The sequence below is a fragment of the Schistocerca serialis genome, chromosome 4, assembly GCF_023864345.2.
Source record: "Schistocerca serialis cubense isolate TAMUIC-IGC-003099 chromosome 4, iqSchSeri2.2, whole genome shotgun sequence".
In the NCBI taxonomy this organism is placed as follows: Eukaryota; Metazoa; Arthropoda; class Insecta; order Orthoptera; family Acrididae; genus Schistocerca; species Schistocerca serialis.
This window is the reverse complement of record NC_064641.1, coordinates 470,350,470-471,387,331: the sequence shown is the minus strand read 5'-3', so window position 1 is coordinate 471,387,331 and position 1,036,862 is coordinate 470,350,470. Positions and strand designations below refer to the sequence as shown.

The 1,036,862-nt window shown below is 42.7% G+C and overlaps 6 protein-coding genes across 12 annotated transcripts; 3 read left to right on the top strand and 3 right to left on the bottom strand.

The window, feature by feature from the left end:
• Positions 1-34,426: 34,426 nt before the first annotated feature.
• LOC126475136 (RNA exonuclease 5) lies at positions 34,427-77,573 on the bottom strand. Of its 4 annotated transcripts, XM_050102735.1 has the most exons (13): positions 77,400-77,573; positions 61,640-61,771; positions 60,408-60,578; positions 50,036-50,167; positions 48,571-48,759; positions 47,248-47,396; positions 46,278-46,504; positions 45,970-46,180; positions 43,911-44,052; positions 41,637-41,831; positions 40,260-40,449; positions 38,296-38,472; positions 34,427-34,949 (listed from the first exon to the last, which is right to left on the bottom strand). In XM_050102735.1, exons 3-13 carry the CDS (start codon positions 60,435-60,437, stop codon positions 34,567-34,569), a joined length of 2,025 nt encoding a protein of 674 aa, XP_049958692.1. In that variant the 5' UTR covers positions 60,438-60,578; positions 61,640-61,771; positions 77,400-77,573; the 3' UTR covers positions 34,427-34,566. The 4 variants fall into 4 exon arrangements, with proteins under 4 accessions (XP_049958692.1, XP_049958693.1, XP_049958690.1 ...); XM_050102736.1 differs by lacking the exon at positions 61,640-61,771; XM_050102733.1 differs by lacking the exon at positions 60,408-60,578 and having other exon boundaries at positions 77,400-77,571.
• An 84,508-nt stretch (positions 77,574-162,081) lies between these two features.
• LOC126474544 (uncharacterized) lies at positions 162,082-175,225 on the top strand. The gene is made up of 3 exons (XM_050102017.1): positions 162,082-162,570; positions 163,254-164,309; positions 175,130-175,225. The coding sequence occupies exons 1-3, from the start codon at positions 162,082-162,084 to the stop codon at positions 175,223-175,225; spliced, it is 1,641 nt and encodes a 546-aa protein (XP_049957974.1).
• A 12,410-nt stretch (positions 175,226-187,635) lies between these two features.
• On the bottom strand, positions 187,636-660,093 carry LOC126475134 (BTB/POZ domain-containing protein 1-like). Of its 3 annotated transcripts, none has more exons than XM_050102730.1 (6): positions 660,003-660,093; positions 332,045-332,125; positions 201,086-201,187; positions 199,083-199,283; positions 195,882-196,084; positions 187,636-192,491 (listed from the first exon to the last, which is right to left on the bottom strand). In XM_050102730.1, the coding sequence occupies exons 3-6, from the start codon at positions 201,124-201,126 to the stop codon at positions 191,761-191,763; spliced, it is 1,176 nt and encodes a 391-aa protein (XP_049958687.1). In that variant the 5' UTR covers positions 201,127-201,187; positions 332,045-332,125; positions 660,003-660,093; the 3' UTR covers positions 187,636-191,760. The 3 variants fall into 3 exon arrangements, with proteins under 3 accessions (XP_049958687.1, XP_049958688.1, XP_049958686.1); XM_050102731.1 differs by lacking the exon at positions 660,003-660,093 and adding an exon at positions 363,579-363,672; XM_050102729.1 differs by lacking the exons at positions 332,045-332,125; positions 660,003-660,093 and adding an exon at positions 226,666-226,734.
• Positions 251,174-325,525, top strand: LOC126475135 (uncharacterized). The gene is made up of 2 exons (XM_050102732.1): positions 251,174-251,342; positions 324,177-325,525. The coding sequence occupies exons 1-2, from the start codon at positions 251,318-251,320 to the stop codon at positions 324,653-324,655; spliced, it is 504 nt and encodes a 167-aa protein (XP_049958689.1). The 5' UTR covers positions 251,174-251,317; the 3' UTR covers positions 324,656-325,525.
• On the top strand, positions 251,574-276,765 carry LOC126475133 (uncharacterized). Of its 2 annotated transcripts, XM_050102728.1 has the most exons (4): positions 251,574-251,704; positions 271,937-272,008; positions 272,123-272,344; positions 272,468-276,765. In XM_050102728.1, the coding sequence occupies exons 2-4, from the start codon at positions 271,954-271,956 to the stop codon at positions 273,424-273,426; spliced, it is 1,236 nt and encodes a 411-aa protein (XP_049958685.1). In that variant the 5' UTR covers positions 251,574-251,704; positions 271,937-271,953; the 3' UTR covers positions 273,427-276,765. The 2 variants fall into 2 exon arrangements, with proteins under 2 accessions (XP_049958685.1, XP_049958684.1); XM_050102727.1 differs by lacking the exons at positions 251,574-251,704; positions 271,937-272,008 and having other exon boundaries at positions 272,231-272,344.
• A 192,982-nt stretch (positions 660,094-853,075) lies between the features above and the next one.
• LOC126474543 (triokinase/FMN cyclase-like) lies at positions 853,076-1,030,017 on the bottom strand. The gene is made up of 3 exons (XM_050102016.1): positions 1,028,581-1,030,017; positions 958,797-958,937; positions 853,076-853,513 (listed from the first exon to the last, which is right to left on the bottom strand). Exons 1-3 carry the CDS (start codon positions 1,030,015-1,030,017, stop codon positions 853,076-853,078), a joined length of 2,016 nt encoding a protein of 671 aa, XP_049957973.1.
• Between the last annotated feature and the right edge of the window lie 6,845 nt (positions 1,030,018-1,036,862).

Below are 1,036,862 nucleotides of genomic sequence, written 5' to 3'. Positions count from 1 at the left end.
AGATTTCACAGCTATGTCGAAGTCTTCCACAACTGCAAGAAGATGATAAGTTGTGGAAAGCCATTAGACACGCTGTTGAAAGCAAAACGCTAAGTCACTCTCAAGAACAGTATCAATTAAAATCCGGAATATTGTGTCGGAGGAAGGATGAAGAAGATATTTGGAAAGTTTGTGTTCCAAATAAATATTTAGAATCACTAGTGTGGTACACTCACTTGAATTGGGGTCATTTTGGTGCCTCTAAATGTACAGCCAAAATAGAACAATACTGCTATCATCCAAATTTGGGACATCTAGCTACAAATATTCTTAAGAAGTGCAAAATATGTCAGAAGGCAAAACCCATAAACTATTGTTGGAAGATAGAATTACATCCGATCATCCCACAACAACCTTTAATGCTGGTGTCATGTGACGTCTGTGGGCCATGTCCCACGACATGTGGACGGTTCAAATATGTTTTGGCTTTCTATGATCTCTTTTCAAAATATGTGAAATTATATCCTTTGAAAAATCTCCACGTTCGACCCATGTTACGCAAATTTATCAACAACTATATAACTGAGCTCGGAAAACCTATAATGATCTTGACAGACAACGCTGCTTATTATACAAGCAAAGTATGGAGAGACACTATGAAAGAACAAGGAATCTAGCACATTTACATCTCAAGATTTTACCCTTGTGGAAATCCGGTTGAGAGAATCTTCCGAGAGTTGAACCAATTTTTACGGACGTACATACCCAAACAACATTATAAATGGATCGATTGGATTTATGAATTTGAGAAAGTGTATAATGACTTACCACACTTATCGACAGGTTATTCACCTAACCAAATAGTATTTGGTGAAAGTATTGTGCCAGAATGGATGAAGAAATTACCTGCGATAGAACAAAAGATTACCAAGAAAGAAGATATGGTGAAGAAGGTCTACGAAAACCTGAAGCATCAAGCACAATTGAGAAAAACCCGTTTTGATAAAAATGTGGAGAAAGTAGTCACATATGATGTAGGGGAAGAAATTTTATTGAGAAATCACCCAAAAGCATCAACCAGGAAAAGACTGAATAAGAAATGGCAATATTTATATACAGGTCCATATAAAATAATGAAAATACCCCCTCACATAGACCTCAAGAAGTATTATCAATAATGAGCGAAATATACATTCAAGAAACACTGAATGATACCAAGACTACACTCAGAATGGACTAAATAAAAGCACCAGTGGATAAATAAATACTTATACTAACTTACAAAGGAAATTAAAGCAAGTCCCGAAGATTTCCATGAGATACCTTCTTGTTATCAGCAACAATGACGACGCTGAAATACGATTTATCCTCTAACCGAACAGTGAGGATGGATGATTTAAAAGTGGAATTAAGAGGAAAAGAAGAGGACCAAATCCTCTCTGGTTAAACAAGTGGCCTGATAAGTGTTTTGACCTAGGATGCCAATCGTCAAACCCGGCTGTGATCCCTGCCTTGCACAGTCGGTTGAAGAACTGAGGGCTTCATCCAAGAAAAAAAAATGTGGTGTGAATATGAAGTGATTAGTGCGAAGTGTTTCTAAGACAACCTATAAACAAATGTGGAATTTAGTTAAGGGCATTTTGTCTAGGCCCATTAACTCAACTTAAATATTGTAGAATGTATGTACTGACTAGTTGAGTGAATCTGAGAGTGAGTGTATTCGCCAAAACAAATACCCTCTCCTGTCACAGTACACAAAAAAAATAAGCCTGTTCTTTCTGGAACCCTCTTCAAGACATCACAGTATGGGGGGCCGTGTAACATTATGAGTCAAGATAGCTGTAACGGAACTTGAATAGCGTAAAGTTATCGTTAAAAACGCACGCTGCGCAGTTTGTTACGATTTGGTTGGTCATAATAGTAGTAACATGCTTTTGAATACAATTAAAATATAACGGCGATACCTGTTTAGTGTTATTGGAAATAATATGTAGTAAATTAATGAGTAAGGTAGCCAATCCTATAAAAAGATGTAAAATTGGGCATAGTAAGGTGTTTTGCTTTATATCAACTAAGCCGATGATACAGCGTCTTTTTTTTCCATTTACTCTTAGAAATAAACAAGTAAAGAAGTGCTAATCGTGCGTTGTGAAAAAAATAGGGGCGAGTTTTCAATAGCTACGGTGTACAATCAGACTAACAAATGGACATTTAGTTACACGAAATCGCGGATAGCGAAGTGTGGTCATTAAACTGAGTACACCTACAGAGCGGTCAAGTCCGGGATAAGTCTATTCGCATCTCATGAGGGATGCGGTATTGAGACCGTTTTTTTTTAATTATATCGTGGAGAGCGGGCTTCCATTTATAAAAAGGATAAAAGCTGTATCATTATCATTGACTGTTAGTGTCAAGCAACCAAAACTGTTCATCAAAGGGTTTCAGTGAAAGAGTGGTGAATGCGAAATGAAACTGTGAACGAAGTTACGTTAAATAAAACAGAAGAGACAAGACAGTTTGGTCGTATCTGTTATTATTCCATAAACTGTAACATTTCTTCTCGTTGTATGAAGCCTTCATAGACGATCGTTATGACAATTTGTTTTGAAGGGATCTCGTTACGAGTTAAGTTTTGGGGACGTGGTCAAGAGGGGATAGTTTGTAGATCCTAACTACTGCAGCTATTCTGGAATCAGGTGCTACCGTGACCGTTGTGTGTTGTCAATGGCTTAAGGATGTCATATCTCATGTTCTAAGATCGACGTGCCTTTCCTGTTGGTATAACGGTGCCTCACGGTAACAACGACAACGCCGCCGACGAAGGAAGATACGGTAGACTGTGTCGCGGGATGAACTGGGTAGCCTGACAGAGGGCAAAGGGCTCTGCTGAAAAATCAAGCAGAGTTCTGGAAGTCAATACCAAAAGTGGTTGGTGCCAATGATGAAGGCACACCTGACACCACAGTCAGACTTAGAACCATCAGTGTACACAAAGGTGCTATCACTAAGTTACTGTGATAGATTGAATCTTGAACAGCATCCTTGGAAAGTGAATGAAGTCCAAGATGAACATTGACCATCATACTACATGGCAGATATCATGAAGTTGAGCTGCCGGAGCAGTAGCCAAAAGCAAACTCCAGGAAGTTACAGAGAAGGGCATGTCCCATACTGGCAGTTGAGGGAGTCATCGAAAAATGGGGTACAGGGTGGGTGGCCAGGCATGGAAGGTAAACGGCATGTGTATCCACTAATGAGGACATCACACCAGTGTGACAACAGTGGTTCGGCAGTTTCTGCATTAGTAAGCAGTCTAGAGTAAAAGGCACCAGTGGCCAAACATATTCCATGATGGTGGATTGTGTTGAGATCACATAAAATGCACAGACACGCAGATGAATAAACGAAACACCCATAGTCCAGTTTCAAATGGACAAGGGACTGATATAAATGGAAGAGGGTGGTCCTATTAACTCCCCAGGAAATACCACTTAGGACAAGTAGGTCACAAAGGGACAGGGTACAGTGTGTGGCCAGGAGGATCAAGAAAGTTTCCTGTCAAGAATGAGTCCCAGGAATTTTGTAGTTTCAGCAAAAGGAACAACAACAGGCCCAAGATGTAAAGACAGTGGAGTAAACCCAATGCACCGCCAAGAATTCATACAAATGGTTTTGTCAGAGGAAAAGTGAAAGCCGTTGTCGATACTCTATGAGTAAAGACAACATCGCTCAAGATGCCACTCCAGGAGACAAGTCCTGGAGAATTGCTATAGATCGCCAAGTCATTCATGCCAGGTGGGAGACAGTCCACAACAGGATTAATGGCTGTAACAAAGAGGATGATGCTCAGATCACAGGCCTTGAGGCACCTCTTTCTCGTGGTTGAAGTTGTCTAACACGGCCAAACCCATATGTACCTTTAAAACTGGATCTTTTTAAAAATTCCTGAAGGAAATGGGATAGGTGGCCTTGGAAGCCCCATGTGTATAGAGTACAGAGGGTACCAGTCCTCCATGAGTGTCATAGCCTTTCTCCAAATCAAAAAAACATGAATACAGTCTGAAATTTCTGCAGAAAACTGTTCATGATATTGGTTGACAAAGTGATCAGATGTCAGCTGCAGAACAGTGTGTACAAAATCCACACTGTACAGTGGGTAGCAGGTTGTGAGCCTCAAGTTACCATACCACCTGGCCATGAGTCATACATTCCGTTACCTGGCAAACACAGATGCTGAGAAAAATGTGGCAGTAGATAGAAGAAAGGTGTTTGTCCTTACCAGGCATAGTGTTAGTGTGTGAATTACAAAACATATGGATATGACAGCCTTACACCAGCTTCTGGGAGATGTGCCATTTACTCAAATGTGATTGTACATACAAAGGAGAAAGTACTTGGCTGCAAGAGAGAGGTGCTGCAACATCCGAATTTGAACATCATCCAGTTCTGCAGCGGAAGATTGGTATGAAATGAGAGCATGGTCAAGCTCCCTCATAGTAAAGGAGACATTGTAGCATTCATAATAGTGAGAGGAGAAGGATATCACCTGAGCCGGTTAGGCCAGAAATTGGGGAATAAACCTTGGTACCAGAAGCAGTAAATATAGTTTGCCATTGTAGGATGATGGTTAAAAATGCAGAGAGCAAGTCTCTGTGCCCGAATCTCATCATGGCATGCCTCAGTCCACCAGAGGATCAGGACATGGTGTGGTAAAGAAGTGCAAGGTATGGCACATTCTGCAGTGGTAAGGAAAATGTTCGCAAGTTATTCTACCTGGTCATCACTACTGAGGAAATGTTTGTCAAAGTTTGCCTGGGAGGAGTAAAGCCGCCTGTCAGTTTTTATAATGGACCCTTCAGACGAAGGGCAAGCTGGGCAGTGCAGAACGTGAGCTCAAAATGTGAACAGGTGTGTGTGGATTCTGAAACAATGTGGGTGCTCCAGTGTTAAGGTTGAGAAGGCCAGCCAAGAGGGAACCTCTTGGACAGGTTCTCGAAGAGGCCACAAAGAGGATAGTGGGCATTAAAGTTGCCGGCAGTGAAAAGGGATGAGGGAGCTGACTAATAAGCTAAACCTGCCCTGGTGACAGCACATAAGGAAGGGATGTAAATGTTACAAAGTGAAAAGGTGAAACAAGGAAGGAAAATGCAGATTGCAAAAAAGGAAAATGCAGACTGACTGCAAAAAAGGAAAATGCAGACTGACTGCAAAAGGAAAATGCAGACTGCAACAGCTTGGATGTTCAATGATATGGTTTGGCTAAGGACATCATTTCGAATGAGCAGCATGATTTCCCCATGAGATCGAATGCTGTCCTCGGAGGGAAGGTCAAACCGGACCGGAAGGAAAAGTGAAAGGTCAAAGTGGTCACAAGAAGGAAACAACCAGACACTACGATTCAAAGAGCAGCCATAATTCCTCCTTGTCAAATCTAATGCCACAAACTTTCAGTTGGAGAAGAGTCATAACAGGGAATAGGAAGAAGGGTCAAACAAAGGGCAGTCACTTCGATGGCTGCCGAATGTCAGCTTTTGAAGATTCACTGCTACAGGATGCAGAGGCTGGAAGATTCTGTTCCATGAAATCTACACAGGCATTGGCATTCTCCCTGGGTCAACCTGGGGACTCCAGGGCAGAAAAATGGTTGGCAGTGTGCACCAGCAAAATGGAGGTTGGTTACCTGAGGGTATCATGCAGCGACACCACTGAAGTGAATCTCAGAGTCAGAAAAGGAGAAAACCATTTGCCTTTGTTCTATTTTTTAGGGCTTTAACAGATAGCAGACAAAGACCCAGGCATTTGTTGGCTGGAGGGGCATTAAAATTCTTTGTGTGAGTGTACTTTTTGTCCTTTCCAGCCTGCTGGTTGTGTAGCATGTGATTTTGCCACAGGGGTGAAGATTTGATGGCTTGTAGCGCAGTTGTAGGAGGGGGAAATGGCGATGCTACCATGACAGTGGGCGATTTCACAACTGCATTACAGAATGGGAGGTTACAAATTTGTATGGCCACATCCATCATGGAGCGAGGTGTAACAAGAACAGTTCTACAAGTTCCAGATGGTAGAATGCAGAGCTTTCGAGTAGCCAACAACTTGCGAATGACAGGGTAAAGTTTTTTTTCCTTCACCCTGATCTCCTAAATGGCCCACTCGTCAAGATACACAGGATACTCATGGGATGAGACAGCATGGGCATCATTACAATTGATACAGTAGGGAGAAGAAAGCACGAAATCATCCTCATGAGCATCTCTACCATAACTAACACATTTCACTGTGTTTTGATGGGACACATGAGAGTGGTTATGATGTTGACACTGGCAGCAATGCATCAGGCTTGGAGTGTATTGTCAGATCATGACAACTTCATAGTCTGCCTTAATCTTCGATGGAAGCACTAGTCAATTAAATGTGAGAAAAAGAGAGCGTGTTGCATCAATGTTTTTCATTACCCAATGGGCCACATTGACACTGATCAGAAAGATGATGTTGGATTTCCCCCTAGGTCAGACCATCAAGCTGGTGAGTGTAAATAACACTACACAAAGAATTCAGCATATGATGGGCCTTGACATGAAAAGGACATCTTTGGAGGAGCAAAGCTGTAAGCAGTTTACGAACTTCCAGAATGCTGGAATAATGTAAGGCAGCAATTTCTGTTCATCAGTACAACAAAAAACAAGCCAAAGATGCAAATTAAACATGTTTAATTCACTCTACGACTAGTTTCAGGCCGGGACCCATGCTCAGATCATTATAACACAGTCAAAAACGGTATTTCCAAAATGTAAGAGCCACGCGTGGCTCATGTTCCCACCATCATGTATTTTACACCCTGTTTTTTTTAACGTACTTCCACCTCACTACGTTAATTTAAATTACTACTGCCACCGAGTTGCTGCTTTGCCTGACAGTGAACGGTGTTAGCAGCGTGTATCGATATATCCCCTCTTGTAGTATCTTTGCTCGACTGCTTTTACTTCCTGGTCATTGTATGTATAATATTTATATTATTTGAAAATTTAACTGTGTGTCATGTCTCTTCAAAATTGAACTTATTCTAAAGCAAGTTTGGAGGCATTCAGCTGTGAAGCAAATTCAATTCTTTCAAAAATTTATTTGTGAACTAAATGATAATAAATTACAATTGTGAAATGAATCCGACCGCAACTCTCTTGGCCTTTTCCACAATCCTAATTAACTGTTAGCCCTGTGTGATTTCTTGGGCGTTTCACAAAAATGTGCAAACAAACAGTTAGAGCACAGACAGATCTGTTAATATACAAGCTGGAAATAAAGTGTTAATTTTGACAGTCTCACCCTCAGCCACCCAACCTCCTGACAATGTAGATGCCCCATGCCATCCCTGGAGTTGACTATAAAGCAGTGTCAGAAGTACAGACATTGCCTCCAGTGGGCAGCAGAGAGTGTGTCATCCGAGCAGCGTGTCGTATGGACCAAGTCTGCAACTTCAACACTGTGGGGTGAGTGAAGAAACTGTATGTTGCTTTTTACGTGTGTGACATGCAAGGGATATAAGAGGGAGTGTCATCGCAACTTGAGGGTTAGTTTGTTAAGATCAGAAGAACCGGCCAATGTGTGTGAATTTCATGGCAGCAGAGCAGTATTTAGAGCCTGTGAGGTGTTTGCAGAGTAATCTGCTTTGGCATTTTGTGCTATGCACTGAATCTGTATCTGGAACTAGTTTTATGTGCCACTGTTTTGGCCATGTTGTGAAGCAGTGTGGAGAATCGAGGTGGCAATTGATAAGGCACAAGGTGTAAATATTTTCTTTTTGTCGGTTGGTAAGTATAGCGTGTTAGTATTAGGTATGAATGAAGGATAAAAGTATTGCAGTGGTGGTATTGGAGACGTAGGGCATCACTGGGCTGGAGGCAGTTCTGGCATTAGTTAACAAGGTAGCACAATGCAGCGTAGAATATACAGCATTACTTAAATGAGCTGTCAGCTACAGGTGAGGAGTTAGTGTCGCTCAGGCCACTAAACCTTGTTATAGATTCATCTGCCATCAACCTAAGCCCCTTTTCTGTAAGGTCCTCCTGAGAATGTGATATCATTTGTGGAGGGCCTGAAAACGTCAGCAAGTATCGACGGGTGGTCTTATAACCAGCTGTAGCAGGTAGTGAAGTTACATTTAACAGGATAGGCAAATACTTTTGTGAGATGCACAAAGGTGTTGGATAAGGCACAGATGTTTGAGCAGCTGAAATGGGCTTCTGTAGAGGTATCAGAAGCAGAATAGTGCAAGATTCTTTCAGGTGCAGTTCAGTGCTACTACAAAGAGAATCTGTGGAAGCTTTTCCTGATAGAACAAGAAAAGCAAATGTAGTAGCTGACTCAAAATGGTGAAGCAAATAAAATTTTGGTGCAGGAGGCCAAGCACAGGGTGCCCAATACTTTCGTAAGAGGTTTGCCACCATATATGTTGGGTAGGATGCACAGGGGTGTCTAAGGGCTTCCATTCAGCTGTGTGAGTAGGAAAGGAGTGTGAGAAGATTGATGTGTTGATGAGTGTGAGGGACAGGCAAATGTGAAGTGTCAAAATTGTGGGTGCACAGGGCACGTGCAGAAGCAGTGCTGCCAGCCTCTGTAGAATAGGGATGGTGTGAGTTATTAACAGCATTATGGTAATGGTAGTAGAAGTGAACAGAGAGGAAGCAAGCAGCCATTAAACACAAGAGGGAACCCAAAGACTGCCAAGAGGTGTTCCATTACAATTTGATACAACAAATATGTATGCAAATGCAGAATGTGCAATAGTGGACGTGGTGAAGGAGAGGAAGCATAAGTTTTTATTAGACACAGAGGTGCATATGTTAGCAGCCGTTGGGGTCATTGGAAATAGATTTTCAGGTGAAGGAGTCACATTTAAGCAGTGTGTGGAAGTAGAGCCTCATGTGAGGGTACAGCATGATCCTGGGGATAGGCTTTTTGCATCAACATCATGCCATAATTGACCTTTGGCAACATGTCGTGGAACTTGGTGAAATGACATTCCAGCTAGGGGAAGTCATCACCACTGTAGATCTGTTGCAAAGTGCTTCTGTCATAGTGGACAATCTGTTTAAAATGATTACAAATACATTATGGTTTCATTCACATGACTGTATGCCAAATGACACTGGGCATTTGCTTTGGATGAGAATGGAGCCTAACTTACCAGTCAATATGTTATGCATAGTAGAACCCGGCAAGGAAACGATGTATTAGATTCACTGAGTTGTTTGGTTAAAAAGAGTATTGTATGCAGATAGGAAAAGGACTGCATGAAGGTAGTACCCATCAATATTGACCGATTTCGTGCCAGAAAGGTAAAGTTGACAGAGGGGATGTTGACAGTGGAACAGGACATTCTGGAAGAAGGAGGAGGAGGAGGAGCAACAGCAGCAGAATTGCTGCACAGAAGGTGTAAGCCATAAACAGCCACAGGATACTGGTGAGACCAAATTACGCAAGAAGGTGGAGCATCTAAAGGGAATGGAGACAACACAGATGGAGGAGCTATAGTGGAATTTGAGGATTTGTTTTTCCTCGGGGTGTGTTACGTAATAGAAGTCACAGACAACATAGAATTCTGACAGGGAATGAAGACTGATGTGCCGCAAACCATATAGGATATCTCGGCATTTGCATCTGATTTTGGAGATTATCAACCAGCAACTAGGATAATGGAAGAGAGTAAGAGTCTTTGGGGAATTGTGAGTGCGCAAAAAATTCTATGGACAATTCCTAGAAATACAGATTTTGCTGTGATGTCCGCCATCTCAATGGTAAGACAGTAACAGGTGCATAACCCATACCAACATCACAGAGACCAGTGGTAACTTCAGGCAGTACAGGCATTTTTCTACCATGGATTTAAGAAGTGGATAGTCTAAGTTGGAAGTAGTTCCCGAGGATCAACAGAAGACAGCTTTTTCGTTACCCTGAGACCATGACCAGTATTGGAGAATGCTGTTCAGGATGAAGAATGCTGCTGTAACATTTCATCGTTGGTTGAAGTGGTTAAAGCCTCGCCAGTGTCTACTTCATTTGGGCAGTATAATTGTGTTCTCAAGGGACATGGAAGACTATAGACAACATTTGAGAGAAGTATTTAAGAGGTTGCACATCTGACGAGTACGAGGTGTCCTTCTTTATTAGAGGAATCAATTTACTTAAGACGTGTTTAGCAAAGATGAGGGTAAGGACAGACCCAAAACTGGTACAGTACAGGCAGAGTAGGATGCTCAAGTGCTGAAGATGAGTAAAGAACTACAGTCATTCTTGGGACTAACTATTATAAGAAGTTCAAAGGGGATTTGCTGATTTATAGTGCAACCACTTGTAATGGTACTTGAATTATGTAACCATTACGGCACCTCAACTCAACCTCTTGATACCAGCAATATTCTACTGTGTTTCTGTAAAGTAGTTGACATATTTCTGAGACAACATTCAGATTTGACTTCATTAATGTAGAGATACTTTGATGCATCGATATATTTATGTTGCAATGATATTATTCTTATGTGTATTCTTTCTTTTGTCACTATGATCTTTGACGTACTTCTAACTCTTGATTTTTGCGCGTGTAAGCAGTAGTGAGAGTCGTACCTTGAAGAAAGTAAAGTCTTGGACGTCATGTTGGAAAGACGCATATTGTAGTCAGCTTATAAAATGTGAACTTTAACAGTGACTGTGAGGAAGATGTTTTGAAGGATGTTTTCAAGTATGTTTTGTATTGTGAAGTGATGTTTTGTGTGCTACACGATATTGCAATAAAAGTAATTAAAAGGAAGTGTAACTTAAATTCGGAGTGCTGATTACTTTTTTTACATCACCATTGTCCTACAAAAGTGTAATCTTTAAGAATGGTTTGTGAAGCGCATCTACAAAACTTTTGAATATAGCAGAATAAAACCTAGGTCACTTAGCATCCGAGCTTGGAATCATCACCACCTAGATTTTCGACGATTGGGCCATGATTTTACGAGACCAGCGTGAGAAACACGAAAAGATGAGTGCCTAGTTTATTCATTATTGCATGAAATGACTTTATTAGCTGTGCTCTAATGACAACTGCCACATAATAACTTTGTTGTTGCCCGAAAATGCAGTATTTAGCAGCGTGAGCAACACCACAATCATTATTAAATTTTGACCTTTGTTGTGATAGGGTTGTTAAGACACTCACGCACCTATTGAAAAAGGGTGGAAAATCTGCTTGGAAGGAGGAATGTTGGGGTGTTTGAAGAATTGAAAAGTTCTGACACTGAGTCCAGTGTTTGCGTTCCTGGATTTCCAGATGGAGATTTTATTGTCCTAAAATACATCTAATCATTCTCTCTGGTGTGTTCAGAGTCAAGATATCAGTGGTGAGGAACACACTATTGCTCCTGCTTTGAGACAACTTAATAGGGCCAAGAGAAACTATTCCGACATGGAGAGAAAAATGCTTACCCTCATACTGGGTGATGTATTTTCCACGTTACCTTCATGGGAAGAAGTGGTGACCAATTATGCTGCTCTGAAAGGGTTATCAGGGTGAAAGACCCATCCAGCAGACTAACAAGATGGGTGTTAAGAGTCAGTGAGTTTGACTACGAAGTAGTTGATAAGCAAGGAAAGAAACATGGAAATGCAAATGCATTAGGCAGGAAGGTAATGGTAGTACAAGTACTGCGCCAGGGCCTTGAAGAATGGGAAGTGGTGCACAAGAGCAATAAACCAAAGGGTAGTGGTTAAATAATACTGCTGGAAAGGAAGAAAAGGGGATGTGGATCAGTATGTGAAGCAGTGCGTGCAGTATGCAGACTTGAGTCTTAAGCGACCACCATTGCAGAGACTGCCAGAAGCTTCAAAAATCATTTGAGATGATTGGAGTGAATGTGTTAAGACTGTTTAATCAGACTCCAGTGAGGAAACATATTATGCTGACGATGGTTGATCATTTCTCACCATACGTCGAGATGGTACCTATGCTGAACCAGCAAGTGGTTGCAGTCACATAGGCAATGGTCAGTATGGGGAAACTAAAGTTTGGAGTACTGGAAATTACTATTGCAGATCAGGGGATGAACTTAATGCCAGACTTGAAGAAGGAATTACGCCATTTGTTACACATGAAGAAATTAATAATTGGTCCACTTTATCCTCAGTCGAACGGAAGGATGCTCAGTAACTATGTGAACTCTAGCCACAATGATTGGAACATGGATCTTTCCTACGTGATGTGTCTGTACAATTCGTAGGTCCACATCAGAACATGGCTGTCAATATATGAGGTAGTGTATGGGAGAAAAATGCCACCACCATTTAATATGATTAACACTTAGCGTGCAGCCGACGTAATATTACGTCTTCAGAAGGAAATAGAATTTTGCGGCAGTTACAATGTTTCCCTGTGGCATCAAACGTACATTTATGACTCCTGCGAAGTTTGAGTTGTCTGCAGGCTTCGTAGTTTCAACCGCGAGCGCTAGATTGCAGCAGCGAACCCAGTGGAATACTTTGTGTTTATGAAAGACTTTGTTATTGTAGCGTACTTCATAGACATCGTCTGGTGTTGGCATCCTCTCAGTTTCATTCGTTTTTAGTATTTTCATGTTAATTTTCTTTTCAATGTGTGCGGTGAACAGGATAAGCATTTGGAGCAAATGATTTATGAAGTCCTTGACAAGTTTTCAGATGGTGAAATAGGGCTGTCTGATGACGATTCGGATTATACGTCATCTGAAAATAGTAGTAAGTCAAGATTTGTTTCAGATTTTCTTGCTGCAAATGTTTTTTTTTGTTTGTTAGCTTCCCAGAATTTTATATTATGCATTATGCGCCTGCAGGTACTTCAGAAAGTGAATCAGATCATGTTTCGCCTTCTACATCTACGAATACTCAAAGTAGAAAAAGAAGTAGAAGTGACTTTGATGGTGACTGGACAGATGTTGACGAAATTCCTGATGTAGCTGTATACACAGGACCTCACGGATTGGTACAGAATGTATCTATTCATGAATCAAGTGATCCTTTAGATATGTTCTCCTATTTCTTCGACATTAATCTCATAACAACAATGAAAGAACAGGCAAATTGTTACGCCAGGCAAAAACTTGCTAAGCTGCAGTCTGACAACAATCTTCTGCCTAATTCTAGGTTCAAACAGTGGAAAACTGTAACAATAGCAGATATGAAAAAAATCCTCCCTATTTTGCTGCATATGGCAATAAGTGAGTGGCCAAACATGAAGAGCCACTGGAATACTGATCCTGTTGTCAGCTTTTATTTTTGTCCCAGTGTTTTGTCAAGAGATAGATTTTTTTAGTTACGTTTCACCACAATGATAACACAATGGCAAAAGAGAAAGGTGAACCAGGTTTTGATGCACTTTATAAAGTTAGACCTCTCCTCAATTCATTGAGAGAGAGATTCCAAAATATTTATTATCCAGAGAAAACAGTAACAGTCAATGAAGGAATTTGTCCCTACGGAGTAAGAGTAGGCTTCAAAGTTTATATGGCCAATAAACCAAACAAATATGGTATGAAGCTGTACATTTTGGCTGAATCCAGAACAGGATATATCTGGAATTTTGAGGTATACCATGGAAGAGATGAGACAATAGACAACAGCGCTTCTAGTGTCATGAAGCGTTTGGCCAATAAATTTCTGGGTAAAGGGCACATTGTGTATGTTGATCGTTTCTACACGAGTGTTCAATTAGCTGAAGAATTAACTGATGATAATACTGGTCTTGTTGGGACAATGATGAAAAACAGGAAAGGACTTCCAAAACTGCTAAAAGATGCAAAGCTGAAAAAAGGAGAACAGATGTTCCGTCACAAAGGGAATGTGCTCCCCCTGCGCTGGAAAGGTAAAAGAGATTTCTGGATGATCAGCACAAGGCACACAGTTACAATGCAGAGTGCCAGAACAGGAAGAGCAATGGAAAAACTGAAACCTGCAGCAGTTGTTGACTACAATAAAAACAAAGCTGGGGTGGACCTATTTGACCAACGGCTATTGTATTGGGCTCTGGATCACAAGACTGTGAAGTGGTGGAGGAAACTAGCTGTACATTGCATAATAATGGCAGCATCAAAAGGCTGCATACTGCATAACATAATCAAAAAGAAAAAACTTGCCACCTCTCAGTTTATTCAAGAAGTATGTGCAGCATTGGTGTTGTCTGCTGGGGATTCAACAGAGAGCTTTCCACATGGATCATCAAAATTAGCACGACTCTCAGAAAAACACTTCCCTAATCATGTCAACATTTCAGAAGGGAAGAAAAAAGGACAAAGGAGGTGTGTGGTGTGTAGTGAAAAGGAGAAATATTCAACAGGAAAGGCTGGAAGAAAGGACACCTTATATGAGTGCACCGAATGTAATGTTGGGTTGTGTACGTACCCCTGCTTCAAAGTTTATCACCCTGTTGTCTACTATGAAAGCTAAATTGTGTACTGAACTTATGCTTATTGTTATTTTTCTTTATTTCAAGTGTTTCGTAAATATTTTTAGAGGAAAATATCAGTTCATTGTATATAACAGTACTGTAATTCTTGTTCAATTTTTTTTCTGGCAGTAAATATCACTGGCTTGAAATTTCATTGGTGCCTTCAAATTTTAAATTTTGACCCCAAAATCTGAGTACTTAACATAAAAATGCTTTGGAATTCCAATAACACTTAGCTGTATAGCAGTAAGATTTATCCAGTCCGCAGGTGACTGCAAGTACAAACTACATCAGCACTGTAAGTGTTAAGCCAAAAAGAAGCAAGGACAGGCAGTTGATCTGTGAGAATAGCGAGAGAGGTATGGGATTGAGTACAGAGCACGAACATCAAGGCATTGGAGAGACAGGAGGAAGATGTCATGAACAGGAAGTATATTGCAGTAAAGACTGGATGATTTCGTCCAGTCCTTACACATCGAAAGGCAGGGCAACGAAATGTGTGACGAGGTACTAAGATCCTCATCAGGTAATAGAAACCACACTCACCAGTCAACATTAGGCTACAGTTACGAACAAGGTCAACTATTGTGCACAGTGCACACCTACGGGGAGCAGTACACGGGAAAGCGTAAATAAACCTGTGCAAGAAGTATCATATGCATTGAGATTATGGAAATATCAGAGATATTTTTATTGTGTTTATTGATGATTATTTAGGATATTATGTGCTGGCTAACAGTATAGTATGTTAAGTGTCAATACATGAATTTTGAGTTACAATAGGAATTCTTTCATTTTACTTCTATTAAAAATGCTGACCCGTGAAAGCAGACTTCTTAGGGGGGAGGGAGGTTGATAGTAGTCACTATTCTCAGGTTGCTGTACGTCAAGAACGAGGATGGGAAGGATGCTAGTTGTGGTGGTGCTGTATCTCTTTGAATGCAATGGAGTGGCACTGCAGAATCAACATCTGCAGGGAGGAGTACTGTTTGCCAGACAAGAGGATGTGGCGAGTACTCATCACCAAAGGATGCAGAGCTTAGTTTTTAAGGCATAGGAATTCCACAATGAAATAAAGATGCTGAAGGCGATGTTCTCTGTTTTGCAATGGGTAACCAAGAATAGAGGTGAACTTGGGGAGGTTGCATAGACACCGGCAAAAGAATTTTGAAGAATATATTTGGAACAGTGGATGTTGGTGACAAAGGAACTGAACAGCATAATGGAGGCAGTAAAGCAGTTGGCCAAGGATAAAAAGCCAGAGGTGAAGTGGCATACCACACAGAAAGTGAGCTTCGAGAGCAGAGTGTTAAACAACATGGGTATACTCTGAAAGCTGACAAGCATGATGACTGACAACATAAAGGTATCAGAGGACACTATGAACCGGGAAATGGGAACCGGCAAGTGAGAGTAGAAGTCCAGAATGGGATTTTTCACTCGGCAGAGCGGAGTGTGGGCCGATATGAAAGTTCCTGGCAGATTAAAACTGTGTGCCGGACAAACTTGAACTCAGGACCTTTGCCTTTTGCGGGCAAATGCTCTACCATACGAGTAGAAGTACTGGATGCGAGGATCACTAGAACAAGGCTATTGCTATCACTAGTGGCTGGCATCTGGGATGCAAGAGTGGTGGTGATCAGCTTGCAAGAGACTACTCATCATGCCTCACATGGGCAGTTGTCTCATCTTATTGTCACCAGTATCTGCCAAGGTTGAGAAAAGAGCAGAGAGAGCTTCAGTCAGAGCTAGGATTAATAGTAGAGCCTAGTGGGCAGAATCTGCCTTTCTACTGTCACAACTTTGGTATCAGTGGAAGTGACGGCAGACCAAGGACAACTATACATGTTGGTCAGGATCCTGTTGTTAGGTAGACATGTACATTTTAAGTGCTACACCATATACTACTATTCCAGTGAAATTGGGAACCATAGAGAAATCTGTGTAGGTTAGGACAGGTGGGATGTTGCTGATGTCTGAAGAGGTAGACAGTCGTGCAGTGATGACAAAAGAAAAGTTGCGACATTGCCGGATGGAGAAAGTGACACTATGTCCAGCTTGTGTGATTCAGATACGTGCGAATGGATATGCAGTGCAGTTATTCGTGGGCAGAGCAGAGGGTCACAGCATTGTCTGAGGGATATCGTGGAACATAGGTCATATTTCAAGCAATCAAGTCAGCATCGGATTTATTCTGCGTTATGACAGTGTGGTAGTTGTAGGTAGTTACTATGAGCAAAGAAGGCTCACTGGGGTGTGACAGATGGCACAGAAAGATAGTGAGTTGTTGGTTAATGAGACAGCATGCAAAATAACAAGGATAACTTTCATCTACCAGCCATGATGACTGTAGTTACTCACTTGTACATAAAAAAGCCACAGCTGTACTGTCCCCTGGAGATACTCCCTAAGCAGAACCTAATCAAGCAATATATGAGAACCAGATTGAGTCTGTTCTCTGAACCAATTAATAGCTGCTCAAGAGGGGCGAACCTCTGTGGAGTAGTTAATGCAGCATGTTAAACAACATCAGGAAGGGCAACAAGAAGTCACTGTGACCTTGAGAGAAAAAAAAAAAAAGAAAAATGTGTCCAATATAATATAAGAGACTGTAAGTCCAATGAGTAAGCAGTGAATGTTTGCAAATCGTCAAATGCCAACTCTTAACTTAAAAAATTGTGCTGCCAGATGTTTTGCGAAGGGAACTTGTATGTGTGACACACTGCGGAACTGCCACGACCAGGTGAGGAGTAAAATTTGTTAGATTGTGGTGAAACTTTGCATAAGGCTCCAATGGCCAGTGAGCACAATGTGCTTACATTTGGCTTAAGACAAAAAGCATGTGAAATTATTGTGGGACATGCTAGCCTCACTCGGCGTAAGTTGCCAGTGCAGCGGTAATGCACTGTACAGGCAAAGCAATGCCAACATCATCAGGATTTCAGTGGTGCTGCCATGTAGATAACCAGAAGTGGCACGGGGGCATAACAAATGCACTGCTCTCTGGTACAAAAACAGTTCATTTTTTAGCAGATTCATTCACAGTCCAGCAGGACCATCAGAACGCAGAGGCCACACCAGACAGGAAGTAGATGGAGCCACCAGCCACCACAGTCATGGGTTTGAGTCCCTGCTGGGGTATTGCTTCCTGCACTTACGTACTCCACCAACTGGACTTGGTGCCACAGTGCTGCGGGTCACACCATGGGCACAGCAGCTGCCTTCCGACACGTAGGAGATGCACCTTTTGCCACTCACCTTGGCCACTTGTGTTTGGCCATTCATCATAGAGGGGCTACCTCTGCAAGATTCCAATATGCACTATTGACGGTGCGCAGGTCTGGCATCAAGTGCAACCACCAGCAAAGTAGGATGCCAACATGTGTTGCAGCCAGCTGGATGAGCACTACCCACTGGCTGACTGACTACAGGCCCATTCCTGTGGCACAGGGACGTGAATGCCTCCCCATCATGCCACAGAACCAATGCATCAGTTGGAAACAAAAATGTTAGTTTGGACAGCCTCTTTCTCCTGGTTTCATTGGCCTGCCATCCAGTCTCACCTCTCAACCATCCAGTCTCCTGACGATGCATCTATCCCACGCCACCCTCAGCTTTGGCTATAGAAGAGAGGACTAAAATGTACATCAGTACAGTGGAACTAACTGCACCAGGTGCTCGTATTTCTCCAAAGAAAAGAATAATGCTGTTAAGTGACACTTCAGCAAATTTTTTAGTTGTGTTTTCAATGAAATGGTGTTTAGAATTAACTGTAAAATACAAATCTTATGTTTTTATAAATAATATACTAGACAAGATCACAATAGAAGCTCTGGGAATATGTTAAAAATGGTATTTCAGAAGCAAGGAATAGAATAAATTTTTATGATATTGAAGCAGGACAACAGTCTACTGCCAGAACATACTGAACACTGATGAAAACCACATGTGTATTCTGTTCAGCTATTGTTATTTGTGTACGCGAATTTTACCAAGATCTGTGAATTATGTCCTCGAAAGTCTCTAGAGTGTAATGCCGCCTCAGAATTGTAGTTTCGAACCCCTGTTCACTACCATACCCCACTATATCTACCACTGCAGTTGCATCAAAGTCTGGTTCCCTTCTTTATGTCACTAATAATCATTATAACTAAGTGAAACAGATTATAAACAGAAATAACACCAATTTTTGTCTGCAAAATTCTACAAGGCATGCCATCACTCCTCAGTCCTTAAGCACAAGCTGTTAATCCCCTGGGCAATGTGGAGGACACGGTGGTGGAATCCTTATCTTCTGTTGTCTTCTGGCTCCCTTGTTCTCAGGGAGCATTATTGTTGGCAGTGAGGGGTGCAACCAATATGCCAGGCCATGGAAGTCAATGAGGCATGGAAGTCAATGAGGCATGGAAGTCAATGAGGCATGGGCCCATGGCGCACTTAACACTGATCAGCCAGAACATTATGACCACCTACCAAATAGCCAGTCTGTCCACCTCCGGTACGGATAACAGAGGTGATGTGTCACGGCATGAAAGCAATGAGTCCTTGGTAGATCGCTGGAGGGAGTTGGCACCACATCTGCACACACAAGTCACATAATTCCCACAAATTCTGGTGAAGGGACAATGAGCTCTAATGTCATATTCAATCACATTCCAGATGTGTTTGATTGGCTTCAGATCTGCATGTTGAGTGGCCAGTACACCAATTGGAACATGCCACTGTGTTTCTTGAACCATTCCATCACACTACTGGCCTTCTGACATGGTGCATTATCTTGTTGAAAATTGCCACTACTATCGAGAAACATGATTGACAAGAAGGGATGCGTGTGGTCTGCAACGATACTCCTTGGCCATCACGGTGCCTTGCAGGAGCTCCACTGGACCTGTGGATGCCTACGTGAATGTTCCCAGAGCATAAAGGAGGCACAGCCAACTTGTCTCCATGCCACAGTACAGGTGGCAATGCGCTGTTACCCTGAACGCAACAGATTTGTGCCCTCCCATCGGCATCTTGAGAGAGGTATCGGGATTCGTCAGACCATGCAGTGCTCTGCCACTGTGCTGAGATCCAATGCCAATGGTCACATGCCCATTTAAGTTGTAGCTGCTGATGTCATGGTGTTCACATTGGTACATGCATGGGTCAAAGGCTGCAGAAGCCCATTGTTAGGAGTGTTTTCAGACACACTTGTATTCTGCCCAGCATTAAAGTCTGATGTTAGTTATGCCACAGTTCGCTACCTGTTCTGTTTTACAAGTCTGCTCATCCTGCGACGTCAGACATCTGTGATGAGGGATAGCCACCCAACCTCATGATGTCTGGGCATGGTTTCACCTTAGTTTCACCACGTGTTGAAGACATTCACCATAGCACTCCTCAAAGACTTGACAAGTCGTGCAGTTTTTGAAACACTCATGCCAAGCCTCTGGACCATCACAATCTGCCCTCAGTCAAACTCAGATAGGTCGTGCTCCTTCCCCATTCTACACACGGACAAAATGCTCTCTTATACTACATGAGCTATGTGTTTTTCTGTCTGGAAGGTCTCTACATGAACCTCTTCAGGTTAACTTAACATTTAAGTCAATGTCTGCAACTATGGCACCTCTGTTCTGGGCACAAACTGTCAAAGTGTGTGTGTGTGTGTGTGTGTGTGTGTGTGTGTGAGAGAGAGAGAGAGAGAGAGAGAGAGAGAGAGAACTGAGTGCATCTATAGTGGCACAGTGTACAGAGCCCGCCCGAAAAATGTATACACACTTTAAGGAATGAAAAGTATTACTTAATGTTTATTTTACATTTAATAATTGATCACAATCTTCAGTTTAGCACATGGTTACCCAAAATGTTCACTGTTGGTGGATATACACAACAGAACGATGAATAGGCACCACAACTATGTCAGTCAATGTTACACAGGAGATTGCTGCACATGTCGCTGTAATCTCCTGGCGAAGTTCCTCCAGCTTGCGTGGCTTACGTCGATAGACACTATATTTCACAGTTCTCCCACAAGTGAACGTCCATAGGTGTCAGACTAGCGACCATGTAGGGAATTCAATGGGCCCTCTTAGTTCAAACCAATTCCCCGGAAAACTGGCGTCCAGGAAAGCTCATACAGGTAGGTGGTAGTGTGGTGGTGTCCCATCCTGTTGGTAGAAGATCTCTTCATCAGCTTCATAAAGTGCAAGTATACCTAGCAAAATTGATGTGTGTAACATTTCCAGGTACACTTCTCCAGTGACAGCAGCATCAAAGAAAAAGGGTCCTACTAAGCTCCTAGACGATAGTCCACACCACACATGAACCCCTGGTAGATTTACCGCTTTATCCACATAAACATGCAGACTTTCCAGTGCCCAGTACACACTGTTATACAGATTCACGAGTTTCATTAAGTTTAAATTGTGCCTCGTCACTCCAACTACCTTCGTCAGAAACTGTTCGTCATCAGTTACCATTTGCTGATACCATTCGCAAAACTGCATTCAGCAATCAGGAACATCAGCATTAATTGATGCCATAATCATGGAATGTAAACTTTCCACCTTGCAGCTTTCAGAATTCTTCTTACACTTGTACTTCTAACCCCCACTTCACGCGCACATTGCGTAGCAGACTTCTGTGGAGAATTAACAAACGTTTCCAAGATGAGAGCCGACGAAGCAGGACTTGTAGCTGTATGCTGTCTTCCTAATCTTCCTTTGTGAATATCACAGATCATTCCATGCAATTCAAACTTGTCAATGATGCGTTTAATTGTTAGGTACGTTGGTGGTTCTGTTTCAAACTCCCGCCTCCACTGATGTTCCACTTCAATGGCATTATCAAACTTGATAAACCACTTCACAATACATTTTCATTGCTCAAATGTCAAGTGTGCTCCAGCCATCTTGTTTTCTCAATACCGAGATGAAAGTACTAACACCTGTTGAGCCAAAGACCACACTCATAACTCAAATCAAACGACAATATCAATATTTCGATAGAGCCTGACAAAGTGTGCATACATTTTTCTGGTGGACTCTGTATTTATCTCCATTTCACTTTATATTTCACTAAGATTTCTGGTAATTATCGGAGCCCCACACACACATATTCAACACATTCATGTGCAATATGTCAGTATATACATCCTTTCATCATCTCATCTGATGAATGAAAATCATGAATGAGAGTATACAAGATAAATTTCAATATGTACATCTGTAGGAGGAAAAGTAGTCTGCTCCTGTGGTAGAACATCCAAACCTACAAAGCACACACCAGGTAGCAGAGAGGTTTCTGTTCGCCTTGGACAAAGTTCTTGTGTAGGTTAGCACCACACAATAGGGAGCTCTCTGGGTACTTCCAGAGAAACTGGGAGCATTGGTTCCAAAAGAGCTCGCTTGGCTGTGTTCTGGGAGATGTGAGACGGACGATACTACGTGTGAGTGTGCCTATTCATAGTTAATTCAATACCATATTTTTGTAATTTCAGCTCCAACCAAAATTAATGTCATGCTCTCATAGTTCACTGCTTGTTGAGTGGTATACGGAATTTTTCTTGCTAATTTCGGAACATTGAAAGCAGTTGCACTTAGCCACGCATGCAAGCTATTTTTCTGCTCTATCTATGTTCAAGCACGTGGATTTGTGATTTATCTTCTCAGTTGAGTCTGATTTAGTTTGTTGGTGATCTCATAAATGTAGTATAACTGAACATATTTCTGAAACTTTGCTAATTTCAGTTTCAGTAATGTAATCTAGGTTCCATACTTCATTGTTGTCTCAGCACATGTGTACGGACCTAAGACCCTCAAGCTTGCAGATCGTGTCTCATAATAATGTACCTTGCCCAATTTGCATAGCTTTCTACATTTAACCACTTATTTTATGCACAATTTTTGTTTGTGACAACCATGTATTCATGGACTGTGAGAATCATTACATATCACAGTTACTGATCTCAGGGTAAAACTTCTAAATTAGTTTCAGAATTTTGTCTATGGTGCAGTTATTAACAGTTTACTTTTATTGATGAATTCTTGTTCACTTGCTTCGGCAGTCAAGCCAAGGGGTCGATCATTTGCTGACAACTTTCATACTGCTGAAGTTTTTTTTTATTCTTAAATTTGTCCTGAATCTCTATGGCACGTGAATAAATGTGTGGATGTCACTACTGAATGATTCCTCGACCCTCCATAATGAATGACAGATCCTGCTGGAGCCTCCAGGACCCAGCCATAAATGTAAATTTTGTAACTCAGCCGAGAGTGTTATGAAGAACAGCAGCCATCAGACATTTATTAGTCTTTTAGTTTATTAGTTTGTTCACTAATGTCTTGAATAAATGTGGTATTTTACCAGAACACATGCTTACATATTCCCTTGCAAACTTCCATTTTTACATCCTATTGGTATCTGTTGTGCAACAGATGATTATGGCCAGGTTATTTATTCGATGATCATAAAAATATCTGAATGGTGCGAAAAGTGGCAGTTGACCCTAATTAACGAAAAGTGTGAGGTTGTCCACACGAGTGCTAAAAGGAACTCGTTAAACTTCGGTTACATGAGAAATCAGTCTAATCTAAAAGCCGTAAATTCAACTAAATACCTAGGTATTACAATTACGAACAAATTAAATTAGAAAGAACACACAGAAAATGTTGTGGGGAAGGCTAACCAAAGGCTGCGTTTTATTGACAGGACACTTAGAAAATGTAACAGACCTACTAAGGAGACTGCCTACACTACGCTTGTCCGTCCTATTTTAGAATACTGCTGTGCTGTGTGGAATCCTTACCAGATAGGACTGACGGGGCACATCAAAAAAGTTCAAAGAAAGGCAGCATGTTTTGTATTATCATGAAATATGGGAGAGAGTGTCACAGAAGTGATACAGGATTTGGGCTGGAAATCATTAAAAGAAAGGCGTTTTTTCATTGCGACGGAATCTCCTCATGAAATTCCAGTCACCAACATTTATTCATTGACATATAGTCAGCACGGATTCAGAAAATATCGTTCTTGTGAAACACAACTAGCTCTTTATATTCATGAAGTAATAAGTGCTATCAACAGGGGATGTCAAATTGATTCCATATTTTTAGATTTCCAGAAGGCTTTCAACACCGTTCCTCACAAGTGTCTTCTAATTTAACTGTGTGCCTACGGAGTATCGCCTCAGTTGTGCGACTGGATTCATGATTTCCTGTCAGAAAGGTTAGTTTGTAATAATAGACGGGAAGTCATAGAGTAAAACAGAAGTAATATCTGGCGTTCCCCAAGGAAGTGTTATAGGCCCTCTATTGTTCCTGATCTATATTAATGACATAGGAGACAATCTGAGTAGCCGTCTTAGATTGTTTGCAGATGATGCTGTCATTTTCCGTCTTGCAAGGCCATCAGATGATCAAAACGACTTGCAAAATGATTTAGATAAGATATCTGTATGGTGTGAAAAGTGGCAATTGATCCTGAATAAAGAAAAGTGCGAAGTTACACTCCTGGAAATTGAAATAAGAACACCGTGAATTCATTGTCCCAGGAAGGGGAAACTTTATTGACACATTCCTGGGATCAGATACATCACATGATCACACTGACAGAACCACAGGCACATAGACACAGGCAACAGAGCATGCACAATGTCGGCACTAGTACAGTGTATATCCACCTTTCGCAGCAATGCAGGCTGCTATTCTCCCATGGAGACGATCGTAGAGATGCTGGATGTAGTCCTGTGGAACGGCTTGCCATGCCATTTCCACCTGGCGCCTCAGTTGGACCAGCGTTCGTGCTGGACGTGCAGACCGCGTGAGACGACGCTTCATCCAGTCCCAAACATGCTCAATGGGGGACAGATCCGGAGATCTTGCTGGCCAGGGTAGTTGACTTACACCTTCTAGAGCACGTTGGGTGGCACGGGATACATGCGGACAAGCATTGTCCTGTTGGAACAGCAAGTTCCCTTGCCGGTCTAGGAATGGTAGAACGATGACAGTTTGGATGTACCGTGCACTATTCAGTGTCCCCTCGACGATCACCAGTGGTGTACGGGCAGTGTAGGAGATCGCTCCCCACACCATGATGCCGGGTGTTGGCCCTGTGTGCCTCGGTCGTATGCAGTCCTGATTGTGGCGCTCACCTGCACGGCGCCAAACACGCATACGACCATCATTGGCGCCAAGGCAGAAGCGACTCTCATCGCTGAAGACGACACGTCTCCATTCGTCCCTCCATTCACGCCTGTCGCGACACCACTGGAGGCGGGCTGCACGATGTTGGGGCGTGAGCGGAAGACGGCCTAACGGTGTGCGGGACCGTAGCCCAGCTTCATGGAGACGGTTGCGAATGGTCCTCGCCGATACCCCAGGAGCAACAGTGTCCCTAATTTGCTGGGAAGTGACGGTGCGGCCCCCTACAGCACTGCGTAGGATCCTACGGTCTTGGCGTGCATCCGTGCGTCGCTGTGGTCCGGTCCCAGGTCGACGGGCACGTGCACCTTCCGCCGACCACTGGAGACAACATCGATGTACTGTGGAGACCTCACGCCCCACGTGTTGAGCAATTCGGCGGTACGTCCACCCGGCCTCCCGCATGCCCACTATACGCCCTCGCTCAAAGTCCGTCAACTGCACATACGGTTCACGTCCACGCTGTCGCGGCATGCTACCAGTGTTAAAGACTGCGATGGAGCTCCGTATGCCATGGCAAACTGGCTGACACTGACGGCGGCGGTGCACAAATGCTGCGCAGCTAGCGCCATTCGACGGCCAACACCGCGGTTCCTGGTGTGTCCGCTGTGCCGTGCGTGTGATCATTGCTTGTACAGCCCTCTCGCAGTGTCCGGAGCAAGTATGGTTGGTCTGACACACCGGTGTCAATGTGTTCTTTTTTCCATTTCCAGGAGTGTATTCACATGAGTACTAAAAGAAATCAGCTAAATTTCAATTATGCGATAAGTCACACAAATCTGAGGGCTGTAAATTCAACTATTACTTACGGATTACAATTACAAATAACCTAAATTGGAACGATCAAATAGATAATACTGTGGGTAGAGCAAACCAAAGACTGCGATTGATTGGCAGAACACTTAGAAAGTGCAACAGGTATACCAAAGAGACTGCTTGCACTACGCTTGTCCCCCTATTCTGGAATACTGCTGTGCGGTGTGGGATCTGCATCAGGTGGGACTGATGGATGACATCGAAAAAGTACAAAGAAGGGCAGCTCACTTTGTATTATCGTGAAATAGGGGAGATAGTGTCACAGACATGATATGTGAATTGGAGTGGCAATCATTAAAACAAAGGCGTTTTTCGTTGCAACAGGAACTTTTCATGAAATTTCAATCACCAATTTTCTCCTCCGATTGCGAAAGCATTATGTTGGCACTCACTCACATAGGGAGAAATGATCATCACAATAAAATAAGAGAAATCAGGGCTCGCATGGAAAAATTTTAGTGCTCGTTTTTCCTGGGTGCGGTTCGAGAGCAGAACGGTAGAGAGACAGCATGAAGGTGGTTCATTGAACCCTCTGCCAAGCACTTTATTGTGAATAGCAGTGTAATCACGTAGATGTAGATGAACTTTCTCCTCCGAATGCGAAAATATTTTGTTGACGCCGACCTACATAGGGAGGAACGATCACCTCGATAAAATAAGGGAAATCAGAGCTCGTACGGAAAGATATAGGTGTTCATTCTTTCCGCGCACTATACAAGATTGGAATAATAGGGAATTGTGAAGGTGGTTTGATGAACCGTCTGCCAGGCACTTAAATGTGATTTGCAGAGTATCCATGTAGATGTAGAATGTGCTGATCTGGCAACTCAATTTATTTATATGAGGATCACTCCAAAAGAAGTGCACACTATTTTTTTTTTTTAATCCATCTTTTATTCTACATGTTTGAAAGTTTTACAGTGTGTAGATACATCCTTTAGGAACAATATTTTCATTTCTCCACATAATTTCCATCCCTCTCCACTGCCTTACACCATCTTGGAACCAGCGCTTGTATACCCGCATGGTAAAATTCTGGACCAACCTGTTGGAGCCACTGTTTGGCAGCGCCCACAAGGGACTCATCTTCAAACCTTGTTCCGTGAAGTGGAGTCGTTCAGTTTCCCAAAGAGATTATAGTCACATGGAGCCAGGTCAGGACTGTAAGGCGGGTGTTTCAGTGTTGTCCATCCGAGTTTTGTGACTGCTTCTTTGGTTTTTTGACTGACATGTGGCCATGCATTGTCGTGCAACAGCAAAACATCCTACTTTTGCCGATGTGGTCGAACATGACTCAGTCGAGCTTGAAGTTTTTTCAGTGTCATCACATATGCATCAGAATTTATGGTGGTTCCACTTGGCTTGATGTCCACAAGCAAGAGTCCTTTGGAATAGAAAAACACCATTGCCATAACTTTTCCAGCAGAAGGTGTCGTTTTGATTTTTTTTTTCTTGGGTGAATTTGCATGATGCCATTCAACCGACTGCCTCTTCATCTCTGGTGAAAAATGATTGAGCTATGTTTCATCACCTGTCACAATTCTTCCAAGAAATTTATCTCCACCATTCTCGTACTGTTCCAAAAGTTCACTGCAAACCGTTTTTCTGTTTCTTTGTGAGCCACTGTCAACATCCTGGGAACCCACCTGGCACAAACCTTTTTTGACGCCAACACTTTCAGTATTCTGCAAACACTTCCTTCCCCTATCCCAACGTAGTGTGACAATTCGTTCACTGTGATGCGTCTGTCAGCAGTCACCAATTCGTTAACTCTCTGCACACTATATGAAGTGTGTGCAGTTATGAGGCCTGCTGGTGCGAGGACAATCCTCAATATTGCCGTGCCCTCTTTCATCACGTAACCTGCTTGCCCACCGACTAGCTGTACCGCGATCGACAGCAGCATCTCCATATGCCTTTTTCAACCTCTTGTGGATGTTTCCCACTGTCTCGTTTTCACAGCACAGGAATTCTATGACAGCACGTTGCTTCTGACGAACGTCAAGTGTAGCAGCCATCTTGAAGACATGCTGTGACGGCGCCATTCACGGGAACAGGTTGAACTAAGTTTGAAAACAAGCGGGAAGGATGTATCTACAAACTAAAACTTTCACACATGCAGAATGAAAATTGTATTTTTACAAAAATAGTGTGCATTTCTTTTGGAGTGACCCTCGTACATAAAAGGTTTTTCTTCCGTGTATACCCTGATACTGTCTCCCTACTTTCCATATTAACACATACCTCATTTTTCACCTTCATCACAAGCACCGATCCCCAACCATATACATATTGATGCCCTTCATGACTAACAGTTATTCCTCACCAGGTGATGCTGCTATTGCCTGGATGGGTATATATGAATAGCAGATTAGTAGTCATAATGTTCTGGTTGATCAGTGTACACTTTGAAGTTGCATTTATGAGTTACATTCATGGAAAGGAGTGGGTGATTCTGTTGGCAATTATCTGCTGCAGATGGTTCTCATAGTTGTTTTTACTGCATTGCTTCTTGATCTTCTGTCACCACCCAAAAGGCAGCAGGTGGAGGCTGGCTGATAAGATGTTGCGCTATGAAAGAATTTCTTCAAATGGCATCAGCGATGTTGTCCAGGATCTGCCATGTTGTCTCACACTTAAGTATCTTCCTAATACCCAGTTACTGATTCACAGCATGCAAGAAATTACACCAGGAACCAGTTTGAACACAGACAACAGTGCACAGCTCACAACACTCTTCTATAATGAGGCTACATGTAGTAAGTCCACCTAAGAATGGTTCAAGAAAGCTGCAAATCTTGCATAAAGGAACACTCTGAAGTCCCGAAATTAAACATTAGGCCAGCCATAAGTGCTGACAGGCTCAGACAACAGGAGCACATGTGGTGTCACAATCAGAAGTGAAGCGAGTCTAACTGTTACAAAAACTTCACCTTCCTTCCACTTACTCTCAGAGTTAGGCCATTCCATCTGCATCATGGATACTGATGAAAGGTCAGCTCTGCTAGCTGCAAGAGACCTTGGGGAATACACCAACCGACTACATCCACCACCACCACCACCTTGGAGTCCATTACTACAAAACCGTAACTGTCTGGCTGAAGAGAACTTTGACTGTGATTGACTGACCCAATCTAGCATAAATGAAGAACCCATCTGCCCATCTGTGAGGTGTTCAGCTTGAGAGCACGGCACATGTGCTGACACTTATGGGCAGTGCAAGTATCACCTTACTGGCTGTAGGCTGGGACATCCTCTTCAGCTGTCCTGTGTGTCACTGTTGGGTCTTCTACCTTCATGCCATCTCAACAACAGGGGCATGTAGATTTCTGGGGCTGAGCCTGAGTACAGCTCTGAGAGGCACCCACAGCCATGCTGAGTGGTAGTGATGTGATCAGCCACTGGATCATCCTATGACAAAGCCGCAGCACTGACTCCTGACAATACCAGAGTCAGTGCCTGCAAATTCCTCGCTGTTTGCCAATGTGCTACCCTGTGCCATCAGCAACCAAAGCCCAACATGTTCGCTGCTTGGCAGCACCAGGAAAAAGGCAGAGTGAAGGTAAACCTCTTGCTAATAAATTATCATTGATTGAATGATGTGTCATTAGTGCCCGGCACTCCGCAGGACTCCCACCAGTATATCTGCACTCATCTAGCCTACACTAATGTAGGAGGCGGCATCTGGGGAGGAGGGGATTCCTACACAGTCTGATGTGTCAATTCATTTGCTGCCAATTGCTATTGGAAACATCAGTATACATCCTCGGATAGAATGTCTCCAAAACAGGCACAACTTGAGCTTTTTTTAGATGTTAATAGGTGGCATTAGGTCCATGACCCATGAAGAAGTTTGTCAGGTCTCTTTAAGGATACTTGTGCCTCACTCCTAGTCTCTTGTTTTATGTTTGGGAGATAAACCAAGAGTATGCCTTACTGTTTGGGTGCCATCATGTTGTTTTTGTCGACGAGGAGGATCTGATTATGAATTTGATCCTTGCTGTATTCCTTTTAAATACTGCACATTGTGATGCTGACAGTGTCACTTTACAGACAGAGGCAGGTGATCACAATGCCATCATTGCCATGATGGTTACTGAAAGTTTAATAAATTAATCAAGAAAGCTAGGAAAGCTTTTATACTGGAATGAGCAGATCATCATTTCCGGAACCCATGCTGAGTCTTACAGAGGAGATTTTTGGTCATGTTATAATATGCAAGCATAATTATCTTTCCTTCAAGTGGCAACATTTCTTTTGCAGTACTCTAAAATTTTCAAACGTTTTGCTTCCAACTCTTTCACTTCCATGTCTTTTCTCTAGAACACTCCATTCCTTTGCATGCTGTTCTTTGAGTTGATTACAATAATCTATATACAGTGTATTCCTGGACTGGAATATCCAAACTGTCAATGCCTCCAGTATCAGACACATCACCCTAAATCTGCCTACATGTAACAAATTTCTCCCTCGTGTTTTCAAAAAGGCATTCACCATTAACAGGAAAGCACCTTTCAATGTTAGCATTCCTATGGGAAACACTGCAAACTAATTTCACAATAATCATCAAATTTTGGTATTTATCAATAAGAGATGACCAACTTTTTCCCCAGAATAATTGTACTCTTTAAAAGAGCTGACAAAATGTTGTAGAGAAGTCAGGTTTTTTAATTCACATATTAAATTATCTGTTGCAGTTTCGCTAAGTGATTACTTTCTGTGAGAGTACAAAGCAGCTTATCAAGACATTATTTTGCCAAACTAATGTTTGACATAACCAAACGTGGATCAAGATAATAATGGCGAGCATCAGCATGTAGATTAAGGGTGATCTGTTATTAAGTTTGATGAAAAATGTCTGAAGAATGTTCTACATTCTTGTCAAAATGCAAGAATATCAATGGCTTTCACATCTGAACTGGTTTTCTTTAATTCTTTACAGGGTGTCAAACCTAGTTTTCTGCAATTATCGGATATTTCTTATTCCTTGGCTTCAGGCAACATGGCTGATTGCTTTTCTTTAATATCTCTGGCTTCATAAAAAATTTTAATTTGTACATACCATAGCTGCATGGAGAAATGGAATTAACAGAGCATCTGTCTGGAACTTTGTTTGGAAAGGCATAGACTGCCAACTTGAAACAAGCAAGTTTGGGATATGGCAATGGTTCATTAATAAACTTACTCATCAACATGAAACGTTCACTCTTCAGTTCATTCGTACCTTTCTTCTTACCCTTGACAAATTTATTCATGTTTGGTATCACATCAATTGCACTTTGAGCATTTGAGGAATTCGGCAGCCACTGAATACAACCAAATTTTTTTGGAAACATGGAGTCTGAATACCAAGGATATAATGCTCTCCTGGCTGGAACATTCTTGTATAAATTATGCAAGGTTTTCAAAAATAATGCAGTGTTCCAATGTGTTGCCTTGACTGCACCTTTGAAGGCATTACACATAATACTGTTCACTACATTACCAATATCTAGCAGAAATAGGTAATTCACATTTGGGCTATCCATCAAAATGTTTATAATCTTACCTTTGGTACATCTTGTCACATCAATGAACGAAGATGAAAGGTTGGTAGCTCTGGAGTGACCAAGAAAAAGATGTGAAATACAAATCGTTACTTCTTTTTTTCGTGTATTTTCATCCATTGGTGTGTGTCCCAAAACTTTATTAGTGATTCATCACAACCAATAACAATATAACTGGCTTTCATCAAGCAATCCAAACAACAGTTGATTGCAATTGCGAACATAAGAACACTCTTTAAGCTGCATCTGTCTATACACATTCTTGAGATTACAGTAACATGCGTTATTTCTGTGTCATTGTTTCAATGCATCAGAATTTCTGAAGTCATATCATCATCTTTTAACACAAATTCTGCAAGTCATTGTGGGTAATTTGCTGTTGAATGTAATATAGATACTTTTGATTTGAAAGCAATTTATATGGAAGTGTGTGGAAGTGGTAGGTGACTGGGTTGCAGGTGACTTTTGGCTGAAAAACACATCAAGTTAAGAGTGAGTTCTCTTACTTAAAGCTTGCTGAGCACACTTTTCCCCCTTCACATGGCAGAAAAGCACATGCTGTCCCATATTACTTAAAAATATTTGGGCAGAGCTGTAACTGCTATATTCTGTGTGCGCGCACGCACACACGCACACACGCACACACACACACACACACAGACAGACAGACAGACACGTGCGTACATCCTTGATGAAATACAGTGTTCCTATTCATCATTGTGTTAACAACTAATGGCCTTGACCCCTAGCTACATCCATTTCACAAACATAACAATAACAATCTTTTAATATCAACAATATAAACAAACTTTCCCAAAAGTGTAAACATTTAATTACAAGAATTACAAGAAGACCACATCCTTGGGGATACGATACTGCAGATTGCCAAAAAAGTTTGTAAAATAAGTTCAAATTGGCAAGAATGGATTGACATAGACATGTCGCAATATGTGAGTGCAGATCTAGTTGTTTTTGTATTTGGATGTAGTACCCTGCTACATTAATTTCAGTTTACATTAGATGTGCAACCCATTTTCATGGTAACTACAGGTCTGATATTGAAAACACACAGTGCAAAAGTTGTCTGTGAAAATGCCTCATAAGCACATAGTAAAAGTTACAATAAAACTAATGTTTTAGCTTACCCTTCTTATAACAATCCAAATGTGAAAACAATGTTTAATCACTGGAGCATACTAACTTTAAGAAACACCACTATTTAACAATAGACTTGTTATACTTCAAATAATATTGCAATGCAAGTCTCCATTACACATGGCACAATGGTCATGAATGCTAACGAAGGTGAACTACTCTGCTCTGACAAGAAAACACACAGATAGATCCTTTCTCTCACGTGTACAGGTGGTTTATGCAATTTTCTGTCAAAGGTAAATCGTTCAATGAGAAATCAGTAAGGGGAGGAAGATGTCATAAGAAGCTCCTGATAAAATGACAGGAAAGTGGGAGAGGACAACTCCCACCACTGTAATGACTTTTCTTTCCTCATTGCTAAGACATACCATGTTTACATGAATAATCTGCACATACTTTTCCCCGAATTTAAGGATAAAAAACTGGATTTCACAGATTAATTCTAGTAAGGTTGGTACTGCTCAACCTACAACAATAGATCATGCTATAGTGTTTCTGCAACATAAAGTACGCGACTTGTCAGTAGCATGTCATTAAGTATTAACCACATGTTAACTTTTAATTATGGCTACAAGTTCTCATTACCACTTACCTGCAGCTAAAGAAAAACTTAAAGAATTCGAAGAAGCTGAGAACATTGGAAACTGTGCAGCAGGAAGAAAGCCGAATGTGAGCAAGGGTTGTATTCGCGACTGGCAAATAAACAAAACGTGACTTCAAGAAACAAATGATAATCGCTGGGGATTTCATGGCCAAAAAGTGTAGCATCTGGACTTCAAAAACTGCTCTGTGACACAGTAGGTGAGAAGCGACAATACAGAAGTGTGGCGACAAGTTAAATGTGCCTTCCCAAACCATTGGCTTTAGCCAAAGAACTAGCCATCACTTTTTTCAAAGCTAGCTGGGACTGGCTACCAAGACTTTTCAGTTGACATGGATTATGCTTCTGGAGGGAAACTACCATTGCTTAATGGCTTACGGGCACTTACGGGGAAAAAGTAGTGAATTTTAATTGCTATAGAATTTGGAGCGTGAACCTTCCTATACATTATCGTAAACTGGTAATGGATCAAATGCCAGTCTACTTTGAGATGCCACTCAATAACACCGTGAAAAGAAAAGGGGACTCTAGAGTCATGATATGAACCGGCGGCAATGAGGAGGTACAGTGATGATGGAACTGAATATAGATGAAAGCTACCCCCTTATGTGATATTTAAATGGAAAATAAATCCAAAAATATCAGTTCAATCCATATTGGCAACAGCGAATCTAAAAGGGTGGATGGACCATGATGTTGGGGTTGAGTGGGTGACGCATGTTTGGCAATGTTGCCCTGATGTGTTGTTGTATTTATGTAACATGGTTGTCCTGGACAGCTTCCAGGAACTGAGGAAGTCTGAGACAAGTTGCACAGAGAGGAAACACCGACTTGGTCACTACCCCTAACATCCGTCATGCAACCACTAATGTGTGCGTAAATTAGCCAGTCAAAGCTGCACTTAAACAGTGATATACATAATGGATGGCCGAAGAGAACCACAAGTTCACACTGAGTGGAAAAATCAAGCGGCCAGATTTGTCCTACATTTGTGAGTGACACTCCATTCTGTTCCCACTGTCAGAAAAGTCCTTTAGAAAATGTGGTATCACAAATTCACTGGACGAAATAAAGGCTGACACTCTACGGGAAGATGGTAACAAAATGATTCCTCCACTAGTGATGAAGTGGTTATGAACAGAGTCATTACGTTAGAATAATTTTTTGTAAATAACACACAAATTCAATTTTTTTTCCTCACTTAAAATTACGGTGCCTGGATTATTTGATGGTGCAGATTATTCAGGTATAAACACCATTAGCCAATATGCAGTTATATGGCCATGGCTGTTAAACATTGGGATAATTTACATGGAATAATAGTCATATAGTTGACACTCTTTGAAATATTAAGTATTTTGAAATCTAAGATTCATAAAGCTCAATAAAATTAAATTATGATTCTAGATTAAACACACAGAATTCCTTTTTTAAGATAAAAATGCTTTACCCTGAGAATGTTAGATTTTCCAGAAGAGACTGCCATCTTTATTGTGTCTAAATAGACTTTCACATAGCCATACATGTTTTATAGCAACCCTTGCTATCTTGACAATATCCTCTGTTGTAGGAATGTCATGTTCATTTCAAAGCTGCTTATCCTTAGACCGACATCAGGATTCATATTAGACTGCACTGAATCAAAAACAATGAATGAAGGACAGAATTCTATGTAATAAAACCACACAACAGGTTAACAGAGAAACTTGTGTATTTGTGGACTTATACACCAAGAACAATAACAGGCTGGTCGGTCGATTGATCTTGCATAGGTTTCTCACTTAACAGACTTTTTTTCCTCCTTTACAGTTTCTACACAATGAGCAAGAAGGTTTAACATGTTTTAATTCTTGTGAAAGGGTTCTTTAGCGAGATAAAGCATGCACCATTTGGACCACTGCTTTTGCCACTGAACAACACAACTGATAATCCATTAACTGCAACATGTTCAAACAAACGTCTACACCATTTATTGAGACGTTTACACGAGCTATCAATCTCATCATCTGTATTCGCAATTTCTACATGTGCAAGAGTAAAGAAGTTCTCCAGCATAATTTCACAAGTTCGTCGAACAACATCCTTCGCCGAGTTCTGTACCTCACATTTGAGCTGTTGAGTACAAGTATCTTCAGTGCCTATATTTGATTTCAAAAGTGAGTCAGATATATAATTCGAGTACTTCTGAATTATTTCACCACAGCCGATAATTGATGCTGAAAAGAGAAGAGGAATACCTTTTATCTGACTATCAGTAAATAAGAATAGGTGATTATTATTATTAAAAATAGTAACGCTGCTACTACTACTACTACTACATACAAATTCTTTCAAAATACTTTATAATTGCATTTTATGAAGGAACATCTATTTTAAATTCAAATACACACCTCATTTCCTATAGCATGTCTTTCTCACAGCATCACAAATTTTTGTTTAATTCAAATAAGAACTAGTTTTGAAGTACTTGTAAAACATTATCAATACTGCCACAATAAACAAATGTGAATTATGGTTAACTGGTCATCCACAAAAAAGAATGCAGAAACCAGCTACCTTAAAAATATATGAAAAAGTACTTAACACTGTAACACAAGAGTCTCCAAGCGAATGCCATATTTGTCTTCCTGCAAGGTAAAATTCAAAATGATCAGCCCTCCAATCACAATTCCAGACACATTCTGTCAAATTATTGTGTTCAGATTTCCACACATGTTGATAGATCAACTGGTCAAATGGCAAAGCCCTGTATGGGAAAACTTCAGAATGATGTTGCACTTCCATTGTTGGGAAGAGGAACTCCACAGCAAAGTTGCTCTATGAATATAACCTCTCTATCCCCCCCCCCTTCCTCCCCTAGTGGGGAGGGATACATGTTATGCCGTGGTGTCTTCCACACAGGAAGCTTAAGTTGCTGCTTCATCAATGATCTCATTTTCATGAATTTCCACTACCGTATTTACTCGAGTCTAAGCCGCACTCGAATCTAAGCCGCACCTGAAAAATGAGACTCAAAATCAAGGAAAAAAAATTTCCCAAATCTAAGCCGCACGTGAAATTTGAGACTCAAAATTCAAGGGCAGCATCTCCAAATCGAAACAAAGTTGGTCCATTGTAATATGAGACACAATTTAGGTCGAATGAATGACTATACAGCTACAGTAGTTTGGTTCGAGTCGTAAGCATAGCAGTTAAGCACTACCAGGTAGCCATTGCTATGCGTCAGGCGCTCCGTCCGTATTTATACAGATACCCTTCCTTTTTCACATGCTTTGTCTGGTTTGAATTGATTGCTTATTTTTCTTTGATCTGATAAGTGCAGTTTTCTTTGTTATAGGTGTTTACGTCACTCTAAGCTGAAAATGCATTACTGTACTGTGTCATGCATTGTTTGTCGCAATTCTGATAGTGCGTGTTTACGGCCTGTCGCCGCTCGCAGCATGGCTTGCTTTAGCGCGCGCGACCGCCGCTTAAAAAAAAAAAATTTTTTTTTAGAGGAATCGTCTCATTAGCGAAACAATGGCAAGAGACTGCTATTCGTTGTTACTTACACTGCTGCTTTCTTTGATAATGATCAACAAGAACCAAATAATAGACTGCGTATGATAGAAGATGTTCTGAACGAGAGTTTAGCGAAAAATTTTCTCCGTTTGAAAATCTTCGCAGGCGCCTCTTTAGTACATTACATTATGCACAGAAATTAGAGTCATCTTAGATTTAAAATTCTAGTCAATTGCCGTGCTTCATTTCTGACTGTATCACTGTTAAGCATAAGAATAATACGAATATAAACATGACATGATATGTATATTCTTCCGCGTTTGCTGTTGTCTCACTCTATTTAGTTTTGTGGTTTATTAGGCAGACAGGATTTAAATGAGATACCAGCAAACACGAAACAATACATGGCAAAATGTTTATATTCATATTATTCTTATGGTGACGAGAATACTGCATGTGATTCACAATTTATAAAAGTTCCTATTAGCAACCATCTCCTCTCACAGGTAGGAAAAAATCCAGAACGTAGAGTTGGCCATATTGACAAACATCCCAAACAGTCTTGCCAGTCGGGTTTTCGTAGTACATTGAAATGCTGCTACATTCGAAGATGAACAATACGGAATTTGTATTTACTTCGTTGGATAATGAATGAAAATGCAGTGGTCGAAACTCGAGGCGGAGAAAAAAGCTTGTCTTCCACCTTTTTTTTTTCTTTTTAAATTTATTTACTGACACAGAGGTTTTGGCGCCAGTATTTATCTTTGTGCCTACATAGCACGCCTGTGTAGTGCTACATATATTCGACAGCAGAAGTAAGTTGTGGCGGCACCCACCAACTTTTTTCAGAATTTCCACTTACTTTGCACTCGATTCTAAGCCGCAGGCGGTTTTTTGGAACTTTTGAACATGTATCACATATGCTCTGATGACTTCAGTATAATAATGAAAATTTATTTTGGAAGCAATCTTGAGGGAATATTCAGGAAGTCTGACAAATTTTTTAGCCTATTTAAAAACATCAATCTACACTGCAGCACAACTGTTGTACACAGTAAAAGCAACAAAACGTGTAGGTTGGGATACAGTTCTGTTTACACTTCAACAGATTCAACATAATTCTGAACTTTTAATCTCATCTTGCTTTCAGCTGTTCAAGGTTTTATTTTATGATTGCAGTTTGGGCACTAAGCCATTCCCAAGCATAATATTTTGAAATGTACATTTACATTAGGCAGAAATCTATAATAATTCTGAATTTAACATTTTTTCTTTCACTCTATGAATCACCAAACCCAGAACTTGATTCATAAATGGGCAACAATGAGCTAGGACCAGCACAGAAGTTACGAAGCTCTCAGTTTTTGAAAGATAAAGAAAAATATCCACCAGAATTGTTCTGAAATGTACCCAGCAAGTATTTCACAGATGTTTTTTATTTATGATTGACGTTGAAATCTATTATTCAATTACAGAATGTTGACACAGACCACAACGAGCCACTAATAATTATTTGTGACAGATTGAAATGTCCCTCATCAATCTTTATTTTAAAACTCAAGAGAGTTGTGCAATATGTTGACTAACAACAGAAAATAATTAACCCATGAAAATGGATTCTGAAGACCTGATTAGTGGTTTGGTTGGTGTACTCCACAAGCTGGAGTTTGATGTGCAATAAAAGGTATAAAGTGCACCAGTATTCTTTTCCCATTCTTATTCAATTTTCCACTGGAATGTCAGGAAGAAATATTTTTGGCATGCCACCGCATAAGTTTAAATTTATAATTTTGCAGCCATTGTTGTTTAAGCTGTAAGCAGAACACTGTAATTCTTGAAATACATGCTACTAGAATTGAAGAGAGCAAGGCTCTCAATTAAGCACTATGTCTTTCCTGCAGCATCTCCCAGCAGAATTAGTTGAGCATACTTTGTGAAACTCGTGCACTGATTGTGAATGGATCACTATTCCTCATCTGATTTCAGATTTTGCTTTGAAAGTGAAAGTATCTTCTTCACAAAATGTGTAATTACAATGAAGCAACAACAATAATATTTTACCTGTTTTGTCTACACGAGTTACGTGGCTGAACAGACTGGCAGCATATTGATTGGATGCACGATGACTAATATTAACGCCTAATTCTTGTGCCTGTGAGTTTGTGGAAGCGCTATTTTTTTGTCGCTGGCTCTCAGCTCTTAAGCATCCAGCATGTATGACGTCACCAAATTCTATACCTAACAACAGATACCACATTAATAACTTTTATCAAAGGGAGATAGAATTTTTTAAAAAATATTAAGGTACATTGACCTCACTAATAATAACACTGCTGTTTCAAAGGTGATAGCAAGCTTTCTTAATTTGAGGCAAAATGCACTAAAAATTTCAGTCACAATGTACACCGATCAGCCGCAACATTATGACCACTGACCTACTATCAATATAAAACCACTCAGGTGATAGCATCGTCACCTGGTGAGCGATGACTGCTTGTCAGATGCATGCACAGAGCATGTAGTGTGTGTGTGTGTGTGTGTGTGTGTGTGTGTGTGTGTGTGTGTGTGTGTGGGTGGGTGGGCGCGCGCGCGTGTGGTGGCGTGCGCGTTGTCCTTAGTGTAAGTTAGTTTAAGTAATGTCCAAATCTAGGGGCCGATGACCTCGGCAGTTTAGTCCCTTAGGAATTCACACACATTTGAAGGCCCCCCCCCCCCGCCCCCCTTGTTTTATTGGCCCACTCTCGGCATAAGCATTTCGGAAACAGCACGACTTGTCAGGTATTTGAGGAGTGCTGTGGTGAGTGTCTTGAACATGTGGTGACACCAAGGTGAAACCACGCCCAGACGTTGTGGGATCAGTTGGCCACACCTCATTACATCGTAGGCCGGGAATATTGGTAAAACAGGAAGGTGGCGAACTGTGGCGGAACTAACATCCAACTTTAATTCTGAGCAGAATACAAATGTGTGTGAAAACACAGTGCATTGAACACACCTAATAATGGGCCTACACAGCCGACGACCCATACGCATGCCAACATTGGCATCTATGACTGAAATGGCCAGCTGGTCACTGGCACTGAACGTTGGTGCAGTGGCAGAGCACTGCAGGGTCTTACGAATCTCAATACCTTCTTCACCATGCTGATGGGAGGGTGCAAATCCGTAATCTTCAGGGGAACAGCTCCTTGGCATCTGTACTGTGGGACGAAGACAAGCTGGCAGCACCTCCATTCTGCTCTGGGGAACATTCAAGAGGGCATCCATGGGTCCAGTGGAGTTTATGCAATGCCTAATGATGACCAAAGTGTATCATACACTGGTTGCAGACCACAAACATCCCTTCACGATGATCATGTTTCCAGACAGCAGATGCATTTTCCAACAAGATAATGTGCCATGTCAGAAGGCCAGGAGAGTGAGGGACTGGTTCCATGAACACAGTGGCGAGTTACAATTGATGTGGTGGCCACCTCAACTCACCAAATCTGAACCCAATTAAACACATCTGGGATGTGATTGAACATGGCGCTGGCTCATGGCCCTCCTTCCCGGAATTTATGGGAATTAGGCGGTGTGTGTGTGTGTGTGTGTGTGTGTGTGTGTGTGTGATGCTAACTCCCTCCAGCGACCTACGAAGGCCTCATTGTTTTCATTCCATGATGCGCTGCCACTTTTATCCATGCCAAAGATGGACATACTGGCTATGGGTAGATGGTCATAATGTTCTGGCTGCTCAGTGTATCAATGTGGTTAACTAAATACATGTATACCAATTATTGTTATTTCTATGCATGAAATAAACAGTTGAATGATTGAGGAGTATACATTAGATGGGTCCATAATAATGTAGGCTTCTTAATATTCATACACTGAACAGAATATTATGATGCCTGTGTGTGAGTGGCTGAGTGTACAAAAGGGGGGGAATGAAAAAACAAAGAGTAATGTCTATAAACTGTTAAAAGTAGCAATTAAATTCATACAACACTGTATTTCAACACTGAATTGAAATATAAACAAACCTTGTGCCAATTTTAGTTGTGTAAGTTTCATACATGCTTGGCTGTCTTCTATAGAAGAATGTCCTTGATTGCTAATCTGTATTTCCTCTCCCAGAAACCTCTCAGATAGATGTTGGAGTTTGCTTTTTCGGTATCTAGTACCCGTGAGGTTAAAAATTACACTGGTATCAATTACATATGGATGAAGCATCTGAAATGATAGATGTTGAATTAATGTACAACCTTTTTCCCTTACAAGGAATATAAAATTAATTGACCTTTTCCAAATTTGCCTGATAAGTGCTTTCCAGGTTCTCAATAGCCCAATGAGAATGGGCACCTATTCCTTGGCATGCATAGAGTGTTTACTGTGCAGATACTAGAATCCAACCCATGAATGATGGTAGTTTGCACCAATCAAGACAAGGACAAGGATTGCATTGTTCTGTTTCCAAGTGACAGTGGTGGTATGTGCACAAACAACCTTAGTGCCTGATGAAAGTGTGTGTGTGTGTGTGTGTGTGTGTGTGTGTGTGTGTGTCCCGCAAATTATGTCTCTTTCTTGCCTGTGCAGAAATTGTCATTCACCACCACCATCAGCCATAACAATTGCAGCCAGAGGAGTAAAAATTCACTAAATAACTCGCTATGATTACATATAATGCACACATTGCATATAAAATCCACAGCAGAGCACTCAGATACTACTGAATGATCAATGACTGTTGTAGAAAGTGTCATATGGTACGCAGAACAAGCCTAAACTCTACCATCATTATTCACAACTCCAACTATAGCAGAGCAAACCATGCACTGTCAAAGGGCTATGACTGTGCAGGTACCCTCCTCCAATGGACTGGCTACCACATGGCAGATTGACCAGAACTGGGTGTCAGGATAATATAACCTTCAGGAACCCAAGTACCACACAGAGTCCTTCCCTGCGTAATCCACACTTTTGAGAATTTGAGGAAGAATGAGGTAAAACCTGGGGAGTCTCCAAAATAAAAAGGTAGGAAGTAATGTAAGGGGATCACGAGAATAAGTCAAGTTAAAAACCTATGTGAAAACCAGGACAATGAGCAAAAATCAAGTGATAGTGGGAAGGAGGCGGGGAAGTAAACATGATGAAGAAGAAGAAGAAGAAGAAGAAAAAGGACAGGAATTGCCATACAGCAAAGGAGTACTGCAATTGCTTAGTACCCATGCATGCCATGTGCACACTCATTAAAGTGTTGTGGGCCTGCAGTCGATTAAATTTTCCTTTCAACACAAATAACTCCCCAAATATTCTATACTATTTTTGTAAACAGACTGGTTTTTCTGATGACAATGTAATAAGAGATTATTTCAGCAGCAGTGACTGAATGAACTTATTATAAACTAACATTTACTTACCTTAAGAGCATGGAGGTCATTGTTAAGAGACTGTCCGACCAAAATGGCATCTGGAGGAAGCAGTTGCCTCAGTTTTTCCTGAACATCTGCTAGACGTACAGTCACGTTTGAAAGTGTCTTTTTTGATACACCAGAATATCTTGTTAAATAATTTGTTATGTGATTATAAGGCTTCACATAAGTATCATACAACACCTGTTCATAAAGGTTCAGTGTTATATATTATAGACAGCTTCAACAGTACTATTATGTACACAAAATGAGAAATGGTTGATTTACATTTGTTGAAAAACAAATTCAAATTACTGGAGATGTTCACTAATGAAGACAAATCTTTGTCACAAAATGTGAATCAAAAAATTAGATTGACATTTCCATAACAACTGCAGATAGCTGCATGTAAAACAGGGCAATTTGTGGTCACAGCTGTGAAAAACAACACTGTCACATAGTACATGCAAAAATAGTACTATTAACTGTCGTTAACATGATATGGATTCTAATGTGCTAGTACAGCTAGATATGAAGATGGAAAAGATGCAAAAGCACGTCTGGACAGACAGTATGTAAGAATTGCCCACAAAGGGAAAGGTCTGGGTTTTACCTCCAGTCTGGAGATAGTTTTAATCTGTATGACTTATCTCATAATAAATAAAAGATTAATTTTGAAAATTTATGATCAACACAGGGCACTGAAAAGCAGAGAGGCTGCCTATATAACTTATTCACATTTTTACCATACAGTAGTCTTAAAACATTTAATAATGAACATTTACGATATTTTTCTGAATAATGAACATATACCATATTTTTCTCAGAATGATTTTAAAAGTTGTTGATTGTGAACTCTAACATGTCTGGCTCCTCAAATTACTTCATCAGCACATCCTGGCACCTGTGATAGATGCCTGCTGGCCACTGTGCAGTTTATTTGCAACATCCATTTCTCCATTATCGAACTACTACACACAACACTGTACATTGCTAATGCCTGTTAGAGTGTCCTTATATACTTTCTTAATTCACGAGGTTCAAACAGCTTTAAAATCATGGGTCTTCTGAAGCAAAAACCTGACTTTTTCCAAACTGGTTTTGATGCCTAGTTCCAGAACAGCGCAAATGTGTACAAATGCATGGTGATTATGATGAATAATGAGTGTTGTGTAGAGGACAGTTCAGGCTATGATCTGTACGAGTTCTGCAGTGTTATGTTCATTATTAAATTTTTTATGACACAGGAGGCATTACTTTTTGATCCATTTACATTATAAGAAAATTTGATTAGCTGTATTTCAGCTATCAGCTATGCAAATGAAATCTGTGTTGACTGTTCCCGATTGTAAAACATTGATGATTTAACGAACAAAAGCCTATTACCAAAAATTTTGAATTCTAGGCATGTGATGGCCATGCTCTTTTGAACAACATAAAACATAGTGTCTGGAAACTATCTTATACTAGCTCTAACTTTTTATGCATTATTAGCAATATAAGTTGTTGACAGAAAAACTCAGCAAGCTGTATACTATTCATACAATCTGCACTGTAACAAATTATGTTAATACCAGCAATACTGCATTGTAAATATTAAAAAATAATAATAGACATTTGATCATATTCATAAATGTTTTAATCAAACGAACTTGAAAAGTGCTATATCAATATAAATAAAAAATTTGGCATAAAGAAACAGAAAAATAGATGCTGCATGCATCATGTGTGCATTTTCACTTTCAACACTGCTGACTGCTCACATCCCAAAAAAATCCTATTTTTTTAAATAATAATATGGTAAGAAATGAAGCAAAACACAAAGGTCTCAAAGAGTTAAAATGGATGCACTATATACACTTTTTGATGCCTTTGGAATGTTCCTGATAATGTCAGTTCCAGTTATGTGCTTGCTGACCTTTTTTTATCAACAATTTACACTGCGAACAGTGTATAAAAAAAGGTTTAGCTAGTATAAGGTAGGTTCTGAACATTTCATTTCATGACACATTTGAAAGAGTGAGTTTTGCATGCTGCGAATCCTAACTTCTGGACAATAAGCTTTTGTTTGTTAAGGCATCAACAACAACACATTGAAACATCACATAGTATAAAATGCACTTTTGTCTCTTGCTCCCAGACTAAATAATGAACTACAGGAACTCCTTAACAGAATGTTTTATAAATATTTTATAGTCTCATAAATATAAATACTGGACCGTATTACACTGAAAAGTGTAGAGATATATGTTTGAAAATCTTATCCATCGCAATAATACTCACCTTTAACTCTTCGTCCACAAGTGATATCCTTGTTAGTTCCATCCCTTCATTTGTTTGGCACATTTCACAGTCTAATGCATACATTGGTGATAAAGGGGTTACTTCCTGGTACACGTCTTTCGTATACACATAGTCTAAATATCTGCACAACACAGAAACATGACTGAGTAGACAAAAATTATAGTATGAAGCAAATTGGTTTAAGTCACATGTTTTGTTAAAACATTCTTATTAGATATGGACAAGTAAGAAGAAAATGTCTCGTGCATTCCATCTACATATACTTCCTCCTCCTGAAAAACACAAACTTGTGTGCGTGGATTGTGCTTGCTTGTTTGAATGAATGGTTTGTGTTTCTCTTTCTTTTTCTGAGGAAGGCTGCGGCCAAACGTTTATGTTTAAGTGTCTTCATTGTGCCTGTCTCCAACTTAGTATGTCCTCTTTACAGTAAGTAGCAATCTGTTTTTTCCTACATTGTTGATATTCCAAACTACTAACAGTTCATCATGTTTCATTTTAAATTAATCTTTTGATTTGGTCACTCATAGGTAAGTGGTCAGTACATCACATTTATGAGACAAGTAACATCTAAATATATGACATAAAATAAAAGAGTTGTGTGTGTGTGTGTGTGTGTGTGTGTGTGTGTGTGTGTGTGTGTGTGTGTGTGTGTGTGTGTGAGAGAGAGAGAGAGAGAGAGAAAGAAAGAGAAAGAGAAAAAGAGAGAGAGAGAGAGAGAGAGAGAGAGAGAGAGAGAGAGAGAGAGAGAGAGAGAGAGAGAGAGGGGGGGGGGGGGGGGGGGGAGGAAAGTGTCTCAGGTGTGAACAAGACCAGGACAGGCTTAGGGTGCAAAGCAACTGTTCACTAGGTTCAATAGAAGAGCACTTGTTACTAATGTGTGTGATTGTTAGCCACACAATTTAAAATGGATGTATGTAAATATCAAATCTTAGAATCCATTTAAAGTAATCTTAAGACTATGATCGATCGGTTTGACACTGGTTCTCTTACCATTTACTGGACCCGTAACAGGTTGAACAAAAGAGAAAGAGAAGATCCAAGAAAGGGTGGTGCATTTCACCACCAATTCATTTGATCAGCACGAGTGTGTTGTGGAAATGTTCATAGAACTCCAGTGGCATATGCTACAAGAAAGGCATTGTACATCAAGGAGAGTTTATTGTTTCAGAAGTTCCAAGAGTGTACATTCCTAGAAGAGTCAATTATCAAATTGCTCCTACATATATCTCTCAAAAATTCCAAGAAAGACTGGAGCACATAAAGAAGTATATTAACAGTCATTTTGCCCACACAGCTCTGGTACCTCTATCACACAAAAATATGACTTCTGGAGTATAGGTGAAGATATACAGTGGAGAGTTTGCATGGCACACACCTAAAGTGAGACATGAAGCAGACTGAATAGCTCTGCAATGCATTCAGAGGCAAGTGGTGATAATTTTGACTAGTTTTATAAGGTGGCATTGCAGATGCAATTTGTTCTATAGAAGGGCGTAGCTCCACATTATGGCAACAGACTGCAGTATGGCTGGGATGGGGGCGGGGATTTTTCTAACAAATGTATGGCCATTAGTGGCAAGAACATGAATTTCTCAATCAATGTTGATTACGAAATATGTTGTATGTCATGGACTAATCTATTGGTAAATGTCTTGCTGTTCATAGCTAGTGCAAGCTTTCCATTCCACATCATACTGGCTAGAATACAGGAAGAGACTAATGTCTCACTGAAATAAAGATCAATATTGATGAAATAACTCAGATGGCCAAGAATGAGGGGCGGAAACTGTTATTCTTCAGTGAAGGAACCATTATGACATTTGATGACAGTGGTTTAAAGATACTACGAAAATCCAAATAAATACAACTTGAGGATCTGATGCATTGTAGCATCAATCAGGTTAATATTTTTATACTTTCTCAAATATTTAATATCCAGCTATCTCTATAGAATACTTTTAAATTCTATCTATCTTTAGTCTTATGATGAAGTTGTTTGGCCCTTAAGCCAGTTTTCTTCCTGCCATTTGATTCTCACCTGTTGCCATTCTCCCCCTTTATACACAAAGGGTATCCATTTTCAAGAAGTTGTGAAACAGATAGCAGAAGATGTGTACGTGGAAATCTGTCAGCTGGATGGAGGTGTTCCTCAGATTCTTTACTTACTTCAGGAACAACAATAGGAAAGAAAGCTCTCATTACTTTATACACTTTACCACTACTAACAGCAGATTCCATGCTACCATATTCTGAAATATAAAAAGCAATTTTCCATTAGTCATAATAACTAAAGCTGCCATAAACAACTCTAATATCATTACAAAAGAATTAGAATTTTTTACATACTTGCAGCAAGGGAGCTTTTCTGGACACCTGTAAGTGGTACAGCTGCAATATCCTGTACAAGACAGCTTTTGTAGGCAGCAGGTGTAACAACTTCCACCTTTATTGGATACAAACTGGCCAAATCAGAGAGCTTGTCTTCATTTTTAATGAAATCATTCACTGAAAAGCCATCCACTACCAGCAATACTACATGACTCAAACGGTTGTATTTTTCCAGATGACACCACCTGTACTTGTGAGAATTAAGTTCTTTTCACTTAATCTTGCTACAGCAGCAAAAGTAGTAGTAGCAGTAGTGTTAGTACAAATGGAGGACAAAACACTATTTATAGAACTTCGATGAAAGATACCTAAGTATGGAGGGACATTTGAATTTAGGGAAGATGCCAAGAAACATATTACGAAATAATTTTTCTTTTATGAACATCTTCTCACATTACTCAGAAGCAGTTTCAATAAGTCATCCTACATCTACTATTGCTGTAGAACTTATCACATTGGAAAGTGGAGAAAATGGTATGTACAAAAATGTGGAATCTTCTTTCTAGTAAGACACAAACCCTCACTATCACAACAATTTAACCATCATTATCTTTATCATCCTTAAAATCTTTTAATATTACATGAAACAGTGACAGGAAATACATTTGGGAAGTTTCAACTAAGAGGTTTCAGAGTCAATGAAAGCAAAGAATTATGCAAAATATTATGAATAACCACATTGAAGTTACTTTCACATATTTTTGGAAAACATAATAAGCTTATACCATCTTATCAGAGCATTATAAATGTTACGAGTAGATTGCCTGTTTATATCCACTGATCCCCATATCAAGCAGGGTCTAAACAAGTTCATTATATTACACAGAAAATGTAAGAGTTGGAGATTATAGCAAAGACAATGAATTACGTAATAGAGAAATGTGTAAGTTGATTTTTATGCTTATAGCAATATCAAGTTAACTTTTACCTTGATGGCCAATATGGAGAGTGATGTCCAAGTGCTGAATACAAAAGTAAATGCTGTACATCACTTAGAAATATGGGAGTACGATCTTGCTCTGAGGTTTTAAGAGAAGATTTTTCACCAGCATCTTTCAATCTGAACCTTGGAGTGCGCTAAAAAAAAAAAAAATCAATGAACAATCTCCTTCATTGATAAAGAAAGTAAAAATATTAATTGTGTTTTGAATCTGATACCCCTTCACCATGCTACACAGAATTACAAGATTTCATTTGGAACTGGATGGTTAAAACTAAAATAGAAATTTGTTTACATCCAGGTTTAAGAGCAGACTACCAGTTTCCATCAACCAGAATTCAACTTATTCCATTGGAAAACTTAAGAGCACACAAAAAAGTAACATTTTGGCTGTAACCTTGGTACAATAAGTGCACTTTGACCACATATTTCTCACAAAATAGGTGGTTCACTAAAATGTTGACTTTGTCAATTCATTTTATTTTGAATAATTTTTGAAGATATTACATTTGTGAGCAACTGTGTATATTTTGTAACAGTGACACAAAAGTTGACAGTGGAACTGCTAACTCTAAGATCATTAATAATTTCTTATGACCTGTTAACAGTTGACACTATTTGTTTAATAAATGAGGATTGTTATACATCCTAAACTTAGGATAAGAATGACATTTGTTGGTAAAAATTACAGTAAGACCATAACACTGAAACTATGTCTTTCAAGAGTGAAATATGCAGTAATGGATTCTATTTTACAAAAATGAATATCAGCAAATGAACAGCAACTGTAAAGACTGGTCAACAAAAACAATTTCATACTTATAGGTTGTGATCTTGCAACATTTTGAATTTTGTGGATATTATAATTTTAGTGTGACAATTGAGATGAAATAATTTATGGGGCACCCTGTTCCACAGTTGGTGAATGTCATTAATAAACTAAAAAAAATTAATACAAAACTAGTATGGGAGAACATTAAATATGGCAATGCCTCAGGGTATGGTACTTCATCCATTTTTCTTAGTAATGAAAGTAACCGACCAAAGGAAAGAGTTTGCTAATGACAGAAGATTGAGCAAGAATCTGAAACCAAACAGTCTTTGCAGAAACACTTATGCTCAATCAGGCAGGGAGGGAGACTTCATACGTGCATATGAAAATAACATTGAATAACCTGTTATGTACATTTCATGGAGGAAGATTATATTTTTATTTGTTGTTAAAGTAAATGGAAGTCTCTCCAAAAGGTCAATATAATTATTACTGTAATGTAAAGGGATTAAATTTTCAATGCTTCACAATAAACTTACATTTAGTAGTCTTTTTCTCTCTTTAAGCTCCTCCTTGAGTTTTTTGAATTCTTCACCAGTCAGAAATTTCTCTCCTGTCCTTGATAGTCTGTGAGAACTATCAGACATGCTATCATTACTCCCTTCTTTCCTCTGATTGGAGGGTTTTGAATTACTGGCTTCTGCAGCTAAATTCTCAATGTCTTTTACCTGCAAAAAGTAAACTCTGTTTCATTGTATCCTAGTGCTCTGAAAACGATAATGACAATGAGATGAAAACAACTCAAATTGGAATATTTATTAGACTATAAACTTGCCAGCTATCAAGACAAAACATGTAATATACCCAAATTTAATAGCTTAACCTACATACTGCTAATGATCTACATGCTAACAGCACAAATATGTAACATGTTATGTCTAGAATCAATTCCTATGCGATTTAATCTTACAATTTCCTTTTACAGTTATTTACATAAATTATGAAGACTCGTGTAATCTGAAAACAGTAGCGAAATAACTGGTTGACCACTATGATTTTGTGGAAAATTGAAATTACAATCTTACACTAGGAACTAGTAATAACATGCAATCAGCTTATATGAATAAGTTATATCTACTAACCAAACAACTGCTACAAAAAGGATTAGTGTTTCCTCAATCCCCATGCAGATTTAAACCAGTGATAAATGTACTGTCAAGTTTTACTGGTTTCCAGTTTGCTGTTCAATTACATACCCCAGTTTCAAAAGGATTTAATAAATGAAGCAATTTTTACCATGAAGAAATTAAACTATGCCTAAAATATATAAGGCCTGGTTAATAGTGATTTAATTTTGTAGTATCCTCTGAAACCAGCTACAACTTTTTAGCCACAACCTTCCCAGCAGGGAGGCACTGCTCAATGTCAATAATGTGACAAGCCCCCATCTCCCCCCCCCCCCTTCCTCCTCTCTTGCACACACACACAAATGCACACATGCATTGGCACGCACACACACACACACACACACACACACACACACACACACACACACAACATAGATACCAAACACAAGAAGTCTCACAGTTAGCACATGTGACTACCAGGTCTTGCTTTAGTGCAGCTGCTTGTCTTCTGAAAACCCATGCTACAGTGGACTGAGTCATTATTGTGAATTTTGAAATTGCTAAACTGAGTCCACTTGGTTGAAAACTGTATTTGGGTTGATGCACTTTTAATTAATGAAAATTATCAACATAATGAGCACTACACCATCCAATCACTTTCCAAATAAATTTCAACAAGTCTCTGATGGCAAGCTGTAATATATGTATATATACACATATAGACAAACAAAGTCAAAGTCATGAATTAAAAGATCAAACTTTCTGTAATGTAGATATTACAGCCTTAAGCTACAGCAAAGCAGACCTAACACACGAAACTTTTTCAGCAACTAAAAAATTTTGAGACTAAAATAGTCACAAAAATAAACTCACTCACTGTTTTGGACTGTTCCTCTGTAACTTCCGCTTTTAACCTTTTGCTGCTTTTTATTTGGCCTGTTTCCCGCCATTCTGAAAAAGAATCCTCTATAGCATCAGCTTCCCTTTTCCGTTGTTTTAAAGCTCCTGCCTGAAAATAAGATATCTCCAGTTACAAAGAAAACTTATAACTGAGATACTTAACAAAATCAAGAAAATTAAAATATGAAAACTGGGAACCAATTTCTGGTGTGATGCATGGAGGGAGAATGAGCATGATGTTCGGTGGATTGGGAGTTATTTAAAAGAATTTTGATGAATTCTTAACTAAAGTTCCAGTAAACTGATTATTAGTTTCTATTTGAGAAATTAAACATAGGTAAAAGTCTTTGTAATTGTAAAATTTACTTTTATGTACGACTTCATTGAACATTGTCGAAAGAGGGGGAACAGGATTCTCGATACATGGTATATTATGAGTTAATGCAGTTTCCAAAACGAATTTTCACTCTGCAGTGGGGTTTGTGCTGATAAGAAACTCTAGCAAAATCAAAACTGTGCCACACCAGGACTTGAACCCAAGACATTTACCTTTAAAGGGAAAGTGCCCTATCACCTACCATCCAAACTGCTCAGAAGTTCTCCCACATACTTCGTGGGACTAACACTATTGCAAAAATGAAAGTTACAAATCAGCATACACACTGCCGCAGAGTGATAATTCATTCTCACAACCACCCCTCGAACTGTGGCTAAACCATATCCCCTCATTATCCTTTTTCCTTTACAAATACAATAATACGACATTGTTACTGGGAGGCATCAAGATTCAATTACATATACACTTAAATGAGTTTTCTTTTGCATGGAAGCTCAACTGTGTGGATGCTCAATAGAAGTAACAGGGCATGGTACTTTGCTTTTATTGGGAACACTAAATAAGATGTGTGAGCTCACACCCTTTGATGTCATGAGCACTGCTGTTTTTTTAATGGTTTTGGGGTGCAAAACTGCTACGGTCATTAGCGCCCGGTCTGTCACTTAGAAAAAAAAAAACTGGAAACCAGCAGCAATGGGAGTGAAACTCAAAGTGGGGAAACTAAAAACAGAAGGAAAGCTTAAAAAACCATTATAGAAAGAGGGTTTTTTGTCCCCAAAAAGAGCTTCAAATGACCGATGTCATCTCACTGGCACTAATAAACTCAAGAACGCGATCGGCTGAGCGCGTGTCATCAGCTAAAATGGAAGATATATCAGGCAACAGCTGTAGACGGGCGCGTAACAGCGTAAAATAGGGGCACTCAAGTAAAAGGTGTCTCACCATCCACAGTTGAGAGCAGTAGGGACAAAGTGGGGGAGGATCGCCACTTAAAAGATGTCAATGGCTAAAAAGACAGTGCCCTATCCGGAGTCTAGTTAAAATTATCTCCTCCCGACGACGAGTTCGGGAGGAAGAGGTCCAAGCACAGGAAAGAGCTTTCACGTCCCGCAATTTATTATTGGGAAGTGTCGACCAATGTGCGTGCCATAAAAAAGCAACACGACGACATAAAACACTCTGTAGATTGGCAAAGGGAATCATGCGAATAGCAGGCTGAAGAAGAGAGACTGCAGCTTTGGCCACTATATCGGCCGCCTCATTTCCATGGATACCAACATGTCCTGGGATCCAGAGGAACGCCACAGGGATGCCCCCCCAAGTGGAGCAAGCGGAGGTGGTCCTGAATCCAGTGGACCAGAGGTAGGACAGTGTAGAGAGCTTGAAGACTGAGGAGAGAGCTGAGCGAAACTGAGCATACAATATACTATATCCGCTTATGGCGACGGATGTATTGGACAGCCTGGAGAACATCGTAAAGCTCCGCAGTAAAAACCGAACACTGGTTGGGAAGCCGAAATCGATTAGGGGTATCGTCAACAATATAGGCACTCCCAACAACAAACAATGTTTTTGAGCCATCAGTGTAAATAAATGTGGCATCCTTCATTTGTGTGCATAGAGCAGCAAATGCCCGACGATAAACAACAGAAGGGGTACCATTCTTGGGAAACTGACAAAGGTCACGGAGCAGGCAGGTCCGGGGCCGGAGCCAAGGCGGTGCTGTGCCCCAAGTTGTCAAGAAAGTTTTAGGTAAGTGGAAGGAAAGAGAATGTAGCAATTGACGGAAGTGGACTCCCGGTGGTAGAAGAAAGGAAGGGCGGCCTGCATACCCTAAATCCAAGGAGGCGTTGAAAAAAATATCAAGGGCCGGATTAGCAGGCATGGAAGACAGATGGCTAGCATAACAACTCAGGACAGCTCGCTGATTGGACAGCAGAGGTTCAGCAGTCTCAGCATGAAGGCTTTGCACAGGACTGGTGTAAAAAGCTCCAGACACTAAACGTAATCCACGGTGGTGGACAGAGTCGAGACGCCGAAGAATAGACGGCTGAGCAGAGGAGTAAACTATGTTTCCATAGTCAAATTTTGAGCGCACTAAGGTGTGATAGAGGCAGAGAAGGACCACCCAGTCCGCTCCCCAGAAGGTACCATTCAGGACACGGAAGGTGTTGAGGGATTGCAGAAAGTGAGATAGGAAACGTGGGAGGACCAGCACAGTTTTCTGTCAAACAATAAGACCCAAGAATTAAGCGATGTCCGTGACTGGAAGGTTGACAGGGCCTAGATGTAAGGAAGGCAGAAGAAACTCTGTACGATGCCAAAAACTGACACAAACGGTCTTACTGGGAGAAAAGTGGAAGCTGGTTTCGATGCTCCAAGGGTGGAGGCGATCGAGACATCCTTGAAGACGTCGTTCAAGAAGGCTAGTCCATTGAGAGCTGCAGTAGATCGCAAAATCGTCCACAAAGAGGGAGCCCGAGACATCAGGAAGGAGACAATCCATAATTGGATTTATGGCAATGGCAAACAGTGCAACACTTAGCACGGAGTCCTGGGGTACCCTGATTTCTTGGGTGAAAGTACGGGAGAAAGCAGTGTCCACCCGCACTTTAAATGTGCGCTCTGCCATAAATTCACGAAGAAAAAGGGGCAGCCGATCTTGAAAGCCCCAAGAGAACAGTGTGCGGAGGATGCCTATCCTCCAACAGGTATCATATGCTCTCTCCAGATCAAAAAATATTGCTACTGTTTGGCGTTTCCTGAGAAAACAACTGCAGAACGATGCTTTCAGAAACCGCATTGGGCAGGTGTTGAAAGGCTTCGGGACTCCAGCCACCAAGCTAAACGGCAATTCACCATACGCTCCAAAACCTTACATACACTACTCGTGAGAGAAATGGGGCGATAGCTAGAGGGGAGATGTTTGTCCTTTCCAGGTTTCGGAACAGGAACAACGATAGCTTCCAGCCATCTTCTGGGAAAAGTACTGTAGGACCAAATTCGATTATAAAGGCGAAGGAGGTAACGCAGACTATGGTATGATAAATGCAGCAACATGTATATGTGGATACCATCCGGTCCTGGGGCGGAAGAGCGGGAAGAAGAGAGTGCCTGTTGGAGTTCCTGCATGGAGAAAACAGTATTATAGCTTTAGCGATTTTGAGAGGAGAAAGCAAGAGGTTGCACTTCCGCGGCACGTTTCTTCGGGGGAAAGCTGGTGGGTAATTTGAAGAGCTCGATATCTCAGTAAAGTGTTGACCAAATGAGTTATAAATTGCGACGGGATCCACTAATGTATCACGCGACAGTGAGCCCAGAGACTGGGGAGAAACTAGGCGCGCCAGATAATCGGTTAATCTGACTCCAAACTTCCGAGGAGGGAGTGAAGGTGTTAAATGAGCTAGTAAAGAAGTCCCAGCTTGCCTTCTTGCTATCGCAGATGACGCAACGGCACCGCGCACAGAACTGATTATAGCGGATACAGTTGGCCAAAGTAGGATGGTGCCGGAAAACGCGAACAGCACGTCACCGCTCACGTACTGTGTCGCGGCATGCCTCATTCCACCAAGGAAATGGGGGGCACTGGCGCAAATTGGAGGTGCGAGGTATTGAATGTTCCGCAGCTGTAAGAATAACTTCTGTAATAAGAGTGACCTCATCGTCAACGCAAGGAAAGTGACGGTCATTGAATGTCGCTAGAGACGAAAAAAGTGTCCTATCGGCTTGGGCAAACTTCCAGCATCTCGGGTGGATATATGGCAGTTGTGGCTGCAATCTAAGGACACATGGAAAGTGGACACTCGAGTGTGTATCAGCAAGAGCAAACCATTCGAAGCGCCGAGCTAGCGGAACAGTAACGACCGAAAGGTCCAAATGAGAGAAATTTGTCGTAGAGGCAGACAAAAATGTAGGGTCCACAGTGTTGAGGCAAACAAGATCCGCTTGGTGGAAGACGTCTATCAATAGTGAGCCGCGCGGACAAGGACGCGGAGATCCCCAAAGGGGGTGGTGGGCATTGAAGTCCCCAACCAGCAAATAGGGGGGCCGAAGCTGACCAAGAAGATGAAGCAGATCAGCTCTTGCCATTGCTGTGGACGATGGAATGTATACAGTACAAAGAGAGAAGGTGTATCCAGAAAAGGAAAGACGGACAGCGACAGTTTGGAAGGAACTGTTTAAGGGGATTGGGTGATGAGAGTATTATGGAGAAGAATCATGAGTTCACCATGTGCTGGAGTGCCTTCAACAGAGGGGAGATCAAATTGGACTGACTGAAAATGGGGGAAAACAAAGCGATCGTGGGGACACAGCTTTGCTTCCTGAAGACAGAAGATGACCGGTGAATAGGATCGTAAGAGGATCGACAATTCATCCCAATTGGCTCGAATGCCGGGGATATTCCAATGGATAATGGACATTAGGGTGGACAGAAAAGGGAAGAATGTGAGCAAGGTTGCCCTCAAATCAATGACTGCTCAGAGCTGGCGGCTGACAGCATGGTATGGCATTCAGCCGAAGACAAAAGATCCTGATCCATAGATTGTTCGGTAGCAGCTCCTGCCACCAGCGATCGGCCGGTTGATCAGCCGCCTGCAGTGCACCTCGGTGTCACAGAAGACGACCGAGGGCGGTTACCGCGAGGTGGTGCTGTAGATGAGACACGCCGTGGCGAAGAAGGAGAGGAACTGGGTTTCTTATTAGACTTCTTGGAAACAGGACGTTGAGATGAAGGAGGAACAATGGTTGTGAAGTCAGGGTACGCAAAAAATCTTCACGAGTAGGCTCTTTTTTGGAAGTCTGATTTTGGGGCTTGGGATTTAGCAGAACCTGATGAAGGGTGAGCCATAGAGTGAGCAGGTGAGTGGGGAGGTTGAACAGGTGATCTTTGCGCTGGCCAATCTGACGATCGTGGCACTAAAGGTGTGATCACAAGTCTGTATGGCTACCTCCTTTGTAGGCCGAGGAGAGGCAAGGACAGTGATGTATTTACCTGCATGAGGCACAGTGGACTTTCGACTGGCGAATAACTTTCAAGCAGCAAAGGTCGACACCATTTAATTCACTCTGATTTCCTGAATGAGCCGTTCGTCTTTAAAAATGGGGCAATCTCTAGAGGAAGCAGCGTGGTCATCCATACAGTTGATGCAACGAAGGGATGGAGGTGGACGGGCACCCTCATGGGCATCCTTGCCCCTCATGGGCATCCTTGCCGCACGTAACGCATTTGGCCGGATTGGAACATGACTGGCTGGTATGATTGAACTGCTGACACCGATAGCAACGCGTAGGGTTTGGGATGTAAGGGCGAACGGAAATTAACTCGTAGCCCGCTTTTATGTTCGACGGAAGTTGAACTCTGTCAAATGTCAAGAAGACAGTACGGGTTGGAACCAAATTCTTGTAAACCCTTTTCATGACTCGATTAACAGCCGTTATGCCCTGATCAGACAGGTAGTTTTGAATTTCCTCATTGGACAATCCGTCGAGGGAGTGTGTATAAACGACTCCATGTGATGAATTTAAAGTGTGGTGCGCTTCCACACGGACAGGGAAGCTGTGTAGCAGTGAAGTATGCAGCAATTTTTGTGCCTGGAGGGCACTGACTGTTTCTAACAACAAGGTGCCATTTTGTAATCGGGAGCAAGACTTTGCAGGACCTGCTATTGTGTCGACACCTTTCTGAATAATGAAAGGGTTGACTGTGGAAAAGTCTTGACCTTTGTCTGACCGAGAAACAACAAGGAACTGTAGCACTGATGGAAGAATTGTCCGTGGCTGAGACTCATTTAACTTTCGCTTGTGAGCAGACACAGTAGATGATAAAACCATTGCCGAAGTATCCCCCATGATTACCGGCATCTCTGATGGCGTGCTTCTTCCTTGTGGGGGGGCCTCTCTGAGGGCACTCCCGCCTTAGGTGATTGTTCACACCTCAGGTTACACCTCCTGAGGAACGGACGGAGGGACCAATCGGCACTTTCTGAAGGTATCAGCTCGGGTAATCACACCTCCCTGGGTCTGGCCGTTACCGGGGGTAAGTATGTGTCCTCCCTGTCTAACCGGGGCGGGGAATTAAGCGTTACCCCATCACCGGCTACTCATGGGATTGCCTGGGTCAGCCTTCAGACACGCACAGGGAGGAAAAAAGAGAAAGGGGGAACAAAGAAGTGGAAAGGAAAGAGGAGAAGAGAGGTCTCAAACACCGCAGCGGAGAAAATTGTAAAGAGAAGAGGTAAGGAAAAGAGAAGGACAAAGGAAGGACACAGAGAAAGCGAAGAAGGGAGATTGTTTTACAGTTTTGAGCATCCGTCTCCGGACGTAGGCGCTAAACATACTCCCAGAGGGGGAGAAAGGGAAGGGAAGAGGCAGAGGCGGAGGTGAAGGGGGGGGGGGGGGGGGAGATGGGGAAGGATGTGGAAAAGGAAGGTATGCAGCCCGGAAAGGAAGGAGGGCCACACTAGCTCGGGGTCCCGTGCTCGCTACGCATGTATCCACAAAAGAGTTGTGGACCCCCTGGGGGAGGGGGGGGGGGGGGGGGGCGGGGGGTCACTGCACTGGTGTGTGTGGTGGAAGTTACAATGTCAGAGAACTGGTTAAAGCTGTTTCACATTTTATGGCTGCACTAAAAGTCCAGGGCAACTATGCAGACAAACTAAAGACTGCCCTTGTGTGTAACAGGCGCACTCTTCCAAGTAAGATATACATATTGGTGCATTCCACAAGCACCTCACAGTGATGAATCCTTTCAGTGGACAAGAAATCTATGCATCAGAGGGAATTCCCAATCCTGTGGCACGTGAAAAGGACTGTTTCACCTTTCTAATAGAAAGGAACTACACAACACTTAGATGGTCTGTTTCACAACACATGGCAGCCCTTTGCATTGTGCCAATGTAGGTATTGAGTGGGTATCATTTGCTGACACATCCACCACTTTGTTGCTCCTAATTTCCGTGTGGACTGCTATGCATAAACTTCGTAAAGAGAAGGTATTTCTAGAAACAAGATAGCGGATGTCGAAAAGCACACAATTAGACCTGTATTCCTGTGGATTTATTTAAGGGTTCCTCAGTATTTTGTGTGAACACTGAGCAAACAGCTGAACACAGTCACGTGTTCACCTAAAGGCTAAGAACCAGCTATGGCAATCCTGAAATTGTCAACACATTTGGCAGAGAACGGCCTCTTGGATTGTAGGTCCTGCATGACAAAAGTGTGCTGTAATTAGCATATTTTTGTTGAATGTTTATACTGACATTTAATAAAATGTCACATGCTGAATTAGTAATCAATTTCAAAATGACAGTACACCTACGAACTTAATATTAGCAATGTTCCTCCAAATTATCAGCTCATTCAGTTCAGTTGTGTATCTGGCTGTACACTAGCAACACTGTCCCTCATCTGTACCATCTGTCAACCACAAAGTTAATTTATTCATGTTACAACACCCCATCAAGTTCAAAGCCATTAGAGATGTAGTATTAAAACAGATTGTCCAAGATGGGGGAGCTCAGTAATGTCTCAGAGAAACAATTCACATTTGCCTGCTGTAACTACAGAAAAACTACAGGAAACTCAAGCGAGAATGATGAGTCAATTTGAAAGCTGCTGCTGTTCCTGCATGGACTCTTGTAACTGCGCGGTGTTCTGCATTGCATGTTGGGTGATGGTGACCAGTTAGGTTTATTCCTCTTCACTCTTCTTCACAGCTGAACCTAATTAGAGGGAACAGATGAGAAACTGATACCAAGTTAGTTTAGCAAGATTCATACTTCTGCACCTAAATCACCTGACTTGACTATTCAGTGTATCTGTGACACACACACACAGCTTTTGATCGGCGTACTTGTTACTGAGCCTTGTATTCTCTTTTAACACTTCCCTGATGTACAGGCATAAGTGCAGAGTGATATTGGGACCTCGTCTGCAGGGTTTGGGCTACTGTACTCACTTAGTTGCAGAAAACACATCTTGCTATTAGATACGTTTCAGTGTCCCATACTTTCATGAAGAGGTATTTAGGTATGCCACTTGCTCAAATGAGGTGGGAAAAATTGCGGTAAACTGCTGCAATACACAATGAGGGAGATATCTTACTGGCTTCAGCCTTCACAGATAATTTTTAGTTGTAAAAATAATTTATACGTGTGAAATAATCAAGATACACTTTATTCAGTTTTACACTAGACTGCATCTTTCATAACAAAGATTAATCACTTCTCAGGTCAATAGAACACAGGTATTTACTGGGATAATCCTTTCGGTGATTTTTGTATACATGTGGGGCCTTGCATTAATGCATTTGCAGAAGGTAGTCCAATCTGCTTCAAATGCTTGCTGAAATGACGTTATGTTAAGGCATCTGAAACTTACCATAAGACCAAAATGCTGAGAACTTCTCTCACTAGAAATACTACTGCTTCACTAATACACATTCCTCCACACAGCTATGCATAAGATGAAATAATATTTGATCAGAAATTACAGGTGCTTAAAAAATCAGTACACAGCTCAGATAAAGTATGATCCATTTTTGCATTTGTTTTGACACTCCAAATAGTATTTGCTGTATCAGAAGTTAGCAGATGCCAAGTAATCCCTCCCCCACCTAGAGTTGGTGTGGGAGGGGGGGTGGGAGCATCTGCAAACTTATGGACAGATAGAACAAGTATAATGCATGCAATAGCCAACTGACAATTCATATGAGCATTTATGAAATTACTTTTGCAAAAAGAGTACAAAAATACTCTTATTAATGACTTATTCTCATATTATAAAGTTTGTTTAGAAAGTAACCTCACTTTTTTTACGTGTCAATGGAGCATCCACACAGGTGCTATTGACAGCATTGTTTTCATCAAACAATCCTACATAACATTGTTGATATCTCGTATAGTTTCTGAGCTATTGTTACTGGATTCAACATTGGAATAGTTTAATTTTGTGTAAATATGGAAAAATGTTGAGAGATACATCTTAAGTTTTCAGGTAAGATTACAGAAGTGATACCTTAAGTTGAACCTATTATTATGAATGGCCTTCCCCATTCCAACTGAAAGTGATCCTTGAACAGGAAGGTCTCTTACCTCAATTGTTTGTGTTCAAATTCAGAGAAATCATGGATATTGTGCACAGAAAGCACCAGCTGTCAGAAAAGATGCAGAAGAAGTTGGAATATTAACTGGTATAAATGTGTGGTTTCGAGTGACAGTTGAACATATGAGTACATCGAGTTGCTAGGAAGTTTGCTCCTCATTTGAAAACTTAAGGCGTTAAGCATACAGAAGCACTGAATGTTTACAAAGAACTACTTCAGAAAGCTGAGGATTATATTCATGCAAAAATAATGTTTCTAAAGACAGAACATCAAGAGAAAGTCAAGTCATGAGTGTGCCGGCAAACATCCCTACATCTTAAAAAAATGTGACTAATTTCAATGAGATAGCAATGGAACTGAAACTCTAAATTTTTGCTCCAAGGACATCAAAGAGCAAACTATTACACAATTACCACACAAGTGACTTGCAAGAGAAAGTTTACAGAACTATCAGAATTGTTACAACATAACTCTTTGCCCCCTCACCTTGTGAATATGCCTGACTTATCCATTTTGTCAGTTTCTGTGTTTTGTGTCTGTGACTTAACCAGTGGCCACCCAACTCACCCCCAATCTCATTTCATATGGTATCCTAGGCCAGAATTAAAATCTGTGCTCAAAGGGCACAATTTAGATACTACTGATGACAGCAAGAAGAATTTTTAATGGGCAAAGAAGGAGCTTTTCAGGACTGCATGGCACATGGAAATACTTCTGGAGCAGAATAGTGAATGTACAAGAGCACTTTGAAGGATACAGTGACTTACAAGGGAACCTACCCATCGCACCCCCTCAGATTTAGTTATAAGTTGGCACAGTGGACAGGCCTTGAAAAACTGAACACAGATCAATCGAGAAAATAGGAAGAAGTTGTGTGAACTATAGAAAAAATAAGCAAAATATACAAACTGAGTAGTCCATGCACAGGATATGCAACATCAAGGCTGATACGAGCTCAGGAGCGCAGTGGTCCTGTGGTTAGTGTGAGCAGCTGCGGAGCAAGAGGTCACTGGTTCAAGTCTTCCCTCGAGTGTGTCGGCACAGTAACTCAGCGTGTTCGGTCAGAGGGTTAGCTGCCCTCTGTAATAAAAAAATAAAAGAACTGAGTTAATGGAACAACGACGAACTGAAATGGGTGTCTTGCGACATCCGCCCCGAGCAGATATAACGAATGAAAACGAACAAAATGAGAAAAAACAGTGAAAAGTTTAATTTTTTATTTTCAGACAATTATTATCTGTCCGTCCGTCTGCTATATTTGCCGGATTCATATTGCCCACAGAATACATCTCTCATATTTAATGCACTCTCGTCCAAAGTAACGAACAGTCAACTGCCAGCCAGGGAGCCTCGTTAGCAGGAATACTCTCTCTTCCGTGCGTTGTAGTCAACTGACATCGTGCGTTTCGATGTTTGTTTAGGTGTAGCATCCCCATACTACGGCGCAGTTACCTCGCATCGGATGGACAGATAATAATTCTCTGAAAATAAAAAATTAACATTTTCACTCGAGGGAGACTTGAACCAAAGACCTTTCATTCCGCAGCTGCTCATGCTAACTATGGGACCCCAGCGCTCCTGAGCTCAGACTATCCTTGATGTTGCCTATCTTGCGCATAAACTACTCAGTTCGTATATTTTGCTTATTTTTTTCATAGTTCCACACAACTTCTTCCTGTTTTCTCAATTGATCTGTGTTCAGTTTTTCAAGGCCTATCCACTGTGCCAACTTATAACTACATCTGAGGGGGGTGTGATGGGGAGGTTCCCTTGTTAGAATCTAAGTTGGATAAAATTAGTATTTTACACTACTTTAGTCATCTTTCAAACACACTTTGTATGCCTACATTATTACAAAATTTTGAATGTAATGTTTTGAAGATTTTCTCAGAATGTTTCAGTCCATTATCTTCACATTAGAATTAAAATCAAAATGGAACAATGTTACTGCCACAATTTAAGATTACAAGTCAGTAGCAGGCTCTCTGAAGTTGACACTTCCACAGAAGAATATCTAGTTTAATAATTCCATGTCTTTCAATACAGCAAACAATCAATAGAAAACAGCCAAAAAATTTCAGTTTTTATTTTACTTTTGACTTAACACATCTAATATTTTAAGGATTGAATACAATTCTCACCTCTCTGTCTTTGTCATTCAATCTTGTTATTTCCAATAGTGCAGACATTTTTCTCAGTTTATTTTGCTTTCTTTTAATTTTTTTGTCAATATATTTCAGTTCACTGTTAGGAACTGCACCGTCTGTTTTCATCTGCAACAATGTTTTTCCTCCAGTGAATTATGATAGTTTATATTGTTTTAAATTATTTAGTGGTAACGGAATAGATATGAAATATCCAACATTCTCAATAGTAACAACATGTATGTATCCAAAAATTATACCAGTAAACAGGAAACCTACAAACATTCTGGTAGGCACAGTATGTTGCATTTTTTGTGGATGTTCTGTATCACCAATAATCTACCAAAGGTTTCAGTAACTGTAATTATGATATAATCATGCACTGCCCCTGTAAAACTACTCAACAAAGACTTATGTCAAAATTAACGAAAAATAAATGAATTCATTTGGGAAAATAAGAATAAAACTGCAAAAAATCAACTTGGAACGACTGTCTCAATTATTCTATTGTTGTTTACTATCTTTCTGTACTGAATACATTTCATTTTTTTTTTCAATATTAAATTTTTTTGAACCATTCCTCAACAAAACCATCACAGTTTTGTTAATATCCAACATTAATAATGAATTTTGGACACTCATTGGTTAAATTCCAAGAACTGCAAATAAAATCACAATGTAGAAAACATTAATATTACATTCTAGAACTTATTTGTAGCTTACTGAGATTCATGACAAACTAGCCAATACATTGCAGGATGGTCAACTGGGGTTTGACTTCAATCTTGGGGTTTGACTTCAATCTATGATGTCATAATATTGTGATATGTGATGTCACATACGGGCACTGTATTAAAATTGGCATTTATGAGAAGAGAGAACTTTGTAACAGGTGTTCTGCTTTGTGTGGGACATTTGTGGCAAGTATCACTGTCAAAAAGTTTTTGGAAGTGTTACTTGAGAAATGTCATAAGTGTCGGTTTTGTGATGTATTCGACAGTGAAAAAGAACAGCCACATGCTGATGGAGGAGAACTGTAACACGAGCAGCACAATAATTTTCCTTCAGGAACACTATGTATTGGCAGACTATATAAGCTGTAACAAATACAAAAACTCTTTCCTGTAGCAGTGATGATGCTAGCCTGTGCTGCCAGGAGAACAATTTGATTCAGCATTTAATTCAGGCTAAAAATCTAAGCAGGTAATTTTATTTGACTTACATTTATTGTCACTCATCTGTTTAGTTTTGAGCCCATGAGATGTGTGTCCATGATAATTCAGATACTGATTAGTTTCGAAGGGCAGTGCTAGAAGTTTTAAATTTTATGTATTTTCTGATGATCATGGTTTTATTTTGACACTAGTGTTTTTTTAACTTGTTTTAGTTTTGGTGGTGTTTGGTGCAAGAAAATGGATACTGGTTGGTGGAAGGTGGAAAGACATCAGTTCTTATGAGGATGAGGGTGGGGGTAAGTAACAGTTCCTGTTAGGAGGGGAGAATGGAGATCAGGTGGTTATTTTGTTTGATTGCATTAGTTATTTGTGTATGGTTTGTCCACTGAATGGGAATTTTTTTCATTAGTCTAAATTTTGCTGTACTTTTTGTAGCCAAGTATATGGTTCAGGTCTGTTTTTTCAGCTTTTGGATCATGTGAGATGCTTGAGTTAGATACAGAGTACTGACGTGGACCAGGAAAATGCCCAGTGGGCACGACATGTATAAATGTTCGTTTGCCTGTGGGTTTGTCCAAAGCTTATTTTAAATACCTGAAATTTGGGCAGTTATAAACAAAGTACTTTTTAAAATTTTGGCTTCTAGAATGTATAACTTAGTCTGAAGCTCATGGTCTTGCAGCAGCGTTCTCACTTCCCGAGCATGGGGTCACGGGTTCGATTCCTGGCGGGGTCAGGGATTTTTCACCTGCTTCGAGATGACTGGGTGGTGATGTGTCGTCATCATCATCATTCATCCCCATTATGGTTGGAGGAAGGCAATGGCAAACCACCTCCTCTAGGACCTTGCCTAGTACTGCGGTGCGGGTCTCCCGCATCATTCCCCTATGCTCCGTCAAGGAGTATGGGACTTCATCAGCATCACGTATAACTTACCAATTAAAATACGGAATGAGATGATACTCTGGATGTTAAAAGTTAGTAATGTTTTCACTTAAACCTATGTATATCATTCATTGCCTTTATTACTAAGAATAAACAACTGGAATGTGTTTCTTGATGATAAATTTATTCTTAATTGTAAAACTGTTGTCAGAAAAAAAAGCTTGATTGTCAGATGTAACAACATACGAACAGATTATAGTTTCCTGTTCTGCTCCTTTCTTTATCTGCTTTTGTAAGACTGCACTGCTGTGAAGACAAAATGAGAACACTAATATGGATTTAATAACAAAGATTCAATGCCCACCTTGCAGCTAATCATCTTGACAGTGCAGTATATGGTAGTAACCTGAAGCCTATTGAGATGCTTGATGCAATAAGCTTTGTTTGTGGCACACCAAAGAACACTGGACTCAATGTTATTCAGGTTAGAGAGAACTGGGCTGATTATAGGAACAAACAAGGAATTTGACCCAGACAAATTTGTGTGTGGAAAAAGCACATACTCGTTCTCAGGAAGATAAAAATCAGTATGCAAAACCTTTATTGTGATGGCAAGATTTAAGAGGAACTTGTGAATTGGCAGAAGTTGCCATAAAAATTCAGGGCACACCAGTTACACCTGCTGCTACTGCTTCTGTGTGCTCGTTCAGCAATTCTGGGTGGATCCAAAGAGAGGGAAAAAAATAGACTATATCAGAGAGGGCTGCAAAACTAAAACCAACCTAGCTCTCCTACAACTGGAAGTTGATGGCTGGAGCAGGAACATGACATCAGCTTGTTAATTCCACAGAATAAAAGCCATTCTGAACAGTCCAAGCAAAGACAAAATGGAAAGGAATCTAGTGATAAGTGAGGAATCAGATTCAGGAGAATCTGAAGCAGAGTCAGAACTTCTTGCAGTAATAGAGTACAAGTAAAAATACTACCTACAGGCTAGCTTCTTAATATAAACTACACTTTATTTCAAAAATAACTTTTAAATCTGAGTTCTGTTTTCTTTTAATTATGCACTACTCCAACAACTGACCGCATAGACGTAAAAAGTTATGTTTACAGTCCAATTTATTTTTCCTTATAACTTTTCCCTAATTCTCAAGCAGCTTTCTCAACTTGGTTACGCAACCACTAAAGAATCAGTATTGCAAAACACCTTTTCCAATACAAAATATTACCTTAAAGTTTTTTTTTATATGTGCCACTTCTCAATGTTTAAAATGCATAAATGCCTGGACATTACCCACACATTTGCCCCTACTTATAAATGCCCAGGCATTTTACACCACTTGTGCTTGTGGCCAGATCGTCCTACGATTGGAAAACAACAGACAATGGATGTTGTAGGAATTAGTGTGTTGTACTTGTATTGAGAAGACAACAATCTACAGGATTTTATGTGATGAGCTACACATACGTAAAGTTGCTGCACAGTGGGTGCTTCACGCACTAAGTGAAGTGGTAAAGTGGACACATTACGAAACTTGTTATGTGCACCTAGTGTGATACGAGGAGGAGGACGACAATATGCCAGTGAGAATTGTCGCCACAGATGAATTTTACACCAGGGCCTATGAGCCAGAACAAAAAGTGCCATCCGGTTTCACCTTGCAGGAAGAAATTTCATTGCACTCTGTCTCGTGTCAAGTTATGGTCGTCATAGCCTATGACATTAGAGAAGTGATTTTGTGCCATTTCATACCACATGGACAAACTGTTAATGCGATGTACTACTGTCGTACTTTTCTACGACGACACCTATTACGGGCTATTTAGGAGAAACATTCTAAACATCTACATGAAATTAATTCTTCAGGACAAAGCGAAAGCTCACACTGCAGCATGTGTGCGGAATCAGTTCGCACAATGGATATGGGAAGTACTAGAGCATTCACCATATTTTCCAGACCTAACGATTATGACCGTATACAAAAACTTAAACACCCATTGCATGGAACACATTTTCCAACATGTGAAGACATTACCACAGCAGTGACACGTGAGATCCAAAATTTCACTCGTGGTGAGGGCACGGAAATTTCGTGTCTTCCACAGTGATATCAGTGTGTGAGGGATTTGTTGGGAGACTATTTGAGGGCCTCTCTAAGATGTCACACGACCATGTTCCTGTATTGTACTACTGTGTATGGTTGCAATTACAGCAAAATATGTTTGAAGCAACAAAATTTGTTTTATCTTTTTCCTCATGCTATATCTTCGTGGCGGTACATGTAATGTTTACAAATGAACTAACCTTCCATTTGCACATTTCAGAATTTTTTAATTTGTTACCATTTTCGAGACAAAAAATAATTGTCATGACTTTTGCAATGACCCTTGAATGTCAATCGAAATTAATGATATCAGACTGATGTTCTTGCTCTTAAGGGTGTGTGGTTCTTTGTGGAATTTTTTTTGTGGTTGGTGTTTTCTTTTTAGTTCAGTTTGTAACCTGAAGATGATATCTATTAGTGTTATTTTTGGAGGATTGACAGCATGGGAGACCACTAATTTATTGTTTAATTTCATGACATTTATGGTTATTGTGGAAGAGAAGTGCAGGGCTATGTGCCTAATTTGTCTCTCATTAAAAACTCCAAGTTCCCAAGGGTGTGCAATTAGTTAGTTACTATTATTCTTAATGTATTGTTATAACAAAAGTGGTGAGTGTTTATTACAGTTGAATGAGTGACACAAATGTTACAATATTGTATTTAGAAGAGTTACTTTTTTCATTTTTCTAATGAAATCATGGGTCAAAGTGGACAGACAGTATCGATGATGATGATGGTGATGATGATGATTATTATTTGGGTTGAGGAGGCACTCGACATCATATTCATCAGTGCCATGACAAAAAGTCAGCATGCAGATCTCAAGGGTGGGGACAAAGGCCGTCCCCACATGAGGAGCAGTTTATAACGTATTAAAGTTTGCCGCTCTTCCTCACCAATTTAGGGATGAGGCCTGACAGTTCAAAAAATTTCACCACTCTTGTAACACTAGTATGAGTATCTGCAACGATAGTGGGCAGATCTCCAGCAAGGCTGAGGGCTGCCCTAATATCAGTATATAGGACACACACAGCCACAATATGCTGAACTGAAAGCAGCATGCCACTAACTTCACAGAGTGGTGCATCCTCACGTCGGAGGAGGAAGCCATGTGTGAAAGGGCTATGCCCGATGTGCAGTCTGGTAAGCAAAACCACCTTTTAGCGGCGAAGCTGACATTAAGTCCACCAAGCCTTTGTGGTTGATTTGAACAACCACAGTTTGTTGTCTGTCACCTGCAACCATTCAGTCTCCCCCTACCGCATCTGTCAGAAAATGAGATGATGGTGTGCAACGGGATGGGACACTGATGGACAGCACTATCCCAACAATCTTCCTTGGCAGCTTTGTCGGCCATATCATTCCCCTGTATCCCAATGTGGCCAGGTACTCAGCAAAAGATCACCTCCTTGCCATGGTGTTGGAGAAGCTGTAAGGGATCATGGATGAGCTGAATCAGTGGGTCTATCGGGTACATTTGCTGGAGTGCTTGCAGTGCACTAAGTGAGTCAGAACAGGCAAGAAAACTCATACAGTGATGTCTGTGAACCCTTTCCAGTGCCATCAGAATACCATATAACTTTGCATCATAATCCGTGAATTGTTCTGGAAGATGCACTTTACAAACGCTATCAGGAAAAACAGTAGTACAACAAGGGCATTCTCCTGCTGGGATCCATCTGTATAAATAACGATAAAAAACTATGGTAAGTACTTAAAATAGACAAAAACATAGTTGTAAAAACAAATTCTGGAGTACAAGTTTCCTTGTATTGTGTCAAGCTTAAAAGCATTTTGGGCCTCTGAAGATGCCAAGGTATGTTCCATCCCTGGGTGAGTATTTTCATGTCCGAGAGATCCAGATCCTTGAGACAGTCTGCAGCACGTATACCAAACGGCTTGGTTGCTTAGGGCTGATTACTGAACAGTCATTCAAAGGTGGGTTGAACCACTGAACTAGATGCCAATGACTGAGGTGACATCTACATCTACATTTATACTCCACAAGCCACCCACCGGTGTGTGGCAGAGGGCACTTTACACGCCACTGTCATTACCTCCCTTTCCTGTTCTAGTCGCGTATGGTTCGCAGGAAGAACGACTGTCGGAAAGCCACCGTGTGCGCTCGAATCTCCCCAATTTTACATTCGTGATCTCCTCGGGAGGTATAAGTATGGGGAAGCAATACATTTGATACCTCATCCAGAAACGCACCCTCTCGAAACCTGGACAGCAAGCTACACCGCGATGCAGAGCGTCTCTCTTGCAGAGTCTGCCATCTCTGTAACGCTATCACGCTTACCAAATAACCCTGTGACGAAACGCGTCGCTCTTCTTTGGATCTTCCCTATCTCCTCTGTCAACCCAACCTGGTATGGATACCACACTGATGAGCAATACTCAAGTATAGGTTGAACAAATGTTTTGTAAGCCACCTCCTTTGTTGATGGACTACATTTTTAATTTTATATGATCATTCCACTTCAAATCGTTCCGCACGCATACTCCCAGATATTTTACAGAAGTAACTGCTACCAGTGTTTGTTCCGCTTCCATATAATCATACAATAAAGGATCCTTATTTCTATGTATTCGCAATACATTACATTTGTCTATGTTAAGGGAGTTGCCACTCCCTGCACCAAGTGCCTATCCGCTGCAGATCTTCCTGCATTTTGCTGCAATTTTCTAATGCTGCAACTTCTCTGTACACTACAGCATCATCTGCGAAAAGCCGCATGGAACTTCCGACACTATCTACTAGGTCATTTATATATATTGTGAAAAGCAATGGTCCCATAACACTCCCCTGTGGCACGCCAGAGGTTACTTTAACGTCTGTAGACGTCTCTCCATTGAGAACAACATGCTGTGTTCTGTTTGCTAAAAACTCTTCAATCCAGCCACACAGCTGGTCTGATATTCCATAGGCTCTTACTTTGTTTATCAGGCAACTGTGCGGAACTGTATCAAACGCCTTCCGGAAGTCAAGGAAAATAGCATCTACCTGGGAGCCTGTATCTAATATTTTCTGGGTCTCATGAACAGATAAAGAGAGTTGGGTCTCACACAATCGCTGTTTCCAGAATCCATGTTCATTCCTACAGAGTAGATTCTGGGTTTCCAGAAATGACATGATACGTGAACAAAAAACATGTTCTAAAATTCTACAACAGATCTATGTCAGAGATATAGGCCTATAGTTTTGCACATCTGCTCGACGACCCTTCTTGAAAACTGGGACTACCCGTGCTCTTTTCCAATCATTTGGAACCTTCCGTTCCTCTAGAGACTTGCGGTACATGGCTGTTAGAAGGGGGGCAAGTTCTTTCGCGTACTCTGTGTAGAATCGAATTGGTACCCCATCAGGTCCAGTAGACTTTCCTCTGTTGAGTGATTTCAGTTGCTTTTCTATTCCTTGGACACTTATTTCGATGTCAGCCATTTTTCCATATGTGCAAGGATTTAGAGAAGGAACTGCAGTGTGGTCTTCCTCTGTGAAACAGCTTTGGAAAAAGGTGTTCAGTATTTCAGCTTTATGTGCGTCATCCTCTGTGACGCTGAGATTTTCAGTGCCTATCAAGAAAAAAGGATACACACCAAATCCAGAGTGGTTGTTCCCCAGCCTCTGCACACAGACTCTGAACTGGGCTGGTCAGAAAGGCTCCAGATGATATCTGAATGCCCTCATGGTGGAGAGCATCTAACATCCAGAGGTAGGAAGGACAGACCGATCCGTAGACCATGCCGCCACAATTTAAGTGAGATCGAACAAATCCCCTATAAAACTGCAGGAGGCAGAACTTGTCAGCTTCTCATGGTTTTCTGCCATGGCATTTCAAAATACTCAATGACTGGAAGCCCTTTGTTCCTAGGTCTTTCAGGTGTGCGAGCCATGTTAATTTTGAGTAAAATAATAAACCCAAAAAATGCACAGCATCTGGAAAAGGTAAAATATTGTCCCCCATTGTGAGCACTGGCTGGTTAAAACCCCGACAAGCACGGTTAAAACTGACAACTGTAGTCTTCTCTGGTGACAACCGAAAACCAGATGTCTGGGCCCAGGTTTCCAGCCTCTTAATGGTCAGCTGTAGCTGCCTCGTCGTCATTGTAAGATCAGAAGAGAGTAGAAGATTGCAAAGTCAACCACAAACAGAGCATTTAACAGGGCCCTGACTGCGCGGGAAATGCCACTGATAGCGATGGCAAACAATGTAACACTGAGGACACTGCCCTGGAGCACACCATTCTCCTGAACATAGCAATCAGACATGGCATTGCCAATATGATAACGAAAATGCTGGTCCTCAAGAAATGATTGATTCAGAAGCAGGAGACTTCCATCTAGTCCCCATTCATGAAGTTGGCGAAGGATGTTGTACCCCCAAATAGTGTCATATGCTTTACGAGGTCAAAAAACACACAAACTAAATGGTTTCGGTGTAAGAAGCACTCCTGTATCGCCGTCTCCAGTAGAATTAAGTTGTCAAAGGAGGAACAGTAGCACCCGTAATGGCATTGGGAGCAACGCAGGTGACCTCGGGACTCGAGCAGCCAGACGAGACGGCGGTTGACCATGTGTTCAAGAGTCTTACCCATACAACTGGTAAGGGCGGCACTCCAAAAACTGTTAGGGGCGCTACAGTCTTTGCCAGGTTTCCAGAATGGAATTAATATTGCCTCCTTTCAAGTCATGGGGTATTGTACTTCAAACCAGATCTGACAAACAAGAGACGAACTGTCCTTTCGCTTCAGGGCACAGATGATGAAGCATGGCATAATGGATCTCATCAGGTCCTGGAGCAGTATCTCTGGCTGCAGACAGAGCTGATTCCAGTTCTCACATGGAGAATGGAAGGTTGTAGACATCCTCATAATGCGAGAAGAAATTGAGCTACCTCTTCTCTGCAGTCCTGTGGAATACCTGGATGTGGGAGCTTGTCTGGATGATGTAGTAGTAACAATAAAGAAATATTCTGCTAAAATGTGACCCCATTATTTGACAAGGCCGTAAGGGAACACATACTACCCTTGCCTGAAATCAGTCTTACTGATTCCCAAACTTGCACGGTGTAAATGGACCAATTAATGGAAGTCGTGAATTCCCTTCAGGAAGCCCTCTTCCGTTCTTTGGTCACATGCCCTGCATGTGCTCTCACAGACCTGAAGGCAGGAAGATTGTCTGTAGTTGGAGAGTGAGCTCCACAAAGCTGTCTGTCTGGCCCATATTGCCAATCAACAGTCATCATTCCGCCAAGGTAAAGACTGGATGTAGTTACTAGACCTGGGGATGGACTCTGCGGCAGCCCTTTGGATCTTGCGGGTGATATGGGCTGCCGCCTCCTGTGCACAATCTTTTCATTCAAAAATAGCCTATCAACTGTACTGTAACCAGTTTGCCCTTTGTACCATTCACCTGTGTAGTCTCCTGTTAGTCACTGTCCTAATGGGCAGATGGACTCACACTGGGAAGATGTCAGTAGAATGTAAATCTGGAACCACTTCCCGCTGAACTAGATGTGCAATAGCTGGGGGGAGAAAATAATAAAAAAGGTCAATGGCCGAAAAAGACCCTGTAACTGTGGAAAAGTGAGTTATCTGACCTGTGTTCAAAAGGCAGATATTCTCAGAGCGGACGAGTTGCTCGATCATTAAACCCCTGGAGCAACAGACAGTATCAAATACTTGGTTTTCCCCTGTGAGAAATAACATACAAAGGCTTTGGGAACTTTCATAGCCGGTCGACATGGCCGAGCGGTTCTAGGTGCTTCAGTCCGGAACAATGCTGCTGCTAAGGTCCCAGGTCCAAATACTGCTTCGGGTATGGATGTGTGTTATGTCCTTAGGTTCATTAGGTTTAAGTAGTTCTAAGTCTAGGGGACTGATGACCTCAGTCCCATAGTGCTTGGAGGCATCTGATTTGAACTTTTATATTTTTAGTTTGCACCTCTATGAGTTACGCCACTACACTAACAAAAACACAGACTGTACAATTCTGATGCGTAGCATTCATGTCTACTCCCACCAAGTACCACACAGCTTACCATCGGTGAGGTGGCTTGTGTGGCTCAGCGATTCAGATAGCCGTACCAGAGTTGCAACCACAACAGAAGAGTATCGGTTGAGAGACCAGACAAACATGTGGCTCTGGAACAGAGGCCGCGGTCTTTTCAGTAGCTGCATCGACAACAGTCTGGATCATTGACAGATCTCTAACATTAACAACAACAGCTTTGTTGTGCTGGTACTCCAGACTGCTGAAACAAGGGGAAACTAAAGCCGTAATTTTCCCTAAGAGCATGCAGCTCTCCTGCACAGTTAAATGATGGAATCCTCTTGGGTAAAATATTCTTGTGGTAAAATAGTCCCTCATTTGGATCTCTGGGCGGGGTCCAGTCAGGGGGATGTTGGCATCAGGAGAAACGAAACTAGTTTTCTATGGATCGGCGTGTGGAATGTTACATATCTTAATCGAGTAGGTAGGTTAGAAAATTTAAAGATGGAAATTGCTAGGTTGAAGTTAGATATAGCAGGAATTAGTGAAGTTCTGTGGCAGCAGGAACAGGATTTCTGGTCAGCTGAATACAAGATTATAAATACAAAATCAAATAGGTGTAATGTAAGAGTAAATTTAATAATGTACAAGAAAATAGGAATGCAGGTAAGCTTCTATGAAGGCATACTGAATGTGTTATCAAAGACAGACAAAGCCCACTTCCACCACAGCATTACAAATTTATCTGCCAACTAGCTATGCAGATGAACAGATTAGAGAAATTTTTGATGGAATAGCAGACACTATTCAGATAGTTAAGGAAGATAAAAATTTAATTGTGAGTTGGGATTGAAATTTGATAGTAGCAAAGGATGAGAACGGATAGTAGTACTGAATATGGACTGGGGGGAAAGGAACGAAACAGGAAGCCATCTCCTAGAATTTTGCAAAGATTGATTATATAATGGTAAGGCAGACATCAAGCAGTAAAGGAAACAAAAGAAAAATCCGGAGTAGGTATTAAAATCCATGGAGAAGAAATAAGAACTTTGAAGTTTGCCGATGACATTGTAATTCTGTCAGAGACAGCAAAGGACTTGGAAGAGCAGTTGAACGGAATGGACAGTGTTTTGAAAGGAGGATATAAGATGAACATCAACAAAAGCATAACGAGGATAATGGAATGTAGTGTAATTAAGTTGGGTGATGCTGAGGGTATTAGATTAGGAAATGAGACACAAAGTAGTAAAGGAGTTTTGCTATTTGGGAAGCAAAATAACTGATGATGGTTGAAGTAGAGAAGATATAAAATGTAGACGGGCAATGGCAAGCAAAGCGTTTCTGAAGAAGAGAAATTTGTTAACATCAAGTATAGATTTAAGTGTCAGGAAGTCGTTTCTGAAAGTATTTGTATGGAGTGTAGCAATGTATGGAAGTGAAACACTGACGATAAATAGTTTGGACAAGAAGAGAATAGAAGCTTTTGAAATGTGGTGCTACAGAAGAATGCTGAAGATTAGATGGGTAGATCACATAACTAATGAGGAGGTATTGAATAGAATTGGGGAGAAGAGGAGTTTGTGGCACAACTTGACAAGAAGAAGTGACCGGTTGGTAGGACGTGTTCTGAGGCAACAAGGGATCACAAATTTAGCATTGGCGGGCAGTGTGGAGGGTAAAAATCGTAGAGGGAGACCAAGACATGAATACAGTAAGCAGATTCAGAAGGATGTAGGTTGCAGTAAGTACTGGCAGATGATGAAGCTTGCACAGGATAGGGTAGCATGGAGAGCTGCATCAAACCAGTCTCAGGACTGAAGACTACTACAACAACAACAACAACAACAACAACAACAACAAGACAGATTTCAGAACCAGGTTTTAAATCTTAAGATATTTCCATGGGCAGATGTGAACAGACCAGAATTTCTTGGTTAGGCCTATGCACTGCAGATTAAAATTAAAGAAATTGTAAAAACGTAGGAAGAAATGGGATCTAAATATGTGGAAAGAGCAAGAGGTTGTTTAGAATTTCAAAGGGTGCATTAGGCAATGACTGACTAGAAGAGGGGAAAGGAATACAGTAGATGATAACCGTGTAGTTTTCAATGATGACACAGTGAAGGCAGGAAAGGATCTAATTAGATAAAAAGGTAAGACCCAGTACAAATCCTCCGATAACACGAGAAATATTGAGCTGAACTGATGAAAGAAAATATAAAATGCAGCTAAAAAAGCAGGCAGAAGAGAATACAAATAGTTAGAATGGCTAGAGGAAAAAAATGTAAGTTTTACGAGGGTGAGTCAAATGAAAACCTTAAATACTTTTTTAAATATTATTTATTGTGCAGAAGTGGTACAAAGCTGTATCACTTTTCAACATAATCTCCCCCATGCTCAGTGCAAGTCCTCCAGCACATACAAAGTGCATAAATTCCTTTGAAAAAAATTCTTTTGGTAGTCCGCGCAACCACTCATGCACCGTGTGGCGTACCTCTTCATCGGAACAGAACTTCTCTCCTCCCACTGTCTCTTTGAGTGGTCCAAACATATGGAAATAACTTGGGGCAAGGTCTGGTGAGTATGGTGGATGAGGAAGACACTCAAAATGAAGGTCTGTGATTGTTGCAACTATTGTACGGGCAATGTGGGGCCTTGCATTGTCATGTTGCAAAAGGACACCTGCTGACAGCAATCCACATAAATCTGATTTGATTGCAGGCTGCAGATGATTTTTTTAGGAGATCTGTGTATGCTGCATTGGTGACAGTGGTCCCTCTAGGCATGTAATGCTCCAAAATGACTCCTTTTTCATCCCAAATGAGAGTCAGAATAACATTCCCTGCTGATGGTTCTGTTTGAAACTTCTTTGGTTTTGGTGATGAAGAATGGCGCCATTCCTTGCTCAATCTCTTTGTTTCCACTTGGTGGAAGTGAACCCAGGTTTAGTCCCCAGTAACAATTCTTGCAAGGAAGCCATCACCTTCTCGTTCAAAGTGCCGAAGAAGTTTTTCACAAGCATCAACAAGTCGTTCTTTCAGTTCAGGAGTCAGCTGCCATCGCACCCATCTTGCAGACACTTTGTGAAACTGGAGCATATGATGCACAGTGTGGTGTGCTGACCCATGACTAATCTGTAAACATGCTGCAATTTCATTCAGTGTCACTCGCGGTTTTCCTTCATTATGGCTTCAACTGCTGCAATGTCCTGTGGAGTCACAACACATTGTGCCTGACCTGGACAAGGAGCATCTTCCACCGAAGTCACACCATTTGCGAATTTCCTACTCCATTCGTAGACTTGCTGCTGTGACAAACATGCATCACCATACTGAACCTTCATTCGTTGATGAATTTCAATAGGTTTTACACCTTCACTATGCAAAAACCGAATAACAGAACACTGTTCTTCCCTGGTGCAAGTTGCAATTGGGGCGGCCATTTTTATAATGATACTGTGACGGTATGTGTGCATCTGGTCTATGCTGCCACCTACAGGTCATTCTGCACGCTGTTTGTAGCATGCTTACCAACTTACACGATAATGGCACGAAATTTTGATTTGTTATTACAAATTTAAGGTTTTCATTTGACTCACCCTCGTAAAAGCAGATTTCACTATGGGGAAAGATACCGTCTGCACGAGGTGATTTATACAGAGGTTCTATACAAGGGAGATGAATTTGAATGCAACATTACAGAACTGGAAGAGCATGTAAATGATGATGATGATTTGGGAGACACGATACTGTGAGGAAAATTTGATAGAGCAGTGAAAGATCTAAGCTGAAACATGGCACCGGGAGTACACAACATTCTGTCAGAACTACTGATACTTTGGGAGACCCAGCCATGATAAATTCTTCCATATGGTGTGCAATGTGTATCAGACAGGAGAAGCAAAGCTTCTGACGACGTTCAAAAATTCTGAGCAAAGCAGGAGTAAAATATGGGGAGCAAAAGGTTATTTATAACTTGCACAAAAACCAGGTAGCAATTATAAGAATCAAGGGGCACGAAAGGGAAGGGGTCTAGTGTAGCAGGGGATACAACCCGTCGGCTTTGGACAATGACGTCACAAGTCGCCAGAGAGCAGTTTACCATTTTCGCTTTTGCTGTTATGTTTCAGTTTCGTTTTTTTACTGATTGCTTAATAAAGTGGATCTGTTTATTCTATCTCGTGAGATTTTTCTTTTTTTAAAGCCAAAAAACACTTATCAGCTACTGAAGGGAGCTACAACACTAAGAAGAATCGCTTCTCATTTGGCTACTTGTGACGTCATTGTCCAAAGCCGACGGGTTGTATCCCCTGCTACACTAGTCCCAAGGGAAGCACCAGTGGAGGAGACAGGGTTGTAGCCTATTCCTGATGTTATTCAATCTGTACATTTAACAAGCAGTAAAGGAAGCCACAGAAAAATTTGAGCAGGAACTGAAAAAAAAAAAAAAAACCTCTGACATTCGCCGATGATCTTGCAATTCTGTGGGGAGTAGCAAAGGACTTGGAAGAGCAGTTGAACAGAATAGACAGTGCCTTGAGAGGGGGATATAACATGACTGCAACAAAAACAAAACAAGGTTATGGCATGTTGTTGAACTAAATCAGATGATACTGAGATAGTTAGATTATTAAATGAGACACTTAAAGTAGTAGATGTGTGTGGTTACCTGAGCATCAAAACAACTGATGAGGGCTGAAGTAGGGAGCATAAAGAAGGTAGAATGTCAACGGCAAAAACAAGAATTTCTGAAAATAAGAATATCGATCAAGGTGTTAGGAAGTCTTTTCTGAAAATATTTGTATGGAGTGTAGCCATGCATGGAAATGAAACATTGACGACAAAAAGTTGAGACAAAAATAGAATCGAAGCTTTTGAAATGTGGTGCTATGTAAGAATGCTGAAGATTAGATGGATAGATTATGTGACAACTGATGAGGTACTGAAGATAATTGGGGAGAAGAATAACTTGTGGTACAACCTGACTAAAAGAAGGGACTGGTTGGCACGACACTTTCTGAGCCATCCAGGCAGCACAAACTTTGTATTGGAGGGAAGAGTAAGGGTGTGTGGAGGGTGGGACAAGGGTTATCATAGGGGGGAGAGAGAGGGGGGAGGGAGGGAGAGGGGAGGAGGGAGGGGTGTGTGTGTGTGTGTGTTTTATCACTTTCGCCATTACGCCCACTCATTATACAGATACAAATACAAATTGTTCCTCTGTCACGTGCAACTATGCTCAGTAAACTACATAGCAGAGTACTCTTCACAGTGTGTGACATTTTTAGGTTTCCTACACCATGGGCAATTTGCATCACGCGACCTGAAATTTGTTGTGTGCCTTCCTGTTGACAAACCGTACACACTACAGAGACAAAAGACAGGGGTCCGAATATTGTTTATATTTACTAGTAAACGTTTTTCGCTGCCCGACACAACGATATATGGCGACCAGGATGATGATAATAATTAACGTTGAAAGACCTCATTAAGCACTGTATTGCATGATGACTGCTGTCGTTTAACATTTCGAACGGACTGCACATCATAAAAATGCCTGATTACCTTATAAACTAATAATGATATTTACATACTTACAACTCAGTTGTTTTGCGTCAAAACACGTAAGAAACCCTGCCAAAACCTTGTAAAAGACGGTATCCACAACCAGCATGTTATAATTTCCTATAAACTCAGCTGCACACAAGTCGTAAAGTAAACTGTCCTCAGTCCTGAATGAATGCAAAGTAGTTACACATAAGACACTCTTCTTACACCAGAGATATTATGAATCAAACAATGTGACTGCACACGGCCGTAGACTGCAACAAAGTATCGCCAGATCGTGGACTTGTCCACCGATCCCGTATATGTTCACAAACAGGATCGTAGATCATTCTATTATTCATTCATTGTAGCAGAAGACGAGGAACTCAAATCCACGAACACAGAAACTTAGACTGCATGTGAGATTGTTTGGAAAAGGCTCAGTATCAATGGCGGACAAAAACTTGTAGTCGGATTTTTTTTTTTTTTTATCAACCATCAAACTCATCCATATATCTATGCTCCCGATCACATAGCCACCATTGAAGGATCTATTCTTCATTAATTCAATTTCACCAAAATACTGTGGAAATTAGAGGTGAATAACTGCACTGCTAATATAAATCGACTCAAATATTAATTGAATCTCAGAGCATAATTTGATTATTGGAGAAATATTAAGGATTCCTTTGGAATGATAAACTTAATTTCATTTCTGTGTTAAGAATTCGCTGCAGATCGGAACAGTAGCTATTTGCGCTAAATGTAATTTTCCATTCAAAAGAAGTGACACATGAAAACCTGCAAAGATTAAATATTCGAAAATTGTGTGAGAGACTTTGAATTTTCAAGGAAAAAAACCCTGAGCATCCAGATAAGACTACAGAGCTTTCCTCTCCAGGCTTGACTCTGTGTTAAGTGCATAAAAAAGAGATGCAGTTAATTATGTGTAGAGATTTCAATATAAAGTTTCTGACAGATGAAATGTTAATGGAATAACATGAATCTTACAGCCTGGTATAGTAAGTACACTTTTTAACAAGAATTCAGAGAAACAGCAGTACAATTATAGACAATCATCATCATCATCATCATTGTCTTCTAGGATTAGAACTTTTGAACCACTCCACCTCATAACAGTTCATGCTGTTTCTTGAGGGGGCTTGGCCCCTTACTTAGCTTGCATTTATCAGAAATCTCTAGCCCAGCATAGTCCTAGGCGACTGGAAAAAGCACAGGTGACTCTTGTGAGGGGCAAGAGGTGGGAATGGTATCCATGTTTGTGGTTTATTTCCTATATTTCTTTGGTTCTAACATTCCTCATCTTCCCTTTTCTTTCTTCCTTCCCCTCCTGGGACGTCAGTCTGTCCTCCATCTGACCATAGTCAGTAGTTTTACCTTGTGAAATCATCTCTTGGCGCACTCTCAAAGCTGTTTTTACAGGTCTGCCCAAAAAGTAGTGACCTACAAATCACTTCCATCTAAAACTCATATTCGGTAGTTCAGTCTTATGAAGCGTTCTTTTATATGCACTCTAAAGCCTGTTTTCACAGGATAACCTGAATGTAACAACATGCAGGTGACTACGGCATAATGTTTAGATTAATGATGCCCAGATGTCATGTGGATCTGCACAATACGTTAAACGACTATATAATCGCGAAAAGTAAAAAACTATATAATGCTGATCAAATAAGTACCTCAAAGAAGGAGCAATAGTATTTTGTAAAATGTTATGATAAAACCGGAGTTACAGGCAATGAATAAAAATGTACGTATGCAATGCATTATAACAGACGATTTCTATGTATAGGTATTGTTCCATTAATAAGACTGAGTCAGTTTACGAAATTATTTATTGAAAGCTATGTGATTTTGTGGCTATGCAAGAAAAAAGGAAAGTAATATTTAAAATAATATTTCTCTATATCCAAGTGTATTGGTAATTGGTGAATAGTAATTACATTTACTCCGCCATAGTGGTGGCATGGGTGAAGGTCAGAAATTTTAAAATTTTGTTTTGAGAAGACTGCACTGATTGTCTTCTTTCGTTTAAATATTCTGTACTCTCAGCACTAATTGTGAATGAGTAAATTTTATATATTGTAAGTTTGACATAATATGAGTAACAAATAAATAAACTTTCGATTTTGAAGACCAATGATTTATTTAGTAACATAAGGAGGTTAAGTTTCTGCTTGTGACTTGTAATTTCTTATAATGTTACTTATAATCTGTCTTGATTTTATGTTTTATGTGGCACAGTATGTGAAAGTTGCTGGTTTTGGACGGCTTACTCCTGTAACTGAAATATCAGATCTGAAGATGGTTCTGAATGAACCAAAACCGGTCATATGAATAAAAAATTTTGCAATCAAGACGGATTATAAGTAACATTATACAATCACTGATTGCTGCTATCCCAACAGACATTATGTCTGTTTTTCCAAACCTTGTAATTTCCTTGTGTGGTATTCGTCAGATTTTCGTGCAGTGTTGGGGATGCTGTGCTCGATGATCTGATGTCAGCAAGATAGCAACAGAAAGACCGTAAGCCATATGTCTTGCTACAAAATACTTCAGTAGGTGATATGTACCATTAGTGAAACAAAGGGGCCCATTATTCTCTTTTGTAAGCAAACTGCTCAGTTACCCTCATCTGATTGAATGATCATTATGTAAACAAACTGCTTACTTGAGCGCATGTTTTGTTTATTTATGACATAATTAATGGACAATAACTGACATGACATTGGTAATTAATGGCCAATAGCTGTCAAGTTAATTACTGTAATTCATGGGAAAGATGGTGACTAGTAAGGGATTTGCGTTCATTTTTACCCAGATGTCCACATGCTTTTACTAAAAGTGACGGCATTTTAATTATAGTAATTTACAACCCAAAAAATAGGATGTCCCCTCCCCCACCATTACTGTGCTGCTATTGCCCCCCAACCCTCCTTAGTGTCCTCAGCACCGTAATACTGGCATTCTTAACCTGGACCTCACTCGAGCAACAGCAGCATCAGTAAATTCAGGTGATATTGCAAATATCCTGCTTAGTACAGCATCTAGCAGTACTGACCCGATTTTTACAAATGTTTAACAGAGTATTGCAGTTCGTTAGTATGTCGATCCTAACTGAATTTATTACCAAGTTGTAATCAAATGGTTCAAATGGCTCTGAGCACCATGGAACTTAACTGATGAGGTCATCAGTCCCCTAGAACTTAGAACTACTTAAACCTAACTAACCTCAGGACATCGCACACATCCATGGCCGAAGCAGGATTTGAACCTGCGACTGTAGCGGTCGCGCAGTTCCAGGCTATAGCGCCTAGAACTGCTCAGCCACTATGGCCAGCAAATTGTAATCCCAAGAATTTTATGCTCTCAACTTCTCCTATTTCCATGTCATCATATTTTATACACATATTAGAAGGAAATCTCTTGGAAGATCTGCACTGCTTATAGCGGACCGCCGGCTGCGGTGTCTGCGCGGCTCTGGCGGTGCAGTCTGGAACCGTGAGGCTACTATGGTCGCAGGTTCGAATACTGCCTTGGGCATGGGTGTGTGTGATGTCCTTAGGTTAGTTAGGTTTAAGTAGTTCTAAGTTCTAGGGGACTTATGACCTAAGATGTTGAGTCCCATAGTGCTCAGAGCCATTTGAACCATTTTTATAGTGGGCCTTTTCAAAGTTTAATGACAGTGAATTGCCTATGAAACACTTATTAATGTCAGCAAAAATTTGATTAGCTGCCCTTTCTAAATTTATATTTGATTTACTATTTATTGCAATGTTTGTATCATCTGCAAATAAGACAAACTTGGCATCTGGTAATGACACAGATGGCAGGTCATTAATATACACTAGAAAAAGTGGTGGACCTAATATGGAACCTTGGGGAACACCACATGTAATTTCTTCCCAGTCAGACGATGTCTGATTGCCTACTGCTGAAGTGTTACGTAATGACACCCTTTGTTTTCTATTAGTAAGATATGACTGAAACCACTTTGCAGCACTACCAGTGATGCCATAAGATTTTAATTTACTTAAAAGAATGCTGTGATTCACATAGTCAAAAGTTTTTGACAGGTCACAGAATATGTCAGTAGCCTCTCATTTGTTGTCTAATGAATTAAGGACATTTTCACTGTAAATGTAAATAGCCTTCTCAGTATCAGAACACTTAAGAAACCCAAACTGTGACTTTGACAGTATGTTATTTTCACTAAGGTGCTTAAGTAGACATTTGAACATAACCTTTACAAAGATTTTTGAAAAAAACTGGAATGAGTGAGAAGGTCGGTAATTTGACAGCATTTCTTTGTCCCCTTTCTTGTGGAGAGGTATAACTTCAGCATATTTAAGCCAGTCCAGGAATGTTCCTGTGATAAGTGACTGATTACACAAATAACTTAAGATATGACTAAGCTCACATGAACACTCCTTTGTTAACTTTGTTGCCATGTCTTCATAACCCTAGAATGCTTTGATTTCAAGGATTTTATGATGGATTCCATTTCTTTGGGTGAAGTAAGTGTCAGTTCCATTTTACTGAGATTGCTTGTGTACACTGGTCTCAGATATTCCATTGCATTATTTACTGAACCTGACAACCCCTGCTATCGGTAACAGAGGCAAAATACTTGTTTAAATGTTTTGCAACACAACATGCGTTTGTTCCCAGGGTTTCATTTATTTTTAGAGCTGTTTGTTCCTCCTTGATTCTGGTCCTACCTGTCTCTGTCTTAACTGTATCAGATATTGTTTTTATTTTATTGCTGGATGTATTTATCTTCTTCTCATAATGCAGGTGTTTAGATTTCTGCATAACCTTTTTCAGTATTTTGCAGTAATTTTTGTAATGAGCTATAATGCTAGTATCAAAGGTGTCCCTACATATTAGATAGAGTTCCCTTTTTGTCTCACATGATATCTTCATCCCTTGTGTGATCCACGGTTTCTTATTAGACTTCTGCTTAATTTGAGTTACCTTCAGGGAAAACAATTTTCTAATAAGTTGCTCACTTTATTAATGAATGTTTTATATTTTCCATTTGTGTCTTGGATGCTGTAAACATCCATACAATTAATTTCTTTGAACACTCTCCCAAATTTCTCAGTTTTTGACTGTTTTATTGGCCTTCTGTACTCAGTTCTTATAGATGTTTTACCCTGACAATTTTCAAAATTTAATGTTAGGTGTTGTATGTCATGGTCAGATTGCCCATTTACTACTTGTTTTGTAATGTGGCATAGTCGCCTAGAATTGTCTATAAAGATATTATCAATGGCAGTCTTAGAACATTTGTATACCCTAAATGGGAAATTTTCAGTTTAAATTAAATTGAATGACAATGTAACAGATTTCAATAACTGTTCACTGGCAGTGTTTTTCAGGACATCTATATTAAAATCTCCAGCACCCACTAGTTATTGGTTTTTTAATTTTAGATACGATAATATATCTTTGAGACCGTTTATGAAAATTCCAAAGAAGTGAAGAAATGGAGGAAAATCAAGCAAACCAGAAATAGAAAAACTGAACAGAGATAAATTTAAAAAAAGAACTACAGAAGCAACTACAACAAGCAAATATCAATACAAAACAAATCACTCAAGAAATCTACAATGCACTAGAAAAATGCATATACCATGCTCACGAGGACACAAGCAAATACTAGCAAAGGAAGAAAAGTTGAAGCAAATTAAGCCAGAGTACCATACAGCTAATCGACCACAGATCGGTAATGTTAAAAAACAGACAGGAATAAAGAACAATATGCAAAACTAGACAAAATAACGAAAACGGAAATAGAAAAGGTATCCATGAGCACCGGTTAGCAACAACGAGACAAATACTAGAAACAAACAAATCAAGTAGGAAAGCGAGGAAAAGCACCCAAGGCGGGACACTATGGATGCTAGGAATGAAGAATCAGGCGGTAGAATATCTAAACACAAGAGAGGATATAATCCAATCAGCAGCGAAATTCTACAAAGCAATATACAGAAGTTGTCTACCAAACAAAGCCACAGACCGCAACACTGCCGATCCAGAACCAAACACCACTGAAATGATACCTGACATAATACATGGCGATGTTAGAACAACCACCACTGAATGGAAAAATGGAAAGTCACCTGGAGAAGACAACATGTACAATGAGCTCTTACAAGAAGCCCAAGATTTCCTAACACCAATTATCACAGAAGTTTTCAACAAAATCAGATAAACCGATGACATTCCCGGCCAGTGGAAAACAAGCACTATTGTACTTATTGTCGCCTGGTGCAAGACTTTTTAGTTGACGCCACTTCGGCGACTTGCTTGTCGATGGGGATGAGATGATGATGAAGACAACACAACACCCAGTTCCTGAGCCGAGAAAAATCTCCAAACCAGGTGGGAATCGAACCCAGGCCCCTTTGTATGGCAATCTGCCGCACTAACCACTCAGCTGTCGAAGCAGACAGACTGATGTCTAACCTATATAAACTGTTCACGAAAATACTAAGAAGGCGCTAACAAAAACACTAGGCGAGAACTAACCCCCAGAACAAGCAGGATTCCGAAAAGGATTTAGCACAGTCGACCATATTTAAACCATTAAACAGATAATAGAAAAATCGGAAGCTCGCCACCTCAAAATATACCTTGCTTTTGTTGATTACAGCAAAGCATTCGATACCGTAGAACATTCAAATATACTTGAAGCACTAAGAAGTCAAGGAGTAGAAGCAAACCACATCCAGTTACTAAGAAACACTCAAAACAACAGCTTCACTAGAGTTAAAACTGAAAAGACAGGTCAACCTTCCTGCATGGAAAGAGGAGCTATACAAGGGGATTGCATCTCCCCAAAACTATTTACCTGCATACTGGAGGACATATTCAGGAATCTAAAATGGAATAAGAAAGAAGGTATATGCCTCAGCAGCAAGAGACTAACAAATTTGATGTTTGCTGACGACATAGTCTTCTTCACCAAAACTGCAAGAGAACGTCAGTCAATGCTCCAGGAGCTTGACACACAAAGCAAAATGGCAGGACTCACAATGAACAAATCTAAAACGCAAGTAATGACAAATGGATTAGAAATCCCAATATATCTTGAAGAAATGGAACTAATGTATGCATCACAATACGTATACCCAGGCCAAATAATTTCCTTTAACAAAAAAATGGGAAAAGAAATAAAACGAAGAGCTTCCTTGGCTTGGAAAGCTTTCTGGGCTATATTGCTAGACAGAACCCTGAATAGGAGGCTCAAAATGGAGGAACTCGAAAGCTGCTTTATCCAGTGTTACTACATGGATGTCAGACATGGGCTCTCAAAGCCAAAGAGAGGAACACTCTACAGGTATGCCAAAGGAAAATGCAGAGGAAGATCCTTGGCATCTCTCTGAAAGACAGAGAACAGACAGACAGAAGAACAGACATAGCACAACAAGCTACGAAGACCAAATGGAAATGGGGCGGCCACATGGCGAGGCTGCAAGACGACAGATTGACAGCATGAACTACCACATGGGACTCCTACATCGGCAAGAGACTTCCAGGAAGACCAAGACGCAAATGGCGAGACTCATTCAGAAAAGTAGCAGGAAGACAGTGGACCAGCATAGCCAGAAACAGAAAGGTGTGGAAATAACTAGAACTACAATTAAGTGATCAAATGTAATTCAATGTGTAGTGTGCATTAAGTGCGGTACCCTCTTACACGGACTAGCTCACCACGTGAGTATTTAAAAGCAGCTACCTCTAACTGTAGGAGGCCTTTGCCCTCTATGGGACAACACAGGCCATTTTCATTCATGGGTCATAATCTCGTTTATCGTACTCCTAAAATCACTACACTAGACATATGACAACATAATGGTATCAGAGTCTTCATTGAAAACATAGCATTTTGCGAGGAATACATCGCCTTTTTTCAAATGGAATATACCAGGATAACGCATTTCTAACAGTGTCACAGAGCTTTCAGCGCTCACTATCCATTGACTCATTTACATTGCGCAGCTGGTTCTCACAGCCATGCACATTTCAGATCTACTGTAACAGAAGGAGAAAATTTAGGGTTTAATGACAGCATGGTTTATTTTTCACCCTACATGCCATTTGAGAATGGACTGACCATGATATCATGTCCTAGCTGGAGCAGTGGACAGTTTGTATATGTACAGTGCTACTTAATTTTATTTGTTAGAAATAGACCTATCAGTACTTACATGACAGTCTGAGTTGTAATACTAGTTAGTTGAAATAGGGATGGGATTTATGGCTGGTCACCTGCTACACATAACTCGATCTGTCAGTTCTTAATGTGCGGATTACTTTCCTTAAATTCCTGCAAACGAATCTGAGCCCTTCTAACATTAACAAAAATTTCCATTGATGCTTGGTAGAACATGAATATTAGGAACTTTTTTCCTTTTTAATATATGGATTCTGCTTCAGCTCACTCCAAATGCTTGCTGCTAGTCATTTTACTGCAGTTAATGCTTCCAGCAACAGTGTAAGGGACTTATAGTCCCATTAGTGTACTTTACAACGTTCAAGAAACGCTGAATGTTGCGTTTCTTGAATGTTACTGAAATATCAGTGGACGACTCAGGATAAGTGTGCTCCCTGCCGCCGTTGGATAAGCAGCTGCAGCAGCAAGTCGTATACTCCTAGCTCACTCATTTGTTACATAGTTTAATTCTTAATTTCTTTGCGTGTTTTTGGTACTTGCATTGTTTAATTCGTAAATTTCGGGAGTATTATAGTATTTGAGAGTTGTAGCATCGCGTTTTAGTACCTGAATAGTGTAAATTCGCGTAGTCTCCTTCCGCCGCCGAGCAGTGTCAGCAGTGCGCAAGTAGCAGCATTACTGCATTTACTAGGCAATCTTGTATTTTAATAACCGTTTAAATTTTGTCGATTTGTTTGCGCTATCTGTCGATTAGTTCAGACGTTCTTTGCAAAACAGTTTTTAGCATGGATAGGGACTGCAACTGCTGTGTCGAATGCAGGCTGAGTTGGCATCCCTTCGCTCCCAGCTTCAGGCAGTGTTGGCTTCGGTCACACAGCTTGAGGCTGTTGCCAATGGGCATCACTGTGGGGGTCTGGATGGGGGTTTGTCGGGGACAGCCAGCTCGTCCCACGCATCCCCCGATCGGACTACCACTGTGGTTGCCCGGGATACTGCCCGCATTGAGGCTGATCCCTCACCTGTGGTAGAGTGGGAGGTCGTCTCAAGGTGTGGCAGGGGGCGAAAGACATTCTGGAGGGCTGAACGGAAGGCCTCTCCAGTTTGTCTGACGAACCGGTTTCAGGCTCTGTCTCAGGCTGATACTGATCTTCGGCCTGACATGGCTGCTTGTCCTGTTCCAGAGGTTGCCCCTCAGTCTGCAAGATCTGGGCGGTCGCAGAGGGTGGGCTTACTGGTAGTTGGGAGCTCCAACGTCAGGCGCGTAGTGGGGCCCCTTAGGGAAATGGCAGCAAGAGAGGGGAAGAAAACCAATGTGCACTCCGTGTGCATACCGGGGGGAGTCATTCCAGATGTGGAAAGGGTCCTTCCGGATGCCATGAAGGGTACAGGGTGCACCCATCTGCAGGTGGTCGCTCATGTCGGCACCAATGATGTGTGTCGCTATGGATCGGAGGAAATCCTCTCTGGCTTCCGGCGGCTATCTGATTTGGTGAAGACTGCCAGTCTCGCTAGCGGGATGAAAGCAGAGCTCACCATCTGCAGCATCGTCGACAGGACTGACTGCGGACCTTTGGTACAGAGCCGAGTGGAGGGTCTGAATCAGAGGCTGAGACGGTTCTGCGACCGTGTGGGCTGCAGATTCCTCGAATTGCGCCATAGGGTGTTGGGGTTTCGGGTTCCGCTGGATAGGTCAGGAGTCCACTACACGCAACAAGCGGCTACACTGGTAGCAGGGGTTGTGTGGCGTGGGCTGGGCGGTTTTTTAGGTTAGATGGCCTTGGGCAAGTACAGAAAGGGGTAACAGCCTCAACGGGTGCGGGGCAAAGTCAGGACATGCGAGGACCAAGCAGCAATCGGAATTGTAATTGTCAACTGTCGAAGCTGCGTTGGTAAAGTACCAGAACTTCAAGCGCTGATAGAAAGCACCGAAGCTGAAATCGTTATAGGTACAGAAAGCTGGCTTAAGCCAGAGATAAATTCTGCCGAAATTTTTACAAAGGTACAGACGGTGTTTAGAAAGGATAGATTGCATGCAACCGGTGGTGGAGTGTTCGTCGCTGTTAGTAGTAGTTTATCCTGTAGTGAAGTAGAAGTGGATAGTTCCTGTGAATTATTATGGGTGGAGGCTACACTCAACAACCGAGCTAGGTTAATAATTAGCTCCTTTTACCGACCTCCCGACTCAGCAGCATTAGTGGCAGAACAACTGAGAGAAAATTTGGAATACATTTCACATAAATTTTCTCAGCATGTTATAGTCTTAGGTGGAGATTTCAATTTACCAGATATGGACTGGGACACTCAGATGTTTAGGACGGGTGGTAGGGACAGAGCATCGAGTGACATTATACTGAGTGCACTATCCGAAAATTACCTCAAGCAATTAAACAGAGAACCGACTCGTGGAGATAACATCTTGGACCTACTGATAACAAACAGACCCGAACTTTTCGACTCTTTAAGTGCAGAACAGGGAATCAGTGATCATAAGGCCGTTGCAGCATCCCTGAATATGGAAGTTAATAGGAATACAAAAAAAGGGAGGAAGGTTTATCTGTTTAGCAAGAGTAATAGAAAGCAGATTTCAGACTACATAACAGATCAAAACGAAAATTTCTGTTCCGACACTGACAATGTTGAGTGTTTATGGAAAAAGTTCAAGGCAATCGTAAAATGCGTTTTAGACAGGTACGTGCCGAGTAAAACTGTGAGGGACGGGAAAAACCCACCGTGGTACAACAACAAAGTTAGGAAACTACTGCGAAAGCAAAGAGAGCTTCACTCCAAGTTTAAACGCAGCCAAAACCTCTCAGACAAACAGAAGCTAAACGATGTCAAAGTTAGCGTAAGGAGGGCTATGCGTGAAGCGTTCAGTGAATTCGAAAGTAAAATTCTATGTACCGACTTGACAGAAAATCCTAGGAAGTTCTGGTCTTACGTTAAATCAGTAAGTGGCTCGAAACAGCATATCCAGACACTCCAGGATGATGATGGCATTGAAACAGAGGATGACACGTGTAAAGCTGAAATACAAAACATCTTTTTCCAAAGCTGTTTCACAGAGGAAGACCGCACTGCAATTCCTTCTCTAAATCCTCGCACAAACGAAAAAATGGCTGACATCGAAATAAGTGTCCAAGGAATAGAAAAGCAACTGGAATCACTCAATAGAGGAAAGTCCACTGGACCTGACGGGATACCAATTCGATTCTACACAGAGTACGCGAAAGAACTTGCCCCCCATCTAACAGCCATGTACCGCAAGTCTCTAGAGGAACGGAGGGTTCCAAATGATTGGAAAAGAGCACAGGTAGTCCCAGTCATCAAGAAGGGTCGTCGAGCAGTTGCGCAAAACTATAGACATATATCTCTGATGTCGATCTGTTGTAGACTTTTAGAACATGTTTTTTGCTCGAGTATCATGTCGTTTCTGGAAACCCAGAATCTACTATGTAGGAATCAACATGGATTCCGGAAACAGCGATCGTGTGAGACCCAACTCGCTTTATTTGTTCATGAGACCCAGAAAATATTAGATACAGGCTCCCAGGTAGATGCTATTTTTCTTGACTTCCGGAAGGCGTTCGATACAGTTCCGCACTGTCGCCTGATAAACAAAGTAAGAGCCTATGGAATATCAGACCAGCTGTGTGGCTGGATTGAAGAGTTTTTAGCAAACAGAACACAGCATGTTGTTATCAATGGAGAGACGTCTACAGACGTTAAAGTAACCTCTGGCGTGCCACAGGGGAGTGTTATGGGACCATTGCTTTTCACAATATATATAAATGACCTAGTAGATAGTGTCGGAAGTTCCATGCGGCTTTTCGCGGATGATGCTTTAGCATACAGAGAAGTTGCAGCATTAGAAAATTGTAGCGAAATGCAGGAAGATCTGCAGCGGATAGGCACTTGGTGCAGGGAGTGGCAACTGACCCTTAACATAGACAAATGTAATGTATTGCGAATACATAGAAAGAAGGATCCTTTATTGTATGGTTATATGATAGCGGAACAAACACTGGTAGCAGTTACTTTTGTAAAATATCTGGGAGTATGCGTGCGGAACGATTTGAAGTGGAATGATCATATAAAATTAATTGTTGGTAAGGCGGGTACCAGGTTGAGATTCATTGGGAGAGTGCTTAGAAAATGTAGTCCATCAACAAAGGAGGTGGCTTACAAAACTCTCGTTCGACCTATACTTGAGTATTGCTCATCAGTGTGGGATCCGTACCAGATCGGTTTGACGGAGGAGATAGAGAAGATCCAAAGAAGAGCGGCGCGTTTCGTCACAGGGTTATTTGGTAACTGTGATAGCATTACGGAGATGTTTAATAAACTCAAGTGGCAGACTCTGCAAGAGAGGCGCTCTGCATCGCGGTGTAGCTTGCTCGCCAGGTATCGAGAGGGTGCGTTTCTGGATGAGGTATCGAATATATTGCTTCCCCCTACTTATACCTCCCGAGGAGATCACGAATGTAAAATTAGAGAGATTAGAGCGCGCACGGAGGCTTTCAGACTGTCGTTCTTCCCGGAACCATACGCAACTGGAACAGGAAAGGGAGGTAATGACAGTGGCACGTAAAATGGCCTCTGCCACACACCTTTGGGTGGCTTGCGGAGTATAAATGTAGATAAGGAACGACTAGACTGGTATGGGAAGTTTCAGGCCGTTTATCATAAGTCATTTGTTACCTGACAAAGTTCAACAACATTTTATTGCACAGATAAATCTTATAATTCAGCTTCCTTCCAAAATACATTCCCACTGAGTCCTCTTATTCAATCTTACTACCACAAATATAGAGAATTATTCAAATACACATTAAAAATGGAAACTTTTCAGTTCAGATTCACAGGTAAACAGAACACCACTAGGTTACTTATAACACTGGCCAAAGGTAACTCACAATTCTGAAAAGATATTTGATCAATCAGGGAAGGCCACCTGGAAAAACATCTCTCTTCTAAATTCCTTTACTCCATCTTACCAGTACAAAATAGAGCATTTCTAAAACATACATTAAAAAGGGAAACTACTCAGTTCAAATTTACAGACAAACAACACACAATAGCTTCAATATTATTAAATAAAAAGGATAAATTTTTTATCACACTGGCCTCAGTGAATCACATAATTTTGAAAATATACTTAATCAATCAGGGAATGGCTCTTTGACACATTCAAGATAGTGGCATGGTAAAATAATAAAACAGCACTTAACAACTGAGTGTTACATAAATATTAAGACTCTGATGCTAAAAAAAAACTTCAGATGGGGAAACCATGTATGGGGCAGGTATGGAAGGCCAGGACTGACTAAGATGGAAAAATTAAGGGGTACTACTGGGTAAATTAAAATCTGATTGCTACGAGATAGAAACTCAACTTATAAAGGACGCCACAGCAAACCAGGAGGCTGCAATGTCTCAGAGGCTATGGTGAGACAGGAAGAGGCGCGCCGCCCACACATAGTGGACAGGCTATGCCTAGTGGACTGGTAGTAACAAATAAGATCCCAGAATAGAGCCTCCAAACGCTACGAACAGCTCAGAAGATCGAGAGAAAACAAGCAAACATGTAAATCATTCATAATACTCATGAAACATATGAAAATTCTCAGACCAAGACCAACACTCAATGTGAGTGTGGCCCCAATTCTCAACCAAACCAGAATATCACAAAAGAATTATTAATGATTAACTGGTTAATCTTACAATAAAATATAACAATTTAATGTAATAATTACACACAACCTTCGGTTACATTAACTAAAGTGGCTTAGAAGGTAACAGGCAAACCTTGAGGGTTAGCACTCAAACAACTACAATCGTAATCATACCTGAAACAATAAATATTAATTTTCCTGTAAGGATATAGTCAGGGAAGCAACTTCCATTACAAATCAGACTCAACTTCGACCTCTGTGGTCACTAACACAAGTGACGGCCTAGAACATATGGCAATTAATTTCAGACGCAGCTGACAAAAAAACAGACATTGAATAAATTGTAATTAAAGGAAATTTTAAAACACACAAATGTGGCGCTCAAATAATGTGAAACAGAAGCACCAAAACGTAAATTCAGTTCTTGAAACAAGGTGATGGAGAAACACAGGCAATGCAGCATAGTGGGAGCAACTTCAACATAGGAGCACATGTGGCAATCAAGTAACGAGTAGTGTGATTCTTCGATTTCTGCAGGTGTATTTTATGACGAAATAAATCTCGGGTGAGCAGCCTGGTATGAGTGTGCATAGGACACAGTATTTCGGCAATCGACCACGTTGCCATCGTCAGGTGCGCTGATGTACTGACCGGCTGTGGGCCGGCGCCAGGTATACATAGGACAATCTCCCTCCTCCCTCAGGCGCTTCCTATGAGTCGGTGCGGTCCTCGCCCCGCGGGCGGTCCAAGTACAGCGTCCGTTCTCCCGCCAACTCGGCGCTGCGTCCTAGGTCTTCTCGTTCAGCAGGGTCTGCCGGCACCTCTCTCGTTATTCTTCCCTCCTCCCCGAGAGTCGGTACATTCTGGGAAATATCCTTTTTCTTCTTAATCTGGGTGATCGCGGGTTCCCACGTCTTGTTAAGAATGTAACCGCTGTCACGATTTAGTTGTGGCTCCCTCACTCTAATCTCTATGGTTTCTTTGATGACACAGTCCCAGTATCTGGAATGTGTCAGGACTTTGGTTTGGTCATAATCCATGCTGTGGTGTTCTGACAGGCAGTGCTCAGCGATTGCCGACTTACTGGGCTGTTGCAGTCTAATGTGCCGTTGATGTTCTCGGCATCGGTCCTCAATGGTACGAATGGTCTGATCTATGTATACACTCCTGCATTGACAAGGTATCTGATAAACCCCTGATTTACGTAGACCAAGGTTGTCCTTGACACTACCAAGAAGGCTCTTGGTTTTGCGTGGAGGACAGAAGATGGTTTTCACTTGGTGTTTACGTAAAATGCGTCCAATTTTTCCGGATAAGGCCCCACAAAACGGAATAATAGCCAAGGGCGCCTCCTCCTGAGGTTCATCCTCAGTTTCCGCTGGTGCTGCAGGTGTAGGATGTACAGCCTTCCGAATTTGCCCTTCCTTGTAACCGTTCCTCCGAAACACGGTTTTCAGATGGTCCAATTCTTGTTGGAGATGGTGTGAGCTCTGTGTTCAAGAGTTTTGAGCACGCCATTCTTTGTGCCGGGTGGCGGCAGTTATCTGCATGTGGGTACAGATCTTCCTATACACGCTGTGGCCGAAATGCCATCAGCTCGTCTTCCAACCAAAACATCTAGGAAAGGTAGCATCCCATCCGTTTCTATCTCCATGGTGAACTTAACATTCTCATGTCTGGAACTGAGATGTGTGAGAAAGTCTGCCAGTTTATCTCTTCCATGTATACCATGAACGTATCATCTACATATCTGAAGAAACATGGGTTTTAGATGTGCTGATTCGACTTACACCTGAAGCTGCTGAAGAAGTTCGTCGCGAAACCTGCTGGGCATTGCCTGTCAGAACTCCACAGCATGGATTATGACCAAACCAAAGTCCTGGCACAGACTTCCAAATACTGCGACTATGTCAACAAAGAAGCCTTAGAGATTAGAGTAAGGGAGCCACAACTAAATCGTGACAGCGGTTACATCCTTAGCAAGGCGTGGGAACCCGCGATCACCCAGATTAGGAAGAAAAAGTATATTTCCCAGAATGTACCGACTTTGAGGGAGGAGGGAAGAATAACGAGAGCGGTGCCGGCAGCCCCCCCCTGAACGAGAAGACCTAGGACGCAGCGCCGAGTTGGCGGGAGAACGGACGCTGTACTTGGACCGCGCGCGGGGCGGGGACCGCACCGACTCATAGGAAGCGCCTGAGGGAGGAGGGAGATTGTCCTATATATACCTGGCGCCGGCCCACAGCCAGTCAGTACATCAGCGCATCTGATGATGGCAACGTGGTCGATTGCCGAAATATTGTGTCCTATGCACACTCATACCAGGCTGTTCACCCGAGATTTATTTCGTCAAGTAATGAGTACCTCACCCCAAAGGCAGAACAGACATAATTAGAAAATGAACAGCACTCCAACATCCATATCAGAAAATATGTCTCCTTACTTCAGGGTAAATGGCTGCATTGACATTAGGCCCAAGTACTGCCAACCCACACGACTTTAGCGACGACTAGCCGCTTAGAAAATCGTGCTCCCATAAACTCCATACAAAGCCCGCTGTACATCACATGTGCCACTGTCTCTCTCTCCCTGACTGCCAGTGTGGTCAACAAAGCTACCCAAGGAACTACAACCACAGTCTCTACTGAGGGGCCACCAAGGAGCCACCTGGCGACTAGACAGAGGCAGAGTGCGCCAGTACGCAAGGACGTAAAAACATGGAATGAGTCAATACGGATCAGTTGTAATGTGCATCACCTGCCACGCTATTCGCATTTACCATGTTATAGTAACATGTATATGATGATCTCTGCTTTGAAATGATGTAAATACCGATTGTGTCAGTTACTAAGCTGTAATGGGGTAACGCCTTTGTTTTATGATGACTGTTCCGTTACATTGGCCTCAGACGATGGAAAGCTATTTTCAGTTATGTCATGTATGGATGTTGTCATTTTACGAAAGTATTTAACAATGTGTGAAGTCGTAATGGCACCAACATTAATCAAGAATGTTTTATTATCTGAGGGTGGATGGATTGTTAGCTGAAACTAGTAATCCATGCAAATAAAGAAGATTTCATGTGCGATATAGATTTCATGGGTTTTCATTCCCTAACATAAATAAAAAATTGTTTTTTGTATTCTTTGGGTTAGAAATTTACCAGAGATTTACTCTCGCTCCACTGCAGTGCATACCACTTCCTGCAAAGCCATGTACACTCATGACACTTTTGTGCTTTAGAAATATGCTCTGTGATGACTCTCAAGCTGTTAATTTTTAAGTTGGTTGGTTGGTTGGTTTTGGGGAAGGAGACCAAACAGCGAGGTCATCGGTCTCATCGGATTAGGGAAGGATGGGGAAGGAAGTCGGCCGAGCCCTTTGAAAGGAACCATCCTGGCATTTGCCTGGAGCGATTTAGGGAAATCACGGAAAACCTAAATCAGGATGGCCGGACGCGGGATTGAACCGTCGTCCTCCCGAATGCAAGTCCAGTGTCTAACCACTGCGCCACCTTGCTCGGTAATTTTTAAGTAGCAAATCCAAACACAGTGAGTACTGACACACTGATACTGCTGCTGTCAATGACATGATACTGAAGCAGGATGTTCTGTATTTAGTTGTCAGCTGCTCCTTGTTATATGTCAGTCTGCTGCACAGCTTCTCCCACTCTGTTTGAATGAGCTCCACCTTCATACCTCACCATGCAACCTCAGTTCCCAGTATAGCTGTGAGGTCATAGTCAGCTGCCATCCTAACATTGGAGGTTAAATGATACATGCTTGTGAACAGTAACATCGATTCAATGGCTAAATAATACATAGTTGCCATCTGAGAGTCGTGTGAATCCACGCCCATTCGTATTACATGTCTGATATGTGAAGCAAATGTATCATGTGGATGCTGGTATGATTGTATAGGTTGATAAACTCCATTCAAATGTGTGTTAGAAGAAAAGCTCTGGAAAAAACAACGTATTTCTCCAGAAAACTTAAGGGTGGATTAGGGTATGTATGGAAGTATAAAGACTATCGTATTTTACTCTGTCAGTGTATGAGCATGGGATGGAAGGGTAACTGACAATACTGGTATGTAGTTGATAATACCAGTGCGATGTACTCTGCACCCTGCACTGTCCAATGGCTTGAGGTGTATTTATTTTACCTGTAGGATATTCATAGGTGATGAAATCATATAAAAGCAGGTGGGAAGACCTGTGGTGGGGCTAGTAGTTGACTTTAACGTATGTAAATCTATTGCACATTAGTAGGACTAGAAATCTGATACACTGTCACTCGAAGAATTAACTGTAGTATAGTGCCTAGCAGGAAGCATCTCGAGAGAGCTGAAGTAGAATGCATATGTTGGTCTCAGACTCATTTGCAGGAACCTTAAGGGAGTATTCCAAACATTAAGAACTGACAGGCCAACATAAGTGTGGCAGGCATGCAGCCGCAAATCCTGTCCCTATTTCACCTAACTAACATTACAACTCAGACTGAATGTAAGTACTAGTGGCTTTGCTTCTAGAAAGGTATATTAAGTACTACTGCACATTTGTGCTCTGCCCACTGCTCTAGTCAAAATATGATATCATAGTCAGTCCACTCTCAAATAGCACATGGGGGAAAAATGAACAATGTTGTGATTAAAGCCTAAATCTTCTCATACTCTTACAGTAACTCTGAATTGCGCATGGTTGTGTGAATGAGCTGCACCAATATAAACTATTCAATGGATGCTGGGTGTTGGAAGCTTTGTGATACTGTAAGAAATTGTATTATGTCAGTATATCCCATTTGCAAAAGACTCTGCACTTCTCGCAAAACACTGTGTGTTCAACAAAGACGTTGATAGCGTTATGCTGTTGTATTTGAAGCTTAGCAATCGTATGAATATGGTAAAGGAAATAAGGGTACATACGAAGACATATTTATAGATAATCATTCTATATCGAAAAATTGGAAATTTTATGCCTCTGCATTTCTTTGTTCGGTCCTCATATACTAAAGCTATAGCCACTGCACTGGAGAACTATTCCCTGGTGTTATATTCATTAAAAACCTGTATCTGGTGTAGCGATCAAAGAAGAGATTAGGGTATGTGCAAAAGCATACAATCATTTTTACTCAATCACTGCATGTGTGGGTGGAATAAGAATGAAATATCGATAGTACTTGTGGGATATAGCCCTCACCATGCACTGCACAGTGGTTTGTCGAGTATGTATTTAGATGTGGGCTCTCAAGTATAGGATAGCTGTGGCACCAGTAGGCTATAGCGATTTTCAGAGGATTGACAGTTGGTGGGGGTTGGAGCCTAATGTAAATAAATGTAACTATGGAATCTGAAGTAGCCAAAGAGATCTGCTACAGTACTGTTACGCCACTGACTACAAATCACTAGAAACAGCACCAATCATAAAATATCTGGACATAAGCATCTGCATGGTTGTAACTTGCTTGCAGTCTGTTAGTGTGCTATTTTTTCTCATTGTGACAAAAGATTTTTTTAATTTTATGAGCAATCTTCGTACCAAAAAGCTTTATAAATATAACATATCTAATATAATATAAATAACTTCATTAATTCGTAAAAATGGAAGTGCTTTAAAAACATGGCAAATGCACTCAATGTACCCACTACATATATAAATTCACATCAGTTTTGAGCTCACCAGAATGAAATAAAATTTAGTTGAAAACAATGAGCATTCTGAGCGACCTAGAATTAAATTATTTAAAAAATAGAAAAGTTTTTCAATCTTAATAAAAATCCATATAGAATGAAATAAAATTTTACTTAAAAAAAAAGATTTTTTCGAGCACACTAGATTAATTTGAAAAATAATTGGAGACACAAAATTATACAAAATTTCAGCAGAACTTTTGGCGCCTTCTGAAAGGAAACTGGCCGTTTTTCTAATAGGATTGTCTTTATTTAATCTCACCCCATCGGGTTTCTTTGCTGAATTCTGCTGTTGGACTGCAACTTGGATACTAACTGTCTTCCACCCATCTTCTTTTTCTTCTTTTTTTTCTGCCAGGGTCCTGTGTAGATGGTAGAGCTGCTGATGGCGGATGTTCTCATGTTCTTTCAGGTGGGCTCGAGCAGTGGATGACGATAGCAAATAACAACAGTATTGATTAGCTGAACCTGTCCTATAGCTAATCAGGGCACGGAAATAACGTTCACAAATCGTGTATATTGTTGGTATTTGAATGATTCAAATTGAGCTATTTTCAACAGTGTATTTTGAGTGCAAAAAATCGTTTTCTTCACATTATTGAATTTTATTTGAATATAAAAATGTGTATAACATATAATGTTAATTAAAATTCTCAAACTAACATTAAAAAAGAATAATTTGTGTTTAAAGTGAAGCATGTTCCATTATTAATGTAAATGGAAGCTACCTCAAAGCCATCTGTTGCCAAGTAAAAATGCATGCTGGATGCCACTTCTCCTACACTCGTACTTAATTCAAACTTTATGAATAGGTCTCAGATTCTCTGAAATTTGTTTTCTGTTTTTAGAAATAATTGACTTTTAACCATTAAGACAATGACAGTAAACCACTTAAGTAGTAATTCAAGGCTTAAACCATTAATATGGGCTAAGAAATAGGCACAATATGCGTAAAAGTTTCATATTAAACTTCACTCTGCTGGTAACATCAAAATTTCAAACGCTTCCTTGTGTGCCACCACTATGCAAGCGCGACAGTTACTATGCGAGTGAGATCGTGATAAGGAGGCGACGCTAGATAGCGAGAGATGGGCGCTTGTGGCTACATATCTTGCATACACTTCCTGTGGCAACCATTCTAGTTAGCAGTCGAATACGCAGGTACTACAGTTGTTTTCTGCTGCTGGGCTCTCCTCAGATTAAGAGGTAAAAAAATCTTCACTGTTGCTAATTTCTTGGCCAAATATTAACCGGTTTGAAAAATTCGAAATGCTAACAAAATCTATATGAAAAGGGCTATTCACAAAAATACTAACACATAAACTCGGAAATCATTAGATACTCAATTCTTCAGTTTAAAAATTCTGAGTTAATTTCTGTGGTGTGCATCAAGTGTCAGATTTTTCTTCCCATATATGATTAAGTAGTCGATTGTGTTCTTTGGTATTATATCATTGAATGTTGCACATAATTTCATTATAGTCCTCTGAGTGGTAACAATCTCCTTTCTGCAAGTCATGTTAATCAAATATATATGATACTTTGTTACAGAATTGAGTGGCCTTATATCTACAATGTGAACTCGTTTAAAATCAAGAAATGCATCTTATGCCTTCAGACAACTATTTGGTGGATCCAAATTCCTAATTTTGTAAGGAAATATTTCATTTGTTTCATTTTAATATACATGTTCTCAAGTTTAATGTGGTCATATAACGAAGAATAAATCAACCGATTGTTTTTTTGGTTTGTTTGAAACACAAAAAATAAAATAAGGCATATCAAACTGTACTGAATTATAGTAATTCATGGTATCTAACTAGAAATTGTTCTTCCCACATAATCCTGCTACCTCAACTGTTTGTAGTTAATAGAAAGATATCAGAATTTTAGTATTTTTCAGTGTATTTTCTCATTGTTCAAGCTCATGATTTGCTAAACATTTAACAATAAGTACACGAATTTCCACAGATTATACTACAATTTTACATTCTTTTGGAAGTGTATCTTTTATTTCAACTCCAGCATTGTTATAGTCAGGCCATCTAAGAACAGCATCTCCAGCACTGGAACTTGAAGTAAAAACTGGAGTAAGATCCCCTTCCCACAAAATTTCTTTATGGTCCCTAAAGAAACCAACAAGCATAGTTAGGTGTAAAGCATTTCATTTCTCTTACTCTTTGCTTGCCATTATTAAGTATATGTCCTTCCATACATATTTTTTCATCAAGAGTTGAAGTCAAATACAACAAAACTGATGTTGAAATAAAAGGATGCTCTATTCGAGACACAACATTACTTCCTTCCTTTATGGTCATAAAATCAAATAGCTTTGCACATAAATATCAATTAATATTTTACTAAATTTTCCATCGTAAGTTGGAGACTCGAACTCGGGACCTTTGCCTTTTCCAGGCAAGTTCTCTACCAACTGAACTACCCAAGCACAACTCACGGCCCATCCTCACAGCTTTACTGCTGCCAATACCTCGTCTCCTACCTTCCAAACTTTACAGAAGCTCTCCTGCACACCTTGCAGAACTAGCACTCCTGAAAGAAAGGATATGGCGGAGACATGGCTTAGCCACAGCCTGGGGGATGTTTCCAGAATGAGATTTTCACTCTGCAGTGTAGTGTGCGCTGATATGAAACATCCTGGTAGATTAAAATTGTGTGCTGGACCGAGACTCGCAATATCCTTTCTTTCAGGAGCGCTAGTTCTGCAAGGTTCGCAGGAGAGTTTCTGTAAAGTTTTAATCTGCCAGGAAATTTCATATCAGCGCACACTCCACTGCAGAGTGAAAATCTCATTCTACCTCCAATAATACTGAAACTCAAGTACAACTGAACGTGATTAGAAAAAAATCATCCATCTCCTGTATTTACATTAATTTTTGTATCCTTGCCAGGAATATTTAGATTATTTTTTGATTTCTCATTCACTGGAAATGTGTAGAAGTTGATAGCTCTCCATTTTGTTCATTACTTATTAAAACAAAATTTATTAAACCATTTCTAAAGTAACTATCACAGTAGCACCATTGATGTCAATCAAATTACCACTTTCATCAGTTTCAGTTACTTATATTGTATAATATTAAAAAAAGGAATATGTACAGGTTAACGTGGTTTGTGAGTTTTTTGTCCACCAATCTGAGCATTATGCTAGAATGAAACAATAACATAGAATGATGAAAATGTTCAGTACACTTGACAGTTCCATCAGCTAGATTAAGATTTATATCGATTAATTTGAATGGAATAAATTTAGAAAAGTCAATACCAAAAGTTTTTTGTCAGCTTCAATAGTTTGTTTACTATATCCAAGCTCATTTCCAGTGCAATCTTATATATTCATATATAATATCATCACTCTCAGTAATAATTCTTTTTAAAGTTTGATATGCTTTAATGTGAATATTGGGCTTTTCTGAATGAATAAATTCAAACTATATTGGCTAACAGGAATTTCTATCATTTCTCCGTCACAATATAATTTATAATTTTGTCGTGTAATATTTGGAGTTAGAAATGTTGCAGATAAACCAACTAGTGCAACATTTCTACAACTTTCTCGTATAAGTACAGTCAATCTTTTTTGAGAACAGATGACTTATTACTCAATTGAAATAGGTGACTCATTTAATATAAATAAATTTTTAACTACATGAAATCAGATTGGGAACCAAAAATAACAATTACACAGAAGAAGGCAAAAAATAAACATGGTAAGCTTTTACCTAATACTATTAAATGTTCTATAATAGGTCCAAAGGCCTGTGGAAAAACAACATTAATGCTTGACAGTTATATTCTAACTCCAGTATGGTTGAACTAGAATAAGCTAAATCATTTGTACATTTAGTGAAAAAGTTTAGATCAACCGAAATATCAAGAATTTATAAAAAAAATGTGGAAGATAAAAATAATGAGAAGATTACTATGTTTATTGAAAACAACAATGAAATTACACCACTAGGTCAATACGAAGATAATTCATTTGTAGTATTTGGTTGTTTCATTCTTGAAAATCAAGATGTTATTAGACAATTTTTACTAGAGGAAGACATAAAGAAATATATCATTTATATTTAGCTGAGACATATTCAAAAATATGAAAACAATGAATAAGGGATAATCTAAATTTTTTAAATGTTTTACAGAAGATGATACAAAATTTAAATCATATCTACCATGAGTTTGTTGGTAGTGATTTAAAATTTGATGATTTTAAAGAAATGTTGAGTAAATGTAGCAATGATCAGTTTGGATTTTTTCAATAGATATGACTAGGCAACCTAATGAAGGGAAATTCAAATATCATGTAAAAGATGTCCTTATTAAATGAGTTCTTTAAAAGATGACATTGCATATCTTTGAGACCACAATGGTAGTGTTTCACTTGAACATACAAATGAGTTTAAAGAAGCTCTTGATTATTTAAAAAATATGAAAAATTACAAATAGTTGAATCTAAGTATGGTCAGCATTATACAATCTGTTCAGGGGCAAGTGCTATTGTCACTTAGAAGCACATGTAATTAGACGAATGATGAACACTAACTTCACTTAACGAAGGTTTATTCAGCATTAGCACATACAAGAGCGCGGATCGAACTGTCTCCAGCCATAACACATACAGTATATATACAGCTACAGAACATTCCAGTACAATTATTCTTGATATTTGTGGATACTTCTAGAATGTACTCAAACCGAATATACAAATTAAAATCGTACAGTCCACATGAGATTTGAACTCACGACCCTCCATGCAACAGTTTAACATCACAACCACTATGCCACAGTGCTACTCAGCTTATTCTGCCACATTGATCGCTCCTTAAGTGAACAGCGTCTCAGTGTTACGTCGTCCTAGTCTGGGAATGGGTCATTGGTGCTGCATACTCCTGATGACTGATTCTCACCCTGGTGGTGAGCTTTTTAGAACTTCTTTCGCCGATACGCTCTTCGTCACCTTTCCGCTTGCTGCCTGTCGCTGGAGTTTCAAATTTACCCTGGGTTGCAGGATCCTTATAGGACTTCATTCGAAGGACGTCGACTGTATCTCTGATCTTTTGTCGTCTTGTATCGGGCTCAAAATCTTCAACTTCATAAGTAACATCAGACAACTGTCTTACAATCTTATAAGGTCGAAAGTAACGCCTGAGGTGCTTCTCAGAGAGACCTCCAGACGAGGTCACCATGCTGGTAGACAACAGGGCGGTGGATTGCGTCATACCTTCGGCGATCGTTTTCTTGAGCCTGCAGCGTGTGGAGTCGAGCTAACTGCCGAGCTTCCTCAGGTCTGGTTAACACCTGGCCGATGTAGTCGTCGTCCACGTCATCAGGATGTAACGGAAACACAGTGTCCATCGTCGTAGTCGCCTCACGCCCATGCACCAGGAAAAATGGCGTAAATCCTGTGGTGTCTTGTTTGGCGGTGTTGTGGGCAGACATCACAAAAGGTAGCACCTCATCCCAGTTGCACTGTTCAACGTTGACTAACAATGATAGCATGTCGGCCAAGGTTATATTAAGGCGTTCAGTAAGCCCGTTAATTTGCGGATGGTAGGCAGTCGTCATGTGATGAATAATGTTGAACCGACGGTTTATCTCTGTCACAAGATTCGATTGAAAAACTTTCCCTCGATCTATAATGAACGACCTTGGGGTACAGTGTTTTAATATAATGTCTTCCACAATTAATTTTCACGGCTTTTGTAATGGCATAGCGTGTCAGATAATCAGTACAAACAGTAATCCATCTATTGCCACTAGCAGACCTTGGAAATCGTCTGAGGTCAATCCTAACACGCTGGAAAGGCGTTTCGGTTGGTGGAATTGGTATGAGTCGGCCAGGTGGTTTCTGAGGAACTGCCTTTCTCCTCTGGCACTCTCGACAGTGGGACACATAGTTACGGACACTCCTAAATAAACCTGGCCAGAAAAATCTATGCCTTAATAAATCCTAAATGTCCGGCCTCAGGTGTGTCATGAAATTTCTATAGAACATCTAAGCGCATTTGTTTAGGAATCACTGGTAGCCACCTCTTTCCAAACGGATCGAAGTTTTTCTTGCAAAGTAATCCATTAACTACCGTAAATTGTCCTTTTACATCCTCTGACCGATTTAAGGCAAGCATAATTTGAGATATCTTTGCGTCCTTCTTCTGCTCTGCAGAGACATCCTGGTGTGCAGCGAGACAGTTACTATCTTCATCAAAGTATTGATAGTCTTGCACAGGGTTTCTTGAGAGACAGATGGCATTTTGGTCTTTTCTTCCACTTTTGTACACTATGGTAATGTCATACTCTTGAAGATGTAGTGCATACTTAGTGAGCTGTCCTGTTGGATCCTTAAGACCTGTCAACCAACAAAGTGAATAAATGGTCTGTAACAACTGTGAATGGCATTCATAGAGATACTGTCGAAATTTTCACATGGCCCAGATCACAGCAAGACATTCTCTTTCTGTAGTTAAGTAGTTTCTATCGGCTTTTGTAAGTGTCGTACACCCATTCTCATAAATTAAGGATAATTGCAGAATGTGGTGCGACACAACGTGGCACTACACAAAACTGGCGCTAATAGCATTGGCGCATAGGTAACACATGACGCAGATCTGTCAATCCACGGTATTGGCGATAAGTTGAGAAAACCATCCCAACACACATGTGCTACAAAACGCCGCTGTTTCCTGCGCGTGTACCCTGACATCAATATGGGGTATGATCACCACACACACGTAAACAGGCCACACAACAGGTTGGCATACTCTGAATCAGGTGGTTGAGCAGCTGCTGGGGTACAGCCTCCCATTCTTGCACCAGTGCCTGTCGGAGCTCCTGAAGTGTCCTAGGGGTTTAAAGACATGGAGTGATACGTCAACTGAGAGGATCCCAGACGTGCTCGATCGGATTTACATCTGGAGAAAAGGTAGGCCACTCTTCTGTTTCAAGGTACTCCTCCACGATGACAGCTTGGTGGGTCCTTGCATTATCATCCATCAGGAGGAAGGTAGGGCCCACTGCACGCCTGAAAAGGTAGACATACTGGTGCAAAATGACACCCTGATACACCTGACCTGTTACAGTTGCTATGTCAAAGACATGCATGAGTGTAAGTGCACCAATCTTAATCCCACCCCACACCGTCAAACCATGACCTCCATACAGTTCCCTTTCAAGGACATTAAGATGTTGGTATCTGGTTCCTGGTTCACGCTGGATGAAAACCTGGCGAGAATTTCTGTTCAGACTATACCTGGACTCGTCCATGGACATAACTTGGGCCACTGTGCCAATGACCGTGTATTGTGTTCTTGACACCAAGCTTTACGGGCCCCCCTGTGAGCAGGGGTCAGTAGACTGCACGTTGCAGGTCTCCAGGCGTATAAACCATGTCTGTTCAGTCGTCTGTAGACTGTGTGTCTGGAGATAACGGTTCCAGTGGCTGTGGTAAGGCACCAGGCAAGGCTACCTGCAGTACTCTGTGGTCATCTGCAGGCACCGATGGTGAGATATCGGTCTTCTTGTGGTGTTGTACACTGTGAACGTCCCATACTGTAGCGCATGGACACGTTTCCTGTCTACTGGAATCGTTGCCATAATCTTGAGATCACACTTTGTGGCACACGGAGGGCCCGTGCTACGACTTCCTGTGTTTGACCAGCCGGACCAGCCTCAGATCGCCCTAGTATTCTGTCCTTCATAACGTCATCAATATGTGTTCTTTGAGCCATTGTCAACACCATTAGCACGTCTGAAAACGTCTGCACACTTACTCGCTGTACCGTTCTCTGACATGCACCAACACACCTCTGCATATGTGGACTGCTGCCAGCGCCACCGTGCGACGAGCGCAGGTCAAATGCACCGCATGATCATGCCCCGATGTGATTTAAAGCCGCAAACCGCCCACCAGAACGTTGTTGCACCATTTATAAGCATTATCCTTAATTTATGGGCACGAGTGTAGAAGCATAGGCTATAACATTCTCTTTTCCATCCAAAATTCGCAACAGAACAGCACTGATCCCATACCTGCTGGCATCTGTGTGTAGTTCTATAGGTGCTCTCTCATCATACAGACCAAGTACAGGGTCAGTCGTCAGAGCATTTCGCAGCGCATCGAAAGACTCTTGTTGAGCATCACCCCAGATAAATTTAGCATCAGCTTTTGACAACTCTTGTAGTGGCCTGGCTTTGATAGAAAAAGTTTTTGATAAAACGATGGTAATAACAACATAATCCGGGGAAGCTTCTCACATCTCTAACACTTTTAGGAATATAAAATTCCGTTATAGATCTCACCTTTTCTGAGACTGGCCGCACACCTTCGTTTGACACGAGGTGTCCAAGTATTCAGATTTCTTTTGCTCCAAAGAGACACTTCCTTGGATAACGTTTCAGTCTGCCTTGTTGGAGACACTTAAGAATGGCCCTCACTCTTTTTATATGTTCATCAAATGTCTCTGAGAACACTATAATGTCATCTAAATAACAAAACCACATCGTCCACTTCAGGTGCCTTAGAAGATTATCCATAATCCGTTCAAACATTCATGGTGCATTACACAAACCATACAGCATATCCTTAAATTCATACAGGCCCTCAGGGGTGATGAATGCAGTTTTCTCGCGATCGGCCTCATCTACTTTGATTTGCCAGTATCCCGAGTATATGTCCACAGTTGAGAAAAACTTAGCCCCCTTCGGACAATCTACTGTATTGTCAATTCATAGAAGAGGGAAAACGTCCTTTTTAGTTATCTTATTAAGCTTCCTTTAATTAACACAAAAGCGCCGACTGCCATCCTTCTTCCTGACGAGGACCACTGGTGACATCCATGGGCCCTACGAAGGCTGAATGATGTCATTCTTCCTCATTTTCTCTACCTCGTCGCGAATTATTCGACGTTCCGTTGCTGACAAACGGTATGCTCTCTGGCTTATTGGTTGATGGTCTCCACTGCTAATCCGCTGCTTCACCGTCGATTTGTCTAATTTGCTCTCCACCTGTGGACTCAAATATTCAGAGAACTCTTGAAGAATGGCAAGTAGCTTCTACTGTTGTTCCTTAGTGATAGTCGAACTAGAAGATCTTGTCTCGTAGTGGTAGAGCTAATTTCGCCCACAGACTCGGCATGGGAGGTTTCGATGACGATCAGCTGTTATTCAATTAACGACTCAGCGTTTGCTAAGCTCTGCGTCTTGGAAGGATCTGCGGTTCTCGGCGACAGTTAACTATCTACAATTCACCGAATCCGTTCTTAAACGAGACGACAGAGGTTGGGATGACCAAGTTATTCTTCAGTGTTATGCTTCTCTTAGATTCCACTACAAGATCCATGGGTTGATGCATGGTATGACACGTGACAGTTAACTTTCTAGCGCTGACTGCAGGAATGATCACTTCATCCAGCACACATAGTCCCCACACACTCGGATACGCATCTTCCCGTCCACAGTATCTTATCTCGTCTAGCATAACCTTCGAGCGACTACAATCTACACTCCTGGAAATGGAAAAAAGAACACATTGACACCGGTGTGTCAGACCCACCATACTTGCTCCGGACACTGCGAGAGGGCTGTACAAGCAATGATCACACGCACGGCACAGCGGACACACCAGGAACCGCGGTGTTGGCCGTCGAATGGCGCTAGCTGCGCAGCATTTGTGCACCGCCGCCGTCAGTGTCAGCCAGTTTGCCGTGGCATACGGAGCTCCATCGCAGTCTTTAACACTGGTAGCATGCCGCGACAGCGTGGACGTGAACCGTATGTGCAGTTGACGGACTTTGAGCGAGGGCGTATAGTGGGCATGCGGGAGGCCGGGTGGACGTACCGCCGAATTGCTCAACACGTGGGGCGTGAGGTCTCCACAGTACATCGATGTTGTCGTCAGTGGTCGGCGGAAGGTGCACGTGCCCGTCGACCTGGGACCGGACCGCAGCGACGCACGGATGCACGCCAAGACCGTAGGATCCTACGCAGTGCCGTAGGGGACCGCACCGCCACTTCCCAGCAAATTAGGGACACTGTTGCTCCTGGGGTATCGGCGAGGACCATTCGCAACCGTCTCCATGAAGCTGGGCTACGGTCCTGCACACCGTTAGGTCGTCTTCCGCTCACGCCCCAACATCGTGCAGCCCGCCTCCAGTGGTGTCGCGACAGGCGTGAATGGAGGGACGAATGGAGACGTGTCGTCTTCAGCGATGAGAGTCGCTTCTGCCTTGGTGCCAATGATGGTCGTATGCGTGTTTGGCGCCGTGCAGGTGAGCGCCACAATCAGGACTGCATACGACCGAGGCACACAGGGCCAACACCCATCATAATGGTGTGGGGAGCGATCTCCTACACTGGCCGTACACCACTGGTGATCGTCGAGAGGACACTGAATAGTGCACGGTACATCCAAACCGTCATCGAACCAATCGTTCTACCATTCCTAGACCGGAAAGGGAACTTGCTGTTCCAACAGGACAATGCACGTCCGCATGTATCCCGTGCCACCCAACGTGATCTAGAAGGTGTAAGTCAACTACCCTGGCCAGCAAGATCTCCGGATCTGTCCCCATTGAGCATGTTTGGGACTGGATGAAGCGTCGTCTCACGCGGTCTGCACGTCCAGCACGAACGCTGGTCCAACTGAGGCGCCAGGTGGAAATGGCATGGCAAGCCGTTCCACAGGACTACATCCAGCATCTCTACGATCGTCTCCATGGGAGAATAGCAGCCTGCATTGCTGCGAAAGGTGGATATACACCGTACTAGTGCCGACATTGTGTATTGCTCTGTTGCCTGTGTCTATGTGCCTGTGGTTCTGTCAGTGTGATCATGTGATGTATCTGACCCCAGGAATGTGTCAATAAAGTTTCCCCTTCCTGGGACAATGAATTCACGGTGTTCTTATTTCAATTTCCAGGAGTGTATAATTGTCTCAGAAGCTTTCAAAAAGTCCCATCCGAGATTGACGTCATGACTACACTCTTGTAAGATGATGAATTCTAAGGGCTGTGTATGTCCACTTATACCCACAAGAATGGTACAGCTTCCTGCAGGTTTTACATACTTCCCATTAGCCATCTTCAGAAGAGAGGTTTTGCTGTCAACGAATACGGTTTTCTGCGACTGGCGACGTTATTTGTCCGAAATGACTGAATATGATGCTTCAGTTTCCACAAGAGCTTGGGCTGGTCGGCCACCCATGAGGATATCGACGTAGTTTCCTGTCATTTTTATAGTGATCGACAGTGGAGGAATTTTCTTTTCGGCGGCCTCACCTCCAAGGAGGGTCGCGCCCTTTAGTTTTCCTGGTTGCGGCGGCTAGGTGATCGGCTGGAGCTTCTAAACGGCGGACACCTTGATGGGCGTGTTGGGGAGCGTCCTCTCCAGCGGCTAGCTTGCGGGGATGGTGACCTAAGTCGTCCTTTACCCACATCTTCTTGTTCATCTTCGTCGTCCCGGAGTTGGCGTCGGCTAAGATCGGTCTGCTGTCTTCTGGCGCAGACGTCATCAAATATCCGCCGCCTTTCTCGACAATAGCGCATCACATATCCCGGTCGTCCACAGTGGAAACATACTGGTAGGTTATTCTGGGTCCTCCAGACTTCAGTCTTCCTTGGCGCCCAAACAGATTCCTCATGCGGCATTGTGGGAACGTAACTCCACCTGGGTCTCGACTTTTTCGCCGTTTTAAAGGGAAATGAAGACGAGAGGTTGGGTTCAATGTCTATTCTACTTCCTTCCTTATGACATCTTGAAGCGCCTCGGTTTTTTGCTCGCTGTGCAATCCAAGTGCCTTCGAACGTCCTCTCTCGCAATCCGAAGAAGAACATTTGTGAAATCAGTTTCTTCCTCCATCATAGACATGGATACGACGTTTGGAAGATGTTCAAACTTCTTGCGTGTAATTCTTTTTTGATGCATTGTCTCGATATACTGGCACCATTTTATGAAGTCGTTTGCTGTCGAAACCTCCTTCAGGAGTAGGGCTTGTTACATGTCCTCAACAACACCCTTCATGAGATGTGCAACCAAATCTCCTTCCTACATTCTAGGATCCACTAATTTGCACGGCTCCAACATGTCTTGAATGTAGGATGCTGTAGTTTCTCCTGGACGCTGTGCCCTGCACCTTAATTTATCTTCAGCCTTGCACTCTGTCGTTGTGTGTCACCGAAATACTTGCTCAGTTCCGCCTGGAATACTTCCTAGCTTGTGAATTTCTCCTCGTTGTTCTCATACTATTGCTTGGCAGTGCCCTCCAAATACAAAAATACGTTAGCCAAAGATACTGTGTCAACCCATTTGTTAAAATTGGCTGTACGCTCATATACCTTCAGCCACTTGTTTGGATCTTGGCCATCGTCACCAGAGAACCTGGACAGATGTCTCATTTGGTAGCACACAGTTGCTGTCATCGTAACGTCCTCTTCTTCTTCCGTCTCCGATAGATTATGATCTATTGAATATGGCTCGAACTCGGGTTTCTAGCCGCGTAAACGGCGGCTCTGTCGTGGTCTGATGGGAACGACTATGTCGTCGATAATGCGCGCTGTCACAAGTTCCGATACCCAGCGTCTCCACCAGAATAATGTCATGTAGAAGAAGGTGTAAGTAGATGAATGACGAACACTTACTTCACTTAACGAAGGTTTATTCAGCACTTGCACATACAAGAGTGCAGAGTGAACTGCCTCTGGCCAGAACTTATACAGTATATATACAGCTACAGAATATTCCAGTACAATGATTCTTGATATTTGTGGATATTTCTAGAATGTACTCGAAACGAAGATAGAAACTAAAATTGCACAGTCGAAGTGAGTTTTGTACTCACGACCTTTCCATGCAACAGTTTAGCATTACAACCACTACACCACAGTGCTACTCAGCTTTTTCTGTGACAATATACAGGGTGTTACAAAAAGGTACGGCCAAACTTTCAGGAAAAATTCCTCACACACAAATAAAGAAAATATGTTATGTATACATGTGTCCGGAAACGCTTACTTTCCATGTTAGAGCTCATTTTAGTTTCGTCAGTATGTACTGTACTTCCTCAATTCATCGCCAGTTGGCCCAATTGAAGGAAGGTAATGTTAACTTCGGTGCTTGTGTTGACATGCGACTCATTGCTCTACAGTACTAGAATGAAGCACATCAGCACGTAGCATCAACAGGTTAATGTTCATCACGAACGTGGTTTTGCAGTCAGTGCAATGTTAAGAAATGCGGAGTTGGCAGTTGACGATACCCCTAATGTCAGCGTCAGAAAAGTTCCTGCTGTACAAGGTAACGTTGACCACGTCACTGTATGGAGAGTGCTACGGGATAACCAGTTGTTTCCGTACCATGTACAGCGTGTACAGGCACAATCAGTAGCTGATTGGCCTCCACGGGTACACTTCTGCGAATGGTTCATCCAACAATGAGTCAATCCTCATTTGAGTGCAAATGTTCTCTTTACGGATGATGCTTCATTCCAACGTTATCAAATTGTAAATTTTCACAATCAACATGTGTGGGCTGAAGAGAATCCGCACTCAATTGTGCAATCACGTCATCAACACAGATTTTCTGTGAACGTTTGGGCAGGTATTGTTGGTGATGTATTGATTGGGCCCCATGTTCTTCCACATACGCTCAATGGAGCACATTATCATGATTTCATACGGGATACTCAACCAGTGTTGCTAGAACATGTGCCTTTACAAGTACGACACAACATGTGGTTCATGCAAGATGGAGCTCCTGCACATTTCAATCCAAGTGTTCGTACGCTTCTCAACAACAGATTCGGTGACCGATGGATTCGTAGAGGGGGACCAATTCCATGGCCTGTACGCTCTCCTGACCTCAACCTTCTTGACTTTCATTTATGGGGGCATTTGAAAGCTCTTGTCTACGAAACCCCGGTACCAAATATAGAGACTCTTCGTGCTCGTATTGTGGACGGCTGTGATACAATACGCCATTTTCCAGGGCTGCATCAGTGCATCAGGGATTCCATGCGATGGGGGGTGGATGCATGGGTCCTCACTAACAGAGGACATTTTGAACATTTCCTGTAACAAAGTGTTTGAAGTCACGCTGGTACGTTCTGTTGCTGTGTGTTTCCATTCCATGATTAATATGATTTGAAGAGAAGTAATAAAATGAGCTCTAACATGGAAAGTAAGCGTTTCCAGACACGTGTCCACATAACATATTTTCTTTCTTTGTGTGTGAGGAATGTTTCCTGAAAGTTTGGCTGCACCTTTTTGTAACACCCTGTAGATACTTGTGTACCAGATACTTGTGGTTACTATTTTCTGATAAGTGTAAATATCAGAATGCATTTTGTTATTAATTTTTATAAACATATACATAAAAATAATTTTAGTAGTTTTTCATCCTAAGTAAATTTTTATGAATTGTGACCCAGAGGTTATAAAAAATACTAAACACAATAGAATGAAGAGTTGAAAGGAGGATTCAAGTTTTGGAAAAAACAAGCAAGTAGGAAAATGAAAAATATGAGAAAAAAGGTCTATCTGTTACTGATGCAACAAAAAAGTTAAAGAAGGAATTAAAGGACTAGGCGATAATGTCATGAAAGCTACTGAAGAAAATAGAGCAGCTGAAAAACAAATTGCTCCTCATGCTCAACATCATCAAGAAGAAATTGGAGATATATTACAAATTAAACAGTATGACACTCCTCAATATGACTAGCCTGTAAGTCAATCGGAAATACAAGATTTATTGACAAAATATGATGAAGAGGTTAAAGATAGAAAAAAGATAGCATGAGCTCAAGTTGGTGTTAAAAAATAAATGAGTGTGATGTTAGAAAAATAAATGTAAGTGAAAAAATGTTATGGTATGTCAACCACAATGAAGCCACAGTTTTTGGATTAAGACCTATGGGTACCCTTAAATATATTGGTTAATTACCAGTAAAATTGAATTTAGCAAATTAACAGTTAGTGATAGGACATCTAAAGATAGAATGGACTAATGGGTTAATAAACAAACTACTCTATGTGATATGTGCAAAAAATTTGATGGCATTGATTTATCATATTTTATACCATTCAGGAGCATTATATTCTGAAAAGAATCCAAATAAAATAAAATGATATGAAAGTATTAAATGATGAATTGATAAAAGAAATTGTTGATAACCACTCGCCAAAATTTAGACAATTACTACAAAATACAGATTCTTCAGAAGAAGATAAAAAATTAGATAGAAGCTTAATAAAGAATATATAACAAAAAGAACTGCATATATTTGAATGAATGTTGTTAGATATTTCATCGACAGAGTAGCAGTTGTTCATGGAGAAGAACTGACTGCAAATAAAAATTATCATAATGAAAAATAACACAAATGTTAACAAATAAATTTAATGGTTTTGTCATCAACAATAGAACAGGAATTCCATATTTGATTAGATTTTTGAATAACTGACATCATATGTTACGGAAAAATGAAAAGTATGGAAAAGAGCAAATAAACACTATAATTAATAAATTACTTATTCAAAGTGTACCTCCCTGGTTATAATTATGGAGGCCCAGGAGCAAAATTAGAAGAAATATTAGCTGGAGGCGAGCAAGGAATAAATCCACTAGTTGAATCTTGCAAAAAACATCTTGTTGCATATGGAGATAATACGGATTTAGAAAAAAGACATGAAGCAGATAGGAACTTCAATTAGCTGCAAAAGAAAGAATGCATGCTTCTGATGCTTCAGTTCGAGAAAAATTAGCGACAACTGCAGTTTGAGGAATAATATACGGAAAGAGAATATTAGGTACGCATTTAGATGTTGATGATAATGGTTAAGGACTATAAGAATAGTAATCCTTATAAAAATTTTTGTCTGTATAAATGAAACTTCAGCACTGAATATACATTGCCACCTAGTGGCAAGACTGAACCAAAATCAGTTAAAAGTAAACTCAGTAATGAAAAATCTCTGAATTTTTTAAGTGATACACAGAAAGGGAAGAGGGTAAGGAGACAGATGGAAATTTATTTATAATACTAGGTATTTAAGTTGTGAAAAAGATTGTTGAATAACTGACAGAAAAGAAAGAGGGTTCAGGACTAATAAAACATGAAAAATGATTTAGTCCATTACTTTTGGCAGCAATATCGTATTTAGATGTTGGTAATACAGTAGTCGGTACAGTAGCAATCACAGTAATACATAAAAAACAAAAAGATAAAGCATAAGGAGAATAAACGAGACACAGTTTAGCAAAGTAAAAGAAAGCAGCTGCTAGAATTTAAAAAAATTACAAAAAACAATCCATATGTATCCTAATCCATGAACTAATTTTGTTATAGAAAAACTAGCTAAACAATATGAAATCAAGTACTTTCTTGGTGTTTTTATGATTGATGAATTACCTAGACACAGTCCTATGACTGCTTCAGCTGTCACTAATCATTCCAGAGAACATGAGTCTGAATAGTTAATTTAGATCATCTGACCATAATGGCTCATATTGTATCTGTTATTATAAGATTGAAGATAAAAGACAGTGTCTGATTCATTGGGAGGAAATATTCTTATAGAAGATGGTTAAATATCTTGGCTCAAGCGAGTTTTACTATAATGGACCACAAGTAAAATATTTAATTTGTTATTTGTGGCCATTTGTTTATATTTGTTTCAGAACTCTTGTAAGATAATGCTAAATTATTGAGCTTTTAATCTAATAAGTGTATATTTTTGGAACTAAGGCATGGTCTAAAGTGTGATATCAATGAGGAAATAAATTTAGATAAAAACAAAAATGAGTTGTAATCAAAACCAAAATTTTCAGTCAAATATTAGAAATGAATTACATTCAAAAACAAAAAAATCTTAATAAAAAGTTATAAACGTTTATAGTTTGTGTATAGACTTAAAATCATCAGTAGATCGAAAAATATAGAGTGTAATTAAACAATTTCAAAATGAATTGAGTGACATTTTTAAAGCATCTGAAGAATATATATTGAGTTTAAAGGTAGAAAACTGGTAGATATAAAAGATCCAGACAATGGTTATGATGCAGTTACCAAAAAGCATTCAGAAAATGAATTACCTAACCTCATTACAAAACCTAAATAAGGAAGTATTGTAACACAAATGGTTCAAATGGCTCTGAGCACTATGGGACTTAACATCTATGGTCATCAGTCCCCTAGAACTTAGAACTACTTAAACCTAACTAACCTAAGGACAGCACACAACACCCAGCCATCACGAGGCAGAGAAAATCCCTGACCCCGCCGGGAATCGAACCCGGGAACCCGGGCGTGGGAATTGTAACACAGTTCAGCAACTATATCGACAAAGAAGAACTAAAAAATCTTGTTACACAATCTGAATACAAAAATATTGTAACATAATTCAATAACAGAAATACATTTTACGTTTGTGCTACAGAAGAATATTACAAAAGAATACATAACATCAGGACAACTCTTAATTATGATTTAAATGGATGTAGTGTACTGAAAAGAGGCGTATATGATACAGAAGTACTTGAATGAACATTTAACTTAGAAAATGTAGTACACAAATCTGGATTTCAGTATGTTTTCACACTGAAAAAAATTGTATTTTAGGAATAGAGGTAGACAGAGAGTTAACATTGAATGATTTTTTTTATTGCAGTAAGTGGTGATAAGCGATATGAAATAAATGATACTAATAGGTCAATAATAGGTCAATCATCTTTTCTTATTGTAAGATTGAAATAAGACGGGATTAAAATAATTTTATTTGATGACAACCATTACGCTTATTAATATTTTAATTTATGTAAATGGATTACCGTATCTGGTGCTTGAAGTGTTAAAAACTTACTGAAACATAACATCCAAATAGAGCAACAATAAAAAATCGAAGGCAAAGAACAAAAGTTATTTGTGCAATTTGTAAAATTAAAAAAAGTAAATTTGTTAAAAATATTGTTGGTGATGGGACACTGTCTGAATACTGATTCCGCAGTCACCGTCTGAATATTTGTTAAGAAATTGTCAAAAAATTACATAAACTGTTATAAAAAAATTTAAAAGGAAAAATGTAATCGCCTTAGGTACAGCTGATTTGTGGCAAGTTGATCTAGTGGAAATGGATTTTGGTAAATTGAAAGGAATTTCAAAAGTAAATAGAGGATATAGATATTTATTAATTGTAATTGTAGTTTTTCAAAATAAGCTCAGTCTATTCGAGTTGAAGATAAGCCTAGTAAAAGTGTAATTGATGGGTTTCAAAAAAGAAATTTGGTGATAGATATCCAGGAACTTTGTAAACTTATAATGGAAGGAAGTCTATAATGAAAATTTTAGAGAACTTATGAAAAAAATTTAATATTAACCGTTCTCCAACTTCAACTGAACTGAAATCATCTGTTGAACAAAGATTTAATAGAAGGCTCAAAGAAAAGATGTGGAAAAAATTACCTCTTCAAGTTAATTATAAATGGATTAGAAGCAGTCCAAAGTCTGCTTCAGCTAATGCTCAACTAGTTGAAAAACTGGTTGATGAATACAATAATACAAAACATTCAACAATAGAAATGAAATCAATATAAGTTAATGAAAAAATTGTTTCCCAACTGTCTTTGTGTCTAATGATAAGCCTAAATATAACGTTGGCGATAAATTTAGAATCAGCAAACTTCAGGGAATTTTTGGAAAAGGTTATTCAGGTCACTGGTCAACAGAAACTTTTGAAGTGCTGTTCATTCTACTTCAATCAAATATAAATTAAAGGAATTGGATGGAGGGAAAATAAAAGGAAATTCTTATGAGTATGAACTACAGAACACAAAATATCCATATGTATATCTGAAAAGTTTTAAGAAAGAAAGGAAATAAAGTGTATGTTAAGCAGCAAAGAATTCTTAAAGTTTCTTTCATTATTTGGTATAAATTTACTGAATTAGTTTTAAAATTAAGTCTTAACATTTCTTCACAATTTGGATGTCCTAGTGTCTATTCTATACAACAGCCTTTGCAATTTTTTTCGTTGTGTCTAGCGACATAATAATTATATTGGAAGGTTAAATCAAACAATTTTAAAGGAATAAAATTTGGTCCTGAATTCTGATCAGATGTTTAAAGAACAACATGATCTAATAAAGTATCTATTTCCCTGTATCTTTCTTGTACTATTCCTAAAGCATTATCAGCTATTTCACTCAAATTTTCTATATGCTCACCCTTAATTGTGTTTATATTTTCCATTTGAAATATTTGCCTTTATACATCTCTTTAATTTTATATTTTCTATGTTTATGAATTGCAGGTAAAACTTCTTCATGAACCCAGTGTTGGAAATTACCTGCTAAAGTCGATTTGAATCTCACAACTGAAGAATATAGATCAGGCTCATTGATAAATTTTGTTGGTTTTTGTTTTTTATTAGGTAGCACTCTATTAGTGTTACAGAAATATTCGTATTTTTTACAATATTTTTCTTTAACATGATCCTTAATTGCATTCCTGGAATTTTCATATCTTAAAACAACATTAACTTGATTTCCATAAGACAATATTCTTTACATCAATAATCATTACATTACTTATTATTATATGTAAGCTTTTTGTGGATGATGTTGATGATTGCCTCCATTTAGTTAAATTAATTTTTATTTGCATTTTTCATAATTCAGATAATGAATACTGGGTACATTCCCAAAATTACAAAATTTTAATGTTTGCTAATAAAAAATTTTCAGTATAAAACTGCATCCAATCTACACTGGGTAAATATTGCAAAGCTGAGAAGACAATTGATAATTTTACTTCACTGAAATATACAAAAGATTGTTAAAGGTCAACATGCAGACAATGTATGAATGAATATCATATAAATCTAAATCATAGTAAATGAATTCCTTGTGTGTGTGGAAAAATGTTTCTGCATGTTATTATAAAAATCACTTATAACGAATTCCAAGTGAAGAACATTTGAAGATATGGTTGTCAGTGAAAAATGATGAACAACAGACCGAGACCAATAACACACAAAAGAATGTGTTGATTATCACAAGATGAAATAAATGGAAAGGTTTTACTCAAACCCATTGTGTAAACACAAACATATAAGTAGATGTAATGAATGTACTCGAGAATATATCAAAAATAAGCAACCAGGCTGAGCCTTTTTTAAAATTCCTAGTTAAATTTTTATATGAAATAAGAGTCTAAAATGGAGCAGTTCACGATTGGCCAACTCAGTGATTATTGCAGTTACAACAGATTAAGAAAGGATGAACTAATTAAATTAAATGTATCAAATAATTTACCTATTCCTTTAAGAACTCTCAATAATATTTAGAATAGCTGAACTCGAAACTAATGCTAAAAATCTTGGTATTAGAGGCAGTAGTAAATGAAAGAAATCGGAATTAATTAACAAGATTTTCCATTCCTTCGACATTTATTAAAAAGACAAAGAAGTGTACCTAATATAAATTATTTAAAGATTTGAAGACAATGATTTCAAAAAATACCCACCACCAAGACAAGAAAAAATAGTGAGACTATATTAAATTTATCCAATCAGTAGTAAACTATCTGATGAAAGAAAAGCGAAAAAACTGTCGAAAAAGTTTTACTTGAGATTAAAGAAGTGAAATATAAATTTAATGAAAAAATTTAAATCTTAGTCTGTTGACCATAAAATTGTCTTTAACGATACTAATGTTAGCAAACTTGATACCGTTACTAATTAAAGTGACTATATGACAAAAAGACATAATTGTATGGCAGAAGTAATCAAAAAGAGAATCGGTTTTAGAAAATGAGGTAAGTTGAATATAATAGTTGCAAATTAAAAAATGTTTCTGCAGGGTACCAAACATTTCAATTCAGTTGACTATCACGGTCCTGACAAAGTTATAAAAATATATCTGTACAAAATTTGCAACTATTTTAATTTAATTAACAGTATACTAGCATTCTTAAGATCATCATGTTTTTGTGCTAAATGTAATAAAGCATATAACAACAAGTTCGAACATAAATGCAAGAGGGAAACAAAAATATGTATATTAAGATATGGTAAAGAACGCATTATTGTCGAAAATAAGATATATTGTGGAAAAAGTAATTGGTACTGTTATAATGAAGAATGCTTACACAATCAACAATGAGTTTGTGATACACATATAAATGTGAAGAATATAACAGGATTTGTTTGAGATCTAGGGAACATACATGTGGCTTTGAAAAATGTCGAAACTTAAATCTTGAATTAGAAATTAAAAATCATAAATGTTACATGCAAAACAAAATAGAAAACGATGGTGTTTGTAAAGAAATGTTAGTGAAGAAAGTTATCAAAAATGTAGAAAAAAATGATTGTTATATTAATGGAGAACTAAAAATCATGATTTTTTATTTTCAGAGTGCAACATAATAGTTACAGGAAAACAGTATAACTATTGTAATGAACGAGCCTCAAAGAAATATCTTCTACGTTTACTGAACAATATGTGTAGTTTGACTGTAAAACTCAACAAAAAACAGCAATATATATTCCAGATCGCGTAATAATTCACAGTTTTAAAGCTGATACTGTTCATTAATTTAAAACAAATGTTGAATTGTGTGGGTGGATGATATCTATCAAACATAATGATGACATATTTATGACACATTGTACTAAAGATTGTGATTCACAATTCATTCTGAAGTACTGTGTTGAAAATATAATAAAGCCATATAGTATCTATACAGAAGAGAAATTAATGTTATTGGAGATCAGTTAGGCTAAAAAATTATAGATAGCATCAGTTTTAGACAAGGAAAACTTATTAAATTTCCAGAAGCATTTGATTTTAAAGATTTAAAGAAATGTTACTTCCCACATTTATTCAATACACAGGAAAATGAAAATTATATAGGAGCAATCTCTGATATGAAATAGTATTGTGCTGATACTATGAAACCGAAAGATAGGGACATGTTTCTCAAATTGGATGGTCAAAACGTTAAAGAAAATCATGTGTTCGATATGAAGAAAGGACGTAATGAATAATGTAACTTTTACATAGATGTATTAAGAAGAGGTTGTTCAGAACTGCGAACATAATTCCTAGAAATAGCTAATATAGATCCATTCTGTTGTTTAACAACTGCTGGCAACATATGGCTATGGACAGATATAAATGTTTACCTAATGGAAAAAATAGCTGTATTGGGTAAAGAACAAAAGGAAAATTGTAGTAAAAAATCTATAGCTCAGTTAAATAGCTTAAACAATAATAATATTCAACATGCTCTTAATGGTGGTGAAGTAAATATAAGTAGATGGCTTTGAGAAAGAAATCAATACTGTTTATCAATACCATCGCTGCTTTTGGCAGAGTCATAAAAAATGTTTTAAAACTGAAACGATAACAAAAAAAGAGAGTCAATGAATGATTTATATCGAAAGACATTAACAAGATCTACAGAAATACGAAACTGTGGACATAATTTATTAAATTGCATCAACTGAGGAGTGTATGAAAAACAAAAGAAATTAAAACAGTTACCTAAAGTTGTCAAACCACTGAATCCAAGAGATGCTTTTTATGGAGGCCGTTCAAATACAATACAATTAAGATCTAAAGCAGGTAGTATTAACGCAAAGTAAGGTTTTTGATGTGTGAAATCTTTATCCAAACTGTACAATATAGTGATTGTTATCCTGTAGGTCATCCAACAAAAATATATAAGCCAAGATGTTATTGTAAAAAACGTTATGGGATTATAAAATCTAAATTAGTGGCTTCTAGAGGATTGTATCATCCTGTTTTACCTGTATGAATGATGATTGATAAAGATGTGGAACTGTTATTATTTTATGTACAAAATCTGCAGATGAAAGAATAAATAAATATCATCACAATGATGATGAAAGAAGTTTCACTGGAACTTGAACAACTGATGAAGTAAATAAAGCTGTAGAGAAAGGATATAAAATTTTATATATCTACAAAGTGTGGAATTTTACAAATAAAGGCAACATGCTGCTTAAAAATTATGTGCAATACTTTAGAAAATTAAAATTAAAAACCAGGAAACATGATTTTAAAAATAATAGCATCATATAAAATGTCTAAAAGAAAAAATAGTTATTGAATTAGATCCTTATAAGAAAAAAGGAAGTCAAAGGAAGAGAAGCTGGTTGTATGACATTTCTAAATTTATTATGGAGAAAATTTGGACAATGACAAGATATCAGTAAAACTGAGTATGTTACAGATTTACAACAATTTTATGAGAAATTATTGGATGATCGATTAGTCAGTACACATACAAATTTTATTAATGACAATATGGTTCAGATGTAATTCAGTTTCAAGGTTTATTATATGGAAAACAACACAGCTACAAATATTTTTATAGCAGACTTCACCATATCCAATACAAGACTCAGTTTATATAATAAGTTAGATAAGCTAGGAGAAGCTGTTATATATTTTGATACAGACAGTATAGTACATACTGATAATGGTGAAAATAGACCAGAAACAGATTGTAGGCTGCAGCCCACATCATATAAGATAGCACTTCCTTGCATAGAGGCAGAGCACTAGGTAAGTGAGAAGGGGATGACGTTTGCGCATGCATGGCGATAGAAAGTGGGCAAAACAAGTCTGTGTTGCCAAACTGTGCTGGTGCAGACAACAATCAGGTTCATTTCCCTTCAGTACATTGTATTATATATTCAAAGCTATAACGAAATAATACATTTTAAAACCGATTTCGATCATTCATCTACATGAGAGAAATCTTTCTTATGAGTCTTGAGGTTGTGTCCACTGACCCACATCAATTGTCTGTGTGCTGTCAGAAGGCGAGAACAGCGAATACAGCTTTGTGAAGACGTGAAGTACAATTTTTCTCAAAACGACGATTGCCTGACTAGAAGATCATCGAAAGTAGCTGCAATAATTGCCATTTATTGCTATTTGGATTATATTATATGTAAAAATGTAATACATAAGAAAATAAACTTCAAACTCAAACCTAAATCATTATATTTGTTGACAAATGTTTCCATAGAAATTTTTAAATGTGTGTAACACACAAATATGCGTGTGTTTCACTGCAGTTCACTGTAAATCAATCTATGAAAAAAAGAATTACTACTAGCAAACACTACTGTAAAAATTGTCAGTGTGTTATCATATTTTCCAGTGGCAACAGACGTTACGAGATTAAACGAACTCATTCAACATTACAGTGGGAGAACGCACTTATTATCCATTGAACACGCTAACAATTAACCATCTTCTGTGAATAATGCTGACTGATAATGTCGAAAACCATGGATATCTCGACAGGTAACCATTTCATTTTAAGGAATTATCCAATTTGTGCTGCATTCTCGCGATTAATACAACAGGCTGGGAAAAGCTTAACCTCCCGTTGGGAAATATGTTGAACATTATAGACTGAATATTTCACAGACTACATATTCCCAATCAACAAAACCTAGGAAGTTCTCATCTACACTATATGTAATTGGTATGCTGACAAAAACGTTTTCAAACAATGAGTCTGTAAAACCTAGAAAGATAATTACTTTTCTATGTTTCAAAATCTACATCGTAATACCATTTGCTATCGAGTCCATGTCTGAACCATTTGATTGTAAATTTAGGATAATACGTTCAAGGCTTTTATCCATTTTCACCTCAATGCAAAAGTCTTACTTCTGAAACTTTTCAGCGTGACACACACAGTGTGCCCAAGCTGAAGGGGCATGTTGTCTATTGCTTCATGCACAAGCCTTTCCGTGTCTGTTACCTTGAAAGTTTTGTCTTTTCCCCACACAGCTTGTAACCTGTATGAAAATTAATTCTGTTGAGTTGTACTGACAGCAATATGAGTGTGAAGGCAAAACTGTGTAATCATATTCACATGTAAGAAAGTCAAATTTGTATGTAATGTTATTTATAAATTAATGAGCTGCAGGAGTTCTGCACGAGTCTGGCCTATATTGTCTGGAATATTTTCATTTTTCAGACAGAGCACAATATTCCATTTCCTGGTGCTCGTACTTGGTCATTTTTCTGTAACACCTGAATGATAACTGGCATGGCAATTACAATGACCGACTTAGAAGCTAGGTGTGCCAAGACTGTTCAGTGAATCTCTTCTTGAAAGTGATAGCGATCATTTCCGAATGGTAGTCATTTTTATTTTTCTTACACCCAAACACAAGTTTACTATCAGGAACCAAATCACAAGAAGAGCCAGCATGAAGAATAAGTATCCAAGAACCTTTTTGTAAGGGACCTACAAACCTGACAGTACCATCAATCATTTTCCAGTAGGTATTCATGGCATGAGTCTGATTGATCCATGTTTCATCAAGGTAGAACTACCTCCTTCCCCTGTATCGTGAATCTATATATCGGACATGGTTTGTGCTTCTTCTATGTTGCTCCTTTTAATTAAAAACTCTCTTCTTAACATATTTGAAACCAATGTATTTTAAAATTTGCATTGATGAAGCACTACCTTTGAAACCAGTTTGCTCAGGCATAATTGTAACAAGTTTTTGTGATGTTGGGAATTCCCTTCTTATTTACACTGTGAACATGGGGCGCTTTAAAACATCGTTGTCATAATCACCCATTTTTTGTTACAGGTTTCTTGTGATTTCGATGATTTTCATGCAATACGAAAACAAATTTTCCTGAGGTTTCTACAGCTCTGACACACTTGTTTACTGTTCTTTATTCAGTTCTCTTGCCGACACGTGCTTAAGCAGTTAATTCTTGACCCTTGAAAATGTCAAAACTAGAAGTATTGCTTTCAGATTCACATTTGAAGAAGTTATAAATGCGGGACATAAACCTCCTCGATTGTTTGTGAATCACCTTCACCTATATCTACATGATTACTTTTCCATTCACAATTAAGTGCCTGGCAGAGCGTTCACAGAACCACCTTCAAGCTATCTCTCTACAGTTCCCCTCTCGAACAGCCTGTAGGAAACATGATAGCTTTAATCTTTCTGTGCAAATTCTAATTCCTCTTATTTTATTATGATGATCGTTCCTCCCTGTGTGCATGGGCGCCAACTAAGTATTTTCACAGTCTGAGGAGAAAGTTGGTGACCGAAATTTCTGAGAAAATCAGCCACAACAAAAAACGCCTTTGTTTTGATGATTGCCATCCCAATTCACATATCATATACGTGGAAGTCTCTCCCCTATTTCGCAAAAATACAAAATGAGCTGCCCTTCTTTGAAGTTTTTCGATCAATCCTATCTGTTTTGGATCCCACATCTGACAGCAATACTCCAGAAGAGGGCGAAAAAACATAATGTAAGTAGTGTCTTTAGAGACCTGTTGCAATTTCTAAGTATTCTACCAATAAATCACAGTCTTTTGCTTTCCTTCCACTCACTATCCATGTGATACTTGCATCTTAAGTTATTTGTAATTGTAATCGCTAAGTAGTTAGTTGAATTTATGGCCATTAGAATCGTGTATTTTATCCTGTAAACCGAATTTAGAATATTCCTTTTAGTACTTATGTGGATGACTTCCGACTTTTCATTAGTTAGTGTCAATTGCCACTTTTCTCACCATCTTCTTAAGTTATTTTCTAATTCGTTTAAATCTCTGATGACTTTATTAGATGGTATATCACAGTGTCATCTGCAAACAGTCTAAGAGGGCTGCTTAGATTGTTTCCTAAATCGTTTATTAGATCAGGAACAGAGGAGTGCCTGTAACATTCCTTGCAAACACCAGATATCACTTGCGTTTTACTCGATGATTTTCCGTCGATTACTACATACAGTCATGTAGTGACGTTTCTGACAGGCAATCATGAATCCAGTCACACAACTAGGACGATACTCCATAGGCACACAATTTAATTAAAGTTGCTTGCGAGGAACTTCATGTTTATTGTCATCGCATGACATTTTCATTTGGAAACCACACTAAAACGTTTAAAGATACACATTCGCAGTTGTACCACTACAAGAAAGTACCGGTAACATTGACAATTGTTATGACTAATTTGGTTGCTCTGAGAATGAAACTGCATTGTTGCAAAATACAGCAACAGCGCAGTATGTGGGAGAGAGATTCTCACTGTCTAGTTGGTAACTTGTGACTAGCTGCTCGGAAAGAGAAAGAATCTTATTGGCTGCTAGCAGTTATTGGTGTGGGATGCACAGAATGGCTGAAAATAGGGCTGCCTTCCAACACGATGCGAACTATAGGTGAATGAACCAATGAATTACGAATTAACTGGATTACAGATTGGTCTTCAACTGGACCTGGAAGTTTTTAATTTTGGGAAAAGTGATAAAAATAAGGAGATGAAAATAAAGGGATTCAATTTAAACTATAAAAATATTCAAAAACTGAAAGAAAAATCTATGACAAGATTATGTAATTGGGACGAAGTGAAAGAAAATATACAACTACAGCATAACCAATTAATTAGAGATGTAAATACTGAAGAATTATCATTTCAGTATGATAAAAGAATAGTACTAGAAATTATGATACAGTACCACATGGATTTTACATTTTACTAATAAATTTTAGTTTATTTAATGGAAGGCTTACTGAAGAGGCTCAACAACACTAATAATACTATTTTGTTTAAAAAGATTAGTGAGCTACAAGTAAATTTTTATACAACCTTATCAGTTGTGAATACTTATATACTAGTCATGGAGACAAAATTATATATGGAACTGAATAATGAATTTAAAATTGTTTTGCAGCCAGATATTTCAAATTAATTAGTAGTTGGGTTTCTGATTTTTGAAGGAGGGGATATTAAACTGAGATGAAAGGAAAGAAGAAACTTAAAAATGATAATATGAGTTCCACTACCTGAAATTTGTGCTCCAGTTTTTTCACAGTAATCTAATGTTGGAAGACCATCCAACACTCAATAAAATGTAAAAAATTAAATTCTTTTTAGTTAATGATCTTGTAGGGGATGGACATCCTCCACTGAAGTTAATATACCAAAATAGATTTCTTAACTTAATTGTATTGTGCTCAAAATGCCCATGATTTTCAACTAAAATTTTGTTTTATTCTAGTGGGCTCAAAATCACATGAGAATATAGTAAGTCTGTATGTTGAGCGCACTTGCCATGTTTTTAATGCACAAAGTTTTTTACAAATAATCATATACACTGAAGAGCCAAAGAAACTGGTACACCTGTAACATGTAGGGCCCTGTGAGCATGTGGAAGTACTGCAACACAACGTGGCATGGACTCGACTAGGTATGAAGTAGTGCTGGTGGGACTGACACCATGAATCCTGCAGGACTGTCCATAAATCCATAAGAGTACGAGAGGGTGGTGATCTCTTCTGAAAAGCATGTTGCAAGGCATGCTCAATAACATTCATGTCTGGAGAGTTTGGTGGCCAGTGGAAGTGTTTAAACTCAGAACAGTGTTACTGGAGCCACTCTGCAGCAATTATGGTCGTGTGGTATGTCGCATTGTTCTGCTGGAATTGTCCAAGTCCGTCGGAATGCACAATGGACATGAATGGATGCAGGTGATAAGACAGGATACTTACATACATGTCACCAGTCAAAGCGGTATCTGGATGTATGAGGGGTTCCATATCACTCCAACTGTACATGCCTCACATCATTGCAGAGCCTCCACCAGCTTGAACAGTCCCCTGCTGACATGCAGCGTCCATGGATTCATTAGGCTATCTCCATACCCGCACACATCCATCTGCTTGATACCATTTGAAACGAGACTCGTCCAACCAGGCAACACGTTTCCAGTCATCAGCAGTCCAATGTTGGTGTTGATGGGCCCAGGTGATGCTTAAAGTTTTGTGTCATGCAGTCATCAAGAGTACACGAGTGGGCCTTCGGCTCCGAAAGCCCATATCGATGATGTTTCTTTAAATGGTTCGCATGCTGACACTTGTTGATGGCCCAACAATGAAATCTGCAGCAATTTGCGGAAAGATTGCACTTTTGTCGTGTTGAACGATTATCTTCAGTTGTCGTTGGTCTCGTTCTTGCAGGATCTTTTTCCGGCCACAGCGATGTCGGAGATTTGATGTTTTCCCGGATTCCTGATATTCATGGCACACTCGTGAAATGGTCGTAGGGGAAAATCCCCACTTCACTGCTACCTCGGAGATGCTGTGTCCCGTCGCTCGTGCGACGATTATAACAGCACGTTCAAACTCACTTAAATCTTGGCTACCCACCATTGTAGGGTCAGTAACCGATCTAACAACTGCACCAGACACTTGGTGTCTTATACAGACGTTGCCGATCGCAACGCCGTTTTCTGCCTGTTTACACATTTCTGCATTTGAATATGCATGCCTATACCAGTTTCGTATGCCCTTCAGTGTATTATGGTACATTATATTACATAATGTTATATTTTTTGTATGAATATTTTTTATAACATAAGAAGGTCTCCAATTTCTTACGTTATGTTATGATATGTTAACTGGGGACCTAGAAACGACGGAGAGGCTCCGTCCCCGCCGCACCAACAGTCGTCCGCAACCCCACGACGACTACCACAGTCCACTTTACCCCTCCGCCGCTCCACTCCGAACCCAGGGTTATTGTTTAGTTCGGCCCCCGGTGGACCCTCCAGGGAACGTCTCACACCAGACGAGTGTAACCCCTATGTTTGCATGGTAGAGTAATGGTGGTGTACACGTAAGCAGAGAACTTGTTTGTGCGGCAATCGCCGACATAGTGTAGCTGAGGCGGAATAAGGGGAACCAGCCCGCATTTGCCAAGACAGATGGAAAACCCCCTAAAAACCATCTTCAGACTGGCCGGCTCACAGGTTCTCGACACAAATTCGCCGGGCGGATTCGTTCGGGGACCAAGCGCTCCTTCCTGCCCGGAAAGCCGTGCGGTAGACCACATGGCTAACTGGGCCGGCTTCCTTATCTTACAAAAATAGTTCATACCGTAATTCTTGTTATAGGGTATAATATAATAAAATATGACATAATATAATGGAATTACTTTAATTAATTAGCAAAAAAGATTATGCACTGAGAACATGCCAAGTGCATTCAACGTACCCACTTACTAGCATCAGGGCACTGTTACTTGGCCGGGGACACCTAGAGCCAGCCTTACTCATCACAATCTGGTAAATGCAAATATCATATATTGAAGATTGAAAGGCGTGTGAATGATGAGAACATGGGAAGTAAGTAATACTCTGACAAAAGGGAGTCTTGGAGGTGATGGCTATACCACTTCTTCTAAGTGTTGTGAGCAAATGTAACACTCCCTCCTACACACATCTTGCAAAATGACTGAAATTAGGAAATTTGGGCTAATATGAAGATTTTTACTGAGAGACATTCAGCAGCAGAAATTCTGTCTTTTGTTTTCTCAATAAATCAGTAGGGGTAGGTTAGGAAAGAAAGAAAATCGAAATTACCTCAATGTTATATGTCTACACATATCGATAATTGAAACTTAGTAGAGGGATTGTTAAAAGTGAGAATATGGGAAGAAAAGCTGTGTCATTCTAGAAGGAGCAACCTTTGTATATTAAGAGTGGTTAGAGGAACATTTCCTATTAAACTGCACTTTGAAGGGATCGAATACAAATATTTTTTTAATACACCTTTTTATGTTTTTCATGCTTGAAAAAGCAGACACCATGCCTTAATATACAGTAATTGATTCACTTCGATGGGCAATGAATCCACGAGTTCAGTGTGGATGCACATTTCGTACGACCTCCAGTGGCAATCTAAAATAAACGAGCATGGAGCATATAGGCAGGGACTGTGGATAGGTGGTGTTAGGTGGGAATGTGAATCAGCATGGGAGCATGCTGAGACGGTCTGCGCATTTGCGATAAACCCTCTGTCTGGATGGTGCAGTGGGTAATTTAGCTCTCTAGTAAGCAGGAGATCCAGGGTTTGAGTCCCAGTCAAAAATACATTTTCACTCATTGCTGCTGATTTCGCACAAAGTCCCGATGGAACTGATATCATCAATTCATTCCCTTTCCTTTTTTCTCCCCTCCACTTTCAGTTACATAATACCTTCAAGAGTTTTTAATTTCAAGATTGAAGTCGGATAACAAATGACAAAAGAAAAAAAAAGTGTGATATAGTTAAAGATCAACAGTTTTCAGATTTTCCCCTTTCTGATACTGGGAAGACTTGCTTCCTGCCAAATTTCATGATTCTAGGACAACAGCAAGTACCCTATAGGTGAGTGATTTGGCGAGTATCAAAACATGTGACATAAATGGCATACGTTTTGAAGGTATTGACTTAGAAGCTTAACTTTTTTACAGCAGCAGGGGATCACAGACCTGAGAATGTGACATAAATGTCAGCTTCAAACATCTACCCATTCCAGAGCAAAAGGGGTCTTAACAGATGGACAAAGAGAGAGACTGACAGATGATGAATGAACAAAGAAGAAAATGAGTTATAATTACAAATTAACAGTTTCGGATTTTTCTGTTTACTTTTACTGCGAAACCTTTCTTCTTACCAAATTGCCTGATTCTAGGTCAATAGAAAGTAAATTATAGATATTGATGAGTGAATTTGGGAGTATCAAAATATGCACCATAAATGGCCTTATCTTTTGACTACATTGACTACAAAGCTCACATTTATTACACCACTAACCCATGAAACTATAAAGAGGGTACATGTTATAGAAAATAGTGTGCCTGCAATGGTCTGCTGGGTATTTGTAAAAACTATGTCAGTACTGCTAGTTGCTATGCTATGTAGGAAATTAGAAATATCACTTGAATTTACTGATGCTGGTGTTGCTAAAGTAATATCCAGGTTAAGAATGCAGGATGCTGTGGACACTAAGGAGAAGTGGGGAGCAGTGGTGGGACCATGGGCAATAGCAGCAAAATAGAGTTGGGGGAGTGGACCCACAATAACATTATATGGTAATCACTGATATGTTGTTACCTTTTAGGTTATCCTGAAAAACCAACATTTAGAGTGCATATAAAACAACGCTTCATAAGACTGAACAACCGATTATGAATGTTATCTGGAAGTTACTTGCGGGTTACTACTATTCACTCTGTCCTGTGAAAACAGTTTTGAGAGTACAGATACCACACAGACACCACCATCTTCACCCTTATGAGCCCAAAGTTGGTTCTAACACCCTGCTATGAAATGCCTATTGAGTGAGAGTAGTAAGAGACTTAGCAACTTCCATCTTACAAGTGTTCTAAAAACTGAGAGAGATTGATAAGATATTAGAATGTATCACTTAATACTAAATTCGTGTAAGCAATTAGGTTATCAGCTCAAACTATGAGAAATAAGCTTCCCATAAAATAAATGATTCTTTCGAACCTAGCCATGTAGACCAATGTTTCAAAAGAAATGAAAAATCTATTTTCCTTCACTGAAGTTAACTAAACTGTAAGGTCCACCACGTAAAGGAATTGCAAAACCCTACCAGGTATGACAGATGCTTTAAAACCTTCCTGACGAAATTTACATCACTAATGCAGAAAACTTAACTAATAGTTATACTTACAATTTTCCTTGATATTATTTGACGCATAATACCTTTAATTTATGCATTACCCTTCCAATTAGTTTGAATACTGTTCGGGGATGGACATGGTTGTTCAAGGAACATGGCTTTCTTAGTGGAGAAATCTATGAGGGGTGTATGCTCTTTCATACTAGGAAGGCAACAAAATCTTTACTTACTCTGATAGCTTCTATTATCAGAGTTCTCAAATACTAAACATGGTGTACACTGCCACAAGGAATAGTTCTAATTCCGTTATGCACATATAAAAGGTGCACTCGCCTTTAATATGGGAACAGTCCCTCTCAAAAGTGCAATATCCCCAAAACTTTAATACATGAAGTGACACACACCATTATCAGTGCAGAACCATATTTAGGATAATATAAAAGTAAAAATGTTTTATTGGCCAAAGTAGTCTCCTATATTATGACTACTCTGAGTCTTAACACAAGTTAACATTTCATTACAATATATCTAATGCCATTTCTCAGCTTGGCTAAATAAGAGAAAAATTTGTCCTGTCACAGCATACTACTCTGTTGGTTAATTATTACTTCTTATTCCCCAAAACTTCAGATGTGCAACATTCTTATTCTGTAGAGTTACCAAAAGGTACTCTAGGTATCCATTATGCCTTCGAAAGTTTCAGGAAGTACTCCTTTCATCAAAATTTTGAAGTTGTGTACACTGTTCATTTGATAAGGTTTTCTTAAAGACTGTTGCAAGCCTGAAATTACGTCTTATGTATATATCACACTCTGCAATATCTCTTGTCACTAAGTGTATAACAAATATTTATACACAGCATTGTGAGTCAACGCCACTCTCCACAGCCATGAGACTATGGACCACCTGCCTCTCTCCACAGCCGTGAGGCAGTGGACCACATGGCACTCTCCACATCCATGAGGTAGTGGACCAACATAGTTTGCTGATTTCTTCTCAAAGCAAAATATGAACTTCATGTGATTATGTTTTCTTGTCTGGAGAATTCTTTTTTTGTGCCCAAAAAAAGTAAACTAAATTCATATCTGGTATAATTAAAGTTGATGTAAATAGTAAATAGCAGATTTTGTACCTTTAAAGTTATATAATGAAGTTACAACCCCACTCGTAGAGCTCACATAAGATAGCAGTAATGGCAATAAGCAACCAACTTTCAGTTTTCACTTCATAGTAATAAAAGTGCATAATAATATTCCAGTGGAGATCGTGGTCCAGAAGGTGTTTGCAATGATGGACAAATAGAAATCCTCAGTAATTGCCGAATATAATACATTCCTACTAGTAGCAAATGCTGGCAAAAGCTCTATACTACTAGTAGCTACAAAATTCTCAATAGTAACTGAAGGTAAATATTCTCACTAGTAACAGATGACACAGTTATCAGGAGGGATGCATGGTAACAACTTGTGAGTAGCATTTGAACCTACCAGACTTTTAGTATTAATTGATTGTGGCTCATTATCTAGTAAATCTACATTACATTCAGTCACTTCACTGTCAGAGGATTCTTCCACACCTTAAGACTCGTTTAATGCTTGAAAATTCATTCTAATTAACATGAAAGTCTCCATATTTTTGACTGTAATTTCTTATAAATTATCTGATGTTTCCAATGGTTACATATCGATCTTAACTATTGTAAAAAGTTCTGAATTCGTAATTATGACTTGTTCTCTATCATCTGATGTTTCCAGTAATTACATTTATAATATGTGTTCTTTATTTACTGAGTTATATGTACTGAATTAATAGTAAGAACATGGTCAATTGTTCCATCTACTGTTTTTTCCACTAAATTTAAACAATCGTCGCAATCGGGTATTGTATTTTTCCTAAATATATTTTAGTATATAGATCACTCATTCTTTTCTTTAATTGCGAAGTAAAATTTGTTATTTTAATGCTTGTTTGACCTATTCTGGATTCTACTGTATCTAATATAGTTTCAATTTGTGTAAATTTGTTGTTCATAACACCAAAGTTGCGTTCTGTTTGAAGGAATCTATCAAGGGAGGCAACGTTGTTTAATACTGTCTGCATAAACGCTGTCATGGTCATATTTTCCTCTATCAAAGCTATGTTGATACTTTGAGCAGTTATTCTGTAAAACAATGTGTAGCAATGAAATGTCCTAACTGACAGATATTAATTGTATTAATATGTTTACCTGATTTTGATCTGAAATTAAGATGTAGCTGAAAATTGCTGTAGTATTCTAATTATCTGTATGATTTAGCAATGCCTTTATGAACACGGATCACTTCACTTCACTCAGTAGAAATGACTGCATCCACTGGGTTTATTAGTAATGTGTGAAGGTGTGTCGTGGCATGATGTGTCGTCTGCTGCCATAACTGCTGACGGTGTGGCAGCACGCTGCTACTGCTGCTGTGGTGGCTGCTTACTGCTTGTGCCGTCCCATAGAGAGGCGTGGAACTGTGACCTCGCAGATGAAACCCGAATCTGCCTTATACTGCAGCTGATTTGATTACTGTCAACCTGCTCTGAACTGTGACACCGCGAACGACAGCCGAATCTGCATGGTATTGTAGCTCGATGTATGACTCACAATCTGTACTCAACCGCAACTCAGCGAACATCTGAATCTGCGCTAAACTGCCGCTCAACAAATAACTGCCAAGTTGCATTGAACTGTGGTAAACATAGGTTATGCTGTCTGCCTTTGTAGTGAATAACTAGCTTGTGTAAACTTTCATTAATTAGCTTAAACCACTAACATTGGCACTGAATGGTTCTCATGCAATTTGTATTATATATGCCAATTTATAAGCAGTTGTAGAATATTCTTGTTTCGTATTAGACTTGATGTTTATTTACTCAGCAACCCCTCTGTTCTTTGTGCTGCTAAGCAGCATTTATTCTCAATTTTTCTTGTAAATTGGTAATAAACTGTTTGGTTGTTCTCTCTTGATGCAATGTATTGTTTTTGATGCCGGGGAAAACTCTTCTGTAATTTTAGTTTCGTACAGTTAGTCAGCCTTGAACATCGTATGTGACCACTGTGGCTTCAAATTACGACCGTTAGACTTTCCCTCTTGTTAGTTTTGTGTTTCGTCTAGTCGCTTAAATTGATTCTCGTTGATAGGTGTTGGCTAATATCCCAAACACACTTCCTGATGTACGGTATCTTCAATTTTGTGGTGAATAATTTTCGGAATTCCGATGCCGCTAGAAAATTCTCGGTATGGACTTCTTTTCCTGACTGATGATCCGCATATAACTAGTTACATCAACTTTAATTATGCAAGAAAAAAGTTTAATTTACAATTAATTAATTTATTTTTTAGACACAAAAAGATTCTGCTACAGATAAGAAAACATTACTACATGAGGTTCATTACTTAGTATTGTGAGCACGTTGGACCTCACAGCTATATATAGCGACAGCTGGTCCTCTGACTTGTAGTCAGGTAGAGGAATAGAGACTCCCTCTGGTGTGTATCTGCGTATTGACACACTGGTAGTGACAACGGGCATCACAGAGTGTGATATAGTTTCAAATTTATGACAATTTTTAAGAAAGCCTTATCAAATGATTAATTTTGATAAAAGGAGTACTGTCTGAAACATTTGAAGGCATAATGGATACTTGGAGGGATAACGTTTAGGCCCTTTGGTAGGTCTAAGATACAAGAATGATACACATCTGACCTTTTAGAGATTAAGAGACAAACAAAGCAATGCTTAATCATAGTGGAGAAAATACGGTAATAGCTGGTACAGTAGTAAGCTTTTGACAGGATAATTTCTTTTTCTTATCCACCCAATTTGAAAGCCGGCGTTAGAAAGAAAGTAATATGTTAATTCGTGTTAAGACTCAAACATAGTCTTAGCATCGAAGACTGCAATGATCAGTCACCCATTTTTATTTTTACGTTACCGTAAAAGTGGTTCTGGCGTTTGTCAGTTTACGTTTTAAAGCTTTGTATTATGGTAGTACTGAGGGGCACAATTCCTGTTTCTAAGGTCAGTGCACCTTTTATACCTGTTGTTGTTGTGGTCTTCAGTCCTGAGACTGGTTTGATGCAGCTCTCCATGCTACTCTATCCTGTGCAAGTTTCTTCATCTCCCAGTACTTACTGCAACCTACATCCTTCTGAATCTGCTTAGTGTATTCATCTCTTGGTCTCCCTCTACGATTTTCACCCTCCACGCTGCCCTCCAGTGCTAAATTTGTGATCCCTTGATGCCTCAGAACATGTCCTACCAACCAGTCCCTTCTTCTTGTCAAGTTGTGCCACAAACTCCTCTTCTCCCCAATTCTATTCAATACCTCCTCATTAGTTATGTGATCTACCCATCTAATCTTCAGCATTCTTCTCTAGTACCACATTTCGAAAGCTTCTATTCTCTTCTTGTCCAAACTATTTATTGTCCATGTTTCACTTCCATACATTGCTACATTCAATACAAATACTTTCAGAAACGACATTATGACACTTAAATCTATACTCGATGTTAACAAATTTCTCTTCTTCAGAAACGCTTTCCTTGCCATTGCCAGTCTACATTTGATATCCTCTCTACTTCGACCATCATTAGTTATTTTGCTCCCCAAATAGCGAAACTCCTTTACTACTTTAAGCGTCTCATTTCCTCATCTAATTCCCTCAGAATCACCTGAATTAATTCGACTACATTCCATTATCCTCGTTTTGCTTTTGTTGATGATCATCTTATATCCTCCTTTCAAGACACTGTCCATTCCGTTCAACTGCTCTTCCAAGTCCTTTGCTGTCTCTGACAGAGTTACAATGTCATCGGCGAACCTTAAAGTTTTTATTTCTTCTCCGTGGATTTTAATACCTACTCCGAATTTTTCTTTTGTTTCCTTTACTGCTTGCTCAATATACAGATGGAATAACATTGGGGAGAGGCTACAACCCTGTCTCACTCCCTTCCCAACCACTACGTCCCTTTCATGTCCCTCGACTCTTATAATTGCCATCTGGTTTCTGTACAAATTGTAAATAGCTTTTCGCTCCTTGTATTTTACCCCTTCCACCTTTAGAATTTGAAAGAGTATTCCAGTCAACAATGTCAAAATTTTTCTCTAAGTCTACAAATGCTAGAAACGTAGGTTTGCCTTTCCTTAATCTTTCTTCTAAGGTAAGTCGTAGGGTCAGTATTGCCTCAAGTGTTCCAATATTTCTATGGAATCCAAACTGATCTTCCCCGAGGTCAGCTTCTACCAGTTTTTCCATTCGTCTGTAAAGAATTAGCGTTAGTATTTTGCAGCTGTGACTTATCAAACTGATAGCTCGGTAATTTTCACATCTGTCAACACATTCTTTCTTGGGATTGGAATTATTATATTCTTATTGAAGTCTGAGGGTATTTCGAATGCCTTATACATCTTGCTCACCAGATGGTAGAGTTTTGTCAGGACCGGCTCTCCCAAGGGCGTCACTAGTTCTAATGGAATGTTGTCTACTCCAGGGGCCTGTTTCGACTCAGATCTTTCAGTGCTCTGTCAAACTCTTCACACAGTATCGGTATCGTATCTCCCATTTCATCTTCATCTACATCCTCTTCCATTTCTATAATATTGTCCTCAAGTACATCGCCATTGTATAGACCCTCTATATACTCCTTCCACCTTTCTGCTTTCCCTTCTTTGCTTAGAACTGGGTTTCCATCTGAGCTCTTGATATTCATACAAGTGGTTCTCTTGTCTCCAAAAGTCTCTTTAATTTTCCTGTAGGCAGTATCTATCTTACCTCTAGTGAGATAAGCCTCTACATCCTCTAGCCATCCCTGCTTAGCCATTTTGCACTTCCTGTCGATCTCATTTTTGAGACGTTTGTATTCCTTTTCCCCTGCTTCATTTACTGCATTTTTATGTTTTCTCCTTTCATCAATTAAATTCAATATTTCTTCTGTTATCCAAGGATTTCAACTAGCCCTCGTCTTTTTACCTACTTGATACTCTGCTGTCTTCACTACTTCATCCCTCAGAGCTTCCTACTCTTCTTCTACTGTATTTCTTTCCCCCATTCCTGTCAATTGTTCCCTTATGGCCTCCCTGAAACTCTGTACAACATCTGGTTTAGTCAGTTTATCCAGGTCCCATTTCCTTAAATTCCCACCCTTTTGCTGTTTCTTCAGTTTTAATCTACAGTTCATAACCAATAGATTGTGGTGAGAGTACACATCTGCTCCTGGAAATGTCTTACAATTTAAAACCTGGTTCCTAAATCTCTGTCTTACCATTATTTAATCTGTCTGATACCTTCTAGTATCTCCAGGATTCTTCCATGTATACAACCTTCTTTTATGATTCTTGAACCAAGTGTTATCTATGATTAAGTTATGCTCTGTGCAAAATTCTACCAGACGGCTTCCTCTTTCATTTCTTACCCTCAATCCATATTCACCTACTATGTTTCCTACTTTCCCTTTTCCTACTCTCGAATTCCAGTCAGCTATGACTATTAAATTTTCGTCTCCCTGCACTACCTGAATAATTTCTTTTATCTCATCATACATTTCATCAATTTCTTCGTCATCTGCAGAGATAGTTGGCATATAAACGTGTACTATTGTAGTAGGCGTGGGCTTTGTGTCTATCTTGGCCACAATAATGCGTTCACTATGCTGTTTGTAGCAGCTTACCCGCACTCCTATTTTTTTATTCATTATTAAACCTACTCCTGCATTACCCCTACTTGATTTTGTATTTATAACGCTGTATTCACCTGACCAGAAGTCTTGTTCCTCCTGCCACCGAACTTCACTAATTCCCACTATATCTAACTTTAACCTATCCATTTCCAAATTTTCTAACCTACCTGCCCGATTAAGGGATCTGACATTCCACGCTCCTATCCGTAGAACGCCAGTTTTCTTTCTCCTGATAATGACGTCCACTTGAGTAGTCCCCACCCGGAGATCTGAATGGGGGACTATTTTACCTCTGGAATATTTTACCCAAGAGGACACCATCATCATTTAACCATACAGTACAGCTGCATGCCCTCAGGAAAAATTACAGCTGTAGTTTCCCCTTGCTTTTAGCCATTCACAGTACCAGTACAGCAAGGCCGTTTTGGTTAGTGTTACAAGGCCAGATCAGTCATTCATCCAGACTGTTGCCCCTGAAACTACTGAATAAGCTGCTGCCCCTCTTGAGGAACCACACGTTTGTCTGGCCTCTCAACAGATACCCCTCCGTTGTGGTTGCACCTACGGTACGGCCATCTGTATAGCTGAGGCATGCAAGCCTCCACATCAACGGCAAGGTCCTTGGTTCATGGGGGGGGGGGGGGGGCTTTTATACCTGCCTAAGGGAATTAGGAGCATCCCTTATGGCAGTACAAATGATTCAAATGGCTCTGAGCACTACAGGACTTAACTTCCGAGGTCATCAGTCCCCTAGAACTTAGAACTACTTAAACCTAACTAAGCTAAGGACATCACACATGTCCATGCCCGAGGTAGGATTCGAACCTGCGACCGTAGCGGTCGCGTGATTCCAGACTGTAGCGCCAAGAACCGCTCGGCCACTCTGGCAGGCTATGGCAGTACACACCTGTTTTGATACACAAGAACGCTGATAGTAAAAGCTATCAGAGCGAGAAATAATACTGTTGCCCTCCTAATATCAAAGAGTATAAACCCTTCATAGATCTCTCCGCTAAGAAAGCCACGTTCCTTGGACATGGACAACAATGTCCACTCCCAAATAGTAGTCAAACTCGAATACTCTAAACTAACTAGAAGGGAATGAGTGAAGGGTCGATCATATGGCTTAATACCATCAAGGAAAATTGTATGTACAACTGTAAGTCAAGTTTTCTACATTAGTGTGGTACATTTTGTAGGGGAAGTTTTATAAATGTACTATACCCGGTAGGATTTTGTAATTTTACATGGTGGCACTTATAGTTTAATTAAGTTCAGTGAGGGAAAATAGGTTTTTCATTTCTTTTGAAACACTGATCAGCATGGTTGGGTTTGAAAGAATCCTTTTTTTTATGGGAGGATTACTTCACATAGGCTGAACTGCTGAGCTAGTTGCATACCGAAGCTCAACTTACACGAATTTAGATGTAAGTGATACACGCTCATATCTAATCTGTCTCTATCAGTATGCAGTACGCTTGTAAGGTGGAAGTTCCAAAGTCTGTTGCTAATCCCATTCCATACCCTTTTCATACTAGGGTGTTAGAACCAATTTTCAGGGCATGTAGGGGTGAATATGGTAGTGTTCTGCAGGAGTGGCGAACATCTTCATCTTCTAGACAACCAGTGAAATACTCCATAGAGAGGGATCCTAGGGTCAGGTGTAGGAATGGTATCCATCAGGTTCGTCTGTTCTCCCTCTGACCATATTCAGTACGTCCGCCGTGTGAATCCTTCCCTTATCCGTTCTCTCGAAACTGTTTTTGCAGGAGTAATACAGACCTACAATTAACTTACATTCGGTAGTTCAATCTTGTGAGGTGTTCTTTGATATGCAATCTAAAAGCTGTTTTCGCAGGATAACCTGAGAGGTGATAACAGGCAAGTTACTAGCATGTTAATTTTTTCTATTCAATAACAATTATGGCCACATCTCATGTGTATCTCCACTATATGTTAATCGACTGTACAATAATGAAAAGTAACAAAACCTTATAACATACACAGACAGAGAAAAATCACAACACTAGAAAATAACTAATGTAGGGATATAGAATAATGAAATTTGGGGAATACATTTGTAAGGTAACGTATTTAAGCGACTGACATTGTAAGATCACAGGTTAATATAAGCACGAGATAAGACATTGTAAAAGTGAGATGCTGGTATATTAATAACTGATGTAACCGCCAGAATGTTGAATGCAAACATGCAAACGTGCATGCATTGTGTTGTATAGGTGCTGGATCTCAGTTTGTTGGATGACGTTAACTGGCTGTTGGTCTTGGTCGATCAGTACAGGGACGGTTAACGCTATTTGTAGGTAACGCTGGATATGTCGTCCAATAAAGTTCAATATGTGCTCGGCTGGAGACAAATCTGGTGGTAGAGCAGGCCAATACAACATGTCAACGCTCTGTAGAACAATCTGGATTACAACAGCGGCACGTGGGCGAGCGTTATCCCGTTGGAAAACGCCCCTGGAATTCTACTCATGAATGGCAGCACAACAGATCTAATCACCAGATTGATGCATAAATTTGCAGCCGGGCTGCATGGGATAACCACATGAGTGCTCCTGCTGTCTCACGAAATCGCAACCCCGACCATAACTCCAGGCGTAGGGTCGAGTGTGTCCAGCATGCAGACAGATTGGTTGCAGTCCCTCACCTGACCTGGTTATAATCAACACGTGGCCATGACTGTCATAGAGGCAGAACCAGCTTGCATCAGAAAACACAACAAACTTCCATCCCGCCCAACAATGAGCTCTCACTGGACACCACTGAAGTCGCAAATGGCGATGGTTTGGGTTCAGTGGAATGCACTCTATAGGGGCGTCTGGCTCAGAGCTGTCCTTGAAGTAACCATTGTGTAACAGTTCATTGTATCACTGTGATGCCAACTGCTGTTCAAAATTGCAGCTGCAGATGCAGTAAAATGCGCCAGTGCCAGGCGCCAAACACGATGGTCTTTCCTCACGAAGGTGCGACGTAGCCCTCCAGAACCTGGTCTTCTTGGGACAGTACATTCTCGTGACCACTGCTGTCAGCAATACGTACGGTGGCTACATTCCTGCCAACTGTTCTGCGAAAACGCAGAAGGAACGTTCAGCTTCCAGTAGCCCTATTACACGATCTCGTTCAAACTCAGTGAGGTATTGGTAATGGTATCTTTGTCGCCTTAAAGGTATTGTTGACAAACATCAGCTCACCATGCCCAGTCTCAAAGATAACTAACGCTAACGACCGTTACAGCGTATATTCAAAGCAAACCTGATTTTCAACCTCATAGTTGCACTGCTAGCGCCACTCTTATGTGACTGGCACGAAATTTCAAAAGACATAATATGTAGAAACACGTCCGCCAACTTTTCGTTTATGTCGCACAAACTCTCTTTTGGCGTTGCGATTTTTTTATCAGTAATTGTAGGTAAAAGAAGTAACTCAGAGGAGGAGCGATAGTATTCTGTAAACTGTTATGACAAAATCGGAGCAATGCTGGACGAACGAATATGATCTGGTGAACAGTAATTAGTAATGACATTTACTCATTCATGTGGGCGGCACATGTGAGGCTATATCAATATCGAAGTTATAACTTGAGAAGATTTCAATGAATGTTTTCTGTGATTTAATATTTCTGTACACTAGGCGTTAAAATATGAATGAGTAAATTTTGTATGTGTAAGTTAACGTAATATGAATCACCATTTAATAAGTTTCCGATTTTGATAATTAATTAATTTATTTAGGCAACACGTAAGAGATTAAGTTTCTACTTGTGTCTCGTAATTCCTATTTGAGGCATTCGTTGGGCTTTGTTCAGTGTTGTGGACGCAACGATGGATGCTCTGATATCAGCACAAGTGCGGCGCAGAGACCCCAGTGCCGTACGTCATTTAACGCAATACTCCATGCAGAGGCCTTGCTTGGGAAAATGTTAACAGTAATGTACAAAGAGGGAATTATTTTGGCTAGGAGAGAAAGTCAGTCATATGAAAGTCGAAAATATTTATGTATCTGAAATACGGGAATAAACCTGTGCGTTACATGAAATTTCTCGGGTACTCATTGTAAAAAACTTGACAAACATCAATACATTTACATTTAGAAGAATAAGGTGGTCGAGTGGTCTGTGGGACCAGAAGACACGTAATTTTATCCTACTGGACCCTCCAAACAGAACTAGAGGTATAGGAAAGATCAGATGAATGGAACTCCAAATTTAAAGAGTACCAGATGACTGTAAGCAAGAGCAAACCTATAGCCATCTGCCGAGTCCAGCGTGACGTTAGATGGAGAGTAAATTGAAAGTGTGGAAGCTTTCAATTGTTTGGGAAGTATAATATCAGAAATGGAACTGCTAAACTAGAACTACAAAGCAGAGTAATAAAGGGTTCAATTTTTTTCATCGCGTGTGGAACTTATTGTGGGACAAGGGAGTTCCAGTGAGAGCCAAACAGATCCTGTTTTAAATGTATCTCCCGTCGACTGTGTCCTATGGCTTAAAGTGCTGTATAGTTAACAAGGCATATTTCAGCAAGCTTCGAGCGTGGGAAATTAAGTTCTGCGATCAGCTCTGCAGAGGCCTAGATGAGATAAAATTAGGAATGAAGAGATCAGAAGACAGATGTAAGTGGATCTGTTGATGCTTCAAGACTGAATACTGCACGGCTCAGGTGGTTTGGACATGCAAAGAGGATTAAGGATAACCGCCTGCCAAATCAATACCTGAACAGAATTGCGCTGGGGGAAAGAGGATTACCCAGAAAAAGACGGCCGATCAGTTTAAGGAAGATCAAAAAAGTACACGAGAAAACTGGGAAACCGTATCAAGACAAGAAGTATATCAAGATAGAGCGAAATGGAGGCAAATTGTTCATAAACATGTCACCTGCCTCACTGAAAGGATACGAAGAAGAAGAAGAAAAGGATGATGATGATGATTATGGAGCGGTTGTAGAAATAATGATTGCAAAATTCTAAGTTCAGCTAAAACAATTGTAATGATTTACATGTTTATCAAAGTGATAAAGCAGTAGGCTGCCATGTCTGAAACAGAAACTCAGAACTCTAGCGCAAGTTTGAAATAATAGTTCACTAAGCATTGGATACATATGTATCTAGTAGAATAGTTCGTGATGGGAGGGACCCAGTATGTTACACAGTCTCTTAAAAGAAACTTCTAAAGAAACAGCGACTACTGCACAACAGTTGTGAAACAATGCATTGGAGAATAAACAGATAGGTGTTAAATGAAAGGCTGTCAAAAGGACAGTGCGTGAACACTTTAACGACTACTGTAGCAGAATCGTATCAAATGAGCTCTCATAAAACCCAAAGAAATAACAGATATATCTAAAGGGTCTCAATGGTACCGCAGTTAGTGTACAGACACTCCGGGATGATACGAGAAATGAAACTGAAGAATTGAAAACCGTATCAGTATTGGTAGCATAGGTGTTTTGAGGATAATGCGTTGAAAGATTTGAAGGATAATGCAAAGTCAGCATTAATATCAGGTATCGAGTACTACATTTAGTGTACATTATACAATAAAATAGGCGTTAGAAAAAAATGAACTCAATAAGCTTGAAACAAGACCGTCTACATCAGTTAGATAAGTCACTTGAATGTATTCAAGAGTTGCTTCACATATCTGTAAAAATGAAGTACTAACAAGATGTCAGATTGATTTCCAGAAAGGTTTTTCAACAGAAAATGCCATATATGCTTTCACCAATAAAATTTTGAATGATCTGAATAACTGAACACCACCCATTGTGATTTTTTGTGATCTCTCAAAGGCTTTTGATTGTGTAAATCATGAAATTCTGCTAGACAAGCTCAAGTATTGTAGTTTAATTCGTACCTAACTGGAAGAGTGCAGAAAGTTGAAATAAGCAGTTCTCATAATATGCAAAGATCAGCACATTCCTCAAACTGGGGAACTATCAAGAATGGGGTTCCACAAGGGTCGGTCTTGGGTCCTTTGTTGTTCTTAATATATATTAATGACTTGTCATTCTGTATTCTTGAAGAGGCAAAGTTAGTAATCACACCTGACAAACAAGAATTAACTGATGAAATTGTCAATAATATCTTTCAGAAAATTACTAAGTGGTTCCTTGTAAACAGACTCACACTGAATTTTGATAAGACACAGTACATACAGTGCCATACAGTAAATGGTATGATGCCATTAATAAATATAGACCTTAATCAGAAGCATATAGCTAATGTAGAATATTCCAAATTTTTAGGTGTGTCTATTGATGAGAGATTAAATTGGAAGAAACACATTGATGATCTGCTGAAACGTTTGAGTTCAGCTACTTATGCAATAAGGGTCATTCCAAATTTTGGTGATAAACATCTTAGTAAATTAGCTTACTACGCCTATTTTCACTCATTGCTTGCATATGGCATCATATTTTGGGGTAATTTGTCACTGAGGAATAAAGTATTTATTGCACAGAATAATAGCTGGAGTCCACCCAAGATCATCCTGCAGACATTTATTTAAGGATCTAGGAATATTCACAGTAGCTTCTCAGTATAAATACTCTCTTATGAAATTTGTTATTAACAACCAAACCCAATTCAAAAGTAATAGCAGTGTGCATAACTACAATACTGGGAGAAAGGTTGAAAAGGACGATCTTCACTATTCAAGATTAAATCTAACTTTGGCACAGAGAGGGGTGAATTATACTGCCACTAAAGTCTTGTTAACATCGAGTATAGATTTAAGTGTCAGGAAGCCATTTCTGAAAGTATTTGTATGGAGTGTAGCCATGTATGGAAGTGAAACATGTACAATAAATAGTTTGGACAAGAAGAGAATAGAAGCTTTCGAAATGTGGTGCTACAGAAAAATGTTGAAGATTAGGTGAGTAGATCACATAACTAATGAGGAGGTATTGAATAGGATTGGGGAGAAGAGAAGTTTGTGGTACAACTTGACTAGAAGAAGGGATCGGTTGGTAGGATATGTCCTGAGGCATCAAGGGATCACAAATTTAGTATTGGAGGGCAGTGTGGAGGGAAAAAATCATAGAGGGAGACCAAGAGATGAATACACTAAGCAGATTCAGAAGGATGTAGGTTGCAGTAGGTACTGGGAGATGAAGGAGCTTGCACAGGATAGATTAGCATGGAGAGCTGCATCAAACCAGTCTCAGGACTGAAGACCACAACAACAAACAACAAACATAAAGTCTTTGGTCACTTATCAAATAGTATCAAAAGTCTGACAGATAAGCAACAAGTATTTAAGAAGAAATTAAAAGAATTTCTGAATGACGACTCCTTCTACTCCATAGAGAAATTTTTAGATATAAATTAAAAAAAAAAGTTGTTATATTAACTTAATTATGTTGTTAAATTAACTTAATTATGTCATGTATTGGAAAATTTGACTCATTCCACATCATTACGAAATATCGTATTCATGATCCATGGAACTAGTATTAATCTAATCTAATCCAATCTAATCTAATCTTATTATTTCAAATAGGGTCTCTGAAATACGAATCATATCGTTTTGCATCTAAAGACAATGAACTTCAAATAGTGTACAAGGCCCATTATGTTAAATGATTAGTTTGCCGCTTTGCTGTATGTCACGCAGTAATCTTGCTCTTTTTCCAGGCTGGTTCCAGTTCTGAAGGAAGCAGGTGGTCATCTTCAGTCACAACCACGTGGTTGACCACGTCGCCGACCATAGGAGGTGGAAGGCAGATTTTCTAGTTCGTTCTCGAGTTGTCTTAAACTCGTCTAGAGAACATGATGAACTGGAGGAATGAACTTAGGCAACGACAGTAGGTCTTCCGACTTACCTCTTCTCAGTCGAACAGGTCCATCACGAAATAGAAGGCACCATGTGGGGGCATCAGTGTGGTCCTGCAAGGTTTGCCGTATAGAATACAATGTCTTCATTTAACGTGTCGTTGGCAAAGAAACCCTTTCGCTCTGCCTTTCTGTACAGTGTCCACCACATTTTGAGGTACAGGGGTTGGACAGAAATATGGAAACACCTCGAGAAATGCATGTTTGAACATAAATGCAGATGCTAACCAAGCCTAAGCGTTATGCCGTTGTATTTCACTACGAACGGCACCTGTGCACTGTCCTCAACATGTTGTAAGCGTCAGTCGTGTCAGTCGTAGTTGCGAATGCATTATGTCGGAGCTAAGTGAATTCGAAGGTGGCCACATTGTTCGAGTCTCGTTTCACGCTGTCTGCAACTTCTGGGTGAGTTTGCGTCCCAAGAATGAAACATGGCAGGGGTTTAGCGGTGATTTGGGCAGCCATATCGTGGTATTCCATGGGCCGCTGGTTACTCTACAAGATCGCATTACTGCCAAGGATTATGTGACCATTTTGGCTGATCAGGTCCAGCCCATGGTACGATGTTTGTTCCCTAGTGGTGATGCTCTGCTTTCCAAGACGACGAGGCACCTGTTCATACAGGTCGCATCGTGCAGGACTGGTTTTGTGAGCACGAGGATGAAATTTCGCATTCCCCTGGCCGTCATAGCCACCAGATCTCAATACTGTTGAGCCTCTGAACAGAAGGGTGCGGTGCGACCATCCAGCTTTATGGTCTTTATCTGAACCTGCCACTGTTTTGCAGGAACAATTGCATAAGATTTCCTCGAAATCAATACAAGTCGTGTATTTATCTATTTCGAGACGACTGTAGCTGTTTTAAATGCCAACTGTTTTCTTACACCGTATTAGGCATGCTAATGTGTTACGTTTCTGGTGTTTTCATATTTTGTCCACCCTCTGTATCTCTTCGTCAGTAATCGGTTTTGCTGGAATAAAATTTTCTGGCAACATCTCAGTGGCATGTCGTATTTTCCAACTAACTGCTACTAGCCCTGAGCAGCAAAATGTGTGTGAATTCCTAAGGGACCAAACTGTTGAGGTCATCTGTCCCTAGACTTACACACTACTTAAACTAACTTATGCTAAGAACAACACATCAACACATACACCCATGTCCGAGGGAGGACTCGAACCTCCGGCGGGAGGAGCCGCGCAATCCGTGACATGGCGCTTCAAACCACGCGGCCACTCCGCACGGCCCTGGGGAGGAAATACACTCGAAGAAGAAGAAGAACAAGAACAAGATAGACGCATGACCAAGGAGTTGAAATGAAATGAAATGATCCTATGGCATTGTTGCCATAGACGCATGAGCAAGGAGTTGAAATGAAATGAAATGATCGTATGGCATTGTTGGCTGGGAGGCCCCATGCGGGGAAGTTCGGCCGCCGTATCGCAAGTTCTTTTTAGTTGACGCCATTTCGGCGACTTGCTTGCGTCAATGATGATGAAGAACACGCAACACCCAGTCATCACGATGCAGAGAAAATCGCATACCCCGCCGGGAATCGAACAAGGGACCCCGTGCGCGGGAAACGAGAACGCAACCGCAAGACCACGAGCTGTGGACACCAATGAGTTATGCGGATTGGTCTCAAATTGATATTCATACAGGTATCGACAGAATATGCGAAATTGTGAACTTTGGCGGCAGATGGATGCATTTGTGACGCTGCAGCGCAGTTTCACATCGCAACAGGCGAGGGTAGTAAACAAGGGACCTGTCGATACTAGGGCATAAATACTTTGCGAAATTAATGTCGTGTACTCTGTTGGACAGTAACCAAGCCTCGAAGACAGACGCATGAACAATATACGCAGATGTCGGCATCTAAGAGAGAGAATCCTGTCTTTTAGAGACAAAACATCGTCTTTGTTAGCGTCCACAGACGAAAATGAAAACTGTAAATGTTACCGGAGGACATGGAACTTAGGACTGTACAATGATTCGGATCCAGTCGGATTGCAATGAAAGACGACTTGTATTAGACAATTATTTATTATTCACCAATCAAATTACATACTCGCCGTTCAGACTATCAGGTCCGCCGACCACGAGCTTATGATAGCCGACTACATTCACAGCTGTTCACAGGGTAGAACATCCCTTTAGGGCCGGCTTCCATATGAGGAACCGTATTCAGATTGTGCTTCGACAGTGCTCCTGCCGTGTCGCCTCGTTTGCATTCTCACATTACATACCGTTTGCGAGCTGTGTTCAGTCGCCAATGGAAGAAACAGACGATAATGTTGTGGCACTCGGGACTTATTTAGTTTTATTGAGGATAAAACAAGAGCGGGAAAAATGTCACTACTGGGTTCATCCTCTATTCAGAATTAGAGAAGAAGGGGGAAAATTCCATACGACACTTAACAGGCTCGCTGATGATCTGTGATATTTGTTGAGTATTAGAATGAGTTTTGGATGCTGCTGAACAAGTATTACAAGATCCTCCTCCATGTTTATGAAAACCACGAAAATGTCACAAGTTTTCTCGGGGCGGTTGCCGGGCCTTACTCATCGAGCTTACAAAATCTGTCAATACAACTTCCAATTGTCATCAGCGCAGCCACACGAGAGCGAAGACTCTTGGCTTCTGTTTATCTGGCCAGCACACCCTAATGTAGAATGTACAGGAGAGTGTTGTGGAACGTATAGGAGTATAGGAGACGAAGTTCTGCGATTCGCCAAGGATGGACCAACCTCATCATCCTCGTTTCCTTCTCTGTTTACAACAGCACATAGGAAACTTCGAACATTGGTACAAGTCTAATGGTTTTGAGGAAAAGAGGTTAAAAATTGCGTTTCGTCTTCCAGTGTCCATTTTATTATCTTCTTTGGAACCTGCCAGATGTGGTTTTGCTTTTAGCAAGAGCTCGAATAAAATACGACCTCAGTAGCGCCCATTTGCTCCTACATTCGTCACTTACAAGTAAGCAAAATTACAGCTGAATGTGAAAAATATTATCACTGTTACCTTCAGACATTATAACAAAAGGTAACACAATGAAAACCGAGACTTTTTGGATTTGTTAAGCTTGTCCCCGATCTCCCTCCATATATTGTCTTCGACAAGAGTATTGTCATAGTCGTTATGCCACAGATAGTGGAGTTCTGGATGCTGCTGAGCACGTATTACCAGCTGCTCTCCCTTATTTACGAAAACTTCGGTGACAGTAGTGTGAGGTCAGACAGGACACGTGCGTTCGACAGAGATTCGTAGGCCGTCGGGCAAAGCCGCAAAGAGTCAAACACCGACATACCGGCGCCTTGATTTAGTTTGACAAGACATAACTGTGTACACTCTGTGCATTTGTCATCAGTCGTGAAATCGCTCTCCCGATGGATAGCCTACAACACGACAGGCGAACGCCATGGACACAGCAGCGCCACAGCAGGCTATGTGGAAATGAGGTACTTGACGCCATTGCAAAGTCAATAGGACGGGTTCAGTCGCGATCCCATTCTTCGTGACACAGTCGGAGCACAGTCAAAACACAGTCTGAGCACGATATCCTTTGTGGACACCGGCCCTAATGCGCCCATGGCCCCCAGGTACAAATAACTCCAGAGACCGAACATGACGGCCGCCAAAGAAATATTAATTTCTCTACAAGTAATACGCAGAACACAAAGTCCTGCTAAAGCATGAAAGGGAACTCATGGGACTACGCATATCGTTGTATCTTTCAATCAGCTATTCTCTTAAGAGACAGAGTTTTAACTGGCGCTGAAAATCACAATTACATATCAAAATAACACACTGAAACATGAAAATAATGAAATACACTGCATCTTTTAATGCAAGGTGCAGAGAGAACAGAAAAAAGATAACGAAAGGATAAAAAACACTAATACACCCTTCACTTTTGTATTAATTCACTCCGTGTGCAGACCGGGTGGAGTCATTCTAGATGCGGAAAGGATCCTCCCGGATGCCATGAAAAGCACAGGGTGCTCCCAACTGCGGGTAGTTGCTCACGTCGGTACCAACGATGTGTGTCACTTTGGATCAGAAGAGAATCTCTCTGGTTTCGAGCGGCTAACAGAAGTGGTAAAGGCTACCAATCTTGCTTGCAAGATGAAAGCAGATCTGACCATTTTCAGCATAGTCGACAGGACCGATTGCGGACCTCTGGTACAGAGCCGAGTGGAGGGTCTGACTCAGAAAAAGCTCAGACGGTTCTGCGACCGTGTAGGCTGCAGATTCCTCGACTTGCGTCAAAGGGTGGCTGAACATAGGAAGAACGTAGATAGAGGAACTATTGGTATAACAGTTGTAAATTGTCGTAGCTGTGTTGGGAAGGCACCAGAGCTCCAAGCGCTAATAGTAAGCAATGATGCTCAAATCGTTATAGGCATTGATAGCTGGCTAAAGCCGGATATAAGCTTAGCCGAAATTTTTGCGAAGAACATAACGGTGTTCCGAAAAGATAGGCTAAACATGGTTGGCGGTGGCGTGTTTGTTGCTGTCAGATACCTAGATATTACAATTACGAACAACTTAAATTGGAAGGAACCCACAGAAAATGTTGTGTGGAAGGCTAACCGAAGGCTGCGTTTTATTGGCAGGACACTTAGAAAATGTAACAGACCTACTAAGGAGGCTGCCTACACTACCCTCGTCCGTCCTCTTTTAGAATACTGCTGCGCGGTGTGGGATCCTTACCAGACATGACTGACGGTCGATAAAGTTCAAAGAAAGGCAGCACGTTTTGAATTATCGCGAAATATGGGAGAGAGTGGCACAGAAATGACACAGGATTTGGGCTGGAAATCATTAAAAGAAAGTCGTCTTTCGTTGCAACGGAATCTTCTCACGAAATTCCAATCACCAACTTTCTCCTCTGAAGGCGAAAATATTTTGTTGACACCGACCTACATATGGAGGAACGATCATCACGATAAAATAAGGGAATAATAGAGAATTGTGAAGGTGGTTCGATGGACCCTCTGCCATGCACTTAAATGTGATTTGCAGAGTATCCATGTAGATGTAGATGTAGATAGCTTGCTGACTGGTATCTTGAAAACCCGTTGTGGTGTGCACATAGTGCTCACTCACACCATTCCGTTGTGCCCAGGGTGTACTACTTCAATTACGACCTTTTCCAGTATAAGGGATAAGGGTAGCAGGTTGGATTCCCTTACTGCGACCAATGCGCCAGGCTGCATATTCTGATTTGGGACCGTGCATTTGGCTCGCTGCTGCAGATGATGCAGGCAGTGAGAACCGCCTTGCTGCCGTAGTTCCCACCTTGCAAACGATTTCAGTTTTGCTGTAACTAAATCTGGCTGAGTGATATTTGTGATTGTGTTCCAACCAAGAACTGCCCTGTGGAGTGGACGTGGGGAATCACTGGGATCGCAAGATAGTGGCTTGAGAGGACGAGAGTTCAAGCAAGCCTCAGTTTGGTAAGACGTGGATGTCATCTTTTCGAATGTTGGATATACGATTCCCATTGTTTGTCGCAAGCGGTACTTCAACGACTTCACTCTTGCTTCCTATATTTTTCCAAAGTATGATTATGCAGGAGAAATGAAGTGACAATACACGCGTTTCTCGCCTCAGAATACTTTGATGATGTGACACATGACTTTGGCTCTTTCTTCTGGCACCTCCTGAAATGCAGAAATGTTACAGGTCATGAAGTCAGGCTGGTCCCTCACATCAGAAGCTGTTTTCTTGCATGTTGCAGCGGATACTCATGTTGTCAGATGAGCTGGGTTCTCCTTGTATGTACGTGGTTCCGTACCAAGACTGTTTAGTTTTTAATTGTAGTTGAGTAGGAATAAAATCGAAATTACGAGAGAGCACATTCCGGGAAGAGATGGGCAACATATTACTACCGCCCACATATATCTCGCGTAATGATCACAACGAAAAGATCCGAGAAATTAGAGCAAATACGGAGACTTACAAGCAGTCGTTCTTCCCACACACAATTCGTGAATGGAACAGGGAAGGGGGGATCAGATAGTGGTACAATAAGTACCCTCCGCCACACACCGTAAGGTGGCTCGCGGAGTATAGATGTAGATGTAGATAGATGTAGAAAATGAAAATTTGTTCATTAATTTAACGGTAGTCATGAATACATATCTTGTGAACTGACTCGTTCCGCATCATTTCGATAAAAGAATCGCTCAAATGATCTATGGAACATGGAACTAATTAACTAAATGTTGTGATTTCCTGTATTTTTGGCACACGCTCCCACACGAAGTCTTCATGCTGCCCCATGGACACAACTGCATACCCCTAAGCTTCGGTTGTCTCGCTCGTTTCCGTTCAATCTGCGAGAAGCGTTTGTGGCATTGTGAAAAGAACGGCCTAAGGCTAGATGTCCACTGGATGCGTAAATCTGCTACAGATCGTCGCACCTTCTTGTACGCCACGTTATCGCGCGACAGCACCGTGTCCGTAGCTCACGATGTTGTCCGGCCAAATCAGTGCAAAAAATGTTCAAATGTGTGTAAATCTTATGGGACTTAACTGCTAAGGTCATCAGTCCCTCAGCTTACACACTACTTAACCTAAATTATCCAAAGGACAAACACACACATCCATGCCCGAGGGAGGACTTCGAACCTGCGCCGAGACCAGCCGCACAGTCCAAAACTGCAGCGCCTAGACCGCTCGGCTAATCCCGCGGCCCTTTGGCTGGTTAGGTGTCATGTCTACGACCGATTTACTTTTTATATATGCGTTCGACACACCACGGTTTTCTATACGAAGAAACAGAAGATGGGTGCAGGAATACGCAATAAGCTACTGAATACACGGCAATAAAATACTGTGGTAGTATACGGCAGAAGACATTGCCAATGGTCTTACAAGACTGTTGATTCTCTCATTAACTAAGCTTAGTAAGTTGATGTCTTACATAAACGTGTCTTATAACTAAGCGTACAGCATTATTTTACTTGTCTTCACTTTTACCATTACAAAATTCTCTGCTATTTTACACGCTACATGCAAATGTGACTTGACATAAATTTGTCAAATGCCTTCAGAACTGGTCTAAGACACTACTTGGAACTGAAGCTGCATTCGCATTTTTTCAGGTTTGTAGTATCCTCCAGCGTGCTTTGGCATCATATATGGTAAGACACGTTCTTACTTTTTGCTTCGTTGTGCGTTGACGCTGGCGAGGTGGGCCGCTAATACCGTATGTTAATAGGTTACGCGTTTGCTGTCTGTCACTTGGTTCACATTCTCAACGATCCCAGCAGGTGGCAGCCGGAGTCAGTAGTACCGGATTTTGTACTGCATTGGAACAACAAAGGTAAATTACACAGTTTTTAGCAATTGTTATTACTTCGGATGTTTTTATATCTTGTTTTTAAAATGTCTTCGGACCAACATGTGGCAAAATCCAGAGAGATGAGGGTGGAAGAGATGGACAGAGAGAGATTTGGGTAGAGAAAATCGACCGACATATGGTACACACATTAAATAGGCCACGGATACATAAACCGTGGCGACAATGCACTCCAACAGTCGATACAGCGTAATGAAGTCGCTCACAGCTGGGAACACTGAAGACAGCTTTCAACTTTAGATTTCTATCGACAACAACATCAAAATAATATCTGCCAACATAGCATCAGCAACACTGAAGTGCTTCCATAGCAAAGTCAGCGCAGCACCAGGACACTGAGTCGTTTCGACAGAGACGTTCACAAATACGAGGTCTGTTCAAAATTTTCCGAAACATCCGTAATTTCGCATCAATCGTGTGTTGGAGCGAAATGCGGTTGGCATCCCTGCACACGGCTGTTTTTAAGGATACAGGGTACTTATAAATGATGGAAAAATCGGATTTTTTAATGACTTTATTAAATTCTATAGTCTTTCCTGATTACGTTGATATACACATTATAGGGTTTCAAATGAAAAATGTCCTATATATACCAAATTTTAAAGTTACAGTCACGTGTACCACTACACCCCCTTTATTACAGAAACCAGTATTATTTCGAAAAGAACTGTGCACTTTCTGTTTCCAGTCATTGTATCGTATATGTTGGTGACAATGCAGGTTTATAGTGTCTGTAAATGATTATCCTTGATAGTATTTACTTTTGTTTCGCTGAAGCAGTTTGTTCATGTGTTACTAAATGTTTGTTGCCCAAGTGCTACCTATATTTGTGGAAGAACATATATACTTCAGTGTGCAATAAATACGAACTATGCCACGCATCAAGAAATTAAATAAAAGGAAATTCCGTGCTAACCAATTCACAATGAAAGCAAGCCACACTGTTGAAAGTAACCTATATATCAGATCTTCAGGGAAGAAACTCTCACATGGCACGCCTCCTGGTGATTCAAATTTTTGTGTTAACAATGACGCTGCTTGTAATGGATTTTTTGTTGTTTCTGTGGGCATCTTATCTTCTTTGATAAAGGAAGTGGTGAAATGTAAACAATGTGATGGTGTAGGCTGTCTGGAAATAACTGAAAAACAACGTATGAGGAAGGGTTTAGCGTCAAAATTAGTTGTTCTGTGTAGATCTTGCAATAAATCTACCCCGAAAATGACTTCGAATATTGTGCATAATTCATATGATGTGAATTTGAAGTTAGTGTATGCAGTGCGTGCAATAGGAAAAGGAAAGAAGCTGCTCAAACGTTTTGTAGTTTGATGGACCTTCCTCCTCCTCCCAGTAGGTTCAGAAAGTACATAAAAATACTTTTAGGTGCCTTGACGGTTGTGTCTAAAGCATCTATGAAATGTGCAGTAGAAGAAACTGTAAACATTAGTGGAACGAGGGACACTGCTGTTGCATTTGATGGAACATGGCAACGTCTAGGACATCGTTCCTTGAATGGTGTTGTAAATGCTGCTTCTCTGGAGAATGGAAAAGTTGTTGATGTTGAGTGCTTATCTAAGTACTGCCACACCTGCCATGTTAACACTCAAGGATATATTGAACATCAGTGTTCTAAGAATTATGATGGTTGCAGTGGAGGTATGGAGTGTGATGGACCCCTAAAAATATTTCAGAGATCGGTGCCCGTTTATAACGTTAGATGCACGAAGTACCTAGGCGATGGGGACTCTAAAGCTTTCTATAAAATTAATGAGTTCAGTGTTTATGGTGATACCTTGGTAACAAAACTGGAGTGTTGTGGACATGTCGAAAAGATGGGTGCAAGACTGAGGAAGCTACGAAGAGAAATGAAAGTAAAGTTGCTATCTGATGGAAAAATCTCTGTCTGGCCCAGGCAGATTGACAGAAACTGAAACAGACCTTCTTCAAAGTCATTATGGACTGGCCATTAGACGAACTGCACTGAATGGTGTCACAACAATGAGAAAAGCTGTATGGGCCACCTACTTTCATAAGTTGTCCACAGATCAACACCCTGTTCACGGACTTTGCCTTAAAGGAGCAGATTTTTGGTGTGGTTACCAAAAAGCAAAAGAATGTGGTCAAATATGCCATCATAAGTATTCTCTTCCTGAGCCTGTTATGAATGAAATAAAACTAATTTTAAGAGACCTGAGTGACCCTGTTTTTCTTAGTAAATGTCTTCAGGGGGGGGAATCAGAATACATATGGAAGTTTCGACCATTGCATATTGGAAAGATTACCCAAGAATATTTTTGTAGGACTAAATACAATAAAAGTTGGTGTACTAGATGCAGTGATATGTTTCAATGATGGAGTTTCAAGTTACGAAAGAAACAAGAAGTGCTAAAAGGAATCCCAAGAGGACGCTTGAAGATGAAGAAATGCTGCAGGATGAAGACTATGCTTCAGGAATGTCCCGAGGCACCGTTTAATTGGACTCATATCTTCATTCGCAATTTCCCACAAGTTGTATTTTTCAGAGTTCAGACACAAATGTTTCCTAAAATTTATAAAGCATTGCTCTAATTTTTTCTGTAACTTGCAATAGTCCATTCTTATGTCGTAGACCTAAGCTTTATTGCAGAATCAACTAAATTATAGAAAAAATAACATTTTTATTAGGAAAAAATCATAAAAATTAAAATGGAAGATGTGATATTCTTTTATCCTTGAAATATACATAATAGGTGGAATTAAATACGTCTAGTACCTCGGCCATCATGTCATGCATATCTGGAAAAAATTTGGTCTCCTTCAACTGTATAACATTGGATTAAATTGTACCTCAATTTGAGGAAGCATTTTGGAAAAAAATGCATCAGTTTCTTTGTAATTTTTTAATAACGCTCAGCAGTTCAAAAATATTCAAAATACTTAGAAAGTGTGCTCCATTACCTGATATCAACAAAAAATACGTAAGACATACATTATAAACAGTGCCTGAAAGAAATGGAGCTGGAAAAGTACCCTGTATCCTGTATGTGTGACTGCCAGAAGCTTCATTGTTGTATGTCTGTTAGCTATTGTTCAGTGCTGTATTGAGTAGAACGTTGTGTCGCACAGTTTTCGAATTCCGGGATGACAGAGTTAGAAGAGCTTCTGCATTAAATTTATCGTGAAACTGAAGAAAACTTTTACAGAGACACGCTAAATGATGCAGGAAGCCTGCGACGATGAGTGCTTAACCCGTATCCAGTGTTACAAATGGTTCACACGGTTTTAAAATGGCCGAACGGAAGTTAAAAATGACCCTCGTCAGGACGCCCTTCGACGTCTACGTCTACGGGCGACGCGCATGTCAGGAGCTTCATCATAAATTCATGCCACGGGGGCAGACTGCTGATGGTACTATCGAATCGTGTTGCGACCACGAAGATTTTAATGATAGACGAGAAAAAAGAAAACTCGCAGACGGTGCTACGATCGATCCAGCAAGAGCTGTACCAAGACTGCTTCCAGAAGGGCGTTGAGAGCGCTTTATCAGTTGTGCAGGAGAGTATTTAGAAGGCGACCATGCACAATAAGTAAACTGTGGGCAAAGTTCCGCAATTATTTGAGTAGACCTCGTATTCGCTTCTCCTGGTGTAGTGAGGCAGGCAACGAGCGGTAGTGGTTGCGCACTGCATCTGTCCATATTCATCTTACACTGCTGCCACAATGGGATTGGGAATAGGAATACGAATAAGAGCGAGGCTGCCATCTTAACAGGAAACGGAAAGTGTGCAGCAGTGTACATCCCACGAATACTACTTATTCCAGCAAACATACCAGTCTGCAATGTTCTGTGCGGCCTGTATTTTCGGTTACCATAAATAAGGCTGATGGGCAATCTATTACATAATGTGCAGTGTATTTGTCATATCTGTGTTTCTCCAATGGATATCTATTCGTCGCTTACTTCTATATCCTATCACCTGGAGGTGTAACGAAAAACATTGGATACAATCAGGTCTTAAGTTAAATAAATATTATGAGTACAGTCAATTGTGTATATTGTTTGCTACTTTCCATAATGTGGATGAAGTAGCTAAAGATGTGCTCTTAAAATTGCATAATTCTGTCTGTGAATACTTCGTAATTTCTACGAGGCACTCTCAGTTACACGGGGATGACATTATCACGATATGGCGCTGAAAAGACATTTCTAATTTTTTCACTAACAATTACAGTTTGAAATAAACAAACACTCCATGTCTCCGTCACAGAAAAATGGCCATGAAGAGGTGGACATAGAAAGGGGGAGGAGGAAATGTATATATGTGTCAAATGCCTATGTGGGTGAAACCATGGAGAAAAGACTAGTAAGCTACAGATCTATATAAAATTGCAAGTATGTGTGTCTGGGTGTACATTCAGCATCTCCTCCTAAATCACAGCCTCGATTTCAACAAAATTTGTTAAACATACTACTTGCTATCTCAAAATCATCATTGTTGATGTTAGAACCTCCTAGTTCAGATAGGAGTGTAGATATGGGTGAAAAAGGTTTTCAACTACTGACATATAGGCTGCTTTGCATGATAAGTATGTTGTGCAGAGGGGAATGACGTTTCTTTCATTACTTTTCCCCTATTCTCTGAAAGTGTTTTATTTTTTTTATTTTTTTTTAATGGAGAGTCTTTCCCTTTCTGTCTTCCCTTATTCAGCTTCCTGTTGTTTGCAAGTTCTGCTCGTGTATCTGTTGTTGACAGTTGGTAGGTCTACATGTGCGTATGGGCCTTTACCTGACTGGAACGCTACTGTTCAGGCCGCCATCCATGTGGGCAGGACCTCACGCAAGCAACTGAAAAGCATCCTGTGTTAAACATAGCTTACAATTGCTAGAAATCCTTGTTGTATTGAAGATAATTTAGTTTCCACGCTATTTTATTCTCTTAAAGTTAGCTGCGAAATTTGGAAGTTAATTGTTGTTGTTGTGGTCTTCGGTCCAAAGACTGATTTGATGTTGTTTTCTAACCTGTGCTCGTATTTTCGTCTTTGCATAACTACTGTAACCTATATCCATTTGAAACTGCCCACTGTTTCCAAGCCTCGGTGTCTCCCTTCAATTTTTACCCTCCTCCCCCCCCCCCCCCATCCCCTCCACTTCCTTCCATTACCAAACTGACGATGTCATGATACCTCAAGATGTGTCCTGCCAACTGATTCCTTCTTGTAGCCAACTTGTACCATAAACTTTATTTTTTTCTTGATTCTATGCAGTTCTTCCTCATTAGTTACTTAATCATCCAACCCAACCTTCAGCATTCTTCTGTAGCTCCACATATCAAAAGATTCTATTCTCTTCTTGTCTGAATTGCTTGTCATCCAAGTTTCACTGCCGTAAAACCGTACATTACATATAAATACATCCAGAAAAAACCTTTTACCACTGAAATTTTCATTAGATGTTCATTCTTTCCAAGTGTAATTTCTAGTCTAATTGTATCAGCATTCGGCTACATTCCATTACCTTCGTTCTACTTTTGTTACTGTTCATCTTATAATCTCTTGCGAACAATGATCCATTCCATTCCACTGCTCCTGCAAGTCATTCACTGTCTCAGGTAGAATTACCACGCCATCAGAAAATTGTAAAGCTTTTATTACTTTTCCCTGAACTTTAATTCCTTTTCCAGATTTCCACTTGGTTTCCTTTACAGTTTGTTCAGCGCACAAGTTGAATAACATCAGGGAGAGGCTATAATCCTGTCTCGCTTCTTTCTCAGCTTTTTCTTTCCTTTCAAGTCCTTCTCCCCTGACAAATGCAATATTTTCCGTGCAAGCTATAGACAAGTTTCGTCGCCTGTGTTTTCCCCCTGCTATCTTTCAGAACTTCAGAGTACATTACAACTGTCTTCCAGCGGTGCTAGCCCCTCAATATATGAAGGAGAACTGTGAAGTTCGGTCGGAGATTAGGTACTAGTGGTAGTAAAGCTGTGAGGGCGGATAGTCAGTCGTGCTTGGATAGCTCATTAGACGAGCACTTTCCTGTGAATGGAAGAAGTACTAGGTCTGATTCCCGGTCTGTCAAACACTTTTAACCTGTCAGGTACTTTCAGATGAGCGCAAACTCCGCTACAGAGTAGAAATTCATTTTGGAACTTGGCAAAAGCTTTCTCTAAATCTACAAATCCTACACACGTAGGTTTGGCTTTCTGTAGCCTATTTTCCATAGCTTACGCACCACGCAGAATAGTTCTGTCATGGCGGGCTCTCTTAAGGATCTCAATACTTTTGGAGTAATTTCATGTACTTAAGGAACTTGTTTCGACTTAAATCTTTCATAATTCTGTCAAATTCTTCTCGCAGTACCGTATCTCCCGTCCTATACTAATTTACTTCTTCTTCTTCTTCTTCTTCTTCTTCTCTGTCTATAACACAGTCTTCTGATCTGTTTTCCTTGTGTTGACCCACTATGTATTCCTTCCACCATTCTGGCTTCCTTTAATTGGTTAACAAGAGCTTGCGGTCTGTGTGACTCTCTTTCATCCAAAAGTCTCTTTAAGTTTTCTCCACGGTGCATCGACCTTTCTCATAGTCATGCCTGCATCTACAGCTTTACATTTCTCGTCTAGCCATTCCTGCTTTCCCAGTTTATACTTCCTATTGTTCTCAGTTTTTAAACATCTGTATTTCCTTTTTGTGAGCTTTATTTGCTGCATTTTTGTACTTTATCCTTTCGTCGGATATATTCAGTATCTCGTGCGGTATCCTAGGACTTCTATTGGACTTGCAATTTTGCGTATTGAATCTTTTGCTCCCCTCACTATTTCATCTCTCAAGGCTACCCGTTTATCTTCTACTGTGTTCCTTCCCTCTGTTTCAGTCAGTCGTTACTTAATGCTTCCTTCGAAAATGTCGGTACCATAGGGTTGTTTCGGCTTGTCCAAGTACCATCTCCTTAATTTCCCGGCTTTCTGCAATTTCTTCAGCTTTAATCTACAGTTCATAACAAATAAATTATGGTCAGAGTTCACATCTGTCCCTGAAAATATGTTGTAGATTAAAATGCAGTTTCAAATTCTCTGCCTTATCAATACGGAACGTATTTGAAAACTTCCAGTGTCTCCAGATTCTTTCACGATTTGTAAATTCAGTGTTACCAGTACTTAAATTGTGCTATGTGGATACAGGTTGTAGCAGTTACGCAAAGACGATGATGCTCGCACACGTTAGACAGCAGCATCAAACCAGCTGTTTGCCATTTCATTTCTCTCCAAGCCCATGTTCTACTATTTTCCCTTCTCGTTCTTTTCGTACTAATTCCAGTCCCTGACAGCAATTAAATTTTCATCTGCCATAACAATTTGAATAACTTCTTTTATCTTACTATACATTCTTTCAATCTCTTCATCACATGTTGAGGTAATAGGCATACAAACTGCTACTGTTGTGAGTGTTGCTGTCATGACTAACTTGGCAACTACAATAAGGTCACTATGCTGCAGATTACTGTTTTTGAGCAGATTATCACGTAGCTGAACTTGGAAGTTTTCAGGAGTATCACTGTAGAACCTACAAAATTTGCATTAGACTTATGAGGACACATGACGGCAACTAACAGTTTTTAGAGGATAATGTGTCTCCGTCGCTGCTGTCTGAGGACGGGACATTTTCAACTTTTTTTCAGAAATTAACAATTTACTTTCCGGCTGTATCTGAACATCCAGTTTCACTAAAGACGTCTGGAGGAATGAGTGCTACATTCTCCGGATTCAAAGTTCATTAGATTTATAACTGCAGGGAGATGTGAAGGCAATTGCTTATGCAGTGAAGATCAGAAACTGTGCACACCTCAGAGAGCGAATTGTTGATGCTTGTGATGGCATTCCGGTACTCGCGTTGACTTATGTAATGAGGAATGGATGAAGCGCTTAACAACAATCTTACAACGTGCTAGAGAGCACGTCGAGGACATACTCAACCTTCATGATGTTGTTACCAGCATTTGCCTTGCTCTGTACAAAATGCAGCAGAACTCTAGAATGAATAAAACTACCGTAAGCTGAGGTTATTTTGGCCATTTGCGGGTAACTACTGTCCACTGGTCGGAAAAAGTTTTAAATATTTTTACCTGCTAAGTTTACATCATTACTGTGGGGTAAACAAGGTAGTGTATGTTCACAGTGTGCGAAGAACGATGTAGATGGTCGTGTGTTCCATTAAGTAATATTGTGTTGACAGCACTGGACACAATGCTGATCAAAAATATTTCAATAGCTATAACGCCTCAATAACTTGTATATTTACTGTATCACTTTCTGAATTAAGTTTTTTAATTTATTGTTTTATTTGTTCCACATGCTCCTGAATGTCTGCCCTAGAGATACTCATTGAGTTTAGTTTGTCCCAACATAATATTACCTCTCTTTCATGAAGACGTGACGGAGTGGGTTACAGTAGCACCGAGTGAGCGTAACACTAACTCACTTTTTTTATTGTACCATAGCAACAGATGATGCATTATGTTTAATATCTTTTTTGACTAACAGTATTTTGTCTTAACTAAAAATGTGTCTGGGATTATCTCTCTGGTAAAAACTTGCTCAAAGGGACACTGTGTAAATTATTATGACTGGTATGAACTCCAGGGTAATAAATATAAATATTCTTAAATACTAAATGATTTCGGTGAAAAGGTGGTAGGGGAACGCCCCCACTCTTGGTGATACGAGCGTAGCTAGAGGTAGCTGGAGACACAGGGACTGAACAATGGAATGGCCTGGGGAGTGTTGACGTGAGCGGACGTGCGTAACTGTGCTCACGCAAAAGTGATTGTGCAACAGCGAAGAGCCGAATATCGTCGCCGTTTGTGGAGTAGAACGCGACGAATGTTTGTCGAAGCCGTCTCTATGCCACTGGGGCTGATTGTAAGAGTTCCTGCGCCCAGATTTCATGGCGGACGTGCAGTAGCTTATACGAGTGCTACAGCTCGTAGTTCCAGCCGCCATTAAGGGCATGAGGCGTGAAGAGCTGCGTTAGCCACCTGCATCCCACCACCAGCACCGACACGTCTACCCAAGGCAAGACTGCTTGCAATTGTTAAGTCGAACTTCATATACATGTAAAAGGAGAATACCAGTTTTCTTTTATGCAAGTGCAGAGGACAGAATATAGTAATGAGTAAAATTACGACGCATGTTGTTCATTGTAAAGTGTAGTAACCTGAAACATAGTGTAGTGAAATCAGACTGAGGCCACCATCGCCTCTTTCATTTACAATTCTTTTGGTTGTAGAATACTTTAGCATATAAGAATGTTGAAAAGAGCAATGGTCACACCAGAATGAGTCGCCTATTTATAGTTTCTTAAATTTTTCTGAGTAACCTTTCAAGTAAAGTCACTTAACTAAGTCTATATCAAATGTCCAAAGAGTAATATCCAAAATCATTAAATAAGTTGAAGGGTAGAAGTTTGTTAACCTAAGTTGCATAAATTGTCTTGGTGGTAATTACCAAGCCAACTCACAGAAATTGAGAGAGTATTTGCTTTGTAGAATCACCTAGAATGATCAGAAATAGTAATATTCAGAATTAAGTTTAAAATTCAACTCAAGCCGTTTCACTTTGAAACGAGCCAAAAAATTGATTTATTCTTTTGCTCCTTCAGAGCTGGCGACCGTGGTTATAAGTATTTTCAGGAGGATTCGACGGTAAGTCTGCTGCTCTCGTCGTGCTGATAGGATTATCCACTGCTGCTAGCAGTGGTGATTGGATACATAAACTCACTACCAAGTTAAGTGGGTCAGGTAGGCAGTGTTACCGTGTGAACTGTAGGGCACTGTAGGCCGTGGATCGAACCCGTTCAATCATCACAGCTCTTTGAGAAATAGTCCGGTTAGGAGTGTACTAATCCAATAGGTAAATACTGGCGAGTAACGGTCAAAAATGTATACGCAAGTGAATTTAGCAAGGTCCATGTAGCACCTAGTTAATGTGGTGCAATGGCGAGGGTAGGAGTGGAGTAAAAGTGAGCTGAGCTTGTGGCAGCTGTGCTGTATTCAAAGATTAATAACGTGAATCCACTACTACCTCTTACCATTAGGACTGAGCTATTTACGGTTAAAATACGTAGCAGTAAGCGCAAAGGCGTGACAGCTACAAGTCCGTGTCGGCTTGATACATACGGAAGTAGGAAGCGGGTCATTCTGTCAGTGGAGGGGGTTAAAACAACCAAGTCAGTTGAGAACATACCCCATTTACTGATGGAAAGATTCGGCGGTTCGGTCGCATGTGGCGACCGTGACAGGACTTACCAAGTTTGTAGAATAATGGCTGCAATAAAAGTGTTTTATATAAACTTGTAGTTTCAAGAAAATTTTAAATTTAAAATTCTGTTGTAGGCAAATATACCACAATTGGTAAGTTCAAGACGACAACCCGAAAAGCAGCAAAAGAAAGTCCAATAGTAGGAGTTAAACAAGTAATACTTGGTTTAATAAACATTTCTATTAGGCACGAAATACAGCAGCATAAGATGGAGTCGAATAGTAACAAGCAAGACGAAAACATTACAAGGTCAGACCCAGAGTTAGGGACCATAGATACTGTTGTAGGGTTGGAAAATCCTATAGATGAATCCACACCCACAAGACAGGAGGAACGGGAAGTGAAACCAAAGGTAGTGAAAAGTGAACCCAATGTATCTGTGGATGCAAGTCACAAGGGAGAGGATATGGAATTAACAAGTTTTGTTAAATAGGATGATGGCGCAAATTCGAGAAGGGAATGCTAGTTTGAAAGCAGAAATGGCTATTCATATATCCCAATTGGAGGAAAACCTATCTGGTAAAATAAAAGCCAATTTAGATATTTTGAATACGCAAAGCCAACGTATCACAGAGGTAAACAAATCAGTAAATAGCATTAGGGCTGAAATAACAAATGTTCAGAGAAAAGTCACAGAAATAGAGAAAAGATTTGATACCGAAATTCAGAGAATAGAGAAATCAGTGGAACCTTTGGTTAGTGAAAAATTAGAACCGATAATTGAAAGTAAATTACAGGTGATAGTACCAGTTGTAAAGAAAGAGATTGTTAAAGAAACGGCAGCTGATATTGAAACACTGCGCAATACCATGTTGAGTTTTGATGCATGTGTGCAGGAGCAGGAAAATACACTGCGTAATGAGATAAAATTGATAAGTCAGCAAGTTCAGAATCAGACGTTTCTTAACTGTAGTGGTATCCCATTGGTAATGCAAAAATCGGAAATACTGAGTAGGGAGGAAAAATACGATCCTCAAAAGAAACAAGGTGGATGGCATCCAATGGATTTTATAAAAAATTGTGAACGTTTCTTACCAACAGACATGTCGGATAAAGAAAAAATTAATTTAGTAATAGACGCTTTAGCAGGTCATGCTAAACGTTGGGGATTGAATTTGGATATCGACAATTTGAAGTTTACAGACTTCAAAGAAAAGTTCCTTGAGGAATTCTGGAGCACACAACAGAGAGATAGGTTGTGGAGAGAATTCGTTGTCGCCAGAATACCAGAACATGGGCGTGGGCTCATTAAAGAATACTGTGAAGGATGGTTCAAGCGTTTGGAGTATCTTAAAGATCGTAGATCAGAATCGGAGATAGTGTGGGAGTTGTGGAAAAAGCTACCTGACGATTCAAAGCGTTATGTAGGAGGCACTCATCGAACATTCGATGAATTTTTAGAAAAAATCGAGAATGAAGATAGGTGGCGTGAAACTAGAGAGTTTCGAGGTTTCAGAAATCAGAATGGAATAGTAAAAGGTGGTAGGAATGAACCGCAAATTAACATGATGAGAGGAAGAGGTCGAGGAGGTAACTCTCAGCGAGGGAGAGGACACTATCAGGGAAACGGGATGCATTATCAAAATCAGGAAAACTAAATACCGCGCAGGTCAAGGGCCTAACGCGCGCGGGAAGAATGAAATGGCCCAAATATAGGGAAGATCGGAGTAGTCAGTACTATAGTAGGATAGTGCGTCGTTCGCCTGAAGAGCAGTTACATAAACGAAACTTTGCGAAGTATAATGCAGGGACACAAACAGAGGAGAGAGAGCAGAGAGGAATTATTAAGGGAAATGAAGTAGGAAAAGAATATCGGTCGGATGTGAAGGCTCACGTGAATGAAATAAGTACAATTCGAGGTCAGAGTGACGAATTGATGAAGGAAGAGTCAGAGAAGGCGTTGTTTGTCAGTAGGGATGGCAACTGTGCAGAGAGGCAGGGGCAAGGTAGGAGTGATGTGACTTATGGTAAAAGGTTCGTACGAATAGTCGACGAATCGCATCGAGAAGTAATTAAAGAGGAAAAGGTGGATAAGAAAAAGGGGCATAGTGCAGAGACGCATGCCGATTCAGAAATTACCTCGTATGCAGAATATGTACATCAGCTCAAAAGCCAGCCAGCACAATTAGAAAGATCTTCCACTCAAGTGATTAGTTTGGACCCGAATATGACAGTGTTAGAGAGCCATACCGATTATGATGTGTACCTAGTGACAGCAAGAGTACATGACTGTGATGAAGATTCTTTTAAAGAAATTAGAGAAAGTGTATCTAACCAAGAGAAAGAGTGTTGTGATCCCTGTAGTACTGAAGCAAATGAGTTGAGTGAGACTGTAATTCCATTAGTAGGGGAAAATAATGAAGGTAAGAGTGGCGAATGTACTATCCAACAAAGGGAAAGAAGAGAAATGGATTATAATTTGCAAGAATTATTTGAATCCGAAGAAGGTCATATTTCTAAGGAGGAGGAATTATCGTCAGAATCATCAGAAAGCATCCAGGGAGAAAAAGAAGTAGAGGAAGTTTCCGATTCTGCAACCGAGAGTTCAGGCATGACAGATTCGAATGAGAACGAGATGGCATTAAAGAGCCTAGACGAAGGACTATTGGAAAAAGTGGTGAAAGAATTTAGGATGAAAGGGAGAAAGAAACCTCCAGATGGAATGGTCAGTATAAAAACCAGAAAAATAATATGGCAAGACTTGGCGGTGGAAAAGGATTTATTATGGGAAGATAAAGAAAGTATGAAAGAGGACAATAGGATGCAAACAATCCTACCCATTAATATATGTGGATACGATTTATATGTATTGTTGGATACGGGTGCTCAAATAAGTGCTATTTCGCACGCATTTTTTGAGATGATCAAAGAGCAACGAGGAGTAGTCATGATGCCAGTAACAGGTGTTAAAGTGATAGGGGCGACAGGGAAATGTAGTAAACCTGTTAAACATCAAGTGATGATGGAATTTAAGATAAAAAACAAGCTATTTTCGAGTGCATTTTTAGTAGTTCCAGAGCTCAGTGCCGAGATCATTTTAGGCATTGACTGGTTAATAAAACAGAAAGTAATTATAGATTGTGACAAAGGGATAATAGTTTGTAAAGTTGATAGTGCGGTATTAGAAATACCATTTGAATCATCTAGAGTAATGGAAGAGAACCAGCTGAGATGGGTAGAATTTAGAGATGATCATGATTCAGGAATAGGTCAAAAATTCGATTGGTGTCTGGTGAGGCAGATAGTTGAAGATGGAAATAAGGAGACACTCCTTCGAAATGTAGTGGAAAAAACGGAAGGATTATCTAATGCCCAAAGGGAGGATCTATGGCAAATTCTGAAAGAAAATCAGGAGGTATTTTCGGACAGCCCGGGACGAGTGATAAATTATGAATACTGCATGGAGGTAGAGGAGTATGAACCTTTCTTTAAACCACCATATAATGTACCCGTGTCTAAGAAAGAAGCAGTTCAAAAAGAAATAGATAAAATGGTTTCATGTGGGGTCATTGAACGGAGTTCTAGCCCATATAATAACCCACTAGTGATAGTAGGTAAGAAGGATGGAAGTGTACGAATAGTGATAGATGCTCGTACTCTGAATAAAGTAGTGAAGAGGGAGTTGGATCGTCCAGAGAACATAGATAATTTATTGCAGAAGTTTAATGGTGTAAAGTACATGACCAGTTTAGACCTAACTGCAGGATACTGGCAAATCCCATTAAGTGAGGAGTCTAGGAAGTACACGGCATTTTTATTCAATGGCAAATGCTACCATTTCACAGTGGTACCATTTGGCCTAAATACTTCCGTTTCAGTGTTCATTCGGGCTTTAGACAAAATTTTAGGGAGTGAACTTAGTTCGCTAATCACGGTTTATGTAGATGATTTGTTAATTGCTACAAGGACATGGGAAGAGCACATGGAGTTATGCGACAGGGTGTTCAAAGCTTTAATTAATGGAGGAATGACCCTGAACCTGAAAAAATGCGAGTTTGTGAAGAAAGAAATAAAGTTTTTAGGTCACATAGTAACACCAGAGGGAATTGAAAAGGATCCCGATAAAGTCAAAGCAATAAGTAATTGTCCGGCTCCCAAGAATAAAAAACAACTAAAGTCGTTTATAGGACTTTGTTCCTTTTATCGTAAGTATGTGGATGATCAGGTGTTCAATAGCCCACACCTGAAGAACCTACTTAAGAAGAACAGTGTGTATATGTGGACTGAGGAATGTGAAACAGCATTCAACCAGCTAAAAGACAATTTGGCTAAAAACATAAAGTTATGGCACCCTGACCTGTGTGAACCATTCCACATGGCAACAGATAGTTCAGATTATGGATTGGGAGTATCCATATTTCAGGAGGTTATGATAGATGGGGAAAAAACTCATAGACAAATAGCATTTGCGAGTAGAACCATGTCTAAGTACGAAAGAAACTATACGGTTTCAGAGAAGGAGGCTTTAGCTATAGTATGGGGTTTTAGGAAATTTCAACTTTTCTTATGGGGACATAAGACTGTGGTCCATACAGACCACAAAGCTTTAATATTTTTGAAGGACTGCAGATTGTTACATAACAGGTTGACCAGATGGGCGCTGTTTTTACAACAATTTGATATAGAGATCAGGTATGTTAAAGGGAAAGAACATGCAGTACCGGATGCTTTGTCGAGATTACCGGAAGGATGTGAGACACTAGAAAGTGTAAAGAATAGGGAAGATGTTTTTGAGGTGAATTACTTCAAAAAAGCGGAAGGAAGAGAAAAAATTAGGGAAATATGTCGGAATATGCGAAGATATCAAAGTGATGATGATGCACTCAAGTCGGTAAAGGTCAAGTTTGACAATCCGGACGCAACTAACATAAGGGCTTCATATAAAATACATAAAGGTGTACTGTATCTTCAAAGATTAAATAATCCAGGGAAGTGGAGAGTATGTTGGCCGGAACAACACACAGAAGTGCTGATAGATTATGTTCACTTGGCATATGGCCATTGTGGTGCACGGAAGTGTACCGATAAGTTAGATGAATGCATTACCTTTAACAACATGGCACGAAGGGTAGCACAGAGGATAAGATCTTGTGATCTATGCCAAAAGGCAAAAGTAACAAATGCAACTAGTCAAGGGCCCATGCAATCAATAAAACCTGATGAAGTATTAGAAATAGTAGCAGTAGATATCTTTGGACCATTACCGAAAACCAGGGGGGGTTTTGTATACATATTTGTAGCAGTTGAACTTTTCTCAAAGTATATAAAGCTATATCCCTTGAGAAAAGCTACTGCCAGAGCTGTGTATGATAAAATGGTGTGTGATTATTTTGTGAAAGAAGGGAAGCCAAAGAGAATACTATCAGATAATGGTGTTCAGTTTTGCTCAAAAATGTGGAAGGATGGGATAACTGAGAAACAGGTAGAAGTGGTCCATATCTCAGCTTATCACCCATCAAGCAATCCGGCAGAAAGATATATGCGTGAGATAGGTCGGTTATTTAGGACGTACTGCCATAGTAACCACAAGAAGTGGGGCATGTATGTGAGTGAATTCGAAGAAATCATGAAGTCATTAACAAACGAGAGCACTGGATTTACTTCAGAAGAAATCCTGAAAAAGACGAGAAGTAAAAGTCTAGTAGAAGACCTACTAGAATTTCCAGATAGAGTTGAATTAGATTATGATAGTAAAAAGAACTTAGTAAAAGACAAGATGAGAAAACAAGCAGATGCGAGAATTCGTCGTCATGACGAAAAAGTAAGGAATCCTAAATTCAAAATAGGTGATCTCGTTCTTGTAAAAACACATGAAAAGTCAAGTGAAATTAATAACGAGATCAGCAAATTTAAATATATATATAATGGACCATTTAAAATAGTGTCCATACCCAATGTGAACGCTTATTATTTAGAGTACCCATTAACAGGCAAACGCCTGGGAGTAAGAAACATAGTGGATCTCAAAAGGTATGAACCACGAATTCTACCAGATTGAAATTAAATATATAAATAAATACTAAAGTAAACCAATATGTAAATAGTTTTGTTTCTTTTGTTCTATGTGAAAGGTAAATGTTCACTAAAATATGTTGCAGTATTCTAATGAAACTTCTAGTTTAAGTAGAGACTAAACAGACTGGGAAAGACTGAGCTTCTAAGAAAGCCTTAATAGATGTGTAAATAAGTGTTGTGGAAGAGGTAGAAAAGTGAGGAGGTAAAGTGAAAAGGACGGGCTATTAAGTAATAGGCGCATAACGTGTGTTTTACTTGCCTGAGATAAAAGAAGTGTATTTAAAATTTTTGTAAAAAAGATGTTTAAAGTGTACTGTGTTTAGATGTAAGAAAATTGTAAAGAATATATGTAAATCATTTATGTAATGTTTAGCAGGAAAGATAGAAAGAATTGGTGTTTAATTTTAAATAAGTAATATAAGTACCGAGGTGTATCAGTAAGAAAGGGAAAACCCTTGGTAAAAAGCTTAACGAAAATTTCAGATTCATTATAGGAGAGACTTCTTATTGAATTATCACTGTTAGATACTTCAATAAGAAGTGGGGCATGTGTAACGGAACTGAAATAATGGTGGGCTGACAGTAATTTGGCGCCCGCGCGTCGGAAACGGGCGCGCTGGTGTGAGACTGCCAGGGAGTGCACCCTGATGCCATCTATTGGCGAAACTGGGAATTAGCGCTGCCTCTCAGACAATGCACTAAGCTCTCGGAGTCAAATGTATTCTTTTTCTTGGTAATTATAAGTTATTACTGTATGATTTAATGTTATAAAGCGCTAGTAGTAAATTATTATGACTGGTATGAACTCCAGGGTAATAAATATAAATATTCTTAAATACTAAATGATTTCGGTGAAAAGGTGGTAGGGGAACGCCCCCACTCTTGGTGATACGAGCGTAGCTAGAGGTAGCTGGAGACACAGGGACTGAACAATGGAATGGCCTGGGGAGTGTTGACGTGAGCGGACGTGCGTAACTGTGCTTACGCAAAAGTGATTGTGCAACAGCGAAGAGGCGAATATCGTCGCCGTTTGTGGAGTAGAACGCGACGAATGTTTGTCAAAGCCGTCTCTATGCCACTGGGGCTGATTGTAAGAGTTCCTGCGCCCAGATTTCATGGCGGACGTGCAGTAGCTTATACGAGTGCTACAGCTCGTAGTTCCAGCCGCCATTAAGGGCATGAGGCGTGAAGAGCTGCGTTAGCCACCTGCATCCCACCACCAGCACCGACACGTCTACCCAAGGCAAGACTGCTTGCAATTGTTAAGTCGAACTTCATATACATGTAAAAGAAGAATACCAGTTTTCTTTTATGCAAGTGCAGAGGACAGAATATAGTAATGAGTAAAATTACGACGCATGTTGTTCATTGTAAAGTGTAGTAACCTGAAACATAGTGTAGTGAAATCAGACTGAGGCCACCATCGCCTCTTTCATTTACAATTCTTTTGGTTGTAGAATACTTTAGCATATAAGAATGTTGAAAAGAGCAATGGTCACACCAGAATGAGTCGCCTATTTATAGTTTCTTAAATTTTTCTGAGTAACCTTTCAAGTAAAGTCACTTAACTAAGTCTATATCAAATGTCCAAAGAGTAATATCCAAAATCATTAAATAAGTTGAAGGGTAGAAGTTTGTTAACCTAAGTTGCATAAATTGTCTTGGTGGTAATTACCAAGCCAACTCACAGAAATTGAGAGAGTATTTGCTTTGTAGAATCACCTAGAATGATCAGAAATAGTAATATTCAGAATTAAGTTTAAAATTCAACTCAAGCCGTTTCACTTTGAAACGAGCCAAAAAATTGATTTATTCTTTTGCTCCTTCAGAGCTGGCGACCGTGGTTATAAGTATTTTCAGGAGGATTCGACGGTAAGTCTGCTGCTCTCGTCGTGCTGATAGGATTATCCACTGCTGCTAGCAGTGGTGATTGGATACATAAGCTCACTACCAAGTTAAGTGGGTCAGGTAGGCAGTGTTACTGTGTGAACTGTAGGGCACTGTAGGCCGTGGATCGAACCCGTTCAATCATCACAGCTCTTTGAGAAATAGTCCGGTTAGGAGTGTACTAATCCAATAGGTAAATACTGGCGAGTAACGGTCAAAAATGTATACGCAAGTGAATTTAGCAAGGTCCATGTAGCACCTAGTTAATGTGGTGCAATGGCGAGGGTAGGAGTGGAGTAAAAGTGAGCTGAGCTTGTGGCAGCTGTGCTGTATTCAAAGATTAATAACGTGAATCCACTACTACCTCTTACCATTAGGACTGAGCTATTTACGGTTAAAATACGTAACAGTAAGCGCAAAGGCGTGACAGCTACAAGTCCGTATCGGCTTTATACATACGGAAGTAGGAAGCGGGTCATTCTGTCAGTGGAGGGGGTTAAAACAACCAAGTCAGTTGAGAACATACCCCATTTACTGATGGAAAGATTCGGCGGTTCGGTCGCAACTGGTTTACTATATGATCAAATTAAAGACACAAAAGTTTTTCTCGTGTAAGTATCTATTTGTTCGATATATTACATGACCCAATTTCCATATGAGAGTTACAAGTTGCATCTAATGTGGTGATTATTGAATGACCACCTTACTAGAAGCTAATTTCTTGTTAATCTATCTGGCTTTGGTTTACAAGGGTGGCTCCACAACTACGGACCACTCTGTAGGGCAGGAAATCCCACAAACAGAAACCAGCTTTGCTTTTACAAATAAAAAAAGGCATTTATTTTATGCACAACTTTTTGGCACAAAACCAGTGTACATCCAAATAATTTTTTCTAATTATATCTTCAATGATAGTATTAAAACATAAACTTTCAAAATATTAAAAAGATATCTTGTATGTTATAAATGCTTGTGCTTCTAACATATAAAGCAAAATTAAATTTTTCTGTGTTTATGTGCTTCTTTCGTCCGAGATTAATTTGCGTTTACAAATGTGGATGTGCTTTTTTAATAAGACGGTTTACCAATGTTTACTTGTTACTTCGAAAGTTTATTGTCTTGGCTGAATGATATTATAAAGGATTTTTTGTAGTTTAAGAAACTATCATAGTAAAAAGATCTAACTGACAATGTAGTTGTTGTGGTTTTCAGCTCTAAGGCTGGGTTCATCCACTCCTCCGCACTAGTGTATCCTGCGCAGGCCGCCTCATCTCTGCATAGCTGGTGGTACCTACATCCATCTGGAACTGCTTACTGCTGTCAAGCTTTGGGCTCTCCCGACAATTTTTATCCCCTGCACGTCCCTCCTTTGCCAAATTGACAATTGTTTGATGCCCCAGGATGTCCTATCAATTAATTCATCTGATGTTACGATTAACATGAAATGTAAAAAGGACATAGTAGTAAAATAGTCGTGCTTTTTGGTAGAGAATATTCGTAAAGTACGCTGTACTATATATCAGTGGCACAAACATTGACCACAAAGGGCAGATGACTTTAGTAAATGAAAGCTGAAGAGAAAATACAATAAATAATTTCTTTAAACGACAGCTGGAAATTGGGAAGTTTAACTTCAACTAAGAACTCGATTGTAATAATGGAATTTGAGATCACAAGTGATTCAAGATACGAATCTTTACCAGCTAGAATTTTTTTGTCCTAAAAACCTTGTATTTGATTCAAAATGTATATGACGGGAATGTTTTATGTCTCCGTTACAGAACTAATGTGCTTTGTTCCTTTATTTTAATCACTTCATTTTAACAGGCCTTCTAAGGAGACACACATTTTGCCTATTAGATAAAATGTTAGTAAAGAACGCAAGTAGCCGACTCTTTAGGAGCATTACTTTCGTTCGGTCACTTACGAGAGGAAAGTGAAATACTCTTTGCAAAAAGCTGTACAAATCTTCAGTCAGATGTTGATAAGATTTCAAAAGATTGCAAAGAATGGCAGCTTGTTTTAAATGTTCAAAAACGTAAAATCGTGCCCTTCGAAAATCAAAGAAACGTAGTTTCCTATTATCCAGTATCATTGAGTCACAATCTAAATCGGTCAACTCATATGAATACCTGAGTGCAACAATGTGAAATGGAATAACCACATAGGCTCAGTCCTAGCTACACATGGGTGGCAGAATTTGGCTCATGGGGAGGATACTTTGAAAATACAATCACTCTGCAAAGGAGGTTGCTTACAGATAACTAGTGCCATCGCAGTGTATTGCTCTTGTGTGTAGGACCCTCACCAAGTAGGATAATGGGGGATTTTCACCGTGTACAAAGACGAGCAGCATGTATGCTTAGAGGATTGTTTGACCAATGAGAGAGAGTTACGGAGATGCTGACAAAACTAACCTGGCAAACGCTTGAATACAGACATATACTATTCCGTCAAAGCAGTTTAAGTACCAGCTGTAAGTGAGGAATCTATGAACATACTTCAACCCTCCCGAAGGGCTCGCGTACGGAGGTGTTTAAGCAATCATTCTTCCTGGGCTCCTTACATGAATAGAATGGTATGATGCACTTCACAGTGGTATGCAGAGTACAGATGTAGATGACGATGCAGAGAGCATGAGGTTCAGTTGAGTGACAGGTGGGAACGCTCAGGTTGATAGCGGAGGGGGATAGCTGAAAATACGAGAACGGATGTTGAAGATGCTATGGCTAGAATGAGCTACCGATGTAGCCTCAAACCGCCAGTACTTGTTATTAACTAAAGCCGTTAACTATACAAGACAGAGAATGTTTTTATTGAATATACTGTAGCATAAGGGTGATCAAAAAGTTTCCGCCTGAGGGCATTGCTGCAGCGTATATGCAACATAGCGTGACTCTGAAGCACGTATACAAAGCATCCGCATGTAGACAAGAGATTAGTGTGGCATTCGTGTCTTTTCGAAGTGTGTGCGGTAAATGAACGTGAACTATGCCATTGTTATTACAATATTGTCCAAATAGGATCAACGTGCTCTTATTCTGTTCTTGGCTGCTGAAGGACAAACACCAGTAGACATCCATCGGAGAATCCCTCGACCTCGAAAAGGCCTATGCAGGCCTACCACCATGTATGGCATCCCGGTCTCGTATTTAAACTACAGACCTACGCCCTTCTTATCAATTACGTCCATCTGATTGCCTCCTTCCTCTCTCGCCGCCCCTCCTACGTTACCATCCATAACACCTATTCCTGCACCTTCTAGCCCTCCGCAGGTGTGCCCCAGGGCTCTGTCCTCTCCCCTCTCCTCTACCTCCTCTACACAGCAAATATGCCCCAACCCCCTCCCCACTCCAGTACACCTCCTGCAGTATGCCGATGCCACCACCTTCCTTGCCCTCACTCCTACCCTTTAACAGGCCCAACGTGTTCCCCAGAATCACCTTGATCTTTTTGCCGCATGGTGTAACCAATGGCTCCTGAAAATCAATCCTTCCAAGACCCAGGCAATCATCATAGGTCGTACAACTCGCTCCTTCTAGCTCCTTGATATTTCCATTATCATCTGCGTCCGTCCTGTCCGCCTCTCCCCCACTCTCACCTACCTTGGCCTCACCATTGACCATCACCTCACCTGGATCCCTCACCTCTGCTCCATCCAATCCAAAGCCCACAAGCACCTCCCATTCCTTAAACCCCTCTACCATCCTCCACACCTACAAAGCCTTAATCCGTCCTATCCTCTGTTATGCCAATCCCACCTGGATATCCGCCCTCCACACTCAAATTTTATAAGTCCCTCCAGATCCTCGAGCATGATGGATTCCGCATTACCTTCCATATACGCCTCCTGTCCACCACGCGGATCCTCTATTACCTGATTCCTTTCCCCCATCTGTATTCCTAGAAAGTATCTGTGTCCTCTACACCTCCCACTGACTTGATCCCCCTCATCTCCTGTTTGCTCCTCTACTCTCCAACCCCTGCTCTCTGCTGCTCCTTCACTGTTGTGTCCCCCCTACCATCCACCTCTACACCCTTCATCTCCTTTCCCAAGGTGGTTTCCATCAACTCCCCCTCCTGGATGATGTCCTCTCTTCCTCCATTTATCTATCCTATCAACTCTGATCCTCACCTCCCTCTCCCTCCCTCCCTCTGTCCTTTTCCCAGCCTCCCTCTCCCCCCTTCCATCCTGTTTTTCCCTGCCTACCCTTTCTCTGACTTCCTTCTCTCTCCTGAGTCCTTTCGCTTTCCCTTCCACTGCCTTCCCCACTCCTTCTCGCGTGTTCCCTCCCCCCTTTTTTCTATGTCCTCTCCCTCCATCGGTTCCCCCCTTTCTCCCTCTCATCGGTCTAGGTCTTCCCACTGCCCCCATCTGCCGCCGTGTCGCCTCTATAGCGCTGTTTAAAGTGCGTTTCAGTGTTGCGCGTCCCCTGTCAGTGTTGCGACCAACCACCATACAGTCGCTGGGTGCGCTTTTAACTGTTGCGAACAGAAACCAGAGATGTCGCCGTGTTTTTTAATTGTGTCTGTCTACTTAGTATGTGTTTTAATAAGCATCACCGGCCTTTTGTTTTTATATTTTCTTCGCAACTGTTTCGCCTTGTTTCAGTTTTTAACAGTCACCGTTTTGTCGCCTGCTTTTATTGTTATATATCCTAATTCTGTTTTTTAACTTTTCTGTAGGCTGCAGAGCGGCGTATTGTGCTACTTCCAGCCCCCACCCCCCTCTGGGGGGGGGGGAGGGGACATAGAAATACAGTAAAGGAAAAAATAAAACATCGGGGAATGAAGAATGTGTAAGGGGCTGTCAAGAATCACAATTTTGGAATGGTGCACCAGGTTCCGTGCTGGTCGAGGTTCTATGCATAATGCCGGTCAATCTGGGAAGCCAGCCTCATCCATTACAGAGAAGCGAGAACATTCGAACACCTGCCATGTGATTACCACATCTTCGGTCGCTTCAGAAAGGCCTTGAAGGATTGTCGATTCCTAATGCGTGAGGATGTGCAGCAGGCAGCTACGGCCTTCATCACACAACTGGATACGTTATTTTACCAAACGGGTGTCTTCAAACAGTTGCGTGCATGAGATAATTGTCTCAATGCTCGCGGTGAGTTTGTTGGTTGGCGTACCGATTCTAAAGTGTACGGCCTTCAAACGGAAACTTTTTGACGGGCCCTTATATTATTCAACCATAGTTATTTCATCATTAACTAGGAGAATTGACTATTGCAATATGAAATGTTCATTCCCGAACGTGCACAAAGACATAGGAGCTGTTACGCAAGTTTGGAGTGCGTAGTATGGACTAACACACGTGGAGAATCATGGTTCAGACAGGATCCTGCGGATACATCTGAGCTTTGTATGGTAGTAATTCATAATGCAATGAACAACGTTAAATGGGTAATCCAGTAATAAACTACAGTCGCAGGTCTTGTAACACTTTGTAATTTAGTTTTTTTGAGAAATTATCAGGTAGTTTGTTGATTTTTGCCACTAGCGTTTGAACTTTTGTGGACACTTGCACAGGATGTGGTGCCAGATAACTGCAATGATTAGTAATCAGATCTTCCGCAGGAAAGTTTCTCCACGTCCTTAAGGAAAGCCACCAGTTTGAATGATTTCACGCATAACCAAGCTGCAGAAAGCAGTGAAGCTGATGTCGACTGCTAACTGGAAGAAACTGTCTGTGGGAGTGACTGACGATGGACATCTTACAGTTAGTTCTTAATTGCTGTAATTCTCCCTGTGCCACTAGGTCACCCAGCATAGTGCGTATGGTCTGGTGAGCTCAGAAAAGCTGTTACTCTGGTACCTGATTTTAGGAGCACGAAACTTACAAACGACTGCATTTATTCTTCGAAAATTGCTTTATGTATGAGAGAGATACTTTTTTTTATTATGTATGCTATTCACTGGTAATACATAAATTAAAATAGTAATTATTATTCAAACTAATAACAATAATTCCGCGTTGCTCAGTGGCCTGTTGCGTGTCCCCGATCCACACCAGAGATCCCAGTGAGGATACGGCACCTCCAGTTTAACGTGGAATGCGGACCACGTGTCATTCCTGACGGATCTCGACACCATTGATTGTAGGCAGACTGAAGATTTCATGATCCTACCTGGATTCCATTCCGCGACCTTCCGGTTTCCAGGCACGTACCTTATCACAAGACATCAGCATACATGACATGACATTATTCAAGATCAATCATTATAACTGAAGTCACTCAAAGTAACAAAAGATGTGTAGGTAGCGATATCTCGTATTAATAATGGTGAGCTGTGCTGCGGCTTGCGTTGGTGCTGTTTGTAGGGTTCTGTCCTCTGTTGGAGGCCAGACCATATCGTTTAGTTGACATGGTTGCGGTTGTTTGTGTTCTTCTCGTGCTGACTGGCACCAGTTGGTTACTCAAGCATTGCATGTCCGCTGGTGGCAGCAGCGGCGGTTATCGATATGTAGTAACTGTGGCCCTATCTTTGGGGCGACGTTGTTGTTCTTCCTGGTCGTGTCAGTGTGCAGTTCGGTTGCAGGACTCAGGAGGAGTCAGGTCCTTGCAGTGCGAGAACACACCAGCACCGCTGGCGGCCCACATGGACTGCCAGATCGTAGGACTGTGGTCACGAGGGTGCACGACCTCGTCGTAAACCGGATCCTGCAAGCTTTAAGTTGAGTGCATTTGGATTCAAGTGGAGAAACCTCCACCATTTGTGAGATCTTGCGAGTCTCCAATGACCTGGGTTCGTGTTGCTGCTCGTAGTGTTGCCGAGGCGATGAGCAGCGAGTGGAGTGCTTGGGGCAGGCGGATCTGATTAGCTTTTCTGGACTTCTAATTACTATTTATTGCGTTCAGCTTGTTACTATTTGTTTAGTTCAACCAGCGGTATTTTTCCTGCGTTGTGGCCGCTAAAGCCCCAGTTACCTGCCCTGGGGGTTAGTGTATGTGACGGCAGTGTACGTTTCCTTGCCTTGCCGCTGCTGTCCACTGAGGCGTGTAGTTTTGGCATCTTTCTTGATTGTAGGTTGGTTGGCGATTCTTCTACTCTGCTGGTAGTAATTCCTTTCTCGTTCCTGGCGCTCTAAGCACAGTATTCTACGGACGGATTCCAGACTGCCAGTTCCGGCTTCGGCGTATTTTTACATCTTTGCATTTGGTTTATTGGACGTCAGTTAGCCTCAGCAAGATTGTCGTTAGTTATTCGTTAGACTGCCTCTAGTCTGAGTTACCATCTCGTGAAGTGAATGCAACTCTTGGCTGCATATCTTATCGCTCGCAGTAGTGTTTTTTTGCTGGACCTACTCAGAGGTCTATTGCTGGTGCACCGTCTGTGACTGGCCCTTGTGTTTTATTATTGTATTTGCTGTTTTATTGTATGTTTCTAATTCTTTTATATAATTGCCATTCTTGGCGTTACAGCAGGTTTAAATGATTGTGCTACCATGTTTGCCATCATTTTTTCTCACCCGTTTGGCGATCAGTTGCCTGTCTTTTTAAATTAACCTTTGCTATTGCATTGCTGTTTTACAGTATGTTTGTTAAATTTTTTTATAATTGTCGTTCTTGGAGTTATAGGCATTTAGCCGTGACTATGGTTACTTGCCTTAAAATTCTAATTAGGATCACATTGGCTTGTTTTTAAAACATGATTTGCTGTGTCTGTATTTTATGCTCATTTGGTAAATTGTAACTCACTGAAGCACTATTAATTACACAGTTGTTTATTCCATCGTTAATAATGTGTGATACCTTTATTTATTGCTGAGTCTGGAATTACACTTTTAAAATAAATGTGTGTAATTGCAAAAGGGAACCAATAGTAACTGATTACAGCCATGTCCACAACCGTAACCGATTACTGCCTTCATTGACTACCAGGTCTCAAGTGGTGTTAGGCATTTGTAAGAAAATCCTCAAATTTGAGCCTAGCGGGACCGGATTTCAGTTGATGGAAACGTCACTATTGAAAATTCAATGGGTTTTTGCACTACTCTGGAGAGTATTATTTGAAATTGAGTACACATTTCCTATAAAATGAAACTGAAATTTTATTTATCCTTCTTGGGATATGGTACACTATTGCTATTAAAAGAATCGACATCTGGCATGCTGTATACGAGTGATACTCCTGGTTGTGTATTGTTATACTTTAAACTTCCTCTGTTCAATGTTGTTGAGGAAGATTTCATCTTTTATAATTATAATGCTAATGGAACTGCTGTCAGCATTTCGTATTAAAGACAGAAGAAACTTTTGAAAACACTAATTTCTTATTTAGATAAGGCTGCATTTGACTTTGCATACTCTTTCTGTATGACATATACTGTAACCTCCCCACCGTAATTTTTTAAAAGAAAATATAGCAATACTTAATAGAAATGGGAGCCAAGTGTAACCTCCCCACAAAAATTTTAAAAGAAAAAAAACGATACTAATTAGAAATGCTGATGGGCATTACTCTATGCGTAACTTGCCCACAATCAAATGTACTGACAATGGCAACAAAAATGTGAAAATACGCAATCTGACTCAATTATAAATCCTTCAAAAAATTAAAGTCCATTCAGTGACAAGAAAATTCAATTAAACCGAAATATCGGTCTTTGGCCCTGTGAAAAACAATCAGAATTAAAGTCTTACCTCAGAATAAATGGATGTCACATATCTGCTCTTGTTGTTGCGCACCGCTTGGAGGAACTGCATTGCAAATAATAATATTCTCTTTTTTTGTGATTTTAGTGGAATTTTTCTTCAAAAGAAGTGGAATGAAATGGGAAGTGCAACGAAATCTTGAGTTCAATAAAAAATTAAATTTTTGAGAAAATACTTTTGAAATAAAAAATTATTATTGGGAGACTTGTTGGAGAATAATTACAATAAATAAAATTTTTCATTATCTAATGATTATATTAATTAACAGTATACCTTATTCCTCATCTTGACCATTGTTGCCGACCGCCTACATCACACAACCGCACTGGGCTGCTACTACTGACCGACCGCTCTGCATGACGACTACAGACTGAGTACTGCTCTCAACTAGACAGAGCTACAGACTCGCAACGACTGAACTGACAGACTCGCAACGACTGACTGACTGCTACTCTGCATAGCGACAACTAACTCGCAAAGACTACTACTGACTGAGAACCGCTCGCAACACTCGCGCGGTCAAGCGCATACTCTCTGGTCACAGATGCTACAATGCCTCGCCATCGCTGCTGCGTTACATACGTGTTTCATAACCCTCCACTCGGGGGGCAAAAATTTGGCAGCGATGGTGAGTCATTTGGACTTGCCAAGCGCGGCAAAATTTTTCTTTAATTAACAAAATCCTACAACTTACAGAATATTTAAATGTTGTGCACACGCACTAAGTACAAAATATATCAGACAAAGACAAAATGTGAATACTAAACATAGTAGCAAATCAGAAAAAAGTATATACAAACTTTTTGACAGATAAAGTGCACAGGCACTGAAAAAATTCTTTAGCATATTCAGAACAAATAAACAGACTGGCAAAAAATATTATGTTGACAAGTGTACATGCACTGAAAAATGTCTTTAGCATTTTCACAACAAATAAACATAATGGCAAAAAAAAAATTCATGTCCAAAGTGCACATGCACTGAAAAATGTCTTTAGTATTTTCACAACAAATAAACATAATGGCAAACATCATGTCGACCAGTGACATAAGTGTACTCACACTGGAGTTTAGCGAATCGAAAAATGTATAACCTATGAACATAAATGATGTTACCAAAAAAATTTTTTCTTTATGTGACAAGAATCAGGATAGGAAAGGGAAGGATTGCATCATGGTTGTAGCACTTTAGATTGCACACAGCTGCTCTGAAAGTCCATATCTTTCCACAGTAGTACAACACCAAGTGACACAACTTGAAGTTCTTTTCCCATCAGAATTTATCAGTGTAGCCAAGACACTGAACTGTCGTAGTAATGTTCCATGTTTTCATTTTGGCAGTACATTAGGTACACCAAACAGTGGGACCATAATAATGTCTTCATCGCTCATGGTGGTGGACAGCATGTCGTGTCAACACCACACTCTTACAAGGCACACCAACGTAGAATTAGTGCAAAACCAAATATAGTGCTCCATGATCACTGGGATAAACAGGACAAATGGACATTGCAGTAATTCAGGGTAGTCAGCTTATGAGGTGAAGGACATCAAGTCACATAATATTGACAATTACAGTCTTCATTGATAGTTCGTGGCATTCATAGCCCAGTTATTGAACATTTCTGTACCAAGTATGTAGTATTACAGAAAAATGTTCATTAATTGTTTTACATAGAATCAGTAGCCTTCTTTTCCTGGTTACAAAGCATTATGAAATAATCGCATTCTTTTCAGTTACAGAGTATAATCAAGAATCATTAACCTTCTCCTAATTACAGTTAATTAATCATTTGTCTTTAATTAATCATTTGTCTAATTACAGTTAATTAATCATTTGTATAATTACAGTTAATTAATCATTTGTCGTTAATTAATCATTTGTCTAATTACAGTTAATTAATCATTTGTCGTTAATTAATCATTTGTCTAATTACAGTTAATTAATTAATCATTTGTCATTTCAATATACTAAGAATTATTAGCCTTAATTAATTACAAAGCATTATTAAACAGTACCATAGTTAATTAATTATGTGTCATTCCAATCTATTAAGAATCATTAGTCTTTTCCTAATTACAAAGCATTATGAAACAGTCACTTTCATTTCCAACAACAAAGTATCAACATTGGAAACAAGAGCTAATCAATGGCATAATTAATAACAATTCGTGGAGTGACATTAATTATTGGCACTCAGTGGCCAGCAAGTATTGAATAAAATCATCATTCAGTATTATTCAGATTATTACGAAGTCATTATTAAAAATCAGTTAATTACAGTCAAATCATTAGTAATCACAGGCATTACAATAAACAGTGGCAGTTATTAGCTAGTGACAAAGCATTATTTTGAATACAGTCTCATTAAGAGGTCATTACTCGAGTGACATGCTATTCAGAGTTGATCAGTATTATTCAGAATTATCATAAACTAGTGACATTATGTGGGACTGGTAATACATTTTTTTGGTAGCAATGCATTGCGTTGGGATCGATAATTAATTGCTGAGGCATAATACTTTTTGCTTCTGACCTATTGCTGCAAATGAGGATAGGTAACGTCATTCGTCATGAGTCAGCTGTAGCAAGATTATGTAACAAGGCAGTACATGTGATCACATTTATAAATGATAAACACAAATGGGTAAAAAATATAAAAATGCAAGTACTAGAACAGGTATAATAAGTAACAGGTTTAGTAAGTGTCATGAAAAACTTCTCCTGGAAAAAATACAAAAACGGATTATTGACCTGAAAGAAGAAACGCACACTATGCTGAAAAGTAGTGAACTTCGAATTAACAAGTAGTGAAATGTGTATAAAATGTGTTCCATAGCTGTCCTTTCCAAAACTTTCCGTCATCCTACTATGCAATGTAACACCTGCTGTCAAAGCAAACCGCAACAAATACTTAAATAACTACGTAGCATAAAGAAAAAAACTTCATTATCCATATCATCATAACTTCACCATTATCATCACCTGTAAAGAAAAACTTCATTATTCATAATACCATTTCCTTCATCATTATTCATCAGTATTCACTATCATCTGCAAAAAATCACTTCATTACTCATTACATAACTATTCCTTATCTCTAGCATATTTCATCACTAAAACTAAGATGTGTAGTTCTCTCTGACAGCCTGCATCAATCACCTTGTATTCTGAAAGAAAAAATTAGTTAAGACTGCTATTCTGTGATGAGTATAGTATATTCTTGTTAATGCCTGCCAATCCTGATCCATTTACTCTTCCTCATAAAGTTATTGCATCTTCTTTCGTTTATTCCGTAGGTGAAATTCCCATTTCTGTTGAATTTATTTCTTACATGCATCATTTCTTTCTGAAATTGATGAACAGAGATTAGTTTCCTGCATTTAAATCATATACCCCCTAGATAATGATTGGTTTATGGTAACATAATTAACCCTACAGCATAACATGACAGAAAACGTAATATGTTAAAGACGTTGACAGTGTTCAGATGCAAAAATGTACACAGAATAATAAAATGCAGTAACAAAAAAAAAAAAATGTGAAACAGTCACGATGTTGAGATGTCATAAGGCAAAAAAAAAAAATGTCAAAGTCGACTGGTGTGTGTTATATCTTAACTATTTCATAGTGCATACAAACAAAACTGGAGTACAGTCATATACACAAAAAAATGGAAAATGTGCACGGTCTGATGTGTAACGACAAGAAAAGCGACCTGCTAACCTTACGTTGCCGGGCACTTGCCAAGAAAAAAATACGATAATCATCAATAAGTAGTCACATAAATATAATTGCAGAAATAGTCATAAATGTGTAAATTCATCTGGAAAAATATGCACGGTCTGATGTGCAACGACAAGAAGAGCGACCTGCTAACCTTACCTTGCCGGGCACTTGCCAAGAAAAAAAATACGATAATCATCAATAATTAGTCAGGTGAATTAATTGCATTAGTAAATGGCATCATAGTGTGTTGAATCATACAGTGGTTTCACTCAATAAACGGTTTAATGTTTGAGATATGGTGATTGCCTTTCGATTTTCTGGTTCTCAAAGTTTCGACGTGTACAACATTGGGGTGAGGGATACTGCGAATCCGATACGGACCTGCGTATAGAAGTTCAAATTTACTGCACTTACCTTTTAATTTGCTGGATAAATAGTGTGTACGTACTAATATCTTCTGTCCAACGTGAAAGTCGCGGCGTGTACAAACCTGTTTTTGCTGTCTTCTCCGGCGCTCTGCGGCACGTTTGATGTTGTTCAGCGCAATGTCAATTATTTCGTGGTGTCGTAGGCGACGATTTTTGGGGAATTCTATTAATTCTTTAATTTTGTTCGGTGGTTCAACGTTTTTCAGTATAACAGTCGGAGATAGCATAGTGGATTCATTTGGAATGGAATTAATTACATCTTGGAATGAGAGTATGTGTGTATCCCAATCAATATGTCTTTTGTGGCAGTATATTCTGCACAGCTTACCAATTTCCTTCATTAATCTTTCATAAGGGTTCGAAGAAGCGTAGTACTTGGATATATAAATCGGAGAAATGTTTCTAGCTCGTAACATGCGTGTCCATACACTACTACGAAATTGAGATCCATTATCAGAAATTACTTTCATTACATGCCCTACATGAAATAGAAAATGTTTTACAAATGCTTTCGAAACAGTTTTAGCAGTAGCTTTGCGTAACGGAGTGAAAGTAACAAATTTTGAAGTGAGCTCAACAGCGACAAAAATGTAGCAAAAACCTCTGTTAGTTCTCGGAATCGGACCAAAAATATCTACTGCGGCCATGTGTCTTAATTTCACAGGTATAATGGGATATAAAGGAGGAATATGTGAAGTGGTGTCTGATTTAGCTTTCTGGCAAATTTTACAAGACGCCAAAACTCGTCGTATACGTTTCTCCATGTTGGCAAAATAACAGTTCTGTGTCAGTATAAGAAAACATTTTCGTGCTCCGTAATGTGCGTAACTTAAATGAGTGTACCAAATTAGTTTGTTAACCAGTTCGTCAGGAATGCATAATAACCAAATGTTGCTGTCAGGATGAGAGCGGCGAAACAGAATGTCATTGCGTACAGTGTAGTGGTTCCTAATCGTAACATTTTTCCTATCTTGCCAAAGGTGTTTAATTTCTTTCCACACATTGTCCTTATTTTGTTCTTGTGCTATGTCCTGTAATGACGATGAAATAAAGTTTTCAAATGCAACTTGCTGAATGTACATGACACTGAAATTTGTTTTGCAGAAGTTGGTTGCTACGTCTTGCTGATTGTTGCCGAGAGAACGCGATAGTGCGTCTGCTATAACATTTTGCGTGCCGGGAATGTGAACTATTGTAAAATTAAATTCCTGTAAATATAGTTTCCATCTGCTTAACCTGTCGTGAGTGAATTTAGCCGAAAGTAAAAATTGTATTGCTCTGTGGTCTGTGTAAACTGTGGTATGTCTGCCATAAAGAAAATGCCTAAATCTCGTGAAAGCCCATACAACACATAATGTTTCAAGTTCTGTAACGGAGTAATTTCGTTCAGCAGGTGACAAAATGCGACTTGCAAATGCGATGTTTTTAATTACTGTAGAACCATCTTCTTCTATTTCCTGGAAAATGTGTACGCCTAAAGCGGTGTTGGAACTGTCGGTGGCAATGGAAAAATTTCTAGTAAGATCTGGGTGCGATAATAGTGGTGCATTCAACAAAGCATGTTTCAAATAACATTCTCGTGAACAAAATTCTGCGTGTCAAAAGTAATGTTTGCGTTTCTGTAATATGCAATCTGTGCTGTATCTGGTTAAAATCTATCGTACGTGTTATTATTTACGGGAGAATGTTGTGGCATATCCACTATATGAACTGTTCTTTTATTTCTTACTGACGTATTACGCTATCGATGACACCTATTGTCTGGATCATTCATGATAATGTGTTGTTGCTAATGTTCTTGCTGCTGAAAAGATCGACTGTTATTAAATGTACGCTGAAAATTGTGCTCATCATTCTTTTTACGTCTGTCCTAATAATCATTCCTATACGGTGTATTGCGATAGGAATTGAAATAGAGTGTTGTCTGTACGTAGTTATTTCTTTGCTGCCATGCGTTACTATTTGTCGGAGCTGAGACTATACATGCACGCGGCGAAACATTAAAGTTTGGTTGACCTTGTAGACTGCATTGTTGGTTACGTATGCTAAGCGGCCGACTTTCATGCTGTTGTGGTGAAAAACATCTATTGTTACCAAAAAATGCGTTTGCTGTTAATTTTACTTTTACACATACTGATGATTACGATTTTATCTGTAATTAAAATTACGGCGGTAGTTGTCATTACGGGAGTGCCTACTGAAAATTGTCACATTCGGTAAAAGTTTGTCACATCGGATATTCATTACATGTTTCTTAATACTACAAAGAGCAATAGTTAAAGAGCAGTTTTAATAGATATAAAGGATAGTAGAAGAAAGGGCAGCAGTGCAGAAAACTAAAGATGAAACAGCACTACTACAGCTCGGGGCCCTATGCTCGCTACGGCACATATTCATTAAAGCGTAATGAATCCCCTGAGGTCTATTACGCACTGAGAATAAATTTTAGTTTTTGCGTTACAGGCAATAGCGGTAAAATTCCAAAGGCAAATTGTTGTATCCGTGCTAATTCCAGTTTCTGCATAATAGGTAATGCTGTTAAAAATACAATAGCAAATTGTCGCCTCAGGTTCAAAGCTAGTTTCTGCATTACAGGTAATAGCGGTGAAAGTACAAAAATAAATTGTCGTATATCGCTCAAAGCGTGTACCGGTGTTCTGTCATTATTAAATTCTTTACTTTTTCTTACAAATGCAAATTGCTCGAAATCTACGTTCTCGTCACTTAGTTTGATAATACGTTCAGGTTTGTGTGAAAGTCTGTTTGTCTGTGTGATTTCGGATTTCAAGTTGCGTAGCTTTTCAGATTTTAAGTCGCGTGGTCTCTGTAAATTGTTCACATTATACACGCTGCGTGACTCTGATAAATGTTCGCAAAGTAGCGGATTCTGTGACGTATTGGTGACTGAAATAGTCTTCAACTCTGTTACTGTAACACTTTCGTCAATTTGGTTGATCTGTCGTGCAAATTTCTCGTCAACTTCCGTATTCGGAGTGTGTGAAACTTCCACTGACTCTAAATTAACCTCGTCGCGAATCTGTACTGCGTTTTTAGGGCATTGTTCAGTGACTGCATTAATTTCGTGTATCTGTGTTTCGTTCGTTGAACATTGTTCAGTGACTGCATTAATCTTGTCTTTATGTGATTCTGTTGTGCCTACACGTGTGCTACTTAATTCTTGTGCAACAGTGCCAACTTTTTCATTACTGTTATTAGCACAAGTCTTAGTATTCACACGTAATTGTCCTCTATCGTCATAATATTGCGGGGCAATGGCTTTAATCTTTGCATCAAGCTGTTCATTCCGTTCACTAAGTTGTCTGATTTTTTTATTAATGTTGTCTTGATCTTCATTCGATTGTTTATACTTTTCATTAATTAATTCACGTTGTTTGCGATCGTTTCTCTGTATTTCAGTCATTAGTTGTAATACTGCCAAAATTTGATCCAATGTAACTTTCTCTACTCTATTATCTGTGCTGTTTGATTGCGTAACTCCAATTGTCACGTTTTGTGCGACCATTTGGTCATTCTGTAATTTACAAAAAGATCTGTCACTCGAACGTACATTGTCAGTCACTATTTCGGAATTAAATGAATCCGTCGTATTTTCGGTACACTGTCCATTCTTATTAGAAACATTTGTCTGTACGTTATTTGAATTTTCCAAATCGGGTGTGTTAAGCTCGGCAGCGCTCATTACAATAGAGCGTTCCGCGTCATCAATTGTCGTCATATGAACAGAAGAGACAATTGAGTTCACTTGTTCATCATTAAGATAAAAGTCATCATTAGTTGTTGGAATGCACTGATTGTTAGTGGACGCAGGATTGTCATGATTACACTGCGTGTCATATGTCCTATCGGTAAAGTTGTTTGAGTCGGTAATTTCATTCAAAATACCTCGCGATACACTATTCACAGTCTTTCGCGGCATTTTTACAATAGTCAAAATTTTTCACAAAGCAAATAAGCACAAAGCAAAAGCAACACACAAATACAACAAAGCAGCAAATTGCCGTTGACCTGTAGAAAGAAAGTCACAATATTATTAAAAGCGTTGCGCCAAATCCTAATTATCTAAGCAAATAAGAGCAGATATCTGACTGTCGCTCAAAAGACTCTCAACGAAATACGATCCTGGACTGGGTGTCGCCAAGTGTAACCTCCCCACCGCAATTTTTAAAAGAGAAAATATGTAGCAATACTTAATAGAAATGGGAGCCAAGTGTAACCTCCCCACAAAAATTTTAAAAGAAAAAAAACGATACTAATTAGAAATGCTGATGGGCATTACTCTATGCGTAACTTGCCCACAATCAAATGTACTGACAATGGCAACAAAAATGTGAAAATACGCAATCTGACTCAATTATAAATCCTTCAAAAAATTAAAGTCCATTCAGTGACAAGAAAATTCAATTAAACCGAAATATCGGTCTTTGGCCCTGTGAAAAACAATCAGAATTAAAGTCTTACCTCAGAATAAATGGATGTCACATATCTGCTCTTGTTGTTGCGCACTGCTTGGAGGAACTGCATTGCAAATAATAATATTCTCTTTTTTTGTGATTTTAGTGGAATTTTTCTTCAAAAGAAGTGGAATGAAATGGGAAGTGCAACGAAATCTTGAGTTCAATAAAAAATTAAATTTTTGAGAAAATACTTTTGAAATAAAAAATTATTATTGGGAGACTTGTTGGAGAATAATTACAATAAATAAAATTTTTCATTATCTAATGATTATATTAATTAACAGTATACCTTATTCCTCATCTTGACCATTGTTGCCGACCGCCTACATCACACAACCGCACTGGGCTGCTACTACTGACCGACCGCTCTGCATGACGACTACAGACTGAGTACTGCTCTCAACTAGACAGAGCTACAGACTCGCAACGACTGAACTGACAGACTCGCAACGACTGACTGACTGCTACTCTGCATAGCGACAACTAACTCGCAAAGACTACTACTGACTGAGAACCGCTCGCAACACTCGCGCGGTCAAGCGCATACTCTCTGGTCACAGATGCTACAATGCCTCGCCATCGCTGCTGCGTTACATACGTGTTTCAATACTTAAAACAAAACAATTGTAAAGCTATTTCAGCTGGCAATCAGCAGAATTAAAAAAGTTCGAAGTAGTATGTACGAAAAAAACTGGATGTTATACTGTGTCAGAGTAATGAAAACTAATTTTTAGAAACAATGAATTTTTAATCAGATCATTGTTTAGTTTATTCACTGAATTAAAGATTGCAAATAAGTGAAAAAGTTTTATTTTACTGAATAATTTATACATTTTCCACCTATTGCAATTGTCTGGTTTAGTTTTTTCTTAGACGCTGTCTCCAGAATTGCCTCGTTACACACGTCATTGTATGCCACAGCACATAACTTGTAGTAGTGAGATATAACGAATTAATCAACGTAGAAGTTAGTTTATACGCAGAACGCGTTTTGCACTCTAAAATTTGAAATCTATTATACCATAAGCATTTTGCCTTTAATACAAAGAGGTATCATTAGTTGGTATTCTGAAATATTACAAAGTTTTTGGTTGAAGACGTATTGATAGCAAAATTAAGCATATCTTGTAAATAAAGTGAAATATCCTGTAAATAAAGAGAAGTGGTACAGTTAGGTCTACAGTCCCGATGATTTTAGAGTTTTCACTTCATGTGGCCACAGATTACCTGAAGATACCATTCAACTTCATGTAAAAAATCAGGCTATGAACTGTTTTAAATCTATAACTAACACAAATAAAACAAAAACGATATAATATTTCAGACCATCCACTGACGAGGCTATCGCATTTTAGGCACAAAAAGTATGGTATAATAAATTTCAGCATTAAAGTACACAAAGAGAATTATGTTTGCAAAATACTCTTTGTACAGCCATTGTGACATGTGGCCACTCGAACAGAATTGATTTAATCAACTATTCAATGAATCTTATTTTGTATGAAGTACTGATTCTGATAAATATTGCAGTAACCAAGAATTCTGCTTCAATCTAAACAAAAACCAACACTGATTCTAGTAAGATTTACAGTCCGTGCTGCAGAATTTTTAATCATTTTCTAGGTTAAAAAAAAATAAAAGTAGCAGGTTCAACATTTATTACATCAATAAGACATTCATAATATTTTGCTCTTTAGCATTATATATTCTACTATAAATATGGCATGGGAGTCTAATATTTTCTATTTTCCCTCATAGAGGGTGTGGACTAGCATTAATTACAGGAGAATCAAACACAAATTTACAAGAAAAGTAGCACATATTTTAAGTTTGTTTCTCCTGTTGTTTTCTCCATTTAAACAGTTTGGGTCTATACAGGTACCACATATAAATTACAAAATCATAAAACAATGGTTTGCCTATTTGGTGCAAGCATTTTAGGCAGTGTAATATTTGGGCAGGAGTTGCAACAATATTTTGTTTATATCTTAAAAACATTGAACGATGTTCTTTGAAAGAGAGGAACTACTCAACAAATCATCAAATTTGACCTGACTGAAATAGGTGAAGACACAAGTTGGCTGCGAATAATGTACAAAAATACAATTTTGTTCTCAAATTTGGACATTGCAAGTATTTGTCAGGTCATCATTCGACACAAAAATACAATTTACGCATAGTTTCTCTGATTACTGGTTCACTAAAATATAAATTACCAATATCATGTAGCGATCATCAATTATTCAACATTCATAATATAACAATCTATACTGTTGAACTCTTGCTGTAGGTATGTGGCCTGTTTCACATATTTTGCTCACAGTACAATATGACCAAAAACGTAAAATTCGCAAACATCATTGACATTCCTAAAACACAAAGCACCACCAATTCTTCAGCAAGAGTCACAAGAATTTATCAATAAACAGTTGACAGGTGCAAACAAGTTCTATAATAGAGTAACATTTCTTTATTGTAAGCATTAAATGGTAACATATAAAGCCTAATGCAGACGAAAGCATTATCTGAAGTACTTTAATCACAGCTCCAAATGGCATTTAAAATATACATTTATTGTTATGATGCAAAGTTGTACTCACTAAATAAAGGCGAGTAAGGAATTTTGTAACGCTGTGCATCAATTACATTGCAGCAACCATTACAAAAGACGGGGATATAATTACATCTGAGAGTAAATCAGCTCTCCAAAAGCTCTGAGGGAGTAGTGAAAATAGTCATTTTCGAATAACTAACATTCGTGCCACGGCATTATGGCAGTTAATTGAAATGCACACTGTAATAATCAAGACAATATAAAAAAAATAATTTCTTTTGTATAGATCTTTTGAAGGACATAACTTCAAAATATGATTGGATAATTATCTTTCTGTCATTTCAGTTTGTGAGTACATACAGTATGACAGAAGCCCAAGAAATGAATTTCTTCTGTTCAATAGCGATTGTTTGTTGCTATTATAGTTCTTAGCCGCACAGTTATTAAATTATTAGCTACAAACTTTTATTTTGTGTGAATGATCAGTGCCTATTGCTGTAGATACTACATATAACAATCATTTCATAAAACTGAAATATATACTTTTAAAAATGCCGAATCGATTTATGAAAGCAAGGAATCTTCATGAAGGTATAAGGCATGGGAACTAAATAATACGAAACTGTCGAGATTAACAGACGGAAGCCGCCTTCACCCGACGGGTGGACTAGAAAGTCAACCGGAAACAACGACACGGAGAATAAGATCTTGACGAGTGCATGAGATCATTTGTGTGGTGACATGACTGTGTGAGTTCGCCTGCTAGGGGCAGCTTTGTTAGGAAAGTGTACACTATGTGATCAAAAGTATTTGGACAATGTTGAAGAAAATATATCGCGAACTTCATGTAACCGGGGGGCTAAAGTAAGGGCGAGATAGCTGGATCTGCTTGTTTGCCCCATACGCCGATGTGTCAGAAGAGTGTTGCAAGATTGATCTTACGGTTTATTTACTGCCTACGAACGAAGACAAACTTGGAAGGACTGAGTGCATCAAAGTGACAGAGCTCCCATCTCATTACACTGTACTGTAGGGGAGTGGTATCACTGCAGTACTTCATCTACCCACTGCTCTACTGCGAGCTGATGGAACATTTACGGGATTCTTCGAGACACAGGTTACATGCCGGTGTACACAGATCAATGGAAGATTTATTTACGGGTGTCTCACTGGATTTACGGACTTTCTGCGTATTATTACGATTACTGTAGTAAGTGACTTCTTGAGGGGCAGTAGAGCGAACTGTTCCAATTAAGACGGTGGGGGAAGCTGAAGAGATGTATAACTCAGTCGTCAAAATAACAAACAGAAAAAAATGGGATTATCAGTCTGGTTAGAAATCACATTGTGTCTCATACCAATGCCACCCGAAACTATCGGAAATTAGATAGATCCACAACAGTAGCTACCACTACTGAAGTTCTTTGCAGAGACTGTATAACAGTGATATAATTCAGTTTAATTCTGTCCTCTTTTTGACAATCTAAGATCGACTCGAAACGATAGATAAACAGGGTGTTTCAACGTCTTTGCATCAGAGGTCTAGGGTGATACTTCACGTCGAGGGGAACAACTTCTGTCAGAGAGAAAATGTTCGCTGACGCTTAAGAGTGATGGTAGACGTCATTTTGTATTGGTTATGCCCCAGCGAGGGGGCAAAGAGTAATCAATCTGTGGCGCGCGAACGCCTTGTGTGTTGCCTATAATCCAGTCATTTGCTCCGTATTAATGGGAGTAGGCCAAACGAAATTAAAGTTCCTCATTAGCTTCTAAAATATCACTATTCATTTCGAGAAAGTGTTCTTAAGGTTTTCTTGTTGAAAATCACTCTTTCAGTAAACTGGGGTGTATAGTACACAGCGCATCTGGTTATCAGGTTCAGCTTTCGGTGAAATCTCGTCGTCCGAGGGATGACGAGTGCTGAAGGATGTCTAAAGTGACCGGGAAGTGACAGCGAATACGTTATCTGTGACAAAAGTTGTTCCCGATGACGAGATCTATCAACTGTAGAGGTTTGATTCGAAGAGGTTCGATTCTAATTGACTGGGCTAACTAGGACAACAATTTTTGGTATATATCGATACTTTTGATCACGTAGTGTCTCTTGAAAGACACACTGCACAGACGACACTACAGCTCTCAAGTTGTAATTTACAATGTTTGGAACTCTCGACGAGGAAAACTGCGTCACACGAAGTAGTTCAGTCTATACTGCACTCGTCTGTCGTTCTGCAGCCACTCCTCATTTACAAAGAGGAGCTCCGACTCCTTCTGGCTGCGAGTGTCGCTTGTCCCAGGAACTTCAGTGAAGAAGCACGAAGGAAGAGTGAGTCCGCCCAGCGAGGCACTCCAGAAGGGCGTCGTCTCAGTCGAGTATGCACGACAGGCAGCTGAGGAAGTAGAAGGAGAAGCCGTCGGCGTCCGCGTCCTTGCCCTTGTGCTTCTTGTCTTTCTTGGCAGTCTTCTTCCTCTGCAGGCAGCCGGTGGCGGTGGCGCCCGCGTGGCGCCCCACGGGGCTGGAGCTCTTGCGCCTGCTGCGGCTGCCGCCCACCCTCGGGGCGGACATCTTGTCCAGGTGGGCCTCCAGGTGCTTGGGCGGCGGCCCCGCGGGCGGCGCCCCCGGCCTGTTGATGCGGTCCAGGAAGAAGACGGCATCCTCCCCGGAGATGAGGCCGCTGCGCATCGGCCCGTCGACGAAGTCCTGCAGCGACATGAAGGGGTAGCGCACGGCGTACAGCAGCGCGTCGCCCGCCTCGTCGCGCAGGTCGTCGGCGCTCAGCGGCCGCTGCGAGCAGAGGCAGCGGCAGCGCGCCCAGCGCACCACCGCGGCGAACAGCAGCGCCTCCGACGAGGGCGCGAAGGAGTCGCGCGTCACCACCTCGAGCAGCTCGTCGCGCGACAGGTCCTCCAGCTGCTCCAGCGACAGCACGTCGTCGGCGCACTCGTCGCAGAACTGCAGGCAGCGCCGGCGCAGCGCCGCGTAGCCCGCCACGACCGCCTCGAGCCCGGCCGCCTCCTCAGCGTCCGCCGCCAGCGCCGTCTGCTCGTCGCCGTCTGACGGCGGCGCCGAGGGCGCCCACTCGTCACCCTCTGGGGCTGCAGAATCGTAACAGTCACGGTGAGCTCAATATCCTTTACTTTTAACGAACGCAAAGAATACTGCCACAGGAACACAGGCAACTGAGCATCACAGTAGAGGTTGAAAATCCCGCATCAGTTGTAAGAGTTTTTTATTTTTTCATTTTTGAGTGCTTAGACCACGACCGGTTTCGGGCTAATACATGTCCCTCACCAGGTGTGATAACTTTTGGCTGTGACCACGAGCGCCGCCATAGAGAGTAGGGGATGTGGTGTACCACCAAAGAGCGAACACTGATCCCACTTGTGGCACACCGCGTCCTATACTCTCCATCGCGGCGCTCGCGGTCACAGCCCAAAATTATCACACCTGATGATGAGCATGTATTAGCCCGAAACTGTTCATGGTGTAAAAAAAAAAAAAAAAAAAAAAAGCCTTACAACTGAAGCGGCAGTTTCAACCTCTGCTTTAACAAACACAGTTTCTGCAAACCACGTAACGGAAAAAAATGGCTCTGAGCACTATGGGACTTAACTGCTGAGGTTATCAGTCCCCTAGAACTTAAAACTGCTTAAACCTAACTAACCTAAGGACATCACACACATCAATGCCCGAAGCAGGATTCGAACCTGCGACCGTAGGGGTCGCGCGGTTCCAGACTGTAGCGCCTAGTACCGCTCGGCCACTCCGGCCGGCCACGTAACGCAGTCAGCGCTATAGACTTAAGCTGTACGTTGCTTAGAGCCAAAACATCAGCAGACTACTGTTTACGATTCCTTCTTGTTCTTAATTTCTGTCGAGTGCGTGCAACTGTTGTTTTAAGCTGAAAACCTTAGAGTGCTTTCGAGAAGAATACAGTCTCGGGAAGATATTTCAAGACAACTTTCTGCTTTTAAATGCACATTTCATTCAGTAATGCGACGTGTTTCGCCTCTTTAACGTAAGTTATTTATGTTACTCGTTTCGAATAATCAAGAAAAGTAGTGCAAGGGACCATAATTAAACTTCCAATTTCAAAACGCTGTAGAAAGAGAATGACGTCAAAACTAGGCAGCAAATTGTTGATACAGGGGGAACGTCATGGAAAAAAATGTTAATGAAAATTTGACCAATAGATGGCGCTGTAAGTGTCAGAATGTGCACACCAGCAAACACGCGGCTCAGGGCTGCTCCTCAGTTGCATCCGCGACGCCCAACATGAGTGTGTCCATCAAGGATCGCGCTGCTGGCACTGCTCTTTTACAAGAACGTTGACTGTGCACCAGTAGCCCTGCAGAAGTTCCGGGCACTCTAGGGTATGAAAAAAGACAATGGTCCGAAGTTTGCTAAAGCTAGTAATCTTTCTGTTCTTCATAGAGTGGAAAAGGGAATCTATATGAACATTCTAGAAAAGATGGAGATCCGCATACACCTTACAAAAATCGAAACAATGTTTTAAACGAACACAACGAAATTTGAATTAAGGAACCTACATTGACAAAACTATTTTCATGTACAGATAATTCAGAACAAAAGACAATCCTAAATTTTACATTCGATAACAGTAAAAATCGACTTTAATAATAAAATATCTCTGACACAAAAATAGGTCACGTCAATTGCACAGTTACACCATAAATGTAACAAAGTAACAACAAACAAACAACAGTACAGTCTTCGTAAATGCAGTAAATAGTGTTCACATACACCCATATCCACATACACACACACACACACACACACACACACACACACCCACACACACCCACACACCCACCCACCCACCCACACACACACACACACACACACACACACACACACACCCACACACACACACACACACACACACACACACACACACACACACACACATATATATATATATATATATATATATATATATATATATATATATATATATATATATATATAAGCTTCGTTGACAGTATCCATCACACACAGTATACGTATATTTAGCTCTGTTAATACGGTTTCGTGGAATGTAGCACTTTTAGACATGTTCCAGCGTTATCTGTAATTGTTTCATTTTCTGCACGTTATTAACAGTTACTTATCGGGGGAAGAGCAATATTTAGCTATTGTCGTATCGGTATATTGTGCGCAATAGTGTACGAGTAACTGAAATGTCAATTTTAATGCGGAATGGTTGCGTCCATAAAATTTTTAACTTGTCGTGTAGCGTGGGCTATTTTTCCAAACGGATGAAGCTGCAATGGTTTTTTTTTCTCTGGGTGGTTTATTACGAAGTTAAATTCAGCTAAAGGTGGTGAAGGTATCAATTGAGACTATGCTTCCATATTCATAGTTTAAGAAATGGATGACTGTGATCAAATGTTGTCGAATTTTTGGAAAATTTTCCACACGAAGACAATCCAAAACTTCTAGCAGGACTATGAAAAAGTTTGTTAATAAGCAATGTTCTATTCTTGGCCACAGTTGGAAATAGAACGAGACAGAAATTATCAAAGGCAGAGAAATAATTAATTTTGATTGAAAACTGCAAAATTTTATATGCAATCTGTAAAGTGCTGAATAGGTCGTTGAGGAAAAAGTCATTGCTGGTCCCGGCGAAGGTTCGAGTCCTCCCTCGGGCATGGGTGTGTGTGTTTGTTAGGATAATTTAGGTTAAGCAGTGTGTAAGCTTAGGGACTGATGACCTTAGCAGTTAAGTCTGATAAGATTAAAAAAAAAAAAAAGTAATTGACTGGATGCAACCTGAGTTTATTAGTCCAATACTAAGCGTTTCGGACATTGCTATCGTCAGATATCCAGGAACATCAGGCTACACATGTTGCATCCAGGTGCACTACGATGTTCTAGGATATCTGATGATGGCAATGTCGAAACGCGTAATACTGGACTAATAAAGTCATTACAATGAAATGAACACCTTAGCTGTATACAGGCGTCGAAATAAGTCAACAGGGAGAGTTGAAAATGTGTGCCCAGACCGGGACTCGAACCCAGGGTCTCCGGCTTACGTGGCAGACGCTCTATCCATCTGAACCACCGAGGACACAGAGGATAGTGCGACTGCAGGGACTTATCTCTGGCACGCCTCCAGTGAGATCCACGTTCGCAACTTATTGTCCCGCACTATATTCATAGTGCGGACATGTCCGAAAGAACAGATACCATCTTCATATATATAATAAAGTTTCCTTCTAGTGAATTACTTTTTCCTTAGCGACCTATAGCATTTTCCAGAATGTACATGCATTCGAACCTGGTCGTGTGTACCTTTCGCGACTCCATGTAGCAGCTATGTCGCAATATTTTACTTTCATCACATGGATAAAACAGAACAACGCACTCTAAATTCTAAGCAGTTCCGATCTTTTAAGTGTGATTCCCCGGCGGTCGAGGCATAGGTACCGGAGTAAGCCATAGCTTGCGTGACAGCTGACCTGCCTTCGTGACGCAGCCGAAGCTGTCGCAGTAGACGCGCACGTTGGAGAAGACTTCGAGCACGCAGGAGGTGTCGAGACTGGCGGCCAGGTGTTGGGTGCAGAGCAGCTGCAGCCCGTGGCACTGGTACTTGTGCGCCGCGTACAGCGTCGCCAGCGCCGTCTGCACCGTGGGCAGCTGCACCGGCTCCTGGTACAGGAACCTACGCACACAGCCAGCAGCATCCGCAGTCAGCGACAGACGTACATTTAGTTGAGCATACGCAGCAGCAACAGTCGATGGCTCTGGGACACGTGCGCTGCGCGCTGTGTCACCGGCAGATGCGCCGGCTTTGCTAGAGGTGCCTAAACAACGTGCCGGAATCATCCGCCGTTAGCTAAGACTCCAGAACACTATGGACATTCCGCAAGCGTTTCTTCAGCGTGAGAGGAGGAGGGGAGTCAATAATACACTGCTCAAAAGACTTAGGGGCACATGATTTTGGGCGTCTGCCATATTGTATTCAGCATTAATTGAGGACTGCGTATGTTACCAAATTATACCTTTACCTTTCACAAATTAATTACACAAGAAAACATCATTACATCCTCGATGGTTTATATAAAAAGAAATGAAATGTCCGACAGATGCCGAAAAAACGTGCAAACAATCATTAATCAAATGGTTCAAATGGCTCTGAGCACTATGGAACTTAACATCTGAGGTCATCAGTCCCCCAGAACTTAGAACTACTTAAACCTAACTAACCTAAGGACATCACACACATCCATGTCCGAGGCAGGATTCGAACCTGCGACCGTAGCAGTCGCGCGGTTCCGGACTGAAGCGCCTAGAACCGCTCGGCCACCGCGGCCGGCCAATCATTAATCCATTCACCCTGGGTGGTATTCATTGGAATTTGAGAGCTTCAGTAACATGCATGCTCTGCGTGAGCATTTATTAGCGCGTGACACCTACGTAGCATGCTCTGCATGTCTACATATGTCGCCCTGTGGTATCCGTTCCCATTCTTCAATGAGAGCCCTTGGGACTCCTTGGAGAGCCTGTGGTAGAACAGGACGAGCACGAACACGTCTGCACGTCTCACATACGCTCGATGGAGCTTAGGTCGGGTCATTCCATTACTTCAATTTCCAGGCTTTACAAGACATCGCTGCTGACTCCCGCTGCATGGGCCCTGGCATTACGAGCAATACACGACCACCACCTGATGCACCAACCACCACATCGCCCAACAGGATCTGTTCTATGTACTGCCTGGCAGTAAGCCGACCATGAATAACGACAGTCTGTATGGCTGACGCCACTGAAGTCTCCCTACAGTATCATACAATCTTGGAAATCTGTCGATTTCCGGGACAACTTTTATCAGGTACTGCTCAACACAGGTCCCCGCACACGAACATGGCCATCATCTTGCGTCAGAGGATATCTGGACTCAGCTGTGAATAACGCGTTTCGCCAGTGACAAAGCTGCCAGTTGACATGGGAACGGCGGAACTGAAGACCAGCTGCAAAGTGTTCTCGTGTCAGGTGGCATACTTGAACAAGACATCTGGGTCGTAAGGTCCTTTTTCGTAACCTGTTTGTTACAGTCTGACTCTAGTCGGACACAGCGACTCCAGTGGCCCTTCTGAGATAGTTTTGCAGTGCTCTGGCAGTGTCCGTACGACGCCGCAACGCAGAGATGGGGAGATGTCGGTTTTCACGTAGGGTCGTAATGCGTCAGCGATCTTTCCAACCCACCATGAGTTCTAACCTGTCTCCCTGTAGCGGATCCACAAGCTGTGGATGACACACGGAGAAGCGTTGGAGGAACAAGACCGAACGTCCATCCTTTTTGGATCAAGCACATCGCCCTTGTAACTTACACTGCATTGCATGTGTTTGGTTGAGTACCGCTTCCACATGTTGTTAACTGCCATCTGCGTAACTCACTAGAAAATACTAGCACACCGGTAGTCACTTCCTTCTGAGGGGACACCTCACGTTGTAGTGCGTAACACAGCCAAATAGACGACGAATGATTTTAGTTGTTACCTACATTGAAAGCGAAGATCTCAAGTCATGCTTTAAGACCACAGGTACTGGCTGTAACAAAACAGATTTAACATAACAGATGTTAATAAATGCGTTCCCCTAATTCTTTTGAACAGTGTATTACCGACAGTGGAGGCATAACACATGCAGATGACTCAAACCATTATGAACACCTGCTTAATGTCCACCTGCTTAGCTCACTAGTAACGTACTTGCCTACCATGCACCGGGCCTGGGTTCGATTCCCGGCTGGATTAGAGATTTTCTCCGCCCGTGGATTGGGTGTTGTGTTTTGCTCATCATCATCTCATCATCACCGATGCCCTAGTCGCCCAATGTAGCGTCACCTGGAATAAGACTTCCACCCGGCGGCCGAACTTTCCCGGATGGGACGTCACGGCGAACGATGCCACGCGATCGTTTGATTTCATTTACCTGCTTAATAGTGTGATGATCCCCCTTTGTAACCCAATACAGGAGCAAGTTCTACGTGATATACGTTAGACAAATGCTTGGTAATTTTATGAAGGTACGTGCGATTAAATGTCTACGCACAGATCACGTAGTTCCCGTAAATTACAGGCCGGTAGTGTGTGATAGCAGAAATGGCGCCCAATAGTGCTCCAGATGTGTTCCATCACGTTGAGATCACACGAATTTGTTGGCAAAAACATCAACGTGAGTTCACTATCTTTCTCTTAAAATCACTGTAGTATGATTGTGACACAGGCAGTTATCCTGCTGGGAGATGCCATCGCCGTCGGCGTAGAAATCAAGCGCGAGGTGATGCAGGTAGCACAAAAAAAAAACCATGAGATGTCGTGGGCTGGGGCCTCCCGTCGGGTAGACCGGTCGCCTGGTGTAAGTGTTTCGAGTTGACGCCACTTCGGCGACTTGCGCCCCCCTCAGGGGGGAAAATCTCCGACCCAACCGGGAATCGAACCCGGCTCCCTTTGCACAGCATTCGGCCGCACTGACCACTCAGCTATCGAGGCGGACGCCTAAAGTAATATTTACATAGTCCACAGCTGTCACTGTGCCTTCGATTTCTATCACAGGGTAATGGAAGCCCAGTTGAATGCTCCCATAGCACAATACTGTCCCCAATGACTTGCGTTCATTGTGCAGAGCACCGTTGCGAGAGAGAGTTTGCGGCTCACCTGAGGAGGTTGGCAAAGCCCCTCCACGGGACGTCCGGCACGGTGACGGAGTGTCCGCAGGCGAGCGGGCCCTCGAACATGCAGCGGAAGACGGGGTTGGCGGCGGCCAGCACGCTGCGGTGGCCCGGCACACGGCACCCGTCCGGCCCCACCAGGAACGTCACGTCGCTGTCCGCCTCGTTCGGCAGCGTCGACTCGCACCTGCCGCAAAGGCAACACCCACACCGTCACCACGCCGCTCTCCACAGGGCGCGCCGCTGCAGCTAGGACGAGCTTAGGCAAAGGTACTGCGCATGCTCCAGAAACTCGATCTGTTCCGTTAGGGCTAATCAGATGTACGGGCCTAATAGCACCATCCACTGGCCCCCCACTCGGAACGCTGTGGTTCGAGGCGAAAGTGAAGCTACTTATAGTGCAAGATTTGTGAAAAATAAGATTACTGGAGAAAATACACTCAAAGGAAAAAAAGAAAAAAAGTGACGCACCCCGAAGGAATTATCTGAACGAAATGAAAATCGGTGGATTTGGTGTACATAAACAGACAAACAAATTGCAACGATTAAAAAAAAAAAACTGGATGACTTATTCAAGAGAAAGAGCTTAACAAATTGAGAATCTTCCTGAAGGAAATCGTGCCAAATTCTGTCCAACTGGCGCGTTAGACCGTCAAAATCCCGAGCTGGTTGGAGGGCACAACCGATAATGTTCCAAACGTTCTCAATTGGGGAGAGATCCGCCGGCCTTGCTGGCCAAAATTGGCTTTGGCATCAGGATGACCAGCAGTACAAACTTTCACCGACTCAAGTGTAGACCCAAACAGGATTGCCATAAACGGCAACAAAACTGGGCGCAGAACTTCACCGACGCACCATTGTGTTGTAAGGGTGCCGCTGATAACGCCCATAGGAGAGCTACTATGAAGAGAAATGGCACCTCAGACCACCACTCGTTATTGTCGGGCCGTATGGCGGGCTGCAGTCGAGTTGGTGTCCTATCGCTGTCTGGGGCTCCATAGACTCATCTTCGGCCTGAAATCTCATTGAATGGATTAGAACCGTCTTCAGTGATGAGTTCCACTTCGAACTGACCCCCGATGACCAGCAAAGACGTGTCTGGAGGCGCCTCGGACAGTGCTGAGGTACCAGCCTGAATGTCGCTCGCCATACGGCCCAACAACCAGGAATAAAAGCCTCAGGTGCCATTTCTTTTCATGGCAGGACACCTTTGGTTGTCATCCACTAGACCCTTACAGCACAGCGGTACGTCGACTATATTCAACATTCCATTTTGTTGACTTTCATAACAAGCCATCCTGGGCTCACACTTCGGCTAGATAATGCCCCCCTTCACACGGCGAGAGTTTCTACTGCTTCCCTTTATGCTTGCCAAACACTACCTTGGGCAACAAGGTTGCCAGATCTCTCCTCAATTGAGAGCGTTTGGAGCATTATGTGCAGGACCCTCCAACCGTTTCTGGATTCCGATCATCTAACGTGCCAATTGGACAGAATTTGGCACGATATCCCTCAGGAGGACATGCAGCTACTCTGTCAATCGATACCAAGCCGAATAACAGCTCGTACAAAAGGAAAAAGTGGACCAATGCATTATTGAAGTGCTCAATTTGTTAAGTTGATTTTCTTGAATAAATCGTCCAATTTTTCTGAAATTCCGCGCGGCTGCTGTAAAGTTTGGAATGTAGGAGACGAGGTACTGGCAGAAGTAAAGCTGTGAGGACGGGGCGTGAGTCGTGCTTGGGTAGCTCAGATGGTAGAGTACTTGCCCGTGAAAGACAAAGGTCCAGAATTCGAGTCTCGGTTCGGCATACAGTTTTAATCTGCCAGGAAGTTTCACATCAGCACACACTCCGCAGCTGAGTGAAAATCTCATTCTGGATATTTAAGTCTGCTAATTGCTACTAGGCACACTTTGCAACAGTTATGCTTTCTAAGTGACATTCCAAAGGTACAATGCCTTCGATTACTGCGGATGCAAAAACTTACCTCTTAGCCAGAAGAGGTGTTGTTGAAATAGCGGAACACATCTTGCTTGTAAGAAATTTTGCTTCAGTCCTTGCCGGGTGATTCACGTAACGATGTAGCTTTCTGTAACGAAAAAGGAAAACAAATGGGTAAAACAATTACGTGGCCGGAAAAGTACAAATCATAAAATAAACGGAATTTGTATTTTAGCTAGCCACCAGCAGATTTCGTTGTCAACTTTTAAGAGCAAGTGAGTTCTCTGAAAATGATGTTTTCTTGTAATGCTGTTTATCTTCAAGAAAAATGTAATTATTACTCGTCTTTCGCAAATAAAATTTTTATTTGGTTACTATCCAGATACGATTCATTTGATTCTGTTGGGCATCTTCAATTGCCTATAAAGATACAAAAGAGGTTACTGTTTGTCTGAATATAAATTTTTGAGAAATGTAGTGGTTCATGGCAGCCCGTTTAGGTTACATTAACATTTACAATCCAGCTTTTGTAAGTAATGTAAACATTAAGTTAATCTAAAAGTGCTGTCATGAAACACTACGTATCCCAAAAATTTAATAATTATGGTCCAGCAAACAATATACTCTTTTATTCAAATTTTTATCCAATATGGATGTGGAACGCTGCTACTGTGATGAATAAAGGTTTCCAGAAATTACTGCAAAAAGTCGCCTTTTGTTTTATTCTTCAGTTTTTATTTTCCATTACCAGTTTCGAACTGCGTAATGGCAGCATTATGGGGATCGTATTAGATGTGGCAAAATGTAAAAACGAAACACGTAAGTACTGAATGTGGCGAGAATTCTTCACATTATGGACCACTTTAGTTGTTTCACTTAACAGTTGTTTGTATCTGTTGATCTGTTCTTGATGCACCAATATTTTGGAAAACACAACGTATGTTTTCCAGTGACGGTAATTTTACAACACTTCACAAACTTGGCCATAGGCAAAAACGTCCACGCGCTTTGCAAAACAGAATAAAAATTCACAAATTTAGCCTCGGGTAACAACTTCCAGGTGCTTTACAAAACGAAAATAAAAGTTTTTATTTATTTTTTGTAAAGGACGTGGAAGTGGCTTACATGTTTCGTTTTTACGTTTCGCTTCAGCTACACAACCTCCACAGTACTGCAATCATGCAATAAATATGTACCATCTGCTTATGAATCGCTAGGCGATTTGAAAGCGGTAATGAGAAATAGAAATTGAAGAATAAAGCAAAAGTTGACTGGTTACAGTAATTTATGGAAACTTTTATTCTCTTTTATTTCTTTGCAAGCCACTAAAGATGCCCAATACAGTTAGGTGAAACATGTCTGATTAAAAACAATAATGATAATTATAGTAATAATAATGATAAAAGTAACAATAGTAACAGTAATAACAGTAGTACTAGTAACAGTAATAATAATAATAATAATAATGATAATATCAACAATTCTTGTCTCCAAGGTAATCGACATTAAAAATATTTATGTTTATCTTGAGAAACGAAATATTGCTAAATGCAGCAAGTAAAACAGCAGTAATTTAAAGGGTGATTTTAACAGTGTAATTCTTTGCGAAATAGTCTTATTGGAAGTGCTGTCTTCTTTTCGTCTTCTGGACTCTGAAAAGGTTCCCTCAGAAACTTTCAAGGGGACTTAATCCTTAAAGTGCAACATAAATGAACGCCAGACTACATCTCTGCACGTTCACTACCCACAACGACGTTAAGTGTGGGAAAAGTTCAGAGCCAACGGGATTTAGAACTGTGATGTGGAGTTTTCAGCTGACATGCACTCACCACATCTGACTGGAGCTGTTTCTCCTCAGTTTAACGAGCTTAATGAGAACATTTGTTTTCCTACACCTGCTAGACGAGCTGTATACGCTACACAACATTGTTCGCTGCTTGTTTAGTTGTCTAGTGAGTCTGCTGAATAAGTGGCAAAGCTGTTTCGATCTTGTTGTGTGAGTCGATTCACTTGTAAGTCCTTAGTGTGAAAAAAAGGAATACCCATGTTTGTTGAATTTCTGTTCTCAGGCGCTAAAAAAAAAAAAAAAAAAAAAAAAAAAGGAATTCTATTATAGGCGAGGAACACGTATCATGAGAATAAGATCCGATACCTGCACGAAAACATAACGATCGCACTATAAACATATTGCCTTTGAAGGCACCCTTCTTTGAAACGCATAATATTTTTAACCAATATGCGTTTTGTTTCTGTGTGTTTTGAGGCGTCGTCATATAGTAATCGTATTCTGCGCAGATGTTGGTCTCTTGCTGTAAGCGAACTTCTGCTGACAACGTACTGATTACTGTGAACTTTGAGTTCTACGGTTACAAATGCTAAAGTAGTACGTGATGTAGTCAGTTAACGTACAGTACGGCGGAAAGAAGTTGACGGAAGAGGACATATAATATGTAATTAGCCAGTAACTAAGTAGAACAACAGCCGGAAAATTCGCACTGATAACACTTCAGAATATAACTAAGTTAGATACCCTGTACAGTAACTGACTACATCACATAATATTTTAGTTTGTGCAACCATAGAACTCAGTAATCACAATAATCAGGAAGTTTCCAACAGAGGTTTTGTGCGTGGTAAAAGACTAACATTTGTGCATAATACGATTACTGTATTTCTTTAAAGACGACATCTCAAAATACATAGAAGCCAGAAGCATATTGGTTAAAAACTTTTGACGCTTCAGACAAAAGATACCATCGAAGATAACATGTTTCTAGTGGGGTGTATATATTTTCAAGGACAGAAAAACACTGTAACAAAGCTACTAACACTACAACAGAACAGTACAAGAATAGAGGCTTTTCTTTCAGTGTTTCTAATAGTTCCTTCAGATCTTTTGTTTATGCACTAAACATTATTGTCAACGAAGCGATAAAAATCAACAGATCAAGACTCTCAAATAATTTAAAGTCATTCAGATACGCGAGTCACATTTTTACTTTCCATATGACACGTAATGAAATATCTTGTACAAAGACTATAGCTCCAAGGCTTTCGACAGGGTTCATGCTCTGTCTCTGATGTCCTTCCTTTTTTTAAACCAATTTGCCACCTTTCCTCCACAGCAGTGCTAGTAATATGGTATATTATTTTCACTTACAGCGTTGTCGGAGCTATTATTCAACGACAACGCCGAAGTGCGATTGCAATCTTTAACGTTTTGGCACAACAAAATATAAGTTCTTCCAGAACCTCGACAATTGACGTTATGGGGATAAAATATCCCATCCGTTGTTCTTCGGCGCAAGCAAGTTGTCCACATGAGATACGCGTTTAGCTGGAATTGAATGTAAAGTCCTACGGCATGAATGGCTGGGAGACCCTGAAGCACAGGTTCAGTCGCGTAATTGGAAAGGTTTTCCCTGTCTTCTGCGCCCACAGTCACTTTTCTTCCTCCAAGTACGATAGTTGTGTGAGTAAATGTGTCTTTTAAATGTGGACGACTGTAATGGTGCGCGAAGTCAGTCCACCGATCTGAGCTTCCAGTTACAAGGAAGCGGTCACCGGCGGGGCGGGCGTGACCTCGGTCAGTGACGATGTGCGAATTACGTCACAGCCGCCCCTGGCACCACTTAGCCGGCTCGTTTCCGCGTCTCCGTGAAACAGATATCGCCGTTGTGCCTGCGGAAAATATCCTGTGTAGGTCGAGCTTCGCGTCAACTCCGTATTGTGCCTTAGCACTGATTCAGAGGAGGCAGACTGAAGCACTGTCGAGAAGGGCTGTGATGACTGAGATGCTAATTTCCAAGGGGTACTGAAGCGCCGGCCAAGGTGGCCGAGTGGTTCTAGGCACTACAGTCTGGAACCGCGCCACCACTACGGTCGCAGGTTCGAATCCTGCCTCGGGCATGGATGTGTGTGATGTCCTTAGGTTAGTTAGGTTGAAGTAGTTCTAAGTCCTAGGGGACTGATGATCTCAGATGTTAAGTCCCATAGTGCTCAGAGCTATTTGAACAATTTGGTACTGAAGCTGTGCCAAACTGAACAGCTTAAGAAGGAACTTTTGAGTATATTTCTCTAAATAAACCACAAACTATCATGTTATTTACAAGTTTCATTTCTTCTGTACGAAGTACGGCAATATAATTTTATTTTTGTTCGCTACTACAACATCTACATAAAAACTCCGCTCGCCACATGACGGTGTGTCGCAGAGGGAACTTCTGGCACCACTATCCCATACCTCCTTCCCTGTTCCATTTGTGAATGGGGTGTGTGAAGAATGACTGTCGGTAAACCTCTGCATCAGCTCTAATTTCTGGTATTTTATCGTGGTGGTCAGTTCACGACACGTATGTGGAAGGTATTAACGTGTTGTCCGATTCTTCCCGGAATGCACTCTCTCGGAATACCAGTAGTGAGCTACTCCGCGATGTACAACTTGTAACGCTTTCGCGGCGACTAAACGACTCTGTGACGAAACTTATTGCTCTTAGTTGGATCTTCTTTATCTCTCCTATTAGCCTTACGCCGTAAAGGCCCCAGAGTGGTGGTGACATAAAACCTACTCGTCATTAATTTCACCTTTCTCCGATTTACTTTCAATTCATATCCTGTACTCATTACACTGTTCAGTCCATTGAGCACGCCCTGTAGACTGAGGTGACAAAAGTCAGGAGATTCCTGCTAATATCGAGTCGGACCTCCTTTTGCCCGACGTAGTGCAGCAATTGACGTAGTGTGGATTCAACAACTGACCTCTCGATTATGTTATCTCCCACAAATGTTCAATGGAATTAATGTCGGACGATCTGCATAGTTAAATCATTCGCTCGAATTCTCCAGAATGTTCTTCAAAGCAAACATGAACAGTCGTGATCCGGTACGTGGCACATTGTCATTCATAAAAATGAAATCCATGAATGGCTGAAAATGGTCACCAAGCAGCCGAACATAAACATTTTCAGTCCATGATCGGTTCAGAAGGACCAAAGAACTCAGCCATTCAATGTAAACACAGCTCACGCCAATATGCAGTCACTTCCACCTTGCACAGTGACTTGTTGACAACTTTGATCCACGGCTCCTTGGGACCTGCGCCACACTCGAAACCTAAACATTTTCAGTCCATGATCGGTTCAGAAGGACCAAAGAACTCAGCCATTCAATGTAAACACAGCTCACGCCAATATGCAGTCACTTCCACCTTGCACAGTGACTTGTTGACAACTTTGATCCACGGCTCCTTGGGACCTGCGCCACACTCGAAACCTACCATCAGCTCTTACCAGTTGAAATCGGGACTCATCTGACGAAGTCATGGTTATCCAGTCGTCTAGGGTCCAACCGATGTGGTCACGAGCCCAGGAGATGCGCTGCTGGTGACGTCGTGCTGTCAGCAAAGGAACTCCCGTCGGATGTCTGCTGCCATAGCCCCTTGACCCCAAATTTCGCCGCTCTGTCCTAACGGTTACGTTCGTCGTATGTCCCGCATTGATTTCTGCAGCTACTTCACGCAATGTTGCTTGTCTATTAGCATTGATAACTCTATGCAAACGCCGCTGCTCTCGGTCGTTAAGTTGTCTGTGGTGAGAGGTAATGCCTGAACTCTGGTTTTTTCTCGACACACTCTTGACACTGTAGATTTCACAACACTGAATTCCGTAACGATTTCCAAAACTGAATATTCCATGCGCCTAGCTCCAATTTCCATTCGAAGACTGTTAATTCCCGTCGTGCAGCTCTAATGACGTCGGAAACTTTTTCACACGAGTCGCCCGAGTATAAACGACAGCACTGCCCTTTAGTGACTTGCGTATGCAGTACAACCAACATCTGTAGGCCTATACGATCATATCGCTATTCCACGACTTCTGTTGTCTCTGTGTAATTCTTCTTGAGTTTCACTGAGGACTACTGCGTCATCAATGAATCTTGTCATTGACATCATTTCATACTTCGCATTAAAAATAAAAAATAAAACAGGTCCGACAGCTGATCACGTGGGAATTGCTAAAATCTATATCGCATCCCTTCTTAACTGTTACTAGTCTCTAGAATCAAATCTGGCTAATAGCTGTAGGCAGTCAGAAAATAGATTAATAACGCGTTTTCTTGTACTCAATAATCTTTAAAAGTTGTTTCTATTTTTATGACATCAGACAAATTATTGCACCAGTTCAACAACCGTTCGCATGGGAGAGTACAGGCTGCTTAATGGCACAAGAGTATGTCTCCGCGTGAATGAACAGAAACTTAGGATGAATTCTAACTTCCCCATTGAAATTAAAAATTCTCCTTGGCACCAGTTGTAAGTTGAGGCTTATGCGGTTACCAGTAGGGTCTCCCTGGTGGAGCTAGGTCGCACTCTTCCTTTTCCCGCAAATGCGAGAACATCCTGAAAACAGGGCGGAGAACCTGCATGTATTAACAATGAGCTGCTTCCACGATCAAGAGTGAAATGTGCCTGTAGCATATTTGGCTAGGAGTCCCTTCCTGAGGGGTTCGTTCGCCTGGTGCAAATCTTTTTATTTTACGCCACCTCGGCGACTTGTGCATCGATAATGACGAGGACAACACATACACACAGTCCCGAAGGACGAAAATCCCCGCCTCGGCCTGGAATCGAACCCAGGGCCCCGTGATCGACAGTCAGTAATGTTAACCAGAAGAGCACGTCCTGCTGACACCTGAATGATAAAAAGTTTTCGATGGTGCTGAGCCACAGTCATACAATATTTTTGAAGGAACACACCATCATTTGACTGTACATTACAATACTTTTCTTCGGGTTTCACGCCATTATCGACTACAATGTTCTCATATAATTAACATCATATTGCTGTGTACTGTGCAGGACGACAAATACACAATTCAGCACATTTGTTTAGCGCTGATATGTATGATACAAAATTAATGTCTTATAGTAATACAGGACAATGCTGTACAAGAACGTTATATCTAGCGAAATCAGCCCAAACAAGTAATCATAAGACTAGCAAATGCCTTTGAAATATGCTATTCTTATGTTTACCTGCTTTGGGCACATTTTGCTATGTATGACGTGCTTGTACAAGAATGTCTCGTGTTCCTAAAAGAGCCGCGTGAGATTAGCCGAGCGGTCTAGGGCGCTGCAGTCATGGGCTGTGCGGCTGGTCCCGGCGGAGGTTCGAGTCCTCCCTCGGGCATGGGTGTGTGTGTTTGTCCTTAGGATAATTTAGGTTAAGTAGTGTGTAAGCTTCGGGACTGATGACCATAGCAGTTAAGTCCCATTAGATTTCACACATATTTGAACATTTTTTTTGTTCCTATAAGAGATTAATTTTGTAACATTTATATCAAAGTTGTTGAAATGTGTATTTGTCATCCCGCACAATACAGAGCAAAATGATGTTAATAGTCTAAAACCACTGTTCTCGATAATGGCTTGAAAGCCGAAATCTAGATTATACAGGAGAAAAATATAATAGTATACAGTCAAGCGGCGGTGTAGACCTATTACGTATTAAAAAAAAAACCGAATGATAGATCGGCTGCTGAGCCTTATGGATTTCGCATTGCACCATTGGCCTCCAAGATCGTCTGCTCTCACGGTATGTATGAAAGACTCTACCCGTATGGCTGCCCTTCCAATAATTTTGCGTGATCTGCGTCGCCGGATGGCGACAGCAGTAAATGCAGAGGCTCAAGACATCCTCGCGAAAGTATGGGACGAGTTTGACTATCATCTGGATGTTTGTCATGCGTTCGACGGAGGACACATTGAACATTTGTAAAGTCAAGTGAAAACTTTGATCCTAAACGAAGTTATAAACAGTACCCCAAGGTTGTACATATGTGCGTAAAAGTGAAAGATATACCCTCGTAAAAGCATAAAAGCAGGTGGTTCTTTTGACCATAAAAACTTTACGGCCTAATGCGTAAGTTGAAATTTCCTCCGTGTTTCTATCTTCCTTCACGTGTGAGATATAGTTTTTTGAAGTCTGATATGTCGTTTTGAAACACCCTATCCTATACTAGCTGAAACCCTGGGAATTAGGACTGATCGGGGTGGCGCAGCGGTTAACATACGGGACTCGCATTTGGGAAGACGGCGGTTGAGGGTCTCCGCGATTTCCCTAAATCACTCCAGGAAAAGGCCGGGTTGGATACTTTGAAAGGACAATGCCGACTTCCTTGTCCATCCTTGAAATATTTCGAGCTTATCCTTCGTCTCTAATGCCGCATTGTCGACGGGGCGTTAAACTCTAATCTTCCTTTCTTCCTTCCCTTGGCAATTAGGTTTAAAGACACTGCATTATTGTCGGAAATTCAGTACGACAGAGACATGCAGGTGTTTGTGTCATGATCTATCCTGGTCCTTTATTTCTACGCACCTGGCTTATCTTACTGCATGAAAAGCAGTAGAGTATCCATCGTTGCACACATCAACCGATGCAAAACACACTGCTAATCTGCAGATTCTTGATCGGAAATTAGAGAATGAAAGAGGAAAAAAGTGGGGACGGGCTATTACGGAGGTTGTGAGGATCTCACCGTCAGTGCCCGACATTGTTTTCTGTCGCAGTGACGAGTGGCGTGTAAATCTGGTTACCGCCTGGAATAACAATGCGGAACTGTATCCGAAGGCCTTCCGGGATCAAGAAGCACGGCATTGACAGGGTAGGAATCAAAGCCGTGAGCCTAGTTACCTTGAGTTTTTTAAACTTTTAGGAATCCTTGTCGGGTACTTACAGATGCTAATTTACGTTTCACGAAACAGGAGGAGCAAATGCATAATGGTTTTTTTTCCTGTATGGTAGAGAGTGATATAGTGGCGTCGATCAAACTTTCACATTTTTAAATTTACGTTCAGTTATGCCTTCTATGGTGAACTGCATATTACGGATGTAATGAGACTATGACTTACATTAGCAGAGAAGTTTGGACAATCAGAGGACTTTGCGTGTTACACTGAGAGCCTTTCGAACTATCATGCATACGCGACGCATAAAATTCATACGGGAATACCAAAGTTAAACTTCAATAGGTAGCAATATGATGAGTATAGTGCATTATTTACTAACCACACTGTTAACGTTCGTATGTTTATTTCGTGCAACTTCGGCGCTTGTGAAAGTAATTTGTTTTAATTGCAAATATTTTAAAAATTTACTTTAGACACTGTTCACTTCCAAAATAAAGTACTAATGCATATTACCAGCAAAATAGAGAAATTATTAAATCATAAAACCAGAAGGAAAGCATAAAGCTTACGTCATTGATTGTCAACAGAGAGCAAAACTACTGTTTCAACGTTTCAAACCAAGTTAAGTTACACTGCTACCGCATACTTCATGTTATCATGAACTATAGTGACACGTTTTATTGGGTGGTCACTGCATTGAAGAAAATACCGCCTGGAAGTACAGTACATTGCGAACTAATGCTGCGTCGATCAAAGCCTACAGTTCGTCGAACTCTTGGAAGGCATTAATTGATCATATACATGCAGTCATTGACATACGTGTCGATGTAGAGCAAAGAAGTGATCTTAAGTAGCCGTCGAAATTCAATACTGCCAGTGGTTGGATATCATTTGTTTGGAATACAGTATAATGCCAAATAACAAGCCCAGTAAGAACGACATCTTTTCACACACTAAAACTTCCCCAGTGTTATGTTAGCATCAAAACTAACCGCTATTCACAAATACTTAGGTCGCCAGAAAACAACTCCACGCAGCTTACGTTTTCAGCCCGACATTTTGAAATGCAGTCTGAAACACGGTTATGACCTTCAAATCTTTTACTGTCTATTTAGCGGTCGTCAGATTCCGATTTATCGCGTGAAACGTTGAAAAACAGAGCCTACTGTCAATTTTCATTGTTTTCTGTGCTGATGCGCAGACCGGTAGGCGTGTTATTGCCTTCTGGGTAATCTGTATTTTGGATGAACGTGAGTCTCAGTTCCTGTTGGTATCTTATCTTCCTTTACCATTATCTATTTCCCATGAAATCAACAAAAAGAACATCCTTTTTGTCTCGAAAAATGAACAGTCATCATTTTGCGATTCGACTAAGGACACTGACTAAATTTTTTTCTGTTTTGCTGAAGCTGAATGGCGCCACTGCATTGAGTGCTGTTTCCATTCTGCGTTGATGTAGGATATAAACGTCTCGCCACCCGTAGCAATGTGGGAAAACAAATCATCTACATCTTGTGGATGGCGATCCAACATCGCACGCCTGCTTGACATTCTTTGCTCCGTGTTGGTCGGTAAGCACTTCCGTATCACACTGCACAAAATTTGTGATATCTGAGCTTTCCTTGACAATGTGTAAATAATGGAGCATTCATTTTCTTCACCAATCACTTCATCAAGCAGAGTACAAACCGTCAAGCGTCGATCAAATCCCAATTTCCGGTCCACTCGTTGCTCGATTTCATAGGCCTGGATATTGGACATGCCAATCCGCTCTTTATCATACACATAAACAAGGCACAACTCCGGACGCATTTGAGCAGCTATTGAACCTTTTGCAAAGAAAAATCGAATTCGAAAACGCACGTCACAATTGATGGGAGCCGCGATTTTCGAAGCCACTGTTGTTTGATTTTACACAGAGTCAAATGACTAGTGAGTCAACACGAAGACTTCTATAGGTTTTAAATAATCTTTAGAAGGCTTTGCATTTGCAAAACTTTGTTCTGAGGTGACGACATTTAATTGTAAGCAAACAGCGCTTACTTTTCGAATGTCTCTCGTACCAAGTATATCACAGACTAACATTCCACAGAAAATGCCGAATGGCCCCTACATATCCTCCTGCAATCGTCATCAATGAGCTATGGACTCTGGCGTAAACATCTTGTACTTCCCACATACATACATCCACCATACCGCTAATTCGATGTCACGGTACCAGAAACCCACTCTTGTAAAGCATAATTTTATGCCATTTGTGTCGCAGTGTTAGTTTGGAATTTGAACAAATTACTTTTACCTCAGTTAGCTTTTTTGCGACATTCATACCAGTTTTTAATGTTTACATTTCTTTTCGAAGATATAACGTTAATTGTTGATACTGTAATGTGGCCGAAAGGTTAGAACTTCTTTGTGGACGCATGGCTTCTTGAAAGATAATGTAATCTTGATTTCAGTCCGTCCGTAAGGCTCCGTTAATAAGCGGTAAGACAGTCCAATGATCTGAAGAAGGAAAAAAAGAACTCTCTTCCATTCAAGTAGCAGACGGACATCAGCATACAAGTAGTCACGCTGTGCCGCAAAGAGGCACTGTTTATTTATCGCTCGAATGTACAATACAACAATAGCCACTCTGAAATTTCTTTCCCATTGATGCGCGACAAATGGAAGTTTGTTAAATGTTGCCCGAAGTTTAATCATCGATTAGCTAAATCCCGACAGCGCTCGGATTCAGTTTACGGTTCCTGCGACTGCAAATGCGCCATTTTAACACCTCGTCAAGAGAATCAGAAGAAACACGCAATAGTTTTGTCGTAGTGGGAGTTGGCTTAAGAAGAAACTATTCGAGGTCATTTCCAATGAAATTTCACAACTCACGCGACTGACTGTATGTGATTAGGCAATATATGAACAAAAGAGAGCTAACAAGTGGATTTATTGCTGTATGGGACACGGCACGATTATATCAAATGGGGTTTACTTATTGAAAACGTTGTTGCAGGAACTCTGAAGGATTACCGACTTTTTCATAAGCAGGCTATCCATGTAGCTTAAAGGTGTTTAAGTGAAAGGTATCTTACCTTTTAAATAAGTAGCAAAATACATCATAATTGAGTAACGTTTCTCTTGTTGTCTGACTGCAGGCGTACTGTAAAAGTCAGCATCTTTGGACTATTGTGTAATGTTCAGATAGTATCACTGTCACCAGGAGCAGCTGAAATTTGAATAAAAGCTTTTTATTGACTGCCCATTTCGATTTCATGAGGTCCATAAAAAATCAAGCCAGCGTGCTTATCATAGGTAATATTAAGGCATCAGTTATAAATTGTGATCTTAGCGGTTCTTTTCAGTCATGCCTTCTGAATGAAAATCGCGTGGTTGGCACCCAAGCCCGCCACAGTTACACGATTCGCAAACATTTAGAAACCTTTAGCACTCTTTCGCATGAATCACATGACACACATCCTGTCTCAGGGGGGTAACGGGATGGCGATACGAAAGGAATCCGGCCACCCTTTAAAAATTAACCACGCTAGATCCGTTCATAACCATGCCGAACCTGCGCTGATACGAAACAAAGGCACAATAAAAAAAAGAAGACCGTACGAGTATATAGAATATTTCAAATATTTCAAAACATTTGCATCAAACGTCAAGGAGTGATAGATCACATCATCGGCAACTACTTTTGTTAGAGATAAAATGTTCGCTGACGCTTCCCGGCGACTGTAGAAGTCCTGTTGTATTGGTTATGCACTTGAGAGGTGGCAGGGTGTAGGCGCTCTGCATCGTGTGTATGCAATGGGTGTTACCTATAAACGGGTGAAAGGGGGTAGCTGAGTCAACCAAAGCTCCCGTGTCGCTTCGAAAATATCTTTCTCCGCTTAGAGAAATTTCTTCTTAAGGCTTTCTTGTCGAAAATCCCTCTACGAGTTTATTGGGGCAGTAGTATGCAGCAAATTTGTGTAGTGGACTCTTCTAGTTCGGCGAAATCTCGTCATCCCGGGAAGGACAAAGGCATGCCTAGGTTTACCGGGCAGTGTGACCAAACATTTTGTCTCTAATAAAAGTTGTTCCCTATGACATGATCTAACACTACTACATGTTTGATGGAAGGATTCTGAAACATCACGTGTATAATGGTCTGGGGAAATGGTTACTAGGAACCATTCAGATTAAATTTTACCTCAACGTCTCTGCATTACCTAAGCTGAGTACACTGGATTGATATTTTGTGATTGGGAGTTTGTGTAATCGAAACTGGTAGTCAATAAAGTCAATTTAGTAATGAAGGATAGGGTGGGGGTTAAAAATTGTTTAGGGAAATCAAGGCATGGATAGAGTAATCAGGTTCAAATGAATGTACCTTGCAGTAGCAATTCAGACATGAAGAAGGGTGCGCAGGAAGAGCTGCATCAGAACAATCTTTCGACTGAACATTAACAACAGCAACAATATTCAATAAAACCTTTTTTATTCTAGCAGTAGAACAGCCTGTTGATAATGAGGCTTCTTTGAATATTTGCACGCTGTAGGTTACCATCTACATAAAATGAACTGTCTAGGGCAGTGTTTAGACTTTGAAATATCTAATATCCGTTTTGATTCGTCACATATTTCTAGTTTGATCTCAAAATTTTCAGATCATATACAGTTCCAGTAACACAGTGGGGAAGCCTGAGAAGATAATTAAAAGAAGGCCAGAGGCGGCGGAACGTAATGTTTTCTTGGAATGCGCAAAATGAGCTGAAGTGCTAAAAATATTAACGAAAGAGAAGTCGTCATCACCCATGGAATTCTTAAAAGCCGAAAATCGCTAGGGAATACTGAAGGGAGAAGAAAGTTTACTTCTGGACATCTGACTATTGCTGTTCGTTGTCCGCAACTATGCACCCTCCCCCGCCCCCAACACACACACACACACACACACACACACACACACACACACACAGAGAGAGAGAGAGAGAGAGAGAGAGAGAGAGTGAGAGTGAGAGGAGGAGGAGGAGGAGGAAGAGGAGGAAGGGGGACAGCGGGGATAAGGTTCTGGAATTCTTGGTACAGTACACCGAAACGTATAGCTCTGTAAAGAAGTGAGTGAAACGTAGTCTCCACATGACCAGTGATACGAGGAAGTCGCACGCGCGATGGACTGTAGTTAGCTGACCATCCCTGTCGCGTGTTTCGCAATATGTTGTGGTCTCTGCTTCCGGGAAATGTACCAAACAAAAACATCCCGTATCTTGTGGGACTACCGTCATCCTCAGTTTATCTCTGGTCTCCATCTGTCAACAGATGTGCGTTGAGCGCAGTACTTCGCCAATGTCCCTACTACTATATAAAAAACCCAAACTGAGAGAGAGAAAAATCACTGTGCGTCTGCCTCTGTGGGTTCCCTAATCTCGCTCATCTCATTCTCATGGTGCGCAATTGAGATGTAGATGCTGGAAACATAATGGCCGCAGTCTTCATTGAAGATTAAATTTACTCAACAGGGCTTCGCAAGAACTACATGATTTCTATTTAGCTCCCCGAGCATTTCTGTTACTCTTTCGTGTGGGCCTTACTGCTCTGTTACGACCCTGGCAGCGCATCTCTGATTTCGTTCGATGCCTGTTGCCGCACCTACTTGATAAGGACCCCAAGTACTGAAAGAATGCTCTAAAATTGATCTCACTATTGTCTTGTATGCATTACCACTGCAGGTGCATTGCACTTTCTCATTTAAGAAAAATCCAAGTCTTTCATTCGCCTCCCCCCCCCCCCCCCCACTAACATTGATTTTAGGTGATCTCTTAATTTCGTATTGCTTCTTGGTATTATCCTTAATATACGATTTAGCGAACTGAAAAATACCGAAGAAAAAATGTTTCAGATGGCTCTAAGCACTATGGGACTTAACATCTGAGGTCATCAGTCCCCTAGTCTTAGAACTACATAATCCTAACTAACCTAAGAACATCACACACATCCATGCCCGAGGCAGGATTCGAACCTGCGACCGTAGCAGCAGGGCGGTTCCGGGCTAGAACCGCTCGGTCACAGCGGCCGGCTACCGAAGAAAGTCTTAGACTTGTCATAAGCACTGTAGAGACTTGGCGCCGTTATGAGGTGTTTAGACTGAATTTATGCGTATATTTCTGTCTGGAGAGTGTGAACTCACTACTGACCGATGACGACGAAGAACCCCTTCGGTTTCGTGAACGGCCACTTCCGTGGGCGTGCCAGTGAACCATGTTGGTAGTTTACATGAAAAAACTTTCTGCTGGTTTGATATTGCTCGTAAGTAAGCTTATGTGATGAATAACGGCGCTCCATTAAATTTATTCATTTAATTTCTGGCATTTCACTTTTGATCTTTGTGGCGAAAGGCCGAAAAACCGACAAGTTCTACGCTACTAAATATGTAATTTAGTGCTCCAGATAATGTGTTTTGTTGTCTTGTTTTGTGAAAAAAGCATGACTGGAAAGTTACTGAACTCGCTTTCATCTCTGTTTGACATCGATCACTGGCCGTAAGTACTGTATATTTCAAAATTTACTTTGAATGTGAATTGCACTTCTCGGTATTCTGATAGTTCTTGTAAATTTATTTTATGTAGCCGTTAGAGAACATAGACTACCACATTTACACCTGATGTACAATACATCGAGCCACTGATTGCAGATTGCGATGCGTACCTAAAATTATATTCTGCCATTTATTTGACTTGACTTCACTGTGTCAGTGGTTTATGAGAAGCTATGGCGTGCCATACTTTTGGCCCTCTAATCATTAAGCCAGTGTGTTTAACGGTCAGATTATTAATGTAAATGTTCAGTCTGATTCTTACTTGGTCCCAGCATATTCTCGATACATAACGCGATTTTTATGCTCGAAAAACTGTGTGTGTGTGTGTGTGTGTGTGTGTGTGTGTGTGTGTGTCTGTGCAGTGACAAGTGCCACAGTAGCTTTGCCTTTGAATTCTCCCTATGGTGTACATGTCCACTGTAGTGGGCAGACGTTAATGGTCGCTTCTTTGGCGTTTTCAATCAGTCCTGAGACTGCAAATGCACGCAGTCCACTCCAGAGAATACTCCCTACTGGTCCTGTGCCCTGCGAAAATTTGCAGGCTCAGGAGTGATTGAAAATTCCAAAGAAGCGACCATTATTATGTATCCACTGCAAGTGGACATATGCACTATAGGTTAAAGTATAGTTTCTCATCTTACTCCACCCCACTACTAGATGGACGAGCTAGTCCTCCGAATGAAGGAAGGGCATGTCGTATTCCACTACACCCGAAATTACAGACAGTAAGCCGCGTCTATAAAGTCCACAACGCGGCCTGGCGTACCTCCTTCCAGCCACGCAGACGGTATGAGGTCCTTCCCACTCGTCTTCGCATTGGACGCAGCTCACGGAAGCATGAGGGTTTTCCAACGTGTGATGCTTGTGGTGTGCAGATCACGGTGGAGCACATTTTAATAGACTGTATTTTGTATTCAGACAAGAGGGCAGCAGCTAATTTGTCGACGGATTTGCCCTCTATTGTAACTGACAATAACAGGAGCGTGGTATGCCTTTTAAGGTTTGGAAAATGTCCGACTTTTTCCTTAAAATTTTACGGCGACCTTTTTAATGTGTTGTTAGGGTGACTGGCTCATCCGTGTTTTTTGTTAAAGACCAGTGAGCCACATAATCCTGTAAATGTATTTTAGTTTTACTCTTGTGTTTTAATTGACAGTTTTTGCAGATCTGATCATTTTAATTCTGTCTTACGGGATATGAGCTAGTGTGACAGTGCGGGTGATAATGAGTGCGACTGGGAGAGAGTGAGTGAAGTTTTAGCTCAGATTGTTTCTTACTTCTTTTATCGCATTTTATAGGTTTTAGCTACATTCTTTGCTATTAATTTTCGTTCGGGCGCTGATAACCTTGTAGATGAGTGCCCCTAAACTACAAACACACAATGCGGTTAGTAACGCCCTGTAGGGTTCAGGGTAATGCGGTAATATTTTTAGGGAGAGAAGCACATCGTTGACAAATTAGCTGTACTGTTTAACATTACTTTTAGAACATTTGCAAGGATCAGAAAAAAAACCGTTTTATGAAACCTTCCATCGTCATGGCCGATGCTGTTGTTTTTCTAACGAGCAGTCTCTTTCCTAAGATGGTGTGTTCTCTATAGCTCAGACAATTCGCAATGCAGCAATGTCTCTGCATCATAGATTAGAAAGTACTACACCACTACCAACCACTGGTCAGTTTTATTATATGCTACTTTCGCTGTTACGTAAAATAGTTATTGAAGACTGTTTCCTTTTTCTTGTTTGTAACCTGAAATTCCAACAGTACGACTATGGAAACATTGTGCTAAAGAACTTTTCATCAGCATAATGCTCAGAATGAAGAGAACACTTTGTTGAAATGACTGATTGCTGGTAAAAGACACATATAGGTACTGTCGTAGTTGCAAATAACCATGTTGTCTTAAGCAGGTTTATCCACTTTCTATTTCGCTGTTATGTCTCATTACATTTAGTTTTATTTATATTCATCTGTATTACAAATTACACTAATTTCAGGTTTTTTGACTTTAAATTAAACTCCGATCCATCGACGTCATGATATTTCTGTGTAGTTTTCACCGGGCTTTTGAGATACAAATTGTGAGTGTATAATGAACGTATCAAATAAAAAACTGGAAACTGTGTGTGGGATACACCATTTCTGATATCCACGTTGGTGTATTAACCACAACACGCAACTCTTTTGAATATTAATTGGTTAGTGACTATGTTGCTCCTTTCCTAGACGTCGTATACTCACACTTATTGTGATGACGTATATTTCCATATTTTTACACCCTTAGCTATGAAAGTAAGAATATAAATTATGGAAACCAATACAGGACTCACTTCAACAATTGCGCTAGGTCTTGCTAAGTAATGTCTAACTTGATAGTCTAGGAATATATTTTTTCTCCTTTTTTGTGTATGCTGTTTATAAACACACACACACACACACACGAGAGAGAGAGAGAGAGAGAGAGAGAGAGAACTGCCTGATCGACCACTCGAAATGAAATCTCCGTCCTCCCCTCTTTGTACACAATTACATCTGCTACTTTCTTAAATCCCTGACTGATGAGCAGATTAAATGCGTCTGTCTTGATGTCGCGAAGTACATTACACTTGTATAACCACGATAACGAAAGCTGTTTTGGTTGCTTTGCTTTCAGTTTGAAGGTTTTTTTCACAGTTGTGGCTTCTTCTTTCCATTTCATGTGATACATTGAGCAATTTGTCACCTCTTCGATTTTAGAGGCGCTGTGCTGTTGCTGTTTGTAGCACATTTACGACTACACTGATCAGCCACACCTCAGCTTCGCCAATGTGCACGCTTAGGTCACGTAACTAAGACGTGGAGGCACGAAACGTATACAACAAGTGTTTGGAATACAGAATGAGAAGCTGTTGATTTCAACGGCTTTAGGAAGAGGGCATATTGGAATGGTCGGTTTTTGGAAGCGATAATTACATAAGCGGCGATACTTGTTTCTGCAATGGTAGTATTTTCTTAAAATGGACGAATAACAGATATATTTCCTGGCAATAAAACAACAAGCATGTGTTGGACACTTGCCAGCTCTGTAAGGCTGAATAGGCCGTAAATGTGAACGTGCCTGGTGACAGAGTGCTACAAGTGCTTCCAACCAAGTTACTGCAGATGAGACCCTGCAAAATGCGTGGTAGCACTTGTTCTTGTTAACGCAACTATGATTTCACGGCCATGGGAACTGTGTGTTCGGATTACGGAACAATTTAAAGACGTTGCTTGATCAGATGAATTATGCTTCATGTCACGTCATGTGTATAACAGCGCAGCATGCGTTCCCTTTTTGGTCAGCGTCTGGTGGCTACTTATGCACGGATCGCATATCTAATTTGCTATCAGGGTATTTACTTGGTGTTCCCGCAGATCCATGACTGTCACAGGAGACATCATTAACTGCTGAGTGCGTCGGTATCATGGCTGACCATTTGCATTCCTCACGACTAATGCTTTCTTTCCAGTTGTAGCGATCCGTATCAGGAGAACTGTCCATGTCCCATAGCAGTACCCGTAGTACAGCTGTCTGTGGAGCATGATCGTAAACTGCAGTTGACATTTTGTCATGCAAATTACCTATATGTATGGTGTCATCGAAAACCAGTCCAGATATTACGCATTACATCCCTGTAATCCACCGGATTTGGTGATGTGTACAGGAAAATTTCCAGTCATCTACCTTCCGGTTTTGTTGAGAACTTGTAGAAGTCTTGCTACGATGAACTGAAGTTGATTTTTGATACCAAAAGTAAGCCAGCATGCTATTAGGTGGGTGATAATAACATTCGAGATTATCGCTGTAGGACCTTGTTCATTGTTAGCAAGGTTATGTCCACATTATTTTAATAGCGCTTCCTGAAAGGAATGAGATAAAAATATCTATATAACGTTTCAACGTTCATTCCCTTTTATTTATACTGTGCGAAAGACTATCATAAAAGTTAGCTTTTTTCCAATATCTACGGAAAAAAAACATTCCGCGTCAGCTTATCCCATTTGAAATCACAGAAATCGGATTGTTACAGCTGTATTATTTGATCCGAACAACTAAAAACCTGTGACAGCGTCTTTAAATTGTTCTGAGCTTTTTCTTCACTCTTTTGTTGCATGAATCTTGGATGCTCGAATGGTGCTGACGAATCAACCGACCGAGACGTTTGTTGACGGAAAACTCTGTGTGCCCTTCCTCCACAGTTGAATACATCCAAACAGAAATATTGCATTGAATAGTTCGATGTCTGTACAGTCGTTCTGCTATGTTGATTATACTTCATATTCATTTGTGTTGTTACCAATCACTATTTAATATGTGAGACATAAATCCAGAACAGTATGACTGATGGTGCAGTTGTTTTCTGTGGTGGCTTGTGCTACATGCGAAACACTGCACATTCACAAAAGCACAAGATAGCAAATAAAACATGACAGGAAAGATCTGTCAGTAAAAACTGGTGTGCAAACGTAAGTTTAATTGGACGAACGATTGTCACAAGAAACTAGAACCACACATCAATTCTCATAGCGCAAACTAAATAGTTGTTCTGGCGAACTATCAAGAAACAGTGCGAACTATCAAGAAATGATGGACGAAACTGAAAACATTCTAAAGTTACATGCTCACTCGCCATTAATTCATGAGTACTGTATGATGTTTCACCATACGTAATTTAAACTCTTACTGCTGGAATATAATTTGGAAACAGAAACCAAGGTGAATTCTGTGCTGTATTCACACAATAGGCGTTGCAGCCTAGCGTAAATTTGATGTCGTTGTCGACCAGTTATATTGTCACGTTCTTATACCTTTTAATCAACGCATCAAACAAGTTCAGGACACGACATAATGATACTTTTCCAGGACTCATTTGGTACAGTAATACAGTGTTTTTCCTAGAAATAAACGGTACATTTCAGTACATATCTTTGTGGGATCTTAAAGGATCTGCTTTATATCTGTTGTATCAACTGTCCAACTAACAGTTTCCCGTTGCCTTCCGCATCATACGCCGTTAACCTTAATTAGTTAATCCGCCTTTAGTAATGGGCTCCATTCTAGCGCCATCTGTTTCTGATTTCGCCCTTTATTTTGATAGGATCCAGATTTCATAGGATCCAGACACAGTTCGGTTTCCAAATTTTCAGCAGCTTCGGAAGTAGTCTAGTTCTATTGCACATCGTTGTGTCTGAATTTTCTGACATCGGCACTGCCACCAACGTTTGGAATATTATGGACCCATTATGCAAAATTGTTTCATCAAAGATTATCTTTACAAGCTTCGTCAGTGACTTAATAATCGGTGGTCATCTTAATTGTTGTTAACATATAAACATCTACCTCGCTGGAAGAACTGAAGAGTCTAGGAAATGCCTGTACGTTCCTAGATTCGAGGAGGGAAAAATCCTCTCCGTGGCAAAGAAGTCTGTGGAGATATTGTTCAAACGAGTATCTTATGGGATAAGAGATCCCTTTCGACCAACCGTCAACTGTCTATTTTACGATGGTTGAGCGACATCAAGGAGGGGGCGCCCTTATGGCGCTAGAATGGAAACAATTCCTAAAAGCGAATTAACTTATTAAGGGCAACGGCATATGATGCGGAAGGCAACGGGAAACCACTGCACTGAAGCCACTACTGATCTCCCTTGTCCCGCTGGACGGATCTCACAAGCATGGCAGTTCTTGAGAAAAAAAGATTTTCGCAGTGATCCACTCACACTCGAAACTCCTAGTCGGTACTTTTTCAGAGATCAGTGTTATGTCTTAGAGAATAAAAAAAAAAGAGAAAATGGGAAGTATTGGAATTGAAAAGTAATATCAAATGAGGGTACGATGAACAGGGTGAGTAAACTGGAAAATGTACTAAGAGAAATAAGAGGTGCAACACTAACATTTTAGGACAAAGTGCGATGGGAAGAAGATTTTTGAGCGTGAATAATATAAAGTAATATTTAAACGAGAAGGAGAAAAGCAAATGAAATGGCTTAATTTACAAGAAAAATCTGGATAAGAAGATTATGTCAGTTAATGAAAGAGTAATATCAATCGACATTGTAAGCACCTAAATGGATATTTTGATCATTCAGGTTACACGACATAATCTGATACAGAGAAAGAGGAAATAGATGAAATATAGAAACAAATCGTGAAAATCTATGAAGGTAATAAAAAGGCTCAAGAAAAAAGGATGATAATTGGAGACTGGAACGACATAGTAGGGAAAAGTAAACAGAACAATATAGTGGCAGGATTCTAACTCGAAACATAAATGAAGAGGATGTCAGTGTAATAGCCTTCTGTGAACGCTTTCAATCTCTGGATGACAAAAGCTTTGTTTAAGAACAATCAACGAAGACTGTGCACATGGAAAGCCCCTAGTAATAATACAAATTCCAGACAGATTTTATTATTACTAACTAAAGATTCAAAAACAGTATCAAAATGGCGAAAACATTCTCTGGAACAGATACTGTTGCTGATCACAACTTGATGTTGGCAAGCCTACGAACAAGACTGAAGCATGTTAAACGAAAACAACTGGTAAGGTAATAAGATATGAGTAAGCTAGAACCAAAACAATCTAAGCGCTAACTCAAATCGCTGAAGAATAACTGGAAAATTCAGCAGAAATGATCAGCGTACCGGAGGAATGGAATATGATTAAAAATGTATTTCTGAAAGCCTTAGGGCAAGAGATTGCAGAAGTAAAGAAGGGAAAGAATAGGAAAGAATTGATCACATCAAATTCGTCAGATAAATTGGATAAACGTAGGAAATTTGAGAATGACTGTTGTGTAAAAGGAAAGCAGCAGTATAGAAAGCTGAATAATATACTGAGAAGATCAAATGACGAGACTAGAAAGGAGTGTATGAAAAGTCAGTGTGAGGAGACTGAAGAACTGGAAAAGGAAAGTAAATTAAAAGCAATGTGCGAAATAATTAAGAACATAAAAAATAAAGATCCAAGAAAAGTAAGCAAAAAGAGTACACTATACAGAAGTGGAAATATGATAGCATACATAGAAGAAAAAAATAGATCTGGAAGGAACATGTTGAGTAATTATTTGAAACACAAGGAATTTATAGGCGAGTACAATTGGAATGTGATGAAATGTATATGAACCAAATTAGATGTGATGTGGAGGACATTAAAGTTCTCAGAAGGAGGAAAACAGTGAGTTGTGATAAAATACCATTGAAGCTTAAAGGCATTCGGAAATAGCGCAGTATCCTGATCTACCGATCTCATCGATATGTGACGAAGGCATTTGGCCTGAAAATGCACTTATAACTATTCGAGTCCTTTATCAAGGATACAACATAAAACAACGCAAAGACTGCGGGACAGTTAATTTCATATTACGTCACATTACAAAGGCCATTTGTAGCCTTTTACTCAGACGATTAGAAAGAAAAATGTAAGACAACATGGGTGAGGTTGTATTCAGGTAAGGAAGCAATACGAGATGCTACTGCATGTTTGAGGATGATAGATATGTATACACTTTATGTTGACTGCGATAAAGCGTTTAACAGAGTTAACTGGATTATCTTCCTGAAAACCGTGAACAATGTAGGTTTAGGCTGGAAGGACAGAAGACGTATGAAGGAACTCTACTCGAGACAGAAAGTGGAAGTAAGGATTAGCAGTGAGAAAACTGAAAGGGCAGGTGTTGGAAGAGGTGTTGAGACAGGGTGTTATTTTTCAGGAACAGTTTTCGCTATTCATGCTGAGAAACTAGCAGATAACACATCATAAAAAGAAAGTGGCATAAAACTAGAAGAAAGGATAAATATAAATACGTACGCAGACGATCACCCAAAGGGAATAATTACAATTTTTGAAATGGCTTGTAAAGGTGGAAGCAGAGTATGAAATGCCAATAAACATAGGAACGAACATAGTGATGAGAATTATAAAACATGAAGGTCCCTTCAAAATATCATTGGAAGGAAAGACAATGGAAGAAGAAATTTTTTTGATATTTGGGATACTTGATGACAGAAAATGGACGAAAGAGGCGAAAAAGTTTGTTGACAGCAAAAATAATTCCGGTAGTATTAAGAAAGGGACTGGTCAAGTGTTTCGTCTGGAATCTAGTCTTATACGTAAGCTAATCGCGGACAGTCAGAAAGAAAGAAGAAAAATACTTGGATAATTATGAAGTTTGGATTGGCAAAAAATACTAAAAGTTAAATGGACTGCATAACGACGAATGGAGAAATACTTATGAGAATAGAAGAAGAGAGAAAACTAGTGGAAAGTCTAAGAATGAAAAAACATCTCGAATGGAATATGCATTGCAAAGAAACTGCCTTTAAGGATGAGGCATTGAAGGAAAGATTCTAGTGAAGACAAGGGGAGGAAAGAGAATACTGAGAATGTTGAATGACATTAAAAGTTGACAAAGTTCGCAGTGGATTAAGGACGAAGTGCAGAACGGTCGCAAGTAGAAAGCTTCCAATCGATAGCTTTCTTAAAACAACCCACCAGTGAAGAAGAAGAAGATAACCGTTTCCACCCTGAGAGAAAAGTTATTAAATACGTCCTGTAGAATCAGGTAAAATACTGAAAAAAATTGGCAAAGGATGGTTTGTTCAAGAAGTCACTAGCATTACTGTGCTACTTAAAATTTCAAACTCGTATAAATCCAATTGACACTTCATGCATGTGTTTAGACTTCTTACATACGTTAAATGATCAGACATCTAGTGAAGAATGTTATTTTATCTGTATTTAATATTTTACCTTACCTAATTGATTTTAATTAGCATTAATAGCATTTTGTTTAAAAGAAATATAGAGTTTTGCACTTGCTCAGCTAGAGAAGGAATGGAAGAAGAGATTGTCACGTCTGAAGCTGATTAGGAACACCACAGTAAATGTTAATCACGACAACCGAACTGGGGTTCGAACCAGAGTACTCCCAATCACTGCGGCATCACGCTTGGTACGTTTTTATATCTCCAGGAGCAGCTGCAGCAGATATTCTCCAACATGCAGCTACATCTACTTAAATCAATAATAAAAAAGAAAACACTAATTCTGTCAAACAAAGTTGTCGTTTGTCACTGAAACCATGTCAATAAACTGACAGGGCTATAGCCTATCCTAGATGTTATTTAGTATGTACACCTACGAAGCAGAAAAGAAAACCAAAGAAAAATTTGGAAAGCTCATGGGATGAAGGAAAAACTGTGAGGGTTGTTGATGACATAATAATTCTGTCACTGAAGTCTGTAGCATCTTGAAGAAATTATACGTCGAATATTAAAAAAGTAAAAAGTAAAACACGCGTAATGGAATATAGTCGAATTGAAACAGACGATGCTGAGGGAAAAGGATTTGAAAAACAGACACTAAATGCAGTAGATATGTTTTATTGATTGATGGTATAAAATGTAGACTGGCGGTAGCCAAAAAAGAGTTTCAGAAGAAGAGAAATTTACTAACATCGAATATAAATCTAAATGCGGGAAGTCTTTTCTGAAAGTACTTTATTGGGGTGAAACTTGGACGATAAACAGCTCAAACGAGAATATGTTTTGGTGCTACACAAGAATGCTGAAGATAGGCTGGGCAAATCGAATTGCTAAGGAGGAGATAAAGAATCGAATTAGTGAGAAAAGAAATTTATGGCGCTACTGACTAAAAGAAGGGACCGGTTTATAGCACATAGGCTGAGGCAACAAGTAATAGCCAATTTGGTAACTGAAATCAGTCTGTTGGGGTGGAGAGGGGGGGGTGGGGGTGGGAATTGTGGAAAGATACCAAGGCTTTACGCAGTGAATGTTGGTTGCAGTAATTATGCGAAGATGAAGAGGCGTACACAGAACAGACTAGCACGGACAGTTGCATCAAATTAGGTTTTGTACTGAAGACAACAACAATAACAACAATTCAATAACCTTCAACAGATATTAATATTTCCAAATTGTGCAAAAGAAAGTGAAATATGATTCTGCGCCTACAGTTGTGATACTTGTTTCGATGGACGTAAACAAACTTGGGTTTTACATAAGACACCCCTTGCATTCAACATATTATCGTATGCTAAGATTGAGCAGATTGTTAACATGAGCACAGTTAGCCAATATGATTACATGTTTTCAATGTTTGCTATGTTAATAAGCAAGTGCGATGTTGTGAGGAGCACAAACACATCGGCAGAACAAATCAGCAAGAAGTGTACACAAGCGTCGTAGTTGTGGCTCGATCGCTACGATCCGAATTTTGCTTCAGCGTCGTAGATTCCAAAGCGCTCTACCAATGAGGCCGGAATTTCGTGGTTCCGCACACCAGTAAATAAAGCTCGGCTGTGAGCAGTGCCGAAGCAGGCCCGTACTCACCTATTCAGCAGCTTCTCTAACGGCCTCATCGTCGGTAGTACATGAAATCCGAATCTTCCTTGCCATGCAGCGGGTTGGCACTGTTTTAATCGGAGCGCGTGGCACCGGTTCGATTATAAGGGAACGCCGTCCAGGTTCCCTCCAATGGGCGCGCTCCTCCTCCCCCTCCCGCACTCCTCCCTCCCCTTCCTCCTATACGCGCCGTCGATGATGACGACGACGACGACGACAACAAAACGCGTCGCGGCGCGATACGCGCCGGCCGGTGAGTAAGCCGCGGTTCAACGAAGCGGGCGCGTTTTCTGTCTTTTGCCAGCAGTTAACGGCGAGGTCGTCCAGTTTCGCAAGTTTCCGCACACCAGTTCGTTTACGCTGCGCGCCGGTGTAGTTGCAGATTCTCGCCTGTAGCGCCATTCACAACCATTCGCTGATTCCTGAATCAGTGCCCTGTCCAAACCTGTGGCCTGGTCGAAATGACTCAGTTGAAACTCCCAGTTAACCGCACACGGCTTGCTTTGGCACAGCCTCTGCAAGGCGCTTCATTCAGGCTGCACGCCAGAAGAACTGTAAATTCTCGACTGTAGTGAGATTCACGGCCTTAACTTGATTCTGAAATCACTGTCCAGTCCAAATCTGTGGCTACACGAATGATTTAACTGAAGTTCCCAGAGAATCACACACAGATAAATTATTTTAATTCGGAGCAGTTGCCGCTCGCCAGTTCGCTCACGCCACGCACTAGAGGTAATAGAGTCTCGTCTGCACAACCGTATTCAAATTCCAAAATCACTGGCCCGTCCAAACCTATGCTGCTCGAAATGATTTAACTGAAGCTCCCCAGTTAAACGCACGTAGGCCATTTTAATTTGATTTTCCACAACAATTCCTTGTTGTGTTCACAACATATGTAAATAAACATAAAACAATTTCTATAAATCAATCAAATATCATAAATGTAAGCATAATGTGTGTGTAGTATATAGCAACCGAGATGAAACTTAAACAAAGTGTAGAATACGTGGCACAGAATCACAGAATGAATAAAATATAATGATGCTCTTCAAAGCAAACAAACAAGTTGGAACCCATAACATGTTTAAAATGTACAAAATGGATTTCCCAGTTTGATACACGAATGTAGTCAATGAGACACGTGAATGTTCGAAGTACCAATACAGCCCACACAAAGAGTGTGATACTTATAACATTACCTGCCAGTGTGACACCCTTTACATGGGACAATCTATATTATCTACTGCTACTGCCAATTGCTGTGCTGAGCATCAACGTCATCTTAAATACAAGAATTTCAAAAAGTCAGCGGTGGATTTTATATTTGTTCATGGCGTGAGTGGGCTGTATGTGGCTACAATCGCCGCACTTTAGCCAAACGATTATAAAAATTTAAAATATATCACAGTTTTTACATGAATGTTTCCACAAAATAATATACAGATGGTAGTGTGTTGGTTAAATGATAAAAAGCTGATTTCTTTGTTGGTTGGTTGGTTGGTTGTTTTGGGGAAGGAGACCAGACAGCGTGGTCATCGGTCTCATCGGATTAGGGAAGGATGGGGAAGGAAGTCGGCCGTGCCCTTTCAGAGGAACCATCCCGGCATTTGCCTGGAGTGATTTAGGGAAATCACGGGAAACCTAAATCAGGATGGCCGGACGCGGGATTGAACCGTCGTCCTCCCGAATGCGAGTCTAGTGTCTAACCACTGCGCCACCTCGCTCGGTGATTTCTTTGTTGTCTAAGATATACAGGGTGAGTCTCCTAACATTACTGCTGGATATATTTCGTAAACTACATCAAATATTGACGAATCGATTCCACAGACCGAACGTGAGGAAAGGGGCTAGTGTAATTGGTTAATGCAAACCATAAAAAAATGCACGGAAGTATGTTTTTTAATACAAACCTACGTTTTTTTTAAATGGAACCCCGTTGGTTTTGTTAGCACATCTGAACATATAAACAAATACGTAATCAGTGCCGTTTGTTGCATTGTAAAATGTTAATTACATCTGGAGATATTGTAACCTAAAGTTGACGCTTGAGTACCATTCCTCCGCTGTTCGATCGTGTGTATCGGAGAGCACCGAATTACGTAGGGATCCAAAGGGAACGGTGATGAACCTTAGGTACAGAAGAGACTGGAACAGCACATTACGTCCACATGCTAATACCTTTTTATTGGTGTTTTTCATTGACGCACATGTACATTGCCATGAAGGGTGAGGTACACGTTCGACGGGCGTTTCATAGGACGTGGAGGATGCATAAATTGGCCAGCCCGTTCTCCTGATCTTACACCTCTGGACTTCTTTCTGTGGGGTACGTTAAGGGAGAATGTGTACCGTGATGTGCCTACAACCCCAGAGGATATGAAACAACGTATTGTGGCAGCCTGCGGCGACATTACACCAGATGTACTGCGGCGTGTACGACATTCATTACGCCAGAGATTGCAATTGTGTGCAGCAAATGATGGCCACCACATTGAACATCTATTGGCCTGACATGTCGGGACACACTCTATTCCACTCCGTAATTGAAAACGGAAACCACGTGTGTAAGTGTACCTCACCCCTCATGGTAATGTACATGTGCGTCAGTGAAAAAAACCAATAAAAAGTGTTAGCATGTGGACGTAATGTGCTGTTCCAGTCTCTTCTGTACCTAAGGTCCATCACCGTTCCCTTTGGATCCCTACGTAATTCGGTGCTCTCCGATACACACGATCGAACAGCGGAGGAGTGGTACTCAAGCGTCAACTTTAGGTTACAATATCTCCGGATGTAATTAACATCTTACAATGCAACAAACGGCACTGATTACGTATTTGTTTATATGTTCAGATGTGCTAGCAAAACTAACGGGGTTCCATTAAAAAAAAACGTAGGTTTGTGTTAAACGGAGAAGTTGGAGTCGATATGGAAGAGGTAGGGGATCAAGAGATGTGAAGAGTTGACATGAAAATGTAAGGCAGAAGGTATAGATACCATTCGAACGGAATTTATAAAATATTGGGAGAAATGGCAACCAAACAACTATTCAAGTTGGCATGAACAAACGGACTTTCAGGAAAATACATTATCCACACAGTTCCGAAGATAGTAAGGGTAGATAAGTACGAGACCTATCGCCCACTCAGTTTAATAGTTCATGCATCCGAGTTGCGGACAAGAATAATACACAGGAGAATGGAAAAGGAAGTCGAGGATACAAAACTTCCTGGCACATTACAACTGTCTACTGGGCCGAGACTCGAACTGGGGACCTGTGCCTTTCGCGGGCAACTGCTCTACCATCTGAGCTACCCAAGCGCGACTCACGACTCGTGCTCACAGCTCTAATTCCGCCAGTCCATAGTTCGAGTATCAGTCCGGCACACAGTTTTAATCTGTCAGGTACTTTCATGTCAGTGCACACTCCGCTGCAGAGTGGAAATTTCATTCTGGATACAAGATCAATTTGACAAAATATCTAGTCTATATTAAAAATGAAGAAATTCCTCTAGCTGTATTTTATTTTGGCAACTAGTTTCAACGTTGTCTTCAGACCATATAAAATATACCATACATACAACAACCAATGTGACATCAGTAATCTAAGAGTTATTATGTAAACAAATAAATTATAGAAATATTACATAATGGACGAATTCAATAAAATCAATTACATTTTGGACGTTTTCATTAAATGCAGTCATTCTGGGAATTAACAATACATGTGGTACAAATAAGTACAAATGAAATTATATATACGTGATCGTGTTTATTACAGATCAATGTCAAGCAGCAAATGAGATGGAAGTGTATATAAAAAACTTAGGTGACAAGCCGTTACGCTTGCGGATAATAAATAGTGCTAAAGAGAATATGCATTGCTAAGCAGACATATGTAGGGTAAGATCCATCATTACAGAATAATAAAGGGAGGGAAAGGTAGAAATAGAGTTATGTTTGCATAACGCTGCATTGGCATCATACTAAAGTGATAGTCAAGCGAGTTACTTAAACAACGTCAATCATAACGTCGCAAAACGAATAATAAGTAACCGGAAAACGAATATGGAACCTAGTTAATAAAAGGTAGTCTGTGGTGTAAAATACATACTAATCAATCTAAAACATACTCATGCGAATAAAAATGTAAGTTAACATGTCGCTGAAAAACCCTATTTCAACATCTTTGTCTCATCAACGGCAGTAACCTTGGTCACACGTAGTGTAATTCTTGTATACTTACATGGTCAATACAACAATCAAGTTCATAGCAATACTCCAAAAGAAGTAACTGGGTACTGTCTGTCGAAACAATTCGTCACACCTGTGAAATAGTTGCAGTTCCTCTAATAAACACTTATCAGTACGAAGACACAAAGTAAAGTACACAGCGTATAAAATTCGTATTGTAAATGTGATCTAGTCTAAGGTTGATTAGGTTATTTGTACTTATTTTTACCGCATTGTACTTACTTGTACCACATAAACTGTTAATTTCCAGAATGACTGAATTTAATGAAAATGGCCAAAATGTAATTAATTTTATTGAATTAGTCCATTATGTAATATGTCTATAATATATTTGTTTACATAATAACTCATAGATTACTGATGTCACATTGGTTGTTGTATGTATGGTATTTTTATAGAGCCTGAAGAGGAAGTTGTTACAACGTTGAAGCTAGTTGCCAAAAAAAAATACAGCTGGAGGAATTTCTTCATTTTTAATATATATTTATACCAGCAGACGTCCCACTGTCCTCCATTTCAACTATGGATGTACGAAGAAAAAATATCTAGTTCGTTGATGAATGGCAGCTAGCTCTAAATATAAGTTAATGCGGATGAATAGGAAAAACAAAGCCGTAATGTTTGGATACTGCATTACTAGTGTCCGGCTTGAAACAGTTATGTCGTTTAAATATCTGGGCGTAACGTTGCAAAGCGATATGAAATGGAACGAACATCTGAGGATTGTGGTAGGGAAAGCGAATGGTCGACTTCGGTTTATTAGCAAAATTTTGGGAAAGCGTGGTTCATCTGTAAAGGGGACCGCATGCAGGACGCGAGTGCAACCTATTTTTGAGTACTGCTCGAGTGTTTGGGATCTATACCAGGTTGAATAAGGAACCCATAGAAGCAATCCAGGGGCGGGCTGCTAGATTTGCTACCGGTAGTTTCGAACAACACGGAAGTGTTTCGAAGGTGCTTCAGGAACTTAAATGGGAATCCCTGGAGGTAAGGTGAAGTTCTTTTAGAGGAACACTACTGAGAAAATTTAGAGACCCGGCTTTTGAAGCTGACTGCAGAACGATTCTACAGCCGCCAACATATATTGCGCTTAAGAACACGAAGATAAGACATGAGAAATTAGGGCTCATATGGAGGCATATAAATAGTCTTTTTTCCATCGCTCTATTTGCGGGTGACTGGAAATGATTGGTAGTTGTACAGGGTACCATCCGCCACACGCTGTTTGGTGGCCTGCAGAGTATGTACGTAGGTGCATATCTGTTAGATGACGATCTGTGTGGCTTTAGGAAAGGTAAAGGCACCAGGCGTTCACAGAATTTCTCGAACCGAAGAAAGTGTTCGAAATGTAAAAATGGAGCAAGAAGTTCGAAATTTCGAGAAAAAATAGTAGTAAGGGAATAAACTATTGGGAAATGTGGGTAATATACAATATGTACAAGAGGAAATAACAAGACTGGAAGACCAAGAACAAAGTGCTCGGATTAAAAAGGGTGTAACGCAGGGATGCAGTCTTTCGTCCCTACTATCCACCCTGTACATCGAAGAAGCAATGCCAGAAATAAAAGAAAGGTTCATGAGTGGGAATAAAAGTCAGAGTAAAAGGATATCGATGATAAGGTTTGCTGATGACAGTACTATCGCCAATGAGAGTGAAGAAGAATTACAGGACTTGTTGAATGGAATGAACAGTCTAATGAGTAAAGAATATGGATTGAGACTAAACTAGAGAAAGGCGAAAGTAATGACAAGCAGCAGAAATGGAATAGCGAGAAACTCAACATCAAAATTGATGATGACCAAGTTAAGGAATTTTCTTACCTTGGAAGAATAATAATCCGCGACGGATTAAGCAAGGAGAGCATGAAAAGCAGACTACCATAAGCAAAGAGGGCAATCCTGGCCAAGAGAAGTATCGAACATAGGGCTTAGTTTGAGGAAGAAATTTCTGAGAATGTACGTTTTGAAGCACAGCATTGTATGTTGATGAAACATGAACTATGGGAAAATCTGAACAGAAGAGAATCGAAGTGTTTGAGATGTGGTGCTACGTAAGAATGTTGAAAATTACATAGACTGACAAAGTAAGGAATGACGCGAAGAAAGGAGCATACGGAAAACATTGACGCGAAGCAGGGACAGAACGTGTTAAGATATCAGGGAAATGGCCCCATGGTGCTAGAGGGAGCGGAATAGGGTAAAAACTGTAGAGGAAGACACAGATTGGAATACATTCCAACACATAATTGAGGACGTAGGGTGCACCGGAGAGGAATTCGTGGCGGGCCGTATCAGACAAGTCATAAAGCCGATAACTTATACATAAATAAATAAAAAGTATTTTTGTAGCGTGTGGTAAGAGAGGTGGGTACTGCTATATCTGGTAGGACAAGTAGATACTAGGGGCGGATTTCGTGGTCAGGTAAGCGAAAGTGATTAATGGTTGCATTGCGAGATGATGTGGTGAGTGTTTAGATTTAGTGTTGGAAGGAATGTGCTGATATAGGCGCCGCAGAGTAGTAGGATCGGAGAGCAGGAGGACGACTAGGCGGTGGGTACCGTCAAGTTTGCGGGTAACACAGGATATTAGTAGGTGTTGAGTAATTTGGCAGTTGATTCGCGTAGGGCAGGGAAAGCAGATCCAAAAAGGTGGGCGGGGCGTGTGGCAATCTAGGATCGTACAGCGTGATAAAAATTTGGGGGAGCGGAAATCCACGTAAAATTTGCGTAACAAGAGATCGGTCAGATCAGTGAGTTATAGATGTGAAGGAGTGTGGAACAGTGTAATCCCCGCGGTCGATCGGTTAGCAGTTTTGGTCTGTTGTAGTGTTCTTGTAGAACGGTTAATAGATGGCGTTTCCTTGTTAATTGGTGATTAAGTGTTAGTCAGAGGTATTGTAGTGTTTTAGTTAACTGGATAGGACGTTCGTAAATGATAAGGTAAAAGTTGCGGGACTGGAAATAAGGAGTGGTTCGTCATCTTATTATTGCTTGGGATTTGGAAAGGTTGTTTTGAGGGACCATAGTTGTATCACGAGGTGAATTGATAGAGACAGATTTAGAAACATAATTGGGATTTCTGAAATGTAGGGTAGAAGGTTAGGACAATGGTGTCATGAATATATTGAAGGAGAGGAACTGGTGAAGGCGGTTTGGGCATGTTGGCCAGGTGGAGGAGATAAAAAAGAAAAGAGAGAATAGAGTCTTGGGGTATGGCTGCAGTGAGATGAAAGATATGAGTATTTGTATTGCTCAAATGAGAAACAATGGACGATTAGATAGGAAAAACACAGTTACTGGGAAGTGGATATGTCTGGAGTTTCAAAAGGGGACCGGAATTCAATGAACACGTCCAGGAATACGAAAATTGCGGATTTTTGGTTGTTGAGCTGGGGGGATAGAAGATGAATGTGCTACGTGATTTGTGTCTCAGATGAGAAGTTGGGATGGAATCCAACCTTGTGAACTGGGAGGAAGTTATGTCAGTTCAGGTGTTGATGGATTCATTTGGAAAGAATGGATTCAAAGACCTTGTTAAACATTGAGGTGAGACTGACGTGGTGGTAAGAGGAAGTGCCATCAGAGGTTCTACGCAGCTTGAGGAAAAATACGATTGTGGAGGTTTTTCGCAGCTCAGGATAGTAACCTGTGGAGACGATTGTGCTATAAAGGATGCTAAAGGAGACTGGAAAGGAGAAGGGACATTCCTTTCGGTGACGAGACGCAACGTGGTCGTGACTATGGGAAGTGTTGCGTTTTTTGTAAAGTAATTTTGTATGTGGTGTGCTGTAATTGGTGTATGTAATTCTGTTTATAGAAGCTGTCCAAGAGTTGGAAGCTGCGAGCCAGGGGTGTGACAATGTGCGTTCCTGTATTGTATGGAAGAGGGAGTAATCAAAATGAGGGCCGTCAGGAGTTGAGAAGATGCGGAAAGATAGGATGCAAAGTGGTCACATTTGGCCAGTTTTTTGGGTAGGGAATGGTTGTTGTGGAGAAGCGGGTAGTGAGGAATGGAATTAATGCTGGTGAGTAGATGAAATGCTTTCCAACACGTGGAAGAATTAATGGGGAGTATAGTACCGAGTATGCTGCATGTTTGGCACCTGTTCCGGCGTTTTCTAATATTTAATAAGTTCCTGATGAGTCCCCGCATTCTCCAGTGGGATGCTAGTGTATCCCAGTCACGAGTCTCTAGGAAGGAGCGGTATAAGCGACGAGATTCTCGGAGGAGGAGTAGGGCTTGCTAGGAAAGGGTAGGGTGGTGGTAGTGTACGGTCTTGGTTGGACTGTGGGAGGATATAACGTCTGACAAACTCTGATACAGGAAGGACATGGTATGAGAAACATCATCAGGTTGCTGTAAGATTGGTTGGTGGGTGCTGCCAATATGGGTACTGGGGATTCCTGGCAGGCATTCCAGTTGGTGCGAGAATAGTCTTGGATAAATTTTGGACGGAACTGGGATGGGATGCATGATGATGAGGTAATGTATAGGGGACGGTAAGGAGAACAGATCAAACTGGATCGAGGACTGCTGCAGAAAGGGGTCCAGGGAGGTTGGGAGATGCTAAAACGACAACTTCAGTGGTGTTACTTTTAAACGGAGGCTGAGTACAGCCTGTTAAATAAACATGAGATTATATTTAAACGGCCGGCCGCTGTGGCCGAGTGGCTCTACTCGCTTCATTCCGGAACGGCGCTGCTGCTATGGTCGCAGGTTCGAATCACGCCTCGGGCATGGATGTGTGTGATGTCCTTAGGTTAGTTAGGTTTAAGTAATTCTAAGTCTAGGGGACTGATGACCTCAGATGTTAAGAGCCATTTCAACCATTATGTTTAAACAAACGAGAATTCTGGCTTATGCATGGAACTATTGGGACTCCATTAGTGGTAATTAGACTGTGTGATAAAAACTTCAGTAGAGATAGCGGTTGTGCACTTACCAGTGGATGGAAGTGTGAGTTTGATAAGGAAAGAGTGCAGTACAGAGAAAGACTTTATTGCCTGGCGTAAGTAATGACGTTTCACGCAACTCTGGACAGGGAGCGCAAAAGTGGTCTATGGACGTAGATGGCATGAACCATCTCCGTGGAGTAATCTAATCAATGTCCTAATGCTGTCCTCTGATCATATATGTAGGAACTTCGCCAGTTCCACGACAGACTTGGTTCCTGACGACGACAATGGAGGCAATCATCGAAAGCTTGGTATTTCGTCCGAATTTGATGCCACAAGCTAACCTTTATATCCAAGAACTCCATCGTGAATGATTCCGTAGCCACATGTGTGATACATGTTCATTCTGGTATTTATGACCTCCACAGGAAGCGAGTATTGCTTTTCTCCCACAGTTACACTCAGCGCTACAATGGAGGAGACGGACGACTGAGAAAGTATTTCCTTATCTTCGAGAGTCCCAAACGAAATGAGGAAATCAAACTGTCTTCCTCACGCTCCTGAAGGATGCTGAACATACTGATTTATCAGACGAGCCCCTTATGATTTGGCGATGCGCTGCAGGAGAAAACCATCCGTAACTGAACCAACGTTTTGGTGTATAAAAGAATTTCTTTCCTACAGATTTCCACTGTGTCAGTTTCAGAGGGAGAGACTTGAAGGTATATGCCCCCATGTAAAGCTATATCTTCGCACACACGTCAGATGCCAGCGTACAGTGCAGGATGGAAGGTACTTCTTTCCAATATTAGCGATCCCAGTTCAATTCCCTTCTTGTACTGATCGAGGGAAAAATGACTGCGATATTCAATTGTACCCGCACTAGTACCTCATATGCTGCTCTCATGACCCCTTGACGAGTTATACGCCGGTGACATCAAAATGGTTGCACAGTTTTCTTCAAGTACTGGTTCACTAAACTTACCCAGCAGGATTTCGCGACTATTACCTTGTCATTCTTCAAAGGATTTCATTTGACTTTAACGAGCATTACTTATTACAGTTTCACAAGGGCTATACCAACATGCTGCGCTCCTAGGAACGTATTACTGATATATTTCTAAGTCTGTTTCACGCCAAACTCCGGGCAGTAGATTTGGTAGCACTAACTTCTTTTATGCTATTTAATTTACAGATGCTCTGAACTTCTCTAAAGCCTTCCAATAAATCAAAGTCTTTCATTCGCCTTTTCTGCTACTGATTTCACGTGATTACCCAATTTTTTTTCTTAGTATTACCTATGAATACTTACGCAGTGAAACGTGCTCAAAATGCAAAATGTTCACCACTAATATTATAATCGGATATTATCTGGTTCTTCTTTTCGTTATATATATTACATTGCGTTGGCCAGATTTAAAGAAAGTTCTTATTTATTACACTAAGCGGAAATCATATCCGAGACTTTCATAGCGCTTCCGTACGACCGTCCAACGACTACGAGAAACACTTTAGCATACCTAATACTTGTACAATGTAGCAACGACGATGGCACTGAAAAAAGCTTCCGGTCTTCTCGGAATGGATAAATACATGGCCTATATGGTTTTCAAAAGAATATCAGACAGTTCTTCCTACAAAATAGCAACAAGTTCAGGTAACGGTGATAGAGGTGGTTAGAAGTCGAGCACTCTTGTCTTCAAAGCAGATCACAAAGGCTCAATAATATTGAGACCTGGCGACTTCCCTCGTTCACGAAAAGCATGTGCTGGACGATGCGAGCTGTGTAAACAGGAATACTGCCGTTTTGGAACACAGCATCGCCATTGTGGCACAAACACTGACTCACAGGATGGACTTGAGCAGACAAAATGATGACAAAATCCTTGGTAGCAATGCTACCTTGCAGAGTAACCATGGGACCCATGGAATACCATGATATGGCCACCCAAGTCATTACGGAATTCTCTTGGGATGTAAACTCGGCCAGACGTTGGAACCAGTGCGATACAAGACTGATCCGACCAAAATGAGATTCTTCCATTGTTCCCAGTCCAGGTTTTATGACTTCGGCACCAAGTTTTACTGTCACCGGTGTTTGAATAACAGATAAGTGGTTTTGGAATTCCATTTCGCCCTGTTATTCTCTGCTTATGGGGCTCACTTTGTATTCTTTTGGTGCTGATAAGGTTCGCGAGTGCGACATTCGATCCTGCAGTGACTTTTAAAACTGTCAATCGCTTACTTTTTACGACAGTCCTCTTGAATTACGGTCTGTTACGATCACTCAGCCCACACTTTCGCCCGCGATGTGAATTAGCGGAAGAAATCTTCGATATGGTGCCTCTTGAAAAAACATAGCACTTCAGCTACCTTGGTTATGGAAGGACCCACCGTACGAGCGCCAACAATCTGCCCACGCTCGAATTCACTCAGCTCCGCCATAACGCACTCACAATGCAGAACACTGTTCTACCGACACTTGCAACGTATTAAGCACATCACACAGATGCCGTTCTTCGTCTAATACAACAGCGCAATCTGCAGATTTAGTTAGTATCTATATTTATGTTCAAGCATGCATTTTTTGGTGTTTCCAAATCTTTGTCCAAATCCTGCACTTTTATGTAAACAACTGCTTCGTCAGCGAACAGTCTTATAATGCTGCTGGTCCTTTCTGATAAACCGCCCACTGATATGTATCAAGGGCAGACCGTAGTTGGGCTAGGGCCATAGTTGTACTACTCCGGAATTGGTGCGATCGTAGTCATTCGCTTTACCTCCCTTCCAGTTTTTCAACGCGCTCAGATGCTACGCAGCGTAGCTGAAGACTATCTCTGTTAGGGAGGAGGAGAAGCGAAGTATCTTCATAGAATGGTTGCCTTCCCTGGCTGATTCCTATTTTCAGACTGATGGTTTGAGTCGTTCCGCGGAGTGTACTCGGACGGCAGAGCCGATCATATGCCGCCCTTTGAACACAACTATCCACACTCACACCCCGATCCCGTACACGTAATCGGAGCAATAGTGCTCATTATAGCAGCCGCTCCTCTGCAGAGTGCTTGCTTCCGCTGAATCCAACTGGCAAGACTACAGCCATGTCCTTTTTTCCAGACTGTCTCCCACGTTTGATAACCAAACAGACTCTATCTGGAGTTGGAGAGCGGTGTTGGCTGACTGAAGCTCAAAGTCCGGCAGCGGGACGACCCGTGGACGACTCGTTGATAGGCTATCGACTGTGGCATAAAAAGATCTAGATAAAAGTCTATGTCCCTATCACAGTTTTAATCTCCCAGGGAAAAGTTCTTTTCAATGCACTGCCCGCTGCAGTGTGTTTGATCCTGAGAGCAATTTAATAGAAGTATACACAGCGAAATAATTTGGTCACTTTTTGGCTATTGTCCCGCAATCCACTATTGCACATCTGCAAGCTGACCAAGCAATGTGTGTGCCACGGAGAACAGCGGTGGAGTTCCGAGATATCACATATCCTTAGAGGGTCTTGCTCACGTATCCTTTTGCGCTATTCCGTCTGAGAGGAGGGCACCAGTGAATATAAAAGGACAGAGACGTAAATCGCTGTGGTTTTCTTGCAGTTATTGTGAAGAGCAATGGGAATCATCTCCATTTAGAGCTCGTTTAAGGTAGCACGGGGCTCGTAGCACTGTTATATGTGGGGCACTGCTCAGCGATATGCATTCATATTTTTTCGATGTACTTTTTTTTCTCCATGTAAACTGCACAGCTATATTAATTCATATTTTTTCGATCTACTATTTTCACTCCATATAAACTGTGTTTATAGCTATAAATGAAATTTTTTCACTAACTTAAGCACTACGTGCGTTTTGTGAGCACTAGCGATTTTGGCTAGCTTAAACATTAAAATATAGTAGAAAAGATTAAGGAAACACGTATGACAAAACTATTGTAAAAGCTGTTGTTGCGGAATTCAGTCCTATATTCGTGCCTGATCTTTCTCTACAGTTTTTATACTCTTCATTCCATTCATTACCAAACCGACGATTTCTTCATGTAATTTCTTCAGCATCGTATGATTTAATTCGACTACTTTCCATTACCCTTGTTTTACTTTTGTTTATGTTCACCTTATACTCTCTTTTCAAGACAGTATAAATTCCGTTCAACAGTCTTCCAAGTCTTTAGTCGTCTGTTACAGAATTATAATGCCGTCGACAAACTACTACATCTTCTCGCTGAACTTCAGTTCCCTTTCCAAATTTCTTCTAGGCTTAAAGAACTTAGAACAGGACCGAAAACAGAGATTTTAGTGAGCTTGATTAGTACTGCGATAGTTCAAATGAATTCTGGTTGTTCGATTGTTTCACTTAGCGTCCTATGTGGTTCGGTGCGAGGGCTTATCAACAGACGAGTTTTAGTCGAGCTATGTTAGCAACGCAAAACAAACAGCCTTTGTCGACAATAGAGTGACACAAATTAAAGTGAAGCCCGACAATAAGGGAGAAAAAACTTGTGCCAATTTGTAATACGTAAAAAGCGGTTTAACAAAGCACAATAAGAATATATTCTTCAAACTTTCGTAGGTACAGCAAATTTTGTACCGATGATCTTTCATGTACACTGCTGCACCATAATGGGCACATAATACTAAACAGTACTACTATTTGTATTTCAAAACTGTGTACCTTGAATTTTATCCCGAAAAACGGGACTTGTTCGCTTGCTGTGAATTCCTGAATGCTAAATCGTGCCTCACTAAGCATCATTTAAATTCTTATTGCTGGAATATTATTTGGAAACAGAAACTAATCTGATTTCCATTCTGTATTCATTGTACATGCGTCGCAGCCAAATGTAAATCTGATGTTTCGTCGACTAACAGTATAGTCACGTTCTTAAATCTTTTAATCAGCACATCAAACACGTTGAGGATACGTTACTACGATATCTTTGTGGTACTCATTTCGCACAGCAGTTCAGTAGTTTCTAGAAGTAAATGTTAAATTTTCAGCAGATTCACGATATGAAATCGGGAAAGAAGACAATAAAAGAAATTCAAACACGAGAAGAATTAATCTGCTTGGTATCTTAAGGGATCTGTTTTATATTTGTTATATTAATTGTGCAACTAACAAAAATCCGAAAAAAATATCAGTTTCTTATTTCTCCCATTAGGCATGACTCAGGGTCCAGACACGAATCGGATTTCAAATTTTCAGCAGTATATGAAGTAGCCTAGGAGTTCTATTACACTTCTTTGTGTCTAAATTTTCTGATTCGTCCCTGTCACCAATATTTTAAATGCTACGCAAAATCATTTCGTCTCTGCTGACATAATCTGTGGTATTTTTGGTTCTTGTCGATATACAGACGTCTGTCTCTGTAGAAGTACTGTGGAGCCTAGGACATGCAAGTATCGTCCTAGCCTCATAAGGGAAAATCCTGAGATCACCTTTCATTGGTAGATAGAGGACAACGGTTGCACAAATATTGTACAAACTGGCACTTCAAGGGGTAGGGAACTCCTTTCGTCCAAGTGGAAACTGTCTCTTCGACGATGGTTGAGCAGGAGAAAGGTGGAGCTCTCTCATGCCCTGCGATGGGAAACCATTCCTACAGGTCGATAAACCTGGTAACGTGAACCGCATAAGGTGGGGACAGTGAGAAACCAACGCGTTGAAGACCCTAGTGGTATCCCTTCTCCCACTGGATGAATCTCACAAGCATGCCATTTCCTGTAAAGTGGAGTTCCGGAGTGACACACCCACACTGGGAAGTCGAGGTGGACACCTTTTCAGGTGAGCAATCTTGTGTCTTAGAGAATGATAAGAAGAGAAAACGGTCTCAAGGGCGTGAACAGCGTCAGATGTTGAGGACTGTGAAGGACACGGAGATGCCGCGTATTCGTTTGAAACAGCTCCCGACAGAGTTTGAAAGGGGCCTCATTACTGGTCTCCATTTTGCCGTTTGGTTTAATTGTGCAATATCCAGATCTGTAGGACATATAAATTTGACAGTGGCTCGGCATTGGACTTCATGAGAAAGTGATGGCAGACATACTCGTCTTCAAGGTTTCAGCCGTCTTACCACCGTAAGGGATGATATCCGTATTGTACACCAAGCTCATCATAATCCCTTCACGTCAGCGAATTCGTCAGAAGTAATGGTCAGAGACTAGAAGCAGCCGTACTAGGGGATTATCGTCCCATGCGTAGGCCGGTGTTAATGCGAAAACACAAACGGCTGCTTTTGGAGTGATGTCGTGATTGGGAAGTATGGATTGCTCGTGAATGACATCGCCCTGAGTTCAGCGATGAATCGCAGTTTTCAACTACTCCGCGTGACCGACGTCAGCGAGTATGACGGCAACTTGGGAAGAGGTATCATTCTTCCAACGTTCTGTAGAGGCAGATTGGTATTACTCCTAATCTCATGGTGTGGGAGGTCAGGTTACGACTGGTGGTGACAGAGGGAACTCTGAACCACAACGATATGTCACAGACGGTATGCGTCCTCATGTGTCATCTTTCAAGCTACAGTATCGTGGACTCATTTTTCAACAGAACAGTGTTCGATCACATATGGCATACTACGTCTGTAGTAGCAGATAACGAGTCGTTGGTTACTAATAACAATTACCAGGAAGTACTCGGCCTATAGCTAATAGGGCTTGAACCACCGGATGCCACTGGAAACATTACGAGATTTTTTTAAAAACATACGCTATATTAAGTGACTGCTGAGTGCTGCCTAACAGAAAGTGTGAGATGACTGCATCGGTCAGAGGAACTGTGATAAGTGGTCACATGCGGTGAAGTCCGGTGTCCTATGTGATGGGAGTGTTGGGGCTTGAAACATGTCTCGTTAATGATCTTTACTGCCTTACAATGATCGTTGCGGCTGGGGAGTTGCAAAGAGGTCCTATTTATGACATCAGTTTGTAAGAAACAGCTTGTGGATTTTAATGTGCGCGTCCTTCATCTATGTCATGTACGGAGGCGGCTAGCGTATTCTTTGCTACATTACGATTAAAGCCATGCAGTACGTCAGTGTGTAGTGTGGTCTACAAGAAAATAAACACTAGACAACGCTAGGTTCTAGGTACAAGAGAAAAACAACTCTCGACAGGGAAAGATTAATAAATTTCCAAAAACAGAAGACAAAAAGTAGCTATTATGGGCGTGTGAATTACACGCAAACACATAGCTTTCATTAAACGCGATTCTCTCCCCAAGTGGCTGTCCTTTTTAATACGCAGAAAACTTTTGAGGCTGATAAGATTACGCTCTACGGCGGGTGTTCAGTAAATAATGCAACGCACTTTTTGACGGTCAATTTCGGTAGAAAAAAAAAAGCGGAATTTGGTGTGGGACATCGTGGTATATTCCTGCTTCAGCTCTGTAGTTTCATGGAATTCCAGGAGATGGCGGCGCTATACGTAGCCTTCAAAATGGCGTCTGTAAAGGAGGTGCGTTCCAAGCAGAGAGGCGTCAATGAGTTTCTTTTGACGGAAAACCGGAGCATAGCAGATATCTATAGCCGCTTACAAAATGTTTACGGAGACCTGGTAGTGAAAAGAAGCAGGTGAGTCGTTGGGCAAGCCGTCCTATCTCCCGCGTGGCGGTCGGCAGCACACAACAGTGATTCCTGCAACAGTAGAACGTGCGGAGGCTCTCATTCCAGATGATCGACGGATCACAGTCAAACACCTCGCTGCGCAACTGTACGTCTGTGTTGACACACTCGCCCACCAGTTGGGGTACTCAAAGATGTGTGCACGCTGGAGTCCTCGTTGCCTAACAGGAGACCATGAACAGCGACGAAGGACAATCTGTGCGGAATTGCTTGTGTGTTACGAGGCTGAGTGTGAAAATTTTTTGTCCAACATCGTCACAGACGATGGTACATGGGTTCATCATTTCGAATCGAGAACAAAACGGCAATCCACGGAGTGACGCCACACCACCTCTCCTTCGAAGAAAAAGTTCAAAAGCCGCACCCTCAGCCGCTAAAGTCATGGCGGCGGTCTTCTGGGACTCTCAAGGAGTTGTTCTGTTTGATGTCCTCCCTCAAGGTGCACCGATCAACACTGAAGTGTACTGCGCTACCCTCAGGAAACTGAAGCACCGACTACACCGTGTTCGTCGCTATAAAAGTGCAAACGAACTTCCCCTTCTCCATGACAACGCAAGGCCTCACACAATCCTGCGCACACGAGAGGAGCTTAGAAAGCTTCTTTGGACTGTTCTTCCTCGTCAACCCCACAACCTGTATCTCGTAGCTTCCGAATTCCGTGTGTTGGGCCAATGAAGAATGCACCCCGCAGGAATCAGTACGTGGATGGTGGGGAGGTTGTTGATTCAGCAAGACGTTGGCTCCGACGTCGACCAGTAGAGTGGTGCCATGCGGGCATACAGGCCCTCCCAGCAAGGTGGCGTAAGGCTGTCGCATTGAACAATGTATCCAGAAGAGTCGGGAATAATATGGTGTATTGGAATCGTGAATAGAACCAATTTCCTTTCAGAAAAAAATGTGTTTAATTAGTCATTAACGCACGCCCCTAGTATAGCACGCTGTACTATATTCTTTACGAAGCATTCTGGAACTCCCTTACGTTCCTGAGAAAACTGTGACGCCCACAGCATTCACAGCAGCATACAGAGAACACGAACCGTGTACCTCATTCCTGGTGGAATGACTGGAACTGATCGGCTGTCGGATCCCCTCCGTCTAATACGCGCTGCTCATGCATGGTGGTTTACACCTTTGGGCAGGTTTAGTGACATCTCTGAACAATCAAAGGGACTGTGTCTGTGATGCAAAACTTTTTTTAATGGGTGTATGTAGCAAAACTTTAATTTCTGTTGGAAAGTGATATTTTATGCGAATTATAGTGAATTTTGCATAAAATTTACATTAACTTATGTTGGAAATCGTGAGAGTGTAGAAGAACCGAATACACAATACACAAGAAGTATTGACTTTCAGTTATAATACGTTTGTTTGTGTGGCCATCTTCCGCAGCAGCTGTTAGCATCTGTTATTATAGGTTATCTGCCTTGAGCTGACAGCAGTGTAATTAAAAAGAATTACACCAGACGCGTTTCGCTTTTATTTACAAAGCATCTTCTCTGGTACTCTGTAAATTGGATACACACGTTTGAACATTTATTTTTCGCTTCTTCTAGGTACAAACATGTGCATCCAATTTACAGAATACCAGAGAAGATTCTTTGTAAATAAAAGCGAAACGCGTCTGGTGTAACCTTTTTATTACATTGCAGTCAGATCAAGACAGATAACCTATAATAACAGAAATTCCAGTTATCTTTAAAGTATGCATAAAAGTGCAGTTCTTGAAAACTATGCGAAATTTAGCAGCCTTCAACTTCCACAGTCTGCCTTTTATTGGGATAAATTGATACTTCCAAACACTCACGCAACGACGGATGCGAAAATAGAACATCACGGAGGTTCCGTTTGTGGTTCTAACAATGGCTTCTGACAAAATTAATCACGCACACACATTGCAGAAACTGCCATTATGCAAATGTCTTCACAGTAACAAGGACAAAAGAACCCTTCGTCAAACCAACAGGTATAATGTTTTTGACTTTCAAGGCCAGCACAGACGACGGCGAACGAAAAATATTGCCTTCACAGGGCAGTGTGCTGGTACCCATTTTCTTCATCGTAGATTCAAATAACAAATCTGTTCCAGATGCGTTTGCCGTTTTGTATAAATCGATTATCTGCAACTAGGACCCAAGAATGTGCTTTTGACTCCATTGAGAGGCCTGACAAAAGCCCTGGATTTAATATCCGTATAGCTATATGCGGAAGAGAAACGTGGACGATAGCATTTTAGACAAGAAAAGAATAGAGCATTTTGAAATGTGGTGCTACAGAAGAATGCTGAATATTAGACGGGTAGATCTCGTAACTGATGACGAGATGCTGGATAACTTCACTAACAAATTAGTGTTAGAGGGAAGTGTGAGGAGTAAAGATTGTAGAGGAAGACAAAAAACGTAAATACAGTAAGCAGGTTCAAAAAGGTGTATGTTGCAGTAATTAATCGGAGACGAAGGGTATTGCACAGCATAGTGTAGCTTGAAGACCTGCATCAGATCAGCATCAGACTGAAGACCACAACAACAACAGAGTAATGTAGAACTCACAGGACTGTGTTGGGGGGAATTACGTTGCTTTTGCTGTCTCACTACACACCGGCCTCCGTAGCCGAAGTCAATATGCACGCTTTTGCGGTGGTGTTTGACTCGGAGGTAAACCGGTTAAAATCCTGGTGGTGGAAGAAATTTTAGTAACCAATGTTTGACCGAGAAGGAGAGGAGAAGTAGGCGCATTACGTTCTTGATCACAGGACTGTGTGACGTTGCCAACTTTTGTTCCTTGCAACAAATGTCCGTAAAGATTAGAATTACTCTGAATTGATTACCCAGACGCTAGCTGTGTTTTGATCTGTGGTCAGCTGGCAACGTATTTAGAACTATGGACATTTCAACCGTCAGATATGAAAACAGAGAGACTGGACAAAAATGTGGAAACGCCGCGAGAAATGGGTGTTTGAATATAAATGCAGCCAAGCCTGCAGTGCACTGTTGTAACTGACCTCGAATGGCACCCGTGCAATGTCATAAACATGTCACTCGTGGTCAGAGCAGTGTTCTGTATAGTAGTGAGCGCATTATGTCCGAGATAAGTGAATTCGAACGTGGGCAAATGGTTGGTGTTCGTATGGTGACTGCTTCCGTAACCGAGGTAGCTGAAGTATTTGATGTTGCAAGAAGCACAATATCGAAGATATTTCGCGCATACAGAAAAAGCGGAAAAACGTCATCCGGTAAGTCGTGTGAGACCCAACTCGCTTTATTTGTTCCTGAGACCCAGAAAATATTAGATATAGGCTCCCAGGTAGATGCCATTTTCCTTGACTTCCGGAAGGCGTTAGATACAGCTCCGCACTGTCGCCTGATAAACAAAGTAAGAGCCTACGGAATATCAGACCAGCTGTGTGGCTGGATTGAAGAGTTTTTAGGAAACAGAACACAGCATGTTGTTCTCAATGGAGAGACGTCTACAGACGTTTAAGTAACCTCTGGCGAGCCACAGGGGACTGTTATTGGATCATTGCTTTTCACAATATATATAAATGACCTAGTAGATAGTGTCGGAAGTTCCATGCGGCTTTTAGCGGATGATGCTGTCGTATACAGAGAAGTTGCAGCATTAGAAAATTGCAGCGAAATGCAGGAAGATCTGCAACGGATAGGCACTTGGTGCAGGGACTGGCAACTGACCCTTAACATAGACAAATGTAATGGATTGCGAATGCGTAGAAAGAAGGATCCTTTGTTGTATGATTATATGATAGCGGAACAAACACTGGTAGCAGTTACTTCTGTAAAATATCTGGGAGTATGTGTTCGGAACAATTTGAAGTGGAATGATCATATAAAATTAATTGTTGGTAAGGCGGGTGCCAGGTTGAGATTTATTGGGAGAGTCCTTAGAAAAGGAGGTGGCTTATAAAACACTCGTTCGACCTATACTTGAGTATTGCTCATCAGTGTGGGATCCGCACCAGGTCGGGTTGACGGAGGAGATAGAGAAGATCCAAAGAAGAGCGGCGCGTTTCGTCACAGGGTTATTTGGTAAGCGTGATAGCGTTACAGAGATGTTTAGCAAACTCAAGTGACAGACTCTGCAAGAGAGGCGCTCTGCATCGCAGTGTAGCTTGCTCGCCAGGTTTCGAGAGGATGCGTTTCTGGATGAAGTATCGAGTACATTGCTTCCCCCTACTTATACCTCCCGAGGAGACCACGAATGTAAAATTAGAGAGATTCGAGCACGGAGGCTTTCCGGAGTCGTTCTTCCCGCGAACCATACGCGACTGGAACAGGAAAGGGAGGTGATGACAGTGGCACGTTAAGTGCTCTCTGCCAAACACCGTTGGTTGGCTTGTGGAGTATAAATGTATATGTAGATGTAGAAGTCACAACGCTGACGAAAGTATGTGTTAAGTGATTGTGACGGACGGTCATTGAACTGTGACGAAAAATAAAGAGAACGACAGCAGCAAAAGCAACTGTAAAACAGAATGTCATATTGGCGAATCCTGTCAGCACCAAAACAACACATAGGGAGCTCCATAAGCAGGGAACTGAAGTGCAAGTTGAAATTCGAAAATCACTCATCAGTAATGAAAATGCCCGTACCAGGAAAACCTGACCTGTAGAACGATGGAAGAATGTCATTTGGTCGGACGAGTCTGGCCGAGTTTACATCCCAAGAGCGGAAAATGGTGCGGTTTGATGATGATTTTGGGAAGCCGTGTCGTGGTATCCCACGGATCCAATGGTTACTCTGCAATGTCGCATTTCTGTGAATATTTTTGGGTAATTAGATTCATCCCATGTACAATGTTTGTACTTTGAGGTTCGCCGATGCCATTGTAATTCTGTCAGAGACAGCAAAGGACTTATAGAGCAGTTGAATGGAATGGACAGTATCTCGAAAGGAGGGTATAGGATGAACATCAACAAAAGCAAAATAAGTATAATGGAATGTAGTCGAATTAAGTCAGGTGATGCTGAGGGAATTAGATTAGGAAATGAGACACTTAAAGTAGTAAAGGAGTTTTGCTATTTGGGGAGCAAAATAACTGATGATGGTCGAAGTAGAGAGGATATAAAATGTAGACTGGCAATAGCAAGGAAAGCTTTTCTGAAGAAGAAAAATTTGTTAACATCGAGTATAGATTTAAATGTCAGGAAGTCGTTTCTGAAAGTATTTGTATGGCGTGTAGCCATGTATGGAAGTAAAACGTGGACGGTAAATACTTTGGACAAGAAGAGAATAGAAGATTTTGAAATGTGGTGCTACAGAAGAATGCTCAAGATTAGATGGGTAGATCACATAACTAATGAGGAGGTATTTAATAGAATTGGGGAGAAGAGGAGTTTGTGGCACAACTTGACAAGAAGAAGGGACCGGTTGGTAGGACACATTCTGAGGCATCAAGGGATCACCAATTTAGTACTGGAGGGCAGCGTGGAGGGTAAAAATCGTAGAGGGAGACCAAGAGATGAATACACTAAGCAGATTCAGAAGGATGTAGGCTGCAGCAGGTACTGGGAGATGAAGAAGCTTGCACAAGATAGAGTAGCATGGAGAGCTGCATCAAACCAGTCTCAGGACTGAAGACCACAACAACAACAAAAGTGTTTGTTTCCCAAGGGTGATGCCGGGTTCCGAGGCGACAGATCCCCTGTTCACCTAGCTCGCACCCTCCAGGACTGGGTTTGTGGGCAAGAGGATGAATTGTCGCATCTTCTTTGGCCACCCCAGCCATCATATTTCAATATTATTGAAGCTTTGTGGTCTATTTTGGAGAGAAGGGTGGGTGATCGCTATCCACCTTTCTCATGATTACCTGAACCTGCCACTATTTTGCAGGAAGAAATGTATAAGATTCCCTTGACTGCGTTACAGGACGTGCATTTATCCATTCCAATCAAGAACAACCGCTAAGATGAGAAACACAGAAGTAGATATCCTCGGTGTAGCAAAGCAGCTGAAGAAAGGCAAGGCAACCGGTCCAGATTGAATACCAATCAAATTCCTTTCAGAGTATGCTGATACAATAGCTCCATATTTAGCAATTATATACAACCGTTCGCTCACGGAAAGTTCCGTCCCTAAAGACTGGAAAATTGCTGAAGTCACACCAATACCCAAAAAGGGAAATAGGAGTAATCTGCTGAATTACAGGCCCACATCACTAACGTCGATTGGCAGTAGGGCTTTGGGACATATACTGTATCCGAACATTATGAATTACCTCGAAGAAAACTATGCAGTGACACATAGCACCGATTGAGAAAACATCTTTCTTGTGAAACACAACTAGCTCTTCATAAAGTAGTGACTACTATCGACAGGGGAAGACAAATTGATTCCATATTTTCAGATTTCCAGAAGGCTTTCGACACCGTTCCTTACAAGCGTCCTCTAACCAAACTGCGTGCCTATGGAATATCGCCTCAGTTGTGATTTCCCGTCAGAAAGGTCACAGTTCGTAGTAATAGACGGAAAGTCATGAAGTAAAACAGAAGTAATATTCGGCGCTCCCCAAGGAAGTGTTATAGTCCCTCTGTTGTTCTTGATCTAGATTAACGACATAAGAGAAATCTGAGTAGCCCTATTAGATTGTTTGCGGATGATGCTGTCACTTACAGTCTTGTAAAGTCATCTGATGACTAAAACGAATTGCAAAATGATTTAGGTAAGATATCTGTATGGTGCGAAAAGTGGCAGTTGACCCTGAATAAAGAAAAGTGTGAAGTAATTCACATGAGTACTAGAAGAAATTCGCTAAATTTCGATTACGCGATAAGTCACACAAATCTTTGACTGTAAATACAACTAAGTACTTAGAGATTACAATTACAAATAATCTAAATTGGAACGATCACATAGATAATGTTCTGGATAGAGCAAACCAAAGAGTGCGATTCATTGGCAGAACGCTTAGAAAGTGCAACAGGTCTGCTAAAGAGACTGATTACACCACGCTTGTCCGCCATATTCTGGAGTATTACTATGCGGTGTGGGATCCGCATCAGGTGGGACTGACGGATAACACCGAAAAAGTACAAAGAAGGGCGGCTCGTTCTGTAGTATCGCGAAATAGGGGAGATAGTGCCAGAGACATGATATGTGATTTGGAGTGGCAATCATTAAAACAAAGGCGTTTTTCGTTGCGACGGGATCTTCTCATGGAATTTCAATCACCAGTTTTCTCCTCCGATTGCGAAAACATTCTACTGGCGCCCACCTACATCATCACGATAAAATAAGAGAAACCAGGGCTAGCACAGAAAAATTAAAGTGCCCCTTTTTCCCGCGCGCCGTTGGAAAATGAAACGGTAGAGAGACAGCTGGAAGGTGGTTCACTGAACCCCCTGCCAGGCACTTCATTGTGTGTAGCAGAGAAATCACGTAGATGTAGATTTAGACTGGAAGCTGTTTTAAATGCCAACGGTGTATTTACACCGTTTTAGGCTCTGTAATCTGTTGTGTTTTTGTGTTTCCATGTTTTTGTCCATATCCTGTAATTGTCAGAAGCAACTATTTTGGTACGAAACAGCGCCCCTGGGAAAATGGTCGTGTTGTGGTTGCAGCTCTTGTTTATCAACAGAGCCCTGGACCGCCGCGAGACGGGCAGTCTGCATGCAGCTGCGGTCGCCGACCTTGGGCTCCGGACCTGACGCGTTGCCCCCACCTTTCCTGCAGAGGCACGCCGTGTTTCCCGCATTAGTCGCACTATCCTCCGCCACCCGTCTGGAGGAGCGGAATATTCCCGCGGGACGCGTCACTGGAGGAACGTGAAAGCTGGAGTGGTCGAGAAAGAAAAGGAAGGAACAAGAAATGGGAACGGTGGAAAGTAACCGAGAGCCGGCGCCGACACGTCATCCGGGACAAGCAGATGTGGTGGGAGTCCATCCAAGCAGGTATGGTGGGAGTCGAGAGGAGTGAAGTGTATTCGTCTTTGTTTCCAGCACGGGATTTTGCATGATGTGTCTCCTTCTAAGCATCACGTGAGCGGCTACGTATGTTCGATCAGTTCTCCCTCTTGTGTGGCTTTCTACGCCTCGAAATGTTTTACTGCGTGTGTGAATGAGCACTGCAGGAATTGCGTATTACGGCTGCTTCACTGGCTACCTCGTAATGGATATTGGTAACATGGTGTGCGTGTGGACCGTAGATATGACTTCGAGTTCACTGTGCGTATTTCGTTTGTTCTGCCGAATTTAATGTAAAAGTGTATTCGCAAGACACAAGTAGGATGGAAATAGTCATCTGTCACTTGCAGGTACGTTTCATTGTTCATAAACATTGTTTTAGTTTCCGACACAACTTTCCTTTCGGGAAAAAAAGTATTAAAGTTTTTCATGGAAAGATCCGCAAAGCATCAAAGTTGCCATGTGCTACATCTCATAACACAAACCAATGAAAAATTATTTTTTTATTACTTTTTGCTAGGTAATAGCTCAATCTCAAGGTCGAATAGTGTCCACATATAACTTCAGTTTTTTCTATCGACTACAGTTTTCCCATAATATGACTTCGTTATGAATTATAAAAATTTGTAAAGGGTGTGTGATTGTAATGAAATCTTTTTTTTTCAATACGAACAAATATTTTAGAGCTCTTTATTAAACAGGAATTGTGTGTCCATTGGCTTCTAAGTCCTTTTCCTCTTCTGCCTAAAGCAGGCATAGGCAATCATTGATGACCTGCCAGCCCGATTCACGCGGGCTGCGTGACGCGACAGCAGCGGCCCTACCGCATAAAGTCCAAACTATGTATAGCGTTCGTGTCGTTAACGTTTACGGGGTAAAGCAGCGATATGGATGGCACCGTTTCCCCGACAGGCCACGCCAACAAATTATGTCTCAAAACAAGTGTTTCTGAGCCCACCCCATTTTAAAACGATTATATTTATCTTCCCGTCAGGGCATTGTTTATTTACTTACGACGTTTCACAATAGTCGTCTTAAGAATTCCGTTACAAAATTTTGCAACACCGTTAGTGAAGAAACAATGTTCAAGTACACATAAATAAATATAAACATCTGAAGGCGAGGCATTTTGAAAGCCCATCGTGAAAAAAAGCCTATGAGTGTAACTACCTTTGCCGGCCGGAGTGGCCGTGCGGTTCTAGGCGCTACAGTCTGGAACCGAGCGACCGCTACGGTCGCAGGTTCGAATCCTGCCTCGGGCATGGGTGTGTGTAACATCCTTAGGTTAGTTAGGTTTAATTAGTTCTAAGTTCTAGGCGACTGATGACCTCAGAAGTTAAGTCGCATAGTACTCAGAGTAATTTGAACCATTTGTAACTAATTTTAGCTAAATCATTATAAATTACCTTAAGTTTCAACAACTGCACTTCTCTAAATGTCCACAACGGACAAGAATTATTTATTAATGTTATCACCAGAAAGAATAGAAACAAAATACGGCAGTGAGATAGATAGGCAATCCTCTGCGACAAGCAATAAGGAGTAACTTTGCGTTTGTTGGCGACATGCAGGTCATTTGAGTGTTTGAAATTTAGGGTGTTAATATCCATAAAAAATATTAAGAAGCGTGTTTTTAAATATTTGTCCAAAAATACTTCTGATGACTAACTGCACTGGCACAGGATGTTTCCGTACCGCTAAATAAATTAAGCTATCATTTCTTTGTTCGTTTTAAGAAGCTTAAATATCTTGAAATGGCATATGTCGGCTGTGTTCTACAGAAGACAAACTTAAAAATGCGAACAACAGCATGGGCAGTTGTCGGACTGATAGTACTCGCCCTCATATGCTCAGCACACACTGGTATTAATGAGAATATTTTGCTTGGCATTGATATTGTTCGCCAATACTTCTAGTATTGACAATAAGACAATATTCACTCTTAGACAGCCATTAGATTGATGTATTGATTATAACATTGCACGCGTGAGGGTCCCTTAACTTCCGTGTGACATGGCCGCTGGTTGCCCACCTAAAGCGTCCAATATAGCTAACGAAAACTTCTCGGGATTCTAGCTGGGGGCTGTGTTGAGATTGACGTTTGGACGACTCTCGCTCTCATCACGGGACCTGTGGTAGGAATCTAAGGCACCAGCCAGGTGTTGACCACCTAAACATTACTGCGGAACACCTGCATCTCTTAATGCCGTATTTCCTCTCCGTCGATGATGGAATTTTCTAGCAGGATAACTTTCAGTCTCACAAGGACAGAACCGTGCTACAGCAATTTGAGGAGCATGATAGTGAACTGCTGTTCATGTATTGTCCACCATATTCTTGCGATCTGGACCGGACGGAACACATCCATGCTACAAAGACGTTCTGTTATTAAAATCTTTTTCATATAGTAATTCACATTCGGCCGACAACTTCTCTTGATCTATTTCCTTCGAAAAGTAGATGCTCGATGGCTCTTCTATCTGAAGGTATCCAAAAAGCCCATGCACCTGCAAAATATGTTGTTGCTGTTCTAACCAGTGAACGACGGCAAATATGACATTAACTACTGATTAAGCACCATCTTCCGGAAAACCGCCGCTGTAGAACCAGAGGTGCTGAATTTTTTCTGCTTCGAGATGACGAAAATTTCACAAAGTTATATTATGTAATTTACTTACTCACGAAGATCTATTCAGTACTGGTAACAGCTACTAACTTTCACTGTAAGCCTCATTTCACTGTTCATTCAGTAAAATCAAATCAGATTTTGGCGCTGTTGCACTGAAACCCGTTGTTTACGTAAAGTGAAATTTTGCAGCTGATCGAAGGTGCTCATGTTGTTGTTGTTGTTGTGGTCTTCAGTCCTGAGACTGGTTTGATGCAGCTCTCCATGCTACTCTATCCTGTGCAAGCTTCTTCATCTCCCAGTACCTACTGCAACCTACATCCTTCTGAATCTGCTTAGTGTATTCATCTCTTGGTCTCCCTCTACGATTTTTACCCTCCACGCTGCCCTCCAATGCTAAATTTGTGATCCCTTGATGCCTCAAAACATGTCCTACCAACCGATCCCTTCTTCTAGTCAAGTTGTGCCACAAACTTCTCTTCTCCCCAATCCTATTCAATACCTCCTCATTAATCCCCTCAGCATCACCCGATTTAATTTGACTACATTCCATTATCCTCGTTTTGCTTTTGTTGATGTTCATCTTATATCCTACGTTCAAGACACTGTCCATTCCATTCAACTGCTCTTCCAAGTCCTTTGCTGTCTCTGACAGAATTACAATGTCATCGGCGAACCTCAAACTTTTTACTTCTTCTCCATGAATTTTAATACCTACTCCGAATTTTTCATTTGTTTCCTTTACTGCTTGCTCAATATACAGATTGAATAACATCGGGGAGAGGCTACAACCCTGTCTCACTCCTTTCCCAACCACTGCTTCCCTTTCATGCGCCTCGACTCTTATAACTGCCATCTGGTTTCTGTACAAGGTGCTCATGGCGACGTTAAATCTACTGATGCCCTTTTAGGTTAGTTTTTGTTTTCGTCTACCGAACATTCAGTTTGATTGCAGTAATGTTTTGTTTCTAGTAATAGTGTCAGAACGTTGATAAAGTAAAGCAGTCACAAATACACAGTTGACTTTTAGCAGTACAGCGCTGTATTATACACGGTACTATTCGATGTACTATGTCGATGCATTCTTCTGGCCTGTGAGCTGACTTGTCTGTCCAGTTGCAAAGGAATCTATGATTTGAAGCTGAACACAATAAATTGCAATACACTGGTAGGAATTAGGAATTCTGTAACTAAAATTTGAGACTCCTGTGACAGTGTAATAGATGAATATCGAAAGCGAATCAATAAATTGTTAACTTACAGCTTGTATACCGAACAGATGGCGAAACCTGCAGTTGCCGCTGTAGAAAGTTCCACGCTAGGTAGAAGGAGTTTGTGTGGGTTTGTACAACGAAACTGTGTCTAGATGACCGTATACCGTGCATAAATAACGCATCAAAGGATGGAACCTTGTTTGAAGGAGTCATATTTACAAAAGAATGTGAAGGTGCGTATGAAAGCGTGGACGGCTCATGATACGCAAACAGCAGCAGAGAAAATTTAAAGAATAGTTCGTTGATATAAATGACTGAAAACAGACGCGCTAATCATCATTCAGAGACGTAATATATCGTTAACTGTACATCGTGTCTGTGCAACAATCTGATCTTGTCGGGGTTTCTAGTAGTGTGGCGGGTACAGAGGAGTTTCATTCTGTGTCTTGTACAATTCCGTGCTACCATGCTTGCCGTTCAAGGCACCTCGTTATTTCCTTGTTACCGAACATTATTTTAAGGTCCTTACTCTGGTTAAGTGTATTATTATTATTGTTATTGTATGATACTGCCATGTGTCAATTCAATACACAAGAACAGTTATGAAAATTCTTACACTATTCCATGCACAAAATGGACATGAAATCAACTAAACATTTTAATCTGGTATCGCTAAATTCGATTTGACGTTTAGATTTGCAAAATGGCTTTAACTTTCTATATGAAGCCATTACCGGAAATAACACTTTTGCACTAAATGTCGCATTTGCTCTATTAGCAGTTGGTACCATTGCTTGAGCATAACGTAATTCTCACAGCATGGTTTCATCACACATGCACTCCATGTTTTCATCACGCAGTCAGTAGCATCGTTGTGAGATAGAGGTCTCCAGTTCTTAAGAACTGTTGCAATAAAATGACCGGGTTTTGATAAATGTCGAAATGTAGAGCGAATTGTGTTGTGATGTACTCACATACGGCGGTCTACTACATATGTTTGTATTGACAGGTACATATAACACATATAACAATGTTACATAAATGTGTTAATAATGAATGTAATGTGAGCTATATTTGCAGTGAAATGACTTCTGATTCAAGGAAGTACATTTCTTGTATTTTGTCGTAAGGTTGTGGACCAAAACAAGAAATGCGTAGCATGTATATGTTTTACTTCGTGTTTGTCTAAACTTATGCACTAATGAATGGGAAAGGTCGAATATAATATGGTCTAGCTATGATTTGAAGGGAACCCACCAAACATGCTACTGACTCACATTTCTGTATCGTCGTCCCCCCTACGAGTAAAATGAGGCTCCACGTAGGAAAAAGCAACAGTTGTCACTAAAATGCAGTTTTTACAATAACAGCTGGCATTCCACCCGCCAAATTGAGGACAAGAGCCGTGAGCTTGGTGAGCGCTTTCAAAAGTCTCTTTCATTGACAGAGTAGAGGTGTGGAGGGAGATTGAGTGCTGCCCTGTCAAGTATTTGGTGCTGGGTGGTGAAACGGGATGATGCTGCAACGCAGTACCAGAGGTGGGATACCAAGATGAACTCTTAAAATACTTCATACTTGCTTTATCTTTGCTTATGGAATGCAGAAAACAGATATTTTCTAAAGATGAGAGTCACTCAGTAAATTTAGGCTTCATTTTCGGGTTCTGAGCCCAAACATTATAATTGACTCGAATTCTGTTTTTTAAGAACTTTTAACTCTTATAAACTTATAGAGTAATGTTATTAATATTCGACAATTAGGTAAAAGCATTTCCTGTATGTTTCTGAAATCATTCTGAGACGCGCAGATTTCAGTCATTGTCTGTTCGTCTGCATCAAACAGCATTTCCTTGAAATATAAGAGATTTCCGGATTACTGTACAAGTCTGCTGTTGCAGGTTTCTTCTGCAGCGATTCCATCACAGTGAAATTCTGCCGTTTAGTAAATACTGCACAGTAGAAGCTGTTATAAAAGAAAGAAAGCCTGTACATTATTGTAGTTAGTTGCAGGATCAACCGTACCCAACTACTTTGCGAAGGACATTGTCAGCAATTTGCAGATGTCCCATTTGAACATGGCACCCATTTCACCAACATTTCATCGCCCACGAGTTTTCACGAAGGAAAACCAATTACTCTGAGCGAGACGTCGTACTGGTCAACGCACTGGACATTTGCATTACGGGAGAATAAGAGTTCATACGACCGTCAGACTACCCAGAATTAGGTTTATCGTGATGTTCCGAAATTGCTAAAGGTGAATATCGGGAACGTTTTATTGAAAGGGCCACGGGCGGTTTTCTTTCTCATGCTTCACCAATAACAAAACGTGTTTCGCTTTTATGTCGTCGTCCTGCGGACTTTAATTCCAACCTATCTTTCCCTCCTTTCGAGTCGTACGGCATCAAACACACTACTAACTCCACTCGATGAAATGGAGATTGCTTTCTTTCCCCATAAACTGTGTAGAAAGGTGAGAGCTATCTATTTAACATCTAGTGGTCGCTTGTCACTTCTCTGCGCAGAAACTGTGCGATCCTATTCCCGCTTCGATGAGAGTGGAGTATTTCCAGGTGGAATCTCTTCTGTTGTCGCAACAGAACAGTGTTGTTCAGAGAGTGGTGGAGGTGTGAGAGGGGGGGGGGGGGGGATCAATGGAGCAGAGAGAGCATTGGTCACTGGGCTGTCCGCCGCGCTTCGGTGAGGTCAGGCGCAGCCAATGCTCATAGTTCACCGAAAATCACGGCTGCTAGTGACTTCATGCGGTTGACTTTCCATGGTTATAAGGGTTAGTCTGCATTTCTTGTGCCTTCCCTGTGTTGTTTCTAGCATTTGGTATACGAGGTTAAAATTATTGATTTTCTTGCTGTCTCTGCTGCGTAGAGATCAACCCAAAGCCCATTAACTAAAGATGTATGGCAAAGAATGTCTCATGTTATTAAGGAGGGTGGAATTTGGGGTGCAAAAATCTGATATACAGACAACACACAAGGGAACACTGAAAAACTGACGACCGTGTAGGAATTCTGTAGCTCGAAGGCCTTAACGGATTCCATTTGCATCTAAACTTCACGAAATTCTGGAAAGTACGTTACAAAGTTATAAGCAAAAATTTAATTAAGAGGCTTGTAGTCATCATTCGATCCTGTTTTGCGTACATGAGCGGTGAGAATACGCGAAGATTGAGCAAAAGTTACGATTAGCAAATACGGACATCATCAAATCGCTAGCGTACTCCTGCTGCATAAGATAATCCCTGACGTGACGTCAATAAATCATTGAGATTCCATGATTCAACGTAAAGGCAAAGTCTACATTTGCATCTTCACTGCGCAAGCCATCTTTACGGTGTGTGTGGGAGAGTAGCTCTGGTAACACTATCATATCTCCTCCTTTGCTGTTCTGTTCGCGAATACTTGGAAGAGCGGCCATCGGTTAGCCTTCGTATGAGTTACCGTCATATTCGTTATGCGAGACAGGAAGTAATATTTTGTCTCAATCCTTGGAACATTCACTTTCGCAATTTTAAGCGTAAATCCCTTCGTGATTCACAACATCTCTGTTGTTGAATATGCTACTGGAGTTTGTTAAGCATCTCTGTGTTGCTCTAGCGCTCGCTAAACGAAACTATGACGTAACACGCCGGTCTTCTTAGAATATGTTGTATTAACCCTGATTGGTAAGCGTTCAATATGACGAGAAATGTCCAAGAGTCGTTTAAACAACGACTTTGTAATCTACCTCTCTCGTGGCCGAATAACGTCATCTTAAGATTCTGTCTCTAGCATCTGCCTCTTCAATATTTATTTTTCTCTCCTCTTATCAATAAAGGCCCTCAGAACGTGCACTGAGGTGACAAAAGTTATGGGATAGCGACATGCACATATACAAATGGCGATAGTATCGCCTATACAGGATATAAAGGGGCAGTCAGTTGGCGGAGCTATCATTCGTACTCAGGTGATCCACGTGAAAAGGATTCCGACGTGATTATGGCCGCACTATGGCAATTAACAAACTTTGAACGTAGAATGGTGGTTGGAGCTAGAGGCATGGGACATTCCATTTCGGGAATCGTTAGAGAATTCAACATTCTGAGATCCACGGTGCCAAGAGCGTGCCGAGAGTACCAAATTTCAGGCATTCTCTCTCACCACGGACAACGCAGTGGTAGACAACCTTCATCTAACGATCGAGAGCAGCGGCGTTTGCGCAGAGTTTTCAGTTCTCACAGACAAGCAACACTGCACGAAATAACCGCATAAATCAATGTGGAACGTACAGCGAAAGTATCCATTAGGGCAGTGAGTCGAAATTTGGCGTTAATGGGTTATGGAAGCAGACGACCAACGCCGTGCCTTTGCTAACAGCACGACATCGCCTGCAGCGCCTCTTCTGGGCTCGTGACCATATCGGTTGGACCCTGGACGACTGGAAAGCCGTGGCCTCGTCAGATAATGGTAGGGTTCGAGTGTGGTGCAAACCCACGGAGCCATGGACAAAAATTTTCAAAAAGGCTCTGTGCAAGCTCATGGTAGCTCTACAGTGGTGTGAGCCGTGTTTACTTGAAATGCACTGTCCCCTCTGGTCCAACTGGACCGATCATGGACTGGAAACGGTTATGTTCGGCTACTTGGAGACCATTTGTAGCCATTCATGGATTTAATGTTCCCAATCAACGATGTCATGTCACCAGGCCACAATCGTTCGTGATTTGTTTGAAGAACATCGTGGACCGATCGAGGGAATGATTTGACCACCCAGATTGCTCGAAATGAAACCCATCGAACATTTGTGAGGCATGATCGAGAGGTCAGTTCGTGCACAAAATCCTGCATCGACAACATTTTCGTAATTATGGACGGTCATAGAGGCAGCATGGCTCAGTATTTCTGCAGGGGATTTCGAACGATTTGTTGAGTCCAGCCACGTAAAGTTGCTGCAATACGCCGGGAAAAAGGAGGTTCGACACGATGTTATGCGGTCTTCCATGACTTTTGTCATCTCACTGTATATTCTTAGATATTTTAGGGCAGTTACTGTTTTCAGTATCTTTCGATAGGTCACTGGACAGGTACTAGGCTACAAATCTAGAGGTGCAGGGTTTAAATTCCTGTCGGCTAGCAGTGCCACTTACATCTTTTTTTCACTTCTGGCAGTGATATGTGAAAGGTCCCATGCTGCACAGCGGTTCAGAGTTCATATCAAACTGTTAGTGCCGGCCGGAGTGGCCGAACGGTTCTAGGCGCTACAGTCTGGAACCGCGCGACCGCTACGGTCGCAGGTTCGACTCCTGCTTCGGGCATGGATGTGCGTGATGTCCTTAGGTTGCTTAGGTTTTAGTAGTTCTAAGTTCTAGGGGACTGATGACCTCAGAAGTTAAGTCCCATAGTGCTCAGAGCCATTTGAATCATTTTAAAACTGTTAGTCCACCTAAAGCGGTTGGGTAAGTGAGTTTCCAAGTTGGAGGGAAACAAGGGCCTACCCCTTCTAACGGGACCTCGCTTAGTAAAGCACTACGATGTTCATGCCAGACTTTTTACTGTTTTGAATAGTTGATCACCAATCCTACTGGCTATCAGTAACGGTCTTTCCCCCTTATTTATGCACAATAGATTATATTTGTTTTACAGAGCGAAAAGCACAATATTGTCTATGTCCTTTTTCGGCTTACAAGGCCGGCACTAAACTTTAACCTGACAATCGCCGTCAAAGAGAGTACAATATTCGGGATGAACACTTATAGACTTCACACATCAGTAGCAAGATACGAACACAGAATAATGTTATCTTTGATAGTAATGTAGTTAAAAATGTTGGGGAGTAAATAAATATAAGGGGAGGAAAGAAGGTAAATAATGACACTAAACATCGAAAAAGCAGTGCTAATGTAACAATTTATAGTAATTTTATTTTACTGTAGTTATTAATTTAATTTAAATTGTAACATAGGCAGAAAATTTTCGACGTTTAGTGTCAATGTTTTTTGTTACCTTTATACTTATTTACTCAATTTTAGCATTTTTAATTACATTACCACGGCGCTGTCAAAAGTGACATTTACTCTGTGTTTGTATCTCACTTTCGATGTGTTCCTCGTTTTATGTTGTTCACCAATATTATACCCTCATTGACGCCAAGAGTTAAAGACAGATGATGGAGTGGTAAGCCGGAAACCGGTTAACGGTATAAATTGATTCTGTAGAACATACACATTGCTCTGCTTTTATTTATAACTACGAAGTTCTGCCAAGAAGTGAAGGAAGATTCAAATAAGATCAAATTTGATTTATTTTTTATTGTATCCTCATTAGTGAAGAAAATATACTCATACTTCGGTTAATATTTTTAAATGCGGATGTATTCTACTTTCAGTGTCAGAGGCTCAAGTCAAGTAAACCTTATAGGAATCAGGTTGTGAAATAAATGTACCTGCCACGTTTTGCAGTTGATAACTATGAGAAAAGATACTACAAGCAGAAAGTACGAGAGCTTGCTGAAAAGTACGCCGAATTTTTACGCTGTTCCGAATATCGGTTGCCAAAGCTTTTAAAGAACTTTTTGAGAACTTCATTTTGACAGTGGTGAAACGGTGCAAGCAGTGGCGAGGTTGTGCCTCCGTCAACAAAGTCAAAAACTTTCTTTCTTTGTCATCAGTCCCTTCCTATCTCTTCTTCTTATCAGTGTTTTCGGTATATTCCTTTCCTCGTAGATTCAGCGAGTAACCTCCTCATTCCTTACGTTATCACTCCACCTAATTTTCAACGTTCTTCTGTAGCACCACACCTCACAATTCTTTGATTCTCTTCTGTTTCCATTTTCCGACAGTCATTTTATCAATACTGTACAATACTATGCTCAAAACGTACATTCTCAGAAATCTCTCCCTCATACTGAGGACTTTGTTTGATACCAGTAGACTTAGCTGCTGGGCCAGGATTGCCCTTTTTGCCATTGCTAGTCTGCTTTTTATGTACCTGCTTCGTCCGTCGTGGACTATTTTTCTGCCTAAGTAGCAGAATTCCTTAACTTAATGTGCTTCTGATTCTCATTCCTTACTTTCACCTTTCTTCGATTTGCGCTCAATTCCTATACTGTGCTCATTGAACTGCCCATTCCTTTCAACAGATCCTGTAATTCTTCTTCGCTTTCACTGAGGATAGCAATGTCTTCCGCGGATCTTATCACAGGTATCCTTTTATCTTGAATTTTAATCCAACTATTGAGCCTTTCTTTCACTTCCATCGTTGTTTCTTCGATGTATAGATCGAACAGTAGGGGAGAAATACTACATTCCTGCTTTACATCCTTTTTAATCCGAGCACTTCGTTCTTGGTCTTTCACTCTAATTTTACCCTCTTGGCTTGGTACATGTTGTGTATTAGCCGTCTTACCCCTATTTCCGTCAGAATTTCGAACGTCTTTGATCATCTGACATTGTGGAACGCTTTTTCCAGGTCCCCAGATCTTATAAATGTGTCCTGATTTTTCTTTAATTTGGCTTCCATTCTCAACTGCAACGTCAATACAGCCTGTCTGGTGCTTTTAGCTTTTCTAAAGTTAAACTGTTTGTCATCTAATAGGTACTCAGTTTCCTTTTCCATTCTTCTGTATATTATTCTTGACAGCAACTTGGATGCATGTGCTGATGAAGTGACTGTGCAATAACTCTCGCACTTGTCAGCTCTTTCAATCTTCGGAATTTTGTGGATAATGTTTTCCCGAGAGCCTTATTGTAAACACCAACGTGAATAGTTGTTTTGTTGCCTCCTCAACAATGATTTTAAAAATTCCGATGGAATGTTGTCTATCCCTTTTGCCTTATTTGGTCTTAAATCTTCTACAGCTCTTTTAAATTTTGACTCTAGTATTGGATCCCATATCTCCTCCCTTCTTCTATCACGTCATCAGACATGTCCTCCCCCCTCCCCCCATAGAGACCTTCGATGTACTTTTTCTACCTGTCAGCTCTCTCCTCTGAATTTATTTAACGAAGCTTGTTTAACCTTTTCTACATCCTGAGTCGGTCTTTCCAACAATCATTTCTTTTTCGATTTATTCACTTTTTCCATGCAGCCATTTTGCCTTAGCTTCCTAGAACATCCCATTTATTTCATTCCTACGTGACTAGGATTTCTGTATTCCTGAATTTCCTTGAATATTCTATAGTAACGATAGCAACAAACTAGTCTCTCGCTGGGAGAAACGGGTTCGTCGCCAGGATTACTATGTTGAGAAATAAATACGTAGAAATTAAGAATAAAGATGTGAATGTTAGTAAATTTTATTTTATGTAAAAAGCTTTAGAAGTGTTCAATTAAAAAATCCGAAGGCATTACTTTTCATCACGCCCTCGTAGCCACTTCGGTAGCGGAATACTTATGACACGCAATTGTGGGTTGTTTAAGTTAGAGAGCTACGTGCCTAGTAACTGGATAGACGATTGAAAAGACCCACCATAGTTTAATAAAAAATTTCGTAAGATGCTGGGGAAGCAGAGGCTGTGCACTCTAGGTTCAAAAAGGGTCGCACAAATGACGACAAGCGAAGGTTAGTAGAGATTCGCGTGTCTGTGAAAAGATCTATGCGCGATGCATACAACTACCACACCGTAGCAAAAGATCTGTCAGAGAACACGAGAAAATTCTAGTCGTACGTAAAATCGCTAAGTGGGTCTAAGGCTTCCATTCAGACCCTTGTTTACCAGTATGGTGTGGCAGTTGAAGATAGCAAAACGAAAGCCGAAGGTTTAAATTTTACGTTCAAGAAATCGTTCACACAGGAGATTTGTACGAACACACCGTCATTTGATCACCGGACAGATTCCCGCATGGACGACCTAGTAATAAGCGTCCCTGGCGTAGAGGAACAACAGAGAGGTTTGAAAGTAAATAAATAACCAGGTCGGGATGGAATCCCAGTTCTGTATTACAAATAGTACTCTTCGGCATTGGCCCTTTGCTAGCTTGCTTTTATCGTGAATCTCATGGCCAGCACGAAGCCTCAAGAAACTGGAAAAATACATAAGAAGGGTAAAAGAACGGACCCGCAAAATTACAGACCAATATTCCTGACTTCTGTTTGCTGCAGAATCCTTGAACATGTTCTCAGATCGAATATAAGAAATTTTCTTGAGATTTAGAAGCTTATGTCCACGAATTGCCTTAGCTTTAGAAAGCTTCGCTCATGCAAAACTCAGCTTGCCCTTTTCTCTTAATTCTGTGAACTATGGATAATAATAATGTCGTGTGACTAGGGCCTCCCGTCGGGTATACCGCTCGCCTGGTGCAAGCCTTTCGATTTGACGCCACTTCGGCGACTTGCGCGTCGATGGGGATGAAATGACGATGATTAGGACAACACAACACCCAGTCCTTGAGCGGAGATAATCCCCGACCCAGCCGGGAATCGAACCCGGTCCCTTAGGATTGACAGTCTGTCGCGCTGACCACTCAGCTACCGGGGGCGGACTGAACTACGGGTGAAGGGCAGTAGCAGATTCCATATTTCTAGATTTCCGGGTAGCATTTGGCACTACGCCCCATTGCAGGCTGTTAGCGAAGGTACGAGTGTATGTAATAAGTTCAGAGATATGTGACTGACTCGAAGACTTATTAAATAATAGAACCCAGTAGGTTGTTCTCGACGGTGAGTGTTCATCAGAGACAAGGGTATCGTCAGGAGTGCCTCAGGGAAGTGTGATAGGGCCGCTGTTGTTCTCTGTATGCATAAATGGTGTATGCTGGGTGTACGGTAAGGTGTCGAAGTTGAGTGGCTGTAGAAAAATACAAGTTGGTGTGATGAATGGCAGCTAGTCCTAAATGTGGAAAAATCTAAGGTAATGCGGATAGGTAGAAAGATAAAGCTCACAGTATTACTAGTATCCTGCTTGACAGGGTCAAGTCCTTTAAATATGTGGGGGTAACATTGCAAAGAGATATGAGATGGAACGAGCATGTGAGAACTGTGGTAGGGAAGGCGAATGGTCGACTTCGGCTCACTGGGAGAATTTTAGGAGAGCGTGGTTCGCCTGTAAGGGAGACCGCATACAGGACGCTGGTGTGACCTATTCTTGAGTACTGTTCGAGTGTTTGGGATCCGTACCAGGTCGGATTGAAGGAAGATATCGAGGCAATTCAGAGGCGGGCTGCTAGATTTGTTAACGGTAAGTAATGCGTAAGTGCCACGGAGATGCTTCAGGAACACTACTGAGAAAATTTAGAGAACCGGCATTTGAAGTTGACTACCTAACGATTCTGATGCGGCCAACATACACTGTGCGTAAGGACCACGAAGATAAGACACGAAAAATCAGGGCTCATAAGGAGGCATATATACAGTCATTTGCGAGCGGAACAATAAAGGAAATGATTACTAGTGGTACAGTGTGCCCTCCGGGACGCACAGTGTGGTGGCTTACGGAGTAACTTGTAGATGTAGATCCGGCGACGTTGTTGGCCAAGGTAGGGTTTGGCAAGCCCGAAGACAAGCAGCAGAAACTCTCGCGTTGTGCTGGGGAGCATTATCTTGCTAAAATGTAAGCCCAGGATGGCTTGCCAAGAAGGGCAACAAAACAGGTCGTCGACGCACCGCTGTACTTTAAGGATGCCGCGGAAGACAAGCAAAGGGGTCCTGCTATGAACTGAAATGGCGGAATGGGTGATTTGAGTGAGTTGTTAACATAGGTTTAGTATAATTCTCTAGAATATAAAGCTCTTAAAATTGAGAAAACGTAAGCTTGAATTATAGCTACTGCTGATTCTAGGATTAATAGAAGTATTTGTCCAATAATTAGTAGTGAAATTAAATTTATTGCTATAGATGGTCCCGTATTTCCAAATAATGGCCGGCGACATTCAGGCTGGAAGACCACCGCTGTTGGGGCGTCTATAGACACGTCTTCTCTGGTCATTGAGACTCAATTCGAAGCGGGACTCACCACTGAAGACAATTTCTTCTCTTGTCAATGAGATTCCATGTCGAATGTGCCCGGCGCCACTGCAAAGAGGCTTGTTGGCATACAGAGGCAATGGTACTCGGTGCAAGCGGCGCCGTAAACTCAGCTCCCTTTCTGTGAGGTGCCTATTAATGGTCCTTGTGGTTACTTGAGCTTCAGTTGCACGTCGGATCAATGGTAATGATGAATCCGGGTCTCTGAGTGCCTCTCTGGCGACTGCTCGGTGCTCTCGCTCTGTCGTTTCTCTGGGTCGATCGTTTTCTTCTTGTTGCCGTGTTCGGCCATCGCACACCTGTTCCTGCCACACTGTCGAATAGAGGCATCGCTTCTATTTAAATGCCGAGCAATTCGCCAGTTACTGCGTCCGGCTTCTTTCAGCCCAACTTCACGTTCTCTGTAAAACTGTGACATCTGCATATATTGTTCACGTGCCTTTACGAAGCATAATTACTGTCCAACTAAGTACGCGAAATTCACAAACAGTTTATGCCCTGTATCGACATGTCCCCTGTTTACTATCCTTGCCAGTTGAGCTGTGAAATTGCGCTGCAGCGTCACATATTGGTCCAAATATACAAATTTGTGTGAATTTTTAAGGGACCAAACTGCTTAGGTCATCGGTCCCTAGACTTTCATACTACTTAAACTAACTTATGCTAAGAACAACACGCACACCCATGCCCGAGGGAGGACTCGAACCTCCGGCGGGAGGGAACGCGCAGTCAGTGACATGGCGCCTCTAACCGAGCGGCCATATTGGTCCATGGGCCATTGAAGTTTACAATTTTGCATTTTCCACCGATACCTTATGAATATTAGTTTGTCACCAATTTGCAACATTGGTCCGTAGTGCTTTTTTTTGTTGTCTTATAGTGCATATCAGAAATACAAAATGTCAATACCGTGACAGATAACGGCATGAACGTCCTTGCTATGAACCCAATACTAGTCACACATGCTAGGAACAGCAATAGCACACAAGAAAATTTTAAATTAACGGTGCCAGTCTGGTCGCTCTGAATCTCATGGACGAACAAAGCGAGCAGGATTTCATAAGACTTTTGTAGATGAGATTTACGGATGCTTCACAAGATTTTTGTGGGTGAGATTTACCACCGCTGTTCGGGGCGTCTCCAGACACGTCTTCGCTGGTCATCGAGGCTCAGTTCGAAGCGGGACTCATCACAGAAGACCCCTACCGTGCATGAGATTTACGTTCCCTAGAAATGCACAAGCATCAAAAATATTTAGTACACTACTGGCCATTAAAATTGCTACACCACGAAGATGTAGTGCTACAGACGCGAAATTTAACCGACAGGAAGAAGATGCTGTGATATGCAAATGATCAACTTTTCAGAGCATTCACACAAGGCTGGCGGTGGTGGCGACACCTACAACGTGCTGACATGAGGGAAGTTTCCAACCGATTTCTCATACACAAACAGCAGTTGACCGGCGTTGCCTGGTGAAACGTTCTTGTCATGCCTCGTGTAAGGAGGAGAAATGCGTACCACGTTTCCGACTTTGATAAAGGTCGGATTGTAGCCTATCACGATTGCGGTTTATCGTATCGCGACACTGCTGCTCGCGTTAGTCGAGATCCAATGACTGTTAGCAGAATATGGAATTGTGGGTTCAGGAGGGTAATACGGGACACCGTGCTGGATCCCAACGGCCTCGTATCACTAGCAGTCGAGATGACACGCATCTTATCCGCGTGGCGTGAGTCAACAGATGGGGACGTTTGCAAGACAACAACCATATGCACGAACAGTTCGACGACGTTTGCAGCAGCATGGACTATCAGCTCGGAGACATGGCTCCGGTTACCCTTGACGCTGCATCACAGACAGGAGCGCCTGCGATGGTGTACTCAGCGACGAACCTGGGTGCACGAATGGCAAAACGTCATTTTTTCGGATGAATCCAGGTTATGTTTACAGCATCATGATGGTCGCATCCGTGTTTGGCGACATCGCGGTGAACGGACATTGGAAGCGTGTATTCGTCATCGCCATACTGGCGTATCACCCGGAGTGATGGTATGGGGTGACATTGGTTACACGTCTCGGTCACATCTTGTTCGCATTGACGGCACTTTGAACAGTGGACGTTACATTTCAGATGTGTTACGACCCGTGGCTCTACCCTTCATTCGATCCCTGCGAAACCCTACATTTCAGCAAGATAATGCACGACCGCATGTTGCAGGTCCTGTGCGGGCCTTTATGGTTGCAGAAAATGTTCGATTGCTGCCCTGGCCAGCACATTCTCCAGATCTCTCACCAATTGAAAACGTCTGGTCAATGGTGGCCGAGCAACTGGCTCGTCACAATAAGCTAGTCACTACTCTTGACGAACTGTGGTATCGTGTTGAAGCTGCATGGGCAGCTGTACCTGTATACGCCATCCAAGCTCTGTTTGACTCAATGCCCAGGCGTATCAAGGCCGTTATTACGGCCAGAGGTGGTTGTTCTGGATACTGTTTTCTCAGGATCTATGCACCCAAATTGCGCGAAAATGTAATCACATGTCAGTTCTAGTATAATATATTTGTCCAATGAATACCCATTTATCATCTGCATTTCTTCTTGGTGTAGCAATTTTAATGGCCAGTAGTGTAATTCTACAAGTTTGACATCAGTAAAATAAGTCGACGGTAGCGTGCATCTGTCCGACAACCTGTGCCGTTTTATGGTCGCTTGGCGTATAAATACTCGTACTATGATAGCGCAGAATACAAAATTACACTAATAAATCACCTTAAACAGCCTAAACAAGACAATCAAGAACGGCGAAACCCATCACTCCTTCTCTTTTCGAAGGCGGTGGTTGTGTCTTTGCAGAAATGGTGTGCAAATTCAATTGGTCGGCGTTGGAAAAACCCGGAGCCTCAAATAGTTGCGAATGGGAAAATGTAAAGAACAGAGGGCAGTTTTTATAAGCGTTCCCTTTAGAATACAGTCGCACCAAGGCGTCAGTCTTAGTTTTCCTGAAACGGCGAGTGCAGGAGTGCGGTGAGCGAGTCGCGACAGTGGCAGCAGCGCAACGACCGGGGCGCTAAGTTGGCTCACGTGCGGGCCCGCGTTTCCTTGGAAGTTCAGCTGCCGCCGCCGCCACTGTCACGACCTTCCCGGCACGGCCAGGCCTTCGCCTTGCTGGGGTGCTCGATACGTGCTCGGGCTGTTAATGAGCCCGTTTTAGCACTCGTGGCAAAGCTTCGACGGCTACAGAAACTCCAGTATGATATAAAATGTTGGACGGAATACGCAAACAGAGCGTCACACGGGACAACAAAATTCTCGACATACGTTCGCCGCACGTTCATTCTTTCTGATAACCGAGACTTCGCAAAGTGATTGCTTGAGAACGATAAATTACATTACCTGACCAAAAAGAAAAAAAGAAAAAGAAAGGAAGAAGGAAATTATTTTTTTAAAATGCGAACATTTTAGGTTAGGCTTTACCGTGACTGTTATTGACATTAAATGAAACAACATGTTTACTGTTACCAGTTACTGTTTATTTATCTCCACGACGCGTTTCAAAGGTTTAAACCTCCATCATCAGGTGGATTTACATTTGTTAATATGATATTTGTGTGTGTGTTGTGTTACGATTTTTTGGAGTAACTTGTCGCATTGTCTCCTGTGGTCACGTATACGACGGTATACATGTGATGTGTTGCGACTGTGAAAGGACCCTGTGGCCACTGGAGACAGTGCCCCAACTTCCTACAAAAAATCGTAACGCAACACACACACAAATGTCATACTAACTAATGTAAATCCACCTGATGAAGGAGGTTTAAACCTTTGAAACGCGCCGTGGAGGTAAATAAACAGTAACTGGTAACAGTAAACTTGTTGTTTCATTTAAAGAAGGAAACTAAGTGAAACTTCACGGGTTGAGAAATTATATGACGCCATTTCTGTGATTACAGAGCAGAGTCAACTTTACACAGAAATTGTCAGTGTGAGACCACTTAGCAGTATGACGTTGTACCCTCTCCTGACCTGGATGCATGTACCGGTTCAGCTGGGGAGTAGGTCTCATAGCCGTTGTGTCCTACCCTGCGGCTAGCTGGCCCTGAACTGTTGCAACAGGTCTTTGATATACCAGATACTTGCACTGGATCAGAGTTGACGTCCGAGCTGGACTCACAGATGTTGTGTTGGTGACAGATCTGGGGATCTTCCTGCCCACGGGAGTACTTCATCATCACGCAGACAGGTCATAGAGACAAAAGTCATGTGTGGACGAACATTGTCCTATTGAAAAATGTCACCACGATACTGTCGCATGAGAGCTATCACATGAGAATGTAGGATGTCCGTGACGAACCACGGTGCCGCCAGAGTCCCATCAATCACTGACAGCCATGACCTGAAGTTACACCCAGTGAGTCACCACAACACCATGGTTCCAGGAGTAACATCACTGTGCCTCTCCAAAAGAGTGCAAGAGTGAGACCTCTCACTAGGTCGTCTCGGCACTCGCCTCCGGTGGTCACCCAGGATAGCGCAGAACCGAAATTCATCCCTGAACACAATGCAACGCCGTTCATCTGCAGTCCATACTCCCCAGAAACGATATCATGCGAAACGCAGACGTCCGTGTTGTGTTGATAATGACGGAGTATGCGTAGGACGGTAACTGCCTAATCCAGCTGCTGCTAGCACCAGACCAATGATGCGAGAAGGCACAGAATAGTATTGTAACAAGGCCGGTCCCATTCCAAAATACCATTATCCATGATGGCGGCCTTGACGTCAGAGACATTATGAACTGTTTTGATAACACCGCAACCATTCCAAAGCATCGTTATTCGACAACAACAAGGTCGCACGCAGTGTATCCGGCACGTGTTGCCTCTCTAGTCTTTATTACCGTAGCGGGGTGTGAGAGAGAGAGAGACTAAGCGCCATCTCTCTCTATGTCACAACCCCGCGCATACATACACGCGCTAGCCAGGACCTATATAAATCAATGCACGCCCTACCCCACTCTCACACTGCTCGTATACTTCATTCATCCAATACTTGTCACGTCTTCGTAATTAAACGTGTAAAAATGAAACGATTACGAACCGCCAGTGAGAGCAGCAGCAGCAGCAGCAAACGTGCTCATGTGGACGAAGTTCCATTCCCTGGTAAGTACATTTTCAGTATTCTGATATCTACACCCTTTAACTCTGTGTATGAGTGCTACATATCTTTTATAATGCTCTCTATAAAGATCGCTCCTCCACTTGTTCTGTGTGTGTTCCGGCTTACGTTTTTTACCCTTTTGAATCTCTCTCTCTATAAAAATTGCTTATCCACGCCCTTTTTTTTTTACCTCTAACTTGGATGTCTGAATCTTTTATTTTAAGTGTTACATTTGTTTTGTACTGCTCTCTATAAATATTGTTCATCCACGTGTTGTATGTTACGCGTTATACCCGTTTTCGATCTCTCTCTGTAAAGTTTACTAAATCTTTTAACGGATTCTATGTTTGTGTATGTATGTTTAGTCTTATATCCGTTTTGGCCATCTCTATGTAAAGAATGACTTTCCACATGTTGTATGTGTTATAATTAATTTACCGTATCCGCTATAAAGATAGAGCTTCCACGTGTTGTGTATCTGTTATATTCGTTGTGCAGTGCTCTTTGTAAATATTTCATTTCTTTCCTTTTCTTTTTTAAATTTGCTGGTCCGCTTATTTCTCTATCACTTAACTGAAAGCACACTTCCCTTTCCATATGCGATATTATATTCAGTCTTCTCCATCTTTCTAGATTTCTTCCAGCAAATCATGGCTGATCTAGACAATCAGATCGAGATGGAAAGGGCTCAAGCGCAGCTCGAATGTAAGTACATTTATAATACAATCATACTTCTTAAACTTAAATAATTTCATCTAATATATACCCGTTTCCTGATTGTATACATTTAGTCCTCATAAGCCTGTCTTTTCTTTGTAGATGCGCCTAATTCAGCATTCGGTTCTACCGCCCAAAACGTTCAAGGAGGCGGCGGTAGCGTTCAAACGGCGTCCGCCACACAGGACACTCAGTCTTTAGAGGAGGAGGAGGAGACCAACCTGCCTGACCCGTTTGAGGAGGAGATCAACCTACCTGAGTGGTTTGAGGATCTACTTGATTTTGGCAATGAGTTGCTCAAACCATGGAGTCAGAGCGGAGAAGGTGAATAATTTTGAACATTAACATTCCTTCACATAACCACCATTATCTACTCTTATTGTTATTATTTATCGCTCTTTTAAATATAAATCACTAAATTAATTTTTTTCCTTATTTATCTTACAGGTATATCACACGGCGTAGGCCGTGTTCCTAGAGCGGTGGTTGCGTGGGCGGGATTCGGGCGCACCGAACCGCAAAGACACGCCGCGCCTTGCGTAGCCCCTATAAGGGCTTCGCGGGAGGCGGATGAAGAACACGCGCCAGCTCCTCCCCCAGCGCTGTCGCAACCGTTTGGCTGCGAAAAACAACAACACCGAGCCCCGACGCCACCGGCAGGTAGAGGCAGCAGCGCAGCCCGTCCGCCGTCGCCACAGCCTGGCCCTTCAAACCGGCTGTCACCCCCTCCTCCTCTAGAAGCAGCAGCTCGCCGCCGCCGCCCACGCAAGGTATACGTTCCGAGACGTATACCTCTCCCCGCAAATGATGATGATTACGATCACCCATCACCAGCCCATTCATCTATCGGGTGGACTCCTAGTTGTAGCAACAGTAATAACAGTAATTTCCTTATGGCTAGCGGTAGTTCTCTCCCCCGTCCTATCGATAACGAATTCGATCAGAATAACGGCGTAATGACTCCCTTAGAATACTCAGCAGTTGCTAGAGCGTTTGAGGGGCGAATCTCTTTCACCAGAATTGAGAATCCAGGCGGGAGGTATCGCGATCCTGTAAGGTTTTTGGAGGCGTGCCTCCCCGTCTTGGAGACCGAGCTCCTCAAACTCTTAGAAGATCCGGAATTTAACGCCTTTAAATGCAGTGCTGTGTTATGCTGTGAACTGAGTCACCCCCCTAAACATCAAGGTGACGCGGAGACGGCTACTCTGCATTATATATGGGGTGACAATGGCGTTATTTCTCGGAGCACATCGATTGCTGAGTGGTATCGAGAATCCACCTTGAGCGCTATTATGGCCCGATTTTCCGAGATGGAAGTACGTGGATCCGCTAAAGCGCTCAGCAGTATACCACACCTCGACATCCATATACATGTCTATGATCTAATGAATGGAGGGTCCCTATAGATATTGAGAAAAAGCAAGCATGCATTAATGTTCAAAATAAGTATGATAATGCGTGTTTTGCATGGTCAGTCCTGGCTTGCGAGAGAAATTACAATTACAAACATCATCCCGAGCGTCCCAGCAGTTACAAAGTCAAAGATATTAAGAGACAGTATAACTTTGACGGAATAGAGTTCCCTTTAAGAATCCAGGACATACCTAAGTTTGAGGCTCAGAATACCGCAATATCGGTCCACGTTTATGGCCTGGAGAAGAAAAGCAAGTCAGATGAGCAGAACAAGCATACAGTAGTAGGCCCCCTCCATTTCTCAAAATTTGCAGGTGAGCGAGAGTTGCATGTCAACATGCTGCTCTTCTCCGAACGTGATAATTATCACTACGTCTGGATCAAAGACATGTCCCGACTCATTTCCTCCCAGTTAAGTAAAAATGATCATAAACAACATATTTGTATAAGGTGTTTGAATTATTTTTCATCTCAAGAGTTATTAGCAACACATCTATTAGATTGTGCATGCAAGGACCCGGTACGTGTTGTTATGCCCACTGAGGAAAATAACTTCATTAAATTCAAAAATGCTCACCACCAGCAGCGTTGTCCTTTTGTTGTGTACGCCGATTTTGAATGCTTGCTGGCTCCTATTACTCGTTGTGAAGGGAACCCCTTAGCCTCACACACAACCTTCACACAAAAACACGTACCTTATGCGGCTGCGTTCCAAGTTGTATGCGCATATGATTGTAAACTTAATAGCTATCAGTTTTATGTAGAGAACGACCCGGCGGTTTGGCTTCTCACAGAGCTTGAAAAACTTTCTTGGCAAGTTCACAAGCTCTACAGCATCAATATTCCCATGACCAAATCAAAGGAAAATGATGACTTGTATGAAAAGGCTGTTAATTGTCATATTTGCGGGCTGGTCTTAGATAGAAAAGCGGAGACTCCTCGTAGAGACCATTGTCATCTTACGGGTAAGTTCCACGGTGCAGCCCACAAAGCATGCAACTTGAAGTATCAATTACCTACACACATACCCGTCTTTTTTCATAATCTGAGCGGGTATGACGCTCATTTTCTCGTTGAGCACTTGGCTAAGTTCGGTATGAAGAAGGATCAGGTCAATGTCCTGCCTGAAAGTGTTGAAAAGTACATTTCTTTTTCAAAACGAATGACGCCGAAAATTACGCTCCGCTTCCTTGACTCTCTACGATTTATGCAAACTTCGCTTCAGAAACTGGTTGAGACTTTACCTCGGAATGATATGCATATCACTCGATCTGCATTTACCGATGAGGAAAAGTTTCAACTTGCGACGAGGAAAGGAGTTTTCCCGTACGAGTATCTTGATAGTATGGCAAAACTCAATGAAACCAGCCTTCCCGACATAACTTCTTTTACCAGTACTCTCACTGGCGATACCATAACTATCACAGATTATGAGCATGCCGTTAATGTCTGGCAGGAATTCAACATCCCCAATTTGGGAGAATATGCAAAGTTATACATGGACACGGACGTTCGTTTGCTTGCAGATGTTTTCGAAAAGTTCCGGAGTGTATGTATGACCACGTACTCTCTGGACCCTGCCTTTTATTACACGGCACCTGGGTTGTCCTGGGACGCTATGCTCAAAAAAACGGATTGCAACATTGAACTTTTGACTGATGCTTCAATGCTTCTATTTTTTGAGCGAGGGATCCGCGGCGGACTTTGTCAATGTGTTCACAGACACGCCAGGGCAAATAATCCGCGGATGGGTGTCGAGTACAACGCATCCCTTGATTCTAGTTACATTTTGTACTTAGATGTTAACAATTTATATGGGCATGCTATGAAGCAACCGCTGCCGGTTGCCGGGTTCCAATGGGTGCCTGAAGACGAATTGAAGGGATTAGGTGGACAGATAATGGGTCTTGCGGCCGATTCTGATGTAGGGTATGTGCTTGAGGCAGACATCGCGTACCCTAATAATTTGCATGGAGAGACAAGCGACTTACCGTTATGTCCAGAGCAACAAATTCCACGAGGAAGCACCATCCCTAAACTGATGGCCACTGTTGGGGATAAGCAGAGGTATATTATTCATTATCGTAACCTCCAGCAGTGTCTCAGATTAGGAATGGAGCTCATTAAAATCACCCGGGCAATCTCCTTCAAGCAATCCCCCTGGTTGAAGGAGTATATTGAACTAAATACCGAAAAGAGGGCGGTCGCGAGTAATGATTTTGAAAAAGACTTTTATAAATTAATGAATAATTCCATTTTCGGGAAAACTATGCAAAATGTAAGAAATGAACGCGATATTGTTATTAGAACCGCATGGGAAGGGCGTTACGGCGTGAGAAAATGTATAGCCAGGCCAAATTTTAAGCGTGCCACCATCTTCAATGAAAACTTTGTTGCTGTGGAGATGTCGAAGACTGCAGTAGAGTTTATGAAACCCATCTATTTGGGGATGTGTATACTCGATATCTCCAAATTCTACATGTACCGATTCCACTATGAGTTTGCGAAACCTCATTTCGTAGATCCAAAATTACTTTATATGGATACAGACAGCTTTATCTACTGGATCAAGAACTGTGATCCATATGAGGTAATTAGGTGCAATGGTAAAGAATTCGATACCTCTTCTTATGAGGTCAATAATCCTTATGGTATTGTTCCACAGAACAAGAAGGTTATCGGTCTCATGAAAGACGAGTCGAATGGTTTACCAATTGTAGAGTTTGTGGGACTGAGATCGAAAATGTATGCATATCGCACAGTAGACGGGAGCACTCTGAGACGGGCAAAGGGTGTTAGACGGATCGCGTCTCGTGCGCTTACGGTCGAGGACTACTTGCAGTGCCTGTACGGTCGTAGCGTTGAAGGCGCTCATCCACACATGGTTCAACAAACTAGCATTCGATCACGAGCTCACGAGGTGTACACTGTGCTGCAGTCTAAAGTCGGACTGTCTCCTCATGACGATAAAAGAGTCATTTGTGAGGATGGGGTGGGAACCCTCCCATACCCACACTATTTACTTGAAACGAAAGTAGGGGTGGGGTACTCTGGTTGAGTGATAGAGAGGGAATGAGCGTGTGAATGTTACAAATGTGGGCTATGCGTGGAAATAGTATGGCTCTTTTATCATAGTGTAAATAGTTGATGAGAGTGTTTTGTTGCGTGTATCAGTTTGCGTGCTTCCGTGCATGTCTGAGTGTGCGAATGAGCGCGAACTTGTGTTAAGTGTGTGTGTATGTAAATATAATCATTATTTTTTCAAAGAAGATCATAATAAATAAAATTAAAAAAAAAGAAACTTATTTAAAAAGTCTTTATATCTACATATTGCTGACCATTATTAATATATATATATATATGAAAAGGCTATAAATTTAGCCAATTAACTTCTGTATGAACAAAAAAAAATAATAAAATTTTCTCACGTAATATATGCATCACTTCTAGTCATTATAGAGCTTAGATTTTAGTTTGTAAGTTTCACCTACCGCTAGCCATCCAGTCAGAACTAGTTTTTAAGTGTATGAGTTCCACTAATTAAATTCTTTCTATATGTTCAGTTGCTTGTTCTAGCGGAAAATGTTTCTAGACGTCCACTTTAAAGAAAAATATATATGTTCACCTTGTTCTTGTAGTTGAAAATCTTTAAATCGACTTACTTGGAAAAAAATATATATTCAATTTGTTGTTGTTCTTTTCGAAAATGTTTAGAGCCATTGACTTGAAACAAATAGGTTTGGTATCAATTAAAAGTGCTTTGTTTTTCTGGTGGAACTTCATTAGCGATATTAGTTACTTTGTAAGATAGGGTAGTACCTCTGCATTAGCTTTAAAATTATATATATAATTTATCTGAAGAGAATGCTTATATATATTTCTTAATTATCTAAAATTGTTAAAAAAAATTATCTAAAAAGATGTGGAATTTCATATTTTTGGTTAAAAACCAATCTTATATCTGTAAACTCATATTTATATATAATGTGAAAAATGTTAAATTCTGAATTCAATAATAAACTCAGTTATTTCATTCTAAAAAATGTTGTTATTATTTGATACCCTAATAATGATTATTCTTTTTATTAAAAATATTATAAATTTGTTTATGTGTGTATGCAGAATACGTACATACAGCCACATCGCACTGCATAAAGTTATAAGGTTTCCTGCTTTTAATCACAAGTGCCGGACTTCTGCTAGTTGTCACGAACACACACAGCCCACTGCAGCGCTATCTCTTACAGTCCTACGTCAACAGATACTTTAGAGATCGTAATCTGACGCATCGCTTTCCACAGCGGCCGCGAGGCCGGCAACTGGTGCAACCCCCTACCAAGCGTCAGCGGCTGCGCGTGTCTGTCGATTTCGACGGAGGCCGCGAGATCGGCATCTGACGCATCCGCGCCTAACTATGACAGTAGGCTCATTCCACGTCAAAGGCCGGGGTATGTGTCTCTCTCGGACAGTTCCAGTGGAGTTCCCTTCATATACAATATAAAAAGAATAAACTTACAATACTAGGGACGTTGGATGTCATAGAAAGAAAAAACACTCAATCTTATAAACTATTATTTATTTCTAATAAAAGTGAAAAGTAATTTTACATTCTCATATGCAGATACAAAAGCACTTTTTTGGTAATTGTTCTTCAGTCGATGGATGGATGGACATCCGTACCATTCAAGGTTTTGAATAGATGCAAATTTAAATATTTGACGCATCCAGGAGGTTTTGTCCTTTCCCTTCACGTAAACGATGGTGTCCTTGTGATCGAATAATTTAAGTGCGATCACCACATCTTTATAGGGTATGCCGGGATCATCCCAGTGAATTCCATGATAAAAATTAGTTAACCACAATGCACTGGTCCGTGTTTTACAAGATTTCACTTGCGTGAACGGTCTTGGTGATCGAATATTTGCGGAGAAGGTTTCAATTATTCCTGCGTCTTGTGTGTAGGTCACAAAAGCAACTTGTTTAAATACGAACTGTCTTCGCTCTCCATCATGGAATCCTTGAACATCTGCAATGATCTTCACAGGCTGAGTTGCCATCGTCAAATGATCAATGCACAGGACAGCACATTTTCATTTATACAGCTCGTTGCACAACACCTGTGAGCGGAGATTAATTGATTATTCTGTCGTGTAGGACTAATGCATATGCAGTGGTGTGTTCTGGGAAATTTGTCGATGATTCAAATTCAATTCGAACGTCTATAGGTCCAGACTTAATTATCTCATTCTGTTTAGAGCAGTCTATTACAATGATCGGTGAAAGCTCTTTGAACTTACGAGGACTCAGTAGACACCCCCCTCCCTCTCCTTCAGCAATTTCATAGTAAGAAGGACGAAACCTTGCATACATGTCATACGCGAGGCTGTATACATTTTCATTCCATTGCAGATGTAGACTGTCATATGGGTAGAATTCTGAATTGAGGTAGACTTTGGCGTTAGTTAACTTGCAGTTATCGAACACGGTGGAATCGTTTGATGTATTTGCTCTTCTATCAGTCTGAAACGCAAGTATAATGAATCTGGGTGTCTCGATATGACTGGAGGTCTTAAGAGCCCATGTTTGTCTGCTCGCGGTCGGTAACACTGGATACTCAAAGATCTCCCATGAGCGGAAGGTCAGTGACAGAAATGTACCTGAATTCAACACTTTCAAAAGCTTCAATCGTTCCTCGTCGGATACACTGACGTGAGGCATTTTCCATATTAATTTGTTGATTGTGATCCTATTCTCTTCTTGAGCTCCTTGAATGTACGAGTTATTGTCTGTCGCACTCCGCACGAGAATAAGTTCCTGTTTAGCGTTCATAATAATCTGTCTCATATCCTCAAAATATCCCATAAGTATTTTTAGAGGTATGCATGCAGTAAATCGCTTGTACTCCTGGGGTGTTCTACCCTCCGCATCGTCTATGAACCATCCAGCATTTTCTAAACTGTGCAGATCTGCTGGTGATGCCGAGACGTATGTTTTAAGGGTCGATGTTAGACCAACATTGCGTGTACGATCAATCTCAGAACCATTCAGTTCATAGCGAATCTCTTGGAAGACGAATGCCAATGCGTTGCGTGTCAGCTTGGACCCAACTGTATCGGTGCCATCAGTTTTCTTGAATGACCCCTCGAGATATATGAAACTCTTCCACGGAAGAGTGAGTGTGTCCTGGTGCTGTATGACAATCCTGATTTCATCATTCTTTTTAAACGTGGTTGAAGCGTAAGATTTATGAGAGAAGTATTCTTGACGTATAATTCTGTCATCATACTCTACTGGATTGGTTATATTGAGTGATGACGTCATTGCAGGGTTTGAGACCAACTGATTTAAGAAATTCGTAGTTCACAGGTGTTATCAGTTTGCTGTTCAGTAGCGAAGTGGCGCGCTGTGTATTGCGTGCACTTGTTTTATACCGCAAGCCCATCTTGTTTTAGATGTAATCGTATAATGATTTCCTCACCGCGAAAGTCGACAAGTTTATTATTCTGATCCACAATACGCAGCTCCAAATAGACCAATGTCTGAGCAGTCACTGGAAGGTATATTGCATTGGCAGGTGTCTCAACAATCTTATACCACGCTGCAACTGAGGGGAAGAATCCGTAAATAGTGTGAATGAGAGTATCGTTGAGATAGGAATTCGTAGCAATGTTACACTCGACACGTATTGTGCTGACTGGGAGTATATCCACAGACTGATTGGACTTGTAAAATTTAGTTGGATCTTTCTTCAAAATCTGCCCTTTTGTGAATCCAAGCAGGGATCCTATTGAATGTTTCTGGCTAAAGTCAATCGTTGCATTTAGAGTCCTTATTTCAGATTTAAGTGTATTGATGTTTGCACGTAGTTCAATACCTTTTCCAGACTGTTTTAAGAGTTCGTTTAAATCGTCAATATCGTATGCACCAGATTCTATTTCAAGAATATCTTTTTCACCATTAATATCGAGATGCAGTTTATTGTTAGTGTTGGTGATATTCGGGATGCTGTTGTACGTCTCCAGTCCAATCAATGCAGCACTCCATTGACCTGCACTCAAATCAATTGGTGGGAAGTAATTTGCACGCAATACAGATGACCGTCCTTTCAACGTCAAAGTGTACGACATTGCATCTGAACGTCAACTGATGAATGAAGGTTTAAAGATCCTGCTTATATACGTTAGTTCTTGTTCTTATTCTTCTTCTTTGTGAACGTCAAGAGAAAGATGATGCAAAGATGCCCGCAGAGGTATGTATTAAAGTCCTGATACCGATGATAATTGTATAGTACATGTCTTCTGTGAGTGAAGTATTGCTGTAATTCTTCGGGTGGTTGCAGGTCACCAAAGGAGTCGAAATAGTAGACTACCCCAGCGTCTTTCATAACGTACGCCACCCAGTGGGTGCCAGGACCTCCGACAACATCTAAATTCACAATACCGCATTCACCAGTTTTCCACATAGTCTTAGGTAATGTATCCCTCATAAACACACCACTGAATCTTGGTATCTTGAATTTATGTCTAACAAACTTAAGAAGGTCTGTATTTGTGAGTGGTCGATCTGGTAGGACCGCTATTGGGCTTTTTTTTAATTTATGAATAGACCAAGACCCTTCTTGTACGGTTTCAAGTATAGGCCTTTTCCAATGACTGCTGCTTCCATCATGCGGTTATGTCTTCTCGCCTCTTCTGGGTTTGCGAGTTTTGCGCATTCTTGACTGTTCGAGCGATAGCTGCAGCTCCACCGGCGAGCGAACCTACCGCTGAGAGCGCGGAGAGGGCTGGGATGAGAAAAGGAATAAAACCGCCGGATGTCTTGGGTATTGGTAGAATGCGAGGTGCTTTAACGGATCTTCTCGTTGGTGATTCTTTGTCCTTCATTGCGTTTTTAGCTGCATACATCGCTGTCAGGATACATTTCTTCAAACAACCCTTCTTGTTCTTCATGTTTAGTGCGCGACGTGCAGCGTTCATAACGCGCTTGAAATTCATCACTCCTAATCCTAACTTGATTTTTCCGCCCATGGTTTTATCAACTGCGAATGCCGCGATGCGTTGACCTATACCAATATCTTTTCTTTTCCGTATCGCCTTAGCTTTATCAACTAAAATCCTATCTGCAATGTGGCGACTTGGTAGATCTTTATTTGCTTCGTATGCAATGTCGTGTTCCATGCACGCTTCGTCAAGCAGATTCACTCCCTTATCACCTCGCGCCAAGCGTTTCTGAAGCTTTGTCCCAGGTCCGCAGTAGTTATACCCCGGGATGTGTAATTCCAAAGGTAGTTTGTCCAGAACACCACCGCCTCCTCTAATGTGCCCTCGATCGCGCATGTCAGGCTACTGTGGTGGTTGTGGACGATGAATGTTCATTACATAGCAAATCCCTGGCATCAATCCAACTGTTTTGTGTAGCAGGAAAACCAAGCCATTTGACTAGGGCTTTATTTCCAAGTCGTCTTATGACTCTCTCCACGAGAAAAAGATCTGGTTGTGAGCTCTTCTGCATCTCCTCAGTGTAGAAGGAGCCTGCAATTTCTTCACCTTTACTGTCTTTCAATAAATAAGTTCTAGGATTCGTTCGCTGCACATTTGAAACTGTAAATATCTCAGTCGATCAGTTCGGTAGGTATGATTTCTCAAATGCGGTCTTGTGTTTTGAGATACGCACCAAATCACCTACATTAAATTTCTGTTTGCATGGATCCAGTATCTTAATGTGAAAGTATACCGTATCCATGAGTGTGTTATCACGAACATCAATTGGGCGCATTTTTATTGTGCTATGTTTGGTTCTATTATATTGAGCAATTATTTCTGGGAGGATAGCTGTCCATTTGTATGAGCCACGAAGGTTAAACCGCATCCACATTCTGCCTTTTATTGTTCTGTTCAAGCGCTCTACGATACTTGCCTTCAGGTGAGTGAATGTCGAGTAGTGATGTATTCCATACCGCTGCATCACTGTCTTGAAGTACCTATTGTAGAACTCACCACCATGATCGGTTTGGAGATTGTCCGGGCATCGATTGGTTCCTAACTGTAGCAAGCGTTCAAAAGCATCAGCGACATTTGGTCCGGTTTTTGTCTTGACTGGTACTGCCCATGCAAATTTGGAGTATGTATCAATAACAATTAAAATGTATTTGAAGCCATTATTCTCATGTTAATACTGTCGCATATCTACAAGATCAGCTTGCCACAAGTCATCCATCCCTTTAATCATGACATGCCTGCCCGGGTATGTTTTGCGTGCTGGTTTGTGTAGTTCTCGAACTACGGTCTCCATACTTATTCGATGATACCTCTCTCTCGAAGCTCAGAGGTTATGGAGATAACTTCATTCGAATGAGCTGTATTACCTGCAGCAGCTGATGCCATGAGCAGACGTAGTCGATCTATTAGTTCGTTGGGGTCGTCATAATATATATACTGAGGGACTCGATTGTTCACTGTCTTAAGACCAATGTCAGTACCATCTCCGCTGCTGGCACCGTTGTTGTTGTTTTGGTCTTCAAGTATTGGTTTTATAATGGTTTTATACTTCCTGTTGGTTAGGCTTTTGGTGATCTTGTGTACACCAGTCATGTGTAGTATTTGACGGTACGTGTCCTTATCACTAACTGAATAATTTATAGGTTTTTTAGTTGGTCTTAGGAAAATAAGCTTCATTAAGCCTGGTGTTCGGTCAAACTGTCTATCTGCTATTTGTATTTTGTCTCCTGTTACAGTTATGGGATGCGCGCCCAACATGTACGGTCTTCCCGGGCTAACGCCGAATGTTCTATCTATCTGGCCTGGTGCGTGACTAATAATGAATTCATCAATGGCATGACTGTCGTTTTGGGTCGTTTTTGTTTTTGGTGAGAGCTGTCGGAGAGACTCAGTAACGGGCTTAAAGGTCTCTCTTAGTGTTTGCTGACGATCAATATGCCCTAACCTAAGCAACCGTAATTTCTCTCGGACTGCTTTACGGGCTTGAATGACTTTCTGTTTGGTCGTCGACATCTCAACGTATACTAATCAGACGTCTCTGCGACATGAGGCTTTATATATGCATTCATTTTCTTCAGCTTCTTAGTATGATCACGATCGCCCATATCGACAACAATCAGGTCTACATCTATTTTTCCCTGAATATGATCGACCTTTTCAGTTAAGTCGGTTACTTTCTTACTGACTTGATTAACTAGCTCATTTAACTCATTCACCATTCTCAGAAGGGTTTGGTAATAGGTCTCTAGTTCCCTGCGCATACTTGCAACTTTAAGAGCCATAGCTTGAATTTTCGCATCCATGTACAAGCGAATGTTCTGTCTGTGTACACCAATCATCTCAGGTTGAGAGGTGGACATACGCGCGAATTTGTCCATGGTATGACGTAGACTGATTTGCTAACGTCTATTACCTTGTTATATATGCAAAAATTCTTGAAAGTTTCGTCTGTATCTACCATCATACAGTTTTCTTGTTTTATCAATAACGAGAAACCCATACTGTGAATGGTTCCAACAGTCTGCACATATCTTTAAGAAATCATTGAACGACATATCCGTCCCCACATGTGCTTGGTAAATGTGTCTTAAATTAAGATTGTCTTGCTTGAAGGCTATAATGAGATTTGCGTTATCCCTAACAAGTTGTTTGGGGATTCTGGAATATGTTTGACTTAGATAAAATACGTCAGCACCCATATGGCGACCGAAAGAGAAATATTTTCGAATTTGGTCTTGGTTTTCTACTGCAACATCGTCAAATATGAATACTGTGTTTGGTTTTGTTTCTTCAGGTGGGGGGATATCAGAGCTTTCACTGAATGTTGTGTATGTAACGCCATCTACACCTCGAAATATCTCATGCAATAGCTGATACTTGGGTTGAAAGAGTGTTTTTGAGAATAGACAGACATGTTCAAATCGGACACCTTGCACATGAGTTGGCAGAGTCATGAGGACATTAGTCTTGCCGCAGTTGGATGGGCCTACAATAATTGCTCTTATATTATCGGGAAGGAGAATTCCGTTTTTCTTGTTCTTCTTCTTCTTCTGCTCTTCACTTGAATCTTCACATGACCAGTCACCGACAACAAAGTCCTTGTGGTGAGGGTGCTTCACCCAGCCAGCCATGATAGTAAATGAGCCATGTACAAACAAGTACTTGACATATATAGAAAATATAACTGAGAGGATAATAATAATATTTGTGTGTAGCCAGTATAGTTCGATCAATTAACCGATTGAGCTATACTGCCTACACGAGGAACACATGTATGAAGAGTAAGATGGTCATAATTTGAGTAGAATTAAAAAATTATTGGATCAATTTGATTATAATAGGAGTGGTGGTCTGAAATAAAAGAGAAACAGGAGATAAGATTAAATATAAATTATTTATTTAAAAATCATACATTGGATGTACTATTTCTGGGGTGTTATCATAATCTGCACGTTTCTTCTTAGAACCTGTACAATATATACCAAATAATTCTCTTTGGTTGGCAATAAATTCTGCACGTATCTCACGCAATCCGATAGGTGACTCTGAGTACTCTGGTTTTTGACACACGCATTTCAATTGGAAGTCTATAGTTTTAATGGCCATATGCGAACGAAGATGCTGCTCAAAATCGTCAATATGTATATTATTAACACGTAGAGAGTTTTTAACATCACTATATGCTGCCTCTATGCTAGGAACCCAACGATTCAGTCTCTCGAGAGCAAACCGTATAGAGGAGTCTAGGTTGAATAATTTGATAACTGACGGATGCCTTAGATAGACGCTGTCGACACATGATTTAATGCATAAGGCGCAGTCATCATATACAGTAGTAATGGAAAGTGTGACATCGGCAAGACGAATTTCTGGTGGGGAATGAGTTGGATCATATTCGGTGGTCATTTGTTGATTGATGTAGCGCCCTGCATGACAGATCCCGGCCCAGTCGAACTCGGAAATCGGGACTTTAACACTTTTGGAAATATTTTCAATCTCCATTATAGCTTGGATCCCCCAGACATGATGGACGTCTATAGCAATGTTCACACGTTTGGAACCACTGGAGGTTAAATTATATGTCGTGGTGAATAGCGTAGCCGCACTAGACGTATTCTTTTTATTTATAGTATCTAAACTCGGTGGTTGCACTATCACGGGAGTGTTCGATTGTGATGAGTTATATGTAGGCATCCAGTACTGACCACCATTTAGTTGATCTTTAACACCACCAGTGGTTGAATTCGTTGTGTGGTGAGCAGATCGAGCGTCTTCATCACACAAGTTGCTGAGTGGGACGGAGAGCAGCAACTCCTTGTCCTGCTCCAACATGTGAGCTAGGTGGGCTACAGGATCCCACGTGGTCGCTACTGGATCAAATGAGTCGGCTGTCGCTGGTGTAGGTCCGGATGAGATGGTTAACGAAGCTAATGATGATGCAGGTTCGGACGCGTCTGCGGAGCTAAGCATGGTGGCGCTTGACTCTGTTGAAAAAAGAAGATGAATGATTAGATATTAGCGAATAAGTGAAAACATTGAATAATAAGGATAATGAACGAGATAGAATAATGTGAAATATGATACTTAGTTTTCCGTTTGATCCTGTTCTGAGTGACTGCACTGGAGGTCGACTGGTGCTTCATGATTGTTCTTCTTAGTCTCCCGCTGACTGAGTGACCAAGACTGAGGTCCCGGAACTTAACCTATATATGTCCTACAATGAGGTCATAGGATAGTTGAATCCTATTGGTAGAAGTCGAACATGTGACTCAATTAAGGGATCGTATTGGATGCAGCCATTTCCACCACCCCACAAAACCATCAGCTGACTTGATGACAGATTACTCTGGTGGCGGTAATAAAGACTAGAGATGCAACGCGTGCCGGATACACTGCGTGCGACCTTGTTGTTGTCGAATAACGATGCTTTGGAATGGTTGCGGTGTTATCAAAACAGTTCATAATGTCTCTGACGTCAAGGCCGCCATCATGGATAATGGTATTTTGGAATGGGACCGGCCTTGTTACAATGCTCAGAATATCCATTATTTATTCTCAGGTGGCAAGTGTAGATGTGAAAGGGTTAAGACGTGCTTGGTGCACAATACGGTGGTCTCCGTTTGTGGTGGACAGACATAGCTGATCGGAAGTTTGATGAAGAGTATGTCTGCCTTCGTGTTCCATGCAGTCCAGCACTGGGCCACTGTCACAAATTAAGATATTGGACGAATCGACCAATGGCCAAATGGACAGTCTCAATGAGCCCCCTTTCAAACTCTGTAAATTGCTGAAAACGCTGCCTCTCATCATCTCACACGACATCTGATGCCGTTCTCGACTCTACCAGGCCTTATAAGAACAGTAAACACGATTATCGCTATTGAACGTTGGTGGCCATTCTACCGATCACACAGAATTGCAAATCTAATCATTTACCTAAGCGCCGTGTATGTGTACGAAGTTACATTCACATACCATAAAGACTTCTGTGTGCTTAATATTTTTTCAGACAGTGTATATTCGTAATGTGTCTATTATATAGGGTGCCTCTGCTAAGAGTCATCAGGCTTAATTTCTCCGGTGTTTCGGCAGATATTCGCAATTAGTTTTTCCGAAGTGCTGAAATCGGCAGTCCGAACTAATACTACTCGTCTCAGTCTTTCATACAAGAATCATCGTCAACAGAAGGCGTCAGCTCGTTACACATTACAAATAAAATGATTTGTTAAATCGGCATTTTACGTGCCCATTCGACAGAGTGCTCCCAAATTAGTCTACTGCGAATTTGTTTTATCGATATGTATTAACAAGAGGAGTAAAACACAAAGGACACCAGTAATCCAACGGTGACAGCATTGCCCTGGCCCACGCTGACTGCTATCAACATGCAGAGGTGCCGCTCAGTTGCTGCTGGAGTAATAGGCGAGTCTTCATGTTTTTATGTCCCTGTTAAAACATACTGACAAAATGAACATTGCGCTAGACTAATTTGGGACCGCTCTGTTGAATGGGCACGTACAATTCCGATTTAACAAATCATTTTATTTGTAACAGCAAAAAAAACCGACGCTTTTCATTAATACCGAGCATTGCATGAGAGATTTAATGCGCAGTACTTTTTTGAGCTGACTCCAACTATGCATTGCAAGAACGAAATTGCAAATATCTGCTGAAATACCAGAGAAAATGAGACTGACGACCCAAAGGAGAGACACCCAGTATATGTAAAACAGAGTGTGTGTGCGTACGTCCAGGATCTCCTCCCGAAGCCTTGATTGATTTCAGCCAAATTTGGCTCAGAAACAGCGAGCCTCATGAATACTGTGGGATTTACAACCTTCTACTTCTAATAGGAGCAGAAGTATGGCCAAAAAATGTTTTTTTTTCTAGCCTCTGGTGATTAGGCTGCCCTTTACGACAAGCATGTTGTGCAAGAACAGTATCATCCTGCCAAATCAACCTGCTTTGAAGGGAAGCCTACATTTCAGGAGCAAGGAAAGGTTTTCCGGGCCCCAACATGTAGTCTTCAATGCATGACAGGCATGTTCTGCGAATAGTATCGGCCTGCATTATTGAACTGTACTGCAGGGGGTACACATGCCAATGAGCATGACTGGGGACAGGTTGAAATGGATAGAGGAGGGGATGGACGAAGTGAGGGGGAGATGAAATGGACAGAAAGAGGGGAGGAGGGGTGGAGGATGTAAAGGGGTGGTGGACAGATGGATAAGGGCGGGGGATGGGGGATATGGAAAAAGAGGTGGGGAAATGGAGACTGAAAGAGAAAAGGAGAGGAAGATAGGTTCAGAGAGGATGAGGAGACAGAATGGGGAGGAGGAGATGACTGATAGAGTCCTATTTTGGTTTTTTTCTTAGTTTATTAATGTTACTTCTCTCCTAGTTCTTATTTTTCTAGTCTCTATAGTCCTGTTTCATGATTTTATCCGTTTTCCATAGCTATCTGTCTGAACGTAATTAAGCTCCATTTCATTGTTCTTATCATATAGTGATAAGAATACTGTTCAGTCTAACATGGCAAGCAGAAATACTTTTTTATGCATCAAGTAATGACATGAGACATTGTGAACGGTTTCCGCTGGTCGCTTTCCGGAATACATTAATAATCTTTTTTATATTCAGTGGTGAATTGTATATTTTTGTGCAGTTCATTGAATATCTGATGAAGTGTTGATGGCGCCTATTCTGTTCCATTGAACGAAATAACAGTGTCATCTACGTAGCACCTATCATACACTATCTTTTCAACTAGCATTCTATAAAAAGCTAATTTTCTACATAATCAAGAAAAATGGTACTTAATACACACGCCCACGGCTAAGTCTTTATTTTGCTTGTAGATTTTTCCATTAAAATGAAGTAGTTGTAAGATCAATGGTGGAAGTTCAGTAAACTGAACCACATACGCCTGGCAGAGCTTCCCGTATTTCAAAAACGGCAGCTTACGGAGCTATAACGTTATTTACCAAGTTTTAAAACGTGCAAAACACGTCAACAAAAATATATTTTGCTCTACAAAGTACCGTGAGAGACACCGTAAGATAGGTGCTACTCATCGCAAGGAGCCTGATTCCGAGAGCACGTACCACGCCCTCCAATACACGTCGCATAATGACCGCGAATCTAAAGTGACAGAAATTCAGACCCTTGCAGAGAGACACCGACAGTTTTTCTTCCTGCAAGCGATAAGCGAATGGGATGTGATAGTGGTGCAACACGTATCTAACGTAACATTCCTTACGATTGATTGAGGAGAACAGATGTTGATGTTCATATAAATATCGTTTTATGAAAATCTTCGAAAAGGCCATATACAACGCAGTGGGTTCTTATTTTAGAAACCATAATTTATTAACAGTTTGAGCCTAAGCATTGTTCATAGGTTATAAAATAATTTAATCATTCTATCATGAGATAACAAAAGGTTTCGAGATTTAAAATACTGCATTTATTGTGTGACTTAACAAGACATTTTACCACTTTGGATCAGAGCATTACTGGACAGAGGGCGACACGTCCGGGGCTGACACAAGGATCTGTTATCTCCCCCTTGTTATTTAAGATTTATACCAGTCACCTCCCTTGTATCTTATCAGATAGAATTACCATACTCCAGTATGCTGACGATGTGTGGATTTATCCTACTGTAACTTTCCTGGAAACCGTTAAAAATAACTTGAGCGAAATAATACAACACTTGGAACACTGGTTAAAGGAGAACAGACTTGCTGTTACACCCAGTAAGTTGACTGGCTGTATACACTCTTGACACAGATTCAAAGCTACTGAAGCCACAAGACGACGCGATTTCCAGATTCCCTTTAAAGGATGTGTTAAATATCTAGGCTTTTATGTAAAGAATAAGCTTTGATAGTTCCGCCTTATAGACCATATCAAAGATAAATATGGAAACGCTCTGAATACAATGCGTGTCGCGACGAGAAACGCATAGAAGGTATGGGTCTTACCTTACACAGGTATTGAGAGCTGCTGCGCTCTCCCTGCATTATACCTGTTTGCTGTACGGCAGGGCCTCCAGGCAGCAGCCGCAGACACTTGATAGGTATCAATACAAAGCTCTGAGATTACGCATAGGAGATATTGGATCCACACAGTTGAAACAGTGGAAGCACCCTACTGAGCACCACCTTGAGGCAATACCTCAGTAGAAAATCTATTCTGAAACACCTAAAACGCTTTGACGATGTACTGAAAAAAAAAAAAAGTCTGCGACCTCACAGCGCGATGCTACACCGACCGTCACTGGATAAATAAATCAACACGACCTCTTGTGGAAGCATTTTCAACGCTGAGCAAGTACCAACACCTCATTCAAAGAACGCGACCGCAACTCTACTTGGAGCAAGAGTATGAACTTACCAAGTACCAAACATACACAGTATGTACTATTCCGAGAACCCAGTAGACAACAACAGTGATTTAAGCTTTATAGAGAGCTGTCGAGGCACCACGTGTGTCTATACCGACGAGCCGGCCCTTGTGGCCGAGCGGTTCTAGGCGCTTCAGTCTGGAACCGCGCGACCACTAAGGTCGCAGGTTCGAATCCTGCCTCGAGCATAGATGTATGTAATGTCCTTAGGTTAGTTAGGTTTAAGTAGTTCTCAGTTCTAGGGGACTGATGACCTCAGATGTTAAGCCCCATAGTGCTCAGAGCCATTTGAACCTATATCGACGAATGTAAATACAAGGGCCCCATCGGGTGTGCCTACGTTGATATTAAAAATAAGAAGAGTGAGCTATTTCGTCTATCGAAAGAGCTGTCAGTTTATAGGATTGAACTAGTAGCCATTGACAGAGCGCTAAGTTACGACATGACCATAGTGGCTGAATATATTGTCATATTCACGGACTCGCTATTAGCGCTGAAACTGTATTGGCAAGGACAAAGGGGGTACCTCACCTTACCAAATAGCTGCTGCTGCCGAACCGATTAGGGGGTCTCCTGTGTGGATCAAGGCCATGCTAGGATTGTGGAGAACGAAAATGCCGGTCGATTGGCCAAGGGCGCGACGATGGCTGGCATACAAGATCGACGCATTCCCACAGACGATCTCATTTCTGTGGTTAGACGCTTGACCAAAAGTGACCTGAAAGAGGCATGAGAGACTGAAGATCTACACAAGAGTACCTGTCACAGGCGAATTCATCCACATTTACCGAAGGCCCTGTGGTATGCTACACAGGGGACTGTGAACTTAAAGATCACGAAACAGTTTGCGAAGGTCGGTGGTAGATTGAAATTGAACTACGGCTGCCATCGACAATATCTTTTAGGATGCACCTCAGATAACCTCCATATTGGGGCTGTGGGGACCTCCAGAACATTAATCATAACTTGTTCGGCTGCTCTCGATACAGTAGAGAATCCAACTGGCTGAATACGGAGCTGGTCCATATGCATCAACCACTTCCTTTTCGTGTATTAATCTCCTTTATCACGAACAATTTAGATATTTATAAACTATAAGTGGCATTTGTTTTAAAAGGTGGATTTAAATTGTAACTTATGTTTGGGTTTGTGTCGAGATGTGTGTGTGTGTGTGTAAAAATGTTCATCCTCACTGTCTGAAATCTATTAACTGAGGGCCCGATGTATTAATTTCAATATTATTCTCAGACGTTGTATATTTCGTTATTAGTATTATCCAACATGTAATGACGTTTTTTTTTAACTTTCTAAGACGTTGCGTATTAGAAGTGGTTGTATGAGTGAAACCAAAGGGAAGAAAAACATGGTATAGCGCTAAGAAAGTAAAAAAAAAAAAAAAAAAAAAAATTAGAGCAATCGAAACGAGCGCAAATGCAGAGACAAATTCGCTCGCTCTCTGTTGATATGCGACATGTAAAATGAAGGGGGGATCTTATCGCAAGTTGGATCTGTATCCTAAAGCGTGCTGCCACAAAAGACAGGAACCCAGGTACGATTCAAAGTCTGAAAAACCATTGTGCACATATAAGCATCTGCAAGATAATTTCGCTGCAGTTGGATACGCCGTACGTGTGAGTACGGCACACAGAACAAAAGTGAGCAGCCTCTGCAACTGTTTGCCGATGATGCTGTAGTGTACTAGAAATGGTCGTCATTGGTTGACTGTAGGAGGATACAGGACGACTTAGTTAGGATTTCTATTTGGTGCGGTGAACGGCATCTTGCTCTAAATGTGGAAAAATGTAAGTTAATGCAAATGAGTGGGAAAAACAAGCCTCTAATGTTCAAATACATTATTAGTAGTGTGCAGATTGAGACCGTCATGTCGATTAAATATCTAGGCGCAACGATACCAAGCTACATCAAATGGAATGAATACGTAAGTTAGATTGTAGGAAAGGCGAATTCTAGAAAAGTACAGAACGCTTGTGGAACCAATTCTTGAGTGTGACCGACTGTTTGGGGTTCCCAATGGCTCTACTTAAAGGAAGACGTCGTAGCAATTCAGAGGAGTGCTGCTAATTTTGTTAGCGGTGGGTTCGATCAACACACGGGTATTATGGAAATGATCCGTGATCTCAAATGGGTATCTCTGGACAGAAGAAGACGTTCTTGGCGCGTAGCACTGTAGAGAAAATTTAGAGAACCTAAATTTCCGACAGACTGCAGAACGATCCTGTTCCTACCTCCCTCCATACATCTAGCGTAAGAACAGCGAAGACAATAGATAACAGGGTTCGTACGGAAGCATAGAGAAAGTCGTTTTTTCCTCGCTCCATCTGCGAGTGGACCAGGAAAGGAATAACTAGCAGTGGTATAAGGTGCCCTCAGCCATGCTCCGAATGAGGACTTGTGGAGCTTGTATATATATGTAGATAATTAAAGAACCTGATCACCACTAATGTGGGCTGCAACATGGGGAAGAATCTAAAACCATGCGGCATGATATGTATGAAGGAGTAATTATTATCAATGAACTGATGCACTGGATTAAGATTATTTATGAATAATGTTTATCCGAAACATAATCAGGCACTGTCGCAATTCACTCAGTTAATGTGTGGTGCGGTATCGTGAATACGCGGCTCATTGGACCAGATTTGGCCGGCAACTGTCTAAAGGAAGTAGTTCCAGTAGAATCTTTTGCCAGAAATCTAGGACATCATTAGGCAACAAGGACTGATATGAGTTTGCAACGTGAGTGTAACTCCGATCTTTCTTCAAGAAAAGTGTACTATTACCTTAGCGAAACGTATCCTGCTGCCGTAGCGGTTTAATTCCGACGCTACCAAGGTCACCGGATGTTTCTGCACTAGGCTGCTATTCCAGAATGAATTTTCACTCTGCAGCGGAGTGCGCTGATTTGAAATTTCCTCACAGATTAAAACTTTGCATTATCAGAACTTGAATCTGGCACCTTTGCCTTTCGTGGATACGTGCTCTGCCGATTTACTCAAGCACAACTTACGACCCGGCATCAAAGTTTTAGTTCTGCCAGTAGCTCGTCTCCTACTCTCCCAAATTTCAAATTAGCGCGCACTCCGATGCCGAGTTAAAATTAATTCTGGAAATAACTGCCTAAGCCACGGATGGGCAGCCGGTGGCCTTCGGGCCGGGTCCGGCCCAAGGAAGAAATTCGTGTGAGATGGAGCAAGCGCTCGCATTACACTCTGCTCGGGACGCATTTTCAGATATTTCAGCCAACGCTCGGCCCGGCTGGGGTTTGCATCTCACGACGCAGACCAGTGAAATTTTGCTTTTATCTAGTTTGGCTTCTGCATAATACAGCCGACGTAAGCTAAGTTCAAGTGATTTAGATTTTTACACTTTTTAAAATGAACGAACAAATGATTGGCTTAAGTTATTTAGTGTTATAGAAAAAATCCATGCCTAAGTGACCAGTCAGAAAAAGTATTTTTGCACAGATATTACATAAATGGTTGCTAATAGTGTTTGTATGTATTAACAAAAATGGTTCAAATGGCTCTGAGCACTGTGGGACTTAACATCTGTGGTCATCAGTCCCCTAGAACTTAGAACTACTTAAACCTAACTAACCTAAAGTCATCACACACATCCATGCCCGAGGCAGGATTCGAACCTGCGACCGTAGCAGTCGCGCGGTTCCGGACTGAGCGCCTAGAACCGCTAGACCACCGCGGCCGGCCTATGTATTAACACACTAAATTTCGAACACTCGAATGACCTGTCTATGGCCAACAAACACAAAGTTACTCCCAATTGCCTGTCAACTGGGTTGCCTATCTCACTGCCATGTTTTGTTTTTCTATTCCTTCTCGCATTAACATTACTAAAAACTTCTTGTCCGTTGTGGATGTAATAGAACACTGCGACTGTTGAAACTGAAGGTAATTTAATTTTTGTAGGCGTTTATTCTCCCATGGTGCCATTCATGATACGCGCCAACCTTTCTTCAGTCGTTTTTAAAACGGACGTTCTTGAGAAAATTACTGTAAAACGTCGTAATTAAAGAAACAATTATCACGCCGAGTAATTAAATGTAAACACCTGAAGATGGAGTGAACATAAAGTCAATGTACTCTCAAAAAATGAGTGTATAAAGGGCTAAATTGTTGGCGTGTCCGCCGGCCGAAGTGGCCGTGCGGTTAAAGGCGCTGCAGTCTGGAATCGCAAGACCGCTACGGTCGCAGGTTCGAATCCTGCCTCGGGCATGGATGTTTGTGATGTCCTTAGGTTAGTTAGGTTTAACTAGTTCTCAGTTCTAGGGGACTAATGACCTCAGCAGTTGAGTCCCATAGTGCTCAGAGCCATTTGAACCATTTTTTTGTTGGCGTGTCGGGTCGGTGCGCTACCCCATCAACATAAACGTCACGGACGCTATAGGTTTTCACTTTAGTTGCTATGAGCGCTGTTGACGCATCACGTGACGAGAGGGCCAACGAGCTTAAGTAAATAGGTGAGCCAGGCCCGGGGTCACCAAAGATCGCCCATGCTTGCTCTAGGCTGTTTCTCCGCAGTATACGTTCTTCCAGGAGTGCTAGACCCGCAAGCTATGCGGGAAAGCTTCTGTCAGGTTGGGGGGAGAGGGCAAGCAGTACTGGCGGAAGTGAAGCTGTAAAGGCGGGTGGCACTGCTGGAGGAACTGGTAGCTCGTGTTTTAAAAGTTTGCTTACACATTAAAGAAGAATATTCCGACACTTCTCTAGTCAAGTATAAGTGTTATTAACTCCGCAGTTTGATGAAGGCTATCTGTCGGTAAACTGAAGAGCGAGCGAGCGAGTCCCCACTCTGCCTACCCAGCTACGTCACAAGGCGCTACTACAGGCTGTTTCACAATGTAGTGCCGGCCCTGCCGCGGCGCGCGCTTTAAATCTGTGGCGACGCCGTGTACATATACGTCCCGGCTGCTGCTTTTATTTTTAGACAAATGCGTGAAGACCAAAGGGATACAAAGACGACAGCTTCTTCCGAAACACAACATTATAGAGTAAATAATATTAACATAAGAATGGAAGTCAGGATTCTACTGCGGCGCGGGGTAGCCTGGCGGTCTGTGGCGCCTTGCTCCAGTTCGCGCGGCTCCCCCCGTAGGAGGTTCGAGTCCTCCCTCGGGCATGGGCGTGTGTGTTGTCCGTAGTGTAAATTAGTTTAATTTAGATTAAGCAGTGTGTAAGCCTAGGGACCGATGACCTTAGCAGTTTCGTCCCGTATGAACTTGCCACAAATTCCCAATTTCCAGGGTCCTACAACAAACATAGAACCGAATGCCTGTTCATGTGAATGTATGTTCCTCTATTGTTATTAGTAAAAAGAACTCCATGTAACGCAATCAGTCTGTAGAATTTAAAACTTGTTCTCACTTTGTGATTCTACTAAAAGATAGAAGTTTTCTTTGAAGGGCTGCATTGAAACTTAACAATTCTTGCAACACGAAGAGTGTTTAAAAAGTAACTAAAAATTTATAATTTTGTGTGTTGCACTAGTCAGATTTTCAGTACTTTTTTTCCCACTGTCTTTGTAAACATGTCTGAAAAGTACGTGAAAAATGTTATGCATGTTGGCTATTTACTCTGTTGTCAGCTGTCAAAACTGTTACTTATGTTTTGGTAGCACCAACGATTATTTATTTTGTATAAAAATAGATTAGAGAATCTGTACTAAATTTTGTTACAAGAAATGAATAAAGTGTATGAAATTTTCCGAAATGTTAAATATTGCTTTTGGTGTGTCTGTTATGAGTAAACCAAGGACATACAACTGGTATAAACATTTCAAAGCAGGCCTTAAAGGACAGCGGTTTTACAAGCACAGAGGGGATTAAAAATGCACAGTTAAGAGACGTATAAACTATCCTGAGGAAACATTTCCTGAAGTGTTTCGGAAATTGGATAAAGCTCTGGTAAAAGTGTATAGTATGTAATGGGGTATATTTTGAAGATGATAACATTGCTGCAGATTAACAAATGAAGTTCTTAGCAAAAAATAAAAATTAATATGTGAACGCACCTCGTATGTCAAGCTTTTTACTTAGAAGTCCAATATCGGTTTACATATTTCGAAGGAAATTTCAGCAGTGTTCAGAATAGCTATTGTTCACATGTTTTAAGCAATATGTCTTAGAACCAGATGAATAGCAACCGAAATAGATATTTAGTGACAGAATACATTCAAATGCTGCTGTTTCATAAAAATCAAAGGTTTTACGTGATTGTGCAACCGTCTATAACGATGGGTTTCCTTCCAAAATTATCAGTTTTCTTTCGTGGTGATTCCAGTAAAGCATGCGGCTTATTTTTGCTTTTACTTCCTTATACGTCCTATTGTGGCGAGGCTGACGTTTGCATGGATTGCAGCCCTTTGATTGGGACTAGTAATATTGCGCCAACAGTTTTTTTTTTTTGGTCGTCTCTTTTATACACGCTGTAATAACGTCAGAGACGATCGAACGCTCGTTACTCCGCAAATACCTCCTCTTCTTCGTATTCTGCACATTTTCTTACAATGCAGGGCGAACATCCATCAATCCCGGATACCGAAGTATATCAGTGAGTATACAAGGTTAACTGATTGACACTGGCAACTAAGATCCCATGAACAGAAACGATGTATCACTGCACGCCGGTCTATACCACTAGACAGGTAACGGGAAACTGATTTTGGGTGATTTTGGGTGCCCCTGTAGGTCTGTGGCACCGTTCTTCCGGGAAATGTCACTTCCCCTGCCAAAAGCGCCTCTCGCTCTTGAGTTTACAGACAGACTATACCTATAGCTTATTTTCTGCAGTTTCTGGAGGTGCATGCGGGATAGTTTTAAACTGAACGTTTAGATCGAGAAAATTTGTGGCGGCTAGTGCTCGCTGGGAATAGACAATGATGGAATACGCAGTTGATGGTGACCTGGTGGATTCTGGTTGATTACACTACTGGCGAAAAATTACTGAAAACAGTAACTATAGTAAAGTACCGAGAAGTAATCACCTAGAATGACATAAACTAGAATCGCCATATAAAACAAATTGTAGGAAAAGCTATGAAACGTCCCCTTTGAACAATTTTACATGACTGTGCTTAACCTGACACACAATATTTTTAGCGCAACGCAATCTGACTTTCAAAACTCCCTACTAAAGAATGGCCCTGACAAACATTAAACTATACCTTTCACAAATCACTTACCTCACAAAAATCTTCGCTGCTCAAGCTACTGCAATACAGCGAGCGCCACTACTGCCAGCTAAATAAAAGATTCAAACTATGGAAGGCACTAACTACTGATAGGGATAGTTAGCAAATGAAAGATATTAATAGAGAACAAACAATGTATTTACCTTGATATCATCATATATAAATATAGCAGTTCATGACAAATTTCAAAACTCCGCCATCTCTCTCCCCACATCCACCACTGCTGGCGGCTCACCTCCAACTGCGCAACGCTACGCGCTGTTCACAGCCAGCTGCCTAACACTACAATGGCGAGTATTACAACAATGCAAAGCAGCCACAGACTGCACACAGCACAGCCAGTGATTTTCATATTGAGCGCTACGTAACGTTGCCAATAAGAAAACATAAACAGCCTACTTACATAGAGAAAACATAAACAGCCTACTTACATAGCCCCCATGCTCCCCACAAAAATTTTTACAAATGGTGTTGGGCACTGGCCAATACAGATTTGACAAAAATTTTTCACAATTACGGTAACAAAGATATAAAATGCACACACTTATTGATACAACGTTGGTCAAAAGCTCAAATTTTCTCACAGTCCCTAAAGACAGTCCTAATCGTACATAACAGGAGAATAGCAGTGTTTGTCTCAAAGTCTGAGCAGTAAAAGAAAATGCACACGGAAGTAGTGGATTTCCATGCAGTCTTGAAGAAGTAGTGTTGTCCTTCCAATGGAAAGACAGTGCTGACTCTCGACATGCTGACAGGTAATGGGCCACAACAGAGCAAACCCACAGCAGAGTCATTCGAAGTTTGGAAGAATATTGGTAGGTAGGTCATCACAGAGCAGACCCACTGGAGTCCTGGTAGAGATTGTGGTATTGGTGGGCCACCAGAGGTGCAGACCCACTGCAGTCCTTGTAGAAATAATGGCGTTGGTGGGTCATCATAGATGCAGACCCACTGTAGTCCTTGCAGAGATGACCAGCAGCCATCTGTTGCGATTGTGCAGGTGCACATTCACCATCGAAGAGTCTTGCGGAGAATATAGCAAGTCCATAAACCACCACTTGTGCACTCACAAAGTTTTTGGAATTGTCCTTAGAACGAGCAATGCTGTTATCCAGTCCCTTGCAGAATTATTAACAAACGTGCAAACACTAACAGTCCCTACTTCTCACATATTGTCCATGTACTATGACCAACAGAAACGTGTGCAGTGAAATGTAACTTACATGTTAATAATATCATGAACTGGTGACAATTACAATTTTATAACATAAGAATACAATTACAAAGGTACAAAATACATTATTAAAAACATAACAATACAGATAACATTTGTAGTAAAACAGGCTTTACAAAAGAATAGAAATAAACATATACATCAGTGTTACAAAAATAGTGACATAAGTACATACATAGATCAGAATAATTATTGAAACATCAACTTTACACATGAGCATTAAAACAAAACAATAAACAATGTCTAAACATCTTTACAAAGTAAATAACACATTATTAATGCCAATTGTATTTGAGGATAACAGTATTCCTCATCATAGTGAATGTAGCTTAATATTAAAAGAAAAAATTCTATAAAATTACACAGAGACAGGAAGAAAACAAATACACAAGGGTACACACACACATAGTGGGATAACACCAATAGGAAAGGACAGGGTTCGTTTTCAGTGTAACATTTGGTACTGCAGTCCAACCCAAAACTTCATATATCTTTCTTCTTATTTCATCCTTTGTTTCCACCAAAAAAATCCTATCCAAGCATGCTTTCTGTATTCTGTTCATATTTCTTTCAAAATAATTATTTCTGATTGTACAATACTCATTTGGGCCCAAATCCTTTTTATATAACTTCGCAATGCATTCTTTACCTATTCTCCATAGTCAGTTTCTCATATAGTCTACCCCCTCTTAAGCAAACTTAAATCTACTGAGCTCAGATGCTAAACTAAGGGACGAGGCAATGCAGCAGCACAAAACAATTAATACAAACAGCAATGAAAAGAATGCAAAATGGCAAAGCCAGCAGCAGTAAATCTAATTTACAGATAAATTGCAAAATTACAACTAATATGAGCCAATGTGCAGCAACATGAAAAATCAATGAGTAGTAAAATTGGCTTAGCAGAGTAATGTAATGTGAAATTTAGTAGCACTATGCCTGGCAAACAGCAACAGCAAATGCAATAACTTATATCTAAACATGACATAGCGCAAGCAGAAAAAATATTACAGTAAAAACAACAATGCAGATAAGGGAAATGTGTATTCACATCTTAATATCTATGTAATTAAAGTGGTGCACCACAACAACTGATTGTAAAAAGAAATATTACCATGTACTTGAAAAGAAAATTATGTGTTACTGTTACTAGATCCTTCTTATTGTTCTTTCCTTTCCAAGTGCTCCTTTTTTAAAGAATGTGGATCATAAAATAATTATTTAATAGATCTGTTGACAGAAAGTGTTCACATTAGCAAATGCATTTTATTTTATAAAAGCAATGCTGCAACACAGCTGGAAACCAGATATCAAGTGAAATAAGCAACTACGAAAAGCAAAGTATAAAAATATAATTCAATAGTCATGTGACATTTCATAAGTTAGTAGCTCTCAACTCTCATAGAAAGACACTTGTCATAATCAGGTGTGCAGATGTACGAATATTTCCCATCAATTCATAAGCATTGCAGTAATTAGCACAAAGTACGAGTAATCATATGTTTTCAGGTAATGAGCGTGTAATATTTGCGATGCTTTCTACAAAGGAATGTCAATAGCAAGGTTAATGGAAGTAATGAGGGTGTCGCATTTGCAATATTTTCTCTAAAGGAATGTCAATGGCGAGGATTAAGGCCTGCCTTTTTTTTTTCTACCTGTGCCGCTAAAAAGGGCTCGCAATAATGGCTTTTCCTCCAGGCAACTGGCACACCTGGCCGCTCACAACGCATTACGTCACGATCACTTACCTTTCTTACCGACATATTTACGACAGCAGTTTCCGCTACAGTGACAGTCTCATATAAAAATATTTCACAGGTCAAGAATTAGCGTTGCAAATCTGTAGAAACAAAACCCTATAAATATAACAGTGTCCAAAAAATGTTCAGTGGCATTGTGATACATTCACACATGATTCACACATGTCATAACTCTTAAAGTACGATTCTTGGTTTCCAACATCCTTTTTCACAAGTCAAGAGTCCCTACCCACTATTCATTACTCCTTACCTCATTATACATATACATATTCGTCGAAACTTCTTCAATATTTCATCGTGAGAAATACGTAGCATAATAAAAATTCCTCAACAACATAATACACATCATCGTCGTAATAATATCATAAAACTTCAGTCAAATCTCAAAATCGTCGTAACTTCTTCCAATAATTTCTAAGCCTAAAAAGAATTCTCTGCTCATTTAAATAATGTCATCTACCTCAAACGTACTTTAAAAATCATGATCTCATACCAAATACATCATTCAAAGCTCTCATAGTATCACAATGATTCCGAAAAAATATGAACAGTTTCACAAAGTACAGACAAAATACAGTTTCATAAGTGTGAAGTTATCCAGCTGTGTAATTACGTAGACATCTGTCACTGATATAGTAAAAACGTTTGTCTGTCTCAGTTAAATGATCAGATAGCTGTGTAATTATGTGTTGGAGAAATATGGTACCGATGTGTAAAGTTGTATAAGCAAATACCACATTAGCTAGGGTTCCTTGTGGTTGCCACACACATGGTACACAAAGTAAGCGTGTACCCCCCTGAGGATAAATGTAATTATGCCCTCAGGTGTTACAAATTACAGCAATGGAATGAAATGTATCACGGAAAACTTTCTTTGTAATTAAAAAATCTTTAAAAATAAATGTTTCAAGTACAAAATTAATCACTCAAATACGTGTACTGTAGCGCTAAATGTGCGTCTTGTTGCAACATAATCTGTGTGGAAGTGTCGTAGTTATCGTCCTCCGAAAGCTAAGTTCTGCAGAAGTCAATGTACTTACCACATGATAAACAAAAGTGAAATGCTTTGCGTATAGATGTCGTAGTTATTATGCTTATTGGCGTGATGAAGAAAGTACTGTACAGTAACGTAATGTTGTGCCACGAAAAAGGCTGTCTCATTGTTGCTATGTTTGTCTCTGGTGTTGTTCCATTGTGTCTAACTTTTGAAGATTTTGTTCCACTGTGTCTAACTTTTGAAGCTTTTGCTGTGTTTGTCTCTGATTTTGTTCCATTGTGTCTAACTGTTGCTGTGTTTGTCTCTGATGTTGTTCCATTGTGTCTAACTTTTCAAGCTTTTGTCCCATTTGTTGCATTAATTGTAATAACAATGCACTGGTGTCTGAAACATGTTCCTCAGTGCTTTTCGGCAGTGAATTTGCACCGGAAACATTCACATTTTGACAAGCAGAAAATGTGTCTTGACTTATTTGAGAAAACGGTGAGGATCCAAAACCTGAATCTACAGTATTTGCGAGATCGTGTCGTGTCATTTCGGCTTCCTGAGGCGAGCTATTGCCGACCGATCGATCGATAATGCTTCCCTCTTCACTAATTGTTTCACTGTCCACGCCATTGTTTGACGCCCGCTCCATTTCCCTGTGCACAGTTGCCAAATTACTAGTTTGAACATTAGTAAATTCATTACTCGGCGGCGCTGATAAGCTACGCTCGTCGTCACTATTATTTCTCAGTTTAGTTTGGAGCCTAGTGTTACGTTTTTCACACGCCATAATTGTCACAATATTTCACACGATAACACAGGAAAGCACAATTTGAAGTGCAAAAATAGGAGAACACATTAACATAGCACTGAAAATAATATGTAGTTAATTGCAAGCGTAGCTGCGAAATACTTGGTGCAAATCTACATGCATGCCACAACTGTTTTACTGTACAACAATGAAAGGCTACAACTACAAAGGAGATTCTCTCTACAATTACGCGCTAGCAATAAACAAAAGCTACACTAAATACACAAACTACAAGAAAAAATCAGAAGATTCCAGTGAGGTATCCTAGGCTAAGGGTCGACATATGAAACGTCCCCTTTGAACAATTTTACATGACTGTGCTTAACCTGACACACAATATTTTTAGCGCAACGCAATCTGACTTTCAAAACTCCCTACTAAAGAATGGCCCTGACAAACATTAAACTATACCTTTCACAAATCACTTACCTCACAAAAATCTTCGCTGCTCAAGCTACTGCAATACAGCGAGCGCCACTACTGCCAGCTAAATAAAAGATTCAAACTATGGAAGGCACTAACTACTGATAGGGATAGTTAGCAAATGAAAGATATTAATAGAGAACAAACAATGTATTTACCTTGATATCATCATATATAAATATAGCAGTTCATGACAAATTTCAAAACTCCGCCATCTCTCTCCCCACATCCACCACTGCTGGCGGCTCACCTCCAACTGCGCAACGCTACGCGCTGTTCACAGCCAGCTGCCTAACACTACAATGGCGAGTATTACAACAATGCAAAGCAGCCACAGACTGCACACAGCACAGCCAGTGATTTTCATATTGAGCGCTACGTAACGTTGCCAATAAGAAAACATAAACAGCCTACTTACATAGAGAAAACATAAACAGCCTACTTACAAAGCATGTGCCAGTTTGAGATCCATTGGGAGAACTTTAAAGAAATGTAATCGATCCACGGCAGAAGTGGGTTACAAAACACTCGTTCGCACGATTATTATTGTTCCTCAGTGTGAGACACTCAGCAAGAAGGATTAATATAAGAGATTCAGGAAATCCAAGGAAGAGCGTTTCGCCACAGGATTACTCTGCGGGAGATCTTTACGGAAGTGCTTAACTAACTTAAGGGGCCGACGCTACAAGAGGGACGTTGTGCACCAGGAGAGGTTTACCGTTGAAATTAAAGAGCGTACGTTCCAAGCAGTGTAGGCCGACACACGTCTCAAGAAATAATCGCGAATAAAAAAAAATCAGAGTAATTAGATGTCATATGGCGCCTTAGCGATACTCATAACTTCGCTCGCGCCATTGGTGAATGGATGAGGAATGTGGTGAAAAAATACCGGTACCTGCCATACACCCTAAGATGGCTTTCGGAGTATTGTCGCAGGTGTAGTAGGAACCATTTTGCTATTCATTTTTGCTGCTTTAGGGAAACTACAGGAGACCTAAAACTGGACTGGTTGACGAAAATCTACACCCTGCATCTCCCTAGGACCAGAGTCTAAGTCATTAGCTTCACTTTGGTGAAGTAGAGTAATATTTTGGCGGCACGTCGGAACGGGTGAACAGCACACACACGGCACATTCATATCGTCGTATTACGGTAATTAGGGACGGCATAATACGTACAATTGGTGGACAATAACAAATGCGGTCACCTTCATCTACATCTGCATCTGCATTCACACTTCACTGTCTGGCAGACGGCTTTTTGAACCATCTTCAGACTATTTCTGTACAGTTCCAGTCTTTAACACAGAGTGGATAAATTGAACAATTAAGTCTTAGTGTACGATCTCTGATTTCTCTTATTTTATAACGATGACGATTTCTCCCTATGTAGGTTGGTGACGATAAAGTACTTTCATATTTAGAGGAAGAAGTTGGTGATTGAAATTTTGTGAAAAGATCAACGAGAAACGCCTTCGTTTTGATGATTTCCACCCCAACTCGCTTACCACATCCGTGACACTCTCTTCCTTATTTCGTGATAATACAAAACGAGCTGCCCTTCTTTGGACTTTTTCGAAGTCCTCCGTCAGTTCCATCTGATAAGGGTACCATACCGCACAGCAGCGCTCAAGGAGAGAACGAACGAGCGTTGTGTAAACAGTCTCTTTGATAAACCTAGTTCATCTTCTAAGTGTCTGCCAGTAAAACGTAGTGTTTGGTCTGCCTTCACCATAACATTATCTATGTGATCGTTTCAGTTTAAGTTGTCAGTAATTGCAATTCATAGGTATTTAGTCGAACTGACAGCTTTCAAATTTATGTGATTAATCGTGTAATCAAAATTTAACGGATTTCTTTTCGTAGTCATGCAGATGACCCCTCACTTCTCCTCGTCCACAGACAATTGCCACTTTTCGCGCCGTGCAGATATCGTGTCTACGTCATTTTCAAAGTGTTTTTAATCTTTTGTAGACTTCACTAGATTGTAAATGGTAGCATCATCTGCACACAATCTAAGAGGGGTGCTCAGATTGTCTCCAAAGCCGTTTATGTAGATTAGGAGCAGCAGAGAGCCTGTAACACTTCTTTGGAGAACGCCAGAGGTCATTTCTGTTTTACTCGATGATTTTCCGTCGCTTACTGTGAACTGTTACTCATTACTGGGGGCGAATAACGAGCTAGTTGAGTTTCACAAGTACGATATTTTCCGAATCCGTGCTGTGTGTCAATGGACCGTTACATTTTTACGTTCATAATGTTCGAACACAGTATATGTTCCAAAATCCTGCTGTAACTAGATGTCGACGGTGTCCGCAGCCCAAAGTGACGAGGCAGTCGACGCACGCTCGTTGAGCACCACCGCAAGGTCAGGGAGGGGCTGCGCTGGATAAACACGCCTCGCAGCCCTTTGAAGTCCGGCCGCCGTTTGTTGCGAACTGCCCGCTGTAAACCGCCCGCTCTGACTCACACCTGCGACGTGGCGCTTTCGGCGGAGAAGCGTACCGAACCGCGCTTCCCCGTCTTATGCTCCATTTAGAATCTACCGAGGTCAATTACACTGTGAAGCACAGGTCCGATATTTATGAAACTCTGTGGAGACGTTCTTTACATACCGGGTATTAAGTGATATAACTTTCATTTCATACGGAACTGACGTCTATCAGCATCAGTATCAGCTACGATTCCAAAAGAGCACCAATATACTCTTGCATTCGTTGTGGCGTGGAAGCAAACCGCCTTTGAATGTCATCTTGAGGGATTTTTTGCCATGCCTGGAACACTTGCTGTGTCAGCTGACGAAGATTGCTGGCTGGACGTTGAAAGGAAGGAAATGTTATGCCACAGAGTAGAAGGGGGGAGAGAAATTAACATTTTTCTTAAGTTCACGCTAGCACGGCCGAAGGTGACACAAGGCAGAGGTGGTGACATAGCTATGTAACAGAAAGAAACAACCAACACTGTAAGTCGGTCGAGCACAGGAGCACACGTTGCTACATCGGCGCCAGTACACAAATTACAAATTCAGCCCTCGTCACACGCCATTATTATTATAAGCAGAACATCCACAGAGACAGAGACAGAGACAGAGAGAGAGAGAGAGACGGACAGACAGACACACAAACAGAAATCACAGGGTGATTCAGCTGCCCCTATCTATTTGTTTTATGCAACCTGCAGCACCTTCAATTACCACGACGTGAAAGATTATCATAGTCTCACTTGCTACACACAATCTATTAGTTCTACAGAAAAAGTGACCAGACCTTCTTGTACAACATTTAATTTAATTAAATTTTGTACCTGGGATGTGTTTTCGGTAGAGGCCGTAATTCTCTAATTATTCAGTAGAAACGTACAAAAGTAATCTTAAAACACGTTTTTCACGAAAGGCTCCAAATGTGTGGCCTCCAGCGAGAACGAATCCCAGCACAAGATTTAACTACATTAAATTTCCTAAAAAAAGGTACTGTTAATTTTTTCTGTAGGAATAATACACTACTGGCCATTAAAATTACTACACCACGAAAATGACGTGCTACAGACACGAAATTTAACCGATAAGAAGAAGATGCTGTGGTATGCAAATGATTAGCTTTTCAGAGGATGCACACAAGGTTGGCGCCGTATGCAAATGATTAGCTTTTCAGAGGATGCACACAAGGTTGGCGCCGGTGGCGACGCCTACAACGTGCTGACATGAGGAAAGTTTCCAACCGATTTCTCATACACAAACAGCAGTTGACCGGCGTTGCCTGGTGAAACGTTGCTATGATGCCTCGTGTAAGGAGGAGAAATGCGTAGCATCACGTTTCCGACTTTGATAAAGGTTGGATTGTGGCCTATCGCGATTGCGGTTTATCGTATCGCGACATTGCTGCTCGTGTTGGTCGAGATCCAATGACTGTTAGCAGAATATGGAATCTGTGGGTTCAGGAGGGTCATACGGAACGCCATGCTGGATCGCAGCGGCCACGTATCACGTATGACAGGCATCTTATCCGCATGGCTGTAACGGATCGAGCAGCCATGTCTCGATCCCTGAGTCAACAGATGGGGACGTTTGCAAGACAACAACCATCTGCACGAACAGTCCGACGACGTATGCAACAGCATCGACTGTCAGCTCGGAGAAGGCTGCAGTTACCCTTGAGAGGTAGAGAAGATCCGTCAAAAAGTGGAGCGTTTCTCTACAAGAGAAGTGTAGTGCATCAGTGAGAGCTTGTCTTTTCAGATTCCGGGAGCTTACTTTCCAGGAGGAATCGGGCAACATACTGCTTCACCCCATCCGTGCCTCACAAAATGAGTACACCGAGAAAATCAGGGATACTAGAGATCAAACTGAAGCTTGCTGCCCGCATCTCGTGGTCGTGCGGTAGCGTTCTCACTTCCCACGCCCGGGTTCCCGGGTTCGGTTCCCGGGGGGGTCAGGGATTTTCTCTGCCTCGTGATGGCTGGGTGTTGTGTGCTGTCCTTAGGTTAGTTAGGTTTAAGTAGTTCTAAGTTCTAGGGGACTGATGACCGTAGATGTTAAGTCCCATAGTGCTCAGAGCCATTTGAACCATTTTTTTCTGAAGCTTGCTGACAGCGATTCTTCCTTCAAAGAGCAGATTACAGGTAGGCGAAGTTGGTAATCATCGATCCGGTTATCTCACTGTAGTGTACACTGAGGTGACGAAAGTCATGGGGTACCTCCCAATACCGTGTCGGACCTGCTTTTGCCCGGAGTAGTGCAGCAAGTCGACGTGGCATGGACTCAACAAGTCGTTGGAAGTCGTCTGCAGAAATATTGAGCTACACTGCCTCTATTGCCATCCACACTTGCGAATGTGTTGCCAGTGCAGAATTTTGAGTTGGAACTGACCTCTCGATTACGTCCCATAAATTTTCGTTAGGGCTCATATCGGCCGGTATGCCTAGCCAATTCATTCGTTCGAACTCTCCAGTACGTTCTTTAAACTGCTATATGGCGCATTGTCATCCATAAAAATTCCATCATTGTTTGGGAACATGAAGTCCACGAAAGGCTAGAAATGGTCTTCAAGCAGCCAGGAATAACTATTTCCAGTCAGTGATCGGTTCAGTTGGACTAGAGGACCTAGTCCACTCCACGTAAACACTTCCCACATAGTTATGGAGCTACCATCAGCTTGCACAGTGCCTTGTTAACAATTTGGGTCCATGGCTCCGTGAAGTCTGCACCACACTCGAACCCTTCCAACAGCTCTTACCAACTGATATCGGGACTCATCTGATCAGGCAACGGCTTTCCAGTCGTCCAGGGCCCAGCCGTCTTGTGCTCACGAACCCAGGACGAGTGGTGTAGGCGATGTCATGCTTAGCAAAGACACTGGCACCGGTTGTCTGCTGCCATTGCGTATAACACTTCAAATTTGCTGAAATATTACGAGATTTCGATGCACTGTCCTAACGTACGTTCCATATTGATTTCTGCAGTGTTGCTTGTCTGTTACCATGACAACTCTACGCAAACGACGCTGCTCTCGGTCGTCAACTGAGGGCCGTCGGCCACTGTGTTGTCCGTGGTGAGAGGTAATGCCTAAAAAATCTGACATTCTCGGCACACTCTTGACACTATGGGTCTCGGAATATTGAATTTCTTAACAATTTCTGCGTTCGAAGTCTGTTAATTCGCTTCGTGCGGCCATATTCACGTCGCAAACGTTTCCACATGAATCACCTGAGTACAGTCCGCCCCCGGTAGCTGAATGAAGTCCCGGCTAGTTACACTTCCACGTCCACGGACTAGACTCTAACCAAAGCTATTTGCTTGGGCGAGTCGGTCGGCGTACAATTTTTGAAGAGAGATGTGCAATGCGTCTCCTCAGCCGGCACGGTAGCTCAGCGTGTCGGTCAGAGGGTTAGCAGCTCTCTGTAATAAAAAAAACTGAGTTAATCGATCAACAACGAACGTAAACGGATGTCTTGCGACGTCCACCCCGAGAAGATGCAACGAAGGAAAGCGAACAAAATGAGATTAAAAAAAAAAAAATGGTCAGCGCAACAGAATGTCAATCCTAAGGGCCCGGGTTCGATCTCCGGCTGGGTCGGAGATTTTCTCCGCTCAGGGACTAGGTGTTGTGTGGTCCTAATCATCATCATTTCATCCCCATTGACGCGCAGGTCGCCAACGTGGTGTTAAATCGAAAGACTTGCACCCGGCGAACGATCTACCCGACGGGAGGCCCTAGTCACACGACAGTTACATTTTACCTGAGTACAAATGACAGCTCTGCCAATGTACTACCCTTTTATGCCTTGTGTACGCGATACTGTCAAATGGTTCAAATGGCTCTGAGCACTATGGGACTTAAGATCTGAGGTCATCAGTCCCCTAGAACTTAGAACTACTTAAACCTAACTAACTTAAGGACATCACACACATCCATGCCCGAGGCAGGATTCGAACCTGCGACCGTAGCAGTCGCGCGGTTCCGGACTGAAGTGCCTAGAACCGCTCGGCCACTGCGGCCGGTCGCGATACTGTCACCATCTGTATATGTGCATATCGGTACCCCATGTCTTTCGTTACATCAGTGTAGAAAGGAAGCAGAACTGACCACACGATTCATCTCACTCTAGCAAACCATTTGCATTTATTATGGATCCCCGGACTAAATTTTCCGAAGGTAAATTAACCCCCACTCCGATCTTCAACGAGGGACAGTCTCGGAAATATTAAGATGATTATAAAGTTAAAGCAGAAGAATATAAAAAGCGGGAACGTGGAATGATAGGTGGTTCGGAATTCATGATAAACCAGATAACATGAAATAGGAGACGACACGGCTCGAAACTGATGCAGAAATTTCTGAAATTAAACTGGAAGGTTGAGATGATTTCTGGAGTTTCTTTTGGAGCGTTATACACTTACGAGATCAAAGCTGAAATACTGAAGTAACTGTAGTACGGTTCAAAGAATGAGAGCAAAGCGTCAAAATCTAATTGCAAAATAGTGACTGGTTGCTGTTATTTAAACTGAACACAGAGCTCATACATTTAGCTATCATCAAAGTAGACATGCTAATACCCCCACTCAGTGATAAACACGAGGAGCAAGTCTGGAATAAGTTGGAGACGGAATCATATTGTTGTGGACGATTGGGAAGCTGTGGTAGGAGACACTCTAGAAGCTGAAATGACATAAAAGTATGGGCTGGAAACTAGAAATCAAAGAAGGCAAAGTGTTTCTGACTCCTACATGGATGGAGAGCAGACGATTTACAGATACCTTATTCCTGAGACATCCAACACGAGGTTATGCATGAGTAAGACCAGTGGACACAGTGACCAGAGGGTAGCTGTTACGTGGTACAAACTACAACCGAAAATAAATTTTAAAGCCATAATAAAATATGGGACGCCGGCTATGAATGTACTAAACACAATGCGTTGCTGAGGAAACAAGAAATGCAGTGAAACAACTACAGAAATTTAGGTTAAATATCAAAACACAAATGAGAAACTTAAAATATGCATTAGTAACAACAGCATAGAACAGAGTTAGTCAGCGAAAAATGAGGTCCGGAAACGATTATACCTATGTTAAGAAAAATTAAATGTTTTATCAGAATTCTGTTTGAATCTGTTTCTGCTGGCTCTTAATTGAACAGTACGTTTTTACAAACAGAAACGATGGCCTCCGTCGTCTTGGTACAGAGCTGCTATTCGTAATGAGAAGACTGTGGGTTCGAGTCTCTCATAGGGCATGTACGTAAACTTAATGTGTACCATTGCTGTGTCGGTACTGAAGCATAAAAAGAAAGTAACGCAAATTACAACTAAGGTGAACCATTGTCTCCTTTTTCTCTGATGATAACCTGTCCCGAAACGAATGGAACTTCATCTTGCTTGGCGTCAGTTGATATATCGTGTTCCAGTGCGTATGTAAAAATAAGCTTACCATAGGATGCGGTCAGGGTTAATTCATTGAACACGTGACAATCACTCATTCTTGTTGCTTTATAATTACTTAACGAACAAGTCCGGACATTTATCTCTCTGAGTCACTCCAATCGTATATAGAAAACCTGTCATATCCGATGTTTCGGTTCTTCGCTTGTCTTGTTCTCTTAATATCCTCGGCTCATACAGTAAAACAACAAAATTTTTGAGTTTTTGTTGTATTCCAGTTGTTAGGTTTTTTTTCACAAGTTTCCCAAAATCTTGGTTAAGGCAATAAAAAAAAGTTCAAATGTGTGTGAAATCTTATGGAACTTAACTGCTAAGGTCCTCAGTCCCTAAGCTTACACACTACTTAACCTAAATTATCCTAAGGACAAACACACACACACCCATATCCGAGGGAGGACTCGAACCTCCGCCGGGATCAGCCTCACAGTCCATAACTGCAGCGCCCTAGGCCGCCCGGCTAATCCCGCGCGGCGTTAATGCAATCATTATGTCTGTTATATTTGTGTTTAAAGGTAGAGTGTAATATAACATTAATATGTTAGACTACTAAAAAAACCACATGTGATGATTGTATCGCCTAGTAAAAAAATATTAAATTTTAAATAAAAAAGTGGTAAGTTAGTCGCATGGCGGCCGTGAGTTGTACTATACTTCCCGCCTACCCGACAACCCAGAAACAAACTAACAAGATATTTATATTTGCTAAAAATCATTATACGATAGCATCTGCAACTCTTAGGGTAATCCCTACATCATTACCTACGGTCGAGAAAAATTTCCTCCTGGGATTTTAGAGACGGAGCTCTCAGTAGCATTTCTTGTAACTGACTCGATAAGCAACAACGTTCAGCTTTAGGCACAGCTCAGACGAATGAAATTTCTGCTGACTGAAGTGAACCGTCAATCGAAAAAAAAGGCGTAGCAGTCCACACACGACGGGAAGTGTCTGGCCGCGACGAGTCTACACACGCCAGGCTCGTAGCCCACAGCGGAACGGAAGCCGCACATACGCGCTATCGCCCGCGGCATCTTATCGCATTGTTCACAGGAACAGCGTGGCACATCCGTAGCGACCCGAGTTTTCCATACTTTTGAATGGAAACCTTGCGCCTAGTGTTTCATGTCACAAGCCACGCCGTGTGTGATCTAGATTATCGAGAAATGACACTCTGATTGCTACATGAAGAAGATTCACCAAAAGCCTTGTGCATCGCAAAATTAGACGCGACAATGTTTCAAACACGAAAGACTACTCGTCAATTTATTATGCATATTTGTTTCATTTTTAATTGCTGTTATTTCCCAACACTTCTAGTTAAAGTTTTTTGCATCAATGTAATTATGGAGACGGTGTTCTGACTTGAGGAAAAAAATTTTATTTATCATCCCACACGATTCAGTGAAGTTTCACCATCGTCAGAAAGAAGAAAATTGTATCTGGTAAGGGCAGAAACTTATTTCCATAATTATATATTTTAAAGCAAACGCGGTTAAAAAATGAGCTTCAACTACAACATTTGGATTAAAATGCTCCTAACAATAAATAGTTAGTGTTAACTTATTTCATCTTGAATAGTGGTCCCCACTAGTCGTCTTTCTCTACATCATTTTTCAGGGCACGATATAACTCCTCATATCTCACAAACATGAGACGTATAAGGGAAAGTCAAATGAAAACGAGACAGATAGAAATAAAATAATTAAAATATTTATTTCAAAAGTAAACCTCATAACTGTTAATCAATTTAGACAAATGTGAGTCAGTAGGGTAACCGTCTTCATGGAGAAGTGTCTGCAGTTGCGTGCTGAAACATTATTGTACCAGGGACACGTGGAAATTTTGCAAAAATTGAAGCGCACCGTCAAATCAAACGTCCGGGAATGATGACGGAAGGCAACATTCTGTTGCAAGATAATGTTCCCCTAAATGCTGCTAAGGTTGTTTCGAGTACGCTGCAGAAGTTTCGCTGGGAAGGCATTACACATCCTCCATACACTCCAGATCTCATCCACTGCGATTTCCATAATTTTGGAGCCTTAGACAAAGGCATTCGTGGTCGTCAGTTTGCTCCGGGCGAACAGGTGCACGCCTGGGTACAACCATGGCCCCCACCAGCAATCTTAAACATTTCTCCTTGAAGACATCGACCATCTTGTCTCACAGTTACGGCGATTACTTTTGAAACAATGAACAGTTTACTTACATTTTTACCTTTTGTCTCGTTTTCATTCGACAGCCCTTATAATCAGAATTCATTATTACAACAGATGAAGTGAGATGCAAAAGATTGCTAGTACCAAGCAACACACCCATACTAAATGTGCTAACGGCCTTTGCAACAAGCGATACGATAAGCTTACAGGATGAACCAGAATTTCGGAGGTTATTCAAGGGCATTTCCTAAGTATTTTGTTATGATAGGCACGTGATTTCCGGTTATTCATTACAGAGTAATTGCTTTTTCTTATGAGTTTTTTGCTCCGTTTTGTCTTTTTGTCAGTATAGCAATGAAAATATCTGCACGACAGAGCAAATGCAGAGCTATACGCAGCGTGTCTTCTACGGAAACAAACTTATTACATTTATTGATGGTACTTGCTGTTGGCAATAGTTGTTGGCTCTTAGCTATCGAATTTGCTTTTAGTACTGCTCGATTTGGTCTCGGATTTGTTTTTATGACAGTGTTGGCTGCAGAATAGCAGCGATCAGCATGGCTGGATTTGCTGATGAAGCTACGAGTATAATAAATAAACAAACACCGTCTGGATCACAACTTGTTATTACTATTGTTGTTGTTGTTGTTGTTGTGGTCTTCAGTCCTGAGACTGGTTTGATGCAGCTCTCCATGCTACTCTATCCTGTGCAAGCTTTTTCGTCTCCCAGTACCTACTGCAACCTACATCCTTCTGAATCTGCTTAGTGTATTCATCTCTTGGTCTCCCTCTACGATTTTTACCCTCCACGCTGCCCTCCAATACTAAATTGGTGATTCCTTGATGCCTCAGAACATGTCCTACCAACCGATCCCTTCTTCTGGTCAAGTTGTGCAACAAACTTCTCTTCTCCCCAATCCTATTCAATACTTCCTCATTAGTTATGTGATCTACCCATCTAATCTTCAGCATTCTTCTGTAGCACCACATTTCGAAAGCTTCTATTCTCTTCTTGTCCAAACTATTTATCGTCCATGTTTCACTTCCATACATGGCTACACTCCATGCGAATACTTTCAGAAATGACTTCCTGACACTTAAATCAATACTGGATGTTAACAGATTTCTCTTCTTTAGAAACGCTTTCCTTGCCATTGCCAGTCTACATTTTATATCCTCTCTACTTCGACCATCATCAGTTATTTTGCTCCCCAAATAGCAAAACTCCTTTACTACTTTAAGTGCCTCATTTCCTAATCTAATTCCCTCAGCATCACCCGACTTAATTAGACTACATTCCATTATCCTTGTTTTGCTTTTGTTGATGTTCATCTTATATCCTCCTTTCAAGACACTGTCCATTCCATTCAACTGCTCTTCCAAGTCCTTTGCTGTCTCTGACAGAATTACAATGTCATCGGCGAACCTCAAAGTTTTTATTTCTTCTCCATGAATTTTAATACCTACTCCTAATTTTTCTTTTGTTTCCTTTACTGCTTGCTCAATATACAGATTGAACAACATCGGGGAGAGGCTACAACCCTGTCTCACTCCCTTCCCAACCACTGCTTCCCTTTCATGTCCCTCGACTCTTATAACTGCCATCTGGTTTCTGTACAAATTGTAAATAGCCTTTCGCTCCCTGTATTTTACCCCTGCCACCTTCAGAATTTGAAAGAGAGTATTCCAATCAACATTGTCAAAAGCTTTCTCTAAGTCTACAAATGCTAGAAACGTAGGTTTGCCTTTCCTTAATCTTTCTTCTAAGATAAGTCGTAAGGTCAGTATGCCTCACGTGTTCCAGTGTTTCTACGGAATCCAAACTGATCTTCCCTGAGGTTGGCTTCTACAAGTTTTTCCATTCGTCTGTAAAGAATTCGTGTTAGTATTTTGCAGCTGTGACTTATGAAGCTGATAGTTCGGTAATTTTCACATCTGTCAACACCTGCTTTCTTTGGGATTGGAATTATTATATTCTTCTTGAAGTCTGAGGGTATTTAGCCTGTTTCATACATCTTGCTCACCAGATGGTAGAGTTTTGTCAGGACTGGCTCTCCCACGGCCGTCAGTAGTTCCAATGGAATATTGTCTACTCCGGGGGCCTTGTTTCGACTCAGGTCTTTCAGTGCTCTGTCAAACTCTTCACGCAGTATCATATCTCCCATTTCATCTTCATCTACATCCTCTTCCATTTCCATAATATTGTCCTCAAGTACATCGCCCTTGTATAGACCCTCTATATACTCCTTCCACCTTTCTGCTTTCCCTTCTTTGCTTAGAACTGGGTTTCCATCTGAGCTCTTGATATTCATACAAGTCGTTCTCTTATCTCCAAAGGTCTCTTTAATTTTCCTGTAGGCGGTATCTATCTTACCCCTAGTGAGATAGGCCTCTACATCCTTACATTTGTCCTCTAGCCATCCCTGCTTAGCCATTTTGCACTTCCTGTCGATCTCATTTTTGAGACGTTTGTATTCCTTTTTGCCTGTTTCACTTACTGCATTTTTATATTTTCTCCTTTCATCAAGTAAATTCAGTATTTCTTCTGTTACCCAAGGATTTCTACTAGCCCTCGTCTTTTTACCTACTTGATCCTCTGCTGCCTTCACTATTTCATCCCTCAAAGCTGCCCATTCTTCTTCTACTGTATTTCTTTCCCCCATTCCTGTCAATTGCTCCCTTATGCTCTCCCTGAATCTCTGTACAACCTCTGGTTCTTTTAGTTTATCCAGGTCCCATCTCCTTAAATTCCCACCTTTTTGCAGTTTCTTCAGTTTTAATCTACAGGTCATAACCAATAGATTGTGGTCAGAGTCCACATCTGCCCCTGGAAATGTCTTACAATTTAAAACCTGGTTCCTAAATCTCTGTCTTACCATTATATAATCTATCTGATACCTTTTAGTATCTCCAGGGTTCTTCCATGTATACAACCTTCTTTCATGATTCTTAAACCAAGTGTTAGTTATGAGTATGTTGTGCTCTGTGCAAAATTCTACAAGGCGGCTTCCTCTTTCATTTCTGTCCCCCAATCCATATTCACCTACTATGTTTCCTTCTCTCCCTTTTCCTACACTCGAATTCCAGTCACCCATGACTATTAAATTTTCGTCTCCCTTCACAATCTGAATAATTTCTTTTATTTCATCATACATTTCTTCAATTTCTTCATCATCTGCAGAGCTAGTTGGCATATAAACTTGTACTACTGTAGTAGGCATGGGCTTTGTGTCTATCTTGGCCACAATAATGCGTTCACTATGCTGTTTGTAGTAGCTTACCCGCATTCCTATTTTCCTATTCATTATTAAACCTACTCCTGCATTACCCCTATTTGATTTTGTGTTTATAACCCTGTAGTCACCTGACCAGAAGTTTTGTTCCTCCTGCCACCGAACTTCACTAATTCCCACTATATCTAACTTCAACCTATCCATTTCCCTTTTTAATTTTTCTAGCCTACCTGCCCGATTAAGGGATCTGACATTCCACGCTCCGATCCGTAGAACGCCAGTTTTCTTTCTCCTGATAACGACATCCTCTTGAGTAGTCCCCGCCCGGAGATCCGAATGGGGGACTATTTTACCTCCGGAATATTTTACCCTAGAGGACGCCAACATCATGTAATCATACAGTAAAGCTGCATGCCCTCGGGAAAAATTACGGCTGTAGTTTCCCCTTGCTTTCAGCCGTTCGCAGTACCAGCACAGCAAGGCCGTTTTGGTTATTGTTACAAGGCCAGATCAGTCAATCATCCAGACTGTTGCCCTTGCAACTACTGAAAAGGCTGCTGCCCCTCTTCAGGAACCACACGTTTGTCTGGCCTCTCAACAGATACCCCTCCGTTGTGGTTGCACCTACGGTACGGCTACCTGTATCGCTGAGGCACGCAAGCCTCCCCACCAACGGCAAGGTCCATGGTTCATGGGGGGTGTTATTACTAACTACCGGTTTTATCGGCGTTGCAGATTATCTTGAGTTCTAGATTGGATTAAAAAAAAGCAACAACAATAAAAGTATTTTCAGGAGGTGGTGTCCCATAGCTCTTATATATTTGAGAAATGTCACATTATAGCCTTGAAATGCTGATGAAATACTTTATATATACAACCACTTTCAGTCGTCTATCATCAGGTTCATAAACATATTCGCAGCATCATATTAGACGAAATATAAAATCGTTATCGTCAGGTGATAAAACCATGAATAATGCACTGTTATCATATAGTAAAATAAATTACGTAGTCAGTCTATAAAAATAGTTTTCTTTTCTGTAGGACTAACAGTTCCCGCGTTGCAGGGATTGGAAAAATCCCAGATTATTGAAAATTGTGTTTCAATGGTACAAAACGTTTGTTTTTAAATGGAGTGGGTTAACCACAAATATTAAATGTGTATACCACATATAAGTGAATTAGAAGACAGTATTAATGGATGAATTGTGTTCTGGGGTTGTTACGGACCGGAGCGAGAGGAGGGGGGGGGGGGGAGGGGAATAGACGCGTGAGGGTAGTCAGGTTGCCACATTGTAGTCATGAACCACTTTTCTCCTTTGTATGCCTGCGAACTGAAGAGTAAGCAAGCGATTTCCCACTCTCCGCAACACACTACGATACAAAAAGCCACTGCAATTATTTCTCGAAGTTAAAACGACCGTTCCGCAGCCCGCGTAATGAATCACTGACGACGTGGTGTGCAGACACTCCCAAAGGAGGGATTTATTTTCCATAAAGCGTGTTAAAACTACGCTGAATACAGGTGGGAGTTGTTAAGTGGATTTATAATAGTACAGCAAGAGAAGCACACAGATGGATTCTATGTAAATCTCTGCACGCTGTTCTACGCAGCTTGAGGGGAAATTGATTCTTAGTCATCCTGTACGGCAGCCGCAGCGATCTTCCAGGAAAGGCAACTTCTCCCACCACGAGGGCTGCTCTCTTTCCAGTTTACAGACAAACGATACTTCTCCAGCATTACCTGTTCTGTTCTCTTATGGAAATAGACCAAATAACTTCACTGATATTATGTTTGTATAGTGGACTTATTTTCAGGTTATTAAGTGAGAGCTAGTTTGCAGTTGTTAAGGGACCTTTACGTAAAATATGTGCCTATACCCAAAGGCTGAGAACTGTACAGGGTGTATCACCTAAAACTAGCATCGCAAATGTTGCAGAAATGGGAAGTGCTATTGATGTGCGGTGTGGACAGATTGGTTTGGTAGTTAGGGGCTCGTAATGTTAGCCAATCAACAGATTGTACTAATACTTAGGAAGTGTATTTTTCGTGCATATTTTAAATAGAATAATGTTTCTTTAAATTAACGAACTAAAAGTAGGCGAATTAGAATGTCAGTGGTGTTTGTTGCAGGATTATAAGGCGAATCGTTCACGAGATATCGTATTTTGAAAAGTTCCGCACCGACTGCTGCACACGTGCTAGCATGTCAGCAGAGGTGTTCGAGCAGGCTGCAGTAATACGTCGTTGCATATCATCGGATGTAGTAGGTATGTCCTCGTAGATTACGTCTTTCAGCTTTCACCCCAGAAAAAAAGTTGACGGGAATCTAATCCTGGGAACGGGCTACCCAAGGTACAGGTCCTCTGCATCCAGTCCAACGATTTGGAAACAATTCATGAAGACATGCTGTAGTACTTCGTGCTCTATACCCTATGGGCTGGATAGCCATCATGTTGGTACCGCAGGTTCCTTCTAGTCTGCAGAGGACCGTCTTCTAGCATCGTGGTAGATGGTCTGGTAGGAGGCACCGATACTTTTGCGAGTTCAGTATTCTATGAAACACAAGCCTATGAGATGCTGGTTCACTATACCACGCCACACGTTTGCACTCCATGGACGCTGACGTTCGACCTGACGAAGCCAAGGGGGCTTGTGAAAGGACCATATTTCGGCGGTTTGCCTGGCCATGGTTGGTAAATGTGGCTTCATCACTAAACAAGATATATGATACATCTGGAATATCCTGTCTTAACGCCCATGTACAGAAGTTAACACGATTCTCTTAATCGCTGCCGAGCAGCTCTTGATAAAGAGAGATGTGATAGGGATGGAAACTATGTCGATGGAGAATGCGTAGCACACTTGTCTGACCCATGTCTGATCCATGCAACCATTCCTCGTGCGATTGCGCGGGAGCTAATGTGCGGATCAGCTGCAACGGCAGCAAGAACGTTGATTTTTCCCCTCTTCTGTTGTGTAGGTGTTACACTACCACTTTCACGTAACTGTTTGAAGAGGTTGGTAACTAACTGCCGAGTTGGTTGACATCTATTGGGATATCTTGCCGCATATATCGTAAAAAAACGAAATGCATTCTTCTTACACTCTCCATATATCATGAGTATGTCGGCTTTTCCTGCTCTGGTAAAACCCAACGTCCACTCATAGTCCATTGCTTGGACCGTCACACTGACTAACAGGTCGCAATGGACTCAAGTAAAACACAAGCACACTGGACGGAAACGTACCAACACCGTACCTAGCATCTATGCAGGTTTAATGGCACAAACAAATGTCGGTTTGCACAAAATTAAACTTTCTAAGTATTATTACAATCTGGTTATTGGTTAACAATACGAGCCCATGACTATCAATCCGTTCTGTGAAACCCGCACATTAATGGCACTTTCCATTTCCGCAATATCTGCAGTGCAAGTTTTAGGTGATTTACCCTGTATAATTTGTGTGATATTGTCAGTGACACATGTCGTGTTGGCGGGGAAGGGATTGGACTGGTAAATGTGACATATTGCTGCGGTCTGTCGTTGACAGCATATTGTAACGGCTTGTAACCGTGTTGCAGCCACTTGGTGGTGTATTAATGAATGACCAGTAAGTTACTACATTTCCCTTGCCATTAATTGTGTTGCTGGTAGAAGGCATAGATCTCTTCCATTCTGGAACTGCTGGCACTTGTAGAGTGGGCTGCAATGAGCGGAGCCGCTTACCACACAACCACAGCATATCTTGCAAGGTGCTTGTGAATATGCCGGAAGGAATAGGACTGCTAATGTTTAAATCTACAACAGTAATCAGCTGTGGTGCATTGCTTGAATTGTGTTGAAATATCCGATGTTCCATAACACCTAGGTGACCTACTTCTGTTAAAGAGCGGCGAACGTAACTCTGTGAGCCCCTTTAGATGTCAGGAGAGTCGAGGCTGTGATGCATTTGATACCTACAAGCTTCGAAAAGTATTCTAGCCATTGATAGTGGAGCCAATGAAATCGATCTTGTCGAATACATATTGACAGCACGTTACACGGGGAGCAGGCTCCTCCGTGTGGCAGACACTTGACAGCTCCAGCTGTAGGGCTTTTTTTTGCATAATAGCTCACTTAATAACTGCAAATAAATACTCAGTAAACTAAGAATAACTCTGCTATTTAAACAAGATCTCAGTGAAGTTATTTTATCTATTCAGTGAGAGAACTGGACAGGAAATAATGGGGAGATATAATCTGTCTATAAATTAAAATCCGAGCAGCACGCGTTTTGGGGAAGTTGCCTTTCTCGGAAGAACTACAGCTGACATACAGGACGACTGAAATCTATTTTCTTTCTAACTGTGTAGAACAGTGTGCAGAGACTTACGTAATGTCTGCCCTTATGAGTTTCTTGCGTTAGTATTAATAGAAATTCATATCTGTTTACCATGTAGTGTTAAGGCACTCTGTGGAAAATAACACCCAGGGCATGTCTGCAATATGTCACCAGTGATTCACAAAAGAGTGGTGGATAATCTGATGTATTGGTATCCTGAATAAACCTAATCTGCTTTCAGAAAAAAGTGTTGCATTACCTACTGAACAGCCCTCTTATTAAACTTCTGGTGCTGCTAAATGTTTGTTTATAGTTGGAAACCGCGAACTTTACCGTTTCCGGTGCAGATCCATGATCGAATTAGAAGACGTCGATAACGCTCTTGCTTTATCACGCGTGCATGACTACATCACGTGTGCCAGCAGATGCTACTCTTATTTCCAGCACAGGTTACAACTTGTGCCCCAGATATGATAACAGCTCTATTCTAAGAGTCATCTCTCGAATAAAGATAAATAAAACAGGAAAATTCTTTTCAGTTCCTCAAGTAGATACACAACTCAACAGATAGGGATACTAGGAATGTACTCGGATGAGCAGTGGTCATACTCAAGGTCCATTGACCACGAGAGCTGTCTTCTATTGACAGAGTAGTTTTATCTCACTAATTGTGAATACTCCCATCCTCTGTTATATCAGATTACAATATGAAAGGATTTGTTCGTTAATGTAATCATTTTACTTAGTAATAGTTTAATCAAGAACTTAACGGAATTTTTCCGTATTTGGTCATTGTTATAATAATAATAATAATAATAATAATAATAATAGATAATATGAATACTCTCGAGGTTACAGTTAGTCTATTGACATTTACAGGAGGGAGACGAAAGGAAAAATAAAAATCATATGGGAGCGAGCTAGTGGTCATGAAAAAATAAGAATCTGAAAGAACGCAAGCGACGAGATGATGAAGGCTAAGCGGTGAAAGGAAGTAAAAGTTTTGAGATGATACGAGGGGCGTTTAGTAAGTAGTGCAGTGGTCGTGTGTTTGTGAGCTGTGCTTGTGTCAATCTGTGTGCTTTCTGCTTCAAAGAAGGCGTTTCGGCTGAAAGCTAAAATTTAGAGCAGTTTTTTTGTTGTGTCTGTCTGCGACTCAACCTCTCCTCCGCATGGTGAGTAGAAATCAATTCTTTTCATAATACTGTTGTTATTTTATCGTGGACTTTTTATTACTCTTTTGTGCGTTCTGTCATCTATCTTCCTCTTCACATGTCCTAATTAATATATTATACGCGAATTAATAGATTTAAATGTGTTTCTTCTTTACCATTTACTATACTTCATGGTTATATTTATTTAGGAGTTTCGATGGTCATCAGTATTCAAAAACATTAATTTGAGAGTTTAAGAATCGATGTTCCAATATCGATAGTGAAGTGTTAGAGACAAAATATTGCCTTTGGTGGCGACAAAAACCCAGGCTACTTTTTTCCATAATGAATAAATTTTTCAACATTTAAACGAATGTTTTTGTGGCCATGTCTGATAACGGCATAACGCAGTGCAACTCTTTTGCGTCTTGATAATGATATTTGGTTTGTGGGACGCCCAACTGCGCGGTCATCAGCGCCCATACAGTCCCAATTTTTACACAGTCCAATTTTTTCACAGTCTAATCTAGTCACTGTCAAGAATGATGAGAAATGATGAGGACAACACAAACACCCAGTCCCCGGGCAGAGAAAAATCTGTGAAACCAGAGTCAGCAATGCTAGCCACTAGACCACGAGCTGCGGACTTTTGTGACTTGGTTGTATTCATGTCGGGTCTCCAGCCGGAACATATCGTCATCTGGACACAATATTTCGGTGGTCCACGTAGCCGCCATGTTCAGGGGAATAGGCCGGCGCACTATCTCGCCGGAACTGAAATCAAACACTTTTTTTCCCTCTATTGTAATTCAGTGTTCCATCTGGGGTGGGCTGGCAGCAGCATATGCGCTGCTCTTCAGCTGAAAGACATTTATGACACAATAGAAGACATTTAAAATAACGTAAAGGAGAAAATATGGCGTACATAGATATAAAAAGGGGGAACCATTATGGAAGAGAACAGACAAAAAGGGGGCGACTGTAAAATGGAGATAAAAACCGTAAAAAGTAGCGCACACAGAAAACGCACTCTGGGACAGTTAAAAGAACGCTAGATGGAATATGCCCGGAGCATAAAAGTATCGATGGACAGCGTAGCACAGAACAATCACTGACAGTAATACTATGTACAAGTCCAGCACACAATTAAAATCACAGCTCTTGACGTCACGGGAGAACAGTACCAAACACAACACTGATGACGATGAGCAAACCGACAGGATCTGCCAGTGGCATGGAGACGAGGGAGGAGGGGAAGAGGGGTGGAGAGGGGGGAGACGGGTGGGGGCGCGCCCAAGAGGGCCGGCGAGGGCGGGACTTTTATTGATAAAAATATATGTCACATATTCCATAATTTTTTCGGGACTGTATCCGGGATATTATTACCTCTTGTACCGGCATTTCAGGTGTCAATCTTTCAGCCATTCTCAAGGCGCGTCATTTGCAAGATTTTTAAAGTACTTTACATTGTCGAACAAAAATGCGTGCGTCAAAGATAACAGTGTTGGCAACAAGAGTATCGGTCATAGATTAAATCTGATAAGTCTAGGAGTAAAACAAAGCAACCATAGAGTCAGCGAATCCACAGTGATTAGTATTTGGTTGATTACTGTAGGTGGCATCGGTTGGAATGTCAGGCATTGAAATGGATTACGGGAGAGTTAAGATACTGGCCCCCAGTATCATCCTACTAGGATTCAGTGGTAAAGGAAGCTGTGGAAATACAATTTGCAGACAACGTGCTCAAGCAAGGAGAGAATATCCATCTCGAAAAATCATGGAAACATCTCATTTCACGTCTGCGTTCTCAAACGAAATAATGTTATAGGTCTTCATTGCCCGTCAGTCCAACATGCTATCCATAATAATCAACCACATACTTCGTAAACAATGTCTATTCGCTGATTCTGCATATTTTTGACGCGTGCACGTTTACTCTACAGCGTAAGGTTTTTTTTAAAACCTCGCAAGCGATTCACTTTGAGAATGGCTGAAAGGTTTTCAGTCGACATATCGGTACAAGAGTTAATGATAATCCCGAATCCCGAATGCACTCTCGAAAAATGATGGAATATTCAGTCCTCTAGAAAACTTGAAGTAACAAATGTTTAATATATTTTATGTTAACCGGCTTTGATTCCACAATGAACTGTTGTACACAGTGACTGTAAGTGACTGTAGAGACACCGTAGCCTAAGATAAGGAAGGATAGTAACACAGGAGGTAGTCGTAATCCCACTGGATTTTTCTTACACTTGCATATCCAGATTTCAGCTATAAATAGCCATTTTGAGTATATTTGAGTGAGCTACATGTCATCTTATGACTTTACGCCATAGTATATATTCATAACGTAATAAGATTTGAGATCGACTGTTATCGTCCATAGACGTTTAGACGTCAGTGATGATACCTAAATCAGCATCGATGATTAGCCGACATCGCACATCTGTATATAGTCTCCAAACCACTGCCTCTCCCGCCGGCACATAGATTTTTCGTTCCAGTGCTCTTGGATTGCTTATGTCCACTTCTGCAAGTCAAAACGCTACCTCGATGAAACCATTCCTTACGAGTAATTAACAAAACATTTTCGCAGGGCGGTTGCGGGTGTCGGCGCTGGATCTGGAAGCTCGGAGGCAGCACGTGGAGCAGGGGGCGTGTCCGCCGGCTGGAGGAATGCGATGCAGCCGGAAGCTGGCGTGGTGTGGCCCGTTCTGGGCTCGGCGCGTTATTTCGGACGTCGCGGCGGCCTTATCCGGACACGCGGGCCACCTGCAGCGCCGCCGGATACCCGACACCAGCGCCGCCCTCTCCCGCGCTGCTCATCTGGCCAGACGACCGGGAGACGCTGCTCTGCGTCGGATATCGGGTGTGGTAGTACAAGTGTTCCAGACAAATGGTTTAGTTTCCTTCAAAACAGCGCACAATCCACTGCAGAGCGGAGATATTCTGGAACAAATCCCCCATTTTGGCCTTTCTCCCAACAGTCGTGATTCCACAAGGTGTGCAAGACAACTTCCATTTTCCTTGGAAGGTAGAAGAGAAGCACAAATTCTGTCCCGAGAGGGCCGGTAGTATCGGGAAGTGTTGCAGATAGGAAGAGAATCCAGCAACGCTTTGCCACTAACATTGCCAAATCTATCTACATCTATCTACATCTACACCCATACTCTGCAAGCCACCTGACGGTGTGTGGTGGAGGGTACCTTGAGTACCTCTATCGGTTCTCCCTTCTATTCCAGTCTCGTATTGTTCGTGGAAAGAAAGACTGTCGCGTATGCATCTGTGTGGGCTCTAATCTCTCTGATTTTATCCTCATGGTCTCTTCGCGATATATACGTAGGAGGGAGCAATATACTGGTTGACTCCTCGGTGAAGGTATGTTCTCGAAACTTCAACAAAAGCCCGTTCCGACCTACTGAGCGTCTCTCCTGCAGAGTCTTCCACTGGAGTATATCTATCATCTCCGTAACGCTTTCGCGATTACTAAATGATCCTGTAACGACGCGCGCTGCTCTCCGTTGGATCTTCTCTATCTCTTCTATCAACCCTATCTGGTACGGATCCCACACTGGTGAGCAATATTCAAGCAGTGGGCGAACAAGTGTGCTGTAACCTACTTCCTTTGTTTTCGGATTGCATTTCCTTAGGATTCTTCCAATGAATCTCAGTCTGGCATCTGCTTCACCGACGATCAACTTTATATGATCATTCCATTTTAAATCACTCCTAAATCCTTCTCCCAGATAATTTATGGAATTGACTGCTTCCAGTTGCAGACCTGCTATATTGTAGTTAAATGATAAAGGATCTTTCTTTCTGTGTATTTGCAGCACATTACACTTGTCTACACTGAGATTCAGTTGCCATTCCCTGCACCATGCGTCAATTTGTTGCAGATCCTCCTGCATTTCAGTACAATTTTCCATTGTTACAACCTCTCGATATACTACAGCATCATCCGCAAAAAGCCTCACTGAACTTCCGATGTTATCCAAAAGGTCATTTATTTATATTGTGAATAGCAACGGCACATCTGAAATTACTCTTACTTCGGAAGACTTCTCTCCATTGAGAATGACATGCTGCGTTCTGTTATCTAGGAACTATTGGTCTGATAGTCCATATGCTCTTACTTTGTTCATTAAACGACTGTCGGGAACTGTATCGAACGCCTTGCGGAAATCAAGAAACATGGCATCTACCTGGGAACCCGTGTCTATGGCCTCTGAGTCTCGTGGACGAATAGAGCGAGCTGGGTTTCACACGATCGTCTTTTTCGAAACCCACGCTGATTCCTACAGAGTAGATTTCTAGACTCCAGAAAAGTCGTTATACTCGAACATAATACGTGTTCCAAAATTCTAAAACTGATAGACGTTAGAGATATAGGTCTATAGTTCTGCACATCTGTTCGACGTCCCTTCTAGAAAACGGGGATGACCTGTGCCGTTTTCCAATCCTTTGGAACGCTACGCTCTTCTAGTCATTAACAGGCCAACCACGTGAACCTACGGGGCAGAGGCCAGGAAAAACAGAAAAAGAAGTTTAGACAGTATTGCAACCAAGATAGTAACACAGCAAAACAACTTATATGTCCCATTTTGAAAAATGCAGAATAAAGTGCTCGCATAGGTCAACACTTCAAAAGCTTGAAATTTTTACTAATTTTTATGAAATATCCACTGCTGTTATTGAATGAACAACGCGATTTAAGTAACAAAACGGTTTTCTGATTTGTATGATATCTATTTTCCCTGTTTTTTCCTCTTTTCACTTCGTTGCGGTTTCTTTTCCTGCCGGCTCGGACTTCTGTAATAGTAGCTTCGTCCATCAGTTCTTTCAGGCAAGCAATTTGGTGTGCATTTGCGAAAGATAGCTAATAGCTTGCTACTCGCGGACCGCGTCCAACTTCTAGAACATATCTAACTTACATACAGCAGCAGTTAAGCAATTAATTACTAGTATTCACTTTGAGAAGACTTAATAAATTTTACTTTGTGTTTATTTGTAATACTATATTTGCGAATTAGGAGTTACGAGCTTTATATTACTACGTGATTAACGGCGAACTTCAATCCCAACAATCGGAGTGCATATATGTTAACATTGTGGACGCTCTCCAAGTCTCTTCGGTTGCCGAGTTCCTAAGTAACGTGTTCAAGCTCGTGTACTTGTGTATAGACGTTTCAAAAATGGTTCAAATGGCTCTGAGCACTATGGGACTTAACTTCGGAGGTCATCAGTCCCCTAGGACTTAGAACTACTTAAACATAACTAAGGATATCACACACATCCATGCCCAATGCAGGATTCGAACCTGCGACCGTAGCGGTCGCGCGGTTCCAGACCGTAGCGCCAAGAGCCGCTCAGCCACTTCGGCCGGCTATAGACGTTTGATCTATAATTTAGTTTCCTAGTATTTTACTATTTCATCCACATTCCTCTTCCTGATGTTGACGTGGTAATAGTTCTAAGTCGATAATGATACCACTTGTGTGAACTGTGGCTGAAATGCAGGGCGAGCATTAATAAAACCGACAAACTGAAGGGACGGATTCCTGACTGGAAATGGAGGAAACAGGTCCTATGACCACGTGTCCAGAGATGAACGCTGTGCGTGCAGCGATAAAAAATCGTCCTATAACACAGTACAGAACTGCATCGCAGACTCGTCACAACAGATGTTCACATTGCCCTCCATGGGATACAATATCATACAGGAAACACATAAGCGTACTTTGGCTTACACCATGTTGGCGGGACATTTGCCTGGAGCTTGTAGTAGGGTTTGTCCCAATATCTTGTAGAGCCCGGGCCCCCAGATCTGGTGCACGCACAGTTCGACGCCACCCTACACGTTCGTCTGTCTGGAAGGACCCGTCCTCACACAAACGTCCAAAATGTTGTGTGATGTGACGTGGTTGGTGTCTGTGATGGTCCTTGTTTTGGTATAGCCATGCTGCCTTTCGTCCATTTCCATCTGCTTGGCCGTACACAACACCATCTCGGCTTGTTCCCCACATGAATGCCAGACCCTTCTGCTCCTTACCGTATGCTGCTTCAATCAGATAGCCTGCAACACTCAAGGAATACACGGTAAGCGGTTAGTGAAACTTTCATTCGTCAGCGCCATCTACCTTGACCACGCTTCATTTCCGGACCTTTTCTCCTCCATTTCCACTCAGGATTTCGCCCCTGCAGTTTGTCAGCTTTATTAACGTTCAGCTTTTTCCATCGTGCACAAACTCTAGGGCTTGATCGATGAGAGGATACGGAAGGAACAAAAAATGAAATGAAATGAGCGTATGGCGTCGTTGGCCGGGAGGCTCCATCCGGGGAAGTTTGGCCGCCAAGTGCAAGTCTTCAGTCGACGCCACATTCGCCGACTTGCGCGCTGGTGATGAGGATGAAATGGTGATGAGGACAACACAACACTCAGTCCCTGAGCGGAGAAAATCTCCAACCCGGCTGGGAATCGAATCCGGGCCCGCCTGCATGGGAGGCAAGCACGTTACCACCCAGCTAAGCAGGCGGACGATACGGAACAAAAAAGGTCTAATGAACTTTTGTCCGGAAATAAATGGTTTTCATGCTTCAGACCCTTTATTCAATCCTACATTGTTACAGAGACTGCGGTCTAATATGCTCTGTACCACGCAGCCAAATTTACAGTACGTGTTGAAAATGATTTCTATGTGCCTCAATGGAAGCGTGTACGCGCCGTAGCATGTTCTGTCTCACACGTTCACTTAGGCCACGCTGCATCCAAAGTTTCAAAGGCAGCATGAATACGTTGCTCCACTGCCTCCACATCTGGAATGGCTCTGCATACACGATATTTTTGAGATGGCCCCATAACCAGAAATTGCACGGGTTGAGTTCCGATGAATTAGCAGGCCATGCAACTGGACACCCTCGTCCGATTCATCGATCAGGGAAGACACGACTGAGATGCGTCCGGACGTTGTAAGTAGGCTGTTTAGGTTTTTATGTTGGTAGCGCCACGTATGGCTCTGTGTGAAAATCACTGGCTGTGCTGTGTGCAGTCTGTAGCTGGTTGGCATTGTTGGAATATTCGCTATTGTAGTGTTGGGTAGTTGGATGTTAACAGCGCGTAGCGTTGCGCAGTTGGAGGTGAGCCGCCAGCAGTGGTGCATGTGGGGAGAGAGATGGCGGATTTTTGAGAGCGGATGATCTGGACGTGTGTCCATCAGAGACAGTAAATTTGTAAGACTGGATGTCAGGAACTGATATATAATGACTTTTGAACACTATTAAGGTAAATACAGTTTGTTCTCTATCAAAATCTTTTATCTGCTAAGGATGCCTATCAGTAGTTAGTGCCTTCAGTAGTTAGAATCTTTTATTTAGCTGGCAGTATTGACGCTCGCTGTATTGCAGTAGTTTGAGTAACGAAGATTTTTGTGAGGTAAGTGATTTATGAAAGGTGTTATTGTTAGTCAGGGCCATTATTTTTTTTGGGATTATTGAAAGTCAGATTGCGTTGCGGTAAAAATATTGTGTGTCAGTTTAGTGTTGATCAGGACAAGGAACGAGCGAAATGTCTGTGTACGTTCATTTCTACTCAGCGGTTTGAAAATCAAATAACGTAAGGGGTATCCAAGCACAGTAATCCATAAATTTTTCTAAAGTAATGTTTCAACGTTAACGGCGAAGTGGGCTGGAGCACCATCATGTAGCAGCCACATATTCCTTCGAATCATCAATATCACTTATTCCAGCATAGGAGGCAAAGTCACACGCAAGAAACGCCGATAGTTCCGGCCTGTTAGGCGACGTGGGAGGAAGACTGGTCCTAAAATACGGTCGCCAAATATCCCAGCCCACACGTTCCGGCTGCACTGATTCTGATGATTCGCTGTCACCGTACCATGGGGGTTCTGTATACTATCCCACAGATGACTGTTATGGAAGTTGAAGATACCACTCCGCGTGAAGGTGGTCTCATCTGGAAATAGGATGGATGGCGCAGATCCCGGAATCGTGGTTGCCTGGTGAAGAAACCAGTGACAAAACTGTTCCCGATGTGGAAAATCTGTCGCTAGTAAGCCCTACACAAGCTGTAAGTGATAAGGGTAGTAACAATTGTCATGGAGAATGTTGCACACGGTCATCTGGCACACCCTGTACTGGCAGCCCAACAGCTGGTACTGACATGGAGGTCGCCTTCCACAGTGTTAATCACATTTTCCTCCATGTCTGGTGTCCGAACATTTGTGGTACGTCCATCACGATTTTCTGCTTTTGTCTCAGACAAACGGCGAAACACTGTTGTAAACATTGAATCCTGTGGTTGTTATTGGCGGGGATAGGTCTCCTGATAAAACATCGGTGCCCGCTGCCCGTTGCCATTTGCCTTTCCGTAAGTAAACACCATGCCGGCAAGCTCTCGATTCGAATACGGAATCATTGTATACAACGTTGTAGCACATCCACTACAAGGTGAGTCAGCAAGAGAAGTGAATCGACACAACATTACCAACTACTAGTCAGGAGAGGGCCCTAGGGCATGACGTATGAGGAACAGTACCACCCTCTAGAAGAAAATCATGCATACTGTAACTGTGGTTGCTTGGTACAGCGCACATTAGACCGCAGTCTCTGTAGCAAAGTATGATTGAGTAAATGGTCTCTAGCATGGAAACCATGCATTCCCGGATACGAGTTCATTAGACCTTTTTTGTTCCATATCCTCTCATCGATCAATCCCTAGAGTTTGTACATGGTGGAAAAAATCACCCTGTACGGGATGAGTTTGCTAATTGAGGAAAAAGTGGAGAAAACGTCCCCTGAGAGGATAAGTAACACATCCGTCATATGGAAATGTGGCTGGAAATACGTTCCGAGGGAGGTACAAAAATTTGGTGGTGGGGGTAAAAGATCTTTGACAGTCACCCCGGCATCAGCAAGACGGATGTGGCCCACCGGCAGGGGCTTTGCCAGACGACCGTGTGGAACATTCCTCACAACAACTGCCACTCTACGTATCACTTACAACGTGTGCAGGCCTCATTATCTTCAGATTTGTGCCCTCGGCGATAGTTTTGACACTGGTTTATTCAACAAGGCACCACGGTGCTGCAATTTCTGTCATCCACCGTACTCAAAAACTGGACTACCATTACGAGGGGCGGTGTCGTCAACCTTTACAACACACATATGTCTGCTACAGAGAATTCACGTGGTATAGTGGTAGTGGATCTTCAGCATCAATTCAGCCGGGGATTATTGGCGACCGCCTCGTGGGACTATTCACCTTGCACAAGCTTCACAGACGAGGCGTGTCTGCGGTTCCTGTCTCCGCTGCTGGATGACGTGCCTTTGTTGGTACGAAGGGTGACGTGGCTACCACATGATGATGCTCCGGCTCAGTACCCTCTTGAATGTCGAGCTACAACGCTTGTACAGACAACACTCCCACCAGCCCGGTGTATTGTCAAGTGTGCTTTCCATCAGTGAAACCTACCCTTTTGACCTTCAAGTGGTTTACTCTAATGGAACACATTCGTTGTCATATGTCCACATTACCCTTTTTCCCTCTTAGAGATTACGGATCGCTTCCTGTACTTTTCCCTCTTTAGCAAAATCAACCTACACAATAAAAAAAATATGACAAGGCGATCACTGTGTTTCCCTAAGGCAATATGTCAATTCTACCTGAGTACCAGTGGATCTGGGAAGACGTAATTCCTGTAAGACTATCAACGGAATTACCACATTTGTTAATCACAGTGTAAGTAGGCTGTTTAGGTTTTCTTACTGTATGAAAATCACTGGCTGTGCTGTGTACAGTCTGTGGCTAGTTTGCATTGTTGTCTGCCATTGTAGTTTTGGGCAGCGGCAGCTGGATGTGAACAGCGTTGCGCAGTTGGAGGTGAGCCGCCAGCAGTGGTGGATGTGGGGAGAGGTGGGGTTTTGAAATTTGTCATGGACTATTAAGGTAAATACATTGTTTGTTCTCTATTAAAATCTTTCATTTGCTAACTATGCCTATCAGTAGTTAGTGCCTTCAGTAGTTTGAATCTTTTATTTAGCTGGCAGTAGTGGCGCTAACTTTATTGCAGTAGCTCGAGTAACCAAGATTTTTGTGAGGTAAGTGATTTGTGAAACGTATAGGTTAATGTTAGTCAGGGCCATTCTTTTGTATGGATTTTTGAAAGTCAGATTGCGTTGCGCTAAAAATATTGTGTGTCAATTTAAGCACAGTCTTGTATAATTTTTCAAACAGGGGACGTTTCAACAGTAGTTATGTTCGATTTGAGCTGACTCAAGTCCGTTCCTACATTCCTGTCAAAGGAACACGTCTTTGAGATTGTCACAAATTGCGTCTAGCTTAGTATGCCGTCGGCTGTATAACCCGACATGACAAAGCGTACGTTTAGTGGCCTCGGGGTGCGACAGGAGAGTGAGACAGATGAAAGAACGACAGTGAAAACTCACCTCTGCGCCTAGCAGGACACCGCGGTCTGCGTCATGGCCCTCGCAGCTCGTCGTCGAGCCCGGCGGCCGTGCTTGGTGTACCTGCGAACAGAAAGGCAGGCGCTTACACAGCTGGAGCCACCGGCCGTGTACTGCCGGCTGATCTGCTGATCACTGGGTCGCTGTTTCAGGAACAGACTCCCAGTGACGTTAGTAAACGTAAGAGCAACACTGTCATATTGCATGCATCCCGCGGAGTGGAGTCACTGTGATGTGGAAAGAAGTCAGAGGTGAATATGTTATTTGAGATACAATAGAAAGAGTTTTAATATTACGTGTTAATATGAATTATACAGGGTGTTTCAAAAATAAATATCTATCGACACAAGAGTGAAGATAGAAACTTGGAATGAATTTTGATTTAAGAATTAGATAAGAAAGTTTCCACTTTCAAAACAACATTTCACGTTTACACATATATTTCACGTGCATGTACATGCAACCTAGCGATACGTTTTACAATTACTTTTACCTGTTATAAATTACAATGTGTCCAGTTAGTGCAATCACTGCTCTTGCTATGCAGCTTCGCAGTTCACTAAAGTGTGAGGGGCGATCGAAAAAAAAGTTTCCGTTCGAGGGCTATTCAGAACAGAATCTGCATGCTAATCAGGCAGACTCGACGTGGGTACCGAGACGATCATCCCACAGACGTACCAGGTTGAAGATGCCCGTTTGGTAAAACACCGTGTCGTTCTGTGTGAAGAAGTCCGTAACTGCCTGCTGCACATCCTCGCCTGACGGGAATCGTCAAGCCGTCAAGGCCTTTTTGAGAAACCGAAGGCGTGAAAATCACTTCGGGAGAGATCAAGACTACAGGGCAGTTGCCAAAGTGTCTCCCAATTGAGTTGGCGTAACTTGTGCGGTACAACATTAGCGGTATGAGGACCTGCATTATCACATGGCAGCAGCACCCTTTGGCGCACAATTCCACAACGGTGGTTCTCAATAGATATGCTGTCCCATAACCATTCTTCATTCTCCGATGGATGTCTACCAGGGTTTATCCTTCGGCAACCGAGAACACGAACGTCACACTAATCCGTTGCCTACATGTCGGTGCCTATGTTCCCGCATCGGAGCCGCGCTACATTGTACATATGCTGCAGCAACGTCCTCAAACGGAAACTTTTTGATCGCCCTTTATAGATGGAATCGAAGCCACGTAATGGACGGGCTCTTTCAGAAACAAAGAGAAACACAGTGACTTGCGGCGAGTTCGAGCCTAAAGGTGCAGTATGTGATCCGTGCGCCCCTTTCGGCTGAACCACTGTCGAGACTGCTCACTGTTATGCTATGCTCTTACATGCAGCTTTCAGTGCAGTGCTGCTCCGTCCTACTGAAATTTGTGCGTGTTCTCGTAAGTGTGGAAAAAGTCATATCTTCAGCATGTCCAGGTCCCTTATCTTCACGGGCTTGGCGTCTTAATTATTAGATTCGGCATTGTTGGTGGTAGAGGGTAGCCGGATGACCTTCCTGTTTCCATGCCCCCTCCCTCCCACCTTTCCTTCCTTGCCAGACTTTGGGTACCCCAACTATCTGCGTCTTGTGTTATCCAACGTCGAAGTGTGCGAGCGTTTTCTAAACATTTGCGTGGCGGGTCATGGGTACCAGCCCGATATTCACCCAGTCGGATGTGGGAAACAGGCTAAAAACTACATCAGGCTAGGCTGGCAAACCAGCCCTCGTCGTGAAACCGCCAGACGGATTTGGTTCGGGGAACGGCGCGTCTCCCCGAGTCTCTGTATTGGCGTGCTAACGAGTGCGGCTGATCAGGCAGGCAACATAGCCAGATATGTGATTCTTATTTTCCGCAAAAAAGGATAGTCTGTAAATCTTTCCCGGGAAACAGAGCGAAACGTAGGATTCTTTGGCGCGTCTGTCTCGCGCTCGACTTTATTGTGCATTCCCTTCATTCTTAAGCTGCGGCAGTCAACTTTTTCGCTTAAATGGAACGCAGCATCACTATTAAAACTAATCATGAAACGACATTGTTATCTTACATCTCCACACCTACAATGAATTCGCAAAAGTCTGCATGTCATTCATCGCCATCATGAAGGGCTCGAGAAAACTGAACTCTGTATGGTTTGAAACACAAACATCACCGCTAAACAAGCCAGACAAACGCATGAGCACTGTCTTACTCTAGGGTCGCACGATGGGAGACTTGTGTGAACTACATTTCAAAGTCCGCTGAACGCGTTCTACATCTTTGTGGAGCACACGGTGGCAACCTGTGGATTTATCCTTACATAAACAAAGTCTGTCTTTAGACAGCCGGTTTCATTCTCGAATGCTTTGAACTGTAGCGGTTCCACGTGTTGTACTCTCGACAAAAATCAGTCCTCTCTGTTGTAGCTGAATTGCAACTGTTAAAACGGAGAACACGAAACATCTTTTGCTGTTGTGCTGTTGCCACTTCGCACAGTGAATAATAAACGAGCAAATGACTGACCTACCTGCGCCTAGGAGACATTTAACGGCAGCCACATAAAATGGTAACTTACTTCGGTACGGAAGTTAAAATTTTCCTTAAGTTTCTATCTCTCTTGTTGTAGAAGTTTCGTGAAATAGGATAATTCTTTCTGAAACACCCTCTGCGACAGTCAACAGGAAAACTCTCCAACTATCTAAATTCGTTATGTTGCTCACAAGCCTTAAAATTTACTCTGGCAGAGTGCTGAACACGTGTGACTATTCATTTATGTGATTTCTTTTTGTACTAACACAAAGGCTTCGAAATCTCAGTTGCGCTTATTACGCAACTGGTAGTCCATTCACGCTCTGTATTTCACAAAAAGCGACGATGCTCTTCATTAAACAATTGACGTGAATATCTGCTAGGGACCCAAAGCAAATGTTGATTTGCTTCCTGAAGCTCATGAACATCTTGACAAGAAAACACACACACACACACACACACACACACACACACACACACACACACACAAGTGCGCGCTCGCTCGCTGGCAGCCTTAAGAAAAGGAAGATTATAAAGTCTAGCGTCCTGTCAACAAGGTCTCTACAACTGGAGATGGTTGGATAAGTATGGAAAAAAAAAAAATCAGCCCCGCTGTTGTTGAGCGTATCAGTGTCATACAAATATGAGCTATGTTGAAAGTTTCAAGTGTGTAGCTCATCGGGAAACGACAGTGGTAAATGCAGTACCCCCGTCACACAGAGCAAAGGAACATTCTCTGAGACAGTTCTCAATTTCGTATGAATAAAATATTCGAAGCATATTCTTTTATGAGATAGTTCCTTCTCACTGCTTCCCGCCCTTCTTGAGCGGGTTCTCGGTGTGTGTTGTCTGCCGTGTACGGCACAAAACGTACACCTAATGTTACTTTTCATTCAGCTTTGTCAAACACGCAAACTATCCAGTGTACAAATATGAAACTGGCGTCAGTGAGTTCAGGAAAAGTTGCATTACGTTTCGAATTCCTTCATGTGCAGCAACAAGTTATTAAAATTATTACGGACGGTTCATGAAAATGTATTTTCTTGCGATGTTACCGAATTTCTGACATGCGGGAAACTTTTTTATTATTACAGTCAGGTGAACACATTATGCGAACGAAATATTAAGATTGCATGACATTTTCGTCTACTCCAAACCAGAACTCCGTCAGAGTCTTCTAACAGAAGATAATTTTGGTTAAATACGACGCATGATGGTCTGCTCGCGTCTCAAGTACGTAAACGGACGCCCGTGAGGTTCATTACGAGAAACACATCGCTACGTTGGTGATAAACTAGTTATTAATTGTTCTGATCCGCCTTCTTATTTCTAACATAACAAAATATAACATTTATGCTGTGAGAAGGCATGATGATGAGCGGCAGGAAATACCAGTGACACAGTTGTTTGGTGTACACCTAAGTCTTGCCTACATCAGTCTGAAAACTAGGGTCTGCTAAACAGTAACAAAAATGTTTTAGTTTTCACTTCGTTTGAAAGGTAGCCACCTCTTCTTTCACGATTTTCTGGGAGGAAACTCTCCAGGAAAGTAATGTTTTTATTGTTAAACCCGTATAAACTTCTACAGTTTCTCCCTTCAGTATTCCTTCGGGCTACGTACTCGTATATCTTTTTTTCCCTCCAAAGCAACATAAATTTTACCATTGCTACCAAGAAGTCGGTAAAACTTAACCTCAGCAGAACTTTTTCAGATCGGAGTACGCTGAAAAGCTTGTTCCAGAAAACGTAGAATATTCTCTGCTTGTGAGAAGTTCCTCTAGTTTCATTCATACGAAATCGGAGAATGTTCTTTGTTTTGAGCAGCTTCACCATCCATTTACTCAGGCTGAGAACGTTCTCGGATGAAGTATACTCTCCTACTCACTTATTCATACAAACCTAAGAATGTTCTCCGAAAATTCGAGTATAAAGTATATTATCCGTGTTATTTATACGACCCAAAATTGCAATTTCATCCAGTTCTAAGCTATGTTGAAAGTTTCAAGTCTTTAGATCCTTGGGAAGTTAGTTTGAATTGCAAAATTTGTACCGAACAGACAGACAAAAGAGGAAGTTAATAAAAACGCGGTGAAATGTGACACATGTATGGAAAATGTGGTTGAAATTGTACCAGTCGTCCCTGAGTTATGCTTGTATATCACCTCTCTTCAAACTCATCACCAGCCATAAATGGTGCTAGCGGGTCTAGCTACTACAGTATTTTTTTTCAGTTTGCAAGTGATAGCTGTGCCCAGTTTGATGGATATCGATTGCTTCCTTCGTTACAGAAGTGTTCCTATAAATCGAATGAGTTGCCGCAGACCCTTTCTGCAGCAGGTAATTGTCGCACATTGTACCTGCAGGGGCTGTGATGCAATCTGATAAGCACAGCCATCGTGCATGAACTCCAACTGGACAGGCGTTACTCTGCGTTATGCCCCTTTGTCACACCGTTTTCTCCGACGCCCCCTCCTGTATTGAAGGTAGGTACTTCTTGCCAGTACACTATTGCATTCTCATTCATTCTTCGAGCTATGTCTAAAATTTCATGTTTCTGGCTAATCGAGAAGTTAGTTGATAATCAACTGCTAAATTGGTACCGAACAGACAGACAGACAAGGCAGCGACCTGATAAGAATGTGATAGAAGGCGCGCAGATGAAGGGGTCCTAGTGACAGCGTAAAGCTAAGTTAGTGTGGCTCTTACGTGGTGCGTAACGAAAGAAAATGTTTGTGGTGCTGAAAACGCTTGTTTGACCCTTACGAGATTTGAGTCCTTGTGCACAGTATTTACCTATCTGCCGCCCACTTTCAGTTGCAGTATTATTCCAGTTAGCAATGTGACAGACGTCGTGTCATTGTAACAGATCGAGGTACAAATTTTTGGTATTCAGAACTTTTAGTAAGAACAACTGACAGTATGAATGAACAATCAACCCGCTATTTAAGTGGCTTGACTTACCGAAATCAGAAGAAATTAGAATGCGATATACTGGAACACTACTCAAATAAATATACTTATAAGTAAATACTAGTATTAGAGAAAATAGGAAAGAAGACAAATAAATATACAATACTGTAACCGCAGATGCAAATTATCTATGTAACATTCCAATACACAACATGAACATATAATTTTTTACATATTTATATACATATGTTTGTGCTTGATTTCCACTGTAAATAGCTATCAAAGAACAAAAAGTATATTAAGAAAAAATAAAAATTCCACTACTGTTTTCCCACTATTTGTCGAGTACTCAGGATACATTTGAGACAAGCATCAGTGTGTAATGTGGTGTTTGCTTGTATTGTAAGGAGTGGATACAGGGACATAATGAAGAGAAAGCATAAAGCCCTGTTCCCAAATGAAGCGTATTCTTTACAAACAACGGCACTGGTGATGCCAGTCTCAACAAAGTCGAATGGTGACACACCGTGACCGTCAGTAATATCTCACGCTCTTCCTCTGAGAGACACTACGAAGAAGAATTGGATTCTATCGATAAAAGTAGTTAAAAATCATGCTTCTGTAAATTTTACTACGCAACTTCTTCTCATCTTATAACAATACAGTTCCCAATTGATTCTCTCTGGCTAGCAGATTACGATGTTATCTTGGTATAATGTTTCACTTTGGCAGGTGGGCCGTTCTAGTGATGTTTCTTCATTTTCAGTATATTTGTAACCACTGCAAGTATGAAAGGCATGTGCGACATATACACTGTAACATTACGGGAGTGATTAATGTGAAAATATATGCAGCTTAATTGAAAGGGACAAGCAGTTTCATCGATGAAGATAATAATGGCTGTGATTCCAGAATACATGATAATTCAGACAGTCCTCTTGGCAGTGCTTAGAGTCATATTTGGTTAACAATAACGGAGTAAGTATGGGCCCATCTTTTCGAAAGTACAAATTATTCCCTTTCTTTAACAACAATTGTGTACTTGCAAAAAGGCGAATGCATCCGTAATCCATTATTATTTCCGGCAAGCACGGGATCTGAGCTCAAAATTCCATTTGGTTAACGCCGATGGCATTGCGTCTGCCATGCAGTGTTGCATAAACCAACTAGCGTCAGGCGAACCTGGGCCACTGCGTTCAAGTCTGTTGCTTTCCAGTATGTCGGCACCTTCCACAGGTGGTGATCCTTTTTTTGTCTGACTGCAAGGTACACTTCTAAGAAAATTAACGAATACCAGAATTATTTCTGTCTGGTTATTAGGTGGTTTCGTAAAAAGAAGAGAACATAAAAAAGCAACCAGAAAAGGGGAAAAAGAGAAATGATAGTAGCACATTTGGAGGCATCAGAATCCACATATGACACCTACATCTCCAGGAAGCAAGAAATCCCTCCGTGGCAATGTACCATACAAGGCACGTAAACTGCTGGTCATGTACCTCAGCGAGTCATGTTCTGATATTTTCATTTTAAAATTACTCATTTATTTCCTCGAATACCAGCGAACTTTGAACAATACAGTGCGGTGTGCGAGGTATCAGTTACTACCCACATCTGATAATGAGACGTGAATAAAAGTTAACATTATTTTCGGTAAAAGTAATTATGTTCTACAGAATATAAAGTGATTCGAATTTTCGCATTCTTAAAAGTTGCGACTGTGGAAAATCCTTTTTTCTGATAGTAGTTTTCCAGTTGCTTTGGTTTATATTATTGATTTTGAGGCGTATATACAGCTGCAGAATATCAGTACGAGAATATTGTTAAAATAATATTGAACGCATATGTGTGTGAGTTTCAAATATTATCTACTCATTTTAATATTTTTCACGTGGGCTGGCATGTGTTCGCGAAAAAGATTTTAAAGCATGTTGGGCCAATGTGCCCCAATGTGCCCACCTCCAACACTCGTCTTCCCTCACCTTCAACATCCCGCGAATAGGAGGGCTCTGGCTGTTACTTCATTGTATAGTACTTGACAGTTAGGCGGCTACAATGGGGCGGAGCGAGTGACAAACAACTGGAGCATGCCAAAGTTTAAAAACTGCACTTTCAGAACGTCATAACTGCGTACTGTCATAATTACGGTCCAAACTGCGGTGCAGCCAAGATTTCTGCAGTTGATTCTTGAAAGGGTGATTTTTTCCTCCTTAAAATATGAGGTCAAGTTGGTGATGTTTCCTTGAGCGGGGGTTTTCTCAATTTCTGTCTTGGTTTCACTTTACGTAGCTTACCGTCCTACCAGTTGACTCTCCCACCGTGTCGGATTTGTTGTCGCCAGTAGGTCTAGTCAGCCTATAAACGTGGGTCTTCACCTAACTGGAATGTCCTCCGCAGGCGCTCAGGACACAAGCCCATCCCCGTGGGCGAGAAACTGAAAAGCCGTTGTAATTTTCTAGAATCCATTGCCTTGGAAATTTGTACCGGCAGTTTCTCCTAAGAGTCGTCAGGCGCATTTTATCTGACGTCTCGGCAGATATTTGCAGTCTGGGGTTTCGCAACATGTAGTTGGAGTCAACCCAAAACAAATACTGCTTATCACGGAGGTTCGAATCCTCCCTCGGGCATGGGTGTGTGCGTTTGTCCTTAGGATAATTTAGGTTAAGTAGTGTGTAAGCTTAGGGACTGATGACCTTAGCAGTTAAGTCCCATAAGATTTCACACACATTTGACCATTTTTTTTTTTTTTTTTTTTTTTGCTTATCACGTATTGCATGTTACGCCCAGTGTCCGATGCGAACAAACTAATTTATAAAGCGGAATTCTACGTGATCGCTCGATAGAGCGGTCCCAACTCAGTCTAGTGAGACATTCGTTTTATCGATATGTACACTACTGGCCATTAAAATCGCCACACCACGAAGATGACGTTCTACAGAAGCGAAATTTCACCGACAGGAAGAAGATGCTGTGCTATGCAAATGATTAGCTTTTCAGAGCATTCACAGAAGGTTGGCGCCAGTGGCGACACCTGAAACGTGCTGACACGAGGAAAGTTTCCATCCGATTTCTCATACACAAACAGCAGTTGACCGGCGTTGCCTGGCGAAACGTTGTTGTGATGCCTCGTGTAAGGAGGAGAAATGAGTACCATCACGTTTCCAACTTTGATAAAGGTAGGATTGTAGCCTATCGCGATTACGGTTTATCGTATCGCGACATTGCTGCTGGCGTTGGTCGACATACAAAGACTGTTAGCAGAATATGGAATCGGTGGGTTCAGGAGGGTAATACGGAACGCCATGCTGGATCCCAACGGCCTCGTATCACTAGCAGTCGAGATGACAGGCATCTTATCCGCATGGCTGTAACGGATCCTGCAGCCACCTCTCGATCCCTGAGTCAACAGATGGGGACGTCGCCAAGACAACAACCATCTGCACGAACAGTTCGACGACGTTTGCAGCAGTGTGGACTATTAGCTCGGTGATCATGGCTGCATTTACCCTTCACGCTGCATCACAGACGGGAGCGCCTGCTATGGTGTACTCAACGACGAACCTGGGTGCACGAATGGCAAAACGTCATTTTTTCGGATGAATCCAGGTTCTGTTTACAGCATCATGATGGTCGCATCCGTGTTTGGCGACATCGCGGTGAACGCACATTGGAAGCGTGTATTCGTCATCGCCATACTGGCGTACCACGCGGAGTGATGGTATGGGGTGCCACTGGTTACACGTCTCGGTCACCTCTTGTTAGCATTGACAGCACTTTGAACACTGGACGTTACATTTCAAATGTGTTACGACCCGTGGCTCCACCCCTCAATCTATCCCTGCGAAAGCCAACATTTCAGCAGGATAATGCACGACCGCATGTTGCAGGCCCTGTACGGGCCTTTCTGGATACAGAAAATGTTAGACTGCTGCCCTGTCCAGTACATTCTCCAGATCTCTCACCATTTGAAAACGTCTGGTCAATGGTGGCCGAGCAACTGGCTCGTCACAATACGCCAGTCACTACGCTTGATGAACTGCGGTATTGTGTTGAAGCTGCATGGGCAGCTGCGCCTGTACACGCCATCCAAGCTCTGTATGATTAAATGCTCAGGCATATCAAGGCCGTTATTACGGCCAGAGGTGGTTGTTCTGGGTACTGATTTCTCAGGATCTATGCACCCAAACTGTGTGAAAATGTAATCACATGTCAGTTCTAGTATAATATATTTGTCCAATGAATACCCGTTTATCATCTGCATTTCTTCTTGGTGTAGCAATTTTAATGGCCAGTAGTGTATTAACAGGGATAGCAAAACACAATGAATAACCGCCACTCTAGCAGCGACTTGCTTGCCGCCAGGCCCTCGCTGACTTCTGCCGCCATGCACCAGCGCTGCTCAGTCACTGCTGGAGCACTGGCTGTTCTTCGTGTTGTACTGTCCCTGTTAATACATATCGATGTGTTGGTGGTGGTTCGTGTTATAGGGGCGCTCAGCTTCGAGGTTATCGGCGGCTATGCGAAAATTAACGGCAATGAATGTTGTTAAGAAGTAGAAAAAGCAACCTGACATAAAACTGCGCTCAGTTTCTCGTAATGTCAACCATCATCACCCACACCACCATACTAGCACACGCCTTCTTAGATAGCACTGAAAATGGTCAGAAGTCCTCACCACTTTCAAGTAAAACACGTATGAGACAAGAGGACAACTAAAATACTCTCAGATTCACACGAATATGCGACTAACGAATATCGCACACTTTGACACGTATTCAGAAGATATCGTTTCTGTGAAACACAACTAGCTCCTTATTCAGAAGAAGTAGTGAAAGCTATCGACAGGAGATCTCAAGCTAATTCAACATGTCTAGTTTTCCAGAACCCATTTGACACCGTTCCTCACAAACTAATTCTAATCAGATTCCATGTTATAAGGGGGCAACATCTACTCGTCATCACCGATTACGTTCAAATTTGTGGCATATCCAGTTCATGGACAGAAACGCAAATGACGGAAGTGGGAGCTACAGATGGCGAAGCATTGTATAAAAGAATTTTCACGATGAAGAATCAGTGTTAAGGCGATTCCCTCTAAATACACTCCGCTAGTGCTACCTTGTGATATCTATTATACCCCATCCAAAGTAATACTAGGAAGAAAAAAGAACAAACGATGATTATTAAGGTGACCAGTTATTCTTAAAGTGGCCATTCGTTCTGGTTTTACCTGTTCAATAACGGTACTTTGGTTATTGTCCTAGTTAGTTATGAAATAAAACCAGTATGGTTGTGAAATAAAAAAAAACGTAGGAAGCATTTAAATATCAAATATTTATTTTGATTGGGAAATTAATTTTACTGTATAAATAAAAGAAGTACGTTTATGGCATTCTTTATCTTAAATTTAAAAGAGAGATAAAGACAAGTAGAAATAAAACTGAATTCTGTGCTATTTCAACTGTACTAGATTTAGAGTTTTAGAAATGGTCACCTTAACTACTAACGACAATACAATAAATATATAATACTGCGAACTTTCTACCTTTATATCATGACATACTCAGTAATTATTGACACTGGTGTTCATCAAAACTTTAAGGTGTTATATTATTGTCAAAGTTGACGTATCTGTCAAGATAACACTGTTCTTTACTTTAAATTATCATGACATTCTTATTTGGGTTTTCGGATTTCTTGGGGTGTTACATCTGCTAAAGACACTGTCCATACTAAGCTTGTGTGTCATCTTCTGGAGTACTGCTGCAAGGTATGGGATCCTTACCTCATAGGGTGGACGGAGGACATCGAGAAAATTCAAAGAAGAACAGCTGGTTTTGTATTATCGCGATATGGGACGGGGGGAGGGAGGAGGGGGGGGGGGGAGTTTTACAGATATGATAGCCGAGTGGCAGTCATTGAAACAAAGGCATTTTTCGTTGCGGCGAGACTTTTTCACGAAACTTCAATTACATCTTTCTCGACCGAATGCGAAAATATTCTACTGTCGCCAAACTGCAGAGGGAGAAATGGTCATCGTAATGAAATACATCAGAGCACATAATGAAAGGTCTAAGTGTATTTTTTTACCAGAGCGCTGCTCGAGATTGGAACGATAGGGGAAGAGTCTGTAGGTGGTTCTATGAAAGCTCTGCCAGGCACTTAAGTGTGAATTGTTGAGTAGTCATATAGATGTAGACCAAACTGTGATGCCCCTATCGAATGAGAACTTGAATTTTCGCTTAAAAAGTAATTTTGTTTGTAACGGGAAACAAGCCGACGCTTTGCGTTGACACTGTGCGTTGGATGAACAGCGTGTGGGCTGACTCTGTATACCATACCCATTACAAAAATTAAATTGCAAATAATTGCCAAAATACCGGAGGACATGCGTCTAGTGACTCTTAGGATAGACATCCGGTATATGTAAGAATATGAACGCGTTTACTAAGATGTTTTTGGGGCACGACGTATCTTCCCATCCGTCCCCCTCCCCCCTCTCCCCCTTGTTTTCGCGCCTGCTCGGAGGGTCAGACGCATTCTCTGGTACCTTCTACGCACGCTTACGGTAATGCGATAAAACGTTGAGAAACTTGTCAGCAGATGCATAACTCGTATACGGAAGAGAATTGCCCGTACCACTTCTGCCGTCACTTCTTGTGACGGCAAACCGCTCTCCTGGTTGCAGTGCACCGAAGACGTTGTGACGCAAAGACGGCGACCGGCCCCGAGCTGGACGAGACGTATCTGAATGCGTTTCTGGCCTTTGTTATACAGCAGTGACGTTTCGGCAGCGAGTGTCGGCGCTGAGTGAATGAGGAAGTGCCGGCGCAGCATACCTCGCCGACGGCTGAGGGCGCGGCTGCCGCTGCTGCGGCCTCAAGGCGAGCGACTCGCCGCGCCGGTGCAGCACACGGAGTGCAGCACGGCGTGCTGATCGCCGCTGAATGGAGCGCGTGCGCCCCCCGAGGTCACGCCGGGACTTGCTTGTCATTACACTGTCCACAGTTTCCGCCGTTACGCCTACCTCCGGACCTATGTTTTTTGCTTGTTATCTGCGATCCAGAGACACGCGGAAGGGAGGAAGTCCACACTTGGAAAGTCCTTGCTCGTGAGAATCTGAGGAAACTACTGTCTCTCTCTCTTTGTCACGTTATCATGTGCACAAGCCAAGAACATGCCCTATTCATTTAGGAAGAAGACGTAAAGCGAGCGTAGAACAATGTGTGTTCCTAATGACATCTGATTTCGCTCAGTTTTGGGGTCACAGACCAGAGCCACCATCTGTCGGCCTAGGCATGCGGGATCGTTCTGGCATGTTTCATCACACACGAAGTCTTACAGATGTTTCCGACGTAATAGCAATGAAAACTCCACCAAACCGGAGCAGGGGTCTGAACTATAACCAGGAAGATTTGGTCTAAAGAGGATCCGAACAGGCCACGCCGAAAGTAGGGCTTTCGTATATAATTGATAATGTGGCTGTGTAACAGCAGAGCAGACTGTGATGCACATTGTCAAATAGTGATCCGAGAGATGATACTATGGGGAATGGAGTGACGTCCTGGAAGCTACAAATGAAGCTTTTAATTTCATTTTGTAATATTGGTATAGATTTGTGGATGTGTAATGGTGTGTCAAAGGAAATTTTTTATGTATAATTTGTGATTCGTATTAATATTAGCTTAATTTGTGATTTACAACTTTTCTTTGTAAACCGTATGAAGTGTAAGTACTTTTTTCTGTTTGTTTTATAATTAGAACACGTAGATCTTACCTCGCTTAGAGGCAAATATTAATAAATAATCTTAGTACTTGAACATTTTTATGACTGTGAATCTCAGCCACAAGTTTGTCATTTGCACTGACATATTGTTGCCAGTGCCTGGCCCTTGTTGCCAGCATGTATTGGGCCAGATAGTTGGCTCTATAGTCAGACAGGATTGCATAGAAATAGTGTAATTTTTTTCGCCGTCATCATCTTTACCACCGAGATTATCATCATCAGCTTCATCATTATCATCACCATCTTCTCCTTCTTCCTCTTCTTCTAAGTCTACAGCCTGTCTCTGAAAGCATTCTTCTCTATTGTTTAAATTATGCAATGCCGCCTACAGGTGTCAGTTTTTCCTTAATTCATTGTACCATTGCACAATTTCGGCCTTAGACCGTTATCAAGTATATTTACAAAAAGAAAAAAAAGAATAAAAATCATTTATGGCAAATGCCATACAGGTCCTTCTATCTCTGTATATTAAAACAGAGACTACCCACATCGTGAAAATGAGTGTGGGAGTCATAGTTGTCATAAAATTGATATCAATATCACCGTTAGTACGGATATACGTCCAGTTTTACACTATTTTACGTACCATGGCAATCAACGTGCACGTTACGGCTGCACAATGTTTAACGTGAGCATAGGCAGCGCAGAGACCATACGTGCAAATCAAGATTGGACCATGAATGAAGTGATGGAAAGAAGAGCTGTTCATAGATAAAATCTGCTTCAGTTTGGAAAATGAGTTGTCGTTGCAGATTCAGCTGGACGGACAGTATCAGCAAGCACAATCGCAGGAACATCGTGGAAAGAAACAGGGTTGATACTCATGAAGCATCGTGATGGAAAGGCGCACGGTGCTTTGCATCTAAGTTGATATTATGATAGGTATAGAGATGAAGTACTGCAACAAGATAGACGACGGTACATAACTGCAATTGCCCACACTTCCTCTTCGGGGACGATTATACTTATCTGTTATCGAGCTGTCCTGTTATTTGAATTTCTTGAAGGTGAAGATATCCATCATAAGGCTTGATCAGTCTGATCAATGGGTCTGAATTCCATCAAACATATTTGGAAATCGGTAAAGTGAGGAACTGTAGCCCGTCAATGAGCAGGAAGCGGCTCTTCCAGACCTCTTCCCTGGTGGTCTATGGGGTCAAATGCCAGTAGGGCTAACGGACCGCGTCGCAGGACTATGCGTAACTACATTCTCATTTCATTGTAGCGTTGCGGTGGAAAAGATTTGCCGGAAGTGTTTGTTTCAAACACATGTTTTCACAACTTTACTAATTACATATTCTGCTCATAGTTGGGTGCAAAATGTCCTGTAACGAATTTTGTGATGTAAGTCTTGTGGTTTAGTTGCTTAATATGCTGTCGTATTGTGCTTCTGAGAACGGAATCCGTAACCTGTGGAATCTAGCGGATCGAGACCTGCTTTGTTTCGCTGAAGCACAATTGACCGCACCTATACCTTGTTCTGTGTGCCCTGTCGCCAATGTACACTCCCAACACACTACATGCTGCATGTGCAATAACATCAGCAGGAGCTGTACTAGGTGCCATTAGCAGTCAGGATGTGGACAGCCGGATCAATGTGGTCGATTAAATGACAATATTATTGATTGCTAAAATTGACCCCCCAAAGTGGTTTATTTCAGGAAAAGGGTATACATTGGCACCTCGGGAAGTGGAGAGATGAGCACTAAGACCAAAATGCGACTGATGGCATGGAGGAGTGGGAGAGGAGCGTGTTAGCGGTTCAGTCGCCAGCAAGCAAGAGTGTCGCGCCTTCGCGCAGCCCCCCGTGTGTACCCACGTCCGATGCGCCCTAGTGGCCAAGGAGGTTGAACAAAGTCCACAGAACACTTCCTTTGTTCAGAGACGCTTACTGTGAGAACATTAACAGGTCAGCACCACAAGCAAAAGACGAGTGACTGTGAGCGGTCTGTTCAGCATCCAAACTTGCCACGAGGAAAACGAAGTCTCAATGAAAATTTTTAAAACATCTACTGCCACTACCATTTCCAGGCAAGTGGTACCTGCATAGAGCTAATCAAAGCCCCAACGCAGTCACCATGTTCTCAACCCGAATAAACAAAGCTAACTTAGGAAAATAATGTTTCTTATTACAACTGTCACATCCCAACGACAGTATATTTTTGATCAATTTTTTTCGGAAGCACTATTTATATTTCACGTTACGTATTTATACGAAATGGCTGGACCACGAATTGTCCCTGCATAGGGAAAACCAACGCGAGTGGAGCAGAGTAACACATACACAACATTTCACCAATGTGTGCATCGTTATAAACAAATCAATCCACCAGTGTCGATGAAGAAGCCTTTCGCGCCCGCCGCTCACGAGTGCCCGGGACGAAGTACATTTTTCCAAAATGAGGTTTTCACTCTGAAGCGGAGTGTGCGCTGATATGAAACTTCCTGGCAGATTGTTTGGAAAGTAGGAGACGAGGTACTGGCAGAAGTACAGCTGTGAGGACGGGGCGTGAGTCGTGCTTGGGTAGCTCAGATGGTAGAGCACTTGCCCGCAAAAGGCAATGGTACCTAGTTCGAGTCTCCGTCCGGCACACATTTTATTTTAGAGCTGTATCGTCTCCAGAATAGCTCGCATAACGAATGTTTGTACCAGGGAATCAGCAGTAGTTAATTCCAACCACAATGCTTCACCTCTTACTCTCATTTTACAGTAACTGCAGTTTTGAGAAAAAGTTTAATTTTTCTAGATTCATTGGTGGGTGACCGGCGCTCTTCCTTATATCATGAATTTTTTAAACATTTTTATATATTAGATAGAACACACACAGTTTAAATGCAGGGCTGTGATTCGTTGGCTCAGTTTTTAGTGGCCTCGATTACTTCTTAGTCACGCAAGGATAGCTGGACGATTGACTCCCATCTCACAACGATCAATGGTTTCGTCTGGCGCTGCCCCCTTGGCGAAATCCATGAGCTGGCATTCCATGTATCCTTTCACAGAGGGCTACTGTGTCTCTTGAAATCCTCAGCTAGCCTCGCTACTCATCTGTCCACTCCTGCATTCACCATGACATTTTTGAGCGCAACCACAACATTTAAATTAACTTTTTGTCTCCTTGCATATGTGCTCCGTTCCATTACAAGTTTAACTTTTTTCTATAGCCCTTCCGGCACCGTATACGCGAAATATGGGCATATACCTTTATTATCCTTAGTTTTACGATATTAGTGTCTCTCGCTATGGAAACAAACGTTATCTGTGGCTTAAATAGTGAAAAAAAAAAAAAAACGTTGGTGGCAGAGGAGGCAAGCTGCAGTAACAGACTAGATGATATTATAAAATCATTTGAAAGAAAAATTAATCTGACTTTCCTATCTCTAACCCAATAGTAGTACTTACCCTACCTTCAGCTAAGCATACAACTGATATTTTTGTTATACAGTACGTTGACACACTTCTGGATAGATGTAAGGTGTATCAGAGGCCCGTTTAATATAACTTGAAAGATTATCTGATTTATAATGTAAAATTTTAGAACATACATAAGTGAGGTCTTCAGTGCTACACTTTGATCAACAGACGTACATGTGCATATAAACTGAAGTGTTAACTGGTTTCAAATTGGATGCGCCTTATAACTAGTTACCGCTTCATCATTATATCTTCGATAAGTTATTGATGTTTGAAGTACAGAAGCAAACATTATGAAATGATAGTGAAGTTTTGAAAAGTTGTAAAATGTGCCTCCGTCCGTGAACATTGAAATGTACTTGAAACATCTACACATCAAAATGGCTCAATAATATGTTATATATACAACTACGACAATATACTTGTAATTATTAATAAATGTAGTGTGCATTGTAAGCGCATTAATGAAATATTTCCTACTGAATATACAACAAAGTTCAGCCTTCTTCCGTTTTAAATGCTTATTTTTGCAGTGGAATATGTAGTGAATGGAGACACTTGGATGTCATACAAATTGAAAAGGAAATATAAAGAAGAACATAAGATAAATTATGACATTTTGTGGATTACTCACTACATAATAATATTTCAGGACAAAAACAGCATTAAGAAACGGACTCCTCCCTGTAGGGAAAACGGTCAGCATGTTCAAATAAGCACACAGTTCGTCAACAGACATGATCCTCAGCATACCTATTATTCGCTTTTTACTTTGAGGACTGACAATTGCTTCCGATTGCGTCTGATTCTAGAAAAAGGTACAGATTACTTCCGAATCGAAGAGTAATAAGAACGTCACATTATTTTGAAGTATCGGTCAAACACATATTTTGACCATAGTTATTCACCTTTTGATTAACATGTCAGCCGTTCTTTATGTAACTCATAATAATAGTAAATATAATAATGAGAAACTAAATTAACCTTAGTGTGTCGAAATGTGCAAACTGTCGTCAGCAATGTTCGTTGAAATTAGTTGTAGTTCAGTCAATAGTGATACTCTCATGTAATTTATTAGTAGCATCTTCGGAATGCCACTGAGAACAAATCCAAAGAATACCTTGAAATAACACAAAGCAATGTCAAGTGGCATCTGATTGTGAATCAGGTTGTAAACAAGCAAAACAGCTGACTGCTGTTTATTTTGAGAACAGTAGAGGAGGTTATCTTATCTGGAGAGCAATTGGCTCACAATATCTCCTTACAATCTCTTTCTTAACTTCTGTGATTACTTCCTGAGTAAGCGGTCTATAAATATGTTTCATATGCATATCAAATTTCATCTCTATCGATAACGTAGTCTAAGAATTGCCAGACAGCGGTGCTGTGGATCATGATCAAACGGCATAATATAACAACATAGATGGTGACGTAGGAGAATTCAAAGAGTAACATAAAATACTGCATGTAACTCACCTGTAAATAGGTGTTACATAACTACAATTACTTATGACACCGTAAGAAATTTTGTTGTTGTGGTGTTCAGTGCGAAGACTGGTTTGAAACAGCTCACCACGATAATCTATCCTGTGCAAGACTCTTCGTCTCTGCATAACGTCTGCAGCTAATATCCATTTGAAACTGCTTGTTGCAGTCAGCGATTGGCGCAGCCAACATCCATTTGATGCTGCTTATTGCAGTCAATGAGTGGTCTCCCTTTAATACTTTCACTATCCTCCTCCTTACTTTCCAAATTAACTCTTCCGCTATGCCACGGTTGTGAACAAGTCGTGCCATACATTTCTTTTCTCCCCAATTATTTACAGTACCTCCTCATTACTTATTGTATCTACACATATAATGCCGTCCGGTGTGGCCGTGCGGTTTAGGCGCTTGAGTCTGGAACCGCGTGACCGCTACGGTCGCAGGTTCGAATCCTGCCTCGGGCATGGATGTGTGTGATGTCCTTAGGTTAGTTAGGTTTAATTAGTTCTAAGTTCTAGGCGACTGATGACCTCAGAAGTTAAGTCGCATAGTGCTCAGAGCCAGCCATACACATATAATCTTCAGTATTTTTCTGTAGCACCACGTTTCGAAAGCTTATTTTCTCTTATTGTCCCTACTGTAAATTGTCCACGTTTCACTGCCGTACAAAACTACAATGCAGACAAATACCCACAGAAAAAGACTTCTTAACTTTTAGCGTACCTTAGATGTCAAACCAGTTCTTTCTTCAGAAATTATTTTCTTGACAGTTCCAGTCCGCATATTATATCCCCTCTAGCTCGCCCATATTCAGTCATTTTGCTGTCCAAATAGCAAAACTGATCTAGCACTTTTAGTGTCTCATTTGCTAATCCAATTCTTTCAAAATCGGTTTCTTTAACTCGAGCACACACCACTTCGCTCGTTTTCGGTGCATCTTTCCAACGCACTTTCCATCGTGTTCAACTGATACTCCATGTCCTTTGCAGTGTGTCACACAATTACAGCGTCATCAGCAAACGTTGAAAATTTTGTATGTGCTCTCCGAACTTTAATTCCTGTTCCAAATTTTTCTCTTTCTCTTTAGGGCCTTCGCTGTCAAAACAACTGCGACTGGTTGTGATCTTCTCAAGCCAATCGCTCTTCTTCGCTACCTTGCTGGAAGGCACTTGATTTAAGTTTCTTGTTTCCATCAGTGTCGATATTTGCAAGACAGCAAGGAAGAATAGAATTTAAAGGCATCAAATACAATGATCGAAAATAATCTCAAGACCAAGAAGGATTTCTGCGACGTAAACGAATGTTGGTAGGCGTGCTTCGACATCTGAAAAATGATCTGTTCAAATCAGGTTTGCTTCAAATACACGCTGTAACGGTTTTGAGCGTTAGTTATCTTTTCAGATTGGACGTGCTGATTTCGTGTTAGTCAAGAATATCTTTGAGGCGACAAAGACGCTATTACCAACACGTCACTGAGTTTGAACGAGGTCGTGTAAATAGGGCTACGAGAAGCTGGGTGTTCCTTCTGCGACACTGCAGAAAGACTTGGCAGGAATGTACCCACTGTACAAGCTTGCCGGTAAATGTGCGGTCGCAAGAAGAAAGGACTCCAGAGGACCATGTGACATTGCCGACAGAGAAGATCATACGGTGTTCGGCGTACGTCTCTGGCACATGGTACCGCATCTGTAGCAACAATTTGAGCAGCAATTGGCACCATAGTGACATAAAAAACTGTTGCAAAGCGGTTACTTCAAGGACAGCTCCGAGCCAGACGCCCTGTAGCGTGCATTCCACGGCCATTTGCGGCTTCAGTGGTGTCAAACGACAGCTCACTGGCGGGCAGGGCGGAGGCGTGTTGTGTTTTCTGATAAAATCTGGTTCTGCCCCGGTGCCAGTGACGGCCGTGTGTTGGTTAGAAGGCGGCCAGTTCGTGGTCTGCAACCAACCTGTTGTGTGCTGGACACACTGGACCTACACCTGGAGTTACAGTCTGGGGGGGGGGGGGGTGATCTTACGTATGACAGTAGGAGCACTCTGGTGATTATGACACGCACTGAGACAGCGAATTAGTACGTCAGCCTGTTGATTCGACCTCTTGTGCTGAACACTGTTCCAGGGGGTGTTTGCCAACAGGACAACGCCCGTCCTCATACCGCTGTTGCAACCCAAATACTCTATAGGTAGTCGACATGTTGGCTTGGTCTTCACGATCACCAGATTTGTCTCCAATCGCCGGCCGGCGTGGCCGAGCGGTTCTAGGTTCTACAGTCTGGAACCGCGCGACCGCTACGGTCGCAGATTCGAATTCTGCCTCGGGCATGGATGTGTGTGATGTCCTTAGGTTAGTTAGGTTTAAGTAGTTCTAAATTCTACGGGACTGATGACCTTAGAAGTCCCATAGTGCTCAGACCCATTTTTGTCTCCAATCGAGCACGTATGGCACATCGTCTGATAACTCCAGCGTCAGCCACAAACAGCATTAATCGCCCCAGCACTGACAAACTCAAATCCGGCACCTGTACAATACAAAGTAGGGACATTAGCATGTTTACATTCAACATTGTGGCGGTTACACCCGTTATTAATGTACCAGCATTTCACAATTGCAGTGGCTTATCTCACGCTTACATTAACCTGTGATCTTGCAAAGTTAATCACTTAAATTTCTTACTTAGACAAATACATTCCCGAAATTTCATTACTTTACATCAATCCTTTTTTTGTGCTGCTATTTTTATTTGCGTTAAACCGGTCTGCCGCAGGCCGTTGTAAGGTAATAGATCAAGTTCAGTGATCAGTTACTTTTATCATGGTACAGACAAGGAAAACGTGAAGGCATGATACTGATTTTAGTCAATGGCAGCAGGGAGCGCTATCGGCACGGCACTGCACGACGCAGCACATACCGGGAGCCGCGCACGAGGCACCTGTGCGGTGGGCAGCTTAGCAGCTGACAACGTACCGGCGTGTGCTGATAGTCCGGAGCCTGATGGGCAGCTGATCTGCACACTTGAGTATCATAGACACTTCTCCTGTTCTCGCTCGAGACGTACAATCCATACTGTTACTATTAAAGTCAAAGCACAAACAACTTTAGAGGGCAGTAAGTAAACATTTGTAAACTGCCACTGAATTCTCTACACTGTAAACGAAAAGCGCTAAGTTGTGGACGCTATACAGTATCAGTTTATTCCTTTAACAGGTTTCCGATTTGTAATCTTTCTTTCTTTCTTTATTTCTTTCGCTTTCGCCATAGTCCCGCAGCGATCTCAGGGTCGGCGTGGTTACAACGGATTTTGCAGTGTTAGTGTTATGGATGACCGGATGCCCTTCTACCGCCACCCCGTACCCCCAGGACGGAATCAGTGTACCCCAACTTTCTGCGTCTAGTGTAAATCGTGAAATAGTGCAGACGTGTTTCAAATGTCTGCGACGCGTGTAACTGAGGCGGACCGCCCCAGTATTCACCTATCGGGATGTGGAAAACCGCCTAAAAACCACATCCAGGCTGGCCGGCACATCGGCCCTCGTCGTTAATCCGTCGGGCGGATACGATCCGGGACCGACGCGCCTATCCGAGTCCAGGAAGCAGCGCTTCAGTGCGCTTGGCTACCCTGGCGGGTTGATTTGCAAACACATCATCAGCCTATAATTCACCATAATCATAATAGAGGATACTGTACTAGTGAAAAACATTGAAAAAGGTATTAAACGTAGCTAGTGAAACGCAAAGGCAAAGTAAATGCCATCTTCACTCTCCATATGTGATACTTTATAGAGCGACTCTCAAATAATCTTGTCTTACATTGACACTGAGCAACACAATGAAAGAGTAACTTTTTCGAAACCCAGTCACTTTCTCAAGCGCAATACACAAGTTCGACCGGTGCCTACAACCTTCCTCTGCCCTGCGACGTCGCCCTCCGACTCGGCGACGCTTCAGACAGCAAGGTATCGACACATGCGGAAAAATAACCAGAGCTCAGAAGTTCATGTGAAGTGTAAGGCGGGCTAATAGTGTAACTTGGTATCAAATTTCACCTCAATTCTGGCCAATGCCACCATGGACGTGTCACGCAACGTGGAGACCATCACACACTTGCCCACATCTCACTCCTTCTCTTGACGCCTCTACAATGAAGGTCAGAACCGCGACGTTCAGTGTAGAAACCACGCGCTTTTTCTAAGAATAGCCAAAGAAGACCTTCCAGACACACCGCCACTCAGAGTCAAGCAGGTGACACTGATGGTGTTACTGAAATGACCCCTTCCACTGCGGTGTTAATTTAAAAAAAGTTTCGTGGTCAAAAACAAACATTTTGCAGTGCGATGTGCAACAGAATGACGTTCTTGATTACCTTAGGCACTGCTGCTGACACCCCCCCCCCCCCCCCCGCTCCCCCAGGCGATTCAACCACTTTTTAAGCACATTGTGGGGCTGGAATACCATTGAAATAATCTGACTCCTTTGGAGTGGAGCGCAAGCGCAATTTTTGTTCTGGTATATGGGGTGAACAACTAGGCTCCGTTCAAAACCATTTGACGAAATTTGAACGTGAAAGAGTATTTAATGCCTATACAGCCCTCCCATTTCACGCCCTTCTGTGGCATAAGCATAGGGGAGTGCGACAGTGTCTACTACAGAGGAAGGATATAGGCACCTTCGAACCAAATTTCTAACTTATCCGTCGCAATGAAGAATATCAGGGGTTTTAAAAAAAAGTGACCCTTTAATTGTGTAGTGCAGTGTAGTATATTTCTAGCGAGATTGTTCATTTAATTGAAATTATTAAATACGCTATTCTGTTGTTTCACAACATGCGTTTCTTCTCTTTTATTGGGTGTAATAATTTCCTCATGCTGTCCTTCTCTTCCGCCTCGCCGGCCGGAGTGGCCGTGCGGTTCTGGGCGCTGCAGTCTGGAACCGATCGACCGCTACGGACGCAGGTTCGAATCCTGCCTCGGGCATAGATGTGTGTGATGCCCTTAGGTTTGTTAGGTTTAATTAGTTCTAAGTTCTAGGCGACTGATGACCTCAGAAGTTAAGTCGCATAGTGCTCAGAGCCATTTGAACCATCTTCCGCCTCATCCTCACGCACCCACCCACCCACACACACACACACACACACACACACACACACACACACCCACACACACACACACACACACACACACACACACACACACTACCTCTGGTTTACATTTCCTTACATTTCTTTACTCTGTAGCTTTAACATTTCCAGTTACGTTACTATTATACTGTCAAAGATAACTCTTATTTTATGTTTGCACCTCATAATCCCGTGTAATATTGTAAGACGTGTTTATTTCTATTGTCTATTGTCAAATCACAATTTATGAAAGACGTTTATATTTTATTAATAGGATTAAGTAGGAATAATTAATATTTGTCATGTTGGAAATAATTGTGGTAGCAGGGAATGTCTGCACCAAAGTATTGTTGACAAGAGAGACCACAAATTGATATAATTTTTAAAAGGGCGGGAGAGACCGCGTATGGATACATTTTAAGAAAAGAGTGGGAAAGACCGCGCATTGATACATTTTGTAATGGTAGCAGGGATTGTCTGCACCAGAAAGCATTGTTGGCAGGAGAGACCGCACTTTAGCGTTCGTAGGAAGTCAGTAGTAAGCGAGAAGTGACCCGAGTCGGTAGCAGGTCTGAAGCAAGAGGTTGAGAGGAGCGGTGTGCCTGCCAGCCACTAGCTATGATTTACAAGAGATTATAAACGGATGTACAGAGACATCAGCGAACTATTATAATAAGAGGAACTAATGTTATTGAATTAATTTTTTGAGAAACTCAAGACTACTGAAGGTATGTTTGCGCATTGCTAGTTGTAAGATTATTGTAAAAAGTAAGTCCCATTTGAACGTTTGTAAAATCATTTCTTTCAGAATATAATTAATTTTTGCCAGCAATGTTGCGTTACTGATTATAATCCATCCCAAAAACCATCAACATAAGACTTTGCAAAAATTTTATTGTTGTCAAGAAAAAGTGTAACTATGAATTACGCAACTTCAGTCAAATTAATTAAAGAATAAAGTCAGCTTTGCTATTAAAGAATAACGTCAGCTTTGGTAATAAATACAGCCACTTATTATGACAGCCCACCAGCAGTTAATAGAGTATAGTAAACCAGAGTAAGTATATTCATGTCGCAGTTCGATGTAGCTGTCAGAAGGCGATCCAGAAACAGTAGTTTGCCGGCCGCGGTGGTCTAGCGGTTCTGGCGCTGCAGTCCGGAACCGCGGGACTGCTACGGTCGCAGGTTCGAATCCTGCCTCGGGCATGGGTGCGTGTGCTGTCCTTAGGTTAGTTAGGTTTGAGTAGTTCTAAGTTCTAGAGGACTTATGACCTAAGATGTTGAGTCCCATAGTGCTCAGAGCCATTTGAGCCAGTAACAGTAAAAAAGGTAAGGAACAGTTTTGGGTTATTGCAGATAACGACTGAGGGCCACGACGACGACACATTCTATGTTTCGTCGAAATAATCAGAAAATCACTTTTAATAAGCAGCAATTAAATTTGTATGCGAAGATTGAGAAAAAGAATAAATTTCAAAGGGAAGATTTCATTTGTTATTATTGAGCAAGAGGTAGAAATCCTAAGGGAATGTTTCATAGTTTATTGTAAATGGGAAGGTTGCATAACAAAAGAGATATAGAGGAGACGGTTATTGCGTAAAAACAAGAGAGGTATAGAGGAGACGGGAAGGTTTCAATATCCCTTTCAATGCTGTTCACCAGTACTACATCCTCTTCGACGACAGTAATCAGTAATTGTTTCGTGACGGCCTTGCAAGCCAAGAACGTGTTATCAGAATAAATTAACATCATAGAACATCAATAATTGCTTTTAGTTTATAATTATGAAGTTATGCTACCGACCAGCGACGAACTAATCTTTTAACAGTTGTGTAATATTTTTCTTTTTTCTTTCACTGTCTATGAAAACGAAACAATGCACTTTCAATATGAATTTTTTGTGTATAGTGTTATGGAATGTCTGCATAGCTAGAGTTGCCGCTCTGAGAAACTGCCGTATCCGTGCACCGCCTCTGGGCTCTTAAGTAGCGGGGTACCACTTAAACGGGGACAGCAGTCGAGCTCAGCCATGAGACGAATAAGTGTAATATTTTCCTGCCGATGAGGACCTGAAAATTCCCATCGAGTCTCTTACCACTAAAATGAGTGTGGTGGCTCGTTTGGGATCAACACCATGGAACTCCACCGTAATGTATGTTAATTGTTCTTGAGATAACATTTTTACAGCTGCAAAAATTAAAATGACTTTTCAACCAAATTCTATTATATGAATGCGTGGTGCAGTATGCAGGACATCCCGGGTTCGAATCGCTGATTCCGCTTAATGTCCCGCTGAAGCTATTAGCAGTGAACCCCCTTCAATTTACACATAACCAAATTTTGTTGGTAATGATCTATTTTTGACACGTTATGAAAAGGTGATGACAAAACGTGTAAACTGATATTCTGCGTAAACACACAAAAGTTTTTTTTTCTCATATAGTTCACTTCAGTATATTCCTTACGTGGCAAAAGAAACAGAAAGAAACACATCACAGGAAAAGAGCGGTTGAAATTTCAACAACAGCTTAACGAAGTACCATCCGTTAGAAAGGATTTTCTGTCACTAAACAACTCTTCATTTATATATTCCTTTGGTACCTTTCGTCCTTTATCTTGCCTCTCCAAAGCTTGGTGTTTCCAAACAAAACTCCACGAATTCTCATTGGCTATGAATGACGTAGCACTGATGATGTATTTTCTTGGGTACGTGTCAGTTAATAACATTTTGCTGTCGTTGTATATGGTAATAGCATCATATAAGCCAAAGGGAAGAATGTATAATATACAGTGTCTATAGATCATGAAGATATCCGTAGGTTATATCCAAAGGTGCCTTGCACTTCGTGCGAATACAACAGATATTAAGAATGAGAGTATGCTTTTACTCATAACCATAGTCTACCAAACTCTGTCTTCGAGGAAATTTTTAAAGATATGACTGATTATGAGATATCGATGATATGAATCACGGTCGTACACAAAATCAGGATGAAAGTATTCGGGTCTTCAGATTCAGGAAGTATCGTGTATCAAATGGTTCTGAGCACTACGGGACTTAACAGCTGAGGTCATCAGTCCCCTAGAACATAGAACTACTTAAACCGAACTAACCTAAGGACATCACACACATCCATGCCCGAGACAGGATTCGAACCTGCGACAGTAGCGGTCGTGCGGTTTCAGACTGAAGCGCCTAGAACCGCTCGGTCATAGAGGCCGGCGCTATCTTGTATCCTCACATACAATATCACTACTCCAAAGATCATTGTTAGCATTATTACAAGAAACTGTCGTTATTCTGTTACTTTAGTGCCTCCTTGGATACATCTACGTTTTAAAAACTCAATTACTGAAAGATGACATGTTTGCACTGAATTAACCACATAATTCACGAAGCTACAACAAAGATATAACGTTATTCTTCAGATCTGTCGTCTGAAATGGAAACAACTACCTCCAGTGCCATGTTACCCAACTGTAGGAACACGTTCCACAGTACGTTATTTGTGAAATTACTGAAGAGGATAACTGACAGATTTTCTATAGGAAAATATGGCGAAAAATCTATTTCATCATATTTTTAGAAAATATAGAAATAATACATGATATATACGTCACTTTATAGAGAAATGTAAGAAAAATCCAACTACGAAATTTTCATAATTTCTGGTCATGCTTCCGTTAAATTCCTGTCTTTCATTCTTTTTTTCAATATATAGTCATCTAAAATCTGTAAAAGTGGTTTGTGTGTGATTTACGACTATTAGACAAATACAGTTCACTCCATTCTACCAGACAGAACGTCATTAAAATTAACTAACTAGGTATACAGCTACAGCGCCTCAAAATGTTATTTAATATTCTGGTTATTAATCTTCTTCGTAATTACAATAATTACTTTAGCAGTACCAACCAATCACCAGCAATTTTAGAGTCTGTCATAAGTAAACGAACTCTGACATAAAAAAAAGACTGCTCGCATTGCAAACGAACTGCTTGTCGTGGAGTATTAGTGTGCGGCTGGTTTTGGACCTTGAACGCTGTCGTTAGGTTGGGACAAGTTTCAGCTTGCTCGACCGATTAATTGGCTATGAACGAGCCGTTTGATAAAGGCCCGCTCTTGCGCTCTACCAAAAGGCAAAAACGAAGGAAGCTCTGCACAGCCTCACATAAAGTGGCAATCAGACGTATTCTGAGCAGTGGAAGAAACAGATACATATATTTGTAGACCCAAGTTCGTCCTACTTTGAAGGCGGCCACCGCTACATGTAGTAAGCATACAGATCGGCAGCATCAGTCCGTTTCTCTGGAGACAAACTACGCATGCATTAAAAGACAATACTCTAGTCTCCGCTTTGGCTGTTATACAACCACTATTATACTCCTCAGCCGATTTTGGCCATGCGTCATTTTCAAAAGCTACTCTATCATCGCAACTTTACCGTCATCCTTCGGTGGTGTATATAAATCTTCGGCCGACACTCAATTCTACTAGGTATTCGGAGATAGAATGAAAAACTTGTAAGGGTGTTGGAGAGTAGGTTGCGCTGGGAAATAATTGTAAACAAAAAAAAAAGATTCGTTGCGCCATTTCCAGTTGAATTAGCACCGAAGTTAACTAATCAAGCAGTTTCGCGCACAGATTCAAGCATTTGCACGCGTTAAAATTCGGTAGTGCACTAACATCTGTAAGTTCGTGGGGTATCACTTGTTCAGATGGTAAATACCAGTTAAAGCGATTCCTTTTCGTATGTGATAAATTTAAGCTAGTCGAGCAAAAGCTACATTTGTCCGGTTCGAGGAAGACAAACGAACACTATTGGCGACACTGTCTCTGGCAGACAGATAGAATTTGCGGGCGCAACGACCTGATTGGGTAACTTCAAACTTAATTAAATCGGAGATGGCCCAACGTATCGAAATATTTTTGGAACAATTATTTCTCTTCCCAAGTTATCCTGCAACACCCTTATAAGTTTTTCAGGTTGTTCTGACCATCCTGTATAACCGTTGTCGAAATAGATTCGAGCGAGAACATCGTTATTTTAAATCACTGACGAGTATGGAACGCCATTGTCACTCGAGATTACTAAGGTAACGGTTATATATTCAAATGATAGATGCGCATATGTAGACAACCACAAAGGACGATGGAGTAAAATTAAAACGGTAGGAGTAGCCCTTGAAAATGGCACATACCGAAATCAGCTTATCCTGTGGTATAGGTGACAGTGATTACATAGCAGCCAAGGCGGAAAAAGTATTGTATTTTATCGAATTTTGTGGCTGGGGCTCCCTATATGCAAACAACTCAGTCGCACATGTTATTTACGGATGGAGCGCGAGAACGCGGCTTTAGTAACTTACTAGTCAACTGTCGCGAACTGATTTTGATGAAATATGTGAGTGCATAATTTGGTTGTATCGTACGGGGAACAATTCTGTCACCTCTCAGAGATATCATGCTGATACCATGTAACACCGCCTCTGGCCGTGATAATGGCCTCAATTTCGTGAGGAAAAGAGTCCACAAGTTAATTTGGTTGGTTGGTTGGTTTGGGGAAGGAGACCAGACAGCGTGGTCATCGGTCTCATCGGATTAGGGAAGGATGGGGAAGGAAGTCGGCCGTGCCCTTTCAGAGGAACCATCCCGGCATTTGCCTGGAGTGATTTAGGGAAATCACGGAAAACCTAAATCAGGATGGCCGGACGCGGGATTGAACCGTCGTCCTTCCGAATGCGAGTCCAGTGTCTAGCCACTGCGCCACCTCGCTCGGTCACAAGTTAAGTCAGGTATATCATATCCACGTGAAACATGTCATTAAGTGTCAGATCCCGTCGAACTATCAAATTAAGCGAATGTTTATTGTCACGTATCACCTGCTGTTACATATAGTTACAGATCCAGGTCTGGCGGTTTCCGGGGCAGTCGAGTGCGACAGGGTGCCTGAGTGTTCGTCAAACCAGGAACGTAGGCGTTCTACCCTGTGGATATGGTAGTTGTCATCGTGGAAGACGGGAGAGTCCACAGCATACCCATCATGAAGATCAAATATGGGTTATATGTACGCTAATCTGAAAGGGTAGGTCCCAGTTCAGGTACGAAAAGCACCCCAGAAACATCACACAGTCACCTGCGGCCTGACATACGCCCTTTACACAGTGCGGGTTAAACGCTTCACTGAGCCGTCAGAGAAGCCAATACTGTGTATCATTTGGAAACAGGTAAAATCACGACCACACTACATGCCTTCAGTCAGCTCTTCTCCAGTTTTTCTGTTGTTTGGTGAAGTTGAAAACGTGCAGCTTTATATGCCAGTATGCGCAATGGACCTTTGCGAGGCACCCGACGACATATGTCCGTTGCATTCAGATCCTTTAGCAATGTCAGTGCGTAAACAGGTTCGCATGGACTTACATTCTTTGTCAGCAAATTTTTTCTGTGGAGACTGAAAGCGATTGTCATCGACGAGTCATGACACACGCCGCCGATTCCTGTCTGTTACGATCTTGACCACTGTTCCAACTCCGGATAGGATGACTGCGAGTGGTAAACCGTTACTTTTAGACACTTTGGACAGTCCGTGTTCATACAGCAAGAAATCGGACAACTTCACTCACTGTGTCGGCACGGGCAGGCCAAACGTGGCAGCTCCCTTCTGCCATCTTCGTCGGACCATGTCATAGCGCTGATTTCATACAGCCGATTGTCACGTACACAAAAATTCACTGCCAGTATTTAAATATGCAGTGGAGGGTCATATGACCCCCTTGTACCAGTTCTGCACCATTTACGGCACTCCGTGCTGACTAGCGTGCTCTTTTAAAGCTGTGACTAATGTTTTCTCCCAGGGACTTCACAGTCAAAATTACTTATAGACATTTCATAAAAATTATCTGCAACATTGTCCTAACTAAAAACAGCGACTGGTAAAATAATATTAGGACTATTTCGATAAAACTGTCTCGATCGCAAAAATATTGCATATTTCGTTTGGTGATCGGTTTCGGTCTTTTATAAGACCATCTCCAGACCATCTTCTACTCCTTGGAGGCAGCAGGAGTCCGTGGCGTGGAGCAGGCCGCTCTGAAAGCGTGTGGAACACTGGCTCCAGAGAGTCTCCACTCGCCATCGGCTCCTGCTGTCACCAAAGAGTAAAACATGGTCTACTACTGATGGTCTTATAAAAGATCGAAACCTGCCACCAAACGAAATACACAACATTCACGCGATCGAGACAGCTTTATTGAAATAATTTTCAAATACTTCATAAAGATTTTCGTAGTTTACCACAATGTCACATAAATGCAGTAATTGTTAATAAAAAGTAACTAATTAGGTATACAGTTACGGCATGACTAAATTTTACTTATCTGTGCATATCTTTTAGAGGAGACTTAAAGGATGACTCAGAGGTTTTGCTGTAAGTGATAAACAGTCTGTTAAGTAAAAGCGTGGTCACCATTACACACAGAAGGTAAGAGATATCGCCTAGTTCTTTCATAACCCAATAGAGGGAACCTTTATCCTTTATACGATGTCCATAAAGCACTCTTTTACTTTGAATTCGTGACTGAGGTATACAAGAGGAGACGTGAGTGCAGTGTACGTGTCTCGTTCTGAGATGGTGTTTCTCTCTGACCACCCCAAAGATTCGAAAATGAGTCATGCGCTACGTCTGAATATATGAAGAAATCAAGTCATTTGTACAAAAGTAACGCGCTATAAATTGGTTAGAAATGCGGATTACTTTGACAATGCACTTCAATCATGTCTCTTCTTGCACACCTCAGTCAAAAAGTCAAAGTAAACTTTACGGAAACTGCATGAAGGTTCCCTCTATTTGGCTGTGAAAGAACTAAGGCGGTACCTTTTACCATCTACGTTTAATGCCGACCACGCTCTTACGTAACAGACTGTAGAATACAATGCAGGCAAGTGAATCATGTACGGAACCGTACTCTAATGAGCATCCGATAGCTTGGTGAAATATTCTCCGTACACTTTCATCATAGTGGCCAGAGGAATTAACAGACCGCACCACTTCAGAAACATTACTGAAGAATAGCGTCCTTGAGCCGCAACAGCAGTGACGGAAATTTCTAGAGACAGTCAGCCTCTTACGAACTTGCTTCACCAGTGACCAAGACATGAGACGTGCCATTACCAATAGACGTGACATCTAGAAGCCGAACATTAAATTGTAAATCGAAAATTTGTTACAGAGAAATTATTTCTCATATCTGACACAAATTGAGATATGCCATCACACTTATCGTGGACATCCATTCATCCGAAAAAGATGCCTGACTTGTGTACTTACTTTACCGTAACTCCAACAAGGGGCTGAAACATCAAACCTGCACCGCGCCCTGCAGGCGTTCAAGTTTGCAGCGGGGCTGCAGCGACACCATATTCGGCACTGCGTGCTGTTTCCCTGTACCGCCTCTCAACTTCGTATCTCCTCTTGACGTCACCGCAAAAGGAAGGCTGCTATCTAGCTGGCCATTTCTCACCAAAGATTACCGCTCCTAGAGCTAGATCCCTGTTCGCTTTAACGTCTTTCGAACTCATCGTCATCATTAGTGTTCCGTCCAAAGACAGGTTTTCACATGTAATTATCCACGCTCTTTAGTCTTCGGCCATGCTCTTTAGGTCCGTGTAATTTCAGCTTCCCTTTATGTAGTCTACCATCTTGTATCCCCTCCTTCGTCTCAATCTTCTCCCACAAGCTAGTCCTCCAAAGTATCTGTTAGCAACCTGCAGCAGTCTATTCCTCTCATCAACCCTTTCTTCCGCTCCCCATTCTTTCCGTCATACTAAGGCTCTTCAATCCCATCCATATTGATATCTCAAATGCTTCTAGCCCTTTTTCATCCTCCTGTCCCAGTGCCCATATTTCTGCTCCATAGAGTGCCACATTCCAGACAAAACACTTACCCGGAATTTTCCTCATACCTTATCTATGACGACTGTTCGAAATGTAGGGTCCAATCGATCGAGAAATGGAAGCCACTGTGAAAATCATAAACGTTTTATTTGCAACAGTTAGCTACAATTTCCAGCTACTTCTAACGTAGCCGCCGCTTCGACTTCCACATACTCGTCATAGAAGGCAGCTGCCTGTGCTTTCCACCAATTCTCTACGCTAGCCTACAGCTCATTATCTGTGCCAAAATGTTGTCATCATAGCTAGCGGTTAATGTGAGCAGAGTTGAAACTCAGGAGGAGGCAGTTGCGGGCTGTATTGTGTGTGATCAAACACTTCCCATCGAAAACGCTGCAGGAGCATCTTCATTGCTCCTTTAGAGTGCAGCCGAAAATTGTTATGAAGAAGAAAAAGCATGGCCGTAATTTTATGTGGACTGCGAGACATCAGACGAAATATTTCACCAGGCCCTCATACTTGGCAGGAGACACTATTTCCTAGCGATCTTCACGTGTTCACTGTGCGCGTTCAGAACTGACAAGTGCGACATGTCGTGATCGACCGGGATGGTTCCTTAGAAAGGGCACCGCCGACTTCCTTCCCAATCCTTGCCTAGTCCGATGGGACCGATGACCTCGCTGTTTGGTCTCCTCCCCCAAATCAACCAAGCAACCAACGTGATCGACGAGCACACTACAGGTACTGCCCAACACATCTGTGCAAAGCTTCATCGGATTTTCACTGTGGTTTCCATTTCGCACCGGATTAGACCTTATTTTCCGAATAGTCCTTGTGGTTTACCACATAATAATTTCAATTTTGTATTAAATGCCTCCTCCTCTACAGCAATGCGAGTTTTCACCTCTTGATGACAGCTTATGTCTTCAGTGATCATGCTTCCAAGATTTCTTTCTTTCGAACAGTGGAAACAATAATTAGCAGAGCCATTCCATTGGGTGTATTCCTCAAAAGTACGTTTGTGTACCCATTTCATCATTTGAGAGACATTAAAAAATATCTTCTGACCGTGTGACGGCGTCTTGTAGCCAATCGATGCAGCGTTTCGATCACTAATCGGGGTGACCTTCATAGGGTGACGGTCATTGAAACTTGTGCACGTAGGAAGGAAGAGTTTTGGAAAATGTAATTTTGTCACGCTTTCCCGTTGACAGCGAAGTCATCAGCTATGGGGAACAGACTGCGTACTGCTTAAGGATGAGAAAGGCCAAACATGCACATCGAGCAAGGGGCGCAGTGGCTGGCGCATGGGGCTCGGTGTTAAGTCCGTCTCGCACAGAGTAAGGATTCGCTGCGAGCTTACTTGCTGGCTAAGGCGACGGCGCCCTCGCGAGCTCTGTCGTCTGCTGACCGGCTGCCCTGCGGCGAGCTGTGCACGTTTCACGTGACAGGTCCGGTGCTATTTTTCTTGTGAGGCCTAGCAGGGTTCCCTGAATGCTAACTGAGCTGGCCAATCAGGACTCCTGTTTGACGACTGACGTCATAGCCTACAGCGCGGGAACTCGCAGACAACGCCAGTTAACCATCGACACCAAACAGAGTGTCATGCTTCCGTTTGCCGACCTACCATCTTTCCCCAACACTTGTAAGGAACCGACTATTTAAAAAAAAAATTGATTCTCACATATTTTATAACTTCATTATCAGCTTCATCACAAACTGCCTATCATTTCGTTAATGGTCATATTTACTCTGATATTTTAGGATTAAGTAAACTATTGCAAGAATTTCGGACAGTTTGCGCAGAAAAATAGAGGTCACCATGAATTTGTGTTTGGTGCATGGTAGGCTATATTCTGCTGTGTATGAAATGTAGCTTGCCTATTGCATTTTTCTTTAAACTTTGAAGGATATTGCTATCTATTACCAATCTCGAGAAAATAGCTCGCATATAAAGCACTTCATCCCGAACTCGCGCGCCAGCGGAAAAGCCAGAATGAAATATTCACAAAATTCATCGTATGTCGTAAATGGTATCAGACATTGAAACAAGATTTCGTCAAATGATGGTACGCAAAGAGGAAAGTATTTCGCTATATCTTTAATATGCGAAACTCCCATATCTACGGCGATATTCAAGCAACTACAAATTTTTTCAATGAAAACCTGTAATATTTAAGCGCCATCGATAGCTGGCGAAACGAGAATTACTGTGGATTTAGTACAACATATGTGAGGAAATTTCACTTTACTTTTATACCGAGAGTGAGCATTTTTATAAATTATAGGTTTGCCTTTCCATCAGTTGCTGTTCCGTGATTCTGTCGCAATTTAAACTGCATTAGAATGTTTGAGATACGAATATGTACAAACCAATCCTAATAACAATAAATAACATCATTAACAACATAACAGGCAGTTCATCATGAAGCTATAAGATGTGCGAGTATCAAATTTTTTTATGGAATAGTTTCGTTTCAATCGTTTGAGAAAGACTGCACTTTGGCCTGCTCGCGCGCCCGGCTGTTCGCGGAGTTCCACGCAGAATCGAACACCGTGTGAGTAGTTCAGCATGCGAGATAGCGGTCACCCTCACCTGCTATGCAGCAGCCATGCGCGTCATCTAGGAAACTTGTGGAGAACTTTACTCCTTAGAGACTGGCTTTACGGGGAACTACAGTTCAAACGCTCATCCAGACACAAAGGTTTAGCTTTCCCGTGGTTTCCCTAAATTGCATAACGAAAATGCAGGGACAACTCCTTTGGAAACGACATGGTCGATTACATTCTCCATCCTTCCCAAACCGACCTTGCGTTCCGTCTCATTGATTTCACATTAAGACATAATTTTCCTTTCTTGTTTTGAAATTCGGCTTAAATGATTGAGGGAGCGCACGGAAAAGCTAAATCTGCATGGCGGTCGAGAATTCACGCTTCGCTTCTCGCCTATTTGAGTCCAGGATCTTAACTCCTGCACCAACTTCACAAAAGTGGAAAAAGACACGACTGATAAAGGCACAGAGTTTCAAAAATAATAAAATGGAGGATTTACATAGGAAGTCATTTCCCCTCCTTTAAACATTTTGTCAGAAACCTTTTAAGAAGTAGTAACTCTTGGTAGTAGCGTGAGATAATTTGGAACCTTTTTAAGAGTCAAGTAGAGACTGACCTGCAGTATAAACCACTTAACTTCAACCAGAGTTTTTGACATACTTTACTGAAGTATTTGATCACAACTCCATTTCCGGGGCAGTGCAACTGTGACTCTTCGCACATCCTCTGGGTTTTTCCTGAAGACAGCGTCTCCTAAAAAAATGCGTGAGAGTGCGTGAATGAATGACTGAATCATCGAGCAGTGTCGGCGACAAATACGTAGCCCAAATCGTATTGGAATTCTTTTATGACTCGTGCTGCTGCCTGAAGTGATGGACACATGTATTCGTCTTTTGATACTCTAGTCTTATGTAGATGAGGTGAGAACTGAAAGAGGGTAGACAAAGGAAACCAACCAGTCGCCATAATCTACGATGAGCATGACAATTCAGGTTCAAGAGAGAGCCGAATGTTGATCACTTACCAGCTATGGCCATCCAAGAGTAGAGCAACTGCCAACAGGGAAGATGACGCCGGTGAGCCCTACTGCATGTCATGCAGCGACTGGTATCAACGTGCTGGCATTCGCCGCGAACATGTCATGACAGACAGAGACATGGCCATTTTTTACTCGGCCATAGTTGCCTTCGCTTTTCCGTCCACGAAAAAAGCAAAATTAAAACACAGTTTAGTCACAAAACTAAGTTTCCGTAGACACTGCTGATAAATTCGATAATATGGGATAGCGTACATTAAGGACTTCATAAATAGCATCCATCAGCAATGTGTAAGCCTATTATCGTCAAATGAAAATATTACAGTTGTGAAATGGTTTTGTTCACTAATAAAATGTCCTTCCATTAAATGCTGTATTTTACACAATTACGGGGACAAGGGAAGAATTTGGTTATTTCAAATTCTAAAACGGCGATTAAATGTTACAGTTTGTAAAGAGATGTTATCAGTTAATAATTAGACAAATATGTCTGTGGTCGAGATTATACACACATCATAAACCTGCATCAACTCGGTTACCAGACTTCCTGATGATAGACATTCACGGTAGATATTCTACCACAGACACAGTCCTTTTGACTCTTCAGAGATGTCGCTAAACCCGCCCAAAGATGTAAACAACCATGCATGACCAGCACCTATTAGGCGGAGGAGGTCCGACAGCCGATCACTTCCAGTCATTCCACCAGGAAGGAGGTACACAGCTAGTGTTGCTGTAGTTCAACCATGCCTAGACGGTCAGTACCGCGGTTCGATCGCGTCCGCATTGTTACTTTGTGCCAGGAAGGGCTCTCAACAAGGGAAGTGTCCAGGCATCTCGGAGTAAACCAAAGCGATGTTGTTCGGATATGGAGGAGATAAAAAGACAGGGACTGTTGATGACATGACTCGCTCAGGCCGCCCATGGGTTGCTACTGGAGTGGATGACCGCTACCTACGGATTATGGCTCGGAGTAACTCTTGACAGCAACGCCACCAATAATGCTTTTCGTGCGGTCACAGGACTTAGTGTTACGACTCAAACTGTGCGCAATAGGCTGCATGATACACAACTTCACTCCCGACGTCCATCGTGAGGTCCATCTTTGCAACCACGACACCATGTAGCGCAGTACAGATGGGCCCAACAACATGCCGAAAGGACCGCTCAGGATTGGCATCACGTTCTCTTCACCGATGAGTGTCGCATATGCCTTCAACCAGACAATCGTCGGAGACGTGTTTGGAGGCAACCCGGTCAGGCTGAACGCCTTAGATACACTGTCCAGCAAGTGCTGCAAGGTGGAAATTCCCTGCTGTTTTGGGGTGGCGTTATGTGGAGCCGACTTACGCCGCTGGTGGTCATGGAAGGTGCCGTAACGGCTGTACGATACGTGAATGCCATCCTCCGACCGATAGTGCAACCATATCGGCAACATATTGGCGAGGCATTAGTCTTCATGGACGAAAATTCGCGCCCCCATCTTGCACATCTTGTGAATGACTTCCTTCAGGATAATGACATCGCTCGCCTAGAGTGGCCAGCAGGTTCTCCAAACATAAATCCTATCGAACATGCCTGGGATCGATTGAAAAGGGCTGTTACGGACGACGTGACCCACTAACCACTCTGAGGGATCGACACCCAATCGCCGTTGAGGAGTGAGACAATCTGGACCAACAGTACCTTGATGAACTTGTGGATAGTATGCCACGACGAATACAGGCACGCATCAGTGCAAGAGGACTGAAATGATGTTTCTGTTGATCTCTAATCCAATTTTCTGTACAGGTTCCGGAACTCTCGGAACCGAGGTGATGCAAAAGTCTTTTTGATGTGTGTATTTTGCGAAGACGTGCTATACGATCTGAGATCATTGGTTAGTAGGCCTCTCGTTTTCCTTTTAGTGTAGTTGTAAATAGCTGCAGCAATTACTTCCACGTTATTCGGAGAAAAAGTGTCGCTTGAGTATATGGAGTACATATTTAAATGCGAATGATGACAATGAAACAAAGAGAACATATGATGAAATACATGAAATAATAAATACATGTAGAAAGATAAGGTTCTCAGTTACAAGTGGTGAAGACCGTACAAGTCAGTAAAATTTCAAAATTATGTCAAAAACTCGACCGGACTGCACAAACATTTCGAAATTGTATTCTAAACCGCAAAGTATACCCAATTGCGGATGCAGATAAGGGCAAGATAGAACATTAGCAGAAAATAGATGTGGAAGCTGCGAAGAGTAATGTGCGCCAAAATACTGATAAATGACATGGCGTTCTCAATTCACTGGGACAGTATTCACAGGGCTAAGAAAAGCATTTTGATAGACGAGAAGGGGTAATAAGGAAATAAAGAAGTAATGAAAGGTGTAGCGATTGTCACCATTACAGAAAAACCAGAAGAGAGAATGGCGTATCAAAAAACTTCAGCTGATTAAAGACGAAAGGACGTACAGCACAGGTCGTCAGCAACATAATGTCATAAGTAGCTGACATTTTCCAAAAATCCAAATTGTGCTGACTGAGAGAGAACCATGAATAAATTTATAAATCAAAGGTGTCCTAGAAATAGTCTTTTGCCTATTAATAAAAAATTCCAGCGTCCTGTGTTCAGTCCTGAACACTACTTATAGTTTCAATTAAAAAAAAAAGCCGTTAGCAATGGCAGTCGTTGATTTCCAGCATAAGGAGTCTGCCTCATTCTGCCAATAGCTATGTCAAACTGAGTGGAAACGCGGAAAGAGGTTCAGACCTTCTTCCTGTCCTTAGGGATGGGAACTACCCCTAAAGAGGCGGAAGAATCAGATATTATGAACGATATGGGAGTGCAGAAGACAATGGAAAGCGCTGCATTAGTGACACACAGTGTGTCTCCGTAGGACATGTGGGATGTAATTGAAAAAAGTGCCGTAAATATCTCTGAACCCCCAAAAAATTCCGAAGGGAACTGCCATGACGAGATGAGCATGAGAAAAAGAGTGAAAAATCAATCCTATGAGCTAGAGTATGGAATGTAACAGGTCTGAAAAATGAAATGCAAAAGCGAGTCTAGATGCAGTGGGAGACAGTAAAGTGAAGTGGAAAGGAAATGTTGTCTGGTTATTATGCATATAAGGGATATCAACAGCAACAGGAACCCAATGACGCGAGAAAGATTCGTTCTGTACAAGAAGGCAAACAGTTAACTACAGCGAACTATGCACTGACAGGATTTTCTCACCAGAATCGGCAGCAAGCCAACGCCAAAAACAACAGCGAAGGTTTGCATAGCGACGTCGTAAGCAGAAGATGAAGATATGGAAGAACTGCATGGGGCAATGAACGAGTAAGTCAATAAGTAACTGCAGACGATAACTTAATAATCAAGAGGGATTGTTATGCTAGTACGGCAAAGAAGAGAAGAAACAGCTACAAGAGATTACGAGCACAGTAGTACGAATAGAGAGCTGGAAGACTTCCTACGTTTTTCAGCAAAATTCAGCCAGCAGTAGTAAATACACTGTTCAAGAATGAGGAAAAGGTGTAGCTGAAAGACCTGGAGACATGGGAAGAAAACAGTAACAGATTCCGAAATAAGATACTGGATTGTAAGACGTGCCTAGGAGCAGATCTGTAATCAGGTCACAGTTCGATAATGATGAAAATAAGGTTGAGTTTAAGCGAGTCTTAAAGAAGAATCACTGTGTAAAGAAGTGGAATACTGCAATATTTAGAAATGGTAATGTGCGTTTGATGCTCTCTGAGGCTGTAGACACGACTATAACCAATGTACAGTCAAGATGAATCTTCAAATAACAGTGCATGTATAAATGACTGACTGACAGAGAAAGTTCCACAACAAACAGAGCTAAAGTCGACTTGGAATTACTTTTATGATTGGTGCAGCTTGCCGAAGCAATGAAAAACTTTGTTCCAACTTCGATACTCTGCCTTTATTAGGTACATAAGATCTGAACCCGTGAATCCAACGCGGCACCACAATCGATATTTAGACATTAAAAATCAACAGGGAGAAGACTAATGATCACTTGTCAGCTGTGGTCATTGTCTGATCGAGCTGCAGCCAGGTGGAAAGATGGCGTCACTGAGACCAACTGCATATCCTGCAGCGAATGACATCAACGAGCAAACATTATTCAAGATCTTGTCATGATATGAAAAGGCCACACTATTATTTCCTAATCGCCATTGCCTCTCCTTGTACGTTCACGAAACCAGAAAAACAAAGTGTACATGGGCAGTATTGTTTATAATCGAAAAGTACGATAATGTAACTACAGGATCTCTTAAACACAATTCACTGATAATCTTTAATAGAGGGGAGTACAAAAGATAGAGATACGGGAGAATTCTGGCCCGATAGGAAGTATGAGAGACAGGAAAGACTCCTTCAGTTCTGCAATGAATTTCAGTTAGTAATAGAAACACATTGGTCAACAATCACAGTAAGAGAAGATATACTTGGAAAAAATCTAGAGTACAGGAAGAGAGCATTTGGCTTACGTCTTGGAGAGACCGAAATCAGACACTGGGTTGTAAGAAATACCCAGGAGCAGATACAGACACAGATCACAATTTAGTAATGGTTAAGAGAGATTGAGAGAATCATCAGGAAGAATCAGTGTGTAAAGAAGCGACATATTGAAGCATCAAGTATTGATTGATTGTGTTTGAGCCGTAGATAAATCGATAGTGAATAGCATAGTAGCTATTTCGTTTGACGACCAGTCGACGTGCCTTACAAAAAGAAATCATGGCAGTTGGACAGGGAAATAGAGATTCAAGGAAGTTAGCTGCGATGAAACCTTCGATGACAAAAGAAATATTTTAGCTGATCTACAAAAGAACGAAATTTTAAAATGATCAGGAAAAAAAGTGAAACATTGACTCTGGGAAAGCCGGAACAGAAGAGGATCGAAGAATTTGAGGTGTGATGCTACAGATGAATGTTAAATGTTTGGTGGACTGATAGGGTAAGGAATGAGGAGGTACTGTGCGGAATAGGAGAGGAAAGAGATATATGAAAACACTGATAATAAGAAGGGACAGGATGATAGGACATCTGTAAAGACATCAGGGAATACTAGAGGGAGCTGTAGAGGGCAAAAAGTGTAGAGTGAGAAAGAGATTCGTATATATCCAGCAAATTATTGAGGACGTAGGTTCCTAGTGCTATTCTGAGATGAACAGGTTGGCACAGAAGAGAAATTCGTGGCGGGCGGCATCAAACCAGTCAGAAGACTGATGACTCAAAAAAAAGAAAAAAAATAGGTTTCGTACTGGAACACTTAGAGGGACCATTATTACAGTACCTTAAATCCTGCATCCAGTTAACTAAATAAATTGTATAACGTGCAGGAAAGACTACACAGTCAGTGTTAGCCATGATGAGAACGCTTAGTCTGAGGCACTGAGGATCCTTTTTTAAAGTAGAAAGTTTCCTCTAATTGTGTAGAACACCAGTTTGCAGAGCTTTTTTAGGACGAAATAAAGTACGACACGCAGCATATCACACTCAGCTTGAATCAAAGTTTTCAGTGTGCCCTTTGAAGGTATTTCATAGTAACTACATCCATATGGTAATGAAATGATTTACTCATTCTTATTTCATCAAGGTAAAATCTTCGAAATACAATGCGAGGATAAGTGACTGCATGATAGGGCAGTGCTCACAACAAATTCTTTTTTATGATTAGCGCAGCTTCCTTAACCGACGGATAAAATGGCTCTAAGCACAACGGGACTTAACATCTGAGGTCATCAGTCCCATAGACTGAGAACTACTTAAACCTAAATAAACCTAAGGACATCACACACTTCCATGCCCGAGGCAGGATTCGAACCTGCGTCCGCAGCAGCCGTGTGGTTCCGGACTGAAGGGCCTAGAACCGCTCGGCCACCGTGGCCGGCACCGACGGATAGATTCGTTCGATGACATTACTCTCGTTTTGTCAGGTTGATAAGTTCTGATCAGAAAGAGTGAAGTCCGTGAAACCCACTCAGTGCTATGATCATGTTCCATATCTTACCATCGGATTGAAGACGACTGGTATTCACTTTTCAAGGAGGGCGACACCTGACACTCCCAAGACGACCCATGACACGTAAAGGCATGGTCACTACTGCCTCGGGCGCCATTGCCTATGCTTGGGCTATCACGGTACCACAAAAACTGAAACATCATATAGTGATAGAACAAATTGCTCATAGTTGTATGTAAATGACGTCTTCAGCATCAGTCATTGACATTGTGAGAGCATATTTCTGGGAGACATGAACTACTGTATTCTCCTACAAAAATGAAATTTGTGCAGTTGTAAATCCTTCAAGTAAATATTGCATTTATACATATTTGACTGGTAGTTTCTCGGGGATGGTTTCTAAAAAAAGGTCTCCAAATTCTGAAAGCTGAATTACATATTATAGTATAAAACGGGGTGCTACCAGTTAAGAATTAGATACAAATATCTGTCAAAGGAGATCGTGTCTCGTGAGTTCGTGCTAATTGATCTAAGATCACTATTTACTAGACCTCTGCAGTTTCTTTTGTGAAGTTATAGATAGAGAATACTATTTGGAGAAATATGACGCCAGAGTACGTACAATACAGTTCTGTACGAGAATCATGCATGTTAATTGCGACACAACAACGAGAAAATGTGTGGAAATATTTGAGTGAATGAATGTTCACTGATGAGCCAAAACATTATGACCACCTGCTTAATAGCTTGTTTGTCCGTCCTTAGGACGAAATACATTTCTTCTGCGTATCAGTGATACGACAGAGGTTCGTGGAGATATGTGGTATTAGATGTCTACGCACAGGTCATATAATTTGCGTAAATAACGGGTCACTGATCTGGGTAAGCGATTATGGCACTCAATAGCGGGCAAGATGGTTTCCATAGGATTTACACCAGGCGAAGTTGATCGCCGAGGCATCAAAGTGAGTTCTCCAAAATGCTCTTCATGCCACTGTAGTATGGTTCTGGCTCCGAGACACGGACAGTTATACTGCTGAAAGACGACATCGCCATCGGGGAGTGTCAAGCATGAGGAGATGAAGGTGGTTCCCGGTTCTCAGCGTGCATTCGATTACTACCACGGGTCCCATACAAGCGCAGGAGAATGTATCCCACAGCATAATACTGCTCCCACCAGCCTGTGTCCGTGGCGAAGAATCAAGCGTAAAGGAATGCAGGTGGTTCCCGCCTGTCGGCGTGTCCTCGTTTACTAACACAGGTCCCATGCAAGCACAAAAGAATGTCTCCCATAGCATAATACTGCAACCACCAGCCTGTGTTTGTGGCAGGCTGCACGTTACGTGCCGTTGTTTACTTCGACGACGGCGTTTGTGGAGAAGACCATCGACCGAGTTAGTAAAAATGTGATTCATCCGAAGAGCCGACACGGTAGAATCCCGATGGTCCCGTGCCTACTGCAATCGTAACTGACGATGTCGTTGGGTCAACATGTGAACACGTAGCAGTGGTCTGCTGCGGAGCTCCATGTTAATGTACGATGAACGATGTGCTCCAAACACTTGTGTGTGCACCAGCATTGTGCCCTTTCGGCACAGATCACCATCTATCCTTCTTCACAGAGCAGACAAGCCTGCGAATCCTACGTTCTGGCTGGCCGGAGTGGCCGTGCGGTTCTAGGCGCTACAATCTGGAGCCGAGCGACCGCTACGGTCGCAGGTTCGAATGCTGCCTCGGCCATGGATGTGTGTGGTGTCCTTAGGTTAGTTAGGTTTAATTAGTTCTAAGTTCTAGGCGACTGATGACCTCAGAAGTTAAGTCGCATAGTGCTCAGAGCCATTTGAACCATTTGAACCTACGTTCTGTGAAGAGTCGTGGACGCCCAACCATTTAGCGCTTAGTGGTAGTTTCACTGTCCTACCTCTTTCCGTAGAAGGTCACAACAGTAGCACGGGAACCTTAGACCAGCTTCGTCGATTTCGAGATACTCGTTCACAGGCTCCACGTAATAATCTGCCCTTTGTCAAAGTCAATTGTCACAATGGATTTCCCCATTTGCAGCCCCTATAGGGTGATCCTCCGTCCGTGTCTACTCCGCTTACAGACTTCTGTTACCTCGTCAAGTGCCCGCAACGGCACCAGGCGGCATCCAACGTCGCGTTGGATAGTGGTCATAATGTTTTGGCTTATTAGTGTATGTGGACGGATAAGGCTTTCAAAAACGACAAGAGAGGAAAGTATACGTGGTAAAACTTGATACATAACAAGATATCAGTTGGACATGTATAAAAAGAAAAGGTTTAGAAATCTATAGAGTAAGTGGAAGCACTTACTAGGAGAGTATGTAACATAATTAAGATCTCACACAACGTTATAAATTCTCTGAGACAGTGTGCACAGTGTTAATAAAAAGCATTGTGATAGAAAAGGAGGTGCATTTAAGTCAGATTAGATTAGATTAATACTAGTTCCATGGATCATGAATACGATATTTCGTAATGATGTGGAACGAATCAAATTTTCCAATACATGACATAATTAAGTTAATTTAACAACATACTTAAGTTAATATAACAACTTTTTTTTTATTTTTTGTGTTTTTTTTAATTTTTTTTTATAAGGAAATAATTACAGCTGGAGCTATTGCAACAGGTACAGATAAAGCGCAACCGAATAGGTTTGTAATGTTTCAGCGAATTATCGAATGAAGGACGTATAACCATCTAAGGAAAGAGGTCACAGACATGTAAAGCAAACAAACTGTAAGTTCCAAGAATCCAAATTACAGTCACTAAGAGAGAAATTGTAGACAGGTCTGTTGTTGCTTCGTGGAAAGTTATCTGTAATTTCCAGCAGTAAAGGTAAAGAGATTAAACATTGGAAGTGGAGTACTCTGGGAAGAGCAGAAAGATGTCCAGAATATATCATTAGATTGCACGAAAGGGGAGGGGGGAGGGGGGACGGAAGCGTGTAATAGCGTGAAATAAGAATATACAATTGAAGAGCGTTGATATTAGAGGTTACGTTTGTGGAATACAGCGTAAACAGTTTGTTAGTGCACTGTGTGGTCGAACCCACTAAAATGAATTTGGGCTGTAGGAACTAAAAGTTAGTTAATCCGCTGCTCAATATTTGTGAACAGAAGTCTTGTACTAATTGTTCTTGAAAAAAACATGATGACTCCACAACTGAAGGGAGCAAGATTGGATAAATGTGAGATCTACTGCTGTATCGTCTAGCCATTCCCGGTTGAAAATTGTCGAGTGCACAAACAGAGCGTCAGAAAAAGAGAAATCGCAGTGATATCGTGCGGTAAGTAGTTTATGCTGCGAAATGTAATGATGCCCAGGCGTTGATTCGTACCTCGTAGATGGAAACGGTAGGGAGAATAGGAAACGCCAAGACATCTTGAAGCCATTTATGGACTTAGAAGACACTTCCAAGAAAGTAAAATAAGATGTACGTAAATCAACATGGACATCAAACTGAAATGCAAGCACAAATGGACTACAAATTTTATAAAAAGGAGTGACGAAACGCTATTAAAGGCGGAAGATAAGTTAGAATTGAACAAGAATGGAGAAGTGACTTGACCATAGAGCCTTTTAAAGGGTAATGCCACAATTCAGCAAGGATAATTTTTGGAAAATAGAAGTAACGAAAATCAGGATCGCCAAATGGAGAGTTGACTGCCACCGCTCTTGAGGAAGACTCTATTGTCTCAACCAAATTGCCTCCTCGCTGGCTAATATCTACTTCCGATATGTGAATAGCGGGAGAATTGAACGACCAGATGCTGAAAGCAATTGCATTGCGGCGTTGCAGTGCGCTGTTAAAAATGAGTGGATGGTTAAAGAACCAACTGAAGAAGAATAACAAACAACAGCCTAAAAGAGAAGTTTATGAAATTCCAGCCAAGCTAAAACGGCAGGTGGGTGAGCCATGTACTAAGGGTTCCGGCTGCAGCTATCTCGTGTTCAAGAAATGTGGTAAGTGAAAGGAAGAGGGGAAAAAGATGGATATTTTACGGACTCAAATTAACCCTCCGAACTTTTACAGGAGTCTTTTGGACCCGACAACATTTCGTTTTATCAATGAACTGTCCTAAAAATCGTTAATTTCAAATTATGATCTGTGTAGTCCTTGTAAATAAAATTGACGTTCTTTAGGAAATATATTATATGATAAAAATCAAATTAATTACCTTCTTTATCAGTTTTGCAATGCTACAGATGTAATGCATGACAGGGCTCCTTTAGGCCATTTAGCTAACAAGCTGCATATCGAATACTTCATTTATCTTTGGCATGGATGGTGTGCTTTTGTGACAAGATTACTGACAGCAATTTGCAGTTCGACACAGCTACACTAATTGTTGTAAAGACAGGAGAACTGTGAAAGTGACAACTGAGAATTTCTTTTGAAATGTAACTGTATTTACGCCAAAACTGTTTCAGGTGAACATATGTTTAGTTTCATAAACATAATGGTTTTGCAAGATACTTTTATCTTTTACTTAAGGCATGGATTCCATATTATCTGTTAGAAGCAAAAGAACATCGCCAACAGTTAGCACAAGTGATGAAAATTTTGAATCAAAATCTTGTGAATTGTTTGAAAGTGAAGCCTTCTTTGATTTGAAAGACACCCACCATTTAGACATTTGTGGTCCCGCCGTAATGACTCTGAATCTTTCAGAATACCAATAGAAGAAAGCGGCGAGGGATCACGTAAAAGACACGACAGAAGGGCTGGTTTCCTTATCGATAATACGAAGCTCAGTTTAGTAAAAAACTGCCACCATCCAACAGAATTGCAATACACAATATCAGGAAAATTCCGTTTTGTCCATTCACAGGCACTACAACTGTCACTCCTAAGAACGCAAGGCAACACATAAAAGGCAGAAATAATAAACGTTTTTTCCCAAAGCTGCTTCTCAGAGGAAGATCGCACTGTAGTTCCTCCTTTAAACTGCCGCGCGAAGGACAAAATGACAGATATCGAAATAAGTGACCAAGAGAGAGAAAATTAAATAAAATCTCTCAAAAGAGGAAAAGCCACTGCATTTGACGAGATACCAGCTCCATTCTACACAGAGTATGCCAAAGAACTTGCTCCTCTTCTAGCAGCAGTGAGAGAGAGCGAGGCGTCCCTGATGATTGGAAACAAGTACAGGCCACAGTTACAAGAAGGGTCGTCGAACAGTCGCACAAAGCTATAGGCCTATATTTCTGACGTCGTCCTGTTGTAGAAGTTTTGAACATGTTTTGTGCTAACGTATTATGACATTTCTAGAGATCAACATAGGTTCCGAAAACAACGACCATGTGAAACCCAGCTCGCTCTGTTCGTCCACGAGACATAGGAAACAGTAGATAAAAGCACCCAGGTACATGCAGTGTTCCTTGATTTCCGGAAAACGTGCGGTACAGTTCCGCACTGACATCTAATTAACAAAATACGAGCGTTCGGAGTATTAGACCAACTGTGTGACTGGAGTGAAGAATTTCTAGAACAGTATGTCATTCTCAATGGAGACAAGTCTTCAGCTGTAAAAGTAACTTCGAATGTGTCCCAAGGAAGGAAGGTCCATCAGGTTTTACGCGGATAATTCTGTTGTACACAGAAAAGTCGCAACGCTAGGAAATCGTAGCGAAATTCAGGGTGATCTGCAGAAAATCGATGCTTCATGCGGGGATTGGCAGTTCACACTCAACATAAGAAAATGTAACGTATTGCGAATACAGAAAGACCCTTTACAATATGATTACATCTACATTTACATGGATACTCTGCAAATAACATTTAAGTGCCTGGCAGAGGGTAAGAACAATCACTGAAAGTAGTTACTTCCACAGAATATCCAGTAATATGCTAAGGAATGATTTTAAGTTGAACGACCACATACAATTAATCGCAGGTAGGGCAGATGTCGGACTGATTCATTCGAAGAATCCTTATGAAATGTAGTCAATCAACAAAGGAAGTGGCTCACTAAACACTATCTCGACCAATACCTGAATAATTCCTGTCAATTTTGTGTGATAGGATGATATAAGAAGTAGAGAAGAGCCATAGAAGAGCAGCACGTTTCATTAAAGGTTCATTTAACAAGCGCGAAAGCCTCGCGGAGATGATCAGGCAACTCCAGTGGCATATAATGCAAGAGAGGCGTTCTGCGCCACGGTGTGATCTATTGTTAACGTTCTGAGAGCTTACGCTCCTAGAAGAGTCAACCAATTTTTTGCTTCCTCCTACGTGTATCTCCGGGAAAGACTATGAACACAAATTCGAGTGCACACGGAGACTTACCAGCATTCGTACTCCCCGCGAAAATCGGAGGCTGGAATCGGAAAAGGGGGACGTAGCACTAGTACACAAAGTATCCTCCACCACACACCTTAACGTGGCCTGCGGAGTGTAGACGTTGATGTAGAAGTTAAGCGCAAGAGTCGCATGTTTCTCATGCATCCAGTGGTTAATGAATGGCCTGATTAAATTAGTCATGAAGAGTTTCTTTTAACGGCAAGGAAGACGTAAAAAGTTTGATGTATACAAAAATAAAAATGCTAGGCCGTCATTTTACAGAAATTCGAACTCACCTCTTGTGTGTAAATGGTTGAAAGGAGGCACCCGGCGTACAGCACACGCGCTTTTCCTCTTCGACTCTATCCCATTCTCTTTCGTTTTGATCACGCTGCTGAGGAGTACTGATTGTCTTCAGATGAGGTATACCTCTCATCAGAAACCAGCAAACACGTTAAAGATGAAACAAATGCCTGAAAGCGTTAGGCACCTCCTATCCGCGCGAGCAGGAAGGGTACGAAGAAACTCACCTCTACTCTTCTCTCTCTCTCTGTCTCTCTCGGTCTGTTATCCAATACGAATACAAAAAAATCGGCTTAACAAGGTTGGTTTCCATCCGAGCGGAAGTCTAGAAGGGAATTATGTTACACATTTCTGCATTTTGAATCAAGCCCCTGAAGTTTCCGGTTTGTTAAACTTGGATACGCGCTGTAAAGCAACGTACTGACTGATACGATGTATCAACCTCGATCATTTCAGACCTTAGTATTGAACTCTCTCGCAACTGAATGCAAACTCCTCGTGTCCTTACAGACGGATTACTCGACTCTCGGAAACTGGTTTGCTTTTATTATCATAGCATTCTCCTACGAAAAACGTTATAAGCGTCTTAGTCCACGAACACAGTTCGAACATGTCTCGCTATCTCAGTAAGCTACCAACTGAATGTAATCTTCATATCTGTTATTCTAAAATCCAGCACGATATCTGTATCGCGAAAACAATTAGTAAAATTTTCTGGGAGAATCTCAGGTGTATATGCGCACCAGGGGCATATTTTCATACTGTCTTAGCTTCGAAATACTTTGGTTTCGATACATTTATTTCATGGCTAATTACTATGATGAAGCCATGGTAAGTTTCTTTTTGTGCCTCCGAAAATATTTCTCTGATGCGCTGATGTTTAGGTACGACGAGCAGTACTCGCTTTACTTCATCAGCCTCTTCTCCAGTTCATGGATGAGGCATTCTTGTCCGTTCCGACTTCACAGTTGTTGTATCCAACGTGTCCTGAGTCCTCACGTTGCTTATTCCCTCAAAACTGTCGTTATCTTTTTTCCGCGTATGAACTGCTGCGATGATGATAGTTAAACACAGTAGAGATAGTACAGCAAAATAGTTCATCCACCATTCAATGAAAGCGAAAAAATGAACCTTTTAACTTTGATAAGATCAAAATTCAGAGTATAAACTTGTATATAAAGGATTAATCAACGTTAATATTACAGAATTATAACACACCATTTGTAGTAAGTACATGAAATGGCTAGATAGCAGTGAACCTACACAAAATAAAAACGTAAACCCGCTGATATGTAAAATTCAAGCCCAAAAATAACTTTTGCATGAAGTAACACAGCTGAGTGAAACCTGGACCACTCGTAGAAAGAACTGCTTCAGTACAGTACAGAAGGAAACTCTAAGAAACAGGACCGAGCGAGGTGGCGCAGTGGTTAGCACACTGGACTCGCATTCAGGAGGACGACGGTTCATTCCCGCGACCGGTCATCCTGATTTAGGTTTTCCGTGATTTCCCTACATCACTCCGGGATAGTTCCTTTCAAAGGGCACGGCCGACTTCCTTCCCCATCCTTCCCTAATCCGATGAGACCGATGACCTCGCTGTCTGGTCTCCTTCCCCAAAAACCACCTAACCCTCTAAGAAACAGACAATGAAACGAACAGAAATGACACTTTCATACGAGGGTGATTCAAATAAAACGTTAAAAGTCCCATATAATTTCAGAAAGTTGTGTAATGGTAGGTGGTAGAAGTGTTCTCTGAGGTTCAGAAAGTGACCGACAGGTTGCCGAGTGATGCTACAACGCAGCATCATCCACAAGAAGATGGTCACACCGCTATCAACATGCACTTCTTATTCAGGCATGCTGAAAACTCAACATTGCCCTGCAATCTGGAGTAAGTGACGAGGACTTCTGACTACGGGAGTGTTGCTGCAGCATGACGACGCCCGTCTGCGTACAGCCTGTAAGACATTTGAGACTATTCAGAATGTCTGGATATTCTCCTTATTCACCAGACATAGCTCTTATTGACTTTGATCAGTTCGGGGCACTCAAAGAAGCATGGGAGGCAGGCGTTCCAGAAGTGACGAAGAAGTGAAAACCGTGGTGCAGGACTGACTACAGACATGACGAAAAAATTCTTTCACCGTGGTATCTATGCATTTCTGAAGTGGTGGGATAAGTGCATTCACTGCCAGAGAGACTGTGTCAATAGATGCCATGTAAGTTTTTTCTTCTTTGTTACAGTTAACAATATTACAGCACTTAAAATTTTTAATTTAGACAGCCTCGTAGAAAGACAGTACACCGAAGTTACCGCGATATTATGGTCCTCTGGACATTACAAAAGGCCTGACATGGTTCTTGATAGGATGTGCGACCACCACGGACGGCAACAGACGCTGTACCACGGGCTCCCATGGTGGTCGCAATGTTGGTAAGGAGTTCTTTTGGTAGGCCCTTCCATTCATCCACCAGCGCCGTTGACAACTGCTGTACTGTCGTTGGTGCATGTGGACATTCTGCAAGATATCTCCCCAACGCGTTCCACACGTGCTTGATGCGATCTAAGTCGGAGGAAAGGGCAGCCCAGTCCATTTGTCGAATTTCCTCTCGTTCCATTAACTTCTCCACCTGCGCAGTTCGCTGCGGTCGCGCAGCCATCCATAAAAATGAAGTCAGGGCCGAATACACCTCTGAACAGATGCACGTGGGGAAAGAATACAGTCTCACAATAACGTTGTTTCGTGAGTGTAACTTGATCAAAGATGTGGAAGTCAGAACACCCGTGCCGGATTACGCCCCCCCCCCCCCCACCTTATATTATAATACTTGGACCATTGAAACGATCGTGTTCGACAATGCTGGACATAGCCTCATATGGCGACGCAACTATGAACACTGTCGAACACGATCCCGCCTTTTGGTGGTGACCAGCCTCATTATTGTCTTTGAAAAGAAACTGTCATTTCTGTTCGTGTCATTTAAGTTACCTTCCGTACAATACTGTAGAATACTTGGCAGTGACACGTCATTCGAAAGCTACTATCGTCCTCAAGTTTTGTACAACAGTCCATATTTCGTACAAAAATCTAACACTTGTGTCTTGAAGAATGTTAAGAATGATGCGAGCAGGAAAAAAATTCGATCACTGAAGACGCTTTAAAATAAAGCGAAATTCTTATGGTCTTAACAAGACCTTTACTACAGTCGTCAAAGGCAGTATTAACCTACATAACTCGTAGGAGAAGCATTGTCAGGACTTAACAGTTACATTTATCTGGACTCAGAAGTACTTTGCGTGCATACAGTAAGACTTAATGTAGTTGCCCTACACAAATGTTGGCATATTTGAGAAATACTTGGATAACTTTTCATTACTGAGGTTCGTTTCACATGAACGTGCGCCGTTCCGCACGTTGACGCTATAGGCGAGGTCTGCTGACTCGAAAATATTCCCCGTTGTGAGACTGTACAGCAAAGTTAAAGTTGTCAGTAAGATCGGTACATGCTGATTACGTTGCTGGAGGGAACAACACACGAACAAAGCTATCTGTAAGCTACACGTTTGCATTTAGTCGGCTTCTTTCCGACTTAAATTACAAAGAAGTTGAATTTGTTTACTGCTATTGTACGAATGTGAGATACACGTTTCTCATAAAATATGATTATTTCCGTACATTATAGTAATCTGCTAAGTTAAAACTTCCTTTCTCGAACAGAAAACTGATACGAATAAACACTGAAATACACTCCTGGAAATTGAAATAAGAACACCGTGAATTCATTGTCCCAGGAAGGGGAAACCTTATTGACACATTCCTGGGGTCAGATACATCACATGATCACACTGACAGAACCACAGGCACATAGACACAGGCAACAGAGCATGCACAATGTCGGCACTAGTACAGTGTATATCCACCTTTCGCAGCAATGCAGGCTGCTATTCTCCCATGGAGACGATCGTAGAGATGCTGGATGTAGTCCTGTGGAACGGCTTGCCATGCCATTTCCACCTGGCGCCTCAGTTGGACCAGCGTTCGTGCTGGACGTGCAGACCGCGTGAGACGACGCTTCATCCAGTCCCAAACATGCTCAATGGGGGACAGATCCGGAGATCTTGCTGGCCAGGGTAGTTGACTTACACCTTCTAGAGCACGTTGGGTGGCACGGGATACATGCGGACGTGCATTGTCCTGTTGGAACAGCAAGTTCCCTTGCCGGTCTAGGAATGGTAGAACGATGGGTTCGATGACGGTTTGGATGTACCGTGCACTATTCAGTGTCCCCTCGACGATCACCAGTGGTGTACGGCCAGTGTAGGAGATCGCTCCCCACACCATGATGCCGGGTGTTGGCCCTGTGTGCCTCGGTCGTATGCAGTCCTGATTGTGGCGCTCACCTGCACGGCGCCAAACACGCATACGACCATCATTGGCACCAAGGCAGAAGCGGCTCTCATCGCTGAAGACGACACGTCTCCATTCGTCCCTCCATTCAAGCCTGTCGCGACACCACTGGAGGCGGGCTGCACGATGTTGGGGCGTGAGCGGAAGACGGCCTAACGGTGTGCGGGACCGTAGCCCAGCTTCATGGAGACGGTTGCGAATGGTCCTCGCCGATACCCCAGGAGCAACAGTGTCCCTAATTTGCTGGGAAGTGGCGGTGCGGTCCCCTACGGCACTGCGTAGGATCCTACGGTCTTGGCGTGCATCCGTGCGTCGCTGCGGTCCGGTCCCAGGTCGACGGGCACGTGCACCTTCCGCCGACCACTGGCGACAACATCGATGTACTGTGGAGACCTCACGCCCCACGTGTTGAGCAATTCGGCGGTACGTCCACCCGGCCTCCCGCATGCCCACTATACGCCCTCGCTCAAAGTCCGTCAACTGCACATACGGTTCACGTCCATGCCGTCGCGGCATGCTACCAGTGTTAAAGACTGCGATGGAGCTCCGTATGCCACGGCAAACTGGCTGACACTGACGGCGGCGGTGCACAAATGCTGCGCAGCTAGCGCCATTCGACGGCCAACACCGCGGTTCCTGGTGTGTCCGCTGTGCCGTGCGTGTGATCATTGCTTGTACAGCCCTCTCGCAGTGTCCGGAGCAAGTATGGTGGGTCTGACACACCGATGTCAATGTGCTGTTTTTTCCATTTCCAGGAGTGTATCTTAGGCCAGATACGATTCAGGCGCAATGGTTTGCTATAGTTAGCAATGTAGTCTGTGTTCTCTAAGCTTGCAGTACGAGTACGATAACAATGTTTGGACAGGACTCAACGTTTTCAGCAAGGAGGAGATTAGGACAAAAGTGAAACAAACCATAAAAACGAGTAATTTAATGCTGATAAGCGTGTGTAACGTGTGTTTCATTGTCTTCAGACAACACTGCATATTTTGGGAAAGGCTTAACAGATCTTAATGCACACGAGTTAAGCTGCTGTAGCGAGGCGTATCGTTTTGGTTTAAAAAATAAAACAACACCAACGTATGAAAAATGATTTAGCACGCAGCAAGTTAATATAGATTAGGAGAAAAACATAAGATATTAAGCCCAGTGTATCTATTGTTTACAGAGTACGCGAGCTACCGCGCTGTTTTTGTAGAGCATTTTAACACCAGCTGCGCAAGAGCAATAATTTTATTATTTTGTAGAATCACCAGTACTATTTAACTGGTAAATTAACTTTGTTAATTATTTTAAAAGATACACGTTAACTTACATCACAGATACTTTCTAAAAACTGTTACGTTAGCTTAGAAGTCGCTCAACAGAAACACCGTTATACAGGACATTCATAGGAAATTTGCGTATGGTTTTAATAGGAAATGCCAAACGAGAAACAACGCTGTAAGTTTTTACGGAAAAACCAGTGTAGTTTTAAATAGCGGTGTTATTTGCATTTCTACCAGAAAGAGATTGTTTTCTTGAAATATTGATCTTTGCTGTTAATACGAGGCTATTTACACATAGCTCACTGTTTTATTTTCTCCCTTTTTTCTATTCTTTATTTTGCGTTAACCTAGTTATTTCCTTAGATAGCTGGGAATTTTTTCGTTCGGATGATCAAGGTTTAGAAATCAGTAGTGGCCTATGACCACACTGTACTAACGTAAAGGTACATAATAATCAAATAAACACATAGGTAATCTACTCCAGAAGTAACGCGGAATGAACATTTTCTATAGACTAGTAGAAAATTAGATACAGTGTCAACATACTTACACTAAGTGAGGGCCGAGTACAGACTGTGTTCAGTAAACTGAATGGGTCTGTTCTTTGGGACTTTCTTGGAAGAAAAGATATACGGTGTACCGTAGGTCTCTAGAAGAGCGTAGCGTTCCAAAGGATTGGAAAACGGCACCGGTCATCCCCGTTTTCAAGAAGGGACGTCGAACAGATGTGCAGAACTATGGACCTATATCTCTAACATCGATCAGTTGTAGAATTTTGAAACACGTATTATGTCCGAGTATAATGACTTTTCTGGAGACTAGAAATCTACTCTGTAGGAATCAGCATGGGTTTCGAAAAAGACTATTGTGTGAAACCCAGCTCGCGCTATTCGTCCACGAGACTCAGAGGGCCATAGACACGGGTTCCCAGGTAGATGCCGTGTTTCTTGATTTCCGTAAGGAGTTCGATACAGTTCCCCACAGTCGTTTACTGAACAAGGTAAGAGCATATGGACTATCAGACCAATTGTGTGATTGGATTGAAGAGTTCCTAGATAACAGAACGCAGCACGTCATTCTCAATGGAGAGAAGTCTTCCGAAGTAAGAGTGGCTTCAGGTGTGCCGCAGGGGAGTGTCATAGGACCGTTGCTATTCACGATATACATAAATGACCATGTGGATAACATCGGAAGTTCACTGAGGCTTTTCGCGGATGATGCTGTAGTACATCGAGAGGTTGTAACAATGGAAAATTGTACTGAAATGCAGGAGGAGCTGCAACGAATTGACGCATGGTGCAGGGAATGGCAATTGAATCTCAATATGGACAAGTGTAATGTGCTGCGAATACATAGAAAGATAGATCCTTTGTCATTTAGCTACAATATAGCAGGTCAGCAACTGGAAGCAGTTAATTTCATAAATTATCTGGGAGTACGCATTAGGAGTGATTTAAAATGGAATGATCATATAAAGTTGATCGTCAGTAAAGCAGATGCCAGTAAAGCAGATTCATTGGAAGAATCCTAAGGAAATGCAATCCGAAAACAGAGGAAGTGGGTTACAGTACACTTGTTCGCCCACTGCTTGAATATTGCTCACTAGTGTGGGATCCGTACCAGATAGGGTTGATAGAAGAGATAGAGAAGATCCAACGTAGAGCAGCGCGCTTCGTTACAGGATCATTTAGTAATCGCGAAAGCGTTACGGAGATCACAGATTAACTCCAGTGGAAGACTCTGCAGGAGAGATGCTCAGTAGCTCGGTTCGGGCATTTGTTGAAGTTTCGAGAACAAACCTTCACCGAGTCAAGCGGTATATTGCTCCCTCCTACGTATATCTTGCGGAGAGACCATGAGGATAAAATCAGAGAGATTAGAGCCCACACATAGGCATACCGACAATCTTTCTTTCCACGAGCAATACGAGACTGGAAGAGAAGGGAGAATCGATAGAGGTACTCAAAGTACCCTCTGCCACACACCGTCAGGTGACTCGCAGAGTATGGATGTAGATGCAGATGTAGATTACCGATACTGTCCTGAGGAACTTCGCCGTTGCCAAGAGTATGGATTACACTGCTGGTAAGACATTACTCAAAGAAAAAGTATTGTTCAGGTCTTGTAAATGCCAGTTTGTTAAGGCACATGCTAAGGAAGAGCGTAAAGTGTCAGAATGAAATGGTACAGCAGATTATGTCTCCCAGAGTCTGGGGCACATTGCATTTTCTCATTTTACCAAGAATTCGATTTGACAAATACAATGCTCAGCACACTAACAAAATACGTAAGTTAAGAAACTAAGTCGAAGCTATTTTTCGTGTATTGTGTTATTTAGTTCCGATGTCAGGATTAAACAGCGATCATGCTTGGGAGGTGTCGTCAGTTACCATCGTCAAACAGAAGTGGAGAACGCCATTGTCTCCGCAGCGCTTCACTCCACATTTCGTTAACATCATTCGTTCTGTCAAAAAAGAGGAATCGGAATACTGATATCTAGGAACAAATTCGAAGAATAACTTACAGCAAATTAAGCGGATAAAGGTTTAAGTATTCAGGCGTTTCCACCTTTCCAGTTGCGGCTTCGTTCTAGCTGTTACCCCTGGGACGGTCGGCCCTCAGCAGTGAGACAAAAGTCTGCTGCGACTGTACGCGCGACGCAAGAGAAAATATGTTGTGCCAACAAAAGCCATAAACGTCATTGTAGTGAGCAATGAAGTAGCCAACTACGAAAGTAGTTTGTGACTCATCGGAATTTACGGTTGAGCAGATGTAAGGCGCGAAGTAGGCCACCGCAGTGGGGTTTATTAAGAGAAGTGAGGCTGGGAAAGGCAACCTGTGCCGCAATGGCGAGACAGCTTTTTGTTCCGGACGCCTGTCTCTCCCGCGTCCAGCGAAAGGCTCCTCCATTGGGCAATTTGTCTATTAGCAGCCTCGGATTTCGATTTAAGATAACTCGCGTAAATGTTGGACGTTCCTGTCTTTTAACGGGCACCAGCTACGTGTATGAAACAGAGTTTTGTAATTTCCTATATTACTGCGAATATTGGCGAAGAAAACTTCTGTTTCGCAGTAATTACATGGATTTTGAAAGTCAGAAAATTACACAGAACGCACAAAAAGACGCTTTTCTTGTTGTAATGCCAATATGTAAATGCATTGTTACATCGTTGAAGCGCACTGATGTCTTTTAAGGCTCATTCATATGGTTAGAAATTTAGTCGCTTGATAGCTCTGTTATTGTGCAAACGAACAAGATGGCTGCAATACTGAGTGATATGCAAGCTGGTGCAAGAATTTACATATCCGCGAGGAAGCTTTTCCAAGGTGAAGTGGTTGTAAAAGAGTGGAAATGTAAAAGGGAATGACTTTAGATTAGTTCATCGTTTAGCAAATTTGTTATTTTTTTCTTAAAGAGTGAGTCAGATGAGAAAGTATTAGCCCAATAGGACTGGATCAGGGAAGAAAAGGAAATCGGATAAGACTATGTTGAAGAAACTATACTGTTATTCGCTTGAAGTGATTTAAGAAATTTAGTAAATCTGCATGACGATAGTTAGACTCGGACGTTGATTTCCCTAATACAGCTCCAGTGTCTTAACCACTGCGCCATCTTGCTAATTTTTTCAGTTCTTAAATGTCTGCTTTATTTTCACCCACAATGCGTATGGTGATTTATGGTACATTACGTAAATATATTATCATTTAGTACTCGAAGTCAATTGTTTCTGAAATTTCAGTAATAATTGCAAAATACAACAATAGATCTTCGAAGTGCGTTGCCTGTTTTGGAAATATTGGTATACTTACGTTAAAACATAATTTTATAGAGCATGCCATAACTAAGCCTCTATTACAGTATTCGTTTTTGAAATGTCTCTAACGTTAATAGACATTGAGATACTAAATGTGTAAATATATGACAGATGTGGTTAATTCATCCAAAGCATATACATCTTAATCATACAGGCAAGGCGGCTGCGAATGTTAATGCTAAATGTCTACTTCTGATAAACATACAAAGTTCAGTATTTTGTCGCAGTGCCCGCATCTCGTGGTCGTGCGGTAGCGTTCTCGCTTCCCACGCCCGGGTTCCCGGGTTCGATTCCCGGCGGGGTCAGGGATTTTCTCTGCCTCGTGATGGCTGGGTGTTGTGTGCTGTCCTTAGGTTAGTTAGGTTTAATTAGTTCTAAGTTCTAGGGGACTGATGACCATAGATGTTAAGTCCCATAGTGCTCAGAGCCATTGGAGCCATTTTGTCGCAGTGTTTGCCAGCACTCGAAGTGTTGCCATGCTTCGAAATAATTTGGAGGCTTCATCAATGAACGTAGAAAGCGATTCCTATAAGACATTCGTCCTCAATTGCTGCAGAAACATACTAGAATGACAGTTAGTGCCCTGTCACAGTTCTTTCAAGAGTGTGTTGTCTGAAGTTGATGTTCAAATAGGCTGAGTTACCTTCAGCCATGTTTTCAAATGGTTCAAATGGCTCTGAGCACTACGGGACTTAACATCTGAGGTCATAAGTCCCCTAGAACTTAGAACTAACCTAAGGACATCAACACATCCATGCCCGAGACAGGATTCGAACCTGCGACCGTAGCGGTCGTGCGGTCACACCAGCCGGCTCAGCTATGTTTTGATGTTTCCTCGAAGTGATAGTGTGTAGTTCATAGAACGGCTGCTTAGTACGAACTACAATGATCTCCTATTGAAGACAGTCTCAAAATGCACATGGGTGGTGTTACAGATACTGTTGGTCATGTCTCCACTAACTCCATCTTAAAGAAAATCCTGTGTCTTCAGGACCAGAACGACTTTGACACAATGTCTTTTGGAGACAACAAAGCTCTCTTATTACACCTTTACTGTAACTGTGTTTCCAATTTAGATCACTGGATGGCATTTCTTCGTGGACGTTTTTGGGCTGTGTGCAGTGATCATTAGCCCTATATTACACTAATTAGATAAAAAGTGTCAATTTCTGTATTATCTACATCCGTCCTGTGCATTCTGCAGGTATTCAGAAGCTGACACGCTACATATATAACCAAAGGAGACGACTGTTCATTGCTGTTCATTTCCGAAACAGCTTGTGAAAAAATAGAAAATTTCGATAGTGACAAACAATAAATGTTTCTAAAGAATCTGTAAAATCTTCACAAGGAGCGCGGCTCCACTTGTCGGAGGTTCGATTCCTCCCTCGGGTATGGGTGTATGTGTTGTCCTTAGCGTAAGTTTAATTAGTGTGTAGCCCTACGGACCGATGACCTCAGCTATTTGGTCGCGTAGAACCTTACCAGAAATTTCCAAAATTTTTCACAAACGAAAAGTTTCTTGTACAATTACAGAAACACTGTTCTGCTGTAAGCAAACACAATTTTCCGTTTTAAAACCCATACATGTTTCGGCGAAGTTTCATCATCGTTAGTGAGTTTATTTTCATTCAAGCCACAGAAAAAAAAAAAATTGGAAATTTGTGGTAAGGTCTTATGGGACCAAACTACTGAGGTCATCGGTCCCGAAGCCTACACACTACTTAATCTAACTTAAACTAACTTAAGCTAAGGACGACACACACACCCATGCCCGAGGGAGGATTCGAACCTCCGACGGGGGAAGCCGCGCGGACCGTGACAAGATGCCTCAGACCACAAGTAAAAGTTTTGCACGATAATATACTCAGTTTTGGAATTATGCTACTTCTATCCATAACATAATTAACTATTGTATACCTTAATATTACATGCTGATGTTCGTGTACCTTTTTGTCGTCTACAATGCGCCTGGTATTTCGCAACAGTGCAACAAATCGTATTTTGTCAATAGTACGTTATATATATTTGCCGAAATCTTAGGCTTACAGATTATTCTTTTTTGCGCTTCTTAATGTTACATTATAAAATCGCAATTATTTATACGACATTCTGCTGTAAATACTGATTTGTTAACTACTTTTTAACTACTGTTTGCTAGATTAAAGAAATAGTTTTCGAAAATGTTGTGAGGACTTGTTACTTGTGATGGGCTTCGTACATTGGTAATATTGTGTGTGTGTGTGTGTGGTGGAGGCGGAGTTTATGTAATTTATTCGTATTTACTTTTTGTTGTTTTCACACCGCCATGCTTATATTCTGCACTTGTTAATACGCACTGTTTCACTCTTTACAAAATATTCACCTGTTCCATCATCTTGTTTTATGTGTTGACACTGTTGAGAAATCCTGATTAGCTGCACATGGCAAACTGTAGCATGGCACGTACTGTACAACAAGCGACAGACCAACAGGCAGACACGATCATCAGTGAGTGACATGAAAGTATATATTTTGTTAGTAGTGTTATGAATATAAGTACCACATCTCCTAAAGCCGTGTGTATTTAAATGCAAAATTCTTACATATTATTCGACAGAAAATAAAATTAACATATTGACGATGGTGTTACTTACAAGAAACATCTACGGATGTTAAAGAAGAAAGTTGTCTTTGCTTGAGGCAGAACCCTGTTTCTCTAATTATTATTTGAAAGCAAGCGAGGAGAAGAAGGAGCTTCATAGACTATATGGATTTGTTTCTTGTTGCACACTTGGATAAGTCTCCGTCCGGTCTGCCGAGTGCTGTTGGCAAGTGGGGTGCACTCAGCCCTTGTAAGGCAAACTGAGGAGCTACTTGATTGAGAAGTAGTGGCGCCTGTCACGAAAACTGACAACGGCCGGGAGAGCAATGTGCTGACGAAACGCCCCTCCATATCCGCATCCAGTGACGCCTAAAGTCTAAGGATGACACGGCGGTCGGCCAGAATTGTTAAGGTCCAGAGACCTGTTCTGATGAAATTTAGTTTAGTAGGAGGCCTTCTTGCTGCACAAAAAAATAATTGAAATTGTTTCTCCTCCTCTACGCTACCCGAGTGTTAATCATCGGCGTAGCAAATATTAGAATTTATTTTTGAGACGTAACATTTAATTAAAGTGGTTTATATGCGGCTTCATTACTTGGACCCTTTCATCTTTGAAACCTTTCTCACTTTCCGCTTACTGGGCCGCAGAGAACGTCCTTAAAACCCAAATTGGAACAAGTGGCGGGAAGCGAAACCGGTCTCTTGCAAACATCCGCTCGCCGGCTTACCGCTTCCCCGTCTCACGTACAGTTACACTGTTCCCTCGCTACAAATACCCACGTGATTGTGTAAGCATCCTGTGAACGTGGAATCAACGTGACGCACTTCAGGCGCGTCGACACGAGATGTGCTTGTGTCCTCAGACAACGATACCTTTTCCTCGTACGCCAAGCTAGCCAATCTAGAGTTGGCTCCACTTCCCCGCTTCAATTCTCAGTAACGACTGCAATCAATAGGAAGTCGTCCAAAGACCTCTACACTTCGCAAAAAGCGAGAAATTATCTCGGTAATCGGTGGTCAATTGTACAAAACAGACAGGGGCCATTGATACAAGGATACTGTAATGTGTTCAAAGACTCTCTGGACGTGGTGACTTTTCTGTTTTGTAAGATTTCCATGTTTATAAATCTAAAATTTTATTGTGTTTCATACTCAAACACTTCCTTCCGTTAAGTAGAAATTAAGTTGTGATCAAACGAACGAAACAATGTAAAGTTACTGAAATTAATCACATACGTAAAAACCTTAGTATAAATCCAAGTACTCCATAAATATTCAATAGCACGGAAGCAAACTATCAAATAATCTATCACAATAATGTGCTTCCTAACATTACGTTTAAAGTGTTCATAGAGAGGGAGGAAAACTGCCCTTTTCTGTATTAGCGTTACAAATTAAACGTGTGTAATAGGTTGGCTTTTAAATTCTGTATAAAGCAAGCTGTCCCTTCCTGAATTGAACCGAAAGGGGATCGGTTTTCCTCATGTCGTCCCCGTCGACGCTTTAATAGACAGGAAAACATCACTCAGGGATCAGGTGTTAAAAAAATTACGTTGATATTTTGAAGCGAATAACTTAAAAATATACGATTCTGACCGTTCATCCAACACAGAATGACATTAGCTTGGAATGAAAACCACATATCTTAAAAATAAAATAAAAAATATTGCATTATTAGGTAACAAATCTCGTATCTCAACTGTTAGTAAGCCGATGAGAGGTAATGAGCTACGTGCTGCGTCTTAATGAGGATAAAAAGAACCTACGTATTGTTTTAGGCAACCATATTAAGTGAGAAAATCACGTACAAGTTTTCTGAGACACGAGATTTTCATTCTAAGCTGACGATGAACAAAATGAAAGACTGTATTTTGTGAACCAACCAGAGCTAAAGAGGGTACGATTCTAGGCCTAGGGAAATCAAAGAAACGTTTTGTCCATTAAGGACAGTCTTGGTCATAGAGTAGCGGTTATTACATCTCTTCTTGCAAATGTCAATGTAGCGGTAACTGTGTGATACAGGGTCTCGCAGTTTCAGAACTCTGTGCCAGATGTCAATACTACATCAAAAACAACTTGCATGCATTAGAATGGACTGAGTACAATCTGAAAAAGCAGTTCGACATTCAGTGTTATCGTAACTTACATTCCTACCCACTACCAATATTAGACTTTAACTAAATGTGACGCAACAAGCAAAATGAATAGGTTTATTTCAATTTTTTTTTCGTTGAGAGATAATAAAGTGAAATACACTCCTGGAAATTGAAATAAGAACACCGTGAATTCATTGTCCCAGGAAGGGGAAACTTTATTGACACATTCCTGGGGTCAGATACATCACATGATCACACTCACAGAACCACAGGCACATAGACACAGGCAACAGAGCATGCACAATGTCGGCACTAGTACAGTGTATATCCACCTTTCGCAGCAATGCAGGCTGCTATTCTCCCATGGAGACGATCGTAGAGATGCTGGATGTAGTCCTGTGGAACGGCTTGCCATGCCATTTCCACCTGGCGCCTCAGTTGGACCAGCGTTCGTGCTGGACGTGCAGACCGCGTGAGACGACGCTTCATCCAGTCCCAAACATGCTCAATGGGGGACAGATCCGGAGATCTTGCTGGCCAGGGTAGTTGACTTACACCTTCTAGAGCACGTTGGGTGGCACGGGATACATGCGGACGTGCATTGTCCTGTGGGAACAGCAAGTTCCCTTGCCGGTTTAGGAATGGTAGAACGATGGGTTCGATGACGGTTTGGATGTACCGTGCACTATTCAGTGTCCCCTCGACGATCACTAGTGGTGTACGGCCAGTGTAGGAGATCGCTCCCCACACCATGATGCCGGGTGTTGGCCCTGTGTGCCTCGGTCGTATGCAGTCCTGATTGTGGCGCTCACCTGCACGGCGCCAAACACGCATACGACCATCATTGGCACCAAGGCAGAAGCGACTCTCATCGCTGAAGACGACACGTCTCCATTCGTCCCTCCATTCACGCCTGTCGCGACACCACTGGAGGCGGGCTACACGATGTTGGGGCGTGAGTGGAAGACGGCCTAACGGTGTGCGGGACCGTAGCCCAGCTTCATGGAGACGGTTGCGAATGGTCCTCGCCGATACCCCAGGAGCAACAGTGTCCCTAATTTGCTGGGAAGTGGCGGTGCGGTCCCCTACGGCACTGCGTAGGATCCTACGGTCTTGGCGTGCATCCGTGCGTCGCTGCGGTCCGGTCCCAGGTCGACGGGCACGTGCACCTTCCGCCGACCACTGGCGACAACATCGATGTACTGTGGAGACCTCACGCCCCACGTGTTGAGCAATTCGGCGGTACGTCCACCCGGCCTCCCGCATGCCCACTATACGCCCTCGCTCAAAGTCCGTCAACTGCACATACGGTTCACGTCCACGCTGTCGCGGCATGCTACCAGTGTTAAAGACTGCGATGGAGCTCCGTATGCCACGGCAAACTGGCTGACACTGACGGCGGCGGTGCACAAATGCTGCGCAGCTAGCGCCATTCGACGGCCAACACCGCGGTTCCTGGTGTGTCCGCTGTGCCGTGCGTGTGATCATTGCTTGTACAGCCCTCTCGCAGTGTCCGGAGCAAGTATGGTGGGCCTGACACACCGGTGTCAATGTGTTCTTTTTTCCATTTCCAGGTGTGTATATACACCGCATATTTTTCGGCTGTGCAATCGTTGAATGCAAAATGCTATTCATTTTAAATAAGCGAACACGCTTATACACGTGTTATGTACTGTGAAAATGAGCTTTTGTAAGAGTTTCGACGGTTATTTAGACTGAGCGTATAATATTTCCATAAGAATGTAGCAGCGGGGAAATGGGAGCAGAGTGAAAGTATTTTAGACTAAGATGACGTCACTCCGACCGGCGTTGTTTAGGTGGCTGTTCTGAATTAGACTCGCGTCATGCGTCGAGGGCACCGCGATTGACCACGTCAGGCAGTCGAACCTGGCGTCGGATGCACTTCAGTGCAGAGACACTGGTTCGTGCAATAGCCGTATCAGTTAACAGCAGCTTGAAGATGAATGTTTTACTCTTTAGTCAGTACGCTAAGGGGGGAGACGTAATATAAAAGATATAGTATCTGCGGGAGTAGTCACACCAGATGAGGTTATGGTTGTAACAAGTGCAACTGGCTTTTCAACTTGTAAGATACTCCGCCGAATGATACACCACTGGCAATTAAAATTGCTACACCAACAAGAAATGCAGATGGTAAACGGATATTCATTGGACAAATATATTATACTAGAACTGACATATGATTACATTTTCACGCAATTTGGGTGCATAGATCCTGAGAAATAAGTACCCAGAACAACCACCTCTGGCCGTAATAACGGCCTTGATACGCCTGGGCATTGAGTCAAACAGAGCTTGGATGGCGTGTACAGGTACAGCTGCCCATGCAGCTTCAACACGATACCACAGTTCATCAAGAGTAGTGACTGGCGTATTGTGACGAGCCAGTTGCTCGGCCACCATTGACCAGACGTTTTCAATTGGTGAAAGATCTGGAGAATGTGCTGGCCAGGGCAGCAGTCGAACATTTTCTGTATCCAGAAAGGCACGTACAGGACCTGAAACATGCGGTCTTGCATTATCCTGCTGAAATGTTGGGTTTCTCAGGGATCGAATGAAGGGTAGAGCCACGGGTCGTAACACATCTGAAATGTAACGTCCACTGTTCAAAGTGCCGTCAATGCGAAGAAGAGGTGACCGAGACGTGTAACCAATGGCACCCCATACCATCACGCCGGGTGATACGCCAGTATGGCGATGACGAATTCGCGCTTCCAATGTGCGTTCACCGCGATGTCTCCAAACACGGATGCGACCATAATGATGCTGTAAACAGAACCTGGATTCATCCGAAAAAATGACGTTTTGCCACTCGTGCACCCAGGTTGATCGTTGACTACACCATCGCAGGCGCTCCTGTCTGTGATGCAGCGTCAAGGGTAACCGCAGCCATGGTCTCCGAGCTGATAGTCCATGGTGCTGCAAACGTCGTCGAACTGTTCGTGGAGATGGTTGTTGTCTTGCAAACGACGCCATCTGTTGACTCAGGGATCCAGACGTGGCGTTCCGTATTACCCTCCTGAACCCACAGATTCCATATTTTGCTAACAGTCATTGGATCTTGACCAACGCGAGCAGCATTGTCGCGATACAATAAACCGCAATCACAATAGACTAAAATCCGACCTTTATCAAAGTCGGAAACGTGATGGTACGCATATCTCCTCCTTACACGAGGCATCACAACAACGTTTCACCAGGCAACGCCGGTCAACTGCTGTTTGTGTATGAGAAATCGGTTGGAAACTTTCCTCATGTCAGCACGTTGTAGTTGTCGCCACCGGCGCCAACCTTGTGTGAATGCTCTGAAAAGCTAATCATTTGCATACCTTCTTCCTGTCGGTTAAATTTCGCGTCTGTAGCACGTCATCTTCGTGGTGTAGCAATTTTAATGGCCAGTAGTGTATATCAGCTCTCGGCGCCTAGTACATACAGTACGCCATGTGTCTCATATTTCTTTGTTAATTAATTTCCACACAAAGTGCAAGAGAAGGAGGAGGAGATTTGTGTTTAACGTCCCGTCGACAACGAGGTCATGGGAGCACAAGCTGGGATTAGGGAAGGATGGAGAAGGAAAGCGGCCGTGCCCTTTTGAAGGAATCATCCCAACAGTTGCCTAAAGCGAATTAGGGAAGTCACGGAAATCCTAAATCAGGATGTCAGGACGCGGGTTTAAACCGTCGTCCTCCTGAATGCGAGTCCAGTGTGTATGTACAGAAACACTGAATGATGACGTCCCACTCCATTCTTCTCCAACCTTAACACAATCAAATTTGTCTCAGTGTTCAGTTGGAACTTAAGTGGGAGGTTCTACGTGCCCTGCTTGTGAAATTGTTTTTCCCTTTACTGTTCAAATGTTTCATTCCCAATCGAACGTGTATCGTTCTTTCTATTTAAACTGGTAGGTATCACGAAAAATGATATACTGTAATTCTCTAGACTGACCATTTCGCGAGATGCACAGTATTTGTGAGGACATAATATCGCATCCCGGCAAGAAAGGTGACACAAGTCAAATATCCACCATTTTTAGTTTTTGTCACTGAAAAGTACGTGTGAAGTGCCCCAACACTCACCAAAAACGTCACAGCTCTATCTCGCAATTTGTCCACTTTAGGACTGTTGCATTAGTTTTGTTGACACGGCAAGAACAATGTCTCTTCAACGTTGCTGCTGGGAGGTGTGCATGGGTCATTCAAGAAGAGTGGCATAGTGTGAGTTGCGAAAATTTTCATGTATAAGGTAAGTTGAAAGCAGTGGCGACTGGTGCTCATTTTCGTTGGTGAGGCCCAGATACAAATTCAATCAACTTTATAACGAAATTTTTCAGAACTGTTGCTATAAAACCTTCATAGCTGCCATTTATGTCAGAATCAAGGAATTTTTCAACAGGTTATTTTAAAAAAATGGTTCAAATGGCTCTGAGCACTATGGGACTTAACTTCTGAGGTCATCAGTCCCCTAAAACTTAGACCTACTTCAACGTAACTAACCTAAGGACATCACACACATCCATGCCCGAGGCAGGATTCGAACCTGCGACCGTAGCGGTCGCGCGGTTCCAGATTGAAGCGCCTAGAACCGCTCGGTCACTCCGGCTGGCCAGGTTATTTTCCCTAATGTACTGTAGTATAATGACCAACTGACTTTTGCAAGTAACATGTGTTGTTTCATTGCCTGCACAGAAACAAAAGTAGCAGCATTAATGTCTTTAAGCATTTCTATAATGTAAACTTGATACATACAGTCTAAAAGTTCATTCTGTTTATGGTGTGACATATATTTACAGATGGAAATACAAGAGCTGTCTAAGTGATCATCTAAAACATTGTCAATATTTCCTTGAAGAGACAAGAAATCTAAGAAATTGCTACAATTGGCTGAACCCTTAGTGCTAACTCATGAGTCCCACAAAACATTAAGCACTGTACTACTCCGTTTAATATGTGTCTTCTCTTCGTAAGTAATTCATTATGTTTTCGAACTGACATTTTATACACTAAATCAATGTGAGTAGCAATGTTAACAGTGCCAAACATTTTATATTTATTTCTACATGTATTTTCTACATGCAGTCCGCTTTCCCACGTGTAGCCGGCCGAAGTGGCCGTGCGGTTAAAGGCGCTGCAGTCTGGAACCGCAAGACCGCTACGGTCGCAGGTTAGAATCCTGCCTCGGGCATGGATGTTTGTGATGTCCTTAGGTTAGTTAGGTTTAACTAGTTCTAAGTTCTAGGGGACTAATGACTTCAGCAGTTGAGTCCCATAGTGCTCAGAGCCATTTTCCCCACGTGTCTTAATCCCTTCACTTAAATGCATTAGATCCTTACAGCCGAATGTTGTCCACAACCCTTCACCACCAAAATAACTTTTATATCTCTTCACTCACTGTTAACCGTTGCTTTTTTCAGAACCATGTATTGCAGAAAGTTGGGTTCTTCCTGCCATCAGGCTGAGACATTAAGAAACTTATTAGTTGATGTGCATATGACCGCTTGATTTCTAGCTTCTCTTTCATATTTACTAAGGCACAAGTCTCAAAATATGGAACACGACAGAAGATGACCACCTTTGGTGTCTGCAACATTTCCCGTTGGCCTAGAGAAAGGCTCCTATAGTGATGTAGGTGACAATTCGGGTTACGGGCCCAAGCCAGCTGGTCGAGACACCGTGTACCGGTGCGAACTGCTGGGAGGGCGGTAGCATGACGGAGACAGCAGGGTTTCCTGGAGTGTGGGGAAAGAGGGGTGTACGTGAGTCGGTCCGTCAGCAGGACACGCCCGAGGTGGCCCCAAGCAATGCTACCGCCTAGGGCGGAGCGGAGGAAGGGAAACGGCCGAGGCCCACGTGAAAGACAGGCCACGTCGCGTAACACTGCCGGTCTTACGATGCTAGCAGCAGCCTCCGGGGGGGAGCGAGTTACTATTTCAACCGAGTTTAATAATTATTGACTCTGTGTTTAAATGCATGCAAGTTCTCGATAGCACACAACAAAATTAAGACCTTTAGTGGGTACCTTTTCAGTTAAATATTGATTCCCCGTGGGCTCTGCAAGTAGCCGAGCGTTCGCAAAGAATGGCGGATAATCCGACTCGGGGCCCACGAGAGACAGGCCGCGGCGCGTACGTCACGAATGTAGGCCTGAACTCGCTCACTCGCTTAGTATAGCAGACAAAACGCGTTTCTGATCCTGTTAACTCACAGCTGGGCGTGTACGCACTAACGATAATTGCATGTTGTACTGGAATCTGTTATTATGAAGTCTTACTGATTAACAGTACTACAACAGAATTTAATTTAAGATCAATACTCGATATAAATGGTATAACTGCTTGTTTATAACATTTAGTCTCTTCCGATTCGGCCCCTCCCGCCGGAGGTTCGAATCCAACCTTCGGGCATGTGTGTGTGTGTTGTTCTTAGTATAAGTTAGTTTAAGTAGTGAGTAAGTTTAGGGACCGATGACCTCAGCAGTTTGGTCCCTTAGGAGTTCGCACACAATTGAACACACACATTTTCTCTTCCGCTTAACAGTCCTGATTTCACACAAGAAGTCGTGCCTTATGCAGCTGATAATCATTTTGGCATGATTTTAATTTTATTGTGCCCCAGTACAGCCGTAACAAATTACCAAATGGTTCAAATGGCTCTGAGCACAATGGGACTCAACATCTGAGGTCATCAGTCCCCTAGAACGTAGAACTACTTAAACCTAACTAACCTAAGGACATCACACACATCCATGCCCGAGGCAGGATTCGAACCTGCGACCGTAGCAGTCACGCGGTTCCGGACTGAAGTGCCTAGAACCGCACGGCCACCGCGGCCGGCAACAAATTACAACTAGGCCTATTGACTTCTGATCATTGTAGGACTAATAACAGTAAGACTCCATAATAGCGGGTTCCAGTAGAAGATGCAATTCTTGTTTGTTCGTACACACCTAGTTACGAGTTAGCAGGTGCAGAAACTTATTTTGTCTGCTGAGTCGAGCCAGCAAGCAAGCGCAGGCCTTCCTTCGTGACGTACGAGCCGCAGCCTGTCTTTCTCGTAAGCTTCGAAGCCGACTGGTGTGACGTCACAACTTCGTTGCAGGTTCGTTGGCCTCGGGTTGTAGCGAGGCCGACGATTCGTTGGCCACGGACTGCAATTTACCGAGGCGGGGGTATGGTAAGGAGAGAGAGTATAGGCCACGAGGCGCTGTCCCTCGGCCCTCGGCTGAATGAAGTGGGGGAAAGAAAACAGGTCCTTCTCTGCGCAATGATGGGCCATGAGGAGAGGTGAGGGAGGAGTAGCGGAAGACTTGGCCCCGCTACTGGCAGCTCAGAGTGACATCGTGTGTTGCTGCAACGAATCAATGGAAACTGCGCCTCATTACCTCTGGCCTCTGTCACCCGTACTACGCCAGAATCATGTCCTACTCAAACTGTTTGATGTAATACTGAAAAAAAAATACGCAGAATAAAACTATATCACAAATTTCTGGTGGGGCAAGTCTCTCTGGCACTTAAGAACGAACCGTTCATAGTTGAATGTAATTTTTAACATAACTGATTATTACAATGTCGGTGCCGGCCGCTGTGACCAAGCGGTTCTAGCCGCTTCAGTCCAGAACCGCGCAGCTGCTACGGTCGCAGGTTCGAATCCTGCCTCGGGCATGGGTGTGTGTGATGTCCTTAGATTAGTTAGGTTTAGGTAGTTCTAAGTCTAGGGGATTGATGACCTCAGATGTTAAGTCCCATAGTGCTTAGAGTCATTTTTTTTTTTACAACGTCGGTGTTTATACAGTGTCTGTATCTTACGTTACAATGCCCTTCAGACACTGTTTTGAAGATTTCAGCTATTGTAAAAATTACGAAATGTCGTACGTTGCAACGTACAAAAAAGAAAAAAAGGGAATTTATGCTATAAAGGAAGTTCATACTGAATCCCTATTCTCGGGAAAAGTATTCCTGGATTACATAAGACAAGCCCACTTATGATTCGATGTTTTCGTAAATTGTGTTCCTTAAAATGTATCTAATTGACGCAATAAATTTAACTTGTTTTTCAATTTTATTTTAACTTAAGTACTAATTTTGCCTGATGGAGCTTCGAATGTCGTATATATTACCGTATGTAATTATATATATATATATTATTGAGGTGAGAAAGTGGCCAAATGATTACATGAGGGGTTATAACAAAACCAAAAAAGGTTTTTAGAAAATCAAGAAATGTGATACAATTGAAATAACTGATTAATAATTACCTGATACAACTCACATTTAACGAGTGCATAACTTAGTGTCAATAATGGAATTTACTGTCAAAATTACTTGTTTTGTAAATAAAACTGCCTTTTCTTGCTGCAACTTCATTTATTTTTCGCAGACGCGTTTCGCCTTTTTCTTGCTCTGAGTCATCTTCAGTGGGATCTATAACGATACAGTTTGTTATTTTTAGATTACCAAACAGTTCACTTTGCATTTTTTATTTAAATAAGTAACTACTTACAGTTTACTGTGATCTGCGTTTCCTCTCATCTGGTTTGGAGGTCGCACAACGTCTTTATTTTCGACACATAAACCGGCCGCGGTGGTCTCGTGGTTCTAGGTACGCAGTCCGGAACCGCGGGACTGCTACGGTCGCAGGTTCGAATCCTGCCTCGGGCATGGATGTGTGTGACGTCCTTAGGTTAGTTAGGTTTAAGTAGTTCTAAGTTCTAGGGGACTGCTGACCACAGAAGTTGAGTCCCATAGTGCTCAGAGCCATTTGAACCATTTTTTTCGACACATAACCACAATTTTGTGTTCTGAACTTCTTCACACCGATCACCATGCTCATAGCAGTACATCACAAAAAAAAGGAGAAACATGGCGAGCAGTGCGAAAAAGTTCGGAAAACAAATTTGTGGTAGTGCTACCTCCAGAACAGATGAGAGGAAACGCAGATCATAGCGAACTGCAAGTAATTACTTACTTACATTAAAAAAAAGCGACGTGAACTGTTTGATAATCTAAAAATAACAAAACTGTGTCATTATGGGTCCCATTGAGGACACCGTAGAGCAAGAAAAAGGCGAGATGCGTCTGGGAAAAATAAATTACGCTTCAGCAAGAAAAGGCAGTTTTATTTACAAGACAAGTATTTCTGTGCTTGCTGCGGAGGATAGCCACGCAAACAAACTTGTTCAGTCAAAACTGCTCACTTGAAATTTAAAGGACTCTTATACTACACACATCAAAAAAAGTTTTGCAACACCTCCGTTCCGAGACTTCTGGAATCTGTACAGAAAATTGGAATAGAGATCAACATAAACATCATTTCCGCCCATTTTATTGCTCATGAAAACCACACATTGCATGTTGTACCACCATACAGCGAGCCCTCCAGAGGTGGTGGTCCAGATTGCTGTAGAGACCGGTACCTTGCATTGATGCATGCCTGTATTTGTCGTGACATACTGCCCACAAGTTCATCAAGGTACTGTTGGTCCAGATTGTTCCACTCCTCAACGGCGATTCGGCTCAGATCCCTCAAAATGGTTGGTGAGTCACGGATTCCATAAGCAGCCGCTTCCAATCTATCCCATATTGGATAGGCTTTATGTCTGGAGGACATGCTGGCCACTCTAGTCGAGCGATGTCGTTATCTTGAAGGAAGTCATTCACAAGATGTGCACGATGGGGGCGTGAATTGTCGTCCAAGAAGACGAATGCCTCGCCAATATGCTGCCAATATGGTTGCACTATCGGTCGGAGGATGGAATTCACGTATCGTACAGCCGTTACGGCGCCTTCCGTGACCACCAGCGGCGTACGTCGGCCCCACATAATGCCACAGCAAAACAGCAGGGAACCTCACCTTGCTGCACTTCCTGGACAGTTTGTCTAAGGCGGGTTGCTTCCAAACATGTCTCCGACGATTGTCTGATTGTAGGCATATGCGACACTCATCGGTGAAGAGAAGGTGATGCCAATGCTGAGCGGTCCATTCGGCATGTTGTTGGACCCATCTGTACCTCGCTGCAAGGTGTCATGGTTGCAAAGATGGACATCGCCATGGACGTCGGCAGTGAAGCTGCGTATCATGCAGTCTTTTACGCACAGTTTGAGTCGTAACAGGACGTCCTGTGGCTGCACGAAAAGCATTATTCAACATGGCGGCGTTGCTGTCAGGGTTCCTCCGAGCCATAATCCGTAGGTAGCGGTCATCCACTGCAGTAGTAGACATTTGGCGGACTCAGCGAGGCATGTCATCGACAGTTCCTGTGTCTCTATATCTCCTCCATGTCCGAGCAACATCGCTTTGATTCACTCCGAACGCCTGGACACTTCCCTTGTTGAGAGGCCTTCCTGGTACAAAGTAACAATGCGGACGCCATCGAACCGCGGTATTGACTGTCTAGGCATGGTTGTACTACAGACAACACTAGCCGTGTACCTCCTTCCTGGTGGAATGACTGGAAGTGATCGGCTGTCGGACCCCCTCCGTGTAATAGGCTCTGCTCATGCATGGTTGTTTACATCTTTGGGCGGGTTTAGCGACATCTCTGAAGAGTCAAAGGGACTGTGTCTGTGATGCAGTATCCACTGTCAACGTCTGTCTTCAGGAGTTCTGGGAACCGGGTTGATGCAAAACTTTTCTTAGTGCGTGTATTTCCATATACTACGTTTTATAGAATTCTTGGAGTCGATTTTCTCAAGTACTGTATTTTTGAATCGGGTCACTGCTCTTACTGGGTTGCGATACATTGGGGCCTACTGTCTCGAAATTTCAACGGTGAATTCCGCGTACTGCACGACTCTTTTGTAGTCTGGTGAGCATATCCGTAACTCTCTTCCGTTTACTAAAGGAACCCGTGGCGAAAGCCACTCTTCGATGGATCTTTACTCTTCTCACTCCAAGTGGTTATTCGTAAGTACTTCATACATGTTACTGTCTGTGGCGATTTATGACCATTTGTGTAATCGTACAGCGATGAATCTCTTCGCCTATTTACATGCAATACTTTACATTTATTTACATTGTGTGCTGCAAGTCCATGCACTACGCACCGATCCTCTACAAGTCTTCTTCTTTTATCCTTTTATCCTCCTCCCTCCCCCACCCCCCCCCTCCCCCCCTCCCCCACCCCCTCCCGCCGTCTGACTTTGTTGTAGCGCTGACGTTGCGTTGCCGTTGCTTCATCCCCGTATCAGTCCAGCCGATATGCAAGTGATCAAGTACTACTATACTCGTCATCTCAGGGTGAATGTAAAAGCAAAGCCAACTGAAAGTCAAGAGACCACTGTTGGAGGTCCGCAAACGCTCATTTGGACGACGCCTCTCTTGTTTGAACATAGACCCAGACCCGTTTCCCCGTATCCGACAGCATGGGGGTCCATCACAACACAGCACTAGGCTACATTTTTCGCCAAAAACAATTGGGAGACAACGCAGTCCCATAGAAACATCACACTAATAGCATGTAACCGCCTTTAATCCTGATAGTGGCCTCAATTCGGCGATGAAGAGTCCTCATCTTTCTTCCGGTATGCCATGATCAGCTGAAATAACTCGTTGATGATTAGATCCAATACAATGCCAAATTGCAGGGATGTTGACTGCTCTGTTTCACCCGCTTTTACGTACAGTCACAGATATATTCTATGCCATTAACCGTAGGTTACTAAACTGTCGTAAGAGTTGCGATTGCAGTTAGTACCAACTCGCGGTTCCAGACAATCCGGAATTGTCAGTACAGGATGTAAAAAAAAGGACATTTTGTACTTATTTTACATGTGACGTACCACTGGAGACATTATAATTGTAAGCAGGTAGTGCATAAACCATAAATTATGACTTCCTTTGAATAAAATAAGGAGTAATATAATTTACGTTAGTTTAGTAACTATGTGACATCCACCTCCGGCCCCGCCCGCACTTTACTGTTCTACGGTTAACGTCGGGTGGTTTAACGGGCCATTCGAGGCGTTATAGTGTGCGTGATGTTTCGTCAAACGAGAAGGGTATGTGTACAGGCCTGTGAACTCATCTCTTCATGTAGGAAGACAGGAGTGTCTACAGCCAAGTCGTCACCAAGATGTAGAATAAAGGCCAACACTTGGCCATCGAGAATGTGGAATCGCACAACTTTGTTCACTTTCGAGGTAACCTGAAAGACTGGGCCAAAGTCATGGTACGAAAAACTCTCACACAGAACCTCGCATAACCACCTCCAGCCGGAAGTACACACTCCCAAACCTGCGGGTTCAGCACCTCGGTGGGCTGTCGGGTACTCGACGCATCTTTTGAAAAGAAGCAAAATCGTGGCTCGCCGGACAACGCTTCGCGCTTCCAGGTAGGTACAGTCCAGTTTCTGTTTTGATTGGCCAATTGCAGATATATGTGCCGCTGTGAACAATAACCTTTTGTGAGATGCCCGACTCCAGACGTCCAATGTTCGCTCGGAAATTGTTTGAGATGGACGTAAATTTACTGACAGCAGCAGCTCCTGTCGGGATTAAAACCAGTTGTCAGCGTCAAGGTGTGTCCCTCGTCTTCGATCCATGTCGATTAGGATCTTTCGACGACCACTGTTCTTACGCCGTGTTATGTGGTGTGACTGGTGCCCCACTCTTTGTAGACATGTTACAAAGTTAACGTTGTAACACCAACAAACCGGGCTACCTCAGTTACAGCGTTGTCATGGTTTTATCCAAATTCAACAGCTCATTTGTGCCATTGTGTCACGCCTCCATGGCGACTCGTCTCACCTCGCTATTTTCATACAACCGACTGGCACACACACACCACCTCACTCCCATGACTCAAGCCAGCGGTGGAGAGTCACATTATCGCCTGGTACCAACACAGAGCATATATATATATCTATGGAGTGACGGTAGCCTACCTTGCGTGTTCTCAACATAAAACCGTGCTTATCACGTGATTTTGGGACGACATTATCTTTCAACAATTTGCGGTAATAGCGAAACTTGAATTTTACACACGTTTCTGCAAGTCTGAGTTTTAGTAACAACTGTGGTGCAGTATTGTCGTTGCCACGGATTTAAAGGGAAGTACGTGAAAGGAGGACCATTTACTTTTTATAGGCATGTAGAACAAGTGTATAATTGTAAATGACGTATTGATATCCGACACTTTATATATTAAAAAATATCGAGACACAGTGTCATAAAGTATTGCAGAGACAATGTCTGCGATTTAATGGCGGTGCGTTTACGTCACAAGTACGAAATAAATATGCAGATGTAGTTGAGTACGCTTCCAGTCAGTGTTCACATACTGCTAGTATGTTCATATTCAGATAAAATATACTCATGACAATCTGATTAATTACCTCCAGTCTACGCAGTTTCTAAGCGCCTTGTGCGTGAGTCAGTTTCCTATGCAGTGTCAATTAGAGTGTTAATTAGAACAGAGATTCGACAATGTGTATAAGTGCAGTAATAACTCTCAAAATTCGCTAAGTTCTATTCGGGCTAAAACTCGCCTTTCCAGAGTCATGAGAATTGACCTGCAGGAGATGTTGCGGACAGAATTCTCGTTCTGCGTATCCGAATGATCACTCCACGGACATTTATACTCTATGGGTACCTGTTGTGGGTAAAATACAGTTCTCCACAGCGACCGGCGTGCTGCTTAATGAGGTGATTAGTATTTTGCCCGGTAAGGTTACATACGTAAACCTGTGTAGTAGTAAGGTGATTTTTCCGGGACACACAACGCGACAGTGTTGTGTGCGGTACGGAGCACCGTCAGCGGGCGAGAGCAGGCGCCTGGCGGCAGTCCAGCCGCTAAAAATACTGTCCGGCGCGGCGCGGCGCGGCGAGACGCGGCCATCGACTGTAAACACCGGAGCCGTCCGGCGTGCACCAGCTGCGCCTGCGCAAAGCTTGCCCAGCCCAGCCCACAGATAACGCTGGGGTCAGGGACTCCGGGCAGGCGAGACGCCGCCAAAGCACTGCACCGCGGACCCTACCGTAAGGTTCCGGTCACAACAGCAACCAACTTCGTTACGTATCTACCCAACAGCTCGTCCCAGTTTAAAGCAGGGTGCGTAGGGACATGGAAACAGTAGCGTTACGTCTTATAGAGGAATGCACCAAACACGATTAAAAGTTAAAGTCAGCATTTAACCCTTCTCAACGAAAAACTCTGGTGCAACGTCCTCGATCAAAGTTAAACGAGGGAGCTGACCACTCTTAAACTTGACTGTGGCTCACGCCCGGTTTTCTCGAGATGACCAGGGTTATACCGTGTAAGTCTACGGTATTGCCGGCCGGAGTGACCGAGCGGTTCTAGGCGTTTCAGTCTGGAACCGCGCTGCTACTACGGTCGCAGGTTCGAATCCTGCCTCGCGCATGGATGTGTGTGATGTCCTTAGGTTAGTTAGGTTTAAGTAGTTCTAGGTCTAGGGGACTGATGACCTCAGATGTTGTCCCATAGTGCTCAGAGCCATTTGAACCATCTACGGTATTAAGATAGCGGCGCGTTGCGATGTACTGGGACAGGCTCAGGCATCGTATACTGTACCCTAAATGTAAGATGGGCCCAGATGATTTATTAATTGATCAATCAAATTTACCAAGAGTAGAATTACATTGCACCTCCACATGTGACCCTAATGCCTGTTTTTCTCTAACAAGAGAACCATACGACAGTAGGATTCCAGAAATTTTTTATTATTATTGTATGTGAAGTTCAAAACTCTTCCAAATAAGCTCGATGCAACTCTAAAAAATTCTACAGGAAACTGACTTCTAAGTTTTCCAACAATATTTAATATATAAGGTAAATTTTTCTTAATAAGCAGTGTGGCTCTGCGGCAGCGTGCTTGCTCGCTGTATGGTGGGAATGTGTTCGATTCCGGGTAGATACAAAGTTTCATATTCTACAAGTATCTAAATGAAGCGTAAAAAATAAAAGTGTAGAAAAAATCTAAATTGTTGGTTTTTAATCATACGATCTTGAGTAACAATCTTCTGTGAAATATCGGTAATCAAGAATTTTCGTATGGAATGAAAAGTGGATTTTTGTATGCAGTATACTATAGTTAGTGTATTTTTATAAAAATGACAATTAGACGTGTTAATTAGCATATGTATGATGAATTTCATATTTAAAAGGGGTAGGTATTTGAGTAGAACGGAAAAAATAAAAAGGAATGACCGAAAAGAGACGCAACATCTTTTTCTTTTTATGATGCAGCTGTCAGTTCGTTTGTTTTCTAGAGCTGATGCATTCGCACCGACCAATTGGGACGTATATCCATATCGTACCTAGAAAAATTTGGTGTCCATCTTTTGTTTTCGATTTCACCAAACATAATCGAACGGACTAGTAGCGAGGTATAACCACACTTCAGCTTGTTGAAGGAAGTGAGAGCTCGTGAGAATGACGTCACTCACAAACGATTGCCTAGAAAACATATATGTAGGCTGGCGTGCGTAAATTCATGCCCCTATTAACAACTTTGAATCTCTATGGCGCCTTCCATTGCAACACAGGGAGTTAACCCTGTTGACCGACGACGGTTTGCTGACCAGCGACTAACGTTGGTGCACCGCAGAGTCATTTCAAATGCGGTTTACTTTTAACCGTGATCACGGGAACTTGGTTGTCTCGCTTTTTGACCGAGGATGATGCACTCGGCCATTAGTATCGAAAAATTTCATCTCGACACCGATACTGTTTTATTCGATACTTTTCAACACCGTATAGTAAGTATCGCATCGAACAGCGGATTGTACCGTAGTTTTCGTTAAGGTAAGCAGATAAAAAAGAATGAAATGTCATTTTTAAATATGAAATTACCTTTACGGCCATTTCGTTGATCATCGCGTCGTAAAATTTGAGCTCAGGTGCTGCAGGAGATCCTTCTTAACAGATAATAGAGCCAACACTTGTTTGCACATTAAAACTGTCTACTCTAGACTGGGAATCGAACCTGTGACCTTTGATTTTCGACGGCAAATCGTCTACCGACCGAATTATCCAAGCACGACTCACGACGTGATTAGGTAGCTCACTCGGTAGATCACTTTCCATCGAAAGGTAAAGGTACTAGGTTCGAGATCCGGTCTGGCCCACACGTTATGAATCCACCAGTATGTTTCAAATTAGCACACAATCTGTTGCAGAGTGAAAATTCATTTTGGATAGTAGAGATGTCTGTGAACTATATACACAGTTGTTTTTGCCTTTTTTATGGCTGAAAAGTTTCTCTCAGTTGAGGCTCTGGATGCAGGAATAGTGAAAATAAGTACAAAGTGTTTTACAATTTCACAGGTTGGACTCTGGTGACCACTTGGCAGGAAACTGCAACAGACAGCCTATATTTTTTGACGCATTTCTCCGGAAGTATACGTAATCACTTTCTGTGATCTTCAACAAAGAAAAGATCCATAGCAGTCCTCTAGTGATTGTAGTGCAAATAGTAGATGAGTTTAGCTGAACTGGGAGCAGAATAACTGATGATGGCCGAAGTAGAGAGGATACTAAATCTAGACTGGCTATGGCAAGGGAAGCATTTCTGAAGAAGAGAAATTTGTTAACATAGAGTACAGATTTAAATGTCAGTAAGTCTTTTCTGAAAGTATTTGTATGGAAGTGAAACATTGATGATAAATAGTGTAGACAAGAAGAGAGTAGAAGCTTTCGAAATTTGTTACTACAGAAAAATGCTGAATATTAGATGAGTAGATCACATAACTAATGAGGAGGTACCGAATAGAACTGAGGAGAAGAGAAATTTGTAGACAACTTGATTAGAAGAGATCGGTTGGTAGGACATGTTCTGAGGCATCAAAGGATCACAATTTAGTATTTGAGGAAAGCTAATAGGGTAAAATTTATAGAGGGAGACTAAGAGATGAATACACTAAGCAGATTCAGAAGGATGTAGGTTGCTGTAGTTACTCGGAGATGAAGAAACTTGCACAGGATAGAGTAGCATGGAGAGCTGCATAAAACCAGTCTCTGGACTGAAGACGACCACAACAACAATGCAAATTGCGGGTAACAGTGTTTATATTGATGCTATGTTCATTTAAAAGTTCCGAAAATAACAGAGGAGCCAAGTTACTTAATCCATCTTGTAACGATGCCATCACTGTGTCCAAAATTTTCTAGCAGATACATCTAAAGTTTGTTTCCAAACTGACTGCGACATCATGAACAGAATGATTAGATACTGGTTCATAGATATTTTGGTCACCAATGACTTTGCCATGACTCTTGCTCACAAATGACTCTTTCAGATCCTTCACGTTTAGTTTTCACAGTTTCTTGGAAGTTATTAATTTTTGTTATGCATTAGCTAAAGTCGTAAAGTCCAGCTTGCAGTATATCAAAGAAGGCGTCAGTTAGAGGCGAAAGTATGTGGAAAAGTATGAGGAACAGAACTGAAACTGGTATCTTGCATCGTGATTTCAGCCGTGCGGGGTAGCCGCGCGGTCTTGAGCGCCTTGCCACTGTTCGCGCGGCTCCCTCCGTCGGAGGTTCGAGTCCTCTCTCGGGCACGGGTGTGTAATTTAGTTTAAGTGAGATTAAGTAGTGTGTAAGCCTAGGGACCGATGACCTCAGCAGTTTGGTCCCATAGGAACTTACCAGAAAATTTTTCGTGATTTCAAATCCACGAGCAGCGGAGTAGGCATCCCTCTTCACGGGACACACCTGAAAATCAAAACCTGTCTACTGCAATATAAAGATTGTGCAAAACAGAATGCAGAATTCCTCAGGGTGATTGACACCTTAAGCAGTCGTTTCTTTAATTCCTTATCTAGAGCTCAGGTTACTTTTGTTGCAAAGCTACTCAGAGTGAGGGACGAAATTCTGCATTTTCTGATCCTCGACAGGGCTTGCACAGAACTGTATTCAGTCGACGAGCGAAACGGTGAACGGAAGGAAACGTGTTTGTCGCTCTTGATTGCATTCGATTCAATTAATAATAATAATAATAATAATAATAATAATAATTCCCGTGGAGGCCCGGGAAAAGAATAGGCCTCCGGTATGTTCTGCCAGTCGTAAAAGGCGACGAAAAGAACAAACCATTAATAGGGTTAACCCCCCTTTTAGTGTGATTAGTTGGTTCAGGACAGAACTAAAGAAGCCTCGGACAAGCGCCGTCATGGTCGGGGACGACGCTTGAACCCTATGCCCGCCCACAATGGTAACGACACTGCTAGCCAACTGGAAAATGATTCAAATCCAAATAGAGGTGTTTTGCAGGATATGCTTCCTGCAACCACCCTAGAAGGAAAACAGAGGATGAGATGGTCAGATGAAGTTAATCGACACCTGATGTTCTGTTATTACCAAGCAACAAACCTAGGAACCAACACAACTGGATACAGATCACAAGTATAAACAACATTTATTACCAGATACCCAGAATTAAAATTTTTAACAGAACAACGACTAGCTGATCGGATCCGTGTAATAATAAAAAATAACAGGATACCCCAGTCAGAATTAGAAAACATCAAACAACAAGTACAACAAATACTGGAACAAAATAATGTGCAATCAGAAGAAGAAGAAAATACAGTAATGGACTCAAACATCCCAGAGCAAGCAAACAAAGAACAACACGCATCAATTAAACAGTCAGAGGAAAACGAAATCTTAAGACAGCCACCAGAACAAGCACAAACAGAACACGAAGTGACACACGTGTTAGATATAGGAGAAAAATTTCAGCTGACATATATAGAATAAAAGACACAAATACAGACATTAGACCATTCTTGCATAGACCGCCAAATAACCCACAAGTCGAAACAACAATAAAAACTATCAACACAATCATACACAACAAAATAAATGAAATCACAACTATGGAAGAGTTACAACTACTGGTTTATATAGGAGCACTCACTACACTAAATATACACACTAGGCAGAGATCAGAACCAACCAACACACAGAAGAAACCCACAAAACCAGCATGGCAACACAGGCTACAGATCAGAATAGAAAAACTGAGAAAAGACATCGGACAGCTAACACAATTTATAAGAAATGAAATGTCAGAAAAAAACGAAAAAGGTTAGGTAAAATCTCAGAACAAGAAGTGATAGAGCAATTAGATGAAAAGAAGCAGAAATTACAAGCATTGGCCAAACGACTTAGAAGATACAAAAAAAGTGAAAATAGAAGGAAACAAAACCAAACATTCAACACAAACCAAAAGAAATTTTACCAGACAATAGATAACACACACATTAAAATAGACAATCCACCAAACATAACAGACATGGAACACTTCTGGAGCAACATATGGTCAAACCCGGTACAACATAACAGACATGCACGGTGGATACAACCAGAAACAGATACGTACAAGATGATACCACAAATGCCTGAAGTGATAATTTTGCAACATGAAGTCATCCAAGCAGTTAATTCTACTCACAATTGGAAAGCCCCTGGAAAAGATAAAATAGCAAATTTCTGGCTAAAGAAATTCATCTCAACACATTCACATCTAACTAAATTATTTAACATTTACATTGTAGACCCATACACATTCCCTGATACAGTTACACATGGAATAACTTATCTGAAACCTAAAGATCAAGCAGACACAGCAAACCCAGCTAAATATCGCCCCATAACATGCCTACCAACAATATACAAAATATTAACTTCAGTCATTACACAGAAATTAATGACACATACAACACAGAACAAAATTATAAATGAAGAACAAAAAGGCTGTTGAAAAGGAGCACGAGGATGTAAAGAGCAACTGATAATAGATGCAGAGGTGACATATCAAGCTAAAACTAAACAAAGGTCGCTACACTATGCATACATTGATTACCAAAAAGCTTTTGATAGTGTACCCCACTCATGGTTACTACAAATATTGGAAATATACAAAGTAGATCCTAAATTGATACAGTTCCTAAACATAGTAATGAAAAAATGGAAAACCACACTTAATATCCAAACAAATTCAAATAATATCACATCACAGCCAATACAGATTAAGCGTGGAGTATACCAAGGAGACTCATTAAGTCCTTTCTGGTTCTGCCTTGCTCTGAACCCACTATCCAACATGCTAAATAATACAAATTATGGATACAATGTTACTGGAACATACCCACACAAAATCACACATCTGCTATACATGGATGATCTAAAACTACTGGCAGCAACAAATCAACAACTCAACCAATTACTAAAGATAACAGAAGTATTCAGCAATGATATAAATATGGCTTTTGGAACAGACAAATGTAAGAAAAATAGCATAGTCAAGGGAAAACACACTAAACAAGAAGATTACATATTGGATAACCACAGCGACTGCATAGAAGCGATGGAAAAAACAGATGCCTATAAATATCTAGGATACAGATAAAAAATAGGAATAGATAATACCAATATTAAAGAAGAACTAAAAGAAAAATATAGACAAAGACTAACAAAAATACTGAAAACAGAATTGACAGCAAGAAACAAGACAAAAGCTATAAATACTTATGCTATACCAATATTGACCTACTCATTTGGAGTAGTGAAATGGAGTAACACAGACCTAGAAGCACTCAATAGACTTACACGATCACAATGCCACAAATATAGAATACATCACATACATTCAGCAACTGAAAGATTCACATTAAGCAGAAAGGAAGGAGGAAGGGGATTTATCGACATAAAAAACCTACATTATGGACAGGTAGACAATTTAAGAAAATTCTTTATGGAACGAGCAGAAACTAGCAAAATACACAAAGCAATCACTCATATAAATACATCGGCTACACCACTGCAATTTCATAACCACTTCTACAACCCCTTAGATCACATAACATCAACAGATACGAAGAAAGTAAATTGGAAAAAGAAAACACTACATGGCAAGCACCTGTATCATCCAACACAGCCACACATCGATCAAGACGCATCCAACACATGGCTAAGAAAAGGCAATATATACAGTGAGACGGAAGGATTCATGATTGCAATACAGGATCAAACAGTAAACACCAGATATTACAGCAAGCATATTATTAAAGATCCCCATACCACAACAGATAAATGCAGACTTTGCAAACAACAAATAGAAACAGTATATCACATCACAAGTGGATGTACAATACTAGCAAATACAGAATACCCCAGAAGACATGACAATGTAGCAAAAATAATACATCAACAGCATGCCTTACAACATAAACTTATAAAACAACATGTTCCCACATACAAGTATGCACCACAAAATGCACTGGAGAACGATGAATACAAATTATACTGGAACAGAACCATTATAACAGATAAAACAACACCACATAACAAACCTGACATCATAATCACCAATAAAAAGAAGAAATTAACACAACTAATCGAAATATCCATACCCAATACAACAAATATACAAAAGAAAACAGGAGAAAAAATTGAAAAATACATCCAACTGGCTGAGGAAGTCAAGGACGTGTGGCATCAGGATAAAGTTGACATTATACCAATTATACTATCAACTACAGGAGTCATACCACACAATATCCACCAGTACATCAATGCAATACAGCTACATCCATTGTTATATATACAACTACAGAAACTGTAATTATTGACACTTGTTCAATTACCCGAAAGTTCCTAAATGCAATGTAACATATACCGTACAGTTAAAAGGAAGTCACGCTTGATCAAGGTCCGCGTCACCTTCCATTTTTAACCAGACATAACGTCTGAGACAAGAAAGAAATAATAATAATAGTAATACTGTTGTCAGCTCAACGGGTTGGTGCAAGTATTTCAACTTGCGGCTAGGGCGTCCCTGAGGCAACGGCACTCGTTGTTCCCAGGTGGTTACTCAGACACGTACTAATTAGTCCCGATGTTGCTTAACTTTGGTGTTCATGATAAAGCTGGTGAATACAACGTGACAAGGGCGTTGGCATCTATTCAAATGATCGGACGTAAATAGAGCTCCTTGGTGACTCTAGGCATATTCATTAATATTAAAATCCTTCCATCGTCTTACCAACACCTGTGACATAGCAAATTACTAAGGAGACTTGCGACAAATTACACACATCGGCTCCTTCATCCAGAATAACTGACACGAAATTCGATTCTCTTTTCTTCTCTCTCATTTCATTGATGAGCGTGTTTGAAATAGAAGCTGTCAAGTCATTTTGTAAACACAGAAGAATGTTCTAAATAATGTTTCAGCATTTATTCACATTCACTGAGAAGATATACGAAGTTCAACAAGACTGCATTTATTCAGCTTTTGCATGTTAGTACAACCTGACAGGCACCCGTTGGAGTATCGCACTTGGATGCGTTAGTTCCTGTCAGAAACGCCACAGTTCTTAGTAACCGACGGAAAACGTTAGAGTAAAGCAGAATTAAAATCTGGGGTTCCCCAAGAAATTATTGTAGGTCCTGTGGTACTCTTGATCTACATAAACGACATAGGAGATAAACTGAGCAGTCCTCTTAGATTGTTTGCAGATGATGCTGTCATTTACCGCCTTATAAAGACATCAGATGGTCAAAACGATTTTGGAAAATGATTTAGACAAGAGATATTTATTGCACAAAAATCGACTCTAAATAATGAAAAATGTGAAGTCATCTACATGGAGTCATCCACATGAGTACTAAAAGGAATCTACTAAATTTCGGTTACACGACAAATCGCATAATTCTAAACTCAACTAAAAACTTAAGGATTACAATAACGAATAACTTAAACAGGAACGATCACATAGATAATGTTATGGGGAAAGCGAACCGAAGACTACGATTTATTGGCAGAACACTTAGAAAATGTAGCAGGTCTATTAAAAAGATTGACTTCTTATACTTCGCTTGTTCGCCCTCTGATGATGTATTGCTGTGCAGTGTAGAATCCGTATCAGATAGAATTCACGGAGTATATCGAAAAATTTCAAAGAAGGGCAGCTCGTTCTGCGGTACAGTGAAACAAGGTAGAGAGTGACACGCACTTGATACACGAATTGAGGGGGCAGTCATTGAAAAAAAAGGCGTTTTTTGCAGCTACAAAAGCTTCTCATAAAACTGCGTTGGCTTCGTCTGCTCTCGTCCCTGTTGCGGTTACTGGTAAATTTTGGCAGAAGTCTCTGGAGAAGAAAACGGTACTGCCGGTCATAGATTAGATTAGATTAGATTAGTACTTGTTCCATAGATCATGAATATGTCACTTTGTAATGATGTGGAACGTCTCAGGTTAATAAAAGGTATCTATACAAGATATTACATTACACAAAATATTACGTGACACTTAATATTTTTTTGTGGGGGTTGGGGAAATTACCCACTTACTATATCCAAAAATTCATCTAATGAGTAGAAGGAGTTGCCATTAAGAAATTCTTTTAATTTCCTTTAAATGCTATATGGTTATCTGTCAGACTTTTGATGCTATTAGGTAAGTGACCAAAGACTTTTGTGGCAGCATAATTTACCCCGTTCTGAGCCAAAGTTAGATTTAACCTTGAGTAGTGAAGATCATCCTTTCTCCTAGTGTTGTAGCCATGTACACTGCTATTACTTTTGAATTCGTTCGGATTGTTAATAACAAATTTCATAAGTGAATATATTTATTGTGAGGCTACAGTGAAGATCTCTAGTTCTTTAAATAAGTGTCTGCAGGATGATCTTGGATGAGCTCCAGCAATTATTCTGATTATGCGCTTTTGTGTAATTAACACTCTTTTGCTCAATGATGAGTTACCCCAGAGTATGATGCCATACGAAAGCAGACAATGAAAATAGGCGTGGTAAGCTAATTTACTGAGATGTACATCGCCAAAATTTGCAGTGACCCTAATAGCATAAGTGGCTGAACTCAAACCTACTGTTGTTTCGGAAATGTCAAATTGTTCTGTGAAACGATTCAGTGACTACTTTGTGGTATATCGGAACTTCATGCCAAACAATGCAGGTGCAATGCTGCACCAGTTAGCAGTATTTTTCTTTGAAACATTACAGATGCTGTACGTGTCGTAACCACAGACTCAGTCAGGCTGTAGTCGGGCATCCTTATGTCTATCACCGCTAGATGATAACGGCATTGTTTTCACGTCGTCGTAGCTCAGCCAATTAGCACGACATATTTGTAAGTCATACACATAAACCTTCGTCGTGAATCTCTCCACCTTTTACTGAACACCAAATCGAAATCACTACTGTAGTTTCTGAGATTTTTGACAGATTACGTGTACTATGTAAATCTGTAATGTCAAATAATATTTTTTTAATATTTTAGTATAAGTGTAACAAATTCCGTATTTTCCTCCTTACTTGTATTGTGAAAACTTCTTAACAAATTTCATGATTCTAGGTCAATGGGAAGCACGCTATAGATTTGGATGAGTGAGTTTACGAGTATCAAAATGTGTGACATAAATGGCCGTATCTTTTGATTGCACTGACTTAGAAACTTAAATATTTAACACCACCAAGAGACCATAGGTCTTAGGATGTGACATAAATTTCAACTTGATAGTTCTTCCGATCCTGAGAAAAAAGGGTCTTGACAGACGGGCTGACTGGCAGACGGAGAACAAATAACAAAAAAAATTGTTTCTTGTAATATAATTACAAATTAACAGTTTTCGGATTTTTTCTTTTACTTGCGCCGGCCGGTGTGGCCGAGCGGTTCTTCGCGCTACAGTCTGGAACCGCGCGACCGTTACGGTCGCAAGTACGAATCCTGCCTCGGGCATGGATGTGTGTGATGTCCTTAGGTTAGTTAGGTTTAAGTAGTTCTAAGTTCTAGGGGACTAATGACCTCCGAAGTTAAGTCCCATAGTGCTCAGAGCCATTTGAACCAGCCTTTACATGCATTGTCAAACTTCCTTCTAGCTAAATTTCGAGATTTTGAGTCAACGGGGAATACCATATAGGTTCTGATGAGTGAGTTTTCGAGTATCAAAACATGTAACGTAAACGACCGTATCTTTTGAGTGCATTGACTTAGAAGCTTCAATTTTTTACACGGCCAAGGAACCGTAGACCCTAGTATGCGATATAAATTTCAACTTGGTGCATCTTTCTGTTCCTGAGAAAAAGATTCTTAACAGTCGGCCAGACAAACAGACAGACAAAAGGACAACAAAGCGATCCTGTATGAGTTCCAATTTTACCAATTGAGCTTCGGAACTATAAAAGCGGGGAAATCACTCGAGGATAACTTTTTCGGCATCTTGCACGACATTATGAACATGACAGACTCCTTGTAGAAATGGCTTCCTGATGTCCACATTCAAATCTGCGACGATCTCACTAATAGACAACTGATCGCGTCGTATGGACCTACGGAGGCGACGTCACGAACGTTCGTGCACCACTTCTGGTCGCCCTGCGCCGCGGTTTACGCGCGTGGAAACATCGCCTCTGCGGTACTGGAGATCGATGCTAGACACAGTTAACCTCGAAAAGCCAAATCCTTGTATAACCTCCGATGTACTAAGGACCCATTCGTCTTGCATCGATTATCATCCCACGTTCAACGTCGGTAACTTGCGACGTGCTGTACCCGTCTGCTCAGATGTCACGTCTACACACGCACCATACGCTGCATGTGGCTTCAACGTTCGCCCGCCACATATACCATTTCTTCAAAATGGGACAACGCATCAGTTCATAGCGATAATGATTGATTGAGTAGTCAGCTAAATCGTCCTATGGTCTCTGAGAACGTTTGGAAAATATTTTAACATTTCTTGGGTGAATAAGTGTCTTGTTTAGCTTTACTGGTTGATCATAGCAGTTGTGTTCGGAAGCTACTGTAGTTATTGCTAAGCTTCGGGATTAGCCGAGCGGTCTGAGGCGCAGCATTCATGGACTGTGCGGCTGGTCCCGGCGGAGTTTCGAGTGCTCCCTCGGGCATGGGCGTGTGTATTTGTCCTTAGGATAATTTAGGTTAAGTAGTGTATAAGCCTAGGGACTGATGACCTTAGCAGTTAAGTCCCATAAGATTTCACACACATTTGAACATTTTATTGCTAAGCTTCCCATAGTACAGTCCAGAACTCTCACACCTGTCATCTCTTAGGAAAACAAAATTCACTTTGAGCAGATCCAAAGAAAGGATCAGTAGTCGTTTTGCTCTCTCTTTCTACCTTCCATCTCTCTCACCCCATGTCCTCAGTCTCTCTTTCCGAGTTACGATCCACTTGTTCTGTTTTCCCGTTGCGATTTCCTTCGAGTTGAATCTCAGAATCTTGCGACAGTAATAATCTCTGATAAAAGCGATAGTCTATGGACGCCCTGTCCACGAGTTGTTGAATCTTTGTCACCCTTCTCTTTTTCCCTCACTCCGTTATGTAAGATATGAAAGTAAATATTATCTGAGGTAAACGTCCATTTTGTCTTTGAGACCTAGTCAAAAACAGCCTGAAAAAGCTTGTAATGGCGTTGCAGGCTAGATTATGCTGAAAAATAATTGTTCGTAAATAAATTCGAGACGTTGCGCCGTTTTTGGGTTAATTAGAATTGAAGTTAGCCAGTCAGACCACTGTGCGCTCAAATTCAACCAGCCTGTCAGAGCCGGTGTTGCCAAACGGCTGCTTCGTTTGTTTCACTAGAACTTAATGAGAAAGTTATAACAAAAACTGGACATGGGAAGGTAAAAAGGATCGAACCCGAACCAAAGGCTGAGCACTCTCGTCCGCTATTACCTATCAGAATAATTGACACTAAATGTATGTGACGGACTGCTTGAATTTGGACGCGCAACGGCGAGATTAGCTAACTTCAGTACTAAGTGATCCGAAAACGGCGTAACGTGCCGAATTTGTTTCTTAACAAGTATTTTTCAGCACAACCTACCCTGCAACATCCATACAAACTTTTCAGACTTTGTTTGACCACTCTGCATATGAAATTGGTGCCTATTACACCGTACTGTAATTTGCATTGCACAGATAAATAACCTGTCTTAATCGATGAGCTAGATAAATTAATGATCATTCTTATTATTTCAGTAACCTGATTCAATATTAATGTACTGGGTCACTCACGGAAATCGCTTGTTATGTATTGGATGATACAGCCGAGCAGTTGGCCTCAGAGTGTGGGGGATGGCCTCGATTTGTCCGTTAGTGTGCGTAGTTTAAGCCTCTTCTACACCCAACTTGTGAGCTTGCAAGATTACCCACGATGCACCGGGTCCACCGGCATCTAGCATGTAGACTGGCCACTAGCACAAGATCCACGCGTACGATCGCATCTAGGGTGGATCCTATACTGGCACCTATAAAGGTGCTTCGTGCATGCGCAAAAGACCGAGTGGGGAGTCCGGCTGACAAAGAGCTTGAAGCTCTTTGTAAATCTCCTGCTCAGCGAAATGTAGTTTGTTCTTCTCACAACTAGTTAACAGGTGAAACACGTGGTATTTTCGGTGAGCAGTATCTGGAGCTTTATCTCAGTTAGAGGTCTACGCGTAAACAGACCTTCATAGAAAGTGGTTCCGCTTCATTGTGAGTTAAGGATATTTATTTGTTGTGTACATTTGTGTTTTCTAGAAATAGAGTGTAAAAGGAGATCGTTCAAACTGCTAATTGCACTGTACCAGGAGAAAGCGACACCGTGTTTCACGCAAACTACATTAAAACATTTAATGCAGCATCACAGTGGCCGTCTAAAGTACAAATAAAAGAAGCAATCGTTAAAAAAGGACTTAGTCTTGAGCCGTCGATTCACTTGCTGGAAGTTGACAACAAACACAGCAGACGACTAGAGAGACACGTACCGTGTAAACGCATTTTTGTAGCTGAATGCTCCATCACGTAGAGCGCTGTAGCAGACGACGACTTTCTTGTGCGACTCCTGTCGCACGTCCCGTGTAAAACGGGCTTTAGTTGTAACGATGTCGTGGGACTCGGAGCATCATACGTTAGTTCTCCAACGATTTTTCGTAAACTGTGAGAGCGTTATGCAGACACAACGTTGCTTTCGCATCCACTTTAATATTCCGGTCCTCCGACGTATTCCGGAAAATAACACCATTTTGAAAACTTCAATACAACTGGCTCTGTAATGAGGAAGAAACCATCTTTCTTTGTCTACACAACCCGAAAACATAGAGCGAGTTAGGCATTTCTCTTATGTGCTGCGAGTTTAGGGATTAACGAATAAACAGAGCGAAGGATTCTGATCAGGGATCTCCATTATCCCCCATACAAAATTCAGATATTTTATCTGCTAAGTGAAGCTGATTATACCGGGTGATCAAAAAGTCAGTATAAATTTGAAAACTTAATAAACCACAGAAAAATGAGATAGAGAGGTAAAAATTGACACACATGCTTAGAATGACATGGGGTTTTATTAGAACAAAAAAAAGTAAACGACGAAGTATTGCTAGACGCGTGAAAGATCTCTTGCGCGCGTCGTTTGGTGATGATCGTGTGCTCAGCCGCCACCTTCGTCATGCTTGGCCTCCCAGGTCCCCAGACCTCAGTCCGTGCGATTATTGGCTTTGGGGTTACCTGAAGTCACAAGTGTATTGTGATCGACCGACATCTCTAGGGATGCTGAAAGACAACATCCGACGCCAATACCTCACCATAACTACGGACATGCTTTACTGTGATGTTCACATTTTCCTCGACTACAGCTGTTGTTGAGGAATGATGGCGGACATATTGAGCATTTCCTGTAAGGAACATCATCTTTGCTTTGTCTTACTTTGTTATGCTAATTACTGCTATTCTAATCAGATGAAGCGCCATCTGTCGGACATTTATTGAACTTTTTTTTTTGGTTCTAATAAAACCCCATGTCATTCCAAGCATGTGTGTCAATTTGTACCTCTCTATCTACATTATTCCGTGATTTATTCAGTTTTCAAATTTATACTGACTTTTTGATCACCCGGTAAGTAGCGTCGCATCTTGTGCGTAATTGTGCTTTGAAACTATGGTCAATAGTGAAAATATTATTTTTCTAGTGAGCAATGATCCAGCTGTAATCAAGTGGGTTCGTTAACAAACAAAACTGTAAATACAGGTGTAATGCAAAATCTCAGATGTTACATGAATCCAAAAAGCAACAGTATGGTGTGCAGTTGGGGAGAGGAGTATTATTGCCCCATCATTTTTTGAGGCTTACTGTTAATTCAGAGTGATCCATTACGATGCTCCAAACCTTCTTCTTCCCAGATCTTCAAAGTAGGGGACGAGCAGTGGTTTCAAAAGATTGTGCAACTGCACACACAGCTTGAATTCAACGGCTGTCTTACGGGATCGGTTTCCAAACGTGCCGATCTTCACTGGCCTTTTCGCTCCCCTGACCTAAGCTTATGTGACTTCTTTTCGTGAGAAAATCTCAAAAAAATGGCTCGGAGCACTATGGGACTCAACTGCTGAGGTCATAAGTCCCCTAGAACTTAGAACTACTTAAACCTAACTAACCTAAGGACATCACAAACATCCATGCCCGAGGCAGGATTCGAACCTGCGACCGTAGCGGCCTCGCGGTTCCAGACTGCAGCGCCTTTAACCGCACGGCCACTTCGGCCGGCGGAAAATCTCAAGTCCCGATGACATGTTCATAAGCCAGCCTTGAAGAGTGCGTCCAGGATGAAATCGTTCGTATTCCACGTCAGATGTTAGTTACGCCATTCGAAGTTTTCGGGACCAGCTCCGATCACGCACAAAAGTAGACGGCCAACATCTGGGCGACGCTATCTTCGTAACATAAATGAAACAATTAATTACCCAACATATATTATGTGTAATCACAAACAGAAATATTTTTAATCAAAACTGGCTAAGTACATCTTATCTGAAAGCCATGCGACTCCGTGACGGATCCGGCGTGTGTTTCCTCTGCTTTATGGGGGACTTGCAGGTATTAGCGGGTGTAATAGTTGTGTGTCTATCTGACGATAAAACCAAGCGAGACGTTGGATGCTCACTCCTTGATTATTCATTTAATTACGTTTACGGACCCGCATCTCGTGACATTTTCCCAAAGATGATTTTAATCCTAACTTACAACGCAGCCATTTACATTTCACTTATATAAGACGTCAGGCAGTAGAGATAAATATTTGCGTTACGCTGTAATAAGCTTTTTTTATCTTCTATTTATATGTGGCTCAGTTACAGGTGTTAATAGTGTGTAGTCTCAAAATTGTGTTCGACTGCACACAGAAAAATCGATCCGACGTATTTCTTCCTCGACCAGTGATCAAATATTTGTATGAGATAATGATGGCAAACAGAGACGTCTGTTACATCAATATGATAGCAGGTAATTCTTCGAGTGCTGTACACTCGCTGTTAACGTAAGGGTTTCAAGATATTTCGGTAAATATATCACTGAAGTGGGCTAATAATGTTTTCTCAGTGACTGCAACACGCTTTAACTTGAGCTCATACTGAAATCTACAGAGTCACGTTATAACTAATGTGCGTTATTTTTGCACCGAAATGCACCAAGTCCATTAAGCAGAGGAAAGAAGTGTTTGCTGCTGTTGTTTCTATCACGACATGCAGTAAATATATAGCCGTAACGATGCAAAGCGACTTGAAATGGAACGAGCATGTAAGACTGATTGTAGGAATGGCGAATGGTCGACTTCGTTGTATTAGGAGAGGTTTAGGAAAGTGTAGCTCATGTGTAATGCATTCCATGGACAGAATCTTTCGATTCTTGAGTACTGCTCGACTGCCGGCCGGAGTGGCGGTTCTAGGCGCTACAGTCTGGACCGCTAATGTCGCAGGTTCGAATCCAGCCTCGGGCATGGATGTGTGTGATGTCCTTAGGTTAGTTAGGTTTAAGTAGTTCTAAGTTCTAGGGGACTGATGACCACAGCAGTTAAGTCCCATAGTGCTCAGAGCCATTTGAACCATACTGCTCGACTGTTTGGTATCCCCACCACGTCGGATTAAAGGAAGACATCGATGCAAGTCAGAGGCGTCATGCTAGATTCGCTACCGGTAGGTTCGAACAAGTACCGATGAAATGCTACGTGAAGCGCAGGAAGAAAGAAGACGTTCTTTTCGCGAAATATTACTGAGACAGTTTTAGAGACCCTTGCATTTGCGACAGACTTTAGAACGATCCTACTGGTACCAACATACATCTCGCGCAGGGACCGTCAAAACAAGATGAGAGAAATTAGGGCTCTTACTGAAGCATATAAATGGAAGTTTTCCATTCACTTCGTTTGCGACTGGAAAGCGAACGTGAATGACAAGCAACCAGTACAAGATACCCTCCGAAACCAGACGTAAACAGTAATGAAATCCTAAACTCAGATTGGAATGTATACCGCAGAGACAGGCTGGACGGTGAAGGGGGAGGCGTGTTTATCGCGATAAGAAGTGCAATAGTATCGAAGGAAATTGACGGAGATCCGAAATGCGAAATAATTTGGCTGAAGGTCACGATTAAAGCAGGCTCAGACATTGTAATTGGATGTCTCTATAGGCCCCCTGGCTCAGCAGCTGTTGTGGCTGAGCACCTGAAGGATAATTTGGAAAATATTTCGAGTAGATTTCCCCACCATGTTATAGTTCTGGGTGGAGATTTTAATTTGCCGGATATAGACTGGGAGACTCAAACGTTCATAACGGGTGGCAGGGACAAAGAATCCAGTGAAATTTTTTTAAGTGCTTTATCTGAAAACTTACCTGAGCAGTTACACAGAGAACCGACTCGTGGCGATAACATATTAGACCTTCTGGTGACAAACAGACCCGAACTATTTGAAACAGTTAACGCAGAACAGGGAATCAGCGATCATAAAGCGGTTTCTGCATCGATGATTTCAGCCGTAAATAGAAATATTAAAAAAGGTAGGAAGATTTTTTTGTTTAGCAAAAGTGACAAAAAGCAGATTAAGCCGGCCGTTGCGGCCGTGCGGTTCTAAGCGCGTCTGGAACCGCATGTCAGCTACGGCCGCAGGTTCGAATCCTGCCTCGGGCATGGATGTGTGTGATGTCCTTAGGATAGTTAGGTTTAAGTAGTTCTAAGTTCTAGGGGACTGATGACCACAGATGTTAAGTCCCAAGAGCCACTGTGGTACAACAACCGAGTTAGAAAACTGCTGCGGAAGCAAAGGGAACTTCACAGCAAACAAAAACATAGCCAAAGGCTTGCAGACAAACAAAAATTATGCGAAGCGAAATGTAGTGTGAGGAGGGCTATGCGAGAGGCGTTCAATGAATTCGAAAGTAAAGTTCTATGTACTGACTTGGCAGGAAATCCAAAGAAATTTTAGTGTTATGTCAAAGCGGTAGGTGGATCAAAACAAAATGTCCAGACACTCTGTGACCAAAATGGTACTGAAACAGAGGATGACAGACTAAAGGCTGAAATGCTAAATGTCTTTTTCCAAAGCTGTTTCACAGAGGAAGACTGCTCTGTAGTTCCTTCTCTAGATTGTCGCACAGATGACAAAATGGTAGATATCGAAATACACGACAGAGGGATAGAGAAACAATTAAAATCTCTCAAAAGAGGAAAGGCCGCTGGACCTGATGGGATACCAGTTCAATTTTACACAGAGTACGCGAAGGAACTTGCCCCCCTTCTTACAGCGGTGTACCGTAGGTCTCTAGAAGAGCGTAGCGTTCCAAAGGATTGGAAAAGGGCACAGGTCATCCCTGTTTTCAAGAAGGGACGTCGAACAGATGTGCAGAACTATAGACCAATATCTCTAACGTCGATCAATTGTAGAATTTTGGAGCACGTATTATGTTCGAGTGTAATGACTTCTGGAGACTAGAAATCTACTCTGTAGGAATCAGCATGGGTTTAGAAAAAGACGGTCGTGTGAAACCCAGCTCGCGCTATTCGTCCACGAGACTCAGAGGGCCATAGACACGGGTTCACAGGTAGACGCCGTGTTTCTTGAGTTCCGCAAGGCGTTCGACACAGTTCCCCACAGTCGTTTAATGAACAAAGTAAGAGCATATGGACTATCCGACCAATTGTGAGATTGGATTGAAGAGTTCCTAGATAACAGAACGCAGCATGTCATTCTCAATGGAGAGAAGTCTTCTGAAGTAAGAGTCATTTCAGGTATGCCGCAGGGGAGTGTCGTAGGACCGTTGCTATTCACAATATACATAAATGACCTTGTGGATGACATCGGAAGTTCACTGAGGCTTTTTGCGGATGATGCTGTGGTATATCGAGAGGTTGTAACATTGGAAAATTGTACTGAAATGCAGGAGGATCTGCAGCGAATTGACGCATGGTGCAGGGAATGGCAATTGAATCTCAATGTAGACAAGTGTAATGCGCTGCGAATACATAGAAAGATAGATCCCTTATCATTTAGCTACAAAATAGCAGGTCGGCAACTGGAAGCAGTTAATTCCATAAATTATCTGGGAGTACGCATTAGGAGTGATTTAAAATGGAATGATCATATAAAGTTGATCGTCGGTAAAGCCGATGCCAGACTGAGATTCATTGGAAGAATCCTAAGGAAATGCAATTAGAAAACAAAGGAAGTAGGTTACAGTACGCTTGTTCGCCCACTGCTTGAATACTGCTCAGCAGTGTGGGATCCGTACCAGATAGGGTTGATAGAAGAGATAGAGAAGATCCAACGGAGAGCAGCGCGCTTCGTTACAGGATCATTTAGTAATCGCGAAAGCGTTACGGAGATGGTAGATAAACTCCAGTGGAAGACTCTGCAGGAGAGACGCTCAGTAGCTCGGTACGGGCTTTTGTTAAAGTTTCGAGAACATACCTGCACCGAGGAGTCAAGCAGTATATTGCTCCCTCCTACGTATATCTCGCGAAGAGACCATGAGGATAAAATCAGAGACATTAGAGCCCACACAGAAGCATACCGACAAGCCTTCTTTCCACGAACAATACGAGACTGGAATAGAAGGGATAACCGATAGAGGTACTCATGGTACCCTCCGCCACACACCGTCAGGTGGCTTGCGGAGTATGGATGTAGATGTAGATGTAGAAATGCACTGTATGGTCTCACGAGGAATACGAGTGTATATGTAGATCGTTAATTTCAATAACAGTCTTCAGTGCCACAGGTGATAACAGTGATCTGTCTTACAGTTTTCTTGATAAAATAGCCTAGACCACTTTTTTTACTTTAACTGCCGGTTATGGTCGAAATAGGATATCTTCAGACATAAAATACAGGAGAGCGGATGATATCACCGGCGTCAACTGGTGCGGATCGTTTAGCTCGTTCTAATCACTAATTACAGCTAAAAAAATGAAAACAACGTGATCTAAACCTTTTTTTTCGTCAAAGTCTAAATATTTGATGGTTCCGCATAAAATATTCGAGAAACTTAGAAATACTTACTCGGACATACATTGAGAAGGCATCTTTGATACTTGATAAATGTTAATTAAAACGCCTGTAGGATTCAGATTGTAGAGAATATATCAGAAGACGACGCTCTTTAAATGGATGTAATAGACAACACAGTATTTGTGTTTGAAGATGTAAGGAAAGCGTAACATTGCGTCATTTTTTCATCACAGTTTATCACATAAATATTGAGTCTTACGTTTATTGTTGTGTATTACTTCGTCTACATTGGCAAGGAGAGGTGAGCTGCAGAATGGTGCGGCAGCTGTCGTTCTAGCGAAGCTAGACAGGAGCAGAAATGATTAGCGAAGTAACCAGAAGCTTTATTTAACTTGTAGCTTTCTCCAAGTGTCGCGAAGAAACCTCACAAAAGGACAAATGACAATAAAGGCCACCCATTACAAGAAGCAAACTAAAGAACGTCGTGCAGTGTCAGGCTCTCATTACTAATACAGGGCGAACTGCCAAAAGCTGACCAAGACTGGCGGCTGTCGGGAGCGTGCCTTTCCGTTGCCAACTGTGAGACGTCGGTGAATGGTATTGATCTATGATACCACATTTACTGCATTAGAAGATCCTATTGTACGTGCAGCCGTAATGTCACAAATCTCCATGAGGAAACATCTTTAAATCATGTGTACGGGACATTCTCCAGAATGTTTTGAAGAAGAGAAAAGTGTGTGACAGTTTGTCCCACACACCTTGACTCCCGAACAAAAACCACGACTCGTGGACGTCTGTGCGATCTGACTGAAATGCAAAACGCAGACAATTATTTGAAAAAAGAAATCACTTGGTGTTATCAATACGAACCTACCTCAAATCGACAAACTGCAGAAATTTCCATGAAGTGTCACGCTTTGACTACATAACCGACATTCAGACCAATGTGACGCACTAGTTGAACAATATCGCAAAGTGGAACTTTTCTGATACTTTCACATGACTGTATGAATCGTATATACGTTGTACCCAAGCGGGGAGAAACTATATAGAACATCAAGAACATCAGAATGATTAAAAACACCAACTGTTTTCTCTCTCTCTCTCTCTGTCCCTCTCTCTTTTTTTAATCTAGTCTCGAAACTTTTAGTACTGAGGAGGTACAGCGTAACAACTTTTGAAAGGGGATAACATGACAAGGACCTGTTCAGCGCCAGTAGATCTTTTCAGATTTCATCCATTTCATTTTTATCCGCACTCTGAAGAACATAGCATAATACAGAAAATAGTAATGAGATGCTTGACTGTAACTCCTACTGATATCATTGCTACATTTCCACTCTGTTTCACTCCGTTGTGCACGAGGTTTTCCAACTGCAGTTATTGCGACATAACCGAATATCTTGCCCCGTTGATCTGAATTCTAGTTGTAATCATTCTAAGACTGTGAAAATTAATTTAGCACTCATTATATTCCATCCGTAGCCAAACAAATGCACCAATGAGTTTTAGGATAAACCGTCATGAACATTTTCGCCATTTATTCTAGTTTGATCTGTAAATATTCTTCATCGGTTTCACTGTGAGATAACAGTTATATCTGCATGCTTTTAGCGAACAGATTAGGCTAGTATGAAGGACATACTTAGCCCATCAAAAGATAAAATTATGCGTCATATTACTGTTCTCCTCATTTCAGAGAATCGTGAGTGTTGTTGAATAGCGACTTTATTTCGTTAAAACATCTTAATTGGTCAAATATCTTGACAGATAACACTGATGTTCTACTTCCTGAAATTCATGTGCTGTGCATACCCTTTATTAGTGATAAAATGATTACATATATTTAAGTAAACTACTCTGTGTGTTATAATATGCAAAATTGTGATTATTGTCAACCGCGTATGTTATCTAACAGTACCGTGGAACAACTATAATTTTTATTGTGGAAGGATACAAATTTTCAACATTCCGTAGCTCTTGAAAAGGTGAGTGTATTCCTGCAGTGTGTTACTATTTAGTTTGAACTTTTCCACAGAAATAGTGTGGCTAGGTGCTGAGAATGGGGACGAAGCATACCAACACGGTATAGTTTTACCTGTATTGTTGTGTGGTGAAAAACGCAGTGCACCGAAAAACACTGAAATCACGTTTATTGCATCTTGTTACTATTTTTACATAATGTTTGGCTGTATACCTTACTAAGCGTCGTATTATTATTATTCTGATTTCAGACTTTGTTAAAAACTTGCTTTACTGTCTTGAACAGCTTGCGAAATGTTGGCGGAGTCCGTATTACGCGTGACAGGCTGTACAGAACGTCCCAGGTTGACACGCCAACACTCCGAAACGCTCGCCGGCCGGTGTGGCCGTGCGGTTAAAGGCGCTTCAGTCTGGAACCGCGTGACCGCTCCGGTCGCAGGTTCGAATCCTGCCTCGGGCATGTATGTGTGTGATGTCCTTAGGTTAGTTAGGTTTAAGTAGTTCTAAGTTCTAGGGGACTGATGACCACAGATGTTAAGTCCCATAGTGCTCAGAGCCATTTGAACCATTTGAACCGAAACGCTCATTCGAATCACAAAAGTTCATACTGTACAGCCGCATGGTCTACTTCGAGTGGTTCTCGAGGTAAATGGTCGTAAATGTCTATTATCTTTATAAGCTTCAATTGTTTAGTATTTCTGCGTGTTACTTATTCTGTATGATGGTACGATCCAAATTTACAACAGTTCATACTACATTTGCAGCAACTGAAAATATAACAATAGCTGCACGATCAGTTTTAAGTAGCTCACAAAAAGTTTCTGTGAAGAGGACATTCACCTCCCAGGCACTACTGTCTCAGTGGTACACCCACGTTCCTTTACGAGTGCAGCAGGATGTCACTTTGAGTGCCTATGTCCCCTCCCCCCCTCCCCGATAAACCTATGGTTTTCTCCCTACGCCCGTAAACTGGGAACTGATGTAGTTCGATTTGCAGGTATTGGTGTTCAAGTCACTGGTTAGAGAAACAAAAGTTGGGAAGTTATCGCGCACGATAACAGAATCTGAAAAGACTTCATCCCGATAGAAGTACATTGTACTCATTGTTGGCAACTGGACGGCAAAAGTTTTGAATTAATATGTTTACTAAAAAATGTAAGAAATCTGAGTAATAGCGTCTTGTTAACAGTTCCTACGAAATAACGTGATTCTATGAGCGTATCACCAACCACTCCGTATCACATATCAAGACGGAAGGAAGTAAGATTAGGGTCGACGACGGGGTCATTGGACACGCAGCACCAGCTAAGATTATGGAAGGATGCGGAAGGAAATAGGCAGTTTCATTGCAAAGTAGCCAGTGTGGCATTCGCCTCAAGGAATTTTGGGTAAATAGCTGAAATCTAAATATGGATGGTCGGACGGGGATTTGCCGGCCAGAGTGGCCGAGCGGTTAAAGGCGCTACAGTCTGGAACCGCACGACCGCTACGGTCGCAGGTTCGTATCCTGCCTCGGGCATGGATGTGTGTGATGTCCTAAGTTTAGTTAGGTTTAAGTAGTTCTAAGTTCTAGGGGACTTATGACCACAGCAGTTGAGTCCCATAGTGCTCAGAGCCATTTGAACCATTTGGACAGGGATTTGAATCGCCTTCGTTTAGAATACGGGTCCAATGTTTGATGACCGCCCCACCTCGCTCGCTACGCCGAAGTCTGAAAAGAAAAGAACTAGGAAATTTTCTCTCGCTTTATGGTGTGTTTTCTCCTGCAACCACAGACGGTTATTAAGTGTGTTTCAGTTACATCTTGTATAAATGAGGCCGCATTGATAAGTAATATTTACATAAGTTCATAAAGATTGGCATTTAACCAGCAGGTTAAATGAATACAAAATTTCTGCATGTACGTCACGCACATGTTCTTAGAACATAGAGATGTAGAGAAAATCATTATTAGATAGTCGCAGAAGCATTTTTCTGGAAACAGCAGTTTCATAGCGACACTATGTTACTTTTATGTTATGTCTCTTTATATTTCACATTTTTGCGGTCCGTTTCTGGGACGCAGCCCCATTGACAAAGCGGTCCTGCACAAAATTTAATCTGCTGTTTTCTGTTATGTAAACTGATGGCAGTGTAATGCTGTTTTAAAGTAATGTACCAAAATGTGTATATTTAAGCTGAGACACCATCCGTACGTATTTTTCAACACAAAAACGATTGAGACGGGGGCTGCGACGACGGAACTGATCATAAAGAAGGAAATCTAAATAAATAGACAAAGTGTGGCTGTGTAAACGCTGTTTACAGAAAAATGTTTATCATCTGTGGACTCACAAATCAAAATCCTATTCGAAAAAATGGAGATAATGAAGAAAGGCGTAAAACTGTTCTGAATGAAGTTAATGTTTTGCTGCAGCGCACATGAAACATATGCCCTGGAAAGCCTACAGCTTTCACGAAATCTATTAAGAAAAACAATATAATTTTAGCTACTGTTGTACAATTAGGGACTTACGATGCTTCTACCTCATGCCGTAATACCATTCAAAGTCAGAAGTGGTTTCTTGACGGAGTGGTTTCGTTCGTTCTTAGATATTTGCGTGTTCTGTTCATCATAATTACGGTCTGTCGCTATGATGTGGAACGAATAACCTACTCAGCGAAAACTGTGGCAAATGCTGACCATGCACATGATTCGTCAGGTTATATTTTTTTTCTATACGTACACTAATTTAACTCAATATCTCTGTTCCTATTTTTTAACTTGTGTACAGTGATTCATTTTAACCATGATAAGTCTACATTTCCTCTCTTAAAAACACACTCACGCACATACACACACACACACACACACACACACACACACACACACACACACATATACACACACACACACACACACACACGCACGCACACACACACACACGCGCGCGCGCACATACACAATACAAATATGCACTCACATATACACACACAAACGCGCCCGCGCTTGCCATACTACCACAGGTTTAGAAATTCTGCTGTGGGTTAAAGGGAGTTGTCAGGCAGATGTGATATTAGTTCGTGTTTGAAGCTACTTTTACTATCGGTCAAACTCCTTACGTCATTGGGTAGGACGTGAGTTCTGAAAACACCATACTGAGTTTGAGTCTGGACCATTTCTCTTTCCAGAATTACATTTATGAATGTTACTGTCCTTTCGAAACAGTGATCGATTGATTGTTTCATGGTGGGTGAGTTATTCGGAGTACAGGCGCTCATTCAGAGCAAAGAGGATACGTGGTCGATACAGAAATCATGAGCAAACAGCGAAATCGTCAATGGTACATTCGTTGTGTTAGATCGAGGAAACGATTCACAATATAGCAAATGTCTATATGAAATTGTTGCTTCAATGGCCTTCTCTGTCAGCTCTCCTCGCGAGACACCCTTACACTGAAATCCTTGCAAGCATTTCATCAGTAGTGGCAGCACACATAACATGAACATCTTTGTTTCGCAGACCGAAAGATGCAGTCACAAGCAATAGTACATTCAAGATGTTAGGGGAAAAAAGGGGGGGGGGTTCAGATTTTAGAACAAATGATTGTGGATACACCTTCTAATAGTCAGTATCCAATATACAGGGCATGCCATTTATCTCGACCACGCCAACTCTTTTTGTCCAGAAGCACCAGTAAGACGTCGAAATATTGGCCGACGTACGTGGAACGCAAGCCAGCTACATGAACGACGAGTCAATGAGACTGACGAAGAGCGTAGACAGTGTTTGGGGGCAAATCGAATAAGTTTTTGATGTTGCTGGGCAGCAGTCATACAATATTTTTCAAAGGAACACACCGCCATTTGACTGTTTTATTGTTTATTTAAGTAAAAGCCAGATTTAGACCTTTTATGTCATTTTCAAGTATTTGATTTTATGTCTTTAACATACGTTTCAGGACACTTAATATGTTGTCTAGCTCAAAGCTGGCCGTAAATTAAGAAAATATTGGTTCCCTTCAAAATGCCAGATGTAAAATCACCATCTTGAAACAGATTAGTAAATCGTATGGCTCTGAGCACTATGGGGCTTAACATCTGAGGTCATCAGTCCCCTAGACCTTAGAACTACTTAATCCTAACTAATCTAAGGACATCACACACATCCATGCCCGAGGCAGGATTCGAACCTGCGACCGTAGCAGTAGCGCGGTTCCGGACTGAAGCGCCTAGGACCGCGTGGCCACCGCGGCCGGTCCTATTAAATAGTAGTGGGAGCACATCATATACAGTACAAACTTGCGTCGGCTAATAAAAGATGAGCACAAGTCCTTAAAACGTAATGATAGTGAAAAACTCTTTAATTTCACTATCATTACGTTTTAAGGATATGTGCTCATCTTTATGACTGCATTACCTATTGTATGCTCCTCGCAAGATGGTTTAGTAATAAGGTAAACTTTTTTCCCCTTCAGTGCTCTAAAGTCATATTTCCAACCGAAATTGATCGATAAGGAAAGTGGCTGCATTGCTTCTTGAACACCCCTCGTAAGGTGGTGTAGTAGTAAGGTAAAATTTTCTACTCTTCACTGCTCTAGAGTTAAATGTCTCTGTGCGCCCCGTAATTAATCTAATCTTGCCCTCACGATCCATTTGGAGACGATACGTACGGGGTTGTAGTATATTTTGAAAAGAGAAAGACATTCGGAATGGTTTGTTCTAACACGTCCCCAGTGCCATCCTTATGACGTGCACATAATGATTTCCAGGATCTAGATTGCATCCCCCCCCCCTCCTCCCTCACCTCCTTTCCCGTTGAAGACGCGTCATGATCACAACCATAACTGCACATCAGGTTCATGGCTTTGTTTACTGCGTCTGCAAAGAGAATGCTGAGTGGCGGTGGGAACAAAAGACAATCCCATCGCCCGTCGCGTGGCCGTAGAAACAAACGGTAACGCGCCTGCGTAGACGGGGGCGCAGAGGACAGTGCGGGCCTTGTGGGGAGGACTACGGTGGGCAGTGGCCCGTGAGTTGCGAGCACTCGGGCCAGCCCGGCGATAAGACGGAGCGGCCGGGCTGGGATGGGCTGTCACATAAGTCTCGGCGGCGGAGGCTGGCTGCCGTCAGCGCCCCCACTCAGCGGAGAACGACCGCCCCCGCTGCTGCGGCCGTCAAGCGCAAGTACAAACAAACACCGGCGGCCCGTTGCTAGGGAACTGCTCCCAGCTGATAGCTGGTACTCCTACGCAACAAAATTAACTATGGGGTCTGGAAGCTCTTACATCTACATTTATATTCCTCAAACAGCAGACCGGATGTGGTTTAAATTCAAATGAGTTCTATGACGACGGTTGAGAGATATACAGGGTGGTCCATTGATCGTGAGCGGGCCAAATATCTCACGAAATAAGCGTCAAACGAAAAAACTACAAAGAACGAAACTTGTCTAGCTTGAATGGGGAACCAGATGGCACTATGGTTGGCCCGCTAGATGGCGCTGCCATAGGTCAAACGGATATCAACTGCGTTTCTTTAAATAGGAACCCCCATTTTTATTACATATTCGTGTAGTACGTAAATAAATATGAATGTTTTGGTTGGACCACTTTTTTCGCTTTGTGATAGATGGCGCTGTAATAATCACAAACATATGGCTCACAATTTTAGACGAGCAGTTGGTAACAGGTAGATTTTTTAAATCAAAATACAGAACGTAGGTACGTTTCAACATTTTATTTCGGTTGTTCCAAGGTGATAGATGTACCTTTGTCAACTTATAATTTCTGTGAACGCATGCTGTTACAGCGTGATTACCTGTAAATACCACATTAATGCAATAAATGCTCAAAATGAGGCCCGTCAACCTCAATGCATTTGGCAATACGTGTAACGACATTCCTCTCAACAGCGAGTAGTTCGCTTTCCGTAATGTTCGCACATGCATTGACAATGCGCTGACGCATGTTGTCAGGCGTTGTCAGTGGATCACGATAGCAAATATTCTCCAACTTTCCCCACAGAAAGAAATCCGGGGACGTCAGATCCGGTGAACGTGCTTCGACGACCAATCCACCTGTCCTGAAATATGCTATTCAATACCGCATCAACCGCACGCGAGCTATGTGCCGGACATCCATCATGTTGGAAGTACATCGCCATTCTGTCATGCAGTGAAACATCTTGTAGTAACATCGGTAGAACATTACGTAGGAAATCAGCATACATTGAACCATTTAGATTGCCATCGATAAAATGGGGGCCACTTGTCCTTCCTCCCATAATGCTGCACCATACATTAACCCGACAAGGTCGCTGATGTTCCACTTGTCGCAGCCATCGTCGATTTTCCGTTGCCCAGTAGTCCATATTATGCCGGTTTACGTGACCGCTGTTGGTGAATGACGCTTCGTCGCTAAATAGAACGCGCGCAAAAAATCTGTCATCGTTGCCTAATTTCTCTTGTGCCCAGTGGCAGAACTGTACACGACGTCCAAAAGTCGTCGCCATACAATTCCTGGTGCATAGAAATATGGTACGGGCGCAATCGATGTTGATGTAGCATTCTCAACACCGACGTTTCTGAGATTCCCGATTCTCGCGCAGTTTGTCTGCTACTGATGTGCGGATCAGCCGCAACAGCAGCTAAAACACCTAATTGGTCTTCATCATTTGTTGCAGGTCGTGGTTGATGTTTCACATGTGCCTGAACACTTCCTGTTTCCTTAAATAACATAACTATCCGGCGAACGGTCCGGACACTTGGATGATGGCGTCCAGGATACCGAGCAGCATACATACCACACGCCAGTTGGGCATTTTGATCACAATAGCCATACATAAACACGATATCGACCCTTTCCGCAACTGATAAACGGTCCATTTTAACACGGGTAATGTATCACGAAGCAAATACCGTCCGCACTGGCGGAATGTTACATGATACCACGTACTTATACGTTTGTGACTATTACAGCGCCATCTATCACAAAACGAAAAAAGTGGTCCAACTATAACATTCATATTTCTTTACGTACTACATAAATATGTAATAAAAATGAGGGTTCCTATTTTAAAAAAAACGCAGATGATACCCGTTTGACCTATGGTAGTGCCATCTAGCGGGCCAACTATAGCGCCATCTGGTTTCCCCCTTCAAGCTAGACGAGTTTCGTTCTTTGTAGTTTTTTACGTTTGATGCTTATTTCGTGAGATATTTGGCCCGGTCACTATCAATAGACCACCCTGTATACCAAATAAACTGCTAAGAGATGGTACGGATCCCCCATGGTACATAAGGCTGGTAGAACTACTAAAATTTTAAATCTTCCGAAAGCTAATATCTCGTGAGAGGGATACATCACAGTGACCATAGCAGGAACACATTAAAAATCATGAATAATTAAAATTTCAATATTAAATGGTACTATAACTCATATCTGCTCAAAGACGGCTCCTTTGCCTGTAATTTTTCGGTTTAGGTTAGTGTCAGGTGGAGAGTCGTCATTGAGGAACAGCATAGCATGGTGATGGCAGACCTTGATACTATAGAATACAATGCATCAAACGATTTGCTTAAAATAAAATCGAACTTCGTAATAAGAAATTTAGATTGCAGGATGGTACGCGCCCAATCGACACCTAACCAAACCTATCACTAACCAATGTAGTTAAATACCTGAAAGGTAACCAAATTCTTAATACATCAAGAGTAAAGGCATTTTGACCTACTTAATAAGGTTATAAGTGAACTTAAATATCATTACTATTATTACTAAAGTTGCAAGTAATAAGAAAATGATTCCTTCCATGAAGATATGAAATATATCCGCAGTTGCGAGTATGAACAAGCATCAGCTGTATAACGGAATGACGACAATGAAAATTTGTGCTCTGTTACTATATACGGGGTATCTGTGTTGAGCTGACTGCAATCTGGTTAAAAAGAATTACACCATACGCGTTTCGCTTTTATTTACAAAGCATCTTCTGTGGTTATTGGTGTTTCTTTACATAACCTGCTCCTTCCCCTCTTGCTTGCGCTGGACCGGGATTCGAGCGGGAAATCTGGGTTCGAGTCCAGGTCTGGCATAAATTTCCACTGTCGTCATTCCGTTATACAGCTGACGGTTGTCCATATTCGTAACTGCGATTACATTACATGTAATTCATAACGATTGCAGTCGTCGCAGAGTCTGTTACTTTGGCCACATATGCTTGTCCGAAGGAAATTTGCGTCGTACTTCTAAACAACACATGCACTGTAAAATCGCATTACGTGAAGATAAAAGGGTAATAAGAAAGAGACTTTACTCTTTACAATGTTTTTTAAAAAATGGCAAACAATGTTAAAGAAAGTACGTTAAATATTACCAGTGATTGAGAGAACGATTTGGTCTCTGACAGACCGTAGTGCATTAATTTATTGCAGTATGTACATGCCAGTTATCCACTAAGATTAGTTGATGAGTGTATAAACGCATTAACAACTTTTTTACATAAATCTAAAATAAATTCTGCAGAATTACACTACATAATCGTAGCTACACAAGTATTTAGTTTTAGAAGGCGTGTTATAGTCAGCCTGACGACACAGCTATGTGTTCCCCTCTTAGTCCTACACTATCTGAAATATTCATGGACATCTTAGAATAAGTCGTCTTACTGTAACAGCCACTGAGTTGTAAAACTAAATACTGGTTCAGATATGTGGGTGATACGGTGTGTTTATGGACCAGTACCGCTAGACAATTAGATACATGACCACAACGTTTAAACTCGCAGAAGAATCAAAATTCTGTTCACAAAGGAGCTAGAAGACTATTCCAAAATTTTCTTTGGCCTAAAGATAGATTTAAGCACAAGGTGATGCTTATTTAGCATTTGCAGAAAAAACTATAGGTACGGTGACACCCGCAATTTCCCTGCACCCATACAGCCACAGACATCCAGCTTCCCATTCGATGGCGCATACCTGTACTATTACCTGAATCTGCTTTTCAAACAGAGCGGCAGACCAACGAACACACCTATTTCAGAAATGCCTACACGTCTGACCTGATTTATCACGTGATGCGAAAAAAGGAAATGCGTAAAACTACACTTGTGTACGCTGGTGAGAAACCAGTCAAGAGTTACAAAAACTGATGCATCATCCCATATGTTGGCAAAACTTTTACATAACCTCGCAGAAAAGTTAAAGTCTCGCAACTATAGACCTGTGTAATACCAAGAGCAGATCGAAATTTTTATTAAGTAGTAAAGACAAACTGCACCCTTAGCACAAAGTGGTGTGTGTAAAAATCACATACAAGCACTGTGGAAAAATATATGTTGGTTAGTCAGGCAGAGCTATGGCAATTAGATTATCTGAACATGAGAGAAGCAGGAGAAAGATACTACCTTCCTCGAAGATCTTTTTATGGAATACCACTCATATGATCTAGAGGGTGAATTTTTACAATATGTTAAGAAAAGCAGGAAGATGACTCTAATGGAAACATCACAAATCACCAAACATATGACACAAATTGCTAGTTCAGTAATAAATGAACGAACTCAATTACCTTTTCTCCCTCTGTTAAATTTTTTAAGTATACAAATACTACATTAGTTTTCCTCTGTTGTTTAACGTATTTCCACATAAAAACTTTATTTTTCCTCATTTCATTAAATGTGAGTCTGCTTGAGATAACAATGTAATAATTTCCTATGTAAAAACTCTAAATATTATCAATCTTTTATCTTCTGTATAAACACTCGTAATATCTGCGTAAGTCTCACCACACTTTTTCCGTGTTTGCGAGATTCTGTTACCATCTGACTTTGGTTAAGAATCCGAAAGCCAGGTTGTGACCAAACAAATATACTTTTGCAAAACATTGGGAACTGTTTCCTATTTAATAGTACTATCATGATCTGCCAAGTTCCACGGAGCACTCGAACGATTTTTTCTATCGAAATTATGTGGAACGAGTAAGTAAACAGTATTTATGAACATGATTAGTTTCGGATTTATTTACAGATTATCAGTTTTTAAATAAAAATTCGTCTATGGAATAAAGGGAATTGTCCAGAAGAAATGATTTTAGCTTATCCTTAGATCAAGCTTCGCTACCTGTCAGATGTTTTATATTATTTGGCAAATGATCGAAATTTTTGTTGAGATGCATTTAAGTCTTTATCTGGGCCATTCAGAAAATTATTCCTTACGACGTTACTGAGTAGAAATATGCAAAGTATGTCAAGAGGTAAATTCATTTCTTTCCAAGACTAGCAATTATACGAAGAGCAAGAGTGACCGAATTTGATTGTCTGAGTAGTTCAATACTGTGTTTCCTTCAGTTCGTTTTTATCAATTCGTACAGCCGATAATTTAGAGTGTTATGCTATGTTTACTGACTCCTGTTTATGTGCTACCTCAACTATTGGTATAACTCTATCTGTTGTACAAAATTAATTGTAGTATATTTTCTCAAAATCAAGGGCATGTTCATTTTCAGAGAACTACAGAATAATTCTTTCGAAAACATTATTAATAATGTCTTTTCCTGCTTTCTCTCTAATGATATTTGTTATAACATTAGTATTGTGTACAAAAAGTACCATTTGTGCCTAGTGATTGTTAAGTGGACGGTCATTTTATATGCAGAATAGGAATGGATCCATAGTTCTACATTGTGGAATTATATAAAACTTCTAACAAAACAACGCTACTAATTTTACGTGAAACGTATTCACAGTTACGAATATGGACAACCAGAAGCTGCATAATGGGGTGACAAACCGGGAAATTTGTGCCGGACCAGGAATCGATTCCGAATTTCCCACTCACCGATAAGCGGGAAATCCGGGTTCCATTCCCAGCCCGGCGCAAATTTTGATTTCTCGCATTCCATTATACAACTGATGGTTGTCCATTTCACAACTGCTAATATATTTCATGATTTTCACAGCGGCTATAGTCGCTGCAGTGCTTATTCCTTCGGGCATGCTTGCATTGCATCGTGCGTCTGAACAATACAGGCACTGCGACATCGCTTCTAATTTTACAGTCAAGACCAATTATGTCGGGGTAAAGAAGTAACAGATTTCTTGGCCCCTCTGTAGACACTCAGAAATTTAAAAATTAGCCTTTACTTGATGCATAAGACTATTCTTGCAGCGCCATCCGCTGGATGTTACTTGACTTGATATTTTCTCGCTGGTTTAACAAGTGAATGATCATTCGTGAAGCTCCTTTGAATTTCTTACTTTTTTCCATTACATAGGAAACAGCATCTGAACCTGCTCGACGAACGTAATGCGTAACACGTTTGCTTGCGGATCGAGTATGTGAGCCAGACCCTGATCGAATCCGTGCGGTGGATTGAATACCGTTGGTGTGGTATATTGACCAGCCTGAGCGTGGCTTTTAGGCGTTCTTCTACGCTCGTTTAGGCAAATGTAAGGTCGGTCCCCAAACTCCGCCTCTGAAATTACGATACACAAAAAGTGAAAACATGTTAACCCACGGACTAAAGTTTTCGCTATTCTCTTACAGATGACTCACAAGACTCCCCTAAACGTTGGGTAAGTGGCAAGTGTGGCGATAGGTAGGCAATCGGTTACAGATTTAAAATAAAATATATTTGCAGTATCACGAAAACAACGGACCTGTAACCACGGGATCAACACAAGTAAAAGCGAAGAGAAAGTTGTGCCTGTATATGAAGTGTAAAGTAAATTAAGTTACCCGCATTACCACTATTATGGGGAGAAAACAAATGTGCTGTGATCACGGTGCGCGGAACTGTACTATCTTGGCTGTACGAGCTTATTTTGTCCATCGGTTCCACTTTCGTAGCACCGTGTCTTGTATGCGAAAAACACAGCGGCATGACTAACGCGTTACCCGGCGACACATCTTTCTTCCGCGTTCTAATTTGCCATGCTGGTATTGTACCATTCTGCGTCAGTACATTATAGCACTTGCCTCTACGTTTCAAGCTTCGTTTAACGGCTGAACTGGTGTAACACTGACCTTTCCAGTTAAGTAAAAAAGGCCTCCACCTCTCTGAGAGGTGAATCACTTATTGGTAGTAGACTTCTCGCACCGTTTACAAAGTTCAGTATAAATTCATATTGTCATTCTCCCATTCTTCGTAAGACCCATACTTAATAGATACTGTTTGGTATACGACGGGAAGGAATGATTCCAGTTATTGATTGGCAGTGACTTAGTCTTATTACGTTGGAGCTACACGATTATTTACCCGCATTACATTACGCTATATTTTCTTATGTTAGGGTCAGCTGTCGGACTTTGTTAACTATTATATCTTGATAATCTACATTTCGCAACACTTTTATAATGACGGAAAACTCCATCGTCGCTGAAAAATCACTGACAGCTACAGTCGGTATCTTCGACTTCTTTGATATCGAGCGTACGGTACGGTTCGCCTGACATTCGTATCTCTTCATTGAGAACGGCATACTTTGCGAAACTCTAACGATATTTTTTTCCGCATTCCACCGGTAATTGTTGTGTCTCACTGATAAAGCTGCCGGCCGAAGTGGCTGTGCGGTTAAAGGCGCTGCAGTCTGGAACCGCAAGACCGCTACGGTCGCAGGTTCGAATCCTGCCTCGGGCATGGATGTTTGTGATGTCCTTAGGTTAGTTAGGTTTAACTAGTTCTAAGTTCTAGGGGACTAATGACCTCAGCAGTTCAGTCCCAGAGTGCTCAGAGCCATTTGAACCATTTTTGATAAAGGAAGGAGTGGATAACACAGGATCTAACAACTTCTGTCTTTAACGCGCAATAATACTTCACCCTAGCTTACTCCACTACCTTTGTAACAGGAAGTTTCGCATTTCTGTTTATTCTGACACCGTGCTATCTAATTAAATATCGGAATAATCTGACAGTGCATATTAAAGTGAATAGAATAGAGGCAGATTATTACAGAAGAAGTCGTGGCGGGCCGCATCAAACCAGTCAAACGACTGATGATCACCCCTCCGATGTCTGCCGCAAAGCAAAAGCCTCTCAGTTAGGGAGGTTGCGACCATAATTCTGAAAATGTAATATTTGTATGTTCGTTTTGTTGTCCGTTTTTCATAATAGTTATCTAAACTGTTATTTGCATTTTACAACCAATCGTTTGTCTTTTTGAACCCTGAATGAATTTGACTTTCTTATTAAAAAAAAAATCGCCAGTGCAACACACAAGGCTTATAGCATTCCCACATTGGTCTAACCCAACTACGAATGAGACGCTACGTTGCTTCCATTTCTACCTTTATCGTTATTCCATTGGAAGGTTATTTTTATTCCTTAATCTTTAAATTCCTTGATGTAGAAGTCTCTCGTAAAATTCAGCATATGCGACTAATGCTTTATCAGGCAAAAAACATTTAATTTGAAGATTCAACCAGCACTATAAATAAACGTGCATCGAGAACGAGTATGTTTGTCATTTATCATGAAATGTATTGTTTGATCTGCGACCATAACTTTTGATTCCGCTTACATTTAGCCCATTACCGATTTATTTTTTTCCCCTTAAATACGTAACATTTGACAAACTGTCAAAATCAGATAACTTAAACACTTTTATGTCTAATCATTGCAGTTAATAAGTACTGCAATTCAGTTGGACTTCAGGTTGAAAATCTCGCTTTCAAGGGAAATAAGTCAAGAGTAAGTGAGAATATCATTGATAGAATCGAATTTCCAAACGATGATAATGATCGATAATGTGATACGTCAAGTACAAATAAAAATGATCGTATCATTCACAGTTTCCACAAATAAGACTACGACGATTCAGTTTCGATGGCACAGTGAAATGGATATCGAATCACAGCACAGATAAGTTGTATTGTCTGGTGAGGATGTTTCAATAACTGATAAAAATCTAGAACGATTTTCGATAATGAAATGCTAATGAAATCTTGGCGAGTTCTTCAAACCCGATACTTTCACTTTTCAGAATATTACAAATACAAGGAGAAATCCGAAAAAAACTCCGATTAACAGTTAAGTGAGACAAGAATATCAATAATCGTTTTAAAATCCTTCTCGTCGTAATGTGAAACACTTGACAGACCCTACCATAGCGGCTTTCCATTACGGCTGTACGCCCAGCAGAAATTTTAACAAAAGAGCTATCGGCCCTGGAAGCCTACGAGCTCGCATAAATTTGTCAACAATCACCGACATTTCCTACTCTGTTCAAACGTTAGAATTAACTATTCGGCATATCCACTACTACTGTTCAGCCATTTTCAGTCTAACACGAATGTTCGCTGGACACTGGTGGAAAGTTTCGTGTGGCACAGTTTGCCTCAGCTGTAAGCTGTCCCCAGAGTGTGGAGAGTCATTTCCGTTTAGCTTCTTGCATGAGTTTTCTGTTACGTTTCTGTTGAGTGTCTTGCTTAGACGTGTCAGGCAGCACTTGCTGAAGCCTGTCGTTTTTGTCTTGCGCACTGAACTGACCATCTGTCAAATGACAGCAGCATCGTTTTTCCTGCTGTCAATAATGGCGGCTGCTTCGCAAACCAGATATATTTATCGTTGGGTACCTGCAACTGTCGATTTCCGGTTTACGCCAAGACCATCTTTCCCTACAAAAACACCTTAAATCACGGGCTTCAAAATATGTCTTCTTGGCCGTATTACAATCACACATCATTTCGTCCTGCCAAGAACCTTGCTCCCTCTGACGTCGACATGCTCTTTTAACACAGACGACAGGTACTTAATTTTGACGATCTTTACAAGGTACACACATGCCGGAAACCTCCAGTTGAAGAGATAAAAAACTGCAGCGGAAATAGGAATAAATATTTGATATGACTTCTTAGATCAAATAAGATCGGCCGTTTACTCTATAGTGCCTCACTCTTGAACCTACCTTTAAACAGCTGGTATCACCCGTAGACAAGATATTGTAAGTCGATTCGTGCAGACAGTAAATAGAGAATGAACTCAGGAACGTTCGCTCACACCACAACGAGCGAGAAATTTTACGTAATCTCATCTGATAAACTCTTGTTTGCTTTCTTACCCAACAAATGACCGACACGACTCACTATTTGAGGATCGCAAAGGTTATCTTGTAGCCGTAACATTTTATCCTTACTTGTAGAGATAAAGCTGATGTTAAAATTTTTATCTCTCCTCAGCCATGCACAAAGTACTAAAAGGATGCGGTGAGTTGGACAGCACCAACTGAATCATCTCAAGCTGAAATTCATAAACAAAGAAGTTGTCCTACCCTGTCGAATTCTAGATCTACATAAAATTAAATATCATGAATATTTTCTAAATGTAAGAAAGTTCCCATACGAAACAGTTTCAAGTCCTTTGGCGTCTGTCATACCATTACAAACATCAAAGTCTTTGTTTATTGTCTTTGAACTTCCTTTTCCGTAGCTCTCCTGGATTCCTATACCGCTTAATCTGAGTACAGTTGAATAACACAGAGAGAGGCTGAAACTCTGTCTCACTCTCTTTTTAAGTACTGTCTCCCTTTAATTGCTTTTGACTCTGATGATCGAAGTATGGTTCCTATACAAGATGTAGATTGCCTTTCGCTACCTTCAGAATTTCAATGAGAGTATTTCGGTCAACAATGTGGAAAGCTCTCTCTAAGTCTACATACGCCATCGATGTAGATTCATCCTTCGTCACTCTGTATTTTAAGGTATGTCGTAAAGTTAGTACTGCCTCGCGGTCCCAAGATTTCTCCGGATCCAAAATTTACCTCTCCCTGGTCTGTTCGTATCGTCCTTTCCATTCTTCTGTGGATAATATCTTGCAATCATAACTTATTAAACTGCTGGTTCGCTAATAAACCTGTGAGCACCTGACTTCATTGGTACTGGAATTACCACAGTATTCTCGAAGTTCGATGAAGAGTTTGATGAAATTTCGCACGATGGAGAGAAGTCACCGTTTCTAAATTTTTTGGTTCTTTGCATATTACTGCTCGATTTATAAGTTGCAGCTCTTGAAGTTTCCTACATTTGTGGTTAGCCACCAATGCTTCTTAAGCAACTATTTATGTGTCTATAAATATTTCGATCGATAAAAAGGTTCGTGGACTGAAGTAAACTATCAAATAGTAAAGGGTGCAGCAATCAGTAGCAAATGATGTTTATTGCATATCTAGATTTCGGTCAGTGTGTCGCCATCTTCAGTGCTGAATACATGTAAAGCATCAGTTACAATGTGGTAACATGCATACCGTATTAAATGTACAGTTGCATAAACTTTGAATGTAGGTCAGTCATAAAATACGTACCAGTAAATATACGTTAAAAAGTTAAAACCATTTGTATATGCACATAGCCCCAACTGGACTATACACGTCATAAGATGAGTTCACATTGAGACCACTGCTTACATTTACAGCACAGATGGCTTCGGTGTATCTCATACCAATCTACAGCGCCCTCCTTACGTGGAGGAGGAGGAGGTTATTAGTGTTTAACGTCCCGCCGACAACGAGGTCATTAGAGACGGAGCGGAAGCTTTAACTGGGGAAGGATGGGAAAGGAAATTGACCATGCCATTTTAAAGGATACATCCCAGCATTTGTCTGAAGTTATTTAGGAAAATCACGGAAAATCTGAATCTGGACGCGGGTTGGAACAGTCGCCGTCCCGAATACGACTCCAGTGTGCTAGTCACTGCGCCACCTCGCACGGTCGCCCCCATTACATGTATGATGCCTTGGCAACAAATTTATTTTACAAAAGTATGGTAGCGGAGCAGACACGGTCGAGGGATCATCCTAGCTAAGATATGGGCTGCAAATGAGGAAATCCATTGAGATAAATGACTTTGACAAAGAGCTGATTATTATAACGCACAACCTGTGAATGAGTATCTCGAAAACGCCGAAACTGGTCGACTGTTCACGTGCTACTGTCATGAGCAACTACGGAAAGAGATAGAAGGATCGTGAAACTATCATTAGGCGCAAAATGGTTTGATGTCAACCAGTCTGCATAGAACGTGGCGTTTGGAGGCTTGTCTGCTCTGTAATGTAGAATAAATGGTAATCTGTGGTATCTCTGCCGAAACAGCACAAAGCTAGTGCCCGCACAAGTGTTTCGGAGCACATTGTTCATCGTAGATTGTTGAACATGGAGCTCTGCAGCAGACCATCCCTACGTGTTCACATGTTGAGCCATCGACATCGTCAGTTACGACTGCAGTGGGCAAGGGATCATCGGGATTCGACCATCGATCAATGGAAATGTGTCGGCTGTTCGGGTGAATTCCATTTTTGCTACAGTAGGTCAATGGTCGTCTCTACAAACGGCGTCATCGAGGTTGACGGCAGCTCGAAACGCGCAGCCTGCCACAAACACAGGCTGGGGGGTGTAGTATTATGCTATGGGAGACATTCTTTTGTACTTGCATGGCGCCTGTGTTAGTAAACGAGGACACGCTGACAGGCGGGAACCACCTGCATTCCTTTATGCTCGATTCTTCGCCGACGGCGTTGTCATCTTTCAAGAGTATAATAGTCCGTGTCTCGGAGCCAGAACAGTTCTACAGTGGTTTAGAAGTATTATAGTGAACTCATGATGATGCCTCGGCGACCTAATTCCCCTAACGTAAATACTGTGGACCCATCTGGGTCGCTACCGGGCGCCATCACCGCGTACGCAGATCATGACCCGTTATTTACGCGAATTACATGGCCTATGCGTATATCACATAGGCCCACCTTCACAAAGCTATCAACAGTCTGTCGGATCCCTGATACGCGGAACCGGTGATGTATTTCGTTCCAAAGACGGACAAACAAGCTATTAAGCAGGTGGTCACAATGTTTTCGTTCATCAGTGTGTGTTTCTGAATAATAGACATCTTTCTGGACCAAACCACCTGACTACCCTCTCCTGAGGCAAGCTTGCCTGCTACTGCTGCAATTGCTCATTTATATGCTGCATGCTGCCACTGGGACTGAGATGACGTAAGAGCTGGTTTCACACACGTCCCATCCGGGGATCTTCCTGGCCAAGGAAGTATGTCAGCACCACGCAGACAGTTCAAAGAGACACGTGCCATGTGTAACGAACCTTATCCAGCTAAAAAATTGAACCACGATGCTGTCGCATGACGCAGGATGTCCGCAGCGTACCGTTTTACCGTCAGATTTCCCTCAATTACTGCCAGCTGTGACCTGAAGATATACATGATGGCTCCAAATACCATGACGCGAAAAGTAACAGCGCTCTCTTAACGTCTCTAAAACACTGGAAAACTGGGACCTGTCCTCAGGTCGGCGCCGTCTCACCGACGAAGGACATCCAGGTTTATGCCTAGCGGCGATTCATCGCTGAAAACAATGCTGCTAGCCTCCGATGAATGGTGCAGGACGACACAAGATTGCAGCAAGTCCATTACTTGTTCTCGGATAGCAGGCGTGGATGTGAGAGGAGTTACGGAATGCTTGTTACGCAATGCGGCAACCCTCCCATGTGGTTTTCGGACACGATGAGTCGGAAACTTGGTGACGAATATGCCTGCCCTTACGTTCCTGCACAGTCCAACATATAGCGTCCGTCACATCCAAACGCCCCAATAATTTGGATACCACAGTGAGATCCCTTTCAAAATCTATCAGGTGCTGATAACACTGTCTCAGACGAGTACGCGACATCTCTGTGTCCTCCACAGTGATCGCTCAGTGCCGATGTTTTTTAGGCCCCGTATATGTCCTACTCCTTGTCGCAGTGGCAACACCGGTTCCCGTCAGATCACCGAAGTTAATGTCTGTCGGGGTGGGCTAGCACTTGAATGGGTGACCATCGGGTCTGCCGAACGCTGTTGGCAAGTGTGTGCAGTCAGCCCTTGTGAGGCAAACTGAGAAGCTACTTGATTGAGAAGTAGTGGCTCCGGTCTAGGAAACTGACATACGACCGGGAGAGTGGTGTCCTGACCACACGCCCCTCCATATCCGTATCCAGTGACGCCTATGATCTGACGATGACACCGCGGCCGGTCAGTACCATTGGGCCTTCATGAGCTGTTCGGTATGAGTTTAGTTTATATGCCCTACTAGGTCTGGTAACAACATTCAACAGGAGCAACACTAACGCACTCCGGTGGACACTCATCTGTCACAGAGAATTGCAACTTTAATGATTTACGTATCCACCAATGGCGTGTATGTGTACGAAGTTACTTTGTCATCCGACCATGTCTTCTGGTTTCTTCACTTTTTCGTCAGGAAATGTATTTATGATGATTATTTTAATTTCTATTACTGATTTCATGAACTGAGCTGTTCGTTTAAATAGAAGGTATATAGTTTCAGACAGATTTCATTAAGGAGCCTGTGCAAGTACGCTCTGTATGCAGTTGACAATTCATGCTGTACAATGTTTGACGAAGACTGTTGTGGAATCGATTAGTGTGACATTTCGTATGGTACCGCAACATGTCTGCAAAACATCATTTGAGTGCTTACTTTCGTGGACGAGCTGTTGGACACCTTGTAGCTATCAGTACGTTCGCCACAGCAATGGCTATGTCCAAAAGCGTCATCTCGCGATTAAAAAAGGCCGCTGAAGGTGCAAATGGTATGCGGAAGCATGCTGGTGGTCGTAGGTGGACCATCACATTGTAAGATGATCGATACGTTACCCCAGTGGCGAAAAGTAACAGACCTCTCGCTCCTAGGCAAATCCCTGGAGACTTTGAAACCGTAACCGAAAAACATGTGTCTGCCAGAACCATTTCGTGGCGATTAAATCAGGCTGGTTTGTATGCTCGGAAGCCTGTTAAGTACATCCAACTTCAAGTACTTCATCGTCGAGAAAGAGTTCGTTGGAGTAGGGAATATGTTGTTTGGGCTAAGCAACAGTGGTCCAGAGTGATGTTCCTCGACGAATACAGCTTGATTATGGCAAGTGATTCTGGACACCAGGTTGTGTGGAGATAGAGAGAGGAAGACGTTACACGGCACGGAAAGTTCATGAACGTCATCGGTACGGCCGAAGCGTTGCCATGTGGGGAAGCATTATGCACAATGGTCGAACACCACAGCATACCTTTGCGCGAGGTATGGTTACAGCACATCGATATTGCAGATAAATTATTGTGGATCACGTCTGTCTGTTTAGGTATGCCGCAGGTTTATGGACGACAATGCCCGCCCACAGAGGACGGTTGAGGTGTCGGACACATTGGAAAATGAAGATATTGAACTTGTGGAACGGCCTGCGTACTACCCGAACCTAAACCCTATCGATCAGGCCTGGGATGCTCTTAGCAGATGTTTTTCTCAACGAACACACCACCTTGAGAGTTGAGTGAGAAAATATCCCATAAGGACTCCTCAACAGTTTGGTAGATAGCATGAATAACAGGTGCAAAACATGAATTATTGCCCGTGGGGGGCATACTCCTTACTGAGAGTCCGATATCGACTTTTATGGTTGGGAGTCAGACCTGTGTCAAACATGAACATTGTTTATGTCTCTTATCCTGATTTCTGTCTGGTGAAACCTGTGCCATTTTTCGTTATAAAATTACCACTCCACCTCTTTTACGTATACACCGTGTTTCATGTCGTCTGTGAGTGCCTGTCATTATTCCTGAACAACAGTGTCTCCGTTCCTTAGCAGTTGTCAAGCAGTGTACAGAAACACACGCTGCTACCAACCGGAAGGCACGACATTGCATGACAAAGCACTGAAATACTCTACTTGCTTCGCAAGTGGCGGCGTGCCGCTGGTCGGCTTGCTCCTGCTGCAAGGAACGCGAGAGCAGCCGGCGAGAGTAACGAAGCGTATCCCCATCACTTAACGACGCAGCCGCTCCCTGGGCAGCGGAGCTCGCGAAACTTGTTGCGAGCAGACCGTTATTACAGATCGTGGCCGGTCTTGAAGGCGGTGTGGGCGGAACTTCCTGCAACGCCGCGTATGGTACACGGCGCGATCCCGCCGCTTGGAATGTTGTCGTGTGCGCTTGGTGTGCTCGCCACAGAACTTCACATTTTTACCCATCATTTGGCGAGACTTTGCACTTTCACCAGCCGTTTGAACATTCGAGATGTCCGATGTCAACACTGTATCTGCCTTCTTTTAATCTCTTCTCACCATGACTTTCTTCAAATTTCTGTGCCCATTCATTACTTATTCATTCAGGTTTTTCATATTGCCGTTGCAGGGGACCACTCCGAAGATCTTTTGTGGCAACATTTCCACAAATAACGACATCATGCGATCGTATCGCGGTAGCAGCTGTTTCTTTATGTCGTCTTGATACCATTTCTGACCTGATTTTATCCTGTGACGTAAGTTCACATCACTGCAGCTGTTCTCTACGCTCTTTATTCGTAATATTTACTTTTGTTTTACTACCAGTAGCTGAACTTTTCACACTGCTTTCTTATTCTTCTTTATAATGTCAGTGTAACATAAAGTGAAATTTAAGTCCACCACCTTCGCTAGGTAGGTTCTTCTCATCGTTTCCGCTTGTTTCCGCTTTAAGAACCTTCGCAGAGGCGGTATTTAAACTATAACTTTCCTTCCATTCCTTCCACAGTGATATTAGCATCCAGGTATTTCTACCTCCCGATATTTGTTTTACATTTCGTACTTTAGTGTACTCCTCTGACCATTTTACTGACGTTTATCTTAAAACTGTAGCATAGTTGAAAAAGATTTGTCATCTTCTTTTTACAGTAGCTGAACACTTAACTTTAAGCTCATTTCATACTGTAGAACGAGGCGGAAAAAAAAACAATTTTTTGGACAAGATGGTAGAGGGGAAGAAGAACATAAAACTGAGTCAATGCCGAAGGCGCAAAAAGAAAATAATTAAAATATTAGAAAATCGAGCATAAGAATTTGTCAACTAGAAAAGTTGCCTGAGACGAAATAAAAAATATCATTCATGCAGAATTTTGGAGATGTGCGAATACCGTATTGTACAGAATCTCTAACTCCTTGTTGGGATCAAATTTAAAAGAATACTGGGAAAAATGATATAAAAGAGTTAATAAAAACAAATAAGGGACAAGTATAATGGTAACCGTATATCAAAATTACGGGAAACCAAAAGCATTCGAGAATTTAAGATTGAAGATCTGTGTATACACACTCTATAACATATCTAACTTCACCTTCAGGTAAATCGGAGACATTAATGGAAATCACAATGTAAAGCTGATATTAAAGACACAAATGAAAAATGTAAAATATTTATGAACCGTAGTAAAAAATTGCTGTTTTGAAGAGCGCGCCGCAGCGCGTAGTGTGAAGCAGTCGCCCTCCGTTTCTGGCGGTGGCGCCGCTGTGGCAATCGCAGCTTTGGTGTCTCCCTCTGGTGGGAAAGGGGAAAGGTTGCCTGTTCACGTGCATTTAAGGGGCGCTATGAGCTCGCTAATGGGCGAGTCTGGTCGGTTGGTCAGCCGGGTCAGTGTGGGGCAGTCAGTGTCTGTCTGTCGTCCAGAGTGCTAGCTTGTGTTAGGCCGCGAGTCTGCTCGAATTTGATCAGGCAATGGTCATTGGCGGTTGGATCGATTGGTTGGTCGGTCACGCACAGAGACTCAAGATGACTTGTCCGTCTTGAGCGTCCGCGCATGTGAAGATGCCACGTGAGTCCAGTGGGCCGCGCCGTATAGCGAGGGGTAGTGGCTTCGCGGCCGACACGAGAGCAACAGGAGTCAACCCACGACATCGGTCTGGCCGGCGCGAGCTGCGACGCAGTGAGACGGGAGATCGGCGCGCCTTCCTGCGTCCGTTGAAGCGGCTGGCAGCGGACGGTTCGGGAGAGCGTTTTGGGCGTACTGCGTCAGGTCTTCGTCAGACATCGCAGTTTATTAAAAGTCAAGTGATTCGTGATATGTTGTTTCATTTACTTGTTAAATTCTACTTGTGTTCCTGGTCAGTCTCTCGTCCCCAGCTTGCTCATCTGTCTGCCGTCCGCATTTGTTAGGCAGTTAGTGTCCGTTTGTCTGTCTGTCGGTCTGACGTACGTTAATAGCTGCCTCTGTCATGTTTGTCGGATTCGGTGTTAACGAATTTTTTGCTTGAAGTGTAACGGCTGAATTCCTGAAATATATTTCTATCTTGCCTATCATCTTGAGAGGCGGTATATGTGTAATGTAGAGCATGTTTGTATATTTTATGTACGACTGCATTTCATGGGTTTTTATTTAAATGGTCATTTTAGTATATTAAGTTGCCACCCTTCCACCGTAAGGGTTTTTTTTAATCAAGTTGCACCTTCGGTGGCAAGTTAATGTTAGTGTTCTTTACCATTTCCATCCCAACTACGGGGTGCATAGTTCATGCGTTTGTGTGAGTTAAAATTTTTAGTGTGAGTTGTTAAAATTTTTAGTTTAAAGTAATCTGGTGTGTTGCAGATTTGCACCAGTGTAGTCTTTCAGAGGCTGTTGTGAGCGGTCGTGACTACGGCCGTTTCAAAAGGGAGCGGCAAGGTGCTCAGCCCAAAAGCTCATACTGTCAATATTTGTTCTTTCTGCCTCTGAATAAATTGTAACTTGACATTTAAAGGGTGGTTCCTGATTATAATTTTAAATCTGTTTAAAAAAAAAGGGGGGGCTTTTAGGAATAAAATTTCCATTTGTTGAAAGAAATTTAATTTGTTTTCATCAGTTACCCACTGGCAACTACTTCCACGCTCGCATAGTGTGGTTAAATGTGTTAATGTTCTTGATGAATCGCTAGTAAATAAAGTAAATTCTTAAAAAAAGGTTTTGAAAGTAAATTCACGGTTGAATTTAGTATACATAAAACTCAAGTGGCCCACTGTCAAATGAATTTTTTATAGTATACTAGGCGATCAACCCGGCGTTGCCCGGATATTTATTTATTCCAATCTTCTGTTAGTCCACATCTTCCTCCATCCTCTCTCTGTCCGTCTCTTTCTTCCCGCTCTCTCTGTCCCTACCCATTTGCCCCCTCTCCTCCCTCTCTCTGTCCATCCCCTCCTCCCCTTTCTCCATCCACGCCCTCCTCCCACCTCACTCCACTCATCCTCTCTCTGTATCCACCTCTCCTCCCTCCTCTCTCTATTCATCCCCACTATCCTGTCCACCACGTCCACACCTACTTCTCTCTGTCCACTTCCAGCACTCGGTCTCTCTGTGACCTCTTCCACCACCCACTCTTTAATTCCAGCTCCTCCTCCTCTCTCCGTCTCCTTCCCTTTCGTTTCTCTTGTCCATGTCCTCTCCCGCCTCTTTCCATCTTCTGCTCTTCCGTTTTTCTGTCCATTTCCTCCTCCCACTCTGTTTATCTCCTCCTCCCCCAGCTCTCTACGATCCAGATGGGAGGCAAGCGGTTGTTATCTCTTACCAGATTTCAAGTAACGTACCAAAAGGGCTTAGAATTGTCTACAATGTTCCAGGACATTTCATAATATTAGAGAGCATTCTGGAATGTTCCATTATGACCTGGTATGTTCCTGAACATTCTAGAATCTTCGCGAGAGCTACGGACTATTCCCGAACATTCCATAACATCCAGGATTATTGTCGAATATTCAGGAGCATTCTGAAATGTTGTGGAATGCTCTCGAACACTCTCGAATGTTCTGGAATGTTCTAGAATTTTCTAGAGGGCGAAACTTATATCTTCAAAAGCACTCCCTTCTTCATGGATTGGAGGATAGAGGGCTATCGCACCATATAACTCCCTGGATCGTACCGGGACTCGTTCCTTTGTTTCAGCGGCATAAAAAAAGAGAGGTGTACAGAATAAAGTGGGAAATTAAAGTAGAAAATCACACTAACATCTGTAAAACAATACAGGCATTTAAATACGTTACATATGCCATCTGATCAAAAGTATTCGGACACGTATTAATGAGCATTAGTACAGGGATGTTTCCGTTCTTCGCCTTTATGATGGTTTAAACTCTGCTGGTGAGTTTCAATGGTGTGTCTGAATGACTGTGGAGAAATGGCAGTCGATTTTTCCGTGACAGTCACAACAAAATGCGGTATGAAGTTGGACGCTGGAGTCTGGAGTGATATTGGCGTTCCAACTCATCCCAAAGCTGTCGGGTCGGGGCTCTGCGCAGGACAGCCCATTTCGTGAACGTTGTCACCTCACAGATGCTGCTTTATGACGGGGTAAGTTGCCATGGTGATGCAATCAATCACCGTTCACCCGAACTATTCCTTTTGTAAAACGTATTCATATCCTTCCGCATTAGGCCTTTTCTTAAATGCACTAAGATGACCTCGCCGTAACCACGAAAAACACCTGCATATCGTAAAACCATCTCCTCTGTACTGCACTGCTGGCACTAAACATGATGGCAAGTTACATTCTAAGGCATTCGCCTTAGAAGGGACTGCCACAGGATAGCGCGTCACTCATCGCTCCAAATCACTCGCGTGCAATCGTAAACTGTCCAGTGATGATGCTCTTTACTCCATCTCCAGCGTCGCTTAGCATTGGCTACGGAAAAATGTACCCTGCGAGAAGGTTCTCGATCATTCTACCCCTTTCTTTTTAACTCGCTATGCACAGTCATTGTACGGGCTGGACTACTGGTAGCACTTTGGGACTCACGAGTGGTTACTTCTGATGATTTTATGCGGTTTTTTACAACAATCCTCCGCAATGGTCCCTGCCTGTCAGTCCATGACGACTGCTTGTTCTTTCGCGTTTCAACTTTACAGTCACAACAAATGCAGCAATCGACTTGGGCAGCTTTTTTGAAGGATGGAAATGTCCCTGATGGATTTGTTACTCAGGTGACATACGATGAGTAGTCCACGTTCCAAGTCACTGAGCTTTCCTCACCGACCCATTCTTGTGTTACAGCTTCCATACTGATAACACAAAACTTTCCGCCTTCTTGGCTGGCGCGTCGGTCTATTGTGACATCTACTGATCTATTACGCATTGGATAGGATTTCCCGGGTACTTTCGATCGGACAATATAGTAACTCGTCGAAGTAGTGCTGACGCGACGCTTACAACATGAACGCATTTTCCTTTATACTGCAATTTCGTTTACAAGATGGTCAGAGTGTTCTCTAACGATATCACCCCTAGACTATGTAACCATTGTCAAATGTTTAGATATGGCAAGGTCTATATACAGGGTGGTCCATTGATCGTGACCGGACCAAATATCTAACGAAATAAACGTCAAACGAAAAAACTACAAGGAACGAAACTTGTCTAGCTTGCAGGGGGAAACCAGATGGCGCTATGGTTGCCCCGCTAGATGGCGCTGCCATGGGTCAAACGGATATCAACTGCGTTTTTTTAATGAGGAACTCAAATTTTTATTACGTATTCGTGTAGTACGTAAAGAAATACGAATGTTTTTGTTGGACCACTTTTTTCGCTTTGTGATAGATGGCGCTATAACAGTCACAAACATATGGCTCACAATTTTAGACGAACAGTTGGTAACAGTTAGGTTTCTTAAATTAAAATACAGAACTTAGGTACGTTTGAACATTTTATTTCGGTTGTTCCAGTGTATTACATGTACCTTTGTGAACTTATCATTTCTGAGAACGCATGCTGTTTCAGAGTGATTACCTGTAAATACCACATTAATGCAATAAATGCTCAAAATGATGTCCGTCAACCTCAATGCATTTGGCAATACATGTAACGACATTCCTCTCAACAGCGAGTAGTTCGCCTTCCGTAATGTTCGCACATGCATTGACAATGCGCTGACGCATATTGTCAGGCGTTGTTGGTGGATCGCGATAGCAAATATCCTCCAACTTCCCCCACAGAAAGAAATCCTGGGACGTCATATCCGGTGAACGTGCGCGCCGTGGTATGGTGCTTCGACGATCAATTCACCTGTCATGAAATATGCTATCCAATACCGCTTCAACCGCATGCGAGCTATGTGACGGACATCCATCATGTAGGAAGTACATCGAAATTCGTCATGCAGTGAAACATCTTGTAGTAACATCGATAGAACATTACGTAGGGAATTAGCATACATTGCACCATTTAGATTACCATCGATAAAATGGAGGCCAATTATCCTTCCTCCCATAATGCCGCACCATACATTAACCCGCCAAGTTCGTTGATGTTCCATTTGTCGCAGCCATCGTGGATTTTCCGTTGCCCAATAGTGCATATTATGGCGGTTTACGTTACCGCTGTTGGTGAATGACGCTTCGTCGCTAAATAGAACGCGTGCAAAAAATCTGTCATCGTCCCGTAATTTCTCTTGTGGCATGTGGCAGAACTGTACTCGACGTTCAAAGTCGTCGCCATGCAAATCCTGGTGCATAGAAATATGGTACGGGTTCAATCGATGTTGATGTAGCATTTTCAACACTGACGTTTTTGAGATTCCCAATTCTCGCGCAATTTGTCTGCTACTGATGTGCGGATTAGCCGCGACAGCAGCTAAAACACCTGCTTGGGCATCATCATTTGTTCAGGTCGTGGTTGACGTTTCACATGTTGCTTAAAACTTCATAATTCCTTAAATGACATAACTATCCTGCGAACGGTCCGGACACTTGGATGATGCCGTCCAGGATACCGAGCAGCATACATAGCACACACCCGTTGGGCATTTTGATCACAATAGCCATACATCAAACGATATCGACCTTTTTGGCAATTGGTAAACGGTCCATTTTAACACGGGTAATGTATCACGAAGCAAATACCGTCCGCACTGGCGTAATGTTACGTGATACCACGTACTTACACGGTTGTGACTATTACAGCGCCATCTATCACAAAGCGAAAAAAGTGGTCCAGCTAAAACATTCATATTTCTTTACGTAATACACGAATATGTAATAAAAATGGGGGTCCCTATTTAAAAAAAACGCAATTGATATCCGTTTGACCTATGGCAGCGCCATCTAGTGGGCCAACCATAGCCCCCCTCAAGCTAGACGAGTTTCGTTCTTTGTAGTTTTTTCGTTTGATGCTTATTTCGTGAGATATTTGACCCGGTCACTATCAATGGACCACCCTGTACGGATGATTACAAGAAGAACAATATGTCGCAACGAATCTTAGAAGTTGTGTAGATTGAATTAATAAATGATTAGTAGTGACATACTTTTTTGGTTAAACGAAAGTAAAATAATTCTTTAATGTTCGACTTTCACCAGTTGCACCTCATTCATTATCCCTCGCGAGAGCAATTGCGATATCAAAACATTACAATAACCAGAACACGAAGAATCTAAGGAAATGATACTCATCCACAAGGGAGTGGCGTAAAAGGCGTTTGTTCGACCGATTCTTGAGTACAGTTCATCAATCTGGTTTAAATATCAGGTAGGTATGATAGAGGAGACGCAGATCCAACGAAGAACGGAGCGTTTCGTCCAGGATTCGTTTAGTCGAGGCGAGAGCATAACAGAGATGCTCAGCAAACTCCAGAAGTAAACGTTACAAGGGAGGAGGTGTGCATCACGAAGAATTTTGTGATTGAAATTTCGAGTGTGCACTTTCCAGGAAGAGTCGGATGACGTATTACTTTTTCTCACGTAAGCCTCACAAAGGGACCACGACGAGGAAATTCGAGAAATTAGAGCTAAAAAAATGGTTCAAATGGCTCTGAGCACTATGGGACTTAACTTCTGAGGTCATCAGTCCCCTAGAACTTAGAACTACTTAAACCTAACTAACCTAAGGACATCACACACACCCATGCCCGAGGCAGGATTCGAACCTGCGCCCGTAGCGGTCGCGCGGTTCCAGACTTAGCGCCTAGAAGCTCTCGTCCACCCCGGCCGGCCAATTAGAGCTAATACAGAGGCTTACTGACAATCATTCTTCCCACCCGTCATTCGTGGGTGAATAGGTAAGGGGGATCGTTTAGTGGTACTGAAAGTACCCTCCACCACAAACGGTCAGTTCACTTTCGTAGTATGATGGGGACGTAGATAAATTTCTATGGAAGTGAATTTAGGACTAGCACGTCATTATTACAAATTGACAAACACAAGGCTTGCGCATGCGTTAGTTCAATAACGAAAATCGACTATACACAAAGAAGAAAAAAGGAAATATTCTGAAATGTTCAGAATCAAGTTTATTTTTTGACACAAAAATATTTAACAAACTGCCACTACGTAAGGAACGGAAAATTGAGAATGCATAAATCTTCAATAATGATTGAAAGGCATTGTATTACCCCGCCCATTGCACACTCAGCGGTATCAACTGAGACTTTTAGATATCCCTCATGCTCCCTGGACCACGTAGACTATTTTGTCCCGAATACTTCTAGTGTCAAGTTTCAGCTATACCGTGATTTGTACGATGGATTTGACGACACCAGTGACGTCACAAATAGCTGTTGTGCGGTCGCTGGACGGGCTTCCAGAAACCAGCCTGAGGAATATAGGATACCAGACAGGACAGGCTGGACACGACGTACGTGTTAGCGGTGTCCGGACGTACGTGAGGGCCGGCGGGCTTTGATGAAGGCGACACTTGCAAAGTGCAGTGGCACCGCGGTCGGCTGAGTCAGGTCGGCCGGTGACGCAACGCCCTGATAGCTGCGCCACCTCCCGCACCCGCCAAGCGTATCGAGTGTAAAGAAACGAGCAGTGGGTGTGACGCACGTTTACACCGTCTAGTGCTATTTGCTGAAGAGTGCAGTCTTATTAAAACAAACTGCTGCTTCAGGTTATGGAGATTTCTGTAAAACTTCAACATGTTAATAAGATGAATCTCAGCACCTGATCGGATGATGCGACGTGCTATTCTCTTCATAGATGTGCGGTTCTAGCGGAATTTAGGTTTACTTTGCAACTGAATTTATCTAGTTTTCTCCAGTATGATAACAATTTTTTTTCATTCTTTTTCTTCTTCTTGACGTATTGGCCATCTCACAATCAGCACCGCGCTATTTTAACAGTACTTTTCCTTTTCCTTGCAACTAAGCCTTAACTTACTTCCGCGTTTGCTTCAGGCCTTGCTTCACTCCACGTTCTGCCAATTTTTTAGTTTTGGCGTTCCTTGGAAAGCAAGCTGTTCTTGGAGTTTCTTCTTGAGCGGAATGCTTTTCTGGCTATCCTGCAGTGTTATCCTTACTTCTCGTAGGAATTTTCGTACCTCGGTAAACCAGGCCTCGTTGGTTTTCTTATTGCGAGAGTACTGGAAGATCCTATTGGAGAATGTCGTGGACATAGAAAACAATCTACATCTACATCTACATCTATACTCCGCGAGCCACCTTACGGTGTGTGGCGGAGGGTACTTATTGTACCACTATCTGATCCCCCCTTCCCTGTTCCATTCACGAATTGTGCGTGGGAAGAACGACTGCTTGTAAGTCTCCGTATTTGCTCTAATTTCTCGGATCTTTTCGTTGTGATCATTACGCGAGATATATGTGGGCGGTAGTAATATGTTGCCCATCTCTTCCCGGAATGTGCTCTCTCGTAATTTCGATAATAAACCTCTCCGTATTGCGTAACGCCTTTCTTGAAGTGTCCGCCACTGGAGCTTGTTCAGCATCTCCGTAACGCTCTCGCGCTGACTAAATGTCCCCATGACGAATCGCGCTGCTTTTCGCTGGATCATGTCTATCTCTTCTATTAATCCAACCTGGTAAGGGTCCCATACTGATGAGCAATACTCAAGAATCGGACGAACAAGCGTTTTGTAAGCTACTTCTTTCGTCGATGAGTCACATTTTCTTAGAATTCTTCCTATGAATCTCAACCTGGCGCCTGCTTTTCCCACTATTTGTTTTATGTGATCATTCCACTTCAGATCGCTCCGGATAGTAACTCCTAAGTATTTTACGGTCGTTACCGCTTCCAATGATTTACCACCTATGGCATAATCGTACTGGAATGAATTTCTGCCCCTATGTATGCGCATTATATTACATTTATCTACGTTTAGGGAAAGCTGCCAGCTGTCGCACCATGCATTAATCCTCTGCAGGTCCTCCTGGAGTACGTACGAGTCTTCTGATGTTGCTACTTTCTTGTAGACAACAGTGTCATCTGCAAATAGCCTCACGGAGCTACCGATGTTGTCAACTAAGTCATTTATGTATATTGTAAACAATAAAGGTCCTATCACGCTTCCCTGCGGTACTCCCGAAATTACCTCTACATCTGCAGATTTTGAACCGTTAAGAATGACATGTTGTGTTCTTTCTTCTAGGAAATCCTGAATCCAATCACAAACCTGGTCCGATATTCCGTAAGCTCGTATTTTTTTCACTAAACGTAAGTGCGGAACCGTATCAAATGCCTTCCTGAAGTCCAGGAATACGGCATCAATCTGCTCGCCAGTGTCTACGGCACTGTGAATTTCTTGGGCAAATAGGGCGAGCTGAGTTTCACATGATCTCTGTTTGCGGAATCCATGTTGGTTATGATGAAGGAGATTTGTATTATCTAAGAACGTCATAATACGAGAACACAAAACATGTTCCATTATTCTACAACAGATTGACGTAAGCGAAATAGGCCTATAATTATTCGCATCTGATTTATGACCCTTCTTGAAAATGGGAACGACCTGCGCTTTCTTCCAGTCTCTAGGTACTTTACGTTCTTCCAGCGATCTACGATAAATTGCTGATAGAAAGGGGGCAAGTTCTTTAGCATAATCACTGTAGAATCTTAAGGGTATCTCGTCTGGTCCGGATGCTTTTCCGCTACTAAGTGAAAGCAGTTGTTTTTCAATTCCGATATCGTTTATTTCAATATTTTCCATTTTGGCGTCCGTGCGACGGCTGAAGTCAGGGACCGTGTTACGATTTTCCGCAGTGAAACAGTTTCGGAACACTGAATTCAGTATTTCTGCCTTTCTTCGGTCGTCCTCTGTTTCGGTGCCATCGTGGTCAACGAGTGACTGAATAGGGGATTTAGATCCGCTTACCGATTTTACATATGACCAAAACTTTTTAGGGTTCTTGTTTAGATTGTTTGCCAATGTTTTATGTTCGAATTCGTTGAATGCTTCTCTCATTGCTCTCTTTACGCTCTTTTTCGCTTCGTTCAGCTTTTCCTTATCAGCTATGATTCGACTACTCTTAAACCTATGATGAAGCTTTCTTTGTTTCCGTAGTACCTTTCGTACATGATTGTTATACCACGGTGGATCTTTCCCCTCGCTTTGGACCTTAGTCGGTACGAACTTATCTAAGGCGTACTGGACGATGTTTCTGAATTTTTTCCATTTTTGTTCCACATCCTCTTCCTCAGAAATGAACGTTTGATGGTGGTCACTCAGATATTTTGCGATTTGTGCCCTATCACTCTTGTTAAGCAAATATATTTTCCTTCCTTTCTTGGCATTTCTTATTACACTTGTAGTCATTGATGCAACCACTGACTTATGAATGGTGCCTGCGATCTTTTCTACACGTACACAGGGTGGTCCATTGATCGTGGCCGGGCCAAATATCTCACGAAATAAGCGTCAAACGAAAAAACTACAAAGAACGAAACTTCTATAGCTTGAAGGGGGCAGCGCCATCTAGCGGGCCAACCATAGCGCCATCTGGTTTGCCCCTTCAAGCTAGACGAGTTTCGTTCTTTGTAGTTTTTTCGTTTGATGCTTATTTCGTGAGATATTTGGCCCGGTCACTATCAAATGGTTCAAATGGCTCTGAGCACTATGGGACTTAACATCTTAGGTCATCAGTCCCCTAGAACTTAGAACTATTTAAACCTAACTAACCTAAGGACATCACACACATCCATGCCCAAGGCAGGATTCGAACCTGCGACCGTAGCAGTCCCGCGGTTCCGGACTGCAGCGCCACAACCGGTCACTATCAATGGACCATCTTGTATACAGGTTAGTGTTGTTTCCTCTAGTCAGTTCGCCATTCTTTTTGATTGGACCTAGGATTATCTTAAAAATCTGTGTTCCTCTTGTTCCTAATTTCTCGAGCAGACTTCTACTATTCATAGCAAGGCATTATGCGGTATATAGCGCCTAGGGTAGTACTACTGTGTTGTGTGTGATATCCTTAGGTTAGTTAGGTTTAAGTAGTTCTAAGTTCTAGGGGACTGATGACCATAGATGTTAAGTCCCATAGTGCTCAGAGCCATTTGAACCATTTGAACTACTGTGTTGCTCTCTCGTATCTTGGTGTTAATTGCTACTGATTACTTCTTATAGACGTTTTCAGTTAGTTAATACGCTGTTTCCGTTTTAATGATCTGTGAAACGAAGTCTTCTTCCTAGGATTTGTTTGATTCTATCCACTTACCTAGATAGTTAAACATCCCCCTCCGTTTCATTTTTCCATCTTCTACCCTAGTGCATTTGATGGTAACCTGACGTTTTAATAAATTTAGTTTCCTAGAAGGAGATCTGAAGTGCCGCCTTTGCTGTTTGTGTCTTCTGTTCATTGATATGTTTTGCAGCTGTGTCTAGCAAATCACAAGAAAATGCAAGGTCATTTGTTAAGGACAGGCTGTCAACTGTCATTTTCATTTTTTTCAGGCCTGACTCCATTTTCAAGCCTTCGTAACTCGTGCATCACACTGTCGGAAACACAGTTGAAAATCAGAGATTCAGTTATCTTGCCTGACCCCAAACCCGATATCAATAATAGCTTGCGACTAACTTTGATAATCTCGCTAATCCACAAAATTCTTATATGTTATCCTGCAAATTTTGCTATCTGGCGTAAAATGAATTGTTGACAAAGTTAATTTAGATACTACACATTGCCATAAACTGATAAGTTCTAAAACCAAAGAAACCTAAGGCTTTCACATCTTGGGCTGGTATTATTTCTCTCAAACGACAGAGTAATTCTGTACAGTGAATGTAATGCAGGCTTTACCTAAGGGTTGTGTCAAAGTACGTAACAAGGAGACTTTCATTGGAACATGTCATTAAATAAATTATTTTGTGTACGTTTGTTACTATTCCTAGCATCTTAATGACGTCTTACGCACGTAAAGTACAAATACTGTATTAGGAAGAAAGTACAAATTTTCGTTAACCAAAAGTACTCCTTTGTGTGTGACTTACTGCTGCTCAAAGTTTGTAGGTAAGGTCCTAAAACAGCTTGTATGTAACATACTGACTCCTAGTCAACAAAGTGATAACATCTAAGAAAGTGATCAATACGCATAAAACGAGACGCAGGAAGTAATTGTCGAAATGAAGAATCTGTATTTGCAATTGTTTCTTTTGTAATTCCTCAAAATACCTAAAATAGTTAGGCTAAACATGTTTGATTGGTAGTCGAGGAAGAAATAAAGTCAAAGACCGTCTTGAAAGTTGCAAAACATCGTAGGTTATATTTACATATTGCAAACAATATAATCTGTCAAGAACGATTCGAATACCATTCACACTTCTTGGACAAGTATTGTTTATACCTAAAGACGTTTCTCGTTCTTACTCACGCTCATGGCAAAGTGTATTGTACTGCGACAGTACGCTTGCAGTGTCACGCGTCTGCCTGCAGCTGAACTCCCAGCTACTACGTAGCCTCCCAATGCCACATACTCGGACACTCATTATGTGAATCTTAAGTATGCACGGCTCATCGCAGGTAATGATATGCACATCTTTGTCTCACATTCCTAAGTGTTTTGCAACTCCTCGCAACGTCAGAAAACAATCGTGCCTGACTATGTTCTACATAAACCTCACATTTTCCTCTACGTCACGTCTCCTTCTGTCAGAGCGCCGCTCGTCTCCAAGATAATATTGATTCACTTTGGCGCTAGTCCTTCTCACTGAGAGTTATACAGTCTATTGCAGAGTATTTTAATATTTTTAGCGTTCGGCGGCCAACACTGTACCTGAAAATTTTACGGCATTCCTTGTCACCATACAGTTGATCTTGAATCACTGGCCACTCTTGACGAACTGAACTCGAGAGTACTGACTTTCACCCAAGAACTGCCATCATGGAGGGTGCGGACAGCCTGCACCATTATTTGAATTACAGTTGTTACAAAACAGGCAGCACAGGAAAGAAATTATTCCCTTGATCCTGAATACTACAGCTGTTTGTTTATCAATCCGAAAAAGCGTCATATTGATAATAAGGAAATTTGCATTATAATTGAATTAACTTGAACGTTTCAAAACCGATCAGCACCAAGAATGCACCAAAGAGTTCTTAATTTTCTGGCAGTATAATTACCTGGACAATTTTATTCGTTTTGGTACAGCTAATCGTTTGTGAAAGATCGGTTCTCAGCATAATATGATGCAGAAATTTGGAAGCAACGCCATACAGAGCTCGAGCATTGAAACATATCGAACTTAAAGCCTTGGGTAGAGCTCAGTTATTTTAGAGTGTAAATATGCGGACACCGTTATACAGGAAAACAATTTTAAGCGATATACCGAGGAAGCTGTAAGGAAATCACTGAATTTACTTGCAAGCGATTCAGGTGGCCATACATCATCAGCTACATTCTTATGCAGCCTCTTCTCTCATTCGTTTGGTTGTGGTCAATTTGTGAAGACTGGCGCGGAAGTCTACCGCCTGTTCTGACCTCTATCAGGTTAGAGTTAGTCGTGCATGGAGTAATCACGGTAGGAATCTAGTCGCGTCGCGAGAGGATGCACGATTGCATACGGCTACCGTGATTTCCAAAATTATGGCTCACGTAGTGTGTTTTGCGAGCCGGCTACACACCACACGCCGATGATCCTTTGGTAAAAGTTGCCGCACATGCTGCCCTTTGCACTCGAATCTCATTCACTCTCACGGTCAACCAATATTTCCCCTCTCTCTCTCAGAGCAGTTTCCCACGCTATTTACCACTTGGAACTCTCTGGGGGCTGGACGAAATCATTATCCATCTTTTGTATTCTTCTTTTACAAGCAATTAACACTGACAACCCAACGTTGTGGATTGATGTTTACGCCCTCTGTAAAAGGCTCTATCGTATTTCTTTTCTGTGTCTCGTTTAATATATACAAAAGCTAATTGATTTTCTGCTTCTGTGTTACTTGTTTGTGATCTTCAACACTTATTTCATGTTTCGTTCTCCGATGGTGTCACAGTCTAGGAGACAGGAAGATATTTAAGGTAAAATATGACGTGGTCCAATCACATCAATGTGGCCATAAACTACGTTCGACGTCAACGTGCAATAACCTCTCACAGACGGCTGGTGGCAATACTAGCACACTAGCAAAAGTATCATTGGCTTTTAGGTCAAGGGTGAAGGCATTCCCGAAACGGCTAAGTTTGTAAACTGTTCGCGTGACGTCGTGATTAAAGTATACCGTACGTTTCAAAATGGCGCTACGTGTACGGGACAACAGACATGCAACTGTTGGCAACTGTTGAACGCCCAGATGAACCAAGGAGATACCAACACTGTTCCCTTAATGACTGTTCAATGAACGCCGTTGCTTATGGGCCTCGGCAGCAGGCTCCTGGTTCATGCGCCCACGCTAACTGCTATTCATCGGTGACGAAGGCTGGAATTTGCACACCAATATCGCAGCTAGACGTCCGTTGAGAGGCGCCAGGTGGCCTCTTCAAATGAATCACGTTTTATGCTCCGTCGGACAGATGGCCGTAGGCGTGAGACGTCTGAAAGCAAACACTCTCCAACAACCGTTGGAAGGATCTACGCCCGAGGCTGACCGCGTTCTCGTGGCGTTCTCTGGGTGATCTCGTCATTCTGGAAGGCACAACGGATCAACACAAGTATGCGTCTATTCTTGGGGACTATGTTCACCACCACCTTCAGTTTTCTTTTCCTCGGCAAGATGGCATCAACCAGCAGGACAATGCGACGCGTCACACAGCTCGAAGTGTACGTGCGTGATTCGAGGAGCACCAGAACTAGTTTACCGTACTCCCCTGGCGACCAAATGCCCCAGATTTAAAACATGTCGAGATATATGGGACCACCTCCATCGGGCTGTTCGCGCCAAGGATCCTCAACTGAGAAACCCAGCACTGGTGTCGGCATTGCTCTACTTCCTTGTCTGTACTTTCCAGAACCTCACTGACTCTGTTCTCGCAAGTGTGGCACGGTCCGCGCTGCAAAAGATGATCGTTCAGGCTTTTGACAGGTGATCATATTAATAGGTCTGCATTACATTTTGTTATGTCTTTAGCGTGATCCTACTCAGACAAACGTACATACTCTTCCATAAACACTCGTCTCTTGAGTTGTCCACTCAGTGGTGAACCACTTACAAATTACCCTACGTTATGTAAAACAGATGCCATGTCGTTAATGTGATAAGCCTAATATATCGTTAGCGTTACTATAGACTGGACATAAAATTCTAAAACAGTATGTTTCAACGAGGCAAATCTTATTTCGGAATTTCAGTGCTACATTCAAGAATTCATGACAAATATAATGATGTTTTAAATGACGTCGGGCATAGTACATGCTGCGTTAAAAAGTACGTACTATACAATATTCTTTGCTGGGAAAAGCCGTGTGGATTCAGCCGCCGGAGACCATTTTATTACTATTTCGTTTATTTTTTCGCCCATTTGGTCTTTTCCTGCACGAATTGCGCATTCTGAGTCTGAGGTGTAGATGTTTGGTGTAGGTGGCAGTGGTGAGTATCTATGGAGTCTTGTGTTGTGTACGTGTTGTGGACACCAACGAGATAGGGAAAGCAGATGAAGAAATGCGGAGACGGCGATAAGGGCTGAGAGGCGTTTGAAGCCTCCCACACGACATTCCGGTCGTCGCAAATAGTGTCTCATGCCCTTTCTTTTCGAGCAGTACTGTCACTTTTGTGATTTAACCCAGGATCTTCTCACATTGACTTGTGGTCAGAAACGTTATGGTAAGGACTCTTCCTCTCTTGATGGCAAAATCCTGGTGATGAACAAATCTTCCACTAGGTGGATTCGAAGTGGCAACTTGCAGTTCGCGGCTACCGCACTATCAGCCATTAACAACTATGTATTCGAAAGCCTGTTACGTTGATAGTGTCTTCAGTGTCTTCAGTCCGAAGACAGGTCTGAAGCAGCTCTCCAAGCTAGGCTATCCTGTGCAAGCGTTTTCATCCTTGCATAACTCCATTTGAATCTGCATCTCTAATTTTAGCCGCCCCCCTCACCCTTCCCATAAACATACTTCCCTCCATTATAAAATTCACTATTTTTTGACGGTTCAGTTTATATGCTGTCAGCTGATCCCTTTCTTTAGTCAGTTTCTTTAGTCCTCAATTTGATTCCGCATCACCACGCTATTTTAAGGGCTTATTTCAATAGTGCTACAAGTCCATTTTCGTTCATTTTAAGATACAGAGTCCTAAAGTTAAATGAGAGCTGAAAAATCTGCAGCTGAGATACCAGAAGTATTCAAGCATATGGCTCCTTGCTAGAGATGAACCTTTCTTTCTGTTTGTTTGGATCATTAATGTCAAAAGCATTACGGGCAGAAAAGTGGAGGTAATGGACTTGTACCAATATTGAAATAAGCCCTTCATTTATACTATCAATCAATTTAATCTTCAGCATTCTGATGAAGCAATGCATTTCTATTTTCTTCTTGAACTGTTGAGCGTCCACGTCTCACTTCAGTACAAGACTAATACATAATTTTGATCGTCTAAGCTCTTTGCAAGACACTATCCATTCCGTTCAACTGGTCAAAGACGGCAAAGGACTTGTTCTTAGTTGTCTTTGACAGGATAACAACGCCATGGTCAAACGTCGAAGTTTTTATTTCTTCTTACTTAACTTTAATTCCATCTCGAAATTTCTCTTTGGATTGCCTTACTGCTTGCTTAATGTACAGAGCGAGGAACATCGGCAATAGGGTACAATCCTGTCTCTTTTCCCTTCTCGACCACTGCTTCCTTTTCGTGTCCTTCAACTCTTATAAATGCAGTCTGGTTTCTGTACAAGTCACGAATGCCTTTCACGTTCTGCATTTTATTCCTACTACATACAGAATTTGAAAGAGTGTTTTCCGGTGCACATTGTAAACTACTCTCTTTTAATTTAAAAATACTGTGAACGTACGTTTGCCATTTTTAAGTCTATATTCTAAGACAAGTAATAGGGTAAGAATAGCCTCGCGTGTTCCTATACTTTTTCACAACGTAAACTGAAATTGGTGAGGTCACTTCTGCCAGTTTTTTGGTTCTTCCGCAAATAACTGGTGATGGTATTTTAAATGACTTATAATACTGATGGTTTGATGAGATTCACACCTGTCAGCAGGGTTACTACATGTCGCTTCAAGTCTCAGGATACTTCCCCGATGTCACACATCTTGCATACGAGGTGGAATAATTTTATAGTAGAGTGTTACTACAGCTATTGGTATGTGTGTCAAGTTTAAACTTCGTGCACGACCATGATTCGAAACCGTGGAATGATGGAGCTCCTCCCCCATCCCATCCCCCCCCCCTCCATGTCCACCTCCGATACCTTTCAAAAACGTACTTATTACTTCAACCTGCTCTACGTTCTTACTCTTTCTTTTTAATTCCAGGACGTTACTGGTGTCTCAGTTGGCGCAGCATTGCCTGCGAAATGTTGATGTTGTGATTCGAGTCCCGGTTCGACGTGACAGTTTTGACATGTCAAAAATGATTAACGAAGAGATATTTCATCTACACCTACATGATTACTCTGCAATTTACGATTAGGTGACTGACAAACGGTTCATCGAACCACCATCAAGCTATTTCTCTGTCGTTACACATTCGAACAACTCTCGAGATATCCGTCCAGAAGGCTTTTGATACTGTTCCTTACGTTCCCCATGTATGTGGTAGCCAAAAAAATATTTTCACTTTTGGAGGAGAAAATCGGTGATAGAAATTTAATGAAAAGATCATGCCGCTACGAAAATCGCCTTTGTTTTGGTGATTGCCAGCCTTATTTGCGTATCATATCCGTGACACTCCCTCCCCATTTCGCGATAATACAAAACCAAGTGCGAACGTTTTTTCTGTATCCTGCGCTAGTTCCAACTGATGCGGCTCCCACACCGCACAGCAGTACTCCAGAAGAGGGCGGACAAGCGTGGTGTAAGCAGTCTCTACAGTAGACCTGTTGCACTTTCTAAGCGTTCTGCCAGTAAATCGCAGTCTTTGGCTTGCTTTATCCACGACGTTGTCTATGTGATCGTTTCAGTTTAAGTTATTCGTATGCGGTCCCTAAGAATTCAGTTGAATTGACAGCCTTTAGATGTGTGTGACTTACCGTGTAACCGAAATTTAGCCGATTTCTTTTAGTACTCATGTGGATGACTTCACACTTTTCATTATTTAGAGTCAGTTGCCACTTTTCGCACCATACAGATGTTTTGTCTAAATCTTTTTGCAATTGGTTTTGATCAACTGATGACTTTACAAGACGGTAAATGACAGTATCATCTGGAAACAGGCTAAGAGGACAGTTCAGATTGTCTCCTAAATCATTTATGTAGATCAGGAACAGCAGACGGCCTATAACATTTCTTTTGAGAGCGCCGGATATTACTTACGTTTTACTCGATGACTTGCAGTCAGTTGTAACGAACGTGACCTTCCTGACAGGAAATCATGAATCCAGTCGCACAACTGACAAGGGGACCCTCCATACTGTAAAGCGCGGATTTTGATGCGCTTGAAATATGTTGTAGAGGCACTTACCCCGAGTACCTGGATATCCGGTTTTTTAGCGACGGACCTTGGCTTTTGAGAAAATCGATTTTGAAGTTAATTGCAGGTTTTGTATATCCGTAACATTACATATATTTCGAGCAAGTCAGCGTAGCGCAATGGTAAAGGTTCACAGCCACCACGCTGGATGTACCATGTTCGAATCCTGGTTGCGTACTTTCTTTTTTTTTCAAAATCGACCGCATTTTTCAATTTTATTTCAAAGAATATCAACAAACAGTGTAAGGTGTGCGAAATTATGAAGATATATTCAGTTATTAATATTTTCTGTCATACAGTATTACAAAATCTTATTTTTCACCGTCCACATTGCTTGATGTGCCAGAACAATATTGTGGGTGATACTTATCATAGAAACAAACGAAGCACAAATTTTCGCAGCACCACGAGCATTTTACGAAAGCAACCGTCTGGCAGGCGCACAGTTTCTTCATGAGCGATACCGGGAAACACAATTCTTTTGCATTCAAAAAGATTTCTCTTTCATCCGCTAATTTCGATGCGAACCATGCGTATCTAACCATGCTTTCAAAATTAGGAGCGCTGAATTGATGTAGGATTAGCGAATGTAATTTTATCGAATCTTCCCTAGAAGCGATCTCTCTATTGTCTTTCATCAAGTCGGCAGCATTCTGAATAATTCTCGTGAAGATTTTCACCTGTCAGCAAAAATAAACATCGCAGGGCTGACGCTAAGGAGTGCACTTTGGTGGGACCACTTGTAGGGTGCAGGTGCTCGCTTTCCTTTCATCAGTGGATATCGTTTAAAGCTGGATCGGTTTGCCCTCCCCACGAATCGATAATGTACAAAAAATTTTCTGTCCCACATACGGAAGAATTACAGAACGCAAAAATTCTTCGTACACCAGTTTCGTGAACTTCCGACATTTCGTGCAGGCCACGACTACATTTCTGTATTTCTCAGTTAATTCGTCTACTCGTTTTTGAACGTTAGGATCAAATAAAAAAAAACAAATGGGAGTAGGAATTCGAACACGGTACTTCCAGCGCGGTAGCAGAGGACCTTTACCATTGCGCTACGCTGACTTGCTCGGAATACCTATGATGTTACGGGTATAGAAAGCACACAACGAACTTCAAAATCCATTTTCTCAAAAACCAAGGCCCGTCGCTAAAAAACCGGATAACCAGTTACTCAAGGTAAGTGCCTCTACAACATATTTAAAGCTCATCAAAATCTGTGATTTACAGTATGGAGGGTTCCCTTGTGAGATGATACTCCATAGGCAAGCAATTTGATTAGAAGTCGCTGGTGAGGAACAGTTTCAAAAGCCTTCTGGAAATCTAATAATATTGAAACAGTCTGACATCCCTTGCTAATAGCACACGTTACTTCGTGAGAATAAAGAGCTAGTTGTGTTTCACAAGAACGATATTTTCCTAATCCGTGTTGGTTTATTTGTCAACAAATGGTCTTTTTCGAGATCATTTGTAAGTTCTGAACACATTTCTTCTGGCTGTCACAGGCAAGTCCCGGAGGCCGTCCTGGCTGCTGGCAGACAGTGGACGGCAGCGTGCTCCGTAACGCAGTTGTGAAGCGGCCTGCCGTGCACAGCAGATATTGTCCAGGCGCTGGAGAACGGCCAGCCGGGCAGCCGGGCAGCCGCAGCCGCTGGCTTTCTACCTCGCGGGGGCCGCGCGGCGGCCGGATGCGGACGCTGCGGCTGCCACAGCCGCCGCCTTACTTCCGTCGCGTAAACCTGTCCGCTTCCACAGCTGCCGGGCTGTAACAGCCAGTCTTGCCTTCCTGTCCCCTCCAACGAGAGTGGTTCAGGAGCTTGTTGGGCGCTGATCGGATGGAGCACAGAGATTCTTCTTTGACTGAAGTACGCTAATGGCGGCTTCCAGTGATTACCACAGATCACACTCAACAACCCCATCATAACAGATTTCGATTGTCATTCGCATACATTGTGGCTGTAAAGGCGTTATGGCGTTGAGTGTTATGCCACAATCGATTTCTGAGAAACAGCACCAGCAAGATAATTCAATATGACAGTCCTTTTTACACTTACGGCGATTAAAATGGCGACGTCACAAAGCTGGAATGCAACGAACGTCAAATAATTAACGTTTCATAACAACTGCACAAGGTAGCTAGGAGAAATGCAATATCTAGGGCAATACAAAAAATACCAGCAAACTTTTAGGTGTTCTAGAGGGTGTTATGGGTGTGAGGATAGGAAGCCGTGTACGGGAATGTCATACAACGACGCCACAGAGGGTTCAAATTATAGGCACCTGCCCCTGCTACTAGGCCACCCCTTCGGCAGCAAATGTGACTTTGTACGCTGACGGACTGTAAGCGGAACACTTCGCAAAGCTGTTTATTATTCAGTAATCGCAATTGTTTGCCACCAGTGGAGAAGATGCAGCTAGCTGCTGCGTAGAAAGGCTTTGTCTCCTGAATGAATGCGATGCTCTGTAGCCTCGGTGGATGGCGTACTCGGACATGGGTTCCCATCTGCAGTTTATTTTTAACCTAGAACCCTCTAAAACCTCCATTGTTCTTCGATACACAGAAGTAAAATAAACTAAATTACCCAAATCCGAGGATCTCTGTGCACCCTAGATTTCTTAGGTATTTCCCCTCTCTGCTTCTGACATGGCGTGATTCTGAAGACATATTGCCTTCTTGTTGGCTCTGATTTACGCTCGTCGTTTGTAACTTTCCATAGGATGGGTAGAGGGGGAGAGTATTCTGTCCATATACCGCGCTTCTAGCCCGTTATTGGCTTCACATGAGTATGGGTTCTCTTTTAAGAACACCTCTCCGTGTCCTCTTCTAGCCCTGCGCTCACTGTTACTTCGGAAAACTTTCCGTCCCCATCATTTTGGTCTAGATGTGTATCGAGAATATTTGGCATGGATGCAAAGTACTGCAGCTGTTTTCACATCCAGTCCGGTGGTCGCCGGCTGTGTACTCGTCGCCGAGTTGACACCTGGCACCCTGCCGATTCCCGCTGCTCCATCGAATCTGACTCACTATTTCTTTACAAGACTTGGCCTTTTTCCTCTTTGGATACGACAACGCCCCAAATTACCAATAAATCTAATCACCTGTACTTCCTACTACTGTATATGCACAATAAGCAAAATTTCATTATTTGCATTTGTTACTGGTGTTGTCATATGAATGGTTCAAATGGCTCTGAGCACTATGGGACTCAACTGCTGAGGTCATTAGTCCCCTAGAACTTAGAACTAGTTAAACCTAACTAACCTAAGGACATCACAAACATCCATGCCCGAGGCAGGATTCGAACCTGCGACCGTAGCGGTCTTGCGGTTCCAGACTGCAGCGCCTTTAACCGCACGGCCACTTCGGCCGTCTGTCATATGAATAGGCAGTGCTGTATTTATGTCACTGACATATGTACTGCAATGATTCTTGTACCATTTCACATATTCTTAGTTTTCACTGCGTCAGCGACTAAGGAACTTTCCCACTGAGCACAGTTCAATGCATCTAAACTTGCCAGTTACAGTTGACCGTTAACCTGTTAACAGCCTTGTACAATAACGAACAACACTTCATGTGTTTAGCAAGAAATTAGAGCAAAGCCTTTATTTGAACCAAGGTTTCTTATATGGAGCCTCTTTTTATTGTTAAGAGGGCACTTCAGCATTCTTAGGAAAACGAAGGCAGTCTTTGCCTCTAACTGACCGGTTCGTCTTACTCCTTTTTACCGGGAGAGTGTAACCCAGAAAGTTGGTGCAGTGGTTAATAAAATCTATCCACTCTAATTAAAATTTCCGGGAATTGTTAGTTAAACGGAACGCGAATGGTTTTTTACACCATCCCCTCCAATGAACTATTTTTTCGTCTCTAACAACGTCTACGTCGTCGGGATTTTTACGAATAATTTTTAAACCTGTTATCATTGGTCTCTCAAACAAATGAACTCAAAATTCACACATCTTCAGAAAACCTGTTACCACCATGATCACCATCTCCGAATGAAGCGAATGCAGTGTTTTGTGGTGACCATCGGCTTCACAAACGACGTGACCATCGATTTTGAAATATGCTGAACCTTATACACAGTGCACACATAAAATCATGGATAACTCGAATCAACTGATCACTCCAGCAGTAAGAGTCCTGTGCAAAATGGGAGATATCTTAGAATATGTGATTTATTAAAATTCTTAATAAATAGCACTAGAAAATGAAATTTCTGTTAAAGAAAACTTATATGCAATTGGACAGCATGGATCAAGTGCAAGCAGTTAACAATGCCAGGTTTACAGGAACTCTAGTTTTGAAATGCTTTAAACAACCCAGTCAAGGTCAGTCTCATAGTCGTCAATGATCCGAACTGCTGACATGTGCTAGGTCATGTTGGCGGTGTTTTACCTTCCTCACACCTATAAATGAAGTGCGGAGTGTGTGTACCTTTATCTTGCGAATGACTGTGGTAAGTCTGTAGTTTTCTGCTTTATTTTGAAAGTGACCTAGTTCTATCGAATTGCTGGGATGGCATTCCGAGTTTGACATTGACATCACTATCAACAGTGTCACAGCCCCTCCATCGCTCAATACATAAGGCAAGTTTTGCGTCTGAACTCAGGATACTGGTACACGGTCTGGTGATCGGAACTGCGCATAACTTCTTCTACCCATCTAACAAGCCACATCCTCGTGATGACAATCTTTTCTAGCACCATTATTCAAATTGCTTTTGACAATCATTAGGATTCGATCCTGTTACTTTCTAATAGAGCGCCACTGCGTTAGCATATGTTAGTGAACTTCGATGTAACGTTCGAAATAGTTGAGATTTATAGATAAATTGTTAGTTCCAATGTAACCTGCTAAGAATAGCGATTAAAATTACTCGAATGCTGCGTGGCAGAGGACTCGCACAGTGAACGTGAGGGATCGAGGTTGTCGTACAGAAGTTGGATTGGGCTAACATCAGTAGAACATGGGTTGCCAGGTAAGTGTTTTGACCTCCCTTCCAATATCAATGCATGTTAGCCGCGCTCCCTCCCTCTCCTAGGAAAGACCAGCATCATGCAGGGATTCAGATCATCTAAGAGGACGAGCAGGGAAGTGAATCGTTCAGCGATGGTCGTCACACTGATTAACGCTGATAGAGGTGCCACTAAAAAGTTTGAAATCTGTATATTCATTCCTCCTTCTGTTGTTCCATGCTTGTTGCATGTCGATTGGCCTTCAGCATCAGTTGCAGGACACGCCCACCTTCGAAGCAGAAAAAAACAAGTCTTGGAGAAGTGTTCCTAGCATACTACCAACCATTTCGACCAAATCGTTACATCGTGCTTATCATAGGTGGCGACGACATCTCCCTGCTTATGGCCGTCATAAAAGGCACGGTTCAGTGAGATGTTGTGGTAGACATGACACGCTGGTTAGTTTGAACTGTATGCCATTCTTCAGTAGGACGTCAGATGGTTTTTAATCCCACTCGTAGTCGACATCGTACGCCAGGTAAACCAGTGGCCCACAGAACAAAACAGTTTCGCCTGGCATTGGGCTCCTTGGTACGCCTTAACCTATCACGACACGCTTTCACGACAGTGGAATGCGAATAACTCATTGACATCATTGTTTCAGAAACATTCTTTGTCTTTTCCTGAAAGCAATGAAATGCTATCAAATGCGTGACATAAATTAGTTCTTTTAGTCATGACAGCAATATCCGAATTGAGTGTAGGAAGTATGCGAGCTATCTTCTGTACATGGGTGACTTATCGATGTGTACAGAATTTACTGGAACGAATAGAAAGGTCATGTAAATTTTTTCTCGCTACTTTCCTGCAACTCACAAACGGCAAACCAGAAGATAAAACTAAATAAATAATACAAAAAATGACTTCATTATAATGCTCTCATGGAAATACTTCGTCTAAAAGCAGCACGATTGGTCGCAAAATGCAGGAAAAGTGAAACCTGTGAAAGAGGCGAATGTAGGTCTTAACTTTAAACTCTCTCTGGACCTGGCTGGTAGCGCTAATTGGCCAATATCGCCGAGCAAAAGAAGGCGGAGGAGCAGGTAGAGGTTTAAAGCACCCTACTGACCTCGCGATGGGAAAATGCCTGGCTGAAGAACCAGCGATGGACAGTGACATAAGAATGCGGTGGATGGATGGAAGGAGTACACTGAAGGCTTCTACGAAGGGGAGGAACTGTTTGCCAACATGATAGAAGAAGCAATGTCTATCGATTTGGAAGACATAGGAAATACAATATTAGAGACAGAATTTTACAGAGCTTTCGCATATTTTTGGTCAAAGAATAGATAGCATTCCTCCAGAATTTCTAAAACCATTGTGGAAGTGGAAACCAAACGATTATTCAAGTTATTGTATAGATCTTATGAAATTGGGGTACCACATGTCATGCATATTACTCGGTCCTTGATGACCGTAAGATGCAACTCTCTGCTGCTCGAGGGCTCCGAATGGTGGTGTGTGACGTAACTGTGTCAGTGCGTGAGAAAACCGTGCCATACGTATTTCCAAACACCAGAAAACGTGGCTCCAACTGAAATCCGTAGATGAATAGAAGATGTGCACGACGATGATTGTATCGACGTCAGTAATGGGCGAAGTTGGTATGAAAGCCAGGTTCATCATTCTGACCCCGAAAACACGCGAGCATCAGTAAAGTTCCACGACAAAGGGTCACAGTTGCCAAAAGTTCAAGACCATGCCGTCAACAGCCAAAGTCATGCTCACAGTATTCTGGGACTTCCAAGCTGTGATGCATTTGGAATTCACGGCAACAGACACCACCATGAACTCTGCAAGGTACTGCGAGGCCCCAAAAAGTGTAAGTACGAATTCGAAGATTTCGTCAGTACATTGAGCACCCTCTCCTCCAGCATGACAATACCAGACCAACCGAGCGCTGCGACATCTGCAACAATCCGACGCCTTAGGTTCACTGTCATTGATTCCATTCAGTCCCGACTTGGGCCCCATCCGATTTTCATCTGCTTTCAAAAAGAACACCTTCGAGGACTTCTCTTGGATAGTGATGAAGCGGAGCAAGCAGAAGTGAGCTCGTGGCTCCGTCAACAAAGTCAAACATTCTACAGTGACGGTATCAACAAACTGATCTCTCGTTGGGAGAAACGTGTTCGTCGCCAGGGTGACTTCGTCGACAAATAAATACACTCACGTTCAGAAAAAAAACAGGGCACCTTGAACGACTAGCATTTCAATCACCTCGGTTCAGCCGGGGGCCGAACCGCCCAATAACCCTGGGATCGGTGTGGGGCGACGGAGGGGTGAAGTGGACAGCGGTAGTCGCTGTGGGGCTGTGGACCACTGCGGCTGCGGCGGGGACGGAGCCTCTCCGTCGTTTCCAGGTCCCCGGTTAACATACAACATACAATGTTTTTATGAGAAACTTTGTATTAAAATTTTATGCTCTGTGCTTTTTTTTAGTAAGTACCATGGTATGAAACTTGCTCAGAAAGTTATATTGTAATAAAGTCAATCATGTTTGAGAATTGTGGCCTAGTCCTTTAATTAACTGAACCTTTCCTGTGCTGGTGTAAAGTTGCGCTACGCTGCACGTATGCAATGAGAGGCGCAGGCACTTTTTACTGGTAGGTGGTGTTGCGTCGTGATGTCGACGCAGACTTTGAACCTGCAGTCCTACATGGTTCAAATGCTAATTATTTCTGCAGAAGATACTAATGTAGACGTCCTGTGAACATGAACATCCTATCTCTAATCTTTCAAGGTGTTCCGTTTTTTTTTCTGAACATGAATGTATGTGCACAGGAAGAATTAAGATTTAGAATGTTAATAATGTTTGTTTTAGTTGAAAGCTTTAAGAGTTCTTACATAAAAAAAAAACGGAGGCATTTCTTTTCAGCACGCCCTCGTACGTTGTAGTCGTAATAACGTAACTCGACATATTTAACCTCGAGTAAACACCTTATTTTTAACGACTCGAAATGGGAAGAGCGCCAGTTAAACAGATTGGGCCACCAGTAGCTGATCCGCCTGAGCTGAGTGTCGGCACGGTATTGCTGAGACCGGCGGGCGCCCGCGGGCTGAAGCGCAGGTCGGGAAGTGCTGCAAGGTCACGGGCCCCACGGTCACGGGGTGAAGGCCGCCCGCATGGCGCTAACGGGTCCGCCGAGGCTGCCCAGCCTCACCTCGCCTGCCTACGTACACCTGCCCCACTGCGGGTAACTACACGCGCGCTGCCGTGTAGCGTGCTCCTCGTGCCCGACCTCTGCCTACGCCGTTCCAAGCTGCACTCCTCTTCTGAAGACGGTCGTGTCTGACTGAAAACAGTTTCCAGAAAAAATGGATATTAGTTGCGATTTCTTTCTCATCCGGATGGGGCCAACATCTGTCTTGGCCACTAGGACTCTAGGACGCGTTATCGTCTTCTGGAATGATTTTGGAGATTGCATTTCTTGCCACCAGCTTTTCACCTGGTTATGTATAGTCGATACCTTGGACTAGAAAATATCTATAGTCATAAACCTGCTTTGTATTATATAATAAATGCTAGCTGACAGATCTAGGACTGCCCGGCTATTCATTTCCCCAATTTTCTATTAGAAAAAAAATGAACTTTGCAGTGAAGTATCAAAAATATTTCGTTTCCATGTGTTCTTGAAAATTCCTTTGAAATTATGAAACGGTCTTAACAAAGAAATAACGCATGATGTACAAACGTATAAGTACATCATCCAGATTAAGATTCATGATCCCGGACACTTTCTGCACACTGGGCGCACCTGCTTCGCGTGCCTACAACCCGATTTTGCAAACGTCTTAATGGAAACACCATTTCATAGATCTATAGACGGCTATCGTTCCCGCCTACAGACGTTTGCCCTTCGCAGTAGAAAGCTGTCAAAAACACTGCCAGGTGTCAGGCAGTTCTTTGAGATGGTTCGACTGCAGGAGTGTCTTAATAGTAAAGAATAAACGTATTAAAACTCCATGCATAGTGTGGGACTTTTTCACGTATCTCATTGTTTATGGCGACTCATTACTTGAACAGTGTGTCGTACAATGAGATATTTTTGTAGATACATTAAGCGGCACATGTGGTATTGTCAACGAAATGTGTTGGGAACAAAATTAGTAGCGAAGAAGTAATAAATTTAAACGTCATGGATGGTGCGCTAGTTTTTCGAGCTTCCCACTGTTCATGACGTCATGCCTAGAACTACGATAGTGGGGTGGTTCTTATCCACCACAGCGATTGTTGCCTGACAATAAGCGATACGTGTAGCAAGTTTGGTTGAAGTCTGTGCAGTGGCTTATGAGGAGATGTGGAACACACACACACACACACACACACACACAAACATACACACACACACACATTTTTATAGTATGTACGGATTTCCGTGTCTTAAAAATTTTCGTTATGTGCGCCTCCTTCGTGCAGCCATACAGCTTACCGATAAGTCGACGATATTCCTCGACCCGTTTTGTTGTCTTCCTTGGCAAGGCACCCTGAATTTACATTTCAGCAAACGGCGAGAGTTTCTACTGCTTGTATTCGTGTTTGCCTTCGCTAACAAGGTCGCCGGAACTCCAACTGACTGAGCACATTAGGAGCACCATGGGCAGGGGCCTCCAACCATCTCAAATTCGAATTATCTAACACGCCAATTGGACAAAAACGGCACGATATCACTCAGTAGGACATCCAAAGACTATCTATTCAGTGCCAAGCCGAAAAATTCCTTACACAGGGCCTAGGGGTGGACCAATTCGTTAATGACTTATTCAGTTTGTGAAGCTCTTTCTTTTGAATAAATCATGCAATATTTCTGAAATTGTAATCGTTTGTTTGTCTTCATCAGCTTACCTTCCATTAGGAATGCTGGTACACTCAACGACTGTGATATGGCTTTCAATGATCGAGCACAGCAATCAGTCGTCCTTTTCTTTCAGGTTTTATTAGGCAAACCTAAATTTCGGCTAATACTTTGCCATTGTCAGTGCACTATTTCATAGTATCAGTGCATGTCCTAGCACGTCAATCCCTATTGTTTGGGCTTTTGTCACCGTTCGTTCAAGACTACTCATGTACATTACACCTACCGGTTCCTGTCCTATTCACATAATTCCTTTGTGGTGCTCGTTTTTTTTGTGTTAGAGTATGTTAAAATCACTTCGACAAGAGGCGGCGAACATACTCGCGATGCCTCTTCATAAAACTATAGGGCATGTAGCGTGATAGAAAATTTTCCTAAAATTTAATACCGTATGTATAGGAAGTAATTACAATGTGCAGCTTTCAGTAAGAGACTAGGATTAGTGGAAGGTCTTATGGACCAAATGTCAGTAAAAATAGTAATAAAAAAGAGTAGCTCGCTTATAAAACATCGGGGAAATAAACAGCTCGAGTTTATTTAAGAAACAGTTCTGGTAGTCACTCGCACTGATTTAGGAAAATCACGGAAGGATAAAACAGAATGGTAGCGGCCGCCAACATGCAGCCGCCAGCATGCACGAGTCTACGACGTTAATCACTAAGCCACGTCGCTCGCTAGTGTCAGATGAGTCAGTGAGACTTAATTTTTTTCACTCTCCTATCGATATCTCTTCATTTCATTTCGCCGAACCTTTCTACAACGCAGCGCTGGCACACATTCCGTACAGGGCGACCGGCTGATAGAGTGCGCCGCATTAGGAAGGTAGCCTCACGAGCCATTTAGCGAACACAGCCGTAAGTAAGAAGCCGGGAACACTCGAAAAACAAAAGTCGCCGCGAATGAAGATGAAGCTGGCGAGCGAGCTGCTGCTGTTTTGTCGTCAGAGGAGGCCGTTGTTGTGTGTGAGTGTGTGTGTATGTGTGTGTGTGTGGGGCGGGAGGAAGAGGGGGGGGGGGGGGGCGGAGAGTGGGCCGGTGGCATTCAGCCCGTATGGCCGCGCTTCGCCCTGCACCTGCATCCCAGAAGCGGCTGAAGGGCGCTGCCTTGGACACAGCGACCTGCTTCCCAACTCTCAGGAGAGGTCACTTCACGTACAAAACAGTCTTGCAGAAATCGTTTTCTGCTTGTAAAGCTGCACGAATGTTCGCTGTGTTAAACAATGGAACGAGTTGCACTGGGTGATCAAAATTAAAAAAAAAAAAGAAAAAAGGCCAAGTGCGAGTTGGGTTCTATACAAATTTATATAAATTATACTAGCCCGGACATAGAAAAAGAAGCGAAAAGGGGACTTCAGTGTATATACGTGGAGAGTGAACATTTAATAACACCATTTTTCTTTACTTACTAAAACATGACTAAAAGTTACATTTTATGTTTTTATGCGGTAATATTCGTTTATTATTCTTTTGATGGACGATGCACGCAATGTACGTTGAAATGACAAAGGATATGTTTTGTGATATAATTACAATTTAACAAGTTTCAGATTTTTTCACTTTACTTGTGTTATGAAACCTTGCTTCTTGCCGAGTTTTATAATTCTAGTTCAACGGGAAGCACACTATAGGTTTTGATGAGTGAGTTTTCGAATATCAACGTATGTGACATAAATGGCCGTATCTTTTGACTGCATTCACTTAGAAGCTTATAATTATGAGGCCACCAAGGTACCGCTGACCTTAGTATGTAACATAAATTTTAAATTCACATGCCCAACTCTCCCAGAGGAAAAGGGTCTTAATGAACGAACAGACAGACAGATGGATAAAAAGAAGAGAAAAAAATTTTTTCGCGTGCTATAATTGCAAAGTAGCAGTTTTCGGATTTTTTCCTTTATTTGAGCTGTGAAAACCTTACTACTTGCCAAATGTCAAGACTCTAAGTCAACAAAAAGCACCCTGTAGGCTTTCATCAGTGAGTTTTCGAATATAAAAATGTGTTTATACACCTCCAAGGGACCATAGACCCTAATATGTGACATAAATTCGAACTTGATACGTCTACCCGTTCATGAGAAAAAGGGTTCTTAACAGTTGGACAGACAGACAGACAGACAGGCAACAAAGCGGTCCTATAACGGTTCCGTTTTTACAAATTGAGGCACGGAACCATAATAAAAGAGCAGTTAACATCCAGTGGACGCCGCACATATCGCCTGGAAAGTGGAAATTATTTGTTATTTGTGGTTTTGTCTTTGCACGAACAATTTTGACATTTTAAGTCTTCGCATCGTTTCCGAAGTTTCTCAACGACACAGCTGTCATTTTGTGACGTCGGACCTAAATACTCCTCATATTGCACTGCCTGTATTTCATTTCTAGCTGACAGCACAACACTGTCCTGGTGTTTATTTTACCATTTTTCTATTAGGAAAGGAAACAAAAAATGAACTCTGTTTAAAGTGGAATATTTAAAAAATTTCAATTTCATGCATTCGTGAAAATCCCTTTGAAATCATGGGAAAGTCATACAAAGAAATATGCATAATGTACAAATGTATAATTACGGCTGATTCGTGTGTCTACAACGCGATTTTGTAAATGACTGTATGGCAAGACCCTTTCATAACTCTCTAGACGCCTATTGTTTTCGCCTACAGGCGTTTCCACTTCACAGCCGAAAGCTGTCAAAAGCCTTGGCAGGTGTCAGGGATTTCCTTAAACTGACTCGACTGCAACAGTCATCAACATTTTCTTAGGACCTTTGCGCTGCTGCAACGCAGGTTTGGCCTTGTTATTATGGATCTGGTGATGTTAGTGTCAGAGGATTGCCGGATGACCTTCCTGTCGCCACCTCGCACCCCTCGGGACAGAATTAGTGTACCAAAGCTGTCTGCATCTAGCGTAAGCCATGAAATATTGCGAGCGTTTTCAAATGAGGCGGGATGTGGGGACCAGCCCAGTATTCAGCTAGTGGGATGTGGAAAACCGCCTAAAAACCACATTCACACTAGCCGGCACACCGGTCTCCGCCGTTAATCCGCCAGGCGGATTCGATCCAGGGCCTGCGCGTCTCTCCGAGTCCAGGAACCAGCGCATTAGCGTTTTTGTTTGTTTTTAATTTTTGTTCTGTATTGTTCGTTTCGTTTGGTCCCGGCAGGCGTCATATGACATACGTTCAAGTTGATCGTTGATTCTTTTACTCAGTTTTTTTTTATTACAGAGGACAATCGGCCCTCTGACCGAACACGCTGAGCTACCGTCTCGACTAACCTGAACTAGACTGCAGTGCCTTAGTAGTAAAGAATAAATGTTGTAAAATTTCATGCATAGTGAGAGGTTTTGTCACGCATCTATGTGTTTACAAAACCATATCTCTTGTACTTCGTCGAACAAAGCTGCATTCGTTCAAATGGTTCAAATGGCTCTGAGCACTATGGGACTTAACATCTATGGTCATCAGTCCCCTAGAACTTAGAACTACTTAAACCTAACTAACCTAAGGACAGCACACAACACCCAGCCATCACGAGGCAGAGAAAATCCCTGACCCCGCCGGGAATCGAACCCGGGAACCCGGGCGTGGGAAGCGAGAACGCTACCGCACGACCACGAGATGCGGGCGCTGCATTCGTGTAAGCGGCGTTTCTGGATACTGTCTACGAAATATCTTTCGAAAAGAGCTAGTAGCAAAGAAGTAATAAATTTAAACGTCATGTATTATGCGGAATTTTTTTACGTATGTCAGTGTTTTTGACGTCTTATCTCCTGATCTATCTGTCATACAATGACGTAATTTTATGAGTACACTCAGTGGCATATGTGGATACTTTCTGCAGAAATGTGTTGCGAATAGAGTCAGAAGAAAGGAAGTAATAAATTTAAACGTCATGCACTATGATGCAGTTTTTCACACATCTCATTGCTTATGACGATATATCTCGTGAACTATTAGTTGGTTCTTACCCCGACAGAGCTTGTTACCTGACAGTAAGGTACATGTGTGCCAAGTTTGGTTGAAATCGGTCAAGTGGTTTAGGAGGAGATGTGGAAGGCACATACACAAACACATTTTTATGATATGTACGGATTTTATTTCATATTATCTAGAGTATTTGGGAATATAATGTCACATCTTCAGATGTAGTTGAAAAGTCAAGTACATCCATCGAAAAAAGGTATATATACTGTGGGAATCCTATGTATCTTGTCATCATTAACAACATAGAAACTCTACTCCCTCATCACCGCACCACCAACCGATTCGAAGTTGAGGCAAACTGAAATCGATAGTGTCAAATTAAATAATACGAGTCATGAAGAGTGAAGTACGTTAAACATTCTTTGGCATTAGTATGTTCTCTATTTCTCCACCACTTTTCGCTTCAAATCATGCATCCTCTTCACAGCTTTTACCAGAACGTTATCGTCACTCTTTACAGTATCCATATCTGGGCTGTGCAGATTGCTGTTGGCATGATACTGATGAACCATCAGTAACTGTTTAGTCTCAGTTGGCGTTCCAAGACGTCTCACAAGTGAGGAATACTTGTACCACCTGCAGGACTTGGCAACTCCTCTGCTTCGAGAAGTCCCTTTTGGATTCAAAAGATTATGAGGTTTACACAATGAAGCTGCAAACTTCCTTCACATTACCTCGGAGTGGTATCTCGACAATGTCTTCACCGGTCAATGGATCAGACGAGACAGTCAAGCTGCATGTTCCGCTTGGATGCGAGACCTCAACTCTTTCGACTTTTATTTGTAGGGACATGTAAAAGCTATCGATGATGAGGTTCGCATGCAGGCATGCAGGCATTGGAACAACGTATTCAATTCGTCTGTGACGCTATTCGAATCGAGGGTGGTGCATATAAACAAATGCGGCAGTCAACACTGTGACATTTATGTGCATTCTTCGAAGACCGTGCTAGCCACTTCAGACATACCCTCCAAGCGACATGATGATGTACCACCCACTGAGATGTGCTTAAAGGGTGCAGCATGATGCGAATAAAATGACCCTCGTGTAGAAAACATACTCCTCCTCTATACTCAATAAACCTCACTTGTTCCTTTTTCTTTCTCAAGCATTGTCTTCCGTAACCTGTCCTCACTATTTAGATCATCCTGAACACTGAAAATCTCCACAAAATGTTCTTTTCTTGCCCTATTTAAGGTTTCTCCCCGTTCCTTGTGCATGCCGATATTAGTACAACTTTAACTTCAGTCGCCAAAGGCACGATTCTTGGGGAGCTAGAGAATATTCGTTGATCGACCACCTGAAAAACTATTCTCCGAAATACCGAAGAAGGTTTTCGCGAGATATCTTGGGACATCTATCGAATATCTGCCAGCTGGTATTTTTCAGCAGTTCATTTACTCTCTCCTACGAAACCATCCAGCCAGTGCTCATTCGAACTGCTCTTTGATTATAAACTATATTGCATGTTTTCTCCAATATGATGGAGACCCCACACACATCATCAATATTCCAGGAGAAGGCATACAAGTATTACAAGTATGTTCAAGCAATTTCTTTCACTGTTTAAATTTTTGTGTGTCCCACCAATAAATCGGATCCCGCTATTTACTTCTACAGAAACTGAACCTACGGTTATGATAATTCCACTTCGTATCGCCACATGTTATTATTCTCACGCGTATTTACACTGCCTGACAAAAGAATCGAAGCACGTAGGAAGGGAGGAGGAAACGAAATGAAATTTCTCGTGTTGGTACATGATATTACATCAGTGATTAGAAAATCGAGTCACATTTACAAAGAACTTGGCAGTGTGAGCTCACTTACCAGTTCGACGCTGCATCCCCTTTGGCTTGTGTACTGATACCCTCTCCTGAGGCAAGGTGGCCCACAAGTGTTGTAAATCGGCCTTCATATCCTGGATTCTGATAATGAAATAGAGTTGGTATCCGAGATTGTCCGACATCTGCTTTATAGGGGACTGAAGGACTGATTTTGGGTCTTACTGGCTACAGTAGTACCTCAACATCATTCAGGCAGTTCATAGAGAAACGTGCTACACATGGACAAGCATTTCCCTGTTAAAAATGGCACCATGATATTGCCACATGAGGACGCAAAAAGTCTGTGATGTACCTTTGTGCTCTCAGTTCCTTCAATCACTACCAGCCTTGACCTAAAGTCATATCCAATGACTCCCTAGATTACGACGTTTGGCGTAAAACCACTGTTGCTCTCATTGGAAGATTGGGATCTATCCCCAGGTCGCAGCCATACTCGCCGGTGATGAGCATTCGGGTCAATGCAGAACCGCTTTTCATCGCTGAACACAGTGTGACGCCGTTCATCAACAGGCAACGCTTCCGGGTCACTGTTCCGCTTCAAACGTAGCCGTTTGTATTGTGGTGTTAGCAGCAGAGACGGTGATTCTCTAGTCCGGCTGCTGCTAGTTTCCGATACATGGTGTGGAATGGCGCACAATGTTGCGAGAGTCAATTACGTGTTATCGAAATATCGAATGGCAGGTATGGGTGTGAAAGGGTTACGATATGCTCGATCCACAATGCGGCCATCCTGCCTGGTAGTGGCCAGCCGCTGTCGACCGGAATCTTGACGACGAGAATGCCTACCCTCACTTTGCCATGTAGTCCAAATTCCCCAAAAGTCTGGATGCACAGTGATTCTACCAAAAGGCCAAATGGAGACCCACAATGAGGCCTCTTTCAAAAACCATGAGGTACTGTCTAACATGAGACACGGGATCTCCGTGTCCTTACAGGGTTAACATAACATTTACCGCTGTTCACGTCCCTTATCTACCCTACCAGGTCTGGTAACAACAAGGAACACGAATAACGGTAATGCACCCTGGTGGCCGTTCTACCTGTCACAGAGAATTGTAACTCATCTGCCGATGCTGTGCAGGAGTACGACGCTACATTGACATCCGACCGTGTCTTGTCAGGCTGTGGACGTACGACATTGCTCTGTAGAAGTATCTCATTAATACTGCAGTAAAAAACCATTGCATTTCTTATCCCGTGAAAGTGACCAACTTCCCATTTCCCTACATTTAGACCCAATAACCAAGTTTTCCATCAGGATGCTAAATTGTCTAGGTCTGACTATTCTATCCGCTAAATAGCATACATACCATTTTCATGCGGTCTATAGCGCACACTTCTCTACAATTCCGTCCCTTCAGTATTTGCATCACAAACAGAATGTAGTTGCAACCGCATTTCGTTAGTGTTCCATTGAGTGCGTAACAATAAACATTGGCGCTTTCGAAGTCTTGGATCGTTGATGGATGAACCTCGCAGAACGTGTAGTCATCCTTTGACCTACGCTCATGTGAATAAACGCACACTCGGTATGTTCACCCTCAGCATTAGTCGTAGGGCACAGTGCACCTACGAGTACATCATAAGTGACACCATTTGAAACAGACCGTATTTATGCATTATTAATCGAGTGTGAATAATACAATATAAGGCAGTCTGAAGCATGCGTTAAACAACTTACTTGTGTAGATGTTCTTTCAAATTTCGTTGTACGCGCGCTTTCTCTACTCTGCTCATGAGATCCGCTTCGTATTTTGTAGTGAAACCAGTTTCGTAGTGAAACCAGTGACAAGGCAGCAAGAAATATATTGTACTGAATTTCTTCGAGAAGTTTCTAGAAAAATATACGTCGTTAGCGATACGGCGGATTTCAGAAATAACCCCTGCGTTTACCAAAGCTTCTGTGTATTAGGTTCACGGAAAGAAAAACAGAATACAGGTAAAGAGTCTGTCCCCTGCAAGACGAGAAGACTACAGGGAAATTGAGCATTTTGTGAATCGTGCAATGCAATCGGAGGGCTAAGCGTGGGAAATGGTCACCTTCATGAGTCCTGGAATGGAAGGGCGTTGAGAGATTAGCAAAGACTGACTATAAGTATTGTCTTCTGTTTCTTTAGTATTTGGCTATACGCAGAAATCTAGACAATTCGGTTTTACATTACAGGTACCAAACGCTGATAGAAATCCTATTTTTGAACAGGTTTATCTGTTGATTGTTCCTCCTCGTAAATTTCACTTTCTACTTGATCCCTTGTGAAGCTTATTACGCAGTTTCACGGTGTATTATTTTACCCATCTTACAAACTGTAGCAAATTCACTGTCCAGTCCCTGTCAAAAGCCCGAATAACCACCCTTTTGCAGCGCGGTTCGCTGCGAGACTTGCAGGAAGAGAGTCAGTGAGGTTCTGGACGCTACCTACAGGGACCTGGAGCCATCTCGACTCCAGTGCCGTGGCCAGCTGCTCTAGGTGCGAACTGGCCGGTCGAGGTGCTGCCACAGATTCTTAATTGAGTTTTAAACCAGGAAGTGTAGTGGCCAGGGGAACTCGATAAACTCATCCTGGACGTCTCCGAACGCGCAGTACACAGCGAGCTGTGTGACATGCTGTATTGTCCTGCTGGTAGGTGCTATCGTGTCGAGGAAAAACCAACTACATGCAGGGGTGGACGTGCTTCCCAAGGCTAAACGCATACATCTATTGATCCATGTGACGTTCGGAATACAAGATTACACAGGGAATGCTACGAAAACATTCTACACACCACAACGATCTCTCCTCTGGCCTGGGACCTTTCGACGATTGTTGTACGGTGTTTGCTTTCAGACGTTTCACTCCACACGCGCCAACGGCCATCTGTCCCACGGAACGTGAAACGTGAGTCTTCTGAAAATGTCACTTGACGGCACTCAGTACACGTCCAGTTGTGGTGTTGGTGAGCAAATTCAGTCATCGATAAACAGCAGTCTGCATGGGTGCATGAAACGGACGCCTGCTGTAGAGGCTGACACGCAGCAATGTTCGCTGAACGGTCGTTGAGAAGACACTGTCGGTACCGCCTTGGTTCATCTGCGCCGTCAGATGCTCAACAGTTGCGCGTCTATTCGCCCCTACGCAGCTTCGCAGCCGTGTTCACCCCAGTCGTGTGTGGCCCGTGGCACACGACAGTTGTCTCGGCGCCAGTTTTGGACAGCGCCATTTTGCCATGCAAGGTATACTTTAATCATGGCGGCAAGCGAACACTTCACAAACTTGGCCATTTTGGAAGCCCTCCCGCCTTTGGACGTCAGGTAAATCTCTCCGTTTCCGTATTACAACAACGACTGTAGAAATTCTTCCAGTCCATCTGTGGCATGAATCAGCAAACCAGTGTTTAATAGCATTAGCTGAAAACAGTCTTGGTTGCAATTTTAGCTTTTTTATTTATCAACTACGCGTTTCACCTTATTTAGGCATCTTCAGGCTGATCTTAATTTGGTATTTCTTAGGACGATGTTTTAGACAGTGTAGTTAAAGGGCATCGTCGAGTACATCAGGCCAACATCGCCTTCGTTAACCTCAGTAAATACTTCTAGATGGACATGAGTGACTCCAAAACCTGCATAACGCGTACACGTTCACAGGAGCAAATAATATATGCTACTGTGAACGTGTACGCGTTATGCAGGTCTTGGAGTCACTCATGTCCACCTAGAAAGTATTTGCTGAGGTTAACGGAGGGGATGTTGGCCTGATGTACTCGACGATGCCCTTTAACTACACAGTCTACTCTAAAGGATCGTCCTAAGAAATACTAAATTAAGATCAGCCTGAAGATGCCTAAATAAGGTGAAACGCGTAGTTGATAAATAAAAAAGCTAAAATTGCAACCAAGACTGTTTTCAATTAATACTATAACGACTGCACTATTTTCCGTGTCCCCTCGACGCTCTATACATAAACCCAGCAGCTAGTGCTGCCACCTACCGTCTTTGAGGGGTTTTTTGCACATTAACGTGGAACATAGCCAATGGTCTTACGAATGTGACTGGAATGTGTGGAATTTGAAGTTGTACTGTTTGCCATTTCTCATCGTTTTCACGGATCACACATATATAGGGCATTTTACATTTTTTTTTTTCACAGCTGCTTGTAAAATGAGACGGTAAGGCGATGTGAGAGCTGCGAGGCTGCAGCACAAACGCAACGGAAAAATCGCACCTACGCGACTGTAATCTATTGGCTGTGAGTTACTTACCGCGGGAACGCAACTCTGATGAGGTCACAACGAACGTGGAGGAATACATGGCTTGATGTTTAGCTCCGTGTTAAACTTACGATAAACGGAGCATGGTAACAACAGAGGAACGAACATTTACCCTTCTAGCCGCCTATGTCTTAGCTTCAACAATCTGCCAATGAGCTGCAGTCTTCCGTTCACCCTGCACGTTCCTTTGTTTATCAGGTAATGTTTCGACGCCATCCGAGCAAGGTGGGATCCCACTTGTCTCCTCTCCCCCCCCCCCCCCCCCCCCATCGCAACTATCCTCCCAGTCTAAAACTTATAGTCGTGTAGTATCTGCAAATGACGCCAGCTGACTGCTGCTGATTCGCTAATTTGCACATGCCAGTTTTAAGAAGTGCTGCTATGATAACAATCTACCCGACTTCGGTATCAATTGCTGTATGTTTACCCAAGGTAATGCTGCTTTGGGACTCCATCCCAATTTATCGGAGAAAATATATTTTAACTGATGAACGGAGAACTGATCTGAACACAGAACTACATGGTGTTATAGTTCTGCAGTACAGTGAGATTCAATTAGTAATATCAAGGTGTTGATTTTTCTAGGATTTTCTGTAAATTGTGCATCGACAAACGCAGTAAATTATTAGGAATCTCACAAAATTAATTTTTCATTGCTCCGAACATTCGTCATGACCTTTCACGTTCCACTATCCTTTTATATATATAGTTTTTGATACGTAACCAAGTCACTGAGCGCCAAGGTGGTCTTACTAGCGCTACAGAGCGACTGATATTCTAGTAGAGTTTTGCGCTGGCTGAATGTTGAGAAGAGACTTTTGTTATGATACGGAGGGTCATTATTACAGTCAGAGTGGTAAGTGAATTGGAGAGAGACTAACGAATAATCAGTACGTTTCAGATACCGGTAAGGAATTCGTCGATCAGTAGTAGATCAATATAGGAAAATTGGCGATCTCATTACGCTTACAACAACGGAACGGTAAGGTATTTAAAATAATCTCTGGGAGCAGGCATTAGTGGCTAGAACTTATGCATGTCTATTTGGTTCTTTTTTTATTCTCAGTTGTGGGTAGGCGGTTAAAGAGAGTCAAATTTCACCTAGCTCAAGAAAGTGCCCGTGGCTTTTTTGTGACATATGTTAGTTCAAATATCACTGCGCTTCAGCAAAAGAATATGTAGAATCGAAAATGAATATTCACTTACCTTCTTGAGAAATAAGTGATTTCTGTAGAAAATAGTTTTCATTTTCACTCAGAAGGACCCATCAGCACTCACCTGAAACAAGGAAAACGACTGTCAGAGCCTCTCGACGTGTGACAGATATTGCGAGCTGAATTAGGCGACCGCATAATGGTTTGGTTGTTGCAAGTTCTTATTAAAGAGTTTTAGCAGTTCCACAAGGTATAATAACCAAGATAGTCTTTTAATCTGCTACTGTGATCGTAAGTCCATGATATAAAATGGATATAAAATAAATAAATTTCCATTTTGCTTAAAAAAAATGGAAGGTGCCTGACCTTAAAGCTCAAATTTTTATGATCATTGTTGCTCCAACCATGTAGCTAACCACAGACCAACGAAGCTCATCGCTAACGTATCTGTCATTGATTTACAACGTCAGTCTTGTCAATACTATTCATTGTAAATGGAAATAATTTTTTGGACGTTAGTGAAATGATTATTCATTCCCATCGGTGACCTAACATATTTTTGCTTAAATATCAAACGTGTTAAATTCCTCACACCCCTTTAGAACTGCACATATCTGTTTTCATTTCATTATATTTAGTATGTTTTCCATAACCAGTTAATAATATCACAAATGAAGATTCGTTTCCCGAACCTTCAGAATTATTTTTTTACTAGACACATGCCTTCCGTTGATTTATTGCCTTTGCAGAATATAGCATACAAATTTTGCTGTGATTGTCGAACTTATTTATCAAATGAACGCAGAATTGCAAGAGATGTCCAACAATAGGCCGAAATGAGACAATACTAAAAGTGGTAACTATTTTACATAAGCTTGCAACGTGCACCGTCATTCTCATCTACAAACAGTCGGAAAGATGGTAAAAGTATTAAGCGAGAGCGTTAATATTTTTAATTTTAATTGTAACAGACGAGGTTTTTACAACTTCCATAAAATATTTTTAAGCACGTTGCAGCAGTCACCAGTCAACCGTCATTTTACCGATCCTTGGACAACCACGGGTACCCTGAAACTCTCTGGTTGCTCGAGAACGACTTCTTCTTTCTTTCAAAGATCTCAGTTTCATTTCGATTGCCATTTTGCATCCCTTAATCGGTTCTGTGCCTTTTTTTAATACTACTTGATGAGATATCCAAATGTCTGATCTCGAAATGGGTGCACTGATTTTTGTAAGTGGTTTTATTTACAGATGCATCGCTCATTCCAAGAATTCTCGAAAAACCCTTTTAGTCTCCCATTTATCTTTACTACCACTAATTTTATTTGTTCAGCTCCAGAAGATTACAAATAATGCTGTAATCGGATACCATCGGGTTCTTTGTCATTGTTATGGGTATTATGTTGTACTTATCCACATTTAAAGAGAGCTGCAATTTATTCATTTCACCAGTATACTACTGATTCGTTTTGCATTTCCTTGCAGTCATCCAGCAACTCTACGTGCAGGCAACAACATCGTCAACAGGCAATTTATGACTTCTGCTGATCCTGTCTGATACATCGCTTATACACGGACAAACTTTCAGACGTTGTTCAGGTATACCTTCTGAGTATTTTGGTGTAAGGGGTCTACGGCCTCCGGCGGCTCGTTACATAGTTACTGCATGTCGTTTGGTTTCTTGATCCAATCAGCTTTTTACGTGTACTGCATTGAAAATAGTGCACGATGGTATGCGCTTTGCGTCTTGATCCCATTCGCTGATGGTACCTACACACTTCGTTCTCGGTGTTAGCAGCCACTTTAAGTGCAGTTTGAGTGACAATGGAATGATCGCGGTGGTTCTGTTCCATGGTCAGATCGGTCACCAGACATGACACCAATGAACTTCTTCTGGGAACATGTGGAGGAGAGCTTAGTTTACGAGACTCCAGTCGATTCTCGCGCTGACCTGACTGGTAGGATTATCGCAGCCGCCAAAATTCTGGAATTCTTGAACGTGTAAGACAATCGATGGTGGGTCGCTGTACACTCTACCGTGATCATAGTGGTCGATATTTTGAACAGTACCTGAAAGGGAACAGTTATGCATTTCGTACGTGTTGCACTGAAACCTGAGAGAACACACTGAACGCTTCCTCATGAAAGTGTACATATTTTGTCTGAGGTTTGTTGGATAAGTCTGTGTCGTGTGCTGTACGTTTTGGTTATTGCAGATTAGTGAGCTTCTTCATTGTCGTGAACGCGTTTCTGCAGAAAAAAAAGGTGAATGCGGTAACAGTCCGAATAAAACACAATTACATTGTGAGACCTTAACTTTTCCTTTTTTCGCAGTTGTGCCTTATTAATGGCGGGGTGTGCTCCTGTCGAAATATCGCCGGTGGCCGATGACGTCACCCGGCAGCAAACCCGTAAGTTATTTGAACATAATTACATTGTTACTTTGTAACGAGCCGCTGGTGACTCTGAGTCCCTATCAAAATACTTAGAGGTATCCCTGAATAAACTCTGAAAGTTCGTCCGTGGAGCTCTGATTCACGCTGAATATATAAAGGACATTAGCTTGCTTGGGACATACCTGATGTTACTTTCATTTCTTATATCTATCGACAGAGTATCTTAGGCAACAGTCTCAATAGCTGGTAAAACCTCCTATTGTTGCAACGAACTTCCGCAATTGTCCATCGGTGCTACAAGAGAGGCGCTGATTTCATCTTGGAAGACAGCCTTCCAGGGATTTTCACAGGTTGTTAAAGTCAGTTAAGGAATGTTCCCGGTAATACGTAGAGGATGAGGCGCTGTTCCATCGTGACCCACACATTCTTAATGATATAGGTGAGTATTCTGGCTGAGGAAGTTGAAGAAGAACTATTGGAGAGCGTTGGGTAAGGTGAAGGGAGAGATTGGGCACTGATATTGGTTTGCTGGAAGAGAATGTCTCCTGGGCGCTGTTGAAGAAGATACAGAAAGACGTTTGCTGCAGATGTATATATGCGATCATTGCAGGACCAGCTTTTCACACCTAGCTAACCAGAGTTATTCATTTACGAATAGGTCACTGCTGGTACAGTGCACCATTCATCCCTCTGGTTGAATCTTTCGCTACACCATCAGAGACGAGATCTGCACTGACGACGTGGGACCGAACCATGGGGAGGTGATACATCTGCACATATACCAGCTTTCAGCCAATGGCATCTCCTAGGAGACATTATGGCTACGGCACCGCTACCAGACTGTGCTACTGTCACCTGGGGATCAACAACGGCTGCCCGCATGATGCGTCGGTCAACCAATGAATTCATAAACAGCTACCGACCGGAACCAGGATGACGAGTAAGTGCATCTTCCTCACATCACCCCCACGAACAATGCTACGCAAGTGACAGCTCATGTCCAGTGTATTGCGCTGTCCAGAAAATCGATCCAGCTTCCCGTGGGCCCACAATATTTGTGACAAAGTGGTATATGTAATACCTACGTCAACTAATAGTTGTTGTTGTCGATAATCTTCTCGGATTTGATGCCGCATCCTAAAATCAACATGATTCGATGTTTAGGCGATCCAGCTGTCCACAATCTTCAGGACAATTCTGTTGCTTTTCAGTCCCGTTGAAAACATGCCAAGGCTGCAAATCATCGTCCTATATAGCCCTCCGTACTGCACACGGCGCATGCGCCGCGCACCGCAGTTGCTGCCTGCCTCCCAAGACTAAGTTGGTGGCGCCGCCCGTAGTTGAACACTACCGGAAACGATATATCGCGCTCAAAGACTAATTTCAAACCGAGCAATGTCATGTTACTAATCAAAATGTTTGCCACCCTAATTTGAAATGCCAAGACTGTTCCAAAAATCGGAAATACTTGCAACTATCAACTCCTCGTCAAACTTCATTCCGTGTCCCTCGTTTAGGCAATGTTCTGCTACCGCTGATTTTTTGAAATATCAAGTTATCGAAATATCAGTTCATGTTGATTTTAGGATCTGGCAGCAAATCCGAGGAGAATGCTAAGAATTTTACGCAGGGAAGTCTACGAAGTCACAGATATTGTTATTTTTTAACCAAACTTTTCATACATTCGCTCTCTAGGCAGATAAATTCGAATATGAGATCTAAATTTTAAATCGATATCTCATTGGAGAAAGCCCTTTCAATGAGTAAGTGGAGACTGCAATCATTTGTTTAGTGACCAGCTTCATTACTCACGGTGAGAAAACAAACGGTCAACATGACGAGTTTAGCGTTCTGGAATCTTTCACTGAAGGTCCAGTGCGGAGGAAAAGAAACATACTGCGTCGTTCCTCTGCTAGAACACCCTCTGGGAAGGATGAGGTCGTCCTGTGTCTCGAAAAAATGCCATCTATTTCTCGCATGGTCTTCATGAAAAATGACATAATGCTTCCCTTACAAAAAGGATCTCTCCAATTAGAAGAAGATTTTGGACAAACTTTTAAATGTTCAAAGAAAAATAAGAAAAGGAAATAACGTGAATGTGGCAAAGGGCCAGAGAGTCTACATAAGCTACCACCGCAACAGACAGAGAGAACAACGAACAAGTCAGTCGTGTTACGTCTCCGCATGCGTAGTTGCGTGTTTACAGGCCTAAACTCAGTTTTCCGAACAGATTACAGTTAGTGTAAAGGGCTTAGCAGTGTGTTTGTGGTCCAGGAAGCACCTGTGCGTGTCCTTAGCGCTTGCCATGGTGGAATGCAAAGCTGTGTTTCGTATTATAAGTTATCTAATGCCATTTGTGTGTAAATCGAAGATGATTGTGTAATAGGGGTCCACCGAATGAGGCAGTGCAGTTGTTAAGACACTGGCCTTATATTAGGGAGACTGAAGTTTGCCCCGATCGACCATGCTGAGATAGGTTTTTCGTGGCATCACTAAACCATTTCAGACAAATTCCAGGACGGTTAAGGCCACGGCCGACCACCTACTCTAGCCTCGTAAAAATGTATCTGTTATGTATGTAGCCATATTCTTTTATTTTCACTGTATTATGATGATAGATCCTACATCATTGTGAGATGAATAAATAAATCAGCCGGCCGGAGTGGTCGAGCGGTTAAAGGCGCTACAGTTTGGAACCGCACGACCACTACGGTCGCAGGTTCGAATCCTGCCTCGGGCATGGATGTGTGTGATGTCCTTAGGTTAGTTAGGTTTAAGTAGTTCTAAGTTCTAGGGGACTTATGACCACAGCAGTTGAGTCCCACAGTGCTCAGAGCCATTTGAACAATTTAAATAAATCAAATCAAATTTTCCGTCCCCGGTTTTCCACCAATAAATGAGACGAGGACAATAAACACATGGAGCCTACTACGGACTTCACCACTAAATGGTGAGAAACAGCTGTAACGCTCGTTTTTCAGAACTCTCATGATTTTGGTAATGCCCAGATAGTTGATAATTGCGTGTGTAAATCTGTGCACTCTAGCCAAACTTGGATTATCATGTTTTCTGTTTTCTGAGTATATTAACTAAATTTGCTTGCCAGTTCGAGGAATTCTTTTTTCCTTCTCCATTTTCAGTTAATTTTCTGCCGGTACCTGAAGCCGACAACTCGCTTGTGATGGCCTCCATTAGGGTAGCAACTTTAAAGGGCCAAATGACATTGTGACTCTACATTTAGGGAGAACCTATTTACTTACACAAATAAGTTAATGCTCTTATGGTACATGCATTTCTACAACATGCATTCCTCTTTGAATTACCTCTTTTATCTAGTTTTAAATTTTCGGAGGCGCGGCTGCCGCAACGATCTTCCGCCTGTGCGTGGTAAGTTCGAAAAATAAGCTGAGAGCAGCGTCGCTATGCAGTACAGTTAATGTTGCTCCTCTTACCGATAACTGAGTGACGCAACACCAGTCTCACTCTTACCCAAGCCTTGCCAGAGGTGCGTAAGCGGGTGAGTACGTCACTGAAATTCAGTTAATTGGATGAACTGCTCTAGTTGACTTTGAACTGGCGTGTTTACAATGTTCACTGACCCAGTTCGAAGCTCGAGACAGCCAAGTTCTGTATTAGCAAGGCAAATTAAACGTTGTAGCTTGACACTAACTAGGCAGGCACTGCCGTGGATCAAGTAGTACGTGGAAACCGATATTGAGGCTAATTCGATAGCTGATAACACAGTAAGAGCGAACGTTACAACTGCAAGTAACGTGAACGATAAAAGAAATGAAATGATCATGTGTCATTATTGACTGGGATTGTTCAGCTGCCTGGTGCATGTCTTTCAATTTGGCGTCAGCTGGTTGACTTGCGCGTCTTTGTGATGAAGATGACCTGAAATGATTAGGACAACACAAAACCTAGTCTCCGAGCGAAGGATATCTCCGAAACCAACGTAGCATTGCACGATCAACAGCCAGCGACGTTAACCATTCGACAATGAGCTGCGCCCAACGTGAACGATAATCAGCGCCGACGAATGAAATCCAGAATCGCTTTATACAACAACACACACTAAGCACAGATCCGAATCGAAGTTTAATTGCAGAAAGCACGGTAATAGCTACATTCGACAACGGACATAGGTGTAAGGGGCGCTCAAATAGTTTGTGTTAGAGGGCGTTGCTGCAGCGTATATGCAACATAGCGCGATTCCTATATCGCCTCATAAGGACCGATATGTAGGCAAGAGATTAGTGTGGCCTTCGTTTTTTTCCGAGGTGTGTGCGGAAAATACGGAGACGTGAACTGTGGGGATATTATTAAAAAATCCCTCCCAACCGCACCAACGTGCCTTTATTCTTTCCTTCGCTGCCCAAGGACAAACACCGTTAAAAATCAATCAGAGATTGAAGAATGTGACAACCACCATTGTGGAATAGTGCGCCTGGGTGCTAGTCGCGAATCGACAAATGACGTCAATAGATCTGGCAGGCCAACCTCGTCCATTAGGGACAAGTGGGAGACACCCAAGCATCCGTCGTATAATCCTGATCTCTCTCCATGCGACTATCACGCCTTCGGTCCCTTAAAAAAGGCCTTGAAAAGTAGGAAATTTCTGTTGGGCCAGGATGTGCAGCAGGCAGTTTCGGACATCTTCAAACATCAGAACATGGTGCTTTACCAAACGGGTGTCTTCAACCTGGTGTGTCGGTGGGAGAAGACTGCCTCAACGCTCGCCGCGATTTTGTCGATTGGCATACCGATCCTTGACTGCACGGTCTTCGAAAGGAAACTTTTTGTTCGCCCGTTAGATATGGATTCAACAAAGAAATACGAACTGTTCGATTCGATTGTCATTCCGGATACTTTTCTGCGATGGAGGTGTAGCAGACATATCAACATGACGTATTTTCCGCGACACCTAGACTTGCGGTTGCGTACAAATAATATCTCCGTCCCTCCGCCACTCTCATGTCGCTGGAGTGGCGCGATATTAGAGCATACAGATATATAGCTGTTATGGTGTCATCATTTCGACGATCACGTTCACAACATAGCGTGCTGAATTATAGCCTTTAAATCCTTTCTTTTCATTTTCCACTACTGCGTGTTCTAATTAGATATTGATTAAGTCCTTGGCTGTTCTGGAATAAAAAAATCAATGAATGAAATAGCTACTAGCAACAACTGAACTGGGAAAATTTTCACTGTGTGCGCAAATTAAGATTTTATGTGTACCCTTTATGAAGTGTCTAAATCTCTCAATCGTGAACTTGTAAATACAATTGTACACATGTCCCGTAAACTATAGTACGTATCAAACTGATGATGGACCCATGCTGAAATTAGTTATGGTGAAACTCTAAAAGCAGCTTTAGCTAGTTTAGAACTGAAATGAAAATAGAAGTAGCAAACTTCAAAATGCCGCGATCGGTTTAACAGAGTATTCATTGAGCTTATCGGTTTCGGAAAAACTATGTTTCCATCTCTGGATCTGTAAAGTATACACCGAGTAAGCACAAAAATTGGCTGTGAGACATCAACACAACATTTTTAAGACACTACGCATCGATAAAGTACCTTACGCACTACACTCCAAGCCATCTCGTCCATGTGTACAGTAATTTGTGTCCACATAATAAATAAGCATTCCAAGAACAAACGTGGCATTGTATATTGGCATGCCAAAGGTAAAACAATCACACAAATATCAAACACAGTGAACAGAATGTACACTGAGACGACGAAAATCATGAGATACCTCCTAGTATCGTGTCGGACCTCCATTTGCCTCGAACCTCCAATTGCCTGGCGTAATGCAGTAACTCGATGTGGGATGGACTCAACAAGTCATTGAAAGTCCGCTGTAGAAATACTGAGCCATGCTTCCTATAGAGTTGTCCATAGATGGCGAAAGTGTTGCCGGTGTAGGACTATAAGTAGAAACTGACCTCTTGATTACGTCCCACAAACATTCGATGGGATTCATGTCGGGTGATCTGGATGGCCAAATCATTCGCTCAAACTGTCGAGAATGTTCTTCAAACCAATGGCGAACAATTGTGGCCCAGTGATATGGCGCATTGTCATCCATTACAATTCCATCGTTGTTTGGGGACATGAAGTCCATGAATGGAAGCAAATGGCGTCCAAGTAGCCGAACATAACCATTTCCAGACAGTAATCGGTTCATTTAGACCATAAGATCCAGTCCTTTCCATGTAAACACAGCCTGCACCACTGTGGAGCCACCAACGGTTTGCGCAGTCCCTTGTTAACAGCTTGGGTCCATGGCTTCGTTGGATCTGCGCCACATTCGAACCCTGTCATCGGCTCTTACCAACCGAAATCGAGGCTCATCCGACCAGACCAAGGTTTTCCAGTCCTCTAAGGTCCAGCCGATAAGGCCACGAGCACAGAAGAGGCGCTGCAGAGGGTGTCGTGCTGTTAGCATAGGCACTTACATCGCTCGTCTGCTGCCACAGCCCATTAACGCCTAAGTTTGCTGTACTGTCCTAAGAGATACGTTCGCCGTTCGTCTCACATTGATTTCTGCGCTTATTTCATGCAGTGTTGCTTGTCTGTTAGCACTGAGAACTCCAAGCAAAAACCTCTGCTCTCAGTCGTTAAGTAAAGGCCGTCATCCACTGCGTTGTCCGTGGCTAGAGGTAATTCCTGAATTTTGGTATTCTTGCCACACTTTTGACAATGTAGATCTCGGAATATTGAGTTCCCTAACGATTTCAGAAATGAAGTGGCCCATGCTTCTATTTCCAACTATCATTTCGCGCGCAGAGTTTGTTAAATCGCGTCGTGCGGCAATAAAGACGTCGGAAACCTTTTCACGTGAATCACATGAGTACAGATGACAGCCCCGCCACTGCACTGCCGTCTTATGGTGCTCCCTGCGTACGCGATACTTCCGCCATCTGTATATGTGCGTGTCGCAATCCCATGACATTTGTCATCTCAGTGTACATGCTCACGCACGGTTAAGAACCGCATACAAACTGGGATTGGGTGGTAAACATGGTAGATATTATAGTCAGACACCACGTGGCACCACAGTAGTATCAAACTGAAGTTTAGCGTTTCATATAAAGCCTAGGCACTAATATAAATCCATATACATGATTACATTGAAATTGTACAAAGAATGATCCAAATGAGAGTATAAAAATCTGTATAATTTTTTTATAGTTAGAAAGCAAATTCTTAAAATAACGTATGTATTATAAGATACTAAATTTTCTGTTTCTTTGTTAACCGTAAAAGTAAGTGCTGGATATCCGTAATTATCATTCACTGTGTCTTAAAGAAGCAAGACATATGGTATATTAAACTAAACCCATGTACGGTATTAACAAGTCACTGTATAGATAGTTTATAGCTGTAATACTTCTTTCAGTGTGTTAAACCTTTAACATAAATTTGTTGTTGTTCTTGTGGTCTTCACTCCAGAGGCTGGTTTGATGCAGCTCTCCATGCTACTCTATCCTGTGCAAGCTTCTTCATCTCCCAGTACCTACTGCAACCTACATCCTTCTGAATCTGTTTAGTGTATTCATCTCTTGGTCTCCCTCTACGATTTTTACCCTCCACGCTGCCCTCCAATACTAAATTTGTGATCCCTTGATGCCTCAGAATATGCCCTACCAACCGGTCCCTTCTTCTAGTCAAGTTGTGCCACAAATTTCTCTTCTCTCCAATTCTATTCAATACCTCCTCATTAGTTATGTGATCTACCCATCTAATCTTCAGCATTCTTCTGTAGCACCACATTTCGAAAGCTTCTATTCTCTTCTTGTCTAAACTATTTATCATCAATGTTTCACTCCATACAAACACTTTCTGAAACGACCTCCTGACACTTAAATCTATACTCGATGTTAACAAATTTCTCTTCTTCAGAAATGCTTTTCTTACCATTCCCAGTCTACATTTTATATCCTCTCTACTTCCACCATCATCAGTTATTTTGCTCCCCAAATAGCAAAACTCATTTACTACTTTAAGCGTCTCATTTCCTAATCTAATTCCCCCTGCATCACCCGATTTAATTCGACTACATTCCATTATTATTGTTTTGCTTTTGATGATGTTCATCTTATATCCTCCTTTCAAGACACTGTCCATTCCGTTCAGCTGCTCTTCCAGGTCCTTTGCTGCCTCTGACAGAATTACAATGTCATCGGCGAACCTCAAAGTTTTTATTCCATCTCCATGGATTTTAATTCCTACTCCGAATTTTTCTTTTGTTTCCTTTACTGCTGTGGTTCATGGTGTGGGTTCCTGGTATCATGTCCTAGTTCATGAACCACGGGCAACGTATGAGTGGCCAAGTAAGTGGTCCTGACAGTCGGGATACCAGTTACTTTGGAATAAGGCTGGGCACCTCGGACATATTCCGAGTCGTGGCCACTTTTGTGCTTAGACGGCAAGGACTACCAAATCCACCGGTTAGTCCCTCTTCCGTTAGGGGTAAAACTCAATGGGACTCGGGGCAAGTAAGGCTAGCAACCTGCTTCCCTGGTACTATAAATATGATGCTGGCAACAATCAGAGCTAAATGCCTCGGACCTTTGGAGGTGACGGAGTTCCACCTCTAATTGACAAACCAGGGACTCCTAAGATACGACTCGGCAAACGAATGGTAACGAGATGGGGAGCTATTAATATCAATGGGGGCTACTATGGGAAGAAGGTAGAGCTGGCAGAGGCTGCAAGTAAGATGGGGTTGAACGTTTTAGCTGTTAGTGACATTCGGGTAAGGGGTGAGAAAGAAGAGGAAGTGGGAGAATACAAGGTCTACCTGTCAGGAGTCAAAGCAGGAATAGCACAATGGGGTGTAGGGCTTTACATCAGGAAAGAAATGGAACCCAGCGTAGTTGCAATAAGGTATGTAAACGAACGACTGATGTGGATAGATTTGACAGTGTCTAGCAAGAAAATTAGGATTGTGTCAGTATATTCGCATTGTGAAGGGACAGATCAAGATAGTTTTTATGACGCACTCAGTGATATAGTTGTTAGAGTAAAGGACAAGGACAGTGTTCTGCTCATGGGTGATTTTAATGCCAGGATTGGAAATCGAACAGAAGGGTATGAAACGGTTATGGGTAAATTTGGAGAGGATATGGAGGCCAATAGGAACGGGAAACAACTCTTGGATTTCTGTGCCAGTATGGGCTTAGTAATCACAAACTCCTTTTTTAAACATAAGAACATTCATCGGTATACTTGGGAAGGCAGGGGAACCAAATCTGTCATTGACTATATAATAACAGATCAGGAATTCAGGAAGGCTGTGAGGGACACACGTGTATTCAGGGGATTCTTTGATGACACTGATCACTATTTAATCTGCAGTGAAATTGGTATTGTGAGGCCGAAAGTGCAGGAGGTCAGGTCCATGTGTAGGAGGATAAGAGTGGAGAAACTTCAGGATAAGGAAATCAGACACAAGTACATAACAGTGATCTCAGAAAGGTACCAGTTAGTTGAATGTAGTCAATTGCAGTCACTGGAAAAGGAATGGACAAGGTACAGGGACACAGTACTAGAAGTGGCCAAAGAATGTCTTGGAACAGTAGTGTGTAAAGGTAGGATGAAGCAAACAGCTTGGTGGAATGACACAGTCAAGGCACCCTGTAAAAGGAAAGAGAAGGCATATCAAAAATGGCTACATACTAGAACTCAGGTAGACAGAGAAAGTTATGTTGGAGAAAGAAACAAAGCCAAACAGTTAATTACAGCATCCAAGAAGAAATATTGGGAAGACTTTGGAAACAGGTTGGAGACTTTGGGTCAAGCTGCTGGAAAACCATTCTGGAGTGTAATTTGCAGTCTTCGAAAGGGAGGTAAGAAGGAAATGACAAGTATTTTGGACAGATCAGGAAAACTGCTGGTGAATCCTGTTGATGCCTTGGGCAGATGGAGGGAATATTTTGAAGAGTTGCTCAATGTAGGTGAAAATACGATCAGTAATGTTTCAGATTTCGATGTACAATGGGACAGGAATGATGATGGAAATAGGATCACATTTGAGGAAGTGGGGAAAATGGTCAAGAGATTGCAGTGCAATAAAGCGGCTGGGGTGGATGAAATTAAGTCGGAACTCATCAAATACAGTGGAATGTCAGGTCTTAAATGGCTACACAGGATAACTGAAATGGCGTGGGAGTCGGGACAGGTTCCATCAGACTGGAAGAAAGCAGTAATCACACCAATCTTTAAAAATGAAACAGAAAAGATTGTAACAACTACAGAGGTATCTCTTTGATCAGCGTTGTGGGTAGAATCTTCTCAGGTATTGTTGAAAGGAAAGTGCGAGTATTAGTTGAGGACAAATTGGATGAAAATCAGTGTGGGTTTAGGCCTCTTAGAGGTTGTCAGGACCAGATCTTTAGCTTGCGGCAAATAATGGACAAGTGTTACGAGTGGAACAGGGAATTGTATCTATGTTTTATAGATCTAGAAAAGGCATATGGCCGGGTTCCTAGGAGAAAGTTATTGTCTGTTCTACGTGATTATGGAATAGGAGGCAAACTTTTGCAAGCAATTAAAGGTCTTTACATAGATAGTCAGGCAGCAGTTAGAGTTGACGGTAAATTGGGTTCATGGTTCAAAGTAGTTTCAGGGGTAAGACAAGGCTGCAACCTGTCTCCACTGTTGTTCATATTATTTATGGATCATATGTTGAAAACAATAGACTGTCTGGGTGAGATTAAGATAGGTGAACACAAAATAAGCAGTCTCGCATATGCGGATGACTTAGTTGTGATGGCAGATTCTATTGAAAGTTTGCAAAGTAATATTTCAGAGCTAGATCAGAAATGTAAGGACTATGGTATGAAGATTAGCATCTCCAAGACGAAAGTAATGTCAGTGGGAAAGAGATATAAACGGATTGAGTGCCAAATAGGAGGAACAAAGTTAGAACAGGTGGACGGTTTCAAGTACTTAGGATGCATATTCTCACAGGATGGCAACATAGTGAAAGAACTGGAAGTGAGGTGTAGCAAAGCTAATGCAGTAAGCGCTCGCCTACGATCTACTCTCTTCTGCAAGAAGGAAGTCAGTACCAAGACTAAGTTATCTGTGCACCGTTCAATCTTCCGACCAACTTTGTTGTATGGGAGCAAAAGCTGGGTGGATTCAGGTTACCTTATCAGTAAGGTTGAGGTTACGGATATGAAAGTAGCTAGGATGATTGCAGGTACTAGTAGATGGGAACAATGGCAGGAGGGTGTGCACAAAGAGGAAATCAAAGAAAAACTGGGAATTATAGATGTAGCAGTCAGGGCGAACAGGCTTAGATGGTGGGGTCATGTTACACGCATGGGAGAAGCAAGGATACCCAAAGTCGTAGGGTCAGCATTGCCTCACGCGTTGCAATGTTTCTCCGGAATCCAAACTGATCTTCGCCAAGGTCGGCTTCTACCAGTTTTTTTATACGTCTGTAAAGAATTCGTGTTAGTATTTAGTAGCCGTGGATCATTAAACTGATAGTTCGGTTAGTGTCACATCTGTCAACACCTGCTTTCTTTGGGATTGGAATTATTATATTCTTCTTGAAGTTGAGGGTATGTCTTAACAAGTAAATTATGACAGCATATTAAATTTGGTCAATAATTATATGAAATACTGAAAATAATGTTTTTGTTGCCCCTGTAAGCCGTGAGATTGGCAACCTGCTACTGACGCTTGGTTACAGTGCCCCAGATTAGTCGCTTAGCAATAATTTTGTTCCTTCTTATTTATAGTCACAATTTCGTCAGTTCTTAGCTAAGTAAGGAATACAACAAATGTGTGAAGTAAAAATAAGAAGGTAACATAAAAAGAGGAAACTTTTGAGTTAATCAGTATGTAATTCAGATGCAGTTAAACTTTGTTTTGCGTTGGTAACAGGTGACGCGACCTGGAGTACCGGCCGGCCCGGACGCTCAGTACCGGACATTAATTTCCTGAAGGTCTGTACGACGCAGTTCTTTATTTTTAACTGATAATCACACACACGCTAATTTATAATTTGCCATGAAAAAGCTACACCAACTTTCCTAAAATTCTACTAGTAAATCAACATAGAGCATTGTTCTTACTTACTACCGTCGTTGCGCCCTCGTTGCATTTCATATCGTTTTGGAACCTTACACCTACATACTTAATTGACATGACTGTGTCAAACAGCACACTACTAATGTTGTGCTCAAAAATTCCGAGATTGTTTTTCCCATTCGTCTGCATTAACTTAAAGCTTATAGCAGGGTGCCATTCATCATAGCAACTAGGAATTTTGTCTTCTTCTATCCTCGTACAGTCACTCGACGACGACAGCTTCCTGTACGCCACAGCATCAGGAAATTGTCGCAGGCTGCTGCTCACATGTCAGATCATTTATGTAAGAGCGCTACTGCAGGCTTCCCCGGGGAACTACTGACGATACCCTAGAGACTGTTGAACACTCGCCATCGAGGACAACGTACTGAGTTGTATCACTTAAGAAGTCTTCGAGCCACCAACATATCTGGGAAGCTAATCCGTATGTTCGGACTTTCGTTAAGAGCCTGCAGCGGCTCAGCGCTTCAAACGCTTTCCGGAAATCTAGGAATACGGAATCCGCCTATTGCCGTTAATCGGTGGTTTTTAGGGCATCGTGTGAGAAAAGGGCAAGCTGAGTTTCGTACGAGTGATGCTTTCTAAATCCGTGCTGATTCCTAGACAGAAGCTTTACCGTCTCAAGGACTTTTCTTATATTCGAAATCAGAATACGTTCAAGAATCCTGCAGTAACGTCAAGGATATTGGTCTGTAAATTGCAGATCCGTTCTTTTACCCTTTTCATACTCAGGAGTCACCTTCTGTTTTTCTTTTTTTTTTTCAGTCACTTGGTGCTTTCCACGCAAGAAGCGCTCGGAAATCTTCTAATGTTCAATGGCGATTTCTTTTTCTTTTCTTTTAGTTTTTACTTGAGTAACTTGCATGATACTGCTTTAGGAAACTGATGTCCGGACACTAAGGTTCAAATTCAGTAAGTATGAAGAAAAATCAAGAGCACCAGTCCGTAAGGTGTCCTCGTAAGCGAAAATCGACGGAAGACTTCACGTCTAAATACAATTTTAGAATTTTGCTCCAATTGTTGGACGCAACATCTCGACGGAAACATCATCATCGTCATCAGAACGCTCTTGCTTGTTGGTTCCTATGTGGACGTGTTACGGAAAAACGAGGGGGAGATAGTAATAGTGAGCCCCCTTTGTTCGTGGACTCATATAAAAGATTTAAATACTAATTTCCTCCTTGTTGTTGAGTGTATGTTCAAATGTATGTGAATTCCTAAGGGACCAAACTGCTGAGGTCATCGGTCGCTAGACTTACACACTACTTAAACTAATTTATGCTAAGAACAATACACACACTCATGCCCGAGGGAGTACTCGAACATCCGGTGGGAGGGGCCGCGCAATCCGTGACATGGCGCCTCTAACCGCACGGCCACTCCGCGCGGCTGTTGAGTGTAAAGAAGAAAATTTCCCAGCTACTTCTTAATATATAAAGAAATGAGTGGTACATTTAACCAAATCGGCAGGAAGCGAAGTAGAGGCGTCGGCAGGTTTCGGAGCAGCAGTTGGCCACAGTGAGTCGACCACGTGGACACGGGCGCAGCGCTTGCGAGCTCTGCTGCTAGCGGCTCGGCCTTACGCCGTGGGATCCGCGGAGCGTTTGCCAACTCCGAGATACGCATCTGCGGAGCTGGGGCTCACTTTCGTCGTGGGCCGCGCAGCTAACGGGTCGTGAGGCCCTGCGCAAGCCCGGTGTAGTATACGTATACCTCATGCTGCAGTGGCGCAACGGCGCAGGAACGCTCTGCCCCACTACTGCCCGTACCGCAGCGTCGGGACCATAAAAAGCAATGTCACGCTCGTGACGTCATCTGGTGAAGGTATTTTTCGTGTATATGAGAAATAACTCATCCCTTGCTGCAAACACAGAAAGTGAGGTGAATGTGAAGTGTCTTCTCTTGCGCTCATCTACCAGAAAGCGGTTAGATACTAGCATCAAGCAATGACGCACAGTTGTCAGATACAATATAATTTAAAACGTCTCAGTCTCTCTCTCACTTCTCAGATCTTAAATGCGCACTTCGTTTCTGCTTTCGAAATGTTGAGCTCCAAACGTAGGCAATGGTGATAAGGGCTGATTTTGAAATAATGTAGACAACGTCAAATGTTTTATGAACTCGCCTGTATGTTGACCAAAGTCAGATGGAAAATGGGAGAGCGTTTCTCACCGGTGTCCACTCCCTACGATTGCTACCAGAACATGGACTGAAAACGTAGTACCTTCTTCTGGGAGAGCACATATTACCACTGTAATGGAAAAAAGTGATAACTTGCCACTACGAAATCAACGACTGTCACAAATCTCGTATATGGATAGGAGTTAATGTCTTTACATATTCGTTTACAGATGTTTTTCACTTTTGTTTCTTATTTCACACGTGATGCAGTATCGTTGATATATTCTTTTATTGTTAACTAAAGAAACCATGCGTATGATGAATTACGTAGAGTACCGAAGCTGTGGAAGTCACGAACTGAAGCAGTGAAGCCTTGGTAGCACGAGGTGCCGCCACTGGCGCAGTACAGTCAGCAATTACACAGCTGATACAGATCGGTAGGGTAACTGAAAACAAGAAACCAGCCAAAGTGCACAGCACCAAGAGAGAAGCCCTTAAGTGAAATAAAAATAAAGAGCCAGGATCGTTAACTGGAACTGGAATTGTAATTTAAAAAAAGGAAAGAAGATTAGTGTCTAATTTCCCGTCGACATTTTGGTGATTATAGAAGGATTAAGATGGGATGGGGAGGAAAATCAGCCGTACCCTTTCAAAGGAAGCATCCCACCCCGACTTTTGCCTTAAGCCAGAGAAAACGTGAAGCAAGATGGCCGGATACGGGTTTGGACTGTCGTCTTCCGAATGTGAGTCCATTGTGCTAACAACTCCGATACCTCGTTCGGTGGAACTGTAATGGCGAACTACTGAAAGCTTCACTGATAGCCAACAAAAGATGATTTGGCGACCTTCCCTGGGAGCAGCGTGCGTGCTAATTTCATCGGAATCAGTTGTCAAAGTATGTATTGGATGTGTACGGAATTCTTGCACGTTCCAATGGACCAGTGGCCGAGAACATCAAACCTAGCCAGGCCTTTCACCTAGTCGCGACGATGTTGATAGGTGATCACCAAGGTATCCCATCCTTTCTCTGCTGAGCTCAGTTACAGTAAGCCAGCTCGGTAAAACACGCCTACCTGCCGCCGTGTCATTCTCTGGCAATGGCGTCATTTGGGCGTGGTAAAGCGGGCCGCGGGGTCAGCACACAGCTCTCGTGCCCGTTGTCAGCTTTCCAGACCTTGCAGCCGCTGATTCTCATTCAGTATCCCCTCAGTTGCCATCACGAGGCGTTCCAGTTATCCCACCAAGCAAAAATCCCTGACAGTTGTAGCGCAAACTAAACATACGATACCGGTAAGTATCGATATCTCCTGCTAGATATAAAGAACATTGCATATATACTTTTTCAAAAAAAATTAGTTGTTTCATACTTAAATATTCGTATTAAACATGTGTGAGTTAATGATGAAGCATTTATTTAAATTTCTGGAAATTCATTTTCTTGTTTCAAAGATGTACCGTTGATAATTATAGGCAGAGTTGTAAACTTTTTGATTTTGTATTATATCTCTGTTCTATTGGTGGAAAAGCCATTGCAAATCATACTAATGTGTTTTGTAATATGCTGAAAGCAGAAGTCTCTTCCGATAACAGATGAGTGTGTGCAAGTATTCGTGAATACAGTTGTGGCAAAGTTCAGAAACTTTGTTTCGCTGAATAATTATTCGAATCAACTTGAATAACTCTATCCTTTCATCAGGTAATGTTTATTCGTATCAGAAATAGCCTCTAAAAATATAAAAAAATCTGACGCACCGCGAAGGAATTATCCGAATGGGAGGGAAATCGGTAGTCGTGATTTACAGGTACAGAGAAACAAATCATTACAGTTTCAGGAAAACTGGATGATTTATTCAAAAGAAAGAGAGAGCTTCACAAACTGAGCAAGTCAATAACGCGCTGATTCACCTCTAGGAGGAGGAGGAGATTAGTGTTTAACGTCCCATCGACAACGAGGTCATTAGAGACGGAGCACAAGCTCGGGTTAGGGAAGGATGGGGAAGGAAATCGGCCATGCCCTTTCAAAGGAGCCATCCCGGCATTTGACTGAAGTGATATAGGGAAATCACGGAAAACCTAAATCAGGATGGCCGGACCCAGTGTGCTAACCACTGCGCCACCTCGCTCGGTCACCTCTAGCCTTTGTACAAGCAGTTACTTAGCTCGCTACTGATTAACGCTGACATAGTTGATCGATGTCCTCCTGAGCGATATCTTGCCAAACTCTGTTGTTGGCGCGTTAGGTCGTCTTAATCCTATGACGGTTGGAGGACCATAATCGTTACTCTCCAAACGTTCTCAACTGGGGAGAGATTGTGCATCGCCATCGACGTGCAATAACCACTCAGGACGGCATGTGTGGCAGCACTAGTAATGGAGGGTTTATAAAGCATTTCGGAGGGGTGGGGGTGGGGGGCGGAGGCGGAAAGACAGTGCAGTCGTTGTTGTAATGTGGAAACGACGAAATTTATCTGGCGTCCAAAATGCGATGATCATTGGCTTTCGGGTGAAGGGTGGAAACATTTCCAGAACGGAGTTTGTAAACTGTTCGTGTGCGTCCATGGTTAAAGCACACCGAGTGTGGCAACATGGTGCCATCAAAAATCGGCGCCTAGGCAGCTGTGATGCACCACGGGTCATAGACGACAAGGTTGAACGGCAGCTGCAGAGATGTGCAACTGTTGAGCAACTTGACAGTCCAGATGAACCAAGGAGCTCCCAACAGTGTCTCCTCAACGACCGTTCAGCGAACGTTGCTGCGCGTGGGCCTCCACAGCAGGCGCCTGGTTCGTACACTTATGTTGACTGCTGTTCATTGGCGACGAAGGCTGGAATTTGCACGCTAGTACCACAACTGGACGTCCAGTGAGTGGCGACATGTGGCTTTTTCAGATGAATCAGTTTGCATTCTCCATTGGACAGATTGCCGTTGGAATGTAGTATGGCCCAGCAACAATAATCGGAATGGTCCAAGCCGGAGGAGGGAGCATTATGGTCTGGGGAATGCTTTCGTGGTATCTACTGGGTGATATCGTCATTCTGGAAGGTATAATGGATCAACACAAGTATGGAAGAAGAAGGAAGATTGGGTTAAACGTTCGTTCACATCGACGTCATTGGAGATGGAGCACAAGCTCGGTCTGTTTCAAGGATGGGGAAGGAAATCGGCCATGCCCTTTCAAAGGAACCATCCCGGCATTTGCCTGGAGCGATTTAGTAAAATCACTGAAAATCTTTGCCGGCCGGTTTGGCCAAGCGGTTCTAGGCGCTTCAGTCTGGAACCGCGCGACCGTTACGGTCGCAGTTTCGAATCCCGCCTCGAGCGTCGATCTGTCTGATGTCCTTAGGTTAATTAGGTTTAAGTAGTTCTAAGTTCTAGGGGACTCATGACCTTAGATGTTAAGTCCCATAGCGCTCAGAGCCATTTGAAACATTTCAACTGAAAATCCTTATCTTAATGGTTGGACGCGAGTTTGAACCGTCGTCCGCCCGAATGCGAACACATTGAATGAGAATCATGCCCACGGTACATGCAGTTTGTTTTTTGCTTGGCACGATGACATCTACCAGCAGGACAATGTAACGTGTCACACAGCTGGCAGTGCACGTGCGAGGTTCGAAAAGGAGCAGGATGAGTTAGCGTACTCCCTGGCCACTACACTACACGAATTTAAACTAAATCGATAATCTGTGTGACTACCTCAATCCTGTGACGGACTGATCCACCGTGAAAGCTAGCGCAGTTCTCCATATTCCTGTCGGCACCTTCCAGAATCTCAATGCGTTACTCAGGATTTTGACATTTGGTCACATTAATGTGACTCGGCCGCGTATAACTGCCGTAACTGTCAGAGAGTTGTGTCAGTCTGTTGTATCACATTAAGTGAAAAACCACTCAGACCAGGAGAGTGAGTGACGACATTCACACAGTTGACTTGGTCACAGAGACTAATGTCGTTCAGTTGTTTCATTCATACTAATAAAATCGATTACACGCAACAGCAGTCGTCTGGCCAATCGGTCAGTGGGACCAGTGTGTTGCCCCACCACTAGGAAAGATGACGGAGCTCGCCGGCTGGTGGCGCGTTACGCAGTGCTGGCCGCGTCTCCCAGGCGCTGCGCTCGCGAGGCGCGAGCCGCAAGGTCACACGTGGGAACGGGACAGCGCTTTCCACCCGCTGCTCACGTGCGACGGCTCTTCCTACGCGTAATCGCAGCCGCAACTCCTGCCAGCAGAACACGACGAATGCTAAATATTTTAGGAGGCGACAGGTAGACAAATTCGTATAAAACGTTCCACACAAAACGTATCCATTTTTTAGTGATTAGAGGGTGTAACACTCCGGTTTAATCTACTGACTTATCCCGCTCGATCGGGATCTGATAGCAGCCCAAATAGATAATAATTAATGTGACCGTGTACCTAATGGGGCTGGCAATCGGATTGGACTGCTACGGAGATGTTACATTCCATTTTGTCCTTCTCAAATGCTGTAATAAAGAAATGTCTGGTGACAAGAAGAACAACACAGCTTCATCAATCAACGACCTATATTCATCACAAAAACACAAAGTAAAGAGACAGCCACTGCCTTCGTCGTACAGAATTAATAACGGCTAATCTCAGCACAGGTCCTTTCGTTATTCCTTATCGTCACACGCAATTTCAATCATTGTAATCCAACACTACAATCCAACACTGCAATCCAACACTGCAATCCAAATAATGCCGGCGCGGTAGACGCGTAATTACAAATATCGGCACAAAAAATCACTGAATCACACTAGTAATTATACTTTTTCACTTTCCCGTATATTTCTAACACAAAGGGGTTAAACCACGGCGATGGCCACTCCCTTTGTCGGTACGGTCTTGCATTCCAGCAACAGACCTCCACCCGGCTCGGCCCGCAGCGCGTACCACACTCTACTGTCTCAACACTCGCTCTCGCTCTCGCAACCCGACACACACTATCGATTGTTTGTCCTGTCGACCTGTGCTGTCGCAAAACTTATAGTAAGGGCCTACGGACCCCTTACCAGAGGTACAGCTGTTAGAACGCAAGCCACACTAATACTAACAGTCGATGTTAAGCAAAGGCTAATGATTAAGTTCGAACTTGACCATTGAAAATTCCACCCCGAACGCCAAAGCACTTAACGAATACTCTTGACAACAGCACTTCCACCTCTTCTGACATCTATCATGAGGGCAGCACTATTCATAATCCGAACGATCAGTTTTTGTTAGTCTCTTCTGTTGTCTTTCTTTTATAGGCTTCGCTTTTGAACCATCACACACGCAAGGATCTGCATCTTCGTACTGCACAAGCCACCTAAAGGTGTGTATCAGAGGGTACTTCTGGTACCACTAACTGACACCCTTCCCCCCCTCCTGTCCCTCTTCTACTCGCGAATTGCGCTCGGGAAGAATTATTGTTGCGCGGCTTTTGCATTGGCTCATTGGCTCTAACTTCTCAAATCTTCTCGTCGTGGTCATTACGCGAAGTGTAATGACTTTTCTCGAGACTAGAAATCCACTCCGTATGAATCAGTATGGGTTTCCAAAAAGACGATAGTGTGAAACCCAGCTCGCGCTATTCGTTCACGAGACTCAGAGGGCCATAGACAAGGGTTCCCAGCTAGATGCCGTGTTTCTTGACTTCCTCAAGGTGTTTGATACAGTTCCCCACAGTCGTTTAATGAATAAAGTAAGAGCATATGGACTATCAGACCAATTGTGTGATTGGATTGAAGAGTTCCTAGATAACAGAGCGCAGCATGTCATTCTCAATGGAAAGAACTCTTCCAAGTAAGAGTGACTTCAGGTGTGCCGCAGGGGAGTGTCGTAGGACCGTTGCTATTCACAATGTACATAAATGACCCTGTGGGTAACATCGGAAGTTCACTGAGGCTATTTGCGGATGATGCTGTAGTATATCGAGAGGTTGTAACAATGGAAAATTGTACTGAAACGCAGGAGGATCTGCAGCGAATTGACGCATGGTGCAGGGAATGGCAATTGAATCTCAATGTAGACGAGTGTAATGTGCTGCGAATACATAGAAAGATAGATCCCTTATCATTTAGCTACAAAATAGCAGGTCGCAACTGGAAGCAGTTAATTCCACAAATTATCTGGGAGTAGGCATTAGGAGTGATTTAAAATGGAATGACCATATAAAACTAATCGTCGGTAAAGCAATGCCACACTGAGATTCATTGGAAGAATCCTACGGAAATGCATACCGAAAACAAAGGAAGTAGGTTACAGTACACTTGTTTGCCCACTGCTTGAATACTGCTCAGCAGTGTGGGATCCGTACCAGATAGGGTTGATAGAAGAGCTAGAGAAGATCCAACGGAGAGCAGCGCGCTTCGTTACAGGATCATTTAGTAATCGCGAAAGCGTTACGGAGATGATGGATAAACTCCAGTGGAAGACTCTGCGGGAGAGACGCTCAGTAGCTCGGTACGGGCATTTGTTGAAGTTTCGACAACATACCTTCACCGAGAGTCAAGCAGTATATGGCTCCCACCTACGTACATCTCGAGAAGAGACCATGAGGATAAAATCAGAGAGATCAGAGCCCACACAGAGGCATACCGACAATCTTTCTTTCCACGAACAATACGAGACTGGAATATAAGGGAGAACCGATAGAGGTACACACATCTCCAGGTGGCTTGCGGAGTATGGATGTAGATGTAGAAGTGTATGTGGGACGAAGTGCCATGCTGTCCGACTGATCCCGGAAAGTGCTCTCTCGAAATGTCAATAGTAAACCTCTCCGTAGTGCACAACGCCTCTTTTCTGTCAGTCCAGCCTGGTAAGGATCCCATATTGACGAACAATAATCAAGAATCGTAGATGAGTTACACAGCTGCTGGACACGGGAGTACCTCAACATTACGCAAACAATTCATAGACACACGTGCCATGTGAGAAAGAACATTGTCCTGTTCAGAAAGGGCACCATGATACTGTTGCATGGACATAACAGGCTGGTCCCGGCGGAGGTTCGAGTCCTCCCTCGGGCATGGGTGTGTGTGTTTGTCCTTACGATAATTTAGGTTAAGTAGTGTGTAAGCTTAGGGACTGATGACCTTACCAGCTAGGTCCCATAAGATTCCACACACATTTGAACTTTTTTTTTTTTTTTGAGACGTAACACACGAGAACGCAGGGTGTTCGTGACGAACCATTCTGCAGTCAAAGTTCCCTCAATCACTATCAGCCATGACCTGAAGCCATATCCGATGTCTCCCCACCCAATGACGCCAAGCTTAATACCCTTGTGCTTGTCATTGAACTTCTTCTCGGTCTGCTACCGCGTTGTCAACAACTTAAGACGTTTCGGCCACTTTTGCAAGTGGCCTTCCTTAGGATGACTTTTCTGAGGAAGGCCACTTGCAATAGTGGTCTAAACGTTGGAAGTTTTATGCTTAAAGCGGTTAAAGACTCAGAAGAATTGCACTGACTGCAGCAATGGCCGCCGAAGCCTATGCTTACATCTGACCGCTGTACTTCTCGAAAAGATTAGAAGAATGGGACCTCTCCCCCAGGTCAACACCATACTCGCTAACGATTACTATCTGAATAGTGCAGTATTACGACTCATCGCTGAATACAATGCGACGATATTCAGCAACTGTCAACGTATCCTGGTCACAGAAGCCGGGCGCTGAGGCCGAGCGGTTCTAGGCGCTTCAGTCCGGAACCGCGCGACTGCTGCGGTCGCAGGTTCGAGTCCTGCCCCGGGCATGGATGTGTGTGATGTCCTTAGGTTAGTTAGGTTTAAGTAGTTCTAAGTTCTAGGCGACTGATGACCTCAGAAGTTAAGCCGCATTGTGCTCAGAGCCATTTGAACCATTTTTTCTGTTTTATACACAATTCCTAAGTCGCTGGTCTTGAAGTGCCTAATCTTGATACTGCTGTAGAGGTGGGGCGCGACCAGTCGGCGCGGCGCTTTTGTCCTCTTCGCATAGAGGGCGCCAACGTCGCTTTGTCGTGCTGGAGACGGGTTGGTCAGTGTGCAACTGGCCGACGTGCTCTTCACAGCACTCTCTGCTCCCTCGTTTCGTACTGGCGTGCCGGCGCTTGACTTTACGCCGTAACAGCAGATGTTTGTGTTGTGGTGTTAACGGTTGCTTACGCGTGGCACGGTAGCTCTCTAGTCCTGCAGCTGCTAGTCTCTGACCAATGGTGCAGGACGACAGAATGTTGCATGGAGTGCGCTACCTGTTTTCGCATATGTGAAAGGATTACGATTTGCTTGGTACAGCATATGGCGATCCTCCCTCGTTGTGGTCAAACGTAGTCGACTGGAACATTCACAACGAGTGTGTGTGTCCTCACATTCCCATGCAGTCCAATATCGAGCCACTGCCGTATCCGAGTGTCGATATTGCACGATTCGACCAGCTGGCCAAGTGAGATCCACAAAGAGGCCTCATTAAAATTTTGTCATGTGCTGATATCACTGTCTTGCACGAGTACGCTACATCTCTATGTTCTTCGCAGTGGTCACTCGAGATCTGACGCTGTCCACTCCCCTCATACACGCTACAGGGCCTGGTAACGACACTAACGCATTCTGGTGGCCATTCTATCTTTCACAGAAAATTGCAACTCTAATCATTTACATGCCGATGGTGTGTACGTGGACGAAGTTACATTGACACTCGACCATATCTTCAAAACACTTCCCATTTTTTATCTAAACTTCAGTTTTTAATCAGCATACAGTAATTTATTGGATTTTGTGGTAAGGTCTTATGGGACCAAACTGCTGAGGTCAACGGTCCCCAAGCTTACGCACTACTGAATCTAACTTACGCTAAGGACAACACACACACCCATGACCGAGGGAGGATTCCAACCTCCTACGGGGGTGCCACGCGGACCGTGACAAGACACCCTAGACCGCGCGGCTACCCCGCGTGACTGTAATGTACTGGAGAAAGATTGGGTGACCTTGGTGGCCATTCGACAACACCGTCGGGAAAGAACCAAATCCCATGCTAGATTTAATTAACAAAGTGCACAACCAGCGCTGAAGAGCTCTTTCCTGCATTTATTGCCAAGATATCCCATACGTAAATCGACAAATTGTTACGATGTAATTACGCACACTGTGCTCACTAAGAAATCATGTAAGTGGTGCATTAACTGGAACAATAAGATGGTTGTCAATGACACAGGTCTACATGTTAAATGACAAACGTCGCTGAAAATCCTGTAAAGCACATTCACTCCCGTCCATACACGGTAGCTGAGAATATCGTTGATTTATTCTCTAGCAAGACATCAAATTTCTTTTTCCTTTACGGCAGCGATGCTTGCTTTGTCACGAAATAGGTTCTACCTTTCAAACCGATCGGGTGGCGCCGTGGTAAGGACACCGGACTTCTCATATGTGTATATATCTAATTGTCTAATTTGCAAGTCATTTGGGAGGTACTCCGTGGTAGCCGAGAATCAGTTGAGATAAAAGACGGGATGCTTTATGATTTCTTCGAAAAGCCCGCAGCTGATCTCCTGCCCCATTCTTAGCCAGGCCGAACTCGTTTTCTGTTTCTAACGGGCACGTAATTTCTTCTCGGTAACAGTTTCACTGGTAAAACCTTCTACATTCCTGTCAGTGGGAAAGAGATCGTTGTGTTTTTGGAATATAAATCCAAAAGCGTTGTGAAGGAAGGGTACGTCAGTCTACTAGCTCATATCCAGGTAACATTTATCATATAACATGAATGATGCATTTCCGGCACCTCGACCTGTTGCCATTAAGCTAGCCATCGACGGCATGCTGTCGTCGTTGTCTTTCAGCAGTTCCTTTAAGAACACAGCGCGACTACCAACGAATTTACAAGGGATTGCGAAGGGCTGTCATATACAGACAGAACTAATGCTAACTGCGGATCATCCAAACGGTAACATACTAAATTCAGCACACCATTACCACTAAATACAAAAAGACAGACGCAAAACACGCAATAGACTCCTCAACAGCACTGCTTCTTCTTCGACCGACGCATGTAGCTCCAGAACACTCACGGCTTATTGTCATCGCGAAAGCGACCAATGAATGTCCTTCCACTTCATGCACACATGAAGCTTGAACTATGGTCTAAGCAGTCTGGCAAGCAGTATCGAATAAGCACGTCCTAAGCCGCTTTGTATCGATATTTGATGAAGATAATCTTTAAGTCTTGATAAGTATTGACATCGTTGTGTTAATTTTATTATATTGATCTGAACTTTGAATCTTTTACTCATGTGTACGTTAACCATACGTGGTGTGAGACTTGTACAGTTTACAGTTCTAACGTCCTTTCGTTCCTGTCTGTTACTATTTCGAATACCCTTTCCGGTGCATTACGAGATGAAGGCTGACGTAATACTATTTGCGATTGTAGTAAACAGGCAAGATTAGTGGGAAATGAAGCAGAAAGGTGGACAATCTAAGCATTTTATGGAGTAGTCATGGCAGATTACATCTGTAAGGAGGAATGGTACTCCAGGCCGCATGGGTCCTCTTCGTGACAGTAGCGCTGACTATAAACGGAAGAGAAAGAGTCTCAACTTGTCTCACAGACAAAGGCTGCTCAGTGATTTAGGTGCTGACTCACTACAGGAGGAATGGAGCTCAAATCTTCACTGCTTTAAGATTAGGTTTCGCTAAATTGGATGGTTTCAAATAAATGGCTTTATGCTATTTCATTAAAGCCAGAAATGCCATCCTCCTACAGGCTCGAACAACGCCGTCGCATATGATAATACCGCCGAAATACGAAACAGGAGCCTCTCACAACGTTCTACCCAAAGAACGCAGCTATAATGTGTAAGAAGTGCCCTTCCACATACTTATTCCTGAAACCGACCTGTCATCTTTTGTTGAGAAACTTCTTGATCTTATGTTCACTGGAAGCGGAAAGATTCAGAATGCAAAGGCTGACTTACTTTTAATAATACTGGGCTAAATTATTGCGCCAACTAATGTTAAGTGAAACCTAATTTTAGCACGTTCGGGGCATCATATGTTTGTCACAATTGCATGAAAGGTAGGGAAACAATGTTAATACGAGTAGTAGAAACACAAAAACGTTACAATCTTCTGTTGCGCTAGCTGAAACCGAAAGTGTATTTGAACACCAATGTGCTTTGCTTAGCAAGGTCCTGTTAGAAGGTGACGTGTCCTTGACCTCCTTTGAGCTTTGAACTGATTTATCCAGCCAGTTACAGGAGGACCAACATCTTAGCATGGACTGCTAACCATGGTGCAATCTTAATTTCTTAGGTATACAAGTTTCGATATATTTTGTCTTGTGATGCTTCACAGCTTCCGAATATTTAAAAAGGGAAGCATGACAGCCGGGAAGCTGCAGTATAACTTACTTTATTTAGCGATTAGTTTAGATAGCATTGTCATTATCTGGTCAGGACAATTAAGTCATACTGGCTAATTAAGCCGAATCAGACACACTTAATGATAATGCCTCGCCATAGACCGTACGTCACAGGCTTCCTAACCAGGTAATGACAGTGACGTAGTAGGTAGCCGTTGAATAATTTAAAATTCGTACTGCAGCTTCCTGGCGGCCATGTCATCCTTTTACATAGATATAACTTATTGTCAAAGGTGAAAGAAGTGATATTGTTGTTGTTGTTCTGATAAGATAGAAGACAAATCTGCTGCGGCTCTGCAAGCTGGTCTACTTTGTACGCGCCGCTTCATCTCTGCATGAGCACTGTACCTCACATACAATTGAACCTGTATGCTATAATTTAGCTTTGGTCTCCCTCTAAAGTTTTCAGTATCCGCATTTCTCTCTGTTAGCAAACTCACTATTCCTGGACGCATTAGGAAGCGTCCCGCCAATTGATTGCTATTTTTAAACAGTTGTGTAACATATTTCTTTCCTTCCCAATTCGATTTAGAACCTCTTTACAAGTATCTGATTTATCCGTTCAATCTTCATAAACTTCCCCTGTTCTCTTTATCGTTTATCGTCCACATTTTACTTGCGTACAAGGATACATTCCAGACAAATACCTTCAGAAAAGGCTATCCGACACTTCAATTTATATTCTGTGTTAAAAATTCTCTTTTTTGGAAATTCTCTCCTTCAGCTTGCCAGTTGGCATTTTATATTCTCTCTCTACTTCGTCCATCTTCAATTATTTTACTCAACAAATAACAAAACTTGCTTACTACATTTAGTGTCATATTTCATAATCTAATTCACTCAGCATCGCTTAATGGTATCTGATCACATCCCGTTATCTTGTTTTAGTTTAATTAATATTCAAATTATACCTCTTTTTCGAGAAACTGTCCTTTCTAGTCGACTACTCTTCCGTGTCCTATGTCATCTTCGACAGAATTACGTCATCAAAGTTTTTGTTTCTTCTCGCTGAATATTAATTTCCTTCACAAATTCCTTCTCAGTTACCTTCACTATTTGCTCAATGTACAACCTGAATAAAGTGGCGGCATAAGCTATAGCTCTGTCTTACGCCCTTCTCATCTAACGCCTTCACTTCGTCCCTGTCAACTATTATTACTGCGGTCTCGTTTCTGTACAAGTTGTAGGTAACCTATGGCTCCATTTATTTGATTCTTGCAATCTTCAGAATTTCAGTGACAATACTCCACTCAACATTGTCAAAAACTTACTCTAAAGCTACGAATGCTACTAATGTAAGTTGGTCCCTACAGTCTATTTTCTTAGTTCAGTCGTAGAGTCAGTATTCCCTCGTGCGTTCCTAAGTTTCTCCTGAACCCAAATTGATCAATCCTGAGGTCAGTTTCTATGAGTTTGTTCCACTGTTCTCTAAATGTGTGTGTGAAATCTTATGGGACTTAATTGCTAAGGTCATCAGTCCCTAAGCTTACACACTACTTAACCTAAATTATCCTAAGGAGAAACACACACACCCATGCCCGAGAGAGGACTCGTACCTCCTCCGGGACCAGCCGCACAGTCCATGACTGCAGCGCCTAAGACCGCTCGGCTAATCCCGCGCGGCTGTTCTCTAAATAATTGTGTCAGCTTACATTCTACGTTCTAAGCTCGGTCGTGGGGCCAGTATTGCCTCGTGTGTTCCTACATTTTTCTGAACCCAAACTGATCACACCTGTAGACGAACAAGGGCATTTAGTATTCATAGGGAATCACCTCGATGTTATAGTGGATATTTTATCCATTACTAAATTAAAGTTTTTCAAAAGCCTGTTGCCAATCGCATTTTGTTATTAATCGCTTCTGCTGTTCACGGAAATCATTTAAAATGATGTTGAAGTCAGGTACATGAGTTAAATTTTGGCCAAAATGAATTAGTAATGTAACCGGATCTATTATGAAAATATGTTCTCCACCAAGCAGAAGCTGCAACAATAGTTAGAATACGAGCTTTCAAAACATTTATTCTGCAACGGCTCACTTATCTAGTTTGCGGAACATAGCTAGGAAGACGAAATAATCTTTCATGTTCAGCAGAAATGTTCCTTCCGTGATATAAACAACTTCTATTAGAAAGATTCTGCAACAATAACAAGAAGCTATTCAACTATCGGCGGGATACTATTTGTATCTGACAAGCCACGGCTATAAATTACGAAACATCTTTGGTGCGCAACTTATTTTTTGGCTCTTAATTTCTTAACCTGATAAAATTTCTCCTGGCACCTTTCTAAGGGACAGTCTCCACTCCTTCCGATCTACGTAAGCGTGAACCAAATGCCGTTTGAATTCAAAGAAACAGTACAGACGGCAGTTGAGAGATATACACCAAACAAATTAGCAAGGATAGTACTTATTCTCCATGGCATACAAAATGGGACAGAACACCGTTGCATAAGTAACGAAAAAAAACATGCCACATTTAAAAGAGCTCAAAATTTCCAAGAATGGCGATGTTTTACTGACTCTCTAAACTTAGCGTGGACTTGTCTGAGATGCTTTTATTAGCTACCACAACGAAACTGTCTCGAAATCTGTTGGACATGATACGCGAACTGGGGTGATAATCATTAAAACAAAGTCGTTTTTCTTTGCGGCTGGATCTTCTCGTGAAATTTCAAATCACCAACTTTCCCCTTCGACTGCGAAAATATTCTATTGATGCCCACCTACATAAGGTGAAATGCTTATCATGATAAAATAGAGAATCCAGAGCCCGCACAGAAAGATTTAAGTGCTCGTTTTCCTCCGCGCCGTTCGAGAGTGGAGCGATGGAGAAATAGCTTAAAGGTAGTTCGGTGAACTCTCTGCCAAGGCACTTAATTGTGAACTGCAGAGTTAGCATGCAGATGTAGATGTGGATGTATTGTTATCAGCCTCAGTTATTATTACTATTACTGGGAGTGATTTGTAATATCTTTGTATACTTTGTTCCTGGTCAGATGTAAAAGATGGCCTTAAGGTAAGGCTCTAACCTGATCAGGCTAAACAAGCAATAAATAAATAAATTCTTCTGACAGTTCATACGCTGATTCACTTCCTCATTCCTCTCATGAAGCAAACATTGAGTGGCAGTCATTTCCGCAATGACTGCTAAGTGATTTTCGGAGCTTAAAATTTCCTGAACAGCAAGAACGCAGACTTGTAGAACCAAGGTCTTCGCCAAGTCATCCGTCGTTGGGAAAAACGTGTCACATTGAAGATTGAGCATGTAGGAGAGGGCTAATATCACCGCCGACTATAATGGCCACAGCTCGATTTTTTTCGCGGTGGTAATTAAAACCCTCGCATAGGAACGAATGTTTAGCTAAAGGAACTGTTCGAGAGACATGGCTCTTCAGAATTTGATTTCTTCTTTACAACAGCATTGTTCCATCCGCTAACTTCCGAACTGGCGGTCAGGTGATACATTTACGTGTGTGCATTAGCGATTCCAGTAATGCAGTACGGGAAGTAGCATAAAGGACGTACTGAGGGCTACCTGGCGTTCGCATCCGAACCACGCTTGCGAAACAAGTCATGTGGACGCATCTGCATGCTGCAATTTCCATTCGCTTAAGCTGCATTTCAGCATATCTAATGAGACAATAGCGTTCTTGGAGGGTGGAACGTGAATTGTGATTCTGAGTGAAAACTGTGCCAATGAAACAGTAGAAGAAGGTTGTATTCTACCAGACAGGTTTAAGATGCAAGACGCGACAAGAAATCGTTCCAGCGTCATTCTGCAGGCAGCATTGTGCCTTTTAGAGCCTCTAGTACCGAAATGTTTACGTGGGTGATACATCGACTATTTTTTGAGCTGCTGCTGTTTGAGCTAGAGGTGGTAAAGAGTTCGCGGCGATTTTTATAACGTCTTGATTATGGGGCCAACGGTGAAATGTAAAATTTTAGGTTTAATGCAGTATTAGAAATGGTTTTCGCGATTCGAAAATGATCTTCTACTAATTGAAGATGACCCTAGTCCAAAAATGCTTGCGACCTCGACTGGTGCCTGCGTGCGACCATGGGCGTTTTGTTCTTCCTTATACGTCCGTATAACTCTGTAGAAACTGAAGCTGACAACATCAGAAGGAATGTACGCTAGGTGACCAGCATAGCAAGCAACCCTGCAGAATTCTGGCAACAGTCGGCGCGGATGCCGTTTTTCAGAAGCAAAACACGAAGTTTGTCCGGTTTTCAAGGGATATAGGTCATTTACATTAACTGTGGCTGATTTACGAGTTGCGACAGGTTTTTCTAAAGATGAAAGGAATGGAAATGAGAGCAGCTAACATGACTTAAGCAATAATTAGTTTCCGTAACAAAGCGCATAAATTCAGAATCAGACCTTTTTCGTCCAACCTGCGTACTTTACAGAATTGAGAAAATTAGTGAAGCACTAGCTATTGAGCATTACGCAGTTATGCGGAAACTAGTAGTTTTTCAGAAAAGACGTAGACTGGGGCTGTTCCATTGAAGTGGACACAGAAGATGTGTTCCGCCTCGAACGACTGTCTTGACAAAGATATATGTTTCTACAAGTTCTCGAACAATTTGTATTGAGTGTGGCTACCGCAGATTAGGCTAACTCGTTTAAAAAAGATACTTTTAAGAAGACAACTTTTTACCGAATCCAGGTAAAACTAAATTGTGTGTTTTTCGTCTTAAACACAGACAGGCACATCGCAAGCTCAGAGTCTCATGGCAAGGAGTACAACTGGACGCTACACCGTATCCAAAATATCTGTGAACTTGATCGCACCTTCTCTTATATAAACACTGCCATGTCAAGGGTTCAAAGTAGAAGCAAGGACTAACGTCCTAAGGGAGATAATCGTTGCACAGGGGAGTTTAAGCCACGAACTTCAAGAACAACGGCATTATCAGTTTGTTACTCCGTTACAGAATGCACATGCCCTGTCTGGTCGCCAAAGAGGTCGATAAGGCTCAGAATGAGACGTACAGGCCTATTACTAGATGTGTGCGGACTACACCAATTGCCGAGATAGATCATTGGCATGTACTGCTCCTCCCTACATTCGTTGAGAGGTTGACTACTATGTGGAAAGAACAAACCTTGCCACCTAGCCTAGCCGTCGATTACATCATTATGCGCTATCCGTCCTGAGATTGAAATCCACTAAAAGATCATAAAAACCAGAAACATCTTCCGAACAGCTCCATCCACAGGAAGATCGGAAATGCGGAAAGTACAAGTTGTATATGATCCTTGGCTCCGATCATCTGAAAATCTTCCTCCTTGCCACCGAGAGAAATGGACTACAAACGTGGCGTGTACTTAATGGCCTGCGCTCTAGAGGTGGAACATCCAAAAGTAATTTTTAAAAATGGAGATTTCGTCACTACCATCTGTGACTACAGAAAATTGCTAACCATGGACAGTTTGCTCTGCTGTCAGATATATTCTGCGTCTTGCACCGAGGAAGACACTTCAAGCAGCTTCAGACGCTCTTGTGCTTGCCCACGTTTGGTAATCTATGGCATAGTCTTCCATGCACTTACATCATGACACGTCTACGTTACATTACTTGCTTTACGTATTCTGTAATTTTTCTGTGTTTCTTTGTACTGATGCTTTTGACACGAATGGAAAAGTACCTTCGGAATCAGCGTATTGCAGAATGTGATTGATTGGCTGTTGAACCGGATCACCATTCCATCAGACATAGCACCCTAAAAATCTATGTAAGTCCATCTAGTTGACACACTCGAAATAGCCAAAAAATACGAAACCAAGCCACTCTTCGTGACAAGGAAGTAAAATGTATAGAGTTTTCCTGACGGATTAGGTGTATTGTTAGCGGATTTCATGCTTCAAGGTAAAGCTTTCATCGCAAATGTGTGTTGCGACACGTTGTAGGAACTGCGTCGAGAAATACGACACGATTTCCAAGGGCGTTGTTGTAAATCGCAATAACGACCTGCTGCATAGTGCAGACTGTACCAAATATAAGATTGTCTAAATAAGAAACTGTTGAATGTACTGAACCACTGCGGTTTGTTCTTAAATATAACTGCTTCTCTTTTAACAATAAATTTTACATGCAAGAAGACGGTCTGGTTAAGGTTCAAATGGTTCAAATGGCTCTGAGCACTATGCGACTTAACTTCTGAGGTCATCAGTCGCCTAGAACTTAGAACTAATTAAACCTAACTAACCTAAGGACATCACACACATCCATGCCCGAGGCAGGATTCGAACCTGAGACCGTAGCGGCCGCTCGGCTCTAGACTGCAGCGCCTATAACCGCACGGCCACTCCGGCCGGCGGTCTGGCTAAGGGCTTTAGTATATTCGCAACTACAGCGGACATGTTTGCTACTTATCTACACTGGTTTTGATTTAATGTTGTGCACGGTAAAATCGAATTCCCTGTCAAACAAGAAATAAATCGTGAACTGCAATTCCTTGATCTAAACATTATCAAGCAGTATGGTAAGCAGGCCTTGAAAGTGTACAGGATGCGAGGATAACGGATATTTTGATACATAACAACCCATGTCATTCAAAATGGCCTAAGACTTCCCGGCATTCTTTGCCTGGTAGGTAGAACGTTTAGTCTCGATGAGTTAACAGGATAGGAGGACTGAGCTGTATATTATAAGAAAGCTAGCCAAATCTAACGCATATCATAACACCTTAGTGAATAAAATAATACTTGAAGGTAAATGGGAATGCCATACAGAATGTTAAGAGCGCAACGATTTCGTATTTCGGTTACTAATCTCAGAAAGTAGCTAAAATTTTTAAGTCGTTTCTAGATCAAGCCGCTTTGAAAACCAACGACGTGTAAGATATAAATTAAGAAGTAATTTAAAACAAGGGATCGATAAATATGACAGAGATGGTATCTACAATATTCAGTGTAACAGTTATAATGCGATCTACATCGGTCAAACAGTTTAATAATTCAAGTTGAGGTACAAAGAACAGAGAGAAATATTTCGGCTTAATAATTTCGAAAAGTCAGCCGTCGCCATGAACATCCATGAAACTGGTCATCCTTCGTTTGGCGATGAAGAAAACCTCACAATTATGCACATACAGAATAAGGATGGAAATCTGATTCAACTAAAACAGTTTGAGATTACGATAAATATTGGTAAAAATGAAAACACATTAAATGAACAGATTAATGAAGATGCAAACGACTTTTTAGAAAAAGTGTAGATCTGCTAGATATCAGTCTGTGAGTAGCTACTTTAATTACAGTAACATTGTTGACATTTAGCGCGCGACGAGATTCGAAGTCCCGGACAAGTCCTTATGGGTGTGCACTGTCTTTGCTCATTGGCGGGCGTCGTTGATTTTCTGACTATCCACACGAAGTGTGCAGCCGCGCTACTCGTGTGTTTGCATCTGGATGTTTTTGCAGCTGGATATATTGCTCTTGGAGGTGTACGGATCGTGCTCGCGAGTAGCTGTTACTGTGATGCCGCCTAGCATATTCGCGAACTGCATAAGCCTATTAATTTTAGTTTATTTTACCGATTGGGCTAGTGGTGTTGAAGCATACCTTAGGAAACACAATTAGAAGGAAAGTGAAAATGAATTTCTGATATTTTTATTTATGTTTTCATCTTTATCGGTGTTATAATAGTCTTGTAGAATAATGCTGCTGCTGCTGCTGATGATGATGATGATGACTAGCTCCTTCGAAACGTCAGTTTTAATGCTTTTGTATTGTTGAAGGTGGATGAGTATACATTTTAACATTTTTCATTTATTTACTTGAGTCAGAAGCATAGGCATAGGATTCTATAAATTTGCAGTTTCAGATAAGGAAATAGGATGAATTTATACAAAAAGGGTGCTCGGAAATTCCCATTAAAAACTTCTAGGACTTGTAGAGGGGAGTAATTTTGAATTGGAATCCATGTCCGGAAATGTGTCGTTTCCGTGTTACAACCATTAGAAAGCATGTTGGTAACGCGACCAATTTTCAGGTAATTGATTAAACACATCACTTACTTTACAGTTCCACTCATTAATAGCTAAAGCAACTGTGCGTGTACTCGCTAACGGGTTCTGTTCAACGTGATGCAGTACTGCAGTCTCTTCAAAAAGGTTCAAATGGCTCTGAGCGCTATGGGACTTAACTTCTGAGGTCATCAGTCCCCTAGAACTTAGAACTACTTAAACCTAACTAACCTAAGACATCACACACATCCATGCCCGAGGCAAGATTCGAACCTGCGACCGTAGTGGCCGCGCGGTTCCAGACTGTAGCGCCTAAAACCGCTCGGCCACTCCGCAGTCTCTTCCAGTTCGGGTGTACGGAGTCTCCCTGGAACACCACAATCACGCCTACTGACGGTGAAGGTATCCTTTCTCGAAGCCGTTGCATAACTGTGGCGAAAAGGGTATGCGATGGGATCGGACGTTCTGGGGAACGATGTTGATAAAGGCGGCGAGCAGATCTTCCATTGCCGCGCGCTTCGCCTTTCAGAGGGATCATGTCGGTGTATTTTGCAAACGTGTACTCAACCATTTCGCTCTAACGTTCACAGACTCTTGAATGAGGCTCGAATTAGGTCAGAGAGGTAGGACAAACGTTACATGACATCAGCCGATCCGACGTTCCCACCGCCTACCATGACTCCTCTATTGAATACTTATCTAACAAACATGTTTCCAAACGCTTGTAGCACGGAAACGGTACGTTGGCGGACATGGGTTCCATCAAAAATATCACGTACTCATTCCCCTCAACGAGTTCTAGAAGTTTGGAGAGGGAGTTTCGGAACTCCATGTATCACATATACAAGACTGAAATCAAACAGTCTTTTCCCCGATATGAGTAACTGTTAAGTATTTTCTTGCACCTTGAACAGTCTTCCCCATCCCTCCCTCCCTCTACTCCCGCCCCGCCCGCGGCACCCGGCACTCCTCCCCCTCACCCCCCCCCCCCCCCCGGCCCCACTCGTTGCAGGAATCATGGCAATATAAACACTGACACAGATATTTAATTGTCTATACTTCTCCACATTCACACAATGTCGGTTCTCGTACATATCTTCGCTTCATAGTGTGCCCTGTACACTGATCCCCATGTGGTCCAGTCTAAGCTGTATCTGTCTGGTAAGCATTCCGCTGGCTTTAACCCTGCTTAGAGTTGACTTATTTTGGCTGCCTACTGTTTTTCTATGGCTTCCTCGGCTGATGTATTTAGTGCAATTGTTCACTGCGAAAAACCCTTCCTAGACTTCAACCTAACGTTGTACACTAGAGTTGTTGAGAAACTTGGGTTTAGAACTGTCGGAGCATGAAGCTTGAGATAAACAAACACAATACAAGGCTAATCGTGACTGAGCGGCAACATAATGTTATCTTGGAAGTTGAATACAATTTGTTGCAGTCGGAGAGCGGCGTAGCTAGAAAGTGAAGCGGACTGAGGGATTGGCAGTTTCTATCAAGTGAGGCAGTATTAGACGCATTCTGCAGACGCGTGGGAGGAAAACAAGCGAATCGGCTCGGCATACCTGTGGCCGGCGTGCCTGCTGGCCTCGCGGCTGTGGAATGCGCCGCCCTCCCGCTGTCTGAGTCAGCGGAATTAATGCGGCACAGATCCCGATAGTATCAGGTTACTGCGTTAGTAGTAAACTTCCAGCGCATGTCGTACCGTTTAGATACCTAGCGGTAGTACCACGAAGCGACATAAAACAGAAAGAACACATCAAAACGGTGGTAGGAAAGACGAATGGAATCGTAGACTTGTTGGGAGGATTCTGAGAAAGTACATTGTCTCTGCTGAGAAAATCGAATACAAGCCTCTGCTGTGCCCTATCCTACAGCACTGACCCAATGATTCTGGAGAGTGAAGGAATTATGGGGCGAGCTGCCAGAATCCTAACAGGTCGGTATAGCTCGCATCATAGTGCAATAGACTAGCTTATCTCGTGTGACAGCTGGAACACTACAGATTTTCCGTCCTGGAATTCACCTTAGCCGCATTCGTTGTCTGCTTCGTCTACAAAGTGAGAAATGAGGAGGTGTGTAGAAGAATGGGGGAAGAGGAAAATTTTAAAGATAAGTAGGAAAAGAAAACGCTATTGGGTTGGACACATTCGCTGACAAGAGGCGGATTGCTGATGGATGCTATAGAAGAAACGGTAAATGGAAGAAGAAGAAGATGATGATGATGATAAGGAGGAGGAGGACGACGATGCAGAACATAAACAGATGGTGAATAGTATAAGGATAGAAACAAGGATAGAGGGTAGCAAATGTCAGGACTGCATGGAGAGCTGCGTGTGAAACTTCCCCTATGGTAGCACATTGATGATGATGATGACTGAAGTGAACTTGTTTGGAATGGTACTACACCAGTTCTGACGCGATTCAGTGTTCTGCAAATCTTCCAGCCTGATGTGTTGTCTCTGGACATCCCCTGTGAGGCAACGTAATCCTTCGGGGGATCATTTAGCTCGCTGCTAAGGAACCTCCTGCAGGATTTAAGTGTGCATGAAGCACCGTGTAGAGGGTCCCGCTCAGTGAAAGGCTGTTTAAATTTTTCTTTGTGCTCATGTGCATTTCTTCGATCTGAGAGTCCCGCCGCTTTATATAGATACCCAAGCGGTGTGGGTTTATACCTCCTGTTGTTAGCATACCTATGTCACTTAGGCTTGAGTTGCCTTTTTGGCATTTGTGGATCTGGACATTCGGCGCATGCTTATTCCTTTGCGGAAAAACAAATTGCTTGGGCAGTTGTTCTTAATAAAGTTGGTCTGGCTCCCTGTTTACCGTTCGCTACTTGCCTCAAAATCTTGTTCTTGGCAGGAACCTACAGCGTGTCTTCTCGCTGTGACTTTTGTGTATCAGTGATCTGCCCAGCACGACACCCAGGTATGTTGGCGTGTTTGTGTGTTCCATGTTGAGGCCATTCCAGGTGAAGTGTTTGCCTGGTTTGAGCGACAGTGGAAAGCGCCAGCTTGTGTCGTGGAGGGGCTTGGTTTGAGAGACTTTTCTAAGTAATATTCAGACAGATATTTGACGAGTTTTACAGTTTCCCCTTCTACTTCCTGAAGGCTCTTTCTTTGTGAAATAATAGCCAGATTATCAACATACAAGAAATGGGCATTACAGACTGATGTTGGCTGATTACTTGCGCACGGAGACTGTCCGTTTGTCGACACCTTCGGATTTTCCTGCCCTCGAGCGTTACAAAAATATAAAAAGGCTCTTCCCTCTAGACCTGAAAAATAAACTTTTACAAACACTTATACTTCCACTTATTGATTACAGTGATGTTATCCTGCAAGGCCTTTCTCAGGAAACCTCACGGCTCCTGGAACTGGTTATGAATGCCTGTGTTCGTTATATCTGTGACGGTCATCTGTGATCATATTTCACCATCATATGTACAGCTATTCCCTCTGTGTGCAGATAGGCACAGAGATTTCCATACGCTCTGTCTTTTCTACTGTCTTATCAACGAACACTGTCCTCCGAATATCAACTCGACGTTAACACCCTTGTCCGAAACACCCGTTCCCATCAGAGCAAAATCCTTTCCATCCCTCTCCATCGTTCAGCCAATTTCTCGAAGTCCTTCTCAATAGCAGGAACCCGACTCTGGAATAATCTCTCGCATTATACTAGGGAACTGAATAACATCTCCTGCTTCAGAAGACAGTTAATAACATATCTACTAAAGCAACAATAATGATTGCCATTGTGCCATTACACACTCTTTACTGTTGTACGTCCTTCTTTCCACCCCGATATTCCCCATTTTCCAGTATTCACGGCTGATGCAGTCTCCTTAATTTTTCTTACCTGAGAACTCGCTGTATCAGAAAACATCTATTTTGTACAGCTGTAAATTTTGTTTGTATCTGCCACTATCATTATTGTGATTGTTGTTGATATTGTCTTCTTCTGTTTATTATTGTTATTATTATTATTATCATAATTAGTGGCAGCAGCAGCAGTGATAGAAGTACTGTCGATATTAACTTCATTAGTTCATAGTCAGTTTAATTTACTCACATTGTCACTATAGAAACTCAAATCACTCTAGTACTGCTAAAATTGTCACTTCTTAGGTAACTGGTATGTAAAAAAAGTGAAATGAATAAATCAGGTTAAATAAACAAATAAAACTGTTTTGTAATAGAGATACTAGAACTTGTATAAACTAATGATCCTTAAATGTGTTGTATTTGTTTTTTCATGAGCATTCTGTGGTTGACGGTGTCGTACGCAAAGAAGTTAAGCCTACCAGAGCTACAGTTGTTGTTCCCTTGTTTTCAAGCCCTTCCTCTATATGTTCTCTAAGGGGCAGGATTTGACAGGTGCACTATTTTTCGGGTCTGAATCCAGGCTGTTGGGGAATGAGCGATATTCGCTATGCGGTTTAAGATCATTACTTGGTACAGCTTATACGGATGGCATAGGAGCACTGCTAGACGGTAGTCCTTCGGTTGCTCTGCGTCTTTCCCAGGTTTCAATAGCGCTAACATCTCTGATTTCCTGCACATATTTGGGATCTTTGGCGATTTAGGCAGTGGTTAAAAATTGGCTGTTTACCATTAGGGGCGAAGTGTTTAATCTATTCCACATACGTACCATCGAGTCTAGCTGTTTTCCCATTTTCCATTATTGTGGTCTTTCACAGTAAATGGTGTAACAGAGATAGATCGGAGCTTGAAAGTGCTACGTGAAAAGAACAACTACGTTGTTTTCGGAAAACTAAGTTGAACAAATATAAATGCACTGTTTTAGAGGTAGGCCGCTGCAATACTACATCTATAGTAAATGTCGAGAGTACCGTGAGAAAGATTAGGCCATGTACAGTACCATGTGACATGTTTTCCGCTCTCCGTATGTGAACGGACAAGGAGTGACTGATACTGGTGTGAAGCATCCTCCTTTAAGCGCGGTACAGTGGCATTCGGAGTATGTATTTGGAAGTATGTGATCCTGAAGTAACTTCTAGTCCAATGTGATCAAGTTGTAAAATCACCTGTTTTCGGTACTGCTAACTGGCAATGTTTGTGAACATTGTGCCTCGCTATATTAATTGCTTCGAGTGTCACTTTCACCCCTTACTACGTCACATTTGCAGAGACAAGTAGCAGCTGCTAGTATCAATTAACTATACGTTCTTCAGTTTCACTGTCGTCGGATGTTATGCTTAATATGAGACTACGATTGTTACAATGAAAATATATTTATTAATTAAAAAAAAAAAACGTGCGCTGAATTTCAGGCCACCGACAAGCAATGTTGCCGATATGTGTACCGGAACGGTAGCGAGAATAAACAAGGAAAAAGCCGCGAGCTAAGACTTTTAATTTCTGACACAGATCGAACACATAGATAAATTGTTAAGTATGTGAAAATGACGAAAAAAAACATAAATTTATTGTTACACAAGAAGTTCTATTTAATGTGCACACTCTAATATTTCGTAAACGATAAAAACTATTGAAATTATACAATTTTTTCATAATGCGGGGGCAAAGTCATAATATATTTCTTTAAAGTCAGTAACGCCATTAGACTGTTGGTTATTTACAGTGTTACATTTACACTTACACAATCATGATTTCGGCTTAAAACACTTTGGCACTTTGAAGCCGAAATCTATATTGTGTAAGTGTAAATGTAACACTGTAAATAAACAACAGTCTAATGGCGGTATTAATATCACCTCCCCCCCCCCCCCCCCATATATTTTCCATTGCAAGATTTTGACGTTATTATTATACTTGTTTTCAAAGGGATGACATTCTTCTTTAACAACATCTGACAACTTATGAATTCATATTGAAACTGTTCAGGAATACACGCGGGAATGAGATCGCGTAGAGGTTTAGCTATGCTGAATTTCAGAACACCGCCAATCACTGTTTTCGGCGCACGTACGTGCTGTTATCTTGAAGCTGCAGAAAGATGCATAATAACGAAAAAGGTCACGAGCTATGACATTTTTTGCGGCTCACGACGAACGCCTATGGGCTAAATCTGCCAGCGCAGAACAGTGTACTCGCTTTTTGGACGGATGTATATCGGTGTAAGATTTAAAGTTTTTTCGAGACATTATTATGAAACTTTTCGCTGGGGCCGTCGACGCGTGCTTATCTGTATGCAGTTCTCCTTGCAAGTGCTGACTGGCGTTTAAAATAATATATCACTCCATAATAGAGTGTAAATGCGTTGGTAGATAAAAGAGTTTCAAGTATTAGCTATATAGCATAAATTTTATTATACTCCCTACGATCACTAACAGAGTTTCGTGTTGTGATATTCGAAAAGTTTGCGGAATACTGTAATTGCCCACGTAACGTGGCACGCCCCATATATTCGCGTGGTGGAACATGCTAATAATACCCGTATAAACGTTCTCATTGTTAAAAGCTGGTTAAGCACAACAGACCAAGAATTACTCACCTCCAGGGTACAGCGCGAGACATCGCCTCTTGCGTTGACAATGACCTCAATTCTCCAAGGAAGGGAGTCCAAACGTTTCTCCATGTATGCCATGTTCAGATGAAGACCCTCGCTGATCATTGGTTCACTTAGAGCTAACAACTTACGGGGAATATGGATTGTTGCGTTTCACCCGCTATTCAAAATAGTCCCTGACACCTTCCTATAGGATTAAGTTCGAGTGATTTAGCTGGCAAGTAGAGATGTGATTGTCGTCATAGTGTTCGTAAAACCTGGAACGTATGCGTAATGCCCTATGAAGATGGCTATCATCATTTTGAAGGCGTGAGTGTCCACAGCATATTCTTACAGCAGTTGGTCATAGAGAATGTCGAAATTAACATCTGAGTTCATGTTAGTGAGCCCAAATCACGGTAAGAAGAACACCCCAACGGCACCACAAAATCACCTGCGGCCTGAATTGGAACTTACACCGTACTACTGGTAAAGGTCTCATTGTGTCGTCGGCATACTCGATGATTTGCATCATTCGTAAAGAGGCTAAATCGAGACTCGTCAGACAACACTACACGCCTCCAGTTGCCTAGAGTGCGGTCTCTGTGTTATTTGGCTCACTGAAGAAGTGTAGCTATGTGAGATCCAACTAGCGATGCTGGACGTTGACTTCGTCCCGTGGCGTCATACAGAAGAGATTGTATGCCACATCGAACAATGGTGATTCGCGAGGTACGCGACTCCAAGGTACCTTCACATTGTTCGGTCGGAAGCTGGTTGAGATGAATCTCCTTCACTAACGGCAGCACTTGCCATCGGGTTTGAAATAAATATTGTCACTGACAAGGCATGATACACGTCCGCAGTCCCTATCGGTTAGGGTCTTTTGTCGACCCATTTTCTTACACCGCATTACGTGGCTGCTAGTGGTACACCATTCCTAAATGGCTCACTGGACGATCCGCGTCGGTACACCAACAAATCGGGCAACGTCAATGACGGTATGGCTATGAGCACGTCCAAACAGGATAGCTGCTGTCTGCCATCCTGTCGTCTCCATCTGGACCCATCTTACTGCACAACAGATTGACGCATTACCCATCAGTCCAAATGTTTGTAGGCTGGCTTAATAAAAAAAATAGAGCAAAACGAACGTGATGATTTTCAAGCCTGAGATGTTCTACACAGTCTCCCACCACTTGAGTGCAAAGCACGGGACGTTTGTACAACCATGTGAAACTGTGAGGAAGGTCTTTCTTTGGGAATATGTTGATAAATTAGCTTCAATGTCGGTCTTTTTTAGGTTGGTGTTGATACCACGAAGTCTCGTCAACGTGATGATGTTTTCCAGAAAAAGTCCGTGTTTTGCATTTCAACCAAGGTGCAGCAGGTTTTCATACGGTGTTATTTTTATTCGGGAGTCAAGGTGTGTGGTACAAACTATGCACACACTTTTCTCTTCTCAAAAACATGTTGGAGCATGTCTTGAACTTGATTCAGAGATGCTGCTGGGTTGCAAATTGTAGCAAAACAACATTGACACACTATGGTCGCACCTCCACTGCTTAACACAACCTGCTCACAACTGTAAACAACAGGGGAAGGTAGATACGGTGCACAGGAAAATTAAAGAGGCTTGTGAGAAAATCACAAGCAACTCAGATGGATAACCAGTCCTAAGCAAAAAAGAGAAAGATAAAAAGTAGAAGGAGTGTACAGAAGGTCTATACAGCGGAGATAAACTTGGAGGGAAGGATGGAAGAGGATTTAGATGGAGATGGGAGGTATGGTACCGCGAGAAGAATCTGCCAGAGCTCTGAACGATCTAAGTCGAAAAAAGGTCCATGAAGTAGACGATATTCTGCCAGAACTACTGATAGCCTTTGGAGAGCAAGCCGTGACAAAACTTTCCCATCAGGTGTGCACGATGTATGAGACGGGCGAAATATCCTCAGACTGCAAGAAGAATATAATAATTCCAATCTCAAAGAAAGCAGATGCTGAAGGTGTGAATATTACCGAACGAACAGTTCAATAAGTCACGGTTGCAAAATAGTAACACGAATTGTTTACCGAAGAGCAGAAGAAACTGTAAGAAGCCGACATCGGGAAACATCAGTTTGCATCCTGAAGAAATGTAGGAACACGCGAGGCAACACTGATCCTACGACTTCTCTTTGAATATAGGTTAAGGAAAGGCAAACCTACATTTATAGCATCTGTAGACTTAGAGAAAACTTTTGACAAAGTTGAGTGGAATACCCTCTTTGAACTTCTGAAGGTAGCAGCGATAAAATACGGGAGCGAAAGGCTATTTCCAACTTCAACAGGCACCAGACGGCAGTTATAAAAGAGTTGAATGGCATGAAAGAGAAGCAGTGGTTGAGAAGGGGTTGTAGCCTATCGCTGATGTTATTCAATAGGTACACTGAGCGAGCAGTAAAGGAAAATAAAGAAAAATCTGGAATCAGAATTAATGTTCAGGGAGATGAAATAAAAACTTTAAGGTTTGCTGATGACACTATAATTGTATCAGAGACAGCGAAGTACTAGGTGGAGCAGTTGAACAAAATGGACTGTCTCTCCAAAGGAGGATATAAGACGAATATCAACAAAAGCAAAACAAGGATAATGGATTGTAGTCGAGTTAAATCAGGTGATGCTAAGAGAATTAGATTAGGAAACGAAACGCTTAAAATAGATGTTTTGCGCTTTGGGCAGCAAAATAACAGATGATGGTAGAAGTCTAGAGGATATAAAATGTAGGCTGGCAATGACAAGAAAAGCACATCTGAAGGAGAGAAATATGTTAACATCGAATATAGATTCAACTGTTAGGAAATCTTTCCTGAAGGTATCTGTCAGGAGTGTAGCCATGGATGTAAATGAAACATGGACGATAAACAGTTTGGACAAAAAGAGACTATAAGGTTTTAAAATGTTGAGCTACAGAAGAAAGTTGAAGATAAGATGTGTATATCACGTGACTAGAACTGGGGAGGAATGAAATTTGTGACAAAATTTGACCAAAAGAAGGGATCGTTGATAGACCACATTCTGAGGCATCAAAGGACCACCAGTTTAGTATTCGAGGGAAGTGTGCCGGGTAAAAATCATAGAGGAAGATCAAGATATGAATACAGTAAGCACATTCAGAAGGAAGTACAGTACTGGCCATTAAAATTGCTACACCAAGAAGGAATGCAGATGATAAACGGGTATTCATTGGACAAATATATTGTGCTAGAACTGACATGTGATTAGATTTTCACGCAGTTTGGATGCATAGATCCTGAGAAATCAGTACCCAGAACAACCACCTCTGGCCGTAATAACGGCCTTGATACGCCTGGGCATTGAGTCAAACAGAGCTTGGATGGCGTGTACAGGTACAGCTGCCCATGCAGCTTCAACACGATACCACAATTCATCAAGAGTAGTGACTGGCGTATTGTGACGAGCCAGTCGCTTGGCCACCATTGACCAGACGTTTTCAATTGGTGAGAGATCTGGAGAATGCGCTGGCCAGGGCAGCAGTCGAACATTTTCTGTATCCAGAAAGGTCCGTACAGGACCTGCAACATGCGGTCGTGAATTATCCTGCTGAAGTGTAGGGTTTCACAGGGATTGAATTAAGGGTAGAGCCACGGGTCGTAACGCATCTGAAATGTAACGACCACTGTTCAAAGTGCCGTCAATGCGAACAAGAGTTGACCGAGACGTTTAACCAATGGCACTCCATACCATCACACCGGGTGATACGCCAGTATGGCGATGACGAATACACGCTTCCAATGTGCGTTCACCGCAATGTCGCCAAACACGGATGCGACCATCATGATGCTGTAAACAGAACCTGGATTCATCTGAAAAAATGGCGTTTTGCCATTCGTGCACCCAGGTTCGCCGTTGAGTACACCATCGCAGGCGCTCCTGTCTGTGATGCAGCGTCACGGGTAACCGCAGCCATGGTCTCCGAGCTGATAGTCCATGCTGCTGCAAACGTCGTCGAACTGTTCGTGCAGATGATTGTTTGTTGTCTTGCAAACGTGGCTGCACGATCCGTTACAGCCATGCGGATAAGATGCCTATCATCTCGATTGCTAGTGATACGAGGCCGTTGGTATCCAGCACGGCGTTCCATATTACCCTCCTGAACCCACTGATTCCATATTCTGCTAACAGTCATTGGATCTCGACCAATGTCGCGATACGATAAACCGCAATCGCGATAGGCTACAATCCGACCTTTATCAAAGTCGGAAACGTGATGGTACGCATTTCTCCTCCTTACACGAGGCATCACAAGAACGTTTGACAAGGCATCGCCGGTCAACTGCTGTTTGTGTATGAGAAATCGGTTGGAAACTGTGCTCATGTCAGCACGTTGTAGGTGTCACCACCGGCGCCAACCTTGTGTGAATGCTCTGAAAAGCTAATCATTTGCATATCACAGCATCTTCTTCCTGTCGGTTAAATTTCGCATCTGTAGCACGTCATCTTCGCGGAGTAGCAGTTTTAATGGCCAGTAGTGTAGTATTAGAGGGAAGCATGCTGCGTAAAAATCGTAGAGGAAGATCAATATATGAATACAGTAAGCAGATTCTGAAGAGAGTATGTTACAGTAGTTATTCAAGAGATGAAGAGGCTCGCACGGGATGGAGTAGGATGGAGAGCTGCATCAAACCATTCTTCGGACTGAAGACCACCACAACAACAACAGATTACATTTCTGGTGTACCAACGTGGGACAGCTCTTGCGGCACTGGAATGTAACGGAACCTCGATGGCGCGGCTCGCCCGCCAGCGAGCTCCCAGTGAGCTGGAGCACGTGGGTGCGAGCGGGTCTAAGCAGCAGCAGTCGGACACTGGCCGGGCTCTGCTGACCGCTGGCGGTTGGCGACGCCTCTGAGCCGCGCCGTCCTGCGCCAGTGGAGGAAGCGACGGCGGCGGCGGCGGCGGCGGCTCAGAGGCGTCATGTGGCCGATAAGAAGCTCGCCGCGTCGCTTCCGGCGTGCCGTGCCGTGGCGGGCAGACAGCGAGCGGCAACAGCGCCGGCAGCGCCAGCGGAGGCATCTGGTCGATAAGGCGGGCCCGGCGCGCCTAACGAACGCTTGTTCGCACATAAAGCACGGCCCGCGGGGGTGTTTCGCGAATGGTGCTCTCGTACGCTTCTTCTGCGCCGCTCTTTTCACCTGCCGACTTCCGTCGCTGAGTGTACGTTCTAACGACCCGCTTGTTTCTCAAGTTCCTCCCTTGTATACTGAAGTTTAAAGTCCGACAGAGTCTGTAAATTGTCCCTTCTGGGCGGAACGCCGGTACCCGCTATCGGCCTAATACGATCACAACACAAAAAATTTTATTGTTCTTCAAAAAATTCCATTTTGACATCAATGAATTTTGCAGTTAATGAACACAGTCCTTAAACTAATGGGCCACTTTTCCTCATGCAGTTCATAACCATGGTCCATTGCTTCATCTGATGACGAAACTCTGAGTCCAAGCATCTCATCTGTAATTTTTTGAAATAAAAGGAAATCACACGGTGCTAGTCCAGTGCTGTGCGGTGGAAGGTCAGTGGTGCTGACCATTTGGGCATCCAGATACTCAGTTGCTAGTTTTACAGCATGCAATGAAGTTTTGTCGTAATGTTAAATTATTTTTCCTTTCGGGGCTTTTTTTACGAACTTTTTCAAAAATTAGCGGTAAACAGACATTTCACGATAACGACAAAGAATCCAAGATTAGTCAACAGTTACTATATTCCAAACCAACTTTAAAGTACGCTCTGAAATTTTTTCAGAGTTTTTCTGCTTCAATCAATGCCGTTGTTGTTTTTGATCGGGAGTCAGTTTATGTGGAATCCACATACAATAAAGTTTTCTCACGTCTTAGTGTTGATGCAAAATGTTTTGGATTTGATTGATACCAGTGCCCAATATCGCCTGCGTAAATGTATGACAAGTTTGTCGATCTTCTTCAAGGATTGCTCGAACAGCGGCGGTATTTTCGTCGATAACGTCAGTTCTTGGGCCTCTTTCACGAAATTCATCGCGAAGAAAAATCCGATCTCTTTTAAATTCGCTGTACCAATTATAAATTGTTAATTTAGATGGGGCTCCTTCTCCAAATTAAATTCTAAGCCGATCTACACATCGTTTAGGCGTCAATGAGGATTAAACAACTGCAAAAATTATTGCCTGGAGAAGTTCCATAGTCAAATTCATTTTTCGATGTTCACAAAATCTTTAAATGATGATAATCAACGAACTATTAGAGCAAATTGAACTACCTAAATGGCAACCAACTTACAAAACATTTGAAACCATCTGTCACATGTAAACACATTTCATTTGATTTTAGAATCAAGGCACTCTATAATTTTTCCGAAACTCCGTCTTATTATATTCAAAGGTGTAATGGCGGTCATTAACATATACCCGCCGGAGAATGTGCAATGAAACGTTAGTTCCAAATACTCATTCGGTTCCTTTTTTCAACGCTTTTCGCAGCAATGATATAAATGTCTTAGAAATTTTATGTTTAATATTCTTATGGATTCTTTCATACACATCTATATCTAAATCTACTCTTGCAGAAATAACAAATTTGTCTGCTATAACTTTGCGTCATCCCTAGAGAATGCTCGGAATTTCATATTTCTACTGGCAGAGGTTCGTAAACTTTACTGCAATGAATCGAAAATATGCTTATGAATGACAGTCATTAAAAAAAGACATAAATATAGTTAACTATGACGATCTTTTAAAAGTCAGCCTCGCTACGTTTCTTTTCCATATATGTCTAGATTCTCGTTGTTCTTGGGACCACATTGTCATAGGAAACGAGAAAAACTGGTTTTCACTGTCAGAAATGTGTAACGTATTTAAAAATCTAGGATACTTCCTGTAGCTACACAGTGGCTACAGTTTTTCCTGAATCACAATACAATCGACATGGAACTCCGTCTTAAAGATCAAGATATTGACGAATATGTTTATTTCAATTTTTTAATTTCAGTTTTGTTGTTGAAGTGCTAGAAACCTGCAATGTGATTCATGGTCGGATACTGAGTTACAGACACAGTTGATACGTCTGAAACAGCGATACTTTTATTGTTGAAATTGAAGGAAGATCTTCTGACAAGAATATTTTACTGTTTGACATCAGTAAAGGAAAAAATTCCGACGTTCTATTACTCCAGAGACGTACAGAGGTCCAAATAATCTAAAGTCCTAAATATACTAATGAATTTAGCGACTGCAAGATCACATATTCTGTATGGTAGTTCAGTGTTCAACAAACCAGTAGTCAATATCCTGTCACAGATTACACAACTGATGCAGACATAGAAAACCTAACCGTTGAAACCTCCTCATGTACAGGGAATAACATCCTAACCTCCTAATGTTGAGATCAGGAAAAATCTAGCCATAACAGCATACTTAAACTTTTAATCAATAGGTGAGGCCGACAAAGAAAACTCAGTGAACGGAGTGCAGCTCTAGATTCGTGGCCCGTCCTTCCCACACGGCAGCAAGCTGCTGTGAGTGTCCATATCTCACCCTCCTGTCACGGGAATAGCTCAGCAGTATGGTTCAAATGGCTCTGAGCACTATGAGACTTAACATCTATGGTCATCAGTCCCCTAGAACTTAGAACTACTTAAACCTAACTAACCTAAGGACATCACACAACACCCAGCCATCACGAGGAAGAGAAAATCCCTGACCCCGCCGGGAATCGAACCCGGGAACCCGGGCGTGGGAAGCGAGAACGCCACCGCACGACCACGAGATGCGGGCGCTCAGCAGTATCTAATTTATGGTGTGCAGTTACCGTGGGCTGCGATAGAAAACGCTGTCCTTCTTTATTAAGCCTAAAAATTAATAAATCCGTTGCCACATCAGAAAGAAAGGTAATCCGACCAACCTCTCGGAAAATTTTTACGACATGAGGTGAGAGATTAGTGGCAAATGTACAGTCAGATACTGGAGAGTTTTAAGGTATACGAAGATAGAGAGTGCAACCCAAATTATCGAGAACTCTGGCTTGAGAAGGACTGCAGAGATGAAGTGGTTAAGAGCATACTTCAAACCGGTCGCAACATTAACCAATAAAAATACACTGTCCAGCCACATTAATGTGTCCAACGCCTAGGTGCAAGATGACAGGTGCCAGCACTAGCAATGATGCATACGTGAAGCGTGTTGGAGTGACGCGGAGACTGTCGTAATGCCGAAACGGAGCGATTTATGTGACGTCCTAAAGGATATGATCATTGGCTTTCAGGTTAAGGATGGAAGCATTTCCGAAACAGTTTGTAAACTGTTCGCGTGTAGCCGTGGTCAAAGTATACCGTGCTTGGCAAAATGTCGCTATCAAAAACTGGCGCCGAGACAACCGTAAAGCTCTGTGGGCCGTAGATGACAGGGGTGAACGAAGGCTGCAGAGATGTGAATGGTCAAACTGACGTGCAACTGCTGAGTAACTGACTACCCATATGAACTTAACTAAGAGGCTACAAACAGTGTCACTTTAACTACCATTTAGCGAACGTTGCTGCGTTTGGTCCTCACCAGCTGGCACCTCGTTTGTGCAACCATGCAAACTGCTGTTCAACAGCTACGAAGGCTGCAGTTTTTACCGCAATTGGATGTCTACAAAGTGGCGACAGGTGGCCTTTTCAGATGAATCACGTTTTATGCACCATCAGACGGATGGCTGTTGGCGTGTATGACGCGAAACGTCAGAAAGTAAACACTGCAACAATCGTTGGAAGGATGTAGGCCGGAGGAGGGAGAGTTACGGTCTGGGAAATGTTTTCATGGCATTCCCTGTGTGATCTTTTCAAGCTGGAAGGCACAGTGCAGTAACGCAAGTACGCATCTATCCTTGGGGACCAAGCCCACCACTACATGCAGTTTACTTTTCCTCGGCACTATGCCATCTACCAGCAGGACAACGCAACGCGCCACACAGCTCGGAGAGCACCAGGATGAGTTTACCGTACTTCTCTGGCCACCAGACTCCTCGGATTTCAACCCAATCGATAATCTATCAGGCCGCCTCGATTGGGCTTTATACATCATGGATTCTCAAACGAGAATGGCGCAGGTGGCCACGTGACTGGAGCCAGCATAGCTCCACATCCCTGTCGGTACCTCCCAAAACCTCACTGACTCTCTTCCTGCACTTCCCGCACCGGGACGCGCTGCAAAAAGTGGTTATTCGGGCTTTTGATGGGTGGTCACATTAATGTGACTGGACGGTCCAATAGCCAAGTGAATCCATAGGTCAAAAGACGTCAGAATATGTCACTGAATGAAATTTTGAGATTTTCTTGACGGTGGTTGTTATATTAGACTGCTCGAAATTTATTAAATTACTTACATTATTGTAAATTTAGCACAGATTTCATAAAGTACGTAGAACGTAGTTGCTATCTTTGAACAGATAATGCATATCTGAATTTCATATCTTTTCAGACCTGTTGCTTAACACCCCGTTAGAAACGACTACCGCTATGTTGTGCGTGGTTAGGATCCTTAAAAAAGGAAAATAATTTTGAAAATGGCTGAAAACAGTCAGAGACATGTTCTCGTATGCCTCAATCAGAAAAGACAGGTCGGGAATTACTTTCAAATCCGGGTGCTCTACTTTAATCAGTCACGAGTGTTGCTTACGACAGTTCATCAGTTATTTTGCAGTAAATTTTTAGTCAACCAGGGCTGGCGATAGATGTACAGGGTGTTTCAAAAACATTCGACTGAAATGACAAGAGTAGATCTCTCACATAAATGAAATTAGGAAAAAGTTTACCTTATGCATAGGACTACAAAGTTTTATTTTCAAAGGAGTATATGTGTCACACACACACACACACACACACACACACACACACACATATATATATATATATATATATATATATATATATATATATATATATAATTTAAATTACCTAAATTTAGCATAATTCTCATCAAATATATGGAATGTTGTTGCCATCTTTGAACAGATAATGTATGCCCGAATTTCGTAACTTTTAAGATCTGTTGCCATTCCCGCAATATGTGCGGTGCAAGTCTTACGTGATTCATCCTGCATGAGGGCGAATCACCTAAAATATTGCGGAAATGGAAATTGCTATTCATGTGCGGTTTTCACAGAATGGATTCGCAGTGAGGGGCGCGTATTGTTAGCCAATAAATAGATTTTAATAATATTTATAAAGTGTATTTAACAAACTAAATGTAGGGTAAATTAGAATGTCAGTGGTTTTTATTGCAGTATTCTAGTGTGAGTCGTCTACGAGACATGGTATTTTGAAATGTTTGCAGGAGGACATTTGTTTGTACTATTCAGCTGCATAGTAGGTAGATACGATGTTGTTACGATTGCTTACAGTGAGCTTGTGTGTTTCTTGAGTGCATCGCGACTTGCTAGTCAATTAGTGTGCGACAGTCCAAGTAGTAGGTCGTGAGTGGACAATGGAATTTACCAGTGCAGAAAAGCCGACATGCTCATGTTGTATGGAGAGTGTAGGAACAATGCAGTTCGTTCTTGTACGATGAATGCGGCAAAAATCCCAATAGACCATCGCAGCAGTTATTTATGAACCTCTTCAGCCAGTTACGTGAAAGTGGTAATGTGACACCCAGACAACGTAACAGAAGGAAACAAGTAACTACAGAAGAGGGTGAAATTAATGTTCTTGCTGCTGTTGCAATTGATCCGCACGTTAGCTCCCGCACAATCGCATGGCATGAGTCAGGCAAGTGTCCTACGCATTCTCCATCGACATAGGTGCTATCCGTATCACATCTCTCTCCATCAAGAGCTGAACGGAAACGTTTTTGAGAATCGTGTTAACTTCTGTACATTGGCATTAAGACAGGATTATCCAGAGGTATCATGTATCCTTTTTGGTGCTGAAACCACATTCATCAATCGTGGCCAGATAGGCCGCCGAAACATTTGTCTGTTGAGGAGCCCCATTGTCTTCGTCAAGTGGAACGTCAGCGTCCATGGAGTGTAAACGTATGGTGTGGGATACTGGATTATCAGCCCATAGGCCGGATTTTCATTGACAGAAAACTGAACGCACTCAATTATCGCAGCCTCCTAACAGATCTGCTTCCACGGATGCTAGAAGACGTTCGTCTGCAGACTAGGATCAGCATGTGGTACTATTATGATAGCTATCTAGCCCATAGTGCAGGAAGTACTACAGCATATCTTCACGAATTGCTTTCGAGTCATTGGACTAGACCCAGAGGACCTGTGCCTCGGCCGGTCCGTTCGCCGGATTTGACGCCTGTAGACTTTTTTCTGTGAGGAAAGTTGAAAGAGGCTGTCTACAAGGACATACCAGCTACATCCGTTGATATGCAATGACTATTACTCCAGCCTGCTCAGACATCGCTGTTAAAATAATAGCACGTGTGGAGCAGTCGTTCCGTATCACATAGGAAACGTGTATTGCCGCTGCCGGTGGTCGTTTTGATCACAGCGGTCATTTTTTCCGTTACTAGTCAAGATCCACATAACTAGTGTATGCACTTGTTCTTTAGTTTGTGCTCCCACAGGTATTATACAACTGTCGGAGTGGGAACTTCTCAGAATACGGTATCTCGTAAGCGACTCGCACTAGAATGCTGGAGTAAACACCAATGACATTCTAATTTACCCTACTTTAGTTAAAGTCACTACGCATTGTACCATTAAAATAGTGTATGTTTACACAAAAAATGCAGTTTATAAGTATGATTGCAATCTATTTATTCGATACCAATAAGAGCCCTCTGACTACGAATCATTCTGTGAACCGGAAACTCACAGCTGCCGGCAAGATTAACTTTTAGTTTCTGTCTTCATTCACGTAGAAAATATATTCTTGTAAATCGGGTGAATTTTTTTTTAAATCGTATTGTATATGAACTACAGAGAACGGATATTGATTAGGTTGGAGAGTAGGAAAATCAGTGATGTGTAGAAATGCGTTTCACAGTAGATTGGAACAAACAAGACGCTGAGAATACTGACTTCGTAACGTAAGGAACCGGTGCACACCGCACAGTACCCGGCGGTAGTCGGAAAGCACAAAAACGTTTGGCGTGTCCGCCGTTGCGGCGGCGCAACGAGAGCCAGACGGCAGCGGGAGGAGGAAAAATAAAAGCGTACGAGTCGTCCTCGAGGCGAATTTTCTGCGCGGGAAGGGTGGGAGAGCGTGCGGCGGAAACAGGAAGAGGCTGGCTGGCCGCACCTGCCGCGGATTTGCAAGTGGGTCGCGAGTAGCGCGCGGTGCCGCCACCTGGTCTCGCCCTCCCCCCCCCCCCCCCCCTCCTCTGTCTTTACCCGCCCTCGTCCACGGAGCTGTCGTCACTCCAGAACTCCTCGGAGGCTCCTATGGACTTGGTGTGGAACCTGCGTGTCTGTATATCAACAGTTCAATTAAACGTTTATCCATTTATACTGACAAGAAGACCACATGCCAATCAAGGATTTGTGTTTTTACGTTATCTATACAGCCCCCCAAGGAAAAGTCCAAAGGGGTTACATCTTTGGATCTTGATGGCTAAACATGTGGTCCACTTCGACCGATCCGCATGTCTCCAGAGGCGACTGCAAAATGTACTGCCGCGCCATCATGCTGGAACCACAATTCGTGCCGAATGTCCAGTGGCACATCTTCATTAAACTCCACCACCACTTGTATCAGGAATACAAGCACCTGGCACCTGTTAGCGGGGGAAAAAGGATGTGCCGCCCAATCACAGGACCAATGGAGATACCTGCGCAGGCACTGATGCCGAAGGTGTGCAGAAATCTTCGTGTAAACGTTGCTTTGGAGTTTTCTTGACTCCAAACGTGGTTATTTCGAACGTTCAAAACACCTTTCCTGTTTAAATGCGCTTCGTCGATGAACAAAATGTCGCCTTGGAAACTGAGGAAAATCCACACAACGGTGTAAAAACCAAGTACAGTAATTGACATATTGCGCAAAATCCGCTGTGAGCATGGCGTGTACCTTCTGAGGGTGATAGGACGGAGTTATTGTTCATGGAGAACACGCCATACGGACAAGAGAGACACATGCAAGTCACGTGAAATGGCTCATTCATCAATGGGTCCTCTTCAACTTGAAGAAGCACTTTCTCTTCGAAAACGACAGTGCGCTACCATCTTGAAGCACCGCAGTTTGCTCCATCGCTTGTGAATTTCCCACTTTCCGCAATCGTTGTTCTGTTCTGGAAAACATGGGATGAGATGGATTCACATGATCTTGAAAGTACTAGTGGCGCAGAAGTTGAGCTTCTCTTCCATTACGGAGAGCTTCACCGTAAATTAACGACATATCGGTATGCCCTGCGAATGAGTAGTCAGATATCCTGTTACTGCACTATTAGTCACCATACTGTCAACTAACGCATCACCAGAAAGTATAACAACAAGGCAAATGGAAACAGAGGACATCACGTGACATCGCGTCATCGTATGAATCATGAATATGGGTAGCCTACTGTAACAGACGAACTGAGTAAGAAACATCTATCACACGACTGAGTAGCTGTTGTTTTCCTGATAACAGGAAACGAACCGTTTCTGGACATGGATATCCTGTGTAAAACTTGATCTAGCACGTTCCCTCTGCAATCTCCAGAAGTGTGTAACTTGAATTGTGGAACTCCCTATGCACACAGGGCGAATATTAATAAGACCGACAAACTGCAGGGACGGAATCCTTACTGTAAATTGAGGCAAAATCGTGCTCGAACATGCGTCCGGAAACGGGCTGTTTGCGCGCAACAACAAATCGTCCCGAAACGCAGTACAGAAGTGCATCGCATCCTCGTGGCGACACATGTTCTAAGTGGCCTTTATGGGATGCAGACAAATGATGCCACTTCTGGTAAACGTTGAATCGTCAGTAAAGAGGACTGTTGACCGATATCCCATAATTGTGATGATCTGGGGCAAAAGCCATCGCCAAAATCTTTCCCGTAGAGGGAAAGCCGCTGCTGATAATCTTTGCGCTCGTTGCAGGTATAGGTATAGTAACGGTTGTCACGCAGGATACACATAATCGTACTTTGGCTTACACCATGTTGGCAGGCCACTTACTGGATCTTGTACTAGGGTTCGTCTCAATATTCTGTACACCCTGGTCCTCCAAATCTGATGTACGCCCAGTCCTCCACTTCCCTGCACTTTCGTCTGTCTGAGAGGAGCCGTGATCACACACACGCCCAAAACGGGCTTGGAATATTATGTGGTGTGGCTGGTGTCTACGAGCGTTCTTGTTTTGGTATAACTGTGCTGCCCTCGACCGTTTCCAGCTGCTTGGCCGTACACAAACACCTTCTCGCCTTGTCCCCGAAATGAATACTGGATCATTCTGCTGCTTCCAGTATTCTGCTGCGTCTATCAAATAGCCTGCAACACTCAAGAAACACAGGGCACGTGGTCAGAGGAACTTTCACTTGTCAGCGTCATCTACCGTGGCTACAATTCATTTCCGGACGCATAATCATGGGACCTTTTCTCCTCGACTCCCAATCAGGAATCAGTTCTTGCAGTTTGTCGGTTTTATTAATGTTCATCCCCGCCAGCATATCGCAGTTGTAACCCCCATGGTCGAGCGGTTCTAGGCGCTTCCGTCCGGAACCGCGACTCTCCACCTAAAACACATATTGTCGCACAACCTTTGCTCATTGTATAGCACAGAAATTACGTGAAGGTACAACTCCCTGCTGTATTTGTTGTTATTATTCGGCTAAACGTATGAACTTGACAAGCCAGTGTCATGACAAGCACAATGTGTGTGTCGCTGCTGATCAATCATTACCGTAAACAAAGACAACAATTTTTGTTACAAGTTTATCTGCGTATGAAATTCACAATGTGTACGTACTCTTCTGCGTGAATAATACTATGATCTCGTAGCGTTTTACCAACGGGTTTGATCTAACGTCTGGAACAATGCAGAATACGGGCGATGGGAAAATTGAAAATTTGTGGTAAGTTCCTATTGTACCAAACTTCTGAGGTCATCGGTCCCTAGTCTTACACACTACTTAAACTAACTTACGCTAAGGACAACACACACACCCATGCCCGAGGGAGGACTCCAACCTCCGACGGGGGAAGCCGTGCAAACCGTGGCGGCGCGATTGAAACCAGCGACAATGCAGTGGCAGCTCTTGTCACTCACTTTCGTAATACCGCCCACAAGGGTTACTTGACGGCAAGTATTCATCAGCAAGCAACATGGTAGACCGACTCGCATCATGCCTAGGGCAACGACCTCCTGGCCGACCGTTGTGGCCGAGCGGTTCTAGGTGCTTCAGTCCGGAACCGCACGACTTCTACGGTCGCAGGTTCGAATCCTGCCGCGGGCATGGATGTGCGTGGTGTCCTTAGGTTAGTTAGGTTTAAGTAGTTCTAAGTACTAGGGGACTGATGACCTCAGATGTTAAGTCCCATAGTCCTCAGAGCCATTTGAACCATTTTGTCCTCCTGCTTATCGTTACTGAATGAGTTGTGAGCAGTTATCGGAGGACACGATGGTTCTGTTAACGTCACGTATCCTAAATGTTCTACAGCTAACAGCTGTTTCTCTCTGGTAGACAAAGTTCGCGCAGGAAGCACGCCGACTCAGCCCGCGCCGTTGTGTGTGCTGCAGGTTCTCGTCCACCTGCCACCTGCAGCTTTTTGCCAGAGCTGCGTCTACCGGACAGGAAGTCTCGCCGTGGCGGCAAATGGCATGACGGCTAGCAGAAACAACGGAAATTCGTGAAATAGTTTGCTATTTGGATGGCACAATGCTCCGTAAGACCGTGGAGCATGTAATAGTTTTGCAAATCGAACACCGCAAGCTACTGCTTGAAACGAATAAAACAGCTCTGCCCGAGGGGACTAAAATTGTAGCCAACTTCGACTGATAATAAATTTTCGGAAAGATATGTCGCTTATTTCTACATAAATTGTGTTTTACAAGATTTCTGTGAAAGGTTTTAAACAGATCACAACTTAAATTCTCGGACATTGTCTACGACACTTTCCGTGTCTGTGATAAAGGGGGCCACGAAAATTTTCCAGTATTAGACAACTTCCGTAACAGTAACGGGTCCAGAGAGGTCAACTAAAAATACGTTGACTCGTGCTCGTGATCTGTTGTGAGAGGTGCGTGACATGGTCTTATCGTGGGAAAATTAACTCCAAACAGGAAATGAAGTCAGCTGTATCCGGTTTGATCACAGATATAGCACATTATGAAGTGAACTGCAAGGTAAGACATCCCAATAATTATGAACTGACGGAAATGGAAAGTGTCACTCCATGAACACCTTGACCAAACCCTACCATCACGTCCATTCTGTCATACATGTTGATTAAAATTTCATCCTTACGCGAGATTAAACACATCAGCTACGAATGGAATAAAAGTTTAATCACTTACTACTATTTTTTCCGTGCCATACTGGCAACAATATGCAATTTTCATGGTCCACGTAAACATGCCGTAAAAGTAAATCAGGTGGCCTTCAGGTACGTGGTAATGAAGAAGAGAAGAATTCTCAGCCTTGTATGATAACGGGTGAAATCGTGTAAGAAACATAAATTGACTTCGGGAAACAGGAAATTCTATATTTTCATCTTGACTAAGGGTGAAATGACTTGCGCGCCATCCAGTATCCACCGAATTTAATACAGCCTTCCTGCAGGAAGCAATCAGTTTTGTACCTTTATACATTCCTAATATAACCAGAAACACTAATGGATACATTGCGAGCTACCTCCATGGTCGTCATGTACTCTGCCTGACAAAAAGGTGAAGCACTCAAAATGGGAGAAGGAAACGAAACGAAACGTCACGGCTTGACAGGATATGTGACGTTATTTCGGTGATTAAAATATCGAGTCCAGTTTGCAAAGGACGTGGTAGTATGAGTCCACTTATCAGTTTGAGGTTGCACCCCTTCTGGCCTGGGTGCATCCACTGATTCAGTCGGGAAAAATGTGATAAAACCGTTGTATCCTCTCCTGATGCAAACTGGTCTACAACTAGTCCGTGATGCCCTGGATGCTAGTATTCAGACGGAGTTTACGCCTGAGCTGGTCCCACACACTTTATACAGGGTCATTTTTTGCATCGTATACAAACTCTAGGGACTGATCGATGAGAGGATACGGAACAAAAAAAGGTCAGTCAACTTATGTCTGGAAATGTACGTTTTCCATTCTAGAGACCATTTATTCACATTGTTACAGAGACTGCGGTCTAATGTGCGCTGTACCATTGAGCCACAGTTAGTGTTGAAAATGGTTTCCGTGTGCTTCAGCACATACGTGTAAGCGCAGTAGCATGTTCTGTCGCACACGTTCACATCGGCCAGGCTGTATCCGAACAGTGTTGAAGGCAGCATGAATACGTTGTACCAGTGTCTCCACACCTGGAATGGGCTCTGCATACACGATACTTGGCCCCATAAGCAGAAATCGCACGGGTTGAGATCCGGTGAACGAGCAGATCATGCAACTGGACCGACTCGTCCGATCCGTCGACCAGGGAAGACACGATTGATATGCGTTCGGACGTTAATGGCGAAGTGGACTGGAGTACCATAATCTACCAGCTACATAATCCTTCGAGTCATCGGTGGCACTTCTTACAGTAGGGGAGGCAAAGTCACACACAAGAAATGCCGATAGGCGAAGTGGAAGGAAGACTGGTCCCAAAATACGGTCGCCAATTACCCCGGCCCACACATTCCGGCTGCACCTACGCTGATGATTCGCTGTCACCATACCATGGGGATTCTGCATATTATCCCACAGATGACTATTGTGAAAGTTGAAGATAACACTCCGCGTAAAGGTGGCGTAATCTGTGAATAGGTTGGACGACACAGATCCCGGAATCGTGGTAGCCTTATGAAGGAACCAGTGACAAAAATGCTCCCGATGTGGAAAATTTGTCGTTAGTAATGCCTGGACACGGCGTAAGTGATAAGGGCAATAACAATTGTTATGGAGAATGTTCCACACGGTCGTATGACTTGCTCTGTACTGGTGGGCCAACTGCCTGGTGCTCACACGGCGGTCGCCTTTCACAGTGTTAATCACATTTTCCTCCAAGTCTGCTGTCCTAACATTTCAGATAAGTCCATGATTTCCTGTTTCCTGAAACGTCGCTGTCTGAGACAAACGGCAGACACTGAATGCTGTGGTTGTTGTCGGCAGGGATAGGTCTCCTGATACATCCTTGCTGCCTACCGCCCGTTGCCATTTGCCTTTCCGTAAGTAAACTCCACTCGGCAAGTTCTCAATTTGAATACGAAACCATTGTGTACAACGCTGTATCACATCCACTACTAGGTGAGTCAGCAAGAGAAGTGAATCGGACACAACATTACCAATTACTATGGTAGGAGAGGGCGCTAGGGCATTACATATGAAGAACAGTATCACCCTCGAGGAAGAAACTATGCATACTGTAACTGTGGCTGCTTGGTACAGCGCGTATTAGACTGCAGTCTCTGTATCAAAGTATGACTGAATAAATGATCTCTGGAATGGAAACCATGCATTTCCGGACATGAATTCATTAGACCTTTTTTGTTCCGTATCTTCTCATCGATCCCTAGAGTCGGTATACGGTGGAGGAAATCTCCCTGTATAGGAGAATTTGTTGACCACATGAGCTTGTCGGCATCAGGCAGACAGTTCATAGAGACCCGTGCCACATGCGGACGAGGATTGCCCTGTTGAAAAATGGGACTGCCATAGTGTCGCATGAGAAGTAGCACATGAGGACGCAGGGTGTACGAGACGAACCTTTGTTCCGCCACACTCCCCTCAGTCACTATCAGCCACGACCTGAATTCATACCCGATAGTTCTGCACACCGTGACGCCAAGAGTAACACCACTGTGGCTATTCAAAATATTGGAAGAAAGGGACCTCGTCCCAGGTCACTGTCATACTCGCTAAAGATGGTTGTCCAGGGTGGTGCAGAACCGCGATTCATCACTGAACACAATGTGATGTCATTCAACATCAGCCCATGTTTTCCGTCACGGCATCATTACAAATGCAGCCATTGGTGTTGTGTTACATCAGCTACGCGTAGGACGGTAATTTCCTACTCCGGCTGCTGTTAGTCTCCGAAAAATGGTGTGGAATGATACAGAATGTTACAGGCAGTCCATTACTTGTTCTAACTTGGCAGGAGCAGATGTGAAGTGGTTTCAACATAACTGGTATACAGTACGGCGATTCCCGATTGTGGTGGTCAGAGGTGGTCGACCGGAACCTTAAGCACGAGTATTAACCATGAGTATGTCTGCCCTCATTTCCCCAGGCAGTCCAACACCACATTCGATGCTGTGTGGCATCTAGAACATAAGTAACGTTCAGTTGTTACTCCTTAGTCCTCGCAGATTAGCGCTTATTTGAGGAAACTAACTGTATTCATAAGTAGTGAACCATATAACTGCAGGTTTGTGGTGTAGCCATTCTGAATAATAAATAGGGCTACCATTAACTGATGGACTGTCCTCTTGTATTGAACAACTCGTGAAAAATTCTAATCACTTTACCTGTGCCTGCCGTCACTCCAGCTGTGTGTACAATACCAAAAATCATTCTTCGTGTGTCAGATCTCTAAAGTCCCTCATGTCTGTCTCCAGTAGCGACTAACATAGTGGCACGCAAAATCAAAGTCTACTCACAAAAAACTTATAAGTGACACATGATGTGTCAAACCCAAGCCAAAATTGAGTTCTTAGGGCGTTAAATTTCAGTACAGTAATTTCAACAGCCTTCATGCCTCCTTCCGCGGTTTCCGGCTCGACAACACACCGGCAATTGTTTCATAAAACATCTACTTTTCGGGTAACTAAAATCTGAATAAAAAACAGAAAATTTTTCCCTTGTTCTATCCTGTAGCCATTCACTGTTTTGTTTGACATGTCGACAGTTATCAAAGTACTGCATTTTTGCACTCAAACTGCAAGAGAATGTCTCGTTTGTAGCTTGAACTGATCTTACCACACGAATCACCATCCAGCACTGACCGGCATCTGTTGCAACGGATCTATATTAACATATATACTGTGCTACATTCTCCATGGTAGAAGGTATGATCCGTTGTACCGGTTTTTACGGTTTCTTCTCGTCACATTCACGTGAAAAATGACTGTGTAAATCTTATCCTCGCGATCTGTGCCGAGACGATAGGTAGATGGTTGTAGTATATTCCTAGAGCCATCTATTAAAATAGGGTCTTGAAGGTTTAAAAGCAGGATTTTTCGGGATAGTTCACATCTGTCATCAAGAGTCTGCAAGTTCGGTTTCTTCAGTATCTGCAGGATAGTCTCCCATGGGTCAAACAAACCTGTGATCATTCGTGCTTCCCTTGTCTGTATCCGTTTAACATCCTCTCTTAGTCCTGTTCGGTATGGGTCCCGCACACTGAGAAATATTCTTGGATGGGTCGCACGAGTCATTTGTTAGCAACCTCTTTTGTAGATCGACTGCACTTTCCTAGGATTTTACCAATAAACGGAAGTCTGCCACCTGCTCTATCTACAACTAAGTCCTTGTGATCGTTCCATTTCATATGTCTACAAAGTGTTACATCTAGGTATTTGTATGAGTTTATCGATTCCAGTTATGACTCGCTGATACTGTAGTCATAGAATACTACGTTTTCTCGTTCTGTGAAGTTTACATTTTTATGTTTCCGAGCGTTTAAAGCAAGCACCAAATCTTTGGACCACTTTGAAATCTCATCAAGATCTGAGTGAATATTTGTGCAGTTTGTTTCAGATAGTGCTTTATTATAGAGCAATGCATCATCCCTGAAAAGTATGAGGTTACTGCTGTGACGTCCGAACATGACACAGCCAGGGCAAAAGCACCACAGGCGCGAAGATGCGAGCTGGTGTCAGTACCATAGAGACTCGCCACTTGCGCGAGTTCGACCAGCGCCACGGGCGGCGCTGAGGATGGAGATACCTACTTCGCCTCGGCCAATTGCCGGCCAAGTACAATTCGCCAATGACTGGACGACAACGGACAGAAGCCTTGAAACGTCCCCTTAGAAAAATTAATGAATTACTGTGCTGATAAACCTCTTACGTTTTCTGATTTTCAAACAGCTGAGCAGAACTGAACGTACGGAGACATTTCTCTCTTTACTTATTCTGATCAACACTAGACACACAATATTTTTAGCGAAACACAATCTGACTTTCCACAATCCCTACAAAAGAATGGCCCTGAGTAACAATAACCTATAACTTTCATGATTCACTTACCTCACAAAAATCTTCGTTACTCGAACTACTGCAATACAGCGAGCGCCAATACTGCCAGCTAAATAAAAGATTCTAACTACTGAAGGCACTAACTACTGATAGGCATAGTAAGCAAATGAAAGATTTTGATAGAGAACAAACAATGTATTTACATTAATAATATTCAAAAGTCATCCTACATATATATATATATATATATATATATATATATATATATATATATATATATATACATACACATCGTCCGCTCTCAAAATTCTGGCATCTCTGTCCCCACATCCACCACTGCTGGCGGCTCACCTCCAACTGCACAACGCTACGCGCTGTTCGCATCTAACTGTCCAACACTACAATAGCGAATATTCCAACAATGCCAACCAACCACATACTGCACACAGCACAGCCAGTGAGTTTCATGCAGAGCGCTACGTGGCGTTACCAGCATAAAAACCTAAACAGTCTACTTACAGCCTACTGGGAAGAGAGAGTAGCTCTCGCCCACTTGGTTATAGATCATCGTCCAGGGCAGACTTAGAGATAGGGAACGTCGTTTAGTCAACTCTTAGAGGTGAACAGACAGTTATTGTAAATTGCATTTACTATGTACAGTGAAGATTACCTACGATTATTTGCACTTGGGTGTTGAGAGCCTTCTCTGTGTTGTATTACTAACAATGTTGCAGACTTTATTATTCAATTACGAAGATAAGTGAGTCTTTTAACTCAATTGTATGACTTTGTTACTAATTTGTTGGAGTGTTGTAGAATCTTCGTTCTCCTATCCGGTTACCTGACCCTGGGGCATAGCTGTGTAATAGTGCCAGGGAGAAATTGTTTTAGCGGTGTACTGCACCAGAAGCCGTTTCACGAACTCACAAACTCGGCCAACCATAATTACAGTGGTAACTCGGCCTCCACAGCAGTTGCGACGAGGCCTCTACAAAACTGGTGAGGAGGGTTTACAAAAGTTACTATTGATATTGCCCGCAAGGTTGTTAATATACAACACGAATAGCGATGGTCCGAATACACTTCTCTGGGACACACCCGAACTTGCTTCTACATCTGACGCTTGTGTGTGACGCAGGGAGGACCCATCACCTGCTGTCTCTGAACTGTAGCCCTGCTGGCGTTGCGCACTCCTTAATAACCCTAGGACGCCTAAGGAGGGGGTTCGTTGAACCCACAATTTTTTTATGTCCCCTGCTTTTGCCCAAGTAACTTTCATACTACATATTCCATTTGAGTTATTGTTTGTTGGCTGTTTTATGAAACGTTAGTGTCAATATACACTCCTGGAAATTGAAATAAGAACACCGTGAATTCATTGTCCCAGGAAGGGGAAACTTTATTGACACATTCCTGGGGTCAGATACATCACATGATCACACTGACAGAACCACAGGCACATAGACACAGGCAACAGAGCATGCACAATGTCGGCACTAGTACAGTGTATATCCACCTTTAACAGCAATGTACGCTGCTATTCTCCCATGGAGACGATCGTAGAGATGCTGGATGTAGTCCTGTGGAACGGCTTGCCATGCCATTTCCACCTGGCGCCTCAGTTGGACCAGCGTTCGTGCTGGACGTGCAGACCGCGTGAGACGACGCTTCATCCAGTCCCAAACATGCTCAATGGGGGACAGATCCGGAGATCTTGCTGGCCAGGGTAGTTGACTTACACCTTCTAGAGCACGTTGGGTGGCACGGGATACATGCGGACGTGCATTGTCCTGTTGGAACAGCAAGTTCCCTTGCCGGTCTAGGAATGATAGAACGATGGGTTCGATGACGGTTTGGATGTACCGTGCACTATTCAGTGTCCCCTCGAAGATCACCAGTGGTGTACGGCCAGTGTAGGAGATCGCTCCCCACACCATGATGCCGGGTGTTGGCCCTGTGTGCCTCGGTCGTATGCAGTCCTGATTGTGGCGCTCACCTGCACGGCGCCAAACACGCATACGACCATCATTGGCACCAAGGCAGAAGCGACTCTCATCGCTGAAGACGACACGTCTCCATTCGTCCCTCCATTCACGCCTGTCGCGACACCACTGGAGGCGGGCTGCACGATGTTGGGGCGTGAGCGGAAGACGGCCTAACGGTGTGCGGGACCGTAGCCCAGCTTCATGGAGACGGTTGCGAATGGTCCTCGCCGATACCCCAGGAGCAACAGTGTCCCTAATTTGCTGGGAAGTGGCGGTGCGGTCCCCTACGGCACTGCGTAGGATCCTACGGTCTTGGCGTGCATCCGTGCGTCGCTGCGGTCCGGTCCCAGGTCGACGGGCACGTGCACCTTCCGCCGACCACTGGCGACAACATCGATGTACTGTGGAGACCTCACGCCCCACGTGTTGAGCAATTCGGCGGTACGTCCACCCGGCCTCCCGCATGCCCACTATACGCCCTCGCTCAAAGTCCGTCAACTGCACATACGGTTCACGTCCACGCTGTCGCGGCATGCTACCAGTGTTAAAGACTGCGATGGAGCTCCGTATGCCACGGCAAACTGGCTGACACTGACGGCGGCGGTGCACAAATGCTGCGCAGCTAGCGCCATTCGACGGCCAACACCGCGGTTCCTGGTGTGTCCGCTGTGCCGTGCGTGTGATCATTGCTTGTACAGCCCTCTCGCAGAGTCCGGAGCAAGTATGGTGGGTCTGACACACCGGTGTCAATGTGTTCTTTTTTCTATTTCCAGGAGTGTATTTTATAGAAAATTCCTGCTTTGAAAGAAAAAATAAATAAAATTATTATGGGTCCACCAAACTTTCCCCCCCCCCCCCCCCCCTCCTTAGGCTTCCATGCTATGGAAAATTTCCCTTAGTAGAATTTCGTATTTCTCATCTCTACAACAATGCAAGTTAGTTTCTTGTTGGTTGATATTCTTGATATCACAACAATCGGTTTATTTTCAGAGGAAGTGATTGTTGACGTCAGTCAGCTGTTATTAATCTTGTAAACTTGCAGTGAGTTAGTGCAGTTCCCAACAGATAGGCCTCCAGTAACTTTGGTGTCCTACACAGCAAAAACGAAACCAAGTAAAACCTTACTGACATTGTCAACAATGCAGCAAGATAAAGGCACTGTTGGAGGAGAGAAGAATAAAACAGATAAATGCGTATTATAATTCCACTGAAGGTGTAATTGATGCCATTGATCAAATGGCGCGTATGTACACCTGCAAGAGGGGACCAAAGAGATGGCCTCTATCTGTATTTTACTCTCTCATCGACATCTGTGCTATCAATGCAACCACCATATTCATCCAGCAACATCCAAGATGGAATGAAAAGAAACACAACAAACGGAAACTTTATCTTCTGCAAGCTGAGATGGAACTAGTGAAATTGCAGGTAGAAGAAAGAAGTGCCAATGCAAGAGGTTTATCTAACCAAATTGTTCAATCAATGGAGACTATTCTACAAAAGAAAATCAAAGAAATGACAACAGAAGCACGTCAGCCTCCTGCAGGGATAGGTCAGTGCCATATTTGTGTAAGAAATACTAAAACAACGAAGCAGAAGTACAACAATGTAAGTAATCAAAAACAGTATTGTGGACAGTGTTCTAAACATGTGTGTAACATACATTCAGAAAAAATTGCGAAGTGTGTCTCTTGCCTTGAAGTTGAGGACTCAGAGAAGTCTATTGTATATGAACACATCTGTATTTTGTATTGTAATATGTCAACTTTTTATTCACTCAATCCAATATTTATAACAATTAACAACATTTATAAACCGATGCCTTAGTTAAAATACATAAACCATTTTAAAAGTTGTAATTTTTCGTCAGTAAACTTATTTAATACCTGTGGGCTCGCCGAACCCCTCTCCCCACCCCCCTCCGCCCCCCCCCCCCCACACCTTAGGCATCCAAGTTAGAAAAAAAGGCTTGGGCGTCCTAGGGCTAACTGCAGCAGATATGCGGCACAGAAGCCAGTCATTGTTTACGACTGTGCTGGTCCGTTGGCGCCACGCGAGGTACGGCGCAGTGACTCGTCGCGTCGGCTGCGCGCTGCCACCGGAAGGCTGGAGGAGGGCTACAGGAGGAGGGTCCGTGCGCGACCCGGCGCGCCCGGCTTGCAGCGCAAACGAAGCGACTCCGAGAGCGAGCGGCGCGCACGACCGGGGGAATGCCAACAATGCGGCACGGCGCTCTGAGGTCACGTCCCGAAATAGCGGCCAGATCGCGGTCAGGCCCGGCCGCCACTACGACGGGCCACAGCCGGTTCACCGCGCCATTGACGAAAAAACCTGTTCTCTGCCGGGCCGGGGCCATAGTGACCACGCAGTGGTTGAGCCGGGAAGAGATCAGTTCCACGCAGGGCTCCTGGGTTTCCGCCAACGACGATCCGATGACAGTCGCTTCAGCTCTCTCTCTTCTTAGCACTTATCCCGCCGTACACCGTGCGCTCAGTCCGTGATTTGGAAAATTAATTTTATTTTAATCTCGTGGACGGGTGCGCCTCCTTCCGCGGCAGTCGTCAGCTAACCTAAAGTTGGGACGTGTGCAGCGCGCTGACGTGGTCTCGACCACAAACTGGGACTGTAAATGCAACGATTAAAATTTGTACGGTACAGCGCTTGGACATAAACATGGAAATACTGCAAGAAATACATGCTCCAACATAAATGCAGATGCTAGCGTGCATATTGCACCGTTGTATCTGACCGCGAACGGTATCTGTGCAATGCACTAAATACGCTGGAAGTATCAGTCGTGGTTAGAACAGTGTTCTATGTAGCTTTGAGTGCATTGTGCTGCCTGCTGTGCTGCATTGTGCTGCTGTTACGGACGCAGGTTCGAATCCTGCCTCGGGCATGGATGTGTGTGATGTCCTTAGGTTAGTTAGGTTTGAGTAGTTCTAAGTCTGGGGGACTGATGTCCTCAGATGTTAAGTCCCATAGTGCTCAGAGACATTTGAATCATTTGAACCTCTAGACAGTGGGGGGTTAGATTCCGGGCCGGGTCAAATATTTTCTTCGCTCGAGAGCTGTATGTTTGTGTTGTTCTTATCATTTCATCTCATCACCTTCGATGCGCAAGTCTTCGAAGTGGCGCCATTTAGAAAGACTTGCATAGAAGTCCGAAAAATTTGAGAAGGGGTCTCCCGACACATAATGTCATACGAGCATTTCATTTTCAATCGTAAACAGAAACACCAAGCCACTGCATCACGAAGGTCACAAACAGGCAATCAGGAGAATTCTGTTGTGACAACGAGCGGCGACATACGATCGCCGGACGGCAGCAGCTCTGTACCGGTTACTTGCCAGACCCATGTTAACGGTCCCTGTTTAATGCTACGGACTATTGAAAAGCCGGCGATTTGCCTTACAGTGAAATTCGTAGCGAGCGAAACGAGGCAACAGCAGAGTTACGCATACTGCCGACTCTGCCCAAGTCGGGCAAAATGGTATGTGGGAGAGACAACATGGCGAGTGACAAAATGTTTTCTACCGAGTCGGTACGAAAGTGCGGGATAGAAAACAAGCGACTAAGGCACGTTTCCGTTACTCCGAATTCGCTGAGGGTAAGGAGCTGGAGGTATATGAAAACTGTCGTGCAGGGCACGTACTGCGCGAGCTATGAAACAGTACTTTGATTCCCGTGGAATACTTTTTGATCAGTGACGTATACATACTACTGCAACGCCCCTAACGGAACGACCCGGCTTTTAAATGCCGTAAGTGTCGCGGAACGTGATCATACGCGACCGCAGCGCCCCCTAGCAGCAATTCGCAGCTACAGGTGACGTAGGCGAATTCTGAGAATGGGACAACTATAACTTAGCTTTCCACTTTGTCAAAGTTACAAGATAGACCCTACGCGTAAGGGAGCTTACTGCGATAATTTGTAGTTCTGACTTTGTGTAGGCACTGTTCTTTAGGAGCGTCCATCAGAACACAGTTCTATCCGGATCCAAGAAGCAGGCATGACGTGCTCTATTGAAGCGGGAAGAGATCTTCTTCTCACGTAGATGGCGTTCTTCCATTTCATTGGCCACGTTCTGGTGCGCTTTCAGAATATCTGATATGCATGTCATAGCTCTGCAAGTTCTGAAACGCTCTGCAAAGTTCAATTTCCATTCTCTGACGTCAGAAACTCGTCCGGTTGCACGTAGACTTTCGAATCCGCGGCCCCTGTGAGGACGATTTTTGGGGGAACTCGCGTGGGCTATCTGCCTGTGGATCTTGTGAACACTGGAAAAACAGCTTAAAAACCGCAATCGAGCTGGCCGGTGCACCAGACCAACATACGATTCGTGCCTCGCACTCGTCAGTGTCTCGCAAACTAGCCTGCAGCGCGTTAAGGTATGCGAGCAAGACTGATGGCAATCATTTCCAGTGTTGAGAATTTCGTTTACTTTTCTAAGTTTGCAAAGTTAGAGAGAGGTACTGGCTGCAGTAAGTCAATGAAGTCGGGATATGATGAGTCTTAGAGAGCACAGTTGGCAACAGCACTGTACGCGAAGAACGAGGATACATGTCTGCTGCACCGTTTTAATGTCTCCATTCTTCGTGATAAATGATTAGCTCTCTGGGAACCCAGGTCTTACAGTAGTTCAGTTTGCTTTGAATGTTAAAATGAGTTGTGCGAATACTCATTCGATATTTTGCAGCTATTTCTTCAACTGTAAGTCATCGATCTTCCTGAATAAGTACGAAATTCCAACGCCGAGGGCGAAATTACTGCAGTATGACTAAAGAGGCGCTCGTCGATTATGCTTTTATTGCCAGTTTTAAACTTTTCCACGCACGCATAAAGGCTCGCACGGCCCATGCAACTACTGACCCAACTGTCTGTTCATTCGAGAGAATATTTCTGACGGTTGTACACTTTCAGAAAGTAAAAATCGGATAGCAAATCGACGCTCTTCTGAAGTACTTTCTTCGAGTGGAAACGCCTACGTGTCCAAGATCTTAGACGTTATGTTTATATAGATATTTATTTATTAGTTTACTTTCCGTAGGACCAAATTGAGGAGCCAGTCTTCATTGTCATGGAACGAGTCAGTATTTGAAATTAGATAAGAAAAGTTATAGTAAATAAACAAATTTATTTGAATTTAAATCAGAAAAGTTAATAATAAATAAAAAAATTACACGAATCGTATGCAGGCGTCAAGCTGCTGAGTACACGCATAATCTACATCATACGCCGCAAGCCACATAACGGTAAGTGTCGGTGGGTACTTCTCGTATCACTGACTCCTCCCTCCCCTGTTGGGAAGAATGATTGTCGGTAAGTCTCTGTATGATCTCTAATTTCTCGAATTATCTCGTCGTGGTCATTTCGCGAGATGTGTGTGGGAGGAAGTAAAATGTTTCCCGACTCTTTCCGGAAAGTCCTCTCTCGAAAATCTGAATAGCAAACCTCGCTCCGATGCGCAACTCCTCTCTTGTTCGCCTGCCATGGGAGTTTGTAACGCTCTTGTGCTGACTAAATGATACCGTGACGAAAAGCGGCCCTCTGCGTTGGATCTTATCTATGTCTTCTACCGACCCTAACTGGTAAGGATCCCAGATTCGTGAACAGTACTCGAGATTCGGTCGAACAAGAGCCCTACAAGCCACATCCTTTGTGGATGAATCACATTTCAAGATTGTTCCAATGAATCTCAGTCCGGCGACTGCTTTTCCTACTGTTTGTTTTGTGAGGCCTTTCCACTTCCAGGTCATTCTGCGTAGTTACTCCTCCGTGGTCTTTTTGGGGAAACCATCCCGACATTTGTATGAAATACTTTAGAGAAACGAAGAAAAACCTACATTCATACGCTCAAAAGAACGTTTGAGACATACTTACGTTGTCTCACATGGTGATCGCGAGAGTAGGGAGGCACTCTTCGTGCGACGCTGCGGGGGTCGTACTGTGCAAGTAAGTACGTATATTGTACTTTCCGCAGCGCAATCCCAGCAGTGAAACTTTTGAGGTGTGAGATATTACAGCTGCGGGAGGAGAAATCGTCCGCCACCAGCGTTCAGCCATGACCTTCTTCGCGTACAGCAGCGGCTCCGCGCTCTTTTTGTGTAATCGATGGAAATGATTTGGCATGTCGCGTCTTTCCGTCACGGTCTAAAGACTGAGTTACAGACAGCCACTGAGCGTCCACCGGCGAAAGGCTGCGGCAGCGGCCTTCGAGTTCTCCTAGACATTTACATTACACGTTTCTCCGCATTGTGACCACACCGTCAGTGACAAGTGTGAAAATTCCATTGTTCTAACGCTGTGGTTTCCATCGGTGCTGAAATGAAAAGCGGGACGTCAAGTATGTGACAACAGAATTGAGTTTGAATCAAGGCCTAGGGAAGGGAAAGGCAGCTAACGCTACGAATGGTGAAGGCAATAACTATCAACTTTACGCAACTTCAGACTTTTCTGCTTCAGTCACTTTTCATTTCTGATCATAGTATAGCAAGACACGTTTCGTGGGATGCTCATACGTCACTTCATGTTTTTTTATTTATACTCTAATTAGAGAGAAAAAACAGTTAATCCTCTATGGGAGCACGTATGCTATGTTCGACGCAATGAACACAAAAACGCCGACAAGAAAATCGCTTCATAATTATTCTTTATATTTACCTTTAAAATGTAGTGGATGCATACGGTCAGTGTCTTTTAGGCTGCCAGCATTCTGTACGAAGGGCACATACTTCATATTACATAGGCATTCAAGTTATGACAAATGTATATTAATTAAATCACACCATTTTGTTAGACGTACTGAGTATTTCAGAGTACTCTTGCTATTAATGAAGCAAGCATTCGACGAAATTTGTAAGAGTTTTAGCTTTGAGAATTTCTATTATAACGTACAGCAAATTGTTTCCATGTACTGTACCACTAACTAATATTTTAGTTCTCTATGTAAGTCCACTTGATACCGATTTAATGTAAAATGTATATAAAAATCACGACTTATATTATGGACCTGGTGACCAGTGTTCTGCGTGGCAGGTTTTGAGTAACTGCTTCTGATAGTTATCCAAATCATACTAATCACTATAGTTTTATGCTGTCTGTGTCTGTATGTTATGGCTCAATCTTCTTTGTGTTGCGCCCCACAGTTTTATAAATGACATTTTATGTCTAACCACCAAAAAGATGCTAAAATATATCTTCTTAAGCAACTCCTTTTCATAATGAATCATAGTCTCGAAAACTTTAATTTCTTTTTTTTTTCAAACCAATACTGTATACCACGTGTCCGTAATTTTAAAATATACTGGATGTTTCTCCTAAGAGTCGTCAATCGCCTTTTCTTTCGTGTTCGTCAAAGATACGCATTTTCGTTTTTGGAATGTGTAGGTGATGTGAGACCAAACAGAAACAAATTCACGTGACATTCGTTTCATCGATAGATATTAACAAGAACAGTAAAACACGAAGGATAGCCAGTACCCCATCAATGACAGCACCGCCATGGCCCACAGTGATTGCTACCGCCAAGCAGCAGCGCTATTCAACCGCTGCCAGAGTTACAGTATTCTTAATATTTTACGTTCCCTTTTAACACATATCGATAAAACGAGTGTCGCACTAGACAAACTGGGGACCGCTCTTTCGAATGGGCACGTAAAATTCCGCTTTAGGAATCGTTTTGTATGTAATGGGAGACAGACCGACGCTTTCCGTTTATACTGGGCGCCGCATGAAACGTGTGATGAGCAGTGTTTGTTCGGACCGATTCCACTGCAAAACTAAACTGCAAATATGTGCCGAAACACCAGAGAAAATGCGCCTGATGACTCTTATGAAAACCACACTGTGCATACAGTGGTAAATGGAAACAAAATATTTTATGATCATAGAACTATGGTATGTGTCACTTTAAAACGTGATTAGTCTGTAAGATGACGACATACTGTGAAAAGTAGATGCAGAACAATACACTTCTTTGCAGCTTCATTGTGATTGTAAATAAGAATGTCCTGTGTCTATATGAGTGCGTTCAGAAAGTAATGTTGATGTAGGGAGTAAATGTTTTTTCTGAGTTTCATGAAATACTTGATGTTTTCTTATTGCTCGCTGCAGAACGATGAGCCATCATATTATGACAACTACACACAGCGACGTTGGACGCCGTCTGGAGGCGTTGCGGGCACGTGACGAGCTAACAGAAGTATGTAAGCGGAGCAGACACAGACGGGGGATCACCCTAGGGAAGATATGGGCTGAAAATGGGGAAATCCATCGAGATAATGGACACTGACAAAGGGCAGATTATTATTACGCTGAGCCTGTGAACGAGTATCCCCAAACCACGAAGCTGGTCAAATGTTCGCGTGCTTTGGTTCAAATGGCTCTGAGCACTATGGGACTTAACGGCTGTGGTCATCAGTCCCCTAGAACTTAGAACTACTTAAACCTAACTAACCTAAGGACATCACACACGTCCATGTCCGAGGCAGGATTCGAACCTGCGACCGTAGCAGTCGCGCGGTTCCGGACTGCGCGCCTAGAACCGCGAGACCACCGCGGCCGGTGCGTGCTATGACGTGAGCATCTGCGGAAAGAGGCAGGAGGACAGTGAAACTACCTCTAGGCGCTAAATGGTTGGATGTCCACGACTCTTCACATAACGTGGAGTTCCGGGGCTTATCTGCTCTACCGAAAAGAGCACTGCATCTTTTATTGTACATTGTTGGGCGTGGTGCTCCGCAGCAGACCACCCATACATGTTCACATGTTGACCCAACGACACAGTCAGTTGCGATTGCAGTGGGCACGGAACCATAGGGATTCGACCGTCGATCAATGGGAATGTGTCGGATCTTCGGATGAATCACAATTTTGCTACACTAAGTCAATGGTTGTCTCTACAAATGCCGTCATCGAGTTAACGGCGGCTCGAAACGCGCAGCGGCCACAAATGCAGGGTGGTGAAAGCAATATTATGCAATGGAAGACCTTTTCCTGCGCTTGCATAGGACCTGTGGTAGTAATCAAAGACATGTTGGCAGTTTGCAGCCACCTGCATTCCTTTGAACTTGGTTCATCGGCGTTCGCGATGTCATGTTTCAGCAGTATAATTTTCCTTGTATCGGATCCAGAACCGTACTACGGTGGTTGGAGGAGCATTATCGTGAACTTACGTTAATGTCTCAGTGACCTAATTCACCTGATGTAAATCCTGTGGAGTCGCTGGGTAGCTATCGGGCGCCATCACGCGTATGCAGATCAGCGGCCTGTTAATTACGCGAATTACATGAGCTGTGCGTAGACATCTAATGCCACATACCTCCACAAACCTACCAACAAACTGACGGATCCCTTATAAGCAGAATCAGTGATGTATTTCGCTGCAAAGATGGGCAAACAAGCTATTAAGCAGGTGGTCATAATGTTTTGGCTCAAGAATGCATGTAGACAGTTCATCCGTCCTGGGACTCGAGAATCTCGACGACTTTTGTTTGCTCTCGATATCGACACCGTCAAGATATAGGTGCTGGGAATTCCGAGATTTTCGGAATATTTTAGTATCAAGTTTAAGATTAAAATTCCTTGTGTAATTTCGCTTTTATATTGTAATTTTATGATTTTGTATCAAAACATGCGACCGTATATTTAGACTTCGTCGTAGCAGAGACTTATATTTTTTTACGCCGCCAATGGAGTGTAAGTAGTACGTGATATATATTTGAGCTAGATACAACTGCCCATATCTGAGAAACAGGGGTCTCAACAGGCGGACAGACAGTCCAATAACAGATGAAAAAAAAGCTTTCTTTTTCGTGTGATATAATTACACATTAACACTATTCATTTGTTTACCTTGCTTTTACTGTCAAGCCTTGCTTCTTGCCAAATTTTACGATTGTGGGTCAACGGGATGTACCCTATAGATTTTGATGAGTGATTTTGCGAGTATCAAATCATGTTACACACATGGCCGTATCTTTTGATTTATTTGATTTAGAAGCTTAATTTTTTTTTACACCACCAAGGATCCATAACCTTAGTATATCATGTAAAATTGAACTTGATGGCCCTACCTGTTACTGAGAAAAAGGGGACTTAACAGAAGGACAGACAGAGAGTAAAACACTCCTATAAAGGTTCCATTATTATTTAGGTATGGAACCCTACAAACAAAGTAGAATACAATGTAGGAAGTGGCGCGACGGGTCAAGGTGTCCAGCTTTGGTCATTTCAAACAGCTTGTGTTGACGATCGTGTCTTGTAAAGCCAGGTAAGGACTCTAGAACGTAAGCTAGATGACGCCGGCTGACAGATGGCTCGTGGCAGATAAGCCTTTGCACAAGGCGCACGTTGTTGATATCGGCGGTGTTCGGCGAGGCGTTCCGAGTGGAGCCGAAGAGCGGCGATAAGGCCGCGCCGACTATGGGAGGTCCCTGGGGGATCGACCGCGAAACAGCCGGATGACGCCACGGTGGCTCTCCGGCCGCTGGCGTCACCGGCGCAGTCTGCAGCCACTGGAGCACAGAGTGCCCGCCGCCTCTGTGAGCCACTGCGGTACCGCTAACTTTAGTGGTATGCACCGTGATTCGCGTAACGCGTAACAGACCTTTTATTTCGCGATTGGTTCAAGATACCGAAACGAGGCTTTCGCCAAATATAGTAAGCAGACGTATGATGATGCCCCCTACACACAGGCCTATCAATTTCGGGACCTCTTGAGCTTTAGATGCAGCCGCCGATGTATCTCTGAAGATGTCACTTTCTAATGGGGGCGAAACGTCAGTGAATGCTAGTTATTGCAAAAAACCGACCGGTTAAAACATATACCGGAATTTTAATTCTCAATAACCAGTATTTTTCGATATTTGTTTTGTCTCCGTTATAACAGGTATTTTTAATTTTTGTGTGATAACTAAATAAAAAACCGAAATATCAGTTAGTCATAGCAACAGAGCTAAAATTTTAAATAAACCTAAAAAAGAATAATTTTTATTCGCAAAATTTGTATTAGTTCGAAATATGAAAGTGGAAAAAGCAATTATTCCTATTTTGATAACAATGCCGGAAGAATCGAGCAGCAGAGACGTGGCGTAAGAGGAGGTACAGCATTCCTGTTGCCGTGTGTCGTGGCTTAAGGTAGCCGTGTACGTGTAGTGTGCAAGACTTGGCCCGCGCCGGGTCTTTACGGTAGTTTTTCGCTGCCGTCGCCGGACATCCGTTCTATTGCAGAACGGCACCAACCATAGTGTGGAAATATTTTTAGGTAGTGACATAGCAGTGAAGTACAGCGGTTTATTTGCTTTAAAAGTATACAGATTTGTCTGCGATTTCTTTGAAATAGTAAAACAGGAATGAAATTACAGTAACAGTAATAAATTAAAAACATAACAGTAGTTCATTCATAGTATACAATTAAAATAGAAAGTAGCTCTTCTTCTGCCTGTATTTACATAATACGCCTTTATCTGTTTGTAGTCCTTGAAAACGGACAAATTATCACGAAAAACAGAGTTCTTCAACCTCAGTTTTCACTGTTCGTATGCTAAAATAGTAATACGATCCCCGATTACAACATGATTTTTGAACAGAGTTTCGAAACATTAGAATCAATAGGAGATTTATCTGTGATTTTTTTGTAGTATTCAAATATTTATCACTTTTCAAGAAACGCAGCGAACAGTGGACGCACTAAGTTTTGTTTTGGTTCAAATGGCTCTGAGCACTATGGGACTTAACTTCTGAGGTCATCAGTCCCCTAGAACTTAGAACTACTTAAACCTAGCTAACCTAAGGACATCACACACATCCATGCCCGAGGCAGGATTCGAACCTGCGACCGTAGCAGTCGCGCGGTTGCAGACTGTAGCGCCTAGAACTGCTCGGTCACCCCCGCCGGCTAAGTTTTGTTTTAATTCTCTATTTAATTTAATACTCGTCTTTTGATTATATGTGTCTTGAAATTAAGTGACTCAAAATTTTTCCATCTCTGTTCGTTTTCTACGTTTATTACAGGAAATAATAAGAATAAAAACCGAAAATAGGTTATTACAGAAACCGGCTATTTTGAGTGTTAGCACTCCGGTTAAACTAGCCTGGAAAAAAACCGATATAACCGAAAACCGGTTGTTTCAGCGATAACTACCATCCCTCGTGTACAGCATTATACTAGGGGCACAGCCTCTCAGTCCGGAAATTTTAACGGAAGTGAACACCTGCCGTGCAAGCCTGCATTGGCACGGGAGCTCCTGCATAATAATTGAACATAGCCCAACGAGACATTCTGAAACATCTACTAAAGTAGTACAGCACTGTTTCGCCACAAAAGTTGACAGTGGCTGGAGAAAGGAGCGAAAAAAGGCTCGAAGTGAGTAAAGTCTCCTGATTTCTACCGACTGATGGCTGGGTCTCGACGGGACAGAAAACTTGTGTATCGTGTAGTAAGATTTTCAACATCAACGGGAGTGTCTAGAAAGTCCTGCGCACCATAACGATTACCTGGCTCAGATCATAAGCTCCGACACTCCATAAAACAATATTCTCCCTGGAATACCTTTACAGAGTTAACGACGTTTTATTCTAGAATACACATTCAGCATAGGCGATTGCTACGATTCTGAACTAACTTTACACATATTGACGATATGCAATAATAGTCGAAGTAAGAATGCTTCAGAAATCATCATCCTATTTACGAGACGGTTTCTTCTAGATGAATGAATATAGACACTTGGAGTGAATTTTAAGTTACGCTTCGACAATAAAAGCTTACCTTGGCGTTAGCTGTAAGTTGCTGGCTCGTGTAGTTGGCCGGTAGGGAATTCCCTGACGGAGCTAGCTCGCTCACTCGCTCGTTCATTACACAATTGCTGTGACACGGCGAAAATTTCACTTTTCAATAGGACGGAACTTTTCCGTACTGTCAGCAGCTCGTGGTCGTGCGGTAGCGTTCTCGCTTCCCGCGCCCGGGTTCCCGGGTTCGATTCCCGGCGGGGTCAGGGATTTTCTCTGCCTCGTGATGACTGAATGTTGTGTGCTGTCCTTAGGTTAGTTAGGTTTAAGTAGTTCTAAGTTCTATGGAACTGATGACGATAGATGTTAAGTCCCATAGTGCTCAGAGCCATTTTCCGCACTGATACCAGTATGTAAGCCATTTATTAAAAGTGAGGTGCCTCGTCGAAGGATCTGCAATTAAGATCACATCTTAACAGTGAGGTGCCTCGCCGATAGATCAGCTGCAAGGGGAGTCCGAACCTCGCATTGCGTCACTGGATTTCACGAACGTCTGCTGTCCAAGTACGTGATTTTCTTTTTTTGGGGGGAGGGGGTGTTTGTGAAAGACTCTATCTGTGTGCCTCCCCTTCCAACAACGTTTGGTGATATGCGGCACTGCGTAGCAACTGCAGCGAATCCATTAAGTCCAAACATGTTCGCAATTGTATGGGGTCAGTTTGACTCTCGTCCGGATGGCTATCGTCCGTCCGTTGAGGGCCACATTCAACGTTGGTGGAAGATAAACGAAAGCTGAACACAAATGTAACAGGTACCGCAAGACTGCGTGTGTATCCATGTGAATGTATCCACTGTTGTAAAATCAGATGGTTCTTTCCAAAACAAAAACTTTGCCTAAGCTAAAAATCCACCCCAAGTATCTTTCTTCGTTCTTGTGGAGGATGTATGCTAGTCTTGTCAAGTCGGATTCGTAATCGCAAATGTATAAATTGTCTGTGATGTAATTGGGGGAGATGACAGAATAACAGCGTGGTGCGCGTTTGATGAGACACAATTACGTTTTGGGACGATTTTGCACTTTGGTGGTTGGTTTGGACAGGAAATGAGAACGAGGCCGTTAAGTTAAAGCTCAGCGAAGAAGAAAGGGATATTGCCAGTCTCAGGCCGCGTGCAAAATTGACCTTACCAGAGGATTAACAGACACAAATCCCTGTGTCGTTCCTGTGTGGAGGAGCGTGTCTATTCTAGCTGGTTTGGCCAATGTAGTAAATTCTCTGAAGTCAACCTCCAAAGATAGGCTGACGACTTTCGGAGATTTAAAAGAGCCGACTTGTAGACACACAGCGTTACGTAGAAGATGTGTCGTGTTGCTGCCTACATGATGGATGAGTTTCTGCTACCGACTTCGGCTCCGTGGGGCATTAAGATCAACGACCCATGGCATGACGGTAATCTTTACGTGCATAACAAACCACTGGCGTAATTTACCTACATCTGCATGACTACTCTGCAGTTCACAGTTAAGAGCCTGGCAGAGGGTTCTTCTAACCGCCTTCAGACAGCAGAGGACCAACAAGCGTAGTGTATGCGGTCTCTTTACTAAACCTATTCCATTTTCTAAGCTTTATGTCAATAAAACGCATTCTTTGATTTCCTTTCCCCACAACCCAAATGTGATCGTTCCAGTTTAAGATGTTCTTAATTGTGATTCCTTTTACAAGATGGTAACGGACAGCATCGTCTGCAAACAACCTAAGAGGGCTGCTCAGACTGTCTCCTCGATCGTTTATGTAGAGCACGAACAGCAGAAGTACTGTAACACTTCCCCGGGGAATTCCGGATATCACTTCTCTTTTACTCGACGGCTTTCTCGATTATTACGAACTGTGACGTTTCTGACAAGAAATCACGAATCCAGTCGCGGAAGTGAAGCGATATTCCATAGGCACGCAATTTGATTAGAAGTCTCTTGCTATAAACGGTGCCAAAAGCCCGGTGGAAGTTTAGAAATATGGAATGAATTTGAGATCCCCTGGCCGTAGCACTTGTTACTTCATATGAATAAAGAGCTAGTTGAGTTTCACAAGATCGATATTTTCTGAATCCGTCCTGGCTGTGTGTCAACGGACTGTTATCTTCGAGGTAATTCAGAATGCTCGAACACAGTATATGTTCCAAAAATCCTACTGCAAATCGACGTTAATTATATGGGTCTGGAATTCCTTTCTTGAGTATTACTGTGACCTGTGCAACTTTTTAGTCTTTTGGTACGGACCTTTCGTCGAGCGAGCGGTTGTTATACGACTGCTAAGTATGGGGCTGTTGTATTAGCATACTCTGAAAGAACGTAATTGGTATGCTATCTGGGCTGGCGGCCTTGCCTTTATTAAGTGTTTTAAGCTGCGTCGCTACACAGCGGATATCTACTTTCGAAGTCTGGAATATTTGTTTCGTCTTCTTTGGTGAAGGAATTTCGCAACTGTGTTTAATAATTTGACTTTAACGGCGCTGTCATGTGTAATATTACCACTGGTATTACGCAGTGATGGTATTGATTGTGAGTTGGCGCAGGTGTAAAGCATCGCTAGTTTTGTTCTTTGAAATTCGGCTTCCGTTGCATCTGCAACTGTGTTCTGATCTGTTTCGCGTACCATGTGGAATCAGTACCATCTATTATTAATTTTTTCGTTATAAATCCCTCAATTGCATCACATATTTCTTTGAACTTAAGCCACATCTGGTCTACACTCACACAGTTGGTTAGGGAGAAGTGGAGATTTTCTCTTAGGAAGGCGTCAATCAAATTTTTATCTAATTTACTAAAAAATAGATATATTTAGTATTTACGTTTGGTGCATTTGGCTGTTGCGGTGGACAGTCTCGCTACAATAACCTTGTGTTCACTAATCCGTGTATCCGCACGGTGTTCCCTATCTGCTGATGATTATTTGTTGCTAAGTGGTTCAATATGTTTCCGCAACCAGTTACGCTTTGAAAGGGCTGCTGAACTAATCGCTCAAAATGGGCTGCTGAACTAATCGCTCAAAATAACTGTCGGAGAAATCATTTAGAACAATTTCCGATGATGCATTATACCTACCACGTGATTTAAACACGAATTTTCGCCAACATACCGGTGGTAAATAGAAGTCACCAGCGATTGTATTTGTATAGTGGCGTACCTATTTGAAATGATACCTTTCTTTGAACTCTGTTTTCGTCCAAGCGCATGGGATTTCTGTGCGCTTTTATCATTATAGACTGTTCACTGAAAACCATTAAGAATATATGCAGTTCCTATTAGATTTCCTGCGTTTATAAATTATTTTTTATCCCCTAACAAGGAAAAAAAGTGTGTTTTGCCGGCCCGATTCATTTTGCTGCTCTGGATTTGTTCCACAATCACAGTACTGCTGTCGAACTCTGCAAGTAGGATCGAACCGACGCCCGTTGATCCAGAGGATTTCTGTTTCTATAAATGTGCTGGGTTACTCTTCCACAGGAATGCTGGAACTACATTAATCTGATGAAAATATCTTCTAGAATTATCTCAAAAATGGCTCTGAGCACTATGGGACTTAACTTCTAAGATCATCAGTCCCCTAGAACATAGAACTACTACTGGGTGTTGTGTGATGTCCTTAGGTTAGTTAGGTTTAAGTAGCTCTAGGTTCTAGGGGACTGATGACCATAGATGTTAAGTCTCATAGTGCTCAGAGCCATTTGAACCATTTTTAGAACTAGTTAAACCTAACTAACCTAAGGACATCACACATATTCATGGCCGAGGCAGGATTCGAACCTGCGACCGTAGCGGTCGCGCGCTTCCAGACTGTAGCGCCTAGAACCGCTCGGCCATCCCGGCCGGCAAAATTATCTCAGCTCGCCGTGTAAGCGCAGCCGGTGTCGTGCAAAATTAATTGAGCTCAGGCAAAGATCGGTAGAAGAGTTCAATATCTCGGCGGCTACTACGAGTTTTAGCGTCAATAGGCGAAACTGCAGCCGCTTTCGAAACTCTTGTTGCAATTTTCCCCTCCGTAGGTGTGACGTTTGATCACATCGCTGTCTTTCACGACCACTTGCCAAAGTGCACGCTGTCAAGTGTGGGGATAAACCGCAAGGCGATTATCATCTGTGACGAGACTGGAGCAATCGGTCTGCCGGCAGACGCGTAATCGATTTCAGGTCGAGGCGGTGAGTCAGGCGGGCGCCGCCTGTGGACGGCATCTGCCGCGATAAGCGCTGCGCCGCTATCGCGGCCGCGTGCTCGCGTTTGTAAACAGAGGCGCGGCGCGGCGCGGCGCGGCGCGGCGCGCGGCGGGGGCCTTGGCAGTGGGGCGCCGCACCTGTCCTACGCACCGCGCGCAGCCTCATATCTCGCGCTCTGCACTGTGCCACTCACGCCTTCCTCCTGCCTACTGCGAAAGGCGAACGCTGAGGTCACCGGACGAAAAATTGCTCGTCTTCCCCGCGGTAGTATTGCAAAGCTCTATCCTCGGTAGCATAATTATATCGTCCCTTCATTCCTTTCAATAGAATGATCTGGAAAAAGAAACGGAGGTGACTCCTGTATATCAGAATGGTAAAAGAACGGACCCGCAAAATTACAGGCCGGTACCCGTAACATCGGTTTGCTGCAGCATTCTTGAGGACTACGGATGAAGGGCAACATCGGTTTGCTGCAGAATTCTTGAGGACTACGGATGAAGGGCAACAGGCAAATTCCATATTTCTATATCCCCGGAAAGCGCTTGACACGATGCCTCATTCAGGCTGTTAAAGGAGGCACGAGCCTACTGATTAGGTTCGCCGATATACCGGGTGAGCAAAAAGTCAGTAGAAATTTTAAAACTTAATAAACCACGGAATAATGTAGATAGTGAGGTACAAATTGACACACATGCTTGGAATGACATGGGGTTTTATTAGAACCAAATAAAAAAATTCATATTGCTAGACGCGTGAAAGATCTCTTGCGCGCGTCGTTTGGTGATGATCGTGTGTTCAGCCGCCACTTTCGTCATGCTTAGACTCCCAGGTCCCCAGACGTCAGTCTATGCGATTATTGGCTTTGGGATTACCTGAAGTCGCAAGTGTATCGTGATCGACCGACATCTCTAAGGATGCTGAGAGACAACATCCGACGCCAATGCCTCACCATAACTCCGGACATGCTTTACAGTACTGTTCGCAACACTATTCCTCTACTACCGCTATTGTTGAGGAATGATGGTGGACATATTGAGCATTTCCTGTAAAGAACATCATCTTTTCTTTGTCTTACTTTGTTATGCTAATTATTGCTATTCTGCACAGATGAAGCGCCATCTATCGGACATTTTTTGAACGTTTGTATTTTTTTGGTTCTAATAAAACCCCATGTCATTCCGACCATGTGTGTCAATTTGTACCTCTCTATCTACATTATTCCATCATTTATTCAGTTTTCAAATTTATACTGACTTTTTGATCACCCGGTATTAGTGGTTCGAAGACTTCACAAGTTACAGAAACCAGTATGTTATCTTTGACGGCGAACGTTCATGAGGGTCAAGGGTATCGCCGGGAGTGCCCTACGGAAGTGTGATAATACCGCTATTATTCTGTACATACATAAATGATATGGCTGACAGAGTGGGCAGCAATCTGCGGTTGTTTGATGATGATGCTGTGTAGTACGGTAAGGTGTCGTATGTGGGTGACTCTAGGAGAATGCAAGATGACTTAGACAAAATTTATCGCCGGCCGCTGTGGCCGAGCGATTCTAGGCACTCCAGTCCGGAACCGCGCTGCTTCTACGGTCGCAGGTTCGAATCATGCCTCGGCCATAGCTGTGATGTCCTTAGGTTAGTTAGTTTTAAGTAGTTCTACCTCTAGGGGACTGATGACCTCAGATGTTAAGTCCCGTAGTGCTTAGAGCCATTTGAACCATCTGAGCAAAATTTGTAGTTCAAAAATGTTCGAATGTGTGTGAAATCTTATGGGACTTAACTGATAAGGTCATCAGTCCCTAACCTTATATACTACTTAACCTAAATTAGCCTAAGGAGAAACACACACACACACCCATACCCGAAATAGGACTCGAACCCGCCGGGACCAGCCGCACAGTCCATGACTGCAGCGCCTTAGAACGCTCGGCTAATCCCGCGCGGAAAAATTTATAATTGATGTCATGAATGGCACATAGCTCTAACTGGAGAAAAATTTAAATTAATGTAGATGAGAAGGTAATAGGAAATCTTTGGAAATAGCAGTAGCAGCGTCCTGCTTGACACAAAGTCGTTCAAATATCTGAGCGTAACGTCGCAAAGCGATATGAAATGGAACGAGAAAGTGAGAATTGTGGTAAGGAAGGCGAATGGTCGACTTTTGTTTATTGGGAGACTTGTAGGGAAGTGTGGTTCATCTGTAAAGGAGACCGCTTATAGGACGCTAGTACGACCTATTCTTGGATACTGCTCGGGTGTTTAGGATCCCTACCAGGTCGGATTAAACGAAGACATCGAAGCAATTCAGAGGCGGGCTGCTAGATTTGTTACTGTTAGGCTCTAACAACATGCAAGTGTTAAAGATGGGCTTCGCGAACTCAAATGGGAATCCCTGGAGGGAAGGCGGTATTTTTTTCGACGAACGCTATTGAGAAAATTTAGAGAACCGGCATTTGAAGCTGACTGCCGAACGCTTCTATTGCTGTCAACATACATTGCGTGCAAGGATCACAAAGACAAAATACGAGAAATCACGGCTCATACGGAGGCATATAGATAGTCTTTTCTGTCGCTCGATTTCAGAGTGAAACAGGAAAGGAAATGACTAATAGAGGTACGGGATATCCTCCGCCACCAGCCAAACGGTGGATAGCGAAGTATCTATGTAGATGTAGATGTAGATCTAGTGATGCACGGTGCAAGTTTCAGACCACACAGCCCCTGTGTCGTTCGCTGGCCCGTTTGGCCTCAGGCACCCGCCCAGCATGCCTGGGAGCTGACAGTGAGTGCTACCCACCGTACCAAAGACAGAGGGGCTGTTCTAGCAGGTCAACACGCCAAGTGTGACAGCTCGCCACCCAGGCGTGCTGTGGACTCTGGACACTCCATCCACGACTCCTGTAATGCTACTGGACTGCTGCACGCCTTGCCTCTAACTACAACGTATCACTCCCTGACGTTGTGTATTAAGTGATTACTTCTACAAGTCAATGGATTCATATGGTGTTATCTTCACTAACGTCATCCTACGACGAGGGAGTACCCTTAATTCGCTTCATGGGTGCTTGATTTGTACTATTTCGAAATTGTGTTGCTGTAGTCTTCAGACTAAAGACTAATTTGAACCCTACATTAACCCATTCGGTGCAAGCCGCTTCATCTCTGCACAACTGCTGCGACCTAACTCTATTTGAGCCTGCTCACTGCATTCAAATCTCGGTCTTCCTGTACAATCTTTGCTCCCCACACTTCCTTCCATTGCCAAATTGAATATATCTTGATATCTCCATAGGTGTCCTATCAACTGATTCCTAATTTTAGTAAAATTGAGCAATAAATTTCTTTTTTCCCCAATTCAATTCAACACATCCTTATCACACTACTGGCCATTAAAATTGCTACACCACAAAGATGACGTCCTACAGACGCGAAATTTAACCGACAGGAAGAAGATGCTGTAGTATGAAAATGATTAGCTTTTCAGAGCATTCACACAAGATTGGTGCCGGTGGCGACACTTACAACGTGCTGACATGCGAAAAGTATCCAACCGATTTCTCATACACAAACAGCAGTTGACCGGCGTTCCCTGGGTAAACATTGTTGTGATGCCTCGTGTAAAGAGGAGAAATGCGTACCATCACGTTTCCGACTTTGATAAAGATCGGATTGTAGCCTATCGCGATTGCTGCTCGCGTTGGTCGAGATCCAATGAGTGTTAGCAGAATATGGAATCGATGGGTTCGGGAGGGTAATACGGAACGCCGTGCTGGATCCCAACGGCCTCGTATCACTAGCAGTCGAGATGACAGGCATCTTATCCGCATGGCTGTAACGGATCGTGCAGTCACGTCTCGATCCCTGAGCCAACAGATGGGGACGTTTGCAAGACAACAACCATCTGCACGAGCAGTTCGACGACGTTTGCAGCAGCATGGACTATCAGCTCAGAGACCATGGCTGCGATTAACCTTGACGCTGCATCACAGACAGGAGCGCCTGCTATGGTGTAATCAATGACGAACCTGGGTGCACGAATGGCAAAACGTCATTTTTTCGGATGAATCCAGGTTCGGTTTACAGCATCATGATGGTCGCATCCGTGTTTGGTGACATCGCGGTGAACGCACATTGGAAGCGTGTATTTGTCATCGCCATACTGGCGTATCACTCGGCGTGATGGTATGGGGTGCCATTGGTTACAAGTTTCGGTCACCTCTTGTTCGCATTGACGGCACTTTGTACAGTGGACGTTACATTTCAGATGTGTTACGACTTGTGACTCTACCCTTCATTCAATTCCTGCGAAACCCTACATTTCAGCAGGATAATCCACGACCGCATGTTGCAGGTCCTGTACGGGCCTTTCTGGATACAGAAAATGTTCGACTGCTGCCCTGGCCAGCACATTCTCCAAATCTCTCACCAACTGAAAACGTCTGGTCAATGGTGGCCGAGCAACTGGCTCGTCACAATACGCCAGTCACTACTCTTGATGAATTGTTGTATCGTGTTGAAGCTGCTTGGGCAGCTGTACCTGTACAAGCCATCCCAGGCGTATCAAGGCCGTTATTACGGCCAGAGGTGGTTGTTCTGGGTACTGATTTCTCAGGATCTATGCATCCAAATTGCGTGAAAATGTAATCACATGTCAGTTCTAGTATAATATATTTGTCCAATGAATACCCGTTTATCATCTGCGTTTCTTCTTGGTGTAGCAATTTTAATGGCCAGTAGTGTAGTTATTCGATCTACCCACTTAACCTTCAGCATTCTTCTGTAGCACCACATCGTTGTTAATAGTCCACATTTCACTTTCGCACAATCTTACACTCCATACAAACACCTTCAGAAGAGACTTATTAACATTTAAAATTACATTCGTATTCAGCAAATTTCTTTTTTTTTTTTAGAGACTGTTTCCTTCCATTACATTCTCCTTAATTCAGCCATCGTCAGTTACTTTGGAGCCCAGATTGCAAATTTCATCTATCAGCATCAGCTGAAATAATTCCACTAAATTCCATTACCCTTGTTTTACGTTTGTTGATGCTTCCATACAATATCTTTTCAAGGCACTATCCATTCCATTCAGTTGCTCTTCTACGTCTTTTTCCGTCAACGGAAAATCTCAAGGTTTTTATTTCTTCTCCCTGAACTGGAAATCCCTTTGCAATTTTCTCCTTGGTTTCCTTTACTGATTGTTCAATGATGAGATTAAATAACATTGGGGATAGACTCAATCTTGTCTTATTCTCTTCTCAATTACTGTTTTCTTTTTACGTGCATCGAGTATTATAACTGCAGTCTTGTTTCTGTACAAGTTGTAGATAATCTTTCTCTCCCTGTATTTTGTAGTCGTTACCTTCAGAATTTCAAAGAATGTAGTCCAGTCGCCATCCTCAGAAGTTAACTTTAAATTTACGAATGCTAAAAAAAGTGGGTTTACTTCTTTTCAACTTGTTTTATTAGACGTAATGGCGTTACTGCTTCACGTGTTCCTACATTTCATTGGAACCCCATCTTATCTTCCCCGAGATCGGCTCCTACATTTTTTACACTCTTCTGCAAATAATTCGTCACAGTATTTTGCTACCATGACTCATTAAGTTGATGGTTCCTAATATTCACATATGACAGCAGCTGCCTTCTTTAGGATAGGGGCTATTACATTCTTCTTGAAGTCAGTGGTTATTTCACCTGTCTCATTTATCTTGCGCAGCAGGTGGAATAGATGTGTCTGGTTGACTCTCGCAAGGATCTTAGTAATTCTCCGAGAGCCTTGTTTCGATTTAGGTTTTTCAACCGTCAAATTCTTCTTGCAGTATGATATCTCCCATCTCAATATCATCTACTTCCTTTTCTCTTTCTATAACATTGTATTCAAGTTTGCTTCATTGTAATGACTCTCTACATATTCCTAGCATGTTTCACCTTTTAGCATTAAGAAACATAATTACAAAAATCTATCAGTGAAGAAATTCTTAAATGTCATTTCTGTCACATACACCCAACAAATAAAAAAAAAACTACGTAGATACTGGAGGTATTTTAACTGGCTGGATATAAAATAGTGGATAAACTGGCCCCATACTGAACCATGCAGTCTCGAACATCCATTGACACTGCGGCCAATCTGCTCCTGTATAGTCAATCAAAATAAAAGATAGAGCTTTGGTGATGAAAACGGAAGTATAGGCTGGCCCAGAGTAAGCTCGGAGCGAACGAAACAATCGGGACTGGAGGGGGGGGGGGGGGGGGGGGGGGAGGGTGGCGGCAAGCCGGCTGTGTGGCTGAGCTCGCATGTACAGCATGCAGGCTGGACCTGGAGGCGCGGGTTGGCCGGGCTGAAGTCTGCATCATGCGTGACGCTACTCAACACTGGCTACTGTATGCTCTTCATAAACGTCATCGGCGGCGAGTTAACAGCGAGGAGTGAAACGTCGTCAGCACGGGCAGATAGTATCCAAGGAGACTGGCTGAGAATCTATGGTGAGCTGGACACAACAGTGGATGTTTCTGGTTTGAGCTCACCCTCACAACGGAGTTACTTTCGTGGCACTACCACCCAGAGATTCTCACTCTCCAACGGTTTTTACTTTGGTTAAATGTGCTCCTCCTCAGAGATACTGCCCCTTCAACAGCGTGATTTTTTCTGGGACAGTTTCTGAGGCGGTTTGTGAATCTGCCTATAGACATGACTATGACTCACTGATTGTTTACCAACGTATATTACGGGCTGTTTAGTCTCTGGGTAATGACGGAATCAACCGAATTCCTCTCAGAATGAACTAAAACTACATGTTCCTCGTGCACGGCAGAGTTTTGGGCGTTGTGTACGCAACTTGAATCGTCTCGGCTCTCCTTCGCCTCTCCATTCGGAAACAGTCTCACCTGGTTATGAACAGTATTGGATCGTGTGGAGGTCACTCAACCGTCTTCGTTCTGGAGTTGGAAGATCCAAGAATAATCTCTAGAAATGGCACTTCCCTATGAATACCCCCAACTGTGACTGTGGAGAACTACAAACCATGCGGCATCTAATGGATTGTCTATTATGCTCTGCATCTTGCACAGGGGGATCTCCTGTGCTTGCGATTCCGAGCGCAGCTGAAGTTGCATGATATTGGTCTACAGTAGCGTAGTTTGGTAATTCTTTCTCTTGTTTTTAATGATAATTACTGTGTATTTTATTTGAGTCGAATAGTTAAAAAACTGCTACAGACTGTCTGTCTTTAAACTTGTTCGTCCATTCTTTGGATTATCCTGGTCGCTACAACAGCAAGCTAATTGAATAACCTCTCACAGGAAGCCGTTGTGGTTTGCAGACGACCGACAGGATCACAGCTCTATGGCTGCCATTCTTTCATTCTTTCCTTAGCTTGAGTTCGTACACTGTATTGACAGGCAGCTACCTTAACACAGAGTTCCACCCACGTCTCAGTAACGTGGTTCCTAAGCGTATAGCAGACGATCTGATTCACGAAACTGTCGGGATCATTATTATCTGAACATTGCGTAAAAGTTAGGCATAAACACGATAGCGTTACTACTTCGAACGTAAGCGATAACGAATCACTACTACTGCCAACTGCAATACCTGTACACTTGACATCAATTTCACAAAATGGTGAAAGGAGAAGCAATGTCACCAAAGAGGAACAGGAAGATCTTTCCAAGACACCTGGTAGTTCTGCGAATGTTTATCACGTTTCACACAGCTGCCTCCCAAGAACAGTTGTGCAACGAATGAAGAGTGGAAACAGTTGCAACAAGTACGATCTTAAAGACGCTCTGTGCACGGCATGAGAGAGCGACGACGGGTATAGAAGAAATGAAATGTACTGTGCTTCATTTATTTTCTAACCGAGAAGAGCTATAGTTTAGGGATATAGTAGCTACTTAAGTGAGTGTAATTTATATTCCGTACATTCGTCAGTATTATCTTCGGATTTTACAGTCATGGTATGTTAGAGCTCGAACTAAGATACAGAATTATACCCATCGACTTTTCATGAATAAACATGACTGCAGGTGCTATGCAGAACACCAAAACATCAGAGTCTCAGATTTTCTCTTTCTCTCTTTTTCTTTTTCTTTTTTTGAGTTATCAGTCTTCTGACTGGTTTGATGCAGCCCGCCACGAATTCCTCTCCTGTTCCAACCTCTTCATCTCAGAGTGTCACTTGAAACCTACATCGTTAACTATATGCTGCATGTATTCAAATCTTTGTCTTCCTTTAGAGTTTTTGCCCTCTACAGCTCCCTCTAGTACCATGGAAATCGTTCCTTGATGCCTTAACGGATGTCCTATCATCCTGTCCGTTCTCCTTCTCAGTATTTTCCACATATTCCTTTCCTCTTCACTTCTGCACAGAACCTCCTCATTCCTTACCCTATCAGTCCACATAATTTTCAACATTCGTCTGTAGCACTACATCCTCAATGCTTCGATTCTCTTCAGTTACATAGTCCATGTTTCACTACAATACAGGGCTGTGCTCCAGACGTACATTCTCAGAAATTTCTTCCTCAAATTAAGGCCTATGTTTGATACTAATAGACTTCTCTTGACCAAGAAAGCCCTTTTTGCTAGTGCTAGTCTACTTTTGATGTCCTCCTTGCTCCGTCCGTCGTTGGTTATTTTGCTGCCTAGGTAGCAGGATTCCTTAATTTTATTTACTTCGTGATCACCAATCCTGATGTTAAGCTTCTCGTTGTTCTCATTTCTCTACTTCTCATTACTTTCGTCTTTGTTCGACTTACTCTCAGTCCATGTTTTGTACTTATTAGACTGTTCATTTCATTCTTCATCACTTTCACTCAGGATAACAATGTCATCAGCGAATCGTATCATTGATATTCCTTCACCTTGAATTTTAATTCTACTCCTGAACATTTCTTTTATTTCCAACATTGTTTCTTCGATGTACAGATTGAACAGTAGGGGCGAAAGTCTTTATCTTAGTCTTACACTCTTTTTAAACCGAGCACTCGGTTTTTGGTCGTCCACTCTTATTATTACTTCTTCTTGACTCTTGCATTTATTGTATATTGCCTCCCTATATCTTCTTACCCCTATTTTTCTCAGAATTTCGAACATGTTGCACCATCTGACATTGTCGGACGCTTTTTCCAGGTCGACAAATTCTATGTACGTGTCTTACTTCCATTATCAACAGAAATGTCAGAATTGCCTCTCTCTTGCCTTTACTTTTCCTGAAGCCGAATTGATTGTCATCAAACACATCCTTAATGTTCTTTTCCATTCTTATGCATATTATTATTGTCAGCAACTTGGATGCATGGGCTGTTAAGCTGATTGTGCGATAATTCTCGTACTTGTCACCTCTTGCAATCTTCGGAAATGTGTGGATGATATTTTTTCGTAAGTCAGATGGTATGTCGCCAGACTTATATATCCTGCACAATAAACTGAATATTCGTTTTGTTTCCATTTCCCCCCATGACTTTAGATCTTCTGATGGAATGTTACCTGTCCGTTTTGCCTTATTTGACCTTACGTCCTCCAAAGCTCTTTTTCTGGATCCCCTATCTCCTCTAACTCGACTCCTGTTTCTTCTTCTATCACTTCAGACAAATCTCCCCTTCATAGAGGCCTGCAATATACTCTTTCCACCTGTCCACTCTCTCCTTTGCATTTAACAGTGGAATTCCCGTTGCACTCTTAATGTTACCACCTTTGCTTTTAATTTCACCGAAGGTTGTTTTGCCTTTCCTATAGGCTGAGTCACTCCTTCCGACAATCATTTCTTTTTCGATTACTTCATATTTTTCATGCAGCCATTTCGTCTTAGTTTTCCTCCACTTCCCATTTATTTCATTCTTCAGTGACTTGTATTTCTGTATTCCTGGATTTTCCTGAACTTTTTTGTACTTCCTTCTTTCATCGATCAACGGAAGTATTTCTTCTGATACCCATGGTTTCTTCGCACTTACCTACTTTGTACCAATGTCTTGCTTTCCAACTTGTGTGATTGCCCTTTTTAGAGATGTCCATTCCTCTTCAACCACACTGCTTACTGAACTAATCCTTATTGCTATATCTATAGACTTAGGGAATTTCAAGTGCATCTCGTCATTCCTTAGTACTTCCGTATCCCGCTTCTTTGCGTATTTATTCTTTCTGACTAATATCTTAAACTTCAGCCTACTCTTCATCACTATTACATTGTGATCTGAGTCCGTTTCTGCTCCTGGGTTTGCCTTACAATCTAGTATCTGATTTCGGAATCTCTGTCAGGCCATGATGTAAACTAACTGAAATCTTTCTGTATCACCCGACTTTTTCCAAGTGTACCTCCAACTCTTGTGATTCCTGAGCAGAGTAGTCGCTATTACTAGCTGAAATTTATTGCAGAACTTAATTAGTCTTTCTCCTCTCTCATTACTTGTTTTAAGCCCATATTCTCCTGTAACGTTTACTTCTACTCCTCCTCCTACAAATGCATTCCAGTCCCCCATGACTATTTTCATCTCCCCTTAAGTACTGTATTAACCTGTCAATATCTTCATATACTTTCTCTATCTCTCCACCTTCAGCTTGCAACGTCGGCATGTCTATCTAAAATGCTGTTGTCAATGTTGGTTTGCTGTCGACTCTGATAAGGATAACCCTATCACTGAACTGTTCACAGTAACACAGTCTCTGCCCTACCTTCGTATTCATAATGAATCTTACTACCGTTATACCATTTTCTGCTGCTGTTGATATTAACCTATACTCATCTGACCAGAAATCCTTGTCTTCTTTCCATTTCACCTCACTGACCCCATGTATATCTAGATTAAGTCCTTCCATTTCCCTTTTCAGATTTTATAGCTTCCCTACCACGTTCAAGCTTCTGACATTCCACTTCCCGAGCCGTAGAACGTTATCCTTCCGTTGGTTATTCAATCTTTTTCTCATGGTCACCTCCCTCTTAGCAGTCCCCTCCCGGAGATCCGAATGGGGGACGATTCTGGAATCTTTTGCCAATGGATAGATGATCATGACACCTTTTCAGTTACAGGCTACGTGTCGTGGCTACACGGTGTGTGCCTCAGATTAACGTGCAATAGAAACTCCGAACTCATTTGCTGCATGTAGATACGAATGAAATCAGCTGAGGAATGTAAATAGAAGAGTAAACTGACGTAATAGGGCTTTGTTAGAAATTATAGCGATACGTGCATAGACATTAAGACTATGAAACGCAGCCTCAATATTTCACAGATATGAACAAAAATGTTTACGGCTACATAGTCATGAAATAATATGATAGTGAACCCAGCGTTACACAAACTGAGTGACGTGTGTTACGCTTGTCTTGGAGAGCCAAACTCTTATTGTTACCAGGACATGAAAGAAAAGCTACGGATTGTGATTATGTAAAAATGGATCAAATGGCTCTGAGCACTATGGGACTTAACATCTGAGGTCATCAGTCCCCTGGACTTAGAACTACTTAAACCTAACTAAACTAAGGACATCACACACATCCATGCCCGAGGCAGGATTCGAACCTGCGACCGTAGCAGCAGCGCGGTTCCGGACTGAAGCGCATAGAACCGCTCGGCCACAACGGCCGGCTGTGATTATGTAGCTATGAATCCCAGTATACTCGGTCTACATATCAGAGAAATATGAAAATAATGATATTATTTAAGATAGATGTAGATTGTAGGTATTATGGAATCAGTGACACTTTTCATAGACATGTGATTCCATAATGGATTTGCAATGAGTCCTGTCTGAGTACGTTAAAATGACCTAATAAGTATAGCTGCAGTTATCAAGTGTTTTCAAAAGGAAATTAGATATTCCTTTGCGTAATATAAAACGGTTCTGAAAAAAATAGTAAATGGCAATCGAGCTAGAGTTATGCTCGATAAAAGGTTCCTGCCTATCCTCGACATGCGGCGAGTAGATAAAGAAATACTAATATCCACACCTGTGTTCCTATGATTTGTATTGTTATGCGGTGGGTAAATATCAGGGTAGAAATACGATGTCCGATGTTCAGTCTCGAATTAGTCCAAGGTTTTTTTTCTGTCGCTTATCTCTCATTTCAGCAATGGTGATGATTTGTTAATGTAAGAATACCATGTTGCACCATCATTCGTAGTCGACTTTGAACGCATATCCATCAGGGTAAGCCAGTTCAGAGGTCAGAGAAAAGGGAGGGAACAGAAGCTCAAACAGAACTATTTCTGGTAAAGCATTTCGGTGTTTTCATCAATCTTTGCCTTGGTAACGTAACTATCTCAACATGTCGTCTCTAAGCTGGTCGTAGGTTGTGTTCAAAAAATGAACCGCACAGAGACAGAAGTGACTGTAGAGGAAGACAGATATTTGATTACATCGAGCATTTTATGTCATAATTAAAAGTATTTTCTGTAAGCACCTAGTTTTTGCAACGATAGGCATTCAGCATTCATGACGTAGCTGGAACAAAGACTGCAGCAAGACGAAGAGATGGTAAAGTAGGAAAACAGTGGCATAAATGACTAACATCGATATAGGTATCTTACTCAAGTTTCAGATGAATCCAACCACATCTCAGGCAGTAGTTCATGAAGACACAATAGGCTGTATCAAAAGTTTCTGAATGTTATGAAATCAAATCATAGAGACGTTAAAATACGACAGTATTTTGAAAATGATAGACCGCTACTCATCACATGGTAGTGATGCCGAGTCGAAGACGGGCACAGCAAAAAGACTACCAAACAAGCAAGCTTTCGGCCAAAAGGCCTTCTTCTGAATTATACCTCATACACACATATACAAAGATCCACGCAAACGCAACTTACACACCCATGACGACTGTCTCTGGCTGCCGAAGCCAGACTGTCTGGCTTCGGAGGCGGTAGACAGTGGTCATGTGTGTTTGAGTTACGTTTGCGTGACTGTGTTTACGTAAGTGGTCTAATTCACAAGAATTCGTCAGAACAAAGTCTGTTCGTTCAGACATGCGTTCATTTCTGAAGGCCATTGTAGTGTGAAAAAACAGACACTGTATAAACACGGATATTGCAACCATCAATAAAATGTTACTATGTGACAGCAGTGACGAATTCGTGGTTTTTATTAGCTGCTGCCAATGGTATTTTACCGCGTGACATGATGTAAAGGCTTTTATGGGCCTTATGATGGTCCGTGGACCGAAAATTGTTGTTAAATAAAGTAATTTCATGTGCAGCTTTCAGCGGTAATCATGGCGTTCTCCAAATATTTACGAGCCGTGGTGCACCATCTTCTGAGCATATATTGAGGTCAAAGATCTTGGGGCAGTAATCAGCGAAAGGAATGAGCCAAGCCAGGAAATAATGGCCAAGATTCAAGCAGGAAACTTCTTAAGTTCCGGATTCTATCGAAATACACAAAGATTAGAATCTTCAAGATTATAATAGAACCCAGGCCCTATAAGGAGCAGAGACCTGGACTTCGATGCAACAGATAGAAAGAAAAATACTGACATTTGAGAATGAAGTTCTGAGACACATTTTTGGAGCAGTGAAGGGTAGGAACTAAAGGAGTTGTACAAAGCGCGCTTGTGATTAAACAGAGGAGAACTGAGGTGGCATGGGCACGTAATGGGTCAAAGAAAGGCAGATCACCGGACAGGCGACGAAGGAACATGTCAGATATTACAGACCACGGTTGAGATGAATTGATCACAGAGGTTATAAGTACTACGGAACTAACTGAAGAAAAACACGTGGACCGAAAAAGACGGTGGAGGAAGATTGGCAAGGCTAAAGGGCGACTACGATTTGTGTGGAGAACCCAGTGAAGAAGTAACAAGTTGGAGTCACATGATTGTACAATGAAACTTGTGATTTCGCTGTGGCCGATAGACATCGTCGGGTGCGAACACTTTTCCTACTGTTGCTGCGGGGATGCTGAGCGGAGTTATCGGCAGCGTGCGCCTAGTGTGCTCTGTGTTTGCGCGTCGCGACTCGCGTCAAAGCAATCGGCCGCCTCCCGCAGCCGCTAGCCTCTGTAGGCAACCAGCCGCACGGAAGAGCGCGCCGGGTCGCCCGGCACAGGCGCCGGCGTGGCGCGGCGGGCAGGGCTATTTATTGCCGCTTTCGCGCGGGTTTATTCGCGTGCGTCAGCGTGGGGCGAGGCCCAGCGTGCGGGAGGGCACGCTCCGCTAATTCCAGGTCCGCGAAATGGTAACAACTCATTCACCGCCAGCTCTGCGAGATAGGGCTTCTCTCCAAATCTCCATCTGTGCTCCGAAGTCCACCTTGGGTGTGTGACACTGGATACCTCTGGTAGTACTAATTGATGCCGCCTTTGCCTGTTCAATTCGCGAACGTGAAAAGAGTGATTGTCGGTAAAGGATTCCCTCGTTGTGGTCATTTGGAGAGAGCTATGAAGAGGTTGCCCCCGCCAGGAAATTCAATAGTAAACCCTTTAGTCATTATCAACGCCTCTCTTGCAGCGCATGCCACTGGAGTTTGTTGAGCATCTCTGTAACGCTCTCGTGCCGATTAAACGATCCCGTAGCGAAACGCGCCGCTCTTCGTTGTATCTCTCTATAACTTCTGTTAGTCCTATCTAGTAAGAGTCCAATATTGATGAACATTACTCAAGAATCGGTCAAACAAACGCCTTTTAAGCCGCTTCCTTCGCGGGTGAATTATATTTCCTTAAGGTTCTTCCCATAAATCCGTCTGGCTTCTGGTTTTCCTACTATTTGTTTTATTTAGTCATTTCACTTACGGCTGCTCCGGATAGTTACTTCTAGATGTTTTACGGTAGATATTGTTTTTAGCGATTTGTCATGAATAGTGTAGTTGCACAGTAGTGGATTTCTTTTCGTATGTATACTCAATATGTTATATGTATGTTAGTGGTACAAGTTACCCTCCGCCATGTATTATACGGTGACTTGCAGTGCATCTGTGAAGATGTAGATGTAGACAGGTCCGAGATCTTTTCTAATAAGTCTGAATACGTTAACATACCTGACGCTGCTCTCACAACTGCGCTTGTCAAGGATGTCACTTATTTTTCAGACAATGCATCTGTAATACTCGGACCACTACGATTTCCCCCCTCCAGAATATCGTGTACTGTTAACCCCGACAGAGTGCCGCCTCTTTTTGACAGCAGGATATTCTCTCTAAATTAAATTATTCTGTTCAGTAAACCAATCAGTCCTGTTTGCTGTGATGCACTCACTCATTCTGTCAGTCACGACTATTAAAAACATACTGTATTTTTTTTATAAAAAGAGACCCTACATATTTAAAGTATCAGCGGCCTTCAGGTGTGTTCAACTTTCTGCGTTACAGAGTGTAGTTCGTAAAAGAAAATTAGGGGGCTGTCTTGTAGTAAGAAAATTTTAAGGTATACAAACGATAATAAATCATAGAGAAATTGAATAAAGGAGATAATGTGAATTATGTGCGAAATAGTCATTGTTATAACGAACGTAAATGAAAAGGGCTATCTGACGTCCACGTTGGTTATCTCACTGTCTGTCATATAAACGCTGTGAGAAGTAAATTCTCTCTAATAAGCTTTCAGATCTGAAGCAAAGTATTCCGCTCTTTAAATATAAATCGATTAGCAATTTGATTACATTTCCTGCGTTCCCTCCCGTTATTACATTCTATACTTTTCATTGTGAACTCTGAGCATCGTAATGTACTCGTTCACACACGGTTTGTGGACAGTCATTGTGGACACAATATGTCATGTGCACTTGTGAATAGACAATATTTCCACTTATCTGTAAAGCGAGAGCTTTGGGGAAGCCATTTTGTTCTGGACTGTGCAATTATACATCAATACTTTATAGTGTTTACGGATTAGTGAAGCCAAATTTACAAAACAAATTTTTCATACTCAGCCATACAAAGAATATTTTCGCCCTGAAATATCACGTGTCTTCGGACATAATTATCATGTAATGCATGTTCTTACTGAAACTGTTTCCCTCGTTTCTCATTTTCACTCTGTATAGGAACTCCATATGAGGTATCGATGTTTGTTCACTGACAGCCGTTGGGCGGCTACCTGCTACGGAAGTTGTAAACACCACCGCGAACAATACGGGGAAAAATTCCGTCACCCTAGACGCCTTTAAAATAGAACGGTATGACACTGAAGTGTCCTTATCGTTTTTGTTGTGAAGGACAAAAAGCCGTCCGTCGTATTTCGTGTTGCCTGACTCATAAAACCGGAAATTCTTTCACAGGTCGTAAATCACACACTTTCCTTGGTAACAGATACGACGGACGCATGTTTCCAGTTCCCTTTGCAGACGGGCAACGTTTACAAGAGGGCGAAACTAAAGGTATTAGTGTTTCAAAACACTTTCTAACGGCGGTATCGTTACTGCCTACCACGCAGGGGGCTCGGGTTCGATTCCCGGCAGGGGACTGGGTGTTGTGTGTCCATCATCATTTTAGCCGGCCGGAGTGGCCGAGCGGCTCTAGGCGTTACAGTCTGGAACCGAAGTCCCATAGTGCTCAGAGCCATTTGAACGATTTGAACTTTCGAACGAATGACAGGGAACGCTTCTAGACACCTCAGTGCAAGCCCGTTTCTTGATTTGCTTGGGTTTACTATATTACGATAGAGTGAGAAATAAAATATTTCAATAATTAATTTATCTCAGTTACGAAAGAAGATAAAGTGTGCTGGCAGCACCGACTGCTCTGTGTTCTGCGTGAAATCCACGAACACAGTGAAATCTATAGAGCCTGGGAAATTAAAGTTGTTCCTGATTATCTTGGACAAACTTTTTATTTACAACTCCAGGAAGGATGGGGGTTCTGATAGTGTGTATCATGTAGTTTTGTAATGAGGAAAATTGGCAGCTTCTCAGCCTGTAAGTTGGTTTGAAAACCGCAGTTCTTTGCCAGGCGTGGTCCTACTGGAGCTGGTATGCCTTTTCCACCTACCGACCAGGCAATTACAGGGGACCTAAAGTTCAACGAGCACTCCGAATCACATTGTAGCTTAGATTGGAGGTGACATTACTAATGGTGAAAAAAACGAATAGTGACAGAAAAAAAATCTTAGACCGACTGAGACTTGACCTCCAATACTTGGGATCTGTAACCTAACGTTTGCCCACTGAGCCACCGGTATATAAGGCTAAATTAGCAGAGTAACAAAATGCAAAATATCTTTGGCAATAAGGTAAAAATCAATAGTAGTCGAAAGAGTTCATTAGGAAACACATACTGGCAATAAGGAGGTGCATGAATAGGTTTTATGACACGACCAATAAGAGGTGCTTTAAACGATGCCAATAGCCTAGGATTAACGGAATAAGAGGGACAAATAAATCTTCATAGAAGAGGATTTTTGAGTCTCTTTAAGGAAGCGCAACGGGGCGTCGGCTTCCATGTTCTCCTTGGAGATCCCAGATGAAATATCTGCTGACAAGTCCAGTAACAATGCGGTGTTGGATGCCAGCACCTCGCAATTGTGAGACAAATGTGCACTCGATGGTGCAGGGGAACCCACATGATACATTCTACGCGACAGTTTTCTAACGATACAGTTTGGATAATGTAACACTGATCAAAGAATTCGACATTAATGTCACTGTAGTAATGTAGTCTACAGTTGCAGGGAGTACTGATACTTTTTCCATTAAAATACTTCTAGATGTGTGACCGCATCATTATGTGATACAACAACCGACGTTTGATGTGGTACAACTACCGACGTTTTGGCTACAATTGCAGGCAGATTTAATCTCGGTGACTGTAATAGTAGCCAAAGAATCGCTTGCTGCATCATATCAAGCCACGGTCATACACACACACACACACACACACACACACACACACACACACACACACACACACACATATACACACACGCCCAGAAGAATGTTGTTGAGTAGATTGTGGCTGCAAAGTTCTGCGCTCTTATAGTCATCATTTGTTATCTGTGAATGGCTTACTATACGCTCTGCCTGTCGGAGCATCAGAAGTTTCATACTTTCTCAGAATTCCTATGCAAAACGGCACAACTAGGTAAAGTTACATTATATGTAGCTGATACTTTGTTTTAATACGTTATACAGGGATTTATTAAAATATCTTAGCTGTAGACACTAAATAAACCCTTAGAAATGATTTAGTGGACTCATTGATATAATTGGGTAATAAGACAGCAATTGGGTAATAAGACAGCAGTAAATAAAAGTTTATTAGACAGGATGAATTACAGCTATGACACGAGTGTTGACACTGAACACGTATAACTAGAATAAACTCAAAAAATTCAGTCGGCTCCATATTAAGAAAATTAGCGATGCAGGCAGATTCGGGCTTCCCGCACTGCTATCTTGTGGAAAGTCGTAGTGCAGGTGTTTTCTGTTTCCTTCTTCCCACCTGTTATGTAGTGTCACGTATACTGTGTCGTGTGGAGAACTGTGATTATTGCTTGTACTGTTATCAATTTGAGTTATTATGGGGAATGGCAACTTAAAACCTGTTGCCTACTATTAAATAGCACTATCAACAATATCACACGCCCTCAATCCGTGAGACAGTACAGAGAGCCCAGGAACCTGGACATAGACGGGAGATCAGTAACTTTAGGCCACCATCTCTCCTCCCTTGTCCAGCAAAAACTGTCCACGTAAATTTCTTCCACAATCATCAGGAGGATCCAAATGGCTACCCCCCCCCCCCCCCCCCCCCCCGCACAAGCGCGCGTTAGCGACCTTGGCTACGAAGGAGGCTATGACAAGAACATGTCTTCGTGCTCTGATCACTCACAGAGAAACAACATATGAGGCAATTGCTCCTAATATGATTTATTGATACGAAGAAACGGGTTCTATAGTGAGCTTCAGAAGCCCTCCGAAAAATTTCTACACAATGTTCGGTCTGTGGTCAAACTTGTGCGTTATCCCAATAGTAGTGAATCCTCTGCAGTCGAAATAATGTCGCTCTACGCAGTTCGAATAGCTGCGATTTTTTACCATGTTTCTCGAATTGCTCGGAGGACATTTGTTGAATAGACTATGACACAGCAACAAGTGGATAATAATAAAATCATCTTCGGCGATACGTTAGGTTTCCATTAAAAAGTATTTCGAAGTAATTACTACCTTAATTAGAAAATAGAAAACCCTAGTGCCATACACACAAACCAGACGGACTAAAACAGAGTGAAGCTGTGCTAAGGCTGGTAATGTAATCACATAACTGGCTCGTGCTGTTTTCAGCATAGATTGCAAGAAACTTCTTACTGTTACATAACCTTTCAGCTCTTGGAATCAAGTAATACTGTTTACACCTTTTGTTGAATTCAAATTGTTTCCAAATTATGTTTATGTAAAGAAGAGTAGTGACACTCGAGAGTAAGAGCAGCCAAGGCTACGTCCAATGAACTGCCTAATTGTAACAACAAGTTAATTAAAAACTGCACGAGAACCAATAGGCATACGAAAAGAACAGGAAACATCAAAGTAAGTAATAACACGCATTTTGTAATTGCAAATTACAGTGTCCACTTACATTAATGTGACCACATGTGCTTTTACAGCACGGACCGCGACCAAACGTAAAGGAAGAGAGTGAGTGAAGTTCTGGAAGGTATCGACAGGGATGTAGACGCTTTCCGAATTCAGTGCCGTGGGCAGCTGCTCTAGGTTTCTTGAACACCTGATCGAGGTGGTCCCGCAGATTCGTGGTAGGTGGCCAGGAGAGTACGGTAAACTCATCCTGTGGCTCTTCGAAAATCGCACGGGCTCTGCAGTCTGTGTGACACGTTGCATTGTCCTGCTAGTAGATGCCACTGTGCCGAGGAAAGACGACTGCATGTGTAGTGTACATGGTCCGCGAGGATAGATGCGTACTTGTCTTGATCCACTGTGCCTTCCACAATGATGAGATCACCCGGGGAATGCTACGAAAAAATTACTAGACCATAACACTTCCTCTTCCGTTCTGGGCCCTTCCAGCGATTGTTGCAGGGTGTTTGCTTACAGACGGTTCACGTCGTATAGGCCGACATCCATCTGTCCAGTGGAGCATAAAACGCGATTGGTCTGAAAAGGCTACCTCTTGTCGGTCATTGGACGTCCAGTTGTGGTACTGGTGTGCAAATTCCAGCATTTCTCGCGTCAGCAGCAGTTAGCATTGGTGCATGAACCAGACGCCTGCTGCGGAGGTCCATACGCAGCAACGTTCGCTGAATGGTGGCTGAGGAGTCACTGTTGGCAGCACCTTGGTTCATCTGGTCAGTCAGTTGTTCAACAGCTGTACGTCTATTCGCCCGTACACGTTTCCGCAGCCGTCGTTCACTCATGTCATCTATGACCTGTGGTGCAGCACAGTTTCCTCGTCACTGGTTTTGGATACCGTCATTTTGTTATCCATGGTATACTTCAACCATGGCGGCTCTCGAACAGCTTAGAAACTTAACCGTTTCAGAAAGCTTCCACTCTTTCCCCGAAAGGAAATGATAATACCATTTTTTGCGTCAGATAAATCGCACCGCCTTTATACTCTCTGTTCTGCTAACTTGTGTTTTCCATGGATGAGCATTTCTACCTTCTGTTCATTGGTGTGTGTTGTTCCGGCACAAATTTTCAATTGAAGACGATCGATTCAATGACCGTTATGAATATCCTTGTATTTTTATTAGTTTACTATCAACTCCAGTCAGTGGACGAGTTACGTTACACTGGGTACCTGCACTATATGCTATTGCAGGAGACTCAAATTCAGTTTTGTGTTACACTTTTAATAATGTCATGCTTACTTGAATGGTACACTGTGGTACATTTTTAACCGCTCTTGAGGAGAGGGACTGGATGATCGAATAAAGAAATACTGTGCTATTTAAGAAAAACGTACTGCTGTTCACATCTCCGTAACGAAAAAAAATTACATGAAAGGCAATTGTACTTGTTGGTGTCGCCCATGTAGTTAAAATTTATTCGCTTCTGGACAAAAAGTTATTTGGGGTGTTCAAGATAGTTAGGAGGCCCAGTACGTGAGCGACGTAATTTTTAATTTCGCTGTCCAGTAGCTGGAGACCGATAGCTGGAGACCGATCTCGCTTCTTCATAATAGGCAGCGGATGAGCGCATGCCTCACAGCATACATGATGGGTTGTCGTGTAGTGGACGCCAAAAGCAGAACCCGACCTGTCGGTCCAGCTTCCGGCGTAATTAGCCAGCCAACGGCCGGAGGAGAAAGCCCAGCCGCCTGCCTTGTAAGGCGCCGCTGCCGGCAGCCCGCGACACGGCTTACTCCGCGGCGCCGCGCCAGTGGCAGATACCCAGGCGAGCTGCGAACGCTGATGTTTTCCTTCCGACTGACGTGCTGAAAACATTCTTATGAGATTCACGAAGATTTCTGTTTTGTTTTACAACTCCGCGACGACACTCCTTTCATATTTCCTTCCCTTTGTTGTTTGTGAGGTAATGTAATAGTCCAGTGCCTCGTCGACGTGCAGGTCATTCGACGATTGTTCAAAAAATGGCTCTGAGCACTATGGGACTCAACTGCTGTGGTCATAAGTCCCCTAGAACTTAGAACTACTTAAACCTAACTAACCTAAGGACAGCACACAACACCCAGCCATCACGAGGCAGAGAAAATCCCTGACCCCGCCGGGAATCGAACCCGGGAACCCGGGCGTGGGAAGCGAGAACGCTACCGCACGACCATTCGACGATTGTTACGGCATGGCGCCAGGGACGAGCATATCGGAAACGGCGGAAGTGGTCGGCTGTTCGCTTGCTACTGTCAGGAGCAATTGACAAGATGTTGCACGCACTTCCTCGTTCTCTACCCTAAGCTCCAGAAATCCCCACGATCTCTCAAACGCCATCTCAATAGTTTACCTCCTGGCGTGGCCAATGGCTCCTCAAAATCAATTGCTCCAAAACCCAGGCAGTAATTATAGGATGAACTAACCGCACCTTCCGCCTCCATATTTTATACCTTACCATTCACGATTGTCCTGTCCAAACGGCTTACACATTAAAATATTTTGGACTAAATATCGACCAGAACCATCTACTAACAACCTGACAGAAAGCCCACAATAGACTGAACTTCTAAGTGGCCACTCTTGCGAATTGCACCCTTACGTTGTCCTCCACACATACAAAATCTTGATCCCAGCCATCCTCTCCTATGCAAAAGTTGCACGGATATCCGCTTCAACTACGTTCTATAAGTCCACCACGATATTTAAACGCCGTACACTCTAACTCGGTTTCCACATCTGTTTACCTTCCCCCCACATGAAATGTTCTACCATCTCATCAGATCCTCACCTCTCCTCACCTATACTGAATGCTTTCGAACAACCTAAACCATCCGCAAACTCAACTCCAATATTCCTATTGTGTGTCCCCTAACTTCCAGGTACAGTACGCTGCTGCTCCTCTACCGACCTATCCTACCAACCATACACCTCCACACACTCCACATCATCTCTCAACGAAATTTCAGTCGTCTCCCTCTCCAAGATCACGAACTCCGCCCTTACACCCAACTAACCAACTATAATCCACCCCATCCATTCCAGCTCGTCGTGGTTCCCTTTTTCTTCCATGCCCAGCTTTCCATAACCCCTTCCACCCCCTGCCCCTCTTTCCCTCACCAGTTTCCCCGACACATTATGGCCTTACCGACACCCTAACTACTTCTCCCTTCCTGTCTCCAAGCATCCAAGTCTTCTCCATCGATACTACATCCTATATACTTATACCCCCACCCTTCTATTCTACTCAACACCTATCTTTTTCCCCTCTCAACAACAGGCTTTCCTAGCGTAGTTTCATCAAGTTTTTGTGACACGAAGTGATTCATTTTAAGATTAGTGTTCTGCATCGTCTTTTAAATGTTTTAAATGTATTCTTATTGTTTTCGCTTACCCTTTTTGTTATTACTGCTTTAAATTAAATTAAGTTTATTTTATATAAAACCTTCAACGAAAGGAAATTGTATGCGCAAGTCGGAGCCCATCATCCGGCGCACAATGTGAACATATGGTTCGGCACCAGACGATCCTTAATGTTCCCATTTTGACCCAACGACATCTTAAAACTATAACTGCAGTGGCATGGGATTACCGTGGATCAATGGACACGTGTCTGCTGGCGGGATGAATCGCATTTCTGGTTACATCATCGATGATCGTGTCCAGATGCGCCGTCATCGAGGAGAAAGTATGTTCGGAAGATGCACCTCGCCATAGACGCAGGTCAGTGGGTGCAGTATTATGCTATGGGGGGGAGACATTCGTCCCGGCTTTCATGTGGAAGGTGGACACGGGACTCCATTATCCCTTCTGCTTCTCATGATACTAAACACAGGTTCAAATGTGATAAACTAATCAACATTATTGTTACTCTGAATGCCCTGTATTATTATTTGTGCGAATTATTACTACACACTGTTATTATTTGTAATGGTAATTATAATTGGTCTCATAATAATTTGACAGATGTACGTAAATGATCCACAAGTATAAACAGAAATTAAGATATTTTTTGTAATCTTTTTTGGTCTGTGCTGTTCCCAGTATGATGTAAGACAGAGCCCTAATCCAGTCAAGATAATAAACAGTAAATAAAATTAATAAATAAATGAGGGTGGAATGACTGCTGTGGACTAGGCGAACATTACTGCTGACCATCAGTATCTCTTTGTTGTGCACTACTTCGTACACAACTGTAAACAGACGTGGGCCACAGCGTGGTGCAGCGGTCGTCTTCGCAGGGAAGCTGGACAGAAGCAGAAATGTTTAGCGAACACGTAAATACAGTAAACACAAATTTTACTTAACTTGTAGCTTTCTCCAAGCGTTGCGAAGAAACTTGGCAGAAGAACAAAAAGCAATACAGCTATTACAGTAAGCAACTAAAGAGTCGTGTAGTGTGTAGCTCCCGCTACTAATGCACGAGCAAGATATCGAAGGCCTACTAACAAGGAGAGGTCCCCAGCGGTAGGATCGACTTTTTGAAACCAAATATACGGTGAAGTACATTAAAATCCCAGTTATCACACCCTGCAGCCATTCGCTCTCGTGGGCCCTCAATTCGAATAATTGAAAAAAATTCGAAATTTTGCGTGATGCTCAATAGTATTAAAAAATCGAATCCCGTAGCCTCGTTGCTTGGTGTAGTGGCTAGGATAATAACTCCACGTGCAAGAGATCGTGGATTCGAATCTCTTCTGGCGTAGTAATTTTTTTTAGTTTTCAATCTTCATCGAAATGAGTTTGATCATTATTTTTCTTCAGTTAACTGGTTTAAATGTAATTGTTTATTTTTATTCCTTTGTCACATTACTTTAATCACTGTATGAACTTATTTTCATTTTTAAAATTTTTTCTTTATATAAATCTTTTTCCAGTCGAAATTTTCGTGAATATAAATATTCAATTGTTTGAAAATTCTGACTTATCAGTTAAAAAGCAACAGACCAAATAATCTATTTATATTGACTGTGCAGTGGCGAGAAAAATTTATTTTTCGTTACCAGATGAGCTATTTCTTGCATGGTATTGTCATACAAATATTTAGAACACAACCTAAATTCCTATTGCACTATGGACAAAATAACGCAGATGAAGATTTAATGAAAGAAGGATTTATAAGTGCGACAAAAACAAAATGATAAATACAGATGATGAACGCAATAATGTGAACGAAAAAACAGGGTGATAAAACAAAAGAAATTAAACTGAATTACAAACACATGAAAAAAGATTTCAAGTGAAAAAAATTATAGGAAGAAAAATGAGAGCAAGTGAAGAAGTTGATATTATGATTAAAATGATGTGACAAAGGGATGGAGGCCGGCCGGGGTGGCCGAGCGGTTCTAGGCGCTACAGTCTGGAACCACGCGACCGCTACGGTCACAGGTTCGAATCCTGCCTCGGGCATGGATGTGTGTGCTGTCCTTAGGTTAGTTAGGTTTAAGTAGTTCTAAGTTCTAGGGGACTGATAAAAAATGGTTCAAATGGCTCTGAGCACTATGCGACAACTTCTGAGGTTATCAGTCGCCTAGAGGGGGACAAGAATGGAGCCTCCACGAAGAGTATGTGAATGCAATACACATACTCGGGCGTCCCCTGGGCGGTTGTATACCGGCTGATCCTTTCACTCCAGAAGCAACATGACAATCCTACAGAAAAGGACCTTATCAGGTCCAGCACTGACGATTATCTCTGTAAATATTGAAGGCCTGTCTGCATGCAAAGAACGTCTACTACAAGACCTCTGTCAGAAAGAGAAATGTGACGTCCTGTGTCTACAAGAAACTCACAGAGATAGCACACTCAAAAGACCCAAGATAAATGGCATGCGACTAATAGCTGAAAGGCCACACCGACAGTATGGCAGCGCAATCTTTACCAGGCCAAACATACAGATCCTTTCAAGCAGTATAAACGACATCAATGATACTGAAGTGCTAACCATTGAAAATAGTGACTGCACTGTTACATCAGTGTACAAACCACCAACTGTGGACTTTTCCAGCTCCAACGTAAACAATTTTAATAAAGACAGAATTAATTCTGTAATCGGTGATTTCAACAGCCACAGTACGCAGTGGGGCTACCAAGAAGACGACGACAATGGCATGGCTGTGATCTGCTGGGCCGAGCTAAACAACCTAAAACTGATACATGACAATAAACAGCCTGCTTCCTACAACAGTGGCAGATGGGGGAGAGGTTATAACCCGGACCTCATCTTCGTTAGCCATCAAGTAACGTCCCAATGCTCAAAAGGAGTTTGCTCACCAATACCAAACACCCAGCACCGTCCAATAATGTGCCAGATCACATCTGTTGTTAAACCCCATAGCGTACCTTTTCGCCGTAGGTACAATTTTAAGAAAGCAGAATGGTCAACCTTTCAAAACCTCATGGAAGATTCTGTAAACAACCTACCACCTGAACCAAGATTCTATGACAATTTCGTGAAGGCTGTGCAGTGGTGTTCCAAGCAATCGATCCCTAGAGGATGCAGAAGCAATTATGTTGAAGGCCTTACGCCAGAATTAGAGGATCAGTTGCAGCAATACCTGACACTGTTTGACGCAAACCCTCTATCCGCGGAAACTATCACTGCGGGCGAGCAGCTAACCGAGTCACTAGCTAAAACCAGGAGAGAGAAATGGCTGAGGACAATAGAGGAATTGGACATGAAAAGGAGCAGTCAGAAAGCCTGGACACTCCTTAAACGCCTCAACAATGACCCGAATTTCTCTCCAGGACATGCTCCCGTCACAGCCGACCAAATAGCCCACCAGCTTCTCAAGAACGGGAAACCCGACACCAAAATCTAGGAAGTCGGACACCAAAATAGACAGGATTGAACACCAAGAAAATTCAACTCCAGCCACCCCTCTGACAATGGCAGATCTGGACAAAGCCATAGCGAAATGCAAGCTAAGGAAGGCCCCGGGCCTGGACGGGATTTTTGTTGAACAGATTAAACACTTCGGTCCCAACGTTAAACAATGGCTACTGAAACTGTTTAACAATTGCATGGAAACAGGTCAGATTCCCACAATCTGGAGGAAGGCTAAAGTTATTGCCATTTTAAAACCAGGCAAAAATGCTGATGACCCCAGAAATTTCCGACCCGTATCACTTCTCTGCCATATCTTTAAAATCTTTGAAAGAATACTCCAGGATCGCCTCTCCAGTGCCATAGAACCCTACCTAATCCCCCAACAGGCAGGTTTCCGCCCAGGGAAAAGCACTACATCTCAGGTAATTAACCTCACGCAGCTGATTGAAGACGGCTATGAGAACCGGAAAATAACCGGTGTCGCCTTTATAGACTTGACAGCCGCATATGACACCGTCAACATACGTCTGCTAATGAAGAAGCTGTATGCCATTACCAGGGACTTTAAATTCACATCCACAGTTAGAAGTCTGTTAGAGGACAGTAGGTTCTCTGTGGAATTCCAAGGGATGCATAGCAGGTGGCGGGCCCAGAAAAATGGTCTCCCTCAGGGCAGCGTACTGGCACCCTTACTTTTTAACATATACACCAACGATCAACCACTGCCAGCTGGTACAGAAAACTATATCTACGCCGATGACCGTGCTATGGCCGTACAGGGTGACTCCTTTGAGGATGTTGAGACAAAGCTCACGGATGCGCTAGACATGCTCTGTCAGTACTACGCCGACAATCAACTCAAGCCGAACCCTAGCAAAACACAAGTTTGCGCCTTCCATCTCCGTAACAAGCAGGCATCCCGTAAGCTGCGTGTCTTCTGGAAGGACACACTCCTCGAACACTGCGTCAACCCCAAATACCTAGGAGTAACCCTAGACAGGGCTCTGACGTATAAACAGCACTGTATTAACACCAAAATGAAGGTGAGCGGCAGAAATAATATTCTTCGGAAAATAACGAACTCCTCCTGGTGCGCAAAGCCAGAGGTAGTGAGGACCACAGCACTAGCAGTTTGCTTCCCAGCAGGCGAATATGCAAGCAGTGTCTGGTACAACTCTACCCACGCTAAACAGGTCGACATTGCTCTGAACGAGACCGGCAGGCTCGTCACTGGATGTCTGAAACCGACGCCAACAGACAAGCTCTACCATCTTGCTGGGATTGCACTTCCTGCAGTGCGAAAAGAAGCGGCAGCCTATAGTGAAAGAGCGAGGGCTGAGATGGCAGAGAGCCACCCCCTCCACAAAACTCAGCCAGCCACCAAACGCTTGAAATCTAGACGCAGTTTTCTCAGAGCAACCGAAGATTTTAGCGACCAACCTGGATCTAGGGTGGAGAGATGGAAGCGGTCGGGAGAAGGGCACTGGATGGAACCAAAGGAAGAATTGGCACCAGGTTACGATGAGGATTGGGTGGTCTGGAGATCACTAAATAGGCTACGCACCAACACTGCACGGTCAAGAGATAACCTTCTGAAGTGGGGATATTCTACTACATCTAATCTCTGCGACTGTGGAGAGGTGCAGACGATCCAGCACATGTATAACTGCCCTGAATGTCCTTCACACTGCACTTTAGAGGATCTGATGTTGGCAACCCCAAATGCTGTCGACGTAGCCCGCTTATGGGCCAAATGCCTATAACATTTTGTCTCTATGCACACATATTTGTATATATATTTTATGTATATTTTCATATGCGTGTAATTAATTTTTTTCTGTGTGCTATTCATTTTTTTTATATTCCTGTATCCATGGTGCTTCTGACACGAATAAAAAAAAAAGTCGCCTAGAAGTTAGAACTACCTAACTAACCTAAGGACAGCACACACATCCAAGCCCGAGGCAGGATTCGAACCTGCGACCGTAGCGGTCGCTCGGCTCCAGACTGTAGCGCCTAGAACCGCACTGCCACTCCGGCCTGCAGGGGACTGATGACCTTAAGAGTTAAGTCCCATAGTGCTCAGAGCCATTTGAACCATTTTGAAAGGGATGGAAATAAAAAATTACATTTAAATCAATTAACTGAATTAAATGATGATCAAAGTCGCTTTGATAAAGATATAAAAATTTTACACCTCATGAGATTCCACCCCACGACCTCCTTCATGTGAAGCTGCTATCCCATCCATGACACCACGCAACCAGACTATTTGTTGCAAGTTTTTAACGCTGTTGAACCTCACACAGATTTCCGAAATTTTTTTCGTCTATTACTCGCAAATGAAGACCCACCAGGGTGAATAGCTGCAGTGTGCGATACCAGGCACCTTAACGTACATAACCGTATAGAAGGTTTCAACTTGTATGACTGAAGATTGAGACTCAGACGGGGCCGTGTAGCTGCCGCCTGCCACCCTATATCGCGGGGGCAGAGGACTCTCGCAGTCGCAGCCACTGAAGGCATGGCTTGGTGGACTCGCATCATTGGATCCGCCGGATCTCCACGCCATCACTATCGGCGTGTGGGAAGCGTGCATTTGAAGAAGTGTACAGTTAGTAGAAGCAAGCTTGTGGATCCATGTGGACTGGAGTCAGATACCTTCTTCCTCTCTCCAGTGTTTTGTCTGCTCTGAGTGCTTGATGATGTTGGTGTAACTCTTACCGCAGGGAAGATATTTTGAGGCCAGTGGTATCAGTTATTAAGTACGATAATTTCTTTAAAAGAACATATAATATGACAGGATACTACTGTGTGTCGTGCAGTACAGGCCACTTGATTGTCTTTCAGTATCGGCCAGAAGTAACACCAATTTTCATATTATATTTTCTTCTTCTTACTTGTTTTCAGACTGAAATAGCGGAAAATGAGAAAATAGTAAGAGGAAAGTGAAATTAAGAGTGCATGAAAATGCCTGTGAATCAGGTTGTATCTAGCAGTTAGAAAAGAAAAAGTTCGCCACCTAAGAGAAGAGATTAAAAGCAGAAAAAATTGAGTCTGAAATAGACTTGAGGAAAGCTAAACTTAAATCAGACGTTTCAGAACATAATAAACACGTAAAGGATGGCTTGTGAAGTAAATTACAAAGCGGCGAAGAAAATTGGGATTTACTGTAAATAAAGGGTTAATAGACGAAACTGAAAAGTACACAATGTGTTTGGTGTCATTTGAAGAAGAGTGGGTGCCGTGTACCAAGTACAGAGGTTGCGACTATTTTGGATGTGTGGATCATGAGAATATTGCGTATTTTGTACGCGATCTCTGTCAAATAAAGAGCTAAACATTGGTAAGCGGCTGAGCCGAAATATACACATAATAAAAGTTTTGCATCACCCCGATTCTCAGAACTGAAGATAGACCTTGACTGTGAATATTGTATCACAGACACAGTCCCTTTGACAGTTCAGAGAGGTCACTAAACCCGCCCAAAGATGTAAACAACCATGCATGGCCAGTGCCTATTAGACGGAAGGGGTCAGACAGCCGATTAGTTCCAGTCATTCCATCAGGAAGGAATACACAGCTCGTGTTGTCCGTAGCTCAACCACGCCTAGGCGGTCAATACCGCTGTTTGGTCGCGTCCGCATTGGGCTCTCAACAAGGGAAGTGTCCAGGCGTCTCCGAGTGAACCAAAGAGATGTTTTTCGGACATGGAGGAGATACAGAGAGACAGAAACTGTCGATGACATGCCTCACTCAGGCAGCCCAAGGACTGCTGCTGTGGATGACCGCTACCTACGGATTATGGCTCGGAGGAACCCTGACAGGAACGTCACCATGTTGAATAATGCTTTTCGTGCAGCCACAGGACGTCGTGTTACGACTCAAACTGTGCGCAACAGGCTGTATGATGCGCAGCTTCACTCCCGACGATCATGGCGAGGTCCATCTTTGCAACCACGACACCATGCATCGCGGTACAGATGAGCCCAACAATATGCCGAATTGACTGCTCAGGATTGGCATCACGTTCTCTCCACCGATGAGGCCGCGCGGAGTGGCCGTGAGGTTTAAGACGCCATGTCACGGATTGCGCGGCCCTTCCCGCCGGAGGTTCGCGTCCTCTCTTGGGTATGGATGTGTGTGTGTGTTGTTCTTAGCATAAGTTAGTTTAAGTAGTGTGTAAGTCTAACGACCGATGACCTCAGCAGTTTGGTCCCTTAGGACCATTTGAACATTTTTCACCGATGAGTGTCGCATATGCCTTCAACCAGAGAATCGTCGGAGACCTGTTTGGAGGCAACCTGGTCAGGCTGGACGCCTTAGACACACTGTCCAGCGAGTGCAGCAAGGTGGAGGTTCCCTGCTGTTTAGGGTGGCATTACGTGGGTCCGTCGGTCGCCACTGGTGGTCATGGAAGGTGCCATAACGGCTGTACGATGCGTGAATGCCATCCTCCGACCAATAGTGCAACCATATTGGCAGCATATCGGCGAGGCATTCGTCTTCATGGACGACAATTCGGACCCCCATCGTGCACGTCTTGTGAATGACTTCCTTCAGGACAGCGACATCGCTCGTCTAGAGTGGGCAGCATGTTCTCCAGACATGAACCCTATCGAACGTGCCTGGGATAGACTGAAAAGGGCTGTTTATGGACGACGCGACCTACCAACCACTGTAAGGGATCTAGATCGAATCGCCGTTGAGCAGTGCGGCAATCTGGACCAACAGTGCCTTGTTGAACTTGTGGATAGAATGCCACGACGAATACAGGCATACATTAATGCAAGAGGACATGGGTATTAGAAGTACCGGTGTGTACAGCAATCTGGACCACCATCTCTGAAGGTATCGCTGTATGGTGGTACAACATGCAATGATGTTTATGTTGATCTCTATTCCAATTTTCTGTACAGGTTCCGGAAATTTCGGAACCGAGGTGATACAAAGCTTATTTTGATGTGTGTAGTAACAATAAATTCCCATACTCATGTGTTGTGTTATTACTCAATACGTATCAAAGCAGCATATAAAAAAAAATGTTCAAATGTGTGTGAAGTCCTATGGGCCTCAACTGCTAAGGTCATCAGTCCCTAAGCTTACACACTATTTAACCTAAATTATTCTAAGGACAAACACACACACACATACCCGAGGGAGGACTCGAACCTCCGCCGGGACCAGCCGCACAGTCCATGACTGCAGCGCCCCAGACTGCTCGGCTAATCCCGCGAGGCAGCATATCATTAACAGGCGTTATTATCATAGAAAAGACATAGGCCGATACTGCAAGGCACTTTCCACAAGCTCTGTAATTGTAGGTGTTTCAATTTCCCTGTAATTAAGTACTACAAATAAAAATAATTACATTATGCTATTCATAGAACGTCTCTTGAAGTAAGAGAAGAGTATATCAATATTTCAGTTAACCGTCATAATTACGCAGTAAAGTCGAAAAACTTAAGCTGGCCGATAATGCACGACTCTCCTCTAACACTTTACATTTCCATTAGTGTATGTAGTGTTGCTACGAACCCCGTTAAAACTACCTCGTCTGTAGACAGGGCAATACTACGCGCGCGTGGTAACGCCTACGTCTACATCGATAGCTCGCAAGCCACCTGACGGTGCTTGCCGAAGAGTACCTGTGGTAACACTAACTGATCCGCCCCTCCTCTTACCTGTTCCATTCGCGAATGGCGCGACGGAAGAATGATTGTCGGTAAACCTCTGTAACTAATTCTAACACCTTGACCCTCTGCGCGCAAGAAGGTACTGCGGCTAGCAGTGACCCGTCGGCGCCGCTAACAGCTGGCCGGTCCGCACAGCCCGCTGGCTCAGCGCGTTAACCTCGACCCCAGGTCGTAGCATCAGGTGGGCCCGCGCAAACCGGTCGTGCGGTTCGCGTGGGTCGTGCGTGCCGCCTGCTCACTCCCTCACCAGCTGGCGGCGCTGAGAGAGGCCGTTCGGCCGCACGTGCTGGCAGTGAAGCCTCGCCTGCTGCTCTGCGCTCCTCCTCTTACATTGCTCTCAGGCGCGGTCTCGAGTCGTCGGTGGGGCTTTTTTCTACGAACGTCTATATTTTTACACAAGAAGATGAGCCAACACATTAACACCGACTGCTTAATAGCGTCTTGGTCCATTCCTCGAATGCAACAGAGTAGCGATTCTGTGTGACATAGATTCGACATGTTCTTCGCAGATTTCCGGAGTTATGTTGTTCCAGATGTCTACGCATAGGTCACGCAATTCCATAAATTACAGGCTAGTGGTCTACGGGCACTGTGTTCCATCAGGTTCACATCAGGCGAATGTAGTGGCCAAGATAACAACGTAACTTCACTGTCAAGCTCCTCAATCAACCGTAGCACGATTCTGGCCTTGTGATACGAAGAGTTATCTCGCTGGAACATGCCATTGCTTTCCGAGAAGACGTGAAACGTGAACAGAAGCAGATGGTCTTTAATAACCTTCACGTTGTTCATAGCCATCGTGGCGCTTAGATTACGACCATAGGTCCCACGAAAGACCAGATGAACGTTCACCATAGCATTCTCCCACGGGCCTGCACCCGTGGCGCGGTGCGTGTTTCCAGCGGATGTGATTTAATCACAAAACGTCCGGACACGACCATCGGCCAGGTATTTTTATCAGAAATGTTTTTCATCTGAGCAGGCGACACGTTTCCACTGATACAATGTCCGTTTTCGATGTTTCCGAGATGATCGTTCCCAGGTGCTGGGTCATAACAATCTGTCCTTTGTGAAAATCGCATATGTTAGTGGATTTCCCCATTTGCGGGCCCGTATCTACGAACTAATTATTTTCAATTCGTCTCTTCTGCGCTTACATACTTTCCTTCGCGCGTAATCGTAATTAGCAACGCCATGGTCTCAACATGCGATGAGAGCAACAGATGGTAACTGAAAGAAAAACGTAATGAGACGAACAGAAATGACACTTTTATTCAAAGATAATAATGCACTGAAGTCACTGTGATTCATTATGGTCGGCTGGACGTTATAGAAGGCGGGACATGGTTTGTAATATGATCTGTGATCACCACGGGTGACAATTCATGCTTCGCAACGTGCTCCCGTGCTGGGCACAAGGTTGGTGATGAGTACTTACGGTAGGGCGTTCTATTCCTCTACTAGTGCGGTTGACAATTGCCGGATGGTCCATAGCCATCGTGGTGCTTAGATTACTACCATAGGTCCCATGAAGTACCAGATGAACGTCCACATGCACCAATACGTCCGCTCAACGCTACCCACAGGCGTTCGATAGGATTTAAAAAGGGAGAACGGGCAGCCCAACGCATTCGCCGAATATCCTCTTGTTCGAAGAGCATCTCCATCTGCGTTGTTCAACACGCATTGTCACCCATAAAAATGAAGTCAGGGCCGAATGCACCACTAAAAGACCAACATAGGAGAGGAGTACCGTGTCACAATAACGCTGACAGGTTCAAAGGTTTGGAAGTCAGTACGCCCATGAAACACTGTGCCAATCTGCACCATAACACCTGGACTATCAAAAATGGTTCGAATGGCTCTGAGCACTAAGGGACTTAACATCTGAGGTCATCAGTCCCCTAAACCTAACTAACCTCAGGACATCACACGCATCCATGTCCGAGGCAGGATTCGAACCTGCGACTGAAGCGCCTAGAAACGCTCGGCCACACCGGTCGGCACCTCTATTACCAAAACTATCACGCCTGATAATGTTCCTGGGTGCATTACGGATCGTTATATGGCGAGAGGTGCGAAGACGTAATGCACCCAGGAACATTGTCGAATATGTTCGTTTTGGTGGTCCAGGTGTTAAGGTGTGGGGAGGAAAAAGCGGAATCTTCGCAGGATCACTTGTTGTGCGTCCGTCTGTTAAGATCCCTTTTTCTGAGGAACAGGTAAAGGTATCCAGTTGAAATTTATGTCAAATGCTAAGGGCTGCGGTCACTTAGCGATGTAAAAAAATTAAGCTTCTAAGTAAATAGCAATGAAAAGGCACGGTTATTTATATCACGTATATACTCCATGTCACGTATATACTCCAAACTCTCTCGTCAAAAACTGTAGACCAAATATCTATATACACATTTATGTTTGTACGAAATCCTCAGAGCGCGATGCTACTCGCTCTTGTCCTATTTGTGTAGATGACAATGGGCGACCGCGTCGAACAGTTCAGGTGGAGGAGCTCTTGGGACGAATGGATTGGGATCTCCGTTCTCCCGAATTAAATTCCACTGAGCACGTGTGAGATGCGTTGGGGAAACGTATTGAAGCACGCTTACGTGCACCAACGATCGTTCAAGCAGCTGCCACCTGCGCTGGTGGAGGAATGGAACGCCCTACCACAAGAACTCCTTATCAACCTCGAAGCCAGCATGGGAGGACATTACGTAACATGCACACATAATATTACGAACCATGACTCACCTTCTGTAACGTCTAGGATCATCATGGATCACGGTGGCTTCGGTGTAGTTATTGGCTTTAAATAAGAGTGTCATTTCTGATCACCTCGTTGAGTGTTTCGTACAGTTTCCTTCTTTACTATACTACAGCAGTTCTGTCAACGTATGGTCCAAGTTTCATCGAGCTATGTCACTTGATAGTGACACATCATGCAAAAGTTACTTTCGTCCTTGAGGGTCGCACACCAGTGTACCCTCCTTATCGCGCCACAGGCTCACAACGCTACAACAAGCTGGTAGTCGGTCTCGCCGTGGGCAGTGGTCATGATATTTGGAGTGGCCAGTGCATGCCAATTTCTATATTAGTCACTTAACTTAAGAAAAATAAAATAGCGTGAAACTAAATATTTCGTTAATGGAAAGAATTAATGGATGCAAGCTATGTTTGAGTCTGAATACTTTTCAGATGCCCGTCTGAGTATTAGTTCAGAGCTTGCATCCTGATCGTCATCAGAAAGCATTCCATTCAAAGCGGTACCGTAGCTCCTGTTGGCAACCGAAAACATTATTCGTTTCATGATATCAAAAGTAGAAACGACAATCCATAGGGAGCTGGGTCCTGCCACTGAACCACAATTATTAATTGCCCAACTGTAACGACTGGAACGGAATACTGGAGCCAGGATATTGTATTAATAACACAAGATCAGCTAACCTTGAACATGATCCTACTAGTTTTAATGCAAGGGTCACAGCACTGGCTGAATTGGATACCGATTATTGGCCACGAGCAGCCCCTTTGACAGTGAACGGCAGTGATACTTTCGAAAGAGATGCAAGTGTATCTCCAAGTCTATCACCCCCTATAGAAAATTTGACAGCCCATGGATTCACAATTCTAACATCTGACGAGTACAAGAACTCTGCTGCCAACTCCCTAGCGGTCCACGTAATCGGAGGTCCCTTTCACAGGCAGTCATCGCTCTCTGTGGTAACGAACCACTCCAGAGGCAGGCTGTGCTCCATATATGGTTCTACATTGTTCTCACGCTGGCCCTACAGCAATCGTTTTTATGTATTTATTAAACTCGATCTTATTACCGCCATCAGGCCCTCTCTTACATTGTACCAAGGTTTCAACTACACAGTACCTTTTTTACATCATATTTACCTACGAAATAACAATTCTAACATGGCAAATGCTATTAAAACTATTTGAGAGTCTACAGTGACAATGTGAGCAGGTAAAAGTGGCAATGAACTAATAAAAATAATACTGGTAGTACATGTGCTACTGCTGCTATTAATGGTGACAATAATAAGAATGACCGTGACAGACATAAAAAGAATTTATAGGTGTACAGAGTAAATGTTTTCTGATACAGCGAGTTCCAGAAAAAGGAAATTTAACGAGACTCTACCGGCTAAGAATACTGGGAAATGAGGAAGAACTGGTTGGAAAGAGGATGTACAAGGGTAACGAGTGTGTACAGGAATAATGGTGATCCTTATGTTGCTTTAGCAGGTATGTTATTAACTGTCTTCTGAAGCTTGAAATGTTATCCAGTTCTTCAGTATACTGCGGGAGTATATTCCAGAGTCGGATACCGGCTGCTGAGAAGGACTTCGAGAAAGTGGGACAAAAAGGATTTTACTTTGATGGGAGCGAGTGTTTCTGCCAAGTTGTTCAGACAAGGGCATTAAGGTCGAGGAGAGATGGGCGGGACAGTATACGTTGATAAGACGGCAGAGAAGGCAGAGGGAATGGAAATCTCCGCGCTTACTTGCACCCAGCCACGGTAGCTGTGCATATGACGGTGAAATATGATCAAAGAGTCGAACAACACAGATATAACTAACACAGGCATTCATAACCACTTCCAGGAGCCGTGAGCTTATTGGAGAAAGACCTTGCAGGATAACATCGCTGTAATGAATAACTGAAAGTGTAAGTGTTTGTACAAGTTTCTTTTTCAGGTCAAGAGGGAAGAGCTTTTTATGTTTTTGTAGGACACGGAGAGATACTGATGCCTTTTTGCACATGGCAGCGACTTGCCATCCCTTGCCGAGTCTTCACGTATTGGTCTCTGCGTTCTTTCAGAGCGGCTGCAGCTTGGTCACGGTTTGATTGCTGTATCACAACCTGTTACGTACAGGAAACAGTTACACTCGAAACACGGATAAAAATGAAATGATGACAGTACAGGCGAAAGACGGATAACCTCCAAGGGGTTTTACAGCCAATAACACCATGAAACATCTAATTTTTCAAATATATGATATGATATAGGCAACGTTCTTGTGACTTCTTTATACATTAGTTCCTCAAATATATTCAGTTACACACAGCAGAAACAAACCAACGGGCTTATCACCCGCTCCGGCCGCACTGGTGCTCTGCTAATTTCGCTCTTTTAACCATTGAGAAACAAACCGATATGAAAATGTACAGAATATGTTGCTGGCAAATACTTCTGGACCCGCTGCCGCTTCAAGTTCTAAAACAAACCACCGGTTTGGTCATTACTGGAACTGGTCTTCTCCACGGTAAGTAATGTTCTCAGTTTATGTCACTATATGATACATCTTCAGGAGCGCCATTTGCAATATTAATCGAATCGTTAGTACGTCTTAGACAATGACGAAGTTCTCGACTCAGAACATTTCTATGTCAACTGGATACGCATGCACATGTACACAGAACTTGATTTACAAAATTTCCTGTCAGCTGCCGCAGCCGAAGACCGGTAAACGAGTTCCAGTTAGTGCTAGTATTGACAGCGAGCACTGCTAAGGGCTAACAAGTCAGGGTCAGCAGCGGAAACGATGTGCGAGGTGACGGTAGCTGGCGAAACACGCTTCCCGTCGTGTAATGAGACCAAGGACAGCATCGTAGGAAGAAATCAGTGCAACTTTGCGGTATGAGCAGCAATGCCTCCACAGACCAGACGGACAACTCCGCTGTTGAAGTAAGAACTTCCGCCTGTATGCACATACCTGTCAGCATGCCGACGATATTACTGTTAAGGTAAAAAATTTCTAGTCATCTGTATGTATTAAAGCTGTTTTACGGTGCTGTACCTCAATCGGTAGAAACGGAACGCTTATAGGATTACTTTTTTGTGCGTCAGCCTGTCTGTCTGTTAAAAATCCTTTCTCAGAAACGGGTAGGCGTATCAAGCAGAAATTTATGTCACATACTAATGTCTATCGACCCTTGAGGGTGTAAAAATCGTAAGTTTCTAAGTCAATGCTATCAAAAGGCACGGCCACTTATGTCACATATTTTAGCTCTCGTAAACTCACACATTCAAATTTATAGGGTACTTCCCGTTGACCTAGACGTATCAAACTGAAGTTTATGTCACATAACTAGGTGTATTGTCCCTTGGCGATGTTAAAAATTTAAGCTTCTAAGTCAGTGCAATCAAAAGACACGGCCATTTAACTCACTTATTTCGATACTCACAAACTCCCTTATGAAACCTATGTGGTACTTCCCGCTGACCTAGAAACATGACATTTGTCAAGAAGGAAGGTTTCACAGGGAAAGTAAAGGAAAAACATCCGAAAATAGCTAATTGGTAATTATATAAAATTTTTTTGTAATTCTCGAAAGTATTGAAATTCCGAGAACGTTACCTTGCCAGTATTGATATCGATAACAGGCGAAAATAGTCGAGATCCGCTGATCCAGGGATGGATGAACTATCTGTAGTCATAATTAAAAAGTATCCGGACACCTGGCTGAAAATAACTTACTAGTTCGTGGCGCCCTCCATCGGTAACGCTGGAATTCAGTACGGTGTTGGCCCACCATTAGCTTTGATGAAAGCTTCCACTTTCGCAGGCATACGTTCAATCACGTGCTGGAAGGTTTCTTGGGGAATGGCAGCCCATTTTTCACCGAGTGCTGCATTGAGGAGAGGTATCGATGTCGGTCGGTGAGGCCTGGCACGAATTCAGCGTCTCAAAACATCCCAAAGGTGGTCTACAGGATTCAGGTCAGGACTTTGTACAGACCAGTCCATTACAGGGTTGTTATTGTCGTGTAACCACTCCGCCACAGGCCGTGCATTATGAACAAGTGCTCGATCGTGTTGAAAGATGCAATCGCGATCCCCGAATTGCTCTTCAACAGTGGGAAGCAAGAAGGTGCGTAAAACATCAGTGTATGCCTGTGCTGTGGTAGTGCCATGCAAAACAACAAGGGGTAAAAGACCCCTCCATGAAACACACGACCACACCATAACACCACCGCCTCCGAATTTTACTGTTGGCACTACACACGGTGGCAGATGACATTCACCGGGCATTCACCATACACACACTCTGTCATCGGATCGCCACTTTGTGTACCGTGATTCGTCATTCCACACAACGTTTTTAGACTGTTCAATCGTCCAATGTTTATGCTCCTTACACCAAACGAGGCGTCGTTTGGCATTTACTGGCGTGATGTGTGGCTTATGAGCAGCCGCTCGACCATGAAATCCAAGTTTTCCCACCTCCCGCCTAACTGTCATAGTACTTGCAGTGGATCCTGATGCAGTCTGGAATTCTTGTGTAATGGTCTGTACAGATGTCTGCCTATTACACATTGCGACCGTCTTCAGCTGTCGTTGGTCTCTATAAGTCAACAGACGAGGTCAGCCTGTACGCTTTTGTGCTGTACGTGGCCCTCCACGTTCCCACCACACTATCACACCGGAAACAGTGTACGTAGGGTTGTTTAGGAGTGTGGAAATCTCGCATACAGACGTATGACACAAGTGACACCCAATCACCTGACCACGTTTCAAGTCCTGCGGAACGCCCCATTCTGCTCTCTCACGACGTCTAATGACTACTGAGGTCGCTGATATGGAGTACGTGGCAGTAGGTGGCAGCACAATGCAACTAATATGAAAAACGTATGTTTTTGAGTTTGTCCGGATACTTTTGATCACATAGTGTACGTACCATATATCTGCCACATAACCAGAATCATTCGTTCCTTCACGTAAGCTCAGAGATTTACAAACACTCATGTGATTTTCTTCGTGATAGTGAAAACAGAAAATTACGAAAAACTAGTTAAATTAGAGTGGAGCATTAATTATGTGTATCCTGCTGAAAATTGACAAGAATTTGCAACACTGTTCCCGAAATTCGTTATATGCAACCTGGTAGAGACGTCTCTCTGTGTTGTTAAAATAGACCACACGTCGTGCCCGTAAGTCCGGAGTCTCTTCCATAAAGCGCACCATTTAATTTCCATTTGAGAGAAATGCAGGCTTACAGCTGCTGACGTATATCTATGACACTGGATGTCTGCGTAAATGCTAGCAGGCAATGAATCACTTTGTATCGGAAGTGTGTGAAGCAGGTCCCTTTAACATGTTAAATCGGCTTCTACTTCCTGCAGTGGTTCAATTACAGTTTGTATTAAAAGTAGTAGCGTAGCTGAGCGAACGATTTAAACTTTATTCTAGAGTCGTCTGCATTGTTGGGACACTTGCTATTAGTTAAAGGTTTGGTTAATACCAAGTCTATCAATTTTAATTGCATCTCGCACGTCGTTTTGCACGGTGACGACGTGAACGAGTAAAGCAAAGTTGAAATAAATTATAATCGATTTCCTGATTAGTCTGTCACATTAGAGTTTTTAAAAGATACTTGAAACTGTGAAAGTTTTCTTGGGATTGTTGCGAAGCAGTACAATTTTCCCTTCTTCATAAATGTAGAACATGGTAGTTGACGACAGTCTACACGCTTTAAAAACTTGAGCGTAGAAATTGTATAATGTGACACAATTGTTATCGTAGTGCAAATGCAAACGTAAAAGAAGTACAATACTGTCAGCTTGCGTCCAGCTTATGTTCAGCGGGAGTCGACGCAGAATGTTATCGTCTCTGTATGGCTTATGCATACATCAAGGGGAACAGTTGTATTTTCATATGAACGGGCAGCGCTACAGCTTAGCCGCCACCACCTAGCTACAGACGACGCAGGACGGCTTCATCCAATGTGCACAGATACACAGTATCTTATTTTCTCTCGGCCATATGCAGCTCCTTTAAAGATAGTGAAAGCAGTTCAGATGGTTTCTAACGTAATTTTACTTTGAGTTCGTCAGATACATGCTTCTCGATAAATGACTCTTCCATAGTAACTAAATTCAAGAGTATGTTCCCTCAATGTTGACCTGCCTGGGTAGCAGTGCGCGTTAGCACGGCGCTTCCGGGATTCAGAGAGGCGAACTGGTCCCGGATCGAATGAGTCTGGGGGATTAACGACGAAGGTCGGTGCGCCGGCCGGCCTGGATGTGGTTTTTAGGCGGTTTCCCACATTCGGCTGGATGAATACCGGGCTGTTACCCACCTCAGTTTCACGATTCAGAAACATTTAGAGAACTTTCGCATTCTTCCACATGGGACTACACGTAGACAGATGGGGTACATAAAATCCGTCCCAGCGGTGGTGGGTGGCTAGAGGAAGGTCATCTGGCCACCCCCTACTACTGACACTGACACATGCAGTAATGAACAATCGCCTCCACGGCGACACGGGATAAATGCCAAGAAAGAGAAGAAAGAAGCTGCTCTCACTGCGAGCTATATGATTTTCCTGCCACAACTGTTTACTGTCTTTGAGGTATTTTGGTTTTGTTCGTGATTATATACATCTTTACATAACACGTACTATATGTATTCCATCATATATGTGTTCACTGACGTTGCTACGCAGTTTTACGTGTTGACATTTTGTGTGCACGAGCTGCGGCGTCCGCCAATTGTGTTTCTAGCTCCGACCAATCGGAGTAAGGTAGGGCATTTCTGGTTGGTGCAAGGTCTATACCTAGATCAGGAGAACAAAGTGACTGACAACTGAGCATGGAAAAGGGGAGGAGGATGTCGGTTCGTTGTTAACGCTGTACGGAACTGTTAGCAGTAGCTTGTACGGTTCCGTGTTGTTGAATGCGTTCCCCGTTGACGTGCAGTATTGAGTTCGCTTTGCATGACCAGGATAGTTTCATCAGTTTCCTACACAGTTTCACAGCTATAGTCGGAGACTCTGTGTAACAACATACCGCACTGAGGACGGCAGGATTTAAGAACAAGTGACAACAGTTCCGTTATAGACGGCAGTTGTTGTGCCTCTCTAACTGGTAACCGACAGCTGAAACAGCAGAGCAGCTACTCGTAATAAATGTGCGCAAGAGAGAAGGTGAGAACAAATCCTTTCTCTGATTGGCTGTTTTCTAAGGTAGCCGTCCAGTAAACAACTTATTCAATTATTTTTGGACAATATTATGATTTATTGACATCATATTACATAGGTAATCATGGGATTTTTATGATTTAATTTTTTTGGGTGGTATTGTTTACTAATTGCGTTTGTGACATGTTCGGTAACTTCGGTGTCGCAACAGGTTATTCCAGTTCTCAAGTGATTAAATATTACTTCGTTACAGTTCTGAGTTAAATATGTAGGTACATTCACTGTTCAAGTTCGTTAGTTTACTCAGGATTCTTAGAGCTCTTGAGTAAAAATGCGTGAAGTTTAATCTCGTCAGAGCCAATGTCACTACAAGTTTAGGTAGACACCAATAAACCCAGAATCGAACTTTGAAGAATCGAACGCTCCCGAGTAAAACAGCTTCCAACTTTTGATTTCTTTGCATATGATTTACTGTGTTAAATAGTTGACCTTAGGCATATAAGTGAAAAAAAGCTTAGAAACGATTATTTTTAAAATCTGTTGGAAATCGCTAAGTGCTTTCTAAACACAGTGTGGTTAATTTGCGGTCCGTTTAAAGCAAAAGCTAGTTTTTCATGCATCTCGGTGTTTACGAGGTCACATCTCCTGAACCATGGTCTCGCGATGATATAATTTTGCAGCTACAGTAAGTAGTGTATTGTGTATACTGTCTGTACAATATTCTACGAATACAGTTAGTAGTAAAGAAGGAATAAGTTAAAGCGTTGGGCCTGTTGCTGTAGTTTCACTGCATGGAGAGCGAAAATGTACCAAGCGATCAACTTTTTTCCTTTCATCGTTTTAGTGGGGGGGGGGGGGGGGGGGTCAGCAACAACAACAACAACAGGGGTTCTGAAAGCTTTTCCGTCGCGACCACTTCCTGAAACATAAATTGTTTTGCCAACCCCCATCCTTTCCTTTCTCAGCACTTCTCATACTTGCTACAAAAAAATCCCACGAAATCTATTTACTGCGATCTAATTATTGTGCTCGGTGACAGTCTTTCCGTACGTGCTTGCCTGTGCTGCTTGCCTGCTTGTTTGGTGCACATACACTAGTATGGCACTGTATTCTTCTCTATATTTCTCCTCTACTGTGAGAATTTCGTCGCGTGATTACTAACAACGACCTTGATTTTTAATGATTGATAAAACACTAGTGCATGCAACGGATAACGTGGAACACACGCAAAACCAACGCACTCGTTAACGGAGGCGGTAACCTCTAGCGTTATTCAGTCCTATGCTCATGCCGCGCGTGATTGCCGCTCGGTCTGGGGCGTCTTCTCGCGGTCCGTGCGGCTCCCCCCGTCGGAGGTTCGAGTCATCCCTCGGGCACGGGTATGTGTGTTCGCCATAACGTAAGTTAGTTTAAGTTAGATTAAGTAGTATGTTGGCTTAGGGACCGATGACCTCAGCAGTTTGGTCCCATAAGACCTTACCACAAATTTCCAATTTCCTACGCTCATATTCCTGCCGGGTTATCAAGAGGGGGGAAGGCTAGTTGATTTGGCACTATTTAATAAAGTAATAAGGGGTTCTTACTCTTTTACAATTACGAATTTGACCTTGATAATAATCAATTGAGATACGAGAGGTAATCGTCTGAAAATTCCAACACTGATTTCACGTGACGGAAATTTTGTTACATATTAAGATGGCATAGTTTAACATAATCTGGAACCATTGGTCTACAGTGTTATCGGTGCTGATAAGTACCGAAATGTCTAATTGGTCTCGTATCATTAACCTATTAATTTTCACACTGTAGAGAGGCCAAAGGGAATTCACTATCGCACACTAGACCACAACCATTCCGTGGGTCGACGCGCTGAAGTACACCGCGAAGCACTATGCAAAATGCAGCTACTACATAAATTAATGCAGAAGAACAATCGCACGGGGATGGAAGCTACACACAGAGATGCCTGAGCACATAATTGCTGGTTCGCGAACTGTACCTACCATGATATACTGCACTTCACGTCTTACCACCTTCCAGACGGAGCGTCTCCAAGCTGCGCCCTCTCCTCAGCACGTTCTTTCTACCAGTCCCCATACCACGCTACCGACCCGCCACTCCTCCGGCCCTTGTTCGCATCACTACGTTCCTAATGGCAGAAGGCCAACTTCTGCTCTCTGCACTCCTTACAACCTATCTTTCCGAATTCTTTCAAGCAGTCTCTGTGTGTAGCCTCCCTAGTTTCTCTTTTGAGAAGCCTGCAACATTTTCTGACACTCTTTTTAAACAGCCCTTCACCTTTCTAAGGCGAACACATTTACACAGCATCCCCTCATACATATTGGAAAGATGCAGACAGGATGGAAAAGTGTGGCACATTGAAAAAGTAATCGCAATAGAACACTCAGCTGCCTTTCTCATTGACAATTAGTTGGATTATTGACTTAAAGAATGAAGATCATAGAGTAAGGCTGCAATCAGATGATTAACTTCCGATGTCCCTCAACTGGGAGTTATTCAACTGAGGCAAGATTTGCGTTCATGAAGCGTACTCGCAGTAGTCTTTCAATTGCAACTATTAGTTACAGCAAAAGTAAGAATGTAATCCTTTGAGCACATAGGAGGTAAATATTTTTTTAAAAATTATCATACATTTGTATCATTCAAAGGTAGTGAAAGTAAAAAATACAACTAGTGCAATTATTGTAACTATGCATGTATGTGTATTTCACTACATGTATTTTTTTTTAGAATTTAGTTAGTTAAATTTTAACTGTTTCCATCTATATTGCTTTCAATTCACTTAGAATGTATTGATATTTCAAACATCACAAAGTACAAATGACGGAAGAACAATAGCCAACTTTTAAATGCCAATTTGGAAACCGTTATATTCAAATTGATCATCCAAGAAAGAAAGAAACATGAATAAAAATGCACACGGTTCAAAATTCGGATATTCTGACAGTTCTACACTTTGTGTGATGTGTGTGTTTGAATTTGTGAAGACAACAGATCCGTTCGTGGTAGTATCTTTGACACAGCAACCCGCAGATTCTTTTCCAACTGCAGTTACGACTCATGTTTCACCTTGGTTGCTGCCATTACGGAAAATGTTCACTTGTTTTCATTAGTAGTAGTTAGATGTTTGCTAAGTAGCTAACACTGCCGGTGATGGCTAACAGGGGAATCGTGATGGTATATTACTCATTATTATTATTATTATATCTTTCTGCATTCCTGCTGACAGGTTTAAGCTGTGAGTTCTTGTGAAATAAGACAACAAATTAATGATGGGGAGTTTCTTAACATAGTTCATGGAAATAAGAATCTGAGGCTAGCAACATTTGTTGACCGAAAGTCTTTTTCTTATATAATATTAAATATTTCTCTTTCAATATTAAAGTTGGCGCCTCCACGCAATTATTCTCTGCACCCCCCCCCCCCCTCCCCCCTTGCCCCCAGGGGGTCAAGCCCCTCCTCCAGTTTGAGGACAGCTGAGCTAGAAAATGTTTCTTAAAGGTTTGAAGTTATGTGTAAGGTTTATTGGAAGTCGTTAAGTGCTCTCATTCTCAAATAATGTACGAGTAACTTCCGGATATCTGCGCACCGTAAGTTGCTCTGCCTCAAGACATAAACTCAGTTTCTAACTATAATATTTATCGTACTGTATTCAGTACTCAACGTACACTACTGGCCATTAAAATTGCTACACCACGAAGATGACGTACTACAGACGCGAAATTTAACCGATAGCAAGAAGATGCTGTAGTATGAAAATGATGAGCTTTTCAGAGCATTCACACAAGATTGGTGCCGGTGGCGACACTTACAACGTGCTGACATGCGGAAAGTATCCAACCGATTTCTCATACACAAACAGCAGTTGACCGGCGTTGCCTGGTGAAACGTTGTTGTAATGCCTCGTGTAAGAAGGAGAAATGCGTACCATCACGTTTCCGACTTTGGTAAAGGTCGGATTGTAGCCTATCGCGATTGCGGTTTATCGTATCGCGATATTGCTGCTCGCGTTGGCCGAGATCCAATGACTGTTAGCAAAATATGGAATCGGTGGGTTCAGGAGAGTAATACGGAACGCCGTGCTGGATCCCAACGGCCTCGTATCACTAGCAGTCGAGATGACAGGCATCTTATCCGCATGGCTGTAATGGATCGTGCAGTCACGTCTCGATCCCTGAGTGAACAGATGGGAACGTCTTCAAGACAACGACCATCTGCACGAACAGTTCGACGACGTTTGCAGCAACATTGACTATCAGCTCGGAGACCATGGCTGCGGTTACCCTTGACGCTGCGTCACAGACAGGAGCGCCTGCGATAGTGTACTCAACGACGAATCTGAGTGCACGAATGGAAAAACGTCATTTTGTCGGATGAATCCAGGTTCTGTTTACAGCATCATGATGGTCGCATCCGTGTTTGGCGATATCACGGTGAACGCACATTGGAAGTGTGTATTCGTCATCGCCATACTGGCGTATCATTCGGCGTGATGGTATGGGGTGCCATTGGTTACACGTCTCGGTCACCTCTTGTTCGTATTGACGGCACTTTGAACAGTGGATGTTACATTTCAGATGTGTTACGACCCGTGGCTCTACCCTTCATTCGATCCCTGCCAAACCCTACATTTCAGCAGCATAATTCACGACCGCATGTTGCATGTCCTGTTCGAGCCTTTCTGGATAAAGAAAATGTTCGACTGCTGCCCTGGCCGGCACGTTCTCCAGATCTCTCACCAATTGAAAACGTCTGGTCAATGGTGGCCGAGCAACTGGCTCGTCACAATATGCCAGTCACTACTCTTGATGATCTGTGGTATCGTGTTGAAGCTGCATGGGCAGCTGTACACGCCATCCAGGCTCTGTTTGACTCAATGCCCAGGCGTATCAAGGCCGTTATTACGGCCAGAAGTGGTTGTTCTGGGTACTGATTTCTCAGGATCTATGCACCCAAATTGCGTGAAAATGTAATCACATGTCAGTTCTAGTGTAATATATTTGCCCAATGAATACACGTTTATCATCTGCATGTCTTCTCGGTGTAGCAGTTTTAATGGCCAGTAGTGTATAAGATTATACCTCCTATCGAGTAGATTATGACAGCGTTTTAAATTTTTAAATTCGTTTAGATAGGCAGCCTGCATCTGGGATCGCGTGCCATTAATCGGATTAGCCATTTAGTAGTGCAGATGTGTGGGTACGGCTCGCGATGTGCGGCGCAGCACGGGAGGGGCCTCTGCAGCGCGGTTGGAGGCAGTACGGATGCTGCCCGCTTGATCGGCGGCGCGCAAGGCCGGTCTCGGCCCGCCGCCCGCGAGTACGCCACGCTACGCCACGCCACGATACGTACAGCCGGCGCCCCACCCTCACCTCGCGCCGTGACCCGCTCGGTGCAAAGGAGGCACGCGCGCGCTCCTCTTCCGTGTAGCGCAGAATCGCTTCTACTTACTGCCCCATCATCCACACCGTTGTCCTGCCGTAACCTACTCACGTAGCCAGCCACACACACTTTCCAGTTGAAATGGTTACGCAAATGCTCACTCACAAGTGCGACGATTACCTATTAACATCATTAAATTGGTTGACAACGAGAGTGACTGTCACTGGTCGTAACGACGAAACGCGCAACTAGTTTCTCTTACTTTTATTAGTTTTCCCACACGGCAATTGCTTTTTAGGCCACGCTGTTACATTTCAAGTCAACCACCAATCTTCCTAGTTCTTTTTTCCGTCCACAATCAGCACACATATATTTCAACCTAGCGTCAAGACATTACGCATAGTACTCGCATTCATCGCCTTGTAGAGGAGTGAAGATCACTACATTACACAAGCCAGCGTTTGCAAAGTAAACTTATGACTATATCGGTCTTTTTCTTCATTTTATTTTCTTAGTAATAGTCTCGCTATATTCAGCTTAATTCCGGTGGAAAGACTGTATTCAAAACACATGCCGGGTAGCTATAATTAAACTTTCCCTGTTTAAGAGAGCAAGAGAGGCACCACAGGAAATTTTTGTGATGTCACCGCCAGACACCACACTTGCTTGGTGGTAGCCTTTAAATCCGCCGCGGTCCGGTAGTATACGTCGGACCCGCGTGTCGCCACTATCAGTGATTGCAGACCGAGCGCCGCCACATGACAGGTCTAGAGAGACTTCCTAGCACTCGCCCCAGTTGTACAACCGAATTTGCTAGCGATGGTTCACGGCCTACTTACGTTCTCATTTGCCGAGACGATAGTTTAGCATAGCCTTCAGCTACGTCATTTGCTACGACCTAGCAAGGCGCCATTATCAGTTACTATTGATATTGTGAATCATGTACCGTCAAGACCGACGTTCCTCATCAATGGATTAAAGTTAAGTATTCCACCAGCTACGTCCGTTTTTCTAAATTCTAATTTCCTTGTCATGTTCCAGACCTCACGCCAGCCTGCATGAGCTAAAACGCGTGCCTTTCGGCCTCCTCTAGTAACACGGTGTTGGCTCTCCTGCCAACCACAACAATTTTAATTTCCACTGTCTATATTTTTACAAATAAATTCATAAAACTTTGTCAGCCTCACCTGGTTATTAAAATGTTCTGTGATGCCTCCCCTGCTCCAAGTCAGCCCGTTTGATGTCCTAGCCTCCTTAACACGTTGCAACACGGAAACTAATTACCATACGAATACCAAACTTGGTACTGTTAATGTCCAGAGTATGCGGTGCATGACTTCCATGCGTCACAGCTCCACCGTCCATTTCCAACTGTGGTCACCGGGTGCCGTGATTAGTCATAGTGATTCACAGTCTCACACACCTGACCAGTCGCAGTGCACTTGTTTACTTATCAACATGAGCTTGGACAAAAGGAGCAGGGTATTACTGACGAAGCCATATTATCGAAACAACAGTAATGCTGCAGCTGTACTTCGAGAATATCGTGCTGTCCGCGGAACGATGATGAAGTTCAAATCAACTGGAGAATTGGATGTCGCTCCGGGAAGAGGCCGACAACCGGTTGCACCACAGGTTGTTGATGAAATCGCTGTTGCTATGGCAGACCACGCTGCGCGCAATTCCCGATTGTCAGGCAGTGCGCGTGCTGTGTCACGACAGTTCAACATCCACTGGACTACTGTAAGGAAGGTGCTTCGAACCGTTCTCAAATGGTATCCGTACAAGATCCATATCGTACAGCAGTTTGTGGCACAGGATGCACAGCGACGTGCTGACTTCGCTCTCCACTTTCTCTCAAGGATTGAAGTTGCGAGAACGCTCTGGACCATCCTGTGGACAGACGAAGCTCATTTTTCTCTGACGGGTGAGGGGTAAGGATCTTCCCCTCCAGTCACTGTGCATGAAGTTTCTCTGTACGGTGAATGTGTCACCGTATGGTGTGGCTAAAAGGCTACGTTCATCATTGGCCTATTCTTTTTTGAACAGGTTGGTGCTCAAGGACCAAAGACGTGCAGTGTGACTCACCAGTGTCACAGCGATATGCTTCGCCATCATATCATATCCGCTCTACAGAGAGAGACGCATTGAACTCTACAGTTTTCATGCAAGATGGGGACCTCGTGAAGTTCACATGCTTCTCCGAAACACATTTCAAAATGTTGAAATTTTTAGTCGATGGTTTACAAATGCTTCTCCGGCACGATCATCTGATCTCACTCTCTGTGAGTTCTGTTGGGGGCTATCTGAAGGACAGGGTTTACCAGGGAAACATTCACACATATGCTGATCTGAATCGCAGCATATCAAGAGAGGTAGCCAGCCTACCTGTGGACATGCTTCGTTCGGCTATACAGAGTGCAATCCTGCACTTTCAGACTCTTCTGGACACTGATGGGCGCCATATTGAGCCCCTTTTGTGCAGTAATGGTCCCGGTATGTAATGGTATGATGTACCGTAGCAGCACATTAAAAGTGTTTCAGTTGAACTGATTCTGCAGTATTTCCCTTCCCCATGTCCTTGACATTAATGCTACAAAGTTTAGTACTCGTACGGTAATTAGTTCCCATGTTATAACGTGTTAAATACGGAAAGCTTAACTATAATCACCCGGTATATTAGTAAATACACAATATCAACATTTATAGCATATTCATAATTTTGAACAGTTTTACCATTAGAATTGATATGCTACACTTTTTAATTACTTTATTATTAGGAAAAAAATATTTTATCTTTTAACATATCACTAGCTACGAAGTGTCGTGCAGTTATTAAATCTGATTGATGCTTATTAAACACCTGCCCCCCATCAAAACCTAATAAATATATTCAAAGCATCGTGGTAATTTTTAACTCTGATTATTACTTACCTATTGAATACGAATATGTCAGATGCCTAGTTATATTTGTCAGCGAGATTGTTTCTAAGTAACACTTTTTTTTCGTACGTAACAGTAGGAACTTCCAGTTTTTTTTTTTCTTTTTCAAATGCTCCAAACATTTATACAGAGAAGTCTCTCCTACCTCGTAACGCAGAAAGACGGCGATTGATGCTGCTGTCTCTGCCTTCGCTGGTATTGGTAAGCTGGCGTGGAGCGTTTCTTGATATAATGCGAATATACTCGTGCATTAAAATGATTCTTCGCATTCTTGTACGACGAAGTGGTCTGAGTCAAACAACTTTTCTTGAAAGTACAAATAAATTCGGAGCAGTAGTTTATCTGAAGGAACATTCACGTAGGACTTATATCATTGATTTTACCCACAATCTCTACTTTTCAACATTTGATCGCACGGCCGATTTATAACTTGTACGAGAGTGATCCTTTAATATACAGAAACGATACATGAAGCAATTAGACGAGCTGCGCCTTCACAAAACTGTCCTTAAGAAATCAATCGTTCCTCGCTGGTATTCAGTAAAAGTCCACATTCTTCCGTCTTTTATAGGTCACTCATCTGCTTATCTATGCTCGTAATTTGCTTGGAGGCACTCAACAGTTTTAATCACTTTAAATCATACGTTCCTTATATAGGGTGTTACAAAAAGGTACGGCCAAACTTTCAGGAAACATTCCTCACACACAAAGAAAGAAAATATGTTATGTGGACATGTTAAAGGTCATTTTATTACGTCTCTTCAAATCACATTAATCATGGAATGGAAACACACAGCAACAGAACGTACCAGCGTGACTTCAAATACTTTGTTACAGCAAATGTTCAAAATGTCCTCCGTTAGTGAGGATACATGCATCCACCCTCCGTCGCATGGAATCCCTGATGCGCTGATGCAGCCCTGGAGAAAGGCGTAATGTATCACAGCCGTCCACAATACGAGCACGAAGAGTCTCTACATTTGGTACCAGGGTTGCGTAGACAAGAGCTTTCAAATGCCCCCACAAATAAAAGTCAAGAGGGTTGAGGTCAGGAGAGCGTGGAGGCCATGGAATTGGTCCGCCTCTACCAATCCATCGGTCACCTAATCTGTTGCTGAGAAGCGTACGAACACTTCGACTGAAATGTGCAGGAGCTCCATCGTGCGTGAACCACATGTTGTACTTGTAAAGGCACATGTTCTAGCAGCACAGGTAGAGTATCCCGTATGAAATCATGATAACGTGCTCCATTGAGCGTAGTTGGAAGAACATGGGGCGCAATGAAGACATCACCAACAATGCCTGCCCAAACGTTCACAGAAAATCTGTGTTGATGACGTGATTGCACAATTGCGTGCGGATTCTCGTCAGCCCACACATGTTGACTGAAAATTTACATTTGATCCCGTTGGAGTACATACTGACGAAACTAAAATGAGCTCTAACATGGAAATTAAGCGTTTCCGGACACATGTCCACATAACATCTTTTCTTTATTTGTGTGTGAGGAATGTGTCCTGAAAGTTTGGCCGTACCATTTTGTAACACCCTGTACACCTATGTCAGTAACAGTTGGTCCTTGAGTCGCTCATATTTGTATTTTTCTTACATTCAACGTGCAGAGAATCTAACATCATTCCTGTCTCTCTAATCACTGTTCTTGAACTGTCTGTACCTCCGATTTTACACACATTTAAGCCTCTCAGCGCAAAGTACCCGTACAACAGAAAATTTACATATAGAGCATCTAGATACGAGCAAATCCACATAATTCAGGTAACGTAAATAATATTAATTATAAATATAAAGAAAGAAATAAAAAAAAGGTAAATTCCGTCCCAAACTGAGAAGGGAACCGCGCCTACTAGTCATCACCAGTTTCGTCCAAATTTGGAGGCGGGACTTGTCCATAAATGGAAGTGACAGATGGCCAAAAAAAGAAAAAAACCAGCATTTTTGCCTCTGGTCGGGCGAGACATGAATCACTTACATTAACCTAGTTTCCAGGCCGAGCTTGGCGCAGCAGGAGCAGTGTAGAATGACAAATGGTGGGTCGTGGGATCGAGTCCCCCATGCAGAAGTTCCTTTTTCCATTTTGTATTTTCAATGTTTAGGTTACTTGCACCGCAAATAAACCGAGGTACTGCTCAATGTGTTTATTAATATTTGCATAAAAGGTATGAAAAGGAAAGCAAAGCAAAATTTGGAATCGTAGGTAAATTTCCAGGAAGGGATTGCAAAGGATACACGACAGCTTCTTATAAAAAAATAGATACTTTTATTATTTCATAGCTAGCAAGCGAATGAGCTCCGTGGCTGTTCTCCCCAGCAGCCGATGCTCCGATCTGGAAACTTATTTGCAAAGTCCTCGTCGATTACGAGTACAATCCTGTCTTAGACATTTATCTGCAATCCGAAATTTTCCTTTGCCTTTCCTTTCCAAGCGTTTTAGGTAAATATTAATAAATATAATAGATTGAGCATATTGTGGTTTATTTGTAGTGAAAGTAACATAAAAATCGAAAATAAAGAGAACAGATCGCGCCTAGTGACCCAACTCTGGGCACCCGTATTACGGTTATGTACTTACTCTTTCCGCTGCGTCATTTGCTGCCTGCAGAGTAGGCTAACTTAAATGGCTTATGCCTCGCCCGATGCGCACCAAAAATGCTATGTCATTATAAACCCTTTACGTTCTGGAGTTTCCATTTCTGTCGCTTTCATTTTCGTCCAAGCCCTGCATACAGCATAAATTTAGATGAAAACGGTGATGCCGAGTAGGCGCGGTACCCTTGTAAGTGACGAGAGCCTCACTCCAAATGAAGCGTGCTGTGTACTGACGTCCGAATGTTGTGGCGTTTGCGCGAGTGTGTGAACGATATCTGAGCACCATGGCGGCGTGTCGAGAGTTAAGCGACTATGAATGTGGGATCATAATCGGTGCAAGGAGCGTGGGTCATGGCATATCGGAGATTACACAAGAATGCGGGTTTCAGATGCCAACATTGTCTAGTGCAGATGTTCAGTGTCACAGAGATAGTGCTTCCATACGGGTAAACCGCACAGGGCGACCACAAGTGTGTGATGGACGAATGTGACGTCAATCCCTCACAGAACGAGGCCCACAAGAAAGACAGGCCGCGGAGCGTACGTCACGAAGGTAGTCCTGAGCTCGCTCGCTCGCTTTAAACTCAGCAGACAAAATGAGTTTCTAAGCCTGTGAACTCGCAACTGAGTGTGTACATACTAACGAGAATTGCATCTTTTACTGTAATCTGCTATTATGAAGTCCTACTGATTACTAGTCTTACAACAAAATTTAAGGTCAGTTCTCGACGTAAGTGATATAACGGCTTATTTGTAGCGTGAAGTCTTTTCTGCGTAACAGTACTCATTTAATACAAGATATAGTGCCTTATGCAACTGATAATCATTTCGACATGATTTTAATTTTATTGTACCCCAGTACAGCCGTAACAAATTATTAGTAGGACTATGCACTTTCCGTCATTGTAGGACTAAAAAAAGTAAGATTCCATAATAATGGAATCCAGTAGCAGATGCAATTCTCGTTTGTACATACGCACAGTTACGAGTTAACAGGTGTAAAAACGCAGTTATCCTGCTCTACCCTCGCGACGTACTCACCGCTGCCTGTCTTCCTTGTAGGTCTCGCTCACAGACGGGGATAACGAGGTATACGGGCCACATGACGTACGTCAGAGCACGTGGTACTTCACGTGTTAAAGAGTTGCAGCGACCGTCTCCGGCCGGGAGAGAGTTACTATTTGAGACCAGATTAATAATTGTTAACTGCACGCTTAAGTTCCTGCAAGCTCTTGGTAACATGTGGCAAACTCCCTCTAGTGGATGCCTTTTAATTGACACACTGATTTCCCTTTGTCCTGGACGTAGCCGAGCTCTCGCAGTGTATGTGACGGTACATAAATTCCACTCCCAGAGATATCACAACGATTTTTCAATTATAACTTTCGACTCGCGCGTTTCCGAACCATGCTCCCTTACCTTAAATTGATACATTTACCCTTCTCCATCATCCCTGAAAACTTATAACGAAAAATGGTTCAAATGGCTCTGAGCACTATGGGACTCAACTTCTGAGGTCATTAGTCCCCTAGAACTTAGAACTAGTTAAAACTAACTAACCTAAGGACACCACACACATCCATGCCCGAGGCAGGTTTCGAACCTGCGACCGTAGCGGTCTCGCGGTTCCAGACTGCAGCGCCTAGAACCGCACGGCCACTTCTGCCGGCTAAACTTGTAACGGATTGATTTATTGTTTTCTAAGAATTTGTTATGGCTTATGTAAAATAATATGTGATAGGAAGCACTATGTGATCAAAAGTACCCGGACACCCCAAAACCATACTTTTTTCATATTAGGTGCATTGTGCTGCCACCTTCTGCAAGATACTCCATGTCAGCGACCTCATTAGACATCGTGAGAGAGCAGAATGGGGCGCTCTGCGAAACTCACGGAGTTCGAACGTGGTCTGGTGATTGGGTGTCACTTGTGTCATACGTCTCTACACGAAATTTCCACGCTCCTAAACACCCCTAGGTCCACTGTTTCCGATGTGATAGTGAAGTGGAAACGTGAAGGGATGCGAAAGGACAAAAGCGTACAGGCCGAACTCGTCTGTTGACTGACAGAGACCGCCGACAGTTGAAGAGGGTCGTAATGCGTAATAGGCAGACATCTATCCAGACCATCACACACGAATTTCAGACTGCGTCAGGATCCACTGCAGTATTATAATAGTTAGTCGGGAGGTGAGAATACTTGGATTTCATGGTCGAGTGGCTGCTCATAAGCCTCACATCACGCCAGTAAATGCCAAACGACGCATCGCTTGGTATAAGGAGCGTAAAAACTGAACGACTGAACAGTGGAAAAACGTCGTGTGGAGTGACGAATTACGGTACACAATGTGGCGATGCGATGACAGGGTGTGTGCATGGCGAATGCCCGGTGAACGTCATCTGCCAGCGTGTGTAGTGCCAAGAGTAAAATTCGGAGGCGGTGGTGTTATGGTGGGGTCGTGTTTTTCATGGAGGGGGGGGAGGGCTTATACCCCTGTTCTGCGTGGCACTATCACAACACAGGCCTACATTGATGTTTTAAACACATTCTTGCTTCCCACTGTTGAAGAGCAATTCGGGGATGACGATTGCATCTTTCAACACGATCGAGCACCTGTTCATAATGCACGGCCTGTGGTGGAGTGGTTACACGACAATAACATCGCTGTAATGGACTGGCCTGCAGAGAGTCCTGACCTGAATCCTACAGAACACCTTTGGGATGTTTTGGAACGCCGACTTCGTGTCAGGCCTCACCAACTGACATCGACACCTTCCCCGCAGTGCAGCATTCCGTAAAGAATGGGCTGCCATTCCCAAAGAAACCTTCCAGCACCTGATTAAACGTATGTCTGCGAGACTAGAAGCTTTCGTCAAGACTAAGGTTGGGCTAATACCGTATTGAATTCCAGCATTACCGATGCAGGGCGCCACGAAATTATAAGTTATTTTCTGCTATGTGTCCGGGTATTTTTGATCACATAGTGTATTCCAACAGAGATTGTCCGTTTCTTCTTGCTTAGTAACAGTAGATGATATATAACCTAGCTCCAAGGACTTATAAACATAATGGATATACAGGGGTGGACACAGATATAGAAACACCTAAAAGACAATACATTACCATGCCTAATGCTGTACAGGAAAACCGTTGGCATTCAAAACACCTCCCAGTCGTCTCGGAATGGATAAATGATAGTTGTGTTTGGTATCGAAGAATGATTATAGCATTCTTCCACCAAAATAGTGGCAAGTAGGGTGTAGGTGGATAGTCACCACGCACTCCTTCTCCATAATACACCACGAAGATTCAGTAATATTGAGATCTGCTGACTAGTTGCTAGGATCAGTCTATACTCCTCCTCACAAAACCAGTCCTGGATGATGCGAGCTGTGTTAACAGGAGTCCTGTTGTCTTGGAATATAGCTTCATCGCTGGAGAACAAACATTGTACCATAGGATAGACATGATCAAGCAAAATGGTCACATTATCCTTGGCAATAACGCAACGTTGCAGAGTAACCACGGGGCCCATAGAATACCCCGACATGTTCCACTAGGTCAGAAATTAGAAACATTTGTGAAACAAGACACACCCGAACAAATGACTTTCTTTCATTGCTCCGTAGCCCAGGTTGTATACCTTCGATACCACGTTTTCCTGTGAGTGGCATTTACATCACTGATGAATGGTTTTGTAATTCCAGCGCGCCCTGCAGTGACCTGCTTCTCGAACTCCCTTCGTGTTGTTTGGCGCTGACAGTGTTCACGAGCGCGACATTCACTTCTGTAGTGACATTTTCAGTTGTCGTCCTCTTACTTTGCGTCATAATTCTCTTCAATGACTCTCTGTCACGATCACTCAACACACACTTTCGTCCAGGTTGTGACCTAGCGGATGATGTTTTTCTGCTTTCCCTGTATAGGATATAAATCTTCACTATAGTGTGCTCTTGGAAAACCAAACACTTCGGCTACCTTGGTTACTGAAGCTGCCACCATAAGAGCACCAACAATTTTATTACTTCAGAATTCAGTTAACTCCGATACAATGCACCCTCAACTACACAGAACACTGCTCTGGCCACGACTGACGCTGTTAAAGACACTGAAAATGTGCCGTGCGTGGTCAAGTACAAGACCGCAACCTACACACCTGGCTAGCACTTGCGTCTATGGTCAAGCATGAATTTCTCATTTTTGTCCAATCCCTGTACATAGAACATCACCAGGAAGAGGGGCATGTTCGGCTGATGGAACGCTGCACTATCGGTGTAGAATTATACGTCGCAAAAAAGTCTGGCAGTGAATTTACAATAGTTATTTCCTAGACAACCTGAACGAGTTGTTGCATTGAAACTTGCTGGCAGATTAAAACTGTGTGCCGGACCAGTAGTCTAATCCGGGACCAAGACTTTACCGAGAACTACTCCTCGCCACTGAGCTGTACAGGCACGAGTCGACTCCTGGCGTCACAGCTTTTCTTCCTCCAGTGATTCTCTCCTACCGACAAAACTTCAAGGTTCCGGGTTCGAGTCCTAATCCGATACGCTGTTTGAATGTGCCAGGAAATTTCAGTACAGTTCACATTACGCTGCAGAATCAAAGATTCATTCTGAAAACTACATGGGTAAAAATTCTTTTTGAAAACAAAGCTGTTTCCAATTAGGAGTCAGATTCATTAAGAAGAGGAGATGAAGGTAAATCTGAATAGATTTACCGCGTCTTGCACCTGAAATATGTCACCTCTATCATTTATGGTAATGGTTGGAAATGATTAAACGTGTTTTCGGAGTTGTAGCTCCGGGATGTGCGCGGGGCGACCCAAAAGCAGCCGCGCCAGTCTGGGCCTGATAGCAGCGCACCCAACTGTCGCCGGCATCCGGTGCCAGCCCACCAATGGGGTGAAGGTGAGCGTGTGCACAGCGAAGTTCAAGGCAGGAGCAATTACTGGGCTGAATACTTCCCAAGACCATTGTTCACGAGGCAGGCGAGCAGCGACTGCCGTGGTTCGCCTCGCGAGAGGACATCCACTGAGGACTGTTCACCGCCACTCCTCAGCTCTGGCTGACAACACAGCTGCTGCGGTCGCTGTTACACTAGGCTTACGCGTGTTGTTTAGCACATTTAGATTTACCTGCTGCATGACTGGCAATGTTGGCGACAAGGGTCCTATTGCGAAAGTAACGCAATAGTTTCAGCCGTGACTCACGAATGACACTGAACACTCCGCTTTTGTTGGATAAGCATGACCAGTGGAATATCTGAGGCTACGCCTAATGTCTCCTACAATTCGTTAGCGTATAACATGAAGAGAAATTATCTTAATAGTTCGCTGAGGGACAACCAAAGATGGTTTCTGTTGATGCGTCTCTTCACAGCATAAAGAGCCACTTCTTTCTTTCGAGAAATCTTCAACCTAATACAGAAAGCGGGAAGTTCCGTTTGCTTTTATTTCCGTGGCAGCACTACAATCGCAGTTCGGAGCATACGTGGCAGTTTCTTTGACTCAAGGCGTCGGAGACCAAACCCTTTGAGTTATCTGTGTGTCTTTTACGTTGCGTATTGCTTGTTTAGAATGGCGAAACTGACTGAAAATCCAGTCACCTTTGAGATTAGACTTGTGATTAGTTTCATGAACGTGAAGAACAATAAACCAGTCAGTATTCATCAACTGATTTGCGAGGTTTGCGGAGAAAATGCGATAAGTCATTCAGTGGTAAGTAGATGTGTCCAACATTTCATGAAGGGCGTGATCAAGTGTACGACGACGAGCGAAGTAGTCAATGTATGATGGTTAATGAGCCGGACGGTGTGGCCGAGTGGTTCTAGGCGCTCCAGTACGGAACCGTGTGACCGCTACGGTCGCAGGTTCGAATCCTGCCTCGGGCATGAATGTGTGTGATGTCCTTAGGTTAGTTAGGTTTAAGTAGTTCTAAGTTCTAGGGGACTGATGCCCTCAGATATTAAGTCCCATAGTGCACAGAGCCATTTGAACCATTTGGTGGTTAATGAAGAGCTGTCTTGCCCAGTTGAAGAACTCGTAAAGGGTAACCGTAAGTGGTTGACGTCAGAGGGGCTACGTTCTACGAGGGAGGCATAGAAAAACTTGTATCAAGCCATGACAAGTGCGTACAGAACAGTGGGACTTAAGCAGAAAGATAGTTTAAGATTCGTATTTTTTTCCAATAAATAGTTTTTCTCTGTCTGTACTCGTTTTGTTTTTATTGCCAAACGGAACTTACTTCCTGGACGCACCTCTTACATACACTCAATACGTCAGTAATAGCTGTCGGTTGTCTTACTAGCTTTTTCGAAAGTGAAATACCATGGAAGTACTTCGTCCCTTTGCTTTTCAGACATAATGTTTGAAGAGCGGAAAATGAGTTTCGCAGGAACAACATAATTCATGCTTGTTATTCAGGGCAGGATAATTTTCTTTAGTTCGTCCTTGAATTAAAGTTTAAAATAAAGTCTAAAATCTCGTTGTAGAAGCAGGCTGCGAATCTGATGTGAGATGGATAGTCGCTTCTAGCGTATGATGTCCCATTGTGACGAAAGTAAGGTAATAATATAAACCTATCACATTTTTAGCATATTTTTATTCTCTGCCATACCTGTGGAGTAGACAAACAGGAGACAAAATTTGACGTACTTTGAAAATGCGTAACTGATACGCGACTCATATACAAACTTTGGTTTCACATTATTGATTATCTTAGCTAATCTTTATGGTATCAGATTTATTTACTTCCCGTAAAAGACTCTGTTCGTATGAAGATGTTGTCCTCATATCGTTTAATTCTGTTTCGCTCATGAGGCTTAGTAAATCACGGTAGTTTTTTCACCACGTTTGCGCTGCTAATATTGCAGCTTCTTGATTGGAGTCAATGGAAATAACTTAATTTGTGCCCCATGGAAGTGTTTAGGAACTCTGATGTTCATGTATTATATTAATGATCTGGCAGACAATATTCATGATAACCTGAGGCGTTTTGTAGATAATCCTATTACCTGTAACGTAGTGCTTTTTGATTAAAGCTTCACAACTATCCAATCATATCTTTGTAACATTTCAAAGTGGTACAAAGACTCTTGATTTAGATGTACAAAAATATGAAACTGCCCACTTCACAAATACAGAAAATCAGTAGTATTCTATGACTCTAACATTAATTAGTCACTGTTGGAGTAGATGAATTCACATAAACATGGAGTGATCACATAAACACAGTCGTCTGTAAAATAGGTGGCAGACGTCTATTCATTTACAGAATGCTGGGAAGTTACAGTCAGTCTACAAAGGAGACTGCTAACAAAATAGCTTTGCGTCGCATCTCAAGTGTGTGGGAGCTATAACAAACAGAGCTAACGGGGAACAAAGAACGTACACAAAGAAGGGCAGCAGGAATGGTCACAGCTTTGTTTGGTTCACATGAGAGTGTCACGGAGATGCTGAGAATCCTGAATTGGTAGATGCTTGAAGGCAGACCCCTAGTTAGCACTGAGAAAGCTACTTACAAAGTTTGAATAACTAGTATTCAGCAAACAATGTGGATAACGCCTGGCCAAGATAGCGCTCCATGAGCGCAGCGGAGTCTGCTTACGGCTTTGGCTTCCCCCACCACTGCGCTATTCAGAGCAGGTGCGTCAGAGAGACGACTACGTGCAAAGGCTGCACACGTTAAAAACTTATGAAGAAATGTTTGCAAAACAGCGCAACTACTTCTAAGAGGTGTAACAATTAACCTCTCTTCAAAATCAGAGACCAAGTTGTAACCTATTCTACTAGGAATGCATACAATCGTTTAAGTAATTTCGCTTCTCATTTTTTTAAAATAACTGAGCACAAAACATCTCGTGCTCTTCACCCGTTTTCTTACATCTTATATCATGTAAGCAATTCATTTTCCTTACTCTAAGTAATTTTGGTATAATAATAATAATGATAATCAAGCTGAGATATGTGTTATGTCTTAGAAAAGGTGCTAGTATCCTCTACTAATAATATGTAAAGGCTTTGTATATGTTTCAGCACTTCAGTAACGTTGGGAAGCAATTGGTTTGGTGATGTGTCGATTGCGCGTCATACACACGCTATTAGCGTATTTGCAATCTTTGTAAGTCTAATTTGCAATCTAACTTTCTTATCAGGAAGTCCGATTACTGATTTTTGTCTAATACAAAACACAGTTGCGCATTATTCATCAATCATCAAGAACGCCGTCACCAAGATTTTCCATTCCCCAGGGACGACTGTGCACCTGATTCCAAAGAAAAAACTATAGCAGCTAACGGAGGCGCTTTCTCAGACTAGGATGTTTGACATTGGTGAACACTTGTATTCTTCATTGTATTCCTCATGTGATAACTGTGTGATGTATCCCGACTCGGAATAATTAGCTTTCCGAGGATTGAATTTCAATTATTTTCTTTAACAATGACTATTCTTTCGAGGGACACATTACGCAGGCGAATACTGCAGCGTACTATTATATGCAAAACTTTAACAAGTGTGTTTATTTCCAGCTTTTTACTTTTCTGGCAAAGTAATAATTTTTATTACTTGCTAAAATAAGCACATTAAATAGCGCTAATACGGTGAGCAGAACTACAAAACGCTTTACGTATAGACATTTTACATTAAGATTTGATGGTAATTTACTTATACCCGTTTCGATTTTAGAGTATGTAATCTATCTGGGACTATGGTTCGCAATGAGATCAGACACATGGAATTACGCAGATTAAAATATGTTAAATCTGAACGTTGGCGGGACTTCGTCAAATTCGTAACAGAAAAAAACCTTCGCACATGTGTGTTGAATCAAACATTCAACTAGCTTTAGCAGTTTGCCTGTGCAGTCGAGGATATTGCTCTTGAGATAACTTTTTTATAAAAATATTGTAAATTCCTGGATTGGACAAACAGATGGTCCAGCAGGATGCTACACAGCACGTCTGTCAGCTCAAGCTGCAAGTAATGAGATGCATTAGCAGTCAAAAGCGAGAATGCTCTCACCATCCGTGTTCAGTCGTGCACTGTCTTGGAATCTCTATGAGAACTCATATAAAATGCTTCAGTTACTAAAACATAGTTATATCTGGTCCGCCAACGACCGACTGTTCGTGGGCGTTGTGGTTACCTGTAAGAAAGTAGCAACGCGAGAAAACAGTGTTGATTTGCAGAGTGACCTGCAGAGGATTGCTGAAAGGTGGAGGCTCTGGCAGTTGACCTCGAGCGTAAATAAATGTAACACATTGCGCGTATGCAGGAAAGAAACCCACTACTGCACAACTACACTATTGATGAAAAAAGCCGGCCGGAGTGGCCGAGCGGTTCTAGGCGCTACAGTCTGGAACCGCGCGACCGCTACGGTCGCAGGTTCGAATCCTGCCTCGGGCATGGATGTGTGTGATGTCCTTAGGTTTAAGTAGTTCTAAGTTCTAGGGGACTTATGACCTCAGAAGTTAAGTCCCATAGTGCTCAGAGCCATTTGAACCATTTTTTCGATGAAAAAATGCGGGAAACAGTCTCTACCGTAGAATATCTAGGAGAAACTATCCAAAGCGGTCTAAAGCGTGAAAGGTGGCTACACTGAGCCACAGCGCCAGAGATTGCGCCAAAGAGTATTATTCAGCCGCCTCCACTGGCAGTGCTTGTCGAGATGTGGCAGTAGTCAGTTCTTGTCGAGAAGTCGTGGTGGAGAGTGCTTATCGAGATGTAGTAGTAGTGAGTCGGTGTTGAGATGTTGTAGTAGGGAGTGCTTGTTCCATGTTTTATGCAGTTGTTTGATGGGCTAGACAGCAGATGTTGTTCGAATGGAGATATTGTAATGATCAGAGTGCTTTTCGTCAATATATATGAAGGTAAAAAAATTCCTTTTTTTTCATTATTTCAATGTCTTAAATAATGCGTCATTACAGGTTCAGTCAACAAAGCATCTGGCTTCTGTTCTTGTATTAGAGTGTAATTCTGGTTTTCTTGCGCAATTATGGTATTTCTATTTTTTTTAATTACTTCAGTATAAATGGTATTTAAAATTTCTTGTCTTATTGAAGAAGAACCGTGCCAGATGTGTACGTTGAATCACACTTCCACACACAGAACAGCTACACTTGTGTTTTGTTGTTTCCTAGGTTTTATAGTTGCTGGGGACTTAATTAATTAATTATGTTAACGGAAATTTTGTTTCATTCTTTGTTGTTGTTCTATGCAGTCAGATTGCGTACAAAAACTAGTCAGGGCCAACCGTTTACGAGACTTCGTAATCGGACAGACAGCTACTAAATCAAAAAATTAAAATTATTTGCATTATATATAATTAAGCGCCCATGCATGCGGACTGACCACATAAAGCAAATGGTAGGAAACGCAGATTTCAGACTGAGACTCATAGGAAGAATGTGCTGGCAGTGTGACTCATTCACGAAAGACATGGCTTACAAAGCACTTTTTCGACCGATAGGCTAGTAGAAGAGATAGAGAAGATCCAACGAAGAGAGGCACTTTTCGTCACGGGATCGTTTGGTCGGCATGAGACCGTTACCGAAATGCACAACGATCTCCAGTGGCAAGCATTACGAGAGGGGGCGCTGTGCATGACCGAGAGGTTTACTATTGACTTTTTGAGCGGACACTTGCCAGGAAGAGTCGAACAATATATTACTTCCTCCCACATACGTCTCACGAAATTACCACGATGAGAAATTAGACCTAATATCGGAGATTACCGATAGTAATTCTTTCCACGCGCCATTCACGAGTGGAACAGCAAGCAGGGTTTCAGAGGTACCAAAAATACTCTTTACGACACACCGTTAGGTTGCTTTTGGAGTGCGATGTAGATGCTCCATGACATGATCTTGAAGCTGATGTTTCCAAAGGATTACTTTTTGTTACATAGCATAAATCTTGTCTGTCATAACTCTTACCAAATGGTTGTCTCCTTATACTAAGGAATTTAATGACCTCAGAGAATTGGTGACGTCGACCATAAGAGATTTTATCACCACTCTGCTTACTCTTAAATCTGTTTTTCCGCTATTCCGTTATTCACTGCCGTCTGTCAGAAAACAAGTGCATCATATTAGTCTTCGCGGCTGGTGTTCAAAATGGCTCAAATGGCTCTGAACACTATGGGGATTTAACATCTGAGGTCATCAGTCCCCTAGAACGTAGAACTACGTAAACCTAACTAACCTAAGGACATCACACACATCCATGCCCGAGGCAGGATTCGAACCTGCGACCGTAGCAGTCGTGCGGTTCCAGACTGAAGCGCCTAGAACCGCTCGGCCACCAGCGGCCGGCGCAGCTGGTGTTGTAATGAGGTTTTAGTAAGTTTTTTTTTCAGCTTACATTAGTGCGATGGCATACTCAGCACTTTGCGTGGCTCTTAAACGATACGAAAAGTAAGATAATTCCCATCCGACACCGAGCGAGGTGGCGCAGTGGTTAGCACACTGGTCTCGCATTCGGGAGGACGACGGTTCAGTCCCGTCTCCGGCCATCCTGATTTAGGTTTTCCGTGATTTCCCTAAATCGCTTCAGGCAAATGCCGGGATGGTTCCTTTGAAACGGCACGGCCGATTTCCTTCCCCATCCTTCCCTCACCCGAGCTTGCGCTCCGTCTCTAATGACCTCGTTGTCTACGGGACGTTAAACACTAATCTCCTCCTCCTCTTCCTCCTCCCATCCGACATCAAAGGATTTGGCTTTTCCACTTTTTCTTTTTTGGAGAAGTACGTAGACGCCATAGTACTCGTATTCCTAATACAGAACGCAGATCTAGTTTAACTCAAGTAGTGTTGTCAGAAAACTGCTTGGCGCCAGACAAGGCGGTCTCGGCATGGCGGCGTCCGCTGCGGCCTTCATTTTCCTGTTCGTCGTCAGCCCTCAGCTCTCGGAGCGCTAGGCAGGAGTGCTGCCTGGCATGCCTCAGCCCCGTATGTTGCGATCCCTAAAGGACGGCGAAGGTATAATAAGGGGAGCTGGCACTACACACTCAACGTTGTGCATTGCTTTGAAGCTTGCGCCGCCATATTAGTAGCCGCTAAGCATTAGCAGATTACTGTTGACAACTGCTTCCTCTTCTTGATGTCTGTCGTGTTCATACAACAGTTGTTTTAAACGGTAAATATTACAGTGCTTTCGTGAGTAACACAGCGTCAGGAAGGCATTCTCAGACGTTTTTCTGGTCATAAAGGCACCCAGTTACACAATACATTTGGCCACGTTATTGTTACTTTCTTTTTTATTACGTGTTTCGAATAGCGAAGAAGCGAAGTATGTGATGTGAAAAGGCTAGTATTAAAAACCAGCATTTTCCTTAATAACTAATATTCTGTCTATGTGCTCTTCCCAAAATGCCGAGAAAATATTTTGGCGCTCTTCGAGTTGTACTGATAGGAAGTTTAAAGTCAAATGATGGAAATAAAACCACTGCACTAAAAGTAACCAGCGCAACTAAAATTCATGTTTATAAAGAAAATATCGCTTGGGTGAGTTCACTTATGAATGCAATACGATTCCTTTACACTTCAGATTATAATCAGAACGATTAGTACACCTGTAAATGGAGCAAGCTGCCATTTTTTACCAATACCCTTCTACCATAAGCTAATGTTTGGCCCTATTAACATGCCGGAAATCGGCTTCAACTGTGTGACGTCATCGCAACTCCCCTTATTATACTTCCACGCTAATTACAGAGAGCACTGAGATCTTTAATCAGTCGTTGTTCCCGCTCTCCATAAGCAATTGGAATGGGAAGAAATCCTAACCAATTTTCCAGTGACAAGCACCTTCTGTCATGCTCATCAATGGTTTTCCGAGTATGTTAGTAGATAGATGTGAAGAATAACGCAAGCAGTGCGAGGGAAAATCGTCTGTCTATAAGCTTCCGTACGAGCCCTAATTTGTCTTATCTTATGTCCGTGGTCCTTAGGCGAAATGTAAAGGGTGACCCAAAAGCCCATTAACAATTAAAAATTCAATAGTTTACAGAATAATCAGGTAGAGAGGTAATTGATACATTTGCTTGAAATCACATGGGGTTTTACTGGAGCCAAAAAAATGCACAAAATGGCCAACAGATGGCGCTTCATACGATGCAAAAGTAACAATTAGCATAACAATAATAAATGCTCAGCAAGTCGGCCGTCATTTATCAACAATACCTGCAGTCGAAGGACTTTCTTTTGAATAGCACAGTAGGTATAGTGAGAAATCGCCATCGTACCTATTCTTTTAAAATTCCTAACGAGGTCGGAGGACCGCGTTAGACTTCCGACTTCAGCTATCTCTTCAAGCAATAATCACACGGATGGAGCTCCGCGGACCTGGGAGACCAAGCATGACGGCCATGGCGGTTCAGCATGCGATCCTCAACAAACGATGTGCGCAAGAGACGTTTCCCACGTGTAGCATTATAGGACGGAGCGCCATCCTGTGTAAAAGTCGTACCTTCCTACAGGTGTTCATCAGCCACGCTAGAGATGATCTGACTGAATCTCTTACTACCGTTCATTTTATGGGCGATTCTCATGCAGAGTCACTGACGTGCTGCTGCCCAGTGCCTTCCGTGCCCAGTTTTTGCACTCATTTTTGGTTTCAGTAAAACACTTCATTTCAGGCATGTGTGTCAACTTTTACCTCTCTACCTATATTATTCCCTGAATTATTGCATTTTCAAGAGTTAACGAATTTTTGAGTAACCGTGTACATTGGCGGCAGTAGGATCGTTCTGGAGTCAGCTTCTCTAAATTTTCTCAACAGTGTTCCTCGAAAACAACGTCTCCTGCCCTCCAGGGACTCTCCTTTGAGTTCCCGAACCATCTTTATAGCACTTGCGTGCTGATCGAATCTCTAACAAATCTAACAGCCCGCCTCTGAATTGTTTCCATGACTTCTTTTAAACAGATCTGGTGGTGATCCTAGACACTCCAGCAGTAGTCAAGAATGTGATCTCCTTTACAGATGAGCCACTCCCCCAGCAAGCCGAAGTCGACCATGCACCTTCCCCACGAAAATCCTCACACGCTCGTTCCATTTCGTATCGCTTTCTAACGTTAAACGTAGATACGAGGTGCATTGATCAAGGAATGCCACATATTTTTTTCTCGGCCAGTTTCGGTTGAAAAAATGCGGAACTTGTTGTGGGACATCGTGAAATAGTCTCGTTTCAGCCACTATAGTTTCATGCAGTTTCGACAGGTGGTGGTACTATACGTAGCCTTCAAAAAAAATTGGTTCAAATGGCTCTGAGCACTATGGGACTTAACATCTGAGGTCGTCAGTCCCCTAGACTTAGAACTACTTAAACCTGACTAAGGACATTACACACATCCATGCCCGAGACAGGATTCGAACCTGCGACCGTAGCAGCAACGCGGTTCTGGACTGAAGCGCCTAGAACCGCTCAGCCACAAAGGCCGGCACGTAGCCTTCAAAAATGCGTCTGTAATGGAGGTGCGTTCCAAGCACAGAGCTTCATTGAGTTTCTTTTGTCGGAAAACTAAAACAATGCAGATATACATCGGCGCCTGTAAAATGTCTACGGAGACTTGGCAGTGAACAAAAGCACAGTGACTCGTTGCGTGAAGCTTCTGTCACTATCGCAACAAGGTCGCGCACACCTGTCCGATCTCCCACGTGCTGTCCATCCGCGCAGAGCTGTGACTCCTGCAATGCTGGAACGTGCGGACTCTCTCATTCGAGGCGATCGACGCATCACACTCAAACATCTCGCTGCACAATTGGACGTATCTAACGGCAGTTCTGACACACTCGTCCATCAGTTGGGGTAATCAGAGGTATGTGCTCGCTGGTTTCTTGCCTAACGAAAGACCATAAACAGTAACGAAGGGCCATCTGCGCGGAATTGCTTGAGCATCACGACGCATATCGTGGCAATTTTGCTGTCGAACAGCGTTACAGGCAATCAAACATTGGTTCATCGCTTCGAACCGTAAACAAGACGTCAATCCATGGAGTGGCGCCACACCATCTCTCCTCTGAAGAAAAAGTTCAGAGCCTCACTCTCAGCTGGTGAAGCCATGGCGACCGTCTTCTGGCACTCTGAAGCGGTTATTCTTTTTGATGTCCTCCCTCACGGTGCTACGATCAACTCTGACGTGAATTGTGACACCTTGAGGAAACTGAAGAAATGACTTGAGTTGTTCTTCGACCCAAAACTAATGCAAACGAACTTCTCTCCATGACAACGCAACGCCTCACGGAAGTCTGTGCACCCGAGAGCAGCTGACAAAGCTTCATTGGACTGTTCTTCCTCATCCTCCCTACAGCCTGGATCTAGCACTCTCCGGCTTCCATATGTTTGGTCCAATGAGGAATGCATTCCACGGGAAGCAATACATGGATAATGGTGAGGTTATTGATGCAGCAAGACACTGGCTCCGATGTCGACCAGTGAAGTGGTATCACGTGGATTGCGGGCCTTTGTAGCCAAAAGAGTGGGTCTTAATATGGTGTATTGGAATCATGAGTAAAACCGACCTGCTTTCAAAAAAGAAAAGTTTATAGAACTTCGTATTTTAATGAAACTGACTGTGTCTTTTTTTGTTACGCTTTTAGGGCGCAAAACTGCTACGGTCATTAACTCCCGGTCTGTGGCTTAGGGAAAGGTAAAAAAAAAAAAAAAAAAAAAGGAAATCAGCAGTAATGGGAGCGAAACTCAAAAAGTGAGGAAACTAAAAAACAGAAGGAAAGCTTAGAAAACCATTATAGTAGAAGGTGGGGGGGGGGGGGGTTTCCCCAAAAAGAGCTTCAAATGACCGAAGTCATCTCACTGCCACTGATAAACTCGAGGACGCGATCGGATGAGCGCATGTCATCTGCTAAAATGGAAGATATATCAGGTGACAGCTGTAGACGGGCGCGTAGCGGAGTAAAATAGGGGCACTCAAGTAAAAGGTGTCCCACCGTCCGGAGTTGAGAGCAGTGGCGACAAAGCGGGGGAGGATCGCCACTTAAAAGATGTCGATGGCTAAAAAGACAGTGCCCTATCCGGAGTCTAGTTAATATTAACTGCATTAACTTATATTTTTCTACGTTTAGAGCCAGCTGCCATTTTTCACACCAGCTAGAATATATTGTCTTGTATCCTGCTGTAGCCACTCAACGGCGACATCTTCCGGTACACCACAGTACCATCAGCAAACAGCCGCAGATTGATGCTCAACCTGTCCGCCAAATCATTTATGTATTTATTTTATGATGTGACGATAAATTAAAAGAATTAAAATTTAAAAGAAGGAGCTTCTAACAACTGCTGGATGGTCCCCAGACTTACCGTTATTTTTTTTAAATTAATTGGCCGGCCGAAGTGGCCGTGCGGTTAAAGGCGCCGCAGTCTGGAACCGCAAGACCGCTACGGTCGCAGGTTCGATTCCTGCCTCGGGCATGGATGTTTGTGATGTCCTTAGGTTAGTTAGGTTTAACTAGTTCTAAGTTCTAGGGGACTAATGACCTCAGCAGTTGAGTCCCATAGTGCTCAGAGCCATTTGAACCATTTTAAATTAATTGGCATGAGCGCGCCGAGAATATGACGGCGAACGCCTCGCGAATTAAAATTAAAGAGAGTCTCCTGCCGTTTGTCCTGAAGAACAAGTGGGGCCTCGTGTTGCCGGCGGTGCTGCGGTGGATTCAACAGGAGTGCTGGCAGGCTGGCTAATGAGCCGACCCCAGCGCCCGCAGTTGTACGTCTTCCGTCGCCGGCGTGGCCACGTCTCCCTAGCGGCCTGCGACAGCAAGCCCTGTTCCTTCTGACCGGTTACAATGAACTCTGCTTATCTGGACGATAAACGTTTTCACTCCTCCCTTGCCTAACACGCTTCCTGGGTGGTATGTTTACATTCCACATGTCAAATTTCCTTGTTCTCGCTGACGTTAGCCTAGTTGGGGCTTTAAACAATTATTCACAACACTGAATGACTCAATACTGGTAATATCCTAACAAGACCGCACCAGTCACTCTGCGATTTTTATTTAGCGTCGTGTATCACGGCTGAAAGTAGTCCGGTCATCTTCAGATGGATCTGCTTGGTTGACAATTATATTTAATTTTACTGCACAACACGTGTTACTTGTGGAATGCCATTTCCTGTTATAAAAAAGCGAAATGCAAATGCAATGGCATTCTTGTAAAGCGTCATGGAAAACTGAATCACTACAAATCAGATCATATAACGATGATGAAACCATATATGCTTTCGGCTTTGTCTCAGTTACTCTTATATTTACGTTCATAAGTAAGCGCTACTTGTAGACATCATAACAACCACTTTCTTAAGTTCAAATGGTTCAAATGGCTCTGAGCACTATGGGACTTAACATCTATCGTCATCAGTCCCCTTGAATTAGAACTACTTAAACCTAACTAACCTAAGCACATCACACAACACCCAGTCATCACGAGGCAGAGAAAATCCCCCGGGAATCTAACCCGGGAACCCGGGCGCGGGGAGCGACAACGCTTTCTTTAGTAATTCACAGTTCTGTAACTCTTCTCTAAACTTAAATTATTTTTTTTATATTCACCTTTCCATAATAAGAAAGCGCATAAACGAAGTGACTTCCAACATGGAAAAACTTTAATCTCCAGGGTGTCACATTTCCACTCTTGTCTACCGGACCAATGTTTTAACTTTCGGGTTGTCCCCACAACAGCAGTAGCATATTTACGAGTATTGAATTCTCTCACACATAGCCAATCTGAAGTTCCTGTTGTTGACGTTTATCTCGCTCCCACATTAAACACATTTCCATCACTATGAGCAAAATGATCATTCATTATTACAAATCACACGTTACTTAGTATCGAATGATTCCTATTACCTTATAATTTTAATTTCGTCACAGGGTCTCACATTTCAGTAAAATTTAAAATAGAAAATTAATTTAGTAACATAATTTTTTGTAATGCTAACAATATTATTGTGACATTTATATATTTTCGGAACATAGTCTTTTCCTTCAACAATGTAAAATCTTCTTCCATAATTACTCCGAAGTGCATTCTAGCGTCATCGAATTTATTTCATTTACATGAGTTTATTTTTGCGCATCATATGACGACAACAATGGAAGAACTATTAATATTCGATAGGTCTCGGCGGGTTTATAACTATCATGATCACATGCCAGTAGTATCACAAACGTAGACGTTATCGCGACAACTTTATGCCCAATGCCAATTTGTTTTCACAGTGACACCTCCTTCAACCAGAATAATATAGGATGAACATCGCAAAGTTTTGAGTGATTTATGAGATCCCTGATAGCAGTTGTGTGAGAATAAAAGACGACTTTATCCAGTTAAATATCATCATTCGCACTCGTGTTCTTGATTAATTCGTCTCGGAAGTCGCTAATCACCCCAAATATTGTTAAAAGTGCAGTTTAATGAGGAATAACTAATGACTGCGCCAGTCCCCTTATGTAGAAACGGGTCCTATAGAGGTGACATACCAGCCCCAAATTCGCCCACAAGCGTCTCCAAAACGTCTGGAAGATGAGCTTATAATTTGAATGGTGGGAACATCAATACCGATTCTTGAATTTAAAACGAAGCATGGTTCTGTTAGTCGAATCCTGCACATTTACAGGGTAAGTGAAATTCCGTTCATACAGTAACAATTACTGTGTCGAATGGGACTATAAACTATAAGAATGAGAATTTATATGTGTGGTGCTTGTTCTTTCTGACATGTCTGAAAGAACAGGTATCGCACATAGAGATGATATAGGTACAGATATTGTGAACACTGGTACCTTAATATGTAACCACTCCAGCGTTAGTCATTTTTTTCTCTGCGTCGAACAGTCTTACCGCAAACGCATCACATAATTTACTGACTGATGTTTTCTGCAAGGTCGTAAATGCACCGCCAAGTGGACTATCCCTGTTAGTGCAGACTATAAGTTTCGTTTCTACACGTCCTTACTTCAATACCCGACCTGCTGCCCAGGAGAAAATCAGTATTAATGGCTTTCCTGGGTCACGCGTACTTGGAGATACTAAGCAACTTAAGAACATGCTACTCCTAATAGCTATAATTATTATTCAGCAAGTTATGTAAATACTGATGCATTGTTGTTCAGTACATTGCCCTCAGTCATGAACAGAAACATCTCCTCTTATACCCCCAACACCCTGCATTTCCGTGCGGATGCACTCTTCTTCCGAACTCTTGTGGATATCAGCGTGAGGCTGCGAGCAATGTGTGTAGTGGACAGCGGACGCTGCATAAGTAGTGTGTGACAAGTTTGGAATTTGGGTTGGACGGGAAACGTGCTCGAACAGCCGATGCGGGGAACCAAAACCTCGCCTCCACTTCTGGTCCTGTTTACAAACAGCACATGCAGCGCTCGAACATACGCCACGTTACCGAAAATTATTTGCAACTATCTTCTAGGGGTATTTATTAGATCTCCACAACGGATGGGAGATTGCGCAGTAAATGTGGATTTTATGTATTATTCTTTCCTTTTCACCAGTAATTTTTCCGTGTGGACGATGACTGTTCCAAATAACTTCCTAATAACAGTAAAAACCACAAGAAAAGAAACAAAAATAAATAAACAACAACAAAGCCTTCCACTTCTGTTGAGTCCTGTGGATCTCACTTTTCTGTGCCCCACATTCTCTGTGGAGGTGTGACCAGGCCTCGGGATTCGAGCCCTGCCCGCTCTGAAGCGTAAATTCCGGGTTCGCGTCAAGGTCTGGCAAAAATTTCCAGTTGTCGCCATCGAATTCAGTTCAATGCCCAATTGCGTCTGGTGTCCGAATTTCTGTTTCGTTTCAACATGAAAATGAGAATGGGATGGTTGCTATAAACAATTGCAACAATACACGTTCTCACATTTCAACAATATCTTTAGAGAAATAACGCATGGAATCTTCGCAGAAACAGAAAAAAATCTCAGTTAATCTGTATCACGTTTCAAGCTTTCTGCAGGCGTTTAACAGTATCATAGAGCGATTAAGAGTGTCTGAAAGAGTTGTACGTTTCACAGAAGCGTGCTCAAGTATCGTAACTGGCAAACAAGGAGTATTAGGATAAGAAAACCGATCTTAACGGAAAAAACCCTCTAAGTGGGAGGCGTCGCTGTCTGTCCCTCGTGACGCACGCTGTCTTCTTCAGCCAAATCGATCATATTTTCCTTGCGTGCTATTAAAAACAATTACACGAGCTACAAACTCAAAATTTATCGAACAATCATTTCGTGACAAAGTTGTCTCATCATTGATGGATGCAAAATACAGCCTGTACCCAGAGGAATTGTCAGTACTCAGAGATATGACAGGAACCATTGTTCGAAGCAAAAACGTCCAGCAAACATGGATTCTAAAATACGCAGCTTAAGAACTACAAGGACTTCTTCTTCTTCGATATTGTGAAACGAATCTCTTGTACTCCAGCTCTTTGCTTTCCGTATTTTGGGAGGAGGTAGTTTGGACGAAAACAAAAAAATATAGTGAATATGGGCTCTAATATGCTCTAATATGCTTCGAATGATCGTTTCTGTCACTGCGTTGATTATCGACCATTCCTCCTGTGACGCCCTGTGTATAAGAGAAGTCCCACATTACGTATGAAAGTCGATCGTACCAAAACGGTTCGAAATTCTGATCAATTTTTTTGAGTTGTAATAAATATACAAATGAAACCGTACATTGTAGTATGATTATTGATCGTCTTCTTTCGTACTGCACTATTTATTGTTGTCGTGTTGTCCTTTCCTATGCCACTTATCTAAATAATTGTAGAAAATGCAATGGATAAACAAAGAAAATAGAGCAATAATATTGATTAATATAGGCCGCCATTTTACTGAAGTACTGCAGGGCAAAAAGTAATTATGTTGAAATGACAAACGACTGTCTGTCACGTCGCAAACGAGTCAGGCGACGTAGAATAAACAGGATCTCCCCAGTATCTGACGATTCTATCAACTTAAACGTCATCAGTAGGGTAAACGCAGCATTAGAAAATCTACGGAGTTAGCATTCAAGTGTGCAAAAAAAAAAGTCAAGGGACTATGTTGTGAAGTAAGGTTTGCTCAAGCGTACTCTGCAGATTTTGAACGCTATTACATTTCGAGTACACACAGGTAAAGTTCAAAATAACGTGGACTTTTTAATGCGTTTTATAGGCATCTTAACGTTGTGCACTTGATATCTGGGATGAACGTGGCTCAAAACATTGAAGGAAAAATGCAAGAGCAAATCGCTAGTCAGCATCAAAGCTCATATGACACTATTATTATTATTATTATTATTATTATTATTATCATTGTTAGAGTAAAAGATCCACCGCTATTTTTTTACGTTTGGTATTGCACTTCACCGTATTTCCGAGTCTCCATTTTCGTAACTTATGTTGCAGTGACATTGTGAAATAGCTTCCTTCTGTGAGAAAAAGAGAACCTTCCGAAAAAAACAACATTATATGTTGAGCTATGACATGCGACAAATTAGCGATTTATCACACACTGAAATACGTTTAGGGACGAATTCTTCTGTTTTTTTTTTATGCAATGTGTTTAATTTTCTTAGAAGGAGAGACAGCATTGGTCGTATTTTTTTGTTTTATTAACCGCAAAATCGATTTTCGGTCACTTAGTGACCATCCTCAGTGCTGTAATATACAATTTTAATTGGTAGGCACTGGTGTCAACAAGCTTAGAGCGATCACATAAACTGATTTTCCTTCATTTTTCGGGAACTAAATGATTAATCGTACACACTCATCGTCCGTGACCTACGTACGAGTACTATGACTTCCTATAGTGAGTACTTCAAAATAAGCAAAACGTATTGGAGGCCTGTGTAACTGGAAGATAACGACTCAATCTGTCGTAATAAATATTATCTGGAAGTGAAGATTACTCAAGCTGTGTTTACTTTAAACGTATTGGCGAACAGCAAACAATAACGAAGTTATCTAACCCTCGTCTCATAAACATATAACCATATAGTCGTAAATTAAACCTACCATATAATCTCTTTATTACATTTATTGTCAATAATTTCACCACATCGTCTCTTTTGATTTGAAAACTAGAATTACAGTTTTGTACCTGCTACAACTAACTTTTCCTGTTTGACCTATTTCGATTTGCAACCACAGCAGCTGATACTAATAACTAATTATGTATGAACATCAGAAGTGCGTGCAACACTATAGTTTCGGTTGTACCACAAAATGTAAGCAAACAGCGTAATACGAAAGTCACGTAACAATCCCAGTCCGATGTTGAAAACGAGCGTGGTACGGTATGCTCAATCCATAGACGTTCTGCTCTACGTGTTTTTCTTATAACGGTGTCCAAGTGTTTGATAAATTTTCGTATCTTGGCCTTCGAGTATAAATTGCTGGTTTTTTAATGCCTGCAGCTGTCTTTTTCCTGTCAACGCTATTATGACACCAGATTAGTCCATGACGGAGATTATTGTTACATTATTGGTTTCATTATTGAGGCATTAATGAGACAAGCTACTGACCTTGGAAGCAGCTGTTTCCTCTATTAATTAAAAGAGACTTTAACATAGCTATGCCGTTAAAAAGTAAGATTATCTTCTTCGCGTCGGTCCCGGTGGACGTTCAAGTCCTCCCTCGGGCATGGGTGTGAATGTATTTGTCCTTAGGATAATTTAGGTTATGTAGTGTGTAAGCTTAAGGACTGATGACCTTAGCGTTAAGTCCCATAAGATTTCACACACATTTGAACATTTTTCTTCGCGTCCCGACAATATTTTAGCCATAGGCTTGTTCTCACTGCTATTCTGCTATCCTTCTTTTTAAATTGTTGTAACTGGGTTTCCACAGATGAAGAAATATGTTAAAAATCTACATCTTCCCTTGTGGGTAGTAGAAAAGCAGCAGGCTTCGTTTACTCCGGTCCTCACTTCATCTGGTTTTGTGTGTTTGACATCACGTTACACCGAGTTGTCAGTGGCGGCTTTAATTTGTATCTAACTTATTCTACACGCTGTCACTGCAAAGTGTCACGCATGATAGCAGTGGAAGGTTTAAGCTCAGCTGAAGCAAAACGCTTGTTGCTCGTATTCGCCTTTGTAGTAGTCGAGAAGAAACTTGCATGTCGCCCAAGATTAACACAGAGGACGGTGGAAAGTCACCTGAAATAACTTTCTGGGTCGAAGGTAGTTTGACATGTGTTTAATTCGACAAGACGTTTTCGGTCTGATAGACAGAATACTGACCTTGAGAGCAATAAATAGTATCTGCTCATTCGTGATCTGCTGCAACTCGTTTCGTATCCGTCGACTCAACAAGGCAAGTTACTGACAAGCGGCAAGTCTAAACATTTCTCGTCAACCTGTCTGTGCAGCCGAGATCGCTAAAAGCGTCCTCCCAAGCGACGTGAAAACGTTGGTGGACGAGGAGCTGGTGAAGTCACAGCGTGGGTTTTCACGTTCCATTACAATGCGAGGGGTGAAAGGAAGATCTGCCGCGTCGGATTTTTGTCTCGTGGAAATGACTGTGGCCAATGAGATGCAACATCGGGTTTGTGTCGCCAAAAGCATAACTTAGCAGAACTTTTATTACGCCATACAGAGCTACACTCCGTATTTGGTTGTTTTTATACACTTTGTAGTGTGCGTGCTACGGATATAAGCTGTTCTAGGTATGATTTATTATAATAAAATGACAGAAAATCACATACAGTAGTCAAAAGGCTTATGAATTAATTCAATATAAGGAAACATCTAAATCTGCGCGACTACCTTGTAATTCACAATTAAGTGCTTGGCAAATGGTAGGCCGATGGTTAGATGGATAGGTGAATATACAAGTAGACTTAAGAATCCGTGTAAATATTATAAAACATATACAGGGTGAGAAGCTCCGACTCTTCTGCGCATGACGTTCCTGGTCCCCCAGAATCCGATGACCAGAAAGATTCAGTCTAGAGACTGATGCCTGAGGTAGTGCATTTCTTTCCTTTTGTTCCATCATGCGTATTCAAGTTGTAATTTGTTTCGTGGTGGTCTTCTATGAAGGTCACATGTTTACGACTTGATTGTTGAGATCAAGAAGAGAATGGAGCAGCCGCACCAACTAGGTGAACAGACGCTGACCACTACCAGAAGCACTTTATGCCGCAGAAACTACAGTGATTTATGGTCATACGAAGATCAGAGAGATCGAAAAGCAGGAAAGAAAAATTCTGAGGAAAATATGTGGACCAGTGTTTCGGGAAGGAATTTGGATGAAGAGGCCAATTAGAGAAATTTACAAAGACACAGAAACAATAAAAGACACCATTAGAAAGAGAAGGATGAAATTTTATGGACATATCAGCAGGATGAATAAAAGCAGGCTCACACGGCAAATCTATGAGACAGTAAGCAAGAGCAAAAACAAGACGAAGTGGATCACTGAAACAGAACAAGACATTAAAGAACTGGGGATCACACAATAGAGAACAGTTTAGAAGCATCATAAAGAAACACACATTTAAACAAGAACAGACGGAGAACAGAACGCGAAAAAGATGGTCGGAAGAACGCAAGAGAGAACACAGTGAACGTATGAAGAGAATTTGGGAAGAACGAAGAAAGAAGAAGAAATCATGACTACTCAGGTTCACTCGCTCTCTTAAAAGGTTCAAAAAATGGTTCAAATGGCTCTGAGCACTATGGGACTTAACATCTCTGGTCATCAGTCCCCTAGAACTTAGAACTACTTAAACCTAACCAACCTAAGGACATCACACACATCCATCCCCGAGGCAGGATTCGAACCTGCGACCGTAGCAGTCGCGCGGTTCCGGACTGAGCGCCTGAACCGCTAGACCACCGCGGCCGGCTCTTGAAAGGGAATAATCGAAAATAATAATAATACAGAATGAGAAACATAAAAGGAAAAACTGCACATGACTTAATGGACACTGCTGTGCGAGCCGTAGTTACACGAAATCAAATCTAGGTTCATGTTGAACAAAAGTGCATTATAGTTTGTATTCTCGATTTATGTCACGCTAAATGATTTCTACTGCCAATTTATCTCCATGTACACAACGTTCATTGTTTCCTTGGTTTTGTTTTCTTTGTTTGGTTGGGATGCATGATTCGTTGTAGATTACCACGTAAATATGGGAAGAAGGGAGGCACTGAAAACACAGCTAGTAGTAAGTAATCGGAAAAGCGTATCCCCAAATAAAGGAAAAGTCTTTATTCTAAAGGAAATGAACTCTGCGTCAGTGTGGAGGGCATTTGACGTGACTCACCAAACTGTGTGGCAGACGAATTATGGGCACCTCCCTGGACGGAATAACAGTTACGGTACTTACGGCATTCGACTCATGAAGCACGCGTAACTGGTACCTGAAGAGTAGACAGTACTGTCTTGAAGTCGTCTGTACATACATGAGATAAACATAAAAAAATAAAAAAATTCAGCTGGTAGGAAATTTCCTTTCATCGGAATAAACAAATGGGTTCGTAGCCGACTCCACGAAAAGAACACAGCGTTACAAAACAGATACCGGAAATCACGCAACACAGATAAAAAAAAATTTGTTCGCCAGATTAGCTCACACATATTACCGACAACACATTTAATCCCAGTGGAATAATTCGTCGTATTTTCTTGACGTTTCAGAGCGTGAGTAAAACGAGAAAGTAAACAGTGCGACACCGTTCTTGTAGCCAGTATACTGTTCTTTAGTAAACGTTTTATAGCGACGACAACTCTCAGCTTCTTTACGACATAAAAGACTATTTAGACGTTTTCTGTGCCAGCTCTTAAGTTTAATCTACCTAACAGTTATTAGAGAGAACAGTGGTAACATACTTTCTAGAGCAGAATGTAAGCAAGACATACACGATATATGTACAAAAAAAAAAACGTAAATGATCGTCGAACCCTTGTGGCACGGATACCCCAAACTGCGAGAACATGGGCAGTACATGCAAGACGGAGTATCACCCACGTTTCAGTCGACAAAATGACGCTGTTGTTTGTTAACCAAACGTAGCAAGTTGGTGCAAACGCTATCACATAAGACGTGTGGTGAAGGGTTAGTCTGTACTCCATCTCGAGTCATTTTGATTTATGTTTTTCGTCATAGGAAGAATAAATTCATAAACAAACTAATCCCAGGTGGCGCAATGGGCACGGCACTGCAGTCGCATCAAGGAATGGCGTACAAATCTCCATCTGAAGATCAAGATTTAGGTTTTCAATGTTTTAACGATATCTGTCTTTTAACGATATCTGCCTTTGAGAAGGGCACAGTTGATTTCTTCTCTCGTCCTTGTCCTATTGTAATTCATGATCCATCACTAACGGCGTCATTCTCGACGGGACGTTAAATCCTTACCTTTCTTCCTTTTGCTAGCAAATGCCGGTTTCCTCTTACTGGTACAAATGAGGTACTCAATAACGTTGACATCGTCCTTCCTTCAAAAAATGCGAATTAATTTGTGAGTGATCAACGCAAACAGCGGCGAGCGTTAAGACAATGTCCAAATCACCACGCGGGACAGCAAGTAATAGAAATAACTTAATCTAGAAAGGAATTTGTACAGAAACCAGATGGCAGTTATAAGAGTCGAGGGGCACGAAAGGGAAGCAGTGGTTGGGAAAGGAGTGAGACAGGGTTGTAGCCTCTCCCCGATGTTATTCAATCTGTATATTGAGCAAGCAGTAAAGGAAACAAAAGAAAAATTCGGAGTAGGTATTAAAATTCATGGAGAAAAAGTAAAAACTTTGAGTTTCGCCGATGACATTGTAATTCTGTCAGAGACAGCAAAGAACTTGGAAGAGCAGTTGAACGGAATGGACAGTGTCTTGAAAGGAGGCTATAAGATGAACATCAACAAAAGCAAAACGAGGATAATGGACTGTAGTCAAATTAAGTCGGGTGATGCTGAGGGAATTAGATTAGGAAATGAGGCACTTAAAGTAGTAAAGGAGTTTTGATATTTGGGGAGCAAAATAACTGATGATGGTCGAAGTAGAGAGGATATAAAATGTAGACTGGCAATGGCAAGGAAAGCGTTTCTCAAGAAGAGAAATTTGTTAACATCGAGTATAGATTTAAGTGTCAGGAAGTCGTTTCTGAAAGTATTTGTATGGAGTGTAGCCATGTATGGAAGTGAAACATGGACGATAACTAGTTTGGACAAGAAGAGAATAGAAGCTTTCGAAATGTGGTGCTACAGAAGAATGCTGAATATAAGGTGGGTAGATCACGTAACTAATGAGGAGGTATTGAATAGAATTAGGGAGAAGAGGAGTTTGTGGCACAACTTGGCTAGAAGAAGGGATCGGTTGGTAGGACATGTTTTGAGGCATCAAGGGATCACAAATTTAGCATTGGGGGGCACCGTGGAGCGTAAAAATCGTAGAGGGAGACCAAGAGATGAACACACTAAGCAGATTCAGAAGGATGTTGGTTGCAGTAGGTACTGGGAGATGAAGAAGCTTGCCCAGGATAGAGTAGCATGGAGAGCTGCATCAAACCAGTCTCAGGACTGAAGACCACAACAACAACAACAACAGAAAGGAATATAAATTCCTAGCTACTAGTTCAGCTTTTTCTACCCATCAACATGTTTCTGTTATAGTTTTAGTTTAGTACTATCGGTGATATAATTTATACTGAACATTTCAACGAAACATGGATAGGAGTGCTACGGATGCTGAACGGTAGTGATGCTCTTATGAGACTATTCTATCAGATATATTTTATTCGGTCAATGCACAGGCCAAAAATAAAATGGATATCTGAAGTAGAATTTATTCGCAGCAGACTTAACGAAATAATGATTGTATAATGTCTTGGGAAGGAGGAACGTCATTAATGGCAAATGAATGAAGGTTATTGTGGTGGGAATAATACTCAACATGAAATAAATGAACGCTGTCTCTTTGAAAGTACTTCAGCTCTATTCTCTATAAATTAGAATTCGCCAGCAGTCCCTTATGACAGTTCATCTGCACATTGCAAGTAAAAGAAATAATATGGTGCATCTTAAGCCGAAAATGAAAAAGTAACTGTACAATAGCTAAAATAACTGCGCAAATAGTGCATGAAACAAACTCGGCTCCTACTGCTTCTCTACAGGATGAAAGTGAAACCGTGACCGCATAAAGCACAATGAAAAGATTACGCGAAACTCATCCAGCAACAGCCATCGAAAGTAACACATGGTGTCAGTTTCTATCAAGGGACACGATGCTGCTCAAAGCTATCAACACATTAACACTGGAACCGCTTTCAGGACGTTCGTTTTCAAAATCATTTTATGTGAATACGTAGTTAGTACGCTGGACATAACTTCATATAGGTCCCTACACCTATCAGAAATAACTTTCCCGTTTTTGTTGACGCACTCTTTTTGCTCAGATATTTGTTTACCTACGGACATAGACGAATTCAAAACCGTATTTTAAGCATGCAAGAACTGACTAAATACGATTCTGAAAAACGGGGCCTTAATTCCACAGAAAATGATGGACTCTAAAACGTAACGCTTAGTATCGACTAATAATAATTGGAAGATCTAACACACTCTCTTCTCGATGTGTGCCCCTATGTTCGTTGACTTTGAAGTGATTGCTTTAAGTAGCATGTCATACATGGTAATCATCCGAGACATAAGTGATGCCCATAACGTGTAAATTGTAAATAATTGAGCGAAATGCTGCACATCAGTATTTTTAATGATTGCTGGTTTGAGTGATCCTCTTACTTAGAAACGATTAGTAGAACAAAATTTTAATTTTTAGGTGCCAAAAAAGGCCGTGCAGAACGTCTCTGTAAGTTGGAGACAACTTTATGATCTTATTTTTCACTTTACTTGCAACTCGGTACATACTTACGTAGATATAACCTCTCGTATCTTGCGCAAATAAATTTCCAGTAAAATTATTTTATGTTTACTTGTCTTCACAGCCCTGCAGTATTTTGGAAATGACGCCTGGATTGGTATTCAACATACATGTTTACGACTGCGGTGTTGATTATTGCACCATTCTCAATGAGCCACAATAACACAGAATGAAGCGCTTCAGTGGTTGGGTTCATTCCTCATAAGAGGGCACCGTGAATAATAAATTTAATAATAAAGGTCCAGGAGGAAAATATTGTGATTTGCAATAATATGGCCAAAACTCCCGAAGAGTTGCAAAAGATCCACTGCTGAAGCAGTAGCTCGAGCCATTCGCAGATTGAGAATCGTGCACAGACTCGTAATTTATGACCGAAAGAGAAAGTGTCTGAAAATCTCTCTGCAATCGCGGCCAAAATTCGAAGCTCCGGACTATTCAAACAACTGAAAACACACGCAAAGCAAGAAAGCTTGCGTAGCTTATGAAGTCTGTCGCCAAAAGGGAATCGTCACAAAGAGACTCGCACGATTTTGACTATTGTGCCACTCTGAAATAACAGCTCACTATGAAGTATGTCAGCGCATGTTAGCTCCTCTTGAGAGGACATCGTACACGTGTGAACGGTCGAAAATGAACAAATTTAATAACAGTGCACGTCGGAAACAACGTCATTCGGAATAATATGGTCACTAACGAATTCTTTTTTCCATTGTAGCTACAGTGGCTATTTATGGCAAAACGAGTGGGTGAAGTAAAAGATAAACGTAATAATAAATTCCGCCTACAGCTTTTGTAACACTTTTGTTGTGCCCATATACACTATCTCGCTTGCAATCAGGGTGAGGATCTACAAGCCAGCCGGAGTGGCCGAGCGGTTCTAGGCGCTACATTCTGGAACCGCGTGATCGCTACGGTCGCAGGTTCGAATCCTGTCTCGGGCATGGATGTGTGCTATGTCATTAGGTTAATTAGGTTTAAGGAGTTCTAATTTCTAGGGGACTGATGACCACAGCAGTTAAGTCCCATAGTGCTCAGAGTCATTTGAACCATTTTTGAGGATCTACAAGAATTACTAAACAGTGTTGCCGAAGAGAATATAACCTTGATCTTACGTTTAAACGAGATGTCCAGCCATCTCACGTCCATGGAACTATTGTACTCGTTAATGGTAAGATCGAAGGAATTGTGCCGTATAAGTATTTGGGGTGTCAAATCAACGACAACTGCGAGTTCTCTCAAGAAATTCTCGGAAGAAATGAACAGTCCAGAAGCTCTTTTCAGAGGAATGAAAAAAGTTCTGACTATTCGTGACACAAGCGTTACACTTTGCAGTCAGCTACTTCGATTCTACGTATTTAGTATTCTACTCCGTGCAACTGAGTTGTTGACACCTAGCATAGTTGCTAGCTTGGTCTTTCCACGTGACACCACATTGGAACACTTACGTAGCGATTATACTGAAATGATGATGAAAGCAACACAACATTCAATTGCCGAGCGGAGAAAATCACCGGCACGCTGCATGACAGTCAGACGAGCTGGCCACTCAACTAAGGAAGCGGAAACATTAAAAATACCACGTACAGATTAAGTCACAAATGTATCACCATTGCAGCGTATGAACGCAGATTTAGAAATTTTCATTACCACCAAAAGAAGATAACGCGAATACTTTGGCCACATAATGCGCAACAACAAGTACCACCTGTTGCAACGAATACTTGAAGGAAAGATTTGTGGCAGATGTGGTCCACGACGTGAAAGATTATCCTGGCTAAAGAACTAGTCAGTGGATGGACTGAGCACAGAATCGGCGTTCAGTAAAGCCATGGACAAACAGTAGGTCTCGCTGCTGATCATGGAGGACGGTGCACTTAAAGAAGAAGTAGTACGTTCGATTCCAAGAAAACGGGGCTTTTGTAGGTATGTATTACCTGTACAGTAATTATTGTGTTCTTTTGTACTTAGAATAAAACTTATCACAAATACTGGCATTAGGGAGTGGTTTCGCTCATAGTAAAACCTGTACACTTCGCCGTAGTTAGGAAAGGGTGCTGGCGCCCCTACAGGGGCTTGCTGAGAGGGGGCTAACTGTATCAATAAAAGTGGTTGCAACTGCAAATCGTAGCCACGACAGCATAGAGTTGTTATGTTAAAATTCAGTTGTAAGGTCAGTTCTAAGTTAGCTAGATAACGCGTGGTAATGTATGTACTACAGGTAGGAACTTTTTTTATTTATGATGTCACCACACCAGAAATGCGTATCTGTGGATGTTACTGCGGTCAGAGACAAAAGGAAACAACAAAATTGATATATTTGCGTTTTTGAAGTGTTCACATTCCCATGAAGGGTTCTTACATACCAAGAAGACCTGATGATGAAGCTATTGCTTTCAAATGTACACGGGAACAATAAAAATGGTACAAAGGCAGTAGACGGAATTCCTCATTAATTTGTCGTCAGAGAAACTGCCACAGACACTCGCTGTAATAGCATCCAAAGTCGAACCGTTCGTACAACAACTGAAGCCACACGCGAAGCGAGGAAGTGTACGCAGCATGCGGAGATCGTCACCGAAAGGGAATGGGTGTCAGAACGACTGTGTAAACGCGTCCAAAGTACAGAGCCTACGAGTGTTGCGAGGCTGGAATTAAACGTGGGAGCACAATCGAAAGGGAAAACGCGACGGGGTGCGTGCGGCAACGGTTGCGACAGTTCCGGCGGAGCGCGCCGTTCGCAGCCGGCGGCGTGTACTGTGCGCTGTGCCGCGTGCCGGCGCCGTGTCGGCCACTTTGCGGAGACGCCAGGCGCCGCTGCTCGCCGGCGCTGTCCGGGCCAGGCCGCCAGCTGAGCGGAAGGCGTGGCCGCCCGCATTGTGTGCTAATGCCGGCCGCGCACCGCGCAGGACCTGTGCCCGCCTGCCGCGTCCGCTGCCGTCGCGTGCGGTAGCCGGCCTGTCGTGCCGAACCTCACCGCTAAAACTTTTGGAGTGTGGAACAGAGCTCTGAAGACGAGGTGGAGCGGCAGCGCAGCTCCCAGTGCGGCGCCCCGGCCAGCTGCGAGCGGAGAGCAGCGCACGTACCTGTAGCGGCTGGCGGGAGCTGCGCCGGAGCGACCGTCGGGCTGCGGCGCCGCGGCTCGAGTGCGGCGGAGGCGCCGGACACGCAGCCCCCACCACCGCCGCCGCCGCCTCCACCTCCACCTCCGACGCTGGCGCCGCCGCCGGGGGTGGGACGCCACGCGACGCCGCGACGCCGTAATCGATACTCGGGCGACCCCTCGCCGCGGCGGTCAGCGTACCGGAAGGGCTGCGAGCCACTGTTTACGTCGGCGGCGAGGCAGCAACGCCTGCCCGCGCGCTCGCGGGTCCTATTGCCTCTCCGTTAAGTAGGTCAAGCGATCTGTCGGGCTTCCTCGCAGGTGCATCACTCACGAGGGGAAGGCTTGAGACACGGCCCACCGATTCCGCTCATATCTGGCTGGTCGATTGTGTACACCTCAAAAGGAAACTCTCTGACAAGTGGCTGCGTCTGTTCGCCATCACCGATTTCATCTACCGGGTGATCAAAAAGTCAGTATAAATTTGAATAAATCACGGAATAATGTAGATAGAGAGGTACAGATTGACACACATGCTTGGAATGACATGGGGTTTTATTAGAACCAAAAAAATACAAAAGTTTAAAAAATGTCCGACAGATGGCGCGTCATCTGATCATAGTAGCAATAATTAGCATGACAAAGTAAGGCAAAGCAAAGATGATGTTCTCTACAGGAAATGCTCAATATGTCCACTATCATTCCTCAACAATAGCTGTAGTAGAGGAATAATGTTGTGAACAGCACTGTAAAGCATGTCCGGAGTTATGGTGAGGCATTGGCGTCGTATGTTGTCTTTCAGCATCCCTAGAGATGTCGGTCCATCACGATACACTTGCGACTTCAGGTAAACCCAAAGCCAATAATCGCACGGACTGAGGTCTGGGGACCTGGGAGGCCAAGCATGACGAAAGTGGCGGCTGAGCACACAATCATCACCAAACGACGCGCGCAAGAGATCTTTCACGCGTCTAGCAATACTGCTTTTTTTTTTTGGTTCTAATAAAACCCCATGTCATTCCAAGCACGTGTGTCAATTTTTACCTCTCTATCTACTTCATTCCGTGGTTTATTAAGTTTTCAAATTTATACTGACATTTTGATCACCCGGTATATTTACGTAAGGACTTAGCAAAAATATACTGACGGAAGAAAATCGCAACACCAAAAGTAATTAATGTAGACTAATGTAATTTCCGGAGTACATTTATCCAGTTAACATATACAGGGTTGTCCATTGATCGTGACCGGCCCAAATATCTCACGACATAAGCGTCAAACGAAAAAACTACAAAGAACGAAACTTGTCTAGCTTGAAGGGGGAAAACAGATAAAACAGATGGCGCTATGGTTCGCCCGCTAGATGGCGCTGCCATAGGTCAAACGGATATCAACTGCGTTTTTTTAATAGGAATCCCCGTTTTATTACATATTCGTGTAGTACGTAAAGAAATATGAATGTTTTAGTTGGACCACACTTTTCGCTTTGTGATAGATGGCGCTGTAATAGTCACAAACATATGGCTCACAATTTTAGACGAACAGTTGGTAACTGGTAGGTTTTTTAAATTAAAATGCAGAACGTAGGTACGTTTGAACACTTTATTTCGGTTGTTCCAATGTGATACAGGTACCTTTGAGAACATGCTGTTACAGCGTCATTACCTGTAAATACCATATTAATGCAATAAATGCACAAAATGATGTCCGTCAACCTCAATGCATTTGGCAATACGTGTAACGATGTGCCTCTCAACAGCGAGTAGTTCGCCTTCCGTAATGTTCGCACATGGATAGACAATGCACTGATGCATGTGGTCAGGCGTTGTCGGTGGATCACGATGGCAAATATCCTTCAACTTTCCCCACAGAAAGAAATCCGGGGACGTCAGATCCGGTGAACGTGCGGGCCATAGCTTCGACGACTAATCCACCTGTCATGAAATATGCTATTCAATACCGCTTCAACCGCACGCGAGCCATGTGCCGGACAACCATCATGATGGAAGTACATCGCCATTCTGTCATGCAGTGAAACATCTTGTAGTAACATCGGTAGAACATTACGTAGGAAATCAGCATACATTGCACCATTTAGATTGCCATCGATAAAATGGGGGTCAATTATCCTTCCTCCCATAATGCCGCACCATACATTAACCTTCCAAGGTCGCTGATGTTCCACTTGTCCAAGCCATCGTGGATTTTCCGTTGCCCAACAGTGCATATTATGCTGGTTTACGTTACCGCTGTTGGTGAATGACGCTTCGTCGCTAAATAGAACGCGCGCAAAAAATCTGTCATCGTCAAGTAATTTCTCTTGTGCCCAGTGGCAGAACTGTACACGACGTCCAAAAGTCGCCGCCATACAATTCCTGGTGCATAGAAATATGGTACGGGCGCAATCGATGTTGATGCAGCATTCTCAACACCGACGTTTCTGAGATTCCCGATTCTCGCGCAGTTGTCTGCTACTGATGTGCGGATTAACCGCGACAGCAGCTAAAACACCTAATTGGTCTTCATCATTTGTTGCAGGTCGTGGTTGACGTTTCACATGTGGCTGAACACTTCCTGTTACCTTAAATAACGTAACTATCCGGCGAACGGTCCGGACACTTGGATGATGTCGTCCAAATACCGAGCAGCATACAATAGCACACACCCGTTGGGCATTTTGACAATAGCCATACATCAACACGACATCGACCTTTTCCGCAATTGGTAAACGGTCCATTTTAATACAAGTAATGTATCACGAAGCAAATACCGTCCGCACTGGCGGAATGTTACGGGATACCACGTACTTACACGTTTGTGCCTATTACAACACCATCATTCACAAAGCGAAAAAAGTGTTCCAACTAAAACATTAATATTTCTTTACGTACTACGCGAATATATAATAAAAAATGGGGGTTCCTATTTAAAAAAAAAACGCACTTGATATCCGTTTGATCTATGGCAGCGCCATCTAGCGGGCCAACCATAGCACCATCTGGTTTCCTCCTTCAAGCTAGACGAGTTTCGTTCTTTGTAGTTTTTTCGTTTGATGCTTATTTCGTGAGATATTTGGCCCGCTCACTATCAATGGACCACCCTGTATAAGTCATTAACATTGTAAGATCACAGGCTAATGCAAGCGCGAGGATGTGCCTAGGTAAATGTGAAATGCTGGTTGATTCGTAACCTGTTTACCCGCCAGAATATTGAATGCAAGCATGCAAACGTACAGGCACTGTGTTGAACAGGCGCCGGATGTCAGTTTGTCAGTTGATCTTCCACGTCTGTTGCGCTTCGTCAGTCAATACAGCTATGGGTAACACTGTTTCTGGATGACGCGGTAGTTGTCGTCCGATGATATCCCATGTGTGCTCGATTGGAGACAGATCTGGTGATCTAGCATGGCAAGGCATCACAACAAAACTCTGTAGAGCATGTTGGGTTACAACAGCGGTATGTGGGCAAGCATTACCCTGTTGGAAAACAGCCCCTGGAATGCTCTTCATTAATGGTAGCATGACAGGTCTAACTGCCAGACTGACGTACAAATTTGGAGTCAGGGTGCGTAGTATATCCGTGAGAGTGCTCCTGCTGTCATACGAAATCGCACCTCAGAACGTAACTCCAGATGTAGGTCTTGATGTCTAGCACACAGACAGGATAATTTGGTCTCCTTCTAACGAACACGCGACCATCATTGCCACCGAAACAGCAACAGCTTTCATCGAAAAACACAACCTGCTCTCCAACGAGCTCTCGCTTGACACTATTGAGCTCTCGCTTGACACTGCTGAAGTCGCAGATAATGATGGTTTGGTGTCAGTGGAACACACGCTACAGTGTGTTCGCCTCGGAGCTATCCTTGAAGTAACCGTGGAGTTCGTTGTGTCACTGTGGTGACAACTGGTGCTGAAATTTCAGCTGCAGATGCAGTACGGTGCGCCAGAGCCATACGCCGAACACGATGGTCTTCCCTCTCGGTAGCCCCGTGTGTCCGTCCGGAGCCCGGTCTTCTTGCGATCGTACTTTCTCGTGGCCACCAGTCCCAGCCATCATGTACATTCGATTACAAGTTTCGGGCCGAGACCCATTTTCAAATCAACATAAAAAGGTCGAAATTGTTTTTTATGTTGATTTGAAAATGGGTCTCGGCCTGAAACTAGTCATAGAATGAAAAATAAAATATTTGCAGCTTGGGGTGGTTTTTCGTTTTATTGATTAAAAGAAGCTTCTGACCAAAGTTACTCCAGGATGCTGGAAATTCGTTTTCTTAGTTGTTTTATAACCTCATCTACCTCTGTGACTGTAGGCGGTTTCGTATCTGGATTTGATGTCATGTTCGTGAAGTGTAATTATCCTTAGACTTATCGGAGCTGAGCAGTTTATCATTTGTGTGTAGTATTTGGGTGTCCCCACCAGACTCCTGTGTGTCAGAAGAGGAGTTGTTTGCGGTCGAGAACCGGAGTGTGCCGCGATTCCAGCGTTAGCGCCGTGAGCATCGCGTACATCGAGCAGTACCTTTGGAATCATAGCCTTCCTGGTGACACCACGCGCATTCCGAAGTCGGTAGCCCGGATTCTTGTTTATTTAGCTTACGGAAGCTTGCATTCATGTTGCGATTTCTTCGGCTGTCGCGCTCTTATAAGTGACCACGATGTTGTTGCAGCTTAGAGTGAGAGCGCTTCGTTTATCACGTGTTTTTTTATCATGATATTTAACGAGGCCACACTGAAACATTGATAGTATATTCACAACTGTCCTGAAAACATTCACAGTGCCATGTGTTTTCCTCATTCACCACTATACTTGTTTACTGTAACGTTGCCGATAACGGGCAGGGGAGGCCAAGCGCAGTAATGTCGCGGTGACGTAGTAACTCAGTTTGTCTGTGACTGCTTTCGGACCCTCCGCTCGCTGGTTGGATTGACACTCGGTGTTCATTGCGGGCGCCCCGCGCCGTACTGCTTCGTGCTCGTCCCGAGTATTTTCATGGATGTTGTCATCTCTGTATATATAGATGACCTAGTAGATAGTGTCGGAAGTTTCATGCGGCTTTTCGCGGATGATGTTGTAGTATACAGAGAAGTTGCAGCATTAGAAAATTGCAGCGAAATGCAGGAAGGTCTGCAGCGGATAGGCACTTGGTGCAAGGACTGGCAACTGACTCTTCACATAGACAAATGTAATGTATTGCGAATACAAAGAAAGAAGGATCCTTTATTGTATGATTATATGATAGCGGAACAAACACTGGTTGCAGTTACTTCTGTAAAATATCTGGGAGCATGTGTGCGGAACGATTTGAAGTGGAATGATCATAGAAAATTAATTGTTGGTAAGGCGGGTGCCAGGTTGAGATTCATTGGGAGAGTCCTTAGAAAATGTAGTCCATCAACAAAGGAGGTGGCTTACAAAACACTCGTTCGACCTATACTTGAGTATTGCTCATCAGTGTGAGATCCGTACCAGGTCGGGTTGACAGAGGAGATAGAGAAAATCCAAAGAAGAGCGGCGCGTTTCGTCACAGGGTTATCTGGTAAGCGTGATAGCGTTACGGAGATGTTTAGCAAAGTCAAGTAGCAGACTGCAAGAGCGGCGCTCTGCATCGTGGTGTAGCTTGTTGTCCAAGTTTCGAGAGGGTGCTTTTCTGGATGTGGTATCGAATATATTGCTTCCCCCTACTTATACCTCGCGAGGAGATCACGAATGTAAAATTAGAGAGATTCGAGCGCGCACGGAGGCTTTCCGGCAGTCATTCTTCCCGCGAACCATACGCGACTGGAACAGGAAAGGGAGATAATGACAGTGGCACGTAATGTGCCCTCCGCCACACACCGTTGGGTGGCTTGCGGAGTATAAATGTAGATGTAGATGTAGGTACGCGAGATATAACAGTAATTATTAACACTTCACTGTTGTCTCACCACTTCTCTTCTTCATACTTAACGCACTCCACTGCATATGCACTGCCATAATATTAATACATCCACATTGATAATAATGGCTGCAGATTGGCACCTGAAAACTACACTCATACAACCAACTTTGTGGGACAGTAAATCCTTCTGTTGCATCGCCAGAGAAGTCTTAGATCGCAAACTCACTTTCATCGTATAACATGTTTATAGACACGGAAACTTTCGATCCCTTGTTGCCCGAAAATTCCAAACATTTTTTGCTACTCAACAGATTCCTTTCCTTCCGTGGTTTCTGTCTGGACTAAGATTTCTACGATTAGAAATATATGGATAACCTTTCTTGTCAACACTTTCAAAAGCGCGCAGAGAAATCAGTACTGTTAGTCTAATGCGCACGGCAACACCAAATGACTGATCAAAGTTATATTATCGATTTTCGTGTCGTCAGCATTTAAATATATCGTTTCATTCTGTTGTAATAACAGTCAAAAAGTGTGAAAAGCAAGGAAAAGAATGTGATATTTATATTTAATTGTAACTAAAGTCTATAATGTTGAAAATGTTTTAGAAAAAATCCCTACTGTGTCCAGCCATGCAATTACTTGTACAGACAAGGCGTAGATCATCCAAAGCATTGTTAGCCAACAGCAGAGTTTAGGCGAGTCAGCGATCATCCTCGGCGGCCACGAGATTCTCTATTTTAATCATTAAGAAAGAATGGTAGCGCCATTCATTTGTCTTAATTAATGGTTCAACTATGGTACTGAAGGGGTTTTGAGTCAGTCACGATTGAAGAGCTGAGGACATAGTGAGCTTGAGTCGGTAAGACGACGTATGTGCTACTGCTTGTGAGTTAGGCCACGTTTACAAATGTCGTGATCGATACCAGTCTGGAGCAAATTAATCGACTGTTTCGTCAATGTGGAGTTTTCGGCAAGTTTGTTGAAGTTGTTCTTGGGCTGAGTTGTGTTTGAAATGCAAGGTTTAAAAACTACATTAACGCTTCTAGGGCATGATGAGTACACGTATAATCATTTTCTGAATCTTGTCATAGTCATGCTCGTATTTTGTGTGGATTTTTACGAAAGGTCAAGTGATTTTAAGTTGGTACGGTCTTAGTTAAGAGTGGTTTGTATGCTGTGCCAGTATTTGATAGTAGAATTCGCGAGTCTTTAAAATACAACTACATTAAAGTTTTCATTTCAGTTATTTTGTCTGAAGTGATCCGTGTTGTGTTGCCCGTGATATTAGTTAGTGCAGACACTATTTGATTTGGATGTCGCAAATGGTTAACGTAGACTTACTAAGGCACACACTAAGGCAGGTAGTCGAGTGTCAGCCGTGGGTGTAATTTTTTTAATATAGAGTCGTACTATGCGGTAGTAACGTTATCGTGTATGTTGAGTAAATGCTTATCGAGCATTCTTCCCGAAACTTTTCTTGATTCGCGAATCAAGTACAGGAATACACGAATAGGAGATGAATTATTACAGATAGCGTATTTTGCCCGGACGTACTATTGGTGACGTAACCATTGAGACGAAACTGCCATAGTTGAACCATTTCAAGGCGGAAATTCCCACTGCTACCATTATTTCTGTAGTAGAGTGATGAGTGACAATTACGCGAGAGGCCAACACCTGAAGAGGATGATATTTTGAAAATCTGAACTTTAAGTACAGATATAAAGAGTCGGTACCACCTAGGATGTATTTTGAGTTTTTTTTTTGTATTGTTCATTTCGTTTAATGTGAGGTTATTAGTTTTCTGCAGTCACTCATTCACAATTGACACTTGATCATTGTAAAGCATTTCCATTTAAAAGAAAGGAAAATAAACCTTCATTCGTAAAAATAAATTTTACTCCCAGGTTTATCATTTATCCACAAAGAACTTTCAATAAATGATTGTAAGAAAGGAAAGAGATTAAAAACGAAAATAAAAGTTATAGTGCTGACATTTTGAAAGTAGCATACTCACGGTCAAGCCAGCGATAAGAAAATTGAATTGAGAATCGTTAAAACCAAAGATGATCATTTTCAAAGACTAGCGGCTTAAAGCTTAAGACATTAAAACAATTTCATAAGAGGCTGACATGGAAACATTACGATTAATGCTAAATATTCTTTAGTACCGGGACAGATAATCAGAGGTGGTGTTTAAAGAAGTTTACTTACGTTCTCATAGCAAAAATTTATATTTCTGGATTTAGATGTCAGATTCTATTACAAAAATATTTTACTTGTGTCACTTACCAACACTTTTGAAATTTGTAAGTAATTGATGGTATACAGATATTAAAGTCTTAACCATCACTGAAGGTCGTATATTAATGCGAGAAGAGGTATTTTAGTTATTTAGTGGACTATTTCTAACTTAAGTACACATATCATACATATACTGCGAGAATTCTTTACAAGAAAGACGCTTCATTAGCAGTGAGTTGGCTTGTGCATTCGCTCTGTTGAATGTTGATGGTCCTCTCGGGTGGTCCACTTAATGGAAAATGTGCTATAGTGCTGGGAAGTAGAATTACCAATTCTATGAAGCGTGCGGTTATCTATTGGTCACATAGCAGCTCGTGCAGTGTTTTTAGGAATCTGTGTTCTTCTGAGAGGTTGGATAGAATTCTATTGCATATCTCCATGAGTAATTATCAAAATTATTTAAATTACATATTTTTTCGATTTTCTCGTGTTCTGGGACGGGTTGGCGCCTGAATGTTTTAACAGGGCTAATTACATGGACAATCGTAGGCTACAGTTCCGTCATAGTGCAACCACCTCATCACTGACGTAAACTAAGTCCTACCGAAAATGACGAAGCCTCCCTCTCTGCAAAGGAAATACCATTTCTTATGTGTTTCACCTATTGAACAAGTATGTCGTGAACCGAATACTTACCAGCTAGGGTGCTCTGGTACATGTTTAAAGCACTGGAGAAATTAGTACTATTAAAATTAACCCTTTCATCTAATTAAGACGTTACGTAACATCCCACGAACACAAACTGTATTTTAACAAGGGGTGAAGCAGCTTGGGATGAGTGAGTATCTTTCTTGGTAGCTTTGTAACTCTGATAATCTGAAACTCTACTTGGTTAGCTACATTCTGATTTGCAATCTGCGTCAGAAACTTTATGCTTCGCCCTAATTTCTTCATGGCGTTGCAACTATTTTTCGAGTTGTGAAACTTATCATTTCGATATAGCAATTTAAATACACAATGAACGATCAGTTGTATTGCATCTCAGTCGTTTCTTTAAATGTGTATTTACGTATTTGATACACACTCGTCATGAAAGGATGAAGATACAGTTCCTTTCAATATATTGACATGTATTCGTGCTGGTAACAAAAAGCAAGTTCTTCTGCACTGGAACTTATATCAACTTTTTTGATATCCTACCAGAATTCCTTAAAAATCTAGGACCGGTAGAAATAAAATAGCTAGCAAAACTCTTCTCTGCCAGCAGAACAAAATACCTACTATATGGAAAGAAGCCACGGTAGTAACTGTCCTGAAACCAAGGAATATGGGGACAATACCCAAACATTTTAGACCAGTTTCTCCTTTATGCGCCGTGTATAAATTATTTGAGAGAATTCTGATGACCAGACTCTCCCCATGTATAGAACCCTCCCTACCAATGGAGGAAGAAGGTTTTAGGCCCAAAAGAAATTGCTGTGATTAAGTCCTTGCCCTCAGAACCTTTAGCGAAAAGGGCTGTCAGGATAAAAAGGAAACTGGCGTTGTCCTGTTGGATCTAACTTCTGCATATTACAGTGTAGTGAGATGGCCTACTTTATAAACTGATAGAAAAAACTCAGAGCAGCCACACCTATAAACGTATGAATAACATTTTAACAGGAAGAAAAATTAGAGTAACTCGTAATGGCAAAACCAGCAGATGCATAGCGTTCAACAACGGACTCATACAGGGCTCGGTACTTGCCCCCTTATTGTTCAACTTGTACACTGCGGATATCCCAGGAACAACGTCCCGTAAGCTTATATACGCGGACGATATGGCAATAGCTTATCAAAGCATTTTTTTTTCAAAAAATAGAGCAGAAATTGAATGAAGACCCATATCTGTTGCATCTATACAACACCAAACGGCATCTACAACCGAATCCAGACATGGCAGTAAGTGTAAACATGCATCTCAACAACAGAGAAGCCAAGAGAAAGCTGAACATCTGCATTAATAACCAGACCACTAAACACGAAAATAATCCGCGATCCCTAATGTACAAATAGAATGAAATGCTCGTATGGCATTTACTGGCGGGATATCCCCTTCGGGGTTCGGCCGCCGTATTGCAAGTCTTTTTAGTTGACGCCACTTCGGCGACTTGCGTGTCAATGAATGGCTCTGAGCACTATGGGACTTAACTTCCAAGGTCATCAGTCCCCTAGAACTTAGAACTACTTAAACCTAACTAACCTAAGGACATCACACACATCCATGCCCGAGGCAGGATTCGAACCTGCGACCGTAGCGGTCGCGCGGTTCCAGACTGTAGCGCCTAGAACCGCTCGGCCACCCCGACCGGCCGTGACAATGAATGACACACAACACCCAGTCCCCTGCCGGGAATCGAACCCAAGCCCCCTGAGATCAAGGTTACCTCTATGCCAAAAAGGTGAAGAGGTGTTTCCCTTCGACCCAGGAAATGAATGGAAAAGTTTGTGGAATAGAAGCACAGTAAAGAACAGAAAACTGGTTACTGACCCAAGCAGACCAATAGAGGGCTTAAAGCTTTCCAGAAGATTGTGGACTACGCTGAACCGTGTGAGGACGGGTGTCGGAAGATGCAGGGAGATGATGGAAACATGGGGCCTCGTGAACGACCACCGTCAGTGCGAATGTGGAGTCAACCAGTCAATGGCCCACTTGATCGAGTGTTGTGTGCATGGTTTTGATGGTGAACTGGAGGATACACATAACCTCACGGACAATGCCATTGAATGGCTTAAAAAAATAAGTCATATTGTGTAAAATTTTGTATTTTGTATTATGTAATTAAGTAATGCTGAATGCGTCATTTTAATGGTGCAATGTCCTAGTTTAATATTTTGCCTTGTAAATGCCCATCGAGTAAATAAATAAAAGTCTACAGGAACCTATACCCTGTAATTACCCACAGGCGTACCAGACAGCGTTCGACGTATTCCAATACGAAAATATCACGCTCACTTATATAGATGAGTCACCATGCTAAGGTTCCAACTTACTAGTAGGCTAATCATGTATCATGGAAGAGCGGTATACAAAAACGGAATGTTAAAAAAAAAATTCATTCAGTTTCAAGTAGATATAAACTTGGTGCGAATTTTAACTTACGTCCCGAAATTAAAAAGTTTACAGTGACGCCAGTGGCAAGATGCTGATAGGGGAACCCCCTGGTGAAACTAAGTCGCCCGCTCGTTCATTATCCAGTGCGTATCGGGTCTAGAAAGCGATAACTCATTAGCTAGAAAACGCTGAAAATTTAATTTTTCGACAGGACGGAGTGCCACCTCCCTAGCAACCGCACTTTCCAACAGTGAGCTGCTTAACGGATGGATCGGCCGTGAGGGGCGTACAGGCCTAGCACTGCATCGTTGGCCGCCTACATCACCTGATCTCACGATATGTGACATTTTTCTGTAGGTTTTGAGAAAGACCCCGCCTATGTGCCTGCCCTTCCAACTGTGACTTCGTATAACAAGTCCAGTAACTCCAGACAAGCTTACAAAAATATTGTACGAGTTTCATTACTGTACGGGCGATTGTCGAGAGTCCGGTGGAGGGTAAACATTTATGAAATGTAACTGAACACTTTGATCCTAAAAATTTCTGTAAAAGATTCCCCAGTTTTGTATGCACGCGTCTCTAATATACATACTTTTGTTGATTTTGAAAGGTATCTGCGGATTCAGTCATTCTCCATTTAGATTACGTATTTTTCCGTATTGATTACCGGAAAGTCCTTTGGTACATTTTTCGACCGATCGCTGGTAGATTTCGATATCCTTGAGCTACATGGGAAGTATTTGAAGCCCCTAAATCTCCACCAATTTATCGGCTGACCGACCGGCCTGCACACGTCCCGAGCTACTGCACTCAGAGATTACACCCGCTCAATTGTTATGACTTGTTTATCTCAGATTCATTTAGTTTATATTCTACGCTATATCGGTTAGTTTTACGCAGAAACAAAAACGGTGGATTCCCTTGCCTGTTTTAGAGATAACAAGGCTGCAAAAAAGCCGAGCAAAGAAGTGGCTAATGCAAAGAAAGAAATTCACCCACATAAGCAGCTGGAACCGATGATTTCCGTACTTATCTAAAAACAGTTGTGTCATGAATTTAGGAGCTCCTGAAGATCTTTAAACTATTCTTAACGAAAAAGTATACAGTTATGAGAGATGTAAGCTGCGAAGAGAGACTGTTAGCCACATTACGATTTTTAGGTACTGGCAGAAGTTAAGAGGACCTCAGATTGAGTGCCGTTGTATTTTCTCAGTTATTAACTAAAATTATTCCTGAATCCTGCAACGTGAGTTATAGTTGACTGAAGAAGTACGTCATGGTAAAGAAAAATAAATAAAAGACGTTCATGTAACCTTATTAATTTATTTATGTATGCAGCATAAAGGATGACATGTAAGTCAAAGAAAATCATTTCAAATTTAAAGAAATAGACTACACATAGGGATGGCACTAATCGTCCAATAATTTCAACAACAAATACATAAGAAATGAAGGATTTAGCAATTGCTAGAACTGTAAAAATGTCTTGCGCTTTGCTCTTAATAGTAGAGGGCTTAGATGTATCGGAAGTAAAAGCTAAAAACAGAAGTACAGAAGGTCGATGGGCTTTTATGTTCACTATTTGCTACGCGAAACCATTATGGCGGGCGGCCGACCTAGTTTGCAGCGCAGGAATTTGTTGGTTGTAAGTAATTGTTTTTTTTTTTGGTCTATTCTTCTCGAGTTGCGATGTTTTGTGTATTTACTGTGTATTGATTGTGTTTTAATTCATGTAAGGATATTTGATTTTTGGATTTTTGAGGTGTTGTAGTTTTGATTTTATTTTTTGTGGTCGGTGTTGTTTTTTTTATATCAATAGTTGTGGTTGACCTAGGTCAAGGGAAATGTCCGATTCCAATTTTCGTAGTTTTAGTTGTAGGCGTTGGTGTTTTGTTATCGCCAGCTGTGGTTGGCCTATATAGGTCAAGAGAAATGTCCGATTCCCAAGGGAAGTGTCCGATTCCTGTAGGTTATCGGTATAGCGGAATGTTATAATTTTTTCGTCATTTTTGTGTGTTTTGGGATCGTACTGTGTTTTTTCTGTTATATTTAGCTTGTCCCCACCCTAAAAGCCCCAATTTTCCGCGGTTGTCCCGTTAGTTTGATTGTATTTTTCGAGGGAGATGTTACTGACTTATTTAGAGGTATTTTCGTGTTTGTTGCCTTGTGTGTGTAGTGACGTCATAGGCGCCATATTGGAGACGCTTAGAATGGACATTTCCGCCATATTGAGGACGTCATGGGTCAAAGCGGCCGGGTGGAATAGGACACATCTGCAATCCCCAAAATTTACACCGAACAAGCAGACAGACAGAGAAACGAAGTACCCTCCGCCACACACCAGGGACGAAAGTGAGTTAATTGTAATCTCATCCAGTTCTGAGCTACGTTAAAAGTTTCATGTGGCTATCTCAACTGGACGTTAGTTTAAAATCAACAGCAAAATTTCTACCGGACAGAGAGACACGAAAGCGAACTAATAGAAACGCGTAAAAAAGCATAGCTCCACCGCTCTGTCCGCAGACGAGCCAATCAGGACCGAGCGACAGCCGTTTCATCCGCGACTAGTGGTGTCATTTGGATGCGGTATGGAGGGACGCGAGGTGAAAACACCCCTCTCTCGGCCATTTCCGACTTTGCAGACCTTGCAACAGCTACTTCTCATTCAAGTAACTTCTCAGCCGACACCACGAGGCTGAGCAGGGGCCTTTCTGCTCTTCCCACAAGGAAAAAGCCCTGACAGCACCGGCAGTTTAATCCGGATCTTTCTTATGGCGGTCCAGACACAGATCTAGCGAGGGAGGGGGGGGGGGGGAGGGGGGCGGGAGGGCAAACCGGGGTATCTGCCCCTGTCGTTTCAGAGGCCGCCAAATTCATATTCTTGAAGCGGCTGGTATCCAGTGCACGCTAGTCTATCGAATAGTCGCATGGTTTTGAAACGCATCCCTGGTGGTTTCTGAACATTTTGAACGCATTATATCTTGATTTCTGAACGAATCATAAGTTTATTTTTGAACGCGACCACATTGTACATGATGTCTCTGCCAGCGGAATACCCGCCGCATCAAGAAATAAAATACTGTGCTGCAGACAAAAGGGGACGGGGCTGTACGCGCTGAGCCGAAAAAACCCGAACGGGTGAATACGAATCGCTGTTCGTTTACGTGGTTGACTAGGTGTGCAAATGATAAGCGTTGTTATAATTATTAGCGAAATCCATAGTCAGACAGACTGATGACCACAGCAGTTGAGTCCCATAGTGCTCAGAACCATTTGAACCATAGTCAGACTACTAGAGTGGAAATAAACGACTAACAGGAATAGCAGCTAAGAATGATTACACATTATCTTCTCGGTGATTTTGACAGAAAAGTTTTGCCAGATCGCTACCCTACTAAGGGCTAGTTGTACAGTCGCCGGTTAGTAGCCGCTTCCGTTCTATCCTCGGAATAGCGCGGAAAACGCGTTGTACGAACATGTAATAACACCTAATCGGAGAGTAAATCTTGGATAACTAAATCGGTGATTCTGGCAAGGTTGGTGAAGTTAACCGGAGAATAAGTTTCGTCAATATCAGGAATATTTACAGAATTAGTGAGACAAGATTGTTGGAACGACAAATGAGAAGAAACGGGGACATCACACAAATTATATGGAAGCATGTGGTGATTCCAAATTATTACAAAAATTTCGTACTACAACTGCGTTTCGAACCCACGCTTGAGGAACTAGACCATATGTATTAAATGTGGAACTATTCCCTAAAATGATCATTTGTGCCAAAACAGTCTCACTTATTTGGAGTGTGTTACAATTTCTGCAATATTAGAAAGACCTATTCGTTTTATCTAGCAGACAGGGACAAAATAGACGTAAACAAATCGAGAAACAACACCACTCTTGTGTACTATTCGTATTAATAGCTTTTTCAGTATTAGACAACGACGTTTTGATTCCTCATGTAGCAAAACGTTTGATGAGATAATAGATTCTTTCGCGGAAAGGAAAACACGCCATCTAAAACTGTAGCAAGATTAGAGAGAAAAAAATATGCTGGGACCTAGGAGTGAAGAAATGTGTAATGTCTTGCATGTCTCTTGTCTTTACTGATTTTGTGTTTCCTATATTTAATTTTATGTCACACAAAAAGTTATTAGCTAATAGGCAATAAAGGGCGCAAATTTTCTGAAGAATTCTTATTCTCCTACCCAGTATTGTCAGGTTTTTTTTTTTTTTGTTTTTTAAAGGATGTCAATCCGGCCTACTGGGAGTGAGAGAGGACCACAGGACATTTTTATTTCAAGTCCTGAATAATATAGGATTGATGGCTTCCATTACAAAATATACACATTTGAACTCCATAGGGAGAAATACAGTGACGTGCGATAGAAGGAAGCTGTGTGAAGAGGCGTGGAACTGCACTTTGACACACTTAAGACCAAATAACATGTCTTACATTTCTTCGAAAATATGTTTTTTATGTATGAAACTCTTCAGAAAGATGTGCGGAAGAAAATGAACAAATTTCTGATAAAACGTTTTTTTAAAAATTTTTGATGTATCTCAAACTCTCGAGTGGGAGCGGGGGGCGGCACAATCAAGTTTTTCCCCGGTTCGTAAATATCGTAGATTCGGGCTGTGGCAGTCTTCTACATGAACAGTCGGCTATGGAGGAGTACAAACCAATGAAAAATACTCCAAAATTGATCAAATTAAACATCTGTGAGAAATGATCGAGTAACTCATTTTAGTGCGAATTCCTAAATTACCGCTTTATAACAGGACATGAAAGCAAGGAGTACGTGTAGACGACAGGGTCTTCGGTAGGCCAAGTTGCGTCGGGCAGTCAGAGGTTAACAAATGGTTAGAACACTGGAGTCTATCTTCATGCTTAAAAGCTTGATGAAGGAAGGTATCAAACACAACTCCTCTTTTATCGCTCCTGTGGTCACAGGGACAGTTTCTCCAGAAAATTCTGAAAATGTTTGCAAATATACCGTGCGTGTATGTTGCCATTTTAAAGCTTTATGGTGCCATTTTTTCCTTCGGAACAGATTCGTCTAGCTGCATCAGTTTTTTATGAATCAAAGTACATGCCTCGGTGCGGCTATAGACCACATTACACTGACGGTACGGAAGTCATAGGAGGCTTTCTAATATCGTGTCGGACCTTCTTTTGCCTGGCGTAGTGCAGCAACTCGATGTGACATGTGCTCAAGAAATTGCTGGAAGTTCCTGCGGAAATACTGAGACATGCTGCCGCTCTAGCACTCTATAATTGCGAAAGTGTTGCCGGTGAAGGATTTTGTGCACCAACAGACCTCTCGATTATGTCCCACATGTGTTCGATGGGATTCATGTCGGGCGATCTCGGTGGCCTTATCATGCGATCGAACTGTAAAGAATCGCGAGCAATTGTAGCCCGGTGACGAGGCACAATGTCATTCATAAAAATCCCTTTGTTGTTTGGGAACATTGACTCCACGAATGGCTGCAAACGGGTTTCACGTCAATGATCGGTTCAGTTGGACCAGAGCTACCACCAACTTGTACGGTGCCTTGTTGACAACTTCTGTCCATGGCTTCTTGGGGTCTGTCCCACACTTGAAACTACCATAAACTCTTACCGACTGTGATCGGAACTTATCTGACACGGCAACGGTTTTCCAGTCGTCTACTATCCAATCGATATGGACACGAGCCCAGGAGAAACGTCGCAGGTCATGTCGTGCTGTTAGAAAAGACACATAGGTTGATTGTCTGCTACTGTAGCCCATTAACGCCAAATGTCGCCACACTGTCCTAACTGTTATTTTAGTCGGACGTCTCACATTCATTTCTGCGATAATTATTTCACGCAGTCCGTCTCCTCCTCATCCTCCCCAATGAACCGAGGACGTTGCCATCGGTGGTGCGGTTGCGTGCCTCACCGATACAGATAGCCTTATCGTAGGTACAACCACGACGGAGGGGTATCTGTTGAGACGCCAGATAAACGTGTGGTTCCTGAAGAGGGGCAGCAGCCTTTTCAGTAGTTGCAGGGGCAACAGTCCGGATGACTGACAGATCTGGCACAGTAACATCAACAAAAAAGACCTTGCTGTGTGCTTCTGCGAACGGCTGATAGCAAGGGGAAGCTGCAGCCGTTATTTCCAGAGGAGCTGCAGCTCTACTGTCCTCTTGGGTAAGACATTTCAGAGGTAAAATAATACCCCATTCGGATCTCTGGACGGGGACTACTCAGGAGGATGTCGTCATCAGGAGAAACAAAACTGGCATTCTACGGATCGGGGCGTAGAATGGTGGATCCCTTAATCAATTCAGTATGTTAGAAAATCCAAAAACGGAAATGGATAGGTTAAAGTTAGATATAGTGGGAATTAGCCAAGTTCGGTGGGAGGAGGAGCAGGACTTCTGGTCAGGTAAATACAAGGTCAAATAGGGGTAATGCAGCAGTGGGTTTTATAATGAATAAGAAAATAAAAAATGCGGGTAAGCTACTACGAACAGGATAGTGAACGCATTATCGTAGCCAAGATAGACTCTAAGACCACGCCTACCACATTAGTACAAGTTTACATGCCAACTAGATTCTCAGTTGATGAAGAGTTCGAAGAAATGTATGATGAAATAAAAGAAATTATTCAGACAGTTAAGGGCACGAAAATTTAATTAGGATGAAGGACTAGAAACCGATAGTAGGGAAAGGAAAAGAAGGAAAAATAATATTTGAATATGGACTCTGGAAAATGAATAAAAGAGGAAGCCAGCCGCCTGGTAGAATTTTGCACCGATCATAATTTAATCATCTGTAACGCTTGGTTTAAGAATCATAAAAGAAGGTTCTACACGTGGAAAAGACCTGGAGACACCGGAAGGTTTCAGATTGATTAAATAATGGTTAGACAGAGATTTAGGAACCAGATTTTAAAGACGTATACAAGAGCAGATGTGGACTCTGATCTCTCTTTATTGATTATGAACTGTAGATAAAAACTGAAGAAATTGGAAAAAGTAGGAAAGCAGGGAGATGGGACCTGGATGAATTGTAAGAACCGAAGGTCGTTGACAGTTTCAAAGGCAGCATTTGGCAACGATTCACTGGAACAGGGGAAAGGAATACTGAAGGCAGCGGAGGATCATACAGGTAAAAAGACAAGGACAACTAGAAACTCTTAGATAACACAACATACATTGCATTTAACTGATGAAAGGAGAAAATTTAAAAATGCAGCAAATGAAGCAGGCGAAAGGGAATACAAACGTTTAACAAATGAAATTGATAGGAAGTGCAAAATTGCTAAGCAAGAGCGGCTAGAGGAAAAATGTAAGGATTTAGAAGCGTTTTCCACTAGGGGAAAGACAGATACCGCCGACAGGAAAAAAGAAGCAGCTATATGAAAATCAAGAGCTCAGATGGTATACCAGTCCTTAGCAAATAAGGGAAAGCTGAAAAGTGGAAGGAGTATATAGAGTGTCTATACAAGGGTGATGAACTTGAAAGCAGTATTATAGAAAGGAAAGTGGACGTAAGTGAAGATGAGATGGGAGATATGACATTGCGAGAAGAATTTGACGAAGATCTGAAAGATCTAAGTCGAAACAAGGCCCCGGTGGTAGACAATATTCCGTCAGAACTACAAACAGCCTTGGGAGAGCCAGCCACGACAAAACTCTTCCATTAGGTCTGCAAGATGTATGAGACAGGCGAAATATCCGCAGTCTTCAAGAAGAATATAATAATTCCAATTTCAAATAAATATAATAATTCCAATTTCAAAGAAAGCAGATGCTGACAGGTGTGAAAATTACAGAAATATCAGTTTAATAAGTCAGGGTTGCAAAATGGCAACACGAATTCCTTACAGAGGAATGGAAAAACTGATAGAAGCCAACTTCAGAGAAGTTCAGTTTGGATTCAGGAGGAAAGTAGGGACGTACGAGGGAACACTAACCCTAAGATTTTCATGGAAGATAGTTTAAGGGAAAGCAAGCCTATGTTTATAGCATTTGTAGACATAGAGAAAACTTTTGATAATGTTGCCTGGAATACTCTCTTTGAAACTCTGTAGGTAGCAGGGTTAAAATGTCGAGAGCGAAAGTGTATTTGCAACTTGTACACAAACCAGATGGGGAGTTATAAGCGTCGAGGGGTATGAAATGGATGCGGTGGTCGAGAAGGGAGTAAGACAGGGTTGTACCTTACCCCCAATGTTATTCAATGATATAAGATGAGCACCAAAAAAAAAAAGTAAATCTACGTGTAAGGAAGTCTTTTCTGACGGCATTTGCCTGGAATGTAGCCTTGTACAGAAATGAAACGTAGACAATTCACACAAGAAGAGAAATAACGCCTTTGAAATGAGGTGCTACAGAAAAATGCTGAAGATAAGATGGATGGATCGATTAACTAATGAGGAAGTGCTGAATAGAACTGGGGAGAAAAGAAGTTTGTTGCGTAACTTGGCTAAGCGAAGTGATCAGTTGATAGGACGCACTCTGAGACATAAAGGAATAATCAGTTTGGTACTAGACGGATTGGAAGGAGGGGTGAAAGTTGTAGAGGGAGACCAACAGCTGAGTACAGTAATCAAATTCGAATTGAAACATCCTGGCAGATTAAGAGTGTGTGCCAGGCTGGGACTTGAACTGGGTCTTTTGCCTTTTACGAGCATGTACTCCACTTGAACGGAATGGGCAAGGATAAAGAATGAACATAAAAAAGCACAACAAGGATAATGGAGTGTAGTCGAATTAAATCAGCTGATATTAAGGGAAACAGATTATGAAACGAGACACTTAAAGCGGTAGATGAGTTTTGCTATCTGAATAGCAAAATAACTGATGGCCGGAGGAGAGAGAACATAAAATGTAGATTGGCAATGGTAAGCAAGCATTTCTGAAAAAGAGAAATTTGTTAACATAGAATATAGGTTTAAGTGTTAGAACGGTATTTGTCTATAGTGTAGACATGTATGGAAATGAAACGTGGACGATAAACAGTTCAGACAAAAAGAGAACAGAAGCTTTAGAAATGTGGTGCTACAGAAAAATGTTGAACATTACGTTGGTCGATCGTGTAACTAATTAAAAGGTACTGAATAGAATTGGGGAGACAAGAATTTTGTGGCACAACTTGACCAAAAGAAGGGCTCAGCTGATAGGACACATTCCGAGACATCAAGTAATCACCAATTTAGTACTGGGAGAGAAGTATGGGTGGTACATATCGTAGAGGGAGACCAAGAAATGAATACAGTAAACAGATTCAGAAGGATGTGGGTTGCAGTACTTATTTGGAAATGAAGAGGCTCGTACAGGGTAGAGTAGCATCAAACCAGTCTTTGGACTGAAAACCACAACATAACATTTCACGCAGTGTTGCTTGTCTGTTAGCACTGACAACTCTACGCAAACGCCGCTGTTCTCGGTCATTAAGAGAAGGCCATCGGCCACTGAGTTGTGAGAGATAATGCCTCGGAGTTGGTACTCTTGGCACACTCTTGAGACTGTTGATCTCGGAATACTGATTTCCCTAACGATTTGCGAAATGATTGTTCCATGTGTCTAACTCCAACCACCATTCCGCGTTCAAAGTCTGTTAATCCCGGTCGTGTGGCCATAATCGATCCTAAAACCTTTTGACATGCATCACCCGAGTACCAATGACCGCTCCGGCAATGCACTGCCTTTTTATACCTTGTGTACTCCATACCAGCGCCATATGTGTATGTGCATGTCGCTATCCAATGGCTATCGTCACCGCAGTGTAATTAGACGCAGATGTCCATGATTGTGAATTTTGTTATTAGCCGTTTTGCACATAGATCTAGACTAGTAGTCAGCTGCCTGTTAGCTTCGTCTCACTCGTTCCAACCCTCGATGTTAATTAAAAATTACTGTGTATATTGAGTGCCAGAAACCAGGTAAATGCATATCGTCTTCCGCACTGCACCGCAGTGCATCATACGAGGGACTTCCAATGAGTAATTTAACACTTTTTTCCGTGAAAGCAGGTTGGTTTTATTCAAGATTCCAATCTCTATGCCATTCCCCACTCTTTTGGCAACAAAACCCTAGTTTTCACTATAATCTCCGTACACTGCGACCGTCTTATGCCACCATACTGGGAGGACCTGAATGGTACCACTCTACAGGTCTACGTCGGAGCCAACGTCTTCTTGCATGAGTAACGTCCCCATCATCAACATACTGCTTCCCGCGGAGTGCATCCTTCGGGCCAAACAGATGGAAGTCGGAAGGTGCGACATCCGGGCTCTAGGGTGAATGAGGAATCCAGACACCACACACCTTTGAGTACCCCAGCTGGTGGGCGAGTGAGTCAGCACTACCAACAGAGACGTCCAGCTGAGCAGCGAGGTATCAAATTGTGATCTGTCGATCACCTAGAATGAGAGTGTCCGCACGTTCCAACAATGCAGGAGCCACATCTGTGTGACGCAGAAGATCACAAAGGTGTGCGCGACCTTGTTCGATTATGACAGCCGCCGCGCCCAACGACTCACCATACTTTTGTTAACTGCCGTCTCCGTAGACGTGCTGCAAGCGCCTATGAATATCTGCGATGTTCCGTTTTTCAGCCAAAGGAATGTCAGTGACAGCTTTCTGATTGGTGCGCACCTCGGTTACAGACCCCATGTTCAAGTGTATATGTAGCACCGCGATCTATAGGAACTTAATAAAACTGTAGGGACTGAAGCGGGAATATTCCTCGATGTCACACAAGAAATTTCACTTCTTTTCAACCGAAACTGGCCGAGGAATAAATGTGTCTCTTTGCTTACTGAACCCCACTCGTACATAAATTGAATAGTCAGTGCCAACGTCTTTCCTCCAAAATATAAGGTGATGGCAATTCAAGCTCATTTTGTAGTCTCAATGTAAAAGCTACCATTTGGACGATCAATAACTGATCTTCAACTACTGCTGCGTTGTATAGCAATTTCATTTCCGAAAGAAATTAGTGTATACGTGCTATTCATTATCTTATTTCTTTCAGTAACCTAAAAGGATTGAATTTTTTCTGTTATCATGATGTATTGTTATGTTTTGTGCACGTCTTTGCTTAATTTCTTTTAATCAGTAGATGCATCGCTTGTAAAATAAGGCGTTATATTTGCTTCTTTCCAGTGGTGCAAGGTGTCTGTTGCCCAATGAGGCGTTTTATACAGAGTATGTGGAGGGTATACGAGTAATTCAGGCCGGAGATGCCTGTGTGATGTTTTGGGGTTTGTATTTGGTACCGTGACTTGGCCCGCGCATTCAGGCCATTGTGAACATAAAATCGGATGTTATTTCAATGTCCTCAGCGACCACGTTCTACCCTTCCTTCTAAACTATCCAATCACTTTAATGTGACCACGTCTCAAAAGCCTGAATAACCACCGTTTGGAGCGCGGACCGCTGGGAAACGTGCAGGAAGACACAGTGGGGTTCAGGAACTTACCGATAGGGCTGTGGAGCAATGCCAACTCCCGTGACACGGTCGGTTGTGCCAAGGTTTTCCGGTTGAGGGTCCCTGGCACGAACAGCCCGATCGACGTGGTCTCACAGATTCTAGATTGGATTTAAATCTGAGGAGACGGTTAACTCATCCTGGTGCCCTTCGAAATACTCATGTAGACTGCGAGCTTTGTGACACGTTGCATTTTCCCACTGGTAGGTGCCAACGTGCCGAGGAAAAACGAATTGTATGTAGGGGTGGACATGGTCATAAGGGATAGATGCATGCAAGTATTAATCGATTGCGGCTTACAGAATAACGAGATCACCCAGGGAATACTACGAAAACATTCCCCAGCCCATAAAGCTTCCCCCTAGTTGCAGGTCGTTTGCTTTCAGACGTTTCACGCCGTGCATGCCACCGTCCAGCGGTCAGATGGAGCACAAAACGTGATTAATCTGAGCAGGCCACCTGTCGTCACTCCGTGGACGTCAGTTATGGCACTCGCGTGCAAATTCCAGCCTTCGTCGCCGATGGACGATAGCACAGATTAGGCGCTTGCTATGGAGGCCCATATGCAGCAACGTTCTCTGAACGGTCGATGAGGAGACACTGTTGGCAGCCTCATGGTTCACCTAGGCGGTCACGTGATCAACAGTTCCACATCCATTCACCCGTACACATCTCTGCAGCCGTCGTTGACCTTCGTGATCTATGGCCTGTGGTTCTTCACAGTTTCCTCGGGTCTGGTCTTGGATGGTGCCATTTTGCCATGCAGGTGACTTTAACCACAGATGCACACAAACAGCGTACAGGTTGTAGCCGTTTCGAAAATGCTTCCACGCTTGATCCGAAAGCTTAATAACCATGCCCTTTTGGGCGTCAGAACACTTGCTCCATTGACACATTACGACGACGGCTCCACTGTTTCCCGAGTCTCCCCGTCACGCTTCACATACCCTCCACTGTTAGTGCTGTCATCTGCTGTCTGAGAGTGGTTATTGAACGTTGACGTCGATCACAGGTAATGGCCACATTAGTGTGAGTGGGCTGTGTATCACTCTCGGTATCATTTTGTATGAAAATTCGTGTTATGTACTTGGCATAGAGATTTTGTAATAAACTGGGGTCAATTTGGACCGACACTTTATTTCAGCATATTGATGAAACCTCTTTTATTTAGATTATTAATGCTTTTTGAAATAACCAACACGAATCATGTGTCAAGACACCTTTTCATCTCGTTATTCTAATGCATGGCAGTATTCGTTACAGCATCTGATTCCACAGGGGGCGATCCTGCTCGCGGAAAGTCCAGCCGATGCATATCATTATGACATCAAGGACGCATCGCCAGTTCGGTCGGCGTGTTCACACTTTTCAAGAAGAAACCTTATATGAGATTCTTTTGTGTGTTGGAACTCGTGAATATGCTATGAGGCAACACGAGTGCATACAGGATCCTAAAACCGGACATGCCACTAAGTGTTGGGATTCTCACGCAAAGTGGAAGTAATTAGTAATTGCAGTTAATGTAATTATTTTCTCAAGGTAAATGTGAGCCAAATATTTCTCTCGTTAAACGCCGAAACAATTTAGAACTGTGTGCCAAATTTAAAATTGAATTCATAAACTGGTCTGTTGCAGTAACTTTCCATTATAGAAGCAATTGGACTGTGTAACACAGGCCGATCAAAAGCGAAAACTAATATTCAAGTTTCGAATTATTCTCTGAGACACTTTTGTAACCTATTTGGAAGCTCAGTGCAACTCCACGACAAAGTGAATTTTGATCCTGTCAGCAACTATTACAGCGAAGCAATTCTTTGTCATATCGTTTGTCAGAGACGTGCTATTTGACCAAAGTGTGCAAGATAGCCTCTCTCGAGTTTCGATAACGACTAGACACTTACTTAAATACCGTGGGTGTCAAACTTGCGGCCCTTGTGCCGTATGCGACACGCGAAAAATATTTTTATGGCCCTGCCATGCAGTCGACAAGCGATGCGTTTTTTGGGATTAGAAAGAAGAAATGAGTCGTTTATTAATAATTAAAACCCGAAGACAAAGGATTTTATACTATTTAGGGTTGAAATATTTATTCTTCACGATTAATATCTCAAAATATCTTAGACAATTTAAATTTAAAGCCACGCGGAATAGCTGAGTGGTCTAGGGCGCCTTGTCACAGTTCGCGCAGCTCCCCTCGTCGGAGGTTCGAGTCCTCCCTCGGGCATGGGTGTGTCTTAAGCGTGAGTTAGTTTAAGTTAGATTAAGTAGTGCTTAGGGACCCATGAACTCAGCAGTTTGGTCCCATAGTACTTACCAATAATTTCCAAAAGTAAATTTAAAACTGCAAGGAAAAGATCAGAATATTTAGAACATATGTCAACAAACTGAGGCGTTCAGAAATGAACTAGTTCTTTGGGAAAAATATTTCAAGAATGAAAATTTGACCCAGATGTATAACACAAATAAATCCGCTTCAAGTGAATCTGTATTGTATCATAAATAAGGTGAAAGATTTGTAAGCCTAACTTTAACAGAAGATCCGCATATTTAAAAATTTGGATGGCAAGGTTTCTTTCTTTTCATCAGCTTTTTCAATAAATATTGAACAGATACCAAATCAAATGCAAATAAAAATAGGAGATTCAAAGATGAATTGTAAATTCAGTGTAATGGGTGGGCCTGTATTTTACACATGCTTGTCTGCCAGGTTTGAATACATCAGAAAATTGTCATGATATGGTATTCATATTTGGATGCACTTATCAGAGCGAGCAGTTATTTACCGTCATGAAGGGAAACAAGCAACTTGTCAGATACTTAGTTATTGACACCCATATTGAGTTAGATTTGAAGCTAAATACTGCAAACAAGATTAGGTCAAGCGGAAGAAAATAGTATCACAGAAGAGGTGTCAAGTTTCAGGGAGAGAACATAGAGTTAACGTTTTTCTTCTATTTTTCTGCCTTTCACATTGAAAATAAGCTCTCGTTTTTATATAAAAAAATGCTGTTTTCTGTGACAGATAGAAAACATTAACTTTATAATTTTAATGACCTTGTGCTTTCAGCATGAACTTGAATTTGTATGTCTTTTATTTCAGCTCACTCGAATCTTATTTGGCCCATGTTAGTCTTTGTATCGTTACTCCAGACCGAAATATGCCACCGTGTCGTGAACAGGGTCGTGATGGCACAGATCTCAGACCGTTACTGGAAAAACAAAGATTTGTGCCTGGATCCGACATATAGATTTTACTGTTTCAAGCCCACATTCTGCAGCAAAGTGTAAGGTCCCGTCTAGGTTGCCTGCTTTGAATGAAAGAAATTTGGAAAAAAAGACATTTCTTCTAAGGAAAGCATTGATTGACGTGTCGTAAACTTGTTTTATTTGAGATGCAAGCACACTGTAAGATTCAATAATAACCGGTTTCGACTTCAAGTTCAGCCCGACAACGCTAATGTCGCCCAAGGCTAGTAGCATCTGAAGATGACCATTGTAGGCCGAAACCGATTACGACTGTGTCATAGAATGTGACTGTGTCTGAAATAAAGTGAGGTTCACAAAAATAGAAATTTTGGTCGTAGCTAATAACTGTGCTATTTGAAGGCTTTGAAGGCAGCAATAAATGTTCGTCATAACTGTCAGCTACCAAGCCAGAAAATCACAACAGTTCACCCTTTGGTTGGTCTTTCACAATCGCGTTAGTGATTTAGGGAAAACACACAAAACATATGCCTGTGCAGTCGCACGGGTTTGATACCTGTCCTTCCAAGTTCCTTAACAACTGCGTCACCTCGCTCATTAAATATAGTGTCCAAAAAAGCTCGCTGCATTAAAGAGGAAATTAAAGCTTTATCTATTGCAATCAGAGTATGTCAGCTGTCATCATTTGTCAGACAGCCAAAAAGCGTTCCTCACTGTCAACACTATCTCATTCGTATCGGTTACTTGTTTTGTTTCTTTCCAATTCATCTAATTCACCCCATTATTTCTCGCTCCTTTCTCGACTAATCTGTTTCACCTCCAGATTTGATTGTTTCTCGCTGCTGCCATGCATTACTGTCAGAATGTCACTGTATCCATTTGACACTAATGTTATGTTATGAGAAAATTGCTAAAAGACCTGATTTTCGACATCAAATAAACATGTGAATAAATTAGCAAAATGGTTCAAATGGCTCTGAGCACTATGGGACTTAACTTCTGAGGTCATCAGTCCCCTAGAACTTAGAACTACTTAACTAACCTAAGGACATCACACACATCCATGCCCGAGGCAGGATTCGAACCTGCGTCCGTAGCGGTCGCGCGGTTCCAGACTGTAGGGCCTAGAACCGCTCGGCCACACCGGCCTGCGAAAATAAATTAGCAACTAAGTAAATAAAATGCAATTAGTTATGTATACGTTAATTTATTTTGGAATGATGGAATACTTTTTTTTACCTTCATGACAATGTTTTTTTCTTTAATCGTGGGTCTACAATTGCTAGAAATATTTAAAGTGACTCCAAAAACGGCGGTAACTGTCAACAAAAATTATCAGCTGGCAACTAGAAATTATAATTGCCAGTCGCAGGCAGTCACAGCGTCATTTAATAAACAGCCTTTCTCGGAAGTTTGGTGTGCCTAAATAAAAAAAAAGTATTTTTATGCACTAATTTAATTAATCTGCTAAAAGAAAGTTTCGAGTAGTTGTACGAAGTTCGTAACGTTAACTAGCTGCAAAACGTCTTGTTTGGAACTCCGTAGCTAAGTGTTTACTGAGGTCAGATTGCCGTGTAGTGAACTGCTTTGGGTGAGCGGCTGCGCTTCTACGGTATCCAAACTGGGGCGAATGAAGCTCGGCGCGTCTGCGGCCAGAGCCAGGGGTGATCAATACGGGAGCGCCGGCGACCCCTCTTCCGTAGCCCCTCCCCCCCCCCCCCCCCCCCCTCCACCCACGCAATCAAGCAACAGCCAGTCCGAGGGTTGGCGGTCAGCCTGGCACGAAAGTTACTCCTCAGCGCCGTTCTGCAGACAACAAAATCAACCTGCTCGCACACTGACATCGGACAGCTTAGATGACAACACATGCTAAACTGACTCACTTTCAGTTGTTGGAAGTCTAAGGGATTGAATTACTCCATAGGCCTTTAGTGATCATCATTAACAAGATAGAAATATATTTGATTCAATATCATCCTTTCGTGCAGTGCTATACAGATGAGGCACTGGAGTTTTGATATTTTACTTATACGAGGGGCGTTCAGAAAGTAAGCTCCGATCGGTCGCGAAATGGAAACGACTATGAAAATCCGATAAAGCTTTGCACAGATGTGTTGGGTAGTGTCTCTAGTATAACCCCAGTTAGCATCACGTCGCTCTTCTCATTTCTGAGCTCGCAGTGAGTGCGTAAAGATGTCTAGAAAATAGTGTCTGCCGCCAAGTACGAGGGCCTGGTGAGAAATTTCGCCTGAAGCTATGCAGCTAACATTACATAACTGTCGTGCTGTTTCGTCTTCACGACAATTCTCAGCCGCATTCTGCAGGGGCAATGAAGATGCTCCTGCATCGTTTTCAAATGGAAATGTTAGATTACCCACAATACAGTCCGCAATTGTCTCCCCCTGAATTTCATCTCTGGTCACATGAACCGCTGTCTTTGAAGACAACATTTTGACACAGACAACGAGGTGTAGGCCAGCGTGGAGAATTGGCGGAAAGCACTGGCGGCTGCCTTCTATGATGAGGCTATTGAAAAGTTGGTACAACGCTATGACAAAAGTCTAAGTCAGAACGGCGACTACGTAGAGAAGTAGCTGAAAGGTGTAGCTAATTGTTACAAGTAAAACATTTCTGATGTTCACTGTGGTTTCAATTTGGCAATCAATCGGAGCTTATTTTCTGAACAGGCCTCGTAGATTCCAGCACTGCGGAGCTGGATCGTTTCTCAGCTAAAAGTAATCGCTAGCTTACAAAGGAGTAGCAGGTGACAAAAAATACGAGGGCGTGCTAAAATGTAATGCCTCCGAATTTGTGTGAAAATTCTTAAAGCTTTTAAATTGACAAACTTTATCAACATTCTACGTATTTGTTCTTCATCCCTACATATATATTTCTCAACATAGTCACCCTTGAGATGATCACATTTCCCCTCCCACCGAGAGACCAGTTTGTTGATAACGTCACTGCAGAATGCTTGACTTGTAGGGGGAACGGCAACCTAACTTCTGCTTGCGCCACGTCACCACTGTCAAAGTGAAGCCCTTTAAGGTGTTCTTTAAGTCTTGGAAAAATGTGAAAATCGGATGGTGCCAAGTCGGAACTACATGGAGGATGTTCGATGACGGTGAGCCCAAGGCGCCAGATTGTTTCAGATATCGCAGCGCTCGTATGTGCTCCGGCATTGTCATAGTGAAGGAGAGGGCGCTCCGTATCTGGACGTACTATCTCTGCAGTTACATACTCGATTACAGCATGCTGTTTCTCACGCACGTACGTAGTAACGTTACACACCGCCATGTCACACATTACAATTCGAAACTCTCTGGCGGCGGATGACAGCAGATACGTAGACGTGAAGAACAAAGAAGTAGTGTGTTAATAAAATTTGGTTTTTAGGAGTCATTACCTTGTAGCACGTCCTCATATCAAAGTTCCTTCCATTTATAAGAAGAATAAAATGAACAGATACGAAAAATATGTGTCACCTTTCTGGGGAAATAAATTGTTACCGATTAGATCGCTTGAGGATTTCAAGTGAGATGCGCTACCGTCGTTGGATACTGTAGACAATATAAAAGGAAGTAAACGTTAGAAGTAAACCACACGCACTAACAAAAAGAGATAAAATGTGATTTCACTCACCAGCACACTAAACTTTCGAAACAAAACTCCGTGTCAGATATTTGTTTCGGGAGTTCTGTTTTCATGTAGGTGGAGCTACGTTGTGTTTTTGTTGGTAGTATATGCAAATTTCTTCTCATCTGCATTTCCTTTTATTTTGTTTACACCGCACTACCGTACCTAGAATTAGTTTTCTTCATTACTAGGCCGGCCAGCGTGACCGAGCGGTTCTAGGCGCTACAGCCCGGAACCGCGCTACCGCTACGGTCGCAGGTTCGAATCCTGCCTCGGGCATCGATGCGTGTGATGTCCTTAGGTTAGTTAGGTTTAAGTAGTTCTAAGTTCTAGGGGGCTGATGACCTCAGATGTTAAGTCCCATAGTGCTCAGAGCTACTTGAGCCATTTTTTTTCATTACTAGTTTATTTCTGACGTCAGACTGCTGCAGTACACTAGAAAACATTTTAACTTAAAAGAAAAGTTGATTTATCAAAGTGAAAGACTTCTTCGATTTGCAGCAGAGTGGTCACTGAGTTTTTATGCGATATTTTGACAACTTTCCTGGTTGCCTTCGTTAGGTGTCAACAACAGATTTTTCCAGAAATTTGTAAACCGTCAATCTCAAAGTAATTTGTGGACGTGGTGCCCCTCAACTCGTCAGTATTTGTAAAATTCTTCTGTGAGGACCGCCAACAACTGCTGATTAAATAACTTTGTTTGATAAACGATATTATTTCTATACATATATAGGGTGTTCCATTTTAATCTATACCATATCTCTGGAGTGGCACAGTTCTGCAAAAAAAGTCTCTAGTAAAAGTTGTGTAACGTCCCCTTAGAAAAAGTTATGAATGACTGTGCTGGTAAACCTCTTACGTTATTTGATTTTCAAACATCTGAGCAAAACTGAGCGTACTCAGACAGTTCTCTCTTTACTTATTCTGATCATCACTAAACTGACACACAATATTTTAGCGCAACGCAATCTGACTTTCAATAATCTTTACAAAAGAATGCCCCTGAATAACAATAACCTATACCTTTCATGAATCACTTACCTCACAAAAATCTTCGTTACTTGAACTACTGCAATACAGCGAGCGCCAATACTGGCAGCTAAATAAAAGATTCTAACTAATGAAGGCACTGACTACTGATAGGCATAGTTAGCAAATGAAAGATTTTGATAGAGAACAATGAATTTACCTTAATAGTGTTCAAGAGTAATCATATATATATATATATATATATATATATATATATATATATATATATATATATCAATTCATATCAATTCAATATATATATCAATTCATGACATTGTAACACCTCCGATTTATGTATCCCGCTCGATCGGAATCTGAATAGCAGCACAAATAAATATTAATTAATGTGACCGTGTACCTAATGGGGCTGGCAATCGGAATGGACTGCTGCGGAGTTGTTACATTCCATTTTGTCCTTCTCAAATGCGGTAATAATGAAATGTCTGGTGACAAGAAGAACGCCAACACAGCTTCATTAATCAAGACCTATATTAGTCTCAAAAACACAAGAAAAAGGAGACAGCCACTGCCTTCGTCATACATATTTAATAACGGCTAATCTCAGCACAGGCTTCCTTGCTATTCATTATCGTCACACACAAGTTCAATCACTGCAATCCAACACTGCAATCCAAATGATGCCGGCGCGGTAGACGCAAAACCAAAAATATCGGCTCAGAAATATCACTGATCACTATCGTAGTTATACTTCTTCACTTTCCCATATTATTCTAACACAAAGGGGTTAAACCGCGGCGATGGCCACTCCCTTTGTCGGTCAGCCTTGTAATACCACAACAGGCCTCCACACGGCTCGGCCCACAACCCGGAACTCACTCAACTCACACTCGCTCTCGCAACCCGACACTATCGATTGGTTGCCCTGTCGACCTGTGCCGAGTGCAAACCTATAGTAAGGGCCTACGGACCCCTTACATCCCCCGCCCTCGAAAACTTCTTTGGAGCCACTGGCGTAAAAGAATCGGCAAGGGAATTAGACATTGCTACATCTGAACAAAACACATAGTGTAAATAATTAATGAAATTACAATTCACCAAATAATCCCTCGACTCCGGTAGTGGGCTGCCTCCACAATAACATTCTACAAAAGGTTATTACATCTCATAAACATGGCATTGTCCATCTCACAATTTTTTATCAAGCATCAATAATCCTCTATAGTCCATATTGAATGAAACCCACAACATACAATCAAAAATTATTACTTGAACACATGACATATGAATTATTATACTACAAATTAGTTGCTACAGGTTTTACACTCATTCTCAGGTAATCGTCGATATAAAATATGCAATTCTAATTATAATACATCAGGAAACACAATGTAAATAAACATTTCCCTTTTTCAAATGTCCGTTTAACAATTAAATGTCCTAAATGTATCATAATAGGTTTATTCGGGTCCTGGTAGCTCTCACTCTTGACCAGACCTCACCTGGAGTGTCATTCGGTTTTCCGGTTCCTCCACCTCTTCCTCTATAATCAGACGAATGATTAAAATGATTCCTTGGGTCATTACTTCCCTCTCTGTTTTGATCATTAACTTGATTGTGTTCCTGTGATTGAACAGATTCCAACTCTTCCAGTATTTCCATCAAGGCCTCCCTATCTTTAATTAGGCTCCCGGATACAGTTTCTTGCATTCTCCGGCTCATTCTTCTTTTTATCTCTGATATCATTACGTCATCACTCAGGGGTTGTTCCAAGGTCTCGTTCAATTCCCACAAATGTTCGGCAAACTCTCTCAATGTTCCTCTCCATGTACTAAGTGACTTGCGGTGGAGTAGGTCCTCAATTGCTGCACACTGATGACTTCTGGACCAGTATTTCTTCAAGAATTCCTCTTCAAACTGATCATAACTAATAGTCCCTTCCTTCTTCCTGACTCCCCAAGTGAAGGCCTCACCTTCCATTCTATCTATTGCAAATTGAATCTTGTCTGAGTCTTTAAGATGTGCTGGGAAAACTCCTTTTAACCATTTCATAAATATCATTGGGTGCAACCCTCCTTTCGGTCTAAATTTCTGCCCTGTATTATTTTGGACGTACTGATTATCACTGCTCATCAAGGTAACGACTTTACCTTCCCCAACGGTTAAAGTGGCATTGCTAATTCGTTTATCAATTTCTTCTGTCTTGCTCTCTAATTGCTGCACTCCCTGTTGTAATTGCCTGACCTCCATTGCAACCCTCTTGTTATCCTCTTCTCGTTGCACGGCTATAGCATTTCTCAGATTGATAACCAGTTGGTTTTGCCTATCTCCTATCCCCTTAACTGCATCATTGCATTGTTTCTGCATCTGCGTCACCTCGGTGATCCTTTCTCCCAATTCGGCCTTAGTTTCTTCAACATCGTCTTCTACCTTTTTTGTCAACTTTCCTTCCATCTTCTCCACGTCTCCCTGGACTTGGTCTATGCTCTTCTGTAGCTTCCTCTCTCTCTTGTCGATGTCCGTCTTCAGTCGTTCTTGTAACTCCTGCATTTCCTTCTTCAGATTACATTCCATCTTCATTTGCGATGTTTTGATCTCTTGTAAACCTTTCTCTAATGATGCGTTAGTTTCTTGTAAACCCTTTAGTGATTCTCTTGTTTCTTGTGAACCCTTCTCTAATGATTCTTGGAGTATTTCTCGCCTTTCTCTAGTTGCCTTAACCTCCTTTAGCAAGTCTGCCAACACCGACCACATATCAGCACCCTCTGAAACCGACTTATTTCTCGTCGTTTGTCCCGGTGTCTCGGGATAACTAGTTGAATGTGCTAATGGGCTGTCCAATGACACTCCATAATCACTGATTCCCGAATCATCTCTGTCTTCTTGTCCTATCCCTTTCCTTTCAACTACTGCCTCACAAACCTGCTTATCTTCAGTAGACATGTTTGGTTTATTTTTAATGCACAGGCATGCAATATAAAATAACCTCTAGCAACCCAAAACACTCCTAATTACCGCGAAACTAATCAAACAGTACCTGAAGTATCTTCAGTTAATCCCAAATTGATACAATACGTATGAATACCGAACATAACAACCCTCAAAACCTAATAATTTCAAATAACACTTTTCATATACACAGTTTATGTAAAATGTTTTAAATAAGATAAATCACACCACTCATAAAATCTATAAATGTAAAATCCCCAAAAACAATAAGCATATTTGTATAATCACCACTTAGGCTGCACAGTATGCATAAAAAAGTATGCTATATTTCAGAGTATGTTTCGCGAACTTTTCGGAAATTACTGTAATTGGGCACTTTTCCTAATGTGAAATTCCGTTTACAAATGTTTATTTACCGTGAAGACTGCACACTACATTTTAATGTTATGTCAACCAGTCGTCTTCACTCACCAACTGACATTACCGCGAGTCGCGATGTTTTGACGTTTGAAGTGGGCGTGGCGCTGTACTGCCGCCGAAAACCGCGTGAAGTCGCGCTGAAGATCTGCGGCGAGTCGTTGTAGTTCTCCGTCGGCCACTCCGTGGCGCTGCAGGCGGGCGTAGTTTGTAGCTCGGCCGCTAGATGCCGGGTCGGCGCTCGGTGTCTCGAAGTCGCGCTGAAGACCGTCGGTGTAGTGCGTCTGTGCTTGAACTACTCCTTGCACAGGTAGTCGGGATGACGTGTGAAATCACCTCGCGGATCGAAGCTCTTTGGCGCAACTGCTACATGGGTCTGCGTGACGTCACTCAACAATTGCGTCGCCACAATAAATTGTCGTCCGCATAACAGTTTATGGGTCCACATGAAGCTGTCCGATTTTCACTATTTAAAAAGTAATTCCAGTCACAATATTACTATTAAACACTTCTGTAAAAGCTTTAGTGACGAATTCTTGGCTCGTTTTGCTATTTTAAAGTTCACGCGTGTCTTTCTTTAGTGTTCATTTTTCACAGTTTTTCGCGCGGATTTACTCATTTGCACATTATACCACAGTTTATCGACACTATTATTCTTATCTAATATGGCAAGAAAAGAAAGTTTAGTCACAATTGTAAGATGTTATTACTTCGTATTGTTCAAATATGCACTGATTCTTGTCGCGATTTTAAAGTTTATACTCTGTCTCGATCCAACATTGGAAAAATATTTTCTCGCTTTAAGCAAGGTAAAATTACCTATTGTTCTTTACCATTCGTCCGAAAATTGCACTTGTCCTTTCACGGTAAGCCAAGGGTGTAACAAGTCCGATTTATGTATCCCGCTCGATCGGAATCTGAATAGCAGCACAAATAAATATTAATTAATGTGACTGTGTACCTAATGGGGCTGGCAATCGGAATGGACTGCTGCGAAGTTGTTACATTCCATTTTGTCCTTCTCAAATGCGGTAATAATGAAATGTCTGGTGACAAGAAGAACGCCAACACAGCTTCATTAATCAAGACCTATATTCGTCTCAGAAACACAAGAAAAAGGAGACAGCCACTGCCTTCGTCATACATATTTAATAACGGCTAATCTCAGCACAGGCTTCCTTGCTATTCATTATCGTCACACGCAAGTTCAATCATTGCAATCCAACACTGCAATCCAAATGATGCCGGCGCGGTAGACGCAAAACCAAAAATATCGGCTCAGAAATATCACTGATCACTATCGTAGTTATACTTCTTCACTTTCCCGTATTATTCTAACACAAAGGGGTTAAACCGCGATGGCCACTCCCTTTGTCGGTCAGCCTTGTAATACCGCAACAGACCTCCACACGGCTCGGCCCACAACCCGGAACTCACACAACTCACACTCGCTCTCGCAACCCGACGCTATCGATTGGTTGCCCTGTCGACCTGTGCCGAGTGCAAACTTATAGTAAGGTCCTACGGACCCCTTACAACATCCATCTTCACAAATATCCTTTTTCTGGCGGACACATGTCCGGGTCGTCTGCTTAGTAACCTCTCAAAACTCTGGCATCTCTCTCCCCACAGGAGGCTCACCTCCAACTACTCAACGCTACGTGCTGTTCATATCCAACTGCCCAACACTACAATAGCGAATTCACCTTAATAGTGTTCAAGAGTAATCATATATATATATATATATATATATATATATATATATATATATATATATATATATATAAAACTTTAAACCCAAATAAGAAATAACCTTTATAACACGAAAAATACCATAACCACCTAACTTCAATTTACTGTCACAACTCAACATCTGCCTTTTACATATAGGTGGTCCCACACACACACACACACACACACACACACATATATATATATATATATATATATATCATCCTTCTTTACAAATATCCTTTTTCTGGTGGACACACGTCCAGGTTGTCCGCTTAGCAACCTCTCAAAACTCTGGCATCTCTCTCTCCACATCCACCACTGCTGGTGGCTCACCTCCAACTGCCCAACTACAATAGCGAATATTCCAACAATGCCAACCAGCCACAGACTGCACACAGCACAGTCAGTGATTTTTGTACAGAGCGTTACGTGGCGTTACCAACATAAAAAACCTAAACAGCCTACTTACAGTTGTAAGGTTTGAACGGCGTCATGGAATGCTTACGTCGAAAGGACCTTGAACCTTGTTTTCAAGGTCAAACCAAGGTCAAGTTCATTTTTGAAAATGGTAACCCCTATTTTTTATTCCATATTCGTATTCTACTTGAAAAAACACACTGTTTGTAGGGAACTTTTTTTGTTCAAAGAAAGAATGGTTTGTCGCCAGGGGCGACATCATTGTAACTTCCTCAGGTTACCAGTATCTCGAGAATGAAGTGAGACCGGAAAAAAAAATCTATGAAAATCTTGTATAGTTCCTGAACTCCGACCACTGGTGAAATATTCGCGTACTTGAAATGGTCTTGAAATTCTTCAGTAGAGATTAACCTGAAAGCAAATACCGTCGAAATTAGCACAAACCAATGTGCACCACTTGGAGGGTGCCGAATCAGAGGCCAGCATTGTGCTTGTGCCGGCACAATCAGAGAACAGAAGGGCGGAGCTTTGAGGGTAACTAATAGGCGTCACTGTCAGGGAATTTGATGTCATGACTGGGGGTTCAGATAAATTTTATCTTTGGAGACTCTGAAAATTTATCGGCTGTGCTCACTTAGAATGATTCTTGGCTGGCGTGACTCTCATTACCTTTAGTCTTAAGGACTTAGAAAAAATGTGGGTTAAGGAATTTGGAAAAATTTCACTTCGTCGAACTCATGAATTTCGCCTCTTGGGACTCAGAACAATCTCGTCTCGCGAGTCTCTAATGAATTCCTGTGAAGTGAAATTTTTCCAAATCCGTACAAGCAAAGTTATTCTCATCGCAAAGGTTTGAAGCCCATAAGAGTAAAATTTATCCGTGCCTGTTCCACTTGTCGCTCAATACGTGGACGGTTAATGCTGGTTGTGGATGAGGCTGGAGTTCTCGTCTGATGATGTCCCATGTATTTTCGACTGGAGAGAGATCTAGTGATCAAGCAGCCCAGGCCAAAATGTTGACACTCTGTAGAGTATGTTGAGTTACAACAGCAGCATGTGGGCTAGCGTTATCTTTTTGGAAAACACCCCTGTAATGCTGTTCATGAATGGCAGCGCAACAGGTCGAATCACCAGACTGACATACAAATTTGCACCCAGGGTCCGTGGGATAACCATGAGTGTTCCGGCTGTCATACGAAACTTCATCCCATAGCATAACTCCAGGAGTACATCCAGTGCGTCTAATACACAGACAGGTTCAGAGATGGTATGCCACTCTCTTACTTTACAACATTGTCAGTCAGATTATTATTCATATTTTAGCGTTCCCTGATTTTTAATTACTAGCCCCAGCCTCCATCCTACAGTGAAAACTGTACGGCGGAATTTTAATTAGTGAACTCCAGGAATCACACTTCATTAAATATATTAAATAATTCACTCACATATGGTACGGGACGCTTAATATTGCAGGCAATGGGGAAATGTTCCAGGATGAAATTTTTTGGTGAAGTTTAACGAATCAAGTAGCTGCATTATTAACAATTATTTTGCAAAGGGAACGTTCTCCTGACTCCCCTGTGGATCTGGGGGATGGAATAGGCCCGAGGTATTCCTGCCTGTCGTAAGATGCGACTGAAAGGAGTCTCACATGTTTCAGCCTTCATGTGATGGTCCCCTGTAGGGTTTGACCTCCATTTTTCAAAATTTTCCCGAAGAGCGAGCCAATTGGGGAAGGGCGCCTTACATGGTGCATAGTGTCCATAATGCGCTGAGACCTCTTGCATCCTTCGTTGACGTGGATCTACACTTCCGCTCATTCTCCAGCTGTTGTGGGAGATAACCCTCCTGGGTGCGTTTTCCTCCATTCTCTGTGTAGTATCGCTTTCTGCGCTGTCGACGATAACGGACTTCTTAGCTCGTTTGCGCCTGATATCCAGCAAGGTAGTCAGTCCATTGTGGTGGAGCCGCCATGTACCCTCTTGGTTGTAGACTGCTGACCATACAGGGATCGCTCTGTTGATGCCTGCGCCGTCAACGCCCCACGTATGCCAAGGAGTAGATGCCCATCATCCTGGGGCATCGGTACTCCTGGCAATGGCCATCCTGCCAGGTGGCCTTTGCTGGGGCTGTGAGGAGGGCAACTCGGAGTGTGTGGCATCAGGGCCACACCATGGGAGGAATGCCAGGCTAAGGATGGCAGCGAAGCTTTTCATCCCCGTACCTCATATATATGAGAGTTGATGGGGACTCTTTCTTGTCAATGAAACCACAGTTTTTGTGGAGCATTCAGAGGACAAGTTTAGGGAGGTGGAGGGCTAGTCCAAAAAGCAGTTAGGGTCGGTCTTGATCAAAACAGCATCCTCTGCCCAGTCATGAGCACTACTCGCCTGTGACAAGCTGGGGGATGTTTCTGTTTGCATCAAGCCCCATAAGAGCTTAAATATGGCCCAGGGTATCATATTTCACAGGGACCTTCTTTTGCAGTCTGGAAATGAGCTGCACGCCAATTTAGAGCAGCGAGGTGTCCATTTCACCCGGCGCGTTCACCAGGGTCCAAAGGATAATCAGGTTGGTCTTCGAGGGTGACACATTACCTGAGAGCGTCAAGGTGATTGTCTACCGCTGTGATGCAAAGCCATACATCCATCCCCTGATGCGGTGCTTTAAGTGCTGGAAGTTCAGCCACAAGTCTTCCAGTGTCAGCTGCTGGGATTGTGGACGTCCTTCACATCTCAATACTCCCTGTGCCCCACCTCCCATCTGTGTCAACTACAGAGAGCACCATTGTTTGCCACACTGCAGGATTCTCCAGAAAGAAAGAGAAATAATGGAATACAAGACCCTGGACCGACTGACCTACACTGAGGCTAAGAGAAAATATGAGAGGTTACATCCTATACATATGACGTCAACCTACTCTGACACTACGACAATGGTTCTACCATTTTCGATTCCGCCATGTACAGTTGGCTCTCAGGGCTGTCAGACTCCTCCTGCCCCCTTGATCGTGAAAGCACTTCCTTTCCTGTTGCTCCTACACAACCTGGTTCAGAAGCAACACCCCCCCCCCCTCCCCCAACCATCAGGGATGTCAGTCCCCATTTCTGGGCTGGAGAAGTGTATGTCTTCTTGGGCTCCTCTCGCCAGGAAGAGATCCCTTGGGTCACTCCCTCGCAAGGTTCCTACCAGTGGCAACGCTGACAGCCGCCAGTGGCTGAAGCAACCATAGGTAATATGGCTTCATGGTCCTCCTCCCTGAGATTGAATCAGTGAAGCCCTCCCAGCTAGACAAACCTAAGGAGCAGCGAGAGGACCCAAAAGGAAAAAGACCCCCAAGAAACAAGGCACTGCGGTGACACCCACACCACCACTACCTACAAGCTCTGTGTCTGAGGATGAGGTGGAGATTCTGGCACCCATTGAGGATCTAGGTCTCGCTGGGCCCTCAGACACAATGAATGTCGATCGCACAGGTACTCAATTGGTGGCAGCAGGCGACCCTGGGGTATAGACTGCCTCATTGAGTGTGCTGTGCTATAGTCGTAGTAGTAGAAAAGGGGAATTTTGTTAAAATTCAGTAAAGGAGCGGTTGAGCGATGAAGTCTGGGGCCGCTGGCAGTGTGTAGTAATAGTCGGCAGCCAGTAGGACAGGCACAGTAAATAGGGCACAGAGCTGTGACGGGGTTATTGCACGCACGATGTGTTTGGTGTGAAGCAACAGTGAGGCATGGACCTGCAGCATTGCTTGAAGTTATTGCAATGTATGAGGCGGGAGCACTAGGCCAGAACCAGGAGGGCGATGTGTAAATGGCTGACCTATGGGAATTTATCCCTGCCATAGTTTCTGTCACTCTCTGACACTACGTCAGAAGCTAGGGGAAAAGCAATATAAATAGTCAGGCACTTTTACCTTGAGAGGTGTGTGCCAGGTCAGTCGAGAATCAGGTCGGACCTGTACTGGTCTGAAACTTCCTGGCAGAATAAAACTGTTTGCTGGAACGAGGCTCGAACTCGGGACCTTTGCCTTTCACGCGCAAGTGCTCTACTGAGTTCGAGTCTCGGTCCGGCACGCAGTTTAAACCTGCCAGGAAGTTTCATATCAGCACACACTCCGCTGCAGAGGGAAAATCATATTCTGGAAACATCCCTCAGGCTGTGGCTAAGCCATGTCTCGGCATTATCTTTTCTTCCAGGAGTGCTAGTTCTGCAAGTTTAGCAGGTGAGCTTCTGTGAAGTTTGAAAAGTAGGAGGCGAGGTACTGGCGGAAGTAAAGCTATGAGGACAGGGCGTGAGTCGTGCCTGAGGAGCTCAGATGGTAGAGCACTTGCCCGTGAAAGGCACAGGTCCCAAGTTCGAGTCTCAGTCTGGCACACACATTTTTAATCTGCCAGGGAGTTCCATATCAGCACACACTCCGCTGCAGAGTGAAAATCTCTTTCTGTGCTGGTGCTGGTCTTTGCTCATAGGGGCCAGTCTGGCACCGATGTTGTTAACATTCTGTGTAACATGTTCCTTGTTTCTATGTACTTGTTCGGGCTGTATTCCGCCTCTGGGGACACAACACCGGGGCGGGACGGAATGGCAGCTGGGTACTTGGAGATTGCATGATCTGCCTGAAGGAGGGCAGTGACAGCAGTCTGCAGCAGGTCCAGGAAGGACACGCTTTGCTTCCCACCTGGTGTACTGGGGTCTGGGCGAGGCATGCACTACAGGAGGCGCGGCAGCGCTGTGGCAGCACCAGAGTCGGCGGCGGGTGTTGCCATCCGGCAAGAACCACTAGTGGCAAGTTGCAGCATGGCATCCAGGAGGGCGCGGGTTCGAGTCCGGCCCTGTTCTCGGAGCAGTGGCGGCCTGAGGGCCACGGGTAACCAGTACATCCACCTTGATGGCGAAGCACCAGTGTTGGCTTACCAGGAGTTGCGCAGCCGGCTGGACTCACGGAACAGTGCTGCGGGCGGCACGCTGACACTGCGCTGAACCAATCGTAATACTGTAACTTATGTGAATAAAGAAACGCTTCCGAATGCCACTGTATCACTCTGCACTGCTCCTTGACGCTACTGAACTTGTTCGCCCTCGCGATGAAGTACGCTGCGATGGGTCCCAGCTTCAGCTCAGCCATCTGGAGTCCCGGGTTCGACCATTGACACCCCTCAACAAGTGTTTCATGCGTTCCCAGTCTCACGCTCAGGTAATCCTCCAGTGGAATTGCGGCGGTTTTTTCCACCATCTGTGTGAGTTATGGTAACTGTTAAGCTTTACACCTGCACTTTGCATTGCCCTCCAGCAAACCAGGTTCCCGGCATTGTGGACTTCTGGGCTCAGCAGCTATAAGAGATATTACAGGAACCAGAGCGACTATAATAGAGTGTCAGGTGGAGTTTGCGTCTATGCCCTGAACTCAGTATGCAGTGAACCTGTGGCCCTTCAAACCCCGCTTGAAGCTGTGGCTGTTAGGATAAGGACGATGCAGGAAATAACTGTCTGCTATGTATATCTTCCTCCAGATGGTGCAGTACCCCTGAACGTATTGGCTGCTTTGATTGATCAACTCCCTAAACCTTTCCTACTTTTGGGAGATTTTAATACACATAACCCATTGTGGGGTGGTGTCATGCTTTCTGGCTGAGGTAAGGAGGTCGAAAATTTACTGTCACAACTCAACATCTGCCTTTTACATATAGGTGGTCCCACACATTTCAGTGTGGCACATGGCACATATTCTGCCATTGATCTTTTTGTTTGCTGTCCTGGCCTTCTCCCATCTATCCACTGGAGAGCACATGACGACCTGTGTGGTAGTGACCACTTCCCTATCTTCCTGTCATTCCCCCGGCGTCATGCTCATGGACGCCTACCCAGATGGTCTTTAAACAAGGCAGACTGGGAAATCTCTATCTCTGCTGTCACCGCTGAATCTCCCCCACATAGTGCTATCGATGTTGTCGTTGAGCAAGTCACTACAACGATCGTTTCTGAGGCGGAAAACCCGATCCCTCATTCTTTAGGGTGCCCTTGGCGAAATATAGTGCCTTGGTGGTCGCCGGAAATCACTTAGGCAATTAAAGAGCGTCGCTGAGCTCTACGGCGACATAAGGGGCACGGTACCTAATAGCCTTTAAGCGGCTCTGCGCCCGCTTTCGCCAGCTTAAAAAACCATTGGGTCCCATATGTCACCTTCCCAAGTCTGGGCGAAGATCAGACGTCTTTTTGGGTACCAGACCCCAACAGGTGTCCCTGGCATTAACGTCAATGTCGTGTTATCCACAGACGTAAACGCGATTGCCGAACACTTTGCTGAGCACTGTGCTCAAGCCGCTGCGTCGTAGAACTAAACCCCGCCCTTCACTCTCTCAAACGGAGGACGGAAAGCAAAGTCCTCTCGTTCACTACATGCCACAGTTAACCCTATAACGCTTCATTTACAGAGTGGGAGCTCCTCAGCGCCCTTGCACATTACCCTGACACTGTTCCTGGGCCAGATCGGATCCACAGTTAGATGATTAAACATTTCTCGTCTGATTACAAGCGACATCTCCTCGTTATCTTCAACCGGATCTGGTGCGATGGCGTTTTTCCATCGCAATGGTGGGAGAGCACCATCATTCTGGTGCTCAAACCCAGTCAAAACCCGCTTGATGTGGATAGCTATCAGCCCATCAGCATCACCAACTTTCTTTGTAAGCTGCTGGAACGTGTGGTGTGTCGGCAATTGTGTTGGGTCCTGGAGTCATGTGGCCTACTGGCTCCATGTCAGGGCGGCTTCCACCAGGGTCACTCTACCACTGATAATCTTGTGTCCCTCGAGTCTTCCATCAGAACAGCCTTTTCCAGACGCCAACATCTGGTTGCCGTCTTTTTTGACTTAAGTAAAGCATACGACACGACCTGGTGACATCATATCCTTGCCACATTGTATGAGTGGGGTCTCTGGGGCCCACTCCCAGTTTTTATCCAAAACTTCCTGTCGCTCCATACTTTCCATGTCCAAGTCGGTGCCTCCCATAGTTCCCTTGTATTCAGGAGAATGGCGTTCTGCAGGGCTCTGTATTGAGTATCTCTCTACTTTTAGTGGCTATTAACGATCTAGCAGCAGCTGTAGGGCCGCCAGTCTCACCTTCGCTGTATGCGGATGACGTCTGCATTTCGTACTGCTCCTCCAGTACTGGTGTTGCTGAGCGGCTCCTACAGGGAGCCATTCACAAGCGCAGTCAAGGGCTCTAGCCCACAGCTTCCAGTTTTCAGCCGTGATGTCGTGTATCATGCAATTCTGTCGGCGTCGCACCGTTCATCCAGAACCAGAACTTTACCTTATTGACATTCCATTAAATGTAGTGGAGACATATCGACTCTTAGGACTGGTTTTCGACGCCCGATTGACTTGACTACCTCACTTTCGTCAGCTTAAACGGAAGTGTTGGCAGCACCTCAATGTCCTCCGCTACCTGAGCAACACCAGCTGGGGTGCAGATCGCTCTACGCTGCTGCAGCTCTACAGAGCCTTTGTTCAGTCCCTCCTTGACTATGGGAGTCTGGTTTACGGTTCGGCGGCGCCCTCAGCGTTGCGTTTACTCGTCCTAGTCCGGTGACCAGTGTCCTGGTGGAGGCCGGAGTCCCTCCATTGAAGGTTAGGCGTGCACAACTGCTCGCCAGTTACGTTGCACAAGTTCGTAGTTCTCCTGCGCATCCGAATTACCGTCTCCTTTTCCGAACCACGGCGGTTCATCTCCCGCATCGGCGGCCCAGGTCAGGACTTACGATTGCAGTTCGCGTCCAGTTGCTTCTGTCTGGAGTCCCCGTTACCACCTCTCCTCGAGGTCCATTCACATACACCTCCATTATGTACACTTAGACCGCCGAATCTTCTGGACCTTTCGCATGGCCCTTAGGACTCCGTTAACCCTGTGGCTCTCTGCTATCACTTCCTCTCGATTGTTGACATGTACCTGGGCCATGAAGTGGTTTACATGTAAGGCTCGATGGCTAATGGTCTCGTAGGCTTTGTGTATGTTCATGGAGGACATATTGAACAGCACTCCTTGCCAGATGGCTGCAGTGTTTTCACTGAAGAGCTGGCGGCCATATCTCGTGCTCTTGAGCAGCACATCCGCTCATGCCCTGGCGAGCCGTTTGTCCTGTGAACTGACTCCTTGAGCAGCCTACAAGCTATCGACCAGTGCTACCCTTGCCATCCTTTGGTAGCATCCATTCAGGAGTCCATCTATATGCCCTGGAACGGTCCCGTCGTTCAGTGATGTTTGTGTGGACCCCAGGACACGTTGGAATCCCAGGCAACGAACTTGCCGACAGGCTTGCCAAACAGGCTACGCAGAAACTGCTTCTGGCGATCAGCACCTCCGAAACTGACCTTCGTTCTGTCTTACGCCGCAGGGCTTTTCGGCTTTGGGAGACGGAGTGGCATAGCAGTACGCACAACAAACTGCGTGTCATTAAGGAGACTACGAATGTGTGGAAGTCTTCCATGCGGTCCTCCCGCAGGGAATCAGTTGTCTTCTGCCGGCTCCGCATTGGCCATATGTAGCTAACGCATGGTTACCTCCTCCGTCGCGAGGACCCACCTCGGTGTCGCTGTGGCTCACCAATGACGGTGGTCCACCTCTTGCTGGAATGCCCACTTTTAGCCGCTCTGCGGTGGACTTTTAACTTTCCCAGCATCCTACCTGCGGTGTTGGGCGACAATGCCTCAACAGCAGCTTTAGTTTTACGTTTTATTTGTGAGGGTGGTTTTTATCACGTGATCTAAGTTTTAGCGCATGTGCTTTGTTGCTCTGTGTCCTCTACCCTAGTGCTTTTGGGGTGGAGGTTTTAATGTGTTGCAGAGTGGCTGGCTTCTCCTTTTTATTCTCATGGTCAGCCAGCCATGGTGATCTGCTCTCTTGTTTTGATCTCTTCTACATGTTTCTTGCGTCTCTCTGTGGTTTTCTTGTCCGATTTTGTCCATTTTAGTGTTTGTTGCCCTTCTGTCATTCTTGTGGTTTTCTCCTTTCTTCCAGCTGTGCTTTGTACAAAAATGGTTCAAATGGCTCTGAGCACTATGGGACTCAACTGCTGAGGTCATTAGTCCCCTAGAACTTAGAACTAGTTAAACCTAACAAACCTAAGGACATCACACACATCCATGCCCGAGGCAGGATTCGAACCTGCGACCGTAGCGGTCTCGCGGTTCCAGACTGCAGCGCCAGAACCGCGCGGCCACTTCGGCCGGCGCTGTGCTTTGTACATCTCGATTATTTTACTCTCACCTTTGTTGAACTATTTTAATCGGAACGAGGGTCCGATGACCTAGCAGTTTGATCCCCACCCCTCACTCTTTTAATCCAACTAACCTTCTCCTGAGATTCCATTTATATGGAATATATATAAAAATAGTTAACCTATTTTTCCATACGAGCAAGTAATTCTAATAAACTAATGCGAGTGCAACACGGACGCGCAATTATATATAAGGTTTAGGAAGCAAAATTCATCACCTTCCATACTTACTGAACTATCAAAGCCAGCTCGTGACTCACAGAGGAAAGAATCACGATTGTCAACTGGACATACATTGCTCGCAGTACTTCATGACTGATCAGAGAACGAATTGATATAAAACGATACTGAAATCGTCAGTCGCGAGTATTCCGTCATCTACAGAAACATTACTTGAAATCTAAATTAAATTAGCATTCAACATCATTACTTACCCGATCAGGGAGCAGCGACTGCTTGTTTCACGTCCACGTCCCATTAATTTAAATTGCGTCGCCTCTGCATCCGCCAAACGCTTCTTTTAGAAAGAGAGGTGTTTCCTGCAATCTTAGGACAAGAAATGCTCTCTACTTTCGGCCTTAAATTTTCCATGGCGTTCACCGGCTGAAAATTTGAAGACAGCGTCTCAGTGCTCGGTAACGAAACAGTCAACGACGCGTCTCCACCCCTTGGGACGAGCGGCCATATATAACTACACAGTCTGGTACCGATTTGACGCCATTGGAGCTAGCTTCGAAAATACGTTCAACTGCCTTCCCGGACTGCTACTGCAATACCAAACCAATAGCCCATTTGAATTCCCTTGCTTACATGCGTTTGTTAGTACTCCCACATTCATAATAAATGAGTGAGCATCCATGTCTGGGACAGGCAGTTGTAGATACATTCTTTTACATAAAATCTCGACGGCTGCCGGCTACTGCAAAGTCTAAGTTCGCGCCGATCGCAACATGGGACATATAATGTGGTCACGCTGATAGTACTCGAAAGTCTGGCTATCTGCACAATCTGGCAACACTGTAGGCTGCGGCTGGTACTGGAGAAAGACTTGTCTCGTGTTCGAGGTACTATACTGGGTCTCCGCACGTGGTCTAGCAGTAAGCAGATCGGCGGCTGAATGAAACAATGTATTCCACTTTCTTACACATCGGTAATAACCGTTCCGTCCAATAATATTTTTGCGACAGATTTCTCGGCAGGTCGTCTGCCTCTGAAAGCAACGTATGCCAGGTCTCTCCGGGGCTAACATGCTTGCACCCGGCAGCGGCCGAGGCGGTGGAGCTGCGCTCCCCCACTGTGTCGAAAGCGTCGGCTGCAGCTCATCACTTTGGAGAGTATAGATTGCTGTACTGTTTCTGAGTGACGCTCCACAGAAAATGGATATCATTTGCATTTCACGCTCGATAGCAACGGAGGCAGACGACCCATTTTATTTTATATTACACTAATATGTAAGATATGAGTATGGCTCAAAATTAATTATATAGTTTGTGATCTGCGAAAACCATACATTGCATGTTGTACCACCATACAGCGATACCTTCAAAGGTGATGGTCCAGATTGCTGTACACACAGATACCTATAATACCCAGTAGCACGTCCACTTGCATTGATGCGTGCCTGTATTCGTCGTGGCATACTATCCACAAATTCATCAAGGCACTGTTAGTCCAGATTGTCCCACTCCTCAACGGCAATTCGGCGTAGATCCCTCACAGTGGTTGGTGGGACACATCGTTCATAAACAGCCCTTTCAATAAATTCCAGGCATATTCGATAGGGTTAATGTCTGGAGAACTTGCTGGGCACTTTAGTCGAGCAATGTCGTTATCCTGAAGGATAACTATACCTCACTACATCGTTCAGTCTTACACACATGAAAAAAAAGTTTTTCAACACCTCGATTCGGGAAGTACCTGTACAGAAAATTTGAATAGAGATCAACATAAACATCATTTCCGCTCTTTTTATTGCTCATGAAAACCATACATTGCATGTTGTACCACCATACAGCGAGACCTTCAGAGGTGGTGGTCCAGATTGCTTTACACACCGGTGCCTCTAATACCCAGTAGCACGTCCTCTTGCATTGATGCGTACCTGTATTCGTCGTGGCATACTATCCACAAGTTCATCAAGGCACTGTTAGTGCAGATTGTCCCACTCCTCAACGGCGATTTGGCGTAAATCCCTCACAATGGTTGGTCGGACACATCGTCCATAAACAGCCCTTTCAATCCAGCCCAGGCATATTCAATAGGGTTCATGTCTGGAGAACATGCTGGCCACTTTAGTCGAGCGATGTCGTTATCCTGAAGGAAGTCATTCACGAGATGTACACGATAGGGGCGCGAATTGTCGTCCATGAAGACTAATGCCTCGCCAATATGCTGCCGATATGGTTGCACTATCGGTCGCGGGACGGCATTCATCGTACAGACATTATGGCGCTTTCCATGACCACCAACGGCGTACGTCGGCCCTACACAATGCCATCCCGAAACAGCAACCTCGACCTTATTGCACTCGCTGGACAGGGTGTCTAAGGCGTTCAGCCTGACCGGGTTGCCTCCAAACATGTCTCTAACTATTGTCTGGTTGAAGGCATATGCGACACTCATCGGTGAAGAGAACGTGATGCCAATCCTGAGCGGTAAATTCGGCATGTTGTTGGGCCCATCTGTACTGCACTGCATGGTATCGTGCTTGCGAAGATGGACCTCGCTATTGACGTCAGGAGGGAAGTTGCGTATCATGCAGCCTATTGCGCGCAGCTTGAGTCCTAACACGATGTCATGTGGCTGCACGAAAAGCATTTTTCAACATGGAGATGTTGCTGTCGGGGTTCTTCCGAGCCATAATCCGTAGGTAGCGGTCGTCCACTGCAGTAGTAGCCCTTGGGCGGCGTCAGCGAGGCATGTAATCGGCAGTTCTGTCTCTCTGTATCTCCTCCATGTCCGAGCAACATCGCTTTGGTTCGCACCGAGACGCCTGGACACTTCCCTTGTTGAGAGCCCTTCCTGGCACCAAGTAACAATGCGGACGCGATCGAACCGCGGCACTGACCGTCTAGGCATGGTTGAACTACAGGCAGCACAAGCCGTGTACCTCCCTTCCTGGTGGAATGACTGGAACTGATCGGCTGTCGAGCCCCCTCCGTCCAATACGCGCTGCTCATTCACGGTTGTTTACGTCTTTGGGTGGATTTAATGACATCTCTGAACAGTCAAAGAGACTGTGTCTGTGATATAATATCCACAGTCAACGTCTATCTTCAGGAGTTCTGGGAATCGGGATGATTCAAAACTTGTTTGATGTGTGTATTATCAATGCTTTGTATATCGATTCCTTTCCTTGAAGAGGCGATTCTTGATGCAATTTTTCGTGAGGAATTCGTTATGTTTCCTTCAAACCACAATGAGTAACCGTAGTGTAATGAGTTTTACTCTAGTTGTTTGATTTCCCATGCTTTACAGCAATATAGGCAGACTGCAGATTTCGAGGCCCATGTATGGATTCATGGATAACTTAATGCTGATGGAAAGTGATATTTAGTGTAATGAATTAGAATTAACCATCAAACTGTTCCTTTTTTAAGCTATCCAGAGTGGAAGGAGTGTCAGCAAACGTCTACAAGAGTGCCTCATTGACATTAAACGGATGTAACATGGAGGAACTACATTCATACATACGGGTCGCATATGTCGCATATGACGAATAAAACTCAAATTTGTGTCGCTGGCGGTCGAGTCGAAGGTCTTCAGAGACAGTCATATTCTGAAGAAGCGTGGTATACATAAATCAGATGTCTTTGACCATTAACACAGCTTACCGAGTCAAATTTGTAAAAATACTTAATATGTGAAGGTTTTCTTCAGATTTTGTTGCAGAATTTACTCTAACAATTTTCATCTCCACTACACCTCGATTAAAACTGAAGATTCTCTCCCCCCCCCACCCCCCCCCCCCACCCCCCTTTCCCACACGCATCACAGAACATGTATGGAACCACTCCGCTAACGAAACATTGCTGCTGAGAGCTGATTTTCCTCATCGTAATATTGGACGGTGAGCCTCATAACGTGAAGTTAAAGATGAGAACAAATGTTACTTACGTGAAGTACGGCATTCCTATAACCCAAAACTTAAATTTTCTGTCTCAGCGTCTCGTCCTGCATGAATATTGTTTATCATAAGTCATCGAAGAGGAAAGGGAATACCAAGTGAATACAGCGGAACGGTTCAGGACCACATGCGGAAATAAATGCTCTGTCACAGAGTTGCCAAGTATTTGCATCTACGTTGCGACGTCTTAGGTGTGGTAGGTGCAGCAGTATACCGAAATACTTGTTGTTCCCGTCTTATATGGGCTCTCCACGCGAGCGCATTTGATTTTTGTGTAGTGTTATCTCCTGATACTAAGTAACATCACCTTTCAGGCTATCTGTATTTAAGATATTCATCTAGATTTAATCTTGACTTCCTCCTGTTTGAAGCTTTCACAGGTTTTACCCGTCCAGATCTACGACAAGCAACGCACACTAACAACTTCGTTCATTGATTCAATGATTTATTCCATCTTGTTTGACACCGAGGTTATGAACAAAATGCAGATTGTTGTCAGTGACAATTGTTTCGAATTCGTGCAGAGATTTTCTCTCATTTCGTTGGGGATGTAAGTTGGTATTCGCGAAGCAGACGACTATGGCTACTCCTGCGGGGTTGCCAGGAGACATGTTACATGGAGCGTTAATATTTGTCACTTACTTGTGGTAGTTATGTGCTCACTTAAAGTAGTAGTGAAAGGAATTCATAAAATATAGCTTTCTCAGTAAAATTGGAACTGATTTTGAAAGCCGCTACCGTTTTAGAAAGTGAGCGGTTTGCAACTATTTGGAGAAGGCATTGCTGCAGTAAACTCTCTCTCATCGCCGTAATTGTAGCTGAGGCACATAGCTTGCAACGTGAAAGGTGAGAGTAGGGATAGGTGTTGTATGAAACGATTTATTACTCTATGACACCAATTAATTAGTCTATTATCCATAATATCTCGACATTCTGGTGGTATTGCTGAAATTACAGTTACTTATGACACAATACGGGATGTAGATACAGTCCGTTTGAGGTCAGAAGTGCGTTGTACCTTGGTGTTTGTAAACATTCTAGACAAGATCGTTTTGCGCACATTTTTAGTTTTGTTGCAATAATCTTTCATTCCAAGCCAAACAGGGTAAGTCTGCAACCCATTTCTTTTTGGAAGGAGAATCAGCATTGGTCGTATTTTTTTGTTTTATTATCCTCAAAATCGATTATCGGTCACTTAGTGACCATCCTCAGTGCTGTAATATACAATTAAAATTGGTAGGCACTGGTATCAACAAGCTCAGTTTATGTGATCGCTCTAAGCTTGTTGATACTAGTGAATACCAAATTTAATTGTATATTACAGCACTGAGGATGGTCACTAAGTGACCGAAAATCGATTTTTCGGATATTAAAACAAAAAAAAAAAAAACAAAAAATACGTCCAATGCTGATTCTCCTTCCAATTATATCCACTATTTGGTCGTGGTGCACAGAACACTCCATGGAGTCGCCAATCAATACGGTGTAATTGTTGCTGTCGGTTTGAAGCCTACCCGCAGACCGGCATCTGGTAGTGTACTAGCGCAGCTCCACTGACTGCTGGCAGGAATAGGCTCTGCGTAGCACTGAGGACACTGTGAGCTGCCCGTGGAGTTGAGACTTGGCAGTACCGCTGACGATATTTAACACCTTGTGATCGTTCACTAACTTTCGGGTTTGGTGCTGAGGGATCCTGCTAAATACTCGTAATATTCTCTTTTCATATTGATGAAGTAATCAGAATAACCATAGCGTTTATGTGACTTCGAGATCGTAAATTTAGTTTTGCAGCCCTTGGAATAAAATTCTAAGCCTAAATTTCAAATGGTTTTGTATATGATGTTGTAACATATCTGCACTACCCACCATCAAAGCAGCGACAAAGAGGTAAAGAAAGCAGTGTCATGTATGTTCCGTGGTGCCATGATCGTCTCGTCTCGTGATCTGTTGTTGGTTTTAGATCTCGTTGGACTATCGCCGGCCAGGTTTAACGTCAAATATTGTGCATGTTGAGCTGTGTCAACAATTATTAATATGAGAATGAAGACACAAAAATTCGGTTTCCCAGCGTGATATTCCTCCCTGGCATGGAAAGTATGAGCATGGAAAATACGACCAAACGTAGGCAGACAAAAGATACATTGCCGAACTCAGTAGGCAAGAACCACCAAAATTATATGAGAGACGGAATGACTGGTGTCTTTCACGATTAATTGACGTGGAAACAGTAAGCTTTTCCTATGTTTCAATAATCTACTTATATCCCGACCGTTGCATGGTGTGTGCCCTTGCGCATCAATAACTACGAATCTCGTTAAAGAAGCAAGCACAGCGCCTATGATTTGGACCTTCTTTAGTTAGCTTTTAAGAGGCCATTGTGAAACCATAGTGACGTCACAAACACGCGATGAGTGACGCAATCGAATTCACTTCACGACGTAGTTACTAATTTCGCCGCTCACGAAAAAGAAAACGCTTCTCGTTGGACCACGGTTGACTTCACACTCTTATACATGTGAACTTGATTAGATGTGGGTTAGTCCCAACAACTACAACACTGGTTTTAGGCCTTTCGCCACCTGAATACACTCAGAAAACATCGAGACCAGACTACAGGTTTGAAAACAATAGTTTGAATACTTGCAGCGTTCTTGAAATCTCATAGACGTAGTCTCGGGATGATAGCAGGAAATACGAGTTTTAGACGCAGTCAGTTATTTTCGTTTGCATATAAAAATTCGGTTTATCTTCTTTGAACAAAACCTTTTCCAGCTCGTTATTAAGACAAAAATTTAACACAAGAATACCACCTAGACCAAACCAAAACACTCTGGCCCTCCTAAGAGAACGTTGTTGTTCTTACACTCTAATTCTCCGCAATTTAAAAATACCTCTCCTGACCGCTATTGTCTACATCTGTCGACTTAAGGGGCAACACCACTGTAGAATTTTCAAAAAATCATTTTTGATGACTCAAAAGATGCTTTGAACGTTTTATAATATAAAGAAAAAAGTCTAATCCGTAAAAAGAATATTCTGTGGAATTCCAGCCTCCTTCTCTAGCGCTTCAGATGACCTGAAGCAGTTTACCTTCACTAACTCGATACTGCCTGAACTGTCTGGGTACAGAAGCATTTCAAAACAATAAAACGTTAGTTTGGCGTCAGCAAGCGTCAGTACGTATACGAAAAAGAAAATCCTTTCGCGTCGAATCTTGATTTTTGTGTGCAGTATTGACTTTTCATAGTTTGTGATCTTATAATATACAGTTTCGTGTTTCAAGTAAGAATGCGTGGTAGGTAGTGCACGCTGGCAGAAAAAGTACGGAAACATCGTACCAAACCCGGCGACGAAGAACTACGTCATGAGTCTGAGAGCATTTAGAAAGAGGTCAATGACTCTGCTAAGAAATTAAAAGACGGTGACCAGGATTCTGATGTGAATTACGGATTGAACTATAGGATTATAAATTTTCGTGTCGTTTACTTTGTTATTTCTCAACAGACAAAATGTAAAACGTGCAATGTAGACATCACGTTGCAATAACAAAGTCCTCGAGGCTTAGGCTTCACGTTACTTATTGCTTGTCTGACCTGCCCAGAAGTTGTTATACCAATATATGAAATCAAGCGTCGAATCGTTCTAGCAACGCGCCTGCTTGGGGTAGGGCTAAACGGAATTGTAAAGTTTTGTGCGTTCATGGAATTACCACGACCGATATTTCAATCGTTCTATGATAAACTAGCGGATATGATTTCGATAGCAACGGCATCAGTACGACGGGCCATGTCCTGCGATAGCAAATTAATTCTAAGAGCATTGTAAAAGTAGAATTATTTCGTTTGTTCAAGTCTATAACACATTTCAAAACTTCAAACGGATTTTTCTCGGAGTATTATTTTTCGGAACGGCATGCAGCATAGCTCCAACAATTTTCAGTATTTTTATTTGGAAATTTAACCACAACTTTGAATTTAACCACAACTTTGAAATAACATTTCAAAGTGAATCAATTAGGGGATTTTCGATTAGTTACTTTAGACAATATTTATTAACAAAGGTCTGTCCTTTTTTGGTGCAAATTGGACGACTTTATTCAAACACTCACTAATTACACAAAAATCAATATTTCTTAAATCCCCTATGTGGCTCACTAGCTACACTCACGTACGTTACATAGATTTTTCGTTTTTCCAGATTCAAACTGACAGCAGTTACAGCACGTGTCATAAATCACCTCAAATTCAATTTGTCTCAGGAGACTTGCTGCCGTGTTGCTTTTCTGCAATATTTACCGATGAATTTTTTTTTTTGTAATATGCTTAAATATATGCTCAAAATCAATCTCAAGAATTATTGCTCTATCACCTTTCCTTTCACCAATAATAATAATTATAGTAAATTTAGAAAAATTATCAAAAGACATTTTTTAGGCCGTTACGTGTGATGCAATCAAAGTACCAAGAAAGTCATGACTTAAGTTCCACCTCACACAGGAAATTAAGGTAGGCCTTCTGGCACTCACGTGCATTTATTGCCGATTACAAGTGAACACAGCAGTCTCTCAGCTAATCGGTGCTATGCTTACGGTTTCATAGCGTATTGCTTCAATAATAGATACATTAATCCTTTCAGTCTCAGCTTTTGTTGCTTGTTCCGTTGTAGCGTACTGCATCCTGACTTCATGGTATTATTTACATTCTGCTAAAGAAGTTTTTCTCTCCGATTGGACACATTTGCACCTGAAGATGTATTGGAGATTGTTCAATGGTCTTACTCGTCGAGAATAAAACAGCGTTGCGGTTTCGAAACTGACCTAAGAAATTCCGTTTTCAGTAAAACTATATACAAGTACTAGCTACCTTCCGTGTATTAATATAACTTAAAAGAGGTAACCTTCAATGTCATAAGCATTATACCATTTCGTAGAAGTGGTTGTCATTATCGCTACCCTACCTCGTTAACTTTTCGTTCTTCTTGCCTGCAGTGTTTTGGCAAAATTATCGTCTTTACTAAGAAGTAATAGAATATGTAACTCACTCATACGTAACACAGATGTCTCGTTTGGAAAATTTTCTACGACGAACTGAAAGAGAACGAAAAGGTTTTATAGCCTTTTATACCCGAATCACTCGGCGTCTGCAACTTGTACGGATGCTCATAATCGGCGCAATCCTGGACCCAGACTAGGAATATCCCAGCGAAGCTTCGTATACGGACGTCAGTTCCCAAGGCAATCATACAGAAGTTGTGGTGACTCCACACACTGAGTCACGGATAGGGCATTACGTTAGGTAACGCATTTAAATCATGTAGAGGACACGCAGCTTTACAAAATATTCAACGTGTCTTGCTCAAGGGCTGTCATTCATTGCATCGTATTTAATATGACTCGAGTCTCGGTCCGGCACACAGTTTTAATCTGCCAGGAAGTTTCATGGTAAGATGTACTTCGACGCAGAAGGGCCAGGCATTTGTAACCAAGATACGAACACTGATCCACCTGAAATGCGAGACTAGACTACACTCTGTTCAGGGAGCATCATACAACCATCTTATACACACAGCGCTGCAGACTTGGCTGTGAATCTTCTGTTGTTTATCCTTTGTGCATGTGAACCGTAAACACGGTACCCCCACGTCGCAAAAGTATGTACTTCTTTCACTAATGTACGCTTGAAATCCAAATAATAGCGTCTGGTTAACCGTAAACTGGTGGAAGATTTTTATGAAGCACTATCAGATGCAGGAAAGTGCATGTATTAATACTGCAGTAAAGTGAGAGTGCCCATGTGTTTGATTTACATTTCTACATTGCCGCTACGGACGGAGTTTATGGTAACGTGTGGGAGTTTTGGGGTAACACTAATACGACCTGAATTAAACTTACAGAATAAAATGTATATTAATAGCACTCATCAAACACACATGACATCTACTACTTAAAAGTAACACAGACATTGGAGAAGGTACATAACGCAAAACTTACAACAGGACAAGGACATCGAAGGCAATCGGCTGGGTCGTTTTCATAGGAACCAACTGTGCATTTGTCTCTTCGGTTCAGGAACATCACGGCAATCCAAAATCAGGTTGGCCAGACGTAGCGGTGTCGAGATGCGATAAAGAGAGAGAGATGAAGGGTTTCGGGAAGAGAGACTAAGTGCATAAGGAAAATAGTGCACTTGTCATTTTTCTTATTTGTGGCGGGGAATAATTAAAACGTAATGTGTCGATAAAGAAGGATGTACGTTGTATAAAGGTGGCACAACGTGGTCAGTAATACCCATTACGAATAGCTGTTTCTCTGGAATATGCAGAACTAAGCGTGCTTTTCCCGGCAAGACGCGTCATCGTCTTGCTGTTTCGTTCAACAATCCCGAAGACGCGCCTTTACGTGAGGCGAAGATAGTCGTTGTTCATCTTTCGCGTGGAACGGTCGAATGCCGTCGAGTCTCACCAACATGTATGAACAATTTGCAGTTGTTGTTAGTGTACTAGCTTGGGAGTTTTCTGTCGAATGGTAGGGCAATAGTGAGTGATTAATCAGTTTATTCGCAGAGGGAGCGTAATAACACACGAAAACAGGCGACAAATCAGTATCGTCATCCTTAGTCAGTAGCAGCCATTGGTGGGCTGTATTATTAGGTGAACAGTTTATTAAGGCTCCCATGAACTTTCATAGCGTGAGAGCTCAACCCGCGAGAACAATACACTAACGCAAAAGCCAGCGTGGAAGCAGAACTAAATCTAAACTTAAGTGCTAATAGGAGCGTGGATGGGTCCAACCTTTGTCGCGAACTTACGAGCTCAATAAAAGAAGTGAATGGCATCCTTTTAAGGCAACCTTTTGACTTAAATGGAATAAGTGATGAATGAAATAAGTACGGTATAGAGGTACTTCCACGTTCGTCATGAAGTTCTATTTCATACACTACGCGTTCCCATGGTTAACCATCATTGTCAAATGGAAGACGTCCTTTACATCGTTATTAGTGGTAAGCATTGGCGATTTTGTGCAAACGTATAAAGGACACTTTAAAACCGATGGTTAACCGTCGATATGCATAGTGGATACAATAAAACTTCATGACTGACGCAGAAAAATTTATTTATTTCAAAAGGTTCAAATGGCTCTGAAAACTATGGGACTTAACTTCTGAGGTCATCAGTCCCCTAGACTTAGAACTACTTACACCTAACTAACCTAAGGACATCACACACACCCATGCCCGAGGCTGGATTCGAACCTGCGATCGTAGCGGTCGCGCGGTTCCAGACTGTAGCGTCTAGAACCGCTCGTCCACTCCGGCCGGTTTATTTATTTCACTCTGATTAACATTCGCAATCATTCTGATTCATCTGCCATTAGGGGTTCGTCACCCCCCCCCCCCCCCAACCACCGCCTCCCCTGCTCCTCGAGTGCCTTGAACCAGTGTTTGCACCTATGTTGTTAGTAGAGAATATGACTCTTTACATAGGAAGCCTTCGGCCGCCAAATGTGGTCATTTGTGTTCAAAATAGAGACCGTAAATTTGATCGAACAAAATCCCTTGCGGAATAGAAGTCGAAAATCGCGATGGTTTCAAACTATCAGTACCCAAAAAATAATAAGACTAGTGTTTTATAAGCGACTTCTTTCGGGGTTACTTTCTGTGATATTTTCACCTGAAATCTCTTAGAATACGTTGCTAAACCACCGTGAAGGATTTCAGTGACGTTTAGTGGCGAGGTAGACGGGAAATATGGGAACTTTCCAACTGTTGACGCGGATTATATACCCTTTTGTTCCATTTCTTACACCAGACGTCTATCATCGGCATGTCTCCCTGCATCACCTCACTATACTGCGCTTCACATTAGTAAACTGGTTTACAGAGTTATCGTTGTTATCTGCGTTGCGGTTTATATGTATCTTCATTATTAACAGTCTTATCTAATTTTTTTCATTTATATTCAGAGATATTTTAACTTTGGACTATGTCTCCCTATTGAGAACAACATATAGACGGTAGCGGTGGGTGTAGGTTAATGTATATTTGTTGCGAAACATCCACAAGCTACCAAACTGATGAATGTATTTAAAACCCGTTACTCTTTATTGCCTGTGCCAATTTTGAAAAAGCGACTTACTGGTATAGCTTAAAGAGCAGCGCGCTGACTTAGGAAACGGGGATGTCAACCAGACACAGGTCGAATCCGGTCGGGGCATTAACGACCAATGCGTTGTTTTCATTCAGGTTTGTACCGGTATTTAGGAAAAAGCTGGGATGGTGCGCAATCTCCAGGTCAAGAGGTACAGTAGAAGAACGATCAAACGCAGAACGACTTTTATACGATTCACAGACAGATGGTGAACACGAATTCGCTCTGACGACCATGGCGGTAACAATGACTTGCCACAAAGCTGAAAAAATGATAAATTTGCCAACCTAGCCCGGATGTTCGAGAGCGCTAATACGCATGCTTCTGGGTTACGGACACCCAAGTCAGCCTACCCAGGATCGAAACTGCCTCACTGATCAATGACGAGGGATAGTGAGCCGGCCGGCCTGGATGTGGTTTTTAGGTGATTTCCCACATCCAACTAGCTAAATACGGGGCTGGTACCCATGTTTCTAGTTACACGCTACGCAAACATTTCGAAAACAGTACCGCACTTGAACGTGAGATCTACATTAGACAGAGAAGGATAGGGCACGCTAGTGCCTTTCCAGGTGGAGTGGTGGCCTCGGGCCACTAACACTGCCAAAACCGAAATACACTGGGGTGACAAAACTGACGGCATACCTCCTAACATCGTCTCGGCCCTCTTTTTGCACGCCGTAGTGCAGCAGTTCGACGTGGCGTAGACTCAACAAGTCGCTGGAAGTCCACTGCAGAAATATTGAGCCATGCTGTCTCCACAGACGTCCATAATTGGGAAAGTGCTGCTGGCGCAGGATTTTGTACATCAACTGACCTCTTGATTATCCCCCACAAATATTCGATAGGATTCACGTCGCCGGCCGCGGTGGCCGTGCGGTTCTAGGCGCTCCAGTCCGGAGCCACGCTGCTGCTGCGGTCGCAGGTTCGAATCCTGCCTCGGGGATGGGTGTGTGTGATGTCCTTAGGTTAGTTAGGTTTAAGTAGTTCTAAGTTCTAGGGGACTGATGACCACAGCAGTTGAGTCCCATAGTGCTCAGAGCCATTTGAACCATTTTGAACCAAGGATTCACGTCGCTTGATGTGGGTGATCAAATCATTCGCTCGAATTGTCCAGAATGTTCTTCAAACCAGTCGCGAACTATGACACATTGTCGTCAATAAAAATTCAATCATTGTTTGGGAACATGAAGTCCATGAATGGCTGCAAATGTTCTTCAACTAGCCGACCATAACCATTTCCAGCCAAAGTTCGGTTCTGTTGGACCAGAGGACCCACTCCATTCGATGTAAACACAGCCAACACCACTATGGAGCCACCACCATCTAACTAGACCACGATTTTCCACTCGTCATATACGGCCATGAGCCCAGGTGAAGCGGTGCAGGTGAAGTCGTGCTGTTAGGATAGTCACTCGCGACGGTAGTTTGCTGCCATAGCCCACTAACGCCAAATTTCGACGTACTTTCCTAACAGATACGTTCGTCGTAGTCCCACAATGATTTCTGGGGCTATTACGCGCAGTATTGCTTGTCTCTTAGCAATGACAACTCTACGCAAACGTCAGTGCTCTGAGTCGTTAAGTGAAGGCTGTCGTCCACTGCATCATCCGTGGTGAGAGGTAATGCCTGAAATTTGGTATTCTTGGCACACTCTTAACACTGTGTATCTCGGAGTGTTGAATTCCCTAAGGATTTCCGGAATAGAATGTCCCTCGTGTCTAGCTGCAACTACAATTCTGCGTCCAAAGTCTGTTCATTCTTTTCGTGCGGCCATAATCACGTCGGTAACCTTTTTAATATGAACCACCTGAGTACAAATGACAGTTTCCCCAATGCACTGCCCTTCTATACATTGTGTACGCGATACATACCGAACTTTTATATGTGCAAATTGCTATCCCATGACTTTATGTCACCTCAGACTATAATGATGTACATATGTATGTATGCAAATATGTATGTATGTATCTATGTACATATGTATGTTCCATATCTACTTCTAGACTACAGATGAATTTGAATCAAATTCACTTACGATCTGGCAAGAAGCGCTGTGAGGATGAGAAGAGCCGTCTTATTAAAGGGCTGAGGTTGGGTATGAAAAAGAAGTGTAGCCCGCGAGACGCAATTACCCAGCATTTGTTTATCCAGTGTTTGAGAATGTGAGCACATCGTCATTTGCAATAAACTTTACACACACTTTTTAACCTTTACGAAACTTTTCTCCCCACAAAATGATGAAAGGAAAAAAGAAATTCTCGCTGTTCATGCAGTAAAGCTTCCGCATCAAGCATTGTGGTTTAATACACTCCTGGAAATGGAAAAAAGAACACATTGACACCGGTGTGTCAGACCCACCATACTTGCTCCGGACACTGCGAGAGGGCTGCACAAGCAATGATCACACGCACGGCACAGCGGACACACCAGGAACCGCGGTGTTGGCCGTCGAATGGCGCTAGCTGCGCAGCATTTGTGCACCGCCGCCGTCAGTGTCAGCCAGTTTGCCGTGGCATACGGAGCTCCATCGCAGTCTTTAACACTGGTAGCACGCCGCGACAGCGTGGACGTGAACCGTATGTGCAGTTGACGGACTTTGAGCGAGGGCGTATAGTGGGCATGCGGGAGGCCGGGTGGACGTACCGCCGAATTGCTCAACACGTGGGGCGTGAGGTCTCCACAGTACATCGATGTTGTCGCCAGTGGTCGGCGGAAGGTGCACGTGCCCGTCGACCTGGGACCGGACCGCAGCGACGCACGGATGCACGCCAAGACCGTAGGATCCTACGCAGTGCCGTAGGGGACCGCACCGCCACTTCCCAGCAAATTAGGGACACTGTTGCTCCTGGGGTATCGGCGAGGACCATTCGCAACCGTCTCCATGAAGCTGGGCTACGGTCCCGCACACCGTTAGGCCGTCTTCCGCTCACGCCCCAACATCGTGCAGCCCGCCTCCAGTGGTGTCGCGACAGGCGTGAATGGAGGGACGAATGGAGACGTGTCGTCTTCAGCGATGAGAGTCGCTTCTGCCTTGGTGCCAATGATGGTCGTATGCGTGTTTGGCGCCATGCAGGTGAGCGCCACAATCAGGACTGCATACGACCGAGGCACACAGGGCCAACACCCGGCATCATGGTGTGGGGAGCGATCTCCTACACTGGCCGTACACCACTGGTGATCGTCGAGGGGACACTGAATAGTGCACGGTACATCCAAACCGTCATCGAACCCATCGTTCTACCATTCCTAGACCGGCAAGGGAACTTGCTGTTCCAACAGGACAACGCACGTCCGCATGTATCCCGTGCCACCCAACGTGCTCTAGAAGGTGTAAGTCAACTACCCTGGCCAGCAAGATCTCCGGATCTGTCCCCCATTGAGCATGTTTGGGACTGGATGAAGCGTCGTCTCACGCGGTCTGCACGTCCAGCACGAACGCTGGTCCAACTGTGGCGCCAGGTGGAAATGGCATGGCAAGCCGTTCCACAGGACTACATCCAGCATCTCTACGATCGTCTCCATGGGAGAATAGCAGCCTGCATTGCTGCGAAAGGTGGATATACACTGTACTAGTGCCGACATTGTGCATGCTCTGTTGCCTGTGTCTATGTGCCTGTGGTTCTGTCAGTGTGATCATGTGATGTATCTGACCACAGGAATGTGTCAATAAAGTTTCCCCTTCCTGGGACAATGAATTCACGGTGTTCTTATTTCAATTTCCAGGAGTGTATATTACTTCTCTACAACGTACAAACTATATTGGCGACACATTTTGCAGACTGCTACTGGATCTATCTGCAAAATTACATCATTGTAAGAGACATAGTTCAACATATAAGACGTAGCAAACATCGAGCTGCTTGAATGCGAAACGGAAGGCAAAATTCGCTAGAGGTATAGATAACATATGTGCGCAAATATGTGTGAAATATGTAAAATATATGTGATAAGTCCGTATGTAGGTGACATCCGTATCGGTTTCAAGCAAACTTGGTACAAATATTACTTACTGTCTGGAACTAAATACTATGGGGCTAAGAACCAGCAACTACCAATTGGGATGGAGGGATCAACAGAGGACGGTGGGGGAGGAGAAGACAGAGAGAGACAAAGAGATGGAGAAATGTGGAAGAGATGGACAGAGACTGGGGGAGGAGGAGATGGGCAGAGACTAGGAGAGGAGGAGATGAACAGAGACTGGGGAAGGAGGAGATGGGCAGACACCGGGGGAGGAGGAAATTGGCTGAGACTGGGAGAGGAGCAGATGGTCAGAGACTGAGGAGGAAGAGATGTGCAGGCCCTGGAGGTGGAGGTGGTGGACAGAGACAGGGGTAGGAGCTGGTGGACAGAGATTGGGGGAAGAGGAGATGCACAAAGACTGGGGGAGGAGGAGATGTACAGAGACTGGGGAAGGAGGAGATGAGCAGACACAGGGGGAGGAGGAAATTGGCTGAGACTGGGAGAGGAGCAGATGGTCAGAGACTGAGGAGGAAGAGATGTGCAGGCCCTGGAGGTGGAGGTGGTGGACAGAGACAGGGGTAGGAGCTGGTGGACAGAAATTGGGGGAAGAGGAGATGCACAAAGACTGGGGGAGGAGGAGATGTACAGAGACTGGGGAAGGACGAGATGGGCAGACACAGGGGGAGGAGGAAATTGGCTGAGACTGGGAGAGGAGCAGATGGTCAGAGACTGAGGAGGAAGAGATGTGCAGGCCCTGGAGGTGGAGGTGGTGGACAGAGACAGGGGTAGGAGCTGGTGGACAGAAATTGGGGGAAGAGGAGATGCACAAAGACTGGGGGAGGAGGAGATGTACAGAGACTGGGGAAGGACGAGATGGGCAGACACTGGGGGAGGAGGAAATTGGCTGAGACTGGGAGAGGAGCAGATGGTCAGAGACTGAGGAGGAAGAGATGTGCAGGCCCTGGAGGTGGAGGTGGTGGACAGAGATTGGGGGAAGAGGAGATGCACAGAGACTGGGGGAGGAGGAGATGAACAGAGACTGGGGGAGGAGATCTGGGAGCAGATGATCAATGCAGGGTGGAGGAGGAGACGGGCAGACAGAGGATGGAGAAAGTGATGGACAGAGTGAAGAGATATTTGTTTAATATATTTGTAACTGGAGTTTAACGGATTCCCTTTAGCACTCCTTTGGACCTCAGAATCTTTATTTTTTAGAGCCAGTACCAATTTTTTTACCACACAGATATCTTTTGTAAATCGTTTAGCAATTTGTTTTGATCTTCTGATGACTTTACTAGACGATAAACGACAGCATTTTCTGCAAATAACCTAAGACGGCTGCTCACATTATCTCCTAAATCGTTTGTATAGATAAGGAACAGCAGAGGGCTATAACACTACCTTGGGGAACATCAGAAAGCACTTCTGTTTACCTTGATGACTTCCCATTAGTTACTACGAACTGTCACCTCTCTGATAGAAAATCACGAATCCAGTCGTAGAGCCGAGACGATATTCCGTAAGCACGCAATTTCAGTACTAGCCTCTTAAGAGGCACAGCGTCAAAAGCCTTTTGGAAATGTAGAAATACGGAATCAATTTTATATCCGTTGTCAATAGCACTCAACACTTCGTCTTAGTAAAGAGCTAGTTGTGTTTCACAAGAACGATGTTTTCTAAATCGGTATTGACTGTGTGTCAGAGGATCGTTCTCTTCGAGGTCGGCCTAACTCATAACTTTCTAACACAATGTATGTTCCCAAATCCTGCTGCATATCGACACAATGATGTAGGCCTGTAATTTAGTGGATTTATCCTGTTACCTTCCTTGAATGCTGGTGCGACCTGTGCAACTTTCCAGTCTTTGGATATGCATTATTCGTCGAGCAAGAGATTGCATTAGTTTGTTAAAGTATGGTTGGTTCAAATGGCTCTGAGCACTATGGGACTTAACATCTTAGGTCATCAGTCCCCTAGAACTTAGAACTACTTAAACCTAACTAACCTAAGGACATCACACACATCCATGCCCGAGGCAGGATTCGAACCTGCGACCGTAGCAGCCTCGCGGTTCCGGACTGCAGCGCTAGAACCGCACGGCCACCGCGGCCGGCTGTTAAAGTATGGAGCTATTGCATCAGCTCACTCTGAAAGAAACCTAACTGATATGCGTCTGGACCGGAAGACGTGCTTTTATTGATTTAAGTTGCTTCACTACTCCGAGGATACCCGCTTCTAAGTTAGTCATGTTGGTAGTTGTTCTTAATTCTAATTCTGGAATATTTACTTCGTCGTCTTTTGTGAAGGAATTTCAGATGGTTTCGTATGGTAAATCTGCTTTAACAGCAATGCCATCGATGGTATTTCCACTGTTGTCGTGCATAAAAGCATTAATTGTGTCTTGTCGTTAATATGCTTTACATACGACTAGAATCTCCTTGGATTTTCTCCCAGGTTTCGAGACAAAGTTTCGTTATGGTAACTACACTCCAGGAAATGGAAAAAAGAACACATTGACACCGGTGTGTCAGACCCACCATACTTGCTCCGGACACTGCGAGAGAGCTGTACAAGCAATGATCACACGCACGGCACAGCGGACACACCAGGAACCGCGGTGTTGGCCGTCGAATGGCGCTAGCTGCGCAGCATTTGTGCACCGCCGCCGTCAGTGTCAGCCAGTTTGCCGTGGCATACGGAGCTCCATCGCAGTCTTTAACACTGGTAGCACGCCGCGACAGCGTGGACGTGAACCGTATGTGCAGTTGACGGACTTTGAGCGAGGGCGTATAGTGGGCATGCGGGAGGCCTGGTGGACGTACCGCCGAATTGCTCAACACGTGGGGCGTGAGGTCTCCACAGTACATCGATGTTGTCGCCAGTGGTCGGCGGAAGGTGCACGTGCCCGTCGACCTGGGACCGGACCGCAGCGACGCACGGATGCACGCCAAGACCGTAGGATCCTACGCAGTGCCGTAGGGGACCGCACCGCCACTTCCCAGCAAATTAGGGACACTGTTGCTCCTGGGGTATCGGCGAGGACTATTCGCAACCGTCTCCATGAAGCTGGGCTACGGTCCCGCACACCGTTAGGCCGTCTTCCGCTCACGCCCCAACATCGTGCAGCCCGCCTCCAGTGGTGTCGCGACAGGCGTGAATGGAGGGACGAATGGAGACGTGTCGTCTTCAGCGATGAGAGTCGCTTCTGCCTTGGTGCCAATGATGGTCGTATGCGTGTTTGGCGCCGTGCAGGTGACCGCCACAATCAGGGCTGCATACGACCGAGGCACACAGGGCCAACACCCGGCATCATGGTGTGGGGAGCGATCTCCTACACTGGCCGTACACCACTGGTGATCGTCGAGGGGACACTGAATAGTGCACGGTACATCCAAACCGTCATCGAACCCATCGTTCTACCATTCCTAGACCGGCAAGGGAACTTGCTGTTCCAACAGGACAATGCACGTCCGCATGTATCCCGTGCCACCCAACGTGTTCTAGAAGGTGTAAGTCAACTACCCTGACCAGCAAGATCTCCGGATCTGTCCCCCATTGAGCATGTTTGGGACTGGATGGAGCGTCGTCTCACGCGGTCTGCACGTCCAGCACGAACGCTGGTCCAACTGAGGCGCCAGGTGGAAATGGCATGGCAAGCCGTTCCACAGGACTACATCCAGCATCTCTACGATCGTCTCCATGGGAGAATAGCAGCCTGCATTGCTGCGAAAGGTGGATATACACTGTACTAGTGCCGACATTGTGCATGCTCTGTTGCCTGTGTCTATGTGCCTGTGGTTCTGTCAGTGTGATCATGTGATGTATCTGACCCCAGGAATGTGTCAATAAAGTTTCCCCTTCCTGGGACAATGAATTCACGGTGTTCTTATTTCAATTTCCAGGAGTGTATTATAAGCATTTCGTATTCAAGTCCGCGCTAAATTTCGAGCTTCTGTGTAGGACGCCAGTCTTGCGGATTAAATTTGGCATGCTTTTTTTCGTTCTTTCTGCAACAATGTTCTGACTTGTTTTATGTGCCAAGGTGGATCAGCTCCGTCGTTTTCTAATTTATTTGGTATACATCTCTATATTGTTGTCAATATTATTTCTCTGAATTCAAGCCACGTCTGGTCTACACTCACATTGTTGATTTGGAAGGCATGGACATTGTCTCTTAGTAAGGCGTCAAACGAATTTTCATCTCCATTTTTGAATAGGTATATTTTCGTTTATTTTTGGAGGATTTGGAAATTACGGTATTCAGTCGTTCTACGACAATCCTTTCTTCACTAAACCCTGTATCTGTTTTGTTGCTCGTTATTAGCTCAGGATTATTTGTTGCCAAGGCGTCTAGTGTCTTTCACAACCGTTTACTATTCGAGTGGGCTCGTGAAAAATTGCTCGAAATAATTTTCCGAGAATGCGTTTAACACAATTTAGGCTGTTGTTTTATGCGTACTTCCGGATTTAAACATGTATTTTCGCCGACATACCGAGGGTAAACTGAACTCACCACCAACTACAATTCTGTAAGTAGGTTACGTGTTTGGAGTTGGACTATAGATTTATTTGACAACTGTATCATCTGAGTTGGGAGGACGGTAACCTTTTACCGACATCTACCCATAACAACTAATAAGATCTACCTACTTCAGTTTCGCCACAAGACAAACGGTTTCCAACAGCAACAAACACGCCACCGCCAGCTGTGTTTAGCCAATCCAGCATGGTAGGGGAAGTATAGTTCCGCGACATAATCCTCAACACAAACGTCTACCTCGCAGAACTTCTAGGTTACAGCAGGCGAGTCTACAAACGATTGTATTAACATGTCATGCCAGGACGATTAATAATTCGAGAAATCAACCGTTTATTATTAAAACACAATATGTACAGGATTATGCCGAAATTGCAACAGAAGGAACGATTTATTTCCTCCTGACTTTCTCTTGTTGGCATGTTAAAATTAGCTTCGTTTGACAAAATACAGCGGGATTTACACGATTTCACCCCACCATCGCTATTGCATTTGCAACTGCACAGTCTATTACAAACAAGCAATTGAGGACAAGTCAAGTAGATAGCTTACGAAACCCACATGGTTAGTATTAAAATAAACGTGTAATTTTTCCTTTATCTTATTAGAAACCCATAATAACTGTCAAGTTATCAGTTACCTATGGTCCTTAAAATGTTTACAGTATTTCATTGAAACATCTGTAGTTACTCATATACTGCTGCAGATAAGAAAGTTTTATATGTTACCTGTAACGAAAAAAACTCTTTGCTTTGCTTGCTATCATTCTCCAAAGACCCTTTTCGATATCTCGAGACTTTTATGAGACATGAGGAATGTTATGAATATTTAAGTTCCATTTTATCATTTATGGGCGTGATTGAAAGTTGGAGCACAACATACAGTCTATATTCTCGAGACTAAAGATAGTTATACATCTCGTCTCAAGTTTAAAGAAAAATTTAATATGTTATCAACATTTTGTGCCGCGGGGTGTAGCCGAGCGGTCTCAGACGCCTTGTCAGGGTCCGTGCGGCACGTGGCTCTCCTCGTAGGAGGTTCGAGTCCTCCCACGGGCAGGGGTTTGTGTATTGTCCATAGCGTAAGCTGGTTTAAGTTAGATATAAGTGGTGTGTAGGCTTAGGGACAGATGACCTCTGCAGTTGGGTCCCATAAGACCTTACCACAAATTTCCAACATTTCGTAATTCCACTGTATACCATAAAACCCAACAAACACGTTATCATAGCAACCCTTATCTTTCATTGCAAACTATTCGGATTTCCCATGGTATCTTGCAGGACTATCGCAATAACTATGACCATTAACGAAATGATAGGCCGTTAATCACAAAGCTGACAAATGAAGCTACGAGATGCAAGAGGATCAAATGATTTCACCAAATAGTCTCTTTAAAACCGTTTGAGAAAAACTGGAGTGCAACTGGCGTGAGCATGCCTGCATTCCCGCATTGTAGCCAAAGGCAGATAGAGAACGTTTCGTCCATAACATAGTTCAGGAGCAGACAGCAAGTTGAGGTGGACTCCCACATCAAAACAGAGGATAGGCTCACCAGCGAAGAGACTGAGGATGGATTTTTGGGCGGAACCAAACAAATCTTGCACGAACCTCAACAACTCCTTATTACTACTTAGTCAACTGCAGCCCTGATTATCAATAACCAGAGTGCAGATATGTTTACAGTATGTGCTCCTCCGAAGGCTTCATCAGTTGCCGAGTTTCCGTGTAACATACAATCTAACACAAGCAAAACGACGCACCATGAAGGAAATATCCGAATGGGACAGACATGGATAGGTGTGATGAACATGTACAGAGAAACAAATGATTACAATATCAGGTAAACTGGATGATTTATTCAAGAGAAAGAGCTTCACAAATTGAGTAAGTAAAAAACACGTTGGTCCACGTCTGGCCCTTGTGCAAGCAGTTATTCGGTTTGGCATTGATTGATATAGTTGTTCGATGTCCTGAGGGCTATCGTGCCAAATTCTGTCCAGTTGGCGCGTTATGTAATCAAAATACCGACATGGTGGGAGGGCCCTGCCCATAATGCTCCAGAAGTTCTCAATTGGAGATAGATTCGGGGACGTTGGTGGGCCAGCTAGGGTTTGGCAAGCACGAAGACTAGCGTTAGAGACTCTCGCCGTATGCGGGCAGGCATTACTTGCTGAAATGTAACCCGAGGATGGCTTGCCATGAAGGCCAACGAAACGGCGCGTATTATATCGTAGATGTAATGCTGCGCTGTAAAATACCGCGGATGAAGATCAAACGCGTCCTGCTATGGAAAGAAACGGCACGCCAGACCATCATTTCTGGTTATGGGGCCGTATGGTGGCCGAAAGTCAGACCGGTATTCCACTGCCGTCCAGAACGTCTCCAAATACGTCCTCGCTGGTCATCGGGCTCATTTCAAAGCGGGACTCATCACTGAAGACAGTTCTACTCCAGTCAATGAGATTCCGGGCAAAAGACGTGTCTGGTGGCGCCCTGGACAGCGGTTGGATACCAAGCTGTCTGTCGCCGGCCATACGGCTCTTCAACCGCGTCTTAAATGGATGTAGGTTGCAGTAGTTACTCAGTTTCAAACAACAAGAGGTTAACACGCGCGAAAGACAGGCCACAGCTAAGAATTTCATGTGAGCGGTAAGGTGGGTTAATGAAGTCAAATTGGCACCAAATTTCATCACAATTCTGTCCATTGCTACCGTGGAGTTGTCACACGATGGGTGGATTGTCACACCCTCTCTTACCCACATTTCACGCCTTCTTTTGACGCTTCTGCAATTGAGGTCAGAATCGCGACCCCAGGGATTTAAGACACACCGCTGGTCAGAATCGACGCGAAAATCCCTTAAGAGGAATCATATAGAGCATCAACGAAACCACTCCTTCCCTCGGGGCGTTGATTCCCACACATTTAGCGGTCGGAAACGACAGTTGGCAGTGCGATGAGCTACAGGACGAAGTGCATCACAAGGTTCGACAGTGCTGCCATCCCCTGGGCGTTTCAACCGTTCTCAAAGACATCGCGGGGCCTGCTGTCCCACCGAACGTGATATGACCTCTTTGGAGTGTAGTGGTACTGCAGTTTTTTCTCCGGTATACAGGTGGAACCTCTAGGCACCATTCAAAACCATTCGACAAAATTTGAACGAGATCCGACGGAGAAAAGGTGTTCATGCTTTTTCATCTCTCCCGTTTCGAGTCCTCCTGTGGTGTGATCACTTGGGGGCGGGGAACTGGGACGGGGGGTGGGGGTTCAATATTAACATATGCGTGAATAAAACGGCAAAAGGTTCCTCTAACAACCCACAGTTCGGCAACACCCTCTATGCCAGCCACACATCTTTGATGAACACTTTAAAAATGTGCCTCTCAGAAACATCGGTAACAATATAGCCTCGCTGCTGCTCTAGTGCCTGAGGGTTTGACAACCCTTACGTGCGGTGTGCGTACATTTCGACACCTTGTTATTTGAAGCGTCGCAAATCCCGGGGGTGACTTCACATGACACCACGCCTTTGCACCATTACAGAGAAAAATTGTAGCTACCTTTGGGCCAAATTTCAACTATTACGGCCGGCCGCGGTGATCTAGCGGTTCTGGCGCTGCAGTCCGGAACCGCGGGACTGCTACGGTCGCAGGTTCGAATACTGCCTCGGGCATGGGTGTGTGTGATGTCCTTAGGTTAGTTAGGTTTAAGTAGTTCTAAGTTCTAGGGGACTTCTGACCTAAGATGTTGAGTCCCATAGTGCTCAGAGCCATTTGAACCATCAACTATTACGCCGTAATGGGAGACAGTTTCGAAAAAGTGATCTTTTAATTGTGTTGCACAGTGTAGATGTTCGCACGAGGATTTCAATCTCTGTCCTCCAACTTGAGACATCAGTGCGTGAAGCAGTGCGCCCCCTCGTTCGATCCGGTTATGTGGGTGGCTGCGTGGCCTCGCAGGTTGTGATGTGGCGGCCGGGCTGCCGATGGACCGGTCTCGCGTACGTGGGCAGTAGATATGCGCGGCAGGTTATTGCTCCGCTGCAGGCAACAGCGGGATGCTGGATGGTCCGCAACCCGCGAACAGTTACACCGGCGCCGCAAAGTGGCTATGTGTGACGTAACGCTGGCACGGCGCCTTCATTCACTGCTGGCAGAGGCGGTGGGCGCGCGCCGCACCTCGCAAAAGGGGCTGAGTCACGGGGAAGCGGAGAGCGCGCCAAGGCTGTGCCGCGGGATAACCTCTGAGTCGCTGCATGTTGGCAGCTGCAATAGCACCCCTCATCCCCCTTGATGCTCTTAAAAGATACCAGTCTCTCTTCTGTGCTTTTGGGAAATACAGGGTGTTTCGAAATTAACATACCGGTTTTAAGGCGTTGTAGCATTTATTACGTTCAACTTACAATGTAAATAATACACTAAATGAAAGAGCAACTCAAACAGTTTAGTTTGTATACCTGTGCGCAATGGGAAGAGTATGGAATGACAAAGAGTGAGTAAAAAACGTGTTGAACGAGTGCGAGTCTTTCACGCTTAACCCCAAGAAATATCCCCGCAGATAGTTTATGGGCCATTCTTTTTAGGTGAATCAGCTGTAACTGATGTTTCTTATCTTAATGCTACAGCTATGGCTCGTGCCTCAATGGGAAGAATTTGAACAACACATCTTTATTTGGGAGCAAGATGGTGCGCCGCCTCACTGTCATAACTCAGTATGCGAATGGTTACACGACGTTGTATCCCGACGGTGGATTGGATGCAAGGGGCCGGTTGCCACAGCATTTTATGCATGACCTCCACGTTCACACACGATCTGACGCGATCATATGTATGTGCCTCCGATACCAGCTGATCTATTCGACTTTAGAAACAGTGTTATTGCAACAGTTACTCCTGACACATTGATCAAGGTTTCGGCACAACTCGCCCATCAACTCTATATGTGGTCGGGGTTCACAATGAATATTTGTAAGAAAAACTGTTTGTGTTTCTCTTTCATTTAGTGTATTATTTATAATTGTAAGGGGAATGTAATATGTGCTACAAAGCCTTAAAACATGTACATTCATTTTGAAAAACCCTGTACAAGGTGCTTCAAAAAAATTCCTCCAATTTCACAAGACTCTATCTTCAATATAAATGAAAATATCTACTTGGAGTGAAATTTTAACTTACGTAGAAGGAATACGAATTTTTTATTTTCAAAAGAACTGTCAGATTTTAAGGTTACGTTTAGGATCAAAGTTTGCCTTTCACAAAATAAAGTTCAGTATACCCTCCACCCGATGCACAACGAATATCCAAGTGATATGTTAGCCGCAAGCGCAGTACAAAAGGTATTACACTACTCAACCTCGATATCATTGCACTTGGCCGTTATCGGAAATACGCTGCGACGTTGCGGTAAGTAAGAACAGTGGTCAATAAGGGAAACTCATATCGCACTGTCGACGCTTTCAGATCAATTGCGCATATATAGGGTGTTTCAAAAAGAATGACATGATTGCAAAACATATTTATTGATAAAAACATACTACAAACACGGAATTGATTGCAAAACACTCACAAAACCTTATAATTTTAGCTATGCTATTACAAATCCTCTGTGAGTCCACCAGCGGCAGCAGGAACAACATCCAGACGTTAAACTTTACACAATGTATTTTGTAATTTTATTCATAATGTTCGAACACAGTATATGTTCCAAAATCCTGCTGCATATCGACGTTAATGATATGGGCCTGTAATTTAGTGGATTACTCCTACTACCTTTCTTGAATATTGGCGTGTCCTGTGCAACTTTCCAGTCTTTGGGTACGTATGATTCGTCGAGCGAACGGTCGTATACCATTGTCAAGTATGGAACTTTCGTATGAGTGTACTCTGAAACGAACCTAACTGGTCTACAGTCTGAACCGAAAGATTTGCTTTTGTTAAATGATTTAAGTTACTTCACTACTCCGAGGATATCTACTTCCACGTTATTCATGGTGGCACCTGTTCTTGATTCGAATTCTGGAATATTTACTCCGTCTTCTTTGGTGAAGGAATTTCAGAAAGCTGTGTTTAGTAACTCTGCTCTGGCAGCACTGTCGTCTGTAGTATTTCCATCGCTATCGCGCAGAGAAAACATTGATTGTTTCTCGCCGCTAGCATACTTCACACACGACCAGAATTTCTTTGGATTTTCTGGCAGGTTTTGTTGTGGAAACTATTATAAGCATCTCGCGTCGTAGTCCACGCAAAATTTCGGGCTTCTGTAAAATATCACCAATCTCGGATATTCTACGTCCGTTTAAATTTGGCATGTATTTTTCGTTGTTTCTGCAACAGCGTTCTGACCCGTTTTGTGTACCACTGTGAACGCCACTGAATGCTGGCTGAACTGAAAGCTGCCGTTAGAGAGTTAACTGTAACTGGAGCAGTGACGAAACCTTTTATTGTTGACATCAGAAACTCTTTGAATTCCTTAAGTGTCTTTATGCAACGGGAGAAGCATTTGGTAACAGATGTGGTGGACATGGCTGATGCTATCAAACAATAATTATTCTTGTGGAAAAGTCAGCTTCAAGATCATGACATGAAACGTTTCCCATAATTCGAGGCGGCCATTTGTGGACCAGAAATGACTGAATACGATTCAGGAATTGAAACATTTCATAGTGAGTTTTCAAAAGAAGTTGCAAGACATTACATGACTAAAACTGGATTCCGATTTATTTGTTAGACCAGTGCAGACTTGAAGTGATAGATGCATCCAGCTCAACTATCTATTTGTCCAATCCAGGAATTTACAATACTTTTATAAAATATTACCTCAAGAGCAATGTTCTCAACTGCACAGACAAGCCGCTATAGTTATTCCAGTGTTTGTAATTCTCCTCACCGTATTAGCACTACATGACGTATTTATTTAATCGAGTAATAAAGGTAACTGCGTTAGCAGAAAATTAACAAGTTGATAATAGATTCATGTAATAAATGCATGCTTATAAAAGTATGCTGCAATATTTGTCTCTTAGAAGTAGCTGCACAGTGTTGCAAACGTGCCTTCCTAAGTTTGCCGCGTGTATAGCCTTCATGATATAGCCCTCACACACACATCTGCAGTGGTGCGGGAAGCCAGCGCGGCCGCAGCTCGTGGTCGTGCGGTAGCGTTCTCGCTTCCCGCGCCCGGGTTCCCGGGTTCGATTCCCGGAGGGGTCAGGGACTTTCTCTGCCTCGTGATGCCTGAGTGTTGTGTGATGTCCTTAGGTTAGTTAGGTTTAAGTAGTTCTAAGTTCTAGGGGACTGATGACCATAGATGTTAAGTCCCATAGTGCTCAGAGCCATTTGAACCATTTTTTTTTTTTTTTTTTTTTTTTGAAGCCAGAGCGCTCAGAAAACTCGACTGCGTTCGCAGGGAGGGCAGGTGTTGTCCAGGATTGCTTTAAGAGGTAAAAATGCTCACGAATGTCATTTTTTCTCTCTTTTCACTAAGCTTTTCACTTACAATGCATAAAATCCTAAACAAACCATAGTCATGGCCCACTGATCAATTACAACTCATTGTTGACTATGGAAAAATTGAAAAATTCAGAGGTAACTTCATTCACTGCCGACAACCTTCTCGAGCCACACCGATCAACCGAGTTTGTGACAGCGCGTTGTAGAGACTTTCACATTCAAATGTTTTGCTCATTAACGGTATTTATACGGAATTAATTAAATGAAGGCTGTTCTACAACAGGTATTCAGTGAATCGCACCCACTGTTAGATCGCATAGATTGGCAGCAGTTTCGATGATAACGACTTCCTAGTTCTATGGACAAGTACCGACCAGCGGCCACATAGTACAAACGAACACCCCTTCAACAAAATCAAATGGTTCAAATGGCTCTGAGCACTATGGGACTTAACTTCTGAGGTCATCAGTCCCCTAGAACTTAGAACTACTTAAACCTAACTAACCTAAGGACATCACACACATCCATGCCCGCCCCTTCAACCACTGAAAAGAAATAGAACACAATATGCTATTTTAAATTAGCGCCTGGTGGTTATTAACCATTATTTGAATTTTAAAGGTGTAGACCCTGGCCGGCCGGAGTGGCCGAGTTCGGGACTTCTCTTCTGTCCACGTAATTCACCCTGGAAGGAACACACATCAAGGATCTACTGAATGATTAATTTGGGTCTGGGAAATGATGATGAGGAACCGGCTGCAGAAGAAGAAAATGTGCCATGCTGATCTGCCACCAGTTGAAGGTGACAGTGAAGGTGCTAAATTGTGCTACTGCTAAAGACTCATTTTTTGAATGCTGTAATTTATGACTGCAATTATCTGTCAAAAAAAAAAAAAAGCGGTTCTAGGCGCTACAGTCTGGAACCGCGCGACCGCTACGGTCGCAGGTTCGAATCCTGCCCCGGGCATGGGTGTGTGTGATGTCCTTAGGTTGCTTAGGTTTAAGTAGTTCTAAGTTCTATGGGACTGATGACCTCAGCTGTTGGTGCTCAGACCTATTTTTTCTTTTTTTTTTGTAGACCCTGAACTTTTGTCGAGCGTATTAAACGTGCAGCTGTTTTAATCCACAAATAAACATTAAAATTAAGACCATGTGCGCAACTAGTGATGAAGGAAATTGGAGAGTATCTTTTCGTTCCCTAGGAAGTCATTTCCGAGACTGAATTCTGACCATGGACATCCTTCTTATACTACGGAAACCAGCTGTCACTGTTAGTACATTATCTAAAGAAAAATCAAAATTTTGGCTATAGTTCATTTCGTGTTGCTAATAAAGGATGCTAGCGCATGCTAGCGATGGGTGTAGCCGCGACAGCCTCCCACACACGCATAACAATGGCAAAAAAAGAAACCTCTACGAAGAAAGCTGAGACTTTGTTGATACGTGTATTACGTTGCAAACAAACGGGAAAAGATTAGTCAGCTGACTTTGTTTCCTTTATTATACGTCAGCTTCACGCGTAATCATGTGAAAAACATGCACTGAGTAGAATGATAAAAAAGCTGAAATTTGTATGCATAAGAGTTAACTATAATAGTTTAATGAAAAAAAAATAGTTCAGTGAGTGTTTCGCAGTGGACAAATGCTCAGCTGATGACTCTTAGATATTAATTTTAATTTTAAAAACTAACAGCCTCAGTTCCAAAGTTTAATCTAGGTAAACTTTGCAACAGAGGCTGTTGATTTTTAAAATTAAAATTAATATTTATACAGTTGCTGACAGGGCCGCCAAATGTTGAAAATATTTAAACTCTTGGATATACCGCATCGCTATGCGTGCGTCTGGGGAACCTGTGTCCAGTTTGCGCGCGCCTTTCCTCGCATGAGAGTCTCGTCTGCTTCGAAATCCATGTGGCCGTTAAGCCCTAAAGGACTAGAGCTGGTTTCGAAAATGACTAACGTTGAAGGTTTTTGTATATTCTGTTCCAAAAACGTGGAAAATTAAAGTGTTTCGAAACGGATACGTTAAACAAGTTCCTAGATGTGTTAAAAATTCGGCAGGATAATAATTTGCCTCCAGTTAACGTTATATTGTCGGCAAAAATTAGTAATTATCAAAAGTACCACAGTCACTGCTATGCCAGTTTCATAGCTCTGGGGACGATGATGAGGAATACCAAACTATCTTTCTCGTTTCTCACATGTATTTGTAAATAAACTGTTTTTCAATAAGTGCATTAAACTTAATTATGTATTTTAACAATATAATTTAGCCTGATACCCAGAGAGAGAGAAACAACTGATGCAGTGGGATGGATGCAATGCATACGCGCGCGTACAAGCACGTCTCATATTCATCAAAATTAATAGGTATCGGAAATCAAGAAAGCTGCAACTTCGTAAAATAATAGTTATAGATAACAGTTACACTAAAAATATTGTCAGCTGAGTTTTTCGCAGTGGAACAGTGCTCAGCTGATGCAGTGAGTGAAAAATAGCACGCACCCGCGCGCATAGCGATGCGCCGTATCCGTATCCTTCAATCGTCTGGTGAGAACTTTAACACCGCGGAATATTCAGCGAACCATTTTTTTTATTAAACTGTTATAGTTAACCATAACTCGGCCAAATTTCAGCTCTCTTAGTTCATTCTACTCACTGCATATTTTCTCCATGTTTAAGAGTGAACCTGACGTCAATACACCGGATGACTACCTTTTTCCGTTTGTGTTCAACATAATAATCGTATCAACAGTCTCTCATCTTTCCTCACATAAGTTTTTTATCATTATTATGTGTGTGTGTGTGTGTGTGTGTGTGTGTGTGTGTGTGTGTGTGTGTGTGTGTGTGTGGTATGCTACCGCCGCTACACTGACCGCAAATGCGTTCACTGGCAATACAAAATAAGCCATAGAAAAAAATCGTAGCTTTCTTACTTTTGGTCATCACCTGGCTCCAGGATTATTAATGGGACACATGCAGTAGTTTCGTCACTCAATCGATCGGCAGCTTGATTTCAGTTTATTATAGCTCATAGTCAGTTTGTTGCCATGTAATCTTTCTTTCCATATGAGCTACGCACCGTTAAGAAGTTCTAATATCCTGAAAATTTAGACTATAAAATGCAAATTTAATTTTGCAGTTTTCGTCATATACAGGGTGTTACAAAAAGGTACGGCCAAACTTTCAGGAAACATTCCTCACACACAAAGAAAGAAAATATGTTATGTGGACATGTGCCCGGAAACATTTACTTTCCATGTTAGAGCTCATTTTATTACTTCTCTTCAAATCTCATTTATCATGGAATGGAAACACACAGCAACAGAACGTACCAGCGTGACTTAAAACACTTTTTTGCAGGAAATGTTCAAAATGTCCTCCGTTAGTGAGGATACATGCATCCACTCTCCGTCGCATGGAATACCTGATGCGCTGATGCAGCCCTGGAGAATGGCGTATTGTATCACAGCCGTCCACAATACGAGTACGGAGAGTCTTTACATTTGGTACCTGGGTTGCGTAGACAAGAGCTTTCAAATGCCCCCATAAATGAAAGTCAAGAGGGCTGAGGTCAGGAGAGCGTGGAGGTCACGGAATTGGTCCGCCTCTACCAATCCATCGGTCACCGAATCTGTTGTCGAGAAGCGTACGAACACTTCGAATGAAATGTGCAGAAGCTCCATCGTGCATGAACCACATGTTGTGTCGTACTTGTAAAGGCACATGTTCTAGCAGCACAGGTAGAGTACCCCGTATGAAATCATGATAACGTGCTCCATTGAGCGTAGGTGGAAGTACATACTGAAGAAACTAAAATGAGCTCGAACATGGAAACTAAGCGATTCCGGACACATGTCCACATAACATCTTTTCTTTATTTGTGTGTGAGGAATGTTTCCTGAAAGTTTGGCCGTACCTTTTTGTAACACCCTGTAGGTACCGTACTGTGCTTAATTTTTCAAAGATGTCATTTTTAAGATTCTATTCTATGCTTAGCATGTTTGTGTTTAACGTCCATTTATGGAACAACAATTCATTCTTTTAACGTTGGAAAGAACGAACATGCTTGTGCCTCTAGGAAAAAGGCAACAACGTTGCCCGAGAATGCATTTGTGCACGTTGAAAATAAATCGGTAGTTCACTTGCTTATTCTCTATGTCGCTTCACTTAGTGTCAGTTTGTACTAGGTGCTAGTATAGAAACTAATTATCGATATATTGTATAGGTACTTTACCCAACAGAATGTCTATTTCTGAAATATCGATATTTTACACTCATATTCGAAATTAAAGGAAATCAAAATGCAACTTTCAATTGTTTCAAAAAACGTTGAAAGTTTTCTGACTACAAATTCCATCTCTTTCGAGCACCTCTGCATGCTGACTGCCATACATTGCAGTAGCTCTAAAGATGGCTCTACAACAATTTTCGCACATCTTCAGCGAACGAAATTCATTTAGTGTAATTTTAAATTAATTATTCTTTCTGTAATTTCGGTTCCAACTTCCTATAAATCTTTTCATTACTCTGCTTTATAACTCACATTACATATGTACCATATTATTTTTACGCCATTGAATAGATATTTTGTGGTCATTTTATTGATAATTTCCGGTATTTTAGGTCATAAAAATCCGGGACCTGCAGTTACAGGTGCACTTCACATTCGTAAACTAAATGAATTCAAAGTAGGGGCAGCTCACACGGGACCGCCCCCAGCCCGGGCGCCACTGAACTGGGAGGTAACACAACGCTATACGTGCATCCATTGCACTCATCCACACTCTACAAATACACATAGGACACAGCTGTCACAAACCCGCAAGAAAAGGGGCCTAACGTGCGCGGAGCAAGAACACCCTTTCCGACAAGCGATGAACCCACACCGTGTTCCATACGACACTTACATTTGCATTGTTCAGTTCAGTCTATTAGATCAGAAGACAACCTTAAAAAGCTTAAAGTATCTTCAGGCTCGGTTGAATTCTAAAAATATTGCTGTAGGGGTGACTATAGCGCGCACTTGTGTGTCACTGACAGCGGGTCTGGGAAGAAAGTGCTGTTCAGCGACGTTGCCAACTCGTAACTTAATAGTGTGGTCGGCCGTTTACTCGTTCCTGAGTCGATAAGACACGCTTTAGGCGCTGAAGGATAAGAGTAACCACCTATCGGGCAGCGTGGTACTTAACGCTAGGCGAACAATGGGTTATCGTGGACTGTCGTGAGTGGTGCGAAGTGCGAGTACCCCCACCCGTCACCACTACTTCCGGGAACTGGGAAAGGCTGACAAAGGGAAGGCCTCGGACGCGGCCAACCGATTCGACTCAAATTTAGCACGCCGCTTGTGTACAACCTAAAACAAAGGACTCTAAGATATTTTGGCTCAACAGCCTCCCGTTTTTGAGAAAATCACCTCTAAAAGTTATGACGAGCAATCGACTCAAAATTGGTAGGGTCGATAGATAATTGTAAACAGAGCATTTTTCGTCATCAGGCATGGGGTCAACAAATGCATACTTTTCCTGAAATTGAGTAAAGAATCTTTTACAACTGCCCACATGGTAAAAGCTTTTCACCGAGAGCGCCGATAGCGCAACGGCCAAGGTAACACCGGCACGGTAGTTCAGCGTGTTCGGTCAGAGAATTAGTTCCCCTCTATAATAAAGAAAACCGAGTGAATGGATCTAAAATGAACTTCAAGGGGTGTCATGGGACGTCCGTCCTGAACAAATGCAACGAACTATAAGGAACAAAATGAGATTTAAAAAAATGTAACATGCTGGGAAGCGGAGAACCCGGGTTCGAATCTCGAGGGAGCCTAGCGGATGTTATTCTTCTCTAGTCTTAGGTAGAGATTTCAAATTACCAGATATAGACTGGGACACTCAGATGTTTAGGACGGGTGGTAGGGACAGAGCATCGAGTGACTTTATACTGAGTGTACTATCCGAAAATTACCTCGAGCAATTAAACAGAGAACCGACTCGTGGAGATAACATCTTGGACCTACTGATAACAAACAGACCCGAACTTTTCGACTCTTTAAGTGCAGAACAGGGAATCAGTGATCATAAGGCCGTTGCAGCATCCCTGAATATGGAAGTTAATAGGAATATAAAAAAAGGGACGAAAGTTTATCTGTATAGCAAGAGTAATAGAAGGCAGATTTCAGACTACCTAACAGATCAAAACGAAAATTTCTGTTCCGACACTGACAATGTTGAGTGTTTATGGAAAAAGTTCAAGGCAATCGTAAAATGCGTTTTAGACAGGTACGTGCCGAGTAAATCTGTGAGGGACGGGAAAAACCCACCGTGGTACAACAACAAAGTTAGGAAACTACTGTGAAAGCAAAGAGAGCTTCACTCCAAGTTTAAACGCAGCCAAAACCTCTCAGACAAACAGAAGCTAAACGATGTCAAAGTTAGCGTAAGGAGGGCTATGCGTGAAGCGTTCAGTGAATTCGAAAGTAAAATTCTATGTACCGACTTGACAGAAAATCCTAGGAAGTTCTGGTCTTACGTTAAATCAGTAAGTGGCTCGAAACAGCATATCCAGACACTCCGGGATGATGATGGCATTGAAACAGAGGATGACACGCGTAAAGCTGAAATACTAAACACCTTTTTCCAAAGCTGTTTCGCAGAGGAAGACCGCACTGCAGTTCCTTCTCTAAATCCTCGCACAAACGAAAAAATGGCTAACATCGAAATAAGTGTCCAAGGAATAGAAAAGCAACTGGAATCACTCAATAGAGGAAAGTCCACTGGACCTGACGGGATACCAATTCGATTCTACACAGAGTACGCGAAAGAACTTGCCCCCCTTCTAACAGCCGTGTGCCGCAAGTCTCTAGAGGAACGGAGGGTTCCAAATGATTGGAAAAGAGCACAGGTAGTCCCAGTCTTCAAGAAGGGTCGTCGAGCAGATGCGCAAAACTATAGACCTATATCTCTGACGTCGATCTGTTGTAGAATTTTTGAACATGTTTTTTGCTCGAGTATCATGTCGTTTTTGGAAACCCAGAATCTACTATGTAGGAATCAACATGGATTCCGGAAACAGCGATCGTGTGAGACCCAACTCGCTTTATTTGTTCATGAGACCCAGAAAATATTAGATACAGGCTCCCAGGTAGATGCTATTTTTCTTGACTTCCGGAAGGCGTTCGATACAGTTCCGCACAGCCTAATAAACAAAGTAAGAGCCTACGGAATATCAGACCAGCTGTATGGCAGGATTGAAGAGTTTTTAGCAAACAGAACACAGCATGTTGTTATCAATGGAGAGACGTCTACAGACGTTAAAGTAACCTCTGGCGTGCCACAGGGGAGTGTTACGGGACCATTGCTTTTCACAATATATATAAATGACCTAGTAGATAGTGTAGGAAGTTCCATGCGGCTTTTCGCGGATGATGCTGTAGTATACAGAGAAGTTGCAGCATTAGAAAATTGTAGCGAAATGCAGGAAGATCTGCAGCGGATAGGCACTTGGTGCAGGGAGTGGCAACTGTCCCTTAACATAGACAAATGTAATGTATTGCGAATACATAGAAAGAAGGATCCTTTATTGTATGATTATATGATAGTGGAACAAACACTGGTAGCAGTTACTTCTATAAAATATCTGGGAGTATGCGTGCGGAACGATTTGAAGTGGAATGATCATATAAAATTAATTGTTGGTAAGGCGGGTACCAGGTTGAGATTCATTAGGAGAGTGCTTAGAAAATGTAGTCCATCAACAAAGGAGGTGGCTTACAAAACACTCGTTCGACCTATACTTGAGTATTGCTCATCAGTGTGGGATCCGTACCAGATCGGTTTGATGGAGGAGATAGAGAAGATCCAAAGAAGAGCGGCGCGTTTCGTCACAGGGTTATTTGGTAACCGTGATAGCGTTACGGAGATGTTTAATAAACTCAAGTGGCAGACTCTGCAAGAGAGGCGCTCTGCATAGCGGTGTAGATTGCTCGCCAGGTTTCGAGAGGGTGCGTTTATGGATGAGGTATCGAATATATTGCTTCCCCCTACTTATACCTCCCGAGGAGATCACGAATGTAAAATTAGAGAGATTAGAGCGCGCATGGAGGCTTTCAGACAGTCGTTCTTCCCGCGAACCATACGCGACTGGAACAGGAAAGGGAGGTAATGACAGTGGCACGTAAAGTGCCCTCCGCCACACACCGTTGGGTGGCTTGCGGAGTATAAATGTAGATGTAGATGTAGTATTTTCCCATATCTTAACTGAGGGTTAATAAGGTAAGTAAATCAATAAGGAATGATAAAAAGGTAGAGAAATAAATTTCTCAAACCACTTGGGATAGTAAACAACGAAAATGTTACTTCCGGTCACTTTACTATGTCTCTTCCAGTCACTGTCACGTGTCCTCACTTTTCTTCGAACAGCTAGATGGATGGTCTTGTCATACAAACATTCGAAACAAATATACTTGCAGCACCGAGAACATCTAATGATTGCAATCTTTCGACAGCTACACTGTTCCTTGCGAAGAGTCGGCGGAAACAAATTTGGTTTACACTTTAAAATATGTCTCTTTCGGGAATTAATTTTGATGTGTACCACGCATACGATATCATTGCCTCAAAAATCGGCCCTGAAAGTGGGTTATGAATTATGACGTGAATATTTCACCCGTGCGGTTGTGCAATTACCGCTGGGTTTCCAGAAGCACACTGCAATTCTGAAGCCACGAAATAAAGTTTTTACCCTGGCGACAGAAATAAGCATCACACAGCTGGCACACAGGTGTGCAGTTTCGCGGTATTAATTTTGCCGTTCACGTCGGTTGATCCTCGTCATGTATAAACATCGTGTCATACATTAGAGTATTAGTTTGTCCACCCCAGGAATCCAATATTACACAAAATTTGTTATCAGCAACGTATGGTTTTAAAACATTCTCAAGTAAAGTTCTGTAAATCACATCTGTCAAATTCCCTGATTTGGAGCAAGTAGTGTAAACAGTTTTCAACGAGTCGGCTAAGCGATTGACCTCTTCTATAACCCGAGGACAAAATGTAACATTCGTTTCTTGTAAACAAAGGGAAACCTTAGGCAACACTTTTCCGGAGGCTATGATGGCTTATTGCGCCGTGTACGAATGTGTTAGGTTTTTTTTCTCTCCTTTATGCGATAACGTGCGTCGAATGTTCACCCGATACTCGTATCCTGTTTGATGATCACGTAATCACGATTAAAACCGGTCATAAGTGACACCGTTTGCGTGCCGAAAAGAGCCGCCACTTTCTGTATATCTTCTATATTATTTACCTCCTTGTGGAGATGTATTTAGTGACATGCCGTTGACGAATATTATATTGCAATTTGCAATTCCTTGCCCAAGATAATGATGCAGCAAACGTAAAATCCTTGTTGGTCGTATGCTGAAGCGCTGCACCTGCAGCGCACTGTGGAGTATTCTCGTTGTTACAGGCTCGTTACGACGACGAGATTCGACAAATCGGTCGAATGTCCACTTATTTATCGCCTGGTATTTGTCGTATCTTGTCCCACCTTTAACATTTTTCCATAATTTTAAGCCCTTCTTCCTTTTCAGAGCTGTTGTTGCTCCATTCTTTTGCAGTGTTTATAGGTTCCAGTTTGGATGATTCCTGGCTAACGCTACCGCATTTACTTTTACTGCAAGCGGTATAGCGCCGTAGTTCAGTCATTTAGTAACCGGTTCGCAATATTCATCGGGAAACAGATGAAGCACAGATTGCCTGCGATATGTGCATGTGCAAAGTATTACGACCATTTTGCGTTTCACTAGTCATGATATCAAAAAATGGTTCAAATGATTCTGAGCACTGTGGGACTTAACATCTGAGGTCATGAGACCCCTAGAACTCAGAACTACTAAAACCTAACTAAGGACATCACACACATCCATGCCTGAGGCAGGATTCGAACCTGCGACCGTAGCAGTCGCGCGGTTCCGGACTGAGGCTCCTAGAACCGCTCGATCACACCGGCCGAGAGTCATGATATCTTCCACTGAATCACCTTCTGCTTCGCCTTCACGGTACAGTTCTGCAGTATCAACAAGTCATTTCGTTCGTCAGCTCCACAAATCGCTCGGCGATAGCCGCTCCTATCAATCTGGAACGTCGAGAAACAGAACTGTCTGCTTCCGGTAGTGCATTGATAATACATCTTTATTGCAACACTTTTACAAACCAAAACGCAAAGTCGGTAACTTCCCGCTTGCCGTCGTCTGTTACAGGCTTCCATTTATCTATTTCAGCGCTGGTCGAAGGGTGTACATCCTCCATTATTCAGCTTACGCAACTGAAAGATATAAGACAACAAACAGTAGGTAGTTACTACAGCATAAAGAGAGAAGCTAATTACTACAAATTACATACAGTACAAGACATATGTTACTTACGGAAGATGACTGTATTCTTTCACAAAACATATTTTATCCGGCGGATTAACGATGAAATATCATTACATGTAGCCTAGAGGTTCGCGACAGCCTAATGACGGAAAAACAACTCTTTCCGATTGACTTCTATAAGGTTCTTGCTGGACACACCTCTATGATACGACGAACTGGCAGCAGGGGCAACATAACTCCTCCGCGTGCATCCTGTCCTGTGCTTCGCTGTAAACAATCGTCACGCGGGTGATGATCTGTTGTCCCTCGTGAGGAATTCGCAGCACTCTTACTCGGAGTTGTTTTCATGTGACAAAGGTTAAAAGTTTAATTCTTTACTAAATCACGTCGTTTGGAAAATCAGTTTGCCTGCCTCATTACTATTCCTATTCCGTGTTGAGCTGCGTACGTTATTAACCCTCCTATACCTATGGCATCTGATACGAAAAACTACAGTTTAAAAAATGAAAACCGTACAGTTTCCTCGAGATTCGAATCCGGTTTCTCCGCTCCCCAGCCAGTTACCTTTTTTATTATTATTTTTCTTTTTTTTTTTTGAACCCGCACCTCCTGCTTTTTAGAGAGATGCGCTGACCATTTTTTTAAGTAAGACAAATTATTATTTTTCTACTGTGTTTCTTCTTTTTTAAAACTTAATAGATTTTAATGCACTGTTTAGACCTCTTCCACTTCAGGTGTTGGCCCCTGTCACCCATACTACCCCCAAAAACCTATCTAACCTAAAAACAAAATCAACGCTACTGCCACCGCCACTGACGCCCTAAAGCTAAGTAAGACAGCCTTACTCCACCACTTCACGCTCCGCGCACGAACAAAAATTAAATATGCCATTTTAATAAAAAAAGAATAAAAGGATAAAGGAAGGGGTACAATACTTTATTATATGTTATTTGTTGTTCATTTTGTTCTTATGTTTTTATTTGTATTTCTTTTTTCCATCCTTCTTTTTTTCTCGGGGTGTCCATAGCAGCCAGACGACGGGACTTCCTGGTCGTCTTCTCGTTCAACGAGGGTGAAACACCCTATAATTACTGTTTATGTCTCTCTTCAGTCCATCATGTACAATATATCAGTCTCTTCTCACACCCGGTACACCCCAGTGGTCTGGAGAGCGCATAACAACGACCCCAAGTAATCCCCAAAGAGCGTACCATACGACGCTTTGCGCCGTAAAATCGTGTAGTTACTCGTTCAATAATGTAGGTAATCTAAAAAACCTGCAACGCTCTCATTAAAAAAGTATGACAATGCCATACCCTTAACCACACCGTGGCGCTATGACGAGTAGCAGGGGAGTAAGTGACGTCGGGATGGATCAGTTCGGTGGGCTCCACTGACTGAGGCGTCCGTCGCAGCAACAATGTCAATATGCGCCGTGTGAGGAGCCAGCAGTCGGCAGCCGTACCACAAATGAAACATGCAGACATTGCAGCGCCTGCAGAACAAGGTGCTCAGGTGGAGCCTGCACGCCCCGCCACTCACGAGAATTGTCACTCTCCACGAGGAAGCGGATATCGTCACCATAAAGACGACCATACGCAACAACGCGCGGCGGCTCTATGAGAAAGTGGATGCCTTGCGGGACACTCCATGGGTTACGCCACGTTGGGACCACGTTGTCGACAGCATCTGTGGCAGAGAGGATCCTCGGCAAGATGTATCATGTGTAAACGTTGACGGGTGGGGAATTTCAGTCGTTATTACATACCACAGTGCCCTGACCATGGTGGGAAGGAAAGACGAGTGTATGTTACTCCACACCTGCCTCCAGCCAACGGCCGGTTGTCGGCGTTCAACCACATTAGCAGGCAGCGTCCGTTGAGAGTAGCGTTAGAAGTCCTTGGTTCTAGGATCCCGCGTGGTCGGTAAGACATTCAACAGATAACTCATTTCGAACAGATAGGTGCGAATGTGATACAGTGCGACCGGAGGGGCTGAGGCAACACCTTCTGAATCAGTGTAACAGGGAGGGTGTCCTTGTCCGAAGTACGTAGGCGATGCATCGTCCGCAGAAAGAGAGCGCGCGCCCTATTGTATACGTTTATCATTCCAATGCCACCTGCATGTGTGGGCAACGTTAGCGTCTCGTAACGGTTCTTGAACACCCTACTCTCGCTGACAAAATAACCGAAGGCCGCCTGGAACTTGGCAGTTACCGTAGCGGCCATCGGGAGAACGTATGTGTAATGATTAAGTTTCGGAGCGAGGTAGACGTTGACAAAATGTACCCACATGATCAAGTCGAGTGTTTGAAAGTTATGGAGGCGAACTTGCGTGCGGATCATATTAAGTAGTCTGCGATACGTTGCTGCTGCTGCACGCTGCACGTTCCCATGGAAGGTCACTCCCAAACACTTCATCGTCAGGACTCTGGTAATGGGCTCTGGCGTACTCTTATGCAATCCTCCGTCCACATCCATGCAGTGCGACTTTCGCAGGTTGATACGGCTTCCGGCCACCTCTCCGTATTGCTGAAGCCACGCGATCGTCGTACATATATCTTCTGCTGACCTCGCCAAAAATACTACATCGTCCGCATAGGCACAACATTTAAAATGCACATCGCAGAGGCGAATGCCCTCCAAACGCTGTCGTAGACCATGAAGTGCAGGCTCGAGGGCAACGGCGAAGAGAAAGGCTGACAGGGGACATCCTTGTCGCACTGAGGGCTCAATAGTAAACAATGGCGAGCGGTAGCCATTGACCAGCACTGTGGAAGGGGCTCCGTGGGTGAGGCGGAGAACCACTCCTGCCGATGTTGGGGACAGTTCCATCTTCTCTAAGACAGCCTGCAAGAAATGGTGCCCAACTCGGTCAAATGCGTGGTCTAAGTCAACGCCCACGAGGGTGCCTTCTAAGCGGCGTGCCGACATGAGCGCCACCACATCTCTGTGAGAGCTTAACGCCGTGTGTATATTACTCCCACCTCCCAGATATGTTTGGTCGGCATAAATGGCATCTTTGACAATAGCGAGGAGACGAGCACGAAGAATGCGAGCGAACAGCTTGTAATCCGAATTCAATAACGTCAACGGGCGTAAGTCTTGCTGTATGCACCCCACCCCCTCACCCCTCTGTTTTGGCACAGGGATGATCATGCTCTCCAAAAATTCGGGGGGGGGGGGGGGGGGACGCTGATGTCCGGATCCAGGAGTTCGCAGCACATCTGCCGCCAATTTTCCCCCATCAGGTCAGAAAAGGTGCTATAAAATTCAAGCGAGAGGGCCATGCGTATTTCTTCCCACGTGACAGCCCCCAAGAATGTGGCGTCAGCTTGCGCCCTACCCGAAGATGACAGTTCGTGCAGGACGTCCTCAATGTCTTTGTCACGCCGTTGTTCTGCAAGATAGAGAGGGCGATAATAATCTGTGAGGGCACTGGAGATGGCGTTGTGTGTCTCTGCGCGTTGGCCGTCCGCAGAAATAACTGCCGTGATGAGTCGTCTCTTATGTTTTCTGACGATGTGATAAAGAGAGGCACGTTGCTCTGGGATGGAATCTTGCAGTCTCGATCGAACCCGCGTGCCGTCCAATCTGTCAGCCGTGATCTGCAGAAGCCGTGCCTGTGTCCGGTGGCCGGCCATTTGGCGCTCTGGCGAAGGTTGTTGCGACGCTAGTCCCCGCAAGACCGTGTAGTAAAACTCAGAGGTAGATCGGAGCCAAAGCGCCCTGTCTCGTCCATACGCCATGAGCGTGCGGCGAAGAGCTGGTTTGGTGCAGTATACCATCGTGTCGTGCAATCATAGGTATGACGCCGTCATTCACATTTATGTCAGGTGACGGCTACACGGCAAGCTTCTTCCCGAAGAATGTTAACGTTAAGAGTCCAAGGTCCTCTACTACGGCTCGTATGTTGTGGCAGAGTCACGGCGCAAATGAAGGCCTGATGGTTGGTGAATGCAGTGGGCGACAGCTCAGCACCGACTGTTGCTGCTCGAAGACCTCGGGAGACATAAATCCCGTCCAACCTGCTGGCCGAGTGGCTGGTGAAGTGTGTATATCCGCGTCGGTCACCGTAGATTAGCGTCTATGTTTCATGCAAAGCAAGATCTCTGACCATAGCATGAAGGGCTAAACATGGGGCATCGTGAGGGATCTGATCCTCACGGCGTAAGACCCTGTCAAAGTCCACGCCCACCACTATGTGATCTGTAGAGCCTTGAAACAATGGAGCTACCTCAGTGGAGTAATTGAGTGTTCGCTCTCGACGCTTCGCAGTACCAGACGGGTCATACAGATTCACAAGGCGGACTGCGCCGATGGTGAGCGCAATGCCTCTCGCTGATGGCAAAAACTGAATATCCGTTGGTTCGATGCCACCGTCGGAAGTTGGGTTGACGTAAGACGCGTATCCATAAACATCCAGGCGCAGATCAGTCCGTACCTCTTGAAGAAACGCGATATAAATGTCCGCCGCCCGAATCATGTCCTTTAACAACTGAGTTTTGATAGTGGAACTAATGCCGTTGACATTGACTGTACCTATCCGATACACCAGGGTCATCTCATAGTACTATGAAGTATCCTTCAGTCATTTAAGCCAGTATGTGTCACCTCGTCCGTCCGACCGTCCCTCTCACCCGCACCGTGTATGTTATTGATCGGCTGAGACAAGATGTCTGTCCGACGATCCGTCGGCCGCGGGCATATGGTTGTCACTCGAGTCTGATATTATTATTTCTATCTCGGGCGCCCAATCACCAAGCTGGAGATGTGGTACGTTAGGCGGCGGTTAGGGGACTCGTCGGTGAGCTGAGCATCGTCAACTTGGCTTTGTCCTCGAGCGGACGTTGCCAGCAGCGAACCAGGAACCGTTGGTGTGATGTCCACAGCTCTGACCGCAGATGGATTTTCCTCATCCTCCCGCAACGTGTCACCGTCTTTCGAATCATTTCTTGCAGATAGCCTCCTCTTATTTCGTGGCTTGGGCGACTTCCGCTTGCGAGAACGAGTGTCCGCGTCCTGTGGATCATGACAGACAGTGCCCCAGCTCGAATCGATTTGCTGATGCTCTCCTTCCTCACACGGCTGGGGTGCAGACGTGGTCGCTGTTTTCAAGCACGGCAATAGTTCCGATGGAGGAAGCGTCGTCCTGGGAGCGGAAACCGGGCCCGGCTGGGGTGGCCGAGCGGATCTAGGCGCTACAGTCTGGAACCGCGTAACCGCTACGGTCGCAGGTTCGAATCCTGCCTCGGGCATGGGTGTGTGTGATGTCTACTTTTCTAAATCATCTCTCTGATGTTTAAGGCTAGTTAGGTTTAAGTAGTTCTAAGTTCTAGGGGACTGATGACCTCAGAAGTTAAGTCCCATAGTGCTCAGAGCCATTTGAACCATTTTTGCGGAAACCGGGCCCGCGGGGGCCGCTACTGGAACGGAACAAGGTCTGCGTCCGACATGTTCCTCGCTGCCTCAACGTATGTAATAGGCAGCTTTGTCGGTTGCGATGGAGGCGTCGTGTATGCACGTGGTATCTGGACGAGGCTTCGCTGCAGGCATTCAGAGCGTACATGCCCTTCCTCCCGGCACCCTGAACACGTCCGTGTCGACCGTCATAAAAGACGATAGCTCGACAGCCACCAACGGTCACGTACGATGGGATGTGTTTACGCAGTTCGATTCGCACCTTACGCACTCCATTCAGTACAGGATACGTCTCGAACGTATGCCACTTTTCTTCTACGTGACTTAATACTTCCCCGTAAGGCCGGAGCGCGTTCACGACAAGCGTGGCCCGAACTTCAAACGACAGCTCGAAGATTCGTATGTTCCTAACTCCGAGTCCTGCATGGTCTACAGTTCCATCGGTGGAACGGCGAAGAAGTCGTTCGCACGCTGCTTCATCGACAAGTTTCAGGTAAACTGTGCTGGGGACGATTGAAAGATGTATACCGATAAGTTCCTGTGGATCGACGTGAACTACTTCACGCAGGAAACGCTCCACTTCGTAAGCCTTAGGTCGTGCATACTGGGCATCGAACGTTACTTTAATCGTGGCCTTTCTATAAGAAAGCGCCATCGGCGTTCGAGGCGATCTGTTTGCACTGCAATACCACTACCCGTGCGAGTAGACAACGGCCCGCTTACGGAGTGCCGCACAGAGCCCCGCGCACACCCTCTTTACAACACGGCCTAGAGCCGATGTTACCTTTGGTGTTGCGCTATCGGCGAAAAGCGTTTACCATGTGGTTACATAGGCAGCAGTTGTAAAAGCTTCTTTCCTCGATTTCTGGAAAAGTATGCTTTTGCAGACGCCATACCTGATGATGAAAAATGCTCTATTTACAATTATCTGTCGATCCCACCAGTTTTAAGTCGATTGTTCATCATAACGCTTATGGGTGATTTTCATAAAAACGATGGGGTGTTGAGCCAAAATATGTTAGAGTCCTTCATTTTATGTGGTACAAAAGCGACCTTCCCAATTTGAGCCGAATCGGCTGGCCGTGTCTTAGGCCTTCCCCTTGTGAGTCGTACCCATCACGCCTTTCGTAGCATGTTTAGTGCCATATTCCAACAAGCTAGTGCTCAAGCTCGGGATGCTAGATATGTCCAAGTTTTTTTTCCATAGCCGCTCAGGAAATACTTTTCTCTAGGCCCAAGTGTTTACCAGGAATATTACTACATGGTTACCTGGTCCGTCAGTGTTCCCCGTTAGTAACAAGTTTTCACTTGTAAGACTGATGTAAAATAGCGTGGCATGCAAGATCTTGGACGTGGATCTAATCATGTGTAGAGCCCCGTACAAAAGCTCACACTAGCTTCTGAAAATACAATATGGCAACGATTCTGTACTAAATATTAAAAAAAATCACATTTGTGCAAATGGTGCAAATGGCTCTGAGAACTATGGGACGTAACATCTGAGGTCATCAGTCCCCTAGAACTTAGAACTACTTAAACCTAACTAACCCAATGACATCACATACTTCCATGCTCGAGGCAGGATTCGAACCTGCGACTGTAGCGGTCGCGCGGTTCCAGACTGAAGCGCCTAGAGCCGCTCGGCCACAGCGGCCGGACATCATATTTGTAATATCAGTTTCACCCTCTGTTGTGGCAACTTTAATGGGCTTTATGTTCACTACTTCAAAGTGTTGACAAGCCGGCCTAACGCAGAAGGCCTTCTCCTGCTACTCCAGCAAAATCCGTTCTACTTTTCCATCTAAATATACATACGTATCTGCTTCTATTCACTGTGGTTCACTGCATGGTGTGTCCACAGAGTACATTAAAATATCACAACCAACCTACCTTGGCCGGCCGCTGTGGACGAGCGGTTCTAGGCGCTTCAGCCCGGATCGCTCTACTGCTACGGTCTCAGTTTCAAATCCAGCCTCGGGCGTGGATGTGTCTGACGTCCTTAGCTTTGTTTAAGTAAGTCTAAGTCTAGGGGACTGATGACCTCAAAAGTTAAGTCTCATAGTGCTCAGAGCGATTTGAACCATTTAAAACATAATGAACAATATCACGTGGTCTCCGAATAGGCTCATGTTTTCTCTGGCAGCGTCTTAGTGATGAACACTTTTTCGCTCCAATGACAGTAATTTATTAGCCTTGTTTCTTCTTTCAACGAGTTTTCGGCTGTTTGCGTGAGGTGTAACCTCGTGGAGGGGAGGGAGGGGGGGGGGGAGTATGCCCCACCGAAGTTATGATCACAGGCCGGACGCTGTTTCTTAATGAGGCGCGTAATTTATAAAAGCGTTGCGAATGTTATGGAAAGAGTCAGCGAATAGAAACCTGCGAGTTCCACAGATCGCCTTGTAATAGTAAGTGGCAAAAGTGCAAATAGACTATTCCAACAGATTAACACTTTTGTTAAACATCCAACTTAGTTTTCTCATAACACGAATACCTCTACACTCTCCCTATGGTTACTTTATGGTACTGTATTTACCAGTGTAAATAATGCAGCTCGACAACGCCATGTTTTTTGTGTGCGCTGTTGTACAATGTCTTTCAAGGATACTTCTTTCATGGTGTTCCTGCAACTGTAGAATGCGTGTTTTTGGAAGCAATTCAGATGTCAACTCAGCTTTAGTCTTGCGATGGAGGCGGTATCGAATTTCAGCCGACTGCTTGCTCACAAACGTACATGTATGATTATCAACGACACTGAATATCAAGCGGCCACTTTAAAATTTGGTCCACGGCAACCACGACATTCTGCTGCTTCTTACCTGTTTTCGCAGACTCACAGTACCAGGTTTGCCAGAATACGATCTTGTTAACTACCCTTTGTTCGACCGCTTGGATTTATCACATCGAGCTTTAAAATCAAAGCGCGGAATGTTGTCACTTATACTGTTTGGTTTCTTTGTACATTGTCTGGATGAGGAAGCATGCCATAGAACCCTTGATTCTTTCTCCGTATCAAGCAACCACACAACAGTCCTAAAATCAAAGAATCCGCTTTCAAGTATTAACAGTCGTTCATCTTTTTCTTAGTGATTCATGGTCTCTTCTTCATATAGCTGTAAAGTAGCTATAATACAGTTGTGCACTGAAATATTCGTATTCATAATACGCTGATTAATCTCTGGGTGCAGTTCGTTATGACTACCGAGCCTTACAGAAAATACATTCGCCAACGTTTAGTGGTACAATTTGAACAACTTCTCCGAGCAGCACCACTGATTTGACTTTCTGCTAACTACTTTTCTAAATCATCTCTCTGATGTTTAAGGCTAGATCTTTAACAAATTCAAAAATTTTTATTGAGGTTCTATTGGTGATGGAAATTATCCTTCCCTCTGATTTCAACGTCCTTCCGGTCCATATCCTTTTCTTGGATAAATTGCTCAAGAACTGAGTGAGTTACTTTGTCTCTTAGTCTTCCATGAAGAAGAAAAATTTAATCTGCTCACTTCTATGGCTACGATTTGAAAGAAAACTTAGAAACAAAGTCATTCAGCATCATATACACAAGATTTAGTTATTAGTTGTTTGTATTATCATGTGACTGCTAACATCTCCCTGTTATACACTAAATAAATGTATCTGAAGACGAGGCGCAGACAAAGAGATTCTCTTATTGTTATCTCATTCTGATCTGCAGAGGAGTCATGTCCGTTACTTCTAGGTTTTTCTCACCATGTGAAAAATTCCCACAGCCTTGGAGCACAGTTACCTTTCGCATTCACGCAAATCACCTGTAATCAGCAGCAGCTGAATTAACTGTATGTGTTTTCACAATGTATCTATCGGTTTGCTTCTTTTATTTTTCGTATATCTATGGTGTACTACAGAAATTTTATCACAACGAGAAATACTTACGCGTTAAAACATTTATTTTTTATTTTATTTTATAGCTTTATCTATTTATACACAAGCATTTTACTGATTTATCCTCTCAAGAGACTCATGTAAGACAGTGAACATATGTTAATGAAGCCCCTATAATTCTCTGAGACATCATGCTGTGCAAAACGATAGAAACTTTTAGTAGGTGTAGCTGTTAATCATCCTAATTTTATATTCTACGTTATCTCAGAGTCTCATGAAACGATGAAACTTGAACCGTTAGAGCATTGTCCTACCTCCATAGTCTCCGGTTAATTTAAACATTCAGACTGTACTATGCTCGACATATTTGGACACATTTTGGGCACTGTCTGAATACGATGTAAGGAAAATTACCGAGCGTCGATTAGCCACTAATGGACTTTGATTCGTAGTACACAAGCTCTATGTTGTCAAAGACCATGAAGCAGCACTGGAATTCCCAGTCGGATTCTACCACAAAGAGTAAAAATTTGACATACTGTAACAAATTAAAGTAATGGAATCCTTACCACGGTACCAGCTGACTAGCTAGATCAAGAAAGGCGGTAGAGGCATATTAGATAGAGCAATTCCCTGACGACCGCTGTCACTCAGATCCTTTATATATTTTCCCGAGCTGTTTACAGTTAATGCCGTTTCTTGTTTCTCAGTCCCCATTATTTGTGGTCTTCCCAATCCCTTCTTGGAGATTCCCTGAGTCTATAACTTCCTCAACATCTGTCACCCATCTTCGAGTCGGTAGGCGAAATTTTCTTTTTTCCCTTTCATATCCTTCTGCTTGCGTTTTTTGGCCATCTATTATCATCCACTTATTTTAAATAACCTCTTCCTGTGAATAGCGTTCACTTCATTTTCCTCCACTTCTCTAATTGTTCTGATTTCTTCATTTCTGGTGTGGTCTAACTTGAGATTCCAGATCTCTCTCTCTAATAATCTATTTCAACGGATAGCAGTTGATCTTTCTGTTTCTTTCTTATTGCCCAAATTGCCCAAACTTGTCACTCATATACACACGTATTCATTCTAACGTTGTTTTGTATGTAATTGTTTTCGTTTTATTTATGGCCAGTATACTGCCACGAAATTGAGTTTGATTGTCGATTAACACGTTTTCTTGTCCAGTCTTATTTTTAATGTCTTCTGAGCTGTTTCCATTCATAGATTTACGAGTACTTACACCTGACTACATATTTTAATTATTTATGTTACCTTGCGTCCACAATCGCAAAGAATTTTATAAATCATACTTTCTCCAAGAAAAATCGTTGTTGTTGCTATCGTTGTTATGGCCTTCAGTCTGAAGACTGGCTTGATGCAGCTCTCCACGTTACTCTATCCTGCGCAGGCTCTTCATCTCAGAATAACTATTGCAATCTACATATATTTGAACTGCTTACTGTATTCATCCTTTGCATGTGAATAGCAGAGGAAGGACAGATTGGCAGAGCATCTTGCAGAAAGTGTAATGGGGGTCCACACAACGCAAAATCCCTGTGATTGCTGGAGTCAAAGGAGTCCCTTTTTACGTAATAATCATGTTAAAGACAGGTAGTATAGAAAGAAAATAGTGCAGAACAAGATCATAATATATGTTAAGTTTCCACAAGAATAAAATTAATTTGTTTCATCACAACAATAGAGGATTGAAAAACAAGATAGATGTGGGCCTGGAAGATGCGTAAACATTTTGAAGTGATAGATGCTCTGTCCGTCTCTCATCTACACTTAACCACTGAGACACAGAACTTAAATATCAAGGATAATAGACTTGCACCTTTCTTATGTAGAGTTAACACAGATAAATGAAGGGTTGCAACATATGTAAAAGTTGGAAACAAAGTCAAAAATATTGAAACAGATAGTTGTTGTGTTGATCAGAAGCTAGAATGATATATTAGTGAGTTGCTACTGCAGATTACTTCATTGATAATTGTAACTGTCCACAGATCCACTCTAGAAAACTTCCAGCTATGAATGAGAAACCCAGATGCATTAATGAGCTACCTGTCAGATAAGAGGAAACAGTTAGTAGTTTGTGGAAATTTCAATGTAGATTTCTTAAAAGATACAGACTGGGATAATGAAGTAGAATTACTGTTTGGTTGATTCAATCTACACACATCACAAAAAGTTTTTCAGCACCCCGATTCCCAGAACTGTGGATATTGTATCACAGACACAGTCCCTTTGACTGTTTAGAGATGTCACTAAACCTGCCCAAAGATGTAAACAACCATGAATGAGCAGCGCCTATTAGACGGAGGGGGTCCGACAGCCGATCAGTTCCAGTCATTCCACCAGGAAGGAGGTACACGGCACGTGTTGTCTGTAGTTCAACCATACCTAGACGGTCAATACAGCGGTTTCGATCGCGTCCGCACTTTGTGTCAGGAAGGGCTCTCAACAAGGGAAGTGTCCAGGCGTCTTGGAGTGAACCAAATCGATGTTGTTCGGACTAGGAGGAATACAGAGAGACAGGAACTGTCGATGACATGCCTCGCTAAGGGCGCCCAAAGGCTACTACTGCAGTGGATGATTGCTACCTACGGATTATGGCTCGGAAGAATCCTGACAGCAACGCCACCATGTTGAACAATGCTTTTCGTGCAGACACAGGACGTCGTGTTACGACTCAAACTCTGCGCAATAGGCTGCATGAAGCGCAACTTCACTCCCAACGTCCATGGCGAGGTCCATCTTTGCAATCACGATACCATGCAGCGCGGTACAAATGGACCCACAACATGCCGAATGGACCGCTCAGGATTGGCACCACGTTCTCTTCACCGATGAGTGTCGCATATGCCTTCAACCAGACAATCGTCGGAGACGTGTTTTGGGGCAACCTGATCAGGCTGAACGCCTTATACACACTGTCCAGCGAGTGCAGCAAGATGGAGATTCCCTGCTGTTTTGGGGTGGCATTTAGTGGGACCGACGTACGCCGCTGGTGGTCATAGAAGGCGCCTTAACGGTTGTACAATACGTGAATGCTATCCTCCGACTGATAGTGCGACCATATTGGCAGCATATTGGCGAGGCATTCGTCTTCATGGACGACAATTCGAGCCCCATCGTGCACATCTTGTGAATGACTTCCTTCATGATAACGACATCGCTCGACTAGAGTGGCCAGCATGTTCTCCAAACATGAACCCTATCGAACATGCCTGGGGCTGTTTATGGACGACGTGATCTTTAGAAGATATACAGCCTTTTACAGGCGTTTCGTACCAACACGTAATAGTAAAAGGGTAGTGATTAGTCTATAAGCTTACGAGCTAAGAGAAAAACTGTACAAGGACTTAAAGAATTCTTGAGTTATTGTATAGTTAAAGAGGCAACTCAGAACATCAGAAAATTAACATTGAAAATAATGACTTGCTGGAAGCAATGCCAGCTAAGTTGTATAAAGTCAATCGAGGTATGAATAAGGCAAAAAGATTATACTGTTCAACACAAATAGTCAATAAACTGAAAAGGAACTTACAAATTTAGTTAAGGAGAAATAGAATACCACAGAACTGAAACAATGCTGTTCTGTTTCAGAAGCAAATAGACAGATAAGGCATAAAAACTATCAACATATTAGCTTCCTCTGTGTAAATTATAAAAACATCGCCAACCATATCAAAAAAAATTAATCACACTAAGGAAAAAAATAGTTTCATAAGTATATATAGTACAAGAGTATGTACTAAGTTACGTCAGTTTAAACTAAATCTCAATTAACAATCCTTAAGAAACAGGCACAGATTCAACCTACGATGATATTCCGAAGCTTATGTACATAAATGTAACAGCTTCCATTAGAGTTCATTAGGATACCGGGAAATTCGGAATTGAAAAAAGTTGGGAAAGGAGATTGCATACCTCAAAAACTATTCTCGGCAGCGCAATAGAGACTTTTCCGGCTCTTAAACTGGGAAATAAGGAGGAGTGAGGAGGAGATTAGTGTTTAACGTCTCGTCGACAACGAGGTCATTAGAGACTGAGCACAAGCTCGGTTAGGGAAGGATTGGGAAGGAAACCGGCCGAGCCCTTTCATAGGAACCATCCCGACATTTGCCTAAAACGATTTAGGTAAATCACGGAAAACCTAAATCAGGATGGCAGGAGACGGGTCTGAACCGTCGTCCTCCCGAATCTGGTAAATAAGGTAGGTGTATGGATTAATTGAACATATGTGGCCAGCCACAATGTTTCTGATAACGATGTGCCGTTTACCTCTATTGCTTGTAAAATTCTTCAGGTACAAGAAGAACTAAACACATAGACCTGAAAAGTCAGCTGTAACAAAATTCAAGTCATTGATAAGTACAAATTAACAACGAAGCATATAGCCAGTCGGCGATTTTTTGTGTTTAGGGCTGCTAACGACTACGACACACGGAAATGACCAAAAACAAAAGAGTAAAAAAGCACCTAGTGTTTTTGATAAACTTAACGTGGTTCTCAGAATGAAGCAGACAAATTACTGGTGTTTGTCAGTTAAAGTAGACCTTTTCCATTGTGGCTCTGCTAATACATTCACATTCGAATTTCGGTTAATTTTTAATAACGTTTTTATTAGGTCATTTTCTTGTTTGTCTGTTTGGTACAAATTTTGCTATTGATTTCAAATTAACTTCCCAATGAGCTAGGGACTTAAAACTTTTACATAGCTCTGAACTAGATGACAATGCAGCATTAACTTAGGTTCTTGGCTCTTGTGTCGCGGAGAGTACTTTGTTTACCAATGCTATTTTTCAACGAGCTAGAGACTTGACACTTTCAACATAGCTCAGAAATAGATGACAGTGCAATATTAACACACTTTCTTGACTGATTTTTGGCGCAGGATGTTTTGTGCACCACTGCCATTTCCCCTTTTTTCCTGTTCATGTCGCGAATGGTTTGTGGGAAGAAATTCTCTCTAATTTTTACATTCATGAATCTTTAGTGAGATACACGTAGAAGAAGGTACCATAATGGTTGCTTTAGTTGAAGCGAAACTGAAATAAACCTGAAATTTACCACATGTCTCTGTTGTAATCTCATCGAAATGTTTGAAGTCGATTGAAAAATACAATTATCTAATTAAAATTCTATTTTAACTTTACCAACTTTTTATAATCGGGCTAAAAAGTATCAAAAAATTTCTCCTAGCCCCATAAAGATTCCTAATCCCATACAGATAGTCATGAAAATTGGTCATTTTTAGTATATATGGAAACACTTGTAAGATTAAAAAAAACCATAGACGTATACAATACATAACTGATGCACGAAGAGTTTACCCTCTTACTATTACCTATTGCAAGCGCCCCAAGATTTTCGTTTTAAATCTTGCAAGTATTTTCAGAACTACCTATAAGGGATTATGAATTTGTATGAGGCTAAGAGAAATTATTTTATACTTTTAGTCCAATTTAAAAACGTGGTACATTAAAGAAATTGAGATTTGTTTAAAAAATTATCTTTTTGTGTGTTGTTGGTGGAGAGTAACTGTATATCTGTTACATATTTTCACATACGTTCATCGTGCTAATACTCGAGGAGAACGCGTGACACTGTGTTCATTGTAAAAAAGAAAGTGATTAGATCACACCTATACTCCTGTAGGCCTCATCTTAAGGAGTAGCAAATATTAACTACAGCCACGCAAGAATGCTATACTCTGCTGCAACTGCAGTACCCTGTAGTGAGTGTACCTCTGGATCATAAAAGAATTAGACAGCTCCAAAATTAACTGACTTACAGAAATAAAGTGTTCGCAAGGTAACAGTTACTCTTCTAGTCACTGATAAAAGTAGTTTAGCCATGCCGTCTAAGGTGTCTTGTCACGGTTCGCGCGGCTCCCCCCCGTCGGAGGTTCGAGTCCTCCCTCTGGCATGGGTGTGTGTGTGTTGTCCTTAGTGTAAGTTAATTTAAGTTAGATTAAGTAGTGCTTAAGCCTAGGGACCGATGACCTCAGCAGTTTGGTCCCGTAGGAACTTACCACCACAAAGGTGGTTACTTGACTCACCTATTGTTTTTGGGAGGGTGGGTGAGGAGGAAGTTTGGAAATTAAAATTATATGCTTGGTCAGGTCCAGTAAAAGGGACTACTAAGGGTGTCACAGATTGGCACACAACCTGATTTTCTAGTTTAGAGCAGACAGTATTAAATAACACGAGGTTAGTAGTGGAGTTAACTATGGAGCTAACTCGGTATACCCCCCACCCACCTCCCCCACTCACCCACTTACCCACATCTCATCCCTTTTTCCGGCATCTCTGCAACTGAAACCAGAATCGTGATGCCCAGTGTTGATGTTACGCGGTTTTCTTTAGGGTGGCCGAGGAAAATATTTCAGACACTCGGCCGTTCAGAATCGACACGAAATAGCTTGATCGAGTGGCACAAAGGGCGTCAGTGGAACACCCCTTCCATTGAGGCATTAATTTCCATACATGTGGCAGTGGAAAACGACAGTTTCCAGTTTGAAGGGTAACAGACGATGTTGTTGACAACTTTTGACACTGGTGACACGGCTTTAACGAATAAACCCTCTCTAAGAAGATCGTTTGCCAGCAACACCATTCAGTGTGATCGCATTCCTTTGGAGTCCAATGCGGTCGCAATTTCTACTCCGGTGTATAGAGTGGTGCCGGTAGGAACGGTTCAAAACCAATCTGAAAACTGAACGCGATCCGAAGCAGTAAAAAATGCTTAGGCTCTCGCGCCCCCCTAATACTGACACATGTGTGAATAAAACAAGAAAGGGTCTTTGTAAGACCGGCCTGCAACATCCTAGGTGTCACCCGTCTGCTTTTGTTGTACACTTTAAAAATGTACCTGAACATAAGACAACTTGGGTCGAAGTCCTAGGTGTTTGTAGACAGGCAACCCCTTCGACACCTCTCCGATTCCGACTGCAATTACTAGCAGGCGCAGCATAGCCTGCCTGAAGGCCCCTAGGACTCTCGTCACAGGTCCTCTCCATACAGGAACGTTTGTAACGTGCTCAACAAAGGTGAGCACCCGGCACCGAGAGTGTTGTCGAATTGACTGACCTTGGAGAAACCATGGACCTTGCCGTTGGTGGAGAGGCTTGCGTGCCTCAACGATACAGATAGCCGTACCGTAGCTGCAACCACAACGGAGGGGTATCTGTTGAGAGGCCAGACAAACATGTGGTTCCTGAAGAGGGGCAGCAGCCTTTTCAGTTGTTGCAGGGGCAACAGTCTGGATGATTGACTGATCTGGCCTTGTAACACTAACCAAAACGGCCTTACTGTTGTGGTACTAAAATGGTTCAAATGGCTCTGAGCACTATGGGACTTAACATCGATGGTCATCAGTCCCCTAGAACTTAGAACTACTTAAACCTAACTAACCTAAGGACAGCACACAACACCCAGCCATCACGAGGCAGAGAAAATCCCTGACCCCGCCGGGAATCGAACCCGGGAACCCGGGCGTGGGAAGCGAGAACGCTACCGCACGACCACGAGATGCGGGCGTTGTGGTACTGAGAACGGCTTAAAGCAAGGGGAAACTACAGCCGTAATTTTCCCCGAGGGCATGTAGCTTTACTGTATGATTAAATGATGATGGCGTCCTCTTGGGTAAAATACTCCGGAGGTAAAAAAGTCCCCCATTCGGATCTCCGGGCTGGGACTACTCAAGAGGACGTCGTTGTCAGGAGAAAGGAAACTGGCGTTCTACGGATCGGAGCGTGGACTGTCAGATCCCTTAATCGGGCAGGTAGGTTAGAAAATTTAAAAAGGGAAAGGGATAGGTTAAAGTTAGATATAGTGGGAATTAGTGAAGCTTGGTGGCAGGAGGCTCAAATGGTTCAAATGGCTCTGAACACTATGGTACTTAACTTCTGAAGTCATCAGTCCCCTAGAACTTAGAACTACTTAAACCTAACTAACCTAAGGACATCACACACATCCATGCCCGAGGCAGGATTCGAACCTGCGACCGTAGCGGTCGCGCGGTTCCAGACTGAAGTGCCTAGAACCGCTCGGCCACGGTGGCAGGAGGAACAAGACGTTTGGTCAGGTAAATACAGGGTTATAAATACAAAATCAAATAGGGGAACTGCAGGAGTAGCTTTAATAATGAATAGGAAAATAGGAGTGCGGGTAAGCTACTACAAAAAGCATAGTGAACGCATTATTGTGGCCAAGATAGGCACGAAGCCCATGCGTACTACAGTAGCACAAGTTTATATGCCAACTAGCTATGCAGATGACAAAGAAATTGATGAAATGTATGATAACATAAAAGAAATTATTCAAGTAGTGAAGGGAGACGAATATTTAATAGTCATTGGTGACTGGAGTAGGAAAAGGGAGAGAAGGAAACATAGTAGGTGAATATGGATTGGGGCTTAGAAATGAAAGAGGAACCGCCTGGTAGAATTTTGCACAGAGCATAACTTAATCATAGCTAACACTTGGTTCAAGAATCATGAAAGAATGTTGTATACGTGGAAGAACCCTGGAGATACTAGAAGGTTTCAGATAGATTATATAATGGTAAGACAGAGATTTAGGAACCAGGTTTTAAATTGCAAGACATTTCCAGGTGCAGATGTCGACTCTGACCACAATCTGTTGGTTATGAGCTGTAGATTAAAACTGAAGAAACTGCAAAAAGGGGGAAATTTAAAGAGATGGGACGTAGATAAACTGAAAGAACCAGAGGTTGTACAGAGTTTCAGGGAGAGCATAAGGGAACAATTGACAGGAATGGGGGAAAGAAATACAGTAGAAGAAGAGTGGGTAGCTTTGAGGGATGAAATAGTGAAGGCAACAGAGGATCAAGTAGGTAAACAGACAAGGGTTAGTAGAAACCCTTGGGTAACAGTACAGATACTGAATTTAATTGATGAAAGGAGAAAATACAAAAATGCAGTAAATGAAGCAGGCAAAAAGGAATAGAAACGTCTCAAAAATGAGATCAACAGGAAGTGCAAAGTGGCTAAGCAGGGATGGCTAGAGGACAAATGTAAAGATGTAGAGGCTTATCTCACGAGGGGTAAGATAGATACTGCCTACAGGAAAATTACAGAGATCTTTGGAGAAAAGAGAACCACTTGCATGAATATCAAGAGCTCAGATGGAAACCTAGTTCTAAGCAAAGAAGGGATAGCAGAAAGGTGGAAGGAGTATATAGAGGGTGTATAAAGGGGCGACGTTCTTGAAGACAATATTATGGAAATGGAAGAGGAGGTAGATGAAGATGAAATGGGAGATATGATACTGCGTGAAGAGTTTGACAGAGCACTGAAAGACCTGAGGCGAAACAAGGCCCCGGGAGAAGACAACATTCCATTAGAACTACTGACAGCGTTGGGAGAGCCAGTCCTGAGAAAACTCTACCATCTGGTGAGCAAGATGTATGAGACAGGCGAAATTCCCTCAGACTTCAAGAAGAATATAATAATACCAATCCCAAAGCAAGCAGGTGTTGATAGATGTGAAAATTACCGAACTATCAGTTTAATAAGTCACAGCTGCAAAATACTAACTCCAATTCTTTACAGACGAATGGAAAAACTGGTAGAAGCCGGCCTCGGGGAAGATCAGTTTGGATTCCGTAGAAATGTTGGAACACGTGAGGCAATACTGACTCTATGACTTATCTTAGAAGAAAGATTAAGGAAAGGCAAACCTACGTTTCTAGCATTTGTAAACTTAGAGAAAGCTTTTAACAATATTGACTGGAATACTCTTTTTCAAATTCTGAAGGTGGCAGGGGTAAAATACAGGGAGTGAAAGGCTGTTTACAATTTGTACAGAAACCAGATGGCAGTTATAAGAGTCGAGGGACATGAAAGGGAAGTAGTGGTTGGGAAGCGAGTGAGACAGGGTTGTAGCCTCTCCCCGATGCTATTCAATCTGTATATTGAGCAAGCAGTGAAGGAAACGAAAGAAAAATTCGGAGTAGGTATTAAAATCCATGGAGAAGAAATAAAAACGTTGAGGTTCGCCGATGACATTGTAATTCTGTCAGAGACAGCAAAGGACTTGGAAGAGCAGTTGAACGGAATGGACATTGTCTTGAAAGGAGGGTATAAGATGAACACCAACAAAAGAAAAACGAGGAGAATGGAATGTAGTCGAATTAAGTCGGGTGATGCTGAGGGAATTATATTAGGAAATGAGACACCTAAAGTAGTAAATGAGTTTGGTGTTTGGGGAGCAAAATAACTGATGATGGATGAAGTAGTGAGGATATAAAATATAGACTTGCAATGGTAAGGAAAGCGCTTCCGAAGAAGAGAAATTTGCTAACATCGAGTATAGATTTCAGTGTCAGGAAGACATTTCTGAAAGTATTTGTATGGAGTGTAGCCATGTATGGAAGTGAAACATGGATGATAAATAGTTTAGACAAGAAGAGAATAGAAGATTTCGAAATGTGGTGCTACAGAAGAATGCTGAAGATTAGATGGGTAGATCACATAACTAATGAGGACGTATTGAATAGAATTGGGGAGAAGAGGAGTTTGTGGCACAACTTGACTAGAAGAAGGGATCGGTTGGTAGGACGTGTTCTGAAGCATCAAGGGATCACCAATTTAATATTGGAGGGCAGTGTGGAGGGTAAAAATGGTAGAGGGAGACCAAGAGATGAATACACCAAGCAGATTGAGAAGGATGTAGGTTGCAGTAGGTACTGGGTGATGAAGAAGCTTGCACAGGATAGAGTAGCATGGAGAGCTGCATCAAACCAGTCTCAGGACTGAAGACCACAACAACAACAACATATGTCGCACCCCTCTGATCACACAACAGAAGGGTGGGAAACAGGAGGGCTGAAAAAATATAAGCACCCTTTGCTGCTTCGGATAGCGTTCAAATTTCGTCGAATGGTTTTGAACGGCCCCTAGTGACTCCAGCCTGTACGCCAGAGAAAGTATTGTGGTCGCACTGCACTCTAAAGGAGTGTGATCACATTCAGTGGGGTTGCTGGCGCACGATTTCCTCAGAATAGGATTAAACCGTCCATGGGGTGACAGTAGTGCAAAGTTTGTCAAGAACGTCGTCTTAACGTCGTCTTGTCGTCATCGCACTGCGAACTGTCATTTTCGACCGTGTAATGCGTGGGAATCAATGTCCCAAGGAAAGGGGTGGTTTCATTAATGCCGTTTATAAGCGGCGGTGTGTCAGAAATGTTTTCCTCGGCTATCCATGAGGAAACCGTGTGATTTCAGCGCTGTGTGTCGCATTTCTGGCCTCCTTCGCAGAGGCATCAAAAGGCGGAGTGAGAGATCTTGGTGTTTGAAGCGCCTCCGAGTCAAGGGTTGTGCCGCAGAGAATCTTGTTTCTGCACCATTACAGAAGAAGATCGTAGGCAGCTTGGAGGCAAATTTCAAACTTACGCCACGCAATGGAGGCAATTACAGTGTTTCGAAAAAGTGATTCTTTAATTGTGTTGGGCAGTGTATTTTGTGTTCTCATCGTGCTCTAATAAAAATCCCGTACAAGATTTTGTGTCACTATGAGACTCTCGATACCGTAACAGTTGCAAATAGGATACAAGGGCAAGTAAGAAGGGTGATTATGAAGTATCAAGTCACGATCATTAATTTCTGTAACATTTACGGTGCATTTTTTCCAATGATGAGTGACTTGGTGAAGGCTTTGATTATAGAAATCTACTGTCTGGATGCTCAGAGAAACGTTCTACCTCGAAAACTACCTTGCCGTCACTCTGTAACTTGGGCGCTGTCTGTCATCCGACCAAAGATGAAGTAGTGACTGTGGGCCATGTCAGGAAAATACGCTGGGAGGTGAGGCAAAATTTTTATAGCCCGAAGAACCACAATTTGTCACTGTCCCGCACGGAATGAGCTGGGGCAGAAGCACCTTAAGGTGTAGCATATTCTTCTAAGGGTTTGCCTCGTAAAGCATAATCTGTAGCGCCACACCATTCCAGATCCAAAAAACATTCGACCTTCCTTGGTGACTGCATCCTCGCCTTGGTATGGAATCCACATGTTGATACGTTGCTTGCTTTGCTCCTTAGTTTAGGAGTCTCTGCGATAAATCCAACTCTCTCATGTATAGGTGGCTACAGAAGTCATCTGGATTGGCCAGATATACATGTACAACATTTTCGTTGCTGCTTCCGTTCGAAGGGCATTTTTTTTTTAACATTCTGGAAGCGTCTGCACCACCCAACACCATGTTATAAACTGAGGTGACAAAAGTCATGGGAGAGCGATATGCACATAAACAGATGGGGGTAGTATCCCTTTCACAAGGTATAAAAGGGCAGTGCATAGGCAGAGCTTTCATTTGTACTCAGGTGATGCACGTGAAGAGCTCTCCAGTGTGATTAAGGCCGCACCACACGAATTAACAGACTTCGAACGCGGAATGGTAGTTGGAGCTAGAAGCATGGGACACTCCATTTCGGAAATAGTTAGGGAATTCAGTAATCCGAGATCTGCAGTGTCAAGAGTGTGCTGATAATACCACACTTGAGGCGTTACCTCCCACGACTTACAATGCAGTGGCCGACAGCCTTCGCTTAACGACCGAGAGTAGTGGCGTTTGCGTAAGAGTTGTCAGTGCTAACTAGCAACGTTGGCTGAAATAACATCAAACGTCAATGTGGGACGTAAGACAAACGTATCAATTAGGACAGTGCGGTCTTTGCTGAGAGAAAGACATCGTCTGCGGCGTCTCTTCTGTTTGACCTTAGACGACTGGAAAACCGTGGCCTGGTCAGATGCGTCCCGATTTCAGTCGGTAAGGGCTGATGATAGGGTTCGGGTGTGTCGCAATCCCCATGAAACCACGGACCCAGGTTGTCAACAAGGCACTATGCAAGCTGGTGGTGGCTGCATAACGGCGTGGACAGTGTTTTCATGGAATGGACTTGCTGAGTTCATGCCACGTCGAGCTGCTTAATGACGCCGGGCAAAAGGAGGTCCGACACGGTATTGGGAGTCATCCCACAACTTTTGTCACCTCAGAGTATGACGGTGCTTTGCTGCCATACACTTTCACCAAGTCAATACTGATTGTTTCACAGCTATTCTCCTTCAAACGCAGAAAATGAATTTTTTCTCAGTATTCCACTTCATCGATGGACTGATCGATTTTGTTTTTTGCTCCTCCAACGTTTTGCTACGATATTAAGATGTCAACGTTTGTTAGGAATGCACACATTTAGCAGCAAACAAACAAAAAATTAATCACGTGTCTTTATTTTTCGTGATGATAACGAAGACATAATGACTATACCGCGTATAAGTGCGTTACTCCTCCTAAGCTTAAGATTCCAGCGACTCGGCGACTGCGTAACATCACTCAACTGTTTCTGCGAATGGAATACCCCTGGAAAAGCACTGTGGATTTATATATATATATAAAACTAAGCGACTAACTCGGTGCGTGGTCTCGTTGCAGGTTGCCTATCTAACGGCTTCCAGTGGCAATAAAAATTTATTTTCAGTACTTCATGTAATTAATCGACGAGTTTACAATTGCGAAATGCTGTCACAATCTACTCATTAAGAAGTATAATCTCATGTTAAAAGACTACCACACATTAGAGAAATAATACAGTTGGAAACTGTCTACATCCTTTGAGGCAGCGTAATTCGCGGCGCGCAAATTACCCAGGATACACTGACGGGGAAAAATCGCAACACGAAAAAATAATTAATGCAGAGTAATGTGATTTTGGGAATACATTTCTCTAGGTAACATATTTAAGTCATTCACGTCACAAGATTACAAGTTAGTGTAAGTGTAAGCGTGAGATAAGCCATTGCAAATGTGAAATGCTGGTATGATAATAAACGGTGTAAGCACCAAAATGTTGAACAAAAGCATGCAAATGTACATGCACTGTATTGTACAGGTTCTCGATGTTAGTTTGTGGGAGTGAGTTCCATGCCTGTTCCACTGGGTTGGTCAGTACACGGACGGTTAATGCTGGTTGTGGAAGATGCTAAAACTGTCGTCCGATAATGTACCATATGTACTCGATTGGAGACAGAGCTGGTGATCAAGCAGGCCAAGACAAGTCGACAGTCTGTAGAGCATGTTGGGTTACAACAGCGGTATGTGGGAGAGCGTTATCCTGCTGGAAAACACCCCCTGATATGCTGTTCATGAATGGCTGCACAACAGGTCGGATCAGCAGATCGACGTACAGATTTGCTGTCAGGGTGCTCCTGCTCTCATACAAAATCGCATCCCACACGATAACTCCAGGTGTTGTTCCACTGTATCTAGCACACAGGTTGGTTGTAGCCCCTCAATTTGCCTCCTTCTAACCAAGTACGGCCGTCACTGACATCGAGACAGAATCAACTTTCATCAGAAAACACAACAGATCTGCACCCTACCCACCCTACTCTCGGTTGGCACCATTGAAGTGGCAAACAGCCGTGGTTTGGGGTCAGTGTAAAACACGCCTTAGGGCGTCTGGCTCGGAGCTGTCCTTGAAGTAACAGATTTGTAACAGTTCGCTGTGTCTCTGTGGCGCCGACTACTGCTCAGATTGCTACTGCTGATGCAGTACAATGTGCCAAAGCCATACCCCGAACACTGCGGTCTTCCCTCTGAGTAGCGCCTTGTGGTCTCCAGACCCTCGTCTTCTTGCAACCGCACATTCTCTTGACCATCGCTGCCATTAATCATATACAATAACTATATTCCTGATAAGTCTTTCTGCAATATCGAAGAAGGAACATCCCCTTCTCGTAGCCCTATTACACGACCTCGTTCCAACCCGGTGAGTTGCTGATAACGGCGTCTTTGTCATCTTAAGGGCATTCTTGTCTAACATAAACTCACCACGTCCTGTTCCAAAGCTAACTAACGTTCACGACCGCTACAGCGCGTATTTAAAGCAAACCTGATTTGCATCCTCATAGTGGCGCTGCTAGCTCCACTCTTGTACGCGAAATTTGGATAGACATCATCTTTGAGACATAGAAACGTGCCTACCAAGTTTCGTTTATGTTCCACAACTCCTTCTTGCCGTTGCGATCTTTTTATGTCAGGGCATATTCATCCAGTATTTGGTACTGTGAGCAGTTAGCGACATCCAACAAACTTTAAACATAGTTTCAAACTTTTTCTCGCATACGTGCTTAATTCATTTTTAAAGTAATCAGATTTCTGATTATTTAAAGACTCGGCGGTGGGGAAGGGGGAGGGAAATGTTTACTTGTTCATACCAATTTTTCATGGCGTGCTGTCACAGATTGGTTCTAAAATACTCTCCTCATACTTGTGGCTGCGTATAAAACAGCTAGCAGATGGTTCCTCGGCACGCCTAACCCAAAGAGAAAACGACGTCGAGTGAATTTATCGCCGTGTTACTGCGCGTCGCTTTCTCGGGCCTTTTATCTGCGTGAACAAGGACGGGCGCTTCGTGCGTGCGGAACACCAGGACAGCCCACCTCGCACTCCACACGCGGCTGTCAGACGTCAGCGGGAGGTGAGCAGCAGGGGAAGCTAGCCGCTACTGTCGCACTATGTCCGGACGCTAAAGTGAAAGAGCTTTTGACGAAATATCGTCAGCGATCTACTAGTCTCCGTCGTGCACAAATCCTTACGAAGACGTCTACTTCATTCTTCAGATCAACGAAATTTTCAACGCGATTGACCACCTATAACGCTGGAAAGTGATAAATAAGTGCCTCGATTCGATGATTTCACATGCACAAAGATTCATTCAAGAATTATTCAGATTGCACACTGTTTGTATTAGTTGAACGGAATGAGTAGATTCGTGAAATGTGGTTGTAAGATGAATAGCAACGAAAGTAAAGCAGTAATAACCTAACGTAGACGAATCAAATCTGTAGATACCCACGGGGTTAGTTTACGAAATTAGGCACTAAAAGTGCTGCGTGAGGTTCGTCCTTTAGGCAGCAAAATAACTAACTATGACCGGGGATGATATAAAATGCAGACTTCTAATAGTAAGATAATGGTACCTACATATATACGCTAATCAGCCAGAACATCATGACCACCTACCTAATAGCCGGTATTGGACATACCAGCTATTAGATAGGTGGCCTTAATGTTCTGGCTGATTAGCGTATATATGTAGGTACCATTATCTTACTATTAGAAGTCTGCATTTTATATCATCCCCGGTCATCGTTAGTTACACTACTGGCTATTAAAATTGCTACACCAAGAAGAAAAGCAGATGATAAACGAGTATACATTGGACAAATATATTATACTAGAACTGACATATGATTACATTTTCACGCAATTTGAGTGCATAGATCCTGAGAAATCAGTACCCAGAACAACCACCTCTGGCCGTAATAACGGCCTTGATACGCTGGGGCATTGAGTCAAACAGAGCTTGGAGGGCGTGTACAGGTAAAGCTGCCCATGCAGCTTCAACACGATACCACAGTTCATCAAGAGTAGTGACTGGTGTCTTCTGACCAGCAGTTGCTGGCCCACCATTGACCAGACGTTTTTAATTGGTGAGAGATCTGGAGAATGTGCTGGCCAGGGCAACAGTCGAACATTTTCTGTATACAGAAAGGCCCGTACAGGACCTGCAACATGCGGTCGTGCATTATCCTGCCTAAATGTAGGGTTTCGCAGGTATCGAATGAAGGGTAGAGCCACGAGTCGTAACACATCTGAAATGTAACGTCCACTGTTCAAAGTGCCGTCGGCAACAAGAGGTGACCGGGACATGTAACCAATGGCACCCCATACCATCACGCCGGGTGATACGTCAGTATGGCGATGACGAATACACGCTTCCAATGTGCATTCACTGCGATGTCGCCAAACACGGATGCGACCATCATGATGCTATAAACAGAACCTAGATTCATCGGAAAAAATGACGTTTTGCCATTCGTGGACCCAGGTTCGTCGTTGAGAACACCATCGCAGGCGCTCCTGTCTGTGATGCAGCGTCAAGGGTAACCGCAGCCATGGTCTCCGAGCTGATAGTCCATGCTGCTGCAAACGTCGTCGAACTGTTCGTGCAGATGGTTGTTGTCTTGCAAATGTCCCCATCTGTTGACTCAGGGATCGAGACGTGGCTCCGTTACAGCAATGCGGATAAGATGCCTGTCATCTCGACTGCTAGTGATACGAGGCCGTTGGGATCCAGCACGGCGTTCCGTATTACCCTCCCGAACCCATCGATTCCATATTCTGCTAACAGTCTTTGTATGTCGACCAACGCCAGCAGCAATGTCGCGATACGATAAACCGCAATCGCGATAGCCTACAATCCGACCTTTATCAAAGTCGGAAGGTGATGGTACGCATTTCTCCTCCTTACACGAGGCGTCACAACAACGTTTCACCAGGCAACGCCGGTCAACTGCTGTTTGTGTATGAGAAATCGGTTGGAAACTTTCCTTATGTCAGCACGTTGTAGGTGTCGCCACCGGTGCCAGCCTTGTGTGAATGCTCTGAACAGCCAATCATTTGCATATCACAGCATGTTCTACCTGTCGGTTAAATTTCGCGTCTGTAGCACGTCATCTTCGTGGTGTAGCAATTTTAATGGCCAGTAGTGCATTTTGCTGACTGAACGACAAAACTCACGCACTACTTTTAGTGCCTCATTTGGCACGGATAACAGCGGCGACGTGTCGTGGCATAGTAGCAATAAGTCCTGGGTAGGTCGCTGGAGGTAGTTGGCACCACATCTGTATAACAAGTCACCTAGTTCTCGTAAATTCCGGGGATGGGGCCATGAGCTCTGATGCCACATTCAGTCACATCCCAGGTGTTCGATCGGGTTCAGATCTGGCGAGTTGGGTGTCCAGCACATCAACTTGAACTTCCCACTCTGTTCTTCGAACCACTTCATCACACTACTGTCCTTGTGACATGGTTCATTTTCTTGTTGAAAATCCCACTGCTGTCGGGAAGCATGACCGTCATGAAGGGGTCTACATTGTCTGCAACCAGTGTACGACACTTCGCCGTCATGGTGGCTTGCACGAGCTCGACTATACCCATGGATGCCCACGTGAATGTTCCCCAAAGCAGTATGGAGGCGCCACCAGCTTCTCTCCGTGTCGCAGTAGAGGTGTCAAGGAGCTGTTCCTCTGGAAGACGGCGGATTCGCGTCCTCCCATCGGCATGATGAAGAAGGTATCGGGATTCATCAAACCATGCAACGACCTGCCACTGTGCCAACGTCTAGTGCCGATTGTAACGTGCCCATTTCAGTCGTTGTTGCCGATGTTGTGGTGTTAACATTGGGACATGCATGGGCGGTCGACTGCGGAGGCCCATCGTCAGGAGTGTTCGGTGCACTGTGTGTTCAGATACTCTTGTGATCTGCCCAGCATTAAAGTTTGCTGCTAGTCCCGGCACAATTCGCAGCCTGTTCTGCTTTACTAGTCTGCCCAGCCTACGACGTCCGACATCTGTAATGAGGAGTGGCGCCCAAGCCCACGACGTCTGGACTGGTTTCAGCTCGCTTTCGCCACGTGTTGAAGGCACTTACACAGCACTCCTCGAATCCCGGACAAGTCGTGCAGTTCCCGAAACGCTAGTGCTGAGCCTCCGGGCCATCACAATCTGCGCTGAGGCAAGCTCAGAGCCGCCCAGAGTGGCCGAGCGGTTCTAGGCGCTACAGTCTGGAACCGCGCGACCGCTACGGTCGCTGGTTCGAATCCTGCCTCGGGCATCGATGTGTGTGATGTCCTGAAGATAGTTAGGTTTAAGTAATTCTAAGTTCTAGGGGACTGGTGATCTCAGAACTTAAGTCTCATAGTGCTCAGAGCCATTTGAACCATTTTTTCAAGCTCAGATAGATCACGCGCCTTTCCTATTACACGCACGGACAGTGCACTCACTAATACTACAGACACCGTGCATGTGTCTTGCTAGCAGTCATTCCCCGCCAGATGAAGCTGCTATCACCTGGACGGGTTTATATCGATAGCAGGTCGGTGGTAAAATATTCTGGCAGATCAGTGTAAATTTCAATGTGGGAAGTCTTTTCTGCAGGTAATTATTTGGAGTGTAGCCTTGCATGGAAGTGAAACATGGGCGATTAAAATTTGAGACAAGAATCGAATAGAAGCTTTTGAAATGTGATGCTACAGAAGAATGTTGGAAATAAAGTGGGAACATCCGATAATTAAGAGGTTATGATCGAATCTGAGAGAAAGTAAATCTATGGCACAACTTAACTGAAAGAAGGGTCCGGTTGATATGAAACAAACCGTGACATCAAGAATCGTCAATTTGGTATGGACGAGATTAAGGATAGGCTACAGCAACGAGCTTTATATGGATACAGAATGCAGTAGATACGCAGAGATGAAGAGACTTTCACCGGGCAGACTAGCGTGGAGAGCTACATCACGTCTTCAAACTGAAGATCACAACCGTATCAACAATAACGACACGTAATTACATGTGGTCGTAAGGGCAACATGTTTCTGCTATGTTACATATTGTCTTGGAGTACAGTTTCAGTACTTCGTGTTGTCTCCTCTAGCTACACTGCAACCCTGCAAACTTGCATAGAGACGGTCGTAGCTGTAAGCTTTGTTGTTAAAAGTGATTTTGGGCTATTACCGACAATAGCAGTAACTATCTCATCACGTACCACGCATGCCCATTGGAGGTTCTTGCTGATCACGGCGGTGAACAAACGATCTGAAGAGAACGCTACTAAAACGCGATTTGTGTGATCAACAAATATTGTTTCTGTTGTAAAATTACGTATACCTGAGGCTGTAGGAGCGGAAACAGAAAGGGTCGATTGCTGTTTCGTATTCGTGCTGCGTTGTCCAGTTTTTCATCAACATGCTCGTTACAGGTGTAACCTCCATGTCGACTATGTCTCTCCATATCATGGTGCCAGGAGCCCGTACTGTGTGTCGTCACCTGACGCACACCATAGCTTGTCAATGTCGGTTCAACACTGAACTTCCAAGCGATAGTTAATGATGTTAGGTCCGTATCTACTCTCATCATTGAACACATAGACCTAATGTTCCACCTCTCGCCACACAATCAGGGCTGCACTTGATGAGGTTTGAAAGGAAGTGTGAAGAATGGCACTCAGTGTGGAACCCAGCTTCTGGGGTGAGACTGCTGATGGTCCTAGGCGGGGTACAGTTACCATGCCCTCTAGTGACTACAATATGAGGCCAAAAGTGCGACGTCATTGCAAAACAAAACTGAATTCGTAGAATTTTCAGAACATCTGTCAGACAGAATTAAATCTCTAGTATACAGCGTGTCATTAATAAATTTCTTCGTCTTCTTAATCACATCAATTTATTCTAAAAAGTGTAACCCAGTTGGTATTTATAATTCTGTGAATCTGTACTTCTCCTTTCTTAGCTACAGCCTACTAACGTGCGTCTTCGCTTTCATTTAATCATCATAGGCAACTAAGCTATTTTATAGGATCCACATCTCTTTCATAAAAGATATTTGGATTTAAAAATAAATCATACCCTTCTGTTGTCTTTGGGAATGTTACTGGGGCGAAAAAACTCTAAGTGACGAATGTTTTGCCCTGCCACCATGCTTGGCGCGAAGAAACCAACCAGCCGAGGAGAGATGGCTCCAGGCCAATATTAACATCATGCTTATTAATGTGCACTTTGTATGCCATTACTGGGAAGTTTTTCCGTGAAATAAGTGATGTTCTCGTATGTCACATCAGCAGCAACATTGAGTCATCCTCTACATGTAGAATTTTTTGAAAGATAGAGAGCTGAGGACGGATGGCTGACATTCGTGGCTATTTGTGTCCCAGCTGACGTCTGGTGCCGATGGGCGCACGCTTTGCTGATTTGGGGAAAAGTAAGTGTGGCAATCAGCGGTAGTGTGATATATATTCTGAGCAGCTCTCTACGTATTTGTTCTAATAAGAAACTTGAGTTGACGATTTGACTTTTAATTTGTGATTTTGCCTCATTAACTCTGAATTCACAAGCTGCCCAGGTGAGGATATCTTGCTGCGGTTTGTCCACCCAGCCTTCCGCATAATTTGATACCTCCTCACAGTGCTGGCCTCGAGATTTTAGAGAACCTTGCTTTCTGTCAACTTCTTGTGAATAGTAACCATCAATTACAACAATTAAAAATCTCTTATAAGCACCTTTGGCTTAAATTTCAACATACTTTAACTGTCCTATGACTGGTTAGGCGACTCACAACTAACAAATATGACCTGTCGTTCATCTAAGTTTGTTGGTCCCACTGTGGCAGTGTTATTGTTGCGCATAATGGCCAAACTCAGTTATCAGTTATTTATTATTTAGTACAGGTAGCGAGCATTGCATGCGCTCATATTGTATGATTATAGATTAGTTTATTGTCTATTTCCCCTACGATTATAAGTTTACAGTGAGTTGTTTCATGATAATTTGGCTAACGATATGGCAGTATTTAGACATTTGTGTAGCAACGTCATATCATAATGTAGGTCAAGAGCACACTGCCGCCCGCCCCCCCCCCCCCTAAACAAACACACGAAACTTTCAGTGCCGTCACAAAACGCCATTGTCAAGGACGTTGCTTTGGGAGGCCATTGGGAGGTCATTGGACGTATCATGCGATCCCGACTCCCACCTATTGGAGGCAGGTTGGACAGAGACCGATATAGAAAGATCTTAGAGCCTCTGATACTCTTGTTCCTTCAGACAATTCGTCTAGTTCAGCAGTATAATACCGGGCTCGACGTTGCGAGGAATATGCAGGGGAGACGGGTGCCCATAGAAAATGCCTGCCGTGTAATAGTTCAGCAATTTTCATGTCACGCCCATCCATATGCTGCTAAATATGCTTTGTGAGGTCGCACAAAAAACCGTGTGGACGGAGCTTAAGCAGTGAGGAAGTCGAGACATTCTTTGACTCCGTGCTACAACGTTTAGCGCGCCTGACTGCAGCATGTGTGACTTTCAAACAATGCTGCAATGTCAGATCCAGAGGTCATGTTCTCTAGTCTTACTCATTTGTGTATCTTCATGTACCTAGTATGAGTTACAAACTTCAATTTTTATAATCGTTAGTTCATTTGTTATTGTAATCTGAACAGCTCAGTAAGTAATTATTGAATGTCTACAGCACTGTCGAAGTAATTTGCTGCTTCATGGTCTGCAGTCTGGAACGAGAACAAATATTTGAATGTTGGTTGGTTCCAGTAACTTGAACCCAGACTCAAACTGTTGCCTCTAGCGCCGCAGTCATGGACTGTGCGCCTGGTCCCGGCGGAGGTTCGAGTCCTCCCTCGGGCATGGGTGTATGTGTTTGTCCTTAGGATACTTTAGGTTAAGTAGTGCGTAAGCTTAGGGACTGATGACCTTAGCAGTTAAGTCCCATAAGATTTCACACACACACACACACACACACACACATACATATATATATATATATATATATATATATATATATATATATTGTTGCCTCTAGATGTTACTGGGCATTTCCTACAAACTGTTCTGCCATGTGGCAGTTAATCTCATAAGACTGTCTTTGTGAATTGGCTGATGGATATGGAGGCTCCGGATTGCTGGTTAAATACGGGAAATTACATATGTAGCGATACGGCGACGAACATCGTGTTTATTCTCTGAGGTGTCTCGGTGTAGCACATTGATAAAATGAGTATTAAAAATACAGGCAGCTTAGAACGCTTGTCACTAACAAAATTTAATGAGCTATTTCAGTTACGTAACAAAAAGATTTTAATGGTATAAAGTCGTTACTTAGAAATACCTAAAGTAGACTCCTCTTTTTCCTCAGAGTTGACTATGAAATATCTGTTCCTCTCTCTCTCTTACATTTATAGTACTGTAGCTATTCCATACAAAGATGAACGTAAATTTTGTTGTTGAATTGTCTTATATAATTTTTCATTTTGCATTGGTTGCTGGTAAGAGATTCCTGAGAGTTGTTCTCTGTATCTAACAGAAATTGCTCGTCCTGTTTGTCCTTTATAACAGTCATATAGTTTTCAACTACATCTGAGTTCCAAGCTTTAAGTAGCGATGCACTGGCTACTGATATGTGAGATAAACGGTTATATGCTATCTAAAATACATTTTTCGTAAATTAAGCAGCTGGTGTCTTAGACTAAACGGCTCGACTTGTTTCGTGTCCATGTTGTGGTAGCTTTCGCGTCTGCGCCTCAGTCTTGATGGCACCTTTAGTCACTGATTCCTCTTGTAGCCTGTAGTGCCGAGTGCCGCGCTGCGTCAGATAACTGTAATTTTACTAGCAGTTACCAGCTTTATATCAGTTTTAATGACTTTAATTTTATATGGTTTTCTTGAGAAAGTATTTTTACATGACGAGAGTATTATTGCTCTTAAAGTTGTTCATCATTTGCTACATTTAATTATGGTCTTCTTACTCGTATAAATCTATTCGGAATAAAAACTGTTTATTCCTTAGCTTCTCTCTGTGTTAAAGTTTATTTATAATCTTTTTAGGAAATTGATGATTTTCTTATGGCGCTACAGTCTGGAACCGCGCGACCGCTACGGTCGCAGGTTCGAATCCTGCCTCGGGCATGGATGTGTGCGATGTCCTTAGGTTAGTTAGGTTTAAGTAGTTCTAAGTTCTAGGGGACTGATGTCCTCAGAAGTTAAGTCCCATAGAGCCATTTGAACCATTTTCTGATGAAGGCACCAGTAGTCGGTATCAAAATCTGGTAAAAGAAAAATTCTTCATACTTACATAATGATTCTGCGCCACAAGCAGCTGTTTTTATTGTCTTATTGTCTTATAGGGCTCTCGGTGTTAGGACTATAAGCGCCCTCGTACGTAATAGTCTCGCTTTTGTAACATACTGCACGACACGTCGCTCCACAACTAAGGTGGATGTAGCAGTGGTGCTGAGGAACGAGCAGTAGCATGCAGCCTGTATCTCGAAGTCTGGCTGCAGCTTGTCAGAAGTCATGGTTGTATTCCATAAGCTGGATTCGAAGGCACGAAAGTGTTGGAAAGCGTATATCATATCTCAGAAGAGGTTATGAAATCACCACATAAATGAGAACAATATGCGTTTATGGCTCCTGCTTCTTTTCCTCCCTATTTTTTTGCTGCAAGATTTGTCACCAACCTTGTATGCAGAGTAACTTACGTGCGATAGTGTCACTTTTGTGCTTAAACTTGTTTAGTGTTATCTCATTCATAATTACCCGTTGCGATACCGTCCCACCTGTTCGCTTGTGCGAGTGTTTTCCTTTGTTTTGTTATCATGCGATTTTCACAAAAGACTTGTCTCCTTCAGAAACGTACTTTTTAGGGAGACTGCCAACTATACGGTGGCATTATACTGCATAATGTACACCAATTTATTAAATTTGGAGCTGCAGCTGCATAATTTCTTTCAGGTAACCGAACATTTGGTGTATACTTCAGAAACTACAAATAAAATTACCTGTGCTGACACTGCCACGTACTAAAATTCCTATATGCTATGAGACCACATTGCCATTGAGGAATATTCTTGGTTTGGCCCTAGCGTACTCACAGAATAATTCTCTCTAGATTACGAGCGATAAGCTAAAAAACTGAAGAAAATACAGAAAGGTATAAAATTAACGATAACGCACTAGATATTGTATCAGAATTGAAAACACCAAGGGGCCGAATTACAAAATTAAGTACTGGTTCATACACATGGATGGTGTTCTGTGTTCATGACACTAGACAATTAGAAACATTACTACGACTTTTAAAGTCCCAAGACAAGAAAATGGAGCTGGGAAGCTGTTCTCCAAATTTCTTGGACTTTAATACAGATAATAACACATACAGACAAGTATTTAGCATACATAAAGAAACCATAGCCACAAATACTATAGTCCCCACAAGCCCCCAGCACCCACGCAGCTTTCCATTCAATGGTGCATCGCCTCATAGCTGTTCCATTATCTGAATCTACCTCTGAAACAGAACCACACCATCAAACTAACTGCTTCCAGTAATGGCTATAGCTCTGCCCTGATAGTATGATACGAAGAAACAAAATGCTTAAAATTACGCTACTTCCGCACGCTGGCCAACGGAAACCAGCCAGCAGTTACAGAAACTGGAGCGTCAATCCATATCTTGGAAAAATTTCGGATAATCTCGCAAAAAAGTTAAAATCTTGCAACTGCAGACTTACCTTTTGTACTTCCAACACCATATCGAAATTTTTACTCAGTGATAAAAGACAAGTTTCTACCCCTGGCATAGAGTGGCGTGTATAAAATTACATACAAGCATTGTGAAAAATTGTGTATTGGTCAGTCAGGAACAGCTTTGGCAGTTAGGTTATCACAACACGAGAGAAGCTGGAGAGTAAGAAAGACATACTCAGCTTTTCCCGATCACGTCCTTACGAAAAACAGAAGCTTCTGAACTGCAGTACAACAGAAGAATGTTGATGATTAGACGGGAACGTCGAATAACTAATTAGGAAGTACTAAACTGATTTGGGAAAAAGATAAATTTGTGGATTAACTCGACTAAAAGAAGAGATCAGTTGATAGGACACATCTTGAGGTATGAAGAAATCGTCAATTTGCTAATGGAGAGCAGAGTGCAGGTTAGAAATTGTTGAGGGAGACCAAGTAATCAATACGGTAAACAGGTTCAAATAGATGTAGGTCGCAGAAGTTATTCAGGGACGAAGAGGCTTGCACAGGATAGACTGGTGTGGGGAGCTGTATCAGACCAGATTGAAGACCGCAACAACAACAAAAACCAAAAAGTTTTACTTCACACTTCGAAAACATCAGTCTGGGGCCACGAAATCTCGCGATGCTATTGGTCCACCTCTACACATTCACCCTTCAATGTGGCACATTTTTCCCGACGATGGATGACTTGGCGGAAAACTTCGCGAGTGTATTGTCACCGCAGCTTTCGCAACATTTGAAGCGCGTCGGAGCATAAAATTCGATGTGAGGTACTGTCACAGGAGGTTATTATCGCCATGATGGAGACGAGGCAGTCAGCGTGTGCCGAGCAGCACCCGAGAAACAGGGCAGTGCCGTAGCGGCAAAGTGTTAATATTTCAAGTTGTACTCTATTGCATTGTGGTTTGGAGATTGTGAAAAATCGAACGAGAGTATTTTTACAGAAATGTACTGTATTTGCTGACGGACGAAAAGCATTGTTTGCTCACGGTGTTCATGTACACGCGCATGAATTACGAACTTCGTATTATCAGCGTATTTCTGGCCATATCACAGAGAAACATCAGTGACATTACTAAACTGAGCCGCACGTGATTAGCCGAGCGGTCTCAGGCGCTGCAGCCACGGACTGTGCGGCTGGTCCCGGCGGAGGTTCGTGTCCTCCCTCGGGCATGGTTGTGTGTGTTTGTCCTTAGGATAGTTTAGGTTAAGTAGTGTGTAAGCTTAGGGACTGATGACCTTAGCAGTTAAGTCCCATAAGATTTCACACATTTGAACTAAACTGATCTGTGGTTCTTGTGCATAAATGTATTTACCAACAGTGCGATGCCAGTATGTACAAACTTGATTGCAGTAGTAGGTCGCAAAAATATTCTGAACTTGTACAATAATGAACAATCAACAATTATTTCTGCCACATACTTACGATTAACAGTTATGAAATGTAATGTTCCCTTGGTTATTTTCATTGAAGTACGTTAAGTATATACATGAGAGCATCTTCAATTTTGTTGAAAATTTGTGTAACTCGCCTTGCTGCCTGCATTAGCAGGCCATTGACTGCGGCTGATGGAGGCAGCTGCTTATTTCATAAATGACGATAATGGGCTGTGGCCTGTACTATTACACAAAGTCGATATCAACAATATAGCTAGGGACCGCACAAATCAACTTGATTTTCCGTGCGATGGCTGATGGGGACGGGCACATAGACATTTCCCATTTAAGGGTGCTTCCATCACTCACCGTGCTGAGTGTCAACTTGGTTTGCATAGACAGTATGCTGGGTATTTTCACTGTCACTACTTCGGTCAGCAGTTGTCCTAGATCACGACTACGTGGTGTTTATAAACAACTGACAGATTGCAGTACAGGTGGAAGAGCAGACGTTGTCATTCTGCAACGCTAGTACAGCGGACAAGAAGACTTTAGTGCAGGTGTCGCCTTGTAAACAGCTGCAATTAGCTACACGACAATCCACCTCCCACGACAACAAAGCACCGTGCTTAACTCAAAGGGAACTACACTGACGGGGCAAAAATGGCAACACTAAGAAGTTGTGCGACATATATGAAAGTTGGTAGGCATGTTTCTGCATCTGAAAGATGACGTATATTCACATTTCACATCAGATGCTAGTGGCGCCACTATGAGGATGCAAGTAAGGTTTGCTTTAAATATACGCTGTAACCGCCGTTAGCGTTAGTTACCATTTAAAATGGACATGATGAGTTGATGTCAATAAAGAATGCCTTTAAGGCCACAAAGACGCCATTATCAACAGATCACTGAGTTTAAACTGGGCCGTGTAATAGGGCTACGAGAAGCGGCGCGTTTCTTCTGCGATACTGGGAAAGACTTCGCAGGAACGTGGCCACTGGACATCACTGCTGGCAACAGTGGTCACGAGAATGTACACTAATTATCAAAAGTATCCGGACACCCCAAAAGCATACGTTTTTCATATTAGGTGCATAGTGCTGCCACCTACTGCCGGGTACTCCATATTAGCGAACTCAGTAGTTATTAGACATCGTGAGAGAGCTGAATGGGGGGCTCCGCGGAACTGACGAAATGGCTCTGAGCACTATGGGACTTAACATCTATGGTCATCAGTCCCCTCCGCGGAACTCATGGACTTCGAACGTGGGCAGGTGATAGCGTGTCACTTGTGTCATACGTCTGTAAGGAGATTTCCCCACTCCTAAACATCCCTAGGTCCACTGTTTTCGATGTCATAGGGAAGTGGAAACGTGAAGGGACACGTACAGCACAAAAGCGTACTGGCCGACCTCGTCTGTTAACTGATAGAGACCGCCGACAGTTGAAGAGGGTGGTAATAGACAGTCACCTATCCAGACCATCACAAAGGAATTCCAAACTGCCTCAGGATCCACTGCAAGTACTACGACAGTTAGGCAGGAGGTGGGAAAACTTGGATTTCATAGTAGAGCGGCTGCCCATAAGCCACACATCGCGCAGGTGAATGCCAAACGACGCCTCGCTTGGTGTGAGGAGCGTGAACATTGGACGATTGAACAGTGGGAAAACGTTGTGTGGAGTGACGAATCACGGTACACAATGTGGCGATCCGATGGCAGGGTTTGGGTATGGCGAATGCTCGGTGAACGTCATCTGCCAGCGTATGTAGTGCCAACAGTAAAATTCGGAGGCGATGGTGTTATGGTGTGGTCGTCTGCTTCATGGAGGGGACTTGCACCCCTTGTTGCTTTGCGTGGCATTATCACAGCACAGGCCTACACTGATGTTTTAAGCACCTTCTTGCTTCCCACTGTTGAAGAGCAATTCGGGTGTGGCGATTGCATCTTTCAACACGATCGAGCACCTGTTCGTAATGCACGGTCTGTGGCGGAGTGGTTACACGACAGTAACATCCCTGTAATGGATTGGCCTGTACAGAGTCCTAACGGAATCTTATAGAACACCTTTGGGATGTTCTGGAACGCCGACTTCGTGCCAGGCCTCACCAACCGACATCGATACATCTCCTCAGTGCAGTACTGGAAGCTGTCATCAAGGCTAAGGGTAGGCCAACGCCATATTAAATTACAGCATTACAATGGAGGGTGCCACGAACTTGTTAGTTATTTTCAGTCAGCTGTTCGGATAATTTTGATCACATACTGTACGATCGCAAGACGACCGAGCTCCAGACGGTCACGTGGCACTACCCAGAGAGAATATCATCGTGTTCGGCGTGTGGCTTTGGCATATTGTACTGCATCTGCGCAGCAATTTGGGCAGCAGTCGACACCAGTCACACAACAGATTGTAACAATTCAGCTACTTCAAGGACACCTCCGAAACAGACGTCCTGAAACGTACATTCCACTAAGCCCAAACCCGCCGGCTAGGTGGAGGACTGTTGTGTTTTCCGATGAGAGCTGATTTTGCCTCAGTACCGGCGACGACCGATTGTTGGTTAGGAGGAGGTCAGTTGAGGCCCTGCAATCAAACTGTCAGCGAGATAGAAACACTGGGTGTATACCTGGTGTTACGGTACAGGGTGCGACTTCGTATCACAACAGGATCACTCTCGTGGCTATTCCACGGACCCTGACTGCAAATTTATACGTCTGTCTCCTAATTAGATCCGTTGTGCTGTCGTTCATGAACAGCTTACCAGAGGGTGTTTTACAGCAAGATAACACTTGGCCACTTTTTTAAGTCTTTACTCTTCTGACTGGTCTGATGCGGCATGTCAGGAATTTCTCTCCTGTGCCAACCTCTTCATCTGAGAGTAGCACTTGCGACCTATGTCCTCAAATATTTTCTGGATGTATTCCAATCTCTTGCCCTCTACAGCTCCCTCTAGTACCACGGAAGTCATTCCCTGATGTCTTAACAGATGTCCTATCATCCTGTCCCTTCTTCTTGCCAGTGTTTTCCACATATTCCTTTCCTCTCCAATTCTGTGCAGAACCTCCTCATTTGTTACCTTATCAGTCCACCTAATTTTCAACATTCGTCTGTAGCACCACATCTCAAATCTTTCGATTCTCTTCTGTTCCAGTTTTCCCACAGTCCATGTTTCACTACCATACAGTGCTGTGCTACAAACGTACATTCCTAGAAATTTCTTCCTCAAATGAAGGCCTGTGTTTGATACTGTGATTTCTCTTGGCCAGGAATGGCTTTTTGCCAGAGCTAGCCTGCTTTTGATGCCCTCCTTGCTCCGTCCGTCACTGGTTATTATGCTGCCAAGGTGTTAGAATTTCTTAACTTCATCTACTTCTTGACCATCACTCCTGATGTTAAGTTTATCGCTGTTCTCAATTCTGCTACTTCTCATTGCTTTTGTCTTTCTTCGATTTACTCTCAGTCCATATTCTATACTCATCAGGCTTCCATTCATCACATCATGCAATTGTTCTTCATTTTCACACAGGATAGCAATGTCATCAGCGAATCGTATCACTGATATACTTTCACTTTGAATTTTAATTCCACTCCTGAACCTTTCTTTTATTTCCGTCATTACTTCTTCGATGTACAGTTTGAGCAGTAGGGATAAAAGGCTACATCCTTGTCTTACACCCTTTTTAATCCGAGCACTTCGTTATTGGTCGCCCACTCTTATTATTCCCTCTTTGCTCTTGTACATGCTGTATAACGCCCATCTCTCCCTATAAATCACTATTTTTCTCAGAATTTCGAAAATTTTGCACCATTTTACACTGTCGAACGCTTATTCAGGGCGACAAATCCTATGAACGTGTTTTGATTTTTCTTCAGTCTTGCTTCCGTTATCAAGCGTAACGTCAGAATTCCCTCTCTGATGCCTTTATTTTTCCTAAAAGAAAACTGATCGTCATCTAACACATCTTCAACTACTTTTTCATTCTTCTGTATATTATTATTGTCAGCAACTTGGATGCATGAGCTGTTAAACTGATTGTGAGATAATTCTCACACCTGTCAGCTCTTGTAGTCTTCGGAATTGTGTGGATGATATTTTTTCCGAAAGTCAGATGGAATGTCGCCAGACTCAAACATTCTACACACCAACGCGAATAGTCGCTTTGTTGCCACTTCTCCCAACGATTTTAGAAGTTCTGATGGAAAGTTATCGATCGCTTGTGTCTTATTTGATCTTATGTTCTCCAAAGTTCTCCTAAATTCTGATTCTAATATTTGGTCCTCTATCTCTTCTAAATAGACTTCTGTTTCTTCTTCTATCACATCAGACAATCCCTCCCCCTCACAGAAGCCTTAAATGTTCTCATTCCACCTATCCTCTCTCTCCTCTGCATTTAACAGTGGAGTTCCTTTTGCACTCTTAATGTTACAACTCCTGTTTTTAATTTCACTGAAGGTTGTTTTGCCTTTCTTACATGCTGAGTCAGTCCTACCGACAATCATTCCTTTTTCGATTTCTTCACATTTTTGACGCAGCCATTTTGTCTTAGCTTCCCTGCACTTCCTTTTTATTTCATTCCTCAACAACATGTATTTCTGTACTCCTGAATTTTACTGAACAATTTTGTGCGTCCTTCTTTCATTGATCAACTGAAGTATTTCTTCTGTTAGTCATGGTCTCTTCGCACTACCTTCTTTGTAAATGTGGTTTTCTTTCCAACTCCTGTGATTGCCGTTTTTAGAGATGTCCGTTCCTCTTCAACTGTACTTCCTAGGGAGCTATTTCTTTTTGCTGTATCTATAGTCTTAGAGAACTTCAAGCGTATCTCGTCATTCCTTTGTAGTTCCGTATCCCACCTCTTTGCACATTGAGTCTTCCAGACTAATCTCTTAAATTGCAGTCCACTCTTCATCACTGCTACATTGTGATCTGAGTCTATATCTGCTCCTTGGTACGCTTCACAATCCAGTATCTGATTTTGGAATCGCTGCCTGACCAATATGTAATCTAAGTGAAATCTTCCCGTATCAACCGGTCTTTTCCGAGTATACCCTCTTCTCTTGTGTACTGTAATCCAAGATGCTCTACAAAGCGCCGACATGTCCTTTGGCCTGCTCAGTCACAGATCTGTCTCCACTCTAGTATATATAGGACATACCCAGGCGTCTGCCGGCCGCGGTGCTCTAGCGGTTCTGGCGCTGCAGTCCGGAACCGCGGGACTGCTACGGTCGCAGGTTCGAATCCTGCCTCGGGCATGGGTGTGTGTGATGTCCTTAGGTTAGTTAGGTTTAAGTAGTTCTAAGTTCTAGGGGACTTATGACCTAAGATGTTGAGTCCCATAGTGCTCAGAACCATTTGAACCATTTTTAGCCAGCCCAGACGTCTGCTCTGCCTGTATTCACCGACCAAGTGGGACAGGCAGGAACTCCATCCCACAAACTGACGTCCGGCACCTCTACAGCACAATGTATGCACGTTTGCATGCTAGCATTCAACATTCTGGCGGTTACACCTGTTATTAATGTACCAGCATTTCACACTTTCGATGGCTTATCTCGCACTTACTTTAACGTATGGTGTTAATTACTTAAATATGTTACCCATACAGATGTATTTCAGAAATTTCATTACGCATGTTAATTATTTTTTGGTGTTGCGATTCTTTCCTCCAGTGTATAATTTTTTTATTTGACTTCGCGGGTATTATCAGTTCACCAACTATCAGCCTGCGTTTGCCAAGTGTAAACTTTTCAATGTTTTGCATGTATTTTTATGGAAGCAGTGGTGGCTGTCATTCTCGTTACCCGTATTGTGAATGTACTGTGTAAATTAATGCATACAATTTGACATATATATTGTTCTCTTCATGTTTTGCTATTATACTATCAGCATTAAGCGCAGCTTTCTCTTATGCTGCTTGTATCGTGGGTGGCTATTCATTTACTGTGCTGTGCATACAACAACGTTGTGTATCAGTAAAACGTGAGAATGTATTCTGTGAAGAGAGTCATCTACTCAGAATCAATAGTTGATGCTCTATTTTAACATGTGTAACGTTTTCAAGCAGTTATCATATTTTTCATATTTTTTTAAATGAGATCATATTCGCCTCGACAAAAATAAGCCGTTTCACAATGTTAACGGCCGGCCGGTGTGGCCGAGCGGTTCTAGGCGCTAAAGTCTGGAACCGCGCGACCGCTACGGTCGCAAATTCGAATCCTGTCTCGGTCATGGATGTGTGTGATGTCCTTAGGTTAGTTAGGTTTAAGTAGTTCTAAGTTCTAGGGGACCGATCACCTTAGAAGTTAAGTCCCATAGTGCTCAGAGCCATTTGAACCATTTTTTTGAACAATGTTAACATCCTTCACTTAATTCGCTACAAATCAATGTTCTAACTCACTGTTTACATGTGAAAATGCAAAGTATTTTCTTGCCAACAGCCTTAGTTCACATGTAAACAGTGTAGTAGAATTCAAATCAGTTTGTTTTCTTCCGTCGACTAGGCTGATGTTCCCAGACGCAAAACATGAAGTGTGAGCAATTTTTAAGTTTAGCACAAGGAATAAGGGGACTGCAGCATGCTGAACGATATGTTTGGGAATATATGGTCTGAAATCGCCACTTTATTGAAAACCACAAGCGTCGAAAAAATTAATAATAATTAATTGAAGGTTGCCTTATATTACATTCTGCATGTTCTGTGGCCGTCTTGCCACTTCAGCTTCTCTTCTGTACTTGATGTAACATGTCATCTGCAAAGGAAAAAATAAAAGGAAACCCGCGATCAGCCTCTGAAGACCACGCGATAGTCTACCGACTGCTGCGTTATCGTCAGTCATTTATCATCGGCTGCAGTATGGAGGGGCACGGGGTTGGCGCATCGTACTCCCGGCCGTTTCCGACGTTTCGCCCTTGGAGCCACTGCCTCTCAATCAGGCAGCACGTCAGTTGACATCATGGGGCTGATGGCACCCCGCACCAGTTCTTCCACTAAGGAAACATCCGAGAATCGAATCTGTGCCCCGCACACTAGGGTCTGTCGTGTAGACCACTCGGATCCGGAGGCGGAAATGTCATCTGCAACACAGGCAAAAACTGTTTCGCGAATTCTAGGCCTAGACTATGATCTCCAAAAACTGTGTGTTCAAGTGAGAAAGGTGGCGTATGTCCATTTTGGCGCTGCAGTTGTTCTTTTTTGGGTTATGGGATGTGCACATTAGACGTTAGCTGTCTACGAATTATTGTGACTGCCTTATCTTTATACCAACAGGTTGGAGATTCCATGAGATGGTTTGTAAATGTGGTGTATGTGTTTCTACTTTTCAGTGCTGTACGTATTCAGAGTATCTTATTCTAAAATTTGTGTTTGTCTTTCACACATATGTTGAAAGGTAGTAACTCAGTATTAACCGACATACATATGTTTTGCTGTCTCTCTTCATCTCATATTTTCGAAAAACTTATCTGGTTTATCCTATTATGGCGTAAAGTCAAGCGCCGTTAAATAAAGCCAGTCGGAAACGTTAGAGCAGAGAGGGCTGTGAAGAAGACGTCAGCCAACAGCACGCTGGCCGACCCTTCTCTAGGACGACAACGCGACGGCCGCGTCCTCTTCACGAAGAGGAAATAAGCGCCGCGCCTGCCGACTGGTCGCGGCCCAGTTCTACGAGTTCTACAGAAGCGTCAACATCAGCGACCTGGATAGAAGTATCCACTGTTTTGCTTCATCTGTAATGGAATCGTTATACTGAAAGACACTGATTATATTGCACGTCAGCCTTTGCTTGTTACACATATATGTGTTTCTCAGAGTTAAGTATTGTTATTGATTCATTTCGTAATAAAACTCTTTAATAGATTTGCTTGAATTGCTGTCTAGCTATCCGAGAAGTAGATTTTCTAGACACACCATCTTTGACAACTTGGCAGGATACCATAATTCCAGTACCTGAAATAGTGTACCGTACACGTCACGTTGTTTTCGACATAGATACACATCACTCACATGCATTCGACGTCTTTTTAACAACAAAAGCCGCAAGGCAGCACACTCTGCAAGAACCGAGGCGTCGAGACATCCATTCGGCCGAAGGGGGTTAATCAAAAATGGTTCAAATGGCTCTGAGCACTATGGGACTTAACTTCTGTGGTCATCAGTCCCCTAGAACTTAGAACTACTTAAACCTAACTAACCTAAGGACGTCACACACATCCATGCCCGAGGCAGGATTCGAACCTGCGACCGTAGCGGTTGCGCGGTTCCAGACTGTAGCGCCTAGAACCGCTCGGCCACCCCAGCCGGCGGGGGGTTAATCGTTTATTGCTTAAACTATCAAAAAAACATAATATTTTCAGTTTTTTAGTGGAACGCAGCTGTAAATAGTAGCGAAATAACAATGACTTTTTTCAGAATTTTTATTTTATTGTTATTACTATTTCACAAAGGTGGTAGTTTGAGTACCGTGTGCTCTCCAGTGGCTCGCTGACCCAGAATCTCGGTTTAGTATTTGTTGAAACTAACAATATGCATCATAATGCTCAAATGCTACAAATTAGTGAGTATTATAAAGGTAATTATACAGAGTTACTAAATGGAATTCAGTAAAATACTTTTTCTTTTCAGTGCAGTAGAGAAATACTCCACGAAATGAACGTGAGTCTGGTCTACATTTAACCTCACAACTTCCCCTCAACACCATTATTTCCTAATCTTACATGCTTTGGGGCTGAGTATTTTCCTTCTTTTTTTTTTTTCTTTTCGTGTATTTATCGCTTTCTGTCAGAACTTGCATTCAGCTCTTTGAATGATGTGCTTTGCATTTGTCCGAAACATCAGGGCTTGAACAACATTTCTACTAATCAACTACAGTTCACAGTACAAAACACGACTCTAGATGTGTCATGCCCCAGAATGGGCAAGCCATCAGTTTCTGGATCTTCTTCGCAGCCCATGAGCAGATCTTGGTCTGTCGGCATGGTCCACGCTTCCATTACAACAATAACAACACAGGTTGGTACTGAATGTTTATTTTGGAGCCACCCTCGTGCTTTCTCGATACAGAAGTTACTTCTGTTCCATGGCAATTGGAATCTAGACACACAGTTTTTTTGACTTTCCACAAAAATAATCCCAATTCTGGAAGGTGACATTCTATAATGGTATAATTTCCATTTACTGAGCAATTGAAAGACTAGATGAGAAATCTTGATGTTTACCCCGATTGTGCCACAAGCCAAAGTTTTCTATACCTCTAGTCTTTCAAGCAGGCAATCGAAGTAAAAATGCTATCAAGTTATACAGTTCTGTTTTTTACACAAATATTATTTGATAAAACTTAAACTACCCCTTCTCCTAACGCATAATTCTCCAATTCCCTCTCCGCAAGTTCATTTCTCCCTTTATAAATATCAGATTCAAGATGTAGTCTTTTTGGTCTGCACTATACCACAGTTTTTAACTGTCTTTCACTAGCTTCTTTGGTTTTATTGCTTCATCACGAAAAGTGGTATGTACCTATTGAAAAAGAAATTACAACAATCGCACTAAAAGAATCTGATATTTACGCATGCAGATCAACAAAGATAGTAAAATACAACGAAAAACATCAGACAAATCAATGAACTACTCTTGCGAAGTAGTATACGAAATATACACACTTGGCCAGACGGTCCTCTAACTTACCGCACGGCTTTCTGTTTATATCACAAATAAAACATTTATCAAAAGAGGTTCTCCAGAAGGAAACATTAATTAATCTACATTATATCAACTATGGTAAACAGTAAAACTACAATGAAATAAAAAACAATACACACAACAAAAATGCTATCTCCAAAACCGCTCAATTCTGCCTCCGAAACCGCTCTAGAGCTGTCTTCAAAGATTGTGCAGGTACATCTTTCGTTCAGTGAACTACATCTAGAAGGCGTTGAAGTATTACCAACTCGAGAAAAACACGTACTAAATCGTACCATCAGCCAGGATGAAGGGTATATCTGTGTAACGGGAATAAACAAGAATCAGTAGGCAACAGAGGGTTAAAATAGATTCTGACCTCCTTGATAGAATAGATTCTAATCCAACCTAACCACCACGGTCCCGCCAAAATCTGACGAATGAGACCGGACACACCGTGATCAAGCTGTCGACCGACGTAAACGGGCGACCTCTGGCGAAGGCGTCAGGCGACGTTGTCGCTGCCACTGTGAACGCAACGTGATAGAGCCGCAGAGTAGGAAAGTATTTTTCTTCCATATTCTAGTGAGATTTCGTGGCCGCCGTAGGTGGGGAAGATATGGAAAATCTTTGGCCAGCACATAGACAGATGAAGATCATCATTCAGTTTAGAGAGAGATCACTGGTATGTTCGTATGTCTGAAATCTACATCTACATCTACATACATACTCCGCTATCCACCATACGGTGCGTGGCGGAGGGTACCTCGTACCACAACTAGCATCTTCTCTCCCTGTTCCACTTCCAAACAGAACGAGGGAAAAATGAGTGCCTATATACCTCTGTACGAGCCCTAATTTCTCTTATCTTATCTTTGTGGTCTTTCTGCGAAATGTAAGTTGGCGGCAGTAAAACTGTACTGCAGTCAGTCCCAAATGCTGGTCCTCTAAATTTTCTCAGTAGCGATTCACGAAAAGAACGCCTCCTTTCCTCTAGAACTCCCACCCGACTCCCTGAAGCATTTCCGTAACACTCGCGTGATGATCAAACCTACCGGTAACAAATCTAGCAGCCCGCCTCTGAATTGCTTCTACGTCCTCCCTCAATCTGACCTGATAGGGGTCCCAAACGCTCGAGCAGTACTCAAGAATAGGTCGTATTAGTGTTTTATAAGCGGTCTCCTTTACATATGAACCACATCTTCCCAAAATTCTACCAATGGACCGAAGACGACTATCCGCCTTCCCCACAACTGCCAGTACATGCTTGTCCCACGTCATATCGCTCTGCAATGTTACGCCCAAATATTTAATCGACGTGACTGTGTCAAGCGCTACACTACTAATGGAGTATTCAAACATTACATGATTCTTTTTCCTATTCATCTGCATTAATTTACATTTATCTATATTTAGAGTTAGCTGCCATTCTTTACAGCAATCACAAATCCTGTCCAAGTCATCTTGTATCCTCCTACAGTCACTCACTGACGACACCTTCCCGTACTCACAGCATCATCAGCAAACAGCCGCACATTGCTATCTACCCTATCCAAAAGATCATTTAAGTAGATAGAAAACAACAGCGGACCTACCACACTTCCCTAGGGCACTCCAGATGATACCCTCACCTCAGATGAACACTCACAATCAAGAAAGAAGGTAGAACAGCGTTCGGAAGTCTACCTTGGATGCTCGGTGAAGACGCTACCGCGAAAGCGAGAGCCACAGTAGGCGACCACGAGCGGTGCGGGTGGAAAATCACGCCTGTTGAGTGCGTAACGCTAATGAGCGTCCCCCCGACGGCCACACGACGCAGTTGCGGGTGCCGCCGCTGGTGCCTCTGCCTGCCTCCGCCTACCTTGAGCGGAGCACGAGCCGTCGTCGTCGTCGTCGTCGTCGCCGCCGCCACTGTGTCTGTGTGTGGCGCCGCCTCCCGCGTGGCCCCTGCTCAGCGGCGCGATCCGCGCAACTAAAATGATTTGCCGCTCGGTCGCACAGCACCGCGCTGCGCCTCGCCACACGCCGCCGGGCACGCCGCACTCGGTAATTAGCCAGGCGGCAGAGAACTCACTGGCAGCACACAGACTAGGAGCTGCACACTAACAGCGGACTGACTAGTTGTAGCGCGACGCTCCAGGCGCGCCATCTCAGCATACTGCATTACCAGATAAAAACTTACGATCCAGTGGGCCTGCAGAGAAGACGATATCTCTTACAAGGGAACCTCCCCATCGCACCCCCCTCAGATTTAGTTATAAGTTGGCACAGTGGATAGGCCTTGAAAAACTGAACACAGATCAATCGAGAAAACAGGAAGAAGTTGTGTGGAACTATGAAAAGAAATAAGAAAAATATACAAACTGAGTAGTCCATGGGCAACATAGGCAACATCAAGGAGCGCGTGCGATCAAGAGCGCCGTAGTCCTGTGGTTAGCGTGGGCAGCTGTGGAACGAGAGGTCTATGGTTCAAGTCTGCCCTCGAGTTAAAAGTTTAATTTCTTATTTTCGCAAAGTTATGATCTGTCAGTTCGTTCGTTGACGTCTCTGTTCACTGTAATAAGTTTAGTGCCTGTGTTTTGCGACCGCACCGCAAAACCGTGCGATTAGTAGACGAAAGGATCTGCCTCTCCAATGGGAACCGAAAACATTTGATCGCAAGATCATAGATCAACCGATTCCTCCACAGGAAAACACGTCTGATATATTCTATACGACACTGGTGACGGCATGTGCGTCACATGACAGGAATATGTTGTCGACCCACCTAACTTGTACACTTGGCTAATGGGTAAAAAGATTCTTCTACCTTGCCCGATTTAGGTTTTCTTGTGGTTGTGATAATTACTCCCAAAAAAGTGATGGAAACATAAGAGTTTGTCACATAAACTGAAAATAAAAAATTAAACTTTTCATTGGAGGGAGGACTTGAACCAAAGACCTCGTAATCCGCAGCTGCTCACGCTAACTACGGGACCACGGCGCTCCTGAGCTCACACTCTCCTTGATGTTGCTTATCTTTCATATGGACTACTCAACTTGTATATTTTACTTATTTTTTTCACAGTTCCACACAACTTCTTCCTGTTTTCTTGATTGATCTGTGTTCAGTTTTTCAAGGCCTATCCACTGTGCCAACTTATAACTAAATCTGAGAGGGGTGCGATGGGGAGGTTCCCTTGTTAGAGGCAATATGTAATAGAAATCCATCTGCAGCTATACAAAAGAAAAACTACACCTACGCAACCAAAAATTGTCAAGGACACAAACAAAACTGTCCAGCTAAGCACAAAAAAAGACTAAACCAGCGCACATATCTATAACATTTTGGGCTGGTGTGTAAGTTCGTAACGTTTTTCCATAAGTCCAACAATAAAAGCAACACATACACGTAACAGAGTCTTTAGTCATCAATAATACAGTCTCCATCACTAATTACAACAGCCTGTCAATGCCGGGGTAACTTTTCGATTCCGCGAATGTAGGAATCACGTGGTTTTGAGGAGAACAACTCGTCGAGCCGTGTTCGGTGCGCATTTTCGTCCAGAAAGGAAGTTCCTTGAAGGTTTTTCGATAGAGAGCGGAAAAGGTAAAAATCTGAGGATGCAAGATCAGGTGAATCAGCTGGATGTGGAATGACTTCCCGACTCAGTTCCTGTATAATCATTCTAGCAGAATGCGGGTGGTCGTTGTCGTGGAGTAGCATCCTGGTCGTTGTTCTTGGATTGCACCTGCAAGACGTCTCAATTGTTGGCAATAAATATCAGCAGACATGGTTGCACCTCGGGGAAGCAATTCGTAGTAAACCACACCGTTGCTGTTCCACCAGATGCATAATATTATCTTTCGTGGATGTGCGCAAGCCTTTCTACGGGGAGCTGTTGCTTTCCCTGGGCTCAACCATTCCTTTATTTTTCCTCATAATAGCATAAAGACATCATTTCTCAACACCAGTAACGATACAGGATTGGAATGGTCTACATCTACATCTCCATTTATACTCCGCAAGCCACCCAACGGTGTGTGGCGGAGGGCACTTTACGTGACACTGTCATTACCTCCCTTTCCTGCTCCAGTCGCGTATTGTTCGCGGGAAGAACGACTGCCGGAAAGCCTCCGTGCGCGCTCGAATCTCTCTAATTTTACATTCGTGATCTCCTCGGGAGGTGTAAGTAGGGGGAAGCAATATATTCGATACCTCATCCATAAACGCACCCTCTCGAAACCTGGAAAGCAAGCTCCACCGCGATGCAGAGCTCCTCTCTTGGAGAGTCTGCCACTTGAGTTTGCTAAACATCTCCGTAACGCTATCACGCTTACCACATAACCCTGTGACGAAACGTGCCGCTCTTCTTTGGATCTTCTCTATCTCCTCTGTCAACCCGACTTCGTACGGATCACACACTGATGAGCAATACTCAAGTATAGGTCGAACGAGTGTTTTGTAAGCCACCTCCTTGGTTGATAGACTACATTTTCTAAGGACTCTCCCAATGAATCTCAACCTGGCACCCGCCTTACCAACAATTAATTTTGTATGATCATTCCACTTCAAATCGTTCCGTACGCATACTCCCAGATATTTTACAGAAGTAACTGCTACCAATGTTTGTTCCGCTATCATATAATCACACAATAAAGGATCCTTCTTTCTATGTATTCGCAACACATTACATTTGTCTATATTAAGGGTCAGTTGCCACTCCCTGCACCAAGTGCAGTTGACAAGCAAGCAGAGATGCACATATGGCCACCCGCTTATTTTTGTGGTTTTGATTTAGAGCACGCGGTACACAAATGTCGGACGATGGTGGAGTGATCACAGTTTATCACAATTGGCAGTTCTCGCGTATATTGATGTGTGTCATTGTGGATTAATACATTTAAGCGATCTTAATCAAACCACAAAGGTCTTCCTCAATTTGGAGAGTCATTAACGTAAAAACTACAGATTTATCAAAAGAGGCCCACGGGAAGATAATATTAATCTACATCATAACACCGATGGTAAACAGGAAAACAACAGTTAATTGAGCAACAATATACACAATAAAAATGCTACTTCCAAAGCCACTCAATGCTACCTCCAAAACCGCTCTTCAGCTGTCACCAAAGATAATGCAGATATACTTTTCGTACAGTAAACTAGATCTAGAAGGAGCTGAAGTGTTGCCAACTCGTGAAAACCATGTACTAAATCGTACCCTCAGCCCAGGATGTAGGGTATATGGGTGTAATGGGAGTAAACAAGAATCATAAGGTACCACAAGGCTAAAATCGATTCTGACTTACTTGGTAAAATAGATTCTAATCCATCCTAACCACGACGGTTGCGCCAAAATGTGACGAAGCCATTTTCTCGCCGTGCTCTGTCCGATGCATTATCACCATGCAGAACGCAAATGTTTCTGGCTGCCTTCGTTGCTGTCACTCCTCTAATGAACTCAAAGAAAGGAATATATACGAAATATTCCGATTTCTTCACTTGGCACTCCATTTTCTAGCATCCACAGCTCCACTCATCATCTCAAAATGCCAAAATGACAAAACGTAAACTCAAACAGCAACAGTGAACTACAAATAAAAAATGAAATCGATAAATAAACCCATAGCAACCGGAATATCAACATGCAAAACAGACACGCTACTATCATGCACCAACCTAATATTTAGGTACGATATCAAAAAAGTTAAACGCATTAATGAAGAACAAAAGTATCTAATTCGCAATTAGAACCAACAACAATATCCTGCAAAGACTTCAGTCAGGAAAAACTAAATTACCAATATACACAGACCCAGGCGTATATAAAATCGAATCTCAGGACTGCAATAAATTTTGCGTAGGATAGACAGAGTAGAGCTTCAGTATAAGGTATCGAGAGCACTCGAGAATTAGCGAAAATAATACATCCACGTTCTTCAACCAGTTAATGAACGATAACCAAACAAAGAACGAATGGATTTAGCAAAGAAAATTTTACACATATTACCTAAAGGTTTATCAGTGAATGTACTTGGAGAGATAGAAATCTATATACACATAATACAATGTCTTAATGATATGTTAAATGTACAAAATATATTTAAAACATAAATATTTCATACAAAATGTTATTGAGTTCCTGACCAAAGATAACAGATAGACACAACCAGCTACCCGCAGACACATTAATTACAAAGATCATACATACAGCCGAAATGATAACATCAACACACCGTAGAAGCAATGGAGATACTACAGACTTACGCTGTACGTTGTTTTGAAACCAGAGTGGACGAAGCTTGCGCCATCTTAAATACCCCAAAACATTAGCAGACTACTGTTCTCGATTTCTTCTTTTTTCATTATTTCTGTCGTCTGCACACAACACCTGTCTTACATACTAAAATTTGTAGTGATTACATGAATAAAACAGTGTCAGGAAGACAATCCTGAACGTTTTTCTGTTCTTAAGTGCTTATTTGCTCTATTAATACGACACATTTGACCTTAATATAACTTGTTTTTTGTTGATATATTTCGAATAACGGAGAAGAGAAGAATGAATGTGATGTGAAAGCCTTGCTTTCGTAATCCATTTAATTCGACTTTTACTGTATTTGTATTGATAGTAAATGAAGATGGAACTCCGAAACCAATGCTTGTTTGCTTACTGGTACTGCTTCTTGTTCGTTACAGTTTCAGCATTCAACTCGTGTGCACAACACTTTTAATGTTAATGTTTGCTAAAAAATTTAACTACGTGTTCTTTGCTAGCCCATAACTGTGTACAATGAGGGAAAACGCAAGGCTTGCTGCCCTATCTTGTGCATGTCAGCAAACTGAACGATTACAAAAATGTCGAAGAAATAGAACTGCATACAGGTGTACCTCCATACCGTATGCAGTTCTTGTTTTATTAGATTGTCAGTACATAAGTTTCGGTGCAGTTTACTCATCTGCTCACTTTGAAATCATAGTTATGATGCGTCATTCAGTGTGTGACCAATAATAGCAATTTACAGAGTAGAAAATAAATATTTTTTTAAAACATGTTACAGCGTTGTGCAACACTATAAATGTGATTAAGGAAACGGTCTCAAATGCTTAAACCCCATAAAATGGATATTTCCCGTTAAAATGTATCTAAATCATTTTTGAGATAATGATTGCCTAACCTGTGTAACATTTAGGCCTACATTTTCAACAATAACCTGTTTACTTCTTTTCCCGGAATATTTCTCGGCATTAACTCCGTCAGTTTTTCAGGAATAAACAAACATATCACAGTTGGAATGAACGGCTACTCTGATCATCTGCTTCATTTTACTTTTGAATTTCATTTTGAGGTTTTCAAAGTAAAGAAGTCTATACCATATTTTGTGATATACCAATGGTTAGATAGTTTCATGTTCCACGAATCATTTGACGATAAATTTTAATGATGTCTAACGAGTCATTTTACATTAACATTTTTTTGTAGCTATGCCCCCGTGCTAATCATTTATTAGATTTTTTTGTTTTTTAATTGAAGACAGACTGATGTAAGTCAGTAATTCCTAATCATCACCACTATCTATTGTCTTCTGTGGAATAGGAGGAGTTGCCAGAGAGAAACGTAAGCAGTTTAGTTTAAAATTTTACTTTGCTGTCTGTTAGGCATTTTATATCACTGGGTAAGTGATCAAAACATTTTGTTACAGCATCGTGAATCGCTGTTTGTGCTACAGACTATCTTAGTGTGGCGTAATGAACGTCATTTTTTCTTCTGTTATTGTAATTATATACATCATTATTCCTGTTGAGGTGCAGTGGATTAATTATCTCAAACTTCACGAAGGAATAACTATACTGTGAAGCGGTTAGATTACTATTCACACACAGAACAGCAGACAGGCACGGCGAAAAGTGTGTTCACGTAAGTTTCCAGCCAAAGTCTTCGTCATAAAAGAAGCAAAGCATGCGCGCGCGCACACACAAACACACACACACACACACACACACACACTATCATACATACAAAACTCACACACACACACACACTATCATACATACAAAACTCACACACATTTGACCGCTGTCTCCGGCTGTTCTAGCCAGAATCTTTTTTAATAAAGAAGGAAACGTGAACATTGAATAATTACCGGCGGTAGGAATTTAAGGTATGAAATGCTGCAACAATAATCTGCAATAATCTGCGCGGTCACGTGCCCGTGTGTTGTGCAAGGAAGAAACCGTTGATACAGTCTGGCACCGATGTCGGATGATTTGCGGTTTGGAAGGCAACGAAATCCACAGGAAAAACTAAAAGTAAACTGCGCAACCATAATTCATGTAGACAGAAAAAATATTGCTTGAACGGCTTCACTTACGAATGAAATGTGATTCCCTTAAACCATACACTACGATCGCATCGACAAGTACACCTGCAAGCTGGCATTTTTTATGAAACAACTACATCTCCACACAATCAAAGCACCAGACGCTATTTGGAACACGATTACGAAGGTCGATAGTTATTTCCAACTGTCGAAACTGGGTATGGGCACATCAGAGTGACGTCACAAGGAAGTATCACCGCGGTGAATCAGGGATGTGTAAATGCGGTGAACCTAATGTTTTGGGCTACATAAGATGGCGGACGTCGGCTTCACGTCTGTGACGTAATGACATCTCTCCATATTCTTTTTACCTCCATGATAGAAACAGTACCCACAAACCATCTTTGGCCAACTGTAAAAACTGTCAATCCGTCAAATATGACGATAAAATGTCAAATTATAAAAATTACAAGAAAAGACCATTAACAACAAGAGCAAAACACACAGTGACCACTGATGATATGTGAATGTAACTACCAAATTTATGGACGTAAGTACCAAATTTTTTTTTTGTACGAAAATATGATTAAGCGATATTCTAACAAAATAAAAAATGTTGTATAACTTTCGCAGGTGGTCTGAAGGAGGCAATCTAGGCAAAATGGATCCATCACAACGAATGCACCATTAAATTACTATAGCTGCAATCTGGATTTTGTTACATAAAATATAAAAGTCCACGGTTAACTTGCTACGTCAAATTCGGACAAAAATTCCAAGCTCTCGATGGCTGCTATGATCACCGTCGTCAGAGCGTAAACCTGACTCCCGTGAGACTAGCGGGGTACTGTCATTACTTCGTCAAAATCTGGGAACTTACAACAGCACCTCACAAAAAAAATTTTAACAAATTTTGTTGACTCTTGGGAAAGACAGAAAAATCCACAATTAAATGTGTAAATTTTTCAAGATGAAGGACTGCCATCGAGCAGTATTAAAGTTAAAGTGATTTCCGCAAATGCACTCCCCTAATGCACCTCTGACATGTCTGTCTTTATCGTCCGTAAAGAATTTCATCAGTTAGCTTCAAAACTACTCTTATCTCGCTAAGAGAGAAAAAGAAATCACATCCCGAGAGGACCAGCAAAATATATGTCATTGTACATCGCCAGCTATGCTTGTCAATATTTGGTGAAATGACGCGTTATGCGTGGTGTGCTGTCAAACTGCGAGATAAGAGCGAACCTTTTATGAACGTAAACCAAGTTTGTTTTGACAGAGAAATTTCAAAACAAGCATGCAACTGTAAAAATGTGGTGTTCATAATGTGTGCAAGAAGATACGAAAATTATTGTTCCTCCTGTTCTACGATGAATGTCATCCAAAATAATGAAAGTATATAATTTTATACGTGAAGTTCTCCCGTTCGCCTTATGATTCCTTTCTGGATATTTATTTCCAATGAAAAATTTTCCTTTGCCTTTTCTTTTCAAACCTATTACGAAAATAATAATAAATACCATACACTGAACATTATTTCCATTTATTTGTAGTTTAAGAACAATAGAAACTGAAAATTAAAAAAAAATTTTCTTATAGGGAGTCGACCTCACGACCGTCGAAGTACCGTCCTGTACTTTCCCGCTGCGCCAACCGCGCTGCCTGGAAACTATGCACGCTAACATAAATGGCTCATGTATCTCCCGACTCTGTGGTAAAAACCCTATTTTCTCTAAACACTTAGCCTTCTGAAGCTCCCACTTCACCACTTTTATATAGTCATGAACATGGTATCTGTTGTTTCGGACATGTCCGAAAGAACAGGTACCATCTTCATATATATATATATATATATATAGTTAAGGCTCACCGGCCATTTGAGCATCTTCTTCTTCTGTGCGGATGCACAAACACTACCCGAACTCATACGGGAATCGGCAAAAAGCCGCGAGTAATGAGTATAATGGGCAGGGGCACTATGAATATAGTTCGGGAAAATAAGTTGGGAATGTGGGTCTCACGGGAGACGTGGTAGAGATAAGTCCCTGCAGGCGCACTATTCTCTGTGTCCTCGGTGGCTCAGATGGACGTGTTCGGTCAGAGGGTTTAGCTACCCTCAGTAATAAAAAAAATGAGTGAGCGGATCAACGAACAACCTGAACGAGTGTCATCGGACGTTCGCCACGAACAAATTAGACGAACAATATAGAACAAAATGAGATAAAAGAAGATGGATAGAGCGTCTGCCATGTAAACAGGAGATCCCGGGTTCGAGTCCCGGTCAGGGCACACATTTTCAACTGTCCCCGTTGATGTATATCAACGCCTGTATGCAGCTAGGGGTATTCTTTTAATTGTAACTTTTATTTCTGGTCAACTCCAACATATACCATAGATTTAGACGAAATCAGTGATGACGAGTAGACACGATCCGCTTGTAAGTCGGAAGCACGATTGGGTCTGCTCAACAGAAGGCTTCTGCGTGCTGCATTTGAAAAACTCTGAGTCAGTCGCTGCTGTCTAGCGTGCTTTTTGTCAACTTTTTTGGGACTGATCGGCCTCAAGCAAAAAGTTGTCATCGATGGTTCGTACACACTCAAAGAAAGTTTTACATCACCCCGGTTCCCAGAACTCCTGAAGATAGACGTTGACTGTGGATATTGTATCACAGACACAGTCCCTTTGAATCTTCAGAGATGTCACTAAACAAGCCCAGAGATGTAAACAACCATGCACGAGCAGTGCCTATTAGACGGAGGGGATCAGACAGTCATTCCACCAGGAAGGAGATGCACGCCTCTTGTTGTCTGTAGTCCAAATATTTCTAGACGGTCAATACTGTGATTCAATCGCGTCCGCATTGTTACTTTGTGACAGAAAGGGCTCTCAACAAGGGAAGTGATCAGGCGTCTCAGAGTGAACCAAAGCAATGTTGTTCGGACATGGAGGAGATACAGAGAGACAGGAACTGTCGATATGCCACGCTCAGGCCGCCCGAGAGCTACTACTGCAGTGGATGACTGCTACCTATGGATTATGGCTCGGAGGAACCCTGACGGTAACGCCACCGTGTTGAATAAAGTTTTTCGTGCAGCCACAGGACGTCGTGTTAGGACTTAAACTATGCGCAATGGGCTGCATGGTGCGCCACTTCACTTCCAACGTCCATGGCGAGGTCCATCTTCGCAACAACGTCACAATGAGACGCGGTACAGATGGGCCCAACAACATGCCGAAAGGGCCGCTCAGGATTGGCATCATGTTCTCTTCAGCGATGAGTATCGAATATGCCTTCAACCAGACAGTTATCGGAGACTTGTTTGGAGATAACCCGGACAGGCTGCACGCCTTAGACACACTATCCAGCGAGTGCAGCAAGGTGGAGGTTCCATGCTGTTTTGGGGTGGCATTATGTGGGGGCGACGTACGCCGCTGGTGGTCATGGAAGGCGCCGTAACGGCTCTACGATACGTGAATACCATCCAGCGACCGATAGTGCAACCATATCGGCAGCATATTGGCGAGGCATTCGTCTTCATGGACGAAAATTCGCACCCCCATCGTGCACATCTCGTGAATGACTTCCCTCAGGATAACGACGTCGCTCGACTAGAGCGGTCAGCATGTTCTCCAGACATGAACTATATCAAAAAGGCCTGGAATAGCTTGAAAACGGCTGCTTATGGACGACGTGACCCACCAACCACTACGAGGTTCTACGCCGAATCGCCGTTGAAGAGCGGGACAATCTGTACCAACAGTGTCTTGATGAACTTGTGGATAGTGTGCCACGACGAATACAGGCAAGCGTCAATGGTAGAGGACGTGCTACTGGGTATTAAAGGTACCGGTGTGCACAGCAATCTGGACCACCACCTCTGAAGGTCTCCCTGTATGGTGGTACAAAATGCAATGTGTGGTTTGCATGAGCAATAAAGCGGGCGGAAATGATGATTATGTTGATCTCTGTTCCAATTTTCTGTACAGGTTCTGGAACTCTCAGAACCGAGGTGATGCAAAACTTTTTTGATGTGTGTATAATAAATTTGACAATGGTGTAGAAATACAGTGTCATCAACTTATTATTTTGCCTGGGGAGAAACATTAATTATAAGTAAATACTTAGTTCCAAATCTGGTTCCTCATAATTTTAAGAATGACTGGTGCACAACTTTCTCGGCCGGTTAGAATGCCTTTCCTATCAGTAAAGGTAAAGTTATAGCGGGGAAATTTTCGGACGATTGTAAGTTTTTAGGGCCTGGACAATGTCGCAACTGGCTGGGGCAGTGAGCAAAAATGCATGTGTTGGTTTGTCTCGACGTAAAATCAATTGCACGGCTCAGAATGTGCTGTGTATTCCCATTTTAGATTTGCTTTTGATCTCATTATTCCTGTGTGCAGTCTGTTGTGGGATTTCCACATTTCCTAGGTTTCATGATGGGCAGATGATAATTCCTTTGATGATTCCATTTGATTCCATTCACTGGTGGTTTTTCGAAGTTGATCGCATCTCCAGGTCGAGCTGAATTGATTTTTCGTAGACCACGATTACCCTCAGGAAGCTAATTGTTAACTCGTACTGTGGGTAGTCTGTCGAATTCCGTGTAATGGATGTCGTACAAATGTGGAGGTCTCATGGAGTGATCGCCTCCCGTCGAATTGTCGACGGAGAGATCGCAGATCTGTAGGAGTCGGTGTAAGACAGCCAGTGAAATGCCTGCACGTTCCTTCGCGTGGGGAGATTTGTACCAGACGGGAGAGGCACATTCACCATCGGAACAACGGTAGTGCCAGTGTTGTCAGTGCTGTTGGCTTACCACGATGTGACATTCATGCCAATTCTGCGCCGCTTTTATTCTTACATCACATTACAGGCTGCAGAGTATAGAGAGAAGCTGCATCAGTAGCCGGTAGTCAGTGGCTGAACTCACACCACGCGACGCCAGATGGCTACATAGTGTGGGAATGTTCGAGAGGCTTCCTATGCTAGAGCAGTGGGGAGTAACCGTTCGGACCGGGCGCCAAGCCGTATATCGCTCACAATTTATTTTTGCAGATTGCTATTAAATTTTAACTTCCAACCATACCGGTGGTCTTGCTTGTAACGAGAACAATCATTTAACAATTTCAACAAATTTAATAATTTTTATGAGCAAAGTTAGGTGTTTTAATTAAAGTGAACTTTTATTAAGTGTTGAGATGGAACAGTCACAAGAGAGCAGGAGGAGACAGGGGAGAAACGGTGGTTAAGCGTCTGCAGGAGTCGCTATCGGGACTGAAAGGTGTGAAAACGTGTATTGTGAATGATAAGACACTAGGCGACACTAAAATGTTTTGTGTGATATTAATGGAAGATATACACTGAAGAGCCAAAGAAACTGGTACACCTGCCTAATGCCCTGTAGATCCCCAGCGAGCACGCAGAAGTACCGCAACACGACGTGGCATAGACTCGACTAATGTTTGAAGTAGTGCTGGAGGAAACTGACAGCATGAATCCTTCAGGGCTGTTCATAAATCCGTAAGAGTTCGACGGGGTAGAGATCTCTTCTGAACAGCACGTTGCAAGGCATCCCAAATATGCTACATAATGTTCATGTCTGGGGAGTCTGGTGGCCAGCGGAAGAGTTTAAGCTCAGAAGAGTGTTCCTGGAGCCACTCTGTAGCAATTATGGACATGTGGGGTGTCGCATTGTCCCGTTGAATTTGCCCAAGTCCGTCGGAATGCACAACGAACTTAAGTGGATGCAGGTTCAAATGGTTCAAATGGGTCTGAGCACTATGGGACTTAATTTCTAGGGTCACCAGTCCCCTAGAACGTAGACCTACTTAAACCTAGCTAACCTCACACACATCCATGCCCGAGGCAGGATTCGAACCTGCGACCGTAGCGGTCGCGCGTTTCCAGACTAAAGCGCCTAGAACCGCTCGGCCACACCGGCCGGCTGGATGCAGGTGATCAGTAGAAAGCGTCATATCTGTCAGAGTCATATCTAGACATGTCAGGAGTTCCATATCACTCTAAATGCACACGCCCCAAACCATTACAAATCCTCTGCCAGCCTGATGACATGCAGCTCCATGGATTCATGGGGTTGTCTCCATGACACTCCATCCGCTCGATACAATTTGAAACGATACTCGTCCGACCAGGCAACATGTTTCCATAATCAACAGTCCCATGTCGGTGCTGACGTGCCCAGGCGAGGTGTAAAGCTTTGTGTCGTGCAGTCATCAAGAGTATACGAGTGGGCCTTCGGCTCCGAAAGCCCATGCCGATGATGTTTCGTTGAATGGTCCGCACGCTGATACTTGTTGATGGACCAGCACTGAAATCTGCAGTAATTTGCGGAAGGGTTGCACTTCTATCTCGTTGACGATTCTCTTCAGTCGTCGTTGGTCCCGTTCTTGCAGGATCTTTTTCCGTCCGCAGTGACGTCGGAGACCTGATGTTTTAGCGGATTCCTGATGTTTACTATACACTCGTGAAATGGTCGAACGGGAAAACCCCACTTCATCGCTACCTCGGAGATGCTGTGTCCCATCGCTCGTGCGTCCACTGTAACACCACTTTCAAGCTCACGTAAATCTGGAAAATCTGCCATTGTGTAGCAGTTACCGAACTAACAAATGCGCCAGACACTTGTTTTCTTATATAGGCGTTGCCGACCGCAGTGCCGTATTCTGCCTGTTTACATATCTCTGAATACGCATGCCTATACCAGTTTCGTTGGCACTTCAGTGTATAAAATAAATGTTAAAGCATACTGCGTGCCAATATGACTGTTGTTCACGGTGTTCAGGAAATATTGTAAGTTTCAAAATTTACTTTTATTGGCTCTGTGCATCTGCAGGCTATTCACGGCGAAGTATGAATAAATTTGGGGAGGCATTGGTGGCATCCTAAGTCAGTGTCCGATCATTTATTTCGACTTAGTCATAATGTGGAATTTTATTTTGCACCACCGTTTGTCCTCGCACAATTCATTATATGAGGAAAGAACTCGCGACCTATTGAAAAGAAGAATCCAGTGGGGACATCAATATCTACAAACGGCATTCACGAGATATCTATGGAACAAGACAGGTGAGCTAAAACACCTCCAGATAATTAGTGAAGGTACAGGAAGCAAATGCAGTATAGTATTAGGGACTTTAATATCATAGCCTGAGTGTTATCTTTGTGTAATCGAAACGGTGAAATTAAGTGCCGGCTGGTTTAATGTATGGAAGCAGGAGTCTGCATACCAATTTTCGGCAGTGTCTAGAAGGCACAGAAAACGTGCCTTGAAGACTGCCGTTTATGTGATAAAATGGCTTAATAATCTGCAGTGCACGTCAGTTTCCACTGCTTATTTCCATTTCGCTATTTTTTCACTGTATTTGTGTTGTAACGTGTGGGTTAGAGCCCCAATTTGAGGCTACAATTTTCCAGAGGATATTATTTCTCCCGCTGATTTTCATTTTGTTCCTAGCACGATGATGCATATATATGAGGACTTATGTTGGGTAACATCCAAATATAAGGGGCATCAAATGAAAACGAGATAGATGGAAAAAACTAAGTAAAACGTTTGTTGAGGTAAAATATAATGATACCTCACTTTGCATGTCATACCTCTTTCTTCTTCTTCTCATTTTTATTTTAGCTGTATCTTTTCACATAGAGGGCGGGTTTGCTTTGCAGCGCCCCCTTATGGTTTCTCGTTGTCATAGTCAATTCTCGATGTGTCATTTTATGTTTGACCTCTGCTTAAGACATTATTACTATTCAGGGCACATATTGGTTGAAAGGTAAATTTTTATGTTCATTTTAAATGGTTTAATGGGTCTATATACATTTAATTGGTTTACGTTGCTTAATGTACATTTATTCATTTGGTCAATGTTATTAATTATTTTTATTCTTGTATTTGTAGCATCGATGATGGCTGTTAATCAGTTGAAATCGATTTGCAAAAGTGAATAAATAAAACATGATTTTGCGACTGGTTGCTGCATATTTGGTAAGTTTTCAGACTTTCCTGACGGATCTGTTGCAAATATATTCTCGAGTTTGCCGCCGGATCTTATTGTGTAAATACCACACTACTTCGTCGATGCAACTGCTCGACATCTTAAGTAGCGGTAGTTCCTGCTATCATTGCTGCAAGACGCGACTGATAACAATCGCGCGGCGGCATCTAAATTTATCAGGCCGGGAGCAGGCAATACGCGTGGGCGGAAAGATGCTCGCAGTTGGATGAACGCGGCACTCCTAGTGCTGCCTGCTGGGAGCCGCAGGAAGGCTTCTGCTCGCGCGCTGTGGGCAATGACTGTGCTGCCGGACGCTCCTGCGGTTAAAACCTGAATTAAATCTCAGCGGTACCGCAGGAGGGTCTGGCAGCACAGTAAATTAAATCTCAGCAAAGAGATTTCATTCAGTTTTCAACCGCAGGAGCATACAGCAGCACAGTCAATGCCCACAGCGCACTCGCGGAAGTCCTTCTCCCAGCAGTGAGCTCTAGGAGCGCCGCTTTCATCCAACTGCGAGCGGGTTCCCGCGCACGCGTATTGCCTGCTCGATAAATTTAGATGCCGCCGCGCGATTGTTTTGTACCCCGACCTGTGGGAAACCTCCCGTATCCTGATGTTCTCCAAATCCAACAAGCCTCCATCTGATGCCTCTTCCTATCGTCCTATCTGTCTCACATCGGTGTTCAGCAAGCTCTTGGAATCCATCCTTATCTCCCCGACACCCAATGTGGCTTTCGACCTTCCTTCTCCGCCTCACTCATCTCCTCTCCCTCTAGCTTAACTCCCGTCGCTCCGCCATTTTTGTCTCGCTCGACTTCGAAAAGGCCTACGACCATGTCTGGCATCCCGGTCTCCTGTTTAAACTCCAAACCTACGCTCTTCCTATCAACTACATCCGTCTGGTGGCGCTCTTCCTTTCCTGCCGCCCCTCCTATGTTACCATCCACAATGCCAATTCCCACACCTTCTACCCCTCTGCAGGTGTGCCCCAGGGCTCTGTCCTCTCCCCTCACCTCTACCTCTTGTACACGCAGATATGCCCCCCCCCCCTCCAGTACACCTCTTGCAATATGCCGATGACACAGCATTCCTCACCCTCGCTCCTACCCTCCCACGGTCCCAACCCCTTCTCCAGAATCACCTTGACCTTTTTGCCACATGGTGTAACCAGTGGCTCCTGAAAATCAATCCTTCCAAGATCCAGGCAATCATCATAGGTCATACCACTCGCTCCTTCCAACTCCTGGATTTCTCCCTTACCGTCTGCGCCCGTCCTATCCGCCTCACCCCCATCTCACCTACCTTGGCCTCACCATTGACTGTAACCTCACCTGTATCCCTCATTTCCGCTCCATCCAATCCAAAGCCCACAACCACCTCCAACTCCTCAAACTCCTCTCTGGCTGGGCATAGGGGTTGCACCCCTCTATCATTCTCCACACCTACAAATCCTTAATCCGTCCCATCCTCTGTTATGCCAGTCCCTCCTGGATATCTGCCCCTCCCAAATTCTATAAGTCCCTCCAGATCCTTGAGCGTTATGCACACCGTCTCACCTTCCGCATACACCTCCCGTCCCCCACATGGGTCCTCTGTGACCTCATTCCTTTCCCCCATCTGCTCCTATTCCTCAAACATATCCGCATACTCTACACCTCCCACCTCCTTGATCCTCCTCACCCCCTGGTTGCTCCTCTCCTCTCCCATCCCAGCCCCCTGCCACGCCTTCACTATTGTGTCCCCCCTACCCTCCATCTCTAACCCTTCATCTCCTTTCCCAATGTGGCTTCCATCAACTCCCCCTCCCGGATGATGCCCTCTCTCCCTCCATTTATCCACCTATCAACTCTGATCCTCACCTCCCCCCTCCTTTCCTCTGTCCTTTTCCTGGGCTCCATCTTCCCCCCCTTTCATCCTGTGTTTTCTCCCCGCCTAACATCTCCCTACCTCCCTTCTCCCCCCCCCTTTTGTATTCCCATCCTCTGCCTTCCCCACTCCCTGTCGCATCTGCTCAGCATCCCCCACCCCTCTTATGGGTCCTCTTCCTCCATTGGCTCCTTTCCCCCCTCCCCCCTTCGTTTTTCCTCTCCTTCCCCCCTTTTTTATTTTCCCATCATCTGTCCAGTTTCCCCCCACCTGCTCTCGGCTGTGGTATGTCATATTTGCCAACCTTTTAGTGCAGTGTTCCAGTGAATGTTCAGTGTTGTTTCGTCTTTCCAAGTGTTGCGAACAGAAACCATACTGTCGCTGGGTGTGAATTTTATGTCTTTTGCGAACAGAAACCAGACTGTCGCCGTGTTGTTCTATGTTTTAAGTTCCACAATTTTTTCGCCATGTTCCCATTTAAGTCTCCGATTTTATCGCCTGTTTTTATTATTTATTATCTTCACCTTTCTCAAACAAAGTCTGTAGGCTGAAGAGCGGCATACTATGCTGCTGCCAGCCCGCCCCTTCGGGGGGAATCTAAATACAATAAAGAAAGAAAGAGAAAAAAAACGCCATTGTTATCAGTCGCGTCTTGCAACAGTGACAGCAGCAACTTCCACCACCTGAAGATGTCGAGCAGTTGCATCGGTGAAATATTGTGGGATTTACACAATACGATCCGGCGGCAAACCCGAGAAGTGTATTTGCAAAACGTTTATTATTTGAAAAGTAATCGCCATATCTGTTCATACATGTATCACAACAGTGACAATGCCTCCATGGAGAATGTTTGCGGTTGCCTTCGGAATCATGATTGTACCCAGGCGTACATCCCTTCGTCCAAAGTAAATAGACGGCCACGAATGTCTTTCATAAGAGCTGCAGAAATATGGATATCTCATGGGAAGAGATCATGACTGTATGGAGAATGTGTAAGGGCTTCCCAACGAAACTTCTGCAGCGTAGTCGAAACAATCAAGGGAACATGCGGGTGGGTATTATCCTGCGACAGAATGGTGCCATCCGTCAACCTCCTGTTTACTGACTTTTTAGAAGACAGCCTGCACAATTAATGCACAACAGTACGTGGTCAATTCACAAAAAAGTGAAGTGTGCCATCACGTACAAACTACCAGGAATGTTGACGGAAGGCATCATTCTGTTTCAGGATAATGCTCGCCCACATGTCGCCAAGGTTGTTTCGACAGCGCTGCAGAAATTTCGCTAGGAACCCCTTACATACCCTCCATACAATCTCGATATCTCCCCATGCAATTTCCAAATTCCTGGAACCCTGAAAAAAGACATTCGTGGCCGTAGATTTGCTTCGGACGGACAGTTGTCGACTGACTACAATCATGGCTCTACACACAACCGCAAACATTTTTTCCTGAAAGCATTGACCGTCTTTTCTCATAGTTTGATAAGAGTATTAACAGTTAGGGCGATTGCTTTTGAAATAATAAACATTTTACTTACCTTTTTTTCATACGCCCCGATTTCATTTGACTGCCCCTTATATTTGAGGGAGGGTCAATGCTCCAACAGGGTTCTCCTCTGTGTAATCTGCAGCCCTTTCGATGCATGCTTATTAACAAGATTAAATGCATAAACCTGTGTTTTCTTTTAAGTTGCTTCCAGGAACATTGATCGGACCCTTCTAGGGCTTCAGTGAGCCTCACATCAGTCTCCTCAAACGCACCACATTGAAAGCCCAGAACTCGTTCATGGACGAATATGAAATGTTCTCGTATATTGTGAACTGTGAGAAGAATTGTAACACTTCAAAAAAGATTTTGAAGGGAAGGGCTATCTAGAGTGGAAGATCCAGACGCTTTTACAATTCAGACCGGAAGTTACCATTCCATCTCAAGGATCTGAAGTTCAAGTACGTGGCCTTCCTACCGTTCACCGTTCGTCGGGGATCTGTCTTCTGAAATACCTCGTATACCCTCTAAACATTAAGTAAAGGTTATTTCTCTGCCAGTATTAAAGATAGCCACTATCATTGGCTCTGTGTAAGACGAGATCCTACGGAAGGCAGGCGTGTATAAGATTCACTGTCAGTGTGGATTGTCGTATATCGTACGGACTTTACTTACAGTTTAAGAAAGTTGCTTGGAGCACCGACGCTATACCCATCTGCTACAGCACTGTCTTCAAGCAGACCACGCTATGGATTGCAATGAAGGCCAGGTTTTAACATCGGTTTCCTTCTTCTCGCATTCGTATTCAGACACACCGTTGAACTATGTTAGAGGAATGGTGTAATCAATTGTAAAGATGGGTTTAGCAGTGAAAAAATGGACTCTGGCAATAGTTACATCTCATTGTCAATGGTACTGTTCTCCTATCGACCACAATCTGTGATTCATCATCATTCACATAGGACGTCACAGTCCGCTGACTGGTTTGATGCGGCCCGCCACGAATTCCTTTCCTGTGCTAACCTCTTCATCTCAGAGTAGCACTTGCAACCTACCTCCTCAATTATTTGCTTGACGTATTCCAATCTCTGTCTTCCTCTACAGTTTTTGCCCTCTACAGCTCCCTCTAGTACCATGGAAGTCATTCCCCCATGTCTTAGCAGATGACCTATCATCCTGTCCCTTCTCCTTATCGGTGTTTTCCACATATTCCTTTCCTCTCCGATTCTGCGTAGAACCTCCTCATTCCTTACCTTATCAGTCCACCTAATTTTCAACATTCGTCTATAGCACCACATCTCAAATGCTTCAATTCTCTTCTGTTCCGGTTTTCCCACAGTCCATGTTTCACTACCATACAATGCTGTACTCCAGACGTACATCTTCAGAAGTTTCTTCCTCAAATTAAGGCTGGTATTTGATATTAGTAGACTTCTCTTGGCCAGAAATGCCTTTTTTGCCATAGCGAGTCTGCTTTTGATGTCCTCCTTGCTCCGTCCGTCATTGATTATTTTACTGCCTAGGTAGCAGAATTCCTTAACTTCATTGACTTCGTGACCATCAATCCTGATGTTAAGTTTCTCGCTGTGCTCATTTCTACTACTTCTCATTACCTTCGTCTTTCTCCGATTTACTCTCAAACCATACTGTGTACTCACTAGACTGTTCATTCCGTTCAGCAGATCATTTAATTCTTCTTCACTTTCACTCAGGATAGCAATGTCATCAGCGAATCGTATCATTGATATCCTGCACCTTGTATTTTAATTCCACTCCTGAACCTTTCTTTTATTTCCATCATTGCTTCCTCGATGTAGAGATTGAAGAGTAGGGGCGAAAGGCTACAGCCTTGTCTTACACCCTTCTTAATACGAGCACTTCGTTCTTGATTGTCCACTCTTATTATTCGCTCTTGGTTGTTGTACATATTGTATATGATCCGTCTCTCCCTATAGCTTACTCCTACTTTTTTCAGAATCTCGAACAGCTTGCACCATTTTATATTGTCGAACGCTTTTTCCAGGTCGACAAATCCTATGAAAGTGTCTTGATTTTTCTTTAGCCTTGCTTCCACTATTAGCCGCAACGTCAGAATTGCCTCTCTCGTCCCTTTACTTTTCCTAAAGCCAAACTGATCGTCACCTAACGCATTCTCAATTTTCTTTTCCATTCTTCTGTATATTATTCTTGTAAGCAGCTTCGATGCATTAGCTGTTAAGCTGATTGTGCGGTAATTCTCGCACTTGTCAGCTCTGGCCGTCTTCGGAATTGTGTGGATGATGCTTTTCCGAAAGTCAGATGGTATGTCGCCAGATTCATATATTCTACACACCAACGTGAATAGTCGTTTTGTTGCCACTTCCCCCAATGATTTTAGAAATTCTGATGGAATGTTATCTATCCCTTCTGCCTTATTTGACCGTAAGTCCTCCAAAGCTCTTTTAAATTCCGATTCTAATACTGGATCCCCTATCTCTTCTAAATCGACTCCTGTTTCTTCTTCTATTACATCAGACAAATCTTCACCCTCATAGAGGCTTTCAATGTATTCTTTCCACCTATCTGCTCTCTCCTCTGCATTTAACAGTGGATTTCCCGTTGCACTCTTAATGTTACCACCGTTGCTTTTAATGTCACCAAAAGTTGTTTTGACTTTCCTGTATGCTGAGTCTGTCCTTCCGACAATCATATCTTTTTCGATGTCTTCACATTTTTCCTGCAGCCATTTCGTCTTAGCTTCCCTGCACTTCCTATTTATTTCATTCCTCAGCTACTTGTATTTCTGTATTCCTGATTTTCCCGGAACATGTTTGTACTTCCTCCTTTCATCAATCAACTGAAGTATTTCTTCTGTTATCTATGGTTTCTTCGCAGCTACCTTCTTTGTACCTATGTTTTCCTTCCCAACTTCTGTGATGGCCCTTTTTAGAGATGTCCATTCCTCTTCAACTGTACTGCCTACTACGCTATTCCTTATTGCTGTATCTATAGCGTTAGAGAACTTCAAACGTATCTCGTCATTCCTTAGTACTTCCGTATTCCACTTCTTTGCGTATTGATTCTTCCTGACTAATGTCTTGAACTTCAGCCTACTCTTGACTATTAGATTTTCGTCCCCCTTTACATACTACATTACCCTTTCAATATCCTCATATACTTTCTCTATCTGTTCATCTTCAGCTTGCGACGTCGGCATGTATACCTGAACTATCGTTGTCGGTGTTGGGATTAGAACAACCCGGTCACTGAACTGTTCACAGTAACACACCCTCTGCCCTACCTTCCTATTCATAACGAATCCTACACCTGTTATACCATTTTCTGCTGCTGTTGATATTACCCGATACTCATCTGACCAGAAATCCTTGTCTTCCTTCCACTTCACTTCACTGACCCCTACTATATCTAGATTGAGCCTTTGCATTTCCCTTTTCAGATTTTCTAATTTTCCTACCACGTTCAAGCTTCTGACATTCCACGCCCCGACTCGTAGAACTTTATCCTTTCGTTGATTATTCAATCTTTTTCTCATGGTAACCTTCCCCTTAGCAGTCCCCTCCCGGAGATCCGAATGGGGGACTATTCCGGAATCTTTTGCCAATGGAGAGATCATCATGACACTTCTTCAAATACAGGCCACATGTCCTGTGGATACACGTTACGTGTCTTTAATGCAGTGGTTTCCATTGCCTTCTGCATCCTCATGTCGTTGCTCATTGCTGATTCTTCCGCCTTTAGGGGCAATTTCCCACCCCTAGGACAAGAGAGTGCCCTGAACCTCTATCCGCTCCTCCGCCCTCTTTGACAAGGCCGTTGGCAGAATGAGGCTGACTTCTTATGCCGGAAGTCTTCGGCCGCCAATGCTGATTATTTATCAAAATTTAGGCAGTGGCGGGGATCGAACGCGGGACCGATGACGTTTTGATTATGAATCAAAGACGCTACCCCTTTTTTTTGTTTTTTTATATATTTAAAAAAAAATTTTTTCTTTTTTTTTTCTTAATGGAACTAAAAAAACAAGTGCCACCGCCACTTTTCATCCTATAACAAAAAAAAAAAAAAAAAGAATCTGGGCCACTTCAGGCGTTGGCTCCTGACTAAACCTACCCCAGAGAGCTGCCTATATACCAGGGGAAATATGGGAAATCAAGGTTAGGGCTATCCTTAAAAACAAAACAAAATCTTCCTTTTTCTGAATTTTATTTTAATTTTTTTTTGTTTTATATTTATTTATTTATTTATTTATTTATTTGTGTAATTGATCAGAGGCCTTCTGCGCCCCGCTGGTAATATGTTGAGTCACGTCTTCTCGAAACTGATGTGTTCCGTTCAATTGTTCAGAAATGTTCATTGGTTCAAACAGGAAACCTTCTTCTCTCTTGGCTTAACACATTCCAGCTGCGAGGCGGCTCGTGGAAAACACTCCCAAGGAAGTTCGAGAAAAATTGTCTGTATTTTGGGTGACGGACAACGACATAATGACGGTCATTGAGGTATGTCCAAAAATCGAGTGCAGAGTCTACAGTTTGTCCAAATAAGTAGTGAATGGCATGTCCGCGAATCCAATTCACAGCATTGGTCTTTGTCCGAGGAAAATAGTCACGTTCCGGAAATAATAATGAAAGGGGAGTAATCCGATCCGGAATGTCCCGCGTTAGAAAAGCCACAATACGTCGAACCAAGTGCCAAACCTCCGCCGCCGGTCCGCAAACAAACCGATGTTCATCATTGTCTGGCACTCCACACGTGGAGCATAGAGGTGATTGGGCGAGGTGGATACGATGAAGGCGAAATTGGTTGATTTGCTTACCATTGACAGTTATGTACCAGACAGATTGAACATTCGTGTCAAGGTAACAGGCGAACACCGCGCGCCATACATGACGCCAGTCAACCTGGGGGAACTTTTGTTCAATCGGGTTAGGTGGACGACCTAATTGGAGGACATTGTATACAGCCTTTGTCTTGAGTAAAAGCTGTCTTGGTAAGGTGAGGGGTAGATAACTGAGTTCCAGAAAGAAGTACCGTATATAATGGAACTGGGCCGGAACATCCGAGATGATCACTGGGGCTGACAGTGAGACCGGCGAGTATGCCGACAGGAGGAGACCAGTGAGGCTCGTTGGGCAACGTGTCCATGCCGTCATCTGGGAGCTGACAAATAGGGCGCGAGCTCTATCCGGCACGTGAAACAGACCTATCCCACCTCGTTCATGGGGAAGAGTAAGAGTCGCATAGTTAACTTTGAACAACATCCCAGAGCTGACGAAAGATGCCATCGCTGCCAACATGCGACGTGCCACAGTAAGCGGGAAAGGTAGAACTTGCGCTACATGGGGAACTCGGGATGCGATATATGTATTGACATATCGAGCTCGTTGGAGAATATCTAGGGATAGAAGGCGATGGTCCATAAGACCTGCTCTGATCATTAAAAGGAGGCGTCGGCAGTTGATGGTGGCTGAACGCCGGAGATCAGATGAAAAATCTATTCCCAAACAACGAATGGTATCAACGGTGGTGAGAGGTGTAACGCACTCCACGGGAAGTCCCGTGCCAATGAACATAACTTGTGACTTACGTACGTTTAAAGAGCTACCCGACGCCTCACCATAAGTCGCTACCCACGTCAAAACAGCTCGAACTTCGTCGGCATTACGCAAACAGATGACGACATCGTCAGCATAGGCCGTGCAACAGAATCGGTAGCAATCTATGGACAACCCTACCAAACGTTGTCTTAGTCCACATAGCAAGGATTCCAAGGAAAAGGCGTACAAAACTGCTGATAGAGGGCAACCTTGACGTACGGATCGACCTATTATTATCGGTGGAGTAAGTCTGCCATTGTACATAATCCTGGATGAGGCACCCCGCAGAAGGCGCATCACTACCGTGATAACGGCGACCGGGAAACCCATAACCCCTAGACCTATCGGTGTATAAGGAGGACGGCCGAGGTTTACCGTCAGTCTTTCCCACTAGCTTCGAAAACTGCTGAGTGGTTTACAGCCGAAATATCAGCAATAAACAAAGTCTGGTTACGGCTGAACTACCGCAGTTTTATGGATCCAGAAACGGACCTCGTGAACATGCCTATTAGGGTTTTATGATTTTTCGTCACGTCAGCTTCCAAATTTTCATTTTGAATTCATTCAATGCTTCTCCCATTGTTCGCCTTTCGAACATTTTGGTTTTGTTCAGATCCAATAGCGAGTCCAGTATTCGCCCCCCCCCCCCCCCCCGCCACCCACACCCTCGCCGCTTCCCCCCCGTGTCTAAGCTAGCTGTCTTTGTCAGCTACAGAAGGCCGCCAAAAGGAAACGAGGATGGCTTTAGAGCCCAAAAGGTAGACATCATCTGTGCTGACATGAGCTACAATTTGCAACCAATGCGTTGAACAATTTCCGGCAGATTCTACTCCAGATGTTGAGTAGCGTAACTAATTTTTCCACCCCATTTGCCATATACTGGCGTCTTGTAAAGTGTGCAGATCGCATAGTCCAGTAGAACCTGTTCCCGGTCCGGAACGTTGTAACTTTGGGTGTGCGGAACTGGATTTTCCGGGCTCTTTCTACACGCAGGTATTGTTGCTAAGAGCGCATGCCCCAGATAGCCTGGACACACCGTAGCGAACGGAAGTATGTCTCGGTTACTAAAGCACTGCAACGGGCAGACGTGTGTAGTACCACGGAGTAACCTTGTATGTTACGGAATAAAATATCTTTCGTAGGAAGTTGTGCTCTGTCTAATCATTATGGTGTGGAAATAAGGGGTGGGTGGTGAGTCCTCACGTAATACACAACCCACACATAGATGTACAAATGCAGGACCAGAGGCCTACAAATGACAGTTTGTCCTCCGTGCCGGATTAAGTGAGGGCGCGGAATAGTTACGTTCGTGTACGTATTTGTCCCACTATTTCTGAACGTTTAAAAACCGCGAGAAAAAAACCACATTTGAGCAACACACATTGTCGGGTTAGTCGGTTAGGTGCTACCTTGTTCTAAGGCACGTTTGGGACTTCGGAAACAGCCTTAACACCAGTGTTTGGAGACATTTTTTGCCGATGGGTAATGTGTCTTGGCCGCGCGGGATTAGCCGAGCAGTCTAGGGCGCTGCAGTCACGGACTGTGCGGCTGGTCCCGGCCGAGGTTCGAGTCCTCCCTCGGGCATGGGTGTGTGTGTTTGTCCTTAGAATAATTTAGGTTAAGTAGTGTGTAAGCTTAGGGACTGATGACCTCAGCAGTTATGTCCCATAAGATTTCACACACATTTGAACATTTGAACAAATTGTCGAAACTCAAACTACTAAAAGTTCAGACACGGACGACGCCAACCATCTCCTATGACGTCACCTGCTCCCGCCGAAACTTCGCGCCATCGGAGACTGCAGATCCACGCGCGCCACCTACCAGCATCTGACGCGTCTCCGCTGTTCCAGTTTGCGCCGACTGCAACCTGTTAAGTGCAACTGTTGGCTTCCTCTTTCCATTTGCCTATTCCCGAAATTGATTCCTCTGAGACACCACGATTGGTCAGAGAGGGGTTGCAAAGGACGCTCTATCATGCTCATGGCCTTTTTTTGCAGAGTACAGACAGTGCTAGCATTGAAATTTTGGAATTAAAATTAAACAGACTGACACGGGTTCACATTTTTAGTAGTCTCGAAGTCGGCAGTAAAATGAAGACGATCCGCGGATTATAGTAAGCATAGGGAAGAATTCGAGGATTCCTAGAACTTCAGAGAATCCACTAGCAAGCGTTTAATCATGAGGTACCCTCAGCTACCACAGACAACAGAATCGAATCCGTCAGGCAGTCTCAATACTTTGAAACTACCAGCTGTTAACTTGTCAAATTTCGAAGGGGATTATCTTAAGTGGTCGTCCTACGGAGGTGCACTTTTTAATCTCCTTATAAATAACTAATCAGTTGATGACGTACTAACATTTCATTACCTCAAGGTGAAGCAAGGGATCTACTGAAACATATACACTACGTGATCAAAAATATCCGGATACCACCAGAAACATGGGTTTTTCATTTAGGTGCATTGTGCTGCCGCCTACTACGAGGTACTCCATATCAGCGACCTCAGTAGTCATTAGACATCGTGAGAGAGCAAAATGGGGCGCTCCGCGGAACTCACCGACTTCGAACGTGGTCAGGTGATTGGGTGTCACTTGTGTCATACGTCTGTACTCGAGATTTACACACTCCCAAACATCTCTAGGTCCACTCTTTCCGATGTCATAGTGAAGTGGAAACATAAAGGGACACATACAGCACAAAAGCGTACCGGCTGATCTCGTCTGTTGACTGACAGAGACCGTCCAGATCATCACACAGGAATTCCAAACTGCATCAGGATCCACTGCAAGTACTATGACAGTTAGGCGGGAGGTGAGAAAATTTGGATTTCATGGTCGAGCGGCTGCTCATAAGCCACACATCACGCCGGTAAAAGCCAAACGACGCCTCGTTTGGTGTAAGGAACGTAAACATTGGACGATTGAACGTCATCTGCTAGGGTGTGTAGTGCCAACAGTAAAATTCGGAGGCGGTGGTGTTATGGTGTGGTCGTGTTTCTCGTGGAGTGGCCTACCCCCTTGTTGTTTTGCATGGTACTATCATAGCACAGGTCTACATTGATGTTTCAAGCACTTTCTTGCTTCCCACTGTTGAAGAGAAATTCGGGGATGGCGGTTGCATCTTTCAACACGATCGAGCACCTTTTCATAATGCACGGCCTGTGGCGGAGTGGTTACACGACAGTAACATCCCTGTAATGGACTGACCTGCACAGAGTCATGATCTGAATCCTACAGAACACCTTTGGGGTGTTTTGTGACGACGACTTCGTGCCAGGCTTCATTGACCAACATGAAGCCTCAGTGCAGGACTCCGTGAAGAATGGGCTGCCACTCCCCAAGAAACCTTCCAGCACCTGACTGAACGTATGTCTGAGAGAGTGGAAGCTGTCATCAAGGCTAAAGGTGGGCCGACACCATACTGAATTCCAGCATTACCGATGGAGAGCGCCACGAACTTGTAAGTCATTTTCAGCCAGGTGTCCGGATACTTTTGATCGCATAGATTATGTATACGAAACTCTTTGAAAATTACTGTATTTACGTGTGTTTCACAGGGATTAGATGTGTTCTGAATACATGAAGATAAAAACGTCCAGTTCTTCAGATAAGCACATAACAGGCATTTAACGTAGCAGGATATGAGTAGACATGTTTCCTAAGAGGATGAAACTGTTAGGGGAGTATGGAATTTAAAGTAACAGAAATATAGCTCTGCTGTCAAGCTCTATGGGTCTGTGATTTTTGGAACATATTGACTGTTCCATCTTTGGTAGTGAAGAAAAATGGAGACGTCCCGTTTCTGGATATCGTACACAAAAAGAAGGTGGCTCCTTGTGACACAATGTGTTTCGTAAACCAACACACGCCAACTTATATCCAAGAGCTACGAGCTATCATCATCCATCCCAACATAGTGGTGGTTCACGGACTCTCGTTCACAGGGCTAGAGCTTACTCACACGCAGACGCCTTATAAGCACAGCTTAGCTGTCTCCGTACTGGACGACGGTTCAATCCCGCGTCCGGCCATCCTGATTTAGGTTTTCCGTGATTTTCCTAAATCACTCCAGGCAAATGCCGGGATGGTTCCTTTGAAATGGTACGGCCGACTTCCTTCCCCGTCCTTCCCTAATCCGATGAGACCGATGACCTCGCTGTCTGGTCTCCTTCCCCAAAACAACCCAACCCAACCCTCTCCGTACTGTGTTTGTCCAGGCTCTAATTAGCAGACTCGAAATGTATTTGGACCAGCACACACTGTCGGCCGGAGTGGCCGAGCGGTTCTAGGCGCTACAGTCTGGAAACGCGCGACCGCTACGGTCGCAGGTTCGAATCCTGCCTCGGGCATGGATGTGTGTGATGTCCTAAGGTTAGTTAGGTTTAAGTAGTTCTAAGTTCTAGGGGACTGATGACCTGAGAAGTTAAGTCCAGTAGTGCTCAGAGCCATTTGAAACGGCATACACTAAACGTCGCTAAACCTCGAGGGCAGCCACAAGAATGGGAAAACTCCAGAAGGATGGTTTTCCTACCTGACATTGGTGGCGTGTCCCATAAGATCGGCAAGTTATTCATGAAATATCAAATAAAGTGTCTTTCGTCCTCTGGCGCGAGTGGAAATGATGATGGGTTCCGTTAAAGACGACACAGGTGTAAGGAGACCAGGAATGTATAAAATACCGCACCAGTTTAGAAAATTTTACTTTGGCCAGTCGCGCTGCATTCTTAACGACACCTATGATGAACATAGACGTCACACCAGATTAGATCAGCCAGAAAAGGTCTGTTGTTTGCAAGACACTGTCTTGATACTGGACACGGCATGAACTATGGAGAGATAAAGGTCCTCTCGACCACCTCCACGTACTGAGGCTCCATCGATAAAGAAGCAGTCGAAATACCTCGCTCGCGCATGTGCACGGGCTATCCGCGGCTTGCGGCCGTGCTTTTCTGGTGCCGCGAATGCGAAAACCGTCACCCCTTCCTCCCTCTCTCCGCTTCCTTTCCCCGGTGCCCCGTTTCTCTGACTGGACCTCTGAATGTCGACGTCCTCTACGATTCGCCTACGATGGTGGTACAGTCCCGCCCCCTGAGGCCCCCGCTTTTCCACCGAGCCAGCGTATGAACTGGCAAAACGCATCTGTTGCTGACGTGATTGATGAGGACCAGCAGAGAAGCAAGCCCCTTCTGGAGTGGATCAAAATCATTATCCACAGCGGCTGCCGATGACGTATCCATATCCATAATGTTCTCAGAGTGCGTCAGTTGTCTTATTGGCAGCAGCTAAAGCCATCAGCAGCTGAAGCGAGGAGCAGTTCATTCCAGCGCGAAATGTCGAGTGTGACGGATGCTTCTACTGGGATCATGAACTCGGCCGAGGCCGAGGCAGACAACCCTCGACAGGCCAGTCGCCAACCTCGGGTCTTTCGCCCATCGGAAACCGCAGCCAGTTCACCCCACTGCGATGACCCAACCTATGGTAGATGACTCTGAGAACATTATGGATATGGATAGATCGGCGGCTGCTGTGGATAATGATTTTGATGTCCTCCAGCAGAGGCTTGCTTTTCTGCTGGTCCTCATCGAACACGTTGCCAACGGTCACACTAGCAATGCTACCACCAAGGGCGCCCATACGATAGGTTGTAGCGGAGAGCCTAGACCTGCAGGTATGGAATATTTTTCATGGACGAATGGCGATTTTTAAGTAGCTATAAAAAACGTTTCAGTTACGACTCACTAAAAACACCGACTTTTAAATCATTTTCTTGAAAGAAAAACACTTGACTACACTATATCTTGTCTTATCCCTGAGAGCTAGGGAGGGGGGCATCACCCTTTTCCACAGGGGATAGGCGCCCTTGGGTACAGCCACAGATACATCCTCGTGCAAGCGTGCATCTCGCCTTCACCTACTTGCTCTTCTTTTTCAGCAGTGTTATCACATTCGATTCCTTTGCGTATACAGGGTGTTACAAAAAGGTACGGCCAAACTTTCAGGAAACATTCCTCACACACAAAGAAAGAAAATATGTTATGTGGACATGTGTCCGGAAACGCTTACTTTCCATGTTAGAGCTCATTTTATTACTTCTCTTCAGATCACATTAATCATGGAATGGAAACACACAGCAACAGAACGTACCAGCGTGACTTCAAACACTTTGTTACAGGAAATGTTCAAAGTGTCCTCCGTTAGCGAGGATACATGCATCCACCCTCCGTCGCATGGAATCCCTGATGCGCTGATGCAGCCCTGGAGAATGGCGTATTGTATCACAGCCGTCCACAATACGAGCACGAAGAGTCTCTACATTTGGTATCGGGGTTGCGTAGACAAGAAATGGCTCTGAGCACTATGGGACTCAACTGCTGAGGTCATAAGTCCCCTAGAACTTAGAACTACTTAAACCTAACTAACCTAAGGACAACACACACATCCATGCCCGAGACAGGATTCGAACCTGCGACCGTAGCGGTCGCGCGGTTCCAGACTGTAGCGCCAGAACCGCTCGGCCACCAGCGGCCGGCTCGTAGACAAGAGCTTTCAAATGCTCCCATAAATGAAAGTCAAGAGGGTTGAGGTCAGGAGAGCGTGGAGGCCATGGAATTGGTCCGCCTCTACCAATCCATCGGTCAGCGAATCTGTTGTTGAGAAGCGTACGAACCCTTCGACTGAAATGTGCAGGAGCTCCATCGTGCATGAACCACATGTTGTGTCGTACTTGTAAAGGCACATGTTCTAGCAGCACAGGTAGAGTATCCCGTATGAAATCATGATAACGTGCTCCATTGAGCGTAGGTGGAAGAACATGGGGCCCAATCAAGACATCACCAATAATACCTGCCCAAACGTTCACAGAAAATCTGTGTTGATGACGTGATTGCACAATTGCATGCGGATTCTCGTCAGCCCACACATGTTGATTGTGAAAATTTACAATTTGAACACGTTGGAATGAAGCCTCATCCGTAAAGAGAACATTTGCACTGAAATGAGGATTGATACGTTGTTGGATGAACCATTCGCAGAAGTGTACCCGTGGAGGCCAATCAGCTGCTGATAGTGCCCGCACACGCTGTACGTGGTACGGAAACAACTGGTTCTCCCGTAGCACTCTCCATACAGTGACGTGGTCAACGTTACCTTGTACAGCAGCAACTTCTCTGACGCTGACATTAGGGTTATCGTCAACTGCACGAAGAATTGCCTCGTCCATTGCAAGTGTCCTCGTCGTTCTAGGTCTTCCCCAGTCGCGAGTCATAGGCTGGAATGTTCCGTGCTCCCTAAGATGCCGATCAATTGCTTCGATCGTCTTCCTGTCGGGACACCTTCGTTATGGAAATCTGTCTCGATACAAACGTACCGCGCCACGGCTATTGCCCCGTGCTAATCCATACATCAAATGGGCATCTGCCAACTCCGCATTTGTAAACATTGCACTGACTGCAAAACCACGTTCGTGATGAAGACCAACCTGTTGATGCTACGTACTGATGTGCTTGATGCTAGTACTGTAGAGCAATGAGTCGCATGTCAACACACGCACCGAAGTCAACATTACCTTCCTTCAATTGGGCCAACTGGCGGTGAATCGAGGAAGTACAGTACATACTGACGAAACTAAAATGAGCTCTAACATGGAAATTAAGCGTTTCCGGACACACGTCCACATAACATCTTTCCTTTTTTTGTGTGTGAGGAATGTTTCCTGAAAGTTTGGCCGTACCTTTTTGTAACACCCTGTATACACTGAAGCGCCAAAGAAAACTGGTATAGGCATGCGTATTCAAATACAGAGATATGTAAGAATACGGCGCTACGGTCGGTAACGCCTATATAAAACAACAAGTGATTGGCGCAGTTGTTAGATCGGTTACTGCTGCTACAGCGGCACGTTAGCAGGATTTAAGTGAGTCTGAACGTGATCCTACTGTCGGCGCACGAGCGATGGGACACAGCATCTCCGAGATAGCGCTGAAGTGGTGATTTTCCCGTACGACCATTTCACGATTGTACCGTGAATATCAGGAATCCGTTAAAACATCAAATCTCCGACATTGCTGCGGACGGAAAAAGATCCTGCAAGAAAGGGACCAACGATGACTAAAGAGAATCGTTCAACGTGACAGAAGTGTAGCCCTTCCGCAAATTGCTGCAGATTTCAATGCTGCGCCACCAACAAGTGCAGAGTGCGAACCACTCAGCGAAACATCATAGACATGGGCTTTCACAGCCGAACGCCCACTCGTGTACCCTTGATGACTGCACGACATGAAGCCTTGTGCCTCGCCTGGGCCAGTCAACACCGTCATTGGACTGTTGATTACTGGAAACATGTTGCCTGGTCAGACGAGTCTCATTTCAAATTGTACCAAGCGGACGGACGTGTACGCGTATGGAGACAGCCTCATGAATCCATGGAATCTTCGTGTCAACAGGGGACTGTTCAAGCTGGTGGAGGCTCTGTAATGGCGTGATGCATGTACAGTTGGAGTGATATGGGACACCTGATACGTCTAGGCACGACTCTAACAGGTGACACGTAAGCATTCTTCTGATCAACTGCATTCATTCATGTCCATTGTGCATTCCGACGGACCTGGGCAATTCCAGCAGGACGATGCGACACCCCACACGTCCAGAATTGCTGCAGATTGGCTACAGTAACACTATTTTGAGTTTGAATACTACCGCTGGCTATCAAACTCCCCGGACATGAATATTATTGAGCATATTTGGGATGCCTTGCAACGTGCTTTTCAGAAGAGATCTCCAACCCCTCGTATTCTTACGAATTTATGGACAGCCCTGCATGATTCATGGAGTAGGTTCCTTCCAACACTAGTACAGACGTTAGTCGAGTCCATACCACGTCGTGCTGCGGCACATCTCCGTGCTCCCGGGGGCCCTACACGATATTAGGCATGGGTACCAGATTCTTTGGCTCTTCAGTTTATATACCTTAAAAATTGAGTTTTTACTTGTTCGCTTAGCACTGGCTTGCCATCTCGGCTCTTGATATTCACACCACTGGTTCTCTTTTTTTTTTTCAAATGCCTCTTCAATCTTTCTATATTCTGCATCTATCTTTGCCATAGTCAGAAACGCTTCTACAGGTTTGCATTTCTACTCTAGCCATTTCTACGTAGCCAGTTTGCACGTTCTGTCATTCTCATTTTTTATTGTCTGTGTTCCCTTTGCCTGTTGCATTTTTACATTTCCTGCTTCCCTGATTAAATGCAGTAACTCATGCGTTATCCTGTGTGTTTTACTTCTCCTTATCTCATTATTGTTTGATCCTTTGTTGTCTTCCCTTTTAATTTCTCAAAGCTACTCATGCTTCTTCTGTTGTATTTACTTTCCCCAGTTTCAATTACCCAGTGCATAAGGCTCCCTTCGAAACTCTCAGCAACCTTTAGTTCTTTCAATTTATCCAGGTACCATTTTCCTAAATTGCTATATTTCTACAGTTTCTTCAGTTCTAATCTGCAGTAGATAACCAATAAAATATAATCCTCATCTGCTCCTGGAACGGTTTTAGAGTGTAAAAATATCATTTCTTAATCTTTGCCTTATCATTACACACTCTATCTGAATCCTTACGGTGTCTCCATAAAACCCTTGTTTCATGATTCTTGAACCAAGTGTCAGCAATGATGAAACTGTGCTCCGTAAAAAATTCAGCTACACGGTTTCCCCTTTCTTTCCTTCCCCCGACCCATGTTCTATTAGTGTTCTTCCCTCTTTTTCGTTAACTACTATCATTTTACAGTTCATCATCAAAATAAGTTTTGGTCTCCCTGATCGATCAGAGTATTTTTTATCTCATTATTCAGTCTTTCAATCTCTTCATCACCTTCGAAGCCAATATGAATATAGACTTGATTACTGTGGGGGGCGTTGGCTTTATCTATCTTGGCAATGATAATGCATTCTCTGTGCTGTTCACAATGGTTCACACATGCCTATTTTCTCATGCGTCATTAGACCTACTCCCACCTTATCTCTGTTCGAGTTTTTATCAACTCACTTAATTTTCAGCAACTTTTTGAACATTACATCACGAACGCTTCGGTTCCCATATTGTCTGTTAGTCAGTAATTCACTTCTATACAAAGTTGTAGATGACAAGCACATTCTCAGAAATTTGTCCCTCAAATTATGGCTTTTGTTTGTTCCCAGATTTCTTGGAGAAAGGACTTCCCATGTGCTAGTCTCTATCGTACATCCTCCCTGCTTCGGAAATCGTGCTTTATTTAGCTTCCAAGTTAACAAAATGTCTTCACTTCGTCTAATAATCCGTCAATAATTGTTAAGTTATGTTTGTCGTTAATCTCATTTACGCTACTGCTCATTACTTTCGCCATTCTTTTGTTTATTTACAAACCATACTCGGTGTTCGTCAGACTGTCAGTACATCCTGTATTTCTTTCGCAGATTCGCTGAGGATAGTGCTGCTGTAAGCGAATCTTACCATTTATATCTCTACCAACTGCTAAATCTTTTAGGCATTTTGGGCTGGTGTTGCAAGAAATTTTAGAGGGTATGTGAAAGTGCCTTGTCCCGTAATTTACGACAGCTCTAGCTACATCTACGTTATCTAAACACACGATAGTGTGTCATTTCCTGAGTCCACAATAGCTGTCACGCGCTTTCTACTAGATAAAGAAAATGACCGGCTTTAACCAGTGCCTGGTTTTCTGCTTAGCGACTGGAGTAGATAAGGGAACTGGTGGAGGGTAATGCTGACACAAAATGGAAAACAACAAAAATGAAACATATAAGAGCAATAATACGAGGGGGTGCTCAAAAGGAATGTCTTCGAATTTTTTATGTGAAAACTCAACACTTTTTGAATAAAGCAAACGTTATTGATATACTAAAACTTTACTCTGCTCGTATACATATTTATTTCTCAACGTAGCCTCCGTGGCGTCGAACACATTTCTCCCAACGGGAGACCACTTTGTTGATACGGTCACTGTAGAATGTGTGACTTTTGTGACGGAACCACAACCGCACCTCTGCTTGTACCGACTAATCACTATCGAAGTGAAGTCGTCGGTAATTTGGAAACAGATGAAAATCATATGGGGCTAAGTCGGGACTGAAATTGCAATCAAGTGAGAATAATAAATAGTTTTTCTTCCCTACAAGTGTCACAGCACGTATATTAAGCTAAATTTTATTTTTCAGTCTATGCACGTATACCTAATACTTATTTTACATAGTAGTTAGTGAACTTTGGTGTTCATACACGTTTTTGCATTCTCACAACCTACCCCGTAGCACACGTTTCCTTATCATAGACCCGACAGTTCGAAAAGTTTCCAGACTGGATTAATAAAGAATAATGCTTCGTGTGTTCTACACGTTCTCACCCCCCCCCCCCCCCCCCACCTGATTACAACGTACAGACGTTCATACAATAATGCGAATCCGTCAGAAAACCCGTTCTTCAGGACGTTGTTCACCTCGCGCGTCACGTTGGCTGGAATATCGGCTAAGTAGTCAAAGCGATAACTCTTCATGTAATTTCTGCTCTTTGTCTTTTTGTTCGTACTGATAACATTCATTCTCGTCACCCGTGATAATTTTTTCGAGATATGAATTGTCCCTATTTCGCATTGCAGTCAAGGCGCGGGCAGCGCGCACATGTCGTTTGTTTTGTATGGAAGTCAACGTGTATGCGACACATTTTGCACGCACATTTCTCTTCTTCAGAACATTCTGGGTAATGTCTCGAACACTTGATTTAGAGGTATATGAACGTATTCGCAGTTAGGAAAATGGACAACCATCAGTTGTAGTCTATAATGTAATAATGAAAATGTGTGCCGGACCGGGACTCGAACCCGGATTTCCCGCTTATCGCTAGTTGTCGCCTTACCATTTGGTGATCCGAGCATCAAACACGGCCAGACCCAAACTTCCATGTCGTCAACTATGTGTCTACAACCTGTACTCCTACACCCATTGTGTATATTCCCGTATAGGGGAGACATTTTACTTGAAAGTCGTTTGCTCGGTATCGGCGGTTAAATACGATATTACGTTACCTGTGTTATTGCGAATTACAATGCAATTTTCCTTTGGACATGCAAGCGACTTTCAAGTAAAATGTCTCCCCTATACTGGATGTACGAATACTGGTTGTAGACACGTGATTGATGACGTATGGAAGTCTGGGTCTGGCCGTGAGCCGTGATCATTGCATCGTAGTTCGGAATAACACGGGCACTGCAGTATCGCGTGATTTAAAGGTGTTCACTTCGTTGCTCCATTGCGGCTTGTGACATGACGTAGTTGACACACTACAGCCGCAGCTCCATTGTTGTCACTGCCTGTTCACAAGTAACTGGTTGAATGCGCATGTGTTGTTTACAGTTGTTAGTTCAGGCCGGCCGGTGTGGCCGTGCGGTTAAAGGCGCTTCAGTCTGGAACCGCGTGACCGCTACGGTCGCAGGTTCGAATCCTGCCTCAGGCATGGATGTGTGTGATGTCCTTAGGTTAGTTAGGTTTAATTAGTTCTAGGCGACTGATGACCTCAGAAGTTGAGTCGCATAGTGCTCAGAGCCAACCATTTTGTTAGTTCAGGCTGTCATGGTATTTGCTGCGCAGTCTTCGCTTGTAACCCAGGAAAAAGATCAGTCTCGAAATCTTTCGAAGGGAAGGTGTGTGATACTTTTTTTGTATACATTTTGCCTTTGATGATTTTTAAGTTAAACAGTACAGCACATATATTGCATAGGTCATCCAATGAAATGTCATCAGTTGGTGAACAAATTAATAAAGTCATTTATTCACGAAATGATGACATTTCATTGTGACTTATCCAGCATTTGGGCAGTACTGTTTAACTTATGCATTATGGTTACATGCTTCCTACACTGTTTTCTCCCGCACTTTCGATTTTATGATTTTCTTTTCTAGAAAGTAATCATTGCCTGCACACCAACCATCAGCTCGCCATTAGGCTGTAGAAAAAGACGATTTGCTTTAGAGCTACGAAAATAGTGTAGCCTATGAATATGAAATCACACGTCATCCACCTGCCTGTGTTTTATATCCTGGTCATCGGTAAGAAACACAAACATAACGACAGCTCAAAAAGTAATGCCACCAATAAACTGCCGGAGAAAGTAGTAACACCATTTTTAGAGAGCGCATAGGTCGCTTCTTTGGAGAGCTGTAACTGCTGCGAAACTGGTACCAGGTGGTCATTTGGCCCTCCGTAGCTTACGTGAGTCATGGCAGAAGTTTGCAGTATATACCAGACGGTCGTGTGGAACCAGTGCAGCAGGACAGTTCACCATGGAGACGTAACAGATATCGCGTTTGGAAGTGATCATGCCAACAAGGCGAAAACTGTTGCCTAACTTGTTCGTATATCATCGTGGACTCTCCAACGTGAATTAATTTAATTGGAAACCACTCGCAGTTATGTAACAGACGACGGAAGAACAGTGGTCGCCCTAGAAAAATCGTAACCGACAGGGACTAGATACGAGTGAGAGCCGGTTTCAAAACTGACAGGGATTGCTGCTGTCAGTGTATGCACGTACAACTCCATCAGTTTCTGAGTGAACATTGCGAAAGAACTGCATGCAGGACATTTAGAGTCGAGTACCACACAGTAGCACAACGATACATAAAGCTGCACGCCTTCGAACGTGTAAACAACTTAACGAAAGCTCACTGGAGGCCCTTAGTGTGGTGTGACGTTGTGATTTTGCCTCTTTTTAGATTGCACAAAGCGTCAAGTGCACCAACTGCCTAATGTAGCATTTAACCAGCACTGTACAGAGGGTGTATGTCATGCCACCCCGAGTAGTCTAAGGCGCTGCAGTCATGGACTGCGCGGCTGGTCCCGGCGGAGGTTCGAGTACTCCCTCGGGCATGGGTGTGTGTTTGTCCTTAGGATAATTTAAGTTAAGTAGTGTGTAAGCTTAGGGACTGATGACCTTAGCAGTTAAGTCCCATAAGATTTCACACACATTTGAACATTTTTTTTCATGCCACCAGTGGCTCTGTGATGGTCTACATACCACGATTTGAGCCCACTCATTCAGTTTACTGGGAACATAAATTGTAGGCACTACATCTTCAGGATGAGTATGGTGTGGACAGTCCCGCCTTCCAAGATGATGACATCTGAATTCACAGGCCAAGCTCTTGTACACCCCATTGTGCCTCGACTGTTCTGGTAAATCACCCAGACTTAATCGCATACAAAACGTATGAGACTATTTGCAACAGAGATGGAACATAGCAATCGACATCTTCAAAAGTTGGCAGCTTTATGGCAAAACCAGCTACGAATTTACCATGCTAGGTGGGCTCTGGCACGAGTGCCATACTCTCCAACCTAGTTGGACATTTCCCCCACTACCATGGCATGCTGTCTGTCAGGAAGGGAAAGAAGGAGAAACGGCGAACATGTCACATCTAAAAGGCTATCCAGATGCACTGCACATGACTTGGTTTTATATTTCACATTTCTCAACAACACAAAACAAATTTTCAGTGTTATTTAACTTTTTGGCGTGCTGAAGGCGTAATATAATTTTTATCTGATACAGAGCCTCATAATACGGACATATGCAGACAATATTGCAGATTTTCGTACTCAGGTCGTCATGTCATCGTGACTTAAAAAAGAAAAAAACCATTCACACGCATATGTTGATCGAAAAATTTTATCACATTTGCAACCTCATTATGCAATGTGGAAACTCTTCCTGTGGAAAACAACGTAGACTGCCTGGACAATTTTAATATAAAATTATTTTTAACGGGAATTACATAGGAGATCGAATCGGTTCCACCAGCAAGTTCGCAGGGGTGCTTTGAAAACTGTCGCCGGCCGGAGTGACCGTGCGGTTCTAGGCGCTGCAGTCTGGAACCGAGCGACCGCTACGGTCGCAGGTTCGAATCCTGCCTCGGGCATGGATGTGTGTGATGTCCTTCGGTTAGTTAGGTTTAATTAGTTCCAAGTTCTAGGCGACTGATGACCTCAGAAGTTAAGTCGCATAGTGCTCAGAGTCATTTGAACCATCTTTTTGAAAACAGTCTTGAAAAAAGCTCGAAAACAGATGTAAGACTGGCAGAGTCCCGAAGACGCTTAGAATACTATCTTTGCAATTCTTTCAAGGCTACAATGAATTCTTCGAACCCCAGAGAAATGGGCTGTCTCTTCTGTCAGAATTTGTCCCCTGCACAATGCAGTTTTCTTTTTTAATGTACCTCCAAGAAATCAGAAGTAAGTTTTTTCTCACCTTGAAATGTCTTACTGTGGGCAGTGTGCACTCAAATTCACTTAAAACGCGGTCTGCAACCCACTCTAGATGTACTGATATTCGTTCCTGCTCTCCTTCTTGCTTCATAAACTGAACAATAACGAATTTTAAATCGTAGAATCGTTCCAGGCATGTCACTTGACTTAACCAACGAACTTTGCAGTAAAATATAAGGTTACAATATTCGTCGTTCAATTCATTTTAAAACTGTTGAAATTGGTGGTAGAATAATGCACATGAATTCAAAAAATTTGCTATTCGTACCAGCAATTACGTCATGTGCACCATGCCTGCAAATTTAGCACAAAGTGTTTCTTGATGTACAGAGCTATGAATCCTGTCTGTCTATCTTTGTACTTTTTTTGCTCTTTCATTATCTGCTAAAACTTTAAATTCTTTCAGCATGGTGTTGGCTGTATATCGCATAACTGATAAAGAGAATTTTTATCCTTCTCTCTTGTCAGCCTCATTCATTTTAAATGCTAGTGGCGATCGATTGCTTAACTGCCTATTTTTGTGCAAATAGCTGATGGACCCTTCAACTTCTTCCAAATCGTGAACAACTAGTGAAGGGTAGACTCCGCTGACATCACAATTCTGCCAAACTGGAGAAAGTCGTGCCGACTGTAAAATGCCTCACCGAAATGTTAAATGAAATGTCGCGCTGTACCGAATACTTCCGAGAAGTACCAAGCAAAGCCGAGACAGGCCCGAACGCGGCCCGCACATTGTGCTTGCGTGCAGTTTGGCACTACGTGGCCGACCCTCTTTCACAGGGCCTAGTCATCAATGAGTTGCTTTATCTGAATATTACATACCTGCTGAAACTTGTCTTCTTCGCCAAAGAGACACACTAGATAATCAGTAAATGTTTTTTAATTTCACTTTCCATCTTCAGCATTAGTGGCATGATGGCTTCGAAGCAACACTTATAAGCGTGCACTGATTTTTGTTTCCTGTCCTCAATATAGGCCACGTGCAAAGCTCGTCCACATATTTAAATAATAAAGGCACATGCTAATTGCAAATATGTCCACCTAAAAATACGTACTGATTGCAAAGCATTATGAAAATAAATTGCCATTTATGTTTTTGTTGCACAGATACCTGTAACAAACTTCACTGTCTCAATGCTTTCAGCCACAAATGTACAAGATTCCGGAGGGAGCTTGTCTGTTGTGATAAGCTGATGCAAAAGATCCAACCGCATACTAATTTCATGTTTTAATCGCCTGCCCACATATTTTTCAGTATAACAGAAAATGAAACTATGGGAGAAATACTATAGGAAATGAAACTCGATATGTTAATCAGGAATAATTGTTTTCACATGCTAGAACAGAGCTCAGATGAACAATAGGATCTGTAAGCTGATACCACGCTACAAAATTGCGGAATAGCGTAGTTACAAACGCCAGCATTTTAAATCATCTGAAAGTTCTATAACCGACAATGCGGAATATTTATGTCAACCCTCTTGGGCTTGAGGCTATGTCTTACGTGAGCATCAATATGGTGACGCATACGAAGTGACGATTAAAACTTGACTGCCTCTGGCGCTTCAGTCCGGAACCGCGGGACTGCTACGGTCGCAGGTTCGAATCCTGCCTCGGGCGTGGATGTGTGTGATGGCCTTAGGTTGGTTAGGTTTAAGTAGTTCTAAGTTCTAGGGGACTGATGACCTCAGATGTTAAGTCCCATAGTGCTCAGAGCCATTTTGTATGGATTCACACACTGGTGCTCTTTAAATCTCGCAGGAGCTTGCTAGGCCCAGGCACGTGTTCGCCATGCAGACAGTCGCCGCGCCGGTGATTGACCACCTCCTGGCCTTCCACCTGGGACAGCTTATCTATCTGCCCGTCGTCTACAGTCTCTTGTCTCGGCCATCTCCTTCTTTGTACTACGCACGCTGCCTTCTTGAGTCTGTCGCATAAGCTGCCACGCCCACTCTCGACTGGGCGGCCGTACTCGCGCCAGCTCTTACGCAGATAGCACGGAGGGGTGTCATCTTAGTATCTCATCCGATAGTCTACAAACCACTTGGAAAAATTGTCTTGTCCAGCCTTGTTTCATGTCTTGATCTACATGTAGTCTCCCAGTTGCATATCACATTTTTCTAATTTAATTGACAAACGCCATATCTACATCTACATGATACTCTGCAATTCACATTTAAGTGCTTGGCAGAGGGTTTATCGAACCACAATCATACTATCTCTCTACCATTTCACTCCCGAACAGCGCGCGGGAAAAACGAACAGCTAAACCTTTCTGTTCGAGCTCTGATTTCTCTAAATTTTATTTTTATGATCATTCCTACCTATGTAGGTTGAGCTCAAGAAAATATTTTTGCATTCGGAAGAGAAAGTTGGTGACTGAAATTTAGTAAATAGATCTCGTCGCGACGAAAAACGTCTTTGCTTTAATGACTTCCATCCCAACTCGCGTATCGTATCTGCCACACTCTCTCCCCTATTATGTGACAATACAAAACGAGCTGCCCTTTTTTGCACCCTTTCGATGTCCTCCGTCAATCCCACCTGGTAAGGATCGCACACCGCGCAGCAATATTCTAACAGAGGACGAACGAGTCTGTTTCCATTCCTAAACTACTGTTCACAAAACCATCGATAGAAGAAATTTGGGTTCTAACGTAACATTTACAGCTAGGTAACAATAAAGTAGCTGCTACTTCACAGATCCTCGTAAAGCATTTTGGTGTGTAATTTTTAAATTAGTCTCACATTAATTTACTTTCTTAATGTTTGACTTCTGTTTGGAAACATTTTAGCAGAAGTACGTTGTATTACATATCCTGCAAGCCATCGGCTTTTCTCTGGTACACACAGTAACAGATACACATACACACGCTAGTCGTTCGCATCTTGGCGAGGAACTAATTGGTCCGGAAAAAGAACTATAAATAGCTCGAATCCCCACTTCGTATCGAGTTTTTCTCATGGTTTCTCTCGGTTCTAAGAGAATAGCCGGAACCTGAAGTATCTTTGTTACTCTAAAATCTGTGTGAAGTGCATGTCAGAGGGTTGTTAACACGTTGCCATATTTTAAGTTTTTTCTCTGTAGCGATCGTATAAGGAGCGTAGGAAGTCTGGTAGCTTAAATTTCCTTGTGTTTTTCCTTAATTAGTCTAATCCGGTCTTCACATTTACCGTAGCGATATGTAAGCAGATGGAGATTAAACCTAGATTCTTCACTGATGATTGGTTCGTAAAACATAATAACAATGGTTTTCTTATTAGCAAGACGCACCAGAATAACTGCTTATGGTAATTAATCTTAATTAACAGCCTAATTATTTCGGCATTTATCGCCGTTGTCAAGTACCTGCGAATACAATTTTGACGAGACCGTGAGTAAACATCAATGTCATTTATATTAGGGTGATTTAATCAGGAATAAAATATGCAACAACCAAAGGCCATCGTGACATGTGACAAAATGAAGTTACTAAAATAATAATGTTGTACATCTTGGTAATCTTTGAAAATATATAACGTCGTAATAGTAGAACTGTCAAAGTATAAGTAGCATTTTATTTCGAACGCATTTACCTCATTACCTTCTAACCAAAACATTAACACTTACAAGACAGTTCAGTAGCGACGTAATATGGATGTTTCATCATTATAGAAGTGGTCTAGGGGTAGCGTCTATGATTCAAAATCAAAACGTGTTCAGTCCCGGGTTCGATCCCCCCCACTGCCTAAATTTTGATAAATAATCAGCATTGGCGGCCGAAGACTTCCGGCATAAGAAGTCAGCCTCATTCTGCCAACGGCCTTGTCAAATAGGGCGGAGGAACGCATAGAGGTTCAGGGCACTCTCTTGTCCTAGGGGTGGGAAATTGCCCCTAAAAGCGGAAGAATCAGCAATGATCAACGACATGAGGATGCAGAAGGCAATGGAAACCACTGCATTAAAGACACGTAACGTGTATCCACAGGACATGTGGCCTGTATTTGAAGAAGTGTCATGATGATCTCTCCATTGGCAAAAGATTCCGGAATAGTCCCCCATTCGGATCTCCGGGAGGCGACTGCCACGGGGGAGGTTACCATGAGAAAAAGATTGAATAATCAACGAAAGGATAACGTTCTACGAGGCGGGGCGTGGAATGTCAGAAGCTTCAACGTGGTAGGGAAACTAGAAAATCTGAAAAGGGAAATGCAAAGGCTCAATCTAGATATAGTAGGGGACAGTGAAGTGAAGTGGAAGGAAGACAAGGATTTCTGGTCATATGAGTATCGGGTAACATCAACAGCAGCAGAAAATGGTATAACAGGTGTAGGATTCGTTATGAATAAGAAGGTAGGGCAGAGGGTGTGTTACTGTGAACAGTTCAGTGACCGGGTTGTTCTAATCAGAATCAACAGCAGACCAACACCGACAACGATAGTTCAGGTATACATGCCGACGTCGCAAGCTGAAGATGAACAGATAGAGAAAGTGTATGAGGATATTGAAAGGGTAATGCAGTATGTAAAGGGGGACGAAAATCTAATAGTCATGGGCGACTGGAATGCAGTTGTAGGGGAAGAAGTAGAAGAAAAGGTTACAGCAGAATATGGGCTTGGGACAAGGAATGAAAGAGGAGAAAGACTAATTGAGTTCTGTAACAAGTTTCAGCTAGTAATAGCGAATACCCTGTTCAAGAATCACAAGAGGAGGAGGTATACTTGGAAAAGGCGTGGAGATACGGGAAGATTTCAATTAGATTACATCATGGTCAGACAGAGATTCCGAAATCAGAACTGGATTGTAGGGCGTACCCAGGAGCAGATATAGACTCAGATCATAATATAGTAGTGATGAAGAGTAGGCTGAAGTTCAAGACATTAGTCAGGAAGAATCAATACGCAAAGAAGTGGGATACGGAAGTACTAAGGAATGACGAGATACGTTTGAAGTTCTCTAACGCTATAGATACAGCAATAAGGAATAGCGTGGTAGGCAGTACAGTTGAAGAGGAATGGACATCTCTAAAAAGGGCCATCACAGAAGTTGGGAAGGAAAACATAGGTACAAAGAAGGTAGCTGCGAAGAAACCATGGGTAACAGAAGAAATACTTCAGTTGATTGATGCAAGGAGGAAGTACAAACATGTTCCGGGAAAATCAGGAATACAGAAATACAAGTCGCTGAGGAATGAAATAAATAGGAAGTGCAGAGAAGCTAAGACGAAATGGCTGCAGGAAAAATGTGAAGACATCGAAAAAGATATGATTGTCGGAAGGACAGACTCAGCATACAGGAAAGTCAAAACAACCTTTGGTGACATTAAAAGCAACGGTGGTAACATTAAGAGTGCAACGGGAATTCCACTGTTAAATGCAGAGGAGAGAGCAGATAGGTGGAAAGAATACATTGAAAGCCTCTATGAGGGTGAAGATTTGTCTGATGTGATAGAAGAAGAAACAGGAGTCGATTTAGAAGAGATAGGGGATGCAGTATTAGAATCGGAATTTAAAAGAGCTTTGGAGAACTTACGGCCAAATAAGGCAGAAGGGATAGATAACATTCCATCAGAATTTCCAAAATTGAGGGAAGTGGCAACAAAACGACTATTCACGTTGGTGTGTAGAATATATGAGTCTGGCGATATACCATCTGACTTTCGGAAAAGCATCATCCACACAATTCCGAAGACGGCAAGAGCTGACAAGTGCGAGAATTATCGCACAATCAGCTTAACAGCTCATGCATCGAAGCTGCTTACAAGAATAATATAAAGAAGAATGGAAAAGAAAATTGAGAATGCGCTAGGTGACGATCAGTTTGGCTTCAGGAAAAGTAAAGGGACGAGAGAGGCAATTCTGACGTTACGGCTAATAATGGAAGCAAGGCTAAAGAAAAATCAAGACACTTTCATAGGATTTGTCGACCTGGAAAAAGCGTTCGACAATATAAAATGGTGCAAGCTGTTCGAGATTCTGAAAAAAGTAGGCGTAAGCTATAAGGAGAGACGGGTCATATACAATACGTACAACAACCAAGAGGGAATAATAAGAGTGGACGATCAAGAACGAAGTGCTCGTATTAGGAAGGGTGTAAGACAAGGCTGTAGCCTTTCGCCCCTACTCTTCAATCTGTACATCGAGGAAGCAATGATGGAAATAAAAGAAAGGTTCAAGAGTGGAATTAAAATACAAGGTGCAGGATATCAATGATACGATTCGCTGATGACATTGCTATCCTGAGTGAAAGTGAAGAAGAATTAAATGATCTGCTGAACGGAATGAACAGTCTAGTGAGTACACAGTATGGTTTGAGAGTAAATCGGAGAAAGACCAAGGTAATGAGAAGTAGTAGAAACGAGAACAGCGAGAAACTTAACACCAGGATTGATAGTCACGATGTCAATGAAGTTAAGGAATTCTGCTACCTAGGCAGTAAAATAGCCAATGACGGATGGAGCAAGGAGGACATCAAAAGCAGACTCGCTATGGCAAAAAAGGCATTTCTGGCCAAGAGAAGTCTACTAATATCAAATACCAGCCTTAATTTGAGGAAGAAACTTCTGAAGATGTACGTCTGGAGTACAGCATTGTATGGTAGTGAAACATAAACTGTGGGAAAACCGGAACAGAAGAGAATCGAAGCATTTGTGCTGTGGTGCTATAGACGAATGTTGAAAATTAGGTTGACTGATAAGGTAAGGAATGAGGAGGTTCTACGCAGAATCGGAGAAGAAAGGAATATGTGGAAAACACTGATAAGGAGAAGGGACAGGATGATAGGACATCTGCTAAGACATGAGGGAATGACTTCCATGATACTAGAGGGAGCTGTAGAGGGCAAAAACTGTAGAGGAAGACAGAGATTGGAATACGTCAAGCAAATAATTGAGGACGTAGGTTACAAGTGCTACTCTCAGATGAAGAGGTTAGCACAGGAAAGGAATTCGTGGCGGGCCGCATCAAACCAGTCAGTAGACTGATGACCAAAAAAAAAAAAAAAAAGCATCATAGTCACTCTAATATAAATCACATTCCTATTTATACACGATCTCACCAAAGTTGTATTCACAGGTACTTGAAAATGGCGATAAATACCGAAACACTCTGTCGTTAAAAAGATTAATTATTGTAAGCAGCTACTGAGATCCAACTTTCCGATAATAATATTAGTTGAGATATACTATGCTGCTGTCACCAAAGAAGAAAAAAATCTAGACTCACGATAGATGATTGGCGTTTATCTTGAAATGGCTGACGATCCGGGTTTTTCAAAACTAACCTGTGACCATTCATTACGCCTTTCTTTGTAAACAATATATTTTGCAAATCCTGTCTGGTATGAGTCCCACACACATAATCGATGAACTGAGACGCAATGTAAATCTCAGACTAAGGCTGGGGTATCATCGGCCCTGGAGAAATCTTTCGAATATTCCATCTCTGAGGAATTTTTGCCTTCGTGTGATATATATCAGAGTAGAGCTCCTTTCTTTACGCCTCAGGTTTCTGTGTCCAGAGTCCGAATAGGCCAAATATGTGCCGCAGCTTAACACCGGAAAACCACGAGAGGTGGCGAAAGCGCCACAGCGGGCACCGAACCTGTCCTTCCGTTGCCGGTACTTGTCTCGGCGCTGGTGCTGCAACGCCGTGCCGTGAGAAGTCGGCTGCTGCCGGCGCCCACGCATGCGCCAGACGAGGCAGATAGCGAGCGCGGCCGTGGCGTGGGTACGGCGCCCGACAAAGGCCTCCTGCGGCCGCTGCTGTCCCGCCACCGGACACTCAGGACCAGCGCAGTTCTGTGGTTACAGCAGCCAGAAGTCCAGGTGTCCCAACACACTCCATTCAGCGTGGCCCACTGTGCAAACAAATACTGGACAAACGCGGGCGAGAAACTAAAGTCTGTAATGCCACAGGTTGGGAACTAAGTTCCGAACTTGTAATGCTCTCGCGGCGCGTACTTTCACCAGGGCCTCTTTGCAGTTCATTTAATGGATATTTACGTTAAACTAGCAGGAGGTAAAAGATTCGTGTGTAAGCTATTTCACGTTCGGTTATTGTTTTGTAAACATTACATAATCGATGTGGAAGACTATACAGGGTGAGTCACCTAACATTACCGGTGGATATATTTCGTAAACCACATCAAATACTGACGAATCGATTCCACAGACCGAACGTGAGGAGAGGGGCTCGTGTAATTGGTTAATACAAACCATAAAAAAATGCACGGAAATATGTTTTTTAACACAAACCTACGTTTTTTTTAAATGGAACCCCGTTAGTTTTGTTAGCACATCTGAACATATAAACAAATACGTAATCAGTGCCGTTTGTTTCATTGTAAAATGTTAATTACATCCGGAGATATTGCAACCTAAAGTTGACGCTTGAGTACCACCCCTCCGCTGTTCGATCGTGTGTATCGGAGAGCACCGAATTACGTAGGGATCCAAAGGAAACTGTGATGGACCTTAGGTACAGAAGAGACTGGAACAGCACATTACGTCCACATGCTAACACCTTTTTATTGGTCTTTTTCACTGACGCACATGTACATTACCATGAGGGGTGAGGTACACGTACACACGTGGTTTCCGTTTTCAATTGCGGAGTGGAATAGAGTGTGTCCCGACATGTCAGGCCAATAGATGTTCAATGTTGTGGCCATCATTTGCTGCACACAATTGCAATCTCTGGCGTAATGAATGTCGTACACGCCGCAGTACATCTGGTGTAATGTCGCCGCAGGCTGCCACAATACGTTGTTTCATATCCTCTGGGGTTGTAGGCACATCACGGTACACATTCTCCTTTAACGTACCCCACAGAAAGAAGTCCAGAGGTGTAAGATCAGGAGAACGGGCTGGCCAATTTATGCGTCCTCCACGTCCTATGAGCAACGTTGGCAGATCATTCTGTAGAAACGCGATGTATGTTGCACCTGTTTGGGCCCCTGCAATAAAGTGAGGACCAGTGAGGTGGTCGCCAATGATTCCGCACCATACATTTACAGTCCACGGTCGCTGTCGCTCTACCTGTCTGAGCCAGCGAGGATTGTCCACGGACCAGTAATGCATGTTCCGTAGATTCACTGCCCCGTGGTTTGTGAAACCCGCTTCATCGGTAAACAGGTAGAACTGCAACGCATTCTCTGTTAATGCCCATTGACAGAATTGCACTCGATGATTAAAGTCATCACCATTTAATTGCTGATGTAGCGACACATGAAACGGGTGAAAGCGGTGACGATGCAGTATGCGCTTGACACTACTTTGACTCAGTCCACCGGCTCTCGCAATGTCCCGTGTACTCATGTGTGGGTTCATGGCAACAGCAGCTAACACACCAACTGCACCCGCTTCTCCCGTGACGGGCCTGTTACGGACCCGTTTGCGTGCTACGACCATACCTGTTACATACAGTTGGCGGTAGATGTTTTCCAATGTGCGGCACGTTGGATGCTCTCTGTCCGGGTACCGTTCTGCATACACCCTGCAGGCTTCAGCTGCATTTCGTCGACACTCGCCATAGATGAGTATCATCTCCGCCTTTTCAGAGTTCGAACACACATGGTCACAGTTCCTACAACACTACACTATCACAGACGTCTGGTAACACGGTGTACTACAGCTGGTCTGCGTGCGGAGACGAATGCAGAATATCAATAGCAGCAAGCGCTATTCACGGGTTCGATTCCCGACGGGGTCAGGGATTTTCTCTGCCTCGTGATGACTGGGTGTTGTGTGATGTCCTTAGGTTAGTTAGGTTTAAGTAGTTCTAAGTTCTAGGGGACTAATGACCATAGATGTTAAGTCCCATATTGCTCAGAGCCATTTGAACCATTTTTTTTTTTTTTTTTTTTTTTTTGAGCAAGCGCTACATGAGGACACTGCGACAGATAGACCAAACCACAACAGTGCACTACAGCCACACTCGTAAACACGGTCGTCATCGTAAACATGTCCCTGCAGATGCTGCTCGCCGACCGTGGCCCGTGTTTGTTACAACACGCAACTGAACGTAGGAGGTTTCAAGCGTCAACTTTAGGTTGCAATATCTCCGGATGTAATTAACATTTTACAATGCAACAAACGGCACTGATTACGTATTTGTTTATATGTTCAGATGTGCTAACAAAACTAACGTGGTTCCATTAAAAAAACATAGGTTTGTGATAAAACACATACTTCCGTGCATTTTTGTATAGTTTGTATTAAACAATTACACTAACCCCTCTCCTCACGTTTGGTCTGTGGAATAGGTTCGTCAGTATTTGATGTGGTTTACGAAATATATCCAGCGGTAAGGTTAGGTGACTCACCCTGTATATACACACTAGTACACAGAAGATCAGTGATGAAGAAAACTGCAACCAGTTGTACTTTTAGGATGAATAGTTGATTTCTACCCAACTAGTTTCGGAACTAGGCCCGTCATCAGATGTCACCAACAATTTCTGCTAAAATGTATTTTTTCTTACAATATAACAGAATACTGACCATTTTGCATTTTTATTTACTCGACGAAAAATTTTACTTTCTACTTTACATCAATTAAACAACATTCTGTGTTGCAATGTACAAAGAATAACTTATCCTCGAAAAGTAATAACGTACATATGCCTACATAACCAAAAAAAGAGCAAAAGCTTTTGTCAACCACAAAACCAAGTTTATTCTGTTATATCATAGTACAAAAATATTATATTTGCGCGACAAACTCTTGCGTCTGTCTGTGATGGGCATAGGCCCAAACACAGTTACAGTGAAATAAATCATTCATTCAAAAAGTGTGGGTGGTTCCAGTTTCCTTCTTCACGATTTTCTAGAACAGTTGCAATGTTTTCAAGTCATTATCGACAGAATAATCTACGTTATATCCACAAATAAAAATTTATGCACATGTGTGTGTGTGTGTGTGTGTGTGTGTGTGTGTGTTCCACATCTCCTCCTAAACCACTGGATCGATGTCAAACAAACTTGATACACGTACCAGTTATTGTCTGGAAAGCCGTGTAGTAAGAACCATCTTGTTCCCTTATCATTGGGGATGGGAGTGGAAAGGTTTGTGACACCTGATATTTTGGCTGCACTGCAGGACAAGCATGATGTGCAGGTAGTATCAGAATGCATTCCAGGAGGTATGCATGGCTAAGCAGAGACAGGTGAGGAGGAAACAGACAATTGGAGGAGATATGGTCACGGAGGGGGGAGGAAGAGATACACATAGAGGGGATGGTGGGATGAACATATTGAGAGGGGAAGATAGGTGGACAGAGAGAGGGGCGAGGAAAGATGGACAGAGAGGGGGGTAGAGACGGCCGGTGTGGCCGTGCGGTTCTGGGTGCTTCAGTCTGGAACCGCGTGACCACTACGGTAGCAGGTTCGAATCCTGCCTCGGGCATGGATGTGTGTGATGTCCTTGGGTTAGTTAGGTTTAAGTAGCTCTAAGTTCTAGGGAACTGATGACCACAGACGTTAAGTCCCATAGTGTTCAGAGCCATTTGAATTTTTGAGAGAGGGGGGTAGGAAGAGATGGACAGAGAGAGGGTTGAGCAGGAGATGGACAGAGATATGAAAAAGGAGATGGTCAGAGAGAGGAGGGATGTGATGATGACAATCAGAAGGAGGAGCAGGGGGAAATCTATGTGGCAAGTGGAGATGAAGCAGGTTGGTGTGCAGATGGCAGGGGAAGTTGTGGTGACAAGACACGTAGAAGTATTCTGGGTGTAAGATATCCCTACAACCCACTGGGATGCAGATAGGGATGATAAGAGGGTGACTTGTAAAAATGTTTGTACTCTGAGCTTTCACATCAGCATACCTGAATAAACTCTTCTAGTTTTACAAGCCATATGACATCAAATAATATGTTCTAAAACTAACTCTCCTGTATTTGGTTGACTTGGTATTCTTTCCATTATCGAGTGGTTTAGGTGACAGAAATTAAATGCACATGTTACAGTAACACCAAATTGTTTGTAACCTGAACAGCTTCTGAGGATGAATGTTCACACAACTTGATTAGAACTGAAACATCAGTTCTTGACGATGCCTAACAGGTGATCATGATGAAGAAGTCCAAGAATGTTGGAGTGGCGATGAGCAGGGAGGTGCAATCGATGAATAGGGATGTGGTTGCACGAGGCGTTGAGATCGTAGAAATTCTACCAATGAGCAGCTCAGTGCCATAGTGACACAGTCCCACTAGGCAATGGCTTGTAGATAGTCCGGATGAAGGTCCAACGAAGTGTAGCCCTTGGGAGCAGCTCATGGTGAGGGCTAAGTGGCACTGTCTGATGGGTAGCAGCTGAGGAAGGAGTTAAATCTTTGAGGGGGCGCGCCATCTTACAGTACAGACATGCCTTCCATCTGAGACGGAGTAGCATTGAGTGTTGATGATTTCAGGGTGTTCCATTTTCAACACTGTTCGACAAGCACAAAGGAAAGTAGACGGATCTTAATACGCCACATTATCAATCCAGGATTACAAGATCCTGTTTGCGAAAGCACCAGCAACTATGGAATAGTTCAGTGCAGCTGTACAATGTATGTAGTGCTCATTAACAAGGTGGGCTGCTGAACTGCTGCTGCCGCTCCTGCTAGACCCAGAACGTTGCCGAGGCAATGGGATTGCTGCACATGATGACCCAGGCCACGGTGTTCGTAGCCAGCAATTTGACAGTCCAGGTCATGATGTTGTAAGCTCTCCTCCATAAGGCGTCTATATTCCTGCACAAAATTAAGGAAATTGGTAAGTATCATGCATGCATACATGTAGAATGGATATATACATCCGTCATTAATAATAGTTTCTTATACTTACACTGTGTTTCACCGACGGTAAGTGATTTTACCCACTCATCGCCTCCATCGTCTGGTAGATTGCGAGCATTTAGACCTCCCCTACGTTTCCATCAATTTCATCTAGAACAAAAAAGAAAATAATCATTAGTAATACATGAAAACATTTAGAAAGAAGAAATTATTTGCAGAGGAAGTAGAAGTAATACTATTTACGTATCTGATTCTCCACAATCGGCTCGAAATCCTATGAACTTCGGATTGAGAGTTGCGAATCTAGATCACAACCACCTTCCTCTAAATCGGCTATGAGGGAAGCTGTGGTGCGATCGTCGACAAGTGGTGATATAACGATCGGAATCGAGTTACCAACATACGACAAACGAGCGTTCTTACCAGCGCAGTCACAACTACCAAAGTCGAACTGCCATTGATACTGATACAATAATCGATGCTTGCACTGAAGTAGGATAGGAGTTAATCACCGTGCTTTATTCATAGCCGACACCAACATGCCTGTCACGACTTGACTGTGGTTACGAAATTTCTCCACCATTGAGACACTGCAGTTATCTTACTGTGTGCATGCCGCAGACGTTGCGTCACGTGGCAGCTCTTAGAAATTGAGATCCAGCATGACGCTGACGAATGATTCATGACTGTCTGCCGCAGTAGAACATGTCCAAAGCCTGAAATACTTACCTGAATCCTGTAAGTGGAGTTATGGAGGAATATGACGTGAATAAATAAATTGGGAGATGAAGAAGCTTGCACAGGATAGAGTAGCATGGAGAGCTGCATCAAACCAGTCTCAGGACTGAAGACCACAACAACAACAACAAATAAATTCAAAATTACAAAGCTTTTTTAAAAATTGTTTATCGATAATCAGACTTAAAAGTATTTGTACATGTTCTGAAGCACACAAATGACTGCTGCCTCTTTTATCGCCATAATATTTGCTTCAGTTTGTGAGTTGCTGGACATCCATACTGCTCATGATTCTGTACTGATGCAGTCTTCAAGATGTTACAGATCAACAAAAATTTTTCATGGCCTTTGACGTAAACTATGCTGTCTTTATGATCATAAATTCGGAGTGGTATTGCCATATTTTCATAGGACGCTCCTTCAGCATTCCACGACATTCTATGATGATGGTGAGTCAGCCAAGCGATGGTTCGAAGATTCTGTACTATATTAAACTGTTTAGGTGAAGCAGCGATTGTAGAATACTTCGTCAACATTTGTCCAGTGTTCTAGGTTGCGGTGAATGCAACATATTCAAACGCAAACTGCTCGCACTCTTCGTAAAAACCCTGGATATCGACAACTATACTGACACTCTGAGATTCCGTTGTGAGATATGATGTATGTGGTGCTACACCTCTACATTTACACTGCAAGTTGTGTGATTCCTGTGAGAGGTGAGTAATTTACGAGATGATCGTATACTAGTAACACATATGCTGCTGTGCCTGGAGGGATGTTTTGCGATGATTCAAATTCAGTACGAACGTCTACAGTACCAGATTTCACGTTCTCGTTTTGCTTGGAGTAATCAATTACCACGATAGGTGCTAACTCTTTAAACTTCTTAGGACTGGGTATATGGTTAAATTAATCACATTCATAGTAAGAAGAGCAAAACCACACATACATATTACACAGTAGATCAACAATGCTTTTGCTCCAGTCAAGCTGTAAGTTATCATATGGAAAAACTCTGACTTTAGGTACATTTTAGCACTGGCTAGTTTGCAGTTGTCAAATTCACTCGAACAGTTTTTCGGACTCCCCTCTCCTGTCTGTTTGCAGCACTAAAATAATAAATCGAGGCATTTCTCGGTGAAAATATGATGTAATCGTCCAAGATTCTCTTCATGTCTCTGGAAGGAATGGATACTCGTAAAGTTCACATGAATGCAAAATGGTGGTAATTGGACTCTCGCGTGCAACGCACTCAAAACTTTCAAGCGTTCTTTGGCTGATACCGATAAAAGAGGTGCTTCACACAGCAGTTTATCCAACATAATGTTACTATGATCTTCTGACCCTCCCTGAATATATGAATTATTATCCGTAGCACATTAGAAAAGAATTAGCTCCAGCTTAGCATCATTATAATGCGTGTATTACCTGTAAAGAGGCCATGAAAATTTTGAGCGGGATGTAGGCGCTAAAGAGGGATCGCCTTTGACGATTTTTTCTTCTTGAGTGGCAAGGTGTGAGAAATAGTTTCACGGCCACTTCCCTAATTTGCTTGCAAAGGGACTTGGGCTCTCTGTGGGTTCTTGAGTCATTTGAAGGTGTTGGTTAGGTAGTTGTACGAGTGAGTGACAGTAACTATTTACATGTAAAATACCGAATAACTGAAGATTACATCATCTTTGATGGTCCTGTGGGGGTGCAATAATGGCTCGAGCCACCTTGTATTTGTGCCAATGTCGTAGTAGGGCCTGGCCTACATTCGCAAGTTGGCGGACATTTCCCCGATACTCGTCTCATTTTTGAAAAAGACGAGTTGCCTGGTCTTTTATCTTCTCAGCTACGTATTTTTCTCCAGTCAGCTCGTGTATTTCTCTCCTCCTGGACCACCTTGGGGCGCCTAGGCTCCACTTCAAACACCTGTTTTATAGTGGTTACAAACTGCGTGTATTAGAGTCCCCAAGACGTCGACCCATACAGTAGGGAGGGTTGTACCGTTGCTCTATAGTTTTAATTTCGTTGACGAGTTTAGATTTCTACTCGTGAAAAACGGCTTGAATGCCTGGATCATCATCATAGTATTCAATTTTCTATCTCGTATGTATAGGATATGTCATCCCTTTATCCAGCGTCACTCCCAGGTATTCCGTCGTCGTAGTCCAGGTATTGGCTGTCCACTGATGGCAAGACGCGTCCTCAGTTACGGCCGTTTCTTCGTAAATAGTATTGCTGCAGTTTCCGTAGGGTTTAGGGCGATTTTATTGCTCTTTGCCCGTTGTTCGGAGACGATAAGTTGTCGCTGCATCCTGTTGACAAGTTGCTCGATGTTCCTTCCAGAGGCTAGGAAGGCCGTGTCATCGGCGTACAGACTGGCGGTGACGTGTTGAATGGTGGGTATGTTGTTAATATACGAATTAAACAGGCATGGCGATATCACCGCTCCCTGTGGGATGCCAGCTGAGACAGTTTTCAGTGATGATTTCTTCCCATCTATTTGTACAAACAGACGCCTGTCCTGCAAAATGCTATCAATCAGCTTGATGTAACAGTCGGGGAGACGGGTTTGATCGACTAGTTTGACTATAAGCTTGTCACGCCACACCAGATCGTATGCCTTTTCGACATCTAGGAAAACTCCAACTGTGGAGTTCCGTCTATTCAGGGTGAGTTGTAAGAACTCTGTGATCCGAAGCAGCTGAAGCTCCGCCGATAACCGTGGCTGGACGCCAAACTGTTCGTGGCGAATGATGTTATTTTCTTCCAGATAATCTTTGAGACGCTGTAACAGCACCCATTCCAATATTTTGTCTAGTGTGGACAACAGAGTAATTGTGCGGTAGCTGTCTGGCAACGTTGAGTTTTTTCCTCTTTTGGGAATAGGGATCGTCCTCACCGTCTTCCAGTCTGCTGGGACGTAGGCGTTGAGTAAGCAGCTGTTGATTATTCGAGTTAAGGGAACGATGGCCTTTCTCGGAAGATGTTTACGTTCGGCGTTGATCACAGAGTCCTTACCAGGAGCTGAGTTGTTCATCTCGAGTTTTTTTAACTTCAGCAGGAGTGCTAAGAACAGGCCTCTGTTGTTTGGGGAGTTGGCGGAAGTCGGCGATTCGCTGTCGGATACAGTCCTCTTCCCTTGCGTCCTCTGCATCCTGTGGGGGTGGAGCTGACATGTGGTGTTCATATACGTCGGCACACAATTCAGCCTGGCCAAGAGAGTCGTATATGAGACCATCGGGTCCGCGTATTGCTGTCTTTGGTGGTCTTAGTTGGCGTAGTGCCCTGACAAGTAGCCACTCTTTCCTAGTCTGGAGAAACATGTCGTCCATCTTTGTTTCCCAGAGGTCTTCCCGCCATAATTCAGCTCGGCGGCGTAGCTCCCGGGACAAACGATGCATCAGTCGGCTATCTTCTGGATGTCTGTATCGTTGCCATCTTTTTCTGCATTCTGGGCTATGCTTAATGTCGGTGATGTGAGGACGGAATGTTTCAAACTGATGCTCATGACGAAAGATATCAGTCGCTGCACGTCTTGTCATTCTGGGTGATGCTTAATGTCGGTGAGGTGAGGAGGGAATGTTTCAAACTGATGCTCATGACGAAAGATATCAGTCGCTGCACGTCTTGTTGCCCGTTGGGTTTTAGCTGTCAAAGTTACCAAAGCGATGTCAATTTCCGAATTGCAGAGTCTGCTTGGGTCGCCGGGCATTACGGTTGAGGTATGTTGCAAAGAGATCCCAGTTAACGGCTATGGAGCTTGGAGGTGGTACTGGGAGGCCGCCACTCTCCAGAAGTCCGAGAACTTGTAGATAAGAGGACGGGTCCTGGACGGTCTTGAGCTGCAGATTTGCAGCGATATTTTTAAAAATCGCTGTATCGAGAACGTCAGACTCCTGGACGGCGAACTCAGGGAGGCGTGTCGGCTCCCGTGGTCCATAGATGGTCGCTTGAAGATGGTTCTCTAGATCGTAGAGTAGCTGTCCCTTTCGGCTGTCTCTCCTTGAATGCCAAGTTCTTCTCCCAGCAAGACCTTATTAAATCTGTCGAAAACAGCATGAAGATCTCTGGCCACCAACTGTTTCTTGGGGTGAAGATACGCCGGTACCAGAGTTATGTTTCCTATTGCCGTGAAGATTGTAAATGCTGTGGCTTCCAGTGTTTACAGACGGTAGATCTTCTTGATGATGTCGTATGGTGTTTTTGACGAACACTGCAGTTCCACCACCTCGTTGTCCAACCTGGTCCGTCCTACAACCATGCATGTTGCGTAATTTGAAACTAGCCACCTCCGTCAGATGCGTTTCCGATATCAGAACTATGTCCAACCTACGCCGATTAGAAAATTCGTTCAGTTCAGTTTGTTTGCGTCTAGCTCTATTTGAATTCCAAATGCGGGGTCGGAGGTGTCTTGCAAAACTTGGAAATTTGTGGTAAGATCTTATGGGACCAAACTGCGGAGGTCATAGGTCCCGAAGCATACACAATACTTAAGCTAACTTAAAGTAACTTACGCTAAGAACATTACACACACCCATGCCCAAGGGAGGACTCGAACCTCCGACGGAGGGGGCTGCGCGGACGTGACAAGACGCCTCAGAACGCGCGGCTACCCCGCGCGGCGAGGTGTCTTGTTCTGTGGCCGTTACCCATTCCTTGTTGTTGTTGTTGTGGTCCTCAGTCCTGAGACTGGTTTGATACAGCTCTCCATGCTACTCTATCCTGTGCAAGTTTCTTCATCTCCCAGTACCTACTGCAGCCTACATCCTTCTGAATCTGCTTAGTGTATTCATCTCTTGCTCTCCCTCTACGATTTTTACCCTCCACGCTACCCTCCAGTACTAAATTGGTGATCCCTTGATGCCTCAGAACATGTCCTACCAACCGATCCCTTCTTCTAATCAAGTTGTGCCACAAACTCCTCCCCAATTCTATTCAATACCTCCTCATTAGTTATGTGATCTACCCATCTAATCTTCAGCATTCTTCTGTAGCACCACATTTCGAGAGCTTCTATTCTCTTCTTGTCTAAACTATTTATCGTCCATGTTTCACTTCCATACATGGCTACAATCCATACAAATACCTTCAGAAACGACTTCCTGACACTTAAATCAATACTTGATGTTAACAAATTTCCCTTCTTCAGAAACGCTTTCCTTGCCATTGCCATTTTATATCCTCTCTACTTCGATCATCATCAGTTATTTTGCTCCCCAAATAGCAAAACTCCGTTACTACTTTAAGTGTCTCATTTCCTAATCTAATTCCTCAGCATCACCCGACTTACTTCGACTACATTCCATTATCCTCGTTTTGCTTTTGTTGATATTCATCTTATACCCTCTTTTCAAGACAATGTCCATTCCGTTCAACTGCTCTTCCAAGTCCTTTGCTGTCTCTGACAGAATTACAATGTCATCGGCGAACCTCAAAGTTTTTATTTCTTCCCCAGTGGATTTTAATTCCTACTCCGAACCTTTCTTTTGTTTCCTTCACTGCTTCCTCAATATACAGACTGAATAGCATCGGGGAGAGGCTACAACCCTGTCTCACTCCCTTCCCAACCACTGCTTCCCTTTCATGTCCCTCGACTCTTATAACTGCCATCTGGTTTCTGTACAAATTGTAAATAGCCTTTCGCTCCATGAATTTTACCCCTGCCACCTTCAGAATTTGAAAGAGAGTATTTCAGTCAATATTGTCAAAAGCTTTCTCTACGTCTACAAATGCTAGAATCGTAGGTTTGCCTTTCCTTAATCTTACTTCTAAGATAAGTCGTAGAGTCAGTATTTCTTCACGTGTTCCAACATTTCTACGGAATCCGAACTGATCTTCCCCGAGGTCAGCTTGTACCAGTTTTTCCATTCGTCTGTAAAGAAGGCGCGTTAGTATTTTGCAGCTGTGACTTATTAAACTGATAGTTCGGTAATTTTCACACCTGTCAACACCTGCTTTCTTTGGCGATTGAAATTATTATATTCTTCTTGAAGTCTGAGGGAATTTCGCCTGTCTCATACATCTTGCTCACCAGATGGTAGAGTTTTGTCAGAGCCGGCTCTCCCAAGGCTGTCAGTAGTTCTAATGGAATGTTGTCTACTCCCGGGGCCTTGTTTCGACTCTGGTCTTTCAGTGCTCTGTCAAACTCTTCACGCAGTATCATATCTCCCATTTCATCTACCTTCTCTTTCATTTCCGTAATATTGTCTTCAAGAACGTCGCCCCTGTATAGACCCTCTATATACACTCCTGGAAATGGAAAAAAGAACACATTGACACCGGTGTGTCAGACCCACCATACTTGCTCCGGACACTGCGAGAGGGCTGTACAAGCAATGCTCACACGCACGGCACAGCGGACACACCAGGAACCGCGGTGTTGGCCGTCGAATGGCGCTAGCTGCGCAGCATTTGTGCACCGCCGCCGTCAGTGTCAGCCAGTTTGCCTTGGCATACGGAGCTCCATCGCAGCCTTTAACACTGGTAGCATGCCGCGACAGCGTGGACGTGAACCGTATGTGCAGTTGACGGACTTTGAGCGAGGGCGTATAGTGGGCATGCGGGAGGCCGGGTGGACGTACCGCCGAATTGCTCAACACGTGGGGCGTGAGGTCTCCACAGTACATCGATGTTGTCGCCAGTGGTCGGCGGAAGGTGCACGTGCCCGTCGACCTGGGACCGGACCGCAGCGACGCACGGATGCACGCCAAGACCGTAGGATCTTACGCAGTGCCGTAGGGGACCGCACCGCCACTTCCCAGCAAATTAGGGACACTGTTGCTCCTGGGGTATCGGCGAGGACCATTCGCAACCGTCTCCATGAAGCTGGGCTACGGTCCCGCACACCGTTAGGCCGTCTTCCGCTCACGCCCCAACATCGTGCAGCCCGCCTCCAGTGGTGTCGCGACAGGCGTGAATGGAGGGACGAATGGAGACGTGTCGTCTTCAGCGATGAGAGTCGCTTCTGCCTTGGTGCCAATGATGGTCGTATGCGTGTTTGGCGCCGTGCAGGTGAGCGCCACAATCAGGACTGCATACGACCGAGGCACACAGGGCCAACACCCGGCATCATGGTGTGGGGAGCGATCTCCTACACTGGCCGTACACCACTGGTGATCGTCGAGGGGACACTGAATAGTGCACGGTACATCCAAACCGTCATCGAACCCATCGTTCTACCATTCCTAGACCGGCAAGGGAACTTGCTGTTCCAACAGGACAATGCACGTCCGCATGTATCCCGTGCCACCCAACGTGCTCTAGAAGGTGTAAGTCAACTACCCTGGCCAGCAAGATCTCCGGATCTCTCCCCCATTGAGCATGTTTGGGACTGGATGAAGCGTCGTTTCACGCGGTCTGCACGTCCAGCACGAACGCTGGTCCATCTGAGACGCCAGGTGGAAATGGCACGGCAAGCCGTTCCGCAGGACTACATCCAGCATCTCTACGATCGTCTCCATGGGAGAATAGCAGCCTGCATTTCTGCGAAAGGTGGATATACACTGTACTAGTGCCGACATTGTGCATGCTCTGTTGCCTGTGTCTATGTGCCTGTGGTTCTGTCAGTGTGATCATGTGATGTATCTGACCCCAGGAATGTGTCAATAAAGTTTCCCCTTCCTGGGACAATGAATTCACGGTGTTCTTATTTCAATTTCCAGGAGTGTACTTCTTCCACCTTTCTGCTTTCCCTTCTTTGCTTAGAACTGTGTTTCCATCTGGGCTCTTGATATTCATGCAAGTGGTTCTCTTTTCTCCAAAGATCTCTTTAAATTTCCTGTAGGCAGTATTTATCTTACCCCTCGTGAGATAAACCTCTACATCCTTACATTTGTCCTCTAGCCATCCCTGCTTAGCCATTTTGCACTTCCTGTCGATCTCATTTTTGAGACGTTTGTATTCCTTTTTGCCTGCTTCACTTACTGCATTTTTGTATTTTCTCCTTTCATCAATTAAATTCAGTATCTCTTCTGTTACTCAAGGATTTCTACTAGTCCTCGATTTTTTACCTACTTCATCCTCTGCTGCCTTATTTCATTCCTCAAAGCTACCCATTCCTTAAGGAGCGGTAAAAGCCTTGATTATTCCCTCCACCAGCGTGAGGATTCCAGTGAGTTTTTGTTGAAGTTGTACAAGGAGGGCTGCCATGTCCGATAAGGCCGGTGTCAAGGTGCCTAGTGTGGCTGTAGTAGGCGCAGATGTTGCAGGTTGGTCTCTCCTAGGCGACAGTGTGTGTGCATAGGATCGTGAAATCCGTCCCCTTGGAATCCTCTGTAGGGCAGCTGACATTTGGGGCTGTCCCAATGGCTGTTGTTCTGGTGCCTCACAGTCCATCTTGTTAGTGGTCTGGCCGTGCGGTTCTAGGTGCTGCAGTCCGGAACAGCGGGACTGCTACGGTCGCAGGTTCGAATCCTGCCTCGGGCATGGATGTGTGTGATGTCCTTAGGTTAGTTAGGTTTAAGTAGTTCTAAGTTCTATGGGACTGACGACCTAAGATGTTAAGTCCCATACTGCTCATCAGAGCCTCTTTTTTTTTTTTTTTTTTTTTTGCTAGTGGTCGCTGGTGTTGTCGATTATTGAATGATCTGCGCCGTCGGGTTCTTGGCCTACTGTTGCGGCTGGACTTTATATTCCTGGAGGAGTGCCTGGTATTTTTAGCAGCCGCGCCATGGGGCTCAGTGGTCTTTGTCACAGTTAGGACATTTTGCTTTGTATGTGCAGGGCAGGCTGCGGTCTTTGGTTCGATGGTCTCCAGCGCACTTTACGCAGCGGGGTGCCATTCCGCAATAATTTGCCGTATGCTCGAAGCTTTGACAGTTTTTGCACTGTGTCGGCCCATCCTTGGACCGATAATCTTCAATGCGCACCCTCGTCTAGAGAAGGTACCGGATGTCGTAGATTTTATGGCTCTTTCGCCTTAGGAAGGCTGACATAGTACGTGGGCAGCCTAACTAATTCACCACTGACTTGATCTCCTTCTCTCCTTTTATACTGATGTATCCTGGCGTGGAGGGTTCCTTTCTCAATTAGTGCTTGTTGACGTTCCGTGACCTGGGCAGGCAGTCGTTTGATCACCACCTTAAGTTTCTTTTCCTGAAGCGGTTGATGTGTGAAGTGTGGCAACTCGTAGGCCTCAAAAAATTTCAGAGCCTTTCTTTGACCCTCAAATGACTCGAAATGGTATTTAATCCGGTCCATCTCGAAGATGGCCTTCAGGGTCCCGGAGAGTTTTTGTTGTAGCGCATTATTCAGTTCCACATACTGGCCAGTATGATAAATCGTCACTGGTGGAGCACATTTTCGTTTCGCTACGTCAGATGCTGCAGTAGCTTGTTGTTCCGACGTTCCTAGTTTGAGGTTTCGTGTCTGCGTGGAGATGTCCTTTTTGTCATCTCCGGGGGTAACAGGTGCGAACCTATTGGTAGTCTCAGTCGTCTCAGCTGGTCGTTTCTGAGGCTTCGCTTCTTCTTTCATATTTCTCCGATAGTGCCGTTTGTGTCGCACTAGGACGAAATCATCCGTTTCTGCAAAGCTGTCGTCTCTTTCCAGTGGCTCTTGATCCATCAATTCCATGTTCTAGCCGAATTCCAGCGGTGTCGTCCTGTCCTGACCCACATCAGGTTCGTCGTGAACGACGCCACCACGCGGAGGGTACGAGTTTTCTTCGTCCGCGAAGGTTTCTATTTTGCGCGCCACCGACGGCTTCCGCGAGCACTCTTGTTTACCGGTAGAAGCGGTGTTGGTGTCAGTTGGGCCTGCTGTTCTGTCGTCGCTGAGCCGCCAGGCGGTTGCATAGCTCAGCCCGAGTGAAACGTTGAAATCTATCGGGCCTGTGACGTCTCCGTCAGATGTCCATCTGCCGGAGCCGAAGTCGTCATAAGTGGAGAGGCCGAGGGGGCCTGCGGCGGGGCAGACCCCGCCGACCGGCGATCGACCCCCTCCCACGCGCGCGCTGCACGGTTTGCTCGCGTTGACATCGCGCTCTCGACTGTGCGACGCAGCTGTGAGGACAGCCTGTACAAGGTTGCTTGAATAAGCGCCTGTCAATACTCTCGCTGTCTGACTGTACGCCCCGGTGTAAATCTGCCCTCACTGTCACCATTTCTCCCACTCATTCTCACAAGTAGCTGCCCAGAGTAGGACAGTTGGCTACAATACTCCAGAGTAGAGTACTCAATCTTTTATGTTGAGTATCAAACTTTCACCTGCACTATGTATACCTATTACAGCAGTCGACAAAATGACGCGGTACCATACCCAGAAAACTTTTATGTCGACTGACTCTGGCCGCGGAAGCCTACGCAATTCTATTACAGCAGGTTTAACAATATCGCGTTCCTTACATTTAGAACCTTTCATTCGTTTCTTGGAGTCGTTGTCTTTCCTGTCTGTATCAGGCGTAGGACCTATATAAAATTTTGGCACGTGCTTGCATCCCTTTCGATAGCTGCTTGACACAAGTTGTAGTTTTGAAGAAGAATAGCTTTGATAAACCCAGTATTGTCTCTGATTTCGTATTCTCAGTCTGTACTGCATCCGTAGTTAAACATGCAGGGTTGGTACCTAGCACATATGGCTCATCCTTTCTGGCCCCATGTATGGTGTCTAAACCTTTTCCTTGTGTTTGTTAATGTAATCGTTAGTAGTGTTTCCTTCTTCTTCTTCTTCTTCTTCTTCTTCTTCTCCTGTTCTTCTGCCTCAATCTGTGATTTGTGAGGATTTTTTCTGACTTTCAGTTACTGGTTTAAATGGCTCTGAGAGAAAATGTTCCCGTTGCAAATGTCTTAATTATAGTAATCGTAATTTCCGTCGAATAGCCTTTTGTGCATCGATTGATCTTCGCCATCGACATCGCGTCATATACAAAACCATTTTCGAGGTGGTGTATGACTTATACACTGAAGCGCCAAAGAAACATGTATAGGCATGCGTATTCAAATACCGGCATATCTAAACAGCAGAATACGTATCTGCGGAGGGCAACGCCTATATAGGACAACAAGTGTCTGGCGCAGTTGTTAGATCGATCACTGTTGCTAAATGGGGATTTTCCCGTACGACATTTCACGAGTGTGCCGTGAATATCAGGAATCTGGTAAAACATCAAATCTCCGACATTGATGCGGCTGGAAAAAGATCCTGCAAGAATGGGACCAACGACAATTGAAGAGAATCGTTCAACGTGACAGAAATGAACCCTTCCCCAAATTGGTCCAGGTTTCAGTGCTGGGCCATCAACCAGGGTCAGCCTGCGAACCATTCAACATCGAGACGGATTTCGGAGCCGAAGGCCCACTCGTGTACCCTTGATCACTGCACGACACAAATCTTTATGCCTCGCCTGGGCTCGTCAACACCGACATTAGACTGTTGATGACAGGAGAAATGTTGCCTGGTCGGACGAGTCTCGTTTCAAATTGTATCGAGCGGATGAGCGTGTACGGGTATGAAGACAGCCTCATAAATCCATGGACCTTGCATGTTAGCAGGGGACTGTTCAAGCTGGTGAAGGGTCTGCGTTGTTTCCATGTTTTTGTCGAACCCCTGTACCTCTGCAAAGCCAGGAGGGAATTATTGAATCCCTGGCACACAGAAATACTGCTGCAGGTGAACCAGTAATGTATTAAGGAGATGGTCATAATGTTTTGGCTCGTCAGTGAGTGTCTTAATTTCCTGGCAGAGGGGCAGCACAGACAAGTACTCAGTTATGCATGTCAGTTCTATGAGTAATTTCATCTCCAATCGACAAATCGCGTACTACAAGTGTAACTTTTTTTTTCTGCATTAGTTATACTCCTGGGGCCCATACCTTTGCCTGCGTTCAGTGAGTGCGAGTAAGTGAAGTATGAAAATAGGAGAAGCAATACGTTATCCCGGCTCCTGTTCTGCTATGGACACACATTATCATATATGTTAGTCTTAACATATCTGAATGTCAGTTATCAGTCTGAGTAATGATTTATTATTTGCATATTATTTTCTAGATGCCATTGACGGCGTCAGAAAGATGTTTCCATTACATTTTATATTTTATCTTTCTTTCAGTAGCCCGCATCTCGTGGTCGTGTGGTAGCGTTCTCGCTTCCCACGCCCGGGTTCCCGGGTTCGATTCCCGGCGGGGTCAGGGATTTTCTCTGCCTCGTGATGGCTGGGTGTTGTGTGCTGTCCTTAGGTTAGTTAGGATTAAGTAGTTCTAAGTTCTAGGGGACTTATGACCACAGCAGTTGAGTCCCATAGTGCTCAGAGCCATTCAATTATGATTATGATTTCTTTCAGTTGCTTGTATCCTACAGAATAAAAGAATCGTCGATCAGTATAATATTTCTGTCTTCTTCTTGGAATAGACTTCATAGTTTCCAGTTCTGTGTGTTTACTTCTGTGTAATTCCTTTGCTTCTTTGCAATGTTGCTCGGGTTTTTATGTGAGAGGCCTCTACCTTTACGTGGTACACAGATGTAGCACAGTGAATATTTATCGTGGGCATCGCATTCATTGCAGACGGTAACTCTCTGGTTATCCCTTCAGTGGTGAGTTCTGCTGTATCCGCCTGGTAGTCGTTTCCTCCGCACCAGGCAGGCCGTGTGGGCAGCTACCCTGCCAGGAGGTCGCGCGTTAACGGCCCTCGTCAGAACAGAGATATGTTCATCGTATGGCAGGGGATGTTTACCGCAGAGTTACAAGTCGCCTACATAGCAACTGGGGGGCGCCAACCTTGGAGACAGGCAAGCGAGCGCTGTCGGTAGGGCACTATTTTGCTACGTCAGGTCAAGGGTCCTCGTAGCACCGTGCGAATATCGATCCGCACCCGACTATTTAGGCCCCGTCCGACCTCATTAGCATTTCAGTTCCAGCGCTGACAGTTGGCAGTACCAGCAGTTTCGTCTAAGCGCTCCATGCCGCAGGCCTGCTCCAGTTCGTCCTGACCTGCACCAGCAGCACGTCGGCCGCCATACGCCGGCAGCACCGGCCCAGTAACGTCCCAAGTCTTCACGCAGCCACTACAGCGGCTCTGCGGTTTGTTGTGTAGGCACACCACAGATAACGTCACAGGAGAGATATTTCTGTTGTATGTAGCTGTATGGATGTTTCATAAAAAATTGCGTAAAAATAGCTGGATATGAATTCATCTATCATAAAACCATATAAAATGTGTGATGGACGGATGAGTTACATATCCAGTTAATGTTCACTTCTTATGGCTTTATGGCGGATGGGTTGTAACCTTCCAACAGAAAAAATAATTATAATATTCACATTTAGTGTAACCTCGCAACAGAAAAATTTCATTTAAGTTCCCAAGAGAAAAATTTCTTTCCAATAATAAAATTTCAAGTTTTAATGTGACCTTCCATTAAAGACTGACTGCATGTCGAGATTAATAAATCTTGACGACAGCAACGTTGTGTCACGGCCCTGTGAAATCATCCTGAATAAACTGAAAAATTCTTACCTCACAATGGTGTCGCCGGATTACGCTATCTATATATCTGCCCCTATAAGAAATTTTCGGCACAGCCCAGTGGAATGCTGACCACTAGATTTTCTTCGTAGGAAAACAACTGATTTTCTTTTGCTTAATCAACATGAGTATGCACAGGAAAAATTCGTAAAATCTTTAAACTCAGATAAATGGCTGGCAAAAGTTTTCTTCAGAACAAAAGTTATTATTGAAACATTTCTGCAAGGAATTACATGGGACTTTAACATTACAATTTTGGTTAAATCAGTTGTGGCAACTAACATATGCACGCTGCAACAAAGAACAATAATCTTTTTTTCTTTTACCTTATACCACATCGCTCAGGCACCGCCATTGCTCTGCGCGACCGGCCCAACACAAGTCAACCGCTGCACTGCCCTTTCCTAGCTTCATAACTCACGTGCTCTGTGCGAGCTACAAAACACGACTCCTCTCGGCGAGCTACTAAACTCGACTTACTGCCAACACTGCTCTGACCTGCGATTCTATTGTAGCATAGGTATTCCATATCTCAGGCAGCGCGTGAGCAATCCATCGAAATTACATCTGCTCAAGTGCGCTAGCGAATAGTAATGAACCCCTAATGAACCCCTTACAGGGTTACACATCGAGCTGCTTTTACGCAATATCATGATACGGCAAAAGAGTGAACTGCGTCATTGATATTAACTAACTTCGCAACAAAGACTGTTTTTATTCTGAAATAATTCAAAACTAGTTGCTAGCACCCTGCCATAATGCAATTGGAATTTTTTTTGTGTACATATTCTTCCAAATAAATTGTAATTGAGTTTCGTTTTGTTAATAAACGTATTCTTTTAAAAGTGTCTTCGATCACTCCTCAGTACGAGGATAGATTAAGTTCACTGTTAAGTAAGTGTTCGGGTTAGTCATCTGTCTGTATCTTCATAAGAGCTCCACAAGCCATCTTGCAGTGTGTGGCGGAGGGTACATGGTGTAGCAGGCGCATCCCCTCCAACCTCGTCCCGCACCCTTCCTTATTCCATTCGCGGATGGTAAGCGAGCCGAAACACAGTCGACACCCTTCCAAACACGTCCGAATTTCTCTAGTTTTTGGTGTCGTTGCATGAAATTTATGATGCCTGTAGTAGTTTGTGTCTTGAGTCATTTTGGAAGTTGGCTCCCGGGATTCTGTAAATAATGCTATCCGTGATGTGTATCGTCTAACTTGTAGCTGCACCAGATTCTGAAATCCACATATCCAACGTTTTGTTCTACCTCAACAGGAGCAGTCATTGTTGTCACCATACTATTTAATAAAATCGAATCGTCGCTCTTCTAACAAATGGCCTAAGTAACTGCACTCTCTCGAAAACTGTCCACAATTGACTACCTTCCGCTGAGGCGGCTCCTGTTATTATGGTGTTTGTGACGACATCCCTATGACGTCAGATAAACCCAATGTCAGAATTATAAGGCGTCTTCAACATAAACTGAAGAGCCAGAGAGAAACTGGTGCACCCGCCTAATATAGTGTAGGCCCCCCACGAGCACGCAGAAGTGCCCCAACACGACGTGGCATGGTCTCGACTAATGTCTGAAGTAGTCATCATCATCATCTTGGACAGTTTCCAGCCACTGGCTGGGTCTGTCGGGAACACAAGCCTCTCCATCGTGTTCTGTCTTTCCACCATTCCCCCTCTTCCACCTTGATCCAGTTCTCTCCTCTTCTCGCTACACATTCCTTCACTCCCTTCACCCATCTATCTCTTGGTCTTCCCCTGGGCCTTTTCCCCTCCAGTTGCAGATCAAACATCCTCTTTGGAATTCTTCCCTCATCCATTCTCTTCATGTGTCCATACCACTGCAGTCTTGATTTTTCTATCCTGTCCTGTACTGGTTCCTCCTTTAGTCTTTCCCTCACATACACATTTCGCAATCTGTCTCGTCTTGTTACACTCAACCTGCTCCTCTGGAACTTCATTTCACTAGCTTGTATTCTACTTTTGTCGCTTTTATGCATTACCCATGTCTCACTTCCGTATGCCAATATGGGGACAAAGTAGGTTCGGTATATAATTCCCTTGGATTTCTGTGGCACCTCCTTGCTCCAAATAAGCCCCCTAATGCATTTGAAGAACTGCCCTGCTTTTCTGCACCTTTCATTTATTTCCATTGCGTTTCCCCCCTTACTTTCAATCATGCTTCCCAGGTACTTGAAGTTCTCTACCACTTGTAGTTTTACCCCTCCACAAGTTATATCCACATTTGGCCTATTCTTCTTCCTTGTTGTGACAATTATTTCACTTTTCTTTGCAGAGAAATGCATTCCATATTGTGCTGCCGTTGCCTCCCATACATCTAACTGCTCTTGCACCTCCTTCTCGCAATTTCCCCATAACATCAGGTCATCGGCAAAAAGCACTGCTTTCATTTTATGATCTCCAATTGCATCTGATACTTGCTGTAGGATTTCATCCATAACAATAATAAACAATAAAGGTGAAAGTGCACTTCCCTGTCGCAGCCCATTTTCCAGCTTGAACCATGCAGTACGTTCCCTCCCCACTTTCACACAACTCTCACTTCCCTCATACATTTTTCTGACTTTTTGTGTTATCTCTTCATCTATCCCTTTTGCTTTCAGCACATCCCAGAGCTTGTCCCTATAGATACTGTCATACGCCTTCTCAATATCTAAAAAGGCCATGATTAAGTCCTTCCCGTACTCATAGTGCCTTTCCTGCAGTTGCCTTACCGCAAATATGAGGTCCGCTGTTGATCTTCCCGGTCTGAAACCATACTGCTCCTCTTGCAGTCTACTTTCAATACTGCTTCTTATTCTCTTCTCCAGGATCTTTTCATAGATTTTTCCACAGTGGCATAGCAGGGTAATTCCTCTGTAGTTCTCACATCTCCTTTTATCCCCTTTCTTGAAGATCGGGACTATAATTCCTTTCTTCCAATCCTCAGGAATTCTGTTCTCCTTCCACTCCACCCTCAGCACTCTGTATAGCCATTGGGTTCCTACTTCTCCTGCTGCTCGTATCATATCCACTGTTACTTCGTCCCAACCTGGTGCCTTGCCCCCTTTCATCCTCTTTATGGCTTCTTCCACTTCATTCCAAGTTAGATCATCAATTTCCCCACTATTATAATCGTTTGCTGCCTTAGGCTCTCCATCGCTGTTAGTTACCCGCTTGGCGGCATTCAACAGATCTTCAAAGTACTCCTTCCAAATCTTTTTGAGCTCATGCATTTCCTCCACAACTCTTCCATTATTATCCATGATCCTCAGGCACTCGCTTCTGTCGTTCCTCTTATTTCTTACCATGGTGTAAAGTACTTTTTTGTTCCCTTCACTGTCCTCTTCTAACATTCTTGTCCATTTTTCCATCCACTTCTTCTTCTCCGCCCTTACTATGGTCTGTGCCGCTTTCTTGCTTTCCTTATATTTTACCCTAGCTTCCTCTGTTCGGGTCTGGAACCATTCTCTGAAGGCTTTGTTCTTTCGAAGTACTGCCTCTTTACATATGTGGTTCCACCATGGGGTTTCCTTAAATCTCCTCTTTGTGCTAGTTCTTCCGCACACAGTCTCAGCTGCCTCAACTAGAGCCCTCTTAAAATCTCCCCATTTTTCTTCCACTGTTCTCTGATCTTCCTTTGGCAGCTTCTTCCTGATCAGTGTCTGGTACTGGGTCCTCCGTTCATCCTCTTTCAGCATCCATGTCTTCAACCTTTTCTCCTGTATGTCTGTTGCCCTCCTATCTTTTTTCTCTCTCAGGGTGGCTACCAACAGCCGATGGTCACTGTCTAAGGCCTCAGACGGAATGACCTTAACATCTGTGAGGCTGCTCATCATCTGCCTATCCACTAGTACATAGTCTACTACTGAAGTAGTGCTGGAGGGAACTGACACTATGAATCTTGCAGCGCTGTCCATAAATACAGAAGAACGGAAGGAGGTGGGGGAATCTCTTCTGAACACCAGATATGCTCAATAATGTTCATGACTGGGGTGTTTGGCGGCCAGCGGAAGTGTTTAACCTCAGAAGAGTGTTCTTGGAGCCACTCTGTAGTATTTATGGACGTGTGGAGCGTTGCGTTGTACTGCTGGAATTGCCCAAGCCCGTCGGAATGCACAATAGACATGAATGGATGCAGATGATCAGACAGGATGATTACGTACGTGTCACCTGTCACAGTCGTATCTAGTAGTATCAGGGGCCCCATATCGTTCCAACTGCAGACGCCCCATACCATTACGGAGTCTCCACCAGCTTGATCAGTCCCCTCCAGACGTGCATGGTCCATGGGTTTATGAGGTTGTCTTCATACCCGTACACGTTCATCCGCTCGATACAATTTGAAACGAGACTCTTCCCATCAGGCAACATGTTTCCAGTCATCAATAGTCCAATGTTGGTGTTGACGGGCCCAGGAGAGGCGTAAAGCTTTGTTTCATGCAGTCATCAAGGGTACACAACTGGGCCTTCGGCTTCGATGATGTTTCGTTGAATCGTTCGCACGCTGACACTTGTTGATGGCCCAGCATCGAAATCTGCTGCACTTCTATCACGTTGAACGATTCTCTTACGTCGTCGTTGGTCCCGTTCTTGCAGATCTTTTTCCGGCCGCACCAATGTCGGAGATTAGATGTTTTACCGGATTCCTGATACCGCGGTACACTCGTGAAATTGTCGTACGGGAAAATCCCCACTTCATCGCTACCTCGGAGATGCGGTTTCCCATCGCTCGTGCGTGGACTGTAACACCACCTTCAAACTCACTTAAATCTTGGTAACATGCGATTGTAGCGGCAGTAACCGATCTGACAACTGCGTCATCAACTTGCTGTTTTATATAGGCGTTGTCGACACAGCAACGTATTCTTCCTGTATACTTGTCTCTGTATTTGAAAACGGATGCCTATACCAGTTTCTTTGGCGCTCCATTATAGATTTCTATATTTTTCAAAGATGCTGGAGGCCAATTTTCAGTATGATAAAAATAGTGTATAAAGACAATCTCGTAGGTCAACGATGCGTTTGTATCAGTGTCTTAATTAATTAATATCAATTAGATCATTGTAATTTAAATAAAACAAGTACCTGCATCGACCTTGTACATCGACTATGTTACTTCACTTACTTGAGAATGCTCTTTGCAGGAAATATCGGAAAGTAACTCGAACAGCACCCTCACCTAAGGATTTGCAGGTTTAGCTCACGGAAGCTATTACCTCACCTAGAATAACAATTCTGGGTTCCAATAAATGTTGGTAAGTGTAGGGCAATTGCTAAAAGGGAGACTACATACGAGAATTTGAATCACTCAAAGAAAGCTAGTAAATTAAAAAGGAGACCCTGAAAACAAGGTTCAGTTGCCTAATTGGAAAGGTTTTTAACGCATTTTTATTAGGTCGCTCTCTTGTGTACAATTTTTGCAGTTGATTTTAAATTAATTTCTCGATGAGCCAGATGCTCGAAACTTCCAACATAGCTCAGAACTGGATAACAGTGTAAGATTAACGAGCTTTCTGGTCTAGTGCGTGACAGAAGATACTGTGTTCTACGGTTATTTTCTCCTTTTCCTGTACCACTTGAGAATGTAAGAACGGGAGCTCCAAGAAAACTGTGAGAGCTGGATTCTTTGTAATTTTTACCTTCGAGGTCTTTTCGTGAGATAATCGTAGGAGGAGGAAATGTAGTAATTGACTCAGGTAAAGACACTGAAATAATCCTGAAATTTAGCACATGTCTGTGTTGTAGGCTCATCAAAGTTTTTCAAATCGACTGAAAAATTTACACGCACACGAGGTAAAAAACAGAAAACAATTATTTAAATAAAAAACTTTTTAGTATAATGCGTATATAAAACGGACTAAGAAGCACAAAAAATTTCTTCTTGCCTTGGTGTAGATTCCTAGCCCCTTACAGACAGCCCTAAAAATTTGTGCTTGTGAATTTTTAACAGCTATGACAATGCTGACAGAGAACAAAACGGAAACCGTGGGACACGTGCAATACACAACAATTTATGCAAACCCTCCCTGTTATCTATTGCAAATGCCACACGTTTTTAGTTTCAAATTCTGTAAGTATTTCCATAGCTGTTAAAGATTCACAACCACTATGTGTATGGGGTTAGGAATCTGTATGTGGCTATTTTATACTTTTTAGTCCAATTTAGAAACGTGTAATATTAAAATGTCTTTTATTTAAATAATTTCGCTTTCTTACGCCGCCATAAACACCATTCCGTCACGAAGTGTGAGAGCATTGTGCGTGAGTGCGTCTGTTTACTGTAGGTGACTGTAATGGGTGTGAATGTGCGTATTTGAGTATGGTGATCGTGTTGGAGATGATGAGAAGAGCAAGAGGATGAAATATGGTGCCAGGACTTAGCCTTCTCCTCACGAAAAACATCAAGAGGGCCGCCAAGCTTAACGTCCCCATCCGACGTACGGATCACCTTTAACAATGTCACATGGCATCACCTTATAAAATACTGTTGAGAAGTTTGGAATTTAATCCAGGACATTTCGGCAAAGACTGGTGATCAGGAACTTTACTACCCCGCACCCTCTGTCCCATCTGCCGTAATAGTAAAGGGAAAATTGTCAACAGCACGCGGCGTACTCTATCGGCCGCCCATCCACCGAGTACTGACCACACCCGACTGTGGTTAACTTCAGTGATCTGACGGGAATCGGTGTATCCATCTCTACACCGCCGCTGACATGGTAAAGTAAGCATATGTACACACTGGTCACCAAAATTAAAGCAAAAAACGGAATTTTTGCAAGGTTTCATTTATTTTACCATAAAACTGTGTAAACAGGTGATAGCAAAGCAGAAATAATGTAAAGAATACAGATCCTAAACAACTAAAACATGCGTAACGGTAGACAAAAATGTTCCGCTTTTTTTTAACTTCACGGATTTACACACACATTCCTACAACTGATTAATGTGCCCACCTTTGGCAAAAGTACAGACCTGACAACGACGGGACATGCAGCGAATGATGTCATCAATTTCATGTTGAGGCAATAACGCCCCTTCTTCCTGCAGAGCCGCTCGCAAGTCTTGGGGAGTGATCGGTGGGTGCAGACGTGTTGAAACCCGTCTGCGCAGTGCATCCCAGACATGCTCTATGGGATTCAAGTCGGAAGAGCGAGCAGGCCACGCCATGCGTTCAATATCTTCCTTTCCCAATAAAACATCAACCACACGTGCTCTACGAGGGCGAGCGTTATTGTCCATCAGTACAAAGTCTGGGCCCACAGCACCTTACAACAGCCGGGATGAGTTTCCAACATATCGTCAAGATACCTAACAGCAGTTAAACCTTACCGAATCACCAGTACAATTTTCTGAAGAGCTGTTAGAGTGATCATTATAATCCCTGCGCACACTTTCAGGGATCCTCCTCGAAATCCGTCTCTTTTCACAGTGTCTGGGTCCCAACATCGTATTCCACATTCCCTCCAGAGGCGAATCCGTCGAGAATCACTCTCCAGACCGAATCAGGACTCATCTGTAAGAAAAACATTGGACCGCTCTTCGACCATCTAGATGGCATACTGTAGGCGTTCCTTTCTGTGAAGACGCGATGGAGGCACACATACATAAAGTCTCCGACAATAAAGGCCACCCTGCCGAAGCCTCCGATACAGCGCTTGCCTCGATACAACACATACAGCGTATGCTGCGAGGACAGATGCCAGTTGCCGTGCAGTACTAAGGAGGTCCCGTTGTACTCTTACAGCCAAATAATTGTTTCTCTTTCTGATGTCGCACGTGATCGGCCCTGCCCTGGTCTTTGGGACACTGTTTCGGTCTCTATAAACTGCTGCCACCTCCGAGAAACAACAGAACGATTCATGTTAAACCATCGGGCCACATCAGTTTGCGACTGTCCTCTCCACTGCAGAGTCTGGCAGGCAACTTATCTGTGCCATACTGCACTGTCTGTGACTATTTAAACAGCGATTGTGGACTACCCGACAAATGCTACCCCGTTTTGATAATTGACCTGACGTCATCGCTGTCGTGGTTGTCCGTCGACCGGAATGTCATCTGCAGAACACGATTGTAGCGGCGCCTGTTGACAGTTGGTATGATTATATCGTGACGAAACGGAGAAATAGAGGTTTGCCGTTTTAATTTTGGACACCAATGTAGATCGATGTGGTAAGTGATTGTCAATTTCAAGCAATTTTATGTTGTAGCCGAAAGTGTCTGTTACGTTACATCAGAACCAACTTTTATTACGAGAAAATCTAGCTTCTAATGGACAATTGGCTTCTTTCTGATCCAGTAGATTAGGAGTAGATCGAGTGCTCACAATCGAGCTTTGATTTAGAAAACAGCTGAGAGTTCAGTAGAATATCACACCGTGGCACTCTCAAGCTGGCTAAACAAACCTACCACGCATCGTGCAGCTCTTAATTAACTCTTTTCTGTCTCTTCCATAAAGCCCACTTGGAAATGGCCTCTTGGCACACGAACAGTGCTCAGGAATTGGACGATCGAGGATGTGATGAGGGACCACTCCAGTAAGTGTATTACACTTCCTCAGGGTCTTCCGTAACATCTGAGTTTGTCACCTGACTTTGCGGTGACCCAAACTATGCCCCGCAGCTCCCCTCTTTTGTATCTACACTTGGCAGGATCAAGTAATATTTTTTCGGTGCATAAATAGCCAAACTGTGGTTGATGATACGTTTGTTCATGCGACCAACAGTTTCTTTAATGAACAACTGTTTTTTTTTTTTTACTTTGCAATACAACCAGATTATAACATACGTAAGTAGTACGATTGTAGTGTTTGAATTATACATATCACCTTGAGTAATTTTGGTATCATTCTCATTTATCTCCTTTTAATACGTTTAATTATAAAAGAGCTCTATAAAGAAAAATTATTCCTTTGAGCGCAATGTTTACTTACTGCACACTATAAAAATCCTGCCGTTCGTAATTATGAAAAGCTAAATAAATTTCTAGCGGTTTTTGGTTATCAGTCATCTAACTGTTTTGATGCGGCCGGTCACGACTTCTTCAGTGCCATTCTCTTCATATCAGAGCAGCACATGCATCTTACGTACTCACTTATTTATTCTTCTTCCTTTACCATAAGTCTTTAGCCCTTTTCGAGCCTCACTATCTTTACCTCTGCCTTCCCAAAAACCTTCTGCCAGTGGGACTGTATTCCATCGCTTGTCGAGGGTACTCTGATATATACGCAAAACATGATCTTTCCAACTCTGGTTTTGTTCGATTACTTTTCCAGTTGATAACCATACCCACAGATCATCCTTTACTTCTTCATTTCTTATTTTGTTTTCACTTGCGTGCCTTTTTACTTATGTAAAGACCTTTACTGAACTTTATAGTTCTCTTAGGTATTTTGGTCATAATGTCCAGTTTTCTGCTCCATATACTATTGTGGTTAGTATTATGTGTTTGTACAATTTACTTTCTGTTTCTACTCTCTTTTTATCTTTAATGTTCTTCTCATTGTGCCACAGTCCATAAAACGCTTCCATTTAATGATGTGCTCCAGATGTGCAGTCTCAAGAAGCTTCTTGATCAAATTAAGGACGATATTTAATACTAGTAGACTTCTTTTAGCCACGAATGACCTGTTTGCCTATGCTAGTCTGTTTTTTTTTTTTTTTTTTTTTTTTTTTTCTTTCATGTCCACCTTGCTTCGTATGTCATCCGTTATAATGAATCCAAGGTAGCAGAAATCCTTAACCTCATCTACTTCGTGGTTCCCAATTTAATTTTAATTTTGTCATTTATCTTATTACTGCTGCCGGCCGCGGTGGCCGTGCGGTTCTAGGCGCTCCAGTTCGGAGCCGCGCTGCTGCTACGGTCGCAGGTTCGAATCCTGCCTCGGGCATGGATGTGTGTGATGTCCTTAGGTTAGTTAGGTTTAAGTAGTTCTAAGTTCTAGGGGACTGATGACCACAGCAGTTGAGTCCCATGGTGCTCAGAGCCATATTACTGCTACTCCTCATTGCATTCTTCGGTTTACTCTCAATCGATATTCTGTACTTCTTAGAATGTTCATTCCATTCAACATATCCTGTAATTCTTTGTCGCTTTCACTCGGGAAAGCAATGTCGTCAGCAAATCCTGTCATTGATAACATTTCACTCTGAATTTTACACTCCTGAACCTTCTTTTCTTCGAGCCTGAGCAGTAGGGGAAAAAAGCTGCATCCTTCTCTTACACCCATTTTTATCAGATAACTTCGTTCATGGTCTCCCATTCTTATTGATGTCTCTTTGTTCTTATACATATTGTGCATTACCTGTCTTTCCACACAGCATACATTTATTTTTCTGAGAATATAGAGCACCTTTCACCATCCTATGAAAGCGTCTTGATTTTTCGTAAGTCTGATGTCCGTTACCAACTGCAACGTCCGGTCCGCCTCACCGGTGCCTTTACCTTTCCTAAAGCCAAACTGATTATCATCTAACAGATTCTCAGTTTTCTTTTCCCCTCTTCTGTATGTTATTCTTGTCAACAAATATGATGCATGAGTTTCGAAGGTGATTGTACCTTACAATAGTTTTCGCACTTTACGCCTTTGCTCTCATCGAGACTGTGTGAATGATATTATTCCGAAAGTCGAATAGTACGTCTCCACTCTCATATATTCTGCACCCAACTTGAATAGTGGCCTATTTGCCACTCCCCAATGTTTTCAGAAATTGCGAAGGAGTGTTGCCTACACCTTCCACCTTATTTTATCGCAAGTCTTCTAAAGCCCTTTTATACTTTGATTATAATATTGGTTCACCGGTGTCAACCATAACTAGTCCCAATTCTTCTTCTATCATGGCATCATCCTCCCCCTTATAGAGACCTTCAATCTACTCTCTCTAAATATTCGCTCTCTCCCTTTCTTTTAACAGTGGAGTTCCTCTTGCACTCTGAATGTTGTCTCTTTTGCCTTTTAATTTCACCAGTTTTTCTTTCGCTGATTCTGTCTTCCCGGCAAACATTTCTCTTTCTAATTCTCCTTTTTTTCCTGCAGCTGTTTCGCCTTAGCTTCCCTGATCATCTTATTTATTTCTTTTCTAAGTGACTCATATTGCTGTATACCTTTCTTTCTATGAGCATTTTTGTTCTTCCTACTTTTGTCGATCTTCTGTTAACGAAAATTTCTTCGCAGTTAGCTTCCGTGCACCAATATTTCTCTGTCCAGCTTCTGTGATTGCCTTTTTCAGAAATGTCCACTCCTCTTCAACTGAACTGCATACTGTGGAATTCATTATCGCAGTACCTACTGCCTTGGAGAACTTCAAAAGAACATCATCATTCCACAGCTCTTAAGTACCCCATTTCCTTCCACCTTCCACTTTTAATTCTTCCTGGCGACTCTCTTAAACTTCAGCCTTCTGATCGTCATTACAAAATTGTGGTCCGAATCTATATCTGCTTCCTTACAATTCAATGTCTCCTTCGGAATCTCGGTCTGACCATGATGTAACCCAGCTCGTGTCTTCTCTTGTTTCCGCCCCTCTTCCAAGTATACCTCCTCTTGTGATTTTTGAACAACGCATTCGCTATTACCAGTCGAAGCTTACTGCAGAACGTGATTAATCTTTCTCCTACCACTGCCAAGCCCATATTCTCCCGTAACCCTGTACCCTATTCCCTCCCCTACTAATGCGTTCCAGTCACATACATTTACTAGATTTTTACTCTCTTTACACGTTCAGTGTCCTCATACACTTCCTCTATCTCTTCATCTTCTGCTTGTGACGTCTGCATATATACTTCAGCTATTGTTCTTACTGTTGGTTTGCTGTCGGTAGAGATGAGAATAGTCCTACCATTTAATTGTTCAAAGTATCTCACTCTTGTTCCACCTTCCTTTTCATAACGAATCGTACTCCAGTTACACCATTCTCTGCAGCTGTACATATTGTCATATATCGATACCCGCCCCCCGTGAACCATGGACCTTGCCGTTGGTGGGGAGGCTTGTGTGCCTCAACGATACAGATAGCCGTACCGTAGGTGCAACCACAATGGAGGGGTATCTATTGAGAGACCAGACAAACGTGTGGTTCCTGAAGAGGGGCAGCAGCCTTTTCAATAGTTGCAGGGGCAACAGTATGGATGATTGACTGATCTGGCCCTGTAACACTAACCAAAACGACCTTGCTGTTGTGGTACTGCGAACGGCTGAAAGCAAGGGGAAACTACAGCCGTAATTTTTCCCGAGAACATGCGGCTTTACTGTGTGATTAAATGAAGATGGCGTCCTCTTGGATAAAATATTCCGGATGTAAAATAGTCCCCCATTCGGATCTCCGGGCGGGGACTACTCAAGAGGACGTCGTTATCAAGAGAAAGAAAACAGGCGTTCTACGGATCGGTGCGTGGAATGTCAGATCCCTTAATCAGGCAGATAGGTTAGAAAATTTAAAAAGGGAAATGGATAGATTAAAGTTAGATATAGTGGGAATTAGTGAAGTTCGGTGGCAGGAGGAAGAAGATTTTTGGTCAAGCGAATACAGGATCATAAATACAAAATCAAATAGGGGTAATGCAGGAGTAGGTTTAATAATGAATAAAAAAATAGGAGTGCGGGTAAGCTACTACAAACAGCATAGTGAACGGATTATTGTGGCCAAGACAGACACGAAGCGCACGCCTACTACAGTAGTATAAGTTTATATGCCAACTACCTCTGCAGATGATGAAGAAATTGATGAAATGAATGATGAGATAAAAGAAATTATTCAGGTAGTGAAGGGAGACGAAAATTTAATAGTCATGGGTGACTGGAATTCGACAGTAGGAAAAGGAAGAGAAGAAAACGTAGTAGGTGAATATGGATTGGGGCTAAGAAATTAAAGAGGAATCCGCCTGGTAGAATTTTGCGCAGAGCATAACTTAAGCATAGCTAACGCTTGGTTCAAGAATCATGAAAGAAGGTTGTGTACATGGAAGAACCCTGGCGATACTAAAAGGTTTCAGATAGATTACATAATGGTAAGACAGAGATTTAGGAACCAGGTTTTAAATTGTAATACATTTCTAGGGGCAGATGTGGACTCTGACCACAATCAATTGGTTATGAACTGTAGATTAAAACTGAAGAAACTGCAAAAAGGTGGGAATCTAAGGAGATGGGACCTGGATAAACTGAAAGAACCAGAGGCTGTACAGGGTTTCAGGGAGAGCATAAGAGAACAATTGACAGGAATCGTGGAAAGAAACACAGTAGAAGAAGAATGGGTAGCTTTGAGGAATGAAATAGTGAAGGCAGCAGAGGATCAAGTAGGTAAAAAAGACGAGGGCTAGTAGAAATCCTTGAGTAACAGAAGAGATACTGAATTTAATTGATGAAAGGAGAAAATACAAAAATGCAGTAAGTGAAGCAGGCAAAAAGGAATACAAACGTCTCAAAAATGAAATCGACAGGAAGTGCAAAATGGCTAGGCAGGGATGGCTAGAGGTCAAATGTAAGGATGTAGAGGTTTATCTCACGAGGGGTAAGATAGATACTGCTTACAGGAAAATTAAAGAGACCACTGGAGAAAAGAGAACCACTTGCATGAATATCAAGAGCTCAGATGGAAACAATTCTAAGCAAAGAAGGGAAAGCAGAAAGGTGGAAGAAGTATATAGAGGGTCTATGCAGGGGCGATGTTCTTGAGGACAATATTATGGAAATGGAAGAGGAGGTAGATGAAGATGAAATGGGAGATATGATACTGCGTGAAGAGTTTGACAGAGCACTGAAAGACCTAAGTCGAAACAAGGCCCCGGGAGTAGACAACATTCCATTAGAACTACTGACAGCCTTGGGAGAGCCAGGCCTAACAAAACTCTGCCATCTGGTGAGCAAGATGTATGAGACAGGCGAAATTCCCTCAGACTTCAAGAAGAATATAGTAATTCCAATCCCAAAGAAAGCAGGTGTTGACAGATGTGAAAATTACCGAACTATCAGTTTAATAAGTCACAGCTGCAAAATACTAACGCGAATTCTTTACAGACGAATGGAAAAACTGGTAGAAGCTGACCTCGGGGAAGATCAGTTTGGATTCCTTAGAAATGTTGGAACACGTGAAGTAATACTGACCCTACGACTTATCTTAGAAGAAAGATTAAGGAAAGGCAAACCTACGTTTCTAGCATTTGTAGACTTAGAGAAAGCTTTTGACAATGTTGACTGGAATACTCTCTTTCAAATTCTGAAGGTGGCAGGGGTAAAATACAGGGAGCGAAAGGCTATTTACAATTTGTACAGAAACCAGATGGCAGTTATAAGACTCGAGGGACATGAAGGGAAGCAGTGGCTGGGAGGGAGTGAGACAGGGTTTTAGCCTCCCCCCGATGCTATTCAATCTGTATATTGAGGAAGCAGTAAAGGAAACAAAAGAAAAGTTCGGAGTAGGTATTAAAATCCATGGAGAAGAAATAAAAACTTTGAGGTTCGCCGATGACATTGTAATTCTGTCAGAGACAGCAAAGGACTTGGAAGAGCAGTTGAACGGAATGGACATTGTCTTGAAAGGAGGGTATAAGATGAACATCAACAAAAGAAAAACGAGGAGAATGGAATGCAGTCGAATTAAATCGAGTGATGCTGAGGAATTAGATTAGGAAATGAGACACTTAAAGTAGTAAAGGAGTTTTGCTACTTGGGGAGCAAAATAACTGATGATGATCGAAGTAGAGAGGATATAAAATGGCAATGGCAAGGAAAGCGTTTCTGAAGAAGAGAAATTTGTTAACATCGAGTATAGGTTTAAATGTCAGGAAGTCGTTTCTGAAAGTATTTGTATGGAGTGTATCCATGTATGGAAGTGAAACATGGACGATAAATAGTTTAGACAAGAAGAGAATAGAAGCTTTCGAAATGTGGTGCTACAGAAGAATGCTGAAGATTAGATGGGTAGATCACATAACTAATGAGGAGGTATTGGGGAGGAGTTTGTGGCACAACTTGATTAGAAGAAGGGATCGGTTGGTAGGACATGTTCTGAGGCATCAAGGGATCTCCAATTTGGTACTGGAGGGCAGCGTGGAGGGTAATAATCGTAGAGGACGACCAAGAGATGAATACACTAAGCAGATTCAGAAGGATGTAGGCTACAGTAGGTACTGGGAGATGAAGAAACTTGCACAGGATAGAGTAGCATGGAGAGCTGCATCAAACCAGCCTCAGGAATGAAGACCACAACAACAACAACATAGATACACGCCTGTCCGGAAGTCCTTACCTCCTCTCCATTTCTCTTCGCTGATCTCTAATATATCTATATCGTACCTTTGCATTTCCCTTTTCAGATTTTCCACCTTCCCAACAACGTTCAAAATTTTGACATTCCACTCGTAGAATGTTACCCTTTCGTTAATGATACAATCTTCTTCTCATGGTCATCCCCCCTTTGGAAGTTCCCTCCCAGATGGGGAGGGATCTCATGCTGAATCTTTTGCCAGTAAAAATATAATGACACTTTTTCAATTACAGGCCACATTTCCTGCTAATACACACTTCTCTTTAATTAAGTGGTTTCCATTGCCTGGTGGGTAGTGCTCCACCCCAAGGGTAAGAGAGTGCTCTGAACCTGTTTCCACTCCTCCATCCTCTTCTACAAGACGGTTGGTATAAGAGAATGAATCCTTATGCTTGGAGGTCTTCGGCGCCGTTGCTGATGATTTTCATTCAGAATTTAAGCAGAGGCTGGGATCGAACCCAGAGTTCGGAATGTTCTGGTTACTAGTCAAAGACGCTATCACTTGCTAGTTAATACTCTTTTTTCAAAAAAATGCTTTACCTAAATAAATAAAAACCTAAACATCACAACAGAAGTGAGTGTATGCTCTTACGTGTCATCGCCTCGGAGCGTTCAGCTACATTTCGTATACTTCGTCTTATGCACGTGATTCATCGTATACAAAATCTCTCATGACATTGAAATTAATAGTGGATATACGAGTAAGATGTATGCCAAGGCTATCTCACTGCATTAAATCAGTAACAACAATAAGAGCAACATTATACAAATTATCAAATAAAATCTATAAAGGCAACTAAAACATAAATATGCAAAGACTAATTTACGTGACATGTAGGTATAAAATACATAACGAAAGCATGTATCGTATGAAAAATCGTGATAGTACTGTGCACTCAGATACATTACGTACATACACTTTTTTTAATTGATGAACATGTAGAAAACCTGTCTCGATTTAAAACTTCAGAGAACAAATATTCTTGTCATTTTATCTCACAGTTATAACGGGTTTATACTGAAATATATTCTCTCTGTTTCTTTATAAATGATCTAACATAATGCCCGCTGCTTCGCTCGTATAGACAGTATGACCTGCAGAGACTTTTTTTGTTTTTATTTAGTCAAATTTTGTTGTTCACAAATTGCAACACCTTCTAAGCTTCTCACGCTAATTAAGACCATGTAACCATGGCCTTTTCCGAATGTACTTCTGACCTAAAAGCGATTGCGGTAGCTGGAGTCGAAAGTTTTTGTTAATCATGCCTTTTGCGTTTTTGTGGAAATATTTCCACAGAAACTTCATGCCCTAACAAATATTTCTTTATACAAATATTTCTTTATACATAACCGAGAAGTAAAATACCAACTTTCATAAATGTAGCTTTAAAATTTATTTCAAGTAATAAAATACTTTCTTTTCATCCCCTATAGCATTCTCTTAGGGGTTGAATTTCCTGAAACACTGAAACACATTTTTTTTTCTCTCTAACCAAAAAGTCAGACACCAATTGTTATAGATTGAGGCTTGAAAATCCTTTAATAGTTCTTTAGTATCTATTTATTTTCAAAAAAATTCTAGCCCACTCTTTTAACCGCTTAGTGGTAGAATTTCCTAAAATATTGAAACACGTATGTTTTATTTTCTGACTGAGGAATCAAACACTTGTAGCTGCAAACTTCCTTTGATAGCGAAATGCTTTCAAAAAGCTTTCCACCCCCTATTTCACCCCCTTAGCAGTGGAATCTCGGACAACCCTTCTTATACGATGCCTGCAGTATAAGATCCACACCCTCTCCACACTTCAAGTTTATATCCTTAGCGATGATAGGTCAGTGAATCGGTCTGGCCGTGTTTGACCCCCTTAGGGATTGAATTTCCAAAAACAGGAACATGTATAAGTTTTATTTCTAACAGAGAAACCAAATACAAATTTTCATAGATTTAGCTTCAAAAATGCTTGCTCAATGAACTATTTCCATAAAATCTTTCACCCTCCGTTTCACCCCATAGAGGTTGAATTTCCAAAAACATTGAAATAGGTATTTTTTATTTCTGACTGAGAAGCCAAACTTTTCATAGATTTAGCTACAAAAGCACTTTAATAATAAAATATTTCCGTAAAAATTCTCATTCTCTATTTCATCTCCTTAGGGGTTCAATTTCCAGAAGATCACTGAAACACGTATTTTTTATTTGTAACCGAGAAGTCAAATACTAATTTTCATAGATATAGCTTTAAAAATAACGGCAATACAACATGCTCATATACAACAGGCGCTACAGCCATATGCAAAGCGATTTCCATTCCAAAAATACAATATGATTATACGGTCGCTTTATCCTCTATGTAATGAGCGTGCACAAACCAAAGCTCTTTGAATTCGGATATAGAATCGCAACACTGCATGAAGAACTGCTAGAGAAACAAAAATATAAATACATATATGTGCTAACTATGCAGCGATGTGTGTACAATATATATAGTACAAATCTTTCATAATGATATATTTTCAAAAAAGTTTTCACCCACTATTTCACTCTCATTGGGTTAAATGTCCAAAAATGCTGAAACACGTATTTCTTTATTTCTCACAGAGAAACCAAATGCCAATTTTCGTAGGTCTAGCTTCAAAATGGTATCAATGGCGACATTTTTTAAAGAAACTTTCATCCCCTTAGAATTGGAATTTCGAAAAATCACTTCTTAAATGACGCCTGCAGTATAAGATCCACACCTTCTCCAAATATCAAGTTTCTGTCCTTAGCGGTTTGGACTGGGCTATGATGAGTCAGTAATCACTTAAAATGTCCGGGGAAATAGGCCGTGGTCAATGTACAAAACTTTCTCCTAATGTTTCCTCTCCGACTGCGGGAGGCATCTTCAGAGGTAAAGTGGCGACGTGGGAAGTTTTAAGTGATGTCAGTACCAGCCGTGAAAGTATACATTGCATGATGAGTCAGTCAATCAGTCAGACAGGACATTGCCTTTTATATATATAGTACAAATCTTAAGGATATCGACATAACAAGGAAATAAATGGTTGCAATACTAAGTACAAGAATACCACATCGCTGCATAGTTAGCACATATATGTATTTATATTTTTGTTTCTCTAGCAGTTCTTCATGCAGTGTTGCGATTCTATATCCGAATTCAAAGAGCTTTGGTTTGTGCACGCTCATTACATAGAGGATAAAGTGACCGTATAATCATATTGTATTTTTGGAATGGAAATCGCTTTGCATATGGCTGTAGCGCCTGTTGTATATGAGCATGTTGTATTGCCGTTATTAGTATCATAGCAAGTTTTCCTTGAAACCATTACCATATTTCGCCAGCTCTGCAACATGTGCATATGTGTGTTAACGTGTCTTCTTTGTTATATCTTCTACAAGTAGACGAGTCGTTAAGGTAAATGGAATGTAGCTTACAATGTACTGGAATGGTTTCATTGACAACTTTATACCACATCCAGCTGCCATCTGTTGATATTTGGTGGTTTTAATATTATTCCAGATCTCACCACAATTTAGAAGACAGTACTTATCCCGGATTCTGTTTAGAGCTTTTTGTTTTGGAAAGTGGCGGTACAATTACATTGCAGTGTACATTTTATCTTTACAACTAACGTACCTATTCTCTATTATTGCCGTTATCAGAAATCTAAGTTTTGGGTGTATTTTTCCAGCGTTAAAACGTGCTATATGACTTTCAGACAAAACAGCATTTCTAAGGATACAAGTCAGATTTGAAAGGTTCACTTTTGACCTTTTGCTGATACTGTGTACTAGCAAGGCCTTGCACTTTCCTTCTACACCAGTCATGCCAGTTCCACCTTTGTCACAAGGTAAGGTTCAAATGGCTCTAAGCACTATGGGACTTAACATCTGAGGTCATCAGTCCCATAGAACTTAGAACTACTTAAACCTAACTAACCTAAGGACATCACACACATGCATGCCCGAGGCATGAAGCACCTAGAACCGCTCGGCCACAACGGCCGGCACAAGGTAAGGTTGAAGTCTTGTACACAGCGCAACAGAATTCAAGGATCACTTTTTCGAAACCCGAATCGGTACACCAAATCATGTCCTATGGCAATATCCACTAGTTGAGATATAGCTAGGACAGCTAGGCAGACTTTAAGAGGTACAGTTGCTTATGACATAATTTGTGTAAAAGAGGACTTTGAGATCTTAAATCTTGTAGTTGATTCTGTCTCAGAAAAAAACAAGGAGTAATTATAGCCAATAGACACTGCAGAGACGAGTAAGGCCTATATACGATCCTAGAGAACGTAAGAAGGAAGAGCAGGGCATAACTTCCAGTCGAGATGGGCAAGCAAATAGCGCACACGACCTTTTCAGATTTAAGAAAACTCGCGAAAACCTAGAAGAGTGTCGCCATATGGGGGATCTGAACCTCACTCCTTCCGAATATGTGTCTATTTTCATCACCCTATGTTACTGTGTCTTACTCTTCATCCAAAGAGTAAGGAATGCAGTCGGTGACAAAAAAGTAACGGACGTCTGAAATTCTTGCATTGGTGCTGTCGAATAAATTAATAAATAAACACTTAAAATATTTCCTATTTTCCCGGAATCAAACTTTTTGATATTTTATCTTTCAAAAATGTTTTCAGACAAAAATATATAGCGTCTAAAATCTTACATCCCGCCTTTATACATTCTCTAACACACGGTTCCGTCCTCTTTTGGACTTTCTAGTCACGAACTGAATGCAACCGATGAATTATTGCAGACTCTTTATTGCCATATTCTGGAAGCTGCTCGTGCCATCATCATGTAGCAAGCAGCGGGGGAACTCTCAACCAGGTGCGCGTTTGCCGGACTTTGGAACAAAGCGCCACTCCTGATGCGAATCTGCTCTGAAACCAGGCAGCACGATACCCTGGACGTGACGTAGCTCAGCTAATGGGCCGTGGCCTTCCAGATCGTGAAATATGTTCGAGGAAGAAACAATAACTGCGCAGGACAAAACTGAAAGTTGTTGTAATTCTGACGGTGTAGCTCACAAGGGCGTTACAGTGCGCTGGTTAGGAAGCCAAGTGCCTGCAGTTAGTGGACATTTTTGTTTTACATTGCTGGAGCTTTCAGCAGCCGTGGCAGCTGAGTTGACAGAGCCTCATGTCTTAATCAGAGAGACGTAGCGTTCTTCAATTCGAATTCGATTATCATCTTGGGGATTAAGAAGCCGCTTCACATATTTTTAATCTTTTCATTATCAAATCACAACAGGTTTCATGGCACTGAAAACCACATCCTTAGGCGACATGTAACTAAATCATAAGAGCTAAGTAGCACGAAACATGGAACTCATCATTCGTTGTCTGACCAAACTAATAAATCGATAAATGGCGGTACGTGAATGAATCAAAATCAGCCGCACGTAGGGTTGAAAGAGTCAAAGATCTCAAGATATCTAGCACTGTTTAAGGTGTAATCATACAGAATATGTTGTGGGTTGTCGTGCGACCAGTATCTGCAATTCTGGGAGTGTACATAACCTACCAAATGAAACGAGGCCTCATCTGACATGGGGTCTAGGTAACCGTTACCATTGTTACCAGCCAGTTCGGATAATGAACTCTTTCTTCCTGATCCTCAAATTTCAGCTCTTGCACCATACTCGCAAGATAGGCTTTTAGTTGCATACCTTTCAGTACACAATTACACGATGTACTAGGTACACCAACCTTCTGCGGGGACTTCTCGCATGTCCAGCGAATTCTGTCCATAGTTTCAGGAGTCCTCACTGTCCGTCGCCTATTCCTCTGCACATTCTGAACACATCCTGCAGCCCTCCATTTGTTGTGCATATCTTGAATAGTTCTGGTTGGAGGGGGGGGGGGGGGATTCGTACCAGGACATTTCGCTTGAAACATCTCTTTATATTACTTGATGGAGCCTCAATTTATGTAACGATCAACAATATCACTTCGCTGTTCAAATGCAAGTTGCCCCATTTCTGTAACATCTCAACATATGAGCTTCTGACAACAACTTATACACGAATGCGCAACTGCACTTAACTTTCCGATGAAATGTAGCCTAGCAAACTTTCGAGACAATGTTGCCACTCCACAAGCAATTCGACTAGAGATGATTAATCGGTAAGTGAGGCGTACTGGTTTAATGTGGGACACCCTTGTACAGGATGAACATTAATAAAACCGACAAACTGCAAACTGCAGAGACGGATTCCGGAGTGAAAATTTAGGAAGAAAAATTCTATGAACATGTGTCCGGAAATGCATCGGTGTCACGGTACATGGCGCTGACCTCTGACCACGTAACGTGTGTTCCTTGAGTGTTGCAGTCTGTGTGATTAACACAGCGTTACTATAAGCAGCAGAAAGGCCCAGTATTAACGTCGGGAACAAGCTCAGACGGTCTTTGTGAAGCAAAGCGGATGGAAACGTTCGAGGGGCAGCACGGCTATACCAAAACAAGAACCCTCACAGACAGCAGCCATACCATACAACATTACAAGCCCTGTTTGAGCGTTTGTGTGATCAGGGGTCCTTTCAGACAGACGGAAGTGCAGAGAGACGGCGGACTGTGCGTACACCAGATATGGAGAACCGGGTGTAAGCCAAAGTACGATTATGTGTACCCTGCATGACTACTGCTACTACCCTGTCGCCTTCAATCTCATGGAGGCCACTTTGAATTTCAGCGATGCAGCTCACTACTGTGTTCCGGAACAATTTATTCTCGTTGTTACACACACCGTCCATTTCCGGACACAAGTTCGTAAGACCTTTCCTCCATTGCCCATCAGGTATCTGTCGCCGCAGTGTGTTGGTTTTATTAATGTTCATCCTGGGCTGTGCAGTCCTAAAGAATCGACTGCACACCGACCAGCACAGCGCCGCGAAACGGCATCGAGAAGGCGTTAACCCGCGCGCCAATGGAAACAGCGGGCAGCGCCACACTTTCAGGAAAACAGAGTTCAGCGCCCCCTGTCGACGCCGATTTAATCAGCCACCCGTCGCTTGTCGGCCCTAGTCCGGTCGCAGACTTCGTGAACGTCAGTACTGAGAAACAGGAAGACACTACTTAGCCTGCGTTCTGTGAGTAGTAATAGATTGTTAGTGTACTTGCATACAGAAGGCACAGGAAGCATAGAAAGTTAAGTGCTGTTTCTTCCCTTAACAGAAATAACGTTTTCTACACATATCAACAAAAGTTTTGCATCACCCCGGTTCCCAGAACTCCTGAAGGTAGACGTTGACTGTGGATCTTGTATCATAGACACAGTCCCTTTGACTGTTCAGAGACGCCACAAAACTCGCCCAAAGATGTAAACAACCATGCATGTGCAGCGCCTGTTAGACGGAGTTGGTCCGACAGCCGATCAGTTCCAATCATTCCACCAGGAAGGAGGTACACAGCTCGTGTTGTCTGTAGTTCAACCATGCCTAGATGGTCACTACTGCGGTTCGATCGCGTCCCCATTGTTACTTTGTGACAGGAAGAGCTCTTAACAAGGGAAGTGTCCAGGCACCTCTGAGTGAACCAAAGTGATGTTGTTCGGACACGGAGGAGATACAGAGAGACAGAAACTGTCGATAACATGCCTCGCTCAGCCACTCAAGGCCTACTACTGCAGTGGATGACCGCTACCTACGGATTATGGCTCGGAGGAACTCTAACAGCAACGCCACCATCTTGAATAATGCTTTTCGTGCAGCCACGGGACGTCGTGTTACTACTTAAACTGTCCGCAATAGGCCGCGTGATGCGCAACTTCACTCCCGACGTCCCTGGCGAATTCCATCTTTGCAACCACGATACCCTGCAGCGTGGTACAGATGGGCCCAACAACATGCAGAAAGGACCGCTCAGGATTGGCATCACGTTCTCTTCACCGATGAGTGTCGCATATATCTTCAACCAGACAATCGTCGGAGACATGTTTGGAGACAATCCGGTCAGGCTGAACGCCTTAGACACACTGCCCAGCGAGTGCAGCAAGGTGGAGACTCCCTGCTGTTTTGAGGTGGCACTATGTGGGGCCGACGTACGCCGATGGTGGTCATGGAAGGCGACATAACGGCTGTACAATACGTGAATGCCATCCTCCGACCGATAGTACAACCATATCGGCAGCATATTGGCGTGGCATTCGTCCTCATGGAAGAGAATTCGCGCCCCCATCGTGAACGTCTTGTGAATAACTTCCTTCAGGATAACGACATCGCTAGACTAGAGTGGTCAGCATGTTCTCGAAACTTGAACCCTATCGAAAATACCTGGGCTAGATTGAAAAGGGTCGTTTATGGACAATGTGACCCACCCACCACTCTGAAGGATCTACGCCGAATCGCCGTTGAGGAGTGGGACAATCTGGACCAATAGTGCCTTGAACTTGTGGAAAGTATGCCACGACGAATACAGGCACGCATCAATGCAAGAGGACGTGCTACTGGGTATTAGAGGTACCGGTGTGTACTGCAGTCTAGACCACCACCCTTGTAGGTCTCGCTGTGTGGTGGTACAAAATGCAATGTGTGGTTTTCTTGAGCAATAAAAAGGGCGGAAATGATGTTTATGTTGATCTCTATTCCAACTTTCTGTACAGGTTCTGAAACTCTCGGAACCGAGATGATATAAAACTTTTTTTGATGTGTGTTTTAATTGTAAAGTGCTTCGTAGAGATGACTTTGGATTCTTGGCACCCGCCATCGAAACTTCCCTCTTTCCTTGTTTGTGTCGGTGCTGACTCCCACAGTAGCCGACACAACATCTGGAACCAACTTTACCTTCGCTCTACGCCGCTCTATCACTAGTATTTCTCTCTTTTCCATTCAGAGGCGCATTGCTACTAATTGCTTTCCTTATTGCATACCAGCCGCAACGCTTCCGCTATTTTATTGCCTTATAATTACGTTGCTGATGCGCTCCTCTCGTTAAAACGGCCTGTAAGCCGCCTCGTACACCACCTGCAACAGCGCCTCCGGTTGCTGCTGGCTTTGATCTAATGCAGTTTATACCACTGCAGTTAATACCAACAAACGTCGCAGTTGATGATGGCAGTCCAGCAGCTAATCAAAGAACCAGCCGCTGCTAAAGGTTCAAATGGCTCTGAGCACTATGGGACTCAACTGCTGAGGTCATTAGTCCCCTAGAACTTAGAACTAGTTAAACCTAACTAACCTAAGGACATCACAAACATCCATGCCCGAGGCAGGATTCGAACCTGCGACCGTAGCGGTCTTGCGGTTTCAGACTGCAGCGCCTTTAACCGCACGGCCACTGCGGCCGGCAGCCGCTGCTGCATCAATTCCGCCACGACAGCCAGCCACATCCACTGCACTGCCTCCAAACTTTCCACCGTTTCGAAATTTCGATGAACAACTAGAGGAACGGAACGAGTACTACGCTCAGTTCAGCGCTCATTGTTGTTTGTTTTGTTTTAGGGCGCAAAAAACAACTGGGGTCATACGCACGCAAACGCTCATTGTGCTACACATAATATGCAGGGTACTGTGAAACTTTCTTAGTTCATATAAACGGCCGGCGCAAGAGTTTACTGCCCCGCTCAGAAGTTATTCACGACTAGTAGGCCGGAGTTGTTAGTTTTTTAAAATTCAGTTTTCGCTTTCAGTAAGTTACAGATACAGGTTGCTGCAGCTTGTTACAAGTTCTTTCGGCTGCGGAAAAACCCAGATCAGATATGTCAGTGGGTCACTGAATTTTACTATTCGACACGACAGTGTCGTTTCATTGTAGCTGTGGACAGTACTATAGTGACACAACTTAAAGAAAAGCAAGACAATGATGTGCGTCTATCCAGGCTATCATTGGGCTTACCTTACTAGTAATCTTACCGAAGTCTTCTGGAAGACTTTGTTTTATTGTTGACTTTAAATTCACTGTGAATCTACAAACAATAATAATTGCTACTTATCCCTTGTCTCGCTCTGAGGAATTAATGAAGAGGTTTGCTGCAGGCCACTACTTTTCAAAAACTGATTTACGTGATGCGTATTTGCAAAGTCTGCTAGATGAAGAGTCCCAGGAAATGTTTGTGGTCAACCTACGTTACGAATTGTTCAAATTTTTGAGCTTACCCTTTGGCATCACTTTCGTTCCTACCATATTCCAATGCTACTTAGTACAGCTTACTGCAAAAGTTCCATTCTGTACAAATTACCTAGACGATATTGTGGTGTCAGGACGTACATTGGAGGAACATATCAGTAACCTTCGTACAGTTTTTCACGTGGTCAGCTGCAGATTTAAAGTGTCTCCTGGACAAACGTGCCTTTTTTGAGACTGAAATTCAGTACTTACGCCATGTTCTAAATAGCTGAGGTGCTGGCCATCCGGGGGCTCCCTGCCCCGCGGAAGGTGACGGAAATACAGTCAGTTTTCGGGAAATTGACATATTATATCCGGTTTATACACAACGCAGTCTAAATCGCGTCTCCGTTGCATCGTTTGCGCCGAAAGAATGTGCCTTTTGTTTGAATCAAAGAGTGTCAGGCTGCATTCCAGAAACTAAAAAAATGGCTTATTGAGTGACAGATGCCTTGTTCATTTCATGTCGCTAAACCTGTGGTTTTAGCAGTGGACTCTTCTTCATACGGAATCGGAGTTGTGTTCTCGCACAGACTTGGTTCACGCGAGAAGCCGTTTGCTTTCGCTTATAAGTTATTGACCAAGACTTAACGTAACCATTTCCAAATTGAGAAGGAAGTGCTCGGTATCATCTATGGCGTGTCGAAGTTTCACCATTATCTGCTTGGTCGGAAGTTTCACCTAGTGACAGACTATAAGCCACTTCAGTCTTTGTTTCATCCATCCAAACCTGTTCCTTCACGCACGGCTGAGAAGCTGCAACGTTGGGCTCTGTTACTGTCACAGTATCAGTACGAAATATTGCACCGGCCCACGTCGAAGCATGCAGATGCTGGCGCCCATTCTCGTCTTCGTTTGTCCTGATCCTGAATTCGATGCTACTGATACAGCTTGTTGTCAGATCGATGTATAGGACATTGAAGTTCACTTTTCCATTGACCTACAGGAAAACAGCACAGGCTACAGAAGCAGATCATGACTTGAACCTTTTGCTGCACTACATCCGTATTGCTTGGCTCTGTAAAGTGAAAAACGTTCAGAATTCTTTTGTGCGCCGATATTTTTCTCGTCGGCATAGCCTCCCCGTCCAGCACAGTGTAATTTTATTGCCAAATTACTTTGGACAATCGCGTGTGCTTATTCCTAAAGTGTTGCAACAAGACATGTTGAGATTGCTCCACCAACGATATTGGAGAATTGTACACACAAAACAGTTAGCTAATCGGCATTGTACTTGGGACACCCACATTGAATAGATGGCTTCACAGTGTCGCAATTGTGCTGAAGCTCTGTCGGCCCCGCCGGAAATGTTTTCAGCTTGGCCAGTCTCAATCGCTGTTTCAACAAGTGCATACTGAGTTTCCTGGTCCCTTTTAGATCATTCTCTGGCTTATTATTGTGGACTCTTTTAGCAGATATCCGTTTGCAGTGTCCATGAACTCGACTACGTCGGGTAGTACCATTCATGTTTTGTCATTTATTTATTGCTGGGGAAGTTTCAAAAATGGCTCTGAGCACTATGGGTCTTAACATCTGAGGTCATCAGTTGGCTAGCCTTAGAACTACTTAAACCTAACTAACCTAAGGGCATCACACACATCCATGCCCGAGGCAGGATTCGAACCTGCGACCATAGCAGCCGCGTGGTTCCGGACTGAAGCGCCTAGAACCGCTCGGCCACAGCGGCCGGCTGGGATGGTTTGCCTGAACCTTTGGTCACAGGCAGCGGACCACAGCATGCGGCTCTGGAGTTTGAACAGTTTCTACACTCAGTGCTATCACTCACCTCACCAGTGTTCCGTTTCATCCTCAGTGGAACGAAGAACCTGAAAGGTTTGGGCGTTGTTCAAGCAACAGATGAACAAACTACGTGCCCCCCACACACGGGAGTGCTTGCTCTGCTACTCTTCCTCGCAAAGTACCGCTCCAAGCCACCGAACGCTGCTCCAGTTGCTGCACTCTCCGCAGCCCACGGCGCCTCTCACGCTCTGCAATTATCGCTTTGCAGCTAATGATTCTATTCTTTTCAGAGTTTTCGGTCGCACCAGGCGCTGGGAGAGAGGAACGACTCTTCGAAATTTGGACGCCTGCATGTATTTAAATTCAAGATCCTGCTGCGTTGCATCGCCGCCATCAGAACCAGATTCGTGCTTGTCGCTTACGAGATTGTTCCTCAGATTTTCTGTCCCCAGATTCGCATCCTACCTGGATTTTGCGGCCGCCCGGGGTGCCTCTTCGGCACCGCCCGCGGAACCGATGGAGCTGGATCCATCAGCTTGGCCTCCGCAGCAGCTCGACTTCCCCGCGCTCGTCCCAGAGCCCGCCTTGGACCCGGCGCTGTCATCCTCCCCGATTCTCCGAATTTCGTCCGACTGGTTCAGGAAGAGGGAGGGGGGAGGACAGCTTTCGGGAGGTTTTCCGACCGATGTTCCCCTCGGAGAGCAGAATGGATGTCGGGGCGTGACAGGGGGCTCGGCGTCGGTCCCGACTGCGGCTCCCAGATCCTCAGGCCACACAGTTTCCTGCCTGCCTCCCTCCCTCCCCACGTTGTAAGATAGGTCCCTACACGACAACGGTGCAGTATTTTGGGGGAGAAATGTACAGTCCTACAGCACTGACTGCCCACCGACAAGAGTAACGGTGCGAAACGGCATCAAGAAGGCGCTGACCTGCGCGCCAATGAAAACAGCGGGCGGCACCATACCTCCAGGAAGACAATTCAGGACCCCCTGCCAAAGCTGATTTAATCAGCCTCTCATCGCTGGTCGGCCCCGGTTCGGTCGCAGACTTAGGGCATCAGCATTAAGTAATAAGAAGACGTTACTTAGCCTGCGTTCTGCCATTAGTAATAGATCGTTGGTGTAATTGTATGTAGAAGGCACAGGAAGTAGAGTATTGTTTCTTCCCTTAATACAAATAAATTTTTCTATTAATTGGAAAGTGTGTCGTACAGATGGTTTTGGATACCTATCATAGGACACCGCAACTTCTCCCTTCCTAATCCTTCCTTGTTTGTGTCGGTGCTGACTTCCACAGTAGCTTTAAAATTTGCCGAAAACCGTGTTTCGATATGTGCAACCGCTCACAAAATAAAAGTGGTATTACATATTATGTGACACATCATATATATATATATATATATATATATATATATATATATATATATATATATGATGTGTCACATAATATGTAACACGGTTTTCGGCAAATTTTAAAGCGTCGAGGGGCATGTACATTTTTGTTTAGTTAATTTTTTTAGCGCTGGTATCAACGGAGATATTGAAGCAAGTATGTTTTTCAAATGGAATAGTATACTTTTTATAACTGCATTCGATAGCTCTTGAAAAAGCAATTACAGTGATATAGTGTTGACATTGAAACCTATCGTAAAAAATTCGAGAAATGTCCTAGAATTTGAGATCACGGTGGCCAGAATCGGAATTAGCGGTTCAAACACCGCCAATCAGAGCTCTCCTGCTAACTGTGTTAGAATGTCAAGACATATGCCTGTTTACTTGTCTGCGCTGCAAGCCGCTCTTTTATGCTTAAACTCTCGTTGCGTGCAGACATATACGTTAATGTCTTTTATGTCGTGAAAGTCAAAGGAATGCCACAGAAACAGTGCAGTGGTACAGGGCTATCTATCAGCGTGGCCAGTGTCAAACGCGCCAGGCAGTTTCACAAACTATTAATATGCTAGTGCGGACAGGCTGCTTGAGCGTCAAAAAGAGGAAAAAAAGACTGCGACAGAAAGTACGAAGAAGCTGTTCTGGCTACGACACTAACAAATCCGCATAGTGGTACGACACAGAACGTGGAATCAGCCAGACGAGTGTCATTTGCATCCTTCGTCGACAGAATTTCCACCCCTATCATCTGTCACTACATCAGGAACTCGACGACCGTGATTTGAAACGTACGGAATTTTGTCGGTTTCCCCTTCAACAACTCAGAGATGACCATACTGTTTTCCAGCGTGTGCTCTTTACCGATGAAACACGTTTGCTAACCACGCTGATGTGAATTTGCATAATATGCAGTACTGGAGAGCCGAAAATCCATACTGGCTTCGCCAGGTACAACATTAACGTCCGTAGAGCGTAAACGTATGGTGCGGCATCACGGGAACTTATTGAGGCCTTGCTTCATCTCATCTCAGGCGTTCTAAATGGCCATTAGTACGTACTCTTTCTGAAGAACAATCTGCCGATTCTTCTAGAAGACGTACACATGTACATTCGACAGAGTATGTAACTGCAACAGGACGGTTGTCCGGCTTTCTCGTCCCGTGTTGCAACGCAAATACTGAATGAGAAGTATCCTGGATGTTGGATAGGACGAAGTTCTGTTGTCAAATCGCCTGCGATGTCCATCATCGATTTGACTCTTCTTGATTTCTTTCTCTGGGGATCATTCAAAGACGTAGTCTACGACGAAGCCCCAACTACGCCAGACGATATGTGTTGTCAGACCGCCAGTGCGTGTTCTGCCATATCAACCACTGCAATTACATCTGTTCATCGTTCTTTCGAACGGCGATGGTAAATGAGCCTTTCAGTCCATGGTCAACAGTTCGAACACATGCTTAATTAAACGACAGTTCTATTTTTCGAAGAAATTTGTTAAGTGATTTGGGTGGTTACGAAATTATTGTTAGTAAATCGTTTATTTCATTTACATGTACTCGAAATTGCACTGCAATGTCAAATAAGTCCATAGCGAGTATAGCATGTACCTGATAACACTCTCATTACGCGTTTACGTTCAGCATAGAACGACGTTTTTTTAAGACGAATATTTATTTCGCGACATACAAGTGGCCACAAAAGTGTTTTTAATAAAATGTTTACTTCAACGAATGTATCCCGTATGATAAAATTTAGGGCACTATAGGTAGACAGTTGTCCGACGGCATGTATTTTACCTCCTAGAAGCACACAGACATGTACAGAAAAAGATATGTCAAATCTTCTTTCTAACATTCAGATATTTAATACAGTAGTAGTTCTTCCTTTTTTGCAACGCGTAAGACCTCTTTATTTTTGAAGACTGAATAGTTTATTTCTGTTTCATCTCACATAAATCTCAGAGGACACACAAATGTGAATAGTCCACTAAAGCCTTTGTGATGGGTCAGCGTAGCTGAATCACCTTGTAAGTAGAGGGTGTAGCGAAAATGTACCGAGAAACTTCGACGTGTTGGCTGAGGGTGTCTTGACGAAATTAAATGAGCGTATGGTATCGTTGGCCGGGAGGCCACGTCCGGGGAAGTTCGGCCGGCAAGTGCAAGTCTTATTTCAGTCGACGCCACATTGGGCGGCTTGCATGCCGGTGATGAGGATGAAATGATGATGAGGACAACACCCAGTCCAGGAGCGGAGAAAATCTCCAACCCGACCGGGAATCGAAGCCAGGCCCGCTGCACTGGAGGCAAGCACGTTACCATCCAGCTAAGCAAGCGGACTGTCTTGAGGAATAAATCGAGGATAGGAACACACTCCTGGACGACGAGATTTAGCGCCGAAGTTGTAGGTGCAAACGCTTGCTGGTAGGCCACCCCTTTTGCAGGAGACGTCATCTGTAAAGCCAGCGTGGCCCATGAGGAAGAGGGGCCGCGGCGCGTGCGTTACAGCTCGTGACGCTGCCGGTCAACAGTGCCAGCAGCGGTCTCCGACGGGGGCGAGCAACTACACTCCTGGAAATTGAAATAAGAACACCGTGAATTCATTGTCCCAGGAAGGGGAAACTTTATTGACACATTCCTGGGGTCAGATACATCACATGATCACACTGACAGAACCACAGGCACATAGACACAGGCAACAGAGCATGCACAATGTCGGCACTAGTACAGTGTATATCCACCTTTCGCAGCAATGCAGGCTGCTATTCTCCCATGGAGACGATCGTAGAGATGCTGGATGCAGTCCTGTGGAACGGCTTGCCATGCCATTTCCACCTGGCGTCTCAGTTGGACCAGCGTTGGTGCTGGACGTGCAGACCGCGTGAGACGACGCTTCATCCAGTCCCAAACATGCTCAGTGGGGGACAGATCCGGAGATCTTGCTGGCCAGGGTAGTTGACTTACACCTTCTAGAGCACGTTGGGTGGCACGGGATACATGCGGACGTGCATTGTCCTGTTGGAACAGCAAGTTCCCTTGCCGGTCTAGGAATGGTAGAACGATGGGTTCGATGACGGTTTGGATGTACCGTGCACTATTCAGTGTCCCCTCGACGATCACCAGTGGTGTACGGCCATTGTATGAGATCGCTCCCCACACCATGATGCCGGGTGTTGGCCCTGTGTGCCTCGGTCGTATGCAGTCCTGATTGTGGCGCTCCCCTGCACGGCGCCAAACACGCATACGACCATCATTGGCACCAAGGCAGAAGCGACTCTCATCGCTGAAGACGACACGTCTCCATTCGTCCCTCCATTCACGCCTGTCGCGACACCACTGGAGGCGGGCTGCACGAAGTGGGGGCGTGAGCGGAAGACGGCGTAACGGTGTGCGGGACCGTAGCCCAGCTTCATGGAGACGGTTGCGAATGGTCCTCGCCGATACCCCAGGAGCAACAGTGTCCCTAATTTGCTGGGAAGTGTCGGTGCGGTCTCCTACGGCACTGCGTAGGATCCTACGGTCTTGGCGTGCATCCGTGCGTCGCTGCGGTCCGGTCCCAGGTCGACGGGCACGTGCACCTTCCGCCGACCACTGGCGACAACATCGATGTACTGTGGAGACCTCACGCCCCACGTGTTGAGCAATTCGGCGGTACGTCCACCCGGCCTCCCGCATGCCCACTATACGCCCTCGCTCGAAGTCCGTCAACTGCACATACGGTTCACGTCCACGCTGTTGCGGCATGCTACCAGTGTTAAAGACTGCGATGGAGCTCCGTATGCCACGGCAAACTGGCTGACACTGACGGCGGCGGTGCACAAATGCTGCGCAGCTAGCGCCATTCGACGGCCAACACCGCGGTTCCTGGTGTGTCCGCTGTGCCGTGCGTGTGATCATTGCTTGTACAGCCCTCTCGCAGTGTCCGGAACAATTATGGTGGGTCTGACAGACCGGTGTCAATGTGTTCTTTTTTCCATTTCCAGGAGTGTATTTCATACGAGTTTAACAATTCTTGACTGAACGTTTAAATGCATGCAATTTCTCGATATCTCTCAACAAAGTTTTTTTTAATTTGCACGTTTCCATTGGCTTATTGATATCTGGTGGATCCTGTACGGAGCCGAACGTTAGCGAAGTATGGTGAGCAAGGCAACTGATATGATGTCACAAGTTAGTTGCAGGGCCCGCATTGCTCATGGACCCTAAGAGCCAGCGGAAGCTCTCATAATGGACGTGACGGCATTCACCATTTTAGATGGCGTCCAGCGCAGCAACACCTCTCACCACGTGGTGCGCCAAAGTATATACTGAGGTTTGCTTCCGAAGGTTTAGACTAGCAACAGGCATTTGCTCCTACAATTTCGGCGGGATGCAGCGCCGTTACATGACATTTCCAGATATGGCTTCCCATCTACAATTTATTCTTCACAACACCCTCTAAACCATTCGAAGTTTAGCAGTATATTTTTGTTAACTCTTGTTTATACATGCGGACTTCAGAAAGTAAGTTACGCATTATTATGGCTGGCCATGTACCTAGTATTTTATGCTGCACTACATCGCATAGTGGCACAGATACATGGCATTGTTTTCCAACACGTTCACCACGTATCTGTAAATAACGGTCGAAATGTTCTGCTAGTCGTTCAGTTCCTCGTTAATAGAAATAGCCTCTTTGTTCATGGAGTCATTTACTCGAGAACAGTTGTGGGAACGTCCTCATCATTGGAAACTCTCTTTCCTGCAGACGTTTTCCTCGACTGCCTGGACAATGTCCTCTGTTGTCGACATCGATGGTCTTCCTTCCCGAACAGCATCACCCAAGTTCGTGCGTCCTGTTCAAGTTGGTTGGTACCATTTCATTACGCCTCGACGTGACATTGCATTTGATCCATACACCGCCAGAATTTCACGGTGAATCTAGGTGCAGTTTACACGTTTTGCCCACAAGAATCGTAATGTCCTGCGTACTTCAGCTTTGGAGGACATTTTCATTTGTCGCGGCATTTCACTCCCACACAGTGATGCACTTGTTAGCCGTACGACAGCAGAACTGTGCTTGCAGGAAACCCGGAACACATACCCTCTTCTGACAACTTGCCACTCGTGTTGCACAATGGTCTTAGCATAGCGTGGGACGACATGACTAGCTAACTTCCTGGAGTCCCAACATATACTTAAAAACTCGGCGTTTAAATTATACATAAACAAACAAACATTCTCAGTGAGACATTCGCTGCGTGAAATTTCCTTATGTGCAGAACTAGCTCAGTACCCGGCAGTGCTCGGATGTGTATTTATTCCAACCTTCTGTTGGTCCATCTCTTCCCCATTCTCTGCCCATCTCCTCCTATCTTTCTTCCTGTTCATCTGCTCCTCCTTCCTCTCCACATCCATCTAATCCCCACCCTCTCCCTGTCGGTCTCCTCATCCCTCCACCTCAGTGTCCACCTCCTCCCTACCTTCTCACACTATCACCAAGTCACCCCCTGCACCCCAATAGCTGTCTGAAACTTCGACACATACTCAGCCTCGCGGCTACTCTAGCACCTGAAAGCAGGGAAACGAAGTCTAAGGCATGGGCATGGCGAAGGGAATGCGTAACCCACAGCGCTAGAGGAGCCGTGAGCTGAATGTGTTTCTAAGTTTCTGACAGGTACATTCTGTAGTGTGCTCATCGACAGTTCGTGCTTGGCGCCAGATGTTGCCGAACTGGGGCGGTGGAGAGGGGGGGGGGAGGGGGGAAGGGGATCTTAGTGGGATTCTTTGCCGTTTTATTCGTGCACATTATAGTTGCACATTCCCCCTCCCTCCCATCCCCCCCCTCCCCGAATTCACGTCACAGGAGGGCGCGAAACAGGAGGTGTGGGAAAGCAGAAATGCCCTTTGTTACTCCAATTACGTTCAGATTTTGTTGAATGGTTTTGGACGGTCCATAGTGGTTCTACTCTGTATACCGGAGCAGAATTATAGTCGCACCACACTCCGATGGGGTCAGATTACATTGAATTGGGATGTAGCACCACAATTTCCTTAGAGTATGGTCGAAACGCTGAAGGGGTGGAAGCAGTGTCGAATGTTGTCAATAACGTCGTCCTGCTGCTCACCGCACTGCGAACCATCGTTTACGACCTCGAAATGTGTGTTAACAACACCCCAAGGGAAGGGTGGTTTCATTGACGCCCTTTATGCTACTCCCTGTGGCCTCTTTGTGTCAATTCTGAGCGATGGTGAGCTGGTGCGTTGTTGGCGCCAGTTTCCACCGAGTCATCGATTGTCTTTTCATCGTTGAGTCAACTTCGATGCTTATTTGTCTTCTTCCCATCTTTGGCGGCGGGGGATTTTAACTGCAGTGAGCGGGTATCCGCTGTGTGAGGTGAAGTAACGCGGGACGGTGTTTGGATGGAGCACGGCGAGAGGCCGAGTCGGCATGACGGAGCGCGGCCAGCCGCTATTGCAAGTTTAACCGTTATAATGCAAATCTTCTATCCATGGTGATGGGGATTTCCTTGAGGTGGGAAGAACAAGTTCCGTCGAGTTGGTGACAAGTTAAAAAAATGGTTCAAATGGCTCTGAGCACTATGGGACTTAACTTCTAAGGTGATCAGTCCCCTAGAACTTAGAAGTACTTAAACCTAACTAACCTAAGGACATCACACACATCCATGCCCGAGGCAGGATTCGAACCTGCGACCGTAGCGGCCGCGCGGTTCCAGACTGTAGCGCCTTTAACCGCTTGGCCACCACGGCCGGCGGTGACAAGTTACACAGGCCGAATGAATTGGAGTCGTCGAGTTGCTTCGGTGGGTGGTGTTCATATTAAATAAACATTCCAGTGCACTAAAACCATTTGGAATTGTTCCAGTAGCTTATCACTGAATTTGGTGTCGTCACTTGATACCTTTACGGTAGTTAAGGAAGTGTAACGACGCCCACCAAACAGACGCGAAGCATGGCTAAACACATAGCTGGAAGTGTGACTAAGTAGTGCGTAAGTCTGTCTTTGGCGTTCCAAGCTGCGCTGAAATATTTTTCCCATTCTATTTGCTTTGTCATTATTTTAGTCTGACCTTTAAATGCGCTATTCTAACTTTTATGCCATTATTTTAGTGATGGTTTTAAGGGATTGGCTAACCAAATTTTAAGAGCCGTGACTGCTCAAGTAAGTCACGGGGGTTAATTCTGTTGGTCTCATTTGTGGAGTATCATTGAAAGATATTGATAACTTGTTGTGCAGTTAGGATTGTGTATCTCATGCCTCAGAATATTGTCTGCCGCTGGTGTGCAGATAATTGGGAGAGGTTGACGCGAGCAAACTGGGATCGGACTACTACGGTGGCAGAGTGATGTTTAAGGACCTGCCGCCGCCGCCGCCCCCCCCCCCCCCCCCCCCCCCGCGTCTTGGGTTATGTTGTTACTGTCCTGTAATTCTATCCTTTCGGTGAAGAGTTATGGTTTCTGAAGCTCAATCGCAGTGCAAAGTTGAGTACCTTTTTATTTCATTGCCTGTCCCGTGGATATCTTGTATTGGTTAAAATCTTTTAGTGCTCACGTCCATCACTAATTCTCATGCAGAGTGGAAGCGGCCACTGTTTAGTTTTTCTTGGGAAGATCTTCTCGTTATAGTCAGGAACTGAAATCATACGAACCTGGTATATGCAAGTAGTATTGTTCTAATTAATCTGAAGTTGGCCGAGTAAACTCTAAAAATTTTGGGGCTTGTTGAGCTCAGAACTTTGATTTGAGTTAGTAATGTTAGTCATATTTTATGAATCATCATTTTACGAACATCGTATTAGCTAACGAAAAGTTGGCTGAGTAAACCTTAAAATTTTGGTGTTTGTTTAACTCAGAACTTTAAATTGGGATAGTTATATTAGTCAAATTTTATGAGCATGCTTTAATGAATATTGTTTGAATTATGACAAGTTGGCCAAGGAAGCCTTAAAACATTACTGTCTGTTGAATATTGGATTGGTTGTGTCAGCCATATTTATCTTAATAACGGTTTTATGAATAGTGATTCATTTAATGAAAAGTTGACCGAGTAAAACTTAAAAATATTGGTATATGTGAAACTCAGAACTTCTCTCTGAGCTAGTTAGGTTAGTCATATTTTACGAAGGATACTTTTATGAATATTGTTTTTAAATTATGAAAAGTTGGCCGAAGAAGCCTTAAAACATTACTGTCTGTTGGATTCCGAACTTGGATGTGCTGAAAAGATAGATAAGAGTTTCCATGTAAGTGATGAAGTAGGTGTGGTTCATTTGTCAGTCATATTGAATTAATGATGGGTCCATGGACATGGTTTAAATTGATGTAAGTGGTTGAAAGAAAACGATATGTGGAAGATATATTAAAAGATTTTTGTGTTCTATAAGACAAGCTTTGTTGTAATTATGGTTAATGTGAATGTATTATGAGAACTGTATTTGTAATAAAGAAGTGTGTGGCAACTACAACTGATTTCGATTATAAATTCGGTGACCTTAGGGACCACACCACAGATGATGTCTCAAATGTTTTCCTCGGCCACCCATAAGGAAACTGTGGTTTCAAAGTTGGGTGTCGCACTACTGACCTACATAGCAGAGGCATCAAAAGAAGGGGGGAAATTTCAGTAAGAAGGGATGTGGCGACCTTCCCATCGCATGACATGCTCACAGTGATGTTGTGCAGAATTGTGGTGAAATTTGGGACGAATGTGGCATCATTAACCACCTCACAGCTGACATGAACTTCTGAGTTGTGGCCGTTTGCAGATGTCGACACCTTTCAGTTCGAAGCGACGACGAGACGACAGTGACGTAGCAGGACATCATGCTTTTACATCGTTACAGAACAATGTTGTAGGCACCTTTCAGAGAAATTTCAGAGGTATGCGTCAGAATGGGAGACAGTTACGGGGTTTCGAAAAAGTGATCCTTTAATGTTGTTGCACAGTGCGAATGGCGTTACTACTACCTTTCGTGCAGTTGCGTTGGAATGCTGATCATCTCCATGTTCGTGTAAGTTAAATGTTTGCTACCCGGTGTCGCATCGTTAGTGGTCGGCTGTGTAACAAACAGTGACAGTTATGCGAACCCCGAGCAATCTGAAAACCAAGCAGTGCTGCATTAAAGAGTCATTTTTTGGTCATCAGTCTGTATGATGCGCCCGCCACGAATTCCTCTACAGTACTAACGTCTCCGTCTCAGAGTAACATTTGTACCCAAGGTTCTCAAATATCATTGGATATATTCCAATCTATATTTTCCTCTGAAATTTTTAACCTCTATAGCTGTCTGGTAGCTATTTACTGATGTGTTATTGTATGTCGTACCATCCTGTCATATTTCTTGTTAACGTTCTCCACACGTTCCCGTCTTCTTCAGTTCTATAGAGAACGTCCTCATTTTATGCCTTACCAATCGACTTAATTTTTAGCGTTATCTGTAGCACCACATGTCAACGCTTCGGTTTTCTTCTTTTCCAGTGTTTTGACAGTCCTTAATTCATTCAAATTTCTTTCTCGCATTAAGGTCAACGTTTGATACTAGCAGACTTCCTTTGGCTACGAATGACCTCTTCGCCTGTGCCAGTCCTACTTACTTCAATGTTACTTATAATGCGTCTTGTTTGCAAAAATGTTTATTCACATGACCGGTTTCAGTTCCTCTAGAACCATCTTCAGATTTGCAATTTCGGTTACAGGAGTATCCCGTCCACCGCAACCTTCAAACGCAGTGTGTGGACGGGTTACTCCAGTACATTCCAGTCGTCACCGATAAACTTGATGATGAAAGTTTCAGTGATTTCAGTGAGCAGAAGTAGCTCCTATGGCAAACGGTTTTAGCTACAGATTATAAGAGGGCGTACTGAAAATTAATGTCTCCCGTTTTTTTTATTGTGTTCTCAATATTGGTTAAAGTATTACACGTCAGGCATATTATTCGGTCAACTTCGCCGCTTCGCTGACGCAAGTTGTAAACCTCCTCCGCTAGAGGGCTCGGAATTGCAGCGTGTAACACGGCCGCGAGTGACGCAAATACGTCGGGGCATGAGAAAGAACGTGCTTTAATCGAGTTCTAGACGTACAAAAGGCCTCAAATTGTAAATCAGAGAAGAATGGACGCTGAAGATAGTATCGACGTCAGTAATGTGCGACGTTGGGTTGTTCGAGCTCCTAATGAAGGAAACTTGTGTGACAGTGCTTGGAATGGACGACCGGTTACGAGAAGCGACAAGACTCATCGGAATCGGGTTGATTTTTTCGAAAATCGTCGAATAACACAGTCAAAGTTATGGTGTGTTTGGAACTTATACCTAAAGGCACCACTATGAATTCTGCAACGTACTGTTAGACCCCCAGAAAACTGAAAGCACGAATTCGAAGAATTAGTTCATACGTGGAGCAGCCTCAGCGTGACAAAGCCAGACCACACACGAGCGCTGCAAGATCTGCAACAATCCAGTGCCTTGGTTTCTCTGTCATTGACCTCCCTGCGTAGAGTTATTGAATGTCCATCCTCTTGACTGGAGGTCAACGGTACCACGATCGTTCACTGTTGTAAGAAAATGAAACGCCTACAGCCGTCCTTATGTTGTCATTTATTGTGTAGCTACCAGTTTCGGCGCTTCAATGCGCCATCTTCAGGCCTTAGTTGATGCTGAAAGGGTTATCACGATCCGTATATAGGAAGCATCAGTGGCCAACATAACTGGTTTACGCAGACTATCTGTAACGGTGATGTCGTCCTTCCAACAGTCAGCTGTCAACGATTACAGATAGTCTGCGTAAACCGTTCTGTTGGCCACTAATGCATCGTATATATGGATCGTGATAACCTCTTCAGCATCAACTGAAGCCTGAAGATGACGCACTGAAGCGCCGAAAATGGTAGCTACACAATAAATAAGATTGTAAGAACGGCTGTAGGCGTTTCATTTTCTTACAATCCTACATAGAGTTCCGACTTGGCCCTATCCGACTTTCGCCTGTTTCCAAAACTTCTATAATAAACGTCTTCGAAGACTTTATTTTGGTAGTGATGAAACGGTGTAAGTAGAAGTGAGGTTGCGGCTCCGGCCCGTCTACGGCGACGGCTGCTTAACAAGTTTTTCAGCAGAAGCGGTACCAAATCACTCTCTGGCCATCCTAAATTAGGCTCTTAGTGGCTTTTCTAAAGCATTTCATACGTATTCCTTAAACACGTCAACGGTTGACTTTCTCTCCCATCCTTGTCCATTCCGAGCCGCTGCCAACCTTGAGGTCCGCTGAACGTTCAAACCTTAACTTTCTTTTGTCGCATCTCAGTTTATCAGTTTCTCCAAATAGGCAGTGATATGTGAATATCCTTGTATTGCAAGGGGTCTGTTTAGAGTTCACTATCAACGAATCCAACTTGACGATAACACTGATCGTATTTTTACGGAGAACGGAATCGAGTTATTGAATTTCATCTTAAATTCGATGGTTGTTCCTCTATAGGGACAGTGTTTCGTGATTCATACCCAAAAAACTTCATCGAGACGACGATTGCTTCCCACGTTAAATATTTAATGGTAGACTTAACAATATTCTACCTTAGTTGATACCATGAACACTATTCCCATACCTCTCGCCAGCACAGTTCTTAACAGACAACCAACTGCGACGAACTCGCGAAGCAGTCTTCATCGTCTCTGACCTGAGCCAGTAAATGGAGACAGAGATTTCCGCTTACGTACGCCTCAGAGTTCCTAGAACTGAGGCGCACATAGCCTTTGCTTCGTACAAAAGCTGTATGCAACCACCGCTGTTGTGGCTCACTGATTACCAGCGGCCTTGCAGAGGCAGCTTCTCTTTCAATTAGCTCTTGTCTGCAGTATCTTTAACCGAGACAAAACACATTCTCTAATCTTACACCTAAGCGGTTCGTTACAGTTCTGACCCATTGCCATTTCAGGGTCTTTTCAGTCCAACACCAGGGAGAGCTCCGAGCGGGGCATTGGGAGTCTCGATTGGGAATATATGGGGAGGGGGGCAATGGTGGGGGGAGGGGGGGCGACACAAGGCCATTTACCTTATAACCACAGGATATCTCCTAAATATCTTTTGCAGGACCCGAGGATGGGATTCTTTTTAGTTTAATGTTGGAACAGTATGTCCCAGATAGAAAGATAGGAACAAGAGACTAGTATATGTTAGGTTATTAGTGTATGTGTACACAAAGTCGATAACTAGCTTGACACGTGCAGTGTACCTTCGTCGCTGCCGATAGCAGGTCAGCTCATAGGAGGAGGGCGTGTGACTAGGATCTTTTTAGATCTTGTGGTAAATGGCAGGATGAAAGGAAAGGATAGTTGATATACACACAGCAGTTCGAGCAGACACAGGCAAGAAACCTGCTTGATTATACTAACTACCATAAACTTGCTGACGTAAATGTGCTAATAAGCTGTAGTGTTTGTTCCTCAGTGCCTTACTTGCTTGATTATATAGAAACGTGGAGGCAGTTTATCAGTTATAAAATAATAGATCCCAGCTCACACAGATCTGGTACCGCTTGCTGTCGGCAACGACGGCGGTACACTGCACGTGCGGAGCAAGTTATCGACTATGTGTACGCAGTACATTAACATATATACTAGTCTCTTGCTTTTATCTTGGATATATTGGTCCAGCAATAAATTTTAAGAAGAAAACATCCTCTCGTTCTGCAAAAGATATTTGGTAGATTTCTCGTGGTTATAAGGTAAATGCCCTCTTGATTCTGCGAGGATTGTGAGCGATAAAAAGTTTTGCAAAAGTTTCTTGCAAGTCACTAAGCGTTCTCATGGGTCAAAATACTTTTCACAGGTAGGTTCATTCCAAACAGTAACTGATATGTGAACGAAGTTTGGTTAGACTCGATCCAGTGGTTTAGGAGGTGTTTAACATATATACATACAATTTTATAATACACTAGCGACATGATCCGGCTTCGCACAGGTAGTGTTGAGTATTTATGGCCAGGCGATTTGCCTGGCGTGGCGTATTTTGTTTGGGGGGGGGGGGGGAGGGGGAGGGGGGAGCGAACAAATAAAAGTCAAAAAACAATGTTTCATCTCTTTCATATAATTTACGCAATGTAAGCAGCATACGTCAGGAAAGTTGTCTGAAAGCTTGACTGTTGTGTGTTCCATATTGAACTGGCGTTCAGAGTGAAGTCTCATGGCAAAGATGGGAGCACATCGTGATATACACTACTGGCCATTAAAATTTCTAAACCACGAAGATGACGTGCTACAGACGCGAAATTTAACCGACAGGAAAAAGATGCTGTGATATGAAAATGATTAGCTTTTCAGAGCATTCACACAAGGTTGGCGCCTGTGGCGACACCTACAACGTGCTGACATGACGAAAGTTTCCAACCGATTTCTTATACACAAACAGCAGTTGACCGGCGTTGCCTGGCGAAACGTTGTTGTGATGCCTCGTGTAAGGAGGAGAAATGCGTATCATCACGTTTCCGACTTTGATAAAGATCGGATTGTAGCCTACCACGATTGCGGTTTATCGTATCGCGACATTGCTGCTCGCGTTGGTCGAGATCCAATTACTGTTAGCAGAATATGGAATCGGTGGGTTCAGGAGAGTAATACGCAACGCCGCGCTGGATCCCAACGGCCTCGTATCACTAGGAGTCTAGATGACAGGCATCTTATCCGCTTGGCTGTAACGGATCGTGCAGCCACGTCTCGATCCCTGAGTCAACAGATGGGGACGTTTGCAAGACAACAACCATCTGCACGAACAGTTCGAAGACATTTGCAGCAGCATGGACTTTCAGCACGGAGACCATGGCTGCGGTTACCCTTGACGCTGCATGACAGACAGGAGCGTCTGCGATGGTGAACTCAACGACGAACCTGGGTGCACGAATGGCAAAACGTTTTTCGGATGAATCCAGGTTCTGTTTACAGCATCATGATGGTCGCATCCGTGTTTGGCGACATCGTGGTGAACGCACATTGGAAGCGTGTATTCGCCATCGCCATACTGGCGTATCACCTGGCGTGATGGTATGAGGTGCCATTGGTTACACGTCTCGGTCATCTCTTGTTCGTCTTGACGGCACTTTGAACAGTGGACGTTACATTTCAGATGTGTTACGACCCGTGGCTCTACCCTTCATTTGATCTCTGCGAAACCCTACATTTCAGCAGGAGAATGCACGACCGCATGCTGCAGGTCCTGTACGGGCCTTTATTGATACAGAAAATGTTCGACTGCTGCCCTGGCCAGCACATTCTCCAGATCTCTCACCAATTGAACACGTCTAGTCAATGGTGGCCGAGCAACTGGATCGTCACAATACACCAGTCACTACTCTTGATGAACTGAGGTATCGTGTTCAAGCTGCATGGGCAGCTGTACTTGTACACGCCATCCAAGCTCTGTTTGGGCAGCTGTACTTGTACACGCCATCCAAGCTCTGTTTGACTCAATGCCCAGGCGTATCAAGGCCGCTATTACGGCCAGAGGTGGTTGTTCTGGGTACTGATTTCTCAGGATCTGTGCACCGAAAGTGCGTGAATATGTAATCACATGTCAGTTCTAGTATAATATATTTGTCCAATGAATATCCGTTTATCACCTGCATTTCTTCTTGGTGTAGCAATTTTAATGGCCAGTAGTGTAAGTAATATGTTTACAACCAATTTCAATATTGTATGGAGATCATCGATATATATATATATATATATATATATATATATATATATATATATATATATATATGTGTGTGTGTGTGTGTGTGTGTGTGTGTGTGTGTGTGTGTGTGTCGTGTGGAGAGGGAGAAAAAGATTTAGTATGCATCGGACGCTGGCTGAGGTAGCGCAAATAAAAGAAACAATAAGAAAAAACACGGATGATGTAATTGTTTGGCTCGTGTTAACAGCAATCCTCTTCACTGTGATGCGTTGTTGATACTCATTGCCGCAATTCTTTGTCTTTGACCCTTTATGGTAGACTTATTCGCCGTGCCAAGCAAATAATCATGTCCACACGTAGGTCTGACTCGAGTAAAGCAGATAGCTAACAGATGAGATATCTGCTGCATTGCTGAAAGAATATACTGTATGTAAACGAAACAAAGATCACGAAGCACTTTTTCGGAAACCGTTTATTTTAAACATATTTTGGATTCGCATGTGTTTTCACCTTTTTGAGCAGTTTTTCTCTGACGATCGGTTGAAATATCTGATTATTGAAAACTGTCAGTCTCACATCACAGCCTGATGATGAGGTGATTTTAAAGTATCGTAAGGTGTACGGTCAATAACAAGAAGATAATCACCTCATCATCAGGCTGTGATGTGAGACTGACAAGTTGAATAACGCGCTCCCCGTTGTTCGAAGAATTTGCATTGAATTAAGAGTGCGAACTGTACTCTCAATCCGAGGGAAGCAGAAACCGGCACTCTGAAGTTGTTGTCATATTTCTAAATGCGTCCCTCTCCCATCTGTAGAAGTATTAGAAATCTTGCGTACTCATCCGCAAGAAATTTTTGAATCGCATTTAAGAAGAACGTGCCTATTCCTTTTGAGATATTTACAAGGCCCAAATCTGGTTTTTTTTCCAGTGGATGTTCGTTTACCAGTCTTCTCCACAATTTAAATAGTCTTTCGGCACACCACGCAAAGAAAAGTGTTCACATCAATGTTCGACTCAAGGAAAGTAGGAAGTCGAAAATCGAGTTATCTGCTGCGCTGTTGAAAAACTTTCTTTATAAATACGAAGTAAAGCTGTTCCCTATGCTACGTTTTACTCTACGCATAAATAACTGAAAATCACAGGATCTGGAATAGCGTGTTTTTCGCTATGCAGTTTTTCCGAAACGACTGGACGTCATGTAGACAACTCGCATGTCTCTAACCAGTTTCTAACTGGGAAAAGGGATGGTACAGCGTAACGTTGAATCCGAGCCAAGTTTTGTTTCTGGAGAGTATTCACATCATTCAGAGCTAAATGCTTGGTTAAAAGGCATAGTGAAAAAAGTGAGCCACCGGGGATTCGAACCTACAGCCCTTGTATTACCAGCTAAATTCTGTGGCACTGATCCATCACACCAGACGCTAATTTAGTTACACTTTCTGTTGCCCCACTATATGTCGTACAATGATATAATTTTGAAGGCATTACTACTCTTGCTGTCGATGGCAAGTGCAGACTAGAATAAGTTACAATGTACTTGGCGCTCAATACGATCCTCCCTTGTGGCGGGCAAACGTTGTCAGCCGGAACCATGACGATGAGCATGCTTGCCCTCACATTCCCACACTGTCCAACGTTGGGCCAATGTCACATTAAAAAACCCCACAAATCTGGATAGTGCACGATTCGACATGCCGCCCGAGTGATGAGCCACAATGGGGACTCTTTAAAACTCTGTCACTTATATCCATCCCTTTAGTGATCACTCAAAATGTATGAGCATTCGTTAACTACTGTGAACCACATTTCCTCAGCTGCAAGCTCTTTGCTATTACGAACGACCTACTGGAAGCAGTAACCGGCCGTTGTGGCCGGTTATACTCAGGATAGGTCCGCCTACAACATACACTCATCAAAATCCATGGTCAACAGGTCTGATGGTCCCCTTCCAAAAGGTGACCTCAGAAACTTCATTTCATCTGCTTCAGTTATTCGTCTTTTTCTTTTCTTAGGATCCAGTTTTTACTACCACACATACGAGCGGGCTTAACCACCACGTTCTGTAATCTTCCATCCAGATCTTTCCTTCTGTTGTTTGGATGAGTTGCTTTCACCACCATAAGACATCAGTCTCCTGGTAGGGCAGGCAGGTTGGGGAACTGCCATCTTGAGGTCTCCTGCCCTGCCCGACATTTCTGCGGCGGCTTTCTCCCTTAGCCGAAAAGTCCCAGTTGAAGCGCTGGGAACTCGCCCTTCGCACTCTCCCATCTGCTACACTCTTAAATGCATTGCCCAGAGGCTACGCTGTTTTCACCTTCCTGGACGTGGGAGTATGGACTACTGGCAGAGCTGTTAAGCGATCGCAGAGGCATTACCCGAAGTTTTAATATCATAGCCTATTCGGCTTTGGCTGTGCTCTTTGGAACCATGCCAACCGCCAGCCCCCAAAATGATGTAGCATATTATTGTCCTTGTAAAGTGCACATACCGTTCCATTAGGCCTTGCCCTCGACTCTAAGATAGAGGACCAAGTAGGATGCAATAACCGCCGGCAGAGTCTCCTCCGAATCTCGCCAGAATACTGAGTGCACACAAGCCTTCTTTCCTGATATGTCTGCCTTTCTTGCTAGGGTTGTCCGTTACCCTCTTGACGTTCCTCCATTAACGTACCCCTATCGCGGGGCATGTTGCGGATGTTACTTTGGGAACTTGTCTCCACAGGACTGATACAGGTGTTGTAGAACGTACATAACGATTTGCTGTTTTATATGCTTTTACTCATCTCGCAATGAAATGCGTTTTGCAGCCCTTAGCTCTGCTTCACGGATACTAAGTAACGCATAATCTAGTCCAGACTTCTGGACCCCACATTCCACCCCTAGTCTGCGCGCTGTTGATCGACACTTGTCGATAGTGGCTCACTCTTTGTATCCCAGTGTGATAGATCTACACTCCTGACACATAAAGAAACTTACGGGATTGAGGTCTTACCGTAAGAGGTAGAAATCCACCAATAACATACTCAGGTAACTGGGTGATTTGATCCTGATGATAAGTGCTGCAGCTACTGCAATTCACCATCAACTCTTTTCACCATTTTTTGCCACATGACTTTTAGCATTTCCAGGCCTTCAGCAACATTGATATTTCTATACCCTTTAAGACCACACCATGATACCTAAACACAGCTCAAACTTAAGGTTCACGTATTTCATCACAGAGGTTATTTGCTTTTATGAAAAATGATTGTTGGCCTAGGACGCAGTTTTCATTAGGACCTCAAATTATGTAGACGTTTAATATCCTTAGCAGATGCGCATATTCATTCAGCTACCTCCTGCATGTAAAATGGAAGCGTGTGTTGTAATTAAAAGAAAAACATTTTCATATGCTTCGTTTCTAATTTCCTTTGTCGAAATTGATGAAAGTGCCTCAGGAGAATACGCTAAACAGGTTATTTTACTAAATTGTTAGTAGGTGTTCTCAGTTATTCATCTGGTATACTAAACGTGTTTTGAGAGGCTTATTAAGGTCCTTTGGGATCCACAGACTCTAGGGAAGTGATGATTAACCCATGCAGAGCACTGTATGTCGGAACAACAGGTTTCCGGCTAACGACTGTTTTGCCTCAATGTTCGTCCGCCTCCTCAGTGCGCAGCGCAGCCTGAGGTTGAGAATTAGGCCTATTTTTATTGGGGTTTCTCCAGTCCTCACGATCCATATAATAAAAAGAAAACTCGCTGGTAGACCGCGACAGGCAGATTCAGCCGCCAAACTGGAAAAAATTTCCTGTCCTTCGGGGACAGTGGCATCTTCACTGCGTTAAGTGTGTTTAAGTGTATCTGATAAGTGTAGGTGTGGGTTTGTGTAGGAAGTGTCACGTTTGTGCAGGACGGTGATGAGAGAAGTGCTATTCCTCTCGAATAGCACCAAGGGGATCGCCGAGTTTAACGTCCCCGTCCGACTGATGGATCACGATCGACAGTGTCACATGCCTTCACTTCATGGGACACTGTGGAGAGGTTTTCCTTCCCTTTGCAGTAGAGGCAAAGGTAAAGCAGTCATCAACACATAGCGTTCCTGGGCATTTAATCATCCAAGTACTGGCCCCGCCATAAGAGCTTAACACCGGAAATATGACGAAAAACGGTGCACTCAATGAGGCAAGGCCTTTGGCATCCGTATGATTATGGCAAGACGCATAACATTCCTCTCTCACCAAAGGTGGTCGCAGAAGCCTGCACCTGATAACGGGAGAAAATGTGCCCGACTGGCCTCTAGTTCGGAGTCTCTAACTTTTCGGTATATGGTGCAGTAATTCAGTCGTCCAGTCATAAATGCGTTCTGAAGACATAATTCAGCGGATAAACCAGAGGCTGTGCCAAAGAGATCGAAACCGCACTATTTGGCAATGATTCTGTCCCTCAGGCCTCCACGCTGGCTCAGTCAACAAGACTCACGAATGCGCTTTTAGTATGTTATCAACAGAACTAAAGGCCTGTTACGTTTCGTTTCCTTGTAAGATTAATCAAAAGTTGCAGCATGTCAGAAATTCGAAATGTCATCTGAAGCTGCATTTGAAATACAACTTACCAGATTTCAAATGGTTCTAAGCACTATGGGACTTAACATCTGAGGTCATCAGTCCCCTAGACTTAGGACTACTTAAACGTAACTAACCTAAGGACATCACACACATCCATGCCCGAGGCAGGATTCGAACCTGCGATCGTAGCAGCAGCGCGGTTCCGGACTGAACCGCCTAGAACCGCTCGGCAACAGTGGCCGGCTACAATACACCAAAATGTTAGTCTTTTCCTCATTTCTTGGCTTTTGTTGACACTTGGCGCTGATATCAGCGCTCCTACTAGTATTTTCTTTTCTTATCGCTGATTCAGTTCACCGCCCGCCATTGCTGGTGTCTCGTCTGTTATTGTTAAGATTTTGTCAATGTTGGAATAGGTATTTTTTAATACTTCTGCTTTCAGGGAAGGTCGAATCGTAGAAACTTTTGCACATGCACCGACCCAAATCCCTGGGTGATAGAGAACAAGACCATTCTTACATAGGCTCCATGTAACGTCATAATGTCCTTCGCTTCTACTTGCCCTCCAATGCAATTCGTGAAACAGTAACGTGCCACTTCCTATCTGTGTTATCGAACTGGTCGCAGTGTTGCCAGGTCATAGCCCGAACTTACCCTCAAGTGACTCCAAGGACACATTTGTAAATCATAAGTACTTTCTATTCAAAAGTGTTGCTACCAGGTGAAACTAAGTTCGCCCGGCCACAACTGTGGGTTCTTTGATTGCTCGGTGAGTTGGCACATCAAATTAGACCACATGAAATAATCGTTCACTTTATTACATAAATGAATGAGAGATTTACCTAATTTTAACACAGTTCTTTGTGACTGGAGTAGTGAATAATTCACGAATGTCACTGACTATGAAACCTTCACTTGATACACAGATTCACAAACTGTTAACTTGAGGTACTGTGTTCGAGTACCGCTCGGGGCACACATTTTCAGTTGTCTCCGTTGATATTTATCAACGCCTGTAAGCAGCTATAAAGGTCTGGATTTCAATGTAATTTCATTCTTCGAGAGCTGCAAGATCTCCAGTGGTGTCTGTTCTTTCAGACTCCATATTCATATATTCCAAAGATGTCTCGGCTATGCGATAAATTATTATGTCGACGCATAACTGTACTTTTACTGTAAAGCGTGCCTCATTTCTTTTCACTTGCGACTTGCGGTGTAGTAGTAATTTTTGTTGTACGAATACCACGCCGACGGATTTCTCTAGAAGTGCTGCCACACAGCCTTCGAAGACGTAGAAAGGGTTGAGCGACAGTACCCGTACGAAATTACTCAACGCTGTAGCAAACGGCTTCGATTCTTCTGTCCTCTCAAGCGTGAGAAACATGTAAAACGAAAAGTGGGGCGTTGTTGCCACACGGCCTGCGGAATGTTGCGGAATAAAAGAATTCCATTACTGGCGACCGGGAACCGCACACACAGAAGCCGCGGCGGCCATATTCTGCTTTTTGCGCGCCTCCGTGTCCAGCGGACGCCGCTTTTTGCCGCCGCCTCTCAGTAATAACAACATGCAGCCCCGGCCGCATAAAGGCGCGTCGCCTTGAGTTCCTGTGTGAGTGTATGTGTGTGTGTGCCGCTCACCGAGTTACGCCCTTCCAGCCTCACTCCGCAGCAAAGGCGAATTTGATGCAACGCTCGGATTTTCCGCTTCTGCGTATCCGGCTCAAGGCGGCCGGTGCTAACAACTCGGCTGAGTTATTGCTGTGCCGGTTCACCAGACTAGACTGCGGACGGATTTAGTCAACAGGTTCAGTAAGTCGTCGCAGCTTTGTAAAACGTAGGCATATATCGATTATTTCGGTTATTCTACCGAAGGATTCTTTTTAGAGTAAACGAAAAATGTTTGCCGTTACCAGAGGTATAATCAACGTCATCAACACCACTTTGCTTAGGGCAGGTTGGTTTTAACCAAAAAATCTATGTATTTATAAATGAAATTGTTATTCTTTTCTTATATTTCGTTTTACACTGCGCAACAAAATTAAAGAATCACTTTCTCGAGACCCTATAAATGTCTCCCACTGCAACGCATAGGTTTAGAATTTGGCTCAAAAGTTCCTACAGCCACCCTCTGTAGTGATACAAAAACAGTCGGCCGCTGTCGCCGAGCATTTCTAGGCGCTTTAGTCTGGAACCGCGCGACTGCTACGGTCGCAGGTTCGAACGCTGCCGCGGGCATGGGTGTGTGTGATGTCCTTAGGTTAGTTGGGTTTAAGTAGTTCTAAATTCTAGGGACTGATGACCTTAGTTGTTAAGTCCCATAGTGCTCAGAGCCATTTGTACCATTTGATATAAAAACATGGCGCCCTGCAATGTCTCCCTCCGGCTCGGCGAAGCTTCAAACAGCGAGGTGTCGACACATGCGAAAAAAAGGTGGGTTAATGAGTCACACTGGCGCCAAATTTGACAACAATTCTGCCCAACGCCATCGTGTACGTGGCTCACATTCCCTCTTATCCACCTCTCACTCCTTCTTTTGAAGCCCCAGCGATGGAGATCAGAACTGCGACGCCTCGCATGCGGTTTTCTTATGGGTGACTGAGGAAAATACCGGGTGATTAAAAAGTCAGTATACATTTGAAAACTTAATAAACCACGGAATAATGTAGATAGAGAGGTGAAAATTGATACACATGCTTGAAATGACGTGGGGTTTTATTAGAACCAAAAAAAAAAGAAAAGTATTGCTAGACGCGTTAAAGATCTCTTGCGCGCGTCGTTTGGTGATGATCGTGTGCTCACCCGCCACTTTCGTCATGCTTGGCCCCCCAGGTCCCCAGACCTCAGTCCGCGCGATTATTGGCTTTGAGGTTACCTGAAGTTGCAAGTATATCGTGATCGACCGACATCTCTAGGGATGCTGAAAGACAACATCTGACGCCAATCATAACTTCGGATATGCTTTACAGTGCTGTTCACAACATTATTCCCCGACTACAGCTATTCTTGAGGAATGATGTGGACATATTGAGAATTTCCTGTAAAGAACATCATCTTTGCTTTGTCTTACTTTGTTATGCTAATTATTGCTATTCTGATCAGATGAAGCGCCATCTGTCGGACATTTTTTGAACTTTTGTATTTTTTTTTTTATTCTAGTAAAACCCCATGTCATTCCAAGCATATGTGTCAATTTGTACCTCTCTATCTATATTATTCCGTGATTTATTCAGTTTTCAAATTTATACTGACTTTTTGATCACCCACTATTTTAACTACACCGCTGCTCAGAATCGGCACTAGGAGGTCTCACAGGGTGGCACAAAGGGCGTAAGTGAACCCACCCCTTTTCGAAGGGCGTTGATTCCCCCACGTTTCGCTCTCGGTAACGGCAGCTCGCAGTGCAATAAGCAGCAGGATGCCGTACTTGATAACCTTTGATACTGCTAACACCTTCGGACGTTTCAACCTTTCATACAAGTACAGACGGAAAATGCAAAATCGTAAACTTTGGCGACCGATGGATGAATGTGTGACGCTGCAGCGCAGTTTACCTCCAAGCTGGCAAGCATAGTAAACAGGGGACATGTCGATATCAGGGGCATAAACTGTTTGCGAATTTCATTCCGCATACTCATCTGGATAGTAATTATGCCTCAGACATGCTCGTGAACAATATAAGCAGATATCAGTATTCGAGAGCGGAGGGTTTGTAGGGCTCAAAGAAGCCGGTTGGAGTAACTGGGGAATCGCTCAATATTTGAGCAGGAGCCATAACACGGCTCGACGATGTTGGCAGGAATGGGGCGAAGAAGGGAACGATCGGCCTAAGGAGACGACAAAACGTGAGACCTAATCAATCATCAGAGAGGCACTCAGATCCCCGGATTCATCAACATCATCTATGTGATGTGCAACTGGTGTTTCAGTGACAACAAGGTCCATTATAAGGCGGCTCACAGAAAGGGGTCCGAGCTCATAGCGGCACTTGCGCCGATTGCCATTGACCTCTGCATAATAACAAGCACGTTTTCAGTGGTGTCTGCCACATTCGGCCTGCATTCATATTTATTGACTGAATGGGCGTTAAGTCGCTCAAACTGAAAGTGACGACAAAATTTTAACGCCCCGTCCAAATAGACGAACTGAGCCCCGATGACCAGCAACGGCGTGTCTGAAGGCGCCCCGGACTACGGTGGGATACCAGTCTGGTGCATTATGGACTTTCTCAGGTTGTGAAGCTCTTTATCTTGCACAAATTATCCACTTTATCTGAAACTGCAAGCATTTGTCTGTACATGTACATCACATTAGTCGATTTCTGTCCTGTTCGCATAATTCCTTCGTGCTACAACTTTTTTTTTATGTGTATTTCACCAGGACAATGTTCCCACTTCATATATCAGAGATTTCAACGACCACAATTAAACTACCGTTCACACTATCCTCCACAGTGAACGAATTGGCGCTGAAGACAAGACGCTGCATTTTTAGTCCAGAGGCGCGGGTATCAAATCCTCCTTCTGGCTATATATCTTTTTCTTTTGCGCGACTTTCATAAATCTCATGTGACTGGAAAAGGAACAGATAGCTCCTTAAATAAAGCCTCAGCCAATTTGCTTCCCGTATTTAGCGGCCTCCACATCTTTGGGGAGTTGGAGTCCGAGCTGTGTTTTTTCTGCTGTTTTAAGTTTCGGCCATGACAACCGTTTTCTGTTCATGAGATCGAGGAAATAACTCTGCAGCATAAAATACAATTCCAATGAACCAATTATGGCTGAAGGAAATGTATTTTGCAGAGCTTGAGATATCGCGTGCTCTTTGCAGGATGTATAAAGTTCACAAAAAACTGGAAAAATGTATTAAGCGAAAAGGAAGTTTACGTTGGTATGCTACAAATATACCTGCCAGGAACTTCCCCATGTATTTAGTCTTGGGGCTGCTCTAGCGCCTGAAGATAGGCAAACGCCACCTCAAAGATGCCGAAGGGTTTGCCTAACCCTCAGGCGGTAGAGCAGCCCCGAGGCTAAATTGGCCTCGAAGTTTCTGAGCGTACATTTGTAGCCGGTTGAACAAATGTGCGTGATGGCACAGAGGGTATTGCCGAACTGTAGTGTCTTATTTGCCGTTTTATTCACGTACATGTTAATCTTGCATTCCCCTATCATCACGCCGCAAGGGCAGAGAACAAGAGGTCTGAAAAGCGTAAGTATTCTTTGCTGCTTCGGATGTCGTTCAAATTTCGTCGAATGGTTTTGAATGGAGCCTACTGGTTTCAACCTGTTCACGAGAGCAAAAATTGCAGACGCGCTGCACTCGAAAGGGGTGCGTTCACATTCAGTGGGGGATACAGCCCCACAACTGCGTACGAGGAATGAAATTCGCAAAGAGTTCATGCCATGGTATCGACATGTCCCCTGTTTACTATCCTTACCAGCTTCGCGGTAAACTACGCTGCACCCTCACACATTAATCCGTCGGCCGGCAAAGTTAACGATTTTGCATCTTCCGTCTGTACTAGTATGAATATCACTTTGTGACCAATTTGCATAACTTCTTCTTGGTGCGTGGTTCCTCTCCTTTTTTCCGCCATGTCAAGTGGCCTTGTCATCCGTTCCTAGTGTAGTTTATTCAGTAGAGACTTAAAAGAGTCTGTTATAATTTTTCCCTTTTCCACCTAGTTGATCAGTGTCAGATAATGAGAAGCGTAGATAATTACTGACACGATTTTTTGAGCTTATATGACGGTTGTCACCTTCATTCGCTAAAGGAAAAACTGTACAGAATGGTCAAGCTAGGTGGTTGGGCGATAGGATAGGCAGTGAATTTAGTGGTAATGAGGAGAAGGTATAATTGTCACCGAAGTAGTTAGATGGGAAAAGGAATACAGAGGCCCTACATAGGGGGAGGCATAATGAGAAAGTTCGTTGTCTGCCGAGGCCAGTAACAGAGAGTAAGCTGCATCCCAGGCGTTTTACAGATAAAACTACTCGATTTCATTAATGGAAGCTCATTGGTCGCCTCACCTTTAGCGCTGTCGCCATGCAGCGCTGGCACTGGCGGTCCGTTACGTGGGCCCCCGCTTCTCTGGCCCGTCCTCGATGGAAGGATAGAAATTTTCAAGGCTATTACAATAGATGGTAATAATTATACATTATACAGTACGCTTTGTGGCTCTTTCCTGATCTCAGATTGGAAACAAAGGGTCTTTATTGCATAACTCGAACGGAAGCATTTCGATAGTCACTTTGTTTAAATCGACACGTATGCGATTGTGGTGCTGTGAAATGGTCACAAGTTTGCTCTTGTATCAACTCTGAGCAGTCGCAGACAGTTAGTCTATAAATCAGAACTTCGCAACAAAGCTTCGCCATGTCGATATTGCCCTGCACTCAGTGCAGATTCAAGCAAGAATACACTCTGAAATCGACGTACATGATCACCTGCAGATGGGCGGAAAGCGACGACAAAATTTTAACGCCCCGTCCACATAGATGGAGCGCCAGTTACGAAGGAAATGGATCGGGTAAGTAGTTTCCCACCGTCTTGTTAACGACAAAACCCAGCATTCAGTTCAGATGAGTTGGAACTGCAGAAAATCAGGACAGCCAAGTGGTTATTTGGAACCTGGTTCCCTTAAAAATGAGTCCAGTTTCGTAACTACTGCGCCACGATATTATGTCTATTAGTCATAAATCCAGGTAAGTGCAGTTAGAATATTCAGAAACAATGACCGGGTGCGATCTTTGCAAACTGTGCTTTATTGTAAACACTTTCACTGTGTTCAATCACGCTAGAAGTCAAATAAATACATCAACCAACGTTTTCATACGCTTGACGTTTGTGGATACAACCAATGTAATCTGAGGATCTGATTTTCTGCATCTAGAACTTCTCACCTGAATGCTTATCAGGTACCACTACTGTGTTTCACGCTCAATTAAATTTTCAGATTACTAAAACCTCCTGACAGATTAGAATTGAGTGCCTCAGACTAATCTAACTTGAACAATCGCTTTAAGCGAACAGTTCTGGGTCTGCCTTCTCCTGCTTTCCAAATCCCACATAGGTTTTTCAGTATACCATGTTGGCGGTTCCCCAAAACAAAGACTGGCTGGAGTGCAGCTAAGCACAAGTCTCTGAGACAGAGTGTCGGCAAAGCACACAGTTATAATCTTTCAGGACATCTCAGCGGGAAGAATTTTGCTTAAAGGGGTAGCCAGCCGTCTTTCAGGTTTCAAAAACTTTTTTGCTTAAAATGTTCTCTCGGGTGTCTAGTTTATTGTAGTATTCATAGAAAGTTTTCAGAAACTCTGTTATTGAGTTACAAGGAGATTTGTAAAAAAATGTGTCCGAAAACCATTCACAACGGGGAAAAAATAGTTTACTTCAACGACAGGCTTACATGCATTACAGTAAATATGAATGTGCTCGAACTTGAGACCGTTCTAGCCCAATACAACTTCTGCGCGAAAGCGCACAAAAAGTGTATCGAAAGAGCAGAGTAGCGGGTGGCAGAAGTTGCCAAAGAGCCCCGCACGACCACCATGGCCACGAAGAAGATGGAGGATCATCTCCTTTTCCACAAGAATTGATTTATGAACGAGGATCGCTGACTAGAGGTGTGTTCATTAATTAATTACAGAAAAATGTGACCCAAAATTTTAAATGTATTTTTCAAATTGGCTCAAATCATAAAGTCAGAACAGTACATACGATTTTGATAGGAATTTGATACCAGCATTTTAAACTGAATTCTCTGTTAGCTTTTGTAGCCGTTATCCGGTGCCTTCAGAAGTTTATTTTCCTTGCACGCTTTTTTTTTTCAAATGACATCAGTGTTGCAGTACTATGGATTTTAGTGTCTATTATATGTTCTACCAGCTGCAAGGTATTTATGATTGTTCTATCATTTTCTAGTTTATAATACTTAGACATACGAAAACAAAACAAAATACAGTGCTTTACATAAAAGTGTGTTGTGAAAAACATAAAAAAGGCATAGTGCTACAGAACAAGTACAAATTAGTCTAAAATTATCAGTGTCTAACGCAGAAAAGCAACGATGTGCTAACAGACGGCATTTCCAGATGTAAGCAAGAAATCAAGCGAAAAGCACTGTAAGTACAGATCAGCATATTCTTAACGAACTGTTTTTCCGTCTACAAGGAAATCAAAATGTCAGTAATTTAATTACAGACCACTGATGATGATTTCCCTCAATAAAGCGAAATGCGTCTGGTGAAAAAAATCACGCATTTTTGTAGTTGCAGTGACAGAACAAAAATGCCTTCAAGAATTATAAAGCAATTATGGACACTATGGCCACACAAATAAAGAATTTAATGTCGCCTTGTCAAGCATTTCCAGTTGGCCTCTATTACCAGTTTAAGAAGATTCGTTTCAATCTGTATAAAACAGTTGACACCATCAGATTCAATAACCGTTGTAAACATAATAATCTTACGCCAAAATACATAAATGTAAAGATCAAAAACAGTTAGAAACAGAAAAGTTGCCAGACAGGCTGCAAAAGATGCCTGACTGAAACACGAAATTAAATCTCTGTATACAAAGAAACAGACATTTAACCAAGAATTATACGAAATTCACATTCAGCTAGCACAAAAATTAAATAATCCGGCTATTTTTGCTTCCACTGTGGAAAAAGTGGACAGCTGCACATGCAGAGCCATAAACAAAATGCGACTAAAGCATAACAAGAAAATTAAAAATTTCAGATTGCGCCACACAAAACCCCATAACAACAAACACATTCACACACGCCATTTCTATCCTAGGATGGTCAATCTTATAGATCTAACACTAGATGAAAACGAAAAACAGCTTTTAGAAAAGGTCTAAAAGACAATGCTGACTCACCAGCAAATGAACAACAGATAGAATATTTCATTACAGAATCTGGACATATCCTCACTATAGAAGGAAAAAATGAAAACAGTAGTGTAAACACAGGGCTAACTAGGGAGTTAATAAAAGAAGAAATTAGAAATGTCGCAACACAGATTTTTTTAAAAAAAAAAACAAAAAATTCAAAAATAATTGGGAGGAAAAAAAGCTTAAAAATCTAAAGCAGAAAACATCAATATAACAAAGTTAATAGAGTTGTCCTCATGAAAACAAAGGAATACATAGAAGAAATAGAAGAATTCATCAGCAAAAGCACCATAAAAAAGTTAAAATCAAACCCAACTAACAGATTTCAAACACATGTTATAATCACACTGAAAACATAAAGTACATATTTACAGAGAGGGAGAAACCGAGACTTGTACAAAAGAAACCTCAAGCCCCCAACATGAGATGTCAACCAAAGCTCCATAAACAAAATTATCCAGTCCGTCCAATAGTAAATTTCAGAGCAGCTCCTACATACCTACTAGAAAAACAAATGCAGTCACTGCTCACCCAGTATTACAAACTAGAAAATCATAGAACAATCAGAAATATGTCTCAACTGGTAGAACATATAATAGACATTAAAATCCCCAGCACCACAACACTGCTCTCCTTTGCTGTAAAAAGTATGTACAGTTACACCCCTGTTAAAGGAACTATAAAAATAATTGAAGAAAACCTGAAAAAACACAACCAGCTATCTCATGAACACACAGATGAAACAATAAAGTTACCATCGTTAATAACACAACAAAATTATTTTGAATTCAGTCAAGAATATTACATACAAGAACAAGGTTTACCCATGGGTTCACCTATTTCAGGTACATTAGCCAACATTTCCTTGAATCGTATAGAAAAATTAATATTTGAAGGCATAATAACAAAGAAAAGCTACTGGTAAAGGTACATGGATGACATAATACGCGTGTTAGATGAAGAATACAGCAACTACACAAAGACATAAATACTGCACACAAAAACATAAAGTTTACAATAGAAGAAGAAAAGAAAAATCACGCAATTTTCTGGACATAACCTTAAGGAAAGACAATAATAAACACAGATTTGACATACACTGAAAACCCACAAAAAGTGACATTATCTTAAATGCAACCTTAAACCACCTGCAGAGCCACAAACAAGCAGCAATCAGGTACATGTTGAACAGGCTGAACAGGATCCCCCTAAACACTTATAATTACCAGCAAGAGCTAGCCATTGTAAGACAAATAGCATTAAAAATAGACACAAAGAAACATTGTAGACAAACTAAATAAAAAATAAAGAGACAAATAGGTACAAAAAAAAAACAACAAAACCACACCAACTTATACAACTTGCACTACAACCACAAAATGTCATACGAAGACCTACCACAACAAATTCACACTTAAAATAGGTAACATATTCAAAAAACAGGGCATAAATATTGCTAACAAAACAAACAACTCAATACAGATGCACATCCCAAAACTGAAATCAAAACCAGGCAGATACCAGCTCAGTTGCAGATATTGTGGAAAGCTATATACTGGAATGACTGGCAGGACATTCAACACATGATATAAAGAATACAACAGAACAATTAAATACGGTACAACACATTCAAGATTTTCAGATCATCTAAAACAAGAACACCAAAGACCAAGAAATATTAAAACAGATGTGAATATCATAAAAATCAGTAAAGACAGACACGTCCTCCCTTTCCAATTAAATTTCCACATACAAATAGCATTAACACAAAATAAACAATTCCTTAGTGACCAAATAAATATTGGAACCCAGACTCTATATAAAATAAATGATGCAATTACATTGGAAGAGAAGAGCCTTTTCCACCCCCTCCTACTCTCCCACAACCCCCCCTCCCCACTCACATCATTTCACTTCTTGTTCCACACCTTCTCATGTAATTCACACTCCATCACACTGCTATACACTTACGTCCATTCATCATGGTTTCTCCCTTCCCTACTTTTACACAGTATTTAAATGCACAGAAACATAATAAAATAGAAATACACTCATACAATAACACGTAAATAAAAAAGGCTGTAAGTCAAACACAAAGTAATGGAAAGGTTATGTTGGCAGTATTACAAAACAGAAATCACAGAACATACTTAGAAGTACGAAAACAAAACAGAATACAGTGGTGTGCATAAAAGTGTGTTGTGATAGACATAAATAAATGCATAGTGCTGCAGAACACCTAAATATTAGACCAAAATTATCAGTGTCCAACGCAGAAAAGCAACGATGTGCTAGCAGACGACACTTCCCGACATAAGTGAGAAATCAAGCGAAAAGCACTGTAAGTACAAATCAACATATTCTTAACGAACTGTTTTTAGATCTAAAAGCAAATCAAAACGTAAATAATTTAATTACAGACCACTGATGATGCATTACCTCAATAAAGCGAAACGCGACTGGTGAATAAAATCACGCATTTTTGTAGTTGCAATGACAGAACAAAAATGCCCTCAAGAATTGTAAAGCAATTATGGACGCTATGGCCACACAAATCAAGAAAATTACATTTGTTTCAACATGTCACCATTTTTTTAGAACTTAATATTTTTCAATCATACTATCGATGCTGGTAAAAAATATATTGAGAATTAGTTATACAAAACTATTTTGTTACACATCCGACGAGGGCTTTAAGAGTCCTTGCACCTGTTGAAGCGGTTACAGGTATCTCCCGGTGTGGGCGCAAAAAAAATTTCTTAAAGACGAAAGTTTAAAGAATAAAACTGTATCATCAGATTTAGCATAATTTTTTATTTTACTTGATAAAAACACGCAAATCACCGATTTTTCATGCATGCAAAGAGGGCTACCTCCTTACATGCCTCTGTGTGCTCTATAATTATTCTTATTTTGTCTCTGCTATCCCTACGAGAGCGATAAATAGACGGTTCTGGTACGTTCCTAGTCCAGGGTAGGTCCCACAAGTGTTTTTTCGTCAGTTTTCTTTGTAGACAATGCATTTTCTCAGTTTGCCACCCTCTTTACCTACGACGAGCCAATGTGATCGTTCCATTTCCACTTAATATCCCCACAAAATGTTACACCTTGACTTATACATGCGTTGACTGATGACTCATTGATGTTTTAGTCATAGGATGCTACATTTTGTAAAGCGAATAGTTTTACAACTCTGTACATTTGAAACAAGTTACCAATTTTTGCACAGCTGACCAACATGTCACTGTATATGTGTGCAGTCTTTTTCATACTGTGCTTCATTATTAGTGCGCCTTCGAAGTTGAGTGGTCAACGCGGCTGAATTCCATGCGGGGAACCCGAGTACGATTCTGGGTACTGACAGAGATTTTTCCTTTCTGAGAGAACTGGAATGAGGTGCATTCAGCCTCGTGAGGCCAACTGAGGATCTACTTGATGTAACAGCAGCGGTTGCCAGGTGGAGAAACCCGACAACGATCGGGATAGCGGTTGCTTAGCACATGTTTCAAGACAACCAGTTGCGTCCGCCATGCCAAGAAATCTTCACTCCAGTCATAAATGTCGTTTGGTGTGATCGTAATTCCGTTAATAATACAAGAGAGAACCACAATAAACAATTTCACAGGTCCTCTCGGGAAAAAAATAGTATGCAATGTATGCAATGTAAAACCTTAAGAATACGTAGGACGATGTCAATCTTTAGGCCGTAACCGATAAGGAAACCAGGCTGTTCATCGTTTTGTAAGCTTTAAAAGCACGTAATAGTAGGTTGCAGATTTCCAGATGGTTCGATCGTCTCATCCCCGATACTGTGTGGACATTCAGCAGCCCTCAGTCAGTGGCCTCAGGTAGTTAACAAGAGTACTGCACTAGAGGCATTCTCGTCCGTAACGGACGACACAGCGATCGACCCACGATTATTTCAGTGTCGTGAAGAACAGACGTCATTAGTCGACAGGCCACGCTGAGTAATGTGATGTCTATATTTAAGTAAACAGTTCAGAAACCGTAAATTCTACGTGATAGAGAAGTGTAACATTGAGCAGATCACCTGCTTCAAGGAAGGCAACTTTACAGAGGTTAGCACACCGCAGAGGCGCGTCAGATGATGCATCGGATCAGAGACGACTGGTGGAGTGTGGCTCGGCAAAAAAAAAAAAAAAAAAAACGGTGCTCGCCTCCTCATGGACACTTATGGTCTGACTGAGCTGTGGTTTCACGTTCGGATGGTGTCTCCTCGAGGGATTTATGGGGCCGATTCGTTTCCGTGAAGTGGTTCAGTTCGTAAGTAATACTCAGAAAACCTGTATGAAGACCGTTTGGCTCTCCTCGTGATGCGTTGGCCCCTGATACTGCTGGAGTATTCCAACTGGATAATGCCCTCGGTCGTAGAGATGAGCATCCTGCAGAATGTCAGACAACACCGTGCTCAAACCCAGCGAGGTTTCGGTCTACGATTAGTGCGACGTGTCCGCAAAACGTGCTCGTCTTCGAGAGGCTTCGTCTGCAAATCCCAGGAAGCTGTTTGCACCTACAGCCACGCTATGGATCAGTTTTTCTCCAGAAACTTCCATCCTTAGAACCTGGTCGAATTTCAAATACTGCATTCCACTGACCCACAATATTTCGAGCTCGTTCTGAAAAGTAAGGCCTACAACTTTTTTATGTGAAAACTAGAAAGGATTTTTAAATAAGACGAATGTTACTACAATTCTAGAGCTTTATTCGTCATGTCTACATATTTGGAGACCTATGCCACTAGAGGGCTCCTAATCGTAGCATATAACATCGCGGAGTGTAACGTAACTACACTACTGGCCATTAAAATTGATACACCAAGAAGAAATGCAGATGATAAACGGGCATTCATTGGACAAATATATTATACTAGAATTGACATGTGATTACATTTTCACGCAATTTGGGTACATAGATCCTGATAAATCAGTACCCAGAACGACCACCTCTGGCAGTAATAACGGCCTTGATACGCCTGGGCATTGAGTCAAACAGAGCTTGGATGGCGTGTACAGGTACAGCTGTCCATGCAGCTTCAACACGATACCACAGTTCATCAAGAGTAGTGACTGGCGTATTGTGGCGAGCCAGTTGTTCGGCCACCATTGACCAGACGTTTTCAGTTGGTGAGAGACCTAGAGAATGTGCTGGACAGGGCAGCAGTCGAACATTTTCTGTATCCAGAAAGGCCCGTACAGGACCTGCAACTTGCGGTCGTGCATTATCCTGCTGAAATGTATGGTTTCGCAGGGATCGAATGAAGGGTAGAGCCACGGGTCGTAACACATCTGAAATGTAACGTCCAGTGTTCAACGTGCCGTCAATGCGAACAAGAGGTGAGCGAGACGTGTAACCAATGGCACCCCATACCATCACGCCGGGTGATACGCCAGTATGGCGATGACGAATACACGCTTCCAATGTGCGTTCAACGCGATGTCGCCAAACACGGATGCGACCATCATGATGTTGTAAACAGAACCTGGATTCATCCAAAAAATGACGTTTTGCCATTCGTGCACCCAGGTTCGTCGTTGAGTACACCATCGCAGACGCTCCTGTCTGTCATGCAGCATCAAGGGTAACCGCAGCCATGGTCTCCGAGCTGATAGTCCATGCTGCTGCAAACGTCGTCGAACTGTTCGTGCAGATGGTTGTTGTCTCGCAAACGTCCCCATCTGTTGACTCAGGGATCGAGACGTGGCTGCACGATCCGTTACAGCCATGCGGATAAGATGCCTGCTATGTAGACAAGGAGAATAAAAATGTAGAATGTCAATAACATTTCTTTTATTTAAAAAGCTGTAACAGTCCTCACATAAAATATTTGGAGGCGTTACTTTGCAGCATGGCTTCGTAGTTAGTCGTTTGACGACCTGTCCCCTGCCTGTACACATGTCTGCTTATCCGGCTTTCAATCCTTTTATAGCGTACGACCATGTGCCATGAGCATTGTACAAAGCTTGAAAAATATTCTTTATTAAGGAAAACCAAATGGATCGCGGCATCGAAATGGTGTCATTCTGTACCCACGTTAAGGATTTATGAATAGTATTAGAAGGGTGGAAGCTGCAACAGTTTTTCAAATAATGTATGGCACTGCGTACTCAGATAACTGATAGCCACATGAACACCAATATGTGCTTTGGAGGTACAAACTTTGTAAAAATGTTATAAACATAATTACCACAATCCCAAAACAATATGTATTGTCTATCAACAAAAATTCGACAGAATAATAAAGGGAACCCATCGATAACCGTGAATCCCCACTGAAAAATGCATGGCTGAAAAAAAAGGAAGGAAATCGTGTTTCCTCAAGGCAGAATCCTTCTCCAGAACATGTTTATTTGAATGCAAACACGGTCACAGTAAGTGAGATTTAACCTGACGATGATTCTACATAGCCTCCATCAAACACCATACGATTATTTATGTAACATAAATGTAGATGCACATATAAGTGAGATTCCAGTTATGTACTCACACTATAGGAGATTTAATATTAAATTTTCGAAGCCTGTGGAGCATAACAGCCGAAGTCTTTCACGATGCTGGCCGTAACCGAGCAAATTCTTCTGCGGTTTCCCATCTCAGTCAGGGTCTCATGGCCGCAAGCTTTTTTTATCTCGCTGACCTGCTCCTGTAGCGTAACCCATGGAGTACAAGCTTGCGAGACAGGAAGGTGATCCGGCTGCAGAGCGACACTAACCGCCACATTAACGGCTTTTGGTAAAATGCACAGGATAACTGGAGTGCGGTTAGTAGAAAGTTTTCCTCGACGGTATTAGGAAATGCCAGCTATTTATTCATTCCTAGTCTGCTACTAACTAACAGGTAACACTCACAAAACAGCTGTTACCCGATGCGCAGACTGGTGGCAGTTTTCTTTACTATCAGTCAGTTTTGCTGCAACCTGACGGGTACCTGGCCATAGAAATAGCAACAGCGCCAATCCATAACAAGAGAATGCTGGCCACCTAAAGAATACAAAAAGTGTAATAAGTCCAAAGAAAAAGGACAAGCAGATAGACTTTTGTTTTGTAATTCTTCTTCTAACTTACTTCATGCACTAGAGAATGTACATGATCACCAAAATACGTTTTCAAGTATAGTTTTTGTCACAACTGTGTAAACTAGTGGGGATTCCAATGCTAGAGGAGTAGTGGAAACTGTTCCAGAAGAGGGCATATAATTATTATTCGATTACTTCACAAAAGCGAGGAAGTTATAACGAACACCACATGAAGATTCACTGTTTACTGCTGAATGAGAACTATGAATAATAGGAATCATCTTTACAGTTTAAAATTTGGGGTCAATCGACAGTTTACATATACCCTTCTGCGAATAGCACTCCAAAGAGAAACTACACATCAGATAATGTGGTCACAACAACCTGGTCTTCGCCTTGGAATGAAACCCTGCATTCTACAATAAAGGCAGGATATCTTTCAGCGAAGAGCGGGACGGACCTAGCGAACAAATGAACCTTTATGCAGAAGACCTTGTGGGCACGGCAGCCACAGTCTGGCAACACAGCTTTTGAAGATAACACCACTTCAGCTATAACTACTTTATTTATAAGCACGACCTGTTTCGCAGCGTTTTAGCTGCATCATCAGGTACAATCCATACTAATCAATCAACAAAAGCTAGTGTAAGGCAAGAAGAAGTTACATAAATAAAAAGATATACGGGATGAACATACAAATTCAAGCCATGCTTTTTTCCCGCTGCGAAAGGACATTGTTCCGAAGATACCTTGTCCCCGATAAAACAAAATTTTACTACCATTCAGGCCCCCGTGTTTGTATGTGTTTAGTCAAGCTACACTTATTTCTCAAATTAAATTGATCAAACTGTAGCTCTATATTTTTCACTCGATCCACAGCATCAACAGAAAAGTCTGCAAAACTTTGATATATTTACTCGAAACTTAAAGCGAAGTATAACTTTATCGTGTTTCCTATTCTAGTCCGCGTCATAAAAATCTCATGTTACTTCATGTAACGGTTTATAAAACTCAAGTAACAGCGGATTAGTCCTTACTATAATACATACACTCAATTCCATAACTCACCTCCACTTAAAATTCTGTTGTTTTTTTTGTTGCGGGTATTGATCACACACACTCCAACATTTACATTCAGAAATTCTAATCGTAAGATGTTTACTACAGAAAGATTCAGAATGTGGGCTAGTCACTGCATGTCACCGAGTAAAAAAATCCATCAGTTGCATTTCCCCTTTCTAAGGCTGCCCAAGTCGGCTGTTATTGATGTTATGAAACATCCCCTCAGAAAAATTTATGAATTACTGTGCTGGTAAACCTCTAAGTTATTTGATTTTCAAACAGCTGAGCAAAACTGAAAGTACTCAGACATTTCTCTACGGTCGCAGGTTCGAATCCTGCCTCGGGCATGGATGTGTGTGATGTCTTTAGGTTAGTTAGGTTTAAGTAGTTCTAAGTTTTAGGGGACTGATGACCTCAGATGTTAAGTCCCATAGTGCTCAGAGCCATTTGAACCATTTCAGACATTTCTTTCTTTACGTATTCTGATCATCACTAAACTGACACACAATATTTTTAGCGCAACGCAATCTGACTTTCAATAATCTCTACAAAAGAATGGCCGTGACTAACAATAACCTATACCTTTCATGAATCACTTACCTTAAAAAAATCTTCGTTACTCGAACTAATGCAATACAGCGAGCGCCAATACTGCCAGCTAAATAAAAGATTTTAACTACTGAAGGCACTAACTACTGATAAGCATAGTTAGCAAATGAAAGATTTGATAGAGAACAAACAATGTATTTACCTTAATAGTGTTCAAAAGTCATAATATATACATCAGTTCATGACATGCAGTCTTAAAAATTTCGTTTTTCTGACGAACACACGTCCAGATCATCCGCTCTCAAAACTCCGCCATCTCTCTCCCCACATCCACCTTTGCTGGCGGCTCACCTTCAACTGCCCACCACTACAATAGCGAATATTCCAACAATGCAAACCAGCCACAGACTGCACACAGCACAGTCAGTGATTTTCATACAGGGCGCTACGTGGCGTTACCAACATAAAAACCTAAACAGCCTACTTACAATGCGACTGTGAAGAGAAAACGCGAAGAAGCAACCCCAGGTAGACAAAGCCCGAGGTAGGCCACACTTAATGACAGACTCGGACTGTCAAGCGCTGTGGAGTGGGGTGTGAAAAATCGCAGTGGAAGAAATCAATCGTTACAAAGCTGGTCCTTCCAGCACAATTACTGTGCATAGGGAGTTAAAAGTAACACATAATTTTAAAACTAGGACAGTCATAGCTAAAGTAGTTGAGAAGTAATTGACTGACCAATTTATACAAAATATCAGGTGTATAAAGGTGCTCAAACTATTAAAATATAAAACAGAATAAAAATTCCAATAGTCCACTGTAGCTGTCTTTATTGAAGTCAATTAGAGACTCACACAACCGGTTTCACACTTTTAAGTTGCATCTTCTGGTCCATATAATGCTATGTCATATGGTAAAGGAAGTTATTAAAGAATGCCGCGGCGTAACACTTGGCTTGGCTGGGAAAAGTTCTCATCCTTCAATTGGTAAAACCAACATCAATGATGAATCTCCAGTCTGTGTTAAAATCACGAAGTGTCATCACTTTACCGATTGAAATGCGTTCCTCTGGGCCTTAGTCGACCAACGGACAATGCGCCTCGTGAATATTATCCAGGAAAATTTTGAGTCCGGAAGCCGATACGCTTATGTGTGTTTGTTACCAACATGACAGTAATCGCAGCAGCTAATAACACAAACTAAGAGGTGTCCCCAGCGTGTTGCCGGAGGGTGTGTGGCGGCTTCCGTCCGGGCTACATACCAAGGCAATTTGCGAGATCTATATGCCACATCCCATGTAACACGGTAGGGAGATTACGGTGTGGGTGGGGGGACGTTGAATGGCACTAAAAGATTGTTAGTCCCATTTTTCCTTTAACAATCGCAGTCTAAAGGCTTGCAGAAGAAGGAAAGGAACGGACAGCCAATTTGATCTTCCAGGCATTATCTGGGAAGGAAAGAAAGTGTTAAAAGGTAAGGAACTATGATGATTTAGGCGAGGTATCCGGTCTGCAGCAACCAGACATCCAGACACTTTCCTCCTCCCCTCCCTCCTCCCCCCTTCCCCCCTACCCCCCTCCCCCCGCCCTACCTTACAGGTCTATTTTGGCAGCGCGTGATCAACTTTCGCATCCGAAAGGCAGTCTCCTAGTTACTATAGACTACAGTCTTAATGCCCAAGTCACAGGAGGTTAAGAAGGTAAAAGAATACTGAAAGTAATAAACGTAGGTAAAAGCACCGAAATACTGTAAAGGCTATGGATCGGGCCAGTTGGTTGGTCACGGTGGGTTAGACAGCCAGATAAAACTCTAGCTATTTCGTTTTAGGGGTAGACACAAAATGAACCGAATGGGAAAAAGTTATTTAATAAAATTCATTGAGGCTACGGATTTAACGCTACAGAAAATCAGGCGATCAGCAGTTTCATACCACCCAAAATTACTGAAGCGCTGGAGAGAAATTTCGCCTTATGCAAGACGCAGTTTGATTATTTTTCTTTCACTCAAAAACGTTTCAGCCCTTTTCTTGCTGTCTTCAAAGGATTTTATTTATTATTCTCTCCCGAAACTGTTATGACATGTTAACGTCTTGTAAAGGTTATACGAATTTCAGCTTAAAGCTATTTACATGTACAAGGGTTTGCGATAGTTTCCATATACAGCCAAAAACACATTTCACAGAGTTAAGACGTAAAATGTTGCACCTTTATCCTATACCGCAAATTAGGCCTAGGATATCAAGTTTGAAATGAGATAGTAATTCAATTGTCCACATGCCTCACATGACGTTGTCTGTTATCTACGTTGATATTTTATATGTAACATGCATTATTCAACTTTTCACCTGCAAGCAACAAAACATTTTCTGTTTTTCTGGTTTTCGTAGTTTTCAGACGCAAAAGCTTTTGATAGCGATCTCGCCTATGGATTCAGGGCTACCAAACCACCAAAAGTTAATTCATTCACTTTGATGGAAAGCAGTTTTGTATTGCTTACTGATATTGAATCATTTAATATTTTTTTTATTTTTATGCTCATGGGACGCTAATTAACCATTCATAGCGACTCTTTTGTGCAAAATAAGACAACCCCATATGTAGCATAATTTGTTCAGAGTCCAAGTACGAAGCATCTAAATACCTCCTATCACTCACTGCGTCATGCAAGGCAGAAAGAGATTTGTTATCAGTGCTTCAGCACAGGAATATAATTTGCACTGCCCATACACGATCTTATATGGCCATAGCTGAAGCCGGACACAATAAACAGCTGGCGAGGGTGGACGCCCCCTGAATCACTGTGTCGGTGGGGCGGATGACGTCACCTCAGCCTCCAGAAGGGTGGGGCAGCCTTGATGCGCAGGTCCCTCATCTGGACTCAGCTGTGACCCAGGAGGGGAGCAAAACAAAGGAAAGACATCCCGGCATTGACGTACGACACAGTGAAACATCGTTTGGTGTTAAAGCTCTTAATAGTAGTCGAGTTTCGTGACTAAATTCAGAGATTAGTGAACACAGGGCTGTCGTGGCAAGATTGAGTATTGTAATCCCCAAATCCTCGAAAAATAAGCGAACAATATACCTATTCAAAAAAGCAGATAAAAATTCACTTGACGCCTTCCTGAGAGACAATCTCCACTCATTCCAAATTAATAATATAGGTGTAGACCAGATGTGGCTTAAATTCAAAGAAATAGCATCGGCAGCAGTTGAGAGATTTATACCAAATAAATTAACAAACGACGGAGCTGATCCTCCTTGGTACACAAAACGGGTTAGGACACTGTTACAGAAACTACGAAACAAACATGCCAAATTCAAACAGACGCAAAATCCCTAAGATTGGTGATCTTTTACAGAAGCTCGAAATTTAGCGCAGACTTCAATGCGAGATGCTTATAACAGTTTCCACAACGAAACTTTGTTTGGAAACCTAGCAGAAAATCCAAAGCGATTCTGGTAGTATGTGAAGTATGTTAGCGGCAAGAAACAATCAATGCCTTCTCTGCGCTATAGCAATGGAGATTCTATCGAAGATAGCGCTGCCAAAGCAGAGTTACTGAACACAGCCTTCCGAAATGCCTTCACAATAGGAGACGAAGTAAACATTCCAGAATTCGAATCGAGAACAGCTGCCAACATGAGTAACGTAGAAGTAAATATCCTCGGAGTAGTGAAGCAACTTAAATCACTTAATAAAAGCAAGTCTTCTGGTCGAGACTGTATACCAGTTAGGTTCCTTTCGGAGTATGCTGATGCATTAGCTCCATACTTAACAATCATATACAACTGTTCGCTCGACGAAAGATCCGTACCCAAAGACTGGAAAGTTGCACAGGTCACACCAATATTCAAAAAAGGTAGTAAATTACAGGCCCATGTCGCTAACGTCGATATGCTGCAGGATTTTAGAACATATATTGTGTTCGAACGTAATGAATTACCTCGAAAAAAACGGTCTATTGACACACAGTCAACATGGGTTTAGAAAACATCGTTCTTGTGAAACACAACTAGCTCTTTATTCACATGAGGTGCTGAGTGCTATTGACAAGGGATTTCAGATCGATTCTGTATTTCTGGATTCCCGGAAGGCTTTTGACACTGTACCACACAAGCGGCTCGTAGTGAAATTGCGTGCTTATGGAATATCGTCTCAGTTATGTGACTGGATCTGTGATTTCCTGTCAGAGAGGTCCGAATGAGAAAATATTTTGTTGACACCGACTTACATAGGGAGGAACAATCACAAAGATAAAATAAGGGAAATCAGAGCCCGTACGGAAAGACATAGGTGTTCATTCTTTCCGGGCGGTATACAAGATTGGAATAATAGAGAATTGTGAAGGTGGTTCGATGAACCCTCTGCCAGGCGCTTAAATGTGATTTTCCGAGTATCCATGTAGATGTAGATGTAGATGTAGATGTAGAAATTGTGCGGATATAAGTCCGCCTGTTATGCAAATAAGAAGTATGTTTCGGCAAATTTGTGCCACCATCAGTGGGTGTTTTTATTCAGATCTCCAGGCCTAGTTTTCATTCGGTAGTTATTAGTTAACATAGGTTTCTATTTTACAGAACTGAATAAAAGTTCCAAAAATGTGCCGAAACATGTTTGAGCAACAAAAAGATTCCTTGTTTACATAATAGACGGCCTCGAACCCCTATAATTTTGAAACGTTTATTATCTGCCATGTGGAAACATCAAGCTAAATCGATAATTTGAAAGGTGATTGTTCAGCAAGGAAACAATTCCAGAAACTGTGTGTGTATAACCAACACTCACCCTAAAACAGATGGTTAACAAAATAACGGAAATACCGATGTTCTGAGACGCGTCATCGTAGGGTGCTGAGACAACGTTATTGCTCCAGTGAGGGAGGTTAGTCTACAACACTTCAGGTGGCGTGATATGCATTCGCCTTAGTAAGGCAAACTGAAACACTTCCCACTTTCAGTGAGGTCTTGCAGTAAATCTATTGATGACTCACAATTGGATCCAGAGCTCCAGCATCCAAGATGATGATGCTATACTAAAAGGGGCGTTCAAAAAGTTTCCGTTTGACGGTTTGCTGCAGCGTATATGCGACATAGCGCGACTCCAGTGCGGGTATTTGATCACAGATATGTAGGCAAGAGATTGGCGTGGCATTCGTGTACTTCCGATGTGCATGCGGAAGTGCTACGGCGACATTATTGCCAAATGCGTCTAATCAGGACCAACGTGCTGTTATTCTTTCCTTGGTTGCCGAAGGTCAAAAATCGGTAAACATACATCCGATAATGAACAATGTGTATGGGGCAGCGTGTCTGTCGAAAACCACAGTTGTGGGATAGGGTGCCAAGAGGTGCTGCCACTACATGATAACGCACGTCTCCATGTAGCAAATGTCGAGACACAGCAGTTACCCTATCGCAACTAGGGACATTCGAGCACCCGCCCTACAGTCCTGATGTCTGTCTATGAGACTATCACGCCTTCGGTCCCGTACAGAAGGCATTCATGCATCGACGATTTCAATCGGACGAGTAGGTGCAGGGCTTCTTCTCACAGTATTACACGTTGTTTTACCAAACGGACATCTTCAACCTGGTGCGCCGGTGGCATGGTTCAAATGGCTCTGAGCACTATAGGACTTAACATCTGAGGTCATCAGTCCCCTAGAACTTAGAACTACTTAAACCTAACTAACCCAAGGACATCACACACATCCATGCCCGAGGAAGCGGTCGCGTGGTTCCAGACTGAGGCGCCCAGAACCGGTCAGTCACACCGTCCGGTCCGGTGGGATGATGCCTCACTGCTCAGGACGATTTCGCCTGATTGGCATAGCGATTCTGGGCTAAAGACCTTCGAACGAGGTGACGATGCAGAACCATTGCAGAAAAAGCCGACATGCTGATGGTGTGTGGAGAGGGGAAGAAGAATGCAGCTCGTTCTTCCACGGCATATGAGACAAGATATCCCCATAGACGTCAACCATCTCTGCAGTTATTTATCAGCCTCTTCAACAAGTTACGTGAAAGTGGTAGTATAGCATCTAGTCAACGTAAGAGAAGAAAACAAGTGACGACAAAAGAGGGGGTAAATTAATGTTCTTGCTGCTGTTACAGTTGATCCGAACGTTAGCTCATGAGTCAAGCAAATGTCCTACGTATACTCCATCGACACAGGTTCCATCCCTAACACATCTCTCTCCATCAAGAGCCGCGTGGGAACGATTATAAAAATCGTGTTAACTTCTATATATGAACATTAAGACAGGATACTCCAGATGTATCGTGTATCCGGTTCAGTGATGAAGCCACATTTACCAATCATGGCCAGGTAAACCACCAAAATATGCACTACTGGTCTGTTAACAATCCCCATTGGCTTCGTCAGATGGAACGTCCATGGAGTGTAAGTGTGCTGTGTGGGATAGTGAACCAACAGTTCACAGACCCAGTTTTCGTAGACGAAACACTGAACGCGCACAACTATCGCCATTTTCCAGGGATGTTAGAAGACGTTCCTCTGCAGACCAACAAGATGGCTGCCCAGCCCATAGTGCACGAAGTGCTACAGCATGTCTTCACCAATTGTTTCCAAATCGTTGGATTGGACACAGAGTGCCTGTACCTTAGCCGGCCTGTAACTCAAATTTGACGACTGTAGAATTTTTTTCTGTGCGGAAAGCCGAAATACACTGTCTACAAGGACATAACAACTACACTAGATTATATGCAATGACGTGTTACCGCAGCCTGCTCGGACATCTCTGCTGGAATGCTAGCACGTATGCAAGTGTCTGTCCATACCAGAGTGGAAACGTGTAATCCACTCGGTGAAAACCAAATATCAGTACCACTTGCCAGTTTCGCAACATTTGCGGTACAAGTTTTAGGTGATTCGGAGAGAGAGTATGAGAGAGAATATATAGGCTATGTTCGTCTGAATGTTTATTAGAACATCATGTAACAGTCTGAAGTAAATTTGTTACGAACTGTTCGAAATTTTTTGTAACAATATTAAACAACTTTTGTAGATTTATAGTGCCATCACCTATGGAATACAACAGGAAAGATTTGATTTTAATCACGATGCTGTGCCAGATGTCTCGGTGCTGCAGCCGCACAGCCCCCGCACTGCAACATCCTGAGTGTGAAAGGGTGAAATATTCGAAATCCTCAAACCCAGTTGCCTTAAGTTTAAAAAGGCGGGAAATTCAAATAGCTCAGTTGCACTAAATTAAAAATGGCGAGATAGACCACCGGTGCAGCCTGCATGGTTGTTAGATTTACCTAAAACAGAGGAAGTAGGCCACTTGCCCTAAGTTTAGAACTGTGACATCACAGCTCACTGGCACAACCCGCACGTTAGTCAGACAACTGCCACAACCATGCGTGCGTGTAATAGTATAGGATAGTAGGATAGGTATGTTTACTAATTAAAACAATAGTTGGATGGGGGGCGACGTCATCGGTCCGTAAACTGGAACACCCATGACTCTCAGAGTACACCAGAGCCACCAACTGACTGCACCCTCGCCGCAATGAGCCGCTGCTGGTCGCCGCCAATTCCGCTTGGCTCGAGTGCGTGGCGCGGATTGGCAACAGCCATGCTGGACCTCTCCATGAACTGCAATGCCTCATCCCATGTACCAGTACATGCTTGCTGTAATATCCTTTGCTGAGTGGTGTGGCTGGACGTAATGAAATGTTGTTTATTACAGAAACTAAACGTAGTTCGCTATTGAGGGTGAATATCTTCACAATTTGATAACAGGAAACTCTCTCTCCTGGACATGCCTCGAGGAGCAGGAGAGAGAGAAGAGGCGAGGAGCTCGGAGACAGCCACTGGTAACCACGGCGAAGAGGTAGCCACAGGACTGGGTGTTGGTAGCGCAGTGATGACGATGATGATGATGATGATTGGTCTGTGGAGCGCTCAACTGCTCTGTCCTCAGCGCCCATACAAAGTCCCAATTTTTACGCAGTCCAATTTTTCACGCAATCCAATCGAACCACAGTCACGAATGATGATGAAATGATGAGGACAACACAAACACCCAGTCTCCAGGGAGAGAAAATATCCAACCAGGCCGGGAGTCGAACCCGGGACCCCGGGACCCAGAGGCAGCGACGCTAGCCATAAGACCACGAGCTGCGTACTGGAAGCGCGGAGGTGGCACAACAATCTGGCGGGCAACGGAAACGGCAGCGGCCGCGGCAGGAGAAGTCCGTCGCAGAGACTTGGAGCGCTTCTTGATCCGGAATGTGACTGCCACCAGTTGGAGACCTGACCTAAGTAACGCCTGCGGAAGGATACACATGCGGTGTCGCGAAGATACGTGACCACGTGGACGAAAATAGGCACCTGAGACCGAAGTTGTGCATACAGCGACTTGCACACCACATAGTGGTGCGGCTGGCGCCCCTGAATGCTGTGGTGGCTGCAGAAAGCTTTACTGTGCACAGTACCTCTCCTCTACTTCTATATAGAATCAATCTCCCAGGTGAGGTAGGGGCCGTACCCTAACCCGCGAAACATATACGTAAGCGTGGTGGCCGAAACAAGCAGGGGCATCGCTGCATGCGCCTCACTTGCCATGTAAACTGTCCTCAGCACAGCCAGTGCATGTCTTTCACTAGTACTCTAAGCTTACCTTCTGTTAGAACACAGACACAGTTCTAAGGCTGCGCCATTATACATTTAACCCTAATGCAATTTGAAAACTGGACCATTCAATACCGGCAAACAGTATTTACAATGTGCGAATCTCTTCTACGTGATGCAAACTAGAGAAGAGTTACTGTGTCGTGTTAGCTACATAAAAAGTGTGGTCACTTCTACACTACTCGCTTTTTTGGACAAGAAGAGATGCATGTAAACTTCCTCGTATTTCCTTAACAGGAGCCAGATTGCGTTATTGGGTTGTATTTGACAGCAACATTCTGGCCTGCGTAGGTATGTCTGGGAGCTGTGAATAATTGACTTGTGAAAACCATGACAAGCAGCTATTAATAGCCACATATCAATAAGATCGGAATATGAGTGATAGAACTTCTACAGAACTATCGTGCTGGGACTTGGCCTCCCCTGCCAGCTCCTGCAGAACTCTACTTTCCTTATTTCGTTACAAAATCAACTGATTTTGACACAAAATTAACTGAACAGCCGCCATCTGATGTTTGAAGTTATCGCTGTATCAAGCAGAAATCTACAGATACCAGTATTTAAATGCTGGCCCCTATTTTGACCGAAACCGGAATCTTCCTACACGTCGGTCAGGGGGCATGAAGATGGCGTAGTATATCGCCGAAACTGGTAGCCCAATGTAACAACAGTTCAGATATTAGACGGCTGAAAGATGTTTGATTTGACATTCTGTACTGAACAGCCGAGTCCCGCGACAACCTCTGAAAAGATGGACTCAAAGAGACAAAATTAACTGATTTCAACGCACAAAGCTGACTGATGTCGACATAAAATTCAATGATTTACTCGCTGATGTTGAAACAAAATTCAATGATTTTGGCACAGAATTCAAATACATCTTTTCCTGCAGCCTATTCTTATTTTTCTTAAATTTCAAACATCTATTCGCGGCCCCATTAAAAGTCCTACTCTTTTTAAAGTCTCGCTACCACTACAGGAATGCGATTGGAAGATGCTCGACAATGGTCAGCTGTTGGATGAAACAGCGAGAAGCTGTACCAGAAAATCTATTACACCTTTCGTTTCAAAAAAAAATTTCAAATGGCTCTGAGCACTATGGGACTTAACATCTGAGGTCATCAGTCCCCTAGAACTTAGAACTACTTAAACCTAACTAACCTAAGGACATCACACAACACCCAGTCATCACGAGGCACCTTTCGTTTCATGGCCATTCATATACCATAACGTTTCGGACATTATTCATCGAAGTAAGTAAAAATTTCGTTCTCAACATTACAAGACACACCTAGCAATGCTGATCTGAGTGGTTAAAATGCACTTGTCGAGGATTGACTTACGCTGTCACACAGATCAAACAACGAGTGATGCCTCCGAAATTTTTATGTGAAAACTCTTAAAGCCTTTTTAAATAAAACTAACGTTATTAACATTCCACATCTTCATTCTTCGTGTCTACGTATTTTTTTCAGCATAGTCACCCTTGCATTGCTTCCATAGAGAGACAAGCTCGTTGATACTGCCACTACATAATATTTGATTTTGCTGACGGAGACACAACCTCACCTCTGCTTCCACCGTTTCACCACTATCAAAGTGAAGTCCTCGGCGTTCTTCTTTAAGTTCTGAAAACAGATTAATATCGGATGGAGCAAGTCGGAACTGTGGACGATGATCAATGACACTGAACCCCTGGCGTCAGATTGTTGCAAATGACGCAGCGCTCGTATGTGTTCTGACACTGCCATGCGGGACGAGATGGTGCACCACGTGTGGACGAACTCGTCGAATTCGAAACTCAATTACGGCAAGCTGTTTCTCGTGCACTGACAAACTTACTCTACACACCACCACGTTACACTCTACAGCTCGGATCCATCTAGTTGCAGAGGGCTGCGAATGTGTTGACATGAAGACGAAAGACGTAGAATGTTAATAAATTTTGTTTTATTTAGGAAGCTATAAGAGTTTCAGATAAAAAACGGAAGCATTTCTTTTCAGCGTGCCCTCATACATAACGCTTCGCTGAACTTTAAGCTAGTAATAAATACGACTACTAGTACATGTATGAAACGAGGTTTGCTATACTCTCAATTACCAACTTTCAACTCCCTTTCAAAATTACCCAAACATTATAGTGACTCCAGCCTAGCCTATTAATTTTATGTTTTAGCAAAAATGTTTACCATCCTCTGCTGACAACATAACTTACGCAGTTGGACAGTGGAGACTGCCTTCCCATTAGTTTAAATTTACGTGTCTACTCTATCAGGACGTCGTATCCCTGGCTGGATATGTGCCATGGTGTTGGTTTGAGCTGAGTACGTTATGCAAACAGATCTTGGTACATTCCAGCCAGATTCCATTTATGTGTCTGCACTGTCAGGACGCCAGTTTCCTAAACATAATAAACTTCGAGCACCTGTTACTTTGATGGCTCTTCAGGTTTCTGCACTATGTGATCAAAAGCATCCGGAGACGTGGCTGAAAATGACTTACAATTTCCTGGCGCCATCCATCGGTAATTCTGGAATTCAATATGATGTTGGCCCGTCCTTAGCCTTGATGACAGCTTCCACTCTCGCAGGCATACGTTCAATCAGGTGCTGGAAGCTTTCTTGGGGAATGGCAGCCCATTCTTCACGGAGTGCTGCACTGAGGAGAGGTAGCGACGTCGGTCGGTGAGGCCTGGCGCGGAGTCGGCGTTCCAAAATATCCTAAAGATGTTCTATAGGATTCAGGTCAGGACTCTGTACAGGCCAGTCCATTACAGGGATGTTACTGTCGTGTAATCACTGGTTCTCGATCGTGTTGAAAGGTGCAATCGCCATCCTCGAGTTGCTCTTCAACATTGGGCAGCAAGAAGGTGCTTAAAATATGAATATAGGCATGTGCTGTGACAGTGCCGCGCAAAACAACAAGGGGTGCAAGACCCCCAACGCGAATTTAGCTGTTGGCACTACACACGCTGGCGGATGACGGCCACCGCGCAATCGCCATACACACACCCTGCCATCGGTCGTCACACTGTGTACCGTGATTCGTCACTACACACAATGTTTTTTCACTGCTCAATGTGTACGCTACTTACACCAAGGGAGGTGTCGTTTGACATTTAACGGCGTGATGTGTGGCTTATAAGCAGATGCTCGACCATGAAATCCATGTTTTCTCACCTCCCGCCTAACTGTCATAGTACTTGGAGTGGATCCTGATTCAGTTTGGAATTCCTGTGTGATGGTCTGGACATATGTCCATCTATTACACATTTCGACTCTCTTCAACTGTCGACGATCTCTGTCAGTCAACAGACGAGGTCGGCCTGTACACTTTTGTACTGTACGTGTCCGTTCACGTTTCCACTTCACTATCACATCGGAAATGGTGGACCTAGGGATGTTTAGGAGTGTAGAAATCTCGCATGTAGACGTATGACACAAGTGACACCCAATCACCTGACCACGTTCGAAGTCTGAGTTCCGTGGAGCGCCCCATTCTGCTCTCTCACGACGTCTAATGGCTATTGATGTCGCTGATATGGAGTACCTGGCAGTAGGTGGCAGCACAATGCACCTAATATGAAAGACGTATGTTTTTTGGGGTGTCCGGATACTTTTGATCACATAGTGTATGTTTGTTCAAAATACTTTATAGACATTCTAATGTGTTGCAGAGCATTTTCACATTGAGAAAGGACATGCCACTCCCTCACATATTTTCATATTAAAGGCCGTTTTTTAATGTTGTTATTACATCCCAGACATCTTTTTCTGTGAGACAACAGGAAGTTATCAACATGAGGAAGCGTTGATAGGAGCATGTGCGTTGTTATCTCCTACGAACAGTATTTTCTAGAGTTGAGAACAAGCAGGTGGTTTGGTTGCTTAACAGTAAATCTTACAACGGACATTCGGGGCTTGGAAGCTAGGTGCAGCTGTTGGTGAGAGGAACATCTCAAAGCACTTACCAGGGACAGCATGCTAGTCTCAAGAATTTCTCGCACCAGTATGTAAACATTGCTTCAGGCCAAAGAGGCGGAAAATAGTCTACCTGGATCTAAGTGTTAGGCGTTTCTGGCAGCGGCAGGGACAGGGTCGCAGGAGAGAAGGTAGGTCGCCCTGGCCAAAGCTTTTCGGCAGTGTTGTGAATGACCATTGTGTAAAGAGCTGGCGTCCATAAAAATCCGCGAGTTTCCAAGTTCGCCTTGGACTGGGCGCTATCGACGGAGCCATCAGGGGGTGTCGTCCTCTGCCTGCCGAGTTTCTTTGGGAAGTCTTAGAATGGAACACAACATTTGTAGTGACTGTGAAATGGACAATTTTGGGACACAAAGGCACTTCTCCTACTTTAGCTGAGGACATTGTCAGAAATGCTGTAACGTTTGATCCATCAAGACAATGATCTCTGTGATAAATGTGTTTTTCACTTTAGGCCTAAACAAAAACTCTCAAAACGCGCTGCCTAAAGTGGCCATGGGAAGCAAAATTCGGGAGAGATACGTCTTCCCCTCCCTGCGTGGAAATTAGTTATTAGCTGCTTCTTCAGCAGGGAAACGAATATTATTAACTTCGGTTAGAATTGACTGGGAGGTAGAGAAGACGAGCTAGAGGGGAGGTGTTCGTGGAGTCTTGTGATCAGCACGAAAATCGTGTGGGGGCGATTTCGTTGGTGCACGTTTCAAGTTTACCGAGTTTCGATGAAAAGGGACGAGCGGGGAAATGGGGCATCCGATTCAGACTCTGGTCTGTAGAGGATATTCTGGCCTTGACTTTTGGTATGAGTGGATTGCACTTAGGCAGTCATACCGAGCGTGTCTTCGCACTGGCACTGGTCTTGACTGGGGAGCCTGTGGTGAAGTCTTAGCTGTACCAACAATTTAGACCTCAATCGTCTCCGAAAACTCGCTGGGACGAGGACAACCTCATTTTTTATCGGGTCTGCCGCCTTGATGTTTGATCTTCTTGTGTTCTCCGGCGTATAAGCGAGTGAAATTGGTCCATGGTATGGCCGGCGAACGGGAGTGTCACACGCTGGTATCAGCCGAGAGTGATTGCGATCCGTCTGACAGATCACCTGCCCGCGACTTTGCGTATTTCGTGCCCGCGGTAACGAATTACAAGCGCCGCACATCGCTACTCTGCCGATGCTCGCACCACGACCTGGACAGCACTATGCATCATGAAAGGGATATGGTATTGCTGCTCCGGTTTGTTAGGGCAAACAGGATCACGGCCTCGCCACTAATTTTCAGCTGCACCAGGGTTGTGTAGCTTGTGTGTAGAATAAATCCATCAAAAGTCCATTCAGCCTTAGATAATTTTAATTTGCGTTATCCATGCTTTGAGCCAGGGTAAATAGATCAGACAGATAAACTTTAGTCTTTGCCAACCAAACGCCACCAAGTGGAGTGCTAATTATTTGTTGCTTCCTCCATTTGTGTTGCCAACAATTCAAGATTTAATCGTCATCTCGCTCAACTTGTGTTCTTTGTCCTATTTTGTGATTAATAAACTTTTGCCATTTTTTATAAAAGATTAATCCCGTGTTGATATATTAATCACCCATCACTAATTGACTACAATAATGACAGGACCGCCATGTCATTAACTTCTCTCAGCATTCTATTTTTATTTAAGATTCTGATAAAAGTGGTAACCTCCAATGCAAGCTACCAATAACAACCACCGTCAGAGGGCAGAAACAATTTAGCGATGACCGGCCAGATAGACAAGTGGAAGGCTTACAAGTTAAAGCAATTGATGGCATGGTGTAAGCTTACAGTTGCCTATAGTCTTTCAAATCAAACCGCAAGACCAGTGTAGTTTTGCAATTTGGCAAGCGCTGCCTAGGATCCTGAACTAATGGCACATTCTGTGAGTGTCAGATGCGATTTCCGTTACAAGATTACTGTTTTCTCATGTTGAAATTCATTTGGTGCACTGAAGTAAATTAGATCCGCATATCCATGAGAACTGCTGGCGCTAAATTTCTGTGTATTGCTTTTACTGCCGACCGGTGTGGCCGAGCGGTTCTAGGCGCTTCAGTCTGGAACCGCGCGACCGCTACGGTCGCAGGTTCGAATCCTGCCTCGTGCATGGATGTGTACGATGTCCTTAGGTTAGACAGGTTTAAGTAGTTCTAAGTTCTAGGGGACTGATGACCTCAGATGTTAAGTCCCATAGTGCTCAGAGCCATCTGAGCTTGCACTGTCATTCATTTACTGTTGTGACTCCTGTGCCATTTCTTAATTTTTTTTACCTTGTGCGATGGCAAATTACTTGAGGCGCATCTATTTTATGATGGATTAGGGTTGTTTTATTTGATATGGGTTATAAGGGATTCAGAATTAGTGCCTCGCGAGAGCAAATTTCGGGGTAGAATTGTGTGGCATTACAATGAGTAGCAATTGAAAACTTTCGGGAGTAGCAATCTGAATGCATGCTTACTAGAAGGAAGGCATGTTTACTCCAAAGTAATGCGAGTAGTCGAATCTCGTCACAATGCGATGCCAGGGTGGCAAGAGTAGTAGCACAAGGTGCACGCAAGAACGCTTTGTTAGTTAAACAATAAGTAAAACAGACCAAAACCGAAATGCGCAAAAGCAAAAAGGTTCTTGCTACGATCCAAACAGAGGGAAGTAGGACCGTCCAGAAAGTGCAACAAAAATTAGCGAGAACGTAAAGCGCATCGAACATACGAGAACAAACAGGTAGAACTGTCGGAGGTCAAAGAGCAGGACCCGGACCGTCCCATAGCAAACCTAACTTAGAATCACAGTCTGGTAAGGCAGCACTTCCTCGTGATCGTGGTAGGCGACAAGAGCATGTATTACGACATTTCGAAACGCAATATGAGGCTACATCACCCTAAGAAGGCAAATGCCATAGGAGAACACACCATGCGCCATAAGGTACACGACAGATCGTGCGCCGTCGGTGACACAAAGTATGCCAGAAACCGAACCAGAACACAACTGTGTACGTCTTCGGCGAACAGAATCTGGAGACACAAGAGGTAGGCCTTAACAGCGCACAAGGATCGTTTGGACACCGATTTGTGGAGACGCGTGCTGCAGAAACGAGGGAAAATTAGTTCGCAGGAAATGTCGAGACATTCTACCACAAACAGTTCTTCTCCATACGAAATATCCAAGTGTGCAAGGAGAATAACAACAAGTTACATCCAAAAAGGTTACTAGCTCACTACAGCAATATGCTGCCATAATCATGGCCATTGAAACACAAGATGGAACTTATTTGCGGATTTTTAGTGGAGTTGATCGCAGAAATTATGTGCATTGCTGCGGAGTGTCGTCGCTCAAATAATGAATTCAAGGACGCGTTCCTCAACATATATTGGTCGCGGGACACACAAGAAAGAATCAAGCACGAGATTATGCAGAGCAGACACCTAGAAGCGTCAGGATTCCATAGTCCGGTGAATTTCTTTAAGTCGTTAGTTAAGTTAGTTTGACCAGTCGTACTGTCCCAAGGAAATTATGAGGCCCTGTTACGCTAAATTCGCTCTGCACTACCAACAACTCCTTATCAGACGGTGCAACGATTCCACTGAATCATTCAAGTGCGCACTACGTGAATTAAACTGTTGTTGTTGTTGTGGTCTTCAATCCTGAGACTGGTTTGATGCAGCTCTCCATGCATACAGTAAAGCTGCATGCCCTCGGGAAAAATTACGGCTGTAGTTTCCCCTTGCTTTCAGCCGTTCGCAGTACCACAACAGCAAGGCCGTTTTGGTTATTGTTACAGGACCAGATCAGTCAATCATCCAGACTGTTGCCCCTGCAACTACTGAAACTATGTCAACGAAATACGAAGCGCAAGAGACAGGAACATAAACAATGACCACAATTGGCAAGGCTGGTCATAAAGCAGCGATGACAGACGAGGTGGGGGAAATTATCGACCACAGGGAAACAAATACTGGAACTATAGAGGGGATAACCAGCCACGGTGGGAGAACACAGGTAGACAAGGCAATTACAATAACAATTACAACGAACGGCGAAACGGAAACCGGAGAGAACTACGAAATCAAAACAGGTTCCGGCGGGATACGGGAAAATCACAGCAAAAAAAAAAAAAAAAAAAAAAAAAAAAAAAAAAAAAAAAACTGCGAGAACAACAGACGTCAGTAAAATTACCAACAAGATCAAAATATCCATATTAGGCCGCCTAACCCGTCACAGGAGAAACATAGCGGAAGTCTAAATAGAAACTGACGATCTTCTGCTGTAGGCACAAGTGAGCTTTCGCGTGAGAAAAAAGAAGTCATTATTCACTTCACCGCAGGCAACGTCGATCTGATTGGGATTGTGGACAGTGGAAGCCACGTTACGGCGATATCGGAATCTGCGTACAAGAGATGTATTGCTAATCACTCATGGCCAGCATTCACGCTGAAGAAAACGGAAATCACTGGCCCACTCAGAGGAAACCACACAGAGGTGCAGCTACAAACATAGTTAATGTTCAGCTGCCAAGGGCACGCCTTGCAAAGAAATTTTCTAGTCGTCCCATCGCTGGCAATTGAAATAATATTTCTTGAACCAACATCAGGTCGTATTGAACGTGTGACGAGGAGAGCTCGCATTGCAAAAAAATAGCGTCAGATCACGCAGTACATGCGCAAATTCCTGCCGAATGTCTCAACTTAAGGTATACCACAAAACGGGAGGAAGCTACAAATCAATCGTGGCGTCATGAGCGTAGTCGCACCACACAAGAAGATGAAAAAATTCGACCGGAGATGCACTATGTTGCTAATAACATGTTGCGCGAACTTAGAAAACATTCCAACGAATAACAAGTAGGATGGGATTGGATTGTTCTGGGGAAGAGACCAAACAGCGAGGTCATCGGTCTCATCGGACTAGGGAGAGATGGGAAAGGAAGTCGGCCGTGCCCTTTCAAAGGAATCATCCCAGCATTTGCCTGGAGCGATTTAGGGAAATCACAGAAAACCTAAATCAGGATGGCCGGACGCGGGATTGAACTGTTATCCTCCCGAATGCGAGTCCAGTGTTAACAAGTAGATCTGGAAGAAATACACTCATGTTCATAAGAAACGGAACACCTTGAAAGACTAGAGATAGAACGTTCATATTCACAGAACATGTACACTAGTATGTTCTGCGGAAATTATTAACATTTCAGTCACCTGGGTTCAGCAGGTGACCTGTTGACTAGCAGGCACGGGTTCCGCCATGGGTACTGGTAACTTGTTCCATGCGTGGTGGCATCGATGCGTATAAGGTGCGAATGGCGTCCTGTTGTAAAGACATCCATGCTGCATTCACCTGGTTCCACACTTCATCTGTGGTGGCTGGCACAGGGTTACAGTGCTGCGCCCATCGTTTCACCATATCCCACACATTTTCGACTGGCGATGAGTCTGGTGATCTGGAAAGCAAGACCAAAAAGCTGACCTCCTGGAACACCAAGAAGGCACGTGTTCATCCAGCAACATGTGGTCGTGCATTGTCTTGTAGAAAAATGGCGTCTGGGATGTTGTGCAGAAAGGGTACGACGACGGGTCGCAGAATGTCATCTACGTAGGTCACGCTGGTTACACTGCCCTGGATATACACATGCTGCGATTTGTGATTGTACTCAATAACATCCACACTATAAGGGCTTCATTTGGCGCTGTATGTCTTGAGCGAATGCAGTCACTGTGATGCCACTCCGTCAGTCTGCGGGGAACCAAAATGAGGGCCATCATTTTCAGACAAACATAACCTTGATTCGTCCGAAAACATTATATGATGCCATTCCTGTCCCCTGTGACGTCGTTCCATACACCACTTCCATCTAGCATATTTCTGCACATTCCTCAAAGGCAGGTGGAAAAGTAGACGACACGCACGCAACCCATTCCGTAATAAACGGCGACGGATTTTCACCCCTGATAGTTTATCATGTGCTACACTGTTCCACTAGAGCCGAGGAGGACGCAGATCTGCCTGTAATGCCATTCGGATGAGGTTTCGATCTTTAAGAGGGGGGTGGGGTGGGGGAGGGTGGTCTGATTAGTGTTACCTGACCCATCTTGTCGTGTTCTAATGCCTCCCGTGAACCATTCTGCACACATCGGTTGCATTGCCGAAGCACTAGGAGTTTCCCATCATATTCTCTCACCCCAATAACGCGTCCTCTTTCAAACTCAACTGATTTGATGGTACGGTTCGCGCACACGTCTGCGAGGCATCCTGCACGTCGCACTGATCCATTGTCTTTGGTTTATAACGACAACGAGAGCCGGAGACACATTTACCGGTAGGTGGTGTAGAGCCATGATATTGATGTTGACCTTGAATACGTGGGCTGGCTTGGTTCAAATGCTAATCATTTCTTCAGAACATACTAATGTACATGTCCTGTGAATACGAACGTCCTATCTCAAGTGTTTCAAGGCGTTCTGTTTTTTCTGAACATGAGTGCATTATTTGAAAACTCGGGTGTATTTGTGCCATAAACAGGAGCAATCCGCAATTTTGAATACGTATTCCGAGTACCCGAGCACACAAAATTCTTCGTGCCACTTTATCAAATTCCACTCATCTAATGTCATAAGATATTAGTAATCAAGTGGATGCTTGATAGCGACATCGTTGAACTTGCAACCTCCACGTACAACAACCCTCTCACGGTATTTGTGAAGTTCGACGGCTCAGTCTGTCTGATTCTGGATTCTCACCAAATTAATACCTTCATAGAAGCTGAAACAGATCGTCCCAAGCAAATGGAGAAACTCCTACAAAACTTCAATGGCGTAACAGTATTTAGTCCCTCGACTTGCGGTCCAGTTTCTGTCAAATTACGCTCCACCCAGACTGCAGGAAACACATTGCATTCTTCACCTTCGGTAGATGTTACCGATTCAGATGGCTACCATCCAGGTTAAAGGTGGCCTCAGCTGCCTTCGTTACGGGAGTCGAAAGTAAAGGGGTTCCGTAAAACAAACAATTACGATTTGTGTAAACGATCTCTCGATTGCGGAACCGACTTGGAGATTGCATAGTGTGATCTTAAGGGAAATACTACAGACCTTCAAAGAATGCAGCATAACTGCCAACACCAGAAAGTCACGAATAATTCGGACCTCACTAGTAAAATTCCTCAGCCATATCATCACCGCCGAAGGAATCTCCCCAGACTCGGACAAGATGGAAGCAATAGCCAAATTTGTAACGCCAACAATTAAGAAACAACTCAGTGGCTTTCTCCGTGTCACAAATTTCTACAATTATGCCACCTTACCAGGAAGAAGACGCTGTGAAACTGAGACAGTGTGGCGGAAGATGAATTCCAGACCCTCAAAACCGCACTCGTTAATGCACCGATTTTGTCGCACCCCAACCTGATGGATGAGTTTTGCATGGTGACGGACAGCTCATACTCTGGGTTTGGTAATTGGGAAACATGGTGCATCGACTACCTTTTTTGGAAGCCGTGTTCTCAGTAAATGCAAGAGAAACTACTCTGTAACCGCGTTGAAAGGTTTGGCGGTCGCGTTTGGCTTCGAAACATTTCAGTTGAGACAAAACCAAGAGTCTTCACCAATCACAAAGCTTTGGAGTTCTTACAGCGAAGCTCTGCAACAAGACACGGACAAGATAAGCATGCATGCTGCAGGAGTTCGATTTTACAAATACACACATACCAGGGGAGGAGAACATCATTGCAGATGTGCTGCCGCGTTTGCCTGTCGGATTGGGAAGAAGTAGCGCAAACTCACTAGGAAAAGAACACTACAGGCTGCATAATATTAAAAAGATGAGATTTGAGAATAATATCACCACGAGACTAAAGGACATCACCGGAGAACAAGACCTAACTCTAGTTGCTCTAAAGAATAGGCTTAAAAACAGGATGGAAACTAAGTTCAGACAATTCTGTCTATTACGAAAGGTAATCATGTTCTTTCGCAGTGAAGAGTAAGGAGCACGCTGGCGTGTTTGCATTCCATATGAACTTGTGAACTAGGTCATCTGGCACACTCACGCCAGCTACGCGTATTTTTAAGCCAGGAAACATTCCCAATCGCTCCCTATGTTACAAAAGGCCATTATGTTGTAGTCCATTATCACGCTCCAAGGACAGCAAGAATGTTAATCAAGAAACGATCGCATTAAAAAAGGATAATGAAAAGCCTGAGAACTCTTTGCTGTACATATCGCACAAAACGACATGCCACCTGGGATGTTCTCCTACGAAACTAGGAGGACGTAATGAACGAGTTGCCACATGGAGTCACTAAGATACCACCAGCGACTGTTCTCAATAAAAGGCAACACAGAGATCTAATCCGTGAAGCCGTGGACTTTCGCCTGGGAACCCGAGTGCAACATAAGCAAATTGTTGATCTGGCATTCAGGATCTTACATGAGGCAGGAGTTAAACAAAAAGAGATCTGGGATAGAAAAGCACATGTAAGAGAATTCCGTATTAATCAAAAGGTGTTGGTTAAAAGTTTACAACTGACTAACAAGGACGATCAGCTGTGCCACAGATTCTGCTCTATCTATAGTGAACCTGACCGAGTCTGCAGGATCGCTCACATGAACACACTGTAACTCAAGACCTTGAAATCGAGAGATATTTTGATTTTCACCGTATCTATCATGTGAAACCATTTGTAGAATAGGTGCATGTAGTAGTTCATTTAGGGTCAGAATCAATTTGTACGTAGAACTTCAACAGATCAGCAAATTCTATGTAAAATTCTGAAGCATAGTCTAGATTATCCGTTTATTGAATTTCTGCATTTGATGTACTTGTAATTGTCATTTATTAGCTTAGGTCTGATCCCTTGTGCAACGTGATCAAATGAGCTGCGTGGCTGCTACGTCATCGTATCAACGAGTTCACTGCGTGCATGAAAAGCAGAGTCAGGATTGAATAGAAATTCGTCATAACTGACAGCTTCTCATATAAACTGACAGTTACTTCTGGCATGACTACCCATGCACATTGACGAGCTAAGCTCCTTGTGCAACCAGCATTTTACCTATGTTACAAAAGGCCATTATGTTGTTGTCCATTATCACGTTAGAACGTTAATCAAGAAACGACCGCATTAAAAACACCTAATTCAGCTGTATAATTCTCGTGGTAGTGTCTTCTATAATATCACTATGATGTGTGAGATTATTTCTGTCGTTTGCCACAGGACAGCAAGAACGTTAATCAAGAAACGATCGCATTAAAAACACCTAATTCAGCTGTATAATTCTCGTGGTAGTGTCTTCTGTAATATCACTGTGATGTGTGAGATTATTTCTGTCGTTTGCCACAGTATCTTTTGGACTGTCCAATAGGAGAGTGTACGCCACTGTTTGGCAGTGACGAGATTGCGAACATGCCACTGCTCATGTTTGTCTCGATTCTCGAGTTTGTTATGACTTAAGCTGGCAGTAGGTGCGTGGAGACGCTAATTCCACTGGGATTCTGGGTCATCGCCAATCGTGTGATGGAGCCTTTCTCGAGACCTTTTTATTTCCTTGGCGTCATGAGTTGGCGGTGGGCGAATTGTATATTATGAGGCGAGAGCACGTACAGTGCCAGTCACGCTTGTGTGGCGTACCTGAGGATCAGGAAAAGGAAGGCGGTAGTAATAAGGGGACCATTGGCGTGATTGAAGATCAGCTTACATAGGAGAACTAATTTACCATTTTGTATTTTATTACAGCGGCGATCCAACAAGAGAAAGACTGGAGACATTTTTGTAACATGTTAAGCAACATCTCCACAGGAAATAGTGACATTTATAAGTTTCAGATGTGCGTATCCAGGAGAAGTGCTCACGAGACAGAGCATCTATGTAGACACATGGGGGCACGGTTTCAGACCACTTCAGCATTGGGTGACAATGGCGCCGGAAGTACTAAGAACCGGAAGAGTATGTGTAGCGTAGGCATAATCCAAGAGCAGAGAGGGCTTAGAGGTATAGTTGACAGGTGTTGGGTAAAAAAAAGTTAATACTAAGTTCTGTGTGGAGTGAGCATGTTTGAATGATGATTAGGTACAGTACCAGTCTAACTTAGGGGTATGCATGATGGGAAATGGTACTAACACAACTCTCACACACAGACTAGAGAAACTGCAATTGTAACTATTAAGGAAGTCATTTTTGTCAATACTGTAACACTTATTTCTTCTTTTCGTTTTATTACGACCACTCAAACAATTTTATATAGTTCGTACTACATTTTTGTGTGTTACTTCTAACCATAATAAACTATTTGTAACCTATGACACTTAAGCATACTAAGAGGACTGTGCAGGTGTTGGGAGCTGTCAAACACAGCATCCTGTGGGGCGTCGCGAGGCAACACGCTGTGGCCAGCGACGACCATGTGGCAGCTTGAAGGAGAACACCTGTGGCGCACGAAGCCCAGAATGCCCTGAGCGGAGGGCCAGCAACGCAGCAACGCTAGGACAGCTGGGGGCCACCCAGTCGCCTTCACAACCAAACAAGAGCGAAAGCGGAGGAGAAACTGCGCCACGCGCCGTGGCTGCCATAAACCATCCTACTCCAGGTGGCTATGAGTAGAGGCAGGCCACTGGACAAGGGCAGCCCGCCATTGACGTCATGCCACTCCCTCGAGAGCCTTGCAGATGGCCTGGTGCCTAGTAACTGACAGCTGACAGCAACAATCCATCGAGCGGTTGTGAATGGGACCCACCAGACAGGAGGATCGTCCCTGACGTCATGCCACACCCTTCAAGGACCTGCATTAAGTCCTGGAGGAATCCCCAAGGTGGGCAAACCCCTCTACAGATGGCATGTGGAGTCTGATGGCCACGATCCGGGAGAGTTACTCCTGCCTTCTTGTACTATGATGTAGACAAGCATCGGCGACTTTGGAGACATACACACTACCCAATGGCACATTGAGAAACAAGAACTCATCACTAGGAGATGGGTTGTGCACCCAAATACAGCGCTGTCTCGCCACATAATCCGAGGGAAGACCGCATTCCTTCAGCTACCAGATCAAGAGACAAAATGGGGGCAGAAACGTCACTTCCAGAGTTGGAGATGTTGGGTTCCCTCCATCAACACTCGTGTCTCATTTCCTCCCACCCAATGTCATGTCCATCACACCTGACAGCACGCCAGACTGCCGACTGCTGCCAGGTCAAGATGATGCCAACTGCCCAGCTGTCATTCTGATGCTGCCAAGGACAAGATGGTGGACCAGATCCCTCCACTGTTACTCTCACATCAGGTGCTGAGTGAAGGATAACCCTCAATCTGGCGCAACCTCGCTGCATTTCATGTTCCAACCAGTCCAGATAATTTGTGTGTGTGTGTAGTGCCGTGTTATATCCGTGTGACTTTAGAAATGTAAATTGTCTCTCCCCAGGCACCCTTGCAGAGGGAGCAATAGGATGTTTCACGTAACTCTTAATCTCAGGTAATACTGTATATTTTCTTGTGAAATTATTTTAATTTTTGATACAGTTATGAGCTGTAGCGGCTTATGTAAGGGCACACGCGTTATCTTACTGGTGCCACTTGTTCGCATGTTCCATCGACTCTGGTCCTTATTGTATCATCTTTGCTGGGTTATGTTTTTCTTCTTGGGGTTGTGTGGTGCTGAGTGGTCGGACACGGAGTTGGAGGGGTGAGGCTGAATGCTTGGCGTCCTGCCGTTTGCAGTGAGTTAACACTATTGACCATCGGGCTATGGGGGCCCACCTTTTCCTGCAGCGTTGACCATTGCTGTCAGCGAGTTTAGTGGGAAAAAAGCGTCTCTCTTCGCGTGCAGCCTGGTTGCAACATGAATCAGTCAATCATGCTGACCTAAATACACTGAGATGTATTGAACAACTTGTTAGCAGCCACTAGCAGCAGAGCAGTATTATACATTGCCTACCCAGAGTCCTGAAACTATTGGCGTCCTCGGCATTTGCTTGAAATTATCTTTGAAGATTATTTAGTAAGTACTGTACTTAAAGAATGTTATTCTGCCCAGTGTTTGCTGGCCAGATATACAGTTTCTTTATGCCTTTTGGTGACCCCTTTGGGGCTGTGTGTCTCAATCTGGATGTTTCTGTAAGTTCCAAGTTAGTATTTTGCAATATTAATCATGTACTTGAAATCATGGTCTGTTATTGTTAAGTATTTGATACTACTGATTGTAATTTCTGTTTGTTGTAGACCTCATGGCCCTTCCCGGGTCGAGTACTGGATTCGGCCTGCAACTATAGTTGTGTGCTCTCAGCTAAAGCTATGCATGTGTGGATCATGTGTGTGTGCATACTTACTCTGTGTTGATTGGCTATTAGCCCCTGAGAAGTCCCAGTAAAGGTATACTTTGATTTTTTAAATCTTGTTTGAATCATTATGTTATTATTCTTTTAAATGACTTTGTGCATTGCTTCTTGATACTGCTGGGTAGGTTACTTGTAATGTTATGAGCGGTACGCTCCCATACTGAAGTTGTAATATTCGAATATTTAATTGCCCGTTTATGTATTATTATGTATGTTAATTTTTATCAGATTCTTTTGATGTTTGTTGCTTGGTATATGTTGACAGCCTTGTATCAGCAAAGGTTGCCCTAAGGTTGGCCTGTTGCTATTCTGCTGGCCCAGGGCAGGGACGCAGTTACTACTGATGCTCATACCTTCTTTAACAGTCTACAATGGGGCACTATTCCAATGACTTCCTGAAAATCTAGAAACATGGAATTTCCTTGTTGCCCTTCATCCATATTTTGCAGTATATTATGTGAGAAAAGGGCAAGCTGAGTTTCGCACAAGCGATGATTTCTAAAAAATCATGCTGATTCATGGGAAATAAGATCATCAGTCTCGGGAAAATTTATTATATTCAAACTGACAAAGTTTTCAAGGGCTCCGCAGCAGACCGATGATAGATATATTTGTCTGTAATTTTGCAGGTCCGTTCTTTTGCCCTTGTTATGTACTGGAGTCACCTGACCTTCTTTACAGTTGCTTGGGACTTTGCGCTGGGTGAGAGAAAGAAATGCAGGCTAGGTAACGGTTCAGTTATGTAGAGAACTCTGTGAAAAACCGAACAGGGATTCCATCTGGACCTGTTGTCTTACGTATTTTCAGTTCTTCCAGTTGTTTCTCTACAGCAGGAATGCTTACTACTATGTCGTTCACATGGGAGTCTGTTCAATGGTCAAAGACGGTAAGTGTGTGCGATTCTCCTGCGTGAGCGATTTCTTCAACGTGAAATTTAAAACTTCAGCTTTGGTTTTGCTAGCTTCAACTGTCAGATCAGAATGGTCAACAAGTGACTGGATGAAAGCCTTAGACCACCTTAAAGATTTTACATAGGACCAGAATTTTTCTCTTTTAATGACAAATTCCTTTACATTAAAACTTTCCAGGACGTTTTTCGTCATGTAAAGTTTCCATGTCTCCAGAATGAGGTTGCGAAACTGGCACAATATTTCGGCCGACATATTTGTGTGAAAGACCTTTTTTGATTATGAAACTAAATAAGTGACGATTACGGGGCAACCTGAGTGCGGAAATCCGTAAAATTGTCTGCACCTGTCCATATACCTACACTTTGTACAAGTTAAAAATTTTGTCTTCAGCACATCAAAAATAAATAATACTGAAATTTTTTCGGTTAGTGTTGTTGAGAAATGTGAAATAGGAAACCAGATGGTATGTGGTGCAGCTGCATTGTCATCTGAATTCGGCGCGTTCGCATTTTCCCCTTCCCACCCCATCTCCTTCTCGCACTCAGACAGCTTGGCGTGGCGATTGGGAAAGTGTGCAGCGAGGCTGAGCGCTATTGCTCTCATGCTGAGGCACAGCTTGTGAGCCAGCATCTTGGCCATCTCTGCAGTAGACCTTCAGAGGCGGGTACCTCACTACAGTTATTGCTCAAAGCAGCACATAAAGCTGAACGTCTTCAGTGGGTCGAACAACACAGAAACTGCGCAGTAGCTGACTGCAGGCTTGTAGTGTGCTCTGATGTGTAACCAGTTTGTCTGTTTTCAAATTATCGAAGGGGCGAAATCCGCTGAAGGCCCAAGGAGGCGTTTAACCTCCAGTTTGTGGATTGTGTAGTTCGTGTCAGAGATGCTGCTGTCTGTTTTGGGGACATTCTGCATACCATTCACGTTACCGTGATCTGGAACCAAAATGTTTGTTACAACTCTCTTGGTGACCAAGTGTTGGCCTCTCTTCTACAACCGCACAATGATTATCCTGGAATACTCCCGTCATAAAAGTTGACACCAGCTGTGTTCACAGGGCCACACATGTATCTCCTCAATTTGACCAACGAACAGGCATCTCATCACGTCTCGATGGGCCCACTAAATCACCCTACTATTAGGAGTAGAAATTTGAAGAGAAGAAATTTATGAAATCTCTTACTTAACATTATGTGAAGAGCTGTCTGAAATCTGATTTTCCTACAAGTGAATAAATTACTAAAATGAACTAGTATTTTAGACTGTTCTTTTCAGTAGTTGAAACTTCCTGGGACCATCAGTAATTTTGCAGAAAAAGTGAGAGCGTGCATTGCGTTCTCAAATGAAACAACGTATCATCGCTGACAACTGTAATGAAAAACCTCGATACAGACAAACATCTCACTAGATCACTTTATTAAAAAAATGCTCTACCAACAAAGGTGGCTAAAACTGATCATAATTTTGGGTAAAGTCAGTTGAAATTGGGTTAATTAATAGATCTATGGTTAAAATACAAGAATTTAAGTGTTGGAAGCAGAGAATAGATATATAAATTTTTCGAAAGATGAAATTAAAATTTCGAACAAAGGTTCTGGTGTTTGCTACTAAATTACTACTACTGGCACTCGAACTTTGAGTCCGAACACCGCCACAGTCGTTTTTTAATACTCCACTAACGAAAAAAAATCTTCGTTATTATTTTACTTATGAATTGTGCACTTTTGTGGGTTTTGTGCATGCTTAATGATGATCTAGAATATGTTAGGTTAATTTTTCGTCTCTTAGATCCATATTGAGAAAACCTTCGTGGATGTGGAACATGTCAGTCTGTCTTTTATTATGCGGTATTAATTTTTAAAAATATGGCACTAACAATAATAGGAATAATACACCCAGAACATCAACTGATTGCCGGCCGCGGTGGCCGTGCGGTTCTACGCGCTGCAGTCCGGAACCGCGGGACTGCTACGGTCACAGGTTCGAATCCTGCCTCGGGCATGAATGTGTGTGATGTCCTTAGATTAGTTAGGTTTAAGTAGTTCTAAGTTCTAGGGGACTGATGACCTAAGATGTTAAGTCTCATAGTGTTCAGAGCCATTTGAAACATTTGAATATCAACTGATTCTGTTTAGAAATTCGTCAATTGAGTAGAATTAGTTGGTCACAACTAAGCATTTCAGGCTCCTCTTAAACTGAACTTTATTTGTAGTTAAACGTTTTATGGTTGCTGGCACGTTATTAACAATATGTGTTCCTGAATAGTGGACCCCTGTTTGGTCTAAATTAAGTGCCTTTAACTGTTTATGTAGCTTGTACTTGTTCCTAGTTATGATTTTGTGAACTGTGATAATTACTGGAAAAAGGGATGCATTATTTACAACAAATTTCGATAAGGAACAAATGTTCTAATAGGCAGTAATTAATATACCCAGTTCCTTGAACAGCCTTCTACAGAATGTTTGTGAATTTACACAATAATTAATGTGTATTACACGCTTTATGACTCTTAAAAACTTTCGTTTGACATGAAGAGCTACCGAAAAACGCAATACCGTGTGACATTATTGAATGAAGCAAGGCAAAGTATGCCAGTGTTTTTACTTTTACGTCACCTATGTCTGACAACATTCACGACAGAAATAAGGATTTCTGCAGCAGTTCTGTGGTATGCTCCTCCCAAAACGTAGTATCAGAAATGTAACACTGTCTACCTCTTTCATCTGAATATCCTCATACTAATAGGACATTCTGGATGCAAAATTCTCACGTTCTGAACTGCTTATAGTGAGTCTTTTCATGATGACGAATTTGCTATAAACCATTTATTAATGTCCAGGAAAGTGTCATTAGCAGCCGTCAAGATAACGAGTGGGAAACGGTTACACGTGAAAATCAGAGATACAGTACTTGAAACTCATTTGCCTGCCTGAAACAAATAAAGCAAACAGAAGAAGGCGGAGGAAACGGAATGTAATATGTCATGTTATTTCAGTAATTAGAAAATCCAGTTAAATTTACAGAGAATTTGAGAGTATGTGTCCGCTTGTCAGAACGACGTTGCATCCCCCCTTGCATGATTCGGTTGGGAAGGGTATCATCAAGCCGTTCTATCCTTTACTGAGGCAAGTTAGCCCACAAGTGTTGCAACGATCCTTGATACCCTTGACACTGACACTGAAACAGAGTTGACATCCGAACCGGTCCGGCACCTGTCCTATCACGTACCGATCTGAGGATCTTTGTGGCCACCGAAGTACCTCAGTATCACGCAGACAGTTCATAGAAACACTGCCATCTGTGAAAGAGCATTGTCCTGTTGAAAAATGGCACGACAATATTGTCAGATGAGAAGTAACATACGATGATGCAGGATGTGCGTGACGTACGGTTATGCCATCAGAGTTCCCTCGGGCACCACCAGCCGCGACCAGAAGTCGTACTCGTTGGCTCTCCACACCACAACATCAGGAGTAACACAGCTGTGCCCCTCCAAAAGATCAGAGGAATGGGACCTCGCCCAGGCCACAGCCATACTCGCCGACGGAGGTCATCCGGGGTAGTGCAGAATCGCGACTCATCACCCAACACCGTGCGACGCCATTCATCAGGAGTCCATGCTTCCTGGTCACGGCACCACACCAAACGCAGTAGATTGTGTTGAGGTGTTCATGGCAGCGTACGAATGGGACGGTAATTCGCTAGCTCAGCTGCTGCTACTCTCCAACCAATGGTATAGGGCGACACGTAATGTCCCAGGAAGTGCATTACCTGTTCCCAGATGACAGGTGCAGACTTGAGGGGTTTACAATGTGCTCAGTACACTATACAGAGATACTCCCTTGTGGTGGTCGGACGTGTTCGATCGAAACCTTGACATTTCTACACAGTGCAGCTTCGGGTCAATGTGACATCCGAATGCCCGACAAATTCGGATATTGCACGATTCGACCAACTGGGCCAATGGAGACCCACAATGAGGCCCCTGATAACGCTGTCTCGTATGAGTACACATCTCCATGTCCATCACAGTGATCACTCAAAGACTGACCTGGTGACGTCGGTTATATACCTTACAAAGGTTGGTTACAACACTGAACAGTAGCAGTAGTAATGAACTCTGATGGCCGTTCTACGTGTCACAGAGAAAAGAAACTCTAACCATTTACATATCCGCCGATAGTGTTTACGTGTACGAAGTTACACTGACATCCGACCACGTCTTCTGGTGCTTTAGTTTATTTGTCAGGCAGTATAAGTAATGTTGTTTTCTACGTAACATATCTGCAAGTTTTTTTTTTACTGATTTGATGGGTATAGTGTAAATCAGATCCTTTTCCTATGTAGCCACATATAAGCTTTTCTCTGTCAAGACAATGCTCCACTTGGGCGAAGAAAGAAAGTGCAGAGTCGATTTGTCAACTCCATAGCATTGCTTGTAGGATCTCGTTTGTTTCCCGGTCTTTGGTATGAGTTCTCAATAGGGCGGTCAACGGAATGCTAAACAGATGACTCTGCTTTCATTGAGAACCTGAAATTCATATCCTGTGTCGAAACTAATGGTCCGTTCTTTTTATACAAGAGTCTCCCATCACATTCCCTAAAATGACAAATCCTTATGGATATTTATTCATTCCTTAAACATCTTGAAAGCATCACGATCTTTAACTTTAGCACGCCAGTAACAGTGTATCCATAACATCTTTTCGACTTACGTTGACTAACGTTAATTTGACTGAAACCATAACACTTTCATCGTCCGAATAAGACAGTGCCACGTTAGTAATGCCGAACCACTTCTACTGGCGTCTAGTTACGCACATGCCACGTCACTACCACGTGTCTATCACGTCACACATCACGTCGCTTGTCATGCCACGACGGTGGATGTTCCCTCAGAGTAATTAAACCCAACGTGTTTGCTTTTCACCCTGAACCATGCTTTATTGATTTGTGAAATCAATTCTACTGATACAGTCACTTTTTTACTATAAAGGACGCTTAAAATGTTTCCGATCGACGGCCTTACAATTCAGAATCTGTACGCTAACCGGGCAAAATTGCCGTGAAAAATCGGGCAATCATCCGACCGATGCACTAAGTTGAAGACACCCGTTTAGTAAAACACCGTGTCTTGCTGCGTGAAGAAGCATGTAACTGCCTGCTGCACATCCTCGTCCATAAGGCACTGTCCACACCTCAAGGCCTTTTCTAAAGGACCGAAGGCGTGATAATGGCATGGGAAGAGATCAGGACTATAGGGCGGGTGCCTGAGTGGCTCCCACATGAGGTGGCGCAACTTCTGCGTTACGACATTTGCGATATGGGGACGTGCGTTATGATTAAGCAGCAACATCCCTTGTCACTGTTAACCCAGACGTTTCACCTTAATCGCACGCCGTAATTTCTCCAACGTTGCGGAGTACCGTTCGCGAGTGATAGACTTTCAATCAGTAAGCAATAGACCTTACTGCCGCGCCGGCTGGTGTGGCCGAGCGGTTCTAGGCGCTACAGTCTGGAACCGCGCGACCGCTACGGTCGCAGGTTCGAATCCTGCCTCTGGCATGGATGTGTGTGATGTCCTTAGGTTAGTTAGGTTTAAATAGTTCTAAGTTCTAGGGGACTGGTGACCTCAGAACTTAAGTCCCATCGTGCTCATATCCATTTGAACCATTTTGAACCTTACCGCCGCGCGCAGTGGCCGCGCTGTTAGAAGCGCCATGTTACGGATTGCGTAGCCCCTCCCGCCGGAGGTTCGGGTCCTCCCTCGGGCATGGGTGTGTGTGTTATTCTTAGCATAACTTAGTTTAAGTAGTGAATAAGTCTAGGGACCGATGATCTCAGCATTTTGGTCCCTTAGGAATTCGCACACATTTGAATATTTTAGGCCCTCCTAATCAAAGAACAGCGGAGCATCGCCATTCCAGGGAATGGCTGGCTCTTGATCTCCATAGGACGAAGGGATGATGGATGACAGCAACGCACCGTCGACGCTTTCACTCTGGTTCCCGGTGGTGGCACTTTTTTATAGCCTGCAACAATGCGCTCAAGGAAAGTTTTGCCTTAACAATGAAACGCATCAGGTGCTTCAGTTAAACACCTACTGTGGTGTGCGTACTGTAAGACCTTCGGTACACACACCATCAGATTATTTGACTTGTCGCTCTAGCGAAGTAGGCGAGTGTCAGCAATGTCTCGTGGTCTTATCGTGGCGTGTTTATCTTCTGCCGTTAGGTCAGACGATAGAAATGCCACTTGCACGCTTAGAGTAGCAGATTGACGGTGACCAACTGTAAACAGAACTTGATTAATTTTCACACACTTTTATTAAAACAATAACAATCATAAACCTTACTTAACTTGATTCTATTTACAATTGACAATCTGAAGTTCCTTTGGTCTTGGTAGGTTAATCTTATTCTCACATGTCTCTGATACTTGACAAAGTGTCTAAACATTTATCTTCATAGTTATGTACAGGAATATGGTAATCTTATTAGGCGCAGACTGAAACTTGACTACAGACTAATGCAGACTAATGCAGACTGACTAATCGGAGGTCTGTACACTCGTTATAATACCTTGCGCGTTCAGGTATCACTGCGCGAGTGTGATCCGCGAGGAGAAAAGGTTCTACGTTAGCAGCAATCTCATTGGCTGCGTTACATATTAATACGCGGATCGGCGGAAGCAGAATTTGGTCCGTCTCTAAGACAGCGCCATCTCGTAGTGCGGAGACGGACGAACGCTGCGCCTGCGCTGTTGTGCTTAGCGGGGCGCGCTCTATTGGGAAAGTTGTGTACGCGCTGACTACGCGTAACTTTGTACACAACACCTACCCTATTTGCTTTTTACGATATTGCATTGCCTGTGTTACTCTGTTCTGTTCATTTAATGTATTTCATTTCTCAATCGCGAGTTCATTTAGTGTACTTTGTAACGGCTGTAGTCGTCACAGTGTCTTGCATCGTAATCAGAATAACACAAGCACTGCAATATCGTATTTATCTTCCGACACCAGGCAAGACTTTTAAGTACAACGTCTGACATGTACGGGAATATACATAATGGATGTACGACTACAGGTCGTAGACGCGTGGTTGACGACATACGAAACTTTGGGTATGACCATGAGTCGTGCACGGATAGCGAAATGGTAAGGCGACCGCTCACGATAAGCGGGAACCGGCCGGTGTGGCCGTGCGGTTCTAGGCGCTTCAGTCTGGAACCGCGTGACCACTACGGTCGCAGGTTCCAAACCTGCATCGGGCATGGATGTGTATGATGTCCTTAGGTTAGTTAGGTTTAAGTAGTTCTAAGTTCTAGGGGACTGATGACCACAGATGTTAAGTCTCATAGTGCTCAGAGCCATTTGAACCATTTGATAAGCGGGAAATTCGGCTTCGAGTCCCGGTCTGGTACAAACTTTCATTGTTGTCATTTCATTCTACAGCTGGTGGTTGTCCTCATTCGCAATTGCGAAATCATTTAATGTTTGCTTTTTGTTCGATATTCAACTCACGAGGTATCCACAAGCTGCAGGTCTTACAGAAGCCAAAGTGCTGCCGGATACTGTGTTGCACGCTACCAAAGCTGACGCTGACATGATTTGCTAGCGCAAGTACGGTTGTCCACTGGTCTTCCCTAATCACATCTTCAACTGGTCTCTTCTTGTTGCACGTGATGGATGAGGCTGGCCTCCCGCGTCGACCTGCATCTTGTGTCGTATAGCTACCGGCGCGGAACTAGGCCCACCATTCCACAACCATGGTTTTCGACAGACGTGCTGCCATATGCACATTTGTCATTCGCTGAAGGATGTCTACCAATGTTTATCCTTCGGCAGCCAAGAAGGGAGGACGGCATGTCGGTCGTGTTTGGACGCATTTGGTAATAACGTTGCCTTAGTTCACTTTTGCTACTTCATTGACAAGTAGCTGCTCCGGTCTCATAAACTGACATACGGCCGGGAGAGCGGTGTGCTGACCGTATGCCCCTCCACATCCGCATCCAGTGACGCCTGTAGGCTGGTAATGACACGGCGGCCGGTCGGTACCGTTGGGCCTTCCAAGGATTGTTCGGATAGAGTTTGGTTTTTCATAGTTAACATTTCCTCATTTACTGCACGTACAACAAAAAGAAACGAATACTACACTATGCCTTACCTATATGACGGGGCTTATATACCGATTGGAGATGCACTGGGTTGCAGTTACGTTGCAGCAATGACCTCAAACGGAAACTTTTTTTATCGCCCCTTATAATATTAGCCCGACGGATTTCGGTAGCATGCTGTCATAGTCAGGTGCATTACAGTTGAAGTATGATTATGTGTATTTGCTGTGTGTGCCAGTGAGGTTATCTATCGAAATACAATCCTGTACAGTAAGATAAATTTATTTTAGATTGTGTAATAAGTGATTTGCATGTTTAGATCGTTTCGTTAATGTATTTATTACATTTTTGTTGGAAATTTTGATGTCTGACATACAGAGCTCAATAAGAAACACACCACAGCGTAACACCTTCACATTCAGATGTTTACATAATTCTGAAGACCCTTTACTGTTAAGATAAACTTATTTCAATTGCTAAGGATAATTGCAAGAACTAGCTGGACTAACAGAAAAACGAGTGAGATGGTTCTACAGGAAATAGGGAGAGGAAGAACTACTGAAAGCTATAGACCAAAGCAAAACAAAACTTGTTGGACATTTAATCACACATTTTCGAAGGTAAGATCGTAGGGTAGTAAACGAGGTGACGATCGAGAACATACTGTTTAAAAAATAAGATTAGTGAGATGGGTTGTTTTTCATATGTGGTGGTGAACAAGTCTGCTGAAGAGAGAAAGCTGTGGCTGTAGAGACAAGGCTTAACCTTTTGAAATCAGGGGAAGAAGATAGTAATATACATGAAGTCGAATCTTTTCTAACAGAGCAATACATTAGTATTTACATCATTTGCAGACTAATAATTGTAGCCAGTACATGTTTTTTGGTTGGTGCAGCAACTGAAACGTCATGATGCGCAGCAATGCTCTGAATTTGCTGTTCGGTTTCGGACACAGACTGAAGCTGATGACATGTGGCCAGGCAATATTTTATGGAGTTACCAGGACATTTTACACTACAGTCTTACTGAACACGGACCTGCCGTGTTTGAAGTACTGTCCAAGCATATGTGGCAAGAGAAAGCCATTAATGCTTATTTTCCTTGGGCAGCAGGTCAGGTGTTGAAGTGTATACACATGGACGCAAAATAGTTGGTCTACAGTGACAGGCGTAGTCCACTTAGCGGTGCAGTTGCGACTATGCAGAAAACATTCGGTTGTAAGGTTTTTGGCGTGTTTTGGGATGACTGTTTCACGCAGAAAAAAAAACATCACAGTTATATGTGTACCACATACAAAAATATATGCACTTATATCCTGTACCGATGTATGTATGTCACGGTATATATTACATAATATGACTACTCGGTAAAGACAATTCTTCGTTAAACATATTTTTTCAATAACATATGCATTTAACATTGGAGATATTTTTAAAGAACTTAATAGTGTTACTCTCTAGCTTATAATTTAGTAACCTTTTACCAACCCGCCCGGTTGGCCGAGCGGTCTAATGCACGGCTTTCCGGACTGGGAAGGAACGCCTGGTCCACGGCACGAATCCGTCCGGCGGACTTGTGTCGAGGTCCGGTGAGCCGGCCAGTCTGTGGATGGTTTCTAGGTGGTTTTCTATCTGCCTCGGTGAATTTGGGCTGGTTCCCCCTTATTCCGCCACAGCTACACTACGTCGGCGATTGCTGCGCAAACAAGTTCTCCACGTAAGCGTACACCACCATTACTCTACCACGCAAACATAGGGGTTACACTCGTCTGGTGTCAGACGTTCCCACCTGGGCGGGGGGTGGGGGGGAGGGGGATCCACCGGGGGCCGAACCGCACAATAACCCTTAAAGAGTGGTTCGGTGTGGGGCGGTGGAGGGGTGAAGTGGACTGCGGTAGTCGTCGTGGGGTTGTGGACCACTGCGGCTGCGGCGGGGACGGAGCCTCTCCGTCTTTTCTAGGCCCCCGGTTCACATACAATACAATACAACCTGGCCGGCCGAAGTGGCCGAGCGGTTCTAGGCGCTACAGTCGGGAGTCGCGCGACCGCTGCGGTCACAGGTTCGATTCCTGCCTCGGGCATGGATGTGTGTGTTGTCCTTAGGTTAGTTAGGTTTAAGTGGTTCTAAGTTCTAGGGGACTGATTACCTCAGCAGTTAAGTCCCATAGTGCTCAGAGCCATTTGAACCAATACAACCTGTTACCTTGTACTGTACCATGAATGATGTTTTATAATTCTTCATGTAAGTCGATTTGGTGTCCCTTGCCGACTTTATTAGAAAACTGCAACTGAAGTGGTAGAAAACAGTCCATACGGGATGGATAAATTTAAGTGACACTTTATTGGTTTATTCACAACAGAAGACAGACGCCTCAGAAGAGCATCCGCCCGACTTCGAAGCAGGCTCTGAGCCAGAGGGCGACGGCGTGCGCGCCGGGGTCGGGCACGACGGCCGTGCCGGTGTCGGTCCTCTGGTCCGCCGTGGCCGCCGCCGACCGCTCTGCGGCCGCCACCACTGAGGCCAGCCGGTCCACCCAGTCCGGCGTGGCGCCGTGGGACGCCACCAGCTGCTGCCGCCACTCCACTACCGCCGCCGACAGGGGGTCCAGGAAGGTGCCGTCTCCCACCGTTGACATACAAATGCGGAACATTGCGTCTGTACCAAATTCCAAGGCTTCCAACCATTTAGTCTCACAAACAGTCACCGGTCCTCCATCTTCGTCGAAGACCTGCCCGAAAGTTCACAGATTTTAGCATAACATATTCCACAGCCAGTATTCGTTGAAAATTTGAGACTGTTATAGCACCAAGTGTATACCGGGTGATTATAATTAAAGCGCAGCTATTCACAGAGATCCAGCGTGGCTGTATAATCGTATGGGAGCGAAACTTGGTAGATATTCTAATGTGTTAATGCACAACTGATTTATACTGGAAATGAGTCAGTTTCAGTTTTGGCCACCAGGTGGAAATCTGGCGCTGTGTATGCAAGAAAGATATACGGGGTGGAGAATAATTGTGTCACGAAATTTTAATCCTGGATAGCTGATGCCAGTAGGAACCAAAATCACTAATGTTGTGTAGGTCGACAAAGCACCACTTTTAAACTACAGAAACTTGGCGCCACGCGCTCCGATTGGCCGTCGGATTGCCATGCTGCCGTTCGTCGGTTGACGGGCAGCGCTATGGTTGCCACTTCACACATACAAACGTCCCTCGCCCCGTTGCTTCCCCAACATGAAACGCACACTTGTCGAATAGGTCTTGCTGTTTGTCTCCACCTCACATCAGAGGCAGTCACACGTAAGTTTCGCTCCGGAGCACACACACGTCACCTGTGGTTTAGTTATACAGTAAGCGCGGCGGCACAGTATTCGCTTGAAGAACAACGAGATTTCGTTATTGTTTATGGACTAACCGACGGTAATGTGCGTGAAGTTCGACGGTTGTATGAGGAATGGTACCCAGCAATACGCCATTCACACCCGCAAACGTTTACAGCAATTCACTGACGACTTGGTGAAATAGGGTCGTTAGCGGGATATCATGGTGATGCTGGAAGATCTCGAGCACGGCGGGATGCTGCATTTTAAAAGACTGTTCTCGAGCACTTCGAGGAAGCACCTACAACAAGTACTCTATCGATTGGACACGACATGGGTGTCATTCATCGGCTAGTCTGGGAGGTTTTGAGAGATGACAGCCAGCATCCATTTACTTTTCCACCCTGTCCAAGACCTAAATCCTGTAGCGGAATATGAACACAGCGATTTGTCGGTCGTTTCTGCGACGTGTAGCACGAGATCCCGACTTCCCCGTCATTGTATTGTTTACCAATGACTGCACCTTCCCTCGGGATAGCCTTTACAACACTCTAAACGTTCATTTCTGGGCAAGGGGAAATCTTCACGTCACGTACGTCCATGGAGAATGATTTTCGCTCAACATATGGGCAGGCATTGTGGGTGACCATCTCATTGGACCGGTCCGTCTACCTCTTCGACCTATTGGGGCAAATTACCTTCACTTGTTGCAAGAAACTCTAAACGGCCTGCTGGAAGATGTTCCCCTGGACATACAGCTATGCATGTGGTTGCAGCATGATGGGGCGCCACATGTAACAGTCGTGCTGTGGGCGGATATTTAAATGAATTCTTCGACTGCCGGGTAATTGGCTGAGGTGCTCGTTGGATATGGCCTCCATGATCACCAGACTTCACGTTACTGGACTTTTTCCTGTGGGAATTATTCAAGGTTCTAGATCACCCACGCGGACGCGAACAACCTAGAAACGAAGAGGAATTAATCGATCGCATTCAACATGCCGCCAACCACATCAGGGCAATCCCAGGAATCTTTGAAAGAGTTCGGCAAAACAATGTTAGACGTTGCCAAGCTTATGCGGGTCGCCAGTTCGAGCACCTGGTTTAAGTAAACAATGTCCTAGCTACAAAAAAGGTCCTTTTCATGGTCGACATAATTTGTAAAAGGCTTTCTGTACGCGAACTAATAGCTGTTGTCGGGTTTGTTCCCGATACGTCTTATTATGAAACTACAATTGATGTGTCGGGACCCCGGCGGATTCGCCCCCCGGGCCCCAAGAGTGGAAGGCTGGCGCCTACCACCGAGCGTGCCGGCCACCTTGGATACACCGCAATCTCCGGCAGACAAAGCAATAGCGGTCATGCGTTGTCCAGAGCATCCGGCAACAAGGCAATCCCACGGCCAATCGAAGTGCGTGACGCCAAGTTTCCGTAGTTTAAAAACTGTGTGTTGTCGACCTACACAATAACAGTACTTTGGTTCCTACTGGCATCAGCTATCCAGGGTTAAAATTTTGTGACACAGTTGTTCTCCACCCTGTTTAGAACTATTTCCACTTGTAAGGGGTTAGGAACGGGACGTGGGCAACCAAGGTCAAACAAATGAGAAAGACATAATATTGATTCTATTATTAACTGCCTCTTGCACAGTTTGTTCAGTATGAGCACTGGAGACGTCGACGAGACGCTGAATCCATAAAACGCTGTGATCAACACTTGCTTTCATTAGTTACGGTGAAATCTGAGCAACGTGTTCCTGAATAATGGCCTTCAGATCAAAGGAGACCGAACATGTCCCTGGTAAACGACTTCTTTTATATGGCCCCAGAGCCAGAAGTCACGTGAATTCAGATTAAGTGATCTTACAGGCCATGCATCTGGAAAACCTCTGGAGATACGTTTGTGGAAGTTTGTGCTTGTGAATACACGCCACACAGTCTCAAACAGCGAGTGCAATGACTCTTCATGTGTACGTAGTTTTACAGTACCCCCAATTCGGAAGTTCCGTGTAGTCACTGCACACTGTAGCGTAAAATATGCTTTGTCACTCTGTAGAATATTGCCTCGCCAAATGTCATCAACTTCGATCAGTGCCAGGAACCGAAGAGCAAATTCAGAACGTTGCTGTGGATCATATTTCAGTTGCTGCACCATCTGGATCTTGTACGGGCACCAGTGTAGAACAGACCGAATACGTTCCGTACTGTTGACCATGGGACGGCCGGCCGCGGTGGTCTAGTGGTTCTGGCGCTGCAGTCCGGAACCGCGGGACTGCTACGGTCGCAGGTTCGAATCCTGCCTCGGGCATGGGTGTGTGTGATGTCCTTAGGTTAGTTAGGTTTAAGTAGTTCTAAGTTCTAGGGGACTTATGACCTAAGATGTTGAGTCCCATAGTGCTCAGAGCCATTTTTTGAACCATGGGACGGACAAATCTCGTGGCACTGTGCGGGCACTAGCACTACCTGGGCACATACTGTATGGTCAGTTACAGCAACAGCAGAATCTTCAACAACTTCCACAGGGATAGGACGCCTTCCTCTTCCAGGTGCCACGCCAAGCTCACTCATGTTTTACAATTTTATTATTACCTTCTTAAAACCAGTTAATAACATTGAGCCTCTCCTCAGACCTTTCAGTCGGCGATACTCTCTCAAAGCAGCTCTGTAATTGCTATAATTCACATAAAACAGTTTCACTAACAGCACAAGGTCTCTCTTCTTGATTGCCACGCTGTTGACTCACATTATGGCTTCTCAAATGACAGTGTGGGTGTCATGCGATCATACAAACAGTGTACAGTGCCAAATTTCACATGGTGGCCACAATTGGAACTAGTTTGTTTTCAGCGTAAATCGGTTCCACATTAATACACTAGAATATCTACCAAGTTTCGCTACCACATGATAATTAAACCCAACACTGGACTTCCGTGAGTAGCTGCACTTTAATTATAATCACCCAGTATTTCCAGAAGGGAGCTGGAGAGGCGTAAAAGAGGGGACATTTACCCCTTCTGGAATCCGGGACATAGGCTATTCATTCATTACAGAATCCTCACACGTTTCCAAATATTATTGTGGTGTTATTAATACAAAATTTTTCATTGACGAATGGAATGTGAAACACGGTGAACTTTAGCAAACACTTCATAACCTGCGTTTGTTTGCTTATCAGGCTATTCACGGTAAATGATACTGGTACCGTTCCCTTGGCACGCCGGCCGGAGTGGCCAAGCGATTCTAGGCGCTGCAGTCTGGAACCGCGCAACCGCTACGGTCGCAGGTTCGAATCCTGCCTCGGGCATGGATGTGTGTGTTGTCCTTAGGTTAATTAGGTTTAAGTAGTTCTAAGTTCTAGGGGACTGTTGACCTGAGAATTTAAGTCCCATAGTGCTCAGAGCCATTTGAACCATTTTTTCCGTTGGCACGGTGTCGATTTCACCACTGTTTCGCAGTCATAAAGGATGCGAACCCTTAAAGAACATTGCCGACAAAGAGTTCCCAAATCTTCCTCTGCCACCTTTTCGTATGGTCCTTACCGAGCTTCACAAAGGGACCGTCCCTACACTGAGCAAAAGCAGAAGTGGGTGTAGTATACCTGCATCCCGATCTGATGGTTTCTTACATTCACCTCTCCTGGGTTACGTGTTACCCAAACAACGCAGAAATATAGCTTTCCAAGCAGATTTTGTTTAAGTTATAATATGCAAATCATCATAAGTAATAGAAGCCTTGAAAATAACAAACTAAATCCGTTAAATGTCACGTTTTATTCACAACAAAGAGTCATACATGGCGTCAAGGTTTAATAAGTGATTTTGGAGGATTTTTCTGTTTCTTCAGTTTGATGCGTATTAGAGGTATGTTTTATGGCTATTTTTGTAGGTAATCAATGGGGTTTCTTAAAGAGATCTGATTTTTTTTCTTTTTCAGAGTCTTAATTTTCAGTATAAACCCAGCATTGTTGGCTTGTTGAAACTGTATTTTTTTTAAACTCAGTGTCAGTGGTAATTAAAATGCTTCCGTCCTCTCACACATTAAGGGTATCATTTTATTGCGAATATTTGCTAAAGGAGTCTTTTTTATCGGGTGACATTATGATGTACGTTCATTGAAATACGTTAAACTTCATGATGTTCAAAGTGCATAACTATATTTGTTTATATACTGCACGCAGCTTTTCAGTGGAATGAGTACATCTTAAGACAGCAACTATTTGTCGAAACTGGCAATGTGAAAGTTATTTGCATACCCAAGCGATCGTGGGGTAATGAATTACAATAGAAGCACTAACAAAGGACGCATGCTTCCAATTTACAATGCGTCAGTTTAAAAAAAGTGATGATAACATGAGGTTGTAATTACAGATCATCAAATGATAAAGGTGGCATTTATATTCATATTAATAATGTTAAACGATGGGCTTTGCATAAGTGCTTACTTTTAAGATACCAGAGTAATCTACCTTTGGAGTAACATTGAGCCGCTAATTCTCAGAGATACAATGAGTCTTGCATATCTGATGTCAAATGTAAAACTTGCGGCACGACATGCTCCTTGCCTTGGACAACTAGCATTTCTGGATGACAGGATATTGCGGAGAAATGGTTATCCACAGCTTGGGGGATGTTTGCAGAATGAATTTTTTCTATGCAGCGGAGTGTGCGCTGATTGGAAACTTCCTGGAGTTTAAACTGTGTGCCGTACCGGGACTCGAACCGGTGACCTTTGCCTTTCACAGGCAAGCACTTTACCAGCTGAGCTACCCAAGGACGACTCACGATCCACCCTCACAGCCAGGGCGTCCCCTACATTCCAAATTTCACGAGGTCTCGCTCCGGCTCACACTTTTAATCTGACGCGAAGTTTCAAACCAGCGCCCCGCCCACGCAGTGTGAAAATTCATTCTGGGAATAAAGATTTAGCTTCTTACTGAAATAAAAAAGCTAATCCTTACAACAGCAACTAAAACCCATAGCAAGTGCTCAAAGACCGCTCGTCTCACTGCATTCACTGCAACGTAATGGACCGACCAGAACTGGCGCATGGATTCAGAATCATTTGGCACCATTGCTTGCACACAGATATGTAATTTCTGATCCATCAGTTCTCATCATACTGTACTCCTCAAACTTTAGAGTTCGCAGGCTTGATGACAGGCTCTTATCTCTAAATTTCTCCCAACAATCCAACACCCTCTCGTCATATTGTGCCGTGCAAACGACTGTTTTAGACTGTTATTTTTTAGTCTTAAATAAAGTAAAAATCGCTGAAGTTCAAACAATTTGCCAAAATTGCTTATTGTTTTTAATTAAAAATGCCTTCTCTGGCTGCACTGTATTTTATTCTCCCAGACGCGTTTCGCCGTTATTCATTTTAAGGCGTCATCAGTGGGCTCTTTAATGATACAGTCATGATACACTTTTGTTTCGATATGTATTGTTCGTAGATTGTAAAATAGTTCACTTCTCGCTTTTTGTGTAAATAAGTGATTATTCACAGTTTTTCCCGTTCTTAGTTGGCATCCGTGTTTCCCCTCATTTCTTCACCTGCTGGGAGTCGCACTACCGCTCTATTTACGAAAATAGGCATTTTCTAAAGTATCGAATATTTATCTTACCACTTCTCTTTTTTTGCCCTAGTTGTTGTAATACACTATCAGTATTCTGTCACTAATATTGACATTTGATCGAAAACTGTAATTTCAAGTCGTAAGTACTTTGAGTTCAATGTGTGCCTCATCCTGTTTGGTTTGTTAACGTCTTGAAGTCACAGTTTTCTATCAAATGTCTACATTAGTGACAGAATGCTGATAGTGCATTACAAGAACAAGGGCAAACAAAATTAAAAGTGCGAAGAAAAATGTTCGAAACCTAAAAACGTACCTATTTTCGTAAATAGAGCGGTAGTGCGACCTCTAGCAGGTGAACAGAATGGGGAAACACAGATACCAACTAAGAACGGTAAGAACTGTAAGTAATCACTTATTTACATAAAAAGCGAGAAGTGAACTGTTTTGTAATCTACGAATAATACATATTAAAACAAAGGTGTATCGTACCTATATCATTATACCGGGGTTGTCCAGAAAGTAAGTTTCTATCGGTCGCGAAATAGAAACCACTGGGAAAATCCGGTAAAGTTTTGCACTGATGTGTTGGACAGTGTCTCTAGTACGCCAATCGATCGTGTCGCGTTGCTCTTTTCAGTTTTGAGTGAACAGTGAGCACGTAAAGATGCGTAGGGAATAGCGTCTCTCACCAAGTACGAGGGCCTCGTCAGAGATTTCGCCTGTGTCATGCAGCCCACATAACACAACGGTCGAGCAGTTCCTTCTTCATGCCAATTCTCGGCAGCACATTGCAGGGGCAATGAAGACGCTCCTGCAGCGTTTCCGATGAGAAGTGTTTGATCACCCACTACACAGTCCTGAGTCTCATCTCTGCTCACAAGAGCCGCTGGCTATGAAAACAAAATTTTTCCACAGACAACGAGCTGCAGACCAGTGCAGATAACTGGCCGAAAGCAAAGGCGGCTGCTTTCTATGACGAGGATATTGAAAAATTCATACAACACTACGACAAAACTCGAAGTTGGAGCAGCGACTATGTAGAGAAGTAGGTGGAAGCTGTACCTAACTGTTGCAAATAAAACGTTTCTGGTTTTCACTGTGGTTTCCATTTCATAGCCAATCGGATCTTACTTTCTAGACAAGAGAGAATAAAATGCAGTGGGGCAAGAGAAGACATTTTTATTTACAAAACAAATATTTCTGTGCTTGCTGCGGTGGATAGCCACGCAAACAAACTCGTGCCTAACAACTGTTTGTCAAGAACTTTGGTCACCTGTCGGTGGTTTGAACGACTCAGTCCCTCGTACTATCTACAGCGAAAAATCTCTTTTAATTAGGATGATGTTTGTTGTGAATCATTCGTTCGGTTTTTCGAGTTACGTAAACGCATGTCTCCAATTTCGAGTACAGAAACATTGCCCCTTCTTTTATACCAGCAATTAACTTAAATGTTGGTAAACTCCACAGTGGATATACGATTATGTATTACGTTTAATGGCAGTATCACGAATTGCAATAAGGAAGGAAACTGTTTGTTATAAAACAGTTTTAAAAACAGGTGTCTCACAGGAAACATTAGTTTAGGTTCTTTTTATCCGAATATTCTTGGTTTGGGATCCTCCACCGTCTCTATAATTTCAGCCGTTAAGCTCTGCGACATTCTGTATACTCGTACATTAAGGAAGGTATTCTTGACAAGACCGAGTGTGGAGCCAGCCATTATTGTAAATGACATCAGTCTGGTCACGTAGGAAACAGCAGCGTTCGTAGTGGTAGTTCCCGTTACTTCTAGCTGATGCAGTCTCAAAAAATCCAAGGCGTGACTATAGCCAACAGCAGCAGTTGCGACGACTAAGTCCTGTAAACGACATCAGGAAACGACGACAAAGCCTAAGGGCTCTACGATCGCTTGAGCCAAAAAAGGACGAGGTAAGGGAGGTGGATACAAGCCTATCTAAGAAGAACGAGGAGAAAAGTGTCGCGCTCTGATCCACCGCCATGCTGTCTGGAGGCAGCAAAATATTACTGGACCCAACATTGTCGTTGATGTGGTACTGAACATACAGAGAAACTTTAGTGCGCTTAAAACTACCCGATGTTAACGTGTGTCATTTGGCGCTGCTGTGTTGCGACATCGGCTAGCACGGTTAGAGGCGATACGCAAACACAGCGGATCACTTCGCAAATGTTGAAATGCTATTCATGTAACACGGAGTGATGTTGGTAACTGCTGCCATGAGATACGGCGGGAACTCGAGATGCTTTGTCCGCAGCTGATTTTAAATGACTAATGACAGAATTACGGCAGACAACTTGTTTTGTAATCCTGAATCTACTCTCGCGTTCTAACCTGACCACAACCTCATGGTGTTCAATGTAACCGAGAAAACGGCTGTCAGTAACCTGCGGCACAACCATTAATCACGCTCGCTTTGCCCTCGGCGATTAAATCTGACCTGTACGATCAAACTCGAGGCAACAAAAATTCAGTTTCAGCGCTAAAAGCGAGCCGTAATTTCTCGCTTTTGTAGCAAAGCTGTCGTGGGTGGAACTCATTTACAGGTTACAGGCGACACAGGCAGATTCCAAACGAAAATATAATGATAGGTAGAAAAGAGAGAAAATAAAAAAGTCAATACGCCGTTAAAAGTTGAAAATGAGGCGACAAAGGATTAAAAATAAAAAATTGTGTTGAAACCAATTAATTGAAGCTAATAATAAACAGAATCATTTTGATAAAGATTTTGCCATCGAACAGGATCGCAACCCACGACCATCTGCACCACTGCGCTATGAAATACCTTCACATTGTAAGGCGTATGCTTCGCCGGCGATGGGCGAAGCATGACAGAATCTCTGACCAGAGAGTAGTTTATTGTTAGTTGTTGCTTGTCGCGAGTCTGCGCTAGTCTGCGCGAGTCGACAGTAGTAGCGAGTCGGTAGTAGTCTGGAGCAGTCTGCGGGAGTCGGCATGCGTCGGCTGTGTGCTCTGGTCGCGACTCTGGTCAGGACTCTGGAGGATGAGTATTGTTGTAGAAGGTAAAGAAGCAGCCTTGCGCATATTTAATAATGTATGTTAATTGTAATTTAATTTGTTCCAAAAAGATGCCCCAATAATAATTTTCATAATATAAAGTAATTTTTTAAAGAAAAGCATTCATTTCAATTTAAAGAATATTTCCACTGCATGATCATTCCTTCCAAGAATTAGAAAAAAATATACGCCAGCATTGCACGAAGCTGTGCTAAAAATTTTTACATAAGAGCAGATATATTCGCAGTTTTATTGAGGTAAGAATTTTTGCTTTTTTATTCAGAATACAGGGCCGAAGGTCAGCGCTGCTGTCCTTATAAAATTTACCAGAAATTATTATTTCTGTTAGGAGGTTACATTTCGTACATGGTTCATTATTTAATTAATATTGTTGTGTGGGTTTATGGTCAATTATCATTCATTAATTTTTGTCTGGGGAGTTTACACTTGGCTCCATTTTCATTATTTTCATTTATCAATATTTTTGCGGGGAGGTTACAACATTAATTGTTATATTGCCGGCCTCGGTGGTCTAGCGGTTCTAGGCGCTCAGTCCGGAGCCGCGCGACTGCTATGGTCGCAGGTTCGAATCCTGCCTAGGGCATGGATGTGTGTGATGTCCTTAGGTTAGTTAGGTTTAAGTAGTTCTAAGTTCTAGGGGACTGATGACCATAGATGTTAAGTCCCATAGTGCTCAGAGCCATTTGAACCAATTGTTATATTGATTCATCTCTACAACCAGCTGCAATGATCGGTTGCTTTTGTTCGGTTTCAAGCCATGTCGTATGAAGTTTATTTACCGTAAGCCGATCTCTGTGACGACAATATTTCAATATGTGAAGCAGAATCAAATTTGGGTGGAAGGTTGGCAGCCCTGCAGCCAGGCGGACGCGCATGTACGAAACTCTCACTAAGTTAAGCGATTAATATTGAAATAAGAGCTAATTTAGTTAATATTACATTTTAGACTAGTGCATTTACTTCTTATCTAATCTATCTATTACAGGTTTCGCTTTTCTAAACGTAATTACATCGAAAAGGACGTATTTAATAAAGGCCGGCAGTCGCGAGTTTGTTTACGAACTTAGGCGTAAATTTCGTACGAGCGTAGATATTTATTTTTGACTAGACTTAGCGCTTCAAAGTTAAATTAATTCGTGTCTCTCATCCATAATTTGTGTGGTTAATTAAAAGTTTCTGAAGCAAGATTATAAATTTGTTTGCATTAGTGTTTAGTTACATATTAGTACAGGTTACGAAACGATTGTGTTGAAGTTATTTTCTGCTTTTGTGTTACATTTTACTATCAAATCATGTGTGACAAGTGCGGTAGTTGCCGCAGAAATTTGAAAGAGGGGGTGTTCTGTATAGACTGTAGGTTGTGCTTTCACTGGGGCGAGTGCAGCGGAGAGGAAACGAGGGTAGATAATGAGGCTCTTCCATGGCAGTGTAGGTTATGTAGAAAGGACAGAAAAATCGCGGAACCGGAGGCAAAGACTTGTGCCCTTAAGGCTGAATTAAAAATCGCGAATTTGGAATTATGTAAACTAAGGGAGGAAAAGGACTCTGGGCGCTGGGAAAAGGTAGCAAGCAAAGAGCGAAAAAGGGAAACAACTGACAGAACTTCTGAAATTCAGTTAGCAAATCAGTTTGGCTTGCTATGTGAAGTGGTGGAGGAAGGGCCTCATTCAGATGTAGCTGAATGTAGGTTGAAGCAGAATACTAGCTTAAAGAAAAAAGACAGGTCGGGATCAAACCAGAATAGGAAAAGAAAAATTCTGTATACAGGTAGCAGTCATGGGAGGGGTGTGGCCCAACAGCTTCAGGAGAAATTAGGGACAGAGTACCACGTCACAAGTTTTGTGAAACCAAGCGCTAGCCTTAGCCAGGTGACAAAAAGGTCAGAAGGAAGATCAAGTAATTATAGTTTGGGGGAGCAGGAAACAGCCTGGCTATGAATCCAAGATATAGTATTAGGAGTGACCTGGATAAAATAGGAGCAGAAACTGGGCACACGAATGTGGGGCTTGTGGAGGTCTTTCAGCGCTATGATCAGCCTTGGGTAAACACTGCTGTAAGGCGTGTTAACACTGAGCTGAACGGGATGCTCCAGACACCAGCAAAGTCTCACATGAGCGTTCTTCCAGTTGATGCTGTTGGTAGGTGGGGTTACACTACACCTGGCCTGCACCGTAATAGGAAGGGGAAAGGTAAGTTAGCTTCTCTATTACCAGATACTGTAAGGGGGGCCACAGTCACACAAGGGGTCATCCCTGTGATTATTGGGACCAGGCAGACAGGTTTTTTAGGTTAAAGCCAAATTCCAGACAGACAACAACCAAGGAAAATAGAAGAAAAGAAACTTCATGCACAGCAAATAGGGATAAAGCTAAGTGTGGTATCAACTTACTTCACCAAAATATCAAGGGAATAAAAAATAAAGTAGATGAGCTGATAATGTGTTTAGATAATCTCAAAAATAAGAATGAGATTGATATACTTTGTCTGAGCACCCTGTAACTGTGGGGATGGAAAATGTCAGTATAAATGGGTATAATTTAGCATCTTACACTTGTAGATCTGGTATGGATAAAGGAGGAGTTGCCATTTTCATAAAACAAGGGTATAAATACCGAACTGTTGAAGTAAGCAAATTTTGTGTTGATCAGCACTTTGAGGTTTGTGCATGTGAACTTCAGCTACATAATGTTGCGTTGATATTAGCAACAGTGTACAGGTCTCCACTAGGAGATTGGGAGCTATTCATAAAAAAGTTTGACTCTATATTATGCTGTCTTTCAGACAGAAAGAAGAAGTTATTAATCTGTGTTGATTTCAATGTTAGCTTTCTATACAATTCTAATAGGAAAAGTGAACTAGAAGTGTTGTTAACAACATATAACATAGAATCAGTGATCAATTTCCATACACGTATAGCTCAGGACAATAGTACTCTAATAGATAATGTATTTGTACAGCAAGAGGATGGAGAACAAACACATGCTTTGCCAGTGGTAAATGGATTATCTGACCGTGATGCACAACTGATTAACTTACAAAACCTAACAGGCTGTACACTTCAGAAACCATTAAGTAAAAGTGTGAGGGTGCTCAACCCGCTATCTATAGATCACTTCAGAGAAAGTTTAGGACATGTAAACTGGGAAGATGTATATAATGAGCCAAATGCTAATGATAAATGCAGCATATTTCTTGATAAATTTATATCCCTTTGTGAACATTGTTTTCCAAAGATAATTACTAAATGCAACACCACAAACTTTTCAAAGAAACCTTGGATTACTACAGGTATTAAAGTGTGTTCAAAAGAAAAAAGAAAACTGTATGAGACAGCAAGAACTAGTAAAGATCCAGAAGTAGTTTTACACTATAAAAATTATTGTAACATACTGAGAAAAGTTGTAAGGAAATCAAGAAATATATATGTTAGAGAAGAAATTAACAACTCCAGCAATAAAATCAAATCAATATGGAATGTTGTTAGAACGGAGACAGGAAAAGTAACCACTGGGGTAGGTAGTGTTACTGTTAAAGAGAATGAGACCATCTTAACCAACAGTACACAGGTAGCCAATGTATTTAACAATCACTTCGGAAGTGTAGGAGAAAAAATTGGTGAGAATAGTTAAAAAGAAAAAGCCAGGCAGTACATGGAAAAAAGTTTTGAAAAATTTTACTCAGATTAAGTTTCATCTAACAACCTCTTGTGAAATAAGGAAAATTATTAAATCTTTGAAAGATAAATGTTCTGTTGGAGTAGATGACATCTCTAACAAGTTATTAAAACAATGTGGAACAATTACAGCTTGTGTTTTGAGTCACATATGTAATGCTTCACTGACTGAGGGTATTTTTCCAGACAGGTTAAAATATGCCATTGTCAGGCCTCTCTACAAAAAGGGGGAAACCACAGATGTCAATAATTACCGGCCAGTATCCTTGCTTACAGCATTTTCAAAAATCTTTGAGAAAGTAATGTACTCACGAGTGGTTAGCCATCTAAACAGTAATGGGATACTTACTAAATCACAGTTCGGATTTCAGAAATGCTGTTCCACTGAGACAGTAATATACAATTTCACTGTCCACATAATAGAGTCTTTAAATAGTAAAATGTCACCAGTATGAATATTCTGTGACTTATCCAAAGCATTTGATTGTGTGAACCATGACATCATGTTAGAGAAATGATAATTCTATGGTAAAAATGGAACAGCATATGAGTGGTTTAAGTCATATCTACAGAACAGGGAGCAAAAAGTCTGTCTATATGCTTCAAGTGATTCAAAGGAGTTTGCCACTTCATCTAACTGGGGTGAAATTACATTAGGTGTTCCACAAGGTTCGATCATGGGTCCCCTCCTGTTCTTGATATATGTGAATGACCTCCCTTCTTATGTGAAACAAGATGCTGAACTGACACTGTTTGCTGATGATACAAGCATAATTATTAATCCAGTAAAAGAAAGTCCGATAGAAAATGATACAAATAAGATCTTTGGAAAAGTTATTAACTGGTTTTCTGCGAATGGGCTTGCTCTGAACTTCGAAAAAACACAGTACATCCAATTTTCTGCTGCAAAAGTATAATTCCTTCAATAAACATAACACATCAAAAGAAGTTAGTAGCCAGGGTAGAACATACTAAGTTTTTGGGTGTACATATAGATGAGAATCTTAATTGGAAAAATCATATTTTGGATCTCCTAAAGCGACTAGGTTCAGCAACTTTTGCAATCAGAATAATTGCCAATTTTGATGATGTAGAAATTAGTAAGCTAACATACTTTGCATACTTCCACTCTCTGATGTCATACAGAATAATATTCTGGGCAACTCAACACTTAGGCAAAAGGTATTCACTGTTCAAAAGAAAGTAGTTAGAATAATGTGTGGGGTTCATAGTCGCACATATTGTAAGCATCAGTTTAAAAGGTTAGGAATTCTTACAACTGCTTCACGGTACATTTACTCAGTAATGAAATTTTTTCTCAACAACCTGGGCCAGCTTAAAATCAACAGCGACATTCATGATGACAATACCAGAAAATAGAAAGACCTACACTATCCTTAATTAACCTATCTTTGGCACAGAAAGGGGTAAAATATGCTGCTATAAATTTTTTTTGATAAATTACCAGATGAAATAAAATGTCTGACAGACAGCAGTAATAGTTTCAAAAACAAATTGAAATCATACCTACTTGACAACTCCTTCTATACCATAGATGAATTCTTGAATATGAGTAAATAAATCTGGAGATATAATAAATGCATTTTGTGCCATTTAAAGGAATGGGGTAGATAACAGAAATATTTAGGTATAACACTGTAATGTAAACAAAAAAACTTGTTTCTGTGCGCATTTCTTGTGCATTTGACACTTTCCACATCATAACGGTTTTTCCGTGCTATTGATCAATGGAACACGTAAATAACTAACGAATCCAGTTGTCTACGGTTAGTCGTGTTTACGAAATGTGTGTTATTTCGTTGCCATCGTTTTCTGTGCGCTGTTTTGGGTGTTATTCATGTGTGCTGAAATGGGAATTCGGAGTCCAAACAAAACAAGAAAAAAGAGGCAGACAAGGAATTGGAAGTGAACTGACCATTTGTTGTGGCAGTTTCGCAACGCGAACAGCTCGGGCATGACGTTGAACACTCTGATTAGGGGAAAACACCGCCAGCACGTGAACTGTCAACTATCAAGTAAGTCTGATCAGACTATAGATACATTCCGACAACAGCAAAGTGTGTGTGGGTGTGTGTGTGTGTGTGTGTGTGTGTGTGTGTGTGTGTGTGTGTGTGTGTGTGTACATTTCAGGCTACAGATAAGAGAAACAGTGAGGCTAAACAAGACAATAAGCTACCTAACTGTTCTCTGGGGGTCACTGACCTTAACATTTTTCATAAGCAAGAGTAGTAGAGGTATTAGTGTTAGTGTTAGTAACGTAAGTTTCAGTAGTAATCGTTACTGTAGAAAATCAAGGTAGCAGAGGCACTAACGACATCTTTTAAAACTTGCAATACTTGCCTTGAATGTTATTGTAGTAGCAGCACACGCTGTCGTGATAGAACTAATAGCAGTAGGGGATAAACATAATTGTGAAATTAGCCAAATACTTCAAAACAATGAAATCCAAGGCTCTTTCACTGTCTTAGTAAAGGAACAAGTGATTGAGAGAAGAAAATAAATGCCATAGGGCAACCGCATCTTGAATAGCGGATAGGCAGTCATTAAATGTTAAATCGATGGCAGTTGAAAAAAAAGAGAATATGAAAATTCATATAAATATTATTCATATAAATTTAATTTTATGCCTACCCCTCCCCCCATTGTTGTCTTGAAGAAAGTGGAGTACAGTAGAAAAGTACGAGGGACATTCGACATTCTAAGAGACAAACTGATGCAGAAAAGAAAGTAGTGTGTGTTTACAAAATGGGACTTTTATTACTTCCCAACACAATTCCTATCAATATTAATACAATTGCCCCAATGATGACCTAGTTTTTTTATACCAGATACAAAGAAGTCATTGTCTTGTTCTTTGAGCCACTTACCCAAAAATTCTTTAACCGCCTCGTCGTTGCTGAACTTTTTCCACGTAATGCTTCCTTGAGTGGGCCAAGCAAGTGAAAATCCGAGGGATCCAAGTCTGGACCGTAGGGGGGGGGGGCGAGATTATATCTCCCAACCCAAATTTTCTTGGGTTAGGTGGGTGGTGAGCATTATCGAGTAGCATCATTACGCCTGTTCTTTTAGATCCGTCGGGTTTTCCTCTCGTTATTCATCAGCATGTCTGAGTAGCAGGCACTGCTTATTGTGCACTGATCTTCCGCATTATGACGAAAGACGGCACATGCATCCCAAAAGACGATCGACATGACTTTTCCCGCCGATACTTGCTTTCTGAATTTCTTTCGTATAGGTCGAGCTGGTGTGCTTCCATTCATTCTGTTTCAAAATGGTGATCTCAAGTTTCCTCACACGTTAAATCGTGGTTAGAAAAGAGCCACCTACCCTTTAATAGGGTTCTTTCTACCTTGTACCCACTTTCGGTATTGTGTTGCTACGTTAACTCTTTCGGAACCTAGAGTGCAATTGTTTTGCCGCACTTGAGCTTGTTTCTGATAACGTAATGAGTTCTGCCAACACTTACTGCACCTGCTTCTTCCGTATGTTCAACATGAACACATCGGCCTCCACGAAAAATGTCACAATGCGGGTTTCAAGCGGAGTTGACACTTCAACTGGCCGACCAGGACGTTACTCTTCAGTCACTGGGGTTTAACGGTTTTTGAACTATTCTACTCAGTTATAAAAATAACTGCCCTTCATGCAATAAAGTATCACCTTTGTTATGTGTCTTTCGTATAGGTCGAGCTGGTGTGCTTCCATTCATTCTGTTTCAAAATGGTGATCTCAAGTTTCCTCACACGTTAAACCGTGGTTAGAAAAGGGCCACCTACTCTTTCATAGGGTTCTTTCTACCTTGTACCCACTTTCGGTATTGTGTTGCTAAGTTAACTCTTTCGGAACCTAGAGTGCAATTGTTTTGCCGCACTTGAGCTTGTTTCCTTGTCTGCCTCTTTTTTCTTGTTTTGTTTGGACTCCGAATACACATTTCAGCACACATGAATAACACCCAAAACAGCGCACAGAAAACGATGGCAACGAAATAAAACACATTTCGTAAACGCGACTAACCATAGACAACTATGTAAAGTTCTGACACTGAAACTGCCCTTAACGGCACAAATGTAATTTTAATGTGAAGTGTTAATGGGTAATTTGGAAGAATCGTTGGGAATCGATGTCAGGGCCCCACTGCGAGCGACATGTATTCAACGTGCGACTCTATTATTGATATATATTGATCCACCTACTTTCTCCCAGAATTTAATTAAAAACATTGACCCACTGAGCAAGTGGATCAATTTTTCTAAAATTAAATCATAGGAGAAAGAAGGTGGAACAATTTTATAAATAACAGAGTCAAACATTCGATATCTATAGTTAAATCATTCATTGCACAGATAAAGATGTTTCTCAACACACAAAAATTGCGAAATCATTGTTCGAGAATGACTGTGAATTTACAAGGTCAGACTAAGGAGTGATATCGTTACCTAGCAGATGAAAATGGTCTTCTATGTAAGAGTATTTGTTGTCGTTGTTGTTGTTGTTGCTGAGGTCTTCAGCACAGAGGCGGCTCTCCATGCTACTCCATCCTGTGCAAGTCTCTTCATCTTCGAATAACTACTGTAAACTATATCCTTCTGAATCTGCTTACTGTATTCATCTCTTAGTCTCCCTCTACAATTTTTACCTTCCATACTCCCCTTCAGTACTAACTTGGTGATCTCTTGATGTGTCAGAATGTGTCCTATCAACCGATCCCTTCTTTTAGTCAAATTGAGCCACAAACTTCTTGTCTCCCCAGTTCTATTCAGTACCTCCTAGTTTGGTTACGTGACCTACCAACATTATCTTCAGCATTCTTCTGTAGTCTCACGTTTCTTGTCTAAACTGTTTATCGTCCAAGTTTCACTTCCATGCATGACTACACTCCAGACAAATACCTTCAGGCAAGACTTCCAAACGCTTATGTCTGTATTTGATGTTAACAAATTTCTCTTCTGCGGAAACGCTTTTCTTGCCATTGCCAGTCTACATTGCTTTTCTACTTCGGCCACCATCAGTTATTTTCTACGCAAATAGCAATGCCTATCTCCTATTCTAAATGTCTTGTTTCCTAATCTAATTCCCTCAGCATCGCCTGATTTAATTCGACGACATTCCATTATCCTTGTCTTGCTTTTGCTGATGCTCATCTTTTATCCTCCTTTCAATACACTGCCCATTCCATTCAGTTGCTCTTCTAAGTCCTTTGCTGTCTCCAACAGAATTACAATATCATCAGAAAACCTCAAAGTTTTTATTTCGTCTCCCTGGACTTTAAATCCTATTCCGAGTTTTTCTTTTGTTTCCTTTACTGCTTGTTCAATGTACAGATTGAACAACATCGATGGTAGGCTACAACCCTGTCTCATTCCCTTCTCAACCAATGCTTCCCTTTCATGCTCCTGGACTCTTTTATCTGCGTTCTTGTTTCCATAGAAGTTGTAATCAACCTAGCGCTCCCTGTATCTTACCCCTGTTACCTTCAGAATTTCGAAGAAAGTATTCCAGTCAACATTGACAAAAGCTTTCTCTAACTATACAAATGCTTTCCTTGGCGTATCTTGTAAGGTAAGTTGTAAGGTCAGTAGCGCCTCGCGTGTTCCTAGGTTTCTCCGAAATCCGAACTGATCTTCCCCGAGGTCGGCTACTAAAAGTTTTTCCAGTCTTCTGTAAAGAATTTGTGTTCGTATTTTGCAACCATGAGTTATTCAACTGATGGTGCGTTAATTTTTTTTTAGTTATTTATAAATACTATGAATTGAAAGGGAAGGGTCATTATACATCTATCTCGTAAAAATACGTTAGAAATCAGATCCAAAACTCGACAATGACAAAGATTTTGAGACGATAGAATATTAATAATATCTAACTCATTGTAACAGTTTTCTCCGCAACAAGGCTTTCTAATGTATTGTGTCTCTTATCTTCACACTGTTTCGATCATAAAAACGTAAGTATTAAACATGGATGCCTCTTTTGTGTAAATATCGGAAATTACCGATAGAAACGGATACCATTTCTTACAAAAGTATAATAAAACATTTCACATGTATTGCTGAAGAATCATCAGAAAACTAAATGTTTCCTGCTGTACTGATACTCCAGTGGAAGCAATGACACGGAATGCAACATAACGTATGTTCATTGAAGAACTGTAATTCTGACGCTTGTAAAAAGAAGGAACTGTTAATATAATGTTTCTTTCATAGTGCTTGTTAACCATTTCGCCTTGACAAACGTAAAAATAACCATCGCATTAACACTGTTGTTTCTACTACTACTTAATCTGTTATACCAATATAAGTCATTTAATTGTTAAAATCATTTTTTGATTTCAACTATAACTGAGAAAAACTGTAACTGTCGGCTCTGCATTTTTCCCTCCCTCACATGACAAATGCTGGTTTCAAACCTTCACATGAAAGAGATAGGGGTGTACGAGGTCTGTATTTATCCATGGCCCTATATTCACTTGTCTTCGGCTGTTAAGGAGCTTACAATGAGAGGTCCCCAGCGGTGAGGTGGGTTAAGATTTGAGGTATCACTCACTGCAGCCATTCACACTAGTGGGCCTTCGTTTGCGAGTAACTGACGAAAAAGAAAAATCAGAATTTTTTGTGACACTCAACAGCGTTAAAAAATTTTCAGTTGATAGTCTAATTGCGAGGTATAATGGTTAGGATAACAGCTAAATATGCAGGATGCTGAGGGCTCGTTCTTGTAAGGTGCAATAAGCTTTTTTTATTTTTAAATCCTTATCGAAATGAAGTTGATCATCATTTTTATTCAGTTAATTGATTTAAATGTAATTTTTTAATCCCATTCCTATGTGACATTTTTAATAGTAATATCATTTTCTTCATTAGCTCTCATTTTTCTTGCTATCATTCTGGTTCCACTTGAAATCTTTGTTCATGTCTTTTTAATTAATTTTATGTATTAATTTCTATTTAATTTCTTTTGTTTCATCGCCCCACATTTTCGTCCACGTTATTGCGTTCATTATATCTACTTCTAATTTGTTTGAATTTCGTTTTAGTTATAAACCTCTCTTTCTTTTAAATTTTCATTTGCATTATTTTGTCCATAGCGCAATAGGTATTTAGGTTACGTTTTAAATGTTTATATGACGATTACGATCCAAAAAATAGCACATTTGGTAACAAAAACACAATTTTCACACCACTGGATAAATACAGATTATTTCGTCTTTTCGTTTTTAACTGATGGATCGGATTTTTCAAAAGATTGGATAATAGTTAAATACAATTAAATTCATATAACGAAAATTCCAACTGGAAAAATAATGACATAAAGAAAAAATGAAACAAATGAAAAAGTTCATACGCTGATTAAAATGATGAGACAAAGAAATTGTGATGTAAAGTTACGTTTAAACCAGTTAATTGAATAAAAATAATGATCGAAGAAATTTCAGTGAAGATTTCAAAATAAAAAATAATTAGTGCACTTCTCAACAGTCGAACCCATAACTTCCTGCATGTGAAGCCGTTACCCCCTTCATTATACTACGCAAGCGTACTACACAGTGCAACATTTTTAACGGTACTGAGTGGCACATAAAGCTCCGAATTTTTTTTTTCGTCAATTACTCGCAAACGAGGACCACCAGGATGAATGGCTGGAGTATGTGATACCTGGGATCTTAACCTCTATCACCTTATAGATAGTTTCAAAAAGTCGATCACACCGCGGTGACTTCTCCTTGTTAGCCCGGCATATAATACAGTGTTCTCACACACTGTTGTTACCATTATGTGTTGTTTTCGCTGTACTTACTTTCGTTTCGACTGTTGTTAACGTGTCACAACCACTTTCGTATACAAAAGCGGACGACGTGCAGCCTGTCCACATGATAAGCCACGGAACCATTAGTATCGCTTCACAATCGGTTTAAAGAAGGGTCTGCAAATTTGTACAGTACCACCTTGAGGAAGTAGAGTAGCGCTATCTTCATTTTCGCATGTAATGTAACTTTTATATCCTCATTATTCTTGCTATGACTAATCCGACCGCTAACAAATTTAGCAGTACGCTTTTTACTCTTTCGATATCGTCCTTTAATCTGTTTTAGTGACAAGTTCAAAACACTCCAACAATGCTAATGACCAGATCACAAAATACAGAGATCAAAATAAATGTGTATTGCTTTACTGTCAATACTGAACACGATAAGAAACAAAATTGATTTTGTTCTGTCAGGTACGGTCATAAGAAAACAATAATAAAGGAGATTCAAGAAAGCCTTACAAAAGATTCCATACACTACTGTTCCTTCTCACTCTCATATTGCATAACACACTGTTTATGGACCATTTGATACTCAGCCTGTGAGTTATTGCCTCATTCCTTCACAACGATCTCTATGATGCCCTGTATGGTCTCTGGCACTACAGGTAGACTGCAGACCACACGTTTAGCATGGTCTGTACTTTCTCAATGCAGTTGAGATCTGGAGAATATGAGACCATTGCATCCGACCGACTCAGTGCTCCACTAGGAAGATATTGACGTTGAGGACGTGCATTGTTGTCCATCAGCGTGAATCTCACTCCAATACGTTCACCAAAAGGAGCCGCAATGTGTGCAAGAATGTCGTCGTGGTACTTCACACTAATCATCTTCCCATGTATTGGCAAGAGGAGTGTCCTGCGGCCATAACCGTTTCCACCCAAAAAATGACTTAACCGCCTTGATTCGAGTGACGGTCTACAATACAATTAGGATGTAAACGCTGTCCTCGTTGCCTCCACACACGAAAATCAGTACTGTCCGGGTGGAGGCCGATACGGATCTCATCCTCAGGAAAGAGCATTGTTTCCCACTGCTGATTAATCCACAGGGAGTGGTTTACGAGCCCCCGTCCGAACTCGACTTAGTGGAGGAGTCTTGAGAATTCTTCTGGCCTTTAATCATCGCTCATAGAGTCTATTTCGTATCGTTTGTGTTGACATCTACACTCTTGTAGCTGTTTGGAACTGCCGGTGTAGACATGTAGGACTGTGTTGAACGATACTGCTTGCTATTACACACAGATGTTGGTCCTGAAAACCTGTTGTTTTTCATTCCGTGGCCACTTCCGTGACGATCATCAACTGATCCTGTCGCTGGAAACTTGTTCCGGATTCTAGAGACACCACTTTGGCTCACAACGACATTCGTTGCAACGTCCACCTATCTCATATTCTTCTCCACTATAATGACTATTTGGAGCCTCTGTTCATAGGTTATTGATGTCCGAACAATACTGAAACAAAATAGCACTCATACTGAGACAGCACAATTACTGCAATGCATCTAGGTGACACGGTTGCACATACTAACCCCTCACGGTAAAAATACGGACTGTTTCTGCTTGATTAGATTACAAACAAAGCAATATATTGAAATATAACATATTTATGGATCACAACCTTCAATATAAAAGTTTCCGAATTACGCAACATTTCTTTTGACCGCTATAGCATTGTAAGCAGTCGCTTTCCAGTTGTCTACAGTTACCGAGAATTCTCCCAATAAATCTTACGCGTCCATTTTTTTCCCCTCCAAGTAATTTAGTTAGTTTGCTCGTATTATATCGCTTCGAGATGTTACACCTTCTAAGTATTTCGAAGAAACCGATTCAGATGAAGAAATTTAATTCATGAAACTCCACTACACAACTGTTCGCGCCATTTGCTTGTCACTGTGCACGATTTGTGGGCAAAGCTCTACACGGAATGCATCCAAGTTTTTGAATGTGGATGTTGACATGACCTTCAGTGTTCCCTATGACAACTTTTTCTCTTCGATTGGTTGCTAATTTTCGCTAATAAAATGTCAGAAAGTCAGTTTATTTTGGATACTTTGACAGCCGTCCATTGGAAAATGTCTTTCAAATTATTTATCTTTACTGAGTCTTTAGCCGCTGGCATGCTGCAGACACACTATGCCCGAATTACGTTTGCTGCGGATGCCACATCGTTTGGTAGCACATAGAAGCTATATCTGTACGCTATACTTCGGCGGAATAGCTACCTGACTAATACGGTGGTAAATGGAAATGAGTGTTTGGCGTCATTGGCCGAGAGGCGCCTGACGGGGCAGGTCCGGCCGTAAGAGGATGAAATGATGATGAAGACAACATAACACCCAGTCCCTGGGCGGAGAGAATCCCCGTTCCAGCCGGGAATCGAACCCGGGCCCCTCAGGACGGCAGTCCGTCACGCTGACCATCCAGCTATCGGGGCGGACAATGTTCTACATTATTTAATAGTTAACTGACTTTGCTTTAAAAGGAATTATATATATATATATATATATATATATATATATATATATATATATATATATAATCTGCCGTCCTGGACTGTACTGACATACTTACGGTAATTACTGTACAGGGGAGAACATTTTATGCATGTCCGAAGGCACGTTGCATCGTTCTCCTTAACAACACAGGCACTGCAGTACCGTATTTTTCCGCCAATACGAGGCAGCGATTTCCGATTAAAATGTCCTTCCCCTGTACGGGAATTACATAATGTGCACGAATGCACGTAGTGGATGACATACGGAAGTTGGGGTCTTCTCGGGGGTCGTCAACGCGTAGGCAAAACGGTTGTCGGAACGGTAGCTCAGTTCGGTCAGAGGGCCGATTGTCCTCTCTAATAAAAAGAACTGAGTAAAGGAATCAACGATCAACTTGAACAGATGTCATGTGACGTCCACCCAGACCAAAAAAAACGAACAATACCGAACAAAATTATGTAAAAAATCAAAAGCGGCAAGGCGACTGCTAGTGTAAAAGAGGGAAACCTGGTTCCGACTCCCACTGCGGCACAAATTTGCATTGTCGGTATTCCATCTCGATACCCGTAGGTGAATTTCTTAATAATTAATGTTGGTATAAGTGAGAGCTTTTCAATAATTCCATTTCAACATGTGTTAAAAACGACTGCAATGTAATTACAACTATAATAATTTGTGTAAGTCGGCAATGTGCTCCCAGAGATAATACTTTATTCTCATGAATTATTTGACACATTTCTCATCAGTGTTTTATCGCGGAAGTAACACTTGGAACACATAAATAATTGACAGTATAACAGGCACTCTCAGGTAGAGACCTACTAACAACAAACTATAAGGCGTCTCCATATGAATAAGTTTGAACTTAAAAAAATCGTCTCATACTGTATGGACTGTCGTATTCCAAATGGAACAGATTTCATACGCTCATGTAAATTGTGGAAATATTTCATACATATTTATAACGTCTCTTTGCAATGATTCGTGTTTTTTATGCTCGTTATGAGGTCGGACTTGATAGAGTAGTTAAAATGACAATTACAGTCATACTAAGCCACTCTTTCTCGAATGTTACTTCTCTCATACTGGAATTATGAAGTGGGAAAAGGTTTGACACTCGATAAGACAGTTTCAAGTGCTATCATCTTTCTTGGAAATTTCAGGGGAAAATCGCGATTACCAAGTATTTGTGGAGTTGAGACACTGGTAGAGCAGCATGAAATTATGAAAAATGGTACAAATGCAAGAAACGTGGTTGTACTGACAGACTGACCTGTAACGTACCGCTGGTCCAGTTAGTTTGGAAGGTGACAGTTTGGTTTTGAGATATTACGTAATAACTCTAGCAAGCTAATTTCACGTTCTTGTCTTGCAGGTTAGCATTTCCAGCTTGGATTCCGATTTTAGTCATCCCTGAGGACTGTGAATACCACATGAATTGGTACATCCAATTAGTCATGCCCACACCACGGGGGTGAAGTCTCCCGTGGGACTATTTGTCAGATGGTTGCGAACAGACCTAAGAGATGTACAGAAGTCAAAAGAAGGCTCAACACGTGTACTTACTTTCGACCTTGAAAAAACATTGCTAACTCCAATGCTAACAACCAATGTTATTTACCACAAGAGGCAGCTTTGGACATTTAATATTGGAATACATGACTGTTGAACAGATCATGCTTTCATGTATATGTGGTCTGAAAATACTGCCTCACGTGGACCTTCAGAAATTGGTACTTGCTAACTGAAGTATGTAAAATCATTGCCATCTGATATTAAACATATTATTGCCTACAGTGACAGTTGTTGTGGGCGAAACAGAAATAAAATAATCGCCAGATTTTGGCTATATGTTGTTGCTCATACTTCTATTGAAATTGTTGATCATAAGTTCCTCGTGCCTGGACATAGTTACCTTGAAAACGACACTGATTTTTCTCACATTGAGAGGAAGAAAAAGCAAACCCACTTTATATTTGTGCCACAGGATTGGATGAAGCTTGTAGAAAACGACAGGGTGACATTTCATGTGAAAGAAATGAAGCAAGATGATTTCCTATCTACGGAACCAATTTCAAAACTTCTCATCAAGAGCAAAATAGACACTGAGAAGCAAAAGCTGGTTGACAATGAGATGGATGCAGTACAGAAAACTGAACCAAAAACTTTCTTCGTCAAGGAGACATTGAATTAAGACATAGAATTTCGAAAAGTAAATTTTACACGTCTATGTAGGTCTGGAACAATAACTGAACAACTTCCATTACTTCGACATGGACCAGTACGTTTAAAGCAAGCAAAAATTAATGACTTGATGTCGTTGTTACAGTTGATTTCTCCAGTGCACCATAACTTCTATGAGAGTCCAACACCGATTCAGAGTTCACCAGAGTTCAGGACGTCGTGGTCGCCCTTGTGGTCGTCCTCGTGGTCATGGCAGAGGTCAGCATCATCTTTCACACTTTCCACAGTACACTGCACAGCCAGGTGATGAAGAATGCTACCCTGATAACTGTGATAGTGATGAAGTGAATGAAAGCGTGGAAGAGGAAAGAGTTTATTTTTTAAAGGCATAGTGATACAAGTGACATTTTATGAAGACATTTTGAAACCGTAATGGTACAAGTGAACTTTATGGATATTTTAACCTGACGCCTTACACCAAGGACCATCAGATACTTATCATATACAGGGTGTCCCAGCTATCTTGTTCCCCCAAAATATCTCTGGAACAATAACAGCTATTGCAAAACGACTTTCACCGGTATCAATGTAGGGCTGGGGCCCATGAATGTACATATTTGGAAACATTCTAAAAAGAAAGCATATGTGTTTTTTAACACAAACTTATGTTTTTTTAAATGGACCTCCTATATTTTTTGTTCAGTAATCCATAGCATGACAAAGCACATACACAATGTCGTTGATTGTATCGCAATATTCCCATTACATCCCGAGATATTAAGACGCGAAGTTGACGCTTGAAACACCCGACATCCGCTGCTAGCGCACGTCCTGAGGCTCAGGCGTGAACCCCATGCTGCTCGTAATCGCGATGTGATTGACGTGTGTAATCACACCTCCATACTTATTAAGATGTCCGAAACTAATAATACGGTCTGCTGCCATCAACTCTCATAAGCACATAATGGTTTCCGAAGTAGGGCATCCTTCATCTGCAGAGTGACCCTATGTATGCAAGCCAATGGGCATCACTTTGAGCATGAGATATGAACGCTATGTTTAGTATGTAGTGCTGGTATCACAGTGGAGGTTTCTACAAAGGCCCATTTTACCCAGTGATGTTAAGAAACATTTGTTTGCAACAATTTGTCATTTAACGCATTAGATAAACATAACATTGATAATTATGTGATAATAAAACTAATTGGTTAAACATTTTTACATTCATCTTCTATGTCCTACCTGAACTTCCAAAATCAAAACATTTTTACCTAAACAACGTTAAAACTTTTAGTCCACTTGCTCGTTTCACTAAAACCATCAACATGAATTTTACTATTACCAGTGAATGATTAACTGTCACTTGCGCTAGATCTACAGTAAAGTAAAGTTTTAACGTTGAACGGCATTACCTTTTTAGTAACGGATTAACGATAAGCGAAGTTAACTTTGTGACTAACGTTGCGGTACACAGATATGTTACAGAACCGCATCACCGCTAGCCTATGGGATAAATACCTGCTGGAATGTACGACGTTAATGCAGGATGGCAGCAGACCGTATTATTCGTTTCGGACCTCTTGATAAGTATGGAAGTGTGATTACGCATGTCAATCACATCGCGATTACGGGCAGCATGGGGTTCACGCCTGAACCTCAGGACGTGCGCTAGCAGCGCATGTCGGGTGTTTCAAGCGTCAGCTTCGCGTCTTAATATCTCGGGATGTAATGGGAATATTGCGATGCAATCAACGCCATTGTGTATGTACTTTGTCATGTTATGGATTGCTGAAGAAAAAATATAGGAGGTCCATTTAAAAAAACATAAGTTTGTGTTAAAAAACACATATGCTTTCGTTTTAGAATGTTTCCAAATATGTACATTCATGGGCCCCAGCCCTACATTGATACCGGTGAAAGTCATTTTCCAATAGCTGTTATTGTTCCAGAGATATTTTGGGTGGACAAGATAGCTGGTTCAAAAATGGCTCTGAGCACTATGGGACTCAACTGCTGAGGTCATTAGTCCCCTAGAACTTAGAACTAGTTAAACCTAACTAACCTAAGGACATCACAAACATCCATGCCCGAGGCAGGATTCGAACCTGCGACCGTAGCGGTCTTGCGGTTCCAGACTGCAGCGCCTTTAACCGCACGGCCACTTCGGCCGGCTCAAGATAGCTGGGACACCCTGTATATGTCCCTCAAGTGTAAAACTTTGTTTAAATCTTTTGTTTCATTTTGTATAACCTGTGACTTTATATAGCCACTGAAATGTTTAAGGTCGTTTTTCTCAGAATAAATTCCATGCTACTTATACCGTTATGATTTTCACCCATTCATATGTCACCGCGTTTGTCTACATCTTATAGTCGCACAGATACTGTGAGTCCCTTACAAGAAGAGACGAATAATTGAAATCGAAGCCAAGTTATTAGGCACGAAATACTAAATTGAGTGGCTGTGTTTTTGTAATATACTTTTCACTGTCCTTCACACACGCAGTCATGCAAAAGCGGTGACGTACGGAAGTTTGGGTCGATCCGGGGAGCGTGCTCGGGTGGCAGAGGCGGTCAAGAGGAAGATCCGGATTCGAGTCCTGGCCCAGCATAAATCTTCATCGTCACCAGTGCGTAGTGCAGCCAAAGTTAAGCCGAATTATCAAATGCGAATATAATTTTCGTATTTCATATGGCTGTCGATCGCTGCAGTGGCAATTCTTTCAGATATGTATGCACATCTGCCGGACATTGCACAGTACAATAGAACAACACAGGCATTGTAATTTAGCATCCCATAATAAGTGAACCTGTGAGACAAAATTATAATATGCTACATTTTGTTTTGGTTTTGCTTCCAGATTTTTCTGTTATATTTATATATTCCTGTTTTGGATAGGAAATGCAGATAATTTCACAGAATTCTTTTTGAGGGCTGGAAAGTAGACTTTACATTTACAATTGCTAATCCAGGGACTCTGTCTTCACATTACACACCAACGTAATTGTTATCTTTATTTGATTTACTGATGATTATGGCACTTCCTGTACGCTAATCTGAACTTTCTAGTACTTATTACAAAGGTAATTTTGTTTATCACAGTATTAGAGGCATTTTATTTTAAGGTACACTTTGTCCTGCCGAAACTGGAAACGAGTTAATTTTTTTTCCTTATACAATAAACGTAAACAGAATCCCAAAATTTCTGATGCAGATAAGCAAACATTTGAAAATTTTTACTACAGAGGTGACCAAATTATTATTTTTATGAAACCATCATGACACCCCAACTGTAAGGCTACCACGCCCCTGGGAGCTGCAAAGCACAATTTGGAAACCCCTAGCCTATGTCACCTTTGTTGTAAATATTTTCAAATGTTTGTTTATCTCCATCAGAAATTTTGCGATTGACTTTACGTTTTTTGTGTAAAGAAAAAAATTTGCTTCGTTCCAATTATTAAGGGCAAACTATACCTTAAAATAAAATGCCTCTAATACTGTGATCAAATAAAATGATCTTTGTAACAAGTACTACAAAGTTCAGATTAGCATACAGAAGTGCCATAATCATTATTAAAGCAAATAAAGGTAACAATTACGCTGGTATGTAATGTTAAGACAGTCTTTTTTTTTTTATTACGTTCCTTCGAGACCAAACTGCTGAGGTCGTCGGTCCCTAGGCTTACACACTACTTAATCTAACTTAAACGAAGTTGCACTAAGAACAACACACACACCCACCCCTGAGGGGGGCTAGAACATCTGACGGGGGAAGCCGCGCGAACTGCGGCAAGGCGCCGAAGATCGCGCGGCTACCCCGCGCGGCGAAGACAGTCTCCAGATTAGCAAGTATAAATGTAATGTCTACTTTCTATTCCTCAAAAAAAATTCTGTGAAATTATCTGCTTTTCCTTCTCAGAACAGGAATATACATATATAACAGAAAAATCTGGAAGCAAAACAAAACAAAATTCAGAATATCATATTCTGTCTCTCAGGTTCACTTACTCTGGGACGCTAAATTGCAGTGCCTGTGTGATTCTAGTGTACTTTGCAATGTCTGGCAGATGTGCATGCATGTCTGAGGGAACAGGTACTGCAGTGATCGACAGCCTTATGAAATTCGAGAATCATATTTGCTTTTGCGAATTTGGTTAAATTTTGGCTGCCCTACGCACTGGTGACAATGAAAATTTGACGCGAGTGGTGGCCTTGATAATCTCCTTTTTTTTTCGAGTAGAATGATAAAGCAAATAATATTTCAATTGTGTGAAAATAAGACGATGTTATTTAAGAAATAAAATATTTCTGGAAAACGTAAATAACAACACATTTTCAACATCATTTGCTTTACATAAATGGTGTAACAAATTACAAACGCAAACTGCTTCTTAAACAATACTGGGCCCCGCCCATCTTCGTGGATGCGTTCCTCGCCGATCCCGTTGCACTTCGTGTTGGTACCGGGTACGTCTTCTCATATGATGATGGATCCTCTCCACTGCCCTGGTTCTATCTTGTTCAGAATAATCATACGTAATAATTACATTCTCCTATCTGGTACATCCCAAATGGGTAGGGGATCAAGCAAGGTTCAAATGGTTCAGATGGCTCTGAGCACTATAGGACTTAACATCTGAGGTCATCAGTCCCCTGGAACTTAGAACTACGTATATCTAACTAACCTAAGGACATCACACACATCCATGCCCGAGGCAGGATTCGAATCTGCGACCGTAGCGGTAGCGCGGTTCCAGACTGATGCGCCTAGAACCGTCGACCACACCAGCCGGCATCAAGCAAGGCACTCCCTAAAAATTTTGCGTAATATCTTCGATATCTCGGATTTTACATAAACAATTAGTGACGTTCTTGTAGGAAGGTCCAAAAGTCTAGTACATTCTTACTGCCCTCCGACCCTGAATCCAAGACACTGCGTTCGTTCTATTGCTTGTGGCACCACCCGAAAGAGGAAGGAGATCATTTTTTAAACCAAACACCACAGTGCCGCCGAAAGCCCGAAAAGCAGGCAATATCATCTGTGTCTACAACATTTCACTGTCGACACAGTGACGTATCTGTCATGTGAATTGTATGTAATCTGAAACATGTTACATATTTCCCATTTATCACCTGATACTACAGTGCATGCATCCCATTATCAAGGTGTACATGGTGCACTGTACGCCATGCCACTGACGATGTTACTTTTGGTTGCCGCCTCTCTGCTGCGTTACTCGGCCGTCCTCGAGTCAAGATGTGATGTATATCACGTACCGTTGCCGTCCTGGTAGTCGCTAGTTCCATATGCACATAACTGTGTTCCACAAAAGAGATTCGAACGTGGGCAAGCGGTGTCGACATGTGAGCCACGGCTACCTTTGCCAGACGAGAACATGGTGCCAGTTCTTCTGTCAAGATTCCCGTCAGACTTATCTGGTGTTGATCATGTGAACTAGCCCAAGGCCTCCATGACTCCTAGGGAGGGTGAGGGTTTCATATCCGACTTAAAAAAGCAGCCCTCTTCTCATAAATATCCTAATGCCGCCAGGATTCAGCGCGCCAACACCACCGGCATTGTAAGAACTTTGGCCAGTTGGGGGATGCGAGAAGGTTATAAGTGTTGGCAAAGGTGGCCCGTCGTATCATGTCTAGTGCCCTTTACCTGTGGCTTCGAACTCTGGGACGAATCGTTTGCAGACAATGTTTGTATCCGAGTGCCGCCATGCGTCGAACGCCTGCAGCGAAGGTGATTCCGAAGCATTTCATCCTGTCTATTGGTTGTAATGGTGCCACACTTCCCATTGAGAGTCCTCTCCCGATGTTCATCACTGCCGACTTTGCCACGTTCATGCGACTTCCCGTAGCCATGCCATGCAAATTAATCCAATGCAAAGCCGCTCTTGCCTCGTCGCCCGACAGTGCTAAAAGCACTAGGTCACCTCAAATGTTCTGCATATAAACTTGTGGTGCCTTATCGTCATTACTTGGTGCCAGCTCCAGAGCCCACAAAGCAGTGGCTTGAGAGAGATGGCATAAAGTATCATCGATGCGGGCACCTTGTCTGACCGATCGCAAGATGGTGATAGGCCCCACCATACGTCCATTGATGAGCTCTCTGGAGGCGCCGTGGAGCAGTCGCATGACGATGGTGACATTACTCTGAGGAAACTTCATTTGCATCATCACTTCCACAAAAGTCCATAACCCAAGGTCTAGTGGCTAGAGTTGTTGCCTCTGGATCACAGGGTCCCGGGTTCAATTGCCGGCCGGGTTGGGGATTTTCTCTGTCCAGGGACTGAGTATTTGTGCTGTCCTCATCATTTTATCATCATCGTCATAATCATCATCATTCTTTTCAGTGGCTAAACTGGATTGCGAAAAAATTGGTCTGCAGAAAAATTGGGACTTTGTACGGGCGCTGATGACTGCGCAGTTGACTGCCCCACAAATCGAACATCATCATCATCATCATCATCACTTCCACAAAAATCTATCGACACCAGTGCACAACGGAGACAACATGTTGCCAGTGCTATCACACTGCAGTAGTTGCTGAGTGCCTTTTGTTGCTATCCCCTCCTAGCCTAGTTTGGTCGAGTGATATCACTTGGCACATTATGCGTTTGAAATGTGCTGCAAGTATTGTGGTGCAGATCTTGAAGTCACAAATAAAAAGGATCAGCAGTTGGTAGGCTTGCATCCCTGTGCCGCCAGATGGTTTGTGGATAGAGATGATTATTCCTTTCACAAAGGCGGGTGGAAGACACGCGTTTGGAGACATCAATTTGCGGTAAGTGGCAGTCCATCGTGGACTCATGAGATCATTAAATGTCCAATAAAATTCTAAGGGAAACCTGTCGGGCCCCAGTGACTTGTTCGATACTCTCTTATCGATAACTTTCATTACGTCATCCTCTGTGACTTCCCCAGTTAACTCTCGCTCGCCCGTCATGTCGAGGCATGCAGATAGCGTTTGAGGGACACATGGAAGGCTGCCTCGTCTTGTTCCGCTTTGCCACAGAGATAACCGTATTGTTTCGCAATTTTTGTGATGTCATACGGCAACCGTCTGGCATTACGGCCTCCTATATTAAGAATCTATGGCTACGTTGTTCTTCTCTGATAACGTGATACATCGATGGCGATTCTCCATGGACTCATTCGAAAGACCTTATGCGGAATACGAATCATTCCAATAGCGTCGCATTATGGAAATTATTTGGGACTGCGCAGCACTTCAATCTTGTGAAGACACCTGTACAGAAAGCTTGTGTAGCATCGTGAAATAAAATTCCATCGTCTGGTGCCTCCACATCATCTGCTCCCTTCCGTATGCAATCAAGGCTCAACGAAGTGCAGACTTCTAGCATTCACCACTGCAACATTGTTGGAAATGTCAGGAGGCATCGTCCACATATGTGGCAAGTGTCTTGATTAAGCGTCAGCACTCAGTTCCTTAAGGTGTGGTTTATTCTATTTCCGAGCACCACAAATCCTCCACATACACTGATGACGTAGGGAGACCGTGCACGTGTATGATATGCGTTCTGAAAAGGCGACGGGCCATAATTTCGCATCAAGGATGGCAGAATCCAGATAAAGTGTTATGTAAATTCGATCAACGTGACTTGCAGAGTGACTTGTGACATATGCCTTGACAACACGAGAGTAGGGGGATAAACGATGTTCTAGTGCATTTAGTTAGTACGGGTTGCCCACATCATGGGCAAGTATGCTCTCATGGGCAAACCTTTTCTTCTGTTTCGATTGATACAGGGTGTTTCAAAAATGGCCGGTATATTTGAAACGGCAATAAAAACTAAACGAGCAGCGATAGAAATACACCGTTTGTTGCAATATGCTTGGGACAACAGTACATTTTCAGGCGGACAAACTTTCGAAATTACAATAGTTACAATTTTCAACAACAGATGGCGTTGCACGTGATGTGAAAGATATAGAAGACAACGCAGTCTGTGGGTGCGCCATTCTGTACGTCGTCTTTCTGCTGTAAGTGTGTGCTGTTCACAATGTGCAAGTATGCTGTAGACAACATGGTTTATTCCTTAGAACAGAGGATTTTTCTGGTGTTGGAATTCCACCGCCTAGAACACAGTGTTGTTGCAACAAGACAAAGTTCTCAACGGAGGTTTAATGTAACCAAAGGACCGAAAAGCGATACAATAAAGGATCTGTTTGAAAAATTTCAATGGACGGGGAACGTGACGGATGAACGTGCTGGAAAGGTAGGGCGACCGCGTATGGCAACCACAGAGGGCAACGCGCAGCTAGTGCAGCAGGTGATCCAACAGCGGCCTCGGGTTTCCGTTCGCCGTGTTGCAGCTGCGGTCCAAATGACGCCAACGTCCACGTATCGTCTCATGCGCCAGAGTTTACACCTCTATCCATACAAAATTCAAACGCGGTAACCCCTCAGCGCCGCTACCATTGCTGCACGAGAGACATTCGCTAACGATATAGTGCACAGGATTGATGACGGCGATATGCATGTGGGCAGCATTTGGTTTACTGACGAAGCTTATTTTTACCTGGACGGCTTCGTCAATAAACAGAACTGGCGCATATGGGGAACCGAAAAGCCCCATGTTTCAGTCCCATCGTCCCTGCATCCTCAAAAAGTACTGGTCTGGGCCGCCATTTCTTCCAAAGGAATCATTGACCCATTTTTCAGATCCGAAACGATTACTGCATCACGCTATCTGGACATTCTTCGTGAATTTGTGGCGGTACAAACTGCCTTAGACGACACTGCGAACACCTCGTGGTTTATGCAAGATGGTGCCCGGCCACATCGCATGGCCGACGTCTTTAATTTCCTGAATGAATATTTCGATGCTCGTGTGATTGCTTTGTGCTATCCGAAACATACAGGAGGCGGCGTGGATTGGCCTCCCTATTCGCCAGACATGAACCCCTGTGACTTCTTTCTGTGGGGACACTTGAAAGACCAGGTGTACCGCCAGAATCCAGAAACAATTGAACAGCTGAAGCAGTACATCTCATCTGCATGTGAAGCCATTCCGCCAGACACGTTGTCAAAGGTTTCGGGTAATTTCATTCAGAGACTACGCTATATTATTGCTACGCATGGTGGATATGTGGAAAATATCGTACTATAGAGTTTCCCAGACTGCAGCGCCATCTGTTGTTGAAAATTGTAACTACTGTTATTTCTAAAGTTTGTCTGCCTGAAAATGTACTGTTGTCCCAAGCATATTGCAACAAACGGTGTATTTCTATCGCTGTTCGTTTAGTTTTTATTGCCGTTTCAAATATACCGGTCATTTTTGAAACACCCTGTATCTCCTTAACCTATTGTTCTGCTAAGAGGATTAAGATCCCCTGGGGACAATCCATCCTTTTGATTGGCAGCTCCTTAACTTATTGACACCCCCACCCATCTCCTTCTCCTCCTCCTCACAACCTCTCAGGAAACCTCCAACCCTCTACCCTCCCCCTCGCTGATACATGTACACTTTCAGGCATGTGTTATTCGAATGACCCCCTCCCACTCCTTCAAATTGATTGACTACTTAATTATATTATTCTATTAATTAGCCCCTCCCCCTCTGGTAAACCACCAACCCCCCTACCCTCTCCCCCTCCCCCACCAGGAAATTGACAGCTCTGTGCTGGAGAGGAAGGATCTCACAATAGGAAATTCAATTACAAAGCAGAAAGTATATTGTTTATTTATAAAACATTCAGTTTGGAGGGATTAAATCTCTCTTGCTCGTCATTCTCTGTTGTTTGGGGAGATGCACGTCTTGTAAAATACATCGAAAAGAAGTAAATACAACGATCACTTTTCTTTTCATCCTGATCATGCAAAGAATACTGTCATGAAACACTCATCACACATAATTACACTGTTAAAAATCTTTCGATCGCCAAACACGTACTCAGCTGTCTATTGGCCTGCACAGAATGCGTCCTGCACAGACTGCCCAGAGTTGGAGTGTACTGTAGGGCCTCCACGAATTGATGTGTCTGTCAGTGGCCACACCATGCGGCCGTCTCCAAGCGGTGGCCACTCAGGCCCCGCGAATGACAGACCGGATGTCACACTAGTCCCCGAACAAAAGCACCCGAGAAATTCATGTCAAAACACGCGCTCTTTCTCTCCTTCCCCTCTTTTCCTGCCAGGGCTGCATGTGCTGTCAATTGTGGTTTGACTGAACCACAAACAAAGCAGTGTTTACCCGATAAACCCCTGTGGAATACCGACACACACGAGAACTCCTTCCAAGCCAAATGCTTAGAGAATCGATTCCGCCATAGACTCTAAATTGCTCCAGCCATCCTGGCACAGTTTCTTGTGTTGCATTTCACGGAGTGCTTCAGGAGATACTACATCTGGTGTTGCGAAATGTTGTCACGTATATAACTTGAAGATATCCACAGGAATTAAATGTGCCACTGCACAGAGAGGGAGCTCTGCAGCTAATGCAACAATATTTAAACAGTTTCGAGGAATACCACCACCATCATACTTGGACAATACTCTAAACGAAAAGATCGCGACACACTTGTGAAACCATCCCTGAAATAGTTAGCGCGCTTTTGTGGGAAATACCCTTGTCTTTGAGCACAAGCGATGCAGAAGTTATTAAATCCAATTGAATATGTCTCTAAACACACCTTCAAAAAGATTGCTGCACAGTAGTTTGCTTCAATTTTGCGGCATATACCACCACCGACTCTAAAAAAGATCGCTGCTCTCTTGTGAATTTTCGGTGTTCTACAGTTCCTGTTCTGGAGATGCTCTAAAGCCACAATGGCAGGTGAGGGACAGCTTCCCACCAGAGGAGGATGGTCTGCTTGGTTGTGTCTCTGAACACTCAAACAATGAAGGCATCACATTAGTCTCAGCTGTCATAGACCTTTCAGTAGACATCTTGTTTGAACAAGTCTGTAGAGGCTTCTATACCCCACACAAAGGATGTCTGATTGGCTCTTACTGAATTTATCCAGCACACTGCTGCTGCTGCCGGTGTGGAAATACTGCCTGCTATTTTTTTCTGCACACAGACATTTAAGACTTTCAGTGGGAAAACTATTTTATACAGACCAAAAAAACATACTGTAGTCATATTGCACTGACAGTTAAACCCTGCAAAAGTTATCCACAGATCATGAAATATGGAAATTATCATCAAAGACACTTCCTCAATTACACTGCTCTGCTACTGTCGAGGAAAGCTTGAATTTTCCAGCGTGAAACTGGTTTCCAACCAAGCTTTATCATCACATAGCATATCGATGTAGTAGTAAACACAATTCGTATCCTGCACTGTACAAAATCATCACTTCTGCGTCTTGCATATAGCTATTAACTTCCAGACACGCGTACATATACTGCAGTGGCAGACACCATAAACACATGCACCATGTATAGTCCTCGCAGCACTACATATTTCCCTCAAGGTTGGTCCATCATCCATGACGACCAGCCATTGCGAGTCAACTGCCACCACACACAATTGACTGATATGCGATCTGAGTGCCCTCAGAGGACTGCCTTCACTTTCTAAACTGTTGGAAAAAGGCTGGACTGGTTCCCGTTGGCACAAAGATGTTACTGTTTCTGGCCATGACCTGCTTGCTTGCTCGCTTTCTACAACCATCTCCATACTCTGGGATTACAAGAACACATGCATTTTCACATAGTTTGTCAGAACATCATAGTTCTCTATATCAAGCACACAGCCGCTTGCTACCGATCGCTTGCACAGTATGATTCCGAAGATAAAGAGTGGAAATTATTTCTCGAGAAACCCCGAACTTTAGCAAGGTGTAGTGAGGTGGAACGTGCTGCAAACCGCCGAGTAACCAGAGATTTATCTCGTCTGCGAAGATCTTCACGTGGAACCTCGAAAAAATAGGTGAAACTGAGTTATGCTGGTGAATACCGATGTCAGTGACATAATAGATTCTAAACATCCTTCTAATTTACAAAGTCAACTAAAGGATGAATGCAGGTTATGCCACGCAACTGATGCACCCTGACAGAGCAATGGAAAAAGTTGGTTAAATGACCTGCAGCCACAGCCCCTCCCTCTCTAGAATGCGTCATCTGTCTACCATTAAATCATACCTCGTTACAACTCCATCTCATTGGATCACACCATCCACTTCCTGTCATCTTTCAACGCAGATGCAAATAAATTTAGAGCTAGATGTTCTCTTTTCAACAGGAAAGCATCACAGACAGCGGTCAACTCGCATATATCACTATTACTTCAATAGAAATACACTAGAATGTTACTATACAGCAACTGTTTTGATAGGTGACACTATAAGATGGAGAGTACAGAGAACCACATTGTAAATACTGTTTGTTAGGGTATGTGTGTGTGTTTGTGTGGACGGGGGGGGGGGGGGGGGGAGGTGGGAATAGCAGCAAACTTACACCATTTAGTGTCCAGCTTTCAGTCAAGCCAATGGATCGACATATGTTAATGTCAGTTTATAACCTAACACAGACCTCCAAGTCGCGGTTGATTAAAAAAAAAGTGTATGGTGGTGTATAAAACTGTGGCATATGCTGCTTGGATGTGTTACAGCAGAAAAAAAAAACAATGTATCAAACAATAACAAAGGGAGCCTGTCTTCCGACTGATAGTCTGTGGAAAATGGTCCTCCTACCATACTGACAATGACACTTTACACTGGTTTGTGAAAGCGACTTCGATCACTGAGTGGACCAGCACCTGTATATTGAATGGGGTTGACACATATGCTCAATGCCAGCACACAGATACTATCTGTTTTCGATGTATGTATTGGAAGTCAGAGACGCAGTATCGTACTGAGTTCTCTGTTCGATGAAGTTATCAGAGCTTTTATAGTTAGTAGTTTTTTATTCTCTATTGGATGGTGCATGATAGAGAGAAAGTTTGGGTGAGAGACGTGAATGGACCCTGAGGGGCTCACATCTGCTTCGGACTGCAGCACATGTATATAGTTTGAAAACGAACTGCAATGCAGTAGCAAAATCCTCATCCTTCTCTCAGTTCCCATACTGTCTTTTTATACTATGACTCCGTGTTGCAGGAGAAAGCTTCATTTGAGGCTTGCCTTACACACTCTACCGGTTGGCAGAGCTATGACAACATGTTCCCATTTCCACCGAGTGGTCAAAACATGGTCCTGTCGCATTAACTCAGCTCACCCTGCTTGTATTCGGGTTGCAGAAGGTGTTAGATATAGCGCGTTCCGACTTCTGCTCAGCTCCGAGTTAAATTGGACGATCACATGCACAAAGCTGAAGAGATGGTGGGGCACAGACTGAGGAACAGTTACAGGATGCATAGGGACTTTTTAAACCGTGCTGGAGTTTTACTGAAGCAGATGGGTTAAAAAAAGGTGACTCATTTCGATATATGAGAGTGCCATGAATAAGATTCACTAGTGGCTGAAATCATTAAAAGACATCTCCACAGGATCCAACGCAGGTATGTGGATGAATGGAAAGACTTGATTCCAAATCACAGACAGCATTTCTACCACAAAGCATAACAGTGTAGATCTGAAAGGCTAGTGTATGTTTCTTACGACCTCAATCTAGCGTTGAATTGTTTTAAAGTGATTAGTGGCATAGCACACCATCTATTACATGTGATTATTCTCAGTCAACCATCGCCTATAACTCAGTGGATATATCGCAGAACCTCTGACATGGCATCAAGATATAATGTGTTACAAATACTGGATAAATATCTAGTAGTGGCATGACAGTCGCAGACTAGTAGTCGCAGACTAGATAAAACTCTAGTTACTGAGTGGTTAGCAGCACGTTCCATCTCCCTGCACCTTGCTAAAGTTCAGGGTTTCTAAAGAAATAATTTCCACTCTTTATCTTCGGAATCATACTGTGCAAGCGATCGATAGCACACTGCTGTGTGCTTGATATCGAGAACTATTGCGTAAATGTTATGATGTTCTGAAAAAATATGTGAAAATGCTTGTAATCCCAGAGTATGGAGATGGGTGTAGAAAGCAAGCAAGCAAGCAGGTCAGGACCAGAAACAGTGACGCCTTTGTGCCAAGGGGAAGCAGCCCAGCTTTTGTACAACAGTTCAGAGAGTGACTGCAGTCCACTGAGGGCGCCCTGATCGCATATCAGGCAAGTGTGTGTGGTGGCAGTTGACTCGCTATGGTTGATGGATGATGGACTAACCTCGAGGGAAATATGTAGTGCTGTGAGGTATATATATGGTGCATGTGCTTATGCTGTCGTCTTCGCTGTATATGTACGAGTGTCTGGTGGGCGATAGCTATATGCAGGATGCAGAAGTGATGATTTTGTATGGTGCAGGATACGAATTGTGTTTACTACCTCATCGAGATGTTTTGTGGTGATATAGCCCGGCAGGAGATCGGTTTCTCCCTGAAAAATTCAAGCTTTTCTCGACAGTAGCAGTGCAGTGTAATTGAGGAGGTGCCTTTGGTCATTATTTCCGTATTTCATGATCTGTAAATCACTTCTGCAGGGTTTAACTGTCAGTGCAATATGACTGCTGTAGGCTTTTTTCGGTCTGTATAAAATAGCTTTGGCAGTGAAAGTCTCATAATGTGTATCTGCAGAAAAAAATGTTGGACAGTGTTCCCACGCTGCCAGCAGCAGCAGTTTGGCAGGTAATTTCAGTAAGAGCCAATCAGAATACTCCATTCACAAGACATCATTTGTGCGGGGCACAGGACCCTCCACAGAATGGTTCAAACAATATAGGGGTAAAGTGTCTACTGTAAGTTCTAAGATGGCTGAGAGTAATGTGATGTCTTCTTGTTCGAGCGTTCAGAGACACGTCCAAGCAGATGCTGTCCCTCATCCGCCATTGTGGCTTTAGAGCATCTCCAGACCAGCAACTGTAGGACATCGAAAATTCCAGCCTTCTTTCTCATCTCTATGACAGTGCTTGGAATTTCGATTGTGTAATAGTTCTGATTTTCCGGTTTGTGCTTAAACACTCGTGAGTGCTTGGAGAAGGGAGGAAAAAATAACGTCCCCGACTCCAACAGCAGCAAATATAAGCTAAGTCTACTTACGGTTTCTGAAAAGTGATGAACCCCACAGCAGCTGCAGGACTTCTCTCTGTCTGGCAGCATCTTCAAACAAGCAGCTAAAACTCGAAAAGTGGTGAGCGTTCTGTTTAGCGTTACAGAGATATTTATTTCGACTTCCAAATATCATCGTATTGGAGTATAAAATCAGATATTCCATCTGATATCAGTTTCTGGATCTGTTTTCCACAAAAACGTGTGCAGTGCCTCATGTAGGTTTCACAAGTGTGCAGCGATGTTTTTCAGAGTCAGTGATGGTATACATTGCAAAATCGAAGCAAACCTCTGTGCAGAGATCTTTTTGAAGGTGTGTTTAGAGACATATTCAATTGGATTTAGTAACTCCTGAATCAACTCATGTTCAAAGACAAGGGTATTTCTCATGAAAGCGCGCAAAGTGTTTCAGGGATGGTTTCACAAGTGTGTCGCGATCTTTTCCTTTAGAGTATTGTTCAAGGATGACGGTGGTAGTGTTACTCAGAATTGTTTAAATATTGTCGTGTCATCTGCCGAGCTCTCTCTTTGTGCAGTGGTCCATTTAGTTCCTGTGACATCTTCAAGCTACCTATGTGACAACATTCCGCAACACCAGATGTAGCACCTCTTGAAGCACTTCGTGAAATGCAACACAAGAAACTGTGCCAGGAAGGCTGGAGCTGTTTAAGAGTCTACGGCGGAATCGATTCTCAGACAGGCATTTGGCTTGGAAGGAGTTCTCGTGTGTGTCGGTATTCCACAGGGGTTTACCAGGTAAACACTGCTTTAAAACGCTTTTTTATTTCAGTCTCTGATCACAATATGAATTCTTTAGACGATGACCGGTTTCAGTCTGTAATGACCATTCTCAGATCTTTTTTACACCATGTCCTAAAGTGATACAGCCATAAAAAAGATCTGAGGATGGTCATTACAGACTGAAACCGGTCAGCGTCTAAAGAATTCATATTGTGATCAGATACGGAAATAAAAAAGCATTTTACAGTATTGGACCACTGTTTGTATACGTGACTATGTCGCAGTTGGTGAAACACTGCTTTGTTTGTGGTTCAGTCCAACCACCATTGACAGCACATGCAGGCCTGGCAGGACCAGAGGGGAAGGAGAGAAAGAACGCTTGTTTTGACATGAATTTCCCGGGTGCTTTTGTTCTGGGATTAGTGTGACATTCGATCTGTCATTCGCGGGGCCCCAATGGCCATCTTTTGGAGCCGGGCACATGGTGTGGCCACTGACAGACACGTCAATTCGTGGAGGCCCTACAGTACAGTCCAACTCTGGGCAGTCTGTGCGGGAGGCGTTTAATGTGGGCGTGTGGTTGGCTGACATGTGTTTCGCGATCGAAAGATTTTAACTAATGTAATTATGTGTGATGAGTGTTTCATGACAGTATTCCTTGCACGATCAGGATGAAAAGAAAAGCGATCGATTTAATTACTTCTTTTCGATCTATTTCGCTAGACCTGCATCTCCTCAAACAGCAGAGAACGATGAGCAAGAGAGATCCAACCTCTCCAAACAAATTTTTTTTATTAATAAACAATATACTTTCTGCCTTGCAATTGAGCCGGTCGCGGTGGTCTAGCGGTTCTAGGCGCTCAGTCAGGAACCGCGCGACTGCTATGGTCGCAGGTTCGAATCCTGCCTCGGGCATGGATATGTGTGATGTTCTTAGGTTAGTTAGGTTTAAGTAGTTCTAACTCTTAGGGGACTGATGACCTCAGATGTTAAGTCCCATAGTGCTTAGAGCCATTTGACCCATTTTGCTTTGCAATTGAATTTCCTGTCGTGAGTTGCTTCCAGGTAGGAGATGGGTGAGGGGAGGGGTGTTGACGGTTCGTCAGAGGTGGAGAGGGTAATTAGTTGATCAGTTTAATTAAGCAGTCAGTCAAATTGATCGAGTGGGAGGGTGCTGTTCGTATAACTCGCACCTGAAACTGTACCTGTATCAGCGAGGCAGGTGGGGGTTAGAGGTTTCCTGAGGGATTGGGAGGAAGAGAGATAGGGGATTGGGTGGGTGGGGGAGTGGCAATAGATCAAGCAGCTGCCAATCAAAAGGATGGATTATCCCCAGGGGGTCTTAATCCTCTTAGCAGAACAAGAGGTTAAGGCCCTCTCAATCAAAAGACAACAAGAGGTTTGCCCCTGAGAGAATACTTGCCCTAATGCAGGCATATTGTACTAACATAATGTGCTAGAACATACTTTGTCCCTCCTAATCCCGAGCATGCTCCCTGGTTCGATCTACACTTCAATATGTCAGCGCTCTTGCATGACTGCACGTTTGAAGAACATTGCAAAGTGGATTACAAAAACACAGGCATTCAGTTTAATATTTCATGCCTAATAATTTGGCTTCGACTTTAATCATGTGCCTCTTCCTGTACGGGACTCACAGTATCTGCGCGACAATAGGATGTAGACAAAAGGACTGACATATGGAAGGTTGTGTCAGTCCAGGGATCGTCCTCAGGTGGCTGAGGCTGTCAAAGTGACCACTCGCGTCAAGCAGAATATCTGAGTTCAAGTCCTGGCAAAGTACAAATTTTCATTGTTGCTAATATATAATTCTCGTACTCTGGAATGCCTCAAGCATCGTTAGAGAGAAAAGGAGAAAAAAAAGGTCAAATTTTTTTATGTAGACCATGTGTTTCACACCTTACTTTTGAAAACCATAAAAATAAATTGTTTATTAATACACTATTGGCAAGAAGACAGTTCTTTACTAAATAAAATTTAAGAATGAAAAGTAGAAAACATTCCAGGCGCTAATATATACATCCAGTCCAAAACTGCTTAAGCACGAATCTCTTATTTTTGTTCGCTACAATCAGACAAGCGGTCCCAAACGAGATTTCACTCTGTAGTAGAGGCATGACTAATTGGGTGAACCAATTCATGGGGTATTCACAGTCCTCAGGCATGACTAAGACCGGAATCCAAGCTGGCAACGGTAACTTGCAAGACAAGAACGTGAAATTTGTTTGAAACAGATATTACGTAATAATTCAAAACCAAACTGTCACCATCCAAACTAAGTGGTCCCACGGTACGTTACAAGTCAGTCTGTGAGTGCAACTACGTTTCTTGCATTTATACCCATTTTCATAATTTCATGCTGATCTACCAGTGTCTCAACTCCACAAAAACATAGTAATCGCGATATTTTCCCCTGAAATTTCCGAGAAAGACGATAGCACTTGACACTGTCTGATCGAGTCTCAAACCTTTTCCCACCTCATAATTCGGTATGAGACAAGTAACACTCGAGAAAGAGTGGCTTAGTATAACTGTAACTGTCATTTTAGCTACTATATCATGTCCGACCTCATCACCAGCGTAAAAAACACGAATCGTTGCAAAGAGACGTTATAAATATGTATGAAATATTTCCACAATTTACATGAGAGTATGAAATCTGTTCCATTTGGAATACGACAGTCCATACAGTATGAGACGATTTTTTTAAGTTCAAACTTATTCATATGGAGACGCCTTATAGTTTGTTGTTAGTGCCTGTTATACTGTCAATTATTTATGTGTTCCAAGTGTTACTTCCGCGATAAAACACTGATGAGAAATGTGTCAAATAATTCATGAGAATAAAGTATTATCTCTGGGAGCACATTGCCGACTTACACAAATTATTATAGTTGTAATTACATTGCAGTCGTTTTTAATACATGTTGAAATGGAATTATTGAAAAGCTCTCACTTATACCAACATTAATTATTAAGAAATTCACCTACGGGTATCGAGATGGAATACCGACAATGCAAATTTGTGCCGCAATGGGAGTCGGAACCAGGTTCCCCTCTTTTACACTAGCAGTCGCCTTGCCGCTTTTGATTTTTTTTTTTTTTTTGCTTTGTTCAGTATTGTTCGTTTCGTTTGGTCTGGGTGGACGTCACATGACATCCGTTCAAGTCGATCGTTGATTCCTTTACTCAGTTCTTTCTATTACAGAGGACAATCGGCCCTCTGACCGAACCCTCTGAGCTACCGCGCCGGCAACCGTTTTGCCTACGCGTTGACGACCCCAGAGAAGACCCCAACTTCCATATGTCATCCACAACGTGCATTTGTGCACATTATGTAATTCCCGTACAGGGGAAGGACATTTTAATCGGAAATCGCTGCTTGGTATTGGCGGAAAAATACGATACCGCAGTGCCTGTGTTGTTAAGGAGAACTGTGCAATGTTCCTACGGACAAGCATAAAATGTTCTCCCCTGTACGGTAATTACCGTAAGTGTTGCAGTACAGTCCAGAACGACTGAGCTATAGATAATTCGTTCGTTTTAGAGCAAGGTCAAGCTGTTAATACGCAAACTTGCATAATTGTTTTCTACAGAATGTTTGATGTTCTGTACCACATACTTGTATTATCGTTATTACATTTATTTGTGCCTAAGTTGTAGAGCTTCCCCTGTATATAATTCCTGGTGTCAATATTGAAGTATAGTTGAATGCCTTCTACTCCTTTTTTAAACCTAGCTAAGTATATGACTGATGGTGATTTCAGTGAAGAGGACCTAAAATATTCTACATTTTATACGAAATTTTGACCAATCAATGAATAATAACGGAGTCTGACTGCAGAAGTAGGAAAGACTTTCATAGGCCAACGACAAGTTTAAGGGGAAATGAGCATGTATTTAAGTGAATACAGTTTTACGATCAACACAATCTAACATCCTGATTCGATCTGAAAATACATCTGCATCTACCCTTATACAGGGGATACGAACAATAACTTTGGATGGTCTAACACCCATTCACAATGAACATGAATCACAATAATCATTCCAAACGTATTTAACAGCAGCAGGAATTCGCAAAGTTCTCAGGAACGCAAACACAAGTTATACTTGCTTTAAGACACATGCAAAGCATTAAAAATATTTCTGCTAATGGCACCTTATCTGTAAAACTATTCTGATGAAGGCAGAATGTGTCGAGTAAATTGCGCGCTCATCAACTACCGATTTAAGTAACACTACGTGAACTGATGGGAACACTCCATAAAACGTAATAATTTTCAAAAATGACCGTGACATCAAAATAACCACCGAACTATTTTAATAACTTATTATTTAGTAAACAAGTGATAAAGTGTGGTAGCATGGTTACATTTGTCCTTAGATGGACCGTGTAAAGCACAATTCCCGTAGTAATATTGAATAAGTTGGATAGTAACATATGCTATGACCTACATTCAGTGATTAATGAATGAAACACCAATGTCGATCCTTGAACATGGAACAAAGGCTTTCGCTTTGAACAGCGTAATTCACATTGTTCACAGAGAAGATACATACAAAGCTAAACATTCTGCAAATGAAATATTAAGCCAATGAGCTCTTGCAAGCAACGATCTCGCCATAAATTTCCGTATGTTGCAGCGTAGAGATGTTCAACAAAATGAAACTGCAATGTCATCGAATTAGAGAGTCCTAGCGATGCATCTAGCACCAATGGTCACAGAAGCACAAATCAGATTACAGGAAAATGGTGCTCAGAACTCTGCCATTCTAACACCGGAATGGTGGGGCAGCTACTCCACCATCGTATAACATATAGATATACCCAATCTGTTGGGAATGTGAGTCGGCCATAAAGTGTGCCTAGATAGTCGGTGCTGTTGTGACAGCACTGTGTCCCTGATGGCGCAATGGTTACCACACCTGCCCAGTAAACAGGACATCCTGGGTCCGAAACCCAGTCTAGTACACATTTTCACTGGTCACTCCTGATTTCGTGTAATGTCCTGATGCAGCTGACATCAATAATCCCTTCCCTTTCCTTTCTCCCCTCTCCACCTTTAGTTTACATATAATATATCATAGCTGCGGACTCCACACGGTTTCTGTTCCTCTGAACATGTGCGAAAGAACTGATACTATGCACTCATATGATTGATTTTGTTGAAACCACAATATGTAATAACAGTGAAAGTTGTATTGTGTTACCAGTTAATAAAGCTACAACTACTCTTATTCATTTTCTTTGATACTTAAGTTTTGTACTGTAACGACCATATATGGGCATATTAGTGTGAGTCCGAGCCAATGGCCTTGCCACAGTTGTAACACCGCTTCGCTTCAGATCACCTAAGTTAAGCAGTGTCGGGATCGGCTAGCTGTTGTATAGGGGACCGCCCGGGTCTGCCGAGTGCTGTTGCCAAGTGTGGTGCGCTCAGCCCTTGTGAGGGCAACAGAGAAGCTGCTTGACTGAGAAGTAGTGGTTCTGGTCTCATAAACGGACAACGGCCAGGAAAGGAGTATATTGACGACGTACCTCTCCATATCCACATCCAGTGGTGTGTATAGGCTGAGGATGACACAGTGGTCGACTGGTACTGTTGGACTTTCGGAGGCCTCTTGGAAAGGAGTTTAATATAGTTGAACGTGAGCCTGAACACTGTATTGCAGTAGTGCTGATGGCGGGTGAGTACAGTGTGTTACCACTGTAATAGTTCAACAAGGCTAGCAAGATGTTGCAAGGCAGCTTGGCTCGAAATACACGCCTGGTATTGGCGCATATGCACAAGCACGGCCCTGCCGACTGTAAGTACTAGTCAGTTTTGCAACAGAATTATTGCGAGTCTTACAGCACAACCATGGCTGTGCTGGATGAGGACACGACATGGACCTGCCAGCAAACGTCACTGGTTCTAGACCCTGGAGGGGTACACCTCTGCACGTAAAGCCCCTCCTCTTACTTAGCGCCACGATGAGGTTGGGCACACCAGGCATCTCCAGTAGCACAGCTGACTCCTGTCCAGGGGGCAGTGGAGCACTTCCCGAGCATACCAGACACCATTCACTACTGCCAGGTCGGCATCTCAGCGCACTGGGCACAACCCCACATGTGACAGCACCTGAAGGCGTGTTCGCATCTGCCACAGCAGTGTCGAATTCACATACCATGGGCGCGGGGACGACACAGCCAGCATACATAACGAGACAGCTGGTACAGTGTTGCACGTGTCAGCGGTTCAGGGTGTACAGGCAGCCAGCCCAGCTGAGTTCAACGGCCATCTGGCTACTGACCCAGTGTATCAAGAAGTGCAAATCTATCAATAAACTTGTTCAGGAACAACGTTTGCAGGTATTCCAGTCCCGTTCGCAGGATATATAGACATCTGAGATGGTGTGGGCGTGGTGGATCCAGATCTTTAGAACGCCCCTCGTTTGTGCAGGATGGTGGCAACTGGTAGACTGTAAATAAACGTCAGTATGGGTGACCTTTCGAAACACCGAATACTCAGTTGTACCATCGCTTTTACATTACACGAAGACATCTAAAAACGGTACATCTACATCTACATCTACATTGATACTCCGCAAGCCACCCAACGGTGTGTGGCGGAGGGCACTTTACGTGCCACTGTCATTACCTCCCTTTCCTGTTCCAGTCGCGTATGGTTCGCGGGAATAACGGCTGTCTGAAAGCCTCCGTGCGCGCTCTAATCTCTCTAATTTTACATTCGTGATCTCCTCGGGAAGTATAAGTAGGGGGAAGCAATATATTCGATACCCCATCCAGAAACGCACCCTCTCGAAACCTGGCGAGCAAGCTGCACCGCGATGCAGAGCGCCTCTCTTGCAGAGTCTGCCACTTGAGTTTATTAAACATCTCCGTAACGTTATCACGGTTACCAAATAACCCGGTGACGAAACGCGCCGCTCTTCTTTGGATCTTCTCTATCTCCTCCGTCAACCCGACCTGGTACGGATCCCACACTGATGAGCAATACTCAAGTATAGGTCGAACGAGTGTTTTGTAAGCCACCTCCTTTGTTGATGGACTACATTTTCTAAGCACTCTCCCAATGAATCTCAACCTGGTACCCGCCTTACCAACAATTAATTTTATATGATCATTCCACTTCAAATCGTTCCGTACGCATACTCCCAGATATTTTACAGAAGTAACTGCTACCAGTGTTTGTTCCGCTATCATATAATCATACAATAAAGGATCCTTCTTTCTATGTATTCGCAATACATTACATTTGTCTATGTTAAGGGTCAGTTGCCACTCCCTGCACCAAGTGCCTATCCGCTGCAGATCTTCCTGTATTTCGCTACAATTTTCTAATGCAGCAACTTCTCTGTATACTACAGCATCATCCGCGAAAAGCCGCATGGAACTTCCGACACTATCTACTAAGTCATTTATATATATTGTGAAAAGCAATGGTCCCATTACACTCCCCTGTGGCACGCCAGAGGTTACTTTAACGTCTGTAGACGTCTCTCCATTGATAACAACATGCTGTGTTCTGTTTGCTAAAAACTCTTCAATCCAGCCACACAGCTGGTCTGATATTCCGTAGGCTCTTACTTTGTTTATCAGGCGACAGTGCGGAACTGTATCGAACGCCTTCCGGAAGTCAAGAAAAATAGCATCTACCTGGGAGCCTGTATCTAATATTTTCTGGGTCTCATGAACAAATAAGGCGAGTTGGGTCTCACACGATCGCTGTTTCCGGAATCCATGTTGATTCCTACATAGTAGATTCTGGGTTTCCAGAAATGACATGATACGCGAGCAAAAAACATGTTCTAAAATTCTACAAGAGATCGACGTAAGAGATATAGGTCTATAGTTTTGCGCATCTGCTCGACGACCCTTCTTGAAGACTGGGACTATCTGTGCTCTTTTCCAATCATTTGGAACCCTCCGTTCCTCTAGAGACTTGCGGTACACGGCTGTTAGAAGGGGGGCAAGTTCTTTCGCGTACTCTGTGTAGAATCGAATTGGTATCCCGTCAGGTCCAGTGGACTTTCCTCTATTGAGTGATTCCAGTTGCTTTTCTATTCCTTGGACACTTATTTCGATGTCAGCCATTTTTTCGTTTGTGCGAGGATTTAGAGAAGGAACTGCAGTGCGGTCTTCCTCTGTGAAACAGCTTTGGAAAAAGGTGTTTAGTATTTCAGCTTTACGCGTGTCATCCTCTGTTTCAATGCCATCATCATCCCGTAGTGTCTGGATATGCTGTTTCGAGCCACTTACTGATTTAACGTAAGACCAGAACTTCCTAGGATTTTCTGTCAAGTCGGTACATAGAATTTTACTTTCGAATTCAATGAACGCTTCACGCATAGCCCTCCTTACGCTAACTTTGACATCGTTTAGCTTCTGTTTGTCTGAGAGGTTTTGGCTGCGTTTAAACTTGGAGTGGAGCTCTCTTTGCTTTCGCAGTAGTTTCCTAACTTTGTTGTTGTACCACGGTGGGTTTTTCCCGTCCCTCACAGTTTTACTCGGCACGTACCTGTCTAAAACGCATTTTACGATTGCCTTGAACTTTTTCCATAAACACTCAACATTGTCAGTGTCGGAACAGAAATTTTCGTTTTGATCTGTTAGGTAGTCTGAAATCTGCCTTCTATTACTCTTGCTAAACAGATAAACCTTCCTCCCTTTTTTTTATATTCCTATTAACTTCCATATTCAGGGATGCTGCAACGGCCTTATGATCACTGATTCCCTGTTCTGTACATACAGAGTCGAAAAGTTCGGGTCTGTTTGTTATCAGTAGGTCCAATATGTTATCTCCACGAGTCGGTTCTCTGTTTAATTGCTCGAGGTAAATTTTCGGATAGTGCACACAGTATAATGTCACTCGATGCTCTGTCCCTACCACCCGTCCTAAACATCTGAGTGTCCCAGTCTATATCTGGTAAATTGAAATCTCCACCTAAGACTATAACATGCTGAGAAAATTTATGTGAAATGTATTCCAAATTTTCTCTCAGTTGTTCTGCCACTAATGCTGCTGAGTCGGGAGGTCGGTAAAAGGAGCCAATTATTAACCTAGTTCGGTTGTTTAGTGTAACCTCCACCCATAATAATTCACAGGAACTATCCACTTCTACTTCACTACAGGATAAACTACTACTAACAGCGATGAACACTCCACCACCGGTTGCATGCAATCTATCCTTTCTAAACACCGTCTGTACCTTTGTAAAAATTTCGGCAGAATTTATCTCTGGCTTAAGCCAGCTTTCTGTACCTATAACGATTTCAGCTTCGGTGCTTTCTATCAGCGCTTGAAGTTCCGGTACTTTACCAACGCAGCTTCGACAGTTGACAATTACAATACCGATTGCTGCTTGGTCCCCGCATGTCCTGACTTTGCCCCGCACCCGTTGAGGCTGTTGCCCTTTCTGTACTTGCCCAAGGCCATCTAACCTAAAAAACCGCCCAGCCCACGCCACACAACCCCTGCTACCCGTGTAGCCGCTTGTTGCGTGTAGTGGACTCCTGACCAATCCAGCGGAACCCTAAACCCCACCACCCTATGGCGCAAGTCGAGGAATCTGCAGCCCACACGGTCGCAGAACCGTCTCAGCCTCTGATTCAGACCCTCCACTCGGCTCTGTACCAAAGGTCCGCAGTCAGTCCTGTCGACGATGCTGCAGATGGTGAGCTCTGCTTTCATCCCGCTAGCGAGACTGGCAGTCTTCACCAAATCAGATAGCCGCCGGAAGCCAGAGAGGATTTCCTCCGATCCATAGCGACACACATCATTGGTGCCGACATGAGCGACCACCTGCAGATGGGTGCACCCTGTACCCTTCATGGCATCCGGAAGGACCCTTTCCACATCTGGAATGAGTCCCCCCGGTATGCACACGGAGTGCACATTGGTTTTCTTCCCCTCTCTTGCTGCCATTTCCCTAAGGGGCCCCATTACGCGCCTGACGTTGGAGCTCCCAACTACCAGTAAGCAACCATCTTTCTTCATCTCCATAGTAAACTGGAACATCTGTAAACTGTGATCCTGAACAACAAACATTCGTCTCAACAAGAACAGAGAGCGCTACAGATGTGCAAACGACAGAACAAGGAAGACGACGAGGCCGTCAAAACGACTGCTTGTCTACTATATATCCGGCAATTTTTCAGCTAAAATAGGCAGAATATTGAGAAGACAGAAAGATGAAGTAATGTTTCGACTTCCTTCCGAAATATCAGCACTTTTGAGATCTGTCAAAGACGACTTAGAGTAGCGCAAAGCAAGTGTTTACAGGATCTCGTATGAATGCGATAAATCGTATATAGGGCAAACGGCGCGCACTGTACAGGATCGCATTACGGGACATCAACAGCATACTCTCCTTCTCCAAGCAAATAATTCCCCTATCACTTAACTCTGTATTTCCGCTGGTCATTCGATGAGATATAATTAAACAAAAATTATGGGACAAGCATCAAACATTAGGAGCTCAGAAATCAATGAATCAATGGAAATAAGACTGTCTGAATTCCTTGTGAGTCGAGATGACGGTTTCCAGCTAAATTCTGCGTGCGATCCGATTATAGAAACGCTTGTTGGTCTGCATAATAGGCGTCGTCCTGCGATCTCACCGTGCGAAGACTATCGTTTTGACACCGAAGAGGCGATCTTTCACCATAGAGGGCGCGTAGAGCAGTGTAACAGACACACGCAGAAGTGCATGTGCTCAAGCAATGCGTGCGCAATGCCAACGAGGAACACCCTGCATGTGCCAGAGGGATCTTAAATAGGGAAGGTTAGTGTATTCGTATTGCTCGTCAGTATTCAGCTGAAGAGATGGTCAGAAGATTATGAGCGGAAAAATCATACCAGCAAGTTACACACATTTGGAAGTTCTCCCAAAACTTTATACAACAATTGCAGTCTTTTTTGGGGACCTCAGACTACTACAGTAAATTTAAGAAACGGTTTGCTGACATAGCATAACCACTCGCACAATTGCTAAGGAAAGGTGAAAAATTCATGTGGACAGGGAAGTGGCAGGATGCGTTTGAAGAACTGAAGAATGTTTCTACATCCAGCCAAGTCACAGAAATTCCTGGTTTTCGAAAGGAGTTTATCCCTCAACTTTTTTTAAAATTTTATTTACACGTCTAGTTTGATAGAACCAAATTAAGGCGCAAATCTCCAAGGTCATGGAAAGTGTCAGTACATGAAATTACAAAATGAAAGTAATAACAGATAAAATAAAATGTTTATCAACCCAAAAAAAATGGCAAGCCATAAGTTTATGTAAACGCAATCAGCAATAAAACATAAGAATCAGTTTTAATTTTTCAAGGAACTCCTGAACAGAATAGAATTCACCCATGAGGAAACACTTCAGTTTCGATATGAAAGACCGTGGATTGAATTCTTGTGCTATCTTATTGAAAATGGATGCAACTTTCTGCAAAAGAGTCAAGGAAGTGCGATCCAAATGCAGATTGGATTTCTGCAGAGTATTAACTGAGTGAAAGCTGTTAATTCTTGCGAATAAGCTGGTATTGTTAACAAGAAACGACAGTAAAGAATATATATGTATAAATAGAGAGAGGCCAATGTCAAAATACCCAGACTAATGAGCAGGCGCCGACAAGAGGTTCCCGAACGTACACCACTTATTGCCCGAATTGCCCGTTTCTGAACCAAAAATATCCTTGGAAGAGTTACCCCAAACTATAATACCACACGACGCAAGGGAATAAAAATAAGCAAAGTAGAATAATTTTCGTATCGAACGATCACGTACTTCAGATACCGTTCGAATAGTAAAAATGACAGCATTAAGTCTTTGAATAAGATCATGAATGTGGGCTTTCCACGACAGTTTACAATCAATCTGAACACCTAGAAATTTGAAATGTCCAGTTTCACTAACCATATGGCCATACTGTGAAACTGAAATGTCGGGTTTTGTTGAATTGTGTGTTAGAAATGTAAAAACTGGCGGTCCCTCCCGCCGGAGGTTCGAGTCCTCCCTCCCTCATGCTGTTCTTAGCATAAGTTAAAGTAGTGTGTAAGTCTAGGGACCGATGACCTCAGCAGTTTGGTCCCTTAGGCATTCACACACATTTGAAGATTTGAACATTTTGTAAAAACTGAGTCTTACTGTGATTTAGCGTTATTTTATTCAAGGCCCCCCCCCCTCCCCCCCATTTGTCCGTACCCCACTCAGACCCCACATCAGAGCCATTCTCAACACTGTGAATAATGACCGTTTGCTGTCTGTTGTTAAAGTAAGAGGTGAACCAATTCTAACTATTCCCCGAATTCCATAATGATGCAACTTCTGGAGCAATATTTTGTGATCAACACAATCAAACGTCTTATTAAATCAAAAAATATGCCTAGCATGAAACCTTTTGTTTAATCCATCCAGTACCTCACAGAGAAAAGAGAACATAGCATTTTCAGTTGTTAAACGACTTCTAAAGCCGAACTGTACATTTGATACCAAATTATGTGATATAAAATGATCAATTGTCCTTATATACAAAGTCTTTTCAATAACTTTAGCACACACTGATGGCATAGAAATAGGTCTAAAATTATCTGCATTATCCCTTTCTCCCTTTTAATAAAGTGGCTTTACTACTGAGTACTTTAATCGTTCAGGAAACTAACCATTCCTAAAAGAAAAATTATAAATATGGCTAAGTACAGGGCTAATATGTGGAGCACAGTACTTTAATATTCTTTTAGTCATTCCATCATATCCGTGAGAGTCCTTAGTCTTCAGTTATTTAATTATTGACTCAATCTACCCCTTGTCCGTATCATAGAGGAGTATTTCAGATATCAATCTCGGAAAGGCATTCCAAGAGAGTTATATTATTCCCTGTAGAAACTAAGTTTTCATTTAATTCATCAGCAATTCTCAGAAAGTAATTGTTAAATACTGTACATATATCTGACTTATCAGTTACAGAAATATTTTTATTACGAACTGACTTTATATAGCCGACCTTGAGCGCCTGACCAGACAACTGACCATATGGTTTTAATTTTATCCAGTGAATTAGCTTCTATTTGCGTGCCACATACTCTTTGCCTTACTAATAACAGTTGTAAGCACCTTACAATACTGTTTGTAATGAGCTACTGTAGACTGATTGTGACTACTTATAACATTTTTTATATAATTCCCACTTTGTTCTACATGATATCCTTACCTCACTAGTCAGCCACCCAGCCTGCCTTTTGCTGCTTGTACCTCGTTTAGAACGTTCTAGTGGAAAGCAACTCTCAAAGAGCGCGAGAAATGTGTTGAAGAAAGAATTATATTTGTCACCTATGTTATTGGAACTATAAACACCCTACCACTCTTGTTCCATAACGAGGTTTAAAAAACTCTCTATTGCCGTTGGATTAGCTTTCCTCCATAGTTTGTAATTATATGTGACATTTGTTGGAGTAAAGCCTTTTAGTGTTAAAATTTGTGCATCATGGTCTGAAGCGCCATTCACCTTTTTATTAATAGAACGCCCACCTAGTAATGAAGAATGAATAAAAATATTGTCTATGGCTGTGCTACTGTTCCCCTGCACCCTAGTTGGAAAAAGGCACAGTTTGCATCAGATCATATGAATTTAGGAGATCTACCAACATCCTTTTTCTTGCACGATCTTTTACAAAATTAATATTGAAGTCACCACGTATAACTAATTTTGTTACTTCCTGCAAAGTGAAACAATAACCCTCTATAGCGTGAGCAGAAATGATCTGAAATCAGAGTTACGGGGCCTATAAACAGCAACAATTAAAAGTTTAGTTTCACTATTTTCAACTTCCCCTGCACAACATTCAAATATGTGTTCAGTGCAGTGCCGCGATATGTCAATGAACTCAAATGGAATATTGTTTTTTACGTAAATAACCACTCACCCACCCCGCAAGGAACTCCTTGAAAATCGGCCAGCTAATCTGCATCCTGGTAAAGGAGGCCTCTGAATAGTCAAATTATTTAAGTGGTGCTCCGACATACCAATAATTTCAGAGTCAACATCTACAAGCAGTTCACTAACTTTATCTCTAATACCTCTTATATTTTGATGAAGTATGCTAATTCCTTCTCTACTTCGAAACAAGACGTCCTCTGAAGGTGAGCCCTTAGTTAGAGGGACTTCATTTAAGCAGGTATACCTATCAGCTGACTTCAATCTAAAAAGGGTGCAGCTCTAACACCAACTACCACAGGAATTTTTCCATGTGTGATCCCACCACCACCCACTACACTGTCACCCATAAGCTTTTCCAGCCTCCCCTTCCCGTAACTATTGAGGTGCAGGCCATGCCTAGTGAAACCCGATCTACTGATAGACCCAACTGGCACCACTGAAATGTGACCCGTGTCCTCTGCCATTAGCACCCTCCCCAGCGCCATTTTAACACGCCTAACAGCCGCACTAAGATGAGACCGATCATGACGCAGAAACAGTTGCACGAAATGCACATTAATGCCACCAGTCTGAGAAGCTATCTTTACCAGTTCACCACCTACATCATATTCCCCGTTCCTATCAAGACGTGACACATCTAACCACGCTTTGGGATATCTTTTAAGCCAGGAGATTAATGGTGAAGAACATCATGTAGCCTATGCACCGAAACAGCTGAATGTGGCAGAAAACTATTCAATGATGGAGAAGGAAATGTTGAGCCTCAGATATGGTGTCATGTGTTTTAGATCTTATCATTACAGGAAAAATGTCGAATAGTGATCGACCACTGTACTTTGAAGTGGTTATTGGGTCTGAACAATCTGTCTCGCAGGCTGACAAGATGGGCCCTGCGACTTACATAAATTTGAGTACAAAGCAGCACACAGGCAAGGGAAGAAGCAGAGAATAGCAGATATGTTAAGCAGAAAGGTAACAGTGGTGAAAATTCTAGGTCATGGGCTTGTGTCAGGCACCACAAAGCGCTGACAGCGATTGTAAACAGTTCAAGACACAGTCGCAGTTTAGCACATATTTCGGACCGTTGTGCAAGGAAACAAGGTTAGGGCCACAGACAGTAGTACCAGCGAAGTTTAGGGAGAAGATTTTAAAGGAAGCACATAATCATATGTTATCTGGTCTGAAGGTTGCAGAGCATCAGACTAGAGAGTAGCTGAGGGAACCAGCAGCCAGTGTCAGTCGTACAAGCAATAGTTAACAGCCATATGTCGAAGTTTGGAGTACCAGAGACAAGTATGGACAAAAGGACAAATCTGTCGGACTTATTGGAGGACCTGTGTTGGTTATTGCATGAGAAGAATATAAGAACTAGCCTCATCCACAAGCCATTTGTTATTGCATGGGAAGAAGATAAAAACTAATCTATTCATGCAATGGGCCAATGCTAGAACAGAACAAGAGCATAGAACAATTAGAAAAATGTGCCGGACGAGGGTATCACATGGACCTGCCAGCAAAGGTCACCAGTTTGAGACCATGGCAAGGCAGCAGCTCTGTGAACTGTTCCTCTTTGGACTTAGTGCCACAGCAGGGTTGACCACACCAGGTCATCTCGAGCAGCATAGCTGACTCCTGTGTGTGGATGGGGGGGGGGGGGGGGGCAGTGGAGTACTTCCCGCAGCACACACCAGGAACCATCCATCACTGCCAGGTGGGCATCTCACCGCGCTGGGCATTCCCCGCTGTGACGGCACCTGATACCACCAGTGCTCACAGCAGTGTCGAATTCGCACACCATTGGCATGGTTTGCATTTTCTGTACACACTGACTCGTCCGCCACTGCCACCTGGGCATCAATCGTGCTGTACATCCCCGTTCCCAGTGACGCAACCAGACAGCGCCAGAGGCATAGTGGTCACAGCAGTGTCGAGTTCACTCACTGCTGGCGGTAGTCCCGTACAGCTTGAATACGTAACGAGGCCGTCAGTGGGGTTCAGCACAGTGCCAGCAATGTGGGATGTGCGGGGAGTCAGCTCACCAGAATTCAGAGGCCAGTTGGCCACTGACCCAGTGTGTCATGAAGAGCAGATGGCCACTTAAAGAACTTGTCACATTTGCAGCTGCTTTTCTCTGGAGCCAACTGGGTACCCACCTTGCCTCCACTACCCGCTCGCACCATTCTGCCCTCTAGCTGCCCCATCCTGCACAATATTTACCCCAAACTTCGAGTAGGATGTCATGTGTGAAAGGAGCCACTGATGTCCATGTTCAGGTCAAGGGAGCTGTGGACCTTAAAAGTTTGAAAAACACTGACATAAGCCGTCAAGCACCTGGCAGAAGGGACACAAAATCAGTTAAAGATCCTGAGAACAAGAAGCAAGCTGTTTTAAAAGTATTTTCTTGGTTTCTGAAACACTTCAAAAATTGTGTGCCTGTAGATAGCACGGTAAATTACGTTATCAGGTAAATGTAGTGAAAAATGACACTGAACATGTAAGATGTTATTCTAAAATGTTATCAGTGATGTGAAAAACGAATCCTACATGTTTAATTCATGTATGAAGTGTAAAACTTGTACCCTCTAAGCTTCAGTCCAGCTTAAATAATGAAGCTGACTAATTGCAAGATATAGAAGTCAAATGGAAACAATTAATTGCTGTTGACAGGCAACTAAACTTGGAAATCTCATGGTGCCATTGCTGATATAGAGTCAGAAATGGAGAACCAAATTAATAAATATAAATTCCATTGTTTCATTAAAAACATACAGTCTTTTGCCTTTAAAACAAGAAAGCAAAATGGATCACATGAAACTGGAGTGCTACAGATAGACTTTGTAAAAAAAAGTCTTATGCAAGAATAAATTCAGAGTGCACATTGGACACACGAGAAAGTAACAGCTTTTACAGCTTGTGCCTGGAGCACTGATAAAACATTTTCTTGTGTCATTATCAGTGAGAATTTAACACACAAATATTTCTTTTTTGTGTTTTTACGTAATATTATAGTTAATCTTAAGCTAAAGCATCTATGCCTTAACAAATCGACAATTTGTTCAGATGTCTTTAATTCCCAATTTTAAAACGAAGAACTCATTATCCAATTTGTTTGCACTGCAGAAAGTATAAGAAATAGATTGGAATTGGTTATTCTTTGCTACATCTCACGTTTTAGTCACAGAGGATGCTATTTGTGGTTCAATAAAGACAAGAAAGACAAGCTTGTGGGAACAGGTAAAATCCAGGAAATGGCGTGTTAGCTGTACTTAAGATTTTTGTGGAAGTGCAAAAACTCAGATTCAAGCAAAATTCACGTTTTATGTTTCTAAAGAAGTGCTTACTGAAGAGTCGACTCTGAATAAAATTTGGATTAATGACAATCCTATTTCTCATTTCAAGCATGTTATTATTTTTTGCCTTACAGCAATCATAATGTTCTAGTCGGAACAGCATCAAAGTCCCAAATGACCAAATATCTCGTCACAACTGAGGACTTCATCCTTCACAGGCATGCTACATATTCAGAAGGTATACTGATTCTTCTGAGGAATCAGATGCTGCAAATGAATACACATCCTCAACTGATGCTGGAGAGGACGTGGATGTTGATTTGATAAATCCCGGATAGTTTATCACTGTGCAAATGTTAAGTCATAAAGGTTTAAAACACCATTTCTATGGAATCCGTGAAAGTAGAGCTGAAAATGGAGAAGTTAATGTTAAGCTTTTGAAACCTATTCCAAAAGGTTCACATCAAAACTGAAAAAGTTTTAAAAATAACAAATGAACCGAAGAGTATTCAAAAGGCAGTAGGTATTATTACAGATTTGTTTAATGGGACCTGTCACTGTCTTAATTAAAATAATAAAAAATTGAAATTGAATCACTAAGTTCCGAAACTGTATAATTTACGTATATTTTCAGTTTGATAGGCTACAAAAATTTCATTAATAATGACAGAACTTGCACAAGTACTGTACAGAACTAAGAGTGTCCCATACAGAACTATTTAATATTGATGTAAGCAAGGTCTTAAGTTTTAGGTTCAATTACGGCACGCCTGAAGTATTTCGGCGACGGCCTTGCCGCAGTGGATACACCAGTTCCCGTGAGATCACCGAAGTTAAGCGCTGTCGGGCGTAGTCGGCACTTGGAGGGGTGACCACCCAGGCCGCCATGCGCTGTTGCCATTTTTCGGGGCGCACTCAGACTCGTGATGCCAATTGAGGAGCTACTCGACCGAATAGTAGCGGCTTCGGTCAAGAATACCATTATAACGACCGGGAGAGCTGTGTGCTGATCCCACGCCCCTCCTATCCGCATCCTCTACTGAGGATGACACGGCGGTCGGATGGTCCCGGTAGGCCACTCGTGGCCTGACGACGGAGTGCTTAAAGTATTTCACTCTTGATGTATTTGTATTTAAAAAGGAGGATTATAATACAAATAATTTCACAGAAAATATTGAACCTGCACATTCACGTGTGGTGTGAGGTACATTTTATGTCCCACACAGAATTTTTCATCCATATGAACCACGGACCTCGCCAAGGTGGGTTGGCTGCATGTCTCAACGATACAGATAGCCGTCCTGTAGGTGCAGTCACAAAGGATGGGTCTCCCTGCAGGGTCCAGAACCAGAGCCAGACAAACGAAGTTCCTGGAAGGGAGCAACAGCCTTGTCAGTAGTTGCAGAAACAATAGTGTGGGTGATTGATCTGGCCTTGTAATATCAGACCAGATGACTGTGTTGTGCTAATACAGGACCACATGAGAATAGTTTTCCACTCAAACGGCATATTGTTTGCGAAACCTCTCATCCCCAGTTTCCCCAACCAAGTCGTTACTTTTCCTTTGGCTTCCGGCCGGTGTGGCCGTGCGGTTCTAGGCGCTTCAGTCTAGAACCGCGTGACCGCTACGGTCGCAGGTTCGAATCCTGCCTCGGGCATGGATGTGCGTGATGTCTTTAGGTTAGTTAGGTTTAAGTAGTTCTAAGTTCTAGGGGACTGATGACCACTGATATTAAGTCCCATAGTGCTCAGAACCATTTGAACCATTTGAACCTTGGGCTCTTGATAAGACTTTTAAAAATAAATGTAAATATAGTGATCCTGGAAACCTTTTTTTTTAATTTGACATAGCATAACAACCACATAGATCAGCAGCTTGTGGTATAGCGGTTACCATTGCTACCTTAGATCGCGGGGTGGTGGGTAGGTTTGATTACTGGATGGGTCGGCTATTTTCGTGACTCAGGGCCTGGGTGTTTGTGTTGCCCTACTCATTTCATCTCATGAAACGCAAGTTCAGATTGAAAGACTTGCACCAAGGGTCCAATTAACCCGAGACAGGGTCTCCCACCCAATTATGTGACATGATTTCCATTTTCCAGTACTACACAGATTCCTCTGTAAAAGAAAGAAATTTCTGAATCTTAACCCTTGTAATGCCAATGGGCTGGGATACTTTATGTGATCGACTCACTTACTTTACATTTTAAAATTTTGAAAAAAATTGTTGTTTCTGATAATTTATTATAGCAGAGTCCATAACTGTTTTGAAGTTTTCAGTAAAACCTAACCCAAATATTTAAGTTATAGTAGTGAATGTGTCGTTTTGCAGATTCATATACATATTTTTAAGTTCAGGACCCTATATATCTTAAAAAGTATGTCGTGAATAAAAGTCAACGTCAATTAACGAAATCTGTATTTTTTACGATTTTCTGTAGTAGTCATAAAGTACCTCTCCCCTTTGTGTGTACTTTATGGAAAACGCGTTAGTGTTGCTAAAATTGTGCAAAAAGATATTTCAAGGTTCTGTGCCATTGAAAAATGGTGTTGTTAATAAAAATTAACAACAATTAACAAAATTTATGTTTTCTTTAAATTTTTTGTGTTAGGCATAAAGTACCCCCTCCTCCTTGGTAGTACGCCTTACGGGAAATGCGTTGGTACTCCCTATGGTTAATCCACTGCTAAATATTAAAGAAAGAAATAATTTATTTCCATTTAAGGTAATTCCTGAGCTCTTGAAACGATTTCAGTGACAGTGGAAGCAAAGACTTTCCATTCCAGTAAGCATGAGCCCACAAATGAGCCGTTCTGAAAGATTAGTAAATATGTGGTTACGAGCAGCCGCTGACCTCAGTGTGACATATTGTCCTAACTGGTAAAAAGTTATTTAAAATGCAACCTTTTCTATATTGATTCCATTTAACTGGCCTCGAATTTTACCTATGAACTGCTGTACCTTGTGCAGAGGAATGTCGTACATGGATGATGGAGCATGGGCACATTTTACTGTTGATGTAAGACTACATCTAACGTGCCAATATGGTTCAAGATGGATATGTCTGGCACAGCCTGTACCTTGGTCTCCGAGGACACCTGACCTCACTCCTCTGAATTTTTCTGTTTGAGGTCATTTCAGAAGTGAAGTGTACAGTACTTCGGTTGATACAATTGGAGAACTGGAGAAGCGAAATGTTTACTCTTGTCAAGAGCAACGAGACGATCTGTCGTTCTTTGAAAAAATTAGCAAATCACTGCAGAGACGAGTGCAGTCTTCCCACCAAAGGAGTGGACATATCCTTCGAGAGGTATGAGAGAACAGTAAATTGTAACACGTAACGTGCTGATGTACTTTTGTATCGATTTTTAAGACAGACCAGGGGCGAAATTTCACCTCAGCGAGATGGGAGCTTAATCGAAACTTTTCATTTCCAATACATTTGTATGAGCTGGGGCAACACTTCATAGTGAACTCACATGGATCGTTTGCGGACCTACGTTCGCTGGAACGATTTTGTTTATATTATCATATAGTTTCACACATCCCAGTTGCCATTACTAATTTTGATAGACCCTGTATACAAATTTTGCCCATGGCCGCTTCAGACATCCCTTAAGTTTGGCGCTACAAATGGCAGTTTATGTCTTTTGGGAATTAAACCGGCGCTGAGTGCTGCAAACGGCTAAATGCAAGAGGAAACTGCAGTCGTTTTCCGACAGCAAGCAGCTCTACCGTCTTCTTATATGATGATGGCATGCTCGTGGGTAAAATATTGCAGAGATAAAATAGTCTCCCACCTGGATCTCCAGGTAGGCTTACCCAGGAGGATGTCGTCATCAGGAAAAACAAAATTGACATTCTATGGGTCGAAGAGTGTAAGTTTAGATCACTCAGTCGAGGAGGTACGCTAGAAAATTTAAAAATGGATAGGTTGAAGTTGGATGTAGAGGGAATTAGCGAAGTTTGGTGGCAGGATGAGCAGGACTTCTGGTCAGGTTAGTACAGTGTTATAAATACAAAATCAAATAGGGGTAATGCAGGAGTAGGTCTAATAATGAATAAGAAAATAGGACTGTTGACCAGCACAACAAAGGATGAAGAGAGTCCAATAATGTGCGATGAGATAAAATAAATTACTCGGATAGTTAAGGGAGAGGAAAATTTAATTGTGATGGGGAACTGGAATTCGATAGTAGGACAAGGACGAGATGTAAAAATAGTGGGAGGATATAGATATGGGGAAAGGAATGAAAGAGGAATCTGTCCAGTAAAATCCTGCACAGAGCATATTTTAATAACCGCTAACACTTCGTTTAAGATTCATGAAAGAACGTTGTATCCGTGGAAGATATCTGGAGGCATTAAAATCTTCATATTTGTTATAGATGTTTAAACTGTAAGATATTTATAGCGTAACCTGTGGACTCTGACAATAATTTATTGGTTATAAACTGTAGATTAAGGCTGAATAAACTGCAAGAAGGTAGGAAGGTAAGGATATGAGACCTGGAGCTTGTTGAGAGTTTCAAAGGAAGCATCAAGCAAGGACTGACTAAAACAAAGGAAATGAATAGAGTAGAAGGCGAGTAGGTAGCTATGAAAGATGAAACTGGGATATCATAGAAGATTATGAATTTGATTGATGAACGAGAATATAAAAATGAAGCAAATAAAGTAGATGAAAGATAATACAAACGTCGAAAAAATGAGACTGACAAAGTGCAAAATGGCCAAGCTGGAATAGCAAGAGGACGAATGCAAATCTATAAAAGCCAATACAATTAGGGGAAAGATAGCTACCATCTGTAGGAAAACTAAAGAGGCCTTTGGAGAAAAGAGAAGCAGCTCAAAGATATCAAGAATTCAGATGGAAAATCAGTAAGAAGCAAAGAAGAGAAAGCTGAAAGATGGAAGGAGTGTATAGAGGGACTAAATAACCTTGAAAGCATTAAGGGAAGAGGAAACAGATGAAGATGAGATGGAAGATACGTTACTTCTAGAAGAATTTCACAATGCACTGAAATACCTAAACGGAAACAATGTCTCTGGAGCAGGCGACATTACATCAGAATCACTGATATCCTAGGAAGTGGTAGCCATGACAAAACTATTTCACCTAGTGTTCAAGATGTATAAGACAGGCTAAATACCCTCAGACTTCAAGAACAATGTTAAAGTAAGGCACAGGTATACACTGAACACCAAGTATGTTTGAGTTAAGAGAACACAAGCTTCCTTCTGTGAGGTACATGTTAAAACAGTCCGAGTTAATTAGCTTGGAACTTAGCATCAGGCCGTTGCGCGCGCAAATTCAAGCGGCTCGCCGACACCTTTAAAAGATTTTCATACTGTTTCTGACCATCCTGTAAACTCTGCTTCTTGTTTTGTTGTTTTAGTATCTATAGCTTACTGGATTTTTTGAAAAAGGTCATAAATTGTAAACACCTATTTTGTAAAAAAAATCTGGCGAATAAAGTGCATATTTCAGATTTAAAAAAAGCACTCCGTCTTCAGGCCACGAGTGGCCTACCGGGACCATCCGACCGCCGTGTCATCCTCAGTAGAGGATGCGGATAGGAGGGGCGTGGGCTCAGCACACCGCTCTCCCGGTCGTTATGATGGTATCCTTGACCGAAGCCGCTACTATTCGAACGACTAGCTCCTCAATTGGCATCACGAGGCTGAGTGCACCCCGAAAAATGGCAACAGCGCAGGGTGGCCTGGATGGTCACCCATCCAAGTGCCGACCACGCCTGACAGCGTTTAACTTCGGTGAGCTCACGGGAACTGGTGTATCCACTGCGGCAAAGCCGTTGCCATGATATTTCAGATAGAAACATAAAAATCATTTTACACATATCTATTCTACTGCACAAGTAACCCAGTGAATTATCCCCCGAAACCGCTTGCAGGTTGCCTATCTAACGGCTTCCAAAGGAAGCAAAAATTTTATGTTCAATATTTCATACAATTATTGACCGAATTTTTAAATTTAAAATTTCTGTCTTAATATACGCACGAAGAGGTATAATCTTCTGTTAAAGGCGTGACTCAGTAAGTCAAGCATTACAGTTAGAGACTGCGTATATGTCTTCAGACTGCGTAACTCTGCTTGCGAACACCCAGACTATATTCACCCAGTATTTGAAAATGACAGCACAAAGCGAAAACCTTTTCCAAACTTTTTCTGGCTAGTATGCTTTAACGTCAAATATACAGAGTGAGTCACTAACTATTACCACCTAGAATAACTCCGAAAGTACCGGGTGAGCAAAAAGTCAGTATAAATTCGAAAACTGAATAAATCACGGAATAATGTAGATAGAGAGGTACAAATTGACACACATACTTGGAATGACGTGGGGTTTTATTAGAACCAAAAAAATGTCCGACAGATGGCGCTTCATCTGATCAGAATAGCAATAATTAGCATAACAAAGTAAGACAAAGCAAAGATGATGTTCTTTACAGGACACGCTCAATATGTCCACCACCATTCCTGAACAATAGCTGTAGTCAAGGAATAATGTTGTGAACAGCACTGTAAAGCATGTCCGGAGTTATGGTGAGGCATTGGTGTCGGATGTTGTCTTTCAGCATCCCTAGAGATGTCAGACGATCACGAGACACTTGCGACTTCGGGTAACCCCAAAGCCAATAATCGCACGGACTGAGGTCTGGGGACCTGGGAGGCCAAGCATGACGAAAGTGGTGGCTGAGCACACGATCACCTCAAACGACGCTAGCAAGAGATCTTTCACGCGTCTAGCAATATGGGGTGATTCTAATAAAACCCCATGTCATTCCAAGCATGTGTGTCAATTGTTACCTCTCTATCTACATTATTCCGTGGTTTATTAAGTTTTCAAATTTATACTGACTTTTTGATCACCCAGTATGTTAGTAGCTGAGACGTTTGTGGGACAAATGTTGCATGGGACAACAGAGGCCATAATACGACGTTGGTTTTTTGAGGTCTTTGAAAGTCAACGAAGGTCACAAAGGTGGCATGAACGTCCATTTATAGAAGGTGTTCGAAGTGATGCCATTGGTATCAATGCAGTGCTGCAATGTTCTTATCATGGATTGAGTGGTATTCCTTATCACTTCGGCACTTACCGAAGCACATGCTCTGGCAATTATCTCTCGTATATCGTGTAAATAGTAAATATTCGCCGAATACGGCGTATCCATTTAACGTGCCATTGACATGTTAACACCATCCGACGGATTGGTAATACAACATTAATAGGAACGGTAAGACTAGTATCGTCGAATCAGGTGGATGTGAACGATGTATTCCTTCGAAGAACAAGTCGATATGCATTTCATTTACAGAGACTGCCAACGAAATTTAGTGAGAGCTAGAGACTTATATGCTGAAAGATATCCTCAACGTACTCACTCTACACGTCGTACTTTTAAATATGTGTATGATAAATAGAAAACAACTGGATCTTTAACGCATCGGAAACATGCCCGGCAAAAAAAAAAAAAAAATACTAACGATGAAACGTAAACTGGTACTCTTGCCACTGTGGTTCGAGATCCTTGTATTAGTTTGCGTCAAATCGCAAGGCAATCTGGCATGAGCCAGAGTAATATTGTTCGTGTTCTGCATCGCCATAAATATCATCCTTACCATATCAGTCTCCACCAAGAATTAACTGGTACGGATTATATGTCTCGCATTGAATTCTGCAGCTGGATTCAACTTCAGATTCAGAGGGATGACACATTTATTAATTTGATTTTACACTCCTGGAAATGGAAAAAAGAACACATTGACACCGGTGTGTCAGACCCACCATACTTGCTCCGGACACAGCGAGAGGGCTGTACAAGCAATGATCACACGCACGGCACAGCGGACACACCAGGAACCGCGGTGTTGGCTGTCGAATGGCGCTAGCTGCGCAGCATTTGTGCACCGCCGCCGTCAGTGTCAGCCAGTTTGCCGTGGCATACGGAGCTCCATCGCAGTCTTTAACACAGGTAGCATGCCGCGACAGCGTGGACATGAACCGTATGTGCAGTTGACGGACTTTGAGCGAGGGCGTATAGTGGGCATGCGGGAGGCCGGGTGGACGTACCGCCGAATTGCTCAACACGTGGGGCGTGAGGTCTCCACAGTACATCGATGTTGTCGCCAGTGGTCGGCGGAAGGTGCACGTGCCCGTCGACCTGGGACCGGACCGCAGCGACGCACGGATGCACGCCAAGACCGTAGGATCCTACGCAGTGCCGTAGGGGACCGCACCGCCACTTCCCAGCAAATTAGGGACACTGTTGCTCCTGGGGTATCGGCGAGGACCATTCGCAACCGTCTCCATGAAGCTGGGCTACGGTCCCGCACACCGTTAGGCCGTCTTCCGCTCACGCCCCAACATCGTGCAGCCCGCCTCCAGTGGTGTCGCGACAGGCGTGAATGGAGGGACGAATGGAGACGTGTCGTCTTCAGCGATGAGAGTCGCTTCTGCCTTGGTGCCAATGATGGTCGTATGCGTGTTTGGCGCCGTGCAGGTGAGCGCCACAATCAGGACTGCATACGACCGAGGCACACAGGGCCAACACCCGGCATCATGGTGTGGGGAGCGATCTCCTACACTGGCCGTACACCACTGGTGATCGTCGAGGGGACACTGAATAGTGCACGGTACATCCAAACCGTCATCGAACCCATCGTTCTACCATTCCTAGACCGGCAAGGGAACTTGCTGTTCCAACAGGACAATGCACGTCCGCATGTATCCCGTGCCACCCAACGTGCTCTAGAAGGTGTAAGTCAACTACCCTGGCCAGCAAGATCTCCGGATCTGTCCCCCATTGAGCATGTTTGGGACTGGATGAAGCGTCGTCTCACGCGGTCTGCACGTCCAGCACGAACGCTGGTCCAACTGAGGCGCCAGGTGGAAATGGCATGGCAAGCCGTTCCACAGGACTACATCCAGCATCTCTACGATCGTCTCCATGGGAGAATAACAGTCTGCATTGCTGCGAAAGGTGGATATACACTGTACTAGTGCCGACATTGTGCATGCTCTGTTGCCTGTGTCTATGTGCCTGTGGTTCTGTCAGTGTGATCATGTGATGTATCTGACCCCAGGAATGTGTCAATAAAGTTTCCCCTTCCTGGGACAATGAATTCACGGTGTTCTTATTTCAATTTCCAGGAGTGTATTTACTGACGAGGCTACATTCACGAACCATGAAAATGGTAATTTGCATAACAGACATTATTGGCCAACTGAAATCTATGTTGGCTGCGGCAAGTTGCACACCAAAAACCGTGGTCGGTGAATGTATGGTGTGGGATTCTGGAGGACAGAATTATAAGCCCCTACTTCATCGAAGGAAATCTTAATGGTAGGAAGTACACCACATTCCTGCAAGAAACATTAGGTCTGTTATTGGAAGAAATACCTTTAGGAACAAGGAATAGAGCCGCGCGGGATTAGCCGATCGGTCTAGGACGCTGCAGTCATGGACTGTGCGGCTGGTCCCGGCGGAAGTTCGAGTCCTTCCTCGGGCATGGATGTGTGTGTTTGTCCTTAGGATAATTTAGGTTAAGTAGTGTGTAAGCTTAGGGACTGATGACCTTAGCAGTTAAGTCCCATAAGATTTCACACACATTTGAACATTTGAAAACGAGTCGAATATCGTAAAAAAGCACTGCAGGTGAACGGGGAGCACGCTACACAGTACAAACTAAAAAGAAAAAAATACCGGAAAACATGCAGCTGTGTAATCAAGTGAAGACTGCGATACCTAAGTTCTGGTGTGACGTGAGTTTTTACCATGTATTTCAAAAAATCACGTAACCGATTGACATATTCCCAGAAAGTAGGGTGGATGGGGTAGGGTCACTATTACAATCTGTTCAGTATTCAGCTGAAAGGAACTCAAATGCATGCAAACAATACACTTCAAAACCATCCTACATAAAAAATATTATGGAAATAAGAATTACAACTATAGGATATTCAGCAGTACTTACCAACAGCAGACGAGTGTTTCCACTTGGCTTCAGATAGGCTACAACAAATCAAAGCGAACTATGAAGCTGTTTAAACAAAAAGATCCTCCATCACTACAAAAAACAACAGAAATCAATAAAGACACAGTACTGAAGGACTCTCATCTTCAACACTTCCGCTCTCTTCATAAATATCTCCGGAATCTGGAGCAGTACTAGAATGACGAATTTGTTAGCATCCCCGCCAATATAAAAGAGGTAGTATTTTGTTTCTCAAACACAGCTGAGATTTAAAAAATAATTTCTGTCCATAAACCGACAGTGTAACAGCAAATTACAGTATAAGGAAATGCAATTCAAACTAGGCCTATAGACTGTGCTATGTACCAAGAAGTGATATCACAGTAGCCAGTAATATTATGTAACTGGTTAGAGCAAACTCGTCTTGACTCCACAAAGTCATGTCGAAAGAGGTGGAGTTCATATTTTTACGCACTGTGCCAAGTGGAACAGGAGCAGACAGTGAAAGATTTCGTCATTTGTACTTGAAATCAAATACTGATTTCAACAACTGATCGATCTACTGTGTTAGGATTAATATTTTCGCAATACGTATCGTAATTACTGCGAAATACCCACATGCGAGAATTGCAGTTTTAACATTCAGCCAGGCAACAGCGTAGAAAGCAAAAAATTGAAACGCTACAGCTACAGTTCTTTGTGTATACACTGTTCACAAGCACCAGAATTACATTTTCTTCTGTGCATTCCACGTTCGTGATATGCTGTGCGCTGTTTTGCTAACCGTTTACTCAGGAATGGAAAACAAAGTATTAGTTTGGTAGGAACCATTTTGTCTTCAAACGATTCCGCAGAAACAGGTATAAAATATTTCTTAAACTTTTACACCTATTACATCCACGATTACCCACCAAAGTAGATTTTATATAAAAAAAATGTTCTAATAGTGACTTCACCAAGATACATTCTGAAACTCTATTAAGAGAAACCATGAACAATATAAGAAAAAAGTTATTATGGAGAAAATTATAGTAACGAGTCTGATAATATTAGTCTTTTTTCGTCTCAAAAAGTTCATCATTAACAGATTTTGACATTTGAGGACTACCATAAATCCCAGCTTTCTGCACTTTTTCTCACTACGAAGTAACAGTATTTAAGATTTATTACCTTTGATACAGCCTCAAAGAACGCACTGTAGAGAGCGCCAGAAGCACCTGCCATAATGTTTTCTGCGATTTCACTAATAGTGTGAAACAAACGGCACAGACTGCGAGCCGTTATCTCGCCACTATCGATTCCATTCACAACTACTTCTGATCCCTTTCGTATCTTTGTTCCGCAGTCCTTGTCGCCTCCAAAGTCGTCAAATAGATTCAGCTGCTTCTCACACGCTATTAACGTTTTTGCGGCGAACTTTAAAACCTCCTGTATTTTCGAACTGAGTTTTTCTGGAATTGGGGATCCACACTCGTAATGAGGATCTTCTTCTTGGATCTCCACATCGGACTTCGGCTTTACAGTTTCTAGCAACTTCAGCAGGTGTTCTTCCTTTCCGGTAAGGGTTTGCGACTTCTGAGGCCAAGCTGGAGCTAAAGTAGGTGCGTCTAAGAAATCTAGCTCCTCCGGGTTTGACAGACGAAATGCAGTTACAGAGAACCCGCTCGCTTCGCGCGCCGTGAACAAACTTCCACAGTAAGCTCTTCGCACATTATAGCCCTTCTCGTCGAGTTGCTTAACTGTTTCGTAAGTAAACAAATATTCTTCAAGTCTCGGATCGTTACCCAGGTTGTTAATAAGCACAACCAACGGATCAGACTGCAGTGTGGCACACGAAGTCGATTCGATTCTCATCAGGCGCTGTAGCACCATTTGCACTGCATTCGCTGGGCTCGTGTAGGGGCGGTGTGTTGTTCTCAGTTCCCTGTAGTTGCTCGACTGGACGTTTAGTTCGACGACTTCTGCCGGGGACTGGCTTGTAATCAAACCTATACTCGGATCAGGCATTATTTCTACTTCGTTTAAGACAACGGCTGATCTCTCTCGTACTAGATTGACACTGATGGTGGTCAAATCTCTGAGAGCGACTGATCGGCACAAATCAAAGATTTCGTCGAGATTGCAACCCCTTTCCGCCATAGCACCGGCTATCTTCTGAATGAGGATCGCGCCGGCTAGACCGCGTCGACCTTTGAATCTTTCCGATGGCAACAGGTCATCTCCGACAATGAGAATTTTCACTTTCAAATCTTCATTTAACGCTCTCTCGGCAGCAATACCAAAATGGTAGTGGTGTGAAGAGTAGTTCTGTACTATGATGAGGATACCGGCGGAGTTGTTCCTCGCGAGTTCGCGGATAGTGCGTAGGATGACGTCAGAGGGCGGTGGGCCCCCCGCTCCTACGACGGCGGCAGTCAGCATTCCGGGGCCCACAAACCCGGCGGGCCAAGGATCGTGACCCGCCTCGCCACCTGACAGCAGCTTCACCTTGTCTTCTATTCCTGCGTGGTCTCTTCTCATAACTACGTGCTCGTTTCCGAGGAGGACTAACCCGGGATTCACAGACACGAAGCCCATCAGTGCGCTATGCACTTGTTTCGAGCTCATATTACGGGGCCACGAAATTAATCACGAACACAACACAACAAACCTACTGAGCACGTGCGCATTTAGTGCTTTTTCAAAGATATACGTCGAAATAACAGTGCCGTAGCTGAGCAGTAAACAATCGCTGATGAACAAAGAAGGCTGCATATTTCGCGAAACGACGCTCTGTGGAATGTGGTGAAATGGGGTAACACTCATTTCACAAGATTTCTCCTGGTTTCACTCGCATCAATTTCAGCTGTTGTTTTAGATTTCTGCCTAACCACACACTCAGAAATCGTCAAATTCTTTCTTCTCTAGTCAGACTGAAATGCAAATAAAATCGAATATTGCAGAACAAACTTGTATTACATTCCTAAGGAAGTCCCAGAATGAGTTAACAACGCTACCGGAAAAAAGGTGCATTAGCAGGACGCGAATCTACATCCTTTGACGCGAGAAATCGCTACTTATCAAGTGATACTAGCCTCCTGTCTTGGTTATCACAGCATCTGTCGAAGGCTTATGTTGTTGATGCATTATTAACTGACATTTAATTATAATGATGACATGTTTGTGATAAATTTTCAATTCTCCGTTACCTTGAAACGAGATAAAACAAGTTATAATGAAAACGTGTTTAACACTTAACTTGTAAATTATTGAAGACAACAACTCACTCCTGAGTTGCTTATATGAAAGCATTAACTGTCGATTAATCATTAAGTGACGTTTAATTATACCAATAATTACAATAAATCGTACCTAGAACGTGTTGTTATGAATCTCTGATACACGTGCATGAAGTCTTGTGAGAGGCCCGTATCGAACGCAAATGAAAGGCGATAGCAGTTGGTGTGGTCGCCGATATTGCACGTAGAAATGAAGTCACGTTTGCAGGAAGTCTTGTGAAATGAGTGTTGCGCGCTTGAATGTTAAAGCCCGTGTAAACGCAAGAATTTGTTTGTCATATTTACTGTTTTGACTTCCACGGGTTTCTCAAACAAGCACGAAGATGAACAAATCAATATTGTCAAACTTAACCTCAGTTTCGGAGCTGCTTCAAGCTGCGTATATTCTTGTACGTCGTCCATAATAAACTGATTATTCTCTGCGTCTCGTTGTGTGATATTTTTTTGTGAAAAACGCAACACCTCTACCATTTTGGGGAATGGCCTGTAATACTTTCCTTGGTGTTCAGTTGTGGAAGCTCAGGGTACAAAAAATATTTCTCGCTAAATCGGCACGGCGAAACATCAACATTCGTACAGTGCGTTATTATCGAAGTCTGGCAAGTAACTAGCCTTTTTATTATTATTATTATTATTATTATAATCACGTCAGATAAATCATCATACAGGCAAATAGTTTGACAAACGCGTGAAATTTGACGAAGTGTTTGGTCATCTACGGGGGCCTACGTATTCGTTTGCCATAACCGTAGACTAGGAATATCTGTACAGTTAGTTTTCATATGTGCAGAGCAAATTGCAGGATCGATTGCGATTTCGCCAACAGTATCGCCTACAATCGATCCTCGATTCGACATGTGAGATTTACCAGGCAGTTTCAGCCAGTTTTACGAATGCCACTATGTCATGAAGTTCTACTATTGAAAGTGAAGTGCTATATTTAGTAGCAGAGGCAACTGATCGAATTTCCACTACCGTCATAGTAGAAAAAAAATTAAAAAACTGGAATTTAAAATTATTACTCTTGTTTTGAGATGCATTTCTTGAGAAATGAAAGGTGCGCTACAGAATACATTAAGTTTTTTATTGAAACCAAGTGAGTCGTGTATATCATTTCAGTTTACTTAAACAATTCATTTTCATTTGACGACGGTCTGGGTACTGTCCCGATGACGGGCACTGTCGCTGTAATTTACTCTGGTGATCGCAATTCCAGTCACTTTAATACCTTTTATTTCGTGTGTGAGGCATTTAATTGTTGATAAATTTCCTTTCTCGTTTGATCTTCTTGTTATCGTCTTGCCTTCAAGCTGACTGCCAATAGGTAACCTTGTAGCTATTGTTTTAATACACTGAGGTGACAAAAGTCATCGGATAGCGATACGTACATATTTCAGATGGCCGTAGTGTCTCGTTCACTAGGTATGAAAGGGCAGTGCATTGGTGGAGCTGTGATGTCTGTAGATGATTACGATCCCTGCTCGAGCAACGGCACGGTGCAAACCTAAGCGCGCCCCGCTAGGATACTCTGAGCGGCTAACTCTGGCGAGGTTTCCTGCTCCAAAAAAGCAATTTGTCTTCTCTTCAGAATCTGGATATGGCACAGCGACGGACCACGGTTTTTCGTGGAGCTAAGGCGAAGAAGCGGTGGATCGCCGTCTGGTGGAAGTATTCCTTCCAGCGGCGCCAACTGTCCCTCGACCAGAGGCTGCCTTAGGTATGTACAAAGGGTGCAACCACACATGGCCCTCACTTCTATGGGCCCTGCGCAAAGCATTCGAAGGTAATTTGAAAACTGTCACCCATAATTTCACTTAAATTGAAAAACAGTAAGATGTTTGTTCAAATGGCTCTAAGCACTATGGGACTTAACATCTGAGGTCATCAGTCCCCTAGACTTAGAACTATAGTAGAGCGTCCATTATCCGAGCGTCGGTGACGCTTAACCGAACTGTGTACTCGCTCTCACCTGTTACTCTCCCACCCTACCGCCCATCATCCCTCTCACTCCCAAACCAAGTTTCCCACAGTAGTCGCCGCACTGGGCCACCGCTGGCGGAACATTGCTTCTAATGGGGCCTTCACAAGGCGCTGCTGACCTGCCAAGCCGCCAGTCGCTGTGTTTCAACAATCAGCACACTTCTGTCGGCTTGGCACTGGCAGTAGAAGTAGCGGCAGTATCAAAGCTGTTCACAACAGCTGCGCCAGCTTAGAGTTGAGGCGTACCGCTCCGCGCAGTTTGAAGGATTGCGCGCCGCGAAGAAGAGCTTCTCACGGTGCAGTCACCTTCTGTTCTCTGTTACGACCACTTGTGTGCTGCTGCGTGAAGAAGTGAACTTGACGATACAAAATGCTTGAAAGTAAACTTGTTGTCCTTTCTATGAGGGACAAGTACGAGATTATTAAAAGGTTAGAAGAAGGTGAATCTGCAACCACTTTATCCAACAAGTACAAGGTGGGGAAGTCGACAATTTCGGATATAAAAAAAAAAGACGAGCATAGCAAATTTTATAGCTATGCTTGATTCTACTGGTGGATCAACAAGCCGTAAAACTATGAAGCTCGCCACTAACACAGATCTAGATGATGCTGTTTACAAGTGGTTTACACAAAATAGATCGGAAGGAGAACCTATCTCAGGTCCCATTCTGTGTGAGAAGGCAATGCAGTTCAACGAAAAACTTGCAGGGCCTTCGAACTTTAAAGCGAGCACGGACTGGTTAAAACGCTTCAAGTCAAGACACGGCATTCGTGAGCTTACAATACAGGGAGAAAAACTGTCGGCTGATTCTTCAAACTACAAATAAGGAACGTATTGAGGGAAGAAGATTATGCTCTCGAAAACGTTTACAATGCTGACAAAACTGGACTTAACTGGAAAGTTTTACCAAGAAAAACTCTTGTTTCACGTCACGAATTAGCAGCACCTGGTCCTAAAACAAGCAAGGACCGTATAACAGCTTTGGCTTGTGTTAATGCTACTGGAAGGCACCGACTGCCTATGTTCGTCATTGGTAAAAGTAAAAAACCGCGTTGTTTCAAGCGCGTTAATATGTCAGCCTTGCCTGTTGTGTGCACATCACAAAAGAGTGCCTGGATGGATAGTACGATTTTTATGAAGTGGTTTCTGGACGTTTTCATACCATCTGTAAAAGCAAATCAGCTAATAAATTTACTGTACAGTACTTCTTTTTGCCAAATAAACATGTACAGTTCGATTATCCGAACAAACCAGTTTTCCGAACACCCATGTCCCCCAATTACTTCGGATAATCGACGCTCTACTGTACTTAAACCTAAGGTGTTTGTAAAATTACTTTTAGTGTAGTGCAATTCACTTATTTACCCACTGTGATACGACTGTGGCCGCTGGAGTACATCTCGGAAAATTATGTCTGCATCGGAGTCGAGGGAAATCAGGGACTATGATACTGATGTGCTATAGTAATGTCTATTGTCGACACATGACTACTGCTCATGCATAAATTAAGAAGTACGCAACTCATTGTTTCCCTGCGCCCCTCCACGCATTTTCTACTCATTGTTGTAACTAACAATCAAGCATTACATTTTCCCGTCAACAGGTGTTTCCCACAGTCAGTTTAAACGTACGGTACTAGAGATGGGCAAACTGAAACACGTAACTGTTTCGAAACAAATGAAACAGTACAATGTAATGTTTCGATACGCTGTTTCGAAACAGTGAAACAGTTTGTGTTTTGTAATCTAATAAACCTACACATTTTATCATCTTGAATGTCTACTGTATAAGTATGTCCATATAAACACAAATGGGGACCGAGCGAGGTGGCGCAGTGGTTAGACACTGGACTCGCATTCGGGAGGACGACGGTTCAATCCTGCGTCCGGCCATCCTGATTTAGGTTTTCCGTGATTTCCCTAAATCGCTCCAGGCAAATGCCGGGATGGTTCCTCTCAAAGGGCACGGCCGACTTCCTTCCCCGTCCTTCCCTAATCCGATGAGACCGATGACCTCGCTGTCTGGTCTCCTTCCCCAAAACAACCAAACCAAACACAAATGAGTTGCGAGAGCGCTAATCATATCCCAGAAAGTATGAAATGATCACTTAGGCGTCTTGTCACTTTCGTATTTCTGCAGAAAATGCGCTGCTTTCGTGTCGTGTGGCTTTCATACTTTTCAATTGGGTGAGGACAGCCATACCTGAAGACAGAAAGGCCACCACTAACGGAACTGGAGGTGGGAGCAAACTGCAGAAACAACGGATATGCTACTGGAATTCCCACATTCCGTTAGTATGGGTAATATACCCATCCTGCTAATTGCCATGCACACAAAGGGAATCATTGAGGATAATAGGCACAGTGACTATAGACTCACAAATAACGCCAAATAATTCGAATAAATAACAAAATATAACAGAACAAAATTTTGTCTTTCAAGGTGATTCGAACCGTTACTATAAATTCACCATGCTTCCTAGTCCTTCCCGTTCACCATTACACTATCAGTGATATGTCAATCAGATTGCTTGCAATTATACCTACATCAGATTTATGTATATGTCTAATAACTGTCACTCTACGTCTTTTTTCATTCAAAATGTTGTAGGCTTACTTACGTTTCTTAATATGATTACTGTACATGAACAGAGAAGCGTATGTTATCAAAAAGTGTAATTTAACTGAATGATTTTCACATATTTATTATTTTGAATGTGAATAGTATGCGTTGTTTTATTGCTTGGTTAGTGTTTATAAAGCAGATATTACGCCATTTCGGAATATGACAGTCAGCTAGAAACGAAGCTTTATTTTCGGATATCTGAAGCTTCTTGCTATTGTTTGTCACAAAGATTTTGACACTCTTGAAAGTGTTTCATGAAGTGGTATGTTAAATGTGTTTCAGTACCTGTGCCGAGCCCGAATCTCGTCCGACACAGAGGGGAATGAAACATCACTGTTTCGATACAATTAGTCCGTTCCAAGCACTGGTGGACTGAAACAGCTTATTCTGAAACAACGATACAGTTTCTGTGTCTGGCTCGAGACCGAATGTGGCCCAGTTATCCGAGACAGGGGTGGAATGAAACACCACTGTTTCGAAACAGTGAACCGTAGCCGTTCCGAAACACTGAAACAGTTCCACGTATCGATACACTGTATCGAAACATAGAAACAGTGGCCAAGTCTATACGGTACTATCCCAGTTCACGCCGTTTCACTTGTGTGTGCACTCTGTCGGAAGATACAGTATTTTAGCCTGTCCTGCGAAGTTCAAAGTGCCAACAGGGAAACGTCTCGTGAAAGGGGCAGATTTAGTAAATACGATTCAGTGCTCAAAACATCAAGAAAAAGCTTCAACATGACAAGTTTCTGAACTCACAAACATGTGCTTTCGAGAAATTTCTTCGACCAACAACTTCAGAGAATGAGACTAAGGTGCGCTTAAAGGACAATGGCATTAACAGTAGCCTCTCATCATCTGATACTTTCGATACAAGTGAACATGAAGCATTGGGATGCCGACCTTCTGCTGTCCCACGTTCAGGTAGACCTAGTAGTGGCAATTGTGAAGTAATCACAAATTCGGACCCACGCACTTGGCCTAATGGCCTAATGACCTCCGTGATAAATGAAATTGTACACAAAGGCTCCACTAAGATTTATATTTTGAGTATTCCTTAAATGAGAACATAAGAATATTTCGACTCATTTTCATGTTAGAACTTTACAAATGGGGAACAAAGGGATCGTAAATGGCTTGTGTATACGATATCTACCGACAAAGTTTTTTGTTTTTGTTGTAAACTTTCTGGATTTCCTTCAGACAAGCTAAACAAGCTGTCAGGTGATGGACTCCGTGATTGGGTTAATTTAGGAAATCGGCTTCAAGAGCATGACCAATCATTTAACCACACAAACTGCACAAAAAATGGCTAAAATGTAAGACACGTTTGAAACAAAAATGTGTTGATCAAATTAACCTTGAACTACTGGAAAAAGCAGAGGATCATTGGCGTCAAGTTCTAAAAAGACTCATACTCATCATCAGGGCGACAAGCTCTATCAGCAAATTAATGATAATTTTCTTGGTTTGATCGAAATGACAACAGAATCTGGCCGTGTTTTACAGAAACATTTAAGGCGCGTAAAAACTCAAGAAATTCAGGATCATTATCTTGGGAAAAACAT

Bases quoted from the DNA above. Each gene is read 5' to 3' on its own strand.
- LOC126475136 (XM_050102733.1), bottom strand. From the start codon at position 61,771: ATGAAAACAGACGGTGCAGTTCCTAACAGTGAACTGAAATATATTGAC. The intron at 44,053-45,969 runs GTGAGAATCAAA...TGTGTTGTGCAG, and splicing joins AAGGGGGAGAATGGCAACAG to ATATTTAGACTATGTGTATA. The intron at 34,950-38,295 runs GTAAAATATTAT...TTCTCTTTTCAG, and splicing joins AACTCGTGTAGACAAAACAG to CATCAATTATCGGCTGTGGT.
- LOC126475134 (XM_050102729.1), bottom strand. From the start codon at position 226,694: ATGAGGCCGTTAGAGAAGCTGCTGAATAG. The intron at 201,188-226,665 runs GTGAGTACGGGC...TTTTCGTTACAG, and splicing joins TTAGAGAAGCTGCTGAATAG to AAAGCTACATCGTTACGTGA. The intron at 196,085-199,082 runs GTGAGCCGCAAA...CTGTGTGCGTAG, and splicing joins GGCTTTGCCAACCTCCTCAG to GTTCCTGTACCAGGAGCCGG.
- LOC126474544 (XM_050102017.1), top strand. From the start codon at position 162,082: ATGGCGCAAATTCGAGAAGGGAATGCTAGTTTGAAAGCAGAAATGGCT. The intron at 162,571-163,253 runs GTAATGCAAAAA...AATACCGCGCAG, and splicing joins ACTGTAGTGGTATCCCATTG to GTCAAGGGCCTAACGCGCGC. The intron at 164,310-175,129 runs GTCAGTATAAAA...GATCTTCCGCAG, and splicing joins AGAAACCTCCAGATGGAATG to GAAAGTTTCTCCACGTCCTT.
- LOC126475135 (XM_050102732.1), top strand. From the start codon at position 251,318: ATGTGGTGGGAGTCCATCCAAGCAG. The intron at 251,343-324,176 runs GTATGGTGGGAG...ACATTTTCGCAG, and splicing joins GTGGGAGTCCATCCAAGCAG to GGCGGTTGCGGGTGTCGGCG.
- LOC126474543 (XM_050102016.1), bottom strand. From the start codon at position 1,030,017: ATGAGCTCGAAACAAGTGCATAGCGCACTGATGGGCTTCGTGTCTGTG. The intron at 958,938-1,028,580 runs GTAATAAATCTT...ACTTTCGGGCAG, and splicing joins TCTTTGAGGCTGTATCAAAG to GTCTTCGACGAAGATGGAGG. The intron at 853,514-958,796 runs GTAGTGGAGTGG...AACCTTGTACAG, and splicing joins TGGACCCCCTGTCGGCGGCG to GCTGTCCTCACAGCTGCGTC.
- LOC126475133 (XM_050102727.1), top strand. From the start codon at position 273,771: ATGCTGCTCTTCTCCGAACGTGATAATTATCACTACGTCTGGATCAAA.